At 38.7% G+C, this 1,153,433-nt stretch overlaps 1 protein-coding gene and 1 long non-coding RNA gene across 2 annotated transcripts; one reads left to right on the top strand and one right to left on the bottom strand.

Moving 5' to 3' along the window:
* Positions 1–229,522: 229,522 nt before the first annotated feature.
* On the bottom strand, positions 229,523–244,634 carry LOC140712659 (uncharacterized). Its single transcript, XR_012094373.1, has 3 exons — positions 244,126–244,634; positions 234,732–234,841; positions 229,523–232,465 (listed from the first exon to the last, which is right to left on the bottom strand). It is a non-coding gene; the product is annotated as an uncharacterized lncRNA (long non-coding RNA).
* A 112-nt stretch (positions 244,635–244,746) lies between these two features.
* Positions 244,747–1,113,147, top strand: CNTNAP5 (contactin associated protein family member 5). Its single transcript, XM_007964645.3, has 24 exons — positions 244,747–245,192; positions 433,452–433,556; positions 455,751–455,944; positions 614,523–614,670; positions 630,883–631,086; positions 643,360–643,544; positions 669,794–669,937; positions 698,813–699,077; positions 720,503–720,652; positions 723,492–723,663; positions 759,341–759,447; positions 799,562–799,681; positions 834,271–834,471; positions 935,552–935,708; positions 949,944–950,071; positions 950,249–950,419; positions 960,903–961,121; positions 978,131–978,370; positions 986,325–986,549; positions 1,053,730–1,053,860; positions 1,057,777–1,057,864; positions 1,094,967–1,095,185; positions 1,103,721–1,103,792; positions 1,106,320–1,113,147. Exons 1-24 carry the CDS (start codon positions 245,111–245,113, stop codon positions 1,106,514–1,106,516), a joined length of 3,924 nt encoding a protein of 1,307 aa, XP_007962836.3. The 5' UTR covers positions 244,747–245,110; the 3' UTR covers positions 1,106,517–1,113,147.
* The last annotated feature ends 40,286 nt before the right edge of the window (positions 1,113,148–1,153,433 follow it).

Below are 1,153,433 nucleotides of genomic sequence, written 5' to 3'. Positions count from 1 at the left end.
CATTTCAACAACACTAATTCCTCCAATCTGTCATCATAGGATGCCTTTCCATTGGTTTGTGTCTTCTTCAATTTTTTCAACAGTGTTTTGTAATTTTCCTTGCAGAGATCTTTCATCTCCTTGGTTAAAATTATTCTTAGGGTTTTCTTTTGTAGTTATTGTAAATGAGATTGCCTTCTTTATTTCTTTTTTGGCTAGTTTGTTTTTGGTATGTAGAAATGCTACAGATTTTTGTATGATAATTTTGTATCCTAAAACTTTACTTATCAGTTCTAAGAGTTTTCTGGTGGAGTCTTTTTGTTTTGCTAGATGTAAATCATATTGTCTCCAAAAAGGGACAATTCGACTTTCTCTTTTACAATTTATATGCCTTTTATTTATTTTCTTGCTTGATTGCTCTGGTTAGGACTTCCGGTACTGTGTTGAATAGGAGTAAAAGTGGGCATCCTTGCCTTGCTCTAGTTTTTGCAGGAAAGACTTTCAACCTTTTCTCATTAAGTATGATGTTAACTGTGGGATTTGTCATTTATAGCCTTTGTTATTTCAAGGTATGGTCCTTCTACACCTAGTTTGTTGATAGTTTTTATTATGCGGGGATGTTGAATTTTGTCAAATGCTTTTTCCGAATCTATTGAAATGATCATATGGTTTTTGGCCTTTATTCTATTGTTGTGATTCCTAGCATTTATGAATTTATGTGTGTTAAACTGTCCTTGCACCTTTGAGATAAATCTCACTTAATTATGGTATATTATCTTTTTGATGTGATCTTGGATTTTGTTTGCTAGTATTTTGTTGAAGGCTTTTGCATCTATATTCATCAGGAATGCTAGCCTGTAGTTTTCTTTTGTTGTTGTGTCCTTGTCTGGTTGTGATATCAGGGTAATGCTAACCTGGTAGAATGAGTTTGAAGAAGTTTCTCTACTTCAATTTTTTAAATATAGTTTGAGGAGGATTAGTATTTCTTTATAGACTTGATAGAATTCAGTAGTGAATCCATTCAGTTCTGGGTTTTTCTTTGTAATGAGTTTTTTTTTTTTTTTTTTTTAAATTACTGATTAAATGTCACTACTCATTATTAGTCTGTTCAGGTTTTCTGATTCTTCTTGATTCAATCTTGATAGGTTGTGTATTTCCAGGAACTTACCCATTTCCTCTAGGTATTCCAGTTTGTTAGTGTATAGTTGTTCATAATAGTCTCTGATGATCTTTTCTATTTCTGTGGTATTATTTGAAATCTTTTTTCATTTCTATTTTATTTAGATCTTCTCACCTTTTCTTGATTAGTCTAGTTAATGATTTATCAAATTTGCTTATCTTTTCATAGAACAAACTTTTCATTTTGTTTATTCTTTTTTTTTTTAGTCTCTGTTTTGTTTAGTTCTGCTCTGATCTTTATTATTTTTTTTCTTCTGCTAATTTTGGATTTGGTTTGTTTTTGATTTTCTAGTTCCTTGAAATGTATAATTGGATTGTTTATTTGAAATATTTCTTTTTTAATGTTGGTGTACATTGCTATCAATGTCCCTCTGAGCACTGATTTTTTGGGACAGCACATTTCCACTGGGAACATTCTTTCACTTCCATACTCACCACTCACATTCCTCTGTCGACTGGATCCAAGTGGCATTTTCTCCAGATAACTCAGCCTCCTTTCTCCATTTCAAACTTCATAGGACTCATGGAATTCAAGATTTGGTACTTCCTGAAAGACCACGCTGTCTCTTCAGAAGTAAAGTATCAGTCATGTCTTTCCTCAAAGATAGAAACATCTCACTATCACTTTTTCCTCCTTTCCAATAGTGAGCAAGAATTTTTATGTTCACATTGTGTTTGTTGTTGCTGCAGAGGTGGAAAGAAGGGGCATCATATACTTCTATTCAAGCTTTCCTCAAGTCTGAATCTGTATCCGCTTTTCAGCATTCTCACTGAATCTCATACTATTTCCCTACTCGAGCTTATAAATATATAACATGTATTTACATAGTATATGTATATACAATATATAAATTTGTATTTGTTTGCATTTAGTCTATTTTTTATACCACATTTATACTAATGTGCTTCAGTGTAATTCAGTGGGTTGGTTTATATCTACTCTTACAGCTCATTGTGATGTTTGTCTCCTCTATTTTTATTATTCTGGTAATTTTTTTTAACAATCTGTCATATGGTTTGAATCTGTGCCCCCACCAAATCTCATGTCAAATTCTAATCCCCAGCATTGGGTGTGGTGCCTGGTGGAAGGTGATTGGATCATGGGGGCAGAGTTTTCACGAATAGTTTAGTGCCATCCCCTGTTGGTACTCTGTAGTGAGTGAGGTCTCATGAGATCTGGTTGTTTAAAAGTGTGTGGCACCTCCCCCACTCTCTGTTGGTATTCCTGTCATGTGAGACGCCTGTTCCCGCTTTGCCTTCCACCATGAGTAAAAGCTCCCTGAGGCCTCCTCAGAAGCAAATGCTGCTATGCCTTCTGTACAGCCTGCAGAACCTTGGGCCAATTACATACCCTTTCTTTATAAATGACCTTTCTTTGTAAATATCCTTTCTTCATAAATCTCATGTATTTCTTTATAGCAGTGAGAGAACAGACAAACACAGTCTATATCCCTTCATATCCATGGAAGGAATAAGTATTTGAGTGAGAAAGACAAAGTCAGACCATGTCACAAAGAGCCCATCTGCCTTACATTATATTTCCATATATCAATATCATCACCTTTTTTTCGTTTTATTTATTGAACAATTTGTGAAGTGATAAGTTTAGGTTCTCAACAGCTTCGGTTGGAGTAAAATAAAATGTTCTAAAAATCTCCGCACTGTAAATTAAATGATCTCATCGTAAAGGAAAATTTTATGACTTTCCTTAGTGAGTGTAACTTTCTCTTAATAGTGTGAACTAAATCTAGGATCAATAAGTTGTTCTAGAATCTATTGTTTCTAAATTATGTTTTCTCCATGTGCTGCTCTACATCTCACTTTTACCCTGCTTTCTTAAAAGATCATGCCAACAATGTATTCATTGCCTTGTGGTGTAAACTTATTTAAAGTAACTTGGGACAAAATAACCTTTTTCTTATATTAAAACTGTTGTGATGATGTGTCTAAATTATATAAATGCTAAAGGTTGGTTACTTTTTGATTACAGAAAATCTTCCCTGAGCAAAAATTATTTTACCTTGAAATAAACACATTTTTTTCCTAATAGAGCATAATAATGATAATAGAAAAGCAAATTTAATATTTGTTTTTGTTGAAAAATGGACTGAATTTTAATGATTCAATAAGTTGGCCTAATCATTCTTAATATAACTGTACAATGAAAGATCAGTTCAGAATCTTCTGACATTTTACAAAATGCACCAGATGTTCTTAGTCTAATAACCTCTTGTGCCCGAGAATCAACGTTATTGTTTCTACTGTGGCAGAAAGCTTCTTCCAAGAATAGATGTATCCAGAAGAATTATCTTTAAAATATACTTTTAATTTTAGGTCATATTGAGAAGGAGGTAAAGAAATACAATGACCGAGGAAAGCAGTTTTAAGATTAATTTTATTTTTAGAACTTTAAATAAAAACATGTTTATTCTTTACTCTTGTGACTGATTATTATTATTAATCTTAAGTTGGCCAGACAAGTTAATAAGAGGTTATTATAAACCTCAAGGAAGTTTTCCTAGACTCTGTTGAGTGTGCTGTTTGGCAAATTGTTTTTCATTGTATTTCAGTACAGCAGAGACTGGAGCACCACAGGAAAGGGGCAGAGCCATGAGCAGCCAGCAGACAGGCTGTCCAGCACTAGACAACTTTGGTTCAATTTAAAAGTGGCTCATGCTTGTACTGCTTTGTACATTGTGCCCAAACTAAGATTGGAGTGTCCTAAAGTATACAAAAGGGTGAAGCCTATCCCACCTTCTGATGTAAAATTAAAAATTGTAACATGTTTGGGAAACTATATGTGTTCTCCTACATTACCAAGTCCTTTCAGAGACAGGATAGATGAGAACATATATTTGTCTCCTTAAAAACTAAAGAGATTTAGGGTACACATAAGAACTTAAGGATCTAGATAAAACATTTAAAATATAAAATGTTGGAAACAGTTATTAAATATAGAAAAATTAACAAGAACATTGCTGAAACATTGATGATTGACAAATCAAGGTTGAAAATGTCTTTGGGGTCAACCGTAGCGATTCAATTGGACATAGTACTGGAGGTATAACTATGTGAAAAGATGTGAAGGGGTAGAAAATTAGGAAGTGTGGGAGTAAACTTCTAATACAGAGATGAAGAAGGTGTGGAGAAAGACATAAGTAGCAAGGAAATCATTCCGAAGGAGAGAAGAGATCCCATCCTCAGTATTTTCACTTGTTCTAACAGTTAAGAGTTTGCAGCTAACCTATCCCCAGAAAGGGGTAGTTTACTAATATGGTACTTTTCCATATATAAAAACATATATTTATATATATAAATATATATGAATTCAACATATTTTATATATAAAAATACTTACATTTAAAATATTTTAAAATATATACTATATATTCAACAAGTAAATTTTTAATCTCATGGCTATTTGTGATATTATTAGCAATAATATATTATTCATACAAAATATATACATACAAAAGTATGAATAAACTAAATGTCTAGGAATAAAAATACATTACAGCATATGCAATCAGTAAACTATTAGGCTAGTGACACAAGTGATGTTTACATATGGTAATGAACATAATTATGGCATGTAATTTAGAAGGTCACAATATTGAAGTGGTTGTGTTTAGACATCAAACCAGTATTTTTTTTTGTTTGAGGGTATGTATCCAATTATTCTAACAAATTTACTTAATAAAATATGTAATTGTAATAGAACAACATAGCAAATGTAATATGGGTTTCATTAAAGTATCCTAGTTAAACTAACTCTAGGAGTTGATCCAAATATCCTTCCAAATCTCAAGAGTTTTAATATAATAGAACTTTGTTGCAATTTTAGACTGTTAAGACTACTTTCAGCAGTAAATACTGTCATTTATGGTAGTGACAGTAAGCAAGACCATCATGTATTCAGAGTCTAACATATCATAAGTGTTATATATATTCCATTTCCAATCTCATGAAGTCATGTTAATATACATTATTATATTTTCTTTACAATTGTGGAAACTAAGCTTTGGAAAACTTAATCACCCAAGATCACACTGCAAATAAATAGTAAAGCCTGGATTCTAGTCTGTATCTGTGTGATGTCAAGTTCGATCCCCTATCCCTCTGGAATCATGGCTTTAGTTTCAGTTTTCATCCATTCATGCAGAAACCAATGTCTTCATGTTGAGGAAACTCTAGGTGACATTACCCAAGGCTTTATTCATGATGCTTTTCACAAAGAAGGCAATCTGTTTTTCCTTGGGCCAGTGTTGGAAATTGTTTTCATACCACTTTAACTTCCTACCATAGGGAAGCCTCCATCTGATTAGCTATCATCATCCCTTGATTTACAATAGCCATTAGTTGGGGCTAGTCACTTCTACAGGAACTGACTTCCAATAAAGTGATTTGTCCATGGTTGAGTGTAATTATAGTCCAGTTGGTTCAGGAAGGGAGTTTCCAACTGCTCGGACATTTGTTTTATTATCAACCTTGATCTGAGCTTTAATTAAATAATAATTTATTCATTATCTCCGTCAAAGAAGCCTGCTGTGATTAATCCTTACACATCACTTCAAGTGTCTGTACATACTGTGGAAACTCAATAAATAATGCTGACTGACCTCATGCCTGACAAAAAGAGAAATATTGTTGAGGCAGATGAGGTGGGAACAAAGCCAGTGGTGCAATAGGTAAAATTGAGTCAGTTGATCTTTTATTGGTTAATATAGTGACATAGCCAGGCATCAGATAAGAGGCATCAGTTCAAAGTCATGTAATATCGGAAAGAGCTGCATAAATTCAACTGCTATGCCCACTGGCTCATTTCACTTGTCATTATAAAGATCAGCTGTGGCATTTTTGCATTATGCTGCTGTTTGACATAGCAGGCCTCCCTGGGGGGAAGTTGCATGGTAACCCTAAGCTTAAGCCCCATCAGTCATTGCAAGATAGCACCACTCCTAGACATGCAGCGCTGTGCAGGAAATGGCAGGTGCATGCTGTTATCATTAATAACACCAGGCTGTTTATTTCTAGGGAAAGGAGATAAGATGCATCTACAGAAGAGGGAGTTCACTGGCTCTGCACACACCGTCTGCATTCTACAGATAAGAATATTAAGTACCCAATTGTAAATCAAATATAAGTAAAACAAATGAGGTAGTTAGAACACATACACACAATACATACAAAGGCACAAAGTATTGCCATTATAATTAAGAAGTCTAAATAGCTATAAATACTTTAGAAGGAACTTATTACATCAGTGGGTCAAATAGATAAAGAGCCTGTGATCTGTCACTAGAATTATTCTTAATTACATATAAAACGAATAAAATGGATCAATACACAAGGCCATCTCTTAGTATTACCTCTGGTTCCTTTGCTTCTGAGGGATGAAGCTCTCCCATTCTATTCCAGAGTTTCCCCTTATATTCTTTCTTAGCCAAAGACAACTATGATTCCTTTTCTCATAAACACACATCTCATCTGCTTTTCTTTTAAGTCAATTATCGCCTTTATGTAGTCACAGTGTTTCATTAGCTTCTGGGCAATGAGGCTAGAGAAATGAAGAACAACATTAAAGTCCTTTCTTACATGAGGCTAGAGATTCTTGAAAAGTCAGGGAATCCCAAGCCTTATCCTTGTCTGTTTCTGTGCCTTTTCTTGTAATAATGGCCTGCCATACTGTATTCAGAACCTGTCCAATTTTTGAGTCCTACCTCTAAGCCTCTGACTGGTGATTGAGTTCTGGTCACCTGCAGTGAGAATTGACTGACTCCTCACCCTGACAGTCTTTGTGGGCTTCTGTGTCTAATTTGCATAGACAGTAACGTTCTCATGTGCCAGTAGCAGACAGAGCATCCTTAGGACTTAACACCTTATATGCTACAGAAAGCTTACGTGTCCCAGATACTGTTACCAATTGCCACCGCTTCCCAATAATATGTTCTGCCTTCTGCATGTTATTTTCTTTCAGAAAATAAGTAAGGCCTCTGCCCACCTGGATAACATTTATAAGCCTTTAAAAAATTTATCTGTCATTGCAATGCTGTGGAGATCACTGTGAACTACCGAGAAGCTAACCAGGACATATGATATGACCGTGTCCTGCTCTTTTTCTACCATGTACTCAAGCTTCGACTAAGATGAGTGTTTGTAGTCTATAAACATCAGTAGATAATATTTTACAAGCAAATGGAATTCTCTAAAAGTTTGTCTTTACCATTCTTCTCCCTTTTGTTTTTGGTAAAAGATAACTCTATTGCATCAGTTCTTCAAGCCAAAAACCCAGTATTATTTTTGAGTCCTTCCCTTCTCTCTGACTAACATCAAAACCATCAGCAAATCCTGTCAGCTTTACCCTCAAAATGTGTCCTCCATCTGCCAACCCTTCACTGTCTTCTCTGCTGCCATCCCAGTCCAACCCTCCCCCCGCTATTACTTTGTGGGACTGTTGGCAGGAAAACACATCTCTGTTTCTAACCTGGTCATCCTAACTTTGTGGGACTGTTGGCAGGAAAACACATCTCTGTTTCTAACCTGGTCATCCTATAGTTCTATTCCCATCATATTATCTCACACTATGCTTTTAAAACATAAATCAGATTATAGCAATTTATTTGCTCAAAACTATTTTCAAATGTTGATCTTATTTAAAGACACTATGATGGTCTCAAAGATTAATATATCTGGTCCCTGCCTGCCTTTCTGACATCACTCATGGGGACCTTATTTCTCCTTGTCATGCTTCTCAGTCTGGCTTCCCATGCTAGGTACCCTCCCACCTCAGGGCTTTTACATATTTTGTCCTCTCTGCCTGGAAACTCTCCACAGGGAGTATGTTCTTGAATCACTTTTTTTAAAAACAATTTTGTTTATTGTGATAAAATATACAGAATGTAAATGTTGGCATTCTAACCATCTAGAACTGTGCAGTAAACACATTCACGATGTCGTGCAACTGTCACCATTTACCTGTTTTCCAAACTTCTTCATCACTTCAAGCAGAGAGTTTGTGCAGATTAAACAGATATTTCCCTCTTCTCCTCAGGGTCACATAATATCTACTATTTTCTGTCTCTGTGACTTTACCTCTTCTAGATATGTACTTCATATAAATGGAGTCATACAATATTGGACATTTTATGCCTGGCTTATTTCACTTAGCAAATCTTTGCAAGGTTGATCCATATTATTGCATGTATCAGAATTTCATTTTAAGGCTGAATAACATTCCACTGTATGAATATACCACATTTAATTCATCCCTTTATCTGTTGATGGACATCTGACTGTTTCCAACTTTTGACTATTGTGAATATTGTTGCTGTGAACATGGGCGTTCATATTCTTTGCTTTCAACTCCTTTGGGTATATATGTAGAAGTGGAATTGCCAAATTATGTGGCCATTCTAAATTTAACTTATTGATAAACAACTAAATTGTTTTTCTCAACACCTTTACCAGAATCCAGTTTTTCCAAGTCGTCACTAACACTTGTTATTTTCCATTGTGTTCGTAATAGCCATGTTAATGAGTATGATATAGTCTCACATTATGGTCTTTATTTGCATTTCCCTAATGACCAGTGATGTTGACCTCTCCTAATGTGCTTGTTAGTCATTTGTATATCTTCTGTATACACATATTAGAACACTTGTCAATTTTTAATTCTGGTTGTTTGCTATTTTGTTGTTGATTTGTAGGAGTTTTAATATAGTCTGGATCAAGCTTGTCCAACTCATGGCCTGCAGGCCACATGTGGCCCAGGATGGCTTTGAATGTGGCCCAACACAAATACCTAAACTTTCTAAAAACATTGTGAGATTTATGCATAGGCCTTTTTAGTTTTTGTTTGTTATTTAGGTCACTGGCTATCACTAGAGTTAGTGTCTTTTATGTGCAGCCCAAGACAATTCTTCCAGTGTGGCCCAGGGAAGCCAAAAGATTAAAACTTATGGTGTAAATATTAATTCTTATTATATACATAATTTGAAATATTTTCTCCAATTCCACGGATTGTTTTCCCCCTCATTTTGATCGTGTTCTTTGACATACGAAAGTTCTAATTTTGGTAAAGTCCAGTTTACATATTTTTACATTAATTGTCTATGCTTTTGATGTCACATCCAGGAAATTTTTGCCAAGTCCAATGTCATGAACATTTTTCCTTTTGTTTTTTCCTAAGAATGTTATATTTTCAGTTTTTACTTTTAGTCTTTGATTTCCTATTATGTTTTGTATATGCCTTTGGGTAAGGATCAAAATTTCTTCTGTTACATAAGGATATATAATTTTGTTTCATTTTGTTTTTAACATCATTTGTTGAAAAGACTGTCATTTCTGCCTTCAATAGTCTTCTCACCCTTGTCAAAAATTATTTGACCATATATGTGAGGGTTTATTTCTGGGCTATTTTATTCTATAGATATTTACGACTTTTCTTGTCCTAGTATCACACTGCATTGACTACTATTGCCTTGTAATAAGTTTTGATGCTTGCAAGTATGATTTATTTTAATTTGTTGTCTTTTTTTTTTTCCAGATTGTTTTATCTACTTTGGGTTCTTCGAGATTTTGTGTGAATTTTACAGTGTTTTTATATTTCTACACAAAATGCTTTTCGAACTTTGATAAGGATTACATTGAATCTGTAGATTATTAGGGCTAATAATTTTATGATAACAGTTTTAAGTCATCCAATCTAAATACAAAATATCTTTCCATTTACTTATATCTTCTTTAATTTCTTTCAGAAATTGTAGTTTTCCGTGTACAAGTCTTTCACATCGTTCGTTAAACGTATTCCTTAGTATTTTATTCTTTTTCATGGTATTGTAAATGGAATTAATATCTTCATTTTCTTTTCAGATTGTTTCTTGGTAGTGTTTAGAAAGATAACTGATTTTTATGTTTACAAATTATACCCTGAAATTTTGCTGAACCTTTTTATTAGCTCCAAAATTTTATTTATTTTTTAGTTGTGTGTGTGTATACTTTTATAAAATCTTTAGTGTTTTGTACGTATGAGAGCAGGCCATCTGTGAACAGAGATAATTATATTTCCTTATTTCTAATTCAAATGCCATTTTTTCTTCTTCTCCTTTCTTTCCTTCTGTAATTCTTTTTCTTCCCCCTAATGGCCAAAGCTAGAAATTCTAACACTGTGTTGAAAAGAAATGTGAAAGTGGGCATATTTGTCTTGTTATTGAACCTGAGGAAAAGTTTCACTCTTCATTATGCATGATGTTAGCTGTCAGTTTTTTATGTGTAGTCTTTATCGTGTTACGTATTTCCTTATAATTTTACATTGTTGGGTGATTTTTTGTTGTTGTTATCATGAGTGCTGAATTTTGTTAAGAATTTTTTCTTCATGAATTGAGAATGCCATGCAGGATTTTTTTCCTTCATTTCATTAATGTGGCATATTACCTAACTTAGTTTTCATTTATCAAATTATCCTCGTGTTAAAGAAACAAATCCCACTTGACCAAGGTTCATAATTTAAAAAATACAAATGAATTTGGTTTATTAATATTTTGTTGAGAATTTTGCATCAGTATTCAATAAATAATACCCTTCTGTAGTTTTCTTGTAATGATGTCTTTGTCTGTTTTTGATACCAAGGTATTTCTGGCTTCGTGGAATTAGTTATAAAGTGTTCCATCCCGTTGAATTTTTTGGAAGAGTTTGACAAAGATTTACACTAATTCATTAAATGTTTGGTAGAATTCACGAGTAAAGCTATTTGGTCCAAAGGTTTCCTTTATTGATTTTTTTAAAATTTCAATTCAAATGTCTTAGTAATTATAGGTCTATTTAGATTTTCTACTTCATGATTTGATTTGGTAGACTATGTTTTGCTAGGAATTTGTCTATTTCATTTAGTTTCTCCAAAGTAAAATATACTGTAAGTGTATAATCTTAAAATATTTATTATTTCTGTAAGGTCAGAAATAATATATTTACTATTATGTCTGATTTTAGAATTTGAATCTTTTTTCCTTTTTTTCTTAGTCAATTTGGCTGAAGGTTTCTCCATATTGTTGATTTTTTCAGAGAACCAAATTTTGATTTTGTTAAATTTTTCTATTGTTTTTATAATCTCTATATGACTTATCTTTGGTCTGTTCTTCATTATGCTCTTTCTTCTGCTAGCTTTACATTTAGTTTGCTTTCTTTTTTTGCTTATATATATTTCAGAATGTCATTTCACCCTCAGTTTTGAAGAACCATTTTGTTAGATATAGAATTCTCAGTAACAATTTTATTTTTATTTCAGTTATTTAAATATATCATCTCACTTTCTTCTTGCCTCCAAGGTTTCTGATAATAAATTGGCTGATAATGTTACTGATAATAATTCTCTTTGACTTTGGCATTCAGCAGTTTGATTATAATGTGTTTTCATGTATCTTTGCGTTTATTATACTTGGAGTTTGTTGAGATTTTTGTGTTTGTAGATTCATGTCCTTCACAACATTTGAAATATTTTAGTCATTATTACTTCAAATATTTTTCTGTCCCATTATCTTTCACTTTTTCTTCTAGTATTCTCACAGCACATATATTGGTCTGCTCTATGGAAACCCAAGTCCCTTAGGCTCTCTTCATTTTTCTTCATATCTTTTTTTCTGTTTATCAGACTTTGTAATTTCAATTGTCCTATATTCATATCTGCTTGCTTAAATCTGTTGAACTCCTCTTATGTATTTTATATTATAGTTATTGTACTTTCAAGCTTCAGAATTTCTTTTTGGCTTTTTAAAAATAATTTTATAATCTATTTATTGATATTCTCATTTTGCTTCTCTTCTTTTAGCATCACTTTGTTGCCCAGTCTGGAGCCTTTAGCTGTTAAAGCATCTTTAACGCAGTTGTTTAAGAGTTTTTATCTAGTGAGTTCATTATTTCAGCTTCCTTGGGTACGTTTTCTATTGAATGTTTTTCTCTCAGAATAGGCTAAAATTTCTTCTTTCCTTGAATATGTTGTAATTTTGTTGTTATTGTTGAAAACTGAACATTTGGATCTTACAGTGTAGAAACACTAGAGATGATATTCTCCCTGTTCCCAGAGTTTGCTGTAGTTTGCTGTTTTTTTCTGATTGCTTTAGGATATCTCTGTGGCAGTATCAGCCTGAGATGAAAGGTTAAAATCTTCCCAGGTTCTTTCTTAAGGGTGTGTGTTTTCCTCAGTGCACACTATGGTTTTCTAAAACATCTGCCTACACTGGACTTTTAAAAAACATAGGGTCTGAAACAGATGTGACCTCTTGAAAAAACCAGGAAGCCATTGTGGGTTGATATAATGATAACTCCTGCATTTTTACAATAATGATCAGAAACAGAAATCTCCAATCAGAACCTAGAACTGTGATATTTGTATGACAAAGTTCTTATTGTCCATTCTGGTTCAAGCAAACCACACCAGAAATGTGGCTGCTATCTCCACAGCTGCCTGCCACTGGGCTGTAGGGTGATGGATGGGTGGCTACTACCATACTGGAAGCCAAGATTGACTAATATAAAACATAATTTCTAATCCAAGCTATTCTTGTGGAAGCTGCAAGCATTCAAATAGGGTCTATAGGTCCAAAACTGTTATAATACTTGAGACAGTGTCTTCCAGTCTGAATCATTTATTTATTTATATTTTACATTCTGTGGGGGAATGGGAACTTGGAGATTCCTAGTCTTCCATGTTTTTCTGCTCACTTTTGAATTTGTTCAGATATGTGATCAATTGTCATCATATTAGAGAGATAGCCTAAACATTATTTATAAAATGGTAACACAAACTCTCCCTGGGCACACATGCTTTTACACAGCTTTATTTTTCTTTCTCGATCTAGCCCTTTGTTGTATATTTATCTGTTTACATATTTATTGTTGCAACTTACTATTATTATACTTTAAGTTCAAGGGTACATGTGCACAACATGCACATTTGTTACATATGTATACATGTGCCATGTTGGTGTGCATCACCCATTAACTCCTCATTTACATTAGGTATTTGGTTACTGTAGCCTTGTAGTATAGTTTGAAGTCAGGTAGTGTGATGCCTCCAGCTTTGCTCTTTTGTCTTAGGATTGTCTTGGCAATGCGGGCTCCTTTTTGGTTCCATATGAACTTTAAAGTAGTTTTTTTCCAATTCTGTGAAGAAAGTCATTGGTAGCTTGATGGGGATGGCATTGAATCTATAAATTACCTTGGGCAGTATGGCCATTTCGTGATATTGATTCTTCCTATCCATAAGCATGGAATGTTCTTCCATTTGTTTGTGTACTCTTTTATTTCATTGAGCAGTGATTTGTAGTTCTCCTTGAAGAGTTCCTTTACTTCCCCTGTAAGTTGGATTCCTAGGTATTTTATTCTCTTTGTAGCAATTGTGAATGGGAGTTCACTCACGATTTGGCTGTCTGTCTGTTAATGGTGTATAGGAATGCTTGTGATTTTTGCACATTGATTCTGTATCCTGAGACTTTGCTGAAGTTGCTTATCAGCTTAAGGAGATTTTGGACTGAGACAATAGAGTTTTCTAAATACACAATCATGTCATCTGCCAACAGGGACAATTGGACTTCCTCTTCTCCTAATTGAATCCCCTTTATTTCTTTCTCTGGCCTGATTGCCCTGGCCAGAACTTCCAACACTATGTTGAATAGGAGTGGTGAGAGAGGGCATCCCTGTCTTGTACCAGTTTTCAAAGGAATGCTTCCAGTGTTTGCCCATTCAGTATAATATTGACTGTGGGTTTATCATTAATAGCTCTCATTATTTTGAGATACATTCCATTAGTACCTAGTTTATTAAGAGTTTTGAGAATGAAGGGCTGTTGAATTTTGTCTAAGGCCTTTTCCATGATTATCTATTGAGATAATCATGTGGTTTTTGTCTTTGGTTCTGTTTATGTGATGGTTTATTTTTATTAATTTGCATATGTTGAACCAGCCTTGCATCCCAGGGATGAAGCCAACTTGATCTTGGTGGATAAACTTTTTGATGTGCTGCTGGATTCGGTTTGCCAATATTTTATGGAGGAATTTCACATCGATGTTCATCAGGGATATTGGTCTAAAACTCTCTTTTTTTGTTGTGTTTCTGCCAAGCTTTGGTATCAGGATGATGCTGTCCTCATAAAGTGAGTTAGGGAGGATTCCCTCTTTTTCTATTCATTGGAATAGTTTCAGAAGGAATGGTACCAGCTCCTCTTTGTACCTCTGGTAGAATTCGGCTGTGAATCCGTCTGGTCCTGCACTTTTTTTGGTTGGTAGGCTATTAATTATTGCCTCAGTTTCAAAGCCTGTTATTGGTCTATTCAGGGAATCAATGTCTTCCTGGTTTAGTCTTGGGAAAGTGTATGTGTCCAGGAATTTGTCCATTTCTTCTGGATTTTCTAGTTTATTTGCTTAGAGGTGTTTATACTATTATCTGATAATAGTTTGTATTTCTGTGGGATCTCTGCTGATATCCCCTTTATCGTTTTTTATTGTGTCTATTTGCTTCTTCTCTCTTTTCTTCTTTATTAGTCTTGCTAGCATACTATCTATTTTGTTGATCTTTTCAAAAAACCAGCTCCTGGATTCATTGATTTATTGAAGAGTTGTTGGTCTCTATCTCCTTCAATTCTGCTCTGATCTTAGTTATTTCTTACCTTCTGCTAGCTTTTAAATGTGTTTGCTCTTGCTTCTCTAGTTCTTTTAATTGTGATGTTAGGGTGTCAATTTTAGATCTTTCCTGCTGTCTCTTGTGGGCATTTAGTGCTATAAATTTCCCTCTACACACTGCTTTAAATGTATCCCAAACATTCTGGTACATTGTGTCTTTGTTCTCATTGGTTTCAAAGAACATCTTTATTTCTGCCTTCATTTCATTATGTACCCGGTAGTCATTCAGAAGCAGGTTGTTCAGTTTTCACGTAGTTGTGCGGTTTTGAGTGAGTGTCTTAATCCTGAGTTCTAATTTGATTGCACTGTGGTCTGGGAGACAGTTTGTTGTGATTTCTGTTCTTTTACATTTGCTGAGGAGTGCTTTACTTCTCACTATGTGGTCAATTTTTGAGTAAGTGCAATGTGGTGCTGAGAAGAATGTATATTTGGTTGATTTGGGGTACAGAGTTCTGTAGATGTCTATTAGGTCTGCTTGATGCACAGCTGAGTTCAAGTCCTCGATATCCTTGTTAACCTTCTGTCTTGTTGATCTGTCTATTATTGACCGTGGGGTGTTAAAGTCTCCCATTATTGTTGTGTGGGAGTCTAAGTCTCTTTGTAGGTTTCTAAGGACTTGCTTTATGAATCTGGGTGCTCCTGTATTGGGTGCATATACATTTAGGATAGTTAGCTCTCCTTGTTGAATTGATCCCTTTACCATTATGTAATGGCCTTCTTTGTCTCTTTTGATCTTTGTTGATTTAAAGTCTGTTTTATCAGAGACTAGGATTGCAACTCCTGCCTTTTTTTTTTTTTTTTTTTTTTTTTACTTTCTATTTGCTTGGTAGGTCTTCCCCCATCCCTTTATTTTGAGCCTATGTGCTCTGCAGAAGAGATGGGTGTCCTCAATACAGCACACTGATGGGTCTTGACTCTTTATCCAATTTGCCAGTCTGTGTCTTTTAATTGGATCATTTAGCCCATTTTCATTTAAGGTTAATGTTGTTATGTGTGAATTTGATCCTGTCATTATGATGTTAGCTAGTTATTTTGCCCATCAGTTGTTGTGGTTTCTTCCTAGCATTGATGATCTTTACAATTTGGCATGTTTTTGCAGCAGCTGGTATCAGTTGTTCCTTTCCATGTTCAGTGCTTCCTTCAGGAGCTCTTATAAGGCATGCCTGGTGGTGACAAAATCTCTCAGCATTTGCTTGTCTGTAAAGGATTTTATTTCTTTTTCACTTATGAAGCTTAGTTTGTCTGGATATGAAATTCTGGATTTAAAATTCTTTTCTTTGAGAATGTTGAATATTGGCCCCCACTCTCTTCTGGCTTGTAGAGTTTCTGCTGAGAGATCTGCTGTTAGTCTGATGGGCTTCCCTTTGTGGGTAACCCGACCTTTCTCTCTGGCTGCCCTTAACAGTTTTTCCTTCATTTCAACTTTGGTGAACCTGACAATTACGAGTCTTGGAGTTGCCCTTCTCAAGGAGTATCTTTGTGGCGTTCTCTGTATTTCCTGAATTTGAATGTTGGCCTGCCCTACTAGGTTTGGGAAGTTCTCAAGGAATATCTTCGTGGTGTTCTCTATATTTCCTGAATTTGAATGTTGGCCTGCCTTGCTAGGTTGGGGACGTTCTCCTGGATAATATCCTGCAGAGTGTTTTCCAACTTGTTTCCATTCTCTCCATCACTTTCAGGTACACCAATCAGATATAGATTTGGTCTTTTCACATAGTCCCATATTTCTTGGAGGCTTTGTTCATTTCTTTTTACTCTTTTTTCTCTAAACTTCTCTTTTTGCTTCATTTCATTCATTTGAACTTCAATCACTGACATCCTTTCTTCCACTTGATCGAATTGGCTATTGAAGCTTGTGCATGTGTCACATAGTTCTCGTGCCATGGTTTTCAGCTCCATCAGGTCATTTAAGGTCTGCTCTACACTGTTTAGTCTAGTTAGCCATTTTTTTCAAGGTTTTTAGCTTCCTTGCCAGGGGTTCAAACATCCTCCTCTAGCTCAGAGAAGTTTATTACTGACCTTCTGAAGCCTACTTCTGTCAACTCGTCAAAGTTATTCTTCATCCAACTTTGTACCATCGCTGGCGAGGAGCTGCGCTCCTTTGGAGGAGAAGACGTGCTCTGGTTTTTTGAATTTTCAGCTTTTCTGCTCTGGATTCTCCCCATTTTTGTGGTTTCATCTACCTTTGGTCTTTGATGATGGTGACTTACAGATGGGGTTTTGGTGTGGATGTCCTTTTTGTTGATGTTGATGCTATTCCCTTCTGCTTGTTAGTTTTCCTTTTAACAGTCAGGTCCCTCATCTGCAGGTCTGTTGGAGTTTGTTGGAGGTCCACTCCAGACCCTGTTACCTGGATATCACCAGTGGAGACTGCATAACAGCAAATATTGCAGAACTGCAAATATTGCTGCCTGATCTTTCCTCTGGAAGCTTCATCTCAGAGGGGCACCTGGCTGTATGAGGTGTCAGTTGGTCCCTACTGGGAAGTTTCTCCCAGTTAGGCTACTCGAGGGTCAGGGACCCACTTGAGGAGGCAGTCTTTGCACTCTCAGAGGTCAAACACCATGCCGGGAGAACCACACCTCTCTTCAGAAGTGTCAGATAGGGACTTTTAAGTCTGCAGAAGTTTCTGCTGCCTTTTGTTCAGCTATGTCCTGCCCCCAGAGGTGGAGTCTACAGAGGCAGGCAGGCCTAATTGAGTTGTGGTGGGCTCCACCCAGTTCAAGCTTCCCGGCCACTTTGTTTACCTACTCAAGCCTCAGCAATGGTGAACACCCCTCCCCCAGCCCGGCTGCCTCCTCACAGTTGGATCTTGGACTGCTGCGCTAGCAGTAAGTAAGGCTCCTTGGGCGTGGGACCCACTGAGCCAGGCGCAGGATGTAATCTCCTGGTGTGCTGTTTGCTAAGACCGTTGGAAAAACACGGTATTAAGGCAGGAGTGTCCTGATTTTCCCGGTACAGTCTGTCACGGCTTCCGTTGGCTCGGAAAGGGAAATCCCAAAACCCTTTGCGCTTCCCAGGTTAGGTGATGTCTCGCCCTGCTTTGGCTCACCCTCCCTGGGCTGCACCCGCTGTCCAACCAGTCCCAATAGATGAACCAGGTACCTCAGTGGAAATGCAGAAATCACCCATCTTCTGTGTCGATTGTGCTGGGAGCTGCAGACTGGAGCTCTTCCTATTTGACCATCTTGGAACGCAACCTGCAAGTTTTTCTAAAATGACAGTTTCATGTACCCTGTTTTATCCAATCTTTTTTTAACACCACATATTAAAGCACCAGAAGGGTATTTGACTCACCCCAGGTGCTCAGGAAAGATTTGCTGTATGAAGGTCACTGTTCCCATGGGACATATGCCCTTTCTTTTTTGAACTACATATGTTCAGGTAAAATAAGTTGTTTTTCCTTTTATTTCTCCATTCAGCAGATATATTTTCACTCATTGTATTTCAGCTTTTTTGCTTGTGTAATGATAGGTAAGTTTAATTTGGGAAAATAGAAGGCAGAGTTTAAGCTGTATTTTAAAATGTAACATTGTGGAAATTATCACTGCTTGTTCATCAGTGAGGAAAGCTGATATTTAAACCTCATTTGACTTAATGAAGCTTATCATCCTAAATTCACAATAAATGCATACTAAGCCAGAAGACCCCACAAAATAATAAGGAAGAAATCTGTTGATTCACATAGATGTTCAGTATCATTTGGTAATGCTAACCAATGTAATTAGAGAAGAAAGGAAATGAGGTCTAAATGTTAATAAGAGATAGTTATCATTATTAATTGCTGTTGTTATAATTGTCATCTATAATATCCAAGACAGTAAACTATAAGCCATTAGAACTAATGAGTATTTAATAAATTACTGGGATATAAAACAAATTAAAATCAAATGTTCTCTTACTGAAATAACCAATTAGAATTTTTAACTTCAAAAAGATCTAATTTGTAGTAAATTTAAAATTATTAGTGTTAACAAATGTTGCAAATTGCCTAAGAATAAATTAAAAAGAAAGTTCAAGGAACTACTAAACACTAAAAATAGAACTCAGTAAGTGGGAAAATGATCTTTCTACATGAGAAGACTAAATATTAAAATATTAAGAATTCCAAAATAAATTTATGCAATTCACATCAAAATCTTTGTAGTAGTCACTTACGAAATTTGTATGATTATCTATGTAAGAATATTGAAGTTTTCTTAAGGAGAGAATACTAAAGACAATGACTGTACAAAATATTAAATCATAATATACAGCTACATTAATTACAATTGTGGGATATTGTTTAAAAATTGACAATTATATGAATGCAACAAACCAGAGAGTAGAAAATACGTAAATTTGGTTACATAATAATGGTGGCATTTGTATTTATTGGCAAATAAATGGAATTTTCAGTATGTATATTTGGAATATTTAGCTAACTAATCAGAAAAAAATTAAATCCCTACTTTACACCATATTCCAAAAAAATGGCAGATGGGTTAAAAATCTAATGTTAGAATTATAAAACATAAAAAAATTTGTATATTGCATTGTGTTTTAGATCAAGTAAGACCTTAGTCAGAAATACAAAAATTCAAAAGCCATAAAGAAAATATTAGGATATTTGACTATGTGAAAAACTAAAAGACCTCAACCACAAAACACACCATAAATAAAATGAAAAGGTAGGGGGAATGGCCAAGATGGCCAACTAGAAGCAGATAGTATGTGTGGCTGTCATGGAAAGGAATGGAAATGGTGAGTAAATACAGCACCTTCAGCTGAAGCATCCAGGTACTCGCATTGGGACTAATCAAGGAAACAACTCAACCCATGCAGAACAAAGAAAAGCAAGGCAGGATGACAGCCCACTAGGAGCAACATGGAGCCAAGGAAACCTTCTCCACCCAGGAAGGTGGTGAGTGAATGTGTGACCCCAGGAACCCATGCTTCTCTCATGGATCTTCGCAACTCTTGGGTCTGGACATCCCCTTGTGAACCCACTCCACCAGGGTCATCAGTCTGACACACAGAGCTATGTGGAGTCTTGGCAGAGCATCTGCTTAGGCATGCACAGAGACCTGGGAGCCCTAGATACTTTCTGGGCTTCCTGACAAAAGTAGCTGCAACTCCAGCAAAGCAGGAGTTTAGACCCCTGTACATACCCAGTGAAATAAGCTGAATCCAGGGAGCCAAGCAGTGATGGTCTGCAGGCCCCACTTCCACAGTGTTTCACAGGATAAGACCCACAGGTTTAGAATTTTAGCCAGCTTGCATCTCTCTGGGATGGAGTACCTAGGAGACAAGCAAAGTGATGGGGCAGCAAGCCAGCTGATGTGGATGGAGCCCAGAGAGGTTGGTGGGAGAGTGTCCGTGACGGAATGTGTCCAGAAACAACCATTCCTCTAGACTTCACTTGCTTTCATAAGAGATGTTAGCCCTAGGGGAACTGTTGGACCTTATCTCAGCAGGGTTGTCTTGCATACCAGTTAGGGCTGATTCAACCTGAGAACTCTTTGGTCTGCTGGCCTCTCCTGGGGCCCCAACCTGGCCTACGTGGCAGTCCTGTGTGTCCTGAGGGCCCACACCATAGCTTTTGCACCAGAGATTCAGCGAGGTGGCCCCTACAGCTGTGCACAAGTCCACAGGTTCCCTCCCCATAGTGCAGCCTCCTCCAAGCTCATGGAAACTCCCCAGTCACTTTACTGTCATGTGTCTCCATGGAAAATTTTGCTTTACTTACCCTGACAGCATATGCTAGTGCGGCCAGGCCCCTGCCACTTCGACCAACTGCTATAGATGGAGCCTTGGTGGTCAATAAGCCAGCAGGTTCCCCCGACCCCCACTGCCGGCACCCAATCCTTGTGGTAATGCCTTCAAGAGAACAGAGGATCCTCCCACACCCTAAGTTATCTTTCCTGCTTGCAGGGCACAGAGAAGGCACACAGACATATGCTGGCTAGCACCCTGCCCCAAACGAACACCATCTCCAGCCCAGCAGCACACATAGTCTCCAGCAGGGGCTCCCCGCTCTTCTCCCAGCTTCCTTGTCTCCACCACTGTGGTGAACTTCCACAGAGAGTCAGGCACCCCGGCAACTGCTAGCACCCTGCTGCTACTGCTGCACCTGGGTCCCCCCAGCACAGTAGACTCCAAACCTCAAGGAGCCGGAGAATAAAATGGGGGTTGGATTCAAGTTCCCCAAAATTAGAGCACACAGTTTAGGAGTTGGGAGCTGACCACTGGCCCCTTAAAATATTCCAGAAATGAAGCCAGTTGGCTGAATTCATCTTATACCACAATTAAACCCTTAAAGTCATTACATGGAAAAAAAACAAGAAACAAACAAAATTCCCAAAGGTCAGAAACCTCAAAGATTGAAGGTAGATAAGCACACAAATAGGGGAAAGAATCATCAAAAGAATACTGACATCTCAAAAAACCAGAGTGCCTTCTTTCCTCCAAATGACCACATCACCTCTGCTGTAAGGGTTTGAGACTGGGTTGAGGCTGAGATGGCTGAAATCACAGGAATAGAATTTAGAATATAGACAGGAACAAAATTCACTGAGCTATAGAAGTACAGTGTAACCCAATGCAAGGAAGCCGAAAATCAAGATAAAACCTTGCAGGAACTGAAAGACAATATAATCCGTGTAGATAAAAAAGTAACCAACCTGACAGAGCTGAAAAACACACTATGAGAATTTCATAATGCAATCACAGGTACTAATAGGAGAATAGACCAAGTGAAGAAAAGATTCTCAGAGATTGAAGACTTTCTTTCTGAAATAAGACAGGCAGACAAGAACAGAGAAAAAATAATAAAAAGGAAGAAACTAAACCTCCAAGAAATATGGGATTATGTAAAGATACCAAATCTTCAACTGATTGATGTGCCTGAAACAGATGGAGAGAATGGAACCAACTTGGAAAACACATTTTAGGATATTATCCAGGGCACTTCCCCAACCTAGCTATGGAGACCAACATTCAAATTGAGGAAATGTAAAAAACTCCAGTAATATACTCCACAAGGAGATCATCTCCAAGACACATGATCTTCAGATTCTCGAAGGTGAAAATGAAAGAAAACATGTTAAAGGCAGCTAGAGAGAAATGTTAGATGACCTATGACCTACGTAAGGAAGCCTATAAGACTAATAGTGGACCTCTCAGCTGAAACCCTTCAAGCTAGGATAGATTGGGGTCAATATTTTACATTCTTAAGGAAAAGAAATTACATTCCAATATTTCATATTCAGCCAAACTAAGCTTAATAAGTGAAGGAGAAATAAGATTCTTTTTAGACAAGCAAATGCTGAGGGAATTTGTTACCACCAGACCTGCCTTACAAGAGCTTCCTTACAAGGAAGCACTAAGTATGGGAAGGAAAGCTTGTTACCAAGCACTACAAAAACACACTTAAGTATACAAACTGGGAATACTATAAAGTAACCACATAAACAAGTCTACAAAATAACCAGCTAGCATCATGATGACAGGATCTAATTTATACATGACAATATTAACCTTAAATGTAAATAAGCTAAATCCTCCAATTAAAAGACACAGAATGGCAAGCTGGATAAACAGCAAAGAACCATCAGTATGCTATCTTCAACACACCCATTCACATGCAAAGACATACATAAGATCAAGATAAAAAATGGAGGACAATTTACCAAGCAAATAGAAAACAGACAGTTTACCAAGCAAATAGAAAACAGACAAAAGTAGAAACCTAGTTTCTAACAAAACAGAGTTTAAACCAACAAAGATCAAAAAAGATAAAGAAGGGCATTACATAATAGTAAAGGGTTTAATTCGACAAGAAGAGCTAACTATCCAAAATATATATGCACCCAATGCAGGAGCACCCAGATTCATAAAGCAAGTTCTTAGAGACCTTCAAAGAGACTTAGACATCCACAGAATAATAATGGGAGACTTTACACCCCACTGTCAATATTAGAAAGATTATGGAGACAGAAAATTAACAGAGATATGCTGAACTAAGCTCTGGATCAACTTGACCTTATAGATATCTATAGAACTTGCCACTCCAAAACAACAAAATATACATTCTTCTCTTTGCCACATGGCACTTACTCTAAAATTGATCTCATAATCAGAAGTAAAACACTCCTCAGCAAATACGAAACAACTGAAATCAAAACAAAGTCTTTCAGACCACAGCACAGTCAAATTAGAACTTAAGGTTAAGAAATTTACTTAAAACCGCACAACTAAATGGAAATTGAACAACCTGCTCCTGAATGACTCGTAGGTAAATAACGAAATTAAGGCAGAAATCAAGAAGTTCTTTGAAAATAATGAAAACAAACATACAACATACCAGAATCTCTGGGACACAGCAAAGATGTGTTAAGAGGAAAATTTATAGCACTAAATGCCCATATCAGAAAGTTAGAAAGATCTCAAGCTAACAACCTAATCACAACTAAAGGAACTAGAGAACCAAGAGCAAACAAGCCAAAAAGATAGTGGAAGACAAGAAATAACTAAGATCAGAGCAGAACTGAAGAAGACGGAGACACAAAAATCCCTTCAAAAAATTAACAAATGCAGGTGCTTTTTTTGAAATATATATTAATAAAATAGATAGGCTGCTAACTACACTAACAAAGAAGAAAAAGAGAAGAATCAAGTAAACACAATCAGAAATGATAAAGGGGATACCACCACTGACCCCACCGAAATACAAACAACCATCAGAGAATACTATAAACACCTCTAAGCACATAAACTAAAAATTATAGACGAGATGGATAAATTTCTGGAAGCATACATCCTCCCAAGACTGAAACAGGAAGAAATTGAATCCCTAAATAGACCAATGATGAGTTCTGAATAGGGGGCAGTATAAAATAACCTACCAACCAAAAAAAGCCCAGGACCAGGTGGATTCACAACTGAAGTTCACCAGAGGTAAAAAGAAGAGCTGGTAACATTTCTTCTGAAACTACTCCAAACAATTGAAATGTAGGGAATCCTCCCTAACTCATTCTGTGAGGTCAGCATCATCCTGATACCAAAACCTGGCAGAAATACAACAACAACAAAAAACTTGGGGCCAATATCCTTGAAGAATGTTGATGCAAAAATTCTCAATAAAATACTGGCAAACCAAATCCAGCAGCACATCAAAAAGTTTATTCACCATGATTAAGACAGCTTCATCCCCAGGTTGCAAGGTTGGTTCAACATATACAAATCAATAAATGTGATTCATCATATAAATGGAACTAAAGACAAAAATCATGACTATCTCAATAGATGCAGAAAAGGCCTTTGCTAAAATTCAGCATTTCTTAATGTGAAAAATTCTCAATACACCAGGTATTGAGAGAACATACCTCAAAATAATAAAAACCACATATGACAAACCCACCAATATCATGCTGAAGGGAAAAAGCTGGAACCATTTCCCTTAAAAACAAGTACAAGACAAGGATGCCCTCTCTCACCACTCCTATTCAACATAGTAATGGAAGTCCCAGCCAGGGCAATGAGGCAAGAGAAGGAAATAAAGTGTATTCTAATAGGAAGAGAGAAAGTCAAACTATCTGTACTTGCAGATCATGTGGTTCTATATCTGGAAAACCCCATCATCTCAGCCCAAAAACTTATTAAGCTGATAAACAACTTCAACAAAGTCTCCTGATACAAGATTAATGTGTAAAAAATTACTAGCATTCCAGAACACCAACAACCATCAGGCCAAGAGCCACACTATGAATGAACTCCTATTCACAATTGCCACAAAAGTAATAAAATACCTAGAAATAGAGCTAAGTAGGGAGGTGCAAGATTTCTACAAGGAGAAATACAAACCACTGCTCAAAGAAATCAGAGATGACAGAAACAAATGCATAAATATTCCATGCTCATTTCATGCTCATGGATTTCATGATCACTGGAAAAAGCAATATTGTTCAAATGGGCATATTGCACAAAGCAATTTACAGATTCAATGCTATTCCTATTAAACTACCATTGAGATTCTTTTTAAAATCTATATGGATCCAAAAAAGAGCCCAGATAGCAAAGGCAATCCTAAGGAGAAACAACAAAGCTAGAGGTATCATGATATCCAACTTCAAACTATACTAAAAGTCTACAGTTACCAAAACAGCATGGTACTCTTATGGAATCAGACACATAGACCAATGGAACAGAATAGCCCAGAAATAAGACTGCACTTCTACAATGATCTGATCTTCAACAAATCTCACAAAAACAAGCCATCAGGAAAGGATTTTCTATTCAATAAATGGTGCTAGGATAACTGGATAGCCATGTGCAGAAGATTAAAACTGGATCCCTTCATTACATCATATATAAAAATTAATTCAAGATGGATAAAAGACTTAAATGTAAACCCAGTGCTATAAAAACTCTGGATGATAACCTAGGCAATACCATTCAGGACATAGGCATGGGCAAAGATTTCATGACAAAGATACGAAAAGTAATTAAAACAAAAGCAAAAATTGACAAATGGGTTCTAATTAAAGAGCTTCTGCATAGCAAAAGAAGCTATCAACGAGTAAACCAACAACCTACAGACTGGGAGAAAGTTTTTGCAAACTATGCATCTGACAAAAGTCTGATATTCAGCATCTATAGAGAACTTAAACAAATTTACAAGAAAAAAACAAACAACCTTATTACAAAGTGGGTGAAGGACATGAACAAACACTTTCCAAAAGAAGACATACATGTGGCCAGCAATCACATGAAAAAAGGCTCAACATCACTAATTATTAGAGAAATCAACCACAATAAGATACCATCTCACAACAGTCAGAATTGCTATTATCAAAAAGTCAAAAAATAATAGATGCTGGTGAGGTTCTGTAAAAAAGAAACGCTTATACCATTGGTGGGAGCGTAAATTAGCTCAATCTTTGTGGAATACAATGCAACAGTTCTTCAAAGACCTAAAGACAGAAATACCATTTGACCCAGTAATCCCATGACTGAGTATATACCCAAAGGAATATAAATCATTCTATCATAAAGACACATGCACACATATGTTCATTACAACTCTGTTCACAGTAGCAAAGACATGAAAGCAACCTACACGCCCATCAGTGATGGACTGGAAAAAGATAATGTGGTACGTGTACACCATGAAATACTATGCATTCATAAAAATGAGATCATGTCCTTTGCAGGAACGTGGATAGAGCTGGAGCTGGAGGCTATTCTCCTTAACAAAGTAACACAGGAACAGAAAACCAAATAGTGCATGCTCTCACTTACAAGTGGGAGCTAAATGATGAGAACACATGAACACATAGAGGGGAATCACACACACTGTGGCCTATTGGAGAGGGGAGAGTGAGAGAAGGGAGAGGAGCAGGAAAAATATCTATTGGTACTAGGTTCAATAGTTGAACCTATTGAACGGATGATGAAATAATCTGTACAACAAGCCCCATGACACAAGTTTACCTATATAACAAACCTGTACATGTACATGTACCCCTGAACTCAAAGTTACAAACAAGACAAGCCACATATTGAAAAAATATACTTTGTACTTGTGCAGTTAACAGATAATTGATATCTAAGATTTATAGAGGAGTTATGTAAATAATAAAAAAAAAAAAGTCACCCAAAAGCTAAATGGATAAAAGCTAAAGGGTAATAATTGATACAATAAAACATATACATGAATTTTAAATATGTAACAAGATGCCCGAGTTTATTAGCAATTAAAGACAAGTAAATTGAAATAATGAAGACTATCCAGACTGGCAAAATTTCTCAAAGTTTAGTAATTTGAAGTTTCTATGAGAGTAGGGAGATAGAGTGCCTGATTTTATAAATTGTAGGTACAGGGGTGAGATTACTTCAGCCACTTTGGATTTTCAGTATAAATAAGATTTGACTCAGAAATTCTGTTTTTCAGAGTTCATTCTGAAAATACATATGCAAATGAACATGAATATATGTGAATATTACAGCACTATTTGTAACAGTGAAATTGATAATAATCTAAGGGAGAGTAAACTGAGCATACCGAAGTAAATTACAATGCAGCTATTGTTAGGATTAATATGGGATCATTAAAAAGAATATGTTAAATCTGCGTGTATTGACACAGAAAGTTAGGCAAGCTTCATGCTACAGAAAAACGTCAGTGGCAGTGCAATACAAATACTAAGACTATGTGCCTAGAACAAAAAAGTTTATTAAGATAAAGTACTAATTAGTGGCAATTACCACTAAAATTAGTGTTTGAGGTGGGGGAATGGACTTGAGAAAATGGAAAAGAGAAGGAAGGAAGGAAGACTATTATTGCTTTTCCACTACATAATCCTATATCATTTGGAACTATTACTGTGTGTATTAATTCTGTGATTAAAATTTTTAAAAGTTCAATAATTATAAATCAATAATACATAATGATAAGTATGGACTGAATACTGGGAAAGTACATAGAAGATCTTAAACTAGCAGATAATAATTTTCCACAGAAGTTTATTCATTTAAAGCTAAAGAACAGAGGGGTGATGTTCTCTGGAAGACCTAGGCTCCGCAGTCTTTAAGTCACTGCTCGTTCTTGTGGTTATTAATTACTCATAGATGAGATTCCATAGGTTTTCCACGCCTGGGCCCTGGTATTTTATCAGAAATGTAAGCGTGAAAATTCAGAATGTGGCCAGGCATGGTGGCTCATGCCTGTAATCCCAGCACTTTGGGAGGCTGAGGCAGGCAGATCACAAGGTCAGGCGTTCGAGACCATCCTGGCTAATACAGTGAAACCCCATATTGACTAAACATATAAAAATTAGCCGGGAGTGGTGGCATCCACCTGTAGTTCCAGCTACTTGGGTACTAATCTCACCTCTAAGGCAGAAGAAGAATCGCTTGAACCGGGCAGGTGGAGGTTGAAGTGAGCCAAGATCTTGCCACTGCACTCCAGCCTAGGCAACAGAGCGAGACTCGGTCTCAAAAAAACAAAAAACAAAAAACAAAAAACAAAAAAAAAAGAAAAGAAAAGAAAAGAAAATTCACTATGTGTGTGTGACTGAGGGTGTTGCTTATTTATCACTTATTATTTTAAGGCATTGATTAGTGAGAACCTTGAAGTATTACCTCTTTGACCTGTGTCTCTCAATGTTACTGTTGCTTGAGGCCTAGTGATATTTATTTGCAATATAAATTGCAGATATTGAAAAACAAAAAAAGTGATTTCTCCCCTAGATATAGAACAATTGCAAAAAAACAGCTTTTGATCATTTTGGGGAAAACTGAAATCTTTATGTCTCCATTAAATGTATATGTATTCTTTTTCTCTAAGGCTTTTTACTCTGTGCTTGTAAGACTGACTACCAACATCTCTCCCTAGGTGTATTTATTGAATTTAGGAGTTTCATTTTGTTGCCAAAAATGTTGTAGTTGTGAAGAATGGTAAGAAATAATAAAATATAGATAGAATCAGCTTTATCCTGACATCCCTGGATATGTCTTCCACCAGCCTTAAATTTGGATCCTGGTTCCATTGTAGTCTTCTCCGTGTTGCAGGCACAAGGAAATGCAGATCTTACTAGCCAAGAAAACTACTACCCAAATCATCAGGCAGGTATGTGGCAGGTGGCCATCCAGGAGTTCAAACTCAATAAATTTAAAACTCCGTGAAATAGGGACCAGGCAGCTTCAGAACACTATTGTTTTTGACAGCATCTGCTCATTTTCCAGTCACCAAAGAAAGCTCTACAACGATATCTCAACATACAAGATTTTTTCGCTTACTTGAAATGAATCTATTTTAGAAGTGCTGTTTGTGTCATAAATTCAGTTTCTAACCAAAACTACTTTTGTGTGACTGAAAAGGAGTTGGTTACAGTAACATCTTTTATAGCTAAATACTTCTTAAAGTCCTATCATATCAAATGCATGTTATATCATGGAAGGTTAATAATTAATCTTGCATATTTTAGACTTGCAAACCCTAACAAACATCAGAGGCTGTGTGGCTTGCCTGGAACCACAGCAAATTGGCTGAATAACCAGGACTAAGATACAGAATGTTCTGTTTCACAGTTCAGGGCTTTGGAACCACACTGATTTATCATAATGACACCTCAAGACCAGAAACCATTGGCAAACAGGAAAAAAGAAGGATTTATACAAAACAGAGCAATTAACTAAGGGGAAAAGAGAGAAGGAGAAATGGGGCATAAAGATAAAAAAGGAAAATGAGAGAGAAAACTAAATAAGATTAGAGGAAAAAATAAAACTAAAATTAAATCTATTATTAAGTGGTTTTATCTCAGTGGACAGAATATAAACACCCGAGCTCTGTTATTTAATCCATAATTCACTCCAGAAAGCTGTATTGAGGACCCCAGTAAAGAAGACAGACTTCAATAATTTTTCATATCAACGTCAGTAAGCATTTCCAAGTAATTCAACTTAATGTTATAATATGAAAAAGCAAAAAGGAGAAAAAAAGAAGAGGAGGAAGGGAAGAAAGATCTCTGTTTCTTATTGCTCTTATTTGTCATTTGTTCATATAATATTTAATTAAATTATGTAAAGCCCAATAATTCTAGAAACAAGTACATTTGGTGAGAATAGAATTTTGTAGCTATATTAGGCAGGAGTTTACTAGCAGGGAGTATTCAGAATGCCATTAGCATCAGTCGGCGAGGTTTATGGAGTGTAGATTAATTCAGTGCATTATTAAGTGGAAGTCAGTTTTGAGAGCTTCTACTGTAAATGACCAGTAACAATAGCTTGCCCTTTTAGCACCAACTTTCTGAAATTGTTCTGGAAATGAACTCAGTGGGTAGGCATTTCCTAAGCAATTTAAAAGAATAGAGTTAGAAGCCTGAAATGTATGCTGACTCTGAATAAACTCTCTCTAAAACCAGAAAGGAGAATTTTTCCTGTAGATAAGATTCTTCAGTGAGGGATATCCCATCTTCTATAAACCAGGCAAAGTAATTCAGGAGCACCACCAGCACACAACTAGGATTGTAGAATCCAGCCATGACATTCTTTCATACGATATCTGTTTCATACGACACAAGATATGTTGTCTGAAACAATTCTTTTGAATAACTGGGTGTGCTTGGCAACAGAAAACATAAATTTTGTAGAAATTCACTGAACGTTTCAGAATAAATCAGGTATAAGAATATTTTTTAAGAATCTGATTTTAGCCAAATATGTATATGTTTCTGCACACTCATGTATGTGTACATGTGCACGCATGCACGCACATGTGTGGATCTACTTTTTATTAACTGGCACTGTTTAACAATATAAAGAAGCTAATCAATGTTGATGAAAAAACAAACTCAGTAAAAAATATTTAAAGAGATTTATTATCAGCCAATATGAGTGATCATGGCCTGCAGTACAGTCTCAAGAGGTCCTGAGAAAGTGTGCCCAAGTTGGTTGGGTCCCAGTTAGGTTTTATACATTTTAGGGAGACCGGAGTTACAGGCAAAGACATAAATCAATACATGTAAGATATACATTGGTTGGGCCCCCAAAGGCAGGACATTTCAAAGAAAGGGAGGGGGTGACTCTTATAAGTCATGCCTGGGTTCAAAGATTTTCTGGCTGGCAATTGTTTGAAAAAGTTCAACTTTCTGTAAAGACTTGAACTAAAGTTTTGAGTTAAAGTAAGGGGGAACATGGAAGTAAAGGTTCCTGTTACATAGATAAAGCCTCTAGGTAGCAGCCTTAGAGAGAATATGGGTAATGTCTCTCTCTTTTGAGATTCTAAAGCTATTAGACCCTCATTTAACCCCTCTCAGATATGGGAAAGACGTAGGATGGGAAGGTTCTCTGCAGATGTGTATTTCTCCCACAAAAGACAGTTTTGCAGGACCGTTTCAAAATATGTCAAGGAAATATATTTTGATGTGAAATATTTTGATTTATCTCAGGGTCTGTGTATTAGTCCATTCTCATGTTGCTAATAAAGACATACCCAAGACTTGATAATTTATAAAGAGAAAGAGACTACACATGGCTGGGGAGGCCTTACAATCATGGCAAAAGGCGAAGGAGGAAAGAAGGCATATCTTACATGGCTGCAGGCGACAGAATATGTGTAGGGGACTCCCCTTTATAAACCATCAGATATCACAAACCTTATTTACAATCATGAGAACAGCATGGGAATGACCTGTCCCTGTGATTCAGTTACCTCCCACTGGGTTTGTCTCAGGACACATGGGGATAATGGGAACCACATGCAAAATGAAATTTGGGTGGGGACACAGCCAAACTACATTAGTCTGCTAACTGTCATGTGATGCTATAACAGAGTCACGTTGGAATTAATAATCTAAGTGTTATAAAAGAGTCTTTTTTTGTCAGTCTTATGCTCTTTTAATGTTAATGCTGGCTAGTTATACCTAAACTCCAAAAGGACTGGGATATAAGTGTCTTCAACCTTCTTTCCTGTCATGGCCTAAAATTTAGTTCTTCAACTTTCTCTGGGGTCCTCTTTGCCAAAGGGGAGTCCATTCAGTCAACTGAGAGACTTAGCATTTTATTTTTGTTTACAGCAGTAATTGGGGAAGATATTCATTTTTTAAAACTATTCATTAAATATTTATTAAAATGAAAAGCTCCCTGGTGTGTGTGTGTGTGCCATTTGATTGAAATGCAGCTTTCTAGGACCATATCAGTTAAAATAATCTGGGACCAATGCCCACCATTTGTCTTTTCTATCTGTTCACAGGGCATATAATTGAGAAACAATAAAGCTTATTAGAAAATATTTCCATACAAGTATTTACCCTATACCATTCTTACTTTGTTTTTGTCTTCTTTTTTTCCTTCTCTTCTTTCCTTTTCTTCCATGCTGTCCTGTCAATCTCAAAATGAGAGCCCTAGCGGCAACTTAAGTAAAAGCAGTTCTACTCTGCTTTTCAATGGTATCATTATGTATCTAATCACTGAGTTCCACTGTGTTAGGTACTTGAGTAATATGGAGATGCCTTTTAAATTTTAAAGCTTTTTTGAGAGCTATCTCATTTTCTAGATGAGAATAAACCAGAAAACAACTTGACTGATGTCACATACAGCAATAACTAGAACTACCTGGTGCTAACCCCAAAACCCATCGTTTCTCAGATTGATCCTTGGCTTTCCCAGCAATTTGGGGATTTCACTAAGTGTTTATCCTCTCTAATTTAGATGCATGTGGGTAACTTATCTCAATGCCAGTCTTGTGAAAGAGAAAACCCTGACTCTGTTTCTATCTTTCTTTGTCCAAAATGCTCCACCCCTGCAGAATTGAAGTAGTAAAACACCGAACACATTTGCAATTAGAATTTTAAAACATGCTGTGTGAATCTTCAGATTTCCTTTTCTTTGCTGTGTAATACACAAAGCTAAGTTCCCTGCTATTAATATTCCTGCTGTGTGTGGGAATGTGTCAGGAAAAGGCCACATTATGATATTTTTTATACAAATTATTCCAAGTCATGCTGTCCTGTCAATCTCAAAATGAGAGCCCTAGCGGCAACTTAAGTAAAATAATTCATCAAAGGTAAAGGGATTAATGATATGTCTTGCATGTATAATTATTTCCTCATGTACCATTCAAAAACTATTTATGACTGTCTACTAATTTAGGCATGGCATCATATGCACAGGCTTAGTGTAGTTACATTGCCTATATTAAGATTCTTTCTGGCCCTGGGAACTGTGCTGGCTAAAAGTGGAGTTCAGGAAATGCCACCCCCAAATATACCACTTTGGAGTATATACTGATGTCTTTGAACCAAGGGCACTTGGGGAAGACTAGATATAAGCAGAATCTTCCCTGAGCTCCCCTTAGCTGCCTAACAACAGATCCTGCCAAATTAACCCAATTGTCATGAATCCCTTCCCCAGGAATTCTATTAACCAAGGAAAATTAACTGGGATCCCAGGAGATAAAGATGAAGTTTGATACCATGCCCAGATAGACAATCACCTGTTCTTCTGAGTGCTGCTCCAAGACAACTTTTATTACCTGAGAGATGCTTTATCTGTATAACAAGACAACATTTATTCACTATACATCTCCTCCATCACCCTCCCATAACTTGTGTTACCACCATCTCCCAGAAGGGCCTCAGGATGTTGTATAAGCTGCAATCATTTGATTCTTCTTCAAGACTCATATATTGTGGGACTCCCATGCATACCTATGCAAATAAATATGTTTTTTTTTCTCCGTTAATATGTCTTATGCCAATTTAATTTATAGCCCAGCCAAGGAATCTAAAAGAGTGAAGGGAAGCCATTTGTTGCTCTCCTATAAAAGTAATTTACAAAACACGTTTCAAGAAGATAAAAGTATCTCTTTCCATTAATTCTGGTAGGAGGGCAGGCTTGCATTACTTTTTGGTCTTCATATTAGTGATTAATAGCATAGTTTGTGAGTGATTGGCTATTATCCTGTACATAAGCAGATAATTTCTGAAGTTGGGTTTTTCTGCTATTGATAAGTGGATGTATTTTACATCAACAAAGGAATTTAGATATTTCCATTCGTTCTCTGTCCATGCATTATTTTTTTAACATATTTAATTAGAAGTCATCTTCTTTATTCTCATGAAGTTTAAAATTTAATAGAGGGTTTCAGCTTCGTAAGAGTGAAGGTTGTCACTTATGTGCTACAAACAAAAAGCTGGACAAACTGACTCACCAACATCTTTTGGACGCGTCAAAAGACTGATGTTGCAGGGTGAGCTTCCAATTGAAAATTGAAAGAGACAGGTGAAACCATAGAGTCACAGCTGAGCTCTTCTTCCAAAGAACAGAAGCTGATAAACAGCCATAAACTGATAGGAACACTTTAATGGCAATTTTGATCATTTGCTGGAGGCTGAGAGTGACTGTTACGAGAATGAGTAATTCCTGGGGACTGCAGCCTTAGAGAGATCCCACACTTTCCTGGGCTTTACCTATCAACACCCCATCAAGTTCTCTCAGTGAAAATCAGATGGCCTCCAGGATAGGGAGTAGGTGGAGCAAGAAATACACAAGATGATCCTGGAGCATCTAGTAGTACCAGCAAGTAAAGAAGTGCTAAAATGTCAAACACACACACACAAACAAGACCATAACTAGGTTATGTCAAATTGATAAAAACAAAAACAAAAACAAAACAAATGAAAGAATGCCCAATGGCTAAAATTGAAGTAATCTGAGCAACAAAATAAGTAATATGGTATAGGAATATAGTCCAAATATGAAATAAACATTCACAAGTCCATACTAATATAAGTAAATGATTGACTATATTCACAAACAGGAGAGGAAGGACAAATCTCTCATCCAGAGGAAGCCCAAGTAACTGATGTAGACACTCCACTTTCAAAGGGGTGGAGCATATCTCATATCTCCCTGCTCTTTAAGTGTAGACAGTGCATTGTGACTTCCTTCCAAATAGTGCAGTATGGAAACAAGAAAACTGGTAATTTTGCAATAGAGAAATCTGACAAACCTCATCCAGGTGATAAAGTTTACCATAAATAGTGATAAGTAATGTTCATAGTATGCACCTTGAAGTGTGATGAAAATGATGCTTTACCTCTGAGTCTTCCCTAAAATCACATAACTCCAGTCTAATCACAAGAAAAACATCAGACAAATCCCAGTTGAAAGACATTCTACAACATATCTAACCATTACTCCTCAAAACTTCAAGGTTGTCAAAAACAAGGAAAATCAGAAATGCTCACAACCAAGAGACTAAAGATACTTACGACTTAATGTAATATGGTATCCTGGGTGTAATCCTGGAACAGAAAAAAGGACATTGGGTTTAAAAACAAATTAAGTATATATAAATAAAGTATTATTTTAGTTAATGATAATGAACCAATACTGGTTTATGAATGGAAATAAATGTACAATACTAACATATAAGATACCAACAATAAGAAAAACTTGGAACAAAGTATATAGAAACTCTGTACTATCTTTTCAACTTTTTTGTAAACCTGCAACTATTCTAAATTTTATTTTTAAAAAGTTAAAGGGAAATAAAAATATTCTCAGACAAAACTTGAACAAAGTTACCACTAGAATACCTACACTGCAGAAAATATTAATGTAAATTCCTTAGGTAGATGGAAAGTATGTAGGTCAGCAACCTGGATTTATGTAAAGAAATAAAAATATCAAGAAAAAATAGACGGACAAAATACTGTTCCTCTTTTTTTTAATGGATTTAAAATATAGTAAAGAAACACTGCAAAACCCAAAGTATAAAGCCCAGAGATAAATATTTACTTATGAATGCCCATGACTTTCATTATGAAATGAAAATGACATTGGGAAGCTGTGATTCCCAAGCCTATATGACTTGTGGAAAAAAAAAAAAAAAGAGACAAAAAGCAAGGTAAAATGTTTTTTCCCTATAGCACTGACCTCACCATGACTCCAGATTCTTCACATTACTCCTAATGCTCTTGAATTTTTCTTCCAAAGAATATAGAAAAATCAGTCTCTAGTATTATGAATAATGATGTTACTGATGTAATAGTTACACAAAATTATACTAACAAAGGCTTAGATTTGCAAATAGCACAATGTTTCTTAAATAGAAGAGTGAGAAATCATATTGGCAAAATTGCAACCTTCAATTATTACCCACCCAAGACTATACTTAGTTGAAATAATCAAACAAAATGAAAGAACTACCCCTGGTAAGATACAGGACTAACTAAAAGTAAACAGACAGATTAAGACATGATGATAAAATATAGAAATAAAAAGACTGACTAGGAAAAATTGGACTTGAGAAAAATAATGACAACAAAATATGGTAAACAATGTCAGAGCTATAAAAGATATAATTTTACAAGAGGAAAAATTTTCACAGTGGAGAAAACCTGATTGATGAACTAACCACTTATATAATATGTGTGCTATAACAAACCCAGTAGCTGATTTCTGGAAAACATTAATAAAATAGACCATTAGCTAGACCAATAAAGAAAAAAGTTCCCAATAAACACAATTAGAAATGATGAAGGGAATGTTACCACTGACCCCATAGAAATAAAAAAAACCATCAGAAACTACTACAGAAACCTTTATGCACACAAACTAGAAAACCTAGAAGAGATAAGAAAAAAAATTCTGAATACATATACCCTTCCAAGGCTGAGCCAGGAAGAAACTGATTCCCTAAACAGACCAACAATGTGCTCTGAAATTGAATCAGCAATAAATAGCCTACCAACCAACCAAATAAATAAATAAATAAGCCCGGGGCCTGATGGATTCACCACCGAATTCTACTAGATGTAGAAAAAAGAGCTGGTACCATTCCTGTTGACACTATTCCAAAAAATGAGGTGGAGGGACTTTTCTTCAATTCATTCTATAAGGTCAGTATCATCTTGATACCAAAAACTGGTAGAGACACAACAACAAAAAATTCAGGCCCATATCTTTAATGAACATTGATGCAAACATCCTCAACAGAGTACTTACAAACCAAATTCAACAGAATATTTAAAAGCTTATTCACCATGATCAAGTAGGCTTCATACCCAGGATGCAAGGTTGATTCAACATATGCAAATCAATAAGTGTGATTTATCGCATACAAAGAACTATAGACAAAAACTTCATGATTAAATATACTTAGAAAAAGCTTTTGATAAAATTCAACAACCATTCATGTTGAAAACTCTCAATATACTGGATGTTGAAGGAACATACCTCAAAATAATAAGAGTCATCTATGAGAAACTGACAGCTAGCATTATACTGAAAGGGCAAAAGCTGGAAGCATTTCCCCTGAAAACCAGCACAAGACCAAATTGCCCTTTCTCACCACTTCTATTCAAAATACTATTGGAAGTTCTAGCCATGGCAGTCAGGCAAGAGAAAGAAATAAAGGGAATCCAAATATGAAGAGAGAAAGTCAAACTATCCTTTTTGCAGACAGCATGATTCTATATCTAGAAGATCCAAGAGTCTCAGCCCAAAGGCTCCTTCAGCTGACAAACAACTTCTGCAAAGTTTCAGGATAGAGAATCAACATACAAAAATCACTTCCTTTCCTATACACCAACAACAGCTGTGCCAATAGCCAAATCAGAAGGCAATCTCATTCACAGTTGCCACCAAAAGAATAAAATATCTAGGAATGCACGCAGCTTATCAGTGAGGTGCAAGATCTCTACAAGGAGAACTACAAACCACTGCTCAAAGAAATTAAGGAAGACACAAACAAATGGAAAAACATCCGATACTCAAGGATAGAAAGAATCAATATCATTGTAATGGCTATACTGCCCAAAACAATGTACAGATCCAATGCTACTCCTTTCAAACTGCCTATCGTTGAGATTATTCACAGAACTAGAAAAAAAGCTATTTTACAATTCACATGGAACCAAAAGGAACCCGAATAGCCAAGGCAATTCTAAGCAAAAACAAAGCTGAATGCATCATGCTACCTGACCTCAAACTATAGTACAAGGCCACAGTAACCAAATCAGGATGGTACTGGTACAAAAATAGGTACATAGACCAACGAAACAGAATAGCCCAGGAATAAGGCCACACACCTACAACCATCTGATCTTCAACAAAGCTGAGAACAGTCAGTGGGAAAAAGACTCCCTATTCAATAAATGGTGCTGGGATAACTGGCTAGACATAGGCAGAAGATTGAAGCTGAACCCCTTTCTTACACCGTATACAAAAATCAACACAAGACGTAATTAAAGACTTAAATGTAAAACCCAAACTATAAACAATCTGGAAGACAATCTAGGCAATCCCATCCTGGACATAGGCACAGGCAAATATTTCATACTGATGATGCTGGAAGCAATTGAAACAAAAGCAAAAATTGACAAATGAGATCTAATTAAATGTAAGAGCTTCTGCACAAAGAAACTATTAACAGAGTAAACAGACAACCTACAGCATAGGACAAAACATTTGCATACTATGCATCTGACAAAGTTCTAATATCCAGCATCTGTAAGTAACTTATACAGATTTACAAGAGAAACACCAAACAATACCATTAAAAAGTGGCAGATGATATGAACAGACACTTTGTAAAAGAAAACATATGAGGCCAACGAGCGTATAGGAAAAAAGTCACTATCTCTGATTATTAGAGAAATACAAATCAAAACCACGAGATACCATCTCGGCACCAGTCAGAATGGCTACTATAAAAAGTCAAAAAATAGGCCGGGCACCGTGGCTCACGCCTGTAATCTCAGCACTTTGGGAGGCCCAGCGGAGGGGGATCACTAGGACAGGAGATCGAGATCATCCTGGCTAATATGGTGAAACCCTGTCTCTACTAAAAATACAAAAAAGTAGCCCGGCGTGGTGGTGGGAGCCTGTAGTCCCAGCTACTCTGGAGGCTGCGGCCGGAGAATGGTGTGAACCCGGGAGGTGGAGCTTGCAGTGAGCGGAGATCGCGCCCCTGCACTCCAGCCTGGGCGACAGAGCGAGACTCCGTCTCAAAAAAAAAGAAAAAAAACCAAAAAGTCAAAAAAATAACAGATGCTGGCAAAGTTGCAGAGTAAAGGGAACACTTACACACTATTGGTGGGAGTGTAAATTAGTTCAACCATTGTGAAAAGCAGTATGGCGATTCCTTAGAGAGCTACAAGCTAAACTACCATTTGCCTTAGCAATTCCATTACTGCGTGTACACCCAGAGGAATAGAAATCATTCTACCATAAAGAAATATGCATACAAATGTTCATTGCAGCACTATTCATAATAACAAAGACATAGAATCAACGTAAATCCCTATCATTGCCAGATTTGATAAAGAAAATGTGATACATATAAACCATGAAATACTGTGCATCCGTAAAAAAACAAAGAGATGATGTCTTTTGTGGGAACACAGATGGAGCTGGAGGCTATTGTTCTCCAGCTAGCTACTAACACAGGAACCAATTATCACATGTTCTCACTTATAGTTGGGAGCTAAATGATAAGAACTTAAGAATACAAAGAAAGAAACAACAGACACTGGGGTCTACTTAAGGGTAGACGGTGGGAGGAGGGAGAGAAGCAGAAAAGATAACTGTTGGGTACTTGGCCTAATATCTGGGTGATGAAATAATCTGTACAACAAACCCTCATGACAGGAGTTTACCTATGTAACAAACCTTCACATGTACCCCTGAACCTAAAAGTTAAAAAAAAAAAAAAAAAGTTAAAATGAATGAATAAGTAAAATGTGTGCTATAAAGTACTGAACATGACAAAAATAGTTTGACAAAATATTATAAAATACTAAAAATAAAAATTGCTTAACTGAACTATGTAAAAATTGATAGTTCGTGATTTTAATGAAATTTATTCTAGTTGATATTCTCGTTCTCATGAAAATATATCAATTTGGATAGAATTTTGACAAAAATGTATTAAAAATTTTTGTACAGCCTAAAAAATATGGATATAAAGCTATACTTAAGTCCTGAAACTATCCATTAAAACAAACAAAAAGCAAGATTTACCAAGTATTGATTATAGTTAACACTGCTAGATGTTAGACATTTGTTATTTAAGATAGACACGATTCCTGTCCTCATGGAACTCAAATATATTGTGAAAAGTTGGCTTTTAAAAAGTAAAATAATAATCAATGTAATAGATACTACAATTTCAATGTTGGTAAAAGCCTTATAGCAAAATAATAATATGTAAGAAAGCTGACTGGATGCAAATTAAGTAAGAAAGCATTACAGATTTTTGTGGAAAGCTTCTCTGAGAAAGTAGCTTTGAAGTGTGTATCTAAGGGAGAAGCAGCTAGTTTCAAAAGAAGAGCAATTTCAAAGTCTGGGAGAAGGAAAGACCTTAGCATATGTGAGTCAAAAGAGGGTCACATGGTGTCAGAGCAGGAATGAGAAACCAATGAGATATAGTTGAAGAACAATGCAGAGCTTTGGACTTAACTCTTAAGACTGTTAGCAGGATTACAACTTATGTTTGGGTATAAAAATTGAATGAGCTCAGATTGAGCAGAAGTTTACTGGAGGCAGGAGAGAGAAGACACTAGAAATCAAAGAGATTTAGATCAAGAATTAAGTTTCAGACATGTTAAAGGTGGCATGCCTGCATGATATTTAAATGGGGGACTTCAATTGGGTATGAGTCTGGAGGTTGAAAAATATATCTGCAATTACATGTATCTTAAGTGCCAGACGCCTGTGGGTGTTATTAAAAGCCCGGGAATGCTTGAAGATGTAAGAAAAGATATGAAGATAATTGAGAGGGAACCACCAATAAAGAGGCACTGGCTAAATCTGTATTAAGGAAGCCAATAGAGGAGATTTTCAAGACGCAGAACACCATCAACTATGAAAAACACTTCTGAGATTTGGTGACGTTTGCACAGAAACAATAATGAGGGAAGACAGAAGCAAATACTAGACTCATTAACATAGCTATTTTCATTGTTTGCCTTTTAAAATATATTTATTGTGGCAAAATATACGTGACATAAAAATTACCGTTTTAACTCTTTTAAGTGTACAATTAAATGGCATTGGTCATTTACATCGTGCAACCACCATTACCGTGCATCTCCAGAAGTTCTCATCCCAAATTGAAACTATACAAATTTAACTTCCAATTCTCCTTTCCCCAGCCTTGGCAATCACTGTTATCTGCAAAGAGAAAAAATTTTACTTCTTCTCTTCGAAGTCGATGCCTTTTATTTTTTATTATTGTCTAATTGTTCTAGTTAGAGCTTCCAATATTATGTTTAATTAGAAGTGACACAAGCAGGCATTCTTGTTATTAATCTAAGGGCAAACACTTTAGGATTTTTTCACTATTAACTATGATATTAGCTACAGGATTTTCTAACCTTTTCATGTTGAAGAAGTTTATTTTTATTCCTAGTCTTTGGAGTGTTTTATTATTAAAGGCTATGGAAATTTTATTTTTCTGAATATATTGGATGATTCTTCTGTTTTTGGTTTATTTTGCGGTGTGTTGTTTTGCTTTTGCTTTGATTCTGTTACTATGAAGAAAATCAAGTATTTTTCCGTATTGAACCACCTTTGAATTGCAGGGATAAATCTCACTTGGCCATGATATATAATCATTTTCCTATGCTACTGAATGTAGTTTGTTAGCATTTTGTTGAAGATTTTTAAATAAACAGTTCACAAAAGGCATTGGTCTGTAGTTTACTCATAATATTTTTGTCTGGCTTTATCATCAAGATAATGCTCGCCTCATAAAATGAGTTAGAAAGTGTTTCCTCCTCTTCAATTTTCTAGAATAATTTGAGAAAGATTGGTGCTAATCCTTTCAATATTTGGTACAGTTGTGAAGCCATTTGGTCGAAGGACTTTCTTTGTTGTTAGATTTTTATTATTGATTCTACTTCCTCACTAACTATAGGTCTATTCTTATTGTCAGTTTATAATTTGGTCTTGCTAAGTTTGTGCTTCTAGGAAGTTGTCCAGTTCATCTAGGTCATCCAGTTTGTTGGTGTACAATTATTCATAGAACTCTCCTATACTTTTTTAATTGGTAGCAATGCTCCCACTTGCAGTTCTGATTTAAGTAATTTGAACCTTCTCCCCTTTTCTGTTAGTCAAGCTCACTAATGTTTGCCAATTTTGTTAAGCTTTTTAAATAAAATGTTGTAGTTTCCTTGATTTTCTATATTGTTTTTCTGTTTTCTGCTTTATGTACCTCTCTTGTACCCTTTATTGTTTCATCCCTTCTGCTATTTTGGGCTTACTTCAATGCCATTTTTCTACTTTTTTAAGGTGTAAAATTGGGAGTTTTAATTGAAATATTTCTTCTTTTTAATGTAATTGATTGTGACTATACATTTTATTTTTAACACTGCTTTCACCGAATCCCATATGTTTTGGTATATTGTACTTTTATTTTAATTTGAAGGAATTTTCTAATTTCTCTTGGAATTGCTTCTTTGACCTATTGGTGGTTTAATGATGTGTTGTCTAATTTCCAGACACTTTTAAATTTTCCAGTATTACTGTAATTATTGATTTCTAGCTTTATACATTGTGGTATAAAATGATACTTTCTACAATATCGATCTTTTAAATTTTACAAAAACTTTTTTGGCATAACATATGGACAATGATCCATGCTTAAATGAGAAAAATGATTCTTTTTTTTTGTTGTTTGCTGTTTTGTTCTGCATGTGCCTAATCCAGCTGGTTTACAGTGTGGTTCAAGTTTTCTACTTCCTCATTGATCTTCTGTTTGGTTGTGCTATCCATTATTGAAAATGACATATGAAAGTCTGCAACTGTTATTGTTAAACTGTTATTGATTATTCTCAATTTCCGCCTTTAATTTTGTCAATCTTTGTTTCATTTATTTTCACATTTTTATGTTGACTTTATGTGTTTATAATTCATATATCTTGTTGGTTAATAGCTCTTTTATCAGTATGTAATGTTCTTCTTGTCTCTTGTAATAGTTTTGGACTTACTATTTTGCCTGATGTGAGTATACACATAAAAATGCATACATGTGCTCTTTTTTTCTTAATATTTGCACAAAATGTCTCTTTTGTTTCCATTTAAACCTGTTTGTGTCTCATATCTAAAAAGAGTCTCTTGGTTGGGTGCAGTGGCTCATGCCTGTAATCCCAGCATTTTGGGAGGCTGAGTCAGGAGGATCACTTGACCACAGGAGTTTAAGTAGAGCCTGGGCAACACAGGGAGACCTTGTCTCTAAAAAAATAATAAAATAAGATGAAATAGAATTTCTTACAGACAGCATAAACTTAGATCACATTTTTTTCCTTTTAAATATTCTGCTAATCTTGACTGGGGAGTTTAATTAATATACATTTAGAGTAAAAAAATAAGTTATTTTTGCAATTTTGTTATTTTTATGTTTGCCTCATAGCATTTTTATTTCTCATTTCTTACTATTATTGTTTTTTCATATATACAGTTGATTTTTAGTAGCATATTTTGGTTCTTTTCTCGTTTCCTTTTATGTTACTGTATAGATAATTATTTGTGCTCCCTATAACAATTGCATATATTATCTTCTACTTATAATAATCTAATATTAATTGATAATACCTAACTTCAACTGCACAGACAAACGTCTATACAGTTCTAACTTCCACAATATCGATGATGCACATTACATCCTTATACGCTGTGTACCCACAGCATATACTTATAATCTTATATGGTTGGTCATTTAAATTATGTAGATAATAAAAAGCGAAGATACTAGCAAAAAATGGTAAGAATAGCGGCTTTAATACTGTTTAATATAAACTGTAGGAAACTACAGTTTACCCAAATCAGAGATTCCTCTACCTTCATATGGGTTTGTATTACTGTCTAGTATCCTTTCATTTTGACCAAAAGAACTTCCTTTACTTGCAGGCAGCTCTAGAGCAATAAACTCCGTCAACTTTATTATCTGGCAAGGTTTTTTTTCTCTCACTTTTGCAGGACAGTTTTCCTGGATATAGAGTTCTTGGTGACTTTCTTTTTTATTCCAGCAGTTTAAATATACCAGTGTCTTGTGGCCTTCAACATTTTTTTGCTCAAAAATATGCTTAGAAACTTCTTGAAGATTTCTTTTTTTTGAGAAGTCACTTCTCTCTTGCTGCATTCAAAATTATTTTCTGTTGTTTGGCCTTCAACAGTTTGATTACAGTATGTTTCAATGTGGATTGCTTTGGGTTCGTTCTACTTAGATTTTATAGAGTTTCTTATATTTGTAGATTCATGTCTTTCCTCAAATCTTGGATATTTTTAGCCATTATTTCTTCAAATAATCTCTCATCTGTTTTCTCTCTCCACTCTCCTTCTGGGACTTCCATAATGTATATATTGATCCACTTGATGATGTCCAAGTTTATAGGCTCTGGTCACCTTTTTTATTCTTTTGTTCTTTCAGTTCTTAGTCACAATTATTTCAACTGTCCTGCCCTCTGGTTCACTAATTCATTTTTTGTGCCTGCACAATATGCTGTTGAACCCTTCTACTGAATTTTTCAATTCAGTTGTACTTTTCAGCTCCAGAATATGTGTTTGTTTCCTTTTTGGTCATTACTATTTCTTTGTTGATGTTCTTATTTTTCTCAAATATTGTCCTAATTTCCTTTAGTTTTTTTTACTCATATTTTTATTATACTCTTAGGTATACTTATGGTAGATTCTTTATCTAGTTTGGTATTTGTATATCATCAGGGATACTTTCTACCAATTTATTTTATTCCTTTGAATGGCTCATGTTTTTCTGTTTCTTTGTATGCTGTGTGATATATTTATATATATAAATCTGTGAGTATTTTCAGACTGCCATTTTGCCAGGACAGCCCATCATTGATTAGCTGTGCATGGTCTGAGTCTGGCGATCAGGCCAAGGTGAAAGCATTAAGCAGTTTCAGAATGTTTCTGAGCATATCTCTTGACTGGATCTGCTTGTAGTTTTCTCAGGTATCCCTAATACATGGCTGCTTTTCAATTTCTTAGTCTTCCAAAGAATTTTACTTTGGCCTTTCCTCAGGATCTTAGATGGTCAATAGAATGATGCCACCATTATCTCTTGCAACAGGTATATGTGGGTCTGTTTTTACCCTATAAAGCTTTCATAACCATCGGTTACTACTTTTCCCTGCTTCAGATTTGAGTTAGATGTGACAGACACCTGTTCTTTAGACAGCACACAGGTAGGTTGAAATGTTGCAAGTAGTGCTAATTTGCTCCCTGCAGTTCAAGAGAGAGAAGCAGGAACCAGGCATTGCTTCCTTGATACCAAGGCCACACCACCACACCACATGGGGAGGGGTGGAGCAAGAATAAGTAAAATTGCCATGCAATTTCCTGTCATTTTTAAAGTGGCCTTTTCCTAATTGGTCACTTGCTTGGTTGCTGTAAACATGTGACTATTTTCCAGAGTTCTTATAAGTGGGTTCATTCAGCTTTTGGTCATTTATTTTGTCTTTCTAGAAAAAATGGCTTGGAGTTTCCTAGTCAGCCATTTCATTGGCATGTATCTTTTCACAATAATTATGAGAAGGGGATTGGTCAAAAACATCTTGCTGCTGATGGCAGTGTGTGTGTGTATACATGCGTCTGTGTTCCTATTACTAGAGTGCATTGAGTTCCACCAACTTATATCTATGAATGGGAAATACTATGTTCCTTTTGTGCTTTGTTGTAATATTGTAAGATAAGTTGGTTCAAGTTGACAACCATTTTTTGACATCAGGTAAATAACTAGTCATTATGCTGAGGACTAAGCATACAAAGAGCAATAGAATAATATTAGCATCTAAAGGCTGTCACAGTTTAATGCTAATAGTGTCAGATCAATAAAATTTGTTACAGGTTGAAAGTTGCCCTGTAATAAAAATATTAATGAGGTAGGGGTAGAGGATAAAAAAGAATAGGGATGTAAGAAAATATTTCCAGATAATACAATATCTGTGCCATACATGGAGTATAAATAATTTTTTAACTGAGAATAGCCATAGGATCTTCAGACAAATAAACAGTATTACAAAGATGCATTTGTGTGATAGTTTTGTTGAACCTGAAGGGACTCATTTATTCATTCAACAAGTGTTTCTTGAGTTGTTATTAGGTTTTAGGCACTGCCCTATATCTGAGAATGCAGTAGTAAAAAACACAGTCTCTAAGCTTATGAAATTCGAACTTCATTTGATAGGAGGTAAAAGGTAATCATGAGATTCTACTTTGGTAATCAGTAAAGCCTTTGTAAGCTATCTGTATATGCAGGGGGAGATTGTCTCTAACTAAGGGTACCATAACTGTGACAATTTTGTAGGTAAAGTATACTCGGCCAGTTAAAGAAACAAGAAAAATTTCAGGGTGCTTACTCAGTGAAAAATGTGAAAGGAAATGAAGTCACTGAGGTATAAGATCATGTAATACTTTTTTGGTCATGGTACGATTTTTCATTTTAAGTTTGAAAATAGATGATTGTAGTGTCGTAAGACTGTAGAGTCAAATGAAGAATTGATGATCAACAAAGAAGTAAAGAGTTAGATAGAACTCACATGGAATATAACAGTTAAAAGTCATTTTGAATGTATGTGGAAAAATCTACAAGATGTTTAATGCTTAGAAACATCATATGAAATGAGGATAGCTGGCTGGGCGCAGTGGCTTACGCCTGTAATCCCAGCACTTTGGGAGGCCAAGGCAGGTGGATCATGAGGTCAGGAGATTGAGACCATCCTAGCTAACATGGTGAAACCCTGTCTCTACTAAAAATACAAAAAATTAGCTGGGCATAGTGGCATGCACCTGTAGTCCCAGCTACTTGGGAGGCTGAGGCAGGAGAATGGTGTGAACCCAGGAGGCGGAGCTTGCAGTGAGCCGAGATCGCACAACGGAACTCCAGCCTTGGTGACAGAGCAAGGCTCCTACTCAAAAAAAAAAAAACGAGGACAGCTAGGGGTAAGTAGATCAGCCAGCAATACATTTATGTGTGTGTGTGTGTGTGTGTGTGTGTGTGTGTGTGTGTGTGTGTGTATCTATGTCTCCACACAAAGTCTATGTTAGTCAGGGTTTTCTAGAGGGGCTTAACTAGTAGGATATATGTATGTATGAGTGTTGAGGGAAGTCAGAGACCCCAAACAGAGGGACTGGCTGGAGCTGTGAGAGAGGAACATAAGTTGTGAACATTTCATGGACATTTGTCACTTCCCTAATAATACTCATAATTTCTTATGCCTGTCTTACTTTAATCTCTTAATCCTGTTATCTTCATAAACCGAAGATGTGTGTCACATCAGGACCACTGTGATAATTATATCTAACTACAAATTGATTGTAAAACATGTGAGTTTGAACAATATGAAATCACTGCACCTTGAAAAATAACAGAATAACAGTGATTTTTTAGGGAAACAAGGGAAGACAACTATAAGGTCTAACTACCTGTGGGGTCAGGCAGAATAGAGCTATATTTTTCTTCTTGCAGATAGCCTATAAACGGACGTGCAAGTAGGGAAGATATTGCTGAATTCTTTTCCTAGCAAGGAATATTAATAATTAAGAACCTGGGAAAGGAATGCATTCCTGGGGTGAGGTTATAAACGGTTGCTCTGGGAGTGTCTGTCTTATGCAGTTGAGATAAGGACTGAAATATGCCCTGGTCTCCTGCAGTACCCTCAGGCTTATTATGGTGGGGAAGAAACCCCACCCTGGTAAATTTGAGGTCAGACTGGTTCTCTGTTCTTAAACCCTGTCTTCTGTTGTTTAAGATGTTTATCAAGACAATACATGTACCGTTGAACATAGACCCTTATCAGTAATTCTGCTTTTGCCCTTTGCCTTGTGATCTTTGTTGCACCCTTATCAGGAGTTTCTGATTTTGACCTTGTCCTGTTTCCTCAGAAGCATGTGATCTTTGTTCTCCTTTTTGCCCTTTGAAGCATGTGATCTTGTGACCTACTCCCTGTTCTTGCACCCCCTTCCCTTTTGAAATCTTTAATAAAACTTGCTGGCTTTAAGGCTCAGGTGGGCATCATGGGCCTATCGATATGTGATGTCACTCCCGGTGGCTCAGCTGTGAAATTCCTCTCTTTGTACTCTTTCTCTTTATTTCTCAGACCGGCCAACACTTAGGGAAAATAGAAACAACCTACGTTGAAATATGGGGGGTTGGGTTCCCCGATATATGAGGGGGAATTTTTTGTGGAAAATTGACTTACAATATCATAAAGTAAAGTCCTATGATAGGCTGCCTGCAAGTTGAGGGGAAAGGAAGCCAGTGGTGGATCAGTCCATGTCTCAAAACCTCAAAAGTAGAGAAACCAATAGTGCAGCCTTCAGTCTGTGGCCAAAGGCCCAAAAGCCCCTGGCAAATCACTGATGTAAGTCCTAGAGTCCAAAAACTGAAGAACCTAGAGTCTGATGTTCAAGGACCGGAAGCATGCAGCAAGGGAGAAAGATAAAAGCTGGAAGACTCAGCAAGTCTGCTGTTTCATCTTCACCTACCTGCTTTATTCTAGTCACTCTGGCAGTTGATAAAATGATGCCCACTCAGATTGAGAGTGATTCTGCCTCTCTGAGTCCATAGACTAAAATGTTAATCTCCTTTGGCAACACCTTCAAAGACACACACAGGAACAATATGTTGCATCCTTCAATCCAATCAAGTTGACACTCGATATTAACTATCACAAACTGGCAGCACTGACAGACGGTTTAAGAGAAGAGCTTCAGCCTCCAAAAATCTATATTAGCACTGCAAATCCTTCTCTTATTAAGATGAAGCCTTAAGTAATAATAATGTTTTCGCTGCATAATTTTAGCTTTAAAGCTAATCTCTAACTGCACCATTCAGTTAGATTGCCACCAATTCTTGGATGGAAATCCTTGATCTGCCATTTGTTTTATTGTGAATCCAAGAGAAAAATGCCAAGGACTTGTGAAATTGAACAGTGTGAATTTTTAATAGGCAGACTAAGTACATGGTCAGGATACCTGCCAGGCAGGGACACCAAAAGAAGTGAGAATTCTGTTATTAGAAGATCCAGAAAAATGTAGGTTTAATTTGAATTACTCTTATTTCTATTTCTAATTTTTTTGTGTGTGTGGCGGACAGTAGGGCATCATAGTCTTTTCAGTGGTTTTGGCATCTGCAGTTCTTTCTTTGGTCTCATATGGCAATAATAAAGGAGATATAGGGTGGCGCAATAGATTTGAGTGATGAATACAGAATGAACAAGGCCTATGTCTTGAGTAAGCTGGTCTTGAAGAATATAAAGAGAAAATGTTACATTTCTTAGATTACCAGTTAAAAAGAAGAGGAAATGCTGGCTAGAAGAGAGTCATTAACCCAAAACAACTGAACTGAGTTGAAGTGCCTGGGAACACTGTTAAAGAGAATATTTTAATAGTGTAAGAAAAAAAAAAGTTAAGTCAGTTTCAAGACAGTTTGAAACATTTTGGTTTGAATAAAATTATTAAGATATTTTTAGTTAATATCTTGTTGAATAGGTTTCTCGTAGCTTTTGAAATGCTATAGGCCACGTGAAGAGTATACAGGACAACAATTTCCCTCACAATATGATCATCATCATCCTATTGTCCTTGGAGAATTCATTAGCACCTTCACAATTGTGGCTGGCTGCTATGCCCAATTCAAGAAATCTTAGAAAGCTGTTGTTGTTTTTTTTTTTTTTTCCTTAAAAATAGTTGGTTTAATGTTCTCATTCTTCTGTAAGTATTATGATTCCTTTGGAAAAGACACTGTTCTCATGGCTATTACAACTAATTTAAGACAGTTTTTCTACAACTTGAAATTGTTAACTGAAACATATATTTTTAGTATTTAACGAGGCTGAAATTGCATATTTTATTAAGTAAAGTTTTGCACTAGAATGCTTCCCCTTGTTTGCATACACATATAGATAGGTTAAATGGCTACAATTTATGGAAAGATACATTTTTAGTGTTATTTTAAATTGGTCATGGTTACCAATCACCAGAGCTACATGTAAATATATTCGTTAATTTGTTTGCAGAACTAGATTTCCCATTGCTGATCAACTGTCATTGTTGCACTATAAGTATTTAGGTTTGTTTTTAACTGCCTCATATCAATGAGACCTTATTTCCATAAACATAGAAACAAGAAAATAAATGAAAATAGTGTTTTTTGCTTGACCTTAGAGAGGGCCACAAAAAATAAAAAGAGAGGAAAAAGTATAAACAAAATAAATAACCCTCTGGCTTGGTTAACAAAAAAAAAAGAGGGAGGACCCAAATGAACAAAATAAAAAGTGAAAAAGAAGACATTACATCTGATGCTACAGAAATACAAAAGATAATCATGAACAACTACAAGCTAAAAAACGGAAAAGCTAGATAAAATAGATAAATTTCTGGACATATACAAGCTACCAAAAATGAACTAGGGAGAAATAGAAAACCTGAACAGACTAATAATGAGTAACAAATTTGAATTGGTAATAAAAAGTCTCTTAACAAAGAAAAGCTCGGGACCAAGTGGTTTTACTGTCAAATTCTATTACATTTATATTTAAAAAGTAACACCAATTCTTCTCAAACTATTCAAAAAAAAATTAAAGAGGAGAAAATTCTTCCTAACTCATTCTACATGGCCAGATTTACCCTTATATAAAAACAAGCCAAGAATACAACATCAAAAGAAAATTACAGGTCAGTATTCCCGATGAATATAGATGCAAAAATTCTGAACAGAATGCTGGCAAACTCAATCCAACAACATGATGAAAAGGTATTAAGCCATGATGAAGATGGATTCATCCCAGTGATGCAAGGATGGTTCAACATATGCAAATCAAAAATTGTGATAAATTACATTCAGCAGAAAGAAAGAAAAATCCCATATGTTTATCTCAATAGAAGCAGAAAAAGCAGTAGGTAAAATTCAACGTAACTTTATTGAAAACTATTTTCACTTCATTAAAAAAAGATTGTTTCACTCCACTAAATAAAACCCTCAATAAAGTATGCACAGGAGGTACATACCTCAGCATGACAAAGGCCATACAGGACAAACCTACAGCTTCATTATACTGAATGGGGAGAAGCTGAAATCCCTTCTTCTGAGAACTAGAATAAAACAAGTATGTCCAATTTTACCATTTTTATTCAACATAGTACTGGAAGTACTAGCCAAAGCAATCAGGTTAGAGAAAGAAATAAAAGGCATCTCAATTGGAAAAGAAACAGTAAAATTGTCCCTTTTTGCAGGTGACATGATCCTATATTTAGAAAAACCTAATGCCTTAACAAACAAACAAACAAACTTAGATCTGATTAAAAGATTCCATAAAGTTGCAGAAAACAAAATTTACGTTAAAAAGTAAGATTTCTACACACCCCAAACCAACAAGATGAAAAAGAAATAAGGAAGGCAATCCTGTCTACTATAGCTACCAAAAGAAAGATACCTAGGAATAAATTGAACACGGAAGTGAAACGTCTCCACAAGGAATGTTACAAATGACTGATAAAAAATATTCAATATATATGTATTTTTTTTCCCAAGATGGCAGATTAGGGGCTTTCAGCATGCCTCCACCATTTGGAAATAGCTATAGTACATAGAAATAAACTCTGTGAGCTTTAATTCAAGAAGAAAAATGGGAATCCCCTTGAATCATGAAGGTCACCCCAGATCCTGAAGAAGATAATTTGGCAAACTGCCCCTGTGGCAGGATGTGGTTGGTAAAAATGAGTAAAGACCTGGTAGGTGAGAGGGCAGAGAGTCTGTCTCTGTGACTCACCTTTCCACTGGGAATCCAAGCAACCTAGGCCAAGGGAGAACACGGTTTCTCTCAAGCCCTGGGGCTAACTTGGGGAGAAGCTTGGAGATGCTATAAGGGAAAGACAATGGAAAAAGCTGCAGATGTTTTCCCAGATCTAAGACTGAGACCAGTACACCATTTTAAATCTAGGTATATAGAAAGTCAGACATTCCTTAGTGACCTGGCAGTGTGGCTGCACAGGCATTATAGTCTTTGACCAGAGATTGGAGTACCTTCTCTTGAGTTGGGTGGGGTCCTTGACAGTCAGAACCGTGGACATCACCCCAGGAGTAGAGCTAGAATAGTGCTCTCACCCATGGTAAGCCTAGGCAGGAGGGAAACTGCTACAGCTGCTATTTTTCCTGGATGGTGAGACTTGTAACCTGGACCAGCTTGGTGACTCGAAACCAATCTGTGTGTGTCATTGCTGTGTGTCTCCCCCCGCTCTCCTAAGATCATGGTGCAGCAAGGACCACTGTGCTCCATACTCAGGCAGAAATTCAGGCATTTGGAGCACTCACTTGCCTGAACCAGAAGCCTGAGCTACCCCACCCTTCCTAGGATTAGGTTGTGGTTCAGTGAGGTTCTCTGCTCCACACCTGGGCAGATCCCATGGAATTTGGAGTACCCATTTACCTGGTTCAACAGCCTGAACTGCTCCACCCTTCCTGAATATAGATCATGGTGCAGCAGAGCTCTCTCTGCTCCATGCCTGGGCAGGTCTGCAAAAATGAAAAGCACCCATTCACCTAATTCAGTAGCTGGAACTGCCCCAACATTCGTGGGCATATATTATTGCAAAGTGGGGTTCTCTTTGTTCCATACTGAGGCAAATCTCCAGGAATTTGGACCACCACCTAGCCTGGATCAGCAGACTGATATGCCCTACCCTTAATGTGCAGAGATTCTGGCACAGGAGGACCCTCTCTTCTACATGCCCAGCAAATCTCCAGGCGTTCAGAGCACCTGCTTGCTTTGTTCAACAGCCTGAGTAACCCGCCCCTCTTGTGCAGAGCTCCTGATGCAGGGAAACCCTCACTGCTCCAGATTCAGACATTCAGATCACTGTTCATCTGGATCAGCAGCCTTATCTGCCCCACCCTTCCTTTGCAGAGATCCTGGTGCAGGAAGGCCCTTTCTGCTTCACATCCAGGCAGATCACCAGGCATTCGGAAAACCCACTCATCTGAATCAGCAATCTGAGCCACCCCACCCTTCCTGGACATAGATTGTGGTGCAACAAAGCCCTCTCTGCTTCACATCTAGGTAGATCTCTAGACATTCAGAGCACCAGCTTGCCTGGATTAGCATCCTAATCCGCCCCACCCTTTCTGCACAGAGATCCTGGTGAAGGAAAACCATCTCTGCTACATGCACAGGCAGATCTCTAGACATTCAGAGCACCTGCTTGCCTGGTTCAGCAGTCTGAGTCACCACAGCATTCTTGTGCAGAGATCTTGGTACAAGGGGTACCTCTCTGCTGCGTGTAGCATCTGACATATCTCCAGGTATCTGAGATCAGAAACCATCTAAAACCTGCTGAAACCATCTTCTGGATTAGAAGTTTAGACTGCCCCCCACCTCCTTCAATTCATGTGCAGAGAGCTTAATGCTGAGGTGATTTTTCAGAGGTGATTTCTCAGCTCTATGCCTAGGCACAGCTGTAGGTGCTTGTTGACTTCCCACTGGCTTCTCCCTCAGTGCTGATACTTATGCCTGCCATCATGGGACCAGTAGGAGAATCTGCACAGTCCAGTCTCACACACGGTTCATGTGTCCCCTGGGCTAAGAAGCAAGCTCAGAACACTGTGCATTCCATATATCAGGCCATTATCTGAGGCAACAGAAAGCGTCTGCCAACAAATAAAAATGAAGCGTATATGCACCCATGTTGGTCATAGTCAGCTCTTACCTATAAGTACCATCTATGGGCTTGTGGGTCAAACTCCGTAGCCTATAACCTGCTGAAAGAAGTGCGTAGAACTATAGACGCAAAGCCAAAGACCCTACCCAGTATTCTCTATGGTCATACCTCCCAGCAAGGATTAAAAAGAGAAAGGGAAAGAGTATGTAATAATAATAATATAAAAGGATGAAAAAAATGCTACCTGCCTGAAAATAATTACAAGAATTAAAGTTCCAGTGTCTCCAGATGAGAAGGAGCAAGTGCAAGAATCCTAGCACTATGAGAAATCTGGAAGTAATACCACCAAGAGATTACAGTAGGTCTCCAACAATGCTCCCAAACCAAAATGGGAACTCAGAAATGATAGATAACATATCCAAAGCATGGGTTGCAATGGATTTCAATGAGATCCAAGACAAGTTGAAAACCAAAGCAAATAAACTTCTAAAGCAATTCAAGTAATGAAGGAAAATATAAACACCTTTAAAAAAAATCAATTAGAGCTTCTGGAGTTGAAAAACTCCCTTAAGAAATTTCAAAATATAACTGAAAGCTTTATTAATAAACCCAACCATCAGAAGAAAGAATTTCAGAGCTTAAAAACCAGCATTTTGAAATAACTCCATCAAACAAAAAGATAAACAATTTAGAAAAATAAACAGTTTTTGAGAAACATAGGATTATGTAAAACAACCAAGCCTATGAATTATTAACATTTCTGAAAGAGAAGGAGAAAAATAAACAGCCTGGAATATATATTTGATGGAATATTGAAAAAAAAACTTCCCTAATCTTGTTAGACATCCAGATTTAAAAAATAAAACAGAGAATGCCTGCAAGATACTATACAAAACTAACATCACCAAGGCATATAATCACCAAATTGTCCAATGTTAATGTCAAAGAAAAATCTTAATGGAAGCTAGAGAAAAAGGGCAGAGCATGTACAAAGGGAAGTTTATCCGGCTAACAGCAGACTTCTTAGTGGAATCCTTACAAGCCAGGTAAGAATGGGGGCCTATCTTCAGCATTCTTAAAGAAAAGAAATTCAAACCAAGAATTTTATATACTGTCAGACTAAGCTTTATAAGTCAAGGGGAAATAAAATATTTTCCAGGCAAGCAAGCAATTAAGGGAATTCGTTACCACTAGACGAGCCTTACAAGAGATCTTTAAGGAAATTCTAAAAATGAAAATAAAAGAATGATACTTGCTACAGCAAAAGCACATGTAGGTACACAACCTACAGACCCTATAAAACAACCACACAATAGATATAACAAAGCAACCAGCTAACAACTTCAGAAAAGAATCAAAATGTCACATGTTAATATTAACCTTGAATGTAAATGGCCTAAACACCCCACATAAAAGGCACAGATTGAAAGGTGGTTACAAAAACAAGACCCATCTGTCTGCTCTCTTCAAAAGACCCATCTCACATGTAATGACATCCATAGGCTCAAAATAAGGGCTTGGAGAAAGATTTACCAGGCAAACAGAAAACGAAAAAGAGCATGGGTCTCTATTCTTACACCAGATAAAACAGACTTTAAGCCAATAACAGAAAAAAAAAAAAAAAAAGACCAAGGAGAACACAGCATAATGATAAACAGTTTCATTGAACAAAAAGACTTAACTGTCCCAAATATATACACACCCAACATTGCAGCAGTGAAATTCATAAAACAAACACATCTAGACCTGAGAAAAGACTTAGAAAACCACACAATAATAGTGGGGGACTTCAACACTCCACTGAACGCACTAAAGAGATCACTGGGGCAGAAAACTTACAAAGAAATTCTGGACTTAAACACAACACATGAACAATTGGAGCTAATGATATTCACAGAATATTTCACTCATCATCCAGAGATTATACATTCTTTTTCTCTTCACACAGACCATACTCCAAGACCCACCACATGCTCAACAATAAAACAAGTTTCAATGCATTTTAAAAAATAAAAATTATACCACCATACTCTTGGACCACAGTGGCATAAAAATAGAAATCAATACCAATAAGATCTCTCAAAACCACGCAATTATATGGAAATTTAAAAATTTTCTCCTGAATGACTTTTGAATAGATGATAAAATCAAAGCAAAAATTTTAAAGTTCTTTGATATATGCCAGAATATCTGGTATGGCCCAAAAGTTGTGTTTCTTTTTAATTTATTTTTTATTTTTTTAGTCTGAACAAGACCAACAGACTATTAGCTAGAGTAACACAGAAAAAAAAAAGAAAGAAGATTCAAATAAGCACAATTAGAAATGGCAAAGGTGACATTACAACTGATCTCACAGAACTACCAAAAGACTGGAGCAAGTATTATAAACATCTCTACACACACAAACTAGAAAATCTATAGAAAATGGATAAACTCCTAGTAGCACACTGACTCCTGAGACTTAATCATGAAGAAATTGAAACACTGATCAGGTCGATAATGAGTTCTGAAATTGAAAGAGTAATAAAAAATCTACCAACCAAAAAAGCCCTGAACCTGATGAATTCAAAGCCAAATTCTACCAGATGTATGAAAAATAGCTGGAATAAATTCGACTGAAAATATTTGCAAAAATTGAGGAGAAAGAACTCCTCCCTAACTGATTCTATGAAGCCAACATCACCCTGATACCAAAACCAGACAAAAAAAAGTAAACTACAAGCCTGTGTCACTGATGAACATAAGATGCAAAAATCCTTAACAGAATACTAGAAAACTGGATTCTACAGCACATCAAAAAGTTAATTCACCATGATCAAGTAGGCTTCCTTCCTGGGGTGCAGGGTTGGTTAAACATATGCAAATCAATAAATGTAATTTGCCACGTAAAGAGAATTAAATTAAAAAACATTATGATTATCTCAATAGACATTGAATCAGCTTTCAGTAAAATGCAACATCCCTTCACGATAAAAACCCTCAAGAAACAAAGCATCAAAGGAACATACTTCAAAATAATAAGAGTCATCTATGACAAGCCCACAGACAACATTATACTGACTGGGCAAAAATGGAAGTATTTCCCTTGAGACCTGGAAGAAGACAAGGATGCCCATTCTTATCACTCCTGTTCAATATAGTACTACAAGTGCTGGAAGAGCAACCTAGGTAAGAGAATTGAATAAAAGCATTCAAATCAGAAAAGAGGAAGTCAGTCTATTTTTACTGATTATATAATTCTATACTTAGAAAACCCTAAGGACTCTGCCAAAGGGCTATTAGAACTGATAAAGAATTTTATCAAGGTTTCAAGATACAAATTCAATGTAAACAACTCAGTAGCATTTCTATACATCAATACAATTCAAGTTGAAGGCCAAATGAAGAATAATAATGCAGTCCAGTTTGTAATAGTTACAGAAAAATTCTTGTAAATACATCTAACCAAGGAGATGAAAGTTTTCTACAAGGAGAACTACAAAACACTGCTAAAAGAAATCCTTGGTGACACAAAAAAATGGAAATATATACCATGCTCGTAGGTTGAAAGAATCAGTATCATTAAAATGGCCATACTTCCCAGAGTAATCTACAGATTCAATGCTACTTTGGTCCAACTGCCAACATCATTTTTCACAGAATTGGAAAAACATTTTGCTAAAATTCTTGTGAAACCAAAAAAGAGCCCAGATAGCCAAAGCAATCTGAAGTAAAAAGAACAAACCTGGAAGCATCACACTACTCAACTTCAAATGATACCATAAGGCTATAGTAGCCAAAAAGCACAGTACTGGTACAAAAGCAGACACATAGAGCAACAGGACAGAATACAGAGCCCAGAAATAGAGTCACACGCCTACAGCCATTTGATCTTTGAAAAAGTTGACAAAAATAAATAAGGGGGAAATAACTCTCTTCAATAAATGGTGCTGGGATAGCTGGCAAGCCATATGCAGAACAATGACACTGAATACTTACTTTCACAATATACAAAAATTAACCCAAGATGAATTAAAAATTTAAATGTAAAGTTTCAAAATATAAGAATCTTAGAAGGAAACCTAGAAAACACCATTCTAGACATTGGTAATGGCAAAGAATTTATGACTAAGTTTTCAAAAGCAACTGAAACATAACCAAAAATTGACAAGTGGGACTTAAACTAAAGAGCCTCTGCACAGCAAAAGAAACTATCAACAGAGTAAACAGAAAACCCACAGAATGGGAGAAAATATTCACAAATTATGCATCTGACAAAGGTCTAATGTCTAGCATCCATGAAGAACTTAAACAGTTGTACAAATAAAATTGAAAATCCCCATTAAAAATAGACAAATAGCATGAACAGATTCTTCTCAAAAGAAGATATGCTAGCAGCCAACAAACATAAAAAAAAAATGTTCAATATCACCAGTCATCAGGAAAACGCAAATCAAAATCACAGTAAGATATCCTTTTACTTCGCTTAGAATGGTTGTTACACAAAAGACCAACCAAACAAACAAAAGACAGATGCTGGTGAAGATATACAGAAAAGGAAACTCTTATGTACTGCTTGTGAGAGTATGAATTAGTGAAGTCATTATGGAAAACACTATGGAGATTTCTCAGAAAACAGCTACCGTGCAATCCAGAAACCCCATTACTAAATATATACCCAAAAGAAAAAAAGTTATTCTACCACAAAGACATATAAACTCACGTGTTCATTACAGCCCTGTTCACAATAGCAAAGGCAAGGAGTCAACCTAGGACCTCAGCAATGGTGAGCTGTATAAAGGAAATGTAGTACATATACATCACAGCATAGTATGGAGCCATAAAAAATAATGACATCATGTCATTTGTAGCAATATGGATGCAGGTGGAGGCCATCATTCTAAGCATATTAACACAGAAACAGAAAATAAAATATTGCATGCTCTAACTTGTAAGTGGGAGCTAAACACTGGTTACTTATGGACATAAAGATGGCAACAATAGAAACTAGGGATGACTAGAAGGAGAAGGAAGAGAGGGGGAACAACAGTGAAAAATTAACTCTTGGGTACTATGCTCAGTACCTGGGTGATGGGATCACTTGTAACCTAAACCTCAGTATCATACAATATACCCAGGTAACAAACCTGCACATGTACCCCCTGGATCTAACATAAAAGTTTAAGGGAAGAAAAAGAAAAAAGATATTGAAGAAAAAACAAAAAAATGGAAAGACATCTCATACTCATGAATTAGAAAAATTAATATTGTTAAAATGATTATACCACCCAAAGCAATCTACTGATTCAATGCAATCCCTACCAAAATACCAATGAACTTTTTCACAAAATAGGGTGAAAGCTTTAAAATTTGTATAAAACCAGTAAAGCTCTCCAAAAGCCAAAATAATCTTGAGCAAAAAGAAGAAAGCTCTAGCCATCAAACTACCTAATTTTAAAATATACTACAAGGTTATAGTAACCAAAACTACCTAATTTTAAAATGTACTACAAGGTTATAGTAACCAAAACAATATAGTATAAGTATAAAAATAGATTCATAAACCAATGAAACAGAGAAAAGAACCAAAAAATAAGTCCTCATATTTACAGCTAACTTATTTTTAACAAACATACCAAATATGTGCACCGGAGAGATGACACCCTCTTCAATAAATGGAGCTAGGAAAACTATATATCTAGATGCAGAAGAAGAAAACAAGAGACATATTTCTCCCTACATACAAAAATCAACTCAAAGTGGAATCAAGAATTAAATGTAAGACCCCAAATGATAAATCTTCTAAAAGGAAACATTGGGGAAATACTCTAGAACATTAGTATAGGTAAAAATTTTATAGCTGTGGCCTCAAAAGCACAAGCAACATAAACAAAAATAGACAAATGGGACTATGTAAAACTAAAAAAAAACTCTAAGCAAAAAGAGAAAAAAAAAAACAGAATGAAGAAACACCAGCTGAATGGATGAACACATCTACAAAATATTCATCTGACAATGGACTAATATCCAATAACAAAAAATAATAATAATCTCATGAAAAAGTGGGCAAATGACCAGGTGTGGTGGCTCACGCCTGTAATCGCAGCGCTTTGGAAGGCCGAGGCGAGTGTATCATGAGGTCAGGAGTTTGAGACCAGTCTGGCCAATATGGTGAAACCCTATCTCTACTAAAAAATACAAAATTAGCCGGGCCTGGTGGTGTGTGCCTGTAGTCCCAGCTACCGGGAGGCTGAGGCAGGAGAATCTCTGGAATCCAGGAGGTGGAGGTTGCAGTGAGCTGAGATCGTGCCACTGCACTCCAACCTGGGCAACAAAACGAGACTCCCTCTGAAAAGAAAGAAAGAAAACAAAACAAAAAGTCGGCAAATAACATGAATAGAACTTCCTCAAAAGAAGACATACAGATGGTCAATAGATATATGAAAAAATATTCAACATTACCAATCATCAGAGAAATGCAAATTAAAATCACAATGAGACATCCTTTTACTCAGAATGACTGTTATCAAAAAGACAAAACTTAACTGATGCTTGTGAGAATGCAGAGAAAAGAAAACTCTTAAACACTGTTGGTGAGTGTCCATTAGTGTAACCATCATGGAAAGCAGTGTGCAGATGTATCAAAAAACGAAAAATACAATTATTGTACAATTCAGCAATCTCACTGTTGAATGAAAGGAGAGGAAAGGAAAGGAAATCAATGTATCCAATGTTTGTTGCAGCACTATTTACAATAGCAGAGATATGGAATCAATATAAGTATCCATCAGTGGATAAATGGATTAAAAATATGGCGTTTATACACAATGGAATATTATTTGGTCATAAAAAAGAATAAACTCCTTTCATTTGCAGCACCATAGATGGAATTGGAGGTCATAATGTTAAATTAAATAAGCTAAGCACATAAAAGACAAATGTTGCATGTCTCATTCATGTGTGGGAGTTAAACAGTTATCTCAAGGAGATAAAAGTAGAATAATAGTTACCAGAGGCTGGGAAGAATGTATGTAGGTGGAAGGAGGGAATAACGATAACTTAGTTAACGGGTACAAATATACAATTAGATAGAAAAAATAAGTTGTAGTGTTCAGTAGCACAGTAGAGTGACTATATTTGATACATATTTTAAAAAAACTAGAGGATAAGATTTGAGGTGTTCTCAACAAAGAAAGATAAATGCTGGGGTGAAGAATATTCTAAATACCTTGATCATTACACATTCTATGCATATATTGAAATATCACAGGTATTCCATAAATATGTACAATTATTATTTATCAACAACAACAAAAAGGCTTTCTGGGTAATTCTAGTATACAGCCAATATTGAGAACCTATATTGAGACAACAGAGGACATGTTCACTTGTGAGAAAAGGGATTCCCTGTGAGACAGGTCATAAGAGACAATAGAATACCTATAAAAATGCTGTGAAATTTACACAGTCTAAGTGACAAGGTACATAAAGTCAACCAGAACACACATAGAGATGAGCTCTCAATTGGATTCAAAGATGGAGGAAGTAGCAAGAAATCTTGCAACAACTGACTTGTACACATCAGCTGACTCTATACTTTTTTATTACACACCTCTATCATCAAAAAATCTAAAGCCTGAATTATATGTATATCTCTTGTAATCTGTGAAAATATACTATTCTGTCTATTTATAGATATTATAAAGCACACACAAAATATTTTAAAGGGATAAAATGAAAATAAAATATTTTATTTTAATTTATTTTATAATATTTTATATTCATTTTATCCCTTGAAAATATTTCATTCACTGCATGAGTGCAGTGGCTCATGCCTGTAATTCCAGCACTTTGGGAGGCCGAGGCAGGTGGATCGCCTGAGGTCAGGAGTTTAAGACCAGCCTGGCAAGCATGGTGAAACCCCGTCTCTACTAAAAATACAAAAATTAGCTGTGCATGTTGACGCATGCCTGTAATCTCAGCTACTCAGGAGGCTGAGGCAGGAGAATCACTTGAACCTGGAAGGCAGAGGTTGCAGTGAGCCGAGATCGCACCACTGCACTCCAGCCTGGGTGACAGAGTGAGACTCCATCTCGAAAAAAGAAAAAAAGAATAAATAAAGAAAACAAATTATAATTTTTTTTAAAAAGGCCTAATTTTCACTTGAGACACATAGAACTCTATATTCTCAACTCTTGAGATTTTTCCTAAAATTCAGAGAGCTCTTTTCTAATTTTCTTATTTAAAATAGCCATATCTGTCTCTTCTAACACCATTTTATTGCTTACCCTTTTTTGTTTTTCTTCAAAGTGTAAGCCTGAAATTTGGTTTTAAGTTAATTTATTAACCTATTTATTAACTGTCATCTCCCTCGAGAAGGTAAAGGCAGGGATATGGTCTTAATCACCACCAAATCCCCAGTGCCTTAAACAGTGCCTAAAACAGAGTAGGAAAAAAATGTATACATTTGCAAGAAGAATGCAAGGAAAGGAAGAAAGAAAAAAGGAATGAAAAAAAAAAGAAGGAAGGAAGGTAGAAGAAAAAAGAAGGAAAGAAATAGGGAAAGATGAAAGGATAGAAGAGAGGGAGAGAAGACAAAAAGATGAAAGAGAGAAAGATAGATAAAGGAAAAGAGAAAAGGAGGGCAAAAATCTTGAGCATCTTATATTTCTTTGTATACTTAGTAATTCCCAGCATAATCATTAGCACAGTGTCTTTTACATACACAGCACTTAACAAATATTTCTCCATTGACTTAAGAAAACCGAAAACTACCTGACTGCTGCTGACATCACAACCTATTACCAATACCCTGGAAGCAAAACTTTCATAGTTTGCCCAGTGCATTTTTCCTTTGTATTCAGTATTCAGCGTGCGCCATCTCTTGAAGGTCATGGAATCTTTTCCCTTTGCCCTCTCTTCCTACTGCTGTCATCTTCTTCAGGGCCTCTGTGCATAGGGTCACCCCTAGAGAAATAGTCTTCTAAAAGTATCCCTTTGTTCTCAAAATCCTGTCAGATTAATCTTTCTGAAGACAGATCAATTTATTCCCACTCAAAAATAAATGCATACGTTTGACGAAAAAAGAAATTCAAAGGCCTCTAATTATATACAGAATCAGGTTGAATCTCCTTATTCTCACGTTCTAATTGACTCTGTCACACAACTTCCCCACCAATTTTTTTTCGTTAATTTCTTACCTATAGTGGTTGGGCATGTGGGCTTGGGATGTAGGCCGGAAAAAAAAAATTGTCTAAGGCAATATGGTCTTAAGCAAATTAATTATGTTCTCTGTGCCTCAGTTTTCACAGGGAACAAATGTAGATAAGAATACTGCCTTTGTTGCAGTTTTGTTGCAATGATTAAATACTATTAAATGCTTGGCTTCCTGGGCTCAAATTAAAGCCCTTGGATATGTATTTATAATTCTGGCAAATTACTCGACCTCTCTTTGCCTCAGTTTCTCAAGCATAAATAGAAATTGTAGCTGTGTATAGTGTTATTAGAAAAATTAAATGAGTTAAAAGCTTCCAAAATTCTATAACACATTGTTATGTTCATATATGCAAATTCATAATGTACTTTCACTTTTAACCAAACTCTTCTACTTAAAATATTCTCTCTCACATACACACACTACATTTTCCCCTAGCTTCTTTATTTTTCTTGTATTTTAAAAAAATTTCATTGAAGGCTTCCTCTGACATGTCTGTCTATAAAAGTCTCCTTCATGAGACCTTTTTTGGTCCTATATTGATGTCCTGATCTGCCCACCCATCATGATTTCTCCCTTTTATAGGATGTTAACCACGTGTTGTTTTTTTTCACAGTAATGCCCTTTCCATGACCTCATGACTTATTTAAGAATGATTCCTCATTAATAGAGACCTATTTTTTGCAGACACTATGTTTTTGTTATATAAATACTTTTTTAAAAAATTTGTAACTATAGTGAAAAATCAACAAGATGACAGATTATGAAGCTTGGCTCTTGATCACCAAGGAAAAAACAAAAACTAAGGATCGCTAAAGTAACTACAGAAGCTACGGAAATCAGTCAAAGATCTGCATCAACCAAGCACACGCCCAATCCAGTAAAAGCCACTTCCAAATAATAGGAAATTTCATGGCATTTTTACTTAACTTTACTCCACACCTTTCCTGGCATGGGAAAATCTTGAAGAAGTAGCCTAGCTCTTGATTCCCTTTCTCGGACAGGAAAGAAGCAAAGCAGCATACATTTCCAAAAGTCTAACCTTTCTGTAAAGTGGCACCAGAGGACAAGTTTCTGTTTTGCCTGACTGGGAACTCAGATGGGGAAAGGTGACATAGCTTCGATTTCAGGCCGAGAAGGGCCACAGAGGAAGTAGAAGATGCCGTGATATGTAAACATCATGGAGAAAATGTTAGACTCGAGTTAGACTTTGGAAAATGAAAAGCTTCTCCGTGGCTTAAGTGTTGTATTGTATTTTTCTACTTGAAACCACTTGTCCCAGGCATATAAAGATTTTTTGGTCCCCTTTGTTTTCATATATCACCACATATGGCATCTGTTACTTCCTTTTATGACCTTTCTCAACTTTAAAACTACTGTCTTAAATAGACTTAAAGAGCTAAAGAAAAATGTGGACACAAAAACTAAAATAAACCATGAAAATGGCATATGAAGACAATGAGAATATTAAAGAAGAATGGTATTATTTTAAGTAGAAATTCTGGAGCTGAAAAGTATAATAACAAAGTTGAAAATAATATTATGAGAGAGGTTCAACAGTAGATTTAAATAAGCAGAGGAAATAATCAGCAAACCTGAGGACAGAACAATTGAAATTGTTGACTGAGAGCAGGAATAAAAATGAATGGAAAATGTAAACAGAGCCTAAAGAACTTGTGAGACAGCGTCAAGCAGACCAATTAGAGAGTCTTGGAGGAAGACAAGAGAGAGAAAGGGGCAGAGAAATTCTCGGAAGAAATAGTGGCTAAAAATGTCCTAAATTTGAGGAATGGCGTGTATCTACATACAAGAAGCTTAAAAAAACCAATAGAATTATCTGAAGAGACCCACACTGAGACATGTTATAATCAAACTGTCAAAAACCAAACACAAAGAGAGAATCTTGAAAGCAGCAAGAGAATTGTGACCTGTCACTTAAAAGGGGTTTTCAAGTTGGTTAACAGCAGATTTGTCAGCAGGAAACTTTGTGGTCAGAAGGCAGTGAGAATATATATTTAAAGTAGAAAAAGGAACAAAGTAAACCTGTAAAACAGAAATTTTAGATCTGTCAAAACTGCCCATTAAAGATGAAGGGGAAATCAAGGTATTTCAAGAGAAACAAAAGTTGAGAGTATTTATTGCTGTTACACTTGCCCTGTTAGAAGTGCTAGTGTCTGCAAGCTAAAATAAAACAAATAACAGTTACTTAAAGTCATATGAAAATATATAGTTATCTGTTAAAGGTACATTCATGGACAAAAAAAAGTAGTAGTATTTTGATTTTGGTTTGTAACTCCACTTTTTTTTTTTCTACAGAATTTTAAAGGCAAATGCATAAACATAGTTTGAATCTATGAGAATGAGGTCAAAATATATACAGATGTAATTTGTGACATCAATAATGTAAAGTAATAGAGGAATTTGTCTGTAAGCAGGTAGAATTTTTGTATGCAACTGAAGTTAACTTGGTATTAATTTAAAATAGTTTATTAAAACATGAGAAAGTTATATGAAATCCACATATTAACCACAAAGAATATATGTCTAGAATGTGTGTAAAAGAGATGAGAAAGAGATCCAAATTTGTCACTACATTTTTAAACTAAAAGTAAGGCAGTAATATTAATAGAAAAGAGAACAAAACTGAAAGACATGCACCAAACAAAAAATAGCAAAAGTAAGTTATTCCCTATTAGTATTTACTTAATGCAAATGATTTAAATTTTTCAATGACAAGAAATAAACAGAATCTGAGCACTTTGGGAGGCCAAGGCGGGCAGATCATGAGGTCAAGAGATTGAGGCCATCCTGGCTAACATGGTATAACCCTGTCTCTACTAAAAATAAAAAATAAAAAAATTAACTGGGTGTGGTGGCATGCTCCTGTAGTCCCAGCTACTTGGGAGGCTGAAGCAGGAGAATCGCTTGAACCCGGGAGGTGGAGGTTGCATTAAGCCAAGATTGTGCCATTGCACTCCAGCCTGGCAATAGAGCAAGACTCTGCATAAAAACAAACAAACAAACAAACAAAAAACCAGAAACCATGATTCAAGTATATGCTGTCTCATTTTAGATCTAAGAACATGCATTAATTGAAAGTAAAAAGATGAAAAAATATATACCTTCCATCAATATATTAACCAAAAGGGGAGGAATAGCTAATATCAGACAAATAGATTTTAATTTCAAAACTGTAAAAGGACCTAAAGAAGGAAACTATATAGAAACAAAAGTGTAGATTCACCAAGAAGATATGTAACAAGTAAAAACATGTACCAAGTGTTAGAGTTTTCACGTATATGAAGCAAATAATGAAGGGATAAATTATTCCACAATAATGGAAGATAATTTCAATATTATACTTTTAAAAATGGCTGGAACAATTAAAATATTATTAAGGAAATGGAGGAGTTTAATAACACTGTAATCAATTAGAAATAGCAACGTTCAACAAAATTCAACACCTTTTCTTGATAAAATCATCCATATGTTGGGATAAAAGGAAGTTCCTCAACAAGATAAAGTCAATATTTGAAAAACCCACAACTGATATTACATTCAATGTTAAAAGATGATAGCTTTTCCCCAAAGATTAGGGAAAAAAAGGATGTCTGTTTTTTCCATTTTTTCAACATAGTAGTAGGAGGGCTAGCCAGATAAATTAGGCCAAAAAAAAAAAAAAAATCCAAATTTTGAAGAAGTAAAATTTTCTGTTTTCAAATGACATGATCTTATATGTAGAAAACCCTAAAGACATCACATAAAAAGAAAATTGCTGTAACTAGTAAATGAATTCTGAAAAGATACAGAATACAAAATGAATATACCAAAAGAGGTTGGCACTTTATGTGCTAACAATAACCAACCTGAAAAGGAAAGAACAGGTGGCTGACTAGAAGCAGTGGCAGTCGAACGCTCCTACTGAAAAGAACCAAAACTGCATGCAAATCCTGCACTGACACCCGAGATACTGAGGCTCTATCATCAGGACTGACGAGGCTGATGGTGTGACTCACAGAGAGCAAAAAAAAGCAAAGTGGTGCATGGGCCCACCTAAGGGCCACATGGGGCAAGGGAAGCACCCTCTCCCATCTAAGGGAGACAGTAAGTGAACATGCTACATAACCTGGGGACCCATGCTTTTTCCACCGATCTGTGCAACTCACAGATCAGAAGATCCCACTCATGAGCCCATGCCACCAGAGCCTTGGGTCCTAACCACAGAACTGCGTGGATTCTCAACAGCCACTCAGCTAGAATCTGCCTAAGACTACCGAGTTCCCAGGGGGTGGAGCAGCCGTCATCACCATGGCTACCTGCTGTCTAAGCCATCTGAGCTCCCTGGGAGAGGAGCGGCAGCCGTCACTGAAGCTGGCTATGGCAGACCCTGGCCAGACTGCCTCTTTAGGCCAGACACCCACCCATCCTTTCTCACTGGGCGGAGCCTCCCTACAGGAACTCCAGAAACTCCAGCCAGAAGACTGGGGACAGAACTAAGATCTCCCTGGGCCTGAATCTCTAGCGGGAGGGATGGCTGTGATCTCTGTGGACCACGAGAAGATCAACCCGAAAATACATAATCGTAAGATTTTCCAAGGTTGAAATGAAGGTAAAACTGATAAGGGCAGCCAGAGTGAAAGGCCAGATCACTTACAAAGGGAAGCCCATCAGACTAACAGTGGACCTCTCAGCAGAAACCCAATGAGCCAGAAGGGAGTGGGGACCAATATTCACCATTCATAAAGAAAAGAACTTTCAATCCAGAATTTCGTATCTGGCAAAACTAAGCTTCATAAGCGAAGGAGAAATGAAATCATTTTTCAGACAAGCAAATGCTGAGAGAATTTGTCACCACCAGGCCTGCTTTGCAAGAGGTCCTGAAGGAAGCACTAAATATGGAAAGGAAAATCTGTTACCAGCCACTGCAGAATGCACTGAAATGCGAATACCAATGACACTGTGAAGAAGCTGCATCAACTAGTGTGCAAAAGAGCCAGCTAGCATCATGATGACATTATAAAATTTACACATAACAATATTTACCTTTAATGTAAATGGGCCAAATGCCCCAATTAAAAGACACAGACTGACAAATTGGATTAAAAGCCAACACCTATTCGTGTATTGTATTCAGGAGACCCATCTCACGTGCAAAGACACACATATGTTCAAGATAATGGGATGGAGGAAAATTTACCATACAGTTGGAAAGCAGAGAAAAACAGGAGTTGCAATCCTATTTTGTGACAAAACAGACTTTAAACTAACAAAGATCAAAAAAGACAATGAAGGGCATTATGTAATGGTAAGGGCTCAATTCAACAAGAAGAGCAACCTAAATATATATGAACCCAATACAGGAGCACCCAGATTCATAAAACAAGTTCTTAGAGACCTACAAAGAGACTTAGACTCCCAAGCAATAATAGTGGGAGACTTTAACACCACACTGTCAATACTAGACAGATCATCAAAACAGAAAATTAGTAGATATTCAGAACTTGAACTCAGCTCTGGATCATGTGAACCTGATAGACATCTACAGAAGTCTCCAGCCCCAAACAATAGAATATACATTTTCTCAGTGCCAAATGGCACTTACTCTAAAATCAGTCACATAATTGAAAGTAAAATACTCCTCAGCAAATGCAAAAGAACTGAAATCATAACGAACAGTCTCTCAGACCACAGTGCAATCAAATTACAACTCAATATTAAGAAACTCACTCAAAACCACACAAATTCATGGAAACTGAACAACCTGTTCCTGAATGACTCCTGGGTAGATAATGAAATTAGGGCAGATTTCAAGAAGTTCTTTGAAACCAATAAGAACAAACATAAAACATACCAGAATCTTTGGGACACAGCTAAAGCAGTATTAAGAAGTAAATTTATAGCACTAAATGCCCAAATCAGAAAGCTAGAAGGATCTCAAATTGACACCCTACCATCACAACCTAAAGAACTAGAGAATCAAGAGCAAAAAAAAATCCAAAAGCTAGCAGAAGATAAGAAATAACATCAGATCAGAACTGAAGGAGATAGAGACATTAAAAATCCTTTGAAGAATCAATGAATCCAGGGGCTGGTTTTTTGAAAAAATTAATAACATAGATTGCTAGCTAGACTAATAAAGAAGAAAAGATAGAAAAATGAAAAAGACACAATATCAAATGATAAAAGGGGATATCATTGACCCCACAAAAATACAAACATTAATATTATAAACATTCTGTGACATTCTTCACAGAATTAGATAAAGCTACTTTAAATAAACTAGAACATCTAGAAGAAATGGATAAATTCTTGGACACATACACCCTCCCAAGACTAAACCAGAAAGATGTCAAATCCTCGAATAGATCAATAATAAGTTCTGAAATTCAGACGGTAATAAATAGCCTACCAACCACAAAAAAAGTCCAGAACCAAATGGATTCACAGCCAAATTCTACCAGAGTTATAAAAAGGAGCTGGTACCATTCCTTCTGAAACTATTCCAAACAATTACGAAGGAGGGACTTCTCCCTAATTCATTTGATGAGGCCAGCATCATCCTGATACTAAAACCTGGCAGAGACACAATGAAAAAAGAAAACATTAGGCCAATATCACTAATAAACATCAATGCAAGAATCCTCAATAAAATACTGGCAAACTGAATCCAGCAGCACATCCAAAAGCTTATCTACCATGATCAAGTCAGCTTTATCCCTGGAATGCAAGGCTGGTTCAACATATGCAAATCAGTAAACATAATTCATAACATAAACAGAACTAATGACAAAAACCACATGATTATCTCAATAGATGCAGAAAAGGCCTTCAATAAAATTCAACATCTCTTCATGTTAAAAACTCTCAATAAACTAGGTATTCATGGAACACAATTCAAAAACTAAGAGCCATTCATGACAAACCCACAACCAATATCATACTGAATGGGCAAAAGCTGGAAGCATTCCCTTTGAAAACCAGCACAAGACAAGAATGCCCTCTTTCACCACTCTTATTCAACATAGTATTAGAAGTTCTGGCCAGGGCAATCAGGCGAGATAAAGAAATAAAGGGTATTCAAATAGGAAGAGAGGAAGTCAAATTGTCTCTCTTTGCAGAAGACATGATGCTGTATCTAGAAAACCCCATTGTCCCAGCCCAAAAGCTCCTTAAGCTGATAAGTAACTTCAGCAAAGTCTCAGGATACAAAATCGAAGTGCAAAAATTACAGACTTTCCTATACACCAAAAATAGACAAGCAGAGAGCCAAATCATGAATGAACTCTCATTCACAATTGTTACAAAGGGAATAAAATACCTAGGAATAAAGTTAACAAGGGATGTGAAGGACCTCTTCAGTGAGAACTACAAACCACTCCTCAAGGAAATAAGAGAAGACACAAACAAATGGAAAAACATTCCATCCTTGTGGATAGGAAGAATCAATATTGTGAAAATGGCCATACTGCACAAAGTAATTTATAGATTAAATGCTATTCCCATCAAACTACCACTGACATTCTTCACATAATTAGATAAATCTACTTTAAAATTCATATGGAACCGAAAAAGATCCCATATTGCCAAGACAATCCAAAGCAAAAAGAAGAAAGTTTGAGGCATCATGTTGCCTGACTTCAAACTATACTACAAGGCTGCGGTAACCAAAACAGCATGGTACTAGTACCAAAACAGACACATAGACCAATGGAACAGAATAGAGAGCTCAGAAATAAGATTACTCATCTACGACCATCTGATCTTCAACAAACCTGACAAAAACAAGAAATAAGGAAAAGATTCTCTATGGAATAAACGGTGCTGGGAAAACTGGCTAGCCATACGCAGAAAACTGAAACTGGACCCTTTCCTTACACCTTATACAAAAGTTATCTCAAGATAGATTAAGACTCAAATGTAAAAACCAAAACCTTAAAAACCATGGAAGAACATCTGGGCAATACCATTCAGGATATAGGCATAGGAAGACTTCATGACAAAAATGCCAAAAGGATTTTCAACAAAAGCCAAAACTGACAAAATGGTATCTAATTAAACCAAAGAGTTTCTGTACAGAAAAAGAAACTATCATCAGAGTGAACAGGCAACCTACAGAATGGGAGAAAATTTTTGCAAACTACCTTTCTGATAAAGGTCTACTATCCAGAATCTACATGGAACTTAAACAAATTTACAAGGAAAAAAAAAAAAAAAAGCTCCATCCAAAAGTAGGCAAAGAACATGAATAGACACTTCTTAAAAGAAGACATTTATGTGGCCAAGAATCATATGAAAAAAAACTCAGCATCACTGATCAATAGAGGAACACAAATCAAAACCACAATGAGGTACCATCTCATGCCAGTCAGAATGGTAATTATTAAAAAGTCAAGAAAAAAATAGATGCTGGCAAGACTGTAGAGAAATAGAAATGCTTTTACACCTTTGGTGGGAATGTAAACTAGTTCAGCCATTGTGGAAGACAGTGTGGTGATTCCTCAAAGATCTAGAACCAGAAATACCATTTGACCCAGTAATACCATTACTAGGTGTATACCCAAAGAAATATAAATCATTCTATTATAAAGATAGATACACACATGTGTTTATTCCAGCACTAGTCACAATAGCAAAGACATAGAATCAACACAGTTGCCCACCAATGACAGACTGGATAAAGAAAATGTGGTACATATACATCCTAGAATACTATGCAGCCATAAAAAGGAATGAGAGCATGTCCTTTGCAGGGACATGGATGAAGGTGGAAGCTATCATCCTCAGCAAACTAACATGGGAATAGAAAACCAAACATGCATGTTCTCACACATAAGTGGGAGCTGAACAAAGAACACATGGACATGGGGAGGGGAACAACACACACTGGGTCTTTTTTGAAGGGTTGGAGGAGAGAGAGCATCAGAATAAATAGCTAATGCATGTGGGGCTTAATACCAAGGTGATGGGTTGATGGCTGCAGCAAACTGCCATACCATACATTTACCTATGTAACAAACTGGTATTCTCTGCACATTTACCACAGAACTCAAAATAAAATAAAATTTAAGAAAAAGAAAAGAAAAGCAAATAACAAGAATAATTCTACTTACTATAGCACTAAAAACAAATTAAAAAAACTTCAGAAAAAAACAATCAGAAAGGCCAATGGCTTATACATTAAAAACTGAGAGAAAAAGAAAGGAAATTGCTGAAAGAAGTAAAAAGAACCACCAGTAAATGGTATCAAACCCTGTGCTTATGGATTGAAATATTGTTGAAACATCAACACTACCCAAAGTGACCTACAGATTCAACGCTAAACCTGTAAAAATCTCAACAAGGTTCTTACAGAAAAAACATATTCATTCTAAAATTAATATGAAATATCAAGGGATTCTGCATAGCTAAAAGAATGTTGAATGAAAAGAAAAGAGTTGGAGACTTCATTTCTCCTATTTTCAAGTTTACTACAAGGCTATAGTAATCAAAGTAGATTGGTACTGGAAAGAGACAGATACAGATCAATGTACTCGAACAAATAATTTTAAAAAAGACATACATATATGGACAAATGATTCTCTTCAAGAGTTCTAAGACCATTCGAGAGTGAAATGAGAGTTGTTTTAATAATTGGTGCTGAGAAAAATCAATATGTCCATGCAAAAGATTAGGGTAGATTTTAATTTTTTAGTTTACTTCACACACAAAAATTAACTCAAGAGAGATTAAACACCTAAATGTAAGATCTAAAACTAAAAATTCCTTAGAAAAACCATAGGAGAAAAGTCTCAGGGCATTGGATTTGGCAGTGATTCCTTGGATCTGACACCAAAGTAACAGGCAACCAAAGTGGAAATAGAAAAATTGGACTTTATCAAAATTTAAAATGTTTGTGCTTCAAAAGGCACCACCAACAGATAAAATGACAACCAACCGAACTTGAAAAAATATTTTCTATCCCACATTTAATTAGAGATTGATGTCCAGATTATATAGAGAACTCCTGAAACTCAGCAACAACAAAAAGCCCAAATACCCCAATTCAAAAATAAACAAAGAACTTGAATAGGCATTTCTCCAAAGAAGTATCTAAATGGGCAGTAAGCACATGAAAAGATGTTCAACATCACCAATCATCAGGGAAATGTTAATAAAAACAAAAATGAGATACCACTACACACCCAGTAGGATGGATTGCCACTATCAAACAAAACAGACAACAAAAATAACAATAATGAAAATAAGTTTTGACACGGCTTGGATAAATTAGAATGCTGTGTATTGCTGGTAGAAATGTAAAATAGTGAAGCTGCAACTGACAACTGTATGGTGGTTCCTCCTAGAATTACCCTCAGGTCCAACAATTCTGCTTCTGAGCATGTACCCAAAATAATTGGAAGCAGAGACCCAAACATGAGATACTTGTTCACTCATGTTTCTAGCAGCCTTATTCTCAATAGCCAAAAGATGGAAGCAAGCCTAGTGTCCATTGACAAATGGGGGGATAAACAAAACACAGTGAAATGTTATTCAACCTTAAAATGTATTAAAATTCGGATACATGCTACAGCATGAATGAATCTTGAGGAAAATATACTAAGTGAAATAAGCCAGTCTCAAATGGGCAGTGTATTGTTCTCTTACATGAGGGAATTATAGAGACGTAATATAGACAGAAAATAGAATGGAGATTGCCAGAGGCAGGGCAAATAGGGGAATGGATCATTATTTTTTAATAAGTACAGTGTTTTAGTTTGGGAAGATGAAAATGTTCCAAGAATGGAATTGGTGATGGGCGCATTACAAGGTGAATGTACTTAATGCCAAAAAAAAATGTATACCCTTAAAACCAGATAAAATGGTACATTTTATGTTCTGTATATTTTACAAAAAAAATTGCAATGGCCCAAAAAGATGACTCCTACAAAAGAATATTATAACCTATTAGAAGTTGCAAACTCACACACATTTGCAAGAGAGGAAACATTTTCCCTGTACTTTCGTAATGTTCGATAATTGAGTCTATAATATAAATTGACAGTCGGCAAATTAACAGGAGAAAAGACATACAAAATTATTATGTGCATGGGTACATAACATGAAGGAAGGGTGAATATACACAAACCCAGTGAGATCTAGAAGCTTATATATCCTCTTCATAGGGAAAAACAGAGGCTGGACGTAGGCAATTTAGCGGAGAATAAACAATTTTGGGGAAAGATGAATGGGCCCTGAAAACAAGTGATAGTCTATCTAGGTGTGGTGTCCTCTAGTCCCTTGAGTTAATCTTCTCTGGTTGTTAAGATTCCCAGGGAGGAAGGAATTCAGGACAATTGAGCTCCTTTTGGTGGTTCTCTCTTTAGGCAGATAGGGAAACACAGAGAAAAACTTGGCCTGACTTAGGGTTCCCCAAGTGCCCTCAGCTTAAAGTGGTATATTTTGGGGTAGCATTTCCTGAACTTTCACCTTCATCATGGACTTGGTGATGGAAAGCAATAAAATAGTAAAGATGATATTAGAAATGGAGAATGGGTTTCTCACCTAACAGCATTTAAAAGGAAACAAATACACATCATATTAACTACACAAACTAAATTGTTCCACTACATTTAACTCAGAACTCTTAAGTGTATAGTCCCTATGTAGACCAAACAAAACAAAAGAAAACAAAACAAAAAACAGGAAAAAGAAAGAGAGACAATACGTGTGTATGTGATTAGTTGCAAAGGAAAATTACAGACATATAGCTAGCAATGGCAATGCTGAATACATTCGGGGAGGGACAGGAGTTCCCCAAGGCTGGGGAGCAAGGTTTTCCAGCCAGGCCAGGCTGTCCTATAGTGAGTGTCCTATAGGACTATCCAATCCTACTGCTGTCTGCATCTAGTCTAGTGCAGGGCCGTCATTTGCAAAGGGGTCATGTGAAATGTATATTGAACTCTACACAATTACTTCTTGGCATCCATGCCTGATTCAATACCTTGACAACTCATTCTGCTTCTCAGAAGTTACAGGCTAAGTTTGAAATTGACAATTCCCCAAATCATTCTGAAATACTTTAGTGTGAGAAAGGCCCAGCATAAACCCTGCTCTGTCTTGCTCTATTCTGGGCTCACATGGACACTTCCTTGGGGTTAATAATATGTGACATATGTGACAGTGGAGAATAATGTCTCCACTGTTTATGGTTTAAAGGGTTATTGTATAAAGGCAGGAAAATTAAACTCACAGTGGTAAAATTCAGTCATGAACAGAGCTGTACCATTATTCATTCAGTGCTACCATCCCTTAAGCAGATGTTTTAGACTTAATCTGCCTATTTCTTTGTGTATTAATAAAGAAAATTATAGAACTCCATCTGCAATTGATACTTAACTACAGTGCCACTTGAAATGTGCTGATTAGGCCATTGTACTAAAGACCTTAAAAATTCTGTATCCATTTTTCTTTTTTTTTTTCAGATAAAAATGGCAAAGTTGCCAGTATGGGTGTTTAAAGCGATTTCCAAGAGGTGCACAAATTGTCTTTCTGCTATTGCTCTTATTGTAATTCTAGCAAAACAGTATGTCCACCACTCCTTCCCACTCCACCTTGGCCACCAGGATCAATATAAAATGAATTTTTGATTCATTTCAAAAATATTTATTTATTAGATCCACACCTCTCTGGGGTGTGTTACATGGCTCATTTATGGGGAAAGTTCCTCTTCCCTTAACATTAAACTTACTCCATCGTGTGTGTCAGAATTGTGAGGCAAACAAGATAGTTTGAGTTTTAGATACTGCTTTGCTTTGGGCTGAGTTCTTAGATAGGTTTTTAATATCATCTGCCACCCTTCCTACACTCTTGATGTCTAATTTGCTAATTCTACAAATACAGTTTTTACCAATATATAGTTCTTTAAAAAGTATTCATATTTTAGAAAAGGAAAAAAGGCCAGGCCCGGTGGCTCATGCCTGTAATCCCAGTGCTTTGGGAGGCCAAGGTGGGTGGGATCACGAGGTCAGGAGTTTGAGATCAGCTTGGCCAACACAGTGAAACCCCGTCTCTACTAAAAGTACAAATGTGGTAGCAGGCGTCTGTAATCCCAGCTACTTGGGAGGCTGAGGAGGAGAATCGCTTGAGCCGGGGAAGCAGAGGTTGCAGTGAGCCAAGATCACGCCACTGCATTCCAGTTGGGCAACATGGTGAGGCTTCATCTCAAAAGAAAAAAAAAAAGAAGACGAGAAAAAGTACGGAATCTAATCACTTAGTATTTGAGATAACAACATAGATTTAGAGACTTAGGGGTAGAAATATCTTTAAAAGGCAATATGTCAAAACTGACCTTTTCCCCCTAGAAGTCACGGTGGTTTGATTATTAGTTTTGGAGTCAGATTTGTGGGAATTAACTTCCAGAGTTAATATTAGTTTATCTAGTTGTGTGACTTTAAGAATGCTACTTATCTTCTTTGTGCCTTATTTTCTTCATTCATACACTGGGGTCATAATAATAGTAACTACATCAAATCATTTATTATAAGAGACCAATGAGTTAATTCACATAAGATATTTAGAACAGTGTTTGACACAAAATGGGCAGTAGATACATTTTAGCTATAACAGCCAAATATAGTTTGGAATCAGGAAGACTCGGTAGACATTTAAATCTACTACCTACTCATTTAGCTGCATGTAACCTCAGTTTTCTGATCTGCAAAGCAGATACAGGAAGGTAGTGTAAATAGTTCATGAGATAAAGTAGATAAGAATCTTATCACAGTGGGTGGGCATCTTCAATAGTTTTTGATACACGTTATGGTAAGACAGTTATGCATTGCTTAACGATGGAAGTATGTTCTGAGAATACATCACTAGGATATTCCGTTATTGTGCGAACATTATGGAGTGCACTTACACAGAGTTAGTTGGTATAGCCTATCACACAGTTATATGGTATAGCTGTAACAATAATAAGTTCCTTGCCTCATGCATGTAGCAAGTCAAGGCACCAAGATACTGGGTTGCAGCAGAGTAAGAGGCTTAATCCTAAGGCCTCTGAACAAGGACATGGAAGGAAACGTCAAATCTGTCTCTCAAGGAGTGTGGGGCTAGGAATTGGAAGGGTTTTGAAGTGGGCTGAAGTGTGGTGTTTGATTGGTTGAAGAGTTCAGGGTGAAGTTACGAGACAGGAAGATGAAGAAACTATTCTCTTGTTAATTCAGTTCCTCTGTGGGGTGTTCAGTCTGGTTGGCTTTTCCACCGGAATTCAGGATCTGCTTAAACAATTCTTAAACACAAGCTTTATGATTCTAAAGTCAGAAATCCTATCTATAGGAACAATGGAAATGGAAATGGTCAGTAACTAGTGCTATGTGACTTTTGCTTACAAAAAAGTGGGTCAAAATGCACAAAAGATGTGATAGGCAGGAGAAAAAGCAGGCCATTTGACCTAGACTGAGCTAAAATACTTTGTGCTTCAAAATCAACCCATGTTTGACATTAACAACAATGACTGTGTTTCTGTCCAGAATTCTTGTTAACCCTATGAGGACAGTTTCATAGCTTGTTTCTCTTAGGCTACAAACCGGTACAGGGTACAGAATGTTACTGTATTGAACAACATAGGCAATTATAACACAATGGTATTTGTGTATGTACCTTAAACATATGTAAGCATACCTTAACACAGAAAAGGTACCGTAAAAATACAGCATTATAGGCTGGGCGCGGTGGCTCAAGCCTGTAATCCCAGCACTTTGGGATGCCGAGACGGGCGAATCACGAGGTCAGGAGATCGAGACCATCCTGGCTAACACGGTGAAACCCCGTCTTTACTAAAAAATACAAAAAACTAGCCGGGCGAGGTGGCGGGTGCCTATAGTCCCAGCTACTCGGGAGGCTGAGGCAGGAGAATGGCGTGAACCCGGGAAGTAAAGCTTGCAATGAGCTGAGATCCGGCCACTGCACTCCAGCCTGGGCGACAGAGCGAGACTCCATCTCAAAAAAAACCACAATGAGATACCATCTCACACCAGTTAGAATGGCAATCATTAAAAAGTCAGGAAACAACAGGTGCTGGAGAGGATGTGGAGAAATAGGAACACTTTTACACTGTTGGTGGGATTGTAAACTAGTTCAACCATTATGGAAAACAGTATGACGATTCCTCAAGGATTTAGAACTAGATGTACCATATGACCCAGCCATCCCATTACTGGGTATATACCCAAAGGATGATAAATCATGCTGCTATAAAGACACATGCACACGTATGTTTATTGCGGCACTATTCACAATAGCAAAGACTTGGAATCAACCCAAATGTCCATCAGTGACAGACTGGATTCAGAAAATGTGGCACATATACACCACGGAATACTATGCAGCCATAAAAAAGGATGAGTTTGTGTCCTTTGTAGAGATATGGATGCAGCTGGAAACCATCATTCTCAGCAAACTATCGCAAGAACAGAAAACCAAACACCGCATGTTCTCACTCATAGGTGGGAACTGAACAATGAGATCACTTGGACTCGGGAAGGGGAACATCACACACCAGGGCCTATCATGGGAAGGGGGGAGGGGGGAGGGATTGCATTGGGAGTTATACCTGATATAAATGACGAGTTGACGGGTGCTGACGAGTTGATGGGTGCAGCACGCCAACATGGCACAAGTATACATATGTAACAAACCTGCACGTTATGCACATGTACCCTAGAACTTAAAGTATAATAATAAAAAAAAAAATAAAATAAAATAAAATAAAAAATACAGCTTTATAATATTATGGGACCACAGTCACATATGCAGTCAATCGTTAACCAGTGTTTTTTTCCTTTGGTGGCACATGACTGTATTTTTAAAATAAGAGGTGGGTATAAAGTCAGAATTGAATGAATGTTGTTTTTTTCTCTCCCTTATCTCATAGCCTCTTACTCTCTCATTCAATTTGTATAAAAGATGTGACAGGTAAAAGAAAAAGCAGATCATTTGATCTAGATTTGCTAAAATACTTTGTGCTTCAAAGTCAGCCCATGTTTGACATTAACAATTATAATAGTCACCATTTACCGACTATCCTCTTACTGAATCTCACATCATCTAGGTAGGGTCCTAGAAATCTATTATTCTATAATAATTATTATTTCTGCTTTTCTGATGGGGAAACCAAGGCTCGGGTGGTGAACTAACCCATGCATAGACCACACAGCTAATGCACAGCAGACACTGGATGGGAAAACAAAACTGTTCAAACTCATAGTAACACCTGCCCCAAAATTAAAGCAAATGGTCTCCATAAATGTTATGGATAAGTAGGCTTTTAAAAAATAAATTCTCTACTCATTTTCAGGCTCCACAGCCTATTTCTCTAAATTGTTCTCAATATTGGGACTTTAAAAATAAAAATGGAGACACATTCCATTCTGAACTACAAGCAGAATACCTAAGAAACAAATTAGCCTGTTGAATGAAATTGTGACTGGGAAAAGGCCATAGAATAACCCTGGACTGGTAATTATCTCTGGAACAACCAGTTTTTTCAGAGCAAACAGACTGGCTGGTGATTATAAAACGATGACCAGTTCAAAGAAAATTACACCTGCTGAACAGTTAAATGAAGCCTCTGGACTGGACCTCTACCCTCTTTGAAATGTCTGAGATCTTTGAGAAAATCGCAGCATGCACATAATCTTTTCCTTTATAATACTGAAATCTATTCAGAGAGTGAATAGCAGATAAATTTCTGACTTAGCTCATGTACGTAGAAGGGCTAGGTTGTGAAATGTTAAAATTACAGCCACAAATGATACCTGAAAACAATTGCAATATTTCGTTAAAAAATACGTACAATTAAATAAAATTGCAAAGACATCCATTTGCTAGAACAGAAAGTCTGCCTTGTCTTTGTATAAGCTTCGAATTAGTCCTTTGAATAAAAGTGCCATGAAATAACGTCAAGTTTTGGGTATTTATTAGAAAGATCAGAAGTATTTTCCAAGAAAAATTGTAGTGACTTTGTATGATTCTGTGACCACACCCCACCCTTTAAATTTGGTCAGTTCGTCAGGTCTACCCCATGAACATTGTTCAGTTCACTTTACATTTAGTAGTAGCTCTTCTGTCAAGCACCTGCTATTCTGCTCAGTAGTGAGGATTCAGCACTGCATAAGATGTCATCCTTTTCCTTAGGAAGCAGACAGCCTGGTCTGGGGAGCCTCTTGTGGAAATAAGTATGAAGATTTTCCTTCCAGCTAATACTTGCTTCAGCAAAGGAATATGGAAATACTTGTAGAACGGCTCTGGAATCAGGGTAGGCTGCTGAGATGACTTAACATTCTCTCTTGTAGTATTAATGTTTCCTTTCTTCTTGTGCTTGGGTCTCATACCTAGGTCCTGGAGAAATTTGCCATGGCAGAAGGCAAATGAGTAACTTCATTTTTCTGATAAGTGTTTAAAATACACTATAGCATTTATGAAACATATAGCCAATATTATAGAGGAATAGGGCAACTCTGATGATAGTGTCCCCAATAGCATAGTCCAAGTGGCATTGTCACATTCTTTTCCTAATTTCTATGTATTCTCAGCAATGTTAAGGTTCCATATTCATCCCTGGATTAGAGCAGTTTTCATTTCTGCTGATACCACAGCTGATGTGTCCTTTCATGGTTCTGTTCCCAGTAGGCCCTTTGCAATCAGTCCAGCGCTTAGGCTCTTCCTCTTAACTGCCGCCAAGTTCTATAGAAGATGTGGGGATATAGAAAGATTAAATTAAAGCATTGAAAACAACTTTAAAGTCAATATTAGATGTTTCTACAGCAAAAACTTCACTATCGTTTTCTTGAGAGCTTGTTTGGAGGTTCTAGCAGGGGAGTGAAGCTACTCGTATACCCTTGACCAAAGACCGGCTCTCCTCTATTGGGGATGGTCATCTTCTTTGACCAAGTGTGCAGCTTTGGGAAGGACACACATGGAGTGGTGGACGAGGAAAGGGACACCCGCCTAGCCAGCCAGATTAGCCAGATCAACCCTGGCGATCAATGGGGTGACAGATGTCGCAGCCAGATCGATCACCTTCACATCCCACTCTCATTTTCTTAATTCAAACTCTAGATTCTCACGTCTTCCTCCCTCCTTCCATGTTTTGATATTCTCACTTAACCTTCATGTTCCGGTGTCTATTTCTAATACAGATCATTTATTTATGTATTAATTGTTCTTTGCTTTGTTGTTGTTGTTGTTGTTGTTTTGAGACGTAATCTTGTTTCATCACCCACACTGGAGTCCAGTGGCATGATCTCAGCTCACTGCAGCCTCTGTCTCCTAGGTTCAAGTAATTCTCCTGACTCAGCCTCCTGAGTAGCTGGGATTACAGGTGCATGCCGCCACGGGCGGCTAATTTATATAATTTTTTTTTTTTTTTTTTTTTAAATAGAAAGGTGGTTTCACCATGTTGGCCAGGCTGGTCCTGAACTCCTGACCTCAGGTGATCTACCCACCTTGGCCTCCCAAAGTTCTGGGATTACAGGTGTGAGCCACTGCACCCGACCTTCTTCTTCTTCTTCTTTTTTTTTTTTTAATAAACAGAAGACAATTTAGGGACCTGGAGCTGTACCCTTTTCCCAAAGAGTCATCTAATGATACTTGTAAAAGAAAGAGAAATTCTAGATACTCATTTCAAGATGATATATGGTTTCACTCTTCTGCCATATGTGAATAAGCAGATGATTTAACAACAGGAGTCACACATATACCTTATCTCCCAGATGGACGCTACAGTCCTTGTGAATGAGATTCATAAAAACTTTTTTGAATGTCCTATTTCATTTAATATAGCACTCTAAACATGCAACTCATAGAAGGCAGAGAATGTTCCACATGCTAAATGAGCATATGTTGCTGCTTTTGTTGAAGCAGCAGAATGTAGGAGGTAGAATTTTATGGAAAAAAAGCAGGCTTTACAGCTAGCCACTTACTATATGAATTTGGGGTAAATCATTTAACTATTCTGAGCTTCAGTGTCTTCGTCTGCCAAATTGATTTCATATGTCACAGGAATGTTGTGAGAATTAAATGAGGTAAGAAATCAAAATACAATTATGTTTCTTCCTCTTTTTCACAGTATGTAGTCTTGTAAATGCAAAAAAAAAAAAAAAAAAAAAAAAGGAAGTACAGAATGAAAAGTTTTAAGCTCTCTCCATACCCAGATTCAAATAGAAAGAAAGGCAAACTTGCTGTTGGCTAAGAGTCTGGGTGTTGGATCTCATTTGTTTTTCAGCCTATGTGGCTTCATTTCCAGTGGATGACAGCATATTCACCAGCATATCTGGCCTGTAAAATCGTGCTTTAGCATCTGCATTACGTGCCTACGCCAGATACACCTTGCCCTGGGACAATCTAATAACACACTTGAGTCATTTCATCCTGACCTTCTGCCTGCCCTGTCACCTCTTTCCTCTCCTTGGGAGGAGCTGTCCTCCCTGGGGCACACTTTACAAAAACAAATCAACCAATCTCAAATCACACCCCCAACCACCTCTCTTATCAGGCTGTCACCTCACAGCCACCATTCCACTGCCCTAATCATCCCAGGGCCAAATACCAGACAACTAAAGACAGCCCCTGTGCTCCAGAGCCCAAGGCAGTTATTCAAATGAGACAATCCCAAGTCCGCAGACCTAACCTTGCCTGCTTCGTCCTGAGTAAACCCAATAAAGGCTGCATCCCTTCCTTTTCCCTCATTCTCTGCCTTTTGACCCACCCTGGTTCTTTCCCGCATGGCCTGTGTGATGTGCTGCACGCCCCCCTTGTAGGGAACTGTAACAAACTATTTCTTCAATGGAAACCATGTCCTGACTTGCTGAGCTTACTATATTTCAAATTTTCTATTGGTAAGCTGTATATTAAAACACACAGCGTAATTGAGAGAAGTGTCAATGGGACTATTCTATTCTTGCTTTGCCATTAAGCCCATTGATCTAAATTGACTTTTTCTTTTAAGCTAGATATCTGAAAAGACATTTGATTGGCCTATACTTACATGGTTTATTTCATTTGGGAAAAACTGGCATTATTTGGTTCTCATTGAACTTTAGTGCTGTTATATTTATGATTTTTGAATATATAATGGGCACAGGGACACTCATGGGACAATCGGGAGACACAAAAAAATCAAATAATCAGACAAATATATGTAAACTTATATCTGTGAAAATTGCTATAAAGAAGAGTCATGAAATGTATCCTAAGTTTTTGACATTGTTTGATGGCTCAAGGAAAAATTCGCTGTGGGGATGACACCTGAGCTGAGATCTCATGGGAGAGCAGGAGACACGTGATGCAGGAAAGGAATCTCCCTTCCCTGGGTAGATGGCAGGCTAGAGAGTAGCAAAGAAGTTCACGGCTTCTCCCTTAGCATGCAGGATCTCCTGCAATAATAATAATGATAATGATAATGATAATAAATTAACAAGGAGAGCAATCGAATATGTATACTTTTTAAAAACCAACAAAATTCTTCCAAACTAGTATAATTTTAATATGATATTATTTGATAATAAAGACACATACCAATTTGAAGTCAATGTCATATGTAAAGAATGTTCTAAAATACAAAATTAACAATAATATAATATGATGCTAAGATAGAACTAACTGGAAATAGAATAAAATATTTCCTCTTGTAAAGTACTGAAGACATTACAATGCATGTCATATATGTTCAGTGTGCAGGCAACACCATCTTACATTCATTTGTTCATCTACGAAACATTTACTGACAGCTACAAAGTTTTAGATCCACAGGATGCAATGCAATAGAGAGTCAGATATCCTATGCCAAGGTATTTACAGCATAGCTAAGCGTACAGAAAAGAGATGCGTGATTACAACACAAAGGACCTATGAGGAGACACTAAAGGGTGAAATTATATCAGACAAGCAGAATCCCAGCAGGCCTTTTAAAAGAAAAGACACGTAAAGGAACCTTAAAGAATTAAATGGTGTTATACACCCTGAGATTCTTGACACATCTAACACCCGAGCAAGGGAAACAGGCTGAGAAAGCGAGGAAATGAAGAGACCAGGAACGTCTTTTAGGGAAACTTCTAAATAATTTCATAATCAAAATTTTAGAGCTGGATAGCAATTCATGCTTCATTTTATATTTAAAGGTTTGCTGTGATTTGGAGAAGTCAGGTGACTTGCTAAGGGATATACAACTAATTATTTCCTTAGCCAGAGCCAGACTCTCTGCCTCCTAACTCCACAGCATGTGGCAGGAACCAGAGCCATGCAGGAAAAGCGAAAGTGCTGTAACATAATGTTGAGGTATTTTAGGGACATGATCTCACATTGGAGTCTTTTTCAAGACTTTGTGCAGCCAAATGTGTTTAGGAATAAATTCACTTCCTTGACCCCACGTATCCTGCAAAGGTTATGCTCTAATTGACCTCACTAGCAAAAACCCACTTGTGCCAGAAATGCATCGCTGCGAAGAAGTCACCTCACCTATGGAGTTGCTCAATACGAAAACAGAACTTTAAATCAAGGTCGGAAGAAATTTTTAACAGACCAGGAACTAAGACAACAAATATTCTTTCTTGACTTGTGAGTTTCTTCTGTCATTCTTCCATACCATATGTTAGCACAATAGAGAAACATAAAGAAAAGGTTTTTTTTTTTTTAATTAGTTTTTTGTTTGTTTTTAACATTTTTTTTTTAGTTTGTACCTAAGGGACCCATGTAGGAACTGGAATTTTAGTTAATTGTATCTTCAATAGAGCTAAGGCAGGTTGCTTGAATAGTGCATAATCGTCTCTTACCTGAGGCATATCTGTTAGCCAGTTACTACATTCTGTCAGAACACAGCAATTCATTACTTATTAATGTATGTGTAGTGATACAACAGTAAATTACGTAAACCTTTCACATCATCCTACCGTTTGAGAGAGACCATGGCTCTTGTTCATTGAAAGTTTTATATCTCATAAGATTGGATAGGAAACAACCAACCAACCAACCTATATTTCAGTTTGGGAAACCCCTCACCCCAGCCAACTCTATCTTACCATTCCTTTAAGATTTATTTCAAGTGCCTGTCACCTCTTTTTTCTTTTTTGCCTGACCTTTCATAAATGGGCCATGTCCTCTTTCTCCTTGCTCTGAAATTACTCTGTACTTACTGCAATTACAGCACTGACCACTTCACTCTGTAGTCATAGGCTTAGGTGTCTTTCTCCTCCATTAGACTGCAAACTCTTCAAGGTTAAGGACTGTATTATATTTATTTTTACATTCTGAGTATAAGAATATAGGCCACTTAGATGCCCTAGTAATGTGGAAGTGAAGAAAATTAAATACATGCCAAGCAGCTGTACCTTTCACATGGATAAGGATCATGCCATGTTCATGTTTGCATCCAAGAAAATTCTAAATATGGCACAGAGCAGAAACACAGTAAGTTTAATGAATATATGTGCACGAATAGAAAGTAAATTGAGAGTAAAAACATTTTATGTTAATAACAATAAACAAAAAATATATCTCTTTTTATTTAAAGACTAAAGAAAATTTATAGACAATGAGAAGGTGTTAGCTAGGCCTTGGAAAACCCTGAATTTTGGAGAGAGAGAAAAAAGCAGGCAGAAACCTCAAATGGAAGACAAGTTACATAAGGACATATCACTGAGAATGAGTCCAGCATGCTTGAAGAGAGGTTCGTTAGAATATTGCCACATAGGTGGGTAAGTCCAGTCAGTCAAACCTAAACAAGATTCACAAACCCATAGTATATAGGCTTTTGAAGGTATGTGACAAGAAACACGAGGTAAATACAGATTAATACCTCAATTTTAGTCAATCAAATTCAGGTATTGCCTGGCGAAGCAATGACAAGCGTCTACAACAATCTGCAGATGATATACACATTTTACTTTCCTAATTAATGCTAAATGGAGGTGCAGATCTGTTAATGATAGAATTTTCACATTCAGACAAAACTTAGCAATGTACAAAAATTGCAGTTTTTAAAATTTCTTTGGCAATGCCTGAAAATACAGAAAGTCTTGTGAATATGACTTAAGTAGATACTCACACTGCAGTCCATCGTGTAGCAGTTGTTAAAGACAAATACATTTACCAAACCAGAAGACTCAGACATTGCCTACCCATGACTATGCTATCTGACTAGACTTTCTCTAAGGTTATGAAAGTTAAGTTCCTCCCTAAAAAAACAGCATCACCCTGGTGTGGCTGACATGTTTTTTTTATAAGGTATTTCCAACTGCTCAATAAAAACAGACTGCGTGGGAGTGAGAACAGTGAGTTAGGATGGGGGCAGGATGGGAGTAGTGGAAGGACTGAATGGGGTCAGGGTCTTGGATTAATTGTAAACATATCAGACATGGAGTGTGAAGTGAAAAGCGGTATCAAGAATGATGCAAAGTCTTTGTCCTAAACCACTGTAAGGATGGAATTGCTGTAAGGGGTATACGGAAAATAGCAGAAGGAGCAACCATGCCTTTCTTAGGGAGCCTTGTGCCTCCCCAAGAAAACTGTAAGTTCTACAAAAGCCATACCATGACTTGTGCCATGACATGTCTCCATCCCACTTGTGTCTCCAACAGTTTCTTTTCTTTTTTTTTTTTTTTCTTCTTTTTATTATTATTATTATTATACTTTAAGTTCTAGGGTACATGTGCATAACGTGCAGGTTTGTTACATATGTGTACTTGTGCCATGTTGGCGTGCTGCACCCATCAACTCGTCAGCACCCGTCAACTCGTCATTTACATCAGGTATAACTCCCAATGCAATCCCTCCCCCTCTCCCCCCTCCCCATGATAGGCCCCAGTGTGTGATGTTCCCCTTCCCGAGTCCAAGTGATCTCATTGTTCAGTTCCCACCTATGAGTGAGAACATGCGGTGTTTGGTTTTCTGTTCTTGCGATAGTTTGCTGAGAATGATGGTTTCCAGCTGCATCCATGTCCCTACAAAGGACACAAACTCATCCTTTTTTATGGCTGCATAGTATTCCGTGGTGTATGTGTGCCACATTTTCTGAATCCAGTCTGTCACTGATGGACATTTGGGTTGATTCCAAGTCTTTGCTATTGTGAATAGTGCCACAATAAACATATGTGTGCATGTGTCTTTATAGCAGCATGATTTATAACCCTTTGGGTATATACCCAGTAATGGGATGGCTGGGTCATATGGTACTTCTAGTTCTAGATCCTTGAGGAATCGCCATACTGTTTTCCATAATGGTTGAACTAGTTTACAATCCCACCAACAGTATAAAAGTGTCCAACAGTTTCAGAATAAAATTCTGGTCTTTGTTGCCAGCAACAATAAATACTTGAACAGAAAAGGAGTTAGCATTTGTGATGGCCTCTGTATCACTACGCGATGGAAAGCACTTCACATGACCTCCTTTCATTTTGTGTTTGAAGGGTGTTGTGACATTGATTTTATTATTAAGAAAAACTCAAGGCTTAGAGTGGTCTGTCTACATTTTCCACTGAAATTATCTATGACCTCCAGCATCCAAAGCATAGGATATTATTGTTAAAATGCATCCCAGATCTATAAAATCAGAATTTCTTATTTTGAGCCCTGGGAATCTTAATTTTTAACAAGAATATATGATAATTCTAATGCACACCAAAATTTTAGAATGACTAGAAATCATAACTGGGTGATTGATAATTAAAAAGGAATTAGGTGGTAGGATGCATACATCCTCCGTGGTAGCTATAATTATATCCCATTATTGTTACAGTTCTAGACATTATTTTATTAATATTTAAATATGTAATTCTGTGGGAAAGATCTGCACATAACTCCTTACTTTACCACTAACAAGCTGTGTCAATATAGATATGTCCAGTTTCTCCCCAGACAAGGAGGAATAATATATGCTAGTCTCATTGAGAGCAGTGCATGAAAACCATTCAAACCACACCTCTACTTACAGATGAGAAACAAAAATTGACTTGCCAGATAATATATTCTTCTTTTAGAGGAAAAACACTTAAACCCACAGTAATATCTGTCCTTGACATCATCCTGTCATGGCTAAATTAGTACTTGTTTAAAATTTTGAAGTAACCAAAACTTCCCATTAATTTCAACCCGAGAGTTGACATGCATTTTCTTTTTAAAGAAATCAGAATTAAGGACTCGCTTTGGGGAAATAAGGTAATTCATAATAAAGAAACAGAAGGTAATTATTATTTAAACAAATAAAAGTAGAGGCACTATGTTTAGTTCTGTTATTCAAACTGTTTTGTTAATCACTCCCTGTCTACCACCCATGGTGTTTGCACATTGTTTGAATTAGAAAAACATAGGTCTATCCCGGAAGCAGATTTAGCTCTGCAAACACCCTGATAGTTTTGGTAAAGTAAGGGGTTTAATGAAAATCCTTCCATTATGCTCATTAATGGCAGTCTAATATTGGAAGTTTGAGCGCAGTCTTTGCCTGTGCCTCTTTTACTAAAGTTGGATCAAGCTTCAGTAATGACTTACACCCTTGTCTGAGCATAATTCTTGCTGAGCTAGACCTTCATTTATTTACCAGGGTAGATTTTTCTGAGGCGTGTTCTAAGGGACACTAGTTCCTGATGATGCTCTAAGGTCAAGATTTTATAGGAAATGTTTTTTTCTTTGAATATACCATACACTTTAGCCAAATAAAGTGTCTTAGACCACCTGCAGTAAATAAATATGTTTGATTTTGTCTAACCTGATGATATCAATCTCATTGTATCATGGAACTGTTTTATCACCCAACACTGCAGTGAAACCAGGTATCATAAAACACCCTTGGGAAGCACTGTTCTCAGCTTAATATACAGGTGACTCTGACCATAAGTGTCAGCAGGTTTGCTTGAGCACATATAACTGCCATATCAGTTCACACTTTCGGAGGTTATCCAAGTATTCATTCTATGAACCATGAGCTCTAGAAAGTTATCACATTTCCTGTTGTCATTGATCCTACTGTGGTCCAGGTGCATTGTAGACATTAGGGATATTGCAGAAAATAAAATCTCACAGCCACTCACAACAATTGGGGAACACAACCATTTAGCAACTTAAGGTGTGATGAGGTTTAACTTAAAGAATGCAAAAGAAGACAACAGAACAGTGCCTGGCAGTTGGCATATGCTCCACAGTTTTTTCTTTCCTTTATTCTGACCTCCATACTGGAAAGTACATGTAAGGAGGCAATGAAGCGGTGACATCCGTAGCATACCCTGGTGAAAGCTTGGCATCAATTTCCTGACATCTGCCTATGGAAAATAAACAGAGAAGAACCAGAGTCCAGAGGTGGGCATAAGGTGGGTGATAAGTAGATTGAGGCAAAGACGTGAGCATGAAGGTAGAGTCCCAAAGAGAGCTAAAGGTAGCATTTAGGGAGCAGGAAGAAGACCCATCCTCCCCAACCTCTGCCCCCAGTCCTACAGAAATGAGCCTCCAAGTGAAGCAAATCAGCAAATGAAAATAGAGAAAAGATCTTTTGAAAACAGAACAATGCTCATGGGTTTTAGAGCCAGGCAAACAGTCGTCCATTCATTGAACTGAGGGAAGATGATGGTCAGTGGCTCACAGGGGCTGACCTGATATGGAGGCCCTGGCCACTGACGTGCACTTCTCCAAGGACTCCTGTGCAGGAGTCAAATCAGCCTCACGCCTGGGACAAAACTCCAGGTAGGGGACAAAAGGCAATCCAGAGGGGCTCTAGGTTGATAGTACCCCAAGGCCAACTTGCTGAACTTGATTTGCCAAACATTAATTGGCACCACGAGCGACGTCTGACAACCTGTCAGGAGAAAAGGGGAAATCAAACTGAGCCCAGAACAACAGGCTTCTACCTTTTAGACTTCAAGCCGGAAGTGGGGATGGTGAAGGTAATGAGGAGGATTTGGGAATAAACAGTATATCATCCCCACTTCATTGTCAATGCTAACGACAGTAAAGTTAATAACCCATAGGTAGCCACCAGAGCTGGTCTCTGTACTTTCTCCCTAGGGGTCTTAGGCATATGCACATGCACAAACACACAGATACACACACAGATGCACACACATCCTCTGAAACCAAACCAGGAGTCTGTTGCTGCTCCTTTGGGTAGAATCATATGGTAACCTTCAGGCAAGCTGACCCAAACTGCTGCTGATACACACTGTCCAAAAAAGGGATTATATGGTAGCCTAGTCATGTGAGGAATTCTTTCCAACCAATTTGTTTTTTGCAAATTGTGCTGCTTCCATCAAAGCAGGGGAGTAGGCCTTTCTCTGCACCCCCCATGTGTCTTTCTCAGGGCATGTTACTGCACCAACAAATTGTGGCCATTGGAAAAGTCTGCTTGCTAGGTTGCCAAAGTATAATAAATGTCATTTGAGAGTGATGTATTTTGGTTATTCTCTCTTCCTGTTACTACAGCCACAGCCCAGAGTGGAGTAGGGGTGGGAGGTGCTATCTACCCAGTTTCCTAAATCCTTCTACTTCCCGGGAGGTCCACTCAAGCATCTTATCTTCATTGGTGCATCTGCTTGAAAAATTCTCTTCCTCTTTCACTCTATTTCAAATGCTGATTTCTTTGGTAAGGTGGTATAAAGAAATATGGATGATTAAAGTAGTTTATGTTAAGGTGTGAGTAACTCATCACTTATTTGATGCACCAGTGAGTATTGCATCTTAATGAAAACCTTTCTGGCAGTGATAATGATAGTAAAGAATTTCCTATGGGAAGCGGGGGCACAAACTACTTTTCTGCCTAGCATTTTCTTTAAAAAAAAAAAAAAAAAAAAACACACACACACACACACAAAACCTATTTTTTTAAATGCCTATCTTTTGTCTTGGTCTTTACAGCTGATATGAAATTTGAGGTGACTTTAAAAGGACAAAGAGAGAGGAGAATAAATTTCAGTCTAGAATGATCTACATAATTGCTTCAATTGTGTTTTCTTTGGACTTCTCATAACTGGCTTTAATAAGCAAAACTTCTGCAAGAAGCAAAAATGAACTGTTCTAACAGAGCAGTGAAACTCTAAGAAGTATAGCTAATGGAGAAGCCATACAAAAATAATGAACTATGAGTTTCAATCGTCAAACTGATGCCGTATTCTTATGTCAGAAACGCTAATCAAGTTGAGAGCATCTGGTTCATTTTTGATTTTTTTTCGTAAGTAACCAAATTAGTCACCCATACAATATTAAATCTCTTGTTCATTATCCATAAAATGTTTTGCTTTAGTTTAGGATCGAAGTTGCTGAAATTAAGCAAAGAGTGACACAAAGTTATAACTAGCTTTCCTGTAAATGAATGTCTTAGTATGGCATATATTTTCACTTTCTTAAATGCAGCTGGCATCACACACATCATACTTCCTGCAGAAAATTCAATTTTGGTACTGAAAACAGAAACAGTTCTGTAAATTTTATTGTCCCACATTATCTAGTGTAATTTTATATTTTCCTGAAAGTTCAGTCACTTTGCTAGAAAAGCGGCCAACTGCACATGTTATCCTCTTGCTAATTTAAATGTGAGTGTGAATGTGTGTGATGGATACTTAATTGAGGATCTGAGTTTAAGTTGGGTCAGATTCAAGACTGTGTTTCCACATCATTGAAGCTAAATTGGCCTCTAATTTTTTGGGCTATCACTGAGAACACTGGAGATTAAGGAAAAAAGGTGACATGGATAGCAAGAGCAGGAAACTATTCTTTTCATCTTTCAAGCTAGGGATAGATGAAGGGAGTTTGCATGTCAGCCTGTACTACTAACAGAGGGCAGGAGACTGAGCTGGTTAGGGCAGGGGAAAGAGTATTGAGAGAGTTCTTTTTGTACTGCTGTGTGCTGGTGAGGACATTCTGCAGGGAAAAGGTCAAGTAATCCCACATGTCAGATAAGGGACCAGGATTGCTCTTCTGAGTCTATGCTTAATGTGCTTTTTTCCCAATAATATAAGCAAAAGAAAGATACAAATTTGCACTGTATATCTATGATGAGTTTTCAAATTACTCTGTCTCTTATTGTATACTTTCTGGGAAAGGAAAAAAAATATTTAGTCTTCAGGAGAATTTTATACAAGCTGTTGTTCCAAGGAGCATGACAACAGAATGGAGAACACCTACTTGGTGAGTCGAATGCTCAGATCCATCATATTTATCATCTCTCTTGGACAATATAGGACATTGTGCTACTTTTGAATTATTTGTTGATTTGTTGTTAATGTTTCACACCCTAACCTTACACATTCTTTCTTTAGTTATGTTAACATCACCACTTAAGCTACAGACAAGTAACTTTTGCTGTCCATTCAGGAAATGCTGTGACTCTTTTTGGGTTTTAGGAATTAAGAATACTTTGGCAAAAAGGCAACAACATTTTCTTTATCACTTACTTTCATTCTTAGACATTAAGTGGCCAGAATCCTCTCCAGACTCCTCTAACTTCTTTTTTTTTTTCCTCTAACTTCTAAACAATGTTATAGACACACAGATTCCCAGTGCTATTAGAGCTGTCAAACCTATCACCAGACTAGATGGTTGTTCCACTTGAGATACTAAAGTTTAACAAGCAACATCATACAATGCCCACTGACCTCATAAAACCATCACATATCACTAGAAGGCTTCAATTGGCAACCTCTAAGTGGAGTTGGCTGCTGTGAAAAGTTCACTGAGAACCTCAGGCTGTTGGGTTATTATGGAAAATGTCATCCACAACTGATTTCCCGTTAAACTGCACTAACCACAGCTGGGCACATCTGAGGCTCAGCACCCCTTTTATTCACCTTCAGTTGGCTTCTCCACACACCTCTTGGCAAAGATGTTTCACCCTCCCAGTGCTGAGATCCTTTCCCTTTCAACAGATGACCATTGTCCAGTCCTTCTCTAAGACTACTTAGGCCTTTTTACACAACTTTTCTACTTCAAAATTATTGTTTTATCCATTATATCTTTCCTCCTCTTCCTTTTGCCTCTCTCCTGTTTTTACATTATGTTTGCTTCCATTTAAAATTTAAATTTAACAATCACCTATTCAGTGTTTATTAATCCAGGTGATTTATAATCTAAGGCAAATTCCCTCCTGTCTCAGAGGAAGTACCCCTCCTCTCTCTAAAATGAGACTTAACGGCTTGAAGCAGGTGCCACTTGTTCTGAGAAGCGTTCTCTGAAATCTCTAGGCCGACTTGGATTATCTTTCTGTGTTATCAGTGACCATGTACTGACCTCTCTCCTCAGCAAACTTCAATGTAATTGTAATTTGCTGTTCTACTGCTGACTTCACTCATCTCTGATCTCTCTTTGAAGAAAACGACTGCCTTTGGTCATTCCTGTAGTTTGCATAGCATTAGGCACATAATAAGTTTCTTAATAAGTAAGTATTTGTGGAATTACACACGCACACACAGAAACACACTTTGTTTCTGACATCTCTCTATCCTTTTCTAGGATCTTGGTGAATAAATTATCCACTGTCTCTGCCTCGAACATCTTATCTTTCTACCATGTTATTTTAAAAAAGAAATAACTGAATGAGCTTTATCTTTGTAGCTAAAATTAAAACCTTTGAAAAAAATAGATTTTCTTGACTCTGATGAACAATCTTAAATGCCCTTCATTTTTTTGGGAAATCATTTGTATTTGTTCCTTAATTTATTACTTTTAATGTACCATTCTACTCCAGTGGTTCTCAAAATGCGATTCCCCAGTGGGCATCATTGTCATATCTTATAGGCTTGTTAAAGATGCAGATTATTTTTCCCCATCCAAGAACTAATGGACTAGAACATCTGGGATAGACCTAGTCTTCTTTGTTTAATAGACTTCCCCGGTAATATCAAGATGTTCTTATGTTGGGGAGCCACTGTGCTTCTTGGATTCCTTTTCCCAGTAAGATTTATAACCTTGGTTTAGTGGTCAAACTAAAATACCACTTTTCTGTTCTTCTACTAAAGGATATTTAGAAAACGTTCACAGATCTCAATAATGAGGCCCATACTAGGAACCATGGTATGACTTACAGCTAAAACGGTACTCAGAGGAAAACTTATAGCATTAATTGAAACTGTTACAAAATACTAATTCGTATTTTCTCCATAGTGTTTAGAGTGCTTTTATATTTCTAGATATTTGGGAGAATATTTTATTGTTTTCTAATTTTATCATGATAATAATATATGATTTGTGTGATATTGATTTGTCATTGTCTGGGATTTTCTTTATGACCTAAAACATGATTGATGTTCCTTCTGTGCCTAGTAGGTCTCTATCTATTATATATCAAACTTGGTAATCAGGTTTTGATAATCTTCTATAAAAGTTAATTTTCATATTGAAATAATTATTACTGATAGTAGTTTAAATTGTGGATGTGTTAATTCTGACGTATTCTTTTGTCACATTTTGCTTTATGCATTTTGATGTTATATATTATGTATGTACAAGTTTAGAATTTTTTATATTTTAATTGCACATTATTCTTATTATTCTTTTTATTACTTAAAAATCATAAATTTTTATCCATAAATATTTTTATCTGTAATTTTTTTTTGCCTTACTATTATTAACATAGCTACACTAACATTATCTTGGTTGTTATTGGACTGGTTTTTTTTTGTACTTTTTATTGGTGTTTTTCTGTTTTAAAAAAAAAATGGTAACACAAATTCAGTAAAGAAGAGCTTAATGTTAAAAAGTTGCCTACCAGAGTTAAAAATACGAAAAAGTAGTTTCCTTTTGGTAGGGGTGACATAAAGTAAAAAACAAACATTATTATTATAAGAATAAATAAAATTAAAAACAGAAACAAAAATAGGTATAGTAAAAATGGAAATGTGGAAGTAGAAAAGAGGTTTGACATGATAAAATAAATGTAGAGGTAAAGGATGAAGAGATTAAGGGAAATAAAATATCATAGATGTGAAGAGCAGGGAAGAACAAAGGATTGACTGTATTTTCTGCTACTGGCATTTTTAATAAGATGAGTGCTGAGGATGAACTGTTGGACATGAGGGTGTTGGTCTCCAAGGATCAGAGCCACTCCATCAGAGGGAGTGAAAAGGATGCCAGACTTAATGGCAGTCATGAGAAAATGAGAAGTAGAAACAGCAAATAGAGGCAATCCTTATTCTTTATGAGTTGTCGAACTTCCAGAATAACGAAAGAATGTTTACATCATTTAGCCATGAAAATCAAATCACTTATAACAAAAACCAAAGTAGGATCTTCCAGTTGAAAGTGAAGTGATCAGAAAGGAAGAAACACAATTGTAGGCTTACAACACTCCCAGTCACTCTTGCATTGATAAAGGACATAGCCGACGTAATCAAACGTGTGGCCGGGAGATGTAGACTCTGTGTATGCTCTTTTCTTTGGGGGGGAAAAAAAATAGAAAGAAACAAAGAAAAAAAATGAACAAAATACAGAAACCTAAACGGCTGTGATAAAAGTGATCTCTCAACTACAGACAACATGAATATCCACATGAAACCACTTTTATTGTAGCTGTATTGTGATTATGTGAGCTGGAAACCATATACACCAGCATACATGAGGAATGAAAAAGCCATGGCAAATTAGTGGAAGTGAAGGTTTATTCCTCTGAGATACTGAAATAAGACTAAAACCATCTAATAATAACAGTCACAGAAAACAATACAAATGTGCTGAACTCTAAGAGGGTCGATATCTTTCTAAATTAACCAAAATACAAAATATGAAAGTGAGAGCATAAATGAGGTGAAGAAGCTTAAACTAGCTTACTTTTTCAAGTTTGGAAGTAGAGAGAAAAATTGCTGTATGTTAAATTGAAACATGTAGTTAATGAGAAATAATTGTAAATATAAAGCATTTTAAAAATCAGTATTTCTGGCTTTGATTAAATACTTATCTGATATTTGAAATTTTTTAAATTTATATTTTTCTGTTGTCATAGTCAAGTTAAAATACATGTAATAATTTATACTACATGCTATCATTTTATTCTATCTTATAAAATTATTTCTAAATACGTAGTAGGCTATTTATGTATACTTAAATGTGTCTCAGTGTTTGTCCATAAAAATACTTTTTGGATTATTAATATGTTTATATTAGATGTAGAGATGTTTTTCTCTCCTTTTGTACTTTTCAGTAGTACTGAGTTTTTTCTAAAAGAAGCAGGAGTCACCTTTATAAAACTATATTATCTTAATTTTAACTTATTTTTAATTTTTGTGGGTACATAACAGGTGGATATATTTATTGGGTACATGAGATATTTTGGAACCATTATGCAGTGCATAATAATCACATCATGGAAAATTAGGCATCCATCCCCTCTAGTATTTATCCTTTGTGTTACAATCCAATTATACTCTTTTAGTTATTTAAAAGTGTACACATAAATTATTATTGATATAGTCCCCCTGTTATGCTATCAAATACTAGGTCTTATTCATTCTTCTCATTTTTTCTGTACACATTAACCATCCCGACCTCCCTCCTGCACCCCCACTACCCTTCTCAGCCTCTGCTAATCATCCTTCTATTGTCTGTCTCTATGAGTTCAATTGTTTTGATTTTTAGATACCACAAATAAGGAAGAATGTGCCATGTTTGTCTTTCTGTGCCTGGCTTATTTCACTTAACAAAATGACCTCCGGTTTCATCCATGTTGTTACAAGTGACAGAATCTCATCCTTTTATATGGCTGAATAGTACCCCATTGTATTTAAATACCATATTTTATTTATTCATTCATCTGTTAATGGGCAATTATGTATCTTCCAAATCTTGGCCATTGTGAACAGTGCTGAAACAAACATGGGAGTGCAGATATCTCTTTGATATACTGATTTTCTTTTTGGGAGGTATATACCCACCAGTGGGTTTGCTGGATTGTGTGTTAGTCCTAGTTTTAGTTTTTTGAGGAACCTCCAAATTATTCTCCATAGGGTGTGTATTAATTTACTTTCCCACCAACAATGTGTGAGGGTTCCCTTTTCTTCACATTTTAACCAGCGTTTCTTGTTGCATGCCTTTTGGATATAAGCCATTTTACATGGGAGGAGATTATATTTCATTCTAGTTTTTAATTTGCATTTCTCTAATGATCAGTGATGTTGAGCACTTTTATCATATGCCTGTTTGCCATTTGTATGTCTTCTTTTGAGAAATGTCTATTCAAATCCTTTGCCCATTTATTGATCAGATTATTAGATTTTCCCCATAGCATTATTTGAGCTCCTTATATATTGCAATTATTAATCAGATGGGCAGTTTGTACTTGGTTGGTTGTCTGTTTGCTGTGCAGAAGCTTTTTAACTTGATGAGATTCCGTTTGTCCATTTTTTCTCTGGTTGCCTGTGCTTGTGGAGTATTGCTCAAGCCATTTTTTGCCCAGACCAATGTCCTGGAGATTTTCCCCAATGTTTTCTTTTAGTATTTTCATAGTTTGAGGTCTTAGATTTAAATATTTAATCTGTTTTGATTTTATTTTTGCATGTGGCAAGAGAGAGGTTCTGGTTTTATTCTTCTGCATATGGACATCCAGGCTTCCCAGCACCGCTTAATTGAAGAGATTATCTTTTTCCCAGTGTATATTCTTGACACCACTGTCAAAAATGAGTTCACTATAGGTATGTGGATTTGTTTCTGGGTTTTCTCTTCGGTTGCCTTGGTCTATGTGTCTGTTTTTACGCCAGTACCTTTTTGTTTTGGTTATTATAATTCTGTAGGATAATTTGAAATCAGGTAATATTTTTCCAGTTTTGTTCTTTTTGTTCAAGACAGTTTTGGGTATTCTGAGTTTTTGTGGTTCCGTGTAATTTTTAGGATTGTTTTTTCTATTTCTGTGAAGAATGTCACTGATATTTTGATTGATAGATATTTTGATATTTGCACTGAATCTGTAGAATGCTTTGGTTAATGTGGACATTTTAATAATATTGATTTCAATTTATGAACCAGTCCATCATTCCAGTCCATGAACAGGAAATATCTTTCCATTTTTTGTTTCCTCTTTGATTTCTTGCATCAATATTTTTATAGTTTTCTTTTTCAACAAGATCTTTTATTTGGTTATTTCCAAGGTATTTAACTTTATTTATGACTATTGTAAATGGGATTTTTTTTTATTTCTTTTCAGATTTTTCACTGTTGACATACAAAAACGCTGCTGATTTTTGTAGTTGATTTTGTATCCTGTCACTTCATTGGTTTATTATTAGTTCTAATAGTTTTTTGGTAGAGTCTTTCAGTTTTTCCAAATATAAGATCGTATCATGTTCAAACAAGTGTAATTTCACGTGCCAGTTTGGATACCATTTATTTCCTTCTCTTACCTGATGACTGTAGCCAAGACTTCCAGTACTGTGTTGAATAACAATGGTGAAAGTGGGCATCTTTGTTGTTTTTGAGACCTAAAAGGAAAGGCTGTCTGTTTTCCCCATTGAGCATGACACTAATTGTGGGTCTAACATATATGACTTTTATTATGTTGAGGAATATTCCTTCTGTATCCAATTTTTTGAGAGCTTTTATCATGAAGAGATGTTGAACTTTAGGAAATGCCTTTTTGGCATCAACTGAAAGGATTACCTAATTTTTTTTTTTTTTTTTTTAGAAACAGAATCTCATTCTTTTGCCCAACTTGGAGTGCAGTAATGTGGTCACAGCTCACTGCAGACTTGACCTCGGGGTCTCAGGCGATTCTCTCACCTCAGCCTTCCAAGTAGCTGGGACTACAGGTGCACAACACCTGGCTATGTTATTTATTTATAATTTTTATATAGAGACAGGGTCCCATCATGTTGACCAGGCTAATCTTGAGCTTCTGGGCTCAAGGAATCCTCCCACCTTTGCCTCCCAAATCATATGAACTTTTTTCCTTCATACTGTTGATATGATATATTACATTATTGATTTGCATGTGTTGAGCAATCCATTCTGGAATAAATTTCACTTGGTTGTGATGAATAATCTTTTGAATGTATTGTTGAATTTATTTTGCTATGATTTTGTTGGGAGTTTTTATATCAATATACATCAAAGATGTTGGCCTGTAGTTTTTTTGGTTTGTTTGTTTGTTTTAATGTGTCTTTGCCTGGTTTTGGTATCAGAGTAATACCAACCTCATAGAATAAGTTTAGAAGTACTCTCTTTTCCTCTTTTTTCAGAACAGTTTGAGCAGGAGTGGTATTAATTCTTTAAATGTTTGCTAGAATTCAGCAGTGAAGCCATTGGGTCCTGGGCTTTTCTTTACTGGGAGACATTTTATTATGGCTTTGATCTCATTACTTGCTATTTGTTGCTTCAGAGTTTGGATTCCTTCATGTTTCAATCTGGGTAGGCTGTATGTGTCTAGAAATATATCTGTTTCTTCCATATTTTCCAATTTATCAGCATGTAATTGCTCATAGTATCCATTAACGATCATTTGAATTTCTGCAGTTTCACTTGTAATGTTTCCTTTTTTAGCTTTGATTTTATTTCTTTGAGTCTTTTATCTTTTTTCCTGAGTTATTCTGGCTAAAGATTTGTCAATTTTGTTTATCTTCATAAAACTAGCTTTTTGTTTCATTGATCTTTGTTATTGTTTTCTTTATTTTCAATTCACTCATTCTACTCTAATCTTTATTGTTTTTTTCTTCCAGTAAGTTTGGGTTCAGTTTGCTCTTGCTTTTCTAGTTTTTTAGAATGCACCATTAGGTCATTCATTTGAAGTTTTTCTTTTTGTTTTGATGTAAAAGCTCATAGCTGTAAATGTTATTCTTACTACTGCTATTGCGGTATCTCATAGGTTTTGATATATTGTGTTTTCATTGTCAGTTTTTTCCAGAAAACTTTCAATTTCCTCCTTAATTTCTTTATTGACCTTCTAGTCATTCAGGAGGGTATTGTTTAATTTCCATGTGTTTGTATAGTTTCAAAATTCCTCTTGTTATTAATTTCTAGTTTTATTACATTGTTGTTGGAGATGATGCTTGATATTATTTCAATTTTTTGAATGGTTTAAGACTTGTTTTGTGACCTACCATATAGTCTAACCTTGAGAATGACCGTAGTGCTGAGAAGATGGATGTGTATTATCTTGTTCTTGGATTAAACGTTCTGTAAATATCTATTAGGTTCATTTGTTCCACAGTGCAAATTAAATCTGATTTTTCTTTGTTGATTTTCTGTCTGTGAGATCTTGTCTGATGCTGAAAATGCTGTGTTGAAGTCTTCAGCTGTTATTGTTCTGGGGTCTCTCTCTCTCTTTTTAGCTCTAATAGTATTTGCTTTGTGTATCTGGGTATTCCAATGTTGTGTGCATATATACTTACAATCATTATATCTTTCTGCTGAATTGACCCATTTCTCCTTATACAATGATCCTCTTTGTCTATACTTACAGTTTTTCTCTTGAAATTTATTTTTTGTGATATAAGTACAGCTACTGCTTTTTTATTTGTATTTTTTTGGTTTTCATTGGCATGAAATATCTCTTTGCATCCTTTTATTTTGTGTCTATGTGTATCTTTATAGGTGAAGTGTGATTCTTCTAAACAACAGATCATTGGGTCTTATTTTTTCATTTATTCAGCCTCTCTGTGTCTTTTGATTGGAAAGTTTAGTCAATTTACATTCAACGTTGTTGTGGGAAGTCAGCGACCCCAAACGGAGGGACTGGCTGAAGTCATGGCAGAAGAATATAAATTGTGAAGATTTCATGGACATTTATTAGTTCCCCAAATTAATACTTTTATAATTTCTTACTCCTGTCTTTACTGCAGTCTCTGAACATAAATTGTGAAGATTTCATGAACATTTATCACTTCCCCAATCAATACTCTTACAATTTCCTATGCCTGTCTTTACTTTAATCTCTTAATCCTGTCATCTTCGTAAGCTGAGGATGTGTGTCGCCTCAGGACCCTGTGATGATTGCATTATCTGTACACGTTGTTTGTAGAGCATGTGTGTTTGAACAATATGAAATATGGGCATGCAAAAGGAACAGGATGGCTGCAATTTTCAGGGAACAAGGGAGATAACCTTTGGGACTGCCTGCCTGAGGGGCCGGACAGAACAGAGTCATATTTCTCTTCTTACAAAAGCAAATAGGAGAAATATCACTGAATTCTTTTTCTCAGCAAGGAACAGCCCTGAGAGAGAGAATGCATTCCTAGTGGAGAGGTCTCTAAAATGGCCACTCTGGGAATGTCTGTCTTATACAATTGCAGATAAGGGATGAAATAAGCCCTGGCCTCCTGTAATGCCCCCAGGCTTATTAGGATTAGGAAATTCCTGCCTAGTAAATTTTTGTCAGACCGGTTATCTGCTCTCAAACCCTATCTCCTGATAAGATGTTATCAATGATAATGTGGCCCAGTGGGACATGAAACTTCATCAGCAATTCTCATTTCGCCCTGGTCCTGTGATCTTACTCTGCCCCCATTTGCCTTGTGATATTTTATTGCCCTTGAAGTATGTGATCTCGGTGGCCCACACCCTATTTGTATACTGCTCCCCTTTTGAAATCCATCATAAAGACTTGCCAGTTTTGTGGCTCAGGGTGCATCACGGAACCTGCAGACACGTGATGTCTACCCCGGACACGCAGCTTTAAAATTTCTCTCTTTTGTACTCTTTCCATTTATTTCTCAGACTGGCCAACACTTAAGGAAAATAGAAAAGAACGTATGTTGAAATATTGGGGACTGGTTCCCCCAGTACAACGTTATTATTGATATGTAGGAACATACTCCTGTCATTTTGTTATTTGTTTTCTGGTTGTTTTGCTGTCTTCTCTTTCTGCTTTTCTTTCTTTCTGTCGTCCTTTTAATGAAGGTGACGTTCTGTGATGATATGCTTTAGTTTCTTGCTTTTAAATTTTGTGTATCCATTGTATGTTTTTTTCATTTGAGGTTAACATGAAGCTTGCAAATACTATCTTATATCCCATTATTTTAAACTGATGGCAACTCAACACTGATTACATAAACAAACCAATAAACAAATGAGTAAAAAAGAAACTAGTAAGAACTCTACACTTTAATTCCATCAACACCAAACTTTCTATTGCTTTTCTATGTGTCTTATTGTATTGTCTGTCTTGAAAAGTTGTTTTAGTTATTTTTGATTAATTAATCATTTAATATTTCTACTATAGTCAAAAGATGTTTCTACACTACAATTACACTGCTGTACTAATCTGTTTTTCTGTGTGCTTACTATTACCAATGAGTTTTGTATCTTCAGATGCATTCTTCTTGCTCATTAACATCCTTTTTTTAAAGATTAAATAACTCCCTTTAAAATTTATTGTAGAACATATATGACAGCTTGTGTTTATCTAGAAAGGTCTTTGTTTCTCCTTCATGCTAAAGGATACTTTCGCTGGATATACTATTCTAGGATAAAAATTCTTTTCTTTCTGCACTTTAAATATGTCATGCTACTCTCTCTTGACATGTTAAGTTTCCACTAAAAAGTCTGATGACAGATGTATTGGAGCTCCACTGTATATTATTTATGTGTTTTTTCTTGCTGCTTTTTATGATTCTTTCTTTATCCTTGATTTTTGGGAGTATGATTATTGAATGATTTGAGGTAGTCTTTTTTGGGTTAAATCTCCTTGGTGTTCTATAACCTTCTTTTACTTGAACGTTGTTATCTTTCCTTAGATTTGGGAAGTTCTCTAATATTATCTCTTTGAATAAGCTATCTAATACTATCTCTTTCTCTACTCATTCTTTGTGGTCAGGAACTCTTAGATTTGCCTTTTTCAGGCTATTTTCTTGATCTCATAGGTATGCTTCATTGTTTTCTACTCTTTGTTTTTCTTTTGTCTTCTCTGACTTTGTATTTTCAAATAGCCTGTCTTCAAGCTTACTAATTTTTTCTTCTGCTTGATCAATTCTGCTATTAAGAGACTCTCGTGCATTCTTAAGCATGTCAGTTGCATTTTTCAACTCTAGGATTTCTCTGGATTCTTTTTAAGTAATTCAATCTCTATGTTAAATTTATCTAATAGAATTCGGAAATCTTTCTCCATGTTATTATAAATTTATTTGCATTTCTTCAAAATAGCTATTTTGTGTTTTCTGTTTGAATGGTCATGTATCTCTGTTTCTCCAGGATTGGTCCCTGGTGCTTTATTTAGTTTTTTTGGTTAGGTCATGTTTTCCTGGATAGTGTTGATGCATGTAGATATTTTCTGGTGTCTGGGCATTGAAGATTTAGGTATTTATTGTAATCTTCACAATCTGAGCTTGTTTGTGCCTGTTCTTCTTAGGTAGACTTTCCAGGGGAATTGGTCCCCGAGACCAATAGTGCTGTAGTTTTGCAGACTTGTAGGCTCTCAGACTATGGTGCTCTCAGTTAAGATCTGGAAGAATTCTCTTGGTTCCCAGGTAGAGTCTCTTGTTCTTTTCCTTTACTTACTCCCAAACATAGAGAGTCTTATTATCTGTTCTGAGCCACATGGAACTGAGGGTTTGGTGATTTGAGCACCTCTGTGCTACCACCACAGGGACCCTGCTGCATCAGACCTGAAGCCAGCACAGCACAGTCTTTCCCGGGGTCTTCCCTTTCAGTGTGGCAAATTCACGTAAGCCCCAGGTTGGTTCCGATAAACTGCCTGAGGGCCAGAAATTAGAGTCCAAAGCCTTAGCAATGTACTTGATGTTTTATTCTACTGTGGCTAAGCAGGCATTCAAAACACAATACAAAGTCGTTCTCATTCTTCCCTCATCCTTTCACAGGCAGAAGAGCCTCTCCCTGTAGTCACCACCACCACCACCAGTCCACAAAGGAATCTGCCAGCCCTTGGGGGATTCTACCAGTCCAGTGCTATAGTTTACTTAAAGCCCAAGGACTTTTCCATCAACTCGTGCTGAGTGCTGCAAGGCTTGGGACTCACCCTTCAGGGCAGTGTGCTCCCCTCTGTCCCAGGGAAGGCCGGAAATGCTGTCCAAGGCCTGCCTGTAGAGACCACAAGGTCCTGTTTGTTGCCCTACTCCACTGTGGTCGAGCTGGTACATAAAAGGAATGACAAAGTCTACCTCACTTTTTCTCTGTTTTTCTCAAACAGAAGAAATTGTTAGATTTCTTAGCCACTGTAGATTTCACCATGGTCACCCTGTAGCCAGCATGTCTCAGAGCCCAAAGCCCATGGTGTACTCCCTGGGTATTGCTGCTTATTATTCAGGGCCCAAGGGCTCTCTAGGCAGCAAGTGAGAAATTCTCTTGGGACTAGGCCCTTCACTTCAAGGCAGTGGGTTCTTTGTTGGCCCAGGGTGTGTCCAGAAATGTCATCTGGGAGCTAAGGCTTAGAATGGAGGCCTCATGACTCTGCTCAGTGCCCTAGTCTACTGTGGTTGAGCTTCAAAGTCCTTTTTACTCTTCACTCTCATCTCCTTAAGGAGAAGGATGGAGTTATTTTCCTTGCTATGAGCCACACTCATGTTGCAAGCCCTCCCTTTGCTGTGACAGCTGGTGTCTCCCTAGGTCATGTGCTGCCCTAGTTCACTGGCTCTAAACCTAACCTAGTACCAGGAGTTGCCTAGGAATTGCAATCCTTTTCTTAGACTGCCTTTCAAGTTTACCTAACGCTGTAGAGCACTCTAGCTCATGATGGTGAGGCTTGACAAGAAAGTCAAGTTCTGGCCACTGGGATGGGCTACTCCCCTCTGGCCAGGGATAGTCCAAATGCTCCCTCTATTTGTGGGTGCTAACTGAGCCCATTACAGCTATATTTTTTTTTTGTTGTGACAGGGCAGCAATGTTCAATGAAAATTCCCCCAGTATCTGCACTCTCCCTCTTCAAAGTGCTCAGATTCTTCCTGCTGCATACCCCCTGCCAGTGTGTGGGGGAGAAGAGGCTTCCACGATTCAAGACTGTATCTCCTGCCCTCCTCAATATCTCTTTGCATGATACAAAGTCAGAACCAGGTATTGTGATTGCTGGCCTGATGTTTGGTTCTTGTCACGATGCTTTTCTATGTGCCTATAGTTGGTAAAAATTGGTGTTCCAGCAATTGGATGAATGGTGTAGGCTTCTATTCCACCATCTTCATTTTTATTAAACATAGTAGTTGTTGTTAAGTAAATTTTTAAAGACTCAAAACAGAGAAAACAGGCTTTTGGTATTTATTTTCTAGGCAAGTTTCTAACTTCCTTTTACCATCCTCTGTGTAGCTTTCCACGTCAAAGGCAAGGCTGTCAAACCCATCTCCTCCGGGCATGGAAATGTGTCAATCTGCACTGAGCTGGTAAATTTAGCATGCATTAATTCAAGTGATCTTGGAGCTACACATGCTCTTGTACTTATTTATTTAAAATAAAATAGGAATGCCTCTGAAATAAATCAGTTTTTCAGGAGATGAGCTAATAAAGGCAGAAAAGAAAAAAAGCTTCATGGCAAGTTCTGATCCAAAGAATCTGAGGTGATGGTAGAAAAGTAAATTATAGTCATATGGCCACAGAAAATGCGGTATTGAGTGAGTGCTCATGTCTGGCACTGTCAGTTAGACACAGTGAAAGTAGAGAATTCTCCAAAGGAGACTGTATAGTGGTGGGGGATGGGGTGGAGTGGAAAGTCTCCAAAGGCCACCAGCATGGGAAAGATTCACAGGATGTCATTATTTCCCAGTTAGTGGCTTCTCTTCTATGTATATCAGAGGGCTGCAACATACATGCTTGCTAGAGATTATCTGATTAAGACTATGATTTGTAGTTTTTGTGAGAACATTAAAAAGGTGTGTATAATTACCATTTATAAATAAACCTCAGTAGGAAGTAATTATATTTTTACCAGAAATTTTAAATATTAGGCTATAATTCTTTTTGTGGTATTACATATAATAATTCTAATATTTCTTTCAAGCTTTGTAGATCTGTGCCGTGATAATCAAAGAGAAAGACATGAATACATATTTCATGCCATTAAGTATCATGTATGTGGGAGTTTCAGGCATTCTTGAGTGTTGACTGAGAGTTCATATTTAGTGGAAAATGAAAATGATAGAATTAGTGAAGCACAGAGATTCCCAGGTGATGATCTTATGTGCAGTAAATTGGTGAAGATAATTAATCTGAAAAGCTACTCATTTTATCCGTATTTCTTTCTTTATCATTCTAGTTTTAAACTTTGCTGAATTTCATAGTGTCTTATAATTTCAGTCCCAAAATAATAGCAGCAAGTGACAGCACCATGTGGTACAGCAAGCATGGACTTCGAGAGGAGAAAAAAAAAAGGCTGAACAGAATTTAAACACAAATTCCATCACTTAATGGCTGTGCAAAGTTGGACGAGAAACTCATCTTTTGTTTTGCAGCTTCCTGTATGGCAATATGGGTAATAACACCTAGCACACATAGAGGTTGCAAGGATGTTATGGGATATCATATGCAAAGAGCTTGACATGTAGTAAGTGCTTAGAAGTAGCAACTACTATTGCAATTGACAGCTGAAAATACTATTTGGAAAGTTTAGTCTCAAAAGAATGTGTAACTTGACATTTCAAAATTCTTACAAATTTTAACTTTTTTATTAACATCCTCATTTCATTAGCAGATGTACTGTAATTGGCATATGCTGCTATTTCTTAGGTAGAACATTTGCTTGCAGCTTATTTGGCTGACATTCTCAGTTATAACCTAAGTAACTATGATTTCATATTCTGTCCCTGAAGCACCAAGCACTCAAAAGCACACTCATTTTCTTTGCATGAAGCAAACATGAATATGATTGCACAGTTGTTGATGACACAAAACAGTCATCAATATGGTTTACTCGTCTAATCCAAATAAGTTATGAATACAGGCCTAGATTCAACTAGACAAATCTCCATTCCAAGCCTCAAGCATTATAAAAAAGAACAAAGAGTAAAGCATCGATTGGGCCATGTGTCCTCCCTGCTTGTGAATTCTCACCCATTTTAACTCTGTTTACACCTTGAACATCATTACCTCCATCTAATAGCTCTGAATTTAGAAAAATATCCATGAGTGAGGCAGTGCGTTAAGAGATTTATGTATGTGAAAGTGTTCAATCCTTACAACAACCTTGAAAAGTTATTATAAGTATGTCTATTTTATGATGAGAGTGTTGAGACTCAAAACGTTTACATAATTTTTCAGATATTGCACAGCTAGAAAGTAGCACAGCTAGACTTTAAATTCAGGTCTTCATGACTCACAGACCTAGAGCTTTATTATACAGAGCATTGCAATCATACTATTAGTAAAATATTGCTTTGTTTCAGTTTTCATATAATTTTCTAGCCAAATAGCATTCATGAACCCCCCATTGCTTCCTAGGTGAAGATTGTATGTCTGGATCGTTCACAATCTGAACTTAAACTTTGCTTCAGCTTAATTACTTACTCCGTCATAAAGGGCAACCCATGTTCTAACGAGTGGGTCTCATTCAGTCTCTATGAGCACTTACCATCCTCCACACATTCAGGATTCTTCCATTAGAAAAGAAAAATGTGTTAAATCAAATTAATCCCAAGCCAGGATGATTTCACATGGTTTCACAAAGGGATGTTAAGAACAGTGGAAAGAAAGTGTTAGGAAGAAGGTATTAAGGAGAAACTCTTTAGAACACTCTATAACTACTTGTTTTATTTCCTTTAATAAAGGTGAGTATTTTCAATGTTCCTTTAATTTACAATAGGAAGAGGATTTTCTTGAATATTGAATACAATACAAAGTAGAAAATACAGGCCCTTTTTATCCCAAAGAAGCAACTATGAAAACTGCTATACTTAAAATTCTTTTCTGTGTTTTTTATTGCTATATTATAATTGTACACATTTGGGGGTACATGATCAAATCAGGGTAATTGTAATAACCACAACCTCAAACGATTATATTTTTCTTGTATTGGGAATGTTACAATTATTTTCTTCTAACTGTTTTGAAATATAGAATAAATTATTAACTATAATTTTCCTACTGTACTATTGAATACTAGAATATATTTCATCTGTCCAATTTTATTTTTTTATGGAGATATGGTCTGGATCCATCCACCAGGTTGGAGTGCAGTGGCGTGATCATAGCTTACTGCTGCTTCAATTTCCTGGGCTTATGTGATCCTCCCCTCTCAAACTCCTGAGCAGCTGAGACTACAGGCATACTCCACTCTGACTGGATAATTGTTGCCCAGGCTGGTCATGAACTCCTAGGCTCAAGATTTTTCTACCTAGGCCACCAAAAGAGCTGGGATTACAAGCATGAGCCACTCTGCCCAGCCACCAACCTTATTTTTGTACTCATTAACCAACTTCTGTTTATTCTCTCCCCTCCCTTCCCTTCCCAGCTTCTAGTAACCACCATTCTACTCCGTCCCTCCATTAGATACACTTCTTGATTTCCCACATCAGTGACAACATGTGATATTTATCTTTCTGCGCCTAGATTATTTTAGTAACATAATGACCTTCAGATCCATCCATGTTACTGAAAATGACAGAATTTCATTTTTTTGTGGCTGAATAGTATCTCATTTTGTATGTATAAGACATTTTCTCTGTCCATTCATCCATTGATGGACACTTAGGTTGATTTAATATCTTGCCTATTGTGAACAGTGCTACAACAAACGTGGGAGCACAGAAGCCTTTTTGATATACTGATTTCCTTTCTTTTAGATATATACCCAGCAGTGAGACCGCTGGATCACACAGTAATATCAGTTTTAGTTTTTGTAGTAAACTCCATACTGTTTTTCACGATGGCTGTACTTTACATTCCCACCAACAGTGTACAGCATCTTCTTCCCTTCTCCATATCTTTGCTATCATATGTTACTTTTTGTCCTTTCAATGATTGTTTTTCCAACTGGGGTGAGATGATATCTTACTGTGGTTTTGATTTTCATTTCCCTCATAATTAGTGATGTTAAGCATTTTTTAATATACATGCTGACCATTTGCATGTCTTCTTTTGAGAAACATCTATTTATGTCCCTTGCCCATTTTTTAATTGAATTGTTTTGGCTATTGAGATACTTGAGTTTCTTATATATTCTGATGATTATTTCCCTGCTAGATAGTTAGCTTTCAAATATATTCTCCCATTCTATATGTTGTTTCTTTACTTCGTTATGGTTTCTTTTGCTGTATAGAGCTTTTTAGCTTTATATAATTCCATTTTTTGTTTGTGCCTCAGTTGCCTATGCTTATCAGGTCTTATGCCAAAAATCTTTGTCCTAGACCAATGTCCTGTAGCGTTTTCCCAATATTTTCTTCTAGGAGTTTCATAGTTTTAGGTCTTAGATTTTTCGAAATATACAATATTATCTATAAACAAGGATAATTTGACTTCTTCTGATCTATTTTGAATGGCCTTTATTATTTTTCTCGTCTGTAATTGTTCTGTCTAGAACTTGCAGTATTATGTTGAATAAAAGTGATAAAAATAGGCATCCTTGTCTCATACCTGATCTTAGTGAAAAGGCTTTCATTTTTTCTCCATTCAGTATCATATTAGCTGTGGGCTTGCCACATGTAGCCTTTATTGTGATGAGGTATGTTACCTCTACACCCAGTTTGCTGAGGGTTTTTATTATAAAAGGATGTTGAATTTTATTAAATGTTTTTTCTTCATCTACTAAAATGATTATACGGTTTTTGACCTTGATTCTGTTACTGTAAGGTGTTACAGTTATTGATTATGTGTATGTTGAAACATCCTTGCATTCTTGAAATGAATGCCACTTGATCATGGTAAATGACCTTTTTAATATGTTGGTGAATTATGTTTGCTAATATTGTGTTGAGAACTTTTGCATCTGTGTTCATCAGTGATATTGGCCCATAGTTTTCTTTTTTGTGTGTCTTTGGTTTTGGTATCAGAGTAGTGCTTGCCTCATACGGTGAGTTTGAATGCATTCCCTCCTCTTCAACTTTTGAAATACTTTGAGCATAATTAGTACTAATTCTTCTCTAAATGTTTAGTAGAATTCAGTAGTAAAGCCATCAGCTCCTGGGATTTTCTTGAATTAAAGACATTTTATTGCAGCTTCTTTATCTTTGCTTGTTATTGATCTGTTCAGGTTTTCTATTTCCCCATGGTTTAATCTTGGTGAGGTTGTGTGGGTTCATGAGTTCATCCATTTCTTCTAGATTTTCTAATTCGTTGGCATATTGTTGTTAATAGTAGTCTCTAATGATTCTTTAAATTTCTGTGGTATCAACTTTAATGTTTCCTTCTTTTGTCTCTGATTTTATTTATTTGAATCATCTATTTTTCCTTCATCTTGCTAAAGACTTGTTGACTTTGTTTATCATTTCAGAAAAACAGCCTTTTGTTTCATTGATCTGTATTTTTTTAGGCTCAATTTCTGCTCTAATCTTTATCATTTCTTTACTTCTACTAATTTTGAATTTGGTTTATTCTTGCTTTTGTAGTTCCTTGGGGTGCATCATTAGGGTGTTCAACTGGAATCTTTCCTTTTTTTAATGTAGGCATTTATTGCTATAAAATTCCCTCTTAGTTCCATTTTGCTGCCTCCCATAAGTTCTGGCATTTTGAGTTTCCATTTTCATCTGTTTTAATTTTTAAAACTTTCTTCTTAACGATTTCATTGACCTATTGTTCATTCAGGAGCATGAATGAACATTGTTCATTCAATAAAATTGTTTAAATGTATGTATTAGTAATTTCCAAAGTTCCTCTTTGTTATTGACTTCTAGTTTTATTATGTGTGGTCAGAAACAATACTTAATATGATTTCTAGTTTTTTTTTTTTTTAAGATTTGTTGAGAATTATGTGGCCTATTATATGGTCTGTCCTAGAGTATATCCCATGTACTCATGAAAAGAATGTGTATTCTGCAGCAGTTGGATGAAATGTTCTGTAAATGTCTGTTAGGTAAATTTGGTCTAGAGTATAATTCCAACTTTTTTAACTGATTGTTTTCCTGGATCTGTTTATTTTTGAAAGTGAGGTGTTAAAGTCCTGTACCATTTTTGTATTGCAATCTATCTTTACTTTTAGATCTATTAATATTTGCTTATATATGTGGATGCTCCAGTGTTGGGTGCAAATATATTTAGTATTGTTACATTCTCTTACTGAATTGACCGTTTTATCATTGTACAATAATCTTCTTTCTTTGCATGATTTTTGGCCTAAAGTCTTTTTTATCTGATATAAGTGTAGCTAGCTCTTACTGTTCTTTTCTGGTTTCAAGTTGCATGGAATATCTTTTTTCATCCCTTCACTTTCAGTCTATTTGTGTCTCTAGTGAAGTGAGTTTTTTATAGGCAGCATGCAGTTGGGTGTTTTTAAAAATCCATTCAGCCACTCTACATCTTTTACCTGGAGAATTTAGTCCGTTTACATCCAATATTATCAGTAGGGAAGGGCTTACTAATGACGTTTTGTTACTTGTTTTCTAGTTGTTGTGTAACTACTCTTCATTTTACCTTTCTTACTATTGGCCTTTGTATTTTAAGTGTTTTTCTCTGGTAATGCGTTTTAATTCATTGCTTTTTATTTTTAGTGTATCTATTATAGGCTTTTGCTTTGTGATTACTATGAGGCTTACAGAAAACATTCTATAGTTATAGCAAGTATTTAAAACCAATGCCAACTGAAGTGTGATAGCAACAAAAGAGGAAACAAACAAAAAATATAAAAACTATATGCATTAGTTTCCTTCTCCATTTTGAAATTTTGGTATCATAAATTACTTTTTTTTCTTTTTTGAGATGGGGTCTCACTCTGTCACCTAGGCTGGAGTGCAGTGGCACGATCTAGGCTCACTGCAACTTCCACCTCCCGGGTTCAAGCAATTCTCCTGCCTCAGCCTACTGAGTAGCTGGGATTACAGGCGTGTGCCTCCACTCCCAGCTAATTCTTTTTGTATTTTTAGTAAAGACGGGGTTTCTCCATATTGGCCAGGCTGATCTCGATCTCCCGACCTTGTGATCCGCCAGCCTTGTCCTTCCAAAGCCCTCGGATTACAGGTGTGAGCCAGTGCCCCTGGCCGACAAGTTACATTTTTATATTGCCTAGCTCTTAATAAGTTGTTTTAGTTATTATTTTTAATAGTTTGGCCTTTTAGATTTCTTACCAAAGATATAAGTGTTTTAAACACCACAATTACAATATTAGTATAATAATTATGCTAGTGACATTTTCTATCAATTTGAAGAATTCCCTCTAGCATTACTTGTAGCACTAGTTTTGTAGCAATAAATTCTCTCATCAGTTGTTTGTCTGGATAAGTCTTTATATTTCCCTCATTTGTGAATGATAACTTTGCTGGGTACAGTATACTTAGTTGGCTTCTTTTCTTCAGTACTTTGAATATATTGTTCCCCTCTCTCCTGGTCTGTGAGCTTTCTGCTGAAGTCAGCTGCCAGACTTATTGGCTTTAATTTATTCCAAATTTTTAATAATACATAGTAGTATGCTAAGTGTGGTGGAGGGTGTCATTAAATTGAATAATCCCTTCACTTGAAGAGTGGTGACAGGAAATGTCACTACTTAGAAAGATAAGCAGTTTTCAACTATGCTCATAAATAATCAAGCTTGTTGTTGGATGTCCCATTAAGCTACCATAAAAGAAATGAAACAGATATGCCAACGAGAAAGAGAAATTGATCACATAGAAATAGACTCACATTTGGTCAACAGTTGGTTGGATCTCCACATTCAAATTATGATTTTCAATTAAAACATTTCTTAAATTGACTTTATAAAAGCAACCAATGGTTGGATAAATGTATGTATGTAAAGCAGTTTTAGTTGACTCTGCTATATAAACTGTATGCCCGTGTCATCATTTATAATTCTGGCTATTATTTTCTCATGACTGAAACATTTGCCTGCATATATAAGGCCCTTAGTTTTGGAGGCCAAGGCTTCTGAAAATTGAATTGATTGTCAAAATGTTGAAGTAAAGGAGAATGGACAGCATTTGGGTGTCATTTATTGAATCTAAGATAAGCTTTGGTGAAAAGATTTCCCCCAGTATAAAATGTAGCACCACAGAGTTCCAGTATCCAGGTCAGAACAATCCCCTTTATTTTATTACATTTTTTCCTCTGTAATGGTAACAGTGTTTTCAGACTGTTTTACTGCCCTTTATAAACATGCTTTCAAAAGATGATTTTGAGAACCAAATCTTCTTGTTTTTAACCTGTCCTTTCTGACTACCTCGGCAAATGACTACATCTTATTCCAAGTGAGTGGAGTTCGTGGGAGTCCACAGAATCATTGAGGGTACATTTTGATTGTATATGGTGAGGCTGACCCTGACTCTTGCTTCCTTGAGATAACTAAAGAGAACCCAGGCTTGTCCTGCATCAGTTTCTTTCCTTTCTCCTCCCTCATGGTTCCTACTTTGTTAAGTTGACTCTTGAATTTTTGCAATGGAGAAAATAGTGAAAATATGAAAGAAACATATTAGTGAGGGTTTGTAAAAACCAGGGCTAGAAATTATTGTACAGGGTCATAGAGAAGAGCAGCCTTGGAAAAACTGTATTTCTGATCAGAACTTTATACTTGACAGTTAGCATTTATCAGCTCTATAAGGGGAAAAATCTAATTTCTAAAAGTTTCAAAAGGAGTTTTTCTTGTTGTTGTAATATATGTCTTTTCTCTGAAGAAATACAAATAAAAAGACAATTTTAAAATTGCATTTGGTTGCATAGACAAAAAAACAATTAAGATCTATTGTGTATTAATTTTCGTATTACCTTTAGCCTGATACAACGTTATTATTACAACTGTACCTTATAGGCAAGTCTTTCACTAGGCTTAATGTGTATTTTTATTATATATTATTACAAAAGTATATTTTCTTTGCATATTTTTTAATTTATGTAAATTTATGTATATTTTACATAGCACTTTTTGTCTTAGATGTTTTTACTAATCACTTAAATTTTAAGATTTATCCATGTTCCTATATGTACACTGAGTGTAATGCTTTCAAAGGCTACATAAAACTTAAAACTTAATATTTGTACTTGTTCACTCTCCTGTTGCTGGCCACCAGGTTGCTCTCAGTTCTTAGCTACCATGCATTACACTGCAACTGACATTTTTGTGTATTTTCTTTTATAGAGCCATGTGATAATGTATTTGAGGTATATATACAGAAATATATTGGAGATACATGCCCAGGAGTGGAATTACTAAGGCACAATATATGCATCTATTTAATATGACCATCAGTACCCATCCAGGACAACTGCTCCAGCTCATACTTCCTACAGTAAAAAGAAAAAAAGCAATTTTCTATTACTTGTAAACACTTGGCTTTATCGAACTTTCTAATCTTTGCCAGGTTAATAGGTGTAATCTGATGTTTTAATAGGAGTTTTAACTTTACACAGTGTTATTTTAACTGTCACAATACATTAGACTGAATTATGTGGATTATAGCTTTGTCGGTACTAAAAGCCTATACTTTCCATTTAGAATAAAGCAAATAAGGACTATACCAGTCAAGGGGAAGATGTTAAGTCTACATGTGCCTTTTTTTTTTTTTTTTTTTTTTTTTTGGTTGGAACACTGGAGAAAGTAAAAGTTAAAGAATCCATGTAGGTGACTGAGAGCTTAGCCCAGTGGCTTGGAATCCTATAATAACCAACACATCCTTTTATAATCACTGCTTCATAATGAACCTTTACTATTTTGAAATGAAATTTATAGATAATTTGATTCATCAATACAATATTTTTAAAATATTGCTCCAAGAATAGTATAAAGGGGAAACATAACAAAAGTAATTCATAATGAAATAATATGCTTCTCAATATGTAAACTAGTGGGCAAATCTATAGTAGAAGACGGAAAGAAATAAATACATGCATCTGTACATAGAATCATAAAGCAACAGCAATAGAAGCTGCTTGAAACAGGTGTATTTTATTAGCAATTTAAATAGTACAGCATTGCTGCTCATGATGTGCTTTTCCAGTACAGCGAACAATTTTTGGCAGTATCCTTAACAAAAAGAGTAAAACTTTGCCTCAATTTATGGGTTAGTTGCATTTCTGGAACACTCAGTAATATTAAAACCTAGTGAAAACTATGTTTTTCATTTAAACATAAAATAAAATTGGATTCAAGGATCAAACATTTTTGAATAAGTCTTTCTCCCTGCACTAATGCCCAGCAAGATATTTGAAAGTGATACACAATGCACCCTTGTGGGATTCTTTCATGCTCTATTGTGCTTGCTCCTGCCTATGAAAAACCAAAAGCACACCCTTCAACAAACAAAATATCCATTGGACTTGTAAAACCACTCGCTTGGCTAAATGAGTCTCGGCACCCAGTCTTAGTTTGTATTTACTGGCTTTTAAAATTTTTAATTAATTAATTATTTTTTTAGAGATTGGATCTCATTATGTTGCCCACACTGTTCTTGAACTCCTGGTCTCAAACAAGTCTCCCAGCTAAGCCTCCTGAATAGCTGGGATTATAGGCACAAGCCACCATGCCCAGCTACTATTTTAAGTATAGTTAAATCTTCTTAATGTAACAAGTCACTAACTAGTTACTATCCGTGCTGAGCATATACCAACTTCTAACTGCTCAGCTCAATTAAATCGTATATATATAAAACCATGGTGTATTTTGTAAAGTGACAACATTTGATAAAGCTGGGGTGGACCTCTCTCTTATTATCTATGACAGAGACAGAAATTGCTAAAAATAGAGACCATAGGTTTTTTTTGTTTTTTTTTTTTAATCTAGTCAGATTTGGATTCCAATTCTGGTTCTCTGGCTAGTACTATAAACTTGATCAAGTTAACCAATGTCCCTAAGCCTCCAACCCAACTTGAAAGACTAGGTTGTTGATATTTGCTATACGGCATTGCTGTTTAGTACACATAAAATAATATATGCACACTCATGCCTCAGTGCAGGCAGTCGATGAACGTCAGTGTATTTCCAATGATGGACGACGTTCCTGTAAAGACCTTGAGCCTTCGACTAGCACAATAGCCTTTGTGCTTTGCATGGCTTCATCTCTATAGACACAAGACATTTTGTTGATTGATCAGCCTCTAATTACAGGACAGAATCACTTAAAGTAAAATATTGAGAAATTTTAATGTTTTAGTGCAAAAGAGAAACAGACAGGTTAGTGAGAGAAAATATTCAGAAATAAGGAGGGTAGATGAAACATTTTTGGAATTGGATTTAGATATCTTCTCTCAGATTCATTCTCATTCTGTACCATTCCATTAATCTTAAGATGGCAGAGTAACTTGAGTTCCACGTTGGATGTCTGACACCCTTTGAAATACTACACAAGAAGTATGCCATTCTCAGAGTTGGTCTTCATTCTCTGAGGTGTCCAGTGTGTGTGTGTCTGTAGGGGTGGGCATATCTAAAGTACAGCTCTCTTACATTTTGTGATGAGCTTTAGATTATTAATGTATTTGAGCTCTACTAACTCCCTAATGTGAATTACGTTATGGTGTACTATTTAAAACCTTTTTTTTTTTTTTTTTTCTGAAGACATGATCTGTCATATATCATTTATCATGTGAAATTGGTCCTACGGTTAATTTTCCAAAATTCTTACTGAGAGGCCATTCTTGCCCAGGAATCACATTTTAATTTTTACCTACATTGTCTTTTAAACAATGAATACATTTTAGAGAAATAGGAACAGCTCCAGAGAGCACTTGGCCCCTTTAAATTCGTGCTGCAATCTATTGTTATTGACGAAGTACCACATCATAAAGAAAGTGGTTTGCATTCAATTTCCCCTTTTGGAACTAAGGACAAGAGCAAGTTTTGCAAAGCACTTTTGCAGTAGTTGGTGATGCCTAGATGAAACATGTAGTAGAAGAGCATGGCATTATAAATGGAGTGCACTGACTTTTATCTCTTAGAAGTACAGTCTGATCTTTGCCTCCTGTATCCCTCTAACTGGGCACAATAGGATGGGAGGAGTGTGGCAGTGTGCCAGCACACAAGTGTGGGGACAGGAGGTGGGCACAGAAAGATGAAAAAACAGTGGAGGCTCAGAAGTTTCCAGAGTGAGAAACAAGAGGCATATTGCCAAGGGACAAATTTCCAGATAGATCTGATGCTCTTTTATCTTGCTGTTGCTTTTCAAAAGTTGAAAGTGTTCAGGGGCAGATGCAACTGTCTGCATCCAGACAGTCTGTTTGTTTTAACAGAACACTGCATTCAAAGCCTCTTGAACAGTGAGAGTTCAGATGATCTTCTGCCTTTACCTGGAGCAGAAAACAATCTAGTCTCACACTTCCATTGCTGCCAAAGTATATGACTAATTATGGGAGAGAGTTTTTGGGGAGAGGCCAAATGTAGGTGACGATTAGAGAGACACAGAGGATAGAGTCTGAACTCTGGATACAGATGCCATATGAATTGGGTGCTATAGGACCAGATTGTCATGATACTAAAGAATAAAAATAAAATGGACTTTTGAACTTGTATACGGAAAAGTCAAATTCAGAGAAATAAGGTTAATAAGAAATAAGATTAAGCCTTGGGACATAAAAGTTTTTAAAGAGCTATTCAAATCATTAAGACCTTGAGGACCAATAAAAACCAAAAGGAAGAGAAGGGAAACAGCATTTGACTTCCTATAGATGCTTCACACCCTCTGCTAAGTGTTTTGTTTTAATCAGTTCAATAATTTTCAAAATGTAGCCTCTGGACCAGCCACATCAGCACTTCCTGTATACTTAGCATAAAGTGCACATTCTTGGCGTCTACCCCAGATTTAGAGTCAGAGCTTCTAGGGGTGGAGTCCAGTTATTGATACTTTTTTAACAAATCTTCCAGAAATTCCGATGTGACCCAAAATTTGAGAACCTCAGTGTGAATTTCTGTCATCTTCACCACAGCTCTGCAAGCTTTTAAGGTAATGAAGCATCCCAGTGACGTTAGGGAACTCGTGAGAGGTGGCAGCAGGACTAATATTCAATGCTCAAATCTGTCTGATTTCCTGCCCTGCTTCTTGTCTGATTTTTCCTTCACTGTTCCTCAATAGGCATTACAGGTATTTTGTAGGAATGTAAGAGGAAGGAAGGCATCGTATTCATCGTCCAGCAAGGTGTGGATGCTTTGTGAATAGGTGATAAGTGTTAGGTAGGTTAAAAAGACAGAGACTGCAAGAGTTTTAGATTTTGACAAAGGGTTCAGTTAACATTGGTTTTCTACAGCAAATAACTAGGTACTGACCCAGAAAATGAGAATAGGTTACCCACAGCAAACAACTGGATTCTGAGCCAAAAGCACTTCTGAGCCAGGATCTTTCTGGTTAGGGCAGTGATTTTCACTAAACCGGCAGCATTAGCATCCCTTAGAAATGTGTTAGAAATGCAAATTCTGGGGCCAAGAATCAGAAAGTCTAGTGGGGCCGGGCAATACTGACATTAGCAAACTCTCTAGTTGACTGAGACGCACACTGAAGTGAGAATACCTGTGGGACAGAGGCACAGATGGTCTCAGAGGGAGTACTGAGTGAGGCTGAAAAGAGGTGATTGGTAATAATTGGGTTGAGTAAGTGGGGAAGGCAGGTGATCAAGGTAAACTATAACATGGAGTCAGAGAAAGGAAGATGAGAAACAGAAAACAGAGAGGCTTCAGAATAATACTTGGAAAGGAGTTGGAAGTCTTCCTTTCCTCTAGCATCTTCTTTTTGCTTGATCAATGCAAACTGCCTGTCAAAGTGTGATTTATTCACTGTTGGTGAAACAGTTAATGGTTTTGTAATTTTGTTCTGAATAAGAAATTGTACACTTATTATTTCATGCATTTAACAGAGCTTGAAATTAACACTGCTGCTAGAGCAGGATTCATGTTGTTACCTCCAGCCCCTGGCAGGAAATGTCCTCTACTAGAGGGGAGAAGTAGCCTAGTGGTCTTCTGTCTGTGGTGATGCTCTCTGTGTGGCCTGGTAACAGAATCAGAAACAATTAGGTTCTTAAGATCATTATCATTTTGGTTAACAATGCTTGCTTGACAAGGTCTGTAATAATCATTTTTCAGTTTTCGAGTTTATTTTGCTGCTTAGTGAAGTTGATTTTAGAAAAGGGATTATATCTGATAGCCTAACTCACTATCAGGCAAAATAAATTCAGAACTCCACCCTAAAACTTTTTCTCTATATTCAGGTGGGGTCACTTTCCTCACAATGCCAGCCCTGACCCCAGGTCATTTTCCAGGGAAAAATAGTGTGAAATGAAAGGCCAGGCATTTAGCATCAGCATAGCACTTCAGCGCACTTACAACTGCATAGGACTTCAGACCACTTACAACTGCAGTACCCTGGGGAAGTTTCTGGAGCTCTTGAGCCTCTCTTTTCTCTTATGTAAATTGAGGATAGAGAAACCTAATGCAACACTTACCTGTAAAAGTTAAACATGGTAACAAATATGAAGAGCCTGAAAAGTAATAATCAAAATTTACTGAGCACCTACTCTGTACTGAATGCATGCTTTACTCAAGGTATCTTCAGTTTTTACCCAAGAGTTTCTCAAACATTTCCACTTTTATAACTTCAGTAACACAAAATAATAAAGGACTTCACGACAATCTAAAGCAGAAATGTGGCCTGCAAGTAGCATTACATTTGTAAGAAAACATGTATTTCATATTTTGGGTGAATTATATGTTTTGCAAGAATATCATTATTTTTGCTTTTATAAAACTATTTTAAAGTACTTATTTAAAGTAAATAAGTCATCGGAGATGTGCTACCTTAGCCCTATGGATTTAATAATAATATAGTGCAAGGAGACATGATGAAAACAAATAGGAGGGCAAAGCACACCTCTCCCACCAGGGACAAGGACAGGTGCTTCCTTTGCATTAACTTGTCCAGTACTCACAGTGACCTCATGTAGTAAGTTCTACTATTATCTCCACTTTATAGCTAAATAGACTTTGCTTTCAGAGGTTAAAGTAAACCTCTCATGATTAGAGTTTCGAAAGGGATAAGGATTGGAACCCATGTTTTCTGTTTACAGCCCCGGACTCTCTTTCACCTCTCAGTGAAGGTTTTATTTACCCTTGATTTCTTTTGTCACCTGTATGTGTTTATTTCTAGTTTAACTTACAATTTTTTTTTTTTTTCCCACAAATCTTGTCATGGTTTTCATTCTCACTACTCCTGCTTTTGTTTAGGATAATTCCACTGGGCAAAGAATTTCAAATAAGTAACCAGTTATTATTGTGCAATTATTTCTATAATTGAAGACAGGTGAAATTTGCTCCTGAATCAATAACAAATAACTTGATAAATGATTAATATACAATCTAACACCAATAAACACTTTGCATAAAAAGACCTCCAATAAGTGCTTATTGAATTTAATAAAAGCTTACAAGTTATAAAAATTAAACTAATTTACTCATCTTGGAAGAAACTTCCAAATAGAATAGTTATATGGTAACTGATTAAAATTCAGATGTATTTTTAAAAGCAAGCTGACAAAGTGCTTTAAATTCCTTCAGCTTAATTTGATTTGTTCGTGTACTCCACCACTCATTTATTTATTTATTCAATGAACATTTAGCTGGTTCTTATAATGTTACAGAAATCACACTGAATCTCAAAACTGTAAAGAAGAATCAAGCATAATATTTGCATTTGGAAAATGTAAACGTGTTGACTTAGGCTACTGATAGTGTTTGTTTCATTTCTATATTAGCAAATCTTTAAAAATGTTTATCTTTGCAATCATCAAACACAAAATTTTTACCACTTTAGACTGAGATATAATTAAGTCAGCTGAACAAGTATTGTTGAGGCAATGTTAGCAGTTTTTGCAAATAAAAATAAGGAGCTTTTAATTACATTAAAATTTTCCATAAATAATGCTTTTTTAGTATAAGTATATACTTATTTAGCATGTATTTATATACAGAATATTTATTGTTTATCTGGAATTCAAATATAACTTTGTGTTCTGTATTTTATCTGGCAACCCTAATTTGGAGTGCTCATAATTTCATTCCCTTCTTGTTTTAATACAGTTATAAAAGTACAGCAAAAAAAAAAAAAAAAAAAAAAAAGGCAAGCCTAATGAAGCCTCTTGCCCATGGTCAACAAACCACAGAATCTCGGGCACCTTAAACCAAACTAATGAGGTTTTGAGATCCTTGTATGAAAGACGTTTTTCTGAAGGAAAATTATATATCACGTCGGACATATTTTCCGCTCAGAGAGCAGTAGTTCTCTCATTTAAGTCTGCCTGTCAGGCACTATTTTGAGTGCAGTGATATTTCTAATACCATATTTCACTCAAGGATTTCAAAGTACTTTATAAATAATTACATTATTAATGCCTTTGTGACCCCTGCGAAATAGCTAGGGGGCATGTATTATTTATCATCACATTATGGATGGAGAAACTGAGATAAAGAAAGGTTTAGTGGTTTGATCAAGGTCATGAAATGAATCAGTAGTGGTGCTGAGTACAGAACTCAAAATCGGTGTGCTGTGCAGTTCTGCACACTTAGAGCATGGAGGGTTTTCACCAGGGAGGAAATTTGGTCCAGCTTTTAAAAAGAGGACAATCGTAATGACAATCAACAGAAATTACTCTCTATGTATTCCTTTTCCTGCTGCTGCTCAACTCTGCCTCCCGACCCTCCACACCACTCAACCTGGTCATTGTTATATGAGCAGAAGAGAAGGGAAGATGAACCACTTCCCTGCCGGGCAGAGGAGCTCTGGGGTCTAGTCCTGATTCTACTCAGATGAGCGGGTGATCTCAGGACAGGTTGAATAGAAGCTACAGGGTGCAGGTATTAGAACCAAACTTCACTTCAGTCCCAGCCTTGTCTCTTTACTAGACGTTTAACCCTGAAAACACCACCCAGAGTCCACCAGCTTCAAGGGCTTTATCTCTATGAAGAAAGTGTTAATGTTCATCTGGAACATGTTGTGCTATTATAAATGTTATTCATGAAACCCGAAGCAAATCATTACTACATATTTTGACTAAAAAGGCTACTATCTAATATTTTTCATAAATGTTTCTCATCTCTGGTTTTTGGTTCCATCAGCAAAAAAAATGGTGGGATTAGAAATAGATGATCTCAGAGGTCTTCTCTGGCTTTAAGATGACAAGATTTGCCAGGCATGGTGGCTCACTCCTGTAATCCTAACACTTTGGCAGGCTGAGGTGGGCAGTCCACCTGAGGTCAGGAGTTTGAGACCAGCCTGACCAACATGGAAAAACCCTGCCTCTATTAAAAATACAAAAAAAAAAAAAAAAAAAAAAAAAAAAATAGCTGGGTGTGGTGACGCATGCCTGGAATCCCAGCTACTTTGGAGGCTGAGACAGGAGAATCGCTTGAACCTGGGAGGTGGAGGTTGCGGTGAGCCAAGATCATGCCATTGCACTCCAGCCTGGGCAGCAAGAGGAAACTCAGTCTCAAAAAATAAAAATGACAAAATATGATAGCTTGGGAACTTTAAAAAAAATCACTGAGGGTTCCCTTAAAATGGTGCCCAGGTTTATGGGCTGTCCCTTAAACATGCTTCAATTACATGGGTCCATGCTTCATGTACAATGTTGCTGCTACTGGGCATCCATGTGTGGGTGTAGAGAACACGTTTTTACACTTACAGAGCACCACCTGGTAGCTGAAGATTTATGTCTCGCATTTAAAAGGAACCATTTTCAGTATCTCAGAAAGCCCTCATGGCACAGCATTCACATTCAAGCTATTGCTGTGAAAAGCAGGGTACCTCTACCCAACACCAATTTGCCTCATGCCAGGTAACACAGAAGCACCCCTTGACATATGGGTTAGACATTCATTTGACCTTGGACAAGATCATTAATTTCTCTGCACCTCACATGCTTTATATTTAAAACAAGAGTGGTAAGTCCTTACAAGGTTGTCATAGGAATCAAATGACATAATTTAAAACTATCCTTTTCAGTAACTCAGTAAATTTTCCAAGTGACGGTGGTAAACCTCATCCAACGTGCACCTTTCTATGTGCGGGACTTGACAGGCCACTCCAAAATAAAAGAAAGATAGAAAAATATGCTTAAAAGATTCATTCATTCATTCATGAGTATGCACTCTTTTTGATTTGAAAATATTAGCATATTGTTTCGAAGGATAGCATTTTGGTTAGATTAAAATGTTTTATTATTATCTTTTCTTAACAGTTCAGCACGTGAAAGCACATGCTTATAAAATAAAGTGTCTTTTATTTTTTCCTTTTTCCATTAATCTAGTAATCTTCCTCCCACAATCTGAAGTAGCTACTCAGTTTATAATGATATGGCAAATGGACACAGTAGAAAACTGTACAGACCTGGCAGCAAGTTTAAATACACACACACACACACACGCACACTGAGTGAAGTGGCACATGCTTTCAGTAAACTGCTTACTCAATCCCAGAGTAGCAACTCACCTTTCAAATCCCAGTTTTACACTCTTATTATTCCTTTGGCCATGCTATTTTACCCCCTGCCGTATCAGATAGATCTCTTATCTTCTGGTGAGATATATCCCTGATTGTTTATCAGGGCAGCAAAACACAAATTACCAAGTAAGTTTGTCTTCTGGTTCAGCCATGATCCTGGACGCCATTGCTGGCTGCATCCCGATCACACGCCCTCTTTCTGCATTTTAGCTTCTTTGTTGTGGAACCCAAGTTCTATCTCTCAGCCCAGACCCACCTGGCACCACACCATTAACCTTGCTTTCGTCTCTACTGCTTTCTTTTTTCATCCAGGGCCAATGAACTGCTAGGACTTTCTCAAAATAGCATGCTGGCTCATGCCTCTGCACCGCCGCTAGTGTTATCTCTGTTCAGAACGCCCTGCCCAGCATGCTTCGCTTTCTCTGTGGCTTCTCTATGTAGATTTTGCTGCTGCCTTAAAGCATCACCCAACTCCATCCTCATCTCCCACACCACCACCAGGCTGGACCAGCAGTTTCTTCTGTGACCTGTGACTTGTGGGGTTTCCACTACAGTACCTGCCACAGTGACGGCCAGTGGCTTAAGAAGGTCATGGCTGTCAGGGACCCTATCTTTTTCATTTCTGAATTCCCAGTGCCTGGGACATGAGAGTTAAATATATGCTAAATGAGTGAACAAATGGTAAACAGGTGGATAAATGAAAGACCATATTCACTGAAATCTTCCACATGGACCTCGCTAATCCATCTTTAGGATGACCAGGTGATTACAAAGTGGCCCTAGGGAGCTTGGACCTACAAGATAGACCCCAGAGGATCATGTTTAAATGAACCAAAGAGGCCTCTCTTGGGAGTCTGGGTCCAATACACACACAGAGACATAAGCACTTGGTGTTGGAAGCAGAAGCCAGAACAACACAGGGGAAAGGGCAGCAGAATATGTGTCATGAATTTTGAGAAACTGTGTGTAGTATGGGTCTGACAGATGTACCTTCCTCACAGGAACTTTGCAAAAATTAAAGAAACCAATACATGTAAAGTACTTAGAATGGTGCTGGGCTTCTAGAAAGCATTTAGTAAAGAATAAAAATAACAATCATTTTTACGTGTTTCATTTAGAATAACAAAACAGCATAGAGTTCTGTGAAGACACCCTAATTCCGTGTCTGAACTTCTCTTACATTGCATGATACCTCTGCCATCACGTTTATTGATTTACTGGTCGGTTCATTAAAAAAATCCATTTGTCACAAACATATTGGGTGCCGATGCTATTCCAAATACTCTTCTTGGCATTTGTTTTACTCTCTATGTAGTGAGCTCTCAGCAACTGCATCTTTTTAATCTCTCTAGTCTTGGGTAGAAGAGTAAATGAGTAGAAAACATTCACTACAATTCACAACTTTTATTTTTCTTTACTGCATACAGGTAATTTAGCTTAAACAAGGGTCAGGTTCTTTATGAAAATTATGTGTGTGAGTCTGTCAACAGGCCCCTAGTTTTCCTAAAGTGCTGCAGGTCACAAAGCCTTTCTGACATCTTCAGGTCTCTTAACAAAGAAGGATCCCAGCCTTTGTCTCTAAGTGAAACCAGGATCTAACTGAGTCCAAGAGGTATGTGGCATTTCTTGAATATTAATTTACAGATGTGTGTTATTTAGTCTCTATTATGTTGAGCAAATTCCTAGGCAAGAAGGATTGAAAGATCAATAAAAATAAATCCAAGGTTTAAGGAACTCAGATAGGAAAATCAAAGATAATTAAACAGTGCAAAAACATCCATTATAAAGAGTAATACGAGCTCCAAGAGTCTAGAAAAGGGACATCTAACAGTATAGAAAGGCAGAGGTCAGAAACACCTTCCTAAAGGAGGCAATAACTGAAAAGAATTCTGTGAAAAAACAGTCGATGTTAGTGAAATACTGAAAAAGGAGAACAGGTTCTCAGGCAGAAAGAGTAATACTTTTGAAAACAAAAGATATAAATATTAAAATGTACTCAAGTGATGATACAGACATAGTTCAGACATGTTTAGATGCAATATAAAACATTATAGTATGTAGCTATATTTATATTTTATACAAATCAATTTATAAAAGTTAAAACTTCAAAAGGATATATTTTATGTGTAAAGTCCAGACTTCTTATAAGTCCACATTCTTTGGCAAAGCAATTCAGCCTTTTACATCTTGACTCCTGTTTACCTCACCAGCTTCATTTTCCCTTTCCTAACTACCATCTTTGGTTTAGGTGTAGGAACATTCTTTCCACGAAAGGTCAGATAGAAAATATTTTCAGTATGGTGGCCCACGCAGTCTCTCTCACAATCACTCTATTGCTCTCGACAAGCAGCCATAGGCAGTACAGAAACACATGGGCATGGCTGTGTTCCAATAAAACTTCATTCATGGACACAGACATTTTAATCACATGTGATTTTCATGTGTTAATGAGATCTTTTTCTTCAATTTTTTTCAATTATTTGAAAATGTAGAAAACTTTATTAGCTTGTGGACCATATAAAAAAAGGCAGCAAGCTGGATACAGATTCCAGGACATAACTTACCTACCCCTGTTTCAGAAAATCTTTATAACTTAGTGGTTGGGAGCTGGAGCAGGAGTCTGACTTCATGAGGTTTACTCCCAACTCAACCACTATACTAGATGTATGAACTTGAGCTAGTTAGGGGGAGCATAAATGGCGTGCTTCAGGTCATCTCTCTGATCTCTCTGTTGGTGATGGGGAGCCATTTAAAAAGTGTCAATCAGGCAGCAATACCAAAATTAGCCAGGCCTGGTGACTCGCACCTGTAGTCCCAGCTACTCGGGAGGCTGAAGTGGGAGGATGGCTTGAGCCTGAAAAGTAGAGGTTGCAGTGAGCCGAGATCGTACTACTGCACCGTGCCTAAGTGACAGAGCCAGAACTTGTCTCAACAAAACAAAACAAAACAAAACAGAAACCCAGAAACCAACAACAACAACAACAACAAATAAGGCAGTAGAATACTGTGATATGCCTTTTAGGAAAGTCTCTCGGACTGGAATGAAAATCTTAGACCACAGCTGGTAAATTTGATAAGGAGACAACTGTTAGGAGGGTGATAGAACAAATTTCATTCATCTAGTTAGATTTTATTTATCATTAGATCTGAAATCTGAATATATCATACTTAATTGTATTATCTATCTGTACTATACTTACTGTGTTTTTTTCTAATATCATTTACAAATATACTGCATTTTCCATTACAAAGCAATTAAAGGTCCACCATAAATGATGACCTTGTGAGCACTGTGTTTGAGAGGAATGGATTTGGAACCTATGAACTGCAGATAGAAATGCCTTCTAAAGTGTTTTTTACCAGGAACACAGACCATCTGTTTCCTTTGGTGATACAGTATCTCATTCCACAATGTGGTTCCAAATGAATAATGGAGATTGTTTTTTACAAGCCAGCTTTATCTGTTGCAGCAATGATTAATAACCCCATGGCCAACCTTGCTTATAAAAAGAGAGAAAACATGTGAAAACAATTTTGTATCTGAGTGAGATGAATCCATATTTTGTAAGGAAGATTAAAGTCAACATAAGCAGATGCCATGGAGTTTAGAGATTTCCCTTATTGGGCTGTATAAAAGAAACAGTGTAAGCACCGGAGCTTGTATGGCTTGCACTGGAAACCAAGTTCCAAAATCAGCGGCCTCAGTCAAATGACTTAAGATCTCTAAGCCTCAGTCAAATGACTTCAGATTTCTAAGCCTTCATTTCACCTATGTGAAATAAGGATAATGGTATATGCTTTATAGTATTTGGGTAAAAACTGATTATTGAATGTACAGGGTGTAAAATATGTTAAACTACATAGTATGCCATGTTGTATTTAGTAGAATTATTTTTGGAATGGGATTTGTGTGTGTGTGTGTGTGTGTCTTTGTGTGTGTAAGTGTGTGTGCCTGATTCCACTCCAACCCTTAAAGGTCTCCTTACCCCAAATTAGCTCTTGATTTGGGCTGAATGACTTCCATGAAAGTTCCTGAAACTTTTCCTCCAATTTTGTGCCTTATTTGACTTCTCAGCACTCTTCTATCATTTCTTCAACTCTCCTCCCTTGGTGTTTTTTAGAACACATTATTTTATTTTATTTTTTCCTACCTCTCTGATCTGATGTGTGTTCTCTTTCTTTCTCTTTCTTTCTCTTTTGTTTTTCTCTCTCTCTCACACACACACACACACACTCTCTCTCTCTCTCCCTCCCCACCCCGCTTTTATCTCTCTCTCTTCCCTTTTCTATTAGTAAAAGGCCATTAAACATTGCATTCCTTCAAGACTCAATCCTAGGGCACTATTTATTCCTTTTACTCAAGTGGTAACTCTAGGAGATACATTCAAGCCCACGCTTTCAAATATCATCTATTCCCAGATGACTCAAATTATAAATCCCTAATGTAAGATTAAAATTCCCTTTTGTGTCTAGAACTAAATAAAACCAAGTAGCTCCAAAACAGCTGTCTTTGAATGATTATCTAACAGGATATCCCTAAACCTGGTTCTTTTCCTGGGCTCCCTACTATGTTGTCACTTTCTTTTCTGTTCTAGATGATCCTTGACACATCCTGCTCTCTCGTCCCACGTATTCCATCCACCATCAAGCCGTATTTATTTTCCTCCTGAAATATTCCTTGCTTTTACTTCGTAAAATTGTGTTAACTGACACATCATAATTGTACATATTTATCAAGAACAGTGTGATATTTCAATACATGTATGTACCCTATAATGATCAAATCAGGGCAATTAGCAAACCTATTACCTCACACTCTGTTGTGACATTTCAGCAACTACCTTACAACCTCTCAATCACATTTCTCAGTAGTTAGTTCCTAGATGGTCATGATAATCAGCTTAGTTATTTTGGTAAGCTTGTTGATACCACTTTGGGCTGAATAATTCTTTGTTGAGGGGGACTGCCTTGCATCACCTTTGACTTCTATGCACTAGATGCCAGTAGCGTAGCACTCTACCCTCAAGTTCTGACAATCAGAAATTGCTCCAAACATTGCCAAATGTCCAGCAGTGGGCATAGAGAGCAAAATTACTTTCATTTGAGAACCACAATCAATTCATTTATTTCCATTTTGCCTTGCAGATATAGACCAAGCTTTCCATTCTCTTTCCTGGAGGGACAAAATAGGCTTTTAACTGGGCACTCAAATGTATACTGCTACTCTTCCCATTCTTCCTGCAGTGTGGAGTAAGTGCTGAAGTCAGATGGGGTCTGCTCTGTCATACAGTTACTGTGTGATTTTGGACAAAATAATTAGTGTTTCTCAACTCTTCACTCTTGCAATGGGTAAATAATACAAATATCATAGGGTTGTTGTGAATATCAAATATATAGTACATGCATGGTGCTCAAAACAGTGACTGGCATAGGGTATAAACTTTCAATGAATATTAGTTATGGTAGCCAGAATGGTCTTTGTAAACAGAAGTCCTATGAAAACCAATGAAATGCAATAATACCAACTCTCAGCTAATAGGTTTGTCTAGAACTGTTCCTGTTCACACAGTCTTATGTTGCACAAGCCTCCCTCCTGATACCTGCCCTCTAGATGCTTTGTTTTGGTTTGTGCTTTTTCGTATTTATCCAAGATATTTATAGCATGAATACTTTAGGCCTCTTTGTGTCTGTTCTTTCAGAAATGCCCTTTTTTCTCTCTGTAATTGTTGCCTATTTCACTTCTACTCTTCCTCAGTTTTCAATCCAGTCACCACTTTTGCAGAGAAGTCTTCCCTGGCCTGTATGACTAGGTTGATTAACCCTATTTTACCAATTGACATATGTTATACTTGTTTTAAACATTAATTCATTTGGTATTAATTTTTATGTGTGATTCTTGGATGCTTTCTCCACTAGACTATGCATTATTTGAGTGCAAAGTCTTTCTGTTTGGGTGGTTGTTTTAGTTTTGTTTGGTATTAGACTCATGTCAAGCATAATTATGGACTTATTATAGACATTCAATAAATAATTCATGTTGTATAAAGGTATGTAGATAATTTTTCTAGCTGATTAGACAGCTTTGAAGATATAAAGTTAAGGTACACTGTTTCGTAAATAAAAACCAATGTCTTTGCAAAGTTGCCTGAAGAAAGCAAGAACTGAGAGAAAGGTTTATGTGCAGGAAGTTTATCCAAGGACACATTATCCAGTTGATTACCACTGTGGGCAACTGTGTCTGAATTCTACTAGGGACGATATAGATGGAGGCTGCGGAGAAGGCAGCTGAGAACTGTCTACCCAGGAAACAGAAGAGGTGGGTATTTATCTACTAGCTCCCACTGCCCATGCTCAGGGGTCCACTGCCTGGGTTCTAACATCCTTGCATTTGCATTTTACACATGCATGAATAAAAGCTAAGCAGATGCGGAAGGCTTTACATATGGCAAACTCAGAGAAATCTATGATAGAAAGTCAAAGAGTTGAAGAGCAAATTTTTTTTTTGGCTTGTTGAAATTTTATTTACTAGGAAATTATAGAAGGAAAAGATTCAGAGAGCAAACGCTCTTACTAAGTTTTCAAGATTTTAGGAAAATTTAAGGAGAACACGTATATAGTTAGTAATAAATAATGTTGAGCATAATTTAAATTTTGAGGGCCTGCCTGAATTCTCAAAGTATATTAATTTATTAAAAAATTTGAAGAAAATAGTCCCAAATCTAGAAACTCTAGAGAACAGGGCCTAGGGGAGATATAAGAGGCTAGACATTCATGTTGCTGCATTGTCTTCTCAAGATAAGACTCTGTAAGGGTTAACAGAAATCTGAAAAAAGGAAAGGAAAAGCAAAACAAAATGGGATTTTTCCAAGTGCAGAAAGGGAAAGAGACACCAGGACCTCCCTTTTCTTACAGCATTTACTTGAGAAAACTTGTACAGTAATTGTAAATTATTCCTCTATCCCTTTGATATGTATATGAATCTTTTTTTATATATATATACTTTAAGTTCTAGGGTACATGTGCACAACATGCAGGTTTGTTACATATGTATACATGTGCCATGTTGGGGTGCTGCACCCATTAACTCGTCATTTACATTAGGTATATCTCCTAATGCTATCCCTCTCCCCTCCCCCCTTCCCACAATAGGCCCCAGTGTGTGATGTTCCCCTTCCTGTGTCCAAGTGATCTCATTGTTCAATTTTCACCTATGAGTGAGAACATGCAGTGTTTGGTTTTCTGTTCTTGTGATAGTTTGCTGAGAATGATGGTTTCCAGCTGTGTCCATGTCCCTACAAAGGACATGAACTCATCCTTTTTTATGGCTGCATAGTATTCCATGGTGTATATGTGCCACATTTTCTTAATCCAGTCTGTCACTGATGGACATTTGGGTTGATTCCAAGTCTTTGCTATTGTGAATAGTGCCGCAATAAACATACATGTGCATGTGTCTTTATAGCAGCATGATTTATAATCCTTTGGGTATATCTCCAGTAATGGGATGGCTGGGTCAAATGGTATTTCTAATTCTAGATCCTTGAGGAATTGCCATATTGTTTTCCATAATGGTTGAACTAGTTTACAATCCCACCAACAGTGTAAAAGTGTTCCTATTTCTCCACATCCTCTCCAGCACCCGTTGTTTCCTGACTTTTTAATGACTACCATTCTAACTGGTGTGGGATGGTATCTCATTGTGGTTTTGATTTGCATTTCTCTGATGGCCAGTGATGATGAGCATTTTTTCATGTGTCTGTCGGCTCTATAAATGTCTTCTTTTGAGAAGCGTCTGTTCATATCCATTGCCCATGTTTTGATGGGGTTGATTGGTTTTTTTCCCATAAATTTGTTTGAGTTCTTTGTAGGTTCTGGATATGAGTAGATTGCAAACATTTTTTCCCATTCTGTAGGTTGCCTGTTCACTCTGATGGTAGTTTCTTTTGCTGTGCAGAAGCTCTTTAGTTTAATTAAATGCCATTTGTCAATTTTGGCTTTTGTTAGCATTGATTTTGGTCTTGTAGACATGAAGTCGTTGCCTATGCCTATGTCCTGAATGGTATTACCTAGGTTTTCTTCTAGGGTTTTTATGGTTTTAGATCTAACATTTAAGCCTCTGATCCATCTTGAATTCAATTTTGTATAAAGAGTAAGGAAAGGATCCAGTTTCAGCTTTCTACTTATGGCTAGCCAATTTTCCCAGCACCATTTATTAAATAGGGAATCCTTTCCCCATTTCTTGTTTTTGTCAGGTTTTTCAAAGATCAGATGGTTATAGATGTGTGGTGGTATTTCTGAGAGCTCTGTTCTGTTCTATTGGTCTATATCTCTGTTTTGGTACCAGTACCATGCTGTTTTGGTTATTGTAGCCTTGTAGTATAGTTTGAAGTCAGGTAATGTGATGCCTCCAGGTTTGTTCGTTTGACTTAGGATTGTCTTGGCAATGCGAGCTCTCTTTTGGTTCCATATGAACTTTAAAGCAGTTTTTTCCAATTCTGTGAAGAAACTCATTGGTAGCTTAACGTGGATGGCTTTGAATCTATAAATTATCTTGGGCAGTATGGCCATTTTCATGATATTGATTCTTCCTATCCAAGAGCATGGTATGTTCTTCCATTTGTTTGTGTCCTCTTTTATTTCACTGAGCAGTGGTTTGTAGTTCTCCTTGAAGAGGTCCTTCACATCCCTTGTAAGTTGCATTCCTAGGTATTTGATTCTCTTTGAAGCAATTGAGAATGGAAGTTCATTCATGATTTGACTCTCTGTTTGTTATTGGTGTATAAGAATGCTTGTGAATTTTGCACATTGATTTTGTATCCTGAGACTTTGCTGAAGTTGCTTATCAGCTTAAGGAGATTTTGAGCTAAGACAATGGGGATTTCTAAATATACAATCATGTCATCTGCAAACAGGGACCATTTGACTTCTTCTTTCCTAATTGAATACCCTTTATTTCTTTCTCTTGCCTGATTACCCTAGCCAGAACTTTTAACACTATGTTGAATAGGAGTGGTGAGAGAGGGCATCCCTGTCTTGTGCCAGTTTTCAAAGGGAATGCATCCAGTTTTTGCCCATTCAGTATGATATTGGCTGTGGGTTTTTCATAAATAGCTCTTATTATTTTGAGATACATTCCATCAATACCGAATTTATTGATCATTTTTAGCATGAAAGGCTGTTGAATTTTGTCAAAGACCTTTTCTGCATCTGTTGAGGTAATCATGTGGTTTTTGTCTTTGGTTCTGTTTATATGCTGGATTACGTTTATTGATTTGCATATGTTGAACTAGCCTTGCATCCCAGGGATGAAGCCCACTTGATCATGGTTGATAAGCTTTTTGATGTGCTGCTGGATTCGGTTTGCCAGTATTTTATTGACGATTTTTGCATCAATGTTCATCAACATTTCTTTAAGAATGTTGAATATTGGCCCCTACTCTCTTCTGGCTTGTAGAGTTTCCTGCTGAGAGATCCACTGTTAGTCTTATGGACTTCCCTTTGTGGGTAAGCTGACCTTTCTCTCTGGCTGCCCTTAAAAATTTTGCTTCATTTCAACTTGGGTGAATCTGACCATTATGTGTCTTGGAGTTGCTCTTCTTGAGGAATATCTTTGTGACATTCTCTGTATTTCCTGAATTTGAATGTTGGCCTGCCTTGCTAGGTTGGGGAAGTTCTCCTGGATAATATCCTGCAGAATGTTTTCCAGCTTGGTTCCATTCTCCCCGTCACTTTCAGGTACACCAATCAGATGTAGATTTGGTCTTTTCACGTAATCCCATATTTCTTGGAAGCTTTGTTCATTTCTTTTTACTCTTTTTTCTCTTAACTTCTCTTCTCGCTTCATTTCATTCATTTGGTCTTCAGTCACTGACTCTTTCTTCCAGTTGATCGAGTCAATTACTGAAGCTTGTGTATTTGTCATGTAGTTCTCATGTCATGGTTTTCATCTCTATCAGTTCATTTATGGACTTCTCTGCATTGGTTATTCTAGTTATCCATTCTTCCATTCTTTTTTCAAGGTTTTTAGTTTCTTTGCGCTGGGTACGTAGTTCCTCCTTCAGCTCTGAGAAGTTTTATTGACTGAAGCCTTCTTCTCTCAGCTCATCAAAGTCATTCTCCGTTCAGCTTTGTTCCGTTGCTGGCGATGAGCTGCGTTCCTTTGGAGGGGGAGATGCGCTCTGATTTTTTTGAATTTCCAGCTCTTCTGCACTGCTTTTTCCCTATCTTTGTGGTTTTATCTGCCTTTGGTCTTTGATGATGGTGATGTACTGATGGGGTTTTGGTGTGGGTGTCCTTTATGTTTGTTAGTTTTCCTTCTAATAGTCAGGACCCTCAGCTGCAGGTCTGTTGGAGTTTACTTGAGGTTCACTCCAGACCTGTTTGCCTGGGTATCAGCAGCAGAGGCTGCAGAAGATAGAATATTGCTGAATAGCAAGTGTTGCTGTCTGATTATTGCTCTGGAAGCTTTGTCTCAGAGGTGTACCTAGCTGTGTGAGGTGTGAGATGTCAGTCTGCACCTAGTGGGGGATGTCTCCCAGTTAGGCTACTCAGGGGTCAGGGACCCACTTGAGCGGGCAGTTTGTCCTTTCTCAGATCTCAACCTCCATGCTCGGAGAACCACCACTCTCTTCAAAGCTGTCAGAAAGGGACATTTACATCTGCAGATGTTTCTGTTGCTTTTTGTTGAGCTATGCCCTGTCCCTAGAGGTGGAGTCTACAGAGGCAGGCAGGCCTCCTTGAGCTGTGGTGGGCTCCACCCAGTTCGAGCTTCCCTTCGGCTTTGTTTACCTACTTAAGCCTTAGCAACGGCAGGTGCCCCTCCCATAGCCTCACTGCCACCTTGCAGTTAGACCTCAGACTGCTGTGCTAGCAATGAGGGATGCTCCGTGCGCGTGGGACCCTATGGGCAGGCTGGGATATAATCTCCTGGTGTGCCATTTGCTAAGACCGTTGGTAAAACGCAGTATTAGGGTGGGAGTTACCCAATTTTCCAGGTGTTGTGTGTCTCAGTTTCCCTTGGCTAGGAAAAGGAATTCCCTTCCCCCTTGTGCTTCCCAGGTGAGGGGATGCCTCGCCCTGCTTTAGCTCTCACTGGTTGGGCTGCACCCACTGACCAGCACTGACTGTATGACACGCCCCAGTGAGATGAACCCAGTACCTCAGTTGAAAATGCTGAAATCACCCGTCTTCTGTGCCACTCACACTGGGAGCAGGAGGCTGGAGCTGTTCCTATTCGGCCATCTTGGGCACCCCTGTATATGTATCTTTAAAAAAGCTGAACTCTTATAATCTAAGAATTTATGTTTTCAAGGTGCTGGGAGCCATTTATTTGAAATGTAAACATGAAGGAAGATAATATCATTCACTCGCCATTCTCATGGGAGTTTAACTTAGGTATCTGCTCCAAATTGTAACTAAAGTTGACTCTTGAACAACAAACTTCCAGCATGGGTCTGCTGATACGGTGAAGAGCAAATATTAATGTCTAACACTTTTAATTTATATTTTCAGAACTCCTACCAAAGTAAATCCTAATTTCATACATTAATTGGTGACTTTCTTGTTCATGAAACGAGTCTTTTTAGCTCACTTAGACATCTTGTGTATTCACAATTTTAGGAGGTCTTTTGTAGAGCAATTGTATGTTTCCTTTGTCTTTCATCATTTCGTGACATAGTTAAGTCTGATAGTTTGTTATTTATGCATCCTTGGTTTCTTCTCTTGCTTCCAGATTTTAATAGAGTAAGTAAATAATTAGAATTTTTCTTCTAATAATGTTATACAAGATATATTATCTTTTTAATGCAAATCTTTGGTCCATTTAGAATTCATTTTGGTGCATCTAGGCCGTGTATGAGTAATCTAGTGATCCAGTTCCTCTTCATTCCCACCAGCATTTAGTGTTATCACTATTGCTTTGATTTTGTTTAGTCTGTAGTCATTCTAGTCATTTAGTCTGTAGTCATTTAGTCATTTAGTCTGTAGTTTGAATTTGCATTATCTTAGTGGCTAACAGTGTTGAAAATTTTTTCATGTACCTATTTATCTATAAATCCTCTTTAATAAAACATAGTTTTGTCCTTCCTTCCTTCCTTCTTTCCTCCCTTCCTCCCTCCCTTCCTTCCTCCCTTCCTCCCTCCCTCCCTTCCTCCCTTCCCCCCTTCTTCCCTTCCTCCCTTCTTCCCTCCCTTTCTCCCTTTCTCCCTTCCTTTCTCCCTCCCTCCCTCTCTCCAGGGTTCTCTAGAGAAACAGTACCAATAAGAAGATAAATAGTATCTTATTCCATTTTCTGTTACTATAACAATATCTGAGGCTCAATAATTTATAAAGAAGAGCATTGATTATTTTCCTCATGGATCTGCAGGCTGGGAAGTTCGAGAGGCATGGCACCAGTGTCTGCTCAGCTTCTGGTGAGAGCTTTACTGCTGGGTGAAAACATGGCAGAAGGTTAAAGAGGAAGTGGACACATGCAACAGGAGACTAAATCTGAAGGTTGTCATTTTATAATAATCCATTTTTGCAGGAATGAACCAATTTCTGAGATGACTTATCCAGTCTTATGAGAACTAGAACTTGCTCACTACTATAAGAAAGGCACAAAGTTATTCATGAGAGATCTGCCTGCATGATCCAAATACTCCCCACTAGGCTCCACCTCCCACCTCCAAAAACTACCATGTTGATGATCATATTTCAACATGAGTTTTGGTGGGACAAACCATATCCAAACCATAGTAGAAGATAGATAGATAGATAGATAGATAGATAGATAGATAGATAGATAACAGATAGAGGTAATTTCTATCTATCTATCTATCTATCTATCTATCTATCTATCTAACCTTAGAATGACCTTCAGTACCTGCAAGAGCTGGCCTTCTATTAACTACCTGATCTCATCTGTTCTTAGTCTCCTCTCCACTGATTCATTCTGCCCCACTGAACTCCGTATTATCCCTCTTACACATTAGGCTCATTCCCACCACTTCATGTACTGCTTTCTTCTTCCAGGTATTCTAAAGGAAACGAGGGTCACTTCTGTATTTTCATAGAAATTTTTACCATAAAATAAAACAAAAAACAAATTTTAAAACAAAACAACAATAAAAGACAAAATAAAAGGAGAAAAGAAAGAAAAAGGAAAGGAAAGAAAGAAGAAGGAAGAAAGAAATGGAGGAAGGAAGGAAGGAAGGAAGAAGGAAGGAAGGAAGGAAGAAGGAAAGCAATACATATATATATATCTCTCTCTTAGAAATTTTAGGAATACTAAGGAAATAAATAAGGTACACTCTGAAGTATTTTATTTGCTCCTGATAAATGTGTAATGCATATTTCTGCACAGTTCTCACTTAAATAAACACATAATATAACCAGGTGAGCATTTATTGTATGTTCAAACAAGACATACAACCAAGACTTGCAGGGAGAACTAAAAATGGCTTCTTCCAAAAATCTAATGAATAGAAAAATAGAAGAGAAGGAAAATAATCTTAGTAATGTTTTTCGAACTTCACATTAAACCTATGGAACAACATGGACTATTTGAAATCATTAGGATTACTCATTGCCTCTGTGTTTGCTGCATTTAATTTGATTGACTCTACCTGGGTTTTCTATCTACCCAGTCTGTCCATGTGAGAGATGTTGGTGGGATCTGAGTTTAGAGCTCACCTGGTTGTAGCACAGAGCTCAAAGAACACAAGCTTTGGTGTCAGCCAGTCCTATCTCATGACCCAATTTCCTTGTGTTAGTAACTGTAGAACTTCTTCAGAACTCAGTTTTTTCACATGAAAAGTGAGGTTATTGACCTCATATAGCTATGAGGATTAGTAACAGCAGGTGTAAAGAACTGTACACATAACAGAGACTTGGCTGATAGTAGTTAGTGCTGTGATGAATGTTTCTAAAAGGGGCGTGGACTGGGAATTAGCCTCAAAAAGGTCAACGGATAGTGAATAGGCAAAGACTCTGGTTATAAGACTTCTCCAATTTTTGAAGGACCTGTAATCCTTGGGGACATTCTGGAGATATTCCATAGGACTAAACGTACAAGATATTTTATGAATATTTAATGAATTTAGCAATAAACATATGAGGTGACAATTTGAGCGTATTTTAGTATAAGATGTGTTAGCTCATTTGCATTGCTGTAAAGAGATACTTGAGAGTGGGTAATTTATAATGAAAAGGGGTTTATTTTGGCTTATGGTTCTGCAAGCTGTATAGAAAGCATGACACCAGCATCTGCTCCTGGTGAGGCCTCAGGAAGCTTTCAATCATGGCAGAAGGCAAAGAGGGAGCTGGTGTATAACATGGTGTGACAGGAAGCAGACAGAGGGAGCAAGAGAGAGAGCAAGAGAAAGAGGGAGGAGGTGCCAGGCTCTATTAAACAACTAGCTCTCACATGAACTAACAAGGTGAGAATTAACTTACTACCATAGGGAGAGCACCAAGTCATTCATGAGAGATCCATCTCCATAACCCAACACTTCGTACCAGGCCCCAACTCCTCATGTCTTCCCCGTAGTCCCCCAAAGTCTTAACTTATTCTTGCATCAACTTCAAATTCGAAAGTCTCATCTGAGACTCAAAGCATGTTTCTTCCACCTATGAATCTGTAAAATTAAAAACTAGTTATTTACTTCCAAGATACAATGGTGGTTCTGGCATTGGGTAAAGATTCCCATTATCCCCAGAGTTCTCCAGAGAAACAGAAGGGAGACATTAACCAAAAGAAAAGGGTAACAGGCCTCATGCATGTCTGAAACCCAGCAAAGCAGACGTTAAATCTCAAAGTTCCAACATAATCTTTGACTCCATGTCCCACATCCTGGGGACACTAGTGTGAGGGGTAGGCTCCAAGGCCTTGGGCAGCTCTATCTCTGTGTCTTTGCAAGGCGTAGTTCCCATACTGCTCTCATAGGTCAAAATTCAGTGAGGCTTTCTCAGGTTCTGGGTACAAACTACTGTTGACTTTACCACTGGGGAGGCTGGAGGGCAGAGGCCCCTTTCCCATCGTCTAAATAGACAGTGCCCTGGTGGGGACTCTGTGTGGGGTGTTCAACTGCATATTTACTCTGGGCACTGCCCTAGTAGAGGCTCTCTGCAGGAGCTCCATCCCTGTGGCAGTCTTCTGCCTGGGCACCCAGGCTTTCTCATACATCTTCTGAAATCTAGGTAGAAGCTGCAACCTTCTTCACTCTTGCATTCTGTGTACCCACAGGCCTAACACCACATGGAAGCCACCAGGGCTTATGGGGGCTTGTGCTCTCCAAAGTGGCAGTTCAAGCTATGGCTGTGCTCCTTTGAATGGAGACCGGAACTGGAGCTGCCAGGATGTGGGAAGCAGCATTGAAAGGCCAAGCAGGGCAGCAGTGTCCGGGGCCTGTACCCTGAAATAATTCTGTCCTCTTAGGCCTCTGAACCTGCGATGAGATGGGCAGCCTGGAAGACTTCTGAAATGCCTTCAAGACCTTTTCTCCTTGTATTGACTATTAGCACTTGACTTCCTTTTAGTCATGCAAATCTCTCTAGCAAGTGGTTATCTGCAGCCCTCTTGAATTCCTCTTCTGAAAATGTTCTTTCCTTCTCTACAACATGACCAAGCTGCAATTTTTCCAAACTTCTACACACTGCTTCATTTTTATGTTTCAAATTTAAGTTATTACTTTGCTCCTATAGCTGATTGTAGGCTGTTAGAAGCAGCCAAGCCACGTATTGAACACTTTGCTGCTTAGAAGTTTCTTCCTCAAGATACCCGAAGTTGTCACTCTTAAGTTCAACCTTCCACAAATCCCTAAGACATGGACACAATGCACCCAAGCTCTTTGCTAAGGCATAACGTGAGTGACACTTTGTTCCAGTTACCAATAAATTTCTCATCTCCATCTGAGAGCTTGTCAGCTTGGACTTCACTGTCCATATTTCTATCAGCATTTTGGTCACAGCCACTCAACTAGTCCCTAAGATGTTCCAAACCCTCTTTCTTCTTTTGTATTCTTCTGAGCTCTCCAAACTCTTCCAATTTTTACTTGTGACACAGTTTCCAAAGCTGGTTCCGCATCTTCAGGTATCTTTATAGCAATGCCCCACTTCTAGTACCAACTTTCTGCTAGTCCATTTGCATTACTATAAAGAATACTTGAGATTGAATAGTTTATAACAAAAAGAGGTTTATTTTGGCTCACAGATCTGCAGACTATACGAGAAGTATGGACCCAGCATCTGCTCCTGTGAGGCCTCAGGAAAATTCCAATCACAGCAGAAGGTGAAGGGGGTGCCAGAAAATCCTACGGCAAGAGAAAGCAAGAGAGAAGGAACAACAAAGAGAGGAGGGAGGTGCCAGGCTCTTTTAAATGACTAGCTTTTGTGTGAACTAGCAGACTGAGATCTCACTTATTACAATGCAGAGTGCACCAAGCCATTTATAAATCTATCCCCATGACTTAAACACCTTGCAGGAGGCCCCACCTCCAACACTGGGGATTATATATCAACATGAGATTTGGAGGGGATAAAAATAATAATTTCAAGCAAACTATTTTTTTCTTATTAATGTATAGAAGTGTTTATGATAAATATATATATACACACACAATTATGACATATATAGTAAGTTAAATTTTGTCTCAATAAATGCAGTGCACATTTTATGTTACTTGAAAAAAGAAGTCATATATATATATTAGCTAACATTTACTGAGTTTTGCCAGGTTCCTCTATATGCTCAAAGGAATAGGAAACATCAAAACAGCCAAGTGTGACAAAAGGGGAGAAGGGTCTATCTGAAGACACAGTTGGAAATAGTGAAGTAAAAAAGCAGGCTGTGCTAAATGGATGTGCATATCAAACACATGCTTGGGTGAGAAGAGGAAAACTGAATATGAATGAAAATATATGCAGTATGCTTTCCAAAAATATTTATCTTTGCAGTTGTCTTTTTAACAAACCCATAGTAGAGTTTCTATTCTCGTTCTCATCTTTCAGATTAAAAAAATCCTGAGAAACAGGAAGGTTAAACTGTTTTTCCCTGTACATGCCTAGTAAGTGTGGAGACAACTACAAACTCAAGCTTCATGACTACATACCCTTAATGGCAAAATGTTGCATGTATGACTGCCCACACACTCACATTTTTATCTTTTAGAATACGAATGAATGAATGAAATGTTTTTTCTACTCTTGTGAATGTTAAAATATTTCACAAACCATGATTCATGGAGCATCCTTCCCAGGAAGCATTCGCTTTTGGACATAGAAGCTGGAGGAAGACTGACTGTCAAATTATTCCTTTCTTTGGGGTTGACAGTGTTCATTAACATATTAAGGCTCTGAGAGAACTGCACATAAATTTTAACAGGCAAAACACAAACATTCACACAAGGAGACAATATATTTTCCTTTGCACATCTATCAATGATATCCTCTGATACCACCTTGGGAAGTGTGACTTGAGGTCATTCTCAAATTAAGACCCAGGAGTGATGGCAGCAAAATTCCTTCTGCAGAAAGACTGAGCACGCTAATTAGCCTTGTGGCACCTGATTGTGTCTTTATTAATGGCAGATTCTTCTTGGCACAGTTTCGGATACAGTCCTGATGCAGATGTCATTTTTTGTGTGTTTTTTTTCTGACATTTCTGCATTTATGATGCAGGCTTGTGGTATTATAGCAAAATAGTTCCCATTAAGTGAACATTTTCCCAAACGTTTCTTATCACAAGGAAGTCTTAAGAAAAGATGGCAAATTAAAGATTTAATATTTGGCCTGTTTTAACATTCCTAGTTAAAATCTCTTAAAAAAAAAAAAAAAAAAAAAAAAAAAGGAACCAGCCTTGCATGCATCCCAGGGATGAAGCCCACTTGATCGTGGTGGATAAGCTTTTTGATGTGCTGCTGGATTTGGTTTGCCAGTATTTTATTGAGGATTTTTACATTGATATTCATCAGGGATATTGGCCTGAAATTCTCTTCTTTTTTGTTGTGTCTCTGCCAGGCTTTGGTATCAGGATGATGCTGGTCTCATAGAGTTAGGGAGGAGTCCCTCTTTTTCTATTGACTGGAATAGTTTCAGAAGGAATGGTACCAGCTCCTCTTTGTACCTCTGGTAGAATTCGGCTGTGAATCTGTCTGGTCCTGGACTTTTTTTGGTTGGCAGGCTATTAATTATTGCCTCAATTTCAGAGCCTGTTATTGGTCTATTCAGGGATTCAACTTCTTCCTGGTTTAGTCTTGGGAGGGTGTTTTGTCCAGGAATTTAACCATTTCTTCTAGATTTTCTAGTTTATTTGCATAGAGGTGTTTATAGTATTATCCAATGGTAGTTTATATTTCTGTGGGATTGCTGGTGATATCCCCTTTATCATTTTTTATTGTATCTATTTGATTATTCTCTCTTTTCTTCTGTGTTAGTCCTGCTAGTGGTTCATCAATTTTGTTGATCTTTTCAAAAACCAGCTCCCGGATTCATTGATTTTTTGAAGGTTTTTTTCTGTCTCTATCTCCTTCAGTTTTGCTCTGATCTTAGTTATTTCTTGCCTTCAGCTAGCTTTTGAATGTGTTTGCTGTTGCCTCTCTAGTTCTTTTAATTGTGATGTTAGGGTATCAATTTTAGATCTTTCCTGCTTTCTCTTGTGGGCATTTAGTGCTATAAATTTCCCTCTACACACTGCTTTAAATGTGCCCCAGAGATTCTGGTATGTTGTGTCTTTGTTCTCATTGGTTTCAAAGAACATCTTTATTTCTGCCTTCATTTCATTATGTACCCGGTAGTCATTCAGGAGCAGGTTGTTCAGTTTCCATGTAGTTGAGTGGTTTTGAGTGAGTTTCTTAATCCTGAGTTCTGGTTTGATTGCACTGTGATCTGAGAGACAGTTTGTTATAATTTCTATTCTTTTACATTTGCTGAGGAGTGCTTTACTTCCAACTATGTGGTCAATTTTGGAATAAGTGCAATGTGGTGCTGAGAAGAATGTGTATTCTGTTGATTTGGGGTGGAGAGTTCTGTAGATGTTTCTTAGGTCCACTTGGTGCAGAGATGAGTTTAATCCCTGGATATCCTTGTTAACTTTCTATGTCATTGATCTGTGTAATGTTGACAGTGGGGTGTTAAAGTCTCCCATTATTGTTGTGTGGGAGTCTAAGTCTCTTTGTAAGTCTGTTAGGACTTGCTTTATGAATATGGGTGCTCCTGTATTGGGTGCATATGTATTTAGGATAGTTAGCTTGTCTTGTTGCATTGATCCCTTTACCATTATGTAACAGCCTTCTTTGTCTCTTTTGATCTTTGTTGGTTTTAAGTATGTTTTATCATAGACTAGGATTGCAACCCCTGCTTTTTGTTTTGTTTTGTTTTCCATTTGCTTGGTAGATCTACCTCCATCCCTTTATTTTGAGCCCGTGTGTGTCTCTGCACATGAGATGGGTCTCCTGAATACAGCATACTGATGGGTCTTGACTCTTTATCCAGTTTGCCAGTCTGTGTCTTTTAATTGGAGCATTCAGCCCATTTACATTTAAAGTTAATATTGCTATGCTTGAATTTGATCCTGTCATTATGATGTTAGCTGGTTATTTTACTCGTTAATTGATGCTGTTTATTCCTAGCATCAATAGTCTTTACAATTTGGCATGTTTTTCAGTGGCTGGTACCAGTTGTTCCTTTCCACATTTAGTGCTTCCTTCAGGAGCTCTTGTAAGGCAAGCCTGGTGGTGACAAAATCTCTCAGCATTTGCTTGTCTGTAAAGGATTTTTATTTCTCCTTCACTTAAGAAGCTTAGTTTGGCTGGATATGAAATTCTGGGTTGAAAATTTTTTTCTTTAAGAATGTTTAATATTGGCCCCTACTCTCTTCTGGCTTGTAGAGTTCCTGCTGAGAGATCTGCTATTAGTCTGATGGGCTTCCCTTTGTGGGTAACCCAACCTTTCTCTCTGGCTGCCCTTAAGATCTTTTCCTTCATTTCAACTTTGGTGAATCTGAGAATTATGTGTCTTGGAGTTGCTCTTCTCAAGGAGTATCTTTGTGGTGTTCTCTGTGTTTCTTGAATTTGAATGTTGGCCTGCCTTGCTAAGTTGGGGAAGTTCTCCTGGATAATATCCTGAAGAGTGTTTTGCATCTTGGTTCCATTCTCCCGGTCATTTTCAGGTACACCAATCAGATGTTGATTTGGTCTTTTTACATCGTCCCATATGTCCTGGAGGCTTTGTTCATTTCTTTTTACTCTTTTTTCTCTAAACTTCTCTTCATTTCATTCATTTCATCTTCATGTAATCCATCATATAAACAGAACCAAAGACAAAACCACATGATTATCTCAATAGAAGTAGAAAAGGTCTTTGACAAAATTCAACAGTGCTTCATTCTCAAAACTCTTAACAAACTATGTATTGATGGGACATATCTCAAAATAATAAGAGCTATTTATGACAGACTCATAGCCAATATCATACTAAATGGGCAACAACTGGAAGCATTCCCTTTGAAAACTGGCACAAAACAGGAATGCACTCTCTCGCCACTCCTATTCAACATAGTATTGGAAGTTCTGGCCAGGGCAATCAGGCAGGAGAAATAAATAAAGGGTATTCAATTATGAAAAGAAGAGGTCAAATTGTCCCTGTTTGCAGATGACGTGATTGTATATTTAGAAAACCCCATCATCTCAGCCCAAAATTTCCTTAAGCTGATAAGCAACTTCAGCAAGTCTCAGGATACAAAATCAATGTGCAAAAATCACAAGCATTCCTATATACACCAATAACAGACCACCAGAGAGCCAAATCATGAGTGAACTCCCATTCACAATTGTTTCAAAGAGAATAAAATACCTAAAAATCCAACTTACAAGGGATGTGAAGGACCTTTTCAAGGAGAACTACAAACCACTGCTCAATGAAATGAAAGAGGACACAAACAAATGGAAGAACATACCATGCTCATGGACAGGAAGAATAAATATCCTGAAAATGGCCATACTGCCCAAGGTAATTTATAGATCCAATGCCATCCCCTTCAAGCTACCAATGACTTTCTTCACAGAATTGGGTAAAACTACTTTAAAATTCATATGGAACCAAAAAAGAATGCACATTGCCAAGACAATCCTAAGCAAAAAGAACAAAGCTGGAGGCATCACGCTACCTGACTTCAAACTATACTACAAGGCTATAGTAGCCAAAACAACATGATACTTTTACCAAAACAGAGATGTAGACCAATGGAACAGAACAGAGCCCTCAAAAATAATACCATACATCTACAACCATCCAATCTTTGTCAAACCTGATAAAAACAAGAAATGGGGAATGGATTCCCTATTTAATAAATGGTGCTGGAAAAACTGGCTAGCCATATGCAGAAAGCTGAAACTGGTTCCCTTCTTTATACCTTATACAAAAATTAATTCAAGATGGATTAAAGACTCCAACATTATACCTAAAACCCTAAATTAAACCCTAAAATGAAACCTAGGCAATACCATGCAGGACATAGGCATGGGCAAGGACTTCATGACTAAAACACCAAAAGCAATGCTAACAAAAGCCAAAATTGACAAATGGGATCTAAGTAAACTAAAGCGCTTCTGCACAGCAAAAGAAACTACCATCAGAGTGAATAGGGAACATACAGAATGGGAGAAAACTTTTACAATCTACCCATCTTACAAAGGGCTCATATCCAGAATCGACAAATAATTTAAACAAATTTACAAGAAAAAATCAACCCCATCAAAACGTGGGCAATGGATATGAACAGACACTTCTCAAAAGAAGATGTTTATGCAGCCAACAGACACATGAAAAAATGCTCATCATCACTGGTCATCAGAGAAATGCAAATCAAAACCACAATGAGATACCATCTCACACCAGTTAGAATGGCAATCATTAAAAGGTCAGGAAACAATAGGTGCTGGAGTGGATGTGAAGAAATAGAAACACTTTTACACTGTTGGTGGGAGTGTAAACTAGTTCAACCATTGTGGAAGATAGTGTGGCAATTCCTCAGGGATCTAGAACTAGAAATATCATTTGACCCAGCCATCCCCTTACTGGGTATATACCCAAAGGATTATAAATCATGTTGCAATAAAGACACATGCACACATATGTTTATTGTGGCACTATTCACTATAGCAGAGACTTGGAACCAACCCAAATGTCCATCAGTGACAGACTGGATTAAGAAAATGTGGCACATATACACCGTGGAATACTGTGCGGCCATGAAAAAGGATGTGTTCATGTCCTTTGTAGGGACATGAATGATGCTGGAAACCATCATTCTGAGTAAAGTATCGCAAAAACAGAAAACCAAACACCCCATGTTCTCACTCATAGGTGGGAATTGGACAATGAGAACACTTGGACAGAGGATGGGGTACATCACACACCAGGGCCTGTCGTGGGGTGGAGGAGGGGAGAGGAATAGCATTAGGAGGTATACCTAATGTAAATGACGAGTTAATGGGTGCAGCACACCAACATGGCACATGTATACATATGTAACAGACCTGCACGTTGTGCCCATGTACCCTAGAACTTAAAGTATAATAATAAGAAGAAGAAGAAGAAAGAAAGAAAGAAAAGAAAAGGAAAAAAGAAAAGCCAAGTTGAAAACTAATTCTGTATGCTTTGTAACTGGGCAAAAATTACGTGTTTGAAGGCACAGTTGAAACTAAGTGAATAGTCTTCTTTACCCTTGAAGTATCTTCTGCAAATGAGACAGCCAGGTCAGATCCTAAGTATGATCCAGGAGTAGTGCTCTTTTATATATTCAAATTAATAGAAAACGTCAAAACAGCCCAACTCTGAAGGAAAGGGAGGAGGACCCACATGAAAGACAAGGAAAGCCGACTGTGGCACATTCATGCGCACACCAGACACATGTTCATGTGAGAGGAAGGAACTTAACAAAACATGAGAAAAAAAATGCAGCAATGGCTTCAGGATACTGATTTTGTCCTGGGGCAAGTCCCTTTACATTTCATTGGCTCAGGGTCTTCATCTGTAAAATGGGTTCTAACATTTTCTAATTCTACTTTTAGCTTTATAGTTTGCACTAGAGAGCTCCTCCTCTTATATACATACGTACCCCAGTTTCTTCCAAAGAGTTTTAGGCACCTTATCAAGAATGTGAATATTACGAAAAAACAAATTTTAAAATTTAAGGAAAACTCAAGACAGTGTTAAAGTGAGCACACAGAAGTGCATGCATGCCCCAAGGACTTGCACAACTCTTCGAGATGGGCTCTTAGTTTAATTCAGAATGTCCTACAAGATAATGCCAAAAGAGAAAAACTAGAAGTGACAAGTTTCATAGTGTGAGAAATGTAACTGGCTCTCTGGGGCTTAGGAGCAGAAAGGCATGTTTGGTGTTGATGTATACAACAAACCCTATGCTAGCTCACTGTGAGAGGCTGCACACATTGTCCTGGTAATTGCACAGATGCGGAGTATGACCACACATCATATCTGGGTGGACACCTCTTTCACCCTCTGTTCTTTTACAGCTGTCTGTCACACACATATGTGGTAGCCTTAAAGACAAGACTTTCAGAAAGACTATTTTTAGTAACACTGATCAAATCCAGTTAAGGATATTTTAAATTATTGTTATTTTTCAGGATACTATGTCACTTGCTCTAGCCCCCTGCAACTAATTTAATTTGTATTTATTATTCAAATAAATGCAGATAACATAGTCTCTACCTACGAAAGTTTCTGTTCTGGAGAAGAAGAAATTATTTTAAATATCATTACCTACACTGAAGATAAAACATTTAAATGACTTTTAAAACTTAGTGCACTCTTATTACCTAGGCTCAGCAGGAAGAGTGTTTCCCCTTTCAGGAGGGAAGGTGTACTAGAAAGAACATTCCACCTGCCGACGCTGTGACTCTTGATCTCTACTTGTCTGATCTCAGCATGCTTATTGAAACAAAAAGTCAGTGTTGTCTGACAGGTATCCATAGGGATGATTAATAGTGAACTTATTTTATCTACTTAAGAAATATTTACTGGATGACTACTATTCCAAGCACCAAGTTAGGCATCAAATCAGAAATTGAAAGAAAATATTTATTGCCTAGTGATAACATACATGAAGCCTGTAAAATAGTCATTAAAATTACTTATTGTTGTTACTGCTCAGAGAAAGTGCTTGTATTTTAACAACAAAAAAGGAATAATAGGAGATGTCAGGCCTAAGTAGGAGTAAAAGGCAAGGTTGATTACTAATGCAATGTCTATTATATCTTCCAAACTTTTCTCATGGTATTTGAAAGGCTACGTGGCAAAGTCTCTGCAGCTACAATTTGCTTAAATGTAAGAATCTGTCTGAGGGAAGCTCCTAATATCTCATTTTGTGCTATGGTATATTTGAATGCATGCTTATTCATTTAAAAATTCATGTGCCATTATGCTAGGTGATCTGATGTGTACAAAAAATTATAGAAAATTATCCATATCCTGGTTTGATGGAACAGATATAAACTTTTAAAATGTTAATTATAAGGAAGTATAAAACTACTAGTTTATAAAGAACACTCCCTATAGTAGTAGTATACCAAAGGATGCCCTCTCTGGGAAGACTAGAATTGCAAAATGACCTCACATCTGAATGAAAATTAGTTTTCTTAAACATCCTCCCTTCCTCTGGGTAGATGCAGCCTTGTACCAAAGCACAGAGCTTGGAAAGCTAGCTTGTGTTGGATGGTCATCCCCCTACCCTCTTGGCTGGACAGATTTTGGCAGGTCTGAAACCGCAGAAGAAAATGTACAACCCTGAGTTGGTGCCTCTAGAATCAATACCAATGAATGTAACATTAATTAGAAATATCGTAAAGTTATTGCTTTTAAAATATTAAAAGAAAAAATCTCCCTTTAGGCTACTGTTTTTGAAGAAGGCTTTATGAAAGAGGAATAAAGATTGGTTGTATTTTGAAGACTAGGTAGCCTTTGCATAGGTAGAAAAAGTCGGAGAGATACTGTTAGCTGACTAGCTGAAACAGATTGAACAGGAAAAGGAAGAAGGGAGAGATTTTGTGGGAACAGCTGGCAAAAGCATTTGGTTGAAACTGATGTTTTGAGAGTGAGAATTACCATATGAGACTGGAAATGCAGCTGGGTGCCAGCTGACAGGGGACTTTGAATATTAGAATAAAAACTGTAAACTCTATCCTTTAGGGAACAGCAAATCATTGAAGCATTTTAAGAAAATGATTGATATAATTAGAAGGACTACTTTTGGAAAATATCATTACAATGAAAAGACTTTTTGTCATTAAAGTAGAAATCAGTAACACATGGTTGTTACAGAGAAATGTAAAATTGCAGATAAGGTAAGTAAAATCACCTGTAATTAAACAAGATGGAAGTAATTATTATTAATTCTTTGATGTACTTAAATGAGAATTCATTCCATGCATATAAAAATGTACATATTATAAAATGGAGTCACAATACCCATAATATTTTTGAAATGTGATGGCATTTAATGAAATCATATTAACTAATACTTTAAAGAAACAGTAAATTTTACCTTTTTTTTTTTTTTTGTGGAAGGGAGGATCTCACTATGTTGATCAGGCTCATCTCAAACATCTGGCCTCAAGTGATCCTCCTGCCTTGGCCTTCCAACGTGCTGAAATTACAGAAGTGAATCACCATGGCCTGCCTAGTAGGTTTATTTATTTTTATTTATTATTGTTAATATTATTTATGAGACAGAGTGTCTCTTATTGCCCAGACTGGAGTGCGATGGTATGATCTCAGCTCACTGCAACCTCCACCTCCCAGGTTCAAGTGATTCTCCTGCCTCAGCCTCCTGAGTAGTTGGAGTTACAGGCATGCACCACCACACCCAGCTAATTTTTGTATTTTTAGTAGAGATGGGGTTTCACCATTTTGGCCAGGCTTGTCTCAAACTTCTGACCTCAGGTGATCCACCCACCTAGGCCTCCCATAGTGCTGGGATTACAGGTGGCCAGTAAGTTTATTTTCAATTAATATATTTATCTTTCATTTTACTTTTAATTGACACATAGAAATTATGCATACTTATGGGGTATAGAGTGGTGTTTCAATACATGTATACATTGCTTTAAAATTATTTTGTATATCCATCATCTCATATATTTATCCTTTATAGTGAGACATTCAAACATTTTTTTTTAGTTATTTAAAAATAAGTTTAAATTTTTTTCTCTTTTGTTTTTATTATATATTTAGATGGAAAAAGTGCAGTTTTGTGAGATGGATATATTGCATTGTGATGAAGTCTAGGCTCTTAGTATTCATTGTATCCATTAATTACTCTCATATCCCACATCCCCCACCAATCCTCCCACCCTTTGGAGTCTCCAATGTCTATTATTCCGCTCTCTATATCCATGTGTATGTATTATTTAGCTCTCACTTAAAAATTAGAAAATGTGGTATTTGTCTTTCTGTTTCTGAGTTATTTTACTTAAGAATAATGGCCTCTCATTTCCTCCCTATTGCTGCAAAAGACATAATGTTGTTAATTTTTATGGCTGGCTAGTATTTTATGGTGTATATGTATTGTGTTTTCTTTATCTGGTAATCCATTGATGGACACTTAGGTTGATTCTAGATCTCTGCTACTGTGAATAGTGTTGCAATTGACATGAAAGTGCAGATATACATTTGACATTCTGATTTCCTTTCCTTTGGTTGTATACCCAGTGATGGGATTACTGGATTGTATGCTATTTCTATTTTTAGCTCTTTGAAAAATTGCCATACTGTCTTCCATGGAGGTTATACTAATTTACATCCCTAAAAAACAGTGTATAACCATTTCCTCTTCCCCATATCCTCACCAGCATCTTTTGTTGACATTTTATTAATGGCCATTCTGAATGGTGTGAAAATGAATCTCACTGTGGTTTTCATTGGCACTTTTCTGATGATTAGTGATGTTAAACATTTTTTCATGTAATTGTTGGCCATTTACATGTCTTCTTTTGAAAAGTTTCTGTTCATGCCTTTTCTCCATTTTTTAAGGGGGTTATTTGTTGTTGTTGTTGTTGTTGTTGTTGTTGTTGTTGCTAACGTATTTGAATTCCTTGTAGATTCTGGATATACTCTTTTGTTGGATGCATAATGTGAAAATATTTTCTTCCATTCTGCAGGCTGCCTGTTCACTCTGGTGATTATTTCTTTTGTGGCATAACAGTTTTTTAGCTTAATGAAGTCCCATTTTTTTATTTTTGTTTTTGTTGCATTTGCTTTTGAGGTCTTAGTCATGAACTCTTTGCTTAGGCCAATGTCAAGGAGAGGTTTACCTAGGTTTTCTTCTAGTAGTTTTATAGTTTCAGGTCTTACATTTAAGTCTTTAATCTATCTTAAGTTAATATTTGTATATAGTGAGAGATGGAGGTATACAGTTGGTATACAGATGGAGAGATACAGTTTCATTCTGCTGTATACAGGAATCCAATTTTTCTGGAACCATCTATTGAATAGGATGCCCTTGTCCCACTTTATATTTTCTGTCAACTTTGTCAAAAATGAGTTCACTGTAGGTACAAGGCTTTATTTCTGAGTTCTCTATTCTGTTTCTTTGATTTATGTGTCTATTTTTACACAAGAACCATGCTGTTTTGGTTACTATAGTCTTATAGTATAGTTTGAAGTCAAGTAATGTGATGCCTGTAATTTGGCTCATGTTGCTTAGGATTGCTTTCTCTACTTGGGTTGTTTTTTTTGTTCCATATGAATTTTAGATTTGTTTTCCCTAACACTGTAAAAAAATGATGTTGATATTTTGATAGATATTGCATTGAATCTGTAGGTTGCTGTAGGCAATAAGATAATTTTAACAATATTGATTCTGTTGATTCAAGAGCATGGGAAGTTTTTCCATTTGTTTTTGTCATCTACAATTACTTTCACTGGTGTCTTACAGTTTACATTGTAGAAGTCTTTCGTTTCCTTGGTTAAATGTGTTCCAAGGTGTCTTATTTTTTGTATTATAATTGATTTATAAATGGGATTGATTCTTGGTTTGGTTCTCAGTTTGATTGTTATTAGTATATACAAAAGATACTATTTTTAATATTAATTTTGTATTATGAAACATTATTGAATTCATTTAACAAATTTAGGAGTGTTTTGGAGGAATCTTTAAGATTTTCTAAGATCATATTATAAACAAACATAATTTGACTTTCTCTTTTCCAATTTGGATACATTTTATTTCTCTTGCTTGATTTTTCTAGCTAACACTTTTAGTGCTTTGTTTAATATGAGTGGTGAATGGGCATCCTTGTATTGTTCCAGTTCTTAGTGGAAATGCTTTCAACTTTTCCCCAATTAGTATGATGCTGGCTGTGGGCTTGCCATATATGGCTTTCATTATTTTAAGATATATTTCCTCCATGCCTAGTTTGTTGAGGGTTTTTATTATGAAAGGATGTTGAACTTTATCAGAAGCTTTTTAAGCATCAGTGGAAATTATCATATGCTTTTTGTCTTTCGCTTTATTAACAAGATGTATTACATTGATGAATTTGTGTATGTTGACCAACCTGTGCATCCCTGGGATAAATCCCACTTGGTCATGATGAATGATCTTTTTATTGTTGAATTTGGTTTGATAGTATTTTGTTGAGGATTTTTGCATCTGTATTCATCAAGGATATTAACTATAGTATTCTTTGGTTTTTGCATTCTTGTCTGTCGTTAGGATCGGGTGATACTGGCTTTGTTGAGTGAGTTGGGGAATATTCTCCCTTCCTTAATATTTTGGAACAGTTACAGTAGGATTGATACCAGTTATTCTTTGTGTATCTGGTATAATTTGACTGTAATTGGTCTTGTCTTGGGCATTTAGGAGAGAGATGGAGTTTACTATTGATTCAATCTCAGTATTCATAATTGATCTGTTCATGATTTCTGTGTCTTCCTCGTTTACTCTTGGGATATTGTATGTTTCCAGGAATTTATTCAATTCTTATAGGTTTCTAGTTTGTGAGCACACAGATGTTCATAGTAGTCTCTGCTGATCTTTTGTCTTTCTTTAGTATCACTTTTAATATCTCCTTTTTCAATTGCTGATGTGGTTATTTGAATTGTCTCTCATTTTCTTAGTAAGTTTAGTGAGAAATCTATAAATTTTGTTTACATTTTCATTTTTGTTAAATCCTTTGTATTATTTTGGCCTCAAATTCATTTTATACTGCTAAGGTTTTTTTTATTTCTTTTTTCTGCTGGATTTGGGTTTGGTTTGTTTGTTTTTTTCTAGTTTCTTGAGGTGTGACATTAGGTTCTTAATTTATTATCTTTCTTTTTTAATGTAATTCTATAAACTTTCCTTTTAGCACTACTTTTGTTATATCACAGACACTTTAGTATGTTTTGGTCTCTATTTTCATTCAATTTATAATATTTTAAAATTTTTCTTAAATTTATCTTTGATTCAAAACTTGTTCAGCAGCATGTTGTTTAATTTCCATGTGCTTGTATAGTTTCAAGAATCTCTTGGAATTGAAATCTAGTTTTATTACACTGTGCTCCAAAAAAAAAATTTAGGATGATTTCATTTTTTAAAATTTATTAAGACTTGTTTGGTGGCCTAACACATGACCTATCTTAGAGATTGTTTGATGTACTGATGAGAAGAATGTTCCATGCACTGATGAAAACAATTCTGCATTTGTTGGGTAGAGTATTCTATAGATGTCTGTTATGTTCATTTGGTCTGAAGTCCAATTTAAGTCTAGTGTTTCTTTGTTTATTTTCTGTTTCAATGATCTGTCTAGTGCTCTCAGTGGGGTGTTGAAGTTCCCCATTATTATCATATTGCTGTCTATCTCTTTTCCTAGGTCTAGTAAAATTAGGTCTAGTATATTTGCTCTGGCATTAGGTGCAAATATATTTTGAGTACTTATATTTTCTTGTGTAATTGATCTCTTTATCATTTACATAAAAATGTGTTTGTCTTTTTTACTGGTATTGATTTAAAGTCTGTTTTACCAAATATAAATGAGGCTATTTGTAGTCACTTTTGATTTCCAGTTACATCAAATATCTTTTTCCACCCTCTTTCCTTCAATCTATAAGGTTCTACTAATAAGATGAGTTTCTTATGGGCTACATGTGGTTGGATCATGTTTTATTATCCATTCAAACAATTTTTATCTTTTAAATGTAAATTTTAATGCATTTATGTTCAAAGTTTATATTAATATGTGATGTTGTGTTTCTGTCATACTATTAATTGTTATCTAGTTGTGTTGCAGCCTGATTTGTGCAATTGTTTTATAAGACCTGTGAGTTTTATACTTCCAAGTATTTGTGTAATAATGAGCATCAACCTTCTGTTTCATTTTTAGAACTCCTTGAGCATTTCTTTTAGGGCAGATCGTGTTATGACAAATTACCTCAGTCTTTGCTTGTTTGGGAAAGACTTTAATTATCTTCTACTTATGAACTTTTATAATACAAAATTTGGGATTAATATTTATTTTCCTGAAGCACATTGAAAATGGAATCCCAATCTCCTCTGACTTGTAAGATTTCTGCTAAGAAGTCCATTATTAGTCTGATGGGGTTTTCCATATAGGTTGCTAGACTCTATTCTCTTGCTGATTTTAGGATATTTACCTTTGTGTTAGCCTTAGACAATCTGAGAACTACATGTCATGATGAGGTCTTTCTTGCAATGTATTTCTCTGGAGTTCTTTGAACTTCTTTTATCAGAATGTCTTGCTCCTTTGTTGGACTAGGAAAGTTTTCCTCATTTATTTTCTTTTTTTGTTGTTGTTTTGTTTTTTGTTTTTATGTTTTTGTTTGTTTCTGAGAAAGAGTTTCACTCGATTGCCCAGGCTGGAGTGCAATGGCACGATCTCGGCTCACTGCAACCTCTGCCTCCCAGGTTCAAGCGATTCTCCTGCCTTAGCCTCCCGAGTAGCTGGGACTACAGGCACACATCACTGAGCCCAGCTAATTTTTGTATTTTTAGTAGAGACAGGGTTTCACCATGTTGGTCAAGCTGGTCTTGAACTCCTGACCTCAGGTGATCTGCCCTCCTTGGCCTCTCAACGTGCTGGAATTACAGGTGTGATCCACCACGCCCAGCCTAATTATTTTCTTAAATATGGTTTCCAGACTTTTTATATTTTCTTCTCCCTCAGGAACACCTATAATTTATAGATTCAAATGTTTTACATAGTACCGTGACTCTCATGGCTTTGCTCATTTAGCTTTTTTTTTGTCTGACTAAACTAATTCAAAAGATGTGTCCTCAAGTTCTGAGATTCTTTTGTTCTGTTTTGTCATGGTTATAGTTGAAACTTTCAACTGCATTTCATAACTCCTTCAATATTTTTTTCATTTCCAAAAGTTCTGTTTGTTTTCTTCTTTAGTAAATATCTATCTCTTTGATAAATTTCTCATTAATATTCTGGTTTGGTTTTCTGATTTCTTTGTGTTGGTTTTCAGGTTTCTCTTGGATCTGACATGCTTTAAAATAAGTATTTTGAATTCTTTATTTGATATTTCAAATATTTCATTTTGGTTTGTATCTATTGCTGCAGAGTTAGTGTAATCTTTCGGAAATGTAACATTCTGTTTTTTCATACTTTCAGAATTATTATGCTGCTTCCTTCTCATCTGGAGAAACTGTCAGTTCTTCTTATTTTGAATTCATTTTTGTTTGGAATGAACATTTTTTTCCCTTTCAGGGTGTAACTGTAATACATGTTGAGTAGTGTCATTTGGCTTTGTTTCTGTGGCCTTCTGTGTGACTGCCTCCATATGGTGACTTTCTCAAATGCCAGTTGTGGTAGCAATGTACTAAGTGTTTAAGAAGCTCAAAGTCTTTTTCTGAGCTGGGGTGGTGGAGGTCTCATTAAGCTTACCCCATTTCCAAGCACTGTGCACTTGTGTCAACAAGTTTTGTTATCAGGTTGTACAATTTGACCTCCAGGCCATAGGTGGCTCTTGCATGTTAGAGCCAACTATGGTGGTAGTGGAAGGATTTATGCTTGATCTTTGTTTACAGGTAGAAGCTCTCCAGTTCCTCAGGCAATAGGCTGGTTTGTGGAATATCCAGTGGCCTGCGTTATGCGCTCAGCCTTATGGTGTGTAAAGTTGGGCTGAGCTAGACCAAGCAGGCCCTCAGGTCCCCCAGTGGTAGACACAAGCACCAGTCTGCATAGGGGTGGTACGGGAGTGATACAGACACTGCATGATTTCCTTGGCTATAAGTGGCCCCAGAGTGGTGGCTTTCTCAAATGCCAGTTGTGCTAGTAATGTACCAGGTGGTTGAACAGGTTCAAGGTCTACTGAATATCCAGGGTAGTGTGGGCAATGGTGGTAGCAGAGGTTGCATAAAGCTTGTATCCTTCCTAAGTGACTTTAACACATTCCTGTTCCAACTCTATAGTAATTACACACACACACGATCACACACACACACACACACATGCGTGTGTGTACATAATATAAACAATATAAATGTAATCCTTCGTTTGGGCATGTGATACAATAAAAGTGAAAAGTAAAAGACTAAAGTCATGAACACAGATAAAACCATCAGAACTGATCAAAGAAAAAGTATAAAGAAACTCCCCCAAAAATGTTTTGCTTGAAAAAATAAAATTAATTGTATGTATATTTGAATTTTAGAAATCAAAAAGATTTTTTTCTATTTCTGTGAAAAATGACACTGAAAACTTGATAGGAATTGCACTGAATCTGTAGATCACTTTGGATAGTACAGAAATTTTAACAATATTAATTATTCCAGTCCATTAACATGAAACATCTTTCCCTTTATTTGTGTCTCCTTCAAATTATCTGTCCGTGTTTCTACCATGTATATATAAATCAAAACATCAGATTTTACCCAATAAATATACAAAATTTTCAACTAAAAATGAATTTTTAAAAATCAAAAGATGAAAATATGAACAACTTCCAATCAATGCATAAAAATAGACATTTTGATAGTTTCAACCAATATGCAAGATTTTTTAAAAAAAATTCAAGAATGTCATATAAGTAAGTACTAGAAAACCTTCAAGGAGAATAATTTTTTCAGAGGAAGAAATAATGACTATGTGTTTAATAAATGAAAGAGAACAGTTAACAAACTTTATAAGGCAGAATAATGTTGAAATCAAACAGAATAAGACCACAACAAAAATATAAACTTTACATAAACTCTCTGCAAAAAGTACATTATAATAATAGCAAGTGAGTACAGTTCTTCACCTAATCCCTAAAAGTCTACTGTGACTTTAGTGTGATTATTTTATAATTTTTAAATTGTATTTATTTATTTATTTATTTATTTATTTATTTATTTATTTGTTGAGATGGAGTCTTGCTGTGTTGCCCAGGCTGGAGTGCAGTGGCGTGATCTTGGCTCACTGCAATCTCTGCCTCCCAGGTTCATGCCATTCTCCTGCCTCAACCTCCTGAGACTACAGGCACCCGCCACCACGCCTGGCTAAAGTTTTGTATTTTTTAGTAAAGACAGGGTTTCACCGTGTTAGCCAGGATGGTCTTGATCTCCTGACCTCATGATCCGCCCGCCTCTGCCTCCCAAAGTGCTGGGATTACAGGCGTGAGCCACTGTGCCCAGTCGATTATTTTATATTTTTTCAAGAAGAGTCCTGAGTCACAAAGAGGTTAAATACTTTTGTTCATGGCCCCACTTACTTGTGAACGAACCAGATTTCAAATTAAGTGGTATGACCAAAATAATTTATACTTTTACATTCCTCAATCCATGCTTATTGCACCATATTTTACATCCATATTAAATAAAATATGGCAAATAAAATACATATATATATATTTTTATATATATATATATAGAGAGAGAGAGAGAGAGAGAGAATTGACCCTTGGACAACACAGGTTTTAAACGCACAGGTCCACTTCTATGTAATTAAAAAAAAAATTGGAAAATTTTTTGTAGATTTGCAACAATTTGAAAAACCTCTCTGTATAGCCAAGAAATATGAAAAATTAAAACATCTTATATATGTCATGAATGCATAAAATATATGTAAATACTAAACCATTTTATCATTTACTACCATAAAATACACATAAATCAATTATAAAAAATTAAAATATATCAAAATGCATGCACACAATCACAGGCAATTCATAGCACCATTCATACGTGAGAGAAATAAAAACAAATGTAAAGAAGCAGTATTAAATGATAACTGCATAAAATTAACTATAGTAATACTGTACTTCTGTGATAATCTTGTAGTCACCGCCTGTTGCTCTTGCTGTTAGCCCAAGTATTGCAAGTATCTGTTTAAAATGTTATATTACACTAATCACCTCCACATTTCCAGTAAGTTGCTTTCCATTGTAAAAATGGATCTGTTGAAGTTCTCACATGTTTTTCATTGTGTTTAATGCAATATTATAAATCTTGAATAATACCATAGGACCCATACAAAGTGCCACTAGTGATGTTACAGGTACTCCCAAGACACCAACAGAGGTCATGACATCACAAGTTAATTTATTGTAAGATTACATTGTATAATATATATAATGTACAACATATGTATTCATCGACTTTTTTTTTTTTTTGTCAGTAAAGCTTCTGGTCAACAGTAGGCCGTTAGCAGTAAAGTTTTGGGGAGTTAAAGGTTATACATAGATTTTGGGGCTGCACAGGGGTCTATTGACATTAATAGTCTTAACCTGCACCTTATTCAAGGGTCAACTGTATGAATAAACTAAGGAACAAATGGATAAACAAATTGTGATATGTTTATACCATAGAAATATTATTCAGTTATAAAAAGAAATGAACTGACATATACTACAATGTAGATTAATTTTTAAACATTACGCTAAGTTACAAAAGCTAGATAAAAGGGTCACATACTGTATAATTCCATTTGTATTAATTCCATTTATATGACTTGCCTATAATAGGCAGATGTAAGAAACAGAAATCAGATTAGTGTTTGCCACAGGCTGGTATAGGGGCAGGTGAGAAATATGTTAGTAGATATCGGGTTTCTTTTTGGGGTAATACAAATGTTCTGGGCATTAGATAGTGGTGATGTTCGCACAACTTTGTGAATAAACTAAAACCATAGTACATTACACTGTAAAAGAACAAATGTTATGGTAGGTAAATAATATATCAATTTAAAAAGACACCAAATTTAAGTGTGAAATATGATCTTGTATTGAACAATTGAACACTGGGGTAAAAAATAAGTTGCTGTAAAGAACACTATTGAAATAACTATCAAAACTTAAATGAAACCTGTAATTAGATAATAGTATTATATTAACGTTAAATTTTCTGTTTTGTGATAATTTTGGAAATTTCACTTTAAAGTGTTTAGTGAGAAAGGGATCTATTGCTTTCTACTTAGTCTCTAACGATTCAGAGAAAGAATACCAAATCAAATGTGGCAAGATGTCAACAACTGCTGAATCTAGGTGAAGGGCATAAATAATTTCTTTGTACTTTTGTACTTTTTTGGGTCACTTTTATGTAAAAATTGTTGCAAAATAAAAATGATTATCATAAAGTCAAAAGACAATGAAAAACGAAAGAAAAAAGCAAAACAAAGCAAGCCCAATCCATCTAGAAGCATGTGGATGTGGTCCTTTCTCAAAAGAGAAGTTAATTTTAATGAATCTTTGAGGTTATATGAGGCTTTCTCAGCCAGCTATTAACAATGAATGTATAACGTGTCAGATTAGCTATTGAAAAAAACCCCACTATCCTGTGGGGGAGGAAAAAAGGCATATTGATGTTTATATGATGAATTCACAAAATTTGTTTTACTATCCCTGTTTGGATTTATTTGCTTACATTAATGGAGTTTTAAAAAGGTAGATGATGATTTTATGATTCTAAAGAGCTTCAATAAAAATTTAAGATAAATGGTAAGAATTGTAACAAGATAAACTATTATTATTAAATATTGATGCAGAGATTTTGTTTACACTTCCTGGCATTGCTACATTTGACCTATTATTAGTGGTGCTTCTGAATCACCAAATATTAATATTATCTTTTCAAGTCTCAGGGTCTTTTTTTCTAATTCTATGATTTATTAGATGACTGCTTATCTTTAAACCAGAATTTTTAATTGCCATATTATAGTAGCTACTCTGAATTTGAGTTTGTCTTAAGTCCAAGAAAACTGTGGAGATGATATTAAGATACTTCATTTTTATCCATCCTTAGATAAAAATAAAAACTAACCATCACTTCTCCTTGTTATAACAATTTAGAAAAATTGTTGAGAAATGTCTAAAACCAGGGCAGTTTATCAGTGCTGGACTACAGGAGACAAGTATTGTCCAGTTCTGCCTAGCACGGTTAAGTCATCAGATCTACTCTTGAACTGTGTACCTGGTACAACAATGGGGAGTTCTGCTTTCTTCTTTGCACTTTAGTCATTTCTTCTCCATGATCTGAACTCGTTTTTCATGGAAAGCCTTAGGGTACTCATAATAGTTAACACTTACTATGTGCTTATAATATGCCAGGCACTGAGTGAAGTATTACATCATTTAATAAGGACAAACATTATCTAATTTAAGTCTCACATACAGAATAGTAGTGAAACAGGTGGACTTCACATTCTGCCAAGATGGAATAACCCCAGCCAGTAGCCCCTTTACAACTAATTGACCAAATAATAATAACAACAACAACAACAACAACAGAACAACAAGCAAACATTAGAAATTTCTGGAAATTGAAAAGAGGAAGGCATGCTGTTCAGGGACTTATGACCTTCAGAAATGACGTGGCAGTGAGCTCTCTGGGTATCTTTATTGCTAGACAGGGCACTCGAGCACTGCAGAGGCTTCTAATCCAGAACCTCCAACAGACCCAGATACAAAACACTCCACAGAAGTCTACTACCCATAGCCACAGGGCCAAGAAGAAAAGGAAAAGAATAGCCTAAGCCTTAAGCCTAAACAAAACAGAAAATGTTTTGTTTTGTTTCATTTTTCTTTTTTTGCCAGAGTGAGGCTAGCAATATGCTTTTTAACTCCATTAAATACCAACAGAGCAGCAAGCTAACGTCCTTCACCATTGTGCTTTCATGGGAACTGATTAGATAGTTATTTTCCAACTCATTCCCACCCACCCTTCCTGCATTCCGCTGCTCTCCCAAGCAGGTAGAGTGCAGCTGAAATTCCTCCACTGGGTGGTTGACTGGGGGTTAATCTTATATCCCCTGCCTAGAAGTTGTCATCAGGGGGCTAAGCCTCCATCCTGACAGTAGAAGAAGACAACCAGAAGGTGGAAGGCAGAGCCAGTACTCTAGGCTCCACCAACTCGTCTTTCCACCCACGTGAAGGTGGTGCCAGTGGCACCAAGGGAGGAGCTGAATCAACACCCCACAGAGCATCAAGGAGAGGAAACAAAGTAGTGAAAGTCCAGGCTATAAGCTCCTCATTTTTTTCTGTTTTCTGCTATCAGAGGGACACAGAGAACTATACTTACCCAGAGAGCTGTCAGGGAGCTATGCTTTCACCCACCCAGAATGATTTAGGGGGAGACAAGGGAGAGAAGCAGCCCTATTTGGTATTCCACTTCCAGGCCCCTGGTATGAGTGAAGACCAAGGAGGAGATGAACTTCTGTTCCCCATCCTGCAGCAACAAAAACTGAAACCCATCAGGGAACTAATCTTCCACCTGCACTTGGAGTCAATGGAGATTGAGGGTGAGAGTCAAATGGTTGAAGGAAACTCTCTAAAGAAAAAGGAACTAACAGTAGATTGCTTGAAACTTCAGAAAGGAAAGAAGATTATGTAAATTAGTAAAAAAAATGGTGTATAAAATAGAGTATTTGCTATGCGTGAGTTTCTTAAGGTATAGTTGAAGGTTGAAAGAAAAATTATATATCCAATATGCAGCTTAATGCATGCAGAAGACTTAATACAATTATATCTTAAAAGTTCATAGACACTCAAATAAATGTCAAGTTTCTTAAATTGAAGTACAAAAATATCAATTCCAGTAGACCATATTAAGTTATGGAAATATATATTGTTATGCATGTAGCAACCAGTAAGAAAACTACAAAATAATATACTAATTTAAAGACTGAGAATAAATCAAGATGGAATTTTTAAAAAGTTTAAATAACCCACAGAAAGGTAAAAAACAATCAGACAATAGAAAGCATAAGAAATGATCCAAAGACACATAATAAAAGGCCAAATTAAGTCCTAATATCCTAATATGACTTTATATCTATCTCTGTATTAATGTATTAATTCATCTAATCAAAAGGCACAGATTGGCAGTATATTAAAAATAAGATTCAAAAATATGCTGTCTATAAGAATTTCACTTTGAATAAAGGATATAGGTATGTTTAAAAGAATAAAAAATGATTCAGCACAGAAGCATTTTTTAAAGGAGAAGTGTTATGTATTAATTTTTGATAGGCTACATTTCAGAGCAAAGAAAATTACTACAAAGAGAGATATTACATAATAATAAATGTATTAATCCAGCACAAAGACATAAAAGTTCTAAATATGCACATTAGAAAACCACACCATAGCCTGAAAATAGCAAAAATTAAAAGAGCTGAAATAAGTAGACAAGCCACAGTTACGGTTGGGGACTTCAAGATTCCATTCTCAGAAAATGATAAAACAGTAAACAGACAATCAGCTGGGATATAGAAGAACTGAACAATATAATAATACAACAGTATCTCACTGATATAGAACACTCCACCCAAGAAGAGAAAATACACATTTTTCAAAGGTTCATGGAACATTCACTAAGATAAACCATATATCCTGGACCATAAAACAAACTTCAGCAAGTTTAACTTAATTTAAATCACATAGAGTATGTTATTAGACGAGAGTGGCATTAAATTCAAAATGAACAAGAGACACACAACAGGGAAATCTCTAAACGTGGAAATTTAGCAACATATTTTCAAATAATCCATAATCAAAAAGGAAGTCTGAAAACAAAAAATAAATAGAATTGAATATAACATGAAAATATATCAAGATATGTAGGAAAACATCTCAAAATATGTGAAATTGGTTAATAAAAAGTTTATAGGACTTAATAATTACATTAGAATATAAAAAAGAAAGGTGGAGCAAGATGGTGGAGTAGAAAGCTCCACCGATATGAAGGACGCCAATCCTTAACAACTATCTACACAGAAAGAGCACCTTCGTAAGAACCAAAAATCAGATTGACACTCATAGTACCTGATTTTAACTTCCTGTTACTGAAAGAGGCACTGAAGAGATAGAATAAACAGTCGATAATTACTGATGCCACCCCTCCTTGACCCCAGCAACAGTGTAGTTCAGAGAGCCTCTCTGGGTGCTGGGGGAAGGAGAACACAGCAATTTTAATTGAACTCAGTGCTGTCCTGTTAGCGCAGAAATGGGAACAAACTTAGCTGACTCTGGCCCACCAAGGGAGCATTTAAAACAGCCCTATCCAGAGGGGAATTGCAGATCCCAGCAGTTTGAACTTGAGTTCCCACAAACCTTGCTACCAAGAGCCAAAGTGCTTTTGGTCTCTAAGTAAACTTGCAAGGCAGTGTAGGCCTTAAGGAATGCAACTCTCAGGCAGGCCCTGGGGCTTGCACAGGCACAAAGACAGACACAAACTAGGCACAAAGACAGTGGACTAGGGGGCAAGCGACATACTGAGACACCAGTTAGGATAGCCAAGAGAGTGCTAGTATCACCCCTCCCCAACCACAGGCTACACAGCTCACACCTCCAACAGACACTCCTTCCCTTCTGCCTCAGGAGAGGAGAGGGAAGAGCAGGAGGACTTTGTCTTTCATCTAGGATACCAGGTCAGCCACAGCAGGATAGGACACCAGTCAGACTTGCAATACCCGTGTTCCGGGCCTTAGCCCCCAGACATTTCTAGACACAGCCTGGGCCAGATTCTGTTGATTCAAGAGCATGGAAAGTTTTTCCATTTGTTTTTGTCATCTATAATTACTTTCACTGGTGTTTTACAGTTTTCATTGTAGAGGTCTTTCATCTCCTTGGTTAAATGTGTTCTGAAGTATCTTATTTTTTGTATTATAATGAAATTGTAAATGGGATTGATTCTTGGCTTGGTTCTCAGCTTGATTGTTACTGGTATATACAAATGCTACTGGGCCAGAAGTGAACCCACTGCCTTGAAGGAAAAGACCCAGTATTGGCAGTATTCAACATCTGCTAACTTAAGAATCCTTAGACCTTAAATACCCAGCAGCAATATCCAGGTACTACATCAAGGAACTTGGATAAGCCTCTGAGATTCACTGGCTTCAGGTGAGACCCAACACATTACCAACTGTGGTGGCCTCAGGGCAGAAATCTTTCTGCTTGAGAAAAGCAGAGGGAAAAGGAAAGGGGACTTTGTCTTGCACCTTAGTTACTGGCATAACCACAGGGGGTTAGAGCACCAAACAGGCTCTTGGGGTCCTTAATTCCAGGACTTAACTCTTAGATAGCATTTCTGGACTTGCCCTGGGCCAAAGGGGAGTCTGCTGTCCTGAAGGGCGAGTCCCAGGCCAGGCAGCATTCATGACAAGCTGACCTAAGAAACCTTAGGCCCTAAAGGAACACCAGTGGTATGGTAGTCTGGCAGTGTTCCCCATGGCCTGGGGAGGTGGTGGCTACAGGGTTAGGCTTCGCTGCCTTTGGAAAGGAAAGCAAAGAATGACAAGGACTGTGTCTTGTGGTTTTGGTGCCAGCTCAACTACAATACAATATAAAACTAGGTAGACCTCCAAGGTATTTTACTCTAGTCCCTGACTCCTAGATGGTACTTTCGAACTCACAGAGAGCCTGGGGTGACTTTCTGCCCTAAAGGGAAGGACACAGGCCTGACTAGTTTTGCCACCTGCTGATTGTAGGGTCGCAATGCCTTGAGCAAACATAAGCAGTAAACAGGGAGTAGTTAGAGCAGGCCTTGGGTGAGACTCAGCACTGTGTTGGCTTCAGATCTGACACAGTGCAGTCATAGTGATGGTGTCCAGAGGTGTGCTTTTGTCACTCTATCCCAGCTTTAGGTGGCTCAGAACAGAGAGAGACTCCATGTTTGGGAGAATATAAGGGAAGAGAACAAGAGTCTCTACCTGGGCAATCCAGATAATTCTCCCAGATGTTGTCCAAGACATCAAGGTAGCATCTCTATGAGTCTATAAGAGCCACAGCTTTATTGGGCCTTGGGTCTCCCCTAAACCAGATACAGCTTAGGTCACAACATCCAAGTTTTTTCAAATATCTAAAAAGCCTGTCAAGAAGGATGGCGGAAAATAAGCCCAGACAGTGAAGACTACAATAAATACCTAACACTTCCATACCTAGACACTGAAAAATATCTAATAGCATCAACACCATCCAGGAAAACATGACCTCACCAAATGAATTAAATAAGTCACCATGTACCAATCATGGAGAAACAGAGACATGTGATCTTTCAGAATGAGAATTCAAAATAGCCATGTTGAGGAAATGCAAATAAATTCAAGATAACACAGAGAAGGAATTCAGAATTCTATTGGACAAATTTTTAAAAAGATTGAAATAATTAACATAAATCAAGCAGAAATTCTAGAGCTGAAAAATGCAATTGGCATACTGAAGAATGAATGTATCAGAGTTCTTTAACAGCAGAATGGATAAAGCAGAAGAAAGAATTAATGAGCTTGAAGACAACTATTTGAAAATACACAGAAAAGACAAAAAGTTGGCTAAAAACAATAAAGCATTTTTACAGGATCTACAAAATAGCGTTGAAAGGACAAATCTAGGAGTAACTGGCCTTAAAGAGGAGGTAGAGAAAGAGGTAGGGGTAGATATAGTTTATTCAAAGGGAAATAACAAATAACTTTTCAAACCTAGGGCAAGATAGCAATATCAAAGTACAAACAGGTTATAGAACACCTAGCACATTTAATCCAATGAAGACTACCTCAAGGCATTTAATAATCCAACTTCAAGATCAATAGTAAAGAAAGGATCCTGAAAGCAACAAGAGAAGTCACAAATAGCATACAACAGAGGTCCAATACATTGGCAGCAGACGTTTCAGTGGAAAGGTTACAGACCACGAGAGTGGCATGACATATTTAAAGTGCTGAAGGAAAAATGTTTTACCCTAGAATAGTATACCTGGCAAAGAAAAGTCCTTTAAACATGAAAAACAAAATAAAGATTTTCCCAGGCAAACAAAAGCTGAGGGATTTCATGAATACCAGACCTGTCCTACAAAAAATGCTAAAGGGAGTACATCAATCAAAAATAAAAGAACACTGAGTAATAAATAGAAGGTAAAAAACTTACTGGTAATAGTAAGTACACAGAAAAACACAGAATACTACAACACTATAACTGTGGTATGTAAACTACTTTTATCCTAAGTGGAAAGACTAAACAATAAACCAATAAAAATAATAACTACAACTTTTCAAGACAGAGTCAGTAAATAAGACATAAATAAAAACAACAAAAAGTTAAAAACTTGGAGGACATTTGGCTGAGTGCAGTGTCTCATGACTATAATCCCAGTACTTCAGGAGGCTGAGCAGGGAGGATTGCTTGAGCCCAGGAGTTTGAAATTCCATCTCCATAATAAATATATTTGTTTTAAAAAAGTGGGGGGACAAAGTTAGGGCATAGAATTTTGTTAGTTTCCTTTTTGCTTGTTTGTTTGTGCAGTGTTGTTATCAGGTTAAAATCATGGGTTATAAGATAGTGTTTGCAAGTCTCATGGTAACCTCAAACCAAAAAACATACAATAGACACACAAAAAATAAAAGCAAGCAACTAAATCATATCACAAGAGAAAATTATCTTCCCTAGAGGAACACAGAAAGAAATGAAAGAAGAAAGAGAAAATCACAAAATGATGAGAAAACAAATAACAAAATAGCAGGAGTAAATTCTTACTTATCAATAATAACATTGAGTATAAATGGACTAAACCCTCCAATCAAAAGATGTAGACTTGGCTTAATGGATGAAAAGACAAGACCCGTTGATCTGTTGTTACAAGAAACACATTCCATCTATAAAGACATACACAGACTGAAAATAAAGGAATGGAAGAAGATATTTCATGCCAATGGAAACCAAAGAAGAGCAGGGGTCACTATACTTATGTCAGACAAAATAAATTTAAATACAAAAAGTATGAGGAGAGAAAACAAGGTCACTATATAATGATAAAAGGGTGAATTCATCAAAAGGATATATCAGTTTTAGTTATATGTACCTCAATATATAAAAGAAATATTGTTAGAGCTAAAGAGAAACATACAATATAGCTAGAGAGTTCAACAACCCATTTTTAGCATTGGACACATCTTCCAGACAGAAAATCTACAAAGAAACATCAAACTTAATTTGCACTATAGAATAAATGGACCTATTAGATAGTTACAGAACATTTTATCCAGGAGATGCAAAATACACATTCTTTTCCTCAGCCATGGATTATTCTCAAGAATAGATCATATGTTAGGTCACAAAATAAGTTTTAAAATGTGTTTAAAAATTGAAATAATATTAATTAAGCATCTTCTCTGACCACAATGGAATGAAACTAGAAATAGATAACAAGAGGAATTTTGAAAACAATACAAATACATGAAAATTAAACAATATACTCTGGAATTACCAGTAGGTCAATGAAGAAATTGAGAATGAAATTGAAGAAATTCTTGAAACAAATGATAATGGAAACACAATATACCAAAACCTACGACAGATAGCAAAAGCAGTAATAAGAGGGAAGTTTAGAGCTATAAGCTAATTGTATTAGTCAATTTTCACACTGCTATAAAGAACTACCTGAGACTGGGTAAATTATAAACAAAAGAGGTTTAATTGGCTCACAGTTCTGCATGACTAGGGAGGCCTCAGGAAACTTACAATCATGGTGGAAGACAAAGGGAAAGCAAGGCATGTCTTACATAGCAGCAGGAGAGAAAGAGTGAGAGGAACGCGCCATACTTTAAAACTATCAGCTCTTGTGAGAACTCATTCGCTATCATGAGAGCAGCAAGGAAGAAATCTGCCTCCACGATCCAATCACCTTCCACCAGGTCCCTTCCTTGACACATGGGGATTACAATTCAAGATAAGATTTGGGTGGGGACACAGAGCCAAACCATATCACTCATACATCAAATGAGAGGAAAAACTTCAAATAAACAATCTAACAATGCATCTTAAAGAATTAGAAAAGCTAGAGCAAACAAACCCAAAATTAGTAAAAGAAAAGAAATAATAAAGTTCAGAGCTGAAATGAATGAAATTGAAGTAAAATAGACAATACAAAAGATCAATGAAACAAAAAGTTGTTTTATTTAAACAGGCAGACAAAATTGAAAAACTTTTAGCCAGACTAACAAATCAAACAGAGAGAAGATCCAAATAAATAAAATCAGAAATGAAGAAGACTTTTTGACTGATACTGCAGAAATTCAAAGGATCATCAGTAGCTACTATGAGTAACTATGTGTAAATATATTGGAAAATCTAAAAGAAATAAACAAATTCCTACATATATACAACCTACCAAGATTGAATGAGGAAGAAATCCGAAACCTGAACATGCCAATAACAGGTAATGATATTGAAGTTGTAATAAAAATTCTCCTAGTAAAGATAAGCTCAAGAGCTGATGGCTTCACTGCTGAATTCTACCAAACACTTAAAGAATAACTAATATCAATCTCACTCAAACTATTCTGAACAATAGAGGGGGAAGGAGTACTTCCAAACTCATTCTATGATGCCAGTATTAACTTAATACCAAAACCAAAGACACATCAAAAAAAGAAAATTACAGGCCAATATCTCTGAAGAATATTGATGCAAAAATTCTCAACAATATATGAGCAAATCAAATTCAGCAATACATTAGAAGGATCATTCATCATGATCAAGTGGGATTTATTCCAGGGACACAAGAATATTTCAATATATGCAAATCAATCAATGTGATACATCGTTATCAGCAGAATGAACGATATAAACCATAGGATTGTTTCAATTGAGGCTAAAAAAGGATTTGATAAAATTCAACATACCTTCATAATAAAAACCCCCAAAAAACTGGGGATTGAAGGAACATATCTCGACATAATAAAAGCCATACATGATAGACCCCCAGCTAGTAGCATACAGAAAGTCTTTTCTCTAAGATCTGGATCATAACAAGGATTCCCACTGTCCCAACTGTTATTTAACATAGTACTGGAAGTCTTAGCTAGACAAATCAGATAAGAGAATGATATAAATGGTATCCAAATTGGAAAAAAGAATTCCAAAAAAATAATTCCAAATATTCTTGTTTGCATATGATACGATTTTATATTTGGAAAATCCTAAAGACTTCACAAGAAAACAATTAGAACCAATAAATTCAGTTAGGTTGCAAGATTTAAAATTAACATACAAAAAATCAGTAGCATTTCTATATGCCACAGTAGACATTGTAAAAAATAAATTTAAAAAGCAATCCCATTTACAATAGCCACACATAAAATTAAATACCAATAATTAACCAAAACAGTAAAAAATATCTATAATAATTATAAAACATTGGTGAAAGAAATAGAAGAAGATGTCAACATAAATATTCCATGTTGATGGATAAGAAAACTCAATATTATTAAAATAGCCAGACTACCCAAAGCAATCTAAAACTTTAATGCAATCCCTATCAAAATACCAATGACATTCTTAAAAGAAATAGAAAAATTTATATGGAACCACAAAATACCCAGAATAGCCAAAGCTACTTTAAGCAAAAAAGGCAAAAACTGGAGAAATCATATTACCTAAAATTTATACGGAACTACAAAATACCCAGAATAGCCAAAGCTACTTTAAGCAAAAAGACAAAAACTGGAGAAATCATATTACCTAATTTTAAATTATACCGCAGAGCTATAGTAACCACAACAGAATGGTACTGGCATAAAAACAGACCAATGGAACAGATTAGAGAACCAGAAACAAATCCACACACCTACAGTGCACTCATGTTCGACAGAGGTTCTAAGAACATACACTGGGGAGAAGACACTCTTTTCAGTAAATAATGCTGGGAAATCTGGATAATCCATATTAAGAAGAATAAAACTAGTTGCTTATCTCTCACCATATACAAAAATAAAATAAAAATGGATTAAAGTCTTAAATCTAAGACCTCAAACTGTGAAACTACTACAAGAAAACATTGGGGAAAATCTCAAGGACATTGGTCTGGGCAAAAATTACTTGAGTAATACCCAACAAGCTCAGGCTACCAAAGCAAAAATGGACAAATGGGATTACATCAAGTTAAAAAACTTCTGCACATCAAAGGAAACAATCAACAAACTGAAGAGACAATGTACAAAATAGAAGATACTTGAAAGCTACCAATTTTACAAGGGGTTAATAGCTAAAATGTATAAGGAGCTCAAACAACAATACATGAAAAAATCTGATAATGTGATCTAAAAATGGGCAAAATATTTGAATAGACATTTCTCAAAGGAAGACATACAAATGGCAAACAGGCATAAGAAAAGGTATTCAACATCACTGATCATCAGAAAAATGCAAATCAAAGCTACAATGAGATGTCAGCTTACCCTAGTTAAAATGGCTTTTATCCAAAAGATCGGCAATAACAAATGCTGGTAAGAATGTGCAGAAAAGGAAATGCTTGTACACTTTTGCTGGAAATGTAAAGCAATACAACCAGTATGGAGAACAGTTTGGCAGTTCTTCAAAAAACTAAAAGTAGAGTTAATATATGATCATATGGGGATCATAGCAAACCCACTGTTGGGTATATACTAAAAAGAAAGTAAAACAGTATATGGAAGTGATATCTGCACCTCTATGTTTGTTTCAGCACTGTTGACAATAGCTAAGATTTGGAAGCAACCTAAGAGTCCATCAAAAGATGAATGAGTAAAAAAAGTGTAGTACATATATACAGTAGAGTACTATTCAGCCGTATAAAAATGAGATCCAGTCATTTTCAACAACATGGATGGAACTGAAGATCATTATGTTAAATGAAATAAAGCCAGGCAAAGAAAGGCAAACGTTGTGTGTTCTCACTTATTTGTGGGATATAAAAATCAAAACAATGAAACTCATGGACATAGAGAGTAGAAGAATGGTCACCAGAGTCTGAGGAGGGTAGTGGAGGGCTGGCAGGGATGTGAGATGGTTAACGGGTACAACACAGTAGTTTGAAAAAATGAATAAGACCTAGTATTTAATAGTACAACAGAATAGAATCACTACAGTCAATAATAAGTTAATTGCACATTTTCAAATAACTTAAAGAGTCTAATTGAATTGTTTGTAACTCAAAGAATAAATACTTGAGGGGATGGATACCTCATTCTCCAGGATGTGCTTATTTCACGGCATGCCTGTATCAAAATATCTCATGTACCCTATAAATATATACACCTACTACATACCACCAAAAATAAAAAGAAAAAAGAAAAAAATATATAAAAAATTATCACATAGTTTACATTCCCACCTTGAGAAAGTAGGAAAAAAATAAATAAGCCCAAAGCAATCGTAAAGCAGAAAATAATAAAGGTAGGAGAAAAAAAATCAATGAAATTGAAAAAAAGACAATAATGGGGAAAATTGATGTAACAAAAATATTATTTTTAAAGAAATAAAATATAATTTTAATATAAAAATTAAATATATAAAATTAATATAAAAATTTAATATAAAATAATAAAATATAAACTTTAAGAAAAATGGACCAAAAAAATTCAAACTAGTGATTTCAGGAATAAAACATTGTATTATAGCTCCTACAACCAGTAGAAGGATAACAACAGAATATTATGAACAACTTCATGTTCATAAATACAATTTAGAATAAATGAAGCAATTCCTCAAAAACCATAAATTAATAAAACTCAAACCAAAATGCAGTAGAAAACCTGATTGGTCTTATACGCATCTAAGAAATTGATTTGAAATTTAAAGCTCCTTTTTAATAGTAGCCATTCTGACTGGTACGCGATGGTATCTCATTGTGATTTGCATTTATCTAATGATTAGTGATGTTGAGCTTTTTCCCATATGTTTGTTGACTGCAGGTATGTTTTCTTTTGAGAAGTGTCTGTTCACGTCCTTTGCCCACTTTTTAATGGGGTTGGTTTTCTCTTGTAAATGTGTTTAAGTTCTTTATAGATGTTGGATATTAGACCTTTTTGAGATGCATAGTTTGCAAATATTTTCTCCCATTTTGCAGGTTGTCTGTTTACCTGTACCCCTAAACCTAAAATAACAGTTAAAAAAGAAGGAAATTTAAAGCTCCCGAAAAGAAGCATTTTGGCCAATATGGTCTCCCAGAATAATTTTACTAAAAATTTAAAGAAGAATTAGTACCAGTTTCATACAATCGCTTTCAGAAATAGAAGAGGAAGGCACACTTCTCAACACATTTCATAAGGCTCTTGATACCAGAATCAGACAAAGACAATTCCATCCCCCAAGAAAAAACAAAAATAACAAACAAACAATCATTACAAGTCAAATATTTTTCACAGATGTGGAAATTCTCAGCAATATATTAGCAAATGCAATCCAGCAGAGTATAAAAAGATTTATATACCATGAACAATTGGGATTTATTCTAGTTATGCTAGGCTGGGTTAACATTCAAACACCAACCAATGCCACTTGCTACATGAACAGACTAAAGAAGAGAAATCATATGATGGTATTAATTAATGCAAAAGTACTTTGCAAAATCCAGCACTCAGTCATCTGAAAATTCTCAGCAAACTGGCATAAAAGGGAACTTCAACTTGGTAAAAAGCATTTATAAGAAAAGCCCTACAGTTAACATTATACTTAATGGTGAAAGCTTGAATACAGTCTCACCACTTTTTTTCAACAAAATATGGAAATTTTAGCATAGAAGTTAAAAAAAAAAGAAATTTAAAGCTCCTGAAAAAAAAATATATATATATATATTTGTTCACAAACATGTTCTCATGTTTGTGAGAGTATATTCGTGCCTTGGTCTCAATCTAGGAAACCATCTCAGATATATATATATATGTGATATATATATATATGTATATATATATACACATATACACACATATATACACACATGTTTATATCTGAAACCATCTCAGATATACATATGTGTGTGTGTGTGTGTGTATATATATGTGTGTATCTGAAACCATCTCAGAGATATATATATCTCTGAGCGAAGATGGTTTCCTAGCTTGAGACCAAGGCAAGGACATACTCTTACAAACATGAGAACATGATTGAAATATGTGAACACTCACAAAATATGGAAGTTTTAGCCACTGCAGTAAGACAAGATAGATGTAAGAAAATACAACTAGAAGTAAGTAAAACTGCCCCTGTGTACAAATAATGTCAATTGTTCATACAAAAATCTAAAGGAGTTTGACATTAAAAACTGAAAACTCTAGAGCTAGTAAGTGAGTTTAGCAAGGTCAGTTGTTATGACCTTATTAATTAATTATTTGCTTGTATCATTAGTATATATGTTCATTGTTAGTATATAGAAATGCAATGAACATGTGAAAACCAAAATTAAAATATCATTTAGAATCACTCCAAAGAAAATTAAATAGTAAGACAAAATATTACATAATATGTATGCTAATGTTGTAGGAGGATGTCGTGATAAAAAGATAAAAGGAATCAACCTGGGGGTAATGAAACTGTTCCGTGTCTTGATGGTATCAGTGTCAATATCCTGGTTGTGTTATTTTACTGTAGTTTTGGAAGATGTTACCATTGGGAGATACCAGGTATGTTAGTTTGCTAGGGCTGCCATAACAAAATACCAAACTGGGTGACTTAACCGATATTTATTTTCTCATGGTTCTATAGACTACAATGTCAGGATCAAGGTGTCAGCAAGTTTGGTTTCATCTGAGGCTTCTCTCCATGTCTTTCAGATGATGCTTCTCCTTCTCTCTCTTCTGTCTTTGTCTTTCCTCTGCGTTTGTGTCTTTATCTCCTCTGTAAGGACATGAGTCAGACTGGATTGTGGCCAACCCTATGATTCATCACCTTAATTGACGAGTTAAAGGCTCTCTCTCCAAATACATTCACATTCTGAAGTGTGGAGGTCAGTACTTCAACAAATGAAATTTGGAGAGCCATAATTCTGCCCATAAGACTGGGTAAAGAGTACATCCTTTTTAATGAATTATTTCCTATGTAATTTATTATGACTGCATGTGAATCTATAATCACCTTAAAATTATAAAGAATGGAACCGTTGTTATCATCCTCACTGTCTTAAGAAAATAACTGAAAGCCAGAACATTACTGTTACTTGCAGGCATTGTAAGGTAGCAACAGAACTGGGCCAAAAATGAATTTGTTCTGTCAAATTGAGATATTTAATAAGCACCTAATAATTATCTATTGTGCCAAGTGACATAATAGTTTTTAAAATACAGTTATTAGTAAAATTTAAGTAGGTGTAATGGTTTTTTTTATGTATCAACTTGACTGGGCCATGGGTTTCCAGTTATTTGGTCAAACATTATTCTTAGTGTGTCTATAAGGGTGTTTTTAAGATGAAATAAACCTCTAAATTGATAAATTTATATGAGTCTGAGTAGAGCTTATCCAATCAGTTGAAGGACAGAATAGAATAAAAAGACTCACAATCCACTGAATAAAAGAGAATTCTTCCTGCCTGTCGGCCCTTGGCTTGGAACTACATCACCTCTCTCCTGGGTCTTCGGTTTGCCAATGCATTCTGCAGATCTTGGGACTTTGCATTCTCCATAATCATATGAGTCGATTTCTTATGATAATTTTTTATGTGTTATATACATTTGCTAGATTTATAAAACACATATATGTATCTATATAAAGACATATGTGTGTATCTGTATTTGTAATATAATATATATCTATTGGTTCTATGTATCTAAATAACCCTCACTAATACACACAGCAGCCGTAATGTTCTCTTCAAATCTGAGATATCTAGTGCTCCAGGGGCTATCCATGTCTGCTGAAGCACATCTGGGCAGTTGAGTAATGTAAACATCTGTAACAGTGCTGTACATTTCCCAGAAGTGTTGACTACCAGAAACAACTAGTGCTGCTCTTGCAGGCTCTGGACACCTGAGGCCAACCTTTCTCTTGGCCTTGATGTCACTTGATTAGGTGTGCAGAACTTCCCCATAATGAGGCAACATACTTGCCATTTCCTGGAGTACCTTTCTTCCTGAGTGGAGTAAACATGATTGAAAACAGGTGATTCCAAGCTAAATTTTTCCCATTCAGAATCTGGTTTGAACGAACTCCCTGAGAAAGGAATATAGTAAGTGTGTTCATGATGTATCAGCAGTACCTAGCATAAGGCATAGCATGTGTTTGAAAGTTACTGACTATACACACACACACACACACACACACACACACTGAATCTTATGTAGAAGTAGGTAAGTCGAAAACAGGCTATGGATGTTAAGCAAGTGTTTCTTTGCCATAGATGATGTTGTCAATAGGAGGTTCTAGAAGGATCTGTGATTGTACCTACACTTGAAGCCTTTCTTCTTTAGCCACAGATATATGTTGGCTATGAAAAGAGGACAATTGTGAGCCTCATATAATTTTGATTCCAAGTGGCATGGCTGCCTTGATACTTATTAGATATTATTCTCCCTTAATTAAAGGGATTTTTTTCAAGTTAAGTTTTGCAGAAATGAGTTACCAATATTCTCCAAAGATCTATGAAGAGCTAGGTAGAGACAAGGGCAGACATCCATCATGGCATGACACTATAAAACCAAGCACCATATATGAGCATCCAAGTGGCATTTGCACAGCACACTAACCCTTTCACAGGGGCGCTCAAAATTCCTTTTTCGAGTGAGCTCCAAATAACCATGGGTCACACCTTACATGCATCCCTCCAACATTCTTCAAGTAGGAGGCACACTGACTAACTAGCATGTCGGAGTTGTGACTGCTGTCTCCACTATTCAAGTACACAAGGCAGAGTAGCAGAGTTATTTGATTGGGCCGAGGGAATTGGTCTCTTTAGTACATATTTAATGAACCAAATCAACAACATCATTTAGGAGTCTCCGGAGGTAGACAAATAGTTGAGTAGATGATTCTTCGCTTTTCCCTTAGCAATCAAAATTGCCATCCTTCAAAGATTCCTGGCAACAGGATGAGTGAATATCGATATTATTGTTTCTACAATGTTACTATATTATTAATAAACTCTTCCTATGCACTGGTCCTGGGCCAGGCATAAAGTCTGTAAGTTGTTCTGATAGAAACACAAATTGGGGGTGAATGGGAGAGATGGGCATTTGCGTAGAAAGTGTGACTGTCCAGAGTTGAATCAGTAAATAATGGAGCAATTGATTAGGATTTGGAAGACAGGAGTTATTGCAACAGTAACTGTGGGAATAATCACTTTCACCTCATGTTGTCTTCATTTTTCTCTTCTGTCAAAAAGGAATGATCCCTATAATTGCCTCCTACTTGATTGTTCTACTTTAAATTTCACTGTTTCAGCTCTAAGCTCAACCCACTTTCTGTGACTTCTATAAGACAAACAACCACCACCAAAAAAATGGCAAATGATTTCAAACACATGATTGTTAGAAATAATACCAGGCAGCTATGATACAGATTTTTATTTTGTCATATACAATTCAGATTTTTATTTTAAACAAATATGCACTTGAAGTCCTCTCCCAAACTCTCAATTGCAATTTTCCTCTCATCTTTTCCATAGATAGCTTGCTTCTGAAGTTAGCTTGCATCATTTCCATGTCTGTTTAAAAATTGTACTCCATGTACAAGTTGGAAAAATCTATATACTATCATTTGGTAGGTTTTAAACTTACAGAGGTGGTCACTTTCTCCACGTGTTCATCTGCATTTTTCTTTCTCTAATATATAGTTTTTCTTGATATTTGCATTTTTGTCTTTCTAAAATGCTAATCTTAGTATGCAAATTCATGGATAAAAGTATTCAGTGTCCTCTTTCTCAAACATAAAGTTTCTCAAGAGTAGCAAAAGGGGTCCCTTCTTGTTCACAGTTCTCCCCTTGCGATGACCCTGCTCCAGACCTGGGAGAAATTGTGAACTTGCCATGCTCTCTGAGACTTACCGTCTTTTTTCCAGACCCCTCCTCTTCTTTCTCTTTTATTAGCTGCCTAACCCCCTTTGGCCTTCAAACACCCTTAGCAAGCTCGTCTCTACAAATTCTCCTTGGCGCGCTCTGAGTCACAGAATCCTCCCTACTTTTGTCGAAGCCCTTGACTCACTGGACAATAATCATCAGATTTTGCCAACAAACTGTAAGCTTTATAAGGACAGATATAATGTGAATTATATCTGCATCTTTGATACTGGGACAAAGAAAATTCTGCAAAATATTTTGTAACCAGATAAATGATCTTCCTTGCTCAACATATATGATTAAGCCAAAGAATAAAGGAAGCAATGGAAATGGGATTGCTTTAAAGGGCACAGAGTTCAGTACAAGCACAGGATTATGCTAATATTGCCAGTGGCCAAAATAATAATAATATTGTTGAAATAGTGTGTCTTTACTGCATTGTTTGGAAATTACTCCATATCTTTTTACCCTCTGCAACTCATAGTGTTACATAAATATCCCCAGGATGAGTAGCATGTCTGCAGGGATGCTTTATAGCCGCTCTGCAATATCACTCATGAACTTTCTAACTGTGAGGGTAATCCTGGGTATAGTTGGCACTATCGTCTTGTATTTTAAACTAAAACAGTACCTGATATCATGATATTATATATATAATATTGTAAATATACAAATATATAATATTGTAAAATATACAAATATACAAATATAAATATTTGTATATTTATTATATACAAATATATGCAATGATGATCAATTATTATGTCTTGCTTCTGATTGGTTATAAATCCTGTGGTATTCTTATGCTATTCACATTAACTACAAAAACCCGCAAAATCTACGAAATCACATTATCATATGACTGATAAATTATAGGGAGATATTAACTATTTATTAAATATATACAATATAATAAAAATAAATATATACAATGAAAACTGATGTTATAATTTGTGCATACAACGTGAAAATATTAAATGAAGCTAATTAACATATCCATCACCTCAAATACTTTATAATTTTTGTGATAAGTTTATTCTTAGTAATATTGAAATGTACAGAACTCAGTTATTAGCTATATGCTTTCACTATGTTGTGCAAATATTCTAAAAAGATAAATCAAAGTTATTCCTCCTGTCTAACTGAGGCTGTGTAGCCTTTAATTATCATCTCCCCATTCTTTCTATCTGCAGCCTCTGGTAACCACCATTCTAGTCACTGCTTCTATGAATTCAGTTGTTTTAAATTCCACATATAAGTGAAAACATGCAATGTTTGTCTTTTTGTGTTTGTCTTATTTCACTTAACATAATATTCTCCAGTTTCGTCCATGTTGTTGCAAATGACAGAATTTCTTCCTTTCTTAAGGCCAAATAATATTCTCTTGTGTATGCATATAATATTTTTTTACTTATTCATTGCTGATGCATACTTACATTGATTCCATAACTTGACTGTTGTGTCTACTGCTGCAATAAACATGGGAGTGCAAATATTTCTTTGATATAGTGGTTTCAAATACTTCAGGTACAAACTCAGATACGGGATTGCTGGATCATATGGTAGTTCTGTTTTTAGTTTTTAGAGGAACCTTCCTGCTGTCTTCCAAGATGGCCGTACTAATTTTCCTTAGCACCAACAGGTTACATGGGTTCCCTTTTCTCCACATCTTCATAAACACTTGATATCTTTTGACTTTTGATATTAGCCATTCTAGCAGTTGTAAGGTTATTGCACTGTGGTTTTAATTTACATCTTTCTAATTGTTAGAGATGTTGAGCATTTTTTTAATATATCTCTTAGACACTAGTATGTCTTCTTTTGAGAAATGTCTACTGGAGTCCCTTCCTTTTTAATCGAATTATTTTCTCTCTGTAGAGTTGTATTAGTTCTTTATATATTTTAGATACTAATCCTTCATCATAGGTGTGACTTGCAAAGCTTTTCCTCCATCTGTAGGTTGCATTTTTACTCTTAATTGTTTCCTTTGATGTGAAGAAGCTTTTTATTTTGATGTGTTCCCATTATCTATGTTTGCTTTTGTTGTCTCTGGTTTTGAAGTCAAATAAAAGATATAATTGCCCAGACCAATGTTGTGTGGTTTTTTTCCTGATATTTCCTTTAGCAGTTTTATAGTTTCAAGTCTTATGTTTAAGTCTTTAACTCAATTTGAGTTTATTTTAGTGTATGGTGAGAGATAAGGATTCAGTGTTACTTTTTTTGCATGTAGATACTCAGTTTTCCCAGCATTATGTATTTAAGAGACTGAATTATGAGAGAACTAATTTTACAGCTTGCCCATGTTTGAATCATTGCAGGTTTTAATCGGTCCCTCTGCCTGACATCTCCTTCCCTCCTGAAAGACACACTTTGTTTTTCCCAGTGGTTATACTTCATTCCATATGTGCTTTAATTTCATTTCTTTAATTATTATGACTTTGAAATATGTGTGCTCTGTTTATTGTGACACTTCTGCACATATTATTTCCTGCTTTAAATTGCTCCTTTTACTTTGGCTTGTATCCCTCTCCAAGTTTTGGTCTATTTAATAAAAAAAAGTGTGCCAGCGGTGAAGCTCTTTTCTCTCACCTTCAAACCGGCACTTTTATTCTCCATTGCGTGATGTTGCAGCTGAGACTCAATACAACATTTCTCTTTTGCCAGTGGCTTCCTGTTTGGCTCTGCTAATAAAGGATGTAGAGATGGCCTGCTTCTAAATGTTCCTTAGAGGATCACACCATCCTTGCCTCTTCACATTGGGGCCTCTCCATAACTTAAGTAGTGGTTCAATTCAATTTGCAGTTTTTCCAACATTTGTAGAACTAATGTAATTGTACCCCCTCAGAGACCACTCCCCGTCATCTCAGGTCTTATGTACATGGGACTTTTTGAAGACATCAGCCCCAACCTAGCCCATTTTTAGAAAGTTGAGCTGCAGTGGTGCAGGACCCTTACTCCAGGCTTCTGAAGTTAAATAATCCCAGCTTCTCCACTTTGTTTAATCAGACTGTCCCCTTCCTAAACCTTGCTTGATAGAGAAATTGGTAATAGCAGTAGTCCTAGAGAATAGTCCCTCAAAGATGAGATTCAGGAATTGATTTAATGTTGAGCTAGGCAAACTATTTCTGTAAAGAGCATGTAATAAGGTTACTATCTTAATTACTATTAACTACTCATGAGAAAAGAAATAGCCACTATACAAACAACTGGAGTGGTCAGTCTTGGCCCAAAGCCTATCTTTAGTGAAACCTGGTTAATAGAAAGAGATCTAGACTGAAATCTGGAGTCAGACACTCCAGGCGTACTCTACCGTAAACAAGATATTTTCTCTGTCTATGGGTACATCACATGGCAGCACTCTTGAAATTCTTCCTCTCAAAAACAGGCCGTTGAGATTGATTATTTCAAATCTCTTCTCAATCTCTGTAATTCTATAAATGTAAGAATATTACATTTAAGTTCATTAGGTTTCCTTGAGTAAAATTTGACATAAAAAAATAGTTGTGGCAATTGATTGCTAGAATGACAGCATAAAGAGATCCTCTGACCTGTTCTTCAACCAAACTGATAAAAAATCATCAAAAAATGCCTAAGTAGGCATTTTTTAGGCAGAGACTGTAGTCCTTGCAAATGGTCCTGAGAGTAAACAGAAAATGAAACAAATGCCTATTGAAAAAAAATCTACTAAAATTCTATAAGAACAGGAAGAGTCTGTAGTATCTGATCCAAGACAAGAAAAAATTTTAAAACTTACAGATAAGTGAAAATGTAAAACAGCCTCCTAAATAACTATGGGTAAAAAAAAAGAAATCAAAATGAAAGTAAAAAAGAAAACACCTTAAGGTAAACAAGAATGATGACCCAACCTTTCTAAACTTAGGAGATGCAGTTAAATGGCCTTCAGGGGAAAATTTATAGCTTAAAATGCCTATAGTAAAAAAGATGAAAGATCTCAAATCAATTATCTGACATTCTATCTTTAGACACTGGAAAACCTCGTTGTCTTACAACTAGGCATAGAAGGAACATACCTAAAAATAATAAAGGTCATATATGACAAATCCACCACCAACATCATAAGGGATGAGGAAAAGCTAAAAACATTCCTTCCAAGAACTGTGACAAGACAATGATGCCAACTTTCGCCACTTCTGTTCAACATACTACTGAAAGTCCTAGCAAGAGTGATCAGGCAAGAGAAAGATATAAAGGGCATCTAAATTGGGAAAGAGAAAGTAAAACTATCTCTGTTTACTAGTGATATGATTGTATACCTAAAAAACAATAAACTCCTCCGAAAGACTCCTAGATTTGATATATGAATTCAGTAAAGTCTCAGGTTACAAAATCAGTGTACAAAAATCAGTATCACTGCTATACACCAACATTGACCAAGCTGGGAATAAAATCAAAACTTTATTCCTTTCACAACAACTGCAAAAATATATATGTATATATCTAAAAATATACTTAACCAAGGGTAAAGAAACTCTACGAAGAGAAGTACAAAGCATTGCTGAAATTAATCAGAGATAACACAAACATATGAAAATCTATCTCATGTTTATGGGTTGGAAGAATCAGTATCATGAAAATGACCATATTGCCCAAAGCAATCTGTAGATTCAATGCAATTCTTATTGAAATACCAATGCCATTTTTCAAAGAATTAGAAAAAATTCTACAATTGATATGAAATCAGAAGGAGCCCAAATAAAGCAACACTTAACAAAACAAATCTAGAGGCATCACATTACCCAGCTTCAAAGTATAATACAAGACAATTGTAATCAAAACAGCATGGTACTTGTATAAAAGTAGGTATGTAAATCAATGGAACAGAATAGAGAGCCCAGAAATAAAGCCAAATACTTAAAACCAACTGATTTTTGGCAAAACATACAAAAACTTAAATTGAGGAAAGGAAACCGTATTCAAAAAATGATCCTGGGAAAACTGGATAGCCATATGTAAAAGAATGAAATTGGATCCCTTTCTCTCACTATAAACGAAAAAACAACTCAGGATAGATCAAAGACTTAAATCTAAGACTGGAAACCTTAAACATTCTGGAAGAAAACTTAAAAAAAACTATCTGGCCTATGCAAAGCATTTATGACTGAGACCCCAAAAGCAAATGCAACAAAAACAAAAATAAGTAAATGGGACGTATTTAAACTAAAAATCTTCTGCACAGCAAAATAAATAATCATCAGAGTAAACAGACAGCTTACAGAATGGGAAAAATACATTTGGAAACTATGCATGTGACAAAAGACTTATACCTGCAAGGAACTGCAAGAATCTCCAAGGAACTCAAACAAAATAGCAAGAAAAAAAATCCCATTAGAATGTGGACAAATTACATGACAGGAAAGCACTCCAAAGAAGATATCCAAATGGCCAGCAAACAAGAGAAGATGTTCAACATCATTAATCATCCAGGAAATGCAAATTAAATTCCCAATGAGATACCACCTTACTCCAACCAGAATGAGCATTATTAAAAAGTCAAAAACAATAGATGTGGCATGGGTGTAGTCAAAAGAGGATGGTTATATACTGATGTTGGGAGGATAAATTAGTACAGCCTTTATGGAGAAAAGTATGAAGATTTCTCAACCCAAACTCTCTCTGCTATGTGATCTAGTAATCCCACTACTGGCTATTTACCCAAAGGAAAGTAAGTCATTATATCAAAAGACAATTGTACATGTATGTTTATCACAGCACTATTCACAACTGCAAAGATGTGAAACAAACTTAAATACTCATCAACCAATGAATGGATAAAGAAAAATGTGCTACGTTAATCGAAACAGTGTGATGCTGGCAAAAACACAGACATATAAAGCAATGAATAAAACTAAGAACCTAGAAATAAACTTTTACAACTTATTTTGACAAAAATGCCAGGAATATTCATTTAGGAAAATAATATTTTCTCAACCAATGCTCCTGAAACAACTGAGTAGCCATATACAAATGAGTGAAATTGGACTTTTACTTTACATTATATAAAAATTAGCTCAAATGGATTAAAGAACAAAATATTAAAGCTAAAGCTATACAACTATTTGAAAAAATTATGAAGGTTAATCAACATGACCTTCATTGGACAATGAATCCTTAGATATAAATACAAAAGCAGAAGAAACAAAAAAATAAATTGAACATCATCAAATTATAAACTTTGTGTTGTAAAGGATATTATCGTGGAAGATAAATTACAACACACAGAATTTTTAAAAATTGCAAAATCACATATTTGATACAAAACATATCTAGAATATGTGAAAAACTCATACAACTGGTTGATCAAAAGATAATTCAACTTAAAAACATGCAAAGGATCTAAATAAAGATTTGTCCCAAGAAGAAACAAATGGCAAATAAATGCAGGAAAAGATAGTTGACATTATTAGTCATCAGGGAAGTACAAATAAAACCCACAAAGGAATACCACTTCACACTCACTGTGGCTCCACTCACACTCCAATGTGGCTGGAATCAAAAGGTCAGATAATTACCACTATTGGAAAAGATGTGGACAAAGCAAAACTCTTATTGCTGGTGGAAACATGAACTGGTATAGCCATTTTTGCAAGCTGTTGGCAATGCCTCAAAAAATTAAGTATTATTTCTGTATGAGCTAGCAATTCCACTCCCAGAGAACTCTCCTCCAATAAAAGTAAAAACATATGTCCATACAAAACCTTTTACACAAATTGTAATGAGTTATGAGTAATTGCCACAAGCTGGAAATAATCCAAAATGTCCAGTAATGAACAGATTTTGAAAACATGGTATGTTCATGCAATGAAATATTATGTGGCTATAAAAGTGATGAAATACTGATCCATGTGACAGTTGGATACACCTTGAAAATGTTATGCTACATGAAAGTAGCCAGACACAAAAAGTCACCTACTGTATTATTCCATTACGTGAAATGTCCAGGATAGACAACTTCAGAGCTAAGGAAAACTTGCTGGTGGTTGTTGAGTGGTAATATGGGGTGAGGTGATGAAAATGTTTTAAACTTTGTGGTGATGGTTGCACATCTCTGTAAATATGCTGAAAAACCATTGGATTATATACTTTAAATAGGTGAATTGTATGGCATGTGAAATACATCGCAATAAAGCTATTTAAAAAACAGCTGTATGGGGATCTAGGCAGGCACCTGAGTGAATGGAGTTACCTTAAATCACTGCACGTTCGATTAGCTAATGTGGCTAGTGTATACTTTGATTTCAAGTGACTTTTGCAGTTCACAAGAATCAAAGAGTGAAGGGGTTTAGAGTACCTAGGAAGTGTCGATTTGATCCACTAACGCGGTATTTGATCTCGGTGGTGACTGATAGAGACAGAGGTTGGGCAAAGGAATGCCTCCTTTATAACTTACAACATTTCAAATAACTAATAGTATGGGCTTCTTGGGTTCTGTTGCATGAAATAAGGGACGTTGGTCCATTTAACTGGGCTGCAGACATCTGCAGGCTCAGGCACTCATGGCCGAGGCCTGGCCAGAGGCTTTGTGACCTGCTGGAAGGCACACTGGTTGATGTTCTCATCTTTTCCTCATATGGAGAAAACTGCCAGTGCCTCTGCTCTCACACCAGCTGAACTTTATCTGTAGTTACCCCCGTCATGTTTTAATAGACTGCAGTATTTGTGAGACCTTGTGAGCTGAGTCTTATTTCTCCCCAAGCATTAGATAAGCAAGACTGTCTACTTTGCTTCCCTTTCTGATTTGTGCCTCCACTGCCCTGGACATTTCCATTAACTCTGACTTATAAGACATCAACTGGTTTCCCCCAGGCTTAAATTTTCCTATAACCTAGGAATATTTGGATAGTGGTTCCGTTCTGGAAACCTAATTGTTGGATAATATGCACTCTGAGTTCCTTTAACCAATCTCTGAGATATAAAACAGTCTAGGAGTGGGGGTCAATAGGCCAAAGGACAGGGACTTGGCCTTAGTGATGGCCTCTGAAGTGCTCAGGAGAATCACTGGCTCATGCTAGGCTCTTAATGAATCGTGAATGTGGTCACCAACAGAACTGAAATAGCATCTAATACTTGACAAGAAAAGGAAGGGGGATGTTCAGAGGCAAGCAGAGCAAATGTTAGCAGGATGCTGGAGTTCCACATCACAACTGCACCACTTCATCTATAGGTAAATGACTGTGGGACCCTTGGATGTAATTACCAAACAATTTCCATGCCAAACTGCTCACTGTCTTTACTTTTTCTAAAACATCGGACTTACCTGTTGCTGCAGGGATCCATAGATGAGAAATTCTACTTTGTGTTATGTCTTAGCGTTAATTTCTTCTCCTGTTGTGGAGTCTTGGATTGTATAGCTTTGGTCATTTAAAAAATCAATCCATCAATGCATAAGAATGCTGACACTTTTTTAACCAGAATTGATTTTATAATTAAAGGACATGTGTTTTGTCTCAGATGTCTCCAAACTGGGAGAATAGCGTGTGGGGGTAAACTGAGACATGGTTGTTTTGGGGTTTCTTTTCCACCAAATAAATTACTATAAATGAGAAATTGATGAAGCGATTCATTAAGCATCAACTCTAAAATTCCAAATTTTCTCGGTGACCGTAAATCCAAACCTCACAGTCTGTTTTCTAAGTTCTAATATAGGAGGGATGATCAAAATTACCTCCTTTCAACTCTGGACTTCCAAGTCTCTACGACTCTGGCTTGACAGGTAGTGCTATTTAGCAGTAAAGAATGCTCACTCTGGAGTTACATATATGTTGAGTGAAGCTCTGGCTCCACTCTTTCCTTGCTGAGTGAACTCGAGAAGTTGTCTCACTTTTCTGCATCTCAAGTGTTTCATCTGTCCTATGGAAGGACACATAGGACGTCCGGATAAGGTGTGTGAATTAAATGGAGAATGAAGGTAAATCATGTAGCACAATTCCTGGCACATATAAAAAAATCATTAAATGCCAGCTACTGTTAGTATCATTTATAGAGAAAGTGTTGAAAAGAGCCTTTTACTTAACGTGTAAAATGTCATATGACTATCATAGACTGTGAGTAGTGGTAGGTCATGGAAAAGCTAATGAATAGATTTTAAAAACATGGTATGTTCAGGCAATGAAATAAAGTGCTCACATTTTGGGTTGAAATGCTAGTTTTAGCTATATAAAATATTTATCACTAAATAAATCACTTAATGTAAAATGCAGAAGAAAAATTTAAATAACATTTTAAAAAGGAGAATCTCACAGCCTGTAGTATATCACTCTGAACATTTTGGCAAAATTTCTTCCAGCAGCCTCTTTCCATATTTTTTGTGTTTTATAATTTTTATTATACTTAATATGCAATTTTAAAATCCTGTGTTTTCACTTAATTCACTGTTTTTTCCAAAATCTTCACATATATATGTATTTGGTAATGAACTGCTACATACATATATGGATATATATACACACTATACATATGCACACATACATATATATACATAAAATATATATACACATATATATTCATAAACTATATATGCATATATATATATTAGAACTGCTAGTGATTACTATAGATGGAGAGCACAGGACATCGTGATTAATTAATGATTCTGACATTAAAATCAGGCAACTTGGGGTAAGATCCTGGCTCCGCAACTTTCTACTAGTGAAGATTCATGGCTTGTAACTCTCTGAAGTCCAGTCTTTCTTAGACTAAGATGTGGATACTATAGTATTCTAAATTTGTAGGATTCATGGTATATTTAAATGAAATAGTAAATTTAAAGCATTTAGAACAATGTACAATTGATAGAACTTTTTAAATAAATAATCATTATTTTTATTATCAGGATTTAAATAGGCATACCCTCTCTTACATATTTGTGCCTCTTCCTCTCCCTCATGTGCTTTCGAACTAATTAACTGACAGCATGATGACTATCTTGGCACATGATGCCTTTTTACAATTTAGACTTTTTTTTTGAGGTCCCAAGAACTTTTCAAAACTCTAATACACATTTTACATATGTAAGACTACCATTTTACAATGGAGGAAGCAAAGACCCAACAATAGTTTTCCCAGTGTCACAGAGCCAGTGTGACACACAAATGATAAGGTGTAATCTGGGACCTGAGCCTCTTGGCTCCCGTTTTTTGACTTATTACATTTAGCCTTTCCTATATAACCATTCCAGAAGGGCAGATGATTTTTCTTCATTTCCTGCATGCTCATAACAATCAAACACATTCAGGAAAAAGGTATTCACATATGGACACAAATCTCTCACACCCACATAAATGAGTGAATGATGTAAACACTTGCCAACTCCTTTCAGGGTAAACACACCTTAAGCATTGAGATTTGAGGGAAAATGCTATGCTTCGTTTTGTTGTAGGGCCCAATGATAGCAGAAAACAAAGGAGGTCTGGATTAAATCGATGAGGAAAAGAAGGGACCCATCATGAAAGATGAGGAGAAAACAAAGTGAGCTATGTCTAAGAATCCAACCCACTCATTGGGTTTTATGTTTTTATCCAAACAACTGTTCAATTTAGTTAAATAAATCAATCCATCTGGATTTACAATTGAAATGATTTACTTCTCTTTGGTAGCCATCATATTGGCAGTATGTGATTAGAGGAATCCTCACAATAGCTGGTAAATCCACAGTGACTAAAGATGTCAGTACAAGAAGTCTGTACAAGAAATCTGTTAGAAATCAGAACCTAGAGAATAGGCTAACCCTCGTGGTGGAGTGGTCAGTATCAGACATTTATCCAACCATTCTCAATGACGAAGCCTTCTGCAAAGGTCACATGACTAGTTGGCTATTTTTTCCTAGCAAAGCAGCCACATGGGAAGATCAAATTAAAATCCCATGGCTACAGAAAGAAGGCAACTGAGTGGCAGATTCCATACTGTCAACAAATGTCTACTCATCTCAACCTTTTTTTCCCACCATCATATATTTTCTAATTACAAGTGTTTGATTGCCTTAAGTGATTTAGTTTCAAATGCAATACTTATCAGAGCAGTCATAAGATCATGTTAATCTTACAATTTCAGCATTCTATTCCTGGACATGGGGCGGGATAGAGATGGCCAAAAATGTGATAGCAGAGCAAATTGTCAATGTTATCTTATGCTGAATGAAGGTAAATTTTCTCAACCTCTAAAAGAAAAACTCAATTAGCCTCCCTCCAAAATGGCTGCAAATATCAAATAAAATGTAATAAGTAAACATCCCTGATACACAGTACATATTAAAAATATTAAAGTAAATGAGTATTAAATTCCTTTGAGGAAATAAAAATGATTCTAAGACTTATAAGAAGTTATTTTAATACCTTGAAAGCAAACTAATTACATTTGAAACTGTATTAGTAATAATAATAATTTTTGAACACTTACTAGATGATGGGCATTGCTTTAAGTGTTTTACAAGCATTATCACTTTTACTCTTCACAGCAACCCAAAAATACTCAGAGGCAGGTGTTATGCTTATTCTCATCTTCAGACAACAAAGTTGTAGCACATATAGGTTCTTTAACTTGCCCAACACTACACAGTCCTCAGGGGCAGAGCCACAGTTATAACTTAGGCATCATACTTCACAGGGTATCCTCCTACTCACCTTGCCATTGGTGTCAATCAGGATGAATAAGTTATGCTGCAGTAACAATTAGGCTCAAAATCTTAGTGGATTAAAGGAAGAAGTCTTTCTTGTTCACATTATATTTGAATTTCAGGGCACGCAGGAGTCTGCTCCACAATTGCCTCACACACGAGGCCTCTGCCATCTTTAACTAATCGAGAAAGGGATGTAGGAAATCAAACAGTGGCTTTCATGTTACCCAGATGTGCCAAATATCATGTCAGCTCACGTTTCAGTAACCCAAGCAAGTCACATGGCCATGCCCACCTTCAGGGCAGTGGCAAATATAATTCACCCTGTCTCTGGATGAGACTCACTGAAATAATGGTGAAGAGCCCTACTGAGTTCAACACTAGGCTTAAAACACACATACACAAATATTGGCATTCATCCATAAGTACACAAACCAACCAATTCCAAAGCTCTGTGTATATTGTGCCAGCACAGAGAAGCAAGCTTAAAAATGATATTTCCTTCCTTCCTTCCTTCCTTCCTTCCTTCCTTCCTTCCTTCCTTCCTTCCTTCCTTCCTTCCTTCCTTCCTTCCTTCCTTCCTTCCTAACAAATTGATCTTTACTGAGAATGAATTTTGTGGTAATGACTCTAAGGACTATATGGTAAATTACTGATACAACGTGCCTTTTTTCTCTACACTTCAATTTGGACAGGTAGCAGGTAAAATCCCAATAGTATGATGTAGAGTTAACTCTAACATCAAATTTTGATAGTCAAATTAGACTGTGGCCTGTCAGCCAAATCCTATTAAGGAGCATTATCAATGTATTTTTCCATTTCATCTACAGATATTCAGATATACTAAAATAACTGGATACATTTGTCCAATTTTCATCCCAATAGAATGCTTGGACTGATCTTCCTCTAGCTTATTTAGAAAGCAATATAATTATATGTAAAGTCCATGGTGTATCATCTTCATGTAAACCAGGTGTCAATTGCTCCGTGACTCCAGGTTGTCAGTCTGTCCTTTAACTTTTTTTGGGGGAGGTTGGGTGGGGAACAGAGTTTCACTCTCTCACGGGCTGGAATGCAGTGGTGCAATCTTGGTGTACTGCAACCTCCACCTCCAGTGTTCAAGTGATTCTGGTGCTTCTGCCTGCCGAGTAGCTGGGATTACAGGTCCATGCCACCACGCCTGGCTAATTTTTGTATTTTTAGTAGAGAAGGGATTTCACCATGTTGCCCAGGCTGGTTGTGGGAGTCCACCCTCCTCGGACTCCCAAAGTGTTGGGATTACAGGCGCGAGCCACCGCGCCTGGCCCCTTTAACATTTTTAGTGTCTCACCTTAGGTTCTGTGAAAAATCCAGTACACCACTGAATATTTCATGGGATTTGCAGAGAAGAGATAAATTCTTACATTCCTCGAGGGAAATTCTCTTTCCAAATTTCTACTTTAGATTTTTTTTCTTTCTTTTGTTTCATTTTATGCATGAGAGGTCTATAAGCCCTAAGATACTAACTGACTCGTTTTCCACAATCCATCCTCAAACTCTGCTCTTCAACACTTAAGAGCGTTCTAGACTTTTATTGAAAATTTATGTTAAAAATAAGGATTGAGGATAATCTGGGGCCTATCAAAAAACAGTATTTTTTATATTTGTTGGATTATTTTTGTTTTCATTTTTATTTTAGTCACTGTAGATCAGAGCTGTATCAGGAAACATAATGCATAGCTAAATCATGGACCTCAGTGTTCTTGAGAACTTTCTGGTCATTCTAATTTCTCTGAATTCCTGTGCACTAGCCATCCCTGCATGCACAGCACTGATTGACACCTGATGTCATTGGATTGCTTCTTCCTTTTTTTCTCTCCATCTAGCTATTATCTTTACCTCACCGCTGTCCCTTCCCAAATCCTGTCTGTGAAATAGAGAAATCAAGCCCCATCTCAGTTTCAGTGTCTACACCTAGACCATGTGCTAAATAACCCTGACTTCCCTTCATAACATGGCTTCTCAGGGCATTTTCCTAAACAAGATCCCAAATACTTTGTAAAGGAATTAAGCTCTTGCCTAGCAGATAGAAGGGGATACAGTCAACTTTGACTTTATATAGGTTTTAAATAGTTGAATGGTGATTGAAGACAATGAAACTAAGACTTAGAGCCAAGTTTTCAAATTTTTTTGAGAAACTCTGAAACATAAAGGAATATATTATATCATGTAGAAACAAAACAAAATTTGACTTTTGCAATACATAATGAACTCTGATTTCTTTTTTTTTTTTTTTGGACAGAGTCTCACTCTGTCGGCCAGGCTGGAATGCAGTGGCACGATCTCGGCTCACTGCAACCTCCACCTCCCCAGTTCAAGCAATTCTCTTCCCTCAGCCTCCTGAGTAGCTGGGACTACAGGCACCTGCCACCACTCCCGGCTAATTTTTTTGTATTTTTTTTTTTTTTTTTTTTTTTTTTTTAGTAGAGAAGGGATTTCACCATGTTAGCCAGGATGGTCTAGATCTCCTGACCTCATGATCTCCCTACCTCAGCCTCCCAAAGTGCTCAGATTACAGGCATGAGCCACCACGCCCGGCCGATATTTTCTATTATATTTCAGTTTTCATATATTTCTGTGAACATTACATTGATTCTACAACCACTAATGAGTTATGATCTGCAGTTTGGGAAACACTGGCTTTAGGAGACTCAGTAAATTCTCTGAAATCCTAAAGCTACTCTGTATTGAACACAGAATTCCAAACCTAGTTTGTCTAAATTCAACGCTTATCCAAAAACTATTAATAACATTTAAAAAAGTGTTTTCTCCAGAGGATGAACAATGTATTCATGGAAATCTGTAGGAGTTCTCAGGAAAGAAGTTCACAGAGAATTAAAGAGCTTTCACCTTTTACCCAGAATTGCTCATGCCTGCCTGGGAGGTGACTGGATTCGCATTGAAACGGGAATGCACAGACAGCTGACTTTGAAGATGTTTTGCACAACTGCTGTTTTAAAGCATTTTTACGAAGCTTAACACTGTCATTAGAACTGTGATCCTTGCACCGTGGTGATATTGTAGCTCATTAGGGCCACGCAAGTTTTAATAAAAAAGGAAAGAACTACATGATTTACTTAATGTGGCAAGTGTAATGCTATGTCAAGTACATTGAGCATTTTTTTCTTTCTCTCCATTAGAACTATACCAATCTTGAATCAAGTACACACACACATACACACAACTACTTCACAACCCCTGAAATATTAAATATAAAGATACTTTATCCTAAATCTCCAAAAGCCAAATGGAAAAGTTATGGCAAAAAATTAAAATTGGTAAGAAGAACTAAGGCAGAAGGAGGATAAGGTGAACGTATCTAGAAGGAAAATAATAAATAGAAAAATAGAAATTGCTTCCGTGTCTTGCCCACACTAAGAGCTGCTTCCAGAGCATGGCTCCCACACTGATGGAGGAAGCACTCGCTTATGGAGATGAATTAGGAGAAGGACTGCAGCTTCATCCAGGCATCTCTCATTGCACTGTTACTGGAATATGAAGAGCCACCTTCAGTGGCTTCCTCCCTTAGGTTGGACATTGCCTGACTGAGAGAGAGGATGGTGCTGAAGTCACAACAAAAGGTCTCCGCTGTACCAGTGGACTGGAGGCAGCATGAGTACCATTTGGCAAGAATAGGGTAGCAGATGGTATAAGTGAGAGGATATGAAGTAAATCATATATATTCCATAATATTTCTAATGTCAAAAGTAGCCTTTTCTGTTTCCATTTTTTCTCTTCACAATAAAACAAGAGAAACAGGCCATCTCACATGACTCCTCAACTAATGTTTGAATTTATTCTTCCACATTATTCTCAAACAAGTATTAAACTGTATGTGATGAACAACCCACAGTGTTTAAAAAATCAATCTCTTATGGACTGATACTTTTATTAAAAAAAACAGCCTGGATATTGTTTCATGTCAACTTTTACAAATTTTCTAAGTGCTTTTCTTACATTCTCTACTTATCTTAGACTGACAATAAAAAGGCAGAGCACTGGCATAACTTTATGTTTGAATACCCCAGCGTTACTATAAAGAGTAACTACCTTGAGACAATTGATTGAATTTTCTAAGCATTTTCTGACAGTGAAAACAGTGAGTCAGTTGTTCAGCTGGGTGATGAAGATACAAAGGTGATAGGATAGTTACTCTGGGATCTATGTGTGGAGAGGCTTTCAGCCCAGCTCAGAAAGCTGAAGCCTTCCAGAAGACAGAGTCCAAAGCAGAGCCTTGAAGGGAGAATTTGAACAAGTACTCAGAGAACTATGAGGAGTTTGGCATACAGAAGCTTGAAGTGTTCTTGCTCACGTGCGTGCTCTCTCTCCTGTTTCTATCTGATACAGATCCATGTTGGTCTTTCTCTTGCTTCTCCTCATCAGTTCTAGTTATACTTGTGGGGACTAATATCAGTTAGGAACTCTGTTGTCATCAATGGACAGAAGGAAAGAAAGAAGGAAGAAAGAAAAGAAGAAAGGAGGAAAGGAAGGAAGAGGGAAGGAGGGAGGAAGGGTAGAAGGGAAATAGGAAAGGGGGAAGGAAGGGGAATATGAAAAGAAAGAAAAAAACAGGAAAGGAAAAAGGAAGACAGGAAGGGGAAAGAGAAGGAGAGAGAGAGGGAGGGAGGAAGAAAGGGAAGGAAAGAATCTTAAATTATCTAGGAAAAAAAAAGGTTAAGAGAATTGTTTCAAACCGCAAAGAAAGGTCAATGGTTTCCATTCCCAGAGTCTCCAGCCAGCGTCTCATTGGTGTCACTGGGTAGGTTCTCCTATTCAAATCCCTGAGGCAGAGCACTGTGAGCTGTTCATGCAACCAGAGCCTCTCACAGTCTACTCCTGCAGCCATGTCTCCAGGGACTTCCCCCTAAACTGCATGGCTGCTAATTAAGAAGAGTAAAATTTTGAATACATCAGGGTACATTCTGCAAAAAAGATACATTCAGGGGTGGGAGGCAGGTGGAGGACAGGTCTGTGGATGTCAGTTGACCTCACACAATATTCTAGCCCCTTACGCATAGCAAGATGACAAATATTTAAAGCATGCTTTGAGTACTTTTTGGGGTTAAACAAATCATTTAAAAGTATATACTTGGCATACGTAATTTCAGGTTCACCCAATATCTCAGTATTGTATTTGGAATAAAAAAGTCAGAATATTCCATTAAAAAGGAGGAAAAACTGAAAAATGAAAACTCTTCAATGAATTGCCAGTGACTCTTAGAATCAAGTTAAAAGTTATAATATGACCCAAAAGGTCCCACAGGAGCCAGTCCTTTACCCCCACATCCAGACCCTCCCCTATTACACTATCTCCCATGCCTCTAGTTCAAAATGTTATCCAAATGTCAGAGTTCCTGTTGCACACTGCACAGAAAGCCAATCACTGAGACAATGAGTATTGCCAAGAAAGAAGGCTATTTATTCTCATGACAGTGGCCAGAGAGATGGGAGCCTAGTCTCAAATCTGTCTCTCACAACTGACTAAAATTGAGGGTTTATATAGCAGGGAAGTAATGAGGCTACACAGGAAAACAGGACGTAGGGAGGGTTAAGGAAACAATCGCGAGGAATGAGGGGTAGCATCTCACCGTCTGCATGTGATGACCTGATAAGTTTCAATAAGTTTCAGTTCCTTGCCTGAGGATTGGTTTCCTGAGGAAGTAACTCAAGTAAGACAAACGTAAGTTTCAAGTTTTAAGACAGGGAGGGTAAATTTCTACATTAGTACAAAACACCATAAACATCATTTCTATGAGTCAGTTGGGCTGGTTTCAAGAACATTCCCACTATGCTGACCTCACCCTCCCTCATGGCTGAGCAAGTACACCTTCTTCCCTACCCTGGATCTTTGAACATGTATCTTTCTCTGCTTAGCACACTCCTTGCTGCATCCCTTGCCCAATCAGCTGCATGCCTTCACTGCACCTAGTTTGTCTTTGGGGTCTCAGATTCAATGCCACTTCTATAGATAGTGCCTCCCTATCTTCAGCCTATGTTACATATTCAGAGTAAATATCAACACTGTGTCCCCTTGTTTTACTTCCTTCTCTTTTAAAGCAGTGACGAAGATTATTGTAACCTTGTTTGGTGATTTCTGACTTCCCTAGTAGAAGGAAAGCTGTATGAGAATAGAAAACGTTTCTCTTTGGTCTTCCTGGGCACAGTGCAGTGCTTCTGCCTATTAGGTCGTCAACAAATATTTACAAATGAACTTTTGAATTCTTCCACTAAGATTAATAATAAATGAAATTTTCTGGGTATTTACTACATGGTAAGTTAGAGCCAAATGACCATGAAAAAGGTAAGGCAGGAATAGGTTAGGTGACTTGCCCAAGGTAACACAGCTTAGCAAGCAGCAGAGCTGGGATCTGAATCTGCACGGTAGAACCATGGCATGCCACGTGTTCCTGCCATGCTCTACTAACGCTCAGTAATTAACTGCAATGAAAACATAATGCCATCTGAAAACTAGTGCTATTTATATTTGCCTCCCACCTTGGACTTAAGTTTCTTTGACTCCCACATTGTTCCAATTAACTTAAATTTTCCAGAGCCTTTACTGAGAAGGGAAGGGTTGCAGGGGGTTGGATAAGAAAATGGAAACTCATGTCTTGGAATGTGTTGGACAGTAAATTCACCTATAAATATAGCAGTCTGTAATTATCTGGGTTCCCAGAGCTTTGAATCTAGGATGACATCTATGAGAAAGTCAGCTCTGTGACACTCCATTTTGGGGAGATGGGAAGCCAAGGTTGTGCCATTTCTAGTTCTGACAGTATGGAAACCTAAAAATATGGTGGGACTTTCATCTCTCAATACCACCTGATATTATTATGACTAGCTTTTAGGTTGAGAACAACGTGCCCATTTGATCTCATTGGAAAATATGGTTCACAAGTAGCGCTGGTAGCCCCTAATGCCACAGATCAGATGCTAAAGCTGGACTTTTTAAATCAATAAGTCATTATGGAAGCTAGAGAGAGACCCATGGCTGTGACAGAGGTAGCAGAGTATAAATATACGTGGGGAAGGAATTTTCAAAAATTCTCTCATCTGCAGGAAATATAATTTACCTTAGATAAAAGAAACATCCGGACTGGGCAACATGGCAAAACCCCTCTTCTACAAAAAAAATACAAAAAAAAAAAAAAAGTACTGGGTGTGGTGGTGCGTAGTCCTAGTCCCAGCTGCTCAGGAGGCTGAGGTGGAGGATCACTGAGTCTAGGAAGTCAAGTCTACAAGTCAATGCACTCCAGCTTGGATGACAGAGTAAGACCCTATCTCAAAAGAAACAAGAAAAAAGAAAGGTTTTGTTTAGGAAACATCTTGGTAAGCTGACTGGGAAGAAAGGGAGAAGCCTGAAAGTTTGAATGTTGATAGGAACCAAGTAAGGATAGAGAAAGCCCTCGGGCTCTTCAGAGCAAGGATGACAGCCTTGGCTCTGCCCTGTAGCGAGGCAGAGGGGCCTGGGAGACAAAGCCGAGTGGGAAGCGTTTGTAAGTTGGGGGAGGGAGGGGAATTTGAAGCTGGAGACATCCATCAGAAGAAGTAAGCAAAAAAAGCCCGAGTGGAAGACTGGCCAAGGAACATTTTAAACCAGAGGATGTTTAACATTCAATCTGGAGCGGTTTTGTGTGGCGGTGATGTGACTCCTGCCACTCTCCATTCCACCTCATCTCACTTCCAGTGGAATCCACTGTACCCATATCAGCTATAGTGAGGGCTCGTTTTTACTTTTGTTTTATCTTGTATGAAATATGAAAAGAGACATTTGCCTGCCTGGAGTGAGGTGGAGCAGGAAGAAACAGCCCATACAAGACAGCAAGACATAAAGAAATTTAATCCCTAGAAAGTAGGGAGCTTGAGTCTCAGGAGACCCCATTAGGTTGCCAACTGGGATTCTAAGAAATCCTGGAGAAGAGTTTAGACTTCTTTAGCACTTGAGAGTAGTCCAGCTGATCCTATGTAGGTCTCAAATCACTGGGATACACCCACACTGATCTCTGCCTCTAAAAATCACATTAATATTAAAGGTGGTTTTATGTTTGTTTACATTTAATTGTCCTATTTGCCTGAAGGTACTAAAGATATTTTATTCACAAAAAGCGTTTTCAGGGCTTGGAGGGAGGCACTGTATTACTGCACTCTGATGTGCATGTGAAATGCTGAACCTTGGTGAAATCAGTAAAACACTGTTGTAAATGGAAGTGTTAACTCAGCCATTCTCTACCAATATGCTGACTACTGGAGAATATTTTTAATTATACACATTTAATTTTTATTCCTGTGTGTTTCCTCTGCTCATAATTTATTAGCTTAAAATACACCTTAAAATAGAACATCAGTGTATGGGTAAGACTCAAATTATGTTACTTCTCCATAATAGTTAGCTAGTATTTATAGTGTGCTTACTATCTTCCTGGCACTATGCTAGTCCCTTTACACACCTTATCTGATTTAAATCTTAAATAGTCCATCCCAGTTTCCAGTTTATGGCTGAGTACTCTGGGGCTCAGTATTTTGAAGCAATTGGCAGAGTGGCACAGCTGTTAGAAGAGAGAAATAAATTTGGATCTAAGTACCTCTGTCTCTAGGCACCATTTACTATGCACTAACTACATCTCAAGATAATCTAAAAATAAATTTAAAAATAGGAAAACCTAAAAGCGCAACTTGGGTAACTGGTCTTGAAAAAAAAAGATAAGGCTTAGTCTCATTCAGTAGCCTAAGAGGATTGGTGTCTGGGAGGTCCTCCAGATATCCAGGAGGCTAAGGGTTTTTGTTTGTTTGTTTGTTTTTTAACCAACACAACTTAAAGCTAAATACACTGAGAAAGAAAAGCAACTTGAAAGTTTTTCTTTTTGGGGAAAACTAGAAAGTTGGAAAATATCTCTAATTCAAGTTATTTTTTAATTACATCTGCCTTCCATCCTTGCGGCAAACTTGGATAAATTTTACCATAGGCTGTTTTCATTTCTGAATATATTGTATTCTATCATAGTAGAATGAGATTTTAAATGCTGTATTTCCTTAGAAGGAAAAAGAATGGAAGAAAGAAAAGAAGGAAGGAAGGAAGGAAGGATCAGAAAGAAAATACTACAGACAAAACACACTTTTAATATTAATATTGAACAGTGGAATTAGCAAAGAAAGTATTAGGTTGCCATCATGCATTCATTATAAAAAATACAAATTTCAGGCTGGGCACAGTGGCTCATGCCTGTAATCCCAGCACTTAGGGAGACTGAGGTGGGCAGATCACGAGGTCAGGAGATCAAGACCATCCTGGCTAACATGGTGAAACTCTATCTCTACTAAAAATACAAAAGCAAAATTAGCCGGGAGTGGTGGCAGGCGCCTGTAGTCCCAGCTACTCGGGAGGCTGAGGCGGGAGAATGGCGTGAACCCGGGAGGCAGAGCTTGCAGTGAGCCGAGATCACGCCACTGCACTCCAGCCTGGGCAACAGAGCGAGACTCTGTCTGAAAAAATAAAAAAATTAAAAAATTTACAAATTTCGGAAAATATCCAAATTATTAGGACATATTTTTGTTTAAAACTCGGAGTTGGGAAACTTCTATTCGTTTTTCTAGCATAAATGCTGAGCATGTTTATTTGTGTGTGTGTATACACATACATATATATGAATTTAAGTAAACTAACAATATATAACATCAGGTGGTATACTACAGGAGACATATAGTGGCTATAAGGTTGATAATAACCATAAGGCCAACTCAAAGTCTGGAAGGGCATACACTGTCTATGCCTGAGGGTTTCCATTCCTGGCCTGTGGATTTGCAAGAAACAAGGCCACCCCAGCAGGCACAACCTTTATAAACCTTAAAACAATGCTTTCCCTTATAAGAATGGCTTAAATTTCCTTTATTAAAAAAATAGCTGGTAACTAACGTGGACTGAATAGAGGTATATTCTAGATAGTGTGCGTTGGAGGAATATTCTCCAAACTTGGAGAACAATTTCTGGACAGAGATGCTCCTGGTCAGTCGATCGTCAGATCCCTGTGTGTACCTGGTGCATGCAGCTTGCCTGCTCCTGCTCTCCACCTCATAAGAACACTACGAAAATAAATTGCTGGAGCATCATGTGGCATCTAAGACACATCTTCAATGCTAATTGGACTGAAGGGGAGAAATTGCCCCTAGGGAGGCTGATTAACCAGGGCCATCAGAAACCTTCAAACATGTCATCATAATTGAATAAAACACATTTACAGAATAATTTAGTTAGCATACCTCTTTTCAAAATTACACAAAGAACTGAAATGACTCATTTAAACTACAGCCATCTGACCTTTATTTCCAAATCATTGTTTTTCAGAATTGGCAAAGACATTAGGAAGCATTTAGATAACTTCCCCCTAGAGGCAGCAGAGATTGTTTCTGTGGCATCTGACCAGGCCACCTTCTCTCAGCCTGAAGAGTCTAGAGGCAGAGTGCTTTATGCTTGGAGGCAAACCAGAGCATTATTAGATAGCTCCGATTATTAGAAAGAATATACGTATTACATACCGTCTGTCTCCCTAAAATTCCCACCCATGAATTTTGGTCCTGGAGAAACAAAGGGAGGTTTACCCTCTTTTTATTTTTTTTTCTCTCACATGACAAAACTCCTTAAGCATTTTTTTTTTCTTTTGTTAAAAATATCTTCAGCAATATCTCTTCCGTATTTTCTGGGATAACTTCTGAATACCTGAAATTGTATGTATTATTCAGGGTTCTCTAGAGGGACAGAAATAGTACATGACTGTATATATGAAGGGGAGTTTATTAAGGAGGATTGGCTCACACAATCACAAGGTGAAGTCCCACAATAGGCCATCCGCAAGCTGAGGAGCAAGAAAGACAGCCCAAGTCCCCAAACTTCAGAAGTAGGGAAGTCGACAGTGCAGTCCTCAGTCTGTGGCTGAATGTCTGAGAGCCCCCTGGAAAACCATTAGTGTAAGTCCAAGAGCCCAAAAGCTAAAGAACTTGTAGCCTGATGTTTGAGGGCAGGAAGCATCCAGCACGGGAGAAAGATGAAGGTTGGAAGACTTAGCAAGTCCGCTCTTTCCACATTCTTCTGCCTCCTTTATTCTCGCCATGTTGGCAGCTGCTTAGATGGTGCCCATGCAGATTGAGGGTGGGTCTACCTCTCCCAGTCCACTGACTCAAATGTTGATCCCCTTTGGCAATACCCTCATAGACACACCCAGGAACAATACTTTGCATCCTTCAATCCAATTGAGTTGACGCTCAATATTAACCCTCACATTGTGTGATAAGCATCATTGTTACAATAAGATTTTTAAACTCATGAGAGGTGTCAAAGCAAGAACCTGTATCAGAAATAGACTTAAGGGGACAGAATTAGGAGGTCCTTCCACATCTCTGACTTTGCTGTGCAGCTGGTTAATAATACTGACCTTTAATTTCCCTCACCCTCTTTAACTCTGTCTCATTTTAAAACATCCCTATTGCTTTCTTAATCTATTAGTAAAACGTACTATTGGAAATGTTAATGAGAAAAAATGGGGGGGATAAAAGGTATTGCACAAGTAAAGAAAGAACATGTAGGTATTTCAGCATACAGCTTTTTAGTTCTATACTTATATATTTTATGTTTTTTTAAAAAACTGGGTCATATGAAACATATTTCCAAAACTCTTTTGAAAAGCTGTACATATTTTATCTATGACACCTATTCTACCCTATCCTGCTTTCCCATTATTGGGATTATTTATTTGAGTTTCAAGATTCAAGTGGGCCAATGTCTAAGTTGTGGTGAGGAAAGATAATATTTTGAAGGGTTTGGTAAATGGATTTTGATCACCTTGTCCTCTTGACTCATAGTATGTTTTTATAATCTTTTAACATATTCTCTCTCTCTCTCTCTCTCTCTCTCTCCTTTGCATTTTCATATCAAATGGTTCAATCATTGAAGTCATCTTCTTTCATTGGTCTGTTGTATTCACTTGATTAAAAAGTTGTTCTTTTAAGGGAACTTTAAAAGCTCTTAAAACTTTGATAAAAGTTCAAGTGAAAAGTTATCTAAGAACTTTAGGTGGTTGTTCTTTTAAATCTGGCTCAAATCTAACCCTCTCAAAACAGGTTGCAATTTTTCTTACTATTTCCTAGTTGCAAAAACAAACTTTGCAATCAATTTCTTATTTTGCTAATGGCTTATTCTCAGTTGAACAGGTTTTTCCCTAAGGATTGATCTTTCTGAAGTAAAGGAGACTGGGGCTGATTGAGGAGAGAATAAACAAAATAAGTGAGCAAATTTTACAGCATGTTAGAAAACACAAGTGCTAAGGTGAGGAATAGCAAAAATATCAAAAAAGAAGGCATGCTGCAGATGAAATCATTTGAAAATTTATATAGGATGGTCAGGGAAAGTCTGTTTAAGAAGGTGATGTTTGAGCAAAGATTTGAAAGTTGAGAAAAAAGTAGCTTTGTGAATATCTCCGGAAAGAACATTCTGGGCAGAGGAAAGCACAGGTGCAAAGACCCTGAGGCACTGAGATATTTGGTCCACCTGCCCAGGAGCACCAGGGAGGTGAATGTAACTGTAATGGGATGAGCCAGAGAGAGAGAGAGAGAGAGCAGGATACGCTTTTAGAGATATTCCAGGGCACCAGCTATATAGGAACATGGAGGCCATCATAAGGAATTTTGTTTTACTGTGACTGACAAGAGGATCTATGTCAACATTTTGCACAAAAGAGTGACACCCTCTAACTTCTATTTTAAAAGAGTCATTTGACTGCTATGTTATCTGGTAACAAGGATAGAAGAACTTATTCCAATTAAGATGCTTCATGGCAGTCCAGATGAGAGATGATTGTGGGTTACAACAACGGGGATAGCAAAGGAGATGATGAAATGTGGATGGGATCTGGATATATTTTAAAAAGAGAACAAACAGAATACCCGATGGATTGCAGGTGAAGTGTGAAGGAAAAGGAATTATGTGGACAGAGTAGAGACAAGAAACAGAGCTGAGTCCCTTCTGGCTCACCTGACCTCTTCTGATGCATGTAAAAATCTTGATAAACTGAGTTACCAAGGTTTAAAATCAAACCCAGACAAAGCATAGAAATCAGAGAATATCAAAATCAGAGTGGAATATATAGATTATTCATGTCTCTTTATTTTATAGATAGAAAAACTAAAGCTTAGAGAGTCAAACCAATTCCCCTGAATCCTTTTTGCTCCTTTCAGTTCCTAGTTTTTAATATAAACCTGTATTAAGTGGAATATCCACACAATGACAGTCACAGATTATAAATGTAAAGTGAAGTGATGTCCACAACAGGTGCATACCCATGTCATCAGCATGAAGATCAAGAATGTCAACATTATATGAAAGGTCTTTACGTTTAAAATTATTTTCAGCATTGATATGGTTTGGCTGTGTCCCCACCCAAATCTTATCTTGAATTCCCATGTGTTGTAAGGGGGACCTGGTGGGAGGTAATTGAATCGTGGGGGCAAGTCTTTCCTGTACTGTTCTTGTGATAGTGAATAAGTCTCACAAGATCTGATGGTTCTATAAGGGGGTGTTTCCCTGCACAACCTCTCTTTTTGCCTACTCTTTTTGCATACACATCCATGTATATGACTTGCTCCTCCTTGCCTTCCACCATGATTGTGAGGCTTGTCCAGCCACATGGAACTGTAAGTCCATTAAAGCTTTTACCTGCATAAATAATCTAGTCCTGGGAATGTCTTTATTAGCAGCATGAAAATGGACTAATACAGAAAATTGGTACCAGTAGAGTGGGGTGCTACTGAAAAGATAACCAAAAATGTGGAACTACATAACAAGCAGAGGTTGGAACAGTTTGGAGGGTTCAGAAGGAGACAGGTAAATGTGGGAAAGTTTGAAACTCCCTAGAGACTTGTTGAATGACTTTGAACAACATGCTGATAGTGATAGGAACAATGAAATCCAGGCTGAGGTGGTCTCATATGGAAACAGGGAACTTGTTTGGAACTGGAGCCAAGGTCACTCACTCTTGTTATGTCTTAACAAAGAGACTGGTGGCATCATGCCCCTGCCCTAGAGATTTGTGGAACTCTGAACTTGAGAGAGATGATTTAGGGTATCTGACGGAAGAACTTTCTATGAAGCAAAGCATTCAAGATGTGACTTGGGTGTTGTTAAAGGTATTCAGTTTTAAAAGGGAAAAAAGAGCATAAAAGTTTGGAAAATTTGCAGTCTGACAATACGATAGAAAAGAAAATCCCATTTTCTGAGGAGAAATTCGAACTGGCTGCAGAACTTTGCATAAGCAACAAGAAGGTGAATGTTAATCACCAAGATGAGGAGGAAAATATCTCCAGGGCATGTCAGAGACTTTTGTGGCAGCCCCTCCAGGTCATCACAGACCTGGAGGTTTAGGAGGACCAAATGGTTTCATAGGTCAGGCCCAGGATCCCCCTGCTGTGTAGTCTAGGGACTTGGTGCCCTGTGTCCCATCTGCTCCAGTCATGGCTGAAAGGGGCCAAGGTACAGCTCAGGCTGTTGCTTCAGTGGGTGGAAACCCCAAGCCTTGGCAGCTTTCATGTAGTGTTGAGCCTGTGGGTGCACACAAGTCAATAATTGAAGTTTGGGAAGCTCTGCCTAGATTTCAAAGGATATATGCAAGTGCCTGGATGCCCAGGAAAAAAGTTTGCTGCAGGAATGGGACCCTCATGGAGAACCTCTGCTAGGGCAGTGTGGAAGGGAAATTGTGGGGTCAGAGTCCCTCCTTGGGGAACACACAGAGTCCCTACTGGTTCACCACTTAGTGGAGCTATGAGAAGAGGGCCACCATCCTCCAAACCCCAGAATGGTAGATCCATTGACAGCTTACACTGTGTGCCTGGAAAAGGTTCAGACACTCAACGCCAGCCTGTGAAAGCAGCCGGGTAGGAGGATATGCCCTGCAAAGCCACAGGGACAGAGCTACCCAAGGCCATGGGATCTCTGCTCTTCCATCAACATGACCTGGATGTGAGACATGGAGTTGAAGGAGATCATTTTGGAGCTTTAAGATTTGACTGCCTCACTGGATTTCAGACTTGCATGGGGCCTGTAGCCTCTTCATTTTGGCTAATTTCTCCCAATCGGAATGGCTGTATTTACCCAATGCCTGTACCCCCATTGTACCTAGGAAGTAACTAACTTGCTTTTGATTTTACAGGCTCATAGGCAGAAGGGAATTGCCTTGTCTCAGGTGAGACATTGGATTGTGGACTTTTGCATTAATATCAAAATGAGTTAAGACTTTGGAGGACTGTTGGGAAGGCATGATTGGTTTTGAAATGTGAGGACATAAGATTTGGGAGGGGCCAGGAGCAGAATGATATGGTTTGGCTGTGTCCCCACCCAAATCTCATCTTGAATTTCCACATGTTATGCAAGGGACCTGGTGGGAGGCAATTGAATCATGGGATCAGGTCTTTGTTCACATGATAGTGAATAAGTCTCATGAGATCTGATAGTTTTATAAGGGGGAGTCTCCTTGTGCAAGCTCTTTTTTTGCCTCTTGCCATCTATGTAAGATGTGATTTGCTCCTCCTTGCCTTCCACTATGATTGTGAGGCTTCCCTAGCCACATAGAACTGTAGGCCCATTAAAGCTTTTTCCTGTATAAATTACCCAGTCTTGGGTATGTCTTTATTAGCAGCGTGAAAACAAACTAATACAACCATATGTAGACGTTTTGTAAATGTGGTCGTGATACATTTATTTTCATTGTAATAAATTGCTCTATTGTATGAATATCAATTTATTAATCCAAGATACTGTTGACAGACATTTGAGTTGCTCTCTCTCTCTACCCCCCTTTTTCTGTCTATTATAGTTAGTACTGCTATAAATATTTTTGCACATGTTTGGTGAAGTATTTTTTATTCTCTGCATGGACTTATACAATGATATCAATAGAGCTTCATCTTTTCCAATAGCACAATGGCTCCACAAATACATTATTATTTGATGATTTGGCTTTAGCATATTGTCTCCAGATAATTTGTTATCAACTCTATTTCATGAGAAAAAAAGTATGTTCCTCTCAAATATGTGATTTCTGCCAGCTCTCTTGTTCTTACTGATTCTCTAAAGGGTGATGGAATGCTGTTTTTATATAAGGATCATGGGCGGCTAAAGAGCATTGAGAAAGATATGAGTCCCACAAGGGGTGATTTAGCTACTCAGGCTGGTATATAAAGAACATGGAAGAACAAATGCTATGAATCCAAAGGGACATGTTGGTTAGAAATAACAGGGTTAATATGATAATAAAAATTATACAGTAATAACAATACTAATATAAACCATAATTTTATTGAGATAGGTAGCATAGCATACTGTTTAACAGAAAACGATCTGGACCAAAACTGCTTGGTTAGAATCTCAGCTCTGCCACTTTCTGGCTATATGACCTTATTTTGCCTTAGTATTCTCAACTGTCAAGTGGGAAGCATAACATATCTATTTGAGAGGATTTGGATTTAATCAGATAACATGTGAAAGAGAATTTGTGCTTGAAATGTAGTAAACACAATGCATGTATTAAACATTATTATTATCACTTATTATTATATTTCAGTATGTACATATATAATTTTAATGTTCTTTCTCTCAAGATAGCTATAAGTATGCTTAAACTTAAAGCATTTTTTTCTGAGGTCATTTAATTTTCTACTCTTCTCTGCTAATTTGGTTTCCTTTTTTTTTCTTTAATGTGCACTTTGTATCAAAAGTCACTAAATGGCCCTTTTGAGTGCCTGTATTTACTGGGAACTATATCTTGTCTCAGTGCATCAAGAACAAATCTAGGTGAAAATTTTTTACAACCCATTTTAGATATTCAATTATGGAGGTCTACTTAACTTAAATAACTTACTTAAGGCTTTACAGCATATTAAATAACATATTAAGTAGTTGGTGTTTTCTTTTCTGGAAGCCCTGTGGTATTTTACTATTGTTGCTGCCTCCTGTGGCTTAATGGATAAAATTCAATCTTCAGTGGGTTTGACTATTATGAGCTGATTTTAATGGGAATTTATCTGGGGTTATTTGGATGCTGATGTTTTGAATCATTATTTCTGTACTACAACAATAACAAAGCTTGCCACAAATGTCAGACCAAATATAATTTCTAATTTTTGTCATTTTGAGATACTGTAACTGGTAGAAAATTGACTGGAGGAAAAAAGAAACAAAGCAAAATTAAAACAAAAGAATCCACGTAATGGATTGGATGTTTTTGTCTCTTCTGAACAGTACTTTTAAACTGTATTGAAGCTCATTTCACCTATAATTTTAAGACTGTTAATAGTAAATTAAAAGGGTCCAACCCTGGTAAAGATTGAGTAAGCATACACCAATGTGTCTCTCCCACTAAATGCGACTAAGAACCCGGACAGGCCGCATGCACCAGGAACCTAAGGACTTTAACAAGCAAATGATAGCAAGAATATTGGGGAAGAAAACCAAACTTGAACTACTACTAAATTGGCAGTAATTCCCCCCACACACCCATTTTTATTTTCCTTTGGTTATTCTTAGCCTGGACTCATAAAATGGCACAATATTCAGAAGTGAGCACTGGGTTTAGACAGAACTTCAAAGGAATCCCTCTGTTTCTCATAGAAGTGGTACAAAAGGGAGCATTTAGGGGGAAGATGTAATAGAAGAAAGTTCCTTAATTTTGTTGTTGCTATCATTATTCTCTCCTAATCCTGCCCCCAGCAATGTCACAGTGGCACAGAAGCAGAAGCAACAGGAAAGACACCTAAAATTTCAGGAAATAAGTAGTTGTGGTGTCAAAAGTGTGAGGAAATACTCATGTTTTCCTTTCTTCCTACCTTCTTGCCATGTGGCCCTAGAGAAAGGTACGGTCACAGGAAGTTCATGATAGAACGTAGAAATAAAGCCCTGGTTTTGTCGTCCGATCAGAAAGAAGTTGGGCACAGTGATTCATGTCTGTAATTCCAATACTTTGGAAAACCAAGATGAGAGGATTACTTGATACCAGGGGGTGAAGGCTGCAGTGAGCTATGATTGCACCACTGTACTCCAATCTGGGTGACAGACCAAGATGCTATCTCAAAACAAAACAAAACAAAACAACAACAATTACAACAACCACAAGAAAAAATCTAAGAGAATCCCTTGGGTTCAAGAAAATGTCAGGACAATTACAGAGAGAAGGGATCTCTCTGAATATAAGAAAATAATCCCCTAGAGTATACATAAACTTCTGAGCTCATCCCAAATCTGTGCACGCAGGGATTTAAACAGCATATCAAGTACCTTGAGAACCAAACTAAAGCACTAGCCTTCACACACATCCCATGCTGGCCATTGAGTAGTGAACTCGGGAAAGATCTTAAAGAACAGCAAAACCTTTAAAAACTGATTGACATTGGATCCATGGCCCTCGGGTGTGTAAAACTTGGCTGGTGAACACACTGTGGTCACTTGTCTCCTAAAACATAAAAGTCAACATTTTATTATTATTATTATTATTATTATTATTTTTGAGACGGAGTCTAGCCCTGTCACCCAGGCTGGAGTGCAGTGGGGCGACCTCAGCTCACTTGCAAGCTCTACCTCCCGCGTTCACGCCATTCTCCAGCCTCAGCCTCCAGAGTAGCTGGGACTACAGGCACCCGCCACCACGCCTGGTTAAGGTGTTTTTTTTGTTTGTTTGTTTTGTTTTGTTTTGTTTGTTTTGTTTTTTGCATTTTTTAGTAGAGATGGGGTTTCACGGTGTTAGCCAGGATGGTCTTTGATCTCCTGAACTTGTGATCTGCCCACCTCGGCTTCCCTAGGTCAACATTCTTAACAAGACTCTGAGATTCATAACATAGTACCCAACATGTCCAGATATAATCTATAGCTTCTCAACATATGAAGGAGCATGAAAATCATGACATTTTGTAAGCAGACAGAAAATCAATTGATGTCAATCCTGAGAGATGTTGGTATTATCAGACAGATTTTTAAAGCAGCTATTATTAACATGATCCAAGAGCTAGGGAAAAATACTTTTGATACAAAAGAAAAGATAGATGACAGGAAAAAAAAAGATAAAATATCTTTTTAAAATGAAAGACTTATAAATAAAAAACAATACCAAAATTACCAAAGAAAAAAAGGAGGCACTAAATGAGCTTAATAATAGATGGAGATAGCAGAGAAAAACTTAAGCATGAAGATACAGCAATAGGATTTATCTAATCTGGAAAATGTTAAAAAAAAAAAAAAAAAAAAAGAGTAAAAACTAAAAGACCTGTGAAATGAAATGAAAGGTTTAACATTCATATCATAGATTACCAGAATGAAAGGAAAAAGGTCATAGGCAGGAAAAATAAAAGAATAATCGATGAAAAACAATTGGGGAAATATATAAGTTAAATGATTCAAGGACCGCAGTGAACCCTAAACAAGACAAGTTCAAAAATATCCATGCTCTGATTCATCATAATCAAACTGCTAATGACATAATAAAAAAAGAGAGGAGAAATGTATTGAAAAAAGCTAGAGAAAAGTAAACCACTTATAAGGGAACAATAATTCAAATTGTTATGGATTTCTCAACAAAAATCAGGAAGGGCAGAAAACAGTGAAATATCATTTATAGAGTGCTGAAAGTAAAGAACTGTCCACTGAGAATCCATCAAACTATTCTGAAGAAATGAAAGTATAGTTAATACATTCTTGGATAAAGGCAAACTGATAAAATTTTTCAGCAGCAGAACTTCTCTAACAGAAATGATAAAGGAAGTAATTGAAATAGAAAGGAAATTACATTCAGTGGGTACTTGGAACCTCCAGAATGAAGCAAAGAGTGATTAAAATGTGCAATAAATATTTAAATTTAAGTAGGCTAGTTTTCTCTACTTGAGTTTTTAAAAAAATATGTAAGCAAAAATTATACCATTGTCTGATGGAGTTTTCAATATATGTAGACAATACAAATGGCAAATACACCATGAAGAGAGAAAACAATCTCCCTTTACCAATCTCTGTAATGGTAATCTTTCTTCATTCATCTACATTTCACTTGAAGTGATAAAATAATTTTAAGAGCAATCACTTAGAAAGCACACAAAGAGATAAAATAAAAAAGTAATAGTTAAACCAAAAAGAAATGTTAAATAATGTTCTAATAATACAAAATAAGACATAGATGAAAATAAGAAAAAGAAACAGAGGAAACAAAGAGAAAGCAAATAATATAATATTTTAACATCTTCTTTTGAACCAAAGGGCAGGCATATTACTGCCTATTTTAAAAGATGTGGGTATGCTAAGCTCGGATTTTCTCAACTATAAATAAACATTTCTTATACCGAAGTCATCTTGTCTCATTCATATTTCTCTATAGGAAATGGGGCTTGGGAAGCTGATGCAAAAAATGCTGAGCATATAGATACTGCTATTTCTGTGAGCCGTAAATTATCCTTTGTCTCAGACCCAAGAGTTTAGTGTACTCCATCAACATCCATGGAACCCTGATAGGCTAACTATTAGCTTGCACATAGAACAAAAATCTCAGACACAGAGGACATGGAGTTGCAATATTAGTGTTAAGCACTTATACTTCAGGGTAAGGAAAAGTATAGGGATAAATAAACATATTACATAATAATAGAACTTCAGCAAACAGGCATACTCATCCCAAATGGCAATAAGAAGGCATCAAAATGCATAAAGCAAAAACTAAAAGAAAAATGGACAAATCCACAAATACAGCTGGAGGCATCAACCTTCTTTCACTAATAGAGCAAGTAAACAGAGTATGAAAAAGGATCTGTAAGAACTGAAAAACACTATCAAACAAATGAAACATAATTGACATTTATAAAATACTCCATAGAATTATAGCAAAACACAAATTATTTCCAAGTGTACATAAAACCTTCACAAACATAAACTTTATTCTTGGCTCTAAAACTATCCTTAATAAGCTTAAAATATTTGAAATAATAGTTCAAGTATATTGCCTGATTATAATAAAATTAAGCTAGAAATTAATAACAGAACAATGGTAAATTGACAAATATTTGAAAATAAAACAATACATCAGCCAAGGAGAAAGTCTGAAAGGAGATTAGAAATTTAACAAAAATTAAAATGTAACTTATAGGTTAAGTATTCCTTACCCAAAATGCTTGGAACCAAAAATGTTTTGGATTTCAGTGTTTGTTTGTTTGTTCTGAAATATTTGCATTATACTTTCCCAGTTGATAATCTTCAATCCAAAAAACCTGAAATCTAAATTGTTTCTATATGCGTTTTGTTTGAGCATCATGTTGATGCTCAAAATGTTTTGGATTTTGGAGCATTTCAGATTTTAAATTTTTTTAATTAGGTATAATCAACCTGTACTAACATTTCTGTGATGATACTAAAACAGTTCTTAGAGGGACATTTATAGTATATATTATTATATTAAAAATGGATAAGCAATATAACTTTCCACCTTAGGAAATTAGAGAAAGAAGAGCAAAATGAACCCAAAGCATATAGAAGTAAGAAATAAATGACATAATAGAAATAGGAACAAAATAATAAAAATAAATATCAATAAAACAAAGAAAACAAAAATGGAAAGACACAAATTACGATTTTTGGAAGAAAAATGGGAAAATCAAATGACTTTGAAATGACATTCCACTCTGCCCTAAATAGGAAAATTTATATGAAATGAACCAATTTCTTGAAAGACTCAATCAATCATGAATTAATACATAAAAATAGAAAAACTAAATACTCTTACGTGTATTAAAAAATTAAATATCTAGTTAAAATTTTTCATGTAAAGAAAACTCTAGGTCTAGATGGTTTCACTGAAAAATTCTACCAATATTGAAATAATATATAATAACAATCCTTCACAATCTCTCCCAGAAAATCAGAGCACAGAGTCTGGCTCTTAATTAGTGCTCATTGAAGAAGAATTAAAATTAGTGGTTCTCCAATATGTTCACTATACAGATAAGAAAACTGAGGCCCAGGAAAAACAAGTTGCTAGACTAAGTCAAACATCCAGTTTCTCATATGTGCAGGACTAGAATCCATACCATTTTGCTACAACACATGGACCCAGAGAGGGGGACAACACACACCAGGGCCTGTTGGGGGGTGAAGGGTGAGGGGAGGGAACTTAAAGGACAGATCAATAGGTACAGCAAACCACCATGGCACACATATATCTATATAACAAACCTGCACATTCTGCACATGTATCCCGTTTATTTATTTATTTTTTCTTCTTAAAAAAAAAAAAAGAAAAGGTCTTGGGAGGCATGATGTCATTCATACCTTCTTTATACTTGCAAATATCAAGCTCTCCTATTTTCTTCCCCTTTAAATATTTTACTCTAAAGTCACATGAGTCAAATGTGAAATGAGAACACACTATTCCCTCAGGCTTACTTCCATATTGGTTGGGAGGAAAAAGCACACTCTAAGAGAGGCCAGATGTCAGGGGTCAGGTACCACGGGTATTGGAGGCGGGATTTGAATCCAGCCTTGGCCAAATCCAGCATATGAGTTTCTGTCCACCACACAAATGCATTTATCGATGATCTCAAACAGCTTCACTTGGAGTTGGTTTTTATTTGAAATTTTTTAAAAAAATACTTTGAACAGAATAGTTTATCACACAATAAAAGAGATTGGAAAAGATAAATATGAATTTCGAAGGAGAGTCCAGAACAACAATTTTTTATGAGAAGAACTTTAGAATCTGTAGCCTTCCAGCTTAAACTTCCCCTATCTCCTCAACACTTCCTAAAGAAAAAATGAAATAAAGATATTAAGAAACAGTTAACTATAGGAGGAGCTGAAGGTGACTTGAAGCAATGGAGACATTGAGAAGGGCTCAGTCAAAAGGAGGCTACTAGGGTCTGTTTAAGAAAACAAAGACAGGCAGATGCCAGACACAATATGGGTTTTGTTTCAGAGCACCACAATAAAGCAAGTTACATAAATTTTTTTTGTTTTCACAATCCAAATTTACACCATAATGTGTTAACATTTACACTATACCATATTCCATTAAGTGAGCAGTATTATGTCTAAAAAACAGTTGATGTACCTTAAAAGTATTACTAAAAAATGCAGTTGAAAATTGTGCTACCACAAACAAGAAAATACTGACGGATTTTGTCACCATCAGGCCTTCCCTGCAAGAGCTCCTGAAAGAAGCACTCAATATGGAAAGGAAAACCCGGTACCAGCCACTGCAAAAGCACACTAAAATATAAAGACCAATGACACAATGAAGAAACTGCATCAACTAGTGTGCAAATAACCAAATGACATCATGATGACAGAATCAAATTCATACATAACAATACTGACCTTAAATGTAAATGGGCTAAATGCCCCAATTAAAAGACACAGACTGGCAAGTTGGATAAGGAGTCAAGACCCATCAGTGTGCTGTAGTCAGGAGACCCATCTTATGTTTAAAGACACACACAGACTCAAATCTTATGTGTAAAGACACACACAGACTCAAAAGGATGCAGGAACGTTTACCAAGCTAATGGAAAGCCCCCCCCAAAAAAAATAAATAAACAACAACAACGACAACAAAAAATAACCCAGGGGTTGCAATCCTAGCCTCTGGCAAAGATCAAAAAAAGGGCATTCCATAAAGGTAAAGGGAACAATTCAACCAGAAGAGCTAACTATTCATACATGCACCCAATAGAGGAGTACCCAGATTCATAAAACAAGTTCTTAGAGACCTCCAAAGAGACTTAGACTCCCACACAATAACAGTGGGAGAGTTGTCACCCCACTGTCAGTATTAGGCTGATCTATGAGACAGAAAATTAACAAGGATATTCAGGACTTGAATCCAGCTCTGGATCAAGTGCACCTAGTAGACATCTACAGAACTCTTTACCCCAAATCAACAAAATGTACATTCTTCTCAGCTCCACATGGCACTTATTCTAACATCGACCACACAATTGGAAGTGAAATACTTCTCAGCAAATGCAAAAGATCTGAAATCATAACAAACCGTCTCTCAGACCACAGTACAATCAAATTAAAATTTAGGATTAAGAAACTCACTCAAAACCACACAACTTCACGGAAATTGAACAATCTGCTCCTGAATGACTCCTGGATAAATAATAAAATTAAGGCAGAAACCAAGAAGTTATTTGAAACTAATGAGAACAATGAGATAACATAGGAGAATTTCTAAGGCCTTTTCACTGAGGAGACAGTAGCCAGAATAGGGAGCCGACCCAGTTACACCAGGATCCACGGCTGTTTGCCACCTAGTGGACATTGGTGATAATTACAAGTCACTTCCAATGACTTAAGAGATGCTCCTTTTGATAGCATCTGTAACCGATAACTTTAGCTCCTTGACTGTGTTTTCTCCCTGTGAGTAGAGTTCTAAGGATAGGAGGAGAGACTAGCAGCTGTAAGTGCACTACACTATACCTTCTTTGGAAAAAAAATATAATCAGTTACCAATTACTTACCTAGCAGTTGCAATGTGTGAGGTGCTCTCAAAGAGAATTTAGGTATTTAGGAGTACTACCCAATGGATCACTATCACTAAAACCTGCATTTGTCATGCCTTTAAATGAAAACATTGCCTGCGAATTTTTATTTCAGAAACGGTTTCATATTCTCCAGCGAAGCCATGGCCTTCAGGGTCTAGATAAAGGCATGACTTATTTTATTGCACTTCACTTTATTGTACCTCAAAGATATTGCATTTTTTTTTTTTCCACAAAGTGAAGGTTTGTGACAACCACCTAAATTTAGCAATTCTGTTGGTGCCATTTTTTTTCCAACAGCATGTACTCACTTGGTGTCTGTCACATTTGGATATTTCTGGCAATAGTTCAGACTTTTCCATTATTGTTATATCTGTTATGGTGAACTACAATCAGTAATCTTTGAAGTTATTGTTGTAATTGTTTTGGGACACCGTGAACCACATGCCATTAAGATGGCGAGCTTAATTGAGAAATGTTGCATGTGTCCTGATTGTTCTACTAGCCAGCCGTCTTCTCAGCTTTCCCACTTTCCTCAATCCTGCCTGTAATCTGAGACACAATACGGAAATTAGGCCAATTAATTACCCTACAATGGCCTATAGTGTTCAAGTGAAAGGAAGAGTGGCAAATCTCTCACTTTAAATCAAAAGCTAGAAATGATTAAGCTTAGTGAGGAAGACATGTTAAAAACTGAGATAAACTGAAAGTTAGGTCTCTTGTGCCAAACGCCTAAGTAGTGAATGCAGAGAAAAAGTTATTGAACAAAATTTAAGAGTGTCACTTCCACGAACGTACAAACGATAAGAAAGCCAAATAGCCTTATTGCTGAAACAGAGATAGATTTAGTGATCTGGAGAGAAGATCAAACTACCTACGTTTTCTCAAGTCAAAGCCTAATCCAGAGCAAAGCCCTAGTTCTCTTCAATTCTTTGCACACTAAGAGAGGCGAGGAAGCTGCCGAAGAAACGTTTAAACTGGCAGAGGTTGATTCATGAGATATAAGGAAATAAATTGTCTTCATAACATAAAAGTGCAGGGTGAAGCAGAAAATGCTGATGGAAAATCTGCAGCAAGTTACCAGGTGATTAGCTAAGATAATTAACAAAGGTGGCTGCACTAAACAATAGATTTTCCATATAGATAAAACAGTCTTTTATTGGAAGAAGATCATGCCATCTAAGACTTTCATAGCTAGAAAGGATAAGTAAATTCCTGGATTCAAAGCTTCAAAGGACAAGTTGACTCTCTTGTTCAGGGTTAATGCAGCTGGTGAAGCAGATGATCATTTACCATTCCAAAATTCAAGAGCCCTTAAGAATTATGCTACATTTCTTCTGCTTATGCTCTGTATGTGGAATGGCAAAGTCTTTGGCAACTACAGCCCTTATCAGTCAGCAGCCATCAAAAGTGAGTTAAGACTCTGCCAGCAAAAGGGTTAGCACTCCATGAAGACTCAGATGAGCATTCACGTATTTTAGTAATACTTTTATTTATTTATTTATTTATTTTTCATATACCTCTTTCCTCTGTACCTTTCTTCATGCCATTCCCTCTGCCCAACATGGCCTTCTCCAGCCCCACTCTCTCTCAACGCCTAATTATCCTTTGAAACTTACCTCAGACATCAATTCCTCTGCACTCCGTGATGCACTGTTGCACTTACCAAATTGTAATCTTCTGATATGTGATTGTTCTATTCACTAGATGATTAACTCCTTGAGGGCAAGGGCCGTGCATTACTCATCTCTGTATCTCCACTTCCTAGAGCATTTCTTTTTTGTTTGTTTGTTTTTATTCGTACATAATAATTGTACATTTTTATGCGGTGCATGTGGTATTTTGATACATGCATACAATGCGTAATGATCACATCAGGATAATTGAGATGTCTGTCACCACAAACATTTATCAGCTCTTTGTGTTAAGAAGATTTCAAATCATTGTAAGATTCATGGGGAAGGGTAAACTTTGACCAAATATTTGATGATACTGAGGAATTCTCGTTTTATTTATTTACTTATTTCGTTTTTTAAAACTTTATTTTTTATTTCAATAGGTTTTAGGGAGCAGGTGGTGTTTGGTTACATGAATAAGTCCTTTGGCGGTGATTTCTGAGATTTTGGTGCACCCATCTCCCAAGCAGTGTACACTGCACCCAACGTGTAGACTTTTATCCCTCACCCCCTCCTGCCTTTTCTCTGGAGTCCCCAAAGTCCAATGTATCATTCTTATGCCTTTGCATCCTCATAGTTTAATTCCCACTTATAAGTAAACATGTGACGTTGGGTTTTCCATTCCTCAGTTACTTCACTTAGAGTAATAGTCTCCAACTCAATCCACGTTGCTGTGAATGCCACTATTTCACTCCTTTTTATGGCTGACTAGAATTCCATGGTGTGTGTGTGTGTGTGTGTGTGTATATATATATCTCACATATTTTTATCTACTCGCTGATTGAAAGATACTTGCACATGCATGCTTATAGCAGCACAATTTTCAACAGCATTGTTTTTAGTAATACTTTTAAATTAAGGTGTATATACTGTTTTTTAGACATAATGCTGCTCCACGCTTAATGGACTACAGTATGGTATAAACGTCACTTAAATTTGCATTAGGAAAACAAAGCATTCATGTAACATGCTTTATTGCGGTGCTCTGAAACAAAACCCACCATGTTTCTGTCATCTGCCTGTCTTTCTGTTTCCTTAAATAGACACTAACAACCCCGTTTTGACTGAGCTCCTCTCAATGTCTCCATTTTCATCTTTCTGATATTCCTGTATGTGCATCCATCACTCTAGCTGTAATGAATGATTTGTAATTACCTGATATAGACTGAACATTGTGACCCCAGATGCATATTTTGGAACCCTCATCCTCCACATGATGGTATTTAGAGATGGGGCTTTTAGGAAGTCATTAGGTCCTGAGGGTGAGTCCTCACAATAGAATCAATGCCATTAGAAGAGACCGGAGAGAGTATGTTTCTCTCTCCTCCCCTGTCTTCTGCATGTGAAGGTGTCTGTCTACAAGCCAGGAATTGGACACTCACCAGAAACCAAAACATCCAGCACCTTGAATCTTGGACTTCTCAGCCCTTAGAACTATGAGGAATACATTTCTGCTGTTTCAGCCACCCAGTATCTCTGATATGTTGTTATAGCAGCTGAGCTAAGAAATTTCCTGTATGTGCCTTGGTCTCCCACACTTTCTTTTCTTTGCTTGTGCTAGTCCCTCTTCATAGGATGCTGTTTCCCCCACTGTTTAAAATCTTATATTGCCTTTAACCCAGTATGCCCTTCCCCATGTAATCAATAGATATAACAAACCAAAAAAAATGAGTTAGCTCAAATTTGCTTTTACAGACTAGGTTTTCAAAACTCAGTATATATTTTATAGTTATGGCACATTACAATTCAATTAAAAATTCAGTTTCTCAGTCATATCAACCACATTTCACATGGTCAACAACCACAGGTAGCAGAACCTACTATATTGGACAGCACAGTGCCACGGGATCCAGAACTTTCTCACCTTGACACAAGTTATGACCTATGGAGAGATGGTAACACTGCCATAAAGAAATTAACAATATTTGTTTCAGTGTTGAAAGACTTATATAATTTGGGTTAAGCATTTATTGGGCACCTTGGTAGACTGAGAGGGCCTCCAGAGTTAGGACAATGTATTTTTTCTTTTAAAATCCCTTACTTTTATTTCAAGCCATTTTCTATGAATTTTTCCATTCAGCTCAAATTTTGGTTTTTGAGAGGAGGCACGAAATAGACTTTGACCTCACAGTCTGACTTAAAAGGTTCCTTCCATGCCCTCATACCACTTTGTGTTATCACTTGACCCATTGCCCTGTGCTCTGATTTCCTGTGTGCTTGACAGCCTCTCTCACTGGATAGTGTGCTCTTTGAGGAAAGTGACTATACCTTTCCTCTCTGTATCCCCAGTGCTGTTGTCATTCCTGGTGTAGAGTTTTGCTAATGGCCATATATTGAATGAATGAATGAGTTTTTAAAGGTAAGCCTTAATCAAGTGTCTGTCGTTAAAAGGTGTCCAGTAGAATGTGATTTGAGGACAACTGAGAAAAAATACTTCCTCCCTGCCCCCATCTGAAACTCTCTCTGATTCTACCTATCCTATTTATTGAGAACACATGTTTGAAACTTTATTTCACAATATGTCTTTAAGGCATTTTTGCCTCACCCATTAAAATTACAACCTCTTTTGGATGGGGTGCTCTTTGATACATTAGTCATTATTGGCACATGGGCTTATAAACAGTGACAGCCAGAGGAGAGTAATTTCCTTTGGGAACAGAACAACCTGGGAGAGAAAGATTTTAATATGACAAGAACAGGGTTAGCAAAAGACAGAAAAAAATAGGAGAGGGATTAAAAACAAGCATTTCTAACATCTCACCTGTGCCTAGTATTAGATTTACCCTTTACTCAAGGGCCTAAAATAGATGTTTCGTTAAAAATACAGACATTGATTCAGTTAGATCTGAATTCACATCCAAGTTCTGCCATCTCTTCACTCTGTGACTGAGAGAAAGTTATTTATAGTCTCTGAGTTTCATCTTTCCTAGCAGAAAAAGGGGGACACAACAAATCGTGTGGGGACAGTGAGGGCCACAACACGTGCATGATGTTTGTCATATGCCATTCTAGAGTCCCAACAGAAACTCAATCAGTATTATCATATATATCCCTTCTGTCCTATGCTCAGGGCTGTCCATGGTCTGGCAGTAATGTATCTATCAGATATTTTGTCCAACTTCTTGCCAACAGTAGGTGCCACATCAATGCCCTACATGTGTTCCACATGTGTGACCACTGTAATTTTTCACATGCCATTCCTATGTCCAAAATGATGATCAGACAACTCCCAAGCCTTCTGGGTAACACGGATGATGGGTGGATTTTAGAGAATGCATAAGGGTTGGGATGTGTGTTGTGTTAGGTTACAGGAACATAACCATATTATTTGGATTTTTTGCCAACTAAAATGTCTGCCTAAAATATACACACAGGAATCCGGGCATGTTTCACACTTACTGGGTGTCTTCTGTATACTAAACTCAGAGCTGCTTTGTCTTTCATCAATATTGTTAAAAAACAAAGCTTCAGCTGAATTAAACTTAAAGGAGTTAAATTGAGCAATGTACAATTCACGAATTGGGCAGCCCCCAGAATCACAGCAGATTCAGAGAGACTCCAGGGGTACCTCATGGTCAGAACAAATTTATAGACAAAAAGAAGAAAGAGATGTACAGAAGTCAAAAGTGAGGTACAGAAACAGCTGGATTGGTTACAGGTTGGTGGTTGGGTTATTTGAACACAGTTTGAACACGTAGCAGTGTATGAGTGATTGAAGTACGGCTGCTTGGATTGGCCAAGACTCAGTTATGGTTACAGGCGCATACTCCTAAGCTAGGTTTTCAATCTTTTCTACCTGTTAAGTTAGGTTACAGTTCACCCAGAAGGACTCAAATATGGAACTACAGAGTCCTTCTCAGGCCATATTTAGTTCACTTTAACGGTATCCTTACTGGGAGGAGAGTTAGCAGTTAAAGATTCTACCAGGTTTTTCTAAAATACCTTTCAATCTCACCTGATTTATGCTCTGAATGCAGCTAAAGAGTATGTCCCACCTCAGCACAGGAATATAGCTTCACCCAAGAGATACAGACTACATCCCAAGAAACTCTGACATCAGCTGGCTGGGAGAGAGTGTCTCAGAAGTTGAATTACAACTGCCGGATGTAACGCTGAAGTGTAGAATTCCTGCAGGGACCTTGCTTTTTTATTAAGAAATCTGCTGATGGAGTTCGGTTTGGCCTGAGTTTGAGCTCAGAGCTCATAATACCCTGTTCCACCTCGAAATCAAATACAAGTCAATCAAAAATTATTTTTGGCCTGCACTGTGTGCAGTTGCTAGGGAGGCATGATGGGGATACAGTTGAGTCAAATAACGTGTCTTCCAAGCTGCCTCTATTTTTCCAGCACAACTGAAAAAGGGTACTTCCAAGCATAACATCTAATTATTCCCATTTCTGGTGTTCACCTCCTTGAGATTGTCTACCACACTCATCATTCTAGGACAGTGGGCACATCTTTTCCCATCATCAGTTATATTAATTAGAACAAACGTCCACTCTCAACCTTGTGTCTCAACTTCTATAGGCTTTTGGCTACCACTGAAAAAAAAAGCATATCTAGGATTTGCTAACAAAGTTTACTAGCTTCTGAGTCCTTCCTCTGTTAGTATAACAAGAAAAAAGAATATTATCCTCAATTGATAGGTGAAAACAATAAAGCTCGGGGAGTTTAAGTGATAAGACATGTATCTAGAAAAGGGCAGATCTCATATTCAAACCCTTACAAAGAAACAAATAAGACAGCTGAGGAAGTCATCAATCCAAAGTACACAGTCTCCGTTTCTCCCAGAATGTACTGAGTTTGTATGAAAATACTGAGGCATGTATTTCTAAAACTGTAATACTTAAGACATGGACACACACACACACACACACACACACACACACGTAGAAGCATACTTGAAAGTCCTATATGTGGTACATTATAGCAATATTAGATTTACTTCTAGAAACCAACCTGAGTCCCCAGTGTGGATAAATGCCATACTCTAATGTTTCCCTAGAATTCTATTTTCTCCTCAATCAAAATCAATACCTACATTTAAATTATTATTTATTTTAGTGTAAATCTGGGTAGGCTCTTACTTTTTGAGGGCCTGGGTGGTGGTTCATTCATCTGAAGTTTCCCTCAGCAAATCATACAGGATTTGGCATATAGGTTGTGCTCAATAAGTATAAATTTAAAAAAAAAGCCAAAGTTGAATAAATGTTAGAGACATTAACTGCAAGTGTAAGTAGGCTATTAAGGATTTGTGAAGAATCTAAATGCACCCAGTGTCATGTTTTAATTATTAATTCATCCATTCACTTAAACATATATATTAAGTTTATTTCCCCTGCCAAGTCTCATAGTGAATTCTGGTTATAGCAATGAATAAGTGAGGCTCTTGAGGACAGAAATATGTGCTCAAAGAATGTATAATCTAACAATTTTATCTGCTAGAAAATGACATATTAATTGAAATAAATTTCTATTTTAAAAAACTTAGGAAAAAATATTATCCTCAATTGATAGATGAAAACAGTAAAGCCTGGGGAGTTTTAAGTAATAAATCATATATGTAAAATGGAACAGATCTGGTATTCAAACCCAAGACTGTCTCACCTGAACTTGTTCATTTTTTATACTGCGCCATGTAGCCTTCCATAAACAGGAAGTGTCAGGTGGGTAAAGGGAACTGAACAATATGATGGTGAAAAACATCCCCTTTCTAAAATAAAGTCCATAATAGCTGGCACCAATTTGGTCTCAGGTGTGATACATTAGGAATCTACTTACTGACCACTCGGAGCAGCTCCCCCTTCCGGGGGCCAATTTAGGCGCCAAGGCAGTTAAAAATAGGTTCTCGAGACATTTTCCTTTGTACTAGCTCCAAAAGCTGACCGCATCACCTCGCTTCACCCCCAATTAGTTCTCAATACAAAAGCACTTTGGCTACCAGCCATTTCTAGAACCAGGGAAGCAGACTTCTGACCCAGCCTGAATATAATTCCAAAAACAATACCATAAACAGAATGAGGTGGAGTGGAGAGCGTGGGTCAGATGGAGAGAAGCTCTCTGACAGCATCATCCACGGTTCATTTGCCATTAATAACAAGGCAGCTTGCTTTCCTGGGTCTGCTCCAACCTGCTAATAGGTGTTCTCTAGGGATGAACGGAGCCACTGCAGGAGCATCTGTAGGCCTGTCTATTGTTTCTAACAATCCAGAGCCCCACTGAGTTCTATCCTCTGGACTCCTCCATGCAAATGGACGAATTCCTGCTTCCCCGCACTTCCGCTTTCAGCTCTCCCCACAAATGAGGGCATTTAATATGTCCTAGTAGTTCTCTTCCATTTTCCACTTTAACGCTCCCTTTATTAGAGGTACAAGCCATTGATTTAATTAAAAGGTTAACACCAGAGCAATCTAATCTTTCCTCCCCACCCTTCTCATCTGATTTATCCAGGGCTGCAGCTTACATTAGAAATCACAAAAAAGGAAAAAAAAGCATCAGGCCAGTTTTATAACTAGATAAATCAAAGCACAGCTGGGAAGGGCTTAGGCTAGTGAATAGAACATGCATTTTGAGTTGGGATTTTTAGATTTTTAACTCAGCAAGAATCTCATCATGATGTTATTTTGGGCAAGTTCCTTCTCTCCAGGGCTGTTTTTTTGATCTGTTGAATGACTGGGGTTTTCTGAACTTGACTGATTATGAGAATCACATGAGATATTTATCAAAAATACAGAGTTCCAGGATCCATATCAGATGGAAAATCTGAATCTTCAAAGAGGACGAGGTCACCCCTAGATATTGTTCATGCTCACAAATTCAGCATACTCTATGTAAGTAGACCTATGGGCTTTTCCAGCTCTGAAGTCTAGTCCACCTCTGACTGTGATCTCAAAGCACTCATATATAAGTAGTAGATAGAAAAATAATCAAGCGTTCTGAATTTTTTTCAAAACTCTTCGGAGATACCATAATACAACGGGGTACTTAGCCAGGTCATAGTGAGTGCTAGACAACATCGAGAAAGCAAATGAGCTAATTTTATGTCTTGGCCAGACTTCTCTTTGCATGTCCCTGCTCTGTTTCTGTTGCCCTCCTTCATTCTTAACGTATTCTTCAGTCTAGTTCTGGCCTTTGCTTTATCCAGACTGCCCATTATGTCTGCTCAAAGCACTAGAACCTCATCCATTGGTCTTCTCCTGTCCCTTACAATGTTATTCTCAACCCTGTCTTGCTAGACAGTATCTAAGAAAACGTGATATTAATGTGCTAATGAGTAGTTTTGGCATAAACTTATGTCTTTAGGCAGAGTATTTGCAATTTAACTAGGGATATCACCAAAACTTGAAAGAATTATGTTAAAAATGTCAGAATTTTGAACACCATGTGCAGTCTAATGTGGATATATTTGGGGTCAATGTGTGACTTCTGACATACTAAATCACATCATACTATCATTGAAAAAAGAGCATTAATGGAGCTTTATTTTTTAAAACTTTGATGTGCTAGAAGATTTACCTCCAAGCCTTAAAATCTTTCTGCCTCATTCACATAAAAATTCACATAAAAATTTTAAAAATTTAATAAAAAATCCATTTAGCTATTTCCAATATGACTTACCAAGGTATTCTTTTCTCCCACTTAGGAGGATCTCTACACTTAGCTTTTACTGACAATGAAGCTGATTTCTCCCATTGCAAACCTAAGAATAAATTAGAGGCTTATCAAATATGTGCATCTTATGTGTAGAAAAGAAATATGATGTGCCAAAACTACACCACAGGTAACTGCATTTGAAAATAATGTAGTGTATTTTTTAAATATAAAGCTGAGTGGATACACTTGATTTCTGAAAATAATATTTTCCATATTGAACCAAATGCTCAAAGATTTTCCTGTATGGAGAATAGAAAACAATCGAAGGATCCTGTTACTGAATGAGGCAAAATTTACAACAAAATATTTTCACCAGGATTTATCTCACCAAGTTTACATAAAACCTGAGTAGATCCGGGTGCTCATGCGTGAAATCTCAGCACTTTGGGAGGCTGAGGCAAGAGGATCCTTTGAAGCCAGGAGTTTAAGATCAGCCTGGGCAGCAAAGCAAGGCCCCCTATTTACAAAATTAAAAATGAAAACATTAACCAGGCATGGTAGCACATGCCTGTAGTCCCAGCTACTCCAAAGGTTGAGTCGGGGAATCACTTGAGCCTAGGAATTCAAGGCTACAGTGAGTTATGATCACACCACCGCACTGCAGCCTGGTGACAGAGCAATGCCCTGTCCCAAAAAAAAATTTTAATCAATAAAATATTAAAAGATTAAAATCCTGAATAGAATGGCCAAACACTGCTCTTTAGCTCTCTAGTGAAATGCACAGTGGTTTAGGATGCAGGTTCTGCCTGCAGACTTCCTGGGTTGGAATGGAGGTCCTATCACCTTTCAACTGGAAGTTACTGGGCAAGTTAATTAATTTCCCATGCCTTATTTTCTACATGTATAAAAATGGTATGAAAGTACCACCTACTCAGTAGGATTTCTGTAAAGAATAAATGAGGTCATGCATGCAACAGCTTAGAATAGTGCCTTGGTACCCAGTTATTAGTTAATTTTAGTGGCAAGTGCTTTTATTTTTACCCAACATGCTTCTTACCTAGAGGAGCAATTAACTGGCAGCAATACTGTGCCAATGCAAGCTCTTAATCTCTGTTTATCACTTTGGTCCAAATCCTGATGAGGATTCTTATCACATGCCAGATCCTAAAGAAAGTCTCGGGGATCCTTTTCACCCCCGAGTTTTAGACCTGGCCAGAATCATCTTGTTCTGTGCCACCTGCTCCAAGATTCCTTTTCTTTCAGCCTCAATTCAGGCTGGCAGGATCCTTCCTGCTCCTCCCTCACTGGCCATCAGCAAGGTGAGAGAAGTCCTGAGAGAAGAGCAAGAAAATGTTCTTCTCATTCACCACAGTTTCTGTCAATCAAAAGGATGGACAGACACATTCAATGGTGGTTTGATTGTGACATTTTGTTCTCCATTTGTCTACTTTTATTTATTCCTTACTGATTTTAAAGTGAATGAACCAATGTGTCCCTTGATAAGTCAACAGCTATTTACTGAGAGCCAATTTTGTGGCAAGCACCGTCCTGGGGACTGAAGATTTGCTGCTGAAGGACAAATGGGGTTCTCAGTCACATGGTACTCACAGTCAAGAGAAAAAATATGTATGCCTCAAAAATATAGCAATGATTAAATAATTACAACTGTGGTGAGTGTTACCAAAAAAGTAAACGGATTCTAATATAGTCAAGGATGTTGGGAATAGAATATAAATGGGACATCTGAAAGATACGTTGCCATCCGACAAATTTAGTCATTCTGTTCTGAATAATATATAAAAAGTCCATATGAAAGAGGATATCAAAAAATTATGATGTATAAAAAGAATTAGGGATGAAACAAAAAAATACCAGAGGGAGAAGTAGGGTCATCTCATTTGAGGCCTGGGAGGTCATGTTAAGGATTGGTATTTTTCCTGATAGTAATTGAAAATCATTGACAAGTTTGTAGTAGGTGAATTAAAAGTTCAGAATTATGTTTTCATAGATCACTATGGATGTAGTATAGAGAAGTACCTGGCAAGGAAAGCTACATGTAACTTATTATGTTGGGACAGGCTAAGGAGTATAAGAGGAGACAAACAATAACCAATGGTATTTGGAAATATATAAGACTTAGAATTGAGAGAATGTGTTTGGAAAAGACGGAGTGGAGGAGATTCTGGATTGGAAAATTCAGTAGGGCATGTTTTTTTCTACAGTAGGAAACACCAAAGTAAGATGTTTATGGCACGCTGAGTTTCAGGTCTTCCTGCAGCGTCTAAGTGGAGACGTTGGAAAGGCAGCTGAATACGTGTGTCTGGATCTAGAAGGAGAGGTCTTGGCTTTGAATATAATTTTTATCATTGAAACCACGGGAGTATAAGAATTCACCAAGAGAATATACTGTAAAAACAAAAACAAAACAAAAAAAACAAAAAAAAACCACTTAAAATCCAGCCTTGAAAAACTCCAAACACGAAAGTCTAAGCAGCAGAAAATAAATGATAAAAAGAAGCTGTCAGCAAATCAGGAGTAAATGAATAGTCCATAGAATCCAAGCAGAAAGAATATTTAAAAAATTAATGAGAGCGTGTCAAATGCTTATGAGAGCCAAGGATGCAGAGGAGTCGACGTGTTCAGTGATATTACTGTCATGGAGGCATCGATGACTTCATAGGTAGAACCACTTTTTTTGATGACTTGCCAAGAGTTGACCTGTGAATGGGAAGTAAAGACATCTAGATGCTAAATATAGGGAGTTTCTTATGTTCTTCTATGAAGGACAGGAGAAAGGGTATCACAGTTGGATGGGGACTTGACAACAAGATAATATATGTTTCAGACTCTATAGGTTTAGCCATTGTAATGTGAAGTAGACATGGTGTAACTACAGTAAGCACCTGTGTTTCATTCAGAAAGGAGAAGAACGAAGCAGGCAGCAGCACAGGCCCACAGAAACCTGCCCCCTCATTGAGTGGCTTGGGAAGGACTCTTGTCCTGGGTCAGGGGAGATTATTTTTGACTAAAGCTGATTTAAAATCTGAAAGAGAGGATCTAGGAAAAAGGTGGAAAAAAAGAGGTTAATCCATATGTCAGAGTTCCTGAGAAAGTGAAATGAACCAGAAAATAAGTGAAGGGCTTATTTTTAAATTTGGGAAAAATACATCCTCAAATCCTTCATTTCACCAGGATAGGCAAAGATAAGGATACAGAAAAATCATTGCAAACGTTTCTAGATTCTTCTCTGTAGCTTTCTTACTCCTACCTCCACTGTCGTAGTTTGAATAAATGTGGCTCATATAACTTTGTCTCTTTGTTTCACTGGTTTCTGAAACATCTATGTCCATATCCAAAGTGGAAACAACTGCACGTGGCCCTGAGATCTGAGTTTGACTTTGATGCCCTGGCTACATATACTTTGAGTTGTCTCACTTGACAAAGATTTGAGTATTTCTTCTTGAAAACAGTAGAAAGAGGAAGTTTCTGGAACTACCACCCTAGTAGCCTTCCCCTCTATTTTTATCCTTTACACCAGATAGCCTGTGTAATAATCAAGATAGGTTAAATGACTGCTACAAAACAACCCACAGTTTATTTCTTGCTTTTGTTATGTGCCTAATTCAGGAAGACAGGGGAAGCTGGTGGGTGTTTCCAGGCTGATGGATCATTTACTGTCTTGGAGCTGCACCATCCAGACCCGCAGCCTTCCTATAGAGTGGCAGAGAGAGAAAGCTGAAATGTTATATGCCAGATTTGGGGCACTACAGAAGGAAAATTTGCTATTTCCTCCCGTAGCTCCCTGGATCATTACAGAAGGGCTGGGGAGTGTGGTGTAGCAGGTGGGATGCTGGGTGAGCACACTGTCTTTGCCACAATCCACTCTTCTGCTCACCGGACATTTCTGTACTCCCTTCTTTTCACACATGTGACATGCTCATTCCTCAACAAGTGGAACAACCCGTAGTTTCCATCCATCCGGGTCATAAAGCTCAAAATCTGATGTCTCGGGGTGATGTTTTGTAGTTTCTTCTTTAGATTCGAAGAGTCTTGTCTTAGAAAAGACATGTATAATCCAAAAAGACAAATCATTTATGCCCCCAATACTCAAATTATAATGTGGGGCAGAGAGAATAACTTCAATAAGCACCTGTGTCTCATTCAGAAAGGAAAAGGATGAAGCAGGCAGCGGCACAGGTACACAGACACCTGCATCTTCGCTGAGTGGATTGGGAGGGCCTCCTGTCCTGGGTCAGAGAAGATTTTTCTGACTAAACTTAATTATGACTATGCAGCATATTTTTCTCCAAGGTGCCTGTGTTCCACCCTAGGTAGTATGCTTGCTTTTCTGTTATCCTCTTTGGACGTATTTGAAGTCAGTACTGAGAACTATATACTCCTTCTTGGATGCTATATAGCTCTTAGAGAAGGTTGAAAAACTTAAGATATGTTTTTAGTCTCAAAGAGTTTATCATTTAACTCAAGTTCCAAATTTCTTTACAGTTCTTCCAAAAAATGAGCAGCTTTTTTTTGTCTATTTAATGCCAATTAATTTAATGTCAATGCCTTCTTGAGACATTCTGTTCTTTTTGACTATTCTCACAGTTCTTGAAAACCTAGCATTATCTGATCTGTTATATTTGTTTCTTATTCCCCATTCTTTCCTATTCCCTTTCCATTTGAAGGGTCTCTCTTGAGACTAAAGATAGTTTATTGAAAAGCTATAGTCTTAATTATCTTTGCATACGCCAGGGAACCCAATGGGAAAATTTAACTTGACTTTTGTTCTGCAGCATCTTGTTTAGCAAGAGGTATGAATGCCATACCTATCTGATCTCTGTCAAGAAGCTGAGTTGAAATTAGCCCCTGTGTCTCAAAGCTCTCTCAGTTTTATTTACTAGACTTTAGAATTTCAGGGATAGCTATTCCTCAATATTGTAAGGCTGGATCTTTCAACTCACTCTACGCTTTTTCGTTTCTGAGTGACAGCTGACTAATTCCTTCCCAAGCTTATGCATTGTAAGACCCTTTCAAATGCACCCTGTAAATATTAGCCCCCTCTGGTATTTATTAGCTCATGTATGGATCATTTAAAATGTGTCAACTTCTCTCCTAGCAACAAATCCCTCCCTTGGTAATGCAACTTTCATTTTCCTGCCAGGTTAAAATCTTGAAAGCACAGGTCTGATCCCATGTATTTAATTTTTTATTTTACTTGAAAATATATTCATCTATAATAAGAACATTTATATACTGAGCATCCATTCTCTGCCAGACATAGTTTCATGTGCAAACTCATGTCATCTACCCAGCAGTGTAATCAATAATCACCCCTTTAACTCAAAGGATATTAGACGCACAAGGAGGCAACTCTTTCCAAGTTAGACAGCAATCACTAGCACAGCTAGCCCTTTTTTTTTTTCTTTCTTTCTTTCTTTTAGATGTAGTCTCACTCTGTCACCCAGGCTGGAGTGCAGTCATATGATCTCAGCTCACTGCAACCTCTGCCCGCTGAGTTTAAGTGATTCTCCTGCCTCAGTCTCCCAAGTAGCTGGGTTTACAGGCACCTGCCACCGCGCCTGGCTAATTTTTTGTATTTTTAGTAGAGGCGAGGTTTCACCATCTTGGATAGGCTGGTCTTGAACTCCTGATCTCGTGATCCACCCGCCTCAGCCTCCCAAAGTGCTGGGATTACAGGCATGAGCCACCGCACCCCGCCCAGAGCTAGCCTTTTGTATATGGGCTGCCTTGATGCCAAACCATTACATCTCATTCCTTTCTATTCTTACCTGTGAAGGAGTTAAAACAATGGATGCAATCTGTAAACTCAAAGCAATTAAACCAGCTTCAGTCCCATGAATGGTTTAGATTTTACACTCTCCAGACAAGGTTTGTCTGAAATGAAATGGGTGAGCCCCAAGAACCTTGATGTCCTTAAGAAGTCACTGCAACTAAACACATCTTCTAGGTATATTTAGAATATCAAATTGCAGGCCTTTGAGGGGAAGGGGGACATGGCTAGTGTTTTGTTCTGTTTTTTTCTTCCTTAATAGAAATTTGCAAAGGATAAGTGTGAGTGAATTTAGGGAAACCTCCAAGTGCAAAAATGACAAGAACACCACACCTCAAACTACAATTTGGTGACCACATTATCAAAGACTAATTGAAGGAAGTAATAAAAATAACACTGTTTGTTTGGAGCGTTGGGGGTTGAATGGCAAGACAGATGGAGGCTCTTTTTTGTTTTTAATGCGGTAATTTTGTCTCCTTTTTTTATTTCTTGATTCACACTGTGATACTTTTAGATTTTTTTTAACAGGCAACGCGGTTGTTTGGAACACTCAGTTCACACTCTTTCTTTTCCAGTTCCTTTACACATTAAGAAAAAACAATTGCTTAAAACCGAAATAATATATCTTAGATCTTAATGTATCCCACTTGTCCTGAGAATTTTAATCTCTTATTGGCTATCCTTCTCTTAAAAATAGCCCAAATGCAAATAAAAAATAATCAACCAATCTGTGCTCACAATGTCTTAAATACAGTATGCACATGTGACATTTATAAAAGGAACAAATAAGATGATATGAACAATAGTTCTCTTAGTAACTATACCACATTGGCCATTCAGCCTTTTGGTAGCTGGTGACAATTGGCCTTTTCCGATTTGTTTTGACAAATATTTTTCTGTTTATAAAATAATATATAATAATCATAGATAATATAGAAAATTCAAACTAGAAAAATTCCATCACTTGAGGATAAATACTTACATATTTTATGTGTATATAGTTTGTACAACTGTGCACATATACTGCATAGATGAGTTAGGCTTTTATATTTTGATTTTCTTCTTAATATAGAGAAGCATTTGTAACATCTGTGTAAATATTGTTAATGACTGTCCTATTCCGTCATGTCTTAATTTACTTAATCAAACTGCTATTTTTGAGCGTTTGCCCGTCTTTAAAATTATTTCCATGTAAATACAACTTTGGCGTGGATATGTTTCGAGTGTACTTTCATTAGAATTGATCCCTGAAATTGCTATTGCTGGGTCAAAGTTAAGTGATGTTTTCAGGACTCCAAATACACATCGTGGGATTGCTTTTTAAAATGATCATACCATTTGAAATTTTCAGTGAATGACTGACAGTCATCTCACTACAGCAAATGCTGAAATTGAGCACAAATAAACCTGTTGTGTATTTAGCACTTCATTAACTGCTAGTATTTTTTAAAGGACTTGCAGGCACATTATTTCATTCAGGAAGCCCTGCAAAAAAAAAGGTGACAAAGCTGTTTTTAAACCCTTCTTGCACATGGGGATTTGAGGCCAATAGCAGGCAGGTAAATTACCTAAGGACACTCAGTGGAGTTGCCAAGACTTCAGGTCACTTTTCTGAAACTTTCAGACTGGTTATTTCCCTCAGCCTCATCTGGCCCTGTCTATATGAGAACCCCTCTATCCACTATGCAGACAGATTATTCCTCCTCCATAGCAGTAAGACAGGTCCATGACCTTCAGTTAGCTACCATGTTTTTCTGTCAAAGGCATTCATTGTGATGAAATCTACTAAACCCTTTTAGCATTATGTCCAGGGCTATATTAATATCAGATACCGCTAAGAGCTGAGATTGCCCTTTAAATTATTGAGCTAACTCCCTCACGTTATAGACGAAGGAAATTGAGGAAGCGATATGCAACAGACTTGATCAGCAAGTAAAGCACCTCACGTTCACCACTGTTAGTAAATCTAGAATGCACATGAAGGAGGCAAAGCCAAACCCATGTGTGCCCGACACGCAACAGAAAGTCAACCTTAGTGGTTTTCCTATTTTTCTTCTCTTATAGTCTGTCTTCCTTGGCCACCCATTGTTACTGTGAGATTCTTCACCAGAAACATGCGATGAAATCCTACTTCTACCTCTCAGTTCTCACAAGAGGTTATCTAATTTGTAAACTGACTTCGTATCATTAACTGGTGGTAATTAGAATGTCAACATTGTAACTCATTTAGTCATCATCAGTGGCTTTCTTTTCCTCTATGATCTTCATTGCTACGTTTTTAAGTTATCTTTTTAAAGATGGATATGATGGCACTAAACAAAAAAAAATAAAGAAAAATCCCACAATGCTTCTATACTAGCATATTTATTTAGGTATTTGTTTATTCTATTTTATTATTTTTCCATGTACGTACAGCATATGCATTTTTATTACATTTTGAATTCAGATTGTATGCTGTTTCCCTTAGCATGTCATACAATTTTTAAGTTTACATTTTATTCACAATTATGAATGACTGCAGTTGTGTAAGATTTCATTTCACATACATACAAAATTTATTGGCCAACCTGTGATATTGAATAGAGACTATTTATATATTTTTACGTTACTCTTTCTTTCTTTCTTTCTTTCTTTCTTTCTTTCTTTCTTTCTTTCTTTCTTCTCTTTCTTTCTTTCTTTCTTCTCTCTTTCTTTCTTTCTTTCTCTTTGTTTCTTCTTTCTTTCTTTCTCTTTCTTCTTTTTCTTTCTCTCTCTTTTACCTTCTCTTTTCTTTCTTCCTTCTCTTTCTTCTTTCTTTTCCTTTCTCTTTCTTTTACTCTTTCTCTTTTCTTTCTTTCTCTCTCTCTCTTTCTCTCTGTCTCCTTCCTTCCTTCCTTCCTTCCTTCCTTCCTTCCTTCCTTCCTTCCTTCCTTCCTTCCTTCCTTCCTTCCTTCTTTTTTCCTTCCTTCCTCGACATGGAGTCTTGCTCTGTTGCCTAGGGTGGAGTGCAGTGGCTCACTACAATCTCGGCTCACTGCAACCTCCACCTCCTTAGTTCAAGCAATCCTCATGCCTCAGCCTCACACATACCTGGGACTACAGACACCTACCACCACGCCCAGCTATTTTTTGTATTTTTAGTACAGAGGGGGTTTCACCATGTTGGCCAGGCTGGTCTCGAACTTCTGGCCTGAAGTGATTTGCCTACCTCAGTCTCCCAAAATTCTGGGATTACAGGCATAAGCCACCATATCCAGCCAATGTTTTGTTACTTTTAAAAACAAAATTGCAATGAATATCCGTGTGCACTTTTAAGATTCTATAGTTAAGAAAACTTCCTTATGATTAACTCTGTATTTAGAAAAATTTCCCTATAATCACTTCACACAAGTGACATAGGGTAACAAAGTATTAAAATTTGGGCAAATGTTGATGTGTATGTAATAATTTCCTACCCAGAAGACACTGATATTTCTACAGATTGTTTTTTAAACTAATTAATTTAACTTTCAATTAATAATTGTATGTATTTGTGGAGTACAAAGTGAGACTTTGCTGGAAAAGATCATTATCATACTCCATAAGCACATCCAGCTATTACGATACAGATATCTGAAGTTCTAGATTATAATTCATTCATTTTTTGTAAGTTTTAAAGTTGTGAGCTTTCTAGCAAAAGAAAGACAATTTATTCTTGTACTAATGAAACAAGCCCCTGTGCTATAAGGTATGGTTTGGGGGCTTGGACAGTATGGACAGAATGTGGTTCATCTTCTTAGAACATTTTCAAGGGAGGAAGATGAGCCACTTTCAGCCTCATTTTTTTCAGGTCTAAATTGCAAAGTGAGAAAAGGTTAGACCCATCTGGAGCTTTAAGTTAGGTCAGAGCTACAGAGGCATCCCTGGTTCTCTGTTTCCCCACTCAGTGACTCTTCTGAGTCACTTTCCTAGTCTGGGAGTGACTCAGAAGAGAAATCCACCCCAATACACAGATTGCCCTAACCTCTCATGTTTGAGCACAATGGGACTGGAGGATGCCTGATAAAGATGTAAATAAATGCTTTTATAAAACAACAGATACTCTCTTTGTAAAGATGCTAGAATCCAGAGAAAACCTTGAATCTTGCCAATTTGTTCACAACAACAACATGTATGGTCCATTATACCCTGTAGTAGGTTTTGAAGGACACTTTCCTGTGTGTATGGTGACGCTCAATATAATCCTTTAACACGTCAATGCACAGCCTATTTAGAACTCTTTAAATGTTTTAACTATTGTGAGGCTTTAGTGACAATAGTGTTTAATCAGTTCTTTTGTTAAAGAATTTGTCCTAAGCCATTTCAGGTCAAAAGAACATTTTATCTAGTTTGTAAGCAAAGTGGAAAGGTCTATATATTGATCTCTGGAGTTTAACATCTCTCCAAAGAAGCGACTTGATTTTTTGAAAATTCAGTCATATTTTGCCAGTATTTCTACTTGGGTTGCTTTAGAAATGTAAGAAATTGGGAAAATCATGTTTGGAACCTCTTTGCTTGTAAGTCACTCCCTGAACTAGCCAAATATTAGGTCTTGCTCTCTTCTAGGCTAAAATTATGCTTAAGTGTATTTGAAAGGGAGTAAACCAAAAATATGATGGCAAATAATTAGAAGTTATGACACTTAAAAATATCATATTTTTTATTTCTATACTGTAATGGTAATGTCTATAGTCTTGTTTAAGCCTAAATATGAAAATGACCCCACTTCAGATTAACATTTTGTCTTCTGCACTCAATCCTTCCTTCTGACCCACCTAAAATGTAGACAACATGGGCACATCCACTAATTATTCTTCTCATTGAGTCCATAGGCTTCCCATACACACAACATTCATTCTAGTTTATTGGAAGGTTTCAATTTTCCCCAGCACATGGCACACAGGGTCACAAGTTTGGGCCTTTACCTTCCCTGGAATTTCCTCCTTTGCTTCCATGCCAGAGGAACTGTTATTTGTCAGCTCTGGATTCACCAAATCTTGTTGCTCTAGCTTTGTCATCTTGGTGCCTGCTTCACCATCCACATGTGGGAACATCATAAGGACAGGAAGCACGTATTGTTCATCATCTAGCCAGAGAAACTGTATAACTTGTTCTTGTTTGACTCTTCCTATCCACAGGCTAAACCCCACAGCAAAAGGTTTAGAAATACAACAATACAGAATCCTCAGGGTTCTGTAATTCAGTATCAGGATCAGAGACATCAGTGGAAACTGCTGAAGGAGAAAATAAGTGCAATGCCTTTATCCATGTCCTCATGATCTACTGCTATACATAAATAACCCAAGTGAACAGAGGAGGATGTGCTTGCCTGACATAATTGCAAGTCTTGCTAATAGTAGTCAACTAACCTGCATTCTTAAATCAGTCTAAGTGGAGAAATGTGATCTTCTGTGAATTAAACTGAATTACCAACGTCTTTGATTTCCTTTTTGTTATAACACATTATTAAATGATGTTACAATCTTCCCATATTTACCTCTAACCCATTTGATCTGGGCTTGCTTTATTTTCTGTTTAATAGCAGAACAAATGTCAGTATAGAGTTATGCAAATGGTTCAAAAATGGTGAGCTGAAATCATTAAAATCCCCCATATAAAATGTTTGATTAAAATTAAATTGGATACATATTTTATTTATATATACTCTTTTCCCAAAATCTAATTGAATCCTATTCAATCCCATAAATCTGAAATTGCACACTGGTAGTTCCTAGACTCATGCTGAATTTAGTTTTCATTTTTACCCAATGAAAATCTGCTAGACAACCAGAATATGGATTTTCAAATTGATTAATCAGATGTTCTGACAAACAAGAAAAAGATGAAAATAACATTTTATATGTAATCCCAAGAGTATAGCAAAAAGATTTCTAAGAAACCAATTGAAGTTTCTCCATCCTCATTACTGCTATAAACAAATGCTTCCTAGGGTTATACACAGGAGATATACATTTTCCTAAACTAGAAATAATATCAGACCAAAGAAAGAATGCTATTCATAGGAAGTGGGGATAGAGTCAGCAAGTTATAAATATAGAATTTCTTTGATAAATATTTGTCTAGTAAAGTCAGCACCAAACTTTGAAATTCAGCACCTACAATTCTGATCTTCCTCCATCTCTAATCACTTAACAAAAATCAGAGCTGCAGCATTTTGCTTTTTGTCTAAAGTCTTCTTTAAATAAATAAATGTTCCATCTTTTCCCCCGATAAATTTTTATGGCTTTATTGTGCCTATTCCTTTTGGTTGTATTGACAAAAAAATGGTCTTTACTGTGAGGCATTGCAATTTAGTTTCTGAAACTTGCTATTAATTTTTCAGAAAATGCATCATCATTGTCCACTAGAAACAAGTTGCCAGACACATGTGAAACATGCAGAAGATGTACACTGGTCACATTCTAAATGTCTTGTTTCCCCAAAGGAATGTGATTTTTTTGTTTGTTTGTTTGTTTGTTGTTACTTTTTTTAGAGACAGGGTCTCCCTCTTTCTTGAGGCTGAAAGGCAGTGGCATGATCATAGCTAACTTCAGCCTAGAGCTCCTGTGCTCAAGTGATCCTCCTACCTCAGCCTCCAGAGTAGCTGGGACTACAAGTGTGTGCCACGTCACCTGGCTAATTTTTTTTATTATTATTATTTTGTATAGAAAAGGTCTTGCTATATTGCCCAGGCTGGTCCCAGATTCTTGGCTTCAAGTGATGCCCCCACCTCTGCTTCTCAAGGTATTGTGATTACAGGCATGAGTCACCTTGCCCTGCCCGTAATTATCTTCAATAGAGAAAATGACTATGATTTTGCTACACTTACAAAGCTTTGCTGTGAGAGAGGCAACAATATATTCCCAAGAAAGACTTGCTGGGTCTTAAGGTGTCATATTTAGTGCCACCTAATTATCAGTAAGAGTAACTATTTAATGAGTGCTGCAGGCACTAGCCATTGTACTTCATTTGCCTCACCTCTGATTTTCACAACACTTTGTGATTTGCTGCCATCCCATTTTACAATAATTTATATAATTTGCCTTCTATATCATATACATCAAGTGAGATGAAAAGCATGTGCCCAATACTCTGAAGACCAAATCTCAAATCCATAAGCTATTGCTTCTTTGAGTAAAGTGTTAGAAACACCTAAAGTAAAAACTTATGTTGAATGGAGAAGCAACACCTTATCTCATTGTAATTACTAACGCATCTATGAGAATTAGTTTATCTGATTGGAAATGACCTGACTGACTTTTGGAGGCAAACAACTATAAAATATAAAACCACTAGCCACTCCCCTCCTTGAAACAAACAAATTCTCCAATACCGGTTTCTTTCTTCAACAACAAATACAATATCAAACCCTTCACACTTACATGGTCTGGCTCTTAGCTAAATCACCTATCCACTTGGTGGTCACAGTAATTCTGGTTGTCTTCCTTCTCGTCATTCTGTTTCCATCCCGAAGTCAACTAAAGGTGCAAGTACTCCATCCTCCTCCCATCTCTCTCAGCCCACCAACATAAGTCATTTTTTCTAGGAATCTTTCCTGACACCAAGATGAGGTGGAGTCCTCTTTGAGGTGTGATCACATTCCTAGTGCACTGGAGTTGTTTTCCCTGTCACGTAATGTAATTGTAATTAGTTGTCTGATAGGGACAAAACTTACTAAATCATGAGTTTTCATGAGCCTTCATAGTTGTTCTCCTTCTGTTTGTCCACTTTTTGGGCTTTTGTTGTGTTGATCCAGGTATTGGGTAAGTTGGAGACCTAGATAAACTAGAGATTTTTGGTCAGAGGAGGGGAGGAGTGGGGGGAGAGAGAGAGCGAGCGAGAGAGAGAGAAAGAGAAAGAGAGAGAGAGACGGATTGATACATATTAAGAAAATAGGACAAAATGTTTAAAAAATGCTAAAAGTGGCCCGGCGCGGTGGCTCTGAGGGATTACTCCAACTTTCATTTCCTTGTATTTAAGCCCTTCTTTTTAGCACCAGACTCCATTATTTTCAGGCTCCATATTTTTTGTAAGTCATCAGTAAGACAGAAGCTATTTGCCTGGCAGGACCTTTGTAATCTCATCTTCTCCCCATTTAACAACATACTTATTTCTATCCTTAATTCCTTCTCATGCACCATCCGTGTCCACTGTCATGGTTCTGATTTTGACTCCCTCTGTGACTGTAAAACACCTATGCCTCTTTCCCTTGCACCTTCATCTCCCTCCCTGCTGCCTCTTTCCCATTTGAATTAAAGCATACTTCTTTCCCTTCTCAATTTCACATCCCTTCATCTCATGTTACATTTCTTTTGCTTTCAGAGACAAGGTTTTAGAAAAAAATCATTTACATGTAGTGCTGTTATTCTACCTCTCTTATATGTTCTTCCACTTATTGGATACAAGTTCACTGATTACTTCATTCACTCAAGTTTCTAGGAAGGCTTCCAAATTAGAGAGAAGTTGGCCTGAAATTGACTATCTCCTCTCACTAGCCATGTGAACTTGGGCAATTACAAAAATCCCTTTTCTGGCTCAGCGTCTTCTATAAAACTGGAGTGACGACTGGGCGCGGTGGCTCACACCTGTAATCCCAGCACTTTGGGAGGCCGAGGTGGGCGGATCATGAGATCAGGAGATCGAGACCGTGCTGGCTAACATGGTGAAACCCCGTTTCTACTAAAAATACAAAAAAATTAGCCAGGTGTGGTGGTGGGTGCCTGCAGTCCCAGCTACTCGGGAAGCTGAGGCAGGAGAATGGCGTGAACATGGGAGGCGGAGCTTGCAGTAAGCCGAGATAGCGCCACTGCACTCCAGCCTGGGATACAGAGTGAGACTCTGTCTCAAAAAAAAAAAAAAAAAAAAAAAAAAAAAAAAAGAGAAAAGAAAAAATGCTAGAAGTAAAATGACAACGGGAGTTCTTTATACGATTTTTGCAACTTTTCTGTAAGTTTGAATGTATGTCACAATTCTGAAACATAAGTATGCACAAAAACATGCAGTCATACTGAGCTGTCAGAATTTTTTTGGAAGGTAATAAAGGCTGATCGATAATCAGTAATCCTAAGATATCAGAGAAATGATAAGCACAGCATAACATTTATTCTATACTTTTACGGGAAGTGGGATGCGTAATAATTTGAAGTCTCAAATGCAACTTGGTGAGCAGAAATGGTTTCAACCCACTTTAATAGGCATCGCTAAATCTACATATACAGCCTGTGTTTTCTAAGATTTCAGAGACAATGTTGTTAGTCTTATCCCACAGTATCTGGCACATCAAAAGCTCTTGATAAAAATAAAAATAATAATAATAATCCTGAATGGATGAATGAACCATCATGCCCCCTATTGCATAGTTCTTCTATACCTTGTCTCCTGTTCTAGTAGGATACACTTGCTAGACTCTGTCAGAGGTCAACAGACCCTTTCTGCAGAGTCAGATAGTAAATAATTTAGGCTTTGTGGGTTCTATCTTTTTTTTTTTTTTTTTGGTCGGAGAGAGTCTCATCCTATCGCCTAGGCTGGAGTGCAGTGGTACCATCTCCATCTAGGCTGACTGCAACCTCCGCCTCCCGCAACCTCCACCTCCCATGTTCCAGGGATTCTCTGCAGATCACATAGTTTCTGTGGTAATTTCTGAACTTCACAATTGGTGCAAAACCAGCCGTAGATTAGATAAAACAAACAAATTAGCATGGTAGTGTTAAAAAAACACACACAATTTATGGTGGACAGTAAACATTGAATTTTATGTAATTTACATGTGTCACAGATGTTACTCTTTTCATGATTCTTTTCGACTATTAAAAAATGTAGTGATCATTCAAGCTTACGAACTTACAAAAGCAAGCAGCCGGCCAGTTTGGGCCTGTAGGACAGGGTTTACTGTCTTCTTGACTATGTCATGTTTTTCTTTTTCCCTTTTATACCAATCCTCTTTCTTAAATTGCATGAAGCTTGAGCATAGCTACTGTGTACTCCTAGCATCTAGTTACACATTGCCAGATTTACAAAAAATCTTGTGCAAATTGCGTCAAGATACGCTCCACTTAAATGACATCATATAACTGACTCTTTGAAAACCTCCCTATTTTAATAATTTTTAATTAAAGATGTATTAGGTTATATATATATATATATATAACCCTTTAAAATAAATTTTCCTTCGTGCAAACAGAAAAATAACAGTATATTTACTAGACAGCAAGTTTCTCTGCTGTTTGAAGGCCTTTTGCTTTCAGTGCTACGTCATGATCTACTAATATGCGCAGCCTAAGTCTAATTAAACTAGTATTTGCAGTGCCTCTAACCGGGCTAAAATCGAGAAGTTTTCCATTGAAAGAAGCAGGTGGCATATTTTAAAAATAACATTAAAACAAGATAATTTGTATTCAATATTTTGGATTATAAACAATTATTATTCTAGGTCTCATGTGACTTCTTAGTAGATGTAACAACAGTTGTAAACAACGATTTTAAAAACATCATCAGCAGATTTGTTTTTCTGTTTTTGATTTGTTTTTGTGTTTTGGTGCCTTCTCCTGTGTCCTCTCTCCACCTTCCCACAAATAAACAAGAATTCAGCAGCCTACAAAGTTTCTCACACTGCTGCTTCAAATCTGCTCTGCATTTTTTACTTCCTACTAGTCAGCACACCCCCTGCTGGCTCTAGGCTAACATTCTTTCCACCTTATTAAAAATGCCAATAAAAAGCAAATTATAAATGTTTTTACTGTGCTTTGTGTGCTGATTTAAATTCAAAAGGGATAAAAGGACATAAATACTAGGGATTAGGTTATATAATAAAATAATCTTTTGAAATCAGCTCTTTCTTCTTCCAAATAATTTATTCCCTGAAAAATATATCCTTGGAAAATTTTGTAAACCAGTTTTCCTAGTAGTGGCTATCACAGATCTTATGTTTAGATGTCAGCCTGACTTAAATATCAGATGTGCACCTAGGACAGAACAGATACCTGCTGTTCTTCATTAATTGCCTTTAACAAACTGAGTAATAACACATTGGCTGTGAAGTAAGCTATTCCCTAAGAGACAGAAACAGGGCCTTTGTAACACTAAAAATAATTTTTATAGAAGTCAAATTGTCAATCATATATGGGCTCAAATGATCAGATTAATTCACAGACACACATACATACTCTACAAACACAGATTTAGTAGATGTATTTCATTTGTGAACAGCTGTGGCACTGAGCAATGACGTGATAAACCAAAAATCTGGTATCAGAAAACACAGGTTCAGATCCTTGCACTTCTAAATAATAGCTTTGTGTTTTCGACAACGTTACTTAAATTTCAGGAGTTTAAAAAATACCTTTATATGCCAAATGTAGCTAATGATACTGACTTCAGAATTTTGCCATGAATTCTAAAAGAGAAAACAAAGTCAAATGCCTACTGCAGGTTGATACTTAATGAACACTGTTTTATTTTCTTCTAGAGGACTTAACAAGTAGTAGCTTAAAGAGTAAAGATATTTATGGTTCTTGAGTAGAAATAATTTAATGTTGTGATAAAGATTCAGGAAATGTCCATCTTTGTTTTTTCTCATCTTGTAGTCTTGGCCAACTGTTTAGGTTCCTAAATTGGCTATTGTTATTACAAACCTCATCCCCTCACAAGATATTGTCCATGCTATGGGGAAAACTACAGTAGCAATGGCCTTTTTATTCCCACTCTTCTCTCTTTTCCTAAGAAGATCTCTTTTTCCTCTTGAGTCTTTTTGGTCAGAACTGAGTCACACGGCGAGCATCAGATAATCACTCTCAAAGGGGTATGCAATTGCTACGGTAGGCTTACTCCAATTGTGATTTCTTTACCAGCCTGCTTTGGAATCAAGGAAAAAGTTGGAATTGGCTGTTGACCAGGACCTCAATGTCTGCCACTTGGATGGACTTGAAAAATATAGGATTAAATTGTTCCTCTCCTATAAGCACTCCTTGTGTTTGTTGTACATGTCAACTTCCCAGCTAGAAATTGTGGAAAGTATAAAAAACTTCAGATAGGACCAGGTCATTGATGACATCTATTTAGAAAAAAAAAAAAAAAAAAAAATAGACAAGGCTAGGCACATTAGTGTTGCTCAATAAGTTAATGTTGAGTTAATTAAATTACTGTGATTATTTTGAGTAATAAATCATGCAGGTTTCCACTAGAATGAGTAATATTTACAGATGTTTGCACTTATTTTTACTTGAACTGGCAAATAAAATGCATTAGAAATCCTGTGATTATGGACTGAATAAATTGTCTTCTTCAGGCTAGGACATAGCATTTACAACTTGTGTCTGTATAACAAAAGTATTTTTAAATGTATGATTCCTTTGAATATGCACAAATACCAAAGCCAGGGATTATCATAATTCACAATTCACAGGTATGGAAATGGAATCTCAAAGAAACCAAGTATATACTCCAGGCCTTGTAATAGTAAGCTTCAAAGGCAAGGCTAATACTTAGAATTTCCTATTTTAAGCTCAGAATTATTTTCATTTAATTATTCCAAACAAGTTTCTCCTGAAATGCTATATATATCAAAATGACTTCTTCGTGATTATAGACAGCAATTCTTTTAGACAGGGCAGAAATAAATGAAAAAGAAACATGATTTTCGACATATGTTTCTGGATGTGGCATGGCTAGATTTGTACCAATGCAATTACTTAGATACTTTAGAGGGTAAATTCCTTCTGAGAAATAAATCTAAATGTTGGAGAAACATGTGACTAGGAAAATAAACTATCAGGATATTAATCCTAAACTGCATTTTCAGTGAATTTTTTTTTTATATAGTTGACATCTTGATTTTAAGGTAAATAAGGATAAATGTCCTTAAAGGAGCCTCTGCATTCTGGTGCAAAGAGTGGATTGGGGGATCGCTATAACCCCTGAAAGAACTGACAAAGACTTTTTATAGCTAACATTATCAGACATCAACCGTTCCTTGAAAACCTACTATGTGTACTGAAAACTCAAAGTTAAATATTCTTCAGGAAACTACTCTTGAGAAATTACTGAGTTAGGGAAAGAGAGAATTGTTAGTGGAGTTTGGACTTGAACATTTGCCAGTGGAACAAAAAGTCCAGGGAAAGAGGAAAGAGCAGTATATGCAACAGCACAGCATCTTCCCAGCTGAGTAGCATGCACACCCGGCAAAGGCCTCTAACAGAAAAGGCCCTCGTACTGGCAGGAGGCAGATGACAGAAGATAACTATTTTTGATGTCAAGGATAAGTATTGTGACAAGATAGGGCTTAAGTGAGAACTAGAAGAGATGGGGAGAGAAGTAGGGAGAAGCTGAAGTAGGTTTTTCTCCATATGTGGCTAAAGTTAATGGGTCTTAATCTGAACACTCTTCTGCAAAAGTAGAATTCTGCCTTCATGATTCTAAGACTTGACTTTCCTGTTATGCAGATATACCTGACCTGACCTCATCTGATAAGCAACCTTTAAGGTCCAGGGTGGCTCAAATTCCCCTACTTCCAAGGAGACAAAGAACCTATTCATTATGCCAAGGGCAACTTAGCTTTCCCAGAGGAAGCAATCTTTGTCAACTTAAAAACTCACATAGCATTTGTAATCTCAGAGATTTGAGACATAGTCACATGCTAATTTGTATTGTTAACTTTTTCATGTGTTTACATCTTAGTTTTCTAAATAATACCTAACTCTGTGGAAGCAGATAATTTTTTTTCTATTTCCTACACTCTGTATCATATTACTGGCAACATACTATTAAGGAGGAACCAAAAATTAAAAAAAATATGACACAAGAAAGAATGAAAAGAAAAATAATTGGCTTTCTGCCACATCAATATTTTGAAAAACTCTATTTTGAAGATTTGGGTGGCAACAGATGTTAGCCTTTAGTCCTTACCACAAACCATAACATGAGAAGTCAAAATAATCCAAAAGAACTGATATTAAAAATAAAGTAGCCTACTGTGATGATATGTGGATTTTTCTTCAATACATTCCAGGTGTCCATATGTCATAGTGACTTTTACCAGTAAGCTTTCTAAAGAGAAAAGAAATAGAATGGGGGAGGGAGGAAACCTTCATTTTCTGTGCCCCTATGGGTTGCAGCCATTAATTCTGTGTGACATTTATCATGTCAATATCCGTCTCCTCTTAGTATCCCATCAATAAAATGGAGATGACCAAACGTGCCTTCTATATGCCTCACAAGAGAATTATAAAATCAGTGAGATGAACCACTTGTTGAATATTCCAATGCAAAGATTCCATTTGATGAATGATTCTTTCCCTTCTGTCTCACAGGGAAAAATAAGTGGAAGTGCTCAAGGGAAAATCAAAGAAAAGAAACAATGAAATGCCATCCTATCCATTTCATTTCTTTTTTCTTAGGATTTCAAATAGAAGTTTGTCTTGAGGAGATGGTCAGATTTGTCATCTTGAAAATATAGACATTTTTGGGTTTCAAAATTATCCATTTTTTCCCCATTTTCTGTTAGTGTTCAACCTGCTTCATCCATGCAGAACTTTTAAGCCTCTTCAAAGCAGAGTGCTCTGCAAAGATGAGTTATTTTTTCTATATGGAGAAACATGGGGGAGAAAAGGGAGTTTACTCAGCTTCTACTTCACCATTTGGACAGTGGATTTATCAGACTAAAAGCTTTACAAAAGAATTTCAATAGGTAAATATCAATCTGGCTGAAAACAGTTTTTATAGTGATTAATATTCTACTGCTAATAAATACTTGCTGGCAGAATGCCCCCAGAAGACGGCATTGTTTACACTATTGTCTCAGAGGAACAGCTGTTTACCCCTCACTACATTCAGAGCTGCAGTATTCTTACTGAAATGTGAACAAATATTAGACAAATGTCTGACATTTAGGGCTCAACTTGCTCTGAGAACAGGTGTGTTTGAGGGAAAGAAACAAAAGCTACAAGTGTAAATAGGAGTTTAAATTAGGTGAAATTTATACACTGTACACTGGGTCTGCACGTAGACATATGAATGCAGAGTTCCAATATTTACTAATAACTTGAATACCATTCACAGTTTGAGGGCTTCATGGCAAAAAAATTTCCTAATTGCCTGTTAATATCTATCCTAAGCACATTTTACTGGCACAGATAATTAATTTTAAGCCATCCTGCCAGAAGACAAAGCCAGCATATTCTGTAATTTTTGAAATGTTATATTAAACTAAACATTTTGGGGGGTGTGAGGTGTAGAAGGTGGAGTTATATAGTGGAACATTAAACTCAGTGACAAAAGACTTGTGTTGTCTGACTATCATATTCCTATTCATAAAGAGAGGGGTCTTGAAGAGTTGTTAGGGATGTGGAACTAGGGAAAATCTCTAGTTTTCCTAGAGATTTTCTAGGGGGAGGAGACTTATGAATTGGTACCATCATTTTAAGAATAACAGAAAATACCTGGTAAAGCTGAAGACAAGCATTTCCTATGGTCCAGAAATTCTACTCTTCAGTATATGAGCAAGAATAGCTAAAAGACAGGTACAAGATTGTACTTTTTTAAGGGAAATATCAACAACCCTGGAAACAATCTATAGATCCATACATCAAAGAATTAATGAATATATTTTGGCATATTTATGAAATGAAATACAATGCAGTAGTTATAATAAAATAACTAGGACTTTATGTAGCTGGATACATACATTTCAAAATTATAATACTAAGTAAATTGCAAGGTGCAAAATGAAAGAACATGACACCACTTATGTATTGTGTTAAAGACAAAGCACTCTACATATTGTTCAGGGAGATAAATACGTATGGTAAAAGTTTAAAAACATTATGTATAGGAATGATATGCACCAGATAAGTAAAGTGTTTACTTCTAGGTATGATGGCAGATGAATGGGATCAGAGAAAATGCAAAAGGAGCTTAAGTTATATCTGTACTATTCTACTTTTAAAAATGTCTAAGTGTTTACATACAATTAGAACATACCAAGCTGTAATGGCTCAGTGTATTTCTCTAGACTTCTTAGTATGATTAATAGCCAGATAGATGTTTTTCACCATGGGATCCTCAAAGGCTAGGGGTTGGGTGGCAGCTCCTCAGTACCCTTGGTAGAAGGAAAAAAAGAAGTCTGTGCAGATAGACTTTGAACCCCAGCCCTCTCCTCTCTTCAGACCCCTTCCCAGCTGCCAAGAGGGCAGCTCCTTAGGTCACCTCAGCCTCGATATGTTGACATTCACCATCTTCTGGGTGTGGTCCTCCACTGCACCGTACCATGCACTCCAACTAAAGCTCCAGCTGGGAAAGTCTTTCAGTTTGCCCAGGAATCTAGCGACTTACATAATCATCTTTAGTTAGAAGATTAGAGAGAAGAGGATCATTTATGTATAACTGATAGGACCCTCAAAATTCTTTCTTCTCTAATAAAATGATGAGGTCACTAATCCAGTTGTCATTCAACTATCTCTTAATATTTCAGTGATGTGAGTCTAGCTGTAACCAAAAAACACAAGGTTAACCTCGATTCACGCAGAAGCTGCTTGAAAGCTAGTCCCATCTATAGTTGTGCAGCCAGGATTGTCAGGAGTCTACAATGACAAATAAGACTGTATAATTGCTTCTGTTGAAGGTAAGAGGAGGATGGGGAGAGAGGGAGACATCAAATTCCTCTGAAGTGGGTAGAGTTCATCAACCCTAACTTCATTGTATGCTTCAAATAGGAGAAATCATTATGGTCCCTCATTTTGTTAAGATTTGACAGCTCTCTGACAGCTTCCAATAAAAACAAACTAAGTTGATTTATGATAAAGCAGGAGAGTTTCCAGATATATACTAGAAGCCAAAAACAGAAACAAAATTTGTAAGAGGGGGTGTCTAGAAAGAAACCAAAATCACTCTTTCCCTTTTTCAAAATTCAAATCCCTACAGCAGAGTCCTCATATTTTGAATTCTTATGAGCCAACCCGGGCTTCCACCCTGACTCTCATCACTACCACACCCATGTGTCTCTCCTCTCTCCGTCTCCCTGAGATGTCAGTGAACCACTGACTTGGAATCCAGAGCCCCGAGAACCTTGCAGTACCTGCCCGAAGCAACGCGCCAACAGCAGGAGGGAGACGCAGTCGCCAAGACCGGCGAGAGGATGAGCGGTGGGAGTAGCTGCGGGGTCTGCAAGCAGGGGAGCGCGCACAACGTTAAACCGCGAAACCAGAAATCCCGATTCTATCGAGACCCATCAGCTTTTCCCATTAGGGAACGAACGCAGGGGAAATTAAATGCGTAATTCAAGCTCTGTTTTCCCCTCCCCTCCAAAGGTGGGGTGGAGGAACGCATCTCGTTAGCTCATTACAAAGCTTTCCGTGGGAAATTCCCTCTTCCTAATGCGTCTGTCTTCCAACTCCTATTAGCATCCTTCAGCAGTGGTCTTTCAAAATCTCCTTTAAATTTCAATACCTCTACTCGTTTCCCAAATGGGGGGAAGGGAAGAGAAAGCCTGTGGGGGGTAGAGAGAGAGAGAATCTCCTTTCCCTTTCACTCCCAGGTAGCCAAAGCGCACCACAGCGGCTTGGCTGCCTGGAGGAAAAGCGCCCGAGCGGGGCAAAGACCCGCCCAGGCTGCTCTTATAGGCGAGCGCGGGGCGGGCCTGGCTGTGGGCGGTGCCGCGCGGCCCCGCTCGCCTATAAGGAGCTGTCCGCCACCCCGGTGCTGATTCCAGCTCTCGCGCCCGAAGAGGTGGATTTGGCTGTCCACCGAGCTCCGGCGCCTGCCGTTCTAATTGGGTTTGGATTTGCACCGTTAAGGAGGGGGGAAGAGAAGGAAGAGGCGGGCGAGGAAGGCGAGTCCAGCTAGCGGCTGTTGCGGGGACCGTAGCCCCAGCTGCAGCTCCGGAGACTCCCCCGCTACGGTTTCGGTGGAGCGTCTGGGCACGGGATGGTGTGAAAGAGCAAGTGCCTCTCCAAGGGGGGGTGGGAGGGGGTCAGGCCGTGCAGAGAAGAGAGAGAGCGAGAAGAAACCGCGGCTGGCGACTGCGAATTTGGGATTCCATTGGGAGGGACCGCTCACTCGGGGGAAATGGATTCTGTACCACGGCTGACCAGCGTTTTGACTTTGCTGTTCTCCGGCTTGTGGCATTTAGGATTAACAGCGACAAATTGTAAGTACGAGGAGCTGGGGGCGGGTAGGTGAGGTGGAAAACGATCGCATTCAGATAGACAATCAACTGTCTAAGCGCACTCGATTGTGTCTGCTTTGGGCAAAGGAAACGGAAAAAAAAAAAAAAAAGCTAATCAGTGTGGTTCCATCACTCCAACCATCCCAAAAGTTAGCAGAGCTCAAATGAGCCATCCCTGCTGGATTTCCTGCCTTCTTCCGTTATCGCAAAGTTCAGGGGATAAGGAAAGGTTTCTCTTCCCTTAATCTCCTGCTAGCTCCGCGTTCCATGCCTGCATGATCTCAGCCAGGGTTTTTTCCGGAGAAGGGCCCCCGGTTCAGACAGAATGCACTGGGAGCTGAGCTTCCTGGGATGGAGATGCTCCTAGCCACCGTGCTCGGTGACAGTGCCTCATCTCCGAATGCAGTGCCTCGGATTTGCAGTATACCGAGCACCCCACCATATGTGGCTCTGCGTTCTGCCCTAAGCAGAAGGCTCCAGTTGGGGGTATCCTGCAACCAATGGGCACCGGTTTAACAGGATTGGGAGTTTTGGCCTAAGAGTCATGGACCACTGTAGTCAACCACAAGATCAATGGCTGCCCCTATTAGAGGAGGAAGAGCTTTGATGCATACCCCACCCCAAAAATCTTTGTGCTTGTGAACCTTAATGAGTATGCACTAAGTGTACACTCTGTCGTCCAAGCTGTAACCTCAGCAAGTGCAGGGCATTTAATTTAATAGGCAGGAAGGCTGGACTCCCGGGGATCCACCAACTGCACTATATATTTAAAGAATCCAGTCCGTCAAACTTGAATAAATCTCTGGAGCTATGAGAGGGTCAGGCTTAATTTCTCAGCTGCCTCTCTAGGCAGAGGAAGTTTTTCCAGCTCTGGGACCTTCTAAATGAGAAAGAATGCAATTAAGCCATCTGTGTTGTTTCCAAAGATGGTTTATCAAGGTGCCTCAAGTTTCTGGGCTTGCTCCCATATCCCTTATCCCTGTCATGAAGCTCAGGAATATTACCCATACTGGAAGAGTTTTATTTTTTATTTTTTGTAATTTGCACTATCATGGTTAGAGAACAGTAGGAAGATTACTTACCACATAGGGGCCTTTCTACCTCACTCTCCACCCACTTAGGTCCTAGAGGACCCTGTGCATTTATCCCCAGAGTTATGTCTCAAGGGAAGATAATTGAACAAATGTAGTGTGCAGAAAAATGTTCAAAACTGAGCCAGTGTTTCTATCTGTGGTCACAAGTTTTGGAGGGCTAGCATCTACAGTTAGTCGTAATGCCTTATACCGATTGTATTAAAGTTTGTATTCTACAGGAAGGCTAAAGGGATCATCCTCTCTAAAGGAGGCTCCAAAGGGCCCTGGTTTATAAATTATTTCAGAGAATATGTAGGAGCAGTTGGAATCTGACTTTTTTTCTTTTACTTCTTCATCTCCTTGTCTTCCACCTCCTTCTTTTTCTTCTTCTTCTGTGAAATTGTTCCCGTGTTGCTTTAGAAAAAGATCTAAGTGGTTAGTAAGAAGAAGTAAGGCAGTGCTGGGCTGGTTTCTCCACCTTGTAGAACACTAGAGGTCAGTATTGTCCTAATGATACAAAGGCGTGGCAGCAAGCTAGCTGTGTTTTCCCTTCAGCACATTTACCTATCTGAGGAGAGTGAATACTTTGAAAAGCCACAAAGATGGGGGTGAGAGATAAGGGTAAAATATACTCCATGGGCATATGGCTTTGGACTTCCTAATGCAACACCTTTGCTTAAGAGCCGGTAAAACAAATATTGTAGAATAGCATTTATTTTGTAAATTAATTGAATTGTGGTTCATGTGTTTTAGTAATGCTCATAAAACCTAAATGACATGGATTTAAGACTCATGCTTATCATTACCGATGCAGTAATAAAGATAATTCTGAACATTTAAAATGAAACTTTGTGATAATGAGCTTTAGTATTTTATCAGTGACAGTTTAATTTCCCCATTTCCAATCAACATTTCAATTGAATGCTCGCTGCTTGCTAAATATTTTAGGGTCAATGTTCTTAAGGAATAATCATTAATGATCATTATGCTGTACAAAATCTATTAATTGAGTGAATAATAGAACAGCGGAAAAAGATTAGCTCTGAACTTGGTATATTTTGGTGTCTTCATAACCTATGATGCAGAAGCTCTAAGAAAAACGCATTAAAATTCCACAATTCCTTTAGATTTCTACTGACCACACTCTTTATTCATTAAATATAAGACTTGGATTTATTTTTATCTATAATCAATATTTGTGTACATATATTGAACATTAGCAGTTTCTTTTCAAATAGTCACTTTATAAAAGTTTATTTGGAAAATTTTTTTACAAGATCATTCTTCCTATATTTTGAAGTAATACTTTATGACATTTGTGACAATAGCCTTGAAAATGGATTATTAACCCAATATTTTCCATGGTATATAGTTACACTTGTGGACTTTCTTCAGGTATTCATAACTTCTAATTGTTTTTATTATTCTTATAATAATATGTTGTTGGTGGTTGTCATTGTGGTGTGGTGTGTATGTGTGTGTTTTGTGTGTGTGTGTGCACGTGCACTTACATTTCTCATAATCTGACCAAAACTTGGGCTTTTAACTTCAAAGGAAAGATGAATGCTTGCCCAGTTATAGATTTTGTAAGTTTCTAATTAAACAAAATTAAAATAAAATCAGGTTAGAAGGGCCAGCTTCAGTACAGGTATTATGAATCTTTGCAGAGAACATAATTACCTACCAGTAATAAAAACTGCAGAAATTCCCTCATTTCTGATTTTCAGGATATTAAATAGCTATAATTCTTCCTTTGGATTTACCCTGAGGGAATTAGTTAACTTTGAATGTAGATATAGTAGGCCAATGTTTAACAAAAAGTCATTTTACATATAATATTAACTCCTTTGACACAAGAAGTGATATGAGTTGATAGTTGGTTACAGTGAAACTGGGAGTTAGAAGAGCTGAGGAGTTCTAGCCCTAGTTATGCCACAGCTAAGGGTTCAAATACTTGTTACGTTATTTAACCTTTTAGTGCTCACAGGCTTGAGTATAAAACAGCAATTTAGGTATGCATCTGCTCCAAAACAGAACAGCAGGTACATATATTACTGAGAAAATTATTTAAATGTTAAGTATGTTAAAAGACGATTACAGTGATAGAGTGTGCATTCAGAAGATAGCAGGAATGCATGGAGCACATATGGTGTCATTACTTACTATTTTTAACAATAAGTATAGGTTGTGAGATTATAAAGAGCTTTAATTTTGAGCAATACATCACTTTGAATGATTTCCAAGCACAGTATCTAAATTTGTTCCTACATATTAGGGTCACACAAATACAGCCTTGAGAGAGGGATCAAAAACTCTTCATTCTAACTCATTCATCACATGTGGAATTTCATCTAAGATATATGAGAATGTCAATCAGATTCATAAGGCTCTTCAAATAAGGAGATGCACTTTGAGTTATCTGAAGCTTATGCATAAACTCAATCAATAGGTAATATTCAAAATAAACAAACAATCAGTCTGGTTTTTTCAGCAGCAACTTTTTGTGGCATTTACAGTCGGCACAAGTAAAGGAAGAACTATAATGCTCTTTTGGAAGAGTCTTAAAGATTTTCCTTTAGTTGAATTGGCTTATCTTTGACAATACATATGAGCACTTTTTCCTTTCTCTTCCCATAGTCCCCCATCTCACAACTAAATTTATATTTCCACAATTGGGAAATGTATACCAAACCCTAGCCTAGCAATTTCCACATGAGTTCAAAATTATGAGAAAATTAGTTTTATTACGAAAACCTTACTCTCTCCTTGATTTATTTTTATTCTAATGAGTGACTATGCTCTTCATTGTAGTTTTCTTTCTTTTTCCTTTGTTCCTCTGCCCAATTTCATTTTTTTCATTACTGGATCCCAGTTTCCCTTTACTGAATCATTTTACTTCTTAATGCCCATTTGTTAAAAAAACAAAGTAATGTGATATCATTTGAAATGCCCCTAAAACCTTCATTTGGTGATTCAGAGTCTTTGAGTTGATAAGGCAGAGCTTCACTCAAATATTGCCTGTGTATACAATGATAATTTTCTCCCTTATAATGAGAAGGTGGAGAAAAGATCTAGTTACCTACAATACCAGAGGGCAATTGCAATTCACTCAATAGTACTTTATTGAAAGGTTGCAGTGTACACATTTGGAGCCAATAATGACATTTTTAATTCATAAGGGAAGCTTTCTTCATTCATCAAAACTCTGCCACTTTGTGGATGGTGACCTTGTAAAGGTTACATAGTTAACCCAATGATCTTGCTGTATGAAATGAAGAAAATGGATTAGATCATTATTATTAACATCCTATTTACTTTTAACGAACTTTGTCTTTAAATGCTGAGGTTGCCTACTGGTCATTTGATCTGGATATTTCTGGGATGATTATATTCTCACATTGTAAAGCAATTATAATTAGAATAACAACATAGTAGGGTTTTAATTCCTACCAACTTCTATCACTTACCTCTTACCTCATATTGTGTCCACATAAATTATCAAGGCAGCACAGCTAGGTATACTTACAGATCCAGTTTACAGATTAGTATATTCAAGGTTAGCAGAAGTTAATGATTTCCTCAAGATCACAAATCTAAGCAATAAAAAGTCAATATCTGGACCTATATTTATCTATTTTCAAACACCAAACTCTTTGCAAGATATGAAACTCATTACAAAACATTCACTTTGACATTGTGTGTATACATATCTGTGGAAACTTGACATGGGTTCTTTATGGTTAATTTCTGTAGCTCTACCCATGGCAAAGGGCATGAGAGTAGCAGTTCCCACCATGGCCAATTCCTGAGTCACATCTAAAAGAAAAAAAAAGTGGAGATCTAGATTTGATGCAAAATGCTAAACAGCACAATGACCAAAGATAAGAGCCTCATCTGGATGAGCACTTGGTGCTTTATATTTTCATGAGCTTGGATTTAAAAACTTGATAGGGAAAGGACACAGCCTTGATGAGGACTTGTGAATCCCTTTCGTACACATACACACACACACACAGTACCATGAAAGGCACAAGTTGACATTACGGCTTCTAAGTCTACAGATGTCAGACCAACAAGTATTAATTAAATAATAGTTATGAATTCCTTGTCCTAGCACAGGCCTGGCCCTGATCTGACTAAACCTCATCTTCACCATTCCTCCTACACAAATTTATGAAACTCCTTCACATTCCACAAACAAGCTCTGTTGTCTCAAATCTTGCATTTATTTTCATAGACTGCCTGCTTGGTCTAGAAATACCCTTTTTCATTTGTTATCTCACTCTCTCCCTACTACACACACACACACACACACACACACACACACACACACAGAGAAATATTTTTCTCAGGCCTATCAAGGGCCCCTATATATTACATTTCCATAGCACTAACAAATCTTGTCTCCTCAACTAGGATGCAAAGTTCTCTCATGGTCATATTTTATTTGAAAGTCTATATTCAATTTCTAAAACATTGAGCAAGTGAAAGGATGAGAGAATAAATGATTGGCTTCCTGCTAAGAATGCTTATTTCTAAACTGAAATTCTCTCTTGGCTCTATCGCTAGAGTATTACTTTTAAAATTTGTTTTATGTCTATTTTTGAAACAAGTATAACTCACTACTGTTTTGGAAAAGCCAAGAAGCAGTTAGCTGTTAAATGAAAGAACAGAAGTTTGGATCACCTGATTGGATGCGGGAGCTGAAAAACAAGCCCCTGCACCTATGGAAGCTTTCATATTTCCATGACTTCATTGCTATGATGGTCTCATTTATGTATCACATGGCCATTTGTTCCTAACAGAGGAAGCCTCTCCATCCACTGACATCAGTATCAAGTTGCAGCCAATTTTATTAACTTGCTTTATGGAATTTTAATGAGCTTTGCTTATAGAATCTAAAAAAATACATAATCACATTTCTATAAAAACTATTTTATAGCCCAAGGATCAGTATACAATGGAAAAGTTTGGATTACATTCAATGGGGCTTTATTAATAAATTATTGAAAAGATCTCTTTTTTTTAATTGCAAACCTACATCATACCCTGATAACATGATTCCATGAATCCCATGTCATCTTTTTAAGCTGTGGTCAAAAGCAGATTTAAATGTTAATAGTTTTGTGTGTGTGTTATGCATTTGAAAAAAATATTTTAGAACTACAGGTTCTCTTTCCTAAACTCAAGTTTGTCTATGAATCTGGAAAAATAATAGTGAATAAGAAAATGTAGTCTATAACCTCAAGCAGCTTTGAACACTTGCTTGTTAGAAAAATAAACCTTCAGTCATGTCAGAGTGTTAAATGCTATGATAAAGGTAAACACAGCATGCACTTTAAGGCACAAAATGAGCATCTCATACTGGCTGGGGCATCAAAGTACACTCTTTGAGGAAAAACAAATTCGTCTAAGATTTCAACAGTCAGACTTTGTTAGCAGGAGAAATGGGAGGGGGGCAGTTATTACTTGGTATAGGGATAGAAGAAAAAAACAGAGTTGTAGGTAAGCATGAGAGTCTTTTATTTTTAAGGCTATGGAGATTCATTGAATGTTTTTATACATGTAATGATTATAATTAGATTTGTTGCTTTAAAAAATTACTCTGTGAAGGATAGAGTGGAATAGACCAAGACTGGTGGTAAGAAAACCAGCTAAGAGATGATTACAATAACTGAAGTGACAATTAGTAAGACCTTAAGAAGGATGGATACATCAGAATCTGCAAAAGTTACACAGCATTGGAAAAAAAATAATGGCCAAGTATATATGAGCTAGTAAACTCACAGAAGGTACAGATTGGTGGTTAAAATGTATTCTATAGCTGTTTCCATTGTTTTTGACAAATGAGAGGGATAGATGCTAGAGAAGGTACTCAGTTCTCTGAAATGAAGTTCTTCTCTGGGAATACCAAACGACCATATTCTCAGTGCAGTATATTTCATATTTGCATGACATTGTATAGCACATGCTGTCTGTATCCATCATCCTGATGCATCTTCTAGTCTGTAAATTATGCTGGATTTTGTCAGCAGAGTGAGAATTAGTCATTAAGGAATGTGTAATTAAACCTCAGCATCCCAGTTCTCATTCCCCCTCTGACAGGGGGGTAAACCAGGGATCATTACTGCTATCAGGGGCTGCTCAGTGGAAAGAGAAACAAGGGGAAGTTGGGTGTGCTACGCTGATGTGCTATCATTGGTAATTGATTTGCTGGCATAAATTCCATGTCTCTACATTTCTAGTTGCTTTTGTGCGTATTCTTGGGGGTTGATTAATGCCATCTGTTCACTGGATCAGCTGAATTGATAGAGTTTTAAAGGATGACAACAGTAATGTTGAAGATAGAAAGAAAGTGAAGGGAAATGCCAAAACACTGCTCATGATGTATATTATTTTTAACTATTCACCTTTGGAAGCAGAAATATCCTTCTAAAGGCAATCCAAAGCAAATAGCAGTCTAAAGAAATGTGCCAAACAGACAAATGTTATGTAGGTATTAGTCTAGGCCACTATTTACTGAATAGGTGGGTTCAGTTGTATCTCTTTTTTCCCCTCCCTCCCTTCTTCTTAAACCTTCTTCCTCTCTTTCCCATTCCTTTTCCTCTGTCTTGTGACCATGTGGTTTGTATATTATCATTAACTTTTCCCTGAGATGATGATTCTCTTCTGGATGTAAGATAAAAGGAGTAAGAAGTCTTTGAGATTCCAGTGCTGCCTTGCTAAACGACACGGGCGTAGTCACCAAAAGTGAAACTTCCAGGCAAGACCTGTTACTGATGCAGGCCAGACATGAGCCTGGTGCCCACAGGGAACCTGGGAAGGCCCCTTGATTGCAATGCCCCATCCAACTCTGTCCCCAAACAATTTGTCTGCCAACTTCATTAATTTCCTGAATCTGTAAATATGGTTGGAGTTGTGTGGGGAAGGGAGCCTTCCAATTAATATAAATAAGCTTTAAGACACAGAACACCACTGAGTATAGGAAAGTAAATCTATACTGTACTTGACAGAGAAACAGACCTTTTCCAGAAAAAAAAAAAGTGTGTAGGGAAGAGATAGTACTGGGTATCTGGAAAAGGGAGGATAATGTTTTAAATCTGGAAGGAGAAAGAACAGGGATGTTCTAGGTATGCAAAACAAGTGTTGCCACTTTCCTATTTTTGTCCAGGCTGAACCCCTCCCTCATATTACATGACCAAAAGTGCAGCAGACGGCCAATGGGGAGATGAAAAAGGACAGTGAGAGGGGCATATGTCACACAGTTTGGGATTGATTTAATTCTCGTTCTGTGAATGTGTTCTGTGGATACTAACATGGATCTTGCAAAGTCTGCAAGTATGAGTGACTCTGCATAAAATACATATAATGTGGACATCCAATCATTATACCTGTTATAATTATTAATGAAACTCAACATGGATTTTTTCATAATAACATGATACAATGTAGGGCAAGGACAGCTACATTTCCATTTTCAAGCAAAGTCTGGTCCACTTCCCCTTCATCTGGGTAATGGGATGGGTGAGTCACTGCTAAGACAAATAGAAATTTGTTCTCATTTTATCTCCCATGTAAACAGTCTATAAGTAGAGTCTACCTCCACCTGACAGAGAAACATCACCATTCTGGATCCCTCACTTGGTTCCTGGGCTGGGTCATAGCATGATCACTGCTTCTAGGCCTTGGCCAGTGAAGCTGCTTGCTGAGGAACTCACAAAAGGAGCCCCATAAGAGTAGGGGAAACAAGCTTCATCTCGAGAAGTAAGGAGCACAGCCCCTCCCCAAAACTGAACAGGCCCGTGGAGAAGATGTCAGCATATGGCAGAAGGATCCTTAAACAGACCTTAAGTAAACCCATGATCTTGTGAAGGAGTGTGTGTGACAATGTTCTCAGCTCCCTAAGACCGCCATTTGCAGGAGATTCAGGCAGATGGACCTAGAATTGTAAAGTAGAGAGAGCCATGTTGCCTTCCTGCGTACTACTGAAGTCTGTTTCTGGTAAATAAGGCATAAGTATTCCTATTTTCTTGTTGATTTGGGGTTAAAAATCAGGTGCTGCATCATAATTCATGAGTTATTAAGACATGTTATCTGTGACTCCTCCCTCCCCTTCCCTCCTTCCGTTCCTCCCTCCCTCCCTCCCTCCCGTCCCTTCCTTCCTTCCTTCCTTCCTTCCTTCCTTCCTTCCTTCCTTCCTTCCTTCCTTCCTTCCTTCCTTCCTTCCTTCCTTCCTTCCTTCCTTCTTTCCTTCCTTCCTTCCTTCCTCCCCTCCCTCCTTCCTTCCTTCCTCCCCTCCCTCCTTCCTTCCTTCCTCAGGTATTTTTGAAATGCCTAGTGCCCATCCATTTATCTGTACACTTCTGAAATCTTTTTGTTCATGAGAAAACAGTTGATGAGAAGAAAAATTAAAATTGCCATCCACATAGCTCCAGAGAAAACCACAACAAAAGGTAACTGTATCATCTCAAAGCAAGGTCATAGCACTGTGATCCACCCTTCCGTCATTCCTTTACTCTTGCTCCATGTACGAAGCATCTCTTATTTTTTAAGTCTTTTCTCCCTGCTCCCTTATCTTTGATATTCTTCCCCAATATTCTGATCTGCCTTCTTTCTAATCCTCTTTTCTTCCTTCTCTTTCCTCTCCTCTCTCTTCCCCATGTTCTACTCTTTTCCTTTCTTTCTCTCTTCTTCCTCTCCATCTCTCCCTTCTACCTCCCTTTCCTCACTCTTCCTGTTGCAATTAACTTTTCTAAATGACTTGTTTTTACGTTTTATGGCCTAAGTTAATGCTTTTCAAACTTTTCCACTGAAGTGCTGCTCACCGGAAAATAGAGTGCATGGGAACCCAGGGGATTCTGAGAGCTCAGCTTCAAATGGCCACTGAAGCATGTAATTTCTTGAATTTTATCTTCAACACTCAGGCAAATTTGCATTCAGCTCCATATTATATCCATGTTTATATTATAATAAAATATTTTCCCCAAATCCCCAATTAAAATTGATGACCCAAGTTTATTAACTTAACCCATGGCAGAGGGCTGCATAATCCCAGGGGCACAGGCTTCAGTTTTTTGGCTCTTTCTCCCTATTTATGTTTTCCAGTCTTCCTGTATCACAGAGTCCTACTTTGTGGTCTCTCTTCTCATCTCAGAACAACAGGTTGCTGCATTTCCCATGATCAACTGTTAATCTGTGAACTGCATATTATGATGAATCAATAATGGGGAGTAGGAAGGACTTATTAATTCACAAGAGAAAAAGGAAACCCACAGACTGGCATAGTGAACAGAAACAGAGCCTTTTGGATGGGCTCTGGTAAAAAGAAACCCCAGCCCCACCCCAAGTCTTCAGATACTGCTTGCCCCTGTTACGGTCACCTGGGACTATGCTGCCACATCCATGAGTTGTACCTTTGAGTGAATGAGCTCTGTCAGTTTACAGTAATGGGGTCAACCACAGCAGATGCTTTCTGATTGGAGATAGGCTGAAACCACCAGGATATTAAAAGATTAATGCCTCTGATTCTACAACAACCAGGAACCCTGTGACACAATCCAAAGAAATGAAACCAAGCAGATTGGAATGCTGGAACATTGGAGATTAGAGATAAAGTTAAGTAATGTGTTTCTTTCTCAGCAGGGTTTCAAACCTACACTCCGTGCCAAGGTTGGTACTTGGTAAGATCTTACTCTATTTATTATCACAGTCCTATGAGACAGTTGTTCTTTTCCCCATTCTAGGGTGAGGATATACTGGCTTGGATGGTGTGGTAATTTACCCAAGATTAAATAGCTATAGGTGGTCACACTGGGATTTTAACCCACTTTTCTCTGGCTCCAAAACTCGTACTTTAAAAAGTTTTATCTGCTGTTTTGTTGAACTCAACACAAAGGCTTAGCTGTTGTTAAACTCCAGCAGATAATTCATCCTAGCAGAGACAGTCTTTCCCTATCATCCAGGGTGAGAAAAGCCTCGTGTGTCTAGACCCACAGATTCTGCCCCAATGTTCAGGCCATCTTATTCCAGTCTTGCAGAAGGCTCCTTCTCCCTATCTAGAAGTCACTATGGCAACCAGTTCCTATAGGTTAGCTGTTTATAAAAGTTGCTTGTATTGCTCACTAAAGCTTTTCATCAACTTTTGGTGGCCAGGCGTCATGCCTTCACTAATGGCCTTGTGGATTCCATGATCAGTGCCCACTATGAGTGTCTGTTCCTGAGACTCCCCGGTCACTAAGTGCAGTATTTTTGTCACTACATAATATTTCACCCCGAAGAATACTGCAGCCCTAGAATTTGTTACATGGATTTTATCTCTAAATTCTGCTCTCCCATGTCCACTGTAGCGTTATCTACAATAGTCAAGTCATGAAACTAACATAAGTGTTCATTAGCAGATTAACAGATAAAAAGTGCACAGTATAAAAACACAACAGAGTACTAGTCAACCTTGAAAAAGAAGGAAGTTCTGTCATTTGTGACAACATAGATTAACCTGGAGGACATTATGCCAAGTGAAACAAGCCAGTCACAGAAAGGCAAACACTACACAACTCACTTATGTGTGGAATCTAAAAATCTCAAATTCATAGAAGCAGGAGGTAGGATGGTTGTTGCCAGCGGCTGTAGTTTGTAGGGAGGAATGGGAGACATCGGTCAAAAGGTGCAAAGTTTCACTTAGAAAGGCGGAATAAGTTCTAGGGGTCTTTTGTACAGCAAGGTGACTATACTTAAAAATAATGTGTTATATACTTGAGAATTGCTAAGAGAGTAAGATTTAAATATTTTTACCATTTCACACTGTATACATATATCAAAACATTATGTTGTACTCCACAAATACATACAATTTATATAGACCAATTAAATAAACAATACAATTTTTTACTAATTAGAAAAACCTTATTCCTGACACTTAGATAATAGTTTCAAACAAGGTAATTATTGGATACATTCAAATCTGTTCTTTGTCTTTACACTGATTCATCCCCAGATCCAGACTATAAGCTCTTTTTACCCAATAGGGATAAGCAGAAGGTTAGGTTTGACAAGTGTATACCCAATTTCATTATTTTTCATCACTGGCTATCACTGACTAGTGCCAAATGATGGGCCCCTGACCGACTGCCTTCAGAGCATTTCCTTGGTAGGGAAGGAACAGTGCTTGTACATACCTGCTTTCATTGTCAACTGCATGGAAAACCACAGCAGTACATGCTTTGTTTTATTCTCAAGTTCTCATGAGTCTGTCCCTCAGGCTTGCTCATTGACTTGGTTGCGAGGCCTGTCTTTGTGCCTCCTGTGTCTTCTATTTCAGCTATCGTCTTGACTCAGTGGACCTTCTTGTTTGGGTTTAGAGAGGCCAAATAATTTGCTCAATGTCCAGTGCCTTACGGTCTTGCCTGTCTTCTGCATCAAGCTATCGAAAAAGGACACAGAGTATTCTGAGGCTGTTCACACTGAGGCAATTAATCAACGCAGTGTTCTAGCTCTCAAAAAGAATTAACCTTTCAAGGAATAAAGCCTTAAATATTTAAATTTTATTTGAAAAGCAGAACCTTTGGGTTTACTAAATGAAATCTTACATCTGATTTTAATATGTAAAATAAATTACAAGAGCAGCTTTGAAGAAAATAGAGTGAAGGGCCTAGAATCCTACCACTCAGCCTGCCCTTCTTCTGATTCTTCATGTAGGTACCATGTGAAGACTTCTGCCTTATTCTTAATTGCAGGAATCTCTAAGACTACAATTTCACGGAAAAGTGACTAGGCACAAGAACGTTTTGAGGAAGAGTGGGGATGGAATCCCTCCTCAGTCATGGTCCACGCCTGTCTGGTGCACAGCAGCAGAGCCACACTGGGTGTGCCCCACCTGGCTCTGCTTGCATTGGCCAACGAGCTGATGTCCAGGCTGGTAAATACTTCAAACATGATCTCTGCCCTAAGTTACACTAAATAAGCAGGCGCTTTATTCTAAACCATTGCAAATCTGATATATCTTACTATTTTATGTGAGTGTCAGGGCAAGGCATTCTTACTGGAATTTACTGATTTGAAAAGATGGTAGCTTGTCAAATACTTGTGTCCTAATCTTGATATCCTTAGTTGATGGTAGCTATTTGTATTTTCAATCATTGTTTTGTGAAAGCCCTTGCATTATCTACCTGTATTCCAGGCATTCCCTTGGGACCTCTTCAAAAAAGGGAATTGCATGTTAGCTGTGATTAAATTGCCCATATAGAGCACAGTAAATGGCAAAATAACTACTTAATACATTGAACTGAAGCACGACAGGTTAGGTGAAACCCAAACACAGGCAGCAAGCCTGGATGAGGGATATTACGGGGCAAACCCCTGAGTGTACAGTGCAGTGCTCCCTCAACCGCCTCAAGCCTCTGTCTCCCAACATCTGTGAAATAAACGGACCTTTGGGCTCCATCAGTGAGGCCCTCTCAGTGCTCCCTAATGTTAATGAATGTGAGTAGAAGTGATGAAAATATACAAATAAAATAAAATTGTCACACACCTGGATTCAGTCTTGATTTCTGATTCTGGTCAGAATGTTAACTTTAATCACATCTTTGAGTGTTTACTTAGAGTACCATTCATCACAAAATCCTTTTATTTAGGTCTACACTGTGCTCTCTCCTCCCCCCCGGGTGAACCCCAAATGACCCTGCTTTGTATTTGTAATAAAATTTAATATAAGTAATAATTTAATACAGGAAGGTTTATTTAATGGATTACTCAAAATAATTTAATAATATTAAATAGTATGCACACATATATATGCATACACAGATTTTTTAATGATTTCTTTTTAGATTTTTTTCACGGTTAGTGCACCTGGTGGAATTGTACATGTGCATATCTGCTATGTAAACCACTTGTGCCGGTAACTGTCAAGATTTATTATCCCCCAAGGTCAATATTGACTTGGGTGTCACCTTTGTGAATATTTACCTCTCCAGATAATGAATTGAAATGGGCATTTGGATGGAAATTAATATCTACTTATTTTCTGAAATCAAATGCTGTCGGGAGGTGTGCAGACGCGCTCCACTGTGGCTGCTTGTTTCAGGGTGGCGTTCAATAAGCATTCTTTGCATTCTGATTTACTGTGGTTATTTTTATACCTCTTTCACATGGTTCTTTTGCCTAACAGATAGACTGTGAACTTCAAATGTATTCAGCTTGACATTTCAGTACCACAATCAGGAGATCGTGATATTTGAGCATATGGATAATAAGTACACATTGGATTAGTGAGCACCTTGGCCTGGGAGTTTATTTAGGCCAAGATACTGTTACCTGAAAAACACAAAGCTCCTTCAACAATTGTCTAATTATATAAAGAATACGGAAGAGACATAAAATTACACAGTCGTTCCATTGGTTTTGAGGTATTGATTTGTCGTTTTGAGATAACCTTACAGTATGCCACGTGTCTTGTAAATATAATATATACGACTCTGTGTGCCTGTGTGTGTGTGTGTGTGTGTGTGTGTGTGTGTGTAACAGTGCTTCTTTACTGGCAGAAGACAGACATCTTTGGTAGACAGCTTTTAATATATCAAACCACAAATTCTAAAATTGTGAGACTACAATAGAAATATTTCCTGTTGTTCTTATTATAACTGTTGTATTAATTTTGGATATGGGTCACAATATACACACAGAGAATTGTTCAAGCTTAAAAGAACTAAGGCATTTAAATACAAGTATAATGGTGACAGTTTCTGTAATCTGTTATATATGAGTGGAATGCAAATATTCATAGGCAGTGCATTCTTGGTTTTGTCCTTTACAAACAAGGAGTATTAGTTTGTCATCCATGCAAATCTTTTGTAGCCATTAATGGTCTGATAAAAGACCTGGACTTAGGCAAGCATATCATAATTAAGCACAGACTGTGGCTTAGTAGTCAAGGGAATAAACCACTGTGAAAATTCATTAGTAAAGTTAATCCAAAAAACATCTGAGCAACTGAAACAAAATCAATTCAAGGGGAGAATGTATAACTCTATTGATGTTCTCACCCTTGTTGATACATTGTTTAGAGTAAAGATTTCTATGTCTTCTGCATAAATATCAATTTTTGTTGGCAAATTCAATTTGACTTATTGGGTTCCTATAGCTAAGTGTTTTGTGGTTCATGGGGAAATGATGTCATTTTGTGTATGAGGAAATAAAAATACCTCACTTGATGGCCAAAGTCTCATTTTACACACCATCCAATCCTCAGCCCAGGTTAAGCACTAATGCCAAGATGGTGCCAGTGGTTTTATGTGCTGGGAAGGTTTGAGTCCTAGAAGAAGCCGAAGACATCGGGAAGTTTCTTTGTCCATTATTTGCACATGTATGGGCACACATGCCTACACACAGCAGACGTATACACATGCTGTCAATTAATTTACTTTGTGCCTCTTTTTTTAAAAAAGGAATTAACGTCGAGTCAGATTAGTGGTTTTCAATCAGATGTAACTTTGCCCCAGGGGACATATGGTAGGGTCTGAAGACAGTTTTGGTTGTCACAGCTCGGGGGTTGCTACTGGAATCGAGTGAATAGAGATCAGAGATATTGGAAAGGAACATTCTACAACGCACATTGTATTATATGCCGTCTTTTGTCTCCCACAACAGATAATCATGTAACTCAAATGTGAAGATAATCAAGGGTTGAGAGACTAGTTTAGATCTATTAGTGATTTATGCATCATGATGTGTCAAATATATGTGTATATACACACACACACACACACACACATTTGAGACAGAGTCTCGCTCTGTTGCCCAGGCTGGAGTGCAGAGGGGCCATCTCAGGTCACTGCAACCTCCAGCTCCTGGGTTCAAGTGATTCTCCTGCCTCAGCCTCTGAATAGCTGGAATTACAGGTCTGAGACACCATGCCCAACTAATTTCTGTATTTTGAGTAGAGAAGGGTTTTCACCATGTTGGCCAGGCTGGTCTTGCACTCCTGACATTAGGTGATCCACCTGCCTTAGCTCACCAAAGTGCTGGGATTTACAGGCATGAGCCACCATGTCCAGCCAATGAAAAATTTTAAAAAGAGGTTTTCTTGCAGCATTTAGACGTATAGAAAGAGATATAAAATAGAAGAGCAATGTGATGGCATACATTTTCATCCTGGTTCTGCTTACTGGCTGTGTAAATTCCTCTTTATTATTTCACATTTTTTTCCCAAAAAAGGTGATGATACCCTTCCTATTTTCTATTGCGAATAACATAAGATAAAGAATATTTTTAAGAAGCTGTAACCATGATTTTGCTGAAATCATATTTATTATAATTTTCATTATTTGGAGGAGTAATAAAGGCTGTGCTGTCCTCATAGGCTTTAGACAGACAAGGATAACACGGAGGATATGGGCACAGTGAAAGAGGGACTGAGGGCACATATCCTGGACTGGGGGTACATCTCCCGGAGTAGGAACTGCAAAGGTACATTTTATACCAGTTTTAGGTTTTCAAAGGGTTTTTAAGGTTGGTTTAAATTTCTACCTCTGTTTAAAAATTATCTAGTCAGTACACCTTTTGGCAGGGTGCCATGTGCTATAATGCAATCACTGAAGTCTGTTCATAGTAAAGCACTTTCTGTCAATTTCTTCTTTTTGTAGGCCCCCTCTTGCATAAGCATAACTATCTATCTATCTATCTATCTATCTATCTATCTATCTATCCATCCATCCATCTATCTATCTATCATCTATCTATGTTTGAAAAACGGGATAAAAACTAAAGGTGCCAAAGTTGCCTATGCTTTGGAGGTGATGTAACTACATGTCTCAGGAAAGGTCATGAACTAATCTATTTAGATGGCACTCTCTACCTTATTTAGCAGCTCAAAGATCAGCTAGATAATAATCCTGGCTTTGATTGCTTATCTTCTCCAGTCTAATATTCAGTTTTTAACATCAATTACATTAGAAATAGTCTTTAATTTGTCTTTTCAATGGAAAGAAGATGAATGGCCTTGGTCTCTACTAGATGTCTGCCTTTTGAAAAAGGAAAGTGATAAAATCAGAGGTAAGAGACTGCAGAGTTGGGAAAAGGACCTTGGAAGCGATGTAGTCCAGCCTACCCTGCAGAATGTATATAGATCTCCACATTCCCTAAAACATTGCAGATAGTTGACTATTCCATTTTACTTAACCTCCTAAGTGAAGAGGTGGGACCTCACAGGACAGCTCAGTTCCTCAACAAAAAATTATAGTTGGTGGGACAGTCTTTCTTCCACTGTACACAAGTCTGCTCCAAGTACCACCAAACCACTCTCCTTAGTTCTACTCACTGGACATTTAAAACCAAGTCTTCTTCCTGTTCATCATAATTATTCCACAAATACATAATGATAGCCACCACTCTTCTCTCAATCTTTTCCATCTTTTTATATCTTCTTTTTCTTATTTTTTTCTATGACATGATTCCTTTCCCTTGGACTCCCCATCGTCACGTTCTCTTATTTGTAGTATATTCCATTTTGTCAATGTTTTCTTTAAAATATGATGTCTGGAATAGAATGCAATCCTGATTTGTTCTTACCAACCTGTGTGGGCTACAATGTGATGGTCATAAGGAATCCTGGGTTGGAGAGAAGATTCAGTGAGGTTTACAACATAAACCTTAAAGTCTAAAATGAAAGTACCAAGAAACCATATTGTGGAAAGGATATTGTCTCTGCTTTCTCTAACTCACTCTTTCACTTACTTGGCCCTCAACTGACATAAATTGATCTCTTTACTTTGTTCAGGGATAACTGGTACCATTTTGGGTTTCTCCTAAATTAAGTGAACTTTGAACTCTCATCTTACCTTTATCTGCCCAGATCTTCCCCATGGGCCAGTTCTTGTCCACTCTTCTCTGGTCTTAATTGGTATGACTGTCCTCTAAATCCTTAATACTTATACAGTATATATTACATTTTTAAGCCCTGTATTATATGCTGTCTTTTATTTGCTTCTACTTCTATTTTCATTCAGAGTATGTTGAACTGCAATCAGTGAGAAGAATTACATTTACTATAGCCTCTGTCCATAGCAATAGGAATACTGCTTACTGTGAGCCAGATCTTATCATTGACATACATTACTACCAATCTGGCTCATGACCCTATATGGTTAATACCATTATTCTTACTTTTTAGATGCAGAAATTTATGTTTAGAGTATCCAAGTAATTTTCTTAACTTCATACAATTATTAAATGGTTTGCCTGAAATCCAGCCCTGGTCTCTGAACCCAAAGTACTGTGTCCTTTACATTGGAGAAAAGATTTTACAATCCAGGTAGAATGGGAGCTCCTAGCAGTTTGTCAATATATCAGTCTAATTAATTCGAGGATATTTTACTCATTTTACAAATATTTTTAGAGCACCAATTCTAAACCAGGAACTGATCTTAGATATTGGTAAAGAAACACATTCAATTTCTGAATATAAACCAGGGCTTATTTTTTTAAAATTGTGGAATACAGAGAGTCCCATAGGTCTTGGGTTCCACTTTCCCATGGCCACCCTTATGGAGGTGATGGTTTATATTGGCTCCTTTCTGGTAGTTCCCCATTGTGCTTTTTCTCTTGTTTAAATGTTTCATAGAGCCACATGGTAGCTCATATCTCCTCAACTGTCATGATGGTGGATGCTGTGAAATGATCTTGGCATGTTTGAGGACACATATCCTTTAGGGTGACCTTATCTCAGAAACACCTTCTTAATTGTAGCTATAACCCCACCCTCGCCACAGACGGAAGCAATGGTAGTGAGAAAACACACACACACATACACACATACACACACGTAAGTGAGGCCCATCTTCCTGGAATGTCAATTTCATCCAATGAGTAAGAAATATACATTATGTGTATATCTTAAAAAATACAAATATGTTCTGGAGTAGAATACTCCAGAAATTTCATGAAATTTTCAAATAAAACATGAGATCTCAAATATGTCTCTGGCTCCAAAATGTGTTCACAGAAACTTGATATCAATGAATTCACTGTTTTCCTGCTTCAAGATGCCTCAGGGAAAAGCAAACAAGCAAGCTTAGTAACAAATACCCCGATTCAATTTCTGTGGGTCTAGGTAAGTCTTCCATATTGGCCTTCATTTGAAAATAAATGTCTTTCTTGAAACTTTGATTTTTCTTTTTTTTTCTTTTCTTTTTATTTTATTTATTTTATTTTTTCTATTTTGAGACAGAGTCTAGCTCTGTCACCCAGGCTGGAGTGCAATGGTACAATCTCGGTTTGCTGCAACCTCCGCCTCCCAGGTTCAAGTGATTCTCCTGCCTCAGCCCCCCAAGTAGTTGGGATTACAGGTACCTGCCAACACGCTTGGCAAATGTTTATAGTTTTAGTAGAGATGTGGTCTCACCGTGTTGACCAGGCTGGTCTCGAACTCCTGACCTCATAGATCTACCTGCTTTGGCCTCCCAAAGTGCTGGGATTACAGATGTGAGCCACCGTGCCAGGCCTGGTTTTCTTTAAGGCAGAGTTACCAGATAGTGTTACAACACAGCATGATGTTGTAGTTGTATATAATGTCTTATCTCTTAACACCCTCTGATTTTAAAAATGCACAGTGTAGACAATGATAATGTTAATAACCTTCTTTCTTTTTATTCTAATGCCAGTTTTCAGACAATCTCTATTACTGGCTTTATGAGTTGGGGAAGAAGTAGAATGAAGTAGTATTGACAGAAAGGCCATTGCTCCACCTCCCCCTTGGCAGGCCTCTCACAGAGATTCTTGCTATGGGTGCTACATTAGGACCCGTAACAATTTCCATTCTGTGTTTAAGAGGTGTTGTGAATCCCCCCGAAATTGTGCACTCATCCCTGTGCATATATCTGCATTTTTGCATTTTTCTTGGATAAAGGTATTTATATTTCACCCAATTTCCAAAACGCATCCATGACCCAGAAAAGATGAAGAAAGAAAGGCTCTGAGAGCCTCATTACCCTGAACATCCTCAGGGAGGGGAGGAGGGGACAGCCTTATTCTAGATGCTGGAAATTTAACCTCAATGTGCCTGAGTGTTGTGCCCTTTTCCAGCACCTGACGGGGTGAGTGTGAGCTCTGAGGTGCTGAAAAGAGTGGGAAAGAGCCACCCCGCAAAGGGAGTCTTCTAGAAAATAAAAGACAATGATAGAAAAGGAAAACTTCAGAGCGTCACAATTTGCCAGTGGCAGAGTATGCACATTGCAAACAATCTGGAATTAATAGGAATGAACATTTTTATTACAAAGAGCAGAGATTTTGAAGAAATTACTCAGAGCCTTACCCTTTGTCCTTTCCTCCACCTCCCCTGATATCCCATCACAAAAGAGAAAAACACAGAAAATAACAGGTTAACATCTAGAATTTGCAAGGCTCTGAACAGCCACCTGAAAACAGCCGCCTCCTACTGAGAAACCACTGAAGCTTAATTATTTTCCATTGCATCAGGAGGAAGATGGCTGAGGTGTTCATTTTTTCCTTGAAATGTCGGGTGCCCACAGCAATTAACTAATCACGTTCCTAGCAGGTCAAGTTACAAGAAAAGAAGACAATTGGGTTTTTAATGCTAAGGGGACATTTTAGACATAGGGACTAAAAAAGGGTTTCATAGTGACAAAAGCTCCACTGACATGCCTCAACATCCCCTGAGTGATACCATGCCTTGTACAGAGGAAGTGAGGAAAGAAGGCTGAGGTTGGACTGTGGAGGGAGATGCAGCCTTGGGCACACATTTTTTTCTTGAGTTAGAAAATGGCCTTGAATAGCCTTTAAAGTCTCCAATTGCAAGAAATTCCTTTGATACAGAAATCTGAGAAATTCCTAAAACAGCTTTGAGAGAGCGACTTGTTCAAATGATCCATCTTTAGTATCAATCGCAGCATAAGAATTGAGTGCTTACTAGGTAACAGCAAAAATAAGACCAAGACAAGTGATGAGGAAAGCCTAACATTTATCCAACACTCACTACAGACTGGAAACAATACTGAGCTCTTTTCATCTATTAGCGCATTAATCTTCATAATAACCCCACATGGTAAAATATGCTGAATGTTTACAGATAAGGAAACAGAGTCACTGAAGGGTAGTCACATAGCTGGAAAGTGAAATATCCACTCAGGGAGTCTGCCTCTAGGGCTTACAATCTTCAAGTCAGAAGGTCAGTGTTAAGATCCTCATTTTACAGAGGAGAAAGTGAAACTGGGACAAGTGAAGTATCTTACCCAAGACTTGTCACTGGTAGACACAGAGCTTGGGCGGACCTGGCCAAAGCCAAGTTGTGTCCGACTGCACATACATTTCCTCATTCAATATCACTTCACATGACCTGCATGTTGTGTATAATCATATTGGAATTCATCCCTAGGAGAGATACTGGATTCTAACACTGGTGCCTAAACCCAGTCAAGTAGTAAGGCTGTAGCCCAACTGAACCTCGTTAATCCTGGTGCTCTGGAAGCACTCCACGTCTCCTGCCATGGCCTCCATGTTATCTAGGTTTCCTCTGTGTCCCTGGTGCATGAAAGTGCAGTCAGTGACTCAGCTGTAAAAGGTTCAAGGTACAGACTCCTTACTCAGCCCTCTTCTCTCTTTTCAGCTCTATCATTGCATGCACTCCGTGGTATTTATTGAGTGTCTGTTGTGTGTAGACAGTGTTCAATAGCGGTAAAGAGCTAGTACCTGCCTTCATGCCACTTAGACCCAGGATCAGGGAAGCCAGAGCATTGTTTCTGGTGTTCTCAGTGTCTTTATGTTGCTCCTGTAGCACAAGTTTGCACCTGTGCACACACACACTCAAGCTCATGCACATGCACACACAAATACACATTTCCAATCTACACTGAAACATTCATTTCTTTATTTTATTCAGCACTGTTTCTCTGTGTCTCTAACACATTCTACCTGTTTTACTAGTTTTCTTGTCATATGCATATCTTTAATCTTCCCCAAATAAATTGCTCCCTGAAGCTAGAGCCACTTGGTACCCATCTATGTTGTTCCGATTAAACTGGTAGTGGGGGAATGCTTTCCAGACTCAAACAGGACTAGAGTTAACCAGCTCTACTCTAGGAATGTCAGCTTGGGTAACCTCAACTATCCTATTTCCTGTCAGTAAAATATGAGTTCTTTTCTTCCTTGTATATTTTGAGTACATTCTTGACAGATAATACTCACATGTCATTTAATGGTTGTTCTTTCCTTTGCGTCTCCATTTAGTAAGTGTCCATGAAAGAGTTTTATTGGTTTCTCCCAAGATATTACCTGATAATACTTTTGTTTGTCTCTAATTTCTATTTAGAGATTTGTTAACTTGGTTGGAGTGGTCCATTGGACATTTGGGGGCTGTCTTACACTTTCTTAAATTGTTTGCCAAATTATCTTTGTGCCCTGTTGCCTTCATCATACTTTCAAAGGAGTACAAATTCAAAAATGAAAAGATTAATGAGCATTTATCTTTTTGGTTGGTAAATATGCTTTCTTTTTAGGCAGTCTTGTATTCCCCCTTTAACCTGATTCATCTAGATGTAAGTGTTGACAGTATGCATGCTCAGACAGGAGCTAGTGATAAACGGGATCATCCAAGGTTATTTGAGTCCCCAAGAATGCTAACCATTTCGGATGTCCTCATAAGTATACAGCAGAAATTGGACACAGTGTCCTTGAAGAATATCACTAAGGCAAATATTTACACACATTTATTTTTATGAGCGTTATGCAATATGTTAGGTTACATCAAATGCAAGTTTGTTTTTCTTTCTTTAATGGCAGTTTTCTCCAATGCTTTTGATATATTAACGTGCAAGGGAGAATGTCTAAAACTGGGATAGTACAGCACTTCCCCCGTTTGCTTAGCCAAACATCTTATCTCGCGACTCAGGCTTGCTGCTCTGCGGAGGTCACTTTGAGAAACACTGATTTCAGGGCTTTTTGCTTTATCACTGTTAACGTCCCTATGATCTCCTTTATTTGGTACCACAACAAGACTCTGAGTTTCTGTCCTTTTATTCCCTTTGAATGTCTGTGGCAACAAGGAAATGAGGTGGGAAACTATTCATTGCCATCAGGAAGCCTTCCTGTTGCTCTGTGTCTCTGGAGGCTGCAATACGAATGCCTCAGAAAGGCACACCGCTTGCTCACATCCCGAGACGTGCAGAGGTGGCAGTAGTTCCTGTCTCAAGTCTTAAAGACGACGTTCTTGCTAAGAATGAGTCTGGTGTTGATTTTCAACCTGAACAGTCTAAACTTTTATATATAACTTAGACTTTTCAGTATACAGAACTATATTTTTTTAACCATAATAAAATTATCAGGTCTACTTTACTTCCTCTTAGAGGAAACCAAAATAATAAAAATTACCAGTTTAAGGATCAATGCATCTGAATTTAAACACAGGCTGTATCACTCACTAGCCTTGATACCTTCTGAGCTTCAGTTTTTTTATCTGTAACATGAAGGTAATGATACCTACCCCTGATGATTAAGGAGAGGGCTAAAGAAGCTAACTTTTGCATTATACCTATATCAATATGTTTTGGCTTCTATAGTAAAATACCATAGCCTGGGTGATTTATATAAAACAGAAATGTATTTTTTACAGTTGTAAAGCCTGGAGAATCCTAATCACACTCTGAGTTAGGCAGATTCAGTGTCTGATGAGGGCCTGCTTGCTTCTTGGTTTATAGATAGAAACTTCTTACTGTAATTTCACATGGTGGAGGGAGTGAGAGAGCTCTCTGGGGTCTCTTTTTTCAGAACCCTAATCCCATTCATGAGGGCTCTGCCCTAATAACCTAATCACCTCCCATAGTTTCTACCTCCTAATAGTGTCACCATGGGGATGAGGATTTTCATGTGAATTTTGGGGACACAAATATTCAAACCATAGCAATATCTTAAGCATAGTGCTTAATATCTAGTAGCTGTTCACTCATTGATAGATATTCTTAATACAATTGTTATTATTAAGAATAAAGAAATGGGCTGGGAACGGTGGCTCATGCCTGTAATACCAGTAATTTGGGAGGCCAGAGCAGGTGGCCTCACTTGAGCCTAGGAGTTGGAGGTCAGCCCAGGCAACATGGCAAAACCTCATGTCTACAGAAATACAAAACGTTAGCTGGGTGTGGTGGTACGTGCCTGTAGTCTCAGCTACTAAGAAGGCTGAAGTGGAAGGATTGCTTGAGCCTGGGAGGTGAAGGTTGCAGTGAGCCAAGATCTCACCAGTGCACAATGCAGCCTGGGAGACAGAACCAGGCCCTGTCTCAAAAAAATGATAAAAAAAGAATAAAGAAACACCTAGGTTTTGTTAGCGAGATCTTAGAAAGAGAAAAGGTCGGGATGAGGGGCGTATCAACTCCACTTCTGCACTTTCTGGGGTGCTCCAGATTTCAAAACTCCCTCATGCCTGCCATCCTGTTGACTCTGCCACTGCCTCTGTGTGCTGCAGTCCCTCCTGACATGGTGCCTTTGACACACTGGCAGGTAAGCTGAGCAGTTTGGGCACCTGGTTCATCTAGGATCCCAGAATATAGCTTTGTACTTTGATGAAGAATACTTCAGACTGTATTTCAATTTATCTGAAATATCAATCTCACACACTGTCTGCAGCTGGGATTGCACTTTGCATACTCTGCTCAGGGCACTGGCACGTCCTGAAACAAAATTTATAGTAGGGACCAGCCTAGAGACATGCTCTCTTCAAAGTGTGTTAGTCCTGAATGAAATAGGCACTAGGATAACATCTAGAGTGCTTAATCTCGGATGTGCGGAGAACTTTCCTGGACTGTAGCATGTTAAATGTTCACAGTTAAAACCTGAAACGGAAGTGCATTCAATCATTCAGTTAATCTAACATTACAGATGGCTGAGGTGGGATAGGATCAGAGACAATGACATGTGACAAAGTGTTTCTTGGTGATCTTCCAGCCTATTTGAACATCTGCAATAGTTTGAGGCCTTAAAAATAAATAAGCTTAGTTTTCTTTCCTTCTCATTCCTCAAAAAAAAAAAAAAAAAAAAAAGGCCCACAAACAGTTTTCCAAGATAAAAAGAAAATATCTCATCAGTTCAAACAGGTGGTCTAAGGTTTGCTTGTTTTTAGATAATGATCTGATGCAGGCTCCACTCTAATTGACAGCCTGGCCTGCTTATGAGAAGGCCTGCACTTGTTTTTCCCAGAGTATTTGGTGCTCTTTACCTCTAAGGGAGCATGTTAATAGCAAGGGCACTCTAGGGTGGTGCCAATCATCCACCATATACTGGAAGTCAACGTTGTGTCTAGTGCTGTGCTAGGAATTATAGACATTAGAAATGGCATATGATAGGAACTCTGATCTTAATACAATGTCCATCTCTTCGTGATTCCAAGCCTAATTTTAGCACTAAATTATATGCTTTGTAGCAGGGAAGCAGGAAGTATTAAGAACAGCATTGATGGTGGTGGTAGTGGGAGGTTACAGAGATTTGAAGTTGATTCCAACCTAGATAATCTGCACACATTCTCCTAGCCCAGTTTGTTCATTTGCAGAATAGCTGTAGATGTGTCCATCTCACAGAGCTTTGGTGAATATCAAGTGAGACATCTAGTTTACCTGCTTGATGCAGTGTAGTCAGTCAAAACTGCTAGGGTGATTTTGCTTGCTTTCTTTCTGCTACAGCATTCATTTTGCCACATGAAGTAGAACAAAGTGTCTCAAACTATCTGTGATAAAGGACCAAGCCCTCCCAAACCTCTCTTACTGGCCCCATCCAGCACAGACTAATATTTTTGTAAAACACACAAAGATGAACTACTAGAAAAGTAGAATAAAGAAAATAACAAAATCTCTTCCATGTAGATGAAATGATGCATCTGGATTGTGACAGGTTTCTAAGTGCTTATCCTCCCATTCTGCCCCTATCTTATCCTGGCATGGTGACAAAGGTCCCTGGGCCCACATGGGTCTGCAGATCACACCCGGAGTAGCATGAACTGGAAGACAGTGATATGATCCTTAAATGTAATCAGATTAAGAGTAGAAATCACCGAGTTACTTTATTGAAAGTCTTTACTTCAAGCTAATATTGACTGAAAGGCCAACTATCATCTGCAAATGATAGTATAAAACCTGACGCAGGGGAGTGATCATACATACAGACATCAAAAACTGGAGCAGGGAGATACTCAGACGCGAGTTAACAGGACACAGCACCAGAGCTGAAGGAGTGAGAGGTCGCCTGGATGTTTATCTTATTCTCTCTCAACCAAGGATCCCAGGATTTCAAGCACAGACGAAGGGTAAATTAATGCGAGCATCTGCAGTGCAGAACTTTTAGTGTTTGATAGATTTCCATTCCAAAGTTCCCATTCCACAATTATTACTAACCCTTTTGCTTTCTTGAGGGGGTGGAGATAATTGGACTTGTATTCTGTGCTTTCAGCTTCTACCTCTCACTTCATCTTCCCCCGAGTTCAGAAAGATCTATATAAAATGCATACCTGTGTGTATCACTCCTCTCATGCAGCAAATAAGAACCTGTGTTCTCTGGTTTTGGCTGACCTCTCTGAACTCAGTCCTCCTTTACAGCTCTGAAATTAGGTCTGCATTTTGTGTTCCAATTATTCTGAACTCTTGGCAGTTCCCTGCCCACACGTCACTTTTCCATATCTTTGTGCCCTCCTTTGCTCATGCCATTTTCTCTGCTTAGCCCAGTATCAACCCCTCCTTGCCTGGCTGACTTCTATTTATCCTTCAAGACTTGGTTCAGAAAGTCCTCCAGAAAGTCTTCCCTGGCCTTCCCTTCCGCTGTCCCTGCTCTGTGGGCCCATACCTTCCTCTGCGTACCTTGATCACTGAACCGGCCACATTATTCGGAAACCATCTGTTTGTTCTCATTTATTATTCATCAGCAAATGCCCAATAAATGTTTGAGAACTGACTACAACTGAGGTAGGTGTCCTGGCTGCGTTGAGAGGCACTCAAGAACAAGACTGTCAAGGACAAGCAGAAAACTAAATTTATTGTGCAAATTTGACTGAGGTGAAGCAGAACCAAAAATCATCAGATTCAGCCACTAGAAAAGCAAGAAACTCATAAACAAGGTAACCTCTGTATTCACCTCTTTCTATTTATTTGTTCTGCTTCCTTTTTCTGATAGAAACTAAATACTTGTACATACATTTTAAGTGCAGCCATTTGAGCACCAGCCCAGAGAGCATCAACCATGAGGACAAAGGTCTCTGCTTTGGGACAGGTAAAGAACATGAGAGACACGAGGCCCTGTCTGGAATAATGGACAGAACACCTGGCTTAAGTTGAAGTATTGGCCTTGCTACGGATAAGCTCAATGAATGATTGGCCTTTCTGAGTCTCTATTTCCTCGCTGAAAAAACCATGGCAATAACGTATGTCATAGGATTACTTTGAGGGTTAAATGGCATAGTTTACATAAATACCTAGTACAGTGTCAGGTACAATAAATGGTAGCTATTATGATCAGAGGCAGCTATTTATGTTCTGTTTGAAAGCTTGCTCAATGTTACTCTGCTATGCAATTTCTTACACCCTAATGTTGCATTACCAGGAGATTTGGAGCAATATAATCCAGAAGTCCCATCAAAGCATATCTCTACTCAACGAAAAACCAGCCCTAGAAATCATAACAAGTACCTGATCTTAGGAAATGTTTCTTAACCTGCCCCTTATAAAGATGCTGGAAAATTCCAGTTTTTCCAAGTTGGGCAGGCCTTGGAACCCATGCTGAGGAATCGGAATGAAACAAAATAAAGGCAAAGAAAGACGTCAACATGATTTACTGGAGCAGAGTGGCATCGTATTGGCACTCAAGAGCATGTAGATTAGACAGGGATTGACTTATCGCAGTTACAGATCCTGAAACACTTTGACTTGCTGAGAGGAACACTATGAAGCAGAGGCCAAAAAAATCCCTTAATTCAAGCATAAAAGAGACATGTGTTCTTTGTCCCATTCCGAGAAACGATATGCTCTTGGCTTTTTGTCTGGATGTGTGGGTTGGTTATCTTTTTAAACCGTATATTTGGGCGAGGGGAGATATGGGCATTTGGGCAGTGAGAAAATGCTTATGACTTTTAAAGGAATATGATGGAAAAAACAGCACTGTTAAAAATGTATTTTGAAAAAATTAGAGCTGGTGCACTCAGATCCCTAGCCTCCCGGGGTCCTATACCTTCACTCTCGACAAAGGTGGACCTAGGTCATACTTCAAAAGGACCAGGAACCTCAGGGACCTGTCTACTGAGAGCAGCTGTCAATGTCACCACTCCACTTCCAGCAGCCTGGTTGAAATTTGCCGGAGGCAAGACCTGCAGAAAAAGGAGTCAAAAAGCATGAGGAGAGAAGAAAATAAAAAAGAAATTAAGTTCTGTGGGATGTTGTTGCTGCTCAAATCCCAGGTTTACTATAGCAGATCCCAGCCCCATGGATCTTGGTAACCCGTGACTACTCTTTTCATAATTCCAAGAGCTATGGAAACTATATAACTCACAGCACTCAAACCCCTTCCTGCTGTTCCTTAGTAAAATTGCCTACCCTCACCTGCTCTGGGTGAAAGAAATACTTGCCTTTTCTATTTCCCTTCCTGCAACAGCCCTAGAACTTGTTTGACTTTCAAAAATTATTCCTGCCGGCAGGACCAAAAGAGTAGCTCTCTCTACTGTACACAGAGGAGCTCTGGTTGGGAAGTTTGTATTGATGCACTTGCATGAATTGTGTCCCTAACAGAGTTTTGAACTGGCGTCCAATGAGTGGGAGTGTGGACTCTCACCCCTCTGCTTCTACCTGAGTTTCCTTAGTCAAAATGGGCATAATATCCACCTTGCAGAGTGTGTTGAAGATTACACATACTGTGTGTAAATGTATCTCCAACACAGACAAGAAACCAACCAGATGTTTCCTCTTTCCTGACATCATGAGATACAACTGGATGTGTGAACATCTGTAAGCCTAAGAAAGGATGCTTGTGAGGCCAATGGTGACGTTTTACTTTTAAAACTGTTGTCAAGAGATAAAGTCCAACTTCTTCATCTAGAGTGGAGTTCTTTCCAGAAACTAAGACTTATTTAACTCTACTTTCCAACATTCCCTGGAAGGATCCCTCTCCTCCTCCTCATCTCCTCCAACCCCTTCTGCTGCTAAGTTACAGCATTTGGGGAATGCTTTTTTATGTTCTCTGGTTACTCTTTCTTCTTGGATAGCTTTCTTCCTCCTCTCTGCCAGCCTATATCCTGTTCAGCTTTCACAGTTCACACCAAGCCTCACATCTTGCATGAATCCTCCCCAGAATGTTCTAGTCCAGTGATTCCTAACCAGTAGGATATGATCACAGTGATTGTCAACAGTGGCCGTCAGTTGCTGACAGTTACCTGACCATGGAAACTGAGAGAATCCCGTGTCTTTTGTTCCCATCCTGACCAGGACCGCATAAGTCCAGCCAGGTTTTTGTGACCTTGACCACTTACAATCCAATATCCTCTGAGGGATTACTCCAACTTTCATTTCCTTGTATTTAAGCCCTTCTTTTTAGCACCAGACTCCATTGTTTTCAGACCCCATATTTTGCCAAAGTCATTAGGAAGACAGAAGCTGTTTGCCTGGCAGGACCTTTGTAATCTTATCTTCTCATTTAACAACATACTTATTTCTATCCTCAGTTCCTTCTCCTGCACCATCCATGTCCACTGTCATGCCTCTGATTTTGACTCCTTCTGTGACTGTAAAACACCTATGCCTCTTTCCCTTGCACCTTCATCTCCCTCTCTGCTGCCTCTTTCCCATTTGAATTAAAGCATACTTCTTTCCCTTCTCAATTTCACATCTCAATTTCACATCCCTTCATCTCATGTTACATTTCTTTTCCTTTCAGAGACAAGGTTTTAGAAAAAAACCATTTACATGCAGTGCTGTTCTTCTACCTCTCCTATATACTCTTCTGCTTATTGGATACAAGTTCACTGATTATTTCATTCACTCAAGTTTCTAGGAAGGCTTCCAAGTTAGAGAGAAGTTGGCCTAAAATTGACTATCTCCTCTCACTAGCCATGTGAACTTGGGTAATTACAAAAATCCCTTTTCTGTCCCAGCATCTTCTATAAAACTTGAGTGACAGCTGGGCACAGTGGCTCAGGCCTGTAATCCCAGCACTTTGGGAGGCTGAGGTGGGCAGATCATGAGGTCAGGAGATGGAGACCATGCTGCCTAATACGGTGAAACCCTGTCTTACTAAAAATGCAAAAAAAAAAAAAAAAAAAAAAAAAAATTTAGCCAGGCATGGTGGTGGGCACCTGTAATCCCAGCTACTCGGGAGGCTGAGGCAGGAGAATGGCATGAACCTGAGAGGTGGAGCTTGCAGTGAGCCGAGATCGCGTCACTGCACTCCAGCCTGGGTGACAGAGTGAGATTCCAAAAACAAACAAACAAACAAACAAAAAACAAAAGACTGGAATGGCTACTCCTGCCATGTGGTCATGATGAGAATGCGAAATGATAACATACACGGAGCAGAATGTAGAGGTCACTGGATACTTCGAGTCACTGTGAATCAGTCATCTCAGCAGTATTTTATCCTATGGACCAGTCCACTTTTCTTGGAATTCACTTTTGCTTTTGCCTTAAATGATGCATCTCTATCGCAGTTTTCTTCTTATGCTTTTCTGGTTACCCTTCTTCAGCATTTTCCCCAAGTTTCTAGTTTCCACCAAAAGCTGTGTTCTCCAAAATTCAGGTGTTGTTTGTTTCCTTTATTTTTTAATATTCTTTACTTATCTAGATTGTGAAATTAGCTAGCATTAATTGACTGATAATTACTCAATGGTCATGTCCAATACTAATCTCATGAACCCCATTAAACCAACTGACATCACAATTGGGAAGGACCCAGGTATAGAATGCCCATTCTGAGCTCAGTTTCTTACCCAATTAAGCCCCCTCATTTTCCTGTACACCTTCACTGTGTAACAGCACGATTTTCTGGTGGTTATACCTGACTCTTTCTTTCTCCTTGTCTCCTATAGTGAATAAATTGACAAGTCCATTCTTAATTCATGCATGAATTAAGAGCCTACTGGTAATAGCCTACTGAGGAGCCACTGTACCTCCTTTTTTGAGCTGCAATCCAATCTACAAATTACTTTACCAGAATGAATCTTTTAATGGACAAACAAGAAGGATGGTTAACAGAGGCTGGGAGGGTAATGAGAGGGAAGGGTGTGGAGAGGTAGAAAATGGGGATGATTAATGGGTACAAAAAGTAGTTAGAAATAATGAATAAGACCTCGTATTTGACAGTACAACAGGCTGACTATAGTCAGTAATAATTTAATCACACATTTTAAAATAACTAAAAGAATATAATTAGATTGTTTGTAATACAAAGGAGAAATGCTTGAGGGGGCGGATATCCCATTGACCATGATGTGATCATTATGCACTGTATGCTTGTATCAAAATATCTCCCATACCCCGTAAATATATACACCTACTATGTAACGACAAAAATTAGAAATCATTCTTTAAAAAAGTTAAAAAAGAATAAGCACAGCTAACTCTCCAAGTTGAAATTATTTTAGTAGTTCCTGGTCAGCAGTGTCTTTTGGGACACATGGAAGTGAATAACCTACAGGGATTGTTAAAACTGCTAATTCCTAGACATCAACACAGATCCCCTAAGTAAGAATTTCCAGGTTGGGTGATGCGTAAGCACACTACAATTCGGGAACATGTAACAATAGAATAAATAAAAAATTGTATGGAATGTTAGATAAGGCTTTGCATAATCCAGCTTTTGACTGTCTCTCCAGCCCCCTTGCCAACCATCCTGTCATGTGATTCTCATGACTGCTGCAGGGTCTGGTCCATCATGCCGTCATGCCGTTGCATGGTATCAAAGTCCTTCCACTCCCAATTCACCTATCACACTTGTTCATCCTTCTAAGAATAGCTCACATCAATCATTTCTCCCTTAGTAAGTCTTTGCTGAGATTTCTAATTTGCACCCCTCTGATCTTAGATAAGTCCATTTTCCATGCTTTCAAAAATTCAGGTGTATCAGTCCCTCTCCTCCCTGTACTATCTCCAAGTCCAGTATATCATTGTATATGTCTCACTGCGTTTAAATGTTTGGTAATTTGCCTGTCTTTGTCATCAGCCTGAAAGCTTCCTAACAATTAAAAAAAAATGCATGGCACATATTAGGTGCTCAAATTTTATTTGTTAACTGAAGAACTCTCTCTCTCTCTAAGTCACAATGTCTACCAGCTGTCTTCTAACACTCTTAGGAGCCAAATCTTGTCCATCAATGACCTTCTGAAAATCAAGTAGTAACCTTGCATGAGAGGTTTTTATCCCCATGTTCAGTCCTGCTACTTCTAAGCAAGTGCTTTTTCAAGTTGCTTCCTGCTGATCCAATCTGTCAGGGATATTTAACTGGCCACGTGCCTATTCCCCTGGTACTCTCTAAAGTAAGTTTTTGTATCACCAACTCTGGTGATGGAATTATTTTTTATCTCACAGGGTATTTTTTTTAAGTTACAGAAGTAAACTCATTATCAACAATATAATTAACAACAATGTTACTGGAGTTTTTTCTACTAATATTTTATTGTTACTTCTTCATATTTTAAGTCCTAGAAGTAAAATGTGTTTTCAATAGCACTAATGCATTTTAAAATTTATTGTATTTATTATTTTCTCTTACCTTAAGTTGTAAAAGTTATCCTTAACAGTATTATTAAAATGTCCAAAAACTAATGGCCTCACTAGATTTGTTTGTATTTTAAAATCATGACTATAAAATGAATTCACCATTTATTGAATTGGCATACATATCACATTTCTGTGAACAATGAATAAAGTAAATAAGGTCTCCCTCTAATCACATGAATGTCTTCAAAAAAGCTGTGTTTTTGCTTTTTCTGCCCAAAGGAAAACTATGTGCTACACTGGAATGGGCTCAGCGTTTCAAGTCAAACTGAGCCAGCCAGTTTATGTCCTCTTCTGTAATCTACTACCTGTGTGGTTATGATGCACAGGATGTCATTCTTGACCCTCAGATTTTCCTGTCAAAATAAGCTGTAGCGGCCCTTTGTCATACACGGCACATATTAGGCACTCAATAATTGCATTTTATTTATTTTTTAAATCTATTTTTTAGCATGGTAGCAAGTATACTTGTTTTTCATAGGGCCATTAAGAAGGAGTTGGGAACACTCGTGCCATTTCCCTGGCATGTTGCTGTCAGCCTTGATTATCTTGTGTCTGGCATCACCGTAGAGTTTTTCAGTATCTGTGTGACTCTGGTCTTCTGAACAAGACGGGAAGTTCCCCGAGGGCAAGAGCCTGTGAATTCCAGCACAGAGTGTATGCTCAGAACATAAAAACGTCTCATGGATTCTGTGTTTAGAATTGCTGGCATAGTATTATGTAAAGAAAGCAATGTTATGCTAGGAAGAATAATTTTTCTTCTCACAAACATGGTTTTCTTAAAATGATGAGGTGAAAAATGAAAATACTTCGAACAGTCTATGATTTGTAAGACATTTTCTGCAGTTGGCTGGTGTCCATAACCTCTAAGGCTTGACACTGACGAATAGTTGAAGGAATTTTATCTTGGTGTGTTCAGCGTGGCCCCTTTTCCTTTCCAAGACTTGCTACTTTGGGATTGATGACACCACAGAGCATAAAGTGGAATCAAAAGCTGAGAGATGCCTATACCCACTTGTTGTATCAGAAACCCATCCACTATGAAGATATCTGTCATGATTAATCAGGCTAGACAGTTCTCAATAAGGAAAGCATGAGTGAGTTTGTTTTACTGCACAGGCTTGCCCTGATCACATTAATTTGAAAAGCAGCTGGAGGTGACAATTTAACATATAAAAACAGATTGGGGGACTGATAAAATTTTTCAGATGTTCATGGGCAGGTCCTCTGTAATTCACAGGAAAACCTACACTTACATCTGAGAAGCAGGCTTACGGAAACGTCCCAACAGAATTTACAAACTCAGGTAGTCAACAGTTTGAACTGCAAGTAGTCTATTTGTGAGTACACCGCATGGGCCTTTACAGGCCTCCGTAGCTGGAGAAGGGCCTGCCAGTGGTTATACAAAGAGAAATAAATCTGACATTGGGCAGGCTTTAGTTTGGACCACATGTGAATACTTCTAAGCTTCTTTGCATTATTAGCAGAACAAGCATTTCTTACAGAAGACAAAATCCATACCTGGAGATTCAGAAATACGCTGAAGATAAACTGGAGCTTTCTAGTCAAACTCTCTGAAGTCTCCCAGGATATCTGTCAGTCTCTCAGAGCTGTGATTTCTCACTGAAAGACTTTGACCTCATTCAAACTAGGTGAACAACCAAGTCAAACTTTTCATGGTGTTTTTTTGACTGGAAATTTTATGACAGAAAACAACGTGCAGATCAAGTGGACCCAACAGTGGATGGACTCAGCCAATGTCATTTAAGTTTGTCTTTCTGAGTAGATCCTGTGAAAGGTCTGGGGCTGCCAGTGCCATTTACTGCTTTCACCAATATCTGGGCACATTCCCCTTCCAGGTTTTTTTCTGGAAATCAAGTGCTGTCTCCATTAGGAATGCATGTTCCTGAAGGTCAGGGAAGCCCAGAGTGAAGCCATGTCAGCCATAACTCATCCTGAGATCCTCCCTGTACCCCTCTAAACAAAGCCTCAGTATTTGCCTTGTTACTGCATTTCACCTTTCCGTGTGGAAGAGGGTTCTCTAAAGCAGCGAAGCTTAACTGTTGTCTTTAATCTATCACTTGATCTACCTTTTTTTTTTTTTTTTGCTTACACAATTCATTCAAAATTTGTTTTCGTGTTTGACCAAAGTTTCAGTAATCCTCCCAATTTATATTGGATGTCTGACTAGGGGAATTCATCATTTCTCTTTTTCTGATAGAAGCTACCCTGACCTTAAATCTATGAGAAAAGGAAAATGTGAAGGACATGGAATTTGGAAAAGCTTATTAGCCCCTGTACCTACAGGTCATGTTACTGGCCACTTTCCTAAAAGAAAGAAGACCCTGGGGAGGACATTCTAGTGGTGCTTTCCTTTTCCAGCTGATAATACAAAAAAAAAAAAAAAAAAAAAAAAAAAAAGTGGAAGACATTTCATGACTGTAACAGTTTGTAATTAGGTTGTATATCTAAGACACACACACATCACTGGCAAATACGAAAAAAATAGCACAGTTAAAAAATTAGTTCAAGTCTTACCCAACTAAATAATAACAGAATTGGGTTTCATACCTAATCTCTGAATTCAGCTTTCCCAGTATGTACAAATTTAAGTCAGTATCTCCTCTTCTCAACGAAATATTTCTTCTCCTAAGTTTTACCTTAATGATTAGCACCATTGTCCTGGATGGAGGGAGTGCAATAACTCAGAGCCATCCTTTGCCCTCCCTCTTCACCATCCTACTATCCAGTGAGCACGGATCTGGCTGATGCTACCTCCACAATGCCTTCCACATCCACACCCTGTTCTATACACTGCTGGATATTCCAGGGATTTCTCATCTCTTACTTGGTCTGTTTCCACAGCTTCCAAGAGTCTTGTTATCTTCTGGGCTACCCTATCACCTAAATCTAGCCACCACATGGCCAATATTTGCTTTTATTATAGATATAATTCTGTTTTTGTTTGTTTAGCACCTCCAATTTCGTCCAATTTTTGCTATAGTTTATATCTCAAAACCTTTGTCCTACATGCAAAACTCTTTACGATTTGGCTGATACGAACTGCTCTTATTATTATAACCATACTTTCTATACATTCCTTGCTACCCCTCTCCTCTCTCACAATAGACTCCTCTGTGTCTTTGTTCTACCACTTTCTTTGACTCAGAATGCTCTTCTCCAATTCTGCGTAACTCAATCTTGTTGTTATACTTCTTACAATTGGACTCAGTTTTCTTCTCCTTGAGGAAGTTGCCTCTGATTCCAGCATGGGCTATACCGTAGTGATTCCTTAGATCTGTATATGCAGTGTGTGGAAATGTTTTGCCTTCTGTGTTACTCCCTATTAAACCATGACCTCACTGAAAGACAAGACCCAGTTTTAATCTCCCTCTCCTACTGTAGTACCTATTACAGGCTCCAGTGCGTGGTAGATGCTCAATAAATGCTTTACATGCACAGTGAAGGAACTCTTATGACAGCCATCGTAAAAAGTTTAAGGATAGAGTGGTGCCTGTGGATTTAGAACCAGTGGTAAGAAAGCTCTAGGTTGTCTGTGTGGGGAAAGCCTATGAGTCAAGGCCATGAAGCAGGATACACAAAGTTAGGGTCCCTTTCTCCTAGGGAGTTTTTTGGTGTGGCTTGTTTGTTTAACAAGAAAGAAAGACAAAAAAGGTACTTTTGGCATTTTTTTCATGGAGGACACAGCAGTCATATTTTTCTCTGCGTTGGGAGTAGAGTCCAGAAGAGCATATCAGTCGTTCATTAGAGAATCCATCTAATTGAAGACTAGAAAATCTTCTAATATTAGTGATAAGAGATGTGAGTTGTTATTGGATTTTTGTTTTGTTAGTTTTTTGTTTCTTTTGTCCTTAATGATTGTCCTTAATGATTCTCTCTAATTGGTTATGTCGTTGTAGCAAAAAGATCAGGGAAATATTGGGGTCAGTAGTATCTGTTTTGTTTTTAAATACCCACTGAGCCTGAAAAAGTAATGCAGCCAAATAATGAGCTCATAAATACTAATTTATGAACAGGTAGCAATCATGACACCTAACAAAAAGTCATTCAACACTGAACTTGAAGTTAGAAGATCGCGTTATAATTTCCAGCTCCGTCCATCTAGTTAAGTCATCTTAAGCTCATTTGTACATAGTTCCACGTGCCAATTTCCTCTTTCATGAAATAGGAATGTTGATGTAGGTATCTTTTTATTCTACGACTTCAAATTCTACAACTCTGATTTAAATGATTTCAAAAATATTTACTGAAACCTTTTCATCCTTAGTCCAGCCATAAAAGAAGAAGGCTTGCTTCTTGTTCTTACTGAGTTATAATTTAGGCCATAAAATAAGAAGGCCTGGTTCTTGTTCTTACTGAATTATAATTTAGAAAGAGAAGTTTAAGGTATAAGGAGCATTAAATGACTATTATGGAAGTACTTAAACTCTGTTTAACATCCAGTACGCAACACATATTTCTTACATTCAGCAAATATAATACTTCTCAAGTCCTTCTCTATGTATAGCACTAAAATAAGTGCCAGAATGCAAAGAAAAAGAGACCAGAGCCTCTGCCCAAAATCCAAGAAGGCAAACCATTTCCAGGCCTGGTATTGAATGAGGAGATGGAGTAAGATTCACAAGAGAAAAATGATGTCATCAAAGCAGTGGAATAAAGGTGGGCACAGGACATTCCATATTAGACGATTTGTTTAAGGCAAGCATAGTATGTCCATACTTAGTGCTAGATATTTGTCAGCTTATGCCCATTTATCCAATGAGATGAAAAGCAAAATCTGCTATACTTTCTGAGAAAGAAAAGTCAGGCACTTCCTGTTGCTGAAAATCATAAGAAAACATATTGCTCTCATTGCTGCAGACAACACACAGCCAGACTTAGGATGAAGCTGGTGCTTGTAAAGAGAGGAGAAATATGGAGAGAAACTCAGTCTCTGATGACACAATATAGTAGGTAAGTTAGCGACCTCAAAGGCCTATTCTTCCTTTAGGTTCTTGATATCTGAGATCAAATTCCCCTGTATTGTTTAAGTGCATCTGAATCAGGATTTCTACCACTTAAAGCAGAAAGACTGTAACTGATACTGGGAATTGGGCTGTTACATGCTTTAAAGGCTTAGAATAAAGAGCACTATCTGATGGAGGTCACTTGCTATAGGGTTTCCATAGTTTGTTTTTCAGGCATGGTGAGAAAGGTTCAGAAAAGGATCCATTGCCTTTTTTTCCCCTCATTAACCATGTCTAATCAATCCCCAATCCTGTCAATTCCATGACCTTCATACATCTTATACCTGCTTCTCTCCACTTCTATTAACACCAACATCGTCCAAACCAGCGTCTTTGCATACCTGGGTTACTATCGTGGATTTCTAACTGGTCTCCTGCATCCATCAATTTTCACTCCTCTATTTTATTCTCTATCATGTGAATCTTATAATTTCTTGACTTACAGAGTATCTTCAATGGAGCTCATTGCTTTTTGATGAAGTCAAAACTTCATCAAATGTCTTATGGGTATATCAATAACTAAGTTTACGTCTACCTCTCCCATATCATTATTCAGTGTTCCACCACCGTCCTGTGACTACCGCTGGACTTCCACTGTTCTGAATCTCCTTGAAATCTTGCTAATGCATGTGTGTCCTCCCATCGGGTAAAGCATGTGGTTTTCCCACCGCCGGGAATGCCATTTTCTCCTGTCAGTCTGATTCCTGTCATCCTTCAGGTTTCATATACAATGTCACTTTTTGTGGAAAGTGGGTTTTGACCCTAGTGTAGATTACTCCTTTCTGCTAAAGGCTCCTATGACCCCTCTGTAGTTACATTATCTCACTCTAGTATAATTACTTGTTGGATGACTTCTTTTCATTTTTGTAGGTCCTTGTCTATGTTATTCACTGTTGTAATCCCCAAGTACCTTCTATAGTGAATACGCCATATTTATTGAAGAGCTGAATGGTATGAGTCCATGGAGAATTATGCAGACAACCTTTAAAAAAGCAGCCCGAATAGGGAAAGTACAGACACTGATGATAGATAGAAGTGGTTGGAATTCAGGCAGATAAATAGCAATCAATTACTGAATGTTCTGTCTTACAGTTGAGCAAATAAATGGCCAGAGATCGAAGTAGATGGTGAAGAAGCTGATAAGCAAGATAAGCCTTAAAAATATATACACACAACACTGGCACCATACCTGATTCAGACCTTGAGCCATTCAGTTCATCCTGACCAATTCCAATTGGTCTGGCCAGTTTCCAGTATGATGCAAAACTAATTTATTTAATGTATTCTGTGGGTATAAAAAAAAAAAAACCCAGCAGATCTGCCCACCACCACAGATGAGCTAGAGTATCAGTAGAGACACGAATGAGTCACACAGGGTCAGATGCCAGCTCTACCAAGTTCAAGCTCAGTTATCTTGGTCAAGTTTCTAAATCCCTCTAGGCACCTATTTCTACATCTTAATGTGAAATTGATATTAATTCGTTAAGCAGTTGTACAAATCCAGATTCTGTATGCAGAGCAGCAGCTATAATGTCCCAAAACTGAAACTTGTCATTATAATAACACAAAGGATCCAAATTTGGAACCCTGGAAGAATGGCTGTACCAACCAACAGAAATAGGAATTCAAGTGCTGAGCAATATAGCCACCTCCTCTCATGGTTGGTGTTCTCAGTTTAACACGGTTGAGCTACAATCCACAAACTGGATGACTCATAATCAAAAGTAAAAAATCCAATTTAGTTCACAGTATTGATACTAATGTTAGTCTCCGTCTGGAGGTTTATCAGCTTAAAGTCCATCTGCTTTATGAAGCTAAAAAAGGACGATGTATTCACAGTCTGGTTTTGGTTTCAAATTGAGAAATATGTTCTGAAGCTATTAACAGTAAGTGGATATGCTCTCGAGGTAGAGTATCAGAGCAGCCAGCACAACAATCAGAGGGACTTCCCACTGCAGTCTGCCTGAGTGCTTAGGTTCAGGAAATCTCCACTTAGCTGACACTGGGTATTGGTTCGGCGACATCTCTAACTGTGTGTGGGGCTAGAAGGTAGGGTTCATGGTAGGGTGCAGCCTGAGAGAGACTGTTTTTTTTTCCTTTCCCCATATCTTGAAGAGCATTATGGATACTCACACTAAAACTCTGGAATGCTTCTGTTTAATCCAAGTGATTTCACTTTAGCCTTGATCAGAACAGAAGCCAGATTACTTTTTGAAAAAGATCATTTTTCTCAAATCTAATGTAGACTTCATTTCACATTATTAATTTGGAGATGAGGGTATACGTATTTAATCTGGTGATGAGTTTTTTCCCCTCTGAAAACTGTTTTTAAATTAGTAATATCCCAGTGGATCAGTGGCATCTGAACATTGAATAAATATGGCATACATTCTTCTATGTGGCAAAGTTTCAATGTGAAGACATCACCTGGTCAGACTCTTGATTTCTCCTCTGTGTTACTTTTACATCCTGAAGGTGCTTCTAACTGGCACTGAATCCAGGCAATTTTTACCAAAAAAAATAGTTTATCTTCTTATTATTAAAAAAATCAGGACACTGGAGAATGCTTAATAAAACAGAGATTAAATAAACATCATAAACCCACTACCTGTGGAAAACTTGAAGAATGCCCCCAATCATATGCTTCCTGATCATTTTTATGCACTGTAAAAATTATTTAATGGTACTGTCCTTTTAGTATATCTATATATGTCAACATATCTCCATGTCAATATGTTTGTTTACAACCTTGTTTTAAATGGCCAAATGGTATCCTACTAAACAAATATGCTGCTGTTTGTAACCAAGTGCAGGAATTTGAAGAATTCAAGACTACACTGTACTCTTCAAGACTACATTGTAACTCTTCTATTTACCTGTTTGTTTAGATTACAAGCACCTGGAAGACAGGAGCTTTGTTCCATTCAAACTGTCTTCTAGACACTTTGCACTTGATACATATTCAATAAATGTGGATTTGGATTAAACCCACAAACAAAAAGATAATTGGGTGAACACACAAAATCTGGAAGTATAGTCTATTGGTTTCCTGTGGCTTCAGTATAAAAAACTTCTACCAACTTCATGGCTCAAAGCAGCAGAAATTTGTTCTCTCATAGTTCTGGAGGGTCAGAAGTCTGGAATCAGTACCATGGGTCAGAATCAGGGTGTTGGCAAGAACATGCTTCTTCTGGAGACTCTAGGGGACAATCTGTTTCTTGCCCCTTCTGGCTTCTGGAAGGTGCCAGCATTCTTTGATCTGTGGTTACATCATGCCAATCCCTGCATCTATGTCTACACTGCCACCTCCTCTTCTGTTTAAAATCTTCCTTTGCCCCCATCCTATAAGATACATGTAATTGTCCCACCGATAACATTGGATAATCTTCCCATCTCAATATCTTTTTTTTTTTTTTTTCCTGAGACAGAGTCTCGCTCTGTCGCCCAGGCTGGAGTGCAGTGGCGCGATCGCCGCTCACTGCAAGCTCCGCCCCCTGGGTTCAGGCCATTCTCCTGCCCATCTCAATATCTTTAATCACATCTGCAAAGGTCCATTGTGTCATAGAGGATAAATTTACAGGTTCAAGAAATTAGAGCATGAGTAACTTTTTTTGAGGGGCTGGGGAACATGGCATTTTTAGCCAATAACTGAGAGTACATAATTTCAACTATAGTTTTTAATCATTGTTGTGTTTTCAGAAAAAGTGTTAAGACTGAGAAAAGTGGGAATAGAGAACACACTGCTCAAGTATCTTTTTCTTGAGAAAGCTTTGGTGTTTGTTGAAATTAGAACTTGTATTTTCCATAGTTAGACTGTATTTCTTATCGTTTAAAAGCCTAAGTGACTTGGTATTACTCAATTTTATTAATTGAAATAACAACATTACATTTACTTTTAACTATAAATAAACTTAGTGTGTATAATCTAGATATATTCAATCATGTTGGAGAAAGAGAAATAAACAATAAAACCAAAGAAAAAGAGAGTAGATGAGTGGAGCAAGGAGACAGAATAGAAAGCCCCACCAATTGTCCTCCTGCCCTCCCCACTCTCTGCAAGAATGCTTCTAACTATCTGCACACAAAAATGCATAGTTACAGGAACCAAACATCGGGTGAGAATCATACTACCTGTATTTTTCTTCATATGGTTGAAAGAAGCATTGAAGAGACTAGGAGAGTGAGTCTGGAATTGTTGGTGCTAACTCCTCCTACCCACTGGAAGTTGCTGCATAGCACCAAGAGAGAATCTGTATATATCAGAGAGGGAGAGTGCAGCAACTGAGAGACTTTGCATGGAACTCAGTTCTGCCTTGTCATAGCAAGGAGCAAAGCCATCTTTGGCTCAGCCAGCACCTGCCCAGGACCCACATAAGGAGCATTTGGACCAGCCCCAGCCAGAGGAGAATCACTCAGCCCTGAGGCTGGAACTTGAGTTTCTCAGAAGCCTCACCTTAGTGGGCTGAAGTGCTCTGCAGTCCCAGGTGAATTTGAAAGGCAGACTAGGACACAAGAATGGCATTTCTTAGGCAAGTCCTGATGCTGTGCTGAGCTTAGAGCCAATGGACTAGGGGGGGTGCATGACCTAGTGAGACACCAGACATGACTGCTAAGAGAGTGATTGCACCACCCCTCCTTCAACACCAGGTAGCACAACTCACAGCAGTGAAAGTGACTCCTTCCTTCTTCTCGAGAAGAGAGAGAAAAGTAAGGAGGACTCTGTCTTACATTTTGAATACCAGCCCAGCCACAGTAGGACACAACACCAGGCAGAGTTCTGAGGCCCCTATCCCAGGCCCTAGCTCCCAGACAACATTTCTAGATATACCCTAGGTCAGACAGGAAGGATCTCGTCCTGGAAGGATTCATCACCTGCTGACTAAAGAGCTCTTGGGCCCTGAATTATCAACAGTGATACCCAGGTAGTATACCATGGGCCTTGGGAGAAATTCTGAGACATACTCACTTCACGTACCAGCTTGGCCACAGTGTAGTAGAGCACCAAGTGGGATCTTTGGGTTCCCAAGTCCAGGCCTAGGCTCTTGGATAACATTAATGGACCTGTTTTGAGCCAAAGGGGAGGCCATAAAGGGTGAATCCCCGACCTGTCAACATTCACAAGTGCCTTAAGTGCCTTAAGTGAACCCTAAGTGAATGTTAGCAGTGGCCTAGCAGAACTCCCGGTGGGCCAGGGTTATGGTGGCCATGATGAGACTCCTCTGACTGTGGAAGGGGGAAGGAAGAGCAGGAAGGACTTTGTCTTGTTTGAGTGCCAGCTTATCTGCAGTAGAATAGAATACCAGCTATATTTCAAAAGATTTTAACTTAAATACGTGGCTCCAAGTCAGCATCTCTGGACCTGCTCAGGGTCTGGGGGAACTTGCCACCCTGAAGGGAAGGGGATAAACCTGGCTGGCTTCACTATCTGCTGATTGTAGAGCCCTAGGGACTTCAACGAACATAGGTCATATCCAGGTAGTGATTACAGCGGGACTCCAGTGAGACCTAGTGCTGTGCTGGCTTCACGTCTGAACCAGGGCAATTTCAGTGGTGGTAGCCACAGGAGTACATGCATCACCCTATCCCTAGCTCCAGGCACCTCATCACAGAGGGACATGCTATTTGTTCAGGAGAAAGTAAGGAAGAGAACAAGATCCTGTGCCTGATAATTCAGATAATTCTTTCAGATCTTATCCAAGATCACCAAGCTATGGGATTTCTTCAACACCAGAACTGTTCTACAAGAAATGCTAAAGAGAGTTCCTCAGTCTGAAATAAAAGCATGTTAATGAGTGATAAGAAATTATTTGAAGGTACAAACTAACTGGGAATAGTGAGTACACAGAGAAACACAGAACATTATAACACCATAATTGTCATATATAAACTATTCTTAAGTAAAATGACTCAAGAATGAATCAATCAAAAATAATAATTGCAACAACAGTTTAAAACATAGATAGTACTGTAAGATATAAAGAGAAACAACAAAAAGTTAAAAGGTAGGTGAATAAAGTTAAACTGCTTAGTTTTTATGAGTTTTCTTTTTGTTTGTTTGTTTATGCCATCAGTGTTAAGTTGTCATCACTTTAAAATCATGAGTTACAAGATAGTATTTATAAGTCTCATGATAATCTTAAATCAAAAACATTCAACAAATATACAAAATATAAAAAACAAATTATACCATCAGAAAAATATCACTTTCATTAAGAGGAAGATAAGAAGGAAGGAAAGAAACGAGACCACAAAACCACCAGAAAACAAATAACAAAATGGTAAGAGTAAGTCCTCACTTATCAATAATAACATTGAATATAAACGGACTAAACTCTCCAATAAAGAGAAATAGAGTGGCAAAATGAAAAAAAAAAAAAAAGACCCAATGATCTGTTGCCTGCAAGAAACACACCTCACATATAAAGATATACATAGATTGAAAATAAAGGAATGAAAAATAGATAATCTATGCTGAAGGAAACCAATAAAAAGAGCAAGAGTAGCTATACTGACATCAGACAGCAGAGATTTCAATACAAACACTGTAAATAGAGACAAAGAAAGGCATTATATAATGATAACAAAGTCAATACAGCAAAAGAATGGTGATTGCAAATATATATGCACCCACCCAACACTAGAGCATTCAGATATATAAAGCAAATATTATTAGCACTAAAGAGAAAGATAGACTTCAATACAATAAGAAATGGGGAATTCAATACTCCACTTTCAGGATTAGACAGATCTTCCAGACAGAAAATCGAGAAAGAAACATCAGATTTAATCTGCACTATACAGCAAATAGATCTAATAAATATTTACAGAGTATTTCATCCAATAACTCCAGAAGATACAGTCTTCTCCTCAGTATACAGATTATTCTAAAGGATAGACTACACAGTAGACCTCAATACAAGCCTTAAGATATTCAAAAAGTGGAAATAATATTGAGCATATTTTCTGATGGACTAAAACCAGAAATCAATAGCAAGAGATGCTAAAGGGAGTTCCTCAATCTGAAATAAAAGGATGTTAATGAGTGATAAGAAATTATTTGAAGGTACAAAACTAACTGGGAATAGTAAGCACACAGAGAAACACAGAATATTATAACACCCTAATTGTCATATATAAACTATCCTTAAGTAAAACAACTTAATTTTTAATTTTGAAAACTATACAAATGCATGGAAGTAAAACAATATGCTCCTGAATTACCAGAAGATCTCTGAAGAAAATAAGAAGGCAATTGAAAAATTTTTTGAAACAAATGATAATGGACACACAATATATCAAAACCTATGGAATACAGTGAAACCATATTGTTTCTTCATACTGAAGAGGAAATTTTATAGCTATAAGTGCCTGTATAAAAAGAAATAAGGAAAACTTCAAATAAATAACCAAATGATGTATGTTAGAGAACTAGAAAAGCAGAAACAAACCAAACCCAAAATTAGTAAAAATAAATAATAAAGATTGGGGCACAAATAAATAAAATTAAAATGAAAACAATGCAAAAGATTAACAAAATGAAAAGTTTTTGAAAAGATAAACAAAATTGACAAACCTTTAGACAGACTGACTAAGAAAAAAAGACCCAAATAAATAAAATAGGAGATGAAAAATAAGAAATTCCAACTGATACCACAGAAACTCAAAAAATTATTAGTGGCTACCGTGAGCAACTATATGTCAATACATTGGAAAATCTAAAAGAAATGGATACATTCCTAGACATATACAACCTACCAAGATTGAACCATTAAGGAATCCAAAATCTGAACAGACTAATAACAAGTAATGAGACAGAAGCCATAACAAAAAGTCTCCCAGTAAAGGAAGTCCTGAGACCCAATAGCTTCACTGCTGAATTCTACCAAACATTTAAAGAAGAACTAATACCAAATCCTACTCAACCTATTTCAAAAAATACAGGAAAAGAGAATACTTCCAAATTAATTCTAAGAGGCCAATCTATGAGGCTTCTCTTACCCTGATACCAAAACACATTAAAAAAGAAAACTATAGGCCTATATTCAAGATGCATATTGATGCAAAAACCTTCAGCAAAATACTAGCAAACAGAATTCCACAACACATTAAAAAGATTATTCATTATGAAGAAATAGGATTTATCCCCATGATGCAAGAATGGTTCAACATATGAAAATCAATCCATGTGATACATCTTATCAACAGAATGAAAGACATATTATCATTTGAATTGATGCTGAGAAAGTATTAGATAAAATTCAACATTGATCATGATAAAATTCCTCAGGAACTAGGAATAGAAGGAACATACCTCAACATAATAAATGCTATATATGACAGACCCAAACTAGTATTATACTGAATTAAGAAGAAACAAAACAAAACTGGAAGCTTTTCCTCTAAGATGTGAAAACACACACACACACACACACACACACACACACACAAGGATACCTGCTTTTACCACTGTTATTGAATATAGTACTGGTAGTCCTAGGTAGAACAATCAAACAAGGGAAAGAAATAGAGCATTCAAATTGTAAAGAAAGAAATCAAAGTACTTTGCTTGCAGACAATATGATCTTATATCCAGAAAATCTTAAGGATTTCATCAAGAAAATTATTAGAACTGATAAACAAATTTGGTAAAATTGCAGGGTGCAAAATCAACATACAAAAATCAGTAGCATTTCTATATGCCAGCACTAAGCAATCTGAAAAAGAAATAAAATCATCAATTTACAATAGCAACAAATAAAATTGAATATCTAGGAATTAACCAGAAAATGAAATATCTCTACAATGAATATTACAAAATATTGATGAAAAAAATTAAAGAGGACACCAAAAAGTGGAAAGATAGTCCATATTCATGGATCAAGTGAATCAATATTATTAAAATGTCCATATTACCCAAAACAATCTATAGATTCAATGCAATCCCTATCAAAATACCAATGACATTCTTCACAGAAATAGAAAAAATAATCCTAAAACTTACATATAATTAATTACAAAAGACCCAGAAGAGCCAAAGCTATCCTGAGTAAAAAGAACAAAACTGGAGGAATCACATTACAGGACTTCAGATAATACCACAGAGCTATAGTAATCAAAACCAGCATGGTACTGGAATAAAAGCAGACACATAGACCAATGGAACAGAATAGAGAACCCAGAAATAAATTCATACATCTACAGTCAACTCATTTTTGACAACGTTGCCAAGGATATACATTGGAGAAAATTCAGTCTCTTCAATAAATGGTGCTGGGAAAACTGGTCATCCACATGCAGAAAAATGAACCTAGACCTCTATCCCTCACCATATACAAAAAGTCCAATCAAAATGAATTAAAGACTTCAATTAAAGACCTCATACTATGAAACTGCTACAGGATATTGGGGAAACTCTCCAGGATATTGGTCTGGGCAAAGATTTCTATAGTAATACTTCACGAACATAGGGAACCAAAACAAAAATGGACAAATGGTATCACATCATGTTTAAAAGCTTCTACACAGCAAATGAAACAATTAAAAAAATGAAGAGACAACCCTCAAAATGTGACAACATATTTGCAAACTACCCATCTGACAAAGGATTAATAACAGGTACAAATAAGGAGCTCAAACAATCCCATAGGAAAAAAGCTAATAATCTGATCAAAAAATGGGCAATCGGCCTGAATGGACTTTTCTCAAATAAGACAAACAAATAGCAAACAAGCATGTGCTGGTTAATGGGTACAAAAAGTAGTTGGAAAGAATGAATGAGACCTAGTATTTGGCAGTATAACAGCGTGACTGTGGTCAACAGTAATTTGATTGTATATTCTTAAATAACTAATATAATTGGATTATTTGTAACACAAAGAATAGATGCTTGAAGGGATGGATGCCTCATTTACCATGATGTTATTATTACACATTCCATGCTTATATCAAAGTATCTCATGTACCCCATAAATATCTACACCTAGTATGTATCCGCAAAAATTAAAAAACATTATTTTAAAGGGAGTAAGTGAGAGCAAGGAGAGGAACATCAAAGCAAGGCTGTTGCATATGGAAAACAGTGCAGAAACACCAAATGGGACCAGAGGAACCCTTGCCCTGTCCCTTTGGCATTTAGCACCGTCATGGGTATAGACTCCTACACAGCACTTATCAGCCTGTGATCTATATTTCTGAGTGGAGAATGTGGAATGGAGGGAATGGGTAAAGCAGGATCTATAAATTCGATCATCTTGTGTCTACCATCTCCAGCAAAAACTTTGACATCAGATCTATTCTTCATCATCATCATCATCTATTGTCATTATTATTATGATTTTATGCAACTGCCAATATTACTCCTGTTGTTATTATGATGCCTAAGTCTCATTTACTGTGAGCAAAGCATGGTGCTCTTCCATTTTACATGGTTTGATTTAGTCTTCTGGCAATGCAGGCAGTGTTCCTTGTGTCTGTGAAAGCTGAAACTGCATAAAGCAAACACAATAATCAACAGGAAAAAGTAAAGTATTTTGTGACTTTTAAAAAATTGATGTCAAACATTAAAAATGTACTTTTTTTTACAGTTGGGGATAAATGTATAGGGATATGAAAAAATATGTATTCAGTGCACCCTAATTTAAACATATTAGAAACACTGACAACCAAAGTGTTTTATTTCTTTATTAAAACAATTTACCTAAAATAGCTAGATTAGCTTGCCTCCTTTTCGTCATATGACTCACTATACAAAGCAGGCATCTTTTCTAATCCTTGGTGACCTGTCATACTCCTTTCTAAGTTGGGATCAGCTTCTAACATTTTATTCTCTACACTTCAATGTCACAGATTATCTCTGAGAATCCATTTCATGTGAAGTTTTTTGCCATCATCTGTAAGTCTGGGACATTTTCAACCTTTTCGTCACAATCACTTTTCTCATTTATGTTGATGAGTTCATCTTTGCTAAGTTCTTAGCCTGCATGTCTAGAGTCCTTTGAATAGCAAAAGGTCAAGGTTTCCAAGGTCAGCTGTTTGGTCTCCGTTTGGCTTCCATTTAAATTTTAATCCCAGTGTTAACATTTTTCATTTCTTTGCTGCACTTTCATCTCTGTTTCTCACTTCTGCTTTTCAATTACCAATTTTTGTAAAATGTCACATAGATTTACCACTGGGAGAGAAGGAAGCAACACAACTACACATTTTGCTGTCTGTGTGCAGACTGACTAGCAGATACACACTCAGCAGTCACTGAAAGAGTTTGGAAGAAGTGATGTGACTGGCCACTGGTCATGCTGTGCATCTCTCGTGTATGTAGTGATTTGTGAACTAAAGAGCTAGCAGTAAAGTTTGTACTTTATGACTTTACTCGAAATTAATATACCATAGTAATTAAAACTTGAGTCATGCTTTTGGAGGACTTTGTCATTTACCTAAACTGTGATAAGTAGAACTTGTGCATCTCAGAAATGTTTACAAAGTGAGGACTGCCTGTACTGTGAAGTAAGAACTATGAGTTTGCCTGTGATATGGAAAAGAAAATTGAGGCACAGCAAGATTATATGATTAACCCAATGATTATAAGTATTAAGGGGTAAAGGCTGATTTAGATTTTAAAATTCAGGTAGCCTCATTACAGATATTATAGCTTAACTTCACATTGTTTGGCATCAGATGGCATCTCAAACCCTGACTTCACATTCTTTGTCTCGACTCAAACCCTGACTGTGATCTCAGTCAATTAAGCTTCCTGGAAAATATAGTTGATTTTGCAGCAGCTCTAGTTCATCAAGAACCCTACCTCCTGCTAATGCCAGAGTCTCCAGTTTCTCAAATTTCACGAAACTGTTTCTCGAGACTCAATTTACTTAAGACTGTTTTCAAAGACTATAGCCTATAACGAGTATAATATTACAGTGTACTACAGGTACAATAGTGTTCATATTTGAAGCTTTTTGTTGTATCCTTCAACTCCCTGATTATGGCAATTTGGCTGACACTTTGAAGCTTTCCTTCTTTCTCAACTGTCCTCCTGTCCTGGGCTTTTACCAGAAACACTCTCTTGGTGTCTTTAAAGTTTTTTCTCGGGCTGGGCGCGGTGGCTCAAGCCTGTAATCCCAGCGCTTTGGGAGGCCGAGGTGGGTGGATCACGAGGTCAGGAGATCGAGACCATCCTGGCTAACATGGTGAAACCCCGTCTCTACTAAAAAATACAAAAAAAAACCTAGCCAGGCGAGGTGGTGGGCGCCTGTAGTCCCAGCTACTGGGAGGCTGAGGCCGGAGAATGGCGTAAACCCGGGAGGCGGAGCTTGCAGTGAGCTGAGATCCGGCCACTGCACTCCAGCCTGGGTGACACAGCGAGACTCCGTCTCAAAAAAAAAAAAAAAAAAAAAAAAAAAAAAAAAAAAAAAAATAATAATAATAATAATAATAATAAAGTTTTTTCTCACTAATATCTGCCAGCAAAGGAGGACTATATGGCACTCCTATTTTCTTCCCAGGTAGTCCGTTTGCATTTGTATATTTTCAGGAGAGTGCACCAACCCTGCTTTGGAAAGGCAAGAATTCCTTTTTAATCTCTAGTCATTTCAGTTTGTTATTCCCTCTGAAAAATGGTAATGAAAGTGGAGAAGATAGTGGTCACACTGGCACTATGCAAAGCTGAGATGCTAGCTAGTGATGGCTCCAGAATGATGGTGTGGGAGTTGGAGCCAGCGTAATATAAAAGAAGCCAGCCTAGGGATGAGACCTATAGTCTGCTTGTAAAAAATAGCTCCATCATCTGCCGTCTCTGTGACTTAGGGCAAGGAGCATTTCAGAAACGGTGTCCGCCTTTATAACATGAAGAAAAGTTCTAACTCTCATAACCAACATCAGTGAAGATTCAAATATTGTTACTATAAAGTGGCTGACACATGTAAAAGTCAAGCAAAAATTAGATTTTATTATTAGGGCTTGAAAGAGTGAGGCACAGTGGCATATACAATTATACACAAAGGTGATTGATTGATTGATTGATCGATAGCATCCAGAAGTCTTTTGCAGTGTCTCCCAAAATCTGTTCTCTAATCATTGTTGTGAAGGCCACTTTATTAACTAAACCCTGGATAACATACCTCTAAATATGTCTCAGTCTATCCTCTTGAATTTTACAAGTATAACCAACTAATTGCAATCAGTATTATAAGCCTTAGTTGAGAAGAGATACTTGCCAATAGGTTGTTCTCCTAAGCTAAGGTGCGTGATAAACTAGAGATAACTCCCGAATTCAAACTCCAGCTCTACTTTTCTGACATTGTGTTGTCACAAATTATTGAGAGTCCTCAGTTAAAAACAATCTATCTACCTGTGGCCCCATCGCAGTGTCTGATGAACCAAGCACATAGAAAAGTACATGTTGACATAGGCCATCTCTTTCTCCAGAAGTGTTCACTACAGAAAGCCTAACCATTTGTCACACAGGGTCAGATCTCAAAGTCCTTTCCCTTATTCTTTGAGTTTTTAATTTTCATTTAGTTTTCTCTCAATGTCATCATGCCTATGTTTAGGCTAGTCCTCTTGATACTTTGTCCTCAATTAAAATATGGATAAATAAGATGATCTCTAATACCAGCTTTATAGAAAGTAGGTAGAATCAGGCAAGATTCTCTCTAGTTTGTAATACAACTTGACTTGAATCAGCTTTGTGAGTTAGGAGTTCGTACTCTAAAGAGATTCAAACTGAGAACTATTCCTTTGGGCTCCTTTGTTGTAAAGTCCGTTGAACACAATGAGGGCATTTGAACATGGTTTAGCATTTCCTCACAAAATCCAATGCAGAGTTTCTTGTGAAGTTGCAAGAAAAATGACAATGAAGTCAAATGTGTTATTCGTTGAGTTAACTTAAGCAATATATGTTGACTCAGAAAATAAAATATTACATAGAGACAAAACAAGGAAGAAAATGCCAAGCAAAACCTCAGATTCAATCCTTGAAAGGACAACAGTTCTACAAACTGTAGCATATAACCATCAAATTCTGTTTTCTTATGAATATAGATACATTTTCCCATGTAGATAATATGTTTACAACTAGAATTGTGGTCTACATATTGAATAGCAGCCTGTTATTTTTATTTGACAATATGTTCTGAACATCTTTCTACATCTGTAAAAGTATTTTGTTATGCGCTTGTAATAGCTTATTGTATATAGGCACAATTATTTCTTTTGTGCACATCCTGAATTATACCCTTCAAATAAAGCCTTAGAAAGAATAATTCTGGGTTAAAGTCTGTAAACACATTCCTAGTTGCAGGTACCTATGGACTGACCTGAGTTTGAATTCCAGTTCTTCCACATATTAGCAGTATAATATTAGCTGTTAATTTCAAAGTATGACTTGGCCTAAATAAATCAGTATCATTCTTCAAAAGATCATCTTCAAACTGTGATGGAATCTTCAATTTTGGACAATTTACAGTTTTTGCCATCTCTAATGCAATGTGCATCCACTAGAAATAGAATATACTATCTATCACCTAATCCTCAATATCACTGTTATGTCAGCTGTGTTTCTTTTAATTCGTGCTATTCTGATAGCAAACGTTGAGACAAGGAATTGGCTGCAGGTATTTTATTTGTGAGATTATCCCAGGAAGTAGGAGGAAGAGTGTCTGGAGAGTGATGCAGGGAAGGAGGGAATGTCAATATACGGGGCATGGCCCAGCAGATTCTGAAGGCAACAGGGACTCAGCTGTGTGGGACCTCTGCGAAAGGTAGCGAGAAATCTCCAGATTTTTCCTGTTCCACACATAGGAAACAGGGGTGATTACTTCTAATCGAAGACCACCTCCCTGGGTCATAATACCTCAAAATGCATACAGGTGGATCTAGCAATTCCAAGTGCTTCAAAAAAGACACAGGGCTAGATGCAGAAACAGGACTGTCAGAGTGAGTCTGGGCTTAGGTGAAACTGTTCACTGGAACTGTGACTGAAGTCATCAGTAAGACAAAGGTGCATGATTTGGGGCAGCAAAAACACCTGTTAGGTTAGTCCAGTGTAATAGGCAGAAAATTTGACCTCAAAGAGATTAATTAATTTGCTTGAGAGCACTCAGCCAGTAATTGGCAGAAACAGGCTTCAAACTCTGGTTTTCTGGCTCCAACCCCCACATTCTTCCCATCACACCACACTGCCTCCGAGAAAGCCCAGCACTTGGTGCTTGTGTGGAAGCTCCAGGCTTCTGCTCTGGGCCACGGCTGTTTGGGCATAGCACGATGGTGTGCCCTGCTGTATACCACCCATTCAACCTCTAAATCCCCTGCAGCCTCAGTGTTCAGACGTAAGGGCTGCATCCTTTTTTTTTTTTTTTTTTTTTGAGACGGAGTCTCGCTCTGTCGCCCAGGCTGGAGTGCAGTGGCCGGATCTCAGCTCACTGCAAGCTCCGCCTCCCGGGTTCACGCCATTCTCCTGCCTCAGCCTCCCGAGTAGCTGGGACTACAGGCGCCCGCCACTTCGCCCGGCTAGTTTTTTGTATTTTTTAGTAGAGAGGGGATTTCACCGTATTAGCCAGGATGGTCTCGATCTCCTGACCTCGTGATCTGCCCGTCTCGGCCTCCCAAAGTGCTGCATCCTTTTTATCTATCCAAACTCCTGATTTTTTGCTTCACAGATTCAGCGCACTTGTACAAATCATTTCAAACAGGGCATTGCAATAAATTGATGGGTTGTGAAATTAGTAAGACTTGATTAGCATTTTAAAAATAAAATAGATGAAAATATCAGAAGTGTGTGGTTTCTGTCACTTTATCAAAGGAAAAAATACCTATTCATGTGTATGTGAGTGTGTATGAGCATGCGTGTGTATGTATACGTGTGTGTGTGCTGAGTCTCTACAAGAAATTTATTTCGTATGATGGGACGTGGATAAGAAACTTTGAAAGTCACTGAATCATAGGTTCAAAATACAGACTCAATAATGCTCAAAATGCATGGGTTCAAATCGCAACTGTACCACATACTAGCCAGATATATTTCAGTCTTCCTATCCATAAAACGTGGCTAACCTCAAGGGCTATTGAAGAATAAATGAATTGCTACACGTAGAAAGTTGAGAAGAGTAGCTAGCACATTAGGATTACTCAGTAACTGTTACTTATCATTGTAAAAGCACAATCAATATATGAAGTACAAAGTTTGTATGTAATTTTCGTTCAATATGGAACAAGGGAAAAGAAAATCATCAAGTATTTTCAATTATTTGGAAAGACATACTATGGGGATTGAATTAAAATAGCATTTTCACTACATTTATTTTGTGTTCTCTCCCAACTGCCCCTCACTACCCAGTATTCTAGCCCTATAAACACAGTATTTATTGACTTAAACAATGAAGGTCTTAGGAAAATTAATGTAAAATATTTAGTAAGCTAAAATTTCATTCAAAAATATGCATTTTTCTAGTATTCAGGAGGATAAATGAACTGTATAATATGGTCTCGTTCCATAAATAGTCTTGCAGTCTAAACAAATGACTCTCAAATTGCCATAAACTAAGGCAGGATTATTATACCTTCCGGCTCAGAAAGAACACTGTAACTCAGGCTTTGTGAAAGTGCCAGTGACTTTGAACCACTGCATAAGTGTGGGTGTGTTCTGTTTATGTAATCTAGAGTAGTCATTTCTGAATTGATTGCACACAAAATTCATCCGAGGGAACACTGAAAATCATTTCCAATTGCATTGGGCCAATTGCATAGAAAACACTGAGAGTGTCCCCAAATCCATTCTATAATAAATCCCCCTAGAAAGTGAGAGTGGATCGAAAGATAAGCAATTTTGAAAATACCTTGACTGAAATTAGCTGACTGCTCATTCTTGCTTGAAATAATGCCATTATAATTATTTTTAGTGTATCTCCAACAATTATACAATAAGTTGATTTTCACTGCTTCTTCAAGAACAACCTTCAAAAACCATGGACACTGCGATTCTGAAATATCAGGAGAAGATCAAGAGAATGCTTTTTCCAGGGCCCCAATCATGATAAGAACCCTTTCCTCAGCATCCTTGACATGTTTTGTTAGATGTGATTGAAGGATTCTAGTCATCAGTAGTCATTTGTCTCCAGTAAAACTTCACAGTTGCTTTCATAAACAGGCTTCAAAGTTCTTGTAGTCATAAATCATCTGGATTATTTGCTTATATTTTTCTTTAAAAACTGTCTTATAAAAATTAGGTATACTTTAATGGAATACTATGTAGCCATAAGAAAGGATGAGTTTGTGTCCTTTGTAGGGACATGGATGCAGCTGGAAACCATCATTCTCAGCAAACTATCGCAAGAACAGAAAACCAAACACCACATGTTCTCACTCATAGGTGGGAACTGAACAATGAGATCACTTGGACTCGGGAAGGGGAACATCATACACCGGGGCCTATCACGGGGAGGGGAGTGTGGGGAGGGATTGCATTGGGAGTTATACCTGATGTAAATGACGAGTTGATGGGTGCTGATGAGTTGATGGGTGCAGCACACCAACATGGCACAAGTATACATATGTAACAAACCTGCACGTTATGCACATGTACCCTAGAACTTAAAGTATAATAATAAAAAATAAAAAATAAAAAAAATAAAAAAAAAACCTGTCTTATAAAAATTAGGTATACTTTAATGGAGAGTATATATGCCCTATAAGTAAACATTTTGTGTTACTAGATGTACTGGCTTTATTTTTTCTAATACACATTTAAATAAGAAAATAACAATTAACATGAAATATGTTAGTTCTTACACCACGTAAAATCATCTGTTAAAACCACCCTTCGGGAAACACTCTTTATGAGTATGAGGAAATAAGCCTCCTATTTGTCTCACCTAACAGCCCTTCAAATGCATGAATCTGTGAACATTTTTCTTCCCCAGGCGAAATATCTATAACTTCCTTAACTGCTTCTTATGTGAAACGATTTCCTGACTGCTCACCATCCTAGCAACCTTCTTTTAGGTGCTCTCTGGTTTGTCTAAATAGCTTTTAAACTGTGGAAGCTTCTCTAAAGTGTTAATTTCTTGTCTCCAGAAAATGTAAGCATTCCACTATAGCTTCCTTTTCTGAGTCATAGGCCTGAGGAATTCGCTTCTAGAAAATGTAAATGAATCAGCTGTAGGATGCAGAATTTCTTATGGCTCTCGAGCATTAGCTTTGTGTTTCTTTGATAGGGGATGTGGTAGTAAAAGAGTGCCTTCATATGAAGATATTGAGCAAAATTTCGAAGTTTTTTACAAGGAGGACTAGCATAAGGCAAAGGAACCACTCATTCCTTATTTTAATTGACCTGTTCATTTTGCAGTAGTTGTAGCTTCACACACAGTTGTAAGAAATAATGAGAGATCCTGTGTTCCCATTACCAGTTTCTCCCTGTGTCAACATCTTGTACTGTCCTGTAGTACAATATCACAACCATGATAATTACATTCATGTTGTCAAAATATGAACATTTTCTATCAATACAAAATCCCCTATATTGCCCTTTTACGGTCAGTTTCTTCTCAACCTCAACACCGGGCAATCACTAAACTGTTCTCCATTCTGTAATTTTTGTCCTATTATGAATGTTATATAAAAGGACTCATACAGAATCCAACCTGTGAGATTGGCTTTTATAATTTAACTTCATTCTCGAGAGATTCATGGAGTGGCATGTATCAACTACTTTTTTTTTTTTTCTTTTTTTCCCCTTTTACTTACTTCTTTTCATTGCTGAGTAGTTTTCTGTGGTGTGGATGTACCACAGTTTGTTTAACCATTCACTTGTCAAAAGATAATTGCATCGTTTCCAGTTTTGAGCCATTACAAACAAGACTGTGAAATTTGTGTACAAAGCTTTGTATAATCATAATTTTGTATTTCTCTGAAATAAATATCAAGGAGTACAATTATTGGGCCATATGGAAGTGGTATGTATACTTTTTAAAGAATCTGTCAAACTATATTCCAAGTATCTCTACAATTTTATATTCCTACCAGCAATGTATGAATGATCCACATCCTGGAGAGCATTCGGTGCTGTCACTATTTTTTACTTTAGACGTTCTGATAGCTCTATAGTGACATCTCATTGTGGTTTTAATTTGCATTTATCTACTGGCTGATGATGTTGGACATCTTTAATGTGTTTATTTGCCATCTGAATATCCTGTTTGGTGAAATTTCTCTTTATGTCATTGGCCCAGTTGTAATTGGATCATTTACTTACTGTTGTTTTCAGAGTTAATTATACTAGATACTAACTCTTTGTTAGATATGTGGCGTGAAAATATTTTCTCGGGCTGGGCGCAGTGGCTTATACCTGTAATCCCAGCACTTTGGGAGGCTGAGGCAGGCAGATCGTGGGGTGTGGTGGTGCGTGCCTGTAATCTCAGCTACTCAGGAGGCTGAAGCAGCAGAATTGCTTGAACCCGGGAGGCGGAGGTTGCCATGCAGTGAGCTGAGACTGCGCCATTGCACTCTAACCCTGGGCAACAGAGTGAGAGCGGGAGTCCATCTCATAAATAAATAAATAAATAAACAAACAAATAAAATATTTTCTCTCACTCTGTAACTTGTTTTTCAATCCCATGAACAGGGTCTTTTGTAGAATTAAAGTTTTTTATTTGGTAAAGTCAAATTTGGCTTTACAGATTATGCACTCTTTGTCTAGTATGATAGATACCAAATTTATTTTTACCATTTTTTCTAAAAGTTTTAGAGTTTTAAAAAGTTATCTTTTCTCACTGAATTTCTTTTGAGTTGTCAAAAATCAATTGTCCATATTTTTGTGGGTTTATTTCCAAGTTCTTTTTCTTCTTCATTGATTTATGTGTCCCTCTTTCTACCGCTGTCAGAGTCTTCATTACTGTAGACATAAGTTTTAAAATTGAGTAGACTAATTTCTCTTTTTATTCTTTCTTCTTTCTTTTCTTTGTTGTTTTCCTTCTTTCCAGCTTTCCTTCTTTCTTTCTCATTTTTTTTCAAAAATTGTTTCAGCTATTCTTTGCGTTTCTATATAAATTTTAAAATAATAGTAATATAACAATTAATTACAGTTTTTATAAGTAAAATAATTGTACACAAAAATATCTTGCTGGGAATTTGATTGTACTTGTATTAAACCTGTAAATCAGGTTTGGGGACAACTAACATCTGTACTATATTGAATTTTCTAATTCATGAACACTGTGTATCTGTCCATTTATACAGATGTTTGGCTTGTTTTATCAGTTTTTTGTAGTTTTTAGCATAAAAACCCTGGTCATGTTTTGTTTAGATTTAATTACTAACTTTCTGAGTGATTGCAAATGATATTTTATTGTATTTTTGTATCTGTTCATTGATAGTATATGGAAATAGAATTTATGTTTTTATTTTTATCTTGAATTCTGCAACCTTGTTGATCTCACTTATTAATTCCAGAAGTCATTTTGTAGATTTTTTTTTTTTCTTGACAGCATCTCACTTTGTTACCCAGGCTGGAGTGTAGTGGCGCAATCTTGCCTCACTTTAGCCTCGACTTCCTAAGTTCAAGCGATTCTCCTGCCTCAGTCCCCCAAGTAGCTGGGACTACAGATGCATGCCATCATGCCAGGCTAATTTTTGTGTTTTTTGTAGACATGGGTTTGTTTCATAATTTTGCCTGGTCTAGTCTCAAACTCCTGGACTCAAGATCCATCCACTTCGGCCTCTCAAAGTGCTGGGATTACAAGCTTGAGCCACGGTGCCTGCCCTGTAGATTCTTGCGTTATTGCATTGACTACACATTACATCTATGTGTGTGTATAGTGTCTATATATGTGTGTGTATATATGCATACATATGTGCATGTATATATGTATTTACATATACTTAATGAAGGTATATGTATATATATTAAATATAAACAAACATATATACATTTTATATATATACATTAAATGAACTGTGACATATTCCACCTTCCCTATTTCTCTGTTTTCCGGAAGAGATAGTTTAGAATTGATGTTAATTTATCTTTAATTGTTTTGTAGAACACTCCAGTGAAACTGAGTCTGGATATTTTTTTGGAGGGTTGTTTTAAAAATTACGAATTCAAATTTCCTAATAGTTATAGGGCTATCCAAATGATGTATTTCATGTTTGGTTGTGATATTTTGTATTTTTTTAAAGACTCAATCATTTTGTCAAAGTTTCAGATTTATGAGACACAGCTGTTTGTGGCATTCCTTTATTATTATTTTGATGCCCATAGTGACACAGAGTGTTTCCTTCCTGATACTGGTTTTTCTCTCTTTCCTTTGTCAGTTTTGCCAGTTTTGTCAATTTTACTGATTTTTTTCAAAGAAGTAGCTTGTTGCTTCATTAATTTTTCTTTGTTATTTTTTAATTTCATTGATTTCTGCTCTCTTCCTTCTTCCTTCTGCTACCTTTGCTTTCCTTTTTCTAAGTTCTTGAGCTTGCAGCGTGGATGATTGACTTGAACTGTTTTCTAGTGCGTGCAGTTAGTCCTGTAAATTTCACCAAGCATTATTTTAGACAAATGTAACAAATTTTAATATGTTGTGTCTTCATTGTCAATCAGTTGGATTTATTTTTTATTACACCTGAGCCTTCCTGTTTGATCCAATTTATTATTCAAAAGTGTGTAGTTTTCAAGTGTTTGAAAGTTTTCCTGCTACTTTCTGTTATTGAGAATCTGTGATATTCTATTTCGGTCAAATAATACACGCTACTTGATTTCAACTATTTTTAACTTGTTGAGGTTTGTTTAGTGGCCCACAATACAGTCTGTCTTGACATATATTCAATGAAAACTTGAAAAGAATGTACATTTGGCTGCAGTTGAAGACTGCTGGTTAGTGGTGTTGAATTCTTCTGTAAACTTGCTGATATTCTGTCTCCTTGTGGTATCAGTCATGTGGAGAATGATGTGGATGTCTCAAACTACAATTGTGAATTTGTCTATTTCTCCTTTCAGTTCTATCGACAGAACTGTGTTTTCAGTTCTATCAGTTATTTCACATATTTTGCAGCATTTTTTTAAGTGTACACAGTTTTTTTTTTTTTTTTTTTTTTAAAGACAGAGTCTTGCTCTGTCGCCCAGGCTGGAGTGCAGTAGTGCGATCTTGGCTCACTGCAAGCTCTGCCTCCTGGGTTCACACCATTCTCCTGCCGCAGCTCCCCGAGTAGCTGGGATTACAGGCTCCCGCCACCACACCTGGCTAATTTTTTGTATTTTTAGTAGAGACGGGGTTTCACCGTGTTAGCCAGGATGGTCTCGATCTCCTGACCTCGTGGTCTGCCCGCCTCGGCCTCCCAAAGTGCTGAGATTACAAATGTGAGCCACTGTGCCCAGCTTGGTGTACACACTTTTATAATTGCTATGACTTCTTGGTGTATTGACCCTTTTATCAGTATATAATACATCTCTCTGGTTCTGGTAATTTTCTTTGCTCTGAAGATAAGATATATTATCTAATATTAATATAGCCACTCTACGTTTCCTTTGATTAATACTTCATGAGATATCTTTTTCCATTGTCTTAATTTCAACCTGTCTATTTTGTCATATCTGTAGTAAGTTTTTTGTAAATAACATAGTTGGGTCATGGTTTATAATCCTATCCGATAATCCCTGTCTTTTAAGTGGTGACCTTAGGCCATTTATATTGTATTTTAATATATTAAAATTTACCATTTAATATTTTGTTTTCTGTATGCTTTCTGTTTGTCTCTTCTCTGCTTTCTTTTTCTTATTATGGATTACTTGAACATTTATTTAAAATTCCATTTTGCTTTATCTATAGTGCTTTTGAATACATCTCTTTATATAGCTTTATTAGTAACTGCTAGGTATTATTCTCTATTATATACAAGTAATTTGTTACAGTTTACTGACATCATCATTTTATCAATAGGATTAAAATACAGAAACCTTATTTCTTTTTGTGCCCCTTTATCTTTCTTCTTTGGTAATATAATTGTTTTAATTATTTCCTCTGCATACACTTAGAAGCACGTTACACAACATTACAATTTTTGCTTCAAGTATCCCAAACATAATTTAGAAAACTCAAGAGGAAAACGAAAGATTATTGAATCTACCCGCATTTTTTGCTTACTGTGTTCCTTCTACCTTCTTGATGTTCCAAAATTCCTTCTTTCATTTTTTCTTTTTATTTAGATATCAGAGTATAGTCATTATGTTAGTATAGGCCTGTTGGTGACAAGTTTTCTTAGATTTCTTCATCTGAGATTTTTAAAATTTACTCTTTACACTTAAAGAATATTTTTGACCAGTCGTGGTGGCTCACGCCTGTTATCCCAGCACTTTGGGAGGCCAAGGCAGGCAGGTCATGAGGTCAAGAGATTGAGACCATCCTGGACAACATGGTGAAGCCCCATCTCTACTAAAAATACAAAAATTAGCTGGGCATGGTGGTGCAGGCCTGTAGTGCCAGCTACTTGGGAGGCTGAGGCAGGAGAATTGCTTGAATCTGGGAGGCAGAGGTTAGAGTGAGCTGAGATGGTGTCACTGCACTCCATCCTGGGCAACAGAGCGACACTCCATCTCCAAAAACAAAAAATATATTTTCTTAACCACACTAAAAGTATTGTGCTCCCTTTTTTCTGGACTCCATGGTTTCTGATGGGAAACCTATTTTCACTTGATTTGTTTTGTTTTGTTTTCGTTATGGGTAAGATGTCATTTTTCTCAGGTGGCTTTCGAGATATTTTCTTTTGTTTTTAAAAGTTTAATTATGATGGGTCTTGGTATGGATCCATTGGGGTAGATCCTATCTTTGGTTTCCTCAGCTCCTTGAATCTGCAGGTTTATGTCTTCCATTGAATGTGGGAAATTTTCAGCCATTGTTCAAGTTATTTTAGCCCCACCCTCTTTCTTCTGGAACTGGGATGACACAAATTTTAAAACTTGTTATTGACCCCTGGTCACTGAAGTTCTATTAACTATTCTCCAGTCTACTTTCTGTTTTTCAGATTGGATACGTTTTATTGTTTAATTTTCCAGTTTGCTGATTCTTTCCTCTATCTCCTTTTCTGCTATTAAGACTATCAAGCCTATCCCTTGAGGATTTTATTACAATTCTAGTTTTTTAGTTTTAATATTTTCATCTGATCTTTTTGTCCTCTATTTATTTGCTGATACAGTTTCTTTGGTGAGGTTTTCCAGTTTTTCATTTGTTTCCGGTGTGTTCATAATTGATTATTGAAGCATTTTATCATGGTTGTTTTAAAATTTTTGTCAGCTCATTCTCTTTCATTTTGATGTATGCATTTATTGTTTTTGTCATACTATTTCTATTTAAGATCTTAGGTTCTTAATATGAGGAGTAATTTTGAATTCAAACTTGGATATTTTCATATTATGTTATGAGATCATTGAATTTATTTAAACCTTCTGTTTTAACTGGCTTTTTTTTTACACTGTGCTAGCAGTCAAAGTGGGAAGTAAAATTCATAATTGTCTTGTGTATATAAATAGCCATGCATTCTATTCAGTCTCCTTTGGTACCTGACTGGTGGTTCCTCATTACTGCCAAGCAGGGGTGAGAATTCTGGCTCTCCATGGAGTCTGCCCTGGAACTATTGGTAGGAAGCATATTGCTGCCAGTGAGTTCAAAGTCCTGGCTCCCTATTTGGCTTTATTTGACACCACTCAAGTGCATCTTGATAATCTCATGGACGTGGAAGTGCAGGTTCCCCACTTGGCCTTTGCATGGGTAAAGATAGGGTCACAATATTTTCTGGGTGTTTAACCAGTCACAGTAGTTATTTTTAAGTTTTCTGACTTGTTAGGTTGCTATTTTCCTGGCCAACTTCCTAGAGAGAACAGGCTTGTTTGGGGGCACTTTTCATCTACCTCATTTGTAATTCCAGATTCTAGCTTCATCAATTCAGAGATAATTGAGGGAAAAATAAAACTCAGGGCATGCACCACTGTGTCCTTCCTCCAGTTCCCTAGACAATCAGCTTTGTTCTCCACAATTTGCAGTCTTCATATGCTTATTTTTATTAGAATGTCCAGGATTCTCCATTGTAATTACTGGGCAAAAGAGGGAAAAGTCTATTTTCTCCACCTTCTCAAAGGCTGAAGACCCCACCTATTTTTTTTTTAAGTATGAAAGGAGAAAAGTATTTTGTTGGACTACTCTGCACTGGGCATTTGACTTGCAGCATCTCATTTCAAATTTTTTCTACTCTCTTGGTGTTTTTTCAGTTGTACAAATGAGGTACTTGGGTCACAGGAAGGTTAGGAAACTTGCCTTAGCTCACACAGATGGAAAAGGAGCTGGAATTTTGAGCCCACATGTGGCTCACTTACCAGCTCCATTATGTTTTGTACTCTCTATCCATTAATTTCTCTACTACTTTCAAGGTAGCAAAAGCTTTGCAAAGCATTCTAACACTGAAGAAAATACTTCTCAAATGTTACAATACTTGTGTGAGGTTACTTAAAGGAGAAATTATTTATCAAAATTACAGAATTTAAGAATTAGATAAAGGTTATTTGATTTACACCAAAAGATAATGATTTGAACTCAGAATATAAGTCTCCTAGTTCAGATCTTGGCTCTATGCTGCATTTTCTGCTACCATAAAAAGACTTATTTATCATTGAATTGAACACATCTCAGTTGATCATAGCTCTGAAGTGAGAACAGAGTGTTTACAAGGGCAACAGATGACTGGAATTCCCTGGCCTCACTATTATCCTAGCTGTCCTAGCCCTTTCATACACATGCTTCAAATCTCAGCCTTTGGGATGTGAAGCACTTCACAGCTAAGAGTGCATATATGTCATTATGATCATCACCTAATGCTGCAATGGCTTCTCTGTTAGTCTGTCTTTCTCCCAGGGAGTGGGAAAGCACTGAATCTTTCCATCTTTACATTCCTGGCACCAGAATTGACCACTGTATCATAGGACCTCAAGAAACAATATTGAGTGAATGTATGGATGAGGAAAATCTGCAAAAATATCCTGCACGTGAGAAAGTAAGTTCTGATTGAATAATCCTTTATTTAGCAAAGGCATATGGCCTACTTTGAAAAAGAATTTAGGATGATTATAAAATTACACAAATTAATCAGTTTTGGAATGTTCCATTTCTTCTGACCTTTCTCAAAATAAAAAAAGAATCAGTTACTTCGGTGGAGGATATTGCTTTTCTTTAGTAAAAATAGGAATAAATAACACTTGCAAAGCACTTCCTGAGGGCAAATATTTTCATGGGATTATATTGATTACTTTAGCTGTGGTTGAAGATAAGACCATTGATTTTTCTCATTATCTATGAGACTCTAATCAATACCAAGTATTTATTAATTAGCTCTTTATAAGATCCTCAAGGCTAAGGTAACTAAAGAAGAAACAAAACATATGCTTCCTTCTTTTATGTTACTTACCTTGTATTTGAACACACTGTTTTCATGGAAGAAATAATGATAAATAATATAAGATGATAGGATTTGAGCTCTGGCTTGCCTGAGATATATTACATAATCACAAATGATAGCTTTAAAAAGAGAAGAAAGAAGTAGGTATTGATTGTCTACCATTGTATTAGCCATGATACGAGAAACTTTCATGTTATCTTAAAGGAAAACTTTTTAAAACCAGTATTATCAGCCACAATTTTTACCTATTAGAAATCTGAAACTTTGAGGAGCTGAACAACTAGATTAATGCTGCACAGTAACTGAAATGAGTAGGATTCAAATGGAGTTGGAAAGAAAACCTATGCTCTGTTTAATACATTAAGCCCATTGAGCTAAATAACTAGTAAGTGTTTAATAAATGTGTTTCAAAATTAAAAGAAAAAGAGTAAGAATGAGACAGAAGTGAAGAAATCCACCTGGGGCAAGTGTGGAGACTAAAGATATGTAGGCTTTGGATGCATGAGGAAGAGAAAATGCAGGGCCTGGAAAGAGTCACAAAGAGTCCCCCAAACAAGCGAGAGCAGACCAGTCTGATCAGGAAAGAGACACAGTGGGAAACAAATGAGGCCTCGGCTGGTAAGGTGAAATAATGAGTAGGGAGTGTATGTTGCACCTTATAGGAAGAAGAATGGATCAGTTTAAAAGTGTGGTTTCAGTAAAAGAGAGCAATTTAGGGGCGGGGCAGTTTGTCCAGGCCTGAATTTAGTGAACTACAATTAGAAACGAGTACTTGGTACCCTGAGGAATTGCTTCTCAGATTTGGGTGATGGACAGATGTGAGAGGAGAGAGAAATGACTTGCAAAATTCAAACTGGGGTGATCGCTAGAACCTGCTAAGTCACATGGCAAAGAAGCTTACCGTTGTGACCATATCACTTGTTAGTTTTTACCACTTTGAACCTTAGTTTTACTGTCATGAATATGGGGTTGCCAGGCAAATTCAGTGAAATAAGATACGTAAAGAACCTAGTCCACAGTAGCTTTCCAATAACTGTGAGTTTGTATTGCTGGGTGAATGGCAATGTTTTTCAAAGGGAAAAGAAATCACGGGTAACTGGAAGGATTGAGTTTACCTTGGGAGCTCTAATGCTTTCCTGGAGAGACTCCACACACGTTTATAGAAATAAATTTAATCTGGACCCTGAAATAGGTCAGAGGTCCTCAATCCCCGAAATCAGATAACAAGCTCTGTGCCCTGAGATTCTTAGGTAAAAACAGCTAGGAGCTGCCGGTGCCTGTGATAGTGCAGATGGCTTCTGCTGAGCCAGCTGGCTGAATTGAAAACCCAAAGTAGGTCAAATACACATTACCTGAAATTTCTGGGGAATGTGGAGCCTTCTGCTTTGCCTATGACATGTCTTCGGCTTCTGTGCTTGCTTTGTGTCGATCTGGGCTGGTGCCCTTTTGAACTTGGAAGAATGGTAATTCCCCACATCACTTCTGGTGGCCCCTATCTTTTTATCATACTATACTTTCTGAGTACCCCTCCTTTCTCCTTTAACTCTACAATCTCTTTCTGGGCTTTATAACTGTCCTGTTACAAGGTTATCTTACATTATACCCATCATACAAGGGGATAAACTGAGATACAGAAAGTTTAAGGGATTTATCTGGGATAGCCTATTAGAGTAAAGCCAGAGTTTCGGTTCTGTGGGGAAGAATGAGGTCTTAAAAAGATGATAGCCATCAACTAGTCCAGGGGTTGGCAAACTTTGTAAAGGATGAGCTAGTGAATATTTTAGGCTTTGTAGGCTGCATATCATCCCCATTACTGTTGTTGCTGCTGCTTTTCCTCCTCCACCTTTAAAAGAGTAAACAAACATTCTTAGCCTGCAGGCTGTACAAATATTATAGTCCGTGAGCCAAATTTGGATCAAAGTTTGCCAACCCTGAAGTACTTTAATCCTTTCATTGTATAGATGAGGTGACAAAAAGACAGAGGAACTTAGCGAGGCACCCAGGTGTCACCACGTCTAGAGAGTGGTGGAGCTGGGCTAGACTTCAGGTTTCCTCAACAACATTTTTCTCCTTGCCATAGTTCAATTTCTCAGACACTTGCCAATTGCAGGAAGTAGTTTTACCTATTTAAATTCCAAAACGGGCCATTTGAAAGGCCATGGAGATTGAGGTACCAAGGTTTGTCTCCTTGTCTCTGTATCTATGTTTGTCTCTTGCTCTTTAATGTAATTTTCACTGTTTAAGTCCAAAGATTGTTTGAGGGGGTGTAAAAAAGTACAAATATTTCACAATAATAAATAAATGATAAAAATCACATGATGCAAACAATAAAACAGGGAAATAATAATGCTAACAGAAAGATTAGCAGTAAGTATTGAACTTTGCCTCTGGCTTCCTGATGCCTATAACAAAGAGAAGTTCATGGTTAGTCACAAAACTCAGTGTTCACATATTTAAAATGAATCAGTTGTTTGTTGGAGCACATATTTTGTGATTTTAAGAACCAGTAGACATTTCTTCAGGGGCTCTATGTGAACAGTGCATGGTATAAAGCCATGTTCAGGGTTTATATCTCATAATTATTATAATCAGGCTGCACTGTTTATTGGCTAGACCATGGCCTATGGAGCTGACAACCTGTGTTGGAATCTTATTCTGGTACATTCTTGCAATGTGAAATTGGCAAGTCCTTTGGCCTTTCTTATCCTCCATGTCCTCATCTGTGAAATAGGAACTAAGAATAGCTACCTGAGAGCTTGTGGTGAGGAATAGTAAATATACTTAAAGCCTGTAAAAGAGACTGGCTCATGATCAATTCAATGAACAGTTACTATTATGATTGTTGTCTGTAGATTCTTGACTTGCATTTTGAAGGAGTGATGATTGTTAAAGTACAGACAACTCAGAACTGATTTGGTATTAGATGAATGCTTAGTGATTCTTGGTAAATGCCTGAATATGAATGATTAGACATTAGATGTTTCAAGTTTATGTATGAGATGATGGGATCTTATTTTTTTTAGGAGGAATGGGCACCCACAGTCATATTAAAAAATAAAGCACATTTGATGTTGTTAAGGTAAAGCCCAACAAAGCCACAGCTGATATTTCATCTTGCAAATCTCTACCTCGAACTTATTTGTTCACTCTCTCTAATCTCCATACTTGGGTATAAGATAGAGCAAATACTCATGGAATATGGACAACAATAATAATAGCATTGCATTTGCATGTCAGCTTGATAGAGGTGAAAATAAAGATGCTTATTTCAACTCAGTATTATCTTTCATGATTTGTATTAATGATATCACAGCCTCAGTGTTTAAAGCCAAGTTTGGAAATTTGCAGATGCTACTAAATTATGAGAAAACAACAAATAATGAGGCACAGTGCATTCTGATGGAGGAGAAATTTGCTCATTTGGGCACCTCAGGCTAATAGAGAGCTAATGGATGGCAAATACAGTTTGTGTAGATAAATGTTGAATAATGAGTTTTGAAAAACAGACTAAAGAGAGGGAATGCCTAATGAATTGAAAGTGCTTTAGCACAATAAATCAAAGAAGGTTGATGTGTGAATAAAGGGGATGGTCTAAATGTGCAAACTCAAATTGTTTTTTCTTTTCAGCAAAGGGCAGAAAGTAAATAACACTTTCTAACTTGCAGTAATCAGCATTTCAGAGAGCAGAAATAGGAGGAACTTTGAAATCTGTTCCATGTGCATTTAATTTCTGCTCTTTTTTCAAAATCATATGATTTGGAGCAATTCTGTTGATCTACCTGAACTCCATTTTCTTCATCTGAAAATAAGAATAGTAGTATTTGTCAGGGCTATTGATATGGTGCTGTCAGTTGAACTGCATAAGGGTCTCTGGGCTGAGAGGCCATCTCTCACATTGCAAATGTCATAGATTTGTCTAATACATTTATAGCAACCATGTTCTTTATAGATAGACTCAAAGTTTCATGTTTGTTTATTTTGTTGTAATCAATATATACATAATAAAAACACTTCTATATAGAGGTAAAATATGTTGAGAAAGGGGCACTTTTTATTTTCTGGCTGGAGGCATGTACAGCCCCAGGGGGATGAGTTTTGGGGTGAGATAGGCACCAGCTCTGAAGGCACCTCTCTCCAGATTGGTGCTGCTCACTGATAAGAGATGACTGCTTTGCCAGGGGTCACTGTGAGACTACAGAACAGTAGAAGGAAAATCAATACACTAGGAGCCACAGGAAGAATCCACCATGGTGGGCACTGCTGCCCTCAGTGCTCCTGTAGGATCTTACCTTTAAAAAGCTGCACTGCATGTGTCTTTATAGTAGAATAATTTATAATCCTTTGAGTAAGACACATGCACACTTATGCTTATTGCAGCACTAGTACAATAGCAAAGACTTGGAACCACCCCAAATGCCCATCAATGATAGACTGAATGAAGACAATGTGGCACATGTACACCATGGAATAACATGCAGCCATAGAGAAGAATGAATTCATGTCCTTTGCAGGGACATGGATGAAGCTGGAAACCATCATTCTCAGCAAACTAACACAGGAACAGAAAACCAAACACCACATGTTCTCACTCATAAGTGAGAGTTGAACAATGAGAACACATGGACACAGGGAGGGAAACATCACACACTGGGGCCTGTCGGGGGGTGACGGGCTAGGGGAGGGAGAGCATTAGGACAAATATCTAATGCATGAGGGTCTTAAAAGCTGGACGATGGGTTGATAGGTGCAGCAAGCCACCACGGCATATGTCGGCACGTTCTGCACATGTATCTCAGAACTTAAGGTAAAAAAAAAAAAAAAAGTTGCACTTCAATTGTCAATTTCCTTATCTGGCTCTTTCCCTTTCCCATGAGCTCCTTGGAAGGTTGGAAGCTAACCCTACTATCCCTGCTTCCACAGGAAAGTGCCTGAAGCCTGTTTGACACTTGGTACATTGTTTCTGAAAAAGTGATGAATGAGTCTCTCTTCTGTTGCCTCCCATGGAGGTCAGTGTCATATTTCTAGGCTTAGTTCTTCTAAATTGTCTTGATTTTTAAAATTTTAATACGCACCTTTTTTTTCTTCTATTCTGAATTTTTGGTTTGTGTCAGCCAACATTTATTGAATGCATAATATGTAACAATCATTTTCATTCTTTATTTTAATCTTTAGTTAATCTTTAACAACCTTATGAAATAAACATCATTAGCCCCATTTTCTAGATGAATAAGTTGAGGCTTAGATAGAAAAATCGTAAATTGCTCAACATTGCATAGTGAGCAGATTGCAGAGCAGAGATTCAAAACTAAGTTTGTCTTCAAACTGCTCTTAAAGATTTTTCAAGGTGGGTCCCTGAACATTCTTTCCCATGCTACTCTCAAAAGTTATTCTAATGTTTTCTTATTTTCCTTGACATACACTAACGTGAAGTAATTACACCCCATGGCTCCTAACGTTCCTGTATCCTTGCCCTGTAAATAACTCAACATTCACTATTTGTCTTTAGTTCTCATTTGTGCTTAGATGAATAACTTATTCTATTAGCCTGAATTTTTTCATATTTTATATCTATTTATCAAAACTCATTTATAGGAACATATGGGAGCCCTGCTGAAAGGATTATAGAAAAATCCCTTTGGGCAAGAGGTGTGCATGAAAAAATACAGTTTATTTCATCACTCTCATGCAAAAATTTTCAATAGCTCCTTCTTGCCAATTTAATCAACTCAGTTGCTGACAACTTAGTATCCATTCTTTAGGGGACTGGACATTCATTTCTAAATGCATTTCCTTCATAATCCATGACACAAACTCCCTCACATGGCCTTCACATGTCTAGCTCCCAAAACAGCCTGTACGCTCTTCACATATAGGAGGCCTATCATATTTATTCCAACGAACTATTTGGGGAACTGTATTCCCTAGCTCTGGGAAAATTGCTTTCCTCTCTGTGCCCCAGAGAAGCCAAGTCTTGTTTTTATTATTATTTATGTATTTATTTTAGAGACAGAGTCTTGCTCTGTCACCCAGGCTAGAGTGCAGTGACATGATCTTGGCTCACTGCAACCTCCATCTCCCGGGTTCTAGCAATTCTCCTGCCTCCACCCCCCAAGTAGCTGGGACTACGGGCACAGGCTGCCATACCCGGCTAAGTTTTGGTATTTTATTAATGACGGGGTTTCACCATGTTGCCAGGACTAGTCTCGAACTCCTGAGCTCAGGCAATCTACCCGCCTCAACCTCCCAAAGTGCTAGGATTACAGGCATGAGCCACCGGGACTGGCCCCAAATCTTTGAATGTACTACTTTATTTATTGGACTGGACTATCTACTCATCTGCCATCCAAACATGACCCATTCCTAACAATAACTAGAATTTTGGTGTTCTTTTAGAGCTTGGAAAGCAAGCTTATGTATATTATCTCCTCAGATTCTCACCATATCCCTATGAGAAAAATATTTTAAGCATTCTTATTTTTCAGATGAGACGTGTAGAGGTGACCTGATGTGCCCAGGGACTACCAAACTAGTGAAGGTTTTGGATGGGATCCTGACACAGCCATTCTGATTCTAAAGTCCACATTCTAAAGCTCTGTCACACTGTCCTACCCCAATTCCAACCCCACCACAAAGATGGTGCTTTCTAATCATCCTCTCAACCTCCATACACTTTGATGACATCAAGGAGTTTTTATCATATTAACAGCCAAATAAATGCAAAAGTGAAACAGTATGCATGTTCTGAAAATACAAGTTAAGACAAATCTTCTCCTCTCCCATTCCGCTTGCCACTCTCACCTTAGAACCAAGCCCCACTGTAAGGACGTGCTGGCACCCCAGAGCCTGTGTAGTCCTTGAATGCACCACCTTGCAGGAATGAGCTGGCCTTTTGTCATTGTTTCTCTATGCTCCACTTGAAGAACAGTAAAGACAGCCTCTGAAGCACATACAGTTGGCTCTTGGACGTCGCTGGGTTTGGGGGGCCGCCCCAACTCAGTCAAAAATTCACACATAACTTTTGACTCCCTGCCGGGCGCAGTGGCTCACGCCTGTAATCCCAGCGCTTTGGGAGGCCGAGGCGGGCGGATCATGAGGTCAGGAGATCGAGACCTTCCTGGCTAACATGGTGAAACCCCGTCTGTGCTAAAAATACAAAAAATTATCCGGGTGTGGTGGCGGGTGCTTGTAGTCCCAGCTACTTGGGAGGCTGAGGCAGGAGAATGGTGTGAACCCGGGAGGCAGAGCTTGCAGTGAGCCGAGATCACGCCACTGCACTCCAGCCTGGGTAACAGAGCAAGACTCCATCTCAAAAAATAAAAAACAAAAAAATCCTTTTGACTCCAGAGAAACTTAACTACTATTAATAATAGCCTATTATTGACCAGAAGCCTCAGTGATCACATAAACAGTTGATTAACACATATTTGTGTTATACATATTATTTGCTTTATTCTTACAATAAAGTAGGTTACACTAAAGAAAATGGTACTAAGAAAAATCAAAAGGAAGACAAAATGTATTTACTATTTATTAACTGGAAGTAGGGCATCATAAAGGTTCTCATCCTTATTGTTTTCATGCTGAGTAGGCTGAGAAGGAAGAGGGGATAATTGGTCTTGATATGCAGGGGTGGGAGAAGTGGAAGAAAATCTGGGTATAAGTAGATCCATGCAGTTCTGACCTGTGTTGTTCAAGGGTGAACTGTACTCGCAGTGGGGGTGGAAGGATCAGCACAACTTAGGACATTAACAGCTAATGGCTATACTGAATATGTACTATGGGCTAGAGATGGTTCTAATGATATTGTGTGTAGTAAATCATAATCCTGAAGACAACCCTAAGAAGCAGTGTCCCATTATTTCCCCCATTTTACAGATGAGAAAACTGAGTCACAGGTAAAAAAAAATTCCAGGGGCACAACTAGTGTTAGATTTGGGTTATATCTCCAGGCAAGCCCACCAGAGCCTGAGCCGTACTCTCTGTGTCTGGCGTTGAGAAAAAAAAAAAACAAACAACTGATAAGATGCCAGCTTGAGAACTGGCTTAGAGCTTCAAGCAGTCTGACTTTGTTCCTCTGGGAAACATTAAAAGGGGGAAAAAGTGTCAGGAACTTCACTGCAGCGATATCATATCCATGAGGAAATTGATCCTGTGCACGCAGCATCAGTTACCAGCCCGAAGACACTGCACCAACTGCCCGATTAACGGCAATAACGATAATCATACTAACATCCACCATTTATTGACTAATTCCTGTTACTGTCAGTGTCTCCCTATTGTTATAAATTAAGCCCAAGCTCCTTTGTGCGGTGCTCAAGGACCTTCATAACTCAAGATCTGCCTATTTCTTCAGACTCATGCCCCATACATCCATCCTCACACTGTAAGCACCAGTGATATTGATGGGTTCATTGTTCCTCTGCACCCTTCAATTTCAGGGTTTCACTTACACTCTTCTCCCATCTTGAATGTCCTTCATACTCTCTGCACCTACACAACTCTTTCAGCCTCGATTCAACTAGTCCCGTATCCAGGAAGACTCCGTGCAGCACACGGAGGTGAAATACCACTCCTCTGGGTCTCTGTAGCAGGAAGGGCTTACGTCTGTCTTCATATTTACTGACTATAATAACTACCTCCGTTTGTGTATCTAACATTCACCAAGTAGTGAAATCCCGAGGGCAAAATCTGTCATATTCACCTGTACCCTATTGTCCAGCACAGCACCTACACAGGCTGTGTCAAAAAGTGACAGTTGGAATTACGAATCAGACCCTGGGTATGGCACCTTGAATCCAGTTCTAATCTCAGTATAACCTATGAGTTTGAGATTATCGAGCCGTATGTACTAGTTCATTCTCGCATTGCCATAAAGAAATATCTGAAAGTGGGCAATGTATGAAGAAAAGAGGTTTGATTGGCTTGCAGTTCTGTGGGCTGTATAGGAAGAATGGCAGCATCTGCTTCCAGGGGGACCTAAGGGAGCTTTTACTCATGGAGGAAGGCAGAAGAGGGGCAGGCAGTTTATGTGGCAGGAACAGGACAAAGAGAACAAGGTGGGGGACAGGGGGTGCCACACACTTTGAAACAACCAGATCTCATGAAAACTCTACTACAAGAACAGTACCATCCATTTGGATGGTGAGACCTCCACCCACCTGATCATTCATGAGACCTCCATCCACCTGATCCAATCACTTCCCACAAAGCCCACTTCCAGCACTGGCGATGACAGTTTGACATGAGATTAGGTGGGGACACAGATCCAAACCATATCACTGTATTAGGTCGTTTTTGCATTGCTGTAAAGGAATAACTGAGACTGGGTAATTTATAAGAAAAGAAGTTTAATGTTCTCACAGTTATTGTTCTCACAGTACAGGAAGCATAACAGTTTCTGCTTTGGGGAAGCCTCAGGAAGCTTCCAATCAGGGTGGAAGGAAAAGCTGGAGGAGGCACTTCACATGGCAAAAGCAGGGATAAGAGGGGCAGAGGGGCCACACATTTTTAAACAACCAGACCACAGGATAAGTCACTATCTCAGGGATAGCACCAAGAGGATGGTGCTAGACTGCTCATGAGGGTTCACCCCTGTGACTCAGACTCTTCCTGCTAGGCTCTACCTCCAACACTGAGGACTACAATTCAACATGGCATTTCAGCGAGGACAAATATCCAAACTATATCACAAACCTACTTTGCTTGTGAAAAAATATGAGCTCAGAAAAATAAAGTAATATATTTAAAATTGCATGTAATAACTAGTAAGTAAAATAAGAAAGTGTTCAATTCAGGATTCAAATCTAGCATTGTTCAGAGTCTGGAATTTTTTTTTCTAAGTCTGTATTCTGTATCACACTAACTGTCTCCTTAAGAATAAAATAGGCCAGGCACAGTGGCTCACGCCTATAATCTCAGCACTTCGGGAGGCCGAGGTGGGCGGATCACAAGGTCAGGAGATTGAGACCATCTTGGCTAACATGATGAAACCCCGACTCTACTAAAAATACGAACAATTAGCTGGGCATGGTGGCGGGCGCCTGTAGCCCCAGCTACTTGGGAAACTGAGGCAGGAGAATGGTGTGAACCCAGGAGGCGGAGCTTGCAGTGAGCCAAGATCACGCACCTGCACTCCAGCCTGGGCGATAGAGCAAGACTCTGTCTCAAAAAAAAAAAAAAAAAAAAAAAAAAAAAAGGAATAAAACAAAGTTGGCTGAGCACAGTGTCTCATGCCTGTAATTCCAGAACTTTGGAAGGTCGAGGCAGGTGGATCACTTAAGGCCAGGAGTTTGAGACCAGCCTGGCCAACATAGCAAAGCTCCATCTCTACAAAAATACAAAAATTAGCCAGGCATGGTGACATGTGCCTGTAATCGCAGCTACTGGGGAGGCTGAGGCACTAGAATCATTTGGACCCAGGAGGTGGAGGTTGCACACCACTGTACTCCAGCCTGGGCAACAAAGTGAGACTCCGTCTCAGAAAGAAAAGAAAAGAAAAAAAAAGAATAAGATAAAGTTGATGTTTGGGAAACTGAGCAGAAAAATCACCAATCAAGATTCCCAATTCTTGGTTCATGATTCTTGAATCAATGCAGCTGAAAAAGAGAATAAAGGACCAGTTTTGGGAATATGTTAAACACTCACTTCTGATCACCCATGGTTTATCTAGAAAGTGGAAGGACCCATAGAACTTGGCCAACCCTTGATCACAGCAGGTATTGAGGAGATACGGGAGTGCTTGGAAAAGTCACAATAATCACGTTGCTCAGGAACATGAAAATAATTATTGGTGACTTTTTTTTATCACTTATGTAAGACATACATGGCTTTAAGTGATTTTCTATATAATATAATATATTCCTTATAACAACATATGCCATCATCATTTTTAGATGAAAAAGCTAAGATAAATTAAATAATTTGTGCAAATTTGTCTTCTATCCACTAAGTAGAAGATCTCAGACTCAAGCCCTGTCTGATTTCAGATCCCACACTCGTTAATACGAATCCTTCCTTGTCTGACTACTGTTGACCTCTAATGAGGTACTCACCTACATTAACCTAGAGGAACAAAACTGGAAAGGGGCAAAAGAATCCTAGGCAAGAGTAGGGAAGGGATGGTGCAACCAGACAAGGCAGGCGTATTTGAAGGTGGTTTAGGAATTTACATCACGAATCTCAAACATCCATGGAGGCCTCCTTTTAACACATGACTTGGCCCAGAGGTAGGCAGTAAAGAGCAAGTTCAGATAAGGCATTTTCCCTGCTTATAAAAAAACATCCGCAAGTTAAGTTGAAAAGTTATTTATTTGAGCTATTCACTCACTTCAGCCCTAATCAGCACATGCATCAGAATGTCTGGAGACTGTGCCAATACGCTCTTGACATTTGGACTAAGACAGAAACTGCAATTCAGTGTTAACAACCTGGGGTACCCAAATGGCCATTCCACATTGATCACTTATTTCAGGCATTTCTCCAAATAGAAAAGGCTGATTTTATCAGACATTCACTCTTCTTAATGTGGATCAGTAGTTCTGTCTCGTACCAGCCGTAGCTTCCTGGCGCCTGACTTGCCTCTCACACAGGCTGGTGGGATTTCTGACAGCGTATCACTGACTGTCCAGAACCAGTTTCAGAGACATTTGCCCACACATCTTCTAGGAACCACTGCAGATGTGGCTCTGTGACCTCCCAATAAGCTGAACTCCTAAAGGCTGAGGCTTCCAGATTCCCTCCACCATCCCCTAAGCCAGAATTAAATATTAAGGAAGTAAAATACATTGTATTTTTTAAAGCGACCTTTGCATTGTCCTTTGCAAATATTAAAAGCAATGCCACTGGCACAGGAACTAATCCAAGTCCCTGGGGCCACTTTTCAAAGAAAGAAAAGAGTAATAGTAAGTAAACCTCTCAATGAAATAAATGAAGAAACTACCAGCTAAAATTGCTGAATAATAAAATAAAGACATGTAAATCATCCTCAGGGGATAATTATCTCTTCGACCCTGGCTGATTTTGCATATGAAAGGAACACAGCGTCAGAAGTTCAGTGACCAGGCTTTTCATCCCACTCTGCCCGTTCATTGGCTTTGTAGCCTCACTTCAGGCAAGTCACTCAATCTCTTTGGAGCTCAGTTTACGCTTCTGCTGTAGAGAAATGGTAACACCAACAGAAGTCACAGAGGCGGACCTGGAAGCAATGAGAAAGCTAACTATTTTCTGCCTTTCTCTCCACCCTCATCACATAAATTCAAATAAGCTGTGCTCCAGTTCCAATAAAGGAGTCTCCTCCTCCCGGGAAAACTGGTTTCTCCATCTGCGCTTGTGAACCCACCTCCCATTCCTGTGCGGGCATCTGGCCTGAGCTTCGGTCTATATCTATGATGTGGGATTAAAAATATTGCCTGCCTCCCAGGGATGTGGGGAGGATAAATGAGCTGAATCAGGTGAAGCACTTAAGACAGTGGTTGGTACATACAAAGTACACAATAAATGTTAGCTCTTCTTATGTGTGGCTCTTATTTATCCACGTATAAAAAATTTTCAAGTGTCTTTCATCTGAAATACCTGAATATCTAAACACAGTTCCGTCATGCACCACATCACAACATTTCAGCGAATGGACCACATATACGATGGTGTTTCTACAAGATTATAACAGAGCTGAAAAATTCTTACTGCCTAATGACATCCTGATGATCTTAACCCAGTGTAGGCCTAGGCTACTATGTGTATGTTTGTATCTTAGTTTATAATAAGTGTGTTTTAAAAGTTAAAAAAAATAACATTTAGTTAAAAATAGAAATAAAGTCTTACAAAATAAGAATGTAAATAAGAATTCAATATTTTAATTCTTAAATAAGAATTCTTAAATAATTCTTAATATTTAATCCTTAATATTTAATTCTTAAATAATAATTCTTAAATAAGAATTAAAATATTTTGTATAGTTGGGCAATGTGTGTTTTAAGCTCATTGTCATTACAAAAGAGTCAAAAAGTGAAATAACATTTAAAATTGTATAAATATGTTACAGTAAGCTACACTTAATTTATGATTGAAGGATAATTTTTTAAAATAAGTGTAGTGTAGGCCAAGTGTACAGTGTTTATAAAGCCTACAGCAGTGTAGAGTGATGTCCTAGGCCTTCACGTTCACTCTCCCATCACTCACTGAGTCACCCAGAGCAACTTCTAGTCCTACAGCTCCATTCTTGGTAAATGCCCAATACAAGTGTACCAGTTTTTATTTTATGCTCTGTCGTTACTATACCTTTTCCATATTTAGCTATGTTAAAATACACAAATACCATTGTGTTACAGTTGCCTACAGTATTCAGTACAGCAACGTGGTGTATAGGTTTGTAACCTAGAAGCAATAAGCTGTACCCTAAAGCCTAGGTCTGTAGTAGGCTGTATTGTCTAGATGTGTGTAAGGACACACTGATGTTCAATTACAAAATCACCTAATGACACACTTCTTAGAACAGATCTCAGTTGTTAAATGAGGCATGACTGTATATTATATATAACTTAACCACTATCTATGTTAATAAAATAGAGTTAATAATAATAGATATACTCTATATAAACATATTTATATAGTATACATATATATTTATATTACATATGAATCTATATATATAGATTATATATTATATATAATTTAAGCATTATATGTTATCAAAATATAATCATAATAGATGTACTATATAAATTATATATTTATATAGTATGTGTATGTATACACATATAAATCTATATTATATTCAGATTATGTATGTATTTCTCTCCTAACCTCTTTTGACTTGTATCCTCCTCTAAATACTACTTCATTTCTCAACTTTCCTATGCAACCAAACCTTTTGACCAAGTGATCAACATTTACAATCTTCATTTTTCTTTTTTTTTTTTTTTTTTTTTGAGACGGAGTCTTGCTCTGTAGCCCGGGCTGGAGTGCAGTAGCCGGATCTCAGCTCACTGCAAGCTCCGCCTCCCGGGTTCATGCCATTCTCCTGCCTCAGCCTCCCGAGTAGCTGGGACTACAGGCGCCCGCCACCTCGCCCGGCTAGTTTTTTGTATTTTTAGTAGAGATGGGGTTTCACCGTGTTAGCCAGGATGGTCTCGATCTCCTGACCTCGTGATCCGCCCGTCTCGGCCTCCCTAAGTGCTGGGATTACAGGCTTGAGCCACCGCGCCTGGCCTTCTTTCATTTTTGAAGGAAAAAATAAAAGCATCCGAAACTCCATGTATGTGTCATGCATATCCATCATCAACTCCATACCTCACCAACTTTCTGCTCTGTACATTATTTTGAGGTAAATTATTGACATATTATTTGTCCATAAATGTCAGTAAGCATCATTGAGAGATTTTTTGCCCTCTATTTTTTGATTTCCACTCACTCTTGAACATGTAGACACATGTGTATTCTAGACGCCAAATAGATAGAGTGCTGATAGTCTGGGCAATACCGAATGCCCTCCGTTAACACTCCATATTCTGCCTAATGTCCCCCATTTATGAAAAGATTTTTTTGTGTTGTTTTGTTTTTGTTTTTGTTTTTGGATAAGCTTGCTGATGATTTCCCAATTGTCAAATCCAATGAGCATTTTTTAGTGCTATATGGTATAGCGTCACATGTATGGCAAAGTACAGCACTTTCCTATAATTTTATTTTCTCCTCCCACCCCACCTTGAACACATGCAGAACGCGTTACCATGAGTGGACTCTGATAGTTGATATAAATAAGAGAAGCTTTAGAAGTGACACACAATTCCCCTGGCACAGCACTAGTTCCACTCCATTACTTTCCCATTCAAAACAGCATAGGAGCGTATCATGCTGACAACTTTGGTAGCTGGTAGTCGGGTTGCTGTTGTCCTTGTTTTTATTTGTTTTTGAGTAGTTAATACATTTACATTGTACACAGTTAGAAATGTGCGTAATCATATATAGTTAAAGTTTCCTACATCTTGTCCCTTAGAAAAACAAGTTCCCTCCCTGGGACCAACCACTTCTCAGGTTGCTGTGTGTCCTTCAGAGCTGCTCTACACATATATAAGCATATAAAGACATCCTCCCTCCTTTTTAATACACACCTATTAGCATACAAATGCACTGTTCTGCACCTTGCTTTTCCACTTAGCAATAAATCTTGCTGATCTCTTCAGATCAGTGCATAAAACACTTCATTCCTTTTGAAGATGCACAGTATTAAATTGTGTGGGTGTATCATAATTTCTTCAGCCAGTCTTCCACTAATAGACATTTAGACTGTGACTAATCACTGCCATTAAAAACAATGTTGCAGTAAATAACTTTGCATACCTGACATTTTGCAAATGTTTGAATACATGTGTAAGAAATTTCTAGAAGTGTTATTGCTGAATCAAAACATATGAAAACTTGTTATTTTTAGAGAGATAGTGCCAAATTATCCAACGGAGAATTTGCACCAATGTACGCTCCCATCAGTGAAAAGAGTGGCTTTTTCCTAATACGTTCATGAAAATACTGTTTATTATTTTTTCAGACCTATTGAAGTCCAATGAATGAAAAACAGTATCTTGAACTAATTATTTAGCATTATCTATCAGCCTGGCTTTATCTAGATTTTTAAAATTTTAACTTTTTTGGTTCCTTGTTGCCATTTTTATAGATATTCTACATCTTTTTGGTATCCATTATTTGTACCTCAACTTAGTGGTTGTTTTAACATATTGTGGTAGTTTTGCTTTTGTTGTTATTTACTTTCCAGGTAGTAGAATAAATGGATTTTCTGGCTTTTATATTGACTTTAGTTTTACCCTATTGGGATCAGACAATATTATCGGCATTATTTCCATGTTTGAGAACATATTAATGCTTTCCTAGTGATTTTTTTTTTGAGAATGTTCAATGGGTCATCTGAAAAATGTTTAATCTCAGCTATTAGTCTACAGAGGGTAACTATCTATCTATTATATCTCATTTTTAAACCATATTGCTTAAATCATTTGTATATGTTTTTTATTCAATTGATCTTTCATGAAATGAAAAAGGAGAACTGAAATCTACTATTATTTTGTTTATGTATATTTCTTCATATGCTGTTTTTCTTTATGCAAGTTATTATTGTAGGAATGAGGCCTATACAAAAGTGCAAGAAGTGGGGAAGTGAACGTCTAGAAGTAGATTAGGGTTTCGAGAAGGTGTCCTCACTAATCACTTGTGATTTTAAAAAAAGTAAATAAATATGTGGGTGTTGTCTCCAGTTCCTGGCATACAGCTCCTAAAGTCCTTAGACTCTCCAGAGTTATGTGTCTTTGGTGTGCCAATAAGTTACCGGTGGCTGGAGCACCCTGGATAGACGCAGGATGGAGGCTGGGCACCAGCAAGCCCTTGGCATGGTTGGAATTATAGCACTTTAAGCTCCACCTCCCAACCTCTGGGCAGAGGGAAGGGGGTGGAGGTTGAGTTAATGATTAGTGGCCAATGAACTAATCAAGGATGCCTATGAAATTAAACCTCTATTAAAGCCTGTAAAGGGGTTTGGAGAGCATCTGTGTCGGTGAGCGCATTGGGGTGCTGAGAGGTGGCAGATCCCAAAAGGCCACGGAGACTCTTTACCCCTTCGCCCATTCTTTTCCGAAAGCACTTCCTCCATTTGGATGTTCCTCAGCTATGTCCTTTAACATAAACCGGTTACATTAAGTAAAGTGCTTACCTGAGTTCTGGGAGCCATTCTGGCAAACTGTAGAAACTGAGGAGGGGTATGTGGAAACCTCCCAATATACAGCTGGTCAGTTAGAAGTGCTAGTGAGGCCGGGCGCGGTGGCTCAAGCCTGTAATCCCAGCACTTTGGGAGGCCGAGACGGGTGGATCACAAGGTCAGGAGATTGAGACCATCCTGGCAAACACAGTGAAACCCCGTCTCTACTAAAAACTACAAAAAACTAGCCGGGCGAGGTGGCAGGCGCCTGTAGTCCCAGCTACTCGGGAGGCTGAGGCAGGAGAATGGCGTAAACCCGGGAGGCGGAGCTGCAGTGAGCTGAGATCCGGCCACTGCACTCCAGTCTGGGCGACAGAGCGAGACTCCGTCTCAAAAAAAAAAAAAAAAAAAAGGAAGTGCTAGTGACAACCTGAGGCTTGGGGCTGACATCTGAAGCAGGGGCCATCTTACGAGACTGAGTCCTTAACCTGTGGGATCTGACACTGACTCCAAGTAGACACTGTCAGAATTGAGTTGAATTGTTCAACACCCATTGGGGCCTAGAGACTTGAAAATTGGTTGGTGTGAGGGAAAAAAACCCAGACATTTGGTATCAGAAGTCTTGTGAGTAAAACAGTTCAGATCAGTGTGCCTGAAGCACCGGTGTGGTGGATACGTGGGAGCTTTCAGGCATGTCTGAGACTCCAGAGCATCCAACCACCTAGTCAGGACTGTGAAATGAGAGCTCAGGGAGAAAAGGAGCTGGTGCTGTTGTATAGCAATTACCTTCGTAAGTCTGAAACTAGCCTCTGATGATGGGCTTGGGACCACTGTGCTCTCAGGGCCAGCAGTGAGGAAGAAAAGCTGGACCTGGACTTGAGAACAATGAGGGCTATTGGAAACCACTGCATCTACCATGGTCCCAGATCATGAAGACCTTCCAGAGGCATCCAGACCACATTCTGAATCTTCTTCAAGTGACCTTTTTGTCTCCCAGAAGCATATAGGAAAGGGAAATCTGGAAAATGTATTTCCTAGCTTAACACAGTTGACTCAGTACAACACAACTCACCTTTGCTCATTATGATATTTGAAACTTTCTGAATCACTTGTTTAATAGATGTGTCTCCTACATACAGTATAGAGTTTAGATTTGCTTTTGTCTAATCTCAGAATATTTTTTTATATTAATAGGTGAGTTCAGTGATATAGATTTGATTGTGTGGTAGAAAGGTATGCTTTTAGTTAATCAATTTTTTTGTGACAGTATTTCCTCTGCTGACTGTATCAAAATAATTCAAGTAGACTGTATATTCTTGGCTTTGTTCCAGTAATGTGTGTGAACCCAAAATATCTGAGACAGGTCTTTACCAATTTAGAAAGTTTATTTTGTCAAGGTTAAGGATGCATACGTGTGACACAGTCTCAGGAAGTCCTGACGACCCATGCCCAAGGTGATTTGGGTACAGCTTGCTTTTATACATTTTAGGAATACATGAGATATCAATCAATATATATATGTAAGATGTGCATTGGTTGTGTCTGGTAGCTGGGACAACTCATAGTGGTTGGGGACTTCCGGGTCATAGGTAGATAAGAGACAAAAGGTTGCATTATTTTGAGTCCTTGATCAACCTTTCACTGAATACACAATTTAGTTGAGCTCAGTGAATCTGCATTTTTACGTAAACTGTAGGGCAGAAGAAACAGTCAGGTATGCATTTGTCTCAGGTGAGCAGAACGATGACTTTCTGTCCTGCACCTGTGAAGATAAGCTGTTGGTTTACATTACCAGGGTGAAACTGCACAAAATTATTTTGGGGTAAAAATCTTGAGGCCCACAAGGAATTTCAAGCTTAGAGCTCTAACTTCATATAATATCCTTAACCCTCTCTCTCTTTAAACATTATCTGTTGACTTCTGGTTATAAGCAATAATTAAATTAATAGCTTTCCTCTCACTTGCACCTGTCACCTGATCTTATTTTATTACCTTCTCTTTCTCAGTGTTTACCTTTGTAATATTAAATAGGCTTACCCTTCTACTACTTCAAATGTTAGTGCTTAGGGATCATCATTAGAAGATGAGCAGCCTAGAAGACACTTCCTCCCACTTCTCACCCTTTTGCCCTCTCAGCCCTTTTCTCTGTCTTGTTAGTATGTGTGACAGAGTTTGCATGTATGATACTGTTGCTCCTGTGCTCTGTGCCATATCTCAGAAAAGGAAGGTTAAATGCCTACATTCCTTTCTTGTGTGCACATTAGAAGTACATGGGAAGTTTTTAATATGTTCAAAGTTAATGATTTCCAAATTTAGTCACTTATATAATATTATTTTCTAATATTTATTTGCCACACAGCATGATAATTCCAATCACCCACCAGTTTGTGGAAACCCTTCATTGGAGAGCCACTTGTCCAGTACAGATATAACAGTAACTTTCTTACTATATTTAAGAAACCAGAAAGTGATCAATTATTTTTTATTCAAGTTGAGTTTATAAGGCTCATGTGTGCTCCTTGCAGGGGATATTCTTAGGCTGGCATTGATGCCCCTATCCTCATGATATTCCCACAATTCTAATAAACCAGCTTATTACTGAGACACGATCACATTGAAACCATAACGTAAGAACTTTCCAGAGACAAATTAAGTAGTAGCATACATCTGGGGAGCAAGCAAGGGGATCCCCAAAAGCACAGAGATCTGAGGTCATCAGTCATGGGCAGCTTACTGAACCAGCAGCCAGTGCAGTCACACAGGCCCCTTGCTCCAAAGCGTCCCTGCTTGAAAATCCTTGAAATAATTAATTTTGTATTTAAATATGTGCTTTTTAACTGATGTCCCAGGGGAAAAAGGGACACACACTGAGGCCTCAAAGCCTTGCCTCACAGGTAGATTTTAGGCTGCCAGCTTCTCCGCCTCTGGATGCCCTAAACCCCACTCAGCCCCCACCTCACACAGTGAAAACTGCCATTCTATACTCGAGGCAGAAGCCCAGGCACACACACAGGTAGAGCTGGGGATGGTTACACATCCCCATGGCATCTTGGTGTGGGGCATGACAGAGCTGTCCCTTCCCAGGCTGGAAATTCCAGGACACATGATGCAGGTCAGTCGGTAGTGGCAAGCCTCTTGCCCACGCTTGGTTCAGATAACAGGCATATCCTGGAACAAAGGTAATGGTCCTTCAGGGATTACCCATCCTTCTTGAATTAGGAAGCTGGCACCTGGAAATCAGAGACCAATTTCCCTGCCTGGGGACAGGGCATCTGTCAAGTAGCTGACAGGAGGGATAAACGGACAGCTGGTGAGCCACAGGTGTGGCTGGCTACATCATAAGGTCTGGCCCCCAGTCACCTTGGTAGCCCCTTGCCTGATAGGGTATGATGTTAAATAGCAGGTAAATAACACCATGACAAGTCAACAGAGATACCAGGAAGAAAGAAAAAGTGTGCATATGGAATTTAGCATTTTTAATGGCACTTTATTCTGGTTTTTGAACAAAAGATCCACATTTTACATTGAGCTCCTCAAATAATGTAGTTTGTCCTAGAAGTAATTTAAGTGCAAGACAATCTTACCAATGGTTCTAGCTATTAGGGCATAACTTCACAAAATTATAAGAAGTGCTCAAAAGTACTATTGTAAGCTATTCTAAGTAGGCCAAACATGTGTTCAGTTCAGTCCTACTTAGGGATTAAGGGTGTATCAATCAACTTTTTTTGGTGTTTACTCGCTTCAGGAGGTCCACTCATTTGCAGATTTACAGAAGACTTCTCCAGGTTGTGATTCTTTTGCCATGAGCTCAGTGGAAGCCTCTGTAAATCTGAGTGTGGCATCTTTCCTTTAAATCATCTGATTATATGTATGGACTGCTCCTTTTATACTGAGCACCGGGATTCGGATTTGTGAATGGGGAAGTATATACAAAGAGAAGCAAAACACTGACTGGAGATTCCATATTCAAGTCTATTTGGACTCATATAATCAATGAATTCACATGGATATATTTGGACTGTTTGGCCCTGGAAGGGAGGGAAGTTAAAACAATTAAAAAAAAAAAAAAAAAAGTCGGTCTTTCAAGAGCTTAGAATGAAACTGGCAGCAAAACACATATTCATATTAAAAAGAAATAATCAAAATTAATAATAATAATTATTATGGCTGTCAGATGAACAGTGTCTTCAAAGAGTCATAGGAAAGAGAAGACTGTTTATTGCCTATTTACCATAGGTGGGGCAGTGTGCTAGCATTTCATATATGTGGTTTCTTCCTTCCACCTCTCCTGAGAGAGGGCTATTGGTATCCTCATTTTATAGACAATGAAACTGAGGCTCAAATAGCTTAGGTCATTTCCTAGGGCCACACAATCTCTGGTCATTTAAAGGCAGGTCTATGCGACCCCAAAGTATTCTACTGTAAGGTGTACCTTCCAAGGATAACTGTCTCATCTCTATTTATTCAGTACATTTGCCATTCAAAGGACTTTCACATCTATTACCTCATTTGATCTTCACAAAGGCCCTTGATAGAAAGCTCACCACCAGAACGGGGAGCTGAGGACACAGAGCAGGTGAAGAGCCCAAGTTCATTATCGATTCACAAGTGAGGCTCCTCTGATCTCCCGCGATCTCTACTTGTCTGGTAAATGAATGGACTGAAAAATGACTGCATAATCAAAGTGCGATTTGTCCAGGGTGGTATTGTATGAATAATTTATGTAGCATAAATACTGCTGGATGGAGCACTTAACTAAACCCTTGATCAGATGCCTGTTATTATCTGGCTGGCAGACAATCAAAAAATGAAATGAAATTTGGGCAAATTCCATACCCACTTGGGAAAGGCCACAGAGAGCAAAGGAAGAACACAAAAAGAGAGGAGGAACTCTTGAGAGTTTAGAGTGCATTTGGATTCCCAAGACTGCTGGAAGTCCATGATGAAAACGTGCTAAGGTGTAGCTGTATATCTTGGGGAGAAATTACATGAAGCCACCGTGATTGCAGTTAAACTGGAGGCTCCTGTCTGGCTATGATATGGTAGGTGGGTTGTTAAATACATTTTCAACTTGGCATGCCTGATTCTGACATTGTTAATGATCTTAATATCACTTGTACACTGATGCATATGAGCCTGTATCAGTGTGAATTTGAAAATTCATGGAATATAAAATTATTGATCTTTCCTCAAAACCCAAATCACCGTACCATCACGATAGGCTTCATCACTGATGTCAATAACTAAAAACAGCTCTCATGAAGAAGCCACAGTATAACTGAAACAAAACCAGAAGGGTGGTCACAAAAGGGAATACCAAACTTTCAAAACTCAAAGGCCCAAGGCAGATGATTTATTGGGAGTTGGCATGAAAATTTCTGTGACATCCCCTTGTCTTCTTTCCAGCCCTTCTTCACATTAATCATACAGTGGATCTTTATTCCAAGTAATGTTTTTTATTCCTGTCCTTACAATTTCTCCAAACCCAAAGCTTTGTGTCACTACACTGTATCTATTCAGGTTTATTTTTAAGAAATCAGTTCATAATTCAGCATGCACACTGCTATGGTACTGGTCCAGTCCTTCTCACTTCTGTCCTGGAAGACGTATCTGATGGGCAAGAACGCCGAATGACTTCTCCCTAGCTAGCCACAGGAGTATCCCATCTATACGAGTTTGCTGGAATCCTGTGTTGCTCAGAATATAATACTGGAGTTTCGTGTGTTCTCCCAAGCAAACTTGAACCTCCTTGAAGGCAAACATAGAGATTTCTGCTCCATTCAGGCTTGTACAGAAATCTGGCAGGCTTTTTAAGTATTCATAGGGATTACCTTCCTGACTATTAATTTTAGCTTGTCCTTCCTTGGTATCATTTTATTTAGTTTCCAAAGACATCGATTTCCCACTTCTGCTGGGAATACTTCCCTCAGGTTCCCCCTGAGTTAACTATTTGGACAAGAATGTCTGGAACTCTGTCTCAGACCTAAAATATGGCTCTAGCCCTGATTGGAAACATCATATTTTTATCTAAGAGGTGTTCTGACCTCCTGCCTTGCTTGAGAAGTCCATGCTTGCTAAGCCAACTTGTCACACTCCTCTTAGAGAGGATGGCTGTTAGTTGTTCTTCTGTTTCTCTTAGAGAGGATGGCTGTTAGTTGCTGTGCTTCTGTTTCTCTTAGAGAGGATGGCTGTTAGTTGCTGTGCTTCTGTTTCTCTTAGAGAGGATGGCTGTTAGTTGCTGTGCTTCTGTTTCTCTTAGAGAGGATGGCTGTTAGTTGCTGTGCTTCTGTTTCTCGTACAGGCCTCTCACATAGTTAGACAGACCTCTTTGTAGGTATCAACTGAGCTCTTATGTTGAGTTTAGTGTTTTACTTTTTAATCGTGATAAAATTTTGTGCTCCTAAAGATAAACTCATGAAACAAAAATGTTTAGCATGATGATTTGTTCAAAGTGATTGCTTATGTAGGCACCAATCATGTTGAGAATGTAAACATCACAAGCATTCAGAAGTCCCTATTGTCACTTCCCTCCTCCCCAAAAAACCCCATTTGTCCTTCTTGTTTTTCTTTATAGTATTTATTACCTCTGCAACAAACATCCCTAAACACTCCATATTTTTCAACTCTATAAACAGAATGTATCATTTTGTGTTTCATTCCTTTCGTACAATATTACGTTCCCTTAAGGTTCTTTCAAGTGGTTGTTTGTAGCAATACAGATAGTTCATTATTTTCGTTAGTAATCAGGAAAACCCACACTAAACCAAAATAAGATTTCATACACAATAGAAAGAATACCTAAGGTTAAAAAGAAATGTAAAATGGACAATTTCAAGAGTTAGCAGAGAGCTGGTACACTGCTTGGGAATGTAAGTATATCCAGATAACTTGGAGAACAATTTGCTATTATCTACTAAAATTTAAATGTGTACACCCATATCCCGTGGCTCAGCAATTCCACTTCTACATATGTATCCTTCTGAATCACATGCACATTGTCCTAACAGCGTGATTCACAGTAGCTAGAAGCTGGAAACACTCCAAATGAATGTCAGAAGTAAAAGGATAAATTATTTCATAATCATACAATTAATTCTGATGTGGGATACTTATTTTAAAGTTTTTTGTACACTTTTCTTTGTAAGTGTTATATGTCTTGCTCAAAAAAAAGGTTAAAAAATTCTTTATTTTACAAATTTAAATAGAAGTACTCAATACCTCCATGCTGGGTAAATGAAATACTAGGTCTGTTCAAGTCTTTTGACCACTTTTTTCTATTTGAATATCTATATTGTATATATCTATTCAACTGATACATATATATAATATATTATTTGTAGTAATTTTTTAAAATCTTGGATTGGAGCTCAGTTCTGTCTTGTGTTATAAATATGTCATCTCATCTGACTGTGTATTTGTTCGTTCTCTTAATTAAATGAAAAGAGAAGTTCTTAATTTTACTAATCTAATTGAGCAATGTTTTTTCTTATAGCCTCTTGCATCTTGTTTTAAAAATTTATGATATATTCTATTATTTAGAAGCCTTATTGTTTTACCTTTCACATCCGTATCTATAATCTTTTGAAATTTATTTTTGTGGATTATGTGGAGTAAGGTCACACTTTATTTTTTCGAACTGTCCACATCATTGGAAAGATCAATTTTTTTCACTGCTCTACAGCATCACCTTTGCTATAAATCAAGTGTCTCTCTCTCTCTCTCTATGTGTGTGTGTGTATATATATATATGCCTATTACTAAGTTTCCAATTCTCTCCCACTGATCTGTTTGCCTAACCTTGTGCCAATATTGCATGTCCTAATTACTGTAATTATAATGATTAGTGGTAGATATAATGGAAAAAAGTCCCTCACCTTATTCAAGAGCATCATTAGCTATACTTCTTCTTTTTAATTTTTTATACAACTCTTAGAATAAGCTTGTCAGGCTTCTCAACAAAATGTATTGCAATTATCAGTGGGCATTGCATTGAATCAGTAGATTAGTATTAGTTCAGGAATATCTCACATTGTTACAACATTAAGTCATGAATTAATGAAACTGGTCCATCCTCTCTTCATTTATTTAGGTCTTATATATTTCACTCAATGATGTTTTAAACTTTATTTCTCAAAAGAAGACATTCATGCAGCCAGCAGACACATGAAAAAATGCTCATCATCACTGGCCATCAGAGAAATGCAAATCAAAACCACAATGAGATACCATCTCACACCAGTTAGAATGGCGATCATTAAAAAGTCAGGAAACAACAGGTGCTGGAGAGGATGTGGAGAAATAGGAACACTTTTACACTGTTGGTGGGATTGTAAACTAGTTCAACCATTATGGAAAACAGTATGGCGATTCCTCAAGGATCTAGAACTAGATGTACCATATGACCCAGCCATCCCATTACTGGGTATATACCCAAAGGATTATAAATTATGCTGCTATAAGGACACATGCACACATATGTTTATTGCAGCACTATTCACAATAGCAAAGACTTGGAATCAACCCAAATGTCCATCAGTGACAGATTGGATTAAGAAAATGTGGCACATATACACCATGGAATACTATGCAGCCATAAAAAAGGATGAGTTTGTGTCCTTTGTAGGGACATGGATGCAGCTGGAAACCATCATTCTTAGCAAACTATCACAAGAACAGAAAACCAAACACCGCATGTTCTCACTCGTAGGTGGGAACTGAACAATGAGATCACTTGGACTCGGGAAGGGGAACATCACACACCGGGGCCTATCATGGGGAGGGGGGAGGGGGGAGGGATTGCATTGGGAGTTATACCTGATGTAAATGACGAGTTGATGGGTGCAGCACACCAACATGGCACAAGTATACATATGTAGCAAACCTGCACGTTGTGCACATGTACCCTACAACTTGAAGTTTAATAATAATAAATAAATTAAAAAAAAAAATTGTACTTCTCTAGTTATATTTATTCTTAGCTATTAATATTTTTATGATACGTTATAAATTGTATCTTATTTAAGAACAGGATCTTCTAATTGTTTATTACTGGTATACAGAAGTAAATTTATTTTAGTAAATTGACCTTGGTTCATCAGCCTTGCTAACCTCATGAATCCTAATAATTTATTTATGAATTTTATCACATTTTTTGTGTATATAATCAAACCATCCATGATTAATGATATTTATATATTTTCCTGTCTGGTCCTAATATTTAAATCATTATCTTGCCTTACTGCATTGAAAAGGACCTTCAGTAAAATGCACAGTAGAAGTAAGAATTATAGACAAACTTCTTCATTCATAATCTTAGTATAAAATATTTCAAAATTTCATCAATAAATATGATATCTGAGTGAATATATTTGTAGATACTTTACTAACTGAAATAATTTCCTTTAATATATGCAATATACCAAACATGTGGAGAGAGAGATATATATATTACATGTGCATATATTTATAATATTTAAGGTGGATATTTTCAAATGCTTTTTCTGCATCTAAGATTTTATTTTTGACATTAACATAATGAATTACACTGATTAATATTTAAATCTTAAACCTCACATTTTAAAAATAAATCCAAATTAGTTACTGTATTTAGCTCTATATAGCTAGAGATCCAAATATCTGTAGATATTGAGATTATGATAATAGCATATTATTATGATTAGCATATTTTTATGTCATGATACATAAAATCAAGGATTCTACATATCTTTTTTACATATTACTAGAATCATTTGACTATTATATATGTATTTTTAAACATGACACATATATAGATATGTGCAAAAATCATAGACGTACAATTTAAAGAATCATCATAAAATGGACACCCTTTCATAACTAAGTTGGCCGACATTTTGCTGCAGATTTTATTAGATCATAGCAATCTCATAAACCATGGGCACTTTAAGAGTTTTTTAAAAATTTTTGTTAATCACCAGGTTCAGGAATTTCGGACTGAAACCCAGGGTATTGGAAATAAATATTTGGGGCAGAAAGATTATTGACATTCTAACCAAGTAAGGGCTAGGCAGGCCCTCAGTTTTTGGAAAAAAATGAAAAGAGTAATACAGTTTGAAAACAAAATAGAGTGGGTTGCTGGCAGAGCTACAGGCAAAGGCCTTAAGGTAGGAAAATATCAAAGATTCTGAAGTCAGACAGACCTGGGTGTAACATGATGAAACTAGGATTTTTTTTTTTTTTTTTGAGACGAGGTCTTACTCTGTCTCCCAGGTTGACACGAGGTGGTACGATCAAGGCTTGCTTCAGCCTTGATGCCTCAGTCTCCTGAGTAGCTGGGACCACAGGCAGGTGCCACCACGCCTGGCTAATTGTGTGTGTGTTGCTCTGTGTGTGTGTGTGTGTGTGTGGAGAGATGAGGTTTCACATTTGTGCAGGCTCGTCTCAAACTTCTGGACTCAAGCGATTTTTCTGCCTCAGCCTCTCAAAGTGCTGGGATTACAGGCATCAGCCACCATGCTCATTTTAAGAGTCTTGAGACCAAACTGTGCTGGCTGGTAAAGCACAATGCTTGGCATGCAGTCAACACTCAGTCAATGTTAATTTCTTTCTCTCTACATCTGGCCTCAGTTAACACAAACTTACAACAATGAAAAAATAAACATTAAATGCTCTACGGGGCCAGTTTTTGTTTTCTTTTGTTCTTTAGATATAAACAAAGAACTAATAAGAGGAAAAACGTAGCAGCACTTACAACAGAAGGAAAACCCAGACTGGATAGTAGCTAAGGCTGTGGTCCCTCCCTCCCACTTAGTACGGAGATAAAGTGGGCACCAGGTGTTCAAACTATAAGCACTGAGTTAGGAGGGATGTCTGCAAGGGTGTGAGTCCTGCTATCACAGTCCCCACAGCATGAGCACATGACCTATTACTTTCTATAGGAAGTGAAGAAGGGTATAGGGTAAAACTCTCTTCTGTGCAATTATTCACACAAAGGAATCAAAGAGAAGGGAAGAGATGGCAGGAACAGGGCTAGCAGCTGGACATCCATAGTTTTACTTCACTGCATCCATGCACTAAGTCCCCTGAGGTGCGCTTCGTTGTTTCCTTTCCCTTTGGTGACTCAGTGCAGGCTCCCCACCCGTGTGTGAAGCACTGCACATACATTGAGCTGGGTCATGGTGATTGGACTTTTCCTAGAAGATAAACTCTTCCATTTCTACATAAATGTAAACGTGTAGCACAGATCTCCTAGAAATGTGGGGCATGTTTTATTGAACATTTTGTGTTTGTGTATTCGTAATTTCCATACACCGGAACTTCTGTTAAGATCTCATTAAAGGAGTGGACATCCTTCATGAGGAAGTTCCTCTGTGACTTTCCTCCTACATCATCTTTCGTAGACCATCGTTCAGAGTGGCATGCATTTCACTCTGTGGGTCCTTCATCCCAATACAGCTTACTGCCAGTGAACTAGAATCCAGGGTGAAATAAAGCAAGCCAGGACTTGTCAGAAAATGAAACGTGATTATAATTTTTAAGCACAGATATCTGAGTGGGTCCTTGGCATGTTTTGCCAATATTTCCATAGCTTTGCCCTTGAAATGTGAGACAGCACTGAAACACTCTCCCATCCACCTCTCCTAACAGAGTAGCGCACACTAATATTGTCAGCGTTATTCTCAAAGTGTTACTTCTGCTTAAGTTTCCCTTATTTTCATTTGACTTTCCGGTTTTGCTTTCAGAAAATATAAACCAAGCTAAGAATTTGCATCTTCCTAGGGCAGAAACCTGAGGTCTATTCTGGATACTTTTATCTAAATTTCACCTCTTCTCACATTTCCTAATCCCACTTTTCCACTTGATATGATTCTATTACTGTCTGATGTATTATGTATTTTATTTGATTGACTTGTCTCTTACTTGTCTCACTTAGCACAATACATACTCATGTGTCCTTAATACCCAGACCAGTACAAGGCACATAGCATAGGCTCCATACATTTGTGTAGAGATAATTCATTATCTCAGTTTATAACAAGAAGCACTGCATCCTAAATTATCCAAGTTGATTTGGGGTAAAAAGTTAGGTTGGGAGATGAAGGAAAAGAATATTTAAACAATCTGTAATGAAAGATATTAATTTAATGAGTACTTAACACTGTATTTTCTAATCAAATAGTACTCAATTTAAAAAGCCTTGTTCAGCAGAAGTGAATTTCTTTCCACAGCGCGGACTTCTTAAAAAACCCCTTACTAACCTATTCTCCTGTTCTGCACTCAAGCATGAAATTGATTAGATCACTTAGAACAATAGTTCTCAAATACAAATTCCCACGCTCCACTCCCAGAATTTGTTAAAACGTAACATCTCTGTGTCTCACTCTGAGTTTCTTATTTAGTCAGAAATCAAGTGGGAGGATTGCTTGAGCCCAGGAGTTCAAGACCAGCCTGGGTAACATGGCAAAATCTGGTCTCTACAAAAAATATAAAAAAATTAGCTAGGTATGATGGTGTGAACCTGTAGTCTCAGCTACTTGGAACTATATTTAGTCAGAAACTCTGGGAGTGTGAAACAGAAGCATACGTTTTAAAAAAGTATTCAAGGAATTATTATATGCAGTAAAGCTTGCAAACTATTGGTCTAGGTATTTTTTTTTAAACGAGAGTATTCTTTTAAGATCATTTTTCTTTCAGTCTTTCTGAAATAAGGTTTGTTCATGATCATGCAACAAATACTTCAGAATATATGTCTATATCTCTTTATATATTTGTGTTTAAAATACATACACACACACACACACACACACACACACCCATGTTATACACACACATACACAAAGCCTATAAAGCCAAATGTATATCCTTAAATGTTTTGGTCACTGAAGGACCTGAAAAGACATAGCACCCACCTTGGATTGTCATTTGTGCAAACTATACATCTTGCATTCAACTTGGAACAGTTGACAAGTCATTCTCAGACCTGTCCCTTTCAGAGGATATCTCTGTCACTGGGCAGATTAAAGGGATAGTAAAGAGGATTCAAAAGCACTGAGCCTTGTTTTCCAGTAAGAAAGTGACATGACAGTAAGATGGTTCACTGTGTAAACCATCTTGACCCAATCTGCTTGTGGGAATTCTGAGCTCTCGAGAGAACATGAAAGAGTATTTTGGAAGGAAACAAGGGTAGTGGAAGGTCAAGGAGAAATAGTTCTTTGATAGCAGCTCACGCTTCTTCATGAAAGCTGCCTGCTACAGGATTTGTGGAGAGCTGCTACGTGACAGAGAGAGATACGATACGGAAGGGAGAGGAGGAGCACCAACATTTGCGAAGGCCCTCTATGGGCTGGGAATTCACATGCGCATCTCATTTAGTCTTCATAGTAACCCACATGCTAAAAAAGTCTACCTGTATTTTAGAGAGTTCAGTTTTACCTTCAGTTTCCTGTACCACATAATTTGTCCAGGATCACATATCTAGTAAACAGGACCCAGGTCTATCCGGCTCCAAATACTCTTTCATGTATACAATGCTGCCTAGGACCTGGGAGCAGGCAGAGTGTCAGAATTACTTCCGTCTTACTAGTGGATATGGTGGATTCACCCTGGCTTTCTTTCTGTTGGTGGATCAAGCCAAGCTCTTTAGGGCCGTTGCACTTAGTATTCTCTTTGCCTGGAGCACTCTCGCAACTGAGTCTTTGTGAGGCTGACTTTTCCTGCCATTTCTGTGTCAGTTCTCATGAATTCTATCCTGAGTTTCCTGACCACTTAGAAAGAAGGAACTTCCCCACTCACTCTCATCACGTCACTGCTTCATTGTCCTCTTAGCACCCAGCAACTGAAATTTCTGTGCATTATTTATGCCTTTGATCACTCATTTATTGTTCTTTTTTTAATTAGAATTAACATTTCTCTTTTTTTCTCTTTTTAGAATGAACATTTCTTAAGAGCAGGAAACTTTCTTTTTTTATGCCTATTGTACACTTGATCCTTGGAGCAATTCATGGTAATTACTAGGCACTCAGTATGTACTGGATATTTTAATAGAATGGGTAAAATCTTGTTCTCACCAGTAAAAACAAAACACTTTCAATTTTTAAGAATTTTGTCTATAGCACTGTGGGGCTGACTGACTAATAGTAATTTTTATACAAAATGAGCTCAGCAAATTCCACATGGGTGATGTTATGTTATGTACAACAATAATTTGAGATAGAATAGGGGCCCAGGCATAGTGGCTCATGCCTGAAATCCCACCACTTTGAGAGACCTAGGAGGGATGATCACTTGAAGCCAGGAGTTAGAGACCAGCCTGGGCAACAGAGGAAAACCCCACCTCTTAAAAACAAGATATAAGCTAGACTATGATATAGCATTTTATGTAATACAATCAAAACCTCAAAGTGATAGTCAAAAGCTGCAGTGAACAGAAAGGAAGGGAAGAAACCACTGCAGGCTCTTTACATCACGGAATAAGGTACTCATTTATTAATATTAATAATTTAGTGTTGGACACTGTAAAGCAATGGTTCTCAAACTTGGAACCACTTTGAGGACCTAAAAAGTGCTCTTATGCCTGGGTTCCGCCTCAGAGTATCTGATTTAATCGTTCTGTGGAGTGACCTGGGCTTTGGGATATTTGAAGTCTCCCAAGATAACTCTACTATGCAGACAGGTTTGAGGACCACTGTTCTGGGGGTAGCGCAGCAGCCATTGTGGTTGTCAGAGTCTGACGCAAGTGACAGATTCAGCAATTACGATACAGGGCTAGAAGTTATGTGTCATGATAACCAAGACTGTAGGTTACAATGGAAGCACAAAGTAGGTGTTCCCCAACCAGGCTCCTCCCATCACCTCCTAGAGCCTAGGCTTAGCTGCAAAGGTGAGAGAGACAAAAAAGCAGGAAGGCCATTGAGGGCAGAAATAGGGAGACATCAAATGGCCGGGAACAAAGGTGAGCCAGAGAGAACTTTGGCATCTTTGGTGCATGAAGTAGCAAGTAAAAGGAAGAAAAAGCCGGGCCTGGACAAGTACTCTTTGACTCAGGACATAAACTCTGTCTTAAGAGATCCATAGAACACGAATAGGCTCCGAGAAAAGGAAGGTAATCTTGGAGAAAACAAGAGTTATAAAAGGCTTAGAAACTATCTGGTGTAACCAGCTAATTTTATAGGTGTGGTCACTACGGTGCAGAACAGTTATTCCACCTGTCCCAAACAACCAGCCAAACCATATAAGGAAAGAACCTCGACTGCAGTGTAGGCTTGGCGATTTACAGGCAAGTTTGTAAGCACTGCAGCACAGCTGTGGGGGAAGGGCATGAACGGAAGTAAAATGAGTGCGCTGTGCTTGAAAGAGTCACAATACTGGTCTAACAAGAAACTAAAATAGACAACTAAATGAAGACAAACCTGTCATTTTTCTCGTTCTATGACCTCAAAGAAGTGCCTGGGTATGCAATCGCCCATACCTGAGTCTTGCTTCAAAAGATGCTCCTCTTTTTAAGGTGAGAAAGGCATGTGAGGGGTCCCTGTCTCTCTCTCTCTATATATATATTTTTTTTTTGAGACGGAGTCTGGCTCTGTCACCCAGGCTGGAGTGCAGTGGCCGGATCTCAACTCACTGCAAGCTCCGCCTCCCGGGTTCACGCCATTCTCCTGCCTCAGCCTCCCGAGTAGCTGGGACTACAGGCGCCACCACGCCCGGCTAGTTTTTTGTATTTTTTAGTAGAGACGGGGTTTCACCGCGTTAGCCGTGATGGTCTCGATCTCCTGACCTCGTGATCCGCCTGCCTCGGCCTCCCAAAGTGCTGGGATTACAGGCTTGAGCCACCGCGCCCGGCGGGATCTGCTTTTTTGATGTTGTTTGAGGGTAAATTTTGGTGTGAGAAAGGTGCTGGTGTTAACAATAGGGCCATAATAACTGTTTATCTGCATAACAGATTTGGATCACTCAGGAGGTTCAGTGTGTTCCCTGCCTTGGCCACCTCCATCCTACTGACAACATTTCTGTATCTTAAAAGCATGGAAGCTTTTGGTCTTACTGCCACACACACCCACACCCGCACACACACATACAGATGCATACAATTGGTGGCCTTTGCTTTGAATTAAATAAGTGAACACCCTTACTACCTCCTCTAAGTGTCTTAACTTCAACTCACTAGGTACAGATTGACCCTTTAAATCACACTTCATCAGTGCAAACCCTGCCGAAAAACACAAGGCTTCCTCCCCAGCTGATCTGTGGCACGCAGGTGTGCATTTTCCTTCCCTGCTTAGCATACTTGTGTTACTGAAATATTTTGGAGGCTTTCTCCTTTTTCTGTACTTTGGTTTCACCGGCATCAGCACACCCAAGGCAGTGGCGCTGCAGGAGAGGCTGCTGTGCGTGATTGGTGTGTCTGCCCAGTCAACACAATTATTGCTTATGTCTGACTTCCAGGACTTTTATCATCATTGAGGAGAGATTCGCAAGTAATAGCAAATGTCGCTGTGGTCAAATGGTAAATTAGGTTTTAAGAGGCTACAAATGGGAAAATTATGAGGTATTTTGAGACAGGAGACATACCATAGGGAACTCATTGCCCCATCCCCCAGTCATTCCTAAACTATCCCATGCACCCCGTTTTTACAACCCACATCAAAACCTGAAGTTTCCCTACCACTGCAGCCCACATTGATCTTTCCCTTAGATGAACATCAGCTGAGTTTTATAGTGTGTATCAAACAATTTAGCACTTAACGCTAATTAAATGAGGTTAAATAAAATCACTTCTGCAGAAGTGCCTGCTGTGAACTGTATGAGACAGATGCATGGTACTATTACCACCATTAATTAGATTAATTGGCTTTTGTATGCTCATTTTTCCTCCTCAGCTCTTTAGCAAGTGTTCTACTGGAGGTTTCATATCAGCTAATTCATGATGGGGAGAGAGGAGATGCTAAATAGCTGTGGATTTATTAAAGATGGGATTACTTGATGGGCCGGATTCGTGGCTCGTTTTGCACAGTGGTCTTATTTCTTCCTGCCACCATTTTCTCCTTGAAAATTTCCCCTCATCTTTGCAAAGGGAACAATGCCAGCACCCTATCCAGCTACATTTAGACAGCCAGAAATGAAATAACTGTAACATGATTGATAACCTTAAGTCCAGGGAAATGATATTACTAATTAAATTGTGAAACATTGGGCAGACAGATATATTTAAAGTCGTAACAGTCCTTGCTTATTTTTAAAGTGTTTGCATATTGAATGATTCTGGTAAAATTGTTTCTATTTATCAGACCAAGTATAAAGTGCTCATCTCCATGGTATCTGCAAGCATAACAGTCAATCTAAGATAAATCCAGGCCCAAGAGAGCAATTTCTCCTTCATCTCACATTCTCTCCTTCTCTGTAACCCTTTTATGAGGTTCACCAAAATGAGTTTCACTCAACTTTAAAATTAGCAAATTCCACACTTTACAGCTTCTGGAAGCACAAGCATGTGATGAGGTGAGATAGAAGGAAAAGGCACAAGTCACAGAGCTTCAATTTACTGAATGCTTACTGTGTGCCAGATCCCTTAGATCTTTGAGTTGCTAATCTTCCTGTCCCAGTTTTACAGATGCAAAATCAAAACACAGAGATGTTAAAAGACACACACACACACACACACACACACACACACACCTTTCCCAGCTAACATGAAGCAGATTGCTTTTAGAACTGAGGGCTCTTTGACACTCATTTAGAATATATATATATACTAACATTATATATATATATATTCTAATATTATATATATATACTAACATTATTTTTTAAATATATATATATATATATTCTAACATTAAGAAGTAAATGAAGGTGTGATTTTTCCTCCAGAGGCAGTCACACTTGTGAGTTAAGTTATTTTAAAGACAGGTCTCTAAAGCCAGTGGAATGAAGAGAACTCTGTGGGCTTTGAGGTTAAGCATATCTTTGTCCCACAGCCAGGCTGGACTAAGAACTGTGTGGCCAAGAGGACATAACTTCTCTTTCCCAAGCATCCTCATCCTCTTCTCTAACATGGGGCAATGATACCCATTTTGCTAGTATTTAAGTGTGAATAATTTTAAAACAACTACAAGAAGACAAAGGGCAAGAAAGAGGGGTGAGGGTAGGACTTCCTGACATTTCCAGAATTGCATTCATGCAGGGGTTTGCTTATTCTCTGTTAAAGATGGTATTAAATATTTCATAGTGCACAAATTTTGGCAAACATAATAGGCACATCTTGCCCCAACATAAGGTATTAGATTGAGCACAATAAAATTGCAGTTTGAGAGGAAAGGCCTGAAAATCATGTTAAACAGTATTAAGAAAGCCTTTATTGAAGCTCCAAAATGATTGCTTTAAAATCTCTTTATCTTGGTTTGTTATTTTCCTGACGGATGTTGGCGAGAAGGGCACCTTCAGCTGACCTATGTTGCATTCTAAAAGACTTTCTGTTAGGATTGCAAATGAGTAAACAGATACTGTCCCTAATCCTGAAAGCACTGAAGACTTCATAGTAAATTACATGCACTGAAGGAAAGAAGGATCTTTTGGCATTAAATCCTGGTCTGGGATCTCATCTTCATTCTATATGGATTGTCAATTTGCCAAATTCAAAGCCACAAGCTACTGTAATTAGACTTTGAAAATCTCTCTCTGATTTCCCTTTCACCATTGACAAGGATTTGCTACTGAAAATTACAAATTGCAAATATATCGTCAGGGTCTGCAACTGGTCATCTTTCATTTCATTCCTAAGTTCCAAGAAATTACCTTTGTTTTAGTGTTAAATTTAGTTGGCTTCACAGTACTAACTCTGATATGGGTGAACAGGAGAAGGAATGAGAAGGCATCACAGACTCTTATGTCTTGGTGGTCAGGATCCTTCCCAGACAAAGTGCCCTGTTGCCAAATCTCTGGGCCCACTGACTCAGGCTCCATTCCCACAGTGCTTATTCAGTCTTTTACTTGTATACCTGCCCCCTCCTCCGTGGAAGCTAAATCTTGTAGGTGGAATGACTGCCCTTTAGCCTATTCATGGACTGACCATACAACTTTTGAGAGTGAAAAAAAAAAAAAAAGATCATTCCTGAAAAAGTTTCAAAAAATGAGGCTTGGCTGGGCCAGACAGGACATCTGGTCACCCCACCTATGCAAACCTATCTTCTTTATAGGTGCAGTCCAAGGGTCCTCCATGGAAGTTTCACTGGTGGCTACAGTATCCTCTTAGCTCTTACAACACTGACTGTGAGGCCCAAACTCATTTTTATATTTAATTCTTTCAGGGTTTATGTAATTTTTTTTTATCATACTTTGAATACATGTCATACTAGGCTGCCAACCCTAATCCTAACCCTAACCCGTCATAGATAATCTTCTCCTTTAGTGCTCTGTAATGTGCTGTGGTCAGAGCAGACATTCAAACATTGAATGAATACACACAGAATATGCATTAATAAAAATTATTCGTATGCTTTTTCTTTCTTTTATAATTAAGAAAGAAAGAAGGTGATGTTGTAATAATAGTAGCAGTCCCCAGAAGTATAAAGACTCTGAGAAGAATATTCAAATAAATATCATAGCAATAGCCATTTGTGGAGTTTGATTTTTCTGAAAAATGTAAACATTAGGGCAATCTAGTTAGCCAGTTTTCATTTATGCGAATAGCTGTGTTTTAGTGGATGTATCCTTCACCTAAGACTTGGGTTATTATACTGACCCTGATGGGATAGCTTTGCAATCTTAAGTGCATTGTTTAAAGTTGATGGAGCCCCACTTCTCTGATTTATAAATTTTAGTGGCGATTATCTCTGCCTTAGAGCCATACTGTACTGATGCATTCGAAACCATGCCCTCATTAAGATCACACATTCTATATGCAAAAGGCACCTTGTTTTTATAGCAGCCTGTCGTGTCCTTTGTAGGGACATGGATGCAGCTGGAAACCATCATTCTCAGCAAACTATCGCAAGAATAGAAAACCAAACACCGCATGTTCTCACTCATAGGTGGGAATTGAACAATGAGATCACTTGGACTCTGGAAGGGGAACATCACACACCGGGGCCTATTATGGGGAGCGGGGAGTGGGGAGGGATGGCATTGGGAGTATACCTGATGTAAAGGACGAGTTGATGGGTGCTGACGAGTTGATTGGGTGCAGCACACCAACATGGCACAAATATACCTATGTAACAAACCTGCACGTTGTGCACATGTACCCTAGAACTTAAAGTATAAAAAAAAATTAATTAATTAATTAATTAATAAAAAGGTACCTTGTTGTTTATCTTGTGAAGAAATGCCATGAGACGCTTCCTCCAGGACAATTCAGTCCTGCCAGCAATCTTGTATTATAAGTATTACTAACTGCATTTGCAGATGAGGAAATGGAGAAGGGTTAAGTAAACTGACCACATTAGTAACTGCCAGATGTGGGATTCAATCTCAAGTTTATCTGACTCTGCATTCAGGAACTGGATTGTATCATTGTTTCAGCAAATTCAGTGATGTGCTGATAGGTGAGTGATCAGGAGGTAATAGATTGGGAATTCATCTCAGGATTCATTTAGTTCTGGCAGCTCCATGCAGATTCAACCCAAATGTGCTTGCGTAGTGCAGCTGCAAGACATTGATAGTATTTCTCCATTGAGGAGAGTGGGTGGTTTCTATACAAGAGCTAAATAAAATATTTTATAGGAAAAAAAGCCCCACAGGTATGTTAGAAGCATTCTTCTGTTTACATAGTTTTTCATCCCACTACGGAAGCTTTAGAAGGAAATAGGCCCTGTCTTATGGGCAGCTCTGTTTAGATGAGTGGGGATAAGGACAACGTTTCATTTTGCTGTGTGTCTTGGCACTGTGCCTCAGGCATGAGCGTGCAATGGGTGTGTGTGTGAAGAGTGGATGAAAACCAAGGGCTTGGTCCTCTGCAGGAAAAACCATGAAAGAGACCCAAGGAGAAGTGTATCAATAATAATCTATAGACACAGTCCTTTGAATATGCTCACACTCTCCTGAGATAAAGGATTTCACAGAAAGGTCCTGCTCTCCTTTGGCAGGAAGAAAGGAGAGTATTCAAAGGCTCTGTGCCGACAGTGCCATTGGATTTTTCGTAAGGGCTCACTTTCAGACTACACTTGAGTGGAAAGGTCTGGAGATCTGAGCAGAACCTATTGCTCCTCCTTGACAGTTCGCTGATTATAAGAATACACAAGGTTGCTCATAGTGCTCACTGGTGAGGGGTCATTCTCACCAAATCCTTGTCTTGGCTCCATAAAGTACACAGTTAATGGTCTGTATTATTATAGTTAGATATTTAAGTGAGGTGAACTGTGCTGAACTGTTAGAGTTAAGATTTTCTTGCACAGATAAACAACTATTTCCTGTAAAACATGGTTTTGTGGTGGTTTACATTAATCTGACTGTATTACATAATATGCTTCCAAATGAGCTATCTGATTTTATCGTTAGAATAATTCTGTGAGACAGAGAGAATCAACTTCATCCCAGTTTACAGATCAGCAATTTAGTTAACAAGTGGTCATTATTGTTCCTGAGGCTATCCAGATATTAAAGCTATAAACCATCCAATAACTGTGATACAATATTACTAATGCTAATATAACAATATTATCAATAGCTAATATTTCCTGAGAACTCACTATGTGTTAAGCACTCAGCTAAGAATCATTTCATTTTCTCACCTGCAAATCGGAGATATAATTACTGTTCTGTCCACTGCAGGGGTGTGTGTACAGATTAGATGCAGTAATGTGTGTTGGAGTACCTTGGCAGGTTCACTATTTAATCATAAGTGTCCATTTTTCAGCCTACCAACTGTACTAATGCATTCTTCTCTCTAGCTCACTGAACTACCTACTCCTGGCACCTCTGTCTAAGCTGCTTTTGTCATGCACCTCTATTCACATTTCTCTCTTTAATTCCTTAAAAGCAATGCTAATAACTGCAATAATAATAGGAATGATAATTACAGTGCATGTCTTCCATTGTAGAAGCCTGCTTGGTTTACAAAGCATGGGATATAATTGATCAGCAAAATATCCTTGTGAAGAAGCTAAGCTAGTTATCATAATGCTCATTTTTCATTTGAAAATGCAAAAAAAAGGTAGTTGAGATTCAGAAAGACTGACAATTCTAATTCATCCTGGTGACAAAGTGAAACTCATACTTAGATGTTTCCATTCCACTCCATAGCTCCTTCTGTTTTAAGTGAGTGTCCCTCTCCCTTCCAAGGCCCTTTTGTCCTTAAAAAAAAAAAAAAAAAAAAAAAAAAAAAAAAAAAAAAAAAAGTCTATGAGAGTCCCTATGCCTTCTTCAAACTTCTTATATCAACACCTTTTGCAGTGACTTGCCTCTCTTGGATGATCCAAGCTTCCGTTCAGTCTGAAGGAGGTCTACAGTGATCATCTCTAGCTCTAGTTCTCTTTAAAGGACCTGGTCACACAGTTAGGGCCAGCGCACGTGTCAGTCTTTCTGTAGGAAATCTTTCCCTCTGCTTATCTCACGAGTCTTAGAAGATTCCACCCAAGTGTCTCCTCTCCTGTGAAGTCTTTGCCAACGCCTCTCCACAGAGCACTGCTCTCTTTGTGTCTCTTCGGTATCCAGCACTGCCTTTCTGTGGAGCACCAGTAATGCTTTTTTTTCACTCTGCAGTTGGAACAGGTCTGTGATTATGTCAGGGATCAGCTATCAGACCCCTGACACGGTGACAGATCTGTTCTAACTGCAGACTGTGGGATCCCTGACAGCTGAGACCACACCTTGGTCATATTTGTGTGTCCACGTCCTAGCACAGTAAATGGCAAACAGAAACTTCACGGTGTATATTTTATATTTTTTCCACAGTAAATTTTTGAATGAATGAATAACTTTAACAAAACAACAGATGCATCTGTTAAAGGACAGTGTGTCTATCACTGCTGGGAAGCAGCTGTGGTCTGATGGAAGTTGAAGTGGCTAAAGTAGCCTCCTCTTTTTCCAGAAGTCCTTAATTGCTGTTCTTTCCTGCAACATTACCAGTGTAATGTGCTAATTCGTCCTCTGTGTCACCCAAGCACATTTTGTAAATGTGTGTGGGGCCCGATTCTGGTGTCACTCATTTGTAAAGGCCAAAGTTGAGGTGTTGTCAACGTCTAAACTCTGTGTCAGTGAGCTTCTCAGAGGTTCATTCCACAGGACCATTAGTTGCCTAATCCCACCCTCATTTTCTTCCTGCAGTAAAAGAAAAGAAAATTACAAGAATGATGGAACTGTGTGTATTAAAGGGAAATAGGGCTGACACATTTAAGAAATACTCTTCCACACTAGTTAGCCCTTGGAAAAGAAAAAAAAAAATGGTAAAGCCAAGGCAAGCTATGTATATTAACACACCTGGGTTTCAGACAGAAACTATGGAGTCTATTAATTAAAATTAGTTTGGAAACAACACTCTATTAGAAGGCAACCTTTTCTTCAGAAAGCTTGCTATTAGTAAATTAACCTCACCCAGTGTTCTGGCACAATGCTATTTCTCTCATAAAATCCATATTGTCTGCTTCTAGTGAATAAAACACACTATCTAATAAAACCCAATTGTGCATGGTCCTGGGGCCCAGAAATCATGCGGATAATCGAAATGAAAGACATACACATATAAATAATTGGCTGTAGTCAATAGTCCTAATGATCTTTCCCACCTAGTTTTTTACATATACTTGCATTCCCCATCTGAGCAGCCACAATTTCCCAATATTCCTCTGACCTGACCACTCCCCAAGACTCTATCCTCCTGGAAGAAAGGTTATATTGTAGAAAGATTGCTGAGCTTTATACTTGGAAAAAGTAGGCTTCAAATTGTGATTTTACCTCTTCCTGGCTGTGTGACCTGAGTTATATTGCCCGTATTTTGGTTTCTTTGTTTGTGTAACTGTATAAAAATATCTGCTATACAGACTCTTGGGAGAATTACATTAAAATAAAGGGACAAGGTATGCCCATGTGGCTAGCAGAGCTCCATATTCATTCCCATTTCTTCCCTTTACAAGCAGTGAGGCCCTTCATAGAAGGGCAAGAAGAACATGAAGTAAGAAAGCCTGAAAGACTCAAACACTGTATAATTTTTCTCTGAATAAGCTAATGAACGGCCAAGGTTTTCACCTTTTATGAAGCATTATCCTTTGCAACATTTCTGAGAACTCATATTTGCTGGAGAACAGGGCATTTCCCCAGCCAGCTCCCGTTGAGGGCCAGGCATGTTTCCAGAAAGCAACATGACATTGCAATCAGTTTTCCACCAAAGCCAGACACAGGGAAGCAAAAGGACCTTGGGCTGGCTCGTACTTCTTTGGGCCTCAGTCATTCCACCTCTATAAGGAAGATGTAAGTTTGTTTTCTTTATTTCTGCTGCGTTTCTGTTATACATGTGCCCTGGATTAGTAAGAATGGGCTTCAAGAAAGACTAGGAAAACAATCTAAAAAGGAACAGGCAACTCAAGTGCTCATAAGAAGAACTTACAGTAATCAAACAAGTGTCTGTTTCCCTCTGAGGCTGCAAATACTCTGCCTCCCCTTGTGGAGTCTTTAAGCTTGTCTCATCCTCCAGCTATGTCCACTCCTATTCCTTTCTCCATAGCAACTATACACCAATGTCTACACATCCATGTCTAATATTTCTCACCACCAAAAAGCTAGGTGTGAAGACCCAGGCTTCGTTTGTTCATTTGGGGTTTTGTGTTTTGTGTGTGTGTGTTTACACAAACTGTGATACTTGCTGGTGTCTTTTAATTCATGGTGTTGCCATATAAACTGTGTTAATTCCTTTCTGTCCTCCAAGCTAGGACAATCACAATCTCCTTCATGAAGACTTATTGATGGCCTACTTTTTTCATCATGCCATTATCTGAACTCCTGCACAATGGACTGCTGTAGTGGCATTGAACCTTAAATCTAGGTGAACTGTCTAACAGCAGATGAGGAATGTTGAAGTTGTGCCATGCGGCTAATCTACAGCATGTGGTTTTCATACTTAAAGGCTGTGATGTCCAACTTCCAATTAAATAGATGTACCTATTTTTTCCCTAAGAATGTAATCTTGTCTTGTAATCATCTGAGCCTCTCAAGGATAGAGTCTATGTCTTTTCCAATGTATAAATCCCCAGAGCTGTAAGTGAATCAGAGAAAGTTTGAGAAATGGCTGCATGCCTTCTTATTTTGAGCTTTCTCATTGCTGCAGCCATAGGGTAACAAATATGAGAAAGAACTAACGATAGAGGGGAAAAGTGAAACAGCTACAGAACTTATACACTTCCAAGGGGGCTATGCCCCAATTAACCCCAACTAAGTTAAAAAAATCATAGATTGAAACACATTTTATATACCTTACCTACTCAACACCATAGCTTAGCCTAGCCCACCTTAAATGGGATGAGTTTGACACTTATTATATATTAGCCTACAGTTGGGCAAAATCATCTAGCACAAAGCCTATTTTATAATAAAATATTGAGCATCTCATGTAATTTATGGAATACAGTACTGAGAGTGAAAAACAGAATGTTTGTTCAGGTACTTGAAGTACAGTTTTTATTGAATGTGTTTCACCTTAGCGTTACTGTGAAAGTCAAATATCTTAAATAGAACCATCATAAGTCAGGGGCTGTCTGGTTAATAAGACGAGGGAATGTGTAAGCAAAATCAAATCTGTACTTAAACTGGATGACTGAAAGCAATGCACCTCTTTTCTGCATATTTCTTAGACTGTCACCTCCTCTTGAAAGTGGTCCTTCATCAGAAAAGTTCTGGTGAGTGAAAGCAACATGCTCTTCCTTGAAAATGCTCTTTTGTCATTGTATATGCGGTCTTGTCTTTTTGGGATGTCCTGTGACAATTTCTTTGGAGTTTTAGGCAGAACATCCTCTAAGAAGTGTGACCTCTCTAACCTAGGATGGAGGAGAAATTCCTCCCCTATGTTCCCCTGCCTCACACTCTTTCCTTCAGCATGACTTATATTGTGCTGGGTTCTGTGCACATGCCTGTCTTCTCCTCCAGCCCACGAGTTCCTCAAGGGCTAGATGGCCCTTTCTGTCACCACCTTGTACAGCCTAGAACATGATCTGACTGGCTACTGGAGTGCTGTCAGTGTGTTAACATAGGGTGTGCGATGGTGTCAATTTGTGAATGAATGAATGAATACATGAAATAAAACAAAGCTGCCTTTGACACTTTTATAATGTCTGTTTTCCTCTGTAGCTTTTTTTTTCTTTCAAATGTGTTCTCCATGTTAATCCAAACTTTATTTGTATATAAATGTAAAAGGAGGAAATGCAAGGAAACAATCCTCGATTTTGTCTGGATCCACATAGGACTTGGTGTAGAGAAAACTTCAGTGAAATCTTTTGACTTTTAATTCTAAAATAAACTATGAACCCATTTACCCAGATGTAATAGCTTAGAACCAATGCAGCGTAGAGAAGTTCAATTTTAAAGATTTTTTTTTTTTCACTCAGAAATACACATGTATTGAACACAGACACAAAATTCTACTTTGGGTGCTTTAGGGTAATAAAAATTGAAATGAAAGCCAGTCAAATACTAAGGAGCTTACATTCTGGTGAGGAGTGACACACAGATATATCAATGCTATTGCGAGGTGCAGAAACCATGTCAGGAATCTGGAGAGAAAATGGTGGACTTGTACTTGCCATTGAAGAGATGGCAAGATGTGAACATGTGGAGAAGTCAGTGGTCGTTGTGGAGAGATAGTAGCGTGCAGAGGGCCTTGAGCCTAGAGACTAACATTGTGTGGCTGAAGTCAACAGCATCAGAGGAGGTTCCAGGTTCTAAATTCAGAAGAAAAGTCAAGGAGATGCCCTGCCCATGCCTTCGTTACCCAGTATGATTCATATTTGGGAGCAACTCAATTTTGTGGGATTTCATAGATTTCAGCAGGGAGCATAATCATACCAAAATTAGATTTCCTCAGTGAAAAATGGAGAACTGAAAAATGTTACCTCAAAGAGAAAGTTAGAGATGATCCCTTACTGATGAGGAAGTGTAGCCAAAAGCCTGGCAGTTGAGGCTGACCCCTCTCCCTCCTCTCTGTTGGTATCTCACCAGCGTGTGTGATCAGACTCAGGTGAGGCCCCAACACTGATGAGACACTAAGTGTACATGAGCTCTCTGTTCCTTGTCACATGCCCTCCCCTATACAGCAACAACAAGCAAATGAGAAAAGAGGGCAGGCATAAGCCGAAGTCCATGTGCTCTTTTTTAAAAATAATTAATTAATTAATTTATTTATTTTTATTTTTTAATTTGTTTTATTATTATTATACTTTAAGTTCTAGGGTACATGTGCATAACGTGCGGTTTGTTACATATGTATACTTGTGCCATGTTGGTGTGCTGCACCCATCAACTCGTCAGCACCCATCAACTCGTCATTTACATCAGGTATAACTCCCAATGCAATCCCTCCCCCCTCCCCCCTCCCCCCTCCCCATGATAGGCCCCGGTGTGTGATGTTCCCCTTCCCGAGTCCAAGTGATCTCATTGTTCAGTTCCCACCTATGAGTGAGAACATGCGGTGTTTGGTTTTCTGTTCTTGTGATGCAGCTGGAAACCATCATTCTTAGCAAACTACCACCTGCTCTTAAACACATTCGTGCCATGATTTCCTAAGGGACCAATACCCTGTTTTCATTCAGGGACTTTGACAATACTGCCTGAGAGAGCCTTGTGTTCTTAATGGAGCAGCATGCAAAGAAGTTCGATTTCAGGCCTCATTACAAATATTAAGAGATGGACTTTCAGTGATATGTATGTATGCCTTTTCATGAAGACCTTAAAGTTTGTTTGTTTATTTTTTTCACCTGAGGGTTTCTCTACGCTTCATTACTGTATCCCTAAACCACCATACATTGGGCTTCCACTGTTCTAGCATGGCCAGAGCATCTGGAGCTGGAGAGAAGCTGTACTCTGCATGCAAAGCCAAATTGGAGAATTAGTCCCTGAGTTTGAGAGAAAATCTGTTTAATTTGATTTGACAGAAAGATAAATGACCCTATTATTTGTCTCTAGTCTCCGAAATATGTCATGTAAGAACCCACATGATCTGAGTTCCAGCTGATCCCTCCCCTGCAAACACATACACACACACACACACACACACACACACACCCCACATGTGTATATCAGCCCTCTAGATTTACTTATAATTCTAGAAGAAGCCATGATCGGCCCATCACCAGCAGCCTTTGCATAATAAACGTTTCCTCTCTAGAACACTCTTGGCCTAACTATTATTAGCCCTTCAAGACTCCACTAGGGTGCTATATATTGAGTCCTGAGACTACAGTAAGTTCCTTTCCACCACATCCCTGCAGCTGTTCCATCTTCTTTTCATCCTGGAAATGAACCTGTGGGAATTATCCATTTACTTGTTTTATTTTGTCGGAGTTTCCCCCCCCCCCCCCCATAAGACTATGAGCCACTCGAAAACAATGGTCAAGCTTTCTAATCTTTGATCAAGACATCTAAATATATTCCTAACAAAATAAATGGTGTAAATGAAGTATTTAATATAAAATCCTCTTATTTCTAGCCCAACACACACACACACACACACACACACACACACACACACACACACAATGCTGTTTCAAGAGACAAAAAAGCCCTCAAGATGTTATCTGATCACCTTCATACCATTGAATAATTGTTCCCATTTGAAAAATACTAAAGACAAGAGAAGTTCAATGATGCTCCATAAAGCCAGTCCAGCCCCTGAAAAGGCGGGAGAGCAGTTTGCACCATGATCTGCCCTCTCTTGGTGTAGACTTCTCCCAGTTCCCCTTCACCTGGTAGTTTATTTCAGAGGAGGAACAGCAGAGTCTTGGAAAAGAGAGCTCTCAGAAGCAGGATACTTGCCACGTGAGGCAGGTGTCTGTTTCTCCTGTGCAGTGGTCTCCAGAGACTGGCGAAGGAGACTCTGATCTGTAATTATCTCCTTCCTTCGGTCTCTCATTAGTGCACACTGTTGCTGAATGGAGATAAGCCTCTCTTTGAGAATTCTGTGCCCAATCATTATTATTAATTATAGGGAAGATTTGATGTTTTAAAATATATTTAACGGGATTTGGATCTTTGAAGTTCATGGGAAGGGTTGAAATGTGATACATGTTGATAGTGACTGTAAATAATACATAGTTGATGAAAATTTCCATTGCTGGGTGTTGAATTAATAACACCTGGCATTTGTACAGCAATTTTTACTTTAAAAGGCCTTTTGTGAGCAGTATTTTGTCTTATTCTCAGAAGAGTCCATTTAAAGCAGATAGGACAAAGGCCACCACACCTGCTAACAAAGAGAAAGGGAGATGGAGGCACAGAGAGGAGCAGGCAGGTGTTTGAGACCGGGAGCTGGCGGCAGCCGTCCTGACACTGGGCAGGTGTCCTGACCACCGGAAGCTGCCACCTCAGCTCAGACCCGAACTGTTAAATGCCGAGATGCCTAACTGTGCCAAAAGCCACTCATGTTGCTAAACTGAGTTCCCGAAACAAAACACACACAAACACAAAACCCTCCCTTCCCAAAGTTTCCTGAGAGGGGGTAGGACACAGGAATATTAGAAATTTTTCAATTCATATTAAATTTATTTCCATGCTAAGAACCTTAACACTCCGGACCTTTCACCTAGGATTTTCACTTCTGGGAATCTATCCTAAATAAAGAAAGAGAAATGTTCACAGATTTTTTTTTTTTTTGAATAAGGATGCTCATCTCAGAATTATGAAAATAAACATTTGAAAATGAACCAGTTCTTCAACATCAGAATACTTAAATAATTTATATTGTATGCGGGGATCTTATGAACCTGTTAAAAATTCTACTTACCAAGAATATATAACAAGGTAGGAAATTGCTGTGACTTAACCTTAAGTAAATAAAGAATAGGTAAGAAACTAAAGTTATGTCAAATTATTAATAGTAGTTATGTTTATTATTTTTATTTTATCTCGTTGTTTTAGTTCAAAAGTTTCAGAATAAACATTATTTGAGTAACAGAAAGGAAGACATTTTAAGTTGTGTTTGTAAAAGTGATATTCTAAATTAATGTATTATCTCATTCAATGTGGTTTCCTCAGCTCGTCTTATGGCCGGACACTCTTCTTAGGGACTGAATATGCCAGTCTCTTGCCTTGGGGAGCTCACATTTGAGTGTGGATGTTGGCTGGTAGTTGGTTGGAGACAAAACAGAAAATAAACGATAAACATACCTACTAAATGACACAGCATTTACAACAAGTACTCTACGATGCTTTCTCGAAGTAATCCAAAGATGCTACAAAAAGAGGAAGAAATGTGCAGGATACAAAGCTTGGCGAAAGAGAGAGAGCTGCCAGTTGAAGGAGATGATGAAAGTTGGGCTTTTTTAGGAGTGTAGCATTTGAATAAAGTCTTGAAGGGGATGAAAGCCTTCGCCAGAACATAACTCCTTATTTAAAACCTTGGGCCAGGTTTGTTTTCAGTCATTTTTTCAAAATTCAGAGAAGTAATTAAATGCATGTACTATGTATTAGCTAACACACCAGTGGGATTTGAGACAGTGCCCTTAAGCAAAGACATTAATATTTCTGCAGGGAAACATGAATATTCACAGAAAGTGGAATAAACAGGGTATTAGGCCACCTGAGTTCTGGCTAGGGTTCTCTACCAAATGAATTTTGGGAAAAACGTATTTGATTACATATCTTTATGAATTTCGGAAAGAGAGATAAAAGGTTGTAAAAGTGTAAGACACACAGAGTTTGAATGAAGAGATGAAATCAGACATAACATTTTATATTTCTTGCCGTTAGCGTTTACACATTTTGCTCCAGATGTCCTTCTGAAGGCGCTACAGCCTCTGGAGTGGGTTTGAAACAGCTCCAGTGAGTGGATGGAACAGCTCTAACTAGCTCTGTTGGGAGCCTCCTGTCACCGAGGGGCAAGTGGCCCAGGCTTCTCTCAGAGGGAACTCCTGCAGGGCATAGAGGCTTGGGCTAGGGCACCCTTCAGTGTTCCTCTGCTCTAAGACAATGCACGTCCTTAAATGCATCAATGTACGGCAATAATCTCTTGGTGGGTGTCTTCAACAGTGACTTTTCCAAACGGAGAGTAGTAAGGCAGAAACGTTTCTGAGATGCTGAGTAAAGCCGGCCGTTAGCCTTTGTGAACACGGTGCTGATTCATGTGGGGGGTTTAATACATCTGTGCAGAAGGAATGTTTGGATGACGGCAGCACTGGCTGCGTCAGCGCTTTCACTCACACTGCCTAGGCCTTGCCTCGCACCAGGGTTTCACAGGAGAGCTCTCTCAGGTTGTCGAGGGTTATCAGCTACTTTATTATATTTTTATTTATTTTTTAACTAAATTACTTTCGTGAACATAATTTCTAAAATTTACAAAACATGCTATGATTAAAAATATTCTCATTTAGTTTTGGTTTCCACATGCCAAAACTAATTGAGAAAACATTTTACATGGAAATGCAGATTGTCCTGAGGCAGGGACTAGTGGTGGTTTTGTTCCCTGCTATATCCTCATGTTTCTTAACTGTGCCTATAACAAAGCAGGCACTATGCATCTATGGAGACAGAGGCATATATATATATATATATATATATATATATATATGTGTGCATATATATGTATGTGTATATATGTGTATATATATACATACATATAGATAGATAGATAAGGGCCTATTCAGCACATTCAAGTAATTCAATACATTCAAGGAAAACTATTGATAATGCTCATTCATCTCATATATATATATATGCACTAATGCATATTACATGAGAGATATCTATGCACTACTGCATATATATCAAACTATTGATAATGCTCATTCATCTCATATATATGCACATATTGTATATATATTTGTGTGTGCACATGTGTGTACACATATTTGTGTGTATATATACATACTTGTATGTGTATACACATATTTGTGTGTATATATACATACATGTATATGTGTACACATATTTGTGTGTATACATGTGTGTATATATATACACACACAAATATACACACAATCAGACATCATGCATCTATATATAGAAATGTGTATATATATATAAAAAATAGAGTTAGTGCTCTATATACACATACATGTATGTGTGTATATATACATATATATGCACACACAAATATATATACATGTATGTGCATATATGAGATGAATGAATGAGCATTATCAATAGTTTTCCTTGAATGTACTGAATTCCTATAAAATGATCAGCAGCTATGCTTTTTCAGTTGTATTCTATGTTAATCACATGTGTTACCTGTTTCCTTGCAATGCTTCAAGGTCATGGGTGTTTCATTAAATCCTTCTTCACTTTCAGCCATCCAGATCTCCTCTAGTTAGTCTGTTCACAGCCCTCACTCTACTCTCATTATCCTTCCAGCCATTACATTTTGGGTCCCTATATCTTATATTTAATTTTGATAAATGAGTAAAGAGAGGAAGTGGCCTGTTCAGACATTAAATCTTGGTGCATGTTATTACAAAAAAAGGATCACTAGATGAAGAGGAAGGAAGATGCATTTGCTACCATGTGTTCCAAGATAATGTCAATTGCAAAAAAAAAAAAAAAAAAAAAAAACAACTCAGAAAAAGCTCAGCTTCATTCTGAGATCAGTTGAAATGAAGGCTAATATCACAAATGCACTGGCTTTACAGTTGCATTATCTGTATTCAGAGCTCTCTGAGGTGTGCAACCAGGGCAAATAACACAATTTTCTTCATTACTTCTCTTTAGCTTAGAAGTTTTCATCAAACAGAAGGGAAAAGAAAAAGAGAGACTAAACTCTTTTGTAAAGGCCATCACCAGGTCTGAGAGCAGTAGTAGAGTGAGCAGTGCGAATCCAAGTGAGAATAGCAACAGTCAGGCTACCGCCGCTTCTTCCTCCCCTATGGACCTGACTATAAAAATAAAACTCCTCGCATTTTTATACGGCCAGCCAACACTGAACAGCTCGCTGGCCGGGCTACCTATGTGTCTTTTGTTGCCACCAAAACAATCCCCTTGGCATCCGTGAACAGTGCAGAAGCAGCTTCTTGACCCTCCTAGACCATCACTGATGGAGGTGAGGAGATTCTGGCTTTTTACCGTCTGGCCAACACTGCTGCTTTTTGATAACCTCGATCCTGGTGGTTAGAACCTAGATCTCTGTCTCTCGTACCCTCTCTGCATTACTCAAAAAAAAATCTGGCACAGTGATGAAGTGGGAAAGCCCTTAATTCTGTACTCTTTAAAAAATACTGTGGAAAGTAAAGGGTGAAATCCTAATCAGAATATTTTTTTTTTCTACAAGAGCGTATGGATTTATTTCCAATTAAAAAAAGAACACCACCAGAAAGTATCCATTTGCTGTTATATCAAAACATTTAAATTTGTTTGCCTCTACTATATTTAAATTACTGTGTTAAGTGACTGAGAATTGAAATGCAGCAACACATAGTTCCAAACATGCCCAAGGTGTGTATCTCAGCCTCTCTTTATTGATTTTGTGCATTCATTGATTCACTTACCCCATGGAGGTTGTAGTTACAAACCAAAGTCTAGGCTGGTAACTTATAAATGGGCTATAGATATGGATTATGGGAACAGATAATTTAGAGATATCGGATAATGAATTCTTAGTCAGTTTCAGCTGCTATAACAAAAATGCCATAGACTTGTGTGGCTTAAACAACAGACATTAATTTTTCACAATTCTGGAGGCTGGAAGTCCATGATGAGGGTACCAGCAGATTCAGTGTCTAGCAAGGACCCATTTCCTGGTTTGCAGGTGGCTGTCTTCTCTTTGTACCCTCACATGGTGGGGAGAGAGAAAGAAAGAAAGAGGAAGAGAAAAAGAAAGAAAGAGAAAACAAGAGAATAAACTATCTCCTGTCTCTTCTTATCAGGATACTAATCTCTTCGTGAGAGGTCTACCCTGGTGACCTAATCACCTCCTAGAGGTCCCATCTTTACATGCCATCACATTGGGAATTAAGGTTTCAATATGTGCATTTGTGGGGGATACAAACATTTAGTTCGTAGTGTGGATATTAGAGATTGTTACTCAGCCCCCTGTCCCTTCTGAAGAGTAGCGTGTGCTTTTGACGTATCCAAGTATATGCAGTCATTTTTTCTCATGCCTATTTAACACCTACTACATACCTATGGGCCAAGCTCAGTGCTGGAGATACATGTGTGAGTAATAGGGACACGGGATGCTGGAAGTGTCTGGTGGGGGTAACAGGAAGTTCTAAGCAGAAGACCTAACACAGTCTAGGATGTGACTTTCCAACTTAGACCCCAGAGTGGGGCAGAGAAAGGAAGTGTACGTGTCCAATGAGTACAAGGGAGAAACAGCCCATGATATGGGACGAATTAGGCTGGAGCTCCCAGTGGGAGCCTTGTGGCCAGTGTCAGGAATTTAGGCTGAATCCTGAGCAATGCCAAGCCCTGAGAGGTTTCTAAACAGAGGAGAGAGAGGAACACATTGGTCCCCTCTTTTCTGCTAGGTTCATTTTGCATTGCCAGAACTCCACAGTGACTCTCCCTTCTCTAAGCATCCTCATGAGCTTGCTTTCAGGACTTGGTAAGTGCTGCTGACTTTGTCAAGAGGACTGGGAAGTTGGATGAACCACATTTAAAAATTAGCTGTGTCACTTATTAGTTGTGTGATTTTAGACATTGTGTTACTGAGATATTCTTCCTTATTTGGACCTCCTAATGGGCTACTCATTAAATCAACACTTAAAACATGTTCTTCTCTGTTGTCTTTGTCATATGAATTTCAATTAAATGTCTTAACTCACTGGCCTAAGCCCCTTAAGAATATGTATGTACTATGTCTGACAGATAACACAGGACCTAGCTCTATGGAGTTGTCTCATGTAAAGACAATTCACCCCTGTCTCCTTAACCTAGATAATCCCTATTTATCCTTCTTCCCAGGCGAACAAAGATCTCAAACCCAGGAATCAATAACAGCTACTATTAGTTTAGCCTGGACATACACTGCATGTGATTATACCACATGTACATGTGTCCTCAGGCATATAACCAAGAACTAATTATCTGGTGACTACCAGGCACTGTCACTTAAGGAAATTACAACTTCTTAAAGGGTGGCTGAGAGGATAAGTGAGACTAGGAAAATAAGTTTATAGGACACCCCCTGAACGTACATTAACACGCACTTGCCATATGGTGACTCATTAAATTAAACTTGACTAAAACTATGGGAAGTAGATGGTGGCAAATGCATTCTTTTAGAAAAGAAAGTGGAGTCTGAGAGAGGTAAAGCCACTTGCTGACTGTGCTCTCCCTCGGGTAAGCCAGCGCACATACAGGAGAAGGGTAAAGCAGGGCTTGTCTGACTTTCCCGTCTAAGTACCTTACGTGAGGATTCCCCCATGAAGTGATGCATATAAAAACTGATGTGATTTAACTATTATGACTAAATGCATATTATAGGCGAGGCACCGTTCTAAGTGCATTATATCTACTTCCCATTGAATTTCCTATATGGTAGATTCTACTACCATCTGGATTTTGCAAATGAGAAAACTGAGATTCAAGCAGGTTAAGCAAATAGCCCAAGGTCTGTGAACAAATAAGTGAGAGAGCTGGAGTCGCAGGTCTCCCTTTTGCTCATTCCTTTGTTCTTAAGTATTCCTCTTATGCATCAGAATGGAATCATTATACATGCTGTATGAAATTAAAATTGATATATTTTTCAGGGTTGAGATCAGTTAATGAGGACTGGAGGAGGTTTTGCGGAGGGAGAGAGCATGTGGAGGGACACGGGCTGAAAGCCGGAGAGAATTCAGAAGGTAGACAGGAATGAGGAGGGCATTCCAAACAAGGCGATCTCACAGCCAGGGTGTTGGAGAGGAGCATGACAGATTGGAGGGACCACGGACAGAACAGACAAGCAAGCATCTAAATTTCAGTTTTGAAGGAAATAGCCAGTGATTCTATCTTATTATAGCATATACTTCTCTGCTTGGCAATCATAATTCTCCTCTAGTTTCCTATTAAAAGAAAGTTGTAACTGGGAGACAGGCAAATGAAAATCATCCTCATTCATCAATGTTGGTTTCTATAGAAACTACTGGTGAGACTCCATACAGAATCCTGGAATCAAGGTCAGCTAGACCATCCCTAGGGTTAGTTCTGCTTTGACTATTCCAGGAGTGATTAACCAACCTAAAACTACCCTTAGGCTAAGGCTGAAATTTGAGGTTCGGGATTACTAAAGGAGATTTATAAAAACTTAACCCTTCATAGCATAATGACATGATTTAAATAATTCATATCACTCACTGATTTTCTGAAGATAGGAGAAAGGTTAGTGAAATTCATTTAAAAGATGGAAACACACTGAAAATTAGGAAAAGAATTAAAAAGCAAACATGAAGTGGGGCACACATAGTAAATGATGCTTAATAAATATTTAAAATAATAGTCTCCAGTAGAAAGTGGGAACATAGAATGTAGGTCTGGAGTGTGGCCCCTGGCATCCAACCTTGCTGGGTTCAGATGCTGACTAGTCTGCAGGAGAACTGAATACAGTGGGTCAATGTCTTAGTCAGCTCAGGCTGCTGTGAAAAGTACTAGAGGCTGGGTGGCTTCAGCAGCAGACATGTATGTCTCACAGTTCTGGAGGATGGAAGTCCAATATCAAGGTACTGGCAGATTCCGTGTCTGGTGAGGAGGGCCTGCTTCTTGGTTCATAGACAATCATCATCTCTCTATACTTTACATGAAGATGAGGCAAGAAAGCCACCTGGGACCTTTTTTTTTTTTTTTTGAGACAGTCTTGCTCTGTCACCCAGGCTGGAGTGCAGTGATGTGATCTCAGCTCGCTGCAACCTCCTCCTCCCGGGCTCAAGCGATTCTCCTGCCTCAGCTTCACAAGTAGCTGGGATTACACGCATAGGCCAACACACCCCACTAATTTTTGTATTTTTTAGTAGAGACGGCGTTTCACTATATGTTGGCCAGGCTAGTCTGGAATTCCTGACCTCAGGTGATCCACCCGCCTCGGCCTCCCAAAGTGCTGGGATTAGAGGTGTGAGCCACTGAGCCTGGCCCTGGGGCGTTTTTTATGGAGCATTAATCCCATTTCTGAGAAATCTGCCCGCATGACCTAATCACTTCCCAAAGGCTTCATCTCTATATGCCATCCCAGCGGAGATTCGCTTTCAACGTATGAATTTTAGGGGCCACAAACATTCAGTCCATAGCAAGTAGATACGTCAGTTCTTTAACCTCCAATGTCCTCTTCTGAATAGCTAGAATATAATCCTCCTTAGTTACAAGTTCTGTTCTTGTGGGCTTTCCTTTTGATGTGGGCCCCTTTGAGCCAGAATGAGCCGGGTTATTCTGTGTCTGCTGAGTTTGTATTCCCCTAGAGCAGACCGTAAGACAGGAATTCAAGCGCAAGGAGTTTGGTTGGGAGATAAAGGGAATGGTAGTACGTGCCAGAGTCAAGAAAGGAAGAAAGGGCATGGCAAGATGGGTGTTATCAGCTGATGGGGGTGAGGAGAAGTGGAATGGGAGCTAATTCACTGGGAAATGTGAAGGGCCAGTGTTAAACACCTCACAACTACACCTCCCATCCCCCGAGGTGCAGAAGTTCACATTATTCTTGGGTAGAGGGATGCAGCCAAGGAGCGAAAATTATCCTGCACTCTGTCTTGCCACATGATGGACAAGGCGACCTCCACTGGAAAGAGAAACTTTTCCAGGGAAGAAAGGTCGGTGCTGCCTTGAGAAGTCCGGGGTGCTAACGTGCCAGAATGGACACCATTTTCTACCCGACTCAGAGCAGATTAGGCCTCCAGTATTTGCTCCATAAATATCCATCAAATAATGACCAATGGGATGAATGCAGCCTCAAGCCCAGGGGTTCCTCTCCTGGGTTTTTCATTATAATCAGATGGGGAATTTTAAATAGCCTAATATCTAGGCTCCAGTGCAGACCGGTTAAGTCAGATTATCTGCTGTGGGGTCCAAGCATCAGAGTTTTTAAAAGCTCACCAAATGATTCCACTATGCAGCCAGGACTGACAATTCTTGTTCAACTAACACATAAATCTTTTCTACAAAATCCTTGACAGATGGCCATACAAGCCTCTTTTTGAAACTCTTCAGGGGAGGGACTCTGCTGTTCTCAGAAGCAAACCATTCCCTTTTTTTTTTTTTTTTTTTTTTATGACACTAATTGTTCCAATTTTTTTTTCGTTACTGTGAGCCAAAACCTGCCTCTGTACCTTCCATCAGTCATTCAAACTCTGCAGTTTGGAACAATGCAAAATGAGTCTATTCCATTTTCTACATGACTGCTCCTTAGATATTCAAAGGCTGCAATAACGCCCTAACTTGACCTTCGCTTTTATGCTCTAAACGTTTTCAGTTCCTTCAGCAACTGCTCTTCAACCTCCTGTAATCATTTTCGTTTGCCAATACCACTTTTCTCCTGTGGAATTCTCAACTGAATCCGTGATCTGTGTCTGCAGCTGGAAATATACAGGGCAGCAAATGTTAAATGAATAGCGTGTGTGTGTGTGTGTGTGTGTGTGTGTGTGTGTGTGTGTGTGTAAAGCCTTGTGAGTGATGGGCCGACTTAAAGTAAATCTGCTTTAATTGGTTTACTAGGAAAAAAATAGGATTTCACTCTTTCTGTTCCATCTCCCAGAATTTGTTTTCTTAAACAGCATTTTTCTCTCTTGGTTAATTTGTTTGAACATCTCAGTTCTTGTTTTGCTTTTCAGGGAAATGTAGATATATATTTAACATGCATAACTTGCAGAGGAGAGGGGGTAGAAAAGGTTTATATTTGAGCTTTTTCACCCATCCATTTTTTAGGAGTGCTGAGCCATGGAATTCATGGCCTGAAAAATAAAATAAAAATCAATAAATTTGAGAGAAAGGGAGTACTGCATCTGTGATACTTCAGGGAAAGCAATTCTTACCTTAATGACCAAGTCTATTGCAAATTTCGGGGACAAACAGTTGAGCCTCTTCTGGACAAGTGGGATAGAGCAAGCTTTTGCTCCTCTGAAGATAATGTGCGTGGCCAGCCACCCTCACCCCACATAAAACAGAAGCCCAGTTGGCCTTGCAAAGTGCATCTCAAAAAGGGTTCAGGATGAAGGTAGATTTGTGCCAATTAATGTGTCGTGTTGCAGAAAACATAGACAAATAGAGCTGGCAGGTAATCTTGATTCTGTAAAAGGGTTAAGGCTTTGAGAATCTCCTGGTCAACTCGGAAAGAATCTTAAAGAGACAGTTTGGAATTCCAGCAAGACCAGTGTGGTGCAGCAGGAGGGACAGTGGAGACGACTTGGGGACAAGGGGGGAGACTTGAATCACAGGGCAGTCAATGGGCCTCCAGCTCCACTGCGATCATCACGCTGATCTGTGGGGAGTAAACTTCCCTTTCCAAGCCTTGGCTTATGGATTTGTGAAATGAAGATGAAAAATCGTCACGATGTCAATGTTCAACCACAGAGTTGCTGTAGGAATGGCATGAATGAATTCCTGTGCCAGGCCTGGATGGAAGACCCTCCTAAAATGTGAGCATTTTGCTGATTTTTATTTATTTATTTATTTTGATACAGAGTCTCACTCTGTTGCCCAGGCTGGAGTGCAATGTCGTGGTTTCGGCTCACTGCAACCTCTGCTTCCCAGGTTCAAGCTGTTTTCTTATCTCAGCCTCCCAAGTGGCTGCGACTACAATCGTGCGCCACCACACCCAGCTAATTTTGTATTTTTAGCAGAGAAGGGGTTTTACCATGTTGGCCATGCTACTCTCAAGCTCCTCAGCTCAGGTGATCCACCCACCTCGGCCTCCCAAACTGCTGGGATTACAGGCGTGAGCCACCATGCCCAGCCCATTTTGCCTAATTTTTAAGAGTTCACAGAGCTAGCAGGTCAGGGTCAAACTTCAGCTCCACCAAGCACCCAGTAACATGATCTAGTGAAGTCACTGATTACCTCTATGCCTCAGTTTCCTCTGTACAATAAGGACCGTAAGATTACCTACCTTGTAGAGTTATGATTAAAACCAAATCACCTGATAGTTATCTAACGCAAATGGAGCAGAGCCTGATACATAGTTTGTAGGTAAAAAGAGCTAGCTAGTAATAAAGGATTATCCTCTGACTGTGTTCCACTAGTTCTAAAACCTTTGGGGCTCTGTTTATTCAAGTGTAAAATGAAGAACATGGTTAAAGTCTTGGAGGATTCTTACCCTTATTCTTGGTATGGCAGGATTTGCAGGTTTCGATGTGAGTCTGGTCACAGGTCTGTCTCCCTCGCAGCCACCCTCTCGCCCTGGGTAGAGAGAGCATGCGTTTTTATTTTCTAGTACCTGGCTGGGAAATAAAGACTCAGCATTTGAGAAATGTTTTTGAAGAATGAATGGAGTAATTCATATAAAAATTCAGTAACACCTGTTCTTGTGGCATCGGTGCTTGGCTTTGCTAGTGCTCTATGGAGAAGAAGTTGTGTGAGACTCTTGGAGACAAGACACTGAAAGGCCAACTTTGACTTTTCTGTTTCCTAGTTTTCCCACCTTATGTTTCTTTTTCAGTATTCCATCTTTATGGTTCCTTTACAGAAATTTGCTCACTTACTTTCTACCTTGTTTCTCTGTAGTTAAAATTTGAATATAGCAATTCTTTTCAGAGGAAAAAAGGGGAAAAAGAAGGGGTCCATACCGAAAGACAGAAGGGAAATTCCACTTCTATTATGTGATTTGGAGTAAGTTATGTAACTTCTCTGTGCTTCATCATTCATAATCTAAAGGGGATCTAGAGGAGGTGCCATTAGTGACCCATTCAAAATTCATTTCTGTCTTCCTTCCTAACCAAACCACAATTTTCTTCAAGAATTTCCCATCTTCCACCCAACTGTGGCTCATGAGGAGAGAGTCCCCAACCCAACCTTAACACCAAAGTCTAGGACTATCATGGAAGTCTAATATCTCTGCCAAGAACTGCCTCTGACAAGGTTATATGACGAAATTCTAGCAAGTGAAGAATGTCCTTGTCCTAAAAGGAGGTGCTTAAGAATAAATATCTCATGTTATTCTATCGGACAGCCATAACTCTGTTCATTTTGCAGCTTTGAAAATAAAGATGACATGCTGTAGATGGTCAAGTGGAAATAGACAGAGAATGTAGGGTCTTGTTAACATTGTTGAGTCACTGAATTAAACAATCCTGGAGCCACTGAACCTTTTCTTGTTTCCTGAGATGATGAATTTTCTTTTTTGGTTAAGCCAGTCAATTTGGGCTTTTCTATTACTGACAACCCAAAACCCTCCCTTGGAAAACATTATCCATAACCTAGAGTGATCGAAGAAGTTGATGAGATAATGTACAATGCCTAGTACAGCCATTCCCCTGTATCCATGAAGGATTGGTTCCAGGACCACCCACAGATACGAAAATCTGAACTGGTCAAGTCCCTTATATAAAATGGCATAGTATTTTCTTATAATCTACGCACATCTTCCCCTTTTCTTTAAATCCTATCTGAGTGACTTATAGTACCTAATACTTGCCTATGTCACTTCAGTTGCAAATATTCAATGTAATACTTTGTGTGTGGCTAATTCATGTTTTGCTTTCTGGAATTTTGTGGAATTATTTCCCAAATATTTTCAATTTGCAATTGGTTGAATCCATGGATATAGAACCTATGAATGTGGAGGGCTGATTCTATTTACTTTTTGTGCCAGACAGGTTAACATGTCCAACAAATGTTGATACATTTATGATACCCTTCTTTCCTTGCTATGAGAGGATATTTTATTTGTTTCTGGGTTACTTAATAGTTATGTTCTTGTCCTCAAAATAGATTGTTGCTTTTCTAGCCATCAGATTGGTGCACTTGCTCTTACCAAGGCATCTCACTAGGGTAAATATTTAACATATCTTTCCATTAAACCTGAAGAGCCCTTGGCAGGTATGGGGCAGGTGTGCTAACGGTACAAGGCTGGTGGCCAGTAGAGTGCTTTACCATAGACGGATGGAATACTAAGATGCCCTCGATACCCACAGGAATCTTACAGTTCAACTTCTAATCTGTCTTCTTTGATTAAGAATTTCTTCTTTTTTAAATGGAGATATATTTATTTACATTTTTTTTCTTTTTTATTGTACTTGAAGTTCTAAGGTACATGTGCACAAAGTGCAGTTTTGTTACATATATATACATGTGCCATGTTGGTGTGCTGCACCCATTAACTCATCATTTACATTAGGTATACCTCCTAATGCTATCCCTCCCCCTTCCCAAGAATTTCTTAATGGTCATTTCTTTTTTTTTTTTTTTTTTTTTTTTTTTGAGACAGAGTCTCGCTCTGTCGCCCAGACTGGAGTGCAGTGGCAGATCTCAGCTCACTGCAAGCTTCGCCTCCCAGGTTCACGCCATTCTCCTGCCTCAGCCTCCCGAGTAGCTGGGACTACAGATGCCCGCCACCTCGCCCGGCTAGTTTTCTGTATTTTTAGTAGAGACGGGGTTTCACTGGGTTAGCCAGGATGGTCTCGATCTCCTGATCTCGTGATCCGCCCGTCTCGGCCTCCCAAAGTGCTGGGATTACAGGCTTGAGCCACCGCTCCCGGCCTTAATGGTCATTTCAAACCTTAGGGAGAGAGGTTATGTGAGGTGGCTTTGAGAGGCATTTATACTCCATGGGTTTCAACATGCATAGTCCTGCCTCTTAATAGAACAATTGCCTTTATTGTTGACATTGCATATATGACATTGTGTGTCTCTTGGGAGGTAAAACTCATTTAATGTAAAAACATAACATAGTTTTTTTCGTTGGTTCTTTTCATGCAGATTTTTTTTTAAAAGGTTTAGGTGATATCTCAGTTTGTGGGATGAAGCTTTAGAAATGTGCTTTTTCTTAAACCGGAATCTGCAAACTTTTTCTGTAAAGGGCTAGATAGTAAATATTTTTGGCTTTGCAAGCCATATGGTGTCTGTCACAACTACTCGACTCTGTTGTAATATCAGAAAAGCCATAGACAATATGTAAATGAATAAGAGTGTGGCTGTGTTCCAATAAAATTTTATTTACAAAAATAGGTGGCAGGCCAGATTTGGCCTGTGGGTCACAGCTTGCCAGTTCTTGTTTTTAATCAGTGAGAAGATCAGTTTGAACACTTTGTCCTAGTTGTTACTAACCAACTGTGTGATCATGTTAAGTTATTTAACCTTACCAGGTCTTGGTTTTCTTAATCTGAAAAACAAAAGCACTGGATAAAGTGACCCCTAGGTTTCCCTCTGCAGCTAATATGTGAAATTCTGTGATTTCAATATGACTCTTGAAGGGTATAGCTAAAAACTGAGGGCCAGGCGCGGTGGCTCACACCTGTAATCCCAGCACTTTGGGAGGCCGTGGCGGGTGGATCACGAGGTCAGGAGATCGAGACCATCTTGGCTAACACGGTGAAACCCCATCTCTACTAAAAATACAAAAAAAGGAGCTGGGTGCAGTGGCGGGAGAATGGCATGAACCCAGGAGGTGGAACTTGCAGTGAGCTGATATCGCGCCACTGTACTCCAGCCTGGGCAACACAGCGAGACTCTGTCTCAAAAACAAAACAAAACAAAACAAAACAAAAACTGAGTAAAGATGAGTAAGAACCTTATGGTCTTGTTTTGAATACACTCAGTTCTGAAGTCACTATGGAGTATCAACAAACAGCATGTCCAACTGTATTAAAAATTCAAAATTCTATGAAATTAATAAGAAAAAAATGTTCATCTAAGTTTTAAAGGACTCGAGGGATAAATGCATTTGAAGAAGGAGAGTAAATAGGACTACTACTGCCTATTAAGAGTCTTCCAAACAGTAAACAATATTCCTGTTTTTTACAGATATTGTTTATCCTTACACATAGCCTATGACATAGTGTGTTGTCTGTGTACACCAGAGGAACGGACTCTCTCTCATTATACATACAGGAGAGAAATGATAAGAATTGATTCACACGATTGTGGAAGTCCCAGTATCTGCAGTCACTAAACTGGAGACTCAGGAGAGCAGATGGTATAATTCTAGTCTGAGTCTAAAGGTACGAGAACTAGGAACAATGATGGTTAAAGTTTCAGTCAGAGGTCAAGTCTGAAGGCAGGAGAAGACCAATGTCAGGCAAAGAAAGAGAATATTATTTCACTCTTTTTTAAGAGTCTGTTCTATTTAGGCTGTCAATGGATTGAATAAGACTTTCTTAGGCTAATAGGGAATAAGGCTAATCTTCCCATCATGGAAATAAAGAAATACAAATCTACAGTGGTGGGAAGAAATGGGATAACATTAAGGTGATCAGATTAATGGACAGAGTCCCTCCTTCTCCCCAACAATAAGCTCATCCGTGGTAGAGGCACATATTTTAGTCTCCTCTCCAGTGTTTGCTATCTTTGCTTTTTTTTTTTTTTTTTTTAAAGTTAAGAGCAATCGACCATGACCCATAACAACAAACTATAAAAACTGAGCATGTAGGTGTAGAGAATAGTGGCATAATTAAATAAAACTTACAACAGAGTTAATTTGACACACACCTAATGATATACATAATGTAGTTTTGAGGCATGGTAATTAGGTATAAAATGGTAAGCTGTTGACATAAATGGCTGCAATTAGTATTGCTTCTGCACAAGCAAACGCTGTGTTAAATTTTACTTTTTGTCACTTTGTTGGTTCTTTGGGATTTATAAATAATCATCACTGTTGACAGATTTTGTGACTGAAGAGTGCAAGGCTTTGGAAATTCATGGCCAAAGAGCTATGTTTATTTATTTAATTTTATTTGTTTCCTTATATTGTTTGTTTGTACTATATCTTGCCAGTTTCACAAAGGCTTTGGGGATCATCTGCATAAACCATATATAATGCAATAAAAAAAATACACATACAATGATGAACAAAACAGCAAGATCGGAGGAAATACCAGTGAGAAAAGGAAGTATAGATAATAAAGGAGGCTAACAGTTAATTTTGCTTCTTGTAGCAATGGCTAGATGATGATAACATCTGTGAACTGAGTACCTAATACATCTATTTATTTCTTATTTTAACAACTCCAAAAAGTAGATGTTTCAATTCATATTTTATAGATAAGGTGAGATAGACGAAAGTATGTTGACTGTGTTCATTCAGCCATTAAATGAGTGGAGCTGAGATGAAAACTTGGTCTGCATGACTCCGATCTCGTAGTGCACTCTACCGGATATAAGGAGACTTGGAGTGAGGTGAAGTGAGGAAGATGATGAGGTTGGATTTGGAAAAAATAAACTTTGACCTCCTAGCACCTAGGAGACAGAGAAGACAGAAGTTGGTAGCCTTGCATGGCCCATGCAAACATAGCCACTAACAGGAACCAATGACAGCTCCTAGAGGCTATTAGCACTCAGCAAACACCCAGAATTTATTTAATGATTTATTGAGGGAAGGGGATGTTTCAAAATTATTAAGTATGTATTTGTCAATACACTGATGTATTACTTACCCATTTGAATGCGGACCTCTTCCTTGCTATAAAGAGTCATCTGTATTTTAAAGAAAATGATTTTGAAAGATGATAAACTCTACTCATTGCAAATGCAGATAAAAAAAAAAAGAAAGAAAGAAAAGTACAGAAACAAATGGTATCTGCCCTAGATTAAGAGAGGCTAATGGTTTAATGTTCTATCACAGACCCCAAAAATTAAAATATGAACATCATTAAACAGATCCTGATGATTAAAATTTAGAAAGCTTTTCAGAATTCATCTGTGAATTCGATAGAAGATTATGGATGATTGGAGAATATTTTATAGGTTCAATGATATTTGAGACTTATCTTTAATCATATCAAGATTTCAAGAGCTGAGAAAACAAAGCAAACACAGGAAAATAATAAAAGGAAAAAAAGAGCAGCAGATGCACACCGTATGTGTGGACATGATTGTGGCAATGCTCATTCAACTTGAATCCTGTGCCACTCACTACCTGAAAGCCTTGGGCAAGCTATTTACTCATCTCTTATGCATATTTCTCTCTGTAAAAATGCTACAAGGTAAAGAATAAATAATATAGTGTACTTTAGGTTCATGGCGCCAAGCCTGGCACATACTAAGTACTCAATAAATGTTGGGTATTTTTTGTTAATAATTATTGAATGAAGTATAGGACACTGGAGTTAGACCATTATTGCATATTTAATTTATAACTGACATTGTACTGATTATTTATAGGTATTACTTCTTTTAAACTTGATAAAAAAATTATGAGGCAGATCTTCTTATCTTTACAGAAAGTAAATCAAGACAAAAAGAGGTTCAGTTACTCATCTGATGCCACACCAAGTAAAGGTGGCAGAGCTGGGCTTTACACCCACACAAAGTCCAATGTAGCTGGCTTGCCACCTGGTTAGTTTTTTCTCAAGTCGTCCACAGTATGCAGACAAAACCCTTATCATTGATGTGGGAAAGATGATTTGGGTGTTAAAATAAATGAAACATGATTTTTCCTCTTTATTTCTGTCCTGCTCCCATCCATAGTGTGAAATGAAGAGTGAAAAGCAGAAATCAAGATAAGGGTAAAATTAAAATTTTTTAAACTAGGATTTTATCTAAAATTAAGAGAAAAACACTAATTTTTGTCTTTCTGAAAAGTAAACTAGGAATTATTTAGTTTCTGTATGTCTATGTGAATCAATAACTATAATAATCATAATAATGGCAAGTATATCATAGAATATATTTCAAGGCATGTTTCTCATGAATGCCACCATGCCTTCTGCTCCTCTGTGCACTTCCTCATATCCCTAAACATCATTAACCAAGTAGAAATTCCAAAGATAGACAGAGTCCTTTGAAACAAATGTTCTCTAAAGTAAAAGTCATCCCTTGAAGTTGACAAAAAAGGGGACCTCAAATTTCTAGTGACAGTGTACTTCCAAAATATTATGCAACTGGTACATTCTTGAACCCTTTCTCGTATGACCATTAAAGATTTATATTCATGGAGTCTTAAATTTGGGAACCGACTATAGGGCATATTTAGTCTCTTCCATCCTTTCATTTCACAACGGTGGAAACTGAAGCCTAGAAATGAGATCATGAGGAACTGGCAGAATCAGATCAAAGCAAATATATCCTGCCCATCAGTGTTTGCGATTTGGGCCACACCACACTGCTCCCCCACCCCACCAACATTGCAGTGAGGAAGGTGACATGCCGCCTCCAGCCCTGGAGAATAGGGCTATAGAAATACTTAATTTGTTTATATCAAATTGTCATCATAGGAGATCCTTAGAAGGAAAGCCTCTTATCTACCTATCGACAGAGAGTTTTCATTTACTGCAAATGTCAAGATGGGATTAGCATGCTTTGAGAAGTCAGGCATGGGGGTCTGAATCTGATCTACATGAAGATGCTTCAGGACAAAAATGCTGGCTCTCAGGGCTCCTTATTCTACATGAAATTGAACAACAAATGCTAACTACCTTCCTCCCCTAAAGGTGAATAAAAGCAACACTGACTTTGCTTGAAGTTTCCATTTTGAAAGCAATGTGGTTTCCTCCCTTAAATCTGCACTACAGAAAAGTTACTGCCTTTTGTGACAGCCCTTAAGATTATATGCCTCCCCCATTGTCACCTTGATAACTCTCCTCTGTCTTTCTTCTCATTTCTTTCAAGTTAAGGAAAGGAGAAATAAAATAACATTGACTCTTCTTCCATGAAGAGCAAATCTTCTCTTTCTTTTAACTTCAATTATTGCTTCTGCATGCCTTTAAAAAAAAAATAATTAAAATCTCCCTTAACATTCACAGCTTAATCATTTTCATGCTTTGTTCCAAGGTCTATGACTCTGTTCTTCACTTCACTTACTTAGCTGGAGACTGTCCAAAACATTCCTTTTCTTACATCTGTGTTTATCCCTAGTATTTGTTCTTAGTGGATTTCAAAACATGACTGTTCTCCTTGTGTTTCTGGCTCTGAAAATACTAAAATGAATGCCAGATGTTGGAGAATGTACATGCACTTTGGAAGTCCTTCAGCCATTCATGCAAAGAGATGTGTTCAGTGCAGACTTAGCAGCTGTTCTAAGCAACACTGCCATGAACACGCAATACTCTTGCCTTCATGGAACTTACATGCCAGTGAGGGGTGCAGTCGGTAAGAATAATAAATCTGAATATTTTACAGCAAGTACATGGAGCGGTGCAGTGACTGGCTGTCTCCACAAGGCATGTGCCACTGATTTGGACACAACCCCCAAAACTCCCCATTGCTTTCACACCCAGCCTGCTCATTCATAGATAGATTAATATAATTTCAGATAGCTGTAAGTGACAAAGAGAGAAATCAACCCAGGTAAGTTCAGGGACTGTGTTTTATATGCATATATGCTTTTCTTTTCTCCTTAAATAATGTCTCTTTGAGGAAGTGACATTTGAGCAGACACCTAAATAAGGTGAAAAAGTAAGGTTTGGGAAAAAAAACTTCTAAGTGGAGGAGAAGTCCATGACACTAAAACACCTTTGATTTATTGGAGGATCTGCTAGAACACTAAAGTGATTGTAAATACAGGAGAGAAAGGCAGAAAGGGAGAAGAGAGAGGCCAAGGACAGATCACACAGGGTCACGTAAATCTCATGAGGAAATGTGGATTTCGTTCGAAGCATAATCATAAGCTACTGGAGGCTTTGGGGCAGGGGTTTAAATGAGGCAGTTGCAGTATTTTTCACCTCACCTAGGTGACTCTGTAGAGCGTAGACCTCAGCTGGGGAAGGAGAAATCAGGTTTTGTCCGAAGCTACTGGATGGGTGGCCGGAAGGACTGGGTAGCATGTTTGTGCAGGGAAATGGGGAGCTTGCAGACTTATGACACAGTGTGCTGGAGCAGGTAGACCACAAGCCCTGGAGTCAGCCAGAGAAGGGCTTGATCCTCAGGTTGTAATCCACCCGGGCTGACTTAATGTCTGTGTACATGTGGATAAAGAGCTTGATCTCAACTGTGAAGTGTGGACGCTGTTGCCTACCCTGCAGGGGTGTTAGGAGTTATCAGGTGATGATATAAACAGAGTTTCTAACAGAGCAGCTAATGGGTTCATAGTCAAAGCCACAGTCTTTTGAGTGAGACCAGGATTTGAATCTCAGCTTAAATTAGTCACTTTGCTTGGTAGAGGAGTTTGTGCAGTAGGTAAATCTCGGAGGTGCTTTCTCCTCTTCTGCAGGTTTTTGAGAATGATATCCATTTCACATGATTGTTTTGAGAATTAAAACCATGTGTGGAAGCACCTAAGACACAATGGATGCAATTTAGTAGCTGGCACGAGGTTTTGGACTGGTTCCCTTAACTTCTCTTTGCCACGGTTTCTCCTGTAAAATGGAAACGTCTGATATGTTTGTGAAGATCAAATAAGAAAAGATATATGTAGTGTTTACCAGAATGCCTGGCATGCACTTTGTGTTAAAAACAATGTGAGTTGATGCCATGATCATTACCAGCAGCACCTTTCTGTCACCTCCCCTGTCCCAAGCACGTGAAACACATTTTCACATCAAAGACCAAGTTTCTGAATGGCTTGAGGTGCTCAGGCTGAAGAATGCCTGCAATCCTCTCTGCTTTTAAGTCACCAAAGCTGGAGGGCAGCATATTCTGGGTAAAAGACATTAGACAGAATCTGGAGGGGTCTTTCCCTGCCTCTACGATTAAAACTCAGAAATTTTCTACATAAAACCCCTAGATTGCTGACTTGGCTTTGGTAAAAAATCTGAATATTTTACAAGTACGTGGAGCGGTGCAGTGACTGGCTCTCTCCACAAGGCATGTGCCATTCATTTAGACACAACCCCCAAAACTCCTCATTGCTTTCACACCCAGCCCGCTCATTCATCCGTGTTGCTTAATGAGTATGCAGAGGATTTTGAGTGTGAAATCGTGGCTCACTCTAAGAAAGAATATGATCTAGACCTGGAGACTCTCCAGATTTCCAGATCCCAGAATTCATGTTTTCTGGTAGAAACATGAATACTAATAATGCAGACAAAATTCTCGAAACAGCCAAGTATTGGGGGTCTGTATTTGCCTGCTCTGCTTCATTAGCCGTCGTTCCTACGGCTTCACATCTGCGAGTCTGTAGACAGGACAGGCTGAATGACACGGACCGTTGTTTTGTTGAAAACGAATGACTGTAATCCTGATTAAAGCATCGTGTGAGAGATTTTATAATAATAATTATCTGTAGTTCCCATTAGAGCCAGCAGGAATCTGAATCACATTTAATAATCGAAAGCTTGGAAGTAGTGACATTTAAGTATATTGAGATTTAAGTGCAGGGATTCCAAGAATGAGGAAGTGGATATTGCTGCTCTCTAGCTTTGATTAGGTCTGTAACTGTCAGATCAGCTTAGACTAGTTGATACTAAAACCTTCTCTGGTAGATCATTCAGCTACTTATTGTCAATTTTCTGTAGTACCTTGTTCTCTTATTGACTTCCACTTTTACGTATTCTTAATGGTGGTGGCAGCTCTATTATTGTGCCAGCAATTCAAGCTAATTAACAGAAACCACCAAAAGAAAGATCTCTACTATTTCCAGTTCCTCAGGTTTCCTTCCATGCAATGATGGCCACCCGAGGAAACAAATCAGACAATTAGGCTTTAAGATTAGAACGCTTTTATTAACAAAGACTACCATATCATTGGTAGAGATGAGGGGTCTGCGGAATCTGAGAGGTCCCCAAGCTACAGACTCAATCCTTTCTCTTTGTCCTTTGATAAAACTTCCTCAAATCCATCTCCAGGCCTTCCCCCAAGATGGAGCCCACAGGATTATATCTAAGGCCTCTGCTCACAGAGTGGCTGCCGATGTACCCCTTCCCCTTTTTTTTCCTTCTTTAATGACCTTAACTCTTGTATATATGAATATAAACCACTCTTCATTCTTCTCATTTTTGTATATATTTTTTGCCCTGTCATCGTTTCTAACTTCTCCAACTTAACATATTCTTTTCTGTAAACTATGCCTCAGATATCTCTCTCTTTCAAACAAAAGACTAATAATCAATACTCAGGGACACTTTAATTGTTGGTATTTCTTCTCACCTGAAGACTTTCCTTTTAAGTGATGTTCTCATGTTTGGGAAAACCACACATAATTCAATAAAACATGTTGCTTCTGCTCCTCAGCACAAGTGTTAGGGGTGGTCTCTACTTAATGTATTTTCACATGTGACTGTAGACTTAAAACCATAAGAGATTAATAATAAGGTTTTACACTCCAGGGTCCATTTTTACTTGGCAATATTATATTATCTCCACTTATCACCAGGAGTCGTCAACACTGCATAAAAATTCTTAAATAAAAAAAAAAAAACAAACTTTTCTCACTTTTTTTTTTTTAAAGCATAAAAGCAAGGTAGCAGGTTTAACGGAGAAAAACTGATTTCACTACCGTGTACTTCCCATAGTATTCTGAAAATAATTGTGGGGCAATGGAGAACAGATTGTGTCTTCACATCTCTTGTTAGGCAGGGAACCTGTCTAGACAGCAATCTCAAGGACACCTGAGCTGCTTCCTGCAGGGTCACAGTTACTCTGCAGTGTGAGAGGGCCAGCCCAGTATGCTTTCAAGAACCCAGGAAAGGTCACCCATACAAAGAACTACCTTCCCCTTCTTGTGCTGATTCTTGATGCCTGAAATCTGTTGAAGAAAGACAAGTAGGATCCCAAGTGGTGCAAGGCTGAGGCAGGAAGTCAAACCAGAAGGAAGAAAGGGAGGGAGTACCTGAGGAGACAGAAGGAGATGTAGGGAGGAAGAGAAGAAAGAGAGCCAGGAAGGAGACACAATTTTCTTCTAATGCTTTTCAGATTTTTCTGGATGTGTGACCAGGGATAAGCCAGTTCCTTTCTATAAAAGAGGAAGAAGGGCACGAGCCTCATAAGACTGTTGTGAGGATTAAACAAGGTCTTGCTATAGGAAACACATCTATGTGTTAACGTGATAAATGGTTTCCTTCCCCTCTCTGATGATCAGAAATCTCTGATCATTTCCTAACAAATTATCTTAGGAAGGTGAGCAAGCAAGGTCAAGAGTCTGCCCGGACCTTGGACTGTTGGAGAGCAGAAGGTGAAGGTCTACAGTGCTAATGCATATTTTTCAACTTTCAGTATTTTCTTAGCATGGGTTTTGTTTGTTTGGCAGGGATAGTGGCAAGCATAAGCTCAATATCCCTTCACCCAAATGTCTCAATTTATTGGACAAAAATTCTTCACCCTATAAACATTCAGATGAATGTTAACAGAGAAGTTGGAGCAAACCTGCTCTGATGTGGTTGGGGGAAGAAAAAGGTATGTTACAAAATATCCTCTTAATACCTTCAAATATCTGCAAGAATCTCATGTGGGGATTAGACCTGGCGTCAAAGAAGAACAAACCAGGAAAGCAAATGGAATTGTTTAGCACCATTTATACTGTAAGACATTAACATATGTCATCTGCGATCTCCAATCCTCTGTATAAAAATACAGAGTAAAAAAAAATTACCAATGGCTATTACTGTTATTATATCATTACTATTTATTGAAACATTTCTCATCAAAACAAAGCTAAGCATTTATATATTAATACATATTGTCAATTGAGGATTTGACCTATCTGCGTAGCACTTTGGAGTTGATGTAAACTTTAAAAAAATCACTCCATCTGACCATCCCTACCTCTCACATAGCACGCCTGACAACCATCAGACTCCTCAGATGGAATCCAAAGATGCCACCTCTTCCTCGAATCACGATGCCCACTTAGAATCAGTAGGCTAGCTATTTCTATTCTCAGCACTGCCTCCTTGGTTTGTTTCTTGCTGCTGCTGCTTCTTTTTTTTTGTTCAATTCACAAACCTGTCTTCTTTCCCACTGGACTGGACATCATTGATCTTATCCTTCACAGCTGTCATGCATACTTAGAGAATAGCATGGGGCAAAACTGAGGAGAACCGGAGGGCTGCTTTTCTTTTCCTATCTCTTGTGGTGGCCTTGGGGTTCTTATTGGCCTGGGTTAGGGACTGGTTCGGGGATGTTGGACATGAAGGGTTTGATGATACACTGCGCAGCTATCCACTCACTCAAAGGACAAATGGACAAAAGCAGAAACTGATTCATCCATTAAAAAAAATTGTTTTTGAGGATGATGAAGAAACACAATAAAGAAAAAAGGAAAAATGGTTCCTTCTGAAAGAAAACTTTAGTATGGGCAAAGTTCCTGTAAAGGATCTTGAGTTATGAATAGAAACCACAAAGACTTGACATTTATTGTGAACTTTCAAGGAACACTGGACAAAATGAGATTTATTTTTAGAAAAATAATAACTGGTAAAGCAATGGTGCACTTCCAGCAAAACCCACTGGAAAACTCCATTTCTAAGATTGAAGAACCCTAGTCTGTTGGATTTATAATGCTTCAAAAATGAAAATATAATGCCCAATTATTAATTCTTACTGTTTGTTTGTTTAAGGTACAGAACAAAGTGAATGCATATTTAAGGCTCTTAGGCTCAGGCTTAGCATGTGAATTTCCTAACATGAAGGGAGCAGTGTGAAGGCAGTAGCCCCTGGTTCTAGGAGCCAGTATCGTCTGCATAGAGCTAAGGTCCAACAGTTGATCTTATCCTTCGGAGCCTTACTCTTCCACATACATAATGCGAGGGTAGCCTTCCACCAGCCCACATGGATCTGTGTCGTCCTTCTCTTCATGTGGAAAAAGAAAATGGGTCAAGACCAGGAGTAGCCTCAGTGTAGAGTGCATCTACAGCTAAAGCCAAACTGACACAACTGTATATTTAGGGAAATGGGCTATATATTCACCTGCAGGAGAGAGAAGAGGCAGCATGACTTAGAAAAGCAGGGTAGTCATCTACAACAGGACCACTAAAGGATGACACAGGATCTGAGGACAAGAACTGCAAGAATAAAGAGAGGCAGGCAGCATATGGTGATAGTTATGAAGAAATCCACTTTCAAACATTATGTCTTTAAAATATATATAAATATAAATATATATAAATATATATATATATATAAAATATATATATACACACTTTTCCCCCCCCCCCGAAAGGGCATTGGGTTGACTTCTGCTTCAGTCACTGACATAACCTTTGCTTTTCTTTCCAAGAGTTACCTTGGGAGCAGCCCAATATGGATTTGACTTGTTCATTTGGCATGATTTAGTACCTGAGTTAGCTTTTCAGAAATCTTGCCAATATTAGCATTGTGTGCAGACGCTTCTCAAATGAGTGGCGCCTTGGGACATCAGCAGAGATGGTGCTATTAAATCACACAGCCAGTGTCCTCTGCCATTCTATGAAAGGCAGGCAAGAGTGCTGCAGCTTCCCGATGCCTCCAGATAAACTATAGGGCCTTTGATGGAGTGCTCTGGGTAAGCTACCATGGTGGTGAGGTGCATTTGAGTGACTGTGATAGAGACAGCCAAGGTGGCGGCCATGGGCCATGGTAAGCTGTGTCAGCCTTTCCCACTGCATATGGCTGCCTGGCTGCCTCTATGGTGAAAAGTAACTGTGGGTAGTAGACAAATGATTGGTGAAAAGAAGACAGGAGCAGGAAAAGGGCAGGAAATGCCCACTGAGACAGATAATCGAGGAAGAACGAATAGACAGATGGCGTGGAAAGACCGTGTTCACAGACCCCATGGCATGTCCCTTCCAGCTGTGTGACCTTGTACCAGTGAGCCTGGCTTCCCTATCTCTTACATAGGAAACTCAACAAGCTCTTGTGGCTGTGTTCTGATCCATTAGCCATTTGAGAAGCCCCTTACTTCCTTTCCCATCTTCTCTATCCCACCATGTAGGTTAATTTTTTTTTTTTCTTTTTCATTTCTAAATTGCTGAGAACTATAGTAACAACCCCATATGGCTGTCAGTCAGATAGAAAGAAGGTTATTGCTTTTTCAAAACAGGATACAGTTACAGCAGGGATATAAAATGTTGGCTTTCATCGAGTAATTTCAGATGTCCTGTTGGCTCTCCTGTCCTCTGCAAATGCTCTTTCCCTGTTCACTGGCCGGAAGCTGCTTCATCTCCTTGAGCAAGGTCAGAGAAAGGAGCTGAAGTATATTTTCTGCTAGATATTGAACACACAAATGATGGTACCCCATTTGGGCAGCCACAAAATGCCCTTGCATCGTTTTTGATCACTGGGGTGCTAGTACAACGATAACACCACAAACCCTCAGCACGTTGCTAATTTGAGCTGTTCTCTAGATATGATGGCAGCTCCTGGATGGGCACCAAGAGTCATAAGAAGGTGGAGGAATGGTCAGATTGGCTATGTGAGCAGCCATCACCAGAGTCCTTGGGGTCATCCTGCGAGCTGCAGTCCTTGGCGGCCACATTATGCTAATGGTTTCTGTCTTTAACTCAGGCTCTTGGCTTTCTCCTGTCTCTGGTGTTGGGAATTGACTATTTCCCCAGAGTCAAGGCCTATCTACTAGAGCAAAGGGCAAGGTGTCCTAGCCATTCCGGGCATTTAGTAAAGGTCAAGCTTTTTTTTTTTTTTCCACACAGAGTAAATACAGACACATGGCTCTCTGAGGAAAATGGTCCAGAAAGGATTTCTGTCAGCCAAATTTGGTTATGTTTTACATTCTTTATCAGCAAATAGCAATACTATGACTCCCTTCCTCACTTAGATATAAACCAGTCTCTTTTGGCCAACTTATTAGCTCAGAGGTTATCTTCATTTGTCCTTGTGTTCTCAAAGGCTGGCCATAGGACCTCCTCATGAATGACACCAAAATGCTGAATGATTTAGGAATTAATGCTTTAACATTTCTGTTTACTTTTCTCTGTCAGTATTTAATGAAATGCAGTTTTAATTTCTTTTAGATTTTCATAGTTTCCATATCCCTCATGCCCATATTTAAAATAAATTATGTAGAGAAAGGCTGAATTTTTCCTCTTGAAATAGCAGTGAAATTTGTAGGAATTCTTGAGAGAACCAAGAAATACATCCACATGAAGATGAATGTGATAATTAACTTGGTATAAGTCATTGTTAAATAACTACTAAAATATTTATATATTTGTCTGATTATAAAAGGTAGATGTGCTCAGTTTAGAAATTTCTAAATTACAAAAACTTAGAAAATATGAAACACTTGTAATTAAATCAGTGAGTAATATTGACTTTTAATAGTTTTGTTATCAAGGTCCTTTTTTCTTTTTCTTTCTTTCTTTTGAGACAAGGCCTCACTCTGTCACCCAGGCTAGAATACATTGGCCGAGTCTGGGCTCACTGCCACCTCTGCCCCCAGGGATCAAGGGATCCTTTGTCCTCAGCCTTCCCAGTAGTTGGGTCTACAGGCACACACCACCATGCCCAGCAATTTTTTTGTATTTTTAGTAGAGACAGGATCTCACCATGTTGCTCAAGCTGATCTTGAACTTCTGAGCTCTAGCAATCTGTCCTTCTTGACCTCCCAAAGTGCTGGGATTACAGGTGTGACCAACGGCACCCAGGAGTATCATGGTCTCTCCTTTGGTATGTTTGTAAATGCTTGCTCTCTTTCTCTCTCTCTCTCTCTCTCTCTCTCTCTCTCTCTCTGTGTGTGTGTGTGTGTGTACATGTGTACGTGTGTGTGTATAAATTGCACAGAAATATATACAGTGTACCTCATTTGTTTGCACTCTGCTTTATTTCACTTTGCAGATATTATGCTTTTTAAAACTCGAATGTTTTTGGAAACCCTGAAATGAGCAATCTATTGGCACCATTTTTCCAATAGCATGTGCTTATTTCATGTTTTTGTTACATTTTGGTAATTCTCACACATTTCTCACACAGTTATTATTATATCTGTTATGGTGACCTGTGACCGGTGATCTTTAATGTTAGTTATCCTTGTCATTGTTTTGGGGCACCAAGAGTGCACCTGTATAAGGCAGCAAACGTAAGTGATAAATGTTATGTGTCATGACTGCTCCACTGACTGGCCGTCCCCCTATCTTGCTCCCTCTCCTTGGGCCTCCTTATTGCGTGATATACAACAATAAATATTGAAAATAGAACAATTAATAACCATGAGATAGCCTCTGACTACTCAAGCGAAAGGAAGATCTGCACATCTCTCTCTTTAAATCAAAGCTAGAAACGGTTAAGCTTAGCAAGGGAGGCATGACAAAAGCCAAGAGAGGCTAAGGCCTATGCCTCTTCTACCAGTTAGCTGAGTTGTGAGTGTGAAGAAAAAGTTCTTGAAGGAAATTAAAAGTGCTACCTCAGTGAGCCCTCAAATGATAAGAATGCAAAATGGCCTTCAAAATTTTAGTTCTCTGGACAGATGATCAAACCAACCACAGCATTTTCTTAAGCAGTAGCCCCATCTAGAGAAAAGCCTTAACTCTTTTCCATTCTATAAAGGCTAAAAGAGGAGAGAAAGCTTCAGAAGAAATGTCTGAAACTAGCATAGCTCTGCTTATGAGGTTTAAGGAAAGAAGCTGTCTCCATAACATGCAGGTGCAAGATGAAGCAGTAAGTGCTAATGTAGAATTTGCAGTGAATTATTCAGAAGATCCAGTTGACATAACTGATGAAGGTGGCTGCACTAAACAGATTTTCGATGTAGACAAAATGGCCTTTTTTTTTTTTTTTTTCTTTTTTGGAAGAGAAAGTGATCTAGGACTTTCATAGCTAGAGAGGAGAAGTCAGTGCCTATTTTCAAAGCTTCACAGAACAGACTCTTTCTAGGGGTTCATGCCTCTGGTGTCTTAACATTGAAACCGATGCTCATTTACCATTCTGAAAATTCCAGGGCCCTTAAGAAGTATGCTAATATAATCTGCTTGTGCCTCATAAATGGAGCAACAAAACCTGAATGGCAGCACATCTGTCTACAGCATGATTTCCTGACTTTGTTAAGTCCACTGTTGTGACTTACTGCTCAGGGAAAAAAAAAAAAAAAAAAAAAAAAGGATTCATTTCAAAATATTACTGCTCATTGACAATGCACTTAGTTACCCAAGATCGCTGATAAAAATGTTTGAGGAAGTTAGTGTTATTTTCAGATCTGCTAACACAACATCCATTCTGCAGCCCATTGATCAATAGTAATTTTGACTTTCAAGTCGTATTATTTAAAAAATACATGTTGTAAAGCTATAGCTGCCAGTTAGTGGTTCTTCTGAGGGATCTGGGCAGAGTAAATTGAAAACTTTCTGGAGAGGATTCACCATTCTAGATGCCATTAATAACATCTGTGATTCAAGAAAAAAAAAAAAAAAGGTAAAAATATCAACATTAACAGGAGTTTAGAAGAAGTTGATTCCAACCCTGATGGATAAATTTGAGAGATTCAGCAGAGAAAGTAACTATAGATGTGGTGGAAAGAGCTAGAGAAATAGAACTAAAAGTGGAACCTGAAGATGTGACTGAATTGCTGCAATTTCATGATAGACTCTAAAGTGTGAGACGTTGCTACTTATGGATGAGCAAAAAAAGTGATTGCTTGAGATGGCATCCACTCCTGGTGAAGAGGCTGTGAACATTGTTGAAATGACAGCAAAGAATTTAGAATATGAATTTGAGAGGATTTACTCAAATTTTGAAAAACGTTCTACTGTGGGTAAAAAGCTATCAAAGAGCATCACATGCTATCACAGAAATATCTTTCATGAAAGGAAGAGTCAATCCAAGTGGCAAACTTCATTGTTGTCCTATTTTAAGAAATTGCCACAGCCACGCTGATCTTCATCAACCGACACCCTGATCAGTCAGCAGCCAACAACACTGAGGCAAGACCCTCCACCCGCAAAAAGATGATGGCTTGCTGAAGGCTCAGGTGATCCTTAGCATTTTTTTTTAACAATAAAATATGTTTAATTAAGGTAAGCACATTGTTTTTTAGGCGTAATGTTATGCACACTTAATAAGCTAGAGTGCAAACAACTTTTATATGCAGTAGGAAAGCAAAAAATGTGTATGATTATCTTTATTGCAATATTTGCTTTACTTAAATGGTCTGGAACAAGACTTGCAATATTTCTAAGCGATGTCTATATGGGCATGTATATATCACACAAGGGGGATCTACACATACATATGTATGTATAGAAGCTTAGATATATATAATTTAGTACCCTGCTTTTGTTCAACATGAATTTACATTATGACCTTCCCCTTGTCATTAAATGCTCCACAAAAATTTGATTTAATTAATTCATTGTTAATGGCTTTTAGACTCTTATTCCCCATAAAATTTATTGCCAAATAATAGCCATATATTCTCCTGTGATCTTTTTTATAATTTCAACTTTCATTTTAGATTCATGGGGTACACATGCAAGTTTGTTACATGGGCATACTGCACGATGCTGAGGTTTGGGGTGCAAATGGTTCCATCACCCAGATAGTAAGCATAGTAACCAATAAGTAGTTTTTCAGCCCTTGCCCCTGACCCGAGTAGTCCCCAGTCTCTATTCTTCTCATCTTTATGGCCACCATACCCAATGTTTATCCCCCACTTAGAAGTGAGAATATGCAGTATTTGGTTTTCTGTTCCCATGTTAATTTGCTTAAGATGATGGCTTCCAGCTACATCCGTGTTGCTGCAAAGGACATGGCTTTACTCGTTTTTATGGCTGCAAAATATTCCATTGTGTATATATACCACATTTTCTTTATGCAGTCCACAACTGATGGGCACCTAGGTTGATTTCATGTCTTTGCTATTGTGAACAGCGCTAGAGTGAATATATTAGTGCCTGTGTCTTTTTGGTAAGGTAATTTGTTCTCATTTGGGTTTATATGTGGTAATAGGATTGCTGGGTCATATGTGAGTTTTCACTCTTAGAAATTAAAATGTGAAAACGAACACACTAGTTTGGTAGTCCTTGTGGCTGAAAATACTGAGTCCACAGGAGGGTTCCAGAGTTTGCTGTGTTCTTCACGTCCCCATTTCCAGGATCTTTCTCCTCCTTTCTAATGTCTTCCTTGTTCTCCACGTCCCTGGTCTAAAGAAATGATGGCACGTGCTATGCATGCTCTCCCTAGACTTCAGTTCCTTTAAAACATGGCAAATAACCATTGAATAAGTGGAGACAATATCCTTTATTTCACATCTCATTTTGGGGGGGCATGAATTAATTTCTATGGATGAAATAAAGGGAAGGAAAACCATTTACTAAGCTTGATGAGGAAAGATTCTCAAAGTAGGAAACTCAGAGCTCTGAAGCAGTCTTCCTTCTTTTTTTTTTTTTTTTTATTATACTTTAAGTTCTAGGGTACATGTGCATAACATGCAGGTTTGTTACATATGTATACTTGTGCCATGTTGGTGTGCTGCAGCCATCAACTCGTCAGCACCCATCAACTCGTCATTTACATCAGGTATAACTCCCAGTGCAATTCCTCTCCCTCCCCCCTCCCCGTGAAAGGCCCCGGTGTGTGATGTTCCCCTTCCCTAGTCCAAGTGATCTCATTGTTCAGTTTCCACCTATGAGTGAGAACATGCGGTGTTTGGTTTTCTGTTCTTGCGATAGTTTGCTGAGAATGATGGTTTCCAGCTGCATCCATGTCCCTACAAAGGACACAAACTCATCCTTTTTTGTGACTGCATAGTATTCCATGGTGTATATGTGCCACATTTTCTGAATCCAGTCTGTCACTGATGGACATTGGGGTTGATTCCAAGTCTTTGCTATTGTGAATAGTGCCACAATAAACATATGTGTGCATGTGACTTTATAGCAGCATGATTTATAATCCTTTGGGTATATACCCAGTAATGGGATGGCTGGGTCATATGGTACTTCTAGTTCTAGATCCTTGAGGAATCGCCATACTGTTTTCCCTAATGGTTGATGTGGAGAAATAGGAACACTTTTACACTGTTGGTGGGAAGCAGTCTTCCTTCTAAGGGTCTTGTCACCTCTGCATCAGGAAGCACTCAATTGGTTAGTATAAGGGCCAAGGGACAATTTCCCCATTGCCTCTGAAAGGTAGCTGAAAAATCACTGAGACATGGCAGATTAATAGGAGGAAAGGCATACAAATTTGCCTGATTATAGTTTTACATGACACAGGAGCCTTCAGAATGAAGAGCTGAAAATACAAGAGAAACTCCACTTTTGTACTTAGGTTCAGTGAAGTTTGGACATTTCCCCAAACTTTGATTGGACAAATAGGGTACGATCTAATGTTTATAGAATGGGAGGGGAAAACGGACAAGGCCTGTCTGTGTAGCTTCTTCTCTGCCACTGAGCAACATTCCTTCCTTCTGGGCATGGGGCAGGACCTTCTCTGGAAGGGGGAATCTTATGATCTACAATCAGACAAAGCAGATCAGATAATGTCTTTCTTTTGCTTTTTTTTTTTTTTTTTTGAGATGGAGTTTCTCTCTTGTCACCCAGGCTGGAGTGCAAAGGCACGATCTTGGCTCACTGCAACCTCCGCCTCCTGGGTTCCAGCAATTCTCTTGCCTCAGCCACTCAAGTAGCTGAAACGACAGGCTATGCGCCACTATGCCCGGCTAATTTTTTTGTATTTCTAGTAGAGATGAGGTTTCACAATTTTGGCCAGGTTACTCTCAAACTACTGACCTCAGGTGATCCGCTGGCCTTGGCCTCCCAACTTGCTGGGATTATAGGTGTGAACCACCACACCTGGCCCAGATAATGTCTTTATGGCCAGTTTTTACACAGAAAGGCAGAAGGAAAGTTAGAGTAATATTTTTAGGTTTTATGGTTGGTTTTGGGAAAAAGGGGTTCTAGTTTCTGTGGGTAGCCCCAGGGGAGAATGAGGGGCCAGAGGCAGGAGGGTCAGAGAAGGTTAGAGAAAATCTTTTGCTTCTGAGGCCTTCATTTTGGGATATCATTTTTCTGAGCTCCAACAATAGGCAGACAGTTATTTATTTACTTCAAAAACAACTTCTGGTTCTCTATCAGAAAGTGTGATGAGAAAACAGAAACAGGTAGAACAGATCTGGACTCAAATCCTGACTCTTGTATCTGAAAAGTTGTGTATCTAGATATGCCATTTCTTCCTTTTCCATGTGTTCTGATATAAAAAAGTGGCAAAAATCCCCTATTTATGTTGGTGGCTGGGAGAAACAGACACTTGAATGTATGAGCAATGCTGGGCATGTGGTAGATATTTTTAATCAATGCTCATTCTGTGTGTGTGCATGCACACAAAGCACACACAAACACACTTCTTGCAGAACCTCATAGCAAGGAAATATTTGTGGTAAGTGCTGTAATGTACCTACAGTGATCGTTTTAACAGCTCTTCCTGCTTTATGTATCAGGTTTTTGTTTGGTTGGTCGGTTATTTTTTGTTTGGTTGGTTTATGGTTCACTTTTTTTTTTTTTTTTTTTTGAGATGGAGTCTCGCTCTGTCGCCCAGGCTGGAGTGCAGTGGCGTGGTCTCGGCTCACTGCAACCTCTGCCTCCTGGGTTCAAGCAATTCTCCTGCCTCAGTCTCTCAAGTAGCTGGGATTACAGGGACCCATGACCACGCCTAGCTAATTTTTGTAGTTTTAGTAGAGACAGGATTTCACCATGTTGGCCAGGCTGCTCTCGAACTCCTGACCTGACGTGATCCTCCCCACTCGGCCTCCCAAAGTGCTGGGATTACAGACCTGAGCCACCATGCCCAGCCAATAGTTTACTTTTTTGTTGTTCGTGTTCTTCAGCATCCATTCTTGTCAACTCCTGGGTTATTGCACATACTAAGCAACTATTTTTTCTCAGTGATGTTTTTCTTTCAGTTGAACTCACTGCACGTGTAGAAATTAACACCCTCCTTCAACCCAGGCATCCACTAGGCTATAAAATCAATTCCTTTATTATTCCTTGCTGTCTAATTCCTCTATCTTTTAAATAGAAGTGTTGCTTTCCACTAGACCTTATCCAAGTTCTTAATATTATCATTCAGTTTCTAGGACTACAAACTAGGCTGAGCACTCTAATTATAGTCTAACCAACCTGATCAAAATTTGGGAATTAATTGGTAGTTTCTACATGCTGAGATCTCCCATAGTAATTTCAATGTTTTTGTTTAATGCCTTATTTAATGCTTTGTTTAATGCTTTAGTCTGCTTTTGGAAAGTACTATTTAGCTTGTGTTCCATTAAGACTACCAAGTCAACTTTGATCTCAGTTCCTCAGAGGCGGTGCTCATTTTCCACCTTGGAAGTGAAAAGTGTTTTTGTCCTGACGCTGGTGGTGGTGGCAGTTGAATTTTTCGTTTTGGACTTTTTTTGTTGTTTTTACACTTCTAAGTTCACCTTTTAAGATTTTCACAGGCTTAAACTCTTGATAGTGTGCTCATTATCACAGACTTCATATAGCCTGTAAACAGATATCAGCAGCCTGTAAATAGATATCAACAGCAATAGTCTGAATATGAAAACAATACTTGTGAAAAGCTCTCTGATTTTTAGAGCTCTTTCAAGAAAGGCTGTCTTAATATTAATGTTTCACCCACTCACTCCCATTCCATACCCCACCCGGCCCCTGGCCCTGGCTTTGCATTCTCATGTACCTGTACTCATTCTCTAACTTCAGCTGCTTTTTATTTATTGTTATTATTTTTTTTATTTTGATACGGAGTCTTGCTCTGTGACCCAGGCTGGAGTGTAGCAGTAGCATGATCTCAGCTCCCTGCAACTTCCACCTCCCAGGTTCAAGCAATTCTCCTGCCTCTGCCTCCTGAGTAGCTGGGATTACAGGGATGTGCACCATGCCCAGCTAACTTCTGTATTTTTCTGTAGAGACGAGGTTTTGCCATGTTGGCCAGGCTGGTCTCAAACTCCTGACCTCAGGTAATCTGCCCGTCTTGACCTCCCAAAGTGCTGGGATTACAGGCTTGAGGCACCATGCCCGGCCTAACTTCATTTATTGGTACCGAACACATCAATTTTGCTTAGGGAGAGGTATGAAGGTTTTTGTAAAGGTAAACTGAGGCTGGAGCCAAACCTGGAACGAAGACACAAGGCAAATGGCAGGGAGAATAGCCTTTTATTAGGGCTTGTGGGCGAAGTTCCTCGGTCCAAAGGTGTGGGCCGAGGAAGTCGTGCTGAGGGAGGAGGGTAGGGACTTCTTATAGCCTGAGAGGTAGGGAAGCTAGTTGTGCCAACAGGGCCTGGGGGGTCTTGAAACTACTTGGCAGGAGCTGAGTAAGGGTCATGAGGAAGGGGTCTTTGGAAACTGTCAACCGAAACTGCTGTTTCTGAACTTGTGGAAAGCAGGTGAGCTGCAGGTCATGGGGGAGTGTGACTGCCCAGCTGGAACCTCTTTTGTATGTTAAGTCTGAGGGTGTGTTCAAAGAGGGAGGGAAGTCTCGAAACAAAGGGCCTGCTTGAACAAAGGACCTGATACGCCCAGTGGCACCGCCATGTCAGGTCCGGGTTTCTGCAGCCTCAGTTTACCTTTATAGTTTTCTTTCTTTTTATTCTCCTTTCTTTTTTAAAAAATCTAAAAACAATAAATTTAGAGCTTTTCTTAGAGTGATTACATGGTTGTATGATGCTGCATTCTACAAAACCAGGAGCAATCATCATTCAAGATGAAAATGCTTCCTCTAATTATATGAAATGTCAGTCTGCAAGTTACATGGAGTGGAAGGGGTTGGGTTATTCTAAACCACCAAAAGACAAATGTATTTACAACTTCTATTAAAATCCTAACCCTGTAGCTTTAACAAAATTAACAGGATTTCGATGCATTCCTGGTAGGTTTGACTTATAAATTTCAATTCTTGGCCCCCATGCCAAAGCTTAATGCTGCTCATCTGCTCGTTTCTGCTCCCCGAGGACAAGGCTATTTCAGGAGACACATTTTATATTTCCATCAAAACCAGGGACAGCGTCTTTAAAAAATAAATCCATGGTGGTTTTTCCTTTTTTTTTCTTTCTACCTATGTGATTTGGGTAATTCAACAGTGAATGAAAGAGATGAAAAGATGTGATTTAAGGCCCATTAAGAATGTAAATATATATAAAGCAAGTTTGGCTTCTGGTCTCTTCTGCAACAATTAATTTCATGAAAGTGTTTCCTGGTGGCTTGCAAACAATGCATGAACATGCACAATGGTCTTTGACAGGACATCAAAGAGCCTGCAGGGCTGAGATGACTTCCATCACAGAAAATCAATTTCCTGTAAATAGTGAAGAAGCAAAGATTTTAGGCCAACATCAGATATGATTCTCGAGCATCTATTTTCTGCTTGTTTTCTGGAAGCACTTGGTGGAAATTTGAAATAGATATTTTGCCCCATCGATTAATTTTTTATTTTTTCATCATCATCAGACATATCGAAGTTAATATTTTATCAATATTTTTAGACCCCATTTTGTTCCAACAGTACATTCAACACAGTTAAAAAATAAATGTGGAGTGTTTCCTGTTTGCAATCTGAATATACATATAAATGCTAGTGAGAAATGAAGAAAATAAAGATTCAATAACCAAAGCCTAAATCTACATAAATTGAAAATAAAATGAGAAGTTTAGAAATATGTAGATAAGGTTAAAATTGCATATAAATTCAAGATGAGTTTTATTATGGCTCATTATAACTAATTCCAACAGTTGTTAGAAATTATTGGAAGAATTATGATACTGTTTCGTAATATGTTATGTGGAAACACAGTTAGGAAATCTTTCCATTTCCTCAGTCTGGATTTCAGGAAATGAAAGCCCCCCCCAATCTCCCCCCAATAATTCAAGCTCTGCTGTGTAAGTTACAGGAAATGCCCTCCCCGGCCAGCTCATTTCCTCTTATTGTTCACTTTGAATGGGACCCTCAGTTCCATTTTCATGCCTCCCTCTCCCTACAGACGCATTAAGCCTGGTAAAAGCCAAGGGCTTCCACAGGAAAAGAGCTAGGTCAGAGATACCCAAGGCCACCATGAATCCCCCTTCTATAAGATAATGTGAAGGGCAGTTTGAGAAAAGCCAGAATTAAAAAACAAAAAAAAAAATCTAGTCAGTCAACTCATTTAGACCCAGTATATTAACAAGAAAAAGAACAAAGCTTCTTCCGTTTTCACATTTTCAGTGTAATTTTGTAATTAATTCCATCTAAATATTAATCTTATAGTTATATTTTATATTGCATATTTTATAAAATGTTCGATATTTATTTGAATAACTATAGTAATTAGGATAGGACTTTGTCTTGAAGACTCAATAAATAATTGTGGAATTAATTAAGGTAAAGTATGTAAGAATTTCTGTGTTGGTAGGAGTGATTTTATTATGTTTCTGCATCAAAATTAGATTGAGTAGGAGTTTCTTTTCTGTATATAATCAAGCTGTAGCAATATAGTATATTAGACATCATAAAGATATTCTAGGAATATATATTACCATATGCAAATAACCCTGTATTCAGGTTTTCCTTTTGTTTTTTACATTTTTAAAATTATTTCTTTCTAGCTAGCTAGCTGCCTATCTCCCGATATATTTTTATTCTATATCTGATGAAACTAATTGATCTAGCTAACAGGTCAAGTGGGTGAAGTTTCCCATTGAATTACATGAAAATTGTTCTGTACTAAGAAAGGCTTACTTCTAGCCCTGGCTCTGATCTTCACTGTATGTATGTACTTGAGCAAGTCACTTTGTCTTATGTGTGCTATTTCTTCCTTATCTAGCAAATACAAATCATGTATCTCCTGCCTGCATCACTGGCTAAGGTGAAGATGAACTAAGATTATAAATGCACTCTGAGATGTAGAAAATGCTGTATATTTATAAGATGGTATCATTTGTACAATGAAGATGATGGTATTAATTATGTGACAGACTAATCCTTAATATACACAGCAGGATTCTCTCTTTTACCCTTTCAATCCTGATTTAATCGATAGCTATTTCTGGCTCTAAGATATTTTGAGATTCAAAGCTGGCACTGGGACAGAGGGAATGTCATGATTCCAAAATGTATTAGACATAAAGTCATCCAAACAGCTATAATATGTAGAGTTTGGTTTTGACTCATACAAATTTAATTATCTGTAATTTAAGAAAAGTAGATTTAATACTAATTATTTACAAATATAATTTCTTCTCAAAATAATCAGAATTGGGAGCACAGTTTTAGCCATTACATTAATCTAATTTTCCTTTGTGACAGAAAACTAGATGTGTGTCCATTCCTTATTTATCCTTTACAGGAATATTGTTTATCAGTACTGGAAATCTCACCCTCACATCCGCTTCAAATGAAATGTGAAAAAGTGATTAGTCTACACACAGTTAGGCACTGCTCCTTAAATGTAATGGTAGGTGAAATTACAAACAGTTATCAATGAATTCTCAAAATATTTCTAACAAGGGATTGATTGCCCCAGTTCTACAGATGACAAAACTGAGACTCAGGGAGGCGAGGTAACTTGCCGAAGCTCACACAGTATGTCTAGGATACTAAAACCTTGTATTAGTCAAGACAAGCATTTTGACCTACGCACAGGAAGCTTTGAAAGCTACTTCATCACTGACAAATCCAGTGAAAATTAATCTTTAGTCTCATTCCTCCAGTCCCTAATCTTCTTATGAGACCGTATGTCTCTATTTAAGTATTTTTCAGCTACTTAAGTATGTCCACTAAAATTCTCCAGTGTTTTTACAAGTACCAAGCCTTTGTCATATAACATTTCACTCACATTTTTGCATTTAGGTCATTCTTTGTCTCCAAGGCATCAGGTTTTCTTGCCACTCATCTTCTGCCTGTGTCTTCAGTACCCATAAAGCCACGTTGGCTCTGCTCTTCCCTCTTTTTAATCAGAAGCTTTCTTCCATTTTGTTCCATACCAGTCAAGTTATTTCACTATTACATTTCTGAATCTTTCATGCTTACAGTTTGCCTTCCTTACCATGGAGACTCTGCTTGTGACACAGGATTTTTCTTCTTCATTCTCACAAGTAGCAAGTAAATAACAAATAAATCCTTCAAAACGGAAGACCCTCCACATTTTGCTTATTTCTTTTTGTAATTTGTACCAACCCTTTATATTTGGTGAGGATATCACTTTTGTCCGGAAGACTACTAGTTACATTAGTGTGATTTAGATTCTTCTTCTCTATGGACATTAATTGCTATATTCCTACCACTGGCCAGAGTGACTGGCATTTAATAAACATTCCATTAGCGGTAGAATAAGGGAGCAATTTAATGGATGAATGAAATGTGTGTCTAAAAATGAGGTTGCTTAAAAAATTCTGTTTCTCTGATTCATGTTATAGTGTTAGCTCCAAAAGGGAACGTTCTCTACTAATTATTTTATGGTAATCTTAAAAACCTTTAATAGTTTTCCATCTTAACTATTTTCGATAAATAGTAAAAATGCCTAGTTTCCTTTGAAATACATTCAAGTCTTGTGAAAAGTTGAGGATGAAATGTACATTCAATGTGTTGTAAACCAGTGGAACTGAACTTATGTTATTGTGCTTGTGCTATATTGCACAGGTTGAATAGCTTCCTTTCAAAAACTATCAAACAGTAAACCACGGTCTGTCCTTTCTTATTTGGCAAACAGATAAAGCACAGTTAATATATTTCATTGCAACCCTCAGGTGTTCTCCTTCTAATGTTTACTTTAGAAAAGGTTATAATGAAGTTGACTTAATTTATTCATACATTCATTGAAAACCCATTTTTTAGTGTAATGTGCCAGGAACCTCTCAAAGACTGGGAGTAGGGAGAAGAAAATATCCACCCACTCAAGGTATTCACAATCAAGATGGGGAGGAAGATAAGTAGATAATTATATTTGGTTGGTGCAAAAGTAATCGCGGTTTTTGCCATGAAAGTAATAGCAAAAACTGTGATTACTTTTGCACGAACCTAATAGATTATGTGATTAAGTCTCAGCAGATAAATGTCTGGAATTTTATGATAAAAAGTAGAAGGGAAAACCACTCAGTCCAAGACATTTAGAGGATTCCAGAGGGAGTTCTACATTTGCTAAGTGGCAGAAAGTTGCTGGTAGAGTATTGGGGCGTGGGGGGAGGTGGAGGAGTTTTTGAGTGGGAGAGAACAGCATGTGCCAAGACATATACACAAGATGGGCAGAGAAATGTCTACGAGACTGAAAGCTTATTGGCTGAATTATATTATAGAAACATTGGATTGGCCTATCTGAAAGAATGGAAGGAGACAAAGCTGGAAATACAAGTAAGAATTACTTCAAAAAGGACCATATATGCTATTCCCAGCTTTGGGATGGGCAGAGCTGTGCATGAAGGAACAGTGTGATAATATGAGCATGTTGAAGCAGGACGCTGGTGTGTGGTTGTCAGATACAATATAGTGACATTTCAGATAAAGAATGAATCTTTTCTTTCAGTATCAACATATCCCAAATCTTGCAGGGGACATATTTATACTAAAAAAGTATTCATTGCCAAATTGAAATTCAACTTTCACTGAACATCCTGTATTTCTGTGTTAAATCTGACAACCTTACTGTGATAGCAGTGTGGAGAATGAATTGGAGAAGAAAGGGCAAGGCAGAGACACCGATTCAAGGGACAGCCTATTAAAATCTGCATTCACCCTTTGAGTCACAGTGGCATTGCTATCACATTGTGCTAGAGTGCAGGATGCGGACAACTTTGTTACCGTGGCTGAGACTCAGAGAGGCACAGCCTGAAGAGAAAGACAATGGCTATTCTGGAACAAATAGGAGATTTTAGTGCTCCAGGGTTTACAGGAGCACTGGACCTATGATGGAACCATACTTTAAACTGGGGAGAAGATGGCATGTGTGCATATTTCCTCTGAAGACTGTGGGGTAAAATCGATACTGTTGTAATAAAACATTGGAAACAAAGACCCAATGAATTTATCCTAAGTCTCAAGGAGAAGTACTCAAACATGCACCATATTGGTGTTTGTATAGTGATTTGAACTTTTCAATTTCTTCCCATACCCAATGTCTTCTATCCACATCCCAATGGCTTTGCAGTCAGGAAACAGTTATCATTAACCCAATTGACAGATAAGGATATCTGCACATATACACATATTCTGCCTTAGCTCCCCTATTTAAATACCTTTCGCATATCAAATCCAACCTGAAACCCCACACTTTCTACTAAAATGTTCAGCCCACAGTTTCTTCTCCCTGCCACTTACTATGTCAGCATTATTCAGCCCAGCACAAGGTTCCTCTCTGAGACTTTGTTTGGTTCTGGCTTGTGAACTCATATTGCCACCCACTGGACTGTAAGCTGCCAAAAGACAAGGACAAATTTTAGCATTTTCCAGGACACTTCTGTAGTATCTTAGTATTAGGCATTTAGAGACTCCTAATAAATGTTTGATTATCAGACTAGCCGTGGAAGAGCAAGAAATAAATTAAAAATCTAGTATCTTAATATGCAGCCTTCTGCTCTTTTGGGTTATCTTCATACTTTTTAAAAAATTTTCATCCCCTATCAAGCCATACATTGGTGTGATTTCAAGGAGAGTGAACACAACACTGTAGGCCCAATGTTATGCCGAGGATGCTTTGTTCGTCTCCCAAGCTCAGTGCAGGAATGAGCACAAGCCACACTAAAGAAAGAGTGTCTGTTTAAACTGCACCATCAGGATAGGGTCTACCAGTGTGATGGAGTTGAGGAAGCTGACAGCTGACAGCACCATCTTTGGCTCCTCTTTTATGCACACTCAGGGTGTGAGTTCAGTCTTCCCCAGCCATTGCTCAGCTTCTTTGCTTCCCTGGGAGGGGGATTGTGAACAGGTCCCTCTGCGTATCAGAGTTGAATCCACTAACTGGTTATAATCTGCTCCTAACTAATGAGCAGTTGCTTTATGTTAATAGATATATTCGAATATTTGTTTTATTTATTTGTTAGCACAGGACATACATGTATACTCCTATAAATAAGATAATTGCAAAGTGTGTGTTTACTATGTATTGTATAGAGCAGCTATTCTCATGGTAACCATGCCAACAAGTATATCAGAACCCCCGGAGGATTTGCTAAAACGCAGCTTGCTGGGCCTTAGGGTTTCTGATTCACCTGGTCCTGAATAGGCATGAGGATTTGTAATTTTAACAAGGTCCCCAGGTGATGCTGATTGTGTTTATCCAGAACCACACTTTGAGATCCATTGATGTAGAAAATACATTCTCATATTTGTCCATGTATGTGTTGTGCACACACTGGCTTACATATGAGGGCATCTATTCTCTAGTTGTGTGTTATGTTCAGACAAAAATTACTGTAAATATGCTTATCTGCATAGCTACTCATACATATATAAAAATATACAAATAAAATGTTTACTCACAAAAGTTGTTTGTGTATGACTATGAGTCTAAATAAATGCTTATGAAAGGTTCTAAGCCTATATAGTTTTATGTATACAAACACATATACGCAAGTTTGTACATAGAAATATAGTTATAAGAATATTTCCAGGTGATACTTATACTGTGTATGTACATGTGTATAGTATGAATGTATCTTTCCCTTTTACAACAAAGGCCTTATTAAGTATAACATCTAATTTCATATTTTAGTTAAACTCATCATCAAAAGCAGTGGTTAAGTGTTCCAACCTGAGGGCGGAGATGTCTCCATGCTGGCCCTGTTAAGTTTTATTAGAAGGATGATCTTTTCAATTTTCCTAGAGCCTGTTACATATTTACTATATTTCACATATGGAAGTGCCAAATTAAATAAGCTTCATGGTCTTTCAGAACCACAAGGGTCCTCCTATAAAGTCAAATTTCAATCATTTCACTTCTTTGCCTTCCTTCAAAGACATAGTACAATTCTTCTGGCGCTTAACTGACTAAATAAACAAAAATGCAGTCCAAACTCAGTGTGTTGAGTGCTCCTGGGTCTTACCTCTTTCTTGTGCTAAAAGGGTCTGCTTTATTCATAGGCAAGCTTTGTCTTTGGAGGAGGAAGAAATGCGAGCCATGAGTTTGGGGCCTGACACTTAGGAGGGCAAAGGTAGAAACAAAAGAAATAAAAGCACCAGATTGATCAGATCTCCTGTGACATACAGTATAATAACAGCTTCTTTCTTCCCCACTCCACAGTTCTTCAAATGCAATAGAAGAGAAAAAAGAGTAACCAGAAAGGAAAAAAAAAGAAAAGGTAGTAAAAAGAGATGGATATGCATTGCTAGTCACTGCATTTCCAAGACATGATTATGCTCTGGTTAAATCTCATGACATCGCATTGCAATAAATATTACCCTTCATGCATAACTGTATTGGCTGAGGTCCAGAGTCTTCGGGTGTCTTACTTAAGAACTCTCAACTCAAAGTGGAAGAGCTAGAATTGGAGCTAAGATCTGCCTGATTTCAGTGGTTAGATCCAGAAGCATAAATCAGTGCTTTCCTAAAATGGTATGCAAGGAAGGGTTAAATAATAAATAAAAATCCCTGGGAATTCATTTAAATATGCATGTTACAATGGGGACAAGAGAAGTAGTAAGAGAGGACCTAGTGGGCTTGAATTTTGAATGAGTAAAATAATTTTGGGATATGAAAGAGGGGAGACTTATATGGTGAGCTGTCAACATCAGCATTCCTCAAAAACAAGGTGGTGCGTTGCCCAAATAGGGACCTCATTGGTTTAAAGTCTGAGGTTCATATACTTTTATATCCATAGCTTTTAGCAGGATGTTTGACCTGTGATAAGTATACAGCAAACTCTCATTGAATTAATTGCCTTTTTAGAGCTGATCCTGCTTCAAGTTCAGCTTTCCTTCCTGGCCCTCTAATGACTAAAACAATTTTACCAGGGGATAAGATTTTATTTCAAATTCAAGATAAAGTTAAATGCAAATAATGTAGAAAAAGAGGAAACATATTGACTCAGTACCTGGGGGTATAAATGATCAATAGTAGACCATCTTCTGATATTACGGTTTATTGGAGAGATGGAGAAGGTCACTGAAGATCTGATCAGGGAGTAGGGATGAGCACAAAAATGAGAGAATCAGGTGGTATCATATAAAGTGTGCTTATCTCACTAGTTTCCTGGTATCTGGTCTTCTGAGCAGAACTGCAACAGAGGAAAGGCAAGAAATGGCTTTGGGAGCTGGGAGACCCTGTGCACAAAAGCCTTCCTGTAAGCGTTTCTTTCCAGGGTCATTGTGCTTAGACTTTTTTTTTTACATGAGAAGAAGAGGTATCAACTGTTCAGCATAGAAAACAAAAGATCCTGAAGGTAGGAAAAACAGTAGTAACAAGGTTTATGAGTCAGCTAAACTTGTGTTTCCCCACATGCACTTGTTTATGATGATCCTTTAAGAAGTTTGGAAATCAAGTCCTTTAGCTAAACCCAAAGTGATTCTTAAGATTATACAAGTTAACAGAAACATCTGTTTATAAAAGAAGGAACAATGAGAAAGAAGGGAAGAGTGACAAAGTGAGAGAGAGAAAGAGAGAGAGATAACTGGACAGAAAGACTTAGAGACGGAGGATTATTTCAGCACCAGGTAGAATTCAGCAGCGGCGTCTGACATTGTCATGCTTCAGACATTCTGCCATCATGAAAAATTGGATTAAACATAACCTAAAGGATTCCACATCTGGGTTTCTTAAGCCTGACCTAAATGAGTGAACCCAAGACCGCATATAATGGGATTTCAATATTTTGAAGATTAAGTTTTTTGTGAGTTCTTCAAAGTTTCCTTCTGCCAAACAGACTGAAATAAATCAGAATATTTAGGAAACACATATTCTAACCACAAATGGCCTCTAGATAATTAGGAATTGTAATTTTTAATTTTAGTTATTTTTCAGGAGAGAAATATTTGTCAAGCAATTGTGTCAGGAATTTTTTTAGGTGTTGGAGATACAACAGTAAACAAAACAATTAATTTCTGATCTGTGGAGCTTATTTTCTAATAAAAGGAGATAACAAAATAAATCAGTAAAATATGTAATATTCTGAATATTTAATATGATTGAAAGCCCTCATAAAGTCTATTTCTAAGCCTTGCTAGCCAGAATGACTCCCAGAGTCAATAGGGACCCTCTGAGGTTTGAAGGTGTGGAGGCCCTGCAGCTTGACTTGGTCCTCACAGACCCACTATGCATTTTATTCATCTTTTGACCCTGGAGAGGTTCCAGACTACTCTGAGCCTCAGTCACTGCAACTTTGAATTGTGATTCTGACGTTGACTCTGAAAGTGGGTGAGCATTTTATAGGAGATAATACATGTGAAAGAGTGTAACCCTTGATCAAGAGAGCCCTGCCTAATCTTCATTAACATAATTGTATCAATGTCATTAACTCAAATTAACCAAGGAGAAAAATCCCTTTTATTTATGGAGATTTTTTATTTTGTTTTGTTTAATAGACTGGACAGAGGTCTACACCTTAAGAATTGGCAAGACTTTTGTTGGCATCTATTGCTATAGATTCCACACCTTGCAGGGCTTCCAGATTGCTATTCTAAATATAAAGGTAACAATGGGTTCATCTAAAGGGCATACGGGTTGCAGGTGTAGGAGACTAAGCTGCTCTCAGCACATCAACCCCTCGGAAAGACGGCACCGCAGAGCCGAGCAGGCACCTTCATATGCCTGGCCTTTTCTCTGCCTCCCAAGTGGACTTTGAACAAGTCTTTTAACTTCACTGAGCATGTTTGCTTCTGGAAAATTGGAAACAATTACTAACTTTCCTATCTGCAGAGCTTGAGAATTGAGGCTTCTCTTCAAAGAGGAAAGAAGATACAAAACCTTCATGCTTGAATTAAAAATTACGACCTTCATATGTTTTGCTAGACCACTTTTTCTAAGTACTCTTAAGGGTGAGCTTCATCTCTCTTTATTCTATAATGTGTAGGTTATTCAAAAAATTTATTGCTTTGGTGGTCTGAATAGAGATATAAGAGCCACTATTAGGCTAACAATCGGTAGCAGTGATGTTTTTGAGCAAACTTCAAGGGTAGTTAGAAAAATCTAACTGTGTGTGCTTTATGAGTTAAACACAATAATGGATGGTAGCCAATGCTAAAGGCTCCATTAGGGAGAAGGAGGAGATGAGTGGGTGAGTTTCCATTCACACACTTTTTACATGTGTGAGTTGAGGACTCAACTGGCAGATTTTACCACACTGATCCTACAGGATGCTTATTGGACCAAGTCTCCTAACCTAAAAATCAGAGCTACCCCAGCTTTGCAAACAACTAGTTCCTGGTATTTCAATTAATTAAAAATGTATGTAGAAAAAGAAAAACAAAAGCTCAATTAAACTACTATGTTCCTAGAAAAAAGATAGGAAAACGGAAATTTCTCTCATCCTATCCACTTTTCTGAAACTGCCTCTTCTGTATTAAAACTGGAATAAGGGTGTTATAAGAGATGTCTGTGTCATTGATAACATCATACATCTATTAAATAATATAGTTATTAATAACAATATACAAATATTACGTACATCCATATGCACATATATTGTGTATCCATATACCTATATATGTAAATTCCATGTCTGTGGGTAGTTTGTTCTAAGTATTTTCTCAATGTTTGTTTATATGAACTATTGACTATGTGTGATTTCTCTTAGCTTGAGTCTTTGTCTTCTCATTCCCTGGGAGGATACCACTCCATGTGTCTATTGTTTATCTTGCAAAGGTAGATCCTTCTCATTTACCGAATGATAACGGTAGAAGCCTGGCTTTTTTGGTGACATATTTTAATGGAACTAAAGCTGTAAATATATACCTATACTTTTCGTGGATTGTGTTTTATTTTTATTGGTGTCTTTAAGGAATTTGCATGTTCAAATGCAAACACCAATAGGTATCTTTGTTTTCTGACTAAGGTCTGAAAAATAAATTGAGCGAACATTTTATTTACCCGTCTCCTCAGGCCAACAAGTCCGTATGACACAGATCTGGTTGTTCGTAAACTTTTTGGTGTGGGATGTTTGGAGAAGACCTCAAAGGATGGGGATTCTTAATTGTGTATTTCAGGGGGTGCTCACCCCTTTTAGTTTCTGAACTTCCACTTGCCCACTATGCTTCTTTAAGAGGTTTTGCTTGTTTGGTATTTTTGCCAAACAGACTTTGATAAAATATTTCTTGCAATGAAAGGCTTCCATTCCTTGAAATTCTTGAAAAACTTCTAAATTATGATCTATTATAGCTACTTGACATTAGCATCAACCAATATGTAAAGAATGACCAAGACATTTGTATCTCATAATAGCAATCCCAAGGCAATAATTTTTTATTTTCCATTGTCCACGTCCACTTCCGTAATCCAAGTCCAAATCAAAAATTGCGTAATCTTGGCTTTAGTCTACTCCACCGTGATTTACAGTCTTAACAAAATTCAGTAAACCAAACCACTATGTGACTGTTCTTTCATTTGGAATAACTGAGCTCAGAAGACATCTATCTTTTGTGTTTAGGTTTTCCTCCAATTTAAAAACATAAGGACCACAAATTCATGAGAAAGGATCTTACTAACACTTAGCTCAAATGTTCTTTACTGATAGAGAAATGTACTTGAAGGGATAGTGTGGCTGAAGTCACAGGGTTTGTAGACAAAACAAGGATTAAAACTCAGAGCTCCTCTTTCTGGGCTTAGTACCATGACACCACTTTGGTCTCTAAATTTTTTCTCAAATATGTTACTAAATATTTTGTTTTTCTGTCCTTTTTTTTTTTTTTTTTTTTTTTAAATGCTCCAAAGGAAAGTTGCAGTCTTTATGAAAACCATGTGTTCTGACAAACTTTGATGTTGACTGAAATAAATGTCTTTGGAGAAATCTGGCTTGACAAGTTAGTAATGAGCAAGTGTAATTATTAATGTGAATGATAATTTTATTCAGCCTGCAGAACAGACGCCATCCCTTTGGTATGAAGTGCCTCTATGATATTAGACTCTGGAAGTCAGTCATTATGGAGAAAGTAGAGTTTCTGGCCTTACTGAAATATAGGTAATTTGGTAAAGTATTCTTAATATTAACTGCTACTCTGAAAAGTAATTGTTGTACTTAGATGATATTTTCAAATTAAACATAGTAAGAAACAGATTACATTGCTCATTTAAAGGAGATTGATTCCATTTATAAAGGAAATAAAAAAAGATTATGTGTTTGTATTTTATTTCATCTTATCACAAATATCTCTAAGTTGTAGAGTCAAAACTAGACATATAACTTGTACTATTTCTTAATCCTCTAACATCCATATGTCTCCCGAAAGTAATTTTAACCACCTATAATACAATTTTCCAAGTGACATTCCACATTTGAACCATTGCTGATGTTTTACAAAAGAAATAGACTTTTATCTATTTATGAAGGCATGTATCTTACTTGCTTTACTTTATTGGAATAGGAGTGAGAGACTCGTTTACAATTGAAATAAAATGTTTTGAAATAGGCAGCCAAAATGTGACATTTTTACATTCAAGCAATGAAATCTCCCAAATGGAGTCAAACTCTGATATTTATATGGAGAATCAAAGAAAAACAAGAAAAAGAAGGAAAAAAAAGACAAAACTTTGCTAGCATTTCATAGTTTCTTTGGGAGTCCCGATATTTGAGAAAACATTCCTTGAAATCACTTCAGACGATGTTACCAGGAAGAGAGAAGGTTGAGCTCATCTTGGTGTACTTTAAGGAACAGAGTATGTGAGATAATGGGTTGTGTTCCATCAAAGGAACTAAAAAAATAAAGTAGATTCAGAGCAAAAGGATACAACTTCAGTACTCCTTCATTCGACAAAGAGGCAATGGAAATGCCCAGGATGTCGAAACTCTGTCATGGGGAACAAGTTGCAAAAGATATGGATCCTGCCTACGTGAACATATAGTCAAGATGGAGAGAGAGACAAGTCGGCTGCCAAATATGGCAGTGTGCTTAGGTTAGATGACAGAAGCAATCATTCGATGTTAGGAGCGTACAGTGGAAGAACACCTAAAACAGACTGGCCTGGCTGGGCCCAGTGGCTCACGCCTGTAATCCCAGCACTCTGGGAGGCCAAGTCAGGTGGATCACCTGAGGTCAGGAGTTCGAGACCAGCCTGACCAACATGGTAAAATCTTGTCTCTACTAAAAATACAAAATTTAGTTGGGCATGGTGGTACATGCCTGTAATCTCAGCTACTCGGTAGACTGAGGCAGGAGAATCGCTTGAACCCCGGAGACAGAGGATCACACCACTGCACGATAGAGCGAGACTCCATCTCAAAAAAAAAAAAAAAAAAAAGAGAAGAAAAAGAAAAATACAAAACTCTCTCCCTAGCAGGCTTTAAGGGCTGCAGTCTTCGTGTCTCTTCAGTTTGAGACATTCCTGGGATCCTACAGAGGACCTGGTGATGAAGAGCCTGTGTTGTTTCATTCCCATGAAAATTAACTCCATTGCTTATGTGTGGAGCAAGACACTTTGTGTTGAACTTGCAGATTCACACGTTCCATCTTTCCTCCACTCGGGCCTGGGATCCTAGACTTTCTCAGTTGGTTTTCTTTCTTTCCAGTTTCTTTATGGCTCCATCCATGGGATGCATGAGGAAATACAAGGGTGGGGAAGAGTGGGTCAGAATGTTGGTTGCACTTTCCATTCTTGCTCTCTGCTACCACAGTTGGCCTCTTCTCCCTGGAGAACACTGTGGCTCCTACCTGTCCTGACCTTCACACCAGCTGCCCCCTGCAGCCCTGGCACCTCTTTGCCCCAATCAAGTGCTGCCCATTGTGGCTGCCCAGGGTGCTTCACTGTCCTGTGGGGGTTTCCTTCCATCCTCCCCACACCCTGAGGACAGTGTCTTAACTCTATTCCCCCCAAACCATGTGTCTGAGGGTGCCAGTAGCTTCCTGCTGATATTCACAACTGACATTTACATCTAATAGTCGTACCAGAATCAGAGTGTCAAAACTGAACTCCACACACTCTCCACCTCTCAGCTTCTGCATCCTCTCAGCTGCGGCACCTCCATCCCACTAGTTGCCCAGCTGAAAATCTCAGATCCTTCTCTGACTTTCCTCTTTCTCCTGGGCTATTGTCCTCAACTCTTGGTAAAATGTCATGGCCACGAGGAGTCTTACCCTGACCACCCTATTGAATATTAAACCTCATCCCTGGCTTCCTCAAAAAGTCCTTCTTCTCCTGGTCTTGCTGTATTTTTTTCTTTGTTTCTTAGCATTTATCATTTACAATAGAACTGCCATCAAAATTGGATGGTTTAAAGCTACAGAAATGTATCTCAGTTATGAATGCTAGAATTTCATATTGAAGGTGTTTCTACTTCCTCTGAAGCCTCTGAGGGAGGATCCTTCCTTGTCTCTTCCATGTCCTCACAGCTTCAGGTCTTCCTTGGCTTGTGGAAGCCAATCCAATTTCCGGCTCTGTCTCCCTGTGTCTGTGTATCTGTGGGTCATCACATAACATTCTCCCTGTGTGTCTGCATCTATGTGTCCAAATTTCTCTCTTCCTCTAAGGACATCAGTCATATTGGATAAAGGCCCACCTTCCTTTATAGCCTTAGCTTAGCTTGATGAAATCTGCAAAGACCCTATTTTCAAACAAGGTCACATTTACAGATACTTGAAGTTAGGACTTCAGACTTCAACGCTTCTTTCTATTTGTTTATTTATTTTTTTTGAGGGGGACATAATTCAATGCGTAACATACAGTTGACTTATTTATTATGTGCACTGTTTCTTGTCTATCTCCACTAGCTAAGAATTAGTATTTTTCAGGGCAGAGATCTTTGTATCTTTTGTTTATTGATGTATCCCAAGCATCCTGGGCTATGTGGGAAAACAGTCGTTGTTCAATAGATATCTGTTAAATGGAGGGAAAGTCTGAATAACAAGCTGTTTTAAGATTAACGTAAAATGGAATTTGACTCAGCATGGGGAAAAAATGTCCATGAAGCTCTAGGTTGGCATTCTTGATTGTGAAAAGCAACATTTTGTTATGATGTAAAGAGACACCAAACCACTAACGTTTCACTTGGAAAAGAATACCTCACTGGACATGGAGGGATCAAAATTTTACTCTAGTGTTTCTTTTCTTTATTCTACAATTGGTTTATGAAATGTGAAGCATTTATTCTTGAGCTAACTCCTGTTAAATCTTCTGAATTTCAGACCTGAGGCCTGACTCTTTAGCAGATGGTAGGTACGTACCTTGGGGAGAAAGAGAGGGTGGAGAGGGAGGAGACAGAGAGAGGAGGTACAAGAGGGGCTGCCAAACCTCAGCCCTGGACAGACTTCAGCAAACAAACAGAAGTGACACCCAGCAGGACCGCATGTGAGCTGGCTTTATTGCTGTCCACCAGCTCCGGGTCATAAGTGACCTAATCAACCTTAGCTTGCATCTCTCTTGCAATAGCTTTGTGCCTGTTCGCTGCACACGACCCTGATTCTCACTCATCCTAGGCCTTGGCGGGCACATCCAGAGCCCTTTATGGGATCCAGGACACAGCTGCTGCAATATCCCTTCATTCCAAATCACCTCTCAACCCCTCCCCCATTTATTTTCTCCGCGCTACTGAACCTTTCCAACACTTGGTATACCAGCACCCTCCTCATACCCTCTCCAAATGACTTGGCTGTATTTTGTATTCAGAAAGGCCAGCTATGGAGGACCACAAGTGGGAGCAACCACCCACCATAGCTATTAACAAAACTCAAATTGCATATAGCACAGATATAAACTAGGTCCCACATATTATATATATAAACAGGTGCGCTGCGTGTTCAGGTAATGCAATGAGGCCTGTTCCCTCTTTTCTAGAACATGTGGTAAACTGACAAGGATGCATCCACTAGTCCTCTATGTGCTTTCTTTAGAGGCCAGAAAATTATTCTAAATATTGGAAAACAGTTTACTTCCAATCGAACCAGTTACTAATCTGTATTACTTGGAAAAACTGAATCCATAAAAAAATTTTGCTTAGAATAATTTTCTTACCTTAGGTTGCCACATTATAACAATGAAATAATAATAATGTAATTATAATCATATAACATAATATTTTATATATAACCTTATATATTATAGGTAACATTACACATAATGTAGTAACAATATATAATACAACTATATGTAATATAGAAATACAATCACAATAGCTTCACTAATCACACATGTATCTTCTAAAAAAGCATTTCTTTTCAATATTGGACACAATGGGAAAAACTAATAGATGGACAAGGGAAAAGTAGAAGTTATTTGTAGTGTCCCAATTCAGTAAGTAATTGCTGTTATAATATCGAAGAGATCCTGCAAACCAAAACTCATAACTAAATGGAAAACCACACCAATAGAAAACTGGCCAAATAGATCACAAATTCTTTCAGAATTAAAAAAAAAAAAAACTCAAAAAGCATAAAAAACATCTAAAGAGAAGTTCAATCGTATTACAAATCAAGAATGCACACTTACTAAAAAATATAGCAAGACCAGGAGAAGAAGGAGTTTTTGAGGAAGCCAGGGATGAGGTTTAATATTCAATTCACTGAACATCTCTTACTCTGGCAAAAGCAAGCAGCTGGGCCCCACTAGGGTTGGTATGGCTGGGCGTGGCCAAGCTGGAGAGCCAGCTGGCAGGGAGAGCAGATGTGACCCCATAGTTCCTGCTCTGAGCGTGCATCCTGGAGAAATTCTCACACAGGATGCTAGGGGAACATTACTGAGAGTACTCAATTTTGTCCTTTTAGAGGTGTTGAGAAATGCAGTGAACACCCGTGCTCAGGGGGCTGCAAACTTCTTCCGTAAAGGGTCTAAGAGCTGTGAGCCAGAGGCTCTCTTGCAATAGTCAACACTGTCCCACAGCACCGACAGAAGCCCCATAGACATGATGCAAATTAATGGATATGGCTGTGATCTAACAAGGTGTCATTTACAAAATCAGGCAGTAGGCTGGGTTTGGCCCTGACTGTAGTTTGTAGTTTGTCCATTCCTGTATATCCCAATTCCTTTTACACATCTTAAATACGCGCACGCGCACACACACACACACACACACACACAATTCAAAAAGGTAGCAAGAGTAAATATAAAATACACATAATCATATATGAATGATGGCTTGTGGAGGATGCAGAGGGGAGTGGAGTGGTCAAACAGGGCATAAAGCAATAGTGTGGTGGGGAGTGATGAAAATGAACCTAGAAATAAGGACTGTCCTAACTCAAGATTCTGTACCCAGGTCCAATTTCATTTCTTCTAAGCAGAGGCCCACAAGCTATAGTTTTGGATGAGGAGCTATAATTTGCTCCAGTTTTTTAAGAACTGAGATTCTGTGCAGAGTGCTGCCAAATTGCCCAGAGTGAGTTAGTATGAAGCACGGGCCTCTGATTGGATTTGATGATGTACGTAATTGTGGCTGGGAATCACAGTACTTTGTGCAGTCATTTTGAGTGTCCCCCACCCCGCTTTTTTTTTTTTTTTTTTTTTTTTTTTTGTAAAATAAATGATACCAGGTAAAAAATAGCAGTTTTGTTTTGTTTTGTTTTGTTTTTTTTCTTGATCAGGAAGTAATGATTTAAAAAATGCCCAGGGGAAGAAGAAAATTGTCAAGCTACATGCACAGTGGCTTAAATTGTTCAAGATATTACCTCTGATAAAGAAAAATGAGCTGTCACACAATGAAATCCTGTCCCCAGGTGAGAAGGGCTAAGGGATAAGCATACTACAGTTGTTAAAAGCAAAGGACTGGAGTGGATTTTGAATTCACACCCCGGATCTTCACTTCATAGCTACATGATGTGCTCTTGGTCAGTATCAGTTATCTCATGTTATAGTAAGCATGATATTTACCTGGAAGAACTGTGTTGAGGGTTAAATGCCCAATTTAAAAAAACAAGATGTGTACACAGCGATAACATGAGATACTCAGGAATAACATGGTATAGTTTGTAGGATTCGCAATTCCTAGTTACTGTTGCTTTCCGTATTTCCATGCAAAGGTAGTACACTCATTATCCCATACTCCTTAACAGGGAGACATCTGTTGCCACAAAAGTATCACATATCTTTTGGAATGCTACCATGTATTGTCTTGAACCCCAAGGCATCCAGAAAGCATCCCACTTTCCACTGTAAACAGTCACAAAACATTTTAAAAGAGGTTGATTTTTAAAAGAGCCCTTTTTAGTAAACGTGTTAATTAGCAAATTAGTAAAATACTGAAGAAACACACCATGACAGTCAAAGGTCACACAGGGTCACACAGGATCCTTGTCTCAAAAGTCCTATAACAGTTTCTCATTTGCATTGTCCCCAAGCCGTGGGGACAATGTTGGCATTACATAGATGCTGCTTAGCCCATTTCCTTGTCTTCTGCCTGCAAGGCATGCAGTGAGCACACACCTTCTGCAAAACCTCTAAGTGAAACAGTAGGTGGTCTGGATAAATATAGTAGCGTGTATCTCATGTCTCAGTTTCCTAAGGTTCCTACCTCATATCTCAATCTTTCATATACTTTCCTTCACATGTTACATATTTTATTTCTTTCTTCTACTATTCTGTTTCAGTAAATTGCAGAAATATAAAAATATGTATACATTATGTATAAGGTACGAATAATCACAAATACGTATCTATATGCCTATTACCTCAATTTAGGGAAAATAACTGCCAGTATGTCAGAATTGGTCTGTGGATCCCTCCTTCCTCCACCTTTCCAGATTGCATATCCCGTTGAATTTAGTGTTATTAATCCTTTGATTTTCTTTAAGAAAGTTTTACCACCTACACTTCTATATTTACTTTTGTGTGATTTTAGACTTCATATAAATAAACTGAGTTGACTTTTTCAGGCAATCTTATTTTCTTGAGTTCCGTTGATACTATTGCATATAGCTACAGTGTATTTTCATTGCTGAATGATTTTCCTTTGGAATAACATGCAACGGCTTATTTACTTTATTGTTAGTGGATATTTGTGTTGCTTCCAGTTTTCTGCTCTAACAAGCAGAGTCATTATGAATACTTTCACACATATCCTAGCACACATGGGGAGGACACTTGTTTAGAGTATTTGCCTAGCAATGGGATTTCTTGGACATGAGGTATGCATATCTTTAACTTTATTGAAATTGTCAAATCACTGTCCAAATATTTGTACCAATTCATATTTTACAAACAATATGTAGGCATTCCAGTTGTATTGACTCTCGTCAAAACTTCATATTGAAAGAAACCTTGGCTATTGTCAATATGGAGGGTGTGAAATGGCATTTCATTTCCACTTTAATTTTTATCTGTCTAAGTTCCAGTGAGGCTTTTTAATGACTGTGAGCCATTTGAGTTTCTTTTTTTTTTTAAGTTTGTCTTCAGATATTTTGAATATTTTTCTACTGGACCATCTGCCTTCTTTCAAATCGATTTGTAGAAATTATTTATATATTCTAGATTCTAATATTTTGTCAGTTATACGGTTGCCAAAATTATCTTTCAATCTGTGGCCTAGATTTTTACTCCCTTCTTATGTATATACATGCACATATATATTTTAATATATAGAAGGGCTTAGGTTTTTTTTTTTTTTCAACTTTTATTTTAGAATCGAGGGGTACATGTGCAGTTTTTTTCATGAGTATACTGCGTGATGCTGAGGTTTAGAGCATGAGTCAGGCCATCATCCTGGAATTGAGCAAAGTATCCAATAGGTGGTTTTTCAGCACTTACCCTCCTCCCTCTCTCCCTACTCTAAGAGTTCCCAGCATCTATTATTCTCATCTTTATGTCCACATGTACCCAGAAGTTGTTCATTTTTACATGGGGGAATTAGTCTATTATTTTCTGATATTTTAAATTCTCTGTATTTTGCTTAAAAAACAGTTCTTTAGCTTAAAGTCATAAAGACATTGTCTGACATATTTTTTAGTTTTTTTTTTTTCAGTTTTCCCTTTTACAATTAAACCTTTAGTCTATCTGACACGTATTATTTTGTGTCTGGGTGAGAAGTATGCCAAATTTCTTGCCACATGATTTCTTTTTTTTTTTTTTCTATTGACTGTAAACTCTATTCGTTTCTTACCGGAAAAAACCTTGCAGGACCAATTCTATCATAAACCAAGTTGCCATATATCCTGAGGCTGTGTTTGCTTGTCTTACTTTGTTTTACAGTGATAATATTCTATCCCATGCCAATACTCACACTGCAGTTACTACATATTTCTATAATTCCTTATATGTACCAAGATATTTCTTCTCACTAGTTTCTTCTTCTTTAGGAACATCTTGCATATTCTTGGGTCTTTACTCTTCTAGATAAACTTTACTATTAGCTTGTCATTGTTAAAGGGAAGCGAAGTTGGAAAGAGAAAATGAAAGGAGAGAGGAAAAGGAATTCTGAGATGGGGTGTTGATTGAATTTCAATGAATTCATAGATCTAATTAGGGAACATCACAATTGCAAACTTTATGGTATTGAATCTTTCTAGGAAAAAAAAGTATTTCTATTTTTTAGGTCTTCTAAAAGGTCTTTCCAGAATATTTGATAATTTGTTCATGTGTTTTGTTAGATTTACCAAGGTTTTCCAAGGTTTTTTCATTTTTTATTTTTTTACATTTATTTATTTATTTATTTATTTATTTATTTATTTATTTATACGGAATTTCGGTCTTGTTGCCCAGGCTGGAGTGCAATAGCATGATCTCAGTTCACTGGAACCTCCGCCTCCCGGGTTCAAGCGATTCTCCTCCCTCAGCCTCCCAAGTAACTGGGGTTACAGGCATGTGCCATCACATCCAGCTAATTTTGTATTTTTAGTAGAGACAGGGTTTCTCCATGTTGGTCAGGCTGGTCTTGAACTCCTGACCTCAGGTGATCCACCTGCCTCGTCCTCCCAAAGTGCTGGGATTACAAACATGAACCACTGTACCTGGCCGGTATTCCAAGGTTCTTAAAGCTACTATGAATTTCTCATTTTTAAAATCACCTTTTCAATTATGTATAGCTGGTGTATCTAAACACAATTGATCTTTGTACATTGATTTTATGCATAGTAACTTGATAAACACTTTTGTTCATTCTCATAATCTCTATGTAGATTGTTTAGGGTTTTCTAAATATACAATCATATCACCCATGAATAATGAGAGTTATGCTTCCTGCTTTCCAATCAACAGAAATTTTCTTTCTTTTCTTGCATACTTTGCTGGCTAAGACCTCATTTGCAATGTCAAGTGAGTAATGTTCATGATGGGCATAAGTGTCTTTTTCATGATTCTAAAACAATCTTTTCAGCATTTCATCAATAAGGGTAATGTGGCCGGGCGCGGTGGCTCAAGCCTGTAATCCTAGCACTTTGGGAGGCTGAGACGGGCGGATCACGAGGTCAGGAGTTCGAGACCATCCTGGGTAACACGGTGAAACCTCGTCTCTACTAAAAAATACAAAAAACTAGCCGGATGAGGTGGCGGGCGCCTGTAGTCCCAGCTACTCGGGAGGCTGAGGCAGGAGAATGGCATAAAAACCCGGGAGGCGGAGCTTGCAGTGAGCTGAGATCCGGCCACTGCACTCCAGCCTGGGCGATACAGCGAGACTCTGTCTCAAAAAAAAAAAAAAAAAAAAATAAGGGTAATGTTTGCTCTAGATTGGCATAGACACCCTTCCAATCCTAATTGGCTAAAAGTCTTTGTCAAGAACAGATGTTAAGATATTTTTATTGGATATTGACTTTTTCAATATATTGAACTAATCATATTAGTTATCTCCTTTTTGCTTTCAATTTGGTAAATAATATTAAATATTTTTCTAATCTGAAGCCATGTTTGTCATATTGAATAATGCTGAATTCTCTTTAGAATTTACTCTAAATTACTGTGGTCTCTTATTCATATATATTTCTTTTCAAGACACCACTGATTGGTTATGGTTTTCTCAAAACATTTCCCTTTTATCTTGGTTTTCAAATTTATTGACATAATCTTGTTCTGACTGACCTCAATAACTTAAATTCCTCTTCATCTTAAGTCACACCCCATTTTATTTCTTATAGTATGTTTTTATTTTGAACCGTGGTTAAAAAAACACTTAACATGATATTTACTCTTTTAACAAATTTTTAAATGCACACTACAGTATTAACTGAAGTCACAATGTTATACAACAAATTTCTAAAACTTATTCATCTTGCTTCACTGTAAAACTTTATATCTGTTAAATGATAACTCCTAATTCTCAATCTGTAGCCTGATTTCGAAGCTGCTGGCACTTATGTCCTGCCATGTATTTCTTACTCCCTACCTGTATCCTGAAATCCCAGTCCAGAGGCACAAATTGCCCACACTCTGACTGCTTCTCTGGTTGCTCATCTAATACCCAGATACTGACTGAAACCTGGGTTTCCTGCAGTTTTTCATCCCCTCTTATAGAGCCACCTTGTTTGTCCTCTGTAGCAGAGCCATCTTCAGGCCAAATCACCTCTAAGACTCATGTGTCCTCTGGAATCAGCCCAAGTGATGTCAGTATTTTTCTGGGGATCCGTTTCACCCTAAGGAAGAGGTAGCATCCTGCTATGTTTAATTTTTTCTTTTTGCTGGGCCACCCATCAGAAGTGCTAAGAGTTGAAGGGCAAGGCTTATAAATAAGAATCAATTTAATTACTCCTCATTTCTACGATTCACTCAAACATCTGGTACCAGACATGCAGCCCTGAATCACTGCTCAACCTGCAGGTCAGCCAATAGTAACAGACTTGTCTCTCAGCCTGGACCACTCAGCTAAATGCACTACTCTTAAACCTAGCCAAAAAGGGAGAGAATAATATTGAGGAGGAACAATGTTTAATGATTATGGAAATTGTATCAATCACTCAGTGAGTCAGAAGACATTTGATCTTCACTGACATTTGAAAACGAAGGAGAAGCAGCAGTTACAGAATCTTCACAATAAGCCACATCTGTTATGTATGATCATATTTAATCCTCCTCAACACAATCTTGCTAAGAAAAAGTAATTCTGTCATCTTATGTCAAAGAAAACAAAGCTTAGAAAAGGTAAATAGAGTATTCAAGGGCGTACATCTAAAACCATGCTTCTTTTCCACTAAACATCTCCCCATGGGGCTCACCATTCTGGTGTACAGAGTAATGTATAAATCACCTTGTGAGAATCACAGTGTAGTTGGAGAGACAGACAGTAACTATCACGTTAAGCAGTAAGTGACAGGTGCCCCCGTTGTCTTGTTCTGAATTTGGGAAAAGAGATGCAATCAGGGAGCTCAGGAATGATTAAAGAAGGAAAGCCGTATTTGAAATTGATTCAGAAGATGAGGATTTTGCATATATAAATTTGTTCTCAGAAGTCTATGATACAAGCTTAGAGCAGCAATATTTCAATGCGTTTTCACATTTCATAATATTGGTTCATCTTAGTATCAACACTGGCAAAACTTACGGACTCTGTTCATTAGCCTCATCATTAATGTTTTGCTTTTGCTTTTGCTTTGTCCTCGGCCCCCAAGACAGTGTTTGCGTAATTGAAATCTGAGTCATATATATATTATATGTATATTTTATACATATACTTCATAAAGTATGTTTCAAGATTATTGTTATAATGTAAATCAGTCTGATGTTAATTTAAATATCAGGGTTTTTACTGTATGCCCTAAGTTCTGGAAAGCAAACATGAAAAGTATTAGTATAATCATTTAAAACTCTAAAATCAAGGTGAAAGAATGTACTCTATCGTTTTGTTATGGCCTCTATAGTTCTGAAGTAAGTTTCTCCCAATTTCTTTTTCTCAGTATTATTACTTCAGTGATCATTTAAAATTTCTGTTAGAACTAAAATAAAAATGAATTGTGGGAGTGTCAGAGCAGCCAAATTAATGTGATTCAGTGGCCATTCTGAGAGTTTTTGAAGGAAAACTTTGGGTTTTAGAATGTTAACTTTATCTTGGGATGTCCTTAGTAGTGTAATGTTAATGCATAAATCCATCCTGCAGGTTTGTGAGTGATAAACAACCAGTCAGGTTAGGTTGGAGAGCAGGACAGGGCCAGCTTCAGGAGTGAAGTCTGCATGTGAGCATTGTAGTAGTCTTATTTTTATACTGCTATGAAGAAATACCTAAGACAGCATAATTTATAAAGAAAAAGAGGTTTAATGGACTCACACATGGACTCACACATGGTTGGGAAGGCATCACAATCATGGCGGAATGCAAAGGAGGAGTAAAGACATGTCTTACGTGGCATCAGGCAAGAGAGTGTGCACAGGGGAACAGCCCTTTATAAAACCATTCGATTTTGTGAGACTTAGTCACTAGCACAAGCAGAGCACAGAAAAAACTCACCCCCATGATTCAATTACCTCCTACTGGTAATTGAATTCCCTCCTATAACACACATGGGAATTATGGGAGCTACAATTCAAGATGAAATTTGAGTGGGGACACAGCCAGACCACATCCTTCCACCCCTGGCCCCTTCCAAATCTCATGTCCTCGCATTTTAAAGCCAATCATACCTTCCCAACAGTCTCCCAAAGTCTTAACTAATTTCAGCATTTTCTCAGAAGTCCACAGTCCAAAGTCTCATCTGAGATAAGTCAAGTCCCTTTTGCCTGTAAAATCAAAAGCAAGTTAGTTACTTCCTAGATACTAGGGGAGGACAGGCATTGTGTAAATACACCCGTTGCAAATGAAAGACATTGGCCAAAACCAAGGGGCTATAGGCCCCATGCAAGTCCAAAATGCAGCAGGGAAATCAAATCTTAAAACTTCAAAATGATCTTCTTTGACTCCGTGTCTCACATGCAGGTCACGCCAGTGAAAGAAGTAGATTCCCTTGGTCTTTGGCAGCTCCACCCCTTGTGACTTTACAGGGTACGGCTCCACTCCTGGCTGCTTTCATGGGCTGACGTTGAGTGTTGGTGTCTTTTCCAGGCTCATGGTGCAAGCTGTTGGAGGATCTACCATTCTGAGGTCTGGAGGATGGTAGCCTTCTCCTCACAGCTCCACTAGGAAGTGCCCCAGTGGGCACTCTGTGTGGGAGCTCCAACCCCACATTTTCTTTCCTCACTTCCCTAGTAGAGGTTCTCCATGAGGGTTCTGCCCCTACAGCACAACTCTGCCTGGATATCCAGGCATTTCCGTACATCCTCTGAAATCTAGGCAGAGGTTCCCAAACCTCAATTCTTGACCTCTGTGCACCCACAGGTCCAACACCAGATGTAAGCTGCCAAGACTTGGTGCCTGCACCCTCTGAAGCAATGACCTGAGCTTTACATTGGCCCTTTTTAGCCATGGTTGGGATGCAGAGCACCAAGTCCTGAGACTGCATAAAACAACAAGGTCCTGGGCCGAGACCACAAAACTATTTTTTCCTTCCAGGCCTCCGGGCCTGTGATGGGATGGGCTGCCATGAATACCTCTGACATGCTCTGAAGACATTTTCCCCATTGTCTTGGCCAGTAACATTTGGCTGCTTGTTACTTATGCAAATTTCTGCAGCTGGCTTGAATTTCTCATCAAAAAATGGTTTTTTTTTGTTTTCTATCGCATTGTCAGGCAGGAAATTTTCCAAGCTTTTATGCTCTGCTTCCCTTTTAAACATAAGTTCCAATTCCAAATCATATTTTTGTAGATGAATAAAACAGAATGTTTTTAAGAGTACCCTAGTCATGTCTTGAACGCTTTGCTGCTTAGAAATTTATCCCACCAGATACCCTAAATCATCTCTCTCAAACTCACAGTTCCACAGATATCTAGGACAGGGGCAAAATGCTATCAGTCTCTTTGCTAAAGCATAACAAGCTTCACCTTTTCTCCAGTTTCCAACAAGTTCCTCATCTTAATCTGAGACCACCTCATCCTGGACTTTATTATCCGTATCACCATCAGCATTTTGGTCAAAGCCATTCAGTGCATCTCTAGGAAGTTCCAAACTTTCCTACATTTTCCTGTCTTCTTCTGAGCCCTCCAAACTGTTCCAACTTCTGCCAGTTACCCAGTTCCACAGTTGCTTTCACATCATTTTGGGATATTTTTACAGCAGAGCCCACTACTCAGTACCTATTTACTGTTTTAGTCCATTTTCATACTGCTATGAAGAAATACTCAAGACTGGGTAATTTATAAAGAAAAAGAGGTTTAATGGACTCATAGTTACACATGGCTGGAGAGGCCTCACAATCGTGGTGGGAGGCTAAGGAGGAGCAAAGTCACATCTTACATGGTGGCGGGCAAGAGAGCATGTGCAGGGGAACTGCCCTGTATAAAACCATCAGATCTTATGAAACTTATTCACTATCGTGAGGACAGCACAGGAAAATCCCATCATTCAATTACCTCCCACAGGGTCCTCATTATGGGGAGCTACAAGTCAAGATGAGATTTGGAGATGCAGCCAAACCATATAAAGCATCTACTGAGGCAAGAAGACAGGTAGAATCCAAAGGTCCATAGCCCCATTTTCTAGGATATTCATTGAAAGTCAAAGTAAACTGCTACTGAGGCCAGGAAGATCGCTGAAATGTAGAGGCCTAGGGATATGTCCAGACTAGGAAACAAAATTTTAATTTTCAAGAAAGTAAAAGCCATTAGTTGTAGCCCTAGAAGTCGTGGCAATAGAGTAGACCCAATCCTAAGTTGGAAATTGATATGGTTTGACCATGTCCCCACCCAAATATCATTTTGAATTATAGTTTCCATAATACCCACGTGTCATAGGAGAGACCGAGCAGGAAGTGATTGGATTATGGGGACAGTTTTCCCCATGCTGTTCTCATGACAGTGAGTGAGTTCTCATGAGATCTGATGGTTTTGAAAGCATCTGGCATTTCTCCTGCTTGTACTTTTCCCTCCTGCCACCAAGTGAAGAAGGACATGTTTGCTTCCTCTTCCATCATAATTGTAAGTTTCCTGAGGCCTCATAAGCAATGTGGAACTTTGTCAATTAAGTTGTTTTCTTTTCTGTGTTTTTTTTTTTTTTGTTTTTTGTTTTTTTTTTGAAATGGAGTCTTGCCCTGTCTCCCAGGCTGGACTGCAATGGTGCCATCTTGGCTCACTGCAACTTCCGCCTTCTGGGTTCAAGCGATTCTCTTGCCTCAGCCTCCCAGGTAGCTGGGACGACAAGCATGCACCACCACACCCAGCTAATTTTTCTATTTTTAGTAGAGATGGGGTTTCACCATGTTGGCCAGGTAGGTCTCATGATCCGCCTGCCTCCGCCTCCCAAAATGCTGGGATTATAGGCATGAGCCACCACACCCAGCCAAACCTGCTTTCTTTATAAGTGACCCAGTCTTTGTTATTTCTTCTTAGTAGCATGAGAATGGACTAATACAGAGATAATTCTCCTTTTTCCTCTGTGTGTTTTGCTGCCTCCTTTTTTTCTCAGCCTGTATGTTTTGGTGTCTCTGGTAGATCCTGAAGATGTGGTCATATGTACATGATTTTTTTTTAACTTCTGATCTAAGATCTCAAGGAAGGGCTCAAATGAAGTTTCCATTTGGAAGTTCTAAAAGTGGGTCTTTAGTCCCTGCTTGGTGATTTAAAGTTTCGTTTGAGTGTACTCTGATACACATCGTGCTTTGCAGAGTATATGTAGAAATCATTTGTATTTGACCTAAACATTCTGAAATTGGTCCCAAGATTGAGAACAGATGAACAGAATGGATCAACCAAGTGTTCTGGGCCCATTCTGCTGCATAGTAGCTAAGTGATTAATGCCAATGAACCTTGTGCAGATCTAGTGCCAATCCCAGCACTGTGACCTTGAGCAAGTTTCTTAAATGCACTGAGGCTCAATTTCTTTATAAAACCAGGTCAGTAACACCTAACACAAAGAGTTAATTTATGTAAATTACCTCTCCAAGGGGCCTATTGTGGGGACTCAATAATTGGTATATGCTATTATAATGATGATGATGACAGCAGCAGTACAGATATGGCTTACTTTGCAGGACATTTTGTGATGCAAAGAGAAAACCTGTCAACATAATGCCTGGATGGATAACCCCTTATTTTCCCAATCTACCATCTCCTTTCCCTCAACCATGGGGTTGGGGCCTGTTTGCCAAGCTCTCTTTGTGTGCTATTGCAAGGGTTAGGTTGATTCTGGAGATCTGAGTGGGCCTGTGGGGGAAGTTGCATGAAGTAGTAAGATGAGGGATAGCTAGAGAAGAGAGACCACCAGTGCTCCAGGTTCTTGATGATCTACATGCAGCTCATGGGCCAGAGGCATCAGAGGCACCTAGGAGCTTGACCCTAAATCATAATCTGCATTTTTGTAAAGGTAATTCATGCTCACAATAAAGTTTGAGAAGCCTTGTCCCGGGGAGTACCCTAGAAAATCAAAAGCAGGTTCCTGGGTGAGTAATATGGGACAGAAGCCTGATACATACAGGAATTACAGGGAGATAACCAAGGTAGGAATTTCATCAGGGTCCAGTTGTTTCGAAGGCACAGGTTATGGACAGAAAAAAAGCACTATACAGCCCAAAAATTAATAGATATGAAACATAAGCAAACAATTTATTTTTTTAACTTTTCACATACATTTTGATCAACTCTGCTCATGTGGCAAATAAGATGTTTAGTATCAAATGGTACCCATTCACATTTTCTTAGTACACTAAATTTATTCCCAAGTTAAAATTCCATTTAAAGAAATGAGAATCCCTTACTAACACATTTTACAGACTTTAAGGAACTGGACTCTGTGACCCAGTTCATCAAAATGCACTTGAAAAATTCTGTCTGGAACTCTCAGACCAATGCTACGCATTAAAGATTTTATTTTTTTCCTTCTGTCTTTGCTCTTCCAAGGCTTGACTCCTAACCACTTGAGGTGGAGCTAAAGCTGACAGAGAAAGTGAAAATCCTCTGCCTTCTTGCCCGGAGGAAATGCTTGGCAGGAGATTTCCAAGCTGCGCTGTCATCAAAGTTAACTTAACCTTGTTCAGGAAAAGAACCCTTAACTTTCAAACCAACTCCTTGTCAGACCATTCAATTTGCAAAGTACAATGTTGGGGGATAAAAAAGGAAGAAAAAATAGCAATGAATGCATTGATGTTTGAGATTAAGACTTGAAATGATGACTACTCAAGTTTTGCAATGACATTAAAGTTAAATGTCTTGGTTCACGGGCACTTACCACTCCCTTCATCACCATTAATCTTTGCTCACAGTTTTGAAATACACCACTTTGTGTCTTCAGCAATGAAATGAAATTTTCCCGGGGTTATAATTGCTTTTCAGTGTGTCTTTTCTCATGTTATTTGATTGCTAAAGATTTTCTTCAAAATGGGAGATATTTAGTGAACACAATACAATGTATTTTCCTGCTATTTTTAATCTGTTCATGCATAATTTGAAGGGTTTGGTGAGGGAAAAATGGAAATTGAACTCATCTGACCGTGACAGATTTGCAAACTCTAATACAACTTAAACTTTATTGATGCTTTTAAATTACAGCACTGAATACCTGGACATGTCCATATAACATTTATAGCATTTTATGTCTTCATAGCTACAGCCAACATTTGCTTAAGAATCACAATTGTAATTCAGGATGAGCAAGAAGAACATCATTTTACAAGGAAAAGTAGAGCATGCTGAAGCATTTTGCCTGGAACAAGCTTTTATTTTTAGCCTGTCCCCAAAAAATCATTATCTAGAGGCCTGAAATGTCTCAAAAAATCATTATATTTGAGTACCTGGCAGGTCATTTCATAGAGTACTGAAGAATCCTATTTAATATCAGGTGGGTTTGTTATCTGGACCACAGAGTAATTGAAGGAATGACTGTCTCTTGGGACCTACTCTTTTCCTCTGACTTCTGACATGCAAACTTTCTCCAGTGTACAGTTTTAAATGGTACACCACAGTTAGGTCCAACATATTACACGCAGGATTCTTATTGAGTTATTATGAAAGGTGGCATTTCCAAAATCGACATGAGGAACTCTCTATAGTTAATGTTTACCTCAGTGTAATACATTCAGGTCTTCTTTCCAGTGCCTTAGCTTGGATACATTTTGTAAGAGTAAAAGCATGCGAGAGAATGTCAAAAACCAGAGGCCTGGGCTTGAGATGTAGCCCTGAGCTCTGCTCATGCCCTTCCCTTCCAGTGAGAAAATATCTTTCTGGAAGAGAATAAATATAGAAAGCAGAGACATCCATCATGGATCACAGAAACTCGATGGTGACTGGGGACAAACCATGCCAGTTTATTGTCCATTCCTGACCAATAAATAGCTCTCATCCCCAAAATACAAAAATCCAGACCAAGAGGCCTAGTGATAAAATCAGGAGGGAGTGGTAGCTACTGAAAGCTAAAAACATTCTCATGTTACAACATTATGATCCCAATTTATTCATCTTCTAAATATCATTTCCTTACTCAAAAATCTTGACAGAGGTTCACAGGAGAGTTATAATTGCAAAGCTGTAGTTATCATTAATTAAGCATTTTCTTTGTGCCAAGCACTGTTGTCTTTGTTTGTGGTTCATGACAACCCTCATTTGTCATGACCTCCCCATGGGTAACAGGCATCATCATCTTCATTTTCCATGGAGGAATACTACATCACAGAGAAAGAAATACTTGGCCCCCATTTACCAAGTTAGTCAGTGGAACAACTGGATACACAAGGTACTGGGACCCATAGCTCTGATGTTTCCATTCTATCTCACACATTCACTCCTGCCATACCTTGCTCACTCATCAGACTTCAAGGCCCTACACAACCAGGCTTTCCTCCAAATGACTAGGTATCTCCCCAACTTGTTCAGCATTTTGATTTCTTTACTTGCAAAATGAGAGGGTGTTGGAGGCTGGAACAAGTAAATCAGAGAGAAGATGCTTTGCCTACCCAGTAATACTCTTGTGACCTTCATACCTGTGCCTCCTCATCTGTCAAATGGTCACCATCTTGGCCGTCCTTCCTGGCTGAGATGATTTTTGCAAAGCTCAAATAAAGAAAGCATTTAGAAATCACACACACAGGAAAAATGGTAATGACAATCTCATAGATATTCTCTTCAAGTGCTCACAATCTTGAACGCACTTCCCTGTGTGATTTGGAAACATAAGTCACTTTACTTTTGCCCAAACATTTTCCATTTTAGAGATCTGTACAGTTTCTACTCAGATTTTTTAGTCTTCATTTAAGACTGTCCTCCCCTTATCTAAACCTCTATTTAACCAGTAAGCAATTCTCTGTGGTCATCACTGTGAAATGCAATGAAAGTAGGAAAGTGAGTAAGATGGGGCCTCAAAGAGCTCAAGGACTCGCTTTCTACATCATCTCCAAAATAAACACCTGTCACTGAGTTGGTCCTCCTAGTGGAGGTGGAGTGCTGGACACAAAAGACCCCATAAAGGAGAAAAGGAATATCTTGCCTGGAGAGATCAAGGAAGGCTCTGGAGTATTTTCATCCTGTGCAGTGAGTGCATTGTTGATGAGTGAGCAAGGGGAAGGTGATGTTCAGGCATCCAAAACAGAGTCAAATATAAACACAGGCAATAAATTGGCAAATCCAAGCACAGACTCAGAAATAAGGAGTGCCAGAAGATTAAATAACCAAGAGTTTGATCATGATGGGATATACAGAAGCAAGGAACTAAAATTGTATTCTGAAGGCATGGGAGACTACCAAACTTAGGTCAATGTCATCTTTCTTATGTCCTGAATATGGAATTCATTGCTCACCTGTCTTTGGGTAATTAAAAACCATCACCTAATGACATATTATGACTTGTCATCTGAATATAAATATATGTTTTCAGTCTTGTGACACTTATTATTATATTTATCTAAAGAAAGATGAGAAGCTTTAACTATGATTTGGAAGTCATCTAAGTGTGGGACCATTTATCACCTCTTTTCTGTGTGTTATAAAGATATGTTAATTTTAAACATTGATTTGTGAGCTTCCCAGTTCTTCAGGAGAACAAACTAGATTGTCAATAGAACTAGAAATACTGAACTAATTATTTATTCTTATTCTTACCTTCCTTTTAGTTCACCAGGTCATGATGATTCCAATACAGTATGACTAAAGTTACAAAGTTCTCTCCATTCCAATTGTCATTGTTTTAGTTCAGGCTACCATTATCATATATATATTCTTTTACTATTCCAAATCCCCTGATTGGGTCTCTTAACACAATCTCTTACCCTCAATACTCTATCTCCATCTCCACCCAAGACACTTTCCATACTGAAATTGGAGCAAACTTTCTAAAATACTAATTGGTGTGACTCTCTTGCCCAAAACAGTATTTCCCTGTTTTTATTTCATTTTGTTTTTAAACTATTTTGGTTCCTACTGCCTGTATAAGTGCAGAATTTCCTTCTTTTTAAGCTTATGATCTTCAAAACATGAGCTCGGGAGGCCCTATTTTAATATATTCACATTTTAAAAATAAATTATATATATGAACTAGAATGAAATTCAAACATTTTCTCCAGCCAGCTGTCCCACCCTGCCTCATCCCTTGAAAAGTTATATGAGGTCCATGCTTTCTGTTCCCTTTAAGAATCACCAGGTATTGTATCAGATAGCATGATGCATGATGCCTGGGACACTGTACTTAAGAAATATTTGTTGAATACAAGAAAAATGTGATAAAACCTAAAAAGTATACTATGTTTGGTCTTGGAGCATAAGTAATGCATAAACAACATAGCTCTTGGTACAGAATTATCCTCCACATTCTGAACAGCTGATAAAGAAAGTGCTAAAAACCATGTGGATGGAAAAATTTTAAAAGATATAGTAGATGGCCCTGGGAATATCATTTTTCAAGGACAATAGTTGGAACTGGAGATGATGATCTTAGAAAGCAATACAAAATGAAGGCAACTTAAATTCATCTAGTTATCTGCCCATCATCGATTTAGATACTTTACATGAATTGTCGCTTTTTGGTCTCACAACAAGCCTGTGTATAGTTATCATCCCCATTACATGCAGAGAAAACTGAGATTAATTAACTTCCCAAAGGACACATAATTAGTAAGTTGCGGAGTCAGGATCTGAATTCAGACTGGGCTGGATTCCAATGTCTAGTCTCTTTGCAAATATACTACGGTTTCCAACACACACACACACACACACACTCTTACACGCACACATACACACGGCCACATTATGATCTTGTAGGACCACTCCTTCTGTCTCTGGGCTGCCATTATTTTCTCATCTACAAACACCAATAAAGGTCAATGTTTGTTCAGATTATCAGTACATGTTTATCCCATCTACTTCTAAATGTTTGGCATTGACCCCATTGGTTGTGCTATCAGCCAGCTGGCCAGTACTCAACTCAAGCCTATCTTTCTAATCAGGCATTTTCCTAAGTTCCAATGAGCAGAATGAGACATACAGAGATGCTCATTTTTCTTTTAGAAACATTATGCCTAGACCCATGCAAGATGAAAAAGGTTTATGAATGTGTATGGATTGATTGAGCTACACTTTAAGATCATGGTTTCCTGAGCAACGAGGATTTTCAGTGTCATTTAGAACCACTCAATGCAGGATCATGATTAGCTATTGGAAGTTTAGCCCCATTGTATTCAAAAGAGAATAGATATCTACGGAGAAAGACACGGTTCTAGAAGAGAAACTCTCAATTCCGAAAACTACTGAATGAACAGAAATACTGTCTTTATAAATTCCTTGGTTGCCTCCTTTCCCTCATTTTAATATTCAATGCATAATCATATGGACAATGAACTTCTACCTTCCATATTTTTTCTTTCTCCCAATCTTATCATTCAGTACCATCCAATTCATTCATTTACGTAACTTTTCTTCAGAACCAGTAAATTCTGAGCATAATTTGCACTACTTTATTATGAGTGAGTGTGTGCATACATGTGAGTGTGTTGTGAGAAGTGTTAATAGATAGGGAGGAGGGAAATAGGGGTGTATAGAAGCAGAGTGAAATTTGTGGAAACATTTTATTTTTTCAAAGATTTGTGTTTTTTCTTATTAGTCTCCTATAAAACCCTTCAAAGTAATCCAGCCACCACTCTTAGCTTCTCATATTCCAGAAAATTCTAATTTTTTATTTATGCTTTTATTTATAATTATTTATTTACCTTATATACCCAATATTATAAAAGGTTTAATAGCTTTCCGATTAAGCTATGACACATTATTCCTAACCTTAAAGGTTTAATAGCTTTACCGTATTTGATGTTAAACACTGACAGAGTGATGCCTTTGGAGGCACAGTCCTCAGCTTCTGACAAAGCCGATCCTAACAACAGGTCCCTTATTCCTGAACTTGGTCTTACTTTTTGATTCTTTGACCAACTTTCAGTACCACAAATGATTTCCTCAACTTAGGATTAGCTGGGACCTACCATGTGTAAGTAATTCTGCTCTTTCATCCTCATGATGCCACCTCTGGAAGCCAAGCTTAAGGCTGGCATACCTGGTAAGTATTTTTGAAGGAAACATATTAAAAATAGGGTTTTTAAAAGATGGCTTAATGGGACTAGAGCTGGGTACTACTTGGCTCTGTCAGTGAGAAAACTAATGGAAAAGACCATTGCAAAAATTATAACATAATATTTGGATATCCAGAACTAGAATCAAATCGTGGGAAAGGTAAAATAAATAAGTGGAAAACTGAGAGATCATCCCAAGAGAAAACAACAATTCAACAGGATAGAACTTGTGTCTTTCATGCTTTCACTCAACAAAGAAGTACTGACTAATTTATGTAGTCTCAAATACTAAATACCAGGGCAAAAAAAGAAATCTGTCTAGCTTCACCCTTTATATTTGCACATCATTAGCTGATTATATTTGTCACATATGAAGGGCTCAGTTGTAAACATCGTAACTCTTGGTACAGAATTACCAACTTGTTGCATTAGATTAAGTCACTGGTAAATTAGATTCAGAGCATGAAAGTGAAAAGAATAAAGCCAAACAATCTATTGTAAAAAAAACTATTTCTAACCTGAGAATCAAAACATAGCAAAAAAAAAAAAAAAATCAGTGGCAACACCGAAAATAAAAACATCAAAAATAACAAAACACTTCTTTCGTCTGAGCTGTAATCTGAGAAGAAAACAATTGAGGGAAGGGTATTTCAGAGCTATTGAGTTTGGGCTCATTGTGGGACATCTGTGTACAGATGCTCTTGAAATTCAAAAAGGAAAGAGCTATATTCACACAAAATTGTCAAATAGAGAGCGGTCTGCCATCGTTTTAGAGTTTAGAAGCAGTTTTCAACTCAGGTTTTGTGCAGAGTCACTTTGACCTTGGTTCAAAGCCTAGTTTAGATACTGCAGAGACTGTGAAATGGACAAAAAAATTTAAAGAGCCTTCATCCATAGAATACGGTGATGGTCTCCCCATTGCAGCGGCTGCAGTGACTGTGAGCAACTCAGACAGCTGCACCAGGAGGCTCCCAAGGAGTCAGGCCTGCTGCTGCTGCCTTATGCTTGTGGGGTTTACGACGATATCCTCCCAGCAAGCCACTTACGAGCAGGAAATTAGCAACTCCAAATAAACTATTTCCTAAAATCTTACATAGAATTGCTTTAAAAGCCTGGAGAGAATTCCAGAGCCCTCTTGTTAATCCCTGGACAGGACTAACCCCCTCTTCTGGGTGTTCCCACAGTCTACTCCGGCCCCCTCACCAGTCACTACCGCAGTGCAGGGAGTGATGCTGTGTTTATCTCCACCATGTTTGATGAATTTACGGTAATTATTTTTACTCTGCAAAGCCTGACAGAAATTTTAGCACCTAGTATGTGCTCAATTAAATTGTGTTGATGAAATAAATGAACAATAACCCCTGCAGTTATAAAGTTGAGGAATCTGAAATACGGGAAAGTAAAAAAGAGAGTACATTACTAGTGCAGGCAGAAGGCTCAGGACTCCTGGATCCCAGACCAGTGGTCTGCTGCAGGTAACTGCTCATGAACATAAGGAGCTTATTTCAAAAAATGTATGGATTGTCTTTCAGTCCAAAGTACATGATTGTTTGCTTGATCTCAGGGTCTCTGTATTTGACTTTATTCTGTCTTCTCACAGCAAGAAACACAACCATGAGTATTTAGCAGATGATCAAAAAGCAAGTTCTACATTAATCTGGAAAGGAATGTCAGGATAGAGAAGACTTGGCCTTCCTTTCATGACTGATTTTAGAAAGCTGTATTTTTGGTCTACTAATTATGAAGTAATTTATCTTTTAGGATTTCATCATGAAGAAGGCGGGCAGGGTCGGATTCAAGAGTAATATTAGAGTATTTATTTTTGTTGTTTTCTAAGTGAAATTATAGGTAACAAGGGGAAAAATAATTGAAGCAAAAGGCATGAGTTGTCATGTCTAAGCACTGTTGTAGGCACTCCACAAAATGGATGCTTTATATCTTTTAAACAAAGTAGGCCATTAAGTGTGCAATGCTAAGAGGAATTTTATCTCACCTATAAATACAAGTGAATCTTTTAAGCTCCAAATCCCCACATACAGACAATTTACTGTGGTAATCAAGACGATGCACACAATTTAACTTCAGTATCATCTGTAACTCTATTGGTATTTTAATAATAATGAATAAAAATATATGTTGGTAACAAAAAATGTTACTCGAAGTAGAATCATTTTAAAGAGTCAATGATAATTTCTCAAAAGCTGTGTAAATATCGTATTTACTTAGAATTTTCTGTTGTGCCTTTACCTTGTAATTCATATGAAAGAAGACCTTCAGTATTTAACTGTATACATATATTGAAGAACATATTATCCCCTCTTCTTTGAATTGGAAATAACAAACAAAATGCTTTGTCCATGCAAATATTAATAAGGAAATGAATGTTTCTTTTATTTTTCTCTTCTTACCTTTTTTCTTTTGCCTTTTTTCTGTTTGTTGGACTTCTCCCCCCTGGGTGGGTAGGGTTTAGCTAGGGGAGAGTATTGAAGACGAAGAGAAAAAAGGTAAAAAAAAAAAAAAAAAAAAGAGGAGAAATTCAAATTATCCTGGAAGTTATAAACTACTCTTCATCAATGTTTTTCTGTTGTCCAGGAAATAAAATAATGTCTTTCACTTTGCAGAAAAAAGGTCATCCATTATAACAGTTGTTATGAATACTACTACTACTAATGGTTACCTGCCTTCTGCAAAGGTGGCAGAGAATGGGACTAGTGGTCACCTACAAACAGTAAGGAAACCTGAGTTTTGCTTCCAGATGGTCAAATAATTAACTGAATAATCTTGGGCAGTCCTGTCATCTCCCTAAGCTCCCCCCATACCCTTATATGTAAAGTGAAAGGCTTGGAACCTATAATTTCAGAGGTTCCTCCTGGTTCAGAAATCCTCTTAATCTACTAATCATATGCAAATAGGACTAGGAGTATTTAAACAGCTACTGGACGGAAAGAGCTAAGGTGCTTTTGGTTATACCCACAGAAGTAGATTTTTATTTTGGGGGGATGTCGGGAGCTAGTGGTGGCCTTTACATTATAAAGAAAATGAGTACAGATGACAGCAAAGTTATTTGTTGGAGAAAAATGGGGAATCAAACATATATATGATAAGGATTTGCATTTTTAAAATAGCCTTTTATTGCATCAGAGTTTTGCTATAACTCTTTTAGAGAAAAGACCCATGAAGAAGCTCTTAAATATCTCGTTTTGAAAATATTCTACTAGGTTAATGCATCTGTGAAATTTGGTTCATTCTTGGAAAGTGATTCCTAGGAAATCAATATAGTTTATCTCAAGCTGTGTGTCCCATTGGAAGTGAGTATGAGAGAAGCCTTTTGGTCTCTGATTTTATACACACACACACACACACACACACACACACACACACATACATATATTTAATTCAAACACCTTTCTTCAGACCCCAGTTTCTTCACCCCTTCTTCTTTTCTACATTAAACACTGATGAGTATTCACAAACACTTTTAGAAGAAGAGAGCAATGGATTCAGCATTGTGCAGACACACTGTTAGAAGTCTGAGATGCACGTGGAGCCTGAAATTGAAGGAGAGCACAGGTTTGCTTATTGAAGGCTTCAGGAACATTGGGGGAGATAACGTTTTCTTTCCTTGCTCTCCAGCCACATGCTTGGGGTAGTACTGACCCAGACTCCACAGTGCTGCAGAGCTGCAGAGGAGAGAATGGAGGTGCAATGTCATCTTTTTGCACACACGTCTTCACCCATTTTATTCCCCCTCCACTTCACCTTCTCCTGTTCATCTGGCCAGTTATAAACCTTTAATGTGAACGAGCTATCTATGACACCAATTTGTGGGCAAGTTTTGTGGCGAGAAAAAAGATCCAGGAAATAAAATCATCAAAATAGTTTCTCTCAATAGTAGCAGATATTACCAGGCAATTCATACACTGCTTCCCGTTCTCATTTTGGGCTTTATACTGAAAAGGGATTTTCCCATCTATTCTTATTTCATCTTTAAAATGACTCTATGGCTGGATATGGTAAAAATGACTCTTTATTTTGCAGACAGTGCAAATAAAGCTTAGTGTACCTGAATGTATTATCTGGAGTCATCCAATCAAGAGAAGAAGCAAATCTAGGAAAAAGGAATCTCTCAACTCTAACCCTCAATATGCTTTCCACTAATGCAGCCCATCCCAAATCACAAAACAAAACAAACAAGTTGTATTGTTCTCATTTACGCTAAATCATTCTTCCTTTGCTTTAAGAATCTGATACATATTTAAAATAATACAGACATGTGAATTTAGAATGGTTTTATCATCAAACCCTTAACCCGTTTATGACTGAGTTTGCAATTTTTTGAATTTTTGCAATCAGACCTTGGCGATAACCTTGAGCAGTAGGATATAGATAACTCTCACATGCTTAGTGTTCCAATAATGGAACATTAGGCAAAAATCAGCTTAAATTCCCATTTACTAGGCTAATTTCATAAGAGACTTGCTGTCTCATCAACGTAAGCAAGGTTGCCAAAGTGGTTCATGTGAGATAGAGGTGACAGAGGAAAAGATTTATCCGCTCTGGGGAGCGGGGGGACTTTCTTCCTTTTGGACTTGAGATTTTCCCATTCTTATTACTTTTAGGGACAGGAGATCAAAAGTTCAGATATGTTTTCCAAAAGCCATGTTCAAATGCATAGGGTCTACGAGGAAAGGACTGTTGAAAAATCTTCCTTGGATCTTTCCATTAGCGTAGATAGTTTGTTATGAATTTACTAATTTCCAAACTGGAACCACTGTCCCTAGAAACTGAGATACAAGGCAGACATCTTTCAGAGGAGAAAACAGACAGTAGGGAATGGCAGTTATTGCCACAGGCTAATGGGCTCTGGAAGCTTAGTTCTCCTGGAGGTCAGCACCTTATAATGGAGAGGATTGCACAGGTCTGGAAGAACAAAACATATCACTTGCCTGAGAGTCTGGACTGACAGATTCCAATTTTATTGGTTTGGTGTGATCATAGTGAAAGTCTCCTAAATTTCCTCAGCAGTTTATTTATTTGTTTACATCTCTATATTTCTCAATGGCCTCTGAGCTCCTTGAGGTCTAGACTCTATTTTACCCAAACCTATCCTGATTGCCTCTCTGAGAATATGAACAAAATGAGACTTTATAAATATTGGCTGGACTGAATTACTTTGAAATGATTAAGTTACTTCTACTATTCCATGATCATTTTAACAATCTACGTATGAATGCAAAGATTACCAAAAACAAGGAGAAAAATAAATTCCAGAGTTGTTTGTTGAGCAATGTGTGATTGAGTTGACTTGAAACATATACAGGGGTACAGTCAATTCTGCTACAACATAACATATGCATTTGTAAACATGGCTTGCTAATTGTACAATACAGACTTTATAAGAAAAGATTTAGGGGAGAAGTAGGGTTAGGAGTACAATACTCGAAAATTTCATCAGTCACACATAAAAGACTATAAAAACCTAATAAAAGTAGTAGAAGAGTTGTATACATGCTAAATGTCTAACAAATACATAACCATTATATACAATAGCTATAATACTTTACCTTAAAAAGAGCTACAACTTTCCTGTGGAAGTGGGTGTCAGAAAAGCTGTGATTTCTTGTTAAGTGGTGTAGAGAGTGTTGCCTGAAACAGGAGGATGGTTATACCTACACATCTGGATGGGTGAGGCTTAGAAGGCTCCTGTGAATGTAGATACCGTCTTGATGCTTAAGGCCTGTGTGTGTGTTTGTGTGTGTGTGTGGTTTGTATGTTTCTATGGGGCTCGCTTTTTTTCTGCGTTCATCTGAGGCTTCTTGATGACAAACCAGGCATACACAGATGCAAGATCTGCATTATGTTGAATATAATTTAATAAGTGATTATTATATATTGTTTTCTAATATATAAATAATGCAACAAATGTGTGCCTTTAAACAAGTGCTTTGAGGTGTGTATGCACCTTCTGTCACCTGCATCTTCTGCCAGAGGTAAAATGGTACTGATCTGCTTTCTATTTGCCAAAAGACCGTAACTGCGGAGAAACCATATCTGCGATTTTTATGTTATTCTTCGGTGAGGATCTGGCTTGGTTTTGTATTTGTCAAGCACCTCAAAATATTTTTCAACATTTGTATTTGGGAAAAACTCAAAATACACTTTGCCAGTTGATTTTTTAACACACCTAGTGAACAATAATTTAATCCTTATGTTTCTAATTAATTTTTCTGCAATTAGCTAAAATACTGCTCTCTAAGAATTTGCTGAATAAACAAGCTTAATCCTATGTAAATGTTCTTTAAAAAAAACAAAGGAAATCAAACCAATTCTTCCTGAGAGCCTTTACTACCATGAAGTTTATTTTCAAACTAAATGGCACATTTTAAATTTGTTTTGCATGAGGTATGTCTAGATTTCATGAAGTCGTTGTTCAATGTCCTATAAAATTAAATGTGTACAAGACAAAAAGTAGGAAAAGAATGTTGGTAATATTATGCTGATTAATTGGCTGGTTGATTGACTGCTCAATCCTGCCTTCCATTCTTTCCTTTCTTATTTCATTAGCTCACAATCCCATTCTTTCAACAAACCTTTATCAAAGGTTTGTTATGTATCAGATACTCTGCTAGGGTCCCACAAAGTGTGTACCACCCAGTGGAAAATAAAAAGAGATAAGTGAATTATTACCAAAAACTTAGATGACCAATTGTCTTAGGCCATTTTGTATTGCTCTAACAGAATGCCTGAGACTGAGCAATTTATAAGGGACAGAAATTTATTGGCTTACAGTTCTAAAGGCTGGGAAGTTGAAGGTTCTGGCATCTGGTGAGAGCTCTCTGGTTGCATCGTCACATGGCAGAAGGCAAGAGAATGAGAGAGAGAACCCACTCCTGAAAGCTCTTTTATTAGGGCAGTAAACTTAACCCAGTGAGGGTGGAACCTTCATGGCCTAATCATCTCTGAAAGACCCCACCTCTTAATATTGTTACAATGACATTAGACCTCATCACTAGTTTTGGGAATGATAAAAATTCCAACCATGGCAACAATATACAAAGAGTGAAGAGCAGTTCCTCTCCATGAGATTGACTGGTCAGGACATCAGTGTCAACCCAGAGGGGTATATCTACCTTGTTAAGACAAGCATCTTTGCTCATGGCCCCATCCTCTCCCACATTTGGACATCATCAAAGAATCCTTAGAAAGAATACTTTCAATATTTAGGATAGGTTGAAAGGATAGCTGTTGAGGTAAATATCAGATTCACAATATACAAGATCGAGGACTATTCACTACTGCTTCATGGAGTAGAAATAAGTTCTTAGAATAAGTAAATTGTTTTCTGAAGACTTTCATACAACTGGGAATTTTAAATTATCTTACTCCTCTAGACACAATTATTATGGGAGCTCTTAGGGACTGAAGATGGGAGAATAGTCAAACAATGTTTCCCCTTTTAATCATCTCCCTTCCTATAGAATAATCTTGATAGCAGTAATTTGAGGCATTGCCCCAGTGGCTTATTAAAGAAATGTAACTAGTTGGGTTTTTGAATCAGAAAAATCTGGGTGAGAATTCTTGCTGCACTATTTTCTGGCATTGAGACCTTGGACAATCTACTTGTCATTTTTTAACTTAATTTTCCCCATCTGTGAAAGAAAACTAGACCTGTCCTTCAGGGGTGCTGTGAGGAGTAGATGCAGTAACACATGGAAACAGGGAGTACCTGACCTTGTTCAGAGCAGGTGGTTAATAAATGATGGTAGTTAATTTCTCAACTTCTCTTCTCATGGAATATTTCTTGCTGATAGAATCTGGTCTCTCTCCCTCTCTCCTCCTATCATTATAGATAACTGTGATGATCCACTAGCATCCCTGCTCTCTCCAATGGCTTTTTCCAGTTCCTCAGATCTCACTGGCACTCACAGCCCAGCTCAACTCAACTGGAGAGTTGGTAAGTAGGATGACTGAAATCCTAATGCCAAGCACTGAATAACTACACGGTGGGTAGATGGAGGAAGTGAGCACTCTCAAACACTGAAATTATGTCCAATGGCAGTCCTCAGGAAAAGATTTAGGAGGAAAGGGATGAAAATCTAATGTAAGCATACTTCCATAGCATAATAGTCATTCAAAGTATGCTGACTGGTGTTCACCCAAACCATAATATCCTTTTTTGATTATCACAAGAGGTCTTTGTGAAAATTACTTTATAAAAAGCATTTGCTTTCAATAACTTTAATTTTCCTTGAAAATTAATATTGCTGATTTTTAAAATACAAAAATACTATTAATTAAAAGTAAGAAAAGATAAACAATCTGTTATTCTACCAGCTAGAAATAACTGTGGTTAAGTATATGGTTTGTATCTTTAAAATCTGTGGGAAGTAAGAGCATGCCCTTAACTAATCTCTCATATGAAATTTTGTTAACAAATACGATGTTGGATATCTAGGCAGATATGTTTTAGTCAGATTTAGATGTTGACTTTTATAATGCATAGATGCATAGGTAGATAAATACTGAAAAAGATTTGAATTATTTCAATTTTTAAGCACTTTTAGATATCTGATAATATTTTAATGTCTACTGAATATTATAAACTTTTTCTAGGTCACGAAAAGCATGTATGCAATTTAAAGAGAGCTACTGATCTATTAGAGTTTATATTATTTAATTTTGACTATATTTTCCATTGATATCTTAAGTGGGTTACTTTAGTAGGTTTTTGCAACATTGAACTATCTTTGCATTCTGGAATAAGTTCTAATTGCTGGTGGTGGTTGTTTTTTTTACATGCTAAATAATTTAATTTGTTAACATTTTAATTTATAATTTAAATCTCCATTATTAGTGAGATTGATTTATAGTTTTTGCTTGTATGTTTGTTGTTTGTCTTGTACCTCATTTTACCAGTTTTCTATTAAAATGGAATTCGTAATTTAAAAGTTAGCAAGTGTCACTGTTTTGTTGAGAAAGCTGTTTAAGAATAATATTCTAAAAACAAAAGAATGGCCAAAGATTCAACAGGAAAATTTCAATTAAAATTTTGTAATAATGTCCTTTGCTGAATATTCTGTGCCAAAAATTTGATTAAGCATTTTAGTTTTATTATGATATGTAGTCCTCACAAAGCTGTTGTAAGCATTATTACCTTTTACCTTCAGATAGGGTTCCTGAGGCATCAGTTTCCCAAGACAGCAAAACTAGAAAGGGGAAATGCTTGGATTCAAACCTAAGTTATTCGAATTCAAAGTTCGCGTTTCTCTTAATCCCGGTAACAAATTGCTTGACTAGTACAGATTGAAAAGGGATGTAGCAGCAAGAAAAGAAAGTTAAAAACTAATCAATCAACCACAGTCCAAATGCGGACTATGCCACTTAGAAACTCTCTGACAGTATACAAATCACTTACCTCTCCCGACCTCAGTTTTTTATCTGTAAAGTGGCCCAGGAATGTCTGCCTTGCAACATTATGTGCAGATTAAGACCAGACTTGCATATCCAAAATATCTTTCTTACAGCAGGGTAGAGAACTGAAATGGAGCAGGAAGCCCACTTTCCATTTCAGGAAGAAACACAGGTTGGCAGAATTTAACGCGGTTTCCAACAGAGCTTCCAGAGAAAGGACTTGTCTCAATCCCACCCAAACTGTGTGGCCGCAGAAAGCAATTACTGCCTAATAGCTCCTGGGCAGTTTCTGGGGGAAACTATGGGTCTGATCACAGGCCACATCTCTCCCTGACACAGATATTGAGTGAGTACAAGTGTCTCTGCTCCAACTTATTATAATTGTTCTGCTCACCGGGGAATTTGAGTGCCTGAATCCAAGGCTAGCATGAGTGTACAGAAAGGTTCACTTTTCTTCGGTTTCCCAACAAGAGTCTAAATTAGGAAGGCCAAGCAGAAGACATAGTGATACAGTTGGGATGCACTGACCTAGAACTCATCCTCTAGGGCGTATTCCCAGACGCCCAAGGGGGCAGCCTCTCCTTTACTCACCGAGGCCCAACCATGGCCCTCAGCAGGAATTAAACGCTGGCTCAGGGAGATAGGAGATCAGTGGTTCTCATCCCAGGGCTGTGCATTTGAATCACCTAGAGAGTTTTACAGGGAGGATTGCCTGAGCCCATTTCATCCTATATTCTGAATTAATTGTCTTGGATGGGACCCAAGCAAGCATATTGATAGTGTGAATACATAAAAGCTTTCCAGGTGATTCTAAAATGGAGCAAGAGTTGCAAATTGCTACATTGAAGGAATTAATGAGTAAAATATCCTTCTATTAATAATTATTGAGTGCCTAGTATTTGTCAGGCACTGTTCTAGATCCTTGACACATAGTTGGCACAAATAGGCACAAACAGTATTCTTAAAGAGTTGACATGGATAATACCATTACCATACAATTGCAAACTGATCGACAGCTAACATTCGTCACTAGTAATAATATCAATATAATTATGCTGTTAAATATGTCCAGATATCTATGTATACTATAATAAACCATGTATATGTGATATGTGATATATATGTGTATATAATATATAGAGCAAAATGTATACATATACACACACATATATAGTTGAGTATATACAGTCAGAGTCTCTCATATAGAAAGAGGTGGATAAATACATGGTTGGTTATAGAAATATATCATATGTAGTAGGATGAATATATATGTTTATATAGATGGATACAGTAACATATACATGCATATACAATCATGTACAAATATATACATGTGTGGTATACAGATATATTAAGATAAAACTTGAAAGTCATTATATTAATGCTATTAAGAACAGATTTTGTTTCATTAGTGGAAAAATATAAAATATAGAAAGTTAAGAAGAAAACTTATAATTTTTGTTTATATTGGAAATATCAGTATAAAGTACTGATTTATTTTCTTCCTTTTAAGACCAAACTTACGTCCTGTCTATCCACTGACATGGCTTAGAAGCAATTGTAACACTGCCTCAATGAACACTCCCTTTTAATGTGTCTTCCTTTAAAACTTCTCTTTTGTTTTACAAAGAAAAGACGTGAAATATATCCAAAAGAGCAAATTGTACCACGTGGTTTGAAATCTCAGATGCTCTCAAATATAGGTGCAGATGTAAAGGAACATCTCTCTGGATGGTGAGATTGTGTGCCTAAGAATTACACCCGTCCTCTTCCCCCGGTTGTAAGCTGATGCCTGGCAGCACACAACTGAAAATCATAACACCACTATATTGAGCACTTCCTATGAGCCCTCACTGTCCCGAGCCCTGAAGGTACACCAATTCTATGCTCACAACTACCCTTTATGTAGATGTCATTGTGATCTCTGATTCATAGGTGACACAGAGACGAAAGCAATGGCCAGGCCAGGCTTTCCCCTCAGTGATCTGAATCCCATGGCCATGTTATTGGCCACAGCACCACAACACTGTCCTGCCCAGAAAGCCAGAATAACTTCAGTGTTTTAGACAGGGAAAGCTGTGTGTCATTTTTAATAGTTCCCTTACTTCCCTCCCTCCTATGTGATTGAAGTATAATTGACAAATAAAACTGTATACATTTACAGTGTATAAAGTGATGCTTTGATATATGTATGCATTTTGAAATAATTACCACACTCAAATCAGTTAACACATCCATCACCTCGTATAGTTATCCTTTTCCTTGTTTTGTGGTGAGAACACGAGATCTACTCTTAGCAAATGTCAAGCATACAATAGAGTATTATTAACTATAGTCACCATGCTGTACAATCATATCCAGAGAATGTACTCATTTTACAAGCGCAGGTTTGTACCTTGACCAACATTTCTCCATTTTCCTCACACCCCAGTCCCTGGCAACCACTGTTCTACTCTCTGCTTTTCTGAGTTCCACTGTTTTCAGATTCCTCATATAAGTGAGATAATGCAGTATTTGTCTTTCTGTGCCTGGATCGTTTCACTTCGTACAATGCCCACTAGGCTCATCTATGATGTTGCAAGTGGCAGGTTTTCTTTTTTATGGATGAATAATATTCCGTTGTATATATGCCACATTTTTTATCCCTTTATTGATCAGGAAGCACTCAGGTCGCTTCCGTATCTTGGCTGCTATGACTAATGCTGCAATGAACATTGGATTGCAGATATCTCTTTCAGATACTGATTTCATTTCCTTCGGATGTATACAAAGTAGTGGTATTACTGGATTTTATAGTAGTTTCAATTTTTTTAGAAACCTCCATACCGTTTTTTATAATAACTATACTAATTTACATTCCCAACAACAGTGTAAAAGAGTTCTGTTTTCTCCACCTCCTCACCAACACTTATCTCCTTCTTTGTAAGAGCCATCCTAATGAGTGTGAGGTGACATCTCATGGTGGTTTTGGTTTCTGTTTTCCTGATGATTAGCGGTGTTCAGCATGTTTCTGTGCACCTGTTGGTCATTTGTACGCCTTCCTTGGAAAAATGTCAATGTAGTCTTTTGCTCATTTTTTGCTCATCGTTTTTTTTTTTTTCTTCTTTTTTTTTTTTTGAGACGGAGTCTCGCTCTATCGCCCAGACTGGAGTGCAGTGGCCGGATCTCAGCTCACTGCAAGCTCCGCCTCCCGGGTTTACGCCATTCTCCTGCCTCAGCCTCCCGAGTAGCTGGGACTTGCTCATCGTTTTAAATTGGGTTGTTTCTTTGCTACTGAGTTGTACTTGTTCTTTAAATGTTTGGATATTAACCCCTTATGATACTCGGTTTGCAAATATTTTCTTCAATTTTATAGGTTGCCTTTAATTATTTAAATGGTTTTTCTTTTTTGTACAGAAGGATTTTAGTTTGATATAGTCCCACTTGTTCATTTTTGTCTTCGTTGTCTGTGCTTTAGATATCTTAGCCCATTTCAGTTTCTTATATAAGAATAGCTAAAACTGGGTAATTTACAAAGAAAAGAAATGTATTTCTTACAGTGATAGAAGTTGAGAAATCCAAGGTCAAGGGGGCCAGATTTCGTCAGGGTCCTCTTGCTTATGGGGACTCTGCAGAGTCTTGAGACAGCACAGGGCATCATACAGCAAGGTGGCTGAGTGCTCTAACATGCTAGCTCAGGTCCCTCTTCTTTATCTTATAAGGCCACCAGTCCCACTCCCATGACAACCCATTAATCCATCAAATCATTAATCCATTAATTAGCAAATGAATTAATCTATTCATGAGGTCAGAATACTCATGAGCTAATCAATCACCTCTTAAGGGATGCACCCTTAAGAGGTGAGCACTTTATGTAGATGTCATTGTGATTTCTGATTCATAGGTGACAACATGAGTTGTTGTTCATACTGACAAAATGAGTTTCACAGGACAAACATTCAAGTTAGAGCAGTGTCACATCCAAAAAAGTATCATTTACTTTGGAAAGCAATGAGCGATCACTTTGAGTGTGCTGGTTATTTCTCCACTCTGCCTTGTTCAATATACTGGGCCGTATTTTATAATATTCTACCTCAACACTTCAACTTCCAGCACGTTCTCCTCCCTAACATATTTGCTAATAGATGCAGTCACAATGGCCTGCTTTATTTAGCCTCATTCTATTCTCTCTACCAAGAGGGTATGGTGAACCTGCCTCCTTCAGCTCTACCACTCAACACCAAATCCCTCCCCTTCTAAGTGTTCAAACACCAGATTTTACACACGCTCTCTCTCCCTCACACACACTCACAAACACAAACGTGTTCAGAATTACATTTAAATTCTTAAAGAGTAGGTACTAAGATATATATGTACTATCTTAATCCCCAGGTAATAGTTTAAAATAGGTGAGCAATAAATACTTGTCAAAGTATAATTTTCAGTAAGTTAAAAACATAGCTCTCATGCAAATATAAACTCATAGCTCTCATACAAATATAAACTCAGCACATCGTGTGTGTGTGTGTGTGTGTGTGTGTGTATTAAACATATTAAGGGAAGAACCAGTAAAATGGTAAAGCTAATTCAAAGAGTATTTTTGGGAACTGCATATTCAGAGACATTTGGTGAGGGTGAGGGGAGGTAGAAGAAAATAATATTGGATTGAAATTGCTAGGCAGATACAAAACTAGTTAATGTATGTATTAGTCAAGATTCTCCAGAGAAACAGAACCAATGGGATATACACACACACACACACACACATATACACACACGTATATACATATACACATATATATGAAATTATTTATTATGAAAATGGGCTTACATGATTATAGAGGCCAAGAAGTCCCAGGATATGCTGTCTGTAAGCTGGAGAAGAGGGAGGCTGGTGGTGTAATTCAGTGTGAGTCCAAAGATCGGAGAACTAGGGGAGCTAATGCTGTGACCCTCCCCCTGAGGTCCAAGGTCTGAGAAACTAGGGAACCACTGGTATCAGTCCCAGAGCTGAAGGACCCAAGAAGCTGGAGTTCTGATGTCCACGAGCAAACAAAGATGAATATTCCAGCCCCAGGAGAGAGAGAGAAATTCACTTTTCCTCTGCCTTTTTGTTCTATCTGGTCCCTCAGTGGATTGAATCATGTCTGCTCACATTGGTGAGGGTGAATCTTTCTACTGATTCAAATGTCAATATTTTCCATAAACACCCTCACAGATACAACCAAAAATAACACTTTACCAGCTGTCTGGATGTCCCTTAACCCAGTCAACTTGACACCTAATACTAACCATCACAATGTCTTACAGGGTTATAAAACTCGGGGGTTATATCTTCTCTATTGGACACACATTTATAAATTAGCATGTGACAACTTCACAGTACCTAAGCTCTACTCACCCAGAAACTAGCCAAACCAAATGACAAGTGTGTTTTTCTGGAGAATTAAATAATTGTTAAGTGGATGTGTTTAAAATTGCTCCAGGATGATGTTGAAAGATCATACTATATTTTCTTACGATTTCAAAGCTTTAGATAGTGTTTTCTTAACACACATGTATTCATTGGTTTATTTATCACCGTAATTAGTGAACTTCTCCTATTCTACACCGTTCAGTCTTCCAACACTCTTGTCAAGGAACATCCCGGTATCTCACTGGGCATCCCACTCAAGATGAAACTTAAATGGTAAAACCCATGACTTTCAGAGCATCAAATCCCCCTCAAAAGGATAGAGTGTACTCAATAATATCCTTGTGCCTCATTGCTGCTGAACTATTTCACACTGACGAGTTTCCCTGGGAGTTTTTGGACATCACTGAAAATTGCTGAGTCCCTTGATAATTATATGAAACCTTGGCAAACACTGAACATAAATGATGAGGGAACACTTTACCCCCACGTGTACTCAGAACTCAGGTAGACACACATCTGCCCCGTACCCAGGAAGAAAGTGTGCACAGCTGATCAATTTGCCATAGCAGGAGAAGAGACCAACTCAAACATTTAAATAAAGACTGAAGGAAAAACGTGCTGGGCAAATGTTATCCGACAAGCTCCCCAAACCCTGAGTAAACCAAGTTTAATGAGTTCCATCAATACCAAACTAATATTTCTGGGAGAAAATACACCCTTGGAAACAGCTGTTGGCCTGTAGGTATTGCTGTGTCAGTCAAGGTGTGGGCAATCCAGCACACGAGGCAGGATTAATAGTTAAAGCCCAACTGTAATAGTCTCCATGCTGCTATCTCATCGATAGAAGGGATTTGCCAAATAGAATTCTTGTTCTCTTACTTCCACAAACACTTCAGCCTTCATCTCATCACACACAAAGAAAATGAAAAGCAAGGAAGAGAAGTAATTACTTTTGGAAAAAAGAAAAAAAAAATGACAAAATACATTAAGCTGGAGGTCAGATCACCATTAACTTAGGTTGCCAAGTCAGTCTGTATAATTGTGGCTTAGGATGGTTCAGTCTTTGTCAAATGTGATTTGTTTTGTGGCAAGAAAGCTTTTGATCTGGGTATTAGAGTCAGCTGGGCTTCGGAGAAGCACTTACTGTCAGCAGGAAGTACAGGGGCTGGTGGTACAGCATGAAGCCACGGAGCTGTGGGTTAGGCCTTCTTGAAAATGAGGGGGAAGGATTTAAGTTACTTTAGATGATTAAAAGGAAAATAGAAATAGACGTCTTCGGCCTCATGAGAGGAGAGGTTTGTATTTTTCTATCGCATGTGTTTTTTTTTTTCCAAATAGAGTTTGAAAACAATTATGTTTATCATTTGTTCCTTGAAATTTTAATCCATCTTCCTCACTCAATATATTTTTTGAGATGCTTGCCTGTGTAAGTTGAGATTGTATGTTTCTAGAATGACAATTTTGTTGCCATGGAGAATTTGATTTCTTATGTCAAGGCATTTTCAGCTTCCTGGGTTCAAGGGTGGATGAAAAGATTTAAAATCCTTACCTCCTGCTTTGGCACAGACTCCATGCACACTTACCACCCTCCTTACCACTTCCTTGGGCAGCACTGGTTACAAACTGCTAAGGACCCTAAAGGTCTTCTGAAGTTGGTTTTCATCTTGATGTCATCAGGCATCATGAGGAGATTAGGGTTGAGAGCAAGCAGAAATCAGGGTTCATTTGCACAATTAGCATATCAGCTGTCTAGGGACTTGTTCCAGATTTCAAGGTGAAAATCCTGGGAATCCAATTTCACAAGCAACACTACAACGTCTGCTCTCTGGAGACAACACGAGTCTTCTATCTGGATTTATTAAGCCCCACAGAATATAGATCTAATCTACTCTGTTTTATTTGTACACATACACACACGTGTGTGTGTGTGTGTGTGTGTGTGTGTGTATATATATATGTATTTGGAAATGGAGTCTCACTCTGTCACCCAGGCTGGGATGCTGTGGCATGATCTCAGCTCACTGCAACCTTTGCCTCCCAAGTTGAAGCAATTCTTCTGTCTCAGCCTCCTCAGTAGCTGGGACTGCAGGTGCATGCCACTATGCCCGGCTAATTCTCATATTATTAGTAGAGACGGGGTTTCACCATATTGGTCAGGCTGGTCGTGAACTCCTGACCTTAGGTGATCCACCTGCCTTGGCCTCCCAAAGTGCTGAGATTACAGGCATGAGCCACTGCGCCCAGCCTCTAATCTATTTTAAAAGACAGTAAGCTATGCAGAAATCGGTCACTGGATTACCCCCTCTCCCTGTGAACCTCCCTTCTCTCTTTTCAGCACCTTTCCTTTCTTGTGTCCTGTCCTAGCTGCCCCAGACATGGGACAAATCTATGCTTTCCTCTGGTGCATCACACTCTCCCTTCCCACTCGAATTGTGTATGGTGGGTAGAAGATGGGACATCCACCAGGAGCTTGTTACAAATGCAGAATCTTGGCTTTGACCCAGAACTCCTGGATCAGAACCCATACTTTAACAGCTGGTGCATCTGCAAATTGGAATTTGAGATGCAGCATTCTAGAGTATCATTGAACCTTTTGTTCTTGCAATTCTCACCTCTATGACTTACTTACTCTGGATCTTAGGGGTAGGAGAGAGTAGAAAAAGAAGGAACCATGTCGAAAACTTTGGTTCTTCATTTCTATCATCACTTTAGTACTCTGGTATTTTTCTCATTTTTTTTAAGATGGGGAAACAGTGTCGGAGAGGTTAAGTCAGTGGCCCAAAACTACACAGCTAATTTTAGTAGGGCTTAAATTTGAATCTAGGTCTGTCTACCCCTCATTAATCAGTTTCTTTATTGATGTTGATATGAGATCTTAGCCTGAATAAAGGTGCTCTTGACACAATTAGCTCTCAGGTAATTTTGGTATTCCCCTAGGGTTCTCAGTATTTTAACCAAAAGAAAAGATTTTCAGACATCAAGGAAGAAAGAGAAATCTATATATCTTGCCTTTTGAGTGCCCCTAAAATCTCAATGTGGCCTAATATGCCTGAGGGTAAAACTAACTTTGACCTGGATATTTAAACAAAGCCCTAGGCCTCTTTTACTAGGATCATCGAAAGATACAGGACAGAAACCTTCTGCTATTTAATAGGAACCTTGGGACCCTGTCTCAGATGGAGACAAATCCAATGTGATAGCCGTCTATTCAGGCTGGCTAATTGCAAAACCACATAGGAGGAGAAGGAAAGGGATTGTAGAAAATTTTTTTCTGTCTAATAATTCAAAGATTTGAACATCAACATTTGGCACACAAAAAAAAAATGTTCCAAGAAAGAAGAGAAATCCATGTACTTCATTCTTAACTTTTTTTTTTTCTTGATTGTAAGTCACTTCCTTTGAAGGGCCAGGTTGAGATGACCTCTACGTAGCACTCCATGAAATGCAGAGAGCCACCACTTTCATGTTTCTAACACTTTGCAAAGAGACAAGAGCTTCTTTAATTCATTAGTTCTTTGAATGTAACTTAAAGCCTTGTAACAAAACTGTAAGAATAGAATTAAAGTATGATTATTCGTGACTTACATTTGTCTAGTGACTGGCAGTTTACAACAGCAATTTACAATGCCAGTTTACAACGTTTTCAGTGTGTGTCACATTTAGGAGGAAATAAGATATGTTCAACTAGAACATTGTGTGGTTCTTTGTCTAACCAGGAATAGTTAGAAGGAGTCTACTGGATATGTTGTTGGATACTGGAGTCTTCTTCTCTAGAAGAAGTCTTTCAGTTAAACATCATGGACATGTCCTTAAAAAGATGAGTTAAGGTTTACAGGATGCGCCATGAGAAGTGAAAATGGTAACATATAACAAATGCCAAAGAACCAGAAAATGGGAGTTAATATAATCCTTTAGTTCATCTTTCTCCAGATTTTCAGTTTGAAGACTTTTTCTTTTGTGATGATGCCCTCCTCATTTCTCCTTTTGAGTATCTCACTCCTTGCTTATTCCAGTTATATTCATCTATGCAATTGGTTGATCATGTCTTGACTTTAATTTTCTAGCCAATGAACATGTTGCATTAAAAATCCAGATTTTATCAAAGAACCTTTATCATTTGTTTTGCTAAGGACTGGCTTCTAATGAATCTTTTCTACAAAAATATCCACAGCAATCAGAAAGTGTTCTGGGGTATCTTTATTAGTGTGCTTCTGTGTGTAAATAACAGAATCCAGCTCACACTGGTTGAAAAATATTACATTATTCAGATAAAGATTGAAAAGCATTCATATATCTATTTCCGGAACAGAGTGGTTATAAGAGTCTTTACCCTATAATACTTTATTAAGCTGAACATTCATTTTGTGAGACTTTTTGTATCTGTGGGATTTTTTTTTTCATTACAAAAGGATTAAAGGTAAAAATTAATTATTAAAAACAAAAGGAAATTCTCAAAAAGGGCAGGCTCCAGGGCTGGCAGATTTAATTCAACAATACCACCCTCAGTGGCAGCATTGTCCTGGAACTGATAAGCCTGCCCAACATCTCAGCCAGATTTACAACATTCTGGGAATCAGTGAGACCACGACCTCCTGTGGCTTGTTTTTTTTAAGCTATCAGAATGTGAGCCCTGAAATAGCAGCATAATGAACATCTCCTAGGAACTTGATAAAAATGTAGATTATCTAGACTCACACCAACCTACTAAATTAGGAATTCTGGCAGTCAAAACCTATGTTTTCCCAAGTTCCTTAAATGATTCTGATGCTCACAAAAGTTTGGGAACCACTTCTTAGAGCACTGAAACTCTTCAAGGACCCGAGACCCGGGATCACCCCTTCCTATTTCACCAGCTTCCATAATTTGGTCATCCATCCAGTCCTGAAACAATCACAGTCAAGGAAGATGGAATTACCATTGCTGAATTTAGATTCGTCATCTGATATGAAGAGAATAATCAACCATGTCTATAAATATTCATTCTATCCCTTTCTCTCTCTCTTTCTCTCCTTCTCTCTCTTCTCTTTCTCTCCTTTCTCTCTCATTCAGAGTAATGCAATTTGATACACTCATATTTAATCATTTTGTGTCCATAGTTGTGATGCCTGTGAGTTTATATATATTTATATATATGTGTATGTGTGTATATATAGATATATACATACACACACACACACACACACACATATATATATAAAATTTTATCCTTGGTATGTTAGACACTAACCATACTATTTTTATAGAAATAGGGAAATTACCTGTCCAAAGTCACAAGGTAGAAAGTGACCTTTTAAACTCAAAAACACCAGAATTCGACCAGACACTGTCTTTTAAAAGAAAATTACACCAAGAATCTAAGTTAAATGTAGTATGCTCAACTGTGCATAAAGTATATTGCTCATGAGAAAAAAAATGTAAGTGGTAATGTCATCAATATGAGATCTGCAGTTTCAAATCACTTCCAATTCCAGTTCTCCCTTTTCCCTTTGATAATCTTGGGAGAGTAATTTTTGTCTACATGCCTAAAAACAGGAACAGTGTTTTACCTTGCTGCTGAATCTCCTACAGTGCTTTACCCTGCTGCTGAATCTTCTACACTGCTTTACTCATGGCAAGAACTCAATAATTTTATATATATATATATACATGTACATATATATATAAAATCAGGTATACATAATCCACTAGAATACACTAACAATCTCTTAGGTCTGAGCAGCAGATGGGCAGAGTTGGAGTGTATTGATTTGCCAAGTTAAAATGGAACTGAGCTTCTACTCATTTTATAAGAGAAATTTTACAGCAACACTGGCCAATAGAAAATTCTGCAAGGATGGAAATATGTATAACTGTGCTATGCAAGGTATCCACTAGCAACACATGGCTATTGAGCATTTAAATGCAGCTACTGTGACTAAGAAATTCAATTTTTAATTTAAGTGAAATTTAAATTTAAATATTCACTACCATATTGAACAATTAGTTTTAAACCCTTGAAGTTTTATATACATGACCCTCCCATCCGAGGTTTTTAAAACACTTGGGTGTTTTTATGCACACATGAATCAGCCCTTGGTCTGTAGGGGTCATGAATGTGGAATATCCATCTTGGGACTGAACTCCAATTCTTCCCAGCTCAGACTGCCCTTCTGCCAAATCCTCTCACTTCTTTTATAACTTCTGAACTATGAAACAGGCAGCAGACCTCCTTTCCTGCTCCATCAGGGCCTCGATTGCTCCATTTTTTCAAAGGGAAGATATTTATTAGAGGACATCAGCAAAACTGTCTGAGTACTGAGCATCTTTCAAAATAATAACACAGCTTTCTCACCATAGACACTGACAGACACACCAGTGTGAAGCCAGGTGCACACACTGTCTCAGAGGCTGTTGGTGCTCATATCTTTCAGACTTCACCATTTCAGCCAAAAGCCAGCATCTTGGAAGCTGAGCAGAGACAGGACTTCTTGGGGAAGTAATTATGGGGGCGGTGCCCTCTGGAGATAGGGCGTGAGGGAAGCAGGATAAGGCAGAGGGGAAAGCTAGCAAGGGTATAGTCTCCACTGAGTCAAGGTTCCTTCAGATGCCACATCAGACTACACTATAAAGTCTGTCATTGAGACCCTGGGACCGGCCTTTTGAACTTTGTATCAGTCGACACTCGCTGAGTTCGGGACAGGGGAAGTGACAGCTCCCAGGCCAGAAGGCTTCTCTTTGGCCAAGGACAAATCTCTGGAAAAGGGGATAGTTCTAGCTGTCATCTAGCACCCACAGCTAGAGGATGAATTCACCTGCTAGAGAGGATGTGGATAGAGACCTGAGAACATCCTCAACAGGAACACTTTCAACCCTAACAGCTGAACTTCTCCTCTCAGTGTTTCTGTCTATACTTTAGATGCCACCCTGCTCTCCAGAAGCCCTCAATTAATACCTGACCAAGTTGGTGTATTAAAAACCCCAGCTCCCTCCCACTCGAATGAGATAACCCTAAGGTTCCTCCTATCCCAGTGGGATGAAGTTCACTCACAGGGATGATGGCCTGATGCTGTGGCATGGATGGGCTTTCCTTTCTGCTCTGTCTCATCTTCCTGGGATCACGTCCCAAATGAACTACTTGCATTCAAGTCCTTGTTTCATAACTGACTTCCAGAAAATCCAAACTAAGGCATATACAGAACCACTCTCCCTAGACATTACTCCTTAGGCAGACTCTTTAGGCAGACTCTTTCATCAGACTATGATAACCAGGTCTGATTATTATCCAAACTCACCCCTCCCTTACGTGAATCTCCTCTTAAAAGCTCCTTTGTTGTTTTCTGCAGACTGGTCTCAATCAGGGTCATTCCAGATTTTCTTACAGGTTTTTATCATTTTTGCAACCCACATGGTGTGTTGGCAAGTTCCCACTTTATTTATTTATTTATTTATTTTGTATTTATTTAGTGATGGAGTCCCACTCTGTTGCCCAGGCTGGATTGCAGTGTCATGATCTTGGCTCACTGGAACCTCTGCTTCCCGGGTTCAAGCAATTCTCCTGCTTCAGCCTCCCGAGTAGCTGGGATTACAGGCATGCACCACCATGCCCTGTTAATTTTTGTATTTTGAGTAGAGACGGGGTTTCACCATGTTGGCCACACTGGTCTTGAATTCCTGACCTCAGATGATCCGCCTGCCTTGGCCTCCCAAAGTGCTAGGATTACAGGCGTGAGCCACTGTGCCTGGCCAGGTTCCCACGTTATTTTCCCCTGGTTAACTCCTTAGTCCCTAAATTAATGTGGAAATGGAAGTGCAGGAGGCATGGCCTGGACCAGGCTGCAATACCTTAGCCCTCCTGCACCTGCCTAGGAGCAGAAAGATTATGCCCAGGGTTCTTGCCAACAGCTTTCTGCCTCAAAGATTCTTGCCCAGCCACAGGTCCTATTACACATGGGTGATCCTGTTCCACAGGGAGGAGCAGGAAGCCCTTCTGAGTGCTACAAGCATGTCTATGAATGTTGTTATTACTCTTACACATACTGCATAATGTTCAATATTTATGGCACAGCATCTTTCTGTTATTCATTACCATTACTATTGCGGGATCTGGCCAGCAGCATGCAATGCAATGGGGCTCTGTCTTTGTTCCCAGGCAGATTGGCAGGTCAAGAAATAATAGACACACACAAGATAGTGATCTCTGAGTCCAGAGGGGTCACCACCTTCTGGTCCCACAGTGCCAACAATGCACTGGATATACCAGCATTTATTATTAAGTTTAGTGAGGGTGGGGATAGGTTAGTGAGGGATTTAGGGTCATTTGATTATGAGGTGACATGGTCACATGGGGATGAAGTAATTCTTTAACATAACGTCTGTATGCAGAAGTACGATATACAGAGATAAGAATTTGCAATATAGTGTGTGCATCAGTAATTTCTAACAGAGCCTTAAAACAGAAGCACGGTCTTTCCATAACCTATGATTAGCAAGATATTAATCGGCAATAACAGGTGCAGCAAAAGCTGGTTACAAACAATCCATAGAAACAGGACGTGAAGCTAGACAACCGGTTAGACCAGAAATTCTCAGACAGGAGTATGCCTTAACCCTAAAGAGGCCTAGAAGAGCTGTGGCAAGATGAGGGCGTTTATAGCCCTATCTTATCCATATGGACGGGCGCCCCCCATGCATCCGTTTATAGGCTTTCCACAAGGGTCTCATTCCATTCCCAGAGCTATGAACATCTGCTTTTCTGGGATAGGAATCTTGGTGATGTGAAACCTCCCTGACTGCACGTCCATTCATAGGCTCTCTGCAGGGGGAAGCACATACGCGCTATTGGCTCATTCTGGCAGTCCAACCTGGCATTGTCTTTACACTATCCTGCATGCAATTTTGTATTTACAATAATCAGGAGCATTTCATCCTTTATTCCGTAGCAATAGTTTCAGGGGGTCTCCCTACACATTACCAGGTAGCTGTGTCCCTAAAACATCTAGAACTTTTACTTACAGAGGCACCGATTGTTTAATAATTAAAGATATGGCTAGTGATTCAAACTAGCCTCACAGTAATTTGTGAGAATGTACTTGTAGTTTCATAGGGCCTTCTGGAAGGCAGGAGAAGTACCTGCCTGGGAAACATGTTTCCTATAGGGTTTATTTTAGGCTTTTAAAAAAAAAATGGCCAGGCCGTATTTTTAAAACAGATTAGGTATGGCCAGGGATGGTGGCTCATGCCTGTAATCCTAACACTTTGGGAGGTCAAGGTGGGTGAATCACCTGGAGGCCAAGAGTTTGAGACCAGCCTGGCCAACATGGTGAAACCCTGTCTCTATTCAAAATACAAAAATTAGCTGGGTGTGGTGGTGGGCACCTGTAATCCCAGCTACTCAGGAGGCTGAGGCAGGAGAATCACTTGAACCCAGGAGGCAGAGGTTGCAGTGAGCCGAAATCATGCCATTGCACTCCAGCCTGTGACAGGAGCAAGACTCCATCGAAAGAAAGAAAGAAAAGAAAGAAAAGAAAGGAAAGAAAGGAAGAAAGAAAGGAAGGAAGGAAGGAAGGAAGGAAGGAAGGAAGGAAGGAAGGAAGGAAGGAAGGAAGGAAAGAAGGAAGGAAGGAAGGAAGGAAAGAGGAAGGAGGGAGGGAGGGAGGGAAGGAAGGAAGGAAAGAAGAGAGAAGGGAGGGAGGGAGGGAGAGATTAGGTGTGAAAATGCAATGTTGCTCTGTGTGTGTATGACACTTTTAACTCCAGTTGGTCATGGACTAAATGTACTCTCTTTTTTTGAAAGACGGTTATGAAATATCACTTTGCAGAGACCTGTATATAATCCGTTTTGTGCCCATTTCCAGTGTGTGACATCAGTCAATTCTCATTTCCCTTTTTGAGTTAAAAGTGGAAATAAGTATAGAAACTGAGGAATTTCTGCATTTTCTACTGGTTATTCTGCTTCATGTTTACAGCCTATCCCAGTGTGTGCAGTTTGGAATGCAGGATTAGCACTAAGTGTCTTAGTATAAAGAAGTGAGCATGGAGTGACTGGAGGCAGGAGATCTGGTTTCGTTTTGTTTTGTTTTTCTTACTTAAAACTTTGCGACTGGGCATGATGGCTCATACCTGTAATCCCAGCACTTAGGGAGGCTGAGACGGGCAGATCACCTGAGATCAGGAGTTCGAGAGCAGTCTGGCCAACATGGTGAAATCCCGTCTCTACTAAAAATACAAAAATTAGCTGGGCGTGGTGATGCACGCCTGTAATCCCAGCGACTCAGGAGGCGGAGGTGGGAGAATCGCGTCAACCCATGAGGCAGAGGTTGAAGTGAGCCAAGATCACATCATTGCACTCCAGCCTGGGCAAAAGAGTGAGACTGTCTCAAAAAACAAAACAAAGCAAAACAAAAAAACCCAAAAATCTTTGCTTAGAATTCTCCATACAAGTCTATTCTTGCTTTCTTAAGATGTTGGTTCCTATTGAAATCTAAGGCAGGGACTTGAAATTAGAAGGACTGTGTTGGAGTGCAGTCTTTAGCCATACATCTGGGTTAGCTGCTTGGCCCATTGAGACTGCTTTGAAAAAATTTTAAAAATGCTACTGCTGATTTCCATGAGAATCAACTGAGATACTGGAAACAACGTCAAGGTGAATTATGTTTCTAGTGAGAATTGCTCTTATGAGGAAGCAGGAGGACGAAGACCTGAGGGACGTGTTGGTGCACTTGAGAGGCCACTTAGAGCCCAGGGAAGACCTGGGTGCTGGATCCAGGTTTCCTGCGTCTGGAGCTCCTGCATTACTACTTCCTAGTTTATGATCTTGGAAATGCTGACAACTATCCTGTTTGCATGATGGAGCTCATTTGAGAATTTCTCATCTAGTGTAACATCAGGAAAAGAGCTGAGTCTTGAATCAAATCGCCTAACTTTTGGTCCAGCATCTCTTTATTCCATCTTTTCCTCCAAAGTCAGATAATACAGTTTGCAGAGTATGAGGTTTGGAGTATGCTAGAAATAACTAAGACATAGCCTCCAAATCATTTTGGATTTTTTGCTTGTCAAATATTTGAACAATTCCAGATATTCTCTAAGGTGAGATTATTTTTTCTTTAAATGCAAGTTTTCCCTTTAAATGTAAACTTCTGTTAAATATCCTTTAAATTTAAACTGCAGAGTTTATAGAAATTTTTGTGTTTAATAGCCATTGATACATCAGCCAAAATTACAGACAGCATTGCCTTAGTTGACGCCTTCAACTTGCCAAATGCATTTATTTGTGTGTACGTTATACCCCCAATTTAAGGAATAATTCAGAAACAAGGAGCTAGTGTGGGTGCAGTGCGTTTTTATAGCGACTACAAATAGTTTCTTCAGGCTACTCTCATCATTTGTGAAAACACATTTATTGTTTGGTAGAAAGAACAAAACGTTTGCCATAGCAACCATGGCAACCCTGGGTGTCTTCCCTATTAGCTGTAATGCGGGGAGCATCTTCAACAGCAGGAAAGAGTCCTCGGCAATTATCACCCAGATAGCATCTCTCCATTTTAAGAGCTTTGGCTGAAGCTCTTGGGCTCAGAAAATTTTTAACATGATGTGTTGATGAATGCTAACAACAACTATTCCATTTTGGTTAATTTGGGGAAGATTAATAAGTTAAGTTTTTTTTTACTGTGGGAAAAAGGGAGATGTGATTTTCTTTAGACAAATTTGCAGAAACTTTAATGTTAAATCATTCTCTATTTTTTGTTGTGGTTTGTCTTGGTTTGGTTTAGTTTTGATCATTCCTTTGTTATTTTATCCTTTGTAAGGCAAAATTTCTTGTCATTCTAGTTCCTTATTTCCATTCTTCACATAAGTTGTTATCATATGCTAATTAGAGTAGATGAAGGAAAAGCTTTAAAGCATGATGAGGAAGTCTAGTTGTGAACTATTGAGGGTAAAAGAGAAATAGTTAAGGCTTAAGAATTTTCATTTTAAAAATAATGGTGGTCACAGAAACATCAGAAGTCCTGTATTAAACTATCAGCTCCCAAATTGCTGTACATATTCTTTATGCAATAAATCACATATGAGTAATAAAATTCTCAGCTTATAAAAGAATAACATGTTGATAATGGAAGCTATGTTATATGCAAAAATCAGAAAAGTATAAAATCACTCATACATTCACTACAGATAAAATCACCATATACATTTATTTTCTATCATGTTTTAATATTGCTGAGAGAAGACCATTTCAACAACATTTTCTTTCTTTTTTTTTTTTTTTTTTTTACTGAGAAAGACTGCAGCCTCATGAACTGGGCAGCAGAAGAATATGTTGAATAGAAATAAAGAATATGTTCAGAATAATTTTGGATTTTTTAAAATGTAAAACCTCCATCTCTATAAGCCTCTCTGTCAATTTTGAGAAGCTAGAGAAAGGCAGAGGGGAATGGGAATTGTGAATATATTGAGGAAGACAGAGTTGAATGATAAAAATGTACTCCTGGATCTGGCATCTCAGAATCTCTGCTCAAATACCCACTTCAGTGATTTTCCTCCTTACTAATTTTCTGGAGTTTTATAACCTGCTTTTGTTGTTGTTGTTGTTGTTGTTTGTGTTTTGTTTTGTTTTGTTTTGTTTTTCTGTTGAAGGATAAGTGCAAATAGCTGGATTTACCCTATGTTTTAATCCTGGGTGCCAAATTTTCTAAACTTGCTGGATTTCAGTTTTCTCAACTTTATGATGGAGATAATACTATTTATTTAAAAGGATATTGTATATTTATTCAAGTAGCCAAAACTGCAGTGTCAAATAGAGTCCAATGCACATTGACTTAATAGGTGTTTAGCTCTCATTCATCTACTAGGTGAATGTGTTCAAGCAGGCAAGTGCTTTCCTCCATGTGATGATGCAGGGATCCAGGATCTTTCCATACTGTGATTCTGCCATCATCTAGATCTTGTTATCAGCTGCATCCATCAGTGGTGGAAGAGGAAAGCAAGTGGAGAAGGAGCACGCTAGCCTGGAAGTGGCAGAAATTATTCCCATTCACATTCTTATTGGAGAGAACTTGACCACATGGCCATAACCATAAAAGTACAGAAAGCTGAAAACTGCCATTAAGCCATGCACTCACTACAATTCTATTACCACAGAAGGAAGACAGAATGGATATTAGTGACTATCTGCCATACCTGCCACTGTATTCATAAAAAACACTGAATAAAACACATTCCACAATAGATGCTGAGCACATTCCCTTCCCATCTTTCCTGCATTTGAATCTTCTCAGGCATGGTGAGAAAAAAAAGGAAAAAAACCCAAAACTTTTCTCAAACAAAATCTGCTAAGGGCTAGCTGCTTACTGAAAAATCAACCACAATTTGTAAGATGTGCCTTTAAGTCCTCTATTTTTCCATCCCTAAAGACAGAATACCATTGACTTTATGCCCTCTATCACTTTGTCTGTATTGCAGCCCTGTACTATGAGAGACTCTGCAGGAGGAGCTGGGGCTCTGGAAAGCTCTCAGTTACCAAGGAGATGTCCAAATGACTCCTTCCAAGGTGGCGAGAAAGTAGCCTGAAACATCACTAGAAATGATTTTCAATGACATAGATTGAAAGAAAAAGGTTATTGATTAACTCCTCTAAACAAAAACTTCAATTACCTCTCCCTACTTGATGTCCTGAGTTGCCTCTATGCTATCCCTACACATGGCATAATACAGTCTGCAGTAGCTCCCACATGGGCTTCAGAAGATTTGTGAAACTTGGGATTAGTATAAGTGAATATTGTCTTTTTTATTCCTATGTGAAATAAAAACAGAAAATTTAGGCTACAAGTCTTCCAACTAAGACAGAACTAATATTGATCTTCTGCAAACCTCAAGTGTGAAAAATACAAAATTCTTGGGCCAAAACAGTTTTCGTATGTGTGTCAGAATGTCCCTGCAGGTTAGGTATACTGAATCACATGAGGATCCAAGAATGGTAGAGACTCTGTCGTGCCTCTGAGATTTGGTGTATGTTGCTCCCTTTTCCCTGGCTAATCTCCATCGAACTTGCCACGTTTTTTTTTTTTTTTTTTTTTTTTTCCTGGGATTTGGCTACACTTGCCTCATGCTTCACCTCTACTATGGCTGTCTCTAGAAGGCCTCTCTGATCAGCTCCTGAGGCATTCTGTGCTCTGTGTACCTGCTGTTTACCTCTTGTGATAGTTTCTTTCACATCACTTGATATGTTTTTGTCAGCATCTCTCTCTCTATTCAGCACCCAGCATACTCCTGGTGCTCAACAAACATCTGCCGAATAAATGAATGATACAAAAGCATAGTCGGTGTCTGTTCATCTTTGTATCTGCAGCACAATATCTTGCCCATGATAGGTTCATAGTAAATATTCAGAGACAGAGGAGAGAGAAGGGAATGAAAGAACACTAAAAGAAGGAAGAGAAGGAAGAGAAGAAGGAATGATATACTAGAGAGAGAGAGAGCATGTAAGCCTAGTTCATATATATCTGCAATCAAAGGCTGAAGTTGTAAGAAGAGAAATAAATAAAACAAATGTCACTAAGAGTTTGTAAGATAGAAGTCATAATGACTAAGGGAATAGGGATGGAAGCATGGAAGATACAGTTTTTGAAATGAGAGAGATTTTTTTTTTTTTCCATTCACTGAGACATTTTATTTTTTTCCAATATTTCAGGGCTAACAAATTACAAAAGGGAGAAATTAATTATACTAGAATATAAACAGGTGTATATTAAAAGCACACATCTCATATGTATCAGAAATAAAATAATTAAAGCTTTGAGCATCTTTTCTAGAATCCTCCCATTCTTATGTTCCAGTTGAATCTTTTTTTTTAATTTATTTTTATTTTTTTTTAATTTTTATTTTTTATTATTATTATACTTTAAGTTCTAGGGTACATGTGCACAACGTGCAGGTTTGCTACATATGTATACTTGTGCCATGTTGCTGTGCTGCACCCATCAACTCGTCATTTACATCAGGTATAACTCCCAATGCAATCCCTCCCCCCTCCCCCCTCCCCGTGATAGGCCCCGGTGTGTGATGTTCCCCTTCCCGAGTCCAAGTGATCTCATTGTTCAGTTCCCACCTACGAGTGAGAACATGCGGTGTTTGGTTTTCTGTTCCTGTGATAGTTTGCTGAGAATGGAAATGAGAGAGATTTTGATGGAGGTGGAGAATGGAAAGTACCAGGGGGTTAAGTACAGATGCAGGGAACAGTAGGGCCCGTTTGCGGGTAGAGTCATCTTAGTTGAACACTGTTTCATTTCCCTTTGATAGTTGAAAATTGTAGCTATGTGAGACATTACTACAACTCTCTCTCTCTCTCTCTCTCTGATCCTGTTCCAGGAACTGGCGGTTGGTCCCCAGCAGATTCCAATGCTCAACAGTGGCTCCAGATGGACCTGGGAAACAGAGTAGAGATTACAGCAGTGGCCACGCAGGGAAGATACGGAAGCTCTGACTGGGTGACGAGTTACAGCCTGATGTTCAGTGACACAGGGCGCAACTGGAAACAGTACAAACAAGAAGACAGCATCTGGGTAGGCCATCTTTTTCCTTCCAGTGAATAAAACTGAGATGTGCTCATGGTAACCACAGTATATTTCCATGATTTTCCAATATCCAGATTGTTGGTAGTTTAATAACTGTTGAGTGCCCATTAGAAATAATTAGACAATTTGTAAGGCCCATGCCCAGCATGGCTCCAGTTCCTAGGAAAATTGGGAGGTCTGTTGCAAGACAATTTAGTATGTTCCCCTTTTTGTAGTAAACTGGGGAATTCACTGACTGAGCCTCCCTTTCTTCATCTACAAAAATTAATTAAAAAATAGATAAATGTGCCAACAAAGTATGATTATTAATGTGATTATACTTATTTACGAAGTATTTTTGACGTATTTATTAGTTTATTATACACCAGGCACTTCACATATTTTGTAACAACACAGCTAGCTCAATTACGTCGTTTGATCAATGTTGCCCAATGTGTGACTCGTGACTCGGGAATCTTTAAAGTCTGGTCTGACTTTAAAGCCACTAAGCAGCCTCTATCGTAGATGCACAAATAATTGAAAACTAAAACTACAAAACAAATAGAACATTTAGAATTATTCTGTCATTGGAAACAATCTTCAGCTTCACAGTGAAGGACAGTTTATTCCAAGTTACAGAACAGAGCTTCCCTCCCCAATCCCACCCCACATTCTCCACCTCACTGTGTGGGTGAAAGGCTGTCAGCAAATTATTAATGGAGGAAAAGGTGGAGGTGAAGCAGACAGCAAAAGTCACCTGGAGGTAACTTCAGAACCTCAGGCACTGAATAAAATAAGTTATAAGTTTATATTACTTTTCGTTGAGAAAATAAGTCACCATTTTTTTAATCCAAATGTGTGTAAAATGTGAAGATTTGGAAATTAATAGCATATTCTTTCCTTTTCAGATTCTCTCCTCTTAAATCAATGCCAATTTATACTTTACATTAGTGTTGTCTTCACATTCACATTCCCATGTTGGCCGCATCTCATTGATAAAAATGAAACAACTTCTGTGTTATATACTCATTGTTATTTGTTAATTGCCTACCCATCACTTGGGTTTTAATTGAAAACAGGTATAAATTGAGGGTTAGGATTAGTTATGGCACACTGAATCCTGAGAATAGCATTAATGTCATCTTTATTCTGGGTCACTTGTAATATTAGGTTATAATATTTATAAAGGGCATAAGTTTTCTTCATTTTTAAAAACAGTCTAAACAGTGCGTATACATGGAAACAAAGCAGAGAAAATAGACACCACAGCCTACTTGAAGGGAGAGGTAGGGAGGAGGGTGAGAGTCCAAAATCTATCTAGTTGGTACTATGTTCAAAACCTGGGTGATGAAATCATTTGTACACTAAGCCCCAGGGACATGCAATTTACCCATGAAATAAACCTGCCCATGTACCCCTTGAACCTAAAATAAAAGTTGAAAAAGGAAAAAAAATTGTCTTTTGGGGACCATTTTATTTTTTCTCAATTGTGAGGTCCCCGTAAATTACTACAGGTTTTCGTTTTGTTTGACTTTTAGTTTGAGATAAGAAATAAGCACACCTTCCATTTTGAGGAGCAATTTTAAGGTTTTTATGTTGACTTTAGAGGGACAAATCGATGTGGGACTTTTTGTTTTCTCTGGTACTTGTCATCAGGACTGGTTGTTTTTAGATTGAGTTGTAGCTTTGAGTTACTGTGCCTAAATTTTTTTTTTTTTTTTTTTTTTTTTTAAATCATGAGTTTCATTTTCTTTAGAACCAAATAACCTACTTTCAGCTTAGCCCTGGGTTGGGATATATGTCAAGGGATGACAATTCCTCTGGGCTCATGAGCAGTGGGCACAAGGCCTTTTTCACTTCCTTGCCCTTGTCAGTTTACCTGTGTTTCTAAATGATTCCAAGCTCCTCAAAGGCAGGGATCTCTTTGTACGTCCATTTAGCCCCTGTGCCCAGTATCACTAGACACATGGCAGGAACTTATTTTGGGGTGATTATTAAGAGAACTGCGGAATTACTAGGACTCCCTGAATTGAAGGATGAGAGCAGGAGACTTTCTCCGTACCCTACTTTGCATCCCAAACAGCCTTGACATGGTAGGGCAGGTAAAAGTTGCTGGATGAGCAGAGAAGGAAAGGCAGGGTCCTCCCTGCACAGTGAGGCAGGAAATTCCAGCAACAAACTCCCCAGAGATGCTTGCAGTGACTGCAGGGCACTTGGGAGAGAGGCAGCTTCAGGATCAGCCTTTCACTAAGTAAATACAGGGAGGAGAAGTGATTTGAGGAGGGAGCATTACAACTTCCAATTTGAAGAGTCAAATACAGTGACATTAGGCAGGAATACCATGATAGATCGTGTACAGTAACTAGGCTCAACCCTGGAAAAATAGATGTCCTCTTACTTAACGCTGGGATAACTCACAGTTACTAAACACCCATTACACACCATATGTAAGCAAATGTAATTCTATATGTATATCAAACTGTCATTTTATAAATTGGTGATTCAATGTTAACATCTCCAGGAACAAGAGGCTTGAGGCTCACAGAGCCCAATCCAAGCTCACACAACCAGAAACTGGCGGCAAATATTTCACAACTAAGATTTATTCCTAAATATAGTGGATGGCAAAACTGTAGTTTCTGTTTCTCTTTTAGTACACTGATTTTTTATTTTCATTTTTTGATTTTCACAAAATTGATTTACTTTTCTCACCTCAAATGTTAACTTTGTCAAGCCAACTCTTTAAGAATAATATTAAGCCCTACTGTTTAAGTCACATGTTGCTAAATATAAAAGTGTGAAGATACCAATAACATCTGTTTGTATTTGTATATGTTGTAAATAGTGCTTGGACTCTCTAAAACCCTCTAGAATTTCAGGGTGTTTTGCAAACACTTCACAGAAATCTGGGAAATTTGCCTTGTGACTAACTAATATTTATTGATACTTTCATCAAATTACGCTGCTGGTTGAAAGAGATTATCTTGAGAGCTTTGCTTTTTACTTTTTATTTTTAATTTATTTTAATTTTAAATTAGAAGACAGACTCTGAATTCACCAAAATTAAGCCTTATAACTAAGACAAGAACCATAGTCAAACAGAAGGTTTTGCAAAACTGTCTAAATTGTTTTGTTTCACTTTTCAGAAAAAGTCAATGTCTAAAACATCAAGTACTGGCTTAAAGGTGGTGTATTAAGAAAATAGAGAATATGTATATATATTCACACACATATATGTGTGTGTGTAAATATAATATGCATGTGTGTGTATATATACGCATGTGTGTGTGTGTGTGTGTATTTGGAGACAGGGTCTTACTCTATCACCCAGGCTGGAGTGCAGTGGCACTATCATAGCTGACTGTAGTTTTGATGTGCTGGGCTCAAGTGATCCTTCCACTTCAGCCTTCAAAGTAGGTGGGACTACAGGCATGCACCACCACATCCGGCTAATTCTTTTGACATTTTTAAAACTCTTTTTTTAGAGATGGGTTCTCACTTTGTTGCCCAGGCTGGTCTCCAACTCCTAGGACCAAGTGATCCTCCCGCCACGACCTCAGGTTTACAGGCTTGAGCCACCACACCTGGCCAATGAAGCAGAGAATCTCTTGAATGCTTACTTTTACTGGGTCTTCTGTGAATCCTAACATTTTAGATAATATATAGTTTGTAGTGCTCTTTAAAATTGATTTACCAAACAATACATAGCACATACTGTGCATGGGACAATCCATCCACCAGTACTGAAGAGATTTATTACATTTCACAAGGTTCGCTTCAGAAAAATAATCCTAGAAGGATACCTTTGCAATGTACAGTAGCAATTTTTCACGCCCTAAAAATCCAATTTGGAGAGTTTCTGATCTGGCACTGAATGGAATGCTCATGAATGAGGCCACCAAACAGTCACTTAGTGATGCATCATGATTTATGCACAAGCCAGAGTCCCTCGCTTCACTAAATAACCAGGCATGAAGGTGTGTCAGGGACAAACCCAGCAACCATGTTCAGAATCTTAGCAGCTCCAAAACCTCTTACTGATTGGTGTGTAGACCTGCTGAATCATTACAAATATTAAAATTCCAACGCTGGGCAGCAGTGTGAGCCAATGCTTGGTAAAGTGGGTAAACTTGTTTGGAACAAAGGAACCTCTTTAATTAAATCCACTCAGATCAGGTCCTGTCAGCAGTCCTTTTGAAAGATATGCCAGAAGAACTATGTACTGTCCATGTTATATCCATGAATAACCACAATGTTGAGCCCTTTCCTTCATAAGCACAATTCCCACACTGTCAGTGAGGCTCTTCTGCCCTAATTCAATGTCCCCACATCCTCAGCTATTCATCACACAGCTGATGTGAAGCCCCTTCTCTACCCTGTCATCTCCTGTGAATATTCTATATTTTATTAATATTCAACTCGCAGGTTTTCTCTTATTAAAATTATGTTGCCTCTCCCCAGTCAGTCAGTCATATAGTCCTTTATTATAGACGCTTTTGGCCTGTGCACTCTGATGGTCTGTGATTTCCTGTAACTTTCTCGAATCTGCCTTAACATGAAGGACTTGCATTTGTTACCTGGCAGTTTACAGGTAACCTCTCACACAGAGGTCAATTCAAGCAATGGATTATACAGTTTGGTCCTCAGTTCCCCAACTTCATCCTTGACTGACTTCCAAATTCTCTGGGAGATGCTCTCTGATCTTCATGATTTATACACATTTATTCTACCAGTTTGGCCTAGAACATCCTGAGTATTGATCACTGTTTGATATAGTATTTTAAGTCTACCGATTTCAGAAAACAATTTGAGAGTGAGAATCTCATCACCATCAACATATATCTTTTAAGCTCTCATTATACACCAAGCACTGTGCAAGGTGCTAGGCTTACAAAGGGGCCTAAGCTATGGTTTTTCCCATCTCTGGGTGTGCAGAACCATTAGGGAGACAAATCAATGGCATGCAATACAGTATATGTGTATATCGTACCAAGGCAGCAGTTCACATGCACGAAGCTTTTCAGAGAGGGTGTTCCTGGCAATGTATGAATGTGAGGGGCTTAGACTACTTGAACCAGAAGAGAGCATGTTTAAGTTATATTGGCTTGTCAGCAACTACAGAGTACTGTATGTCTAACAAAAATTCAATAAACATACAAAAATTGAGAAGAGAAAATGGTGAAAGTGAGGTGCATTTACAGCAGGAGAAATACTATAAGCAAAATCTTAAAGGAAGATGTATTAAGGACACAAAGAATTAATAAATTAGATACAGGATATACCTGGTTAGTGATAGAAAATGAATTTGAAGAGAGAGACTGGATAGATACTGTAGACTAAGAGTACCCTCATATCTTTTTAAGCTAATACATTATTGCTTATTAGCCATTGTAACAAAGTTTGTTAACACTTCTCTGTTTTAATTTTTTGTTAAATAATAAAGACTACATGTAGGAACATGTTCTCAGATGTGTTTGTCAGGATTTTTTAAACAGTTCTCTCCTTTGTTCTGTCATGCACATATACTAATAAGCTTTTAATATAGATATTAATTTCAGTTGTGGCAATTATTAAAAGCTCAATTAAGAACTTAGCATGCCCCGAATCTTGCTGCTGATTTAATGGAGACCACCAATGCAGAAGCAAGTTATTACAATGTCACAGACTAACAGAAATGAAGTATGGAGGGAAATGCAGAGGCTTTTGATTACGATCTGATTATGCTGCACCACTGGTTGCTTGAATGACCTTGAAAATGTCCCTTAACATCTCTGTAGCAGGTCTTTCTCCCTACCCAGGGCAGGGATATATCTAGAATCTTCCAGGCCCATTGCATCCATTCCTCCACATTTCCTTGCTCAGACACTGGTTCTTGGCTTACCCTGTGGGTTGAAATGCGAAATGCATGGAGATAAAGCCTGGGCTTCACTATGAAGCTGGCTTAGAGTAGTCAACTAAAGGATCTCAAAGCTTATAATTCCCCTTGAATTGTCCCAGTGGTTCTGTCCTTAGCTCTTTTGCTGATTTTAGATGATCTTATCACTGGATAGAGCTCTGCAGAAAAGGAAACAGGGAACAACTGGCCAATCAGCATTGTGAAAGCAACAGCTGGTCTTTACCCCAGCTTCAGCAGGCTCCCTCCAGCCCTCTGGCTCCACATTTAGCCCGTGAAAATTCCTCACTGATGACCATCTGTTTTCTCTTAACACTAGAATTTGCTGAAATGTTTCAGAGGATTTCCCAACATGGGGTCTAACCTCTTTAAGGAGTAAATGCACTCACACATCTACACATGTGTCATTTAAACACATCACATAGATAGGGAGTCAATGTGTAGTCTTCAGGATTAATATTCATACGGACACTTTCTAGGGGAGACCAGATGTTTGCAGTCCCCTACAAACTGGTTGCATGTGTAGTGGGATAGGATCCAACAGCTGATATCAAAATAAGGAGGATGATCAGCTTAAAATTAATTCTCCTAAATCCGCTGCTGTTAAATTAATCTTATTGTTAAGGTGCTTAATGATTCCCAGCAATCCCAACTTATAATTGTATTTTCAATATGTATAAACCTGTTAGTCCTCACTGTGATTCCTCTTAATCTAAAGTGAGTGTCTCCAAAACCTAAGCTCTGATTTTCTATCTTGCCCAAATTCCTACCAAAGGGGTCTGGGGAGTCATGCGCTGCAAAGCATCAATTCTCCTCAGATGGGTTATATTTGACCCTGTATATCATGACCTACTTTCCAATCTGACTCTGGCATAACAAGGAAGAAAATCAAAATGTTTTACCCTAAAATATATTTCCTTGCCATATTTTGAAATTACTCTGCAGTCTCTTGGGGGGAAAATCCACATTCTATAGGAATCCCCTTTCCCCTTTGTTTTCCTTCCTTCCTTCCCAGATCCAGGTTATAATCAACTAAGAGCCAGGCACCCTTTTAAGTCTAAGAAACATTTTACAACCTGCACTCTCTGAAGTCTGCTATCTGAGAACTTCCTCTGCACAACTTGGTCTCCACAATCCTTTAGCTTAACCCGAACATTCCTTTCCATTAATCCCAGGACTTCAGATAAATTCAACCAACTGTCAACCAGACAGTGTTTAAATTTACCTATAACCAGGAAGCCCCCTCCTCTTTGGGTTGTCCCTCCTTTATAAACCAAACCAACGTATTTCTTAAATGTATTTGATTGATGTCTCATGCCTTCCTAGAATATATAAAGCCAAGCTGTACCCCAACCACCTTGGGCACATGTTCTCAGGACCTCCTGAGGGCTGTGTCATTGGCCGTGATCGCTCATATTTGGCTCAGAATCAACCTCTTAACATATTTTACAGAGTTTGACTCTTTTCATCGACAAGAGTTAATATCTCAACTTTAACATCCAGCAAAGTATTGGGATTTTTTAAATGTAAATATAGTCAATGATGCTATCTAGGTATAATGACTGAGTGGAAGAGATTTTTAAACTAATCCTTATTTATATAATTTTGAGCTAACATGGGCTAATTCTTGTGTGTGTGTGTGTGTGTGTGTGTGTGTGTGTTTCTTTGTTGTTATTTTTTTACATAGATTATCTCAGCTTTGAAGTCTGACTTGGAATCTATGACTATGATAAATGACTAAAACCCTAAAGCACTCAGTTTTTCCTCTGTAAAGTGGATGTAATGAGGGTAGTCACCTCATATGATCTGTAAAGGAGAGATTCTCAAAAACGAGCATGCATCAAAATGTCCCACAGGACCTGTCAAGGCAAGGCCTGCTCGGCTCTGCCTACAGAAAGTATTCAGTAGGCCTAGGGTGGGACTGAGAATTGGCTTTTATAATGAAATCTCAGGTGCTGCTGGTGCTTCTGGTTGAGAACCTCACTTTGAGCAACAGCGTGTAAACTTTAAATGGGCTGAACCACACAAGGATCTTTACACAGCATTATCAACAATGAGGGATGTCATTGCCATGAAAGGCAAGTGTATGTGATGCACCTGGGGGAGAGGCCCAGAGGACACTGGCTCTCAGGATTTGCTTTCTTTTGAGCTTTGTATACAAAAGGAAAAGCAAACAATAAGTCAGTCTTTCTCTCACTTAATAAACTAAATATTCAGTGGAAAAAATAAGCTCTTGTAGTTACAGGTGAAGACAGTTTACCGAAGCAGGCTCATTAAGGACAATTCGCAGAGTCCTGGCAGCCTACAGAGGAACTGGAGGAGGAGCCTGGGGGAGTTACTGATGCCTAAAGAAAAGGACTCTAGGTCAGATTTCAAGGCCCCAGTTGTCTAGTTGGCTCTAGCCAAATGGAAATATTCCAGGCCTGGCAGGGACATCAACAAAGCCAAGAAGCTCTCAAGTATTTTTTTTGAAGTTGAAAAAAAAAAAAAAGCAGGCTTCATTGAATGTATTATTGCAATGACAACAATCGACATTAAGAAGAAAAGCATAATATAGTAACCGTAAGTTTCTACTATTCTGAAGTATAGTTTCCAGTTTCATGGGCCTTAATGTTAATTGCAAATAAAGGTAATTAATTTTAGTCACTGATCCTCTGAGGCTAATAAAAGTAGAGAGTGCAAACAACATGAAGTGTGAGCAGGAGTTGCTCTTGTGTTACACGTCTCTGACCAATTGCAACTGTTCATATGAGAGGCAGGTTTCCTACTGTCTTGTAACCAAAGACCACTTCTGCTGCTGTGGCTGCTCTTGGAATCAGAGACAGAAGCTGAATCATGGCCCTAAGTTTGTCTAACACCCTAGACTTGCCTTGAAAATAATTCTCTAATTTAGTGACTCAAGAAATTTTCGGAAGTTAATTCAGGAGCTCATAGGAAAAAGAAACAGTGTTTCCCCCACCCCTGCCCTAAGTGTTGAAAGTACAGACAAGGACTCATAAAAATTGGGCTGGAGTTATTTCAACTTGAATGTTGTGGGTGATTTTTTTTTCCCCTTTGTAGGAAGGGAGCATTGGAAGTACAGAGAAGTATTGGAAGTACAGAGAAGGAGTCATAAAAATTGGGTTGGAGTTATTTCACCTTGAACGCTGTGGGTGCTTTTTTTTCCCCCTTTTGTAGGCAGGAAGTTGTACTTGCAAAAATCTCCACAAAGAATCATGGAGCCCTAACATCCTGTCTTATCTGACTGTAATTTAGGGTATCAAGCATCTGTTAGGCACATTCTGCAGGTACTGAATGAAGGAGGATTCAAGAGTAGAATGTGGAAATTTCCTGTTAGAGATAAGAAGAATGCATGGACAGGTACACAATGGAGGAATATGCACAGATGGGCACATAGATGAGTGCATGAAGTTTCTAACTTGTCAGTAAGAGAAGAGCTATGTTTTTTTTTTCTCCCAGACACTATTTTGATTTTGCAATGATTCAGCCACATTTTTGTCTTACCTGTCTATATTTATGAAACGATCATTGAGAGCTAGAGTTCCATGAATGGACTGCAAAACAGAGTAGAAAGAACTGATGAACAGAAGACGCAGCAGGTAAGCACGAGCAAGCTAGCCCGCTACGTGTGAACAGCTCAGCTAACTGGGTGTGGCACCTCCCTTGAATATGAAGCACTGTGCATGTAGATGAGAGAAAGGAAAATGCAGTGCAGGTGCAAATGACAGTGACCCAAAGCCACGTTCCTCTGAGGAGTGGACACTTTCATGCCTGGGCATCCTCCAGGCCTTCCCTATCTAGTGCATATTTTTGCAAACACTTACGTTGTGTTTCAGAGACTGTGTTTATATGTGAGGGCTATAAATACGTGAGAATTGAAGAATGTATGCATGTGTATAAAAGAAGAACCAAGCCACAGCTTGGGAGGGGCATCCTAAACCCCTTATAAACACATAATTTAAGGGAAGATCCTGTGCTTGCCAGACAAGCTTTGCTGACAGGCCTGTTCGTAAGTCCTCTCACATCAAGCTTGCTGCTCCTGCGTCCCTCATACCCAGAAATACCAAAGCTGCACTGCTGGCATAGGTGTGCATAGGTGACTTCACATCCCTAATTCAAATGACTGACCAGCCTGCCCAGCAGAGTCCAGGCCTTCTTTTTTCTGAGACGTATCTGGAGAGAGGGGGCATCTCACAAAGGCCTTGAGTCGTGTTTCTTTTTCTTTGGAGGGGCCGCTAATCTGTTACTAATGATTCCTTCATACACTCCCCCCTCATTCCCAGTAAGGTGTTTGAGTTCTCTTCTTGAAATACATTTGTCATTTATTGAATAATTTCTGAAACAATTAAGTGACAACTCAATGAATAGCTTTGTCAATTTTGTGTAATGGAAAGTCAAATTATCACGTAGGAAATGCAAAATCTTTCTTTTTATAACATCGTTAAAAGGCTTCAAAAGTAACTGCATAATTACAAAAAAAATTTGAAGTATTAAAGTTTCCAAAATCATAAGAATATCTCATAAACCCATTTGTTTTTGGAAATCGAAACCATACACATGGACTTATTTAAATGTAAATGTAAAGATGTGAATAAAGACTGATGTTTGTAGAAGGTGATCTTATTATTTAAGCTAAAGTTGATACTTTAAACATCTACATCAATAGTGTACATATACACATATATAATAGTACAGCAAATATGTTTGTACTTATAGACTTAAATTATATGTATTTATATTTGTAGATTTAAACACAGTAAGTTCTCACTTAACGTCACCCATGGGTTCCTGGAAACTGTGACTTTGAGCAAAATCATGGGTAACAAAATCAATTTTTTTCTCATTAATGTTATAATGAAAAGATATTGAAGAAAACAACGTTATTCGAGGACTCATTGTACGTTGTTTTGTTTAAAGACTCAGTTTCCAAGAACCTGTAAAAGATGCTAAGGTATTACCATATATACTTTTATATATATATTTAAATATGTTTAAATAAATATATGTGTGGTGTAAATATACGTACCTATACATACATATCTTTAATTCTCATCTTGTTTCATCTTGATTTCTTCTTGCCTATAAATTTTGATTCTTCAAACTTTTTACCTTTCTGGTAGTAAAGAGAAGATTCAGAAGATTTTTGTTCCACTACCTCCTTGGCAGGTATGCCACCTGCCTTACTGTAAAAAGTAACAATTGCAATTCTTTAAAACAATTATAATTCTTTGCTTTCTCTAATCAGCAGGACTCCAGATAAATGCACATATTAAGGATTTGTTGAGAATATTGTTCTGTGGTTCAATGACTTGTGTGATTTCCTTATTTAAACAAGAACAAAGAAGCCAAAGAAAATAATGTATTTTAGAAATAATTGGGCACTACTTATCAGAGTGGTTGGTAGACTGGTTACTAATCAGGATAGGAGACTCCAAATCATTTTGGTTTTTTTCCACTTACAAGTACCTTTGTTTATTCAACAGTAGATACAGTGCTGGCAGCAACCTGTAACTGTACTCCATGGATTTAGATAAGAAGATGATGGGGAAGGAGGATTTTTAATTCAAACCAGATCAGGATTATACTGTTTCATTTGAGTCTCTTTTAATTCAAGTGTATTTAATAAAATTCTCCTTTATGAACGGATTTGGAGCATGAACTTTGGATTTAGGCAAATCTGAGTTTGAATCCCTGCTACTTACTAATGATATCACCCTGGGCAGCATTTTATGTCCTAAGCCTTAGAATTCACATCTGGAAAATTTTGATAAAACCTACATTAGAGTGGTATAAGAATTCACTGAGGCAATCTACACAGACTCCCAATGTCCCTGACATATAAAAAGTACTCAAGTTAGCAATATTTAAATCCTTATCTAAAGAAAACTTGAATGCTGACCAAGACTTTATCAGAATCCCAAAAGACACATTTCTTCCCTCAAATGTAAATGTATCTTCAAAATATCCCTGCTTCTGCTCCCAGATGTATTTTCTTAGTCCTGAGGCATTTGCAAATTCCAGAGGTCATGGCATGCCAGTGTCCATTGCTTCTGCTGGTAAGAGGGCTAGCCTCCCTTTTGTGGCTCCTGCACAGCACGTCCAGCCTTTCTCCTGTTGGGTGATGCTGCTAAACATGCTCCCAGGATGGATGAAGCATCTGCCATGCTTGTGGTTGGACACGGGTTACTAAGTAACATGACAGAAAAATGTAAGTGGATCTGGATACAAGGTAAATCACCAGGAGAGCCAGAAATTTAACAATGACCAGATTTTAAGCCACTGGCATTTTCTCTAAGTCAGTTCCCAGGAAAATCATTTGAGCACGGCTTTAAAATAAAAGCTGGGGACTTGGTTGATGATGGGATGCTATGTGGAGTAACGTGATGGAGGCCCAGGATCTCAGGAACCATTTGTCAACGTCTCTTCTTGCAGCACTAGTAATAGCAGAGCCATTGTATATTCATTTCAGAATGTGCCGCCTAGCCATTCAAAATGGACGAGTCAGAATACTGACTTTTGACAGATTTGCAGAAGTATGCAGTTGTTTTGCAACTTGTCCTACCACAGACATAGATTCCTTAACCTCCTTCCGCTAGATAAGATATTATCTAACAAGGGTCCCCATATAAGCAAACATATTGTTACGCGAAAGCTCAAATAGCAGCAGAGTTTGTACAAAGCTGTGGGAGAAAGTCCTAAAGAAAGAATGTAGGTTAGCAAGGAGAGGTCAGGAAAGTAACAGATTTTGTAACTAAAAGAGAATAGGAGTACGCAACCAGGTGTGGTGGCATGCACCTATAATCTCAGCTACTCTGAAGGCTGAGGCAGAAGGATCGCTTAAGCCCAGGAGTTTACAACCAACCTGTGCAACGTGATGAGACCCCATCTCAATTAAAAAATAAAATTTTTAGGCCAGGAGCAGTGGCTCACTCCTGTAATCCCAGCACTTTGGGAGGATGAGGCAGGCGGATCATGAAGTCAGGAGATCGAGACAATCCTGGCCAACATAGTGAAACCCCATCTCTACTAAAAATACACAAAATTAGCCGGGCATGGTGGCACATGCCTGTAATCCCAGCTACTCAGGAAGCTGAAGCAGGAGAATCGCTTGAACCGGGGACAGGACAGAGGCTGCAGTTAGCTGAGATCGCGCCACTGCACTCCAGCCTGGGCAACAGAGTGAGACTCTGTCTCAAAAAATAAAATAAAATAATAAATTTTTTTAAAATCGTAAATAAAAGCGATGGGAATAAGGGATCAAGAAAGATGTGTGAGTCTTTAAGGCACCAAGTTCAGAATCATCCCTATTTGGGGAGACTTAAAAAATCTTTTAAGAGAGGTGCCAAGTACAATTATCACAGGATCTGAAGTAAGGAATCCATGCCCCATTCCTGTCCCTGTCCCTTACTATTGTGTGCATTTTCATAGACACTTAATCTCTCTGAGTCTCCAAGGCTGTATCTTATCCAGATACATGTACCCAGCCCAGGCACATAGTAGGTACTCAATAAATGCTGGCTTTGAATAATTAAATGCTATGTCATTTTCAAGACACATTAGCTAGGTGGGTATTGTGACAAGTCACAAGATTGTTTGAAAACAAAATACGTACAACATTTTTTAACTGCATAGAAAATAACAGAAATGACATCTGTTTGGCTGAAACACAGGAGTTGTGCTGGGGGCCTAAGATATAAGGCTTGATAGATATGTTGGCTGATGTATCTTATAGGTTTGCTTAGGAAAATATAGTACCTTGCTTACATCTGTTGTTCTAGTGTAATTATTAATTGAGCCACTTGTCAATAAAAAAAAAGCCTTCATTTGGATAATATATTATATTGTCAATGTCTTTCTAGCTGCCATCAATTCAGAGTGAGCAACTTAAACTCAGAAATAAAGCAAACTAAGAATATGCCATACCTTTGAAGTATGTGTGACAAGAAGCTGGATCATAGTATTAGTTGCTATTACATGATCCTTATACCAGTGTAAATTCAGGAGAGGGCCAGCATTTTTTTAAGTTTAAAGTTTAAGCATGAAAAAGTCCTATCAATAAATAAAACTTTGGTTGTGAGTCTCCAACGGTTTTATAAGTTCACCATCTTTAGGAACATACATGAAATTAGAGTGTACAATAAGGCGGTACTGTAGAAATCCTAGCTGCTAAGGAAGTTCCTGCAGCTGGCTCGTGAAAATAATCAAGCAAGGAGCTTACCTGCCTCTATCGATTTTTATTAAAAGCAAAATGAGTTTATTTGGAGAAAATATGCCCAATAGAATATGGATTAGCAAACTAAAAGAAGGATGTACTTAGTTTTACTAAGTTTCAGAGGAAGAAAGTCACTCTTCTATTCTATGGAAGTGTATGTAAGGGCTACAAGATTAAACTCACTTCTTTGGGTCAATTTTAAACTTGTGCACAAATAGACTTGATGTAGTAAGTTGAAGGGTGCTCCCACAAAGTTCCTGTGCACCTGGAACCCCAGGATGTGATCTTATGTGGAAATAAGGTCTTTGCTGATTTAGTAGTTAAGGATATGAAGGGGAAATCATCCTGAAATTAGGGCCGGCTAAATCTAATGACTGATGTCTTTATCAAAAATAGAGAGGACACCTAAGACAGGTCATTTAAAGAAAAAAGCAGATACTAGAGTAATGCATATACGAACCACGCAGTCCCAAAGACTACCAGGAGCCTCTAGAAGCTAGGAGAAGAAAAGGAAGGTTTCTTCCCTGGGGCTTTCAGAGATCATATGTCCCTGTTGGAATTATGCTTCTGGACTTCTGGCCTCCTGAAATATGAAAGAATAATTTTCTTTTACAAATCCACCAGTTTGTGGTAATTTGTTATGGCAACCCTAGGAAAACAGTACTCTTTAAATATTCATTATTTTGCGACCTCTGTTCTTACTCCACACTTAACTCTGAGCTCCCCTGCTGGGGTGTGGCCACCATGCACTGAACACAGCAGCTTGCACACAATAATTTGTATTCCTCCAGGGCACGTAGCACAATGCCACTGCTGGTTCAATATGTCCATGACTGGTTATGCATTGCCAAGCTTCTGGATCATTAAGCCTTTGTTCATACTACCATCTTCACCTGGAATTCTCCTTCAGATTCCCCAAACTGTCTTGACACATATGTCTCCACCTTCTTTAAATTCTTTCTCATCTTTCAAGATCCAGTTCAGCCTAATCCCAGGTCTACAACACCTCTCCTGATCCAATTACTTCAAGTAAAAGTGATCCTTTGTACATCTGCGCTCCCTTTCTCCTTCCTGGGTCATCTCTTTGGACTCGGAACAATTCTTCTCTAGATTTGGTTATAATCCCTCACAACATGTTGCTCCATGTGAGCTAGTCTTGTCCATGAAACTGAATAGAGTGATTTTGGAAAACAAAGTCTGGTCTGATGTTTATCTTCATCTCTCTACTTCGTCTTGTATGGAGTAAACGTTCGATAGTAATTTGTTGACTATTTGCCCTGGCTCTCTCATTCCACAGTGATCAAACCGAAATGTTTTCCAAAATTACTTTTCCATCATTATAAATTTGACTTGAAAGCCATGCAATTGATGCATTTGCTGGGGATTATCTTTTGCCCGTCGCTCATTAAAGCTGTCCTCATATAGCAACAATATTTATAAGAATAGCTAAACGTTAGCCCCCAAGTGAGAAAATGACCCATGCAAATGCCCTGGCATGACACAAATACTCACAGCAATACAGATTGTGTGATGCCTCTGTGGGGTGGCTACAGTTCTGGGGTATGGGCGATGGATGAATTAACTTGGAGAAGGCAGCCTAGAGTCGTCAGGGGAAAGAAGAGGGTGCAGTATCTCATTAATTTGTTCCCAGCAAACAGTTTTCAAAGACTAGCCACATAATAAGGCCCCTAGAATATGCTCTTTGTACATGACCAAAGATGATCTGACAGGCATTTCAAAACAGTAACTGTTGGATTGATGACACTGCTGAGGAAAGAGGACTCATTATACCCAATTTGGAAGATTGCGAATATGTTGTATAGATGGGTTATGAGGTTGCATTTGGGTAAAAGAGCTGGACAAATGCATGATGACATTGCAGTGGCCCCACTGGATGTCTCAGACATACAGTACATTCTCTCACCCTTCCTTGTTTGAAGACTGAAAAGTATAAGTTCAAATTGTGGCCAGATGTACACTATGGTAAGGGAATAAAGTGGTTCTCTAGTGGATTTGCAATCCTCTAGGGAGATAGGCATTTGTGACTGTGCTATCCTGTGCCTCACTTAAAAAGAATCCACTGGACAAAAAACATTTTGGCAAAGAAGGTTTTATAATGACTGCCTTCTGTGATTCACATGCCTTCCTACAATAGGGCATGTATGTATCAGTGGAAATTTGACAGTAAACAATCTCAAATAATTTTAAATGCATGTATCAATATCCAGTAATACTTTTAACCAGCATAGCTTAATATGTGTCATAAAACGAAAGGTTTTGGATGAGAGAGGTACATTTTTAGCTTTAAAGGGAAACATTCGTTCATTCTCAGAGTAAGAGCTATGCACTGACATTAAAATACCATCCAATGCAAAATATGTGGAATCCCTTCCCTACAGCTCTGACTCTAGTTAGATATAATACATGTCATACTTATAATGTGGAATCCCTTCCCTACAGCCCTGAGTGCAGTTAGATATAATACATGTCATACTTATAGACACACAGACACAAATGGAGTGCAATTATCACATCTTAAATAATTTTGAAAAATGATTCTATTTATCAAATAATTATTCCCTTTTAATATGTCATTTTAACAGCATCTTAAGAGAGAATTTCATATTTTTATTTTTTGTATGTGGAAATACACCTCAAATTGTATAATAAAATTACAAATGGCAAGGAGTTCTATGTATCAGAAATTTCTTTACGGCAATTTAAGAAATAAAATTGTCATTCTGAAAAGTGATACATACCAATGTCAATGATAGCCCACATAAATGAAGGCCATGTTTAGCTGCTAATTCAGTGAATCTTATTACTAAAGAGGTAGTGGCTATTCTGTGTTGGGACTCATTTAAATATAGAGATCTCTAAAAATATAAATATCCTCCCTACATAAAACTCTTCAACGAAGGCCTCCCTGCCCAAACTCCCAACAATCTTTCCTCTCAGCAGGATTTATTGTCTCAGGATTTTTCCACAACTGTCCTATGAGGAGGACACGTCACGCTCTATTTTGTAAGCTTTTTGTTTGTCTTGCTCCCCAAAAGAGAGTGAGATTTGAGAGAAGGCAGGAACGGTAACTTACATAAAAACATCAATATTGATTGATGAGAAGAAGTAGCAGCAGCAGAAGCATCGATAGCATTTCCCCATTCCCCAATTCCTGCCCCAAGCACAAAGCTGCCTCATTATGTCCTGAACTCCCAGCATCCAGGTGGGTGGCAGTGGGAGTCCTCCTCCTCAGGAGATGTTCCTCCTGCTTGCTACCTACTGCAGGGTTTGCCTTGTAACCAGGCCACTCTGTACTCAGGAGCTAGAGGCAAGTTACTATTTCTGCAGTGACATTTTCTTATTTCTTGGCTGTCAAAAACAGAGGCTGTTCAGGTAGCAGTCCTCACGCTCTTGGGTAAGAGAAGACAGTGCTGTATTTGTAGTGAAAGGGGTGCTGGTTCAGTGCTAGCACGATTTTCCAGTTGAAGGGGTCAAGGAACATGCGCATATTGAACGAGCACAATTTTCACTTTCATTATATTTATATGATGATTGTAGCTACTTATTAGTTATTTATAACCCACCACAGCCAGCAAGCACAGTGGGTCATGCCTATAATCCCAGCACTTCGAGAGGCTGAGGCAGGAGGATCAGTTAAGCCCATGAGATGGAGACCTATGGGCAACATAGTGAGACCTTGTCTCTACATTTTTTTAAAATTAGCCAGGCATGGTGGCATGCACCTGTAGTCTCAGCTACTCTGGAAGTTGACGTGGGAGAACGGCTTAAGCCCAGGAGGTGGAAGTCGCCACGAGTCAAAATCACTGCTCTTCAACCTGGGCCACAGACTGAGACCCTGTCTCAAAAAATAATAAATAAATAACCCACCCCATTCTAAGCAGGAGTATGATGAAATATATACAATAAAAAAGTATGAAATAAATCAATCAGTGAGTAGTGGAAAAGAAGAAATGATTGTCCACACAATAAACCCAGTGTGAGGCTAATACTGAAAATTAGATTAAATACATAGTAGGTTTTTCTATGACAAGCATCATCTTTGCTAACACTGCTATTGCTTAACAAATACCAGCATCACTCTGCAAACTAAAGAAATTAAGATATAAATATTAGCAATTTATCCCCTGGTCACCTTTTACTTTTAAGTGCTAGTTGGATTACAAAACTACCTAGATACTTTGCAGGTCATTGAAAAGACACTAGGGTTTTTGGGTGGAGGATAAAATAGAATTTTTCCGACAGCATTCTGAGAAGCAGCAACTGACAGACAGGTGACTCTTCATCAGTCGGGGGTGGGCTAGGATGCTGAGACAAGAAGGAGAAAGGAGATGGAGGATGTACGTGTGGAGCAATGGACCATGTCAGATAAAGCCCTCCTTCAAGAGATTCCACCCGAATAGAAGAACTTTTTATAAAAAAATATGGAATATGAATCACATGTATTTATCTCAGTAACTACTATTGAATATGTGCTTCAGAGTCCCTAGGGTAAAATTCCAGGACCATCCCCTTTTCCATTACCAAAAATATAAGCAGGTTCATGAGCAACCTCTCTTGGTAATCCTGGCCAATGTTTCAGAGACCGTACTTGACTTAGAGGCTCTACTGACACTCTTTTGACACTCTTTTGTATATAAAAAGTGTACCCAAAGTCTCACTGAAGGGGCATAGTCATGCCAGAAAGAGCATGAGGTATATATCCACAAAGCCCTGGCCAGAATCCCAGCTCCACCACCACTGAGTCTCCTGTGCCCATAGCATGGTTGTCTTACCTTTTCCGTGACCAATTGTCTTTTCTGTGTAATGCAAATTGCAATGTTTCTCATGTAGGATTATAAGGGGATTGGAGGTAAGGTATTTAAGGTGTCTGTCACATGATAGGTGATTATCAAATAGTTTACATTATTAGCTCCTTGTACCTGCACAATTTTGCTATAGGTAGGAAGAGAATGTTTTCAATCCCTATATGTCAGAGAAATGGAAACCAGACTCACCTTAAAAACTATCTGGATGCTCACACCATGGGTGTTCATAAGAAGCTTCTGAGTTGATTCACAAAGTGAGTTCATTTTAACCTGGTAAATGTTTGATCCTATTTTTATAGGTAATAGGAACAAATGGTCACTTCCTGTAAAACAACACAGAAATAATATTCTGGTTGAGAGTGTTCGAGTAAACAATGAAATGCCCAAATCTATACCCCCCCAACACACAGGAACACACACACACACACACACACACACAAAACAATCGCCAGGCTAATATCAGGATTAGGTTCGAAGACACCAAAACTCAGACAGTTCTGCCTTTTGAGGCAACATAAATATGGTCAGCCCAAGAGTCAGTTCAGTCAGGGTTCCTGGGGGAAACTCCAGAATCATGTCTGAGAGAAGTACTAACACAGGGCAAAAGGTTAGGAGCAAGACTGAAATTAGGTTGTCACTGGAGAGCTCAGGCTCGTGTAGGGTGGGATGGAATGAGACCAACTCTGGCCAAAGTAGGAGGGTCCTGGCTGATTCCCCTCAACCATCTGCAGTGGTTTTGTGGCCTTGCTCACATGCCAGAGGCAGAGCAGACAGAGAGCCGATGGCAGCCCTGGTCATTCCTGATATTTTATCTGCATTCTTCATTGGACTGGAATGCTCTCCTATTATGTGCGTCTACCTGTGTCTGTGAAGTGTGTGCATGAGCACGTGTATCTGAGTCTGTGTCTGTGTGACTGGGTGTGTCTTTGGGCATACGACAATTCCTTTTCCCAAGTTAGTGTGCCTTGTGCTGAAAGTCACGTGAAGTGTCAGTAAACAGACCTGCTAAGAGATGACAGAGTGGCTGTTCTCACCCATAAATGGTGTTGCTAGAGGAGATGGGGAGACTTCTCGCTTAAGGTGCTTTGGTTAGAAGCATGTAAATTCACTGTTTTTGAAATGTAAGTTTCAGACAGGGACTGGTAAAATGAAGTCCAGCCTCTCTCACACTGTCCCTTCCCCACCTAGGTGCCCAAGGACCGTGAATAAAGCTCCTACTGTGCACTGCTTTGCCATCTGGAATCCCTTAAGCGAGAACTGTATCTTTTCCAGCGCAGCTCATCCGTGCTCATTTGCCTCATTCCTTGGTGTCAATTTCACCTTCTGCCGCCATTAAGGTCCAAATGGGCAGCAGGGCACCTCTGCACACTCTGATTATGCTAATAACGGCTTGCTGACTGCACTAATGGGGTCATTATCGCCCCTCATGACCATGGGGTGCAAATCGCCACTTTAACATCATCATTCCTGTCCTAATTGATCACTATCCTTCACACCAGCCATTCTGAGAACCCGAAAAACTCTCCCTAAAAAAGGAGGCTTTGTGCCTGTGCTTCCAGGAAGCATTCAGAGATGAAAGCATGGGGGACTGAGGGCAACATGCCTGACAGAGATTACAGCAAGTTAGGGAAGAGAGAAGGCCCTCTGGCAAGGTTTTGAGATGCAAGGAGTGAAACTAATTCATGAGTAAAGGATCCTGACATGAAATTGGAGCTGGTGCGGTGTGTGCCCACTCTGGCTTATCTAGGTGACAGAGGGCCGGCCTGGGAGCTAGGGACCTGTCTTCTGCTCCAGCAGCTCTGGCTGGGCTACACAAAATTAATGGGCCTTCACGTTTCCATTTGCAGCATGAGAATGGTGAAAAGAACAGTCAGTCAGGTTGGGGTCAGTGCAAAGTCAAACCTCCAAGCAGATAATTCAGTAGCCACAGGGAGACAAACTGCAAAGTCCCAAATGTGTCTGGTGTTGACAACCTTGTCTCAGCTCCCACCACATAACCAAAGCTTATAAATTCAACCTCCATGTTCCCACCACCAGGCTCCCATCCTTATTAGCTCCGTGGCTTTCGGCAAGTTGCTTAATCTTGCCAAAGCTTAGTCTCCTCATCTATAAAAAGAAAAATTAAATTATTGACCCCATAAGACTGATATGTTAAGCCCTAGTCCCAAAGCTTATACATGGTAAAGGCCCAACCAGTGGCCATTGATATTACCTATATCTACAGACTTGGATATAAGTTAGAGGCGTCTTGCACTATAATATCCCAGCATCACCGTGTCTGCTAACCAGTCAGAGTTTTCCAGTCTACAGGACTCGACATGACCATTTTTAAGAACTCAATCAACATATTATTAAACCGAGTGGATGAAATCAACCACGTGGCATTTATGAATACAGTATCAATTTCTTTACAGACTTTAGAAACTGATTTGACTCTATTTGTCTCTGGGAGAGAGCTAAATTTCACCTTCCAAAAAAAAGCTGGGCAGCCCTCAGAATGATTTATGAATAGGTCTTTGATGCATAACAGTCTCATTTTCTTTAGTGCATTTGTCAAAAGATTTCACCATGTGTGTCTTGTGCAGGACTTGGCTGTTGTAACCCTCTCAGCCTTCCATGCAGGAGGAGTTTTTTTCCTGATGCTTTCTCTTGATAGGTCTTGGGATGATCATATTGGACTGATGTGTTAGTGTTCTTACTTTAACTCTTGCACTGTGGACTTTATATCATGTTTCACTTCCCAGCATATTAATGCTCTGGTCTTCATGTGCGGATGGAGTGATGCCATAAAACTCAGCCCTGTCAGCCAATTAGGATTCATCTGACAAGCGACACTTTGTCTTTTGTCTGCTAGCCCAGGAATGGCAAAAAGACAGCATCTTGTTTGCCTTTCCAAAAATACACCCCCATAGAATAGAAATTACGTACGCTTTTGCTGGCTTAAGCATAATATAGATTCATTATGTGGGAAAGATAGATGAGAGATTTTTTTTTTTTTTTTTTTTTTACCATGCTGGGAAGGCTTTAAAATTATTTACTGTCCTCATTATCATTAGGAAGCAGGCATTATCTGATCTATCTCTCCAGTTTTTTGTGGTAAAACTCTATTTTAAGATTCATAATTTTTAAAGACTGCCTGCCCCTGAATGGAATATGCAGGCTGCGTGGGGAGGAGTGATACCTGATGGGACGTCCGACTGCCATCCCAAAAGCATACTTGAAAAGTTGAGAAAACATTTTCTAACAGGATGTGAAAATTGAGTCCTGAACAGAGAGGATACTGCTCAGAAGAATATTTGCGAAGGAATGGCTGCTGAATTTATGTAGCGTGAACAGTTAAAGTAGAAATTCAAATCCTTATCTTTGGGGTCATGGTGATTAATTTCCATTCCAAACATAACATTTCTTATAGGCAAGAAATCCAGTAAATATTCCCCTGTGACCGACAACCCCGTGAGCTGTTGGCAGAATTAATAAAGCTGTCAGGATTTCTTTGGGATATTGCACGTCTCCCTGTATGTCATTTAATTGTGAAGTGTAAATATGCATATGGTCCATCAGGAAGACTAAATATATTAGTCTTTAGGGCTTCAGCTCCTGTTTCTGTACTCATTTATCCATTTTGATTAAATTAGGGGAGAACATTTTGATACAAAAATATATAAAATTTATGTAGCTTTCTAGGAGAATGACTTGCATTGTTTATACAGCATAAGCATCTGGGGAGAAATATATATTTTTCTAATATGCAGCTTTGGATAATATAAAATGTTCTGTATAGAAGGTTATGTTCACAGCTTGGGAGAATTTGGGGAAAATGCTCCTGGCAAGCAAACTGTTTTTAAGAAGAGAAAGTTGAAAACCAAGAGCAGAGGGAAAACATGACGCAACTTCTAGTTTCTCAAACTTTAAAATATGCAGCTTCCGAGGCTGACTCACAATCCAAGTGAGACCTCTGTCAGAAGTGTCTGAGTATGCAGAGGGAGGGGTGCAGATGGAGTGAGAGCACTTATGGTAATGTGAGGATCCAGCTCAATATTTCAAAGCAATGCTTTCCGTACAAGCAAAGCACATTTACAAGGGGATTGGCCTTTACTGTGTGAACCCAGGGTTATCTTTGGACCAATAAACACTGGCAAAGCCAGGAATCAGTCAGTGGTTTGTGACTGTCCACACTGGTTTTGCTTTGAAACAGTCAAAGAGAACTGCCATTTAATAGAGTAGCAAGAAATGTGTGAGCGATCGTCATTGGACATTAGTAAAATCCAAGTGTAAGTTTGTTGTTGTGTTGTTTTGTTGTGTTTTCCTTCCCTTTGAGTATCGATTTGTAAATTGATGTACTGACCACTTTGTATATGCTCTGTGTTGTACAGACATTATAAAGTTAAATTCAAGCAAAAGATAGATGTGAATGTCCCCCTTTTACAGAGGAAGGATCATGTTCATAGAGATTAAGGAATCTACCCCAACCCTACAGTGAGGTAGTGCTCTTCTGACCAAGATGGGTCCTGGGGCCAAGCTGTAAATAGAGGCCCACGTACCATATGCTTCCTTATGTAAATGTTATAAATGATGCTACCAAACTTAAATAATTTGTGTTCTCTACTCCTTTGTTAACAAGTGTACTTTCACAGCAATGTGGAAGTCTAGGGTGAAATCAGAACAATACGTGATACACATCACCCTCACCCATTCAACATCTGACTCCATCCTTCACGTCATTAGGGGCCAAGCTTACATTTCTGGGTTGCCCGTACTGCCCCAGTGTCCACGCCTTGGTCCCATAGGTGCCCACACTGGCCTTGTGGCCTGGCCTATTTTTACTGGGAAAGTCCTTCACAGGCCCAGAAGTGAGCTTAGAGCCATTTGGTCAGGAAATTCTGAAGTCTGGATGCATGAAACATGGTGTAGACCAGAATGAGAGGGTTGGGTGGAAAGGCAGGGGGAGGGCAGGGTCCCAAGTTCGCTCATAGCCTGCCAGGGCCCCTGAGTGCTCATGGCATGGGGAAACACCAGCAACACCCAAAGGAGGACCAAAACAGGGGCGCTTTCAAGCAGGAAGCCGGGAGAGTCCCTCCTGCTCCCTACGACCCCTCTAAAGGAAGTACTACCATCTGGGCATTGTGAATGAAAGTAAGTACATTCAAATCAAGATCACGGGACTCAAACCTGATATTTTATCCACTCTACCTTGCTGACTTCCTAGTATTTTAAATGAAAATCTAAGAAAAAATAAAATGTGAAATCTGGTCACCTATTTCAGGAATCCTTTCCATAGTTACAAAATAAAACGTTTTAACAGTCACATCTCAGCGCAGAACCTTTGAGTACCTTGTGCCCTTGAGAAGTGGCCACAGGTCCCAAATCAGGGGTCCCATTAAGCTGAGCTAGGTTTCTTTCTTTGGGGTCGTCTTGAATTGAGCCTTAGGAGCACCCCAGGACTGCTTATCTGCTAGTAATGCCTGCGATAAGACATGCAGGGCTCTGTCGATTTCCCAGCTGTGCTTCCAGTGAGCGACAGGAGCTTTGGGACCCTTGGTGCCTGCAATCACTGGGAAAGAACAGCCATGATAAGCACCAGGGAGAGGGATTTTTTTCGCCTGTAGTCTGAACACGGAAAGTGATAAGAGAGGAAGGTCTCTGCAGACTGACCCGAAAAGCAAATGCAGGCGGAACCAAAGGCAGCCCTGACTCTAAGAAGATAAGGCGGCTGCACCGTTGGTAGCTGGCCGCAGGATCTCCAGCCATTCAAGTCACGACCTTATCCTACAGCATGCAATGGAGCAAAGAAGTGAAAAACGTAGGTTTTAAAAAAGAAGTCTCAAGATTTTCTACACTAAAATAGGTCAAAACATCCAGTCGAACTGAAAGAAAGCCATGTAAAAATCTGAGTCAATTGGAAAGCTGGGCATTGTTTGGTCAGATAGATATCCCACTTACTCAAATCGTGTCTACGGGTGTTAATGAGGACAAACTAGTGCTGCAGTAGCGAAAGCATAACAGTTCTTATATTTTTTTAAAAATGTACAAGTATAAATAAGCTATCATGGTGGCCAGGTGTGGTGGCTCACGCCTATAATCCCAGCAGTTTGGGAGGCCGAGGCAGACGGATCACCTGAAGTCAAGAGTTCAAGACCAGCCTGGCCAACATGGTGAAACCCTGTCTCTACTAAAATACAAAAATTAGTGGGGCATGATGGTGGTTGCCTGTAATCCCAGCTACTCGGGAGGCTGAGATGGGAGAATCGCTTTAACCTGGGAGACAGTGGTTGCAGGGAGCTGAGATTGCACCACTGTACTCCAGCCTGGGTAGCTGAGCAAGACTCTGTCTCAAAAAAAAAACAACAAAAAAAGACATTATGAAATAATTTTTAAATAATCAGATGTCACATCTCTCATAGGTAGCTTAGCAGTAATTCTGTGTAAAGGCCCAGGTCCCAGCCACACACCTCATTTCAGAGATCATAGTGAGGATGGAATGACAAAAATAAAGCTCCCAGGACAGGGGCCAGCAGGTGGTGAGTGTATAGGACACTCCAACTTTATTTCATACATGCTTGGAGACGGGCCAGGGTCACATCTGTGTGATAAGCAGAATATTTGAGTTCTATACGTTTTTAAGGTTCTGTAAGTTTTTAAGGAGAGGAGTGAGAACGACTACTGAGTATGTAATTTGGTCATTTTATGTTTGTAAGTTAAATGCCGCATGTGCGCGTGCCTGCGTGTGTGTGTGTGTGTGTGTGTGTGTGTGTGTGTGTTTTAGGCCAAGACAAAATGTTACCACATCAAAATTCCTTATCAAAAAAAGTCATGTCAAATACTCACATTCCAAAATACATGTAAATGGTCATATGAAAATGACAGAGTCAAAATGTCAAATCTCTCTCTCTTCCACCTCAATCCTCCCACTGTTAGAATATATATGCTTATCACACTATGTGCCCCCATGCTGGGTTCCTAAGTTATGGTCTTCAATCCCATCAAGCCAAGTTTCCTGACTGCTGGACTGCAGCAAGGAATAGGATTTTTTTTAACAGAGAGATGTTGATTCTTTCAGCCCTCGGAGCTGCTGGTCCAGGCCTGGGTAGATAGAACCCCTGTCCCTGTAGTCATGAGCAATCTCCTACTGTACTATACCTGTGTAATCAATGAAGGTCTCCATGTGAAGAAGGTTGGAAAATACGGCCAGGCAACTCGAGAAAAGGGAAAGATGAAAATGGGTTGAATAACTCAGAGAAAATGTATGAATAGGTAGATTTTTACATGCATAGTCTTGAGAGAAGCACACAATTTAAAAAGACAGGAAAATAAATTCCATAAGAGGAGAACAGCAAGAGACAAAATGAGGAGTGCAGGATTAGAACGTGTGAAGGAAACAGTAGTGTGGCTGACATTCTGGAGGGGCATGTCTGGGCCAGGAGACTAGAACTGAGGCCCATTGTGTGGTCAGAGAGGCCTGGGGATGGGCACTAGCTAGAAGGCAAGAGAAAAAGGCGGTCTCTGGGTAAGGATGTAACAGGATGAGTATGTGCTTTGGGAAAATTCCCCATTAACTGCTTGCAGGACTGTTGAAAGGAAAAGGTAATGGAGTCAAGCAAATCTGATTAGGGTCTCTCTGAAGTTACACTTCTTAGGTTTTCATCAGAAAAAAATTGGCTTAGAAAAGATACAGCTTTAGTTTCCTTCATTTAATTTTATCTATCTATTTATCGGTCGATTGATCATCTATCTGTCTGTCTGTCTGTCTGTCTGTCTGTCTATCTATCTATCTATCTATCTATTTATTGACACAGAGTCTTGCTCTGTTGCCCAGGCTGCAGTGCACTGGCACGATCTCGGCTCACCACAACCTTCACCTCCTAGGTTCAAGCGATTCTCCTGCCTCAGCCTCTTGAGTAGCTGGGATTATAGGAGCACGCCACCATTCCCGGCTAATTTTTGTGTTTTTAGTAGAGACAGGATTTCAATATGTTGGTCAGGCTGGTCTCCAATACCTGACCTCAAGTGATCCGCCCACTTCAGCCTCCCAAAGTGCTGGGATTACAGGCGGGAGGCACTGTGCCTGGCCTAATTTCCTTCATTTTAAATTTACTTTATATATTTCTAAAACAAATAAATACAGTTTTCTGCTTGAGAAATTCCTCTTGGTATGGTTTTTAAGCTTTGTGTGTGCTTGTGACATAAACTTATTTTTCTTGTCCTCCACATTTGAGACTTTGCTATAGATACCGATCATCAAAAATTAAGAAGCAAAGAAGCTTATTTCTGAGATATTTTTAGTTTTCCCAAGTCCTCATCTGGACTTCCAGTTTTCATTTATTTTCTTACATTTCGATAAGATGGATTGCTTTGGCTTATGAAGTAGCTACTTTTTCTGGCAATAAACTTTACTTTTAAATATGTTATGAAAGTGGATTGAAATTCTCTTTAATAGAAACTAGCTGTAGCATATATATACCAGACATTTTTATACAGAATGTGCTTACAGAAAGGGAATCTGAAGCCTGAGAACTCTGCAGAAACCATCTGCTCTCTCCCCCACCTCTTCAGAGGAGGGCAGAAAAGAAACAGAGAGACAACATGTTAAACCCTAGAATTTTAGAGTCAAGATAATGTAATTCTGACTTTGTCATTGCACAGAAGAGGAAGAAGGAGTGGGTGAATTAAATAAATTTGAATATAGCTTCCTCACCATTCATTAGCTGTATGCTGATCAGATTGCTTCAGTGCTCTGAGCCTGTTTCCTATAAACTTAGATAATAGTATCTATCTGCCTGACAGCACTGTTGAAATGATTAAATGTGCAACACCAGCAATGAGGTAAACATTCCTTAAATCATATCTATATAATATTATTTCATTAATAATATTTTTATGAAAAATAATTTGAAACATAATAGAAAAGATTATTAGGTTCTGTTTGGTAAAGAACTCAATGCATGAATCTTCTAAAAACTATGTCTAACTATTGGGTGAACAAATGCATGACCCTGTCGGTCATTTCCTCATGAATTCTGCCTAGTTCTCGACTTTCTTCTCCAAAAGGAAGTGCTAAAGGGAAGTGCTAAAGGGAAGTGCTAAAATATAGAAGGCATGGTGACAGACTTGAATCTGATACTCACTAGCTGTGCAGCCTTAAGAAAGCCATTCAGATTTTCTGGCTAAGAGATCTAGGAGTATTAAATAAGATAAAGTGTGCAACATACCCAGTATAATGCCTCTCACATATTAAATGCTCAATAAGCGTCAGTCCTGTTTCTTAGCACCTCATCTGTAGTGTTAGAGTGCTACCAGACTTGCCTATTTCTCAGGTTATTTTGAGTTCAAAAGATATAGTGGGTGATATAGTGAGAGACATTATACATATGCAAGCTAAAATTAAAAGCAATTATCCAAGATCAGTGTTCTGATATGGAACAATAGATGAGAAATGGAAATCCTGATAGCTAGAAGAGAAAGATGGACTTCCAGGTTCCCCTTTATTGAGTATCTGCTCTCGTCCTCATTTAATTTGCCAGTGTCTGGGACTGAGACTTAATGAGTTTTTCTCAGCTGCTGTCATTGTTTCCTTCTCCATCTTCCCCTTACAATTAGAATTTCAGACCAGAACCCCTATAATTTCCATTTCCCAGAGACAGAACAGATACACGGTGTGCTTTCAGGATGGATGCCATGTTGACCTACCAATCCTAGAAAGGAACAAAGGGATGGTCCCCCTTAACCCCAACTTGCTAAGCTGTAAACCCTGATTCACCTGAATGTGATTGGAGCGTGGTACTGTGGTCTCCCCAACAAAGTCCAGAAGGAGTCAAGTGGGGGCACCACTTGTGAAATCTCCTTCATAATGAAAATGTGTGTTCTTTATAAATGACTTTTCTTTGCAGTAACTCTCTTCCCTATAACATTATTTATAACAATATTTTTAATGTTGACCCTGAAGTTCAAAAGTTTAAGTAACTTGACCAACTACATACGTCCAGTTAGCAAAAGTGCTGGAGAAGAGGTACAAATTTGTGTGAGTCCACATATGTAGGCTAGCGTTGGCCTGGAGAAATATGAAACAAGCTACATATGCAACTTTAAATGTTCTAATCGCCTCATTAAAAAAGCACAAAGAGTTGACATCAACTTAGCAACATATTTAAGCCAATGTACCCCAAATATTATTATGTCAATATATGATAATTCAGGATTATTAATCATTTAGTTTGCTGTTTCTGTTTTGCTTTGTTTTTGTATTAAGATCTTTAAAACTCAGTGTGTATGTTACACCAACAGTGCATCTTAATTTGCACTAGCCATAGGTCAGGTGCTGAATAGCCACATATTGGACATCCACCTCACTAGCCACCTCCCATTTTTAACACCTTTCACAGAGAGCATCTAAGTTATAAGGCACACTTTAATTTTCTAACACTTGTGGAGGCTTGAAAGTGACCAACAATAAAAGAACAAAAAGTCCTCTCTATGTTTATTTTCACTGCTTTTCCCCTGCCCCAATATTGTCACTGGTAAACCGAGATCTTTTCCCATTTTGTATGGGTTGCACAGAAAGAACCCTCAGCTGGAAAAGACAATCAGGTTTTTTTTTTTTGTTTTTTTTTTTTGCTGGCCAGGGAACGGAGAAGGCACCCTCTTGCTCTAAATGCACCGTCTCCCAAACATTAGAAATCATAGGGTTTTTAAGGACTGGGTGCAGGGTCAAGAGGAATGCTTGCATGTGCAGACTTAATTCATAAGCATGTCTTCATACAACCATGTAAACAAAATAGCAGAAGTTTTATTTTAGAGGGGGAATTTTTGCATTATAATAATATGTTAATGATCTAAAGGCCACTAGGGGTTGTCTGCTCCAGCAGGTGGTGGTTTGGGGGTCTTGTCTCCCTGTGGTATCTGGACAGAGGTCAAGAAGCTCTGATACCATCCCAGGCCACCTGACTTCTTTAAGCAGCTGTGCCCATAAATAAAGGGACTGTATTAATCCATTTTCACGCTGCTAATAAAGACATACCGGAGACTGGGAAGAAAAAGAGGTTTAATGGACTTACAGTTCCACATGGCTGGGGTGGCCTCACAATCGTGGTGGAAGGCAAGGAGGAGCAAGTCACGTCTTACATGGACAGTGTCAGGCTGAGAGAAGAGTTGTGCAGGGAAACTCTCTATAAAACAATTAGATCTCATAAGACTTATTCACTATCATGAGAACAGCATGAGAAAGACCCACCCCCATGATTCAGTTGCCTCACACTGGGTCCTTCCCATGACGTGTGAATTTTGGAAGTTATAATTCAAGATGAGATCTGAGGGGAGACATGGACAAACCATATCAGGGACTAAAGAAAAACAGTAAGAAAAAGAACTTTTCCGGTTGTTTCATCAGGGCTGTCCTGGTAATGAGGTTGAGTTTCTAAATCTCAGTATCAGACCATTCATTCTAATTCCATTACCCTAAACCTAAACCACTCTGTCCAATCAGCTACAGTCACATTCCTGCTTATGAACCACAGATCCCTGGATGATCACCCCATCACCTAAATCCATATTTTCAAATCCAGCACAAAAAAAAATCTATTGCATGGGCCCAGATCTTGCCACATTATCTCATTATCTACGTGTCTCCACCATCTTCTGGCTGTTGATGCCTCATATTGACATCTCTGTGTCTATTTCAATTTCTGACCCATTGTTTTATCCTTATCTCTGGTCATTTTGTAATCTCTAATCCCCCTTCCTATAGCTGCCTTGCTTCTTGACCCACAGTTTTTCTTACATTCTTCCAAGAGTACCTCTTTACCATGGTTTTTCTCACATGGCATTAGACTTGCTTGAGTAGGATGACTTTTTAGTTTTGTCTACCATCTCCAGTATTCTTGGCATTTACTGCATGCTTACTGAATCTCAGACGTCCACACCCTGCATGATCTGAATTTCATTAGATGCCATAGATGCCTCCCAAGTGACCCACTGAGAACAGCAGACTTGCACTTGGTCATCAGAGTTTCTCCTGACTTGGATTCCTCATGTGACTTTTGGTTGCCCTGGCAAGTTTGCTGCCAATGGAACTGTCTAATGTCTGCCAAATGAAAGGATTTTTTGTTGTTTTCTTTCTTTATTTGTTTTTTATTTTCTTAATTTCAAGTACTATGAGATTTCTCAGAAATAAACCTAGCATCCTTATTCAGCAGACTTCACACTGAAACACTACTCCTGGAAAATATTTTAAGAGCCACAAAAGCCAAAAGTACATGGAACAGCTTCTTAAATAAGATTTTCCCCATGAACTTAAATTTACTATGTATGATAGAATACAGGTCTAAGCTAACAAGTTCAGAGGAACTAGGAAATAAAGAGGAAAGAAAACTAACATCCCATGCCTAAGGGCATGTCAGGCACACTTCAAATATGAAATGATGTAAAAACAAAAGACCTTAATAGGCAAGATTATATCTCTGCTTTTAACTTAAGGGAAGTATTGACTTATCTAATTAAAGACCTAATCAAGAAAAAACTGAGTGGAACAGCTTCTCCTAGTTGGTATTTATACAACTATGTCCCTTGATTTATTTAAATAATACATGCACCTAGTAGTTTCAAAATATTAATTCATCAAAATCTGTACATGCTTGGATGATGAGCCCAATCCAAGGAGAGGACACATTTGGGCCTAATCTTTCAACATTCCAAGTTCAGAGTCTAGATGAAAATGACTTCCCAAGTCTAAAGCTGATATTAGCTAAACAAGTGACAGGGCCTCTCCCCCACAATTCATCTGTAAATCCTTTAATGCTATCCTTCTCTGGGCTGGTCAGGGAAAATCTTCATTTGGGCATTATTTTTAAGTGTTACACATTTAAAGAATATTATAGACAAATGAGTGTGCACCCAGGGGACAAACACCAGCAGAGTAAACAAATTAAAACCCAGTAACATGTGAAAGGCTGGAAAACATTACAGACGTTCAGTGTAAAGGCTGTTATTTTGGCAGGATTAAGAGAGGAGACATGGGTTCCATGACAAAAACAAGAAGCCACAGAAAAATGGGGCTCAGGAAACATCAGAGGGTGGGACCACCTCCTACCTGAAGTGGTGCAGACATCAGATGGGGGGAGGTGAATTTAATGACCTTGACCGGGCTCTCCAGCCCTGAGATTCTATCATAAAATATTCCTTTCCCACACCACATGTAAAATATAAATGTTGCTTCCTGAAACCCAACCAAGAACAGGCTGCTTTTAAATAAATGAGAAAAGAGAATGCCTGCTAGTGAGGACTTTATACTTTGACCTGGGGTTTGTTTCTCTATAAATAACCAACAATGCACATCACCATGCAAAATGGGCTTGGCCTCAGCATATTCTCCTGGTCTCATTTTCCTTACACCTAAAGGGTCGAAAGCTCAGGCCCCTTTTGGCCTTGGGCAAGAAAGCTTTTATTGATTGTGCTTGTCATAAGTAATCTGCAGCCAAAGGAGAGAAACCATGAGAGTCCTATAAACTGCAAGTCCTGGTATTGCATTTGCCATATTTTCAAAATGGATATGATAGACAAGAGTGATGCAGAAAGCTAGGCAGTCTATATGTTTATTCCTGTCTCCAAGAAACCCCAATGCTTATTTCTTATATAAGTGATGGGGTAAAATCAGTCTTTATTAACTTTCATTTCCAAGAGGTTTACTAAATACCATCATTTTACATTAAAATAAATATTGGGCCGATAATTCTTTTTCATTATTTTTATAACTGCCAGTTCAACCATTTGTCAATTACCTTAGCACATCATTTGTGAATAGGTGGATCTGCTAGCAAGAACAGCTCTAATGAAGGCGGGGCATGGATTTGTCTTTTGCCATCAGAAATCCAGGCAATTCAAGGCTGATAGGGCAAACATCAAGAAACTAGTAAGTGCAGGAGCTATGATTTGAATCTAGATTCATTTGCAGCCAGGGTCCATGCATTAGCAATCACCACCATGCTGATATGCAGAAGGGACCAGCCTCAGGAAACAGGTCATTCCATAACTGCCCTTGTTACCTTCCCATCAAGTGCCCCTGTTCTCCCAGCAGAGGAAACAGCCATATCATTGAGTTAAGCTCTCAGTGCCAGTTCCTCCCCCACTGGGTATCTGTAGCATCTTCACTGGGGGGGATTACTGTTAAAAAAGCTGAAAGAAATTTTAAGGCAGGGATGGCAGATTTCACAAATACAGATGAAGCCCTTTCTTCAGTTAGATGGGATAATAAGCTCACTGGAGTTGCCCAAAAAATCCAAGATCATCAGGCCTAATGGACCCAATGCTATATTTAAGGAGAGACATTAAAAATAAGTTCATAATAAGATATAAGCAGATTCTACTCTTTTAATTAATTTCCACCAGAAGAATCACAAATGAACTTCAAGAGGAAAAATTATGGGAAAAAAGTGATAATGCAATTAAAAAGTGAGGCATTTGCTCCTATAGAGAAATAACATAAACAGATTTTTGAAAACATTTACCTTTGCCTAATTATTCATTATGCTCATCTTTATATGGAAATGACCAAATCTTAATATCCCAGGTGGCCCATCATGGGTTCGCTTTCTATCCACAATCAAAACAAAGCCCTAGACAGTCAGTGACTTCAACATTTTTTGCAAATCAGCAGGTATTTTGAGCAAACAAGCCTCATGTGGATGATGCAGTACTTCCACTGAATGATCCAGAGTTTAAGATGATGTGGAATGCCTTCATCAAACCCAATCTGCTCATTCCAAGCTGCGATTTCTGACTGAAAAATAGGTGACCTTTAGCAAACAGCTTGAACTAAGGTGATGTTGAGTTACATTGGTTTCTAGCCTTTGATTTTACCAGTGTTTTAAATTAATATCCTCTTCTTTACTCCTTTTCCAATCCTTATTCCTTTCTCACGTTTTCTTATTTGTGTCCTAAATTCAGTATGAGTAAACACACACCTCTTTAAAGAATGTTTCTAACATAATTTAGTATTGATCTTATTTATGCCTCAGTTTAGGATGTACGTAGAATTTGTTTCTATTCATTCATTTAATTTTATCTTCAATATTTACTGAACACTTGCCAAGTGTCGACAGGAGACCTGAACAAGACAGGTTCTAGAGCACCATCGGCTGCCGCATATCCCAGACAGAGCTAACACTAGGGTGGCCTAATATCCAAGTATTTCCTGGGACAGCTCTGATGGACGTCTGCTGTCTGAGTATGACTATTTATACTGACTTTTTCATCTTCAAATGTTCTAGTTTGGAGGATAATGTCTATGATTTATCTATATTCTTGGTTAAAACTATAAGAAGTTTGTGTGTGTGCGTGCATGTGCATGTGTTTTAAATTAGTGAACTTGTCAGCCTGTCTTCCGCTAGGTTAAGCTTCACTAGGTTTCCACTAGGTTAAGAAACCTCAAATCACATGATTAACAAGGGAGTGGCACAATTTGCATATGGAATGCAGCTATGACACCTACCAGAAAACAGAGGAACCATCCAGAATTCTCTGTGTAGTATGCACTCATATGATAGAGGTAATGACAGGTAACATTCATTGACTCTATACTATGTACCAGACTCTGTGCTAAAGGCCCTCAGACTTCATTCAACCCTCACCAATATTCATATGATAGGGAGGGACATTAATTTCTATTTTCTTATTGAAGACACTGAGATTTTGATAAGTAAAGTTAGTTTTGCTTATCAGGGGATCCAACCATATCCTCTCTGGAACCTAACTAGGGAATGATGCATATTGCTTGACTGCATCTAAAACGTGCTACTAATTACACAGAATCTCTTCTCACCTGGCTGTAGATAGGGTAGAGAGAAAGGCTGTGAGAGGAGTCACAACCATTGCATTTGATGAGCTTGTGTGCTTTGCCGCTTTCTGGTGAAATCTGTTGGGTTCAGGGATTCATCCTTTACCACCCATACTCCAACCTCCTTACCTTCACCCTCCCCAGTCCCTACACATACCTATTATACCCTTGTCACCTAAAAAAAATGTATATTTAACCTCTGTTCCATACCTTTCATCCTCCTAATATTTTTCTTTACTTTATACTTAAACACGTGACTTAAATATCCATCTAGCATTTGCTTCTAGGAAATTTAGTGTTCTCTCAACTACATCAGAAAATTCCTACCGCATGTGTTTCAAGACCTGATTGTCATCCTTAACCTCTTACTTCTGTTTAAACATCTCAGTCACCTTCTCTGTGATTTTATATATATACATATATTATATATACATATATATCTTATATATACTATATATAATTATATATATATACACACACACATACATATATATATATATAGAGAGAGAGAGAGTCTTGCTCTGGAGTGCAGCGGCAGGATCTCAGCTCACTGCAACCTCCACCTCCCTGGTTCAAGCAATTCCCGTCTCAGCCTCCCAAGTAGCTGGGATTACAGGCGCCCATCACCATGCCTGGTTAATTGTTTTGTGTTTTTAGTAGAAACAGGGTTTCACCCTGTAGGCCAGAATGGTGTCGAACTCCTGACCTCAGGAAATCTACCCGCCTTGGCCTCCCAAAGTGCTGGGATTACAGTCATGAGCCACCGCGCCCAGCCACTGTGATTATTTTTTTGCCACAAGTTTCCTACACCACCAGTGGCACAAGGCTGTTTGTTGTATTGAGTGAGCTTTTGCTGACATTTTGGTGACGACGGTGAGTGATTTCAGCACCAAAGGGAGACAGCAAAACATTGAGTATAGGGTGTCGTTCTACCTATGCCCATCGGATATTATTTAGCTCAAGATAATGAAGTGGCCTCTAGCTTTGTAGGCTCCAGTCCCTGGCAACGATTATGTCTTCAAATCAGGACGCTTCTCTTATCCCATCTTGTTACACGACCCCATTTCCCTAAAAAATAAATACATTTATTTTATCTAGTTATTAAACAATTCTAAAAATAACAAAAAATCCACATGCAGCAGAATAATCATTTCCCCTGAGAAAGGAAGCCACCATTTCTGTTATTGTACCTTGCTTTAACTACTTTGGTTTAGACCTTCCCACAACCAAAATATTCATTAAGCTGTTTCTCTAAATAGGAGACCAAGGTATTTCTTCTCCTGCCACTCTAGAACAAAGAAATACTGAAATTAGCTTTTCAACTAAAAACTCTGTCCTAATGATAGAAATAAAATATATTTAAGCACAAAAAATGTATTTATTGAACTCCTATAACACTCCAGCAATGAGGGGAAGATTATGGGGCTATAAAGCAGCACAGTATATGAATCCTCAAAGAATTGTCAGATCAGTTTAAGAGAGAACATTTTTGAAGAATAGATACAAAGGAAAAAGGGGGCAAAAAGGCTATGCTTTTCTTCTACACTCCCTTCTCCTGCCCCATTAGAGAAAATTGGTATGAAGATTAAAAGGAGTCTATGAAAATAAACACATTCTTAAAACTTTAAGTAAATTAATTGAAATTAATTCAGTGCTTATTTATTTCCCAAACTCCTATCCCTTGAGAGAGTGATGACACTCAGAGATTTTGCAAAAAGAGTATTCTAAATTGCTGTTCAGTAAAATATCTCACTGAACAGGGTCAAAGTAGAAAACATAGACTTACGAAAAACATTTTACCAGGTAAAGTTTCAGGTAATTTTTTTCTCAAAAAGGATACTGTTTTGTTTTGTTTTTACACGTGAAGATATTTAAAAGATTACCATCTTTTTAAAGCTAGCGTCATCCTACAGGTCAGTGACAAGAAGAAGCCAACAAATTGAGGAGATTTGGCAAATGTGGTTCTCCTGGGACCAATTAGGCAAGAACAGGAGAAATGAGCTTTTGGTTGCTTTTTTCAGCAGTGGTTTCACAAGTTGGCTGCAGGGTTGTTGCTGACCAAGTATGGAAGTCGGATGGGACCTTTTATGCCAGAAAGCGCGAGGCATCTTTTAGAACTCTGCTTCCTTAGGCTGAGGCCGAACAGCAGTATCTTTCTGTAACTAACCCAAGCTCTTCCTTCATGTGATTTCTCCCAGGAGCACATAATTTCTCCCAGGATTCCCGGTGGCATTTGTCTGCAGGCAGGTTACCTCTTCACTCTCTTTCAGAAACCACCTTCCCTGTCCTTTCCTCTTTGCCAGGGATGCATCCCCAGTCCTCCATATGTCAGATGCAAAGATCCAAGGCAATGAGGTTCTCAGGGGCTCAAGACCAGAGCTGCTTAGAAGTTTAAACATAGGTGGAGATCCCAACAAGCATAGGCACCCAAAAAGGGCTAAACATTACTGATGGTAAAACAAAGGGCTTTGAAATCTGACACACTTGTGTATGAATGCCAGCTTATTAGTATACTAACTGTGCACCTTGTGTCTAATGTTTAGCTACAACAAACCTCAGTATCCTTATTTCTAAAATGGGAATAATAGTGAGTTTTGAGGTTTAAAACTGATCAGTGTAAAGAACTAGGTGTTCAATAAGCAATTGTCATGTCTTTGAAATGAAAATGATAAACCTACCTGGAGTTATTTTCCCTTTATTCATCTTTGGAATTGGCTGTAACAGATAATTTATGCCCTACATGCTAGAGAGTGTTCACAGCCAGTCTGTTCCGACTGATGCAGATCTCTCCAGAATATACTTACAGCACCAAGCACCTCTCTGAAATTGACAACAGCTGGAAGTTTCTATTTATTAATGTATGTAGTTTAAAATGTGTTTTCTAAAGAGACTGTAAGCTTCCTTTTTTTTTTTTTTTTTTCATGAATGTTTCCAAGGCACACAAAGATTCCTAGTGCATAATTAGCACACAACAGATAAACACATTAAATCAAATTTTAAAATGAGCCTTTAAAAATAGTTTTACCATTTCACAGGTGAGAAAGCTGGGGGTCTGAAAGAATAGTTTTTCTAAAGTAGCATAGGTAGTACAGAGGGTCTGAGATTCAGACCAGGAAGTGATTCTTTAGAGTCAATATTAGTTTCTCTTATGGATGAAATAGATAATATCTCATTACTGTCATTTTTGATCAGTGAATAAACAGAAGTCCAGAGAATGTTAAACAGATGCTTGCAGAGTTGGGGCTCAAACCCAGGCCTCCAATTCGATGTCCATTGCTCTCTTTTTTTGACCTACTTTCAGGTCACCATGAAAACCATTCTCAGGATATTCCTGCCTTAACTTTGCTCTTGGCTGGCTGTCCAGGATTTGCTTGCCTAGGCAGGAGCAAATCTTTTTTCCCCTGTGTGAATTTGTGGAGTCAGTAGTCCTGCCAGAGTCTTGGTTTGGCCTTGGTTGCGGAGGTAGACTTTAGCTATCACCTTCTTTTTTTTTTTTTTTTTTTTTTTTGAGACGGAGTCTTGCTCTGTCGCCCGGGCTGGAGTGTAGTGGCCGGATCTCAGCTCACTGCAAGCTCCACCTCCCGGGTTTACGCCATTCTCCTGCCTCAGCCTCCCGAGTAGCGAGGACTACAGGCGCCCGCCACCTCGCCCGGCTAGTTTTTTTTGTGTTTTTAGTAGAGACGGGGTTTCACCGTGTTAGCCAGTATGGTCTCGATCTCCTGACCTCGTGATCCACCCGTCTCGGCCTCCCAAAGTGCTGGGATTACAGGCTTGAGCTATCACCTTCTTGCTTGCTCTAGTTTTGCTGGAGAGCATTTTCCCCTCAACATTTTTGGCAGGCAGTCAGGCCTTTTTATTGTGTGGAAGTGCTCCTCAGGACGTACCACAATGAAATGTCAGAGCGTGATGCTGTCAGGAGGTTAAGTAAAAGAGGTCACAAGTCTCGCCAGCATGGGAGCAGAGAGTTGAGCTATGTGACTCTAGCATCTGCTGCAGCACTGCTGTGAGTGCTGCAGTTGGAGACATCCTGGCACATGTGCCTTTGGGACCCAGGTGTGCGCTCTGTGAGTTGTGGACTCTTGTAAGCCAACTCTGGTTAAAGAGATGCTGGCTTCAGTCAAGCACATAGGAATAAATTCAGGAGACAATGGAAACGTACTCTGTCTTGGCAATATTAAATTTTTGCTGAGAAGATTTGCCTTGACCATGGAGAATGAAAGAGGGACTATCAGTTGGTTTGGGCTGCTGTAATAAAATATTACATAGTAGGTGACTTTAAAGCAATATATTTATTTGCTTCTCACAGTTCTAGAGATCTGGAAGTCTAAGATCAAGGTGCTGGCAAAGTTTATTTCTGGTGATGGCTTTCTGTTTCATAAATGGCACCTTCTAGCTGTGTCTTCCTATGGTCTCTGGGGCTTTTTTATAAGGGCACTAATCTCATTTATGAGCGCCTCACCCTTATGAACTAGTCATTTTCAAAGTCTGCACTTCCTGGTGTTATTGCATTGTTGATTATGTTTCAATACGTCAGTATTGGGGTAAGGAAGACACAAATATTGAGACCATAGCAGGGGCTTTTCCTCTTAGCCCAGTACTTGTACTTTATCTTTATTTAGATCTGGGGTGCACTGAGACTGCTGAACCTGCATATCAAAATATTTCCTCAATAATTGGTAAAATATCCAAGCTATCCAAATAGCTTCCATAACCTTCTGGCCATCCTAGCTCCACCCTTGAAAACCCCAAGTCTTCTCATAATTAAGCATCTAAAAGTTATATCTGGCGGCCTCCCTGACCCATCTAGAAGTGGGTCCCCATGCTGTCATACCAGTGCCCTCATGAGCAAACACTTGTTAAGTATTTGAAATACTACCATTCTCCTTTTTGGAACTATTAACAAAACTGTTAAAATTATTTTGATTTATCTGGTTCCTCTGCTAAACTATAAGCTTCTGGAGGGCAAGAGCTCTGCTTGGCTCACTCTTGTAGGCCTCGCCCTCAGCATGGCGTCTAGAACATCCTGTGTTCCAGGAACAGAAAACCAAACACCACATGTTCTCACTTATAAGTGGGAGCTGAACAATGAGAACATATGGACACCAGGAAGGGAACAACACACACTGGGGCCTGTCAGGGGGGTGGGGGAAGGGAGAGCATCAGGATAAATAGCTAATGCATGCAGGGCTTAATTCGTAGTTGGTGGGTTCATAAGTACAGCAAACCACCATGGCACACATTTACCCATGTAACAAACCTGCACATCCTGCACACCCTGGAACTTAAAATTAAATTAATTTTTTTAGAAAGAAAGAGGTACCAAAAAAGGAGCATCTTATGTTCTCAAGAAACTAAAAGGCCCGGGCAGGTCTTAATAGAGACTGAACTCACAGTTTCAGTGATGTACTAGAAAAGAGTGAATGTTTGAAACAATGTCAACAAGCTTCACACACGCATAAAATTGTTATGCCTGCTTCTAAGGTGCAGTGTGTGCTGGGCAGAAGCAGTAGGCTCTCCCCGAGAAGACATGAGTCAGTAGGGAATGAGAGAAATGGCACTTCCAAGGGAGCCAGAGTTCACCCAGGGTATTCTTAGACAGGGTTCTTGCTTTGTCACCCAGGCCGGAGTGCAATGGCATGATCATAGCTCACTGCAGCCTCAATCTCCTCGACTCCAGCGGTCCTCCCACCTCAGCCTTCTCCGTACAGTTTGTGAATTTAGAACAGGTTAGTTCTTGGAGTGTGAATATGCATTCAATAGTTTGGATGTGTTTCTCTTTTCCATCGAGAGCGACGTGAGTAGCTTTAGTTTGTGAGATCCCAGATAGCATTCTCTTCGCTGATAGTTATTATGCGAATACCTTTGTAATGCCTGAGTCAGTGCAGTTTGACATGAGTTCCCTGAGGAATAACTTTCATGAGCTAAGACCACTTTGGCAGCTTTCCCTCTGTTTTCACTCCTGGGAATATCTGGGACATAGACTGAGCTCTCTTTTCATAGCGTTATCTTAAGAAGCAAGATTAACTGTATACTATGTAATGCATACATTAAACAGCAGGAAACTAGATTATATAGAGTCACTTAAATTGCTAGCCAATTTTATGTGTTGGCTCTCATCTCATCTACAGTTTTAGACCTTCCGTCTTTCTACATGCTCAAAAAGAAAACCTTGAGTGTGGCTTGGTGTGGTGGCTCACGCCTGTAATCCCAACAATTTGGGAAGCCAAAGAGGTTGGATAGCTTGAGGCTAAGGGTTCAAGACCAGCCTGGGCAAGATGGCAAAACCCCACCCTCTGCAAAAAGTTAACAGCAACAACAAAAAATTCGCCAGTGTGGTGATGTGCACCTGTAGTCCCATTTACTTGGGAGGCTGATGTGAGAGGATCACCTGAGCCCAGGAGGTAGAGGCTGCAGTGGGCTAGGATTGTGCCACTGCACTCCAGTGTTGGTGACAGAATGAGGCCTTATCTCAAAAAAAAAAAAAAAAAAAAAAAAGAGAAAAAAGAAAGAAAAGAGAAAAGAGAAAACTTCGGGTGAGTAAATCTTGTTGACACTATCTCAAACATTCATTCCTTTCAAGGACATCATTAGATACTGTAAGTTTAATGTCTATTAAGGTCTCATTTGGATGCCTTTTTATTCAGGTAATAAAATATATTGTTATACCATTTTCATAGAGTCAATACTTATTATTTATTGATCTCTTATTATACAGCATGTGTTTTAAATCAATCACATTTTATTTTGATAACAGAACTCTAAACTAGGTATTTGAGTCCTGATTTTTAACTATGAAGAGACTAAAAGCCAGAAAGGTAAAATGATCTCCCACAGGCCGTAGAGCTACTAATTGGTGGTTTTGGGACTCAATTCGAATCTGCCTGGCTCTGGCTCACAAAGGCCTTTCCCTTGGGAGTGCCATCTCTCTCATTCCCTGCTGACTCATGCCTTCTCAGGGATGGCCTACTTCTGCCCAGCACACACTGCACCTTGGAAGCAGGCATAACTTCTTTACAGTTACATTCCAGAGCAGCAATGCTCAAATTTGGTGGCACCTTAGAATTACTTGGGGAGCTCTAGGTCCCACTTCTAGATATCCTAAATTCTTTGGTCTGGACTGGGCCTGAGCATCTGGATTTATGAAAGTTTTCTGGCAATGTGGACGTGCAGCAAAGTGACAGCAATTGTTTTAGAGCAGTGGTCCTCAAGTAGAATGTACACACAAATTTCTTGGGGATGTGTTACAGAAAATCCTGATTCAGCAGAACTGAGGATGGACCTGAGATACTGAATTTCCAAAAAGCCCCCAGTGATGCTACTCTGTTGGCCCACAGACCAACACATTGCTGGCAAGGCCCCAGAATCTCCCCCTTTTCTCTGCATAGCCTGCCCATCTCCTCTTCTCCAGGTCGCCCTCCTTCTGGGAGAAATTCTCCAGTCCACGATTTACACCGTGCTTTCAATGTAGCTGTTCTCTTTCAGCAGCTCCCGTTAGTTACGGGAAAGTTCCATCTGAACTAAAACTCTCTGTTAGCTGAGTCGAACAGGGGGTGGCATGTAAAGAAGTCGAGGTCACAAGATCAGTACCCATGTTTGATACCCACAGGGACCGGTTAGCTTTTCTATGCTCCGAACCCAAGTCTCCAGGCCAGCCATGGCTCAGATGTGTGGGACTGTCCCTGAGAGATGAATGCTTCGTGTCAATCACACACGCAATACTCCCCAGAACAGCAGCCACCGTCTGACTCCCACTCACTCGAAGGTCAATAGCAGATCTTGATAGGAAATAAAGACACAGCAATGTTAGCTATAATCGAGTGCTTACCTGTGCCAGGCACTGCGATAAACATTTTAGAATCCTCGCAACATTCTGTGAGGTGGGCGGTCTCATTATCTCCATTGGATAAATGAGGAAATGGGGTTCATGGTTTTCACCTTCTGACAGCACACAGCTTGTAAATAACCCAAAATGCAACCAAAACCCAAATGCAAGGACTTAGGCCAGTATGCCGGGTGCTAATCAATGTAAATTAGGGATGATAAAGGATTTGCAGCCCTTTGGGGTTGGAAACTTCAAAATATGTTTTTCCACCATGTCCCTGTCAAGCTTCTTTAATCTCTGCATTGTCCCCTCTCTCAATTTATATTGATGATGACTGCCTTGTTTATTTATTGTGTTTTTAGAGAAGCTCAAATTAGACCATCCATATGTTTAAAAAGAAAAATTGAAGAACCACATAATATTGGGAGCATTTTAGCTTCATCAACTCTGAGCAGCAAATGTATCCACAGATTTATCTACCATAATATGAGTCTTGTCCTTCCAATCTATCCCTCTTTTGATTTGTCATCAGAGTCCAAGGTCATAATTCTCATCTAAGAGCCTAGAGATTCCCCCAGTCAACTTTGTTTCATTGTGATGTACCTGACTAGTGGAGTCTGCAATATTTCTATAGGTAAAAGAAACATTCATGTTTTATTTTTAAGTGAAAAATTCAAGGGAAGCTACATCTTTTTTGCTTTAGTGTTCAGAAACACAAATTTTTGATATTTATAGTGAATACTGACTAATAAAGTCTAACGATTGCATGATTTTGATTTTTGATGTTAGTCTGTTTATTTGAGACAGGGCCTTGCTTGCTCTGTTGCCCGGGCTAGAGTGCAATAACACAACCTTGGCTCACTGCAGCCTTGACCTCCCTGACTCAAGGGATGCTCCCACCTCAGCCTCTCAAATAGCTGGAACTACAGGCTTCTGCCACCATGCCTGGTTAATTCAGTCTTTTTTAATATAGACAAGGACTCACCATGTTTCCCAGTCTGGTCTTACATGTCTAGGCTCAAGTGATCCTTCAGCCTTGACCTCCCAAAATGCTGAGATTACAGACATGAGCCACTGCACCTGGCCAGGACAATATAATTTAGTACTAAAGACAAACTGCTAAAAATTAAGTAGCAGATAGCAAAACTTTTTGGAAGTATTCACCATTAACTTTCTCTGCTCAATTCACCAATTATACTGTCACTGTAAATCAAGTCAATCAGTTACTCAACAGATTTTTATTGAAAACTCTATACATGGGACAATGCGTTGAGACGCAGGAATTGAAAGAGTCCAATATAAGGCCTCCTCACAAGGAGGTGTGGCCCTTTCTTGTAAATAGAATTTTAAAAAATTGTTTGCTTCCTCTGTAAGTTACTTTCTCTTGCTGTCATGGAAGATCTATAAATTCTGATAAATACTTTTATTTTGAGTTAACTTTCTTCAGCATGCTTCAGGTAATAATTAAAAAATTGAACTCATGATTCTTGCTATTTTAATTAAATTAAACCCTTGAAACCCCCCATCTCCCAAGTGATTTTCCACTCCCTCCTATGCGTTTATTTCCTAATAGGCACTTTATTACTCTCCGAAGTCATTTATTTATTCCTTTAGATACCCTGCCCATATTTTCCTGCAATGAATGTTTAAGTTCTATGCTGCTAGAAGCTTCTTCCTGGTTTGGTATTCAAAGCCAAGAACAGTGACTGGAAAGTTGGAGAAACTCAACAAACTTTCCTTGAATGAATAAATAAATAAATGAAAATTGGCTATGAATGTAGTAGAAGAGAATTCTACGCCTAGATGACAAGTTAAACAAAAATGCCTTTTTAAGTCCTCTGTCAAACTGTAAGACTTTAGGATTTTACAATTCAGTTTTCTAATTAACAATAGTAACCACTGCGTGAGCAGGCCAATATATAATCAGAACAGTTATGTGGCCAGTGACCCAAAGACGCTAGTCATCAAAACAGCACTCAGTATTGACATTTTGTCTGTTGTATTGTGCTTTGTTTCAGTCTTCCAAGGTGTCTGGTATGTATATTTTGCTTTTTAATCTTCTAAAGACAATTTCACTGATTAGACACCTATCATTTTTGGCAAAGATCCAAAGTTAGGTATTGCTCTAATAAAGATTGTTTTTAATGAAATAGGTGACTAAACTATTGTTAACAATCTACAGTAATGAATGTATGGAGAATTTTCAGCTGTCTAAAGAAAGTGATATAGTGATATAGATATAAAATTTGTTTCACATGGCTTAAAAGTGTAGACAATTACAGAAGAATATTTAAGGGATATGAAAATGTATAAGGTTGTGAATACAAATTTGTCATCAGTCCCCCGATTTAAAACAAAGGTCTATCTCTTGAAGCATAAGAAAATTGTTTCAGCATTAGAAGAAATATAAGAAAATGAAATCTATACATTTATAACCAATTACCACTTAAGAATATTCATTGCATAACCAGACAGAGGACCAGGCCTTCAATGTATATATTTTTAAATGTCACTGTAATCCTGTGAAATAGATATATCACCATCATTTTATGGCTGAAGAAACTGAGAGCTGGAGAGATTAAAGAATTAATGCGAAGCTAGATCTGGGATTTGAACCAGGTACACTTCCTGTGCCATGCTCTTTGCACTCTACAACAGTGCCTCTTGTGGCTTTGTCTGAAATTACACACAGTGTAAACATGATCATTGAAGATGCTTAGGTATATGTACACTTTTACCCAGTAGTGTTGCTTTGGAGAAGTTCTACTGGTGGGATTATGAGTACTTTTTTAATTTTCTGATTTATAATTATTATTCCAAATGTATTCAAGAAATATGTTACATTTTTAAATGTGCATCTAAAAATTGAGTTTTGGGGAGGGTGTTTATAAATCTTTGGAGACATTGCAAAGGGTGCTATCTGTGCTTCCCTCGACTTCCCCTTGGAACTGTTGTGAGAAGCAAGCTATTAGGCTGGGTAGATCACTGATCCAACTCAGCATGGCATATCTGAAGATGAACTATTCACTAAGTCATATTGAATGTGCCTTCCAGTCTTGTAGCCTTTCCTGAAACTCAATAGCTAATAGAATGCCATATTCAAAAGGCATTGAGCTATTTAATGTGTTTTCCTCAGTGCTTTGAGTTTGGAAATCATTATATAAGTTATTACTACAATTATTTTCCATCTTCATCTGCCAAAGAAAGCGAAATCAATTGAGGCTACGTCTTGACTGCAACACTGTTGTAAAAGGTCCTGTACCTACTCTGAGCATATATCTTTGAAATTGAACCTAGTGATGCAACATAAATTTTAGAAAAGTCATCTTCAACTGCCAGACTGGCCACAGAACTATTTAAAACATGATTTGGGGACCTCTATTTCAATTTCCGTTACTCAGAGGTCACAGGTCTTCACCTTTGTTTAGGCAGGTCCTGGACTAATGCTCTCACCAAACCGAATAGTTCTGCTGTCATCCACAGGTTACTTGACCTCTCTCTACTACAGTTTGTTTTCATGTAAATTGGGAACTGTTCCATCTGCAATTCACTCAGTAGGCGTTTTGTGATGATGTCTGTCGTGGTGGTCCGATGAGGAACCCATGAGTGTTGCACGGTCCTGAACTTTATCGGAGTTAAAGAATGGGCCCTCCTTCTAGTTTCAGCTCTTACTCACCACAGGCATTGCAGAGGCCCTGAGCCATGCCAAGTCTCAGCTTCCTTTTTTTTTTTTTCTTTTTTTAAGTAGGGATAATTATAGATGTTCCTCATAGAGTTGTTGTGAATAGGAAATGAAATGGTATGGGTGAAAAACTTGCCACAATGACAGTCACAGAGTGAGTTCCTCATGGACAATAGATGCAACGAAGCAGAGATATACATGCCAGTCATTTTGAATGTGATAATCTTGTATTTATTTTGTAATTAATAATCTTGTAATTATTACTGTTTGTTTTTTGTTGATTCATATAATTTGGTTTGCATATATATTCATTATTGAAAAATTGGCAGAGAAAATGGAGGCAGAGATATCTCCGTAGATAGATTCTATCACTGCTACCTACAACCATTTTAAACTGCTGTTAACATTTTGGTGTTTTTTGCTTTCATTTTTATTAACACGATAAATATTTTCACTGATGTAATTATATATACTTACACAAGTTTTACGATACCTTCTTCATTCTATAAGGAAAGATAAATAGTTAATATTGCTATTACAAATACTGGAAACTATTAATATTTTCATTCTGTATGTAATTATGTAATTATTTTTACCTATTTAGAAACTATAGATAGTAAATTAAGAAAAATATTAGTATTTGTAATACTGTGAACCAGAGAGAGCCACCATTAACATTTTAAGATATTTTCTTCTGGCCTTTTTTTTATATGCATAGACCTATGATTTAATCTAAGGTTCCAGTGATTGTCAGACCTACAATTATTTCCTAAGGAAAAAAAAATGCTGCCAAATAAACACTGACACACTGCTTTGTACCTCTTAGAACTTCTATTTTGTATGCCTTGAAATGGCCTTCAAGTTATATAGGCAGAGGTTTTTATCGTAGTGTCAGTCTCGGGCATACATTAAAAATAGATGCAAAATTAATTGGGTAACATATTTGTAGGACAAAAACCACATTCACGGTCTGCCTCTCTTGATTCCTCTTTGGCACGTTCACATCTGTGTCCAACATGGTATGGTCTTCTGTGCTGCTGTTTCTCCAAGTAAACAATATTTTTTCAATGTTGAATCACAGCATAATATTTTAAAGCCATTTTAAATAGCAATTAAACTTAAAATTTGCGTTACCAGAAATGTGTATGACTCATAAAATGATGAAGCTGTGCCCATCTTTGCCCAAGTCTACGCAGTTTTCAGGTGGCCAAGCACAATCCTATGAGGACCAACAGTGACCTATTGACAGGAAGATGCACCCCAATTTTAGGCATGCTACAGTGCAAAAAAGTATACACAGCTAGAACTGCTTGAAAAATTACATAATTTTTCATTTAGGGTGCTTTATTTAGTTTTATCTCTCTTTTTTTAAATTCCCATTCAATACTGAGAACATTTCCCAGTATCTTTAAGACTCTTAAAAAATATATCTTTCAAAGTATTCGATTAATGTAGAACCAAAAACCTTCAGCTTTTGAGGATTTTAGAAAATTACAATTATTGAAAACAAACCTTACAAACAGGAATATGTTGAAAATTATTCCTACAAAAGCAAAGGAGGAATGGAGCAAATTAAATGATGGACACTCAAATATGTACAAAATTTAATTTTAAAAAAACATAATTGCATATTGAAATCTCTCAATTTCTGGGAAGAATATTTTGATAGAGGCCCTATTTTTAATTAGATAAATTTGTATCTTATATCAGAAAGAAATAAAATTGAGAAAGTCTATGATTTCACATTAACCTCAATCTGATGATAGATTGAAGAGAAGCATAGAGACATTTTATTTGACAAGTTTTATTATGTAATATTTTTATTAGAGAAAGATATTATAAAAGGAGGGGGAAACACTTCATGTATAAAATATTTGACTGAAATATGTTTAAAAACCCTATGAAAAATATTAGAATTAAGAATATCCTCCACTTATCAATGTTTTTCTGAATTTTCCAGAAATCTCAGCATCTAAAGACAGAATAAATAATATAATGGTCTACAAAGAAGCAGCAGGTAGTTATGTCACAATTTACAGCATATAAATTTGAAACTATAATTCTGAAGAAAGCTGTAAACAGTTTTCTATAAAAATGACCATATTGAAAGAACACATTTTTCAGACAAATGCAATAATGAGGTAGTAGAGATAGAGCTAAAGCATTAAGTATATGAATAAGTAACAAGAATAATTATTATTTGAGTTTTTGAAAATAATTTTATTGGTGAAAATTGTTTTATTTCTTAAATTTAAAAATCCCATCAATATAATAGTTTGTGATTCAGCAAATAAATATTTTTAAAAGCTTTAACACTTTTTTGTACTTGAAAATCATCTCTTATATGGTGTTTAATAAGATATTTAACCCTTTTCTTACTGTAGATCATTTAGGATAGTTCTATTTCCTCTACTGTACTCAATAGAAATGGGTATCTCTCCATTTGCAATTCTGATCATTTTGTTAGGATAGATTCCACGTAGTGAAATTTCTAAATCTTACAAAAATTTCAAAACTGAATTGCATCGAATGGTACTCTCTGAATACCAAGAAATAAAAAATTAAAATTCCAATGCATAATTTAATTCTATGCATAATCCAATGCAGTTCATAATAATCCAATGCATAATTGAAATAAAAAATATTTTTAAATAGGTTTTAAATAACTAAGAGAATATCAGTTGCACTTTGTAGTAACATAATGTTTAGCAAATGATATGGATAGAACTTGTGAAAATTATTTTTGAATAGTTATAATTTTCAATCAATTATATTTTTAAATCAAAGGCATTTACTAGGTATTGGCCACATTCTATGCACTATGCATACTTCTCTCTGTCTAGGAAGAGAAAGAAAAGGTCTTGTTCTTAAGAGATTCTTCTGGCAGTGACTGAAATACATACACCGAAGTAATCACCATAAACCTTTACAATTGTCCTAGTAAAACACCTGAGGACAGCAAATACAGAGACTGACCAACCACACCTGCAGGAGCGTAGGGCCAGGACCAAGCATGCTTGGGGCAGATTTCAAAGGAAGCAGGGAGAGTAGAGCTGAGTCTGGGAGGCTGAGTAGTTTGACAGCAGAGACGAGAAAGAATGTAGGTATATAGGGACAACGTAGATGTAGACCTCAAATAGGGAAAAGCATGGTGTATTTGAGGAAGAGAGTGAAGTTGATCCCAGGATGCATGGGACTGGGAGAAAAGGTAGGGTGGAGGGAGGCTGGGTGTCCTGTATTAAACTGGGATGTGTCTTATTTGTCCCGACATGGATGCTCTGATTGCATTCAATTGCACTTTCCTCTTGAGGCTAGCACTTATGCTACTATCCCACATAGCATATTCATTCAAGAAATATTTACCGATATCTTATATTCTGTGTACCAGACACTCTTCTGATCCCAGAAAAAGAGCCTTGGGTGCAACAGATAAATGCAATAGCAATACATGAGAAAAAACTAAGGTAATTTTAAATAATGAGAAGTATTATGAGATAAGTAAAACAGGAATTTTTTTTTTTTTTTTTAATCCTCAGGCTAGAGTTCAATGTAAACGTATTCTGAATTCAGATGGCAGGGATCTCTCTTAAAAGATGATATGTGAACTATAAAATAATGCTAAGAAGAATCCAGCCATCTTTAGTACCAGAGGAGAAGAAATCTAGGCAGTGGAAACCACAAAGTGACAAGTGCAAAAGCCCTGGGGCAGGATCAGGCTTGGCAGTTTGAAGAACTGGAGGAAGGCCAGTACCTGAAGTTCCAGAACAGAATGAGGATGAGATGGGTACAAGAAGGGAATGTAGAGGTATTTAGAGGCTTATAGGTCTTCGTGAGGAGCTTGAATTTGATGCTAACTGCTATGCACATCTAGTGGAAGTTTTTAGACTAAAGTAACATGATCATATTTTCCGGCAACAAAAATTTCGCACTTTCACTTTAATATGGAAGGGAGCACATGCCACATGTATTTACTCAGTGTGACGAATCCATGGCTTTATGTAATATTTAAAAATGTAGCTTTGTATAAAACTAGAGAGGAGAGGGCCGGGTGTGGTGACTCACGCCTGTAATCCCAGCACTTTGGGAGGCCAAGGCGTTCGGATCACGAGGTTAGGAGTTTGAAACCAGCCTGACCAACATGGTGAAACCCTATCTCTGCTAAAAATACAAAAATTAGCCGGGGTTGATGGTGGGATTACAGGTGCCCAGCTACTCGGCAGGCTGAGGCAGGAGAATCGCTTGAACCTGGGAGGCGGAGGTAGCAGTGAGCCGAGATCCTGCCACTGCACTGCAGCCTGGGAGACAGAGCGAGACTTCATCTCAAAAACAAAACAACCACAACAACAAAAACTAGAGAGGAGAGCTTGCACATGGTTCTCAAGTTGATTTCTTTCTTTCTTTCTTTCTTTTTTTTTTCTTTTTTTGCATAACTGAAGATCAATTTGGATTGCTACCATCTCTAGTTTTGATGATTAGGGCTCATGTTTGGCAGAGGTAGGAGAGTCGTTTATGTGGAATGGATTATGTGGTGTACAGAGGCCTACCAGGTAGATACCTCAGTTTCAGCCTCGTATGTCTGAATATATAGAGAAGACTTTCTGACTTCTCTTTAAGTACCTTATTATTTGAGAAATGAGTTAATTTTCCTTCTGATCTCCGTATGGCAGTGGTCACTGAGGAGAGTGAATATCACCTGGTGACCATTGAACAGGCCTGGGAGACAAAATTGAGTATGGATCTTCTTCTATCTGTGTGTTTATAGATGTTGTGTGTGTGGGATAGAAAAGAGCTTTCATTGATTGACTTAAAAAAGTAAGTGCTTACAATAAATATTTTGTCAGGAAAGTAAAGGAATAAAAGAATGCCTACTCCATAGGCAAAGAAGCCCCAAGACCTGCTGGTTTCCCATTTTTATGTTTATTTCTTGATTATATGCTAAACAAGAGGTGGATTATTAATGAGTTTTTCAGGAATGAGGTGGTCAATTCCAGAACTGAGGGTTTCTCCCAATTTTAGACCATATAGGGTAACTTCCTGACGTTCGTATGGCAGTTACCATCATTTTGACTTTGATTGATTTTTCACTCAGCCTTTTTCCAAGAGGTAATCATCTGCAAGAAATAAATGATTAAAGGAATTCTGTAGGAAATTAAAAATAACAAAAATGTTTAGATAATCCTCCCCTGAGCAGTATATTATATTTGCATGTTCAGTGAAGAAAGTCCTAAAACCTATTACGTATATTTATGTGGTACCTTCCCCTTCTGTTGACATTTTGGTCTATGTTTTTTTATATGTATATCTTGCTAGATCCATTCATATCATACAGGCTGCTATCCACTTGATTATAATGGTAGTGCATATTTTTTTCATGCAGCGTGTCAAGGTAATTAATATTAGCTGCTCACAACAGAAAATCACTCTTGAAATTCCAGTGATTTAATGCCACAAAGATTTATTTCTCGGGTCTGTGATTGGGTGGTCATTCACCATCTTGTAGCATGCTGCTTAGAAAAAGCACCCTGCAAAGTTGCAAAGGCAAGCAAAACAAAGTGGAAGATGCACAGTGGCTCCTAACTGCCCAGAAATGGCCCACAGCACACATCCTCACAGTGTACTGTGCAGGTCTGGTTTCATGGCTAAGGGTAATGGAGGACATGAAATGGATGGTGAACACTGTCTTTGTCACCACCAGCCTTTCTGTCACCAAATATCTGCTACCCTCTTACACATGTACGCTCCCACCTTTTCCTGTCCCTTCACTCATTGGTGTCATGATACACCATACTTTTGTCATTCACACTTTTGAAAGACGTTCCAAAGTGCCATCCGATTACCCTGTCTACTTCCAAGACCACGTGAGTAGTAGTGTTTTCATATACTCAGCATGTGGCCTCTCTTAGTACAGAGACCTTGACTTAAAAAAGAACTAAATTTAAAAAAAAATGAATATCATCCCTTCTCCTCAATACTCCCTCTCCCCATAAACATATACACATATATATCCAATGTGTAAAAGTAGAACACGACAAGGATAGCTGGAGTAGACACTGCTATTCATTCAGAGGGTGAGACTAGAGAAGGACGCTCTGCCACTCAGCAGTTCCCAGCCTGCAGCCGTTCTGCAATCCTGTTCAGCAAACACTGCAACATCCTCCTGCCTTGGAAGCTGGAAGCTTGATTTACTCTCTGGGGCAGCTCCTTTGCCTGTCATTATCCAGGCTGTTAGACTCCTCTCTGGAAGGTTATTCTTTTCCTATTACTTTCTGTGGCATCAGCAAAAATGGAAATTAGAGGATATGCCTTTTGGGGTTATACTTTCTCCTCTCACTTCCTATCCACAGAAAGTCAGAGCCACAAGGAATATTTTAAGCACCAAATATTAAAAAGCCTTCTTGGCCCAAACTCATGGTATATTTGGTAAAATATCTGCCTCAAAAACTAAGGGAACTACTGGTCAGTATGCTTGGTTCTCCATGCCAGTAACCACACCCACAGTTCTTTTTGAAGTTTTGTCTTCTGTCTCAGCACCCCCTCCCTGAGACTGTCTCTTACAACTTAATTTCAAGTAATCTTTCGGGGAAAATTCCTAAGAAGGGTACAGCCCTTGGATCTTTACACTAAATTGCTTTATCCAACTGAGAGATTGTACTGGGTCTTTGCTGCTGAAAATCTTTATAAAATCCTATCATTTCTTGTGGTTATCTAAAGGCACTGGTTTCTCCAATCAAAAAGTTCCCACATTTCTGCAATCTTCCCATGTCTCCTGCTCCCTCATATATACAATTTTGTTCCTCTTTTTTCTGAACCTTACCACACACAGCTGATATACTCTTCTGATTTGCAGCTTCTTCCCGTAAGACTTAAGTCCTCTGTGCATACAGTCTGCTTTCAAAGGTCATGATTTCAATACAGGTTTCACCATCACCAAACGTAATTCTCCATCTTTCCAACTTCCAGTATCAGACTCCTCGCCACCCATCAGAGAACTACTAAGCAAGGTAATCCACATCCAATTATTATTATTATTTTGAGATGGAATCTCGCTCTGTTGCCCAGGCTGAAGTGCAGTGGTGTGATCTGGGCTCACTGCAACCTCCCCTCCCGGGTTCAAGTGATTCTCCTGCCTCAGCCTCCTGAGTAGCTGGCATTACAGGCGCGCGCTACCCCAGGCATGGCTAATTTTTGTATTTTTAGTAGAGATGGGGTTTTACCATGTTGGTCAGGCTGATCTCAAACTCCTGACCTTGTGATCCACCTGCCTCGCCCTCCTACACATCCAATTATTTACTTACACACTCCTTTGTTCTTTTTTCTTATTTGTTTCTTTTTTTAAACTTTTAAGTTCAGGGGTGGAAATGCAAGTTTGTTACATAGGTAAACTTGTGTCCTGGAGGTTTATTGTACAGATTCTTTCATCACCCGGTTATTAAGCCTAGCACTGTTCCAGAACCGAACTGAGGGTCGGGCTGCTTATCTTCGTGGCCCAACAATGAGATGCATATGAGCTGGGAAAGAAGGGATTTTATGTCTGTAACTGGGTACAGGAAGAAGACCTGGAAAATATCACCAGACCAACTCAAAATTACAGAGTTTTCCAGAACTTATTTGCCTTCTATGCTATATATCTATGTGTAAGTGTTCATTCATCTAAAGACATAAGTGATTAACTTCTTCTAATCTATAACTAAGATCTGAGTCCTGAAGACCTTCCTCTGGTGCCTCAGTAAATTTACTTCATCTGAATGGGTCCAGGTGCTGGGGTGATTACCCTTATCTTGTCTCCGGCTAAATTGTGGAGGTTTGGGGAGTTCCTTCAGACCCCTCAATAAAACCTGTTTAATCCTAAACGGGTCCTGTTAAGAATTCCTTCATTATCTTGTCATACTTCAAGGCCCTGGGAAGGCCTAGGCAAAACTCTTGGTGGGCTTTTGCTACTTTCCAACCTTTGTGTAAAGACACTGGCCCTATCAGCTTTGAATGTTTCACTTAACCGCTTAGTGCTGAAACAATTGTTCCAGAGGCCTGACTGCTGACTGTTCAGCCATTAGGGAGACCCGGACTGACACAGGGTCCTAGAACTATCTCCTTAGTTTAGCTAAAGGTAGGGAGTCCTTGTCACATTGCCATGAAAAATAAGTCTCGCAGACAATTTGAAGGGGAAGAAAAATGGAATTTATTGGACGAAAAGGAAAGAAAAGGGAAACAGGGACTCACTGCAAAGCCAGAGAGAGAATCCCGCCAGTATATGCTTCCCACATCACAGATGGAATCCCGGGTTCCACACAGGAAGAGGAGGGGCCAGGCCCTTCCCCACTGCAATTGGTGCAAAGTTTTGTGGCTCTCCCGCAGTGGGCACTCCTCCCAGTGCGCAGGCTGGTTGGAGTTTCTCTGGGGACCCCTTCTTACCTGGCTGTCTCAACACTACCCATTAGTTATTTTTTCTGATCCTCCCCCTTCTCCCACCCTCCACCCTCCAAAAGGCCTCAGTGCATTTTCCCCTCTATGTATCCATGTGCTCTCATCATTTAGCTCCCCCTTATAAGTGAGAACATACAGTATTTGGTTTTCTATTCCTGTGTGAGTTTGCTAAGGATAATGGCCTCCAGCTCCATCCATGTCCCTGCAAAGGACATGGTCTCATTCTTTTTTATGGCTGCATTGGATTCCATGGTGTAATACATACCACATTTTCTTTATCGAGTCTATCACTGATGAGTATTTAGGTCAATTCCACGTCTTTGCTATTGTGAATAGTGCTGCAATGAACATGCGCGCACATATGTCTTTATGCAGAAGCACTTGATTTCAAGCTACCAATTTCCATACTAGTCTAAGTAATTAATACTAACTCTTCATGGAAGACAAACTTCCAAACTCTCCATGTTGAATGCAGCAATGTATTTCTCACATTATAGTTGGATGTGGATGAGGCATCCTTCCTTCATCTAAAGCTTAGCCACCTGGAATGCCTGGTGTCTGAGGTCACAAAGGCCATGGTGAAGGGAAGGACTAATGGATGTGGTACCCTAGCTTTTAACCATCTTGTCCCATAGTTAAATACACACCACTCTTGCTTGTGTCTACTTGCTGGAACTAGTCTGATGGCTCCAATCTCAATTCAAGTATGGCTAGGACATTTAGGAGAACACATGTAATATTTGGTGAGGATTAAATCTCTTTCTCACACTATTATAAATCAGTTTTCCTTTGTAAAACTGCCGTCACTTCCATGATTTAATATTAATTTCAACTTTTTCTTAGAGGTGAGACAGCAAAGTCATGACTCATTCCAACTCTGTGGATGAGGAAATCTATGAGTATCCACCTGTCTTTGATTACACTGGCTTCCGTAGCATTTCCTCTTATCTTAGGTTTACTGCACACAGAAATCTGTTTTCTTATTCTCCAAACACTATCACTGAGCCCAAACATTTCTGTAATCACAAAGACACATAATCACAAGGAAGGCAGATGAGTCTGATAAACTGTAACAAGTGCAGAGTCACCTCACTGAGTCTATTGGAAGGGTCCGCTGGAGGAAGGGAGGTTTAAGCTGATGCATTTGGGATGGATGGGAATGCGTCACGTGAAGATAGGAGAGGAGTGTATTTCCAGGCATGGAGCAGAGAGTAGAGCAGGCTGGGAGGAAGAAGAGGGTAAGAATCCTTGGTACAATGGAGGAAGGTTATCAGGTCTGCAATGCCTCCTGTAGAGGGAACAGAAGTGGGGCTGGACCACAGGTGAGTGGCAGGGATAGAAGCACTGGCAGGCCACATGAAAAACGTTAGTTTATGCTGAAGACAGAAGGTTTAAGCAAAGTAGAGCCAGGAACTTTTCCATTCCCTTGCCTTCATCCATTGTCCTGCAGGCTGCAAGGACTTAGAACAGGTTTGGCCTGAGGGCCAACAGCAGCTTTTCAGCAGGCAACTTCTCCAGGTGGTTAAACAAAGGTAACCAGAGGGCCAAAGGGCAAGACTGTGCTGCAGCTGTCACCTTGAAACACTGAGGGGAAATATACTTGCCCATCAGATCCAGTTACAGGAAATATGAAACCCAAGCATGCTAGCCATAATGTATTTCTGCTTTGGAGACAAATACATCCTCAAATACTTCTGTACAAAATACTACAGTGAAAAGTTTAAAAACATGTTTTTAAACAAAATGAGCTCCCTGAAGAAGTTGCAGTATCTAAGCTCACACTTGTTTCTTCTTGAATTTGTGATTTAGCAGTTTTGGGATTAGGCATCACGTGTTTTACAAAGATGCTGATCTGTAATTGCTAGTGCTAACTCTTTTGCTTTGATGATGGACTATATAACATTGGCAATTGATAGTCTCTGAATCTTTATTTTCTTTGCAAAGGTAGCATGTCATCTCCAAAAACCGGACAGCTGTACTTGCTAAATAAAGTGTAGTATCGATCAACCTCTTAAACTATCATGCCTTTTACAATTTGTGAACTAACATTACACTACTCATTTTGCTCTTATCCATCACACTTGATTCTTGCCTGCATTTCTGCTCCCCAGGCAGGGACATAAGAAGGAAATCACTAGTGAAGGATTTATGCATAATGTGGTATTCTTGGCTATCCTCATATACTTAAATTTCATTGATACTGTTTTGGAAAATGACTTTATAATAACGTGAGATTATGCTGCTCAGCTTGGTTTACTACCTATAACGCTATGTGACACTCATGTATGTTATATTCCATAAAAGAAAGCAGGGCATACTCATATCCCATTCACTGTGTACATCCTAAGACCTCATTCCCAAAAGCTTCTATCCAAACCATGTTTCATCCTCTCCCAGATCCTGGCACTGTATCAGGCCTATGATGATACTCCTGATGCAACAGCAACTGTTGCCATTTTGTCTCTGATCTCTTGGGTGACTAATTTCTGGATCCACCTTAAAAACTCCACTTCGGATTATTGTTGGAGGACACTCACCACAGGTGACTCCTTGAGGGAAAATGTCACTGAAGTACTGTTATGGACTATATTTTATCATCCCCAAATTCGTAGATTGAATTCCTAACTTCCAAAGTGACTATATTTAGAGATAGGACCTTTAAGGACATAATTGCAATTAAATGAGGTCATAAGGTGAAGCTCTAATCCAAAAGGATTGATGTCTTTGTAGGAAGAGGAAAAGACCCTAAGATTGCACACACAGAGGAAAGGCCATGTGAGAACGCAGTGAGAAGGCAACTGTCTGCAAGCCATGTAGTGAGGCTGCAACAGAAACTAAATCAGCTAGCACTTACCTGAGATTTCCAGTCTCCAGAACTGTGAGAAAACAAACTTCTATGGTTTAAGCCACATGGTCTATATTTGGTTGTAGAAATTCTAGTCAACTGTTACACAGACTATGTACTGTTAAGAATAAATAAATAAATAAGCAAAACCATGCTATCCCTATCCCTTTGCTGTGTTTCACATTTATGTGACTACCTTAGCTTAGTTTATTCTGCTGTAACAGAATAACACAGACTGGGTAATTTTAAATAAATGGAAATATATTTGGCTCATGGGTGTAGAGGCTGGGAAATCCAAGAGCATGTCTCTGGCATCTTATAGGAGTCTTCGTGATACATCGTCCCATGGCAGAATGTGAAGGGACACAGAAAGTGAGGGCAAGAGAGCAAGAGAGAAAGAGGACCACACCTACCATTTTATCAGGAACTCACTCCTGAAGTAACTAACTCGCTCCACAAAATAACAGCATTGATTCATTCATGAGGACAGAGCCCCTGATGACCTTAATCACCCTTATCAGTCCCCACCTCCCAACACTCTTGCACTGGGGATTAGGTTTCCAACAAGTGAACTTTGGGAGATACCCGAAAGCCATAGTGGTACCCATTTTTGTCATCTGTAGATTTGGCTCTTTCCCCTGACCAAAGACTTCTGGGCTTGAGTAAGCTGAGTATGTTGTAAAGATTACTTAGTTTAGAAAGTAACTAGTCCAATGTGAAATTCTTTGTTGCCTTTTGTGAAATGTACCTTGTCACCAGGTTCTGACCTGGATCTTGTGTGTCTCCTGCTCACAGCTTCTTCCTAGGAATTGAATCCTTTTGTTGCTCTTTGTTTTTTGTATTCTGACTACATAGATTGGCTCTTTGCCTACATAAAGGAGCAAACCTACCTTCCTGTTATTCCTTTCTTCGCTAATCTATCTTTTTGTGTTTGACTGCAGTTCACCATGAATTGTGTTTTCCACCAGCTTCCAGGCTTCCACTGTGTTGTGGAAACACCCTCACTCCTTCTCATGAACATTTGGGAGGTCTATTTTTTTTCATTTTGTCTAAGCCCTGCTGAATCATTACCAGCATATGGGGAAGAGGGAGGCAGAAACCAAGTATCACTCCCCTGAATCTACTCAAACAGGACAGTGTCTGTTTGGACACATAGCCAGAGTGTTATGGAAGAAATTCTTGTAAACTATGTATTCAGTCATGATACACATTTCTAAATGGTGAGTTTCAAAAATAGATGATTCTACCTTGCAAACTTGTGCAAATGTATATAACAGACAGAGAGGCAGCAGCCTATCCGTGTCAACAGCCATAGAACATGTCTGACCCTTCTTCTGAGGCTAGAAACAGCTATGAATGCAGCTCTCAGGAACCCAGACAGGTGTTCAAGTTATAATCAAACAGTTGTCAAAATTGCTACTTTCTCTGTTTCTTTAAAACATTGACACTTTAAAGCATAGTGTAGTTTTCAGCTACTAATGGAATTAAATATATAGATTATCTAAAAGAGTAAAAATTTTAAAAGAGCAACTTCTTTGGGATCAGTTTATTTCCACATGATGAGGCATGACCTAACTCACCTAACTGAATCATAATAATAATAGTAATAATAACAGACGGCACCATGGCTCACATCTGTAATCTCTGCATTTTGGGAGGCCACAGAGACGCATCGCTTAAGGCCAGGAGTTCAAGACCAGCCTACATAGAAAGACCCTGTCTTTACAAAACATTAAATAATTAGCCCAGCATGATTTTGCATGCCAATAGTTCCAGATACTCAGAAGGCTGAGAGGGGGATCCCCAGGAGTCCAAGGTTACAGAGCTATGTTTGTGACACTGCATTTCATCCTGGGCTACAGAGTGAGACCCTGTCTCAAAAAGATAAAAAGTAAATACAAATAATCATAAATTTTATTCATGCCAGGAACTATGCTAGGTCCTGGGGAGATATGATGCTCAAGACAAACAAAGGCTCTGAGTGTATACATGGTATACTTTAGCAACTTTATAAGTTGTATACTTTGGCAGCAAGGATAATTAAATAAATAGCTAGGCAAATCATTAGAAACATAAGTAATTATAATTTCTATGCTAAGGAGAAGTACTTTGCAAAGGGAGAATTTATAAATTGAGCCCTTGACCTAGGGCTGGGGACCAAGAAAGACTTCTGTGAAGTAGTAACATTTGAGCTGAGATATGAAATATAAGAGGGGATAACCACAGGGAGAAATGGAAAAGTAGACCCTGCAAGAAAACAGATGATATGAAAACATTGAACCAAGAATTGTTCATTAGTATTGCACAAGGTCATAGGAGCCGGATAGGAAGGGGCCAGATCCTTCAGGTTTCTGATGGCAATGATAAGCAATTAATTACTTAGAGTTCTGAAAGCACTAGGCAGCTGTAAAGGATTCTTAAGTGGGGAGTCATATGAACAGAACCTCCTTCAAAAAATAACATTCTGGCTACAAATGTTGAGAGTGAATTGGAAAGAGACAAGAACAGTGATGAGAAAATGAAACTAGTAGCCAGCAACAAGGAACAGTGGCATCTCTCAGTTCATGCCATACAAAAATGGCCAGAGACTTCCCAATTTGCTTCCTAATTTTCAAAAGTATTCTTAGGCCCTAGGTGTTTCTTTGAAGATGACCTCAGTCACTCATTCACTCATTCAACCTCCATTGTTTGTGCACTGACCCTATGCCAGGCACTGGGGTTCAGAGAGGGAACGCACAGCCCTGGCCCCCAAGGAGTACTCTAGGGACAGGCAATCGAGTTATGGTAGAATGGGGATTATCCCAGGAATAAGCAAAAGAGCAATAGTCACACTGCAAGCTAGGTGCGGTGGCACACACCTGTAATCTCAGCACTCTGGGAGGCCAAGGCAGGGGAATCTCTTGAGCTCAGGAGTTCAAGACCAGCCTGGGTAACATGGTGAAACCCCATCTGTACAAAAACCCTGTTTGTACAAAAAATACAAAAAAAAGTGGGGTGCGGTGGCACACACTTGTAGTTCCAGCTACTCAGGAGGCTGAGGTGGGAGGATTGCTTGAGCCCAAAGTTTGAGACTGCAGTAAGCTGAGATTGTACCACTGTACTCTAGCCTGGGTGACAGTCTCAAATAAATAAATGAATAAATAAATAAATATGCATAAAAACAGGCAAACAAAAAAGGTGACACTGCAAAGGGCGCCTAACCGGAAGCTGGGGAGTCAGGAAGTGTTTCACAGAGGTAATGCTAGTAATGCACAGATACGTCCGGATTTATTCTTTCTGATGTGTTCTTGGTCTCACTGACTTCAGGAGTGAAGCTGCAGACCTTGCAATGAGTGTTACAGCTCTTAAAGGTGGCGCATAATGTGTCCAGAGTTGGTTCCTTCTGGTAGCTTCTTGGTCTCACTGAGTTCAAGAGTGAAGCTGCAGACCTCAGGGGGAATGTTATAGCTCTTAAAGGTGGCGCATCTGGAGTTGCTTGTTTCTCACTGTGGGTTCATGGTCTCCCTGACTTCAGGAATGAAGCTGCAGACCCTCACGCTCTTAAAGGTGGTGCAGACCCAAAGAGTGATCAGCAGCAAGATTTATTATCAAGAGCAAAAGAACAAAGCTTCCACAGTTTGAAAGGGGACCCTAGCAGGTTGCTACTGCAGGCTGGGGAGGCCAGCTTTTATTCCCTTATTTGTCCCCACCCACGTCCTGCTGATTGGTCCATTTTACAGAGTGCTGATGGGTGCATTTACAATCCGTTAGCTAGACACAGAGCACTGATTGGTGCATTTTTACAGAGTGCTGATTGGTGCATTTACAATCCTTTAGCTAGACACAGAGTGCTGGTGCTGATTGGTGCATTTACAATCCTTTAGCTAGACAGAAAAGTTCTCCAAGTCCCCACTTGACCAGGAAGTCCAGCTGGCTTCATCTCTCACAGAAGTGAAGGAAGAATGAAAATTATCCAAGTGCTTCTCATGAGTGTGGACTGTTACCTATAAGTTGTTTGTTTGGCATTTAGAAAAGTTGAAAGCAAGACCCTAAAAACTATTTTGCTTACTTCTGTCATTTTTTAGGGGAAAATAGTTATCATGTCTGCTGTGGCTTGATTGTGTCCCCAGAGTTCAAGAGTTGGAAACTTAATCCCAGTGCAACAGTGTTGAAAAAAGAATTCCTAGTAAGAGGTGATTAGGTCATTAGGGATTTGCCCATTACTGTTATTGCAAGAATGACCTTGTTATAAAAGTATGTTTGGCCCCTTCTTGCCCTTGTGCTCTTTCATTCTCTCTTGCCTTTCTGCTTTACATTATGGGATGACACAGCATGAAGGCCCTCACCATACACCAGCACCTTGATATTGAACTTCTCAGCCTCCAGAACAGTGAGATATATATTTCTTTAAAAAAATAAATTACCTAATATTTTGTATTCTATTATAGCAATGCATAATAGATGAAGACAATGTTGTGTTGCCTGTGTCCCTTACAGCACATTTTATTAATTACATATATATATATATGTCTCTGCTCAGTTCTCAAATATTATTTTTAATCAGGTCTCATCTTTCCCACTCAAACTAATTTCCAGTTCTTTGCACTCATCCTGCTTCTTGTATATAAATCTGTCTCTTTAGCATCTTTTATTAGTTAGAGATCATGAGATTGCATTTGACAGAACCACAACTCAAATGGCTTAGTAAAAACAGGAGCATGGTTAATTTTTCTAGCTGGTAATTGAGGACTACACCAATTCACGGAACCTCCGAATACAATAATCAAATAAGGTCCCAGCTACGTGGTCCCTCTCTTCCTCCCCAAAGTGCTCCCAGTTTCTCCCACCCTTTCAGTCTCAACCACTCTTTCTGGCTCTCACTTCTGTTTCACTCCCAGGCAGATCTTTCTATCTGGAAGTGAGCTAGACACAAGCAGTCCCAGGATGACAGCCTAACAGTGTGTCCCAAGCAGAAGAAAGCAGTCTTTCCCCCCGCCCCCCAAAGGAGTCTATGGAAATTCAGAACTGAGTTCCACATGGTCAGAGAGTTAATGACTCTGGCCAGGAATATGACCTGCGTTGGTTGCCCAGACCTCAGCCACACACCCACGCCTGACAGAGAAGAAGTGTGGCACCCGCTCCACACAGATGGCATGGGCTAACAGTGTGCACTACACAGGTGCTCTAGAGAGTGTTGAGGTGCCATCACCAGAATGAGAATGCTATAGGGCAGTGTCTACCCCAGAACACACCTGCATGGTCATGTATTTGCAAACTTGGTTTCTTTTTTTTTTTTTTTTTTGAGATGATGTTTCGCTTTTGTCGCCCAGGCTGGAGTTCAGTGGTGTGATCTTGGCTCACTGCAACCTCTGCCTCCCGAGTTCAAGTGATTCTCCTGCCTCAGCCTCCCAAGTAGCTGGTCTCTAGCTCCTGGCCTCAGGTGATCCTCTTGCCTCGGCCTCCCAAAGTGCTGAGATTACAGGCGTGAGCCACTGTGGCCGGCCTGGTTTCCCATCTAATTCTCTTTCTCCCATGGAGGCAGGGATGAAGAAGATTATCTTAGTTAGTCTAGGATGCTATTATCCTGGATGACTTGAATAACAAACATTTGCCTTTCATGAATCTGGAGCCTGAAAGTCCAAAATCAGGGTGCCAGAATGATTGGTTTTTGCTTAATGCTCTCTTACTAGCTATATTGTCACATGGCCCTTCCTCGGTGAGAGAGAGAGAGAGAGAGAGAGATCTTGTGTCTCTTCCTCTTTCATAAGGACACTCATCCTATCATGGTGCTCCGTTCTCATGACCTAATCTGATTCTAATTAGCTCCCAAGGGTCCCATCTCCAAATACCATTACACTGGGATTAGAGCTTCAGCATATGATTTGGGGAAGGACACCAACCTACTGTCTACAACAAAACTCTACTCACTGAAATCACCAACATTTGCTTCTCCTAGAACTCATCTTCCTGGGCATTGCTTCCACCTTTGAATTTTATTAACAAACTAGAGCATTGTATTCTGGACCCAAAATCTGTGAACTCAAGGGATTTTGGCTTTAGCCTCAGCCATTATTGTTCTATTGGTTGTATTCTGACATAATGTGACCCCAGATTCAGAAAGTAGGAAGACAAGTTCTTGCTTTGGGGGCTGAAAAGCAAACTGAAGGTGAAGGACCTTGTATCTGCTGAAGGACGATGAATGCTCAGTGGGCATTTCTTAGGTCTCAAGCAAAGAAGAAGAGATACAGGTGGTGAAGCAAGTGATGATTTAGCAACCATATTACATGGTTGTTGATACTCACTACTTTATTTCCCCACTGGCCCTCCATAGCTTTAGCAGAGTCTTCCCTAAACCTGGCAGGCAGCTAATTAGAAATGCCAAATTTCTAATGCCACCCCAGGCCTGCTGAATCAGAACCCACAATATATGACAAAACTGGCGGGTCATTCACAACAACGTTACCGTTAGAGAAACACGGCTCTGAAAGTCTGAGTGCCAAGTACTCTGTGGTTCAGGGTATTTGAGATCCTACACTTGGTTATAGTGTTAATGGGGCATAATTATTGACTAAGCTCCTCCCACAAGCAAAGTGAATTTCAAGGAAGAAATGTTGGGCTTACATGAGCATCTCTTCTCTTTATGGAAAGTCCCTTCTTATTGCTAACATTGGAAGACTTTTTTATAATAAAGTTATATTTTCTTTCATATAGACCAAGCTTAGTTGTGACCTCACATAACCAAGGTGCCAGTCTTGGTCATTTATTCACACCCCAACTCTGCTTGCAAACCCCTTCTCCATCCTCTGCCCTGGTTTCCAACATGACTCTTTATTACCTGCTCAGCTAGCAGACAAAATTTATTCAATTTTCTTTTCCTTTAGTACAGACAGCCAATCCCAGTGTTGCAAACTAAAATCAAACCAGATGTGCTAAGAATTTGATTGACTATTTTATGTAACAAGCTGAATTACCAGAAGGCTCAAACCAAATTAATCGAAAATTAAAGCATAGAATATTTAAGCCAGAAACTATTTAAACAGGCTTAAAAGGTTACCAAAGGAAAAGCACATGACCAGTTTGTTTGAGTGATAAAATAAGAAGTTAAGCTGAATCGGGGAGAGAAAACGTGCCTCTTGACCTGTAGATTTATCTTTTAAATGAAGTATCAGGTGTTTTAATGTGTTTGCAATTAAAAATGAACAAATATATAAATAAATATAAAAGCACTAACTGGGCCAACTTCTTGCATTTTACACTGAAAAATTATCTGGTAGATTTGTAAAATTGAAAACGGAGGCTTTGGGAAGTAGTGAAAGAACCTGGGTCTGTGAAACAGAGTGCACTGGCTTCAAATTCTCACAGACCCTGCGCGTGTTACAACCACGGGTCAAGCTGCTCAACCCTGAGTTAGGCTCCTTATCTCTGAATGGAAATAGTCCAGTGCCCCACGTTATCCAAGGGGAATATGTGCCAAGACCCCCGTGGATGCATGAAAACTCGGATCAGACCAAACCCTATATATATTTTTTCCTATATGTACATACATATAATAATATTTAGTTTCTAAATTAGGCACATCAAAATATTAACAATAATAACTAATAATAAAATAGAACAGTTATGACAATATACTATAGTAAAAATTATGTGACGTGGTCCCTCTTAAAATGTCTTGCTGTGCTGTACTCACCTATTTTTGGGCTGCAGTTTACTGGGGGCAAACTAAAACCTAGGAAAGGAAAACTGCATGGGGAGGGTTGACTGTGACAGCAACTCTAAAGGCGCATTGTGCAGATTAAATGTGAGTATTGATTTATAGCGCCTGACATATACTACAGATATTCAGTAAAGGAGAATAAGTAATATTAGGGGCACAATTGATAAAGAAGCCATGTCAGGAGTGAGATTGTTTGATGCCAGTGAACATTTATTTGACTAATCCACTTAAATTGAAAAAAAAAGTCACCTCTCTATTTTCATATTTGATCTTCAAAGCCAGCCCTTAGAGTAGGATAGGTAGATAATTTCCCAACTTAATAAATGTGGAGGGAATACAAACAGCAATGAGGTCCAGTGATGACATAAGGTCCCCAGCCATTCTGAGGCAGAGCCAGGGCTGAATCCGAGCTTCCCAGTGGCAAAAGTCTGGAGCCTTTAGCCAGAGTGGTGCATCCCCTGAGGATCTGCTACTGTACATGTGATGTCCCTTGCAGTTGTGTCCCAAGGCCCCAGCCGATGACCATGTTTCCCATCAAGACAGTGGAGATATGAAAGAGAAAGGGCCTCTGGGTAGAACCAACAAAGTATCATCTCCACAAGGCAGGCGATCTTTTTTATTCCACGGATTTATCTGAAATACATATTTATCCCAAGGGCATAACAGGAACAGTGTCTTGCATGCAGTAGACATCGGGCATATTTGTTGGGTTAATCAGCAAGCAGGTGCTTTCATATGGCAGTGGAAGGTGGCTAGCTTACAGTCTGTCTGCTCTAGGCAATTTTCGACTTCAAGGGGCCTGAATCTGTTACCTATTTTTTTTATGAGCATGAAGTTCAGGGAGATGGAGTGGTTCTCAAATGTTAGTTTATGCATAGGAATCTCCCGAGGTGTTTATTGTAACTACAGATTTCTATGCCTAGTGTCAGAAACTAAGTCAGCTGGTTGAGGTGGTTCCCGGGACCCTGTGTTGACATTAATGCTGGCATGTTGGAGCAATACATTGTGGTCCCTGATGTAGACTGTAGGTGGAAGTGTGGGCTGTGTGTCTGTGTTTTTGTGAGTGGAAAAGGAGGGAGGAGGAAGGTGCTGAGTGAGAAAGAAAAGATGTGACTGAGTGGAACTTCCTACTTAGTGGGTTGGTAAACTCTTCCGCCTCTATTAATAATAACCTTTATCTCTACCTCCCTTCTCAATGAAAGGTCAAGATTGGCTAGAATCGTAACTTTCCATTATAGTTTAATTTCCTTCCTTCCTCTAATGTCCCCTTTACTGTACCCAAGCCCTCCCTTAACAAGCCCTTGGAGAGAGTAAGAAAAGAAAACAGGCCTCATCAATTTCCCTAATGATTCTTTTGAAGAGCCTTTTTTTTTTTTTTTTAATTTGTATTTTTAGATCTCTTCAAACAATGTTCCTATTAGAAGGTTGTCAGAGGTCCCATGGGATTTATGGAACCTTTCATTAAGAAAAATAGGGAATAATTTCAAGGACAGTGTCAAATGTCATCAAAATGGTTATTTTGAAAGTTATGGAAAAGTACAGGAAGCTTCATTACATCATGAACCACATTTGCAGTGGGAGCTTGAGGTTGGCAGGTGGCAGAGGGGAACCCATATAGGTTTAAGCCCAGCACTCAGTAGCCCCAGGGCCTTGTGCAGGTGCCTAAGCACGCTGAGGGTAATGCCACTCCTTGACACTTTCATCACGGTTTTTCTTTAAATTTAGATGAAAATGAGACAGTCTTTATAAATGAAACTCGGTATATATTCCCGGTAGTGAGAGAAGCACTCCAGTACTATTGGGTTCCTTACTCTGATACTGCAAGACAACTTCAAGTCTTCTCACGTCTTCCTAAGAATCCCTTCAGATGAGCTTCTTTGCTTCATTTTTTTCTTAGATTGTATCTTTTTTTTCTAGATTATTTCTAATAATGTATCTTTTTTTTTTTTTTTTCCTGCCTGTGTTAATCCACTAAGACTGCCATAACAGAATACCATAGACTGGGTGGTTTAAACAACAGAAACTTATGTTCTTACAATTCTAGAAGCTGGAATGTCCAAGATCAAGGTGATGGCTGGTTTGGTTTCGAGTGAGGCCTCTCTTTCTGGCTTGCAGATGGCTGCCTTCTCATGGAGTCGTCACATGGCCTTTCCTCAGTGCATATCATTGGATGGAGGAAGGAAAGAAAAGAATGGGGGGAAAGAGAGGGAGAGAGGAGTGTAGGGAGAGAGGGAGAAAGAAGGAAACAAATATTTTTCGTCTTTTTACAAGGACACCAATCCTGCTAGGTCTCCACCCTTAATTGCTTCCTAAAAGTCCTTTCTCCAAATATGTTCACACTGGGGGTTAAGGCTTCTATTCAATTTGAAGTTCAAATTTCCCATGAATTTTGGGTACACATGATTCAGCCCATAGCACTGCCTAACTGCAGTCCTTAGTTCCTCTAATTTTCTAATGTTCCCATAGGAAGAAGTAAATCATGTGTACAAGTTACCTGACGGTCACGTATATTCACTCAGTGAAACTTTGCTAATAGGTAACTGTATGATGAACTCTACGCTAGGCTCTGGTTTGCACAAATATGTAAAACATGATCTCTGCCCTTCTGGAATCTAACTGGGAGAGGCAGACACTTAAAAAATAAGAGCAATAGCATATTACAGATATGATCATACAAACTGGCTCACAGTACTGTGGGGTACAAAGGAAGGGATCATTACTTATGACTGGAAATGAAGATTCCAGGGAGTCTTGAAATAGTGGTAGAATGTGATGTGGAAAGGAAGCAGAAGGCAAGAAACAGCCTGGTACAGCAAAGGTAATAAACAAACTCCACACAATTCAAAGTCTCTAGAAGTTGAATGGAAGTAGGTGATCCAGTGAGCCATGAAAACCAGCATTTTGGCCGGGTGCGGTGGCTCACGCCTGTAATCCCAGCACTTTGGGAGGCCTGGGCCGGCGGATCATGAGGTCAGAAGATGGAGATCTTCCTGGCTAACACAGTGAAGCCCCGTCTCTACTAAAAATACAAAAAACTAGCCGGGCGAGGTGGAGGGCGCCTGTAGTCCCAGCTACTTAGGAGGCTGAGGCAGGAGAATGGCGTGAACCCGGGAGGCAGAGCTTGCAGTGAGCTGAGATCCGGCCACTGCACTCCAGCCTGGGGGAGAGAGCGAGACTCCGTCTCAAAAAAAAAAAAAAAAAAAAAAGGCATTTCATATGGGGCTCCTTAGTAGAAGAAATTATAGCTTTTGCTGAAGAGCAAATTCTTTGTCCTTCAAGGCATCAAATGTATTTTAACAATAGTAAAGTGTTTGAAAAGAAAAATTGGGTTAGAGATACATGGGATTGAGTCAAAAGTGAGTTTTGCAAGTGAGTAAGTCTTTAGCATAATTCTTAGTGATCAATTCTTTATTTTTATTTCTTTATTTATTTATTTCTGAGACGGAGTTTCACTCTTGTTGCCCAGGCTGGAGTGCAATGGCGTGATCTTGGCTCACTGCAACCTCCACCCCACCCCAGCTTCAAATGATTCTCCTGCCTCAGCCTCCCGAGTAGCTGGGGTTACAGACGCATACCACCACACCCAACTAATTTTTATAGTCTTAGTAGAGACGGGGTTTCGCCATGTTGGCCAGGCTGGTCTCGAACTCCTGACCTCAGGTGATCCACCTACCTCGACCTCCCAAGTGTTGGGATTACAGGCATGAGCCACCGTGCCCGGCTAGTGATCATTTCTTTCATCAGGGGCTGTTGAATAAATTGGACTTGGCTCTGGGCTCTGAATAGACTAGAAATTACTGTGTGTGCATTTTAACAATGTATCAAGAACATTTATCCTTGTTTCTCAATTAACCCTGTGCCATCATCGATATGTAACAGTCACTCAGGCTTGCACATTCAATTCATACCAAAAATAGTCTATGAGGTAACTACTCTCAATTATTATACTATTAATCACCAGTCAGGAGTGGTTAGATTTTTTTTTTTAACGTTACATTTAGGCATCCAATCATTAAATGTATTTACAACAGAAGAGGCAAAACTTCTAGAATCTCCATTACCACAGTAGGAACTTGTACAAGGCATAGTCCCTACATTTTAGGATCATTTGACACTGAACTGGTACATCAGACCCACCCAAGAAAGATGTGAACAGTAGCCAACAGAAAATCAAGCTACAGGCACTATTTTTGTTCACAGAATTGCCTAGAAACTCAAAATTCAGCTTCTGCTCTCACATACCTCTTTCTTTTTCTGTCTTAACATACATTTCTATTTGTCTCTTGACCTAAAAACAAGAAAGGAAAAAAAAATCTAGCTGTGGCTGTGTCCTCACACCCCTTCCACCCTTGGTAACCGTCTAGAATTTAGATTATGCCATTGTCTGGATCATGCCATCATGTCTTTGTGGCTAATTGAGGATACAGCATACACCCCAGACAGGCCAGTCCAGGGAGAGTAACGTGGAATCCAATAAAACCAGAGGGTAGGCAGGGGGAGCGATGGTGCGAGGGATACCAGAAACCTTTAATCTAGATCATCCCTGTTTTCCGTTCAATTAACTGTTGGTGGTTTGCCTAGGACCCCAAAACTGTACTTGTAGATGAACTTACTACTTTTCCTCCTAATAGCATCTTCAGACTTAGAGCTAAATCTCAGACTTCAGTTACTTTCAATAATAACTGAAAATACACTGCATTATGTTCCTTGTCCTTCAAGGTAGCTTTTGATGTGTTGGCCCAATGGGTCTTTTCAGAAATACTGTGCGTGGATGATTTGTAGGAAAACCGAGACGTTATGTATTTTCCAGGTACCAGATTCACAAGGAATAATGCGATAATAATGCCTTGTTTTCTCAAGCTTTCAGACGTGCCGGCCTGGAGCTGGCAACATGCAATCTTGTACTACTTCATCTGAATTACTGAAATGGGGGACTTCTGTCTGCATTCTATTACTGATTTCCATGTTTCACAACCTGCAGTTTCCTAGCCTTCAGGGGTAAAGGAAACATAGCTCAAATTCAAAAGTGCCCTGTCAAAGCCAGTAAGAAAAGCTATTTCTCCTTGATTTGCAGGGACTCGTTTGAATCTCCGTAGTGGGCCCTGAGAGACCCATATTTTGTCTTTGGAAGCAGGCGCAACACAGAGTTGATTCATGATTTTAGCTGAGGGGACACATTGAGGCACCAATCGACTACATTATTTTCATGTGGATAATGGATTTAGGGCCTTCCCTTGTTTATGTCTGACTTCTCCCAATCTAAGCCCAGGAGTCCCATCTTGATTATTTTAAATTAATAATATTTATGAGTTTGTTTGTTTTCATTTAGAAATGTAATGCATGCTTATTTTATACAATACAAAATATAGGAAAAAGAAAATAAAAATCTCTAATAATCTCATCATTTTTACCCAGGCATTTCAAAAGCCACCTATATATGTATTTATACACCTATCAGTTCATCTATCCATCCATCCATCCACTTCTGCATATCCTGCTTTAGGAATGTATTTGACAGCTTATGTTATATTTTGAACATGTTCTTATCTAATACAATATCATTAAATACATGGTTTTAGTTTATATTTTGAACATGTTCTTATCTAATAAAATATCATTAAATACATTAAATACAAAAAATACATAGTTGCAATTTTTGTTTCAAAATTTCTTTTAATATTAAGGGAAATTTACCTGAATGTGTATACAGTATATGCATATATATATACTGCATACATCAAACAAATAAGTCTTTATTTTTTTGACAGGGTGTCGCTATGTTGCTCAGGCTAGAGTTCAGTGGTATAATCACAGCTCTCTGCAGCCTTGAACTCCTGGGCTCAAAAGATCCTCCCACCTCAGCCTCCCTAGTAGCTGAGATTCCAGGCACACACCACCATGCCTGGCTAATCTTTTTAATTGTTGTAGAGCCAGTCGTTCTATGTTACTCAGACTGGTTCTGAACTCCTAGCCTCAAGGGGTCCTCCTGTCAAGACATTCCAAAGTGCTGGGGTTACAGGGCATGAGCCACCACACTCAGCCCCAAATACGCTTTTCTGTCTGGTTAGTCAGTTTTGGATACTACTTAGTCTATGCTATCCTTCCTCCATCAGACAAAAACTTGATTATATAATATGTAAGATTTGAAGGTTAACAGAGAGCTGAGAGACCATCTGGCCCTGTGGTTTTCAAATCTCAAGGGTTCCAAGGAGGTACCTCAGGGTTTGCTTTGGGCCAAGGTAGACGCAAGCAGAACAAGGCTTCTGCTTGGCTATCACTGGAGCTGCTCCACTTCTCTGTTTTATAAATAGTGTCAGGTTTCATCAGATGATATATTTTTAATGTAATTTAATTTAATGTTTAGTATAAAGGTTTTTGCTGGTTTTTAAAAAAATATTTGAGAGCTGTTGATTTCGTTCAACTTCTTTCTCAAGGTGGTCGCCCCTCCTACAGCAAGCCTGACAGGTGGCTCTGAGAAGCTACTTTATCTCCCCCAGGGGTTCTTGGCTCAGCATGCAAGTACAAACCCTGAGCTGTAAGGGGATCCTGCATAGCTTGAACAAAATCTACTCCTCATGGCAGTGATTACCACTTTAGGAATTCAGGTATATAGTCCCTTTTGGGTCTAATGCATATGCAGCATGATAAAAAAAATTTCTAGGAGCTTCTGGGAAAGAAAGTTCTTCATTCTCATCTTGAACAGAAAAGATGGCACTTCTTCCTACCTGCTGATGTGAGGCCTGATGTAACTACTGCCTGAGGATGGACCAGATACAGAGGAAGCCAGAGCTAAGAACCCTACAGAGACATAGACACAGACCCCAACAGAACCTCAACTACTCGCCACCCTTGACCCCACCTTCAACTCTCAACTGGGTTGGTTTTATTGCCATAATTATTTGGGCCAGCAGGAGTTGGGGATTCTGCTGTACCTCCACTAATATGTGTAAAATGTGATCTTCACCGTGCCTGCAGACCACACTTTCCTGGAAAGGGTTAGTAGCCCTGGAGTGGGTTAGTAACCTGCTGGGTATTACAAAAGAGAGGTCCGAGGACCCGAATGTGATTCCAAGTGAAACCAGATAAGTTTTCTTCCTGTGAAGTTGCCTAATATCTCGTTATCTCAATTAGCACATGAGTGAATTGGTGATAAATATCTATAATACATAAGTCGCCGTATTGTTAAAAGGTTCACACTAAAGCATGTGATGTATTATATAAAATGTAAGGGGGCTGTCTCATATTTGTGATATCTGCAGTATGCTAACAATGGCTCTCACAGCCAGGTGCGGTGGCTCACGCCTGTAATCCCAGACCTTTGGGAGGTCAAGGCAGGTGGATCATGAGGTCAGGAGATTGAGACCATCCTGGCTAACACAGTGAAACCCTGTCTCTACTAAAAATACAAAAACTTAGCTGGACGTGGTGGCAGGCGCCTGTAGTCCCAGCTACTTGGGAGGCTGAGGCAGGAGAACGGCATGAACCTGGGAGGCAGAGTTTGCAGTGAGCCGAGATTGTGCCACTGCACTCCAGCCTGGGCGACAGAGACTCTGTCTCAAAAAAAAAAAAAAAAAAAGGAAAGAATGGTTGTCACATAGCAAGTCTTCCTGTATGCCAACATCTACACTAAAAACTTGACTTTCATGGTCACACACAAAAAACTGTATGAGGTAGGTACAGTTACTCAATTTTATATCTGAAACTCAGATGTATTTTAGAATCCCAAATACTCTGGGTTTTAGAAAGGTTACGTTGAGCATGCAGTGGGTGCTATGCAGCAACATCTGCTTAATCTGGGCAGCACGCCGTTATTCACCCATGAATATTTCTGCTGAAGGATATGTGGCTATTTACACCAGGTGGTTGCAACTAAGACCATAAAAGCCTCACATGATTTCAGGGCAGACCTTACCTTTAGATTAAGTTCAGTTCAGATTTGACAACCCAATGAATTAATAATAATACTAATAGTAATGATGATAACAATAATAATTTTCAAACCTTTTTGAAAATTGCAACTATAAACTGTGCTGTTTTATCCAATGTTACAGATAAAAAACTAAAGCATACAAAGTTTAAGCAAATTTTCACGTCACTCAGCTTTTAAGTAGAAAAGTTAAGACTGAATCCAGGCTGTCTCGGGAGCCTGAGACAGACCACTTTTCTTGCCACTTTGCTCGCCACTGCTTACAAAGGCTGCCCATCTAGGCCCTGTCCAACCCGACAGTTAATGGAGCTATCTACATTATCTTTCTGAAAGGGCATTTAGAACATCAAACCATGTCTTCCAAATCTCAGCATTTATTTTCCACGTTACTCATCTCCATTCTCGAGGTCAAGGTTTCTCAGCATCAGCACGATTGACATTTGGAGCCAGATAATTCTTCCTGGGGACAAGCTGGTGTGTTGTAGGACGTTTAACAGCATCACTGGCCTCTACCCAGTAGATGCCAGTAGCACCTGTCCCCTATACTGTGACAATCAAAAATGTCCAGAAAGGAAGGGGGTTGGGAAGGTGGCAAAATTGCCTCAAGTGAAAACCACTGGTCTAGAAAGGAGGGGAAACAGATACACTTTTTCTGCTTTCATAATTCTGTATAACATGTTATTTGGTCTAAAGAGAAGTTACTAATAGACAATTATTAAAGTCTAAGAGCCAGTTGATATATCCAAGTACAGTTGTCCAATTGCAGATATTGAGATCACTGATTTAAAATGCACACACACACATATTCAAATTCACGAAGAGACACACACCACACACATTTAGATGCACCCTTAAAAGTAATGGAACGTGTGTGTGTGTGTGTGTGTGTGTGTGTGAGATACACATTATTATGTGCCAGGACTTTTGCTGGAGATGTGAAGCCAGCAGTATGCTAGACACAGATAAGCAGAGACAGCACACGCTCCTTTTTTGTTTGTTTAAAAATTGCAGTGTAAGTGATAAGATCTGGGGTTCAAGTGGGTGTGAGGCTTCATAGGGGAAATGAAAAGGAAGTAAGGGTTTCCCAAAAGATGCAAAAGTACAACAAGCCTGGGGCGATGAGCTGAGACTGCACTGGAGGCAGTGGAGCAGAGGAAAGGAGTTGCAGTCAGCGGCCCCAGCACACACCGGTGGGTCCTGGTTCAGTATTGCTTGGCCCCAAAACTACAGGCAGAGCAGTTGACAGGGATGAGATCTCAGGGCGAAGCAAACAGGGGCAAGTCACGCAGGCTTCTTTTGCTATGTAGAAGAGCTGAATTTTTAAAAAAACATGAACATCTAAACATTAAATAATGTTAAGCTAGCAACCGCTGTTAAAATATGCCTTCAATTCAAACAGAATATATATTTTCACCACTCACTTTTATAAGGCCTAGTGTTAAATTATGGCTTGAATAATCAGTAATTCTTCAAAGTATGGATGAATCTGTCTCACATTTCAGGTACAGTGCGTAGATTTGTGATGAGGAAATAATGAGATAATTATATTACTTTATGCTCCACAGTCAGGCCTTATCATTTTTAAGGAATGTCTAAAATTCTATTAAGTGTAATTGTTGAAGCTATTAATAAACCAAGGGAAGAGTTTGAAAAACAGCACTTAGAGTTTCGCTTTAGTTTCAGATCATGTCTGAGAATAGAAAAAGGATCTTTATAAAATCCTGGGGCAGAATATTTTGCAATGTTTTAGCTCAATCCAATGTCAATCCTGGCTACACAGCCCCTCTGTTCCCTAAGCCAGAAACCCCAAAGTCTCCTTCCCCCTCCTCTCCTACCTACCACTTCCAATCAATTTTCCATCTCTATCTCCTAAATATGCCTCCCTCTATTTCTCTCCAGTCCCCTGGCCCACACCATCATTACGGCACCTACTACTGGGTCCTTGTGTTGACATCAAAGCTCAACTCTCCAGGCAGTGTTCCTACGTCCTCTCCTCTACTTGGGTGGAACTGGTAACTCCCCTCTTTTGGGAAAAACTTGAACCTCCTGGGAGAGTTTTTAGCCTTTTCCACTGGGTATCTGTCTCCCCTCCTGGTCTAGCTCTGGCCTAGAGCTAGACCTACCTGTTGAGAGGAAGGATGGTGCTACACTCCCTTTTTCTCTCTGCACTTGGCACACTGCCAACACAGTCACTTGTTGAGTGAATGACAAAATAGCTATAAAGGTTCCCTTGCCCAGTTATTTCATTCCTTCATTTCTGTAAGTGGCTTTTCCTATTAATTAACATGCTTATTAATACGTAAGTCCAAAGCAGATGGCAGTTCTTCACTTTTGGGATTTTCAGCACATCGATATGATAAGTGGCAAAAAATGTATGTAAACAGCTCCTTTTCCATGATATTCAAAAAAATTAAGAGTCTCTCCTTCTCTATTCGATGTATCAAGGACTATTTTGTATCAAGGTTCTGCCTTCTGGTCACATGAAGAAAAACTAAACCCCAGACTGGGACAGTTGAAAATAAGTACGTGATTTCATATTTCACTGTAGACTAGGGTATATTTGACTCTTGTCCAGACTAATGTGATTGATTTTGATCATGTGTTTGTTTAGTGTGTGTTTGTATTGTCACAGATTCCTTTTAAAAATTACACAGTCATTTTTATTTTCCACGTTACTCATCTCCATTCTCGAGGTCTAGGTTTCTCAGCATCAGCACGATTGACATTTGGAGCCAGATAATTCTTCCTGGGGGCAAGCTGGTGTATTGTAGGACGTTTAACAGCATCACTGGCCTCTACCCAGTAGATGCCAGTAGCACCTGTCCCCTATACTGTGACAATCAAAAATGTCCAGAAAGGAAGGGGGTTGGGAAGGTGGCAAAATTGCCTCAAGTGAAAACCACTACTCTAGGTGGCCAGTGCAAAGTGATGGCTGTGTTTTTATAACTCCTTCCACAGCTTTATAACTATATATTAAAATTATATATATATATACACACATACACACATAATTTTTAGTTATTCTTTGTTTATAAATTAAGATTGTATCCCTTCTCTACTTCCTCCAAGTCGATAGATATGATACCAACTGATTCTGTTTTAATGTGCACACAGTCTTCCACAGTGCAGGTATGTTACGTCTTCTTAGCCAACCCTCCCCACGTGAACACCCACTCTGATTCCATTTAGGTCCTAACATACAGTTCCACAGCAAGCACCTTTACAGTTATATCCATTTATGCTGCCTCATTTATTTCTATAGCCTACCTTCCCTGCAGTGAGATTTCTACACTGTTGAGTATGTGGATATTTAGTGGAAACAGATGTTGATAGATTGCTTTCCTCAAAGGCTGTCACAATAGAAATTTTCTCCAGCACTGTATGAGAGCACCTGCCCACCAGCACTCATTGTCAAGGCTCTACTTTTTAATAGATCTGGAGTGATATCCCATTGTCACTGTAATTTGCGTTTCCCTTACTAATAGTAATATTGAATAGAGTTGAATAGAGTCTCTAACTGAAATACTGCGACATCAGACACCTGCAAGGCCTCAAGTCCCGCCTCTACTGCCCACTTCTGATTTCTGGAGCAGCTGCCACAGCCACTTCTGTGCAAGCTCAGACTCACCTGACCTCACATGCTCCAAAATTATGCTCTATGTTATAAACCTTTAACCCCTTCATCCAACAAGCTTTCTGTGCACCAAAAAAAGGGAAAAAACATAAAGGTTCAAGAACCTTATTTGGCAGCATTCAGGGGAAAAAAATAATAATACTTTCCTCATAATTAAATTGTCTGTCAAGTATTTCTCACATTTTATGTGTGTGGGTATTTGTGTGTTGAGCATGCACGTGCATGTGTGTGTGTGTGTGTGTGTGTGTGTTCCCTCCAAACAGAAAACTTGAGATATGTTCACTGGTGGACTGTGCATTTCTGATGCCAAATTAAGTATTCTCCGTTTTTAGGAATATGTCACAATGGGCAAAGAGTTCAATTGTGGAATGAATAGCTGCTGGGTTTAGTTTAAGGGAAGACGGGTTGCTCTGTGAGGGAGAATGGAGTCGCCATATTCCAGGGCCCTGATAAGCAGTCATTCTGGAGCTCTTGCAAAGTCTTTAAAGCCACAACTGCAACATAGCGCCACAGAGGATGGGCTGAAGGAAAGAAGCTTACCCCATTGTAAGGATGCAGGGGAAATTCAGTGCTGGAGCTAAAAATAAAGAAAAGGATTAGAATGGCCGGGCACGGTGGCTTACGCCTGTAATCCCAGCACTTTGGGAGGCCGCCTTCGGTCGGGAGTTCGAGACCAGGCTGACCAACATGGAGAAACCCCATCTCTACTAAAAATACAAAGCTAACCGGGCATGGTGGTGCATGTCTGTAACCCCAGCTACTCAAGAGGCTGAGAGGGAGGTTGTGGTGAGCTGAGAGGGCACCATTGGACTCCAGCCTGGACAACAAGAGTGAAACTCCAACTAAAAATAAATAAATAAATAAAAGAAGGAAAAAAGAAAAGGATTAGAATTTCTTTTGCCTTGTATTTTATCATCTAAAAAAGGAGGAAAGTATAAATTCCACCTTGAATTTTTCTGAAAAAACAATTTTCAGTGTAAAAGAGTACCTGCTCATTAGAGAAAATTTGGAAAAAAAAAAAAAAAAAAACTTTTCAATAGACATATCTTGCAGTGGTGGTCTAGAAAATGTATTTTTCAAGAAAGTGTGGTTAGAAATTATTAGAATATCTCCAAAGTTGTAGTATTGTGTTGATAGTCCCAGTTTCCATTGTGAGTTTTTATGTACCCTGGATCTTTTAAAATATAAAAGAATTAGGAAGTTAAGACAAGTTCTGTTAAGAGGATTCTAATTTTAAGGCTCTAAATTTAAATCTAAAATGCTTATATCGGCCAGGTGCTGTGACTCATGCCTGTAATCCCAACACTTTGGGAAGCCAAGGCGGGTGGATCACCTGATGTCAGGAGTTCAAGACCAGCCTGGCCAACATGGCAAAATCCCATCTCTATTAAAAAAAAAATACAAAAATTAGCCAGGCATGGTGGCACGTGCCTGTAGTTCCAGCTACTGGGGAGGCTGAGGCAGGAGAATCATTTGAACTTGGGAGGCAGAGGTTGCAGTGAGCCGAGACTGCACCACTGCACTCCAGTCTGGGTGACAGAGTGAGACTCCATCTCCAATAATTAATAATAATAATAATAATAATAATAATAAAATGCTTACATTGCTTTTATAAACCATTTTCCTATAGACTTACTTTTTAACACTAATCTGTAAAGAAAATATATTATTCTCATTTGACAGAGGACAAACAAAATTTGTCAGGGCTTGGCACCTACAGCACAGGTTAGAGATCGCATTCATTCCCAGCTCTGTCAGAAATCAGGCAAGTCATTTACCAGCAAGTGTTAGTTTGTTACAGGTTTGAGAGCGCTTATCATCTGTAGATACTAGAGTTAACCTAAGAAATTTTACCACAGCCAGATACCAGGTAGGACAGGCAGGTAATGTAAAGGGGGTAAAAAGATAAATGAATAAAAGGGTAAAAAATGGTCTTTGAGAATCTGTATTGCAGCAAAATGAATAATGAAAATAACGATAATAAATCACGGTCATTGGTATGTGTGTAAAGTAATTATTTAGTAGAGCTGTTCTGTCCTTGTTTGCGTAGTCTCAGCTGAAAATTGACTAACAGATATGGTGTATTATTAGCTGCTTTGCAATGACTCCTTGGGCAGCTAGAGTTTTCTGCAGAATACTTGTCCTTGGGTGATGAAAACATCACTTCCTTCTGGATCCCACAACCTCACCAGGCAGAACTACTGTCTACTTGCAGTCGTCATGCTGCCTCTCTAAAATTCAATGAATTCAAAATTATTTTTTCAATAAACATTAACTGAGCATCTAACATGTAACTATCAATGTACTCTGTTCCGTAATATACAAATATTAGGAAGGATTAGACTATGCTTCTTCTGAGCAGGAGATCGTAATCTTACAAGCAATTTGGTAAGTTTATGATGTTATAGAAGTTAATGTGCCAGGCATACGGGACACCCATGTGTGCCCAAGTGGGTCAGGAACACTTTCCCAGAGGAGGAATTTGATCTGGTGACAGAAGTTCTCACGAAAGTCAGAAACTTACCAAGCAGAGATCTCAGATCTTTAACTCATAGCATCTCCAGTTGCCTGACTTGATCCTAAGGCTGTAAAAGGGGGTACCAGAACAGAATTCCTTAGACTCAAGTCAAGACCTACTCTTATAAACAAATGGGAAAAAAGCTTGGTACAAGTGAGAGAATCTTGTGTGCCCTCTGAGTCATACCATTCAGCAATGTGTCTCTTGCATCGCTGAAGTCGTCCAAGGGAATCAAGTATAGCAAATAAGTCAGGGGCAGAGGTTCCATCTACAGGAGATGATGACACCTGTGGACCACACTCTGGGAGGCAGAAGCACCCAGCCCGAGGTGGAGATCCAAGCCTCATCTATGTATAGCTCTAACACAACTTCCACAACACCCTCATATCACACGCAAAGGACAGGTGTGTTTTCCATTTAGCCTTCTAAATCAGGCCTGCCAACCCCTGCCTCCTAAGGAGGCTTTCAGAATTAACTAGACCATGTTGGCAGCTAACTAGACAGCTAAGGAAAGAAAGCATTACCTCATCTTTGCACTGGCTCATTTGATATTCCACCTTCAATTACTCCAACTGAAAGTTGAAATAAAAATAAAAAATTATGGCCTTTGTGTGTGTGTGTGTATGTGGGTGTGTGTGGATGTGTTTTTGTGTGTGAAAGGAGAAATAGAGAAAAGAGAGAACAATGGAGATTTGAGGTTTTAGAGACAGAAAAGAAGGAGAAAGTATTTGTGTTAGGTTCTGAGAGTGCAATTTGGGAAAAGTAGACGGCATTAGGAAAAACAGGAGCCCAAAATACATTCATTAATATCCATTAGTTGGCTTGTCTTTTTAAAGAATTGTCTATCTACTATGGGCTAAGCACTATGATGAACAGTGAGGATGTAGGGTGAACCAAACAGAAATAGCCCAATTCCATGACAGCTTTAGTTCCTAGGGAACCAATGAATTGGTAAAAAGTTCATGTATTCTTGAATTCTGGTAGCAGTTCTATTTCACCCCGAAGACCTACACCAACTTTCTAGGCAGCCTGGGAGTCCAGGACACAGACACAGAGGGAGTTCCCAGAGCCAGAGTGAATATGAGGCTGTACTGACATTGACCATTGGGCACAGAGCCCTTGTAATTAAATGTCTAGGCCCATAGATGTATATGTCAGCTTTAAATAGGTCTGAGAGAGACATCAGAGAAAGTGGAACTTGGAGACAGATAATGAAAAGGAGTGAGATTTGTGGTCAATGGAAAGTGGGGCTCCAGGAGAATGCCTGGAGTGCTTTAGCCTAACAGTCGGCTAATCGGGTCCCTGGAGTTTCAAGGGACGGGTAAAAAGTAGGGAGCCAACACAGATGTGCCAACAGAGGAAGTTCAAAGGTGAATGGGTTTCTTTTCTCAAGGACTTTGATAGTGTTGTAAACTGACAATTCTGAAACAATGTGATTAGTGCAAGGAGGAGGACAGAGCCTGCATGCGGTATTACAAATCGACAGAGAAGGCAAGCAGGAGGACTTCCTGGAGGAGAGCTCAGGAAAGACAACGAGGATGTTAGCTGTTCCACATTGGAAAAGGGGCATTTTATAAAACAAGCTTTCATGAATCTAAGGTTTTTGTAGTTTTGTGACTTTCAAGGCAACTTGAGAGATCTTGGTTGAAGTATTTTGAGTGGGAAAGACACAAATAAGCACATAGTTTGTGAAATGCTCTTTTATTCTAGCTCTAAGTAGAGGAGTTTGACAATTAATGAAAATAAAGGAGACAAAGTTATTCATTCAGTAACAGGATGCTATGGCTCGAATATTTGTGTTGCCACACATTTATATGTTGAAATTCTAACCCACAATGTGATAGTTTTAAGAGATAGGGCTTTTGGAAGGTGAGGGTGAAGCCTTCATGAATGGGATTAGTGCCCTTACGAAAGAAACCCCAGAGAGCTGCCTGATGTTTTCAGCCATGAAAGAACACAGCCAGAAGGCACCAACCACGAACAAGGAAGCCAGTTCTAATTAGATATCAAACCGGCTGGTGCCTTAATCTCAGAGTTTCCAGCCTCCAGAACTGTGAGAAATAAATGTTTTTTTGTTTATAAGTCAAATACTTTACAGTGTTTTATCATATAAACCTGAACAGACTAAGACACAGCTTTTCATGATGAGGTAATGAGAAATTAAACTGGTATCACTACTAATGTGAAAGGGAGACGACAATTCACAATCGTATCACGGAATTCTCTAAAAGCTTTACCTCATCAATGATATTTCTCTAATACACAGGGTCTCCATGAAGTGATTCATTTTTTATTTAATTTTTGGCATAAGATAAACTGGTAGAAAGGCATTCATCTTGGGGTAAAAAAAAACTTTGGCTGCGAGCTCCAACTCTGGAACCTATTAACATAATTAAAGATATTGATCAAGTCACTTCTACTGCCTGAGCCTCTATTTCTCTACTTCTCAAATACAGAAGGGAAGTGAGGCCATTTCTAAGCTTCCTTCCCAGGAGAATACTGTACATTCTAACTATTTATGTATTACAAATGAGAGTGAGGATTCATAAACAGGAATCTGTTTGCCTTAACTCATATTCGTTTAAAGACATTGAATAAATTATGACTGTAGACCTCTACTAGGGGGATGAGGCATGCTTGGAGGGCCCCATTCGACTTGCAGCCCTCTAAAGTGCGTGAGATGACTCAAGGCTTTGTACAGGGAGTATGAGCATGAACCACACCAGCTAAAGGCTTGAGATTTGAGCTCAGCCATGCCAGCTGCAACAATGAAGACATGAAGTGAGTATAAGGAGGATAAATGAAGATAACAAATAAGTAATAAACAGGATTAAATGTTTGCAAAATGTACCAGAGTGGAGTGCAGCCATGGGAGAGAGCCAAAGTACATTAAGTGGAGACAGAGGAGGGAAGGTGAGGACGATGTTCCTTTGTGGAAGACTCATCGTCAAGACTGTATCCCCAGGGAGCCTGTGCATGGGGATTACCATTCCTGATAAGCCATGTGCATGGCCTGCACAAAATAAGCTTCCTCCACAAAGTTGTGCTATAATTATGAGGATTTCAGCATGATTTTTAAAGCACTAAACTTGTTTTTCAGCCAAGATCTTCTGGTGTGCGTTTGTGTGTGTGCCTGTGCAGACATGTGATAGTCGTGGGCAGAAACTCCAAAAGTAAAGCATAAAGCTTTTTTTCATATGTAACCCCAACTATGATTAAAAAGCCTGTGCTTGGCAGAGAAAACCCTAAATAATATTACATTTGAAAGTAAGTTTATTAAAGCAACTGAGAACATGGGCTCTGGAGGCAGATTCCTTCAGAGCAGAAATCTCTGCTGTCAAATTTATTAGCAGATGTGTGACCTAAGGCCTACTTCAATTTCTTCATCCTTAAAATGAGCATTATAGGCCAGGCATGATGGCTCATGACTGTAATCTCAGCACTTTGGGAGGCCAAGGCAGCCCGATCACTTTAGCCCAGGTGTTCAAGACTAGCCTGGGCAACATGGCCAAACCCCATCTTGACAAAATAAATAAATATACAACTGTATAAATAAATACATACATATATACATACAAACATTAGTTGGGCATGGTGATGCACACCCATAGTCCCAGCTACTTGAGAGACTGAGGTGAGGGGATCACTTGATCCTGGGAAGTAGAGGTTGCAATGAGCTAAGATTGAGATTGCACCACTGCACGACAGCCTGGGCGACAAAGTTCGATCGTGTATCAAAAACAAAAACTAAAACTAAAAAACCAACCAATCAAACAAACAAACAAACAAGCATTATACAAATACTTGTAAACAAAATTCTAACCCTCTCCCTGCACAGCCATCTGAATGTTCCCCTCTTCTCAGCTGAGTGCATTCCAAGGTCAACCTGAAAAACTAGTTCAGGCCACATTGGAAGTGGGGGTTTGACATTATACCCTCTTCAGTTTTGTGATTCAGGAAGAGCCAACATCATTAACGTCAACACAGACCTTAAATCTGATAAGAAGCATTTACAATCTATTCTCTCTGAAGTCTGCTAGTTGGAGGCTTCATCTGCATAATAAAACCTTGGTCTCCACAACTGCTTATTGTAACCCAGAGATTCCTTTCTATTGATAATAACTCTTTCAACAAATTGCCAATCAGAAAACTTTAAAATCTATCTAAGAACTGGATAGGCCCCTTCCCCTTTGAGTTGTCCTGCCCTTCCAGATCAAACCAATGAAATTTTACATGTATTTATTGATGTCTCATCTCTCCCTAAGCTGTCTAAAAGCAAGCTGTACCCCAACCACTTGGGCACATGTCTTCAGGACCTCTTCAGGCTGTGTTAAGGGCTTATCCTTAACCTTGGCAAAATGAACTTTCCAAATTGGTTGAGAACTGTCTCAGACACTTTTGGGTTCACATATTTATATCCTAAGATTGTTGTGAAAATTAAATGAGTATTTTTATGTTACAAAAGAAATAGAGCAGGGATTGCTACACAGAATGTGCTCAAAATTGAAGGCTTTTATGAAAAGAAAGTTTTAAGGAAAAATTTAAAAAGCAGAACTACAGAAAGAAGAAAAGTTTTTTTTTTTTTTTAAGTTATGTTTAATTCGGGTCCTACAACACATGTTTTTTGAAGGACAATGTATTGCTCCCATTTTTCATATATCATATATAAGATAAATGAGTTCTAGCAAGTTGCTACTTTAGAGTAAAAATTCCACAGGGGAAAAGATGGTTTCTACATTGCAGATTTTACATTGATGTTCTCTGTTCTTTAAACCAGTAGTTTTGTTTTTATCCTTAGCCTCCATGCATGAAGCAGTGGGTTCATAGTTAACCTTGCTCACATTACAGGCATAATATAAAGTATCTTGCTTCTTCCTCAGAATTCTTTGAGCTCATTCAATTCTTGAACTCATCCCAGAGCTCAATCCAAAATCTCCAATTTTTTGTCCCCTAAATTAGTTCCTTCTGCCTTCTCACACCCCAGGAGATTGATTAAAGTTTCCTTCTTTTTATCACTCCCTTTAAGTGCTTATAAGCATTGTCTTTAGCAAGGCTTCTCCTCAAAGAAATGCAAATGATAAAGGCGCCTGTTTGTTTCCGCAGAGGATAAAGAGAAGAGTGAAGTATGCAATGTCTCTAGGAGAATAAGTTTTTTTCTGAACAGTTCTAATAGGATGGGGTGAGATAAGTAGTTCTATAACAGATATATAAAAGAAATGCTTGGGAGGTCTAAAGGGGGTAGTTTTTTTATACTGATCAGGTGAAAATTAAAATCCTTAGGAAAAAGATGGTTGTAGAAACTGCTGGGGAAAAGGGTAAGCTTCCTCTCTGCCACCAAAAGGTTCACTGAAATAAACTGACAATAGACAGGTTAACAGGAGAAAAGGCATCCATGCTTATTAACATGCATAACCATGGGAGCCATATGAAATAGGAGACTCAAAGAAGGGCCAGATGGCTGAAGCTTAAATAGGACTTCGTAGGCAAGAAGGAGACAGAGAATGTAGGCAACTTTGAAGGGTAATAAATGATAGCTAGGGGAAATAAATCAGTCCAAAAAGCAATATTTTGTAAGTGGTTCTCTGAAAATTGAATGGAACCAAAGAAAAGACAATAGCTTGAGATAAAGTTCCTCTGAGCTCTGGAGGAAGTGAGAAGTGAAACTTCATTGTGAACAAAGATTATTTTATTGTGTACATAAAGTTTCTCAGGGAATTTATGGAGATAAAAAGTGTGTGGTGTGGTGACAACTTTTAGTCCTTTCTCTTCTCAGGTGGTTAATCTTTCCAGGTTATTTGATAAGACTCCTATGGAGGCATTTTAAGACTATTGCATTTCTTTTGAAAGACCTATCCTCAGTCAGATAGGGGAACTTCCAGAGATAGCCCCTCAGAGAAACAGGTGAAGGTGGGGATTGAGAAATAAGAAAAGGTTAGAAAGTCCTTGGTTCTGAGGCTGCTTCTATGGTCTTCCAACTGCCTTTAATTCAAAGGGGCTCAGCATGGCAAAGCCCCATACTTTGGTGTATTGTGCTCTAAGCCCTAACATTTCCATGCTCAGATATTTCTAAAAGTTTCATACATCAAAAGCTAAGTTGGTGGCTGTGAAGAGAAAAAAACATATATTTTAGTAGCTCGGTGGCAAAGGATCCCATTACACCACTCTCCCATCTGGGGGTATATGTCAGTCCAATTAAACAGTTGGGTTTTATTTCAGAAGGTAGTGTTTGGAGGCTTCCCATCAAAGTTAAGTCTCTATATGGCTCAAGCAAACAGATCTTTAACAAGAGGCATTTTTATGGGCACAGAGGAAAAACAATGGTTAATGTTTGATGTAGTCTATAAACTAGTTTTTTGTTTGTTTACAGTTTAGAAGGCAGTCAGTTGAGATGATTCCTAGCTGTGGTTTTGAAGTATCTTCACTTGGAGATGAACCAGGAAGTGGCAATCTCACAGATTTTTCTGGATTGTAGTTTATATCAGATGTTCCTGTGAACTTGCCCCCAAATTATACCTGTAATACCTATAAGATTTGAGTGGATTCTTCTCCTCTTGAGGCTCAAAATAGCATGAGGCTCTGGGATCTGTCAGGAAGTGACTTTTTTTACTTATAAGACTAGAAACTCTGTGAGGAAAACCTTTATTCAAGGTATGAGGCCAGGTTTCCAGGGGCTTCTATAGCTTCATATCAACCTCAGTTCGTCAAAGCTGCCTGGTCATATTGGAAGATGTGATATTCCAGTCAAAGCCTTGGTAATACAATCGGTGCTTCCATTTGTCCTGTTACAAAGAGAACAGATGCTTATTGAACTTATGCAAATAACTATACTGCCATAATATAAGAATACTCACAAATAGTGATATGGTTTGTTTGTGTCCCCACTCAAATCTCATCTTCAGTTGTAATCCCCATAATCCCCACATGTCCTGGAAGGGAATCATGGGAATTAATTGAGTCATGGGGGTGATTTCCCCCATGCTGTTCTTGTGATAGTGTGTGAGTTCTCACAAGAACTGATGGTTTTATAAGTGGCTCTTCCTGCTTCACTTAGCACTTCTCCTTCCTGCTGCCTTGTAAAAAAAAGTGCTTGCTTCCTCTTCATCTTCCACCATGATTGTAAGTTTCCTGAGGCCTCCTGAGTGATGCAAAACTGTGAGTCAATTAAACCTCTTTCCTTTATAAATTACCCAGTCTCAGGTATTTCATCATAATGAGAACAGACCAATACAAATAATTTCCAAATTTTAAAGAAATCATGCAAAAAAATGCTTCAATTATGTTTACAAAAGTATATATTACCAAATTGCTAGAAGTCATAGAATGCTTGAAATGTCTTTTTGCATCTGGAAAACAAAACATAAAAAGAATCAGCAATGTTTCAAACAAAAATTCATAAAAATTATAACCTCTCATTAGTTTAGTTCCTTGTAATTAATTTTGTTCTACTTGGTGTTGAGTTAGCAATTTAATGAGTTCAGTTTTTGCATTAGTTTTGGAAATTCTTACCAGGTCCAATCATATCAGAAATTACCACAAACTTGTACTTGTCAGAGTTCTTTTTTTCCCATATATCTTTACAGACAACACTTTATAATTAATTTTTCCCATTTATAATTGCCTGTTAAAAAGCTTCAGACAAAACATCAGAATAAAACAATTAGCTCTGAGTAACAAAAATTAAAATGACCACGGTTAAATATCTGATGGTAGTTCATTATAACAATGTCACAATTGATAAGGAATTTTGCCTATATTTGTAGCCTACAATAATTTAATAGCCAAAATTATGACTGATAACATATACCATGACATATTAGATATTTAGGAAACTCATAAAATTTGGAACACATGTGAATAGTATATCTATGCATGTGTAACTCAAAAAAGGTCAAACCTAATTTTTTATTTGGCAGTGCTTTCTATGTATTAAACATATCAAATAACCTTAATTGGTTTGTTATCTCGGTTTTGTACTTTTAGGTGCTATTCTGGAATTTCCAAAACTCAGTTTGAGGTATAAAAGACTTCATTTGTATTTTGGATATTTTTTTTTAAATAAAAGTTTAAAACACTTAATTAAAAGTAGGATCACAGATCATTATAAAATAATAGTCACTCATTCAACTAACCAGAGTTAGAATTAAAAGACGCAAAGGCAAATACAAGATGTTAAATAGATGTTTAAAAAAAAATTATTTTCTCTTTCATAGAAAGTAGACTCCATTTTTCCAGCTAATCAGAAGACTTAGCAGAGAGCTCAAGCTCACAGAATGTGTCTCTCTCGCTCCTCCCCTTTTTGTAATTCACTCAAAAGATTAACAATTTTTTATTTTAATTTTAATTTTTTATCAATATTACATGAAAATCTTAATTCAAAGAAAACATTAATGTTTACTTTTGTATCAGTGTACTTTTGCTGTTAAAGCTCATTTTAAGAAAAGCTCATAAATAATTTCCTTTTAATCTTTGTCAATTGATTGCACATAAAATTTTTATGATTCATCCTTTATAAAATTTTTATGACTTTTTAAGACATTTTACAACTCTTTTGAACAGATATATATTTTTTACTCATGTAACTTTATTTAAATCTCTCTCTCTTCTACTTACTGATTTCTTTCTGCCTTGTTTATTTCTGTACTAAATCCATATTTTCCAATAACCTTTTAAAAACCTCTGAATTAGACAAAAATTACCTTTCTTTAACAAAAATACATTTTCATGTCTATTTAAAATAATTTTTCTCACCAAAACACACTTCTTACTTCTCTTGTATATCTTGCACACAGAATTGTTTCCATTAATTTTAGTAATTTTAATTACATATATTAATTAAAATTTTAATTATTAGCAATTGTAAACCAGCATTCTGTAGACTAACACAATTTTATAATTTCTATAAATATGTGTTACCTCATAGAATAATATTTCAATGTGGAAAAGTACGTATTTTCTAACTAGCCTAAATATATTTTGCCTTTTTCTAAACTTAAAGAAACAAAAACAAACATATGTTTAACAAGTAATGTTTTAATATTTCATCTTAGTTGAAAATGACCTAGATAGTCAGTGAATACTCATTTAATTTAATTTAGTAAAACTCTAATGATGTAGTTACCAAAGAGATTTAGAAAAACTTTAAGTAAACTTGATATAAAGAATAATTATTATTTTAAAAAGTTCATTTCTAAACTTTTATTCCGGTTACATGTATTTAATTAACTTGCATTTAGGTCAAATTCATACTGTTACGATTTTAAACATCTAATAGGGATAAAAGTTGTGTGTCTGTATTAGATTTAATGTTAGTAGACATATTAGTTTTAAATCAAGTAATGTTATTTTTATTTACCAAAGATTATAAATCCACATAAACTTTAGAAGCATTTAAGCTTATTTTTTAAATTTATAAATGCTCATTTATCGCCGAGTCACTTTAGTACCATGTAGACTGAATACAAACATAGAGATATACACATGCATACATAAAAATACAGGCAGATCAAAATAAAGAATTTATCGCTCTGATTTTATAATTTTAATCATGAGGCAAGTAAAACTCACTAGTTTAAAAGGATAATCAGAGCCTGGCGCTTTGGCTCGTGACTGTAGCCCCAACACTTTGGGAGGCTGAGGTGGGAGAAACGCATGAACCCTGGGAAATTGAGGCTATAGTGAGCCATGATCACACCATGGCACTCCAACCTGGGCAACAAAGCAAGACCCTGTCTTGAAAAACAAACAGAAAAACCGAAAACACACAAACAAACAAAATAAAAGGACAGTTGGATACAAACTATGTCTTTGTAAACGGAGCAAGTTAAAACTGTCTAACTCACATGGACAAAGTCCTTATTGAGTTTTAGAAAAGACAAGGTAGGAAATTTACATATCATCAGCACAGAGAAAGAACATAAGTTTTTACAAGAAGGTGTTTGGGTTTGTCAGTTAGGTGGGACAAAGAGGAAGATTTAAAATATATGTCAATGTAATATAAAATAATAGCAATCTATTACAGGATTTTATAAGAAATTATACAAATGAGAGCCTATGAGAAAAATTTAGAAGCCTGTTTTAAATCACTGGTTGAATATAAGAAGGTTGTAGTTCAAAGACCAATTTTGTTAGATAGATGACTTTTCAATTTCTTTTTTGTTTCTTAACTGGATTTTGATTTCAAGGCAGAGCCTAGTAACAGAACCAACAAAGAAGTTGTGGCTTCTGAGGCCTAATACTTACATGTAAAAAACAGCTGTAACTGGAAGGCAAAGTGCTAAGATCTTTAAAAATTAAGGACCTAAGCATGCAAAGAAACAAAACAAATCTGAATTTTCCCCCTGCATAATAACCACTACTGCAATTGCTGCCAATTACCTTTAAAATTGTTGGTCTTGCTGGTGACTCATGAGTTAATAAACACCGAAAGGTCAAGTGTCCTCTTACAGTACAAAGTAGCCCTTGGTACTCCTAAAAACCCAAAAGATCACACAGCTGACTGTAGAACAGTGCAGAGCTTCAGACCTCAGTGGAAGTAGTCCAGGACTCGCGGGGCTCCATGAGGAAGGCTGAGGACCCCAAAAAGGGGTTGCATGGTACATTTTCTGTGTTCCTTAAGGGGTGTCTGGATTTGCTAAAGGCCTATTTTTGATATTTTTATGTAATAGCCAGAAGTCTGATGTTTTCTGTTGGTTATTTTTTATCCACTGACCACCAAATGGAGGAGGTAGAAGCTTTAAGAAGAATATATCGAGGGAACCAGATGGAAGTTTGAGGCCATCCAAAAGAAGTAGAGGCATCAGTAAATGAAAGAACAAGTCATAGAAAAGTCAGCTTGGGAGTTTTTCAGAAAGGCCTATGGAGTTTTACATTATCCCTGGCAAAAATCATGTCCACAAGAAAGAAAGACAGAGGAAACAGTGCATGTGGTTAACAAGGATTCGGAAAAAGGAAGTTTCGGTCCACTGTGAAGTTTTCATGGGAGAAACAGGATCCTATAGAGAGATTAGAAAGACCTCAAAAACGTGGCTGTTTTTAATAAACCAGTTTTTTACTTTAAATTGAACTGAATTGGGGAAGGAAAAGTCTCAGTCAGGGACCCAGACATCCACATGATCTTCTAGTCGAAAGGATTTTACTTTTGTTTTAGGTCAGATTTTTGCTTTTAATTTTTTTAGGAGAATTTCTAAAACTTGATGTGACACTGTTATGTGTTTTTCTTTCAACTCTTCCCATAAGTGCCAATTGTGTAATTGCATAGTATGAGAGCTGTCTGATTTTTTTTTTTCAAATATAGAAGACTTTCCAACTTAAAGAACCTATTGTCTGGTTATTGACTATTAGGATATCCAATGGTACATTTATTCCAATAGTGACTCAATCCAATGAACCCCTTTATGGAATGACTAGAAGCTAAATCTCCAGGTTCAGAATAAACTCTTTAAGCAAGAGGTTTCCAAAAAGGATGCAGAAGATGCAGTTGTCATTACCCCCAAATTTTTATCCACAGAAATAGACTAAGACAGCAAAAAGATACCTGTTACCACAGGTGGTTAAAGATGATGCTTACAAATGGTGTCTCTGGGCTCCACCCAAAATATGGGGTCTACTAGTCACAGACCTGTCAATCTATGGCATTGGGTTGGCACTTCTGGCATTACACTTTCTCAACACTAACCAGGCAACCGAAGTTGAAATAACAAAAGGCCCTTAGGGATGGGACTTCTTCCTAAGAGAAACTCCCCTGAAAGCTTTGTACATTCAGACAAAGAGAATGCTGCTGAATAACAATTTGTGTCTTGGGTTTCCAGTCTTCTCAGACTGGCCACTTGGCAGGACCCAAAAATTGGGCTCCCGGCTAGGAAAGACCAAAGGAAGAAGATTCTCACTTGGTCACAAAGCCAGGCTGTCAGGATACAAGATGAAAAGAGAACTTTATACCCCAAAGTTTTTTTTTATGACAAATGACACAGAAGACAGAGACAGAAGCAAAATGAAGACCAATTCTGGGAGGAAAGGGATGAGACGGCATGATTATTCATACCAGAAATAAACCAGAGTTGTAAAGACCAGTCCATACAAATATTTCCCTCCTATCAATCTAAAATTGAAAAGGAAGGAAAGATAGGAAGTGATGTTTAACACTCACTCAACTGGATTTTACAGACAGATTAAGGAGGCTGACTGGTAAAGATCTCTTACCCTTTTGCCAGCTTGTCAGTCCTAGGTTTTCTCAACTGTAGTTTCAAGTGGATCAGGGTGTTTGTGGTATCCTGCCAGGTATGCCGGATTTCCAGGGGTGAAAATCAAAACAAAACACCTTCTACTCCACCATCTGAGGTTTGCTGAAATGAACTGATAACAGAATGATTAATAGGAGAAAGAACATACACATTTATTTATGTGGACAAGCTTGGGAGCCATACAAAACATGAGACTTCATGAACGACTATGTGGCTGAAGCTTAAATAACTCCTTATAGGGATGAGGGAGATAAAAAAAAAAAAAAATCTAGGCAATTCTGAGACATAGTAAATGTTTTTTATGAGAAATGAATGGGCAAATAGCGGATAACAGTTTTTAAATGATGGTCTTTGGAAATGAAATGGGACCACAATACAGGTAACAGCTTGGGACCAAGGAAGGTGAGGTGCAGGACTCCGCTATAAACAACGGTTACCATATTATACAGAAAAAGTCTCCCCTCCCTAAAGGGGCCCAAATGTTGGGTTCTGCCAAGCGGCCAGTCTGAAAAGACTAGAAACAGAAGACACAAATTGTTATTCAGCAGCACTCTCTTTGTCCAAATGTACAAAGTGGAGGTTGTCTTAATAAGAAGTTCTTCTGTAAGGGCCTTTTGTTATTTTAACCTCAGTTGCCTGGTTAGTGTTGAGAAAGTCTAATGCCAGGAACTGGCCTCAGAAAATAGATTAAAAAGTCTGAATGGGTGTGGTGATAATTTTTAGTCTTTTCTCCTCTCTGGTGGTTCATCTCTGCTGATTAGCGAGATTCCTAGGGAGAGGGTTTTAATACAATGGCATTTTTCTTTAGAAAAAGTCTCCTCAGTCAGATAAGGGAACTTCAGAGAGAGCCCTTCTCTGCCATTGGGGGTTGCGGGAAAAACAAGAAAAAGTTAAAAAGTCCGTGGTTCTGAGGCAGCTTCTAAGACCTTCCCTTTCCCTTTATTTCAAAGGGCTCAGCATACCAAAGTGCCATACTTTGGGATATTTTTCACTGAGGTCCAACGAAACCAAAGGTCATGGTTGCTCATTTGACAATGAACATTCGGGTATGGTGAATAGGGAGGTGAAATGTCAGGAACAAGGTCAAAAGAAGAGCATATGATCTTAGGGGTTATACTCACAGAACTTCTTGCTGAGTGCCTTACGTTTGCTCAGTTTCGTTCAATCACACTGCAACTTTGAGAGGTAAATTTTACACCCACCTTTACATAACAAAAGTTCTTGGAGTTTTGAAAACTTTGCCAACTATTGCTTAGCTAGAAAGTGCTAGAACCCTCTCGCTCCCATACCAACCTGAACAGTTAACACGTGTTCTTGCACTTTAATCAACAACGAGTCAAGGTAGGTCTCTTGTCAGAGAGCCAAATGAAAGGCTCATATTTTGTATGTCTCTAGTGCACTTGGCATAATCAAGAGTGTAGTGTAATTAAAGTTGTAGATAAAGGAATAAAGAGGATAAATGTGTTACAATTTTGTTGACTAAGCTGGAGAAAAGAAAAAGAGATGGCCAACTAGTGTGGAGTGTAATAATGCAGAATAATGATATGGTAACCAGGGCCTTGTAAAGGCAAAGGGAATTGTTTCCTTCCCCTCTGAAGTTTTGAGTTTGCAGGAGGAAACAGACAATAGATTAACTGGAGAAAAGGAGTACAGATTTTTAACATACAAATATGTGTAATTGCCTGATGGGTTTTTTGTGTTCACTGTACAGACAAAACCAGTTCACCAAAACCATGGCATTGTAGTAAAGAGTTTAACTGATGTGCGGGCAGCCCACATAGGGGAACTGGAGTTATCTCTCAAATCAGTCTCCCCAAAGACTTGGAAGGTTAGATTTTTATGGACAATTTGGTGGGTAGGAGTGAGGAAATGGGTGATGCTGATTGGTTGGAGATGAAATCACAGGGGTGTGGAAAATAGTTTTCTTCCCCTGAGTCTGCCTCTGGGTGGGGCCATAGAATCAGTTGAGTTATGAGTCACAAGTCTTGCTGGTGTCAGTCTAAAAAACATCTTAAAAAGAAAATCTTAGAATCTGCAATAGAGATGTTATCTACAGGAACAATTGAGAAGGTCACACATCTTATGACCTCTGGCCACATGACTCCTGAGCAGTAAAGGATTAGAGAAAGTATGCCCACAATTTTAGCAGAGTTCTGTCCTCTCTCATATTCCTAATCTTGTAGGCTTTCATTAATTTTACAAAGGCAAGTTAGTCTGGGGAAAGGCTATTATCAGCCTTGTTTTAAGGTTAAACTGTGAATTAAATTCCTCCCAAATTTAGCTTGGCTGATGCCAGGAATGACTAAGGACAGCTTAGAAGTCAGAAGCAAGATGGAGTCACGTCTATCAGATTTCTCTTACTGTCACAATTTTGTGAAGATGGGTTCATATGTGCTGGAAACATACGAAGTATAAGACAAGACACAAAAGAAAGGGTCAGATAGTTGAGACTCAAATACTGTCTTTCTGGGGGGCATGGGCGGGGGGAGGAAAATGGGGTATGCAGGAAGTTTTGAGGAGTAGTCAGTGATTTTCAGGGAAATAGAATATGCCCAAATAATATACCATAATCTGAAACAAAGCATTCCTGAGCTCTGGAGTTGTGGCAACAAGTTGTGCGAAGGTAAAGGGTGGAAATTCACTGTGAATAAAGATTGTACTAGTATGCAAACAAAGTCTTCCCAGTAATCTGTTGGAACTACACTCACAAGAACAGATAAAGTCCAGGCTCACAGGTATAATCCCAAGCTATTTGGGAGGCTGAGATGGCAGTAATCTGTTGGAACTACACTCACAAGAACAGATAAAGTCCAGGCTCACAGGTATAATCCCAAGCTATTTGGGAGGCTGAGATGGGACGACCCCTTGAGACCAAGAGTTTGAGATCATCCAGGGCAACATAGTGATAATCTGTCTCTACCAAAAACGAATAACAACAACAACAAATATATATATATATACACACACACACACATATATATGTGTATGTGTATATGTATATGTATATATACACACACATAATACATGTATTAGGTGGGAAGGGTAGTGTGCGCCTGTAGTCCAACCTACTCAGTAGGCTAAAGTGGGAAGACTGCTTCAGTCCATTGCAGTTCCAGGCTGCAGTGAGCTATGACTGTACCACTGCACTCCAGTTTAGGTGACACAGTGAGACCCTGTCTCACACACACACGAAATGAATAGATAAAAAGTCTGTATGGATGTGGTTAATCTTCTAAGTTATTTAAATAAAACTTCTATGGAGGAGTTTTAAGACACTTACATTACTTTTGAAAGAAGGTTGCCCAGTGAGACAGGGGAACTTACAGAGACAACCCCTCCCTGTGTTGGGTGGAGTACTGAGAAACAAGATACGATTAGAAAGTCATTGGTTCTGAAGCTGCTTCTAAGGCTCTTTCATTTTCTTTGGTTCAAAGCAATCGGCAAGCAAAGGTACCATACTTTGGGGTATCCATTTCTGAGCCCCAACATTTGCCTGTCTGAAATTTCCTTAGAAGTTTTACACATTAAGAGCTGAGTTGGTGGCTATGGAGAGAAAAATGTTAGTAATGGAATGGCAAAGAATCTCATGAAAGAAGCCTTCCATTTCTGGGACTAGGTTGGTCCAATTAAACAATTGTGTCTTATTTCAGGAAGCGGTGTTTACTGAGCTCCCATCACAGTTAAGGTGAACGAGTCTTTAATATGTGACTTTCTAAATCAGAAGAAAATCAAAGGTTGAAGTCTGTGGCAATCTATACACTAGCTTCTCTGGATTCTGCAGGGCAGTCAGTTAAGATAATTTCTAGATTTGAGTTTGAAGCATCTTCAGCTGGAGCAGAAGCAGTCAGTACCGATCTGACAGATCAGATTTTTCTGGATTGTAGTTTGCATATTATGAGAGAATATCTATAAATAAGCTGTTGCGGTGATTTCCCTGAAGGTTATATCAAGCTGACCAGTTTTGTCTTGTAGGGCTTCAGAAAACTAATAATTTTAATTTTAGTTATTTCAAGTCAGAAAATTGGGAAAAAATTGGAAATGCTGTAATAGTTTGGAGACTTATAACCAGGTACTGGAGGAAACCACAAAGAATTCATATCTAGTCCAAATTACAAGCAAAGGATAAAATCTCAAACACGATGAGCAGAGTTAGAACCTAAAAATGGGTATATTATAGTTTTCTTCTGAAATATGTGCTTTCTCTCTTCAGTCACTCTAATTTTTGCCAAAGATAATCACAGGAAGTCCAATTTGTTTGCAAAAATGAGTTTTAACCATCTAGGTTCTTTTTAATACTGCGTTGCTGAAACTTTTTATGAAGAATCTCAAATTAGACTTTTAAAAGGCTTCTTAACAAGTTGTGCAGCCAAGCCAGAGACACATCCACAAATTCTGCCCATAATGCCTGTAGATTTGGGTTAATATCGCTCTTTTCAATAATGTTCTCAAACTATCTCCAAGTTCTTGGGTTTATCAGAGAGTGACTTTCTTTACTTACCAGCATGGCAGCCATATGAACTGTTGATTCAAAGCACTAGACCAGTTTCTAGGGGGCCTTTTATTGGTTTCATAAAGTCAAATTCATTTCCTTAAACTGGTCAGATTATATCTGAAAGTTGGACTATTCATTCAAAGCTTTGGTAATGTAACAGTGTTTCCTAAATTCTTATTGAACTTAGGTAACTACATTGCCATAAAATAAGAATACTTAAGAATAGTTCACAAATTTTGGAGGGATCAATCAGGGAGAAAAAAAGTAAATGTTTCAATTCTGTTCACAAAAGTACACATTATGAAATTGAAGCAAGTTATAGAAAGCTTAAAAGAAAAAGTATTGCTAAATATGGAAGATAAAATATAAAAAGAATCAGCAATGTTTCAAATAAAAATTTGTAAAAAATCATAGTTTTTCATGAGTTCAGTCCCAAGTAATTAATTCTTGTTCTGCTAACCAATTGTTAATGTTGGGTTAGCAATTTTATCAGTTTAGTATTCTTTTTTATTAGAGTCTTGGAAATTCTCAAAGTTTTCAGAAACTTGTACTTATCAAAGTTCTTTTTATTCTTCCTATATACTTCCTTGAAGAAACAACACCTTAGGATTATAATTGCCTGCAAAACGCTTTCAGAGAAAGTATCAAAACAAAGCAATTAGTTATGGACAACAAGACAAGACTTAAAATGGCAATGTTTAAAGATCTCAGAGAGTTCATTATAATAAAAAAGCAATTGAAAAGAAAATTTGATTATTTCTGTGGTGTTTATATAATAATTAACTGTAATAACCAAAGGTTATAAGTGATAGCATTATTTTAAGACATATCAGAGATCTAGAAATTGCATAGTCTTTAGACATATATTAGTAACATACCCATATAAATGTAACTTAAAGAAAGTTAAGTATTATTTCTTATTTGACAATGTTTTCATATAATTTAACATCTTACATAGGCCTCATAGGTTTAATATCATTTTAGGGGGAATTTTAGAGGCTTTCCTTAATTGTCCAAAAGTTAGTTTGGGAATCAAAATACCTTTATTTTGATTTTTAGGGGGTTTGTCAAATATCAAAGGTTTAAAACATTTGATGAAAATAAAATCACAGGTCACCATAATATAATATTCACGTAGCCAGAGTGATAATAAAAAGATTTCAAAAGTAAAAACAGGAAGTTACATAGTTGTAGAGAAACTTTTGCTCCATGGTAAAGAGGAGACTCAGTTTTCCTAAGTAATCAAAAGACCTAATACGACAGTACAAAGAGCGTGTTTCTCTCTCTCCTCTCTCTTTTGAGAGTTTCTCTGAGTCCATTTTGTGTTGCTATAACCCAATATCTAAGGCTAAGTAATTTACAAAGAATAGAGGCTTATTGAACTTGCAGTTCTGCAGGCTGGGAAGTTCAAGGACTTGGCCCTGGCTTCCGGTGACAGTTTTCCTGCTGCATCATAATATGATAGAGAATGTAAAGGGGAAAGCAGATTATGTGTGAAGAGGCCAAACCTGTGAGCAGTCTGGCTTTATACTAACCCATTCTTGTTGAAGCTAATCTATTCCGATAGGAACTCATCCAGCTACACTAGAACAAGAACTCTTAAGCTACTACCAGTAGAATGGCTCCAAGCCACCACAAGGGCAGAGCCCTCATGGTCCAAGCACGACCTATTAGTCCCCACTTGCCAATGCAAACACATTAAAGACCAAATTTCAAAAAGAATTTGGATTGAGAGAAATAAACCTTATGCAGACCATAGCAATTTCACCCCTGCCCCCAAAACTCATATCCTTCTCAAATAAAAACTGCAATCATATCATCCCAATAATTCCAAAAGTTTTAACTTGGTCCAGCACAAACTGAAAAGTCCAAAGTCTAAAGTCTCATCTGAGACTGAAGGAAAGTTTCTTCCAGTTGTGAGCCTGTACAATTAAAAAAATAAAAATAAATAAGTTATTTATTTCCAAGATACACTGCTGGAACAGACATTTGGTAGGCATTCCTCATTCCAAAAAAGAGAAATAGGTCAAAAGAAAGGAATGATAGGCCCCATGTAAGTCCAAAACCTAGGTCAGGTGCAGCGGCTTACCCTTGAAACCCCAACACTGTGAGAGGCCAAGGCAAGAGGATCAGTTCAGGACAGGAATTTAAGAGCAGCCTGGGCAACATAATTAACATTCTTTAAAAATTATCTGGATGTGGTGATGTGTACCTGTAGTTCCAGCTCCTCCGGAGGCTGAAGCAGGAGGATCTCTTGGGCCCAGAAGTTGAAGGTTTCAGTGAGCCATGATAGCACCAATTCACTGCAGCATGGGTGACAGAGTGAGACCCTGCCTCAAAACAAACAAACAAAAATGTCTAAAATCCAGCAGAGCAGATGTAAATGCTAAAATACAAGAATAATCTCCTTTGATTTTATGTCTCACATGCTGGGCAAACTGGCACGAGGGGTGGGCTCCCAAACCCTTGGAAACCCCTGCATCCATGGCTTCTCTGGATGCAACCTATATGGCTACCAGTCTCTGCACTTGGAAGTGGGGAGAAGCAGGAAAATGTTAGAAAGTTATCAGGTCTGTGACTGCTTGTAAGACCTTTTAATTTTCTTTACTTAAGGGCTCAGCATGCCAAAGTGCCATGCTTTAGGGTGTTAGTTTCTGAGCCCCAATGGCATGAACTAGCTTAATATACATGGGAGAAGAAAGTAGACGATTGGGAAACACATTTCAGAGTTACAGAGTCCTTTGTATGGAAAGCAATCCAGTCCTTAGACTTTAAGCCATAGGACATTTTGTAGAACGTTCCATGAAGTAGTGTTGGAATGCACTTTTCTTCTAAGTTATTCTAACTATATCAGAATACGCATTTTTCATCACCTCTGTAATGGGCTAAGCCATGCTTCCTAGAGCTTCTGAGGCCCCGTTTCCTCTCACTCATATTTTCCTCTATTACTGTGACCCAAATAAAAACTCAGTGGAAACAAAGACAACATCACAGCAAACTCATTATCAGTTGTGTGGAGGTGGAGACCTGCTGTCATTAGCATGGGGGAGGAATTGCACAGCAACTTGGAGAAGCAGTTTAGAATTAAATAGAAATGGAAAGAAGTGCTTATGAAAATCTCAGCTTTCATAAATAAAATAATGTCGTGGGTGTGTTAAAGATGTAGCTCTAACTCTTTTATATATCTGTCTTTGTATTTTCATAGTATCCATTATTTTCCAAAAAAGTTTTCATCTTGGCTGCCAAATTTGCTCATCACAACTAATTGGAATAGAAAAGAGGAGAAAATAAGGACAAAGCGTTGAAGTGACATTGCCACAATGTTGCTAAATTTCTCATGGTCTCATTTTATTCCCATATTCAGCAAAATTATCCGTTCCACTATTATTCCCACCCTTTTGTCCCTCCCTCTTGCTTACATTTGCCCAAAGCACCAATCAACTTGAACTACTTACTAAAACTGAGAAATAACAAAAAGAAAAATACCAAGTTGTTTGAACTTGCAGTTTTCTGAAAATTACTTACCATAAGGCAAGTTACAAACACGTGAATCTAATGCTGTTTTTTAATCAACAGTTTGCAAGACCAGTAAAGTGAGATTCTAAAATGTGCTGCAGATACTTTGCTATCATAATAAAGTGTTGAAGTTTGTGAATTATTTACTTTTAAAAAATAAACTAAGGTGCACTTAAGATGATCCCAATGGTATTCCTAAAATGCCACACTCACTTGCTTACTAAAATTCTAAGACCATTTCTGGGTAGCAGAAAAGAAGCATGATTTGATAGTGAGCAAAAGGGTAACTGCGTAACACTGCAGCGCTGGAGAGGTAACTGTCAGTGATGAAATAAGACTGGTATTAGTTCAAGGTCATTAGCAACATTGAGTTGTGATTGTTATGGCTTACTCTGGTTTATTTTTTATTTTAACTATAGATAGAGATTTAGTCTGAAGAAAAGCAAGATAGATAAATTAAAATAGTGCATCTTTTTACAAATGAGTAAGAACACGATGAACATACCACTTAGCAACAGCCTAGCACTTAGATCTTCTAAATGAAATGCACGAGGGTGATGCAGATGACAATTTCAATAGTGCTACCTAATTAATAATGTGTTAGAATATATAAATTCTATTGATTGCTGTTTAAAAAATAAACTACCAATGCTTCTTTTTCAATGACACCTACTTTCTCTCCTAATTAACATTAGGTAAAATGGAGAGCTAGGGAAAAAGATCGAGACCTGTTTTTAGTAGCTGAAAATATATTTATTAAAGAACCAATTTTGAAGTTGTTTGATTACCGGTTTTACTATTCAGATGCTTACAAATAACTTTGCATACAGTATTATTAAAATCGAGTACTGACCAGGTATGGTGACTCACACCTGTAATCCCAGCACTTTGGGAGGCTGAAGTGGGAGGATCACCTGGGGTCAAGAGTTCGAGACCATCGTGGCCGACATGGTGAAACCTCATCTCTACTAAAAATACAAAAAATAAATAAAAATAAATAAATAACTGGACAAGGTGGCAGGCGCCTGTAGTCCCAGCTACTCAGGATGCTGAGGCGGGAGAATCAATTGAACCCCAGAGGCGGAGGTTGCAGTGAGCCGAGATCACACCACTGCACTCCAGCCTGGGCGACAGAGGGAGACTCCATCTCAAAAATTTAATCAAGTAATTAATTTAATTAAACCCAGTACTGTAAGATAATAAATTTGTGTTTTCTGAGCCACTGTGTTTATGGTAATTTAGTACAGTGGCAATAGCGAACTAATAGAGACACCAAAGCTTAAACGGTTTCTTAACGGCATGATCCTGAGGCAGCCACCCGCTCATTATGGGGCGTCTGGAGAAAGACTAGCTGAGGCGTTCTCCGGTAGTGTTTACTATTTCTCTTCTTTCCTACCTCTTCTTCACTGCAGAGCATGACAGAGTCTGGAAGACTGAGTTGGGGGGCACAAGTGCTCTTGGTTGAATGGTTAACAGCTCAGTGCAGACTACAAACTTACCAGGAAGCCTCTTTCCCCTCCTTCGCCAGGGCAGGACAGGTCTAAGAGCACCAGACTGGCAGACTGAGCAGAAGAAAGCTATGAAACTGCTCCCCGTGGGGGGATTCCCTTGAGGTTTCATTCCCAAAATTAAATTTGTGTTGCTTTCCAGGGTGTGCTCCTATCATCTGATGATCCCTGTCTATTCACACACATTTTTCGTACTTATGGTTGCCTACCTGACTTGTATTTCCATTTAATATGACATTTTAGCAGCTAATTCACAACAAGCATTTGCAGGTATAGCTCTTTGTAGCCATCCACTTAGATGATTAAAAAGGTGAATATGTAAGTGTATATGTGTTTACATATATACCCACACAAATATAGACATACACACATATAATCTGTATCCCTGATAATTTTTACTCACAATAGTGCTCATACTATCTCCACAATTTTTCAGTGTACAAGTCTTACATTTCTTTCTTTTTTTTTTTTTTTTTTCTTTTTTTTGAGACGGAGTCTTGCTCTGTCGCCCGGGCTGGAGTGCAGTGGCCAGATCTCAGCTCACTGCAAGCTCCGCCTCCCAGGTTCAGGCCATTCTCCTGCCTCAGCCTCCCGAGTAGCTGGGACTACAGGCGCCCGCCACCTCGCCCGGCTAGTTTTTTGTATTTTTTAGTAGAGACGGGGTTTCACCGTGTTAGCTAGGATGGTCTCGATCTCCTGACCTTGTGATCCGCCCGTCTCAGCCTCCCAAAGTGCTGGGATTACAGGCTTGAGCCACCGCACCCAGCCTACATTTCTTTTGTTAAAACACATTTTAGTTTCTTAATTACCTCTGATAATGTTATAAATAATTTTCTTAATTTTTCAAGTTGGTCATTGCTAATAAATATAAGAAAACAGAATTTGCAAATAGAGTTTTACTTATTGCTTTTCATTTAGATTCATTTTATTTCATTTCTTGCTTAATTGCTCTGGCTTAAACCTTCCAGTATAATGTTGAATAAAAGTGACAAGAGAGGGCATCCTCATTTTGTTTCTAGACTTCGGGAAAATCTTTCTGTCTCTCACTATTAAGTATGTTGTTAGTTATGGGCATTTTGTAGATGCTGTTTATCAATTTGAGGAAGTTGAGAAATTTTTAAAGAAATTTTCTTATAATAAACCTTAGTTTGCTAATTGCTAAAACTGTATAATTATTATATTAAATTTAGAAAATGCAGACATGTATAAAGAAGAGTATTTTTAATCAGCCATAAATAGACTACCAAAATAAAACCATCAGTAACATCCAATTTGGTACATACCCAAAGGAAGATATCAGATTTCATGGTTTATTTACTGGTTTTCATTTTGGACATAATACTGTATTTAACATATTTGTATTTGTAATTTTTCCAATATTACATATTATTTCTCCCCAAATTTCTAGAAATAGTGTTATAGAATCACAGGATATAAATGTTGTATGTACATGAGTGCATATGTGTGTGTGCTTGTGTGTGTCAAGCTGTTTCTTATCTATCTATTATCTATATATAATTCTCTCTATATGTCTATGTACATAAATACATATATAACATTAAAATTGATTTTCAAGAATTCTTGTTAAATTGATGCCCTTCCCAGAAGTGTGTGTTTTCATTTTTTGTTGTTGTTGTTGTTATCTTGCCAACTTTTGGTATCTTTAAAAAACATTTGTGAACTTAACTAGTAGAGATTGAGTAGAATGGTTTCTTTGATTGGACATGTCTTGCTTAAAATGCAGTCATGTCACTCCCAACGGAAATACATTCTGAGAAATGTGTCATTAGGCAATTTCATTGTTGCATGAACATCACAGAGTCTGCTTTCACAAACCTGGATAGTACAGCCTACCAGTCCACCTAGGCTCTATGATGTAGCCCATTGCTCCTAGACTATACACCTGTACAGCATGGTACTGTGCTAAATACTGTAGACAATTGCAACATAATGGTGTTTGCGTATCTAAACCTAGGAAAGGTAGAATACAAATGTTGTATTATAATTTTATGAGACCACCAACATGGATGCCATCTATCTTGGACTAAAATATCATTATGTAGTGCATGACTGTATGAGTTTGAGCTTCTTATTTCCCCATTTGTGTAAGTTATTTAATTTTCTTCCTTTGTGAGCTGATGTTCATGTTCCTCATATGTGTTAGTTTTCCAGTGCTTTCTTTTACATTGCTTGAGTCTTGTATATAGTAAAAGCACTAACTCTTTATCTAACACACCTTTAAGAAGACTGATTCTTGTCAACATGATAGAAACTATACTTCTAATTCAGTGGCATTTCCTTCAAGATAGTCACAGTGAGACATTACACTTACTTCAGTGATGGTCTCACTTATTAAAACACTGTAAGATATTTTTACTCCGAAATAGTCTTTAGAGTTCTCATGCAAACCATAGGATTAGCTCAGCCCTTTTTTAAATCACTGGGAACCTAATGCAGTGTAGACATCTTGCTCACTCACCTATACCCTAGACTTGGTTTTGAAATGACTTCTGGCTATTTCTTTTTTTTTTTTTTTTTTTTTTTTTTTTTTGAGACAGAGTCTCACTCTGTCACCCAGGCTGGAGTGCAGTGGCGTGATCTTGGCTCACTGCAACCTCTGCCTTCTGGGTTCAAGCGATTCTCCTGCCTCAACTTGCCAAGTAGCTAGGATTATAGGTGCCCGTCACCATGCCCAGCTAATTTTTGTATTTTTAATAGAGGCAGGGTTTCAGCATGTTGGCCAGGATGGTCTCCATCTCTTGACCTCATGATCTGCCTGCCTTTGCCTCCCAAAGTGCTGGGATTACAGGCGTGAGCCACCATGCCCAGCCGACTTCTGGCTATTTCTAAACTCAAATTCTTGTTGAAAGATGAAAATTTGCTGCCAGTAATTATATCAAAAATATGAGATCTTTGTTCCAAAGTAAATTTGTTAGAAAAAGAAAGAGTTAGAGACTCTTCTAAGCAAGCTTGGTGTTATTAGGAAAATTGGATCTCCTTCCAACTATGACTGCTTGGAATGCTAAATTATTCATTATATTTTCTGATGCATTTAAATACAGATGTATATACATTTAGAGTAATTTGTGTAAATGCAGATAGTTTGTTGCATGGTTTTTTTTTATCCTTCGTTTTCCATGGTCAGTTCTTACACCTTCATATTCATATTAATTCTTTACACTTCTTCAATAAATTTACTCAAAGATAAATAACTTCAAAAAAATTTAAAAATCTATTCCCCAAAAAACTTCAGTATCTGAAGTTTATGAGGCGACATGACTTCAGGATTTCTTTTAAGAACAGAAGGTATAAAATATTTTTACTAGGTTATTTTATCTATAATTTCTAAATCAAATTAACAGAAATTTATTGGAGATACAGTATATGTAAGGTTGTGTATTTTCCTAACCAAAAATAAATGATTGAGACTAAAATTCGTGGGCCCAGAATGTACACATCATGAAGTCTTTGTGTATCCTGAGATAGTAACTAGGACCAGTTACCTTATGGCCCTCTCTTTAAAGCCTTTTTTTCCGGCATGTTGCCTCATATTTAAAAAATACAGACAAGCCAAGCTTTTGTGTGTTTCCTCAAAGAGGCTACTGCCCTGCACATCATTAGAAATGTTTCCTTTTAAACTTTCTATTTTTCCAAAGACTTCGATTTACAGCGGCTTACACTCTTCTATATCATTCTCTGATATCATCTTATCTGTGAACGACAGATAGTGTCTTTGATAGTTACATTTCTCTAGAGAAGAGAACAAGTTTTGAACATCAAACCAAGAAACTCATTCTTTTGGGGAACTGGGAGATGGGTTTGCAGAAATGTTGTAGAAAAGAAGTTTCCAGAAACCAAAGATATTCTTTGCATTCTTTAACACTTTGCAGAACCCTGAGAGTGACCTGATTTCAGGGTTGATTTCTTTCAGGGCAGCCACTTTCTTTCATGCCCACGCCAGAGTTAAAGACCGGAGAGAAGGCCAGTCTTAGAGAAGTGCTTCTCATTCTGTGACTATACATCCTGGCTCCACTGGCTGTCTATCATTTGTCCAGTTCACCTTCTCTGGCAGGAAGATCAGCCAGCCTGGCCATGTTCTTGTTGGCATAATAGAACTGTCATGGGTTCATCTGTAACCTCAGCCACGGACAAGGAGAGCTAATGGAAGCTGGAAAGAGTGGATTCCAGTTGGCATATTGAAGAAGCTTAACTGACTAGTTTTCAAAATGAGAAGTTGTGGAATAAGAGTTGCAGGGAGATAATAGCACAAAACAAACGAGGAAGCAGAAAGACTACAAAGAGAAGCAGAAGGGCAATCATGGAGAATAAGAAAGAAATGTTTCCCTACATCTACTGAGTGACCTGGCCAAGTTTAGTTAAAGGACCTGGGGCAATGTATAACAATTGGTAGTATCGAAGAATGTTTTACTTGGGAATGAAAGGAGATTGATAGTCACTCATTCACACATTAATCAAATGTCTACTGTTACACTTATAACTTAATTTCTGTAACCACATTGCTGAAGCAAAAATGCTAAATACACAGCCCTAAGAGCTGGTATTTACATGGAAGAGTAAAAAGGTAAACAATTTAACATATTAACATAAATGATGGAGCTGGAAAAAACACAGAGGAAGGACCTGACCTTAATTGGGAGTAGGGGAAGGATTCCAAGAACAGGTGACAGCTGAGCTATCATACTGGAGTGAAGCTATTATTTTAGAGAAAATTTCTAGAGAACACTAGTGACCAGTGCACTTTTGCTTTTGGGTATGCAAACAGGAGAGTCACACAAGATAATTATCTACTACAAGGACCTTGTCTCTTTCACCAAATTCATCTGAAATAAGCATTATTTGGAAGATTCATTTTTCTATGACACATTAAGTTGTATATTGGTCAACATGTTGACCAAGGAATTATGAAGGGAAGAAGAATAAAATTAATATGAAGTGTTTATGACATGTCCAGTTTCACCTTACCTGTTGGAAGTCTCAATCACATTACTGTTTTACAGGTGAATATTACAACCGTTTCACACACATGGAACAGGGCCTCAAGTGAATTAAGTAGTTTACGGAGGGCACATAAGCAAGGTGAGTGTTGGACCATCCTGTGAAAGACAAAACAGTGCCTGGACACAGAGGAATACCTAGTCTAGATGAAGAGTTTTCAGAGTCCTCAGTATCTCAACATCTGCCACTTACTAGCTGTGCAATTTTCTGGAAGTTACATGACATTTCTTAGCCTCTGAAGTCTGCTTTGGAAAGAAAAAACATCAATCCAAAAGTACTGTGAATACAAAGGACCAGAGAACGTTTTGCCTCATTTTTTTTTTAGCATCTGTGATAAAACCTGTGGTTTGATAAGCACAATTTCGAATAAAAGTTTGGTTTCCAGGGCCTGAACACAGGCAAAACTGTTCTGCTCGTGAGACAAGTAAAAATAATTTGGTATTGCTTCAGACCGTGCATAGAAACAGCAAGATAAGTGCAAACTGAAAATCCATGAATTGACCTCTTCTTACAATCGCATGCATCTGTAGTAAAGTTACTGAACTCATAGTATGCTTGGATAAAGATGTTTTGTTTTCACAATGAAGTGGTGATGCTTTGGGCCTCTGTCAAGGTGAAGCAGAACACAGGCTCAGATCTCAAAGAGAAAACAATTAGTGCTGGACCCTCGACAGGACCACAGAAGTGGGTGAGCCACATTGAGCATGGTCTCCAGGCAAAAGAGAGCCCTAGTCGACATCTTGTGGAAAGACACAAAGATCACAGTAGACAGTAGCCAAAGGAAGCACATTTTCAATGTCAGCTAATTCTTCTATGAATCAATACAATGAGTTTGAACGAGAACCCCTTACTCTCAGGGGCTTCTGCAAATCCAGCTTCAGTCTTTTTCCCCCTCTTTTCAAATTTCTCACTAAAACAAAAACCAAATAAAAACAAACCAAAAAAAAAAAAAAAAAAAAAAAAAGATGAAGGCCATTATAGCACCATAAGAAGAGAGTGTGACATTTAATCTAATGGCCCAAAACTGGAGATTCTCTTTTTTTTTTTTAGATTAGTAGGCTGGAGGAGCTAAAGCATGAAGTGAAATTCTAGAATCACACATGCTCTGCAAACAGAAAGGTTGTCTGCCTGGAAGTAGCATGCTCTTGGGCCAGACAGGCAATGCATATTTTACACAGAAAATGATAAGTCTGTCCCCATTTCAGGTCTGCTCTCAGGCAGTCAGAGTGAGAATTTGTATTATCCTCTCTCTGTGCATCTCCATAATACAGTGCCTCAAATTCTTACATGAAGTTTCTTACTTCCAGAGCACTGTAGAACAGAAGCAGTGATATCTGTACAAGATGAAAACAAGCGAAAGAATCCAGAAGTGGAACATTCCATCAGGGACTAATAGTCTACAACAGTTAAAAGTGTAGACAGGGCTGGAGACAAGAAGGTGCATAACAGGGTTTCTGAGCATTGTAGTTTTTCACGGGCTTCATTGTAATTCTGTCACACAGAGAGGTAGTGAAGACAGGTCAGATCACATTTCAGTTGAAGGGAGTTCATGCATTTGATAAAAGCATTGTAGCCTGGATGTTTGTCCAAGAGTTCCAAGTGAGAGTATGCCACCTGTAAGGCAGATGAAAATTATCTACTTCTTGAACAAAAATAATGAACCATAAAAACTTAACAGTATTCTGGAAGACTTGACCACAATGAAACCAGATACAAGTATATAAAAAGAAAATAGGGAGAAAGAGACACTAAGTTGAGATTTGAAAAACAAAAACAAAAAACATGGATTAAATAGCAAATGAATGAAAAGACATTAAAAACGACCAGGTAAAAACTATTGTCTGCTTTGCTTGAGGCAGTAAAAGACACAAATAACACTGCAGATATTTTTCAAAACGTGAACTAAAACAATCAAAAAAATCTTTGAGAATCTAGTTCAGAGCACAAGAGATCTAGAGAGACCGTGATTTGGGATCTTTAGTAAAGTCTACTGACAACTCTCAAAAAACAACGAAAAACACACTTTGCTAAAGGAAAACTAAATATATTAGACCTACCATATTAACAGATAAACTTACTTTGTCAGAGTCTTAGTAGTGTCTAGAAGGCAGGGGCAGATATTTTTAGTAGTTAGGGCCCAAATTGGATTATTTTAAAGCTAATCTTGCCAGATGGGAAATTGGCTGGGACAGGACAGAGTTTTTGACCTAAGACCTTTGGATTGATGGAGACAGAGAATCAGGAATCTTGAAGTGAGTCTCTATGAGCAAGCTGTCAGTCTTGATCAAAAGCCATTTGAGCCAGTTCTCAGTTTTATCTTATGAAATGCGTATTTTCTGGGGTAAGGTCTAAGCCACTCTTGCCTATTCTGAGTATTGTTTAACACAGGGACAAAACATGATCTTAGTTTCAGCTCTCAATAGGTAATCTAGTTTTTATTTCTGACTAGATTTTTTTTTTATTTTTCTAATTTAAAAGTACGAACAGCTTTTTTATATGTAGAGTTTTTGTCAATAATTTTGCAAGTATGTAGCCGGGTTTTTGATAAGCACGATCAGATCAATCTTCAGTTTAGGAGGTCACTTCCCTTGAGTCTCAGAGATGACTCTTGAACCACGAGCTTGGTCTTCTGTAGAAACAGCTACTCCTAAATCAGTTCCACAGTCTCTGTGTCCCATATCAATAATACTTTTCCTTGTCATTTTTAGAAATTTTCTAATACTTTATTTATAATATATTTAATATTTCTAATAATATACACTTTGTATAAGAAATGAATGATACTTTCAAAAATTAAATATAGACATTTAAGTAGATGTGTACAAAAAATGATTAGAGGATCGATGTTCCAAAGTGTTTACGAAGTTTATTTTTCTGCAAAATGAGCCAAGTGAGTGGATTTTCAAAATCTGCTTTTTTCATTTTTCATATTTCTTTCAGGAACAGAAATAATGTTTGCCAAAGGTAGAAATCTCATTTTAATTTTATAGAAATACAATAGGGATCTAGCTTTTAGATCCTCTTTCCTTACCCTAAACTTTCACGAGGGTTTGCTGAGTGTGTCAGGGATGGTACTGTGGAATGGAGCAGAGCTGGTCAGTGTGTCAGCAAACAGCCTCCCGAGCAGCAGGAACCCTACCCTCTCACTGAACTAACTTTTCCATGTCAGCCCTGTGAGCTGCATGATTTGTCTTTGGTAGAAATCCAGGGACAACCAAGTGACTTTCCTTTAGTTCATTTTGCAGGTGAGCCCAGAGGTTCAACTTTCATCACCCTTTTGAGAAGTAAGATTCTCCTACTTTTACTTTCAAGAGTGAGCTGAAAGTCCCAGCAAGCAAAAAGCCTGCAACATTGTGTGGGTTTTACAGCCAGGGTCCATTGTTATTTTTTCTGAATTAAGGGATCTAAATATGGAAATGAAAGTTGCACATTTGTAATTTGCATTCACTGGAAATTATAAAAAGTCATGGATATTGAAGAGGAAGGAGGCCATTTCTATGGTTAGAAAGACTGACCCTGTGAACTCTGCGTAGCCTTTGGAATATCCGGTGTCTAAAAGGATAGAGACAATGCTAAGATGTTGTAGTACATCTGCAAATGAAATGGAAACAATTCTACCTTTCTCATATATCTTATATTTCCGTGAGTGTTAAGAGTAGGTAAGAATAAACAATGCTTATGGATAAAATAGAGTTAAAAATATTTTTCTCTTTCTAAGCCTTGATAGATAGTTTGATCAAATGACAGAATCAAGATTGTCCCATTATTTGAAAACTGTCTTCAGTACAATCTTTATAAAAGTATGATAAAATCATAACAAATATTTTAGAAGGTATAAAAATAAAAGATAATATCCTGCTTCTACTAAAATATGGACATACTCAATGATTTTAACACTTTACTTTGGGAAGATGGTTTGACAGATGTGGGTCCATAGAATCTCAACACCTTAAATATCATTAACAAGGTAGTCCCGAAAGCAATAAAGAGGGTATATTGACTAAGTATTGTTGACTTCCAGAATCCTCTCTCACTGTCTAGCATCTTATCATACATTAGACAAATGGTTCTACTTATTTTTATATCACTATCATTTTAAAACCTAGACTCCCACCTTTATTTTTTAAATCACTGTTTACCTCAGTAACTTCGAGCATGTCTTTTAGCTTCTCTATCATGGATGGCGGTACATAAAGTTAGAGAAAGAAAACTGTTATTTATGGGGCTGTGAAGGAATAGTCGTTGTAGTACTGCCTGGATAACTCTCCCTGTACCTTTCTGTCAATTTTAATTATTGTCAGCTTGCAAGGCTCAGCCTCAGATTTGACCTTCTTGAGATTGCCATCTGTACCTCTAAAGCATTCAGTTCCCTTAGCTCAACGTACACCCCACTGCTTAACAATGGATTTTACGCCTCATGAGCACACACCACACTCTCAATAAGTAATCGACTACATTCTATCTTTTTGTTCAGTGTTTGATCACTGCTCAATATATGTTCAATTACTGCTCAATAAATATTCAGTCATTGTTCCATAAATATTTATGAGCACACCTACTATGAGTCAGTATCCTTTGGCAACCCAAGACACAGCAAAAATATCAAAGGATGTGGCTTATAATAAGGCAGAGAAGGCATATTAAACAAGGAACACACAAGTAAGTTTCACTTGTGACAGTTGTGGTGAGTGATATGAAGGCACTGTGATGGTTTGTAATGCCTCCTATTAATTGCTGGCTGTTAATTAGCACATATCTAACCCCAGTTCCACTGAAAATCATATTTGATCACTTCTTCAGTTACTTCTTGGACACTTCATTGTTTGCATTTTCCTCCCACCGTGGCAATAGTCGCCTGTCAAATTTTGTTTGTAGGACCAGTTTCTTTTCGGTGACTAGATCTCATCTATTCTCATGTTCCCAAATGTGAGTCTCCAAATAGACTGCCCTCCTGAATTCTACACCTGCAGATGCACCGTCCTTCTCAACATCTCCCTGTCTCAAACTCAACACACCCAAAATAACATCACTTTTTCTCCAAACTTGCCTTTGAAATCCCAGTGAATGGCACTTCCATTCTTCTAATAGTTCCCAAATCTTAGAAATATTGTTTTTTCTCTTTTTCTTATATCTCACAATAATTTATCAGCTCTACCTCCAAAAAAAATATACAGAATTATTTATGCAAGATGAGTGAGTTTTATAGATCTGTTGTTCAGCAGCATAGTTCCTATATCTAACAATACTGTATTGTGCACTTAAATTTTTGTTAAGAGGATAGATCTCATGTTAAGTATTCTTACCACATACACACAAAAGGGGCAAGAACAGAACTTTCAGAAGTAGGTGGATATGTCTGTTACCTTCACTGTGGTAATACTTTCTAGATGTATGCATATGTCCAAACTCATCAAACTGTAAACATTAAATATGTGTAGTTCTGTGTATAGCAATTATCTCTTAATAAAGATACATGCATATACAGAATCCCATTAATTCTTGCCACTGTTTCCCCTGCTCCAAGCCAGTGTCGCCTTTCCCATGACAATGTCCTGCTTCTACCACTTATCTCCTTGGAGACTATTGTCATGTCAGAAGCCAGAGACATGCTTTCAAAATATAAATCAGATGATGGCTCTCCTCTACTCAGTCTTGAGAAGTGGCTCCTATTTCAACTCAGAGTAGTAAGAGACAAAATCTTTACTGTGGCTACAAAGTCATGCACGATGCATGAAACTTCCTGAGACCTCTCACTTCACCTTTCTTGCTGCTCTTTCACTCTCTCCAGCCACACTGGCTGACTTGCTTTTTCTCTAACACACTAGGCTCTTTGCTCTAGCTACTTCCTGTTTCTGGATGGCTCCAGGGATAACTACATGGCTCACTCTTTACACCTTTAACCCCTTTTTTTCCTCCAGATCTCACCCTCTGCAAATGCATTTGCAATGAACCTCTTTAACGTTGCAACCTGCCCCACCTCTGTCAACTCAGCAATTGAGCTTTCCTAACCCTGCTTACCTTTGTATTTTGTCCACATCACCCAAACCCTTCTATCATATCATATCATTATCTTACCTATTTTGTCTCTGTCTAAACTTCTGCAAGTCATATAAGCTCCAGGAGGGCATAAATGTTTTCCCAATGTATACACTGAGGTTTTCCAAGTGCCTTGAAGAATGTCTGGCACAGATTAGGTACTCAAGGAACCCTCAGTAAATAAATAAATAGATGAAAGAATGAACACACTTAGTGATTATTTCTAAAGCAAGAAAGAGATATCATGATGCCAGTTAATTTCCTGAGATAGAATTCCTTACAATACATTGGATTCAGAAATCAAGTGCATTAAGTACAATACCAAAAAGAAAATAAAAAGTACCAGAGAAGAAAAAGGAAATTAATGGAGGATAATACAGTAGAGCTTTACTTCTAAGAGTTGTGAGACAGAGCAGAGCAATGTGCTTATCTTCCTAGGGTACTCGTCATTATGGCCTAACTTCTTGCTTGGCACATGGCACGTAGCTGGCACACCATAAATGTGTGCTGAATTAAACTGAAATTCTAAGAGACGTAAGTTAATCACTAAAAACCTATTGGCCATAGAGTTGATAGAACTCGTCTTCATGGTTCTTGAATGAATTTTTCCAAGAAATATTAGAAATCCTAATAGCCGATAAGAAAAGGAGGGATGAGGCATTTGAAACCAACCTGGAAAGGGTAGTAAGACCTCATCTCTACAAAAATAAAATGAAATAAATTAACCGAGCATGGTGATGTGCAACTGTGGTCCCAGCTACTCATGAGACTGAGATGGGAGGTTCTCTTGACCCTAGCAGGTTAAGGCAGCAGTGAGTCATGATTATGCCACTGCACCTCAGCTTCTGCAAGACAGCGAGACTCTGTCTCAATAAAAGAAAAAAAGAAAAAAGAAAAGAGGAAGGATGTCAATGGGGAAGAATACTTTGGGGAATCTTTGCATATACTTTGCCATTTCTCAGAAATGTGCAACATGCACATTTCACATTAACATATTAGGATTTGGGGAGATATTTTTTTCTTTTAATAAGGAAACAAATTTAACAAAGTTCAGCTTAGAATTTCCAAATACTTCACAAACTATTGGTGCTACAGAGAACACGGCACTGGAAACACTGAAACAGTTGGCCCTGCATATCCCTTTCCAATAGTAACACCATTGGGAAGCAGAGCAAAAGCTTTGCTTTAATTCCTTAGACCTGAATTTGAGATCCAGCTTTACTACCTCTTGTAAAAGTTTCCTGGGAAAGTTCTTCCTACTTTGTGAAACTCACCTTATGCATTCCTAATACTAGACTGACAATTAACTTAAAGGTTATATAGGTCAATGCATATGAAAGATCCAAAAGACACCCATTTCATAACCAGATATTAATAAGTGTATGCTGAAACTGAAGATCCCATTCTTAAATCTTAGATCTTTCATCTTTACCAGGAGCTCTTGCATTGAATAGGCAATTATGAGTAATTACTGGAGCTAATTGAATGTATTTCTTATATTCTTAATTTACAAGTGGTACCTGGGATGCATTTTTAAGGTCATGTAACTTTTTTCTTATTCAACCGTTTGTTTATCCTACAACCCCTGTTACATCAAGGGTATTTTTAACATTGGTTTTTCTTTGGAGAGATAGTCTATACAGAGGGGACTAGCACAGCTGGGATGAGAGCACACATTCAAATCCTGGTTCTTCTCTTTACTAAGTACTTGATTTCAGTCCAATTACTTAGCGTTAGTCATCTCAGTCTCTTAATGTAAAACCAGGATCACAATGCTCATTCCAGGAGGTTACTGCAAGGCTTGAATGAACCATTGTGTATAAAGCACATACCAGGGTACCCAGCACCTTATGAAACACAAAATAAAGGTACAGACTTTCTTTTTTACTGATATTGATAGTCCTTCTCTTCTTCCTTCTTGTTTTTAATCTTTGTTTTCCATAGTCAAAATATAACACATTAAAAAATACAATGAAAAATAATTAATACCCAATTCCAATCGACATTGAAATTCCTAGCCCAAGACTAGTGGTGGCCACCAAGGGGCTTCCATAAGAGAAAGAATGACATTCCAGGTTCAGTGTCCTTTCAACTACCAAGTCTGTGTTCTCAGGAAAAGAAAATCAACCTCAGGCTGAAACCCTGGATCTTAAGGGAACTTTCTTTAAAGAGAAGCAGTAAAGCGATTTTTGCCCAATTCTACCCCTCCAGGTGTTATTTTAATAACAAACCATAGCAACATATTTCCAACCATTTCTTCCTCCTATTGACTTGTCATTGGAGTCATACCTAAGACCTCAATCATCTCATGGGAAGCTTTGGGGCTGGGAGAGCCCTTCAAATTTGTCCAAATTGAGAAAAGAGGGCTGAGTCTTATCCCAGTCGCACTCCTACCCATGGGCCAGTCTTAGGTAGGCCCCAGGAAGGAGGCATAACATTGGCCAAGGAGGTTCTCTGCTACTGAGAGAGCAATATCCAGAGAGAGGCTCAGCAGAAGGCTGAGAAGACGCCCTTCAGCTGAGCCTCAGTCTGGAGGGGATCTGGGCCCCACAATATGACACCACCCCAGGGGATATTGTAACTGGGTTTATGTCATGTCTATGTACATGTTTGATGCAAAGTCAGAGAAAAGAAAAAAGGTAATTGTAAGTTCAGAGTGACCCTTAGTCTGCACTTAATGCTGAAGGATAATTATTAGTTTCAGTTTGGGACTGTTGCTTGATGAACAGAGACATGCATTTGAAATGGTAAACACAGACAGAACAGTAACCATTGGACTGGTGGCAGGAGGCCTGGTGTATTAGTCCATTCTCATGGTGCTGTGAAGAAATACCTGAGTCTGGGTAATTAATAAAGGAAAGACATTTAATTGGCTCACAGTTCTGCAGGGCTGGGGAGGCCTCAGGAAATTTACAATCATGGTGGAAGGAGAAGCAAACATGTCCTTCTTCACATGGAAGCAGCAATGAGAAGTGCAAACGGTCAGATCTCATGAGAACTCACTCACTGTCATGAGAACAACATGGAGGTAACCACCCCCATGATTCAATTACCTCCCACTGGGTCCCTCCCATGACACATGGGGAGTATGGGGAATACAGTTTAAGATGAGATTTGGGTGAGGACACAGCCAAAACATATCACCTGGTTTTTGTTCCTATTGGGCTACCTCCAGTGTGAAACCATGGAAGTTACTAGCCCCTCCGGCCTCCATGTCACATCTGAATGCAGTCTGTTGACATAAATTAATCTTTGAGGGCCTTGAGGTTTAAAGTATACTCCATCTGAACCTTAGAGGGGACCTGGCTCCCTGACGTGAAGGAAAATTACAAAATTCACAAAACCTTCTAAAATGCGAACTCTTTTATTATGGCTGTTGAATGACCTTTGTTCAAGGTACAATTACTTAGGGAAAGAAATGAGTTCTTGGAAGAGCACTAGCAGGTAATTTCTGAATGTACTTGCTGTTCAGTACTATGCTGTGAATCTGAACAGGTATTTACTTCCCATCAAATATGTTGCACACGTGTGATGTGGAGCACAGAGGGTGTCACGCTGGACACTGCATGCCTGTCAAATGTGTCTATAATTCAGTTATATGGAACTATAGGTGATTTTTTTCCCATATAAATAAGTTGCAAATGCTGGCTAGATTCCCAGGCTAGCCCATGCGTTAGCCTTTTAAGCTTAGGTTGAAACAATTACAATAATAAATAGCAAGTTTGATTAGTGCAATCCTGTTGTAATGTAATAAAATATAATATAAGAAAAACACAGGAAAAGAGGATTTTAAAAATTAGTTTGTAAAACTTGATTCTGTAAGGAGATATACAAAAATGAATCTATGCTGAAATGCCATTTCCATTCATCTGATTGACGTACAGATCAAAACGTTTGTAAGACATAGCGTTTTTGAGGCTATGAGGAGAGTCAGATACTCAGATGTGCTGCTCAGAATAAAAATCAGTACAATTGCTAAAGAAACCATTTTGGCAATGTCTATCAAGATTACAAATATGCACACACTTTGACCCAGGAAGTTGGTTCCTAGAAATTTATCTTAGAAATATACTTCACATGGACAAACTCATGAAATACATTAGTTTAAAGGTTTGTCTATAATAATAAAATAATTGGTAACAAACCGAATGTCTATCAGTAGAAAGGTGGAATATAATTGAACAAAGACATAAGCAAGAGTGAGGAGGCACCTATATACTGGTATGGAAAACATTCAAAATTCTTTAATCCATGAAAAAAACAAGTTGTAAAACAGATTTGAACTGGTGAACACAGAGAGGGTAAATTTTGTGCTAGGGGTGGGAGGCCTGGCTTCCATTCCTACTGCATATACTGTATTATTATTTGTAGAGAATAAGAACAAAACATACATTTTTTAAATATAGGCATAAGATATCTCTGAAAAGACACAGAAGACACTGGGCTTAGGCAGCTCTGGGGAGAGAAGCTGAGTGGCTGGGAAATCTACTGAATCCCCATTTAATCTTTTACAATGTTTAGCCCATATAAAATTGTTGCTTGTTTAAAACAATAAGTTTTAAAACTAGCTGGATAGCTGGGAGTTTCAAGACAAGCCAATTTAATTAGAAAAGGGGAAGAGAGAGACAAGAGAAATGAAATTGTGGGAAGCTTGGTGGGCCCCTGGCTGTCTTATAACTCTGGGTAGTGTTACCAGAGATGATTCTTGGGGCAAGGGAACAAGAGAACTATCTCTATCCATCCAACTGTTTCAGGAGAGCCAGGGGCTTATAATTGCAGAGTCTTTGAATGCCTTTGTATATTTTCATAGAAAGAAACCTTGGAGGCCACTGAGCCTAATGGAAAAAGAACTTGGGTAGCAACCGGGAGACTACAGATCTAATTACAAACAGTCAATTATGTGGTTTTAGTTGAATCATCTAATCTCATGGTTCTTAGTTCTGGCTAAACATTAGATTTAACAAAGAACTGTTCAAAAACTATAGTCAAAATTGGTTTTGATGGTGGGGGTGGGATCTTACTCAGACCAATTAAAACAGAATCTGTAAGAAAGAGACATAGGCACTGGTATGTTCTAGAAGTTCCTGCGGTGATTCTAAATCAGAGATAGGGTTGAAACCTTTTCTTTCCTTTTTAAGTTTTATTTTAGTGTTGCAACCTGTCAAACTGTGATTTATAAGCATCAAATGACACAATTTAACCTTATAAAGTGTTCTTAAAGACAAGGTTTGTTAGAGCTTGCTATGGTGGTCACCACATAAAAATCACTCAAAAAATGGTATGTATACTTGTGTCACATGTCTGTTCAAAAAGTCTTCATCGGACAAATGCAAGGAGGTCTTGACTATATATATTGTGCACTTCAAAACTCAGGAAAGGCAGTTCCCTCGGGCTTATCAGAAAGAGCACAGAAATTTATAATCAGAGCAATCTGGGGTCAGTTTCACTCGTTCCCCGCTGCGTGGTCACGGGGCAGTTTCACTCAGCATGCTTCCTCTGGTACAAAGTGGTCATAACAATATTCGGTAAGGTTGTTGGAAAAAAATAGACAATGCAGTTACCATACAATATTTTTAAATAATCCCTACTGTATCCACTATAATTAAAGACAATGTACAACAAATATGTAGATTATTTTAGAGATGCAAAATGAATTCTCTGATGAGAAAACAGCATCTCAAAAATGGAGAGGAAAAGGGATTCAAACAATTATCAAGTGAGAAAATACTTCACAAAGGAAAAGAAACTGCAAAACTAAAGCTACGTACGTGGACACTGTGTTTTGCAGAGGCCACATCTAGACCCTCAGCAGTAAACGTTGTGCTTTATGGAAAATGAAGACAAAGCAACAGGAAGAAGAGAAAGGGTTGCAATGGCTGGAGGGAAGATGAGGGCTTCAAAGTGGGTTGTGGGATGCCCTGAGGAAAAGCTGGTCATATACTTGGGTATTCCAGGTCTTTCTGCCGGAATCCTGCTTTTAGGACTTCTCAAATGAAGTAACTAAAAGCCTCTTCTCAGAGTCACATGGAAGACAAAGAATACTGACAGAAGAAACAGCTCTGGACAGCAACTTTGGAGACCATGATAACCTTGAGAGAAAACTGAACTCTTGGAGATGCAAGATGTTTTAATCTCCTACCTTCCACTCCAGATCAAGGGAGGGGAAATTAGGGAAATAATGAATATTAAGTGCAAACTGCTGATTATTGATTTGAGATTTGATATCACAATTTGATTTACCAGATCCACTGTTTAGATGTCCATAGTGCTGACTCTTGGCTGGAGATTGAGTGTGCTGCATGGGGGACATAAGGGAGGAAAATATCTCTCCTTCTTCTGATCTTAGGTTCATGGTTGAAGCCTCTATAATAAAAGACAGACTAATAAGAGAAAACCATGCACATTTATTTCATGTAACTTTTATGTGATGCAAGAGTTTCCAGAATGAAATGAAGACCTGAAATAACAGTTAAACCTGAGTTTTGTTTTGTTTTAGAGTAAGTTTGAAGAGTTTATAGTCATGCCGAAATATTACACAGAAAAAAAAAAAATTGATCTGATTGTAACAAACTGCAAAGCTTAGCAGGGACTGTTTGTACAGATTTTTCGCTATGTTCCTGCATCTTCAGAGATAAAGATGCTCCCTTCCTCCAGATATAGGGAGGGCACCTCTCACATAAGTGTCTATGACCTGCTTCAGGGGAAGGTCAGAAAATCTTTCTTAGGTTTTATGACCTGCTTCAGAGAGGAAGGGTGAGGGAAAGTGAGAGTAACCCTTTTGCTTTTGCTGTTTTCTCAAAATTCCTCTAGCTTAAAATATCCTGGGGTAATGTGTCCTGAACTTCATCAGGTATGGGAAGAATACACTCGCTCTGACATCTGCAATCTCATCATAGGTTCTTATTCTACCAAAGTATGTGACAAAGGATGGAATTTCTGATTGAGATAATTATTATATACAATACGGTAGATTTTCTCAAAGTGTTCTCCTTGAAAACCTTGTAAGATTCAAAAAGACAACATGCAACATGAGAGTTCCATAATTCATTAGGTTTGGAAAATGAGGAGTTAAATATCTCAAAAGAAACTTATTTTCAACTATAGGACTTCTCATAGAGTTTAGCATGCTAATAGGCTTTATGAATCTTCTCCAAACAGATCTAATAAATGGCACTTCTTAAATTTTTGGGACTCTTGCAACCGAAGCACTGTTAGAGAAATGTTGTAGTAGCTGGTAAGATAAAGCTGGGTAACAGTAAATATGGAGGGAGACATGGAAAGATGCGGGAAATCATATACGCAATCTTAACATACTATACAGATATTCTTAGCCAGTGGGTAGGGAAGGAAGAGAAGTGTCTACACCACTTCCACTTTCATTGATGGATCCAATAGTACAGAGACTCTGCTGCACTGGTTAGAACTAAGTGTTCTAAATTTTCAAGTCAACTGCAAAGAAGATGTGATAGTTAATATTAGATGTCATCTTGACTGGATTGAGGGATGGCTAGACAGCTGGGTGAAACATTATACATAGTGTGTCTGTGAGGGTGTTTCCAGAGGAGATTGACATGTGAATCAGTGAACTGGGAGAAGATGAATCACCCTAAATGCGGATGGTCATCATCCAATTGGCTGCCAGCCTGGCTAAGGGAAAGCAAGTAGAAGAAGGGGGATATTCAGTTTGGCAGAGCTTCCTGTCTATCTTCCTTCCCCAGGGGGATGCATTTTCATCTCCTGCCCTTGGACATCAGACTCCAGGTTCTTTGGCCTTTGGACACTGTGACTTAACCCAGCAGCCTGTCAGGGGCTCTCAGTCCTTCAGCCTCATACTGGGGACTGCGCTATTGGCTCTCCTGGCTTTTAGGCATTTGAACTTGGACTGAGCATGCTACCAGCATTTTTTATTCTCCAGCTTGCAGACCGCCTGTGGTGGGACTTTGCTTTTGTAATCATATGAGCCAATTCTCCCTAATAAATTCCTTTTTACATATACATATATCCTATTTCTTCTGTATCTCTAGAGAACCCTAAGTAATATGGAAGAATTTATATCTTACTATTGAAGGTATATAATTTTTTCCTAATTCACAAGACCTAGGAACCAGGTCGCCAGGCAGTCATTTGCAGTCAACTTCTGACAACGAAGTGAATCAACCTTCAGATGAAGCTGGACCTATGGATGGTAGCAAACAGAGTTGCAGAGAAATTAAGTTCCTGAAGCTATCATAGAATTACTCAATCAGCCCTTAAGCTTTTTCTACTTCTGGACTTACGAATGTGTGAAGTATTTAATTCCTTTTTATTTAAACCAAATTGACTCAGGGTTCCTGTTATTACAGACAGAACTGTGCTAACTGGTACATCTACCAAGAATTAATAATATGACACCCATTAACACAGAACAAAGTAGTAACTATGCACAAAGAAATGAGAATTTTGAAGAAAAAGAAAGAAAGTATCAAATATGCATGTGAGGAAGATATGCTATGACCTGGAATTTCTTAAACCTGATGGTTGAAGCACACTTGAGGAACTTGACCTAGATATAAAAGACAAAGACAACAAAAATTATACCCTTGAGGGAATAGACTACCATTCAAACTGAAGATGAGAATGTGGCAGTCCAAAGATAGATAACAGAACAGCCACAGATGAAAAATACCACTGTGAGAGAGGAGCGGTGCCATTCTTGACATTAGCTTCGAGTCCCAGTGGAGAGAGGAACATTCGATAAATTTTTTATTTGCCTTACAGGCAACTTCAAACTCTTGGAAGACATAAGAAATGATGACGAGAACTATTATTTCCAATCTGAAAGTAGGTGTTGCTGTATAAATTGGAAACACCAGAAAACTCATGAAAGCGCTGAATCTCATCCATTTGAAAGGATCCTGGCATACTCATTCAAAACTGACCACAATCAAGATTCCCCTAAAGGAGAATTATAAAAGAAATATATCAAGAAATGGAGAGACAGCCCACAAGGAAATAGTGATTTAATAAATAACCAGCAATGACCAAGACAAATGGATAAAAAGGAACTAAAGTGGTGCCACGAGGAGCTCACTGATAAATTGAGATTTTTAGCAAGATATTTTCTAGTTTTATTAAAAAAAAAAGACATGTAACAATAGATAAATACAAATGGATAGCATATAATTATAAAAATACTATCTAGAAGCCTAAAGTTTAGAATAATTGAGGTTTTCAATAAAGTAAAATTAAAAATAAAACAAAAACCCACTTTCAATTATATCAAATGTATTTTCAGTTATATTATGAGCAATGTGATTAGGAGGGCTGGGTGGTGATTGTAAATGTAAACAAAAATTTCTGTATGAAGTTATTTATTACAGTGTTACTTAAAATGATACAATATTTGACGAAAAGACCTGATAACAAATATTTAGTTAAAAATTGTAATGGACATATAGAATGATACACTAAGCTGTTACTAAAATTATATTTATGAATAATTTTACATGTAGCATTAATTATATGTTAAGATCACAGGACATATGAATATATTTGCAGTGTGATATCACTTCTGTGTGTACATGTATATATGTGTGCATGTGTGTACAATAAAGATAATATTTATCTATGGCGGTGATATTATGAGATACTTAATTATACAGTGACCCTATATTACTTCATAATAAACAGACTGGTACTATATTTAAGTAAAAATAAATTATTAGATTTTAAGTACAGATTAAATTAAATTCTATATATTAAAAACAATTATATTAGAGAAATGTTAATTATATTATGGTTAATTATTTCATTTACTAGTTATAATATAGGGTTACATAAATAGAAAGAATATGTTCTGACAACAACCAGATAGAAAGTCAAAGTTCTGTAGTTTTCTATCACATATAATTTTCCTCAGATTGGAAAGGGTTGAAACAACATGATCAATAGGAAAATGAAATCCCAATAGCAGGGAGAACATAAAAGATTCCAGTTGCTCTAAATGAGTTCACATTTCCTGGTCCTACTCTCTAGATTGTTACATCTGTGAGTACTAAGAGAAGAAGTCAATCATATTCTGTTCAAAATTTGAGAACAGATGCTCTGAAATACTGAAAATAGTTCAAAATGAGTATCATTTTTAGAAAAGTAAAGAAAACAGAGTCCATAAAGTGTATGTTAGTAAATGAAATATTTATTCTAGGCAAAAGTATAAGATGACTTAATCAGTGATCTATGAGTGCCTAGCAAGCGACATGCTCATCACTACAAGTTAGTAAGAGGACATGTCACGTAAGTCAGACCTACCCTATAAGGAATGACCACATCTTGTGGCAAGATCTTGGTTTCTAAACAGCATTCTCCAATGCACACAACCAGGGATTCTTGGAGAAGTGATTGACAGTGGAGCTGGGGCAGGGAGAAGATAAGATGGGCCTGCAACGTCCTATGACTCACAAAAGTAAGGCAGTACTGAAGAAAGGTTGAGGGCCTATCTCAAGGACACAAAAGTCAAGCTAATAAGAGCTCCCAAACCTAGAACAATTAGAGAGAGAAAATAAATCATGGCCATATCAAATTATAGCTCAAAAATTATACTACAATTATATGCATCTAACAATAGAAATAAACAGTTGAATAAATAAGTAAAGGGAGAAAGAGCAGCTCTTTCTTACAGAAGAATTCTAGTAAACAGAAGTAGAATGAGCAAGAGAGAAAATCACCATGAGCACACCATTCTCCCTATTTATATTGTTAGATGCATATAATTGTAGTATAATTTGTGAGTTATAATTTGATATTGCCATGATTTATTTTCTCTCCCTAATTGTTCTAAGTTTGGGAGCTCTTATTAGCTTGACTTCTGTGTCCTTGAGATAGGCCCTCAACCTTTCTTCAGTATTGCCTTATTGAATAATAGTGGTCACAATACATGGATCATCGATACATGGTAAAATGAGTGGGTGAAAATTTAAGGAGAGACAAGGTGTTTGCATACCCTCAAAGTATCTCCCCGAAGATATTAATTAATTATGAAGAAAAAATAGTAAATTTCTTTTATACAATTAAAGAGACATGTTGACCCCAGCATAACTGGTAAGAGTAACATCACCAGTGAAAAAGCATACTTGCATCATGATCCTCTTAAATGATGCTCATACAAAGGGAAAATGTCACTTCTGTGGCCTTCTTTCCAAAAATGTATAAATTCAATCTAATTAGTAAAAATAAAAACAGACTGAAATTGAGGGACATTCTATAAAACAACCTGAAAGACAAGGAAAGACTGACAGACTGTCACAGATTGGAGGCCACGTGGTAAATAATGCAATATGGGATTCTGGATTGGGAGCTAAAATAGAGAAGAGACAGCAATGGAGAAACTGATAAAATGAAAATAAAGACTGTAGTCAAGTTAGTAGCATGACATCAATGTCATTTCCTGGCTTTGGGGACTGTGCTATGGTGATGCAAGTTTCTCACATTAGTGAAAATGACTTAGTGGCATGCAGATTCTCTCTGCACAGTGACATACAGATTTTCTCTGTACAGTTTTTGCAATATTTTTGTGTGTCTAATTATTTCCAAATAAAAGTTAAAAAACTACATCATTCCAGATTGATATGTTCATGGAAATCAAGGTAGACAAAGTGAAGAAATATACTAAATAGTAACACTGGTAAACTCAAAACTACTTACCACAGAATATTCCAAATGCTTTGATGGGTACATCACCTTGAAAAGTGTCCTCAAAATAGAACCAAAGGTCATTCCAGGCTTTGGCCTGCTGTTCTGCACTGGAATCAGGTTTGGATTAGTATCAAACTTGTATAGTTTTCATAAGAACTGAAACTAGGAGGAAGAAATAATACAGTAGATGAAAGCACCTAGTAACCAACTGGAAGAAAAACATATTCTAAGAAAAATAAGAAATAATTGCCTTTTGTTTCAAAAAACTATCTATGCCAATATAGAAATTGAAAGATGCTGCTTATCATGAATTCAGATGAAATAAAATATGTGAGTGACAGCTGCCATTTATTTAACATAATTAAACTCTCTTTATTGAAATTCCATCATGAGGAAAATGGAGCTTTTTATATTATTCCCAAAGGCAGAAGCAGGAACAAGCATAGACATTACTCAGAAGCAAGTACTGGTTCATAACAAGAAAACCCTTGCAATGGTTGTTTAGGAAGCACTGAATTTCATTTGGGTAAGTGGAGGTATTTAGGAAGAATAGAAGGTCTCTGAGATCATGGAGCTGAGATTTGCTGTGCTAGGATAAAAGTTTTTCATGATCTTTATGAGTCTCTCTAAACGAAAATACCAGGATGCTTGACATTACTGTATGTACTCTGTGTGTGTGCCTTTGTGTGTAAAACAAAGTTGAATATGCTAGCTATTTTATTATTATAAAGTTTATCATTTGGGGGGTGGCAATTTGTGATTGCATAGATGTCTTTGTGTGAGCATGACGTTCCATGCTAATATTCAATTTCTTTTATTTTCCAAAAGATATTTACTCTCATGTGAGCATCCACAGAGGGTTCAGGTGGCCCTACCTTTTCTCTCTTAAGCTTAAGAAAGTAATGAGAAATGAATTAGAGTCCTTCGATGAAGTCAGGCTTCACGCACCAGAGAAGTACTGGGGAATGCACTATTGATTATTTTCTTCAACTCATTTCCTGTGTTTAAATGGAAATATTGATACCTCTGCATTGGCTTCTTCTGAGGTTTTGGGGATGTGAGTCTGTGTCTTGTGTTTGAATCAAAGTAAGATTTAGATTTTGTGGCATTAAAATAAGAAGTGTGAGGGGTAAAATAAAAGTCTCCAAGGAGAAAGAAGTTGGCAATATCTTTGTGAATAGCCTTAAAGCTGCCTCTCAGGCAGTTACCACTAAGGTTTTGGATGAGAATGCAGTAGATAAAACTAAAGGTCACCAAGGAGTTAACTAAGATGGTGGTTATTTACATTAGGAACACTGTCTTCCACTGAATACATTACTTTTGCTCTGGTGAAAGGATTTATTCTTCAAAAAATGTGTCTTCCTATGTATTGAAAGGTTAACTAATGGGTCACTCTTTGCCTAAGAGAAGGAATAAGGAGTGTAAAAGGTGTATAAACAAAACAAAAGAAACTGTAGAGAAAAATTTTATTAGGAGCTACCAGTAATTTCTGCAATCAAAAATGGGCCTTTGGGAGGCCAAGGCAGGTGATCACCTGAGGTCAGGAGTTCGAGACCAGGCCTGACCAATATGATGAAATCCCATTTCTACTAAAAATACAAAAATTAGCCAGACCTGCTGGCATGTGCCTGTAATCCCAGCTACTCGGGAGGCTGAGATAGGAGAATCGCTTGAACTTGGGAGGCGGAGGTTGCAGTGAGCCGAGATCATGCCACTGCACTCCAGCCTGGGCAACAAGAGCAAAACTCTGTCTCAGAAAAATAAATAAATAAATAAAATGCATTTTATGGATAATAATGCAAATCACTGGGGAAAAAAATAGATTTTAGGAAATGTTATGGTTACCAGAGAATGTCGTATTTACAAATTAAGCTTCGAAAAAATCCTAGGAAATACAAGAGCTTTTGAGCTACATATATGAACAATGAAAGCAAAACTTTCATATCCACCCTGTGCAAATCTTAAGAACCTTTTTGATTCAAGGGGGCCTCTTGGCTGAATATCTATAGACAGCCTACCTTTGAATTCAAGTTCTTTGCCATTTGTAATTCTAGGAGCCAATGCTAATTTCTGGGGATGTTGTTTAAGAACTTCTACTTGTTGTGTACTCATTTTGGCACCATTGCACACCACATACTCACAGGATTTTGTTAGTAGGGACCGATGCTTACTTACAAGCCTTATTAGATTATCTGAGTGGATTGCACTGATCCGGGTATCTATATCCTTCACAAAACCTTTTCATCCTTTAAATTAAGTACTTCATGAGAAAAACAAAAAGACTGAGAAAGTCTGAATTTACTCCATGGAATCAACCATATGTAATTTACACAATTTTAAAAAACCACGCTTTTTTAAACGCAGACATTAAAAAAAAATGTAAGAATAAAAGTAAAGTTCTGTATTTCTCCCTCCACCTACCCCACTCTCTCTCTAACCCCCACCAGTAGAATTATGAAGGTGACCATTTTTAGTATTTTTGCATGCATTTTTGCAGATTTTTCTTTAAATATAAAAGCATAATTTCATATTATCGATGTAAAGGAGTACATATTTTTTAAAACTTTCCTGTCATCACATGTACATCTGATTTTTTCAATAGCTGCTTAAAATTCCATTGTATGGTCTTACCCGTACTTCTTCAGCAAAAGTCCTTGACTTCTGTACAATTATGTTGCTGTCAGTTAGGCTTTCGTGTTTTAAAAATAGTGCAGACATAGTCCTTGTAAACTTATCTTGACATACTTTTATGAGAAAATCTATGCAACGTATTCCTGGGTATGAAACTGTTGAGGTTCAGAGTGTGTATATTTAAATATATATTCTTATTGGATGATGCTCATATCGAGGTATTGCTGACTTCATTTGTTAGTGACGTATGTGGATACTCGTTACTCTCTGTTGACATCTTGAGAAAGGGAAACAACTTTCTATGTGAGAACAACGTGGAACAAGCTCACTTTGCATATGAATTACCTTACATGTAAGGATTGCTTTCTCCAATGCCCTATGAAAAATGGCTACTGCTATTTTTTTTTCTAATAGTCTTTATTTTTTAGAGCAGTTTTAAGTTCACAGCAAAACTGAGCAGAAGGTACAAAAGTTTCCCACATACCCCTTACCCCTCGCCCCACACAAGCATAACTTCCTTTGTTATCAACATTCCCTAACAGACTGAGGCACTTTTTTTTTTTTTTTTAACAACCATAAAATTGATGAATCTGCATTGACACATCATTATCACGCAGAGCTCACATTTATATAAGGGTGTACTCTTGGTGGGGTACATTCTAATGGTTTTGACACATGTGTAATGGCATGTGCCCATCATGATAGTATCAGACTGTGTATCTGCACTACCCTAAACAGCCTCTGTGCTCTGGCTATGCATCTCTCGCTCCCCCGACCCCCAGCAGCCACTGAGTTTTGTCGTTTTCATACAATATGTAGCTCATTTTAGCCAGGCCCCTTTCACTTGTCAATATACATTTACATTTCCTCCATGTCATTTCATGGCCTGATAGCTTATTCCTTGTAAGTGCCGAATGATATTCCATTGTCTGGACATACCACAGTTTAGCTATTTACCTACTGAAGGACTTCTTGGTTGTTTCCAAATTTGGTCAACTAGGAATAAAGCTTCTATCAATATCTGTGTGCAGGTTTTTTGTGTGAACATGAGTTTTCCACTCTTTGGGTTGCTGCTAACATTTTATTAACTTGGGCATGGCCTCCCTTGTGAGGTCTGGCAGTGCCCTGGTGCTGGCTGCCCTGAGAACTCTCAAGAGTGTTTTGTTACCAGCCCTGGGATTTCGCTCCTGTCAGTGGTAACTGCAGCTTCCTAAGAGGAGTTCGTGATGAAATCGTTGTGCAGAGGTGTAGATGGTAGTGTAACATGTCTTTTGGAATACTGTAAGTTTATTCAAGGAGAGGAGAGGGTGAAGAGGGTTACAACTGAGACCTGTTGTTCCTGATACTTTGCTTGTGGAAACTCCTTCCCTTATGACTACAGAGAAATCAGAATTAGAATTCAGATCTGGATTACCATGTTTGTGTATGTTTTATTATTTTTCTTAAAAATGATTCTTTGTGATTCTAAACACAGTTTATTTGCATATCTAAAACTATTTTCTTTATTAATTTACTGTTAGAATGATTCAGATTTTATATAAATTTTAATAGTTGAAGATATTATTTCAGATATTAATAGTTTGTTAAGCTTATTAATAGCTTAATAGTGTATTCAGATTAACCATGTGACAAGGACCTCATTTTGTACACCATCCCATTTATTTTTAAAAGCCATCTTATAGAATAAGAAAACTGAGAATTTGCATGAGAGAGAAGGAAAATTACAGAGCTGATACATGTCTGGGCTAAGGTTCAAAGTAAGGTTCCTCTTCCTTCAATGCTCACACTTTTTCACAATACTGACCAATTTTTATTGAATTCATCCTTGGGGATATTGTGGAGGATAATGCATTTGTACTCTGGTGAAGAGAGAGACAGATAATTGCTGTAATTCTCTGGAAATCACAGAAGCCTAGCCTAAATCCATTCTGTCTCCATCAAATAAGCATATTCCTTACAGCACTTGCCATACATATCATGTACTTTAGCACATATCATGTACTGTAGCACTAAATTACAGACTGTTGTACGGCTTGCTGTTTTCCTTTCCATGGGTTTATATCATCTCTTTTGAAATTTGTAATAAAGTCTGTATCCAGTAAATCTCCCTCCCCCCATCCACTCCCTTTTGAAGCAGTTTTAAGATGACAGCCAGTCAGTGAATATTCTCTGGGCGTGTGCTAAGCGCAAGGCACTGTTTTTAGACTCTGGGGATAGAGCAGCAATCAAAACAGCCCGTGCCTTCCGAAAATTTACGTTCCACTGGAAAGAAAACAAGGAAACAAGCATGCTCTAAATAAACAATTTCAGATAATGATATGTGTCACACAAAAAGTAAACTACTAGTTAATGTAACAGAAAATAGTTTGGAATATGAAGGACCTGATATTTGCCTGGGGAAGAGAGGGCTGGAATCTCTGAGAAGGTGGCATTGGAGCTGAGACTTGACCCTTCAGAACAGGATGCCAGGTTGGAGGACCTGGGAGAAGTGAGCTCTGCTCAGAAGGAACAAGAAGTGCAAGGAACTTGACATGGGAACTAGCTGGGTGTGTTTAAGGACAGATGAAAGTCTGATGTAGCGGGGTGGCTGGGGCCAAGTACACATGGCAAAGAGAATGGTGGAGTGAGGTAGCCACAAGTCATGTGGACCTGAGTCTGAACTTCATTCAAATCAGAACAGGATACCAACACAATGTTTTACATGGGGGAGTGGCGTGATGTGTTTTATTCTACCTATTAGAACCAGTACACCAGTTCTGGGAGGATGGAGAGCAGCAGAACAAGTGCAGAAGTGACACCAGTTAAGAAGTCATTGCTGTGGCTCAAGAAAGAAACGATAGGTCTTGGACAAGCATGCAACAGTCAAGAAATTAAAAGTGATCACATTGGGATAGAGACAGTGGGAAAGACTGATGGATGATTTGTGAGGTGTGAGGGGGAACGGTGATAGGATCACCCCTCAAGACTGCACACTGTGGGAAGATCCTCGCAGAGCGGTGTCCTTTGCTGAGATGTGTAAGTGCTGAGCAAGAGCTGACTTTTCAGGGTCAGGGGTAAGGTGGGGAGATGAAAGACTTGGCTTGAGTACTGTGAAGTCTGAGTCACCTATGAGCCTGGGAGAGGTTGGGCGGGACCTGCAAGTATATTTGCTCCTGGGTTAGACATATGAATGTGGGAGGTACTGAGCCTATCAGTGGCAGTTACAGCCATGGCTTTAATGAGGCCACCTAGGGAGAGGTCTTCCTCTGGTTGATGAAGAGAATGGGACACACACGACAGAGCCCTGGAGCCTCTAGCAATTAGAAACAAGAAGGGAAGAGGCAGGAAGCAAATCGAGAGAGACAGTGAAGGAGAAAGGAAATGACAAGAGAGTGGTGTCAGGGAAGCAATGAATGGAAGCAGGATCAACAAGGGGAAGTGAAATCTAGGTCATTTTTGCTTTGTTTGCTTGCTTTTGGTTTGTTTGATTTGTGAGATGTATTAAGGCATGCTTGCATGCCCAAATAAATAACCTGGTCGAAAAAGAAAACTCATGAGAGAAGGGCTAACTTAGGAAGGGAAGAGTGGGCAGGAGGGTTGAGACAAGCCATCAATGTGGCTAGGCTGGCCCTTCCTCCTAGAGTGAGCACTTGGCTTGGCTCTCTGCACTGGAGAGAAGGTAGTCTGTGCGCTCAGATGCAGGCACAGAGGGAGGTGGCTTTGTGGACGGGTAGATGAGGTAGTTCTGGTCTGTTTCTGTTATGTCCTAAAAATATGAGGAAGTCATCAGCTAAGTGTGGGGGTGAGGAAGAAATATTGGAGATGTGAAGAGAGAAGATTGCATGAAATCATCTTAGAGAGTGGGAGAGTGAATTTTCCTAGGGAAGCATCAGTGGGTGTTTTTAAAAATCTGAACAATAGATTTGAGTCTCAATGTATTCCTCTTTCCAGTTGCATGATGTTGGAAAAAGCAGCTTAAATACTTTAAACTTCATTTCCCATCAGTACAATCATTGTGGGTTTTTGCATAACATCTATGAGATGTTGGTTACCTTCATATACACTCTCCAATTTATTCTGTAAAATTGGGAGAATGACACCTACTAGAAGAGAGATTATTTGGAAGAACTAAATATCTATATGAAAAGGCTTTGCAAACTGCGAAAAACAAGGCACATAAAATATTTTCCTGCCATTATTCTTATTCACAAATCCTGGCTCAAACTATTTAGTGTTGATTGATTTTTAGAATTCCTTCTAGTTTGATTCCTATATCTGAAGTTTGGAAATTGAGCTTGTGTTTCTCTACAAGAAAAACAAGATGTTTAACACAGAAAAAGGTTTTTTTTTTTCTTTTAAAGTGTTCTTAACATTCCTCGGATTCTGGCATTTTCTTGAAATAAAATTAGGTACGTGTTTTGAAATGTCAAGTTTTCAAATAGACTCCTACAAACCCGCTGTGAAGTTGTTCCCTTTGCTTTGCTACCTTCTGCATATACACCTTCAGTTTTGTTCCAGGTGTCCCAGCTCCAACCCCACATTCCTGTGCCAGGAATCACAATGACCCATGCATGCATTTCCACATCACCTTTCTTGCAAGAAGTTTAAAGCACTTGGCAAGCATTACTGCTGGAGTAATAATAGTTCCTCGGGTTTGTAGAGCTCCAGCTTTCCCTGGAGCTTACAATCTGCATGCATATTACCTGATTTAGTCTCCCATCACCATCTTGGAGCAAACATTAGTATTAGACTTGCAGACAGGAAAACCGAGGTCTTGAAAGTTTACAGGCCCAGCTATATCATTTGCTTTTTATGTCCTTCTTCCTAACTTTCCAGCTTCTAGCAGTCTTTTGAGGCCCATTGCAGCCTCTCTGCACCGTGAAACCTTTCCTGTTAACCGCAGTAATAATTGATTCTGCTCCCAAACTACTTACATCGTTGTGCTCACAGCAAACCCATACACTCTGGTACTGCAGTCCAGTGGGAGGTAATGTGGTACAGTAACTAGGAAAGAAGACACATCAGAACAAAACTTGAGCTACAAGTAAACTCCACCATATGCTAGCTGTTATTTAAAATCTCTGAACCTCTATTTCCTTACTAGCAAAAATCGCAAGGCTATTATGAAGGGGAAGGCTGATTTATGCAAAGTGCCTTACTAGCAGAGTTCCTACCATGATTGGCACTCAATGAATCATAACTCATGGGTGACAATAAAAGTGTATTTTATCATTTACTAATTGTTTCACATGAATATGCTTTTCACTCTTTAATAATAATAAAGTCCTGCAGGAAACGACCAATATCATATTATGGAATGGAATTCTTAGGTTTTCCTTCTCTTCATGCAATTTTAATCAGTGCAGCCAAGTTACACATTTTTCTCTAAATAATTATTTGGTTTTGAGGTGGAGTTTTTTATATTTCATTCGTCTTTAAATGCATTGTCATCTCTCTTATTTCTCTTATTATTGCCCCTTTAATCCATGGTTTAATATCTGCGTGTTATTGAGTTTGCAGATGTATAATTTTAAATGTGTATTATTATATTATATATTTTAATTGGATTAGATTGTAGTCAAACCTGTATGTCCCTATGTGGTTAACTCCTTGAAGCTTGAAGAGGTCTCTCTTGTGACATAATGCAGGTTAGATTTTTATAAATACTCCGAGTGTGCTGCAAAAGTGTGAGTATCCTTGGCTATGTCCAGTTCACATGGTCACATTGCACAAAATTTTTCCTATGCATAAAACATATCACTTTGCCTTTCTTCTCTTTCCCATATGGAAATATATATACATTTATATGTTATTGTAGTAGGAAAGCTGGAATTTCGCCTGAGTTTCTTTAGAGAGGTTTTTTAAAAAAGGTCCTATGTAGGATAGAGCATAGAGAAAGGAAGTATATTTTGGACATAAAGAAAGGGGAAGATGCTTATCAAGTAACTGTTGTGTACATAGTTCTTTAGATATGTTCCATCTTAATTCCCATTTGGAAAAGGCACATTATCTTCATTTTAAAGATAAGGAAACTGAGACTTAGAAAAAGTAAGTTAGATTTCTGAAGTCACAAATCTATTTAATTAGAACACTGAAATTTCAATCCAAGTTCATCAGAGTGCAAAATCTGTATCCTTCCTCTGAGGAAGTAGAAAAGTAACTAGGTAGGCAAATGTCAGATAAACTGTGGATTTCTTGGCCCTCAGCTTTGTTCTTCCTCTGCTATTTGATTCCCCCAGACTTCTATCCCACAAAGTAGCGAGATACTATTCATGTCCTTAAGAAGCTTGCAATCCAGGTTTCCTATAAATGAGGTGCTCACCTTGTTTGAAACTCAGAATCACAGACTCTACATTATAAGTAAACTTGGCAATAGTTTAATCTACTTCTCACCCTTGGCTGGAATCCCCTCTCTGGTAACATACCTGCAGAGGCTTGAAAATATTCAGGGATAGTGATGTTGCTACCTCATCAAGCAGTCTCTTCCATAGTTGAACAGCATTTCTGGCAAGAAGGGCCAGGGATGATCTCAGAGGCAGGTGCCAAGCCCTTTCTTTTGTGATCACCACGCTAGGCCTACCTTTCCCATCCACAGTTCCACCCCTGACAAGTGAGAGTGCAGACAGGTTGAAAAATCCGGAAGAAGACAGAGATGTCATATGGACTCAGAGGTGAGACAGGAGCCTCACTGGCTTGTGTATTCCCATAGCAGCAGCCGGCACTTAGCGAGTGATTACAAGTCATGTTGCAAATGGCAGGCACCCAACCCTTGAGTAAGAGGTCCTCTACCATACCTCAGTTTTTGTCATAAAAGACATTTCATTTGAACATGAATTAAACGTATGAATTTGGTTTGTATGTGGATGAGGAAAGTTTAACATGAAAACCAGGAAAAAAAAAAAAAGACATTGGTGGATAAAGATGATGGTTGTGTTTGTTTTTACAGCAGGCATTAATAGGAGAGAAAACGTATCATTATTATGAACATAATCTAATAGTGAATATGTGCCTATAATTCATTGTGCCATCTACCCTGCTAAGAATTTTGCATGCATCATTTCTCTTTACCCCACTTCAATCTTATGATATACACATGCCTATTATCTCTGGCACCCATGACCAAACTAAGTCCCCTTTTCCTCCCACTTGTCACAATTGTACAATATAAGAATTTAAGTAGTTTAATCTGCAATTAATAACTACCTCCCCTGTAAGACTATATTCTCTGGGGGCAGGATCCATGTCTTCCTTTTTTATAACTGTATCTTCAGTACCTTGCACAATGCTTGCTGCATGAGTAGGCACAGACATATTTTTTGGATAAATGAATCTGCTTTTACAGATGTTTAAGTAGTAAGTAAGTGGCAGAATCAGTATATAATTCTAGACTTGCCTGAGCCTCTTAAGTGCTGCAATAAATAAATATGTACTTCCTTTTTGGGCAAGAATAATCATATATATTCCTAGAGGCAAGCAAAGTGTCCCATCCCCAAGAAGTGCCCTCTGAGGACTCTATCCCTGGAGACGGTCACATTGTCCTGCCAACCTCCACTTCCTTTTTGATCGTGTTCTGAGATAATACATTCATTCTTTGTTTGTTTGTTTTCTGCCTTTTGGCCATGGATTCCTTCAGAGTACGTCATTCAGTTTGTATCTCCATAATGTTGAGCACCTAGACAACATTGATGTTTGTTGAATGAGTTAATGAGTGAGTGAGTAAGTGAATTGCCCAGGCTCAGTGCACCAAGAGATGTACAGTCAGTTAACCTTGTTCATTGAGCTGCATTTCCTGTGGAGTGATGGAGGGAACTTCACTGTCCTTCTCTTTCACATGGTCTCCTGGAACCAAATGCCTGCCTTTGTATGATAGCTGCTCAGAATTACCTAAGGCTGAAGAAACAATGTTGTTTAAATTTCTTTTCCATTGTGTGAAGGTCATTGGCCAGTAGAAAGATACTCTTCATGCCCTTAAGAAGTTTGCAATCCAGGTTTCCTATAAATGAAGTGCTCACCTTGTTTGAAACTCAGAATCACAGACTCTACATTATAAATAACCTTGGCAATAGTTTAATCTAGTTCCTTGGCTGGAATCCCCACTCCTGTAACATACCTGCAGAGGCTTGAAAATATTCAGGGATAGCGATATTGCTACCTCATCAAGCAGTCCTTTCCATAGTTGAACAGCATTTCTGCCAAGAAGTGTTTTAATTGTTCTGAGCTAAATCTTTCTTACAATAACTTCATCCAATTTGCTGTACTTTACAACTGTACAAAAGAAGTTGCAGCCTTCTTCAATAACTATCTGATGATAATTCTGACCTTCCCTTTCACCTTTTCCCCCCACACACTTTGACAGTCTATTTCCATATGGCATGCCTCAGTGCCTTCAGTGTTCCTCTTGTGATTATTTCAAATCTCTCCCCAGTTTTGCTCACTTTTCTGATCATGCTCTGTAGGTTCTCCCCAAAAATGTGCCACTCCCCTGCAATGGAGTGGATGTTCGTGTCCCCCCAAAATTTATATGTTGAAACCTTAATCCCAATGTGATGGTATTTAGAGGTGGAACCTTTGGAAGGAAGGTCATTAAGTCGTAAGAGTGGAGCCCTAATCACGGGATTAATGCTCTTATAATCAGAGGCCAGAAGGCTAACTTGCTATTTTCTTACCATGTGAGGATAAAGCAAGAAGATGGTTATCTCTAAACGGTGAAGAGGACCCTTACCAAGAACCCTACCACACTGGCACCCTGATGTCAGATTGCCAATGTCCAAAACTATGGGAAATAAATGTGTGTTGTTATGTTTAAGCAACCTAATGTATGGCATTTGGTTATAGCAATCAGAGGTAAGACCCCCTGCCTCCCACCAAATCCTAGTTGTGGCCTGATAAAGACGAGAACAGAGCCCGACTAGAATGTCATCTTTTCTGCTGGGGATAGCAAAGTCATGCTTAAGCTATTTTGGCTACAATGCCTCACCAATAATTTTCTTCAAATCTATTATTTCTATTTCTGGTTTTTTTTTTTTTTTTTGTCTCTGAGCTTATACTCTGAGATCAAAGCACATAGAATGAGGACCAGTTTCAAGCTCCTTCTACAGCCCTCCTATCTTAGCCACAGTGTCCTGAAAAATACAGTCTGAGTCCAAAGTTTTTGCTGGAGAATGCAATCCTAGAGAATCAGGAGTGAGGGAAAATGGGATGGAGGCAGGAAAACAGGGAAAGTCATTCTGAAGGGGTGACATTTCAAACTAGCCACCTCTCCTCATAGGCTTCAGAGTGGCCGTAGGAAGAGATTACACTTTATAACAGTGTGTCTAGAGGGTGAAAAGAAAAGAATTTGTCCTCCAACTCTGTCATTGATGTGTTAACTCCCTATGCTTTCAGATGAACATTTGTGAGCACAGACTGCCTCCTAAAGGCATCATGCCTCAGGAGCAGGACTCCGGAGATGTGTGGCTTGGGCATGAGCCAAGGTGCTGTCAGATGGTGGCTAGGCCAGCTGAAGGCTGGGGGAGCAGTGGCTTCAGAGGGACTCCTGGTCTGCAGTGACCGCAGTCATTGAAGCTACCACCAGAACCCTGGGTTGCAAAGCACTGCTGATGCCACTCCAGAAAGGCAAGCATGCAGTTCTGCAGGGACCTCTGAGTGCAGCCCATCTCACTTCCTGTGGGCTCTAGCCTTCCCATGTTTTAGCAAAAGCCTTGGCTTTTAAGAAGCTTAGGGAGTCAGCCTTAACTTACGCATCAATTCCCTGGGAAGGCATTTTGTGAACCTTCATTCGAGGCCCAGTGCCAGGATTATATGGTCTCAAAATATTTATATGTTTCCACCCCTCGCCTTTCATAATCGTGCGTTCACTTGTGTGAATATTTGCTAATGTCCATCCCTGGTCTGACTTCAAGCACCAAGCATGGGGCCTTTTTTTTTTTTTTCTTTTTCTTTTTCTTTTTTAATTTTTATTTATTTCTTTATTTTGAGATAGAGTATCGCTCTGTCTCCCAGAATATTGCTCTGTCTCCCAGAGCGAGACCTCCACCTTCCGGGTGCAACCTCTCTCGCTGCAACCTCCACCTTCCGGGTTCAAGCGATTCTCCTGCCTCTGCCTCCTGAGTAGCTGGAATTATGGGTGCCCATTGTCATGCCCGGCTAATTTTTGTATTTTTAGGAGAGATGAGGTTTCACCATGTTGACCAGGCTGCATGGGGCCCATTTTTATGCTCACCATTATTCCTACAGCCTCACAGAATCCTGGACACAAAGAAAGACTTCAGGGTTTGTTCATTCCTGAAGCAAAGCGGCTGAACTATGTCAACAGGACCAGAGAGGCTGGAGGAACACCATATTTTCTTCTACACCTCTTTTTTCCAAAATCTTATTTCAATGGAGTCAAACTCAATAAGGTGAATTAAAGGAAAAAGAGCTGACGCAAACAAACAGAAACCTTTTCTGTCCTGTCATGTTTATGTGCAGATAAGAAGTGCAAATAAGGAGTTTAAAAAGCTAATAAAGTGTTTTGCTTTAAAAAAAAATGTGTTGCTACAACTTGGAGAAAAGATTGGTTGCTGCAAATATTAATGTAATTCACTGTCCATTTTTCCAAATTTCACTCGAAATAAAATATTCAGTTTTTTTAAATGATTGATTATCAATAATAAGAATGTAATGCTTAGTGTCTGTAACATTCTTTTGACACTTTTCAAGTAGTTCCTGCTATAGCTAGTTAACCCATAGGTTTTGGCTCTTGCCTTCTAAAATGTGTTTTTCTCTTTTGTTTTTTACAGTTAGACCAGTTTCATTTTTGTCAGACAAAAAAAAATTCATATATGTTTAACAAATCAGTTAATTATTCACATAGTGGAGATTCTGGTCTCACTTGCTTTGACAGAAAAAACAAGGCATATCTGCCTTCCACAAGTAGTAGAGATGCAAGTAAATAAAAGAAGCAGCAGCATACCTTTTTTTGTTTGTTTGTTTTGAATAATAATTTAGACTGGGTAGTGTGGCTCATGCCTGTAATCCTAGCACTTAGGGAGGCTGAAGTGGGAGAATCACTTGAGGTCAAAAGATTGAGACAGTCTGGGCAATAGAGTAAGACCCTGTCTCTTCAAAAAAAATATGAAAATTAGCTGGGTGTGGTTGTACCTGCCTCTTGTCCCAGCTACTTGGGAGGCTAAAGCTGGAGGTTCTCTTGAGCCTGAGAGGTCAAGGCTGCAGTGAGCCATGATCGCACCACTACAATCCAGCCTGGGCAACAGACGGAGACAAAATGTCCAAAATAATAATAGGAATAATAGTAATAACAATAGTAATAATAATTTAAACAGCAACAACAAAAAAACACTCGGGTTGTTTGTCAGCCCAGAGTCTCTTTCAGCTAAAAAATCCGAAGTATGAGTGTCCCCAAAGCACGACCAATGATAACAAAAGGGAGATGAGCCTGAATCAATCTTTCCATTGATAATCAAAGGGCTAGGCCCTCTCCCTGGCTCTAGATAATCCAACTGCCGACAGAGTCAACTCCTAGATCTTTCTCTGCCTTCCTTTTTTTATTTTTCTTTGTGATTTTGACTTCTCATCTGCATCCTCTGATTAACTTCTCACCTGTCAACCAAATAGCTTAGCAGCTAATCCTGAGAGTGGCTTCTGACTCTAAATGTAGTTACATCTTGTCCATGATACAGAAAGGGTTACCTTCCAGCATAGGATTCTCTACTAAAAAGCCATGACAGCCCACCTGTCCCTGCTTCTTTCAGTGGGAGGTCACTGGTTAGCCCCAATCAGATAAATATTATGAGAAATAACACCAAGAGGACAAAAGTAAACAGAAACACACTGGAAGCACGTGTAGAGTACACAAAGCAGAGTGTACTAGGGTGCAGTTAATCAAATAGGCTCAAACACCTGGAAAATACTTCTTTTTCTAGTAGCTGAGGCAAAAGTGGCAACGTGTCAGGTTGCACTAACAGCAAATGCCCATTTAGCTGTGCAGTAAATTCATTATTTTTTTCTATAATTACACTCAAGGAGAAAGTATTTGGCCAAACCCTCATACAAAAACACTGGGTGTTATAATGCATAATATTTTGAATAGTGGTTTTATAGGTGGTGCATACACTGTGTGATACAATATACACAATATATAAAAACGAGGCTGGACAATATTTTCACACAACATTCAGAAAGACATACCTACTTTCTATAAAGGCAGAGGACTAGAATTGAGAAATTTCTACGAATGTATTTCTGTAAGGGAGATAAAAAGTATTTGTGTTAGACATGGGTTCAGAGAACTGCTGGTTCCAGTATTACTCCGCATGGTCTAGAAAAGTTAAATTCTGAAGCCAAACCAGCATCGGTTTAACTCTGCTTCTACATATTAACTGAGATGTGGCCTTGGACTAGTTATTTGAACTCCAAGGATCTAGATCTTCATCTATGAGATGGGTATAATAAAATATACCTCACAGAGACTGTCTAGGAAATTAACTAAAATAATATATTTCTAGTGTGCATCTTAAAAATACCTGTTACATAACAGATACACCATTTGTTAAGAAGAATGTATAAACAGTAAGATATTTTAGATCTTTGAGAAATTTTAGATTTTAATATATTAACATGTTTAGATATGCTAATTAGAATATAAAATTTAGAAAATTTAAAATGGAAAGAAGACACAATGGGATCATAAAAATGGGTGGACGTGATAAAGTCATCATTGTGACTTTTTGACCTGTTCATATCACTTTTTGCCTGATGTAACTCAGGCAATAAAAACAAAAAGCAGCCACGTCCCCTCATCGTCTTCTCTAAATTGCCACCTGCATTGTGCAAATGGCTATTTGTCAGTCCGCCTCATTGCTTTTTTTTGCAGCCTCTGAGTCTTTTGTTTTAAACTCTTGTGGAAAAAATTTAAAAAAACAAAAAGGACCGGTGACAGTCCTGTGAACCCAGAGCACTTGCTGTTCTTACCGACAAAAAAAGAAAGGGAGGATGGGCGCGGTGGCTCACGCCTGTAATCCCAGCACTTTGGGAGGCCGAGACGGGCGGATCACGAGGTCAGGAGATCGAGACCATCCTGGCTAACATGGTGAAACCCCGTCTCTACTAAAAATACAAAAAACTAGCCGGGCGAGGTGGCAGCGCCTGTGGTCCCAGCTACTTGGGAGGCTGAGGCAGGAGAATGGCGTGAACCCGGGAGGCGGAGCTTGCAGTGAGCTGAGATCTGGCCACTGCCCTCCAGCCTGGGCGACAGAGAGAAAGGGAAAGGTGAGAGCAGGCACTGAAAATGACAGGAAAATAAGACAAGGAGTAAGTGATCAAAAGTTGCAGAGAGTCAGGGAGGTTAGAGAAAAGCATGAATCTGGATGAAGGACACAGCACAAAGTGACTTCTCCCATCTCTATTCTGTGCCCAGAAAATTTAAATTGAGGCATAAAGGTATTTATCATGGGAACCTTTTAAAGGACCAATTAGCATTTACTATACACCAAGATTGCTTACTGTGAAGAAATGTTAGCAGGAATGACGAACTATAAAAGCTGATGAAGAAAAGGTCAAACAATCTAAGCAGGATTACTCTGGTATATGCTCAACCACTGCCCATGATGATGGAAAGAAATAGCTTTGATTGCCTTTAAAAGGAAAACAGTTAAAAGATTACTAATCTTTTAAACCAGTTGTCTTTACAAATCTCTAGGAATAGGTCAATTAAATGAAATATCTAAATACTCAGAAAGTAAGTTGACAAAACCAAAATCTCTTTAATGGAGACAGACAGAGCTATAATGCATTTTGGCAGCTTCATTGGGAATTAAGACTGAGATTATATCATAAAGAAGTAAAGCCATATTGAAATTTATTCATACAACCCTGTCATCTCTCTCAGAATCCCTAGCTCCTGCTCTGAATAATTTGTTCAGATATGCTTCTTAAGCATGGTATTTGAATAAATCTGGCTTTGATTTGCATTTTGTTGTTCTTTGCCAAAAAAAGAAAAAGAAGGAGGGAAGGAAAAAAGAAAGAAAGGAAGGCAAGGAGAATGAAAAAAAGAGAACAAAACCAAAGCCAAAAACAAGCTTTGGTCAGTTTGCTTTGGCAATGTGGGTCTCAGGTTAATTAAGGAATTTTAAAGAAACACCTTTGGCTTAACGCTCATCAAAACTCTTCCTTAAATATATTCAGGCAAGTACAGACAACTAAATCTGATGTGGACCGATCCCAGGACAATTTTCAAAGTTGTTTAGCTTTTTAGATTACCGTGTAAACAATTTTTAATTCTTATTTTATTTTATTATTTTTTGTTTTGTTTTGTGGTTTTTGTAATCCCAAAATTTTCTATTAGTTTCCTTATCTTGTAATCCAAAAAGAAGAACGGGAGAACCTCGTTAAGTGAGCATAGTTTTATTAGATTTGAATCCCGGCCGATCTACTGTTGTAGATTGCAGAGTCATGCGTGGAGGCCGTGTATAATGTGGCATGCGGCATCCTCAGATGTCATACTTCTCTTTAATTTCCAAATGACAGTTAGCCAACCCACCATTTCCCGTGACTTCTCTGACTCCTAAAGATTTCTGAGAGGCCCCAGTGATTGCTCATGCGCGCTTCAAATTCACCTTGGCCGTTGCTCTTCATCTCAGCTGGGACTCCTGCCCTTTTTGCAGTGTCAGAATAGACTTCTCCAGTCTGTTTTCATAATTCTCCAAAGACTACGTAAGACTTAACTGTAAGGCTTGGAGACAAGGAGAAGGTTTGCACGTAAGTCAAAGCAAATTACACACAGAAAGCTTTATACTGACTATTATGTGTTAAAGATGCTAGACCCATGCATGGGGTTCAGCCCCCAATGCCAAGCAACCCTGCTGGAAGCAGTCCATCTGCTTCACCCATAGTATGACACTCTGTTGTATGGATTCACTCAGCTGCCCCTACAGGGTGCCAAAGGTCAAAGGCATTTGACCAGATCCCCTGCACCCCAAAACCATGTGTGCATACAAACTTACCGTAGGGGCTACGTAAAGAGGGGCAGGATGTAGTTCCGCCAAGCCCAGGCTCAGGCTCTCTCTGGGACATCCCATTGTGTCAGGCTGCACCTCACCTGAACAGGGGTATGGCTTTACTTTGGTAAAACCAAGGGGCACACTAAAGTTTTGTGATTTATTTTCTGCAAAGTAAATTTGCAATTCTTCTCTATATGTGAATGAACAACACTGTCAGCTTTAAGCTAGCAGTTTATCCTGGCTTCTAGTCACCAAGATTTTAAAATGTTTTGGGTAAGTTAGAGAACCCAGCTACATTATATATAACATAACTGTTATAGCTATTATATGTTTTCTGTAGTCATTAATAAAAGGTGAATAGTCTAGGCATGGTGGTTCACACCTGTAATCCCAACACTTAGGGAGGCCAAGTCGGGCAGACCACCTGAGATCTAGCCTGGCCAACATGGTAAAACCCCATCCCTACTAAAAATACAAAAATTAGCCGGGCATGGTGACTGGCACCTGTAATTCCAGCTAATCAGGAAGTTGAGGCATGAGAATCGCTTGAGCCCAGGGGCAGAAGTTTTAGAGAGCCAAGATGGTACCACTGTACTCCAGCCTGGGTAACAGAGTGAGACTCTGTCTCAAAAAAGAAAAGCAAAAAGGATAATGAATAAACACAAAAAGGTGAATACAGAGCATGAAAAGAGGAGAGACAGGAATGAAGGAATGAGACATCTCTGTTCAAGCACTACAAACAATTTCTGACAGAGAATGGCTTAGACTTCCATGGACAATTTGTCCCCAAGTGGCATATTAACAGGAAGGAAAAGTTGTATATTGAACACTCAATGAGGATTTGCTATATTCAGGAACTTGCAATTTCATTCTTTAAACAGCTCTCTGATAAACCCGTGTTGTCATTCACATTCCACAGAGGAGAAAACAAAGGCTTAAAGTGGTAGAGTAGTTTGCCCAGGTCTCATTGTGGTGAAGACAAGATTGCAGCCCATCTGCTTTTCCTTCACCCTTCCTTCTGACTGCATCGCCTCTGCCAAGACACATGCATTCTGCTGCCCACCAAGGGAATCTTGTGAAGCTCCAATTCAGGCTCAATATCCCACTAAAGTATCAGAGCTTCAGGTAGTGGCAGTCTTTTACATGCTATACATATTTATAATTCAGTAAAATACATAATAAAATGCTCTTGATCTTACCCTGTGATAAATGCTGGCGTGAAATCGTCTTCCAACAATTACATTCACCCAAGAAACACAGAATCTTATAGAGGAAGCAAACATGCCCATTGATAAAGCAAAGGAACAAACAAAGGTGGAATTGGGGAAGGGAATGTATATATAAATATATGAGATTTCTGCTCTAAAAATACACATTCTTTTATAATGAAGGTCAAATATGTACATACATAGTTATAATACAAAATAGAAAGAATCGAGTGCCATGAGAGATTGAGAAATAATATGCCTTGGCAGTCCAGAGGAAAGAGAGAGCGTGCCTCCCAAGAAGCAACAGTGTTGAGCAGAGAGAAAGTCAGTTTGCACAGGAGGACAGACCTGGGCTCACATCCCGAGTCCACTGTGGGCAGCTTACTGGATGTCAGTTCTCAGTTTCCTCATTTCCAAAATGCCCAGAAACAGCATAGGATATGACAAAAGACTGATGTGAAAACATGCACCTGGATCATTTTCTACATCCAATAAATATTCTCTCTGCTCTCCTGCTTAGAAAATTAGGATTGTTTAATAAAAGAGTCAGTATTTGACGTGAGCCTGAAGAATAACTACAATTTAACTAAACGTGTGGAACTAGCCATAATAGTAGTTAACACTTATATAGGTCACATACTGTGCCAAAACTTCATACTTCATGCTAGAACTGTTCTAAGCAATATCTAAACACTATGTCAATGTATATGGCATATTACGTAGAATAATTCTGGCATAAATTATTAGCATACATGTTAACTAATATGCATATATATATTTATATTTCTACACACACATGCACGCACATGCACACACACACACACTCACCATCCTCTTGAGAAATGCACTCTTGTACCCATTTTAAAGTTGGGCAAATGCTAGAATAGAAAAGCTAAGTGTGTGCCTGAATTCTCATATCCAGTAAGTGGGAGGGCAATGACTGAACCTAGGCAATGTGCCCCAGAGTCCATCATCAACACCTTGCTACAGTGCCCTGCAGTAGTAGCACCAAGACCCTAAAACAAGACTGCATGTAATGTGTCTTGCCAGTGACATTGAGTAGTCTAATTTTTTGGAGTTTATAGTACATTCAGGGATTGTAAGAAATAAAGACTCCAAGCAGAATAGGGCCAGCTAATAAGACCTTGCAAGTCAAGCTAAGGAACTCCATATGCCTGTCTGGCTTGATTCAAACATTGCCAACAATGAAATCAGACCAAGTGTAGAATTACCAAGCTGGATAGTCTGAAAATCACTATTTAAACTTGGGAATGAAGCAAAGTATAAACAGAGCCTGAGTGTTCCTTAACACAGCAAGGTCCAGACACATTTATCCAGCGTTAATTCCTTGCATTTGATATGGGGCATACAGATCTCCCTGGTATTGGTGCAGAGGAGCTGCTGGAAGCATGATTAATATCAGCAGTGGAAGCACTGTTGCAAACTATTGGAGAAGGCTAATCAATTCACAGTTCTAGGGGATCCTTTTTTCTGGATACGAAATGCTTTAATAAATATGTTGTAAAGAACTGAAGTGAAATGCAGGCTACAACAAGCATTATTTCCCTCCCCCCCTTTTCTCCTTTTTAAACAATTTTATCAATTCAAAAATTGCTTGCTACTTTAAAGGCAGTGTCAGAGTCTTGTTTTCAATTTTATACTTTTTGTAATGAATAGTTGGATCTAGATGCTCCAGAAAGCAATTAAAATAAACAAAAATTCACTGAATTTCTTAGTTGAGTAAATTCACTGTAATGTGAACTGGGGCTTGAGATAGACCTTTCTATATATGAATTCAATACCCCTGCTAACCTGTCAACAACAACAATAATAATAGCAATAATGATAATAATAACAACTGTTTAATATACATTTGGTGTTAGAATACAGGTCTCCCAGTATTTTGCTCCAAGACTTTTTGTCTTGAACTATAACAATCTGTGCAGAAAAAGGCCAGTCAGAGTCAAATGCGGAGAATAATGAGCCCTACTTAGGCTGCTGACCAGAAGTTAACATTGAGCGTCGCTGCATCTCCTTGAGTGTCAGTCTCCTGTCTTAGGACATCACTATGTTGCAATGCTGAAAGCTTTCAGGCATTTTTATGTGGAAGAAAAAATTAGGTGACACTCTTGTGGATAGAGAGGCCAGAAAATTTCTTTGACGCTGAATTTGCATAGTAAGCAAGTTTTTTTCTATTTAGATTGTGTGATTACTTGGTGCAGGTTGACAATGCCAGAGCCTTTCTGTCTTAGATAGTTCTAGCTGCTATAACAAATGTACAATAGCCTTAAACAACAGAAATTTATTACCCACAGTTCTGGATGATGGAAATTCCAAAATTAAAGTGCTGGAAGATCCAGTGTCTGGTAAGAGCACTTTTCCTGTGTGCAGGTGGCTATTTTCTCATTGCCTCCTCATATGAGGGAAAGCCAAGATAGGGAGGGCTAGTTCTTTTTATGTTCTTACGATGACACTAATTCCATCACAGAAGATTCATTCTCCTGAAGTAATTACCTCTCAAAATCCCCACTTCCTAATAATGTGACAGTGGCATTAGGATTTCAGTGTATGAATTTGCAGAATTCAGTCTATATCATCTTCTGCAAAGTCATCTTTGGAGATCACTACAATGATGTTGCGTTACTCTAAAATATAAATAAATGTGTGACTGTTTAATATATATGATTCCTTTCCCATGGTATTGTTATCTCCATTTAATAGATGAAGAGACTAAGATTCTGAAAGATGATATGAATGGCCTAAGGTGATACATGAAATAATGGTTGGAGGTGACTTTCAAGGGGATCTTTCTTCAAAGCCCAGTGGTTTCATCTTGCACATGCAGCCAGCAATCCAGTGACACTTCACAAGGGGGATCTAGGGATAGCAAGTGAAATGAAGAATGAAAAATCGCATCTTTGTAGAGCCACCAGCAAAACATTGCCATCAGACTTCACATTTATCTTTAGCTCAAAGGAAATAATTTCATGATAACAGATACCTGAGTTAGACAAAATGTTTACATTTTTTGTGCTTCATAATAGACAAGCAGAAATTTCCTTTAGTGATGTCCTCTCCTTTCTTTGCACTGTGATTTATACAAAATTCCATTGAGTTTGTGGGAACAACCATATATTCTCTACCTTCTGTGTACTATAGTTTGTGCAGGTACCAGGGATGCAAAATGAATCAGGGCAGTGACCCTCAAAGCACTTGCTGTCTAGAAGAGGAGACCAACCTAAATACAGACATTCCAGCTCCTTTGCTGATTTCCTTCTATGAAGGCAAATACCATTAGGATGAACGAGGAGAGTGCCACCAGCTTCAACACAGAGGTTGGGGAAAAACAGAGCTGAGAAGAAGATGCTTTAAGGAATTAGTTCCCTGTAGTGTTTGAGGGAACATCTCACAGTTTGATATAACAGGAGGAGGACATGGAGAGGAGACAAGAAGCAGGAGATAATTTGGAAAGCAGAGAGCTTTATAGGGAATATTAAGAAATTTTTACTTTATCTTTTTTGTTTGTTTGTTTGAGATGGATTTTTGCTCTTTTTGCCCAGACTGGGGTGCAATGGCCCGATCTCGGCTCACTGCAACCTCCGCCTGCCGGGTTCAAGCAATTCGCCTGCCTCAGCCTCAGCCTCCTGAGTAGCTGGGATTACAGGCATGTGCTACCACGCCTGGCTAATTTTGTATTTCGAGTAGAGATCGGGTTTCTCCATGTTGGTCAGGCTGGTCTCGAACTTCCGACCTCAGGTGATCCTCCTGCCTTGGCCTCCCAAAATGCTGGGATTACAGGCATGAGCCACTGCGTCCAGCCCTACTTTATCTTAAAGGTAATAAACTCACTTGTCAGATTGATTAGATGGGAGTAACACTGCAGGCCAAACAATTGTCTGGAGGCTATTGCAGTGATCCAGGGAGGACATGATGAAGATGATGGTGAAGACGGAGGGAGGTGGGCCATATACCAGGTATTGACTTGGGTTTCTATTTACTCAAGGCCAGACCTCAGAGCTTCCAGTAAATATCCAGTAATTCTGTCTCAATTTACCAGCCAAATGGGCAAGATAAATTAATTCCTTTAGCTTGTAAAGTTTTTTCCTCCTTTCTCTTTCTTCTTCCTTCCATTATCCTTCATGTGTTCCTTTTAAAATTTGCCTCCTCAACTGCTCGTTTTCCCTAGGAAAAGGAAAAATTCATTGCTTGGGCTACTTACAATTCAACAGAAAAAGTTGAAAGTCACCTAAGAAAGGGAACAAAGGAGTGAAGAAGAGAGGAGGAGATCATGATAAACTTGGGCTAGTATGTGGTTTTGCCACAGGCTGTCAGTGAGCTTACGTCTTCTCCGTAGAGGGCTAGTTGAAGATCCAAATCTCCATAAAATGAATGATTAAAAAAGACACGTGATGTCTGCCTTCATATTCCTCTTTCCCACAAGAATCTGTTATCTCAAAGATTCCCATTCAGGGAGGTGAAATTATCTTTGGACAAAATTTACTATAGGATTGGCAAGTTGGAGCTTTTCTGCTGGTGTAGACGTTCATCCCTGGAAGTGAGCCTGGAAAGCTCTGAGGAGGAAATAAGGATGAGCGAGCATCCTAGATTTATTTAGTCATCATTTGTTTCTCATGAAACCAGCACCAGCCTTAGCTTATTCTCTGGTCAATTAAGTATAAAGGATGGCAGAAACTAGAGCCCACAGTCTGTGGGTAGTTTGTGGGGTTAACAAGCTGACTCTCTGAGGTGTGGAATGGCATCAAGGATGAAACACAGACTTCATATACTGCCCATTCACTCCTTTTGATATTTCCACCTCAAATAATTTTGGATAGTCTGGGTAACATAGGGCTCAGTGAACCTTGAACATTGACACTTTATTATTTGCCTCTCTGAAGCACTGTAGCCTGACACTTAAGATTCCTAAATTCACTGTGGTAGTAGAAGGAGCTCTAAACTATAATGTCATACCAGTTCCCTCTTAAACTAATGACATTTCATTGAGAACATTCCTCAAAACTCCTATCCTTTGTTTTCCATCCAAAGTCATGACCAGGAAGATCTCCCATTAAGACCTCCCATTAAGACATTATGTTCAGATTTCCATGGAGCATTATTCCCTCAAGATGCACCATGAAAACATAACAGGGCTTATAATGAAAAAAAAAAATAGGGAAACCAATGCTACATATTATTTCTTAATTCAACAAGGACTTATGGGCCACCTTTTCTGCTTGAGATTTTAGGAGAATACTCTGCTGTCATGAAGCTTAGAGTGTTATGGCGGGGAGACAGACAAGTAAATGGATATATATGCATATATTTAGTTTGTCAGGTGGTGGTAAGTGTAGGAAAGAAAATAATGCGAGACAGAGAGAAAGAGAAATCGTGCTGGGAAGATGAAAAAGATTTGGCAAGATCACCTACTAAAGCCACTGCAATGCACATAAGAACGTAAAGGCATTATGAAGAGTAGCAGCCTTCTCATCTTTGTTTCTGTTTTTCTCTTTGCCCCAAGGCTTTACCCTGTAGACCTGAGTTAGCCTCTTCCTAGCTCTGGGCCTGGCCCTTGCTGCAATATCACTCCTTAACTCCAGATGCTCTAAGAGAAGGTCAGGCTGCCTTGCTAACTCCTATGCTCTAGTTCCCTACCTCATTGGCAAGATAGTTGAAAAAGATTTCTATTTACTTTGTTTAAAAGGGCAAAGGCATTGATTGTTGTTGTTGTTGTTGTTGTTGTTTTCTTTTTTCTGTAGTGGAATGTGAAAAGTCTGATTTTGCTAAGAGGGTATTTCGGTCTTTTCCAGGCGTGCGCCATATGGTGGAGCTGCCATACATGTTGGTGTTATCTCTCAGTGCAGAGACAGAAACATAAATATATGACACTGTGTCAACAGTCGCTTCATTACCCCTGATACTGTGGGTTGTTTTTGTTTGTTTGTTTGTTTTAATTACTTTTGTTTTTGAGACTGAGTCTCGCTCTGTCACCTAGGCTGGAGTGCAGTTGCACGATCTTGGCTTACTGCAACTCCACCTCCTGGGTTCAAGAAATTCTCCTGCCTCAGCCTCTCGAGTAGCTGAGATTACAGACACATGCCACCACCCCCAGTTAATTTTCGTATCTTTAGGAGAGACAGGGTTTTACCATGTTGACCAGGCTGTGTCAAACTCCAGACCTTATGTGATCCACCTGCCTCGGCCTCCCAAATTGCTTGGATTACAGGCAAAAGCCATCGCGCCCAGCCGATTATCTCATACTTAACACAGCAGAAGTCATACAAAATTCAGAATTTCAGAACAAACACAACAATAGCAACAGAGGAGCCTGGTGTCATATGCATGTCCTCAATTACTTAACAAACATTTATCTTTACATGCATAATGCCTTTGAGAAGAATTTCTCTTCTGAATTATACAAGCCAGTGGGCAATAAAGGCACAGTTCTGTTTGTTTCTGGGTTGATGTACATAGTATCAGTTGTCATACTTTATCTTCTAGTACTAAGTGACTCATTATCACTATCATAGGGATGCTGATAGACTACTTATATACAAAAGTTCATATTGTTCTAAGACGAACTTTGAGAACTTTATTCAGAAATTTCATTCTAAATTAGTGTTTGGTTGTTAAAGCCATAAATAGGCAGAGGCCCAATGGTGATTTGGGTTCTTCCACATCTACCTTAAAATAACTTTATCAATGCCCTTTCTTGGTGCTTGTAACTCTTGACTTTCAATAAGTTCTATTTGTACTTATGTTATTGATGGAGGAGTTTTAATGCAAATAATTCACAGGAAAGGACACTTGTTCATCAAAGTAGAAGAAGGATGAGAAAATGGGATAAAGAAGTAATAACTTTCATGGGGCAGTGAGGGTAGCGATGCGGTAGCTCCCTGGTCATGGGGCACTGCCCTTAGGGGAAGCTGGGCTTTTCTGCCTGGGGCCAGGTACTGATCACTCTGACAACACTGGAGTCTCCAGTGGGAGAGTCACTTAATGGAAGACATTACCCCCTGCAGCCTTCATGGGTTTACTGAGTAACTTCTGCTGACAAGCTCTATTATATCCCATCACTAAGAATAAAAAGGGATATAACTGATGGTTTAGGACAGGGTTCCAGGAGTGTGTTAGGAGACTCTATATTTAGTAGGATTTGCATCAGAAATAACTTTCATATGGGTAACTGAATAACAAAGTGGTCCATGTTAGAATCCCTTCAGGTTTCATTTTCCAAAGCGGCCATGTCAAGTTTCAGGAGAATGACCGACAGTGAAGGTCAGGACAAGGAGACTAGGAGGAAAATGTCAGGTTGATGACCTGGTGGCACAGGAACATATGTGTCACAAAAGATGTGCCAGGGCTGGGCTGGGAATGAGGAAGCACTAATACCCACTGGAGGGAATTTCTACTGCCAGAGACAGAGGCATAAACATATACATCTTCAGTGTCCCAGGTACACAACTCCAAGAGAGTAAGAGCACGGAGTTGGCAGTGACTCCTGAGAGAAGGGAGAGAACAGGAGCACGTGATTATTACCAGCACAGCTCTGAGAGCCTACACCCATGCCACTGGTGGTGAGATCAGGCTGGAACGTCAGCTTTTCTCCAGTGTTGGCTGAAATTCTTGTGTTTTTTCCTCTAATCTGCAAGTCGTAACCAGGCAAAGCAAGCAGAGTGGCAAAGTGGTGCCAATCAGTGATTCCCCTCTTGCCAACTGTAAGATACAACAAAATTCTTAGATAGCCATCAAATTCTGAGTGGTCTTTCAAGCTAATCAAATAACTGTCCCTATTAAACGACAAGTAGATACATACATATGCACTTATGATATAATGGGCCCTGTGCTCCAAATAAGGAAGAGTGGGGGAAAAGGACAATTCAATTGTTTAACTCTTATTTTTGTCTCTTCAAATCTATCATTTCAGAGTTCCTCTCAGCTACCAGTAGTGGCCAGTGCCTAACACCTATCTCCCTCATTTTCTTTTCCATAAACGCCTGTCTGAGATCCATTTTTGCACTGCTCTGAATAGCAGTTTGGAACTCTGAAGCCTGAATGGGTTTGTCAATTTTAGCTTTAAGTCTGTGGTTTGCATGTTAATTACCCTTTGCCTTATTAAATGTATCTTCTTAAATTAAAAAGAAAACCAATCATTTCTAATTACCTCTGTGCTGCTAGTTCCTCCTTAACTTTAGTTTATACTCTTCCGGGGGGACATCTCTTTGAAAGTCATTCAGAAAACGTAAGTGTCATTGACACATTCCTTGCATGTGACTTGAGGTATTAACAGGCCGTTGCTTCAGCATACACTGTCATACAAAGATATTTTTACAAGTATTTCCTGGTGGAATCTGCCTCTCTTTTTTTTCTCTCTGTCTTTCTGTCTCTTGAAGAGTATGGCTTGTATTGGAAAGAACCTACAAAATGAAGTGTCGTTTGCATATGTATTCGATGTAAGATTCACATCTTCCCTGGAGACTTCATTTTCACTATTTTCTTGATGAGTAAACAGAGATTTAGAAAAGTTTTTTATGTTTCTTTGTTCATTAATTCACCCAGTTATTCAGCAAGTCTTTAATAACAGTATGCGAAGCATTAAGATATTGTTTGTAAATTGACTGATTTTGAAAAAACTGCATATATTTGGCTTGGGTTACTGAAATCCATTTCAATATACCTTTAAGAAATACTGTGCTCCAGGCACTGTTCTGGACAATGCAGTTTAAAATGAGATACAATCCATATTCCCAGAGGACTTGCAGTCTGGGTGCCTTGCTGGGGATGACAGGGCAAATCATATTAGTCCAGTCTCATGCTGCTAATAAAGACATACCCAAGACTGGGTACTTTATAGAAGAAACAGGTTTAATTGACTCACAGTTCCACATGGCTAGGGAGGCCTCACAATTACGGCAGAAGGCTAAGAAGGACCAAACGCACATCTTACGTGGCAGCAGGTAAGAAAGCGTGTGCAGGCGAACTGCCCTTTCCAAAACTATCAGATCTCGTGAGACTTATTCACTATCACGAGAACAGCAGGGGAAAAAACCCACCCCCACGATTCAATCACCTCCCACTGGGTTCCTCTCATGACACAGGGTGGGTTATGGGAGCTACATTTCAAGATGAGACTTTGGTGAGGACACAGCCAAACCATATCAGCAGGGATGTTAGGATTGGTACCCAAAGCTCATCTCTTTTCTCTCCCACTGCTTCTCTTCACATGGACCCTTAGGCAACGTGGTGTGTTTGGCAGAGCACCAGACTTGCAACAGAGTCTCCCTGAAAATTCCCGACATCCCATCAAGGTCACTGATGCAGAATTTGGTTGCTGTACCTGTCATTTCTTGCACAGACTGTAGTTAGGCAAATTAATAACATCTGCCTGGTGGCACCTGGATACTTGTAATCTCACTGCCAGTCAAAGTCAACAGTGTAGGTCAGCTGGCTACAGTGAATTCACAGAATCCAAATGAGTGGCTGTGGTGGCAGCCAGCTCAGACCCGTCCACCCTCCACTGATCAGTCCCAGCACCAATCTTGCCTTAGGTCACAGTGGCTGCCCACACCATGACCTGCCTAACAAAGTCGAGGAAGAGCATCAGCACCTTTGTACGACCACAGGTTCTTCCATTCATCAACCAAACGGTGTTGAACACTTAGGAACGACTGAGTGGCAAAAGGGCAGGCGCTGAGTGCTGACCGATACTCTTGTCTTTCACTTCTGGCATATTCTTCTGTGCGTCAGTCCCGAGTAAGCTCTCCCTGTGATCTACTTTCTATGTGCTCATTTGCTTTCTAATATTCAGGCCAAGTGTGGTGGAGAGTTCTTGGAAGAAGATGGGAGATTGAGTTTCTCTTTGAAGAGCAAATTTCACTCTCCCTGTGACCATTACAAGAAACTTAACTTCTCTGAGCCTCAAGTTCTTTAACTCCAGGGAAAGAAAGACAAACTCCTGCACGGTGTTCCCGTGTAGGGGTAAGATCAGTGAACAGCTTTGTTAAGAATCATAGGAATGATATTCGAGAGTAACAAAGATAATAACATTTATCTCATTATAACTGTAAAAGACCTGTGGATAAATTCAGTATAGTAGTACCTAAGGTTGTGCGGATGGGGGGGGGCTGGGGAAAAGAGAAAAAACAAATTTCTGAGAAGTAGTGCATATAATATTACTCAGGATTATAAATGGAAAGGACCTGCACTGATTTTGCAGTGTGCTCTTGCCGTTAATCTCTCTGAGTCCCAGGGTTTTCCTAGCGAGGCGGAGACACTACGTTAATGAACCACATGTTTGTAAGACGTACTACAAATTCAGAAGGGGTTAAATACATATGGAGAAGCGGGAATAGGATGTCTCTTTTAGTGAGGAAGTGGGCTGAAACCTTCCTTGATGATAAGCGGGACAAAGTGAACTAATACATGCAAAGAGCCTAGCAAGTGCCTGGCATGGAGGAGACCCTTGAAAACGGTAGCTGTGATGCAGGCACTATAATTATTTGGTATTTGGTTGCAGAAACTGGACTCCACTTATATATGGAGGTGATTATGGGAGTGAAGTAAAAGGGTCACTAGACTCTCATCAGAATCTCTAATCTAGTCTCAACTTCTGATAATTTTTTTACTTACGACTTTGGATCACTTAACCTCTCCAAAATTAAGTTTTCTCACCTTTAAAATGAAGATAGAACAGCCGACCTACTTCGCAAGAATGCTATGATCAAATGAACTGATGAATGTTTTTGCAGTCATTCGTGCCCTCACACTGTCAAGAGAAGTACTGATCTGGTTTCCATCCTTAGAGCTTAGGTCTGCCTGGTTTAGAATTTTATATGCACAGAATCATGCTGTTTGCACTCTTTATGGCTGGCTTATTTTGCTCAACTAATGTGTTGTTGCAGGAATCAGCACTTTGTTACTTTTTATTGTTGAGTAATATTCCAATCTATTAATATTCTGAATTAAATTTACTGTCTTGGTAGCCTCTAGAAGTGGAAAATTAGATTTTAAATTTTATGTTATTCTTCTTATGTGCAAAGAACTGAAGCCACAAATTTTTCTCTAAGGTCTGCTTTAACTGTGTCCCACAAGCTTTGATACAGTGTTTTTATCATCATGCAGTTCAAACTAATTTCTAATTTCCATTTTGATTTCTTCTTTGACCTATGGGTCAAAACATACTTAGAAGTATGTTGATTAACTTCCAGATATTTGAAGTTTTTCTAGGTAATTTATTATTGATTTCTAATTTAATTTAATTGTGGTTAAAAAACAAACAGTATGGTTTTAACTAAGACCTATTTTATGGTGCAGGGTATGGTCTCAGTGAATGTGCTGTGTGGACTTTAAAATAATGTATAATCTGCAGTCATTGAATGGAGTATTCTATGAATGTAAATTAGGTCAATTTTACTGATAATATTATTTGAATCTTTCATATCCTTTCTGATTTTTTGCCCATTTGTATAATTCCATTTTCTGTACTTTCCATCCTTTTTAGTTTCGTTCACATATATTTTCCTCTGCGTGCCTTGCAAACATTACAAGATATTATTTTTTTAAAAAACTATGAACTGACTCTTAAAATGTTTAAGAAAGAAAGATAGTCTTTTATATTTAACCATGCATTTTTCATTTGATTTTTAAATGGATGTGTAATACTTGTACATAGTTATGTTGTGCATGTGATATTTTGATACATACACAGAATGTGCAATGATTAAGTCAGGGTATTTGGGATATCCATCAGCTCAAGCATTTATCATTTATTCATATTAGGAATAATTCAAATCACCTTTTCTAGCTATTTTAAAATATATAATACATTGTTGTTGTTAACTATAGTCACTCTACTGTGGTATTAAACATTAGAACATATTTATTCTATCTAACTACATGTTTGTACCCATTAACCAATCTTTTTTCATCCCAACCTCACATATACCCTTCCTGGCTTCTGGTAACTATCATTCTACTCTACCTCCATTAGATCAACTTATATTTAGCTCTCACATGTGAGTGCAAACGTGAAGTTTGTCTTTCCGTAGCTGGCTTATTTTACCTAACGTAATAACCTCCAGTTCCATCCATGTTGTTGCAAATGACAGGATTTCATTCTTTTTTATGGCTGAATAATGCATAAACTACATTTCCTCTAACTATTCATCTATTGATGGACACGCGTTGTTTCTGTATCTTTGCTGTTGTGAGTAGTGCTGTGATAAACATGGGGGTGCAGGTATCCTTTTGATATACTGATTTCCTTTCCTTTTGATCCATTTTCACTGGTGGGATTGAGAGCTCATCATTCTTTCCTGTACACCACAAATTTCACCTGGCATCAATTTCTTCTACTTTCATATTAGCATTTCTTAGCAGCTATATAGCTAATAAATTATTTATTTTGTTCATGGAACTTTAATTTTTCCTTCATATTTGAAAGCTATTTTTTGGGTGGTGGGTGTAGAGGTTAGGGGAAAGCTCCCTCTCTTGTATCTAAAAGTTCACTGAAAATTAACAAATGTAACAAATTAATGTAACAAATTTACAATTGCAGGATACTAGAAAGAAAAGGCATACCGGTGTATTTAACATGGATGAGCCCAGGGGAGTTGCTAGAGAATGATAACTCAGTAACTCAATGAGGTCCAGATGCTTCAATACCCTTCTTCACAGGGGAAAGGGAGGTGGGAGAAATGTGGTCATTCTGAAGAGCAGTAAACAATTTTCAGGGAAAATGGATGGACCCAACACTCAGACTATTTTTAATAAATAATTCTTTTTAGGCATTGAATAGGATTAGAGATAAAGATCATCTGGGTTCTAGGTGTGGTGTTTAATTTTTAGATTGTTTTTTTTCTCTCTGTAATATGAGTTGTAATCTTCCCTAAATAATTAAATTTCAGGGAGGGGATTGAAGACAATTGTGTTTCTCTTTGGTGGGTTCAGTTTCCAAGGAGATGAAAGAACTTCAGAGAATAGCCTGTGCTTTGGAACACACAAAGTATTGAGAGATGGAGTGAGGAGGGGAAGGTCAGAGAGAATTGAGGCTACTTCTTTAGTTGTATGTCAAAGTGGCATGTTTTGGGGTATCATTTTCTGAGTTCCAGCATTGGATGTACGATGCTAGGTTGATAGTGTTTTACTTTCAGCATTTTGGGATTTCTGGTTTTTTTTTTTTTTTCTTTTTTTTTTCTGATGAGTAGTTTGTTGTCATTCTCGTTGTTCACATATTAAATTCAACAACTGAGATGGCTTTGGATAGGACCATGTCTTTAATACGTCTAACAGGAAGGTCTTTTCTTGCTATTCATCCAGCACATAACTTCCGGCGTTAATAAGTGATTGATTGCCTTTGATCCACCGGTGAGCCTGGGGAGGGGCTGACTGTAGCTTTGTTTAGATTCAATCTGCCTCTACTGTTAAATGCTTTCTAGGTGACTTTAAGCTACCAGCACCAGGAAGTCCCTGGACCATGCATTGCAAACTTTGAGATCTCAGAACTGTGAGACTTTGGATCTGCTTGACCACGAGCCTCTAAGACTATGAAACCGCACATGTTGTGGCCCTGGGATAGTTGGACTTTGAGGCTGTGAGACTGCAATACTAAGGCTGCCTCATCTCAGAATGAGAGTCCGGGATTCCTTCTCGTTGGTGCACACCATACATTAGTCACGGGATTAACTCCTATAAAGCATTGCCAGGTCATAAAACAAATATTTTTATCTGGAGTATGCAATCAAATTTTAAACATTGTTTTAAGATGTGTGTGTGTGTGTGTGATATTCAATCTACAAATTATGTCAAACTCAGAAGAGGCAGCCAGTCATTTGAAGGTGGATAAGTTTCTATTGCACATTTGGATTCAATAAATAATGCCATAGACCCAGGGACTCACCTGCCTGGGGAGGTGGGATGTAATGAACACAATCAGTAGGGAATTGAGAGTACTGAATAGAAGGTTCCAGTTAGGCTGTAGAAAAACATGACACACTTTTACTCTATCCAAAACAGTAAGAAACCACCAGATCCCAGCTCTCTTCCTTCCCCAGTACATATCAAAGCGGTATGGACACAAGGACATTTTAAGAGAACTAAACTCCACAAGGAGGCGTCCTTTCCAGGTGAGCAGGGATGGAGGACAGCTTCATACCTGTACCACATACTAATGCTGAGAGCAGGGGATGTGGAAGAGCAATTCTGTCACATAAAGCCATTCTCCATTTGGATGAAGAGAAAATGTTCAAAGCTTTGACAAACCCGGGAGCTGAAATGTTGAATTTAATTCTCAAGAAATTCCTCGCCACTAAGTCATTCTTTTACATGGGAGTTTTGCTGCAGAAGGGGCTGCAAAACAGAAAGGGAGACTCTTCCTTCTTTATAAGACACTTTGTGATACATAATAGTAATTACATCCATTGCCTAATTTCAGAGCTATTAGCTAGTGGGTGTTTTGTGTGTAGTAGAAATGTCAAAGATTATGCAAGATAACCTAAATCCACGGGTGCTATGAAAATACAATCAAGGTTAAGGTTAAGGTCTTTGAAAATGGATTTCATTAAATAGGCAAAATTGTCTTACTTGGTTTTCACTTCGGCCATTTGCGAAAGCAATGGATTTTCTTTTTATTGGTTGACATTGATTGCACACAGCAAGTAGGTTTTATATATGAATATTAGAAGCTGAAAAGAAGAAAGTAGATGATTCATAACGAAGCAAGCAAATCGGTGTGCTAGCTGACATCCCGTCTTAAAGATGAGGTATGACTGGGATGTTGAAAAAGTTCTGGGGAAGGGTGGGGTGATGGTTGTGTAACAACGTGAATATGCTTAATGCCCTGAATTATTTACTTTAAATTGGTTATAATGATAAATTTTTTGTTACCTATATTTACTCCAATTAAAAAATATATTAGATGTGAGCCTTTGGATTTCATCTGCAGCAAAAAAAGGTCCCCAATAATTGTTCATCCAAATAAAGGCTTTGAAGTACAATGTTAGTAGACCAAATAGCTTTTGTGCTGTGTGTACTTTTGCTTAAACTTCACAAGGAAATGTGAAAATGAAGAAGATATAAATCTGAGTTGCGTTATCTCCCTCCTGTAACAACAATTAAATTGTTGAAGAGTAGGAGGCTGTAGAAATTTCAAACTAATTACTAGCCAATTGGGTGACTTGGAGATTTTTTTCCTTCCCCTTTTCTCTTTCTAGGCTTCTTTTTTTAAAAAAAATCTGTAAAATGGTGATAATGATAATGGAAAGCGCTTAGCATAGCGACTGGCCTCAATTAATGGTGACAATTACTTCAATAAAATCCTTTCCTTCTAAAAGCAGATTGTCGGTTATCTTCCATTCTTCAGTGATTATGAACATTAGGAACATGGGAATTTCATTGTATTGTTAATTTTGTAAAGCTTTTAGGTGTCATGCCTCAGGACTTACTAGAATTGCTTTATTCATAAAATTTTTAAAAGGGATTTTTTTTTTTTTTTTTTTTTTTTTTTTGAGATTCTCACTCTATTGCCTAGGCTGGAGGACAGTGATATGATCTCACTCACTGCAACCTCCGCCTCCTGGATTCAGGTGATTCTCCTGTCTCAGCCTCGCGAGTAGCTGGGACTACAGGCATGTGCCACCGTGCCCGGCTAATTTTTTGTATTTTTAGTAGAGACAGGGTTTCACCGTGCTGGCCAGGCTGATCTCAAACTCCTGACCTGATGATCCGCCTGCCTCAGCCTCCTAAAGTGCTGGGATTACAGGCATGAGCCACCGCACCTGGCCTAAAAGGGATTTCTTAAAGAATAATGTTAAGTATTTCTGAAAACAAACAAACAAACAAACAAACAAACATGATGCAGGATTTTCACCCAACTCATATTTCATTTGAAATACGTGAGAAATTAGGTATGTTCTCAGTATGAGTTTGTGGAGTAACAAATATGGTTTTCCACTGAAATTCCGTGCTAACACAGACCTCACTGGCTCTCCTTTCTTCTCTGCAGACCTTTGCAGGAAACATGAATGCTGACAGCGTGGTGCACCACAAGCTACTGCACTCAGTGAGAGCCCGATTTGTTCGCTTTGTGCCCCTGGAATGGAATCCCAGTGGGAAGATTGGCATGAGAGTCGAGGTCTACGGATGTTCCTATAGTAAGTACTCACATGTACCCTTACCATTGCTGAGTGTGAGTGGCCCTGCCTACGTAATATCAGTTTATCTACATTGAGACTGACAATCATCTTATTTTAAAGTTGTTTCTAGACTTTTATATGCGTATTTTAAAATGTTCGATTTAACCCCAAAGTAGAAAAAACATTCTACTTAGGGCTGAAGGGACTTAGTTGTGATAGTGTAATAAAGGCTCAATGAAACATTCAAAATTAAGAACTTTTGGGGAATCAAGCAACCATTTGTCCTTTGCAGTTAAACAAAATTAAGTTTAGTTCTTGCCCGGAAGTGGCATAAGGTATTATAAAGTCTTCTCTGCCCTACTTTTCCAGAGCTATGAGAGAAAAGCATTCACTTTCTTGACTTGTTCTAGAAGAAGAGGAGAAAGAACAATAAATGTAATTCACAAAATGCTTTCTCCTTGAAATGATCTCCTTCATCCATTCATCTGTGAATTGTTTGTACTAAATTTGAACTTAGAGCTCTATCTTGCACACAAAGCAGATTATAAACATGGGTAGAACTAGTGATCACTTTAGAATAAGGTTAAAGTTAGTCAGGGAAGGTTCCTATCCCCATGATTCTTTCCTGCAGGCTTTATACTGAAACCTAAAATTGCATAATAATAAATTTTATTTTTCTGCCATTAGCAGTGACATATTCTGCTTATATGCTAAAATCCAATGACCCCTAATGCATAAACACATTTGATCACTAACACTTTCATCCAAACTAGTTCAGTAGATTCCTGTTTTGGGCTGTAGGAGTGCCTAATGAGTGACATGTTTGTACTGTTTTCCATAGTGAGATCAACTGAATGCCTGTATCAGAATCAATAGGAGTGTTGCCTAGAAAATGCATTTCCCTCGCCCCATCCCATACATACTGGATTATAATTTCTGAAAACGGAGACTCAAAAAGCTGAATGTTTACAAATTCTCCAAGTAAACTATGGACATAGAGTATTTGCTAAAAATAAAGCCCTGCACACAGGGAATTCACTGGTAAAATGACTGTATTTATCTTGAACAAACACTTTCAGAAAGAATGTAGTTTAGAACAGATGCATCAACAAACCATTAGGCCCAGGAGGAACTGCCTTCCACTTCAAACTTTGTATGAGAAAGCACAGAACACCTACAAGGGTATATGTGTCCTATCCTGGGATCTCTGGGGCATCAAGATTCTCTTGTTACCTCCTCTTTGATAACAATTTGTCACTGCTGGGAGGTTATTTTTAAATATAGTATGAAGCTTTTATGCTACAATTAAAAGTTTGTGAATATCATTATACCAGCCATCTATTTTGATCTAAGAATCTTATTACTCTTTAACATGTCCTTATCCTTTTGGTTTTTCTCAGTCCATTCATTTGTACTTCTTTTTCACGCTCATTGTTCACCCACACTGTCTGCTTGTACAGAAAGAGTCACAGCATGGAGTTAAATCACAGGCTGCAGGCTTGAAAGATGTCTTTGAGCAGCATGTTTAGCATCTTCTGGTGATGGACCCCTTTGAGAATCTGACAAGGAACACTCTACTCAGAAAAATAATAAGGATAGCATGAACCTTTTCTACAGTATAAGAAAGTTCAGAGGTCTGCTAAAGCCCAGTTCTAAGCCGAGGGAAGAATTCTCGACTTTGTGATAACAGAGTCTACCTCTCTCCATGTAGGCTCCAGGTCTAGTGCGTCCTACGATGGGATAAACTGCCTTCAGGTCAACCTCTCCAGTAATGGAAAGTTAACAACCTTGGGGAGTTGTTGAACGCAGAATGTCTTTATAATGTGCCTCAAGCAGGAACCGTATAATCTTCAATCAGTAGTGCTGATGCTTTGGTACTTTTTTTTATTTGGGGGAAATAATTTTTAAAAAAGAATACATTTATCAGTTTGTATCTAAAGCCAATAGGTTAGCATACCTTCTGAAGCCAATTCTCCCTTTCAGCATTATCATATTTTTTATTTGACTGAATTGTTTCGTTTCTTCCTTCCTTTCTTTCTCTCTTTCTTTCCTTCCTTTTTCTCCTTCCTTCCTTCCTTCCTTCCTTCCCTTTCTTTTCTTTCTTTCTTTCTTTCTTTCTTTCTTTCTTTCTTTCTTTCTTTCTTTTTCTTTCTTTCTTTCTTTCTTTCTTTCTTTCTTTCTTTCTTTCTTTCTTTCTTTCTTTCTTTCTTTTCTTTCTGTCTCTCTCTCTCTCTCTTTCTCTGTCTCTTTCTCTCTCTCTGTCTCTTTCTCTCTCTCTCTCTCTTTCTTTCTTTTTCTTTCTCTTTCTTTCATGGCACCTCACTCTGTTGCCCAGGTTGGAGTGCAGTGGCATGATCCAGCTTACTGCAACCTCCACCTCCCGAGTTCAAGTGATTCTCCTGCCTCAGCCTCCTAAGTAGCTGGGATTACAGGCGTGTATCACCATGTCTGGCTATTTTTTGTATCTTTAGGAGAGACGGAGTTTCACCACGTTGGCCAGGCTGGTCTCGAACTCCTGACCTCATGATACACCCAGCTTGGACTCCCAAAATGCTGGGATTACAGGGGTGAGCCACCGCACCCAAGTCTGACTTGATTGTTTCTATAAACATAAAATCTTATTGTAAGCACCACCAAACAAAACAACAAAAACCCATGACCCTCTTTAGCAACTACCTCTCCCTTTCCTCCTCTCTCCTCTCAACTTCTCTTTAGTTGCTCTCCCCACCTGCTCACCTCCCTTCACACTGCAACTGATTCCAATCAATATTGAGACATTTGGTGGGCAGTTTAACATGTCGACTTGGCCTAGTTATAGTCCCCTGTTATCCAACCAAACACTAACATAGTTACTGCTGTGATATGCTTGGTGTCTACAATCATTTGACTTTAAGTAAAGGAGATTATCCTAGGTAATCTCAATGGACCTAATTCAGTCAGTTGAAATGCTTCAAGAGCAGAACAGAAATTTCCCTGAGAGAGATGAAAATTCACCTGCGGACTGCAGTTTCACATCCTTCCGAGAGTTTCCAGCTTCCCATTCTTGATGGCCCGCCATATGTATTTCAGGAGCGTTTAACCAGACCCACAGTTGTATAAGCCAATTCCTTGCAATTAGTCTCTTAATATATATAAGTATCCTACTGGTTCTGTTTCTCTAGGGAAACTCTAAATAATACAGAATGCTCTAGAGAAACTATTCTTCTGAAGATCACCAGTGATTTCCAAGAAGCCCAATTCAGTGGACACTTAATGTTTCTTAATTCACACAAGCTCTCAGCAGTATTTGATTCAAAAAGCTATGTCCATATTTTTAAAACCTCACTTTTCCTCCTATCTCACTTGCTAATTGGCTATCTCAGTTCTTCTACTTTTCCATCTACACTCCATGCTTTGCTGAATTGATAGAGTTTTGTAAATTCAAACACGTCTATAGGCTGGTCACCCCACATCTGTATCTGATGACTTGACCTCAGAGATGATGTACGCAGCAGCCTACTTGATATTTCCACTTAAAGTATAGTAGATATATCAAATAGAATATAGCAGAATGGAACCCTTGATTAGTGGCGCCCTCAGCAACCTGCTCTTCCGTAACACTCCTCCCCATCTCAGTAAACAGGAGCACTCTCCATCAACTTGCCTATGCAAAACTCTGGGAAGGAGCCTTGGTTCTTCCTTCTCTATTACTTCAAGTCTTATGCAACTTACCTACAGCTAACAGTAACTCTATCAGTTACTTCCTACGAAATGCATCCTAAATCTATGTACTTCTCCCACCTTTGTGAGTAGAAGTCTCTGTCGGTTCTTACCTGGAGTTGTTAAGTAACCTTCTGTCTAGAGTTCCTGTTTCCACGCCACAATCTCCCCAAAACCATTTTTGACACAGTCAACAAAATGTTCTTTATAAAGAAAGAATAAAACCATAGCATTCCCCTTCTTGATTCATGTGAAATAAAATTGAGATTTCTTACTGGCAAGTAAAAGTCCTTGTTGAACGGTTGTTGCCAGAATCTACAGGGTTGACTCCTTCTACCAATATGATTCTTAATTTTAATGTCACCTCTTCAGAGAAGTCCCCCCTGACGGTTCCTCTAAAGTCACCTGTCTTCCTTCTTGTGCACCCACCATTGGCCCATTATATGCCCATGGATATGTGATGTGCTGTCATTTACTTTGTGTTGTTCACCACAAAACAGAATCTCACTGGCTGGGTTTGCTTACTTCTTTCTTGTTTGCCTACTGTAGTACCTGCACAGGAAAATGTACCATGAGATCAGGCACCTTGTCTACTAACAGCCAGCACTTAATTGGCACAAAAAGACAGTCAGTAAGTATTTGCTGAGTGGGTATATAGATCTATCAATCCAGCCTCATTCTCTCAGCTTAGGCAACCAGGTTCTTCCGGAATTACTTGGTTTTAATAAACCTGTTGTAGTTTCTAAGAAACGACTTTTGTTTCTATGGGCTTAGTAATTTTTTCAAATTTTAGTTGCGTATGTTGCTAAAGATTGGTAGAATTCTTACAGCTCTATAGTTTCTTCAGACTTAACCCTTTACAGTTTGGAAAAATTAACATATTTCTTCCACTAATTTATTCATTCACTAGATACCATTTATTTAGCCTTTAAGATACCAGACATCTTGCAATGCTCTAGGAACATCAGAAAAAATGAGACCTGGACTCTGCCAGTCTTGTATTTGTACTCGGAAGCACTTTTCTTGTGATTACATGTCATCAGTTAACTGTGTGATTGTCTAACGTCTGCTTCCCCTCACTTGACAAGACAGCTTTCCACAATGCCCTGGATTGTCAACATTGTCAAATGTTGGAACCTGAAATTCTATTAGAGAGAATACATCCTAATGAACCTTCTAATACTCAGATGATTTTTTTTATTCACAAAATCAAAGTTAGCCACCTACGATTCCTGAGCATAGGCAGCTCCAGGTACAAAGTTTACCTGTTGACCGGGCCAAGAGCTTCTGGGCTAGTGTGCTTCCAATCCTCTATCCCTTACCTGTGTTCTCAGACCTAGTTCTACGTAAGAATCACCTTGGGACATACATGCTTTTAACATACCTGCTCTAACTGCGCTTCGATTAGATCATGATCTCCGAGTAGGGTCTCCAGTGCTTGTATAAGCATTTTGTTGCTGTTGGTTCTAGGCAAGCGTGGTGAGGAACCAGAATTTAAAGTTGTTATCTCAAACATCACTTCATTCTTAGTCTGCACTGTCATTTCCATGTCTGTGATTGCTAATCCTAAGGATTTTAAATGACATCTGAAAACTTGAGAAGTCAGTATAATGTTAAATATATGGGCTCTGAATTCAAACCACCAGACCTAGAAACTTGACTTCACCACCAACTAGTTGGATAATCTTGGGCCATCTTGGGTCTTCTGTGGACACCAGTTTCCTTTTCTATGAAAATAAAGGTAATAATAATAATAGTGTTGCTTCACGCATGTAATTGTATGAAATAGTGCTTTGCATAACGTAAGCACCCAAAAAGTGTTAGTTATGAGCATTGCTGCCTTCATCAGATATTTAGGCTGCTTGCCAAACTTCTCTATGTTTCTTTTTCCCATTATTATTCAGGACCACATCTTATCTGTATCTCCAAGGAAGGTCAGCTTTTTTACCTACCAGGTCCCAAAGGATTGCAGCACCTTGGTCAGGCCATCTGGGGTCTAGGCTACTTGAAGTTCTGTCTGGGGGCTTCCATTTGAATTTCTTTAAATATGGGAAGCTAATTAACTTTAAAAAACATTATAAATTCTGATAAAGTATAATGATCCGTCAGGCTTCCCAGTCTCATTACGAATTACAAACATCACTTTATACTTCAGGTCGCCTCCGTTCCACGCAAGACCTTGCTCCTATTCGGTTAATTACTGGCAAGTGGTATCATCCAAAATTCATCACCCTCAGAACTGAAGTTGTATTCTCCTTCCCCAGGTATATAATCTTGTCATTCCAGCTTCAGCTGCCCTCTTTGTTGCTGTTCTCGTCACCTAGGGTCATTTGTCATACACGGTAGAGGCCACAGAGTTGGAAATCTTACCTCTGGCATGCTAAGGCCCATACAGCCCTATCACAGGGAACTTCAGAAGGCACTGTTTACAGCTCTGTCAGCCCCGAAGCGGGAAGGGACAGGATGGCAGCAGTCAGACCTGGGGCATTGGCAGTCCAATATGAACTTTGATTTCCACTTTGTAAATGATAGCATTTGTAAGAGTTGGAAAAATCTCCAAGATGCCAAATTCATTGCAGTTCCCTCATTAGATTTAAATGAAATTTCCTACCTTTCTTTCTCTTAGTTCCTAGAGGAATGGCTGAAAAATCTCTTCTGTGAAGAGACAAATGTACACACATACATGGAATAATAACACTTAAATAAAAGACCCTGTGATCTTCCATCTTAAATCAATGACTTCTTTATAAACTTTTCTGACTGGTTGAGGATCTGAAGGCTCCTTCAATAGTCAACAAACATTACCCAGTAGGCTCCCTCTACTAGGCTTCAGAGATACAAAAATAAATAAGGCAATCCTTGCCCTTTAGGAACTCACAGATTTTCAGAAGCTGCAAAAGGTAGATAAACAAATGCTCATAAATATGGAGGTTTAAGAAACCAAGTCTTTGGTAAGGCTTGCAAAGGAGAAAAAAAAACTACACAGCTAACACGGTTTCCTGATGAATTAATGCCCTGCTGCCCAGTGTGTGATTTGACTGACGATATTGCTGTGATTCCTGTGACTCATATGGTAATGGCGGTGATTTTAAAGGAAACCTTAAAAGGGAAAAATGACCTAGTAGTTGGATCAACCACTTTATGCAGCAGTAGGTTTCCACAAAAATGCCAAAGTCTTGCCTCCTACAATTTGTTTTGCATTTACTCCCTGTTGAAGTGGTCACTGGAGTGATTGACCATGACTCCCTTCTGCCTTCTGGAACTAAATGGCTTAGTCTGTGCCCAGGTAGAATCATTAACAAAGACTGTTCACCTTCCCTTAAACATAAAACCATCCTAAACCTTTTTATAAAAAAACAGGTCTACTACTGCAAGGGAGAAAAATAATAACTATCGTCTCTAATTGTGACATTGCTATTTAAATGACTCTCATTGTATGAACATCCTTTCAGTGGGCAATTGTGTCAACACTGTAGCTTAAGACCACTGATGACGGTAGAAGTCAGGAAGCAGCTTGTCATTGCAGGATGTTGCTACCACAACACAGGTTGATCATTCCTTTCCTTCTGTGAGCTTGTGACTAAGATTTCTGAAACCTCATCCCGTAGTGAAACATTTTGCTAACCTGTCTACACCTTAGTGGAGTGATCACTATCTTCTCACTGCCCACCGTGCACCTCTTACTTGGGTGACCAGATGGCCCAGCTTGCTCCTTAGTTCTATTCCATGTTGTCACCCCATTTCATTATTTATAGCTCCCCTTTTCGATCTCACAAGTCCTCATTAGGGTAATAAGTTGTAGGGACCACCATAATGCTTCCTCGTACCACATCTTACAGTCGCGCAGTGATGCATTTGCTATGTCACTGTTAGGGTGTTTGAGTTCCTGGCTGGCATGGCTCATGTCTTTGTTATCTTTGCATCTCAGAGCTCAGGACAGTGACCAGAAGGAATACAGAATATGCTTAATACCTGCCAACGGATTTAGGAGTGACAAATAAAATGAGATCTACTATGGGAGTTCCCTAAAATGAATACGTTATTTTTGTGTAATCTTTGTCGTTATTCAACTGTCCAGTTGAACCACAAATTTTAAGTGTACCCAGAAAGATACCCACACATCTGAAATATCTAAAAACAAAACAAAACAAAAATCCTAAGCATTATGAGAAGGCGAGTCTCAATGTCAGAGCTAGAATGTATCACTGCTGAGGTTATGACTGGAATTCAGAGTTTTGATTTTTTTGTGCACTGTGATTGTTTTCATGTTCTCTTCTTGAAACTCATCCTGTTTCTCATGTGCTATCATGCATAGGAATGTCAGAAATTTTGAAAGAAAAGCTGCGTTAGGAGTTGTCACAGTTAGCTTTGGAAACTTTCATCGTTTTCATAGTTCATCTGAGGTGATCAGAGTTACCGATAAGGCCTGGCAAAGACACAGAATTGGTGGAGGAATCTGTGCACATTTGAACTGACTGTGGAAACCTTGGTGGTTTGTGGATTGCTGGCCAAAGCCCTCGAGTCTTCAGTGCAAGAGTATGGTCTGAATAATCATCATTTTTCTTATATAACGTATCATGACATAAGCTTCAAAATGTAATTGTATTGAAAATCATGTTTACTGTGAACAACCGAAGATGCCAAGTGGGACTGATTGTCAGGGTGAATCCATAGCTTCTCCTGTCAATGTTGAGCTTCGGCTTTCTGGCCCATGAGGAAGCTGACTCCTCGTCCCTGGCCCACACAGGAGCCCAGCTGGCCCACTTGGGGATTCAAGCTTGGAATCTGTTATTCAGTGAAGCCCTTTTTTTAGCTGCTTTGTTGACAAGCTACCAACATCCATCAAATGTGCCAGCATATGCCTCCGGAACTCTGTCTTTCTCAGAAAGCAAGCTGTGACAGCCAGGTCAGCAATTATGGGCCCGGTGGGAAGTCGGCCAGTGCTGGCATTCTCAGTACTCCAGGATGGGGGAGTGCATGCTGGCTCTGTCTTGACCCAAAAGAAGAGGCTGTGCACTGTAGGGCCTGCCTTCATTCTAAGGACTCTGGAGCATGAGCGGCCTATCCTTCATATTCTAGAGAAGGCTGCCAATGTATCCTCATCTTAACAAACCGTGCATTGAACTGAATTGAATTGAGTTTGTAATAATGGGATCCTAAAAATCGATTTTGAAAAAAGGGGAAGAAATTGTCCACTCCGGGAAGTAAGTATCTAACAGCTGTGTTCTGGGTCACTGGCATGGTAGAAAAAATAGAGAACTCTGAGGAACAGATATCAGGTATTAACGTGAAGCAAAAAATTCCACAAGGACCACATTAGGTTTTTACTAGCTTGGCAAGGCACAGCAAAATTGGGTAATGGGGGTAGGTAGTCAGGATTAGAATGCAGGCTGACCGTGCAAGTAATCTGATGTATTTTCTAAAACACAAAGGGGTCTTTCTAAAAACCCAAAGCAATCATGCATTTTCCCTACTCTATATGCTTTTGTAGTTATTTCTCCATTGATATCAGAGTCACATTGAAACTCATATTATTTTATTTTACTTTATTATTTTGTTCGTTGAGACAGAATCTCCCTCTGTCGCCCAGGCCGGAGTGCAGTGATGCAATCTTGGCTCACTCCAACCTCCGCCTCCCGGGTTCCAGCAGTTCTCCTGCCTCAGCCTCCGGAGTAGCTGGGATTACAGGTGCCCACAACCACGCCCAGCTAATTTTTGTATTTTTAGTAGAGATGGGGTTTCACAGTGCTGGCCAGGCTGGTTTCAAACTCCTGACCTCAGGTGATCCGCCCGCCTTGGCCTCCCAACATGTTGAGATTACAGGCATGAGCCATCGTGCCCAGCCAAACCCGTAGTATTTTATTTTTAATTTGACCGTCCACCATGAGACTCCCGACTCTAGTTGTGACCTGTTGACTCCCCACTGCCCTTGGCACCCTACAGTTGAGCACAGAGCTCCTCAAACCTCATCAAGAGCAGCTGCCCCTGAGAGGGCTCCTTAACACACCACTTGCTGGTTCCGACACCCAGTTTTTCATTCTTTAGGTCTGCAGTGAGTTCCTACATTCCGTATGTCTAAAAACCTCCTTGGTTACCTCAGCACTGCTGGTCCACAGGGTGTGCTTCCTTTCAGCAAGTCTGACTCCTGATAGATCCTAGATGGGACCCTGCACTTTCTCTCTCCTCCTTGCCTTGAACTTGCAACCCCTTCCTTCTGGTAGGACTACCCTTCCCGCTCCCACTCCCTCCTTCTATTCTCCTATTCCCACTCCACCCCCCACCTCACCAGCCTGACTGCCCCTTATGTCTCAGGACTCTGGAGAAACATTGACCCTGCCTGGACACCCTCCTGGCCCATTGCCCCTCCCTGGAGAGAGTGCAGTGCTCCCTCAGCACACAGTGCTCACCTCCTTCCATTGGATGTAGATGTAGAATTGTGTGCTTGCTCTCTCCAGCTTAGCCCTTGAGAGCCAGGACCTCTGTAAAGCTTGAATACGAGAATGCATGAGTGAAGGAAAACCACAAAAATAAAAAAGGGAAGAGGGTTGGAGCTTCGGGAAGATGGTGGGGATACAGAAGGCATTGTACCATGTACTTCCACCATAACGAAGCCTCCCAGGTGTCCACGTGGTTTCCCTGCCCTCCCAGAAAGGGAGCAAGTGAAGGAGCAAGTGCAGAAGTGCAGGGACCCCAGGGAAATTCAGAGCAACATTTAACGAAAGGAAAAGTTCTTATTTAACATCATCCTTCCCTTCTTTAAATCAGTGTTCAGTTTTTTGTTTTTTGTTTTTTGTTTTTGTTTTTTTTTACTTCAGTGTCAAACAACTCCTTTCCTGGTGTGTGACGTTGAGTGAGGCATGTTTTTGAGCTTTGCTGTTCCCACTTTACAAATCGGGAAAAATATAGACCTTTCAGGGCCACCAAGAACATTAAATTAGGTAATGTGTGCTCATTAATTCCTTTTCCCCTGGGGAATGGATTCAGAGAAAGAAATCTCCACAAGTGTGTTAGAGAAGTTGTGATAGAGAATATGGGAGATATATTCAGTTTTATGTTTTTGGTACCTTTAAACCTAGATATGAAGTGATCACCTATTTCCCATCTGCTAGAAAAAGCCCATGTCTACCCTTTTTATTCCTTTCTACACACTTTCTTTGTTTCCTTTTAAAAGAGAATCTGCCAAGATGCTCGCACAACACAGATAAAGATTTTGATTTCTATAACCAGACTCCATGCAGCAAATTAAGTTCCAAAGAGATATCCAGAAAAAGTGGTTATGATACTATCTCATGAGGAAAAAGCAGCATATAATAGTTTATCTTTTATTAACAGCAACCTTATAACCATGTGGGTCTTTATTATTATCATTTTAAATCTGCTTTCCAAGTGAAGTTGGGACTGTTGAGTATTCCTAATGTCTAGGAAGGCATATGAAGTATTCAGTTGGGGAAACCTTTGATCCTTCTTTGAAAGTTTTAAAAACCTGTTTCTGTATCTGGGAAATGACTGGAGCCTGTTGTGTGCAACGTAATTAATATTGTGGAGGTGCAGAGTGTTTGGCTGAGATCTCTGAGAACAGCAAAGTGTGGCCCTTATCAGGGACTGGTGGTGGTCAGAGGAACGCTCCCGCACTCCCACCAGGCTAATTCTGTTCTCACTAAAGGCCATGCATCCTCTCTGCACCAATAAGCATGTGTGAGTCACACGCGGATCACAGTGCCAGTGGCTGAGCATGGCCTGCAGAAGAAACTAACTCTCCCAGTGTGGATGGTCAGCTGGCTCTGAACGGTGAAATGGATGATGTGGCAGGAACTCAGGGGACAGTTGGGCAGCATCACACTTGGGCATAGGCACCTTGATGGGTCACAGCTCATTTCACAAGTGGCTCTGAATGGCATACCCTTCTGGGTCCAGTGTGAGGCTCTGAATTAATGTGGCAAACAGTGTACATCTGGCCCTTGTCCTCATGGCATGCACTGATGTGTTGGACAACTGGACTATAAACCACTGAGAAAACGGATGAGTATCTAATCCAATTGCGAGGTGCATTACAAAGAGAATGGCAAGGTGCTTACAGGGAGACTAACGGGTATGGAGGACCCCTTAGAAAAAGGGCCAGGTGGGAACTGACTGATGAGCTGAGCATTGTGGTCCAAGTGAGTCAGCGCTTGGGAAAGAGCTCAGTGGACTCAGCATGGGTGAGTCAGACAGGGTATGTTTGAGTCCTGGCCCTAGCATTTGCGCATTACATACCTCTTCATCTCTTTGTGCCGTGTTTTTCTTATTTGTAAAGTGGGAATAATAACAGTATTATCCTCAAAGGTTAATTGATGTTATTACATGAATTCATGCGCAAAAAACACTTAGAGAATTGCAGGGCTTGTGATGTGGGCTCCACACACATTATCCCAGCCCCACACATACATGCATATGCACATACACTAAAATCACAGCATGCCTGGAGCAGTGTGAGGGTTGAAGAAAGGAACAGAGGATGAGGTGGGAGAGGTGAGCAGAGCAAGATCATGTGGGGTCCTGGAGACTGAAATTAATTCTCAGGGCAAAGGAAGTTCACGGAAGTACTTTAGCAATGGTGAAGTGTGTTGTTTCTCATGCTTTTTAAAGATAAAAAATGTGTCAGGTGAAGATAGCAAAAGTGGAATCCAGGAAGCAGTTCTGAAACTATTCATAGAAAATGGAAAGCAGGCAATGATGATGAGGGCGTGAATGCACGCCTACTCAGTGTGATGTGAAGGCTACCGAATCCCAAACCCAAACAGAATTTTTCACACCAAGTTCTTGATGGCATCTTTATGCCATGCTTGAAAATCTTCACTACCGAGTACTTTCCTTTATTGAACGCCTTTGTATTTTCAGGTCTGAGCTTGTGCAATTTTCACAATGACTTTGAAGGTGGGTTGGTATAAGCCCCATCATACAGATAGGAGAACTGAGGCTCAGGGAAATCCAGAAAGTTGCTTCAACCAACCCCGCCCCCAGGTAGTAAGGAGCAAAACCAGAATTGAAACCCAGCTCTGTTAGACTTGTTCTATTGATTGGCTTCGTTTTCTCTAGGTCTTATGACAACATGAAGATGTGTTTTCTTAGAGATAACCTATGTCCCTTTGCCATCAACATTTGTATCCTTAGTTAAGTCACTAGACTAGCCAGACATTGGAGGGAATGAAATGCAGATCACAGGAACGATGATGAATGGGGAGGGAGGTGAGTGAGTGAGTGGACTGGAAAAAGGAAACATTTGGAATTCAGCACTTGACTCAAGAACTCAGGCCTCCATGAGGGGTCCTGGCGGCCAAGTACACTGGAGTACGACATTATAAAATGAAGAGGGATGGGGGAAATAGCAGCAACATAATGAATATTTATATTTCCATAAATTTCTCCAAAACCGTTGCTTGGACAAAAAAGTGTCAAAGGTGTGTGTGTGTGTGTGTGTATATATATGTATATACACACACACCTTTATATCTATTTATATAAACATATTTATATAAATATGTATATATATTTATATAAACATATTTATATAAATATGTATATATATTTATATAAACATATTTATATAAATATGTATATATATTTATATAAACATATTTATATAAATATGTATATATATTTATATAAACATATTTATATAAATATGTATATATATTTATATAAACATATTTATATAAATATGTATATATATTTATATAAACATATTTATATAAATATGTATATATATTTATATACATATATAATATATTTATATAAATATTAATCCAAATTCTCTCAGTGCATTCTTACAATCAGTTGTAAGTGTAAATGAATACATTGTTATGCACCATTTTACAAGGATGGAAAGCGAGGCCCATAGTTTTGATGTAAACTTACCCCCGGTCAGACACTTCGTGAGTAGCAGAGCTGCTCTATAGAGGGCTCCTCTCCTTAGTTGAATGTCTTTACCAGGGAACCAAAGGCAAATTTCCTCCATGTGGTTTCACGTCACCGCACATGGGACCCCACCTGCCATGTTCAGACTCTGTGCTCAGTGCTGGTGCTGGCTGGGAGATAAAGAGTGGTATGAGTGAGTGGACATGATGTATACAGTTTGTGGACTGTGATTCTCACATGGCATGTGATAACAAAAAAAATAGAAGGGTGTGCCCAGTGCTAGAGAAACCCAAAGTTCAGATGCGATATCTGTCTATGGGAGTGGGACAAATGCATCCATGAATAATGATGGGATTGAGTTACTGCTTCAAAGACACACCATGTGCTGTATCTCTCAGCCTGCAAGAAATGCCACACTGGGAGCTAGAGATCTTTCTGCTTTCTCCGTCATGCTGTCCTCCTGCAGTACTGAGATGCACCAAACATTCTCATGCCTCTGTTCCCCCTCCTGGAGACACTGGGTCCCTCCTTTCCCTGGGGTAACTCCTACATATTGTTAAAGGCCAATATACCACTCACTTCCTCTAAGAAACCCTGTCTGAATCTAACCCTTTGAACTGAGTCAGTTCAGTGAGCATTACTGTGAGCATTAATCTCTGCATTTGCCTTTAGAACCTCTGTGGGACACTATGTGGTCCTTCTACTCACTTCTGGGCACTAAAGGGGCTACCTAGGACCCAATTTCTACTCCACAATCTGGTGCAGTGGCAGAGTAGAAGCAATCAGAAGAGAATATTAATATTGTGTACATAGTGATGTACGCACTGTGGACACAGTAATTTCAACTAGAGTGTGAGAAGCCAAAACATGATAGAACAAGAAGCTTGGGGCTACTTTGGCATCCTTGGGCAGTAAATATCTGAATCAAAATTGAAAAAGCATCATTTGGGGTAAGAAGGTCGGGTGCCAACCAATAGAGTAGCCTCGATAGGAACTAAAGGATTCCTGTTATTTCAATTACTACTAATACCTCTCCTATTATTGATTTAACACTAATAATGTGCCATGCACGATGAGTTCACACTGATGTGTCATCACTTTGTAAGTCTTAGCACATTTACTTCTCAAAGCAGTTTTCTCTAATGGATATAATTATCTTCATCTTATAAATAATACAATCACCTTAGACCAAGGTGACCCAACTAACAAACTATGGCCATTACAGTTGAGAACCCATTATCTTATCTATATAACAGTCCTCACTACTCCATGAGTGGTGGCAACTGTTGGTCTGTGGCCCCACTTTGGTCTGGGTGGAATCCTAGTTGAGATAACAGGCATAAATGCATTGATGAGGTAGGTAGGGGAGGTGCCGAGAAAGGTGGACATTTGTGAAAGTCTCTTGGACAGTTTCTTTTTAAAGTCTAGGTTTCCATCAGCAACCTTTTGGTTGGGACCACTTCATTCCATATAAATAAATTGTGAAATTGGGTTTTAAAACTAATTACAGAAAAGTATTATTTCATTTTCCTTTTCATTTCAGAACCTCAGATTCACAAAGAACGTTTCTAGATCCTTGGTGGAGAAAAACATTATCTTTGTGTGTGCTCAGGCTGAGGATTTTAATTGCATGATGGATAATAGAAAAATTGAGTTTTCTTGGGTACTCAATTTTAAATAGAAAATCCCACTCCCTCCACATAATCACCACAATCCCACCCACAGAACATGGTATATAATGAATCAGTTTCAATGTATAATTAAACAGTCTTACATTTTTTTCTACAATAAAAGCTCATTATAGAAGTTTTTGTAATTAAAAAATAGAAAAAAACTATGAAAATAACCCAGAACAACACATTCCAAATAGAATCTCTATTAGATTTTTGGCATAATTTGTCAGGTATGTTTGCACATACCTGTTACATAAGTTTATCTAAATCATGGTTACTTGACCTCCCCACCCCCCCCCCCCTTTTTTTTTGGCTTTGACAATAATGAATTGAATATTTTGTATAAAAACACTAAGATGATAAATATCACCAGCACAGATAAGACAGTTATGGCAGGAATGTAGTACATTTGCCCTCTTTGTTCAAATACGAGTCTTCTTTTGCTGAGTATTTTTTTTTTCCACTGAACCCAGTAGAAGCCTCAGAATCCTCCTCAACACAGTCTTCTAGGGAGACAGTACTATGTGGAGTTGGCATAATAATTATATCTATTTTTCATCTCTAATGTTGTGTCTGAGATGAGGAGATCAAGTGGTTCTGACTGTCAGGAAGACAAATCATGAGAGATCATTCTAAGCCATCTGACAGAGTAAGCCAGACATAGGTACTTGTGGTATTCTCACCCTGTCCCCTCCAGCAAAAGCTGACATACCAGTAATGAGAGTTTTTACTTCTAAACTGATGATCAGTTCACTTTGACTCAGTGTGTGGTGACTGCTTGTAAATGAATAATTCCCTTGAGTCTAATTAGGTTGGTTCTAGTCTACATGTTTCCTGTTGAGACTAGACCTGGCAGATCTCAAGAATCTTTCTGTGAACTGGACACAAACGAATATGGGAAACAGGAACAGCAGTCACGAGGATATGCACTGATTTTTCTCTCCCGCTCCTTCTTTGTTCCCAGAATCAGACGTTGCTGACTTTGATGGCCGAAGCTCACTTCTGTACAGGTTCAATCAGAAGTTGATGAGTACTCTCAAAGATGTGATCTCCCTGAAGTTCAAGAGCATGCAAGGAGATGGGGTCCTGTTCCATGGCGAAGGTCAGCGTGGAGACCACATCACCTTGGAACTCCAGAAGGGGAGGCTCTCCCTGCACCTCAACTTGGGTAGGCTCAGACTTCCCCTTCCAATGCCAAGGGATGGAGAGCCCCTTTACTCCACAGGTCACAGTGTCTGACACTTGCAGTGTATCTGGTGGAATTCACTGGAGCACAATCTAAGTAATATTGGTGGGGATATAAATGTTGAAGGCATGTATAGCATTCTTTGACACAATATAACATTGATGTGTAGGGAGAGTTGCAAATTCATTGTTAGGTATTTATTGGCCTAACTACGTATTTATCCATTTAATTCTCTTAGTAACTCAAACTCTAAACAATCTTTCACAAGTTTAAGTATACACACGTTTTATAAGGAGGCTTGCTCAGAATTTATTAGGTACATTTAAGAAAGTTCAGTTTCAGAGGGAAAATGAAGGAGAAGCATTTCGGTTGCTCTGGGTTATTTTGTGTTGGGGAAGAGGGGACCAAAAGTGTGAGGCAAAAAAATCTAAGTTTCTAGGCATTCCTATGTCTTTTTAAGGGAAATTATTTTCTTTAGGTGCCCCTGCTGTACCAGGGTAAGTCCCAGACTCACCACATTCCATTAAACTTAGTACAGAATGCCCTCCTGCCTCCACACAGTTAGGACACAGCCTCCCACTGTGGGCTGGCGTCCATCAGGACCTGTTGCACTGCAGGCAGGTCACGTTCATTGTGACCAATTTCTTATCCCAGAGAAAGAGGAGAGAGGCCCAGCCTCCTGTATATGATCAAAGGCACTTCTGAAGGAAGGATAATTTGAGTGCAAAAGGCAGGAGCACAGTTCCCAAGGATGCAAACCAAAAAAACAAAAACAAAACAAAACAAAAACGCTCTTCTATAGGAAAAAGAAAGAAAGGAAAAAAGAGACAAGCTGAAAAAAAAGTAAATGACTGCTTTTCGTAAGAATGACTCCCTGCTTCCCATCTGATATTTCCTAATATTAAAGGGAGAGGAAAATAGTTATCTTTTTGTCTTTACTATAAAATAGTAAAGAAGGAAAGAAATTGCAAAATGTAATTTGTAACGTCAAGTTGCAGGGAAGATTGACCAAAAAAAGTTGCATGGAAAATTGACAAAAAAGTTAAATAAATTTTAACAATTAGCTGGAGAGACGTAAGAATGAATATTAGTGCCCCCAAACCAAACAATGTAATTTTGAAGCATTTCTGAGGGTCTTCTTGGGGCCCCATAGTGACTGTAGGCAGGGATAGCATAAAGAATCTCTAGATTTCAAATTAACTCAAAATTGACACCTAATATATTAGATTAAGTACACACCAAAATACCTTTAAGTAGAATCTCACCTAGAAGAGAGTGGTAAAAAATTTTTGCTGGTAACCTCATTGGTTGTAATTACCATAACTAAAGAAGCAAGCATCAGAACTTTCTGAAGGCTGGGTGTCCAAATACTACACAAACATGCGTCAATCCATTAACTGGTTTTCAGTTTTCCAGAAAGGAGATCAGATGAATGAAGCTGAGCCTCCCAGTTACAAGTGGCTCACACAGCATTTTGAGTTGTGGGTAAAGTTGTTATTACTTATCAATAGTAAAGCAGGTGTCTTCTACTGGTAACATTAAGAAATCTTTCAGCTACTACTGTTTAGATTCCCAATTCAGGTATGGCATTTCACATCCAAAACTCTGCTCCCACATACAAAATCTAACGTTGTAAACCAGATTCATTCATGGTGTGAATGGTAGAAATAGCATGGATATGGTCATGTAACACGTTTTGTTTTGATTACAGATGTGCCATCAAATTATGTTATATTATTTTATTTTATTTATTATGTGATTTATTATGGTGAATGTCTTCTGAGCCTCAGTTTCCTTATTTCTAATCTGGGGCTAATGACTTGTCTTGCAGAGTATGGACATGAAAACCAAGAACACTATAAATACATTTTCTATAGCAATGAGTAAACATGGGCAGATGCCAAAAATAGAAGCTCAGTATTGCTCATGTATTCCAACAATATCTGAATGCCTCACCCTGAACTATGCTGGCTTTTCTGAACATAAATGGAATATTAAGATGAATAGCACCGACTCCTTGCTACGATACATAGATGGCAGGATAAGTCTTTCTTCCCAGTTTCCGTCTTCTCTATATTTCCAGCCATGGTGGTAATTAAGTAAAACCTTACTTGGTGAATGATTAAGTAGTAAGAATATATTTTAGCTATATTCTGCATAGTTTAAAAATGTCTTCATCTTTTTTATCTGTTTCTGCAGCTCTTCCTTTTTGTCGGTTTACCACAGTTGAGTGTTTTCTGTACTTACCTGTTTGAAGCAGTCACCTAGGATACTTCTTAAATAGCATAAGTTTCTAGGTTCTTCTTCTAGTGAAACACTGCCACAGATTAGTACTTTAGCCCCTCCTACCTCATTACAGCTAGAAGATCTCTGGAAGCACTAAGCAAAGGGGAGTGATAATACCTTTGCTTTGCCCATAGTGGAAAATCTATTAATATAGGTTTTATCAGCACCAGGATAACACCTTGTTCATTTCTGTATCTCTAGCCTTTAGGAGAACCCCTTCCTAAAGTAGGTGCTTGAGGCAAATTGAGTACATTAGAAACAGGGTTTTCATCACAAATTTCATTATTCCTGTCGGGCTTGTTCACCTTCAAGTCTGCACTCCTGACTCCTCCATGATCCACCACTGTCTCTGACAATGGGGTATATTTACAGAGTATCCACAATGTGATTAGGTCCAGTCCAATCCTCAAGGAAGACTTATGGCATAAGTACATATTAGCCCAAGTTTACAGATATGAAATAGTAGGCTCAAAGAGGATAAATTACTTGTCCCTATATTTACACAGACGGTGGTTAGTGTAGCTACCATTACAATCTACTTATATCTAACCAGGTGTTTTGCTATTAATTTTAGATTATAAAATATATATCAGTTTTTAAAAAACTGAAAATAATATAAAAAAGAAAAATAATCCAAATCCTACAACCTGATTATCTCTTTTACTAACATTTTAGTATCTTTTCAATATTTATCTTAGTTATTTATATGAATTCTTTAAATATTATTTTAAAATACTGTTCTTTTCCTGTTGTCACATAGCCTCAAAGGGGAAAGAGTTTATGACATCCATGATCAGGTTTGTTCTGTTAAAAAAATGAATCAGAAAAGCAATAGAAATATAGGAGAGCTGAGAGACAGAGAGAAAGAGAGGCAGGATTCAAGTTAACGGGTTAAAGAATAGCACTGGTCAAATAAAGAGAGTTTTGGTTTTTCCCTCTCCAATTTATATGGACATTTCAGCCATGTCTCCTTTAGTAACAATTCTTCATCTGCAATGTGTATTCATTTTCTAATCAGTTACTTGCAATTCAGAAATTCAGGCTAAGAGTGAAGAAGTCCAGCACCATGGTCAGCTGCTCAGGATGGCTTTGTGGCTATACCTAGTGTTCTTTTCTAGTGATGCTCTTTGATGAGTATCCAATTTACATTACATAGTTACCCTAACCCTTACTGTGTCTGGCTTGGGTAGAGACAGTTCTATGGAGAAATTGAACTATGTGGTTCCTCTTTGCCTACTTTCTTAGAGTAGAACATTGGTATTTTCCCAGACTACTAAATGGGAAAGAGATTTCTTCTTTCAATCCATAAGGGGGTTAGACATGTTTCCTTTCTCACTTTTTACACATCTCATTCAAATTGCCAATGGCAGTCTGCCCTCTGCAGAATTACAATAGTCTGAACCCATTCATGCAGGTAGAGAATCAAAGAGTGGAGATATTACGTGACAAGAGAACTGTTGTAAGAATGAAGGAGACATCAATAGTACATGCAGGTCACCCATCCTTACAAGAGCCCAGTGTCTTTTGACTGAGACAAGATGTTTATGCAATCTTCAATACATACGGCTATAGTAAAGTGAGACTCAAGTGAGACTCCTAGAATAGAACAAACATCTGAGGAGCACCCGGGAGCTGAGTACAGGGTTCAGGCGCCAAAGCATGTGATTGCATAATCAACCATTGAGATGCCAGAGAAAGTTCTTTCCATTATCCAAAGAGTCAAATGAACATTCAATTTAGCTCTTTTGAAACTCAGGCATTTTAGTCAGCCAACTCACACATATTTATGGAATGTTTATCATGTTTCTCGAATTGTACTAAACACTATAAAAGTTTTTTCAGTTGCCATTTTTTGAGAGCCCACATTTAGGCATTGCATTAAATATTTAAAATACATATTTTATTTAAATTACACGACAATCCTACAATCTATATCCAAACCCATTAACAGATGAAGAACTGCTGGTCCATGATTCCCAGTAAGTGGCTCAAGGTCACATAGCTGCATAGCTATAGATATGGGATTATAGCCTTATCCAATCCTCCCCCAATTCTCTGATGTTAATCACTAGAATGTTATAAACTTTTATAAGACAAATAATAAAAATTACAAGACAATTCTAAAAAATGTTAAATATCAGGCAGACAATATGCATGTTAAGTTGTGAGAATGGAGAGATCAAAAAGGAACAGAGAGATCCAGGATCAACCTTGAGCAATCTAGAGATTTTATTATAGAGAGGGGAGAAAAACAGGCATTTCATTCAAAGAATCAATGGGATAAAATGCACCACATTTTTCATAAATTCTGTCATTATATAATAAGAATAGGTAAAACAAGTACAGTAAATAAGGCACTGAATTCTGCACTGGGGGTTAAAAGTTGGATTTATCAGTATCTATATTCAAGAGGCTCTCAACCTAGTAAAATAGTTATTTCTACTTACCTTTTAGCTTGGTTATATTAATTGGAAATTAAATAACTATGCATCATCAAAATCATGTAAGAAATGTATTAAGATAATGTTTGCGAAGATAGCAAAGTCACAGAAGATGGACACAAGTTAGACACCACAGTAGAGCAACAGCTCCTAAATCTGGAGAGTGTTTTTAGTCAATACGATTGAGAAATTTCTTAACAACTAAGGACATGTGTTTCATGCTTTAGAGAAACATAGAGACTTGCTCTGGATTGAAGCTCAAGTCCATTGAAATCACATTGTTTCCTGTCCGTTTCTTATTTTCTCCAGAGCTCTCACTTAGATACTTAGGAGACCATTCACTAGCCTTGCATATTGCCAAACCAAGTTGAAAGGGAGTACCTTTATAATACTGGCTGGAACAGGGAGGTGCAATTTGTCTTCTCATTCTGTGTCATGTCCTGCCTTCTTAGTGTTGCCCCGTTTTACTTTTCTACAGCTCTCTGTTTTCCGATCCATTAAATTCCTTTGCAAACGAATGTCCTCCCTTCCTACTAAGCTACACAACTTACATGCGTATATGGGAGATACAGATAGTAAGAGCGTGAGAAATGAGGGAGAATGAGAGTATCCATTTTTCCACTAAAAGTAGTGGAGAGAGTTTTAGCTTTGGAGTCAAATAGAATTGGGTTGTAACCCCAGTTCTTTGAGTCCTTAGGTAAATCTTGTGGCTTCTTGGAGACCAACCTTTCTGCAGGGTTATTATGGCCAGGAATAATTAGAACAACATATGTGAAGTGTTTAACTTGTGTGAGAAGCTTAAGAAATACAAGTGAATATCGGTGTTGATAATCTGACAAATTAAAGGTGGGTGGAAAAGTTGATTCTGATGATCTGATAGAGGCAGTCATGAGGGAATTCACATGAGTGGCCACCTGTTTTATCAATAGTGAATCAAACCCTTTTCAAGAATGACTTTTTTTGTTTGTTTGTTTTTTTTTTTTTTTTTTTTTTTTGCTCAAATACAATCTTAAACACGAGAGTTCCCATCCCCCTTTTCCCAGGCTGTCTGAAATTCACAGATTACGAAAGTTAAAGTGGTATCCATGTTTGAACAGTTAAGATAAGACCTAGCAAGAAGATTTAATCAAACAAGGCATTTGGGTGAAAACAGTGCCACATGCATGCCCTTTACCAGAAAATGTGAATTCTAAGTAAGGGTGAAAGAATTGGCATGCGTATCCACAGCATCTTGAGGTGGAGGGAGAATAAATAGGTAAAGTTAAACGTGTTTTGCAAACATTTCAAGCTTCCTATAAAAATTTTTGTATTTCTCAAGGCCTTGGGTAGTATATATATTATTTCATTTTAACTATATTTTAAACCACATGAAAACAAGTTTTATTTCATTAGAAATAATTATTTCCCTTATCTATTTCTGATCCCAAAGTTAGTTTCTGTCTAGTTTTATTGTTTTTGTCCTTCACAATTGCCCATGAAAACTTTTATCTTTGTCTTAAGAAATTAGAAACTAGTTAAAACTAGTAATTGAACCTCAAATGCCACTGAGATAAAACTTAAAATCGATATTCTAAGATTTTAAGAATGACAATTTCTTGAGAATTAAGTGTTTTGTGATCTCTAATAATGGAAATTTCTATGGAAAACGAAACGTTTCTGAGGACTACCATCCTACTCTTCTCATAAATACAATTCTAAACATCCTTTTTTAATGAAGAGCAGAAATTTTCTTTTCCCAATTTTTTAACCAAACCCAGTTTCACTAAACTTGTTTTGATATAAGATATTTGAGTGTTGGTATATAATAACTATATAATGGAGAAGGAGTGATGAGATTTATCCATAGGTGCTCCTTTTTGGTTAATTAATAAGTAATTTGTAATTCCCAAGTACACATCTCTGATATATAGTCTTCAACAAATATACTATGCAGTGTCAGGATTGTGTTTTTAATTAAGTTTATTTTTCTCATTATCCAAAATAGTTATGCTCACTCTAAAATACAGAGAAAAGAAAAAAAAAATGATTGTGGTAAATGCATTATTCAATTTTACCCACACATAGTGCTTATTTGTGCCTTTTCCAGACTTGTATTTAGTCTATATTTTGTACGTTTGTCTTCTGCTCATGTATATTTTAAATCAGTATAGTCTAATTATTGAGTATTCTATTTATTAAAAATTACTTTTAATGTTATCAAAAAGCGCAGTCACAACTTTTGAAATAATGTATTTTATAAATATTTTGATGGCTATTTAATATAATGCTTCATCCAGTGAGTCTACCTAAATGTACTCAGATTTTTTTTCTCCTTCCAAATTATTGCATATTATATGCAATTTTTAAATCACTAGCCACTTAAAAATTTTTCCACAACATTTCAGCTTGCTTTTTTAGAATACATTTACAGAAAGTGGTTTACTAGGCAAAAAGTTGTAAACATTAGTTTAAGTCCCTTGATACTAACTGAAATGTTTTTCCATAAAATTGGTGGGACTCAATTTTGCATTATCTTTGGGCATATATATACATATACACACACACACACACACACACTAAGTAAATGAACAATGTAAACAAGGGCATATATATATGTATCTTTGGGTATATATATATATGCACTAAGTAAGTGAAAAATGTAAACAAGGAGCAATGCTAATCCACTTTTGAGAAAAGGTCAACAAATTGCTCTAAGTATTCATAAAATTTCATGAGCTACACTGCATAAAATGATAAGTGTGTTAATTAAGTTTATGGTTTCATTAGATGCAGTAAATGAAAGGTAGTCACTATTTATTTAAGAAGAAGTACTTTTATTTTCCTAAAGTCTTAAAATTATAAGAAACAGAATTGTTGGATGCAATGAGAGTAGCAAACTTTCTGAGCCAAAGTTAAGACCCAGGAGAGAAAGGACTGACATTAGACCTTGAAGAGGGTAAAGGTAAGGTTACTGATGCTGGCTCTGCTTCCCACTCTTCTATACCACGGAGATGTTTCTGTCCATTGAGATGGTGGTGGTGATGGTGTCAGTGGATGCAAGAAGGGTACAGTAAGCAACAACCAACATAACCTACTACTGGAAGCTTTAGGATTTGAAGATCTAAATCATGTACTTAGATTGCCTTGATCCAGTCAACATAACAAATACCACCCTATCCAATTTACTAGTGTTCTCCTGCCATTTGAAAGTTATACAATCTATTTCACTAACTAAGACCACTCAAGGATTTTAAAATAGTAGAACTGAGACAATTTGGTAGCCATCTCAAAACATAAAGGTAGAACTGTGTCTCATACAGTACATCAGCAAAAATTTCGGTGGAAAGGAAGTAGAGAAAATTAGAAGAATTCTTCAGTGATCTCAGAATAAGGAGAACCATTTAAACTATGATACAAATCCAGAATTAATAAGAAAAATGATGGATTTGTTCCCAATGCACAAATACCTGAGTAGTGAATTTAAAAAATCAATCAAACAAACAAAAACAGAAAAACAACATCAAAAAACAAATAAAGAAAGGCAAAAAGGTATTTTCAAAATTCATATCACAGGCAAAATATAGGAAGAGACAGTTCAAAGACAAGGAAACAAAACTAAAAAGATTTTCCACCTCATGCTTATTAAAATAAATGCATATTAAATATACTCAGAAATACACTTTTTTAACCTACCAGACAGGCAAAATTTTAACGCTAGACCATATGTTGTTGACAAGCCTGTGGTAAAGGCACTCCTAGGCATTTAAATAGGCACGGTCTTTATATAGGACATTTTGGCAGCGTTTGTCAAAATTGCCGACATGAAAGCCTTTGTCCTCCAATTCTTCATCTAAGAATGAATGCTACAAAGATGCTTGTGCCCAAGCAAGATATTGTCCACATAATAAAGTATCTCAACAGTTTTAGAGATCTAAAGTAAGTAGAAACATCTAAATTTGTATCACTAAGAGCTCATTAAGTGAAATATGATATGTTCTATATATCATATATATGATCATATATAATTATGTATCATATTACATGTATATAGATCATATATATTATATGTATACGTATTAGAGCATGGAATACTATGCAGTTATAAAAAGGATGGGAAAGCTCTTTATATTTTGATAAAGATTTTCAGGATAGATTAAATAAAAATAGAAAGTTGGAGATAAATGCACATTGTATTTTACCATCAGGGTAAAAAATTAAATGAGTAGAAATAAAGAAAATCTATGTTTGCTGCTTGCATACACCTAATATTTTTCTGGAAGCACAAGCAAGATGTTAACAGCAGTGATTACCTGGGGCTATAGAAGATGAGCAGATGGAGGAAGTGAGGAAGGGAGGGAGGGAGGGTGTGTTACTATACCCAAAGTTACATAAAAAATAAAATCAGTTTGACTGATTCATAATATTGATAAAATTTATCTTTTGAAGCAGGATAGTGTGGAAAATATTAAAATATTTTATTTTAATCATTATTATTATTGGCTCTATTAAAGAACTCACGAGATCATTAAAGACACAAACAGCACATAGAACAAACAAGTTGGAGAAATGGTGTAATTCCTTGCCCTGTTTTTTGTGGTTGTTGTTGGTGGTGGTTTTGTGTGTGTGTGTTTGTGTGTGTGTGATGTATAATGAGTTTAAATTTTCAAATGTTTAGAATTTGGACTTATTAATAAATTATTGTTCAATGCCTTTCTTATTTTAAGAAAAAAGTGAGATGTAGCTCAATTTCAAAGTGAAAACTCCAATATTAAATCTACCTGCCTTGTTACATCTAGAACTGACAGTTTATAAAGCATAAAGTTTCCTTCAGCCAATGTTAGCTCCTGAATCATTTCATCTTATAAATAAAAACTGTGTGTAGGGTGGCGGTGGTGGTGTTCTTTATTCTATCTCCATCAGTTGGAGGCCACCTCCTGCCACGCCTCATCATTACTTGGATCCTGTTCTTCCTGTACTCTTCTTGCCTGAGCCCCATTATGCCCCATCTATCCAGATTATGGCCAATCTTATAGCCAGTCTTACCTTCTAATCCAATTCCCACACAGCTGCCACAATAACCTTTCTTAAAAGTAATCTGCTGGCCGGGCACGGTGGCTCACGCCTGTAATCCCAGCACTTTGGGAGGCTGGGGTGGGGGATCACTTGAGGTCAGGAGTTGGAGACAAGCCTGGTCAACATGATGAAAACCCTTTTCCACCAAAAACATGAAAAATTTGCCTCGTGTGGTGGCCCCCACCTGTAATCCCAGCTACTCTGGAGGCTGAGGCAGGAGAATCACTTGAACCTGGGAGGCAAGAGTTGCAGTGAGCCCCGATCGTGCCATTGTACTTGCTCCAGCCTGGATGACACAGGGAGACTGCATCTCAAAAACAACAACAACAACAAATACCCACCAACCAACCAAACAAACAAAACAACACAGTAATCTGCATTAGTAACCTCTGCCTACTCAACGTTCCATTTCTTAAAAAAGAGGTAAACCGTGTAACCTGGCATACAAAATCCTGGATAATGGGATCCAGGCCGACGAGCTCCTGGCACTCAGCCGCTGGAAGTCTTGGGCCACGCTCCCCTACATTTCTAACCCTGGCTGCTGCTTCTCCTGGCCTTGCAACCATGCTTCTCCTTCCCTCAGGTTTCAGCCTGTCCCTGCTGCATAAGGAGCGTTTCACAGCACCACACTTCGCATTTTCATGGCTCTGTGCACTAAGTGCTGGAAACCTGCATATGTTTTATAGATTTATTTGATTAGCATCTCTACACTAAGACCTTTGGAGAGGACGGTATACCTTTAAACTCCGTGTCTCCTTGATACATTACCTGTCACTGTGACCAGCTCGGGTAGATCACAATACCTTTCTTTTCTTTTTTAGATGGAGTTTTGCTCTTGTGGCCTGGCCCAGGCTGGAGTGCAATGGTGTGATCTCAGCTCACTGCAACCTCCACCTCACAGGTTCAAGCGATTCTCCTGCCTGAGCCTCCCAAGTAGCTGGGATTACAGGCACCTGTCACCTTGCTTGGCTAATTTTTTTTTTTTTTGTATTTTTAGTAGAGATGGGATTTCACCACATTGGCCAGGCTGGTCTCAAACTCCTGACCTCAGGTGATCTGCCTGCCTTGGCCTCCCAAAGTGGTGGGATTACAGGTGTGAGCCACCACACCTGACTCACAATACCTTTCCATAGAGAAAGAAAGGGAGGGAGAAAAAATGAAAATATCTTTTAATTCATCAGCGTAATCCATCAAAGAATGAAAACTAAGAAGCTGTGCAACAAACAGTGAATAAACCCATGAAACCAAGTCAGCTATTAATTCACCAGCTTCACTTTTCTAATTATAATGAGTTTGATGCCCCCAGCCCTATAGGAAGCATCCAAGTTACTCAGTGAAGGTAATGGTGCTTTGGGCCATATTGGAGGTGGGAGTGAGCAGCCTTCGGGGAAGTGGCAGCTCCTGCCTGCTGAACATCACACCGTTGAACAGGCTGCTGCAGCTGTACTGGAGAAAACACTTCCCAAGAAGGAAGAGAGAGACATTTAGCTTTCAGTTACTAAGGGACTTAATATATAAAATGTTGCAAAAATTGAAAATGTCTATATACCCAAACGTTAGTTCTATTTAATTGTTCATTTTGCTAAGGTTGAAGCAATTTCCGCAGGGGAAGATAGAAGCTGTAATCTTTTTGGTAGAAGGGTACGGCCAGGGACTTCTATAGACTTGAGAGAGAAGGAGGGGGAGGGGGAACCAGGCAGGTTGGGTTGCAAAGCATGCCTTTCCAGCTGCATCTCTCATGTCTTCTCAAGGGGGTCTTCCAAACTCAACAGAAGCTAAATCCTCAACAGTATGACTTGAGCCATGATCCATAGCTGTGGTCAAAGTAAAAAGGATGAGGCAGACCTCCATTCAAGTCCTGACTGTACCTGAGGCATGCATGCCTCATCTCCCTGAGCCTCAGGGTTCCTATTTGTCAAATGGAGATGATAATTTTCCCTTAGAGGATTAAAGATGAAGGTTATTTCTTCCTAAGTGCCGTGCATACAGTAGGTACTCAGCCATGGCATATGAGATGATTATTTCCTTGCCGCTGCTTTTGCCCAGAAACTTACTAGCTGTCTTCCCTTTATGTATCCCAGCTTTACTCCTCCTCCTAGGCACAGCTCCTAATTGGCTTTCTCCACTCAAGAACCATTCAAACTCAAAGAATATTCATTCTTTCTAAAAACAAAATCCCCATTTTCAATCATATTTATGTAGCCATAAGGGCATAGTTCCTTGTATTATTTATTTTTTCAAGTCTTGAAAACATGCCCTATTTTGTCTAGAAGGAGGTATGCATATTGAATTTGATTCTGGAATCTGTGGGCAAAGCCTGTTATTACTTCCCAGGTCCAGCACAGTTCCTGGTCTGTAGGGAGACATCATTCTTTGCCTTTAGAACAGAGATAGCTGCCTTTGCTTGTGGAGCATTCTGGTGTGCAAAGCTGCCCTTGGACACAGATATCATCCTGCCTTCCTCCCCTCTTCACAGATGACAGCAAAGCGCGGCTCAGCAGCAGCCTGCCCTCTGCCACCCTGGGCAGCCTCCTGGATGACCAGCACTGGCACTCGGTCCTCATCGAGCGGGTGGGCAAGCAGGTGAACTTCACGGTGGACAAGCACACACAGCACTTCCGCACCAAGGGCGAGACGGATGCATTAGACATTGACTATGAGGTGAGTTGATCCTCCCTGCACCTCCCAGGCCCCTTGCTTCAATGAACGCAGCAAGAAAATCAGTGAGCAGAGCAACTGAGAGAAGTGGTGGGGCACTGAGGAGTCTTACCCTGGGACTTACTTCCTCCATCTATGCCAGATAGTCTACAAGGAAAGGCGTGCAGCCAGAGAATCTGACCAGTGAGGGAGTGAGGGTTAAACCACAAGATAGCAGGTGTGTGCATTTTAAAGTCAGCAGGTCTCCTCATTTTTTTTTTTTTTTTCCCTGCTTGTAACCTTTCTGTGCCACTGCCTAGTCTCTTGGTTATGTACCTCCTTAAAAAAAGACTTCAGTTATGTGTGGTGATGAAAGATATTTAAATTACAAACAAAACCCATGGAATCTAAAACCTGCAGTCAAGACACTACCCTTTGACTTTCACTCTTCCGATGCAAACTTTTGACTAATACCATGGTGAGCTGTTTCTTCCCTGCTGTCTTGTAGAAGAGGTACAGTGAAATGCACCAGTTCTACAATACAAAGAAAGTTGCACAAAGCTCTGCAAACTGGCAGCCAAGAGTTCGCCGTTTTTGCTAGTAGTTCAGTTCAAGGAATGCATATTGTGCCCCTGCTGTATACCAGGCTCTGCTGGGCCATAAATATTCAGTCTCTGAATTGGATAAACTGAGATAAGCCCTTGCAGAACAAGGAGGTAAAGGCTACAGTGGATGAAGCCCCTGTCACTGAAGGTTTGGAATATAGAAATTTTATATTTATATAGGAAACAGGGCATTTAATTCAACCTTGAAAAATGGCAGCAGTTTTCTAGCAGGAGAGGCTGCTAAGTCTTAAAAGAATAGGGTGAAAAGACTGGGGAGGCATGACAGAGCATGGTTTAAAAAATGTCAAACAGTCCAGTATTTATGAAATTCAAAACAATGGGCCATCAGTGGTGTGTTTGAGTCAGCTTGTTACCAGTTTATGAGTTTCAAGTTGTAGATTTTCAGAAATTTTTGTGAGCTCTTGGTTAACCTAGCCGTTATTAAAAATTAAGTTGGCTGGGCATGGTGGTTCAGGCCGGTATCTCAGCACTTTGGGAAGCCGAGACCAGCAGATCATGAGGTCGGGAGATAGAGACCATCCTGGTTAACATGATGAAACCCCGTCCTTACCAAAAACACAAAAAATCTGCCAGGCGTGGTGGTGGGTGCCTGTAGTCTCTCATACTCGGGAGGCTGAGGCAGGAGAATCGCTTGAAACCGGGAGGCGGAGCTTGCAGTGAACCGAGATTGTGCCACTGCACTCCAGCCCAGGAGACAGAGCAAGACTCCGTCTTAAAAATAATACTAATAATAATTAAGTTATATAAACTTGAAATTAGTTTTAAAAGCTAATAAACTCATTGATTTCTAATTATTTCACTATATTATATTGATTTGCTGTCTCTTTTAACCAAAGGTGCTCTGGAGGAATTGCATGACTGTTCTATCTGTGTTGTGGGGATACTGTATGTTGGGCTGCGACCACACAGCTCTCCCCAATTCCATGTTCAGTGAAATCCCTTTGACAGCTTGAAGTCTACCATAGTGGAAATACTTATACCACAGAGGTTGACATACATTACAAATTAGGGACTGCTTTATTGTTTTGTGGATTGTCTAAACCAGGGGTCAGAAGACTACCTGGCTTGTTTTTTTATGATGCGTGAGTTAAGACTAAGTTTTACATTTTTAAAGGGTTGTTAAGGAAATAAAGAAATCTTTCAAAAAGAATATATGACAGAGACTTCATGTGCTACAGATAAAATCATTCAACAAAGGTCAGCAAAAGCATTCTATAAAACTCAGCTGTTTGTACAGAACTGACAATAATAGATTATGGCATATTTTATCATTATTCATAAATTGTGGGCTACACATTGTTAATATCATTAAAATAATCTTATGTTTGGATACACAGTCATGGCACACCGACACATACATACCTGTGTGTGTGTGTGTGTGTGTGTGTGTGTGTTCCTGTGTCCTACCCTGGACAGCCTGCTAGGAGACAATTTCAATCACTAGTGGGATAGATAATAGAACGGTGGAGGTGGAGATGAATAATTGAAAATTCGGGACTTATTTTTTCAGTCAGTATCATGAGAATAAGAAAGCTCTTTTGATCTTAACCTTAGTTTAGTAGACTGTAGATAAAATATGCCATTCATTAACTTCAAAAAAGAATTTGTCACTCTTTGACTCAGAATACAAGATAACAGGTGGATATTTTTGAGTTGCTGAAAACTGGAAATCTGTGAATATCAATCGCTCTCCTTTGTCGACTTGTTTAATTGATTGGCAAAAGAAAGAACACACTCAATATTGGAACCACCTAAAAGAAAAGAGATATCTTTTATAAACTCGAAGACAACAACAGCAGCAGCCAAAAAAAAAAAAAAAAAACCTATAAAATCATCTCATTCCCCCCACTTTCCCTTTAATGTCCCAGAAGATGGTTCTAAAATTCACTCTGTTGCCAGATTTAACGTTTATTACAAGCCCATGTCTGCTTATTTTTTGTCTCTTGTGTATGGAATCTGTATGAAATCACAGCCGAGTGACATTACAGTGAAAGTCAGCATTTAGGGAAATGAAATCCGAAGAAGCTGGAACTGATTTCTTCAGGGCGTGCATGAAATGTCTTGGTGCCTTATAAAATGTGCTCCCTAGGAAAGAGACACCTTGAAACGTTCCTCCGAAGCAACCTCTGCTTTAGGGAATTCAAGTCTTCTCCAGATTGTTCAGCCAGCTTGCTGCAATGATCATAAAAGAAGACAGATTGGTTGTAATAGTGGCGTTTGACATTAGGTGTACTGGAAGACAAGAGTTATGTGTCAGGAGAAGCCTCCAGCCTTTGAAGATTCACTCCAGAGTCTGTGTAGAGATGAAAGGACCCTGGTGTAGAAACCCTGTGTTCTACTTACCATATGACCACTAACTGGCTGTGTAAACCTGGGAAATAAAAATTTCTAACTTCAGTCATCCAGAAGCAAAATTCGCACCCCTGTTGGAAGGAATGGAGCTAAACAGGATATATAAATCTAAGGTCTATTTTATCACAATGTTGCATATCAATTAGAATCTACATTGATTTGCTTTCTGCCATGCACCCATATGTGCACAAATGAGGCCTGGATATCACCAGCTAGAGGATGACAGTCATGTCTTTGTGTGCCAATGACTAATTTTTGGAGCATGTGCTACTCTGATATATACTTCTGTACCCTTTCTAATTTTATACCAAAGCAAATATAATTATGGCAACCTATGTTTCTTTTCACTCTTTACCATGATGTGGTAATAATGGCAAGAAAAGGTAGTAGCTTTCATTCCTCATCTTGTAGCACCTTAGGGATATCAATCAAATGGCACAATGACTTTCTGTAAAGCAACTAGTGTGAACTTTGCTGCACTAAGATGTTTGCAGTGGTCTGTTTCCCTTCCTGCCCAGAAAGCAAACAGACAAGAGCTCACAGAATCTGCTGCCAAAAAAAAAAAAAAAAAAAGAGGCAGAATGTGATCCTTTACTTCTCATTAGAATGTCTTCTCAGTTTACATCACTTAACCCATGTGACTTCTCCAAATGCTGCGAGAGAAAGACTGTAGCAGCTCAGTTTAATTCCAGCCTGGAGCAGAAGGGCTTGAGAAAAAAGATATTTTTAGGACTTTAGAAAAAATAATTCTTTTCTAACATTTTTGTAATCCAAGGAGTCTTTTCTTATCAAGACTGTTCAGTAATCTTGTTTTACATAGCTATTTTGTAAGCTCTTAAACTGTTGAAAACATATTTGAAAAATATATATGATTTAGGAGTCAGGCGCGGTGGTTTTTCTGTAGTCCCGGCTACTTGGGAGACTGAGGAGGGAGGATGGCTTGAACCCAGTTTGAGGCTGCAGTGAGCTATGATAGCACCACTGCACTCCAGCCTGGGTAGCAGAATAAAACCCTGTTTCTTTAAAAAAATATATACACACACACACACACATAATGTATATATGTACACACAAATACATAATGTGTATATATACACACATACATATTTGATTTATATATTATCACTTAATAGATACTGAAAAGGCATTTTACAAAGTACAAAATATATTCTCAATGAAAATTCTTAGTCAAAAAAACCCAAAAAATTAGATTGAACTGAACATTTTAAAATACATAGATGTTTAATCTCTAAGAATAAGTTTCACAGAAGTTTTAAATAGAGATTATATTTTTTAAACGTAAGAGTGTTGGAGATTCTTCTAGGAATGGCATAAAATCCAGCAACTTGGAACTAAAACATACAAAAAATTTTGTCTATGTAAAATTTTTGAAAACCATGTGACTGTTCACCAAAAAAAAAAAAAAAAAAAAAAAAATTCTATATAGTCACCCTCCCAAGAACTTTAAAAAGTACTTCAAAAAAAATCACACTTTTGAGGCAGGGCTAAATTGCACTTCCCACTCGGACAGGCAGAACAGCGAGTGGAGGCTCGCATCATGAACTTTTGCTCCAAAAAGACTGCAGGAATACATTACAAAAGCCCAGAGGACCCACAGACCCTCCAAAGGAAGCGGACTGCTCCTGCAGGACCCAGGAGACACCCCAAATACTGCGAGTGCCCAAACTGTGGCGGGAAAGGGAGATCATCCCACACAAGAGGGATCATCTGCCCCTGAACACAAACCCCCACTGGGGAACCCGAAGGTCTAGATTACAGGAGAAGATTCTGACCTTACTTGGAGCTCATTGAATTTAGAAAGCTGAGCAAAATGCCCACATGAAGCAGCAGGAAAATCCCTTTAGGCTTGCTGAGTCAATTGCTGCCTTGCTTCGCAGTGGACCTTCAGGAGGGTTACCAGAGGCACTTAGAAAAGGCCATAGGGAGAAGGAAATCTCTAGCTGAACTTTGTAACAATCTGAATCCACTGAGAAGTCTCCTGGCCAGAACACAAGGGAGGGCATGAATCCAGTGTTCAGACTCCACAGGTAGGGGAAGCAGGAAAGCCCTACTTATTTTTGCAGCTGGGAGGTGGGTAGCCTGGGAGAAGTTCACAACCCTGCTTTCCCACTGCTTGGAAACACACTTGGTGCTGTTGAGGGTGGGGCACATTGAGAGTGAGACCAGCCCTTTGTGTTGCATGGGAGCTGGGTGAAGCCTGTGACTGCCAGCCTTGCCCACTTCCCTGACAACCTGCATGACACAGCAAAGGCACCCACAATCCTCCTAGGAACGTAACTTCATTGACCTGGGAACCTCACCTCCATCCTCCACAGCAGTTGCAGCAAGACGTGCCCAAGTAGAGTCTCAGTTCAGACATGCCTAGCCCTTCCCCATCTAATGGTCATTCTCTACCCACCCTGGTAAATGAAGACAAAGGGCATATACTCTTGGGAGTTCTGGGGCCCTGGCCACCACCTGTTCCTCTCCATGCTACCATAGCTGATGCTCTCTTGAAAATGCCAGCTCCCAGGAGGAGGCCAATGAGAACAAAAATAGTGCATTAATCAAACAAAGCTACAGACCCTCACAGAGTCCATTTCACCCTCCTACAACCTCCACTGGAGCTGATGCCCATATCCATGGCTGAGAGACCCACAGACAGTTCTATGCAGACAGCCCTCAGTACCAGCCCAGAGCCTGGTAGACTTGGTGGGTGGCCAGATCCAGAAGAGAGATAACAATCACTACAGCTCAGCTCTCAGAAAGCCACATCTCTAGGAAAAGAAGGAGAGTACTACATCAAGGAAACACCCAGTGCGACATACAGAACCGTACAACAGCCTTGTGTCCTAGACCTTCCCTCTTACATAGACTACCCAAATGAGAAGGAACCAGAAAACCAACTCTGGTAATATGACAAAACTAGGTTCTTTAACACCTCCCCCAAAATTATAGTAGCTTTCTGGCAATGCATCCAAACCAAGAAGAAATTCCTGATTTACCTAAAAAATAATTCAGAAAGTTAGGTATTAAGCTAATCATTGAGGCACCAGAGAAAGTTGAAGCCTGATGTAAGGAAACAAAAAAAAATCATATGAGAAGTGAAGGGAGAAATATTCAGTGAAATAAATAACAAATAAAAAACAATAAAAACTTTCAGAATCAACACAAAATGCTCTCAAAATTCTCAAAAATAGAATGAAACGAGTAGCAGAAAGAGCTTCAGAGCTCAGAGACAAGGTTTTTGAATAAACCCAATCCAAGAAAGACAAAGAGAAAAGAATAAGAAAATATGAATAAATCCTTCATGAAATCTGGGATTATGGTAAACAATCAAACCAAGAATAATTGGCATTCCCAAGGAAGAAGAGAAATCTAAATGTTTGAGAGAGTAATCAAGGAAAACTTCCCTGGCCTTGCTAGAGAAATAGACATCCAAATACAGGAAGTTCAAAGAATTCCTGGGAAATTCATCGCCAAAAAATTATTGCCTAGACACATTGTCATCAGGTTATCTAAAGATAAGATGAAGGAAAGAATCTTAAGAGCCATGAGGCAAAAACACTAGGTAACCTATAAAGGAAAACCTATCAGATTAACAGCAGATTTCTCAGCAGAAATCCTACAAGCTAGAAGGGATTGGGCCTTATCTTCAACCTCCACAAACAAAACAATTATCAACCAAGAATTTTGTACCCAGCCAAACTAAGCTTTATAAATGAAGGACAGACACAGTCTTTTTCAGACAAACAAATGCTGAGAGAATTTGCCACTACCAAGCCCGCACTATAAGAACTGCTAAAAGGAGCTCTAAATCTTGAAACAAATCCTGGAAACACGTCAAAACAGAGCCTCTTTAAAGCATAAATCTCACAGGATCTGCAAAACAAAAAATACAGTTAAAAAAACAAAAACAAAAAACAGGGTGTACAGGCAACAAATAGCACGATGAATGGAATGTTACCCCACATCTCAATACTGACATTGAATATAAATGGCCTAAATGCTCCACTTAAAAGATAAAGAATTGCAGAATGGATAAGAGTTCACCAACCAACTATCTGCTGCCTTCAAGAGACACATCTAACACATAAGGACTCACATAAACCTAAAGTAAAGGGATGGAAAAAGAAGTCCCATGAAAATGGACAACAAAAGTGAGCAGGGGTAGCTATTCTTATATCAGACAAAACAGACTTTAAAGCAACAGCAGTTAAAAAAGACAAAGAGGGTCTTTATATAATGATAAAAGGCCTTGTCCAACAGGGAATTATCACAATCCTAAATACATATTCACCTAAGTCTGGAGCTCCCAAATTTGTAAAACAATTACTACTAGACCTAAGGTATAGAGAGCAACTAAATAATAGTGGGGGACTTTAATACTCCACTGACAGCACTAGAAAGGTAGTCAAGACAGAAAGTCAACAAAGAAACAATGGATTTAAACTACACCCTGGAAAAAATGAACTTAACAGATATTTACAGAACATTCCACCCAACAACCACAGACATTCTATTTAACAGTGCATAGAATGTTCTCCAAGATAGAGGAAATGATAGGCCACAAAATGAACCTCAATAAATTCAAGAAAACTGAAATTATATCAAACACTTGCTCAGACCATGGGGGAATAAATCTGAAAATCAATGCCAAAAGGAACCTTCAAAATGATGCAAATACATGGAAATTAAATAACTTGCTCCTGAATGATCATTCAGTCAAAAATGAAATCAAGATGGAAATTAAAAAGTATTTTGAACTGAATGAATTTGTGACACAACCTATCAACACCTCTGGGATACAGCGAAAGCAGTGCTAAGAGGAAAGTTCACAGCCCTAAATGCCTACATCAAAAAGTCTGAAAGAGTACAAGCAAACAATCTAAGGTCGCACCTCAAGGAACTAGAGAAACAAGAGCAAACTCAACTGAAATCCAGTAGAAGAAGGGAAATAATCAAGATCAGAGAAAAAGTAAATGAAATGGAATTTAAAAAATACAAAAGATAAATGAAACAAAAAACTGTTTCTCTGAAAAGATAAATAAAATTTATAGACTATTAGCAAGATTAACCAAAAAAAGAAGAGAAAAAAACCAAATAAGCTCTATTAGAATCGAAACAAGAGATATTACAACTGACACCACAGAAATACAAAAGACAATTAAAGACTATTATAAACACCTTTATGCACATAAACTAAAAATCCTAGAGGAGATGGATAAATTTCTGGAAAGATACAACCTTCCTAGCTTACATCAGGAAGAATTAGATACTCTGAACAGACCAATAACAAGCAGCAAGATTGAAATGGTAATCAAAAAATTACCAAAAAAAAAGTCCAAGACCAGACAGATTCACAGCAGAATTCTACCATACATTCAAAGAAGAATTGATAGCAATCCTATTGACACTAATCCACAAGATAGAGAAAGAGGGAACCCTCCCTAAGTCATTCTATGAAGCCAATATCACTCCAATACTAAAACCTGGAAAGGACTTAAACAAAAAGAAAACTACTGACCAACATCCCTGATGAACACAGATGCAAAAATCCTTAACTAAACACTAGCTAACCAAATCCAACAACATACCAAAACAATAATCCACCATGATCAAACGGTTTTCATACTGGGGATGCAGGGATGGTTTAACATACTCAAGTCATTAATATTATACACCACATAAACAGAATAAAAAACCAAAACCACATGATCATCTCAAAAGATCAGAAAAGCATTTGGCAAAATCTAGCATCCTTTTATGATTAAAACTCTCAGCAAAATTGGCATGCAAGGGACATACTTCAATGTAATGAAAGTCATCTGTGACAAGCCCACAGGCAACATAATACTGAGTGAGGAAAAGTTGAAAGCATTCCCTCTGAGAACTGGAACAAGACAAGGATGCCCACTCTCACCACTCCTCTTCACCATAATGCTGGAAGTCCTAGCCAGAGCAGTAAGACAGGAGAAAGAAATGAAGGGCATCCAAATCAGTAAAGAGGAAGTCAAAATTTTAGCTGTTTGCTGATGTTATGATTGTTTACCTAGAAAACCCTAAAGACTTATCTAGAAGCTCCTAGAAATGATAAAATAATGTAGCAAAATTTCTGGATACAAAATCAATGTAGCTCTTCTATACACCAACCGTGACCAAGCTGAGAATCACATCAAGAGCTCAACCCTTTTAACGATAGCTGCAATAAATAAATAAAATACTTAGGAATATACCTAATCAAGGAGGTGAAAGAACTTTACAAGAAAAACTACAAAACACTGCTGAAAGAAATGATAGATGACACAAAAATGAAAACACTTCTCATGCTCATGAGTGGGTAGAATCAATATTGTGAAAATGACCATACTGCCAAAGTTACATACAAATTCAACACAATCCTCATCAAAATACCACCATCATTCTTCACAGAATTAGAAAAAACAATTCTAAAATTCATATGGAACTAAAAAAGAACCCACATAGCCAAAGCAAGACTAAGCAAAAAGAATAAATCTGGAGGCATCACATTACCTGATTTCAAACTATACTATAAGGCCATAGTCAACAAAACAGCATGGTACTGGCAGAAAAACAGGCACATAGACCAATCGAACAAAATAGAGAACCATAAATAAACCTTAATACTTACAGCCAACTGATCTTTGACAAAGCAAACAAAAACATAAAGTGGAGAAATGTCACTTTATTTAATAAATGGTGCTGGATAATTGGCAAACTGCCTGTAGGAGAATGAAACTAGATCCTCATCTCTCACCGTCTACAAAAATCAACTCAATATGAATCAAGGACTTAAATCTAAGGCCTGAAATTATGAAAATTCCAGAAGATAGCATTAGAAAAACCCTTCTAGACATTGGCTTGGTCAAAGATTTCATTACTAAGAACTCAAAAGTAAATGTAATTAAAACAAAGATAAATACATGGGACTTAATTAAACTAAATAGCTTTTGCACAGCAAAAGGAATTCAGCAGAGTAAACAGACAACCCACAAAGTGGGAGAAAATCTTCACAATCTATACAATCTTTGTCACATCTGAAAACTATAAAAATTCTAGAAGATAACATTGGAAAAACCCTTCTAGACACTGGCTTGCAAGAACCCAAAAGCAAATGTAATAAAAACAAAGATAAATAGCTGGGACTTAATTAAACTAAAGAACTTTTGCACAGCAAAAGGAGCAGTCAGCAGAATAAAGAGACAACCCACAGAGTGGGAGAAAATCTTCACAATCTTCACAATTTTTGTCACATCTGACAAAGGACTAATACCCAGAATCTACAATGAACTCAAACAAATTAGCAAGAAAAAAACAAGCAATCCATCAAAAAGTGTGCTAAGGACATGAATAGACAATTCTCAAAACAAGATATACAAATGGACAACGAACGTATGAAAAACTGCTCAACATCACTAATGATCAGGAAAATGCAAATCAAAACCACAATGCAATACCATCTTACTCCTGCAAGAATGGTCATAATCAAAAAATCAAAAATAGTAGATGTTGGCATGGATGTGATGAGCAGGGGACACTTCTGTACTGCTGGTGGCAATGTAAACCAGTACAACCGCTATGGAAAACAGTGTGAAGATTCCTTAAAGAACTAGAAGTGGAACTACCATTTGATCTAGCAATCCCGCTATTAGGTATCTACCCAGAGGAAAAGAAATTATACAAAAAAGATACTTGCACACACATGTTTATAGCAGCACAATTTGCAGTTGCAAAAACATGGAACCAACTCAAATGCCTGTCAATCAATTAGTGGATAAATAAACCATTTTATATATATATATATATATATATATATATATATATATATAAATCATTTTATATATATATATATATATATATGATGGAATACTACTCAACCATAAAAGGGAATGAGTTAATGTCATTAACAGTGACCTGGATCAGATTGGAAACTATTATTCTAAGTGAAGTAACTCAGGAATGAAAAAGCAAACATCATATGTTCCTACTTGTATGTGGTTGCTAAGCTATGAGGATGCAAAGACATGGGAAAGACACAGTGGACTTTGGGGGCTCAAGGGGAAGGGGTGGGAAGGGAGTGAGAGATAAAAGACCACAAATTGGGTGCAGGGTTTACTGCTCAGGTGGTGGGTGCACCAAAACCTCACAAATCACCACCAAAGAACTTACTCACGTAACCAAACACCACCTGTTCCCCAATAACCTACGGAAGTGAGAAAAACAAATAAATAAATAAATAAAGCTAAACAATCATACTTTTAATAATAAGCTAAAAGTTTCTACAATTTTTTTAAAAATCAGGTAACAATGAAAAAAATAGGTAAAGAAAAGGAACACATAAAAATACAAATGACTTCCATATGTATGGAAAGATGCTCAACCTCACTAATGAAAAAAGAAATGTTTAACCCACACTAAAATATTTTTAACTTATATTGTAAAGACCAACAGTTAAAATATACCATGGTGACATGGAAGAAAATGGAAATATTTTATACACTGTTGATGGCACTGTAATTAATAATATATAAAATAAAGGGCGATGTTATTCAAAACTGGAAAAAAATGCTCTTCAACCCAATAATTCTGTTTCCAGCAATTTGTCCTATAATTATTAGCAAATGTTTGCAATGGAATATATGCTAGGTATAATACCAGATTTGAAATTACCCACAAATTTATCAAAAAGGGGTTTGATTAAAAATTGTGGTCAGCCCTGCATGGGAACAGCTTTGCCACAGTGCTCCTTGCAGGTACCCAGAGTCCACTCAGCCACAGGCTTGCACCGCAGCTGATCTGAGTCTTGCCAGGATACCTCGAAATGCAAGAAGGTGAGGGCCAGCAAATGGCTGCTCCAAAAACTCATATCACTTGCCTCCCCACCCCTGTGGGAGGCCACCATGTTTCTCATCACCTCTCAGATTGTGATAAAGGGTGGGGTTCTCTGCCCTCTCCTCTCAGAATAGAGCTGCATAACACAAAATCGTTTAGCTCAATCAAGAATTGGGTTCTTGGCTAGGTGCAGTGGCTCATGCTTATAATCCCAACACTTTGGGAGGCTGAGGCAGGTGTATCACCTGAGGTCAGGAGTTTGAGACCAGCCTGGCCAACAACATGATGAAACCCCATCTCTACTGAAAACACAAAAATTACCTGGGCATGGTGGCACACGCCTGTAATTTCAGCTGCTCGGGAAACTGAGGGCTGAGGCAGGAAAATCTCTTGAACCTGGGAGTTGGAGGTTGCAGTGACTTGAGATCACACCACTACACTCCTGCCTGGGCAACAAGAGTGAAATTCCTCTGTCAAAAAACAAACAAACAAACAAAAACCAACAAACCTGTGTTCTTAGTAATGGGAATCCCACAGCCCATGTTGTGGTCATCTAACCCATTTTGTTTAGATGTCATCCTTCTTGGTATCTACAGCAACGGTGCATGACTATTCTTTGCTTAGCTGTTTGTGCAAATAAAAAACTGTCTGAATCTAAATGACTCTTTTATCTTTACCAGTCTATTGGTCAGGTTTTGGTCTTAGGTTCACCTTATGTATTGGTGCCTGACAAACCTCTACGAAAGAGTAATGTACTCATTAAAAAGAATGAGGCAATCCTATATGTTCTGATACAGAATCATCTCCAATATAGATTGTTAAAAGAAAAAACATCAATGTGATCAATTTGCAATGCAGTGTAAACAGCTTTTTTGTGTTTAAAAAACAGAAGAGAACATATAAACATGAAAGCACGTATAGGCATAGAAATTTCTGAAACGATACTAAAGTAAGAGGTAAGTTAGAATCTCAGAGAGTAGGGCAAAAAAGGAAGAAAGCCTTACTTTTTACTGCATACCCTCTTTAAACTTTCTGAATGTTTTACTCCATCCAGAAAAGTACTTTAAGGAGAAACTGAGGCAATAGAAAGAATATATCATTTAAAAGACAGTACTTATATTTGTTTTAAAGTTGCATGCACTGATTTATTTTTATTCATAGCTTTCTTTAAAAACACATATTACTTTATAATACATAATTAAATAAACTTATTTTTTAAATTGTCTATCTCATCATCTCTAGCCCAGCCATAGAATTTAAGCTCATCATAAAGAATGAGATTTTCTTCTTTACTTTCATTTATATCTATAGCATTATGCCTGACATATAAAATACGCTCTGTAAAAAGTTGTTGAGTAATTGGATGAATTTTATTTCTGTAAATTATAAATGATATTAATCTGCATTCTGCATTTCTTCCCTTAATAAGTTCCTAATAGGTTCTCCATGCTCAGAGGCCGCCCCTTGTTGCCTTCCTTACTTTTACTTGGCATTGCCTAATGGACATCCCTCTAATAACTCAGACCCGAACTGAAAACTTGCCAGATATAATAAAACTATTTATTTGGTGATCCTATGATAGAATAATGATAGATCTTTTGTTTCCTTTGGAAAGGCAGTTGAAGGGTTAAAAGTGAAGGCCTACATCGAGGAAAATAAACTGAAAAAAAAAAAATAAAGTAAAAGGAAGCAAGTAGATGCAAAGGGAAAATAAGAAGAAAATAAAATAAAGAGTTATTATTATGTACGGCATTTTAAAATTTTGTGTAACCACCCAAAACAGCCCTGTGAGAAAGGCTATTATCTCCTATATCACAAATATAAAAACAGGATACAGAGAAGTTGAAGAAGTCTTCAATCCCTATTCCTCAATAGCCACCAAGGAAAACAAACAGGATTTGAGCCCAGGTCTGTGTGACTGTTTGACCAGAGGTTTATCTGGGGAGCAGGTTTTCCCTCTGAGGAGAGAGAATCAATGTCTGGAGATACAAACACAGACTCTGGGGCTTGCCCTGGGCTCTGGCTGTGTATAAGACATGAAATCACATTACTTAGTGCCATTTTCCTTCTAGTTTTAAATTTAAGATTATTGTGATTTGTGGACTTGCTAATCTTACATTTCTTCAAGTTTCGTATGAGTGAAATAAGATATAAAGACTTCTCTTAAATGTGTTAACAGTAGATTAATTGTTTTGCATATGATGAAGGGAATATCTTAATACCAGTACTACACAAAAATGCATTGTTTTCATTAACATGAACTAAAGGAGCAAATGGTAACATATCTTGTTTTCTATTAGCTGCTATTAGCGGGATGCTAGTAGCTTTTCATTAGCATGCTACTTACAGTGGAAGTAGCTAGTAAGATTATTTGGAGACTGGCTAAATTTGGGCTAAATTACTGTAATCCTCAATAAACTCATATAAAGTTAGCCAAGCCCCTCTAGGGTGTTTGTAAGCCTGAGGCAAGAGTACAAACAGAGAACCACGTATGACTCTAAAGAGTTACAAATCAAGCTAAAAAACTAGTGAATCAAATATGCTCTACTCCCCTCCCTTGACAGATAGACATCCCTTCATGTCCACATCCCGCAGGTCAAAGTTCTGCCCATACTGCAAACAGCTGCCTGTTGGCCACCCCTCAGGAAGGCAGTTGAGGGAAGAGAACAGTGAAGACCTTCGAAGGACTATCAGAGCTGTTGAGGCAGGAAACTGGGTGTTGTGTGGGGAGATCGTGTTCTGGAAGGCGGTGGCAACTTCCTATAGTTATCTCCCCTGGGCTCATAAGGCCCTGCCCTTGTGACACAGGATATGATCAAGAAGGACCACAGTGGGACCCTCTAGGAACCCAGTTCAGGGCAGGAAGCCCCACTGGCATGGGTATAAGGGGGATGTGAAGGGAGGATTTCCATTGAACTCTTTGCTTGAATACTAAAATGTACATAATTTACCTCATTGGCCAAAGAATCTAATGTAAAAATATAGTAAATTCATTCAGACAAAAATTATAAAATGTATGTTAAGCCTATTGGGCTGTGTCAGCAGCTGATGTCTGTCAGTCTGTGAAAAGTACCTATTTAGAGAAAGGAACCAGAGGTCTGGCAATTGATCAGATTTAACCCAGGAGCAATAAGGACAACCAAAACAATAAGAAAAATGGTCTGAATATACCCCTGGTGCAAAACCAGAAGGTAGTTTGAGAAGATAGGGCTGCCCTATCAGACAGAAAATACGAGGAGCTGATTTATGCCATTAAGAAAACATGGGTGGCATCTGCTGCTATCACTGTGCCCCAGTTCTGCTTTTCATCTCCTCCAGGGCTGCAAAACGCTCACCAAACAGCATGGGCCAGTTTGCTCAATTTGCCTGAGACAAGGGGGCAAACTGTGCCAGGTTTCCAAGAACGGAGAGAGCTGTGAGGATATGGAACATTTAGTTTTAACAATGGCAATGTTTCAGGCAAACCAGGAGAATCTGGTCACCCTAGCCTGGGATTTTTCATTGAGAAGGCTACTCAGTGGAGCCAGGCGTAGAAGAATCTAGGGGGAGACTGTGTGCATGGCACTTATAGTTGGGGCTCTAGATTGAAGGTTGTGGAATTCCAGCTCTTCACCTTGTGGCTGTGAGGTCTCATTCAAGCTGCTGAACCTCTGAATGCCGTCATTTTTTTCAGCTGTAACATGGAGCAAGTCAGAGTAGCCAACTCAAAGTTTAGAGAAAAAATGAAAGTCAGCTCTAAGCATGGTGCCTGATATATAAACATGATCAATAAGTCTTACTATTGCTATCACTAAAACAATACTTTGGGAGAGTGCTGAGGGTTGAACAAGAGAGACCAAATCCAGGTGAAATGTAAGGGCAATTATCGGGGTTGGGTCAGAAGTCATAGGCAGAATGTAGTAAGAGGGATGTGAGCCTGGAGCACTGGGGCAGGATGCCAGGGCATGGATGAAGTGAGGGAGCACAGGCACTTTCTAAATGAGGAGCACTATCAAGAACAGTGCTTTCTCTTATTCAGTGCTGGGCTGTGTCTGGGTAGGAAATCGCCCACTCTCTATCACCGGCAAAAAATAAATAGGATAAATTTTTTTTGCAGAAGAAAGGGAGACACTGGAAACTTGTGAAATGATCAATGATAAAACCAATAAGGAAGAGGTAATTGTTAGTAAAAATGTAAGCAATTGCCTTCACTTATTATTTGGCTCCAAAGTAGAAGCAAAAATAAGACATGATGTGTACTACGAGCATATTAAATTTACAGACATCAGAAGTTCCAAAGATGGGACAGGCTGAGTCATTTGTCCAATCAAACAGTACAACAGAAGCTATGAAATGATGACCCTGGGCAAGATTTGGAAAACCATTGTCCAATTTTGCCTATATGCTGTTTTACTTTCTTTTTTAAATACCCAACATTCAGGCTAATTTAAAAAAAAAAAAATCAAGAAATTTAACCAGAAAATTGGAATTTCTGTCCTCATTTGTAATGGCAGAAATTAATCAACCCTTGACTAGTATCCCAAAGGTTGATGATGGTGGGCTTCTTCTGAAGGGCCATGAGCTTTGCATGTACCTCAGCAAACACCCAGCCAGTGTAAGCCTTAAAAGCTGTAAAAGAAGACAGCAGTTTGGATCCTTTTTTATACCTGTTTCTTTAAGAAGTGGACTGTCAGAACAAAAGTGAGACAAATATTTACAACTGAGAAATTTCAAAAGTATCAGATATTCAAGTCAGATACAAAGTGGGATCTTTAGAATAGGAAGACTCCAAATTTAAACAGGGCCAGAGAAAAAGCCAACAAGGGAGGAATGAATTCATTGCCATGGAAGTAACATCAAAGATTGAAAAAGAGACAAGCAAATAGCAGACCCCCTCCGCCCCGCAAAAAACAAACAAACAAACAAACATAATAAGATCAAAGAAAAAGAGAGTGGCAGATTCTGGGACCTCATGCGTTTAACATCAATGCAGGCTTTCTCCTGGGATTTATCCTGTTGGAGGTCACCTGTGACAACAGCAAATCCAACAAGTTACCAGATGGACCATGTTGTCCAAGACACTGAGACTGTGAGTGAAACTTTGCAATCTAATACCTGGCAGTGTTGACCACTAAGATCAATGAAAGGCCCACCATTCAGTGACCACTAAGATCAATGAAAGGCACCTATTCAATATGCCAAGACCAAGCAAGAAAAGTAAGAAAAGAAAGAGACCAAATTGCCAAAAAGGACAATAAGGCAGAAGCCGATTTAGAAGCAAATTGCCAGTGTTCTTTTTAAAATACAATTTAACAAATATCTGTTGCATCTATTAATGGTTTAATCGTATCTCTTGGAATTACATATTCAAAAATGAATCAGATATTATCTGTGCCTTTGAGAAAATTTTAGGGAGGTATCCCAAAACATTCAACAAATGTTTCTTTCAGCATCTACTGTGTATCAAGTTCCCCTTCAAGTAAGTGAAATGTCTCAATGTAAAAGAAAAGATTCCTACCCTCAGAGTGCTTACATTCTAGCAGGAGAGGCAAACTCTAAAGAATAAACACAAGTAAGTGAATTATATAGTAAGTAAGAAGATAATAAATGCTATGAGAAGAACAAAAATAGAGGAAAGTAATGGATCTAGGAGTTCTTGGAGGAAACGAGATTGCAATTTTAGATATGTCAGTCAGGGTAGGCATCATTGAGATGGTGCCATTTGAGAAGAGACAAAAAAAGTCAGTTTTCCAGGATGCTGTCTGAGAGTGCTTGCTCAGGGTATTGATCGCTTTTACCTACCACAACTAGGCTCCATTTTTCATGCTTCCACCACCTCTCACGTGAGGCCAAACTATACCTCTTTGATCTAATCTTTGCCCTTTCTGTTTAATTATTTATTTTTCCATTTTTACTTCAAGAAAATAATTTTCTGTAAAGGTGATTATGATTTTTCTCTGAAAATCCTTCAGCAGAAGAGAGTAACTATTCTCTGAAAATCCTTCAGAAAATGGAATAATTATCTATTCTTTTCAGCCTAGCATTCAAATATCCTATTCCATGGCACCAACTGATCTTGCTTACTTTATTTGTGACTTAAAATTTGATGGTTTCCTGTAGTTTTTGGTCACTAGTATGCTTACATCGTTTCTATTATACTTGGCCTTCCATCAGTCTGCTGGAGGATGAATTTGTCTTTAGTGACTGGCCCTACATTTTTAGATAGAGGCAGTGTGTGATTTATCCTTAATTCCACCACAGGGCCTTGAATCATGCTTCACAAAAAGTATCAGCAACTACTAAGTGAATCGAATTTGTGTCAAACAATTAGAATTAACTTTTTCAAGTGTTTATAAGAGTTGGTAACAGAATAATAAGAATAAAAGAGTTTTTGACCAGTATTCACTGAAAATTACTGGTCAGATAAGACAGATTTTGTTCAGAAAGTCTATGACAGCTGTAAGTTGCCAATGAATGGATGAGCACATTATCTAATGGAAGCAGGATGTCCAGCTCAGTCTTCCGTATATTGAAGGCCCTGGGCCATGTCATACAGACTATGTACTCAGAAATACAATCTCCATTCAGTATCATCCACATCTGCCAAATAATGAAATATTCTAGAATCTGAATAGAAAGGCATAATCAGATCTTTGGCATCCTCAGAAATGAAATCTGTGAAAGAAAATTAAAAATGATTAAAAGCAGGTTTGAAATGCAGACAAAGGTGCACCAATTAAATATATACAGAAAGAAAGCAGAAGTGGAAAACTAGTACCTTTGAAGGTAAATATTAAGATCAAAAGAGGCCGTTGTAAAATAATCATTATGGTCTCTAATTAAAATGCTTGTACTAATCCTATGTGTATAGCACATAAAATATCAATAAATGCAAAAGTAAAAGATTTCCGATTGTTACTATGTGGATATTGGTTAATAGTGCCCTGATGTGAGTACCTGTGTTGCAGTTCCAACATGCAGAGGCCCTAGAGCCAGGCTGAGGAAGATGGTTGTTGGTTTAACCAGTTATGCTGCCAGATGAATGAACTAATGGACAGAGTTCAACAGGAAAAGCCAAGGTTGGGAACGTTGGAGGGAGCCAATCAGAAGCCAGCAGAACTAAGCTGGAGAATAGCTTGAGGATGATCCGTATTCAATTTTTGCAAAGAGTAGTTACAATAACTCGGCCAGCCCAAGTCTTCCATAGTGGTAATTCTTACATGGAGGGCTTGACGGAGAGAAACAGCTTAGAGGAAGATTTTAATTTTTATTATCAAAGTTTTGATAAATCAGACAAAAATATGAAAATAGATGATCTGAGGGATATATTTATTAATGTAGAATTAAGAAGTGTGTAGCCTATGTGTTTATAAAATATTCAGAAAAGAAAAACATCATTATATGAAGCAAATGTCTCCGGTCTAATTTACTCTGATAATGGACTAAACCTATAATTCAATAGTAGAATTATAACTTCCAATTCTCAGCTACTTAAAACATCTAAAAATCTAAATTGGGTTGAAAATTCACACTCATATTCAAATGCACATAAAAACGGTTTTGCTTCTTTTCCCTAACTGGATTCAATATGCTCATCAGCCTCTGTTGCTTCTAATGATAGAAAAATCTAACCTTGGTGATGAATAATAATTAGTTAATGATTATTTAAAACGTAGTGCATTATTGGGTATATACTGGGTTATGTGGTGATGTTCTCTCTGTACTTTTTTTCCTCTTCCCTCAGCAGATCACTAACGGGGTGGTTTGTTTATTGTGCTGCATCAAGGGAGTCATGCCGTTCACGAGTCCCACGTGTTTGGAGGCAAAAGAGTTGCATGACAGCTTTTGTTGCTGTTGTCAGTAGGACCTGCTTTGGTGTACTAATCAGGGTTCTCTAGAGGGACAGAACTAATAGGATACATGTACATATTAAAAGGAGTTTATTAAGGAGAATTGACTCACACAATCACAAGCTGAAGCCCCATGGTAGGTTGTCTGCCAGTTGAAGAGCAAGAAAGGTGGTAGTGGCTCAGTCCAAGTCTTAAAACCTAAAAATAGGGCAGCCAACAGTGCAGTCTTGGGTCTGTGGCAGAAGGCCCAAGAGCCCCTGGCAAACCACTGGTGTAAGTCTAAGAGTCCAAAACCCAAAGAACTCAGAGTTTGATATTCAAGAGCATGAAGCATCCAGCACAGGAGAAAGATGAAGGCCAGAAGACTCGGCAAGTCAGCTTCTTCCACCTTCTGTCTGCTTTTTCTAGCAGCTCTGACAGTTGACTAGATGGCACCCACCCACACCGTGGGTAGATCTTCCTGAGGGGGAGTCCTCTCCCAGTCCACTGACTCAAATGTTAGTCTCTTCTGGCAACATCCAGAAACACCCAGATACACCCAGAAACAATACTTTGCATCCTTCTGTCAAGTTGGCACTTAATATTAGCCATCACACTTGGCCTAAGGGGGTGAGGTGTAGTCACTAGGACTCTCCCAAACCTCCAAATCCAGCCACCAGCCCTTAATACATGTACTGAGAGCTTCAGCCCATTTGTACCCTCAACCTGCTCTTCTGGTCCTGGAGACCCTTCGTAGCCTGCTTCGCACTGTGCTAGAGTGACCAGGTCACTGTGGAACCCCTCAAGCCTTTCTGCATTGCTTCTTCCTCAGCCTTTGCTAACCTGTCTTCTCCTCCCCAGCTGATTTTCTCTGGGATCATGCTGAACCTGAGACAGCTCTACCAGGCTTGCAGCCATCACTGCCATGGGTGCTTCTGGGAGGCAGTACCTTTCTGTGTTTTCCAAGATCTGTCTTGTTACCTGTATCCATATCCACCCAACTCACATCCAGTTTCAATCCCTCAGGGAGAGCCAGAGAGCAGACCTCAAGCTACTGCCTAACTGTGCTCTTGTCTCAACCAACTTCCTCTGAAAATCTTCCACCCAGAATAGAGGAGAGATTGTTCCCCTCAGTGTAATAGGAAACAACAATTTTTTCATATATAGTACCCTCTATACTACCTGACTGGAAAAAACTCTCCACCCTGAATATTTTGAATAGCATTGTGTTTTGCTATTTAAAAGACAGCAGCTTTCTTTCTGTTTTTTTCACTTACATTTTCCTGCAAACAATATTTTCTTAAACCATTACTGAGTGAAGTGGACCATTAATTTTTTTGAAATTGAGGAAAATAGCCAACACAAAAATAAAAATATCATTAAATATTTAAAATAATAAAAATAAGTAAAGGTAACATCCAATTAAACATATATTTTTACAGTATAAATTTGATGTATGTGAAACATTTGCAAATCTAAAATGGATTTTTTTTTAAATTTTTTACTTTTATGTTAAGTTCAGGGGTACCTGTGCAGGATGTGCAGGTTTATCATATAGGTAAACATGTGCCATAGTGATTAGCTGCACAGAACATCCCATTTCCTACGTATTCAGCTCAGCATCCATTAGCTATTCTTTCTGATGCTCTACCTCCTCCCAACCTTCCACAGGCCCCACTGTGAGTTGTTCACCTCTCTGTGTCCATGTCTTCTCAACATTCAGCTCCCATTTATAAGTGAGAACATGCAGTGTTTGGTTTTCTGTTCCTGCATTAGTTTGCTGAGGATAATGGCCTCCTGCTCCATCCATGTTCCTGCAAAGGACATGATTTCATTTCTTTTTATGGCTGCATAGTATTCCATGGTGTATATGTACCACATTTTCTTTATCCAGTCCATCATTGATGGACATTTAGGTTGATTCCTTGTGTTTGCTGTTGTGAATTATGCTGCAATGAACATATAGGTGCATGCATCTTTATAATAAAATGATTTATATTCCTTTGGGTATATACCCAGTAATTAAATTGCTGATTCAAATGGTATTTCTGCCTCTTGGTCTTTGAGGAATCACCACACTGTCTTCCACAATGGTTGAACTAATTTACTCTCCCACCAATGTGTAAAAACGTTTCTTTTTCTCCACAATCATGTCAGTATCTGTTGTTGACTTTTTAATGATAGCCATTCTGACTGGTGTGAGATGGTATCTCACTGTGGTTTTGATTTGGGTTTCTCTAATGATCAGTGATATTGAACTTTTTTTCATATGTTTGTTAGCTGCATGCATGTCTTCTTTTGAGAACTGCCTGTTCTTGTCTTTTGCCCTACTTTTTATGGGGTTGTTTTTTTATTGTAAATTTATTTAAGTTCTTTGTAGATGCTGGATATTAGGCCTTTGTCAGATTAATAGATTGCAAAATTTTTCTCCCATTCTGTAGGTTGTCTGTTTACTCTGATAATAGTTTCTTTTGCTGTGCAGACACTCTTTTGTTTAATTAGGTCCCATTTGCCAATTTTTGCTTTAGTCGTAATTGCTTTTGGCATCTTCATCATGAAATCTTCACCTCTGCCTGTGTCCTGAATGGTATTACCTAGATTTTCTTCTGGAGATTTTAGAGTTTTGGGTTTGAGTTGATTTTTGTATGTGGTCTAAGGAAGGGATCCAATTTCAATTTTCTGCATATGGCTAGCCAGTTATCCCAGCACCATTTATTAAATGGGGAATCCTTTTCCCATTACTTGTTTTTGTCAGTTTTGGCAAAGATCAGATGATTGTAGGTGTGTGGTCTTATTTCTGGGCTCTCTGTTCTATGATTCCATTAGTCTGTGTGTCTGCTCTTATATCAGTACCATGCTGTTTTGGTTAGTGTAGCCTTGTAGTATAGTTTGAAGTAAGGTAGCGTGATGCCTCCAGCTTTGTTCTTTTTGCTTAGGATTGTCTTGGTTATTCAAGCTCTCTTTTGGTTTCCTATAAATTTTAAAAGAATTTCTTCTAATTTCATTAAGAATGTCAATGGTAGTTTAATGGGAATAGCATTGAATCTATAAATTGCTTTGGGCAGTATGGCCATTTTCACAATATTGATTCTCCCTATCCATGAGCATGGAATGTTTTTCCATTTGTGCTCTCTTCGATTTATTTGATCAGTGGTTTGTAGTTCTCCTTGAAGAGGTCCCTCACTTTCCTATTTAGCTATGTTTCTAGGTATTTTGTTCTTTGTGTAGCAATTGTGAATGGGAGTTCATTATGATTTAGCTCTTCGCTTGCCTGCTGTTGGTGTATAGGAATGCTAGTGATTTGTGGACATAATTTTGTATTATGAGACTTTGCTGAAGTTGCTTATCAGCTAAGAATCTTTTGGGTTGAGACAATGAAGTTTTCTAGATATCTGATTATGTCATCTGCAAACAAAGATAATTTGACTTGCTTTCTTCCTACTTGAATAACTTTTATCTCTTTCTCTTGCCTAATTGCCTAGCCAGAACTTCCAATACTATGTTGAATAGGAGTGGTGAGAGAGGGCATCCATGTCTTGTGCCAGTTTTCAAGGGGAATGCTTCCGGTTTTTACCCATTCAGTATGATATTGACTGTGGGCTTTTCATATGTGGGTCTTCTTATTTTGAGGTATGGTCCTTCCATATCTAATTTTTTGACAGTTTTTGACATGAAGGGATGTTGAATTTTATCAAAGGCCTTTATTGCATCTACTGCAATAATCATGTGGTTTTTGTCTTTAGTTCTGTTTATCCACTTTTATGGATTTGGACCTTTTCTTAATGTAAATAACTCAAATTTAAAATGTTTGAATATAGCAATAAATCAACAAAGGGAATTTTGGAATACTTTTACAAAATATTTGTGGAATTTACAAGTTCACTGGTAATTTTAAATTTTCCAGAATGTTTTATGAGATTTAGGAGCCATTCACGTAATAAGTTATAAAACTCAGAGACAAATCTAGACTTGATCTAAATGCTTGATAAAAGAAAACCAGAGCTCAAACTAATTTACTACTTAAAATATGGGCACAAATGGAACACAAGAGTGGTTCAATAAGAGATAATTTGTTAACTTGCAATGTAGTAATATAATTCAACTCATCAGTGGATCAAACAAAATACTCTATTGTCTGTCACATGGATTTTTGAAATAATCATGAACAGAACGAGGCATTCATTCTTATTTAAAATACATACATAAATAATTTATGTGTAAAAGAGCAGAAGGATATTCTCTTAATGTAGAGTCAGAACTAGGGTTATGTATAGTTGAGAAATAAAATATTTTCTTTTGTGATGGTGTTGTTGTTGATGTTACAAGTTTGTATACCATTATTATTGTTTAATATTGCTTAGAAAGTTTTGGCTAGGAGTTAGGAAGTTTTGATGGAGACAGTAAAATAGGAAATAAATGTATAAGAAATTGATTTCATATTAATATATTTAATAAGGTGATATATATATATATATACACACACACATATATATCATATGATTACCATCATACCTTGGAGATATTGTGGATTCAGTTCCAGACTAATGCAATAAAGTGAATATTGCAATAATCAAGTCTCACAAAGTTTTTGGTTTCATAGTACATATAAAAGATATGTTTATACTATATTATAGTCTATTAAGTGTGCAATAATCGCATTATATTTAAAATATATATGCCTCAATTTAAAGATTTTTTTCAAAAAATAAAAAGCTAACGCAAAGACACAAAGTGAGCACCTACTGTTGGAAAAATAGTGTTGATAGATCTATTTGCCACAGGGCTGATACAAACCTTCCATTCATGAAAACCACAAAATCTGTGAAGTACAGCAAAGCAAAGTACAATAAAACAAGGCATTGCCTGTATCTCCCTCAAAAATTAAAAGAAAATTACTAAAAAGTGTATGATTTAATATAAAAGTATATGCAAGTATCTGGATAAAGAAAATATACCAGCAGCAATAAGATGAGCACAGCATTTACATGATAAAATGTTTAATGAATTAAAACAATTCATATACAATGGAATTTTTGAAATCGTGAAATTCATAGAAATTAATTTAATGATGGGTATGTGAACTAGAGAAATAAAATAATAACCTTAGTTGGGGGACTGTATTAGAAATTTTCTGAAAACAGAGAACAACAGTGGGTTCTTGGAAAGAAAAATGAAATATTTTAAAAACATCCATTCTTCTCCAACTAGATGTTTTAATGTAAATAATAAATTATCAATAAAAATTCTAACAAGCTAGTTAAATAAAATTATTCTGTAATTAAACTTTAAAATGAAATAGATAAAATATCAAAAAGTTCTCTTTAAAATTTGTAGTTGTAAGTAAAAGTGGGCAAAAGGATTAATAATCCTCTTCACCTATTACACTGCATTGAGTAACATTTTTTTACTAGTGTGAAGCTTGTAAAAAAATCTAGAAAGAGCCTTTAGTATATCAGTAGCTATTCATATAAAAAGACATTCTGATTGGGAGACCACATCCTCCTGAAACATTAAGAGAGAGACAAATAAAAAGAGACAGTGAACTAGAGATAGAGAAGTATCCAAATATAGATGTAGTTGAAGTACATGCTGATAGTGATATTTCAAAGCAGTAGAAAAAACTGCATTTCTCATTAAATGGTATTGCGACAAACCTGATAATATAAATTATCTTGATTCTTTTTCGTAGTAGAAAAAATACTCATAACAGTACACCTTGCTTTTAAAATAATATATCTATTAAAAAGGCAATTTGTGTTAATATTAATTAGAAATAAAAGTTGTAAAAGAAAAAAAACCCTAGTATCTCATAACCTTTCCAAAGTGAACCACTATTACATTAGATTGGTGCAAAAGTAATTGCGGTTTTTGCCATTACTTTTAGTGGCAAAAAATCGCAACTGCTTTTGCACCAACCTGATAATAACAATTCAGTGTATTTCCTCCCAGACTATGCTTTATGCTCAACTTCTTATTGTTGACATCATACTTTATATCCAATTATAACTCTTACATTTTAAAATCAACATTATATTTACTTCCCATTATATTACAGATGTTTAATAAGCATCATTATTGACAAGTGAAATTTCATCATATTGATTCTTAATTAACTGCTTCACAAAATGGTACAGAACATTTGGAATATTTCCTGTTTTTCTTCATTATAGATGACAATTGTGGACAGTCTTATGCATAAGACTTTTTGCATACAATATAGGCTTTTAAACTAGGTTCAACTGTAGCTGAATAGAGGTATGTTTTGTTTGTCTATTGGCTTTAGTATGGCCATATCTTTTAAGATGCTTGGATAAGAGATAATTTAAAAGACATTGATTTTCTTTTTCTTTTTCCCTCCTTCTGTAAATTATTGTTTTATTTAGTATTAAAAAGGTTCAGAAAGGAAGTGAAAATGGTTTTTTAAAATAGGCCTTTAAGAAGCAAGCAATTACAGTTATTTTTACATGGGCTAATCAGTATCCTTTTAAATGTGTAATCAAGTGGCATCTATAATTATTTGAGCCACTTGGCTCATGCATACAATTGAATCTACCAAAAACGCATGTGTTTACTTTCCTTTCCTAATCTTTCAGAGCTTGTAACTAAGAGTTTGTTTTTATTTTCACCCCAAAAGCTTAGTTTTGGAGGAATTCCAGTACCAGGAAAACCTGGGACCTTTTTAAAGAAAAACTTCCATGGATGCATCGAAAACCTTTACTACAATGGAGTAAACATAATTGACCTGGCTAAGAGACGAAAGCATCAGATCTATACTGTGGTAAGTCGACCCATATGTTTTGTCTTGATGGTTTCTACCACTTTGGGGTAAGTCTTGCTTTCACCAGCCCATTCCTGCACCCATTCATAATATGTTTATCTTATGCTCTGAGTTCCCATCAGTCTCTGAGGTGACACGGGAGAGAAAGAGAATGGCAGGTATTGAATCAGTGTAAATTGCACTAGTGGAAGAAACAAAGACATTAGGGCCATCCAGAGAATTCTTTTTTTTTTTTTTTTTTTTTTTTTGACTGTGGGGTATATTTCAGCTGTGGGTAGTATTTGCAGTCGACATTGGGACAACATGAATTTTTAATTATCTTTGGAAAATGAAACAAGAAAACCACATATTCCATTACATTCTATGGCCTGGGAGTTACATATTTGTCTACTTATTATTAATATTAAAAATAGTTCATTGTAAATGAGGGAGTTTAAACTTTTAGTGTGTTTGAGATTCTCATTTATCATACTGACAAATTAAATGATTTTCTAATTAAGTAACATTTGGCTTCCCTAATAGACAATGAGTTTCATGAGGGTCAGGACCGCGTTTTTTTTTTTTTCACTGCTGCATTCACAATGACTAACAGAATGCCTGACACATGGTAGGTGCTCAATAAAGGTGTTGATGTTTCCAACAATAACTTTGGATTTGTCTGTTTCTCCCTCCAGTTCTATCCATTTTTGGTTTATATATTTTGTAGCTCTGTTGTTGATACATACACATTTAGTATGCTATGTGTTCTGGTGGATTCACTCTTTTATCATTATATAATATTGTTATCTGTCTGATAGCTCTCTTTGCTCTGAAGTCTGTCTGATATTAACATAGTCACTCTTGCTTTTCCTCCATAAATGTCTTTGTGGTGTAACTTTTCCCATCCTTTTGCTTTTAACCTGCCCATGTCATTATTTTTGAAGTGAGTTTCTTGTAAGCAACAAATAGTTGGGTCATGGTTTTTTAATTCATGCTTTCAATTTCTGTCTTTTAATTGGTCTATTTAGCAAATTTACATTTAATGTAATGAATATGTTGGGCTTAATACTTGTTTATTTTTGTTTTCTGAGTTTTTAAAAATTCTCTATTTTCTCTACCTTCCTGTGTTTCTTGGATAGTTTTTAAAATTCTATTTTGCTTTATCTAGTGTTAGAGTATATCTATGTATAGCTTTTGTTACTGGTTTATGTAGACATTTTATTATATATACATAACTTATTGCAGATTACTGGTTTAATCATTTTACCAATTTAACTGATGTGTAGAAACCTAATTTCCATTTACATCCCTTTATTTTCCCTTATTTACTTTATAATTGTCTTCATTTGACAATTATATTTTTAGAACCATTTCTATATATTTAGAACCATTTCAAGTAGTATGATTTTTGCTACAATGTCAGACATCATGTAGGGAATTCCAGAGGAGAAGGAGAGTTTGTTGCATTTACTCATATTTTTGCCCAATATTGACAAAAGGTAAAGAAAAACTCTTGAAACCACGAGGGATACGTTTGGCTTGGATTAGTATTAATGACTCATTACTGCTTCCCATGTGACCTGCAGTGACATCACAGTGTTTGTGTGTGGGTGGAAGAGGGATGCCCCTCATATCACTGGAGGGTGATGACAGTCCTGACTCACCACTAAACCATCTCTGAGACTGCTCCTGCAGGGGGTGAAGGGGGTTCCTCATGATAGCTCACCAGGGGCAGAAGGCTAGGCTTTCCTTGTGATCTCAGTTGATACCACAGTGAGAGACTTGGTTCTATCTGACAATGATTAAATTCCAAGATCTTCAGAATTGTTCTTGTAAGCCACAGATTCCCAGATTGATCTTCCCATATACCACCCTGGTCAGAAATTTGGGCACCTCACTACATCATGGCTCAATGGAAGTGGGGCCACAATTTTTTTCTGTGGCATTTGGCTTAGGGAGAGAAGTTGTTGTCTAAAAACATCTTTCTATGCTATCCTTTCTTCATTCTTTGGCTAGAGAGAGCAGTCTTCTAATGGCAATTTTAAACAGAATTTAACTGCACCAGTTGGTCTCTTTGGGGTGTTTGTCTTTCAGCAACATACCTAAAACAGATCACGTTAAGAGAAAATCCAGAGAATTCTCCAGTATGTTTTACTCTTGGTCCCAAGGTTTTTATATATCCTTTATTTCTTTTCTCCACCATTCAGAGTTCTTTTTAGGCAGGTTTTATACAGAATTTGTATAGTCTTTTAGTCTTACTTAGGAGAATAAATAGGGAAAACTGTGTTACGTCATATTCCTGGAATTGGAAATCTCTTCAACTGACATTTTTTCTTTCATCCATAGCAAGGGTAGGTCACCCTATCATTGACAGCAATAATCTGATTCTCTTTGCAACCTAATTATAGAATTATCTGAACAAACTATGGGTTTAAATGACTTTGTGTTGGTTTTCTTCTTTGATAAATGTAATCTATATTGATTTTTATGTTTTGGGATATCATATTAACACATATTCTTGAAAACTACCATTGTATTCAAGGATGTGAGTCAGAGGATGCTCCTGGAGAGTCACACTTGGATTAAAGATTGTCAGAATTATAAAAGGTTTGTGTCAAGTCCCTGACTCCTTTGGTTTGGAAAAGTTAGGATGATACTAGGGAAGGATTAGTTACCTCACTGACTCTAGAAAAGCCAATAACATTACTTGTCCATCTCTGGCTCATGCCCAAGGCTCCTGACAGTTCTGCAACTTATCCACATGAGCTTAGGTCAACCATCTCCTAATTAACATAAGCACTGACTTGCTCATGACATTTTTTTTTTTTTCTTTTTGATTCTAGGTTTGTGGTCTTGGGCCATGGAAAGCACACTCATTCCTATCCCTTTCCCAATATTGTTTCAAGAAATATTTCATAACATATCAGTTTCCTTGAGTCCAATCTGCTGACACAGGGGCCCTATATTGAGATCATGCACTATGGGAAGTTTAGATTAGCCTAATGTTATCAACATCAAAGGGCATCACTACCTGCCATTTTGCTAAGATGTGGCAGAGCAAGTTGAAACAACAGTAAGTTTATAAAAACATTGCACACTCATTGTTCATAAACTGGGATTTAAAAGTGTAAAAGCCTGAGCTTTAGATATAAATAACTAAGATCTCCATAATAATATTTTAAAAGAATGTATTTATACATATGATGTGTTAAAAATATATTTAATGATAAGATATATTAGAGTTACTGAATAAGCAAAGCACAAAAAGGAAGATGGGAACGTGCAAGGGGAAATAAACTTCAGTTTCTGAATATCGGTAGCTTCCACCATTTCCTTTTCTAAGAGAATCGTTATCTAAAACTTTAACAAGTGTTGTGGTGACTTTTAAACTACTACAGCACTTATCAAGTTGCCTAAAACTTCGCTAGTACACGTTACTCCTCAGGGTTTAATTGGCGGTATTGTTAATATGAGGCATAAAGAATCCATTTAGCCCTAAAGTATTTGGAAAAAAAAAATCCCAAGAAAATTGTTTTATTGTGCAGGTAGGCAACCTTAGTTTTAACCTTCACAATTTAGAAGAAAAAAACGTACATTATTTTTCTTCCAAATTGCTTCCAACACGCTGCTTAAGTGAGAATTCACATCATATACACTTGCACATGTATGCGCGCGCACACACACACACACACACACATTTATGTATCTAGTCTGTCTCCTTTAGGAATTTCTAATGGGAAGCAATGGTTTGCACAGTTAAATACTGAAGTACAAACTCTTCCCTTTCTGTAGTCAAGCTTAAAGTTTCCCCCAAAGACACCATATCTGCTACAAAATCAGCTTTGCTCCCAGTCACTAAGTCACTGTGGTGCTAAGTAAGGGCTTTTGGAAGGAATGGTATTTTTGTCCTTCTCTAGTGTTTGCAGACTCTCTTGCATTATTAAGCCTTGGGAAGTTCAGATTCAAGGGATCAACAAATCAGGCAGCAAGAGTATGGTACTACCCATACATTATAAAATGTATTTCAAAGCCCACGGAAGCCCCAGCCTTTGCCAAATCTAACGTATGCCTCTCTAGCAGGCTGCATTCAGCAGCCATCCTCATTGCAATCTGTCACCTCTTTCTTGTGGGACCTTCCCTCTCTCTGGAGACTTAACAGCTGTTCCATAGGGATAATTCAATTTAGTCTTTATAGCTCGATTTGACTACAAGAGAATTCTCCACATCCCGAAATGCAGTAAAACTAACAGCTTAAAGTAGACATAAAAAATACCTCGCTATTCTTCCTCAAATCCTTTATCATATGCTAATACAGCACTATATAATAAACAATCAGAAAGCAAATGGCCCATTGAAGTGTGTGTACAGTACCTGTAATGTCGATTATTATATACATAGTATAAGAAATATATTGCTGTGATAGTTTCCTGAAAATGATTAATTTCATACCTTGCACTCCATCAAAAATGATGCTTTTTTGAGCTGTCCTGTCTGAGTCTTACATCCCCTCTCCCAGAGGCAAGGAGAATAACATGATTACCTGGGAGCTGGTTGAAGTTTCACTCACATCATTGTAGGTTCCAAAATATTTTGTTTTTTATTTAAAAGATCATAGTGGAAATTCATGTGTTACTTCACTTTGCCTTCAATAGAAGGGAAGAAAATGCAAGTAACTAACAGGAAGACTTTAGTTAGCTTTGGAGCTAATTGACTATGTCAATTCATTTCTGTGCCTTTGTCTCCAAATAATTGGAATCAGGGAGTTGGATGGGCTATGGCCAATACCAAGCCCATATAATAATACTCCCAACCCCATGGTTGAAATTGCTAAATAATCACAAGTTACCTTTTCGTTTGCCCTAAAGGAAAACCCAAAGGTCTCCCTTCAGTGTTCCTGGAAGCATCCGTAATAAAATCATGACTGAAACATTGACTTCCTAGGTTGTTCATACCCACTCCATGGCTTATTCAGCTATGGGATCTTGAGAAAGTTACCAAACTTCAGTACCCTCATACATAAAATGAGGGCAATTATAGTATCTACTTCAAAGTGTTAGTGTGAAGATTAAATCTGTAGTATGCTTAGTGCAGTGCATGGCACACACTAAGCACCCAATATATTGGAGCTATTAGTAAAAACATCTGTAAATCCATTCAACTGAAGTTGGTATATAAGCCAATATTTATTTGCCATTTTAGATAGCTAATTAATGCAGTCACATACAGTTCCAAATAATAAAAGTTGATTGGAGGTAGCTCCTGTTCTTTCCGGAATCTGAATTTCTGTTTGCTCCCAAACCATAAGTCATGAAGTGGGTTTGCAGTAAATATATTACAAATTTAATCATCTCGTTTGTTTGAGAAAATTTGATGAAATTCGTTACTTCAGATTTGATCAAATGATAGACTCCTTTAAAATAAGGAACTTAAAAGCGTGTTGCCTGATAGGCCTGGGTATAACAGATGTATTGATGAGTAACAACAGTAAGCTCTCTTGAAATATGTTGCCCTTCGTTTGCATCTCTGCTGTCATGCAACTTATTGGAGTATGGTTGATTATTTCTTATGGCTCTAAAGCCAAGCAAACGCTCACTGTCAGAGTTACGTGTAAGAGATCAGTGTGGACATGAGAGGACACACACATTTACATCTGCAGGTGCACACACATACACACACACACACACGTAGTGACAGGCACCTTTATCTTACCTCCCTGTGACCCAAAGGCTCATGGAAATTGCTCAGAGAAAACTCCCTACTGTCTAGTAAAGCCTATAATCTCTTTAGCTTGTCTCCGGGATCATGTTTCATCTCTGTGAGTATGCTCTGTGATAAATGATGCTTTCTCGTGATGGAATGAATCATTTGAAAAAGCGACTAACATATTGTGTCTTCTCTCTTCTCATTCCTGCTGTCTTCTACTTCCGTTTGACCAATCTGACATCCACATCACCTGCATCTATTCTGTATGCTCCTCATACGCAGGAAAAATCATTCTCAAGTTACTCACTCCCTGAACAATTGCTTCCTTCCTTTCTTCAGGAAAATTGGAATTAAATAGTTTTAAGGTCATATGAAGAATAATGTGCCTTAAAGAAAAAAGGCAATACTAATAGTATAATGGTTAATATCTTAGTCCATTAAGGCAGCTATAACAAAATGCCATAAACTGGGTAGTTTATGAATAAGGGAAATTTATTTCTCACAGTTCTGGAGGCTGGAAAATCTGAGATCAGATTTCCAGGATGGTTGGGTTCCGGTGAGGGCTCCCTTCCAGGTTGTAGACCTCACAATTCTCACTGTGTCCTCCTCCTTTCTCAAGTGATGGAAAAACAAAGTCCCTTGGGGCTATTTTGCAAAGACATTAATCCCATGACCTCATGACCTAATCACCTCCTGAAAGGCCTTACCTCCTAATAACAACATATTGGGGATTAAATTTCAATATGTGAATTTCAGGAAGTGGAGGATAAAAACATTCAAACTATAGCAGTCATCTTCTCTGAAAATTCTTTTACCTGAAATTAGTGTTATGACTTTTCCTTTCTATCAGATGAGCAAATGATAAATTTGTTCATCTGATAAAATTATCATGTAAAGTATTGAAGAGAATTTCTTCAGAACGTTTTAAAAATATTTCTATAGAAAATGAAAATTTGCAAAATACAAGAATTATTATTAATAATAATCCAGCCAGAGAGGAAAACACTGTTGTCATCTATTATAGGTATTTCATTTTCACACTTTAAATGTATATTTATCTATCATAGACCACAGTTTATTGACAATTTTACATTTTACCTTTTTAAAGTATTTTCGTTGTTTTTAAAACTTTTATTAAAAGTTGTTTTCTCTCTATTTACAAATACTATTTCAGCACGGAATCAATTTACCATAGTTCATGTAAGAATCTGCTGTGTTGAAATTTGAGTTGTTTGAATTTTTTTCTGCTAAAAATAATATTGAGATTACAACCATAGTGCGAAAATAATTTTCTGAAATTTAAAACAGATAACTGGAAATGAATATTATTGGGTCAAACATTATGAGTTTTTGACTCAACCAACATTGCATAAAGCCACACCACGTTCCATGCCCGCTGGCAGTGTACACAGGAAACGGCTTATCCTGCTAGTTTCACCTGATACTTTTCAAGTCATTTGAATCTTCAAGTGCTTTTTAAAAGAATGGGCTACGTAGAAGTTGAAATGACCTCAGATGTGCCTCCTGTATGCAAAACATCCAACTAATGAGCTGAGCATATTCTTTTTATGCTCTTGCACTCGCAATAATAACCACAATGACTACTCCTCTATTTGAAGATACCTTATTTCAGAGAACTTATAGACAAGGCCACAGATTACGGTGCTAGCACTGGAGGGGCAATCCGTGGAGGGCTGATTGATGAGCTGTGATTCTATTAGAGATCCTCTGTCCCTGAAACTTCTGTGTGTGGCAGGCAGGAGGCAGACATTATTATCCACGTTTTATACAAAAAAATATACTCAGGATTAGGGAAAGTCAGTGATATATATTAGTGGCTGTGCCTTTCACAGTCTTCTTCCTCCTCTTATGGAAAGCAATCCACCATCAGGTTTTATTCATTTTTATTAGGCATTTATTTTTTTTCAGGGTCCTGAATGACTTTCATGTCAAAGTGAAGAAAAAAATAATACAAGGCTGGGCAGATCCGTGAACGGCACTGATCTCTGAGTATTGAAGACCAATGAGGTGTTTCAGAAATCGCCTCTGTGTACTTTATTATTTGCCAAAGAAATCTCTCCTGGGTGTCTCTTGAGATGTAAGAGCTTGAGGGCGGAATCCTTGCCTTTGGTGTGAGAAAGGAAGGAGGGTAGCAAAGGGCAGAGTGTGGAATCCCACTGCTTCCTGGCTCCCAGCGGCTCTTGTCACTGCATCTGGCTGGAAGACTCTCCCTCTGGGTTGAAGGAGAAGGCGAGTGCTGCAAAGGGTCAAAGCACTTCCCCAGAAACTCAGCCCTCTGTTTCCAGTGGCTCTTGTATTCCTTCAAGGTGAACAGAAACTTTTATGTGAGTGTTTCAAAACTGTTATAATCAGTTTGTCCTACATATAAAAGTTTGCTTCCCAGTTTCTCACTGGTGTGGCCTCTTTTCTAACCAGACCCAGATTACTCGCTGTTTCTGGAATTCACTCCATGCACATCCTCCTCTCAGCCTTTGTATGTTGTGTTTCTCCCATGCCAGCCAAGCTGCCTTTTTTCTCCTTTACCTCTTCCCTGACCCCGCCCCAAACTAACCATCGGTAAACCAGGATTCCGGAGCCCCCAGGCTGTGCTAACCCAGAAAGCTGGAATTGCTACATTGTAGGGAGACCTAGGGGGCACAGGAAGACAGACAGGCAAGCCAGGTTTCAGGGAGCCACTAGGAGCTTCGGACCAGTGGCTACATAGCAAGTCATGTGGAAGGCTGAAATTGTTAAAAATGGAATCACCATTAGAGCAGGCTCCTAGGAAACTGTTGCATACCCTCCATGCCTTATCAACTCCAGGCATCGTCAGTATCTTTCTGGAGCACAGTGCTGAGAAACACTGTAGGACTGTATTCAGAGTGTGTAGAGAAGGCTGCTGTAATCTACAAGCAGCATCTACCACGGAGTAGGGCCGCGCAGTGTTGAGTGTGCTGTCTGCCCACCCTGTCCAGGTGCACTCCTTGTCCCACCTTCTCCTCAGGGCCCCTTTCAGACTCTCAGTTTCGTAATACCTTTCTTGCTGTGAATTTCATACGTGCACAACGTGGCATAACTTAGCACTTGAGTCATTATTGTCATTAAAATGTAGTTATTGAACATCTACTGTGTTTACAGCAAATGATCCTTCTTTTCAAAGAGAAGCATCCTCTCTGCTCTCAGAAATTACACACCTGGCATGGTCTTACCTTTGCAGGACTCAGAGTTCATAGCGGATGCCCTGGCCTTGGCCATCCCTTCAGACCTTTCTGCTCTCCTGGCCACCATTTGACAGCCACCCTTCCCCTTTTTATCTCACTTGCCTTTATGGTTTGACCCTTACTTTTTGTTTGGTTCTCCATCTCGATCACTCCTCACAGTTCTGGTTTCCTATTTGGTTTTTCAACTCCCTTTCTTTCACCACAGCCCCAGCCTGTGTGTGGATCTTGACACTACTTGCAACTACCACAGCCACAGCTACTGCATCCAGTGGCAAGACTCAAACATAGCTTACAAGACTTAGAAAGGAGAAATCACAAGGATAGTAGGTTCAGGAAAGACTTTATGTAAGTGCAGGAACTTGGCCGGGACATGTAGATGCAAAAGCTCAAGGTGGGACTGTGGGAAGCAACAAGCTTTATTCTAGTCTATTTCTTTCCAAGAGTTATTGCTGTCACCCTAGGTATAGAAACGAAACACGCTTTTATGTCACTCATGGTGTTAAATATGTGACATATGGTCAGGAAATGGATATGGATGAGGGTACTAGGTGTTGAGGAAGAGGATAATATTTGAAGGAAGTAAGATTAAATCCCAGCCTTACCACATAATGGATACAAAATTTAGATAAGTTTTTTTAAGCTGTCTCTGCTTCAGTATCCTTAATCTACAAGGTAGAGATAATAATGCCTACTTTACATATATTGAGTGACTCCTAGGATATTATAGGCATTGAATCACTAAGAGCTGATAATATTATCATAATTATTTTATTGCCTCACTGTGCTCACCATTTCTTCTCACATGTTGCCCATGAAGGCCATAGTCCTGTGAGTAATCTCAAGCCTGCTCGACAAATGGCCTTTTACAAGTACAACACTAAAGGTTATAGATCAGCGATTATTAGTATTTTATAAGGCACAAACCCCTTTAAGAATATAATGAAAACCATGAACACGTTTTACTTCACATAACATTGTTGAGGCTTCATTGATACCTGTGAAGCTCATCCATGGACAGTAGCCCAAGAACTTCAGGTTAAATTTTAGACAAAGAAACATTTATATGTAAAATAAAACTGTGTTTTTATAAATTCCTAATAACCTTCTATAAGTGTTCCTTGTTGAATCACCAGGACGCGTAGTAAGTGGGGACCCGACACTGGATTTGTTCCATGTGAGCCAGTTGGGCTGGCTTCTTAGAAACGCTTCACCTTTTGTCACAAGATTTAGAAGACATCTCTATGTGTCAAGGTGTGAGTTATTAGAAAATGCAAAAAAAAAAAAAATTATATAAAGTGGCTTTCTAGTAGAAGGTGGATAACTAATAAAACAGGTAAATAGGACTCCACATTGTCCAGAAATAGCATGTGCAAAAAATCAGGTACTTTCTCTAACTTAAGAAATGATGGACAGTGAAGAAATAAGGACTAGAAATGTTCTCTCTGCCCACCTCCCAGACTGAGATTCAGGCGTCTTCCAGAAGGTGCAGTTACCAGGGGAACACATAGCATACAGATAGCAAAGAAACTTGCTGGAGAACTTAGGTCTCAGCTTCCTGCAAAAGCAGATGGCTGTGGGGAGATTGAAGCTGGGGCTCAACCGTGCAGGGTCCCTGGGCCTCCCACTGAATAACAGTAATGGAGGACGGGAACCTGGAAGCATCTTCCAGCCTCTGTCACCCTGCAGTGGCCCTCTAGTGCCCCTTACGGACAAAGCATAAGATTCAACCAGTTGACAAAAGAGAGATGTTTGCAGGGGTCCAACTCCACTATCGTTTGATCGAGCAATTCCACTACTAGGCGTCTACCCAGAGGAAAATAAGTCCCTATTTGAGAAAGACACTTAGACTTGCATGTTTATAGCAGCACAATGCACAGTTGAAAAAATATAGAACTAGCCTAAATGCCCATCAACCAAGTGGAAAAGGAAAATGTGGTGTACAAGAACCATGGAATACTACTCAGCCATAAAAAGGAACAAAATAATGGCATTTGGAGAAACCTGGATGGAATTAGAGACTATTATTCTAAGTGAAGTAACTCAGTAATGGAAAATCAAACATCAGATGTTCTCACTTATAAGTGGGAGCTAAGCTATGAGGATGCAAATGTATAATCATAATATAATGGATTTTGAGGACTTGCGGGGAAACTTGGGTGGAGGGTGAGGGATAAAAGACTACAAACTGGATGCAGTGTACACTGCTTGGGTGACAGGTCCATCAATATCTCAGAAATCACCGCTAAAGAACTTATCAAAGTAACCAAACACCACCAATTTACCCAAAACTATTGAAATAACAATTTTTTAAATGTAAAAAAAAAATGCAAGGCAAACAAGAGTGGCTTTGGAACTGAACTTCAGAATGAGTAACTGACACAACTGCCAATCTCTTTTCTTCTTTTAAAAATTTAGATTAAAAACTAGAAACCTTGGACATCTGGAAAAGAGAGTTGGGAAGACAAAAGGAGACATACATATTTTCATGGTTTCATATGTCACCTGATCACAGTTTTATGCAATACCAGCATGTCTCACAAATGGATGATGTCCAAAACCACAAACATAGGCCTAGGCTCTTGTAATTAGTAAAATGTCTATTTATTGAACTTTGTCATTATGTATATGCTCCATAAAAATTAGTGAAACTACTACTTTTATTATGGACCCATGTAATTTATTACATTAAAAAGCATTTCTCATACTCAAAAGGTTTAGAACACTGTATAGGTGGACGTGAATTAGAAGTACTCTAATAATTTACCTCTTTACATGAAGATTTACTATAATTCTCACAAAAACTTATTCATATTTAACCTAAAAATTGTTTTACGTAGCTTATTGTCTTCCACTGAAATTGTTTTATTTCCCTGCCATTTCTTTCTACGTTTGTCTAATACCTTAGTTCAGCTCATCACTCTGACAGCACATCCTCCCATGGGGTTATCCAGTATCCCCCATAGTGGCTAGTGATTACTTCAGTATTTTCCCTGATGCTGTAACAAGGTCTAAAATATGCCCTACGTCAGCCTTGGAAGCAAGCCCTCTGAAGGATGTTCATATTCGTCCCCATTGCATCAGGGAAATTCAGTAGCTAAACAAATACCTTATCTTTAAAAATAGTAATGATAATTTAAGTATAAAAAATAACAGATTGACTAGGTCGTTAAGAATGTGACTCTGAGATAAAGAACAAAGCTAAATGAACATACATAGCCTTCGTAAGCCGCATACAACATGTCTGACAGAAATTTCGAATCCAAACAAATTTTAGGGTGAGGGTCTGCTCTAAAACCCACCATTTACTTCATTTATACGTGCCACATGGTGGATGCCTGTAAGGACAGTATGTTTGTGCAGCTGAATATCTGACCTTTGTTACAGAAACTTCAGTGCTAGCTTCCCAAGGTAAATGGAAGATCCAGCAGCCCTGGAAGATGACTTTGGTGGAGGATTATATGTGCCCATACACATGGAATGAGCTCTCATTCCTCCACATTGCAACAAGAACAAATGCTTTCTCTATAGGCTTCTAGTAAACTAGAGTGCATTTTATCAAAGTTTTAATTCCTTGTGATGATTGGCAAAGACCAAGAAAATATAGAATCTTTTTTTCCCCATGTTTTTACCCACAAAATTGAATGCTTATACTAGGATTTGACAATCCACGGCATTTAGGTTAAACTTCTGCCTAGTGACCCAAAGATTTTTGCAACCCTCATACGCACTATAGGAAACAGTCAGTCTCCATGATTCATAAGAGTCCAGAGATCATTAGGGCTAAGACTGCTCTGGAAACGTACAAGAATCACAGTCTTCTCAACAATGTAACTCAACTACCAAAATATAAGCCAATAAATATCTTGTAAATCACATTGCATTACCATTATTCATGAAAAAAATAATGCTTATAGATTATAGGAAATTGTGTAAACACAGAAAAGCAGAAAGAAAAGAAGTCACCTGCAATTTTATCAAAGCAATCATAAATACTATACAGGTGTAGATTTTTAGTCTTCATTTTAAAAGTACTATTTTGGTGTAATTTTGTGTAATTCCTTTTCTTGTTATAAATATTCTACAATGAAAATAACATGTTGAGCATTCATCACATGCCAAATATTCTGTCAACTGATTTTTATATTTATCTATTTTAATCCTCAGAATAACCTTGTAAAGTGGATAGCTCTTTGTGGTTTCAGTTTGGGAAAAGTGAGGTTCAGTAACATTAAAGTAACTTGCCCAAGATCTATAACTAGCATGTGATAGAATCTGCTTTCCTTTAGTGGCCTTTCTAATCTGTGCTTAGCTGCTATGATATGCTTAACACACATTTTATATTTTGCTCTAATCACTGAGTTTCTAAATGTTAACTAAAATGAAATTACATTATAAAAATGCTGATCAATAAATGTTGAATAAGTGGATGCATTTTTGATAGGAAGAGAAATGAGTAATTTGAATTTCGGGTAAAGAAGTGAGCACACTACAAATTGGAGGTGCATAGTAAATATTTGTTAAAGCTTACGTTGTGATGATTATACTAAGATGAACTTGAAGGATCTGATGAAATGTGAAGAAGAATGTCTTCCTAATGGAGCATCTTCTCACAGAAGACGGATCCTCTTCGTACCTAAAGATCTCCACATACAATTAAGAGATCTGTTGCACAGTCTGACTCTCAGCTGCCTGGAGATAGAGTGTTTGAAGACTATCTTCAGGTATCTCCCTCCACTAAATGTTTTCTCCTTCCCTGTTTCAGCAGAGGTGGCATGACCTAATTAAAAAGAGCACTGTGTGAGTCAGAAGATGTGGCTTCTGCAGTCAATTGTGCTACTATGTAGCTAGTGGAATTCAGTGTGTAAAGTTCACAGTTAGCTTGTTCTTTCTGGTGCTTTCCATGATTGAGAATTATGTCCTCTAGATAATGTCTAAAATACTTTTCAACTCAAGGGTTTCATTAAGAAAACCTATTAAAACTCTTTCTATCACTGTGTTAGTCTGTTCTCACTGCCAAAACAAAATACCACAGACTGTTTGACTTACACAACAGAAATTATTTTCCCACGGTTCTGGAAGCTGGAAGTCCAACATGAAAATGTCAGCAGGGCTGATTTCTTCTGAGGGTGTCTCCCTCGGTGTGTAGATGGCTGTCTTCTCCCTGTCTTCACATGGTCTTCCCATTGGGCATGTCTGCATCCTGATATCATTTTCTTATAAGGACACCAGTCATGTTAGATTAGAGTCTATCCTAACAGCCTCATTTTAATTTATTCAGATCATGAAGTGTCCTGTTTCCAAATACAGTCACATTCCGAGGTACTGGGGTCTGGGCCTTCAACACATGACTTTAGAGGAAACACAATTCAGCCCGTAACAATTTGACTCTGCAAACCACCTAAAGTGCTTGTGTGAGCAGCCTCTAAGACCTCTTCTCCAACTCCACTTCCTAAAACAAAACTGAAATAACAAAACTAAAGTACAGGATTTTCAGCTCCATGAAGTAGTCAGGTGTGCAGATCCTTCTGTCCTTCTGCTTGGCCATTTCAGCTCTCTATCTTCCATTCTGAGGGTCCTAATAGGCTGCTGGAGCTTGAGGTATTCTATCCTCATGCCAGGCTGCAGAAGAAAGGAAGAAGTGAAGGCGAAGGGGATATTCCTCCCAGCTGAGTCAGCAGCCTTCAAGGAGCCTTCCAGCAAATCCCAGCACTTCGGGAGGCCAAGGCAGGCAGATCACCTGAGATTGGGAGTTCAAGACCAGCCTGGCCAACATGATGAAACCCCGTCTCTACTAAAAATACAAAAATTAGCCAGGCATGATGGTGCCCACCTATAGTCCCAGCTACTTGGGAGGCTGAGGCAGGAGAATTGCTTGAACCCAGGAGGCAGAGTTTGCAGGGAGTCAAGATCATACCACTGCACTCCAGTCTGGACAACAGAGAGAGACTCGTTTCAGAAAAAAAAAAAAAAAAAAGAAGGAAAAGGAAAGAAAGCGAGAGAGAGAGAGAGAGAGAGAGAGAGAGAGAAAGAAAGAAAGGAAGGAAGGAAGGAAGGAAGGAAGGAAGGAAGGAAGGAAGGAAGGAAGGAAGGAAGGAAGGAAGGAAGGAAGGAAAGAAGGAAGGAAGGAAGGAAGGAGAAAAGAAAAGGAAAGAAAGATCAGGAACAATTAATTTTTGGTATATAACTAGGGATCTCTCCACAATCTCTTTGAACAATAAAGAGCAGTATAGGAGAGTTCTTCTGTAAGAAGTAAAACAATTTCTTAGTGTCAAAATTGGCAAAACTATCATTACTATTATAATGATACACTAGATTTGTGTCGTTCAATATGGTAACCACTAGTCATGTGTAACTTTTGAACATTTGAAGTAAGTAGGTCTGGTGCAAATTGTTATGTGTTTTAAGGCATCCTAGAGTTTTAAGGCTTCATATAAAAGTAAAATAATTTTATATAATTATTATGCAATGTTTTTAATAATGATTGTATATTTAAATAATATTTGCATCCATTGAGTTAAATAACCCTGTATTAAAATTTAAATTAAGTTAATCTGGTTTTTTAAAACCTTTTTAAAATACTGTTACCAGAAAATTTTAAATTACTTATGTAGTATGCATTATATTTCTATTAGACAGCATTGGCCTGGAATATCACCCCCAAATACCAGTATTTCAGTAGCAGATTTCCTTTTACTCTTTTATTTTAAAACATTTAATTGGAAAACAAAGATAGTCTATATATTCAAGATGTACAATATGGTAATTTGATATATGTATACATTGTATAATAATTACCACAATCAAGTTAATCAACACAACCATAATCGTCTATGCTATAAATCAGATCCCAGGAACTTGCTTGAACATCTTATAATTGAAAGTTTGTACCCTTTGATTAACGTCTCTCCATTTCTCTTACCCTCTAACCCTGACAAGTACTGTTCTATCCTCTTCTCCTATGAGCTTGACCTCTTAAGATACCACATATTTGCCTTTCTATCTCTGGTTTATTTAACTCAGCGTAACAATGTCCTGATTTATTCATGTTGCCACAAACAGCATGATTTTCCTCTTTCTTATATATGTATGTGTATATATGTATATTCTTATTTATATATGTGTATATGTATATTTGTATATATACATGGAGAGAGAGAGATGTCACAATTTCTTGATTATCTGTTGAGGGACACTTAGGGTAGTCCTGATGTTTTGGCTATTGTGGATAATGCTGCAATGAACATGAGAGTGCGCATGTCTCTTTGAGATACTGATTTCATTTCTTTCAGACGTATACCCAAAGGTGGAATTGCTAATATGGCAGATCTACCTTTAGGTTTCTAGGGAACCTCCATATTGTTTTGCATAATGCGTGTACCAATTTACATTACTCCCAGCTGTGTACAAGCATTCCCTTTCTCTACATTCCCACCAATACTTGTATCTTTTTTTTTTTCTTTGGATAGCAGCCATCCTAACAGGTATGAGATGATACCTATTGTGGTTTAAACTTGCACTGTGGTTTGGATTTGCATTTCCCTAATTGATTAGCACTATGAATACCTGTTGGCCACTTGAATATCTTCTTCGAAAAAATCTCTAATGAAGGTCTTTGCCCTCTTTTATTAGATTATCTGAGTTTTTTCTTTGTTTTGTTTTTTTGCTATTGAGTTATATTATGAGTTCCTGGCATATTCTGTATAGTACCCTCTAATTAGATAGATAGCTTGTAAATGTTTTCTCCCATTTTGTAGGTTACCTTTTCATTCTGTTGCTTCCTTTGCTGTGCAAAAATGTGTTAGTTTGAGGTCATCCCACATGTCTATTTTTGCTTTTGTTGCTTGTATTTTTAGTGTAATATCCAAAAAGTCATTGCCTAGACCAATGTCAAGGATGTATTCATCTGTTTTCTTCTCAGAGTGTTATGGTTTCAGGTATTACATTTAAGTCTGTAATACATTTCAAGTTAATTTTTGTGAGTGTTATAAGACAAGGACCTAATTTCATTCTTTTGCAAGTGGATATCCACTTTTCTCAACACCACTGGTTGAAGAGACTATTCTTTCACCTCTGTACATAAGTTTATTTCTGAGCTGTCAATTTTGTTCTGTTGTTCTCTGTGTCTGTTTTTATGCTAGCATCATACTGTTTTGAGTCCTATGGCTTTGTGGTATACCTTGAAATTAGGAAATGTGGTGCTTTCAGCTTTGTTTTTTCCTCAGTATTGCTTTGGCTATTTGAAGTCATTTTTGGTTTCATACAAATTTACGAATTTTTTTAAATTCTACTTTTATGAAGAATGCCATTGGAAATTTGATAGGGCTTATATTAAATATACAGATGACTTTGGTGTGAACTTTTAAACAATATTTATTCTTACGACTCATGAACATGGGATATCTGTCTATTTTTGATGCTATTGTAAATGGGATTGCTTATTTTATTTTCAAATAGTTTATTGTTAGTGTATAGAAATTCAACTTATTTTTGTATGTTGATTTTGTATCTTGCAAATTTACAGAATTTATTTATTAGTTCTAGCAAATTTTTTGTGAGGTCCTTATGATTTTTTAATATATAATATCATGTCATCTACCAACATAGATAATTTACTTCTTTCTGATTTGGATATTTTAATAATTTTACTTTTTCTTGCCTAACTACTTAGGCTAGGACTTCCAGTACTCTGGTGAATAGAGGTGGCAGAAGCGGTTTGTCTTGTTTCTGATGTTAGATGAAAAGCTATGAACCTTTTACCGTTAAGTATGATGTTAGCTATAGGTTTGTCTTATATGGTCTTACATAGCTTTTACTATGTTGAGGTACATTCCTTCTATACCTAAATCATTAAGAGTTTTTTTCATGAAGGGATGTTGACTTTTGTCAAATATTCTTCTCTGCATCTATCAAGATGATCATAAGGTTTTTATCCTTAATTTCTTTAATTGATTTGCATATGTTGAGCTATGCTTGCATTGCAGTCCCTCTTTATTTAAGTTTTTAATTAAAAATATTTACTTTTTATTTATTTATCTATTTTTTTTGAGACAGAGTCTCACTTTGTCTCCCAGGCTAGGGTGCAGTGGCATGATCTCCACTCACTGCAACCTCCTCCTCCCAGGTTCAAGCAATTCTTCTGCCTCAGCCTCCTGAGTAGCTGGTACTACAGGCACATACCACCATGCCCGGCTAATTCTTTATATTTTTAATAGACAGGGAGTTTCACCATGTTAGCCAGGATGGTCTTGATCTCCTGACCTCATTATCCACGCGCCTCAGCCTCCCAAGATTCTGGGATTACAGGTGTGAGCCACCGCACCCTGTCTTAATTAATGTTTTAACTTAAAAGTACTTCATTAAAGATAATTTCATATGATCCTTCCTATGTTATAAATATTATTGATTAAATTGAGAAGTTGACTTCTATAACATACTCATTATTGGGCTGAAAATTTGTTTTATTTTCCAGGCCAGTTGAGGGTACTTGCCCTTCACACACACCTACTATTTTTTATATCTTTACTCAAGAACAAAGATACTCATTATATTTTCACAGCTAAGAATATTTATTCCTTATTAAAGTGAATTTAGTCTAGAAAAGCAACATATACTTGTATGTGAAGTGGACAGTTGTTTTGTTTGTGGGCTAAAAAAAAGTAGTTTGGAGACAAAAGGAAACCATAGACACACAGACACACACACGCGTGCATGTGCACACACACACACACTCCATTTCCTTTAGCCTTATGTGTTAGTAAGGGTTCCCTAGAGAGAATCAATAGGAGACTGTGTGTGTATGTGTGTGTCTGTGTGTGTGTGTGTGTGTTAGGGGAAGTGACTCACATGACTGTTAAGGCTGAGAGGACTCACAACAGGCCATGTGCAAGCTGGAGACGCTGGAATGTTTACAGCATGACTAACTCCAAGTTTGAAGGCTGGAGAACCAAGGAAGCCAATAGTGTAACTCTCAGGCTGAGGCCAAAGGCCTGAGAACCCAAGGGGGTGGGGCGCACCAGTGTAAGACCTAGAGGCCAAAGGCTGAGGAGCCTGGAGTTGTTGTACAAAGACAGGAGAGGAAGAATATATCCTAGCTCCTGTAGATAGATGAACATGTTCATTTTTTTCTCTGTTTTTGTTCTCTCTAGGCCCCTAGCAGGTTGGATGGTGTCTGCCGACCTTGAGGGCAGATCTTCCCCTCCTACTGCACTCAGACTCACATGTCTCCTCTGGAAACACCTTCACAGACACACCCACAAATAATGCTTTACCAGGTTTTTAGGTATTCCTTAATTTAGTGAAGTTGACACCTACATTTAACCATCACACCTTACTATGATAATGACTTGTTATTTTTGTCTTATGTGAGTAGACTAGACACATGACTAAAGATTGCAGTAGAGGAGACAAGCAATTTTGAAATTATGCAAAAGTAAAAATCATTTGAAAGGTAGTAGTCATTGGGTTTCAAGCCTAGATGCTTCTATTCCTACCTGGACTAACTTCTATCATTTCTTTCAGTAATCTACGCTAATTTTCTAATAGCAATTACTGATCCTGAATATTTTTGTCATGAAAGCCTTCAGATGAATTCACATACAGAATACTATTTACTGAAACTCCTAGTATAAAGCTATATCTCTTTATTTTAAATACATTGAAAATACAAAATATTTTAGTATGGAAATAAAAATTGCCATAATTCCGCCACCCAGAAAGAGCCACTATTTAGTATATTAGTCATGCTTCTATGCCTACATATTTATATAGGTATATTTCACCTGATTCATATGTGTAAATTTGTATTCTATTTGTTCAATTTAATGTTCTAAGCAATTTTCTTGCTTGCTATAAACACCGCTACTAGTGGTGGCAAAATAGTTTTTCATATACATATACCATAATTTACTTAAATATTTCTATAATTTCAGACCCAGTTTTGTATTATTATAAATAATGGTTCTCAGTGTGTAAATCTTAGTCCAATTTCAAATTATTTCCTGAGGACTTCTAGAAGTGAAAGTAGAGTGTCAAAATGCGTATTAATATTTTTGAGCTTCTTGATTCACAGTTCCAAATAGCTTTGTGCAATATTTGCTAACGGATAATAAAAAGTAGATTTGGGAGGGCGAAAAAAAAAAAAGCAAAGACAAGAGACAGTCTCTGAGGCCAAAGGCAGCATGTGCCTCTAGTAGGTCCCTGTTTACTGGTGCCTGTGCATAGGCAGCTGCTGGGAGGCCAGAGGAGAGGCCATGCAGCGAACCGTCTTCCAGCCTGTCCACCCACCACGGCCATTAGCAGGGCCTTCCTTCCAATTCTAAAAGTGTGTCTCTCCTGGATGTCTCTCAAATGAAACCCCAATGTGCGTGATCTTTATCCTTGAAAGCCTCCTTTGACAGAGGCAGAATGTTGCCTGTCCGTAGTAGTGCCACGTGTTTAGTTTCACTTAAATTCCTAACATGTATTATGGCCTTCTTTTCAGTGATTGTCCTTCCCTCTTTTCTCTTCCTCCACCCAAGTCTTATTCCCAGCTTCTTTCCTTCTTACTTGTCCTACAAAGCTCAAATCCAAAGGCACCTCATGAAGTCCTGTTACAATGCTTTGTTACATGCTCTCCCAGCAGAATACACGTCTCCCTCATGGCACTTGGTCATAGCTATGATGACATGTTCCATGACCCTTATCCCGCTGCCTTGTAAGCTCCAGGTGGGCAGATCTGAGTCTGTCTCACTCCTTCACTGTATCCTTAGTCATGAGAGTCAAGGTGGCCCATATGAGCTGCTTAATAGAGAACTGCTCAATAAGTCAATTTTAAAAAAAAGGAAGGAGCCTGTCTTTCCCAAAAATGAAAAAGAGCCTTCATTTGATTCCCAAGTCTCCCTGAGTTTGTGAATAGGAGGGTAGCTTGAGCTTGCAGGGCAGTCTTTTCCCTATATTTGCTGATAGCATGCCAGTCAGTGCTGGTAGTTCTCAGACAAATCAAATTAGAAATGGTTGTACTCATTTGGAAAATCAAGAACTGGCTTTGAAATCTTTCCCCGCAAATTAGATTGAATCAAGATCATTTTCTCCAGCTTATAAATGCTTGATTGGCTTTGTTTGATGCCTCATGATTGAAGCTCAGCTTTGTAGTGCCAGCTTTATTTTTTACACACCAGGGTGTTGTGATGTCTAGATGATGATTAAAAACAAAACAAACACCCACAATGAAAAAGTTTTGTAAATAGCAACTCAGCACAGTAGTGTAACCCTTGGAAGTGTCACACATAAGAAACTTGAAAAACAGTCAAGGTAAGCAGAACTTCAAGCTGGGCCTGCTGTATTCTCTTCAGGTCTTAAAAATTAGTCTCCTGGAGTGGCGGGCCAGCCACACCTGACTTATTATTTCCTCTCAGGAATAATGAAGGATGTACCAGGACCTCATTGTCCCTACAGTGGAGGAGTCTCAGTGAGAGTAGACTATCTGTCTGCCTTCCACCTTCCTCGCCCACCCATGCATCGCCATTCTCTGGCTTCTGCCTTGGTCACCAGACTGGATTCAGATGCACTCTCCTTTTAGTCATAGCCTATCCCCAGCTACCTGGATCTATGACCTCAGGTCTTTTTTCAATAGAGAGTAGTCTCTTATTCTTGTTTTATTCTTCCCAGGTGACTCAAGGTCAAACCAGAGCTTTACTACTGAGCTGATAAGCAGTGTTTGAAGGGTGACATGAAGCCTTAGGGGAAGAGAGTCAGGGAGCAGTGGTGCCAGCCTGGTTGAGAATCTGCTAAAGACATTGGATCTTGCATGGTCCTCACATGTTTTTTATTTATAGCTTTTTTGTTTTCAGGTTTTCATTTAAAGCAGAGCAGCCAACAACTTTCTGGAGTTTTCCACAGAATAGCTAAATGGCTTCAGTCACTAATAGTAATTAGTAATAGTGTCTTTGGGTAGTGAAATGAGTCCAAATATCTTAAATAACTGGCCAATGTTTGACTAGAGGAATAATGCCCCCTAATAGAAATACCTCTGAGCCATTTATCAGTGATGGTTCACTTTAGCGTAACCTATTGTCTATGCAGCCAACCCAGGGTTGGCAAGTAAGTCAGTAAAAGTGTTGAAAGAGGATGGAGTCCTAGCAGAGATATAAGGCAAAGCCAACATCCAAATGGGAAATTCAAGCAGAATTGTCTTTTGTTGCTAAGGTCTAAAGTATTTCATGTACATCAATGATCTTCAGTGAAATAACCAAAGGATTATGTTTAATCATAAAGCCAGGAAATCAGTACCAGTGAAGCCATTTGTTCAGAATGTCTCTCTTCTCGGTTCTGACAGGTACTTGTTCTAGCTTAGTAAATTATGGCTTCTATGCCATTTGCTGAGACCTGGCTAAAATACCCAGTGATCAATGAATATAAGAGAGTCCAGGTTTAGCAATGTTTGACTAACATGGAGGCCTGAGCTCCCTGTTCAATACATTTCAGTCTATTCTCTCTATTATACAATCACATTCAGACCACTGCCGTGGTTCCATCCTTGTGTCTGTCAGCAGAGCAGCATCTTCTGAAGTTGTTCCTCTGTGTAATGGATAAGTGTCAATTCATTCGATTGGTTCTGGAGTCACATGACAAATACTTAAATACTAGTGTGTTCTTTGTGTCAAAAGTCTTGAGGAAGGAAACCTTCTGCCATGACACTCCCGTCCATCAGTCATGAGATGATTGTGGTAATTACGCTATTACTGCAATACCTCCTTTTGGATGAGTTTCTCTGCCACAGAGGCAAGCTTTTAGATGGATGGGTTTCATTGGATTTCCATCAGCATTCGGCGCACTTCTGGTTTAGTGGCAGAATGACCTGAATACGTCTTCAAGGAAGGCGCTGCTCAGGAACTTCATTCTGTCTCGTGGTTTCCTTCTGGTTTTCATTGCATAGCCCCTGAACTGGCACCTGTCTAAGTGGCCACATGTAATTTCTCCCATTTTACCTTCTGCTAGAAAGTCGCAACCATTGTAGTTCCTCATACAGCTCAGCATTAATCTAGCTTTCTCTTTGTAAAATATTTTAGGCTCCAGTATCTGGGGAGGGGGAGCGAGGGAAAACATAATCAGTCAATTGGTTATTATACTCTCGTAAGTGTGATTTAAAATATCAGGCTTCTTATTTATTTTTTAAATAGAGATTGGGTCTCATCATGTTGCCCAGGCTAGTCTCAAATTCCTGGATTGAAGTGATCCTCCCACCTCAGCCATTCAAAGTGCTGGAATTACAGATGTGAGCTACCACACTTGCCTTCTTATTTCTTTAACATGTAAAACTATATCATCTTTTGCTCACTTCCTTTTTATTTTAATATAATTATCATGTATGGTGATTCTTGCCCTCTTTCCTGCATCGAAACAGGAATTACTAGGGAAGAGGCCTAAGTTTCCCTCTTTAGAGCCTGAATCATTCAAAGAAAAAGTCTTCTAAAATGTAAATACTTGGTTACACTTCTCATGCCAACAACAGAATGATTCAGATCATCCCTAAATCCTCTCCAAAGACAAGACAGATGGTAAAGATGTAGGTCTTCAGCCTCAGATACCCAAGGTTAGGGGAACAAGTAGGAATATTAGGGCCCTCCAGTTCAATTGCCTCAGGTTACAAAAAAGAAACCTAAGCCTCTAGAAGTGACTCACTTCTGGCCACCAAGAAAAGTGTCAGACCTGGGAAGAGAGAAAAATAATAAGCCAGGAGCAATGCTAAACATGTTGCACGTGGTCTCATGTGGTCTTAAATCATCCCTCTACTATTATTCCCCAGATTATAAAGGAAACAATGAGGACCAGAGAAAGGCATGGTTTTTTCAGTAAATATTTGTAACAGGAATCTAGTTCTGCCTAAATTTAACACTCTTACTTCCTTTAGAATTCAGAGCAAGATGCTCTATACCAAATTGTAAACCTGTTATGTAAGGCATGGGCAGTTATCAAAAAGTAACTAATTATTACAAGGCAATATAAGATATATAATAGATTTCCACAGGTAGCACACACCACCGGAAGCCCATGGAGAAGGCAGCCAGTGTGAGATGGATGTCAGGAAAGGACTGGGCATGGGCAAGCCCAGAAGGCTTACTGGGCCCTGCAGGGCAAAAGTGGGGGTGGAGAGTGCAGAGGAATGAAGAGGTCATGCCTGGTGGAGGGAGGAAGGCACAGCGTGTGTCTAGAGGACAGCTTTGCTGTTAGTGTATCTCTTCACTCTAGTGAGGGTAGTGCCGATGACCAGGGAGGGACACAATCCAAGGGAGGTGATGGTCTATCAGTAGTCAGCAGCCATCTGTGCTTTCCTGTTTGAAATCCATTGTGCTGTCAGAGAAGAATGGGAACCATGCTTGCCCCTCCAGCCCCTTCCCCAGTCAGCACCCTCCATCAGTTGTACCTGCAAATTTCTCATGGATCTGTTCTGTTGTCTTTCCTCACTCTCCTACATGGCTATTGGTATGAATCAGGGTTCTCCAGAAAAGTAGGGCCAGGATCTCTATATATGTGGAATGCAAATATGAGAGAGAAATAGATTTGAAAGAGAGATTGAGATTTATAATGAAAAATTGGCTCACTGCACTACAGAGTCTGGGAAGACCAATGATTTGTAGACCTAGGAAAGTCAGTGCTGGTCTATGTTTGAAGGCCTGAGTACCAGAAGGTGTAAATCCCAGCCGGAGGGCTGGAGAAGACGAGATGAAATTTCTCGATCAAGCAGGGAGGAAGGAAACGAAAAGGTACAAATTCCTCCTTCCTTTGTATTTTGCTCTGTGCCCTCAGTGGAGTAGATGATACACACCCACACTGGGGAGCACACTGTACTTTGCCAAGTCCACCAATTTTAATACTAATCTAATACTAATTTAATAAACACACAGGAACACACCCAGAAATAATGTTTAATCCGGGCACTGCATGGCACAGCAGAGCTGACCAAGAAAAGACTGTAGTGGGTCTCTAGAGAAGTGTTGGAAAAAAATACTCATTACAATTGTTAAAGATGATAAGGGGGGCTACTAAATGGGGTTTTATAGTGGGAGCAAAGATTGGGCTCAGCTCTGAGCACAATAAAGAAAAGTGGGGATTTATAGCCACGGCGTAGGGTGGGGGTCAGGGAATGGAAAATTACTTAGAGGTGGGGTACTTCTTTCTAAACTAGCCCAACAGGAGCTTTGTTGAAGGCAGGCAGGTGTGATAATATATCCAAGGAGGTCAGACCAAGGTGGGAGGTTTTGGTATTCTGACTCTGCAGAATTCCTGCTAAAACTGGAAAAAATGGGCCATGGACAGAGCCCAACGTCACACCTAGTCCAAAGGAGGACTCAGAGGAGCCTGACTAGAGTTAGGTCAAGGAAAGAGTTGTTTGTCAGAGAAAAAAAAAAAAAAAAAAAAGACATAGTTTGGGGAACCCCAGGGGCAAACATCTACTCCATCTTTGGCCCAGCACTTCTGAACGTCTTGATGGTTGGAGAAGGGGCACGTATGAGAGTGAAACTATAGGGCACTAAGAACTACCATCTTAGGAACAACAGGAGACCCACACTTGGAGGAACCAGTGACTTGTGGCAGTTGCTGCCCTGGGGAGGTCTCATTATCATCTTGAATGGCAGTCACAGTCAGACAGAGGAGTCCACGGTTCAACTGGAGCTTGAGGGGTGTGGTAAGGAAAAGCACTCAGACACCAAGAATTTCATTCCTTCCTTAAAGAGTGACTTCCTTTTTGGACAATGAAAGACCCTATAGTTCTTATAAAATATAGGGAGGGAAAAAGGACCCATGGTAGCTCACTGACCTCCTTTCAGTCTCACTTATGAGGTCAAGGCCAGTGGTTTTACCTTGAAGGTTTGATCAATGCACCCTTCCTTGCCAGACATACTTTGTACCAATTACAGTAAATTAGAGTAAGTATATAAAGTGAATTGAATTACTATAGGATGCAAAGGATCAGGTCACATTTATGTGTACAACTAACTTGTGCTTAGCACAATTTTATAATATTTGAAAAATCTTGAATGAATGTTGAAATCTTGAATGGAATTAAACATACAGAGGGACAAAGGGGTTTTGGGGAATGAAGCGCCCTTCTTGGGATTAGGAGGAATGATATTTGAAGAAAGGGATTAAAAGGTATGTAGGGTAGAATAGAGGCCACTGACCATTTGCCATGTCTCCTTTGACACAATTCTAAAGTAATGTCTTCTCTCATGGCTTTTCTAAATGGCCAGTGGGAACTTCCTCAAATGCCGTCTTGAGACAGATTCTGGAGACACAAATGGCACTATTGAAAATGGTCAGTCCATGTTGATTTCAAAAGTAGCATTTTTACACGCAGCTCGTTTTTCTTTTTTCGCCTCACTTTGGTGAATGGAGGTGGCACCAATGGCCCTCAATACTGTACGTCATTTCTGCCAGCAGTAAGCACAGCTGAGACAGGACTGTCAGAAAAGTGGCACACAGCAGCTGTCTGACAGGAAGCTGAACAGCAAACATTCACGTGCGCCCAGAGAGCTGGGTCAGATTCTGTGTAGAAGGAATTTCCCATCCACCTACATCTTTTCTCTCCTACTTACCTTTGGATTTGCCCTTGGAGAATATAGTAGAGGCACGCGCTAAAGACAAAGAAGTTTTAGACAGCCGGAGTGGCTGCATAGGGGCGAGAATGATAGAGGGAAGTGTGAAGGGAATCGGGGCAAGGGAGAGAGAAGCTAGCCTAAGATGAGTGAGGAAACTGTCCAAGGACAGAAAGCATATCCCACTGCAGTTCAAAGTTTTCCTGCTCTCTGTTGAGCTAGGTGTGCATCCCCACTCACAACCTTATCTTAACAGTGACAATCTCTGAAGGTGTTTGTTTAAAGCCCTTGCTCTGGGGGACCAATCCAGGAACTCCTTAGATTCTGAGCAACCCTGAATTGTGCGCAAGAAGTTGGGCCAATTAAACAATGAAATGAAGGGAGACTGAGGAAAGAGAGCCAGACCTCTGCTCAAATGTGAGCAAACTGATCAAATAAGGAAAGAATCTCAGGTCCTCTAGTACCCCACTGTCCTGAAGCCGCCTTCCGTGGCTTTGATCCAGAGAACACTCAGAAGAGGGTTTGGGTGAAGCTAAACTGGGTGTTAGATAACTCGGGGGAAGGGGATACTTTCGCAACCTCCTATGCCTTTGCCTTCTTCATCTTTGTGAACATTCCCACTCTACACAACCTCAGACTTTGAATGCAGCTGTGCTCTGGCAGATTTGTTTTTACAAAAATGATACTGACCTTAGGAAAGAAAAAGATAAATAAAAGTTATTAATACTTCCTAGCTTCTCTGCAGAGCATGTGTGATTTGGCTTCTTCCAAAAGACAGCCCTGCCACAATGGGTTGGCCATCATTGGTGATGTTTTTATTCTTGAAAGTGAATTTACCAGAGATCCAAAAATGCAAATTAAAACAACTGTGAAATACCAAGAGCAAGTTGGTGGACTTTTTTTAATGGTGGCACTCGGTGCAGAGGATGGAGGTATCAGAGATGGTGGCTAAAAGCAAAAGCCTCCAAGTCAGACAAACAAGGGTTTGTCTTCCATGTTCCCTGCTAACTAGGCACGTGACTTTTGCTAAGTTATTTATTCTAAGTCTGGTTTGTGCATCCTTTAAATGAAGAAAATAATCCATTATGGCATTGTTGTGCAGAATTCACAAGATATGTATGAAAGTGCCTATCCTATTGCCTGGCACAGTGGAGTGATATATACTGTGGGTGATTACTTGATGTATATCAAGGGCCTTACCCTTTGACACATTAATTAACTTGTGAGGATCTAGCCTAAAGGGAAGAAAACATCTAAACAACTACAACAAATGATTCATGCAATAATATGCTCATAGCACTGTGATTGATGGATGAATCATTAGAAATGTGCTACTGGTAGAAGTTTGTTTGGGGACTGTTATTCATTTTCAAGAATACGAGACTATCATAAATAAACATGGTTGGGACCTACAGATGTTTTTCTGGGTAGAGGATTTTGGAATTGAACCGTTCCCCTGCTCTGGGACTGAGAACCACACTATATATCTAACTCTGCTACCTGGCCACCACAGTGGAAAGTTAAATTCAGGTAGCCATTCAGGTTAGCGCGTTCCTCTTGTGGGATCTTTACCTTTTTTTGCTATGCAAAGAATAATCTTCTTACTCTTCTTTTGGGTTCGATACACACTTAACATTCCCCGAGACAAGTCTTCTCATCCACTCTTCGTCTATGTTGTTGAAAACACTTTTACTAAGTTAAATATTTGGCCCATGTCACTGCACTGTTTCTGAGTTCGAAAGAAAACTATTCAGGAAGCAGCAGAGGACTTTCCAGCTCTGCCTCTACTCACCTTTCCAGACTTACCTCCTTTAGGCTACTTGGACCTTCCTGTCCCACTAACTACTTAGAAATGGCAGGTTCCCTGGAATTCCTTGGGGATGCTGTTTTGCTAATTTCTTCAAGCCTTTGCACAAACAGTGCCCTTTGCTGAAAAGGCTAGTCAAGGTACTCCACCCCTTTCCTAATTCCTTCCTTTGTTTTGCTTTCCCTCGCATAACCTTCGCTTGTCCAGTTATTTCTCCTGCCAGGCTCCCTGGGGAGCTGGTGTCCACATTGTGAGCTTGGCACATAGTTGACTTGCCATAGGTATTTATATAATGAGTAAATGTAATTATTTTTACACCCCTTAGAAAGTGTGGATGCTTCCATCCGCCTTCCTTCTGGGACTCTCGGATGGCCCTCTTTGCAGATAGCATTGTGATCCTTAACACATGAATGGAAAATAATCTTGTGAGTGTGTCTGAACAAAGCCGACATTATTTTCTTCTTTAAGATCTTGCCACTGAATGTGAAATGATCCTGAAATTAAGGTCAGCTCTCGGGTGGTTGTTGATATCAGCTGTCAGATTGCAGAATAAAAAATGGCTTTTACATGTTTGACTTTTATTGTTTTCCAGGGCAATGTCACTTTTTCCTGCTCCGAACCACAGATTGTGCCCATCACATTTGTCAACTCCAGCGGCAGCTATTTGCTGCTGCCCGGCACCCCCCAAATTGATGGGCTCTCAGTGAGTTTCCAGTTTCGAACATGGAACAAGGATGGTCTGCTTCTGTCCACAGAGCTGTCTGAAGGCTCGGGGACCCTGCTGCTGAGCCTGGAGAGTGGAATCCTGAGACTCGTGATTCAGAAAATGACAGAACGTGTAGCTGAAATCCTCACAGGTACTGTCTGCTGACACTCTGGATCAGTTTCTTATTTATCCAAGTTGACAAAGGTTGAGGTCCTGACAAAAACATACAGAATCCAAATCTCAGGGATGTGGGTTCGCCCAGTATTCACAAATTTACTCCAAGTCTGAAGAGGCAGCATTTTTTTTTTTTTTTAATAAGATGGAGTCTTGCCATCTTTAAAATGCATGGAGTGCAGTGGCTCAATCTCAGCTCACTGCAACCTCCACCTCCTGGATTCAAGTGATTCTCCTCCCTTAGCCTCCAGAGTGGCTGGGACTACAGATGCACACTACCACACCCAGCCAATTTTTTTTATTTTTAGTAGAGACGGGGTTTCACCATGTTGGCCAGGATGATCTCGATCTCTTGACCTCATGATCCGCTCACGTCGGGCTCCCACAGTGCTGGGATTACAGGCCTGAGCCAACGTGCCTGGCCAGCGGTTTTTTGTTTTTTTTTTTTTTCTTAGTAGGAAACAAAACAAAACAGTGAATTTAGAATTAGCTATGTCAACTTTGGTTAAGTGCTTAAATATCTTAGTCTCTTAGCAGTCTCATTGGAAAGATGGGAATAAGAATTCTTACCTGGGAGTATTTAACACAATCTAGACCATTTCTAGGACTCTCTGCTAGGTTCTCTACAAACATGGCATGTATCATACAGAATCTTCACCATGCTCACTGAAGGAAGTTACTATTTTTCACTTAATAAGTGAGGAAATCAGAAGTCATGGCAATCACTTGCAAATCTCATGTTCCTATGTGATGGAGCTGGGATTTTATCCTGAATTTGTCTGACTTCCAAATCTATATTCTCCTCTTAAACCACGTTAGCATGGAAGTTTGGAGAGCCCCTAAATTATATTTCACGTAAAAATCAGTAAATCGAAAACATCATTTAAAATATATATGTGTCTACATATATTTTTAATTTTATTTATTTTTTTAAATTTTTATTTATTTATTTATTATACTTTAAGTTCTAGGGTACATGTGCATAACATGCAGGTTTGTTACATATGTATACTTGTGCCATGTTGGTGTGCTGCACCCATCAACTCGTCAGCACCCATCAACTCATCATTTACATCAGGTATAACTCCCAGTGCCAGCCTTCCCCCTCCCCCCTCCCCATAATAGGCCCTAGTGTGTGATGTTCCCCTTCCAGAGTCCAAGTGATCTCATTGTTCAATTCCCACCTATGAATGAGAACATGCAGTGTTTGGTTTTCTGTTCTTGCGATAGTTTGCTGAGAATGATGGTTTCCAGCTGCATCCATGTCCCTACAAAGGACATGAACTCATCCTTTTTTATGGCTGCATAGTATTCCATGGTGTATATGTGCCACATTTTCTTAATCCAGTCTGTCACTGATGGACATTTGGGTTGATTCCAAGTCCTTGCTATTGTGAATAGTGCCACAATAAACATATGTGTGCATGTGTCCTTATAGCAGCATGATTTATAATCCTTTGGGTGTATACCCAGTAATGGGATGACTGGGTCATATGGTATTTCTAGTTCTAGATTCTTGAGGAATCGCCATACTATTTTCCACAATGGTTGAACCAGTTTACAATCCCACCAACAGTGTAAAAGTGTTCCTATTTCTCCACATCCTCTCCAGCACCTGTTGTTTCCTGACTTTTTAATGATTGCCATTCTAACTGGTGTGAGATGGTATCTCATTGTGGTTTTGATTTGCATTTCTCTGATGGCCAGTGATGATGAGCATTTTTTCATGTATCTATTGGCTGTATGCATATCTTCTTTTGAGAAATGTCTGTTCATATTCTTTGCCCACTTTTTGATGGGGTTGTTTGTTTTTTTCTTGTAAATATGTTTGAGTTCTTTGTAGGTTCTGGATATTAGCCCTTTGTCAGATGAGTAGATTGCAAAAACTTTCTCCCATTCTATAGGTTGCCTGTTCACTCTGATGGTATTTTCTTTTGCTGTGCAGAAGCTCTTTAGTTTAATGAGATCCCATTTGTCAATTTTGGCTTTTGTTGCCGTTGCTTTTGGTGTTTTAGACATGAAGTCTTTGCCCAGGCCTATGTCCTGAATGGTATTACCTAGGTTTTCTTCTAGGGTTTTTATGGTTTTAGGTCTAACATTTAAGTCTCTAATCCATCTTGAATTAGTTTTCATATAAGGAGTAAGGAAAGGATCCAGTTTCAGCTTTCTACTTATGGCTAGCCAATTTTCCCAGCACCATTTATTAAATAGGGAATCCTTTCCCCATTTCTTGTTTTTGTCAGGTTTGTCAAAGATCAGATGGCTGTAGATGTGTGGTATTATTTCTGAGGGCTCTGTTCTGTTCCATTGGTCTATATGTCTGTTTTGGTACCAGTACCATGCTGTTTTGGTTACTGTAGCCTTGTAGTATAGTTTGAAGTCAGGTAGCATGATACCTCCAGCTTTGTTCTTTTGACTTAGGATTGTCTTGGAGATGCGGGCTCTCTTTTGTTCCGTATGAACTTTAAAGCAGTTTTTTCCAATTCTGTGAAGAAAGTCATTGGTAGCTTGATGGGAATGGCATTGAATCTATAAATTACCTTGGGCAGTATGGCCATTTTCATGATATTGATTCTTCCTATCCATGAGCATGGTATGTTCTTCCATTTGTTTGTGTCCTCTTTTATTTCACTGAGCAGTGGTTTGTAGTTCTCCCTGAAGAGGTCCTTTACATCCCTTGTAAGTTGGATTCCTAGGTATTTTATTCTCTTTGAAGCAATTGTGAATGGAAGTTCATTCCTGATTTGGCTCTCTGTTTGACTGTCACTGGTGTATAAGAATGCTTGTGATTTTTGCACATTAATTTTGTATCCTGAGACTTTGCTGAAGTTGCTTATCAGCTTAAGGAGATTTTGGGCTGAGACAATGGGGTTTTCTAAATATACAATCATGTCATCTGCAAACAGGGACCATTTGACTTCTTCTTTTCCTAACTGAATACTCTTTATTTCTTTAAATATATTAAGTAAATGCAAGTACATATAGCACCAGGGAATGGGAACACTTTTAAATGGTCCTCAAATGGCCAAAGTTTGGGAAGCACTGTTTCATTGCCATGTACTACAGATCTTACTGTCTAGCAGTATGCAGCAGGTCTAGGAACAAATTGTATTTTTGGATACCCTGGCTCCTCCAGCTGCTGTTTCTTCAACATGGAACAGTGGAAGTCTCTCCCTCATTCTCTGTTATGTTACCAATATCTGATGTCCTTCAAGCAGCGGTGTATTTACTAAGTTGACAAATACTCATTGAGGTCAAATCTCACATGCCAAGGATTGGGCAGGGATTGGGCTACAGCTGCTGATAGATGAAGTCCTTTCAGAAGTCTCCCTGAATAAACAGTCTGAATAAAAATCTCCCTCTGCTTTTCACCGCAGGTCAACATCCATCATGGATTATACTACAATTTAATTTAGATGCCTTTCTCTCAACTGGACTGCATGGATTTTTTATCCAAGTAGTTTAGCAAAAATTGAGTTAAATTGTAAAGGATATGACTTAATAGTTGTCGACCTAAAAGGAAGAAGCCAAGGCAATATTAATATAAATAGATAGTTTATTTGGGCCAAGCTTGAGTATTGCAACCTGGGAATATAGATTCAAGTTGCCCTGAATATATACTCTGCTCTGATTAGCTGCAGTTAGAAGCAGATTTTTAAAGAAGGAAAAGAGTTAGTTTCTGTATTGTTTATCAGAAATGTACATTAAAATCATACCGGCTAAGGATTTCCTGTGCATTGTTCTTTGTATCACAGATTCCAGGAGCAAGAAGATAATGGGTGAGTCAGGTAGTCAGGAAAAAAATAACTTTAAACAATTGCCTGGAGCATGGGTGCCTTGAGCTCAGGGGAAGGGTGTGTGACTGAAGTTTCATACTCATGCCTCTCTGGGCCCGATATACTTTGCATCACTCGCATATTTCAGACTGCTCTGAGCTGTTTTTCTTTTCTCATAGTTATGGTCATGTCAGACCGTGGGAGACATTCAAATGTCCATAGGCGAACAAAATGGCCCACTGAACCCCTGAGCATAGCAGAAAGGCCTGAGTCTGGAAGTCAGGCAGTCAAGTTTAAAAGTATTAATACATTTTCTCCTTCCTTTCCTGTGGCCCTGGATAAACTTTGTCTCATACGTAAACTGAAGTGTATTAGTTATCTATAGCTGCATATCAAGTGACAGCAATGTTTAATGGTTGAAAACATTATTTATTGTGTCTTAGTTTCTGTGGATCAGAAATCCAGGGACAACTTGGCTGGGTGACTGGCTCAGAGTCTCCCATAAGGTCACAATTGAATTGCCAATGGGGACTGCAGCCATGGCAAGGTTCAGTGGAGGAAGATCTGCTTCCAAACTCACTCATGTGCTCAGGCAGGCTTCAGAAAATCCCCTTCCACATGTAGGGAAGTTTATATTTTTCCCCTCATGTTATTTAAAAATAACTTGAATCTATACAAGAAATGAATAATGGACAAATTAACAGGAAAAAAAATGCATACACATTTTATTACATGCACACGTGTGTACAGGAGTCACAAAGACATACAAAATATAAAAGCCCAAAGAAATGGCAGATGGTTGGTGCCTTTATACCACCTTGAGATTACAGAAAGAACTGGGGTTTAGAGCATGGCCAAAATCATGTTATGGGTCAGACGCGGTGGCTCACGCCTGTAATCCTACCACTTCGAGAGGCCAAGGAGTCCAGATCTCTTGAGCCCAGAAGTTCAAAACCAGCCTGAGTAACATGGCAAAACCCCATCTCTACAAAAAACTGAAAATTAGCCGGGCATGTGGGTGCCTGCCTGTAGTACCAGCTACTTGGCAGGCTGAGGTAGGAGGATCAGCTGAGCCCAGGGAGGCCAAGGCTGCAGTGAGGCGTGATCGTGCCACTGCACTCCAGCTTGGGTGACAAAAGGAGATCCCATCTCAAAAACACAAAACAATGACAAAAACAGCAACAAAACACAGGTGAGATAGTAAATCAGGTTATGATGGCATGACAGGTAATTGAGGGGAGAGAAGAGGAGCTTCTGTTTACCAAGGAGGTTCTGTTTACCAAGGTGGTCTTAAAATGTAGGGGAAGCCATACAGGTATCAGCCCTTAGAGAGAATAAACGACAAATGTTTTTTCCAGACTCTTAAATGTTTAGACTCTCAGTCCTCAATCCAAACAAGGGAGAACCTCACAGAAAGCCTTGTTGTATCAATGCAAGTTTTCTCTGCAGATGCAAGTACCCCATGAAAGACAGCTTTGCAGGGCTGCTTCTTTCGGAACAGCCCTCTCAAAATATGTCAAAGAAGTATATTTTGGGGTGAAATATTTTGGTTTCTTTTACCAACTTTTCCTCATGAGCCTCTCCAGAAGGTTGCCAAGGGTGAGTGAGAAAAACCACCCAAGACAGAAGCCGCAGTCTTTTTATAATCTAATATAGAAAATGGCATCTCCTCACTTCTGTCATATTCTATTCCTTAGAAGCAAGTAAATATGCCCAGCTTATGTCCAAATGGAGGGGATGACACCAGGGCTTGGATATTAACAGGCACAGATTATCCAGGATCATTTTAGAGATTGCCTATTACAAGAGATTTTAAAAAATTATACTTTATAAGTTGGTGCTGGCAATTAAATGAGGTAGTATATCTCAAATACTGCACAAAGTGTTGAGTAGCTATTTAACACATTTTTCTTCTTTCTGTGCTGACTCAAGAGATATAGCTAGAAGGGGCCTCATTCTACAGAGTCATAAAAGTTAAGAATGAATTTGTGCAGTCAGAGGATTTTTATAAAATTTATTAGATTTCCAGTAATGGAAGTGAGTTAATCACTTAGAATTATCATATTTTTCATGTTCTGAATTATAAAAGTTAAACCTCAATCCTCCTTGTTTGAAAAAGAAAAATGTGAGCTGATACTGAGCTGTTTCTCTTGAATCGGTGAGATGTTTTTGAATACAAAGACTTGTAGGCCTCAGGTCAAAAATGAAATTTTAATACAAGGAAGGCCCTGGCAGCACATTGCTCTTAAAAATCCAGGTGCTGTCTGTATTATTAAGCGCATGTCAGTCATTAAAATGCATTTATGACCGAAAGAGAGTCTTGTAAGAGCTGCCACCTTACCCAACTGCAGAAAGGGAACAAATCATCAGTTATTTCAGACCCACCTCTCAGAAACCGATATAAGCAAAAAGAAGTTTTTAAAATGTGCAGCCAGAGTTCTCAAAAACTCTTCTCTCCTAAGGAGAATTTCTATGTTTTTAGAAAATTTGAATTTGATGGTTTTTAGAAATGGATCAAGATTTTGTGTATTCTTCTATTTTCCCATCTGAGAGGAGGAAGAACAAACAAATAATCAAACAAAAACAGTTTTCTCTTCCCTTACATTTCTGAGGAAACTTGTTTTCAAAGTACTTGAGCTTACATTTGCTTTATAAGAGATGAAAATCTCCTATGAATGATGAAAAAATAATGACAATCATTCCAATAATTTTTGAGAGTCGACGGGGCTATACTTGACACTTGGTATGTCCCAAATGGGTCAGAGAATGCAGATAATCAAAGGTTTATTTGAGACTAGTTCTAACATCCTAGATCTAAAAGAAAAGGTAATTCCTTTGGAAATGGCAGTCCAATGATGCCTCACACCTTCAACCCTGTTCCCAGAGCTTTGTACAGTGTGCTCAGCTTTTTAGGAAAGAAGTAGTTCTGATTTAGGGATTTTTACATTGAAGATCAAGGAGAGACTTGCAAAGTAAATGCATCCTCAAAATAGAAGACATCTGAATTTAGTTATTGTAGAGATGAAGTTTCAGGAAGATGAAGGACAACAGTGGAATCCCTTTCTTGTATTTTTCTTTATTTTCTATTTTTGTTATCTCCTTTTTTTTGCAAGCCTTATATATGTGGGTATGAGAAAAGTTAGAAGACCTCATTTCACTGTAAGGGATGTGAAAGTAGAACCAGCAGCCATTGAAGATCTTCTGCCAGTTAGGCATTGTGCTAGGGGCTCATCATACAAAACTGTAGAAAAACTCATAAAACTTTATAAGGCGGTTAGTATACTAACACACATAGAAAGAAACTGAGAATATGAATTTAAGTTAAAGTAGCCAAAGTGATGTTCAACTTCAGCTTTTTCCTTAGAATTCCCAAGTTCATGGTCTTTACACAGTATCCTGCTGCTCTCCATATTCATTGTTCATACTGTCCGTTGCTTAAATAACTCAAATTGTAAAGAAACTCTGCTTTACATCTATAGATAATCTACAAAAGGCTCTTAAGCTAAGTGGCTATTTAGGTCTAAAGCTGTGTCTTCAAAAACAATTTACTTGGTGGTCTTATTCTTGTATTACTTGGGACTCACACTAGATTGAAAGTCTGTTGTCTTTATAAAAGTCTGTGTACTTTAGCTAAAATTAACTGTATAATATTATTAAGTAAATAATATGGGAGACTGAGGCAGGTGGATTGCTTGAGGTCAGGAGACCAGCCTTACCAACATGGTGAAACCCGTCTGTACTAAAAATACAAAAGTTAGTTGAGTATGGTGGCACATGCCTGTAATCCCAGCTACTTGCTACTCGAGAGGTTGAGGCCGGAGAATCGCTTGAACCTGGGAGGTGGAGATTGCAGTGAGCCAAGATCCTGCTACAGCACTCCAGCCTAGGTGACAGAGTGAGACTCCATCTAAAAAACAAACAAAAAAGTAAATTTTATATATATCCGTATATCAACACACACGCAAATATTCATTGGCCACAGCACTCCAGCCTAGGTGACAGAGCGAGACTCCATCAAAAAAACAAACAAAAATCAAATTATATGTGTGTGTGTGTGTGTGTGTATCCATATATATATCCCATATATATCTATCCATATATATCCCATATATATCCATATATATCCATATATATCCCATATATATCCACATATATATCCCATATATATATCCACATGTATATCCCATATATATCCACATGTATATCCCATATATATATCCATATATATATCCCATATATATATCCATATATATATCCCATATATATATCCATATATATATCCCATATATATATCCATATATATCCCATATATATCCATATATCTATCCCATATATATCCCATATATATCCATGTATATCCCATATATATATTCATATGTATATCCCATATATATCCATATGTATATCCCATATATATCCATATGTATATCCCATATATATATCCATATATATATCCATGTATCAACACACACCAACATTCATTGAGAAAATAGGTCATACTTTCTTCAGACTTTTTTTTTGGTGCTCGGTACTTATTCCTTAAAAAGATTATCATTGAAGGATGAAGGCTGCCAAGTGACATGAGGTCTACCTCAGTAAGGGCCTATCTACTTCTAAGGACATTACCCTGCTTTGTGCAGGCTTTCCCATTCTAATTTCCCCTGTGCCCCATCAATCAAGATTAGATCTCTCAGAATTCAAACTGAAAGATCTGATCCATGTGGAAAGTCGTGAGCTTCACTGGAGCAGAGAACACCTTCTAGCAGTCTTGCTGGACTGTAAACTTTACCACAAAATCCATTTAGGCAATTCTCCAATGAATGATCAACTACCTGCATAACCTAATTTATATATTTTAAGCTCCCGGTTCTTTTTTACTTTTCATAAGGTACCAGGTGCCATGGGGACTTCTCACATGGTCATGTGGTCATGAGGCTCTCTCAAACTCCACACCCTTTCATTGAGCAATAGGTGTCACACTCTATTTTTTAATGAAGGATGTGGCTGCCATTTTAAAGGCTTTTATGGAGATGCTTAGAACGGAGTTTAGTATTTTTCAAAACAACCTGAATTACTAAGAAAATAGGACATTTTATAAAGGTAAAGGAGACCACCTGGTTTGTTTTCTTAGGAGGAATAGGGCAGAATGTTTTGAATGTCATGTGAAATGGTAAGCAATCTTAAGAGAAAACTGGCACCACTCTAATTATTTGAAAGGGATTTGACATTTCAATGTTATTTTAATTTTTCTGATGGGAAAATACAAGGCAAGGAAAATCGAAAGAAACAGGCATGGAGTTTTAGCTTACGTTTTTGTTGGTTTGTTTGTTTTCGTTTTTTGTAGTGTTTCTCAAAATGTCAGACATTCTGGGCAAAGAGCTTGAACTCAGTCTTTATGGTTGTGCTCCAGCCTACCTGTGCTCTAATCAGATGTAGGACAGGAGTAAGTCTTGCTCTGTTAGCCTCACTGTCCTCATTTGCTGAAGGAGAGGATCAGTCTAGAATCACGGATGCTCCCTCCAGCACTATTCATGATTTCTTGAAAGAAAACAGTAGGTCAACCCCACCCTTTATTGTCTTGGAAGAAATCATCAACCCATGGCTCTTCTTTTGAAACTGGCATAAGTGGTCCTGATTGATTGGGAGTACCTCGGGCCAAGCCCCTTGCCAGAGGTCATGCTTCCCAACTCCCAAAACTCCGGTGTACTTTGTGGAGTCAGAAAAGTAGACGTAGCCTCTTTTTGATACCATGGATTTTGTGGATGAGTTGCTTGCCTGGTCTTAAAAAGGTTATGCTATGACTCTTCACAACCTGTTGAGAATTAGGAGACAAATATCCAAACCTGAATAGGGGTTTTTTTTGCAACCTTCCTTAAATCACAGTAGACTACTGTGTGTGTGTGTGTGTGTGTGTGTGTGTATGTGTGTGTCTGTGTGTGTGTGTGTGTGTGTGTGTGTGTGTGTTTGCCTATGTTGGTAGGAGGGTTAACAAAATATATTAGGCCTTCAAACTATGTTAGTAGAGAAGCAATATTAGTTGTAGGTACTGAAGCTATTTCCTGCAGAGAGAAATCCAGGCAGAGACACAGCAAGGGTCTTTGGCTGTGGAACTGGCTTTCTTATAGCTAACGGTTGGTATATGTGAACATCTCTTCAGAAGGCAAAGCAAGCAGCAGTGAGGCAGACAGAGAGCCCACTTCGGATTCCATTAAAGCATCTTCTCCCCAGAGCTTCCCAGATGTGCAGTGTACTGCCTTGATGTCACCAGAGGCATCAAACTCAGACTGGGATTTTCAGGATTAAGGAGTGAGTCTATATTTTAAAGACATGGTTTTGGCACAATCAAATTAAATCCAGAAGGGCAGTGGGGAGAATCCAAACTAAGATATCTGACCCTGGCAACTGGCACCACTTGCTCATTATTAACTGAAAAAGCAAAAGGTGAAAGCTGATCACCTGGGACAGACAAAATGTTTGGACAAAAGGCAACATGGCCAGCAAAGAGCCAGAAATCAAGAAAATACCATGAAGTAGTGTCTATAGTCAAGTCAAATGGCTTATTGAAAATGCCATCTCGGCTCATTCCATTTAATTCCTAGGAGCAAGCAATAGTGTTTGTCATATTTCCTCAGCCACCTTGTAGTGTTTCACTCTCTTGATAATTCCTTGAACAGTACTAGTTAGAGAGAAGGTGTTCCAAACAAAACAAAATAAACACCAAAAAAACCCGTAAAAAACATTTAAGCCATCCTTTCTATCAGTTAATTTTCTATAGCCAGTAGACTTCTGTGACTTGCTTGTTCTTTCTCTAGCTCAAAATATGATGACATTCTCGGATCAATAGCCATAATGAATGTTTATTTGATGATTATTGAGCACTGACTACATTTACATTAAATAAAATGTGTCATCCTGTAGCTATGGTCAACACGACCCTGTTAGCTTTCAGAATTTAATCTCAATTGATATTTTCTCAAGAAACCTTTTCAAAGCAGGCCAGGTTCCTTGTTTCTTTGTTTTTTTTTTTTCTTTGTAACGTTTGCCCTAAGTATTTATATGTATGTATTCATCTGCTCAGGCTGCTATAAGAAAATATCACAGACTAAATGTCTTAAACAACAGAAATATATTTTCGCAGTTTTCGAGGCTACAAATCCAGGATCCAGATGTTGGCAGGATTGATATCTTCTGAGGGCCTCTGTTTGCTGGCAGATGGTTGTCTTTTTTCTGTCTTCACATGGTCTTTTCTCTGTGCTTGTCTGTATTCAAATACCTTCTGCTCATAAGGACACCAAACATATGGAAACTTATTTTACCATCATTACCTTTTTAAAGATCTTGTCTCCAAATACAATTGTGTTTTTAGGTACTAGGTGTTGGGACTTTAACATATGCATTTTGCAGGGACACGATTCAGCTCATGCAGTGTATATTAATGTGTCTATTTAATTGTTGTCCAATGTGACTTCTCATCACTGGAATGTAAGCAACCATGGAAACAAGTATATTATTTGCCCAAGCCTTGGTCCAACACCTTGCTTACCACACGTCTTCCATGACTATTTGCTACATGCATGAATAAACTACTGGAGTTGACCTCTAAAACATTTCCAAAAGATAGAATTTTAACAAGGAAAGAAGAGTTGGTAGTGATTTTTAACGAACATTCCTGTTACAACAATTATATTCTGCATAATGTGTCAAACCCAGGAAAGAGCTATACTCAGGGGGAGTACTAATTAGATAAAGGGCAAGGGAGCACCCAGGGGTAGGGAGACGGCCTAGAGAGTTGCATCGTGCAGGATGGAAGTACTAACCCTGTGGAATGTTGGCAGCTGGCTGGTTGTAGACTATAGCCCTGCAATTAACAGAGCTGCTCCCCAAATATTGTCCTTTCTCATATAAACCATTTGTAGCTAGCCACCACCTGCACATCAAGTAAACATGACGAGGCCGCAAGCTTCATCCTCTGCTTCAATTAAGTTGTCATTAATGCCTCAGTATTTGAGCTAAGATAATGTTAATGAGAAAATCCCATTAGCAAGGGCAAAAACGTGGATAGCCACACGGCTATGATTGTCATAACAAGCTGTCTGGTTGAGCACAGAGTTCGAGTTTCAGAAGATAATAACATGATGAAGCATTTCGTGTTATGGAAAACTGGGAAATGCAATTGCCTGAACTTTAAGATACCAAGCAAAGGTTGGAAATGTTTACCAAAGTAGTGATTTCTTGGGCATCTTCAGTTTTTTAAGTTTTGATTAATGACAATGGAAACATTGTATTTCTTAACTCACTGTTTTTTCTCTATCTCTCACTCAACAGGGAATTGCAGGAGCTAGATTTTTTTTTTTTTATCATAGCAGATTAATCTTGTCAAACCTGCTATCACTTCCCTTTGTCTTTTATAATTTTTACTTTGACAATTCTCTCATATAACTTAGGTTCCTCCCATTGGCTTTAGGAAACTTTTGGAGTATCTACTCTGCACTGAGTACTGTGGTTGAACCTGGGAGGGGGGCACTGCCCACTAGGAGCTCATAGGCATGGTTGGAAGAGACAGTAAAGAGGCATTAATGAATAATGCACAGGGAAGCACAGGGAAGAGACAACAGGACAGGGAAGAAAGGGAAGGCTTTCTAAAGGTGGAGATGTCACAGCGTGGTTCTGAAGAATAAATAGAATTTGGCCAGATAAGGAGGGAAGGATCGGATGCTCTAATAAGAGATGAGAAATAGAACAAGAACTGGAGGTGTAAGACTATAGAAGCTTAGATGCCTGGGGCCCAGAGGGCAAAAGATGAAGCAGCGTTTTGGTCAGGGACCCCAGAGTTTGTGCTGTATCTTGGAGAGAATAAGGAAATAACTCTATTGAGTTTAGCTTAATGTTTAGCATGTGGATGTTTGATCTCAGCATTCAAGTCTGCTAAGGAAACCACACCTTCACCATCAACCACAAATGTATTGTGACTTCCTAACAGACCCTAGTGGATGGCAAAACAAGATGTTTTCCCTTTATGCACCAATCAAGGGTTTTCAGGATCCAGGTTACCTTGAAATATGAGCCAGGCATTAATGACTAGGAAAGGTTTAACCGTGATTTATGGCCAATGCTCACGAGAGGGCCTGCTGCTGACACTTGGCAGTGGAAATTCAGTTGGTCTGATGCTCAATCCATCAATTAACATTTGGAGAGGGCAGAATGCTGCTCTGCTGATACTGGGGCTGATGGGGGGGTCCCAAAACATGACTCAGACTCTGACCCCCAGGTACCTGTCATCCCACTGGGAAGTGGAGACTTACAGGGAAGGATTGTTAATTAATACCACAAGGTGGTAAATATTATGAACTAAATAAATAGATCCAACTGCAGATGCTACAGGAATTTAGAAAGGGAATTCACCACGCACTAGTCTAGTCAAGGAAAGCCTGCTTCATTCATTTCCGGATTTATTAACTTATTCATTTACTCAATCAATCAATCATTCAGCACATTTTATATGTCCTGCACTGTGGTAGGTGGCTGTGATAGAAAATAATAAAACATATGTTCTCTGTCTGTACAGTTTAGGAAAGAATTTGCTGACACAAAAACTTGGCCTTGGAAGATTGGGGGATGGATTTTGATAGCAGGAAATTGTAAGGATAGCATATAGGTGGAGCAGAGGCTGGGTGTGGAAGCCCCAATTCACTAACTATGTTTACTTAGAGCATAATGAACACATGATCTAGCTGGAGTAGAGAATTCTTGTAAGGATTTTGGAAAATAGCCTGAAAGGACAGAGGGAGACTTGGTTACAGAAAGAATAGACTGTCCAGTGTGATTTTCATTCTCTGAGCTCCATGACCCAGTGGCGGAGTATTTGCTGTGAGGTCGATGATAACCTTGCAGTTTAGATAGTTGGATCTAGCAAGGTGTCCTCTATCAGAAAGAGACAGAGGACTGGGAAAAGAAGGGCATCATTAAAGAAATTCCCAGCTTCAGGGACAAGAAGTAGAACAAAAGTAGGAGAGGGAATTTGAAGGCATATGTGAATTCAATCTACCATATGTAGGAAAAAGTTAAGAGAATTTGATAATTGATGGATAAACAATGTGACAGGAAAACATAACTCAGGCTCTAAATTGTAGCATAATGGTACTAGTAACGGTAATATACTCTTCTACTATGTAACTGACATTTTTAGACTTCCTTATTCAATTATTCATATATTGCCCACTTTATTCTCACAAAAGTTGACTGTGAGATAGTCAGCAAAAGTTGACAGCTACCTTCGAATTGTTAAATAACAGCATGTGTGAGAGGACATAGAAAGACTGTTGAATCGAGTTTTCTGGGGATGATAAAGCCTAGAAACTTTCAAGTCAAGCCAATCAATTTGTTTCTGTTTTACAGATGATGTAATAGGTTTAGAGAAATTAAGAAATCTCTCTAAATTTCTGGAAATTGTAAGCGGCAGGCACTTGAGCAAGGAATAGCAGGTGAATCAAGCTATCAAGGAAATCTGTAACAAGTTATCTCCAGGGTTGGAAACAGTCTTTGGGGACTATCATCTGGCCTGGTCTACCTTTTTGCTCTTGTGTGTGGCTGTAATGGCCTAGGGTAGTCACGGCTGACACTTACAGGCCCTGAACAGTCACTTGGTTACAAAGGTTCATTGACACCTTGCAACATTAATTGTGATCTTGCTTTTCATTTTGTCTTTGAAACATAAAAAAGATGTTAAAATATGGTGACCATTGAAATGCAAAGATCTGTTAGAAATTTTATGGAGGAATTGGTGGGGTTAGAGAGACAGAGAGAGAGAGGTACAATTGAGAGCCAGAGTAGAAGAATATGTCAAGGCTCTGCAACCTCAAAAATATTTTTTTAACTCAATGGCTCTGAGCCAAGGGAAGATTTCCATTCCCACCAAACTCACCTTTTAGCCCACCTGTCCCCCAAATGGTGAAAAAATGTGCTGTTGGTGATGGGGATTTGTGGTGTTGGTGATGGGATTGTGATGTTGGTAATGGAAGGTTGTGGCATTGATGATGGAAGGTTTTGGTATTGGTGATGGAGTGTTGTGGTATTGGTGATGGAATGTTGTGGTGTTGGTGGTGGAGGGTTGTGGTGCTGGTGATGGAGGTTGTGGTATTGTTGATGGGAGATTGATGTTGGTGATGAGGTGTTGTGGTGGTGTTGAGGATTGTTGTGGTGTTGGTGATGGAGGGTTGTGGTGGTGATAGAGGGTTGTGGTGTTGATGATGGAGGGTTGTGGTGTTGATGATGGAGGGTTGTAGTGTTGGTGATGGAGGATTATGATGTTGGTAAAGAGGGGTTGTGGTGTTTGTGATGGGAGCTTGTGGTGTTGGTAATGGAAGCTTGTGCTGTTACTCATGGGAGGTTGTGGTGTTGGTAATGGAGAGTTGTGGTTTTGATGATCGTTCTTTGTGATGTTGGTGATGGAAGGTTGTGGTGTTGATGATGGAGGGTTGTAGTGTTGGTGATGGAGAGTTGTGATGTTGGTGATGGAGGGTTGGGTGGTGATGGGGGTTGTGGTGTTGGTGATGGAGGGTTGTGGTGTTGGTGATGGGGGCTTGTGGTGTTAGTGATGGAGGGTTGTGGTGTTGGTGAAGAGGGGTTGTCGTGTCGATGATGGAGGGTTGTAGTGTTGGTGATGGAGGGTTGTGGTGTTGGTGATGGGGACTTGTGGTGTTAGTGATGGAGGGTTGTGGTGTTGGTGAAGAGGGGTTGTCGTGTTGATGATGGAGGGTTGTAGTGTTGGTGATGGAGGGTTGTGGTGTTGGTGATGGGGGCTTGTGGTGCTGATGATGGAGGGTTGTAGTGTTGGTGATAGAGGGTTGTGGTATTGGTGAAGAGGGGTTGTGGTGTTGGTGATGGAGGGTGGTGATGTTGGTAATGGAAGGTTGTGGTGTGATGATGGAGGGTTGTGATGGTGATGGGGGATTGTTATTACCATCTAGTGAGCAGGAGTGCTGCTGCACATCCAACACAACAGGCATACCACAAGACACCTACTCACACCTGTAATTCTAGCACGTTGGGAGGCTGAGGCAGGTGGATCACTTGAGGTCAGGAGTTCAAGACCAGCCTGGCCAACATGATGAAACCCCGTCTCCACTAAAAATACAAAAAAATTACCCGGGCATGGTGTTAGGTGCCTGTAATCCCAGCTACTCAGGAGCCTGAGCCAGGAGAAACGCTTGAACCTGGGAGGCTGAAGTTTCAGTGAGCCGAGATCAGCCACTATACTCCAGTCTGGGCAGCAGAGTGAGACTCTGTCTCAAAAAAAAAAAATACTGATTTGTGCTACATGGATGAATCTTAGAAACATAATGCTAAGGAAGAAATACCAGTCAGAAAATAGAGCATAATGTATAATTTTATTTATATCAAGTGCCCAGAATAGGCAAATCCATAGAGTCCCAAAGGTAGATTAGTGGTGGTTGTCCAGGACTGGAGGTGCAGGGATAAGGAGATTGGGGGACAGTATATCAAGGTTACAGAGTATATTTAGGGGATGATGACATGTTTTAAAAATTGATTGTAGTGATTGTATAACTGAATCTATTAAAAACCACTGGGTTTCACACTTTAGATGACATACATGGTATGTGAATTTTACCTCAATAAATCTGTTACCAAAAAAATAAAATAAAAATAAAAGCAAAGTAGAATTCAGTAGCAGAACATAAAACTTTGCAGAGCTTTTTGGTCATCAAAGAGATGGCAGGAGCAGGGCAGGGCTGGCTGGAGTTGCCAGCATGATGAGCAAAAGGAGCTCAGCCCCAGTACCCACACTTCCCTTTGAACGCTGGCTCTGCCTCTGAGCAGCCATGGGGCCCTGGGCAGCCTCTCCACTTTTCTCTGTTACATCTATTACATGAGGGCAATCAACTTGACCTCCAGGACTATTGTAAGAATTAGGAATTATATTATTTAAAGTGCCTGGCACATTGTAGGCATTTGTTACTGGTAGTGTGATGTATTATTAGCTATTTTTACAATTGGGGTATTTCAAAGGTTCATTTGCAAGTTCAGTAGCGAGGACGAAAACTGTCATTCTTTTTTTCTCTATGGAGAAAATCTTCCAAGTCTTTATTTGATTCCTAGGAAAGCACAGGGCAGCCTATTTAACTCTCTCTCTCTATAAGGAACCCTTTATACTGATGCCCTAGGCTGAATTCCAGCGCCTAAGAGAAGCCATGAGAACAAAAGTGAAGAGGACAAAAAAGTTTTCTGTCTTTTATTTCAGTTTAAACAGTTTGTCAGGTTTTTTAAGATTATAAAAAATGTACATTAAAAAACATTGAAAATTCCAGTATAACATAAAAGAAAAAAAAAACAAAAATAATCTGTGATTCTGTCAGTCTACATTATTGCCGTGTTTTTCTTGGTGTTAGTTTTTAACAAAATGGGAATCAGGCAGCACGTACTATTTATTTAGAACTTCTCTCTTATCAAGATATCAGTAGCATTCTTGGACATTGTAATGTTTATTGACTATGTTATATACCATATTAGGAATAAACCATGTTTGCTTTACCTGCCTGCTACTATTGGAAATAGGGGTAGCAGTGAATTTTTGCTATTGTAAATAATGGTGTCATGAACTATCTTCACCATAAATCTTGGCTACAGCTCTGTTACTATTTTAGAAATAATTCTTCAGAATAAAATTCACAGGAAATGAGGTATGACATTCTTGGGATTTTTGATGCTTACTGGTGTATTGCCTCCCAGAAAGAATGTGCAAATTTAGGTGGCTGAAAACAACATATAAAATGGACTGTTTCCCTCTATTCTCATTGAGATTGAGTATAATCAGTTTTTATCCTTTATTAGTCTGGGAGATGGCAGATAATACCCGACCTGTCTTTAAAGTTCAGAAATTGTATGTTGGTCCTCATCTGTTTCTGGAACCCAAATCCCATCTTTTAGGCCTCAGTTCCTAAATCATGGGGGTGCTTAGTGCCCCATATTGGCCCTCAGTATCCTGCTCTTCTCCCCTAAGAGTATTTCTTTTCCCCCCATCAAGACATTCTTGGCCTAAAAGGTGTTGCTTTCCTGTTCTCCTCATTGGACGTGTCTATTCTTTCAAAGCTATTTATATCAAGGAGGTTTGGGAAAAAAGCAGTCGGATAAGGTGACTTCTCCCTAATTGTTGAATAATGAATAGCACTTCCACTTTTACCTTTAAGAGAGTATTCTTAATAACAAAACCTCGGAGAGTCTCTAGGGATATTATTTTGGATCTATTAACAGAATGAAGTGAAAACGAGGACCAGTTGAAAATGGAGATTTTTAGCTGGGGATGTACCACTACACTTATCTTGGAACCCGTGCCCGAGCAGCTCTCCTGGGCTAGTTCCAATTTCCCAGCTTCTTTCCTTTCTCTTCTGACACCTCCAATGATGTGGCTCCTGACCCTGGCTGCACAACATAATTCCAAGTCCTGGGATAATCCCCAGAAATCTGACTTAATTAACCTGGAGTGATCCCCAGGTTCTGTATTTTCAAAAGCTCCCCAGGCAATACCTGCATCGAGAACTATTGTTCTAATAATTTTCCTCCGCAGAGCTAAACTTTTCACCCAGGCTCCCCCTGCAGGGACTGAGGACCATGTAGAAAAAGGCCAAATCAAAGAAAAGGCAGACCAAAAAAAAAAAAAAAAGAAGAAGAAGAAGAAGAAAACAACCAACCAAGCAAACCCTCATTATGTAAAACTTGAAAGAGAGAAATGGATGGCTATGTGGGGAGAGGACAAGACCCACAATCAGAACAGATGATCCTACAGACACCCATTGAGCAGACCTCTCCTCTCAGGCCAGTGCCATCTGTAACATGAATAGATGATAGATAACTAATTGGAGGGTACACTCACTGTGGCCTCTATAAATACATTCTTCTCTACTGTAGCCCTGATGCCTAGCAGGGTGCTTGGCCTTTAGGGAGTATTTGGAACTTTTATTCTGAACTAGTTACTAACGCCCTTCCAGTCTAGAGTCTACCTGCAGATACAGTCCCATATGTTATGCGGATGTATTCAAATGAGTATGCAAATGAACATGTTTAAAAAGGACTTACAATTGACTGTCCTCCCCAGATACCCCTGAAAGAAGTCAAATGTTCTTCACCAAGAAACACCTGACAGATTCTCTGTCTCATTAGCAGAATCCCTGTGTCCAGGACCCAAACCCTGGTCTTGTCTGAGGACAACTGCCTTTGGGAGGAAGTGGGGCCACCAGGCTGAGAAGCCTCTGGGTTCTCTTCTTCACCCCAAGCAGATGTTCAGGGTTGCAGTGGAGACTAACTTTGAGAGATCTGGCTGAAAACACATCAGGTGTCCTATATCTGGGATGCTCTGAGGAGATGGGTCACAGCTGCCCAGGTGCAAATACAGCTGGGTTCCAAGCCTGGTGCTGTGCTTCTCCCAGGGCAGCCTGGGAGCTCAGGGGCACCAACCATCTGGGAGCTCAGGGGCACCAGCTCTTCACTTGCCACTCTAAGGGTCTGGCGCACCTCTGTGGTGATCCTCAGTATTTTCTTCCCAGCTGGCTGCTTTGGGGCTGCTCCAGTAGGCTCTACCAAGGCAAGTCCGTTTTACCTGCAGAAATAGCTCTAAATCCATCACTTGCTTTGCATTTTCACTGCTGCTACTTTAGGTGAGATCCTCTCATTCTGCCTCCGGGGACTGCAAGCAATAGGACCTGTGAGTTCTGCCTCCAGCCTTGACCCCTCCCAGCTTCTACCATTGGCTCTTGTGCTGGCTGATTCTTTGAATAAACATCTCCAACCCTGATATTACCATCCTAGAGAGCCCTCATGGACTCCCATGTTCTAAAGCTGTAATTTTCATCTTTGGCTGCACATTAGAACCACCCAAGGAGCTTTTTAAAAAATGTGGATGCTTAGGGCCCATGCCCAGAGATGCTGATGGAATTGGTTTGGGAAAAGTGCTCTTCAGAATCATTTGTCAAAGGATATTGTTTAAAGTCCTCCTGAGCCTGGCACGTGAGACCCCTGGGAGATTGGATCCTCTTTCCAGCTCCCTTCATATTGGCATCTCCTGCTTCTCTGTCCAGACCTTTGTTTCTTTATACAGGCTCTCTGTCTCCTGGAACCCTTGCTCCCAGAATCACAAACTCTTACTCATTTGCCACAACTTTCCTTAACTGTCACCCACTTCTGTGAAACATTCTTGGGATCTTCTCATGGAGATAGTTAGACTTTCTTTCTTCTCTGCTCATATGTTGCTGTTCCACCCAGAATTGCAAAAGGTGGTGTTGTTGACTTACTCCTCTGTCTGCCCCACTAGCCTGAACTCAAAAGACGTTATTTTAATCTTCCTTGCATATCTCTCTGCCTCTTAACAATGGACTATCCTAGGGTAGAGATCATGTGATGTTAATATCCATACCCTCTAATGCCAAAGACCATTTCGTATTTGCAGCTCTGTTCATTTTTTAAGCTAACATGACTGCCAGCGTATGATTGAAATGAACTATTCTGCATTACCTGCTGGACTAACTGGTGTTATCCCCACAATGGCCTGTTAAGTACAGTCATTGTCCTCTTTGCAAGTGAGGAAACTGACACAATGAGAGGAAAGACAACTCAACATGTAACAGGGCACAATAAATGACTGTTTAGAATTTAGAATTGTGTGGCTATGTGCTCTTGCCACAGAAACTCTTCGTAACCAATCAGTTAATATGCCTTTATTTTCTTCAGCAAGCACTTCGCACCAACAGGACACAGAGTCTTCATAGATGATAAACTCTTTAAAGGAAATAGTTGAAACCTCATGACTAGTTCCCAATACAGTTTTCTCAGTAAAGTAGGTCAGCAGCACAGGGTACACCAAAGACAGCTGGAGCAATGGAATAGGAGAGAAAATAACTTTACAAAACCACCCACCTTTCTTCCAGTGCCTTTAGAGACAGTCATACCTCATTTCATTCAATCCCTTTGACAACGATAAGGGGCAGGAATTATAATATTTACAGATGATAAAATCAGAGCTTAATGAAGGTGAGTAACTTAGACAATGTCACCTAATTTAGAATGAAAAACGCTGCAATTGGATTAGTATGTTACCTCTCTCCAACAGGAGGCTGCCTCTGCCTGGTACATCATTGGAATCCAGCTTTCCTCATCTACTTTAAAAAATAGCTTACTTTTTCCTAAAATTGTTTGTAGGAAAGTATGAGAAAACTAAAATTGCCCAAAACTCTACCACTCAGATAAAATTGCTGGTAGTATTTTGAGTTCTTTTATTTTTCTGTTTTTTTCCTCTGCATTTATACAACAGATCAGAATATGTGACATAACTTTGGTTGTGGTATGTACAACATTTTGTATTTTTCCCTTTTGTTTTTAAACAAAACATATCAGAAGCAGTTTAGCCATCTTTTTTAAGAAAGAAAGAGATTAGAATGAAGTGGTACAAAGATGAAGAGCAATGCTTTTTATGAACCTTCCAAGGGCTTGTATCCAGCCGAGTGAGGAGTGGGTTTGCTCTGAGAAGAGCATGGACGGCAGCAGGCTGGGAAATGAACCCCCTTTCTCCAGGCCTTCCGGACCCATCATCTCTATACTTGCTCTCTTGTTTCTCTTGCAGGCAGCAACTTGAATGATGGCTTGTGGCACTCAGTTAGCATCAACGCCAGGAGGAACCGCATCACACTCACTCTGGATAATGAAGCAGCACCCCCAGCTCCTGACAGCACTTGGGTGCAGATTTATTCTGGAAATAGCTACTACTTTGGAGGTAAATTCTCCAGCCTTTAAGAGGGAAAATAAAGAAGGGAGGGAAAATGAAGTGGGCAATTATTTCACTATGGTGGTTCTGGCTTGGTCAATTAGACAATTATCCCCCCCGCCCAACATACACACACACATCCTCAATCTCAAAATAGTGAGAAGCAAAATCTCTCACAGCTGTGTGCAAATATAAATTATCTAGGTCAGTGCTGAGGAAGAAAAGAACTTTAGCTACAAGAACTGGTGTTATATAACACATCCAAAGGAGATTTTTGTAGCCATGCCAAGCCCTGTGATCACATGGGAAAGGAGAAACTCAGTTTGAAACTTGGAGAAAGTGTATCAAGAGTCAGCAGCATCTGCAAGAGGCAAAATCCAGGTGGAAAGGCACAACCAGCATGCTCAGCACCTAGGTCCCTCCTCTGCCACTTTCCTCTGTTAGTCCCCTGTCCCCTCCTTCCCCACATTCCTAGAGATCATGCCCACAGAGAGCCAGGAATGAGGTGGAACTAGGAGGCCCATGAACTTGTAACTCCACATGTAGAAGCCAGTTCAGATTGTTCAGATTCTGCCTTCTCTGATGTTAAGTGAATCCTGGGAACCTTTCCAATGACAGAAACACAAGGGCAAGCTGATGGGGAAGAAAAACATATAATTAGGCTTCTACTGAATTTTTATAAATGCATATATATGTATGTATTTAGTCTTTCAAAAGTATTTTTCAATAAAAATTAATATCTAGTTTCATAGTTAGTTGTTTGTATTATAGAAACAATCTCTGAAAAGGATGTAACCTCAATAGCTGTCTGACCTTGAGAAAGGTACTTATAGTCCCTAAACTTCCTAATCTGAAACATGGGGAAATAAGTTCACCTCCAAAATTTCAGGAAAAGTTAAGTACGACCAAGGTTTAAACATATAGCACAGAGTGTGCCACATGGCAGGGGATGGGGAAACTGGCTCCACCTCCTTTAGATATAAGTCAGGGTCTGGTCTACAGTTTCCTTATTCTTTTCCTATTAGTAAATTGAAGAGAAGTATTGTATAAAATTATGCATAGTCTCTTAAATAGAATTTACAGGTCACTTCTCTCATACCAATGGAATGTGGTTAAAGCTTTAAAATGCAAAAGGGATTTTGCACAGGTGTAGTGTACATCTCAACATCTCCTAGAAGGGAAGCAATATCTTTGTGGCTTGATTTTAGGGTGAGGAAGGGCCTGTGACCTTTACCTCAAATCTCCTCCCCCTGTGCATGGCTAACAAATTCCTTTAGGAAGAGAATACACGTCCAGTCTCTGCAAAAGTTTTATGACTTACCTCATTTAATTCATGCAGAAACCTTGTGCAGTACATAATACCCCCACTTAATAGATAATAAAACTAGTGTTTGCTGAATGAAAGAATTTGTGCAAGTCCATAGAGCTCATGAATTCAAATCCAGATCTGTGTTCCCACAGCCCACAAGTGAAAACAGAGATTGGAACAAATGTATTATAAAGATCGTAGAACAAGGGTGTTGGGGTCTACAAAGATAACCTCACAGACTGAATAATTGTGCATCTTATGCAATATTTCAGCATCAGAGGGAAAAACGCTATCTTGAATTTATTATTGAGGGAAATGTTTGTTAATAATCCTGATACAATAAGCATCTGACATGCCTCAGAGACAAAATGGCTCTCCTGCCTCAGTTGAAGGAGTGTTCTTAGAGGCAAGTGTTAAGGGACCCTGGGTTTAGAACGTGAAGATTTATCAGTGATTTGAACAGTGTTTAAACAAATGCCCCACACGTAGACTGTAAACTTAAGGAAGGTGAAAAATGAGTTTCAGTAATAATAGTCAACTTATATAAATTCTCTCTACAGCTTCAATTAGAAGTTGTAGCATCTCTCTTCGTTTTATAGTGTGCCTGTGAGCTGTTAACCAGCTGCTGGGCTTCAGCCCAGCAGTGACTGTCTATTAGAGATGGCTGAAATAATTCCCAGTTATTTATGGGTTATTACCATGGTTTCAAGCTTGCATTCCCATATGCTCTGAACCTATTAAAGCCATTGGGATGGAGTTTGTAAGGAGCACGAGCACTCATATCCCTGAAAGGCTCTATACCCATCTTAATGAGAAGTAGATATGCCCTGGTTGCAAGCTACACTAAATCAGTGTAATTTTTTTTTAAGAACACCCTTTAAAAAGGTATAGTGTTAACCTTTCCCATATGCTATTACAGCCCTAAAATGACATGCATTTAAACCTTAGTTCCTTCTAAAACCAGCAAAATGTCTGATTTTGCTTTGCACATCATGTCAAAATTCCATTTACGCTCCTGTGTGTACCTTTCTCAGGAACTAAGCCTATTAATGCTAACAATTAACTGGACAATTCCTCTGCTGCCATCCCTACCCAACCATCCCTACCCAAAGCATAATTTCCTTTGAAAGCGTAATTCAGAATTGAATTGTGCATTTAGATATGTATTTCAAGACAGAACCAAAATTCTAAAGTAGCTATAATATGTTTCTTCCTTGGGATGAATGAAGGATGCCATATGAAAGAATAGAAAATAGCTTACCCCAAGGAAAAAAAAAAGTAAGAAGGAGACACCTGTTACAGTATTGATATTCGCTTTGCCATGCTTTTTATTTTCTCTACAGTGATGGAGTATGCCCTATTTTGTACCAATTCTGTCCCCTCCCTGAGAATGCTAGGATTTACAACAAAAAGGGTGTGCACTGTTGTGAATGAGAAAGCACCAAAATAATTAGACCTCAAGGTCTTCCATCAATAGGTCGCCAAAGCAATGATGGATCATTTCAGCATTCTTCTTCATCTTTTTTCTCTGTCCCACAGGGTGCCCCGACAATCTCACCGATTCCCAATGTTTAAATCCCATTAAGGCTTTCCAAGGCTGCATGAGGCTCATCTTTATTGATAACCAGCCCAAGGACCTCATTTCAGTTCAGCAAGGTTCCCTGGGGAATTTTAGTGATTTACACATTGATCTGTGTAGCATCAAAGACAGGTAATTATTGTCTCTTCTCCTCTGTTCTCCCACCCCCTTCCCATTCTCACTGTTCTAAATATGAATTTCTTTAAGCAAAATTCTAATCCACCGACATTAGCCACATTAGACATAATTGAGTTGCCTAATGGAAAATATTTCTGAAAGGATTTCAGGCCCAGAGAAAAATGGTTTAAATTAGTTGAGTCTCTCTTCATGTTGACTTGCAGTAAATGGGATATGCAAATTAAATCAAAATACAAATTTGTGAAAGGATTAAAATTTTATGCATAAACAACATTTGATTACTTTGAAGTTAAAGCAAAAAGGAGGAAGGAATTACTTCTCTCCTAAACCATTTCATTTTTCACTGCTGTGAGTGTCCTTTCTAACACAGACAGATGAGCATCAGACCATCTGGGAAGTCTGCAAAAGAGGTTCACGAATGCCCAATAACACACAACTACTCCTGGATTTGGCTGTTTTTTGCTCTTACTGCCCCTACCACTGCTTCTCTGGTCCAGAGGAGATCAGAAAAACTCACTTTAGCTCTCTATTTCCCCTGGGATCTTGCTCTCCTTATAATAGAAGTTTCTAAATGCACAGACACACTGCAGAAAACCAAAGAGGATGGATTCTGAATTTGCATCAAAGTTTACCATGTTCTTCTTCTTTCCTCTCCAGAGCCTACCTCCTTCATTCTTCCAGTTCTTCTCACCCTTGTCAAAATATCATTTATAGAATGGGTGAATAATATCTGTTCAGTGCTTGCCTATGTGTTGATGAGACAGGGTCTCTGCTTATGTTTCATCAGGAAATAAATTAGCCATTACAATAAAGTGAGATATGTGACCAAGAAGTGCACCCTTATTTGTCAGACACACAGCAGCAGCAACTTAGTCTGACCCCAGAGAATGAGTCCAAGAAGGTTTCAGAAGGTAATGCTGAGTTGAATCTTAAAGGAGAAGACACTGGCAGGCTAGGCTGAGGTTGAGAGGGGAAGAGAGATTGGCGTAGAAGCAGGAGAAAGCATGGATTGCAAGTATTTCATCAACTCAAAATACTTTTTTGGCATTTGAAATCTCTAATAGTTGAGTTGGCAATATCTATTTTTCATAGTGGCATATAAAATAATGGTATATCTTACAATTAGTGGTGTCTTAGATTAAATAATGTATAGCTCAGTAGGGATGGTGGGTCACTGTGGATGGTGCACCTGGTGTAAATATGTCCAGAAATGTGGGGACAGGACCAGTCATGAAGAACTTTGTGTACCAGTGGGATTTGGTTTCATGCTCTTGGTGAGAACCATGGAGGAAGGTGGCTAGCTTTTCCTAGCAGAAAGAGTACTCAAGAAGAAGTGAGAAAGGTGGATTGGAAGAGAGCTCGCCTACAACTAGGCAGGTGATTGCCCAGTTCGGGGGAGGAATAATGAGTAGTAGCAGGTGACTCTACTGAGGGGCACAGAAATCGGCCATGCAGTGCATAGTCTCTGCTAACGCTGAAATGAGCTGCATAACTTAGTGAAACTTTCCACACATTTCTCCGTTAACATCGCTATGCATGGGATCATCAACAAATCATGCAGATTTTCTGTCTCTTCTGCTTTATTTATTTTTTCTATTTGACCGGCTGAAAAAGTGGTAATAAAATATGTGCTTCATTAAAATGTGCTAGTTTAGAGCTCGGAGAATAAAAGTTATTGCAGGCAATGGTTGCCAGACCAATAGTGTTTAGTAATGGCATGGGAGAAGCATCCTACTTCGTCAGCCAGTGCAGCCTCTTCGAAAGTGTTGATCAATACAGGGAATATTTATCAATAGGGGTCTCTAATGCTACCTTAATTTTTAATCAAGGAAGCTCTCATTATTTTCGATTGCATGAAAGTCATTGCCATATACACCGCATCATTACTTTTGTGTAATTGTAGTCTTGTATAATTGGATTACATACAATTGTGCTTTCGTTAATTGTATAATAAGGGATTGTGTTTAGTTTCGTGGGTAAATGGTTAAGTTTTTCTTGATTTACCAGGCGCTGTGTCTAACAGAAGGGAAAGCTGCGGCAAGGGGCTGTGCTTGAGTCACTATTTCTTGAACTCATATTTAATGTTATCTGAAGAGGGGCAGGAGTTACAAGGGCAGGTGGTTTCTGAATTTGGTGTTTCACTTTTAATGTGTTAATCAGTGTGAACTGGATTTCAGGTTAAGTACAAACTCTTTGCCTTCAAGGAGCTTGCTATTTGGTGGGAGAGAGGAGGGGAATAGGCTGGCAGTGGTTTTCCTTACCTGGACAGCTGTCTGGAAAGCCCACAGAGGACAGCCTGAGAATCTCTTCTTACTCTGAGACTCCTTTCCAATCCCTTGTTACAGGCCGTAGAGACCCAGGTCTCCATCTGCCTCTTTGTGGTTATCCTACCCCTTCTTTTTCTCTCTCAAAGTGAAGTGGGATCCCACCCTGCCAGTTTTTCTTTTATGCTGGCCCCAACCCAGCATCTTACATACTTAAAGGGTCTTAGTGCTGGTCACGTGGGAAAATTTAAAGATATCTAAATCTAAAGACATCTAAAGTAGCATTCCGGCCGGGCACGGTGGCTCACGCCTGTAATTACAGTACTTGGGGAGGCCAAGGCAAGTGGATTAACTGAGGTCAGAAGTTTGAGATCAGCCTGGCCAATATGGTAAAACCCTGTCTCTACTAAAAATACAAAAACCAGCCAGGCGTGGTGACATGTGTCTAATCTCAGCTTCTTGGGAGGCTGAGACAGGAGAATCGCTTGAACCCAGGAGATGGGGGTTGCAATGAGCCGAGACGGTGCCACTACACTCCGGCCTGGGTGACAGAGTGAGACTCCGTCTCAAAAATAAATAAATAAATAAATAAATAAATAAATAATAAAGTAGCATTCCTACCTGAGGCACTAATGTTCCAAAATCTCAAGAGCTCCCTCCAGTTTAGTTCCTTTAAGCAACTTCCTTTTGAGGTGGTACCTAAGACCCTGACATCTGCTGCCCAGTTTGCGCTGTTTCCAAACCACCTTTGACATTTCATCCTGAGCAAAAGTGGAAAGGGTCTCTTCTCAGGGTTTAAGAAACTTTAACCGATGTGCATCTCAGGGATGGGCAAAATTACCAAATCTTCTGGCTTCTGGGAGGAAAGGAGTTGGAAGAACTGGCCTTGTGCACAGCTCTGGAAGCAGGAAGGTGTTGGTGTTGGGCAGCTCCAGTGCCTGGCAGTGCATGGGCAGGATGGGGGAAGGAAGCAGCAGCAATTAAAATAAGGCATTCCTGACCCACACTGTGCCCTGTTCACGGTCCTTCTGAACCTCTAGGACACAATCTGCAGCTGCTGCCTCTCTTCTGCAGACCAAACCACCAATCTCATAATCTCTGCACCCTAAGTCCCTGTCCTTCATAATAACCATCTTTCCAGCCTCTTTGACTTGAAGTAGGCAAAACACAATAGTCTAAGCCAGCGGTCCCCAACCTTTTTGGCATTCAGGGACTGGGGGCTTGGGGAGGGATGGTTTTAGGGTGATTCAAGCATGCACATTTATTGTACACTTGATTTCTATTATTGTTACATTGTGATGTATAATAGTTATGCAACTCACCATAATGCAAAGTCAGTGGGAGCCCTGAGCTTGTTTTCCTGCGACTAGATGGTCTCATCTGGGGGTGATTAAAGACAATGACAGATCATCGGGCATTAGATTCTCATAAGGAGTGTGCAGCCTAGATCCTTCACATGCACAGTTGACAATAGGGTTTGTACTTCTGTGAGAATCTAATCCTGAAGTTGATCTGTTAAGAGGCAGAGCTTAGGCAGTAATGTGAGCGACGAGGATTGTCTGTAAGAACAGACGAAGCTTCGCTTGCTCACCCGCTGTTCACCTTCTACTGTTTGTTCCAGTTCCTAAGAAGCCACGGACCAGTACTGGTTCTGGTTTGTGGCCCAGGGCTTGAGGACCCCTGGTCTAATCTATCACAGAGAAAAGTCACTTTCAATAAGGCTTCATTCAGTGAACAGCTGTTGATTCACCCTCTGTAGTTCTGTCTTATAGATGATAGGCATTGAGCGAGAGAGTGAGACTGACTTACATCTATCCCTGAGTAGGATATGATGCTGTAAAGGCTCTAGAAGCCCTGGGAGTCCAGAGGCACTGATATCCCCACTTTCTAAAAGGGGAAAGCTAAGACCTGGAGACGTATGTCAGTGTTCTCAAGGTCCCACAGGGCCGAAGTTGTGATCAAGAGTCAGGCACTGTGAGTATTCTCTCCCTGGTACTATCTAGCAAAGAGGCACTGATCTGGAAATGGCGGTCACTCTGGGTCCGTGTCTCTAAATGTGTAACCCCATTTTCTGATTATCTACCTAAAAGGAAAAAGCTGACGCAAAATTAATATAAGTAGAAAGTTCATTCGGACCAAACTTGCTTGAGGCAATCCAGGAGCACGGATTCAAGTTGCCCTGAATAGACACTTGGATTAGTGGCTGTTGCAACTGGGTTTCTAAAGGCAAATATGAGGACAAGGAGTGAACTGACGTAAAGTTCTGCCAGGAATTCTCAATGGTTTACAGGTGACAGATTTGATTAGCGATTGGCTGTATATTGTTAAGCTGTAGGGTGTGGGTTATAGTGTGTCCAGTGCAGCATGATTAGGTTAACAACAAGCAATTCCAAGAGATAAGTACACAGCGCAAAGTGGGGGTGTCGAGTATGACTGGGGTGTCCTTTTAATGTTTCATGGGCCTGATCAGTAAAAGGACTTGCATTCCTCACATAAAAGTTGTTTTCTTTTCTCATGCTCAACCAGATCGAATTTTCAAGAATATGCAATATGTCAGATTCTTTGTAACATTTATGTGCCTAATGCAATTCCTTCCATAAGGGGACGTTCAGAGTGGTATGCAATGTCTAGCAGGGCCTGAGTGGAGTAAGGTGAGCCAGGTTCAAAGAGTCTTCGCCCCACGTCCATGTAGATGGTTCCCAGTCAATTCCAGGAGCCATGTCCAGTCCTGTGAGGTTCAAGATCCAGGACAGGAGAAGCAGATTAGCAAATGCTGTTCAAGAGCATCCAAGGAGACAGGCTCCAAGGTATGAAGCCATACCAGGAGGGGAAAAACAGGGATGTTGATGAGGAAGGTGTCTGAGATGGGGAGAAGCAGAGGACATACCTGGAAAAAGTTCAGAATCCCAGTGCAGGTGGCAGCAGCTTTGAGAGGCAGCAGGACACGTTTAAATCCACCCCGCCTACAGCCTGAGATGTGATACACATGATTTAAACTTTTGTTCATGTTTTCTCTTTTGCAAAGCCAGGATCAGAAAACCTACCTTTGTGCTAAGAGTTGAATGAGAGAGGGAGAGAGAAATGAGAGCGTGCGATAAGTCAGGTGTTCAATTGCATGACTGGAATGCAGTGGATGCTCAGTTAGACGTTCACCGCGTTAATTCCTCTGGCCAAAGGTTTGCCACTTCTCTGGTTTCCACGGGGAGAGAAAAGGCTTAAGTGCCCCGCCAGTCTTTCCCCAAATCCCACTGCTGCAAGTGATCCTCAGTAGTTTCTGAGGAGATTCCCATGTGAATATTTCACATGTATCCACCCTCCCAAATCAGTCCACTTTGTGACTCCCCTTGGGCTTTGGTCCCACTTGTTCAGAGGACCTGACCCTCAGGGCCACCAGCCATGGCCCATTAGGAAAGCACTCATCAATTTGGGTGCTCAAGCCTATAATCCCAGCACTTTGGGAGGCCAAGACGGGCGGATCATGAGGTCAGGAGATCGAGACCATCCTGGCTAACACAGTGAAACCCCATCTCTACTAAAAAAATACAAAAAACTAGCCGGGCGTGATGGCGGGTGCCTGTAGTCCCAGCTACTCGGGAGGCTGAGGCAGGAGAATGGCATAAACCCAGGAGGTAGAGCTTGCAGTGAGCTGAGATCCGGCCACTGCACTCCAGCCTGGGCGACAGAGCCAGACTCTGTCTCAAAAAAAAAAAAAAAAAAGTAAAGGAATAAAAGAATGGCTGGCATGGGCTGCTTGACTGAGCATGCTCATAGTCACTTCTTGATTATATGCTAAACAAGAGGTAGATTATTCATGAGTTTTCCGGGAAAGGTGCAGACAATTCCAAGAACTGAGGGTTCCTTTCAGACTATATAAGGTAACTCCCAGGCATTGCCATGGCATTTGTAATCTGCCATGGCGCCGGTAGGAGTGTCTTTCAGCATGCTAGTGCATTGGAACCAGCATGTAATGAGCAATGAGGACGAGTAGAGATCACTTTTATCTTGAGTTGGTGGGTTTCGGTCAGCTTCTTTACTGGATCTTTTTTTATCAGCGGGGTCTTTATGACTTGTATCTTGTGACACCAGTCCTGTCAACCTCCTGTCTCATCCTGTGACTAAGAATGCCTAATCTGGGAATGCAGTTCAATATGTCTCAGCCTTATTTTACCCATCCCCTATTCAAGACAGAGTCGCTCTGGTTCAAAAACTTCTGACAGGTTCAATGTACGTTGTTCTGGTGATGGATACCCTGAAAGACCTAATTTGACCACTAAGCAATCTATGCACGCAGCAGTATTACAATTGAACCTCGTAATCTATACATATAAAAAAACGATTAGACAGACACTGATTTCTTATGGCCTTCTGGTGCCCACCAAGGACTTGGACGGTCACATGGCCCATTCCTTCATCATTTCCTCATACAGTGATGCTACTGTGGAAGATCCGAGGAGATCCCCCAGCTCTGGTTGTGCACAGGAGGAAATGGAGGCCACACAGAGGGTGGCAAAGCCAGATATGGAAGCAGGGTGCTTTTTCTGTGGTCTTTGCTTTTGCATCCTATGGAGACTTCTTGCTGTAATCCTTTCTAAAATTAAATCATTTACTTTTTCCAAAGAGGAGATCACATGTGGAGCACTGCATTACATTTCTTGTGGCAAATAAGTTATGAAATGTAGCTTCTCTCTCCATCATCACTCTATTTTCTCCCACGCACATTTGTTTAAGAAAGCCGGGCATGGTGGCTCACGCCTGTAATCCCAGCACTTTGGGAGGCCAAGGCGGGTGGATCATGAGGTCAGGAGATCGAGACCATCCTGGCCAACATGGTGAAACCCCGTCTCTACTGAAATACAAAAAAAAAAAAAAAAAAAAAAAAATTAGCTGGCTATGGTGGTGCATGCCTGTAATCCCAGCTACTCTGGAGGCAGAGGCATGGGAATCGCTTGAACCCAGGAGGCAGAGGTTGCAGTGAGCCAAGATTGAGCCACTACACTCCAGGATGCAGACAGAGTGAAACTCGGTCTCAAAAAAAAAAAAAAAAAAAAGAAAGAAAAGAAAAGAAAAAGGAAAAAGAATGCATCTGCTGAACTCTCTGGTCAAAATTCTTACCTTGTTGGTTCAGGGTTTGGAGTACAGTAAACACGGAGAGTTGGCAAGCATTCCGTTGGATCACCTCCCATAAACAGACTCCTGCTAAAATCCCACCCTGTGTGTGGGAGCGTGTTAAAAACAGTGGGTAATATAAAAAGATTACATTGCGCGGTAATACATATGTTTTAGTCCTTCTCTAAAATCGAAAGCCTTTCCATTGGGTGCCAGAAAAGCCATTGTAAGGGCAGTACCCACACAATCTGAGCTTCTAACTCTGAAGTGAGAAATGGTACAATATGCTGTTCTCCCTTAACTCATGGGATGGGGCCAAAATCCAAACAAGATCACTTCTGCTTTACTATCTATCATTTGTGGTCTATTTCACAGAGGGGAAAAAAAAGTTATATTTTATGTCACACTTACTGAGCAAACATTCCTAAATGTTATTTCATTGAATTCTCTCCGTAGTCTGCAAGGCCTACCGAGTGGGTTCTCAAGTATGGCCCCCAGGACTGCAGCATCGGTGTCACCTGGCAACTTGTTAAACATGCAAGTCTCAGCCAGCAACCCAATTCTACTAGATCAGAAACGTAGGGTAGGGGCCCGGGCATCCGTGTTTTAATCATCCTCCAGATGACTCGGATGCACACTCAAATTTGAGAAACACTGTGTTGTTCGGTTATCGCCGCGTTCTAGATAAGACAACCAATTCTTAGAGAGGTTCGGTGACTGCCGAGGTCATGTCTTAGTATTTGGAAAAAACAGGATTCTAACTCAGGTTTTGCTGATTCTTCAGTATATATAAATATGGAAAACCTGTTACCAAAAGGCCAGAGAAAGAGGAGACGTGGGCTTGGGTGGCCAGAGCAGGCCACTGGGGCGCGCTACAGAGGAAGCAGTGCTTCCTGAGGAACTGGAAGAGCAGGCTGGATTTAGGGAGGCCAAGGAGGGGTGCTCCACGGGCTCTCACGTGGACAGTGTAAAGCTGGGGTTAGGAAGGGGTGCGGTGCTGAATGTCCGTTTGTCCATATTGGAGGGGCTGTCTTGGCAGCAGTGGATGCAAGAGAACTGAAATCAGAACCGGCGTATTCTTGCCAGCGCACAAAATGGTTTAAAACTTGAGAGACCAGCCACATTAATAGTGAATCTTTAAATAATGCTTACTGTGGGCCGGGACAGTGTGACAATGTGTGTGTGTGCGTGTGTGTGTGTGAGAGAGACAGAGACAGAGCGAGAGAGAGAGAGAGAGAGAGAGAGAGAGAGAGAGAAAGAGAAAGACTTTACCACAATGTGGTGAGGTTAATATTATTAACTCCGAGAGAGAGAGAGAGAGAAAGAGAGAGACTTTAATCTTCACCACAATGTGGTGAGGTTAGTATTATTAACTCCATTTTACACACAAGAAATTGGAGGCACAGAGGCACTAAGTAACTTGCCCGAGGTCACACAGCCTATATGTGGTAGAGCCTGGCTGCAATTCATGGAGTCTATTTGGAGAGATTAGGCCTGTCCTGGCACTGTGCTACTTCTAAGCCTGCTGTGGGAAAGCTCCCTGCATTCTTCAGCAGGACTGTGAAGTGGAAAATATTTTTGTCTTCATTAAAATCACAAAGGTGGTTGAATTAAAGCAGGGAGAGAAGGGCTATGGAGCACCTCGGTGCCTCACGGGTTATCATCCGTATCCTCGCAGCTCACTGTCACCATCTCCTAAAGAACACACTGAGATAGACACAGAATGAGCTCAGGGCTCCCGTGAGACACTGGTCTTGATCTAGTTATTTGAGCTGATTGGGGAATAGGAGAAGCTGGGAACTTGCTGGGAATGACTGACTTGAGGAGATAGGTTTCAAGCTGATTTTATAAAGGTGTTCCATCTGGAACTGCCCAGAAAAAGCACTGATTCATTTCTCTACTTCTTTAATAAGGGCTTCCTTCCCCCGTCTTTCTCATACCTGTTTGAATCTCAGAAAAGAAGCGGGTTTTGGAGAAATGGGAAACCTGGATTTGATTAGAAGAAGCGACCTTGAATGAGTGCATCTGTGTCCTGTGACAAACCTCATCTCTATCATCACTTGTTTTTACCAGAAAAGTGGATCATTATCTTGATGAAATGGTCCTTCTCCACCTGTGCATACGGAAGGGCACAAAAGAGCCTTTATTCGTGGAAAACACAGAGGGATGAGCAAGCCAGGGTGGCACTTCATTCTGGCCCATCAGATGGTGGTGAGAATCCTTCCCCACTGACTGGTAATCTGACATATTAAAGCTGAAAATGAAGACAGAACAATGAGCCAGGTGAATTATCACGAGCACTTCCAAAGATGAGGAGTTCATTCCAAGTGCTATAGTTATGCAATTGAGGTACTACATACACGTCAACGTATCAGGAAGAAAATGTCTACAAAGTCCCTGGGGCTCTGGATCATACCTATCCTGAGGTATACTGGCTTAGAAATTCAGATGTTTTAGGTCAGGCGCAGTGGCTCATGCCTGTAATCCCAGCACTTTGGAAGGCCCAGTCTGGTGGAGACCGGGAGTTCGAGACCAGCCTGTCCAACACGGCCAAACTCCATCTCCACTAAAATACAAAAATTATCCAGGCATGGTGGCGCATGCCTGTAATCCCAGCTGGTGGGGAGGCTGAGGCACGAGAATCGCTTGAACACAGGATGTAGAGGTTGCAGTGAGCAAAGATCGTGCCACTGCACTCTAGCCTGGGTGACACAGTGTGTGACGAAGGAAAGAAGGAAGGAAGGAAGGAAGGAAGGAAGGAAGGAAGGAAGGAAGGAAGGACTGGGTGACACAGTGTGTGAGACTATGGAAGGAAGGAAGGAAGAAAGGAAAGAAAGAGAGAGAGAGAGACAGAAAGAAAAAAAGAAAGAGAGAGAGAAAGAAAAGAAAGAAGAAAGAAAGAAAGAAAGAAAGAAAGAAAGAAAGAAAGAAAGAAAGAAAGAAAGAAAGAAAGAAAGAAAGAAAGAAAGAAAGAAAGAAAGAAAAGGAAGGAAGGAAGGAAGGAAAGAAAGAAAGAAAGAAAGAAAGAAAGAAAGAAAGAAAGAAAGAAAGAAAGAAAGAAGGAAGGAAGGAAGGAGAGAGAGAGGAAGGAAGGAAGGAAGGAAGGAAGGAAGGAAAATAAAGAAATTATTAGATGTTTTAGATGAGAAAGAATTAGACGTTTTAGATAACAGAGTAGTGAAGGAGACTTTTTATCTCATGCCACTTTTGTGAAGCAGAGAACATTCCTAAATTAATGAAAAGAAGAAAGAGATTCGTTGGTATTGATTCCTTTACATGATCGATATCTCAGTAAGCCTTCATCCAACATCCCAATAAGAGCCTTCCACCTGTTTCTTGTGTTCGCTGAAGAGCACTCCCTTGTACACAGCCAATGTCACATTAATTTTTTCCTCATTTGCATTGATGTCCACTCATGGGGCTCTTGAGGTGAAGCACCTGAAGCCCTTGAATGCTGTTTTTCCCTGGTCCAAAAGCCTTCATCGATGACCCATTACAAGCGCCATTTATAGACACAGTTGGAAGAGAAAAGGAGTGTAATATGTTTTCAGTTGGGAAAAAGGCAGGTCTGACCTGCAGTAAAAGGTTCTCACCTGTGTCTGCAGTGAAACGTAAATTTAAAGTTAGCGCTATGCTACTTACATTTTGAATTAAGATATTTCAGAGGAAGTTCTAGAATTCCAATTAGGCCGTGTGGGTTTAATTGTGACATGGACTTCTGAAGGCTGAACTGATACTCCTGCATCTGTATCACAGGCATCGGTAGCATCATAGATGCCATCCACTTTAACACTTACAATGCCCAAAGGGAGCATCAGTCTCCCCGGTTGTCACCTGAGAAAACTGATATTCACATAGATTTACTAACTTGCCTCAAAATGGAATCAGACTGAGGATTTTAAGGTGGGAAAGCCTGTGCCGTTTCCATTTTAGCCCAATCTTGGACACAACGCACATGTAACTTCTTTGTATCTTAGCTCCCCTACTTGTCAAATGTAGATAACATGCTATAACTGCAAGGTGTTAAATAAAAGCAAGGCGCTATCATTCCTGCCTGCCTCTTGGAATTTTGGCAAGGATTGACTGAGGTCGGAAAGAAAAGTTCTTAAAGTTAAAAGCAAGAGAGATGGAAATGGATGGGGTCCTGTGTAGATCAGGCCAGATTTTCGAAAGCCCATCCACAGGCAGAAAACGATGACATTTCTCTGAATAATTTACCTACGTACATAACCTATTTTATTTTTTAGACAAATGATTAATGTTTTCACTTGATTCAAGTTACAGATGTGAAATCTTCCCTCTAGGTTTAGCTTCGTCTTAAAAATATCTCTTGGACATGATTTACTAGGCCCACTACAGAGCTCTTCTCTCCTAATGCTGGGAGAACCGTAGACCTAGCAGTAGATATCTGAACACCTGAGAATTGCAAAGGGAACACACAAAGCTAAAACAGAGAGTTATTTGAGAGAATGTAGATTAAGTTGGATTTTATGTCTTGCCAGATTTTACAGTCTCTGAACTCGTGTGATGTCTAGTACATCCAGAACACCGTTAACTGTATTACGACAAAATGTTAGCATCACCTTGCCACCTGCTTTTACCCATGCTGAAAAATATAATGGTGACTGTAATAATTAGGTAGGGGGCTCTCCCTGCTTTGGATGTGGAAATCTTCTCGGATGTGGTTCCTAAGTAACTCTAGGTTTATAGGTTCAATCAAATCATCATATTGAGAAGTGTAAAACCCTACACTCTGAAATGAGAATCACTTGTATCAACATTAGCATTTGTGTATGCACATAGGTGTGTATGTGTTCACACACAATATGATACTAACCCGTGAACCCTGATGCATACTTCTAGGTCCTGCTAGCTGAGAGACTGCCTGTGCTCTGCTCATCTTCCTCTGTGACCTAGTTATTCATTTATGAAATCTTCTTTGCATGCTTACTCTGTGCCAGGCACATTGCTCTGCCTGGAGATCCAAAAGTGAGCAAGACAGAGAGTTTTTGCTCATAGAGGCATGTGATTGATTTCCCCTGCTCTGATCTTCCTTGGATCAGGAACCTGCTTTCTATTATTATTATTATTTTTACTATGATGAATCATTCATTCATTCATTCATTCATTCATTCATTCATTCATTCTGTCTTTCATCTCTTGTGTTGGGAACCTTTCTGCTGTGCCAGGTGCTGGGTAGAAACTGAGGATATACTTGAGTGCCAACCACAGTAGATAATCTCTAACTTCAGAAAGCTCCATGGAAGGACACACATTTGAACCAAATAATCATGGAAATAAACATATATGCTCCAAAATGCCATGAGTGTCCTCATGCACATAACGAGAGCACCAGGAAAGAACCTGAGAGGAAGGCTACTTTATACTGCAGAGGGGGCAGCCTGGCAGGAAAGGGGATATGGACATTGTCATCTTCAGGCTCTACAAAAGCATCTGTACAGAGGTCACTGCAAACTCTTCTCAGTGACTTTCTCAGAGCTTTGTCCTCTCCACGGCTTTCTAGGAACCTCTGGCTGATGACTCTGATCTCAATGTTCTGTGTGTCCTCTGCTGAAATCGTGTTTGCTGTGGAGACTTAGAGGATAAGAGGTGTAAAATTATTATTTTTTTTTTTTTGGTGAAAAGAAATTTTTTCACTGGTGTTCTAGCTGAAAACAAACTCCCCACATTTTCCCAAAATATGTGTGTGCTGGGAATTCCTGTCGGCCATTCATACCACTGTCTTACTCTCCTCCCACTATCCCCCATCCCTTCTCTGGCTGCCACGGTTAAAGGGTTAGGCTTCTAGTAATTCAATTCTAATAGTATATAGGCTACACCGCTACACTTAGAAAAATATGAGAAAAAGTCAGCCTACTCAAAATAAACACCAGTGTAAAGGTGGGACTGATATTTCAGCTAGCAGTTTGGTAAATCCCAAGTATCTGAAAGTGACAAAAGGAATATGCATTTTAAAGGTCATTCCAATTATCATGCTTACTCATGTTGAGCTGACACTCTGGAGTTTATGTGAGAAGACCCACGCGTTGCGGGTAGAAATGAGAACATGTGGTTGGGAGAAACTCGAACAAATAGTAAGGAGAGTAATACAAATCACTGTTGTTTTCTGTGATATTAAATAATTCTTCAACCTCAGAGGCATCTGAGAAGTAGAGGAAAACCAGCTATCAATAAATAGCTGGGCAAATCCTCACACCTCCAAGACCCCAGGATTCCATGATGGATTTACTTCTGATCTACATTTTGCACACTTATATGAGGATCCAGAAGAAGAGGTTTCAAGGGTGAACTCTTGTCTGCATTAAAATGTCCATTTGCAACCACTGCATTCTCCACATCGTAGTGGATTCCCAACTCAATTTTTCTCAATAGAATTATCCTAAATGTAGATATACCTCTCCTGGTTTTGAAATAGGAAAACAAAGTAGCCAATAATTTTTCCTTTAGACAGGGTTTGCCTCCGATGTCTCTCCCACTTCCCCCAATGCATATGTTATTGCAACTGTGGCTATTCTGACCATCAGATTCTGTACGTGCATTTCACGTGACCTCCAGCACATGATGGAGCCTGAGGCATTAAACCCAAGAATCCCAGTCCTCCTGCTTGACTTTTGCCGTCTTCTGGCCTCACCTGTTCCTCCCTGTCTATCTTTACCTCCTACTACGTGATGAATAATTCATCATTCCATCTGTGTGTATTTACTGAGCATCTACTATGTTCCAGGACATACATACATAGTTTCTGCCTTAAAGAAGCTCAAGAGAAGAGAGCTAGATAAGAAACCTGAAAGCAGACATCTTACAAAGGGAAGGTAATGGCACTGAGGGCCATGAAGTTACATCCCAGCTGCATTTTGACAGGATTGAGAAGTAAGGAAAATAGGAGTGTGATGGGATTCCAGAAGTGCACCACTGCCTGTCGCAAAGCAGCCAGCTGCCTTCCAGCCTCCAGGCACTTGCTGCTATTTCACGTGTCTGGAGCTCCCTTCCCAGTTTCTTTTGCCCAAATCCAGCCCATCTGTCAAAGTCTAGTTCAAATCCTACCTACTCTACGAAGTCTTCTTGGCTGCTCACACTCTTCTTTGCTTATTCGGGTGTCTCTGGCACTTTCTTCTTATATTTTGTTTAGCTCCCAACCATAATCATGACTGGTTTTCTATCTGTATCTTGCCCACCCAAAGTTCATCATGTCTACTGATGCCTTCAGCTGAGAGCACGTGCCTTGTGATTATTTGTTTAATAATTTGAACCTTTTGAGCTTTAACAGCATCTGCTCTCAGTAGCTGGGGGATAAACTGCATATGAAGCTAACAAAACTCAACACGACTCTTGGTTTTGGGCAAATATTGCCTCAAGCTATGGAATGAACTTGATAGTCTTTAATGTCTTTTTATACCCAAAAGTCTGGAGACTGCTATCCGAGATTTAGGAGTTAAAGCCCTTCACTTCTTTTCTCATCCTGCAAACTTCCCAATGTGGTTCACGCCAAATACTGCTCTATTTGAACAGCAAGAGTGCCTAATAAAAGCAACGCCAGAGCCAGCTGTCATCATTCACGTGGTGTTAAGTGCTCCTTCTGTAAGCACTAGCTAGCTAGCAAGAGTATTTTTGTTTAGCAAGGCCATCATAAAATTAGACAAGCAAACCATAGCAATGTATTTGAGCAATGTAGTCTATAAATAATACAGTGGAAGGAAGCATAGGAGCACGTTATCCATATTACAATCTTGTGCTTAAAAAAAAGAAAGAAAGAAAGAAAGAAAGAAAGAAAGGTTAGCTCTGTAATAGAAGGCAGCTCCAGAGAAGTAAACAGAATGTCTTTGGTGATTGTTAAAGGATGTGAACAGCGTCCTGGTAATAAGATCTGCTGAGTGTGCCCTCTGGATTCCGTGTGCCCCTAAGCAGCTCCTATAGGTGGAGTAGTGAACGCTTGTAAAGTTGGTGGTGTTTACCTAGTAGGAATGGAACAAAAAATTGTCAGGGAAGGATGCTGATGTGTCTGTAACCATGTCGGCTGTTTATCTGAAAGTGAAGTTATTGAAGAAGAAAGGTTTCACTTTAGCCCAGAAAGCAACATTCGAATCAGATACAGTCCATACACTGTCACTGTTTTCTAGATTTATTTATTTTCTCTCTTCTTCAAAAGTGTCTGGCAGAAACTTAAACAACATTGTTATTCATTTGGCTTTGTCAAACTCTCTAGCATCTTCTAATGTAGAGAGCTGCTTCCAGCTTTTGCCAAATGCCATCTAAAGCCTCTTTATTTAATAAAAAAGAATATAGAAGATGTATTTTTTTCTCCTTTGATGTTTTTCTGTACTTGTTTCTACAATGGATTCTAACTAGAATCACCTAGGTTTACCAAAATTCGACAATGGACCAGATGCTAGCTAGATTTTTTTCTACTAATTTTCTTGTTCAAATCCATAGAGAACTATAATAAAATATCTTAAAATGAACTATGATCATTTTACAAAGAAGGACACTGAGGTTCACAGGTATGAAATTACTTTCCCAAGATTATATAGTTGGCAAGTATCTTCCATTCCCAAAAAACTTAGAAGTTAAAAACGTTGCCCTTTGAAAGTTAAGTATACCATCTAATAGATCTTAAGGGATCATCTTGAAGATACAAGAGAGTATCCATGCAAGGCTAGATAGTGCTTGGACTAAGGCTAATGTTTCTAAAGAAAAAACGTGTGTCAAACAGAAGTAAGTTGGTAAGAAGATGAGTTATAAATAAGGAAAATCAAATCGATAAAGCTAATTTTAGCTAAAGAACTAAATTAAGACTTCCTAACATCAGATATGTAAAGAAAAAAAGCCCATTGTTTGTTGCAACATCAATGGGGAATAATAGAAATAACGTCAATTGTACACTCCCATAGTCCCTTAATCCTCTCCTCAGACTGAGTTGGAATATCCCCCCTTATAATTGATAAAGCGTACAGGAATGTAATATAATTATTGCTTCTGTGAATCAAATATTACTTGTCTATACCAGCACTGTGCAATGGAACATTGTGTGGTGATAGAAATCATCTTCTTTATGCCAACATCTTGTTACTAGTGGTAATAGAGAACTCAAAATGTGTGATACATTTAGATTTAAATAACCACATGTGGCTAGTGACTACCATATTGGATAGGGCAGGGTTAGACACTCTGCTAGGGTCAGTACTTGTGGATTTTACATTTGTTTTCATCCGTAAGTTCAGCAGCTACAGACTGCACCAGATGTAAGTATAAAGATTGGGTTTGGGCCTTCAAATTCAGATCTGGTGGGGTAGGTTTAATGTCAACCTTAGCAGCCCAGGTTGAGTATGGTCATGGTCACTATCTGTCATGGAACCCCTTCTCCCAAAGACAATTACATCAGAAGAGAAGGGCTTATAACTATTTGACTTAATTTCTCCCAACATCCTTGCAAAGAAGTGATTTATTGATTGATAGATCAAAATGTCAAAAATTTTGTATTACTTAAGAAGACAAGTTTACGATATCAAGTGTTCTTTTGCTATTTCTGTTATCCAGTTCAAAGTTACGTTCTAAATTAGAATACGTGTTTAAAAAACACACATTGTAATCTAAATATAATCCATTTAGTAAAGTTTGGTTTCTAATTCTTTTCTAAAATACGAGAGTCTTCACTTTTAAAATCTCCAATAGCATACTATATGTTGAAGTTATTAATAGAATTCCCAAAACCACCTGCTCAAATCTGAGTAATTCAAAGTAAGAGGTACTCTGCTTGATCAACGAAACATGTGAGTTCATTTTCTAGACTGGGTTTAGATTAATGCCTATCACAAGGTAAAGGCATGAAACTCCCAAATTCTGTAACTATTCTTGTCCTGATTTCAAGCTTAATTCGCGTCCCTCGCATATTTGGCAAACCTAAGAAGCTAACTTAAAGGAAGAAAAGGTATTGATCAGTCTGGTGGAAATAATGATCCCGTTGAAAATCATAACAGTTAACGTATATTTATTGATTGGGATTCTAGTATCACACACTAGTCTCTTGTCAGTTTGCTTGCATGAGTCATTATTGTGGTGGCTGTGGTCCTGGGAATCTGTCAAGAGTGAATTTCAGGCCTTATCATGTGGAAAACCCAGTTGGCTTTGATTTCATCTGAGTCTCTGTACTAGCACAAATGGCATTACCTAAAGACCTATACTAGACTACAGATGTTAACCCAGGACACTCTTCAAAGCTAAGGATGGGTTACAAATAATTTTAAAATTCAGCCTCGAGCCAGGCACAGTAGCACAGCCCTCTAGTCCTAGTTACTGAGGAGGCCGAGGTGGCAGGATGGATGGCTTGAGCTCAGGAGTTCAGGATTAGGCTGGGATACATAGTAAGATTTCATCTCCAAAATATAAATAAATAAAACATTAAAAGTTAAACCTCAGCCCAACCAACTGATAGCTTCAAACTTTGGAATTCATAAGAATCCCTTATAAATGTCTTTTAATGCAGTTGTTTGTACCCTACAATCCCAGAGATTCTGATTAAGTCCATCTGGAATGGAGGTTGGAATCTGCATTTTATCCGACATCCCAGGATACCTGTGGACCAGTCCTTTAGAAGTATTGTGTCAGCAGATTAAATAAAGCCACTTCTTTATTGAGTTCATGGTAATATACGCTTATCTAAATTTTTCCTGCACAATGGGGAGCTATACTTCTAGTTCTGCCTAATGTTAATGGTAGTCTGTGGAAAATGTTTTCTTTGTTCAAATAAGTTTGAGAAATGCTGGAGTAAGAAAAGTTAAGTGTGTTTCTTTACTGCAGGGTTTCTCAGTGTGTGTGTGTGTGTATGTGTGTGTGTGTGTGCGCATCTTGCATCTTCAAACCCGTGTCTCTTTCATCTCCTAAAATGGCTTAAACTGGGTTTTCAACATTTCCATCTAAGGTTTTCATTAGAATAAGTCTTTTTAGACCACGTCTTTTACACTCTTAAGTTAGAGGCTGAAGAATCTAAACAAACATCCTCATGTTTATAAACCATGCAGGGGGGTAATTCGCTGAAAACTGTGCACAAGTTTATAAACGTATATGACTATGAAGCCCTTCTTTCCACAAAACTACTCATTCACATAATGAGCTTTTGGAAATGCTGCCCTAGAGTGAATAAATCACAGGAAACATCAAGACCTTCTTGGGTTGCTCACTGTGGGCCGTGGTGCAGCAACTCTGGGATGCAGTTGATAGTGCAGACAATGAGACTTCACAAGCTACCATTAAAGAGAACTCGGGAGTCATAAGCAGACATTAGCCTTCACTTTCCACTTTTCTCTACAAAAGGAACACTTATCCTTAAAGGTAACTTCTGCCTCTTTTTCCTTCTAGTATGGAAGATTTGCGCTTTTGATTTGTACAAACAAGCTTGCAGCCTGCATTTTTAGTGTCTGTGATCTTAACTGAGCTACTCGATTTGTGAGCCTCTCTTTCCTAGAGATAGTGATGCTTGTCTTACAAGATTGCTTTATTGATTTGTTGAAGTCATGATTGTGATAAGCAAGCACCAAGTCTAGCACACTGAGTCCAGAGTTCGACACCTGGTAGAGAAGTTAACTTTATTTTACATGTATAAATATTTAGAGAGAATTAAGCAAGAAAAGGGAGGGAGCAGAATCTTTCTCTCTTTCCCCTGCCAATCCCACTGCCTCCCCCGTCCCGACAAAATCCCCTAGAGATAGCAAATAGACTGCAAGTTTTGTACCAGCCTCAGTGCTAGCAATGGTGGCATCAGACAGTATGCAGATTCCCTCTCAGGCTTTGGGCTCGATAGAGAACTGGTGCATTGAATGACAGATGAGTGAGGTGACATCAGCCATAGGAGTAGGAAGAGAGAGTAAGCCCCTCAAGGAAAAATTAAAAACAAAATGAGGAGTGACCTGAGCCATCTAAGAACTGACAGTCGGTATGACATTTAATTCTAACTTAATAAAAATACAGTTGATGGGCAGCTAAAGACTGAATTTTGTGGTGTGGATTGTTCATTTTGGGAACTCTTTCCCGGGATAGAACTTAAGTTGAGCTTAGAACAACAAAGAGGATTTTCATGCAAAGGCAAGAGCCAGTAAAGGCAGGGAACATGTGTATTCCTGTGTGAGACCCTTTAGAACCCATCTATGATTTGATCAAGGGGCTCCTGTTGTGTCAGTACCTGGGCTCCTATTCATCTCCCATGGTGCGGACCCCCAGGAATTCTGTATTCTTGCATAAGTCTTTGCCTTGGCCAGGGTGGCTGGTTCAGTCAGGCCAAACAGAGCCCCTTGCAGGAGTTCTCACATTTAAGATTAGAGAGTAAGGTTCTTTTCTCATAGCAGAAGCCTTAGACTGCAGGATTCAGCAATTGGTTGCCACAATTCCTGCCACGGGAGGAGACGGGGATGCGGGAGGGTGAGTGAAATCAACCCACAGAGAAAAGAGGTGGCCAGGGAGGAGCCAGCCACCTGGCTGGATTCAAGCCCTGAGGTTCAGCGTTTCCTGAAACGATGCTGTGTCTCCTCCTGCTGTTTAGAGACATTCAACTTTTACTTGCATCTTCGAACCCATGGCTCTTTCATTTCCAAAACGGCTTAAACTGGGTTTTCAACATTTCCATCTAAGGTTTTCATTAGTATAAGTCTTTCTAGACCACACCTTTTACACTCTTAAGTTAGAGGCTGAAGAGTCTAAACAAGTTGAGAGGGGAAAAAAAGCATCGATTGTAGAAGGAAGGATTTAGTGTTTTCCGTTTTGTTTGTGTTCTCCATAATCTCCATGTGTAAGGGCCGTGACATTTTAGCTCAAATTGGATTCAGAATCTATTTCTAGAACAGACACGATGTCAGGGGCCAATTAAGTTGCTGGCCGGCTGCAGTTAGAATCATTAGCAACAACCTGTGGCCACCAGCAGTTTAATGGTGAGGCTGCGCTCTACCACTCAGTGTGGCTTAGGATCTCTCTGCCTTCACCACTCAAGCCCCAGATGCAGGTCAGAACTCAAGTGGAGAGACGGCCGCCCAGTTCACTCCATGAAACCGGGTTTGCTGTTCACAAGGACAGGACACTGATGAAATTTAAATGAACAAAGATGAAGTGTAACCTTTGTTTTCAGCTCCTGGGGTTGGCAACAGAGAATGGAAATCCCAGATCTGCAGAGGCAGGCTGAGTAGTAAACTGAGCTTAGCAATGTGCAAACCAAATCTCTCTCTCCACGTGCTGGGAAAACAAAAAAAAACAAAAAAACGGTTAAAAAATGGAAAGAGTGCAGAAAAGAAAAAAACAGTCTATGACTGTGTCACAAAACCATCTGCAAGTATGAGTGACAAAAATAACAAGAGTTCACAGTTACTTACATTCTATAAGACCTGATTTAACTCCCGCAAAGGTTCAGATATTGTGCTTTGTCTTGATTTTAGAAACAGAGAAACTAAGTCTCTGAAAGGTATCGATAATAGCAAATGTCACAGAACTAGAAATTGGAGGAACTGGGATTAAAACTTGGGTCTCTAATCTGACACCTGGGATGTTTGACTGAATCTTGTCACCTCTGAAGGAGGTCATGCTATGCCTCAGCTGGGGCACAAGGGGATGGTCCCAGACCAGCCCTTACTCCATCACAGCGGCCTCCATGCTCAGACATGGTAGCCTCTGGGCACAGTCCCTAATCCTCTGATTCTCAAAAGCCAGATCAATTTTAATTTCATTGCATGACCTTTAAAGCAAAAATTAAAGAACCTTGAAACATGTCAAAATGGATCAGCATCCTGGGTAATCCAGGCCTTTGTCCATGGGTTCTAGAGACCACGGCAGTGACTACAGCAACAAGGGCCAAGCTTGGACAGTGGTAGTCTCCATTGGAAAATGAAACCTAGAGCAGCTGGGATAATAAAATCCAGAGGGAGATTGGTGGGCCCAATTATAACCTGTATCCTTTTTGGCTTGCATTATTTTATTATTATTATTATTATTATTAATTATTATTATACTTCAAGTTCTAGGTACATGTGCATAACGTGCAGGTTTGTTACATATGTATACTTGTGCCATATTGGTGTGCTGCACCCATCAACTCGTCAGCACCCATCAACTCGTCATTTACATCAGGTATAACTCCCAATGCAATCTCTCCCCCCTCCCCCTCCCCATGATAGGCCCTGGTGTGTGATGTTCCCCTTCCTGAGTCCAGGTGATCTCATTGTTCAGTTCCCACCTATGAGTGAGAACATGCGGTGTTTGGTTTTCTGTTCTTGCGATAGTTTGCTGAGAATGATGGTTTCCAGCTGCATCCATGTCCCTACAAAGGACACAAACTCATCCTTTTTTATGGCTGCATAGTATTCCATGGTGTATATGTTTGGCTTGCATTCTATGAGTAGTTTTCATTTTTGCTTTAACGTGGTGAAATTTTTGTATTCCATCAAATAAAATTTTAGTCCTATCCATAACAAATAAATACAATATTTGAAGATTAAATTAAATAATTCTAGACCTGGTCTATGAAAATAATTCTTAGATCCAGGGGGAGGAGTGTCAAAAATTGCAGTCATACATTAGCCTCGGTATTCATTTTATTTGGCTGTTCTGGTTTGGCTGCTAAATACTGAGAAAATCTTGATTCACACAAATAAGCTGCCTATCGATAGAAGTTCTAGATACCATGCTTTGCAATAGCTGATGTTTTTCAATAAGACTGATCTAGAAGCATTCAAAAGTGGGTATAATTTCTTTTTTTTTACTTCAAATTTGAGAATCGTGTGCATTTCTTAGAAAAGTAAAAGCCAGATAAATACATAGTCAGTGCTAACACTTGCTGTGATACGTCATTATTTTAATATCATGTTCATCCATTCGCTTGTTCTTGCTTCATTCTTATGCAGTGGAAAGAGCTTGTAGCATGCAGGTGTCCCTGAGCATGGCTGGGCTTAAGGGGATGAGGCTGTGGAGTAGCGGTGCCCTCTCTGTATCCACTCTACTGCCTGCGTGGGCCTGAGCAGCCCTGATGATACATGGCAGTGCCTGTAACATCATTCCCCATTAAAGTTCACAGGAATCCCAGGGAAGGTGGGGAAAGATTTCCATCAAAGTCCCCAGAGTTAGCCTGGAGCTAAAGACTAACATGGCTGGTGTCGTGTGTTAAAACCTGATTCATGACACATTCGAAAATGATACCATTTTAACTTAAAACTTACAAAATAATTAGAATTATTTGACAAGAAAGCCCAAAACAAGGAAAGGACAGGGAAAAAAAAATAAAAGCCTACAATTTGCAACCCCTCTGAACCACCTCTACAGAATGACTCTCTACTGAGGTGCAGACCTTTGCTATTCAGCGAGGTCTGGGAGCCAGCAGTTTTCTCATTCCCCGGAAACTTATTATACATTCATAACCTCTGTATCAGGGTCTTCATTTTAACCAAAGTTTGAGAAGTGCTGAGTCAAGTAATAGAAATATTTCTATTCGTAGTGGAATCTGAGTGATGTCCTAAAATTAACAAGAAGACCCTTATAGTAATCTGGAGAGCTCTACTGTCTGTGCGCTTCCCGATAGCTCCAGTACTCCAACTGAGGTACCATAATCATGATGCTGAACAAAAGCCTGCTAGTGTAAGGAACACAAAACCTTCTTCCTAATGGATGTGAGGTAGACTAACCCAACCGGATTTCTCTCCCATGAAATCTGCAGCCCCTCTGTCCATTGTGTGGTGGATTTCCATTCTGATGGATCACTTCTAGGTCCCTGAGATAAATGGGTTGATTAGAGAAATTTAATTATATTCTATTTTGTGAAAATGACCCCACCAAGCTAATAGGAAGTTCTCTTCCTTTGTGAATTTTTTTGGTATATATTATTTTATAATTTGGTGGTAGGGGACTTGTTTCTAAAGTTCCCAGGTAGCAATGTCTTGCTACTATTTTCATAGGCTCAGGTTGTTCGTCATATTAATATTAGTATGGATGATGCTGATACATTCTTCTTGATTCTGAATGTCCTCTGTTTTGAAGAACTGGCCTTTGAATAATTGAGCACTTCAGGGTCATACATTTTAGGTGTGCAGTAGAGTAGAGAGAGGACCTTTCCGTTTTCTGTTCAGTGGCCCTCACTGGCCCATGCAGGGGGAGAGGCCTGTGTTCCCTTTGTGCCCAGCTTCTTCTTGAACCCCAGCATAGTTGCTGGGATCACTGACGTGCATTGCAAACTCATTCGATCATCTTTGCTTGTCCATTATCTAGGGATCATCGCAACAATCTGCAATTGACTCCCTGCTGTGAACTAGACCCTGGAAAATTTAGGAAACTGACTTTTGACACTTTTCTTTTTATTTCCTTAATTCTTTAATGTCTGCATCTGCTGTAATTACAACAAATTTCAATTATAATGGGGATCCAACTGTGGGGGTGAAATGGGATTATGATAATTGGTAGAATGGAAAGGCACAGAAATAGGTTTCAAAAGCTTTCAGAAAAGCTATCTGACCAAAACAAGATCAATGCAGTTGGCTGCTAATTAAAGCAAACAGACAAAGGAACGCAACCTAGCTGATTTTTAATGTACGAGCTTCATAACACAGCTTACATTAGTCAGCTTGCATTTTGAGAACTATTGAAATGTTTTGTTCTTTTGTCTCCAAGGAAAGCATATAGAAATTAAACTGACTTTCAACTGTATAAAGAAGGAATGAGAATTCTTTAAAAGGGAGGTTACTCCGTGGAGCATAAATACATTCAGATTCATGTATAGAGAATCATTTATCTGAAGATTTGGGAATTTCAAAGGCCTGTCATTTGGTGTCCTATTCATTTTAGTCTGTTATGGGAAATGGAGAAGAGGGAAATTTTACAGTGAAGGAAAATTATTTCCATGAGTTTTTATTTAAGTACCCTGAGTATATTTTTTATGCTGTTATCTTTTAACCGATGATTTTCTCAAGATGTGTTCAGGTTGAAGATTTTTTTAGGGGGGTGGGCATGAGTCTAAAAAGTTCATATGTCTAAATAACTGCAATAAAAAATGGCCACTTGGGCACACACAGTTAACTACTGTGCTTATTTTCTTAGACAAAGGATCATTTTCTTTTAAATTTTATTAAGAGACTTAGAATGTGCATGAATCAATAGGGGGCAATAATGAATGGTGATCATGAGAAGTGTGCTATCAGATGAGCTTTATCCAAAGGGACAAAGGCCGTCCCCATTTAATTTGATTTCTAGAGTTTGATGAGGGACGTAGAGGGCAGTCGGTTAGACCTGGGTTTAAATGTTCACTCTGCCGTCACTGGAAATCTGGAACTCGCTGAGTCTCAGGAGCTTCACATGAAAAGGTGACCCCACTATACACCTCCTGGGTACTATGACAACTGCATCCAGGCAATGACACCAGGACAGGCCTGGCATCTCATGGGGCCATTGAACGCATTGGCAGTGATACATATCCAGTGCCCACCTTTCCAGGTAGATTGTCCATTCTCAGATATCTGAACATCTTCTTTATATCTGAACATCTTCTTTACATCTAAACATCTTTTGTCCAGCTGGTCTCTTTCCTGGGCTTAGAATGTGCCTTAGGACAGCTTGACTCTCTTTTTTTACAGACCATCTCCTCCCTCAGCTGCATGAATGTCCCTTTACTATTGTCCAATAGCAAGCATATACACACATGCACTCACATGCACACATATGTCTATGTGTGAGTATATCTATATATTTGTGTGTATATATATGTGTGTATTTATGTACGCACACATGCACATATACAAACTAAAATAAAATATCTCTACATTTCTTTCCAGACTCATTGTAAAAGCCATGAGCAGAAATATATAAAAAGTGAGATGGTACTTATATTACCGCAGTTAATCACTATTAACATATTTCCAGTCCATTGAAGAATTTTCCAATCTCCTTATGTACAGATGTACTATTCATTTTAATGTCTGATGGCATTCTACAGTACGGATGTACTATCATTTGTTTAACCATCCCCCAAATGGTAGATTATCCATTAATTATGTTTTTAACTGTTATCAATGACAATAATTTTACATTGTTTTTGTATGTGTAAAAATGTATTTCTGGGACATTATTGAAAGAAATAGAATTCTAGGTCAAAGCAGATATATGAGTTAAGTTTTTAAAATGCCACTGTATCCATGGCATTATGGCAATGTTCTTCATATGCTGCATGACCAGAAAGTAGTGTAACACAAAACACTGGCAAAGGCTGTAAAGGGGCAATGTGTTCCAAGAAGAAATAGTTGGGCCTGGCGGGGTGGCTCACACCTGCAATCCCAGTACTTTGGGAGACCAAGGCAGGCAGATCACCTGAGGTCAGGAGTTCAAGACCAGCCTGGCCAACATGGCGAAACCCAGTCTCTACAAAAAATACAAATATTAGCTGGGCACCCTGGCGCTTGCCTGTAATCCCAGCTACTTGGGAGGCTGAGGCAGGAAAATCGCTTGAACCTAAGAGGTGGAAGTTGTAGTGAGCCGAGATCGTGCCACTGCACTCCAGCCTGGGTAACAGACCAAGACTCCATCTCAAAAAAAAAAAAAAAAAAAAAAAAAGTTAGAATGCATAAGGGAAACAAAAGGATTGATTATGCAGTATCAAAAAAAAGAATGCAAATAAAATGATGCAAAATGTTTTTCTGTGATATTTGCAAATTAAGAAAAATAAAATCTGGAGTTTTCCAATTTTGAATAAACAAATTTATCAAAATACTACTTAGGGAATTTGGGAGAACAACTTGGCAAATAGATTAAATCTAAAACCTGTTATTTTCACCAAAAAGTAACCATTGTGGAAACAGACAGAGGAAGGGAAACTAGAGTTAGAATTCAGTGCTCCAGACTGAACAAATGGAAGTGGCTTCCAGGGTCAGCTCCTGGGCATTGTGCAGAGCCTGATGGAGAAGCTGAGCTTCTCCCCAGGGACATGAGGGCCAAAGGTGGGATGTAAGAACAGAATTGTGAGCCAAGGCAGGTGCTGATGGGAGTGTTCTGGTGCCCACAAAAGATGATGTTTTTGTATGCAGAACAGACTTTAGCAAGGTTTATTTTTGGTTTTAAAAAAGTGATGTCGGGTTTCTTAAAATTTTAAAATCCTTGTTAAGTTTTTTTTTTTTCTTTTTTTAAAATTCAGCTTATAATGTCTTATTCTATTTATACATCTAGCAGGTTTTAGCTATCAGGTCTAAGGGACCTTTGGAAATGTTTAATCCTGGATTTAGTTATTTAAGTACCTTCAAGTACTTTAAACTACATATATGATATAGTTTATTAACTTTCCAAGTTCATTGATTTGTTAATTGACAAACAGAACGTGACAAACGTTTGCCAATCTTAAACATTCAGAAAACAAACATTTAACTTAAATGAACTTCTGTCTTAGGCTCTTTACTAAGGAAGATTTCAATTAAGGATCTAAATCAGTTGTCTCATACATTTTGTAATTTTTTTTTTTTTTCTCACATTGTCCCCCAGGCTGGAGTATAGTGGTGAGGTCATAACCCACTGTGGCCGTGAATTCCTGGGCTTGAGCAATCCTCCCACTTCAGCTTCTCAAGTAGCTAGGACTATAGGCATGCACCTCCATACCCAGCTATTATTTGAATTTTTTGTAGAGACAGGGTTTCCCTGTGTAGTCCAGGCTTGTCTTGAACACCTGACCTCAAACAATCCTCCTGCCTCGACTTCCTAAAAGGCTGAGATTGTAGGGGTGAGCCACTGAGGTTGGCCTTACACATTTTAAATTGAAGGTTACAAGAATTATACTCAAATAGGCCAAATTCTCTTACAAACACTAAAGAACTATTAAAATATATTCAAAGTTTTATTATAATCTTCCTACAAGAGACAAGAACTGGAGCCGGCCAATTCAAAAATTCTCTCTTGGCCGGAGACCTTTATGAGAGAAAAGATAAATGAGATATTCCTTGTTAGACTTAATGTTTTTAGAAAAATTTAAAAATTAAAAACTCAGTTAATGATTATTAAACTTCATGACTTAACGTAAGACATTAAGATTCTAAGGGTAAGGTTCTTCCTAAGACTGACAGTCAACTGATACTGAGTCTTAACTCTGTTAAAATTCATCGTAAATATGCTCAAGTATTTTTTTTTAAACTTGGGAATGCTGATTTTTTCCTGAGAAAAATGAAAATTACATCACACAGAAGTTTCTGTCCAGGACCAGTTTTGTGACCTTTTTTCTCTTTCAGTACCATACTTCTTTACCCAAAAACATTCATACCATGGTTCTGATTATTTTAAACTTTTGATGCTGAATTTGGAAACTTCTGGGCTTAAAGATTGCATGCCTGAGGAAGACACGTAACGTGCTAAGTGATGAAGCTTTGAGACTGTCAATGTTGGTGACTGTGGTGGAGATCTTTGGCCACTATGTGTGGAAGCTCAGGCAAGGGCTCCGTAACATCCACAGCTGGCTGACCACGAAACCCATGTCACTGGATTCAAAGACCAAATATGGATCCTCTAGGAATTTTCCATTTGCTTAATACACATTGATGAACTCTTACATTTTACTGTACTTGTGGGATTATACAACTTAAGTTTAATTTAAATGGCATGCAATAAAAATGTTTGGTAGGTTAAATGACTTTATTTGGCTTGCAATGATAACTAATAAGGTCTTTCTACTAAAAGCAGGCAGAGTCTAAAATTTTCTGACGTTAGTAGTAAGAGCAAGAAAGCAACCATGTTAACTCACATAGGCTCAGGACACAGAAAAACTCTGTCGTTTGCAAAAAAATGTAAACCACAAGAGCAGGGCAGGGGCAGAGGCTGTCTTCTGGGTTAATCTGTTTTGAAGATGTCACAAACTAGTAGCGAAGAGGGATTGAAAACAGAATTGACATCTTCCTTTCCCATTGGAAATTTATAGAATAAATTCTATATCGTTGTTAATTGTGCAAATGTACATGTTTTTTCTTTCGTGTAATTTTATTTCCAATTAATCCATTTGTCATATTAAGATTCCTTTCCTACCAAAAAATATCTTTAAAAAAAATCTAAACTGACAACTCCACATTGCATAACAGTGTCTGGAATCAGTGGAGAAAATACGCAAAGCCCCCTAGCCCTCACTTTGGCGGAAGTGATGCCTAAGACGTATGTTTAGGTATCACTTTTAGGGAGATGATCTGGCATTTGTTTGAAGGAGGATGTGCAGTGCTCCAAAGTACAGACTTCAGTGACGGGTAGTACGCTTCACCTTCCTAACTCTGTCACTTTGTACTTGGACAAGTTATTCACTCTCACCTAGTCTCACTTTTTAAATCTGTAAAACAGAGGAAATAATATTGTTAAAGCAACATCCCAGATGTGGTCGCGAACACATGTCAAAGTGTTTTCAAACTTTTTGGCCAGGGAAAAGCCTTAAAGAAAGTCAAGATCAAAATTTCCTCTTGGTGGAGATATTTTTGTAGGAAGGAAAAAAAAGATGTTTGGTTAAAAATTATTTAGATAGTCATAAAGCTAGTTTAAGGTTATTGTGTTTTTAAATATGATCTGCCTTAGGTTTTTGTGGGATCCCCTTGCTCTTGTGTTGGGAATTAGCTGAAGGGATCGAGAACGAAAGCCGGAAGACCAGTTAGCTGAAAAGTGTAGTTATTCTGCTGAGAGATGCTTGTGGCTCAGACTAGGGCAGCATCGGGGAGGGGTGATAAGTGGTGAGATTCAGGACAGTTTCTGAAGGCCCAGCCAGCAGGAATTGCTCACATCTTGGATATGGGCTATGGGAGAAGGAGAGCATCTTCAAGTTTGGGAACCTAGAGACTGGTAAGAAGGGTATTGCCATCAACTGTGACAGTGAAAAACACAGGTGAAGTAGACGGTGGGGGCAGGGTGAGGGAGGAGATCAGAAAGTCGGGTTTGGTTAAAGGTAACAAGGATCAAGGTGAGCAGGATGAGTACATTGAATTTTTCAGCAGAATTTTTAATCTCCTGAAAATCTATCAAAATTGTACACAGATTTTATCAGGAATGCTAAATATTCTACCGCCCCCCTCCTCGAAAAGAAAAAAAGCTCTAAGTTGCATCATGCATAAGGGTTCTGCTTCTGATCCAATTAAAGGACAATTATCTTTCTAAGTACTTAAGCCATAAAGTTGTTAGGGCCCAAAAATACAGCTCGATGGACATAAGTAATCAAAAGGAATTGCATTACTGACTTTCATCCGTAAGTGGCCACTAAAGAACGTCCAATTCATGGTCTCTATCTTACTTCTCCACTCAGAGAAACCTGAGTTTCTCTTCCCTCTCTCAATTGCTCCTTGCCTGTGGCTGCACAGAAGGAGGCTCTTTTTCCTTGTGTTACTGTTGTCTCACCACAAAAAAAAAAAAAAAAAAAAAAAAAAAATCATACACACACACACACACACACACACACACACACACAAATGAGGCTCCTTTGCCTGCCCTCTTTCCTACTGAGTTCTTACTGCGCTGCTCAGGAGCATGCAGGTAATGGCAAATGAGTGAAGGTCAGCGAGGCTGTAATGAACTGAGGAGGCTTACCTAACAGAGGCCTACACCCCAGAAATGTCCGTCCCTTCATTCAACCAATCTACAATCATTTATAGAGTGCCTACCTTGCTTACTACTTTGTGTACGTCAGTGCACCAAACAGACAACAAACAGTGCTCTTCTGGAGCTAATGTTCATTTTCAGAGAGACAGACACTGAATCATAAACGGATGCATAAGCAGAATATCTAATGTGTTAGAAGGTAATACATGCTAAAGACAAATAAAATGGCAAGGAAAGAGATTCCAGGGAAAGAGTTTCCAGGGAAGCAGTGAGGAAGGTTTGCAACATTAAATAACATGATGGTGGCAGGGCTCTTTGAGGTGACACTTGAGCAGGAACATGAGCTGAGACATGGGCCATGGGGATATCTGGGGAAAAACACTCTGGGTAGAGGGAATTCCAGCACAAGAACCCTGACAAGGGAGCATTCCTGGTGTGCTTTAGGGACAACAAAGTCAACATGGTTGGAGCAGCTGTAGAAAAGGGAAAAGAGTAGGGGTGAGTTGAGAGTGTTAAGGGGAGCAGATCAATAAGAACTGGAAGATCATTTTAAGGATGTTGCTTTTGCCCTAGATAAAACAGGGAGCCAGAGGAGAGGTATTTAAAATGATCTACCTTAGGTTTTTATAGGGTCCCCTTTGCTCTTGTGTTGGAAATTAATTGAAGAGACCAAGGATGGAAGCTGGGAGACCAGTTAGGTGATAATTGCCGTTATTCTGGTGAGAGATGCTTGTGGCTCAGACTAGAGCAGCATCATAGGAGGGGTGATAAGTAGTGAGGTTCAAGACAGCTTCTGAAGGCCCAGCCAGCAGGAATTGCTCACATCTTGGATATAGGCTATGAGAGAAGGAGAGGATCTTCAAGTTTAAGAACCTGGATACTGGTAAGGAGGGTGTTGGCATCAACTGTGATAGTGAAGAACACAGGTGAAGCAGGTGGTGGGGGCAGGGTGAGAGAGGAGACTGGAAAGTTCGGTTTGGGTACACAAAGTTTGGAATACCTATTAGACACTCACGTGGAGCTGTCCAGCAGACAGCTGCGTAGAGAAGTCTGGAGTTCACCAGCCAAGACTGAACTCAAATCTAAACGTTGAAGTCGCTCGTGTGTAGCCATGAGATTTGCTTTGGCTTTGCTCAGTCATCTTATTTTTGCTTGAAAAGAAGCCAAAAATTCGTATTTCTTCTGTGAAACTTTCCAAATTAAAAACAAACCGACAGACTGCATTTCCTTGAACTGTCTTGATTCCTCTTGCTTTCATCACACTTTTCCCAGGCCTCATCCACTCCAGCTGGAAACTTCAACCCGGCCCCAGTTAAAGCTAAGTTACAGAGAAATAACCACTCTGATCTTCCTGAAGGAAAGCTGCGGGGGGTCCTTTTGTTCTTTCTAACGCTCATGTAGAGAGAGCATGTTCAGCTGAAAGTGTGCTTGCCGGGATGTTTGAAATTGGACTCCGGTTTAAATACTCGGAAATCTCTGTCTCTAGTCTACCTAGTGGTTCCATCTCGCAACATCCCACAAAATCTTCTCTCTGCTCTGAAGCATTTTCTTTGGCTGTCTCCATTGCTGTGCATTTGCCTTTAAAGAGAAATACTCTGTTTCTTCATATTTCCCATGAACAGCCAAACACAACACAAAACCACCACCTTGAGGCCCAAACCGTGTACCTCTGTAGGATGGACTGTGACCTTAGGTACGTGGACCACTCTAGATGAACCTTCGCACTTTACCTATTACCCAGATTGTCAATAGCCCCACCTAGCAGTGATCCTTCTCTTTTGGAAGAAATTTTTATTTGGATAAACATTATAAAGGCTTTTAACCCTCTGACTTTTTTTTTTCTCCTTTCATTTCTATCTCTTCTCTTTCTTTCAACCCTTTCTCTCATTTCCCTTAAGACAATGCACATTCTGCTTTTATACAGAAGCTAACAGCTTCCAATGTGTCTGCCACACTATCTGAGTTTTTCCTGGGACACATCACCATGCTAGCTTGTCTGGGCTTTGGGGAGTAAGAGGAAAGCCATTGTGTCCATGCCGAAAGCTTTCTTTGTTAAACATTGTGCACCAAAGGAAGTCACATCCATCCAGATGCAGTTACAGATGCAATATCGTTAGGATTTTAGAAGACAGACGTTCAATGTGTTTATCTCCTAGCAGTTTGGATTGAGAGCCTAACACCTAAAAGAGTGAGTGCCCTCACACTTAATTGACTCTTTTCACTTCCCATTTCTATGATGGGTCTTTTTCTGGGCTAATGTCTTCAATGCTCCGTTTGTGCCACATAGAGAGAGAAAGAAACAAAAGCCCAGTTAAAATGAACTGATTAAAGAACAGGGAAACTATACTCGTAAAACTGCCCTTTTTAAATAAGAAAATTGGTGTTACACATCTTTTATCTCAAGCAGCTATTTCACAGATGAGTTTTTCTAATCACAGTGTGCATTGAACCAAAATGAACCAAGCTTGAAGGCAACTCTCCTAGTGCTCATTTATTAGTATTTGTTTTTTCTCATTCTGGGAAAACTAGATTTTTCCTTACTCAAGTACTCTTTTACCCTTCCAGGAATGCATCATTGGTTTTTCTGAGTGACCATAGACAAATAAGTTTCTAGTAAGTTAATAAAAATGTAGTTTCTACATTTTTATTGGTAAATTGAGTTTATCACTGCAAAATAAGGTCTGTGTGAAGCATATTAAAGATGTGTTCTAAGTGCCCAGATATTTCTTAGAGTTTTTGCCTAAACCCTTCTCCCTACATGCCAAAGTAGATTTGTAATCTTTTGTTTTAAAAATATTTAAAGTGGAGCAGGTGCTGTGTGGCTCATGCCTGTAATCCCAGCACTTTGAGAGGCCAAGGCAGGTGGATCACCTGAGGTCAGGAGTTCTAGACCAGCCTGGTCAACCCATAAAAGAGATGGCTAAACCCCGTCTCCACTAAAAATACAAAAATTAGCCAGGTATGATGACAGGCGCCTGTAATCCCAGTTACTCGGGAGGCTCAGGCAGGAGAATCACTGGAACCCAGGAGGTGGAGTTTGCAGTGGGCTTAGATCTTGCCCACTGCACTCCAGCCTGGGTGACAGAGCAAGACTTCATTTCAAAAAAAAAAAAAAAAAGTGTGGAAAGTGTTTCTTTTTCTTTTTGTAATTACAGGAATATTCTTTCATACTCAAAGTTAAAATTCTGTTAGTTGAAAGTAAGAGAATGCCAGCTCGAAGTAGCCTAATTGCAATGAGGATTTTCCGGAAAAGGGTTGGGCTATTCACAGAATCCAATATGGATGAAAATAGCCAGCCCTCAGGAAGTTCATGGGTGCAATGAAGTCTCAAGAACAGCAGGGACCCACCACACAGTGTTGGCATGTCCCTTTTTTGCCGCATACTGCATGTCAGCATATCTTTTTATTCTGTCTCTCTTTCACTGCAGACAAACGTTCTTATGTCTGAAAACATGACCACTGAGAATGTCTGGGGTTTTTATTTTATAGTTTCAGCCACCAACAAAAGGCAACCCTGAACTTTCTTGGGGCCCGAAACAAAAGAACTACAGAATAAGCACCTATTGAGCGTGCTTTGTTCCGTTTTTCTTTCTTAAGGCAATTTCTTTTTGGTTGGGGGAGGGCAGCAATAATACTATAATTTGCTCATATGGAGATCTCTGTGTGTGTTTACATGTGTCCTGTGTGGAGGGGGATGGGATGGGGCAAAAGGAGGTGTGGGAAGGTCATGGAAAAACTGGGCAGCTTCAGAAGAGGAAATTATGGCCAAAGGTAAACTGCAGGGGAAGCAGTATTTCAGAAGCAGGGAGATGCTGGGATGTGAAAGAAAACAGGGTGTGGGGACAGGGGTCATTCAAAACAGTGCTAGACCCCCAGGATCTCCTCAGGGCATGCCTGGAGAAAGAGATCCTTACTTGGATGAGGACATCAAGGCTCTAAGTTTTTGGAACTTCGCTCCGAGGACAGGCATAGAGCAGGACAGGATCTCTGAGTTACCCAAGTGAGAAGCCTGTGGCCTTTCCTCTCCATCAAGACCAGGGGAGTGGGTGGGAATAAAGAGGAGAGGTGGAATTTGAATAGACAGAGGACCACTGTTTTGTTGTTTGTTTGTTTGCCTGTTTTGTGTGAATACATTCCATAGCAAAACCATGGGCCCTTCATTTAAATCTTTCCTGTACTTTAGGCTATCGTTGAATACCATAAAGTTATCAGCAAGCTTTTCCCAAACATAAGCCCTGTCAGCACAATTGTATGTTTGCTGTGCTGAGCAGAAAATTTCTAATAATATGTCTGAACATATGCAGGAATATTCGTTTCTGGGCTTTCAAACAATCATTGCTGGCGGCTTTCCTACCTATATAGGGCAGTCAGAGTAAATCATCTTACTTTTGCTTGCCTCAGATTCTTAGTGGCTTCACAATGAACCCATTTATTGTATTACATACCACTTCTGTAACTTCATTGTTTGCACCCTCTTTCTTTTTAAATTCACGGAATTTATTCTCCTATACTCTCTCAGGCCCTATAAAAATTGTTTTCAAAAATTATGGTACGTATCATTGTTTTTACTCTTAATTTTATTCACTACATTTACTGAGCACCAGCCAGGTTATCTCTTAATGGCAGCAGGATAAGAGGTGCAGAGAATAACCCAAAGGCATCATGTAGTAAATGGGATTTGAACTCAGATACATGTCTCCCTAAAGTCTGTGATTTCTGTATGGAAGAAATAAACGTTACCTCCACTCCCATTAGCCCAACTAATCCTAAAAATTTTTCCTTTCCACTATTTTTGAAATTTATAAAGGCTGTGTTTTATTTGATTGTGTTCATGCTTCGTATGTTAAACTTTTACTTAATCTAGTCCTGGTCTGTTATAATCACTTTTGTCCACATCATTTGTTGTAGTTTTATGATAGTCCATTAATTTTATGTACTACAGATTTCCTAGGTAATTTTCTAATGTTGGACACTTACGTCGATTCACCATTATGAATGGCATCATTGTGAATAACACTCATTAGCATATATATTTTTCATATTTTGAACAATAGCCTTAAGAAAGGATCATCTCAGTGTGATTGCTGATTCAAATTATATAAATATTGTATAGAGTTTTTTATGTGTGTGGTAAAAATATTTTTCAGAATAGCCATATTATTTTGGCCTTAAGTAGTGAAGCCTTTGTTTTGAAGATAGCATTTATACTTTTACAAATGATAAAGTATCCTTGCATTTTAGATGCACAAGTATCATCTTTTCTAATTTCATGTTGTCTTTGTGAAGTTTAAAATAGATACCTGGTCATTCCCCAAAAAAAGAAGCATGAGGACAATGACCTCAATTATCTGCCTCTCCTTTAAAAATGCAAAACCATTAAAAAATGTAAAATGATTGTCTTTATACATTTTATTTTTTGGTAAGTGTAAAACCTTACAAATTCTGACCTCTTCAAATGAACTTTAAGTCAACATGAATTTGCCTCAATAATAATATTCTTAACTTAAATACCTACATCAGTTCTGAAACTTTCATTGCCTAGTAATGCAAGGCGATTCTACCTTTTGTGGTAAAACTGTAATACTCATACTATTTTGACGTCATTCAACCTGCCTTAGGTATGGGCGTATAGCAAATCAATATCTACTATTAATTGAGGCAGTTGGATATGAGGCATTTTTGCTTTCCCCTTTCTGTCAATTGATTTGGTTCTTTTCATTTATGTTTTCTTTCATTAGGTGTTTGCCAAACTACTGTGAACATGGAGGAAGCTGCTCCCAGTCCTGGACCACCTTCTATTGTAACTGCAGTGACACAAGTTACACTGGTGCCACCTGCCACAACTGTGAGTAAATTGAGCATCTGCCCCTGGTGGGATGGACAAAACTCCAGGAATACCATTGTTAACTTCAGGATCTATTTAGCATGGGGCAGGCATGTTTTATTGACTCATTCAACATGTGTGTTTTAAGAGGTGATTATGTACCAAACACTTTGTTGGACACAGAGGATGCATGGATACAAGCCATATTCTTGTGGAGTTTATGGTCTACCAGCAAAGCAGGCAGGAAATGAGATCATGACAACACAGTTGAATAAGTTTAAGGTGGAAGCAAGGGAAGGTGCCGTAGGCACACAAGAGGGAGCTATTAAGTCAATTGCATTGTCTTGATGAGTTGTTAGGCTGCTGTAATAAACAAACTAACATCTCTGTGGTATAAGTAACAAGGTCCACGCCATGCCTGTGTCACAAGCCCATCAAGCATGACAGAGGCCCTTCTTCCACCTTGTCCTCATTCTTAGATGGTAACAAAGTTCTATTATCTGGAAGGTTGCTGTGGTAAGAGGAAACACAGGGAGGGAAGCACAGGGAAGCATGCAGTAGCTTTTCAAAGCTTCTACTGGAAGTAGAAAACATTACTTTCTCTCACATTCTATTGGCCAAATAAAGCCCTGTGGGCACACTCAACTTCAATAGGGGCTGAAGTGCAATTTTTACCATGGAAGGGGAGAAAAGAGAACCTGAATATTGGTGATAAGTGCTAATGACTGCCTGTCAAGCCCAGTGTTAGGGAGACTTCATATAGAAGACCTGAGCTGATCTTGTTGTAGAAATATGGGAGAAAACAAGAAACAAAACAAAAAAAAAAAAAAGAAAGAAAGAAAGAAAGAAAAAGGATACTCAGAAGCAAAGAAACAAATGGAGACATAAAGCACAGGGGTCCTCTGCTCTGTGGAAAATTGAAATTTTCCAATAGTTCCAGATGACTGGAGGGTGCTGAAAATGAGGAGGAGTGGTAAGAGGTGAGACAGAGGTAGGCTGGAGTATACACAGGATAAGGAGTGAGGGATAGAAAACAAGTAAAGAATATGAGCCTTGATTTTTTAAAATTAATTAATAATTATTATTATTTTTATTTTGAGAGAGAGAGTTTTGCTCTCGTTGCCCAGGCTGGAGTGCAGTGGCACGATCTTTGCTCACTGCAACCTCCGCCTCCTGATTTCAAGTGATTCTCCTGCCTCAGCCTCCTGAGTAGTTGGGATTACAGGCACCTGCCACCACACCTGGCTAAATTTTGTATTTTTAGTAGAGACGGGGTTTCACCGTGTTGGCCAGGCTGGCCTTGAACTCCTGACTTCGTGATCCACCTGCCTCAGCCTCCCAAAGCGCTGGGATTACAGGTGTGAGCCATTGGGCCTGGCCCAGCCCTGATTTGTATAATTGTATAGTCTTATTGAGACCATGGGTGGGGGAAAACACATGAAAAAGTATAGGAAGTTTGCCAGTCAGAGAAATGTATGCCCAACTATGGACTGTAAGTGTGATTGAGAAAGATACTTCTGAAAGCGCTGTGTGGAATTGTAGAGCATTTCATGAAAAATTAGGAATTTGAAATTGGCTTAGAAGGTAGAAGGGTAAGATAAACATTTTCTAGACATAAGAGTAGAGCCAAGGCCTGGAGCTATTCTGAGGACTACAGTGAGAACTATCATTCTGGGACAGTTCCTGCCAGTTTTTCTTAAGTGCCTGCTGTTGCTGGGCTGGCACTTGGAGATTCAGAAAGAACATGGTAGATGTCAATAGGGCTGGAACCAGACCGAGCAAAGGTAAGTGACATTGATATTCTCATCCTTAAAGACCTCTCAACCATTCCTTAGCCTCCTCCATTCCTTCAAAGCAGGATTCACTGATGATGTCCATAGGGAAGTCTGATCAAATTAGAGAAGAACTAGTCCTCTCGTCCACTGGTCATTGGGGGGTATGCGGTTATTGCTGTTAGTTGCCTACAGAAACAACAAAAAAAATTGTTTGGCTTTATTAAAAAAAATCTTATTAAAACTTTTCTACTGAAAAATTTAGAATTCAAGGTAACTAGAAGAGTACCATTGGATTGTTCATACCATAAAGGGGTATGCTTGAGGGGATGAATACCCAGTTTTCTATGAAGTGATTATTATGCACTGTATTCCAGTACCAAAATATCTCGTGTACCCCATAAACATATACACCTACTCTGCACCCACAAAAATTAAAAATAAAATAAAAATTAAATTTAAAAGAAATTTAGAAAAAAGAACACTGGAATAACAGAGATTGAATTTAAATTTTACCTAGCTCTTTTTTTTTTCTTTTCTTTCCTCTTTGATGTGGAGTCTCACTCTGTTGCGCAGGCTGGAGTGCAGTGGCGTGATCTCGGCTCACTGCAACCTCCGCCTCCTGGGTTCATGCCATTCTCCTGCCTCAGCCTCCCGAGTAGCTGGGACTACAGGCGCCCGCCACCATGCCTGGCTAATTTTTTATATTTTCAGTAGAGACAGGGTTTCACCATGCTAGCCACAATGGTCTCTATCTCCTGACCTCGGGATCCTCCTGCCTTGAACTCCCAAAGTGCTGGGATTACAGGCGTGAGCCATCGTGTCTGGCCTTTACCTAGTTCTTATATGTGAATACGTATATGAATTTATCACTTTGGGGATCCTTTTATTTTTTTGCAGGTCCTAGGAAGAAAAAGTAATGAATTCTTGTGGGTTCATCTAAGGCTAAAATTAGGTGTTTTTATCTAAGAGCCCCAGTAAACACCAATTTCTAAGTTTTAAGTCTGGTTCCAAAAATACTATCACCAAATAGCCAAGAACAATATATAACTATAGAGAAACATTGCAGGACCCACATAAGGCTATCCAGATTGTAATATCAGTGCTGCTATAAGAAGTTCAGAAACAACTTAAATGGCCATCAATTTAATAGCAAGACAAGGGAAACATGAAGATTTAAGTTACAGCAACCCTAATTTCAGCCAAATCACATTACAACATTCCTGTGACTGTTAAAGCTTATTCTGCTCACTTTCTCCAAAAGTAATTTAACAATTTTTTGAGGAGTTCATCTCTATGGATACTGCTCTCCTTTAATTTACTTCATCCATCAGGCTAAAAATAGATGTCGAGCTTTAAAAAAAAAAGTGTGAAGTTGAAAATCAATAGAGGTGAGGTGCTGGTTTTTAAAGGAACACTGTCAAGCCCGATGAGCAGGAGACTCAACACACAAAAACCTTAAAAATACCATTTTTTTAAACACCTTCCTATTTCCTTTTCTGTGAAATTGCTCAATGCCTACACTGTAGGCTGCGACTTTGTGAAACTCTATCTCGCTTCTGGGCACCCAGCCAGAACCAATCAAAATCCCTTGAATATTTGTGACATTTGGCAAGCACACCTTAGTACTCCGTGCAATTCAAATATTTGTCCTCCCTCTAACTAATTTCCCTCTCCCCCAGTTGGGTGAGAACTATTGTTTTTAGTCATTTTGCAAACCAAGTGATTTCATCAGCAAGCTTGTGTCTCCCTCTCAGCAAGCATGGGTCCCACTCACAGGCCAGGTGAGAGCTTCTGCAGCGCAGAAGATGGCACACAGGGCACTCTCTGGCAAAAACAAAAACAAATAGGCCTGAAATTCTGCACTTGTGGAAATGACAGATTCCTTGCTGCATTGAGGGATGTTTTACTGAAGGAATTGGCCACAGTCGAAATAAGAAATAAAAACCCTTTGGATTAATAAATTATTTATAATAATGTCTTGAGTATTCTCTTAGTTTTGTCAAGCTCTTCAGGAATAGTCTTTCCCTCCTCATTGCTGGTGCTTTCTAGTAAATGTGAAGCAAGAGGACGGACTTAGGACAGATAGGATTAACTGCTTTTTGTCCAGCCTTTGTGGACAAGAGAGGGCCTGGGTGAGGTAGGCACAATGGACTCTCTAAGGAACAACAAAATGGAAATTCCCGAAGCGTGTAGACACAGCATGCTGTTGTCGAAAGTAGAGATATCTTCAGTCAGTCTTAATTTCTTTTTATCCTTACTTGATGCTATATAAGGGACTTGGATGTGCTAGTTTGGTCACTTTTCAAACGTACATCGTTCAAAACCACCTTTTTAAGAAAAAGGTGATGAATGTGTGGGCCATTTCTGTCCCATCTGTGGCAGCTTTCCCATAAAGTGCCATTGGAGACTATCATATGATGTTTGTAAGTTGTTATGGTTAGAAAATTTCTCTGAAAGTGGTATCCTATTCTCCAGAGGAGTAACTGAATAAAAACAGTGTTTGCAGTCCACCAGATCAATCCCTGGCAACCCAACCAAGTTCAATGCTTTCCAACTCCCAGAGATAGATACCACGGTTATTAGTTGAATACAACGTGCAAGTTCAGAAGGTTGTATAATCAAAGCCAAGCTTCTAAGTACTCAGGGTATATTTTGGTCATGGTATATCATATCTACTTTATTAAGAATCCAAATTAAGATAAAAAAGAGCAGATTTTTGATTGTGAGATATTAGGGCATAGATAGATAGATAGATAGATATCAGTACAGCATAACAGTAAAGGGATATGCATAGTGTTATTATCTCCATTTTACAGATGAGAACATTGAGGCCCAGAAAGCTTATATAAATTCTACAAGGTCTATTATCTAGTAAATGGTAGAGGTTGGGCTTTAAACCAAGGGAATTTGCCTGTTGATGCCAGATGCTAAATCCTGCATCTTATTTATACCTTCAAACAAGCAAGGCATTTGTAAACTTCCATATTACAAACTTGGTGATGGGACATTCACGACCTCCTTTATATTGCTTAAGACACAGTAGAATAGTGTGAGATCATAATTGAAAATACAGTTCTAGAAGACTGAGAGATAAGAAAGTTTTTGTGTTCTAGAATAATCGTGAAAGCATTATGGAAGGAAGTAGAATGACTTGGAGGACTTCTAAAATTGAAATAGACAAAAGGAAAAGGGAGGTTTGTCGAAAACAGACTGTCAAGGGCTAAGACACGATAGTAGACATATATATGCTGTGTTCTGGGACAATGCAGAACTTGCCTGGCTCAAAAGAAAAAAAACAAACAAACAAACAAAAAAAAACGTGATTTGCACTAGTCATTCATTCCTGAAGGCCACATGGGATTCCTAAAAGCACTTTCCCCAGAGAATACTGAAACACACTTACCATTATAACTAGAACTTTTCACATGCTACTGCCATACCTATAAATATTATTTTAAGAACTCCAAAATAAATAGCCCAAGACTTTTTTGTTTCTATATTCAACCATCTTAATATCTTTCCTTGTCTTTACTATTTTGGTGGGAGAGGCAGAGGACCTGTGTTGTTTCCAAGTATTTATTATTGTAACCAGAACTATGTTGAGCATCTTTGTATTTAAATATTTTCTAATACCACAAGTTCTATGGCTCACTTAAACAAACCTCAGAAACTGCTTTATTGAGTCAAGAGTTCTGAATAGTTTTAAGAATCTTGATCCATATTTCCAACTTGTTTTCCTAAACTCTTATTACAGTTTACACTCGGATCACTACTTTCTGATACCTTGTTTTACCTTCTCTGCCATTATTGTTTTCTACAGCTTGTAAAACTATTTTACATGTGTTTTTACTAACACAGTGGCATATTAAAATAGAGATTATTATTGACCCTCATTGTGAGTTTCAGATTAAAAAGAATTTTTTTTTCAGATGACTTGTATTATAGGAATAAGATTGCTTCCACAGAATTTTCTTTTTTCATTCAACAAGTACTTTTTGAAAATACATTTGATTCATTAAACTATGAATTTAGTGATGACTGTCACGTTGAACAGACCCAGTAAGTGATACAAGTACTTTTCCTTGATCTTCTCGATATTTATCTCTGATGACAATCACATGTGCCCTGCTCAGGGTCTTTTCACCATTTTTCAGCCTTTGCCAATCCCTTTTCAATAGTGTAGCCTCTCGGACATCCTAACAATGCCCTTTAGCTCATGTTTCAGCTTTTCAGAAGGATGTCAGCTTTCTTCTTCTTTCAAGCCTGATGTAGTGCTTCTTCTGTGGGGAAGTCAATAGCCAAGTATTGATTCAAAGCATATCAAGTCATCTGGCTATCAGAAGCTCTAGTAATCATTGCAGAGGTATAACACTAGCTTTAACAGTAGGTAAATGGTCCTCTGACTGCATGGCATTTGAGTGGCTGAAATGAAAAGTTGGATAGGGTAGGAAATTCTGGTAATAAGGGAACTCATTTAACATTATTGCTCATATCTCTAAGCTTAGGTCAGTGTTTATCCTAATACATATTATTCCATTTCCCATAAAGATCTAAAAAATATTTATCTCCATCATTAACCCTAAATGCTATTAGCAATTGTTCTCAACTGCAACTAGAAAGGGGAAGTAGGAGAAAGAAGAAGAAGGAAGAAGAAGAGGAAGAAGAAAGAAGAAGAGGAATTGAATTTACACCCTGCTTTGTCTTACGACATTAAGCAACGCTTTTATTATCATTAATGTTATTTATGTTAACGACCTACTGAGACTATAAACCTATTTAGGTGAGAAAACATGTCTTACTTACACTTGTACCAGTCACATTCATGGCTTTTTGGCATATAGGCTATTATGGAAATGGTGAGACAGAAGATTAAGCAGAAAAAGATAACTCAGTGTGCTCTTAGTGGGAATTCCATAAGAGCAGGATGATATCTGAATCTTCCCAAGGTCTCCAGCCTCTCCTTTAATCCCTGACACATAGTAGATATCCACTCTTTGATGTATACAAAAAAAAAATGAATTTATGAGGCATGTGCGCATAACAATGTCAAGTTACTGTAGCAAGAGCATTGTTACTTTCTTGAGAAAGTTCTCAAAATAATTGACCTTTGAGCAGAGATTTGAGAGATGAGAAAGAGGAAGAGCACAGACAATGGCCTTGCAGGAAGAGGGAGCTCCATGAACAAAGGCAAAGTGACAGGAAGTGTCAAACAACAAAGTGGGGGCTATGAGACACCTGGCATAGCTAGAATTGAAGATGAAATGGGGAGTGGGGGCGGGAAGGAGATGCAGGAAATGCAACAGGGTAGAAAAGGCAGGTGATGAATTGAGAAGGAACTTACTTCTCTGCTGGCCAGCTAAGAGCCAGCCACAGTTTGTTGGTTTCATTTTAGTGTTGAGGATCGGGTTGCTAATATTTGTTGTTTGCTTTGTTCATCAGTTTCTTTTTTTTAAATGTAATGGTGACGGTGCTTTGGAGCATATACTGAAGATGGAAGATGTGGGTGCTAGGGACAGATACTGGATGCAATTTGCAATTTTGTGGGCAGCAAATAATGAGAATCAGCACAAGCCAGAAAGCAGGAACCTGATATGAAAGGCGTATCTAAAATTGGATCAAGTAGACTTAAAGAAAAATTGAACACAGTAGATAGAAGGATGACTTTCAACTTTTTAACTTGGAAGACCTCATGGATGAAGAATGGAGTGACTAAGTCCTGAGGTCTGTCTCAGTGTGACAGCCTAGTGTGAAATACAGGCCCTACAATTTACAAGATATGTGACCTAGGCCAAGAAGCCATGTGAGCTCCATGTGCTTTAACTTCCTCCCCTGTCATATGGGGCTAATAAGAGCAATCATTTCAAAGAAGTGTTATGAGGATTGAGTAAAACAATCTTCTTAAAGTATTTAGCATGGTGCCTGACAAATACAAATTTCCTGTTTCATGTTAGCTGCTGTTTAAATAAACAGAGGATGTATAGAAAGAGGAGGAGATTTAGTAGTTGGACTTCAGTCTAGTTTGAGGCATGGTATTTGCCTGGAAAGTTTTCCACTGTGTAGAATTAGCTGGAAAACTCTGGAGTGAGGTCCAAGGGGAATATCAGAATCAGTGCGTGCATAGTTGCTGAAGCCTTTTGAGTAGATGAGTAGGCCAAGGGTAGGACCTTGAAAGTAAAATATTTTAAGAGAGTCAAGAAGAGATACAATCAAGAAGGAGTGATAACCAAAACAAAGAAAGAAAGTACTGGATGGGTGCAGTGGCTCACGCCTGTAATCCCAGCACTTTGGGAGGCCGAGGCGGGTGGATCACGAGGTCAGCAAATCGAGACCATCCTGGCTAACACGGTGAAACCCCATCTCTACTAAAAATACAAAAAATTAGCCAGGCGTGGTGGCCCCTGTAGTCCCAGCAACTCAGGAGGCTGAGGCGGGAGAGTGGCGTGAACCCGGGAGGTGGAGCTTGCAGTGAGCCGAGATCGTGCCACTGCACTCCAGCCTGGGCAACAGAGCGAGACTCCGTCTCCAAAAAAAAAAAAGAAAAGAAAAGAAAAGAAAGTACTAAGGAAAGTGTAAGTAACCTAGGAGTCAGAAGCAGGGTGTTTCAGGAATAGACTATTCACAGAGATGTCTAGATACATAATATACCGCTGAGCCGAGTACTTTTTTTTTCTTTTTCTTTCTTTTTTTTTTTGTGAGACAGAGTCTTGCTGTGTCACCCACAGCCTAGAGTGCAGTGGTGCAATCTTGGCTCACTGCAACCTCCGCCTCCCAGGTTCAAGCGATTCTACCTCAGCCTCCCGAGTAGCTAGGATTACAGGCACAGGTCACCACATCAGCTAATTTTTGTCTTTTTTAGTAGAGATGGGGTTTCACCATGGAGGCCGAGCTGGTCTCGAACTCCTGACCTCAGGTGATCCACTCATCTCGGCCTCCTAAAGTGCTGTGATTACAGGCCAAGCACTCTTTCATCATAGTAATTGGTAATTGTTACACGACTGGATAGATGTTTAGGGAGAAGATGGAAAAAAAGCACAATAAGGGGGAAAAATGAAATAAGAAAACCAATAAAATTCAACCTGAGGAAGCTAATTCAAAAAGAAAGAAAAAGAAATCAGTAATTTTCGTCAGCAGCCTAAGACTGTGGCAGTATTGGAATGCAGTGGAATTTGCTGATCCAAGAGAATGTGTTCATTCATGACTATCCCAGGTTTTGTCAGGATCAGGTGATTCGAAAGCATTCGCTGCCGTTGAGAGCAGGAAAAAATCTCCAACCTCCTTGAATCTGTTAATGAACAAGGAATGCACTGTGCAATTGAGTGCACAGGACTGCCTGTAAGGGGAATGCTACCTCTGGGAGGGAGAGATCTGAGCAGGCTGAACTGGTTGTGAGAAAGTCTTCTTAAAAGGAAACAGCTGGGGTCTACTTGAGGGTGGCAGGGTGGATGGAGTGAGAGAAGCAGAAAAGATAACTATTGGTTACTGGGCATAATACCTGAGTGATGAAATAATCTATACAACAAATCCCCATGGCACGTGTTCACCTATGGAACAAACCTGCATGTGTACCCCCAAACCGAAAATAAAATTTAAAAAGAAAGAAAGAAAGTCTTAAGAGATCGGACCTGTGCATAAAGTCTGGATTGGGGAGTCAGATAGGTGTCAGGAGGGTGCTTTTCAAGGGTGGGCATCAAAATAAGGACCAAAGATAAGGATGAGCACAGGGGATGTTTGGGGTTCACCCAGTGCTCTAGCCTAGGGGGAAAGGAATGAACATTTGTTGAGCCCTGTGAAAGTGCCATATGCCGTTCTCAGTGCTGAACACATGTTATCTCACGTTCTTAGCTCTAACCCTGTTAGACTCCGGCGGTTCTTCAAACAACTAGATTTTCAGATTTGCACATCTCTTGGCCACAAAGACTTCTTATCACTGTCTTTTCCTGAGGGACCTCTGTCAACTGATGCAAGAAATCTGAGCAAATCTTTTGCAGCTATTGCTTCTTTTTGCTCCTTTATCAGCCTCTCACATAGCACTTATTCCACCATATAAAAATTGTCTGCTTCTTGTTTTTCTTTGCAAACTGCCAGTGTTCTATGCATTTCTCCTTGCATATTTGGCACCTATTTACACATAGTAGACCATCACTGAACGTAAACATTCTTTTATGGCCAAAATGCCTACAGCCACAGAACCGGTGGAGTTTGAGCTTAGTTCTAGATGGCTTGAAAACACTTTCTCTTCACATTACATCTTAAGTGCAAAGAAGAGCGCTCTTAAATATTTTATGGAACACACAGGTTTTAAAAGCAAAACTAATCCAAAGACTTCTTATCAGAGAAAGGAAGGAATGGAGGGTGTATATTCACCTTGGATTGATTTTCTTCCTTTTGAATACATTTCAGTGATTTGAGAGTTTCCCACAGTCATATCCTACATGTTAATTGGTTCGATTTGTTCTTTCCTTCCTCTTTCTCTATGTCTTTCTCTCCATTTTCCCCCACCCCCTTGTTAATTGAGGTTACAGTAAAGCCAACTTCAAATATTTACACTGGGTTAATAAAGAGCAAGAAATGTAATCACAAGTTTTAGCTTTGTTCCAAACCCCTACAAGCAACAAAAGATTCCAAAATATAAGAGAAGATAATTAACTGAATATAATTTAATTGCTGATGTTGCTTCCTTTGGAGAATCGTTGATATTTACTTTGAATACTGAGCAAGAAAAACGAGCACTTATTTCTAATGTATTTCAATCAACAGAAGATTAATTGCCAGAGAAATACAAAGCTCTAGTATGTCCCATGAGTAAGAAGTGATCTGGAATACACATACATAATAAACTCAATATATGAAGACACAGTTTTCATTTGTGCCTCCTCTTTGAATCCAGACAGATCGAGGTTATCAGTAGTTCTCCAGTATCAGACAAATTATTTAACTTCTTTCAGCCTTGGTTGTTTTTGGTCTCTAAAATAACAGTAACTCCTTTACACAATTGTTATGTGGATTAGAGGCAAGAAACAGACAACATCTCTAGCACAATATTCGAAATTGGGCATTTCCAGGTTAAATGGTATCTATTACATGTATATAAAGTAATTTCAGTAAAAGTTTAGAAATACATTTTCATATAAGAGGCATCCTTTCTATGCTACTAGGTCATATGGCCATTTTCTACTATAGATTCCTACTATACACTTTTTCTACTATAGACTACCAAATAGGGGTTAGGTTTTGGCATAGGTGTTGCCATCAGTAGAAAAACCAAGAGGCAAACCATCACCAATGGAACCCCAGTGATGGGTTGTAGGAGGAAGTGGGGGACTCCTGCATGAGTCAGATCCTCTCTGCCACAAATGACCTTAGGCAAGTCACTTACTTTCTGTGATCCATGATTCCTCATGAATACCGTGTGGATTATACATGGTCACTAAGGAAAATTGTTTTGATTTGTTCTAGCAGCATGACTCAGAATGAGAATGTGCTATAATCGCACTCAATAGTTTCTATTTCTTTTCTTAACCATTTTATAATATTCTAGCCCAAAATAACAATTACATAAACAGATAGTCCACATCTTGTCTATAGAAAACACTAAGTGTTCATTTACACGGTTACCTCAAATAGGTTTTAAAAATAAAACAGGTTAAAACGTGAGGAATGTTTTGTAAGCATCACAGCTCTTTCAGCTTCCCCTTGAAGCATTTGGTGTAGTTTAATTACTTGGGTTTTCATTTGGAATGAGTCAACTCAAAGAGTAATAAGAGTAGTGAGCAATAATAAAATGAAGACATAATGTGATCTGTCAGTATAATTTATCAGTATTTTTTAAAACTATGACTGACTTGACTAAGTTGTCATGAAATGAAGGAATTTCCAGTGTGTTCATTCTGAGTCTTGCAAATATATTTTGACTATGTAATTCAGAGACAAAATTCAGAATACATTTCTCCATTCTTTAAAATTCTATAACACAGTAACACTGTGACCTATGTATAGCAGGTTATTTCGGCAGTGTGAGCCTTATTTCTGCCATATTCAAGGGAAAATAATAGAATCTGCCCCTTAGTGCTATTGGGATAAATTCATGAATCAATGAGCGTGAAATCTCTCTGACAAGTATGATCATAACCCTTTCTTATAGATTTCTTCTCATGTATTTACATCATTTTGTTCCCACTGCAACCTTGGTGAGGGATAAGGCAAGTACTCTTTAATGTACAGAGGAAAGTCATGAGACATGCAGCAGTTTAATATGGAGAGCCCAAGGACAGTCAGGTACAAGAGCCCAGCAGGACAAAAGCCTGAATATTGTGACTCTTTCCAAGATTTTTCAGCTATATCATGCTCTAGACAAGATCCGTTGTTAGGGAAATTCCAGGGTTCTTTTAAAATATAGTTTCTGTTGTTTCCTAAAAGTGACTTTGATTATGTCATTGTCCAACTTCAAATTGTTTAGTGGCTCTCTATAATCTTGTTGAAGAAAACCCTTTACTATTTGATCTCAGTAAGTGAGGCCCTTCATTATTTGGAACCCTCTTGGGTCACAGACCATTTTCAGCCATGGCCCCGTATGTCTCCACTTTATAGCAGTTGTGATCCACTATTCATTCCCTGAGCATGTTCAGTTTTTCTTATCTTTCCAGTATTTTGACCTTGAAGTTATTTCTCCTGGAATGTTCTTCGGGACTTGTCTTCCAGATAATTGTCTATTCTCTATTCTACTCAATGCTCTGCTCCAGTATCACCTCCATGTGTACAGGTGGTTGCAATAATTGACTTTTGATCTTTCTCTGGCATTAAGTTGAGCTCCTTGAGGCCATGCACTTTTTTTTTTTTTTTTTTGTATGTGTTCCCAACTCTTATACCAGGTCTGGAATATTGCTCACGCAAAATAAGTATTGAGAGAATGGAGTTCTAATTTTCAAATGGTTGGCACTACCTTGAAATATACTAATATCCCTTCCTTCCTTATTGAGGGAAAGTAAAAGATAGCAAATCAGGTAACAGGCCACAACCTCTGGTAGACTTTCCCTTTAGCCATCATGTAGGAAAACTTTCCGTTTTTAATTTGATGGAAGAATTGAGCATCCTGCTTTTTATTTAAAGAGTGTTTCTTTAAGAGCCTCACACGACGTCCCCATTTGCTCTCAAACTGGCTTGTAAATGATCCTTCAGTTGGCATAGCTGTAGTTCCAAATTTTAAGGTATTAGCATAAATAGGACTTTTGGATGGCTATATATATATTGCAGAAAATATAAAAAGGAATAAAATTGTCCATTGTCATAGCAGGACATGCAACTGAGTTTATTAGTCTGTTAACGGAGGAGTTGTCAAAGTCACTTTTCAGTGGCACAGATTTCCTGCTGGCAGCTAATGTGATGATGAAGACCCTGGCAATCATTCCTTTGTTCCTGTCTCCTGGATTTTGCTGTCATGATGGCTGGAAGAGGGAGCTAGTATTTCTGTCTGCTAACATTTTATTTCATTACTGCATGTTGACTAAATGGGCATTCAGTGGAATAACTGTTACATAACATATGCAGACTAGGGATGCCTGTAGCTCACAGGCCATGAGAGGAGGAGCTGTGCTCTCTGGCTTCTACTTTAACAGTCTTCCATCTAATGATGTCACTGGGGGAATAGTCAAAACATACAGAAAATAAATCCCGTTCTGTATTTGGTTTTGTGTTTAATGGCAATGCATTATGAAAAAAGGAATTGTTTTTGAAGATTAGGCTGCCTTGGGTTAAATTCCAGGCTGTAATAATTACTAATTGAGTGACCTGTGGGAAATTATTCACCTTCTGAGAAAGTTAGTTCTCTTATCTCTAAATATAGGGATAGTGATATCTGTGTCTTAGAACTTTCTGATAAATAAGAGATTACGCTTAGAGTGGTGGATGTAGTGCCTATATAGGAAGTGCCTGGTTAAGTTTACTTATTTTACTTCATCAGTCCTCTACACTTCTACATTTGCTGGCCATCTGTGCATAGCTTTTGGACTAGTAACAAATTCCGATTTCTATGTTTGGAAGGGACTTTTGAGTACAAGTGTGTTTTCTTGCATACTTCTTCAAATCGATGCTCTAGAAACGGACTGATAAATACCTCCTGTTATCACTGTAGTTCTCCAGTAGCTATAAGATTTATTTCTGGCTGAGTCAGGAGAATGGTGTAAACCTGGGAGGCGGAGCTTGCAGTGAGCTGAGATCCGGCCACTGCACTCCAGCCTGGGCGACAGAGTGAGACTCCGTCTCAAAAAAAAAAAAAAGATTTATTTCTTTTAGAAAGTAGAATGTACCTTCTAACTTTCCTTAGTTTTATTTTGGCTCTCAGTGATCCTCCTATGGACTTGCCATGTTTTCCGCAACACCATCATCACATCTCAGTCGCTTGACGTGAAGTATAATGGTGGGCTCCATAGTTCCTGAAATCACTGGATTCAGAACACACTTAGGAATAATCAGAGTGAGAAATTGCCTTTGCTTATTTTAATGAGCATGTAGTATACTTATCAGTACGTTATAATACATCCCTAAACCAGTGAAAGTAGCTGATTCCAAAGTTTATTTTGGCTACTGTTATGACATAATTTCATTGAGATATTTATTTGTATTCAACACCAATTCTTGTATGTCTCTCCTATTTCGGGGTCACCCATTCATGCAACACACATTTGTGTCAGGCATGTATAAATATCTGTTCAGGGTTCAACAGTCAACCAAATATAGCAGGTGACACTTTGGCAATTGAAGGTCTGACTCCTGTTCTCAAGGACTTTAAAATTAGCAGCAATGTGGGCAGCAGGTAGCTGTGTTATACACTAAGAAAATAATGCAAGATTATATATGGTTGGAAGCTAAATTGAATATAGGAAATGCCCAAAACATAGACACCAAACAAGGAGAAGGAGATGAGCTATAAAGGGAAGGGATACTGGATAATGTTGGACTTGAGCCAAACCCTGTGGCGTACATGGGATCTGCACAGACAAAGAATGTGATGGAGGGTCAAGAGTCAAGACTGATATTAACTTGGTTGGAGTTGAAGTCAGTGGGATATGGACTTGAATAGTTTGGGGGTTCTTATTAATGGAGAGCAATAATGATGATAGACAAAACTGGTATCAGAACCAGTGGGAAAATATATGACAACATTGGTCATATTGTTATCTTGAATTGACTAAGATCCTGAACATGGCCAGGCATGGTGGCTCACGCCTGTAATCCCAGCACTTTGGGAGGCCGAGGCGGATGGATCACCTGAGGTCAGGAGTTCGAGACCAGCCTGGCCAACATGGTGAAACCCCGTCCCTACTAAAAATACAAAAAAAAAAAAAAATTAGCCGGACATGGTGGCAGGAGCCTGTAATCCCAGCTACTCGGGAAGCTGAAGCAGGAGAATCACTTGAACCCGGGAGGCAGAGGTTGCAGTGAGCTGAGATCACACCACTGCACTCCAGCCTGGGGGACAAGAGTGAGACTTTATCTCAAAAAGAAGAAGAAAAAAAAAAAAGATGCTGAACATGTGAAAAAACTTGCCTTGCCTTCTACATCACAACAAAATTTGGGGGTTCATAATCTTACAACTCAAAACGGGTCTCCCCACAGTCTTGGTACTGTACACCCATTGGAAACCATAGGGTAAAACTAACCAGGGAATTTTCTCCCCGGAAGGAGACAGCATTCCTACTTCAGGAGGCCGAGGCGGGTGGATCACTTGAGCTTGGGAGTTCAAGACCAGCTTAGGCAATATGGCAAAACCTTATCTCTACCAAAAAATAAGAATAAAAATAAGTAACCAAGCACGGAGGTGCATGCCTGTAGTCCCAGCTACTTCTGGGGGGCTGAGGTGGGAGGATCACTTGAACCCAGGATGTTGAGGCTGCAGTGAGCCGAGATCACACCACTGCACTCCAGCCTGTATAACAGAGTGAGACCCTGTCTCAAAAATAAATAAATAAATAAATAAAGAAGACAACAGCATCTTTGATGTGGACAGCTTTTTCCCAGGATCACAGATCAAGACTTCTCTACTATCATAACACTCTTAGTTTTCAAATTTTTTTCTTTGCTCATGCCTCTATGAAAGATAGAAGTGGCAAGGGGTCTGTGGTGTGCACTCATGGGGTATACTTTTATTTGTGAAGGGTTTTTCAGCTCGCTTTAGACATGGATAACCTTATACCTTGACAGATGGGAGATGAAGGGCCAGGGTAGTTGGAAAACATTAATGGCACATATGTTGCCTCAGAATCAGTCAGAAACAGACATTGTTTCCCACCTCTTAACATACATAATGGATTAAAAATAACACTGCCAGAAGGTCTTCACTATTCTAGAAGGGCATCATTTGTTAGGTCCTTTTTACCATGATTTGGAGTAAATGAGGCAATGATTAGAAATTCATCCCTCATGATAGGCTCCATAGCAGATTCTATTGTAGAGGATATGGTTACACAAAATATTTTATATTCTCCCATAAAAGTTATGCTAAATAATAGAATTGCTCTAGACTACTTACTGACTGGCTAAACAGAAAAGTATCTGTGCAGCTGCTGGAGCTTCTTGTTGTCCATGAAGAAATACATCACGTTGGGTATTACAGAGATTCAGTTGTAGGGGATTAACACAGAGACTCCTTATTTAAAATGAGTAGACTCTTAATCTAGCTCATTCTTTGATCTATTTTATTTTAGTTGGTTTGGTTTCTGGGGACCCTCCAAACTCATGGTATTATCCCCCTGATAGTCATAATAGTTGCCCCCTGGGGCACTGTATTTTTTCAAAAGTTTTCAATGTTTGCATGCAGCCTTCTCTAGAATGTGAAATGGTCTGTCTTCAACTGGGATGACAAGAGCTGAAAGAAATGAGTGATCACGAGGGTACCATAACCTGTGAATAACATGCTGAGACCAGAAACCCAAAATGATGGTAACTGAGAGTGGTGCCAAGGCCCTAAGTTTTGGTCACACTTTCACCTAAGTGAGAAACTGACCAAAAGGAGGGAGTTTTTAAGCAAAATAATGGGAAGCAACTATTTTGGACTGAGTTCATGCACTAGGCCCCAACAGACCAGAGCAAACTAACATGTAGTCACCTGTGCTAAATGTGACATAATCAAACTAAGACTTTAAGGAAATTCATAGATCCTAGAACAGGCCAGGTTTGGTTCTTTGTTTGTTTGTTCGTTCCATCATAAGGAGGTACCCTCTACTCTAAGCTTTACAAAAAATAACCTGAAATCCTTATTCCCACCTTACAAAACTCACTATTCTGCTATTTCCCAGTGATTTTCAAGACCAAATAAGTACATTGACAATGGTGACAGTGACATCAATGACTAAAGTTCTGGTCAATCTCTCAAAATTGAGAGGATAACCAAAAGCAGGGAATTGTTAAATCACGTTTAGCCTAAAGCTGCCTACTTACATATTTTAAGTTCAGCCTAAAGGCTTCTCTGTACGTCATGAACTATAACCTAAACACAATTGTGAATAGACTGTAGCCAATCACTGAGTTTTGGCCAATCAAAGGTGGCCAACTGTTCAGACCATATTCAAATAAGGCAGATGCCAAGCTGTAACCAATTTGGTTGTTTCTGTACCTTACTTCCACTTTCTGTCCACATATCTTCTTCTACCACGTGGCTGTGCTGGTGTCTCTGAGACAACTCTGACTCAGGAGGCTGCATAATTCACGAATCGTTCTTTGCTTAGTTAAACACTTATAAATGTAATTCGGCTACAGTTTTTGTTTTAAGAAGTGCTTGGCCCCCCTCCTCCTTACAGCCTCCACAATGCATGACAGTTACATTTGGTCATGATGCCCAGAAGGGTGCAGTCTCCATCTCTCTCTCTCTCAGCTATGCATTCCCATCTCTCAATATCTGTTTATATAGACCTATGCATGTGTGTATCTGTTAGCCTTAACAAGGTGAGAGGACGAAACCTATGCATATGGAGTGATTTGCATGACAGTACTTGATTCTTTGCTGAATGATAAAATAGATGTAAAGGAGGAGTTCAGAACAATATGGGACGTCCTAAGTTTGGGGAATCTTTATACAGGGAGTGAGGAGAAGCGAGGCCTTACAGGATGCAGGTATTTGCATAATGTGTGGAGCAGAGGGGGAACGGGAGTCATTGGAAGCAGAGGAATGCCTGGCTCCTCAAAGGCTGTCACTGAAGGATTATGGAATGTGAGGGATATGATAGGGAGAAGCACAGATCGTGGGCTTGGGGCCAATGAGGAGACCAGGGGAATAGGTGGATCACAGTCAGGTATCTGCCGGGGAGGCAACCAGGCTAGGAGTCACTAACCCTTTGGAGAGGCAATGTTCTGTTTTATGCTTTCAAATTCTTCAAAATTCTTCTCTGAACATGTGTCTTCTTATTTCTCTATTAGCAAAGATCATTTCAGGTTTCTTAATTTTAAATTAAAATCATGCCAAGGTGGCAATAAAAGTGAAACAGGGAAAAAAGTAAAAGTTGAAATAATGCCTTTGTAATAGTCTCTAGTCTCCTCATTTTTCCTTCTTTAAAACGTCCAATCCTCTAATTAGAAGATAAAGAATAAAAGTGAGTGCATAGATTCCCTTATGTGATTCTTCTAGTAAGAAATCAAAGCTCTTTCATTTTCAATTTTCTAGCACGACAACATAAAACAATCTCATTAAGGACTTTGTCGAATATTGGTAAAGGTTAGACAGAGTTCAGGCAGCAGGGACTGAGAAAAAGCATTTGAGAGTTTGAGCAAAAATTGAATAACTTCAGATTTAAGTTTTCAGGAAGCTGAAATGGAACATAAAGAGAAAGCACAGGGGTAATGATCAGTCAAGGGACCCTCCCTTAAACCCAAAGACATGGCCAGCACAGAGATGAATCGATGTCCTGAAATGCAAACTTAATAGGAAGAAATGCAAGGTGAGCCCCACTGAGATCCCAGCCTGCTGAGGAAAGAAATCCTGTTGTACATGCTTGATACCTGACCCAGAAGAGAAAGACTGCTTGCATTACACCACCCTCCAAAGGTGGCCGCCATATTGCAGTGTCACTGGTACCTCAGGGAACCTATTCTCAAGTCAAAGACCGAGGAATATTCTTAAGCTTGTGCTGTTTTGCAAACATAGAGGCAGGGGCTTAGAGTAGGAGTTTAAATTACTTATTAAAACAGATGGTGAAATGTCTCTCTACTTTAAATCTGCGTTAAAGTGAATCTTGAAAGACTGAAATCCAAGTGATCTGAAAAGACTACAAATTGAAGTTACTGTGTAAATCTGGTGAACTTTTCCGTGTAAAGCGGTTACATGCCATTTAGCAGGAGCTTGATTTATTTGGATCAGAAGGCCTCGGTGGCTGTGTCTCGCGTCTGTCATTTGCAGGCATGTGGTTAGGAATCGGATGGCACAGGGAGGCAAAAAGCGGCCTCATCGGACAGTATTCAAGCGGCAGTGGTTGTTGCTCACCTGGCTTTACTCACTCCAGAAACCAGCATTTGACTCAGAGAGGCAGCTGATTTCCCCTGTCAATTGTCTGTTTATAATAGTTTCTGAGAGGAGATTGAACTCAAGATTTCTGATAAGGACAAAAAAATAAAAAATAAAAAAGCAAACTCAGAGCCTGGAAGTCAAAAGGCAGGATACAGATCCCTGGACACTAAACAAACTCTAAATCAAGAGTCCGGGGCTCCTGCCTACCTGGGCTAGCACCTGGGACACATCCCTGCAAAAGGGGCTGCCAGCTGGTCTGGATGACCTTAGAAGTGATCCAGTTTCGATGCCCTGCTCAGGCTCTCTGCACTGAGCTGGCACAGACCAAGTTTCAAAGGGCTGAAAATTTTTATAATTTGTGGAGTGTTTTTTTTTTTTTTTCCTAAATAATTTTTAGAACGAGAAAAGAAGTCACTACAAATTACTGACATTTTAGGAAAAAGAGAAGTACCACAGACATTGGCAGATTTTAGAACAACATAATATTTTGATTAGCTTCTTGACACGATTTTATAATGCTTTTATTTCCTTCCAACTTTTGGCTAGTGTTTGATTGCTTCCTTATATGATGATTTTCTTTAAAACATTGCAGAAAATAAATAAGTAATTCAGTTTTTCCTCTTGTATGGTTGATAAAATCATTTCTTAAAAAATGATGTTCATAGTTTCAAAAAGCCTTCTTTTATTTTTCCCCAGCTTCACGCCTCATTATTGGTGATGCCACATAAACTTTTATGACTGTGATTAAAATGGGGGATATCCCTGTGAAGTTTCATAGATTACATAGTAAGATTTATTAGAATTTCCGCAGACCAGCTTCTGTTTCTCTACATTTCACACCTTGCTTCCCTGCACGACCTGCCCTCTTCCATTGCTGGCACTACAGGAGACATCTCTATGGAGATATGACCTCTGGCCCTGAACCATTTTTCTCTGATGCTGGACAACTTTCCATAGAAAGGAGCAAGAATACTCAGGGGAGCAACTCCTCAAATGCAATGGCTAACGATCCACGTACATAGCTGGGAACAACACGATTGTATGCTACCGATCTAAACTAAATATGTATCCACGGCATAATTTCCCCTCACTGGATCTTAAAAATTTCTGTGGCCTCTCCAATGCCACCTCACTTGAGAAGTGAAACAGTGGGAAGGGCAGGGGAAAGAGACAGTAGTATTAACCAATTGCAGTTCAATATTTTGTTTTTACTGATTGCCATTAAAATAACTTTTGCGAAGTTTAATAGCTTTATAATGTGTCAACACAATTTGAATGAACTGTATTCCAAAGAATTTCCTTTCCTGTGTATTTCGAGTTAGGGGAAAACCACAGAAAAGATACTTTTGGGAGGTTTGGAACGGGGAAGAGAGGCTGCAGTTCTTATGTGTCTCACATCCACTGTTGCTGGCTTTTTGACTCATCTCACTGGTGAGGCAGTGACTGGGCCTGGAACTGCTCCACCTTCCTCTGGATCCTGCTACAGCATCTCTAACTCCTCGGTCAGGTGCGTGTGTTTAGCTCTGTGACAAAGCGCCCCAGCTTTTGCAGAATACTCACGTCACCAAGGTCGATGACAACAAGAAATTCCATGGGTTGCAGTCTGTCTTCCTGGCTCCAGCATGTCCTCAGGGGTTTCAGTTTAACCTAGCTCCCGCACCTCACATCCACCCTCTCTCCACTGTGGTCTTCAAGCTCCAGCATCTGAGGAGAAGACAACAGCTTTTCAGAGATCACTTCACCTGCTCCCACAATAGCATCAGCTCAAATCCTGTCAAATCCTTATAACAAATACAGATATATCTCCAAACAGCCTACTTCTCTGATAGCCTACACACACCCGCCCTTACTGACACACACAGTTTACAAAATGCATAATGTGAACACATTGCTAGAGTTTTGCAAGAAGATCTTGAAGCTGCAGCTTCTAGAGCTTTAAAATAAATTCATCTCTAGCCCAGAGCTTTCTGCCAGTGTCTTGCTGGTGGTCATGCTGTTTCATGACAATTAGTATTCTCTCATCGCGGTGATGATGAGAAGGAACTTAACTATAAGCATGATCTAGTAGGAAAAATGACAACGTGATTTGTATTTAATCTGGAAATGAGTATCACATATTGCATTAACGTAAAATGTCCTGGGTAACAAAAGTAAATATCCTCTAAGTGTAACTCATGTCTTTTTTGTTCATCTTTTTCTCAAGCCTCATGTGAACTGCACACACTAGAAGACACAGATTTTTCATCATAAAATATCCTTCTCACAGCTTAAAAAGTAGACATTCACCAATTCACACAGAAATGCCATTCTTTAATGGTATGCAAATGCAAAAATGTTTATTATATTACCACCAGGGCCCCTGCACAAAGAATTCTGGACTTGTTAAAATAATGACAGTGAAATATAGACAAATAAATACTGTGTAATTATTTCCAAGGATGCCTTCAAAGAACTTTCACCAGGATAGCCCTTATTACTCTGTCTAGTTGAAACCAGTTTTGAAAACTTATGACCACAATATAACTGTTTTATGAGTTTTTTGTGTTTGGCATTTAGAGGCAAGAGTGTGGAGTGTAGAGTCAAGAACCAACATCAGATTTACAGATAGAGCCTTTACCAGTGGGGGTGGTTTTGGGGAAAGCTCTCACATTGTATGAGCTCATTTGCATTATCCATAAATAGGAATACTTGTTAGCAGGCTCTTTCCCCAGAAGGCTCCAGGAACTGTGCTAAAGTTTAGGGAGCAAGCATGTAGGCTAAGGCGGTAAATAACCCTAACATCTCAGTGGCTTAGCAAAGGAAGCATTTCTGTTTTTCTCACTCACACTGCAGGATGGCTAATACACGAAGCTGTACAGGGGCTCAGTCATCTTCTGTCTTATCACCCCATTTCCTTTCAGGTCCTTGGGAAGCTCTTTTCAGATGATAGAGAGAAGAAAATGAGAATCACATGGGGAGTTCTAAGAGTTATGCCTGAAAGTGGAGCACATGTCCCACCCAATTTTTACTTGAGCAACACTAAACTACCGTTAGTTCAGAAGCTTGCATACTATCCTGGCAAAACAGGGATGGGAGTGGAAAGAGGAATTCTGTTGAGGCGCATCAAGGTCTATCAGGGAGCATGGATGGGTCCAGGAACAGAGATCAACTTGTAAATAGTTCTCTTTGGAATTTGAATGAGCCTAGGAGGCAGGATCTGTTCAAGCATGGTTACATTCTTGGTCCTACAGGCAGGGGAAGAAAAGACGATTGTTCTTTATTGTGGTTCCAGACATTAGGCAGATAAAAGAACTTCAGAGAACAACTTCATTCTGGCTTAGGGACAGTGGGTCAGATATATATATATATCTGATATATATATATATATAGATAGATATAGATATAAATATTCAGATGGTAGCTACTATGATTTTGTCTTTAGTTCCATGTGCTATAATTATCTGTTCCATGACCATCTCCCTGTGCTGTATACATTTCTCCCCCTCATATATATACTGTATTTTGTAGCATCCTCAATTTATTCTAAGTCTTTGGATAATTTAAAATGGATTACAATGACAGATGCATTTAAGACTTAAATATCTATCTATCTATCTATCTATCTATCTATCTATCTATCTATCTATATATTTTGGGTTCAGCATGTGGAAGAGCAGTACTTGGGGTATTAGTTTCTGAGCCCCAACCCTACAAATCTTCTGAAGCAGATCTTTTAGCACCCTTTAAAGAAAACAGAACCTTGGAGCAATAGTGAGGCCAGGTTTGTAAAACTCATAAATAGCAAAGCCAGGATTTTAATTAAAACCTCCTTGGCTAAAAAACTTCCCTCTTGTGTACTGCATACCACGAACTCAGCTCTCAAGAGCAGTGTCACTTGGTCGTGAGGTCAAGGTTTACACCTACGAAACAAGGTGTGAACCTCCACAAATGGGATATGAATCTGCTTCTGAAATATGGCCCTGACCAGGAGCTACAAAGAAAGAGGACTGGAGAAAGTGGGTCTGGAAGAAGCCTCAGGCAACTTCCCATGGCAGGACTACTATTTAATGCCTGGAGAAAAGAGGCAGGACTTCCTCACTTAGACTCCCTGCTCACTAGATGGAGGTTTCAACACCAAAGCCAAGGATCAATGAATGAGCTGTGCTATCTTATCTTTAGAGATTATTTTCTAGTTGTATGACTCAACCAGCAATTTGTATTGATGATTTCATCTGTTCAAGCCTCCGAGTCTTCTGAGTTATTGAGGTTTTGTTCCATGTACTATGACAACAATGGCATGCATCAGGGTCGCTGAGCAGCCCCTATAAGCATGAAGCCCCCTTAGCCACTACCCAGCTGAGCCAGCAGCAGGCACTGGCCTGCCTGCAGGACAAATGATTTTACCTCTCTGAGCTTCAGGTTGGGTTGGTTTTCTGTTTTTGTTTTTAGCTTTTTTAATGTATAAAATGAAGAATAAAATAGTATCCTCATCTTCAAATCTTCTTAAAAGTCATTTCTTTTTTAAACGTTCACCTCTTTACCTTTTCAGCTTAGAGATAGTGATGTGATCAAGTCAGAGGCTTCAATGAAATACAAGAACAAATAATGTTATCTACGGGGAGGGTGTGTCAAGAGTTAAGTATCACAATGATCTAAAGGCTTTCTTTGCTATGCATCAAGCTAGAAAGTTGCAATTCCGTGGCTAGATCCTTCCAGGGCAGCCTCCAACTATGTTTGGAAAGCTAACTACAGGAAACACTTGAAAGTTTGTAAAGGTTTCCTGGATACTTTGATACTGAAATAAGTCTCTGAATATCGGATCTGATTTTTTATATTAAATGTACCTGGGTAAGATGCACGAACTCCTACCTCTGTGACGGGGAAAATACGCAGAGTATAGCCAGGCCTGGATTCAGATACCAGTTTCCTGCTGAATGGTGAGTGGACTTGGACAAGTCAGGGTCCTGTTCTGAGCCTCCTTTTACTTCCCTGTAAAAATGAGGCTCAACACTGTTGTATGAGATTCCTGACTCTGTATGTGAGTCAGGCACTATGGGATTAAATGGTAACCATTAACTCAAGTTGTAACTATAGTATCAAATGGCAACTATTGTATCAGATGGTAGCTACTATGATTTTGTCTTTAGTTCCATGTACTATAATTATCTGTTCCATGACCATCTCCCTGTGCTGTATACATTTCTCCCCCTCATATATATACTGTATTGTGTAGCATCCTCAATTTATTCTAAGTCTTTGGATAATTTGAAATGGATTACAATGACAGATGCATTTAAGACTGAAATCTTACTATAGTATTGAATCAAACTGTAAACAATTTTTTGCCCGAGAAGAAAGAAATATTTATGTGTTTCTTTGTTGTCTGATTGTTTTCGTATGTTATACCCAGATATGTGGAGTCCAAGATAAGGTATAGAGCAGTTGTCTTCAAATTCTAGTGTGCATAAATATGTCCCTGTGCCAAATTTAGGTCTCTTTTTAAAAAGATCTCTTATTGCCTCTCTCTGGCTCAGATCTTTATTCTTCCTTGGGGGGATTATTGCAATAGTCTCCTCGTCTTTTTGGGCCTCTGTATATAGCTAGTTCCACCCTGGCTTCCAGAAAGGTCTCTCAGAAGGCCGCGTCTTTATAAATCATCAGTGATGCTTGAATTCAGAGCTATCAGCCTCCAAAAATTATTTCTGGAAAGATCTCAGAATCTTTGGTAAGATGATAAAATCTTCTTACCAAAGAAGTGGTAAGATGATAAAATCATTAGTTGGAACAGAATTATTGAATAAGTGAGTTGGGAAGCAATCTTAACTTACATAGTAACATGATTACTATTTCCCCTAAAAAAAAAAAAAAAAAAAAAAAAGTAAGATTACTAGGAAAAACAAAAGAGGAGAGAAGAGATATATATATATATACACACACACACACACACACACACACACACACACACACTTAGGGTTCTGGGAAAAGGTGAACTTATCATTTTGACTAGTGGTATGTTGAGACATATTGGAAACTTGAGTTTGAGTTTTCAGCAATGGGTTTAAAAGTGTAAAAATCTCAGGCCTGTCACCATTTAATAAGAGTTAATTTTCAAAAGTTTCCCTTCCCTCTCTCTCTCTCCCTTCCTTTCTCTCTCCCTTTCTTTCTTTCTCTTTTCTTTCTCTTCTTTCTTTCTTTCTTTCTTTCTTTCTTTCTTTCTTTCTTTCTTTCTTTCTTTCTTTCTTTCTTTCTTTCTTTCTTTCTCTCTCTCTCTCTTTCTTTCTCTCTTTCTTTCTTTCTTTCTTTCTTTCTTTCTTTCTTTCTTTCTTTCTTTCTTTCTTTTCTTTCTTTCTTTCCCTTTCTTTCTTTCTTTCTTTCCTTTCTTTCATTCTTCCTCTTTCTTTCTTTTCTTTCTTTCTCTTCTTTATTTCCTCTTTCTTCTTCCTTTCTTTCTACAATGCTTTTGAAATTTTAACTCGTAAAATAACTACCTGACAATATTATGAGACACGACTTCCAGATCCCTATCCCCAGAGATTCTGGTTTAATAGGTCAGGACGGGGCCCAAGAATTTGCATGCCTATCTTGAAAGCTCAGAGTATGCCAATTGCCATGGGTCTGAGGAACATACTCAGAGAACCAATACTTCAGAAGGTGTGTGTGCCCACTGAGGAGGTTCAAGCCTGCCCATGTCTTTACATACCAACGACTTTACTTCCAGGCATCTGATGGGCTAGACTCAATTCAGCTTTGAATTACTGGGAAAGTTTATATTGAGCTTGCTTATGTATTTATACTTTAAATATAAACCTTATTATTTTGTAAATCTCATACATTAATGTATCAGATCATGGAGGGTCAGGAGGACGTCAATGTAATAGGAATATTAGCCACAACAACATTCTCAACTTACATTTAGCGACTGCTGCTACATTTTATCTTTAATAAAATGTGTGGTGGTTTTTAAGAAGAAAATGAAGTACAGATGTGGGCTTGGGTGGTGAAGTTGGAGGCAGGCACAGTGCTTTCTTTGCCTCTCTCACAGAGCCAGAGGTCATCTGGCTGGTGGTGTTGCCCTAATCAGACACCACAGGCCAAATCAAGCAGACACCAGGCTCTGGTGCAGCGTGTCCTTGGAGCCTGAAACATCTTTTGGGACCTGTCCTACAACATAACATCCCATCCTGTAACTTTTTTTCAGGTTGATTGAGGCATATTTTATAGACCACACAGTTTACCTATTTAAAGTGTACAGGTTAGTGGTTTTTACCATATTCACATGGCTGTGCAAGCCATCATCACTATCTTTATTGTAGAACATTTCGATGCGCCAAAAAGTAACCCCATCCACATAAGTCATTCCTCATCTCCCCTCCTCCACCTCCAGTCCCTGCAGTCACTGATGTACTTTCTCTCTCTATAGGCTTGCCTAATTTGGACATTTAACATAAACGGAATCATACAATATGTGCTCTCCTGTGACTGGCTTCTTTCATTTAGCATGTTTTCACGATCTATCTGTGTTGTAGCATGGCTCATTCCTTTTCACTGCCTAGTAATATTTCATGATATGGAAATACCACATTTGTTTATCAGTTCATTGGTTGGTAGGTTTTTGGGTTGTTTGCACTTTTTGACTATTATGAATAATGGACATGCATATGTCAGCTTTTATTTGGGCACGTGTTTTCATTTCTCTTAAATATATACCTGCAAGTGAGATTGCTGACTCATCCTCCTGCCTCGTTTTTCAACTTTGTACTTTGACGTAATTTATAGTAAACCTTGAACCAAAAATAAAGCACTGTGAGGTTCTGTGTGTTCCAGTTTCCCCAGTGCTAATATCTGGCGTATCTATGGTACAATATTTAAAAGGAAATTGATGTTGGTATAATATATGGAACTTACTCAGATTGTACCATTTTTTTTTTTTTTTTTTTGAGACAGAGTCTCGCTCTGTCGCCCAGGCTGGAGTACAGTGGCACGATCTCAGCTCACTGCAAGCTCCGCCTCCCGGGTTCCCGCCATTCTTCTGCCTCAGCCTCCCCAGTAGCTGGGACTACAGGCGCAGCCACCACGCCCGGCTAGTTTTTTGTATTTTTAGTAGAGACGGGGTTTCACCGTGTTAGCCAGGATGGTCTCGATCTCCTGACCTCGTGATCCGCCCGCCTCGGCCTCCCAAAGTGCTGGGATTACAGGCATGAGCCACTGCGCCCGGCCAGATTGTACCATTTTTACATGCACTCAGTTGTGTGTGTGTTTAATTCCATAGAATTTTAACCACATGTAGACTTGCGCAATCACCGCCATAATCAAGATGCAGAATAGTTTCATCGTGAGGATTCCTCCTGCTATCCTTGCTGTGGTTTGAATGTGTTTTCCAAAGGTCATATGTTGAAAACTTAATGCTTAATGCAACAGTGTTGGGATGTGAGATCTTTAAGAGCACATTAGGTCATGAGTGCTCTGACTTTGTGAATGGGTTAATGTTATTATGGGAGTGGGTTAGTTACTGTGTTTCTCATCAAAGGATGAGTTTTCCCCTTCCTCTTTCCCTCTCTCTCTCTCTCTGCCATTCCACTTTCTACCGTGGGATTATATAGGAAGAAGGTCCTCACTAGATGCAGTCGCCTGGACCTTGGACTTGCAAGCCTCTAGAACCACAAAAAATAAAACTTTGTTCTTTATAAATTACTAGGTCTCACATACCCTATTATAGTAGACAGCAAATTAAGACGATCATCTTATAGCCATACCTGCACTCTCTTATCTCCATTTCTAATCCGTAGCAACCACTAATCTGGTTCCATCTTTACTAACCTCCTTTTAGGTAATGAAAATGTTACAGAACCTATGTCTATTTTCAGCCTGTACCAGCTATGTGCAGACTGGGACACCCAAAGATCTATTTTCTAATTTAATCCCCTGACACATTGTTTGAACTAATTTCAGCACTCCCATTAGTTTTAACATATTTATTTTTCTTTTCTTCACTGAAATAAGGCCAAGGCAAAGTCCCACAAACCTACTGCACAAGAGGTTTGATAAACTTAATTAAATAAATGGCTGCTAAATGCAAAATGCTTCACAAGCATTTACTTAATTACTAGAATTAATTTGATCCTATTGATGTCTGTAGGCTGTGCATGGAGATCTGTAACTAAAGACGCAATCATGTGGTAAATATTATATTGCTGGGGACATAGGAAGCAAAGGAAGAAATAGGACTGATACATTTTTAAGGCCTTAAAAATATGTACTGAGCTTCTTGTCTATTTCTATAGTTTCACAATAGGAATATAAATGGCGGTGCAGAAACACTACAGCTCTGACCTTGGTACTTGAAAAGGTGAGGTCTAAATAAAACTATTTTGCTGTCTGAATACTATCATTATCTTTAATGAGAGTGGGCATCACAAGGACATTTCAAATTGTACCTTAGGCAATAAATTAGCTGCCAGAACTATACTCAGACTATTTTCCTCAAAACTGAAAACACTGATCCATCTGCTCTGTCCAGCTACATTATACATCTGTTCTCATTAATATAAAAAGCAATTCTGAAGAGCCTTAATATGTCTATCATTGTCCTTTTCATTGAAGAGCACCTATCTCTGTGTGTACCCCTCATATTAGACCTTCCAATGCAACAATAGGATTACTAGTTACTGTTTTTTTAATGAAGACAAATCTCGTTACTCATAATGTTTGTTTTGCTTTTCCTTCACACTCTCATCTTCTTCCCAACAGAAAACATGATGATTTCCCCAAAGATGACCTTCAATGCTAATTTAGAACTTGTGTAAGAAGTATCAAGTCATTTCATATACAGTGAATGGTAATCTCTTTGTCTTGAGCTCTACGAGGCATTGCAGAGAACAAAGATATTGCCATAGAATCTTTAAGTTTAGCTCAATTTAACTTTTACCAAAAAAAGGAGACATTCAACTAATATTAATTAAATGTATATCTTTTAAATTTAGAAAACATCTCTGTGCTCTAGAAATATATGGTCTAACAAGAGAGATCAAAATGCTAATCCAAGGATTTCCATACATAAAGTTGGGGAAAGAGAGAGGAGGGCTACCTGACTCAGACTGACGATATGGAAAGGCTTTCTGGGGTGAGGAAGCCTGGGATTTCGTCTTGACAAACATACATATTACACTGATAGGTCACCATGTTGCACCCTTGTTGCACTGTTGCTGTTCCGTGCTGAGAAGGAGCCATCCTGCACTCATATAGTGAACACCTACTCACATTTTAAAACCTGCCTTAATGGAGGGGACATTGATGGTGTCTTCCCTACCTCTGCAGAAAAGACGATAACTTTACAAGTAGTACTTTTGCTGCTTCTAATTTATATATTCAAAAAATGCTTGTTTATGTTGGCTTTAATGTAAAACCAACAAAGTACGACTTCCTCAAACAGGTCTTGCTTTCGTTCTTATTCCTTCTTCCTCTTCCTTTCCATTCTCTATACATAACCTTTATAAAAATGCTGTTTTTTTTTAAATGAGCAAGTACAAATAAGTTCATACCCCATTTATTAGAGAAACATTAGCATATTATACATACATTGTGTCTTCGTTTCTCTCCTAACCATATGTTTGGAAGCTCAGCTTGCAGTATTACATGTGGGGATGCTTCTTTCCTGTTCAAAGTTGAACTATATTGTGTGAGTGCAACATAGTTTATTCAACTAGTCCTCAATTGATGAACACCGGGGATGATTTCTTTCTTTTTGCAAGCACAAATGGTGTTTTTTAAAAAATACAGAAACATTTTTCCCCCCATTTTTTACCAGTGTTTCTTGGAGAAGATCACTAGACATGGTGTTTCTGGGTCAAAGTTTAGATGTATCTGTAATTTTGCTAGATATTGCTGAATTCCACATTTAGGATTTGTATGATTTTTGCATTCCCTCTTAGTCATACATATATACATAAAAGGGCAAATGGACAATATATATATATGTATGTATATATGTAAAATTAGCAATGATCCAATAGATTATATATGCTCATGATATGAGTGAACACTCGATAGAAAAATAAATGCAAATAAATCTAAAACACATAAAAATTTGTCTGACCTTGCTTACAGGAAAAAAATAAATGCTAAAGAAAATGCCATTGAGATACAATTTTTCACATATCAAATTAGCAATGATCCAGAAGATTGATAATACTCCACTGCTAAGCCTGCTGAGGAAAAGGTCTTTCCCCTATAATATAAACTAATATTCTCATTTTCATTAGCACTTGTTTTTCTATAAGTAACAACAGACATCTGTTATGTGTTTTAGATTTATTTGCATTTATTTTTCTATGAGTGTCCACTTATATCAGCAGCATATATTCCTATAGGTTGTTACCTATTTTGTCTTTGTTTTTAACTTGTAAAAATATATTAGAAATGTTAGTGCTTTGTGATGCAAATTATAATTTTTCCCAGTTTGTCCATTTGCCCTTTTTTTGTTTATTATATATTTTGCCATTCAAAAAGTTTGTTTATTTTTAAAATTTATTTTGAATATTAGGAAATTCATCTATATTTTCTTTTATTGCTTCTGGCTTTTGAATCATTGTTAGTAGTACTTTTGCTGCTTCTAATTTATATAGAAATTCAGCCTTGTTTTTCTCTAGTACATGTATGTATTCTATTTTCAAAATTTAAATCTCTGATTCAATTAAAATTTGATCCCGGTCTGCAGTATGAGGAGTGGATTTAATTTCATCTTTTTCCATATAGTGTCCCAATTATCTCCATACCACATGTAATTGTTTTTTGTTTTTCTACTGATCTGAGTTGCCTTTATCAACAACTATCTATAGTTGTGAATTATTTAAATATTTAGAGAAATTATTAAATATTGAACCTCTCTTGATTTTTTGGATTAAACATTCCCTTGGCCATTATGAAATTTTAAAATATGTTATTTGGTTCTGTTTGCTGATCCTATATTTAAAATTTTGTGATTGATATTCACAAGTGATTCCATAATTTTGTTTTTCTTTCTTTATGATGTTTGTCAAGTTAAGGATCGGCTTTGCATTTACTTTACCTAACAAATGTGGAAGATGAGAAGATATCTTTCTTTTTCTGTTCTTTGGAAAAATAGAAGTACCAGTGAGATGATTTGTTCTTTAAAAGGTTCATTTGAGAAACCATTTAATCTCACAATATTATCATCTTACTCTATTATCTGAGGGAGCTTCTGTTTTTTTTTGTTGTCGTTGTTGTTTTTTTTGGAGATGGAGTATTACTTACTCTGTGTACTCTGTGACCCAGGCTCCCAGACTGGAATGCAATGGCAAAAATGTGGGTAATTGCAGCCTCATGCTCATGGATTGGGGGAGTTCTTTAAATACTTTTTCTATTTTTTTCTTTTATAGGAACAGGTCAATTTACATTTTGTGTCTAGATTGAGATTATTTTTGGTAAGTTTAAGACCCTGAATTACTTGAGATTTAGAACCATGTCTTTTTTTTTGCATGTGATTTCCTCAGAGCTTACCTTAGAGTTAGTGAAAAACAAGTGCATTCTCAATAAGTGTGTGTGGAGTATTTGTTCCATAGTGTGTTAGGCAAGCAGTGTAGGCAGAATAATTTAATAAACAAAAGTGTATGTTTGTACTTCCTGGAAGAGTTGGTGAATTGCACATGTGTGTTTAACTTTGCTTCTTAACACTCCTCATGAAGAATAGTAATTTTTTTTTTTTTAATGGCTCTGTAAGTCAGCAGCGAATCGGAGCAACTCTTTGCCTTTTACCATCTCCAAAACAGCAGCTTCAGTGATGGGGTTCTCATAGGAGACTGAGAATTCACCTGGCTAGAAATTAGGGAAGCTGAAGGAGAAGGTAGCCCATCTGGAGGAGCAGCTGGTGTGGCTGCCACACACTAGTAACATGTATCAGAAGATGAGCAATGATGTGTGTGATCCACAGCAGCACCTCATGCCCTTCACTGACCTTACACGCATGGAATCAATGTCTGTGCTATGCTCTTGCACCTGCCACATCTCATGCAAAATGTCTATTGTGGGATATGCTGACCAGAAACTATGCAAGGAAAGGAATTCTGGTAAATGTAGTTCCAGTTTGGCTTAAATTGACACAACTCGAATCCAACACAATGGCATGACAAAAGAAGACACATACAGGGCACACACACGAACACCCCCCCGAAAAACAACGACACTCAGAAAGAGAGAGAGAGAGAAGCAAAAAACACAGGAGAAAAGGGCAAGAAAATGTAGAAAGCAGAAAGTGAGTAGAAGAATGGTAACAGGTAACAGATTAACATAATTAAAATGCTGAATCTTAATTTACATGCAGTGAAATCCAAGAAACAAACAAATCCACATTACAAAACCCCCCAAAGGCACAGAAATAGGAATCATCAGCCACCTTTGCAAACGAAGGTGAAGGTAAGATAAATACAGGAAGAATAAATCCATATCTGTGTTAGAAGTAGCTAGACTATCAATCTTCTTTCCAATGGTGGACACTTGGTGCTTGCTCCTTCACCACTGAGAGAGAAGACTGGAAGTTGTTCTTTGGAGAAAACAGAATTCCTAAAACTGGGAGAAAACATGTACGGTTGAAGGAGGTTGTACCATATGGAAACTGGAGTTTCGTATGAAAACATTTATATAAAGAGAATGCTAAGACCTGGCCTTCTTCTCTTCAGCTCCCAGATATTCAGCAGCCAAGCATACATCCTCTAAATCATAGACTCTAACAAGACCAAGAGAAAGACAAAAGACACTAACGTGAGCATTTCTCACAAAATTCTTCAACCAGATAAGCCTACATTAACGTCCTTGGAAGGCAAACTACAGGCATTTGTTTAGAAATACCAAGTAGTATTTCAGGGACCACTGTCAAATACAAGAGAACATCCCAGAAAGCAGTATCACATGAAATATAAGATGGAGACCAAAACAAAACACACAACAATTAAAGCAACTAACCAAACAAGCATCGCTTAAAGGGAACAGCCTATACGGAGCAAAGAAAGGATCAAAGGCACTATAATAGGATTAATATTCTCAGAGACATGAATGAAATTTTGCGTCAATGAGTCAAGCATCACATTCTATTAGAGAAAATAATATTTAAAGGAAAAAAAACAACCTTCTAGAATTTTTAAATGCTACAACTGAAATAGCTTAAAACGGAAACAACTCAAATGTTCTTCAATGGATTAATTATTAAGTTGTAGTATGTCTGTGTTATGAAATACTACTCAGCAGTGAAACTGGAATTGACAACTGAGACATCGCAAAGCTTGAATGGATTTCAAAGGAATTATGTTTAGTGAAAAAGGCCAGTTTTAAAAGGAATATCCAGCTTAAGGAGATGCTTTGGGGAGACAACTGTAACCAGATTGGTAGCTCAATATCCCATATTACAGCAAGTCAGAAGAATCCAGAAGATACTTAGACAAAATCGACAGAATCGCGGTGGCTCACACCTATAATCCCAGCACTTTGGGAAGCAGAGGTGGGCGGATTACGAGATCAGGAGTTCGAGACCAGCCTAGCCAACATGGTGAAACCCCATCTCTATGAAAAATACAAAAATTAGCTGGGCATAGTGGCATGTGCCTGTAATCCCAACCACTCGGGAGGCTGAGGCAGGAGAATAGCTTGAACCAGGGAGTCGGAGGTTGTAGTGAGCTGAGATCATGCCACTACACTCCAGTCTGGTGACAGAGCAAGACTCCGTCTAAAAAAAAAAAAAAAAAAAGAAAGATAATATCATGTAATTGTCCTACATGTATTCTTCACTCAGGCTAAACAGTTATCAATATTCTCCCATTTTTATTTCTACTATCCCGTCTTCACTTGTTTGATTCAACAGTTTATTTATTTATTTATTTATTTATTTATTTGTTTACATATTTATTTATTTTTTCAACTGAGACAGGATCTTACTGTGTCACCCAGGCTGGAGTTCATAGCTCACTGCAGGCTCAAACTCTTGGGCTCAAGCTATTCTTCTGCTTCAGCTTCCTGGGTAGCAGAGACTACAGGCACAAAGGCACAAGCCACCACACGCAGCTGATTTCAAATTTTTCATAGAAACAGAGATCTAATTATGTTGCTCAGGCTGGTCTTGAGCTCTCAGCCTCAAGTGATTGTCCCACCTCAGCCTCCCAAAATGTTGGAATTACAGGTGTGAACCACTGTGCACAGCTGATGGAGCATCTTAAAAACAAATTGTGGACATATAAGTTTACTACAACTACAGTATTTATAGTGAACAACTCTCTAACGCAGGACAACTCATCTTTTAAAACATAATCACACTGCCATTACCGTACCTATCAAAGTTAAAAATATTTAATATAATCTGTTATAAAATCTGATCTATAATTTTTGTGGTTATCTTAAAACATCTTCCCTCCCTCCCTCCCTCCTTTCCTCCTTCCCTCCCTCCCTCCCTCCCTCCCTCCCTCCCTCCCTCCCTTCCTTCCTTCCTTCCTTCCTTCCTTCCTTCCTTCCTTCCTTCCTTCCTTCCTTTCTCATCTTTTCTTTAATGTGTTTGAATTAGGGTCTAAACAAGATCTAGGCATAGTGTTTGATGGGCTGATATATCTTTTGCATTTCAACTCCATTTTTGCCATTTTTGTTGAAGACACTAAGTCAAACATTCCTGTATTCTAGATTTAACTAATTGCCTTCTTAACAGTGTGGCTGGGCATGTTGGCCTCTTTCTGTAAATTGGTGTTTAGATCTTGGGGCTCGAATACATTTAGCTTCAATTTTTTTGGCAAGAATGTGTTTTAGATCGTGTTATATCTTACTGTGCCACATTAGAGGCACTCTGATAATCACTTTTCATGACATTAAGATTGACCCATGAGTTTGGGTGTTTCAAATTGAATCCATAGACTAAAATATCCCATTAATATTCCACCTAATGGTTTAGCAGTCCTTGACAATCATTGTCTAATCCTTTACCTCACTGGGCATTACTAAAGGATGATTTTCAAATTCTAGTATTCTTTTGCAGATTCTGGTTTGGTTATTCTCTAAAGATTTTTTTAATGGACTGTTAAGTAGCATCCAAATACATTTATACAAGAAAGGCAGGATATGATCTCTATTCTTTCTAATATTCAGAACATGACTTCATTCTCTATTAAACTTCAAAGGGGACCAATGGACTTGAGTAGAGAGACAAGATAGATGCTAGGTAGGTAGATAGATAGATACATAAATACATACATACATGCATACATACATACATAAATTGATTGATAGAAACTAATAAATTGTAAATTGTATATATTTAACAATCAAAGTGACTATTCTTTTTTATGCCCAAATTGTCCCATCAAATTGACTCCTGGACCATTTTGAGATAATTCCAGTCTTTAATAAAAGTCTTGTTTTTAGGCAAAACAAGACATTCCACTTTCATTCTGTACTTTTCATGGTCCAGAAATTGACTCAGTAAAATCTTTGTTCCTTTTATGTGAGAACTTTTATTTAGAGACAACTATCTGTGCATTAGGTTGCTTCTTGCACTTTCAGTGGTCTAAATGTGAAAATACATCATTTTTAAAAAGCATTAAATTATGAGTTTAAGCTCATTACCAACTCTAAGCTATATTGCAGAATTTTCTCTAATGTTTGCATTTTATATTTTATCTTTTATGTTAAATCATTTAGTTTCAGTTGATAATTATTAGCTTTTTCTTGCTATGTTTAATAGTTTCATAATATAATAGCAATATTATTTAAAATAAGGTTATCAAATTTATTTTTATATTTTAAAATTTTTTGGTAGGATTCATCCTACTAGTCAAAGTACTGTTTCAATATCAAATATGTTTAAATCTATACGTTCCTAGTAATACTAAAAATATTTTCATTGGTTATTTTGGGGCACCCTAGGGAAACATTTCAGCATTTTGAAACTGATGAACTAAAGGCAAAGCATCAACCATGTAACTCGCTTTTCCCAAATAATATTGTAGTTTAGGGAAATCAAATAATTGATGAAGGATGTTTCAGTTTTGTAAAGCATTCCCATTAATAAATCAGGAAGGGATGATAGCATTAGATTAACCACCTACCAGCTGGTTTGTCTTTGGGCAAAGTACTTATATTTTATGAACTCATTTACAGTGTCCATAAATGGCAATGCTGTTACCAGGCTTTGCCCTCAGAGATCTCCCAGTTACTGAGCCAGCATTTAAGGAACAAGTATATCAAGAACAGTAGGTTAACTAAGGTGGTAAATGACTCCAGGATCTCAACGACTTAGCGAAATAAACATTTATTTTATGTTCACATCCCCATGCAGTGTGACCTGTTCAATGAAGTCAAACAATGATAAAATCCATGTCTACCCTATGGCTCCATTTCATTTAGCTTCTTGGGATTTTTTCCTGAGAATTTTGGACGGCTCAAGTGATTTGCCTTGGGCAATGGGGCATCAGCAAACATCATGCAAGCAGAGGCCTGACAAGTACTTGGTTTCTTGCTGTTCTGGGAGGTTGTACCGTGTAAACTCCCCTGCTAGAGTGTGAGAGGTCACCTGGGCCAAAGCAAAGAACTACAGCTTATCACCACCCAGCCCAGCTGACCCAGCAGCTGGCTGCAGAGGCATGAACTGCCCAGCGAATCCCAGACTCAATGGCTGGCCTGCAGAATCATGGCTTAGTCATGATTTAAAGTCAGATTTGGAGTTTTATGTGTCTTTGTTTTTATACAGCCAAAGAACTGATGCACTGAGAATATAGATGATGGAAGATGAGCGATAATACTGGGAGTTGCTGAAGCTGGTTGTGATGCTAGCAGGGTCCTTTTATTACTCTCTGTGCTCTTTGTATTTGAAATTTTCTGTAAAAAGAAAGTTAAAAAGAAAATATTAAATTTCAATGTTGCTTTAATCCTGGTTAAATTCATTTGTTTTCATTTTCTTTTAGTGTTTAAGAACTGTTATTCTAGGCCGAAAGAAAGAAAGGAACGAAAGAAAAAAGTAATTGTTATTATATTTAACTTTTAAAAATTATAGAAAATAGTATTAAAAAAAGGAGAGGCAACAAGTCATGAAACAATACTACGACTATTAATAATATAGACTCATGTTAATCAAGCACTTTCTATGTGCCATAGGTGGATTACGTCTTTGAATCCTTACTACAACAGTATGAGGGAAGCTTGTTTTGAGTTACTGTAGTCTGATGAGACAATTTATGCTTTGAGAGTTGATTAGCTACCTATTGTAATGAAGGATTCTAAAACAACACCTGGAAACAACAGACGTTATCATCTTGGAGTGTGTCTGGGTCTGTAAGCAGCTTAGCTGGGTGGTTCTGGCTCGGTCTCTCATGCACCTGCAATAAAGATGTCCACAGGACTGCTTTCGTTTTAAGGCTAGATGTGGGGATCTTACTTTGGTGCCCATTCTCAAGGCATACTGCTGAAACTTCCAGGCTCACTCCCTTGGACTTCTTGCAAAGGCGGCCTTGTTACATGAGAGTTGGCTTCTACCACAGTTAGTGATCTAGAAGCACCCAAGATGGAAGTCATTTTTTTTTTTATAATCTAATCTGGAAATGATATCTACCACACTATCATATTCTATGTGTTAGAGCAAGTCAGTAAGTTCAGCCCACTTGGAGGGAGGACATGATTTTATCAGCAGAACATGAATCCCAGGAAGTATCTGTCCATCACGGGAATTACCTTAGAGGTTGCCTAGCACAGGTGAAGTAGGTTGTCCACGCTTCCACAGGGAGTAAGGGGTAGCCCCGCGAGACAAAACCACCCATTCTGATTCCAGGGTTTACTCTGCAACTGCTCACATGCTGTGGGGTGGTGTTTACTTTTTGTGGGACGAGAGCAACTCTTTCCACATCGCTGTCATCCTGGGAATGCAGGAGCGGTTGGGAGGTCAACACAGCCAAGAGCTGATTTTCACCTTTGTGACAAACACCCAAGGGTATTATCGGGTTTAGGCAAACAAAAATAATCTGTACATTATGCTCACAATGTGGGGCACAGATTGTGGCACTCCCACATACCTCCTGCTACGGAAAGTTTGCAGGGATGCAGGAGAGAATGCCATGAGAACAAGGATAACCTTGAGTTCACTCTCATTTATAAAAAGTCAGACCCTCTCAGACTTCATAACTTTCCTGGTAATAAATTATTTGAGGTACCCCTCACATTTGATCATGACAGACTGCAGCTTCCTATTCCTGGGATGGGACATCAGTCACAAGGGGCAGGAGCTGGCTCAGGAGAGGAGTTGGTACTATATCTTGAAAGCTGTTGGGAGCCACTGAAGTGTTTAAAGCATCATAGGGTGACATGATTGGAGATGTACCTGCTGCTCTGAGCTACAACATTCTGTCTAAAGCATCAGACAACATTCTATATTCTCATGTATGAGACAGCAGATGTCTCCTTTGTACCCCAACAGATTTATTCATGTTAGCTTAATAAAATATATTTCCCAAACCTGCAGATTGGTCAAAGCTCCCTATCTCAGGACACTTGAACCTGCCTCTATCTGAGCATGCAGACTTTTGTGGCTGCCCACCAAGCTGTAAGCTTTCTGGGGTAGAGATTGATTGCCTTCTCCATGGTTCCATCCTCTGGTGGCAACCGCATCTGTTGACACATACTAGGAACTCAGTAAATGATAGTTAAGTCAAAATAAACTGAACTTCATTGTGCGCTTACTACATGTTATGTGCTATACTGAGTACTAGGTACATAAAAAAATAAGACAGTCTCAGTCGGGCGCAGTGGCTCACACATGTAATCCCAGCACTTTGGGAGGCCGAGGTGGGTGTATCACGAGGTCAGGAGTTCAAGACCAGCCTGACCAATAAGAGGAAACACCATCTCTACTAAAAATACAAAAATTAGCTGGGAATGGTGGCACGTGCCTGTAATCCCAGCTACTCAGGAGGCTGAGGCAGGAGAATCTCTTGAACCTGGGAGGCAGAGTTTGCAGCAAGCCAAGATCAAGCCACTGTACTCCAGCATGGGCAATAGAGCTGACTTGATCTCAAGGAAAAAAAAAAAAGTCTGTTTTTAGTGAAAAGCCATACTGTATGTAAGCAGTTATTTTTTTTAATTCATGAGTCAAACATTTGTTCAGGGCCTGCTGTGATTGTTGCACTCTGCTAGATGCTGGGGTACAACATCAAATGACACATGACCTCTACTCTTACAGGTTCTGTAACCCATTGAAACAGATACAATAGTATATGGATGATCCAAGCTCAGCATACAGTGGGAGCAAGGAGGAAGGTCATAGAGATAAGCAAAGAGGAGGGCCATGTAAGAGGTGAGGGACCACATTTTGAGAGGCGTTACCTCTGCACTGATTTTAAAAGAATGAATGAATTTAAATGAATGGAAAATAAGGCTGGGCCTGCTGGATCATGCCTATAATCCCAGCAGCTTGAGAGACTGAGGCAGGAGGATCACTTGAGGCCAGGAGTTCAAGACCAGCGTGGATAACAGAGTGAGACCCCGTCTCTACAAACATTTTTTTAAAAAACTAGCCAAGGTGGTGGCTCACACCTACACTCCCAGCTACTCGGGAGACTGAGTTGGGAGATCATTTGAGCCTGGAAGTTTGAGGCTGCAATGTGTCATGAGCCATGATCGCACTACTGCAGTCTAAAAAATAATAATAAAAAAGAGAGAGAGAGATGAATGGAAAATCTGAATATGAAACGTTAGTATCAAGACACTGGTACTGGTGTATTAAGGCTTGGGGAAAAAGTCAAGGATGTAGAAGAAGGAAAATGAATACACATAGAGTAAATCTAAGGAGGAGTTACTGATTCCTGCAAAGGGATGTGCAGAGCCAAGCCAAGTTTTCTCTCTGCTGCCTTTGTCTTTCCAGCCATCTACGAGCAATCCTGTGAGGTGTACAGGCACCAGGGGAACACAGCTGGCTTCTTCTACATCGACTCGGATGGCAGCGGCCCACTGGGACCTCTCCAGGTGTACTGCAATATCACCGGTAAGGTTGCAGTAGCCCTCCTCACACTTAACCACTCCACTTCATGGTAGGAATCAAAAAGAAATTCACTGGAGAGGGATACCTACGTGAATAAAACCTTGAAAGACCAACTGGTCTCCTTTGGGGAGGAAATGGCATTCTAGTGAGTAATGCAAATAGGCAGCTAGGTTAATTTTCATGAGACAGAAAAAAGAAAACTTGTTAATGGTCTTGATAATGTTTCATTGAAGCAAGAATTCATTATCAGTGGTTTTCTTTAGGGCCTCCAAGGGCATTTTCTCTCTTGCAACTCAAAAACAGAAAGAAAAGGTAAACAAACAAACAAACAAACAAAACTGCAAATCAATGGGAAGCCCTGACTTGGGAAGCTGGAGAGCTTGATTCCAGTCTGGCCCCAAGGAATGCATGACCCTTAGGTGAATACTAGAGTGTCTCTGAGCTTGATCAGTGAAATGGGAATAATAGTGACTACCCCCAGAGCTGTGAGGATTAAATACAATCATGTGTTTTAGAGCAGCTAGCCAGACTGGTTGTTCTTAGATGTCTAACCAAACAAAACAAAAAGGTGAGCTTTTTCACTTTTCTCTGGAAATCTCTTGACAGCTTACAACCTGTTTCTTAAATGCAGAAGGACACGGTAAGACGCAGTCATTACAGGGGCTTAGAAACGGCATTTGATCCTTAATTTACCATGAAACATATTTCCACAAAACCAAATCTTGAAGTAATCATTATTTAAAAATCCAGCTATGCAGCCGAGTGCGGTGACTCACGCCTGTAACCCCAGCACTTTGGGAGGCCGAGGCGGGCAGATCACAAGGTCAGGAGATCAAGATCATCCTGGCCAACGTGGTGAAACCCCGTCTCTACTAAAAATACAAAAAGTAGCTGAGTGCGGTGGCATGTGACCGTAATCCCAGCTACTCCCGAGGCTGAGGCACGAGACTCACTTGAACCCGGGAGGCGGAGGTTGCTGGGAACCAAGATCGTGCCACTGCACTCCAGTCTGGCGACAGGGCGAGACTCCATCTCAAAAAAAAAAAAAAAAAAAGAAAAAGAAAAAAATAAATCCAGCTGTGCAAGCACTCCTACCACTGTGAACATCATTAATTGGCACATACACATTTTTTGTTTGTTTGTTCGTTTCAAGCACTGGTCTTCAGAGATGCCAGCTGCATCATGTAATGAAGCAGGAAGGTAGGGGACTCTTTAGGCTCATTGAGCCCTCAGGCCTCAGGATTTTCGGCAATGAAGCAACCATATTTATGGAGTGCTTTCTGTAGGCAGACACTGTTTTGGATACAGAGGGTATGAAAAGTAAGACACAGTGGCGATTGTTCATGAGGCAGTAAAGTCAGGAACGCTACCATGAGGTATCCCCAGCAGAAACGCAAGAAAACTATTGAAAGAAATGGTGAGGAAGGAAGCACAGTAATTTGCCCATCTGGATACAAAGTCCCATGCTGTCTGCATAGAAAATGCTGGTGACCTGGAACTGGGTGCCCCGTCCTTGCATTTCCATAATACTTTCTCTCTCCAAAATGGTTGTATGGTAGCTGCTCTTCAAAAGCCCTGTAACATAATTAGAAATTGTGTTCCTGTTGTCTTTTCATGGTTGTGGTAACCTATAGTGTTCAACAACCTGGTCAAAAACTAGGCTTCTCAGCGGATCTTGGTTATTTTTAAAATGTAATTAACATATGGACTCTTGCTAAAAAGGCAGATTTCCCAGCCCCAGAAATTCTAATTCAGTAAATGCACTTTTACTGAGTTTTTCAAGTGATTCTGATGCAAATTGTCCCTGGTCCACTTTTCCAAAAAAACAGGGAAAGTAATTTGGCTGCAGAATAAGGCAAAAGAGATAAATGTCCACTGCTGAGTGGCCAGGTGTGACTTGTAATAATAGGAGTGGTATAATGGACAGCAATTACTGTGCTTCGACTCTCTCTGGGAATTGAGCTGGGAGTTTACAAATACCGTCTCTTTTCATCCTCACAACAAAAATCAGAGGCAGACGTTTTTTATCTCCATCTAACATAGAAGGAAAGAGAATATGAGCATTTCATGACTGGCTCAAGGTAATAAATTCAGTGACTGACAGTCAAGACGTAGGAAGCAGGCAGAGCCTTCTGGTTCAGTCGTAATCCATATCACCAAAATGTTCATTGGACACGTTGTATTACGTACGTTTTGTTTTTAAACAGTGTTGCTTTATTTTTAGAAAATTTTGTAACAAAAGTCATCAAGGTTAACTGAAGAAATTTTGAGGGGAAAAAGGATGAAGGAAATATTAAAGCCAACTGTAATCCATAATTCAGAGATTGCCATTGTTATTAAATTATTAGAATTTCTTCAAGACATTTTAAAATGAATGCCTGTGTGTTTTTGCTATGAACTTATATGTTACCTGTATCCATACCAACACATGGAAATATACATATAGATTTAAATTATAAATTTTAATTTTAATGTGTGATATAGATTTTCCCTATTAAAATATATTTTGAGATTAAGATAAATATAGCTTAGAAACGTTAAACTCTTCAAAATAAGGCAAGGACAAGGACACAGAGAGCCTGATTGATGCACAGGCTTCATCTACATGAGACTCTCTTCCTCACCGTCCAACAGCCTTCTCTCAGGGTTTATGTGTGATCATTTGTCCAAGAATGACTAAAGGTGAATAGTGTACTTGTATTTAAAGATTACTGCTGTGCTGATGTGATCCTAAAGAAATCATAGCCTCTGAACTGTGTCCCGAGTTGATCAGCTTGGTGTGCGTGGTGGGGTATTTCTTTTGAATATGTTTTTTGGGGGTTATATTCAGCTGCACGATGTATAAGTTTCTGTTTTTTTTTTTTCTAAAATACCTGCAAAAATAAAAGCAGACCAGGCATAGCGGTTCACACCTATAATCCCAACACTTGGGAGGCCAAGGCATTTGAGGTCAGGAGTTCGAGACCAGCCTGGCCAACATGGTGGAAACCTATCTCTACTAAAAATACAAAATTAGCCAGGTATGGTGGTGCACGCATATAGTACTAGCTACTCGGAGGCTGAGACAGGAGAATCACATGAACTTGGGAGGCAGAGATTGCAGTGAGCCGAGATCGTGCCACTGCACTCCAGCCTGGACGACAGAGTGAGACTCTGTCTCAAATAAATAAACAAATAAAAATAAAATAAAAGCAAAGCTCTGTGTCGGCTGAACTACACAACTCTCATGTTTAAATGGAAAACAATTTTCTGATACATACATGTAATGATGATCAAATAAGCATCTTTCTATTTGAAAATTTTAAAAGTTGAATGTTGTTAAATGTGAGTGACTTACAACACTATGAAAAGTGTGACACAGTAGTCCAGGGAAGAGAGTCAGGAAGAAGGGAGAGAAGAAACAGAAGGAAACTTGTGCTATCTTTAACACTGGGATCATCCCAGAATGGGAGTCCAGAGCACCAGAAGGCAGGAAAACCAAGCGCTCTTTCTGCACCTTGTGCCTGTCAGCTCAGTTAAGTGCCTGGGGCCCAGGCCCACATCTATAAAATTAAGATCTGGGTCCTCTGGCTTCCATAGCCTTTCCTTATTGAGAATTCTCTGAGCTATTCTTTGAGGTTCCAGAGAAGAGAGACTTTTCTTCTGAGAAGTCTACAGATACTTGCAAATGGATGTCATGGGACGGAAGATGGGCAGGTTTCCATTGTAGAGAGCAATAGTACATTTGAGTCCCAGCTGTCTCTCTTACAGTGCACCCTGGGGAACGTGAGCTCCCCCTTCCTATAAGCATAGTAGTCCCTAACCTGTCCTGGGAGATGTTAAGTCTGTGCATCTAACCTGCACACAGGGCAGTCTTCAGGAGGGGAGTTCCCCAAATGCTCAACCAGCAACTGTCCCATTTAATGTAAAGAGGCATAATCTCTGCGACGGGAAGTTAACTTAAGGGAGGCGATTAAGCTTATTGATAAAGTGGACTGAATCTGGACCTCCACACACTTTTGACAGGGTGCCATCCTTAGAACTATGTTCTAAGTTGCTTCACCACAGGGCTATCAGATGGGAGATGGGGAGAGCACAATTTTTGGATGGAGAATTGAGTGAAGTGTTGGATAAGGAAGTTAAAGAGTAAGTTTCCACAGGAACACACACTTGTCAGACGCTTAACAGTTTTTTAAAGTGATTTACAATAAGGTTCAGCCAACATAATTTTACTCAATATAAATTTGGGCATTGTGGGCACTGTGAAAGTGCTGTAGTTTTAATAGTGTGTCTATATTGGTTTCCTAGGGCTCTGTAACAAACTACATAACACTGGTTTTATTTCACACCACTGCAATAAAATGAGTATCATAATAAAGCAAGTCACATGAATTTTCTAGTTTCCAAGTGTTACTGCAAAGGGGTCCTGATCCAGACCCCAAGAGAAAGTTCTTGGACTTCACTCAAGAAAGAATTTGGGGAAAGTCTATACAGTAAAGTTAAAGCAAGTTTATTAAGAGAGTAAAGGAATAAGGAATAGCTATTCCATAGGCAGAACAGCCCCAAAGGTTGCTGGCTGGCCATTTTTATGGTTGTGTATTGATTATATGCTAAACAATTAATCATGAGTTTTCCAGGAAAGTGGTGGGCAATTCCCAGGACTGAGGGTTTCTCCCCTTTTTAGACCATGTATGGTAGCTTCCTGATGTCACCATGACATTTGTAAACTGTCATGGCTCTGGGGGTAGTGTCTCTTAGCATGCGAAGGCTTTATTATTAGTGTATAATGAGCAGTGAGGATGGCCAGAAGTCAGTTTTGTTACCATCTTGGTTTTGGTGGTATCTGGCCAACTTCTTTACCGCATGCTGTTTTATCAGCAAGGTCTTTGTGACCAGAATCTTGTGCCAACCTCCTATCTCATCCTGTGAATAAGAATGCCTTAACCTCCTGAGGATGCAGCCCAGTAGATCTCAGCCTTATTTTACCCAGTCCCTGTTCAAGATGGAGTCACTCTGGTTTAAATATCTCTGACACAAGTTCATATAAAAGTTATGTTTACACTACAGGTAAACTATTAATTGTGCAATAACAGTATATAAAACAAAAAGTCTTTGTCTTAATTAAAAAAATACTTTACTGCTAAAAAATGCTAACAACCTTCTGAGCCTTCAGTGAGGCTTAAGAGACCCAATCATTTTTGCTGTTGGAGGAAAAAGATGTTAATGGCTGCTAACCAATCAGGATGCTCATTGCTGAAGGTTGGGGTGGCTGTGGCAGTTTCCTAAAATAAGACTACAATAAAGCATGTCACATAATTGACTATTTTTTGAAGGATTTCTCTGTAGTGTGTAATTTTGTTTGATAGCATTTTACCCACAGTATAACTTCTTTCAAAATTGAAGTCAATCATTCCAAATTTTGCCACTGCTTTAGCAACTAAGCTTGTGGAATATTCTAAATCTTTTGTTGACATTTTAACAATGTTTATAGCCTCTTCACCAAGAGTAGAGTCCATCTCAAGAAGCCACTTTACTTGTTCATCCCTAAGAAGCAACTCTTCATCCGTTACAATTTTGTCATGAGAATACAGCAATTCAGTCACATCTTCAGGTTCCACCTCTAATTCTAGTTCTCTTGCTGTTTCCACCAAATCTGCAGTTACTTCCTCCACAGAAGGAATGAACTTCTCAAAAGAGGACTGGAATCAACTTCTTCCAATCTCCTGTTTGATATTTTGGCCTCTCCCATAAATCATGAATGTTCTTAATGAGATCTAGAATGGCAAATGCTTTCCAGAAGGTCTTCAAATTATTTTGCCCAGACACATCGAAGGAATTACTTTCTATGGCATTTGTAGACTTTTGAACTGTATTTTTTAAGACTAAAAAGTCAAAATTCCTCCTTGATCCATGGGCTGCAGAGTCAATGTTGTGATAGCAGGCATGAAAACAACATTAACCTCATTGTAGATCTCCATCAGAGCTCTTGAGTGACCTCGTTCATTGTCTGTATGCAGTGATATTTTGAAAGAAATCTTTTTCTGTTGTTGTTTATGAACAGGAGGTCTCAATGGTGGGCTTAACATATTCAGTAAACCATGCTGTCAACAAATGTGGTTCCATCCAGGCTTTACTATTCCATTTAGAGAGCACAGGCAGAGTAGATTTAGCATAATTCTTATGGACCCTAGGATTTTTAGAATGGCAAATGAGCATTAGCACTTGCATCAAGAGATACAGCCTATCCTTGGAAGCTTTAAAGATAGGCATTGTCTTCTCTTCTCTTCTCTCCCTCTGAAAGTCTTAGATGGCACCTACTGCTTAGTGTAGCCACTTTCATCAATGATCTTTGTTATACCTTCTGGGTAACTTACTGCAGCTTCCACATCAGCACTTGCTGCTTTACCTTAAGCTTTTAGGTTATGAAGATGGCTTCTTTAATTAAACCTCATGAACTAGCCTCTCCTAGCTTAAGACTTTTCTTCTGCAGCTTCCTCACCTCTCTCAGCCTTCATAGAATTGAAGAGAGTTAGGGCCTTGCTCCGGGTTAGGCTTTGGTTTAAGGGAATGTTGTGCCTGACTTGATCTTCTATTCAGACAGCTAAAATTTTCTCCACATCACCAAGAAGGCTGTTTTGCTTTCTTATCATTCATGTGTTCACTGAAGTAGCATTTTTAATTTTCTTCAAGAACTTTTCCTTTGCATTCACAACTTGGTTAACTTGCACAAGAGGCCTAGCTTTTTGTCTGTCTGTACTTTCAACATACCTTCCTCATTAAGCTTAATCATTTCTAGCTTTTGATTTAAAATGAGAGATGTGCCACTCTTCCTTTCACTTGAATTCTTAGAGGTCGTCGTAGGGTTACTATTTGGCCTAATTTTAATCTTGTTCCATCTCTGGGAATAGGGAAGCCTCAGGAGAAGGAAAGAGACAGAAATCATTGGCCAGCAGAGCAATCAGAACACACAGTATTGGTCAATTAAGTTCATTGCCTTATATAGGTGCAGTTCATGATGCCCCAAAACAATTACAATAGTAACATTAGTGACCCCTTATCACAGATCACTATAGCATATGTAATAAGAATAAACAAGTTTGAGATATTGCAATGGTGGATTGGTGGCTCTTGCCAATGTGCAGGGTCTAGGGATAAAATAATGACAATAATGTAGTATTATAAGGGATAATAATAATAATAATGAACATAAATTACCAAAATATAACAGAGAGACGTGAAATGAGCACACGATATTGGAAAAACGGTACCGATAGACTTGCTCAACATAGGGTTGCCACAAACCTTCATTTTTTCTTTTTTTAATGAAATATCTGTGAAGCACATTAAAGTGAAGTTCAATAAAACAAGGTATGCTTCAACCAGAGACTGGGCGACTTATAAAACAGAGGAATATTTTCTCACAGTTCTAGAGCCCAGAAATCCAAAATCAAAGTACCTGCAGTGCCACACTTCCTGTTGAACATGCAGGGTGAATCTTTTCTTTGCCACTTCCTAGCTTTTTTTTTTTTTTTTTTTTTTGAGACGGAGTCTCGCTCTGTCACCCAGGCTGGAGTGCAGTGGCCGGATCTCAGCTCACTGCAAGCTCCGCCTCCCGGGTTCACGCCATTCTCCTGCCTCAGCCTCCGGAGCAGCTGGGACTACAGGCGCCCGCCACCTCACCTGGCTAGTTTTTTGTATTTTTTAGTAGAGACGGGGTTTCACCGGGTTAGCCAGGATGGTCTCGATCTCCTGACCTCGTGATCCGCCCGTCTCGGCCTCCCAAAGTGCTGGGATTACAGGCGTGAGCCACCGCGCCCGGCCGCCACTTCCTAGCTTTTGAGATTTGCTCAGTCCTTGGCACTCCTTCACTTGCAGCCTCAGCGCTTTAATCTCTGCCTTCTGGAGATTGCTACGCTGCCTTCATGTGACATTGTCACGTGGCCTTCTCCTCCCATGTGCCTGTGTGTCCATTTATTTTCTTCTTACAAGGGTACCCTTCATGCTGGGTGACGCCCATCCTAATGGAGTATGACTTCATCTTAACTCGTTTACTTCTGTAAAGAATGTCTTTCCAGATAGGTTACATTCATAGGTACTGAGGGTTAGGACTTCGATGTATCTTTCTGGTGACAAAATTCAACCCTTAATAGTATGATTTCAGTCTTCTTCACAGACTAATCAAGGAGATGACACAGCAGCAATTAAAGTATAAGGACAATGACAAAGTGTGTCTAGTGCTTGTGGGAGCTCACAGGAGGGACCCTAACCTGGCCTGGTGTGCAGTGTGAAGGCTACTGGGCAGCAGATAATGCCTCTGAAATCTAAATGGGAGTAAAAGCTGGTCAAGAGAAGAGCTGCAAAAAAGCATTTCCAGGAAGACAGAATGAAGAGCAGGAACAAACGCCCAGCATCCCTAGAACCTGCATATTTGTGGAAGTCACCAACCCACTGAGCTGCCTCAATAGATTAGAACCCAGAAAATCTCATAAAGCTGTGGCTGAATAGAAGAGAAAGGATCAAATTGACTTGAGCAGCAGCAAGCAAAGGCCGTTGAAGCTCTGTAATCTGAACTAGAGTTTCCCAGCACAAACATCTGCTGTCTCAGATTTAACAGAACAGAAAAGGAGGAATGGCTTTATTATAGAGAGTTCTTGAGCATGTGAGACTATTTAGCTTGCCCTGAAAAAAAAAAAAAAAAAAAAGATGAGCCATAGTCTTAAGAGCTAGCAACAAGATGTCCCCTCAACAGCATGCATGGACCTCGGCACTGACCCCATATCTTGAGAACAGCGGATCTCTCATATGGCTTGCTCAAATTAGGGACTATTCTTAAAGGTGTGAATATATAAAAGGAATTTATAGTGTAGGGACTGTAGCACAGAGATACTAACAGAGTGGGAAGAAAGGCACATGTTCAGAAGCTGTGCCTCTGGAGATCTGTGGCCTCCTGTGTGGGAAGTAGCCAGCTCAATCCAATGACCACTTTGACCTCAGTCTCTCGTTCCTCCTTCTGGGCTCCTTTCTATGCTCCCCACTGATGAAACCCAACTAGAATCGAGAATGCAGGAGTGCACACTGATAGAATGCTTTTCGTCAACCTTCCTGCGCACAGAGAAGGCTGGAGATGTGCGGAAAGTGGAACTGGTGGGGCAAATGGAAGCTATCCATATTGACCTGCTTAAAGGACTGGCCAAAAAGGTCTGGGGAAAGTGATTAAAATGCACAAGAATTAAGGATGGTGGTGAGGGCAGGGGCTGTCAGTGGAATTCACAAACCATGCAAATGAATGAAGCGTAGACTTGTTAAATCAATTTCAACCTGAACAAGAAAAGACCACTCTTTATGAGTTAAATAGCACTAAAGTCAGAATGAATGTAAGAAACACGTACTGAATAAGAGATTTAGGAAACGACCTACCCCAAGATTTAATACAGGTACTCAGTTTATAAAGAACTTAGAAACAAGTAAACAAGTAAGAGAAACTGTGACATGCTAAAACGTATTATTTTGTCGAAAGGTAGTTCTCGGCTTCATACCTCCATCCGATGATAAAAACCTGGAATGGATGCAGAGCGTTTCAGCCAATGATGTAGGAGTTGGTGATCATCCTTCGCTGGGTGGGTAGGGAAAGATGCATTTGAGACAACCAGCAGTCCACTAGGGACTAAGAATTTGGGTTTCTGGATGAAAATGCACATAAAGTGATCTTGCAGGATGGGTGAGATGTCATCAGGAAGCAAAGGAGTTCTTGGCACTGGGTCCCATATAAAAGAAAAGGTGAAAGAGCAGGTCACAGTAACTAACTGAAATCCATGAACACCTAAGGTGGCTGTATAGGAAGCTTGGGTTGATAAAACAGAAGAATCGGCTTCTAACGTGGGACAATCTGCCCTTGGGGTGATGGTGAATTTTATGTATCCACTTGGCTGGAACATGGTACCTAATATGTGAACATACTATCCTGAATGTTTCCTATAAAAGTGTTTTTGGATGAGACGAACATTTAAATCAGTGGACTTTAAGCAAAGCAGATTGCCCTCCATAATGGGGATGGACTTCATCCAATCAGTTGAAGGCCTTAAGAGAACAAACACTAACCTCTCCCAGCTGAGGAGGAATTCTGAAAGCAGATGTCTCTGGTCTGGAACCGCAGCTACTTCCTCGGTCTCTTGTCTGCCAGCTTCCCCTGCAGATTTTGGGCATACTAAGCCTTCATAATCCAATTTCTTGAAATCTATCTCCTTCTCTCTTTTTCTCATTCATATATATATGTACACACACACACACACACATACATACATATATACATGTATATATACACATATATGTGTGTGTGTATATATATGTGTGTGTGTATATATATAGCGTACACACACACACACAGTTTAGTTTATTCAGGTAGTTCTGTTTCTGGACAACCTTGACTCATCCATTTGGGTGCCTCAGGATGAGTTTAATGCCCCTACTCTGTGCTCTGCTCATGACATTACTCACACTGCATTATAATGCAGTGTTTACCTATGCGTCCCCACAGGGCTGTGAGCTCCTTGTTGGAAAATAAGGAACAGGGTGTGATGAATCTTTGGATCTACTTTTATACACACTTGAATGAGTCTAGTGTAAACTGAACTCAGAAATCACTGCCAAATTGAAGACTAATTTCTACCTTTCCCCTTTTTTTCTTTTCTGTTCCCATAATTTATCTTTGACTCAAGCCCTGTTCCATTAAATCAATAACAGTTTGGGACTTTGGAAACAGCCTCAGTGTTTAATCTTGACTGAGTTTGAGTCATTCCTACTCTTTGCAATGCCTTCTATAAGTCCAAGAGTAGAGAGTGCCCATCTGTTCCTCACTGCCTTCATGACTGTTTGTTGCTGCCCAACCTCTCTCCAAGTTGCTGTTTTCTTCAAACATAGAAATGACTAATGGGTAGAAATATGATTTGGAGTCACACTGGGGTTTAAATTCTAGCACATTCTAGCAGAATGGCCTTGGATAAATCATCTAGTATTTCTAGATCTTGGTTTTTCTAGTTGCATAGCCTTGGATAAATCATCTAACATTTCTAGATCTTGGTTTTCTTATCAGTAATGTGAAGACAATAAAAAATTGGTGACGTGTAAGACTGTGAGAATTAGCATATATATATATGCTATACACACACACACACATAAATATGCAAAGTTTCTAGCCTCAAAAAGTAGATGGTCATTCAATATACTAATGTAATGTCATGGTGTGATTATTAATTGTGTCTCTAACCACTCTTATAGTTGACATAGTATGAATAATTTTATATAGTCATTCTAGCCATGAAAGATAGCTATCACCTTTGCCAGTGATAGAAATAGAATCTTTACTTGTGTAGGCACCATGAGATTTCAGAGGCTTTTGGAGCCTGGAGAGAGCATTTCTGCTGGGACTCTTTCAATATTGATAAAACCGAATTATAAGGGTGAGGCACTCTGACAAGATTTTCTTTGAAACTTGACATTAAACTGATTCTACCCAGTTTACATTGTGCCTTTTTTAATGTTAACAGGACACACTGTCAACATATTAAAAGATATTTTTAGCTGTATACTGTTTTTCCTTTGTACAGCATAATTGCGTATTGATATGCAAAATTGTCTAGAATCACTAGCAAAAACACATTTATTTCTTATCTTGATGGATTCAATGCCAATTTCATGCATGTGGATCTGTAAGGCAATCATCAGGCATTACAAGGAATTTGCAAGGAACATTTAGTCAAATCTCTAAAGCGAAACTTATTTTCCATTCTCAAACAGCTCATAATCCATTTGCAAACCAACTTACAAGTCTCCATATCTTGTCACTCTGGCTATTATGACGCTCTGTTTCTCACTCCTTTGGCAGCAGCCTCTGTTTTCATTAAAACTCATCAAAGCATGCATAATGGAGTAGGTAGAAAGCTGCAATTGAGGTCTCACCAATATTTCTGCACATAATTGTGCAGTGTGATTGCAGTAATAGATTATCATCCCAGGTATTGACATAAAGAAAGAAATGTATCCATGTGGTCTGGCCTAAATTGTTAGCCTTGCTTCCTGAAGTTAGAGCGATGTCAGTGAATTTACCTGTGGGCTGCACCCGGGTCTGTCAGTGTAGGGGAAATGAGAGTCATCCATGACATAAAATGGGACCACTAGTTATGAAACATTTATTTCTCCCTGGCCGCCTTGGGATGTTGTTAATTGTGGCAGCTGTATCCTATAGCAAAGTAAGTAGAATTTAGTTGCTTACATGACTTGTATCTGTGATACAATTTGGCACTGGTATCTCCTTGCAGATTCCTATTTGAAAACACTCTACTTTCTTTTGTTCTTCAACTTTTATTTTAAGTTCAGTACTACATGTGCATGATGTGGAGGTTTTTTACATAGGTAAACGGTGTGCCGTGATGGTTTGCTGCACAGATCACCCCATCACCTAGATATGAAGCCCAGCATCCATTAGCTATTCTTCCTGATGCTCTCCCTCCCCCACACCCCCACCTTTAACAAGCTCCAGTGTGTGTTGTTCCCATTCCATGTGTCCATGTGTTCTCATCATTCAGTTCCCACTTGTAACTGAGAACATGTGGTGTTTGGTTTTTCTGTTCCTATGTTAGTTTGCTAAGGATGATGGCTTCCACCTCCATCCATGTCCCTGCAAAGACATGATCTTATTTATTTTTACTGCTGCATAGTATTCCGTGGTGCATATGAACTACATCTTCTTTATCCAGTCTATCATTGGTGGGCATTTTGGTTGATTCCATGTCTTTACTAATGTGAATAGTGTGGCAATGAACATACACATGCATGTATTTTTATAAAAGGATGATTTATATTCCTTTGGGTATAAAACCAGTATTGAGATTGCTGGGTCAAATGGTGTATCTGCCTCTAGGTCTTTGGGGAATTTCCACACTGTATTTCACAATGGTCGAACTAATTTACACTCCCATCAACAGTGTAAAAGCATTCCTTTTTCTCCAAAATGTCATCAGCATCTGTTGTTGTTAGTTTTTAATTGTAGCCATCCTGATTAGTGTGAGATGATATCTCATTGGGAAACACTCTACTTTCAACCCCCCCCCCCCCACATACACACACACTCACACACACATGTGTCAACTTCCATTGCCCTACTTCAGGCTCATACAAAAGCAAGCTGCGTTCAAGTTCTGAAGTTTGCTTTTTTATCACAAGTTGGGTAACCATCATTGCAAAAGTATTGTTACCACAAAGTTGTCATTTGATTACAGACTGTAAAATATTGTGCAGAATATCTACAGGGTACCAAGCTAGTACAACATGCATTACAGTGAAGTAGCTGGAATAATTTTTATTTTATAAGTGCATGAATGAGGCTAGTAAGTAGTAGAAACAGGATACCAATTATAGCTGTCTAGAAATGAAGCTTCTGCCCTGTATGCTGTGCTCTTTATCAAAGGATAGTAAGGCAAGGAAGGCAACACTTCCTCTATTACTTTGAATCAATATGCATTGGTTATCTGTTCTGGCCAGGCACTGACAAGCCACTGAGAATATAGAAATGATTAAGATATGGTCCTGCAAGTTCACAGACTTTATAATCTCCTGTCCTTGTTGGAAAAAAACATGCTCAAGTCTTCAGCTTTCCCCATTGTGATTCATAATTCACACAACAGCTAGGCTGATCTTTAAAAAATACAGGGATGGCCATGTCTCTCCGTCCCTTCCACTTCTACCTGAATAAATTCCCATCTCCTACCCATGGCTTACAATGTTTGAAGGGCATGGTTGTGAATATTTATAAGTTTATATGCATCAGTGAAAACTCTTTGAACAGTGCCCATAATCATGACACCTTCTAAATTACTATATTATTGTCTAATTACTTTGTGGGGGCATGAGTAAAACCCTCCATCTTTATACCTTAGTTTCTCTGTCTGTAAATGGAGGGTGATGATGATGACAGCTTTTTATGGTTGCCACGTAGTCAATTGAATGAGTTAACATGTAAACAATGTCAGAAAATGACAGTCACAGAGAAGGTGGGAAAGAAAGCCTAGATCCTTCTTCTTGTCTTCTTTTGCCTTTCTTTGGAAACACATCCACTGTCTTTAGGGACAGCAGGTTTAGTTCATCCTGGGGGAGGAGCTCACAAGCTGAGTCCCCGTGGTGGCACAAGCATTGTTTCCTGGTTGAGACTCACTCATGGGTGACATATGTGCTGTGGCTCACTGGTAGTTTAATCAGTTGGAATAATACTTGTGTTGTTGCTTATATTTCAGAGGGATAATTTGCTTTCTGTAAATGAAGCTTTTCCAGAGGACTATTTTAGGCTGAAGGATAGCAATTTAACAGCTTGGAGGAGGGAACTTTTAGTTAAGTGTCTCTCTTTTCTCTCTAATGGGTTTATGATGTCAACCAAAGTGTGGTGACCACATAGGGCTTCCAGAAGGCTGGTCTCTTAGGCGAAGCTCTGGAGCTGCTCTGCGTGTGCTGAAGGGCTGAGCTTTAAAGTGGTCTCTCTGGACTAGTGGCAGAAGGCATAATCTCTTGCTAAATTGGGCCATTAAATAAAACTACTAAGTCATAAAGCTGTAGTATTACCCTGAAATTAAAGCATTGTCACCTTTGAATTGCCAAGAATTTTAACAGGCACTTAGAGAAATTCCTTTCACACACCCGTTTAGCACAGCCAGTTGACTCCAACCCACGTGGATGGGAGCAGGAGGCTCAGGTGATTGCCCTGTGATTTTAATTCATTTACTTGATCATTCATTCATCCATCCCTTCCTGTACTAACTCATTTGCTGCTTTCTTGAATTCCTTTATTATCCTCTCATTTATGTATTCATTTGTTAATTCTCTCATTTATTTACCTCCTCATTTATTTTTTCAGGTATTTAATTACTTACACATTATTCATTAATTCAGTCACTCTGTCAATTATTCAGTTGATAATTCAGAAATTAAGTAATTCAAATAAACTTTTGAGTATTGACTGAACTTGACATCATGGTTACAAAATAAATAAATCTGCTCTTGTCCTCAAGGAACTCACAGTTCGGAGAAGAAGACGGACATTGTAAACAGATATTTTGCACAGTGTGGAAAATAGAATAGAAGCTGGTAGATGGTACAGAAATAGTACACAGGAAACAGGGGTTGAAAGAAAGTATACAAGGAGGCTGGGGGGTGGTGGGCAGAGAAGATGCCCTTGAAGAGCTGCCCTCTGAGCTGCATTTTGTAGTAGAAGCTGCTAACATTTATCTAGCAGCTGCTGGTATTAGGCACCATGCTAGGTATTTTACATTCAAGATGTTATTTGATTTTCTTAGCAATCCATGTTACAGAGATAGGCACCATCTGGAGAGACTAAGCAACTAGCCCAAGGTCTCACAAGGAGCAAATGGTAAAGCCAAGAGTGGAAGCTGTGGGTGAGGTCGTGAGGCTGGGTTATTAAGGCCAGGTGACACAGTCTCTGAAACAAAGAAAGCCTCCTTTGTCCAAACAGAATTCCCCTCTGGCCTGCATTGCTCTGTCTGTTGCTCACAGTCCCTTAACTCAATGCCATGGTGGAAAGCTCCTCCAGGAAGTAGCCTTCAAGGGCGACGGCTCCATTATACCCACTTTACCTCCCTGCCCTTCACTTTCTTCAGCTGTAATGGGGGGAAATCATACCCACCTTTGCAGGTTTCTCCAAGTATCAGATGAAAATTATATAAAGCAGAGGTTCACAAAGCTTAGTTTTCTAAAGCGTGAGCTGGGATGAATGTTTAAGATGCCATTTTCTAGGCCTATTCCCAGCAATATTTATTCAGTAGATACAGAACAGTGATCAGAAATAGCATGTTTAGCAAGCACCTAAGATACTGAACTTTGGGATATACCTATATAAGGTGATTAGCACAGTACTCAGTGCTTAATAAGGCCCCATCCTTATGTATCTCCCCACTTCTAAGGGGGCTCAGGCCAGGGCCTAGAATCGCTGCTCTTCTAAGCACTGAACACAGGGCTTATCCTGACTCTTCCAGATGGATCTTTCCATCTTTTACTGCAGATAACTGGTAAGCCTCATTTTTGGCATCAGGGAATTGGGAAACAATCCAGTCAACAAAGATTTATTGATGCACTTCTTGGGTTCTGTAACCTGCTGGTCCACACGCAAAGGACCTCATATTGCAATAAGAAAATAAAGCCATCCAGCTCTTATAGCCGTTTTATCTAGGCCATTTTATTTAATTCGTAAAACCATCCTGTAGCAACTTGACAATAATGGAATCTTGGTCAAGTTGCTTCACTTTTATGAGACTCAATTTCCTCATCTGTATAATAGAAATTATCATTTATTCTTACCTCAATGAGTTGTTGTACAAAATTAAGTAGCATTAAATAAGCAAATGTACCCAACAGACTCAGGACAATATCTGACATTTCCTAAGACCTCCTGAAATAAAAGGAATCACCGACCAGGGGCAACATCATAGAATGATCTAGATGCTAAAGGAATTTAGAGACAGGAGTGGTCAAGGAAGCTTTATGGGAGACACTAGGCTTGGGTTTGACCTTGGAAGACAGGTATCCTGGAGTGTGTTAGTCCACGCTCACATTGGTATAAAAATTATACCTGGTGGGAAAGGGGCCAAGATGACAGAAAAGAAACAGCTGTAGCCTGCAGCTCCCAGTGAGATGAATGCAGAAGGTCAGTGATTTCTGCATTTCCAACGGAGGTAACCACTTCATCTAATTGGGACTGACTAGGCAGTGGAGTTGACCTACAGAGAGTGAGAAGAAGCAGAGCGGGTCATCATTTAACCTGGAAGCTGCACTGAGTGGGTGTACCTCCCTCCCCTAGCCAAGGGAAACGGTGAGGGACTGTGCTACCTGCCAGGGGTACTATGCTGTTCCCATGGATTTTTGCAATATGTGGATCAGGAGATTCCCTCGTGAGCCTACACCACCAGGGCTCTCAGTCTCAAGCACAAAACGAGGTGGCTGTTCAAGCAGGCACTGAGCTGCAAGAGTTTTTACATACACTGGGAGTGCCTTGATCTCCAGTGAGACAGGAGAACAGTCCACTCCCCTGGTAAGGGGGTTGTAGTCAGGGAGCCAAGCAGTCTCGCTCAGCAGGTCCCACTTCCATGGGCCAAGCAAGCTAAGAACCACTAGCTTGAAATCCCCGCTGCCAACACAGCAGTCTGGAGTTGGCCTGGGACCACTGAGTTCCCTGTGGGAGAAGCGACCATCATTACTGTGGCTTTAGTTTTCTCCTGACAGTGCTAAGGAGACTGGGAGATTTGGACTGAGCAGAAGTCACCACAGTGCAGCAAAGGAGCTGTGGCAGATCATAGCCAGATGACTTCTTGAGATCCCTCCTCACTGGGCAGGGCCTCCCTGCAGGAAATCCAGCAGCTCCAGTCAGAGACTTACAGAAAGAGCTCTCACCTCCCTGAGACGGAGCATCTGCGGGGAGGAGAAGCCGTCATGGCAGGTTCAGCGGACTTAATCTTTCCTGCCTGCCAGCTCTGAAAAAAATCAGCTGCTCCAAATAAGGGGGATTCCCCCAGCACAGCACACCAGCTCCGCTAAGGGGCAGACTGTCTTCTCAAGCAGGTCCCTTACCCTGTGCCTCCTGACTGGGTGAGACCTCCCAATAGGGGTCACCAGAAACCTCATAGAGGAAAAATCCCAGTGGGCATCAGGTCAGTGTCCCTCTAGGATGAAGCTTCCAGAGGAAGGAGCAGGCAGAAGTCTTTGCTGTTCTGCAGCCTGTCGTGATATCCAGGCAAAAAGGGTCTGGAGTGGAACCCCAGCAAACCACAGCAGACCTGCAGAAGAAGGGCCTGACTATTAGAAGAAAAACAAACAGAAAGCAACAACATCAAAAAAAAAAAAAAAAAAAAAACCCACAAAAACCCCATCCAAAGTTATCACCCTCAAAATCAAAGGTAGATAAATCCATGAAGATGAGGAAAAACCAATGCAAAAACACTGAAAAATCCCCCAAATCAAAATGCCTCTTCTCCTCAAATGATTGCAACCTGTCTTCAGCAAGGTCACGGAACAGAGCTGAAGCTGAGATGGATGAACTGACAGAAATAGACTTCAGAAAGTGGGTAATAATAAACCTCACTGAGCTAAAGGGCAATACCTTTCAGGACACAGGCATGGGGAAAGACTTTATGATGAAATTGCCAAAAGCAGTTACAATAAAACCAAAAATTGACAAACGGGATCTAATTAACTTAAAGAGTTTCTGCACAGCAAATGAAACTATCATCAGAGCAAACAGACAACCTACAGAATGGGAGAACATTTCTGCAATTTATCCATCTGACAAAGGTCTAATATTCAGAATCTATAAGGACCTTAAGCAAATTTACAAGAAAAAAAAAACTTTAAAAAGGGGGCAAAGGATATTAACAGACACTACTCAGTAAAAGGCATACATGCAGCCAATAAACATGAAAATAAAGCTCAACATCACTGATCATTAGAGAAATGCAAAACCACAATGAGATATTATCTCACACTCATCAGAATGGCCATTATTAAAAAGTCAGATGCTGGCGAGGTTGCAGAGAAATAGGAATGGTTTTACACTGTTGGTGGGAATGTTAATTAGTTCAACCATTGTGCAAGACGGTGTGGCGATTCCTCAAAGACTTAGAACCGGAAATATCATTTGACCCAGCAATCCCATTACTGGGTATATACCCAGTGGAATGTAAATTATTCTATTATAAAGATACATGCATGCGTATGTTCATTGCAGCACCATTCACAATCGCAAAGACACTGGAATCAACCCAAATGCGCATCGGTAATAGACTAGATAAAGAAAATGTGGTACAAAAACAGTATAGAATACTATGCAGCAATAAAAAGACACGAGATCATGTCCTTTGCAGGGACATGGATGAAGCTGAAAGTCGTTATCCTCAGCAAGCTAATTCAGGAACAGTAAACCAAACACTACATGTTCTCACTTATAAGTGGGAGATGAACAGTGAGAATACGTGGGCACAGGGAGGGGAACAGCACTTATCGGGGTCTGTTAGAGGAGATGAGGGAGGGGAGAGCATTAGGGAAAAAAGCTGATTCATGCTGGGCTTCATACCTAGGTGATAGGTTGATAGGTGCAGCAAACCACCATGACACGTGTTTATGTATGTTACAAACCTGCACATCCTGCACATGTATCCCATAACTTGAAAAAAAAAAAAAAACAGTAAAATGTTTATTTAAAAATATACCTGAGACTGGGTGATTTATTTTTAAAAAGAGGTTTAATTGGCCCATAGTTCCACAGGCTGTACATGGAGCATGATGCTTCTCGGGAGGCCTCAGAAAAGTTTCAATCAAGGCAGAAAGGGAAGGAGAAACAGGCATGACTTACATGGCCAAAGCAGGGGGAAGAGAGGCAGGCAGGGAGGCACTACACACTTTTAAACAATGAGATCTCATGAGAAATCTTTCATGACAACAGCACTAGGGGAATGGTGCTAAACATTTAAAAACCCACCCCATGATCCAATCACTTCCCACCAGGTCCCACCTCCAACATTGGGGATTACAATTGAACATGAGATTTGGGCAGGGACACAGCTCCAAATCACATCATTCTGCCACTAGCCCCTCCCAATCTCATGTCCTTCTCATATTTCAAAATATAATCATGCCTACCCAACAGTCCCCCCAAATTTTAACTCATGTTAACATTAACTCCAAAGTCCACAATCCAATGTCTCACCTGAGACAAGGCAAGTCCCTTTCACCTATGAGCCTGTGAAATGAAGATACAATGGGGCTACAGGCATTTGGTAAATAGTCTTATTCCAAAACAGAGAAATTGGCCAACAGAAAAGGAGTACAGGCACCATGATACTCAGCAGGGCAGTCATTACATCTTAAAGCTTCAAAATAATCTCTTTTGACTCCATGTCTCATCTCCAGAGCACATTGGTGCACGGGGCTAGCTCCCAAGACCTTGGGAAGCTCTGCCCCTTAGGCTTTGTAGGGTACAGCCCCTGTGGCTGCTTTCACAGACTCACAGTGCAAGCTGTCAGTGGGTCTACTATTTGGGGATCTGGAGGATGTTGGCCCTCTTCTCATAACTCTACTAGGCAGTGCTCCAGTAAGGACTTTGTGTGGGGGCACCAACCCACATTTCCCCACCACACTGCCCTAGTAGAGCTTCTCCATGAGGGCTCTATCCCTGGAGCAGGTTTTTGCCTGGACATACAGCCTTTCCAAAAACTTTTTGAAATCTAGTTGGAGTCTCCCAAACCTCAACTCTTGCACTCTGTGCACCCTCAGACTTAACACCACCTGGAAACCACCAAGACTTATGGCTCACACCCTTTGAAGCAGCAGCTCAAGCTGTATCTGGGTCTCTTTAAGCCACACCGAAGCTGAATGGGATAAGATGCAGGGAGCAATGTCTCCAGGCTGCACAGGGCAGTGGGACCCTGGTCCTGACCTGTGAAACCATTCTGTCCTCCCAGGCCTCCAGGCTTGTGATGGGAGAGGCTGCCGTGGAGGTCTCTGAAATGCCTTTGAGGTTTTCCCATTAACATTCTGCTCCTCTTTACTTATGCAAATTTCTGTAGCCAGCTTGAATGCTTTCCTTGAAAATGGGCTTTTCTTTTCTACCACATGGCCAGGCTGCAAATTTTTCAAACCTTTACACTCTGCTTTCCTTTTAAATATGAGTTCTAGTTTCAGGTCATTTCTTTGCTCATGAATATGAGCATATGCTGTTAGAAGCAAGCAGGCCACATCTTGAAAGCTTTGCTGCTTAGAAATGTCTTTCACAGATACTCTAAATCATCCCTCTCAAGTTCAAACTTCCACAGATCCCAAGAGCAAGGGCACAATGCTGCCAGGTTCTTTACTAAAGCATAGTAAAAGTGACCTTTACTCCAGTTCCCAATAAGTTTCTTTATATATATGATGCACATGCATACACACACACACATTTGTGTGTGTGTGTGTATACATATATTTTTAAAATTAGGCAGGGTCTCACTTTGTCACCTAGACTGGAGTGCAGTGGCACGATCTTGGTTCACAGCAGCATTGAATTCCTGGGTTCAAGTGATCCTTCTGCCTCAGCCCCCCAAGTAGCTGGGATTACAGGCATGCACTACCATTCCTAATTTTTTTTGATAGAGATGGGGTTTCACCATGTTGCTCAGGGTGGTCTCAAACTCCTGAGCTCAAGTGATTCATCCACCTATGCTTCCCAAAGTGTTAGGATTACAGGCATGAGCCACTGTACCTCACCTAATAAATTTCATATTTCCATCTGAAACCTCATCAGCCTGGACATTATTGCCCATATGACTCAGAATTTTGGTGAAAACAATTTAACAAGTCTCTAGGAAGTTCCAAACTTTCCCTCACCTTCCTGTCTTCTTCTGAGCCATTCAAACTGTTCCAATATCTGCTGATTACCGAATTCCAAAGTTGATTCCACATTTCCAGGCATCCTTAGAGCAATTCCCCATTGCCGGTACCAATTTTCTACAGTAGTCCATTCTTGCATTGCTGTACGGAAATACTTGAGACTGAGTAATTTATCAAGAAAATAAGTTTAATTAGCTAATAGTTCCACACGCTGTAGAGGAAGCATGATGGCTCTGGGGAGGCCTCAGGAAACTTTCAATCGTAACGGAAAATGTAGGAAAAGCAGGCATGACTTACACAGTGGGAGCAGGAGAAAGAGAGGTTGTAGGGAGAGGATATACATTTTTAAACAACCCGATCCCATGAGAACTCTATGATGAGAACAGTATTAGGGAGGACAGTGCTAAACATTAGAAACTTCCCCCATGTTCCAGTCACCTCCCACCAGGATTCATCTCTAACATTGGGGACGACAATTGAACATGAGATTTGGGTAGGAACACAGATCAAACCATATCATAGGGCGAGGCAAAGAAGGGAAACTGGAGGAAAGACAAGCGTTGTTGAGCTCAGCAGGATCATGAATGTGGAGATGCAATGAGAAGGTCCACCAGGTCCTCCTGGCTTCCCTGGGTGTTCTGATGGCCTGATATTGTTTGGCTAAATGAATACTTTTTCTGTTTGAAAGTGGAAAATAACAAATGGGTGTTAAAGGTGTCTCCCAGAAAGCCTGCTTGCTCTTGTTCACTTTTGTTCTGAGCCCCAGCTTCCAAGGAGAGATGATGAATCAAAGTAAGTCTAGACATTCCAAAGAATAAAAGGGCCAAGATTGACTGACAGTCTGTAGTCCTTGTTCTGGGAAGTAGGCAGACCAAGCGCCCCTTGCTTGAGAGCCTTTTCCTACTATTCTTCCTGAGCAGGCTCATGTCACAGGAGAACCAATCAGCCTGCATTCTCAGTGTGCGTGTGTTTGAGTTCTCATATTCATGTCTATTTGTAAAGAGAAGCAAGTAGGAGACATTGACTGATAGCTGTCCATAGGGACAATTTCTACATGGGTTTTCCAGTGCTGACTGTGAGTATTCTAACTTTTATGCCTTATAGGAAGTTTTGCTTTCCCTCTTTAGGGTATGCTTTCATTTTGTTCTCATGTAAAGCTCCTTTGAAAGTCACAATTTTTATGCTCGTAAGAGAAAAACATCTACCAAGTTAGTTATTTAGAAAGTGGGCTTGGTAGGAAACCCAGCACTCACATTTCCTACTTTTGGCAAATTGTTTGACTTAGGCGAGTTACCCAGCCTCCTACACCTCAGTTTCTTTCTCTATAATTAATCCTAGAATCTATTTATAAGTTTGTGGTGAAGTTTCTATGAGGTAATGGATGTAAACTGCCAGAAAAAAGACCTGACATTATATGTCTAATTTGTGGTGGATACTATTAGTTATTATTTTCATTATTCTGTCCCCAGAAATATAGACTCTGGTTTCTTGGTGTTTCTGGGTATATGGTGATAAAAATAATAACTAATAACATTTTTTGTGTGCATAACACCTGACACAATGAAAGCACTCATGAAAACTAATTCAGCAGAGTGAATAACTACTTATACTTGAACATAAATGATCTACCATAGTGTAAATGGTTAAATTTAATAATGATTTTAATTTAGTTTAAATTTAATAATAGCTTTCTGATCATTATTTTGCCAATTACTCCTTAACTCTCTCTCTCTCTTTCTCTCTCTCTCTCTGTGTGTGTGTGTGTGTGTGTGTGTGTGTGTGTGTGTTGGTGCTGTTATAAAAGCATGTACATGTGAATTTTTCGGAGTTTAGAATAGTTTTCAGCACTTACTACATGTGAAGCATTCTGGCAAACTATCTTGTTTTCCCAAAGTTTTTTTCTTAAATGTCCACACCTACAGAAAAGTTGAAAAAATAACGAGTAGCCAGATACCCTTCAGGTTTATGATTCTGCCACATTTGCAAATTTATGCCCTCCTCATCGCTTTCTCTTTTTCTCCTCTCCTCATTTTCTCAGACATTTTAAAAAATTTTTATAGAACCATTTGAAAGTAAGTTGTAGACATACGGATAATTTAAACCTAAAGACTTTAGGTTTTATCTTCTAAGACCAAATATATTCTTCTGTGTAACCAGACATAAGAAACCACTCCTAAGAAAATAAGCATAAATTAAATTAAATTAAATTATGCAATATATAGTCCATGCTTTTCCTACAATGTCTTTTATAGCAGTGTCTATTTTCATATTTTTATTCAGAATTCAAGCAGTGTCTACAATTTGGATTTGATTGCCATGACCCTTCAGCCTCCTTTAATCTAGAAGGCCCAGCTCCCTGACCCCTTCTTGTTGTTTTTGTTGTTGTTGTTGGTTGGTTTTCATGACATTTATCTTTTCTGGAGATTAAAAAGACAGTTGTTAAATAAAATGTACCATATTTGGATATTTCTGATTATTTACTCAGTGTAGAACATTTTCACAAGAAAGTCTCATGAGCAATGCTTGCCTCTTTAGTACAGCCCATGAACAGACACATGACATCAGTTTGTCCTGATACTGGGGATGCTCCTCACTATCATTTGGCTAACGCAGCTCTGCCAGATCATTGCATTGTGAAGGCAATTTACAAACAGTGAGTGAATTATCTGTAGAATTACATGAGGACACTATGTGAATGCCCTGTTCCCCAACATTTCCTCCCAATATGGTAGGGACCCTGACTCCTTTAAGTTATTACACTGAAATCTGTGACATGTTGCTTTTCTAATTCTACAGTTTCAGGTTTATTGCTGTCATTCTGCAACCTTACCTAGAGAAGAGGTTTTTTTTATTTATTTTTATTTTTTGAATTTTTCCCTTTCCCTGACTCCATCTCCCCTTGTGTCGTTATGGACTATAATTCATGGTCCCTTTAATTCTGTTCCTGTTTCTTTTTTACATGTGTCTGTTAATCTTGGAGCATTTCCTTGGGTTTTTACATGGAAAGACGTTCTCAGTGTCAACTTGAACTTTCCCTACCCTAGACCCAGACTCAGCTCTTTTCCTAAAGCAGCCTACCTCTTTTTTTGTAGGAAATGGTATTTGGAAACCAAGACCTAGGTGTTTTGTTTGCTTACTGATACCGGCCACTTTCAGTGGACAGAGCTAAAATTGTGTGTGTGTGTGTGTGTTTATGAGTTCACAAGGTTATTTACAAAACAAACCTAGTTCCGTTAGATTCTTTTCTCATCATTCTCTCTTCAATACACATATGATATGTATGAAATACATATATAGAATACATATATATGATACATATATATAAGATACATATATGTGTATCTTCTCTCACAGTAAGACCTTATTTCAGCAATGTCAGTGTATTTACTCATTTGCTCCATTCTACAATATACATATAATCATTTCAGAATTACTTCAGCAATCCATATCAATAACAAAGTAAAGTTAAAGACTTCCTTGAATTTTAATTTTTATCCTTAGAATTTATTCTGCCAAGAGGGTATAGTGAGACAGAATACTATTTGAAAGTTGCTTAAATTAACTTTTTTTCTTTTTTATGGTTATTTTATCAATTTAATGTACAGCTAGGCTTTTTAGTTTCTGATTAATATTCAATTGTAGGACTTGTCTTTTCTTTATCCTTCTGATTTTGTTTTGACAATGTAAAGCATTTTCATGTTACAAAAGTCAAATACAGACAAATATGCACACACTGGCTGATCAGAGACATTTTGTTCTCATTCCTATTGCCTACATCTTGTTCTTACCCATCTTTTTCAGATAACTATTTATATCAGTTTGTCCTTTCCGTGTGTATTCATTTTTCTCTTTTGTACCTTCACAGAATGTATCATACTCTTTTGTGCATCAATACCTTGATTTTGTCACTTTACAATATACAGTGGAAATCATTCTAGATCAGTTTATGGAGATCTTATGTATTATTTATTATGGCTGCATTGTACTTTACTGTGTCAGTTAACAATGCTTTATTCGATCAGACACCTAAGGATGTGTATTTAATTTTTTTTCCAATATTCTGCTATTTGCAATATATAACCTTGGCTGCACTGCAGAATTTCAAGTACGTATCTAAACATCCTTTCCCACCATGTGTCACTTTCATGCTGATTTCAAAAGCTGTCACTGATGCGTATAAAAATTCTGGTAGTCCATTAAGCATTTAGTAGTAAGTGAATACCTACTGTAGGCCAGATGTTAGGGACACAGAGATTTCTGAGACAGGTTTTCATATGCAGTACTTGCAGTTTAGCAGGGGATGTTGAGGAAACAGGTTGTTGTAATACCATGTGAATGCAACAGGCACAGGATGTTAGCACAACCAGAAAAGACCACCCATTGGATAGGACACCAGCGTTGCGCAATCTCATTCATCTTGCGATGACCTTCAGAGTAGAGATGTCAGCTGAAAGAAAGATAAGTAATTCTGCTCTCATCTCTGAGTTTTCTTTTTGTCTATCTCTTCTAGAATCAGAATATAGAATCAGAATTACTCTCCATGAGAGCAGAGTAAGTAGACACTCTCACCCTTAGAGAAGGCTTCTCTTCTTTTCTGAACTGGTACAAGGAGATGTAAGCGCTGCCTTTGGATATCTCTTCAAAGGACAAAGGCTAGCCCTTTGCAATCAACTCACTAGCTCATGATGACCTCGGAGTTCAACACCGGCCACTTTCGATCTTATAAACAAAGGGACAACAAGTACTATTATACTTATGCTATTATAGCACAACAAACACAAGAACTGTTTATTATGTACTTGTGTTCCAGTACATTTATTATGTACTTGTGTGGGTCCCCAGTCTTATCCTCAGCATGCACCAAAATAGTGTCTGTGACCATGATACTCCTAATGACCTCATAAAGCCTTCTAATGGCAATCAAACCACTACCGACAGCCCCACAGTCTTCTTTCCATCAGGTGACTTCGATTTAGGGCTTCTTTTCTCCTTTTCCTTTGCCCAAAATGCCAGTACACTGAGTATGGGGGGATGGTATCTTGTCACCACCCCTTCCCCCTGCAGCCTGCCATTTGCTGCTGCAGATATTCTTCCCAACAGGAATGCAACACAAGGCAGTCTGCCTTCCTAGAACCAGATGTGAACTCCCTGAGCTCAGGCTCCAGCCTGTTAGGGAAACTTGCACCCCTCATGCCACCCCTTTCCAGTGCCTAACATAGTGCTCTGCATACACTAGGTGTCTAAATTAAAAATAATAATGATAATAATAGGCCGGGCGTGGTGGCTCAAGCCTGTAATCCCAGCACTTTGGGAGGTCGAGACCCGCGGATCACGAGGTCAGGAGATTGAGACCATCCTGGCTAATATGGTGAAACCCCGTCTGTACTAAAAAATACAAAAAACTAGCTGGGCGAGGTGGCGGCGCCTGTAGTCCCAGCTACTCGGGAGGCTGAGGCAGGAGAATGGCCTGAACCCAGGAGGCGGAGCTTGTAGTGAGCTGAGATCCGGCGGCTGCACTCCAGCCTGGGCGACAGAGCGAGACTCCGTCTCAAAAAAAAAAAAAAAAAAAAGGTAATAATAATAAAATAAACTACTGAACAACAAACAAACAAATATGATACAGTGCACACAGAATCCGTTCCAAACCACTACCCTCTAAGACCATAAAACAGATTTCCCAGGTGTCTTTGATCATGCCTATTTTAAACCAAGAAAAAAGAAAAAAAATTACCCCCCTGAAAAGGTACATAAAAAGTCAAGGCTAAAGTGAAGTGTGAAGATAAATTAGCCAAGTATGTTGTCTGGAAGTCGTAAAGTGTGGCCCACGCAGGCAGGTGGAAGGCAGTAATGGATGGAGCCCGCCGCGCTGCGGTGTCTGCCTGGCACTAATGCAGAGCGCATGGTAGCCCTGCCAGGCACCCTGAACCGGTAATGCGCACGCCCCCAAACAGCAGAAACCCAGACACTAAAAGCAGCCACGTCTGCGGTGGTTTTAGTGAGGCACGGATGGATTCTCGCACAGACAGCTGGGCTGGTACACATGGGAGGGAAAACAGCTCCTGGGGGACTTCTGAAGCCTTTTAAAGGAATTGGAAATCACTTTACACCAATTGTCTCCCTTCCCTTTAAAGGTCGGGTGGGAGGAAGGTGGAATGTACCCCCTCAGTAAAGGTTCCTAGAAGTGTTTCTAATAATGAAATTATCTCTTCACATCCTCCCGGATTCGCTTCAACAGAACGGCTCACAGCAGTTCAGCTTTGACTTGGAGTCAGGTACCAGGCAAAGGGTTAGGAAGGAGGAGCAGGCCGGGTGCGGTGGCTCAGGCCTGTAATACCAGCACTTTGAGAGGCTGCGGCAGGCGGATCACCTGAGGTGGGAGCTCAAGACCAGCCCAACCAACCTGGAGAAACCCTGTCTGTACTGAAAAATACAAAATTAGCTGGGCGTGGTGGCGCATGCCTGTAATCCCAGCTACTCGGGAGGCTGAGGCAGGAGAATCGCTTGAACCCGGGAGGTGGAGGTTGCGGTGAGCCGAGATCACGCCACTGCACTCCAGCCTGGGCAACAAGAGCAAAACTCCATCTCAAAAAAAAAAAGAAAGAAAGAAAAAAAGAAAAAAGGAGGTAGGAGCACCTACTCAGAGCCAGCACCATGCTCAGTTCAACCCTATGCTTTTTATTCAGTGTTTATGACAACACTGCACAATGAGTTATGCCGTTTACAGAGGAGGAGACTGAGGCTGGGAGAGGTGATGGGTCTCTTGCATGTTCAGGAATCCAGCGGGTGGTAGAGCTGGCCTTGGAAGCCAGCCCTGATGATGGCAAAGCTCCAGCTTCCCCTCATCACATCTGCCTCCATGAACCATGAAGCCCTTTCCAACCCTATATTTACTCAACAGTCATTACCTATGATTTAAATGGAGAGACAAGGGACAAACCTATGAAAAATTAAATAACTATCAATGCAAAATGACAAGAGATATCACAAGACGGCCCATGAGTAGATGTAAAAATGAGCAGTAGAGACACTACTTTGAGGATTATTTAAACTGTCTTTACCCTTGGCATAGAAAATTCACTTTGTCAACATACATAATAACTACAGCAGAAGTGACCCTGGGGACCTTAATATAAACTTGTACTCTATTACAATAGGAGTATAAGTGAATTGGCACACTGTTCAAAGGATGAGAAGCAACTCCCCACAGTGATTTCAGTTCGATTAAGCTGGGTATTGACAATCTGTAGGCTTCCCTTCCTTCCAAGCACGGTGTTATAAAAATTGCAGTTTTTTTGGCTCTGCAAAGAGACAGATATGTGTGCAGAATGAGGTCTTATTAATCAGAGTTATTTCTTGTCTCTCCTTTTTTACTTTCCTTTTGTTTGCTCTTTCTTCTGAGTTGTGATCCCCATGGTAACAGATGAAATTGCTTACAGCATCTGTAATTACTATTATTAATAATAATGATCGTCATAATCAGACCAATGTCATATGATGAGAGAAAAAAATATGAAAGAAAATTAAATTGTGGCTCTGTATGTAAACCGTTTACGGCTTCCAAAATGAGAGCCAGAGGAACCAGGTAGGTCACACAGAGATCCGCTAGTGAAAGCTGCTTGGGAGCTTCTCTGGGGTGATGACCAGGAAAGATTGTACCACATTGATGCGAATACAAAATGTTTCAGAATAGTCCACCCTTACTACTCCACTGGCTCTTTGTACAGCCTGTTTTTCTTTTCTCTTTTTGCTATTGTTGAGTGTGCGTGAGTGTGTATGTGTGTGTTTTGAGCTTTTAACTTGAGACTTCTTTTCAATTTGGACAATTACATAATACAGGCTTAAAAGAGCAGCTTCAGAAATGCTGAAAGTAGGAACCTGACAGTATACAAATGACTAATGAGTTTCTTCACTTGACGAAGCCATCCGGAAGTCCTAACTCGGGTGCTCAGTGCTAGCTTAGGCTCTGGTAGCCTGAGGATGAAAGACCGCTCTTGACCTTGGAAGTTCTCAAGGAAAACAGTGCACAGACTTCACTGGGCAGGGCTCTGTAATAACCTCTACCCACCGACTCTGCCCCAGACAGATCCCCAGAAAGCCCCTCTTCCTTTACTTGTAGTCTACAGAATATTTATAACAGCCTCAGACGTTTGTCATTCTTGTGTACACAATTTTCTCCCCAGATCATGGTAGGCTTTTGGAGAAGTTAACGTATTTTCCTTCAGTGTATGTACTCTGGTGGATAGAAGAGCACTCACTGGGCACATATTTAAACACAGGAATGAATTATGCATTTCACACCCTAAAAGATCTCATAGCTTTATGAAGAAATGAACTTGAAAGCTCAAAATCGCAATGCAACTTGGGAAATGCTTTACTGGTTTACATATCAATACACACGCTGTCTTTGGAAGTTAGGGGGCACAGTATTTGATGGCCCATAACTCATAGTTCCTTTCTACATGAAGAAGGCATGATAGCTGCTCTGAATCTGGATCATGAGATCGTTCACACTCATGCCGACCCACTGTGCTGAATGCAACTTTACAAAAGCCAATATTTCACATAGATAACTATTACTTTCAGCGAACTAGAATGCTTAGTGAAGTGGCCCTATTTCTGTTCCCAGCTAATGATGAACAGGTTCCTGCCTGTTCAAAAATCTCCAAATGCAGTCGTCTCCTAAGCAAAAGAATTGATCTGTGTTAGTCAATACATGTATGCCTTTGAGCAGTGAAGGAGAAGAGGCTATGTTTCCAATTGTGGGATTGAGTAGTGGTGTGCAGTGGAAGTAACGAAAGAGAAAAATGAACTGGGTAGCAAAAGGTAGTATCAGAGAGCAATATTTTTCCAGGTTTCTGGGTCCATGAGTACTAGAGAACAAATTATCTTGAAGGAATTTCAGGAAATGCAAAGGACACAAATAGAGAGATACATGGGGCTGTCCTATCGTGGAAAAACAACTTAACAAGGTGGTAATAATTTAGTATATATAGGAACAGCTATATCACAAGAAATCACAGTCCATCACACTTGTTAACCTCATTTGCAGAGTATGCTCCCCATCCCAGTCCTCTAAGGAATGAAGTCCAAGCCCTCACTCTAATGTTGTAGAAAACTTCTAATGTTTAGAGTCTTTACTCATTTGAGTGCCAGACAGTCTATGTGTACCAAGTCATTATAATACTTTTGTGGATGCAAAGATTGGTGTAAATATGACCATTTTCCAATGAGGAAAGCTTCATAACAGAAATGTTATGAAACTTGCCAAAAGCTTTACTACTGACATGGAGCAGAACATAGATTCCAATCTGAATAGGATTGTTTCTAAAGCTAGCCTATTTCATGGTATTATTGGTGCTATTGCTGCTTTTCAAATATTACCAATGACAAACCTGGGCTTTGAAGAAGTAATAATTTCATCAAGGTTGCTCCCACAGTAAGTGTTGTGCTGGCACACAAACCCAGATCTGCTGACTCCAGAGCCCATACTATGTTCACTAACCTCCACTGTCCAACTAACTTGACCATCTTGAACATTTAGCTTTGTGGGTCCAATTTTCATTGAAGTCGTGTGTGAGTCCACCTAAAAGTGAATCTCTACCTCCTCACCCATCTAAAGGACTATCAAAATGAATTTTGCTTGTTCAAAAATCAAAGATGACTTCCACATAAACCTCTCCAGCTCAAACCACCCTTCCCTAGCCTCGAGCAGGCATCAGGAGTATCTCTCACCAAAGCTGACTTTCTTTCAGTGGCATTAACACCTGACCTTTCAATATGTAGTCAGGATGCAGGGCTAAATCTACACAACCGCCAATGCAGCTGAGGAAGAAAAGATAGGAAGCAAGGAAAAATATCATGGCATCTTTATTTTCTTTCTTGCCAAAAACAATATGATATTGGTAAAGTAATTCAATGAGTAAATGAATAAGGAAATCAATCAATGAATGTATGAACAATCAGATGAGTTAATATATGGGTATGAAAATCTATGTATACTTAGAAGGAAATATAAATCTATATGAATTACTAAATGTGGAGACCAATTTTGGAATCAGATTGGATGCGTTGAGACTGGGGAATAAGTCTAAGAGATAGATACACACGACATAGATGGGAAAAGTAATATCTGTTTACTTCTATGTTTTAGTCTTTATCCTGCTGTCTCCCAAGAGAACAGTAATCAGAGGACACACGGCAGATTCAAAATAAAAGCCAACTCAGGGGCTGTAGGTTTCAAGCAATCATTTCTCCTGTCCCTCATACAGTCCTTGAAGCTAAGGTTTGTGATGTCAGTTATATATATCTTATGATCACACACACACACACACACACACACACACACACACACAGTGTGTGGTGGATTATCATACTGGAGATAATGTATGTTAAATGTGCTAGTATAAAGCAGTAACACAACATTTACTATGATAGATTAGACAGGGTTTTCCTTGTTTTCTTTGTATAAGCATCATGGACATTTCAAAACTGTCCATCTTTATTTCTCCCTCTACAACATTTCATTATTGATGGATAAGATTTTTGGTTATTTTATCAGCATTTGTCTATACTGGTATGAATAACATTTTTAAAGTTTTGGGTTAATTGTTTTTGTAATATTATTATCTTTACCAACGTGAATTATGTCTAATTTTTGTTTTTAGTCAGAGACAAATAGCATCAATTTGTTTAGACTTTATAGAAAATATAATCTTAGGTTGGATACAGTGGCTCGTGTGTATAATCCCAGCACTTTGGCAGGTTTTTTGAGGCCAGGAGGTCAAGGCCAGCCTGGGCAATAAAATGAGAGCCCATCTCTAAAAAACTTTTTAAAAATTATCTGAGTGTGATGGCACACACCTGTGGTTCCAGCTACTTGGGAGTCTGAGGCAGGAGGATCGCTTGAGCCTGGGTGGCCAAGGCTGCAGTGAGCCACGGTCATGCCACTGTCCTCCAGCCTGGGCAACATAGCAAGCCCCTGTCTCTAAAAAAATATAACTTTGCCTCAGTGAAAGACTGGAGACATGTGGGTTATCAGTGGACTGGTTTTAGGAAATAGTCTTCAGACCAGTCGGAATGTTGGAGCACAGTTTAATTTTATGCTGTGTACTAGGCCATTCTTGAGTTGCTAAATGGGAATACCTAAAACTGGGTCATTCAGAAAGAAAAGGGATTTAATTAATTGACTCACGGTTTTGCAGGCTATACAGGAAGCATGGTGACAGCATCTATCATCAGCTTCTGGGGAGGTCTCAGGGAGCTTACAATCAAGGTGTAAGGTGAAGTGGCAACAGGCAGTTCAGATGGCAAGAGCAGGAGCGAGAGAGAGAGTGGATGGAAGGTGCCATGCACTTTAAACAACCAGATGTCACGAGAACTCACTCACCATCGCAAAGACAGCACCAAGTCATGAGGGATTCGCTCCCGTGGCCCAGACACTTCTCTCCAGGTCCCATCTCAACACTGGGGATTACAATTCAACTTGAGATTTGGTCAGGGACAAATACCCAAACCATATCATGCTGCAAGAAGTATTTTCTTTTATAGAATTGGAAAATCCTTTATAGATAATTAAAATCATACTCTCTTTTTCTCCTGCTTCTAATATGTTGAAACTGAGGTTTGGAAAGATGTAACGACATGTCCCAAGTTGTGTACCGAGCTAGAGAGGGAGAAAGGACTAACAAAGGGCACCCAAGTGGCCTATTCTTTTCTCTTTTCAGCTCAGTCATGCCGACTGCTGTGCTTCTGCTTCGTAGCTGTGCTAATTAATAGTGGTGACTTTCAGTGTATGTGCTCATCATTACTGTCTCATGGATGTGCCTCGGGTCATTTCTTTACTTTCTGGACCTTAGTTTCTCCATTTGTAAGACTAAGAGGATGGGGAGGGAAGAAACCACATGATTTCTATGCTAGGTTCCTTTTCAGCTCTGAGAATTTATGAAGAGTAATGATGTAATTATGCAGGCAAGATTCTCAGATGACAAAAGCTTTTCAAGTCTTCCTATTTCCTCTTTTGCTGTATTTGAGAGGATGTTCAGAATTAAATTGCATGTCCAATTGCAGTAAATGTTTTAGCCTAGGTTATTACTACAGAGTGTCTGATACATCCCAGATAGAGCCTTGCAACTTTGTATTTGTAGGTTGCTTTTCCATATTACCAGTGCTACCAGGGTATTGCTCTCTTGTTTTTGTTGCAATTGTTGTTGTTTTCTTAACTGAATATAAAACTAAGCTTCAGAAAAGAGAAGGGAGCTGGGCATGTTGGCTCATGCCTGTGGTCCCAGCTACTTGGGAGGCTGAGGTAGGAGAATTACTTGAGCCCAGGAGTTTGAAGCTACAATGAGTTATGATCACACTACTGCACTCTAGCCTGGGCAACAGAGAGAGACCCTGTCTCTTAAAAAATTATATATTTTTTTTAATAAAAGGAAGTGATTTATCCAAGCTTGTTGTTGGCAGATACAGCCTTCAAATACAGATCTCCCAAGCTCTAATATCCAAATATCTCCCCTCTCTCACTGCCTTAACCTTCTTTCCCCTATTAGGTAAAATATGTCCTTCCGCCATGATTCAAAGGTCCTCATCTCTGTGTTCTTTCATTGTAAATCTTCCCAAATATTTTTGGCAAAGAGAGGTAATATGGGGAATAAATACTAAACAAAACAAAACCCTACAATTAACTTCATTGCATGCAGCGTGGATCACATAATCTCAACCTTGTTCTCTGAGAAAATGGTTCTCTGAAAACATGCTTGTGTTTCTCTTGTGAGGAAGTGTGTCAGTAGCTTTGGAGTCAGACATCCTTGGCTCAAATCCCTGCTCAGTCACTTATTAACTGTGGGATATTGGGTGAACAGCCTAATTCTCATTCACATTTCCCTCATTTTTGACATAGCAGTATTGCCTCCCCTCCAATTTAGGCATTGTCAGTTTTAGACAATCCCATTGAGATCATGGAATTAAATGCTTAGTGTAGAGCCTATGGGAAAAGGGCTCCACCATTGAGCTCTTAAGATGACTGACCCCCATCCTAGCCCTGGTGGAGCTCCACAGGGAACACAATTTCTCTGTCATACTCCCCATACAGTACCAGGGTGCTGATTAACATTGCATGCTGAGTGGCCCATCACACTGCTCACTTGCTCCATTTTTGACATTCCTTCTAACGTCTCTTGCTTTGTGTTGTATTGTCTGGGCAGAGGACAAGATCTGGACGTCGGTGCAGCACAACAATACAGAACTGACCCGAGTGCGCGGCGCCAACGCTGAGAAGCCCTATGCCATGGCCTTGGACTACGGGGGCAGCATGGAACAGCTAGAGGCTGTGATCGACGGCTCTGAGCACTGTGAGCAGGAGGTGGCCTACCACTGCAGGAGGTCCCGCCTGCTCAACACACCGGGTAAGGCCTCTGCATGCATGACCACAGTGGGATAGATGGGACCCTCAGACCTGGAGTATTAGGCAAAGGAAAATTTGCCAAGAAGGGGGCTATACTTTTACCAGTAGTCACTGTGCACTGGAGAGAAACACATCAGGAAGGGTCTGGTTATGTAGTTATCCTGGCTCTGAAATTCAGGATGGAAGCCAGAGTGAGTTCTGTCACCTCTCAAGGTTTTCTCCTCATCGTAAAGAAAAGGATTCCAACACCCACCCTGCAACAGTTGTGAGAATGAAGAACATCTGAAGAGGAATGGGCCTCAAAGAGGGCATTTGAGCTTGACATAGAAAGTGTGGCCATGGGAAATGCTAGTTTGGGGAGAGAGAATAGAGCTTGATAAGGCACCAGGATCTCAGCACACCCACCCAATAGGGACAAGTTATGTCTGGGGTGAAGGATGCCTGGATGCCTAAGGAGGGCAGCGTTAGGCAGGGAGGCCAGCAAGGCAGGCAGGGCAAGCCTGTGGGTTCAATGCATGAACGGAGCCTGAGAAATGGGAGCTTTAGGGGAACTGGCTCTTTTTATAAGTAAAGTGTGCTTCTAGAAAAAAATTAAACTAACACTGTATATGTATTTATTTGTTTACTTTCCTATGGTTATTTTTTACAGTAAATGGATGATTTAGATATTCACATGCTTAGAAAAGGAAAAAAACAAAAAACAACAACAACTTCTAGAACTGCTTACCAAGACTCTAAAGAGTTTCTATAAAATGTAAGATAGGGTTCATCAAAATTTATGTGTTCCCTGGGAGTCAGTCATTTTTTGTGAATGTCAGTTCATCATTAGTTTTATGGGAGAAAAGGACAAAAGATCTAAGTATCTAAGAAAGGGTGTTATAATCTCTAGCCTCAAGAAACTTACATTCCAGCACTTAGAAGTTAAGAAGTTTGAAAGGCTGGGGAAAAATGGAGAATAAAATATCAACAAAGGGGAAATCATAGAAACCTAACTAAATTCAAAAGAATGCCTCCCTGATCTAGGATCTTCAGGGAAGACGTTGTTCTACGTAAGCGAATTTTCCAGATAACTGTCACTTACCCTTTTAAGCACCAAAAATCTTTCCAAAGAATTTTTAACTATTTGAAATGAAAATCTTTCTCAAATGGATTACACACTTCCATGCCTTCTTAAACAGAGAATACTGAACATAAAATGTAACCTTTTCTTGATGACGCAGGATCAGCATTGTGAAAATCAATTATTGTACTCTCCTTAGGTTCAGCCAGGCTTGCAGGTTTGATTAGATCAGAGGTACCGGTTCGTGTAGCTTTACCCAGCGTCCTCAGAAGGTGCTGCCCTGCCAGAGTCAATGTTTATATTTACTTGTATTTCTCTCTCCATAGCTGTCAAGCCTGCACGTGCTACCTCAGCACTGTTCTCAGGGTGCCTGTCTCCAGAAATGCCCTTCCCTCTTTTCATTGTGTTGTTTCTAGTTTTTGAAGTGTTGGGTTTGGCAGAATTGTAGAACAAATGGGAGGGTATGTTCATTCTGACTATGGGACTTCCTTTAGCATCTGCACTCTGTGATATCAATTTGGTTACACCATTGCCTTTGCAAATGTGTTCTTTTCCTAACTCAGCTGCCTCACAGTTTCTGATCTCATTTGAATGGGAGGGCATGGGTTTGGCAACAAGTCATATTGGGACTAAGAGCTTGTTCCTGTCATTTACCAGTTATGTGCCCTTGTGCAAGTTGCTCAATTTCAACAGTTTCAATTTCACCACCTGAAAAGTTTGCATGAAAATCTTGAACCCATGCAGTTGATCTGAGGATAGAAGAAAAAATTTAGTCTGAACTCCTTATGCTATGCCTGGTACATAATAGGTATTCAACAAAAACTGGTGTCCTTATCATAGCTTCCATTGCAGCAGGGAACATCCAAAATATGTTCCATAATGGGAAACAAGCACAAAGGGAAATTTCATTTCTATTTGAACAATGTAAATAGAATAACTGTAATAATTATGTAGTAACAGAATTGATTAGAAAACTCATACACATAGATAATCTCATCCCCTGAAGATGGCTACTTTAACATTCAGATGTGAATCCTTCCAGACATTCTTCCATGTGTATATTCTCAAAGGCACAAGGCAGACAGACCCTATGTTTGTGCATGAGGGTCTTCATTAATCCTCTTTTCTCCATGTGTTCTGGATCAAAAGGAGGGAGATAAAGGAGGATACTGGGTATGTAAGCTCAGTGTCTACTTTCTTCTGGTGAGCTGGCTTGGAGAATGTAGCATGAACCATTTTGTCCTCTTGGCTCCCACCTCCGGACCAGTCACCGCTTGTGGGGCAACAGAGCACTCATTTACCCAGATAGTACCATAAAGATGTGACCTAACTTCACACTTTCACTGCCAGGACAGCAGCCACCTGGTCCCCCATGCATGTGAGCTTACCTTTTGGAAAAGCAGGAATGGGAAAAACAGTAAACATTTGTAGTCCCATGGATTCAACAGCCAGCGCCCAGGGCGTACACCTACAGGAAAGTTTTCCTGGTCCTTATTATTACTAAGCCATTCCACTCCCTTCCTAAGGGGAAGCCCAAGGATAGAAACGGAGGAGGGTAGAGGCCATCTCCTCCTTATCTATCTAAGATTCTGGAAGAATTTTGTGCAAGTTTTTCCTTTATCAGATGAATCCTTGGTCTATGCTGGGAAGATTCCCGACCCTGTGATACTCTTTTACAACCTGTATTTGTCACACACAGGAAATGTACAAATATCTTTCTATATCAATGAATACAACTTCGTATCATCATTTTCATTAACTATAGAGTATTTTATTATATGGATGTACTCCAATGAACAAATCTCCTTTTTGGACATGTAGATTGTTTCCACTTTTTTCCCGCTATCACACATAATGCCGCATAAGAGTTTTGCGCATAGATCTTTGTGAACATAACTGATTATATCCTCAGGACAAATTCCTTGAGGTGCCATTTGCAGGGCAGTGAGTATGCATATATTTAAGACTCTTGCCGCATTAAATTCTGCAGTGCATCAAGGTTGTACCAATTTATACTCCCAACAACACTATGAGTCTGAGTGCCCATTTCCCAGCAATAGATACCATTATCTTCCTTCAACTTTGGCAATGTGGTAAGTGCAAAGGTGTGGAGTCAAAGATGATTATAAATAGTTTTGTTGTTAATTTTTAAAAGTGTGCAGCCTGATTGCCATAGCCTATTGGCTATTGCTAACTAGTAGCCAGGGCGAGTAGACACTATGAAAAATTATAAATTGTGGCTGCAGGTGCATTTAAATCAATAAGAGAATGTGGGGGATGCCTTGTGGCCTTAGATTCTCCTATATACCATGCACAATAATTAATAAATGGATACAATATAAGAAGGCAAAATGAAAGAAATATTTAAATGGCCAATAATGACCGAGATTTCTTATGTTTGAGGATATGTGTGGGGTGAGCTACTGGAATTATCTCTAACCCAGACAACAGATCTGCACCATAAGAGTCATTGTCCCCATCTGATATTTCAGGAAACAGAACCTCAGAGAGAATAAGATGCTTGTTTAATGCCACACAGAGAGGGGCAGATCTAACTCTTGCAACCAACATCTCCTGAAGTCAGAGCAAAATTGCTATTTCTGGTACATCACAAAAGCTGCAAAGAGCCAAGAGTTACAAGAAAATGAAGGAGTCAGAAAAAACATGATTTTGTATAAATTTCCTTATTGTGCAGGAAAATGGAAGGAGAGAGAAGCGCATCCAGCACTGTCTCTGTGAAGGCCACAGCGTTGTCAGGGTTGCCTGAGCTGGGCACATTCCTGGGTAACATCATAGGGTTTGCATCATCCTGGCCTAGACACAGCAGCCTCCATGGCTCACACACCCCTTCACAGGAAGGCCTGTGTATCCCTACACAGCATCCCCAGAGCCTCCTTCTGCCTGCCCTCAGCTCCAGCGAGGGCTCTGGTTCCATTCATTCAGCGGCAGCAGAGGGAGAAGTAGGAGACAGGCAGGATAGTTACGCATGGGTCACCACTGGGCCTTTTTCATTCAGTTAGTGACTGAACCATGACACTGTCATTTTATGACAGTCTTCTTGGCTATATTTGCCTCAGAACTACAGATAAGTGCCCACCAATGGAATGCATCTTCCATCTCTCTAGCTGAAGGTTTATGCTAGAAACTCTCTCCAGTGTCTCCCCAGGACATCCGTATCCTAGGGAAAGTGTCTTTGTGATTCTCATGGATCTTTGTCGTTCCCCTCACTCTGCTTGCTGCTTTCTACTCTGATCTTTCTGCAGGGCCAGAGGCCCTGTGCTACAGTGCAGCTTCCAGTACAGAGCCCAAGGTGGGAGAATCACTACAGTCTGCCAGTACTCACAGTACCTTGTGACGGGGGAGGAGGCAGCCACTTATCCCCACAGAAAAAGGCTTCCTTGGTTGATCCCAGACCTTTTCTCTCTTGTCAGCACCTTCATAGGCATTTTGCCTGAGACTAGAGTCCTGAAGGTGACAAGTGATGAGCACACGAAATGAAACAGGAGGACAGAAAAATAAATATCAAAGCCGTAATATGGAAGATTCTTTAATCACATGGCCAATTAGCTTGATAACCCATAACTTTCCCCTGGAAGGAGGACAAGATGAAGAGGGACATAGGCAAGTGACTACATGGGGAAACTGAGTGCCCAGTTCTCTGCTGGGAATGGGCACTGGAAGGCCTGCCTATCCCACAATTCTTTTGCAATAGTCTCTATGGTGCCTTGAAAGTCACCCACTGGATTCAGTCATTGGGGTGTCAGTATCCAGTGGAGGCATCCTCTTGAACTCACCACTCCATGTAATGCAAGTCTATTTGTGGAAACCCTTTTCAGTAAAGCCGTGAGCTCTCGCAGGCAGCGGTAAGAAGTCAGTATTGAAACACGTGAAAGCACTGGAAATTCAAGACTCCATTACTTCAAAATCTAAAGGCTGTAGGACAGCCTGGTCTGGAATTTACTTTGGTTTTTCGGAACAGAAAGCATTTGCGGAGCAAATCAGACATGCAAGCAAGATTGCCGTGAGGATTGTGTAAGTTCTTCAGGAGCCCTAAGAATCCAGAGCCCTACAGCACCACAGAACCTCTGTTTACCTACCAGTGATGTGCTGGTTAAAAGCCATTCCTATTAATTCATTCGTGCAGCTGAGAGTGGTTTCTACCTGCAGTCAATTGCTCTACCTAGTTATGTTACAATAGAATTTAAAGGGACAGCATGCTATTTCTTTTAAAGTATTTTAAAATTCTGAATTTTTTTATTTTCCTTTAATTACTGATACTTTAGTGAGCATACAGCTAACTGACTATATATATCATACATAATCTAGACTGCATAATATGTACTTTGTATGGATACATATATATATAATATATATGATGTATATACTATATAGTACATGCTATGTCATATTTGTCCATAATTGTATATACATTCATCGCATACTCTTTATGTATCCAAGCAGCTCTGTAAGTACACTTGTGCATATTAATTCTGTTTATCTGCAACATTCACCTTCCCATGTGCAGAAAATTAATGATTTTGTTTAGAAATCTGAGTAAGGAATTGTGATGTAGAAAAGTCAAATTACAGGTAGAAAAGAAACAGTACATCCAGGTACTCTGGGGTTCACAAAACTAAAAATGCTTTGTTCTCAATACTTGTACCACCCAATATCAATTAGCAGAATTAACATTTTTCTTTCACACACTAGGCATTTTTGAGTATCTGTTTTGTGCCAGGCACTGGGGAGTGAAAATAAAACACTGAAAAAACAGAGTTCTTGCCTGCATACTTGTAGTAGGGAAGACAGAAACTGCCCCCTACAGGTCCCCCCGTCTCCCCGCCCACAGAATCAGTGCATGATGACAGTGACGCTGAAAGCTCCAGAAGGACAAAGGACTAGAGTGTCAGTGGATGTGGGGAGCTGCGTTTCACATGAGGTGGCGGGAAGGTCCTCCTGGTGTGCAGGAGCTATCCAGCAGGACCCTGAGTGAAGGGACAGGATGAGGCAGGTGCCTGTTTGGGGCAGAAGATTCCAGGCTGAGGAATAGCCAGAAGGCCAGTGTGGCTAGAGGAGGAGCAAGGGTGGGAGGAAAATGATGGAAAGTGGTATCCAGAGGCCAGATTTTACAAAGCCTGGGACTGTGAATTTTATTCTAAGACTAAAGGGAAATCACTGGAAGATTTTAAGCAGAGGATTCTTTCTATTTCAAATCCAAAGCGTAATGTCAGTGTATGTAAGTCAGGCTAAACCAGGTATGAATAATTTCATATGAATAATTTGCTAAGCACATAGACATTTTAAGTCACCCCCTATGGCTGGTGAATTGGAAAAAGCTATGAGCTCCCTGAAGGAAGAAATATGTCTTAGATCACTCTGTAACCTCACATTCTAATTCAGGGCTGTGTGTGGAAGGCTCAGCGACCACCTTGGATCCCCTCTGATTCATGGTGGTGCTTCTGTTCTTTCTCACCCAATTAACTGAGCTGAGATTGCTTTGGCTACTTCACCCACTATGTTCTTGCCGCGGCCCACTTTCACCATGCTCATAAAGCTTGGAGGTCCGTGTCAGAGAGCTGCAATCTCGGCACTCTGAGGCACCATCTCTGCTCTCATATTTCTTTCCTTTCTTCTTTCCATCTTTCCTTCATCTCTTTCTTTGTTCCTTCCTTCTTTCCTAACCACCCCCCTGCCTCCACAGACACATACACAAATATGTGGGTAGAACGGATCCCCAATGTCTACAGTTCTTCCACACCAGAATTAAAACCACACACTTACATCATGACATCTGGAAGACAAAATATCAGGGTAGTATTTGACGTTTTTTTAAGTTATTTCTTAAATGATACTCCCTATCTTTTTTTTTAAAATTATTATTATACTTTAAGTTCTGGGATACTTGTGCAGAACGTGTAGGTTTGTTACATAGGCATACATGTGCCGTGGTGGTTTGCTGCACCTATCAACCCGCCATCTAGATTTTAAGTCCAGCATGCATTAGGTGTTTGCCCTAATGCTCTCCCTCCCCTTTCCCCTCACCCTCCGACAAGCCCCAGCATGTGGTTTGCCTCCCTGTGTCCATGTGTTCTCATTGTTCAGTTCCCGCTTCTGGGTGAGAATGTGTGGTGTTTGGTTTTCTGTTCCTGTGTTAGTTTGCTGAGGAGAGTGGTTTCCAGCTTCATCTATGTCCCTGCAAAGGACATGAACTCATTCTTTTTTTTTAATGGCTGCATAGTATTCCATGGTGTATATGTGCCACATTTTCTTAATCCAGTCTATCATTGATGGACATTTGGGTTGGTCCCAAGTCTTTTATATCGTAAATAGTGCTGCAATAAACATATGTGTGCATGTATCTTTATAGTAGAATGATTTATAATCCTTTGGGATATATACCCAGTAATGGGATTTCTGCAACAAATGATTATGTGTATATATATATATTTTTTGATAAATATATATATTTACCAAAAAGCTATTTCTACTGTATGTACAACAAGAATATAATAAACCCAGATGGGCTGGGTGCCATGGCTCACACCTTTAATCCCAGAGTATTGAGAGGCCGAGGTGGGAGGATGGCTTGAGACTAGGAGTTGGAAATCAGCTTGGGCAACATAGCAAGACCTTGACCCTGCAAAAAATATTTTTAAAGTTATCCAGGTGTGGTGGGGCACACTTGTAGTCCTATCTACTCAAGAGGCTGAAGTGGGAGGATTGCTTGAGCCCAGGAGTTGTAGGCTGCAGTGAGCTGCAATTGTGCTACTGCACTGCAGCCTCGACAACAGGTGAGAGCTCAGCTGGAAAGGAAAAGAGAGGAGAGGAAAGGAGAGGAAAGGAAAGGAAAGGAAAGGAAAGGAAAGGAAAGGAAAGGAAAGAAAGGGAGGGAGGGAGGGGGAGGGGAGGGGAGGGAAGGGGAGGGAGGGGAAGAGAGGGGAGGGAGGGGAAGAGAGGGGAGGGAGGGGACGGCCCATATCTCATGCTTTTTAGAATGGATACTCTTTAGTGCTACCATGACTGTTAACAATATTGGATCTCAGCTACCGACCACTTTCTTTCTCTCTGCCCAACCTTTCAAACACATTATTTCATTCAGTCCTCTCCATGGTCTTATGAAGTTTTTATTATCATTCTTAGTTTTTCAATAGAAGGGGAGCTCGAAGAAGTTAAGTGGTTTGTCCAAGTTTTCACAGCTACTAAGCACTAGAGACTGGTCTGAAATAAAGGTCTCTCTGGTTTTAACCTACATTTACATTGCAAAGTAATATACAGAAAAAGAAGGAAGGCGTCGCAGAGGGAATGAAAATAGTAAAGGGAGGGTTAAGGTCTCCAAAGAAAAGGTGCATCTCCCTTCCTATTATTAACTGTTATGTAGCAAACTGCCATTAAATTTTGTGGTTTAAAACGATAACATTTATTTTGCTCATGAATTTGCAGTTTGGGCAGGATTTGGCAACTCCTCTGCACATCACCTGGGGCATTCTGAAGGCTGTGACTGGGATCATCTGAGGCAGTGGCTAGTGGCTGGCCGGTGGCTGGGACCTCGGTTGGACTCGTGGCCTTTCTCTGTGGCTGTTTGGCTTTCTCATCGCATGGTGGCTGAGTTTCAGGGACAAACATCTCAAGGGAGTGAGTCAAGCGGATTCAATTGCATTTGGTTACCCAGCTCTGAAAGTCATACATTACTTCTGCTGCTTTCTAATTATTAGAAGACAGTCACGGAGGCCAGGCACAGTGACTCACACCTATAAACCCAGCACTTTGGGAGGCCAACGCAGGAGGATCACTTGAGGTCAGGCGTTCGAGACCAGCCTGGCCAACACGGCAAAATCCCATCTCTACAAAAAATACAAAAGTTAGCCAGGTGTGGTGTCATATGCCTGTAATCCCAGCTACTTGGGAGGCTCAGGCACAAACATTGCTTGAACCCAGGAGGTAGAGGTTGCGATGAGCCAAGATAGAGCCCCTGCCCTCCAGCCTGGGTGACAGAGTGAGACTCTCTCTCAAAAGAAAAGTGAGATAGTCACTAAGACTGACCCACATTTCCTCTAGCCTTGGAGACAGAGTGAGACTTTATCGCAAAAAAAAAAAAAAAAAAAAAAAAAAAAAAAGTGACAGCAACTAGCACACATTCCAGGGGAGGGAAATCTGCTTCTATCTTCTAATGGAACTGGAACTGAAACAGGCATGTTTTAAATGACAATGTGATCTTCAAAATTTTACATGAATTGTCAACTAGCCTAAGAAATGCAGTGAATACAGGGCAGAGTGGAGAGTCAAACCCGGGTCTTTCTAACTCAGTCTAGGCCCTAAGTCAGTTATAATTCCTGTTGGAAATGGGTTTGACCCTCCATTTTTTCCTGGGAGGGACTTTTGTTACCCTTTGAGTGATACAGCTAAAATGTGTTTTTAAGCATTTTCCACAGCTCTCAAAAAATAAAGAGATCATCACATGAATCAGGCCACTGCAATTTACAGTGCATGAAAACCAAAACCACCTTTCCTAATGTCCTAGTAACTTCCTCTTGGTATTTCACTGAGGACAGGAAGTCAAAATGACAAGTGGGTGGGTTTTACCAATAAGGTGGATACCTTCATCAAGCTAAAGATGTGGGTGTGAAATCTGAGGAAAAATAAAAACTATCCTATGTAAAGTCAAGAGATGGTATGTACCCGACCACAATTGAATTGCTGTTCACACCATGAATTATTTAAATAATCAGAGTTGATTGCCCAAGAATCAACACTCGGACCCTACATAAAATAAAACATGCATTTTTCCCATCACTTTGTGAAAGCCCATGTCCACTTCCTTTATCTCAAGGGTAAAGGAATGCACGTATAGGAAGAAGAGTACAATGTTCTAATCTTAAGACACGGTACAGCAGCAGCAGAACGCAAAGAACATGGATTTTGGAATCGTGAAATTGGGTCTTCAGTGTTTTCTCTTCCTTTATTAGTTATGAGTCCTTGAGTAAGTTACATGGGCCTTCTAAGCGTCAGTGTTCTTGTGTGTGACATTTAATGAGACAGATGCCATGTCTGGCACAGAGTAGGCCATCTGGACACTGCTGTTATTTTAGCCAGTATTTTGTCACATTATCCAGTGGGCAAGAAGAACATTAGCTCCCTTAGACACTGATAGAGGGTCTCCCAGTCTCACGGCATGGCCATTCAAAGAGTTCGGTTGTGGAGCTTGCCTCTTCAGAGCTTGTGGGCACACCTACTTTCTAAATTTGGCTTTACTTATTTGTAACTATGGCATTTACCTACTCCTGGTAGCGCTGTTGGGAGTGTAGAGTTAGGTCTATGTTCTCCTCCCCATTTCTGCCAAATACCCAAATCCACTCATCTGCTTATCTTTCTCATTTCAGTAAATGCTACCCTCATCTACTGAGTTTGTTTTAAGACCAAACCTAGGATTCCTTCCTCCTCACCATCTCCATTCCCCATTCAGTATATTTGCCAGTCCCTTCTCTCAACTTCCACGTCTACCACCTCCATTCACACTCTCATCATCTCCTCGTCATACTAGACAAGCTCAGTAGATTCCTGCTATCTGTCTTCCACGATCCCATGCCCCATCTCCCTACAGTGGATATCCCAGCCTGCAGCCAGAGTGATCATCTTTTCAGAATTAGATTATATAACCATGGCTCCAAACCTTTCCCTCTGGCCTGGAAGCAAAACCCAGACTCCTAACTGTAGTCTGCAGAGCTCTGCCAGCCACAGGCCCCTGCCAGCCCCTGTTCTCCCACTAACACAGTGAAATTGGCCCCACTTTGCTTTTCACTGCTTCTTGCCCAGCTTGCCCCACCTCTCAGGCCTGATACACTGACTGTTTTCTCCACCCACAAGCCTTGTTCCTCTCTCCATGCTTAGCTCTCTCCGATTTTACATACAACTGAAGTATTCACTCCATTGCTGTTAACTGCTTCATCCTTCTTGAATAGTCTGCATTGAAGTTATTTCTGTCAGATACCTTCTTCCTGCTTAGTTGTTCACTATCTGCCTCTGTCAATAGAATGTGAGCTTCTTGTAAGAGGGGCCTTCTTTGTCTCATTCTATATTCCCAAAATGCTTAGAATAGTACCTGGCACTGAGGGACAATTGAGTGAATGTTGTTGAATGAAGAAAAGGTCTCTTCTCAGTCATAAGTGTCACCAGTAGTCATATGGTGTCAAAGGACGGATGACAACACACGTGCGCTCGGCCAAGCGTGTCGCACAGACCCTGGTGGGAGGAGAGCAACTTCACAGAGCCAGGGGCTAGGCTTGCGGGGAGCTGCCCTCTGACTCCCAGCTTTGCCATTGATTCTCTGTAACCTTGGGATGTTACTGATGTTTTATGGGCCACAAGTTTCTCCTCTTGAATACTAGAGGCTTATATTTGATGTTCTCCTAGTGTCCTTTCCACTCTGGAAATATAGGCCCTCCAAGTCTCTATATTTACCACACAAAGTGAGTTAAAACACATGTCAGAGTTTATTATTTTTTGGTTGCAGTAAGGAACTTGTCAGGGTTGGTAAAACAAACAAACCAAAAAAAAAAAAAAAAAAAAAAAAAAAGACTTTTGTCAGCCTTTCAAGCCTATGAAATGTGCTAATGTATTTATGTAGTAGGTGATATTTTTTGACACCTTCATACCCTAATCTCAGAACATACTTTCCTTACCTTGTCATAGATTTTACAGAGAAGGTATGAAACTTCCCTAGGGTCATACATAACAAGTCAAGAATAGCAAGAAAACCAATTTCTTACTGTAGCATATGTATGCGTGTATTACCGTAGAATATGTATACATGTATTTTCTTTATAAACATATTTGGTGGCTTATGGGATAGATGTAGAAATGAAATTATACCAGCTACACAGATGAGGTTAATGGGTCTGCATAGGTGTTGTGCTATAATGGCATTTCTGAGCTTGCTTTTCAGGAGCCATGGCTAGATACTGGATTTTCTTCACACCTGAGTCCTCACTGGAACCTTCCCAAAGAGAAGGCCACAGAGCTCTGGTGATGAGCTCACTTCCACGTTGCATCACTTGCTTTGGTTCAAGCACTTGCTCCACTCCTACCGCCATGTGACCTTAGATTAGGTACTCACCATCTCTAAGCCTCAGTTTCCTCATCTCTAAGAATGAAGATGAGAAAAATAACATGAATGATACCCACATCATTGGAAGAATAAAAAGTGTTTGAAAATTGCACTCTTTATAACTTTTCAGTTTACCTAAGTTGTTTTGAAATTACAGGGATGCCTTTCTGAACATAATTTTCATTATCTTATTATTTGCTGAGAAGAGGGAGTGAGTACATGATGGCATTTTTCTGTGTGTGTGTGTGTGTTTATGTGTGTGTGTCAGATCAGATGAGAAATACCAAGCGTGCTTTCTATATGGTAGCAGTGATTTCACAGAGAAGATATGAAGCTTCCTAAGACTGGCAAATCATAATCTTGGAATGAGACAGTGGAAATGTTTTAGCCTCTGAACAAAAAAATGAAAGAAGAGACACAACAGAATTCCTCCACTCTGCCACTTATTTGTGGAGTGGCCATCATCAGGGAAGGTAATCTGCATCTGCATCTCATTTTCTTCTCTGCAAAATAGCTAACATGTTGACCTAACAGTATACATGCGTAGTGTGGGGCTGGACATAGTGGCTATTATTATTTAAGGAGCCTATCCCCCTGCAGGCAGAGCTAGAGACTATATGTACATGTGAGCAAGGTATACAGTGTTCTGAAAAGGAGAAACTACTTCTAGTTAGGTGAACACCTTTTCGAGAGGTTTCCTATGGAAAAGCACCTCTTCTTTGTGGACACGACATGGGTAGGAGTCATTCTGAGTTGAGGGAAGTGATGGGGAAAGGCATGAAGGGAAGATTGACCCTCAGAGAATGGGGGAGACATTGTAGAAATAAAACAGTTGAAAGTTCTTGCTGCTTATTTCAGATAAAGAGTCACAGAGGATGGAAAGAAAAAAAGACAGAAAGGAGGGAGGGAGGGAGGGAGGAAGGGAGGGAGGGAGGAAGGAAGGAAGGAAGGAAGGAAGGAAGGAAGGAAGGAAGGAAGGAAGGAAGGAAGGAAGATGGAGATCTTCCTATATTTCAGATACTTCCCAGCATGCTTCTATAGATTAACTCATCTACTTTCACTGAATGAAGACATTTGAACTGGTGAGGGATATAAGAGGAAGGTTAACCATGTGGATGGAGGCAGAGAGAACCCACTGAGTCTGGAGGAGACTAGGTAGGCATCTATCTTGGTGGTCTGGGGAAGAGTTAAAAAGCATGGAGGTGATGGGTCGTAGGAATAGAAAGATAAATAAAGACACTAACACTTAGATGAAAGCACTGGTACAGCCTGGTGAGTTATTGGTTTCAGTGAACCACGTAGAGTCTAAAACAGTACTGAACAATGAAAATATAGCACAAGCCACATGGGCAATTTGAAATTTTCTAATAGCCACACGTTAAATATAAAAAGAAATAGGTGAAATTAATTTTAATAATATGTCCTTTTTATGCCAAGAGATCCAAAGTGATATCATTGTAACATGTAATTAGTAAAAAAAACAATTAATACACTCTTTGACATTATTTTTTATACCAAATCTTCAAAATTTGGTGCATATTTTGCATTTACAGCACATTTTAATTCACAGCATTTTACTGTACTGAACACTGTAGGCAACTATAGTACAATGGTAAATATTTTTGTATCTAAACATACCTACATATGAAAAAAGAATGGTAAAAATACAAGATAAGAGATAAAAATGAGCTGGGCACGGTGGCTCACACCTGTAATCCCAGCTACTCGGGAGGCTGAGGCACAAGAATCACTTGAATGCGGGAGGCAGAGGTTGCAGTGAGCCGAGATGATGCCACTGCACTCCAGTCTGGGCAACAGAGTGAGACTCGGTCTCAAAATGATAATAATAATAATAATAATAATAATAATAATAGTAATAAATTTAAAAGTACACTGTATAGGGCACTTACCGTGAACAGAGTTTTCAGGACTGAATGTTGCTCTGGGCGAGGCGGAGAGGGAATGGTGTGTGAATGTGAAGGTCTAGGAAATTACAGGGTGCCACTGTATACTTTATAAACACTGCACACTTAGGCTCCACTACATTTGGAAACATTTTTTTCCTTCAATAACAAATTAACCGTAATTTACTGTAACTTTTTAACTTTGTAAACATTTGCATTTTTAACCTTTTTACTCTTTTATAATAACACAACTGAAAGCACAAACACATTGCACACCTGTACAAAAATATTTTCTCTCTTTTCATTCTGTAAGCTTTTTTCTATTTTTTAATGTTTTAATTTTATTTTTACTTTTAAACTTTTCTTTGGTTAAAAATAAAGAAAAATACACATACTAGCCTAGGCCTGCATAGAATCAGGATTATCATCATCACTGTCTTCTATCTCCACATCTTGTCCCACTGGAAGGTCTTCAGAGGCAATAACACGCATGAAACTGTTGTCTTTTATTGTAACAATGCCTTCTTCTGGAATTCCCCCTGAAGGGCCTGCCTGAGGCTGTTTCACGTTTTTTTTTTAATAAGTAGAAACAGTAAACTCTAAAATACTGATAAAAATTGTATGATAAATGCATAAACCAAGAACATAGTCCACTTATTATGATAAAGTATTAGGTACTGTGCATAATTAAAAGTGCCGTGCTTTCATAGAACTGGCAATGAAGTAGGTTTGTTTACACCGGTATGTACACATGAGTAATGCATTGCACAATAACTTGAAAAAGACTACTACATCGCTGGGCAATACAAATTTTTCAGCTCCATTATAATATTTTAAAAATATATATATTATACTTTAAGTTCTGGGATACATGTGCAGAACGTGTATACATAGGTATACACATGCCATGGTGGCTTGCTGCATCCATCAATCCGTCATCTACATTAGGTATTTCTCCTAATGCTATCCCTCCCCTTGTCCCACATCCCCTGACAGGCCTTGGTGTGTGATGTTCTTCTCCCTGTGTCCATGGTTCTCACTATTCAACTCCCACTTACGAGTGAGAACATGTACTATTTTGCTGAGAATGATGGTTTCCAGTTTCATCCATGTCTCTGCAAAGGACATAAACTCATCCTTTTTTATGGCTGCATAGTATTCTCTGGTGTATATGTGCCACATTTTCTTTATCCAGTCTATTACTGATGTGCATTTGGGTTGGTTCCAAGTCTTTGCTATTGTGAACAGTGCTGTGATAAACATACGTGTGCATGTGTCTTTATAGTAGAATGATTTATAATCCTTCAGGTATATAGACAGTAACAGGGTTGTTGGGTCAAATGATATTTCTGGTTCTAGATCCTCGAGGAATCAGCTCCATTATAGTCTTATGTGGCCACCCTTGTACATACGATCTGTTGTTGACCAGAATGCCATTCTGCAGCACATGACTGTATATATGTTTTTATATAAATGTGTGTGTATTATAACAGCTGTTAAAGATGATCTTGTTAGTCCAGTTATATAAATAAGAAAATGGAGACTTAGAGGTGAAGTAAATTGCCCCAGGTCTTACACAAAGGATGGGATTCTAGGTAGATCTAACCTCAAAGCCCATGCTTCTAAAAGTCACAGATACATGTCAAGAGAGAATGAAGGTAAAGCAGGATTAGGAGACCCTGAGTGCAGATACTTTGGCTCTATGTGATGGTTCTGCCAAAGGAGGAGGGAGATGTTTGCCAAATAGAACATAGTATACATAGTTGATTACAAATGTCATATGTATTCACATGTCAAATAAACTTTTACCTATATATTATTGCATATGATATACATATATGTATGTATATATGCACTTTACATGCTTTTTCTGGTTCCTAAATAATCTTTATGTAGGAAACACTTAAAATATGGAAATAGAAAAGGGAAAGCTGTTAACATTAGCCCAGCTTTTGAGTCTAACAGCTGCAATGGGCCAGACTTTGTGGTATTTTCAGTTCCTAGTACACACAAATTACAAAGCCGTCTGAGTTAATCCTTAGAATCCCGTGAGGTGTAGGTTATTACCAAGGAACAAACGCAAGTTCAAGAGGTTAAGTAAAGTAAGAACCATGTGACCCTATCTGTATCTATGGGATTACACTCGAATCTAGTAAAAACTGTTACAGTTAAATCCCACTGCATGGAAAGACAAAAACAATCCTTGCTTAAATCAACCATGTTGCTAGCTGTCCAGACACCAGTTAGACATTCACCTGAACTGAGACAAGCCTAGACTGGATTTTAACTAGTAAACCAGTATTGTATAGACACCATCTGAAGCCACTCAAAAGCTATCTGGGTAATCATTCCATAAGATGCCCCCCAAAAATAAAAAGCTAAATCTTCCTGTGACTGCATCACTGACAAGGAAAAGGAACCAGGTAAGAAGAAAATCAGAAACAAAGTTGTCAACACTGTAACAATTTATCTGTATATTTAGCAGAATTTTTTCATTAGAATTTAGAAAGGGTAAAAGGTTAGGATATTGGAGTATTTGCAGAATCTATCTTGGGAGCATTGAGGTTGCGGCGTAGGGAGAAAGAGAGGGAGGAAAGGAGGGAAAATGCTTTGGGGAATTGCCTCTGGGTTAGAAACCTCTACTCTGCTTCATTTTTTATCTTGAGTAAATGAAGACAGATTCTCAACGTGGGGACATGATCTTAGGCACATAACCTTGTGATCTTCCCAAGGGCCATACATTATGATGATGAAAAACAAGAGTCCATGATAATGACCCACAGCTATTTGAAATGACAACATTCCACAATGAATTCCTCCTTTCTTAAAGGAAGACAGGGATATGGTGGCAATGGGAGCTCAGAGTTGGCAATGAGAGCTCAGAGTTGGCAATTTCTTGGCAGCTAAGAAGCTCAACAGGGATGAACACTTTGGGGCTAAAATTGAAATACAAATTCATCTTTCAAGTGAAACTTTTCTAACTCTCTGAGTTTTCAAAAGCAGTAACTGGGTCATATTTATTTCTGAATACCTCTAGAGCCATTTTAGTGACTGGCACAAAGTAGGTGCCTCTCCCATATTTTCTTGGATATGAAAATCCTGTGAGAATATGATCCAAAAAAGCACTTTGAAGACAGTAATTGGAATTCTTATATGAGACACAAATAGGTGACGGGGCATGGTGGCTCACACATTTAATCTCAGAACTTTGGGAGACTGAGGTGGCAGGATTGCATGAGCCCAAGTGGTCAAGGCTCCAGTGAGCTATGATTGTGCCACTGCACTCCAGCCTGGGTGACAGAGTGAGACCCTATCTCCAAAACAAAAAAACAAACAAACAAAAACAAAAAACAAAAAAAGGAAAAGAAAAAGCTTAAGTGTGGTGCAATCACAACAAGGTAAAAAGAAACAAAACTCCAAAACAGAACATCTTAATGGCTTAAAACAATATGCTTTCATTTCTCAAGTAGGCCAGATATGTTTCATGAATTGACTTGGGGCTCCGTGTTAAGTCTTCTCCCAGCACCCGCAGTGATAGAGTAGCACCTCTCTCAAGTGTTGCTGGTCACCTTGGCAGGTGCAAAAAGGGCTCTGGACTACGTCTGACCTGCTGCAGTCTGGGAATGACACATGTCACTTCTGCTTACAGCCCATTGCCCTGAATGAAATACATGCAATCCCCAGGGGATGAGGCAGTTTATTTGTTTGTTTTGTTTTTGTTTTTGTTTTATTTGAGACAGAGTTTTGCTCTTATCGCCCAGGCTGGAGTGCAATGGCATGATCTTGGCTCACTGCAACCTCTGCCTTCCAGGTTCAAGCGATTCTTCTGCTTCAGCCTCCCAAGTAGCTGGGATTACAGGCATGTGCCACCACGCCCAGCTAATTCTTGTATTTTTTAGTAGAGATGGGGTTTCACCACGTTGGCCATGCTGGTCTCGAACTCCTGACCTCAGGTGATCCACCCGCCTCAGCCTCCCAAAGTGCTGGGATGACAGGCGTGAGCCACTGCACCCGATCAGGAAGTTTAATCCTACCGTGTGCTCAGAAGGTGAAGAGACAGAAGTAATTGGTGCATCACCCTAATATCTATCAGCCAGTGAGATCACAACAAACAAACCAACACACAAAAAACAAAAACAGGAAAAGAAAAAAAAAGAAAAGAAAAGAAAAATATCATATCCAAAAAGAGAATTGAAACCAAAGGGTATATTTGCAATATTGTCTCTCCCTTTTTATCTACTATAAAGTGAATCATTCCTTAATGTGTGGCACACCAAAGAAAAATCCATCAGACCTCTGAAGTACTATGAACTATTTCTAAACCTGTAACTCTATTTATAGATCCTCATGTAATCATGAATATGAATATCCTGAATTTTAGTTTCAGCTAACATCAAATATTTGGTTAATGTCAAAATTAGCTTTACTATTTAGTTAATATTATAGTTTCAGTGTTAGTTCATACTAATGTCAACATCAACTGACGAGCAAATATTTGCAAAGTATTATTTTATTCCCTTTTTTAGGAAAAGCAAAGCAAATTTTCAGAATTAACTTTGTGATTAGTCGCAAAGCCCTCACACACATGTGGATAAAACTGGCTCCATATACATGTTGGTGTGTAGCTAAAAAATATTATACATATTTATTGATACAGCATCCCATTTAATGCTGCTTTTATGTATCTGTGGCCTCTGAAATAGTTTGCATACATGTGTTTTTGTGTACATGTATTTTTAATGGAAAAAACAAACGGTAAAATACTTTAAAGAGGTTTATTCTGAGCTAATATGAGTGACTGTGGCCTGGGTAAAATATAACCCAAAGAAACCCCAAGTAAGTAGTCCTGAAGCGGTTGGGTTACAGCTTGGTTTTATACATTTTCGGGAGACAGAAGTTACAGGCAAACACACAAGTCAATCCATGGGAAGTATACATTGATTTGGCCCAGAAAGTTGGGACATCTTGAGTCAGGGGCTTAGAGGTTATAGGTGGATTAAGAGATTCTTTAATTTGCAATGGGTTAGAGGAGGAAAGCTTTGTCTAAACATTTGGAGTCAGCAGAAAGAAATACTTAAGGTAAGGAGGTCTGTTAACCAATACACTGGGTGAGAGGTGAGACTTGTAGGGGTGGGTGACTTAACCCTTGTCTGGCATGGGCTTAGGTCTTATTTATTATTTAGTATCTTCTTGTCACAAAGAATTTGTTTTGTTAGTCTTTGTAATAGTAATGCTGGTCAGTTGTGCCTAAACTCCAACAGACAGGTGTCATCACAAGGCGTGTCTGACCTCCCTTCCCGTCATGGCCGGGAATTCAGTTTTTCAGATTTCTCTAGAGTCCCTTTGGCCAGGCGCGAGGGGTCTGTTCAGAGTTGAGGGGATCTTAGGGTTTTATTTTTGTTTATGGTATAAAATGGTACACCGCTATGCACTGTTGACGTATTTTTCCTCATCCCCTGAATGCTGTCCTACTGTCTGGCAGCTGGCCAGTGAGGGCCATCGCCTCACTCTGCAAGTGCCCACGGCGGTGAGTGTTCTTTCGAACCATCCTGTAGGGAGCACATCCCAGCAGCTTGCGTTTCTTTCCCACACTGACCTCTTCTGCTGCTGCATATTTTGTGCTTGAAATTGCTGTTTGGATTCCTCAAGACTTTCAAAGATGTTCAGGATGGTGCATGAACTACAGCAAAGAACTAAAGGGAGGCTATTACTCTGGATGTTACATACACATTTGGTGATAGCTTGATGTGCTTTATGAAAAACGATGGGGAAAACATTCGCAGTGATTGGGCAGCTTAGAGATGGATAGAAGTCCATTGATATTATGAAGGACTTTAAACATCTTGGTAGCTGGGGAAGATTAACCAAGGAATGAACTAGAAGAACAGATTGCCCCAGGACAGTTTATGACTGCATGCAATTTGAATGCATCTCTATAGGGTCTGCTAAGACCATTATAGTCCTGATTGATTAGCACCAGACGAGCATTTCTACTTCCTGCTAAATGGAGGATGGCTGCTCTGTATAGTCTCAGAAGATTGTTTAATCTACACGTGTGTACTCCAGGTGCCACAGAATTCTGCGTCCTTGATTTGACAACTCAGGTCTGTGCTGTCTTCCTGATACTATGCTTTTCACAGCCTGAATATGAGAATATCTTTGTCACTGAGCAACAGTGTTCACGTATGTAAACCTGCTCATTGCACCTGCTCCTTGCCATTTTGGTCAAAGTAAATATAATGCCTCTTCCAGTCCTTCATCAGTACCATTGGGTTTTGGTGGGTGTGTTCTTCCCTGCCTCAGGGCAATGCTAATTTCATTTCTCATCCTCCACCATGCCTGAATACACAGTTTACCTAAAGGTTAAGAATTATGAGTCTAATTAAGAGGATGGAGCAATTCTACTACATTAACATTAATAGTGCATGGAAAGCACTCCCCGTGGCTTCATTTTTTAAGCAGTAGCCATTTCCATGTCTGTTCTCTCTCCCTTATTCCTTCTTCCTGCGTCACTTAATGAAAATGTAATGGTAGCGATGGCACCTATGTTGATGAAAAAGAAAAAGTGATCATTGTTCCTGCTTGTCTCTTTCTAATTTCTCCTGTAAGGGAAGCTAAGAGCGGCGTCCTTGAGACAGGTTTGCTTTACTGATCGAAGGCAGTCCTTGGGAGAAATGACCCAGAGGATGAGGAATTGTCAAGAAAGCTCTGCGGCAGACAAATGTGATGGAACTAGTTCATCAAATGGTAAAATGTGAACTTCCCTTTCATCCTGGAATGGAAAGGTCATTACGGGAGAGAGTGAATGTTATGAAGGTTAAATATGAGTGACTGCTGGTGATGTATCAGGGAATTCCCTGGCCTTGTAAGGCTGTCTGATATCAGGCTCTCGTGGCCTGTTTCAATTTATACACAACCATGAGGGCCTCAGACCCATCCATTAAAGTGTGCTGTAGTCATACATTTAGGTAGGAAAATTATTTGGCGTCAGGGGCTTCCACAGTGAGCAGGCCAAGAGATTCCACTAGGTTATGGATTTCCCTCTCCCTGAGGGAGGCATAAATGGCAGAGTAGCTGAGAGATCTTAAACAGTTAACGGGAAGGTTTCGGACCGGCTGTTTAACATGACAAGCATTCCAGAGGCATTGAGGGGCAAGGAGCAAATTGAGCCTGTGTTGAATCATTACTGGAAAGAAAGAAATTGCCCTGGAAACTGTGTATCAGGGAGAGAAGCCTTCATAATTACTTTATCTACCCGGACTTGCCAAGCTCCATCCTATCTTCGCTCTTGTTTCCCTCCACAGGCCCTGCCTGCTACTCTGTGCTTGAGCGCAGGAATTCTCAACGTATGAAACACAGGAAAGGTTTATGCGGTGCATAGATGGGATTTTTAAAAACATCATTTTTTTCTATTTTAATGTGTTATAAAAATATATACCATCAGCACTTAAAATTTATAATTTCAAATCTCTTGTTACCAAGAGCATAGTGTAAGTTAAAAAGAAGTTCGTAATTCATGTCAATTAACTTAAAGAGATTTGAAGCAAGTGGTCGTTTGGCAACAAACTGGAAGATGCTTCTGGAATGAGGGAAGGAACGAGGGAAGGTTAGGAAGCGCTAGGACACTTTTCCTTCCTTAAGCACATCCTTTAAGCCTTACTCACTTGCTCCTCTTCCCACTTCCAGAGGTGCCTTCTTCCTGCAGTCCTGCTGGTAACATTAATTTTGCTTTCCCAGCTCTGCCTCCTCTGTGAAGCCCACCCTGACTTATTCAGAATAATTCAGCATGTGTTCTTTCTGCTCCCTTTTTACATGGTTCATATTTTCATTGAATTATTCACTCACTTTCATTTCAGTCAGTTGCACACCTAGAGATGTTATGCAAATGGTATTCATTTTTATATCCTCAGGGAAAGGACCTGCATTTGGGTGATATTAAATGATTAGTTTTGAGCACACAAGTTATTCATATCCTTTCTTATCAAAGTCCTCAACAAGCTCTACAGCTGCCAAATCCCATGGCAATACTAGAACATTTCTTGATTTAGTGGCATTTGACACAGTTGACCATGTCCTATTTTGAAACACTTGCTTTGCTTAACTTCTAGAATGTGATACCCTCCAGTGTAGTCTTGCCTCTGACTGTACTGCTGCTGCCTTTATTGTTGGCTCCGTTAAACAAGAAGGAGGTCTTAGGGCTCAGCCCAGGGCTCTCTTCTTCATCTATGCATTCTTCTTGGATTGCCATTCAGTCACATGCTGGAGAATATCAAATTTAGATCTCCAGCCAAGATTCCTTTTCTGAATACAAGATACATATATCCACCTGCCTACTGGTCTTATGATGTCCCAAAATAATTTCCTGATCTTCTTCCTCCAAATCTGTTCTTCCAGCATTCTTTCCCAATCTTTGCAAATAGCAACTCATTCTTCCGGGCACTCAGACCAAAAAACTTAGGAGTTATCCTTGGTTCCTCTCTTTTTCCCATACTTTCTCATAATAGCGTTCCTAACCCAACTGGCTATCTTTGAAACAGATGCAAAATTTAAGCATTGTGTTCACTGCATTGGCCACTCCCAGGCCCAAGAGGCATCATCTGTCTTTTTGATTATTATGATTGCTTCTTCCCAAACACCTTTCAGTTTGTTGTTAACATAGAGGGACAAACTGCCCACAATGTCTGTGTGTCTCCTGAGTTCAGTAATCCAGTGCCCATCCCCATCCCCATTTCATTACTCATAGCAAGACCAGTTGCCTTCTCAGACCTTCCATGTTCTGGACACACTAGATGTCTCTATATTCTTCCTCCCTCCCTCCGTTCCTCCCTCTCTCCCTTCCTCCCTCTCTTTCACTCTTTCCTTCTTTCCTTCTTTCCCTTTCTTTTCTTTTTCTTTCTTTCTTTCTTTTTCTTTCTTTCTTTCTTTCTTTATTTCTTTCTTTCTTTCTTTCTTTCTTTCTTTCTTTCTTTTCTTTCTCTTTCTTCTCTTTCTTTCTTTCCTTTCTTTCTTCTTTCTTCTCTTCCTTTCTTCTTTCTTTCTTTCTCTTTCTCTCTTTCTTTCTTTCTTTCTTTCTTTCTTTCTTTCTTTCTTTCTTTCTTTCTAGTTATGTTGGTGAATATGAAGCGTATCTCATTGTGGTTTTGGTTTTCATTCTCTAATAATTAATGATGTCAGGTATCTTCTCATGTACTTGCTGGCCATCTGTGTGTCTTCTGTAGAAAAATGTCTACTCGCTCCTTTGACCTTGTATAATTGAGTTGTTTGTCTTTTTGTTGTTGCACTGTAAAAGTTCTTTATCTCGGATACTAGACTCTTATTAAACATATGATTGCAAATATTTTTTCCCATTCTGTCTATCTTTTCACTTTATTGATATTGTCCTTTGATGTAAAGTTTCTAATTTTGATGAAGCCCAATTTATCTATTTTGTTGTTGTTGTTTGTACTTTTGATGTCAAAGCTAAAATCTACCTCAAAGGTGTTGTACTTGTTGTTCCCCTGACTGCAAATCTCTTTTCCAATTTACCACATGCCTTGCTCCTTCACCTCTTTCAAAACTCCATATAAATAGAACCTTCTTAGCAAGCTTTATTTCTGTTCACTCTATTTAAAATTGCAGTCTTTTCTGGACACAGCAACCCCAGGCCCCTTTTTTCCACTTTTTTTTTCCGCAGCACTTATTTTCATATGATATAATTTACTTACTTATGTAGGCATGTTTTTAGACTTAAGCTTCCTAAGTCAAAGGTTAGTGTCTGTTAATGTGTGATTGTATTTTCCATGCCCAGAGCACAGCTTGCTACAGAGGAGGTGCTCAATACACCCGACTGGCAGGGGAGTTCAGTCTGTCGCCACGGGCCTGATTCTTCCTGTGTAAAAGCAGTTTTATCTGCCTTTTCTCACCCATCCTTGACCTTAACTATTACTTTATCATTGGTATAATTATTAGCATAATCATCACTACCAAGAAATATTTAGAAAGGTTCCACTTCTTCATGGTGTAAACTAAGCATAGGCATAGAAGCACATATCTGGGATTTCCCAAGACAATCCTGATTTAAAAATAAGTTTATTAGAAAATGTAATCCAATTTTTGTTTTCAAAAAACAAAGGCATAAGAAACAGCAATTCTACATTTTTGCTCCTGAGTTGAGTGACATTATAGCAATGGCATGGTCTCTCTGAACCAGTTTTCTCACCTGTAAAATGAGGTTGTTGTGAGGATTCAAGAAAATTATTTTTGTAAAGAGAAAGGAGGAAAAAATGTAATAATGTAATACTCATGGCCCTATAACTTAATTTAAGTGATCTTTCAAGACTTTACAAAAAACAGAATTTTCTGGATTCTTTGCTTATCTCTTTTGTTTCAGGAATGTGCTATGAATGTTAACTTTAATCTTAGAGACTCTTTTTAAAATTTTTATTTGTTTATTTTTTTGAGATGGAGTCTCACTCTGCTGACCAGGCTGGAGTGCAGTGGTACGATCTTGGCTCACTGCAGCTTCTTCCTCCCAGGTTCAAGAAATTCTCCTGCTTCAGCCTCCCAAGTACCTGTGATTACAGGTGTGCGCCACCATGCCTGGCTAATTTTTTGTATTTTTAGTAGAGACAGGGTTTCACTATGTTGGCCAGGCTGGTCTCGAACTTCTGACTTCAGGTGATCCTCCAGCTTCGGCCTCCCAAAGTGCTGTAATTACAGGCATGAGCCACCACACCTGGTCATGACTCTTTTAAAGAAAGCAAAAGACCACCATTTTAGATATACCCAGTGAGACTTGTGTTCATGTGTTAATGATGCCATCACAGAGTTCCACAAACTAGTAGCTTAAACAACAGAAATTTGTTTTACCTCCTCACATTCCTGAAGGCTAGAAACCAAGATCAAGGTGTGAGCAGGATTGGTTTATTCCAAGACCTCTCTTTTTGGCTTGGAGGTGGCCACCCTCTTCTGGTATCTTCACATGACCTCGCCTCTGTGTGTGTCACTGTCCTAATCTTACAAGGACACCAGCCATATTAAATAAGGGCCCATCCATTTGCCCTCATTTTACTTTAATTATCTCTTTAAAGGTTCTTTCTCCAAAGACAGTTGCATTCTGAGGCACTGGGTATTAGAAATTCAATATAGGAATTTAGGAAGACACAGGTTAGCTTATAACACTGAAAAAATATGCCGGAGGAAATTTTTGTAAAATGTTTTACTTTATTAATGCGCTGAAAAGAAAGAAATACTGAAAGTCAAAAAAAGTGTAGGAGAATGTAAATCCATCATTGGGATTGGCTTCTACCTTCACAGCATGTGCCTAATACAGGTGATCTTGACTTTTGGTCCTCAAGGCCTTTAGGGTCCCAAGAGCAGAGGACATTTCTTAGGGCACATCTAAGGCAAGGAGTTTAATGAGAGATGTTAACTTCTCACGCTTTATAAAACCAAAATTTAAAGGAGAAACTTGAAGTCAATTCCCAAGGGAAAATACAGAAAATTTCCTGTACCAGTCAGGATGGAGTAAAAATCTCTTATAAATATGTTCAATAAGTGTGTGTACATTTTGAAAAGACTAAAATATGAGTAAGAAACTATTTCAAGTGACCAAGAATTTAAAGAAATATAAATAATCTCTCAAAATTAAAAATATAATAATCAAAACTGAAAGCACAAGGGATAAACTTAAGAGATAATTAGAAGTGACTAAAAAGAGAATCACAGAACTAGAAAATATTTCTGATAAAAAATTACCCAGAATGTATCACAGAGCAAAGAAATAGAAAATAGAAAAAATATGTAAGTGATGGAGAATAAAGTTGTAATTGCTAACATATATCTAATTGGCATTTTGGTAAGAAACTGCTTCCTGAGACACCATGCAAAATGTAAATTGTGTGCTTAATTTTATTTGCTAGTAAACCTGGCAAATAATACTTTAAATGGTAGCTATTATTAGCAGTATTGAACTTATTAGGAGCAATAACATTTCTGTCTTAAGAGTCGAGTATACAATCTTAAAACAGTACATTATCTTAAAAAAATAACACATTTAAAAGCACCAACACGTTCTCAGAATGTACTTTCCTATTGAATTTCATTCGATGATTGCAGTTGCAGTGGGTGGCATTAATGATGATGACTAAGATGAGCAATAATGAATGAGGAATTTGCAATTATTGATAGGGCAGTAGTAACACAATGTCATAAACAATGTCAAGGTACTTGAGAGCTACAGTTTTTATTTTTTTTTCCTAGCTCTCATCTTGATTTCATAGGTATTTTAGATAACTTACGTTTTCTTGAAGGCCTCACGCATGCGGGTACATGTTAATATTTCCAACAGGCTTTGTTTTTGAGACCCACTTTTGTACATAATAAATTATCTACCAGGACAATAAAAGTGGCATCCTTTTATTAAATAACTACTCTGTGTCAGAAAACCAGGCCTCAAACTGTGGGCATTATGTAATTTAATTATCATACATACTGTTTTTCTGATTTTATAGAGAAGCATCTAAGGCATAGAGAAAGTAATTTCTGCAGAATCCTACAGCATTAAAAAAAAAAAAGAGAGAGATCCTCTAGACATTGTTTCTGACTCCAATGCCCTAAAATATTTTCACAATGACGAGGTACTCAGTTTTAACTTTTATTAAGATATATTTAATAAGACATAAAATGTACCACAAAAATGTATAATTTAGTGTTTTTAGGTATGTTCAGAGTTGCCAATATCACCACAATTGAATTTTAGAATATTTTCACACACCCAAATAATATCTTCTACATATTTTCAATCATTCCCTATTCCTGCTCCCACCTTGCCCCATTCACCACGGTGTCCCAGCCCCAGCAGTGATTTCATCCCTGTTTTACTGATTTTAGTCTTCCTTCTTTTCTTCTTGCTCAGCCAAGCTAAAAGTTTATCAAATGTTTTGAGCTTCTCAAATAATCAACTTTTAGTCTTATTGATTTTTCTCTATCATTTTACTATTATCTATTTCATTTATTTGTGTGCTAATCTTTAATATTTTCTTCCTTCTCCTTGATTTTGGCTTAGTTTGAACTTCTTATTTTAGATTTTTAAGGCTAAAGGTAAGGTTGTAGATTTGAGATCCATCCTTCCCTCCTTCCCTCCCCTCACTTCCCTCCCTCCTTCTCTTCTCCCTTTCTTCCTTCCTTCTTTCCTTCCTTCCTTCCTTCTTACCTCCCTTCCTCCTTTCTTCTTTCTTTCCTTCCCTCCTTCCTTCCTTCCTTCCTTCCTTCCTTCCTTCCTTCCTTCCTTCCTTCCTTCCTTCCTTCCTTCCTTCTTTCTTTCTTTCTCTTCTCTTTCTTTCTTTCTTTCTTCTTTCTTTCTTTCTTTCTTTCTTTCTTTCTTTCTTTCTTTCTTTCTTTCTTCTTTTTTTCTTTCTTTCTTTCTTTCTTCTTCTTTCTTTCTTTCTTTCTTTCTTTCTTTCTTTCTTTCTTTCTTTCTCTTTCTTCCTTTCTCTCTCTTTCCTTCTTTCTTTCTTACTCACTTCCTTCCTTCCTTCCTTCCTTCCTTCCTTCCTTCCTTCCTTTCTTTCTTTCTTTCTTTCTTCTTCTTTCTTTCTTTCTTTCTTTCTTTCTTTCTTTCTTTCTTTCTTTCTTTCTTTCTCTCTCTCTCTCTCTTTCTTTCTTTCTCTTTCTTTCTTCTCATCTCCTCCTACTCCTTCTTCTTAAATACAGGCATTTACAACAATAGATTTTCCTCTAGGCATATTTTCTTGCATTCCAAAAAGTTTGGGTATGTTCTGCTTTTGTTTTCTTTGTTTTGTTTTTGTTTCTTTGTTCCAAAGTTTTTCTTATTTCCATTGTGATTTCTTTTTGACCGATTGGTTATTTGGAAGTGTATTGCTAAATTTCCACTTGTTTGTAACCTTTTCAAGTTTAAATTGTTGATTTTGAATTTAAAGTTTAGAATTTGGGTAACATAATTTTTATGATTTTAATCACTTTAAATTCATTAAGTCTTGTTTTATTTTTAAGCAAATGGTCTATCTCGGAAAATTTTTGTTGTGTACTTACAAGATTATGCATTCTGTTGTTATTTGGAGTTTTCTATTGATTTTTTTTTTTTTAGATATTCTATGTTCTTGATCTTCTGCCTACTTCTATTTATTTTTAACACAAGAGCATTGGATTCTCAACCAGTATTGTTAAACTGCCCATTTCTTAAACTTTGTGTATATGTCTCATTATTTTAGGACTCTGTTGTTAGTTGTATATATGTTTATAATTGTTTTATTTTCCTGATGATTTTCTCTTATTATTATAAAATGTCTTTCTTTGTCATTATAACAATTGATTTCTTAAAGTTTATTTTCTATAACATTATTTTGTGACTAAAATAATGTTAACTCTCTTTTATAGTTATGCTTGCATGGTATATCTTTTACCATCTATTTATTTCCAACATATTTCTGTCTTTGAATATGACATATATCTCATATAGACAGTATATTTCAATCATCTTTTAAATATTCTCCCTTTTTTGTATCAATCTCTACATTATGATTGAGTAATTTAATTCACTTATATTTAATGTAATTATAGATCTGACAGGATTCCCACTTGCCATTTTTCTTTTTTATTAGAGTCTATTTTTCAATCTAGTTATCCTGGGAATTACAATTGACATCTTATTTTTAAACAATCAAGTTTGCATTAATCCTAACTCAATTTCAATAGTATGCAAAAGCTTTTATGCAACATATTTTATTTTTTCTTTCCTCCATTCTATATTCATTATAATGCAATTTACATCCGTATATAAGCCCACTAATACAGTTTAGTATGCATTGCTTTGTGCAGTTAGTTGTCTTATTTGTTGAGATATTGTTAATTCTTTAGGCATATTTTTATGTATTTATTTGAACATATTTATAAAAGCTGATTTAAAGTCTTTGTCTAATTAGTTCAACATTTGGGCTTCTTTAGGAACAGTTTTTATTGACTTTTGTTCTGTGTATGGGACATAATTTCCTGTTTATATCTAGTAATGTGTTTCTTGAAAATAGGACATTTCCGATAATATAATGTTGAAATTCTGAAATACAAATACTCTTTCTCCCCAGGTTCGTTTTCTGTTGTTTTTTATTGTTGCTGATGATGTTGCTGACCTGGCTGGGAACACCCCCAAGAGTTCTACCTTGTGGTTTTTATCATGTTGGGCTGTTTCTTTAAGTTCCCACATGTCTTAAGTCTCTGCCTTTTGTTTGTGTAGTTTCCCACTGTTGTCTTACATCCCCATCTTTGTTCCCATCTAGTTCTCATCCAGGTTTGTGGGATACTCCATTACTGTCATCTGGTGCACATGCCTGGGGTCTGGTGATCAATAGGAATCCAACCTAATGATGACATTGTTCATGACTGCCTCACCAGGAAGGTTGCATTGCAGTTAAATCTGTACTGACTATGCCTGAGTATGTCAGGAATTTCCCCTTTATCCTTTCTCCCTTCTTATCAGCATGTAGCTGGCACATTCTGACAATTTAACCACAGAATGAGCAATTACTAGGTGTCTTAAGCGGCATTTCAGGACGTTCCTCTCTGCATAGGTATCGCCCCTCCTCTCTGCTGATACCTAACTGCATGTTTCAGGGGGTTTCTGAGGCACAAGTTTTTCCAGTTTCCTCCCTAAGAGGCTTCCTTTTCTGCTCACGACTGTCTGCCTGCTCTAACAATTCCAGAATGTGAGGGTTTGGACCTAGTGTAGGACTTGATGCTCAACATCGTTAAATGTTATGTCCTGTGATGGGAGCTGACTGGCCCAAAAAGGATTCCTGAGGTGAGGGTAGAAAAGTGGGAACTACAGCAGATGGAACCTCTTGTGATGGAAAGGAGAGGCCAGGAAAGGAATGCAACATTTTTGCCATGGTCTCCTTCTCTAACTGTCCTTCAGCGAGATACTTGGCTTCTCTGTGCTCCTTCCATGCTCATACTTATCTTTACTCCAGCTCCAATTGCCTGGTAGCTTAACTGTTGCTTCTGCTTCTTCACTAGAAGATAAATTATCTCAAGGGCAAGACAAATGTCTGGTTGCCTCTTTTCATCCCTGTGACTCAGCACAATGCTTGGCATGCTATAGGCACTCAATAAATGTTTATGAAGTAAAGTCAACTACAGACACCTTTCATTTCAGAATCTCCAACATAGGATAGGCGGGGCATAGTAAACTCTGCAACAAACCTGTTTCAGGCACAAAAGCAGAAAGGGAACTGTCAGCTCCACCCACATCTTCTTTATCAGAGGGATGAATGGCCAGAGGCAAAGTCACAAAAGACAGGCAAGCATTGACAAAGCACAGAGGTATGCAGCAACTTCTGGTTTGAGAGGAGCCTCTGTGGTAAGCAAGATAAATAAAACTGGTAAATGACGGATCTCCTCAAGGAGCTGAGCTGAGCTAAGAGCTAGTCTTGGCTGCTGGTGCACACATCAGAAAAGCAGATCATTTGAGACCCAGGAGTCTTGTTCTTTGTTAATAGGAAGATCTGGCTATGCCTCCTCATTTTTATTGTATTGAAAATAATCACTAACATCATTATCGTCTCATCCCTTCTGATTCTGAAGCACTTTGACATTTATAAAACAATCACGTATGGTGACCCTCATAGAGGACAGACACCCTTTAATATCTATTTTACAGGTGAGGAAACAGGAGGTTTTTCCAAATCATTAATTATGATAAGTGACAGAATTGATCCTAGAACCCAAAATGCTGGCTCATGGTCCCATATCTTTTTTGGGGGATGGGGAGTGGGGGACAGGGTCTCTGTCATTAAGGTTGGAGTGCAGTGATGCAATCATGGTTCACTACAGCCTCCAGCACTCTGGCTCAAGTGATCCTCCCACCTCAGCCTCCTGAGTACCTGGGACTGCGGGCACCATCATGCCTGGCTGATTTTTGTAATTTTTGTAGAGACAGGGTCTCAACATGTTGCCCAGGCTAGTCTCAGACTCCTGGGCTCAAGTGATCTGCCCACCTCGGCCTCCCTAAGTGTTGGGATTACAGGTGTAAGCCACCTCACTGGCCTCATATCTTATTACTGTTTGTCTTGAGTTCAAAGCAAAATGCATTTCTTTGCTAATTTCTTTGTGTACATGGCTGTTTGTCTTCTCAAGAAGTTCAAGACCCCCGCCCCCACAACTCTGCAGCAGTCTCTGTATTTCTACCCATTGTTTATCCTATAGATACCCTGCTTTCCAACTTTGTTTGAAGGAATAGAAATCATAACTTGACTGTCAAATGGGCATCCAGAAAAAAAAAAAAAAAAAAAAAAAGCACCACTTCTAGTCAGATTCCCTCAAAAGTTCTTTGTCAGATTTTAATCTGTTTGAGGGTCAACCAGACTCCTCTTTATCCCTCAAGATTCAGCATAAATGTCGTATACTCTGGAAGGTCTTCTTGAGTTCCCCAGGCCAGGTTAGGTTCCTCCTTTGGAAGTTACCATGGTATTCAGTACTTTACAGAGACATTAGCATAACCCTCTGCAACCACTTCTCAAAACAGCGCATGTACTGCCCCTCTACTGGTCTAAGTCACCCATGTGAGTACCATGTCAAGGAAAGCGAAGAGCAGTTGTCCCCAGCTGTATTCCTGTGGCTTGCCCAAATTCTGACACACAGTGGGCCTCCGGCATTTTCCAAATCATGAACTCTGATTCTTTCCATTCTCAGACATGGGTCCCAGAAGGGCTGCCTTCACCTTCGTTTCTCTAGGCCAGCAGCTTCTTGTATACCTGGTCCAAAATCTGGGTCTCCTCAGGGGCATATTCTGTTGACTACATTTCCCCCCCACTATGTATAGGGCAGACTTTCTTCTTTCACTTCATGTGTCATATGTTTTTGTTGGAAATTGGTCCTTCAATTTGCAATAGATTATATATTATTGTCATTCGATGTCAGTTTGAGATAATGACTTCTTGGTCTGTACATATAAACATTGTTGTAGGGATGAGGCTAATGATGAAAGTGCATGCGATAGATGTTTTTACATGATTTGGGTATGAACCTGTTTTGCAGGGGTTGGCTAAAGTAGTAATAGTTGGTAAGACTAAGGGGATGAAGGCTATTATAGCAGTGGAAGAATACATGCTTGTTACTTTTATTTGGAGTCGCACCCATCTAAGACCAACGGATGACTCTAATCCTTTAAAAACTGAGAAAGCTGACCGAGTGCGGTGGCTCATGCCTGTAATCCTAGCACTCTGGGAGACCGAGGCGGGTGGATCACCTGAGATCAGGAGTTCGAGGTCAGCCTGGCCAATGTAGTGAAACCCCATCTCTACTAAAAAAAAAAAAAAAAAGATACAAAAAGTAGCCAGGTGTGGTGGTGGGAGCCTGTAATCCCAGCCACTCAAGAGTCTGAGGCAGGAGAATGGCTTGCGCCTGGGAGGTGGAGGTTGTAGTGAGCCGAGGTCGAGCCATGGTACTCCAGCCCAAGCAACAGTGCGAGACTCCATCTCAAAAAAAAAAAAAAAAAAATTGATAAAGCTATGTTGTAGGCATGGGGCATCTATTATACAGGTAATATTTCATAACAACTCTTTTATCAGATTTCTCCACAGCCCAGTGTTGATGGTTGCTGCTGGTTTGTTGCTGTTTCTCTTGTTGCGTGTTCATGTAGTGACCTTCCTGAATTAATTCTGTCTATTCTGTTTGCAGCCTCTGAATTCTTTTCTAGCTCTTGTTCCTTTTTGTTTTTGTTTGTTTGTTTTCTTTCTTTCTTTTTTTTTTTTTTTTTTTTTTTTTTTTTTTTTTTTTTTTGAGACGCAGTCTTGCTCTGTCGCCCAGGCTGGAGTGCAGTGGCCGGATCTCAGCTCACGGCAAGCTCCGCCTCCCGGGTTCCCGCCATTCTCCTGCCTCAGCCTCCCGAGTAGCTGGGACTACAGGCGCCGCCACCTGGCCTGGCTAGTTTTTTGTATTTTTTAGTAGAGACGAGGTTTCACCGTGTTAGCCAGGATGGTCTCGATCTCCTGACCTCGTGATCCACCCGTCTCGGTCTCCCAAAGTGCTGGGATTACACGCTTGAACCACCGCGCCCAGCCTGTTTGTTTTCTTTTGTTTTGAGACAGAGTTTCGCTCTGTCGCTCAGGTTGGAGTACAGTGATGCAATCTCTCCTCATTGCAACCTCCATCTCCTAGGTTCGAGCTATTCTCCTGCCTTAGCCTCCCAAATAGCTGGGAGTACAGGTGCCCACCACCACGCCCGGCTAATTTTTTGTATTTTTAGTAGAGACGGGGTTTCACCATTTTAGCCAGGATGGTCTCGATCTCCTGACCTCGTGATCTGCCCACCTCAGCCTCCCATAGTGCTAAGTTTACAGGCATGAGTCACCACGCCTGGCCCCTGTTTTTGTTATTTAGTTCTTGTTTTTATTTTTCAATTCTGATTTCTAGGGATTATATCTGTGTCAGTATAATTTAGTGGCTGTCCAATGAGTGATCAGATTTTTTAAAATGCTTTGCTATATGTCTTTCTCCCTTTGCCAAAGGGACCTATGTGGATACCTTGAACTTCAAGCATCTTACAAGACAGCCTTAGCTTTTACTTTCTGCTTGTGCAGGGTCTCAAGGTCAGTCATAGGGGAGCGATTGGTGCTTTCTTCTTGCTCAGGTCTTTTTCCGCATGTACATGTCCACGCACATGAATGCAACCTGAAGATTCCCAGGAGCATGTAGGAGATTTTCAGAGTCTCTCTGATCTTCTCCAAAATTTCCCATTAAATTCTACGCCAAGCTCTTCTTCGCTCCAACTAAAATCACAACCTGATGCAGCTGAGGTGTCATCAATAGGGTGCTGTTGTTTTGGTCGTGTGTTGGAGTTAGCCCTGCTACTCCCCAACCCAGATGAGCTCTGACTCCAGTGAAATAACTATCACACTGTGAGAACAGAGATTTGTCAGGGAAACATGACTTTAAACAAAGTGTTGACTGTGCTCTAATAATGGTGCTTTTAATGGAACTTCAAAAGCTCTGAGATCTTTCAATTGTCTGCAAGACTGCAGGCTTCTGGCCACTGGACCGCTGAACTGGGAAGAGGGGGAAAATGGACACATCACATGCCCCGCATCTTCCCGAGGCTCAGTAGTTTCACTCGGGTAGGCAACTTCCAGTTCTTCGGTGGCTTAGGTTAATTGCTACAACTCTGACATGGTTGATTTTAGTTATTGTGCCTGTATTTATGTTGTTTTAGGGAGAGAGAGAATTTACCAGGATCCTCACTCTGAAATTCGGGAAGAGGCAGTGAAGGTATAGTTTTGAACTTGTGAGTGTTGGTGGGATTTTGAATGAATTGTACCACCTTAACAGCTATGGAAAAGGATGTTGGCTAATTAGTGGCACAAAAATAGGATACAGGCCGGGCGCGGTGGCTCAAGCCTGTAATCCCAGCACTTTGGGAGGCCGAGACGGGCGGATCACGAGGTCAGGAGATTGAGACCATCCTGGCTAACACGGTGAAAGCCGTCTCTACTAAAAAATACAAAAAACTAGCCGGGCGAGGTGGCGGCGCCTGTAGTCCCAGCTACTCGGGAGGCTGAGGCAGGAGAATGGCGGGAACCCGGGAGGCGGAGCTTGCAGTGAGCCGAGATCGTGCCACTGCACTCCACCCTGGGCAACAGAGCGAGACTCCGTCTGAAAAAACAAAAAAATAATAGGATACAAGCTATGTAGGAACTTAACCAAAAAATTGTTTTAATTACTCTGCAAATATTTACTTAAATGGAAACAACTATAGTGATCATCACACATTTTTCTTATCTATCTAAAGTGATTTTTTAGGTTTGCATTGTTGCAGTTGGTGGCCGTGGTAATGAGTTGTCTATGTCCTTGTGAACACTTTTTTTGGGTAAAGTCAACTATTTTTAGAAACTGAAAGCAATAATTTGGGTGTTTCCTCCAGTTGATCTTAATTATTGAGGAGTATGCAGAGTGTAGCTGATGTATGAATCTCAGCTCTTGGGGTAGCCATGTACCCCACTCTCCCATATATTATGTAGATTCTTTTCAGACTGCTTTGTTGGCCCATTGCTGGCTTTTTATTTTTTTATGTTGTATTTTGAAGTAATTTCATGACTTATTTGGCATTACAGGAAACAAGCCAGTGGTAAGAATATTTAAGTGGTTAGGTAAGCCAAGCTGAACTGTAAAACTTTTTTTTATTAAAAAAAATTATTTCAATTTTTTTGGGAGAACAGGTGGTATTTGGTGACATGAATAAGTTCTTTGGTGGTGATCTATGATATTTTACTGCACCCATCACCCAAGCAGTGTACACTGTACCCAATGTATAGTCTTCTGTCTCTTACCTGCCTCCCACCCTTCCCCTTGAGTCCCCAAAGTCCGTTGTATCATTCTTATGCCTCTGCATCCTTATCATTGCTGGCTTTTTAAATAAGGGAATCTATGAGACATTTCTTACTAATTCCATTGATGTTTATTTTTCTGTTCCATTAATCACTAGAAGCAAAGGAATATTTGTGACTTTGCTCGTGTTAACTTCTGTCTCTCACTGAATTCTGGACACACTAAGTTATATACGTCCTGAACTTCACTTTTCTACCCTCTTCATGACAAAAAAAGAAAAAAAAAGTATTCTAGTCACAAAATGTTAGACAACTAACGTTTATTACCTGACTAATCATTTTACTTTATTGACTGAGTAATCATTTTATCTACATGATGGCACTGGGAGGTAGTAATTTGTGAAATACCACCTTGGACAATTCATTTTCTTTTTCCGCACAAGGCCTGGGGATGCTTCAAGCCAGATTGTGCTGAAGAATGTCATGTTTCCAAAGGATAAGGTTTATCTTGCATGAAACAGACCATTTGCAAAATTAATAGGTAAATTAGCAAAGTGCAACAGCCCATTAGACCCACTGTCAGAGTTTGAATCTGAGTTGGGGAAAGGAAGTAAAAGCTAAATGTGTAAACAGAAGTTCCCTGAAATGACAGCAGCTGTCATTCTGTGGTGGAGGCTTGTGGCTGCTTAAACAAAGCCAGCAGAGAGTTCTTAACATGTGGTCCCGTCAATGTCTGAATATACACTCAACAGGGCAAATGCATGGGCTATAAGACCAGAGCTAGGAATCATAGTTACTAAGTGTATGTTAAAAGCATTATACTGCAGGGAAAGAGTCAGAGCTTATTTCTACTAACCATTTCTTCATGTATTTGAAAAGTTTCTATTGAACACTTGCTGTGCTGAAATTTTAATACTCCTTACTCTATACCAAAGCTCTGGGTATGGCCATCTTTCTCCCCTGGAGAGCTGAATTTCTCTTGTGGACTGGAAACAGCTGCCTTGATAGGCTTAAACATCTTGATTGGCTTAAACATGGACTTTGCAATCAAATGGACTGTTTGAAAGCTATGTGACCTTGGAAGGATTTTGAGGCTTGTTCCATTGTAAAGTGAGGAGATCCCACCTTGCGGAGTAGTCTTGTGATGATTAAGTGAGAAAATCTATGCAATGCTCATCATGGATAGCTCTTATTTAATTATTAGTATGTGCCAGGCAGTGTGCTAGGAGATTCACATGTAGTATGTCATTTCATTCTCACAACAAACTGTAAGGTGGGAATTATTATGATCCACAGCTTACATGTGGAGAAACTGACATTTAAGAGGTCACACAAGTAGCCCAAGGTCACTGAGCTAGTGAGTGGTGAAAGTGGACTTGAGATCCATGACATCAGGCCCCAAAACCTTGACTTTTAATCACCAGGTCTTCCTGTGCTTATAGATGCTAGCCCTCAACAGATGCTGGGTTCCTTCTTTGTCTCTTATTACCACTTCCACCCCTCATGTCTGCCATAGGAATTAAAACTCATTGGAGTACTTTTCCAGCTAACATCTGAGGTACACGATCTTCAAATTGGTTAATAAAGCCTGTTGATCTTCAAAATGTAAATTGCTTGTGAGCCGAGGTGCCTCCAGATGAAAATCTCCTCGGATGCTTCTTGTAATTCTGACTGCAAAAGTGCAGGGGGTTCATTTCCCTTTTACTTCTTATATAAATTAAAGAAGACACATTATTTCCATTTTCCTGTCTCAGATCTTGCCTTCTCCACTATTTTGGAGGCTGTGCAGAATAAATACTGTAAAATGGCTCATTTCTGCTTACACTTTATTTCCTAGTACCCACATAGATCATCTCAATCACCTATAGAAATATTTGTGTCAAAGGCTAAGGCAGCTGATAAAATTTTTTCCTTGTAGGTTATGAGTCTGAGTATCCCAGCATCTCTTCATTGAAAGAAAAATAGTTACATTTGGTGTTTGTGATGACTTAAGGTAGTGAAAATATTTTTACTGCCAACAAAAGCAGTTTTATGGTGCTCAATCCTGAATCACTAAAATCTGGATTTTCAGTAGAGCAAATTGCACTGCTTACAACTGAGGTTTTTTAAAATGAATGCAATTTATTATCTAGGCAGTCTTCTGTGGCATGTTTTTCTATGTGGTTAATGCCTCTGAACAGTCTGTAGACACCCAATATCTAAAGTAAGTGTGTGTGTGTGTGTGTGCGCGCGCGCGTGTTATTGAGCAGTCCTGTGATGACGAGGGAATTAATGCCATGTAAGTTAAAATGCCAAATTCCTAAATTATGCAAGATTTAGAAGCCTCATGTTATAATTCTCTTGAATTCTCATTTTTTTTTCGTTTTTCCCTCCACTTTTTAAGTTTCTTGTTCTATAATTAACTTTTTATAAATTTAGATCATCTTCACAATCTTATTATGAAGACCTCTCAATTGTTTTGAAGCAATTGATGTAATAGAATGTTGGACATAGAATTTAACCCTTGACCCACCTAATTCCAGAGTTTCTTGCCATACTACCTTCTGTAGAAATGGGTGGACACTCTCCTACTCTTGAATAGAGACAGTAGTGTCTTGGGTGAGTGGGATAATTCAATTCAATCTTTTATTTATTAGTGACTTACTTTGTGCACAGCACTCAGCTGTGAGCTGGAAACTGGGGAGAGGTACACAGACACTAGATAGTTCACAGCTGGCAACTGGGGAGAGGCACATAGACACTAGATAGTTCAGACCCAATTCCTTTCCTTAAGAAAATTATTATATATTTTGGAGGAGTAGGGTAGAGAAGGTGGCATGATCTCAAGAAATATTTAAAGGACAACATGACACTTGCAGAAGGCCGGAAGCAAATTAGTCTTGTGGAAATTTAGAAAACTGAACTGAAGGAGTAGGAGGACACTTTGTGATAGAGTATGATTTCATGAATGTGCTAAATACTCCCCAAAGATGGCTTGCCTATAGAAGAAAAGGACCTGGTACCAGAGAGAGAGAGGAAGAGTCAGCTTCCCCTGTGTTCCTGATGAGCCCAACCTTGTCAACAGTCCTTTCCCACATGACAGACATAGGAGTGAAGACAACTTGGACATTCCAACCCCAGTAGCCATCTGACTGCAGAAGTTTGGGAAGCTCCAAGAAAAACTAGAAAAAGAGAACGTAGTCAACCCGCAGAGTTGTGGAAAATAATGAAATAGTGCTTTAAAGCCACAACATATTTGGAGTGGTTTGCTATGCAGCAATAGACATGTGGAACTTTGAAGATTTGATATAATCTAGACACATCCACTGGAATTATAAGCACCAGAAGTTGTGAGAAATAATATGAAACGTACTGACTTTCAGATACAAGTTTTAAATACGTTTGCAAAAATCCCAAATAAATTCCATAAATCAGCATTGCCCAATAGAACTTCCTGAAATGGTGGAAATGTTCTTAACTACACTGTCCAATGTGGCAGCCACTGGCCCTGTGGGTGTGGAGCACTTGAAATGCAGTCGTTGCAAATGATCTTTTCACAGTCCAAAAGTTGAGTTGATAGGAGAGAAATCACCAGAGTTTGTGGCTATGTTCCTTCTAGGTTTGGCATGTGATTAGTTGGGTACCTGGAGCTAGAGTTGCAATGGAGAAAAGTGCCATAGTGCCACTAAATGTCTCCATGCTAGTGTCTCTCAAATCATGGCATATAAGATTAGGATATCTGTTAAAAATCTCTCACACAAGTTCTTCTGCTTGAAGCACCTGAGCACCGCATTATAAGAGGGAGTGTGGCTTCAGAGGTGCAGGTGCAGTCTCTACACTCAGGTCTTCATTTAACAACCATTCAATATATCTAGATGGCTGTGGGTGGTCTTAACAGCTAGGCTTTCCTGAACAGTTATTAGGCATTTCATTAGATATGTTTAACATTCTTCAAGATCGTTTAAATATTACCTGTTTTTTCTTTCATCTGAAATGCACTGCTCTGCAAGTTTCATTATGGTTCATGGGTTTCCTTTTCACACGGAATTACATTTTTTCTTAACTTCCTCTCTTGAGTGCTTGGAGAATATTGATGTAAAAGGTGGTTGGTAATCACAGGAAGCAACTTCTATATTCAGAAAGGATGGTCCTTCCTGAGCATGAAAACTATCGAGAAACCTGTGTGTGGCGGGCAGAGAGATCTGATTGAACTACAAAAACTCTGTAATCAAAAATAGCTATTTTTCTTTAGAACATACTTTTTCTTGGGCAAATCCCCTGATTTCAATGAATATAGAATAATCATTTGTAATATTAGTTACCATGTACATACAATTAGGGTAATAACATTTAGAGGTTAGTTGTATGTTTTTAATAGATTAAATTTGCCCTGTTTTCTTATGCTGAGGTAGACATTTACGTATCAAATTATGTATTCAAAAATTGAAGAATTTGTTCAAGAACATTTTACTAGCACTAATTCTGAATTGATAGGGTTCAACTTTATGAAACTCCCGTAGTCATCAAAAGCAGATGAGAATCCTAGGATCACACCCCCTCCAGACCCTGCTTTATTTCTTTGTAGATATTGAAGGGAGCATTGCTAGCTATAAGATACTCTTTCCTGGAATTTTTCCATAAATCTCTACTGCAAATTTCATACTATAACTTAACTCTGTATCCGTTGCCAACAACAAAGACAGCAAGATTCTCTAATTGGACTTTGTTTTGTTGAAATATGGCTATGATAGATCCTCTTGGCAATAATATCTTTGGAAATGCTGAAATAAAGCTTTCTTTAAAACAAATAGAATCTTGAGGGCATTTGGGGAGTCTAGACCTTATTTTTTACTTGAAGATATGGGAGGAAACATTGCTGTCTGTAAGATATTCTTTGCTGGGATTTTTCCATAAATCGCTACCACTTGAGGTATTATTTTCATAAATTTGCTGAAGGGGGCAAAATTCAGGGAAAATGTCAGTAAGCCTGGATGACTGTTTTAGAAAAAGGAAAATGCAGAGGAGTGAGTAGGATAGAATGATGTAGAATTTGAGGATAAGTCATAGAATGTTGGGTTCATGAGGAAGTAAATGATAATTCAATTAATACAAAGAGGAAGAATCCCTTGCACGATTGGAAATATATGAGCCTGAGTTCACCCAGGGACATGCAGTTAGCTAGCAAGTGTCTGGGGAAGGGGAGGAATTACAAAGCAAAGCTATGAAATATCTAATCAGATGGACCTCTTAAGCAATAATGTATTGCCAAACTGATGAAAAGTCATTACCTTTGAATAATAGCCCACATCTGAGAGTTAATTATTACAGGGTGAGATTATGGGTGCCTCATGCAGACAAGGTCAATTATCTTATACCTATTAAAATGTATTATGAATTATTCACAGGTAAAAGTTAGCTGTAAAACACGTTAAAAATAAAAGGTGGGGAAAACATTGAATTCGGTGGTAATGTATTTTGATAATAGCAGGCAGATAATTACACAGGGATAATGTTCACACATAGGATATAAAGAATTACTCATCACATTGGTCTTCTTAAATTAACACATCAACCCCTGCCATTCTCCCGCTTCAGAGAACTGTCATGTTATTGCTCTTAATGTCACTACTATTTCTACTTTGCATGCCACCACACTCAGCTCAGTAGACATTTATCAAGCATTTACTCTTTCCTTGGGTTTATGTCAATTTCTGGGGATTCAGTGGTAAGACCAGAGCACTGCTCCCTGGAAACTCACAGTCTGATGGAGTAGATAAATCAGTAAACAAATAATTTTAAACAAAATAGCCATTATCGGGAAGAAGATATTTGTGGAGACCTGGCCCTGGGAATGGATTCTTGAGAGAGATTAGGACTGAGCAATTCTTGGATCTTGGAAGGTGAGTGGGAATTGACCAAGCTAAGATGAGGTCGGAGGAAGCATGTGGCTGGAGGGTGAAGTTGGGTCATCAGCAAAGGCTCTGTAATACAAAATAGTATTTGGTATTTGCATGTGTGTCTCTGCATGTATACATGTGCATGCACACATGTGTTTGCCTGTCTACGTATATGTATATGTGTGTGCATGTGTGGATATGTGTGTTTATATGTGTATATATGCATGTGTGCATTTATGTGTGCATATGTGTATGCTCAGGTGTGTGAATGTGCATGTGTGTTTACGGTGTGTGTATGTGTTTGATTGAACAGGGCAATGGAATCAGAGGTAAGTCAGTATCTGCAGCATAGGTCAAACAGCACTTCAGTCTCTATTTATAATCTTCATAATATTTTTATTCTTAGTTCAATTGGTTTTGCTGTGAACACAACTACAGACTTCTGTTAGAAGTAAAATTAGCATTACTTCTTTTCTCTTCCATTTTGTCTGTGTGCCCAATATAGGACAATGAGTCTTTATACTTTTGTAGAACAAAGGGAAAGGGGTGTTCAGAAGGAAATTGTAAGAGATGCCAAAAGGGGAAGTTCTATTCTCCCTCACACTCTTTCTGTTTTACAACTCTTTCATCTTCACTTACGGGAATTTTTTTTTTGGTAATGAATATACATTACTTTTATAACTTGAGAAGAAACAAGGGATGCTTTAAAAAACCTTATATTAAGCACCAGTATGAATTCTTGCTTGGAGTGAAAAGTAAAAAAATAAAATCATCTATATCTATTAAAAGCATATTAGGTGTCAGCACAAGGTCTATCATGGAAGTGTGAAACTATTCAGTTCGTGAATATCAAGTTAATTATTTAGGTTCATTCAAAGTACATTTTGATTCAAGTGGTCTTACTACAAGTCAACATGCTTTGTATTAGTTATTTATTTGAAGACTTTACCTCATGCATTGTTTTTCCTTTAAACCAGTCTCCAAAAGCAGTGTTCCCCCTCACCAAGCAGCATGGATATACAGACTATGTTCAAATGTATTTTTCCCCCAATCACCACCAATTCTTTCTGCAATACTTAATAGTCTTCTATCAGATGTCCCTGTTTCTAGTTCTGAGTTTCACCAATCTCTGTTATACAGTGTTGCTTAAATTCTTACCCTTCTGGGCCGGGCGCGGTGGCTCACGCCTGTAATCCTAGCACTTTGGGAGGCCAAGGCGGGCGGATCACGAGGTCAGGAGATCGAGACCATCCTGGCTAACACGGTGAAACCGCCGTCTCTACTAAAAATACAAAAAAACAAGCCGGGCATAAGTAGCGGGCACCTGTAGTCCCAGCTACTTGGGAGGCTGAGGCAGGAGAATGGTGTGAACCCAGGAGGCGGAGCTTGCAGTGAGCCGAGATCATGCCACTGCACTCCAGCCTGGGCGACGGAGCGAGACTCCGTCTCAAAAAATAAATAAATAAACAAATAAATAAATAAAAATAAAAATAAATTCTTACCCTTCTGATTTACCTACCAGGTAAATGTTAGACATCTGCCCATGTCACTCACAGTCCTCTGTCACCCTACTCCCTGCTGGCTGGGATCTCCAGCCCCTCTCCTGCTATTCCTCTACACTTCCCCTAACCATCCAAGCTCGTTCTAGCCTCTTCACATTTTCACACTGCTCCCTCTGCCTAGAATACCCCAATATCTGGTCCATCACTTCAACCCCACCTTAGTCATTAAGATTTCATTCTAATATGGTCTCCTCCTCAAAGCCTTCCTTAATGTCTCCAAGCTAAATTCTCCTCAGTGTATTCCCATGGTTCTTTGCTTATTCAAAAATGTTTCATGTCTTAGTCTAAAATTTATCATGTTGCTGTATGGGCAAAGGGAAAACTTCCCCTTTGCCCTCTTAAGATTTGCAGAAAATCAATGACAAAAGGCAGATTAATAGGAGAAAAGGCAAACAAATTTACTTGATCATACTTTTACATGATACAGAAGCCTTCAGTGTGATGGCCCAAAGGTACAGGGGAAACTCCATTTTTATATTTAGGCTCAACACAATATGAACAACTGTGCAGAAAGATGATTGGAAGAAAAGGCTATGATCTAATGCAAACAGACTGAATTGGAAAACTCAGAAAAGCTTGTCTGTTGGCTTTTCAGAAGGGTAAGAATTTAAGCAACATTTTTCTTGACTTCTCTGTGTAGCATTATTTCTTTCTGGGTGTAGGGGGTCTTATGACCTATAGTCATATGAGGTAGGTCAGATTGTTTCTTTATGGCCAGACTTTATACAAGAAGGTGGTGGGTAAAGCTAGAGTAATGTTTTTAGGTTTTATGGCTGGCTTTGGAGAAAAGGGATTCTGATTTCTATTGCCTGCCTTGATGAAGAGGGATTCTAGTTTCTATGGCTAGCCTTAGGGGAGAATAAGAGGCCAGAGACAGCAGGACAGGAGATGGTCAGAGGAAAATGTTTGCTTCCTGAGGCCTTCATTTGGGGATATCATTTTCCGATCCTCAGTATTGTTGAAATTATTTTGTTTCAGGCTTATTTATCTCATATTGTGTTGTGAGCTCAAAGAGGAAGATGCTTCTGTGTTTGTAACCCTGGCACTCTAGTGCAGTCGCTGGCACCGATTGAAAACTCAGTCAGTGTTTCATGAGTGAATTCATCGTTCCATGCACTCAGTGGTCCCAATTTTCTTCAATTAGACCATGAACTTCTTTGATCTGGGACTTCTGCACGCATTATGATACTAGAAAAAATATGTGATGTGATAAATGCAATGAAGGGCTGTCTGTGAGGGTGTCCGCCAGCAATTCCTTCCATCCCTGTCTGTGCATGCTGCTCTTCCTATTAAGAGACAAAATCGTTTGCCCTCCGCATGAGCCTAGGCTGCCTTGTCACTATGATTTGCTTTGAACACGTAGCTCTGGGCCAGTCCTCTGTCTCGGCATTAGGAGATCTATCGGCTTTTACTTTTGTGCTCTTGGTATCTAACAACCATGTGAAGAAGCATGAATTAGATTGTTGGATAAGAGACCACATGGGGAAAGAAAGGATAAAAAAGTTCTCAGTTCTTCCAACTACCCTAGTTGAGGTGCCAGCCACATGAGTGAAGCCCTTTGGGGATGTTCCAGCACCAGATGAATGTGGTCACAGTGAATATCACATTAGAAAGCAACAGCCCAGGAAACTCTGAGAAACAGTTAACTATTTTCTACCAGAGGTCAGCAAACAATAGCTCATGTGGCCCACTGTTTGTTTTTGTAAATAAAGGTTTATTGGAATACAGCTAAGTGTATTCATTTACATATTGACTATAGCTGCTTTTGCACTACTGAGGGGAGTTGAGTAGTTGTGTCTGAGACCATATGGCTTCCAAAGCTTAAAATATATACAATCTGGACTTTTACAGAAAAAAATTGTGGACTCTGTTTTAAGGCACTAAGTTTGATCCAGTTTGTTAAGCATCAAAAGATCACTGAAACAAGTGCTCTCAGATTTCACCTTATCCATGGAGGGGGTAGGCGGAAGGAAAGATGTCACAGGTGATATGAGGTCAGGCCTTAATGTGGAAGTATCGAAGAGAGTCCAAGACATGAAGGTTGGTAAAAACAGAAATCAGTCTCTTTTTAGTTCCAGATCTTTTCTCTCCCTTTCTTACTAATGTTGAGAAAGAAAATACTGGCACAGACTAAGCAAAGTTAAGTAAAACATATTCCCCAACTTTGTGCAGGTGATGGAACTAGAGTTGCTGAAGGTATTATCTTCCCTCATTACCAAAGGAAACTGCAGAATGAACTGTTGAGAGGCCAGGAGAATGAGCACTAATGGTCTCTGGGGGAAGGTCCTGGCTGATGAGTCGGCCTCTTCTGTGTTCAGCTTCTTTTACTCCCTTTCAGCTTGTGATTCTCCAAAGGGCACATCCATCTGTTCTTCAGAAATCAAAGAATTCTTTTTTTTTTTTTTTCCTGTGACATATGAATCTTTTCAGGTAAATTCTGAAATTTTTAACCCACAAATTTTAGTTAATAGAAAGGTGGCAGCATGGCTTGGTAGCAAGAGCGTGAGTTTCAGAGACACACAGACACACGTTCAAATCTTGGCTTCGCTATTTTTTTTTTTTTTTTTTTTCCTGTTTGGGCCTGGAGCAAATGCTTTAACCTTTCTGTGCACCACTTTCCACAAAGTGTGGACAAAATTGGAAGCATAGTTGGCACAGAATAAATGCCTTTTTGTTATTTTTATAATCAAAATGTATTCTTTGACTATGCTCTGAGATGATCTCATTCAAAGTTCAAAATAAAAATCCCAGGAATATCACTGCTTACCCAGAAGACTTTAACAGTAATCACCATTTGTTTGAGAACATAATGTGTCCAAGACATTGTGCAAAGTTCTGAAATAACAATGATGAATATCATAAGTCATAGCAACCTCTTTAGTATGAGGATTCGGAGGTGTTAACTGTCAGATCTACTGGGATAGAGGACTAGGCTGGGTTTTATTCGTTTTTCTGAAATTAGAATGGTAACCATTGACATCCATTAAGTGCTTACCATGTGCCTAATTTTAAGTACTTTGCATGTATTAGTTACTCTGCTCCTGACGCCCCTGTGGAGGCTGTGGCTGAGACACAGATGTGCCATAATGAGCTGTCCTTTCCCTACTGGGCTCCACTGCCCTACTTTAACATCACAGGCATGGGCTAGTCTGTTTATCAATGGAGTGGAAATGTGAAGATGTTTAAGCGTGTATCATATTAAATGGTGTCATACGGCAAAATAAAACAAAACAAAAAACACAAGAAAGCAAACAAACAAACAAACAAAAAACCGAAAACCAACCAGCTTGACTGTTGTGTTTCTTCGCAGCTGGCTCTAACCAGCAGAAGTTGACAAGGGGCGGTGAGCTCTGAATACCCATTATCTGACCTAGCTGAGGACACTTGCCTGACCCATGATTTCGTATAAACAACTGTGTACACACTTATGGGCTCATTCTGTTCTGTCTGAGTGCTGGTGTTCGCTGCGGAGTTGGCACAGCTCCACAACCTCCCACTTCTAACTTTAAAACTCCTGGCTTCCCCGTCTTTAGTGACCTACTCAGTAAGTTTCTTCAAGTGAGTGCTTTCGGGCCTAGGTAGTAAATAAACTTGACATGTTAATTATTTCAAAAAATCATGTTGTCTTATTTTTAAACTCTAGTCATTTTTGTTTAGTTCTTTGATGAGGCATAGAGTGAAAAAGTCATTTGCTGACTCCAGCTTGTAGTTGGCAAAGCTGAGATTTGAACCCAAGCAAGCTGCCCCTAGAACCTTCATTCTTGGCATCTCATGCTGCTCACCTGCATAGAGTCAAATACTGAACACCAAGCTCTTTTCTATAGTGAAATGTCAGGTGCTTAAACATAGTCTGAAATGATCTTCATAGCTGTGTGGTTTGGCAGGAACATTGGAAAAGACCTTAATGATATAAAAAATAAAAGTCACTGACTACAATACATGTCAACACATAGGCACAGAATTTTAGTGTCCCTAGTGGTTTAACAGTAATGTTTAACAACAAGGTCTCCAAAAAAAATGTGGATGTGTCTACATATGTTTATTATAAATTGACTGACAAAGAGGATGCAGAGCAATTTATAAATAATAGTAAAAATACATGCTATTCTTATTGTAAATTCCACATGGGCATTTTATTCTCACAGAATGTATTTATTCAATTTTTTTCCAAATCCTGGCATTCATAGTCAACCTACAGTTACAATTGTTGAAAGAATATAAGCACAAGTGCCAGTCAGTATTTTCATTTACATTGGTGAGTAAAGCTTTCCTTGTTTGTCAATGATGGAAGCTGCTTCTTTGATGAATCAAATAATAGCTTTGGAATACTAGTAGAATATTTCCTAAATTGTGTGTGTGTGTGTGTGTGTGTGTGTGTTACAATGTAATGGAAGCAACATGACACACTTTTAAGTTTAAATCTGTATTACTATTATTTTCTCCATCACTTTCTTCAGTCCAGAGAATCAATAAAACAATGCATCAGGTCCTAATTTGTATAATAGCGGCGTAGAGTTTCTGTGGCGTGAATACTTCCACCATGGCTGATCTTACCATACCACCATGCAGTTCCCGAAGGTGGACCTGGGCAGAGGTGTGCAGTAGCACAGCACTTGCAGTTACAACAGATACAAACAATCTCCAGACCATAGACAGTTGTGAAATGCAGTCAAATAACAAAAAATCATGAGTTGCGTATTGTCTTTGTTTTTAATATGATTCATCAGTTTTAAGTTTGTATAATTTATCTTTTAATAACAACTGTGTTTCACAACCAATGCACAGAATTTCTGAATATTTAGCAAGCAGCTCCCTTGAACTAGTACAGGCTGTCTGCAGAACACCAATGGGTGTACGTGAAGAATTTGTGTGCAGGGAAAATACAATCACTGTTGTGAGTTAGACTTCAAAATATGCACCTAAACTGTCAGACATTTTCATATCATTTATAATAGAGGAAGTGTCTTCCAAACTTAAGTGGGATGCAAAGGGTGTGTTAGCATATCTCAAGAAAGTCTATGTTAATCCAAAGGAATCTGGTCAGCGAAAGAAGCAGCAATCCACATTGGGTCCAGATGGAGGGAGCAGGACTGATAGACAGCTCATGCCAGTGTCCCCATTGCCCAGGCTGTCCTCATACAGCAGGTGGAGAGCAGCATCACTCTGTTGTCTTCTGGGTGATCATTGCAGAGTGAAGAGTGCTCGGTACCTGTCCCAGGTTCCTTGTGCATATTTTTGCTTGTAATTGTTAAAACAAATTTCCTAGGTGGTAGCATTGTTCCAGTTTTAAAACCATGAAACTGAGGTTGAAGCCTTGTGAAGTAATTTGCTCAAAATCACTTATCTGTGAAGAGGTAGAGTCAGAATGTCAACCTGGAGAAGAACCCCAAAGCTTTCCCTCTTTTATCCTGAAGACTCAGATAAATAAAAAATACTCAGAGCTGAGAATCATGCTGGTAAAGGTCATTATGCTGCTGGGGGCTGTTCAGAGGATCCAGAGAACGATGACTGGAATGATTCCTATTTAAAATGAGGAAATGTTACTGGAGTAAAGTCTGGAATATTTCAGAGCATATGTTATTCCCCAACAGCAAGAATTCTTTTGCTGGTGAGTTAAAGAGGCAGGAAACAATGCAGTGATATTTGCTGCTTTCCTTTGTTCCCTCCACACTTTCATCCCAGAACTTCAAGTGCAAATTAAATAAAAAGGCTTGTGATCTTTTCTATCCTAGAGAAATAACTCCTTAAACGTCCATTCTCTTAGCTTTACTTATCTTTTTTTTACCTTCTGCCTCTCAGTGAGAAGTAGTCTTCAAATGACCAGTGAAAAGCTGATTCTTCCCTGGTGGCCATAGTCAGCCTTGCCTTGTCTCCCTGGAGCTACTTGGTGCTTGTCTAAGTCATTGAGTCATACGTCCCTGAAAAGGAACAAGGAAGTTGTGTTCATTTAATAATCCCTTAAAATATGGCCTTCATCAAATAAATCAATGAACTTGAGAAAACCAAGAGCTCAGGGCAACTTGTCTTCCGACTGTGTGACTTTTGAAGCATCTAAAGTGAGTGTGTCAAGGAGTACGTGACAATCTTCAATTCTCAAACGTGTGCCCAGTCCTGATACCATCACCATTAAACACACATTCACACACACACATACATATCCATAGGTACATTTTTCTTGTAACTGCCACGTTAAGATATGGTTCAATAAAGCACATCCAGTATAGCTAGTGTATCACTTATGGATTGGGGTTTTTATTTCTCTTTTTAAATTCATGGAATTTTATAACTTTGTGGGAAAGTAAGCTTTGTTTCTTTCAGCCTTTTCATGGCATGAGAATATAGCATCTCAGAAAGGTTAATTGACTTCATTTTTTTTTACATAAATTTAATTTTTTATTATTTTTTTAATTTATATTTTATTATTATTATACTTTAAGTTCTAGGGTACATGTGCATAACGTGCAGGTTTGTTACATATGTATACTTGTGCCATGTTGCTGTGCTGCACCCATCAACTCGTCAGCACCCATCAACTCATCATTTACATCAGGTATAACTCCCAATGCAATCCCTCCCCCTTCCAATCAATAGAAAAAGAGGGAATTGACTTCGTTTGAGTCATATAAACATGGATCCACTTAATGATAAGTCTGCTTATACAACTCAGATGCCTTGATTTTTTTAAAAATAATCTTTATTTGTTTTAGAATTGTTTTAAATTTACAGAAATACTGAGATAATACTATAGAGTTCCCATATACACTGTACCCAGTTTCTTCATTATTCACATTGTACATTTGTATGGTACATTTGTTGCAATTAATGAACCTGTATTGATACATGGTCATTAATTGAAGTCCAGAGTTACTTGGATTTCCTTAGTTTTTACCCAATGTCTTTTTTCTCTTCTGAGATTCCATCCAGGATGCCTCGTGACATTTACATGTCATGCCTCCTTAGGCTCCTCTTGGCTCTGACAGTTTCTTAGACATTCCTCGTTGAAAACCTTGACAGCTTTGAGGAGCACTGGTCACATGTTTCATAAAATGATGTCCTCATTTTTAATCCAGTGTTATCTCTCTGTTTATTCAATAGTTGCCTTTTTTTCCTCTAGGAACTTCAACAAGGCTGTATCTTACCTTAAGTGAGCAATGTGAATGAGTAAGTTGATGAAAAGATCTGAAAGGACATCCCTTAGTTTGAAAAAAAACAAACAAAAAAAAGCTATATCCTTCCAGAGGCCTGACATAAGGCCAGCACATCCTTCACTAGAGACTTCTTCATGCAGGAGCGCCCTCCAGAGTGCAGACGCTGCCCAAGCAGAGGCAACACACGAGTGCTTCATCATCTGTTACTATCCTTGCACAATTACTTTATATATTTTTTAAAAATCTACCTGCTATATACTAGGCACTGTTCTATGAACTTGCATTAATTAATTATTACATGATTTCAACACCCTTATGAGATAGGTTCTATTATTATCCTCATTTTGTGTAAGAAAACCAAGGTGCAGAATAAGAATGTAATGTGCACCAAGACCCAGAGGGGAGACAGAGGATGGACTCATAGAAACATAGAAGACATTTTAGCATGAAGAGGTGTGAGTGGTATATGATGGGGCCACATCCTGGAAGCCCTTTTGGGCCATGCTAAGGACATAGATTTTTCTCCAAATAATGATATAATATAGAAAGATTATTAAAACGGGTATGATCTCAGATTCCTATTTTAAGGGAATCCCTTTCCTGCAGCATGCAAAATGGGTTTGAGGTGGACTAGACTGGATCAGAGAAGCTGTTAGATCTTATGGGTGAGAGAGATGATCTGCATAAAGGCTGAGGAAAGGGGAATATTTCTTGGCCTCTGAAAATTTGCTTCAAACAGGCTTCATTCTCTGTGGATACTCAGAGATGCAACTGGGAAACTCAAGATTTTAACATGCCCAAGTATGCAAGAAGATACACACACACACACACACACACACACACACACACGTTTGCTTATTTATATGTATAAATTTAGTTATCTATCATGCATTATTTGACTGGGTAGCAGGTACTAAATCTTTTTTCTTAAACTTTGGTAAGCAAGAAATAGAACATTGTTGTATTTTCTTCATATCAAATTGAATTTGAATCTGAGCTGCTCTGCCAAGAAATGCAATCTTGGTGATGATTGGGTCATTCTTCCTGGGCATAAGGACTCTGGGAGGCTCACATAGTACCCTGTACTGGGGGAGGTCTTCTATGCTTCTGCTCATCATGGTCAACACCGGCATTCCTATTGTCCAGGCAGGTGCTTTACACTGCTAACTCCTGAGAGATGTGGGCCAAAGCCCTTGTCTCTGCCCAAAGGGCCAAGGTTTGTGGTTGGCCATCCTAGGCCCTGGGGAGCCTCCCCCTCTGAGGATTTCCCATCCCCTAGGCCATTAGAAAACCTGCATGAGAGACTCACTCTGTCCTCTTTCTATGTAGGGACATTTCCTCTCTTTTCCTCAGTGTTTCTGCCTCTGATCCTTTGAGGAGGGACAATCCAGTAGAATGGAATTTTGTATGGTGATGGACATGTTCTACTCTGCATTTTCCAGTATTGTGGCCACTAACCATCATTTGAAATATGGAGAGTGCAAATGAGTGATTGAATATTGAATTTTATGTAATTTAAATTGAAGTTTAAATAGCCTCTATGGCTGATAGCTACAATACTGTATGGTGTGAGCGAGGGAGAAGCCAGGAAGGAAGTTGATTTCAGCAGCTGTGCTTTCTGCCTTGCCATGCAAATCACCCCTAAGAAGATTAAGTGCACAGGGCCTTTGTGGTCTGCTTAGAATGGGGAGGGAAATATACAGAAATTCTTATCTCAATACATCATCCTGACACAGATATATTCACTTTCATGCTTATATGCTTTGGATGCATTACGTGTTTGTAGGTTGCAGGCAGGGGCTCAGATTGGTAATTGAAGCAATACTGGAAAACTCCCCCAGAACATTTTCTGCTGTCCTTTCCCACCCTAGAGTCCACCCACTGGAAGCCTGGCCAAAGTCACAGGGAGGTTCAGGATATTCAAAGTTGAGCGAGGTCAGCTTTAGCCTTGCTTCACTCAGCAGAGTCAAGTGAGCAGGCTGTGCTGGGAAATGGGATTTCTCAGATTCTCATGGTTGTGCGGATGTGTCACCACCCACCAACCTCTCCCTTGGCTGTCCCTCACTGCTTCTGCAACCCACACTCAGAAAGCACATTCACCATTCATGCTCTTAGCAGACCCAAAAGGTTAGTTGGTGGAGGTGGTCAAGACAAAGAGGCATTTGGTCATGTCTGTGAAATCACTGCCAGGCTCTCCCACAATTCTCAGCTTTAGAGTCCTGTAATTTGTTCTTTCTCCTTCCTTCCTTTCTCTTTCTTTTCTTCCTTCCTTTTCTTCTCTCTCTCTCTTTCTTTCTTTCTTTCTTTCTTTCTTTCTTTCTTTCTCTTTCTTTCTTTCTTTCTTTCTTTCTTTCTTTCTTTCTTTCTTTCTTTCTTTCTTTCTTTCTTTCTTTCTTTCTCTTTCTTTCCTTCCTTCCTTCCTTCCTTCCTTCCTTCTTTCTTTCTTTCTTTTTCTTTCTTCTTTCTTTCTCTCTTTCTTCTCTCTCTTTCTACTGAGATATAATTCATATATCATGAAATTCATCACTTTAAAGTGTTTGTTTCAGTGGTTCTTAGTATATTCACAAGGTTGTGCAACTATCACCACTATGTGATCTTAAATATGCTCATCAACCCCCAATGAAAACCTGTACTTATTAGCAATTTCTCTCCATTTTCCTCTCCTCTAAGCCTTTGGCAACCATTAGCACTAATCTGTCTACTTTCTGTCTTTATGGATTTGCCTACTTTGGATCATTTGTGTAAATAAAACCACTCAATAAATGGTTATTTGTTTCTGGCTTCTTCCACTTAATGTAATGTTTTCATGATTTATCCATATTGTAGTTTATTTCAGTTCTTTATTCCTTTTTGTGGCTGAGTAATATTCCACTGTGTGTACATATCACATTAACATTTCTCAGTTAACAAACATTTGGATTGTTTATACCATTTGGCTCTTATGAATAATGCTGCCATGAATATAACTACACATTTTAGTAAATATGTTTTTAATTTTCTTGAGTGCATACCTAGGAGTGGAATGGCTGGATCATACGATAATTCTATATTTACATTTTTAAGAATCACCAAACTTTTCTCCGTAGAAGCTGCACCATTGTACATTTTTATTAGGAGTACTTGAAGAGTCTAATTTCTCCACAACTTTGCCGACACTTGTCATTGTCTTTTTATTATAGTCATCCTAGTGGGTGTGAAATGGTATCTCTTTGCTGTTTGAGTTGCATTTTTCCTCCTGACCAATGGCATTGAACATCCTTTCATGGAAGGGTTTGTCATTTTATTTAAATTGGGTTACTTTTCTTTGTATTGTTGATTTGCAAGAGTTTTTTTTTTATGTAATCTGGATACTAGACCCTTGTCTGATACATCATTTGAAAATATATCCTTCAATTCTATGAGTTTTCTTTTTTATTTTTACAATATATTTAATAGTATATATTTAAGGTACACCAAATATGATATTATGAGATACATAGAGATACATATATAGGTTGGTGCAAAAGTAATTGCGGGTTTGCCACTACTTTTAATGGCAAAAATCGCAAATACTTTTGAACGAACCTAATAGTTAAAAAAGTGAAGTAAATTAACGTATCTATCATCTCACATAGTTACTCATTTTTTGGTTTTTTTTTTTTTTTTTTTTTTTTTTTTTTTTTTTTGTGGCAAGAGGAGTTGAATCTACTCATTTAGCATGAATCCCATACACAGTACACTCTTATTACCTGTATGGTCCTCATAATGTACATCAGATATCTAGACTTGGTCATCCTGCCTGACTGCTGCTGTGTGTCCTCTGACCTATATATTCCCATTTCCTATGCATTTTCTACTCTCCTCTGCCAACCCTGGTAACCAATGTATTGTTCTCAATCTCTGTATATTTGAATTATTATTTTTTAGGATCTACTTATAAGTGTGATCATGCACTAGTTTCCTTTCTGTGTCTGGCTCATTTCACCTGCCCTCATGTCCTCCATGCTCATCTGTGTTGTGACAAATGGCAAGATCTCACTCGTTTTAGGGCTGAATAATATTCCCCTGTATATGTGTACCTCAGCTTCTTTATTCATGCCTTCAGTAATGGATGCTTCAGTTGTTTTCGTATATTGGCTATTGTGAATAATGCTGCTGTAAACATGGGCGATCAGACGTCTTTATGAGGTGGAGATTCCATTTCTTTTGGGAGTATGAACTGAATAGGTTGTATGGTAGTTTTATTTTTAATTTCTTTATAATTCCCCATACTGCTTTCTAGAGCAATCTACATTCCCTGAACAAGGTACAAGAGTTACCTTCTGTCCACACCCTTGCCAACATTTTTTTATTTTTTGACTTCTTGATAATAGTCATCTTCAATATGAAGTGATATCTCATAGTGGTTTTGATTTGCATTTCCCTGATGATGAATGATGCTGACCACCTTTACATATGCCCTGGCCTTTTTATGTCTTCTTTGGTGAAGAAATGTCTATTTACATTTTTGTTGCCCATTTTTAAATTGAGTTATTTGCTGTTTCTTTTACTTTCTCTTATGATTGACTTAAGGGGGATTTTTTGTCTTATTTTTTTCCCAACATCTTACAGGAAAATTTTCAAATATATATAAAATTTAAAAATTGTGTAGTGAACATCAATATACTCATTACCCAATTCTACAATTAATATTTTCTCTTTATGCCTTATCGCATATCTATTTTTAATTTTTCCTTCAACTTTTCTGAGTATTTCTGGTGCAACCTCCTTCTCCTTAAACTTCAACAATTCTTTTTCTCATCACCTACCAAGGTTCTGATCCATTCAGGGCTAGGGGAAAAAGAATAGCACAACAAAACCAAATTCTTCTTCCCAAAATGAGGATGTTTATATGGAACATCTGTATTTGAGTGGTCCAGTTAGTTGTCATACGATTTACATTAAGCATAAGCACTTCTGTTCCACAAATAATTTAAAATGAAGAATCGTGATGTCCTTCTGTGAAACTGTGAACCCTTCTTTTTTTTTATTTTTCTAGTGAAGAACTTCAAGGAGGACAAAGACCTTTAATGCCACTCTCAACTTGGTGTGTCCTCCAACAGCCACAGTAATCCTTTAGGAAAGTGGACATTGCTTTTCCCCTAAGACTTAGTGAGTGAGAGGCTATCTTCTCTGTTGCCTTATTTTATGTCGCTGAGTTTAATAGTGTCAATTCCAGGGCCGTTGAATTTACCTGCTTTATTTGCTCTAAAGAGAAAGTTCAGCAGAATTTCAGAAGGGGCTGGAGAATTGCATGCCAAGCAATGTCTGCCCTATATCAATTTTGTACAGAACTGGGAAAAGAGAATTGAAACAAAATTTCCCATTATGTAAAAGGAGCTATTAAAAAGATAGAACTGAATTCAAGACGATTGGCAATGGAATGGGATACAGCATTAAAGGGAGGTAGGGACACAGTTAAAGGATTTATTTGCCCTTTTCTCTCATTCTCTTTTCCCCATTTTGTCGTTTACTTCAGAGGACATCAAAAAGCACTATTTTAAGACCAATCTGAATTTTTGGAACATAACCATCTGATATGCTTATTTCAACACATGAACATGAACAGATGTTTACATTGTAATGTTAAATGTGCCAGCTGTTCTCATGTCAGAATAAGCATCTTTGCATTTTATTTAAAAGTGAAACAAAGCTTTTAAACTTCTTTGTTCATTAACCTCCATAGGAATCCAGCTTTCCTTCCTTCCTTCCTTCCCTCCTTCCTTCCTTCCTTCATTCCTTCCTTCTTTCCTTTCTTCCTCCCTCCTTCCCTCCCTTCCTCCCTTCCTTCCTTCCTTCCTCCCTCCCTCCCTTCCTTCCTCCTCCCTCCCTTTCTTCCTTTCACTCTTTCTTCTTCCTCTCCTTCCTTCCTTCCTTCCTTCCTTCCTTCCTTCCTTCCTTCCTTCCTCCCTTCCTTTCTCCCTTTCTTTCCTCTTCTTTCCTGCCTTCCTGCCTGCCTTCCTGCCTTCTTTTGAAAGAATCATTGGTTTTTAGTACAATATTTGCTATTTCTGGATATATCATAGCATGAATATCATACATATTTTATTGATTTAAATCTTCATGTCATATATTACAAGTCTATACTTGTTCATCCTGCATATCTGCTATCTTTTAACCTCTGACCCAGTAGTGATACTTTAACAGCAAAGAAAGTATGAGTATCATAAAATAAGTAGCATAAAAATCTAGGCAGAGTTTTTTATGTTCAAACACCTAGACGCTGCCTAACTTTGTAATTAATTAAGTCAACCCTTAGCACATTGCCCTTAACTACCTGGTCACCTCGTGAAATGGTTAGTTTGAATATACCATAGGCATTTGGTATTTCAAACCATTTGGCTTCTTCCCTGCAGCTGCTGATCTTCCCAGGCAAAGGGAAGCTCTACGACATCATTCTGCCTAGGTCTTGTCTCTCCTACCTGTGTTGCAGCTGCTGGGCCCCGAAGACAATAATCACAGAAGGTCAATGCCTGATGACACCAGCCAAGTCAGTGAATGATACATTCTTATCATTAAGCACAGGACTAAATGGGGTTTAAAGAAAGTGTCCTAGATTTAGATATGAGTTTTTAAATTTCCATCCACAGATGTCAGAGGCTGGCTGCATTCCTTTTGGCAAACATCCATGAATTTTGGTAGCTGTCACCATTCGAACAGCGTTACCTATTAGGCTTTTTATTTTTTCCTATTTTGGCACAAAAAAAAAAAAACAACAGAAGATCCAGGATTTCCCAGGTTAAATTGCTTTAGTTCTGTATTCTTTATGAAGATAACATACTGGATTTAAAACTGTTCTCCAAAGATTACACTGGGAGTGGGGTAGCTTGACCCACAGAGATAGAACTGGTGGCCTCAGCTTAAACCTTGCTCTATTGTTGCAAGCACAGGGGTTCCTCAGGGGCCTCGCAGAGGGGCTCTGCCACCTGGACGAGTAGAAAAGCCTTGAAAAAATCATTAACACCTAAGTGAATTTGAAGTGTTTTTTTTTCTTTCTTTTTTCTGATTTTTTAAAAAAGATTAAACAAACGTAATGAAAGAGTGTTTGGACATAAGGTGTGAAACTCGCTATATCACTATTCCAGGAACATGCCAGGAGCTATATCTGTTTACATAAGCCTGTCCGTTGGAAGGAAAAATAGAATAGTATGCAGTCCTTAAATATGTTTATGCAGAATGTGTTATACCATAGGGAAGTGATTTTAAAATATCATTAATTGATGGGACAGAGTACTTCTTATATGTTTAATGTTATATCAACTCTTTAAAAATGTTTGCCTATGTATAAACAGAAAAAATAATTCTGGAGGAAAAATGCCAGAATGTTTACAGCTATTTCCTGGTTTGTAGGGTCTTTGCAGGGCCCGTAAAACCTGACATCATCCAGCTGCCAGTCTCCCCGCCTGCAACTCCTACCCCCCCACCTCCCCCTACACCCCGGTTAAACCACGTGCTTCCTATTCCCCGTATCTCAGTTTAGCATCTTCGTGCCAGCTGGCGCCACTGCCTGAAACCCCCTCCCTGCACTCAACCGCTTAGTTCATACCCTTACCTCCTTCAAGTTTGGCTAAAATAGCACTTTTTCTAGGAGGCCTGTGCTCATGGAGACACTCCTGTGCAGTCCTGTTCCTGCCTATTCCTTTCCCCATATCCAATCCCCCTCAGTGTCTCCTATTTTTGCATTTTTTCGTAGTACTTTCCATTTAATTGTGTACTTTATAATCATATTATGCAACATATGTGTAGTTATAGCCATAGTTATATATATATATATATGTAGTTATGTATTACACACACACACACTTTTTTTTTTTAGAGTGTAGTGTATGTGTGAGCACCTGTGTATGTGTAACTCTCCTTTCCGTAAAGTAAATTCCATGATGGCAGATTACATTTGTTGTATTTAAATCCAATGCTTGGTCAGGTACGGTGGCTCACGCTTGTAATCCCAACACTTTAGGAGGCGGAGGCAGGCAGATCACCTGAGGTCAGGAGTTCAAGGTCAGCCTGGCCAACCTGATTAGACCTCAGCTCTACCAAAAATACAAAAATCAACGTAGTGTGGTGGCACATGCCTGTAATCCCAGCTACTCAGGAGACTGAGGCAGGAGAATCGCTTGAACCCAGGAGGCGGAGGTTGCAGTGAACCAAGATTATACCACTGCACTCCAGCCTGGGTGACAGAGAGAGCGACTCCATCTCCAAAAAATAAAAATAATAAATAAATAAGTAAATAAATAAATAAATCTAATGCTTACAGTAGTATCTGGCATATAGTAGGCACTCTAAATAAATGTTGAATTAATTGGAGTTGGCATTATGGATGATTTATAATAAGAAGAGCATAATATAATTCCATAAAACAAATGATTTTTTAATAGTGAAGATAGTATGAATAGCATTAAAATGAGTGGCATAAACATCTGAGCAAAGTATTTTAGCACCAGAGGAAAAGTAAAAAAAAAAAAAAAAAAAAAAAAAAAAAAAATCTGAGTAAAGTTTTAAGATGTTTAAATACCTAGACACTTTCTGGTTTTGAAATTAAAAAAGTAAACCCTTAAATTTCTAGTTAATCCTTAGTGCACATGCTTTACCACCTGGTCACCTTGTGTGATGTTTAGTTTGAAAATACTATGGACATCCACTGTTTCTCCTTCACTCTAGGCCTCTGATCATCACAGGCAAAGGGAAAACCTAACAGCTCATTCTGCCCAGGTCTCATCTCTCCCACCTGAATTGCTGTTGTTGGGTCCAGAAGACACTAATGAATCTGTACAGGTTTGGCCTTGACACTAGAGAATGACGAAGTAGCAGCTCTGATTCTAGGTTACTGCTCCACACCATCTGAGATTTAATCACTGGTAGCAAAGGGACTTACCCAAAAGGTGAGTGTTCCCTTTCCAAATGTTAGAAATAATTAGTTTCGTGAGGCTTGGGGTCAATGTTCATTGGTTTGAAAAGAAAAAAAAAAGATAGAATTTGAAGACTTCTGCAGTGTCAACCCTTTTGTGTCTTGCAGCCACAGCTAAAGCATAATGTAAAATACTAATTCAGGGAAATTTTATTTTGGAAAATTTTACATTGATATGAATTTCTGATAATATGTGTATTTTCTTCCAAAACATTTCTTATTAGTTCATTGCTTATTTGTCATGATTTCTGTGCCCCTCAATGTATCCTGAGGCTGGGCACGGTGGTTCACGCCTCTAATCTCAGCACTTTGGGAGGCCAAGGCAGGCGAATCATTTGAGGTCAGGAGTTCAAGACCATCCTGGCCAACATGGTGAAACCCCGTCTCCATAAAAAATACAAAAATTAGAGGAGCGTGGTGGTGCTTGCCTGTAGTCCTAGTTACTCAGGAGGCTGAGGCAGGAGAATCACTTGAACCCAGGAGGCAGAAGTTGCAGTGAGCTAAGATGGCACCACTACCTTCCAGCCTGGGTGGCAGAATGAGACTCTGTCTCTAAAAACAAGAAGAGGACGAAGAAGAAGAAAAAGAGGAAGAGGAAGAAGAAGAGGGAAGAAGGAAGAAGGAAGGAGGAGGAGGGGGAGGAAGAAGAGGGGGAGAGGAGGAAGAAGAAGAAGGAGGAGGAGGAGGAGGAGGAGGAGGAAGAGGAGGAGGAAGAGGAGAAGGAGAAGGAGAAGGAGAAGAAACAACTTGGGATCATTCATTGACACTGAGGAGAGGGCGAGAGTCCCTACTCAGAGGTGATCCCCAGGGTCACCTGGAGGTGTGGCAAAAGAGAGAGGATGAGGCACAGACTTTGATTTCTCCAAAAATCTCCATCAAAACCCAAAATAGAGGTTCCTTTTTTGTTTGTTAGTTTTAAATTTGTGCAACTGGAATTTTCACAAGTAAGTGGGAATCGAAATACCTCTAGAAATCATGGTACATTTTTTGAGCAACGTCTCATTATTTTATTATCTAAATAAATCCAGAGTGCAATAAATGTTAACAAAGTTTTAAGGAAAAAAAAATCCTTCATATACTCCACCCACCCCATCAATGCCATGTCTTAGCCATTTAAGATAACAATATTCCAAACAAAATAATCACATTCCTGGATGGTGGCCAGGAATTGCTAGATTGGGAGGGGTTCGAAGGTGGGAGCCTGAATTCTAAGTCCAGTTCTGCAGTGGCTCAACCCATGACATCTAACAAACCTAACACCTCTCTACCTCACTTTCTATTTCTATAAAATGGGCATCTCTTCCTTTATCTTTCTGGATTCAAAAAGAATTGGTTGTAAAAGGAAAAGTTTTGTCATCACCCTGAAGTATTGTAAATGTCCTTTCAGAGCAAGCAGGATTACATACAATTATTATTCCAATTTGGACATCTTAAAGTAAAAGTGAAGACAAATAAACTTTGCATACAAAAGCAATGCTTCCAGGATAAAATTTTTAAAAAGCAAACACTATCAATGATGTAACAGAAACTGCTGAAGTGAATACAGGGAATTAATATGTCAAGTAACTAGTTGAAACTAGACGATGGTGTTTTGTTCACTGTTGCTTTCTAAATCATTTGAATATTTACAACTAGGCTTATGATGTTCTTTGAGTTTTAATTAATAGACTAAAAACTCAAGTGAACTTTTTTTCACATTTGTTACTGCATAAACCAGACTTTAACTCAAATAGTCAAAATGGAGAGGCTTTACTGATGAACTGCTTACGAAGATGTCCGTAGGAAGGGAGGTATCCACAGGCGAAATGAAGGCACCTGGATGCTAACAAAAGTGGGAAGTCATCACTAAACCTGGTGCTGAGGAGGAAATAGAGCTGGAGCAGTGGAAGAGAGGTTTCCAGTGGAAGCTAGAGTCAACGAAAGAGCTCAATCATTGGTAGTTCTCAAAAGCAGAGAGGAATCCAGAAGGGAACACCACGATCTCGCTCTCATCTCCACTTCCTGCTGGTGCTTCTGTTGGCAGGCGGACACGGGAACCTGGCCGTGCAATCTGCAGGGACAAAGAAGCCAAACAAAGGCAGAAAATGTGTCTCGGGATTGGAGGTACAAGGAAAACACTGAGCCCAGAGGGATGGAAATTACAATGCATTTTAGTGTTGTGACAGACATTGGCATTTATTTGTCTTTGCTGGAGCTGCAATTCTGGAATGCCAGAGTAAGGATGCTACCAAGAGTTTCCTTGCTACTACCTTTATCCTAAGAACGAGTCTGACTCTGTTTTTGGTGGCAGTGGATTCCCACACCATCACTTAGTGGTCACTACTTGTCAAAACTAATTGCTGTGTTCTCTAAGCCGGAATTGCTCAGCAGCTGATAACTGTGGTGAATCAGCAATTGTTAATGTCCGTGCTGTCTTTGATGAAATCGTACCTGACTACAGAGAAGCTTGAGAAATGTGTTTTTTCTCCTCTGCAACCTGGGCAGAGGGCCCAGCTTACAGCACCCTTCTGTGAACACTAAATCACAGTGCAAATTCACTCACCGTGCGCTGTGCTTCATTCCACAGAATATGGAGCAGAGTCTCTCTGGGCAAAACTGTGCAGTGGGCAGTGTCTAGCACCATTTGTATTCCATATTTCTTTCCTGCCTCGGGTCCATAAAAGTAGCAAGTTTCTTTGGACAATCTCTGCTGCAGTCAGAACTCTCATTCATACTGAAATGTAAGGTAACAGTTGAAGAGGCACTGCCAGCTTCCTGGGGGAGGGTGTGTGTGTGTGTGTGTGTGTACTCTTTTTAATAGACTTACAAATAAACATGTCTATGGGGGCCAAGCAGTCACATAAATGAAGACATTATTTCTACAAAGACCCATCTTGCCTAAGCAATAACTATTAAGGAACACTGCCTTCCTGAAAGATGTTAAATTACAAATTTTATAAAATTAAAAGAAAATGATTCTTACATAAATATAGAATGAAGACAGGTTGAAAACTTATATAATCAATTGAGGAGGGAACCATTAATGGGTTATATGAGTAAAGTTGTTCAAATGGGAAGTAAAGTTGGCTCAAAGAATACATGAGGAACAGAGATTTGTGTAGTCAGTCAGGAAAGCAATCTGCTCAGAGACAAAATAGTTAATGTCTTATAAGACTATGAATCTTAACTTTTGGAGTTAAAGTTATTTTTATCTCCACTGAACAAAATCTACAAGTTAATATGTGGTCCTAATCTACAGTAAAGTGCACATCAAACAAAGATAAATCCTCTAATGGAATAATTAATCCACCAGATAATTAAATAATCTTCTAGAAAATTAAATTAAATATTGGATGGGCCTGTTCAACAATGCATCATATGACATTGAAAGGGTGTCAGTCATTCCTTTGTCCTATTCCCGATCTTCCGCTAACTTCTCTTAAGAAAAGAATATAGTAACTTCTATTTTTCTCAGAATACACCATGGTTTCCTTAGGTTTCTCAATGTTGATAGATTTAAACATAAAAGAGTCATTACTTTAAAAAAAATTTTCCTACAAAACTACAAAAAAGTGGTCCTAGGTCTTACGTTTTTCCATCTGTAGTGACTGAACAGATGGTCATCGAAGCTGGAATTCAGAGTTTGACAACGACGTGTTATGCCGAAGATGATGGTGAACAGTGAAGAGAAAGCCCAAGCAGCCCCTTACAGGAGCAGCTGGTTGGTGGGAATGTGAGACCCAGTGTTGCCAAGACTTCTGACTTTCTAGAAAGCCCCAGAAACCCTTCATAATAAATCTCTTGGTTTTTAAATATGGACAAATTAATTCAGAAGTTTAAAAGCACTGTATGGGCAACAATTTCAGGCTACCTCTGGTCAGAGAGTTTCCATCTTGCAACTTTCTTCATAAGCTAAATAAAGCAAGCTTTGGTAGGGAAATTCTAGTTTATCAGATGCTTTTGTACACAACCTGTAATAGAAAACCAACAGATTTTTTCTATATAAATTTGGATTATGGAGCCTAGAATGTTTAAGTCTTCTCAGTTCAGCAAGAGAACCTAACATCCATTGTTGGCGAATCCATCAGTCAATCCACCACTCTATCCAGCAAATGTCTGTGGAGTGTAGACGATAGATAGGCCATGTGTGGTGCTGAAGATATGGCTATTTGATTCCATCTCTGCTGGACGTTTTGCAGCCAAATTTCCCAGTCTCCAGCTTTTGATACCAGGCTGACTCCTTCATTCACTGCAGACTGACTCCTCCCTTCAAAACTTTTCTGAAATTACCGTTTTCAGAGCAATCCAGGACCACTTCATTGTTTAATTCAGCAAACATGTCTTCATCGTTATCCAGCCTGACTTTTCTGTGACAGTGAAGTCTATTCTGATTTTTCTGAAAACATCTCCTTGGGTGTTCAGGAAAGTTCTCTACTGCTTCTCTCCTTGCCACTACTGTGCATTCATGTTGTAGTAGGTTCTTCTTTCATCACTTCTTGATTTTTTGAATTTGTCGTCCCTTCACTTTACAATCTTTCTCTTATAAGCTGGGCATGGTGGCTCATGCCTGTAATCCCAGCACTTTGGGAGGCAGAGGCGGGTGGATCATGAGGTCAGGAGTTGAAGACCGGCCTGGCCAACATGGTGAAACCCCATCTCTACTCAAAATACACAGATTAGCCAGGCGTGGTGGCATGCATCTGTAATCCCAGCTACTCGGGAGACTGAGACGGGAGAATGGCTTGAACCTGGGAGGCGGAGGTTGTGGTGAACAGAGATTGCGCCACTGCACTCCAGGCCGGGCGATAGAGTGAGACCCTGTCTCAATAAAAAATAAAAAAATCTTTCTCCTATAAAACTCCTCAGAGGGAATGGCACCCACACACACTGTGCCATCTCTCCATGCCCCCAGCATCCAACTAGTCACTGACTCCTTTATATGCTACATCCCTAACAGTCTCCAAATGATTTCCTTCTCCCTGTCTCCATCTGCTTCAATTCAGGCTCTTCTTATTTTGTACTAATTGTAACAGTGAAGATGCTTTTGACCACAAGTAACAGAAAACAGGCAACATGGCTTAAGCAATATGGATATTTATTAACAAAAATAATTTATATTTGGGGCCGAGGCAGGTGGATCATGAGGTCACGAGATTGAGATCATCTTGGCTAACACGGTGAAACCCCGTCTCTACTAAAAAAAAAAAAAAAAAAAAAAATAGCCGGGTGTGGTGGCACGCACTTGTGGTTCCAGCTACTTGGGAGGCTGAGGCAGGAGAATCCCTTGAACCCGGGAGGTGGAGGTTGCAGTGAGCCGAGATAGTGTCACAGGGCTCCAGCAATGGTGGCAGCGCAATACTCCATCTCAAAAAAAAAGTTACATTTGGGCAGTTCTAGTGTTATTTAATTCAGCACCTAATCACAGATAAGTAATTTCTATTTTTCACTTTTTTCTTAAGCCTGACCCTAGACACATGCAGAAGTTCCAGCATCTTAACAGAAAGAATTACATCAGTTAGCAGAAGGAAGACTTCTTTACAACTCACTTTAAGTTCTTGGCCTGATATCCGTTTATTTTTTATTGGCCAGGAGTGTATGATATGTCTGTCTAGAACAATCACTGAAAGAGAAATTTAAGCACAGTCATCACTTTAGACCAGTTACGATTTACTTTTCTTCTGGGACTTACCTCCCTTCAGACTCATGTTAGGTGTATACATGAATCAATTAGTAGCAATAGTAGTAATCATAACAATAACTACAAATAATAGCTAAATCTGAGCAGGCCAGACGCTGTTCTAAGCACTTACTTGAATTGCCTCATTGAACCCTCACAACAACCATATTTGGTAGAGAACATAATTATTCTCATTTTGCAGAAATGAAAATGAAAGCTTAGAATGGTTCAGCATTTTGACAAAGGTAACACAGCTGCCAGGATTCATACTCAAGCTGCCTGATTTCAGAATTCTGCTCTTACCCACTGATGTTCTACCTAATATGGGTTTTATTAGCATGAGAGAAGTATGTGGAGAAGGAGCTGCTGCTGGTGTGTCATTCAGTTCAGGCTGCTATTACAAAATACCATAGACTGGATGGCTTAAAAACAACGGAAATTTATTTCTCACAGTTTTGGAGGCTGAGAAGTCCGAGATCAAGGTGTCAGAAGGTTCAATGTACAGTGAGGGCCCTCTTTCTGGCTCACTGACGGTGCCTGCTTCCTGCGTCCTCACATGGTAGAAGAGGCCAGGGTACTCTCAGCATTTCTTTCTTTCTTTCTTTCTTTTTAAGAGACAGGGTCTTGCTCTGTCACCCAGGCTGGAGTGCAGTAAGGCAGTCATAGCTCACTGAAGCCTCAAATTCCTGGACTCCAAGGATCTTCCTGCCTCAGCCTCCCAAAATTCTGGGATTAAAGGTGTGAGCTACTGAGTCTGTCCCTCAGGCCTCTTTTATAAAGGGCACTGATCCCATTATGAAGCCTCTGTTCTTAGGACCTAATGACCTCCCAAAGGGCCACCTCCTAATACCATCATCTCCGAGGTAAGGATTTTAACATATGAATTTAGAGAAGTGGGGGTCACACACATTCAGACCACAGCATTTGACTACCAAGCATCTGCTGAATTTCTACTGCTATGGGACTGTAATAATGCCTGCCTGCCTTCCCTTCTCTCTTTCTTTCTTTCTCTCTTTCTTTCTCTCTCTCTCTCTCTTTCTTTCTTTCTTTCTTTCTTTCTTTCTTTCTTTCTTTCTTTCTTTCTTTCTTTCTTTCTTTCTTTCTTTCTTTCCTTCCTTCCTTCCTTCCTTCCTTCCTTCCTTCCTTCCTTCCTTTTCTCTTTCTTTCCTTCCTTCCTTCCTTCTTCTCTCTTGTTTTTTAGACAGATTCTCGCTCTGTCACCCAGGCTACAGTGCAGTGGTGCCATCTCAGCTCACTGAAACCTCCACCTCTCGGGTTCAAGCGATTCTCCTGTCTCAGCCTTGTTAGTAGCTGGGATTACAGGTGCGTCACCAGGCTCTTCTAATTTTTGCATTTTTAGTAGAGACAGGGTTTCACTGTGTTGGCTATGGTAGTCTTGAACCCCTGACCTCAAGTGATCCACCCACATTGGCCTCCCAAAGTGTTGGGATTACAGGCGTGAGCCACTGCACGTGTTTCTTATTTCTAGCCTTGATCCTCTTCTCACCTCCCTCTCAAACCAGCTTCCATACTGCTACCAGAAGGTCCATTCCAAAACACCAACCTGATTTTCTCTTGTGCTAATTGCTCAATGCCTCACAGTTACCTTTACGAGAAGTCCCAACCTCTTTATCACGGAGCATGAAGCTCATCAACACCTGACACCCCATCTCCCCACCCTAGTTCAGGAAAACATCTTTCCTTGTTCTCTGTACTTCAACGCTGCCTAATGAATTACAGCCTCCAGATAATACCATATTCCCTCATACTCTCTTGACTTTGCACATATGGTTATTATTATTATTTGGTCAAGAATATCTGTAGGCTCTTTTTTTTTCCCCCCAAGCATAGTATGACATTTCCTCTAGGTTTTCTTCACTGACATCATTCTGAGTTTACCGAGCTTCATTTTTGCTCCCATAGTGTTCTATGCATTATGAAATAACTTGTTTACCTTCTCAAGAGTCGCTTGAGTGTAAGGGCCTTGTAAGCTGCTTGAGAACAGTCATTGTGACTTATTCACCTCTATCTGCTCAATGAATCTTGGTATAAACACTGAAAAAATACACAGGATGACCCTCAAGGAGCTCAGAAATTAGTGATGTAAAACAAACATTTGAAATTAGGTATTTGTAGTTCAGGAAATGCTATAATAGATAATTGGCTCAAAGAGGGACCCTCATCACAGCTAAACACAACCTCTTAATTTATGATGAGTTTTATCTGTTATGAAAACTAGCCCTTCAGTTTTGAGTACTGTGGTGGTTTTTAGGTGAGATTCCATGTGTCACATAGTGTTATTTCAAAGGCAAAGGCATTACCTTCAAGTTGTTATCCATTATCCACCATTCCCTAATATTTATGGAAAGCCTCTGTCTGTTCAGAGTAAGCCCAGAGTAGCTCCCAGTTAGGGAATTCTAAATGCAGCACTGCTAGTGAGTTCAAAAAATATATATTTTGTAATAATACATGATACATGAATTATATATTGTACCTTATACTGTATATTGTATAATAATACTTATGGATATATTTATACGGAGCTACCTATATATTAAATATATAATCTATATTTTACTGGGGCCACATACATACACATTTTTTACTTGCTAAACACAACTAGGAATCCAGAGTCCAGAGATAATCTGGAAAAACCTCTAGTCCATCAAGACAGATTTGCAAAGTCATATTTTTGACTTGTAGAAAATACCCTATTGATCTTTTAAGCAGAACACCCGCAATTTTGTTAATTACCTCTAAGACATATTAGAAAGAACAATTTCAAATAAGGGATAAGGGAAGATAGGACTACCATGAACAAGAAAACATGACAGTAGGACATTGCAATAAGAGGCAAAAAATAATACTATTGCTTTGATCCCAGTAATGTGTAGTGTGTTTAATCCTTGGTTAGTTACACAAGGCAGCTGAACTGAGTGGGCATTTCACTGAAGAGAATGCCATCTGAGCACCACGCCCTCTGCTTCAACTATTCAAGCACTTACTATGTGTCAAGCATTGGGCTAGCCATTGAGGATACAGAAATAAGTTAAGGTATTAGACATGGCTTTCCTGACATTTAGATCTTGTTGCTTAGAAAACACATCTAACAGCTTAAATAGAGTTAAAATAGCAACATCTTGAACACCATATATTTATGCCTCTCACATGATGGTTTGGGTTATTTTGGTTCAGACTTCTCGCTCACTTCTCTCCGTCATCCCCGCAAAGCTAAATTTATTATGATCCTGAATGTCTTACCACCATGTTCCCATTGAGGCTGGAATACAAAATAAAAAGGAGGGTGGTATTTTTCTTTAAGGAACATATATCATTTCTGTTTATATACCATTGACCAGAACTTAGTCACATGGCCTTAACTTGCTACAAAGAAGACTTGGAAATGCAATCTTCGTCTGGGTGACAATACTCTCCTGAAAATGCCATTGCTGTAGCAAGGGGGAGATTGGATATGGTGGAACAGCTACTAGTCTGCCACCTCGTCTAATAGAAGATGGATGTTTGAATAAAGAAGCACACAAATAAAATGACTCCCAAGTCTCCTTCTCAAAATAGAGATTTCATAAGTTCAATTCTTCCCAATGTGACCTTCCCATTGAAATATACCAGAACCTGTCAAAAAGCGAGTCTATAACTCCTCTAACACTAATTCTACCGAGGTGTGTGTTTACATAAGTCAGTGTACAGGTGCAGCTTCAAGCCCAGGTTCACCTTGATTTAGTTGCTTTTTTTATTTCTTACCTTTTTAAAGCTGGATTGTATTTTTTTTCCAAATTGACAATTACCTTAAAATTCTTTTTATATTTTTGCCAAGCCCCCTACAAGGCCACTATCAATATGAAAAAATGATTAGTACAAAGTAAAATAAAAAAGTGAAATAACTCTAAACATTTAAATAAACATTGGCACATACCATTTTTCTCATGGTAATGACCCTGAAAGTGTGGAGCCATCATCCATTTAAGGAAGCTTAGGACTGTTTAAAAATTGCCATCAAAATATATAATTATCCTTATTTTTCTTAAAATGCATGATGAAAGTCCACATGTATTATTTGGAAGTTTCATTTACAGAACACCTCTTTCTGTGAAACTGCTGGATAAATAAAGTTTAGCAGTATCAACAGTACAAGCTATCACTTATATAATACCTTTTATATAATTGTATTAAAAATTCTAAATACTTTTAATAGAATATTATCAATGTTTCTTGTTTTTTAAAAATTTGCATTACACTGTAAACAATATAAGGGCATTGAAAAATTTTATATTTCTCTATATTCCTTCCATACTTAACAACAACCAAACACCTACCATGTGTGAAGTTTCATGCTTGATATCAAGGACACCTAAGAGAATAGAAAACAAAAACACATGTTTTTAGAATAGGCAACTGCTAGATGAAGAGTAAATAGAAATTGATTAGGTGATAGATTTTTCTGGCATGGTACCTGCTTAGGATGAGAGAAAATAAAATTAGGCTGTTGGTCTCTGCAGTTTGCAACAACCTGTGGATAAATACCCATCTCTTGGGAAATCATCCTGCTGTAACATAAGTCTGGCCTGGCAAAACTTCTGTGGTATTCAGTGCAAGTGATTGTTTGCTTAATTTCTTCCCATTACTCATAATTACCCTCTGCCTAAATATCCCGGGTGCTTATCCTCTTGAATATCATTCTTAATCTCTGAATGATCATCCCCCACACTTTATTTTCATTTGGCCACGCTCCCACTATATAATTATTTTAATCAGGAGCACCATCTTTTTTAACCGTGATAGCAAATGATGCCATTACCAGAGTAGGGTGGAAAATTAAAATTGTTAGAATCCAGTTTGATTTGCTTTGTGATGGTGATTCAGAGGCGATGAGGAGCAGGGGAGTGTATGCTGTGTTGGGCCATAATGAAGATCAGAGGCTGCGTGCTGCCAGAGTGGCATCATCTCCACCCTATGCATGGTTTTCAAGTCAGAATGGAATTGTGGAATTCTTATCTTTTTAATGTTCAGGGAATACTTGAGAATTGAAGGTAGCACTTTAGCACATACAACAGTAGCACCTGCCTAGAGACTTTCAATAAATATTGGTTTAATTAGATTGAAACACAGACAATTTTAAAAGCATTGACTTGACACAGTGTTCCCCCAAACCCTGGTGTGCCTACGAGTCATTTGAAGAGTTTGCTGGAATGTTGATTTCTAAGCCTTATTTCTAGAAACTCCAGTTTAGTCCATGTGACATAAGGACCTGGAATCTGCAATATAAAGAATTGAAAGATGCTTCCCACATGATTCTGTTGCTGCTGGTATGCGGATGTCGACTAGGCAGAATATTGGGGAATCTGACATAAATGGTGTAAGCTATGTTGCCCTGAATGATCTTTGAAAGTTAAGGGAATTGGGGATGGAATTTTATGGATTGCTCTACCTTCAATAGAGGTAGTCCATTCATTTCTCATTAAATTCATATTTGTTTAACTGATGGATACAAACACAAATATATTAATACAATGTTCCAAGGAGACAATAAAGATGAACTTTTCCATAATAAAAACTAGATACTCATTATGGGCAAGGACACTTGAAGTTCCAAATTGCTTGCTCACCCCTGAAAACGATATTAATGTTTTATTGTAAGTTTATTCATGTCTATGTTACATTAATCACAAGATGCTATTATAGTCTACCCACACCAGTTCTTACATTTCTTTGTAGAAAATAAATGAGAAGACTAACAGATGTAAAGAGGATAGCTGTTTGACTGATTGATTTTACCTGCATGTCCAACTTTCTACTCCATGCTTACCAAACGAGAGGTGGAACATAAAAGCTTTGAATTACAAAAATATAAAAATACAAAGATAAAGTGTTATTATTCATTAATCACCTCCTCTTTGCTTAAGAAAGCTGTTCTATCTGGGTACAGGGCAGTGAAGAAAGACAAAGGTTCCTATTTCTGCTTCATAAGTCCACTTTTCCACCTTGTAAACAGTGTAAAACTCAATCCAACAAACTCAATTTTTCAGTAGAACCTATCATCAGTTAATGTCCCTGACCCTTATTTTTCCTATTTCTCTTCTATGGCATTTTCTAATTGCGTCATGTTGTGTCAGGGTATAAACCATGGAAGGAAAAAATGGAAGAGCCCAAACTGCCCATTTGTTGGAAAACAAGCAAATTGACCCACTATTGCCCTTAAATATGCTACTGCAGTTGCTGCAACAGTGTTGGTGATTATGTATGTGGAACTGTTTCTTAGGTGTGATGGGTTTTAAAATTCTGTCTCCTTAGTGATCAGATACTTAAATTTCGTAGATCCTGGCCACATTAAGAATGGGAAGTAAGGCCGGGCCAAGGCGGGCAGATCGCAAGGTCAGGAGATCAAGATCATCCTGGCCAACATGGTGAAACCCCGTCTCTACTAAAAAAAATACAAAAAATTAGTCAGATGTGGTGGCGTGTGCCTGTAGTCCCAGTTACTCAGGAGGCTGAGGCAGGGGAATCTCTTGAACCCAGGAGGCAGAGGTTATCATGAGCCGAGATCATGCCACTGCACTCCAGCCTGAGCAACAGAGCGACTCCATCTAAAAAAAAAAAAAAAGAAGAATGGGAAATAAGACTAGTGACTAAGTGAATGTTATAGACCCATTGAAGGTCAAGCCAGTGACTTTACTAAATGCAAATCACTGAGTGCCTCTTCAATGGAAGAGACAGTGCCTTTTCATGGATCAAAGTATAGGTAGAGTCTGTCAAGGCCAGGTTTAAATTTATTTTCCTTATACTTTGTATTAATTGTGCAACCTTCTTGGGTTTCACTCTCTCCAGCTATAAAATGGGCATAATAAAACTCTCTTCACGGGATATTGAAAGGATTAAATAAAAGGGCATATCTACATCACATCCTACAATGACCAGTAAATAATTCATGTTTAAGAAATGTTTAATTCCTCATTGTCTTTTGTAGTATGCATACACAGATTTTTAATTCTGTGCCTGACATAGTGTTTGGAAAATGAATGAAATCAAAGTTCCTGGTTCTGACTGCTTACAATCTAAAAATAAATAAAAGGTACACAAATAAAGAACAGCTGAACCAAGTAGTACGTTTATCACAGGATTCGGAATGGAAAGAATATTATTTGTTCTGATATCTGGCGTATAAAAAAAGGGGTGTTTAAATGATACTTACTTTTAATTTTCTTTCTGATTTTTCAACTTCACCATATAAATTTGAAAATCTCCTTGCACGGAGATTTCCAGTAGCTACATAATAGTTTCTTTTGTGGTCCTGTGACAATTTATTTTATACTTTCTCTGTTGAAGACACTTAAACTATATCCCCATTCTTTTTTTTTTTTAACTCTCAATAATACTGTGATTAATCTCTTTTATTATGAAATCTTAAGAAGATCTTTATAAGTGGAATTTTAAGACTTTTCATAAGGCCAAACGCCCATTGAGAAACTTTGCCTTAACGTTTGTATCAAGAGTTTAGCCGCGTGCATGGCTAAGATTTTAATGTGATGTAATGAGATTGATCTTTGAAGCAAGGGCTCAGTGGTCCTAGTGTTGGTAGTAGATGATTTATTTTGCCTAAAACAGATGATTTCCATGGGGAAAGCCATGGAGAAAGAAAAAAGGGTGGATAATCTGGCTACCAAGATTGTCTCAGAGTTGAACTAAGAATTATGGACAACCAAGCGAGCCACTATGAATGAGACAGAAGCAAGACTCTGAGCTCCAGGAGAGTTTTGAATGACCTTTTAGCTTAATATTGCTTTGGTCCCTCTACCATCCCAGCATCTGAATTCTCACAGTGACCCCACACTGTGAGATCATTCCCAGGGCTTCAATTCCTTCATCTGTAGGAAAGGGTTTTGTACAGCCTGGATGCTTGCTGTTGACTAATTGTATTAGCTGTTTTCGGTATGTAACCAAAGTATTTTAACCGCCAAATATTGTCATTAAAACTGTTGAAAAATCTAGTGGTTTTCCCCTTTGACTATTTTCTGAAAACATGTGTTCCCTTTTCCCCAGTTGAAGCTGTGGAAACATCTGGTTGCTTCTCTCACTTCCCATTCTGCTCTGATGAGTTTAAAGTGTACAATTGATTTAACCAGAAATAACTTAGCAGCTGATCATATTTCCAAAAAGAACCTTCTTTGCATCCCAAGAAAAAAAAATAAATGACTCAGAAAATCACTTTTTAAATTTGTGTTTGAATTTTCAGGTGACTCTACTGTGTTAAAAGTGTTTTAGTAGAGTTAGGCATGGAGTGAGAAAAGATAGAGCCAGGAATTTCATTTCCTCTGAATCAGCCTTGCTGAGATCCTTAGAAATAAAAGCCACAACATTCAGAAATTAAAATGTCAACTTTGAATCAATTTGCTATAGCAAAGGCAGTTGTACTTTTTAAAATTCAAAATGACAAATTGATTATTAGTGTACTTATAACCTTTTAGCTATGAAATGGAGTGCTACATCTCTTTGAAGGCTGCTAATTAGTTTATATTTCATTGGATCATACTGAGAATATAATTTATGGCCCCTTAATTTTTTTCTTCTTTAATATACTTTAAGATGGTAACATTGTTTTCTTTTCTATGAACCCAAATAATGCTGTTCCATGCTCTTTGGCACATTCCTCTGCATCTGTTTCCATCTTTCCCATACCTCCTGAAGTGTGGAAAGGGCAAATCCCATTAATCAGATTAGATAGACCAATACTCACCTTTGCCTCTGTCCAGCTCCCTCTCTACACCAGATGCAGGGCAGATCTTACAGTCCTCAGAACTGACCAGCAGATTTGCACCTTGTTTATTTACAAGAATTAAATGTGGCTGGGCATAGAGGCTCACTCTGGGAGGCCAAGGCAGGTGGATCACTTGAGGTCAGGAATTTGCAACCAGCCTGACCAACATGGTGAAACCCTGTCTCTCTAAAAATACAAAAATTAGCCAGGTGTGGTGGTGCTGTCATATAATCCCAGCTACTAGGGAGGTTGAGGCAGGACAATCGATTGCTTGAACCCGGACTGCGGAGGTTGCAGTGAGCCAAGATCGTGCCACTGCATTCCAGCCTGGGTGACAGAGAGAGACTCCGTCTCAAAAAAATAAATAAATAAATAAATAAAATAAATAAATACAGGGTGTCAGAAGCAGATAAATAGACATACAAAAATCTCAGGAGACATGAAGGACAGTAGGTTCTGAAAACAAACCAGCAAATGTATTGCCTTATTTATTTTCATAAATACTACTATTCCCCTTAATAATTAGGATTTTAAAATTCAAAATTCTGATATATCAGGAGGAGTCCTAAACAGTACTGATTTAGTTTGCTAGGGTGGCCATAACAAAATGCCACAGATTGAGTGACTTAAAGAACAAAATTTGATTCTCTCATAGGTCTCCAGGCTAGCAGTGCATAAGCAAGGTGCTGGCAGGAATGCTTTTGTTCCAACACCTGTCCCCTAGAGAGTGCAGGTGCCTGCCTTCCTCCTGAGCCCTCACACAGCCTTTCTTCTCCGCTTGCACACCCCTAGTTTCTATTATGAAGATGAGACCTTATAAGGACACCAGTCTTATTGGATTTGGGCCCCACATAAACAGTCCCATTTTACCTTCATTTTTTAAAAGACATTATATCTTAATAGAGACGCATTCTGAGGTCTTCAGGGTTAGACAGCAACATAAGAATTTGGGAAGAATACAGTTCAGTTCATAACATTCTGCTCTTTGGACCCCCCAAATTCCTACTCTTCTTACATGCAAAATACAATCACTCCATCCCAACAGCTCAAAAATCTTAACCCATTTCAGCACCAACTCTAAGGCCCAAATCTCATTAAAAGATCATTTAAACTAAGTGTGAGATCCAACGTATGATTCATCCTGCTGCAGAATTTTTCTCCAGCTGTAAACCTGGGGGAACAGAAAAGTTATCTGCTTCCAAAATATAATGGCAGGACAATCACCAGATATACATTCTCCTGCCAAAAAGGAGAAATTGAGAAGAAGATGGTGTCATAGGTCCCAAGCAAGACCAGATCCTAGTATGTCAAATTGGATTAGGTTTTAAGGCTCCAGGCTAATTCTTTTTGGCTTCATGCTCATCCTCCAGGCCTGCTGGTAGGTTTGGAGGCCTTATATTCACGGCCCACTAAAGTGGCCGCATTACCTCCTGAGTTCCTGAGTGGTAGCCCCTCCACAGGAGTTGGGTAATGGCAGCTGGGCTGCTGAGATTAAGGGGGTAGCCTCAACCTCAGAAAATGAGCTGGAGGCAGCCTTGATCCCTGAGCCTGTGTCCTCCAGGACAGTGGCAGCAGTGACAGTCCTTGCAATCTTTGAGTCACCTTTGAGTCCTTCTTCCCTTTCCTTGAATGAAAACATGTGCTTGCAGCCAGATAGCTCTCTTGTCCCATCCTGCAGCATCCCAGAAGTCTGACAGCCTTCCTTCCTATTGTCCTCTCTCTGTCACCTTCAGTCAAGGCTGGCAGTGTTTCCCCCATTTCTCTCTAGTCATAGCTTCCTGGGAGGTGGCTGATTAGATCCAGGAGCCACATCTGTAATCTCTTTACCAAATAATTTTCCAGCCATACTTCCTGTGTTCTCTCCAGAACACACTTTCTACCTTTTGGCAATATGGACAGGCTGATAATTTTACAAATCATCAAGTTCTGGTTTCTTTTTGCTTAACAGTTGCTTTAATTTATCTCTTCCAATGGCATTTTGCTATAAACAGTCAAAAAATCTAGGGCCATAGCTTTGACACTTTGTGTAGAATTTTCTTTGCTAAATATTCAAGTTCATCACGTACAATATGTACTTTCCACAAAACACTACAATACACTTCAGCCTTTTTTTTTTTTTTTTTTTTTTTACTTTTATAACAAAGATCATGTTCGTTCAATTTCCAGTAACATACTCCTCATCTCTGTCTGAGACCTCAAAAATCACGTTTAACATTCATCGTATTCCTACCAAAAGTCTCTTCGGGCAGTGTAAGATCTTTCTAACATGTATTTCAAAGCTCGTCTACTCTGAATTCCAAAGCTGCTTCCACATTTCTAGGTATTTGTTACAGCTGCACCACACTTCCCTGTATGAAACCTGGTTTCCTTTGCTGGGACCACTGTAACAAAATAGCATAGACTGAGTGACTTGATCAGCAGTTTATTCTCTCACAGTTCTTAAACTTAGAGGTCCAGGATCAAGGTGTCAGCAGGGTTGGTTTTATTCTGAGGCTTCTATTTTGACTTGCAGATGGCCACCTTCTTGATATGTCTCCACAGAGTGCTTCTTCTGTGTGTTCTCATGCCCAGTTTGTCTTCCGTTCTTATAAGAACATGAGACAAATTGGATTTGAACCCACCCAAACAGCGTCATTTTAGCTTAATCACCTCTTTTAAGATCTTATCTTTAGGCCAGGTGCAGCGGCTCACGCTGGGTGCAGTGGCACGTGCCTGTAATCCCAGCTACTCGGGAGGCTGAGCCATGAGAATCCCTTGAACCTGGGAGGTAGAGGTTGTAGTGAGCTGAAATCACGCCACTACCCTCCAGCCTGGTGACAGAGGGAGATTCCATCTCAAATAATAATAACAATAATAATAATAATAATAATAATAAAGATTTTATCTTTAATTCAGAGGCATTCTGAGGTGCTGCAGGTTGGCACTTGAACATATTGTTTTGTTGCTTTTGTTTGTTTGTTTATTTATTTAACCTTTATGGTTGATTATAAAGAATATTGTAAAAGATACAGATGAAGAGATGTGCAGGGCGAAGTACAGGTGAAGGACTGTGGAGGTTCCACACCCTCGCTGGGGGCATCACCCTCCAGGAACTTCCACGTGTTCAGGTGTCTGGAAAATGGCACTTCAACATATTAATTGTGGTGGCAAAGGGCACAAGTCAGCCCATAGAAGATATCAAGTTAAAGATAAATATATATGTGATCAATTAATTCACCAATATTTTCTGATAGCCTATGCTCAAATCACCAGGATAGTAATGTGTGTGGAGATCTAAAAGTCTGAAGACACAGTTGAGTCCAGCTTTCTCCCTCTCTCCCTGGTCCTGCTTGAATACATTGGATGGACGGCTGCATCCTTATCTCATCTCTTCTGTGAAGCATTTGACCATAATTCCAAGCAGCATCCCATATCACAGGCCCTAAAGTGCTCTCTCTCAAGAACTCACCCAAAGCCCAACTCAAAAAAGTAGTATTAGTGGGAGGGGGGGGTCATGGGAAGACGATGCTACTCAAGTGTTTTGAATTTTAGTCTTTAGATCAAACCAGGAATTTGAAGGTGACTCCTTTACTGTAGTACGTCAATCCCTTAGCTTTTTTCAAAGGAAATTTCCTTGGCTTTATTTTTTTAAAGGAGATTCCACTATATGAATTTCTCTAAGAAATTCTTCCACGTGAAATTCAATGTACTGACTTTTTGGACGGTGGTCTATTGAGGACATTTTCCAATAAACTGCTTTGTGTTCTTCTTTACAGGATCTCACATACACACAAATTTATTTTCAAACTTAATGTTTAAAAAAATCATTTAATTCTCACTGATTTGTAAAATCTATTTTTGTGTGTGAGTAAGAAATGTGTGATGATGATTTTTTCTCTTTTATTGCCAAAATTGAATTTAAAAATATTTCCATAATTTTATTTTCCATTTTTACTAAGACAGTCTTCATCTATACTTTATCACAGATGTAGGGATTGGTATTTTTTCCAGCTTTATTGAAGCATCACTGACAAAAATTGTATATATAAAAGATATACATGACGTCTTGATATGGGCATACATTATGAAATTATTACCACAATGAGGCTAATTAACATATCCATTACCTCACGTAGTTTCCCTCCCTTTCCTTGCCATTCCTTTCCTTGCCTTTCCTTTCCTTGCCTTTCCTTTCCTTTCCTTTCCTTTCTTTCCTTCCTCTGTCTCTCACTCTCTCTTTCTTTCTTTTTTTTTTTTTTTGTGGTGAGAACACTTAAGATTTACTCTTTTGGCACATTTAAAGTATGCGTTACAGTATTATCAACTATAGTTATCATGCTACATATTAGGTCTCCAGACCTTATTCTGCGTAACTGAAACTTTGTACTCTTTGAATGACATGTCTCTATTTCCCCTACTCCCTAGCCCCTGGAAACTACCATTCTACTCTCTGCTTCTATGAATTCAAATTTTGAGGTTCCACATGTAAGTGAGATCATAAGGTATTTGTCTTTCTGTGTTTGGCTTTTTCACTAGCATAATGTCCTCCAGATCCATTCATGTTGTTGAAAATAGCAAGAATTACATTTTAAAGGCTGAATAACATTTCATTGTGTATGTGTGTGTGTGCATAGTGTGTGTGTATATATATACACACACACTATATAAATACACTACATATATACACACACACTATATATATATATATATATTTGAGAGTTACATTTAAATTACTTTGTGGAACCTCCTTACTGTTTTCTGTAATGACAATACCAATTTACGTTGCCACCAAGAGTGTACAAGTGTTCTCTTTTCTCCGTGTCTTCACTAACACTTGTTATATTTTCTCTTTTATTTAAGCCATTCAAACAGATCTGAGGTGATAACTCATTGTACTTATGGTTTGCATGTCTCTGATGATTAGTGATATGGTTTGACTCTGTGTCCCCACCCAAATAGCATCTCAATTGTAATCCCCATGTGTCAAGAGAAGGACCTGGTAAGAGGTGATTGGATCATTGGAGGAGTTTCCCTTATGCTGTTGTCAAGATAGTGAGTTGGTTCTCACAATATCGAATGGGTTAAAAGTGCTTGGCAGTTCCCCCCTTTCCCTTTCTCTCGACTGTCACCATGTAAGATGTGCCTTGCTTCCCATTTGCCTTCCCCCAAGATTGTAAGTTTCCTAAGTTCTCCCCAGCCTTGAGGAACTGTCAGTTAAACCTTTCTTTATAAATTACCCAGTCTCAAGTAGTTTTTTTTTTTATAGCAGTGTGGAAACAGACTAATACAATTAGTGATTTTGAATAGCTTTTCATATACTTGTTAGCCATTTGTATGTCTTCTTCAAAAAAAGTCTATTCATTTATTTTAAAATATTATTTATTTATTTATTTATTGCTATTGAGTTGTTTCAGTTTCTTATGGATTTTGATGTTTAACCCCTTATCAGATGTATGGTTTGCGAATATTTTCTCCCATGCATTCCATAGGCTATTTTTTCACTCTCGATGGTTGATTTTTTTTAATTTACAGCGTATTTTTAGTTTGATACAGTTCCTCTGGTTTATTTTTGCTTTTGTTGCCTGTGCTTTTGGGGTCATGCTAAAAAAGTGTTGCTCAGACTAACGTCATGAATATTTTCTCCAGTGTTTTCTTTTGTTATTTTTACAGGTACAGGCCTTATTTTTAAATTTTTAATCAATTTTTAGTTGATTTTTACATATTGCATGAGATAAAGGTCCAGTTTTATTTTTCTATATGTGGATATACAGTTTTCTCAAACATCTTTATTGAAAAGACTGACCTTTCCCAATGTTTTGTTCTTTGTACTCTTGTCAAAGGTAGTTGACTTTAAGTGCCTGGATTCACTTTGAGGTTATTTATTCTGTCCTGTTGGTCTATATGTCTGCTTTTATGACAGTACCATATTATTATGACTACTATAGCTTTCTATTTGAAATAAGGAAGTGTGCTGTCTCCAGTTTTGTTCTTGTTGAGGACTGATTTGACTATTTGGGGTCTTTTGTGGTTCTTTATAAATAGTAGAATCATTTTTTTTCTAGCTTTGTGAAAAATGCCATTAAAATTTTGATAATGATTGCATTGACCTTTCAGTGGTATGGTCATTGTAGCAATATTAATTCATTGAATCCATGAAATGGCCTATTTCTCCATTTCTTTCACTATTTCTTTTATCAATGTTTTATACTATTCAGTGTACAGATCTTACACTTCCATGGTTACATTTATTCCTAAATGAATTCATTTTTGTTGCTATTGCAATGAGACTGTTTTATTGTTTTTCAGACAATTCATTGTTCATGTATAGAAGCACTACTAAATTATAAATGTTGATTAGTTTTCTGCAACTTTACCGAATTCATCTATTCTAACAGTTTTTGGCATCATCTTTAGGGTTTTTTATGTATAAGATTATGTCATCTGCAGAGAAAATTTTACTTTTTTTCAGTTTTAGATGCTTTCATTTATTTATATTTTTTATATAATTGCTCTGGCCAGGACTTTAAGTACTTTTTTGAATAGAAGTAGCCAGAATGGGCATCCTTTCCTTGTTCCTAATCTTAGAGAAAAACTTTCATCTTTAAAGGTTGAGTATGACGTTAGCTTTAGGTTAGTCATATATGGACTTTATTGTGTGGAGGTACGTTCCCTCTGTACATAATTTGTTGAGAGTCTTTATCATGAAGCAATGTTGAATTTTGCAAATATTTTTTCTGCATATGTTTAGATGATAAAAAGTTTTCATTCATTTCTGCTAATGTGGTGTATCACATTTATTGATTTGTGTATGTTGAACAATCTTTTATCTCACTTGATCATGGTGTGTGATGCTCTTGATGTGCTTTTGAATATCACTTACTAGTATTCTGTAGAGGATTCTTTTACATCTGTGTTCATCAGTGATGTTAGCCTGCAATTTTTTTGCCCTTGCCTGGCTTTGATATTAGGGAGATGCTGGCCTTTTAAAATGAGTTAAGAAATGCTCCTTGCTCTTCAATTTATGGAAGTAAGAGTTTGAGAAGGATTGGCACTAGTTCTTTAAATGTTGCTTAGAATTCACCAGTGAAGCCACATGATACTGGGCTTTTCTTTATTGGGTGGTTTTTGATTGCTGATGCAATATTCCTACTCATTATTGATCTGTTCAGATTTATTGATCATGTTCTCATTGAAAACCACCTGAAATCAAAGAAATGAACAGACACAAATAATGTTGCTCTTTATTTCAATGAATGTAAAATATCTTTAAATATAGAACTGTAATACATATACATTATTTTCTAAAAAGTCTGAAGGAATAGTTATTCATAGCTGATTTGATCAGTAAAACTTCATGGGAGAAGTAATATTTATAATAAATATGAAATGAGGCATGGAAAAATTGGCTTAAAACCTTTAATAAAATTCTGAGGATTTTTTACCTTTTTCTGAATGACATATTCTAAAATCTGGCAACTCCACAAATAGGATTTGAATGAGTCTTCATAATCCTATTTGTAAACTAAACTCAGTTCTAATTTATAATCGAATATATACGCTAGACTATTTTCTACTCTCTGGTGTGAATTTCCAAATTAGATTAAAGTCTTATAAAGGCCTTCTCACGTTGTTGGCTGGCATGCAAAAAGAGACAGCATTTTGGACTCTCAGGGTGTAATCAGCAAGGGCCTTTCATGGAATTATAATCCAAGAACTGCTGGACCTTACCAGGTCGTTTAGTATCCCACATGAGAAGTCATGTAATGTCACATCAATCCTGATCTACTGGCTGTAGGAGTCAGCCCACTCAGATTTAAGAGGAGACACAAACCTTATCTCCCAGTGAGAGGAATATCAGAGAATTTCAGGACCTCCTTTGAAATGACTCCATGTATATGCATTTCGTATTGGAGAACTCTAATCTTCAAATATTTTATTAATGTAATACAATGAAATACTTATAATAATGTCTAATTTTGGCAAAAAGCAGTTATTGTTCATCAGAAAATATTAATAGAATAATAATGAATTTGTTATTATTGTTTTCTTTGGTAGGCATCATCCTTTATCCTTGTTATATATTCAATAAACAATTCTGAGCAATTTCTCTGACTAGGTTAAAAAAAAAGAGCATTAATTTCAGATGGAATGATTTATAAGAGGTTTAATTATATGTGTAAGTACAGTCAAATCCTAATTTTGTTTTACATTTTTGATATCTTTGAAATTGAAAAGAGTCTTAGAATCAATGGGGTATGATTGTTGAACTGGCAGCGGTTTTTCTTTCTTAGTGGTACAAAAATAAAGGTACGACCCATTATCAATGATGACCTATTTTATCATCTTTGATGAAATATGACAGTTGTTACTCAAAGTTCTGGAATAACCAGATACTCAAGATAAAATAACTACATCTGCTATTTTGAGATATTTTCCTTCTAACCACAAATGAGTCCTAAATCTTAGATATTGCTTGAATTACACTATCCTAAAAACCTGTTAACATTCATTTTTTTTTTTTGTAATGTGCTTATTTTTCTAATTTGATTCTAGACTTCTAAGAGAGCAGCCAACAATGCATTAACTATCTCTGTCAGCTGAAAGGCCCTTTAATTGACTTGTTCGTATTGACTGAGATCCTAGAAGGCAGCCTCTGTTAATGGTGTATCCTGATGAAAGACCAGGAATAAGTTTTCCAGCATCAGACTTGAGTGCTCATGTAGTATGTCATGTTATTTCCAATCACTTAGCTTTTTCTTCTGATAGCAACAACATGACTTCTTGAAAAATGAAGCCCTGCACTATGTTATCTGAAAAAATGTAGACCTGTCTGTGACCAATAGAGCTACAAGTTTTTCAGTAAAAATCCTGTCTTAAATTTTAGGTAAAAAATGTGTCTTGAGGGGAATTGTATTGCAGTTATTATTAAGAGTGTTTGTATCACTACATCTTTTGATGAGAGTGGTGTTTCGTGTAGTATACAGGTGTGCGTGTGTGTGTGTGTGGACGTGTGTACAGACATATGAATCTGCAAACAGATATGTATTTATTCATTCAATTATTATTTAAAGAATTACTGAATGTCTAAAATATGCTGGTGTATAATGACTACCAACCATCCCTGCCCTTAAGTAGATTACAGTCAACCTCTCATAAATTCAATTCTTCTTCTCTACCTTTTATGATGTGGAAACATAGCAACTGGTATGTTGTAAGTCTTGAGTAAACACTAGCCTATGTTTTCAGTTTTTTATTTAGAAAATTACTTTATTTTGATTTCATCTAGTTTTTTTGTTTTGATCTTATCTAGTTTTATAAAACACAAAGTATTTTTTTAAATGGTACATTCTTGCTCAGAAACCAAAATTGCCAATTTCGTATATTTTATGATTGTAAAATATCCTTCAGAATAATTAAATGACCTTTGTGGGGTATCATGGAATGGAAAATCCTCAAAGACAAGAAATCCATAGCCTTATTTTATTTTTTGTTATATACCCGTAAATAATCATAAACAGGAGAGTGGTTAATAAATATTATTCAGATATGGGGCTGTGAAATAGGAGATACAGGCATGAAATCCTATTTTTATTACTATCGTTATGCTGATGATCCTCTGGCCAATTCTTTCTGGTCTGTGTAATTGCAAAGTTCTTCATATTTTATTCATTAGAAGAGCTGCTCTGTGCCCATTCTTCTTATGTTGCTGCCTCGTGCTGTTTCCAGCACTTCCTAATGGGTGTGATCGGTGGACTCCATCAACTTTCTGTCTGTGCCTTGCTCAGACCTCTAATGAGTATTAAACTTGCAGCCATCAGTCATGTTTCAAGTGCAGACATAAATGAATAGAGAATTTTTGTTTGTTCATTAGCATTGTGAAAAGCAAACTCACTTTGTCTCCTTCCTGCTCTCTTTGATGTATTTACCCACCTATTATAATGAATTTGAAAGGAAACTTGATTCATGTAGGTATTTATTTAAAAGGTTCTTGCTGGCTCTTTTCTCACCTTTTTTCACTTCTTTTTTTTTTCTTTTACCATAAGCAGATAATGCTTATTAACCATCAACAATAAAATACTGTAGAGAGGATTGTGATAAATTCTTGTTGAATCAATTGTGCTAAGGTGTCTAAAAGGGTTGCTTTTTGGGAGGGAATCAAAGGAAGGAATATGGGGAGAGAAGAGGGAACAAGAGAGGTAATAATAATTTGGGGAGAGGAGGAGGAGAAAGAGAGCAAGAAAGAAAGGAAGGAGGGAGAGAGAGAGACAAATGCGGAGACAGAGAAAAAGGAGAACCAGGAGAGAAAGAAAAAAGAAATAAGAAAGGGCAAAGGGCACTTACCCAATTTTGGGTAAGAAAGATCATATAGGTGTTTATGTGTAAGAACGTGTGTATGGGTGTGTGTGTGTATGTGTGTGCATGTGTTTATGAGTGTGTGTTTCTGGGTTTATGAGTGTGTGTGTATGAGTGTGAGTATGTGTGAGTGTGCATATATGAGGGTATATATGAGTGGGTGTGTGCATGAGTGTGAGTGTGTATTGTGTGTGTGTATATGTGTGTTGAAAGGAACGCAATTCTTAATAGGGTAAGGCAATTCAAGAGTTTATAATATAAACACAGTATACCCTCCTTCCATTTAGGTTTCTTTGTTCACCATTTGGGTGAAAATTTATTCTTTTACTCTGAGCAAGTTTAGTTTTTCATCTTAGTATATTTTACGTAGACAAAGAAAATTTTAAAAATGCATTACAATGCAAAATAGCAGCTTGTCAGGGATCAGTATTATAGCGTTTTTGAGTGCACGGCTGGAAATGCGATTCTTTTTTGTTTTATAATGAGTGAACTCAAGATAAAATGTTGATAAAGACTAGATACTTTTGAAGATAAAATACATAATTGAGTTTCAGTTGCTCAACTTATTTTATTCCATACTTCTTCTTTCTTTTCAGCAACTAAATTATCTTAGAAAGCATTAATGGATCAATACAATTCTATCATATTGCTATGGTACGAATATTTGTATTCCTCCAAAATTCATACTTTGAAACCTAATCACCAATGTGATGACATAAGAAGGTGGGGCCTTTGGGAAGGGATCAGACCATGAAGATAAAGTTCTCATGAACAGGATTAATACCCTTAGGAAACAGGCCCAAGAGAGACCCTAAGCCCTTCTACCTTGCAAGGACATGTCAACAAGGCAGTTTCCCTGATTCAGAAAGTAAGCGCCCGGTAGAATGGGAATTGCCTTCATTTTGGACTTCCCAGCATCCAGAATTGTGAGACATAAATTTCTGTTGTTCATAAGCTATCCAGTTCATGGAATTTTGTTATAGCTGACCAAATAGACTAAAATGCATACCAAATTTACTTTTCATAAGAAAAATGCACTGAATTTAGTATTTTCTACTACAGAGTACTTATTTCAAACTTTCTACAATTTATAGTAAATGTGTGTTAATTAGTTGATGAAGCTATAGAAAATATTGAGTTCCTTACATAAGAGCTCTCACCCTTTGTGACATGTTTTCAAACACAAAAATTCCATAAAATATGCCATCACCGTGAGGGATTTACACTTTGGTTAAAAGACTCGGAATATAAACAGCAGTGAATTAGTTGTTGTCTTGATAAATGGAAACAGTGACTTGGAGGTGAGTCTATTAACATGAATAATCACAATGGCATTTTGATTAGCAATGCAACATTTACTCCCTGTTCACTTAACACAAAATTAATGATTTATCGAACACCTTATTTAAGAAAAGATTAGGAGATTTTGGGGGAAATGTTAATACCTCCTTGTGTATATTATACACACACACAGCATAGTAGGTGATAAATATTCTTCAAACTTTGTAAGGAAGTATTTGGAAAATGGAATGTTATACATATAATTAGTCTCGATATTGTATAAAGAAATTAGAACTTGTTAAGGAAGTTAACAGATATAGCCCAATATAAGACAGTATGCAGTCAGTCAATAATTTTCATTTTTTTCAAAGTGCTATACAGTGGAGAAGAGGAAACACTTTCAAATAAAATTGTAAGAGAAGACTTCTTAGAAGAAAAATCATTTTAAAAGGGCTTTAAAAAAGAAGAGAAGTAGAATTTACATATGCCAAAATGTGGAAGAGTGGAAGTCAACTCTTCCTGCAGGAAAGAATTATGTTAGCAGAAATTCAAACTAAAAAAAAAATAAGATAAAAAAAATTGAGTAACAACCCAATTTGATTGAGGAAGAACATATGTCTAGAAGGGTAGACCAATATGAAAAGTAGCTTGGGGGTCCGGGAGTAGAGGTTTTGAATAGCAGATTGCTAGTTTTTTCTTTCTTTAAATTCATTTGCAAATGAGATACTATTGAATGTTTTGCTGGCAGAAAGCATTGTAATCAAATAGTTTAGGAAAACTAGTTGAGTGCATGTGTGCAGAGTAGATTGCTGTGATGTGCAGACAGGACACAGCAAGCCCACACTGCAGATTTGGAAAGAAAGTTTCGATGGGGGAGAGTGTTAGTAAAAACACTATAACCTATAAACTAACACATGTGATTTGATAAGAGTGAAACCTAAAACTCAGTAGCTCATTCGTGTTTAGCAATCCGTGGTGTCCTCACACAAGAATTCCTCACAAAAGAAAGGGGATAGAGGCCTGACAATTTTAAATAAAGTTCAAACCTTGTAATCAGTGATTCTAAAATTTACACAGGCTTTGCTGTCTTGATGGTTAAGAGGCTAGTGTTTGTTGAACGTAGTATTAAACTTCTCAACCTAAGGCTGTGAAAAATGGGAAAACATGTGAGAAGCCTGAGAGGGAAGAAGGACACACCACATAGTAATGTGCTGCTCATTTGAGGGAGCAGCTGTCCGTCAAACAGCTCAGAAAAGAACGCAGAGCTGGAGAACCAAGACTTTTTAGGCGTTTGTGTGTAAGCAGTAGATAAAATATCTATGATGAAGGACAGAGGAAAACACCCCACGTCTCCAAAGGCCTGGTCCACTGAAGGGTAGTGGGGTGGGAGGAAGACTGGTAAACCCTTCTACATGGAGTCACTAATGAACACATGGAGAGAGGGATAGAATGAAGAGAGGAAAAATGTTATCATCTTCCCATGGAAACATGAAAAGTGAGCATGAGAGAGCATTTGACATAGGAATTGGGACCTAGTGACGCGTGTGTGTGTGTGTGTATGTGTGTGTGAAGCAGGTAAACAAAAATCACAAGAAATCTAACTAACCTCACTGATATTTTCAAATCATGGAACAGAGTTTGCTGCAGAAATGAAGCAAAAGGGAATGGGAATGGGGGCTAGTGAAGAAGGAGTAACTATGGGAGATGCTCCTTTGGGACTCTTGTAGCAAATTTGTAAGAAAAGTAGCATCATCACATACACTAGATTTATATTTGACCAAGACAAAAGCAGAGCAACTGCCTGCTTTAAATTCTAATACGAGTTAGTTAAACCAGAAATTTGGTGACCTTCTCTCAGTTCCAAGTTAACCTTTATTTTTTCTCTGTATTTTATTTGTCTCCACTTATCATCCTACCTTTCTTTAACTGGATCCGGTATAACCTAACACATGTGATTTGATAAGAGTGAAACCTAAAACTAAGTAGCTCATTAATGTTTAGCAATCCATGGTGTCATCAAACAAGAATTCCTCATAAAAGAAAGGGGATAGAGGCCTGACAATTTTAAATAAAGTTCAAACTTTGTAATTAGTGATTCTAAAATTTAAGTGTGTGAACTTGAGTAAAGTTTTCTTGTCACTTGATGAGTGTGAAATAAATGGGAGAATCTTGGGCTATACTCCCCAAGTGTCTGGGAAGTTTTCAAAAACCCATGTCCTGGGTAAAATGCATTAATACATGGCTGTGTGATATCTATTTTAATGTTGTTGACAGCTTTGGGCAGAGAATTCTAGCTTTCCCTCCTGTATATATGTACCCTCTTTCCTCCACAGTAATTAATTTTTAGTTGAGTCAATGACTGTCCAACCCAAAAACAAACAAACAAAAAAACAGGTCCTTAAGACATCCCAGATCATTCTGATTCAAGTAGCTAGATGTTATACTTTGAGAGATGCTGATATAAGACTTCTAAGGAAAAATTTCAACTGATTCCCAGTTACATGATTAGCCTATTACTCCTTGGTAGCTACTGAGAAAAATTGTAGAAGTTCAGGCCAATTAGACTTCATAGAAACAATGATACTTATCAGAACAATTATTTCTATAAGATTTTTTATTTTTGCTCTTCTGTTAATTTGCTTTTTAGATAAATCAGTAGGTAGACTAATACAGTTGGAGAGACAATGCAGTTGAGAATATCCCCAAGAAGGTTGAGGATACATATTCAATAATGATCTGTAGTTTTACCAATGTAATGATTATTTGATTTGTACTATTTTAATACTGATTCAAGAACAAGCGCTCTGAAGATACGTAGTACTCTTTTATTTCCTTCTCTGGTAGGACCAGATTTCACATAATATATAAAAATATCATTGGGATTTGGAGCCATAAGATCTAAATTCAATATCTTTTTTCTTTTCTGTGTAATTTTGGGGAATTTGCTAATCCGTTGTTAGCTACCATTTCTTTATCTGTAAGATGAGAACGAGCATCTTAACAGCTTTTTGTTGAGAGGGTTGAATGAGTTATGTGATGTGAACCTTGTTTTGAATGTTAGTGTTATGGATATCCAACTTTCCTCACTGGTTTGTAAACTGAAATGGCAGGTGTATTCATAGAAGAAATGACTTTAGGCTGGGTGCGGTGGCTTACGCCTGTAATCATAGCACTTTGGGAGGCTGAGGTGGGCAGATCACCTGAGGTCAGGAGTTCAAGACCAGCCTGGCCAACATGGCGAAACTCTATCTCTACAAAAACACAAAAATTAGCCGGGCATGATGGCGGGTGCCTGTAATCCCAGTGAGCAGAGATCACACCATTGTACTCCAGACTGGGCAACACAGGAAGACTCTGTCTAAACAAAACGAAACAAAACAAAACAACACAAAATTACTTTAGATGTTCCCCCTGACACTGTACTCTCCATTAAATAGCCATTTTTCTTCCTTTTGCTTTCCACATATTGCTTAATATTGTACATCAAATTTATTTCTTTCTAAATTGAACTAAAAATAATGTTTAACATTTTCTTTCCCTTATCCTTTCATTGTGAAGAACTTGATGGCAGGATTCATAAGTGTTTTGTCTTTTACGGTAACCAGGTTCAATCAGACAAGAGTCTTGACCATTGCAGATGTTTCATATCGGTTTGTTTACTACATGAATGAACTGATATGTGAAAACCTTACTGTATGGTGGTCTCATTCTATGCCACACTTATAGTAAGCAATTATTCAAAGGCTTAATAGGGGTCTCTTTCTGGAGATGTGACTAAAATGGAAAAAAAACACTTGATTTCTTCAATGCTAACCTAAAATGCCAAAGATGAATGCACCAGTATAGAAGCTAAAGGCATCATAATCATATATATTTCTGCAAAACACATTTTTTAATGTCTTCTATAGAAAATCTTTCTGTGTTGTTTCTTTTTCTGGGGGGGCATTTAGTCATGAGTTCATTCAGCAAATATGTATGTAGTTCTTAGTGCAAGCCAGTCACCATTCTCTATATTGGTGATATATAGTCATAAACAAGCCATAAAAAGCCCTTGTCCTAATTGCAATGAGGAATACATTATGTAAACAAAGAAAAATGATTTCAGGTAGTAGTAAGTAGTCTTAAGAACAATAGACTGGGTGTGGTGGCTCACACCTGTAATGCCCGCACTTTGGGAGGCCAAGGCGGGCAGATCATGAGATCAGGAGTTCGAGACCAGGCTGACCAACATGGAGAAACCCCATCTCTTTTAAAAATACAAAAATTAGCTGGGCCTGGTGGCATGCTCTTGTGATCCCAACTACTCAGAAGACTGAGGCAGGAGAATCACTTGAACCTGGGAGGCGGAGGTTGCAGTAAGCTGAGATCGCACCAATGCACTCCAGCTTGGGTGACAGAGCAAGACTCCATCTCAAAAAAAAAAAAAAAAAAAGAGAGAGAGAGTTGGAGTGCTTTGGATAGGGTTAACTGGAAATAATTAACTGGTTACTTTCAGGGTCCAGTGATAAGACATCAGCCTCTATGAAGACCCATGGGAGGACGGGTTCAGGCAGAAAGCAGCAAGCATCAAAGAGCATGTGTGACGGCTGGCAAGGAGGCTGGCACAGCTGGAGGGCAGGGCACAGGCTGGGTTGTGGAATAAGACATAAGGCTGAGAAATCTGCAGGACCACAGGCATAGGGTTTCATGGGCCACGGTAAGAAGGTGGGATTTGTTTCTTGTTGCAATAGGGAACTATTGGGAAATTTCAAGCAGAGGTAAATCACATGGTCCATACTTTAAAAATCCCTTTTGGATGCTACAAAAATAACTTCTGGAAGTTGGAACAAAAATGGTGGCAAGCATTTTACTTTTGAGTCTATTGTAATTACCCACAAAAGAGATCAGTGTGACTGTAGCTAGGGTCTGTCATCAACTAGCTGAGTTACTAGCAAGTAATTTTACCTCTATCTATGCCTTTGTTTTCTCATCTGCAAAGTGAAAATAAAGGCATTTACCTCATAGGGTTCTTGTAGGGACTAAATAAGCTAGAACATAAAAAAAGCATGAATCTGCCTCAAATATTTTAAATGCTCAATTAATTCTGGATGTTTTTATTAGTATCATAAGTATAAATATACACAATGGCTTTAGTAGTCAGATTTATTGCAATTCTCAGTTTCTATGACTGTATGTACATATCAGGTATTTTGCTTTTCCAACTCTGTTTTTCTTTTTTTTTTTTTTTTCTTTTTTTTTTTTTTTACTGTGTGAATCAGTATAGGTTAAACTATGCTGTAGTCATGAACATGCCCCACACCAAATCTCTGTGGCCTAACACAATAGAGGTTTCTTTACTACATCACAGCTTGATGAAGAGCTGAGAGTCCTCCTTTCTTCTCACTCTGCATTTGAAAACTAGTGCTTTTGTCCTATGGGAGAAATTGTGTAGTAAACTGAAGATCTTACTCCAATGCTGAGTTGTTCCTTTATTGTTATCATTTCCTACAGATTTATAAGAGTGTCTCAGAATGTTCTTTTTTATCTGTAAGGCTCATGTTATTTCATGATATTTCCAGCACATTGGAAAGTATCAAGGTATGCCAGGCGTGGTGGCTCACGCCTGTAATCCCAGCACTTTGGGAGGTTGAGGCAGGCAGATCAACTGAGGTCAAGAGTTCAAGACCAGCCTGGCCAACATGGTGAAACCCCGTCTCTACTAAAAATAAAAAATTAGCTGGGTGTGGTGGCACACGCCTGTAGTCCCAGCTACTCAGGAGGCTGAGGCAGGAGAATTGCTTGAACCCGGGAGGTGGAGGTTGCAGTGAGCCGAGATTGTGCCACTGTACTCCAGCCTGAGAGAGAGCATGAGACTCCAAAAAAAAAAAAAGGAAGGAAGGAAGGAAGGAAAGAAAAAGAAAGAGAAAGAAAGAAAGAGGGAGGGAGAGAGGGAAGGAGGGAAGGAAAGAAGGAAAAAGGAAGGAAGGAAGGAAGGAATGAAGGAAGGAAGGAAGGAAGGAAGGGAGGGAGGGAGGGAGGGAGGAAGGAGGGAGGGAGGGAGGGAGGGAGGGAAGGAAGGAAGGAGGGAGGGAGGGAGGGAGGGAAGGAAGGAAGGAAGGGAAGGCAGGAAGGAAGGAAGGAAAAGAAAGAAAGGAAGGAAGGAAGGAAAGGAAGGAGGGAGGGAAGGAAGGAAGGAAGGAAGGAAGGGGGGAGGGAAGGAAGGAAGGAAGGGAAGGCAGGAAGGAAGGAAGGAAAAGAAAGGAAGGAAGGAAGGGAAGGAAGGAGGGAGGGAAGGGAAGGAAGGAAGGAAAGAAGGAAAAGAAAAGGAAGGAAGGAAAAGGAAGGAAGGGAGGGAGGGAGGGAAGGAGGGAGGGAGGGAGGGAAGGAAGGAAAAGAAGGAAGGAAGGAAGGGAGGGAGGGAGGGAAGGAAGGAAGGAAAAGAAAGGGAAGGAAGGAAGGAAGGAAGGAAGGAAGGGAGGGAAAGGAAGGAGGGAAAGAAGGAAGGAAGGAAGGAAGGAAAAGGAAGGAGGGAAGGAAGGAAGGAAGGAAAAGGAAGGAGGGAAGGAAAGAAGGAAGGAAGGAAGGAAGGAAAAGGAAGGAAGGAAAAAAGAATCAAGGCCTGGGAGCCTTTGTGAAGGACGATGTTCGGGACAGGAGCTGTGCGGGGTCTCAGGTGTCCAGAGCCCGCAGCCCACATTTTGCTCAGTCACCATGTGACTCTAAATGTCATTTAACCTTACTGGGATTCTTCACTAAGGTTCTTAAGAAAAAATTATACAATAAAATAAAAAGTATTTTTATACTCTACAAAAATTCACACAATGCCAAAAGAATCATGCAAGTTAATCACGTTGTCCATCTCTTTGTCTAACCATGAAGGATCCCCATGGTACATTCTAGAGAGCTTTGTCTAATCCAGCTTGAAATGATCCCCTCAAAGTGACTTTTATCATTTGTTTTGAGAGGCAGTACCATTAATCTTTTCTGTTTCTCCCTCTCTCTTTTTGGCTCACTTCAATTCAATAGGCAGGGAGAAGAGAACATTGAACAACATTATAAAAATGTTAATTTCTAATGTCACAGACTAGCCCTTAATCACACTATTAGACATATGTTCTGAATTAATGATCCTGACCAGCAAGCGGGAAGACGAAGATTGACTTTGATGAATGCCTGCCGTTATTTTCCAAGATGGATGAAGTTGTTTTTCTTTCTGACTAAATGTTTTCTCAGAAATGATATTCTATGTAGAAAGAAAGAGCATATAAAACACTTCCTTTTGTTGGCAGAATCTTCTTTTCTAAATCAGCATTTCAATGGTGTGTATTTTGTTCATACAGTGAGACATGTAACTGCAATTGCTGGTAATCTCTTAGCCTTATAACTTTGGTGGCCTCTTCTTGTAGATTTATTTTTTAAGCCCCCAGTGCTTAACTACAAGCAATGAAATAAAGCATGTTTAGTATGTACAGAAATCTCATTATTCCAAACAGTCATTTCCTAAAGACGACTGCAGTGAAAAACAGATCTCCTTTTCTTTGTGATCCTTACCTACACAAATTCTTTCTCCACGGCACACTTTGTCGAAGTCCTCCTCAACACCAAGCCTCTGAGCCTCTGCTCAGATGCCACCATTTGCATAAAACTGTTCCCACAACCCCTGGTGAGAAGTCATAGTTTCTTACTCTGGGCTTTTCTAGAATTTTATTAACTGCTCTCTTTGGCACTGATCTCATTCTGACTTTCATTACTCTTAGCTGTGTGTGGGGCCTCCTTCCTCTAAGTGTTATGAGCTCTTTTAGGGTAGCAAAAGTTCATTAAAGTTTTTATCACTGACATATTACACCATGACCTTTCACAGCATACAGTTAAACCATTGAATGTAATATATGAAATTCACATCATTATATTTAATTATATAATTTGTGAATTATATTTTGAATTTATACATGAATTTGTAATTTTATACAATACAAATGTAATAGTTAATTTACATATAATTAATTATATATATGTGTGTATACACATACACACACACACACACACAACTTTCAATTTTGCATCATCCCATGGGCAGAGGCTGTGAGAAAGCTGTGCAAGATCTGGTTTCATTAGGTTACAGTTAAATGACCAGTTGTGAGAATAGTTCCTTCAAAGTTCTCTGAAGAATTTTTAACTGAATGCATGAGTAAGTGGCATCGAGACTTAAAAAGATGAGGCAGGACCATTACCATCATGGAAAACTGCTATCTACATTGCAGTGACAGCCCAGCACCGTGTTTGAAGGAGACAAAGGCATGGAAGTCAGTGTACACAGCCAGTCACTGGGGCTGGGTTGGGACAGACTCCAGGTGAACCCAGATTAGGTTTATGTAAATCACATGTGGGAAGGAAGAAGGGCGCCTGGGAAAGACACTAGGGGTTTCTAACCATATTACAAACATCTTGAAATTAGAGCCATCATTGGTCTTTCTATGTACTTCTTTATAACCCCTACAGAATTTATTTTCACGTGGTTTATATCTAATTTGTATTTTGTCAGTTATTGTTGCAAAAACGTTATATAACCGGTTGCCAAAGCTTAGTGACATACAACGTACAGTCCTTAATCTCACGCTCACTTCTCTGTGCATCCACTGGGTAACTGCTTCCTGAGTTACATTCTGGGGCCGTGACTGGAGAGGTCATGACCTCCTGGGGCGTGTTCCCAGGGTTATGTCAAGGAAGCTCTGGAAGGGCAAGTGGAAACATGCATGGCTCTTGAGGTCTACACTCGAACTGAACCATTATCATTTCTGCACACATTCCATGGAGCTACACAAGTAGCAAGGCCAAGCCTCACATCAGGTGGGGCGGGGGGTTTACTCCACCCATAAACCCACTGCCATGAAGATTTGCTCATCTTTTACTCCTACAACTTCAAATATTGTACGAATAAAAGAAATGAGGACTAAAACTCTTCGTGTTGGCATACTGAGTTTGTCAGAATCTAAGGCCATGAGAATACGTTACATCTGAACTTAGAAAAATGTAAAGGAAAACGATAACCACAATGACAACAACAGCTCAACAGAGCACTGTCTGTATATATCTATGGAACTTTCTAGCTCCATTCTGATATCGTCTGGAATTTTTCTTGGACTGTTCATAGCAATGGGAAGAGCCCAGATGCTCTTGGCCATAGCTGTAGTTACCACCAGGAAGCTGTTGTATTTACTGCTTTCCAGTTGTCAAGACTTTAATTGAAACAATTGCAAGATTACAGAGAGATCTCCAGTTTGAATTACGTTCAACAGCTTGCAATGATTAAGCCATACAATTGTGCAACTCACGTGTATGAAATCTACTCAGTTTCTTACATTATAAAAATCATCATTTGATCTAAGCATGTACAAATTAGATTTGTGTTTAGGTCTTCTATAAAACATATATATTTTCTCTGTCTTTGAACCATTTCTCTGCATATAATACATACCTATTCTACATGAGGAAATTTTAGGGTCAGGATAGTGTGGTTATCCACTCATTAGCAAAATCCCTAGACTTGACCTGCTGGAATGATTTAAATTCAAGTCTAATACTTTTATGAAACAGTTCATAAAGGAGTCTATATGGACTGAAATCTCTGATTTAACAAATGAGGATGCAATATTGCTTCCCGCTTTTACTTTCTCTACCTCCTCCTCCTCCTTATTATCTCTTTCTTTCTGTCACACATATGTTCCCTCCCCAAACTTACGTTCTCTTTATAAGACCTTCTAGAGTATGCAATTTTATTTTTTGTTTCTGTCTTTTTGTGACTCAATTGAGATAATAATTCTCCAAGTTTATGATGCATTATCCTGTTTAGGATAATTAGGAAAATGGAAACCTGAGGCTGGCAATCTAAATTGGAGGTAAAACACATCTAGAAATTTCTGCAGTGGAGAAACAGTGCAGATATTTGGACTTTACGTCTACCGTGATTAAGAGGGGAAGAGGCTCACTGTGTTGAAATGACTGAGGGAAGTTCACTGGCAAGGAGTTTTATAGACAGACCTAAGACAACCTACCCTTATGCGGTCTGCTCTGCCAAATGGGTTAAATAGTAGTTTTGCAAATTTTTTTCTTTTAATTTGTTTGTTGAATACTCTAGGTACTTTAAAATTGGGAAATAATTTAGGTCCATAAAAATACTTCGAGTAAAAACTCAGAAAGACACTGAACATTTGAAAAGAAGGCAGCTACAGGACTTAAACTGTGCCTCTCAATTTGCATGTTGTCTGCAACAAAGCAAAACACACTCATGGTTGTCTCCTTGAAACTTGGGGTAGGGAGATCCTGAAAAGGTTCCAGCACTCAACGCTGACACTGCATTGTGCTATAGTATTATTATGGTGTGGCAGTGTGTAAGATCACCTTCTGTGATCACTTACTGTGTACATTCTAAAACAAATACTTTCTTAGGAGGATTTATATATGTATACATATATATTGAATATATTATACACACACAGACACACACACACACACACATACACATGTAATTTGAGTTTTCCCATACCTTGTTTAAATGCATGAGGTCATATGACATAATATTTGCATAGACGTAATGTAAACTTATGCAATGCCTCAGTCGTATTTTTTATATCCTGCTTACAGAGGACTTTGCCAACTCTCTAAGAGCTTTGAGGCTACTGCTGGGAGTTCCTGGAGGAGTCTCCCATCAGGTCCCAGTCCTCTTGCTTTCTATTTTTTTTTTAATTTATTTTTTATTATTATTATACTTTAAGTTCTAGGGTACATGTGCATAACGTGCAGGTTTGTTACATATGTATACTTGTGCCATGTTGGTGTGCTGCACCCATCAACTCATCAGCACCCATCAACTCGTCATTTACATCAGGTATAACTCCCAATGCAATCCTCCCCCCTCCCCCCTCCCCATGATAGGCCCTGGTGTGTGATGTCCCCCTTCCCGAGTCCAAGTGATCTCATTGTTCAGTTCCCACCTATGAGTGAGAACATGCGGTGTTTGGTTTTCTGTTCTTGTGATAGTTTGCTGAGAATGATGGTCTCCAGCCGCATCCATGTCCCTACAAAGGACACAAACTCATCCTTTTTTATGGCTGCATAGTATTCCATGGTGTATATGTGCCACATTTTCTTAATCCAGTCTGTCACTGATGGACATTTGGGTTGATTCCAAGTCTTTGCTATTGTGAATAGTGCCGCAATAAACATACGTGTGCATGTGTCTTTATAGCAGCATGATTTATAATCCTTTGGGTATATACCCAGTAATGGGATGGCTGGGTCAAAGGTACTTCTAGTTCTAGATCCTTGAGGAATCGCCATACTGTTTTCCATAATGGTTGAACTAGTTTACAATCCCACCAACAGTGTAAAAGTGTTCCTATTTCTCCACATCCTTTCCAGCACCTGTTGTTTCCTGACTTTTTAATGATCGCCATTCTAACTGGTGTGAGATGGTATCTCATAAATGCAAATCAAATCCTCTTGCTTTCTTAGTCTTGGCTCTTTCGTGGAAGTCCTTGCATTGCGTGGCTTCTGGGGATGTGTATGAAAACTCTGGCTTCCTAGTCAAGGAGCTGGCCTCACAAATCCCCGGAGCCCCAGGCGCTGGAAGCACAGTGCATAACGCAGACCTCTACTGTGGAGAAATATCTATGTCACATGCAGGCAGCTGGAGGGTAGACACAATTTGTCCCCATTTGCTTCTTGTCAAAGCAAAGTGCCTTCCTGGTTGTCAAAGCAAAGTTGTGGAACCTCCCTAATCTCTGCTCACCAGATTTCATAGAGTTCTTTGTTTATCAGAAGCATCAGAATAGGTTCATATTTGGATCAATAATCCCATTTGGTGGAAGAAATAGAGATTTCAGAGATTTAAAATATTGACCCATTAAGAGATACTAAGTGTCTGCTTAGCTTTTGAATAACATGTCTGTGTTAGGGGGAAATGTGTTGTGAGTTCTGCCTCCACAGCAAAGAAGTCAGAATTTAAATCCCCAATCTCCTTTCCAGCTGGGACTCAAGCATGCAACTTGTGCTTTATCCATCAACCCCACCTGTGAGATGCTTTGATGGGAAGATAGCCCCAGGAAACAGGCTCCATGTGAACCTTCTTTTTTTGCAGACACAGGGGCTGCAGAAACACATCTTTGGGGAGACAGGGTTGCAGCTCGAGATACTTGCAGGGAGGTGGTGGTGGTGCAGACAGCATGTTGACTGAATTGGTCTCTAGGCGTTTGGCATTCAGGGGCAGCCAGCTGGGCAGGATTTTATATTTATGATTCTGTGGCAGTCCAGCATCTTCATAATAAATACCTTTTGCCTTGGAACAGGCAGAGGGAATTCTTAGCTTCTGTTCAAGAACCTGATCAACTAAATTCTATTTTATCTGTTTTATGCTGCCCATTTTTTTTTCCTGTTAAACCTTCCTATCAGAGCATTTGCAACATTTTGCAAAGTGCAGTTTAAAAACCTAGCCATAGATTCTAAAAAATGCCCTGATTTGTTCTTTATGTTGTTCATTTCCTTTGTCTGCAATGAGATTTTCCAGATGACCACAGGTGACTTACCCGTGGCCTACAAGTTTTGCTCAGGATATCTTTTCATCAAAGTCTTTCCTGATTTGTGTGGTTTAAAACTGCAATATACCCTTCTTCACAGCACACTTGCTCTCCTTAGCCTGTTCTGTATTTTCCCTATATGATATGATTTGGCTATGTCCCCACCCAAATCTTATCCTGAACTGTAACTCCCATGATTCCCATGTATTGTGGGAGGGACCCGGTGGGAGATAATTGAATCATGGGGGCAATTTGCCCCATGCCGTTCTCGTGGTAGTAAGTCTTACAAGATCTGATGATTTCATAAGGGGTTTCCCCTTTCACTTGGCACTCCATTCTCTCTTGTCCACCACCATATAAGACATGTCTTTTGCCTTCCACCATGTCTGTGAGGCCTTCCCAGTCAGATGGAATTGTGAGTCCATTAATCCTCTTTTTCTTTGTAAATTACCTAGTCTTAGGTGTGTTTTTATCAGCAGCATGAAAACCGACTACTACAACATACCTCTTATCCCTTTCTAAATGCTAAATTATTTAAATGTTATTATTGCCATTTGCTCCTCATTACAATGTAACGACAGGGAGGGCATGTTTTGTTTGTTTCTTCATTTTGGTATGTTGTCTTACCTGATTTATTCCAAGTGCCTAGAACCATGTCTGAAACAGTATAAATCCTTAGTAAATGTTTGTTGAATGAATGCATATTTTTTAAAATAAAATATTTATAATTGTGCTATTTTCCTTCACTTTTGAAAGAACCTCCTGTCAGGAAAGAAAAAATTCAATTTCTGCAATGGCCAAAATTTGCAGCCCAGGATGTGTTTTTTCTTCCCAACTACATGGTTAGAGTCAAGACTTCAAGCGAGTCAAACCCCTGTTTGATCCTCAGTAGCTTCATTTGCTAGAATCTCTCCAATACTCCACAGGGACCAAGACACAAAGATGGGACATCTAGAGGGAAAATTTAGCAATACTCCTGTTTTCATATATACATATATAATTTTTTGTTCTCTACCTTTTTCTTCTTGTTTGTTGAAAGTCAATTGGTTAAAACATTTTTTAACTTTTAAACTTCTCAACCTTTAAGCCAGACATTAGGAGAGAGACATTAGAGGCCAAATTGGTGCAAGATGTTGATGGATTCAAAAGAGAACTAAGAGTTGGGCTGCTAATGGAACTTCTAGGGAGTGAAAACACCAAATAAGAATTGGTAAATCTACTAGAAGCAACACATCCACCAGAAGTTGCACACAAATTGGCTGTTCAGAGCTTATACCATTAGTAATGATGCAATTATTGTGCTTATAGCCTTTCCGGTAGTTCATAAAGTAACTCTTGCTGACATGGGATTTGACTGTGTAGTCTGGATTCTAGAGTCTGAGAGGAGAGGCCTGGGCTGCTGGAAGGAGGGAGAGTTTGAGAGATTTCTTTCCATTTTTGGACCCAAGGACAACACTGACAAATGTATTCAAATACAAAATGCTTCACCCTCATGCTGGCTGGACTCATGCTTCGATGACCCACCAAAGCTTACTCCAGTCCTGAATGTGCTCCATGCTCCGAATAAGCCTGCCAGTCCTCTGGGCCATGTATGCTTGACTCACCTAAGCAGGGATTTAGGAAGAAAGCAATTCATGTGTAGCATTTTACGGTGATTTATAGTTATTTGAAACTCAAGAAAATGAATTCATATTGTTTATAACTTTTCTTTAAAAGAACACACTAGTTAACAGACATCTCTAATTGAAACTCCAGCTTTAAAGACGACATAGGAATTGAACTTACTTTAGGCAGAGTGTGGAGTGCCATGTTGGGATGACTGCGGTCCTCCAGGCCCTCTGCTTCATGAATCAGCACCCCTAAAATGCTGTTGCTTTTCAAAGTATCTTCTGTATGTTTTACTCATGACCTTCAGATGATTGAAAGCTCTAGGTTGCCTGGTCTCTTCCTACTTACCTCAGTGGCTTTCATAGGGATGTTAGCCTGGAGCCAAGTAAGAGAAAATTGTTGTTATTTATATAGAGAGATTAATTGTGATTTTTATGTTTGCACCTAAAAATATGCATATAAACTAGAATCTTGATTAGGCAAAATTTCATCCTAGTAACATCCTCAGATAATTCCTATTAGTCTACTGTAAAATTGTAAATGATATAAAGTGGCCCTTAATAAATATTTCTTTCATTTTTTAAATAAGCACATGTTAAGCACCTGTTGTATATCACACACAAATAAGACAATTACCGGCCGGGCGCGGTGGCTCACGCCTATAATCCCAGCACTTTGGGAGGCCGAGGTGGGCAGATCATGAAGTCAGGAGATCAAGACCATCCTGACTAACACGGTGAAACCTTGTCTCTACTAAAATTACAAAAAAAGTAGCCAGGTGTGGTGGCAGGCAAGTGTAGTCCCAGCTACTCGGGAGGCTGAGGCAGGAGAATGGTGTAAATCCGGGAGGCAGAGCTTGCAGTGAGCCAAGATCACACCACTGCACTCCAGTCTGGGCGACAGAGTGAGACTCTGTCTCAAAGAAAAAAAAAAAGGCAATTACCAAAGGGAGCCCAGGCCTCATATCCTTCAGTCTAAAAGTGTATAACATTTCCATCTCTACCTATCTTGTTTTGGATACAGTATCACTTTCAGAATGATAATTCTAAGCTAATGAAATATTCTCAATCATAAATATCCAAAAGGTTTCACTAAATTACATTTTGTAAAGAAAAAAAATTGAGAAGGACAAGACTCAAAAATGGTTTCTAGTTAGATATACAGACTGGAAATCACAGGTTGCATACCAGCGTTATTTGGGTTAAATATAACCTTCACAAGGGTTTGTTCAGGCCCACACATTATCAGCCTTCACAGTGCTTTTATTTTTTTTTTTTCTCCCAAATCTTTCAGCTTGGAATGTATGACTTCTTTTTAAAAAACAAAATCAGAAGATATGGTAAATGTGGGGCTACTATTATCATGAGAGAAATCAATGGGAGACAGTCAGAATCAGCTCTCTTACACAGCCAACCTCTTGTTCACCCGAGTCTCTAACTTCCTCATTGTCTACCCAGAACTGAGAACAGAGGTCAGGCTAATCTTTGCCCTGGTGTTCTCATTTTCTCTTTGGTAGTTGTAAAAGAAAGTTACTATTTTTAAAAATTCATATATTAAAAATTTTGGTCTAAATTCTGACCGAACTTACTCAGTTGTGCCTTATCTGGTAAGAATTTAATTCTGCGACACTGCCTCTCAACATTGCCATTCATCAATATTTGACTATATAAACATTTCGATGAAAATGTTGTTTATATGTGTACATATATGGGTGTGCATAGGTGTATAAATACAAATTTAAATATATAGAAAGAGTGAGAAAGAAAGACAGAGACAAAAAAAGAAAGAACAGAAAAATGAGATGACGAAACAAGGAAATGAAGAAAGCAAGCACAGGGAAGAGGGGAAGTGAGGGAGGGAAGAAGACAGGAAGGGAAGGAGATTATCTATATACATCTATTCTCCAAGATATTTTCAGCTCAGTTTCTGTGCCATCCCCTGTGTTACTTCAGGCTTGCCCTGCCCTGACTGGTGGAATATCTTGTCTTCCAGATGGAACACCATTTACCTGGTGGATTGGGCGGTCCAATGAAAGGCACCCTTACTGGGGAGGTTCTCCTCCTGGGGTCCAGCAGTGTGAGTGTGGCCTAGACGAGAGCTGCCTGGACATTCAGCACTTTTGCAATTGCGACGCTGACAAGGATGAATGGTAATGAGAATCTCCATCTTTCTGCAATTATAGAGAAAGCACATGAATTGATGTATAAAATTTCCCCAAGACAGAAGGACATGGATGAGACGCTCAATACAAACCGGAGTGCCCCGATGGTGACCATTTTTTTAACTTTGAAAATGGTCAATTCTAGTATTTTCAGTATAACTGATGTTTGTCACATAGAAGCATGTTGTCATACCATCAGCTTCTTTTTGTTGTTGTCTCGCTCTGTCACCAGGCTAGAGTGCGGTGTCGTGATCTCAGCTCACGGCAACCTCCGCCTCCCAGGTTCAAGAGATTTTCCTGCCTCAGTCTCCCGAGTAGCTGGGAGTACAGGCACACACCACCACGCCCAGCTCTTTTTTTTTTTTTTCTTGTATTTTTAGTTGAGGCGGGGTTTCACCATGTTGGCCGGGATGGTCTCGATCTCTTGACCTCGTGATCCACCTGACTCAGCTTCCCAAAGTGCTGGGATTACAGGTGTGAGCCACTGCACCTGGCCTCCATCAGTTTCTTATATTCAGAGCTTCCCATTTCAAACAAGGAATGACATGTAATATTGAGCTTTGCAATTGAGTCAGGATATTAATGATATGTGGACTATAGGTTTTGGGGGGAGAGAGTGAGAGAGACAGGGATGTGGGGTTATATAGGCTGTTTCTTCACGCTCCCATTGATGTTTCAATCACCCGCCTTCCCTTTTGCTACCAATGAACACATACAAAGGAAATGTATATTTATTGAGCATCTATTAAATTTCATATAATTGTCTTACTTTTGCTTCATAATGTTGAGTAGTATCTATTGCAGAGATGTTAAATAATTTTCCCAGTGTCAAACATGTCGGTCAAGGGATAGATACAGAATTAGAAATCAGCGGTTTCTGCAGCCAGGGTTTCTCTTAGTCTCCCACACCAACTTACTTCTGCAAAACGAATTTAGTTTGAAGCTTCCATGCCCATTACATTTACTCTTCTTTTATCCTCCAGGTGTGCTGCTAGGTTTTTACTGTATTGATTGCGAAGATATGTACAGAACATTTCCAAATATACTTTTTCTTTGACTGAATTTAAAGCATTCTTTGGTTTTGGCTTTGCAATTTTGCTTACTTTGTCAAATGCTGCTCAATTTTAATTAAAAATTCTTATGTTAAGCTGGTCTCAATCCCCAAATTTCCCTTTAATATTTTTACTCACTCCTCAAACTGTTAACAACAAGGACTATTTCACATAAAATATAAGGTTAAGCTAAAATCTCAGTTCAGCAAGGAAAGGACCAGGCATTTGTCTTCATTGGATCCCAGGAGATGGGAATTATCTCTTCAGAACACCCTAGGGCTGCTTAGGCACCAGGGCAGGTTACCTGACTGCCTTCTCCTAAACTCAAGCTGGCCGAAGTTATATGGTAATGAATCTTGCCTCTTCATGTAGGTGAAATTAGATATAGGTAACCACAGGTAGAATGGGCTTCTGCATTCCTTGAGCCCCCACTTTATCCTCCAGTGAATTCCATCTCATTATTGCAGATGCCTACAACCAACTATGATTTGTATCCCGGGTGGAGGCCATGACTCTTTAAACATTATACCTCTCAAGACCTACAGAAGACATTCAGTGGTAATTAGTTGAACACATTAATTTAGACCATCTTTAAAGAAGAGAATTATCACAATGTCACCTACGAGCTTGGGAGGTGTGTTGAAGTGTTAGATGGTCGTGCTGCCATAAAACATATTCAAAACGTCTGCTCCCAGTCGCTTGGATTCACTCATTCCTTTGATTTATAAGTTTACTCTCACAGTGCATATTAAACACTATGTGTGTAATCAAAGAAATAGATATAGGAGCTGGAATAGGTAGAAGTGCTTCTCCTAGTTACTCTTGACTCAGACCCCTCCCCGCCCTCCTCTCCCCCCTCCCCTCCCCTTCCCTCCCCTCCCCCCTCCCCTCCCCTTCCCTCCCCTTCCCCCTCTTCTCACCTCCCCCTTCCTCCCTCCCTCCTTTCCTTCCTTCCTTCCTTCCTTCCTTCCTTCCTTCCTTCCTCCCTTCCTTCCTTCCCTCCCTCCCTCCCTTCCTCTTTCTTTCTTTCTCTTTCTTTCTTTCTCTCTCTCTCTTTCTTTCTCTCTCTCTCTTTCTCTCTCTCTCTTTCTCTCTTTCTCTCTCTCTCTTTCTTTCTTTCTTTCAATGGAGTCTCCCTCTGTCACCCAAGCTGGAGTGCAGTGACACGATCTCAGCTCACTGCAACCTCTGCCTCTCAGGTTGAAGCAATTCTCCTGCCTCAGGCTCCTGAGTAGCTGGGATTACAGGGCACACCACCACGCCCGGCTAATTTTTAGTACAGATGGGGTTTCTCCATGTTGGTCAGGTTGATCTCAAGCTCCTGACCTCATGATTCACCTGCCTCGACCTCCCAAAGTGCTGGGATTACAGGCGTGAGCCAATGCTCCTGGCAGACTCTGAGTCCTTTCTTAGTTGCCTTCTTGATCTTTGCTCAGTGTTTCTTCTCCTTTACCCCTTTCTTTATAGGACATTTGCCTACTGAACACTGCCTCAGTGTCTCCACTTCCTCAGGATCAAATGAACCAGGCTTCATTTACTGCACGCTGAGGGACAGGGAGGAGCGTGACCTTATATCCCTTAATTGGACTGAGGTGCTCTGTCTCCTTTCCTAAAACTTTCCACTGCTCTCTTCCACTCAGCTCCCAGCCTCTCCCTCCTTTGACCTGCTCACTGTTTCACTAACCTCTGAACCCCTTATCTGATGATTTCACTTCATCATCCAGAGTGAGCTCAGAGGAATTCTTCACAATGTCTTCTCTCACCTTGATGACTCCAGAAGTTGTTACGTATTTCATGACCCTTTCCATTTCCTTTAGAGCCAGTGAAAATTTTCCATCCAGGGTCACTTTCTGTGGCAAGTGACCTCTCTTAGGACATCAGAATTTATTATTAGATAAAGTCCTGTTCAACAATCTGCCTATCAAAGGTCAAGAGAAAAGGACTGAGTTTCCCCTCTTAAGGATGCCTGCCTCACTCCTGGATGTCCCAGAGTAGCATATTGACCATCTTGGGGCAAAGTCTAGGTGAGAACAGATCAGAAAGTTCCTTCTGTCATTCTCAAGAGGGAGTAGAGGCTGAGATTCTGATTCAACACTTCTGAGTTTCATTCACTGTCTTAGTGCAAGTCATAGCCTGTGGTAAAGGGTTTTTATAAATAATTTATTATAGAAGCATCTGTATGTATTACTTTATCCAACATTTACCGATTTATTGCTTACTTACTTAGTGCCTACTGTGTGCCAGACAGATAGACTGCTGTGCAGAGAAAGTCAAGGGCATTACGGTCACTTCCCTTGAGGAACCCTCAGGACAGTGTAAAGAAAATGCTAGTTAGTTATTAGGTGGGTGAGAAAGTAATTGTGGTTTTTGCCATTCAAAAGTAGTGGCAAGCCTGGGCACAGTGGCTCACGCCTGTAATCCCAGCACTTTGGGAGCCTGAGATGGGCGGATCACGAGGTCAGTAGCTCAAGACCAACCTGGACAACATGGTGAAACCCCATCTCTACTAAAAATACAAAAATTAGCTGGGTGTGGTGGCGTGCACCTGTAGTTTCAGCTACTCAGGAGGCTGAGGCAGGAGAATAGCTTGAACCCAGCAGGAGGAGCTTGCACTGAGCCGAGATGGTGCCACTGCACTCCAGCCTGGCAGCAGAGCGAAACTCTGTCTCAAAAAAAAAAAAAAAAAAAAAGTAATAGCAAAAACCGCAATGAGTGTCGCACCAACCTAATAGGAATACATGGGTCTGAAAAATTTGGTGAGAGAAATAAGCACAGATGTACCTGAACCTGGGGTAGAAATGAGCTGGGAAATTTAGATTGTGAAGAGACACAGCAGTTAAGTTTTGAAGGAAGAGAAGAAGCTAAAGAAATAAACAAACTGATGTACTACAGGCAGTGGGTGGGGGTGGGGGGAACATCTGTGTGCGGGGGGGAAATGTAAAATAATATACAAATCACCACTCTCAATATATTGGTGTGGTTGTTGCACAGTCATCATGTGAGAAATGTACAGAAGATAAAGGGAGGGAGGAAGGTCAAATCCAGGTTACGAAGCTCCTGGTATGGAAATAACAGTGAGCTAGCTTTGTCTGTACAAGGATTATAGGCATACGATAAGCATTCACACATGAGACCAGGCATATTTGTGAAAATGCATTTATTATTTATATATCAAACTCTATTGTTTACTGCAGAAAGGAAAAATACAAAAGCTGACACACTTGTGAAATAGTTAATCACGTTCAACATACTTGCGACTTCTTTCTTGACCAACATGTGGTCAGACTGACTTTCCACACATTTCAAATTTTGTTTTAGACCACTGTGCCTCGTTTACTATCAGTGGTGTTCTGTGTGCCTCAGAGAAGCTTTGGATATTCTTGCCTTGTAAAATTCCCTCAAGTTTTTGCCTTTGTGAAATTAATCAGAAAACTGACTTGGCCTTGTATAGCAGCCAGTGGATAGCAGTTTAATATGTTACAACTCCTAGATAACATTGCCACTTAAATGTTACCTATCATAGCCTGAATTATTCTTAGTATGTTATATACTATATCTCATATTAACATCTCAATAACTCTTGAGTTTGGTTTTATTATTTCTTTTCCGCAGAAAAAAGAAACTGAGGCTCAGAGATGATAAATGGTTTGGTCAAGGTCGCTTGCCTAAGGGGCAGAGCAGACATTTTAGCTGAATCTAAGGATGCACTTAGTGAGTATGGCAAATGAGCTGCTAACGTTGGGATTTTGAATAATGGCCAGCCAGTGAAGATGCTAGAGAGAATCCTCCTACGATCTCTCAGACCACATCACTGCAGCATGCATGCTTCTTTTTGCTAAGCCAGGGTGCTTAGGGAACCTGGGGCATCTTCTAAGCCTCTGGTGATCGATAATTTCTTGTTTTGTTTCATTATTTTTTGAGTAAGGGTCTCACTTTGTTGCCCAGGCTGGTCTTGATTGCTTGGGTTGAAGCAATCCTTCCATCTCAGCCTCCCAAAGCATCGGGACTATAGGTGCATTCAACCATGGCCATCTTGTTCTATTTTAACAAGCCGCTGTAACCGAATAACATACATTTCAATGAGACTCAAGTAAATGAAGATAATGAGTGCATGTTGTCGGGGTGAGTGAAAGTGACACAGCTCACAAGATGGAGGTGGGTGGGGAGAGAAGAAAAAGTCACTCAGTGAACCTCAAAAGCACATTTCCTTCTTCGAGTAAGAGGAAAGCTTTAACTACACATCTGAATTAGCTGATTTCCTAGGGGTTTCTATCCCAACCAAATCACTAAATGGTAATGAAAAAGGAAGAAGCAAAGGAACATGTAAAGAATAATAATTTTAGTAATTAATGACTGTTTGCAAAGGAACTTCTCTTCAACATCACCATTCAATCTCTAGGAATCCTCCCAATTAGATGGTTTCTGAACCAGCTACTTTCGAGTGCTGGCTTGTTGAGAGTAAGAAAGGAAACTCTGGTGACAGTTCTGGGTTGCAGACCCTGGAGACAGCTCAGGAGAGTGTCGGGCTGTGTGGGAGGTGGGAAAACAGTCATCCAGCAAGAGGGGTCAAAGGCCGGTGGAGCAGCATGTTGGAGAAGGCAGAGAGAATGTGCAATGTCCCTCATGGTGATGACCCGTGGCCAGATGAAGAGTCTTCTCATCCAAACAACCAGGTTGCACTAAAATGAAGCTCTTTTACTTAGCAGTAGAACATTCTTTTATTTATTTTAGAAGAAAGTACAGAAGTTTTTATTTGATTTTTGGTAACTCTGTTCTTTGCCTCTTGCCCTTAGTGTACTCTTGTATAAAGTAATATGGCAAAAATAGGAAGAGAAAATGATGTAAGGCGTAAATTCCAGTCTTTTGATAATCCAAAAAAGAAAATCTTTTATTCTTTTCCTTAAAGAATAGAATATTTTTATGGGATGTTATTTTTTTAGCATATAGAATCCTGGAACTTTAAGCTACTATTTAGCCTTTGGTTCTACTTTTCTGTTACAGAGAAATTATTTAATAAATGTTGCTAAATTCATGAATGAATGATAGGTGAATGATTTCTGTTAGACAGATTTTTACCAATGTAGTTTTAGATAGGTCAGGCCATAGCCATGATAGGATTAGTTGAAATTTACTTCCTTGTTAGCCATTACTCTTGTTTTACTATCTCACAAGAAATATTTACCAAATTTTAACCTACATGCCTTTTGCTACAGATTGGTTTTCTTCTGGCTACCAAAAGTAGTTATTTGTCTTTCTATGCCTGGATTATTTCACTTAACATCATATATTCCAGGTTCATTCATGTTATTGAAAAGGACAGGGTTTTCTTAATTGCCAAGCTTGAACAATAGTTCATTGGTAATATACACATTTTCCTTATTCATTTATTCACTGATGGATACTGAGATTGTTTCCATGTGAGGGGATAGATATGTTAAGTAGCTTGATTTAGCCTTTCCACGATTTATACATATGTCAACTCATCACGTTATACCCTACAAATATATACACTTTTTGTTGTTCAGTTAAACAATAATTTTTTTTAAAGTAGCTACAAGTGAACATCCTGTTCCAAAAGTTATCTTTGTATACATTTGCCTTCAAAATAGGCTTTTGTTTTGGTGACTACATGTCTAATCCAGGCCCCAGGACATTGCCCTTCCCAAGGACCCTGCATTCCCTTCCCATGAGACGCAGAATGAGATGATGCTGGATACCTCCTAGTGGTGTCAAATTTTGCTGTTTCCTCACCTGGGTCATTATTTGATCTTTCAGAACTCTTTTGGTTTCCTCAAAACCTTCACCTCTGAGATTCCCAGACTCCATGCAGTGAGGACGCCTTAGACCAGGTAGTATCTTGAGAAGGGGCTCCAATCTTGAATTCTGAGAGAAACAAAAATTTCGCCTCAGGGCACACTAAGGTTCTATCGCTTATTTAAAAAGAATAATACATTAGGCAATCTCTATTGGTTGAATTTGATTATTCACGAATCTGTTTATGAGCTACTTTACTGCCTATTGAGTTTTGAAAGTGCCTGTTCTCTAGGCAGACAGGAATTAGAAAGGGTTTATGTGGGGTTTTGCTCACTCAGTCCCTGAATTCCCACACGCATCTTGCAAACTAATCAGGGCCAGCCTCTTGTGTTGGAGAGGAGTATACTTGGCACCTGGTGGGTCCTCCACGCATTAACTGCTTAATGAAAGGATGCATGGATGAAGAGATGGGACATTTTCTCTCTCCTCATCCACTCCTCCTGGCCAACTATGCGCTCCACTTGCTAGTTATTTTCTGCTGTTTTAGTCATTGAATATACTCTTTAAGTATACATTCTGGAGTAACTTGATACTGGCTTGCTTATGCTAATGTTCCCATGACTGGGTTTCAATTTTTTTAAATTTTTTTTAAGACAGGGTCTCACTCTGTTGCCCAGGCTAGAGTGCAGTGATGTGATCTTGGCTCACTGCAACCTCAAACTCCTGACCTCAAGCAATCCTCACACATCGAACTCTCAAAGTTATGGGATTACAGGCGTGAACCATTATTCCCAGCCAGCCTACATTTTTTTTTAGACAGAATGTTTTGTGATGTACCTCAATGGAAAGAATAAGAAGGCCTTGCCCAATTAAGAGATAAAGAAAAACATATGAAAATAGAAAAAAAAAGAACTTGCAATAAAAGGTTGAAAATTCAAAACCAAAATATCACATCATTATTTTGTAAAATTCTAAATGAGGTAAATACCCTAAATGAGGTAAATAAAATACTTTGCCTATGGTAGCATTAAAGAGAGATTTTTTTCTTTCTTTTTATTTAATGATGCCACCATCCTATCCACCTTTTAGGGAAAAATATCTAATATGAACAGTTTATCATCCATGAGTTCTGGAAAACAAAACATAGCTATGAAATACTTTTTTTTAATCTTGTGGAAAACAAAACATAGGTTGAGGTTTCTATTACATCAGTTATCTGTCAAGCTTTACAAATATATTATCACTAAATTGTCTGTAAAGTCTCATTATTCGAGCAATAGCAAAATTGTATCAGAAATAAAACTCAAAGTCATTATAGAGATGATGATTTTGCATTTACATGAAATGATCCTCTCCCTGAGGAGGTAGCTTTACCACAGGGATATTCAGAACTCACCAGTCAGAACACAGATACACAGAGAGACATTCCTTACAACTTCTTCTTGATCAGAATTTGCTGGAACTCTTAGCCAAGTATGTCTGAAGGGGACAGCTCTGACAGAATGGGAAGTTGGTGATGCTGTTTTCTTGCTCCTTTCATTCTCTCTGTCTTTTTCATTTCTATTCTGCCTGGGGCTGCTTCTGTGGTCCATGGCAATGCTCTCTGTGAACTACAAATAAATCCCAATGTCTGCATTTTTTTTTTTTTAAGTGTAGTGCCTTCATCAAGTAGCAGAAGGAGAAATAATTCCATCTCCTTTGCACGTCTGTCTTATAGGTATTTTGTGAAAGTGTCATGAGCTAATTCATGTAATACACTTAGAATACACATAACTGTAGCTGTTTTTGCTGGTATCATTGTCATTTTCTAAATATAAAACGTAATGAATCTCTCAGTAATAGTTTATTATGCAATGGAAAGAACAAATTGTGGATTTGTCACCTATTAACTAGAAAGCCTAAGTCATTTAACCTCTCTAAGCTTCTGGTTTCTAATTTATTTTTTAAAAGTGGGGGAATATCTATCTCTGGGAAATACTGGCTGAGTTAGCAATAATTTGTGCACCTAGCAGATGTGCCATGGAGTCAGAGCCCAAAGATTTATCAACCGTCTTTTTATTATTATTTTCTCTATTTTCATCCAATCTTAAATAAACTATAAAAGCCAACATTGATTTGTAGAAGTTAAACAGATGTCTAAGAAAAGTCTGTATGCATGTGTTGCAAATCAAAACCACAATGGGATACCATCTTATACCAGTCTGAATAGCTATTAAAAAGCCATGTTTACACTGTTGGTGGGAGTGTAAATTAGTTCAATCATTTTTGAAGACAGTGTGGTGATTCCTCAAAGATTTAGACAGACTATCATTTGACCCAGCAATTCCATTACTGGGCATATACCCAAAGGAATAGAAACCATTCTGTGATAAAGTTACATGCACATGTCTGTTCACTGCAGCACTATTGTCAATAGCAAAGGCATGGAATCAACCCGAGTGCCCATCCATGATAGACTGGATAAAGAAAATGTGGAACATATACACCATGGAATACTATGCAGTCATAAAAAGGAATAAGATCATGTGCTTTGCAGGGACATGGATGGAGCTGAAAGCCATTATTCTCAGTAAATTAACACAGGAGGAGGAAACTAAATACTGCATCTTCTCACTTATAAGTGGCAGCCAACTGATGAGAACACATGAACACATCGGACTGGGGTACAACACACACTGGGGCCTGTGGGAGGTTGGGTGTGGGAGGAGGGACAGCAACAGGAAGAATAGCTGATGAATGCTGGGCTTAATGACTAAGTGATGGGATGATCTGTGCAGCAAACCACCATGGCAACGTTTACCTATGTAATAAACTTGCACATCTTACACATGTACCCCTGAAATTAAAAGTTGGAAATAAAAAAAGAAACTAAAGGGAAAAGAAGAAAAGTATATATGCATGCATGCAATGAACAAAAACATAACAGAAGTAATACCATGAAAGCACAAAGTTCATTCAACCACCAGACTTTGAGTGGAGTAAGGAAATAGCACTGAAGTTCCTTCTTCCCAAAACAAGGCTGCTCTCTGAAAGTTTATTCGTAAAATTCACCATGTAACTGGTGGATCTGCCCTGTGTATAAACAAACCAAGAGATTCCTTGTGAATATATGACAGAAGAGCTCATGGACTCCCAGAAATCCTGTCAAGGTGATCCATGTGTAATCTCAGGGAACGAAGGGCTGGAAAATGATTGCAAATTAGTAAACTGAAACCTAATCAATTGAGCTGTGTCTTGTGTGGAGAAAGCCTGTGTGCACAGAATGGGGATGGTCACCCTGAGACCTACTGAGGACAGTGTGAGGACTCAGGGCCTGGCGGTGTGATTCCAGCACAGTCCAGAGGAGGCTTCACAAGCACCAGCTTCCATTCTTGAGAGAGATGCTGTCGGCAGGTGGGAGACCCGTGTTGGAGCACAGGAGACGTTGGTGGTTATAGGCAAATGCTTTGGCATCTAAATCTGTGTCCAAATCCTGGCCTTTCTAGGAAATAAAAACAAAATTCCAGATGTCATCCAGTCCCCCTCACCCACCCCTGTGTGGAGCACAGGGAAATGGATATTATCCTCGGGTAGACTGTATATCTGACCACTCAATGCCTGAATTTGCTTTGGTTGGCAGCCAAATGACCCTTAAGCTCATTTAAAGCTTCTTGTTACCTAATCTCCTCGGTCTTTTTTCTTTTTTAATCTGAAAGTCTTGAGAAAGAAAGCAAAAGAGAAATAATTGCTCCTTAAGCAAAGGTAAGATAGAATTATCAGCAAGCCTCAGTGCAGCACTGCAGACTTGAAGAGCTGCTTGCAGGCATCTTACTGGCCATTCCTCCTTTGCAGCCATAAGAAACGAAAAACATCATGTACCCCACTCAGGAGAAGGGGGTGTGGAGTCTATTGAGGTTAATCCACTCAGATTCGCACATGGGCTTCAGAAGGAGCTGAGTTCTTTAATTCTTCCTATAATTTTCTGTTTGTCTACCATATATAACATTTTATTTGCTACTTCCAAGTGACTGAAAGAGGAAAGGACACAAAAGAGGGAAAAAAAAAAACCCATTGTATTTTTTAATAGTTAAGTCACCCAAATTACATACTAAAATAAACTTACCAAGCAGCAGTTAACCAAAATTGGTTGATGAAAATGAATGGCAGTCTGTGACATTTCATCAGACTTGAATGATATCCCCCCATCACTCTGCCACTCTAAATTTGGTGAAATACCAAGATTCAGATATTTAAACTTAGAGAAACCACATTGACTAATTCTGTACCATACCCTTGCTCTTGAGAATAAGTTTTTTTCTTGCCGCATGTGTTTTATTATTGTTTAGGTCATACTAACGTGTTTTTTAAGGATCATATGCCTATTCCATGTGCCCTTATAGGCTCCATACATGAGAATGTCTGGCCGCTCTGCTCATGCATTCTGGTTGTGGGGTGCCGTGTCTTATTCTCCTTTTATATATTCTTTGTATGTCGTGTTTGTATTTCAAACTTCAATGAGAATTTCCATAACTATGTATTGAATCTCTACTCTGTGCAAGTTGGTGTGTTCATTGTTTTATATATATTATCCCCTTTGATTCATATAAAAATATCAAATTGTTAGTAGTATTATTATTATAACCATTTAAAACATAAGAAAACTGAGCCCCAGAGTGACCTCACTGATGTTATACAACTAGGGTGTTGAGGTGCACGGATTCAACTCATGTCGTCTGGTCCCTGTGACAGGTTTTCCTACTACATACAAAACAGTCATCTCTCAACTATACTTAGGAAGGGCCTTGTGCATTGCTCCAAAGGAAGTGAAAGTTTGCAGAGTTCTTACCCTTGGCATGAAGAAAGCAAATCTACAGTTGTAGACTCCTTGCCTATCAATAGGTACCACCATCATTTGCATCATTTTATTGTGACTAAAACCCACCATGACAATCACCACTACCCTCACCACCAATTGTCCTACCCATTGTTTTGAAATGTTGGAATCATACCTGTCACTCACAAATTTAATTAAATCCAATCATATTCCTAATATGACCTTAAACGCAGGAATAAATATGCAAATTCCCTTTGATGGCTCCATTGCCTATAGGCTCAACACAGCCTTCACGTGCAGTTTATTGGTCCAGTCAATGTGGATTCCCACTCTAATTTTTTAAAGAAATTTGAATTTCATTGCCAATATTCAAAAACTGAAAATTTTTTACATTAATATTCTAGCCTGGCTCTTTGGCCTCATATTACAGAATGGCATAATTTCCTGTTGCTAATGAGTACTACAGGCCTGCTTTAGTTGGAACACCTACTTTATACTTATCTCTCTTTCCCCCTGACACTGAGATTGTGTGTCAATTTCCATTTATTACTAACACAAAGCCGGACTCACATACATTTTGATCTGCTTGGCCCCTGTAGGCATTTAAATTTGTATCTGTTTCTGTTGCATTAAATAGCTTTAGAGAGAAATTTACTTTAAGTTTTCAGGTAAAAAGTATTCTTAGTCATGTGCCTTGCATCATCAAACTAAATATGATTTTTTTTCCTCTGTTATTTGGAAGAGAATTTTATTCTTAGAGTGCTATTTTTAGATCTCAACACTTTGACACAAAAATGTCAAATTTTTGTAGACAAGATGCCAGAGAGTATAGGAAAGGCAGTCGTTGGCATTGATGGGCAGACTTTAGAAACTACTATTTTCACCTTGAAAATGGAAATGGAGAGGCATACAATTCTATAGCAGTACAGAATTTCTTCGGGAGAGGACTTGGGTTTGGTCTTCATTCCACTTCGGCTGTTTGGCATTTGCTTTGAAATCTCTGCCTGAAAAGATATTGGAATGTGGAGATTGAACTTCATCCCTGTGTCTACGCAGCATTCATAGATGTAATTTCAAGCTGAGACAAAAGCCTTATTCTATATCCTTTGAATGGCCTCTAAGTACAGGTATTCGAACTGTAGATATTTTACAGTACGTTTCTTTACATTTTCCATTTGCTAGATCTGTCGGAACATGTGTACAGGTGAATATTTGACTTATTCATAATTAAGATGAATTAATATGTTTTTCTCCATTTTCATGGGTTGGATAATAAATCTGAAAATTTAGTTTTCTACATGTGCTGTGTCATAGAAGCTCTCCAATACAGAATCATAGGTGGATGCATAAAAAGATGAATTGACTTGCCTGGGGCCACAGAGTAGTTCAGGAACAAAGAAGAGAACTAAAATAAGTGTCACTGCCACCATTTTTGAGCGTTTACCATAGATCAGGCACCATGCTAAGTGACTACATAATCTCTTTTAAACCTATCAGTCATTGTGATGTAGGTGTTATCTCCATTGTAAAATTGAGCACACTGAATATCTCAGAAATGAAATTATTTGCCCAGTCTAACATAGCTAGGACCTGGGGACTGAGATTCCAGAACACATCTGTATGCTTCTAAAACTATGTCCTTAAAGACCTGGGGTAGATCCTGGGGATACCAAGAATGTGACGTTGTCCCTGTCTCTTCTGTGGTGTGAGGTATGACCTTAGGCTAGCTATCTAATATCTCTCAACCTCAGTTTCCTCATTGGTAAGTGGGCATAATGACACCTACGGCATAGTATTTTTTTTTTTTTTTGGTGGGGGGGAAATACCTATCCCCTAGTATAACTGTCTCAAAACAGTTGTGCATTCAATGTTAGTTTCCTACATCCAATTTTTCCTTCTCAGCCAAATGATGTGGCCCTTACCATGAGTCCAAAAACACCACCGTCAACAAAAGGGAAAAACATCCAATGGCTTATCCTACTCTTTCTGAACTTTATCCAAAGATGATTAGTCAGTATTTTATTTGCATGGTTAACAAAAACAAAGTCAGAGTCATTAACTACCGAGATGTTTAAGAACAAAATGAAAAGCAAGGAAGCAGTAACTGTAAAGCACCTCGAGTTAAAGGGTGGTAAAAAATAGATAAAGTTGACTAAAACCTGTCGGCAGGTGGCTGAAACAAGTCCTTGGAGTGATTTTTGAGTGGAATTTGTGATGGCTGTTTCAAGTTAGTTGCTGAGATAGCCGATCTCTTTATGGGAATGAGAGGTGAGGTTTAATGTCACATTAGCACACTTTGAGCAGGTGGTCTGCTCTTAGCCACCAAAAGCAGCAGCAATCTTTGTAAACTATCCATTTCTATAAGCACACGTGGGGAAGATGGAAAATTCACTTGTTTTTGGAAGCCAGCCATGGGTTTTGTAATTCACATTCCTTTCCTTCACACACACTTAGGTGATGAAAGGCCTTCTGTTTTCCCCCTCTCTTCCCCTACCCTGCTGCAACTACCCAAATCACTTCTGAAAAGAGGGGTCATGGAATGGAAAAGAGTTCCTAGATGATCCACATTTTGCCCTCTTTGTTTCTTAAATTTATGTTTTGCAGGACAAATGATACTGGCTTTCTTTCCTTCAAAGACCACTTGCCTGTCACTCAGATAGTTATCACTGATACCGACAGATCAAACTCAGAAGCCGCTTGGAGAATTGGTCCCTTGCGTTGCTATGGTGACCGTGAGTACTAAATCGAAAAAAGCTTTCTCTCTGCATTACATGAGCGCAAGATGTTTTTACTCCCTTATCCCTTTTCCCTGCAGTGTGCCCTAGTCTTGAAAATTACCCACATACCCAGTGCTTTCCCCTACCCCATTGAAAACGATAAACCATGCTGAAGGATTTTCTCATTTGCAGGACGCTTCTGGAACGCCGTCTCATTTTACACAGAAGCCTCTTACCTCCACTTTCCTACCTTCCATGCGGAATTCAGTGCCGATATTTCCTTCTTTTTTAAAACCACAGCATTATCCGGAGTTTTCCTAGAAAATCTTGGCATTAAAGACTTCATTCGACTCGAAATAAGCTGTAAGTGCCCTCAATTATGAATTTAATGTAACTGATCAACAAACAAGTTTTTAGTCTTGTTTTTGCCACCAATCACTAGTGGGCATTTGTACCAGCAAATTAATCTCACTGGATATCTGTAAAATTAGCAGGAATAATGTCTAGTTTCTTCTGATGCTTTATGATTTATTATGACCTGTCAGTATTTAATCAGTCATTCTCTCATCAAAACATGGGCATTCCGAAAATTCCCACAGACACCGATTACAGTTTCCAAAGATATCTCTTACCTGTGACTTTAATCTTCCACACTACAGGACTTTTTTCATGACACTTTCCATGCAAAGCTGAAAAGAGGATTATTATGCATTCTATTCATATTTGGGGTCTACTTTTTGTTTTACCTTTGTTCCAAAAGTAATTTCCTGACTTATTTCCCACCCTAGGAGCCTGTGACTATCCTATCAGAATTGTCATGGTTTCTCTATCACTTCCCCATGAACAGTGGCGTACCTAATAAACTCGATGCCAGGATGTGGATCACCTTTTAGCCTGCATACCCTGCATATAAACTATATTCAGTAATAATCATGATGTGCAATGAAAAATGATAGGAATACAGATGGTGAAATTTCCTATAATTAAACATTTTGTATATAATCATACCAATGAAACAATATTCCAATACCAGTAAAATACAATTTAAAAAAATTACGCCAAGTCATATTTTTAGTAAAACGGGAGAAAGCATACATACATATTGCTCTGTTGCGATCCTAGTAACATTAAAATTTATGTTTCTGAGTCTCTACTTCTTGATATTTGACAGTGACTTCATAAAATTTAAGTATTTTCTTCTGTTCATGTTCAAAAGAGAGTATGCTCGTGTCCATTTATCTCATATTGAGAAAATAATACTTTCTATTAATTTGTTTCATATGAAGCAAGAGCTATACAAATAAGTAAGGTTTTAAACTTCATAATGTATTGTTTCATATGAAGTAAGAGCTATACAAGTAAGGTTTTAAACTTTGTAATGTATTTGTTAAAAATTCATAAAAATTTCATTTTATACTAAATTCTGTAAATTCTAGTACTGTCAATGTTGTTACTTCAGGATTGATTCTAGAAACTTCCAAATGTCTCTGCAAGCAAAAAAATTCCGCTAAAATAATTTTGACAGAAAATTCATCATAAATTTCTATTTTATTAGGTAAAAAGTTACCATATTCCTAAGAATTTGAAATTGCTTGGGTCCTAATAGGGTGCAAATTTTGTCTCAAAGCTCTGTGGTTCCATGTATTCATGTATTAACATTAGATTTGAGTTAAACAATGCTAGCACAGTAATTATACAGATGAAAAATGAGAACTTGAGTTCTTATTCTTAAAAATAAACAAATATATTTGAGTCTGTATTTTTAGGAGACAATGGTAAATCTAGAGTTCTCTGTATTAACTTTCCCTCAGAATATAATATTTATTAAGTGGAAAGAGATAAAACATACTAATTTGAAGTTTATACATACATTGTTAAAAATTAACAGTAGCGTTATATGAACAAAACACATTTGTTTATTTTTAAGAGTAAGAACTCAAGTCCAGGTGCGGTGGCTCCCACCTGTAATCCTGGCACTTTGGGATGCCTAGGCAGGAAGATTGCTTGAGGTCAGGAGTTCGAGACCAGCCTGCCCAACATGGTGAAACCCTGTCTCCACTAAAAATACAAAAATTATCCGGGTGTGGTGGCAGGTGCCTCTAATTCCAGTTGCTTGGGAGGCTAAGGCAGGAGAAACGCTTGAACCCCAGAGGCAGAAGTTGCAGTAAGCCGAGATTGCACTACTGCACCCCAACCTGGGTGACAAGAGTGAAACTTTGTCTCAGAAAAATAAATAAGTAAATAAATAAATAAATAAATAAATAAAAATAAAATAACAGTAGCTTCAGCATCTATTGAAACAGACCAACAAACGATTTATTTGGTGAAGGAGTGTTTTATCACTAACATTGCTTAGAATTACTTGTGTATGGTAGTAATTTTTAAAAAGATGTATTTTTAGTGACTTTTGCTATTGTTTTAGGTTCTCTGCACTGAGTGCACTTTTTATTACTTATACACAGGGTAGGCTATAGCCAGCACCTTGCCCGTGTCATTCCTGTGACCATAAAGACTCAGGCTTGTCATTAGGTGCCCTACGTATGTGTGTCTAAATGAATGTTTTCCTGTAGTTTGATTGAGGCCATTGATCATATCACTATAATGATGCAACTGCACGAAATACCCTTGAAAGTATAAGTAATGTCTTCGCAACAGAAATTGGAAATTTGAGAGCTCCAGAAAAGGAGAAAAAAAAAAAAATGACTGGAGGAAATGGCGGAGGTGTTTAAGTCTCCTGCAAATTACCAAGCAGCTAAGCGTTTCTTTTGCAGTTACTGCACAATACGTACAAGGAAAAAGATCTTCTTAATTGGTAGTTTTAACCTCCTTTTACTCCAACTATTGAGACTATTAATGGGAGGAAGCTCTTGTGGCTTTGGTGTGAAACAAGATCCCTCACACCTAACATGACCAGTCTCTAAAAATGTTGAGCTGAATGCCAACAATTTCATAATTTGGATATAATAACTTCGATGTAAATTTAATAAAAATTAGGCCCCATGGCCTTTTGATTCATTAAAGCAGCAGCAAACATCATGGTATGTTATTACAAGGTAATGACTGATGATTTAGTGTTAATTACATATCAATGTCCAATTTGCTTGTACTTTGTGCTACTGTATTTTTCCCTTTGGCTTATGCAAGATTGTTTTTAGCGCAGGTTAGAATTACATTTGACAAAAATCAAAACCCACTGAGGTAATTGTTTGGTACATAATATATCACCAGATTGGAGAATATATACTTTCCAAGACAAGATTTTATATAAAAACATTGAGAAGTTCAAGATCTGATAGTTCTCAAAATATTTGTTATTATTAATATTTAAAAGGGGAAAAGACCAAAGTGGGATGGAAACATCTTGCATTCTTTATTTACAGCGACACTCGTATTACACATTTCAGGCAGATGGAATTTTTACCCTAAAGGGTTCATAGCAAGAAACATCCACAGACCAGGCACTTGGAAAGGAAATGGCCTTTTAACAGATGCAGTTGCTCAGAATAGATTTCCCTCCCATCCCCAAGGAGTGTTCCTCTAAAACTATCCGAGCAGCAGTTTCCAAGGTTGATATATCCAAATTGTTGGACAGGGAACAGTAGATTTCCATGAAATTTTCAATCCATTTCCTTCCAGCCTGCTTTCAAAGATATTTGAATTTTGTAGCCCATACTCTATGAAAAAGAAGACGTGCCACCATGTTGGCTAGTCTTAGTGAATGTGTTTTAGTGGGCCTGTGGAAACAATAACTGTTTTGATACTTATCTCACAATAGCTGTACAGGTAGAAATTGATATTTTAGAGTAGATGAGATCAGAAGGAAATGGCTTTTGAGAGTCAGTCTGGCATAGTGGAAAGAAGCTAGACCCAATGTGGATTCAAACTTTTGTTCTTCCAAGTGGGTTTGTGAGCTGCCTTGAGCAAGTTCTTCTCCCTTCCTATGCTTATTTATGCAACATGGGGTTGGTGACATCCATATGCCACCCAGAGATGCCTTTGGCTGCAAATAACAGAAAACTCAATCTGAACCGGCAGCCACAAGAATGGAAATTCACTGGTACTGGAGCATGTGACGAAGCCCAGAGGAGGTAGGACTGGCTTTATTTATGGTTGTTTGCAGTAGTAGTTTAACAAAGTTATCAGTCGTCTCATGGTTTTCTCTCTCTGTTATGAATGTTGAATGTCTGCTTTGGTCTAAGGCTGTCACTCTCTCATGGTGGAGCTGCATCCCAGCTGGTGGAGAATCCCTGCTTTCCAGCCCTACAAGCAATCCTCCTGAGAGGCCACTCACTTGACCCCCAAGAACCAACATGTGTGGCCGGGAGCGTATAGATTGCAGATTGACTTATACCAGGGCCGACCCCCACACCAGAGACTGGGCTAGCTTCCCCTAAAGCCCATGGGAAAGTGAGAGAGAGAAGAGTTTCCCCAAAACAAACTCAGTATTGTTAGAAAGAAGGTAGTCGCCAGGGAGACAATCAGTGAAGATTCTTCTAAGGCAGTTGTCAGAATTGAAATGTGTAATTTATTTTAAAAAATGCCTTGAAAAGGAAACAAAACCAGAAATTTCCTGAGCTGCTCATGGGAAAAACGATACATATATATACTGTATGTGTGTGTGTGTGTGTGTATATATGTATATGTATGTGTATGTATATATATATACTCTATAAATATGTGTATACTGTATAGATACATATATACACACAAAGAGAGCGAGAAAGATTTAACTTTATGATTTCAGAAGTATTATACTGAGAATATTACCAAACGTGATGTTAACTTGGACACACTATAGTTAGAACTTCAGAGAATAGGACAAATGAATACTATTCATAATTACACTTTTGTTGAATTGTTGAGCAGTTATTCTGATTAGACACTGTACACTTCTTTACATTCCTGATTTCATTTTGTTTCCAAGCACTCCCATCGATGCCGATCCCTATGTTGTACTGTGATTACCACTGCACAGTGCACCGGTAGGCAGGATGAGCCTAGAGAGGGCAAGCGGCAAGCCCTGATTACTCAGCTGGGAAGTTTAGAATCCAGGACCTACCCAGCTCTGTCTGGCTCCTTACAGCACCCCCCAACTCTGCTTTGCACAGGTCCGCAGGATTGACAATGTTAGAACTCAAGAGAACGTACAATTATTTACCTCCAGATTTTGAGGCACAGGACATAGAGGAAGCCCCTGCAATTTTGTGCAATACCACAGGTGCTATGTTTCTCGAGTTAGAAACTGTGGCTGCCGTCAGAACCTTAAAGAGATTATGTCCCTGAAAATTTTAACAGTATTTTATTTAGTTCATATTTCTCATTTTACACATGGACACCTGGAAGGACAGAGAGATTAGCTCACTATATTACGGCCTTACAAATTATTCATTCCATAAATGGACTCTGAAATATCTCTCATGCTGCTCTGGGGTGGGGATTGAGGACACAGAATGGAGTGTGGTTCTGTCTTCACAGAGCTCAGGATTGAGTGCTGGGAGGGGACGTGTAGAGTGTGTCCTAAGGATATTCTCTAATGGGCTTGGTGGTCACTCCTGGAAGAACATGCAGGTGTCTTCTTAGCAGCTTCCTCCCATCTCCTAGGAGCACTTGGTAGAAACTCTGTAACAGCCCTAAACATGCCCTCTCTTTTTTTATCAGTCTTCTCAAAAGTAAATCGCGAACTCATCTTGTTTGATTTGTCTCAGAATTCTCAGTGCCTAGCACAGGGCCTGGCTTGATAAAAATGCCCTGAAAGACTGAGGAGACTCCTTAGCTTTGCCTTGAACCATAAAGAAGTAGCTGGTGGGGTTGTTTGTTTTTTTCTTGTAAATTTGTTTGAGTTCTTTGTAGGTTCTGGATATTAGCCCTTTGTCAGATGAGTAGATTGCAAAAATTTTCTCCCATTCTGTAGGTTGCCTGCTCACTCTGATGGTAGTTTCTTTTGCTGTGCAGAAGCTCTTTAGTTTGATGAGATCCCATTTGTCAATTTTGACTTTTGTTGCCGTTGCTTTTGGTGTTTTAGACATGAAGTCTTTGCCCATGCCTATGTCCTGAATGGTACTACCTAGGTTTTCCTCTAGGATTTTTATGGTATTAGGTCTAACATTTAAGTCTCTAATCCATCTTGAATTAATTTTCGTATAAGGAGTAAGGAAAGGATCCAGTTTCAGCTTTCTACTTATGGCTAGCCAGTTTTCCCAGCACCATTTATTAAATAGGGAATCCTTTCCCCATTTCTTGTTTCTCTCAGGTTTGTCAAAGCAAAGGATATGAACAGACATTTCTCAAAAGAAGACATTCATACAGCCAACAGACACATGAAAAAATGCTCATCATCACTGGCCATCAGAGAAATGCAAATCAAAACCACAATGAGATACCATCTCACACGAGTTACAATGGCGATCATTAAAAAGTCAGGAAACAACAGGTGCTGGAGAGGATGTGGAGAAATAGGAACACTTTTACACTGTTGGTGGGATTGTAAACTAGTTCAACCATTATGGAAAACAGTATGGCGATTCCTCAAGGATCTAGAACTAGATGTACCATATGACCCAGCCATCCCATTACTGGGTATATACCCAAAGGATTATAAATTATGCTGCTATAAGGACACATGCACACGTATGTTTATTGCAGCACTATTCACAATAGCAAAGACTTGGAATCAACCCAAATGTCCATCAGTGACAGACTGGATTAAGAAAATGTGGCACATATATACAATGGAATACTATGCAGCCATAAAAAAGGATGAGTTTGTGTCCTTTGTAGGGACATGGATGCAGCTGGAAACCATCATTCTTAGCAAACTATCACAAGAACAGAAAACCAAACACCGCATGTTCTCACTCGTAGGTGGGAACTGAACAATGAGATCACTTGGACTCGGGAAGGGGAACATCACACACCGGGGCCTATCATGGGGAGGGGGGAGGGGGGAGGGATTGCATTGGGAGTTATACCTGATGTAAATGACGAGTTGATGGGTGCAGCACACCAACATGGCACAAGTATACATATGTAGCAAACCTGCACGTTGTGCACATGTACCCTACAACTTGAAGTTTAATAATAATAAATAAATTTAAAAAAAAAAAAAAAAAAAAAAAAGAAGTAGCTGGTGAGAGAAGGCGTTTGTCAGAAGGCCGGGGGAGGTTGAGCTTAGAGGGTAAGTTCACGATAGAGCTGATGCTCTCATGGGTCTTCTCCCTTCCTATTCAGGGCCAGTGGGCTATGTCCACCTCTTCAGCAAGGGAGAGCCAACTTGAATTTGACTTAAGGGCCCTGTTATAAAGGCACTGGCCAAAGTGGGATGGATCATTCATTCTCTTACCTTGTTTTCAGGCATCTTTATCATCCATTCTAGCTTTGACTACCCAGGGCAACTGCACAGGTTTCCAGGTGTGGAGGTTTTATCATAGGAATAATGATTTAAAAATTGAGCCCTGGGAAACACCACCTGGATTCACATCCAGACTCTGCACCACCCGCACTGGGTCAGCTTCCTTAGCTACCTGTACCTCACTTCCCTCATCTGTAAAAGATTCCTGTCTCATGAAGTTGTAGCAAGGCCTAGTGAGTTGATTAATGAAAAATGAATAGCAAGGTACTTGGCTCACAGTAAGTGCTCAGTAAATATTAACTGTTTTTATTGAATTTTACTGATTCTAGGAGGAATGGCTTAAACATAGTATGTCTTTAATAGTTGCTTTAATAAAGTTAAATAATAATAATTTTAGGCTGAATGTGGTGGCTCACGCCTGTAATTCCAGCACTTTGGGAGGCCGAGGCAGGCGGATCACAAGGTCAGGAGATCGAGACCATCCTGGCTAACGTGATGAAACCCTGTCTCTACTAAAAATAAAAAAAGTTAGCCAGGCATTGTGGTGGGCGCCTGTAGTCTCAGCTACTTGGGAGGCTGAGGCAGGAGAATGGCGTGAACTTGGGAGGTGGAGCTTGCAGTGAACCGAGATCGCGCCACTGCACTCCAGCCTGGGCAACAGAGCTAGACTCCATCTCAAAAAAAAAAAAAGAAAATAATAACAATAATAATAATAATAATAATAATTTTAAAGACTCTGCAAGGACCCTAATACCTTGGTATAAAACTGTAAAAGTATAAAGAAAATTGCAGAATTGCATTTAGTATGTGCAATGTAATGATGTTTCAAGGAATAAAATGAGAACTTCCTGTATACAAGGCACAGTGCTAGGTGCTGGGTATACGATAAATGAGGTGTTCTTCTAGAGTTGCAGACTCGGGGGAGACAGTAAACAGATTATTATACAGCAGGGGGCTGCAGTTTGGAGAAGAGGTAAGCACAGATGGGAAACCGATTATGGAGGTGGTGGTCAGGGGGCAAGGCTAGTCACAGCGAAGCAGCAAGCCCTCCACAAACATGTGTTGTCTCAGTGGAATTTATTATCCACAAGACTAGCCTTGCAGGAAAGCTTTTAGTAAAATCTTTAACATTCCTCACCCAAATTCTCACCAATCTTATTCTGTGTTTTATAGAAAAATGTAATTGTGGGGTCCAGTCATCTCTCAGTTAAGTGTTTTTAAATTTTGAGATACGCAGGGCTGCCAGGTGGCTCTGGTGATCTGAATAAGAAACAGGGAAAGACTCAAGGGGCCACCTTCACTCTTACTTAGTCTAACTGCTCGTCACTCAATCTGTTGCCTTCAATTCTGTTTCCTTTAAGGCATGAATTTGTAACCTGAAGCCAATTTGCCTAGGTTGAAAAATCACAGGTCACAGTAATAATAACAATAGCTATCACTTGTTGAACATGCAGTATGTGCCAGGCACTGTTAACTTTATCAGGATTCATGTCTAAATAATCTGATGATTTAAATACTGTTCGTATTCCCATTTTGCAGACAAGAAAATTGAGGCATGGTGACATTGAAAACTTGCCTTAGGTCACAGTAGCTCCAGAGTCTAAGCTCTCAAATCCCATTCTTACTGCTTCCACCTTACTCTCCTTTAGGCCAGGGCTCACCAGAAAGCAAAAGAATTCGAGCTCTCAGATACTCAAAATTCTGTGTAATGGGGACTTTGATGCAGCTGCTTTTGGTTAAGGTTTAAAGGCTGGGAAGAAAGTGCTCTGGGGTGGAGTCTGTCTTTTGGCATTTCTGATAATTCAAATCTGGCAGTTGATGACTTTGTCAAATAAATACCCATTTCCTATTTTAGGGAGTAGAGGAGAGAGAACAATTGTGAAGGTGCCTAGAAAAAAAGGAAAGCCTGGCATATGAAAGTTCCAGTCCTCTCCTCATCCTCATTTGTAAATTACAATTAACTTCTCCATTTCCTTTAAATTTAGAACATTCTTATGTGATAATGGAAAACACAAGACAATATACTCAAAAGAGCAAAATCGTGAAGAACCCTGCCTTTGGAGTCAGATTCTACTTACCACCTAGGACACTTCCAACAAATTATTTATATTTCTGTGCACTTTAGTTTTCTCACTCATAAAATGAGAATAATGCTACATTTCTCATAGGGTGGTTTTGTGTATTAAAATGAGATAATCCATGGTCAATGCTTAGCGTAGTGCCTGGCATAGAGTTCATTGTTCCCACTGTGCTATCCCTTCCAGTTGTCTCTCTTAATGGTTATCCACCATTGTCACTATCATCACCACCACCATTATTGACACCATCATCATCACCTTTATCACCACCGTCACCACCACCATTACCACCATCACGATTACCACCACCATCGCCACCACCACCACTACCACCATCACTGTCATCACCACCACTGCCAGAATCATCACTACCATCACCATTACCACCACCAGCACTGCCAGTATCACTATTACCATCACCGTCACCATTACCTCCATCGCTACCATCACCACTACCATCATGACCATTATCACCACCACCACCAATGATGACACCATCACTACCACCACCATCACTACCATCACCATTACCACCACCAGCACTGCCACTATCACTATCTCCATCACCTCCATCACCACCACCACTATCACCACAACCATTATCCCACCACTGCCGCCACCATCACCATCATCACCTCCATCACCACCACCCCCATCGCCACCACCACCGCCATCATCATTAACGTTATGTCCACCACCACCATCAATACCACCACCACTGCCAGCACTACCCACCACCATAACTGCTGCCATCACCATTGTCATTTCACCGTCATCAGTATGCTTACTTCTGACTGGGTGCCATCTGGCTTCCATTATACAAAGATTGTTATAGAGGGGCAGAAAGAATAATGGAAGGAGTCCCGTGTGACAACAGGAGACTTGGGTTTGATGGCAGGCACTGCCACCTGCAGCAGTGTCTCCTTGGACAAGGCAATACAACTTTCTGAGCTTTTTTCATTATGGAAATAGCGCAAATGCTTATATAATGTGCATTAATAAAATAAGGAGGAAGCACTGGACTTCCTAGGGCATAAGTCTCCTCCCTGTGGGAGTGGAGCTGCCTAGCTAACCTCATGTCTGCAGATATCCTGGAGGACACAGCTGAAACCACAACAGATCCAGAAAATCCAGGGCCTCGGCATTCATGCAGGTTTATCAGATCAGCATGAATGGTCCAGGTGCCTATCCTGTTTCCTGAATTTACACAAGTAGCAGGAATGAAAACAGCTTGGAACATGTATACACATTTAATTTGGTAGCTGTTACTATTAACGGTGATTTCTATGCTACAGAGATTTCAAAAGAAGTCTTCTCTACATTGATATTGACTTACAATCGTTTCTCCCACTCAAGCCTGTGCCTTGAATGTGCTAACAACTCCCTCTATCCTTCTTCCCATTTTCCTCTCTGGTTTCAGCTCCTTCAGAGATCACCTTTGCCATCGATGTTGGGAACGGTCCTGTAGAGCTTGTGGTCCAGTCTCCTTCTCTTCTGAATGACAACCAATGGCATTATGTCCGGGCTGAGAGGAACCTCAAGGAGACCTCCCTTCAGGTGGACAACCTTCCAAGGAGCACCCGGGAGACGTCAGAGGAGGGCCATTTTCGACTGCAGCTGAACAGCCAGTTGTTTGTAGGTAGGGGACATCTTAAGGCTCCCTTTGTGCTAAACCCTTACAATATCACTGTGTGACCACGCCCAAGAAAAATTTCTCTTTTATGTTAAATCTGGGATATAATCAAAATGTCATAAATCATTTCTAATCGTGAATTTCATTCTATATATTCTTTTTTTTCTGACTTCATAGCTACATCAAGTTAAGATGATGCTAACCTTTAGCAAATACTGAGGTTGTCCAGATTCTGTACATTTTCTTTTGGTAATATTGTCTTCAGATGTGCAGGGACCCATCATTGCAATATAAATCTACTCTAAGGGACAGGACATGTCACCTCTTTACACCTTAGTGGGTGTAGACTCTAAGTAATGGGCCGCCCTTCCAAGTGCTACCCCACTCCTGATAATTATTGATATCCATGCAATGAGACAGTTGAGCTATTTCAAAGGTGTTTTTGTTATCAATAACGTGGTTGGGAGAGGAATGATCCCTTTCTAAATCAGGGGCCTCTTCGATACCACCTGAACTCATAGCACTGGAGATCAACCTGCCGCAGGTTGTTCATCTGAACTGGCAGCTGCCGCTTGTGTGGGCCTGGAAACATCCGGGCCTCCTTCTTTAGTCATTCCTCACTTCTTTCATTCCGCTAATAGTCACTGAGTATCTACAACTGGTCAGGTATCTTGTTACTGGGAATGAAAGGTGAATTGAGCACTACCACTGCTTTTCAAGGAGTTCATAATCCTCTGGTGTGTGTGTGCATGTGTGTGTTTCACAGAGAAGACAGCATGGGATTTTGGAAGTCTGTCTTCAGTGCTTGCGCCTTAACTACATTTAAGTTGACATTTTGTTTCCCTTGTCATAATTCTAACATTTTGCTAAACATACAGGTGTGTGTGTGTGTGTGTGTGTGTGTGTGTGAGAGAGAGAGAGAGAGAGAGAGAGAGAGAGAGAGAGAGAGAGACAGAGAGAGAAAAATAAGAGAGAGAAACTAATATAAGGTCATCCTTACAGCTGTAGTTAAAAAAAATTAGCGTAGGTTGAGGAGAGCTTGTAAAGCTTTAAAATACAAAATCAAGCTCTGAAAGTTAAGAAATATTGTCAATACTACCAAAACCAAGAGTGTGTTTTTATATAAAACTTGGAGTTCAGATGTTTAGAACAGTGATGTAAATAAGTAACAGAATTTGTCAGTCTACCCAGATTTAACTTTGTTTCCTTTTTTGTTTATTTAGTTTTTTGCCAACTCCCACACTACATAGCTTTATTGCTAGTGATGAAATGCCATCAGCACTCAATGGAAGTTTCTTATTTGCTTCCTTTAAATTGAGGTTTGTGCAACTTTTAACTCTGAGGAAAGCAGTCACTAAAATAACACCAGCTAAAAGAAAATAAGTAATAGAATGTGAGGATGTAATATTCTCTCTTCTCAACAAGAACCATATTTCTTTCTTCATCTGTCATGTTCCCCAGATCCAGCAGAAGCTAAGATATAAATGATTAAAACAGTTTTGTGATTTCAAGTCATTTGCTTAATTAATAACCCATATACGTGATATGATTCACTATTAAAATATTTTTAAAATTTATATTTCTGTTTTAATTTTAAACATCACATTTTGATGGGTGACTTCTGAGGAAGGTTGCTCATCATCAAAATCTAATACATTTTTTGGTGGAATCAAGTCAAGTGTTTCACAATTTTCATAAATTATATTCCATGCCAAAGTTTAATTTATCTTCAGGCAGTATTTATCAGTCTTTCTGGCTGAAAGGTATATATAAAGATGGAATAATTTTTTTACCCTTTCATGCAAATTTTATGTAGCTACGAAATTATCATATGGACTGGGTATGTGATAAAGTTTGTGCAAGTCAAAAAGGAAAGGCGACAGCTGTATTTCATGGCAGATTTCTATCTGCAGACGTTTTGGTTAAATTGATCACAAATGCAATGAGCTGTAAGAGCATGTCGATGGGTCTGGAGGACATATCTTGCTGGAGCTGGAGCCAAGGTCAGCTGTGGCAAGAGCACCTGCTTCTGCTATGTTTCTCTCCAATAAATCCCATCTCAGATGTTACTCTGCTTTATTGAATTTGTCTTAATGTACTTGAAGAAGAAAAAATGCTGTTGGAGGTCACTTTAATGGTCTTTCAGTTTGAATTTTCCTATTTAGAGTTCAGTGATATACCCATTTAGAAATGTCAGGTAGCCAACAAAGCTGCAGTCTCAACATTTCCATCTTGCACAATTCGATTGTTCAACAAATATATAGATAAATAAATGAGGTCTGCTTAGTTATAGTCACCAAAATGAACAATTGCATTCTTTATTATTCAGAAATTGAAAGGCCCTGGATATTTATATTTGCTAGGCAGGAAAAGATATCGTTGGCATGTGCTTCTTTACTGGAATAGATTGAGTGTAGCATTATTTAAATATTAATTTGGATATGTCTGTCTAGATATCTTTGGCCACTGAAGGATCTTTCAATCAACATGGAGCATCCTTCAGCATTGTAATCACTGGCACAGCTGCCGTGCTCATGAGTGTTTCCTGAGTACCAGAAACAGGCTGCGTTTTTAGAATAGGATGTTCCTCTCAGCACTGCCCCTGTCATTGGAATGTGACAGGTTGAAGTGCTGATACATGAGTCAATGCATACTGGATTTCCAGAATCAATATTTTAACTTCAGGCTGTTATATCACCCTGATGGTTAGGGACATTTGCAACCATGCCATTTCACCAGTCACATTTCTTTAACAGAGCAGGAGACTCTTCATAACATGCAGCTTCTGAAATGTAAACTGCAAGCGTGTGGCATTCTCACCTTTGGAACGGTCCATAGTACCATCCCTTCTGCTTTGTTATTCCCCACTAATGCGTCTATCAATATGAGGATGAGGCAAGAAAAATCCAAGATCCAGTGGAGAGATCTGAGTATGCATTCCTGGTCAGATGCCCAAAGCCATAGGCCCTGGGTAGAAAAATAACTAGCATGAGTGTACTATTGTCTTTATCTGCTGAATGAAAATGAAGAGACTGTAACTGATCTTCTAAGGCGTGAAGATCTGCTCTCTGCATGGATAAATTAGGAACAACGTGCCCATGTGTATGTAACAACAAAGAAAATGTCTCATTCCCTCCAAACCTAACACAAGATCTTTCGAAATATGCTGCAATTACAGAGTGGAAATTGTGTGAAGATGGGGGCCTGTGAGTCTCATTTTATGACTCTATTTCCTTCTACTTTTTATTTTTCCCATGGGCTTATTTTTTTGTTTCTTGGCCCAACTGCTCTCTTTGTGTCAAAATAAACTGAAGCTACTCCAAACTTACAATCCCCTAGGGAAACTACTACACTGACTTGATAAATCATAACATTTGGAGAGATCCCCCAAAATTGCTGTTCTTGCTTCCAGGCTGGTAGGGAATTATTATTCCTATTTTCAGGCCAAGCGTGTCAAACTCAGTGGGGTCAAGGGTGAAGCCAGGCAGTCTTGGTGTGCACATGTTAATTTTGTGCTCTGGCACTTCCGAAACTCTTGATTTGTGGCATAATGCAACACATACAGAACTGGCCCCAGTCTCCTCTTGGAATAGTGACTTATATGTTACGCTTGCGAGTGCCTCATGAAGATAGCCGTCCTGAAGCACGCCTGTAGTGGTTTCCATTAGACATGATGTCATATGTCTCACAGTCTAGGAAGAGATCTATATGCTCTTCACATTGAGAAATAATTCGAAAAGTAACTGTTAGCATATTTTTACATAAAGCTATTGTGCATGGAGAATAATAATTATCATGATGTCAATGGTGAGACAAAAAGTGAAGAAACAATTGTCTTTTTAACATTATATAAATCTCTGATTACGTCTACCTATTCCCCATAAAAGTGTATTTTTTTCAAAGTCAAGTAATACATTATGTATACTTAAATTTTTTTAGGAAAAATTAAGATACGACTTTTGATGTCCCCTTAACAATTACATAAGGGAAATTGTTCTGGTTGGTTTAAGAAGATGGTAAGAGACCTCTGAGCGAGGCTAGGAGGCAGGTCCTGGGACTGCCTCAGTAGCTGCATAAGAAACACTAGAAGAGCACCCAGTAGCCACTCAAAAATGCTTGTGTAGTGGATAAAAAATAAATAAAAGGTGAAGAACATCTGGGTTTGTCCCTAACACCAGTGCTCCACAAAATCAGGTTCTTGTAGCTTGAAAATGTTTGAAAAAACATTGGTTCTGTTTTTATATTCAGGAAAAGTGAACAATTAAATCACCCTTTCCGCAAAATTTTGTCTCTTCTTGAAGATGTTGAGAATTGGAAACATTTAACAATTCCCAACACCCATTTTAGTGTTTTCTACCCACTACTATATATATATTTTTTTGAAACAGGGTCTCTCTGTCGCCCAGGCTGGAGTGCAGTGGCACTATCTCCAGCTCTCAGCTCACTGAAACCCCTGCTTCTCCTCAGCCTCCCGGGTAGCTGGGGTTACAGGTTCACGCTGCCACATCTGGCTAATTTTTGTATTTTTAACAGAGACAGGGTTTCACCTTGTTGCCCAGGCTGGTCTCCAACTACTGGGCTGGAGCAGTCTGCTCACCCCGGCTGCCCAGATTGCTCCCTGCTATTTCAGACACATGTTTAAAACACTTATCCACAGCTTCTTCTGCCTTAATTGAGCTCATTTTGTCATCCTGTGGTCTCTGTTGGATTGACAATGGACAATTGACGCAGAATGGAGAGGAGTGTGTGTGTGTGTGTGTGTGTGTGTCAGGACTCATACTGTCTTTTTTTTAATTTCATTTTATTTTTTACTTTATTTTATTTTTTACTTTAAGTTCTAGGGTACATGTGCACAACGCTCAGGTTTGTTACATATGTATACATGTGCCACGCTGGTGTGCTGCACCTGCACCCATTAACTCATCATTTACATTAGGTATATCTCCTGCAGCATGGTGTCGTCTTCTCATGCAGCCCAGAAAGAGAGGGTCTCGAGCTTCAGACCTCACAAAAACTCAAAGTTAGAAGCAGTAATTTGATTCTCTTGGCACCTCCACTTGTCAACATTTATAACTCAGTAGAGAAAGAAATCATTAGAAGAGCATCATTTATGTGAAACTGGCATATTCTAATTGTCAAAAGAAACTTAAGGCAGATCTTTCTGGACAATCAAACAGTTCTCCCTGGACGTTCAAGGACCCAATCTGAGGGGCGATTGCAGGAGAGAATTCAGGCTGCCCTGGAGCTAATGTGACTGCCACATGCTGAGTAGCCACAAGGGAAACTCCCAGTTGGAAAAGAGCAAACCAGAGAGGTGGCTGAGGCTGCAACACTGCCTGGAGCTTAGTGAGCTGGTTTCCATTTCTCCGAGAGAGTCTGCGGAGACAAAGCAGATGACTCAGAGGAGGAGCTGGGAAAGCCCTTGGGCAAAGCAGTGGATGGGAAGATATGTCAAAAACCTCCAGTAAGTCCTACTGGCAGACTTATATTCTTCTCGTTTTGTTATCAAGTTTCTTCTGAACACGTGCACAAGTGGTGCCTCAGCCAAAGCTTCGTCTGCCTCTTCCATGCACAATGTGTCTCCATCACCTTTGAGGATGGCCTTGCTTCAGTTTCAGCAGCGCTGGCATCATCAGCTTCATCAATGCCCACACTGAGTTTGATCATCCTGTCAATCCTGTTAGCATGTGTCTGGGGATCTTCCACAGTGAAGCCAGAAGACAGGAACCCAGTTTCATAAACCAAGAAGCAACTTAATGGAAGAAACTCTCCAAAAGGGGCTTGTTTTCCAAAGAAAAGTATAGTTCAGAGGAGGGGAATGATAAGCCTACCTAGGTGTGTTGTAAAGCCATTCAAAAATAATTCAGAGAGAGGATTCTGAATGGAAATGTAGTGTCCAAGTCACATTCTTCTTAAAAAGATTGTGACAAATAGAGACAACTTAAAAAGAAAAAAAAAAAAGAGTTTCTTCTGAACCTGGAAGAAACAGACATGGATTCAAAGCTGCTTTAGTAGGGAAGGTGATTTTATAGAAGAGGCGGTAAGAAGTGCCATGCTCCAATTCGGCTTCCAGTGTTATCATCCATGTCTCAAGGTAAAAAGGATCAGGTCGCAGGCTCATCTTCCGTGTGTAGAGGGGCTTAGCGACTTGTGGTAGACCTCGTAATCTGCTGTCCAGGTCTCCCTTCAAAGAAGGACTTGCCCTGCGGCTGGGAGTGCTGTTGGTGGACAGTTTTCATCTGTCTGCACCTTCAGAAGCTGCCTCAGCTGCAGAGAAAGCCTTGACCAAGGTCATGTCCTTTCCAGGGGGATTCACATCCAGTGACTGAGCCAGAGTGCAAAGGCACAACCACTGGGCCCAGGAAGGAACATCTCTGGTTATTTGTTCTGGTCCCAGGACTCCCGGTGGGACTGTGCTGGGCTGATGTTGGGCTGTCACCATAGCTCACTTCTCTGCCCATTCATACTTTCTTTTTCTTCTGTCCAACCATAAGTTTGGTTTCCAAGGTTTCCCCTAAAAGTATCCTGTACCCTTAACTCCATCACAGAACTTGCTTTCTGGTGAACCTAACCTGAGACAGAATCAGATACATTTTTCATGCAATTTACACACATGTATGCATGCTCACACACACACGCTTCTTTTAAATCAAATTAATTTTCTTAAGTGAAATTTATTTTTCATTTCTCTTGAGAATTAGCTATAAAATAATGCCTCTTCCCCTCCTACTTTCTTTTTCCAAAACACTGTTGAATGCTAATAGGTTATTAAGACCAAGTTTGCATGGCTTTGCTTCATTACCCTTCGAAGGTCCTGGTACTCAAACTAAAATGGGCCTGCCCCCACCCTGATCTACCTGACAGGCTCCATTGATAATGCAGACTCTGATGAGTCAGATGAACTACCTCCTCTCAAGGGAGTCTATCCTGGTACAACCCCCATCTCTGTGAGCACACAATATGCCTGATTCTACTGACCGGAATTTACTGAATTATACTGACCTAGGAGTTTCTTTGTGGGAAGACATAATGTCTAATTGATCTTCATATCTCTGGGACCAGTAAAGGTTTTCTAATATATTTAGTGTTCAATAAAAATCTAATGAATTGGCCGGGCGCGGTGGCTCAAGCCTGTAATCCCAGCACTTTGGGAGGCTGAGACGGGGAGATCACGAGGTCAAGAGATCGAGACCGTCCTGGCTCACACGGTGAAAACCCGTCTCTACTAAAAAATACAAAAAAAACTAGCCGGGCGTGGTGGCGGGCGCCTGTAGTCCCAGCTACTTAGGAGGCTGAGGCAGGAGAATGACATAAACCTGGGAGGCGGAGCTTGCAGTGAGCTGAGATCTGGCCACTGCACTCCAGCCTGGGCGACAGAGCGAGACTCCGTCTCAAAAAAAAAAAAAAAAAAAAAATCTAATGAATTAATGAAAGTGAATGAAGGCAGACCTCCCAGCTCGGTCCATTTCACTAGTGGCTTTATGGTATTAGGCAAGCCACTTACTTTCTCTGAGCCTCAGTTATTCCATCTGCCCACTGGGCTTAATAATAATCAATACCTTGCAAATCAGTTTCAAACACTGAATGCAGCAATAGATGTCCCTGTTCCACTTGGGATTTTCTTTTAACGGTTCTTAAATAAGAATGGCAAGCAAAAGACTGTTTCAAATGGGAAATGATTTGTGCCCTCACCCCAGTGGAATAATGAGACACTCCTTTTGGAAACTGAGGGGTTTTGACATTTAAATGACACCCTCAATTGGTGTAATGGCTCCAGGGGGAAGGATCCCTAGGCTGAATTTTACCTCTTCTCACAAATCAACAGAAATGTCCCCACACACTGTTGTAGTTGGAGTGTGAGTGCCTCGAAAGCTGAAGGCCAGTCCTTATAAAGGGGACAGTTTCTTGCCATTTTCTTAGCCATCAACTTGAAAGATAAAGCGATTTCAAAACCACATTTTCAAATTACTATATGGTTCACATACACCTGCTTCTGAATTGTTATTGCTAAATTGCATTCTCACTGCTATTACTTCCCCCCTGATCTGTTCAATAAGACAGTCTTTTTTGGGTTGTTTCTCCAAATCAGAAAATTGTGTCTGATCTGGTAGTGAGAGGACATGCCCAGACCAGAAATTGGACCTTTACTTGTGATTCGAGGATACCAGAAATAAACTGAAAGCTGACACATTTGCAATGCCTTCTGGGCAGTCAGGATTTTGCCTCAGCCACTGACCTTCTCTTGGTCTGGACTGAGAATAAAGTGCAGCAAAAAGCCCGACTATATGATTGTTTTGAATTGAAATCGTTTTCTTTAATCAGAATTTATTCTTCATTCTCCCAGGGATCAACCTCCTCCTTTCCTACTATTTTACCCAAAAGAGTCTTTAAAAGCCCATGGGTGCTTCGGTGGAGTTTGGAGCATTTTGTGGGATGGGGAGTAAGGGGCAGGGGTCTGATTCTGCACTTCTACTTGCTTTTCTTTGTCCTTTATCCTTTTTTTCCCCACTCACATTCTTTTCCTTCCGTAATTTACTAAGCAAATATTTTCTGAGTGCATGCTCAATCAGCCTTGGGCTGGGCAATGGAGATAAATAAGATCCATTCGCTCTTTGGGAGGTACAGGCTCAGGGAAGAGGTGCGTTGGATTTTCTAGTGGTAAGTCCTTCATGCTGTGGTGTGTGGTATGTATTCAAGGCGGTATGAGCAGGGAAACCTGGATGTAGCTCCCAACTCCATGCAGAGACAACCCCCAGACTCTATTTCCCTTACGTTGTGTAACTATTTATTTCCTGCCTCTCTCTTTCTTATATTGGGGAAATAAGATTAATTTGCAGTGAGTACAGTGTCTGAGGCAATTGGCCCTTGGAAGGCAGCCTGAGACTTGTGTGCCCACTCACTGTGTAGGAAGCAGGTCTCTTACCTTGCTAAGTCAATCGCTCACTTATTCAGGTATCTGGGAGGACACCTGGAGCCCAAATGCCTCAGGGGCTAAGACAGATCATCCTTCCGGACACTGCTGTCTATTTGGGGTACTCAACATGGACACTGCATTCCCTGCCACCATCTACACTGCACCGGGGCCCTACTTTGAGCTCAGGTTTGTCTTAAAATAGAGATGATGCTTATATCAATGACAGAGTTGGGTGCACTTTGGCTTCTCATTCTCTGCCATTTTCCCACAAACTCTTATCCTCAAGGATCCTTCCTTTTCTACCTTTTATCTCCCATCCTTTCACAGATAAATTAATTCATCAAAAACATGGTGGGGGTCACTGTCAGGATGAGGTTGATGCCCTGAAGGGCAGATTCAGGCTCACGAGATTCTCACCCACACACCCACTAATAAGAAATAGTCCTTGCCCAGAGGAGAGTGCTCCAAAAGCAGTAATGGAGGGCAGTGGAGCGGTCATATATATGTATATGTGTGCATATGTAGATGAGGTCCATTTCTTTTTTATAGTATCTCCACTCTCTCAGAATTTCTGAAGCCTACAGTTTTCCCCTTTCAGTCAAAGCATATTGTGTTATGCATTGCCTCTGGTTCCATCATTTTTTATCCTTTCGTTTATTCACCCTCATTTTTTCTCCTCTTTTATCTTCTGCAAAGCCACTTTGCTTCCTTCCGTTTATTCCTGAAGGCCAGGTAACCTCTGATGGTGGCTGCATGCTCAGCAGGAAAACATGGATGATAATGTGTCCTGCTTGCTTTGTGTTCACAAAAGACTAAAAGCCTCTAGATATTTCAGTATTTTATCCTCGTTATTGTTGTTATTCTAACTTGTCCCCATCATTATGTATTGTGAAATTGACACCTTTGTCTGTACTAGAAGGTCATATGGACCTTCAACAGTAGGAAAGATCTAGTTTGAACACAGTATAGGGGAGACTTCTGACCAACCACAAGCCATAGGTAGAAATGGAAAGTGTAAATCAGATTTCCAATAAGTATCCCAGGGCTGGGAGAATTTTAGTCCAGTTGCTCTCATTTTTTTTTTTTTTTTGTCTGTAGTTTGTAAAATAATCACTGGCATTTAGCATGTTGACCAAATAACTTTTTTTAAAAAAAGCATCATTCTGAGAATGCAAACAAGTAAAATTTAATTTATTGTTGGTGGGAGTATAAATTGAAACAGTTAAGAGAACTCTTTTACATTATCTACTAAAGTCAAACATATGCATACCCTATGACCAACAGTTCTACTCCTAGGTATACACCAACAGAAATATGAACCAAAATAAATACAGAAGATTACTCATGGCAGCACTATTCATAATACCAAAACCTGTACTGTGCCCATTGACAGTAGAAAGAAAGATGATTTATGAAATGTTTCTCAAATCAGAATACTGTATAGCTTCCTTTATTAATATGGACAAATGGCATCAATGCAACGCTAGGCAAAAGAAGCCAGGGTCAAAATAGTACATGCAATATCATTCCCATTTAAATCATATTCAACCTCTGATTTCAGAAACAGGTTAGCGGTATTCTTGGAAGGGAGTAGTTGGTGACTGGAAGGAAGCTTCTGGCATGCTGGTAAAATTCGGTCTTTTGATCTGGTTGCTAGTTACTTTGGTGTGTTCAGTTTGTGAAAAATTATCAAGTCACATATTCCTGTGCACTTTTGCATTTGTTCTTGAACACGAGAAAAAATAAAACATGGTGCTAAAAACAGCCTCGATCACTGAAGTTGAGTTTTTTCATCATCATAAGTTTTAATGGTTTTATAAGTAGTTCCCCATATAGAATTACCATGACTTATGTATCATTCTCTTTTGTCAGACACTTCCCTCCCCCAGTCTGTAACAACTATTTCAAAAGATCAATTAAATATTAATATTTCTGCTTGTAATCTTCCTCCGAGCTCCATTTTCAGCTATTTTCTTTAAAAAGTGCAATGAAGCCCATAATAACAATGCTGTAATGGCTTTTGACATGCATTGATGAATTATTATTCACAAGTCTTTCACAACATTTATTTATACCAAACAAATAAGGAAATTATTTTAATCTGTTAACCAAATTCAAGTTATCACTAAGCTCTTTTCCAGTTTCTTGAGGGAGTTTGGCATTTGATTGGAGGTGTCACAATTTGTAGTGAGGATTAAATCAATGAAGCGTGTAGAAGGTTTTGATATTAAATAAATTCTTAGTTCTGTTCACTATTATTATTATTTTACATTTTGGACATCCAGTTAATACTGCCAGTATTATTAAATAGTGTGTGTTTAGTGATTCCTGAGCAAGAAATCTCTCTATCTGGCAAAACTCAACCAGACACATGCTTTATCCTTAAAGAAATCACATTTTTAAATTAAAGTCTCCAGTAGGATTTCCTCCTGGTACCAAGATTCTGCCAACTGGAGAACCAGGGCTTAAAAAAAGAAGACAACTGATGGTTAGTGTACTTGTTTTTATTCATCATGTGTATGTTAAACCTTTGCCACTTTAGTCAAAAAGTCTGCCACTTTTTGAAATCTAGGTGGTAAATGCAGCTGAACTTCAGTAGAAAACACACTGCTTCATGTTCAAGGGCAGAAAAAAAATTAAGGCAGGAAGAAAGGGTGGGAGGGAAGAAGGGAGGATGGAAGGGTGGCACTGTACTAATTTTTTGTGAAATAAGAGCCTGATCTGATGCAGTCTGTGTTTTTCCAGGGGCTTCTCTGAAAAATGAGTTTTGCTGGAGCATGTGCAGGACAGAGCAGACACACATGAGAGAAATAGAGGCTCTGCGTTTGTGCTCAAGGAGGGCACAAGGAATTGAGATGCTTCTCTGGAAGCAATGAGCATTTGTCCGACTGACACATGGAGGTTTTCAAAGACAGGCTTAGAATGATGGTAGTGAAATTTTTAAGAGTTGATTCATAGTCAGTCCAAGGAAGCATCATCATAATGAACCCACTTGATACCAAGGGCCAACTGAAGAGTATCATACAAAATTGCTTCTCTCTAGGGCAGCCAACTAATGGTCTAAGTTGTCAAAAAGACTGATAGGGAAGCCGAGAGAATAAATGCATGCTGGTATATTATTTGGTGAAAGAAAACATGTAAGAGACAAGAGGAAGAAAGTGGAAGAATCACTTAGTTGTGGTATTGACCCAAATTGTCTAATATTCATCTTAGAATTTTAGGGCACGGAGCTACCTGCAGGCTTTGAAGATCACCAGGTCCAGTGTGACTCCAGGTTTTGCACATAAAATCTGTTTAATTCCCGACTCTAGCCAAAGCAATCTCTGATGTTAAGTTTTCTTAGGCAATATGAATGATATGAAGAATACCTTCTTTCCCATTGACAATTTAATGAGTTTAGTATAAAGTTTCTGACCTACAACTAGTATGACTAGTATGTTTTAATATTGTTTTTAGAACCAGAGGCATTGCTCTGGTCCTCAAAGAGTTCACAGATCAAGGCTGAGGAAAAAAAAAAAAAAAAGAAAAAGAAAAAACCCTTAAGCTTCTCTAAGTATAATGCTACATGATTTTGTTTTTCTAAAATCAGAGTGAACTGTATACAAGAAGCAAACAAGTAAAAATAAAAGTATACTAGAACAATGAGAAAAATTAAATACTTGCAGTGGCCAGGAAGGCAACATGAATGAATGAAGTCTCCTGGTGGGCTCTGTGGTCAAGCGGAGAGTGCATGCCCTATCTTAAAGGAGCTGACCCCAGTGCAGCTGAGAACTGCCATGCAAGAAAGCAGGGTCATTGTTAAGAGATGTTCTGGTTTTTCAATGAGAAACTAACTAGAATTTTTAAAAGTATTTTTTTGTGTTTCTTAAAAAATTGACAAATAATTAAAATAAGCAAATGCTTGATGGGTAGAAAGACAAATGACTAATACATTTATATGAGTTCAGGTGCGCGTGTCTGCGACTGCAGGGATAGTGTAGGACAAGCAGTGGAGTGCAGGGGGATGGATAATATACTAGGAAATAGGACATATGTGAAGAGGTCCAAAGTCTAGACAGGTCATGTGGCATGAGAACCACAAGTGGTTCAAAATGCTTGGTGCACTGATGTCAGTGCAGGAAGTGTGGGAGAAAGAAGCTGGTGAGGTAAGGGGAGGCCAGATCTCCCTTGCTGTGTCAGTTGTGATCAGGAATTTCAGCTTGATCCCTCGGACAATGACTAGTTTCCGAAGGGTATCAACCACGTACAGCAGAATCACATTTTCAAATTTGCATTAATTCTGGCCACAAAACGGCGAATAGAAAGGAAGAGCAGGGGCTGAAGGTAGCATGTTTTTGCAGGAAGAAGACAAGAAAAGAAAGAGAGAAAGGAAGGAAGAAGGAAAGAGAAAAAGGAGAGAGAGAAGCAAATGGATTCAGAAATAGAGATTTCTGGGAGAGAGAGAGAAAATCCGTAGGTCTGGGGTAGAGGAGGAAGACGGTGAGCGAGGGGGATGAGGGAAGATTACCGTTGCCTTTCTGTTTCTGTACAATAAGTTTTACAGAAGATTCACGCCTCCAGTAACTCTCTACCCAGAGTAGGTAAGAAGGGCCGCTTTAAAAAAATTATTCTCTTTATAAAGAAAAAGCACGGTGAAGCCCTGTCTCTACTAAAAATACAAAACATTAACCAGGCCAGGTGGCGGCGCCTGTAGTCCCAGCTACTCGGGAGGCTGAGGCAGGAGAATGGCGTGAACCGAGGAGGCGGAGTTTGCAGTGAGCCATATCCGGCCACTGCACTCCAGCCTGGGCAACAGAGTGAGACTCCATCTCAAAAAAAAAGAAAAGAAAAGAAAAAGAAAAAAAGGAAAAGCAAACTTACTCCTAGTTTTATCCTTTGTAAAGGCTAAAACAACCAGTTAAAAATGGAAATTTAGTTCACTGTGCAATTGAGTTCATAACTCACTGTGTCATTATGTTTCGTCAGCATCTGTAATTGAAATAATTCCCCCGTTTTGTGTCACTATCACCAGACTCTATAAGTCTCAAACCTTAAGGAGTGCATTTTTGCCCAAGAAACCACCCACCCCAGTCATCTTCTTCTCCATTAATAAACTTGTTGACTAAGTCACACGCAAGAAAATGTGCAATAGATCTTTCATTCTTCACTTCTGCTAAAAGAAAAATGACACTAACAAGATATATGAAGAGTTATTCAAATCCACTATGGGGAGTGACTACAAAATGAGAAAAACAAAACCAAACGAAACATTTGACTACATCAATCCTCTCCTCTTTATTCTACACACTCTCTAGGAAAGAAATAATGAACCTTCCTCTATGATCTGCTTGTGCTTATAATTGATTTATCTTGTGGTTAAAGAGATTTACTTACCAAAATTGAGACAGACAGGAGAATGCAATTTGGGTTTGGCCTCCTGGCCTGCTTGGGTATCACTTGTGGGAACTGAAAATATAATGACTGAACACATATTGTATTCTATGAATCATTACTTCAGAATGCAAGACGAGATTTATCCCTTAGGATAAATGTCTTTGGACGGAACAAGTGAATTCATACGTGTATTTATGAGTCTGCTGACCTGGTGGGATTTAGGAGAAACAACCCTTCTCTCCCCACTCTCCCCTGCCCCATGTCCCCCTCACGTCCTCCCCGTTTCTAATCATTTCCTTGCTTTCCTCAAAGCCATTGACCCACCACTGGGCCAGTCTGACTAATGCCAGGAATTCTTTGAATTATCTATTCATTCCTTTAACGTACAGCTTTGTTTCTCACTTAACATCTCTATTCCCTGTCTAAGATTATGCATTTCAATTTCTCATCTGATCTGCTTTGATAAGAACACATTTGTCTCTGGTCATTTGCCCAAAGATTTAATAAAGTTGTAGAATAATTTCTAGAATGAGGCTCAGATGAGAGATCCTAAGGGTACAGAAAATGAATGACAAGTTGGTCCTGACCTTGGTATTTTCCGTTCCACCTTCTCCTCCTCTCCATTAGTACATCTGGCAGACCTCAGAGACCTGTGTGTGGCTTTTACTCATCCATATGTGTAGACTTGAGTCTGAGGATTTGAAATAAAAGTTGTGTTCTTTAAGGCCAGGCTGTACCTCTGCCTCCCCTGGGTTCTCCCACGAGTTTCAGCACCAAATAAATACCTTCTAATGGGACTTAGCTTAGTTTCCTGGCTTGTCTCTCAACACACATTTTTTTGATATCAGAGGGGTAGGCTGGTGGAATACTGGATTTCTGATGGGAACAAAACACTCTGAAATATTAAATCTGCCTGATTCTTGAATAATTTTCAAGAAACATAAAATCTCTCTGAAACCTACAAGATATATCCTCAGCAGAAAGTTACAAGCCTATTGTGTAGGCTTGCAAAAAGAAATCTGTCTTCTAAATCATAATGTAAGAAAAAGCTCAAGGATTAACCAGCACATATATATTAAGGACCTGGTTCTAGCCATTGTAAAGGTGCAAGAGAAGGCATAAGAGAGCAGCAGTGATTCAACAGTATTGTACTCTATGTTATTTTCTTTCTCTCTTTCTCTCTTTCTCTCTTCCTTCCTTCCTTTCTTCCTTTCTTTCCTTCTTTCCTTCTTTCCCTCTTTCCCTCTTTCCCTCTTTCCCTCTTTCTTTCTTTCTTTCTTTCTTTCTTTCTTTCTTTCTTTCTTTCTTTCTTTCTTTCTTTCTTTCTTTCTTTCTTTCTTTCTTTCCCTCTTTCCCTCTTTCCTTCTGTCTTTCTGTCTCTCTGTCTTTCTTTCTTTCTTTTCTTTCTTTTCTTTCTTTCTTTCTTTCCTTTCGACAGACTCTCACCTTGTGGCCCAGGCTGGAGTGCAATGGTGTGATCTCGGCTCACTGCAGCCTCAGCCTCCCTGGTTCAAGCTATTCCTCTGCCTCAGCCTCCTGGGTTCAAATGATTCTCCTGCCTCAGCCTCCCAAGTAGCTGGAATTACAGGCGCCTGCCACCATGCCTGGCTAACTTTTGTATTTTTAGTAGAAATGGGGTTTCACCATGTTGGCCAGGCAGGTCTTGAACTCCTGACCTCGGATGATCAGCCTGTCTTGGCCTCCCAAAATGCTGGGATTACAGTCATGCGCCACTGCGCCTGGCCTATTCTATGATCTTAATGAAGCCTCACCATACACCCACACAATAGATTGATTTTTATTTTATAGATCAAGTAGCTGAGACTTAGGTAATTCCAATGTCAATATGGCTAATCAGCAAGTGACATGACTTTGACTCCATGTCTCTCTGGCTCTGGTCTACCCACCTTCCACTCCACTGCACTGCACTGCATAAGCATTAGGAAGCCTACTGAAGTTTTCTCAGTTGGTGTACTTAACAGCTTCTGTCTAACTTTGCCAGAAAGGACAGTCCCACTCTGTGCCTTCCACTTCAGATGAAACTGTGCTGTAGACTGTGTAAGAACTTTTTTTTTTTCACAAGAAACATGGCCATCTGAAGTTTTACTCTTAAACCTGTAAAATGCAGGAACTATAATCTTTCACTTTTTTTGTGTGTATACGGCAAGAGCCTGAGGGAGGGGGTTCCCAGCCTAGAAGGATGTGTATTTTTTTCTTAACTTTTATTTTCGGTTCAGGGGTAGATTTGCAGGTTTATGATATAGGTAAACTTGTGTAATGGGGATTTGTTGTATAGATTATTTTGTCACCCAGGTACTAACTTAGTACCCAAGAGTTATGTTTCTCTGAGTTTCTCCCTCCTCCCACCCGACACCCTCAAGTAGGACCCAGTGTCTGTTGCTCCCCTCTGTGTCCAAGTATTCTCATCATTTACCTCCCACTTGTAAATGAGACTATGGGGTATTTGGTTTTCTGTTCCTGCCTTAGTTTGCTAAAGATAGTGGCCTGTAGCTCCACCCATGTTTCTAGGACATGCATTTTTTTTTTTTTTTTTTTTTTTTTTGAGGCTCTTTGGAATTGCAACTCTCACTGGAAACTTTAATAAAAAATTAATTTAGCCCTGCATGACAACAGAGGACTACTTAACTCTTACCCATGCCAACATTAAACCTAAATGTATTGAGCCCTATAATACCTTACATTTGTTTCCTTTTATTTAACCTCTTAGGGGGAACGTCATCCAGACAGAAAGGCTTCCTAGGATGCATTCGCTCCTTACACTTGAATGGACAGAAACTGGACCTGGAAGAGAGGGCAAAGGTCACATCTGGAGTCAGGCCAGGCTGCCCGGGTCACTGCAGCAGCTACGGCAGCATCTGCCACAACGGGGGCAAGTGTGTGGAGAAGCACAATGGCTACCTATGCGATTGCACCAACTCACCTTATGAAGGGCCCTTCTGCAAAAAAGGTACCTTAGGCGCTCCCTTTCTCCTGAGTGCCGTGCTATATCACCTACGTGCTCGTGCTATGATCAGGCCATGTGATACTCACACTCTGAGACAGTCTTTATCACCTACTCTCCCTCTGTTTAGAGAGTCTGCATAGTTCCTCAATGTAATTGCGTATACTTGTTGATATTGCGTGTGTTCACTGGCAATGCAACTGAACTGGATGGATAACTACAGGAAAACACCCTGCCCGTGGCCAAAAAGCCAATTGAGCAGGGAAAGAGGTGGACTCACATTTCTGTTGTTAGCTAGATTGTTAGTCAACACATTAATATGTCCACTTCCAATCCCTCTGTCTGCAAATGTAATCAAAGGATTGTAGAATCTAGCCCTGGGGGAGCCTTAGAGATACTTAAGCCGTCTTAAATTATTTTTACAACAAAGAGAGTATCAGTAAATTAGTAAACACAGCACCATGTATTTGGTGAAATCTCTCTCTTCTGCAGGTGACTTGAGCGAATGTCTGAGGCTTTAAAAGCCCTGTCTGAAGGCTCATATTCAGTTCATTGGTGGGCTGGCACTGAAACACACATGAAAGTCAAAGTTTCTGCTCCAGGGCTTTTTGTATACCCCTTCACAATCTCATGAATTCATTACATTGACACAAATTAATAATCATGGACATACAGCTTGGACAAGGAATGAGGATCACTGTGTAAATTCTCTAGATAAATTCAAGATACCTCAAGAAACTAGAAAATCTCAATATTCAGTATGAATACGTAGTATTTTTCAAACATAAGAAATATTTGGTGTACTCCCAATTTTTGCAATATTTACAAGTTTATTTAATTGATGGAAAAATGTTTGTTTAGTAAACAATGTAAACAATATTTGAAGAGCAGCATTTAAATTATTCAAATAAAATGGTTGAACCACTTTGAGGCACCATTTACAAACAAACAATCATAGCAATTATAAATTTTCTCAATTCATTAAAGCACATCTTCGAAGCACCTTTACAAAACAATGGTTTTAGTCCAGCTTACTACTGTTGGAACTTAGAAACAAAAGGGAAAAAAAGCACTCACTGTTTTTCTTTGAAGGATACTATAGTTTAAGCCCTCCGTTCATACAGGGGCCTTCTCTTCAATTAGTTTGAATTACTTACTTATTGTTGCCAAAGAGCATGTTATGCTTCTTGGAAGAAAATTAATGGTAAAAATTTTAGGGCTAACTGCATGGAAACTTAAAATAAAACAGGTTCCATTCCAGGGGCTCATATTATGAACTAAACAAGTGAAGTGCTGTTAGGTATTCACAATGGGGGAGGTGTCCGAACAACTTCCCCTGAGAAGTATGACTGCTCCTCTTAAAGCCATCCCACATGCTAGGAGGACCACAAACAATAAATACCATGAGACCCAGGCACTGAAACGCACAAGCGTTCTTCTCAGCATCTCTACCCAAGACTTTTGTTTGAAAGAACATGAACAGGAGACCTCTCTGCATTTCTCTGGGGACATTATTCAAAGATCTTTTGGATCGTATTGTTCTAAATGTGCCTAATTTCTCTTTTGTGGTTGTTGTCTCCCTTCTACAAAACCATTCCTATTAATTTTCTTCTGTCCTCGGCCCTGGATCTTTTCCCTGCATATGCTGCGACATCTCTGTGCTCCCTCCCACTTTTAATTATGATCTGCAAGTTACACAGGCAAATGTGTGCCTAGCCTTTTCATGTGCATTGTAGTGTACTATTTCCAAACTGTTTGTTCTTTCTGATATTTCTAAGAAAATGATCCCCTCTATATTTAGTCCTCACAACGTATGTAAGATGGCCTTTTTGGTCACATCTTTGAGCTCTGCCAACTGCCTCTGGGAAATGCGGCCGGAACTGAAATGGGGAGCCGGAGGCTACAAGATGGTTCTGAACAGAGGGGTGGTCTGTTGGGTGATTGGTGCAGCCTTCCATGCTACTTACTATGGCACTGTATATTTCAAGGAGATGGTGTGTAAATACTGAATATATCTTGGATAGAATTGGGGATTTTTTTTCATGATCAATTCCTAGGTCAGAACTATGTTTCATTGGCCATTTTTTGGTTTCTCATAATGATACGAAGAGGTAATCATCATAAAAAAACTAGTAATTAACTGCAACATATATTCCTCATCCAAACAAATAGAGCAGTTATTAAAATCTAAATTAGACTTATTAGGGGTTCATAAAGGTGTACTAACTTGCTAAATGTCAGGAGGTCCATCTAGCTTGTCTTCGGTTCATTTTTTCTCTTTGTGACCCTAATTTCATTCTATATGTGAACATGGTAATAGGATTCCATCGCTTCAAATATGCAGCTTTTGTTTTGTGTATTTTTTTCTCTCTCTTTCTATTATTGAGATGTAATTTATATATCATAAAACCCACCCTTTTAAGGTGTATAATTCAGTGCTTAGGATAGTCACACAGTTGTATAACCATCACCACCATCAGTTTCAGAATATTTTCATCATCTCAAAAAGAAATTCCATGTCATTAGCAGTCACTCCCCAGTTACCTCTTCCCGCATCCCTGAAAACTACTAATCTACTTTCTTTTCCTGTAGATTTGCCCATCCTGAGCCTTTCATATAAATAGAACCATATAGTATGTGATCTTTTTGTGTCTGATTTCTTTTACTTCACATACTATTCTCCCAGTTCATCCATGTTATAACATTCATCATTACTTTATTCATTTTTAATTGCCAAAGAGTGTTCCATAGTGTGAAAGCACCACAGTTTGTTTATCCATTCATCTATGATCAGTTAATGAATGTTGGGATCGTTTCATTTATTTGGCTATTATACATAACACTGCTATAAATATGTACACATTTTTGTGCAGACAGATATTGTCTATCATCTTGGATATATACCTAGAAGTGAGATTGTTGTGTCATACGGTAACTATAGGTTTAATCTTTTTGAGGAACTGCCAAACTTTTTCAGAGCGGCTGCTCCATTTTGCATTCTCACTGGCAGTGAATGAGGGCTCCAATTCCTTCACCTTCTTGCCAACACTTTTTACTGTCTGACTTTTTGATAATAGACATCCTAATGAATATGAAATGCTATTGCATTGTGGTTTTGACTTGCATTCCTTAATGACTAATGATATTGGATATCTTTTTCTGTGCTTATTGTCCATTTGTATACATAAATTTTTTGGAGAAATGTCTAACATCTTTTGTAGATTTTAAATTTTTTCTTCTTTTTACTAGTCAGTTGTAGTAATTTGTTGTATGTTTGGAATATAATTCCCTTATGAGATATATAATTTGCAAATGTTTTCTCCAGTTCTATGGGTTGTATTTTGTCTTCTTCATAGTGTCTTTTGAAACACTAAGGTTTTAAATTCTGATCAAATTCATTTTCCCTAGTCTCCTATCTTTTTTGCTTATATATTTAGGATTATAGCTAAGGATCCCTTACTTAATCCAAGATCATGAAGATTTATACCTATGGTTTCTCCTAAGAGTTTTATAGTTTTACCTCTCACAGTTAGGTCTTTGATGCATTATGAGTGAATTTTCGTTATTTGTTGTGAGGTAGAGGGTCCAGCTTTAATCTTTTGCATTTGGATATATCCTTGTCTCAGCACCATTTGTTGATATGTGTTTGTCGTTAGCTCTCTTATCCCCCCTACACATACACCATTAATAAAGAACCTGGATATGACTGTCATAGTGTTTTAATTTAAATGTTTTTCTTCCTAATTAAAACGTAAGATAATTATTTATAAAATTTGTTTGAAAATTTATTTAGAAATCTAGAAAAGTTAAAACCCAATCTAATACTCAGAACTAATCATTAATAGGGAACTTATACTTCCTTCTAGTTTTTTTCCCCTTGCACTTAATATAACTAAGATAATTTTGTCCATTACATTTTATATTCTGGATTTTCTGTATTTCCTTTCAAAAGCATTTCTAAGTAAGTCATCAGTATTTGCAAACATTCATCTTAATGACTGCAATATGTTCCATCTGGTGTTACTGCCTTTTCTTATCCATCCTTTTACCAGAGCATTACCACTCACAGAGAAATCATGGAGCTCTGGCACCACCCCTGCCCAAGTTCAGGTTCTGGTTCGTCTACAGTCCACGTTGTGTGACACTGGTTGTGTACTTTAACGTCAAGATTCCTTGGTTTCCTCATCTATGAGTTGTGGAAAGTGCAGAACTCTTTCACAGGGAGTCGTGTTTAACATTCGATGAGCACTCCACAAAGCACATGCCCACGGCATGTAAAGTCTCACTAAATACTGGCTCTTCTTATTGATTGAAATGTTTCATTATCTAAAATTTTGTATGTAAATAATGCTATGATAAACACATATATTGATTATTTTCTTAATAACAGAATTTCAGTGAAAAAATAAAAGTATGTACATTTGGGTACTCTTTACATATTGCCAAAAATCTGTCCAGAAATCATTTAATACTTATATTCCTTTCAACTTAGACCATTTATTTACTTTTTATTATGGAAAAATGGCAAACATATGCTGTAGGACAGGGAAGAATTTAAAAACTCCCATTCACTGTTTATCTAACTTCAACAGTTACAAACACATGATCATTTTTATTTCATCGATACACTCACCTATCCTCCCCATTTATTATTTTGAAGCAAATCCCAGATATAATACTATTTCATCTATAAATATTACATCATGTATTGCGAAAAGATAAGCACTCATGATAAACACATAGCCACAGGATCATTATCATAAGAAAATTATAATAATTTTTGAAATAATTTCTCAGTGTTCAGATTTCCAATTGTTTTATTTTTGTTTAGTTTGTTTGATTTTATCTAAAATAATTACAGCTTGGATGATTTCTGGGTAATTTCTAGACTATTCATTAGCCAGGACTGGTCTTTCTGTTTGTTCTAATTCCAAATCTAATTATACTACTATTATTAAAACCAGCTACTGTTCATTGAGTTCCTACTATGTGCTGTGCTTTTACGTACTTTCTTCCAATCCTTTCACCCACCCCAAGACTTAATTCATCCTGATTTATATTTGAGTAACCTGAGGTCGAGTGGGATTCTGTGATTGCAGGACATGGGTAGATTCAGGTTCTATCTCCAAGTCTACAGGCTCCATGGAAGCTCAGAGACGCACTCTCCAGTACCATCCCATTTCCAGCTCCTCCTAGTTCATGTCACCCATCAATGCCCTGTCGATATGGAGATCCCCTTGCAGGTCTCAGGAGGCTCTTCTCTCAGAGACATCCAGTTCTGGAAAACATTGTCTCTGTCACTAATGCATCAAGCACAAGGTTAATTTCCATTGGTCCACTGGTATTTTTGTTTTGTTTTGTTTTGGTTTGGTTTGTTGTTTTGGTTTGTTTTGTTTGATAGAGTCTCTCTCTGTCACCCAGGCTGGAGTGCAGTGGCGCAATCTCAGCTCACTGCAATCTCCGCCTCTTGGGTTCAAGCGATTCTCCTGTCTTGGCCTCCCCAGTAGCTGGGATTACAAGAGCCTGCCACCACACCCAGCTAATTTTTGTATTTTTAGTAGAGACGGGGTTTTGCCATGTTGGTCATGCTGGCCTCGAACTCCTGACCTCAGGTGATCCAACCATGGCCTCCCAATGTGCTGGGATTACAGGCATGAGCCACCACACCCTCCCCAGATGTTAGTTTTTTTAAAATGTGTGTCTTACCATCTCAGAACCTAGTTAGCATAGGTTCTTCCACCAAGTGGGTGCTCAAGGGGTGGTGTTGATAGTGGCTCTGTGGCCTTGGAGAAGCATCATGGTCATTTGAAATCACTTTCAAGTTAAGTGTCTTTATCCTTTTTGGCCAGTGGTTTTAAATGTTCAGCTAACTCAATTCATCTGTTCAAAAGCTTATACTCTTAGATTATAAAGTATAAGAAACTGAAAGAATAATAGAGTCCAGGTGTATTGCTGAATTTAGCTTTATGATAAAACAGACAATATTTAAACATTAAAAATAATTAGAACTGGAGCTGGAGGAAGAGTGACAACAGAAATTGGTCTGACATCCCTAATTACAAAATGCTTTTCATTTTTAATTTATTGTCTTAAGTATAAAGAAAAAAGTAATATCCTGTATATGCCTATATCTATATTTATGTTATTCTTAACAGAATGCTCTGAATTTTACTTCTGTTTAAGCAGACACACAAATATCAAATAAGAGTCCTTTATTTTGTTAACTAAGAGGCCGTAGCTCAAAATGCAGACCAAATATCCCTGAGAAAATTTACTCAAGGAAAATTCTTGAATCAAGCTGATGATAACCAGAATTCTCACTGTCACAGATGTCTGCTGCATATTTTTATACTCAGGAGTACCAAGGTTGTAACCTGTATGATAAATGCAAAATGCTTTTACTGAACCTTTAGTATAAACGAACTAGTATTCCCAATCTGCTAGGCAATATGCATAAATATGCAACTTTAATTTTTTGGCACTGTAACAGACTGTTATAGAATTTTCACAAGGTGGAACACATTTGCAATAGAATTAGGAAGCAAAAGCCAGGTATCATTATATTCCAGGTGCCACCAACTCAATCAGAGACTTTCATGGGGAATTCAGAACATTCCATATGCCATTTAGGACAAAAGGAAATTAATCATGCCAATATGAGTTCATGTTTACTGTGCAGTTTTTATGGCAGAGGTTTGCTGCCTGATCTAAGGTGTGCTGCCCTGTGAAAGAGCCTTCCCCACACACTCTGTTACTGTATAGAGATAAAATGTAAAGTGAACTCAAGAGCTGCCTTGATCTAAGGAGAGCATCTCAGCATTTGGATAGATGAGCAGTTAATAAATGAATATATTGTATAAAGTCTTTTGGGGTGGCTTCAGGTTAAATTCTCTTCTAACACTCCATAAATTCAAACTGTACTGGGCAACTCTCTTAAGTGCTTTACATATATCAGCTCACATACATCAGAGAAATACTGATGAGGTAGGTGTTATGATTCCCATTCATCAGATAAGAAAACATTCTCCATAGAGTTCATTATCTTGCCTGGGACCACATGGTCGGGATGAAATCAAGTGAGACTCCAGATCCAGTGCTGACTCGCTCAGTGCTAGTTCCACTACACTAACATGGTAACAGTTGGTGTGCCAGAGCATTCTTCAAGGAGGTTGGGTGATTTTCGGATCCCGCTAAATGAATTTTATCAGTTTCTAGATCTAATATTTCTTCCTGGTGGTGGCAGATCTCCATTCAGTGTGTTATGCTAGAGGGATTGTTTTCCATAGGAAAGCCTATTTACCCAAGTCTTGGCTATATTTTGGAACTGAGTACCAATGCGTACACATCTAAAAAAGTGAGTTTAAGAGTTGGATACCTATGCCTTTTCTACTTTTTCCATAAATTTATTCTTTGCTGTTTTCATTCTTCTTCACGCTTTACCCAACACCATAGAGAATTACTGCTATTCACCCGAATGTCTTGCTCTGTATTTAGAGACCATCCACAATGGCCCTGAGATACCAGAAGAAGAACACAAACTAAAACTGTCAAGTTCTCAGTTTTGGGAGTAAGATGGTGCCAGTATATTTCTCCATGCACTATGCTGGAGGCAGGGACATGTTACCTTTGCTTCTCAGGAAATTAGCCTGGCACGTGGTCATTATTTTGCGGATGTATGTAGAGCTGGAATTAAACCACAGGAGGCACACCTGAGCTTTCTTTTCTGGTTCTGCAACCCTGTTCAAGGTTTGTTACCTATGAGAGCGTTAAGTTTTTCATTTGTAAATAAGGATAGTGACTTCTGCCACTTCAAAATTATTGTGGGGAACACATTGTCTGATGCACGTAATACTCCTCACACAGTGCCCAGTGCATAGGAAACAAGAGAAAGCAGTTATGGCTAGCATGAGCAATGGACCTAAATATTTCAATGTGTGCTCTTCCCTCTTATATTTTGCAGAGGTTTCTGCTGTTTTTGAGGCTGGCACGTCGGTTACTTACATGTTTCAAGAACCCTATCCTGTGACCAAGAATATAAGCCTGTCATCCTCAGCTATTTACACAGATTCAGCTCCATCCAAGGAAAACATCGCATTTAGCTTTGTGACAGCCCAGACACCCAGTCTTTTGCTCTTTATCAATTCTTCTTCTCAGGACTTCCTGGCTGTTCTGCTCTGCAAGAATGGTGAGTGTGATGGCATGATGCTCAGCGGAGTCTCAGCCTAGGCTGGGGGGACGGTGTGTGCCCTCCAGAACGCTGCATAATTTCAACCTCAAGTTGGTCCCACCTGGGAAGCTTATTTCCAGACTTCCAGCCAAATCCTTGATTATACTTTACCTTCATGAGTTGCAATTGGTATTCAGGGCCAGTGTCAATTCACTGCTGAAGTCTCAAATGCATTGACTTTAATTCGCCTCAACTGGATCGCAGTAATTCTTTATTATTTATTCTGTGCTGGAATCCATTAAGTGCAAAGGAGAAGATCATAAGCATATCTGAATTTCAGAAGGACACTTGCCACATATACTTTGTCATCTATGCTGCAGTCGTTTTTACTGAGGACTGTAAAAACAACGAGCATAGTTGCAGGCTGTATTAATAGAAGGCGATTGTCCAGGTCTTACAGAGAAGTAGTTAGTATATAAGTCATAACCTTGGGGAATAGCTGGCTTGCTTCTGAGAATCAGATTTCTTTTTTTCAGCCTTTTTTTTTTTTTTTTAAGATAATGACAAACTGTGGCATTTGTTGTTTTGAAACACAAAGATTTAGGGCATTTTATTTGAAAAAACTATAATACTATTGTTTTATAAATCAAAATGTTATCACTTCCTTCCTTTTTAATAATTACTCCAACTTGATACAAAATTCACAAAAATACAAGGCATTTTTTTCCTAATGCTAAATAAACGATTAATTTTTAAAATTTTTTATTTATTATTTAAGCTTCAAAACTAGTGATAAGCTCAATATCATAATATCTGAGGAAGAGATCATTTTTTCAATTTGCATGGTATCTAATAAGTTCTAGTGCCTAAATTACCCATTATTAAGTAGTAGGTGAGAATCAGATTTTGAAAAGAATTTGGACAAAATGAAAGATGAGAAGTTGAGAGTGATAAGCAAGATGGAATACACTTCATGCAAGGAATGGTGAACGACAGCAGTTAGGATGGCGACTACGAGTTAAGATTTTCTTCTGATCCCGCTTAATTCCACTCTGCAAGGATGACTATTCTCGATACAGTCATGGCAGGAATACTATTAGATGAAAACCTGATGGGGTAGAACATACAATAGTATGATCTCAAAGAACACTGTACTGTGATCAGGAATACAACTTCCTTCCCCTTGTCATCTGCTGTTGTCATGAGATGGGGCTGGGGCTTGGCAGAGTCTGCCCAAGCCGTGCCACTGAGTTTCTGCACGGACAGTGGTGGGACTTAGCAGAAAGGAAGCCCGGAGTGTGTCCCGTACACAGAGTCCTCTCCAGGCCTTAGGAGAAAACTCTCAATGATTATCTTGCTTTATTTTTTCTTGGGTTTATTCCGCTTTGATTCATCTTGCTTTCCAGCTATTTACAACATCAAAAGCCATGAATAATGTGTGGGCATAAAGAAATGATCCGATGCTGAATCAGGCCTGAAGTGAAATAATAATGACAATGGACCACATGATGTAACAGGTGTCCTTTCTAAGAGAAAAATAGAAGGGAAGGGAAATGCGGAGAAATAGAGACTAGGATGACAATGGCTCATTCCAAGCCCATCTGGAATTCAAGAACCCACAAGAGAGATGCGTAAACACTGGGTAATTAGATCTGTTTATCAATAGCCCTTTATGTGATTATGATTAGGACCATTCTATCAACACAGCAGGTCTTAGACTCTGCCCAACAGGGCTTTGTGAGGATGATAAGCTGATGGAGGACACTGAGGCATGGAGAAGTTCAGCAGGTGGACGTGCCAATGAGGTAATCTATGGCACAGTGTGGACCAGAATCCAGGATTCCCAATAGTTAGCCAGCAGCCTTCATTCTAAATAATATCATCTTCTAATGATACCATTGGACCATAGTAAGATGGTTGCTTACAACCAATGCAAGATTTTTTCCAAAGCATCTTTTGGGTATAGTTCCATAGGCACAATTGTACCTGTCAGGCCATGCCTAGGGACATACAGCTGCCATGAAGACAGACAGTGTATAATGAATATAATTATATCAAATTGCACACATACATATAACTCTGTACTGAGCACTATTTTAATTAATCCACATAACATTTACTTCTCATCACAACCCTGTTTGATTGATTTATTGTTGTAGAAACTGAGGCACTTCAAAATCTCACAGCAAGTAAGACGCAGAGCTGGATTCACCCTCCCTTCTTCAGTCTGGTGGCATAATCTGTATTCTTAACCACCAGGGCTAAACAAAGAGTGTTTTTAAAATGCACAATGTTTTAAATAATGTGAATCTAACTGAGAAAGCATTCTTGAATTCTTCCCTGCCCCTGTCTTCTTACATCCTGAAGTCTTACTCTATTAAAAGCTGCCTGATCCCATAGGCATCTGCATGTTTTAAAATCCTGCCTACATGCAGGAATCAAGAAGGTACTTGTGCCTTGTTTGTATGATTGTTTAAGCTTAGGTCTCAGGGCATGTGTGAAAGTTCAGGTATGAGTCCTGAGCCAAATATGAGTGACCATGGTCTGTGACACAGTCCTCAGGAGGTCCTGAGAGCGTGTGCCCAAAGTGATCAGGGTACAGCTTGGTTTTATATATTTTAGGTTTTATATATTTTAGTTAGCTCAGGTTAACTGAAGGGAGATAGATGTCCAGGACATTGTTATTAATAGAGTGTCCCCCTTCCCCACTCCACCTCAGAACACCCCCACCACACCTTGCTCCAGGGAACCCACAGCAGTAGGTTGTGTGAAAGATGCCCTATTTAGAATCCTGGGCATCTTTTGCCATCTCCTTATACTGCAGAGATACAACTAAGATATGTGCTCAATCATTCATTTTTTCATTAACTCTCTGGGTAATTACTAGTCAAGCTGCACAGTATCAGGAACTGTGAAGATAAGCAAAGAAAAGCAGGACTAAGTGCTGTCTAAAGGCGATAAGGAATGACAGACTAAAAAATCTGCCTTTAACTTTTTGAAAGGCAATCTAGATAGAGGAGGCAATCGTGTTACCCAGATTTCTAAAGCAATCTAACTAGAAGGGAGATTTTGACTAAATTTTTAGATGAATCTTCTAGAAATTCAGGGATCATAACAGTAGAATAAAATACCTTCGGTGGTAGTGAATTCTTTGCCATTGAAGGTCCTCAAATGAAAATGCATGACTATTTGTTGGAGAAACCATAATAACTATCACAGGAGTGGACGACAGGAAAAAAATAATAACATCTGAATTTCTTCCCAAGTCTTAGATTTTGTGATTCTTTATTCCCTTCTTGTGTAGTCTTACATTAATATTTCTTTCTGTTAAGGCTTCATTTGCAGACTTTGAAATGTTGCTTTGAGGAATAAAGAATCGATATTCTTACAGCTTGTTCCCAGTATGTTTGTTCTATTAGGCCATTGACCTAATTACCAGAGAATCATGGGGGTGGGCATTGCATGATAAAGAACTGGGAATATTTTAATGTGATTTTGATACACTGTCATGAAAACATATACCTGCGAAAATACTACTGAGAGTTAAAGATTAGAGATTGCGAAAAAATCAGAAAACCACAGGGTTTACAGGAGAAGGTTATTTATTATCTGTGAGAGCTTTTATGATAACATTGATTCAAACCTCCCTGAGAAGAGTTAAGAGTCTTCTGTTAGTCCAGTTGTCTTAGCCTTTGTGACTGAAGATAGCCCTGGGAATCTGGTGGAAATTATGATGAGAGAGCCACTCTTATAGGGAGCCCATTTTGCTTTCTCCAAAAAAAAATCGAGTGTCCGCCTCCAGGTTTGCACAATGGCTCTAATTTCAGCACTCTTGGGTTAAGAAGTCAGCAGGTGGAGTAAGGTGGATGAGTTGCATAAACACCGCACACAATTCTCAGCTTGCAAATTTATTTAATATAGTTGAACAGGCCAGAGGAAAGAAGGTCAATGTGATTCAAAGCCATGGTTCTAAGTCTCTCCCTGGCAGGGGTTTGATTTTCCAGGGTTGGAATTCTTCTTTGCCCTTTATCATTATTCTTGAAATTTCTCCAACTACAGACTCATTCAGGTTAAACTGCTGCTGTGTTTTCAAAGGGAAACAGGTACTTCTTCCTAAATAAAAAGGAATAATTTTAAATTCTGTAATGGAAGAGCAGAGGCAGAAAGAGAGACATTTTGAGGTCAGAGTTGTTAGGAAAGAGAAGGTGGTTTTAGTTCCATAACCTGGGGCTTTGGCCACAGACAACTTCTCTGAGTCTGGACAGTTGGAGGAGAAGGGGTCTTGAAGAGAGGAAAGGGAGATGAGCTCATTCTAAAGATACACAGGACCTTCATAGAATTGTATTGAGTGATGGTTTTGCCTTCTCCACAGTGATGGGGATTTTTCTTTCAAATTTGCAACTCAGAAAATATCCATGGAACACCTACCAAGTGGCACATACTAGCTCATGTACTGGAGAGACAAAGACAGACAGAAAGGACCCTTCCCTGGCTTTAAGAAATCTAGTTGATCGGGCGCGGTGACTCACGCCTGTAATCCCAGCACTTTGGGAGGCCCAGGCGGGCAGATCACGAGGTCAGGAGTCCAGACCATCCTGGCTAACACAGTGAAACCCCGTCTGTACTAAAAATACAAAAAACTAGCCAGGCGAGGTGGCGGGCGCCTGTAGTCCCAGCTACTCAGGAGGCTGAGGCAGGAGAATGGGGTGAACCCGGGAGGCGTAGCGTGCAGTGAGCCGAGATCGCACCACTGCACTCCAGCCTGGGCAACAGAGCAAGACTCCATCTCAAAAACAAAACAAAAAAAAAAAAAGAAAAGAAAGAAATCTAGTTATGGGACAGAAACATAAATAAAAACAACCTAATGTCATAGATGCTAGGTAGAAGTCTGTTCTAGGTAGAGTGAGTTAAAGATGATCAATTATCTCTGGGAGAGAAGGTCAGAAAAGGCTTCCTAGAGAGGGTGACGCTTGAGTTGGTCATGAAAGATAAATTAGTATTCTCCAGCAGACATTATATTTTTTCACAGAAATAAAGATATTTATTTGATTGTTCCTCATTTTCTCCTTTTTATTCACATTGCAGTTGAAATCTACATATGCGTCACGATCAATTTCTGTTTCTATTCTTCCATCATCTTCTTTGTTGATAGAAATGCAACATCAAATTCAGAATATGCACTAACTCTAGGGCCATCCATCCATGGTGAAATTCTTCGGGTACACAATCCAAATACGGTTCCCAGGTCACCTGCTGGGGCGGCTGTGCAGCTGCCCTCCAGCACCAAATGGTTTGCCTGACTTTGCTTCAGGATTTCTTTTTATCAATCTTTTTTTTTTTAAGCATATGCATTCATAAGATGCACTGTCTGCATTTGTGATTGCACACACCTTGGAGGGAATAATGATGAACTGCGACACTTTATATTTTGAACACACTATCCAAGGGAGGTAAGAATAAGAAGGAAGCCAGGGAGGGAGCATTTTCAAAGCACAAAACTCTGCAGTGGCTAGCCAGGGCTGAGTCGACCTTAGAACACCCCTGCCATTACTGCTATCTTATGGAAGCCCTTCAAAGTGTAATGCTGCCTCCAGATAGCCCCTCCGTAACACCAGCATATGCTTGATTTCCTCAGAGCAACAAGAATCCTGATAAACAGAAGGGGAAAAGCAAGCCTTGGAAGGATTATTTTGACAGCCTTACTAAGCCCTGACCACTTCAGTCTCTGGGCTTGTGTCAAGCAACACTTTTCTGGGTTTGAATTTAAAATTCCCAATAGTCTTTTGCTATCTCCCAGACTTTGTTTTAGTTATTTCATTGCCTACGTTTCTGGGCTTTCCAACAATCTCTTGTACTTTCATCATCCATTTCACTGTCATGCGATTATGACACAGTGTGATCTCTAGAGGGCGATAAAGAGTCCTCCTCATTACTTTCTCCTAGTGAAGGTCAAGAGATGATAAGGGGCAGGACAGACCGCACTTCCATTACCACAGGGTTAGATTAGGGTGCTAAGGTTGGGCCTGACTGGAGAAACAGTGGCATGCTGAGTAATACTGGATCTGGTCATCTTTTTTTCTCTTCTCTTTGTTGTTGTTTATGCTTGATTTTGTGGTATGCTCCTAAGTTCCAAGAAGGTTGCTATGAACTGAGTTGTGAACCACCCTCTTCCCAAAATCCACGTGTTGAAGCCCTGACCCTCGGTGTAGCTGTATTTGGAGTAAGAGGGTAATTAGGCTAAATGAAATTATGAGATTGGAGCCCTAATCTGACAGGATTAGTGTCCTTAAAGCAGGAGACACTAGAGAACTCTATCTCCCGCTCTCTCTTTGAATGCCATGTGAGGACACTGAGAAGGCAGCCACCTACAGGCCAGGAGGAGAGCCCTCAACAGGGACCGAGTCAGCCAGCACTTGTGTTTGTATTTCCCAGCTTCCAGAAGTTTGAGAAAATAAATTGTGTTGTCCGAGTCACTCACTCAGTCTATGACATTTTGTTGTAGCCAACTGAGTGGACAAAGGTCAAATGAGATGGTGCAAGTAACTATGCTGTGCAGACTGTAAACTATAAAACACACTTTTTTCCTTATTGGTATAAGTAATAATATGAATGATCTGCATCCTGGGGTTATCAGAGCATGAATGTGAAGGCTAGGATTTAGGGCATTTGGGGTTAAAATTTAATACAAAGAGGAAATGAAAATGTGCAGTGCCTAGAGGCAGAACCCTTGGGCCTGGATGGGACATTACCCTGAAGAAGGAGGAAGATAAGGTACAGGGTGTCCTCTTGAATACCAGCTATCTCCAGGCATAGGAAACAGATTTTAATATATACAAGCATGAAAACAAAACCTTTTTAAGAATGACTTTCTGAAATGCCCCCCGACACAGACCTTCAGGGAACTTCTCTGATGTTGCTAAAATAAAGAGAGATGTGTATGTGTGTGTGTGTGTGTGTTTGTGTGTGTGTGTGTGTGTGTGTGTGTAGAGAGAGAGAGCTATGATAATTAGGAAACGGTTATGTGTAGAACTAACTAACAAAGATTTCTGCTCACTGCAGGGCTAGTCCTTGCACAATATACCTGGGACAACATAGTCAAACACAAGGAAACTCCCCACCTCAACCCCAACAACTTTGGCTGTGGAGCTAGCTGGGCAGCATGTGCCAGCATCAAAGAAAATCAAAATAGAGACAATAGCAGCTTCCAAGTCAGTCCTCTAAGACCCTCAGCAAAGAGCTAGTATGGAAATAAAGCCAACAAAACTGTCAAAATACAATCAACTCTACAAACATCTGTTTAATACCTACTGTCTCGGTTTGCCGGGGCTGCCAAAACAAAATACCACAGACGGAATTACATAAGCAACAACAATTTGTTTTCTAATGGTTCTGGAGACTGGAAGTCCAAGTTCAAGGTACTGGCAGTGTTGGCATCTGGTGAGAACCCTGCCTCTGTGTTGGCCACCTTTTCCTGTGTGCTCACATGGTCTTCCCTTGTGCATGAAGAGAAAGGGAGGCAGAGACAGAAGGGCTTTGCTGGTGTCTCTTCTTATAAAGACACTAATCCTGTAGGATCAGAGCCCCACCCTTATGACCTCATTTACCCTGAATTACTTCCTTAGAGGCCTCCTTTCCAAATACAGCTACACTAGAATTAGTCTTCAACATATGAATCTTGTGGAGACACAAACATTTATTCTATAATACCTACCATGTGCTAGATGCTGTTCTATGTGTTCATGGTAGAAAAATAAATATGGTATAGTTGGCTTCAGAAAGATTCTTTGGGTTAAGATTAATATACAATTTCCTCTTCGTAACGTCAGTGTGAGGCAGAGTAACTTAGCACGTAGTTCACCTCTCATTATTCTTGGATTTATGTAATGTATTTTGAATCTAGTAGGAGGAGAAGTTACATATACAGTGAGAGGGGAAATGCCCTGTAGAATCCATGAGAAGGTATTATAGGATGACAGTGGGGCCGTATCGGGGAGAGGGGGTAGCTCGTCCTGGTGCATTTCAAAAGTCTTCTAGTATAAATAGGCCTGAATATCCATTGCATTAATTGAGTTCTTAATCATATTCTCTTTGAGATTCTGTCCTGCCACCTGTGATGTATGTATGGGAGGCAGGGTTGCTTGGGGAGTGGGTCTCTGTAGAGCTGGCATTCTGTAGCTCTATGTTCTCAGGGCCTCTAGGTCTTCTCACTTGGTACTTTCCCAGTTTAAACAACTCTTCAGAAATTTTCCAAGAATTGAACAACTGTTTGTTTTTTCAGCAAGGCTGGTTGCTTACAGCTGTACTGTGAGAATCAGAATAATTATTATTTGCCCTTATGATGCTTCATTGTTTGTAGAAAGAAAAAAGGAGTACACAAAGTGCCTTGGTTCTTCATCTGTAAATGTGGGATAATTGTGTTGGTCAAGGGTCTCGCAGCAGTGTGGTGGGGCATTAATGAGATCCTGTCTGTAAAGGGCTTGGAGAAACTCACTTGAAAGATGTGGCAAAAATACAAAGAAGAGTTGTTACAAAACAGACCAAAGAACAGGCTGGTTACTAAACTACCTTTATTTTACTTTTTTTTTTTTTTTTTGTAAGCCAGGGATAGAGAAAATGGGAGATTGAATGTTTAGCTTTTGGACTGGAACTCTAATTAGAGGTTTAAGGATTAAGAAAATAGTTGGAGTCAGTGTGAAGAAAGCTTTTCTCAGAGAAAAGACATGTTTTTACTCTTCTTAGAGCACTTGACCTGTAAATACTTACATCTTGAGATGTGAAACAAATTCAATGAAAGGCCCGAGCTCAGGGTTATTCGGTTCTCTGTGCAGTTAATTACCTTTTGTCCAGCAAGGAGGCCTTGAATTATCATTATTTCTCCTAATTCAAAGTTATTGAAGATATGTCTCCACTTTAATAAGTAGCTTGACCTCTCGATGTTAAGAAATGAGGGCTCTGGCAGTTGGATGCTCTGTTCTAAAGCTGCAATGGAAAGATAGGTTGGGGGATAGTTTCCAGCCTTAAGAATCCAGTTCAAATTCCTAACACAAGGCATATGCCACCGTCTTTGATCTTCCAGCTAGAAAATATTTCCTAGCAGCTAATACCTGTCAAGTGCTGAGTAGGTGCCAAGGCATAATTTTCATAGTCTGCATACATTAATTCATCTCATTCTCACACAATGACTATGGAGTCAGTACTAGTATTTCCCTGTTTTACAGACAAGGAAATTTTGGCCTAGAAAGGTTAAATGACTTGTCCAAGAAGACACACACAGCAAGGGATCAGTAGGGCTGGAAATCAAAGCCCATTATATTTACTTTTTAACTTGTAAACTCTTCTACTCTGTTCTCTGACCTTTCACGGTACTGTGTGTACTTCTCAAGGAAGCTGCCATTTTTTTCTGGATGCTTGCTTGAGCCCCCATCTAGGTTGTATTGTCATCTAGGAATGCCACATTCACTTCCTGTGCACCCCACCACCATGATGCCTTGCTTGTAGATCTTCATTCAAGAGAGTGGCCAGGCAGAAATAATGGGGTAATACATCAGGAGTACTAAAACACCACTGAAAGATTTAGAAACACAGTGCCAATGAAGGAACTTGCCACATATCTCCTGATATTTAGCAAATTGCACTTTGATGCACAAGCAGACACACAGTACTAACAAGTCACGAAAAAAATACCACGCCTTTATTGGTGTGAATTTCTGTAACACAAGTTTCAGGATGCAGCAAGAGCCCCCAGCTCTGAGACTCACCAACCAAATCCCACAGCCACTGTCAACTGAAATGCTGTAGTGGAATAGCACACAGGGGAGTGCTACTTTCTTGGAACAAGTGATTTTAAAGTATTAATAGGGCTCCCCAGGATTTTTTATTTTTTGATCAGAAAAATTCCATGTAATAAATGTAAGTTCTCATTTAAACATGGAGAATGAATGTGCAAATTTATTATCTCTCCCTTCTTAAACTCCTTCCAAATGACATAAAGCAGGCTGGGCATGGTGGCTCATGCTTGTAATCTCAGCACTTCAGGAGGCCAAGGTCAGGAGTTCGAGACCAACCTGGCCAACATGGTGAAACTCTGTCTGTACTAAAAATGCAAGAATTAGTCAGGCGTGGTGGCACATGCCTGCCGTCCCAACTACTCAGAAGGCTGAGGTAGAGTAATCGCTTGAACCAGGGAGGTGGAGATTGCAGTGAGCCAAGGTTGCACCACAGCACTCCAGCCTGGGTGACAGTGCAAGACTTGGTCTTAAAGAAAAAAAAAAAGACAAAGCAATTAAATAATTTTTAATTTTTAGAAGTAGGAAATCGAAAAGACAAAGACAACAGAAGATAATTTAGTATGAGTGAAAAACATGAATTCAGTGTGGGAAATTGGAGAGCAGATGAACGGTGAAGGCTGCCTCTGCCCCAGTGTTTGCTGAACAGTCTCCCTGCTCAGGCTAATAGGCAAGTTCCTTTTCACTTCCATCCCAGGCTTATTCTGTAGCATACAGAAGTTGAACAAAAGACTGTCCAAAGCTGAGGGCAAGATGAAGATACTGGGCTAAATAGGGAAATAAAGCCCAGTCTGCACACTGGGCTATGGGATCCCCAGTCTTATTTTTTGGCCCTGTTCCCAGAGCTCTTATGGTGAGACTCTTTTTTCTCTATACAGGAGATAAGAGTCCTTGACCATGGAAGAACTGAATAGCCCCATGAAAAACGTGTGATAACCAGAATTATAGAAATGTCCCCTCATTGAAAAAAATAGTTTACCCATATGATCACCAGACAGTAAAGCCCGTCTGCTGACCTGCGTAGCTTCTGCACTTGGGACCTTCAGTCCAATTTGTAGTGCCTCAGTCATAAGTCTGAACAAATAACCAAGGCTATTCAGTACTTTCACCAGCCCTCCAAGACGAAAGATGACAATGAAAGCACACAAATAAACAAAGGCAATGGAGAAACAGGGGTGATGCAAGAGACACAAGAAACATTAACAACATAATATCTTTAGCTAGGTAGGATAATATGTAAACCCATAAAACAATAATATGGTATTTATTTATTTATTTTTTAAGCAACAGAGTCTCTCTCTCTTGCCCAGGCTGGAGTGCGGTGGTGCAATCATAGCTCACTGCAGCCTCAAACTCCTGAACTCAAGGGATCCTCCTGCCTCAGCTTCCTTCGTGTCTGGGAATATAGGTGCAAGCCACTGTGCCCAGCTGGGAACATGATCTTTAAAATAAAACTGGCAAACAATGAGAAAGAATTTTTGGAAATGTGACAGAGAAATTTGTTAAAAAATCTAGAAAGATGGAAGATAAAACCTGAGAAATCTCCTAGCAAGTTGAATAAAAATACAAAACAGTGGGCAATCAGAAACAAAGAAGAAAATCAGAGGGTCAAAATGTAACGTCCAATATCTAATAGCATTTACAGAAAGAGAGAATAAATGTGGAGGAGGTGTTAGCAAATATATATTGAAAATATTTTATAGAATAAAACTGATGTAAAAGTTTGTTCTCTTACCCAGCACAGTGCATAGAAAATGGCATACCCAAGGCGAAGGCAACATCCTAAATCTCCTAAAGATAGGCAAATCAGGAGGCAGACAAACATGGAACTCCTCAAGAAAAACACTGGACATTTGCAGATAGGGGGAAAACATCACAATTCTAAGCGGAAATGGTTTGCAAACTGGAATTCTATGTTTAGTCAAATTATCAGTCATGTGTAATGTCATTATTGAAGACTTCCTAAATATATTTCCTGGGACTATACTTGATGCGCATTCATTATCTGATATTGCATAAAAACTACCACCAAACTTAGCACCTTAATGCAACACACCTTTATCACCTTATATAGTTCTGGGAGAGGTCAGGAATCTTAGCCTGGTTTAACTGGATGATTCCAGCTCTTGGTGTCTCCGAGGTCAAACTGTTGTCCTGGGCAAAGAGCGTGATAATCTGCTTCCAAGCTCCCTCATGTGGCTGTTGACAGGAGATTTCAGGTGCTTGATATTCTGGTTTTTTAATAGAACTGCTTAAACAGCATGTCATCTGGCTTCCCCAGAAACAGTGGAGGACAGGGGGCAAGGGTATAGAGGGAGGACGCAGAAGGACAGTTAAAACAGAAATCAAAGTCTTTTAGAACCTTAAATGGCGAAGGGATGCCTAGCCCAACCTGGGAGAAAATTACACAAGGGTGTGAATACCAGGAGGCAGGGATTATTAGATGTCATCGTGAAGATTGCCTGTTACAATGTGGTTCACCCAATTAAAGAAGTATATAAAAAAGAAAGACACGAGACCCAGGAAACAGAGAAGCCACCACAGGACAGGACAGGTATTTCGGGATTGCAGCTATGCAGATGTCACAGAGAAAAACCAGTCTGGGTCAGTGGTTCTCAGCTGGGCATGATTTTGCCCTCCCAGGGGACATTTAGCACTATACAGAGACGTTTTTCATTGTCAAGATGGGACTACTACGAGTATGCAGTGAGTAGGAGCCAGGGATGCTGCAAAACATCTGTAAAACCAGGATAGCCCCCATGACAAAGAATTATTTGGCCCAGAAGGTTAAGAATTTTAAAGTTGAGGAAACCAAGTCTATAGGTCTAGAATAAGATACAAGAAAACAGGGCATTTGGAAGGAGGATCCTAGAAAAAGTATGCAAGTAACAAATACCAGCTTTATCACTTGCATGCATATATCAGACAAACAATAAGGACTTTGAAAACCAATCTCACCAAAATGGTGATAGACGTATACAGAAAGCATGAGAGGAGCTCTTATGTGACTCGGTCTCAGAAAGGTAGCTCCTCATTTTCAATGTGGGTGGGCAAAAGATTATATCTAAAATGTATAAATCAAGAAATAACAACATATTTAGTAAAATACAGTTAAAATAGCAAGAAGAGTAATAGAACTAAAAGTAACTGCATGTGAAGAGGAAGGCGAGAGGGTGGGGCAACAGCTGCTTTCTTATGTTCAGTTTTTCTATACTATTTGACTTTATAAATGCATTACGTTGATAAAAAATTAAGTGCTTCAAATAAATCTATTGTTAGATTATAAAGAAAGTGGTTTACAGTTTTTTTAAAAGAAAATTAGTTTTTTTTTCCCCTACCAATAAATATGTATAAATATCTAAAGGATATTGGCTGAAGACACATGAGATGACTATGTGGACAGTTGCACATATGCCCCCTTTTGATGTTTTCAGTTAATGTAGTTCTTCAACAAGTGAATGAAGGAATTAATGGAACAATACATGATGAAATAATTTAACTGAAAACAGGCGGGGCGCGGTGGCTTATGCCTGTAATCCCATCATTTTGGGAGGCCGAGGTGGGTGGATCACCTGAAATCAGAAGTTCAAGACCAGCCTGGCCAATATGGAAAATCCTGTCTCTACTAAAACTACAAAAAATTAGCTGGGTGTGGTGTGGGGCACTTGTAATCCCAGCTACTCAGGAGGCTGAGGCACTAGAATTGCTTGAACCTGGGAGGCAGAGTTTACAGTGAGTCGAGATTGTGCCACTGCACTCCAGCCTTGGCAACAAGAGCAAAACTCCATCTAAAAAAATATACATATATACACACATATATTTATATTTATACATATTATATATGTATTTATATTATTTATATATATATATTTAAAAAAGAATGATTCTACCCCTTTTTTAATGGTTAAGCACATTTTATTTAAATAGTTCATGCTAAGGCTAGTAAGAAGCTCCTCATTGCCAGATCTGGTTCAGGCCTTAATCTCTTGAGCTACCTAGAGCACACATATGTAAACCAAAAATAAAATTTGAAGCCCCCCCACCCCCGATTGATCATCTGAGTAGAATCCCTCCCTACGGCAGGGCACTCCAAAGTTAACTTCAAAGACTGGTTCATGCCATGACAGGAAAGGGCCGGTCGGGCATACCTCATTATACACTCCCCACTTTTGGAATTCAGGAAAAGCCAACTAGCATTTGGCACTAACACAGACCTTAAATCTCATTAGAAATATTTACAATCTATTCTTTCTAAATCCAGCCACCTGGAGGCTTCATCTGCATGATAAAACTTTGGTTTCCACAACCTCTTATCATAACTCAGGCATTCTTTCTTTTGATATTAAGTCTTTCAAACAATCTGAAAAATTGTAGATCTACCTATAACCTGGAAGCCCCATCTTTGAGTTGTCTTGCCTTTCTGGACCAAACGAGTGGTTATCTTAAATGCATGTGATTGATGTCTCATAACTCCCTAAAATGCATAAAACCAAGTTGTCCCCCAATCACCTTGGGCACATGTTCTCAGGGTCTCCTGAGGGCTGTGTCATGAGCTATGATCACTCATATTTCACCTGGAATAAATCTCTTCAAATATTTTACAGGGTTAGACTTTTCATTGACACATGCCCTTACAGGAGCGTTGGAGCTCTATTGGCCGCTTCTCAGTCTTCTGGGTGAATACCTTGTCCTGAGCCTATCCTTTAGATGTTGACTTTTTTGTGTCAGCTCTGTTTTTTTGTTTGTTTGTTTTTTCTTTTTTTGAAGGAAAGATATACCGTCACTGAGCTAGCTCATCCATTCCCAGTCCCATTCCCATGACTTCAACTGGATACTGTATGCTGATGAACCCAAATCTATATGCCTAGCTTGGTAGATCTATTTGGCCTTAAAAGAATTGTCCCAATTACCTACACGGGCAACTTGACTTGGTTGTCCCCTAGTCCTCTGAAACTCAACACTTCGCAAAATGAACTCAAGCTCTACCTCAATCCCTTCCCACCACTCCAACCCCTCAGCTAGATCTGCTTCTGCTTGAATTTTTCCTTTTTCAGATAAATGTTCTACATTCACCCAAATGTCCATGTCAGAAACAAGTGTCACTCTTCTTTTTCTCTTTCTCACCCCTCCGGAGTCCATCAGTCACCACACTTTACTGAATATACTTACATTGCATGCTTCCACAGTCTCTTTAAATCTATTCAATTCTTCATACTCCCACTTTGGCTATCTTTGTTCTGGCCACCCTAATCTTGGAATTAGATTACTGCCATGGAGTTCAAATACTTCTCCGAAACTCTAGGCCTGTATTCTTTTAATTCATTCTCCATTCTGACCAGGGTGATCTTTTAAAAATTCAAATATATTCATGTCACTTATTTTTCGATAGTGTCCCATTGCCTGCAGGCTCATCTCTAAACTCTCCTCAATCCCAGGCTCTTGCTATCCTCTGAAGTTGCCATTTTTTTTATGATTCTCACACCCCACTATACTCTCTATGTATGTTAAATTATGCTCAGACGATTGAATGCATCATGTTCTGTCCTTCCTCTAGGTCTTTGCACATTTTCTTACCTTTGATTGAATCCTCTTTTTTTCCTGCCTCCATTCCCTCCTTGCTGGAAATTCTAATTTCTCCAAGTTTTGGTTCAATGTCACTTTCCCTGGGAAAGCTTTCGTGGTCCTCTCCCAAAGACTCCATTAAGTGCCCTTCAACTGAGCTTTCTGTATCAGTCTATTACAGACATTTTCACAATTACCGTTCACTTATATCCACTGCTATGATCTGAATTCCAGGACTCAGCACTCCTGGCCTAGCACAATGTGGGAGCCCAGTGTCTACAGGTGATAAATACGCCACCATTGTGGACAACTTTTCTTAGCGAAATTGCTTAAGAGCTTCTTTTAAAAATAGGGTTTTGTTTTTTTTTTTTTTTCAAGCAAAAGATCCTTTTTTACAAGCATATACTCATGGTTCATCTTTAAAAGAGTTCACTGGCATATCTTTGTTGTGCACCAAAGCACACTGAAGAAGGAAACAGAAGAAATTAAATTGGCTAACAACCTTGCTTAAAAGCACAGAAATAAAATGAGAGTAAGACTTCAAAAAGTTGCAGATAATAAAAATGGGTTGCGCTCTTCTTATTATTTCTAATTTTGATAGATATTTTTCTTCTCAAAGTATAATCAGGGTCTGAGAAAAAATACCTTAAAAGGGAGGCAATTTAAAACAGGCAAAATATTTCATTAAAAAATAGATAGGGGAAAAATGTGATCAAGTCATCAGCTCCGTGATGCTAATACTGTTGGTTTTTAGGTGTTTGAATTGCCCACCTTAGGTGGGGCCTCTGAAAAGACAAATGAAATTAGCAATGAAGCACCTGGTAGTTTAAATGAAAGCACAACAATGAAAATCAAAGAAACAGCACACGTAATTCCCCTCTGACGGTCCTGATTTCCAGCTCTCCGTAGCAATAACTAAGTAAGCCTGGGTGTCCCGCAACATAGGCCGTCGACATTTGTCAGGCTTTTCAATAAACTGGCAATGAAAGACTAAATCCGTTCAAGGTGGGAGATAAATTAGCACACAGCCAAAGGTACTGGAGGAATAGGCACTGATTTTGTAGCTGAAATATTTTTTGATAAAGTAATAATCCTCGGTAATCTCTCTCCAGCTTTAAATAACAGCCGGTCTTTGTGCCGGCAGTTTAATTTTGTTGGCTGCCCTTGTCTTACAAATATATTTAGTGGAGTCTGGAATATCATTTTGTGCTGAAAGCTGAAGGCTTTGTCATGCTGAAGCCCGACAGAGGCAATAAATCAAGGACAAAGTGAAAAGGAATAGAAACGGGCTATCGGAAACTTATTTCCCCAGAGCCGCTGAGCTTTCTTCTCATGCTAGCAGGTGCATTGCATCAGTCATGTCTTCCTGTTAAGTGCCTATGTTGTAATGATATTGACTTACAACTACATTGCACCCTGGTTGGCATTGCTCCAAAGTGCTTAAGATGCATCTATGGGAAATACATGCTGAAAATAGCGTCATGAAAATATACAACTCCAGTTTTCTTTTCTTTCTTTTTTTTTTCTTTTCCTCCTCTAAGATCATTCTTCCCAGGAAATGAGGTTTAGGCAACTTCCCCAAGTCACACCATTTGTACATGGAAAGATGTGCAACTGAATGCTTTTATCCTCCAGCAAGAACTGTGCTGGGACACGATATTCAACTTCAACTTCTTCCACTAATTTCCTCATTGGTGTCTAATCAATTAATAAATGACGTTTTAAAGGTAAGGGGCCACTATAAACTTAAAATGATGAAACCAGGACTAATATTCTTCAAGATCTATGTTTGCCAAATTGGTCATTACTGAGAATGGATTGTGGATAAAGAATATTTAAGTGTTTATAGGGATCTGTGTCTTACTGTTAGCAATATAAATGAATAAAAATCACTATACTAGGAAGCCAAGGAGCTGGGTTCTTGTATTAGTTTTCTATTGTTGAGTAATACTTCTACAAATGTACTGGATTAGAAGAGCAAACATTTCTTATCTCACAGTTCCCTTGGGTCAAGAGTCTAAGCACCATTTGTCAGTGTGCTCTATTCAGGGGCTCACAGGCTACAATCAAGGTATCAGCTGGGATGTGGTCTCATCAGAGGCTCCCCTGGGAAAAGTTCTGTTCCCGAGCTCTGTTAGGTTGTTGGAAGAAATCAGTTCCTTGTAGTTTTGGTTCCTATTTTCTTTCTGGGCTGTCATCTAGGCTCTGTTCCCACCTCCTAGAGACCACGGAAGTTCCTTGTGGCACTCCCTATTGACCTTGCAGCTTACCTTTTTTTTTTTTTTTTTTTTGAGACACAGTCTTTGCTCTTGTTGCCCAGGCTGGAGTGCAATGGCACAATCTCAGCTCACTGCAACCTCCGCCTCCGGGGTTCAAGTGATTCTCCTGCCTAAGCCTCCTGAGTAGCTGGGATTACAGGTGCCCGCTGCCACACCTGGCTAATTTTTGTATTTTTAGTAGAGAAGAGGTTTCACCATTTGGTCAGGTCTCGAACTCCTGACCTCAGGTGATACACCCGCCTCAGTCTCCCAAAGTGCTGGGATTACAAGCCTGAGCCACCAGGCATAGCTGCAAATAGCAAGCAAATATATATATGTATGGATGGATCTTTTAATGTAATTACAGGGAGGATATTCTATCACTTTTGCAATGTAATGTAACCTAATCATGCGAATGATATCACATCATCGTTGCCATATTCTATTTGTTTAAAGCAAGTCGTGAGTCTCAACTACACTCAGACGTTGGGGTTCTATGTGGAGTGTAAACATGAGGGCCACCCTAGGGTATTTCTCCCACATAAATAGTCCTTCTTATTATTAAAAACCAGATACTCATATATTTGCTCTAAGCAGCAAGAATGCATGACTTATATTAGCACTAATCAAAATTGATAAATCTCACAAAGTTAATGTTGAAAAAAACAGACCTAAGAAAGGCACATGCTCTATATGTTCATTTTATATAAATTTTTAAAACATGCTAAATTAATCTGTGCTATTAGAATTATGTTAACTTTGCAGGTAGGGAGAATAAGGGAATGTGAGGGGGTTTATATGGTAATAGAATGTTCTATCTCCTAAACTAGATGCATTCCATTTGTAAAGTATATGAAGCATGGAGTTTTATATTTACGTGCACTTTTATAGACATAAGTACAATTATTCCTTATACTTCAAAAAAAAAAAAGTAAAACAACATAACACAAAACAAAACGAAAGTGCTGAGTTAACTTAGACTAGATGCTTAATTTCTCTGGCTCTCATTTTTCTAATCTATACCACGAGGTTGGTCTTGATGATGTTAAGGTCTATTCTAACAGATGATAGCTAGAGTTGTGTAAAGTCTTGAGAGGCTATAAAACTCATTGGATGATTCTGAAGAGCTCAGGATTAATCGTGTCCCAGCACAGTTCTTACTGGAGGATAAAATTATTCAGTTACACATCTTTCCATGTACAAATGGTGTGACTTGGGGAAGTTACATAAACCCCAATGCACTTTTGTTTTCCTGTAGCCTTATGCAGCTCAAAAAATATCTATACTCCACTAATTTGGCAACTTCTTTGGACCAAGCAACTATGGTATAACCATGGTGGAGAGCAGGCAGTGGTGGGGGATTCTAGCCTGGGGGTAGACAAAAAGGAGGTGCATTGCAGAGAATTTTAAAACAATAATAAAACTGAGTGCAAATGGGCCGGTCTTGTGTTACCACCGTGTAACTGCCTTTGTAGACAATGTTAGCCACCAACACATTCTCACACACTGCAGCGGACAGTTCCACCACTGCCCCATGTTTTCACTTGGCAATCGTGCCAAAATCATATGAAGCACTGGCTGCAGATATAGCTAAGATGTGACACTCTATGCTGAGAAATGTGACATAGAAACTGAGGAATGTGTGCGCATCCACCTAACACTGCATTCACGCCAAGACCCTCTTCAAAGATAAGTCTGGATATTCAGAAACATACTATGTTTTAGCCTCACTTGTCCCTCAGCTTCCTCCTCCAAGCCCCACTGAGCAACCACGATCCCTGGAAGTATTAGGTAACTGGCTCACAGAAATGCTTGCTTGAGGCCAAGGGTTCAAGACCAGCCTGGGAAACAAAGAGAGACCCCCACCTTTACAAAAATAAAAATAAAATAAGGTTGGCATGGTGGTAGGTGACTATAGGTAGTCCCAGGTACTTGGGAGGCTGAGGTGAGAGGATCACTTGAGCTCAAGAGTTGGGTGCATGGCTACAGGGAGCTATAATTGCACTACTGCATTCCATTCTGGGCAACAGTGTAAGAACCTATCTCTTAAAAAAAATACATCTCCAATCTAGTACCTGTTGATTATCCCTTCACTTGTAGCTTCAAGACAAATTCTGAATCTAAGCACTGCTGACCACCTCACCCCTGCAGGCTGCATGCTCCTGCCATCTTCCCCCCTACTTTCTACTCCATCCCCCTCCTGTGGCCACAAGCCTTCTCCCAGGCCTCCTGCCCTCTCCTCTGGACTGCAATAGTCTCTTCTCCATAGGGCATCCAGAGCTATCGATTCACAACATGAGAGACCAACTGCATTTCTCCTCTTCTCAAACCTGGATCTAGTAGGCAGTACCCAATCTGGCCCCTGAACTTGATCCCAGACGTTTTACACCTACTGTCATAGACCTGGCTCATCGACCTCATTATTTCTAGAATGTGCCCAGCAGGCCACTGTGTAGGGTTTTACTCTAACTTTCTCTATCTGCAAACCCATTTAGCTCAGTTTCGTGTAGACCCCTGTAAATGTCACCTTGTCTGATAGTCTTTCTCTGACCACAGGCTGCCATGTGAGGAACCCAAGGAGTGGGGTTTGTAGAAAACATGCCGTCTCCAAGTCAACCCCAACCTTCACTCTTTGCCTTCTACTCAGCTTGGTGTTTCTTCATCAGCCTCTTATATGAAATTACATTCTTCATTTATTTGTTTTTTGCCTGTCATCCAAACCTTAATGTAAACTTTGGAGGGCACAGATGTTGTCCTTTGTAGCTAGGATGGAGTTTAGCACAGAGTAGATATTCACTAAGGTATTCAGTTGACTGAATGATTGAAAGTCTGGTTTAGCTTTTACATTAGTCATATTGAATTTTCACTACCACTTAGGGCTTCTATTTCTGTTTGGTTAAAATTTTCCCAGCAAATAACATGGCAGTATGGATTGATTTGATACCATGACCTGAGCTTTGTTGGGAATTTTAATCATCTGTCACCAGAATTTCATCAAAATGTTCTTATAAAAAATGAGTACACAACTGGCGATGCTGTTAATGCAGCACCTACATGAAAGCAACATTCAGGCCATGTGAAATTAACATTATCTTCAAATAATAGTTGGTCAGTGGAGCCTGCTGGGCTGAGATGTGTTTGAATGATTTCATCCTCTAGCTTCAGGGCTGAAATTAAGAACCAGGTTAGACAACTCCAAGTTAAAGGAAAGAAACAAGAGCAGAAGGGAAAGGAAGTTCAGGAAGCCAGAATAACAAAAGTATAAGAAAAAATAGACATTGAGAAATAGAGAGGCTGGGACAAAAGAATAAAAGTGGAGAAAATATCCAGGCCTTGATGCCATATGTCCCTCAGGCTTTCCCATCAGCTGCACAGTTACTGTGTGTCTCTTTCTTGAAGTTTCTTCTCTTGGACCCCATGCTTTCCCCATGTAGGCTCTGCCTTACTTCCTGTCCCAGCATGTTAGCCTGGTTGGTGCAATTGCATATCAACTTAAGGCCCTAAAGTCACACAGCTATTTGATTTGCAGAACAACATGTAAGGGAGAAGATTCTCTCCCTTACAGAAATGGGACAGACCTGGACAAACAACTAGAACTTCCATGAGTGTGCATTGTTCTTTCTTTCCTTACTCTAGTCTTACTGCATACCCAGAGTTAAGCTGTTATCTATTATAACTTAAAACCTTTAGTCCAACTTTTTGTTTGCCCGGAAGGTAGATGTGATTTCAAAGATTTGAGGCATTTTGAAAGTCTCAGAATATTAGGAGACTGTATCATTATAATAATTGGGGATTGAATCCATTTACAGTAAATGGCCCAGTACTACTGGCCCATTCTATCACACATTGGGAGAATGGTGGTTTTCCACTCTATAATGATATCTAAACCGCAATTTGATCAGTAACCCACAAGGAAGGACCTGCTCTCCCTCTCCAGTTGCTTCCTAATCCCACTCCTCAGATGAGGTGTGAAGGAAGGGGGAAAAAGAAAAGTAAAAATGCAGTGAATTTTGAAGAAATAGAAGAAGGAAATGACGCAAAGAGGAGGGAGAAAGAAAGCAAAAGAGAAGCAAACATTAAATAGGTACAATCCAAAAATCCTATCAGTGGAGTTCTTGAGTTGATGGGCTTCTCCTTTCAATCCTTTCTAATCCTCTCTTAAATATGGTAGTCCCTCATATTTATTCAACACATCGTTATGTGCATTATCTCTTTGGATCTGTATATCATGCCTGTATTAATCTGATTTGCTGTCATAGCTGACAAATCTCAAATCTCAGTAGCTTGTAATAGCGTTAAATGCCACTTACTTTCACATTATATCCCACTGGCTGTGGGTTAGCTTCTGTGATTTTGTTCCATGCAGTTTTTCATTCAAAGCCCCAGGTTGAAGCAATAACTCTGTTTAGGACTTTCTGTTTTCAAGACAGAAGAAAAGAGTGAACAAACCTGTGGAAATATGCAGTGGTTGTCACAGTTTGTGCTCGCAGGCCCTTTTTCAAAGGAAGTCGGAGGGTTATTCCCACGTCGCCAGGCAGGGAACCATGCAGGTCCCACAAGGCATGGCCGGTCTCATGGCCATAAGCCAGGGTGTGTAATTACCTTTTACAGGAAAAGTAAATATGTATCTGGGAACAATAATACAACCTACCTTAATACCACAGTAAGTTAATAAGGCCTGTGGGCCCACTCTACTTATAGATAAGAAAACAGAAGGATAGAAAACTAAGGAGAAAAAGAGCCTGACCTACATCTCAGGTTATGTAATTTCCAGATCATTGATTCGGCCTTTCCATCCACCTTCTTTCCCTCCCCTACCTTCATTTTCTTTTACACTAAGGTAGCATCGCTCAAAGTGCAGCAGGCACCAGAATCACCTGAAAGACTCCTTGAAACACAGATGACTGGAACCCATTCTCAGAATTTCTGATTTGTTATGTCTGGCATAGGGCTTTTAAAAAAGTTTTCTTTTTAAACAAGTTCCTAGCTAGTGTTGAGGGTGTTGATCCTGGGACCACACTTTGAAAACCACTGCTTTAAGGGCCAGCTCCAGAGCAAAGTGCAATGGACAACTATTCCAATGAGCTATTTTTTTAGGCTTTTTGTAGAATAAGTGAACAGTGACTTCGATGAATTCTTTCTATGACTTTAACAGCTCCTCTCTGGATCTTAGGAAAGGCGATAGAGGCCCCATAGTAGTAGCTCTCCAAATGTGGTCTCGTGACCTACAGTACCAGCATTGCCTGGGAATTTGTTGAAAATGCACATCATTGGCTCTGCTCCAGAGCTACTGACTCCCGATTTCTGGGGATGGGGCCAAGCCCTCTGTGTTTTACATAGTCCTCCAGATGACTCTGATGTATGCTCAATTTTGAGAAATGTGGTTTGGTCCTACAGACACCCCTGTGGCCACGCTGCAACACCATGGTGAGGTCTTCAGGACTTGTCTGCTGCATGCCTGCTGCTTGCTAGAAGTGAAAGCTCTCAGCTCCGACCCTGTATTTACTGACTGGTCTTCATGTTGTGGGATTTCTTCTTGCAGAGCACCTGGTCTCTGTTGCATTACCCAGCCATTTAGTCCATTTATTACAACTGACTATCTGCTTGACATTCAATTATAATTTTACCCCTGAATGATTCTTGGTTCCATGTTCTGTGGCCTCAGGACTTATCTTCCTGCTCATTTCCCTCGCCAATATTAGAACCTTACTCCAGGTGTAGCTTATTAGCCCTCTTGAAAGGGGGTTTGGTGTGGGAATGCTTAGACGGGGTTGGTGTGAGAGCCTCTATTTCTGATGATTTGTAATTTTCCATTAAAATTCTTCGCCTTCCTTCATTACAACCTTGTCTTACTTAACTCTTCCCCTCGTTCTCTGAGACTAGCTTTATGGACAATTTTAACCAGTGTATTAAGCAAATAATTACAGTCATACTATTGTGTATTTATGAAACACAAATCATCTAATGGGCTGATTGCCTTTGCATGAGTTGTTCATGAGAAAACATGATGCAATTACCAGTCTCCTTCCAACGAGGTGTACTGTTGCCATTTTTAAAAAGCATTTCTACATCCAGAAGTCATTTAGTCTTTTCTTTAAATAAAGGAAAAAAAAACACGGCTGCAGACAATGAAATGAAACAGATTGACATCTCAAATTATTTCTAGGCAAACTCTGAGTCATTTCACTTCAAATATGTGATGTTTATACAGTAAATGCAGATGTTATGTTTACTCACTGCAGAGCATTCCCTGAGTCTTGGCTTGCATGGAAAACTTTCATGGGATATTCTTTTAGATGGTGTATGTCTTCCTAGCTGAGAGAAATTTTAAATAAAAAAAATACAATAAACTCGACCTCAGAGGAAATTGATGTAGAGGCATCTGAGGTTAAAATGTCAGGAGGAAGACCTTTGGGAATATGTGAATATTTCCTGAGTCCCAAGTCTACCAATGTGTGCCCATCATCATTGAAATTTGGTCATATAGAGGTTCATAAAGCATGTTTCTTGTCTTCAAAGAGCTCATCGCCTTGCAAAATACAAATAACAGAGAAAAAATTGCAATATTTTATCATAAACGCTGTGATTAGTGCAACCAACAATTTATCACCAAAGCAGGGAAATTCTGAGAGTACAGGCATGCTAATTATTTCACTCACACAACAGGTATACTTTGCAGCTGTTCCTGGCACACCATTTATATGGTCACTCTAGTTATAGTTGATACATGCAGATATGAAGTAGGCTTAGAACGGACCTTCCCTTGGGGGATGATTCTGGGAAAGCTACCTAAGACACCAGATCTAGTGCTTATGGAACTAATATGTTTCATTGTCCTGTTGATCTTTAGAGTCCTTCATTATATATTTACAGACTGTTGTATTGGACGTTGAGATCTCTTTCTAAAGTCAAACCATTATCAAATGTTTAGTCTCCTTTTCTCACCATTCACATATTTCACCTTTTCAAAGACCTTCACCACACCAACTCCATGCCCTACTGGTTACATACTGAAAGAGTTACAGACTAAGGTTGACAAGCATCTGTGTTTAACCTTGATTTTATTGCAAACTAGCCATGACACATTCTGCTAATCAGTAAACATCTCCAAACATGAGAAGGACATCATCAGTGTGCCTGCTCACATTGTTCTTTGGTGCCCTTATCAGACTAAAGAGTTGTACAGGTAGACCTAAGGATGAGTCACCACTCTGACACTTAATTAGTTAGGTGACCTTAGAGAAGCCCCTGAACACATCTGAACCACAGGATGCCCATTTGCAATAGCCACAAAACCATGGAGGGCATTATATAGACTGAGCCCAGTATATGCAAAAATGACAAGCAAGTTTCTGCTGCCAAGTAAGTATCCGGTGCATGGTGACGAGTTGCTGTCATCATTCTTACTGGTGCAGTTGTTAACTGCAACACAGGGCTGGCCATGAGTGACAGTTCTGATGTTCTTTTGTGTGTGTGTGTGTGTTTTCCTTTTTTTTTTTTTTTTTTGAGACGGAATTTTACTCGTCTCCCAGGCTGAAGTACAATGGTGGGATCTTGGCTCACTTCAACCTCCGCCTCCTGGTTCAAGTGATTCTCCTTCCTCAGCCTCCCAAGTAGCTGGGATTACAGATGCATACCACCACGCCTGGCTGATTTTTGTATTTTTAGTAGAGATGAGCTTTCACTATGTTGGCCAGGCTGGTCTTGAACTCCTGACCTCAGGTGATTCGCCCGCCTCGGCCTCCCAAAATGCTGGGATTACAGGCATGAGCTACCATGCCTGGCCCTGATGTTCTTTTAGACAAGTGCCATGCTCTTTCCCAAAACCATCTGGGAGTCATCCTTCCTTTTTACCATCTTTGCATGTTATTTTCAATTTTCATACTAACCTGCCAGAATCAGTTTGCTGCTGATTCCTCTGCTGTACTTTCAAACAGAAAATAGCATGCTTCTTGGCAGGTTCTGACTGTTTGACTAAAAGAAATAAATGAAAATCTGTGACAAAACAGTTCACTAGGATGTTTAATCCATCGTGTGCAGTAGAAAGGGGTTCATTAGCCAGAAACTCACTCTGAAGGATGCCAAAAGTTGAGTGATCAGGGGAGGCTTCACTCAGTATTGGCATCTGGTGAAGGTTAGCATGAAAAAATCTGTAGTTTGTCAATTACTTAAGTAATATCTTGTCTTAGGATGGTGATGCTCATGGCAACTCCCGTTGATTGGTTTTGACTGCTCTTGGAATAATACTGGAGCCACTCTGGTCCCAGCTGGAAGCAGAGCACGATCAGTAGTGTCTGCCTGGGGTAGTAAAATGAGAAACAGAAGGCTTCTCTTAATCTCCTACCAGTCCTAATCCGTGAACTACTTGCAGGACTAATTCCTACAGGACTGTTACACAAGCAAAGATTTGATGCCTTATTTATTAATTTATACATGTTCCAATCCATCTTGTACTCCTGGATTTAGCATACTCTTTCAAGCTTTCAGAAATGAAACAAAGATTAGTTGACATTCATATTCTTCTCAATTCACCCTTTTATTCCTCCTAAAAACAATAGGCTTCTATTCATATTACAAATATTTCAGCTACTTACATATTCTTAACTACTATAAAAATAAGAGAATGGTCAATGAAGAGGACAATAGAAAAATCTGATAATTATTAGATAAATTAAGATAATTATTTTTACTATATATACTGAGAGTGCTTGGTAAATATACTGCACTCTGCTATGGTCTATCTACACTCTATTTTCTTGTATACAGGACATAAAGCATGTATGCCTCTTACCTTTAATAAGGATAACAAATTTACTTTCTTAAAGTAATTGAAGACCAGTAGTTTACCTGTTTCCAATAGTGTTTATTTTCTAGATTTTTCTCATCGCCAACGAATACTTGTTTGTACCCAGGGATAAGTATGTTAGCACAGGGGATCTTAAAGTCCTATTTAAACTGACTCTCCCTCAAGAAGGGCCCTTATGATAACAAGACAGAGCTATGAGCAGCCACCTTAGACAGTTGACCTTGACTATAGAACTTTATACTGTGGGTGGAGTGAGAGTGAGTCCCTCACAAGGTGGGAAGCAGAATCTTCAGGGTGAGAAATGAATGCATCCTAATGGCACTTTCTTGCTTGGATAGGAACACATTCTTAATGAGAACAGCTTTTGAAATGGGAAACACTTGGGGGAAGAGGGTATTTTACTTTACGGCCTAGAAGGGGCTGCTTATCAAAAGTCTCTTTTTATTCTGGAATCTGGGGAGAAGGCAGAAATCATATACTTTATTTCTGTAGAAGACTTGCTGCTGTACTACACCAGGCATTCTTGGAATTGGGGCATGATGATGACCCCATCCAGGATATCCAGGAACCTCTGAATTACATCCCATGCTTTGTATCTATTGGAATTTTCTATGGACAGGAACCATAGCTTGTATTAGAAGCTCAAAAGTGTCTGTAACAGTTGAAAATTAAGAAGGCTCAGGAGTTATTGTAATTCATTTTGGCTTACTTAATAAAAGTAAATTTAGGGACTGAAATATTTGTACTGGGTATGCATGTATTTTAGTATACTCTATTTTTTTATATAACCAAAATAATTGTATAATAATGAAATTAATACATTAACCTCAGGTGGTATTTAAAAAACCTGAATCATTTGGATCTTGAGATCTTACTAAGAGAGTTATGACTACATTAATTATTAAATATCAAAAGAAGTACCTTAGTTTAAGAAATTTTATAACCATATTTCTACCATATTTGAAACCTTTCCAAAGTATTTATCTTGCTGTTTTAATTTTCATTTCCTGGGTTCCTCGTGAAGGTAAAAGTCTTGGTTGAAGGCCGGGCATGGTGGCTCATGCCTGTAATCCCGGCACTTTGGGAGGCAGAGGCGGGCAGACCATGAGGTCAGGAGATCGAGACCATCCTGACTAACACAGTGAAACCCCATCTCTACTAAAAATACAAAAAATTAGCTGGGCATGTGGCGGGCGCCTGTAGTCCCAGCTACTCGGGAGGCTGAGACAGGAGAATGGTGTGAACCCAGGAGGCAGAGCTTGCAGTGAGTCGAGTTTGCACCACTGCACTCCAGCCTGGGCGACAGAGTAAGACTGCGTCTCAAAAAAAGAAAAATAGCCGGGCGCGGTGGCTCAAGCCTGTAATCCCAGCACTTTGGGAGGCCGAGACGGGCGGATCACGAGGTCAGGAGATCGAGACCATCCTGGCTAACACGGTGAAACCCCGTCTCTACTAAAATACAAAAAAAACTAGCCAGGCGTGGTGGCGGCGCCTGTACTCCCAGCTACTCGAGAGGCTGAGGCAGGAGAATGGTGTAAACCTGGGAGGCGGGGCTTGCAGTGAGCTGAGATCCGGCCACTGCACTCCAGCCTGGGCAACAGAGCCAGACTCTGTCTCAAAAAAAAAAAGAAAAAAAATTCTTGGGTGCGTTGCACAGTCTTTCTTAGTGTCAGATTGGGCCCATAGAGATTCAAATTTTGATTCAATAGGCTGACCATTGGGAGAGTGGGATGTTAAGAAAACTCAGAGATGAGTGGGAGGTAAAGAGAGAAGGTGGGAGATAAGATGAAGTGTGGAGCTTCCAGGCCAAATTCCCAGCCCCTCCCTGGCCCCTGACCACTTTATTCTGGGATGAAGCCCAAGTTTCCCTCTTCTCTCCTGTCTTGCTCCAGGGCTACACAGGCTTTGCAAAGTGTGGTCTCTGGACCAACAGAAGGAGCTTCACTTGTGAACTCATTAGAAATGCAAATTCTGATGCTCACCTCTAACCCCTACCCTCTCACTTCTGCAAAATTGGAAGCTCTGGGGTAGGGCCCACGTTTCAGTATTTTAATAAACCCTCTAGGTGATCCTCCTATTTGAAAATCTACTATTATAGTCAGACACTATTTCTGAAACACCCCTGAGATAGTACTCACCTGAGCAGCAGGTAAATGTGTACCTTCCCAGACCTCTTCCTGAAGATCCTGATTGATTGCATCCCTGATGAGCCCCAGAAAGGTTGATTGTCAATAAGTAAGTATCTAAGAAAATTTCTTTTTCCTTTTTCTTTTCCTTGAGACAGGGTCTTGTTCTGTCACCCACGCTGGAGAACAGCAGTGCAATCAGAGCTTACTACAACTTTAACCTCCCAAGACCAAGTGATCCTTCCATTTCAGCCTCTTGAGTAGGTAGGGCCACAGAACTGCAACACCACACCCACCTAATATTTTTTATTATTTTTGTAGAGACAGGATCTCCCTGTGTTGATCAGGCTGGTCTCAAACTCCCGGGCTCAAGTGATCGTCTTGTCTCGGCCTCGCAAAGTACTGGGATTATAGGTATGAGCCGCCGCACCTGGCTTACAAAGATTCTTATGGCTAGAAAACTTTGGCATTACCAAGCAAGCTTCTCCACCACATCCTGTGGCACACTGTGTGCTGGTGATGAGTTACACGGGTTTTCAGGATGGATTCCCCTCAAATGTCACTGACCAGGTGGGCCTGGGACAGTTAAAGTCTTTGTACTGTTCCTTTCTGAGCAGCCAAGTCAGTGCACTCCAGTGTCTCTGCAGATATGATGAGAAAAGTCATGAGATCTTTTAAATCTGATGTTTTGTCCTCCAGCATAACCTACGTGAACTGAGACAACCTTTTTCTGTCATGTTCCTTGATGAGACTTAACCTACATGACAGACAGCAGCATTTCCATCTTGAACCCTGGTGTCACAGTATCTGAGGTTAGAGGAAGGAAGTGAAGATGACCATAACCCACTTACATATTTTTTTTGATTTGTAAATAAAATACCACTAGTTCAGTGTTTGTTTTGTATAATACATTTTCCTTTTTTATTGTAATTACCAATTAAATATGATGTAGCTTTTCATAAGTAGCTCTATGTTAGGCTTGTAAACATTAATGCTTATTGTATGCCATAATAGAGTAATCCTTAAGGCAGGTGAGTTCTTTTGTCTGTGTTCTGTAGTTTCTGTGTTTTCTTCCCTCACTTCCCTTGTTGTCTGTTGTCTTGGACCAAGGCTCTTAATGTCCTGGAAACTCTTCCTTGCTGCCTCTGAATTTTCCTGTTCTGGGTAAATTGGTAGAGTAAACTGTTTCCAAATCAACTCCAAGCTGCTCTTCTTCTGAGTTGCTCCCACTTGCACCCAGTGTACCATGGACAGGGATGTCAGCCTTGAGTGACAGGAAAAATGTTGTAGTTTGACACCTGAGTCCACTACTGCTGTAACCTTGCAAGAACTATTTAATCTCTCAAAGACTTTCTCAAAGGTTGTAAAGTTTTATAATAATGTCTACTTTTTATTTTAAAAATATGGTATTAAGGATGAATGCACAGAATAACTAAAATCATGCTTTGCCATATTGTAGGTTTTCAAAATATTTGAATTCTCTTCTCTTCGTAGTCTTTTCTAAGCTGTGTTTGAATAGTTGGATTAGCCTGAGAAATGGCTTCTCTATAAGTATAAGGCAAGTATTTGCTTAACAAATGTTTACCAAGGACCTACTATGTGCCTTGCAGACCAATGTGAGTGTTGGCAAAAAAAAAAAAAAAAAATCAACCACTTACATCATTAAAGTAAGTTTTGTTCAAAAGTCTTACTGAAGACTACAGCAAATGAGGACTATAGCCCCAGAGCAGTCCTTCAGAGAAGTTGTCAGAATTCTCTGGCACAGTGTTTCAGCCCACAGCTTACATACAGGGGCTGGGGGCTCAGTAAATGCGAAATCGCATCAAACTTGCTCACAAGTTACATCAAACCAGGATCACACGAAGTTTTGGTGTAAGAGTACATCTGGTCATAGATTACAAAGGCACAATCATTAACCCTATCAGATGTCATCTTATGCGCAGGAAAAGGCAAGTGCTAGGGTCATTCATATTTTAAGGAATATGGTGATTCAGGCAAGAGATGTGGGGGGCCATGTGCCCTATCCTGTTTTGTCTTCCAGGTGTCTTTCTGGAGAGCTGCACATCATTACAGTGTCAGGGGCTTGTGAAATTATGCTGGCTAGCTGAAAAGGGCCAATAGGGCTGCTTTCCCTTTGCCATTGTGTCTCACAAGATTCCCCCTTTGATCATAAATCAACTGTCTGGTTGCATTTACAAAACCAATACTGATTATTCCACATAGCTAAGAAGGCTCTTTACTTAGAAAGGTCAGTGATCTTCAGTTGTATTTGTGAGGAATTGGGCATATTGCATACTTTCCTATTTCTTGGATAGCAAATTTTGAATAGCTTCTATTTTTTAACTAGCATAATCTATTTTTCTTTACTGACATTTTCCTGCACCTCACATAACACCTCAACAGGACTATACAAGGATACTACAGATTATACATAGTGGTATATACATAATAGCATCAATATTAGTTACAAATTAGAAATTTTAAAAAATAAAACCATTGATAATCATGCAACAAAATGGGAACATACTTTTGCATAGTTTTTCATTAATTGCACTATGTTTTTAACTTTTTTGTATCCATATTTATTATTATTTATGAAAAAATTGGACTAGAGCTTATTATAAATGTTTTTAGAGAATACTTCAAAATAATACTGTAGATGATGAAAACTTTGAATAGCCATGATTAAAATATGATGAAAGTTCCCAGTTGACAAGAACATCTAGTTATTTCTATTATATGCAGCATTCTAAGATAACTGGAATCATGACTGATAGTGCCACATCAGAAAAATCAAACTTTTATAAAGTTTATATAGTCTTTAGAATACTCACATTAATAACATTTATAAAAATATAATTTCAGAAAAGATTTAACATAATCAAAATTATAACTGATAGCATATTAGCTTTTTATGTTATATATTTTATGACATTTATAGCAATAACATATCCATAAATAAAATATAAAGGAGACCTAGATTATTTATCATTTGATAATATTTTCTATACAATCTACCTAATAAGTCTAATATTTTAATCAAAAAGACTTAATTTAGAATTTTGATCTTAGGGAAAACTGCAAAAGATGTCAAAAGGTTTAAAATACTTGGTCAAAACAGAATCACAGGTTATTGTAAAATAATAATTATTCATTTCACTGCAGTCATAACATGGATGTAAAATACTTAACCCTGTTAAGCTCAATTTTCCTAATTAATCAAAAACTGAATAAAGACAACACAGGAATTATCTTAATAGAGTGTAAAATCTTTATTGTGTAGGCCAGCTACTAAAAACGTAAAGAAAAACCTCCTATAGTGTGCTTGCCTTTTCTTATGAAAAGCCTGTTTACATAATGTTCAAATCTGATGAAAAGAGCCCTTAAATTCAATCAGACACAGGAAGAGTGCGTCCAGGGTCATGAATGTACACTATATGATAGAGGAATGTAAACACAAAACTAGTATCTTGAGCAGAGGGAATACATGGCTTTTAGTAACAATATAGGAAGTTTCCAGGTTGTGTTGAACAATTCAGACATATCAAGAAAAGTCAAGGCACAGAATCAGTTATACTTGAGAAAAAAATTACTTTTCTGGACCTTCAAGATATACATTTCAGCCTCAGGTCACAACAGCAGAGTTAGAACTGGAGAAAAAAATTTACAATAACTGATGAAAATGTTGAAAGAGAGAGTTATCATCTCAGCTAAGCAATAAGTTATGTCTTTTTAAGGAGAAAAGGAATTGAAGGCAATCATGTATAATTCACAAATCAGGTGCAGTGAAATGCAGCAAAAGTTAAACTTTTGAGACATAAATCTGAGAAGTTTCAAAAAGAAACTGATTTCAGAATTAAAAATCAAAACCTCTTGCAATTGCATTTAGAGCAAATCAATATTTTTAGGTAACCTTATTTTTCTAACATAACTGCCAAAATTTTGTTTTGTTTTAATATAGTTTAATATCAAAGCTAATCTTTAGAAAGACTATTATGAATAATGTTATTTCTATTATAGCCAACTTGATCACATAAAACGTACCTTTCATAAATTCTCTTTTCACAACTATATCATGACTTACACAGACCATTTATGATATGCTTGGACTTTCTGGTTTGTCCAGTACTTTCTGTTTTTTAAATAACCACTCATTTTACTTTAAGACAACAATTTACCATATAAGCTTCTTTCTCATACAAGATTAATATCTTTCCTCTTACCTTTCTTACCAAAAATACAGCATCATATCCATTCCATTCATATACATTCTTCACACCTTTCTTTCCTACTTACTTGTTCCTTTCTATCTTGTTTCATGAATAACCTCTGAATTAGATAAAATTATCCTTTTTCTCAAAATGATGCATTTTTATGCTTTTCTTATATTTTTCATCAAAAAGACATATTTTTGCATACTTTGCATTTAGAATTATATATTAAAATATTTTAAATTCTTAGTAACCTTCAATTTTAGTAAAAATCTAGGAAGCAAGATCTTGAATTGTCTTTCATATATCAGTACTTTATATATTAAAATAATTTCCTAATTTTTAGAAACATGTTTCCTTTTAACAAAATTTTTCTCTCAATTGAAAATGACCCAAGTGATCTCTTTGTTCAGTTCCCACCTGATGGGTGCTGACGAGTTAATGGGTGCAGCACACCAACATGGCACAAGTATACATATGTAACAAACCTGCACATTATGCACATGTACCCTAGAACTCAAAGTATAATAATAATAAATAAATAAATAAATAAATAAATAAATAATAAAATAAAATTAAAAAAAAAGAAAATGACCCAAGTATTTAATGAGTATTATTTAATTTAACATAACTTTAATATTTAAAATTACATGAAAAGTTTATTTACAAGTATTTACCTAATTTATTATTTTAACAGGTTGCCTAGATTAGTTATGAAAACTGAGAAATAAGACAAAGCTAGTCATCATTTAAATTTATTTCCAAGTTGACCATTTTTACAGCCTGTGAATATGAAGTGTTTACCTAAGTAAGAACTTTAAAATTAAATACATGAGTATTTTGATGCTAGCTCAGGAAATTCAGCTGTTTTCATTAAACTAACAATATTAAATTAGTCTTATAAAAAGAGTACACACAGATCTTTCTGTTTTGAGCTGAGTTTGTAGTTTTATTACATCTAAAACCTGCCACCTTAAAATATCTATCAGAGGCAAATATAGAACTGTCTCTTCAGTAAATCCAGGCAAAAATGTATGCTGATAATTCAGAAGGCAATTTTTTATTTTATCAATACTTTTTAAACAAGCTTATTTATTAAGGATTTTCTTAAGTCACATGAACTGGAAAATATTTAAACTTACTAATTCATGAGTGCTCATTTATTTATACATCTTTTTAGTACCATATGACACAACATACAGTGTAATACACATACAAATGCAAACACTTCTGAACACATATAAACACATAGAAATAAAGATAACTTTCATTTTAGAAATTTAGTTGTGAGATAGTAATATAAACTCACTAGTTTAAAAAAGACAGTTAGACCTAAATTATTTCTGAAAAAATTGGAACCTTTCCCAAGGCTAAACTTTATTTGACCCAGTAGGCAATCAAATGGAGGCTGTGGACCAAAATTTTGGGTAAAACATTTTCCATGAAAGTTTGATTTTTAGAAACCTCTTTTACCATTTTTTCCCCTTCAGTTTCAAGTGAGTTAAAGGATAATACTTCAATGATTACATTTTAGTAAGAACTTGCCAAGTTGTGTAAGAGAAACAAAATCTCCAGTTACTAATACAACCTTAAAGTAATAATACCATAAACAATGAGTTTTATCTCAACACCAGTAGAATAGCCAACAGATTCAAGTAGGCAGAAAAAGTAATAGAGAACTTAAAAGACTCTGCCTATTAACTCTATCGTTGCAAATTTTTTGAATAATGATCATTTAAGTTCTGAATTTTCTTTTCTTTCTTTCTTTTTTTTTTTTTTTTTTTTTTGAGACAGGGTCTGCCTCTGTCCCCCAGGCTGGAGGGTGGCACAGTCTCAGTTCACTGCAACCTCCACCTCCCAGGATCACACCATCCTCCCACCTCAGTCTCTCAAATAGCTGGGACTACAGATGCATGTAACCACTCTCAGATAATTTTTGAATTTTTTGTAAAGATGAGGTTTTTGCCATGTTGCCCAGGCTGGTCTCAAACTCCTGAGCTCAAGAGATCTGCCCTCCTTGACCTCCCAAAGTGCTGAGATTGAAGGTATGAACCATGGAACCTGGACCAAAATTTCCCTTCCTAAGAAACAAAAGGTCTCATGGAAGAACTTACCCTTTTGTCAAGGAGTGTTAATAACTAGCTGAATAAAACTCAGCATTGACAACCAAGTATGAGGTCTGAGACTCGGAAGAGACACATCTAATCATCTGCAAATGTGGAGGAGATGTAGGGGCTCTAAGGGTCATGCTAGTACCAAGGCTTTGGGTCCCCACAATGTTTCAAATGGTCCTTATCTGTATACTATGGGGTTTTTTTCTGGGACACCATGATTGTTGACAAAAGAAAAAAGAATTAAGCTTTTTAGAAAGTTAAAGTCAATTTTATTCAGAAGTCTTACTGAAGACTGAAGACTATAGAATGAGGACCTCACCTAGGAGCAGTCATTCAGAGAGGTTGTCAGATGGCTCTGTCACAGTGTTTCAACCCACTGCTTACATACAGGTGGTGAGGGTTCAGTACTCTAGTACATGTAAAATCACATCAAACTTGCTCAGAGGTTACATCAAAGCAGAATCACGTCAAGGTTTCAATTCAAGTGTAGATCTGGCTTTAGATTACAGAGGCACAATCATTAACTTTATCAGATGTTATCTTATGTGTAGGAAAAGGCAAGAGTTAAGGTCGTTCATATTTTAAAGAATATAGTGACTCAGGTAAGAGATGTGGTGGGGGGCATGTGCCCTCTCCTGTTTTATTTTCAAAGCCTCTTTCTGAAGAGCTGCACATCATCACAGAGTTAGGGGCTTTGTGAAATTATGCTGGCATCCATAAATGAGGGAACGCAGCTTCTTATGTTTGCTACCTTGTCTCACATGAAAAATAAAAGATAATAACAAAGGAAGAAATGTAAGCAATCTACTGCATTCCAGGCCCCATGTATAACCCTTTATCATAGTTACTATTAGTATTATTCCACATCATGAAATTGAGGAAGAGCAGTTTTAAATAAATTGCTGATAAATTGGCAGAACCAAGATTTGTACCAGATACCCTACTCTTAATTTGTTTTCTTGACCACTAATTCATAAACCTTAAATTTGAGTGGTTCATTCTAAAGTGACGTCTAGAATAATAAAAAACCCTCTTTGCCCCCACCTTATATATGCACAAATGATGTTTTCCTTAAAACTAACACTTTAGACAATTGATAGACAATTGATTCTGTTATTTCATCTTACCAGCTGTACTTTCTCTGAAAAGTGAATTTACTGAGCACAAATCCCCAGGGAGAAATGGCTAATTATGGCGCCAGGTTTCCTAGCCAGCTGTTCCACACAGAGAGAAGTAGTTCATGTTTAAATATCCAGGCTGTAATGGGGGATATTGCAGCAGAAGGCCTCTACAAGCTGCCAGAAGACATTGCTCGTTGAATGGCAATGGAGACAGGGGCTGGTGTGGTGTGATCTGTAAGTAACAGGACAGTGAGCTTCTTTAAATCATGCTAAGGGAGCTCTAGGCAAATCATACTAAGGGAGATCTACAGTCAAGTACACTGTGGCACTGAGGGTGCTGCTTACCTGTCTGCAGCTGCATCCTTAACACCTTCCTCTATAGTATACTTGCTTTAAAGATACCTTTAAAATATTTCACAGTGTATATATACTTATCAAAGGAAGTTCAAAAACAAGTACATGCAAAAAGAAGAAATGACAAATCACTTTAATCCCATCATTAAGATAGGCTAAGATTTCATTTTATATCTGGTTCTCTAGTGACCTTGGTAAAGTCATAAAATGTGTTGACACTTGGTTTCCTCATCTATAAAACAGAAATAGTAATATATATTTTGAAAGGCTATTGTGAGGATTAAATAAGATAATGTAGTTAAAGCACATACCACAATGCTTAAAACAGGGATCATAATTAATAGTGACTTTTATCTAACTACCAATGGATACTTAAATGTGAATATAACCAAACTACACACGGTTTTAGATCTTCATTTAATAATATCGTGTAATGATATTTCCATATTGGCAAACACATTGTATTAGATTCTATAGTTTGTTTTCGTTTTTCTCATTGTTGGACACTTAGGGTAATATAAAATTTTGCTACTTCCTTTTCCCCAAATGTCATGATCAGTTGCTTACTGCTCAGTCTTTGGGGTCTCAGTTATTGCCCTGTGTAAATTCCTGGACCTGAATGACTAGATCTAAGTGTATAAAAAATCCTTTTAAGATCTTAGATATCCATTTCAAATTGCCAGGATTGCTGCAGAACTTGGGAAAGGTCCATCCTTACAGCCTCTGGCCAAGACCCAAGAATGCAGGGGCAGTTTCTTGAAGGTTAGCACCCTCCAGGGTGGCGACATCCAGGTCCATGCCAGAGAGTTTGATGTGGTATTAATGAAGTCTGAAGCATAAAATCCAACCCTGGAATGGCATTTGACATTACCCCTCCCCAGGCATGGTGCTGGGTGTCAGGCTTCTGGACAATTACTATTTGTAGAATATCTGTTACATGGTGTGCAAGGCTGGAAAATTGCATTATTTTTTCTAAATCTAACAAAACATCTGTGAAGTAGACATTAATATCCTTATTTTGCAGCCACGGAGCAGAGAGGTTAGATGACTTGTCAAAACTCATGCAGTAAAGAGTGACCACCTCACTCTCTCTCTTCTGACTTACCAAAAACAAAATACAAAAAGATTCACAGAGGGCCTATATCTTTTGCTCCAGACCACACATACTGTCATCAACAAGAAGGACACCAATACCCTGGCAAACATATTGACTGTTCCGGTCTTTTAGTTAGATTATTCAGAAAATATCAGAGAAATATAAAAAAGGAGTTGGAAATGCTATTAGTAGACCATGGTAAGAAACTGCACCTTTATTCTGTGGCCAATGGTAAGTGGCAGAAGGATTTAAAAGGCAGGGAAGGTAGAAGGCAGAAAGACCAGACACTGGAGAGAAGATAGGATTTTCAAGGGAATGGTTTTAGGAAAAAAATGGCTAAACACAGATTTTAGAACGTTATTTACCTTGGAAAGCTCGTGAAAGATTCTGAAGTTAATGAATGGTTTGCAAAATGCTTTGTAAAACTTTACACAAAAACACTTGCATATTATCAGTAGTGTTAGTCAGAAGCTAATATGTTAGGACAGATATTGATATCATAATGTCATCTAAAAATATAAGTGGTCTCTAAAATGAAATTGTTCCTGCCATAGACAACTTATCAAACTCTTACAGGCTTTCATTGTCAAATATTCATGTCAGTTTTGTAGACTATTTATAGAGGGAGGAATTAGGAATGGTGATTTGGTTTTCCGTTTTGCTTTATGATTTTCTAGGAGAGGATCCCTGGGACACTTACTCATAATGACTATCATGCTCCTTTCTGCCCATCCTCAAGAAAGCATAGTAATCTCCCAGCTCTATGTGAATGTGTGCTGTGGTCTGTGAGGGTGAAAGTGGATTGCAATGTGCTGTATCTGTGATAGGTTCCATCTGTGTTCTTGAGTGTACTGCTGATGAATTCTCACTACATCCATGGGTAATATGCCCTGGGTTGTTTTAAGATTATTTAACTATCTTCTGTGAGTGTAAGTGTATAAATATGCTCTTATGCAGAGAGGCCATAATCCCCACTGAAGAGTGATTAATTATACACATACCTCGTGTTTGTATTGCAGCTTCCCCCAGGGAGCTCAAAGCACTTTGCAAATATGAATTGCAAATAATAAACAATGCCTTTGATTTCTAAGACACCTATCCCTAAGGTCTTAAGTTTATGCCTCTCTCAGCATTCTACTAGGAGCAAAACCCTTACAACCCAAGGGCAAGAGTCAGCACCTCTCATCTTCTCCTGTGAGAGGGAATTGTGAACTATTACAGGCCTGATTTTACCAGAGTGGAACTAAGTATGTGAGGGACAGGAATGTATAGACAGGGAAAGTAGAAGGGAGAGAAACCACACACTGGAAGACAGGAGTTTCCAGGGTATGACTATATTTTTTAAAAAAAGAAGGTTAAATGCAGATTTTAGAAGGTTACTTACCTCAAAACACTCAGGGAAAATTCCAAAGTTAGAACAATAGAGGGTAGGTGGGGCAGGTGACACTAAGTGCCATTTAGAGGGAAAAATGTGGCTTTCTACTAACTCTTGACTATGAGAAATCCTCATTAATCCACAAAAAGATGAGGTAGGAGGGAAGGTTCAAAACATGGATTACAACTATAATTCTCAGTTAATTATTGGCTTTGAAGCACCTTAGTGACTAAATTCCAGCATTGGCTAAAATAATTCATTTCTTTTGCTACCAAAGATAGTTATCTAGATAAAATGTATGTAGATCAGATGACCCTATTTGTTTCACAGTTTACTCTATTGTTAGTCCCTCTCTTATCCAGGGAAAGGGGTGGGAGAGTTATTTGGGTCATTTTTGGCTTGAGCACAGAACTCAACAGCAATTAAATTATCATCTAGCAAAAGTGATATTTTAGGCACAGTTGTTTACAAAGCAGTAAATAAATAAGAACCACTGGTTCCTTTCTATATAAACACCTAGGAATTCATCCATTTCAAAATTTCCCTTCACTAGGCAGAAATTTGAACTTGAGATGAGGATTGGGCCTTTCAGAATTCTTAGGCTGCTGCCTACATAGCAAATTGTACACATTCAATTGGTATCAATTGGTAATGAGACTAGCACTCCAGGCCACTGTTTTCAGTGTTCAAAACCACACTGACTTCCTTCTGATTCCCTGTTGTGCAAATGGAGCTCTTAAATGTGGTGCTGCATTAATAGAGTTCTTTTCAGAATCATTTTAACAATGACAAAAATGACACAGAGAATCAAGCCCGGGCTATCTAGTGACGACGATGATGATTCTTTATCTTGATTCTTTGTAGAATTTCTGCAAATGTAGCTTCAGAGAGATTAAAAAATAATAATCAAGATAATAATCACAATAATAGTTAATATTTATAAATATTATGTGCCAGATACTCTTAAAGTACTTAATTCAGCTTCAACCTTCACAATTTAATGAAGTAGAAGTAGATACTATGATTATATACATTTTGCACACAGGGAGGTGAAATACTAGAAGACCATTAGATTTTTCCAGGCTTTCACAGGTGATGTCTAGAGGCCTTGAGATCTGATCCAGAGGGCTTAGCTCTTAACCACTACTCTCGCCTGCCTCTCAGAAAACATGTTGATGGGCACACAGGCTTAAGATTTGAACTGGGCCACTATGTCATGGAGCTTTACTAGGATTCTATCTTTGAAAGGGGTGTCTTATGAAAGAACATAGTTTTTATTGTTATGCATTTTGACTAGTCTTTCAGCTGGTGATCTGGGAAGAAGTAATCTGAGGGCAATAGTCCTAACTTACTGTAAAGCAATGTCTTATCTCCTGCAGCTGGCTGTGAGTCAAATAGGGTCACAGGCTACACAAACCCCCTATTCATAACACTTAGATTTCCATTTCCACTCTTCACTTCTCTCCAAAATTCTGGTTCCACATTTGTTGCTGTTGGTTTGCCATCTTTAACAAATAATATCTCACAAAAAAAATTAGTACTTAAACTGATTCTTCCCTTGTTGTGAAACTTGTATTTTTTCTTCCTCTATCCTTACTGAAAACACTTAGTAAATTCCTTATTTCCTTAATGAAATTAGGATTTATTAACTGCCATCTGCCATATATCTTTCTTTGATAGGTACTGAAGATACAGAGATGAATCAAACAGAATCTCTGTCTTCCTAGAGCTCACATTTGATTAAGAGTCATACATTAATAAAATATCCATACTAGTAAAAATATAATTATGAACTGTTTCATGTGACAAATTTTAGGGTACTGTGGAAGTTCATATCAAAATGAGGGACAATGGGGATCAATCAAAGAAGGCTTGCCTGGTGAGCTGAGCTCTGAGAGTGGGCTGGGTTGGCTGAGATGGGTGGTGCTCCTTCCAGTAGAGTGTGTGGTTTGTGCAGAGGTTCTCCCATGGGGGAAGATGGGGTGAGGAGGAACTGAAGGAAAGTCTGGCTTGTATAAAGGGGATAAAGTATAAAGAGAGTATGCTTTATACAGAGTATAAAGGAGAGTGATATGAGAGGGTCTAGTGAGCAGACTGGGTCCAGGTCACCTCTGGACCTGGAATCCTAGTCTCATGGCTCTTCTCTTTGCCTTAATGGACATAATCTGCCACCAACTTCTGTCAAAAATGATTCTCTCTCTCTCTGTGTCTCTCTCTCCCCCTCCCCCTCCCTCTCTCTTTACTCTCCTGTGGCTTCAGAGCTAGAGTTCCCACACAATCTGCCACCAAATCTTGTCAAAAATGATTCTCTCTCTCTCTCTGTCTCTCTCTCTCTCTCTCTTTCTCTCTCTCTCTCTCCCTCTCCCCATCTCTCTTTATTCTCCTGTGACCTCAGAGCTAGATTTCCCTTTTTTAATAAAATCTTGCCTGAACTCTACCTACAGCCTTTTAGATGATTTTCCACCTCCAATCCTTCTTCACCCTAGGGCATCCCTTCATTGAGATCTGCGGTTTTTCCTTTTGATTTTTCTAAAATACATTTTAAGACTACTCTCTTCTTAAGAACCTTTACTGATTCCTGAAACTTCTGCCTTATAAATCCAAACACAGTGGGACAGAGTGAAAAGCCCTTTAGCATCTGACCCAGCCCAGCTGTACATGGTGCACTGAACTTCCCATCAGAAGTTTCCATCAACCCTTTTGTCTGAACTAGAATGTACTGAAAATTGTGAAGGGCTGCTTGGAGAGCTCCGGAGATCTTTGCTAAATGTTAGGGAACTCAAACTCAATTGCATTTTATTTTTCTTTCAAGGATAACACACTTGTCTCTTTTTCCACCTTGCCATAAGTGAACAAATACATGTGACAAGGTTAAAAAGTGACACAGTTTTCTTTCTATGCATAGGTTTTCTGAATCACATTTATACCTTCATTTAGCAGGTATTTAGGCAGCACCTAATATATGTAAGGAAGTGAGGAGGGGGAACAATAAAACTTGAGAGGATGTGAGTCTCCTCAGCATGGAATATAAGACAACAGGGGGAGACTCCTGGAGAGATGACTGACAGGTTCAGATAAGTTTAGAGTACGGGGCAGGTATTGGACTTTACTATGTTGATAGGTAAGGACATTTCTTCATAGTGAAGCAACACTATCAGGTATGGTGGAGGAAGACAACTTTGTTGCTGATATAGGCGAGGATGCTAGAGAAAGGGTGGCAAGTGGGAAGTCTTGGGCGTTAGAGAATACAAGGGAGATTCTCTCGAATAAGCTGGCCCTCTCTCTCCCCATTGCATACTCTCTCAGAGCCTGGAATATTTTCTCTGGGTCATGACGTTTGTTTGTTTGTAGGCTTGAGCTCCATGAGAGCAGAGACCTTGGCTATGTAGTCTCAGAATCCAACAAATGAAAGGGGGGGCAGTATGCATTGAGTAAGACATGCTGGCTGGCTGCAACTAACAACCTTATCCCATCACAGAACAGGTGCACTCCAGAGGCAGAACATGGAGCCCTGCCCCCTCACAATACAGAAAAGCTTCCCACCTGATTGTCTTTATGACAATACACAGGATTCTACGGTTATGTCTTGACAACTTTACATTGTGAAAACAGCCTGAAGTTATTCATGAGCTAGTTACACGATTTGTTAATGATTTTAGAAAATGGTTTAGGAAATCATCTCTAATTGACCATCATTTATACTTTCATTTATGAAAGTGCCTGGAGCCAGCACTAACTAGTCTGTCTTCTCCGCACTTAGCAGGCTGCATGGGGCTGATAGAAGCAAGGAAAACATCAGGACCAAGCAATGTGCAGACCATTCTGACCAAGTTACATCATTGACACCTTTAAACTTTAAAAATTATCATTCTGAGCTCAACATACATTTTCTGAATGCATATTGAGTGGTGCACATGAGATGAGATGCCGAGGATGTGTTGTTGGGCTGGTTATTAAATGCAGAGTGGCTCAGCTCCCTGTTATGTGATGCATTTGTGCTGTGGGTCACGTTGCCACCTACCCCACTCCCTGGAATGACATCATTGGAAAATGTATCTAAGCCACCATTCACAGTAGTGCTTCTTTTGAAATTACCTCCGTAAATAACACTGGGAAAAAGCAAATGATGGGTTAGTTAAAAAAGTCATATCTCAAAAGAGGTAATGCCTCCCTTCAGGATCGGAGTTTGGTTTCACCTCTCAAATTGCTCAGCAAGTACTTCCTTCTACTTTTTCCAAGCATGCACACCCACCTTCCACCCAACCATACATCTGCACTCCATCTTTTTTTTTAAATCCCTCTGCTTTGGACATGCTCTTTCCTTTAGTAAGATGCCTCTGTTTCCTTCTCATCCTCATGGCTAATTTTTAGGGTCTTCAAGACCCTTGGCTAATAATTAAGGTCTTCAAGACCCTAATTCAGGGTTTATCTTTCCTTCCATGTCTTCTCCGATTTTCCAGCTCTCCCGCCTGTGGGTGTTCCCTCACAGCATTTCTCTTCACAGTATTATAAGAGTCTGCTTATTGTTATGAGTAACTCATCACTAGATTTCAGTGTCATGGGAGAAAGTCTGTGTCTCCTTCTGTAGCCAGCGTCCACGCCGTTGTCCCTGGTAAATGACAAGTGTTGACTATCTGCCTGTTGTATGTGAATGGAAGGTTTGCTTCCCAGCTGAACCCCACACTGGGATCACAGAGATGTTAATAATGTGAGCATGCACTCCTTGTTAGACAGAAGATGTCACTCCCAGTGGCATTTCAACCAACCAGCTAACAAACCACAAATCGTGACCCAATATTTCTGTAAAATTGCATCTCTTTACGCTGGCAGTATCTGTGGTTACCAAAACTTAAGAAAAAAAATCTTCAGAAACACAAAATGGCTGACATTAGTTCCAAATATTAAAAAGTTTTAAGTGTCATACTCAAAAGCATCTATATTTAAAAGCAATTGAATCATAAAAAGTGAACATAAAATTTACACAGCTGCCTCATCCTGAATACTTTAAAGACTAATTACTCTGTTGAGTCCTAATGACTATTGCCTTCAAACCCTGTAAATTATATATAAATAAGAGAAGAGAGTTTGTAAATGTAAGTGACTCTAATTGGGTCTCAGAAGAAAGAAAAACAGATCTTCAGTAGCTCAATGAAATCTCTAAGCCCATAAAACATTGGCCAGTTTCTTCTGTGGAGTTTTGTGAAGTGTACCTTTTATATATGCTACAGAGACTGAATTCAAAGGGCAGGCCTGAACCAAGGAACCGGTTTGGTTTTTCTTGTACATATGAACTGAAAAATATAAATTAAAGAAACACTTGATTTCATAATTCAATGTATTTTTATTTCCTTGAAAAAGGGCTGCCATTCAGTGAAGCATACAATAAGGAAACCTGTCAGAACAGGGTCCCATGGAAGAGTAGCAATTGGTCTGTATTCATTCCCAGTAATGGGACTCTTTTTCTATGCAAATACATTTTGAGTTAAAGGTAAGACAGGTTGTAGAATATTTTGTGCAAACGTAAACAGAAGCATGGAAATAGAAGAAGATAATTGTTGCTTATTAAGGTGCTTAGAATAGAGCTGAATCAAGTAAACCAGAACCCATCACTGAATAGTTTGGAGGATTTGGTACCTGTTTACTACTTCCTCTGAGAGTTTTCAAGGTTGTTTTTGAATAAGAAATGAATTGAGCCCAGAAAACCATCATAGCTGAGTGGATCTGAAAATGCTTAGTGCAGTACAGTTACTGACTCATGAGAAATTCTCAAAAAGCTGAGAATATTCTCTCTCTTTTTAAATTTTTTTAAAATTTCAATAGGTTTTTGGGGAACAGGTGGTGTTTCGTTACATGAATAATTTCTTTAGTGGTGATTTCCGAGATTTTGGTGCACACATCACACAAGCAGTGTACACGGTACCCAATATGTAGCATTTTATTCCTCACTATGCCCCCACCCTTTCCTGAGTCCCCAAAGTCCATTGTATCATTCTTATGCCTTTGCATCATTATAGCTTAGCTCCCACTTATGAGTGAAAACATACAATGTTTGGTTTTTCATTCCAGAGTTACTTCACTTATAATAATAGTCTCCAATTCCATCCAGGCATTTAGGTTGCTGTAAATACCATTACTTTGCTCCTTTTCATGGCTGAGTAGGGTTGCTTATCCACTCATCGATCGATGAGCATTTGGGCTGTTTCCATATTTTTGCAATTGCAAATTTTGCTGCTATAAAGCATGTGCAAGTATCTTTTTCATGTAATAACTTTTTATGACTGAATAACATCCCTTATCCAGTTGTTGATTGATGAGCATTTGGGCTGTTTCCATATTTTTGCAATTGCAAATTTTGCTGCTATAAACATGCATGTGCAAGTATATTTTTCATATAATGACTTCTTTTCCTCTGTGTAGATACTAGGATTGCTGAATCTAACTGTAGATCTACTTTTAGTTCTTTAAGGAATCTTCACATTGTTTTCCATAGCAGTTGCACTGGTTTACATTCCTACTAACAGTGTAGGAGTGTTCCTTTTTCACTGCATCCATGCCAACATCTATAATTTTTTTAATTTTTTGATTATGGCTATCCTTGTAGGAGTGAGGTGATATCTCATTGTGGTTTTGATTTACATTTTTCTGATAATTAATTATTTTGAGTAGTTTTCTATGTGCTTTTTGTCCATTTGTATATTTTTCTTTTGAGAATTGCCTATTCATGTCCCTAGCCCACTTTTTGATGAGACTGTCTGTTTTTTCCTTGCTAATTTTTTTGAATTCATTATAGATTCTGGATATTACTCCTTTGTCAGATGTATAGATTGTGAAGATTTTCTCCCACCCTGTGGGTTTTCTGTTAACTCTGCTGATTATTTCTTTTGCTGTGTAGAAGGTTTTTAGTTTAATTAAGTCCTGTTTGTTTATTTATCTTTGTTTTCCTTGGATTTGCTTTGGAGTTCTTGGTCATGAGGTCTCTGTCTAAGTCAATGTCCATAAGAGTTTTTTGATGTTATCTTCTAGAACCTTTATGGTGTAAGTCTTAGATTTAAGTCTTTGTTCCATCTTGAGTTGATTTTTGTATAAGATGAGAGTTGGAGGATCCAGTTTCATTCTTCTACATGTGGCTTGACAATTATCCCAACAGAATTTGTTGAATACGGTGTCCTTTCCCCACTTTATGTTTTTGTTTGCTTTGTCGAAGATCAGTTGCCTGTAAATATTTGACTTTATTTCTATGTTCTCTATTCTGTTCCATTGGTCTACGTGCCTATTTTTATACTAGTACAAAGCTGTTTTGGTGACTATGGCCTTATGGTATCGTTTGAAGTCAGGTAATGCAATGCCTCCATATTTGTTCTTTTTGCTTAGTCTTGCTTTGGCTATGCAGGCTCTTTTTTGGTTCCATCTGAATTTTAGGATTGTTTTTTATAATAATGGTGGCATTTTGATGGGAACTGTGTTGAATTTATAGATTGTTTTCGGCACTATGGTCATTTTCACAATATTGATTCTACCCATCCATGAGCATGGGATGTGTTTCCATTTGTTTGTGTTGTCTATGACTTCTTTCAGCAGTGTTTTGTAGTTTTCGTTGTAGTGGTTTTTAAATTTTTTTTCCACTAATGTGAAATGGGTTGAGATTTTGATTTGATTTTCAGCTTCTGTTGGTATACAGCAGAGCTACTAATTTGTGTACATTAATTTTGTATCCTGAAACTTTGCTGAATTTATTTACCAGTTATGGGAGCTTTTTGGATGAGTCTTTAGAGTTTTCTAGGTATACGACCCTGTCATCAGCAAATAGTGACAGTGACAGTTTGATTTCCTTTTACCAATTTGGATGCCCTTTATTTATTTCTCTTGTCTGATTACTGTGGCTAGGACTTCCATTAGTATGTTAACTAGAAGTGGTAAAAGTGGGCATCCTTGTCTTGTTCTGCTTCTCAGGGGGAATGCTTTCAATTTTTCCTCATTCAGTATAATATTGGCTGTGGCTTTGTCATAGATAGCTTTTATTACATTAAGGTATGTCCCCTGTATGCCCATTTTGCTGAGGGTTTTAATCCTAAAGTGATACTGGCTTTTTTCAAATACTTTTTTCTGCATCCATTGAGATGATCATGTGATTTTTGTTTTTAATTCTGTTTATCTGTTGTTGTATCACATTTATTGACTTATGTCTGTTAAACCATCCCTGCATTCTTGGTATGAAACCCACTTGATCATGGTGGATTGTCTTTTTGATAGTTTGTTGAATTTGGTTGGCTAGTATTTTGTTAAAGATTTTTGCATCTATGTTCATTGGGGATATTGGTCTGTAGTTTTCTTTTTTTGTTATGTCCTTCCCTGGTTTTTGTATTAGGGTGATACTAGCTTCATAGAGTGATTTAGGAAGGATTCCTTCTTTCTCTATCTTTAGGAATATTGTCGATAGGATTGGTACCAATTCTTCTTTGGATTAATGATAGAATTAAGCTATGAATCCACCTGGTCCTGGCCTTTGATTTTGGTGGCGATCTTTGTATTACCATTTTAATCTCACTGCTTGTTATTGGTCTGTTCAGAGATTATATATCTTCCTCATTTAATCTAGGAGGGTTGTATATTTTCAGGAATTTATCCATCTTCTCTAGGTTCTCTAGTTTGTGTGCATAAATGTGTTCATAGTAGCCTTTAATAATCTTTTGTATTTTTTGTGGTATCAGTAGTAATATCTCCTATTTTGTTTCTAATTGAGCTTATTTGGATATTCTCTCTTCTTTTCTTGGTTAATCTTGCTAATGGTTTATCAATTTTATTTATCTTTTCAAAGAACCAACTTTTTGTTTCATCTGTCTTCTGTATTTTGCTGTTGTTGTTTCAATTTCATTCAGTTCTACTCTGATCTTTGTTATTTCTTTTCTTCTGCTGGCTTTGGGCTTAGATTGTTCTTGTTTTTTCAGTTCCATGAGATGTGACCTTATATTGCCTATTTGTGCTCTTTTGGACTTTTTAATGTAGATTTTAAAAAAATTATTATTATACTTTAAGTTCTAGGGTACGTGTGCACAACGTGAAGGTTTGTTACTTATGTATACTTGTGCCATGTTGGTGTGCTGCACCTATTAACTCATCATTTATATTAGGTGTATCTCCTAATGCTATCCCTCCCTCCTACCCCCTCCCCACAATAGGACCCAGTGTGTGATGCTCCCCTTCCTGTGTCCAAGTGATCTTATTGTTCAATTCCCACCTATGAGTGAGAACATGCGGTATTTGGTTTTCTGTTCTTGCGATAGTTTGCTGAGAATGATGGTTTCCAGCTGCATCCATGTCCCTACAAAGGACACGAACTCATCCTTTTTTATGGCTGAATAGTATTCCATGGTGTATATGTGCCACATTTTCTTAATCCAGTCTGTCACTGATGGACATTTGGGTTGATTCCAAGTCTTTGTTATCGTGAATAGAGCCTCAATAAACATGTGTGCATTTAATGACATAAACTTGCCTCTTAGCATTGCTTTTGCTGTATCCCAGAGGTTTTGATAGATTGTGTCACTATTATTGCTCATTTCAAAGAATTTTTATAATTTTCATCTTGATTTCATTAGTTGCTTTGTTCATTTTTTAATTCTTTTTTTTTTTTTTTTGTCTTTGTTGAATTGGGTTAATTTCATAGCCTTTTCTCTGAGCTTTGAAGATCTTTCTTCTGCTTGTTTGACTGGATTGCTGAGACTTTCCAGTGCATCTCTCTAAGTGTGTCCTTCATTTCCAGGAGTGGTGATTGTTTTTATTTTACTATCTATTTCACTGAGGAATTTCTCTTTCATATCCTGTACCATGGTTTTGATTTCTTTAATTTGGACCTCACCTTTCTCTGATGCCTCCTTGATTAGCTTCAAAATTGATCTTCTGAGTTCTTTTTGTGGCAATTCAGAGATTTCATCTTGGTTTGGATCTGTTGCTGGTGAGCTGGTATGATCTTTTGGGGGTGTTAAAGAAATTGTGTCATAATGCCAGAATTGTTTTACAGATTTCTTCTCATTTGGGTAAACTATGTCAGAGGGAAGATATGGGATTCAAGGGCTGCTGTTAAGATATTTTTGTTCATGGAGTTCTCCTTTGATGGGGCGTTCTCCCTCTTCCCCTAGGAATGGGGAAGAACTGTGAGCCAAACTATAGTGACTTTTTTTGCTCTTCTGGGTCTAGCAACCCAGTAGAGCTACTGGGCTCTGCACCGGTATTGAAGAGCTTCTGCAAAGAGTCCTGTGATATGATTTGCCTTCTGGTCTTGCAGCCGTGGATAATAGCACCTGCTCCAGTGGAGGTAGCAGGGGAATGAAGTGGATTCTGTGAGGGTCTTTGGTTGTGTTTTTGTTTAGAGTGCTGATTGCATGTTGGTTGGCCTCCAGCCGGCGGGGGCGGGTGGGTGGCTTTTAAGAATGCATCAGATGTAGCCCTATAAGGAGGATACATTCTTGCCTTAGGAACACCTGGTTAAGTACTCAGGTTTCTCAGGTGGGAAGCAGGGTCATAAAGCTCCCAAAAGCTTATGACCTTTGTCTTCCACTAGAAGGACAGGTAGAGAAAGACCACCAGGTAGGGATAGGTGTTTCTGAGTTCACCCTCTCTTTGGGCAGGGTTTGCTGCAGCTATTGTGGAGGATGGGGTGTGACTTCCAGTCCAATGGAGTTGTATTCCCAGGGGGATTATGGCTGCCTTTGCTGAATCATACAGGTCACCAAGGAAGGGGGGGAAAGCATGCAGTCACAGGTGTCACCCCACTCCCATGTAGTCCATAGTCCCAAAGGCTGGTCTTACTTTCATTGTGCCCCTCCAACAGCACTGAGTTTATATCCAGGCAGCCAGAGACCAGGGCTGAGAACTTGCCCCAGACTATGAGTTTCCCAGCAGAGAAAGCAAGCCGACTTACAGGTTTTCGGTATCTCAGGGAACCTGTAGAGGTGATCCAGTTCCTTCAAAAGGTCTGTGGATTCTCTTAGCTTTCCTGGTATGTTCCTGTGGTAGTTCTTGGAGCAAAAGTTTATGACATGAGTCTCCACACACTGCTCTGTCCAACCAAGTGGGAGCTGCAAGCTAGTCCTGACTCCTATATGACATCTTAATTCTCGAGAATATTCTCTTGAGGATAGCTAATTCTTTTCTGTTCTAATCTTTTCTTACTTTGCTTAAGATGGAAATTATGGAAAATAATCTTAATGTTTACTTTTGTCATAAAAATTGGCTTTATTTTCCATAGAATTTATAATTTTTAAGCATAAAGTGTCTCTTTTTCCAAAAAGCTTAAAAATATTTAATGTTTTAAAAATTTGGAGTCATCTCATTGCATTTAAAAAATGTTTACTTGACTAATAAAGATTGAATACATTCAAGATGTACAATGTGATGGGTTGGTAATATAAACACTGTGTAATTGTTACCATAATCAAAATAACACATCCATCACCACCCATGCTTTACATTAGATTGCCTGAACTTGTTCACTTTATAATTGAAAGTTTGACTAACATCTCCTCATTTCCCCAACCCCCAGTCCCTGGAAACCACCATTTTACCTTCTGTTTCTATGATTTCTACCTTTTTGGATTCCACATATAAGTGAGGACATACAGTGTCTGTCTCTCTGTGTCTGACTTATTTCACTTTGCATAATGTCTTCCAATATCATCCATGTTATTGAGAATTAAAGTATTTTTTTTTTAAATTTTCTGTGGCTAAATAATGTACCACATTTTCTTTACTCACTAATCTCTCAGTGAACACTCTAGTCATTTCTATATCTTGGCTACTCTGAATAATGTTGAAATATACATGAAGTGCAAATATATTATTAAGGTACTGATTTCATTTCTTTGGGGTATATACCCAGAAGTAGGATTGATGGATCTTATAGTACTTCTCTTTTTAATTTGATGAAGAGTCTACCAACTGTTTTCCATAATTGCCATACCAGTATATATTCCCAACAAAAGTGTACAAAGGTTCCCTTTTATCCACACCCTTGCCAACACTTGTTATCTATTGTCTTTTTGATAATAACCATCCTAATAGGTGTGAGGTGATATCTTATTTGGTCTTAATCTGCATTTCTCTGATGAGTAGCAATATTGAGCACCATTTTGTAGATCTGTTGGTCTTTTGTATGTTTTCTTTGAAAAATGTCTATCCAGAACTTTTGCTCATTTTTGTCATTGTTTATTCCTTGCTATTGAGTTGAGTTCTTTATATATTTCGGATATTAAATCCTTACCAGATATGTAGTACAAATATTTTTTCCCATTCTCTGGGTCACGTTTTCATTTTTTCAACTGTTGCTTATATTGTGCAGAAATTTTTTAGTGTGATGTAGTCTCACTTATTTATTTTGGCTTTTGTTGTGTATTCTTTTGGTGTCATATTCAAAAAAATATTGCCAAGACTAATATTAAGGAGCTTTTCCTCCATGTTTTCTTCTAGGAGTTTTATGGTTTCAGATTTTTATATTTGAGTCTTTATTTTCAAGTAAATTTTTGTATGTGGATCCAACTTAATACATTTGCATGTGTGTATCTAGCTTTTCCGACACCATTTATTAAAGCGGTTGTCCTTTTTTACATTGTGTATTCTTGCTGTTCTTATCAAAGGTTAGTTGATCACAAATGTATAGATAGGTTTATTTCTGGGGTATGTCCTCTGTTATATTGGTCTTTGTGTCTGTTTTGATGCCAGTACCATACTATTTTGTTTTGTTTTGTTTTTGTTTCTTTCTAATTAGGAATTCAACGTGGATAACATAAGGTATAAGGTTTTGATCACTATAGTTTTGTAATATAGCTTGAAATTAAGAAGTGTGATGCCTCCAGGCTTGTTCTTCTTTCTCAAAATTCCTTTTGCTTTTTGGGATCTTTTTTTATTCCATATGAGCTCTAGAATTGTTTTTCTATTTCTTTGAAATATACGATTGGAATTTTAATAAGAACTGCATTGGATTTGTACATCATTTGGGGTGGTATGGACATTTTAGCAATAATGATTCTTCTAATCTATAAATATGGGCTATCTATCAATTTATTTGTGTCTTCTACAATTTCTTTCATCAGCGTCTTACACATTTAACATTCTATTGTACATGCAATGGTTCCAGGACAAGTTCTTGACAATGAAGTTTGACTTCAGAATGGTCACAAATTGTATTTTATTTTTTTTCTCTGTGACGCCTAACTGAATGGGATTATCATATGTCTTTATTTAAAGAGTTTTCATTAAATGTTTTTATTTTCTATGTTGGGTGCTAAGGAAGGATGCCAAGTATAGATGCTAACCTTCAGGAAAATGGTAGACCACAGCCAAATTAGAGGGAAGAACTGTGTGAAATGACTGATATTTAAATGTCCAACCCAATTAAACAGACCTACATTTTTCCCATATGTAAAATTAGCATAAAGTTAATTATGGATATGCCATATTTTTCAGATTGAATGATGAAATATATGAAATGCATTTGAGATAGTCCTTAGAACAAAATGGGCAATCAATGGTATTTTAATGATATTGGTAATAACAGTAAAAACAGGTCATTAATTTTGTTTACCCCAAATTCATGCCCACCTGGAACTGAGAATTTTACTTATTCGTAAAATAAGGTCTTAACAGATGTAATAAGTTAAGTTAAAATGAAGTCATACTGGATAAAATGGGTTCTAAATCCAATGAGTTGTGTCTTTTTAAGGAAAATGAGATGTGGATACAGAAACACAGAGAAAAATAGAGACACACAGAGAGAAGAGGGCCATGTAACATGATGATAGAAGCAGAGATTGGAGCAATGCACACCAAAGAACAATAAGGATTGTCAGGAGCTACCGACAAGAAAGGATTCTTCCCTTGAACCATTAGAGGGCGAGTGGACCTGCTGATACCGCGATTTCAAACTTCCAGTCTCCAAATTTCTATTATTACAGTAGCCCAGGAGACAAAACAGATGGTGAATGGAACCACGGCACTTGATGAGATTGTGAAGGCAGTGAGTATTGATAGAGAGGTTCCTAGACTGAGCCCGGGGACTTTAACATGAAGAAAACAAGGTGACATCGAGAAGTCAGCAATGGAGATAGACAATGAATGACCAGTCAAGTAGGAAGGAAAGTAGGAGAGAAAAATATTTTGAAATTGAAGCATTTTAGAAAGAAAAGAATGTGACTGTGTTAAAAACTAATAAAAATAAGATGGTGATTATGAAAGGAAAATTAGATTTATCAACTGAAGTAATAATGAAATGAAAGTTTTGGTGGTAGCTTAGGGTTAAAATCTGACTGGAGTAAATTTTAAGAGTAAATAAAAAAGAGGCATTCGAGAAAGTATAGATAATGCCTTAAAAGTTTTACTGTAAACCAGAAGGGAGCAGAGAAATATAACATTAGCTAATGCTAAGACAGTTGCAGGCCGGGTGCAATGGCTCATGCCTATAATTCCAACATTTTGGGAGGCCGACGTGGGTGGATCACCTGAGGTCAGGAGTTCGAGACCAGCCTGACCAACATGGTGAAACTCCATCTCTACAAAAATCAGCCGAGTGTAGTGACAGGCGCCTGTAATCCCAGGTACTTGGGAGGCTGAGGCAGGAGAATCACTTGAACCCTGGAGGCAGAGCTTACAGTAAGCCAAGACCTCGCCATTGCACTCCAGCCTGGGCAATAAGAGAGAAACTGAGTCTCAAAAAAAGAAAGAAAGTTGCGGAAGTTTCCTTTTAGTTACAAAAATGCTAATGGGAATTATATAGTCAAAAGAATCAAATTTTAAAGAGAATTGTAGAGGAATGGGTGTTGTCTAAGTGATGTCTTTACAAGGTGATAATGATGAGAAGGAAATAATATGTTGGCATCAGATAAAAGTGACGATAATTCATCTAAATTAATAAAAGGAAAGTCAGTGCATAATGGTTCAGCTATTGACATGTCAGTAAATGTGGGGGCAGGACTTTGTGGTTATTTTATAAATGCTTCAGTTGTCTTCGAGAACACGGAGACAAGATTATTAGCTGAGAGTGAGGAAGGAGAAGGCAGAAATGAAGAGAAGTCATTATATGGTCGCCTTAGTCAATAGGTGAATTGATAGGAGAAAGAAACTGAGATTGAGAGAGCAGGGGAAAGGCCCACCTGAAGTTGGCAGTCATGGATATAAAGTGGCTTGTAAACAGTGTGCATTGTTTGTGTTATCTTCCACCAGATAAACTATTCAAAAGTAGGGTAAGCAGTCATGGTTCTGCCAAGCAAATATCCACATTCCAGAAGCAAGAATGGGCCAAGGGACTTGAGGCTGTAGATGAGTGGATAATGATGGACCAAACAATATGAGCTGGGAAAGGAGAGAGGAGAGGACACAAAGGAGTTAAGACCTCTGCGCAGGTGGTGAGATTAGCCCTTACACTAAGTATTGGAGGAGTCCTAGCATTAGAGGAAGGGAATTAGAAAGGCAAGAGATTGTAGTCAGAAAATGAAATTCCTATAGTTGCAATTATGGAAGGTTTGCAATTATTAGTACTAACAAATATTGAAGTCTGATATTGATTCCATGATGCACTAATCAATTACGACTGACAGCTTGGAAAACAGTTAGATGGAGGTGCTGAAGTGGGTGTGTGTGGATATGGAGACATTATTGTGTGGATCTCACGGGACCTAAGATGTGAATAAGGAGGGGCTTCCTGGCACAGATCTGTAACAGGAGCATTCCAGGTACAAACAACAGCAGGAATAAAGTCCCCAAAGCAGGAGGAAGCTGGCACATTAGGGGAAGTTAGTTAGTAGTTGGAGCTTAGTGGGTGAGGGCAAGTGTGGAATGAAATGAGACCAAAGAGGTACAGGGGAATATGATATAGTTTCTTGCAGGCCATGTCAACGAATTTGGATTTTATTGTAAGTGCACTGGAGAACCATTAAACATTTTAAGTAGTGGCATCTGGTTTATAGTGTAAATGCTTATTTTTGACTGCTGTGTAGAGAATGGATGGCTGTGGGAGAATGAGGAGGTGAGACTGGAATCTGGGAGACAAGTTCAGATGTGTTGTAGTTGTCCAAGTGACAGATGGTGATGGACTGCCTTGTGGCATGGTCGCAGACAATGAAGGAAGTGCAAAGATGCCAGATTTATTTAGCAGAGACCAGAGGGCTGTTGATGACTTAGTGTGGGGCATGTGTATGGGGTTCTGGTTAGGAAAATGAAACAAAAGAAAGAAGGATGGCTCCTAGAATTTTAACCTGAGCAGCCCGTGCAGAGGGGTGCCATTATGTGAGGTGGTAAAAACTAAAAGGGTAGCTGTTTGGTGAGGACAATCTGGTTAGTAGAAACCAAAAGATGCATAGGAAGCTGTCTAAGTCTGGGATTGACATGAACTGATGTGGAATGGAAAGGAATCGACATGGAGAAGAGCCTGCTCTTTCAAAGTGAAATGGTAAAGCAAGAAACTAGCAATGCCATAGTAAAGGGAGAATGAGAGCAAACTCTTATCCCTCAGTGGTGGTCCAGAGTCTGGATCAGTCGTCCCTTTGATGATGTGAGGTCCATAGTGCTTTGTGTCTTTCCCTTTAGCTCTTACGCGTACATTGTGGCACCCAGGCTAACATTCTTTTTTTAAAATTATTATACTTTTAAGTTCTAAAGTATGTATGCACAATGTGCAGGTTTGTTACATATGTATACATGTGCCATGTTGGTTTGCTGCACCCATTAACTCATCATTTACATTAGGTATTTCTCATAATGCTACCCCTCTCCCATTCCCTCACCCCATGACAGGCCCCAGTGTGTGATGTTTCCTGCCCTGTGTACAAGTGTTCTCGTTGTTCAGTTCCCACCTATGAGTGAGAACATGTGGTGTTTGGTTTTCTGTCCTTGTGATAGTTTGCTCAGAATGATGATTTCCAGCTTCATCCATGTCCCTATAAAGGACATGAACTCATCCTCTTTTATGGCTGCATAGTATTACATGGTGTATATGTGCCACATTTTCTTAATCCAGTCTATCATTAATGGATTTTGGGTTGGTCCAAGTCTTTGCTATTGTGAATAGTGCCACAATAAACATATGTATGCATGTGTCTTTATAGTAGCATGATTTATAATCCTTTGGTTATATACCCAGTAATGGGATCACTGGGTCAAATGGTATTTCTAGCTCTAGATCCTTGAGGAATCACCACACTGTCTTCCATAATGGTTGAACTAGTTTACGCTCCCACCAACAGTTTGAAAATTTTCCTATTTCTCCACATCCTCTCCAGCACCTGTTGTTTCCTGACTTTTTAATGATTACCATTCTAACTGGTGTGAGATGGTATCTCATTGTGGTTTTGATTTGCATTTCTCTGATGACCAGTGATGATTAGCATTTTTTTATGTGTCTGTTAGCTTCATAAATGTCTTCTTTTGAGAAGTGTCTGTTCATATCCTTTGCTCATTTTTTGATGGGGTTGTTTGATTTTTTTCTTGTAAATTTAAGTTCTTTGTAGATTCTGGATATTAGCCCTTTGTCAGATGGGTAGATTGCAAAAATTTTTGCCCATCCTGTAGGTCACCTGTTTACTCTGATGATAGTTACTTTTGTTGTGCAAAAGCTCTTTAGTTTAATTAGATCCCATTTGTCTATTTTGGATTTTGTTGTCATTGCTTTTGGTGTTTTAGTCATAAAGTCTTTGCCCGTGTGTATGTCCTGAATGGTATTGCCTAGGTTTTCTTCTAGGGTTTTTATGGTTTTAGGTCTAACATTTAAGTCTTTAATCTATCTTGAATTAATTTTTGTATAAGGTGTAAGGAAGGAATCCAGTTTCAGCTTTCTACATATGGCTAGCCAATTTTCCCAGCACCATTTATTAAATAGGGAATCCTTTCCCCATTTCTTGTTTTTGTCAGGTTTGTCAAAGATCAGGTGGTTGTAGATGTGTGGTGTTATTTCTGAGGCCTCTGTCTGTTCCATTGGTCTGTATCTCTGTTTTGGTATGAGTACCATGCTGTTTTGGTTACTGTAGCCTTGTAGTGTAGTTTGAAGTCAGGTAGCGTGATGCCTCCAGCTTTGTTCTTTTTGCTTAGGATTGTCTTGGCAATACGGGCCCTTTTTTGGTTCCATATGAACTTTAAAGTAGTTTTCTCCAAATCTATGAAGAAAGCTATTGGTAGCTTGATGGGGATGGCATTGAATCTATAAATTACCTTGGGCAGTATGGTCATTTTCACGATATTGATTCTTCCTATCCATGAGCATGGAATGTTCTTCCATTTGTTTGGGTCCTCTTTTATTTTGTTGAGCAGTGGTTTCTAGTTCTCCTTGAAGAGGTCCTTCACATCCTTTGTGAGTTGGATTCCTAGGTATTTTATTATCTTTGTAGCAATTGTGAATGGGAGTTCACTCATGATTTGGCTCTCTGTCTGTTTTTGGTGTATAGGAATACTTTTTGATGTTTGCACATTGATTTTGTATCCTGAGACTTTGCTGAAGTTGCTTATCAGCTTAAGGAGATTTTGGGCTGAGATGATGGGGTTTTCTAAATATACAATCATGTCATCTGCAAAAAGGGACAATTTGACTTCATCCTTTCCTAATTGAATGCCCTTTATTTCTTTCTCTTGCATTCTAACATTGTTAAATATCACTTTGTGTCACACATTTGTTTGCAGCTCTTAATGGAATCGCTGTTTACAGAAACAGGTAAACTTTCCTTGGCATTCCTTGTCAGTGTGGTCTCTTTCTTTACCATTTCATTTCAAGTTCCCATTCCTTTTGTGGGGTCACAGTTTCCCTACTTTTCAAAATGATGAGGTTGGTTGCACAAATGACTGCTAAGGTTCTCATCAGCTCCAATGCCTTACAGTTCTACAGCTTCACGTGTGGTAAGATCCAGCTACATTGCTCTGTTTACATCATAACTAGTAGTGTATCACTCTTTGTTTTCCAAACTAAGTTCTCTCTTGCTTCTACAAACCTTCTCAGACAAACTCTTTCTGATTACCTCCACACATTTTTTTAACTTTTATTTTAGATTCTGGGGTTTATGTTGAGGTTTGTTACACAGTTAAACTCATGTCAGGGAGGTTTGTTGTATAGATTATTTTGTCACCCAGGTACTAAGCCTTGTATTCAATAGTTGTTTTCTTGATCTTCTCCCTCCTCCTATCCTGCATCCTTATGTAGACCCTGGCATCTTTTGTTCCCCTCTTTGTGTCCATGAGTTCTCATCATTTAGCTCCTACTTGTAAGTGAGAACATGAGGTATTTGGTTTTCCGTTCCTGCATTCGTTTCCTAAGGATAATGGCTTCCAGCTCCATCCCTGTTCCCACAAAAGACATGATCTCATTCTTTTTTATGACTGCATGGTATTTCATGGTGTCTATATACCGTATTTACTTTATCCAATTTGTCATTGATGAGCATTTGTGATGATTCCATGTCTTTGCTATTGTGAATAGTGCTGCAGTGAACTTTCATGTGGATGTACCTCAACCCTTATAACTGCTTATTGATTTTGAATTCAGAAAACATGTATTCTGTAGCGCTGATCAAAGCTTCTCCCTTTCCCTCTGCTGATACGTTCATTCCTCTATCCATCCACTCATCCTTTTACGATGCCACACATGTCTTTTGAGGTAGCATGACATAGTAAAAAGGACACATACTTTATATACATCTGTACTCCTCAGTTTAAATCCCATTTCATTATTGATATTCTCATTACAGTTTTACTTGTGGAGTTTTTATACTTCTGTAACATTCCATTTTTTAATCTGAGGATTTTATGAAAAACCTAACTTTAGTGCCACATTAGGTGCCTAATACAAAGTAGGCACATCAGATCAGCCACTGTGACTGTTGCTTTTGTCTTCTTCAACTAGATTATAAAGTCTTTGAAGATAGAACTATAGCATTATAGCCATTTGTTTCTCTAGTGTCTTACACCAGCAGGCATTGAATAAATGTTAGTTTATAATTTGGATGAAGTGGTGATAACATTCTCCATAGTGGCTATTTTATTCAACAAATGTCTTCTGGAGATTTAAGATAACATGTCCCATGTTATTCTCTGTAGACACGAAGATGAATAAGCAACAATTTCTCCTAGGGGAGCTTAGATTCAAGAGGATGAGAAAGACAAAAGAGTCTTGATAAATTGAGATTTGTATTCAACGTGACCAGAGTGGCAATATGGTGAAAAGAAAGATGTTATTAGTCTTTGGGGCAAGTGGGGACCTGGGTCCCAGGGACTGGGTCTTAAATAATGAGGAGGAGCTTGCCAGACATATTAGGAGATAGGTGGGTGTTTTCAGCTAAGGGGAAACAGAAACAACATAAAACAAAAACATAACAATGTGCAGAGGCAAGGAAAAGTATCTGGGGGTATACTGAGTGTTCAGGTGTGTGACTAAGATATGAACAATACATACATAATAAAGTCGGAAAGGTAAGAAAAGGACATTGAATGTCATGGTAAGAAGTTGGACTTTCTCATATAGAATTAGAAAACCTTGGAATTTTTTTTGTTTGTTTGTTTCTTTTTTTTTTTGAGACAGAGTTTTGCTCTTGTCGCCCAAGCTGGAGTGTAATGGCATGGTCTTGGCTCACTGCAACCTCCACCTCCCAGGTTTAAGCAATTATCCTGTCTCAGCCTTCCAAGTAGATGAGATTACAGGCATATGCCACCACGCCTGCCTAATTTTTATATTTTCAGTAGAGGCAGGGTTTCGCCATATTGGTCAGGCTGTTCTTGAACTCCTGACCTCAAGTGATCTGCCCACCTCAGCCTCCCAAAGTGCTGGGATTGCAGGCATGAGCCACCGTGCCCAGCTGCCCTGAGATTTTTTAGGCGCACTAGAGTCACATGGCCAAATATGTGTCATAATATTCATATTTGTGGAAAACAGATTAGAGTAGGAAGACTAGAATGATGAGAAATGGTAAAACAGAAAAATTATGTTCTTGTACAACCAACGTATGAGAGTGTTTACCCTAAGTCCCAGGTCAAGATACTGAATTAGATATTTGAACTTTTTAATTAATTTTATTTTATTTTATTTTTCAAATTGTTTATTTTCATAGGTTTTTGGGGAACAGTTGGTATTTGGTTACATGAATAAGTTATTTAGTGGTGATTTCTGAGATTTCGGTGCACCCATCACCAAAGCAGTATACACTGAACCCAATTTATAGTCTTTTGTCCATCACCCCTCTTTCACCCTTACCCCTGAGTCCCCAAAGTCCATTGTATCATTCTCATGCCTTTGCATCCTCATAGCTTAGCTCGCACTTAAGAGTGAGAACTTACAATGTTTGGTTTTCCATTCCTGAGTTACTTCACTTAGAATAAGAGTCTCCAGTTCCATCCATGTTGCTGCAAATGCCATTTATTTGTTCCTTCTTATGTCTGAGTAATAGTCCATGTTGTGTGTGTGTGTGTGTGTATGTGTGTGTATAAAATAAAGCCATTGTGGGGTGTGTGTTTGTGTGTGTGTGTTTGTGTGTGTGTGTATACATACACACACACATATATATACACAGGCATATGTGTATATATGCAATTTATCTACTAGTTGATAAATAATATATATCTATACACACACACACACACCACAATCTCTTAGTCTACTAGTTGATTGATGGGCATTTGGGCTGGTTCCATAGCAGTGCAATTGCAAATTGCACTGCTATAAACATACGTGTGCAAGTATCTTTCATGTTTAATGACTTATTTTCCTCTGTAGATACCAAGAAGTGGGATTGCTGGATCAAATGGTAGTTCTACTTTTACTTCTTTAAGGAATCTACACGCAGTTTTCTATAATTGTTGTACTAGTTTACATTCCTACCAGCAGTGTAGAAGTTTTCCCTTTTCACTGCATTCATGCCATCATCTATTATTTTTTGATTTTTTGATTATGGCCATTCTCGCAGGAGTAAGGTAATATGGCAGTGTGGTTTTGACTTGCATTTCCCTGATCATTAGTGATGCTGAGCATTTTATTTGGACTTTTAGACCCTGAGTTCCTAGTCCATCATCCCCCCATCATGTGTTGCAGACTTTCAAGTAGGATATAAATAATAATAAAATGTCTTGTCACAAGGTACTGTGTGATCCTTGGCTGAGTATTAGAGCTGCTTTGAAATAGGTCCAACATACCCTACATCAGGAGGAGTGTAGTATCTCTTCCATGCGAGGTTCTTTCTTGAAGCCAGTTATGTCTACTTAGATGTATACAGAGTCTAACATTGATCAACTTAAAGCCTGGCCAAATATCCAAGGCAAGCTTGTCAGATCTGACCTCTGAATACTTAGAGCATGAGGTCCTAGGGGTCAGACCTGCAGGGAGGCACTGGTCTCTGGGCTGTGGCTCATGGGACTCACATGAGGGATACAAAAAGCTGCCCTGGGGATCTGTGACCAAATCCCAGTAGGCTGGGCTCTCTCCGAAGGGGCAAATGGTTTCCATTGTACTCCTTGGAGACCAAGGCATTGTGTAGGCCAAACGAAGTTGTGGGGTGGAGATGGGATGATGGGGGAGAGACAGAGAGGCTCCCCCTAAGCACCCCTCCCACTTCAACTCGTGCAGCTCTACATTTTTTTTCTTTTCTGTACTAGCCTTCACTGTCCACATCTTTTGAATAAAGTGTTCCAATTGGAAACAAATTTGAAAACTGCTGGACTCAGCATACACGGCAATCTCAGATACATGGAAAAGAGATGGAACCCTAAACACAGGCAACGGTCAGTAGGTTCCAGGCAGTTGGTGGGAGCCCAAACCTGAGTACATTTTCTGAGATGTTACAGCCTCAGATGCAGGTGGGAAGGAGGCTAAACCAATGCAGAGACTGCTCAACTCCAGCAGGATCACCAGGTTCTAGCAAGTTCCTTTGGCATGCCACCCTTGGGGTTTTCCAGATACATATACACCCAACTTAGACGAGGCACGGTGGCTCATGCCTATAATCCCAGCACTTTGGGAGGCCGAGGTGGGTGGATCACCTGAGGTCAGGATTTCAAGGCCAACCTGACCAAAATGGTGAAAACCTGTCTTTACTAAAAATACAAAACAAACAAACAAACAAACAAAAAATGAAAAGTTATATGGGCATGGTGGCAAGCGCCTGTAATCAGGAGGCTGAGGCAGGAGAATTGCTTGAACCTGGGAGGCAGAGGTTGCAGTGAGCTGAGATCGCACCACTGCACTCCAGCCTGGGCAACAAGAGTGAGACTTCATTTAAAACACACACACAAACAAAAACATATACACCCAACTCAAGGATAACACACTCTAGGTGAGACAGTGTCTAAGAACAAGTGTCTCTGGACTTAATGAAAATAAGTACTACTGAGAGTTGTACTGTTCCAGACAAATTATTTTTTAGATATTAAAAATTTCTAAGTCTCACCAAATTATTCAATTATTTCCTCCTTCCCTCTCTCCTTTCCTTCCTTCCTTCCTTCCTTCCTTTTTCCTTCCTTCCTTCTCTCCTTTCTTTCTCCCTTTCTTCTGTTGTTTCTTTCTTTCTTTTCTCTTCTTTCTAAATTTACTGGGTACTTACCATGGGCCAGGCAGTGGGAACCCAAGAACGAATGAGATATGTCCTGACTCCCAAGGATTTTATTGATTTGTGTGAGTTAGGCAAGTAACTCACAGTACGTGTTAGACAACCCAACACAGTACATGTTAGAATAAAGATGGTAGGGCCTATTGGATCAGTTATGGGCAGCTTACAGAGGCCAGGGAGGGCTTCTTAGGAGAGGGAAACTTATGATGAATTCTGAAGGATGAGAGAATCGACCTAATGAGAAGGGTATTCTGGGCAAGAGTGATCACCATGGGCTGTTGTGGCCCTTGGGAAACTCGTATTCTTTGGAACCAGCTGGATTTAGTTTTTCAATCTGACCTCCTCATGTACTGAGAACAGGAAAAGTTATTTACTTCCCAGCAGCTCTGTTTTTTCACCAGTAAAATGAAGAAAATTAAAGAGAAAAAGCATTCTAGATGAAAGTGGAGTGTTGAGTAGGTGCTCAATCATGATGGAATACCTGTGCTAAGCCAAGGAGTGTAACGATGTCCAGTAAGTGAAAAGGAATCTTATCAGGGTGTGATAAACCGTCGGCTTTTTTAAGAGGATTCTTTATCATGTGTTTAAGTACTTTTTAAAATACAGATTTTTCAATTTTTTAGAAAAACAACATTTATAATATCTGTTGTTTATTTCTAAAAATAATGATGCTGACAGGCATAGTGGCTCACGTCTGTAATCTCAGCACTTTGGGAGGCTGAGAGGGGCAGATCATCTGAGGTCAAGAGTTCAAGACCAGCCTCACCAAGATGATGAAACCCCATCTCTACTAAAAATAAAAAATAAAAAAAATAAAAAAAAAAAAGATAGCTGGGTGTAGTGGTGCAAGCCTGTAATCCCAGCTACTTGAGAAGCTGAGGCAGGAGAATCACTTGAACCCAGGAGACGGAGGTTGCAGTGAACCGAGATTGTGCCACTGTGCTCCAGCCAGGGTTACAGAGCAAGACTCCATCTCAAAAATAAATAAATATAAAAATGATGATGATTTTGCCTGAATACAAGGGAGGAGGAGGAGGAGGAGGAGAAGGAGAATAAGGAAGAAGAAGAAGAAGAAGAAGAAGAAGAAGAAGAAGAAGAAGAAGAAGAAGAAGAAGAAGAAGAAGCAGCAGCAGCAGCAGTAGCAGCAGCAGCTATATCTAACTTGAGTGCTCCAACATTGATAGGACCTTTAAAACTTTTATAGGGTACTTGCTAGTGACAATAAGTTTATTCTGGAAGCAACTAAGGCTCAAATTAGTTTTATTTTTATTTATTTTATTTTATTATTATTAGTTTTTGAGACAGAGTCTTGCTCTTTCACCCAGGCTATAGTGCAGTGGCACAATCTCCACTCACTGCAACCTCTACCTCCCAGGTTCAAGCGATTCTCCTGCCTCAGTCTTCCAAGTAGCTGGGATTACAGGCATGTGCCACCATGCCCAACTAATTTTTGTATTTTCTGTAGAGATGGGGTTTCACCATGTTGGCCAGGCTGGTCTCGAACTCCTGACCTCAGGTGATCTGCCCACCTCGGCCTTCCAAAGTGCTGGGATTACAGGCGTGAGCCACTGCACCCAGTTCAGTTTTATCTTTAGACTAAGTTTTATTTTAAGCTATGGCTCAAATCTGTTTTATTGTTAATTTCCACATTGTGAACATCTTATCTCTGTTTATATGCACAAAAAATGGTGTGTGTCCTTTATAGTGTAGCAATGTTAATATATAAACAACAAGAAAATGATACCAAATGGAAAATGAATGCATTACAGTGTGTCAGAGAAATTGCATCACACTCATGGCCAGAACATTCAATTCATTCTTCGCTGTATTAGACTTACGGACAGTACCTTCCCTCTGTCCATTCACTGTCTGTGGAATTACAAACTTGCAATGTCTATCATTGCCATCAACCTAATGAAAGGGGATGGGGACAGAAAACTCCAGGGAGGAAATGGAAGCTCACAGATGAAGCAAGCAGAGGGGGTAGAGGAAGGCCTGAGGACAGCGGGAATAACTCTGGGCCCAGGATTCTCCAGAGACAAGCAGACATGGCAATGCCAGGCAAGAAGCTGATGGTGATCTGAACAACTGGAGTGCACAACTGGAGAGGTAGAAATGCCTCATAGCTCCCTAACCAAGCCACTGAAGAAGATGCTCAGGGAGGTGATAATGAGCCCCCAGCTCTGACCCCCATCCCTTCCGGGAATTAGCCTTTCATGGTGTCAAACTTACTTTGAAAAGTCACGGAGTGAGTTCCCCAAGAGTCACGTGAAAATTAGTTAGTGGGAGGTTTCAGAACATCACATTAGCGAGTGGAGGGATACTTTAAGAGGCATTGATTGCATCAAAACTCCTAAGAAGGCGAGAGAAGTATTTGTAAGACTTTGGAAGAACTAGTTGAGGTATTTTGTTTGTTTTTCATTTGTTTGTTTTAGCACAAACTTGGATATTGGGGGAAGCTTCAGAACACTTTAGTAGATAGGATCACTGCTGAGATTACTAGTTCCTAAGAGGAATGGTGTCAAGAGGGATGCCAGTAAACATGTATAAAATGAGAGTGTTATCAAAAATGGAAAAATATGTAAAGAATATGCGTGTGTGAATATGAATTACCAGAACAGTGAGATGTTAAGAGAGTTCGACAGCCTTGAGGAATGTGGGGTTGATCATCATGCCTGGCACATAATTATTGCACACTGGTTTGTTCTATGAGGTCGAATTAAATGTTAAGACACACAGATTCTTAGAATTAGAAAAGTGTGGAAGAGCACGCTGCCCAGCAGCCCACTAGTGCATGAGATGGCCCTTTCCCTGCCACAGGCAGGAGGGGTAACTTGCCCATGATCTGCACAGTGACCCGCCCCCAACAGCTCCTGTCTGCACAAAATATGTTGCTGTTAGGAGCAGCCATTACTTTCTAAGTAGTAAAATAACAAAAATAATAATATCTGGAAATCTGCAATGGTCAGAACCACAGAGAGAGAATGAACCAGGAAAACCAGTATCAGGTATAGAGAGCTTCTCCTTCTGGCTGACTGTGTTAGGCAATGACCTCATAGCCCCAAATTACATTTTTTCTATTCTTCCTTATGTTATTTTACAAGCATTTATATCACATGCATGTATTCTGAAATTCTATGAGTAGCAACTTATATTTGAAACAGTCCCTGCCCTTGCCCCACAAAAGTATTCAAATACTTGGGTGAGGACTGGGGATCAGTCAGGAACATGGTGGTTACTCACAACCCTTCTGCCTTACGGGGATTGGCAGTCTGGGAAAGATGGGAAGGCTGAGGACGTTCAGGGTGGTTTTTGTTTTTTCTTTTTTTTGCGGGGGGTGGAATATGAGAAACTTTGAGGGGATGAGAAAGAGTTACTTCAGCTGTTCTCAGCTCAAATTTTAGCAGACATTCCTTTCTCCCCAGTGGCCATCAGCTTATGACATTGCTCCTCAGTTCCAATTATTTTCTGTTCCCATGTATGTCCAAGGGAAGAGCTCCTGCCATTTTGTGTGTGGAACTCCAATGACTCCCAACCAGATGACACCTACAGACAGAAAAGGATAGCAAGCAGCGTGTAGTTTGGCTACTTGGCTCAACTCTCACAGCCAGTGACGCTGGGGAAAGAATCAAATGAGAAAAATTGTGCAGTATCTGAGATAAAGGAGCCGCTCAACAACTTATTGCCCCTATGGCAATTTTTAAATAGAGTGTCTTTCAAACATTTTTTTGAAGTTTATTTTTAATTGACATATAATACTTGTATATATTTATATGGTACATAGCAATGTTTATATCTATCTATCTATCTATCTATCTATCTATCTAGTTAGATAGATAGTGATCAGATGAGGGTAGTTAGCACATCCATCATCTGACACATTTATCGTTTGTTTTGGGAACATTTAATATTCTCCTTCTAGCTATCTGAAACAATATACAATATACTTTTGTTAACTCTAGTCATCCTACAGTGCCGTAGAACACTACAACTTATTCCTCCCATCTAGCTGTAATTTTGTATCCCTTAACAAATCTCTCCCGTGGTTGTTTTGCTTTGTGAGCTAATATTCTCTGTCTCTCTCTCTCTCTCTCTCTCTCTCTCTCTCTCACACACACACACACACACACACATGATACACTTCATTTTTAATATGTCTCCTGGGAGTCTCATATAGCTAAATTCTGCTTCTTTTTGTAAGAAATGCTGATTGAGACCCAGTAAATTGATTTCCTAACCAACAAGGAATAGCTAACAGCTGTTTGAAAAACACAGTCCTAATAAAATTTGAATGTTCTACTGGGCTGTAAAGGGTTAAGAGGGTTAAAGGACCCTAAAGGGTTAAAGTGAGGCAGGGTGCCCTAACCTGGCCACACTCCCATCATGAGCGTTATACATCAATGGGTGATGACAGGACTGATTCTCTTTCCAGTCCTTAGATATAAAAGGGAGACAGCAATTAGGAAGAAAGAGAGTTATAGGAAGTGGTAGGAATTGAAGAGAAAGTAGAAAAGATCTTAACTCTACCTTATTAAAGTTTCATGATCCAATTACCAAATAGATGTTTTATTTTCTAAACTGTCATTTTAGTTTGCCATAGCACCACGTACTCTCTCTTTCTTTCTCTCTCTCTCTCTCTCTCGTTAATTTTGCAGCTCTCCTCAGAATTTTCTGTAGGAACCCTGATAAACATACGTAATATATTTTTAAAAATTGAATAATGGAAGGATTAAGACCTGGGGCCCTAATAATCAATTAAAAGACAATCTGATCATGTCTTTGCATTTTATAAGTGTTGCTTTAAATTCTAATTTCTAATATTTTTTTCTTTCAAGGAAGCTTACAGGTTCGCTATCACCTAAACAAGGAAGAAACCCATGTATTCACCATTGATGCAGATAACTTTGCTAACAGAAGGATGCACCACTTGAAGATTAACCGAGAGGGAAGAGAGCTTACCATTCAGGTACCTTCCTTACTTTCTCCTGTATCAGCCAATGTGCCTTGGCTACTCTATCAAACCTTTCTAAGCTTCTACATGATACCAGTGTAGTGCCTAGTGCCTCCTGCTAGAAACATAGTTACAAATCACACTTGCCCCCAGACTTGGAAGAACTAGGATAGTGGTTCTCAAGATGTGCTTCCCATGTCCCACAAGTATCAGCATCACTTGGGACCCTGTTAGAAATGCAGATTCTTGGGCCAAGTGTGGTGTCTCACGCCTGTAATCCCAGCACTTTGGGAGGATGAGGCAGGTGGATCACAAGGTCAGGAGTTCAAGACCAGCCTGGCCAACATGGCAAAACCCCGTCTCTACTAAAAATACAAAAATTAGCCAGGTGTGGTGGCACACACCTGTAATCCCAGCTACTGGGGAGGCTGAGGTAGGAGAATCGCTTGAACCCGGGAGGTGGAGGTTGCAGTGAGCAGAGATCCCTCCACTGCACTCCAGCCTGGGAGAGAGAGTGACTCCATCTCAAAAAAACAAACAAGCAAACAAACAGAAATGCAGATTCTTGGGTTCCACACCAGATCTACTAAATTGGAGGCTATGGAAGAGGGGAAAGCAGCAGGTGATACTAATGTCTGCTCAGGTTTGCCAACCCCTGGGCTGCATTAAAGTGAGGAAGATGCATGGGCAAAGAGGAAATCATCACAGGCTGTGGGAAGGGTTGTGGAGGAAGAATGCACAGGTGATACTGAAGAGGGCGCTGATCCCACCTGGGTATCAGTACTTACTCCCTGGAGCAAGTTAGGAGTAAGCTGAGTCTTGAAGATGAGAAGGAGTTGGCCACATGGAGGAGAGTGCTCAGGAAGAGGGTCCATGCAAGTGCAGGCTAAAGCTGTCTGAAGGCATGTTGTGTGGGAGGCACCCCATGAGATCTCAGTGAGCTCCATATAAAGGGCCAGCAGCAGATGATGGCAGAGCTCAACAGAGAATAGACAGAGCCCAGATCATCCCCTTTAGAATCATGACCCTCAGCAAGCCCTTGCATCTGCCCAGCAATCACTCCATGTTTTTCAATCTGTCTGTTCTCCTGTTCTCCTGGTTGACCATTTTACACTCTCTCCTCTTTACTTATACTGCTAACAATTGCCAGTTTGTCTTAACTCTCAGCAGATGACTTTGCTTTCTTATTTCTTGTAAAAATGTAACATTCAGAAGAGAATATTCGCACATTCTCAAGAGCCCATTACATACCTACCACATCTGTGTTTGCACTCTCTCTCCCTCCGGAATGGTTCATGGTTCTAGCTAAGGCCTGACCTGACTACCTGTGGGCCAGATCTGACATCCTACTCAAGAAAATCACTCCAGCATTCTCCTTCCTCCCTCTGTTTCATCATTTGTTCCAGCTCTACTGAATGACTCCCCAAAGCATAAAACAAATAATTATTACATGCATTAAAAACTAGTATACAATGACATTAGCTAAACAAGCAAACAAGCCAGCATATCTCTGGATAAAGAGAGGAAACCTTTCTCTTATCTGACTTCTTATAGTGTTCCATTCTCTTTGTCATTTTCTTGCCCATATTTTTGGAAATGTTGTTTATGTTTGTCCTTCAAATTTTCCCTACCTTTTTTTTATACCCACACTGAAAAGGTTTTGTCTCTGTGCTTCAGCAAAATTGTACTTCTCAAGGCATCAATGTGCTTACCTTGCAAAATCTGGTGGTCATGTCTCAGTGTTATCTTTCCTTCTCCTCTCACTGACAACTGACGTAGGGATTCCTTCCTGTTCTTGCAATTGACCTGAGTCTTTATTGCTTGCAGGATACAACTCTCACTTGTTGATCCTTTTGCCTGTGTTAGTTGCTCCCTCTTGTCTCTTTTGTTGGTTTCCCATCATCTCTCAAAACTCTACCCATCAGAACACCCAAGTACTCCAACTTCTGCTTTTGATCTACACTCACTCCATACTCATCTCATTCAATCTCACATCTTTAAATTTCATGTACATGCCAATTAATCAGTCCTGAATGTGCATCTAACACTAATCCTGTCCGTGGATTCCAGACCTTATACCAACTACCTACTGGGCATATCTATAGGAATGTCTGTTAGGCATCGGAATATTTAAGTAAATAGTTAAAAGTGACTTATTAGGAAGCTCCCCTGAAACAATGACCTCATCCCCCAAAAGCGTATCCCAGTTAGTGGTAGCTTCATTTTTCAAGTACACAATCTCAAAATTGTGGTGTTCTCCTTTCATCTCTCTTTCTCTTACATGCCGCATCTCGTGGATCACTAGCAGCTACCTTTCCGCAAGCCACCCTTGTCCTTTGCTTGGATTATCACTGTTTACAGTTGCCTTTTGATTGACATCTCCCTGCTCCTCTTTAGGTTCCCCAGCTGTCTATCCTCAACACAGCAGTCAGAGTGATCCTGGTGAAGGAATAGTTAGACTCTAGCATTCTTCTGTCCAAACCCTGTCAATGGTTTCCTTTCTCTTACACAGAAAAAGTCAAAGGTCTTCCAGTGGCTTATAAGGATCTCCGTGATCTGACACCCCTGCTCCCTTTCTGGTTGCTTCACTAACCTCATCTAATTATATGCCCTCTGGAACGTTAGCTGTGCCACTCTGGCCTCCTTGCTATTTGCAGAGCCCTTGGACTCACTGCTTTGCCTAGAATGCTATTCTTTATGTATATACATGTCCAGTTCTTGTACTTCCTTCTGGACTCAAATGATTCAAGAGGTCATTCTCATTGAGGCCGTGTCTGATCAGCTTATTTAATAGAACAATCTATTTCCTTGACTTCAACCCTACATTCCCTCTTATCCTTGCCTGCATTATTTTTTTCTCTCAGCACTTAAGTTCCAATACAATGTATTTACTTATCAAATTTTCTGTCCTAGCTCTCTCCTCTAGAATGTTAGTTGCCTGAGAACAGAGGAGGGTCATTCTGAGCAGCCATGCCAAAGGAAAGTCATGGCAGGGAAGATGGGAGGACTGTGTATGAATCTCCGGTGGGTTGCACCCAAGCTGTGCAAAGTTAGGCACATGGCCAATGGGATCTTAGTCTCCTCTTCTTACAGGTGAACTGAAAACTAATGAGGATCCTTTCCAGGAATAGCACCATATGCATAGTCAGAGTAGAGCCTGGAAGAAACCAGTAGGATATGGCTAGCCTGAAAAAGTGAGAATGAATGGGGAGGGCTCCTAGGAATGGGGAGGAGACCAAACAGATGGAGCTGGAATTAGCAATGGGTGAAGTAAGGAGGGATCTCTAAAGGATGGTCATAGAAATAAAGTCCTATTAAAGTCCCAGTGGTGGCTTCTGCTCACCCCTGCAAGATGGGATTATCAACCGTCTATGTTGGTTGCAACTAACTGTTCAGCTACCCTCTCCTCCCCAGGGCCACATGTTTTGTCGAACTGCAATCCTTGCCCAGGAAAAGCTCTCTGCCCACACCTAAATGAGACCAGGTTAGAATTATGGAACAATGGAGGCAGTGGTGGCCCTAAGGATAAACTGAGAGAAAGGGGGAAAAATGGAAAATGAGTTCTTGCCTCCTATTAATGTTAATCTTGCACAGCAAGTTCCTGAGCAGGTTTCATTTGTTTGCTTGTTTGTAGCAAAGAATTTGGTGAGAAAATCTCCATGGGGAGAAAAATACCTGTAAAACGCTGTATACTGTTTCCCAGGGAGAAGACTTGTGTGAAAACCCTTATTTCACAAAGAAGAAAGCAAGGGGTATTTTATGTGCATTGTGGGAGAATTAGCGAGACCTGTCTAATCTCTCTGGAGAGGAAATCTCAGAGGGGGATCTGCTCTCTGTGTGCGTTGTTTCAAGCTATTTCCAGATGGGATCGTTTTATGCTTCTTACCTGCAGACCTCTGCTGATGTGCCTTTGTTTTCTGTTTTCCTGCAGATGGACCATCAACTTCGACTCAGTTATAACTTCTCTCCAGAAGTAGAGTTCAGGGTTATAAGGTCACTCACCCTGGGCAAAGTCACAGGTATGTTGTTCTAGTTCATACCTTTCCAGTGGGCTTTATTAAAATAAATGAATACATAATTTTCATTAGGGTGTTTAAGGATTCAAGTCTGCAGCCTTTTGCTCCCATAATATCTGAGATCTGAAACCAAGATTTCTTGTTCAGAAAATGCCAAGATGTATCTGTGGCAGAAATAGGCACTGCATTTCTATCTATTTGCAAGAGGTAAAATACTAGAGTAATTTAGCAGAATACTTAAATGTGTACTTAATTTTAAAATATATTTTTAAGTTTTACTTAATTTTAACTTAAATGTATGAGTGCATAAATTAAGAATTTGAACAATTCAACAGTTCATCAAAAATTTTAAAGGCATTGTAATTTCCTACTATAATAGTGAATCTTCTTTTTCTACTGGAAGTTCTGTCAATTTTCACTTTATATATAATGAGAGTATTCATTACATGCATGCAAGATGGACATTTTTTTATCTACCTGATGAAGTGCACATTTCATCACACTTAAGTGATCTTTTTAAACTTTGGTAATGTCTTTTTAAGCTTAAATTTATTTTGCCTATTATTAATATTCCTATTACAGTCTCACTTAACTTAGTATTTGCCTGGCCTCTTTTCTCATTCTTTTTCTTTCCATTTTTCCTTTTCTTTCAGCTTTGTAGGTGATCTTGTGAAGAACATACTGCTAGATTTTATTTTTATACCCAATCTGTCCATCCATTTTTTTTTTTTTTTTTGTAATGGCAAATGTAGGTCCTTTTACATTGTGGAGCTACTTGTACGATTGGACTTGTCTCTGCTACCCTATTTCCTATATACCCAACTTTTCCTGTGATTCCATCATATTCTTTCTGACTCTCTCTCTCTCTCTATCACAGTACAGTGCCAAAAACATTAATAACTCAAGGGACTGTAAGCAGAAATACATTTAAAACAGTAAGTTAGTTGCTTACAAAATTGTATACTTACAGTGTGAGTTCTTTGTGGGGTCTTTTGGAAGGACTTCCCCGTGCCCCAGACTGTATGCAAATTCACAAGTAGAAGGAGGAGGTCTCTGAAAAATGGTTGTGAAGAAGGCAGCACGGGCCCCTGCTTTTGCTTGCCGGTAGATAGAGCTGAAAAGGCAGAAAAATGATTCCTGCTACAGCCCTCAAGCTTCATAAAGGGTTTATAATTTCCAGATGTGATGTTGATCCAGAAACCTAGCTGCAGTAGGGTCAAAAAAATGTCCATTTTAGTTCCCCAAATAGCAGTTGGAAGAACCAATCAACACTGATCCCAGATTGAGTTTCATTTATTTCTGATTCCATTCCCCCTCCTAATAATACTCATTTTTATATTTTTAGATACTGCTTATTTTTGATATATTAATATAGACACTAGTTTATATATTCCTCATTTCTTCCTTTATCTCAGACTTTTCTATTTTCTGCCAGACTTTATTTTCTTCTTTTGAACTAAATTCTTTTGAATTCTTTTCTGTTTAAGGTTTCCTTCATTATATATATGTATTTTTTTTTCCTGAACAAAAGGTTTGTATTTTACCTTTAATCTTGGAAGATAATTTTGCCAGATCTTCAATTCAATAATGAAGAATATTTTCTCTCAGATGTAGATAAATTAGTCAGAGGCGTTATGGAGCCAGTGTACCTATAAGATGGAAGTGTTATGGAGCCCGTATACCTGTAAAAGTCAGGTATACACTTCTCTCCCCAACTCTGCATCCTTCAATGGTGGCAGGATACCAGCTTGAAATCAGCTGTAGTAGGAGGGTTTACACTGTGGATATCAGAAATGCTAAAAGCCAGGACTTTCACTACCTCTTCCTACTAAAGAGCCAGTTTCAGAGATTCACTGGCACATCAGTGTCCTCTTGTTTCCTGGCTCCCCTGGTTGCTACCAAGAAGTCAGCTGTCCATCTGTCCTGCTTTTGTAGGTACTCTGACCACCTCCGTGCCTACTACCTATAAGTTGATTTAAAGTCATCCCTTTTTCTTTGATGTTTTGCCGTTTTGTCATCAGGTGTCTGCTTGTAGATTTCTTTTTAAAGTATCTTACTTGATATTTTAATGTTTCCTGTTCATTATGTCATATGTGTCTATCCATCCAATTCATATTTATTATTCATACGTATCCGTTCATCAGTTCTTAAAAATTCTCAAAATATCAAATCTTACTTCCTCCTATTCTATCTACTCAATTCTTTTATATATAAATTATATGAACTTAGACTTGCTAATTCTATCATCATATTTCTTACATTCTTCTTATAGTTTTCATTCTTTGATATAACATCTTGCATTCTGGGCAATTCATTTGGCTTTATCATCACATTCACTAGTCCTCTCCTTATTTATGCCTAATCCCATTCAATGAATCATTTCTTATTGATTTTATCTTTCATTTCTAAAAATAATATTTTGCTCTTTTTGAAGCATGAGTATTAAAAAAGATAATTTGTTGTCTCCATTCTTTTGTTCGTTTCCATCTTTTCATGTATTTAGGCATTTAATTAATAGTTATTAAACATTTTGTCTCTGATAATTTCAACATCTGAAGTCTGTGAGGGTCCCAGTCTGTTACTAGCTGTTTTCTAGATTTTTTTCCTGTGGTGGCTTGTTTCCTTATGCTATGTGTGTGTGTGTGTGTGTGTGCATGTGTGCATGTGTGTTTGTTCATATTGATCACAATTAATTTGTGACAACTCTAAGGATCAAAAATCAAGACACTTTCCTCAAAATAAGATTTTTTTTTAACTTCTGCCAGGTGCCAGGTGGTACTACCAACTTTGGATAATTTTAATTTCTCACCTTTTTTTTTCTGAACAGTGAAGAAATATAAATTTGAGCTCCATATCTGAGTGAGATCAGTCTTCTGGTTGAAGTCTTAGCAGAAATGTTGTTACTATTAATATCATTAACCAAATTAAAACACCCCAGGAAAGAGGGAAAATTTGGGCTTACTGACCACAAAGCCCAGACCTTTTTCATGGCCCCCTGCTCTGTGTAATGGAAGTTCCAATAATATCCTCTTGTTAAAAATGAAAAAAAATCCTCATTAAATCTTGCCACTGTGTATAGCATTCATATGACCCTTCACTCTTTTAGCTAAGCCAACAATAAGACTGGTGAATTGAAACTTTAAAGCAAGGTACTACAGACAACTTGTTATTTTATTTCTGGTGCTTCGTAATTATCAGGTAGAAAAGAACTGTTAAGATTGAGGAGGAATCCTGCATTAGTCCATTTTGGCATTGCCATAAATACTTGAGACTGGGTAATTTATAAAGAAAAAATGTTTAATTGACTTATGGTTCTACGCCATATAAGAAGCATGACGCTGGCATCTGCTCAGCTTCTGGGAAACCTCAAGAATTTTAAAGTCATGGCAGAAGACAAAGGAGGAGCAGGCATGTCACATGGTCAGAGCAGGAAGAAGAGAGAGGAGGAAGGTGCCACACAATTTTAAACAATTATATCTCACCAACTCACTCACCATCACAAGCACATCAACAAGAGGATGGTAGTAAACTATTCATGAGAAATCTTCCCTCATGAGCCAATCACCACCCACCATGTCCTACTTCCAACATTAAGGATTACAATTCAACATGAGATCTGAGTGAGGACATGGATACAAACCATATCAAATACCCAATAAAATGTCTTCATTGTTCTAAGGATGGGAGACATCTGCCTACTGGACTGCCTTCCCATTTGAACAGCTGTTGAACAGATGGAAGGATTTGGACCAACACTTAACCTCAACACTCTGGTCTATGAAAGTTACCTAGCAGAAGGTAAAGGGAGACAATATGAACATCCAGGCTTATTATTTAGAAAGGACACTAATCCTGGGGGAACTCTGGAACAAGGAAACCAAACCCCATGCATCAGAAATAGAGCAGAGTAGGGATGGAGAAAACAGGAAGGGATGGTATTAAGATGGCTACATGGAAGTAATGATGAATGCAACTGAACTTCACGATTTTAGAAAAGATTGCTTTGGAGGACATTTCCAACTGTAAATCAAACACTCGAAAGCATTTTTCATGGTAGATACGAAAAAAAAAATGTAGTAAATCTAGTGTCTCAGTTTTCTTCAGTACCACCAATAGCATTTCATTGCAAAGCAAAAGCAAGTTTGTTCATTTTCTTTTTGTCCGAGAAAGGACCAATTCCTTATTAAAGAGGACAGTGGTTTAGTACATACTCTATACCAGCCATGGTGCTACAGATACTGTTATAAATAAAGCACTTTTTTGTTTGTTTGTTTGTTTCCTGAAGGTCCCCATGATGTAGATACTGGCCTATAAAAAATAGCCGATATAATTGTCTACATTAAAACCTCACTGTTGGTTCTCTAAGAATGTTGATGCTCATATCTGTCAAGTTATGGGATATTGCAAAGTTTATTCTTTGGTTTACTGACATTTCTTAACTTTCAAGTGAGAATTCCTTGTTCTGGCCGATTGCATCAGTGAATTTAAGAAAAATAACATTAAAAGAGAGAGAGAGCATATATTTCGGGAAGTAACCCATTTGGAAGAGATAATGTTTCTGGAAATGTACTTATTTCATTTGAAAGTATAGATGTGTATGCCTCAGATTTAAACATAGTGTGCTCTATCACTGTTATTTCTAACTCTCTGTTTAACTTGGCCCTGTCACAAGAGCGTAGACAGCAAGGCAGACTTAGGAATTGAAAAAACTTGAAACTTCTAAAAGAAACTCTCCTTTTTTGTGTTTAATTTTTTTTTTTTTTTTTTTTTTTGAGACGGAGTCTCGCTCTGTCGCCCAGGCTGGAGTGCAATGGCCGGATCTCGGCTCACTGCAAGCTCCGCCTCCCAGGTTCACGCCATTCTCCTGCCTCAGCCTCCCGAGTAGCTGGGACTACAGCCGCCGCCACCTCGCCCGGCTAGTTTTTTTTTGTATTTTTAATAGAGACGGGGTTTCACCGTGTTGGCCAGGATGCTCTCGATCTCCTGACCTCGTGATCCACTCGTCTCGGCCTCCCAAAGTGCTGGGATTACAGGCTTGAGCCACCGCGCCCGGTCGTGTTTAATTTATTTTTTTCTGGTCCTGATGTCCCCTTCTTTTTTATTTTTTCTTTTTTATTTTTTTATTATACTTTAAGTTCTAGGGTACATGTGCATAACGTGCAGGTTTGTTACCTATGTATACTTGTGCCATGTTGGTGTGCTGCACCCATCAACTCGTCATTTACATCAGGTATAACTCCCAGTGCAATCCCTCCCCGCTCGCCCCTCCCCGTGATAGGCCCCGGTGTGTGATGTTCCCCTTCCCGAGTCCAAGTGATCTCATTGTTCAGTTCCCACCTATGAGTGAGAACACGCGGTGTTTGGTTTTCTGTTCTTGTGATAGTTTGCTGAGAATGATGGTTTCCAGCTGCATCCAAAATATATCAAGAAAATTTGATTTCAAAACAAAAACTACTATTATTTGGTGAAATTAAGAGTTGTTATTATTATTATTATCATCATCATACTTCTGAGAGAAGTATGATATCACTCTTCTGAGAGAAGTATGATATTACTCTTCTGAGAGAAGACTTCTTGCCAGTCTGCAGAATTAAGAAGTAGCTACTTTTTAAAAATATGTAAACAGGTTAAAGTTTAGGTGGAAAAGAATTATAGTACGGCCTTTAAACTGTGGCTACAAAATTCTTAAGAGACATTAAAATGGAATTTGCACTCATGGCATGCTGACAACATTTTTTTTTATGCAGCTGATGTTTATTAATCTCCTACTTGCCCATTTGATAGGCCAAAGCTCACGCCTGCCAGAGGCATTATTCTTCTGCTCCAGTGGCTGTTTGCCCATCTAGATTTCAATATTTACTTGCTTCAAAAAAAAATACAGAAATTGAAAGCACTTCTTCTCAAGATGCGTAAAATTTACAGTTAATCTGTAAGTCGCAGAGCTATCTGTGATCATGTACACATGATTTTGACATGTTAAAATGAGTTCTGATTGCATCTATAGAACAGAGTTCTTTAATTCTCCCCAATCCCTCAGGTTTACTCTTTGAGCCTACTGTGTTTTGTGCAACATTACAGTATCATTGAATGAATACCTTGAATGCTTTCACGTAAAATCACTTTACAAGCATCTTAGAGTTGGTGAGTTATGGCTGCCATTTATAGAAAGCACAGAAGAATTTATGCATATAAATAAAAGGTGTGTACTTCAAAATGCTCTCTTTGGAAGACTGTACTCTAATTCCTTTTTGATTTTGGACACAGAGGCTTCTTATGATTCAAATCTGGGAGTTGATGCTAAACTAGGAAGCACAATTCTAGAGTGGAAGATGCTCAGCTTTTTGGAGACAAATTGACCCATGTTTGCATCTCTCGCATAGTTAAACATTGTGTGACCTTGGTGAATTTATCTAACTTGCTTATGGTTCCTTATTGGTAGAATGAGGATAGTAATACTTAATTCATTTAATGAATTCACAGAGCTGTGTAAGGATTTCTTGAAACATTATATGCAAAATACTTGGTATTTAGCATATACTCAAGAAACGTTTGCTTTGTTTTCCCTTATTTTCAAGGTTGTAGAAACAAAAGAGAACTGTGAGGTTTTTTTTTTTTTTTTTTTTTCTCTTTTCTTGTTTGTTAATGTGTCTGTCAAGGTGACTGTAAGTGTAACTTCCAGGGAGGTGCTCAACCATGTTCCCAAAGAGCAATTCTGAACCATGGTGAGTCTTGCAGAATCTAGTGTGACTCGTTATCAATTAGCACTGTTTCAAGGGTATATCAAACTCATACCAGCTTCAACAATGACAACAAAAGAGGAAATAATAGTTGGTTAAAATAGAAGTTTCAAGGTATAATATCTGCTTCAGAACCTCAAATACTAAGATTCGGGTGTTTCCAGTCTGTCTGTTTCTCATTCCACATGTGACTGCTTACCTCTTGGAGGGACTTCATTTGCAGGCAAGATTTCAGTGGTAATGAAGGTGAAATCATCAACTCCAGGTTTAAGTAGTAGCAGTTCAACATTCCATGTGGAAAGAAAACCTCTCACTTTTAAAAGTCCCAGAAAACTTTTCTTGTGTTAAGTCATGGGGTTGAGTTTTCAAGGACCAATCTCAGACCATGACAGTGTTCAGGTGATTGGGATCTACTGCATGGCCATGGCCAAATTATTCACCCAGCTACGCTGTGAAGAGAGTGAAGGAGTTAGTTCCGTGTTAATTGCATGGGTTGATAACAGGGAAAGGGTACTTCTCAGAAGCAAGTTGAGCTGTTCTTACCAGAGAAAGAGAAAAATCAACAATGATCTAGTAATGCCACCTCTTTTTCTGCCTTGCATTTTGCTCTCCCTCTTTTAAGAGGAGAGAAGAGGGTGCAGTTATAGCCATGGGCTAGGAATTGTGGCTGATTTGGGGAAAGGATTGTGCCAGTGTGCATCAACAGTTCAAATATGTTGCAGTAGGAATAATAATAGTGGAGGTATGCTCTTTTAATAAATAAATTCATGTAGTCTTCTTTAAAACAAGTTTATAGCTTCCACAGTGACTCCTCTAAAAGATTATTTCATTTTAAATGCATAGGCTCCTCAAATTATATTTCATTTTGTTTATGGTCATGCATAGTTCTTTAGTAAATACTGAATCTCCAAACCGCAGCCTCTTCCAGACTCAAATCCTAACATTGTACGAAATTGTCTTATATTGTGTCCAGATAATTTTTAATGATACTGTCTCTTTGGGTAATACAGTATTTTAAATACGTTAATCTAATCTGACCTTCTGCGTCATGAAGTAAATGGTGTGTTTTAGAGCATCCTGAAATATCAGATTTCAATAATCATCCCAACTTCCCAAATACACATGTCTTATATTTTCTACTTTGTAGATAACCAGCATTAAATTGCAACTGGGTTATATGGGATGTTTGTTATTTTTTTCCTTTAATAACAAGTTACATTTTTCCCCCACAGATAAATTCAGCAGATGATTTAGTTTCTTCTCATGCAACAGGAATGTGTGTTATCTTATGATTTAAGATGCAATTTTATTTCTGTGTGTTAAATGAATCACCTCATGATAGCAGTGCCAGCCTGCTCCATGCTCTGCACTGCCCTGTAAAAGTTGTCCGTTTTTTCTAAGAATGAAACCACTCTTTGAATAGAATGCCCTTGAGTTACTCATTTTATATCATCACTTGCCTGCTCTGTCTATACTAGTGACTAAAAAAAATGAATGAAGCAAAAATATCAATGACACGTTGTTTCCAAATGCAGACTGTCTTCAGCTGGGAGGAGCTGTTAGTAATCTCCTTCTAAGAGGGGTGGCCTTCAAGGAAACGCCAGACTTTACACATCTTTGCCTGACTGTGATAGCAAAGGATGTTTTGTGTGGTGGCCCAGAAGTCACATGACATGACTCTTATTGATATAAACTTTAAATTAGTTCTCCTCAAGCAAAAACTATTGAGCATTACTATGGCTACACAGTGTGTGAAACAAACAAACAAACATAACAGCAAAAAAATTGCCCTTGTTCTAAAGATCCGGCTTATCGTAAAAATTAACTCTTTCAAAGGAAAGTTATTTGGGTGGGATCTGTTGGTAGTATTAAAGTTTTTCAAGGTTTTGAAGTATCCCGTGTAGGCAATGCTAAATACTAGGTTTTCTTCACTGTTACCAAATGATAATACTAAAAATGGTATAATATTTATAGCATACTAATACTAATAGTACCATAAAACTACTAGTTACTGTTAGTATTATTATTTGATAATATCTTTCTGTATGCTAAGTCTAAACTCGTTCCTTATGTTAATTTATTTTTCCCCAGGGAGATAAGTACTATTCTTATTTCTGTTTTTATAGATGAGAAAATTGAGTCACAGAGGTCCAGTGACTTTCCCAATATCACGTAACCTGTAAGTGTCTGGATTCCGCACTCCTAATAGATCCTGACACAGTTTGGTTTTTAAGGAATGATATGAAGTATTTGACACAATGCATAGTTCATTTGTCTGCTGAGAAGCTCTGCATCAAAAGTTTGTCTTTTTAGACCCGATGGGCTTAAAAGTAGAGGTAGAGTGAGAGAGTCTTTAATCATGGAGAGAGGAGGGCATATTTCTTGTAAGTCAGGCTTTGGAATCAGCTGTGGGTTCAAATTATGACTTCACCATTGACTAATGTGATCTGGACAAATTACTAAGTATTGCAAACTTCAGTCTTCTCAATTAGAACACAGGTATATGTTATTATAACACTATATTATAACACTATAATTCAGAAAATCTGGTGGTGATGCAGATGATGTGCCTAGGATGATGCCTGACATGTGATAAAAGCTCAGTAAAGTTTGTAACACCAGTTTAATCATAATGTAAGAAGCCACTTCGTCCAACCTAGCATTTTTCCTTTTGGACTCTAGTTGCCTTCCAGCTAAAGGTATTCTAGTCTTTACGGAACAAAGCTTAAATTTTACTCTTCTCTCCCACTCTAGGGGGATGAATAGATAAGGCAAGGTGTCAACATGACTTTAATTGATGATTGGTAAACAGTGGAGGCAGTGGTGCGAACAGTATTTACTTTTTTACTTCATTATTTTTTCTTTTTGGAGATGGAGTCTCACTCTGTTACCCAGGTGCAATCTCCACTTACTTCAACCTCTGCCTTCTGAGTTCAAGCGATTCTCCTGTCCCAGCCTCCCAAAGTAGCCGGGATTACAGGTGCGCGCCACATGCCCGGCTAATTTTTGTATTTTTAGTAGAGATGGGGTTTCACCATGTTGGCCAGGCTGATTTCAAACTCCCAACCTCCAGTAATCCACCCATCTCGGCCTCCCAAAGTGCTGGGATTACAGGCATGAGCCACCGCACCTAGCCAACAATACTTTTGATAAAATCATCTGAAAAGAGTTAACAAGGCCAAAACCCACCTGAAATTATTTAAACTTATTTTCTCAGGAGTCAAGCTGCCTCCGATGGGTTATAATCATGTGATACTTTTTGAGTCAGTCAAGCTTAAAATCATCAAATCTAGTCTTACGCTTAAAGACTCCAGACATCACCTCTGTCCCTCTCCACTTCTCAGCATGGAGGAGTCATGAGGTCCCAAAGACAGGACCCCAGTCTCATTTACAGTTCTGTCTTCCCTGTTACTGTATTGGCAGACACATATTACATGTTCCATAATATATGTTGAAGGAGAGCACACACAGTCACATACATGCACACACATATATGTATAATGTGTAAATATTAGAGCTGTGGTTACCTGAAAGGTTATCATGCTACCCACGACTGGGCCCAGTGTTGTGCAGCTAGCTGCCTCCAAGACTTGGATGAGTGTCTCCAGCTTCCTCTTACAATGTATTTTTCTCACGAGTATGTGTGGTAGTGAGATGGGAAATGAATGGGTTGGGGGTCAGACAGTGCTGAGCTCAAACCATAGAAAGGTTGCTTCTTAGCTCTGTCATGATTAACACCACCTCCCTGAGCCTTGGTTTCCTCATCTGTGAAGTAGGAGTAGTAATACTTGCTTTATTGATTTGTTCTGAAGATATGAGATAATGCCTGTGAAGTGTCTGGTTTGAAAACAGCAACTATTGTTAATGAGATCATACAACCATGCCGCCTATTGATTTTCTTTGCCTGATATCCCTCTTCCTTGCCAATGGCTCTGCTATTGATTTATTTGCCCTTTGCCTGGGGAATCTGGGCCAGTGTTATAAATGTCAATGTTGACAATGTAATGAAGTACAAAGGATCCGAGCTAAGAGTAATGAACTCCCTGCCGTGGCCTTGTAGGGACCTCTCTGAAGTTTGATAGAATGGAAGCACCGTATTGGCCAGAAGCTGAAAGAAACAAGTGAAACAAGCACAGGTTAGAATTCTAGATGCTTTCCCACACAGAAAGAGAGGGAATCAGGCTCAAAGAGGGTTGTGTGGCCACTGGTTACTCATTGAGCCTACCAAGATTTTATTTTTGCAGGATGCCATTAATGATAATAAATTGAGTTTTAAAACAGATTAGCATAACGTCAAGCTCATTGTCACTTAGGAATGATTGTAGATGTCATTTATCTGTTTCTAAGAATGATTTGACCTGAATCTGTGGATTTTTTCCTTTACACTTCCACAATTATCATTGCCAGTGATCAGTGCCAGAGGTAGGGTCTTGTGGCTAATATTCTTTTCTTTTTATTATTATTATACTTTAAGTTGTAGGGTACATGTGCACAATGTGCGGGTTTGTTACATATGTATACATGTGCCATGTTGGTGTGCTGCACCCATTAACTCGTCATTTACATTAGGTATATCTCCTAATGCTATCCCTCTCCCTTGCCCCCTCCCCACAATAGGCCCCAGTGTGTGATGTTCCCCTTCCTGTGTCCAAGTGATCTCATTGTTCAATTCCCCTCTATGAGTGAGAACATGCGGTGTTTGGTTTTCTGTTCTTGCGATAGTTTGCTGAGAGTGATGGTTTCCAGCTGCATCCATGTCCCTACAAAGGACATGAACTCACTATTTACCATAGCAAAGACTTGGAATCAACCCAAATGTCCATCAGTGACAGACTGGATTAAGAAAACTGTGGCTAATATTCTAAAGTTCTCTGCCTTTTCCTTGATAAAGAGTTACATGGCCTGCTTCTTAGTGAGGAAAATAAATAAGTAAATCATTCTATCTAGGAAATTTCTAGTTTTAGTTCATTTACTTAAAATCAACTGCTGCCCGCTCTAATCAACTCTAAGCAATCATATATAAGACTTGAATACATGCCTTACCTTTCTCATTTCTTGTCTTACCTTTTTCTTCAAAATGATTCCATAGAATATAAGCCTTGCACAGGGCATGCCTCCCATAAAAGATAAACATGATATAAATATTTGGAATTAGTAAATTGCTCCCTAACATTATTTGTGGATAATTCATTGAATGCATTATTGGATACCTATTATATATAAGGTGATATAATAAGAGAAAATATGAAAACTGTAAAGAAGTAAAGCCCATAGATCTGTGTTCCCAAAGTGATAAAACACATATCTGTGAGGATAAGACATTTATTTAATTGTGATATGAATAGTTTTGATAAGTGCTTTACAGATTGAGTGTGCTTAATATTCGTAAAAGGGAGAGAGCATTTCTAGCCGAGATGACCCAGAATGTTGTTGTGTGGAAGATCACCTTGACCTTGGTCTTGAAGGACAGATTTGACCTCAATAGATGGAGTACATTCCAGGAAGGAGGAATGGTGTGAACCAGGTAAGACCGTAAGAAGACAAAGATAGTAGGATAGGAACAGTAAATAGGCCATCTGAGAGGGTAGAGGGAGAGTAGAGGGAGGCAAGGGAAACAAGAACAGTCCATTGGGAGAATATTACAGAGGACATTCAGTGCTCTGCAAAGGCATTCAGAATCTATTGTGCAGAGAGGAGAGAGCATGGAAGGGAGCTCTCATGGTCAGAGCTGCTGTTATTATCCTCTCTTGTTAGTAATAAGCAAGATGGAGGAAAGAGAGACTGGTGTGCAGATTATGCTAAAGCCTATCCTTTGGATATAAAAGAGATAGTAATGGAACTTGGGAGCAGGTACAGGTGCAGTTTGTAAAACAAGAATTGGAAGATTTGGGCAATTCACTGGGTAGGTGAATGGCAGAGTAGCCAGGGCAGGAATAGAGAGGACAAGAGGAAAGGAAATTGGAGCAGCTTTTTCCAGTCATTGCAGAGAGAAATAAAATAGTTCTGGTCTGGCCTGATCCCGAGTTTGCTGACTTGCAGCATAAGTTACAATGGACTATAAGGCTGATACCTTGCCCTCCTCCTTTGAGCCTGCACTCCAGTCCTGCTCAGCTGCTTCTGGATTTGAGAAATCCCTATCATCAAGCACATGGGGAAGAGAAGTGGATCGGATTGCTGCGGGGAGAGTCCAGTTAGGAACCTTCACTGTGGCGATGTTCACAGTAGCCCACTGCTGCATGGGACACATCTCTCCCCGTCTTGAATTTGTTACGATTTCCTGACTTGTATTTCTTACGTGTGTATGTAGCTGCTTCCTTGGGAAAAGTGTGGTCCTTAAAGTCAGGGACATTTTGTCATCATATTCTTATCACTCCCACTTTGAAACACGGGCCTTTGTGCTCTGTCTATGCTTCTATGTGTTTCATAATGCACTTCTTCTGATTAGTAATGCATCACAGGTGACAGACATGTTTTCAGTTCAAGGGGGAAATGCTTGCACTGGTATGCCTGATTTTAGGATCCCTACTAGTGTGACCAGTCATTCTGGTCTACTCAAGACTGAGGGATTCCCCGGGATGTGGGATTATAGGTCCTACAACTGAATCAGTCTCAGGAAAGCCAACACAGTCCGTCGCCTAAGCCACACTCAGTTCAGGGGTTTTGAATAGTTTAATGGAACTGGACTCAGGGCTTTGAACGCCAGATTAACAACTGAGTTGCATGCTTTGCCCAGCCACAGCTGAGTTCAGGGACCACCATCCCTGAGGATAGGCTATGGTTTGAATAGGTGAGGTTGGGAAGGAGTGAGAATGAGCCACTCAGCCCACTGACCAGCACTCACTGAGTCTCTGCCAGGGTGCAGCATAGAGCACCAGGTTTGCTGAGATGACAGGAGGAGGGTGTGGGATTGTTTATGCTCTTAAATATTCAGTGCCCTGGGTGGAAACCCAAAATTGTGTGCAAGCAGTAATTACAGAGCAATTGATCTTTAAAGCATGGGACTTGTATTCTAAGGACATTATTAAAAGACTAGAGAGCCAGGCGTGGTGGCTCACGCCTGTAATCCCAGGGAGATTACAGCACTTTGGGAGGCTGAGACAGGTGGATCGCTTGAGCCCATAAGTTCCAGACCAGCCTGGGCAACTTGGCGAAACCCCATCTCTATGCAAAGTATAAAAATTAGCTGGACTTGGTGGTGTGAGCCTATAGTCCCAGCTACTTGAGAGGCTGAGGTGGGAGGATTGCTTAAGCCTGGGAGGCACAGGTTGCAGTGAGCTGAAATCATGCCACTGCACTCCAGTCTGGGCACGACAGTGAGGCAGTCTCAAAAAAAAAGAAAAGAGAATGGATGATATATATTGATATGGTTAGGCTGTGTCCCCACCCAAACCTCATTTAAATTGTAGTTCCCATGATCCCCATGTATTTTGGGAGGGAGAGAATTGAATCATGGAGATACTTTCTCCCATCCTGTTCTTGTGATAGTGAGTTAGTTCATAAGATCTTTTTATAACGGGCTTTTTCCCCTTTTGCACTGCATGCCTGCCTCCATGTAAGATGTGCCTTTGTTCCTCCTTCACCTTCTGCTATGATTGTGAGGCCTCCCCAGCCACGTGGAACTGCAAGTCTTCTAAACCTCTTTTTCTTTATAAATTACCCAATCTCAAGTATATCTTTATTAGCAGTACAGTACAGACGTCCATATATGGAACTTCCCGTTCACAGACCTACAGCAGCTGATGTGATCTGCATCGGAAGCGTGCATATCTGCAGGACTTCTCTCTGATGAAGACAGCACCTCTGCATAAGCTAGACAGAGTGTGTCATCCTTCATAGGGAAGGCCTGGCCTTCCATCCAAAATCAGTAGGGAAACAAGATCTTGGTTACACATGATTTTACTTTTGATTTCTCCTTTCTCTAGTGTTGTGTGTGTGTGTGTGTGTGTGTGTGTGTGTTTTGAGATGGAGTCTCCCTCTGTCGCCCAGGCTGGAGTGCAGTGGCGTGATCTCAGCTCACTGCAAGCTCCGCCTCCCGGGTTCCTGCCATTCTCCCGCCTCAGCCTCCCGAGTAGCTGGGACTACAGGCGCCGCCACCACGCCTGGCTAATTTTTTGTATTTTTTTAGTAGAGGCGGGGTTTCACCATGTTAGCCAGGATGGTCTCGATCTCCTGACCTCGTGATCCGCCCGTCACGGCCTCCCAAAGTGCTGGGATTACAGGTGTGAGCCACTGTGCCCAGCCTGTGTGTGCCCATTCTACCAAAAGCTTACTTTATATTGGGAGCCACAGAGGTTACTTTGGCTTGAGGAGGGAGATAGGGGCTTTGGTCATGTGTGTGGGTAGAGTGCTTCCCAAAACATGAGTGAAACTTTTATACACAGAGACACCAAGCTAAGCTTTTGGAGTTTAATATGGAATTTCCAGGTTAAATTATCTTTTCTTGTAACTCTGGGTATATCAATTTTGTGTGTGTGTGTGTACATGTATGTGTATGTCCATGTGTGATGATGTACATCCCTGTACAGGTATGTGTGTGCACACATATGTGTATGTTTGCATTTGTCCGTGTGTATACACATATGGGCACATGTACATCTATATTCATGTGTGTGGGTTTGTATATGCATATACGTGTGTATATACATATATGTGTGCATGTTTGCTTGCGTCCATGTATGCACATGTATGTGCATGCATGTCCACATGCATAAAGACGTGGGCAATTGTGTGCTATAACTGTATTGTATATGTGTTTATCTGGATGTGTATGTTTCTGTGTATTTGTGTGTGTGTGTGTATATATGTCTTTGTGTGTACAGGCACATGTATATGTGTGCATGTAAATGTATGTCCATGCTTGCAAATGTATATGTACATTATGTTTCTTTCTGTATGTCTGTGAATACATGTACATGCATGCCCATGCTCGTGCACATGTGTATGCATGTGTGCATGCATGTTCTGTTCTGTGCATATATGTGTATGTGCATATCTGTCGTGTATGTTTGTGTGCCTGCACATGTGTGTACACATATGTGCATATTTCACTCTATGTATATTTGTATTTGAATATCTTTACATGCATGTCTGTGTGCATGCACATGTGTAATCCTGTGCACAGGTATGTCAGTGTTTTATATGCATATGTATGTGTGCATGCATATGTATGTGTGCATTCGTGTTTCTCTCTGTATGTATGTGTACGGGAATACCTGTACATGCATGTCTCTGTATGTGCATTTGTTTGTATGTGTATGTGCATGTTCCTTTCTGTGTGTATGTATGTATTCATATCTGTACATGCATGTCTATGTGTGTGTCCATGTGTTTTACGTCTTTTCTGCATAGTCACATTTCCCAATTTGCTTTTTCTCTGTTATGTCATGTGATCTCTCATTCTTGCTGGAGACTTTACTCATGCTTCTGATGATCTTGGACTGTGCTCATGTTTCAAAAGGAAGTGTCTGGAATGCATTGCCTTGGAGCTACCCTGAAGAGTAGGGCTGGGCCTTTAGTCAGACAACTCCAATGTCTTTATCTTTAGCCCATTTATCTTGGGACAGGCACATTTCCTATAAAAGACTTCCCAATCTCTTGCTTAGAGAGAAAGAGGTACTGAAAGTCGCGGTGCAGACAAGAGCTGGTGCATGTCAGGTTCTACTGGGTAAAAGTCCCTCTATGTCTCATTTTTTGGTGAGCACCCTTGCCTCAGCTATCAACATTACCCTCACCTGCCTGTAATAACCCCTCAGTCTCACAGCACTTCTTTCTTCATTTTCCAGGCAGTATAGTTATTTGGGGGTATAAAGGGTACTTTTTGGAACTATTTTATCTTTCTCTAAGATTGCTTTACTTGTGAGAGAATTGCTGTGAAGTTGTCTGGGGAAGAACAAAAGGCTTTTAGATGCCAAGTCTTCTAAATGTAGAACCCACTCATATCAGTCAGGATTCAACCAATGGAGCATGACTAGTAGGAGATAATATATTGAGGTTTATTGCACAGAATTGGTTCACATGGTTATGGAGGCCAGGTATGTCTGAAATCCACTGGGTAAGCTATCAGGAAGTACAGCTGGAACTCTCAGGCACGCATGGAAGTTGCGGTGGAATTTCTTCTTCTTCGGGAAGTATTAAAAGCCATTCTGCTCATAAGGCCTTACGACTGATTGAATGAGACCCACACAGATGATCTAGGATAATTTCCCTTACTTAAAGTCAACTGATTATGGACTTCATTCACGTTTACAACGTACCTTTACAGCAGTACTTGGATGAGGGCTTGACTGAATAAGGGGACTATAGCCTACTCAATTTCACACATCCTTAGACCATTATAATAGTCTCTATTTTTTATTGAAGTGAAATGCACATAAAATTAACCATTTTAGAGGATACAATTCACAGGCATTTAGTATATCCACAATATTTTGCAACCATTATTTCTATCTAGCTCCAAAACATTTTCATCACTCACCCAGCCACACACACACAAACAAACAAACAAACAAACGCAAACTCAGTACCCATTAAACAGTCAGATCTCATCCCCATCCCTCTTCTTAGCTCCTGGAAACCACTAAGCTGCTTTCTGCCTGTATTGATTTACCTATTTGAGATATTTCCTATAAATGGAACCATACAATTTGTCACATTTTGTATCTCACTTCTTTCACTTAGCATAGTTTTGATATTTATAATATTGCATCATGTACAGTACTACATTCCTTTGCATGGTTGAATAATACATTGTATGCATATGCCAGGGTGTTTTTTAAAGAAATATATTTGTTCTTTGATAAACATTTGAATTGTTTCCATATTTTGGCTATTGTAAATAGGGCTGCTGTGAACATGTGTATATATGTAATTATTTAAAGACCTGTTTTTAATTCTCTTGGGCATATCTCTGGGAGGGGATTTGTTGCCTTTTGAAAGCCATTAACACGCGAGGACTAGCCCAGCGGAATCAATCAAGGAAATTGTATATTACCAACTGTGCTTCCCACAGTCTCACCATTCTCCTTGTCAATACAAAGAGATATTTAAAGATGATTCTGGTTGCATTTATTCTTTTAATTATCCTACATTTGTGTTTCCAAGAGCAGGGTTGCCACACTTTGTCCTATCAATTCTCAAATATAAGTTAATGAGGATAAGGACAATCATGGGGTAATATCCCAAGGTTATTATTTAATATGTGGTTCAAGGAGATTTTGTTAGCAACTAGACTTGGGACAAGTAGTAAGATTGGAGGCAGGAGTGTCTCTGCACTCATAGAACCCTGTGATAGTGAGCAGTTGCCTTACATCTCCTGGTTGCAAATCTATCCTTTTGAAATGTCAGAGACTGCCAGATGATCTTTGGAGTTTATTCTGGTTTTGAACATTATATTATTTTGTGATGTATGAAAATGTTATGAACTTTGGCTTTGACAATTCGGATGCCAAATCTGACCCCAAAGTCCTATTTCATGCTACTTTTTAAAAGGGAAGAAAAAGAGAATTGAAATCCAAAAAACTGACCCAAATCGATCAATTTCTGGGCTGCAAGCAAATCTACTGAAAAAGAAATTTAGCTTGATGATATTTACAGTTAAAACATTAACATGCATCTAATAATCACATGTAAACACAAGTGTGAATATTTTATGATATTTTATACTTTTATCCTGTGGAATTCCAAACTCCCCCTGCTTACCTCACTGGGCGGCATACTTCCGTTCCTTTATAACTGACCCCTGTGCATGTACTGGCTCCATGTCCTGGGCTTCCCATGGAAGTGCTCCTTTCATTGACTGCCAGCTGCAAACATGTACCCAGCCACTTTGACTGTTCATGAGCTCTCATTCTCATTTGAAATATGTCCTTACTTCTCTGTGTGGTCATCCTGGATACTCCTCATCTTTGTCCTTTTCCTTGGCATAGTGAAGAAAATATGGAATTTGGAGTCTTTTGCCACCAACTTCCATTTTAGTCTGGACTCTGGAGTATGATTGTTTTGTGGGTCCTGAAACCTTTTTGACAGCAATTCCTAATTTATAGTACTGTGGTGACTGAAGCTATGTAAGCTCTTAGTTGCAATTTAGGAGGGGCAGGTTGAAGGAATCTGGGACTCAAAGTGTTGTCTATGCCAAAGGCTTTAAGAGAGAGAACAGGGAAATCCAAAGAGCTGAGCTATGTAATGGATGGGACTTGGGATCTCAAATCAGGACTTCTCATTCCCCCTTGTATTCTTTGCTAAAATCTTTGCCTGAAAATTACTCAGGACTTCATCCTATCTAATTTTTTTTTGAAAGATCACAGTAATTATTTTTTATCATATGAGTCGGAAACAGTTTGATTATGCATCATTTATATCCATCTTGTATCTTTGTGATTGACTCATTTTGAAACTCTGATATTTGATAAGAATTTCCTTGTGTGAGGTTAGGAGGAGAAAATTGGAATCAAGCAAAGGAAGAAGAAAATTAGTTGACTCACTTATGAAGTGGCTGTTATGAGTAATTGTAGGTGTCAGCTTGGCTGGGCTATGGGGTGCCCAGACATTTGGTTAAACACTGTTCTGAGTGTGTCTGGAAGGAGGTTTTCAGATGTAGTCAGCATTAGCACTGGTAGATAAGTAAAGCAGATTGTCCTCCCCGCTGTGGGTGGGCTTCACTCAATCAGCTGAAGACCTGAATAGAATCAAAAGGCCAAGTAAGAGGGAACTTCTCCTGCCGACCGCCCTCAAACTGAAGCACTGGTCTTTCTCTACCTTTGGACTCAACCACAAACATTAACTCTCCTGGAGGTACAGCCATCTAGCTTTAGGACTGGAATTTACACCCTCAGACCTCCTGGATCTCCTGTTTGCTGACTGCAGGTCTGGGGACTTTTCCACCCCCATGATCATGTGAGCTAATTCCTTATACCATATGTATATATAATCCTGTTGGCTCTGTTATTCTGGAGAACCTAGACTCATACAGTGGAGATTTCAGTTCTGAAATTGCCCCTTGTCATCTAGATGTTCATCAGAAAAAGATGGCTCCCTTTTCTGTAAATAGGGTATTAAACTTTTATCTTTCTTTGTGCTCTGCTTTTGGAAGCTCTAGAATTCTACAAGTTACATCTAAGTTATTAGCAATTGCAGTTTGCATCTCAATGTATCAATAAACTTGAAGAGCACTGAATTCAGATTTCAGCTTGCTGCATCTCTTAGACACACATCTTCAGTGGTCATAAGTAATATGAAAACCCCTTCTAACCAGGGCTTCTATAGATGGTGAAGGATGGGTTAACATACTTTTCTATCATAGTTAGCCATTCCTCCCTGCTCCCCAAATATTGTCTGTTTCTAATTCCTTTCTATTCCTTTGGGAGGGAGATGCTTATTATTAAACATCAGTAGAAACATATCTGGCAGTGAGAGCTGACACTTGCCTATGTGACAGTGGTAGGACAGTAAAATGGTGAGAGCTTGAGACCTGACATTGGACAGATAGAGCCTGAAGCTTGGCTCAACCACAGGTAGCTGAGACCCTGGCAAGTTCCTCCTTTTGTCTGGCCTTAGTTTTCTTATCTGAAAACCAGGAATCATCATTGCAACCTACCAGAGTTGTTCTGATGATTAAATAATTCTGGATGTATGTATTATATGCTTTTACACACACTGCTTAGTGCACAGTGACTGCTGAATATTTAGGTGACATATGGAGGCGATTGTAGCTGGGGAATCTGAAAATGAAGATGAAAGAAAGAACTCCTGTGAAATTCAGGCTAGAAAGAAACCTTGGCAGAAAAGTAACTTCACGTCTCCTATTCTCTCTGTTTTACTGCATTTTAATTCCTGGCACAGGAGACCCCGTGGACAGCCTGGTCTTGCAGAGCCAGGCCCTGTAAAGTCAGGCAGTGGAGGTGAAATGGGACACACAGGCGAGCCCAACACCTGAAAACCAGGATTGTTTTTTGTTTTCCTTTATCTAAAATGTAATGAGAAGTCATGAATGACTTTTTTTAAAAGAAGATTGGTTTCTTTTTCTTTTTAAATGATTTTAGCTTTTATAGTATCTTAGATACAGAGGGCACCTGTGCAGATTTGTCACGTGGATATATTGCCTGATGCTCAGGTTTGGGGTATAATTGATCCCATCACCTAGTATTGAGTATAGTATTCGACAGTGGGTTTTTCAACCCTTTCCCTCTTTTAATAGTCCTCAGTGTCTATTTTTGCCATCTTTTTGTCCATCCTAATGTTTAGCTCCCACTTATAAGTGAGAACATGCAGTGTTTGGTTTTCTAGTCCTGTGTTCATTCATTTAGGATAATGATCTCCAACTGTATCCACGTTACTGAAGAGGACTTGATTTCATTCTGTTTTATGGCTGTATACTATTCAATAGTGTATATGTACCACATTTTCCTTATCCAATCCACCATTGATGGGCATGTAGGTTGATTCCATGTCTTTGCTATTGTGAACAGTGCTATAATGAACATATGAGCACATGTGTCTTTTTGGTAAAACAATCTATTTTATTTTTTAATATATATACCTAATAATGGGATTACTGTGTTGAATGGTAGTTCTGTTTTAATTTCTTTGAGGACTCTCCAAACTACTTTCCACAGTGGCTGAACTAATTTGGATTTCTACCAACAGTGAATAAGCTTCTTCTTTTCTGCAAGCCTCATCAACGTTTGTTGTTTTTCGACTTTTTAATAATAGATATTCTGATTCGCATGAGATGGTATCTCATTGTGGTTTTGATTTGCATCTCTCTAACAATTAGTGATGTTGAGCGTTTTTTCATAAGTCTGTCACTTGTATGTCTTCTTTTGAGAAATGTCTCATCACGTCCTTTGCCCTTTTTTTTTTTTTCAGTAAAGTTAGCTGTTTTTAGCTTGCTGATTTGTTGAAGTTTCTTATAAATTCTAAATATCATACCTTTGTCAGATGCATAGTTTGCATGTATTTTCTCCCATTGTGTAGGTTGTCTATTTACCCTGTTGATTTCTTTTGCTGTGCAGAAGCGCTTCAGTTTAATTGGGTTACATTTGTCAATTTTTGTTTTTGTCGCAGTTGCTTTTGAGGATGTGATCATAAATTATTTTTCAAGTCTGATGTCTGAAATGGTGTTCCTACCTTTTCTTTTAGGATTCTTATAGCTTGAGGTCTTGCATTACCTTTTTTTTTTTTTTTTTTTTTTTTTTTGAGAGAGAGAGAGAATCTCACTTTGTCACCCAGGCACCCAGGCTGGAGTGCAGTGGCACAATCTCAGCTTACTGCAACCTCTGCCTCCCAGGTTCAACTGATTCACCTGCCTCAGCCTCCCAAGTAGCTGGGACTACAGGCATGCGTCATCATGCCTGGCTAATTTTTGTATTTGTAGTAGAGACAGGGTTTCACCATGTTGGTCTCCAACTCCTGACCTCAAGTTATCCTCCTGCCTTGGCCTCCCAAAGTGCTGGAATTACAGGCTTGAACTACCACAGTCAGCCTTACATTTAATATTTAATCTGCCTTGAGTTAATTTTTGTATATTGTGAAAGGTAGGGGTCCAGTTTCATTCTTCTACATATGGATGGTCAGCTATCCCAGTGCCATTTATTGAATATGGAGTGAGATAGGCTTTTTAAATATAGCATTTTCCTTGTCTTTTCCTTGAGAGCTCTTTTCTCAACCCTTTTCTAAATTTTATGCTTTTGATTTTAGCATAAAGTATTTTTGTAGGCATTCACTCAAGTGCTCCTTTATGATATAGCTGGTGTTTATTGATTAAACTAAAATGCCAATACACTTCTTATCTGTTAGTGCTAATGCCAGTAATTACTATGATAAAAATAGTGAAAATAGTAGCAAGTCCTTTTGGTTTTTATTATCATTTCACATAAGGTTTGTCCTCTGGATCAGTAAATTTTTTTTTGTTTTTATTAAAGTATTTGAGTGATTTAAACCAAAACAGTATTATCACCACTGTTATATGTGCTAGGATGATGGGAATAAATATTTCAAAGACAGTCGTATACGGTCAGTTTTTAGAAGAATTACTGAGTTTTAGTCAACTGGCATTTATTTCACCCCAGCTATTTCTCCAACTCTATTGACTTATATCTGTAAATTCTGTAAGGGTAGAACTTTGGGAGTATTAGAAATAATACACATAGATTTCAGGAGAATAACTCTTTAGATTTATTGTTTTTATCCTGATTTGAGAGGTGAGAAAATCAATGTTCAGTATCTTGTCCAAGCTTTCTCTAGTACATGCTGTTGGTGCTCTGTCATAGCCCCTGCCTTTACCACTTCAATGCCAGCTCAGTTACAACCTCCATACCTGAAGTGTTGCTAAAATCTTTCTCTGGTCATAGAAGCTTGTTTTCCCTATCTATATGGCAACCCCAGAAGTGCCCAGGTTTTGCTTCCTCCTGGGAATTATCTTCAGTCAATTATAATGTGAGCTGATGCATTAATATCGTAGCTCCCTCACCATCCATAGGGATAAGTCTGATTGTGTTCTTCATTGGCTGGTTGGTCTCCTTAATGTTTCCTTCCCCTCCTTATCTCTGCCCACCACCCTGTCAGTGCTTTCATCATTTCTCAAATGAACTACTTGCACTCTAATGCCTGCCTTGGTATCTGCTTCAGAGCAAATTTAAACTGTAAGAGTCACCATCCATTCGTCAATTGGCTGACCTGGTATGCAAAGACAGATTTGCTTGATGCCAACAATATATTTATTCCACTGTGATGTAGCCTTAAATAAAAGGCATATAAGGCATAAACCCCATTTCACAGATCTTCTAATCTTAGGCAATACATTAGTGCAGGAAGTTTGAAGGAGTAGTGAAAATAGCTGAATCAAAGTAAAATGCCAGCTGAAAGACTAATTAGACCAGCCTTAGTTATGAGCTGGTAAGTGTATAGAGACCTACATAGGTGGGGAGTCTCCTTCTACAGACAGACATGGTAGACCTTAGAACCTAATGTGTAAACTAAACAGTGCTGTGTATTTACCATGTGCCAGGCAATGAGCTAAAAAGACAATGAGCTAAAAAGAGCTTTACCTTCATTATTACATTTAATGCTCACACAAAAAAGTATGTGGTAGAATTCTGAGTGTCCATTGTGGTGTATTAAACCACCCCATAATTTAGTAGCTTAAATCAGTATCCATTTTACAATATCTCACCATTTTGTGGATTAGAAAGTTGGGCAGAGCCTACTAGAGTTCTTCAGCTACTTGTGACATTGATTAAGTCTCAGTCACTTGGTGATATTTGGCTAGTGGCTGGGATAGTCTGGAGGATCTAAGTGAGTTTGCTCATATGCTGGGTGTCTTGATGGGGATATCTGGAAGGCTGAGCTCAGCTAGCCTTTCATTCTCCATTTAGTCTTAGGACCTCTCCACACAGTCTCTCTAGTAGGCAGAAATTACCAGCCCTCTTGAAAGCTAGTCTCAGAACTGGCAGGGAATAATTTTCAGTGTGTTCTAGTGGAGAAAGCAGTCATAAGTCAGCTCAGATTCAAGAGGAAGGAAATAGACCCCATCTCTCGGTGAAGGGCATGATGACGATGTCGATTACTGTCCTTTTTGATCTACTATATGCAGGCACTATATTCATCCCCATTTGATAGATAAGGAAACTGAGCCCAAAAGATATCATGTAATCTGTCCAAGGATACAATGTTAATGTTGAGCCCTGGAAGTCTGATTTATTGGTGATAAAAACCTGTTCTAAAGGGGAAACTGTGTACATATTTAGTTGATGGCAGGTGTAGAGAAGAAGAAAGTTTATTTGTTAGAAGAGAGTTGAGGCAGGGACTGTTAACAGCCTATCCAACATTCAATATTCACTCTCTTTTTATTTATTTATTTATTTATTTATTTATTTATTTATTATTATTATACCTTAAGTTCTAGGGTACATGTGCATAACGTGCAGGTTTGTTACATATGTATACTTGTGCCATGTTGCTGTGCTGCACCCATCAACTCGTCAGCACCCATCAACTCGTCATTTACATCAGGTATAACTCCCAATGCAATCCCTCCCCCCTCCCCCCTCCCCATGATAGGCCCCTGTGTGTGATGTTCCCCTTCCCAAGTCCAAGTGATCTCATTGTTCAGTTCCCATCTATGAGTGAGAACATGCAGTGTTTGGTTTTCTGTTCTTGTGATAGTTTGCTAAGAATGATGGTTTCCAGCTGCATCCATGTCCCTACAAAGGACACAAACTCATCCTTTTTTATGGCTGCATAGTATTCCATGGTGTATATGTGCCACATTTTCTTAATCCAGCCTGTCATTGATGGACATTTGGGTTGATTCCAAGTCTTTGCTATTGTGAATAGTGCCGCAATAAACATACGTGTGCATGTATCATCACTGGCCATCAGAGAAATGCAAATCCAAACCACAATGAGATACCATCTCACACCAGTTAGAATGGCAATCATTAAAAAGTCAGGAAACAACAGGTACTGGAGAGGATGTGGAGAAATAGGAACACTTTTACACTGTTGGTGGGATTGTAAACTAGTTCAACCATTATGGAAAACAGTATGGCAATTCCTCAAGGATCTAGAACTAGATATACCATATGACCCAGTCATCCCATTACTGGGTATATACCCAAAGGATTATAAATCATGCTGCTATAAAGACACTCTCTTTTTCTTAATAAAACACAATGGTGTTCGTGGTTTGTTGTTTTTGTTTTTGAGGGAATAATATTCGCAGTTAGAAACAGTACATTTCCTAGCCTCCCTTGAGTTAAGAATGGCCATGTGACATTGTCCTGGACCATGTGCTACAAGCAGAAGTCACTAGAGTTTTCCAAATGTCCCAACTTCACAAATATGTGCCCTTCACCCTCCCTGCTTTCTTCTCCCTGGAATATAGGGGTGATGGCTAGAGCTTCTAAAGTCATTAAGGCTATCTAAGGCTACAGTCTATGGAGACGGAAGTGTAAGTCTAAAAAGAATTCTGGGCCTCTGATGATCTAGAAGCAAGTTACCAACCTTGGACTGCCTAATATCAGACTTCTCATTAACCACAAATGAAATAAACTCTGACTTTGTTTGAGCCACTGTTTTCTTCTTGATATATGCAGTCAAATGTAAATTTATCTTATGAGGATGATTTATGTTTTCGTACTTTCTGAAATCAAATGGAGAAACTGGAAAGGAAATGCTACCATTATAGCAAAATGAACAGCTGTACTAGAAGAACAATGATATAAATTTCCAAGAACTGATGACTCTGCGAGCTGGACAATCCCTTAGGGTTTCCTTGCCCTACAGAAAAGTCAGTGGATGAATTTATGTTTGCTCACATCTGGGTCACTGAAACCAGTTTGAGCTCTTTGAGATCCATTATACTGGCAGCCACCTCATCATGTTGTAGAGAAAAAAATTCAAGAGACAAAACAAGAAAAGTATAACATGAGTTCTGAGGCAAGAGCTCTGGATAAAGAATTCTGTAGGATGTAGAGAAGGACCATTCTCTTTAAACTGAGCTGAGGGGGAAGTTTTCAAGTTTTCGGCAGGAGGAGGCTTCTGGACTGGGCCAAGCCCTACTGGTGAGTGCTATACTGTAATTGTGGCATGCTTGCTTGAAGAGCTAAGCAGGTGGTCTTTATGCAGACACAATATCCAATGTTTTGTGCTCAGTTCAACCTCAATTAGTATTTACTGAATTGAATTTGCAGTGTGATTTGAAGCGGGCTGCAAAACACGCTAGTTCCAAAATGCCTCCTGTACAGAAATCCCAGAAATATGTTTTTTCTTTGTATGAAGGCGCTGGAGACTTTTAAAATATAAATATGCCATCTTGAAGAAGAGCACAGTAAGCAGTCATCACGCATTATTACCTCATTAGGTTGCCAGTCAGTTAACAATTTCATTAGGAAGGAAGGGTGTTTGATTCTCTGGGATGGGCAAACTTTGCTGAAGGTGGTTAATAAGTTCGGGGGGGGAAATGATTACTAAATTGTGAGAAAAGTATATAGAAGAGAATTTAAAGATTCATTCACTGGGAGCATTAACGATTACAAAAGGAAGCCAGTGTACCATCCTACAGGCTGGGATTGGGTACGCAGGGGCTGGGTTCAAATTTCAGCTCTACCACTTGCTGGCTGCTATTTTGGGCACATTATTTAACCCCTTTTGTTTCCATTTCTTTGTCTTTCAAATGGGCAGAGTAACACAGAAGATGGTCCGGTGTCATCAGGCCCTTAAAGCAGAATTTAGTGCACATTAGAGATCCATTTGTGAGAAATGTTATGCAGACAGTCTTCATTTTACTCAGTACAGCAGGATGGTAAGACTGACTACACAAGCTGAAACTGGGTAAAGCGATCTTAATAAGAACTGTGGTAGTTCCATGACCTTTAAAATTTGTCGTCAAAGCAGTGTGTTGTCTTTCCAAGTCCTAATGCTACTCTGTGCCATTTCTCTGCATGATGGCTCACTTAACCCGGTAGAAGCTCCATAATTAGTGTCTCCTAGTATTATTATGGAGCAATAACTACAAAGGGCATCCTGAGTGCAATGTAATATTGCCTGGTAGTGTGAGACAAACTGTTACAGGTTAGCATCAGGATGTAGGAGACTTGGCACTATAAAACACAAAAAGTCAAGCAGCACTGGATGCTGTATACAATGGTCAACTGTGGGACCATTTTTTTGGGGGGGCGGGCAGCTGGACTGCAGTCCCCAGAGAATAGTTCCACTTTTTCAAATTGATAACAGTCGAATTTAAGTCATTCAACTTAGACTCTCTGGATCTTTATAGAGGCCAGTATGTGACTCATCAGAAATAACTGACTTTTAAATTGTAAAAAGTGTATTTCATAAAAATGTATATGGTAAAATTACATATATGTATTGTTTAGATAGATCGCTATAGGTTGGATTTTCTGTTACTTGTTTTAGAAAGACTTTTAACAAATAAAATTGGCCATATGCTTACATCTGCAATAAAAAGTAGCTAATATTAAGTCACTGAAGATGCCGAATATCACCTTTACATTTTTTTGGCATTCTTAACTTCACCAAAGTTAAGGATATATTTATCTTTAATAATATATAATAAATATATCCTAGGATGTATTAATTCTATGATTAATTTTAAGCTTTTCTAAAAACAAAATCTCTCTTGGAATACGCAGGACCCTTGTTTTGCTCATTTCCTTTAATAAAGTAAACAACATAGGTGTAAACCAGTACACGTGCGTCATTTATTCTGACTCCACATCAAGTAAATAACGAACAACCTGGGAGGAATGATTTTTGTTTCTTTCAGTCCCAAAGAAATGAGATGTTCTATCAACTTGCAAATCCCGGTTTGTTTGTTTGTTTTTTTCTTTTTTTTTTAAAGACAAAATCTTGCTCTGTCACTGAGGTGGGAATGCAATGGCCTGACCATGGCTCACTGCAGCCTCGATCTCCGAGGTTCAAATGATCCTCTCGCCTCAGCCAACTGAGCAGTTGGGACTACAGAAATACACCACCACGCCTGCCTAATTTTTAAATTCTTTATAGAGATGAGTCTAGTCATTTTGCCAGAGCTGGTTTTGAACTCCCAGGATCAAGCAATCCTCTTGCCTTGGCTTCCCAAAGTGCTGGGATTATAGGAGTGAGCCACCGTACCTGGCCTTCAAGTCCCAGCCTGAAAGCCAACAAAGTGATTTTTATATAAAAATAAGAAGAATTGGCATTAGGAGTATAATCCCTAGGAGTTTTTAACTTGGATATGTAGCTAAGGTTTTACTGATTCAGCACTCACTGTCTTACATCCATCTGGGGGCCTTTACATAATGCATGTTATCAAACAACCCAATTAAAAAGTGAAAAATTAATTTAGCCAGGTAGTTAGCTGTTCAGTTGAAATAATGAATCCTCAAGTGGTAGAAGGTTTGTTTACTGAATTGACTTGGTTATGATTTTTTGTTTTTTTTGACTTCTTGTATCATTGATATCCGTCTATCATCTATCTATCTATCTATTCATCCTTTATCTGTCAGTGTGTGTGCATTTTTATATAAGAAGACTCATGGAAGACCTGTGAAGTGCCAGACCTTATGCAATGTGGACCCATTTGATCTTTCAAAATCATTTATTTCCCAACTTCTGTGTCCAAGGTGCTTTGCTAAGAAGTAGCGCCAGGTATGGTGGCTGACATTTGTAATCCCAGCACTTTAGAAGTTTAAGGTGGAAGGATTGCTTGAGCCCAGGATTTTGAGACCAACTTGGCAACATAGTGAGCCCTCTTCTCCACAACAAATTTTAAAAAGTAGCCAGGTGTGGTGGCATGTGCCTGTAGTCCCTGCCACTGGGGAGGCTGAGGTGGGAGCAGCGCTTGAACCTGGGAGGATGAGGCGGCAGTAAACCATGATCTTACCATTTCATTCCAGCCTGGGTGACAGAGCAAGACCCTGTCTCAAAAAAATAGAGAAATAGGTTGTTAGTTATAAGCAAAACAGGAACCCTTTCTTCATGAAACTGATGATCTAGAGTGGTACATAGAGGAAGACTCAATAACCACACACAGGGACACACATGCAATTACGAAGTTAGTGAAAGAATCAGAAGGGAAATCAACTGTTTTTAGTGGTAGAGAATCAGACAGTGGGAGGAGGGAGGAGTGCTCCTTAGGAAGGTGCCCAACGAAGTCCTCTGTGAGGAAAGGACTTTCAGTCTGGCACCTGAAAAAAAGGAACCTGTCATGCAATGCTTGGGGGAAGGCCAGTGGGCAGTGTGAAGAGTCGGTGCACAGGCCCTGCCTTGTAAGGCTTGTGGGGTCACTGTAAACAGAACAGACATCGTGATGTGTGGCAACCAGGCTTGCCTTGCCATTCATGTTCCATATCAACAGTTCATTTGGTTTTAGGTATCAAAATGCTGAGAATAATGGAAGAAAATGTTCCCTGTGCACTCCTGGCAGAGTTGTAAGAAATATTAATGAAGTTCTAATCAGAACTTGGCTTCCTTCATCAAAGAGAGAGTTCTGGATAACATGCTGTGGATGTAGATGTAAAAGTAAAGAAACTATGTGTTTATCAAGGTCAAGGATGAAGAAGTTTGAAATGCACACACACACACACACACACACAGAGGAATATCATTGATTAGTGCCATTATTGTTGATATTAAGAGATATTTATTTTTTCATTCACTAATTTATGTTCCTGACATTGGCTTGACACACTGTATTGGGCACTGTGTTCTGGTTGATGTGAATGAAGTCTTGAAAAGGACAGCCTTTGTTAAAGCAAGAAGGGGAGGACAGACAAAATGGCAAAGCAAAGGCAGCCTAATAGAATTACGCAAAATGCCTTAGGAATATGGAAGTTCTTTTTTTTTTTTTTTTTTTTTTTTTTTTTTTGGTTTGTTTTGAGAGAGTTTTGCTCTTGTCGCCCAGGCTGGAGTGCAGTGACCCCATCTCAGCTCACTGCAACCTCCACCTTCTAGGTTCAAGTGAGTCTCCTCCCTCAGCCTCCTGAGTAGCTGGGATTACAGGTGTATGCCACCACACCCAGCTAGTTTCTGTATTTTTAGTAGAGACGGGGTTTCACTATGTTGTCCAGTCTGGTCTCGAACTCCTGACTTCAGGTGATTGCATGCGTTGACCTCCCAAAATGCTGGGATTACAGGCATGAGCCACCGTACCTGGCCAGGAATATTGAAGTTCTTTGACTCACTGTGACTCATACGTATCTCTTCAGTGTCATCTTTTGCCTTATTTCAGACAGAGTTAACTTCATTTTTCAGTGTCTTAAATGTGACACATTACTTCCCTCTTTACTTTGTAAAGGTTTTGTTTTGTTCCTGAAACATGTAACCATCTTCTATTCATCATTTAAGCCTTTATTTAAATGCATTTATTCCAAGCAATCTTTTTAAAATCAGTGTTTCCCAAAATGTGTTCCATGAACCGTATATATCATAATTACCTGAGGATGTGTTCTTTAAATTGCAGATTTCTGCACACCATCCCCAACCACACCCTCTGAATGAGTAGAGATCCATAAATATACATGTTCATACATTTTCCTGAAAGTCGTTTTGCATTCTCAGTTTGATCACTGCTACCCTAGATTTGTCAGGGGTCTCTTTTATGTTCCCGTGGACATAATGATCTCCCTGTGCTGTAAGATTTATTGCCTGAAATTTTTGCTGGTCTGCTAAATTCATCCTCCAAAATCATTGAAAGCTCATAGAGATAGGAAGAATGTGTTTGCTAGTCACTGTAAGTCCAATATTCAACATGGAGCTGTGGCTGTCTACATGGCCAATCATTAGATGTATGTTTTGCAGAGCAGGTACAGAAGTTATCCAGGTCATCAAGGGACAGAACAGTCTTCCAGGCAGAGAGAATCATGTCTGAGCAAGTTAGTTCAGATCATACACAGCAGACAGGTTGGATGTGTAGGTGGGAGACTGGGTGTTAGGGAGCGAATGACTGTTAAGTCAGGCTAGAGAAATAAAATTGTGTTTAGCTTATCAACAATCCATACCTAAAGAAAAGTGTCAAGCATAGCATAATAGAAAAAAAAAGGGGGAGATATGGCCATGAAACCTAGGTTTCAGGCCTGAATTGGCCATGGACTGGTTAATTTACTTCAAACAATTACTTGACTTTATGTGTCTTGTCTTTCCAAACTGGAAGTTGTGTATAATTATCTCACTTTCTCACTTTATAAAGAAAAATATTTACATAGTACATACAAATGAGTGTACCAAGATAAACATAAAAGTAGTAAGCTAATGCCAAGTGTGGGATGTGTGTGTGTGTGTGTGTGTGTGTGTGTGTTTAACCAAATTTGACAATCCTCTTTCAGGACTGAAAGATTTATTTCTTGGACTTTGGGTCCTCCTTGTAGTTAAGTTTTCAAACCATTTATCCCTTACCTGAAAGCCACAATGAACTCCAGAGGGAAAAAGTTTTACTTGTGTATACTTCTCATACCTTCCATTAACATTGATTCCACTTATTTATATTTTATATTGATACGACATTTTACTCTTATAAGCCCCCTGTTGTATGGGTCTGTACAGCTTTGCATTGTTACACTTCAGGATTCAAGTGTCATAAGTAACTTTTCACACATAGAAAATGTCATGTTACAATCTAGAGCAATGTCTGTTTTTAGCAAATTGCTGATTTCTTCATCTTTCTTTCATATAAAAACACACACACACACACACACAAACCTGCCTGCACAAAACTAGCCTGGATTCATTCTATCACTCTCTTCCTGTCAAACAACTGCGAATGTGTAAGGTATTGTGCATTCTGAGGCTACAATTGGCTCTGTGCTACTTTCTCGGGCATCACAGGTCTACTAGATTTAACAGAGGAGCATAGCTTTACTTACAAGAAATAAAGGTGTTTGCAAAATAATGTAGAAAGCCAAATTTTAAATGCCAAAAAAAGTTAGTTTAAAATGAATTAACTAAGTCATTCAAAATTTGAGTGCTACATTTGTTCAATTGTGAATCAGTAGTAAGTGGAAATGTAGTAGATTTCCACAGCAAGCATATTAGTGTCTACACCATAGTTCTAAATGCAACAATAATTGGGCATGTTGAGGGGCACTGAAGCCGGGTAACAGAGTTTGGAACTGATGAATAGTAGGAGGAGTAAAAGATTTTACTATTAGTGCCAACTACCACTCCACCCGCCTCCTCCTCCTAACAGTATGCTTTTATTATGGCGAGATGTTAGTCAAAGGATGAATATTTAGTTAAACTAGAAAATAAGTTCTGGAGAATAAGTTCAAGGGACCTATTGTACATCATGGTGACTGCAGTTAATAACAATATATTATATATTTGAAAATTGCTGAGAGTAGTTTTCAAGTTTTTTTCACAACACAAAAATGGTATGCAAGGTAAACCCCCATGTTACATTAAACAGCTTGACTTAGCCATTCTACAATGTATGCATATATCAAAACATCATGTTGTACAATATAAATATATACAAAAACCAAATAAATACATAAAACAGCAAAGATGCATTAATGGTCATTGACTTATAAATTCAATTATATTATTGTATTTGTTTCTGACACAGTTCATGTGGTAGGTACTATTATCCCTATTTCATAGTGGATAAAATTGAAGAAATGTAGAAACAGATATCATATGTGCAAGTTCATGATTCATCAACTTAGGTCAGCCTAATTTCCAATCTGTACCTATCAGCAGCTCATGCTGTTTTGGTATCACCCCTGGAGGGCACCGGGCTAAATCAAAAGAGAATCAAGAACCACATTTTGATAATATTTAAAATGTATTGAGTAAGAGAAACTAAGTCAATTTCAAATAAGACATTTGGATATGCTGTTGTTTTTTCTTTCCAAGATACCTTTGGTTTCTTAAGGCAGTGACAAGACTTTTGAACATTGTAATTCTTTTTTTGGATAAGATTTTTATGTTAGTAGAAAATCTTGGAAAAGCGAAACAGGGAACACTGGCATTTTTCAGTGGTGTCGCCTTTGCTTGCATTCCCATTTTGTCAGCCTTTGAGGAGCCGTATTCACTATTAAGTTTGTCTTCAACATCCATTCTCTAGCACAGCACATAAAACAGTCCCCTCGGCCGGGCGTGGTGGCTCAAGCCTGTAATCCCAGCACTTTGGGAGGCCGAGACGGGCGGATCACGAGGTCAGGAGATCGAGACCATCCTGGTTAACACAGTGAAACCCCGTCTCTACTAAAAAATACAAAAAACTAGCCGGGCGAGGTGGCGGGCGCCTGTAGTCCCAGCTACTCGGGAGGCTGAGGCAGGAGAATGGCGTAAACCCGGGAGGCGGAGTTTGCAGTGAGCTGAGATCCGGCCACTGCACTCCAGCCTGGGCGACAGAGCGAGACTCCGTCTCAAAAAAAAAAAAAAAAAAAAAAACCGTCCCCTCATCTAATTCCATATGAATCTAATGTAATTTTAACCTAAAAACAGAAAAATGAATTAGGAAATACATTTATCTTTAATATAATACAGAGTTCAGTGAATTCTGTGAGGCATTTAACCAAAATAACTTGTACTTTCCTTAGATTTTGCAACCCATTTTTAAAGATAATTCATGTAAAATTATTTTACTCTATACAAGAGACATTTTGGAGGGATTTTTTTTTCTTTTTTCTTTTTTTTTTTTTTTGGAGGCTGCATTGCTTAGATACAGTTTGGCATTTAAAATCATAAAGACTTGGGTTTAAATCTCAACCCTGCTACGTGATCTTCAGTACATCTTTGAACTTCTTCGATTCCCAGTTACTTCATCTGTAAATTTTGAAAGTTGAGAACACATATCTACAATAACTTTTGAGGGGAATAGAAATAATTCTTCAACAACAATTATTGCAGTTGCCTGTAGCTACTCAGTGAGCGGTGAATGTTGAGTATTTTGCAGCTTTAAAATTATTGTTTTCAGCAAATTATTATAGCATACTACATATTAGCTAACACTATTATAAGAAACTAAAATCATTTAGAACCTTTCTAACTTTTGTCTTATTTTTGCTTTTTTCCTCTCCACCTGTATAAGAATCTGAGAAATCATGATCTTGAGCTTCATGAGGAGAGTATCTTCTTCTATCAGGGATTCTTGTTCTTTGCATTTCTTTTCAGAAATACCTCAAGATTTCTGTCCTTCTAATACATCTGGAAGAAGCACACTTCCCTAGAGATAGGGCTTTATTTAAAACATCTCTTCATTCAGGAGAGAATGTCATTTGCTGGGATTTCCCCCAACTTATCTTTGTGCCTATTCTTACATCTGGAGTGTGTCATGACAGCCACTATAGTGATGGCCTCCAAGATCCTTGACACTATGTAGGCTTCTTTCCCACTGAGTCCTGGGAATGAGAGCTGGCAATGTTGACTTAGATCCTTCAGGCGGAACTACAATGACTTGTCACTTTCCATGTTCTGAAATCCTACAATGCAAAAACCTCATGACACTTTATGCTCCTCTTCCCTTGTATTCTGCCTCTTCCTCTAAATATTTCTGATCTTTAACTCTACCTCTTGCTAACTACCAATCTGTAGCTAATGTATATTCTGAATTGTATCTGGATACACTGAGTTCTGGTGCCACCAGTAAAAACCATCTAGCCCATTAAAGCTTTTTGTGAGATGCTTTATGTGGGATACAGTCTTTTAATGCTCATGATAACAAACAAACATATGTGATCCTTTCATGAATAAGTAACAAATAATATCAGCGCTGTATGAGATATTTGAATATTTGGAAGACAGAAGTTTTCTCATACATCTCAGAGTTCTTTTATATTTGAAGAAGTGACACTTCACTTTATTATTGGATTTTCATTATCATATTTGGGAAAGTTCTCACAAAATCTCAGACCTGAAGTTGTAGATAGAATCATAGTGCACAGGCCGGGCGTGGTGGCTCACGCCTGTAATCCCAGCCCTTTGGGAGGCAGAGGTGGGTGGATCACGAGGTCAGGAGATCGAGACCATCCTGGCTAACACAGTGAAACCCTGTCTCCACTAAAAATACAAAAAATTAGCCAGGCGTGGTGGCAGGCACCTGTAGTCCCAGTTACTCATGAGGCTGAGGCAAGGAGAACGGCGTGAACCCAGGAGGTGGAGCTTGCAGTGAGCCGAGATCGCGCCACTGCACTCCAGTCTGGGAGACACAGTGAGACTCCATCTCAAAATAAATAAATAAATAAATAAATAAATAAATAAATAAAGAATTATAGTGCACAAAGATGTCTGTGTTCTAATCCTCAGAACCCAAGAATACATTAGACGATGTGTCAAAGAGGAAGTAAAGTTGCAAAAGTAATTAATGTTGCTTATCAGCTGTATTTGAAATAGGAAGACAATCCTGTATTATCAGGATGAACCCAGTGTAATCAAAAGGGTTCTTAAAAGTGAAAGAAGGAGATAGAAGAGAATTATAGGTTGAAGTGAGTATGGAAGAAAGACACAGAGAAATGTAACATTGCTTGCCTTGAAATAGAGAAGGAGTCTACAGAAGCCCTGGGATGTAGGTGGTTTCTAGAAGCCGGAAAAGGCAAGGAAATGTAATATTCCTCCAGAGCCTCTAGAATTAACGCAGCCTTGCTGATACTTGATTTTCAACCCAGTGAGATCTATGGCAGACTTCAAACGCACAGAACTGCAAGATCGCACACTTGTGTTTTAAGCTGTTTAAAGTCATTTAAGTTTGTGGCAATTTGTCACAGCAGCCACATAACATTAATGCACAATTTCATTCTCTATGTAAAAAAGACAGAGATGATGACTTGGCTAAGTTTACATGGGTGTTGATGGAGGAGAGTAAAATTAGAGCAAAACTTAGAAAAGGCATTATTAAGGGAGATTAATTTCTCATTTTCTTCCATATCCTTATCACCTCTCTTAATGCTGCCAACATAATGCATGCTTACAAATCAATGAAGTCTCTTTGACCATTTATGAATCAAAATAAAATTATAATCTACACTGGTAGATGAGAGAGTCCCTACCACCTTTCAGAAAACAAACAAACTATCTTAATAAATAACCATTTGAACCATCTCGGTATGTTACGACTGTTACACCTTAGGAAAAAAATGGCTCATTATGCATTGCAGTTTTATATAATTGCATCATAGAAGTTTGTTCAAATTGCTCTTTTAACAAAAAGAAATAGAATACTGAGTAATCTTACCACAAATCTTGAAGAAAATGAGACATTTGGTCTTGCTATGAATTCCAAATTACTGCACGTTCATCTTTTATAAAGTCTCAAAGATACTTTACGAAGTTGAATGCTGTCATAAAAAACCCATGCACACCAATCAGTTCCATGGACAGAACCAAGCAGGTGAAAATCTTGAATAGAAGGTCAGTCTACACAGGTGGCTTAAAATAATTTACACGATAAATCTTTGGAAGGACAATGTTGACTTCTGATGTCTCTACCTCTTTATTCTTTTTTCTCTTGCTACATTTTTGAGTGAAGTGTTGTAATGAACATCGTAGGGTGCTTGCACTAATCACCAGCATCCAAAGATAAATGATGATGGGGATAGTGATATAAATTTTATAAAACACCTAAAGTACAGAACAGATTTATTGTCTTTGTTACAGTTCATAAAATACATGAATGAAAATTTAGAAGTTTGGAATATTCTTTATCTCAAAGCAGAGATGGCCCTGACAGTTTTCTATGAAATGTGGCTGACATATTGATGCTTGCGTTGGGAGTGGAGCTGGGGAAAGGGGATAAAGAGAGATAGGGGAGGGTTTTCTTTACTCAAAGAATAACGAGGGAATTTCTGTAATTTCAGATATTACTCAAAGAGGACCCAGCATAATTTGAGAAAAAAAAAGAAGTAAATGACTTCTGATTGTCTTTTACATTGCAGAGAATCTTGGTTTGGATTCTGAAGTTGCTAAAGCAAACGCCTTGGGGTTTGCTGGATGCATGTCTTCCGTCCAGTACAACCACATAGCACCACTGAAAGCTGCCCTGCGCCATACCACCGTCGCGCCTGTGACTGTCCATGGGACCTTGACGGAATCCAGCTGCAACTTCATGGTGGACTCAGATGTGGATGCAGTGACCACGGTGCATTCTTCATCAGGTATACTCAAGAGCACACACAAGAGAGCTTCTGTCACTGGCACTACTTTTGGTGTCTTCAAGAAGCTTCCAGATGAAAGGGTTGGCTAATGTGACTCAATTTTTACCTTGTATAATTACAGGTGGTTAAAAGTTATGACTGATATTTCATGGGTGATTTTTATATATAATTAATGTAGTTTTATTTTTAATATGATGAGTAATTAGAACTAAATGCATAGTTGTGTACTTTGCTTATTATGCATGTATATAATGCATTGTGTGTGTGTGTGTGTGTGTTTGTATACATAGTCACTACTGTTGAACTGGATACTGCTCTGAGAATTGAGGTATTTAGAGAATGGGAGGCAGCAAGCTGGTTCTCCAACTAATATGATAATTCATGGGATTAAAATAAACCTTTTTTAGCTTTATTAAGAAATAATTGACAAATACAAATTATATATTTTCAAAGTGTAAAATGTAATAATCTGATAAACATGTGCATTGTGTAATTACTATCACAATTAAATTAATCACACTTATCACTGCACATAGTTACCCTTTGTGTGTGTGTGTGTGTATGTGTATGCACATCTGATGAGGACACTTAAGGTTTACTATTTTAACAAACGTCAAGGAAACAACACAGTATGAATAACTGCGGTCATCATGCTGTACATTGGTTCACCAAAATTTGGAGCTAGTGTGGTGGCTCATGCCTGTAATTGCAGCACTTTGGGAGGCTAAGGCGGGTGGATCATCTGAGGTCAGGAGTTCGAGACCAGTCTGGCCAACGTGGCGAAACCCCATCTTTACTAAAACTACAAAAATTAGCTGGCCATGGTGGCGGGCACCTGTAATTCCAGCTACTTGGGAGGCTGAGGAATGAGAATCGCTTGAACCCAGGAGGCGGAGGTTGCAGTACCCCAAGATTGTGCAACTGTACTCCAGCCTGGGGGATAGAGCGAGACTCCGTTTCAAAAAAGAAAAAAAAAAATCCCCCATATTTATCATCTTCTGACTGAAAGCTTATACTCTTTAACCAACAACTCTCCATTTCCTCCACACGCCAGCCCCTGCCAACCACCGTTCTGTTTCTATGAGTTTGACTTTTGTAGATTCCACATATAAGTTATATCGTATAGTATTTGTCTTTCTGTGTCTTGTTTATTTCAAATTGGCATAACGTCCTCTAGGTTATTCTGTATCGTCACAAATGGCATGATCTTTTTTCATGCTGAATAATTTCCAATTGCGTGTGTATATGCCACAATATCTGTAATCATTTAAGCGTTAACGGACAGGTTGTTTCCGTATCTTGGCTATTGTGAATAATACTGCAGTAAACACTAGTGCAGAAAGCTGCAGTCATCACACTCTCTGATTTCAAACTATATTGCAAAGCTATAGTAATCAAAAAAGCATAATACTGGCATAAAATAAACGCATAGACCAACAGAACAGAATAAAAAAGCCAGCAATAAACCCAGGCTTATTTAATCAACTAATCTTTGGCAAGATTTCCAAAAATACATAATGTGGAAAATGTTGCTTATTCAATAAATTGTGCTGGGAAAATTGAATATCCACATACAAAAGAATAGAATTGGACCTTTATCTTGCACCATATAAAAATTAACTTGAAATGGATTAAAACCTTAAATATAAGACCTGAGACTGTAAACTCCAGGAAAGGAACATAAGGAAAAATCTCCTTAACATTGATCTTGAAAACATATATGTATTTTTTACATGGCACCAAAAGTAGGATCAACAAGAGCAAAAATAAAAAAATGGGACTGCATTAAACTAAAGAACTTCTGTACAGCAAAGGACACAATACACAAAATGAAAAGGCAATCTACAGAATTAGCAAAAAATGTTTTTAAACTATATGACTGATGAAAGGTTAGTATCCAAAGCATAAGAAGAATTAATATAACTCAATAGCAAGAAAAAAGATAACAGAAAAACACTTAAAAAACAGGCAAAGGATGTGAACAGGCGTTTTTTTGTTTTTTGTTTTTTGGTTTTTTTGGTTTTTTTTTTCCCCACAAAAGACATACAGACGTCTAACAAGTACCTGAAAAGGTGCTTAACATCACTGATCATCAGGGAAATGCAAATCAAAACCACAATGAGACGTCACTTCACAGCTGGTAATATGATGGCTAGTATCCAAAAGACAAGGACAACATATGTCGGAGAGGAAGTGCAGAAAACGGAACCCTTGTACACTACTGGTGGGAATGCAACTTGGTACAACCATTATAGAAAAGAGTAGAGAGGTTCCTCAAAATATTAAAACTCGAATCCTGTTTCTGAATATGTAACCAAAAGAAATTAAATCAGCCTTTTTTAAAAGTGGAAAAAACCCACAGCACCATCATCCACGCATCTAGGCTTCACCACTCTCTAAGTGCCTTTTTTATCTTTTCTTAGTCACTGCCATTTTGGGTGTCTGAAAATGTATCCGGGATTTTGTTTTAATCAGGTATGATAAGGTGACAGGCACGAGATGACAGCCTTTGAAAGAAAAGTTTGCTTCTTACAGTTTGCAAGAAAGAAGATACATTATACCATGCAGAGCCACGTGGAGGAGTGCTAGGGTTGGTCAGGAGGCAGAAAGAGAAAGGGGAAAGTGTGGTGGGGTGGCTGTGTGGCAGCTTCCACGGGAAGGAATGGGGTGAACCAGGTAGGCAAGCTTGAGCCAGTTAGAATTGGATAGCTTGAATAATTTGGGCAGTATCTGTGCTACAAGGGTGGTCTCTAGTTATTTAATACTTGGCCATGAGTTATTTAAGGCAAGAGAAATACTGGGTTGGTGAGTGTGAGTTAAATAAATGAGTTAGTGGGGGAAGACGGGCTCTGGATTGATTGGTTTGTGTATAAAATGCATGCTTGCAGGCATGTTGTTTGCTATCTCTAGGAATTAGCTAGCACTGGGAGGGGCAGTGTCTCCCTGGCCAGCAAGGTCCTCAAGATGTCAAAGCATCATAAATACTGATAAAACAAAATGACTAATACACTAGGATAAAACCAAGACATCAACATGTCAATATAGATAGAAACAGTAATAAAGTTGTCATTCTGATTATGCTTTAAAGTGGTTTGTCCCGGGAGGCGGAGCTTGCAGTGAGCCGAGATTGCGCCACTGCACTCAGCCTGGGCGACAGAGCGAGACTCCGTCTCAAAATAAATAAATAAATAAAAATAAAGTGGTTTGTATGGGGGTGAGGAGGTATTGTCAGGTGTTTCCAGGATGCTTTTTCTAAATCCACAGGATATACATTTTGTTCAGAATTTGCTGCCAATATTGATATACAGTATGGGTTTTGCAAGTAGTGGTAATGAAGAGGCTAGGTCTGAGATATTTGATATAGCTCCCAGATTACCATGGTATTGTTTTACCCTCCCCTTGCCTCCAAGCATACACTAAGAACACTAATGGTAGGCATTGAAGGGTTCTGGGCCATGGTAATTTTCTATTACAGGCACAATTCCCCCGGCAATGGTCTATGATAGGTCATGATGTGTTCGTAGGAAGATAAAAGGTGGGACATCTTATTGCAGTAAACAAGTCAGGGGGATTTTCGTATCTTGGGAAATACATTGAGAAACATGCATTCTGTTATATGACAGGACTCTTAGCCAAGACCTTTAGCCTGAGATCCATAGTGCCCAGTCCAATATTTTGTAAAAATTGAGAAATAAATGTTTTAACCAAGTTGGTAATCTGAATAGGATATTTAAATATTTTTATCTACTCTTCCAGCAATGTATTGCCCACTCCTTTACTGCTTTAGGTTTCACCATTTTATTCTTCAAATGCGATTTTGAGTTGTCTTTCGTGAGATTGTTGTGATTCTCCTGTTGCCTCATTCATCACACATCTTTCAAGCAGCTACTCAGTGTTAACTTCCATAGTTAGTGGAGATAACAAAAACTAAGAAACATTTAAAGTTCCTACTTTTAGAAATCTGTAAAGATGATGGAAGGCGATGGTTCAGGGAATTAGGGTGTGGCATTGGATGCTGGGCACAATATCATAATACAGTGTGAGCAATGCTAAGGGAAAGATATGAACAGAGTTTTTGGGTTTTGTGGAACCTAGAAAAAGCAGCAAATATATTTTTAGATGAACTAATGATAGATTTCTAAATAATATGATCATGGCAATTGCTTAGGGAGAAGGGTTTGCAATGTTCAGAAGACAGAAGACCATTACAAAAGGAAATATGTAAGTTAAAGTGCAAATTTCTGGTAGAGTGTAGCATATTTAGTAATCAGTGAAAACCCCTCACAGGTAAATCATTAGGTGCAAGTGTAGAAGTCCAACATATTTCAATAATGAGGAGTTCTTCTGGAATGTTAGCTCTCTCTCTCTCTCTCTCTCTATCTCTATCTCTATATGTACATAGATAGTCCACAGAGATAGATATAGATAGTTGCTCAATGTCTATCTATATAATTATAGTACACAATAAATTCTATTCTATAAGAATAGATATATAGATATAGAATATATATAATATATAGATCTTGATCTATATCTATATGTAAAGGTCAAGATCTATATATACGATATAAATAGATACATTTAAGCTGCGTCATTCTTTTTTTTTTTTTTTGAGAGGGGAATTAAAACTAAAAGATAGCTCTAAAATTGTTAAAGACAATTTAGACACACTGTGAAGAGAGAAGTACTATTGAAACAAATGAATAACTGCCCCAAGGGTTACTTTGTAGAAGGTGTCCATTAAACATGGATATAGGCATGGTATTTTTAATTTTTGTAGTCGTGTTACTGAAGCTGTCATCCTACTAGATATGAAGCATTTTATTTGTAGCTTTAATAAATATTAGAAAGTTACAATTAACAAACTGGGTTAATATATATTAATGTATCATTAGCAAAATTTGCTAGAAATGGGGAAATCTGTTGTAAAATCAATGTTAAGTAATAACCTTGGTTATTACTTTGGTTAATACTCTTAAAAGTAGTACATAGACTCAATAAGGGAGAAACCATTGTAAGTTGGAATAAGGAAAAAGGCCATGAGGCTGGACATGGTGGCTCATGCCTATAATCCCGGCACTTTGGGAGGCCAACGTGGGCAGATCACAAGGTCAGGAGTTTCTGACCAGCCTGACCAGCACGGTGAAACCCCATCTCTACTAAAAACAGAAAAATTAGCTGCTCATGGTGGTGTATGCCTGTAATCCCAGCTACTCAGTAGGCTGAGGCAGGAGAGTCGCTTGAACTGGGGAGACAGAGGTCGCAGTGAGCTGAGATTGTGCCACTGCACTCCAGCCTAAGTGACAGAGCAAGACTCAGTCAAGAAAGAAAGGAAGGAAGGAAAGAAGGAAGGAAGGAAGGAAGGAAGGAAGGAAGGAAGGAAGGAAGGAAGGAAGGAAGGAAGGAAGGAAGGAAGGAAAAGAAAAAACAGAAAAAGGCCATGATCTAATAAACCATAATGGATGATCCAGATTTGAATACAGTCATGTACCATGTAAAGATAATGGTCTGCACAGACGGTAGTCCTCTAAGATTATAATGGAGCTGAATAATTTCTATGACCTAATGAAGTTGTAGCAACCATAAGGTCCCAGTACAACACCTTATCCGCACGTATTTTGGTGACTCTGGTATAAACTTACTCCTCAATAAAAGCCCCAAGCATTTTCTTTAGGAAAAAACTCAGAAGAAGGCATTGTTATGGTAGAAGATGGTACCTCCTGCATGTGGTTGGCCCTGAAGACCTTCCAGTGGGACAACATGAGGAGGTGGAAGATAGTGATGTTAATGTCGTGAATTCATGTAAGCTTAATCTACTGTGTATGTTTGTGTCTTCGTTTTCAGGAAAAACAAGTTTAAAAAGTAAAAAATAATAATAAATAAATTTTAAAAAAGAAAAAAGGTCTTATAGCAAAAGGATATAAAGAAAGAAAATATTTTGGTAGAGTTGTATGCTATTTGTGTTTTAAGTGTTACGACAAAGAAGTCAAAAGTTAAAAAAATAAAAAGTTTACAAAGTAAAAAAGTTATAGTAAGCTAAAGATACTTTATGATTGAAGAAAGAAAAAATTAAATAAATGTAGTGTAGCTACGTGTATAGCGCTTATAAAGCATTTATTAGTGTAGAATAATGTCCTAGACCTTCACCACTCACTCACTGACTCGCCCAGAGCAACTTCAGTCCTGCAGGCTCCATTCATGATAAGCGCCCTATGCAGGTGTAGCATGTATTTAAATCTCATATTTTTACTCTGCCCTTTCTATGTTTAGATATGCTTAGGTACACATGTACTTACAAGTGTGTTATAGTGGCTTACAGTATTCAGTACAGCAGCATGCTATACAGGTTTGTAGCCTGGGGCAATAGTCTACGCTACACATACAGTCTAGGTGTGTCATAGGCTGTACCATCTAGGTTTGTGTGAGCGCACTCTATGATTTCCACACGATGACAAAACTGCCTAATGACACATTTTTCAGAATATATTCCCACCATTAAGCTACACATGGCTGTATTTATAAAGAAGCAGGAGGCATTTTAGGTAGGCGGACTAGCACAGGGATATACAAGAATAACAAGCACAGTGGACAGTGTGATACAGGAGATCTAATAACTAAATATTTTGAATTTCCTCTCTCCCTTTCTCCCTCCCTCCCTTTCTTTCTTCTTTCTTTCCTCCCTGTCTTCTACCTGTCTTTTACCATACCTCCTCCCCTTTCTTTCTCCCCGTTTCATTGCCTCCTCTGATTTCACATTTTCCACCTTCCCTTTGCCTGCCTGCTCTCTCTCTGTCTCTAACACCCACTATCATCATCGTCACCCCATTGTTATAATTGGCGACATATACATATACATATATATACACACACACACGCGCACATATACGTCTATGTTCTTCTCCATGTATGTATGCATGTAAGTAGGCCATCTAGGTGCACACAGATGATTAATAATAATGTCAAGTTCCAACCCCAAGTTTTTTCCACCAGACCCACCTTATCAATGTCACCAGTTCAGACTATGGCCAGCACCTTCTTTAATTACAATACCCTTCCCATTTGACCCATCAGCCTCTCTCTCGTGTTGATTTGTTTCTGCTCCAATTTCGAGAGTCCTAGGAAAAGGCCACCCCTGTACACTACAAACGGTATAAACCACCACTCTCTGTTCACTCAAAGACACAATAAATACTTACCAAACATCTTTCATGTGTGTCTCTACATGGTCTGTGGCAAGTGCTGTGGTTTGAAGAAGTGCGTGTCTTGGTTTTTTCATCAGAAAGCTTGATGTCCCACTCGTAAGACTAGGATATGCATGCTTATACACATGTAAATGTGTATGTAATTAATACTAAGCAACATTATAATAAGAAACAAGATTTAGTGAGCACTTACGTTGTTTCAGGCACTGTTCTAAAAACATATATATTAACTTGTATAATTCTTACAAAACCTTTGAAGGCAATTAAAGACTATTATTTTTACCATTTGACAGATAAGAAAGTTTAAATGACCCATGACAGGACTGATGATGTCACATGGGGGCTTGAATTCTGTTGCTGCCTGGACATCACCAGTCTTGGTGTTTCTCCAGCAGCAGAGAGGAGTAATAGAAAGACTCTGAGTGCAGTAGTTGGATACATTTGGTGTGAATTTTGCCTCTTCCATGAATGATCTGTAGGACTTTTGACATGTTATTTGATTGTTTCAATCTAGTTTCCTTATTAGCTAAAGGGGAACAATAAGACTCATGTTGTAGTCATTTTCCAATGATAAATGATACAATAATAAACAATATTATAATATATATTATTATAAATAATAAATGATACAACAATAATCATAATAGTGGCTACTTATGAGTGTGTAGTAGCCACAAGTTCCTGAAAATTTAACGTGCATTATATACACACAAATAGGCATTACTACTCTCCTTTAATACATGTGCAAATTCATATTTAAAAAGAGGTCTTGCTCTATGTCACCAGACTAACAAACAATAGAGCAAAGATTCAGATTAAGGTCTGTGTATCCTTAAACTTGATGCTTTTTCTTATATCATATATGCACATATAGTACAATTCCTCTCTCATCAGTGAGGGCTGTTCCTGAAGGTGTTAATTCTCCAGCACTTTTGTACTTCACTGTCAATAAACTCAGGATCCTCTTGCACCTGAAGAAAACTCTCAAGCAGAGCAGCATGTCATGCATAGGAACCGTCCAGCGAGGCAACAGGGCACCTTAGGGGCAGGGTGAGGGCGTGTGGGCAGGATACCACCATCCTCTGTTTCAACCCCTTGTCTTACAACTAGCATATAAACCAAAAGAGTCATTGAACCATGGGGTGTGAGCAGTGCACTTCAAATGCTTTTTGCTTGTGCATGTTTTTTGAGTTCCTTGCAACATGTCAGCTCACAACTCTTTGAGGGCACCTGGTGTAATGCACAGGTGTGTCGTTCCAGGTGGCCCACACTGTAGACCTCCTGCCAGTGCTTTGAGTGAGAAGTAAAGTCCCATGTCTTTTACTCCTTTCAGATCCTTTTGGGAAGACAGATGAGCGGGAACCACTCACGAATGCTGTTCGAAGTGATTCGGCAGTCATCGGAGGTAAACAATTCATTGTTGTTGAATGCAGAAAGACAGAAAACGATCCTGTGTTTTGGAGAAAGTTATCTGAAGCCTTCCTTAATTATGACCATCCAGCGCTCAGAGCCCCCCACATTATCTGCAAGACTGTGAGCTTTTCATGAGTAGTCATGTGTGCTGAATGATCAAAGGCAGGCTCTGCCGACACCAGCAGCTCTGCGGATTCATCCTGCCTCTGATTCACGAGGCAGCTGAGCACCGAGTCAACAGCTGGAGCATTTACTTACAGACAGCAGCTCACGTTCTGTTCATTTCATACAGTTGTCACTGTTCCTAAAATGCAAACAAAGCAGACCAACAAAGCTAAATACAGGGAAGAAGCAGACAATGGGTGAAGCCACAGTCCTGTGGAGTGTTCCCCACCAAGTGATTTGGGTTAGGTCTAATGAGCAGGGTAAAGCCCACAGGACTGTAGTTTCAAATCTCACTGCACATATGGTTACAGATGCAGACCTTGTCTGCTCTGCTGCAAGCTCAGCTTTCCTGCTTTTCCATTTTCTCACTGCCTGTTGGCCTCCCCACTTTTTTATTCTGCTTCAGCTTGGCTTCTGCTTGCTGTGGCTTGATTTTTCCATCTGGGTCTTGCAACACAGAATGATTTCCAAGCTTTGCTTAATGTAAGATGCCTGTGAAAGACCAAACTCGTTTCTGTCTGAGAAACATAACCTTAGCAGGTGCCACCATCCCTGCCTTCTGGAAGCCTAGATGAACTCATCCTTGGCAGATGGAGTTCTCCTTTTAAAAACCTGCAGTATCTTTCCATTTAGCTTATATTTAATGAGCCCTGCTATGGGTCAGGCTCTGTGCTAAGTAGAGGATGAATGAGCCAGGGAGGAGATGGGTAAACAGAAAACAAGACAACCAGTGAAGGCTGTTCTGAGGGAGGAGGTACAAATGGCTATGGGAGTGCAGAGGTGCACTCCTGATAACATGAAGAAAGGAAAACCATGCCTTTCCTTAAGGAAGTTCCTAAAACTTCTGACCTGAATTTCTGCTTCAGAGAAGCTGATCCACCTTAATTTTTGTTTGGCATCGAGAAATGTGGGAAAGAATTTTATGCCTATTTCTCTTTCAGTAATTTCCCATTTGACAAGTGCAGAAAAAGACTTTTGTGACTGCTGACTCCTCTCCAGCTATTTACATGCTCTGTGAGTCTCTTTAAGGACAGGAAAGTCATCTGACCCCCTAGGAAAATTCCTGGAGGCTTGCACAGCTGCTGACTTGGACTATCCCAAGCATTGAAGGAGTAGGAACCAGTTTCCTATTTCATTTCTTAAGGCTGCAGCCCACTCAGGAGAGTCACTCACTACCACCCAGTTTATTCATAGACTTGCTAACTTAAGTGATTTTACTCTTACTTGTTCTAACATAGTTGTAGAAAATGCCACAAAATGGTTTAGGAACATATATTTATAAAAATAAATCTTAATCATGGCCCCAGTTCTAAAAAAAATTGGCGAAAGATGTGCAATCCACATATGAAACTTTCAAATGTCCATGCTTCTGTAAATCATAATGCACTGTGTCCAAAAATAACTTTCTAAAATAGATACTTTTCCTCAATATCTCCTCTCCTTAGAAAAATAAAACAGCAAAATATAGAACTTATTACAAGTCAAGTCTTTGCTTATCATACATATTGTTAAATATTTTCATGCTGAAATACTACATTCCTGTAGAGACACATCTGCCACTTCCACATTTTCACTATCCCTTGGCTGATACTGCCTTTCATGTTCCAAGAGCCTTCCTGGCAAAGGTAGGGGTGAGACCTTAGGGTAAGCAAGGATAGCTTGCAACATAATCCAGTTGAATCACACACAATCAGAATAAGGGAGAATCTGATGGGCCTGGGCAGAAGTTTGTCATCTCAATGGACTCTGAGTTTCTTGAGAACAGAGGCATCTTGTCACTGAATGAGCCTCAGTTTCACAGAGTGCAGAGCATGCAAAAATGTTCTAAATTTATAGTGATCATTTCGTTGTTAATGAAAATGTTTGAGCAAAACAAACATATAACATAAAACAAATTTATATCAGGAGGGCATGTATTGAGATGTGAGATATTTAAGTATCATTTTCTAGGATGCTAAAGTAACTCTGAAATACTTAGTTGTGAGGTGACAAAAAAAATGAGCTAATTACAAATGATTCTGACACATTTATAGCAGACTTGAAAAACTTACAAAGAAACCCTTTGCTAGTCCGATTCCATATGTAGAAGATGGCATTCTCAGTTCTTTAAACAAAACCTTCTATGGTTGAAAGCGTCTCTCTCCCCAGCTAGTTCGCAAGAAGGTTTTATAATAATTGAAGACAGGGCCTTTCAGCAGGTCTTTATTTCTGGGCAGGTGGCAGAGTTGCGTTTGTGTGATTTGTTTTGTTTTGTTTTCTCTCTTTAGCATTTCCCTCATCTGGCAGGAATCCACTCTCCGAAGCAGATGATTCGTAATGATTTCCTTCTCTCTTTCCTTCCCCTTTCTCTCCAGGGGTGATAGCAGTGGTGATATTCATCATCTTCTGTATCATCGGCATCATGACCCGGTTCCTCTACCAGCACAAGCAGTCACATCGTACAAACCAGATGAAGGAGAAGGAATATCCAGAAAATTTGGACAGTTCCTTCAGAAATGATATTGACTTACAAAACACAGTGAGCGAGTGTAAACGGGAATATTTCATTTGAGAAACTGCAGGGTTCCTACTACTCTTTTTTCTTGTTGTTCAATTATCTCCTCCCCTTCTTCTCTCCTGTCTTTTGATTTGGTCATTCTCTTTATTTTCTGCTTGCCATTTCTTTTCTGGAACATATTTGCATCCACCACAGCATCAATTTCCTTGATCCAGTCCAAGAGACCAGGCAGCCGTGGCCACTGCCTTCCTCTCTGATGAACCTATCGGGTGAAAACGACCACTCAAGAGACTGACTTCACTATTCAAGACAAGGAAGAGACACACGTGTGCACTCCTGCATGTTCAGTTCTGTACTTCCAGTTTCTAAAATGCACTGTTCAGTTTGGCAGCCGCTTGGTGGTTCGGGCTTGCTTTGAACCTGAGCTCTTTGGCTTAGGCACATGACGGTCATTCCTGACATCCTTCCCATCTCAAGTCTATTCTTACCAGGGAACCCAGGGCAGGGAAAGAAGAACCTAGAGGCCTGGTTTGCTTTGGAGGCATTATAAAAGGAGTAAGAGAGATTTGTTTTGTGGTGGTTTACTTTCTTTACCATAGGCAATCGCTTGCCTTAACTCATCACCCTTTTTCACTATGACCCTTAGACCCTGAGTATTTTCAAATATATGATCGCTGATAGTAGTGAGCAAAATTACTTTGCTCCTTTCTTACCACTCTCTCCTGGGGCCAACACGTTGGAATAGCACACCATAGCATAAAGCTAGGGGAGGCATGGAAATAGTAGCTTGAAACTAGGAGGTAACAAGAAAGCGCCTAGGAAGTAGATGTTCCGTATCTTCAACAATGCCTCCTCCAATTTTGTAAGAATGCTAGCTAGGTATTCCTGGGATTATTCTACTGATATATATATACACACACATGTGTATATATGAATATATATGTGAGTATATATATACACCTATGTATACACACACACACATATATATAGATATATACACACAAACACACACACACATATGTTGCTGCAGCATAAAGAAATTGAAATAAAAGTTTAAAATAGTACCTGGTTCAACAAAAGAGCCTAAACCATCTTAACTCAGCTTTAAAACAAAAATTAAATCAGGAAAAAATGAAAAAAAAAACTGCATGAAAGAAGAGAAATATCAAACAGAATTCTTCCCTTCCATTCACTCACTAAAGACCCGGTGAAGACAGTTAATTCAAATTTGCAAGTTTCACATTTTTGAACATCAGGCTATTCTCCAAGAGGTTTAGGATGCATTAACATAAGTGACATGGTCACCTCTAGCTAACTAGCATTGCTTGATTTCAGAGGAGCCCTTAGGTTCTGTAGCTTATCACATTTTCAAGTCTGCTATACCCTATATACATACTCTTCCAAACATCTCTTTATAGGCTTAAACTCCCAAAAGAGGTGGTGATAAATTTCAGAGTTTTTGCCCCTTTTGGTAACAAAGCATTGAAAACAGTCATTCATTCCTTCAAGAAGGCACCTTGAGCTCATCCATGGGGTGGTGGTGAAGATCTTAATGATTTTTCTGTGGCAATATGCGTCATTCTTTGTCCTGCGCCATCTTGGAGAAAAAGGTAAGGAGAAAACATAAATGCTCCAAGATGCTGGAAATGCTCATGTAATGATTCTTAGGTGTGGAAAATACTTGTTGATTCTCTTTATGAGACAGATTCCATTTGGAAATCGATGACCACAGCTCTGTTTGCCAGCCTTGACAGTTAGCAGACATTCCATCTTTTGCTAAGGGTACACTGTCTCTCGCCTCTCATAGTGAGGAACTTAGTTGCTTCATTCCATTTCAAGCACAGCTTTTCTTTCAGTTTCAGAGCTTATGAGTTAAGGATTTAGTTTGCAATCATATTCCTCTATTTTAAGATGTTGTTTTAAATGCAGATTCTCTCCTTGAAATTTTCTATGGATTTGAGCTTAATCACTTTATCATCTACGTGATATCTTTTGGCTAGTACATTTATTTTAAAGTGATTTTAACCATGATACCATTTCTCTCCTTTTAGTTTTAATAAGATGAATGATTCTTTAGTAAGATGAAGGATCTTTAAACAGTGTTTTCCCCTGCCCTTTCCTCCCTTTCTTCAATTTTCACTTTTGAATTTTTGATTTCCATAAAAAGGCTGTATAAATCAGCCTTTTGCTCGGCTATATATTCCTTTGTCCCCTGAAATAAAAGTCACCACGAAGTGTAGTGGGTTTAGCCTGAAGCAGCTCCAATAATGAAATAGAAAGGCAGAGGAAGGTGTGAGTAATAAAGCTGGAACTCTTCATTATTCAATCTTCGAGCAGTGAGGACTGTATTTTGCTGACATAGTGCTAACAGAAGAAATGGAGACTAGCAAAGGCTAACTCAGAGTATTTGATTTTCTCATCTAAGTATATATGATTTTAGATAGTCCTGTAGGATGAAGAATCTGTGAAGCTCTATCCTGACAACAACTGCACTACAGAATCAACTGGCATCTTCCTCACGTGTGTAGACTCCATGCACACTGCATACCACAGGACCTAAATGTAGATGCCAGGACAGTGCCACCTGTACACCACTCCTATAAGTAGTCTCAGGGCTAAAGCAGAATTATTTTTACAGGGTTGAATTGTTTCTTAACCCCAGAGAACACTAACTTTTGCTAGATATATATGAAATGCAAGTGAGCCGTACCCTCCAAAGTAGAATGTAATTTACAGTTAGAAATCGTGCTAACTCTGACTGTCTTTCCTCAGTGGTACCAAGATCTATGTAGTTTTATGTAATTGTTCAGTTGTGTGAGTGTTTCAATCCTTCAGCAGTTATCATCTCGAAGGAGACTTTGAAAGCATCTTAATCTCTCTTTAACCACTTTTTGTTTTTTTTCTTTTTCCTGTCACATTCAGGTTTCCCAACTACATGCTCTGGCCAACTGGGCCATCATGGTCTCTTCCACTTAAACCCTCAGCCTTCAATAACTGCTGTTTACAAAAAGATTTTATGGAATATGGATCACTTTACAGTAAAACCAAAAGTACTTGTGAAATTTCATATTTTAATGGGGCTGTTTCATTGATTTTTTTCCACCAAACAAATCTATTTATGTAAGCAACAGTATATTTGCTAACTCTAAAATAGATTTAACCTACTGCATCATTTATTGCATGTATAGCCTCAATTGCCATCTTTATGAAAAATTTGTCTGGAGAAATAGACATTTGTCATTTCTATAGACATATTTTTATGAATAGCTTTGCCTCTTCTATTTACCCTCAGCTGTACACAGAAGATTTTAAGGATCCTAGAGGTGATATTTTAAAACAAATTTTTTCTTCTCCTTAGTAATAACAGAGATGGTATTAACTTGACTTCTACCTTCTATCAGATCCATCCCCACCAATGGGTAGCAAGAGCAGGAAAGAACAAAATAAAGAATTGTTTTTCTTTATTCATTTACGAAGTATTTATGGAATGCCAGTGAGTGCTGTGCTAGGCATTGGATGAACATGTATAAATTACACCTTGTTCTTGTCCTTGGGGAGCTCAAAGTCTAGCAGGCAAGGCATGTATTGTTGCAACAGGGGCATGCATAAAGTGTCCTAGAATGCAACACAAGGTCCTGCACAATTATTTTTGTAAAGCATCCACTAGAGACTGAAAGAAACAGGTAAATTTCTGGTAAATATTTGTTATTTTTTAAATTACTGCTTCCACCTTCCATAAGCTGTTTTGTTTCTTGTCCTCAAAGTAGATATCTATCAATGCATATAGATTTCTGTAGAAAGAGGTGGATTGACTTTTAGGGACAGTAAAAATAGATGGTCTCTGTCTCTGCCATATATTTGGGGAGGCTGAATTCTCTACATTCTTGTTTCGGGTCAGGTTGGGGGATTCCGAAAGTCTCGCCTCCCATGAGTTGGACCTAAGTGTCTCCACTTTGGCCCCTCTCCTTCCCTTTTCTCAGTTCTTCCACTGCCATGTGTTTATGACTTATTGCATGCCGTTGTTCTTCCAGATGTTCCTGAAGGTGGTTTGGTTGTAGTCCAACTCTTCCTAAAACCCTTCTTAGTCCTGATGAGCCATTTTGACTCTACATAAAATTTCTGAACCTAACTGAAGTCTACCCTTCAGTCAATAATTGACTAAAAAATGTTGTCCATTTATGTGAGGTCTCACCTCTGAGCCTGAGTGAATGTTTCCCGTCTTGAAGGTCATACCTGCTCCCTCTCTGCAGGAAGTTAATTCAGTTAGAAGAGTTGCACGGGGAGGGTGCATGCACAGCCAACTTATCCAGTCCAAGATATCCAGGGAGATGGGTATCAGACCTGCTGAATTTTTTCTTAGGAAAGGAAAGGTCTTGACAGATTGTTCGCCAACTGCTCTAGCTTCCTTTAAGCTTCCCCATAGCTTCCATCCATCAAAATCTCATTGCAGCAGCAGCCTACCAAAAGGCCTTTGGGATACCTGTATGGTGCTGCCACTCATTCCTCCTTAACGAAAAGGCTTGGACATACTTAGCCCTCAATTGTCCTACAGGTCATGTATTGAGCAAATAAATAAACAGACTTCATTGTTCCTGAAGATGGCAAAGGTGATTAATGGAAGAAGATGCAGGCAAACTGAAAACTTTCAGAAGTCTAGGAGGATAACTGAGTGCTAGTTCGTGTCTCTCATGCAGTTTGAACCTGTTTTCTTTAAAATACACATAATGTAATTAAATTATCTCTATATACTTTTCTTGGGCCTTTCTCGACCTCTTCTTTTATCTCCTCTCTCATAGTCTTGTTTGTGGAATCATCTACTTTGCAGATTTTGGTTGTCTCTCATTCTCAGCTCTGCCTTCACAAATTCCAAATAGTTGAACCACCTAAAGGGGAAAAAGTGCAACAGACACACGCACGCACACACATGTGCACACTTTGTACGAATAGGGCTGTTATTCAACTTTTCTCTAGAACATTCTACATACATATCTGTTTGGTAGGGAGAGAAGCATTCCTCTTTTATGTTGGCAATTATTTGAATCTTTCACATAAGGTTTTAGTAATTAACCGGTTTGCTATTTTTGAGTGATTATTTTATCTTATTTTGCACTAAGGTACTCTGAGGAAGAACAGAAAAGCACATTTTCTAGTGAAATATTGTACTTTGTAAGCTAGATATCTGTCTTATGTAATGTTTACAGTCTACGAAGTGGCTGAGCAGACATGAACAGAGGTTAATGCAAAAGCTGGTTTTGGTTTCAACCACACCCGCTGGGAACTTGATGAGGAGGAAGAGGGGCCGGTGGCAGTAATTGGTGGCCGTCTGAGGTGAGGAAGTTTATTGCTTCCACCATGAATCGTTGGTGGCAGCCTTTCCACTTTCGTGGCTCCTAACTCAAGAGTCTCTTTAGTGCATTTGGATCATTGTCTTACTCATTAGGGAAAGAGGCAATATCATGGGCTTTGCATGAATAATTCTTTACTCACATTTGCATGATATTTTTTTAACTTCCAACACTTCTTAAGTCACATCTTTTTTTTTTTTTTTTTCAATTTTTAATTTTTTTTCAGGATTTTCTCAGAGTGCTTTAGAACTATTACTATAATTATCTAACCTGCCCAGGGTAAGCACCCAGATACAACTTTCAGGAAATGAAACTGTCAGAAAACTGCTGTAGGTCTATTATTCTCAGTCAGAGCCCCTGTGAGTGGAAGTCCTTAGATTCTGGAATCCATCCAGTGTCTTTCTTTTCCTTCCATTCATCCTGACATGAATAAGCATACCAAAACTCTAAGAAGGAATGAGTACTTTCCAGCCCTGACAATGAGTTCCGCCAGGGACCTACCATCTAACACCATCTGGGCACACTGGTTTTTTCTCAGTCCTTCCAGTTGACACAAGGAAACCCTTTATAAAATAGGACAAAATTAGGAGATTAGTCCCAAGCCAAGACCAAAGGTGAAGATAATTGTGTTAGTGATTAAAGCCTGGTCCTATTTGAATGAGTGTCATAGTCTTACATGCTTCAGATGCCAGAAATATCATAAGAGAACGTGAACAAAGTGCTGGATACGCAACAGGAATAATGCATTCTTCTACAGACTCTTTGAAAGGCTTTCTCTTTCAAGAAAACTTGAAGGGAAAATATTAATGGGCATCAGCCTGGGCATGCTTTCCCATTAGAGTCAGCCTGTATCCCAAACGTTTTACGTGAAATATTCACCTAGTCTATTCTGTTTGAAAGGCAGTATCAACCTGTGTAACCTTGTCCTGCCTTAAATACTGTTGAGAAAAATACCAAACTTTGCTTAAAGCAACATAGTCTTATTGAGAAAGAGACTGCATTTAGTGAGGAGCAAGACCAAGAATTTTCTCTTTCTGAATCTGACAGTTGACAGGCCTCCTGATATCCTGTGTTGCCTTGGGCTAACGTTTTCCTTAGTCAGCCTAGGGCAGAAAGGCAGCCGTGTATAAATGAATACCCATGGCCATGTTCCAATATAACTTTATTTACAAAAACTAATTTAAGTCCATAGGTTACGGTTTGCTGATTTCTAAGACAGAGCATTACAGTGTCTGTTTCAGATGGGAAGTAACTCTTCCTACGGCATGTTCAGGCCCTCCTTTTCAGGGAATGAGAAAGAGTGGGGAGGGTATTTCAACGAAAGACAAATTGCAAAATAACCTCCCTGCAAAAATACACATATATCAGACTCTTTATTATGGTAAAAGCACAAAACAGGTCATCTTTTTGTGGAAATGCTGGAGTCTACCTTTTCCTTTTTATCTTCTGATTTTTGTTCCTAAAACAAAATTCCTAGTGATGTTGCCTCTTCCAAGTCAGTTTTGTAGACCATGTAACATGTCTTAATACACTGTATGGGGAAAAAATAAAAGTTAGCCTTAGATTTCTTTGTTTTCTATGGTTATTGTTGTATAGAAGAAAGATGAACTGTAAATAATGTATATTTAATAAAGAGAACATTTTGTATGATTTTGTGTGGAAGACAAATGTGCCTTGCTGTGTTTTCTTGAGTTAATGAAGAGTCAAACAATTAATCCCTTAGCTCCCATTCTCATTCATTAGACCATTAACTTCCAGACAACATGACCTGTGGGGTTGCTGGAGAAACAAGAAACTCCCACTGGCTGGGTTTATTGATTTCAGCGTGGCTCAAAGTGCTGTCCTGGGCTTACTCATCGCTGAGCTGAGTTATCCTGGGCAACACGCCTGGCTCAAATGTATACAAGGGCAATCTCATTGATTCAGTCAATGTCAGCTTCAGTGTTCTGGAGCCACCGTGGTTTCAGCTACCCACGTGAACCTTCAGACTCTCCTCCACACTCATCAGTGCCTACTCACAAAACCTGTATTTCTTCCGTCTCCTACCCTACATCTTTTTCTTACAAAGGACCTTAACCCTGTGTGTTTGAGACTAAACAAAGACTGCTGTGAAATAGAACCCACTTCATGTGGTGTTTATTAAGCCTTCTATGTATGGGGTAGTCAGCACACACACACACACAGAAATTTAAAACTGACAGGGCTTTAAACAGAAGAGAGACAGTACCAGATTTACCCTTAAGAAAAATCTAACTTGGGTTATGGTCCCTTGGAGAAGGGACCATAGCAGGATAGGAGAGGAGGAGGAGATAACAGTTAGGGGCCATTTCAAAAGCCTGAGGGAGGGTGGTGGTGGCTTGCACTAGCACAGTAGTAGCAAAGATTCTAACAGTGGCTGGGTCTAGACAGAAATGACAGGGCTTGGTGGATTGGAAAGAGAGTGTGTGGGGGAGAAAAGAGTCAAGAAAGCTTGGATTTGGGGCTTATGCAACTGAGTAGATTGGGGCAGAGTTTTTGTTTTATTTTGTTTTGGAAAATGGTGGTTGTAAAAGGAGAAGGGTAGACAAGTTTAATTTGGGATTTTGTTAAGTTTGAGGTTTCAACTAAGCAGCAAGCATAGATGGAAGGTCAGTAGCTGGGTACATGTTTGCAGTTCCGCAGTGAGGTCTGGTCTGTAGACACTTAAGAGATGTGTGTATGTGTATTTGTCTGTGTATGAATAGGTATATCCAAACACACGGCCATGTGTGCACAGGTTGGCATCATCTAGGGCAGGAGTATAACTAGGAAATAGATCTAGAAACAATGGATGTTCTAGAAGGATAAGCTACACAAGGGCACCTGCAAATGTGCATTGAAGAATGAGGAAAACCAGGTGAGTCAGTAGGAGCCCTGATTACAAAGTGCTTCATCAGGAGGAAGCAGAGAGTTGTTAGATGCTACTGAGAAACTAAGGCAGGTGAGAAGAAATAAAAGCCACAGGCCAAGCAAGATTAAGGCACTGACCCTTTCTAGAGCCATGTAATGAAGAAGTTGGGAGAAACTATGATCGGAGTCAGCTGAAAAGTTGGCAAAGCGCTGGGGAGGCATGGAACAAGGCTCAGGGCCTGCGAGCAGTAGAGATGCGTGAACATCAGAGCTTGGAAGACTGGGGCTCAAATAACATAAAACCTCTTTCCTTAATTTTGTGATTTGAAATAAATTTTTTTTTTTTTTTTTTTTTTTGAGACAGAGTCTCGCGCTGTCGCCCAGGCTGGAGTGGAGTGCAGTGGCCGGATCTCAGCTCACTGCAATCTCCGCCTCCCGGGTTTGCGCCATTCTCCTGCCTCAGCCTCCCGAGTCGCAGGGACTACAGGCGCCCACCACTTCGCCTGGCTATTTTTTGTATTTTTTTTAGTAGAGACGGGGTTTCACCGTGTTAGCCAGGATGGTCTCGATCTCCTGACCTCGTGATCCACCCGTCTCGGCCTCCCAAAGTGCTGGGATTACAGGCTTGAGCCACCGCGCCCGGCGATTTGAAATAAATTAACCTATGTCACCCTTACATTTTGCAGATACAAATTGGGAAACAAAATAAAACCAAACCAAAAAAAACTTCACAGATCCTGAGGATTGAATGAGGTCATGCGCACACACCAACCATGAAGCAGACGACATGGTCAGGGGCTCTCTGTGATGCTGTGTGTCATTACTTTTATTTTTTTAAATCATATTCTAATCTACAGGAAGTAAACACACATATCACACAGGATCAAAGTGAGGCATAGAAAAGGCAATCATGCTTAGTTTGGTATGAAGGGGTCAATCGTGATTTGTAAGCAAATCGGGCTAGAAGTAAGTCTAGTTCTGGCTCTGCCATAAATTAGGTCTGTGACCTTTAATAAATCATACGCAGAGAGCCTTTGAGATGTCTCCCTTGAAAGAAAGGTTGTGAATCTAAAAAACGAATCAATTATCTTAAAACAAATGTTGTGATAATTTGTGATAGCAAAGAAATTGGCCTTACAGGCTTTTGGACAGACAGACAGGACTTAAGATGGTTTTTTGTTGTTGTTGTTTTTGTTTCGTTTTGTTTCTGGGCTTTTTTTTTTTTTTTTTTTTTGAGGCAGAGTCTCCCTCTGACCCCTAGGCTGGAGTGCAGCGGCATGATCTGATCTTACTGCAACCTCTACCTCCCAGGTGCAAGCAATTCTCCTGCCTCAGCCTCCCGAATAGCCTCCAGAGATACAGAAGCGAACTGACAGGCCCAGCTAATTTTTGTATTTTTAGTGGAGACGGGGTTTCACCATGTTGGCCAGGCAGGTCTCGAACTCCTGACCTCAATTGATCCACCCATGTAGGCCCCCAAAAATGCTGGGATTACAGGTGTGAGCCACCGTGCCCAGCCAAAATGTTAACTCTTTTAATTGCTAGGTGAGGGATAGTAAGTGGATAAGTGCTTTCTCATCTCATCTCTGAGTTTCAATTCCTCATCACTCAAAAGATTTTATTGTATATTTTTATTTTGTTTTAAGCCACTACATTTGTGGTAATTTGTTACACATCAATAGAAAACTGATACAATCATATTCCTTAGTGGCCTCATCATCAACCTAAACATGTACCACATAGGAATAACAGCATCTTCCTCATAAGGCTGCTATAGGGATTCCATTAGTTTAATTTTGTAAAGGGCTTTGAACAGTCTGTGGAACATATATGAGTGTTTTCAGGTTGTTCAAAGATGTTTAAACAATATTCATGTCCTCAGAAAAAATGTTAGTTTCCCTCCCTTCTTTGTTCGTGAGCTTGATTCTAGTCGCACAGCAGAATCAAAGTAAAACGGGAAGTTCATGAAGGACTATGTTAGCTTGAGGTCTCTTTTTCATCTCTGAATTTGATGTAGGCCAATGAATTAAAGGAGGAGAAAAAGATGTGTTTCAGTCCAAGCAGACATACAGTATGTGAGGAAAAAAAACCAGTTATTTAAAAATACTCAAATTTGTAAATGATGTCTTAGCCCATTCATACTGCTGTAATAAAATGCCATAAACTGGGTGGTTTATAAACAAGATACATTTATTTCTTACATTTCTGGAGGCTGGAAGTTCAAGATCAGGGTGCCAGCAAGGTCGGGTCATCTGCTCTTTCATCCTCATGTGGTAGAACGTGGAAGAGGGAGCTCTGTTGAGTCTATTTTACAAGAGCACTCATCCCATTCATGAGGGCTCCACACTCAGAAGGCCTCACTATCTAATACGGTCGCTTTATAGGTTGGGCTTTCAGTGTATGAATTTTGTGGGGAATGCAAACATTCAGCCCCACTGTAAAATCAATATGCATTTATTTTAATTTTCATGGTGGTTCAAAAAGATAGTTTTCCTGGCCTAACTCTTAACAGGTAAATAATCTCACAGAGCCTGCTCCTCTGAGCCAGAGGCCAGGCTGAAAAGCATTTCGAATGCATGAGAGCAATGGCTGAGCTCAGCCTGGCACCAGCACACAGGGGTTACTGAGAGCCAAGTCCATGAATGTGACATCCTTCCATGGGGAGGAGACAGGAGCCCTAATGACAGCGCTGACTGGAGGAAAAGGTAAATCCAGTTCAGTTATGTCCTCCGAAGCACTCTAATTGTTGGAAAGGGCCTTAGAGAATTCAAACCTGTCTTAGAGCACATCTTTCACCTGCGTGGAGGAGAAATGCCATCAGCTGAAAGTGCACAAGAATGCTCTCTGTGAAAGGGCAGACATGGCAGCTCTCACTTTCCTGACACTTTGGTTTGGAGACTGTGACATCTTGTCCCTCTCTCCCAGGACCCTTCGTTGTATGTGAAGCTCTTATTTAAGAAATACAGGCTTTACTTCTATAAAGTATTTAGAATAGTCAATGTCATAGGGACAGAAAGTAGAATGTTGGTTGTCAGGGATGGTGGGAGGTGCAAGGGGTGGTAACAAAAAGGAAATGAAGAGTCACTACTTGATGAGTACTGAGGTTCAATTACATCTTTCCAAGCAATTTGGAAAGATGCAAAGAGTTCTGAAGATGGACGGTGGTAATGGTTGCTCAACAATGTAAGTGTACTTTATATCACTCGACTTCCTGCTAGCAAGGATTAAAAGAAAAAATTTTAAGAAACCACTGAACTATATACAAAAGAAGTGCAAAGATGGCACATTTTGTTATGTGTACTTTACCACAATTTTAAAAAATTGGGGAAAAAAATAAATGCTGGTTTTATGAAGAGAATTAGAATGAGTCAAGTATCTTCATGAATGTAAAATAATAATAAATTAAATAATAGAATATTACCATTTTTGTGGACCTATTGTGTACAGTTCTTTTTTTTTTTTTTTTTTTTTTTTTTGAGATGGAGTCTGGCTGTGTCGCCCAGGCTGGAGTGCAGTGGCCGGATCTCAGCTCACTGCAAGCTCCGCCTCCCGGGTTTACGCCATTCTCCTGCCTCAGCCTCCGGAGTAGCTGGGACTACAGGCGCCCGCCACCTCGCCCGGCTAGTTTTTTGTACTTTTTTAGTAGAGATGGGGTTTCACCGTGTTAGCCAAGATAGTCTCGATCTCCTGACCTCGTGATCCGCCCGTCTCGGCCTCCCAAAGTGCTGGGATTACAGGCTTGAGCCACCGCGCCCGGCCTACAGTTCTTTATATATGTTACCTCTTATTGTCATAATAAAACCATGAGGGGCAATATTTTTCTCATTTTGTAGGTAAGAATATCTAGCCTAAGAAAATTGAGTTGTTAAAATTAATACATAGTCTGATGTCACAAACACTTGAAATCAACATCTGTTTTGTTCATTATTATCAATGTGGCTTTGGGCAAAGCTCTTACCCTGTTACTAATTTCTCACCTGGAAATCCAGAATTTTTCTGTTTTCAGGAAACAATACCTATTTCCCAGAATCATACTGCCGGTCAGTGGAGCTAGTAAATATCTAGCACATTTTGGCTTAAACCAAACCTTGGTCAACCTAGTTGCTCCACAACTAATTCAAGTGATCCATTTCCACTCTAGTGCAACTGCTCTGTCCCAGAATTCTTCTGCTTAATGAAACTACAAAAAACAAAAATCAACAACAAAATACGTCTTCCAAAAACATAAAGAGATACTAAAGAGAGTTGGTAAAGGCCATTAATATGAAAATGAGGCTTTGTCAGGCCAGCTACACTGAACCAACATTGAAACAGAGGCAGCAAGAGAGTGGGACACAGTAAAATTAGTCATTCCATGCCCACCAGCATTGCTTCCTGATGTGCCTACTCTCAGGACCAATCCTTGGTGAGTGGGGAGAGCAGCTGGCATGTTTTTCATGGATGTCTAAGACGGTAAAACATTCTCTGGAGGAATAATATTTACCTAAAGCTGGGGCTGATAGGAAACATCTTCTAGCACATAAACTTAGGACCAAGTAGAAATCAAGTGCTCCCACCAATAAACAGAGAGAGCTTATTCAGCACGCATGGCATCCATCTTGGAATCTCGGGGGTACATTCATGTAAGAGTTCACTCCTATCCTGTGGGTCTTCCCTTTGGGTTTCTGTGAAGGAGCTGGTAAGCTTATTGAGCAAAGTCTATGATGCAATGTTAATTGAGAACCTGAAATGTGTTAGATGCTAAACATCCCATTTATGCTTTCTCTATTTAAATTCCAATAAGAGGTAGGCACTGCTACTAGGGAGGCTAAGGTGGCAGAAAGGCCAGGAGTTCAAAGCTGGAATGATCTGTGATGACACCTGTGAATAGCCACTGCGCTCCAGCCTGGGCAACATAGCGAGAACCCCTCTCTAAAAAAATAAACACACAAATAATTAAGTAAATACATTCAAAAAAGTGGGAAAACTTACAAATCAAGCTGCTAGAAGACAAATAGGGATCAACATGGTGTCTGTCTGCATATAGGTTCTTTAGCATTGTATTTGACATGAAACAACATCTTATTGTAACCTTCCTCAGAATTTGTGAAATAACTTTTTTTTTTTTTGGACAGAGTCTCACTCTGTTCCCCAGGTTAGAGGGCAGTGGTGTGATCTCAGCTCACTGCAACCTCCGCCTCCTGGGTTCAAGCGATTCTCTGCCTCAGCCTCCAGAGTAGCTGGGATTACAGGTATGCACCATCATGCCCAGCTAATTTTGCTAATTTTTGTATTTTTAGTAGAGATGGAGTTTCACCAAGACCAGGCTGGTCCCAAACCCCTGACCTTGGGTGATCTACCTGCCTCTGCCTCCCAAAGTGCTAAGATTACAGGCGTGAGCCACCAAGCCCAGCCTGTGAGATGACTTTTTGTGTTAATATTATAGTATCTAATACCACTTTTATTGTATATTATTTGTGAGAAACTATTCATTTCCTCCCTAATTTGTTGACTCTTTAAACAAATGTTGGTCAGCCCTTTTGATGTATATTTTGTTTAAGAAAATGGGAATAATCACATACTAAGATGTGGCTTCTGCTTGCTAGGGGCCATGGTGATGTAGTGGAGGTCAGCAGGTGAGCAACAGGCCTCTATAGCAGGTGCTGTAGAGAATAACCCAGTGTTCTGATTAGCACATATGAGAGGGCACCTGGCTGAGGGAGCTTGGTTCCAGCTGTGACTCACAGGCCTAGAGGATGATTAGAATTTAGGTGGAAAATAGTACTCAAGAGAGAGGAAGTAGCATTTGAAAGAAGACAATTCAGGAAATTGTACATAGCTCAACATAGGTTAGAATAAGGTTAGAAAGTTTTTATTTAGAAATGACAGACGGCACAGCAAAGACATGAGAATGGCCTTTTACATCAAAGTTTCCACTTATGGGCTAAGGAAACAGAGACAACAAACAGTGAGAGGTGAAGCCAGCTGGACTTCATGGGTCCAGTGGGGACTTGGAGAACTTTTCTGTCTTACAAGAGGATTGTGAAATGCACCAATCAGCACTCTGTAGGTAGGATTGTAAAACCCACTAATCAGCGCTCTGATTTGTAAAATGCCCCCATGAGTACTCTGTAAAAATGCACCAGTCAGCACTCTGTGGCTATCTAGAGGTTTGTAAAATGGACCAATCAGCACTCGATGGCTAGCTAGAGGTTTGAAAAATGTGCCAATGAGTATGCTGTAAAAATGCACCAATCAGCACTCTGTGGCTATCTAGAGGTTTGTAAAATGGACCAATCAGCACTCGATGGCTAGCTAGAGGTTTGAAAAATGTGCCAATGAGTATGCTGTAAAAATGCACCAATCAGCGCTCTGTGACTAGCTAGAGGTTTGTAAAATGGACCAATCAGCACTCTGTGGCTAACTAGAGGTTTATAAAATGGACCAATCAGCACTCTATAAAATGGACCAATCAACACTCTGTAAAGTGGACCAATCGGCAGGACATGAGTGGGGACAAATAAAGGAATAAAAGCTGGCCACCCCAGCCAGCAGCAGCAACCCCGTCAGGTCCCCTTCCACCACCTGGATGTTTTCTTCTTTCACTCTTCACAATGAATCTTGCTGCTGCTCAGTCTTTGGGCCTGTGCCACCTTTGAGAGCTGTAACACTCACCACGGAGGTCTGTGGCTTCAATCTTGAAGTCAGCAGGACCACGAACCCACCAGAAGGAACAATTTGGGACACAATAGGGCACATGCTAAAGTGAAACAGAATTATATTTAGAGCACATTGCGTCCAAGCAAGCATCAGACAAGATTTTGCATTGGAAAGCTTCATTCCGTCCCAGCCATCGTCCTCCTAGTGACAGATGAATCACTATCTTGAGCTTCGGGTGTCTAATTTGTAGTATGTATATAAAATATTCCACTCACTGAGTTATTACAAGTCATAAAATGAACAATGCAGAAGTATATTTATAAATTATACAGAGCAATATTAGCTATTGATATTAGTTATCAGTTACTGGTATTATACCTGCAAGCCAGGAGGAGGAGAAAACATCCATCAATTACAGTAGGGATTGAGAAATCTTTTCTGTAAATGAACAGATAGTAAATATTTTAGGCTTCAAGGGCCAGTCTCTGTTGCAACCACTTCACTCTGCCATCGTAGTGTGACAGAAGTTGTGGGCACTCCATAAACGAATGAGGTTGGCTGCGTTCCATAGAACTTTATGTAGGAAAACTGAAATGTAAATTTCATATAATATTGGTGTGTTTTTACTTTATCTCAGCCACTTAAAATGCAAAACGAAAACCTTAGCTCATAGACTTTACAAAAACAGGCACTTGGCCTGATTTTACTTGCAGGTTGTGTTTTTCCTGACTCCTGAATTAGACAAATATTAATTGAATTCAAAGTCTAGCCCCTTTTAGTATGAGAAGTAGAGATATGAAATAAATGCTCTTTACCTTTTGGAAACTGATACTATTAAAGTGTGCACATACACTTAGAAAATGAGGCTGAAAGGCCAGGCGCGGTGGCTCAAGCCTGTAATCCCAGCACTTTGGGAGGCCGAGATGGGCGGATCACGAGGTCAGGGAATCGAGACCATCCTGGCTAACACGGTGAAACCCCGTCTCTACTAACAAATACAAAAAACTAGCCCGGCGAGGTGGCGGGCGCCTGTAGTCCCAGCTACTCGGGAGGCTGAGGCAGGAGAATGGCGGGAACCTGGGAGGCGGAGCTTGCCGTGAGCTGAGATCCGGCCACTGCCCTCCAGCCTGGGCGACAGAGCGAGACTCCGTCTCAAAAAAAAAAAAAGAAAATGAGGCTGAAAATACTAAGAACTATTAGCTTTTGGAAAGGTGTGGAATTCAAGAGTCCAAGACTACTCTTGAGCTGAATAGGGAAGGATTTAAAGCAAAGGGGCCTTTTGGGTTTTTGGGTCACAGCATTGACAGTGATGAACAAGATAATCTCAGTTTCTTGCTCAAAAGAGTTCCCATGAAATTTTTTTTCTTTTAAAAAGAAGAGGTTGTGAATATGAAAATATTTGCTAGCCATAAAACATATACACATTTGACTTACGATAGAAATAAACTCTCTTATTTGTTGAAATCTTGTTTTTCTGGGTTGGAGGACCCAAAGGAAGTTGAAAACTTTTGCACAAGTCTCAGGAACATGACTGGATTAAGCATTTAATTGTACAATCAAGTTAATCAGGCTAAGTGGCCACTTCAAAGAAAACAATTATATTGTGGAGAAAGGGAGTTTTGTTTGCTTAGCATAGATGATACTAATGTACAGAAATGTCTCTAGAATAATTCTAAGCTCCCAAATGTGTGCTTTACATGAGTAATAGGTATGTCATGAGATACTGATCACCTAAAACCTTTGTGAGGAATGGCAGGGCTTAGGGTGCCTGGAACAACCCAATGGGTAATCTTGTCCCCAGGGTCTGAGAAAATGGTCTGATTAGAATGAGCATCTCAGAGATGGTGGGTCAAATTACATAAACTCAGATCTGCATTTTTGAGTTGGGATAAATAATACAAACAAGACAATTAAGCAAAAAGCATAAAGAAGTAAAACAGCTGTTTAAGGACAAAACAAGGAAGCCTACAGCTGGAAGCCACTTGTAAGCAAAAAAGAGAAAATAAATGATATAAATTCGCATTCAATAATGGGTCAAAAAGTTTTTGCTTGCTAGAAAGAAGAGCCCTTTATTGAAAGCCATAAAAATACTAAAAGTTTGTATGGTCTCCTCGTTGCTCACTTTTAAAAAAGCTGGATGTGAATTTTCGAGTTGAATAACTGTCAGCTTTGTGGCAAGATCAAATCTACATGCTGAAAGATAAAGAAAAACCCAAGAGCAGTGTCACCTCCAAATCAGAAGAGTTGAATGCCATGCCTTCCGGGCTTTCAATGGGCTTGGCTAAAATCCCTGGCATTGACTCTAGATACTTATCCTTAAGAGAGGAAAGGAGACATTCTGAAAAGTTTCAGGCCAGTCAGAAAACAAGAAAGGTACAGCGAACCATCAGATAACCCGTCTGGGGTAATCATGCCTTAAAAAAGCGTGAGATGTTATGACATTAGAACACGAGACTCCAAAAAGAACAAGCCTTTTGATACCAATTTAGTTTGTTTCAGCGAAAATGCACAGGAATGTCAGAACAAGATAGAAACAATAACCGCAATCTATCTCTTTTTAAAAAGGCCTTGATGATTTCTGTCTCGAAAGATGTTCTTCTCCGTAATCATGGATGGTGCAGACTTGAGTATAACACTTTGGTGAAAGATTAACTGGCTTTTAGAGTGACTTTCTGTAACTCAGTCTCAACTAAGGCCATACTTACTATTTCACAATAATTAGTCCTAGAGTATGTTATATTGCAAACCTACAATAACTCCACTTACACGAGTGGTAATATGCTTATCAACTACATGGATAAACCTCACTAGGAAAATCTGTTAACGTGAAAGAAATGAATAGATTTTAAGATGATAGGATATGCTGGTCAAAGGTTACTAACTGAAAAGAGGGTGACAAAATTTGATGAACCTGAAGGAAAGGGGTAAACACACCTAAATTTAGAAAGGGAAGATTTGTAGAGAAAAAAATAAAGTGGGGTCAAGCAAGACCTCACGTTTAGTGTGAATAAAGGTCAAAGGAAGGATTCTTTCTCCACTGTGCTCTTTCTATATGACACAGACGTGTGCCCCTCAGCTTTCCTCCTCTTGCAACTTATGTATGCCTCTGTTACTAGGATGGTGTTTGCCAGTGATCTCTTTCTATGATGACCTGTCAGTTCCTGAGCTACCTGAGGGCAGTGGCCAATGCTGAGTACACACTATCCCTTATACACTGCTGAGCACAAAGAAGGTGTTGGGGCCTCTCTGCTCATGTTGTTGAATGGGTCAATAGTTAAGGGTCAGCCTGAAACAGTATGGTGACTTCAGTGAGAAGTGTGGAACAGGAGAGGACTGTGAGGAGAGTTCAGAAAATCAGGTATTTGAAATTCTATCCCACAGAATATTTTGAATTTGGTAAAGACAAAAATAAAGTGTTGAATACATTCCTGAAAACCTTAGAGGAAAGTAAATAGCTTGTGTGTCCTAGAAAACTTAGCAATTATCCCTAGTTTCTTATGGTTGAATATTTATTGAATTTCCATGTTGAATTTTATATGTATTCTTTAAATGTTAACCTTATATTAAGGCAACTCTTTCAGAAGCCTAGTTATTATTTTTCTAACTGAAGGACACTTAGAAATAAAGTCTTTCTGGTTGGGTGCGATGGCTTACGCCTGTAATCCCAACACTTTGGGAGGCCGAGGTGGGCGGATCAGGAGGTCAGGAGATGGAGACCATCCTGGCCAACATAGTGAAACCCCATCTCCACTAAAAATACAAAACATTGTCTGGGCGGGCGTGGTGGTGCACACCTGTAGTCCCAGCTACTTGGGAGGCTGAGGCAGGAGAATTGCTAGAACCCGGGAGGCGGAGGTTGCAGTGAGCAGAGATTGTGCCACTGTACTCCAGCCTGGGCAACAAAGTGAAACACCATTAAAAAAAAAAAAGAAAAGAAAAGAAAAAAGAAAAGAAAAGAAAAGAAATAAAGCCTTTCTAATGAAAGAATTTATCAAAATGCATCTCAACAGTGGCATGATGGGCTAAATGGAAATAATTTCCATTTAAGTTCAGTTATTGGGCTAACTGCTCACTGGCCTAATTTTTTTTTTATTGTACTTATGAAAATATGCAGCAGTGTTCAAAATGCACATAGCTCCCACTATGGGCCAGGTGTCTGGTGGTCTCAGACATACAGGAATAGCTGTTGCTGGTCCTGCAATTTGAGGTGTGATTTAGTTTGAGTTAATGTCAGGAGTAGCTAATGTGTGCCATTGAAACTGTGGTCTGCAAAAAAGTCCTAAAAGGTATACACAGGGTTCCCATGCAAAATTAAAATACTGTACAAATAAAAAGCATCATATGAGTAAATATTTTAGAAATAAAGTATATTCCCTAAATCTGACACTGTAATGTATATGAACAAACTGAACGAACCTCTGCAGTGAAGAGACATGATAATTTTATACCGCCTGTACCAGTGTTTCTCAGCATGCGACATTTTCTCTCAGACCCCATTAATTTATTTTTATTCTATGAAAGTGGACATTGCAGTGGTCTGATATGCAGAAACCTGGCTGGATCCTAGCTTCAGATCTATTCCTGACACACGGTGTGACCTCGGACTAGACATTTCAACTCTCCACAATGCAATTTCCTCTAATGTGAAATGAGAGAGCTGGTCCAGGGTAGATGAAGAGGCTGTACAGCCCTCAAGTTTGATGCCATTAGGAAAGGTCTAGGCAAGAAGATGCTGCTTCTTCAATATCAGTTTTCCACCATGAGGCTAAGTCAAGCCAAAGAGCACAAAATAATAACACTCATGTAGGATGGGACCGAAGACTGATCAAATCAGTCACTTCTTTAAAAAATAATTGCATAGGTAAAAATGTTAAGAATATTTAAATTGGGCCCTGAATGTGATGAATGTTCCTTCAAGCTGAGGATGATACCTTTTTGTGTATGGTCATACCATGCTGATCGTGTCTGATCTCAGAAGCTAAGCAGTGTTGGGCCCAGTTAGTTCTTGGATGGGAGGATGACAAAATTTTGGCAGAAGACACCAAGAAATGCTTTGTGCAAAACAATTTAGTTAACTACCATGACATTATCCACAAGGTGAAAACACCACCTAGGAACACCTCCGTTTATTACCACATCACTATTAATAACTAGGAATCTATTATCTGTGGATCAGACTATCCTCCAACTCATAAGTTTATTTGGCTGTTAAAACTTGTCTAAGTGGTTAATTTCATAGATTTGGATTCTTTGGAAAACAAATGATTTTTGTTTGTTTTACTCAAACTAATAGCCTGAAGGATTAAGAAAACATCGTTCTCCCTAACATTTGGAATGACTGCTATCTGTTTCCTCTGATTCCACATCAACAGCAGCAGCAGTGTCTTCTCTGCCATATGTTGAGTGACTGCTTGCCAGGTACTTACTTCAACACTGTCAGTTCAGATTCTTCCAGAATTAGTGCCAAGCACTCTCATCTTCATTTTACACCATGAAGAAGTTGAGTAGCAAGATGAAGTCAAATATCTAAGGTCACACTGTTAAAAGGTCAGACTTTGACCCCTAGTAAGTCAGAAGAGGTGAGCAGAAAAATACAAGAGCCACACCTGGAGCTGATATCAAAGCTCAGGCCCATCACTGAGCTTTCAAGCCCTGCCTTTCTTCTTGGGCACAACTCGAGGCAAGAAGTGGTCTTGAGTACAAATGTCTATGTACATTTGTTCTGTGTACAGAACCATAGTGTTAGCCTCTCCTCTTGAATTTTTGTCTCTTTTCATCCTCACAAATGTACACTAAATGCCTAACCTGTGCTCCTGTCTTTTTGTCAGGGTGAATATCCCCACTGAGACCATTCAAATAAATACAAAGGCCCTCATACCTGGGGAACCTCTCTCTGGGGAATAGAAAAGAGTAAAGGCAAGAAATAATCAACCAGCAAAGTAGATTCAAAAGGAGATTAGAAGAATTAGTATTATTTAGTTGAAAATGAAGAAGGCTTAAGTAGATATAGTGCTGTTTCCTAGTTTCATAAATTTGAACAGGAAAGTGTCTGTCTGATGAGACCTAGACTGTCAGTTTTAAGGAACACTTTTCTGAATAGCTCTGTGGAAACTGGAACAGGCTACCTGATATCACCACTGTTCCTGTTTTAAAACAGGTTAGAGATGTTAGCTGGAAAAGTTAGGGTACATTTCTGTACAGAAAAGAGAGCCTAAATACTTTGTTAAAGTTTGGGACTGAAATGAGGAGGGGCAAGAAGGACAACAGTGTTGTGATTTAATTGTCAGTGTTTTTAATAATTGTAATAATCTGAAGTGCTGAAGAGGCTATCAAAGAATGCATTAAACCACAGCAGAGAATAGGCACAGAATGCTGCTCTGTAAAGATGTGAGATTCCTCTAACAGGGCGGAATTCTTCTCCTAAAGAGCTGGGAGGGTTGAGGAAGGTTTCTTTTGTTTTGTTTTTTTTCCACTTGGAACTTCAGTGTCTTCCCCTTCAAAGGAGGGGAGTTGAGAAGATGTATACTGGGGTCCTCTTCACGCAATTTATCAGTTTGTGATTCTATTCTAAGAAGAAATAAAAATCCATAGAGTTTAAGAAACATGTTCATAAGTTTTGAGGAAGAATCAAAAGATAAAAATTTATTCACTTTTCCATGAAACTACATAAAAAACTTAGAGTTTATCATGATTAAATTCCAAAGTGAGAATAATGATGAGTTAAGTTTCTTCCTAGCCAGAGCAGGTAATAACAATGATGTCAACATATTTTATTGAGCTTTTTTTCTCTTCACTGCATTTGTGCATTATCTCTCATTCTCACCATCCCAGTCTCACAGTCACATTCTTACTTTCTAAGGACAAAGGATGTCCCAACATTCCCATTAGCTGCTGAGGAAGTTTAGTCTCCAGAAGATCACATAATTACCTCAATTGCTGCTCTGCTAGTCATCGTTAGAAGATGAGCACATAGAACATGGAGTAGTTTGAATCTGAATACCTTATTTTTCAACATAACTAATACCATGTAGAAGAGAAAAAGTACTATCTTCTCCTCATTCATTGCAGGGGTCATGACCAACACTACTATAAGAAAAGAGACAATAATGGCTGGGCATGGTAACTCACACCTCTAATCCCAGCACTTTGGAGGCTGAGGCAGGCAAATCACGAGGTCAGGAATTCAAGACCAGGCTGACGAACATAGTGAAACCTCGACTCTACTAAAAATGCAAAAATTAGCTAGGTGTGGTTGTGGGCACTTGTAGTTCCAGCTGCTTGGGAGACTGAGGCAGGAGAATCGCTTGAACTTGTGAGGCAGAGGTTGCAGTGAGCCGAGATCATGCCACTGCACTCCAGCCTGGGCAACAGAGCAAGACTTCATCTCAAAAAAAAGAATAAATAATAAATAAATAAATAAATAAATAAATAAATAAATAAGAAAAGAAAAGACAGAATAACAAAAGAGAGGCTTACACCATTTATTTAATCAGTTTTACAAGACTCAGGGAAAACTGTGTACTTCTATCCTAAGTCTGATGAGAGAAGAGAATGATTATAGAGAAACGCTATTGGACAAAAAGTGTAGGATCTAGGTGATAAAGTCGGGGTAAACTCAGCAAAGCCTATTTTCTCAGCTTGTTTTCTGTGTCTCTGTAAGAAATGTCTTCCTCCTATCACCTGGGGAGTGGGGCAGGGCCCTTGTCACCTGAGGATCTTCAAGGGAAAGGGAGCAGGTCAGAGACCTTCCTGGTTTTTATGGCTTGTTCTTGAGGAGAGAGATTCCAGTTTCTGTGACTCACTTGGTAGATAATGGAGACGAAGAAAGGAGGGTGGCAGAAGGTCCAGAAGACGTAGCTGAAGTCCTTCCAAATCGCCTTCAGTTCTAAGGACTCAGCAGGGCAATATACTGTATTTTGTGTTATTTTGCATGTTCTGAGCCCCAACAACCACTATATGCATCTCCTAGTGCCATCTCAAAAACAGCGTCCTAAGACCGGAAAAAAACAAAATCCAGAGACCAAAGTGTGAAAGTCAGTGCAAAGTAGCTGGTTACGGTATATCTGGTCATTGATTATGAAGTCTGAACACCCAGCAGTGCTCCCCAAATAACCAATGATTTGATTGGGGTAAGGATAAAAATACACATTGTCAATAGGTCTCTGAAAATGTTAGGCAGATAGATAGATAGATAGATAGATAGATAGATAGATAGATAGATAGATGATAGATAGATAAGCAAATAAATGCCAAACCAAAAAACAACAAAACACCCTTGACATTTGTTGAAACATGAAATTTGAAGTACTGTGCTAAAAGTTTTCCGTTTATTATCTCCTTTAATTCAATAGCCTTGTTCAGTAGGCACTACTTTATTTTCTTTATTTATTTTTCACATAAGAAAGTAGAGTCTAGAGTGTTTAAGAAGCATCAAGGTGATGCAGCAAGGGTAGAGCAAGGACTTACAGACAGACCCGGAATTCCAATTCTGTGGTCTGAACCACTATGTACTACTTCCCTGTGTCAGACAGTAGGAAAATTCAGTAAGAAAGCCTGGGCTGTAATGTGGTATTATCAGGTTTAGCTCCCAATACTGAGAGAGCACATGTAGATTCAAGCCTTCTTAGTGTGTATGAGGCGCGTATACCTAAGACTGGAATTCATGAAGGGATCAAATGCTTTGCTCTGGGTCAAGTAACTTGGTGAAACACCCAACTAAATTAGAATACAGGTTAAAGATGCTTGAACTTATAAACCGTGCTGTTTTCCAAACCTAGAATTCACTGACCTTGGAAGCTAAGCTCTGGCCACCTTTCAGTAGTGATGAAGAGGAACTATAGTCGCAAGAGCTAACTAACTGGTGCGTTATTGAATTTTTAACACTGGAGTCCTAACCACCAATCCCTTTTATTTTATTATTACTATTTTTTAACCTGGAGGCAAGGGGTACTAATATTTAAATTATAAAAATGTAAGACATGAACACACTGGGTGTACGCTCATCCCCCACTTCACCCCTAGCCAAGGTCCAAGAGAAATCACAATTTCGGGATTATAGGGCCAAAGAATGGGGCATGGAAGAGATTTTGGAGTTCACTTAACCTAATATACTTATTGTTCAGATAAGAACACTGAACTATCATGTGAGTTGCTCATTCAACCCTAACTAGTTATTTAAAATTCATGTGAGTGCAGACAAGATGCTCAGCTTGCGTAGCTCTTGCAAGGTTTCATCTGAAAAGGAAAGATCATCACAATAAAACATACTGCATGGAGTTAAATCAAGAATTAAATCAAGGAATGAGTAGAAATCATAACAGCACCAGCCATGCGCGGTGGCTCACGCCTGCAATTCCAGCACTTTCGGAGGCCAAGGTGGGTGGATCATGAAGTCAGAAGTTCAAGACCAGCCTGGCCAACATGGTGAAACCCTGTCTCTACTAAATATACAAAAATTAGCCGGGAGTGGTGGCATGTGACTGTAATCCCAGCTACTCGGGAGGCTGAGGCAGAGAATTGCTTGGACCTGGGAGGCAGAGGTTGCAGTGAGCAGAGATGGTGCCATTGAACTCCAGCCTAGGTGACAGAGTAAGACTCCATCTCAAAAAAAGAAAAAAAGAAAAAAAATCATAACAGCACCTGGCACAGCAGAAGCATTCAGAAAATGTTGCCAAGTCTCAGTTTACATGAACATCTCCTTCCAGGGCCTGTTGTGTCTCACCTCCTCTGTGAAGCTGCCCTTGACTGCTTCATCCACATGGGGCTGCCTTCTTTGGTTCCCTGTTACTCCAACCTGCTCCAGAAAACTTACCACTTAATTATCAATCTCTGAGTAGTTTATTTATGTACAAGACTTTGACTTTCAACTTTTCCAGGCTCTCTGTAGAACATATGCTGAAATTTCCCCTGTGTTTCCTACATCTTCCACGGTGCCAATTTCAATTCTTAGGCTGTAATAGGTATTCCACACTTGAATTTTAATTGAATAATTAAATTTTAAAAATTACCTAACCGACATATAAAGTATACCTACTTTAAAAAGTAAGAATATTTTATAAGATGTACCACCCATCTTTTTCCCTGATTTTAACTCATTCCCTAAAAATTCCTCTGATACCATCCTCTATTTTTCTAAATAATGTATTTACACTAATAACTTTTGACTTATCAATTTCAGGTATCACTATGGTTTCCTTACTGTGGAAAATCAGGATTTCACTTTCTTGCACACCCTCTACCCTCCACCCAGAATAATTAAGGCACCATTTTGGGTCACATCAGTATTCAGTGTTATTGTCATTGTGACCACATAAATAGTAGCGGACCTAAGCCAATTACTGTATTACAAGTACATTGATTCTCTCGTGAATCTCTATTTTCTTAAGTTTTCATGTGTTTGATGGACTATAGGTCTATCACAAGTTTATCCTTAAACTACCAGAGATGTGATTCGCCTTTCAGTGAGTCCAAACACATCAGACATGCGGGTTCATTTCATCCTTACATCCTGAAGCCTTTGATTTCACTGCTCCAGTCAAGACGTTGTTCCCAGCCTGGCTGCTCAGCTATTCTCCTGGGTGTTCCCTTCCCCCGTCAGCCAGGAATCACACTGCGCTTTATTAGGCATCGCATTTCCTTTGCCCAAATGTCAGCATTTCCTACTCCTTGCCTCTTTTCCTCCTTTTGCGGAAGTATATCCTGAAAACAAATAGGACAAAACCAAAAAATGTTAGGTCTTGCTTTCCTGAAAAGTCTGAATTACTTTCTCATACTTGATTAGTAGGTGGGTGAGATATGAAATTTTTAGCCTGAAAATCATTTTCCTTAGAATTTTGAAAGGATTTCTTCCACTGCAGTTTTAATTTCTGAGATAACGACTGCGGAATCTTACATCAACTCCTCCTTCATTACAGGAAGACTGCTGATTTACCCTTTCTCCAACCTTTTAGGATCTTCCCCTGGTTTTTGTTCTGAAATTCCATGATGCTGTCACTTGGTGTGAGTGATTTTCCACTTATGTGCTCTGCAAACAGCAAGTTGCTCCAGGATGCAGCCTGGACAATCTCAAGCATTTCTGTGATAAATCCCTCCTTTCTGATTTCTCTGTCTTTGGGAACAAAACGATTTTGAGCATCTGAGTCTGATTTTATGGTTTTGTTCCTTGCTTTTGCTCTCACTCTCTCTCTCTACTTTTCCACCATTTTACTCTTCTTTCTAAGTATTCTCCTTAACATTAGGTTGGTGCAAAAAAAATGTGGTTTTTGCATTATTTAAATTTTCCATTTGATATTGGAATACATTCTTAAATAAATGTGGTTATGTTATACATCATTTTAATGCACATTTCTTGCTTTAATTTTGTTAGTAACTTATTACTTGCCATTGATTTTGTACTTACTTTAGACTATGGAAATAATGTTAAACAAAAAGCAAATTTGAGCAATTTTCTTATTCGACTCCAAAATGAGTCAAAAAGCAACAGAGAAAACTCAGAACATCAACAATGCATTTGGCCCAGGAGCTGCTAACAAGCGCATAGCAGTGGTGGTTCAAGAAGTTCTGCAGAGGAGAAGAGAGCCTTGAAGATGAGCAACATAGTGACCAGCCATTGGAAGTTGATAATGGCCAATTGAGAGCAATCATCAAAGCTGATCCTCTTACAACTACAAGAAGAGTTGCCAAAGAACTCAATGTCTACTATTCTACAGTCATTTGGCATGTGAAGCAAATTGGAAAGGTGAAAAACCTCGACAAGTGGGTGCCTCATGAGCTGAGTGAAAATAAACAAAGATCATCATTTTGAAGTGTTGTTTCTCTTATTCTACACAACAACAACAAGCCATTTCTCCATCAGACTGTGACATGCGATGAAAAGTAGATTTTATACTCTAACCAGTGATGACCAGCTCAGTGGTGGGACTGAAAAGAAGCTCCAAAGCACTTCCCCAAACCAAAATTGCACCAAAAAAAAAGGTCATGGTCCCTGTTTGGTGATCTGCTGCCAATCTGATCCACTACAGCTTTCTGAATCCAGGTGAAACCATTACATCTGGGAAGTATGCTCAGCAAATCCATGAGATACACCAACAACTGCAACACCTGCGGCTGGCATTGGTCAACAGAAAGGGCCCAATTCTCCACGGCAACATTCAACCGCAAGTCACACAACGACTGCTTCAAAAGTTGAACAAATTAGGCTACGATGTTTTGCCCCATCCACCATAATCATCTGACCTTTCGCCAACCAACAACCACTTCTTCAAGCATCTCAACAACTGTGTGCAGGGTAAACGTTTCCACCACCAGCAAGATGCAGAAAATATTTTTCCAAGAGTAAGTCGAATCCCAAAGCATGGATTTTTATGCTGCAGGAATACACAAACATTTATTATTGGAAAAAATGTCTTGACAGTAATATTTCGTATTTTGATTAATACAGATGTGTTTGAGCCTAGTTATAATGGTTTAAAGTTCATGGTCTGAAACCGCAATTACTTTTGCACTAGCCTTTATCATTTCCGATCTTGAACTTTGAATTTATACTATCATAGTTTCACTTTATTATCTTAATGCTTCCTTATTATAACATCCTGTTCTTTTTTCTTTATTTTCTACCTTCTTTCATTCCTGACAAAATTAACTAAATTACATTGAGTTTGAGCAAATCTAACAGTTTTGCACAAGTTCACATTTTAATATCTGTTTATGAAAAACTTATGCATGCAAACTTGCTCTCAGACAGGCTGTTCTTTTAAGTAGATTTGTATAAACATACATTTGTCCCGCAGGTGTGGGAAAATGCTCCTCATCAGAAATGCTGATCAGACAACAGTATGAGTAAAGAGGGCCTCCTCCTTTCCTTCCCTTCGTGATCCCAAAGACCTGTTAACCATGACTGCCTCCCTGCTTATCAACTGACACACTGCTGTCATATGCTGTTAAATAAATGCAGCTTGCAAAAGTGCTTGCCCATTGGTCTTTTCCATGGTTACTTTATGGACTAAATTTTGTCCCCAATGTTTATATGTTGAAACCCGGTCTCTCATTGTGATCATATTTGGAGCTAGGGCCTTTGGGAAGGTAATTAAGGTAAAATGAGGCCATAAAAATGGGGCCCCAATCTAGGACTGATATCCTTATAAGAAAAGGAAGAGTGCTGGGTGCAGTGGCTCACACCTGTAATCCCAGTACTTTGGGAGGCTGAGGTGGGCAGATCACCTGGCGTCAGGAGTTCAAGACTAGCCTGGCCAACATGGTGAAATCCTGTCTCTACTAAAAATACAAAAATTAGCTGGGTATGGACCGAGGAGCCTGTAATCCCAGGTACTCAGGAAGTTCAGGGAGGAGAATCACTTGAACCCTGGAGGCAGAGGTTGCAGTGAGCTGAGCTCGTGCCACTACAGTATAGCCTGGGTGACAACAGTGAAATTCTGTCTCAGAAAAAAAAAAGAAAAAAAAAAAGAAGAGGAAGAGACACCAGGGATTCCCTCTCTCTTTAAACACACAGAGAAGAGGCCATGAGAGGGAAGCCTCACCAGAAATCAAGCATGTCAGCTCCTTGGCCTTGGACTACTAGAGTCCAGAACTGTGAGAAAAGAAATTCCTGTAGTTTAATCCATCCAGTGTGTGGTTTTCTTATGGCAGCCATAGAGGGCTAACTCAGTTACCTAATAATCAAATCAAACTTCTGTGAACTACTCTGTGACTACACTATACTGGTTCCTATGGGCTGAACCCAACCACTGACTTTTAGAAATAATCAGCTTAGAAGAAAATGGAGCTGTTCTCTGTTCCTGGTGTAAAATTTAGTCAGTCATTATTATTCTCTGGTACTTCTTAGATAACTGAAGTTCGGAAGTGATGTGGGATCTCAACACAGTCTTATTTCAGAAATTTAACATGTCCAGAGCCAGTTATTCATCAAAACTTTGCCAGACTTAAACTTAGTACTCTTCTTCCCCAACCAAGGGCTGCTACTGTTGGCTAGAGGATGGCTTACAGTGAAGGGTTCGGGGAGGTACTTTTTTTCTTGGCCAGATGCCTCCAGCTCCCAAGCCCTCACAAGACGCTGGCTTCAGATTCATTGGAAGAAACAGGAGGTAAGAGACTGACATGTGTTATAGGACTCACCACACATATTCATTTGAAGAGTAAGTCAGTCCCAATATGGAATGGTTCAAGCGTGCTTTTGGTGCTATCTCCAACCTCCTTGGTACCCCCACAAATGCATGTGGACAAAACAATGTCACACAGTTAAGAAAATAGCAGAAATGCTACTTGGTAGGCTGAAGCAGGAGAATCGCTTGAACCCGGAAGGTGGAGGTTGCAGTGCACCAAGATCGCATCATTACACTCCAGCCTGGGCAACAAGAGTGAGACTAGGTATCGGAAAAAAAATAAATAAATAAATAAATAAAAATAAAAAATAATAAGAAGAAATAAAACTTCAGTTACTTTGAATCTGGTATTCTATGTGACTAATCGAAATTCTTATTTGATTAAATATTTTTAAAAGTGGAAACTGTGAGGTATAGCACTTTTGTTTCAAACTTTAATTCATGCATGAAATGTTGTTCATATATGCACATCTTTAAAATAGAAAGTTATTTCTGGGATTGTTTTGCTTATTTCACACTATATTGTTCACTTTATTTTAGGTTTTATCATTTTTATTACTTATTGGCATAATTATATGGATGAAGTTAATTAAAAGAAAAATTTCACTGTCCATATTTCCTTTCTTTGCCATTTATATTATTAACTCAAATGATTAATACAGAAAATAACTGTGTTCTACAAAAGAAGATAATTGTTTTCTAAAAAAGGACTTGCTATGATTGTAAATAAAGTAAGTTGGCTGTGCCACTGAGGAAAGTATAGCATGGTGCCTGACTAACATGGGTACCTGGGGACCTCCCCAACAGAGGAACTCATGAGGGGACTCTGCCCTCTGTCCACTTTGGGGATCAGCCTTGCATTCCATCCTGCCAAACTTCCTATCTTCAGTTTCTTCTAGGCATGGATTTCCCATGGCAGCTCCCCTCTCCTCACTAATTTCTATCTGGGATCTCCTTTCTCAGTGCATAACCTTGGCAAATGCTCACAAGGCATTAAAGACTAGCAGTAGTTTTATCTACTCTATGCAACTTTTCTTGTCACTGCTCTAGGAATATTGTTCCATTTCTACCTGAGCCCCACACATACTCCTCAACAGACTCTTACGTGATTAGCTCCTTTTTTGGATGAAATAGTTTAAACATATGCTGAGACTATATAATTAGGTTCTCTTATGGGAAATAATTCAAATGTAGATATAAGTACAGAAAATCACCAATTCTCACGTGCCCAGAAATCATATTTAACAATTAGAGATATTTGTCATGTTTGGCTCAGGTCTTTAAATTCGTATTAATATTTTAATAATAATGTTATTATTGCTAAGGACATAGACTATACTATGTACCATTAAAGGCCACTTTTCATTACCATTCCGTCTATCCATTGGTAGAGGTAACCAGGATTGTACTGAACAATGTTCTATACATTTGCTATTAATTTATGTACTCATCAAAATGTATTACATATAAATACACATTAATTTATATAAATGTCTACATGTTAAACAAATTTATAGTATTTATATATATTGTCAATTTTTAAAGCTTTTTTGAATTAAAGCAAATGGTATCAGAGTGTTCATATACTTTTACTACTTGTTTATTTCTACTTAGCGTTTTCAGGTTTTAATCATTTTGATACATTTTATTAATGAAAGCTATGTATAAACATTCTTTTGTACACGCCCCATCTTATCCATTCCTCTAATGGTGGAAATTTCCAAAATTATGGCACCATTTATTCACGCATGTTTAATACATATATGTGCCCACTTCTCTGATCTCTGTCAACTCTTGAAATTTCTGGTCTTTTAGACACCGGCAACTTGATGGATGTGGCACAGAATCTTGGTGTTTCAATTTACTTTTTCTTCCTAATTACTATTAAGGAAGCTTCTGGGATTCTTCAGTGAACACATTGAAGAAATGTGTCTGCTCTTTTCAAGCTGATACCTGATGGAGTCAGGAGATGGAGACAATAAGCTATAGGCATAAATGAATTAGCAAGTATATAAGTGATCATCTGTATCTGTGTCTCCACTCAAATCTCATGTTCAATTGTAATCCCCAGTGTTGGAGGTGTGGCATGGTGGGAGGTGATTGGCTCATGGGGGCGATTTCTTATAAATAGTTTAGCACCATTCCCTCGGTGATTGTGAGTGAGTGAATTATCATGAGATCTGTTGTTTAAAAGTGTGTAGCTCCTTCTCCCTCTCTCTCTTTCTCCTGTTCCAGCCATGTGAGACACCTTGCTCCCCTTTGCCTTCCACTATGAGTGTAAACTTCCTGAGGACCCCCTGGGAGCTGATGCCACCGTGCATCCTGTACAGCCTGCAGAACCGTGAGCCAATGAAACCTCTTTTTAAATAAATTACCCAGCCTCAAGTATTTTTTTATAGCAACACAAGAACAGACTAATATAGTAAGTCCTTAGAATATTTTACACACTTAATATATTAATAAAAGGTGGAAACTATTAATGAAAAATCAGGGGGGAAAATAACCAGATTTGCCACTTGTTTTCCTCTATCCAGAACAATTGAGAAATAATCTTCCCCTCCTTATCAATTTCTTTCATGTCAAGCAAAACTACATGAATCGATACTAAAACTAATATATCATGACTGGTTGCTCTCAATACCTTGGTATTAAAACTTTAATTGTGAAGAATATTGCCTTTGCTAATGGCCATAGGACTGTTCAAATTATCTTTTTCTGTATAACAAACTACTCCAAAACAGTAGCTTAAAACATTGACAATAATCTAGCTTGCTCACCAATGCGGGGAATAACTAGGTTCGGTTTGGCAGCTCTTACTTGTGGTCTCTCATGCCATTGAAGTCAGATGGTGGCTGAGATTGGCACCATCTACAAGGCACCTTCCCTCACACGCCTGCCCCTTGGGCTGGGAGATTCAAACAGTAGGGGCTGGAAGAACTGGGGTTCCCTGGGTATCTCTGTCTCTACGAGGTCTCTCCACTTGGTCTTTCCATACGGTCATCTCAAGATAATGAGACATCTTACAGGTCACATCGTGCCTGGTGGAGTCAGTGTCCCACGAGAAATAAGCAGAAGCTACACATGCTTTTTTAAGGTAGCCATGGAAGTCATGTCTTTTTTGTCACTTTCTATTTGCTGAGGCAATCCCAAAGTCCCACCTTGCCAAAGTCCCAGGGGAAGGGAATGCAGACCTTGCCTTTTGATGGCAAAGTGTCAGATCATTTGCAAAAGTGTTTTAAAACCACCATAACAGCAAATTATAATCACATGTCAAAACAAACCATATGCCTACTTAAGCTACTCATTTTGAAAAATATCTTAAAAATTAAGCCCAGAAGTTCCACCAGATATATGTACAGTGAAGGCAAATAATTTTGTTGAAAATCCTTTTCACAGAATGTTCTTAATGTTCTTAACGAAGAGAAGCTGCCCACCCTAAAATAGTCATTATTATGAGCATTTTTTCCTTCTACATCATTTTACTGTCAGAATTGTATCCCGATAAGATAAAAACAGAAATGAAATAGCTCAGTGTTACACAGATTGCATAGATAGGCTTCTAGGAACACGGACCCTTGAAAAATGTATTGGAGACAAAACAATTTCAGAAAAGACAAGCAATCCATCAAAAAAGTGATACATATTTTACTAAAAAGGTACCCCTCTACTAGCATATAGTATTTTATGTTTGAAAATTTCCACTGCACAAATCTCTCATAGCAGATAATAGCAACTGGAGATATTAGATCAAAATTTATTGACTGTCTTTGATCTTCAAGGTGTTGTGGTATATCCTAAGGATACAAAAAAACTTTGATACAAAGTATTTGTCCTCAAAGAGTTTACAATTTTGTGAACCCACAATGTACACTTAAAAATTACCAATGGGGATAATAAAATAATGAAAATTGCAGCTACAACTTCTGGAATGCTATTGTATGCCAAACACAGTTCTAAACACATTGCTTATGATATCTTTTTATTCCTGGTTAGACTTATGATGTGCAAACTTTCTACTTACTTTGCATCTAAGGAAAAGGTGAGATATGTCATCACAAATTAATTTTATAGCGAGATTATAGCCACGATACCAAACTAAGGTCCACATACAGTACCAATATGTGTGTTACAGATAATACACAATGATTGGCAAGGACATTAAATATCATCTCAATTCACAGATGAGGAATACAGCCTTCACTTTGGGGGTAGTTAGAAAATATTTAGAGAAAAAACAGTGTTTGAGCTAACCCTTGAAAAATGACGAGGTAGGATTCAGATAAGCCATAAAGGAGTGAAGGAAATGGCTCTGGTCACACGAGCAAGTTAAGTTTTCATGGCAAGATGGAGTAAAACCATGAGGAAGTGATTTTCTATATAACATATCATCTGGTTGAAAGATCACTTGGAGAAAAAAGTCATAAAAACACTTGGTCTAGTATTGTATATGAGGAATGCTTCAGGAAAAAATATTTTATTATATATGTCATTCAAATAAGGGTGGTAGGTGATTTGTAGCTCCTTTGTGAATTTTGAATTTATTCATTGTGTATAAAGTGAAAGTTGATAGTTTATGTGAAACAGAAAATGTGACTTTCAGGTACGGGAAACAACCAAGCTGCAATGAGCACTGTAACTGTCAAGACTATTGATGCAAATACAGGGAAAAGGATTCTTTCTTTCTCTGCTTGTTCGGAACCTGGAAGGATGTTCCATGGGGTTGCAGTCAGCCAGCTGAGACCTCAGGGGAGGGTAACAGTGATTTAAAACCATGGAGAATACCAGGGTAGAGGAGAGCTGAGAGATGAAGAGAAAATAGATTCACTTTAGTCCAAACATATGCACATTTAAAACTAGTCTTACCACTGAACCTTTCATGACATGATTCTTTTTGCTTCAACCAATTTGGATTGATTTTTGTTATTTATTTGCAACCACAAGATTTCCAAGTGATAGATGATCTTAGGATATGGCATCAGAAAATACAGAGTCAAAATCTGTACACAATCAAATTGACTAACAATATTCATTCTTTCATTCATCATTCACTTATCAAATAATTTTAATTCTACCTTGTAAACAAGATCTAGCACCAAGCTGAAATATAGAGGTGAAAAGTTTATTGAGCTGGCTTCAAGGGCTCAGAGTCCAGTGAAAGGTTTCCTGTGCAAGTCATTATAATCCAGAGTGGTAAATGTTATAGTGCAAACAAGTGCTAAGGGCAAATGTTACATAGGCCTAGAGCATCTAGATCTGTTTTGCAAACTGAAGAAGACTTAAGGTGGAAAATGCTGTCTACAATGAGAATTAAAGCATGGTCACTATGGAATCCATACTTTCTCCTTTGCAATCTTTGCATCACTGAGTGTTTTTAAGATTTATAGCTGTATTTTTCTTTCCAAGTCCTCTCTAGAACAATAGTATTTGAAGTACTTTCTGTGAATCAGCACACTTGGAAATGCTTGGTGGTAACAAAACACCAGAACCTCAGGTATTGACTTTAAGATATTGATGTAACCACAGGGAGGATGATTGTTGCTGTAAAACTTCACAAGGCAGGAATTGGGCCAACCCCACTGGAGGCCATCAATGTGTGCGCCATGGTTTTGGAATATGGTTTACATCTTTGACATTTAAATGAAACTTTCTTGGAGGACATATACTTCTTTGTATATTTCAGACTCAGAGGAAAGAATAATGTGCCTGTTTTTTTGTGTGTCTGTTTTCAGATTATCTCTGAGCCAAAGTGATATTTGGAGAGCAAGGTAGGCTTATGTAGAATCACAGATCATTGCAGGACCAGAAACTATCTAATGATTGACAAGAAAGACTCTATAAAGCAGTGGATTTGTCCTTTTGCCTTGACATCTTGAAAACTTAAAGTTTAGAAGTACAGCTAGAGCAACAAGCACACATTCAGTTCCTGAAAACTTACAATATCTTTGAAGGTTATTTTAAAATATTGATTTTATTTGTTCCAACATTTTATTGTGAACATTTTCAAACATGTAGCAAAATTAGATTAATTTTACAGTGAATGTCCTCTAGGAGCAGGGATGTCCAATCTTTTGGCTTCCCTGGGCCACAATGGAAGAAGAAAAATTGTCTTGGGCCACACATAAAATATACTAACGATACCTGATGAGCTAAAAAAATAAAAATCTCAAAATAAATCTTATAATGTTTTAAGAAAGTTTACAAATTTATGTTGGGCCACATTTAAAGCCATCCAGGGCTACATGCAGCCTGTGGGCTATGAGTTGTAGGAGCTTGCTCTAGAGCCTACTATTAAAATTTTACTGTATTTGCTTTATCAGATGTCATCCTCCTTTTTATCAGAATTTCCATCTATGAATCCATCTTCTCTTTTTTATTCATTTCACAGTAAATTAAATAAGTGTGCATGATAAATACTCCAGCCTGCATATCATTAACTACAGCACAAGATTCGTTTACAGTGTTTTATGCCCTTTGAGGTAACATTTACAAAAGATGAACTGCATAAATCTTATTTTGTTTTGCTAAGTGTTGACAAATGCATACACTTGGGTAACCAAACTCCTATTAATAACTAAACTTAACTACCACCCCAGGAAGTTTTCTCTTGATTTCTCCCATGTGTTTCTTGCTACCATCAGCATCCCAGGAAATTGCTACTGATTTTTTTTTTCTACCATAGACTAGATTTGTGTATTTAAAAAATTAATATAAATAGAATCATATAGTGTGGGATTTTTTATGTTAAATTTCCTTTATTCAGCATAATAACTTTTTGAGATACACCCTTGGTATATATAGTTAATTCTTTTTTATTGCTGAATAATATTTCTGAATGATTACATCACAGTTTATTTATGTATTGTTCTATCGATGGACACCAGGGTTCTATATTTTGGCTAACATGAATAAATCTTCTATGAGTATATATGTAAGTATTTTGTGAACATATATCTTTATCTCTCTTGGGTACATGCATAGCTTTAGAATTGCTGAGGAGGTATGTGCTTAGTACCATTTTATATTGTTACTAACACTATAACAGATTTACTGCTCCTTATGCCTACTAGCATTTGTTATCAATTTTTAATTCTGGCCATCCTAGTGAGGGGTAGATGTATCTCACTGAAGTTCTCAAGGATGTTTATCTGTTCTCTAATAGTGCTGATTTTTCATGTTCTTATTGGCCATTTTTATTTTTTTTTTCAGAGGTGTCTGTGAAAATGGTTTACTCATATTTTTACTGTATTGGTTGTCTATTATTGAAATGTAAGTTTCCCATAAACCCTGATTACCAGCCCTTTGCCAGAATTGTGTGTGTGTGTGTGAGTGTGTATAACATTTTAATATGTTTTCACGATCTGTGGCTTGTTAATGAATGGAAATTTTATTTTGTCAAAGTTAAATTTTTATTTTTTTCCATTATTCTGCTTTTTATTATGGATAGATGCTTTTATTGTGTTTATTTATTTGCTTTTTGTCTCCCATCTTATCTAAGTTTATATTGTGTTTAGTTTTGAAAATGACTTTAATCCCTTTTGAGACCAAGTCTGAGGTCAACCTAAAGAGTTAAAATAGTTTCAGCAGAAATCTAATCTCTGTGATATTGATAATCCATTTATTCAATTCTTTTCTCAGTTTAGTTCCATTGGTTTGTCAGGTTCTTTGCAAGAATACGATGGTGAAAAAAACAAACAGAGCTCTGATGTCCTACAGCAGTAGGGAGCAGATGAGTCAGGGAAAGAGGTGAATGTGTAGAGGAGTACCATGTTAGAAAAAATGAGCAGGAAATACCTCTCTGGTAAATGTTTATTTAGGCAAAGACTACAATGGTAACCAAAGTGATATGACACATTTTTTTGAGCCTTTTCTATGAGCCAAACAGGTCAGTCTGTTTCACGTGTGCAATCAATTCACTCTTCGCACTACGTTAGAAGACACTCTTCTTATGCTTGTAGAATATTAAGATCCTTCTCACTGCAAGAAAATAAAGAAAATAAAAGAAGACATGGGGGCAAAGAAAATGTTTCACCTTCAAAGGTGAAATATAAGTTGAATCTTGGTCTACCTGAGTCCTTAGCCATTATGTTCATAGAGACATCTATTTATAAAAATAAAAAATAATGAGTATGTGCACTGGGGTGTGTGTGTGTGTGTGAAAGAGAGAGGGAGAGATTGAGAGAAACGGATGGAAACAGTTAATTTTACGTGCCAACTTGGCTGAGTCACAATGCCCAGATATTGCTCACACATATGCATGTTTCTTTTTCTTTTTTTCTTTTCTTTTTTTTTTTTTTTTTTTGAGAAGGAGTCTCACTCTGTCACCCAGGCTGGAGTGCAGTGGCATGATCTCGTCTCACTGCAAGCTCCTCCTCCCAGGTTCACACCATTCTCCTGCCTCAGCCTCCTGAGTAGCTGGGACTATAGGAGCCCGCCATCACACCTGGCTAATTTTTTCTATTTTTTTTTTCTTTTTTCTTTTTGTATTTTTAGTAGAGATAGGGTTTCACCATGTTAGCCAGGATGGTCTCGATCCCCTGACCTTATGATCCACATGCCTCGGTCTCTCAAAGTGCTGGGATTATAGGCATGAGCCACTGCGCGCGGCCATATATACATTTCTGTAGGGGTGTTTCTTGGATCAGATTAACATTTAATTGGTGGATTTTGAGCCAAGCACATTGCTCTCCATAATGTGGGTGGATCTCATCTAATCAGTTGATGGACTTAATAGAACAAAGACTGACTTACACTGTCCCCAACCTCCAATAAGAAGAAATTCTGCCAGTAGATGGCCTTTAGACTTAAATGGCAGCACTGGCTTTTCCCTCAATTTCCAGCCTACTAACCTTAGCTTTTGAACTTGTCAGTCTCTGTAATGGTTTAAAATAATTATCTCTGTCTCTCTCTCTCTCTCTCTCTCTCTCTCTCTCTGTATATCTCATTGGTTGTGTTTCTCTGAGGAACTTCATTAGGTTGTTGCAAACTCCATTAGGTTGCTGCAAAAGTAATTGTGGTCTCTGCCATTACTTTCAATGGCAAAAATTGCAAAACTTTTGCACCAACTGAATACAATTCCTGTATGTGTTTGTGGCTGTATGAGTGTGTCTATGCATGTGTTTCAGACTTTTACATATATGAGAAAACCTGATTATGTGCTTATTCAGGAAATGGACAAATTGGACTTGCCCAAGTCACCCATTGGAGCTATTAATAGTGACTTAACCTGAGCAGAATTTAACGCACATGCTCAAATGAAAACTAGTGTGTGGCTTATGGATGTATAAGGCTGATAGACCATGCATATTTAATTTCACCTTATCTTACAATCCCATTAAACAGTTGATACAAGACTTGTTGGTTGGTTATAAACATGAAAAGAGTGGCAGCATCATGGAGAGACACAGCAACAGTATTTTGGAAGATGGAAAACACTGGGGGTGAGGATTCACTCACTTAGTAAAACCCCATGGGCAGGAGGGTGGGCAGAAGGGGTGTGAACTGAAAAACAACATGATTTACATTGCATTATCTCTAAGAGCTCAGCAGCTGATACAAAATGTATTCCTTGAAATAGACGTAATGGGGTGGGCAGGTGAGTAAGATCAAGGATAAGTGGTTAGAAGTCATTAAGAATTAGCTCCCCTGATTCTTCTCCATTCTGCATTCCTGGGGCAATGCCCTCCCTGATCCCAGGAGAGCACGTGAAAATATTCTTCAAGGAGGGTGAAAAACAAAGTCTCTAAATAAGGGAAGACCAAAATATAGTGGCCAGGGGTACTCTACTGAAGTTACAGCCAGTATGTGACTGCGTGCCTACTGCGTGCAGAGGAGCCTGCACTCTACTCAATCTCCAGAATCCTGGCACTCAGCCTTCAAACTTTCCTCTGCAGACAGGAAAGGATTTCTCTGGAAACTCTAACCAGCCCTACCAAACAGACCAGTCACATCCCAACAGGCAAGAACACAGCACACATTCTTAGAGTTTACAGATAGATTTTAGAGCTTCCCATACATAAGTATGAATAGACAACCTGAGATTATTTGGTATCTGCAAAATTCCTCTACAATGAGAGATTGAGATCAGATCCAACAAACAAAGACAAATTAGAACTGCCTTGCCAAGAAAAGCAAGACTTCAAATAAGTAATTATCAATAAATGCCCTTAGAGGAATATGAAAAGACATTGCAATTATGAAGCAAGAAAAAGAATTTAGGAGGAAAAGAAATATTAATAGGACAAGAGAACATTTTAAAATTATTCATGTAAAGAACTCTATAATTGGATGCCTACTGAATGCAGAAATTTCCAGAAAATAAAACCCCAAAAATGATATGGGTAACAATAAAGATATAAAAACTAGAGAAACAGTCCAGAAATTATAATATGTGCCTAAGACATGTTTCATAATAATCGAGAAGATAATTGGCAAAAATAATTATTGAAAAAATGTTATTATCCATGCAGGGCATGAGTGTCCGGGGCAGAAGAGCTCAATGTACTTGTACTTGGTTGATTGGATGGAAAGAAAATCATGACAAAATGTATCATAAAAAAGTATCTGAATGCTGAGAATGAGACAAAAGAAAAGCACAGAAAGACAAATAGAGGGGGCGTGCCCAAGATGGCCAAATAGGAACAGCTGCAGCCTCCAGCTCCCAGCATGAGCAACACAGAAGACGGGTGATTTCTGCATTTTCAACTGAGGTACTGGGTTCATCTCACTGGGGTGTGCTGGACAGTTGGCACTGATCTGCAGGTGCAGCCTGACCAGGGAGAGCTGAAGCAGGGTGAGGCATCACCTCACCTGGGAAGCACAAGGGGGAAGGGAATTCCTTTTCCTAGCCAAAGTAAATTGAGACACACAACACCTGGAAAATCAGGTAACTCCCACCCTAATACTGTGCTTTACCAAGGGTCTTAGCAAATGGCACACCAGGAGATTATATCCTACACCTGGCCCAGAGGGTCCCACGCCCACGGAGCCTCCCTCATTGCTAGCACAGCAGTCTGAGATCTAACTGCAAGGTGGCAGCGAGGCTGGGGGAGGGGTGCCCACCATTGCTGAGGCTTAAGTAGGTAAACAAAACCGCTGCCAGGAAGCTCGAATTGGAAGCTCGAATTGGGTGGAGCCCAGCTCAAGGAGGCTGGCCTGCCTCTGTAGACTCCTCCTCTGGGGACAGGGCATAGCTAAACAAAAAGCAGCAGAAACGTCAGTAGAGGTAAATGCCCCTGTCTGACAGCTTTGAAGAGAGCAGTAGATCTCCCAGCACGGAGGTTGAGATCTGAGAATGGGCAGACTGCCTGCTCAAGTGGGTCCCTGACCCCTGAGTAGCCTAAATAGGACACATTTCCCCACTAGGTGCAGACTGACACCTCACACCTCACACAGTGGGGTACACCCCTGAGATGAAGCTTCCCTAAGACGAAGCTTCCAGAGCAAGAATCAGACAGCAACACTTGCTGTTCAGCAATATTCTATCTTACACAGCCTCCACTACTGATACCCAGGCAAACAGGATCTGGAGTGGACCTTAAGCAAACTCCAACACACCTACAGCTGAGGTTCCTGATTGTTAGAAGGAAAACTAACAAACAGAAAGGACACCAACACCAAAACCCCATCAGTATGTCACCATCATCAAAGACCAAAGGCAGATAAAACCACAAAGATGGGGAAAAAGCAGTGCAGAAAAGCTGGAAATTCAAAAACTCAGAGCACATCTCCCCCTCCAAAGGAACGCAGCTCATTGCCAGCAATGGAACAAAGCTCGATGGAGAATGACTTTGATGAGTTGAGAGAAGAAGGCTTCAGTCGATCAAACTTCTCAGAGCTAAAGGAAGAACTACGTAACCAGTGCAAAGAAACTAAAAACCTTGAAAAAAGAATGGATGAATGGATAACTAGGATAATCAATGCAGAGAAGACCTTAAAAGAACTGATAGAGATGAAAAACATAACACGAGAACTATGTGACAAATGCACAAGTTTCAGTGCACTAGCTTCCAACTTGATCAACTGGAAGGAAGAGTATCAGCGATTGAAGATCAAATGAATGAAATGAAGTGAGAAGAGAAGTGTAGAGAAAAAAGAGTAAAAAGTAATGAACAAAGCCTCCAATAAATATGGGATTATGGGAAAAGACCAAATCTACATCTGATTGATGTGCCTGAAAGTGACGGGGAAAATGGAACCAAGTTGGAAAACACTCTGCAGGATATCATCCAGGAGAACTTCCCCAACCTAGTAAGGCAGGCCAACATTCAAATTCAGGAAATACAGAGAATGCCACAAAGATACTCCTCGAGAAGAGCAACTCCAAGACACATCATTGTCAGATTCACCAAAGTTGAAATGAAGGAAAAAATGTTAAGGGCAGTCAGAGAGAAAGGTCGGGTTACCCACAAAGGGAAGCCCATCAGACTAACAGCAGATCTCTCGGCAGAAACTCTCCAAGGCAGAAGAGAGTGGGGGCAAATATTCAACATTCTTAAAGAAAAGAATTTTCAACCCAGAATTTTATATCTAGCCAAACTAAGTTTCATAAGTGAAGAAGAAATAAAATCCTTTACAGACAAGCAAATACTTAGAGATTCTGTCACCATCAGGCCTGCCCTACAAGAGACACTGAAGGAAGCACTAAACATGGAAAAGAACAAGAGGTACCAGCCATTGCAAAAATATGTCAAAATGTAAAGTCCATCAATGCTAGGAAGAAACTGCATTAACTAGCGAACAAAATAACCAGCTAATATCATAATGACAGGTTCAAGTTCACACATAATAATATTAAACTTAAATGTAAATGGACTAAATGGTCCTATTAAAAGACACAGACTGGCAAATTGGATAGAGTCAAGACCCATCAGTCTGCTGTATTCAGGAGACCCATCTCACATGCAGAGACACACATAGGCTCAAAATAAAGGGATGGAGGAAGATCTACCAAGCAAATGGAAAACAACAACAAAAAAGCAGGGGTTGCAATCCTGGTGTCTGATAAAACAGACTTTAAATCATCAAAGATCAAAAGAGACAAAGAAGGCCATTACATAATGGTAAAGGGATCAATTCATCAGGAAGAGCTAACTATCTGAAATATATATTCACCCAATACAGGAGCACCCAGGTTCATAAAGCAAGTCCTTACAGACTTACAAAGGGACTTAGACTCCCATAAAATAATAATGGGAGACTTTAACATCCCACTGTCAACAGTGGACAGAACAACAAGACAGAAAGTTAACAAGGATATCCAGGAATTGAACTCATCTCTGCACCAAGTGGACCTAATAGACATCTACAGAACTCTCCACCCCAAATCAACAGAATATACACTCTTCTTAGCACCACATTACACTTATTCCAAAATTGACCACATAGTTGGAAGTAAAGCACTCCTCAGCAAATGTAAAAGAACAGAAATTATAGCAAACTGTCTCTCAGACCACAGTGCAATCAAAGTAGAACTCAGGACTAAGAAACTCAATCAAAACTGCTCAACTACATGGAAAGTGAACAACCTGCTCCTGAATGACTACTGGGTACATAACAGAATGAAGGCAGAAATAAAGATGTTCTTTGAAACCAATGAGAACAAAGATACAACACACCAGAATCTCTGGGACACATTTAAAGCAGTGTGTAGAGGGAAATTTATAGCACTAAATGCCCACAAGAGAAAGCAGGAATGATCTAAAATTGACACCCTAACATCACAATTAAAAGAACTAGAGAAGCAAGAGCAAACACATTCAAAAGCTAGCACAAGGCAAGAAATAACTAAGATCAGAGCAGAACTGAAGGAGATAGAGACACAAAAAACCCTCCAAAAAATCAATGAATCCAGGAGTTGGTTTTTTGAAAAGATCAACAAAATTGATAGACCGCTAGCAAAACTAATAAAGAAGAAAAGAGAGAAGAATGAAATAGACGCAATAAAAAATGATAAAGGGGATATCACCACTGACCCTACAGAAATACAAACTACCATCAGAGAATACTATAAATACCTCTATACAAATAAACTAGAAAACCTAGAAGAAATGGATAATTTCCTGGACACTTACACTTTCCCAAGACTAAACCAGGAAGAAGTTGAATCCCTGCATAGACCAATAGCAGGTTCTGAAATTGAGGCAATAAGTAATAGCCTATCAACCAAAAAAAGTCCAGGACCAGACAATTCACAGCTGAATTCCACCAGAGGTATAAGGGGGTGTTGGTATCATTCCTTCTGAAACTATTCCAATCAATAGGAAAAGAGGGAATCCTCCCTAATTCATTTCATGAGGCCAACATCATCCTGATACCGAAGTCTGACAGAGATACAACAAAAAAAGAGAATTTTAGACCAATATCCCTGATGAACATCGATGCAAAAATCCTCAATAAAATACTGGCAAACCGAATCCAGCAGCACATCAAAAAGCTTGTTCACCATGATCAAGTGGGCTTCATTCCTGGGATGCAAAGCTGGTTCAACATACACAAATGAATAAATGTAATCCAGCATATAAACAGAACCAAAGACAAAAACCACATGATTATCTCAATAGATGCAGAAAAGGCTTTTGACAAAATTCAACAGCCCTTCATGCTAAAAACTCTCAGTAAATTTGGTACTGATGGAACATATTTCAAAATAATAAGAGCTATTTATGACAAACCCACAGCCAATGTCATACTGAGTGGGCAAAAACCAGAAGCATTCCCTTTGAAAACTGGCACAAGACAGGGATGCCCTCTCTCACCACTCCTATTCAACATAGTGTTGGAAGTTCTGGCTAGGGCAATCAGGCAAGAGAAAGAAATCATGGGTATTCAGTTAGGAAACAAAGAAGTCAAATTGTCCCTGTTTGCAGATGACATGATTGTATATTTAGAAAACCCCATTGTCTCAGTCCAAAATCTTCTTAAGCTGATAAGCAACTTCAGCAAAGTCTCAGGATAAAAAATCAATGTGCAAAAATCACAAGCATTCTTATACACCAGTAACAGACAAACAGCGAGCCAAATTATGAATGAACTTCCATTCACAATAGCTTCAAAGAGAAGAAAATACCTAGGAATCCAACTTACAAGGGATGTAAAGGACCTCTTCAAGGAGAACTACAAACCACTGCTCAGTGAAATAAAAGAGGACACAAACAAATGGAAGAAAATATCATGCTCATGGATAGGAAGAATCAATATCGTGAAAATGGCCATACTGCTCAAGGTAATTTATAGATTCAATGTCATCCCCATTAAGCTACCAATGACTTTCTTCACAGAATTGGAAAAAACTGCTTTAAAATTCATATGGAACCAAAAGAGAGCCCACATTGCCAAGCCAATCCTAAGCCAAAAGAAAAAGCTGGAGGCATCATGCTACCTGACTTCAAACTATACTACAAGGCTACAGTAACCAAAACAGCATGGTAGTGGTACCAAAACAGAGATATAGACCAATGGAACAGAACAGAGTCCTCAGAAATAATACCACACATCTACAGCCATCTGATCTTTGACAAACCTGACAAAAATAAGAAATGGGGAAAGGATTCCCTGTTAAATAAATGGTGCTGGGAAAAATGGCTAGCCATATGTAGAAAGCTGAAACTGGATCCTTTCTTTACTCCTTATACGAAAATTAATTCAAGATGGATTAGAGACTTAAATGTTAGATCTAAAACCATAAAAACCCTAGAAGAAAACCTAGGTAATATCATTCAGGATATAGACATGGGCAAATACTTCATGTCTAAAACACCAAAAGAAACGGCAACAAAAGTCAAAATTGACAAATGGGATCTAAATAAACTAAAGAGCTTCTGCACAGCAAAAGAAACTACCATCAGAGTGAACAGGCAACCTACAGAATGGGAGAAAATTTTTGCAATCTACTCATCTGACAAAGGGCTAATATCCAGAACCTATAAAGAACTCAAATTTACAAGAAAAAACAAACAACCGCATCAGAAAATGGGCAAAGGATATGAACAGACACTTCTCAAAAGAAGACGTTCATATAGCCAATAGACACATGAAAAAATGCTCATCCTCATTTGCCATCAGAGAAACGCAAATCAAAACCACAATGAGATACCATCCCACACCAGTTAGAATGGCAATCATTAAAAAATCAGGAAACAACAGGTGCTGGAGAGGATGTGGAGAAACAGAAACAGTTTTACACTGTTGGTGGGACTGTAAACTAGTTCAACCATTGTGGAAAACAGTGGGCGATTCCTCAAGGATCTAGAACTAGAAATACCATTTGACCCAGCCATCCCATTACTGGGGATACACCCAAAGGATTATAAATCATGCTGCTATAAAGACACATGCACACGTATGTTTATTGCAGCACTATTCACAATAGTAAAGACTTGGAATCAACCCAAATGTCCATCAGTGACAGACTGGATTAAGAAAATGTGACACATATACACCATGGAATACTATGCAGCAGTAAAAAAGGATGAGTTTGTGTCCTTTGTAGGGACATGGATGCAGCTGGAAACCATCATTCTCAGCAAACTATCACAAGAACAGAAAACCAAATACCGCATGTTCTCACTCATAGGTGGGAATTGAACGATGAGATCACTTGGACTTGGGAAGGGGATCATCACACACTGGGTCCTATTGTGGGGTGGGGCTGGGGGAAGGATAGCATTAGGAGATATACCTAATGTAAATGACGAGTTGGTGGGTGCAGCACACCAACATGGCATATGTGTGGCCACATATGTGGCAAACCTGCACGTTGTGCACATGTACCCTGGAACTTAAAGCATAATTAAAAAAAAAAAAGAAAGACAAATAGAAAACACAGAGATTGCATTTAAAAAAAAAAATCAGGAGTCCACCAGAACGGCTCGAGACTTTTCTTACACCAACAAAAGAAACAAGATTCAAATATTTTAAGAAAAAAAAAATTCAATCTGAAATTCTGTTACAAGCTAAATTATACATCACATGGCAAAGTATTTGAAAAATCTTTAAAAGATGTAGCATCACCAAAAGTGTACCTACCATGCTCTGTGTTTGTCAAGAAGCTATGGGAGTATGTGGTCCAACGAAAAGAGAAAATATGCTAATAGAAATGAGAAGAAGGGTCTGGTAATCAGGGGATCCCAAAAAAGTCTCCATTGTACTGGTGTAAGACAAAGCCATGTGACAGATTTATACCAGAATTAGAGGGATTGAGTATGATGAAAATAGCCAGAGGTTTCAGGACAGATATTTCCAAGAAGTTGCCACTGATATAAGACCTGATATGTTAGTGTTCCAAGAGAGTTTGGGATGAAATGAGTAATAAGCCTATAAAAAAACTAACAAATAGAACTAGACAACAATCAAATAGTAATTATTTATTTCAAGGACTATGAAAAGTTGTGATACAAGTGAAAAGTAATCCATTTATTACATGGTTCATATAGAAAAAGGACTTAAATTGACAAAATATGTAAAAAAAGTGATAACTAAATTAACCCAGATTACCATTCTATGTTATTGTAAGGGTGAGAAGAGGTGGGGGAGAAAGTTGTGAAGGGTGTAAGGGTGTGGGGAGGAGGCAGGTAAATCTAAATCTGTATTAAGGTTAAAGACAGGTTACTTTTTATTATGGAAGGTTAATAACCAATACTTAAAAGTGAAAATCAAGAAGTAACAATAATAGCAGGTTATTTGAAGATATTGAGGTAAGAAGGAAAAGAGTCCTATTAAAAAACCGGCACTTTCTGGAGACGAAGGGGAAAGGAAGGCAGCAGGATGCCACTTGTGGGTCACACATTGTGGAGATGAACTCTGAATCCTGATTGAATTAAAATCTTCATTAAAATATAAACTTAAATAAATACAAATTGACTACTGCCAGTCTACTTTTTGAAATCTCTCAAAACCTGCAAATGGTTTGAAGAGTTCAGTTGCTACAATGCCATGGTTATCTTGATAGTTGTTTAGATTTAGTACACTTACCAGAAGGATGCTGGCATTTTGGCACTTTGGTTAGT

Source organism: Chlorocebus sabaeus, chromosome 10, assembly GCF_047675955.1.
Source record: "Chlorocebus sabaeus isolate Y175 chromosome 10, mChlSab1.0.hap1, whole genome shotgun sequence".
NCBI lineage: Eukaryota > Metazoa > Chordata > Mammalia > Primates > Cercopithecidae > Chlorocebus > Chlorocebus sabaeus.
Note: the sequence above shows the minus strand (reverse complement) of the source record. Positions and strands in the feature narration are given on the sequence as shown.

What these genes read in the sequence shown, in the direction of transcription:
- CNTNAP5 (XM_007964645.3), top strand. Translation starts at nt 245,111, where the DNA reads ATGGATTCTGTACCACGGCTGACCAGCGTTTTGACTTTGCTGTTCTCC. An exon ending in CATTAGACATTGACTATGAG is followed by an intron (nt 643,545 to 669,793) that starts GTGAGTTGATCC and finishes TCACCCCAAAAG; the next exon opens with CTTAGTTTTGGAGGAATTCC. An exon ending in CTTGCGTTGCTATGGTGACC is followed by an intron (nt 950,072 to 950,248) that starts GTGAGTACTAAA and finishes TCTCATTTGCAG; the next exon opens with GACGCTTCTGGAACGCCGTC.